The following is a 1136009-nucleotide window of genomic DNA, read 5'->3' on the forward strand; positions in this document are numbered from 1 at the left end:
GTCCTAACTCTGGATCCAAACACACATTGAAAACAACATGTGAATTTACCAGATCATAAACTCGGAAGCAAAAACATTATAAGCCTAACGCGTAACTGCTTGGCCATCGTGGCCGTCTATAGTTACTCTATATATATAATAGTTTCGTGAAAACACATAATATTATGATTAATTACGATACATTTAAAAGGTTAAGTTAAGTTCTCTATAGTATATCAACAAATAATAATAGCAGTCTTATCATTGGTGGCGATGTTTTTGATACTGTGAAGTATATATTGTGATTTTTTTCGCCATACCCATAATTCAAGCCCGGAACCTAACGACATTATAAACCGACACGCTACCACTCGGACACCGTGGGTAATAATAATATGAGTTATAAACGTTTATATATTGTAACAAAATTAGTGCTTTTCTTGCTTCATATATTTAATAAATAAATATAATGCAATCGCAAGTGTCGACCTCGCTTGATGAGGTATTAATGAAAGTTCGCGAGACTGAGCAATAGTTTTGAGTAAGCAATTCTGTTTCGGCTTTCTTGGAACTTACTTTGACCAAAGGTGACACGTGAATTTTGCATGAATTAGTTTTCTGCAATGAGATTCTACATGAAACAGTTATGTTAGGTTTATTAATTTTAACTAATTTTGATGAAGAACATCATCAAATCTAGATTACCATATAAGTCTGATATGGTCTACAGAGTATTACATAAACGTCCTTATCGTCCCGATTAATATCTTGTATTAATGAATAAAATGACTGATGGAACGCAATAATCTAGTTTTGTTTTCCTCCACTCGTCTAGGCGACATTGAATGTTAAACCGATTTAAGTCTAATTTAATATCAAATGCCTTCTTTTCCATGCGCTACACATTTTTTTCAGCACTCGAAATGAAAAATTTTACGAACCGGAGCGCTCGATAATTTTCCGAATTAAAATAAGTCAGCTTTTATGTTACATACCTACCATGCGTTTCGTATTAAAATGCGTTATGTAAATGAATTTAATGTTTTCTTAATGACTCACGCACCAGAACTCTTAGTGATAGGTAGTAACTCTTCGAAAAAAAAGTAATCTAAACTTCTGTTACGTAATTGAACCAAAAAAATAATATTGTTTTATTAATAATTTAATGTTTAGTATTTATTATATCAGAGGATTTTTACCTGATTATGTTGCCAGATGTCTGAGATGGAGATAGATTGACTTGTGACTTTTTTCAAGATGAAAGCACTACACCAACTACAAATGTCAACTAAGAACAAAACGAAGCTAATTCAATATTAAATTGGTGATATTATAACCCCAGTAGAGTCATATTTCAAATTAAAACTAATATTTGGTTAGCGTTAAGTTGAGTATCTTATTGGCAGATGGCCTTGAAACATTTGTTTATGGTGGAGTAAATCTACCTCCACTGGGGTAAAGTAACCTCAGTTTACGGTAATTTATAAATTTTACACGAAACGGAGTGGTAGTCTCGGTGATTCAGCTATTCCACTTCGAATCCTGAACTTTGCTATATTTTTTCAACACTTTTTTTTACCTCATTATCGAACGTTTAGCGACCTACTTTACTGAATACAAAGACGTAGTACTACGTCAAAAATATATTGCTTTATATACAGTTACCAATATGCTAATATGTCCGCTGCTTCACTTCACTGTGTGCAAAACCTTAATAACTATATATATAGTATTCATTGTTTTTTTTTTTTGCATGCTGATAGTAAAACTAGATACATTCCCTCTCCCTGCCATGGATGCATTAAACATACTTTCCTAGTCAAGCAGTGTTAGTTGGCGGCTAGCCCATAAATAAAGCAGATATGGCCGGCGCCCTATCTTGTAGCAATTCAGAACCGGCGTGGGATATAAAATCACCACGGCCGCCTCTCGTGTCGTCTGAGAGCAATTTTATTCAAGGTGTGAGAAAATTGTTTCCTTTTCAGAGACATTTTGCCCCAAATAAAAAATACAATTCTCAAGTAAAATTCGAATTCTATTTCGTCATCTACATTCTTATTTATATATTCATTGTCATAGCAAACAGTAGATACCAAACTATTTTATACCAATTGTTATTCATATATTCTTGAAATCTACATGAGCGTAGTGGAGATGCGTTCAATTAACTGAAAGTTACTAGTAAAATATTAATACTATTTACTTTTAGAACTCATCTATGGCCGTGAAACGTGGCATGTGACAAAACCCATGAAACTTTTTTCTACTGAATCTTAAGGATACACTGGTACGACCACGTGAAATCGTCAAAATTCGTAAATTCTTAGTGACGAAAGTTCTAACTAAACCGTTTCATGTAGATTGTGTACATTGGGTCATGGCGGATCTTCTGGCGATTCAAATAAACAAAAATAACATTTTTTATTGACCACGACAGACAGCATGCAGTGTAGAATATTTTTTTATAAATTATCAATGTTAATGTTTATATTATCTTAATTAAAATCAAGTGACTCGCCTCGGTAAGGAACAACGCCCGAGTGACCTTCCCAACTCTATTCCCAACGCAATACATTTCATACCTCAAGTTAGCTCCTTCAGAAATTTGGGACCAGGTAAAAGTTTGTTTCAAAACGTATGCCTAGTGTTAGACCTTTACAACTTAACTCAAATAAAACATAATAATACTAATTGTCTACATTGCAGCCAACTCCTTGTTATAAGATCGTCAGAAGCCGATTTTGGTCTAATTTCTGAAAGGGAATCAATATAATAATTGATGTTAGTTGATTATTGTGACAAGAGCCCTGAATTACTGGGTGAAATTCCGCTTCGTTTTACTTGATCGATACATCGAGTTTTGAACATCATAAGTTTAAGGGAGTTAGTAGTGTTTATATAAAATGGCTACCAACAAAGTATCCAGGAATATCCCTACTAGAAAAAAGATTTTGGTTTTTTTTTGCATGAGATATTTTCAAATATAGAATGTTCATTCTCAAATCGTGTGAATTATTTATTGCATACAAGAAATAGTTTATAAAAGTATTCAGGATTAAAATAAGTATAGTCTGGTGCATAACTGAAAATATTAGAATTTACGAGGATCCTAATTGATGCCACAAAAGTGAACTATCACTTCTATGATGAAATGTGAAAATGAGTGACTTTGTAGTTGGCATTTATTCAGAAATTCGAATATAGTCGGTTAAAATACGAACTGATAAATAAATCACAACCTTCAATATACTAATTGTTGTTATCTTCTAATATATAAAAATTAATATTTGTGTGTTTGTTTGTTCGTATTTAATGCGCAGCCATACCGTTCATCCGATTGCGATAAAACTTTGTAAACTTATTGCTTGCACTTGCGGGAAGAGTATAGGCTATATTAATATATAAAAATGAATGTCTGTCTGTCTGTATGTCTGTCTGTCTGTGTATCTGTCCCGCATGCGTTCCTATACCATTCATCCGATTGCAATGAAATTTTGGTAAGTGGTTGCATGCACACCCATGAAGGTTTCTGAATTAGAAAAATCATCATCTTCTTCTTCTTCTTTATTATATTTTCTTTTATTCGTATGGTTCCTATACCATTCATCCGATTGCAATGAAATTTTGGTAAGTGGTTGTATGCACACCCATGAAGGTTTCTGAATTAGAAAAATTATCATCTTCTTCTTCTTCTTCATTCTATCTTCTTTTATTCGTATGGTTCCTATACCATTCATCCGATTGCAATGAAACCTTCGTCAGTTGTTGTGGTAACACCCGCAGTGGTTTTTTAATTAGTACAACCACCTTCTTCTTCTTCTTCTTCTATTCTATATTGTGTTGTATATAGAATATAGATATATGTATATATATCTATATTCTATTCTATGTTGTGGTAACACCCGCAATGGTTTTTGAATTAGTACAACTATCTTCTTCTTCTTCTATTCTATATTCTTCTATTCGTATGCGTTTCTATTCCATTCATCCGATTGCAACAAAGTTTTCGTCAGTAATTGTGCCAATACCCGCGAAGGTTTCTGAATTGGTACAACCATCTTCTTCTTCTATTCTATCTTCTATTCGTATGCGTTCCTATACCATTCATCCGATTGCAATGAAATTTTGATCAACTGTTGTGCTCACGCCGCAAAGGTCTCTGAATTGTTACAACTATTTTCTTTTTCTTCTATTCTATCTTCTTCTATTTGTATGCGTTCTTATACCATTCATCCGATTGCGATGAAATTTTGACCAGTTGTTGTGAGCACGCCCGCGAAGAGTTCTGAATTAGTACAACCATCTTCTTCTTCTTCTATTCGTATGCGTTCCTATACCATTCATCCGATTGCAATGAAACTTTGGTGAGTTGTTGTGCCCTTGCCCGCAAAGGTTTCTGAATTACTACAATCATCTTTTTCTTCTTCTATTTGTATGCGTTCTTATGCCATTCATCCGATTGTGATGAAATTTTTACCAGTTGTTGTGCGCAAGCCCGCGAAGGTTTTTGAATTAGTACAACCATCTTTTTCTTCTTCTATTCGTATGCGTTCCTATACCATTAATCCGATTGCAATGAAACTTTGGTGAGTTGTCATGCGCATGCCCACGAAGGTTTCTGAATTAGAAAATCATCTTCTTCTACTATTCGTATGCGTTCCTATACCATTCATCCGATTGCGATGAAACTTTTGTCAGTTGTGTGCGGTTTCTAAATTATTATTATATAACATACAAAGTTTGTTTTTGTTTGTTCCATCCAATTTTGATTTTTTTTTTACTACGTATTTATAACATTAATAACGTTTTCATATTTTGGATTCGATTTTAATTTAGTGTTCTTATGTTTGACCTTTACTCCTATTATAATTATTTTCATATTGCCATATTGTATTACACAGATATTTTAATATTAAAGAAATAATTACCTCTTATTATTTTTCAAATATCTAAGATAAATATGACCACGAAGCGACCCCGTGCGAAGCCGGGTACTTCAGCTAGTAAATAATAATTATTATCATATCACGTTTTATCGAATGAAATCTTAAAATCAAAACCATGCCTCGTATATTATTTACATTAGTGTTTCAAACACTTTAATTCCCAATATTATTTTTATTTTGTGCCAACGAAAAGTTCATAGAGAAGGTCGAAATATTTATCTGTCTTCATACAGTAAAATAAAATTATTGAGTAAAACTTTTCCTCCTCGATATACACATGAAGGTTTTTTCATGGATTTAACTTTCGACAGATATTTATCTATTGTTGAAAATGGGGATAGAAAGTTAGCATACTTACATAGATCATATTATTATACTCGTACACTAGTACTAAACTATTTAAGGATATGTATTTCTGACGCGAAATTCCTACTTTTTATATCACACTAGGAATATTTTTTATAACTTTTTTTGCTGTAAAGAAAAATACCAGATAAATCTCAATATTGTAGTCTTCATTATTATGAATTTCGGTAGTCGAATATAAGTATAACGTATATTTGTATATTTATAATAATTGTATCGCTTCATATTAACACCAGGTATTGATACAAGACACACTATTATAAATTATTATATACTACGATATTATCCAGATAATTTGGGCTTTAAAAAAATCTTATACATACACCCAAGGCTCGAAATGGACCGGAGCGCCGTTCTGGTTCATATAATCCTGATATTATCACTTTGTCTCGTAGAATATTAATTTGACCATCTGAGCTAGACATGACATATAATAAAAATCGAACACACCTATTTTTATAAAATACACATACCCCTAGATTACTATGTTAATTTTCTTAAATTATCGAGCGCTCCGGTTTGTAAACCTTTCCATGTAGAGAGTTTTCTATTATGATATGTGAACGAATAAAGTATGGTTATGTTGTAAACTGCACAAATATTAACATAGCTTTGTTTACACTTCTGTATTCTTAACTAAATGGCTGCAATTTTTTTTTATTTATTACGTTTTCGCTAATTTGTTATTTATGTACAAGTTATAAACGATTTTTTTTTGCAGGATTTTTCAATCAAATGATATTGCCGAAGTGTTGTTAAATTGGCTGCGTATCAACCTACTCGTTATAATGAATTGCCTTGCAAATTCTTCATTTTGTTATTTTTATGCTCCGTATAATAGAGAAAGGGGTATTTTCAATATATTATCGTGGTAGAACGCGCAAGGCGCTGGCCTTTCATCAAGGAGCTCCGGGTAAGACCCGGTGAGGACACAATATATTTATGTGATTTTCTCAAACTCTGGGTCGTTTGTGATTATTTCACTTCTATTACTAAATACACTACTGTCATTGGGACTCCTGGGCTTCCTGCTGTAGTGTTAAAAAGACTATATTATTATATTATGTATATATCCATGCTCACTTTTTACCACCAAGTTCCTACAAGATTTTGCTATACACCAATACATACTAGTCTTGGCGATTCGGAAATTGTCTTTCCATATTTTCCTGCTTCATGTATTTATGACTTATGAGACTTTGCACTCCAGCTCTAGGATGAAAATGATATACCTAATATATTCTAAAAATATTCTTTTTACATATAATATCCATTATTTATTTATTACTTCATATACTAATACCAGTGAATATCATATCATCTATTTTTATGCGAGGTAATCAGGCAGAGGCGTATCAGTGTAGTAAAAAGTGCAAAATTATAAAGCGTATACTATAACTCAAATAACCTTGCCATAATTATGTACCAACAGGAAATAAGTAGGTCAGTCTTGTTTTCAGATTAGCATACGTCATAACCTCTAAATTAAATTAAATATTAATTATTTTACAAAATAGGTAAAATACGACTAAATTATAAAACTATATCGTTATAAGTAGTTTGTTTGTATAATTAAATATATTAAAATAACAAAGCTTAAATCGTTCCCCTAAAAAGTTCCTTTTCGTGTAGTTACCTACTTATTCACGGTAAGTATAGAATAATTGATAAATACATCAGGCGAAAAATAATTCAGCCACACTAAAAACATTTCATAATTTATTGTTATCAAGCTCTGTTTTATGTAACTGTAAAGCACAAACTCTTTACCAATAACCACAAAAGTCTCAAACAAATTAATTTAAAATAACCTCAGATACATAGTTGATGGACCGTCCTTGGGCCTAGGGATTGCAATACCGGTATTTTAAAACCGGTTTTCTAGTATTTTGTCGATACCAAAATACCGGTTTTAAAAATCCCAAATACCGAAATTTTCGGTATTAAGAAAGCACACTCGTTTACGTTTTTGAAAATAAATTATAAGTTATGTGCTGCTAAAATGCAAATATATTGAGTGAATCTAACAGAGGTGAAAAAATAATAAAACAAATTTCTCCAAATATATTTATATAAGTACCTACCTAATTGTCGCGATAAAATTATCATAATATTATTTCGAAATAGAAAACATCCGTGACAAAAATGTTCAATTATTCTATAATATTGATGACTGTAGGTACAAGTGTTGAATTTAGGAAGCTTTTCCTGGAGCCGGGACTTATTTGCACTTAATGAACTTTTGAGGGCTTTAGTTAAAATTATCAATATATTCAAATTATTTGTAAAAAATCACTAGTTCTACAATTATGATCAATACATATTTTTAAGTGTCAACAAAATAAATATAGGTACTTATGTAGGTTTTTGCTATAAAATAGTATTTTAAAAAGATTAATAGCTATATTTATTGATAAGCACCTACTTTTGTTTTTTTAATGTTTAATGAATACCGAAAAACCGGTATTGACATTTTCATTCGGTATTGCAATCCCTACTTGGGCCGGTAACTTAATAATTTATAAAGCTCTCACTTGAATCTCGATAAATCTAATATAATGAAAAATAAATAAATAAAATATACATAGATTTGAAAGTGTATGTCATTCACGTGTCTGCTATTAGAGACCTAGTAGAGCGGTCTAGCGGAAGAAGGAACTTTTAATTCGCGTAATTAGAGAGAGAGAAAAACTGCAAGAATTTGTCTCCAGGCCAGGCGACATTAAACACGCAAGCCACTGGCGAGGGTAGATTCTCATCAGTCGTTTACCAAATTAAGGGTTAAGGACTAACGCAATTTATCCTTAAAGTAGGTTAGTAAATCATTTTTTTTAATTTTCCAGATTTAAAAAAAAGTGAGAGATTTTTTTAAAGTTTGTTCTAAAAAATTTGTAGAAACCCTTTCTTAATTTATGTGCAATCTCTTTTTTAACAGCATTTGTACTAAGCTCGACTTATACTACAATTCCCAGCAACTAAATCCGTCTAAATATAGTATATCCTGAGACACAACAAATAATGCGACTGTTGTTTTAGGTTTGAGAATGTGTCAAGAGAAACTACCCGGAATTTACACTTTACTTACATGCTTAGTGAATTTATTTTTAAGCAACTCGAAGGTATAGTAGATCAGTCAAACCAACTTAGGGTTCCAATTATCAAATTAGAGATTCTGATCGGATACAATTGGAATCAAGTAAACCTGCGTCCGTTCCATGTGTATTAGTCCGTAATGTCACTGCAGTCAGCGGCAAATCTATTTTATGCGTCAAACCAGTTTAAAAAATATTAAATTATACATAATCTTAAATAGATGCACATTTCTCACCAATTGAGTACAAAATATTACTCAAAGCATATCAAAATCGCTTTTACTAACATCAAAAAGGCTTATATTATCATAACTACTCAAATATATTCCCACTTTATACCCACATAAACAATAAATAATTATTACTAATGATCTATGTTAGGTTTTGACGATTTTATATACGCTTATCGAGTGTATTATTAGTGATAAGGTATGTGTTTTTTTACAAACACTTCAACTATTCATAATTTTTTTGATATAATTTTTTATTATGATCCTTGACTTAATAGATAGGTGATAAAGTTTTTACCTGCTTTATTGTATTGATTTGTTATATATAAATTAGAGTTAATTGTATTCGTTGCCAGTGTGCATTTGCCTTTTGCTGAGTGTATAATAGTGCCTGAAGTTGCCGAAAGGCGAAACCCGGAATGTAATAGTACAAAACTTAAGTCCATTAGAATAATTCTATAACTTTATTGGAGAGTTGATAAATTAAGAAACGATTGCACCGATACAATTAACAAACAAATGACTCAAGTATGACGGTTACGTATTTACGGTGTGTTTATTTTAGTGTAACTTATTATATTAAGATCGTATTGGTACAACGTCATTTAGATATTTTTAACTTCCTGTCTTCATCTATAATATATATTATATATATATAAATGAATGTTTGTTTGTTTGTCTGTCTGTCTCTTATGCGTTCCTATACCATTCATCCGACTGCGATGAAACTTTGGTGAGTTGTTGTGCGCACGCCCGCGAAGGTTTCTGAATTAGTACAACCATCTTTTTCTTCTTCTATTCTATCTTCTTCTATTTGTATGCGTTCCTATACTATTCATCCAATTGCAATGAAACTTTTGTGAGTTGTTGTCCGCACGCCCGCGAAGGTTTCTAAATTAGTACAACCATCTTTTTCTTCTTCTATTCTATCTTCTTCTATTTGTATGCGTTCCTATACTATTCATCTGATTGCGATCAAACTTTTGTGAGTTGCTGTGCGCACACCCGCGAAGGTTTCTAAATTAGTACAACCATCTTCTTCTTCTTCTTCTATTCTATTTTTTTCTATTCGTATGCGTGCCTTTTCATTTATTCGTGTACGCACCAGACGGAAAAACAAAAAATATTGTGTATCCACAAGTACTTCAATAAACAGAATTAAAACACAAACACTTTCTTTGTTTGGGTACTCGCTAGTATTATTATATAAGTAATAAGTTTTTTTTTAACTTTAACTACTAAGTCAGTAAAATCAATTTGTCTAATTTGCGATTGAGAAGACTTGATGATTTATTATTCTTTATGTTGTTTAATAAAATCATGATAATACCAAAGTACTAAAAAAGAATATTATGATCAGGAATACTTAGTGAACTTTATAAAGAAATAACATAGTAGTAATAAGTGCCTATACATACAGTGATAAATAGGTAACTCATTTCCTGTAAGAATCTATCCCGACGTTTTGACCGCCACGTTAAGTAGACATGTGAGAAATGCTGAGATTTATAGACTTTGTTAGCAAGAGGCGCCATTTTTCAGCGAAGAGATATTTCGCTGCAGTACATTTTCACAAACTTTCGGACGGCTGGGTGTCTAGATAAGAATAACTTTCTCGCTTTTCCGAGACGTATGTTACTATATATATTAAAATTTGTAAATGCAGTCATATAATTATATACGATTTTTGCAACAACAGCTACAGGGCTACCAAGTCATAGATTACATTTTAAACATATTTCAACTGTAAAATACGACTTAACCTAAATATTTTCAACTATTTTAATACTTGATAGCAATTTTAGCTATGGATTGTCTATTAAATTATAATCTATTTTCTATGGTGAGGATGAGTATTATTAGGTGGACGTTGTTTTATAAATTCTTAGAATAGGGCCCGCTTAGTTCATTTGGTGTACTTCCATGTACGTATATAATTAATATTTTTTTGTATTTACACTTTTCTATTGTTTAATAGCTTAATACTGATATATTTTTTTTATGTAATACTGTTTTGATAATATTTCTTTGTTTCTAAATGTCATATTGTGAACGTCTTAAATTGATAATTTGTAATGTTCACTAGATATATGTATTTTAAAAAAATTGAATTTGAATGGTCAACAGGTTAAGTGCTGTTCAAAATATTATCAATGGATGCAATACCAAGAAAAACGACATTACACACTTTTTCCCGTAGCGGCAGCTAACTGTGACATCACGTGATAGTACGCGACGTGCTTCATAACAATAGATTTGAACCTATAATTAAGACCATTAGACTACGCACATTCGATAAAAACAGTCAGTGGCACCTGCTTGATTTGTTACCACCGCCGCTCCCACCTTTTTTTTAATTAATAATAAATTATAATCGATAGCTTTTTTTTAATATCTTTCCTATTAACCTCTAAATATTAGCTTTTTTATTTTCAATTTACGATCAACCCAGATTATTTTGTTGTATTGCAATCCTACTAATATATCATAGAGTGCTAACTACCACTTTACACCTGGTCATTTGTGGCCCATAATAATGAAAAAAATGATGAAAATTTTATTATTAATCCTCTTTCAGTCATTAGTCATCGTTTTAATCATTCTTGCGTGGCGCGTAAATGTACGAATGCACGAATATGACGCTCGTTACCGTAACGACGCCGTTATAACGCCGTCAGGTGTACCGTTCCGCCGTTAGACTTCGTTATAATAAAACACCGGCGGCCATTTCCGTCGGATATACCTCTGGAACGTTTTCTTTAAACCAAAGTTTTATCCGGCGCGGAAAGAAAAATAAAAAATATGAAATCTGTGGCTTTATTAATTATCGCGAAGGCTAAATCCTACGATAAAAGCTCTCGGATTTCACCAGATTCTATGAATAACTTAAACAAGCTACCTTTTTTAAATGTTCTGTAGAAAAAATTCTCGACAAACTTGCGCAAGAAGTCTTTATAAGTATACTAATTATATCAAAAAGTTTAAAATAGTACGTTGAACATTTTCTATTACCTCTAACTTAAAGGTGTAAAAGAAAATCTTCCATTAAATGGATACCTACTAAATACTCAATTTAAAGCATCTGATCTCAAAGCTCAGAATGTGAATGTCGAAGTTGTAATAAAGTTCCATGACGCGGTACCGTAAAATAGTATCGTTAGAATTTAAATGTGGCATTTTGTTTTAACAGAGTATATCTAGTTGCGAGTCTCAGATATTCCGCATCGAGCTAAATCCTTCTAGACATAATCTAAAATTGTTAATAAAGATTCATATTATTTTTTACAACGCTTTTATTAGGTACGGTACAAATCTTGCAATCGATTTTTAACTAACTTCCTGTCTAGCTAGACATTTGAAACTTTTAGAATATATTATCAAAACACGATGCGAATGCATTTTTTTAAACTTTTTTAGCCATCTTTAAGTAAAATTGAATTCATTTTCAGTTAATTCTGTTTTGTATGAAAAGTTATTTCGGAAGAAATCTGTAATCCAATCCACTATTATTGGTTGCTAGGGGGTATGGGGTCCTCTAGCAACTAAATTATTAATATATACGTAAGTTACTATGGAAATCAAAATGACATTTCAGTATTATTTCTATCAAGTATAAATTTTTTTGATCGTTTAAGCTAGTCAAGCCAAGTTTATATGATTCAACAGAAAATTTAAAAACGTTGTATAAAAAAAGTTATTTTTATCTTGTAATTATTTTATATTTTTTATAGGTTTATACTTGGTCATCCTAATAAATAAAAAATAAATAAAAGTAGTAGCATGTAAGAATATTTTTTTAACTAATATAACTTTTTAAAGACTGATAGGTATTATTGATATATCTCATTAGTTAGTTCTATTAAATTCCTAGTATTGACGATTTTATACCTCTTGAATATAGTATTTATTGATTATTATTTAATGTTATATTATTAGGGTCTTGACGAAGTATACACCTATTGATCGTGTTATTAGTGATAGTGGTTTTCAACTCTTCATAATCTGTTGGTTATATTAGTATTGTGATCCTTGACTTAATAGGTAGTTGATAAAGTTTTTACCCACTTTATTGTATTAGTATTGGTGAGTAAACATAGTGCCTGAAGATGCCGAAAGGCGAAACCCGGGTGGCAAAAAAACGACTCAAATAGAATAATACAAAACTTAAATCCATTATAATTTAAATTCAAATGCCATCAACTAGGTACCTTCGGTCGATAGTATTAATATTATAAATGATCTAAGTATGGAGGTAATACACTATTTTATTCTTCTTTGATGTGTGTCCTGTCGACGAAGGCTTATCAAAAATAATATCGCATAGATTCTTGTTTGTTATCTTATTCACTATACCCAGCATGCACTTCTTCATACCATACTGTACTAACTAATTCTGTATCTCTAAAACAATATCAATAAGAACCAGGAAATATTTTTTTTACAAGAACTTATCATCCCGCAAGTGGATTATATTAATACTTTGGACGCGGAAGACGCACACGTCGCGTAATGACCAGGCGGCCGATCGATGTAATTAACGTGCATTTTAAAGGGGGGAATTAAAATCTCATTATCTCTTCAGCAGCGAAAGCGTTAAAATTCGAAGCAATTGGTTGAACACAGTTTATGCCAACCCAATTGGCATTACTAATGGCAGGTTAGTTTGTACATTAGGAGAAGAAGCAACTGATGTTTGCAATGTCTAAGATATCAGGGTCATACCAATATGACAACACGAAGAACGACAAAATTCACAATTATTACACCGCATTTAAGTAAGAACATGTATGTATTTGCTAACTTTTAAACTACAGTATGTAAGCGTATGTAAGAAAAAGTCACTCGAATAAAGCCACGAATATTACCCATACAGTCTCAATTAATAGAGTCTCATAATTTTATTTCAAACTCTCTGCACTATAAGGCCGTACTTCAACTGATGCAATATCTTAACAAAAGACTCATTCACAAGTCTGCTTCGAAATAAAAAACTATAAAAAAGATATTTTAATACAGTGATATCTAAAAAGTTCCAGGAAGTACGCAAGATGAAGCCAAATATTTGTAGAATCGTGATATAAAGGGTCATATAAACATCAGTTTAACGTTTACGCCATCAGTTTAGCTACAATCTTTTACAAACGATAGATTTGCGATAGAGGTCTATAATGGATATACGTATTAAAAAAAATACTATTGAGGCTCTGGTAATCGATTAAAGATTAATTAATATTGAAATCCAGTTTTCTTGGCATGCTCCAATTCAATACTGCATCTATAGCAAGTTGAAGTTGACGACAATAATTGATATTGTCCCAGGGTTCTGTCCTTTTAAATATGGGTTTTAAGTAATCAGCAAACAATGAAAACATGGCATTTTAAATTGCTATTAATTATATCTCTAAGTCGTGCATTTTTTCATTCGCTGGAAAAACGCATCACAAAGCATGCGTAGTCTGCGCATTGGCTGCGTCACACCAATTTCAAAATGGGCATTTTTCTTGGTGAAAAAGCTAACCCACCATAGGTTCCATAAGCATAGAGCATTAGATTTATATTCAATACCACGTCAGTGATTTACGCTAAACATGCCAAATATACTATAATTTTGAAGGATTCAAACCGAAAAATGTTTTTTACTATTTTTTTTCTAAATACTGCATTTATATTTACGTCTTTATAATAATAAGCATATAAAAAGACGGCAACACTAATTTTCATGAAAATTTTGAAAATATTTCACATAGTGCGTTCTACACATTCGATTAAATTAAACAATTTTTGAAAGCATGCGCATCAAAAAGTGGAAGATGAAGTGAACGAAATAATGTAGACATAGCTGTTGGTTTGCAATTTAAATAAATCTTGTTTATCGTCACTATCATCATCGGAGGGTCGAAACTCTAGCTTCATCCACTCTTCTTGGTCGTTATTTTCTCTCTTTCGCGCGTCTTTGACCAACATTCCTGGTACGTCAACCCAACGCGTTTTACATCGACGCTGTGGCCGTTTAGTGACCCTTGGGTATGACATGGGTAAGACATGGGTCCAACCGTATGATTACATCTCCCCAATGTTTATACAATCGCCCCATATTTCATATTTTAAATGCCTATAAAAATACGTCAATATGTATTAAATATTTCTAATATTTTCTACACGTGTCGACACATCAATAATGTAAAGCAGATAGATGTTGGCAATTTTTTGAGACTCATAGGCCATATTTAATTTTAGTTTTAATAATAGGGCTGCAGATGTCTGAGAGAATATTGGGAGTGTAAAAAAGATACAATAGTACCTATAAATAATTTGTATTACTTATGAGATTTATTTATTTATTTATTTATAAAAAGAGTATTACGGCACTACAGCTATTGGCCAATGCGCCATAATACATAATAAATACAAATATATAAAAATATCTTACTTTATTTATTTATTTTAGAGATATACCTATTTACTTACACTTCACCGAGCAGGATACGTCCGGTGGGATCGGTTCCGCCCTGGCTACCGCAATAGGGTGTACTGCTACTGAGATGAACTAAGAGAACCCATCATCTATGCTATTTATATACATGACTATAGGTTAATTGGAAGAGTCATTGTAGACGTCATTTCCAACTGGAAAATCTGCTGACCCCCACATTGTTGCTATTTCAAGGCGTTTTGATGACCAAGCGTGAGATAACCGATTGATATGGAGACATGTCATTGTCTGCAGAAAGCCTAATGCTGGTGAAGCAATTTCATAGTTAAATAACTTGTTAATTCTACGTTGTCAAAATTCTTGCTAACCATGCATAAGGTTATTGACCACTACATATGTATTTTTGGTTTTGTTTTATAACCATTAATCTTATAAAGCGAATGAGAAAGTAATTTTGAGTAAAAACAAAATCAATACATATTTAACAAGATACAATATTGTCTATTATCCCGATAAATGTAATTTTTGTGGAGGAAAAACTTCCTTACCAAATTATTTATATACAAATTCTAATCACTGATAAATTCAAATATTACTCAATCAGTTTAGAAGCAAAATTTATTCTTTATAAAACTCATCATATCAAATACTTGTTCGCAATATTATAATATGCTTACAAAACAATTGATATATTAAATAATGGATGTTATTTATTATTAAATTTTATTAAAAATTCCATTTTTTAAACCATTAACGAGAGTGTCTTTTTGTGTTTGCTATTCACCTGCTGAAACAGATTTGACAAACATATAAAATGGTGTTGATAGATTGTCTGCGATCATTAAAAAACTGACAAAAAATAATTCACCATGACTGACATGATTCAACTATTTATAATTCGCCAATTGTCAATAACTGCTGTAAAGTTTTAGTACATTAATATAACAATTAATTTTCCTGGCGAGAATATTTTTTTTTCAGTTATGTATACTTTTTGACGTCGGTGTTATTAGGGTTCAAGATAAAATCATCAAAGTCATGATTTGAGGCATTAAATATTATATATATATATATATATAATATTATACATTACACATTTTTTAGAACACGTTTAGCGAATAGCTGACAACATTTTTTTAAATCTGCAATATTACACCCACTCTATGGAGATCCATATGCTACGCTTATGAGTCGTCGAGGTTTTTAAAAAACTTAACAGCAAAGCCTTCCTTAAGAAAGTAAGTTCTATCACGTCTTGTTACGTAGATATACTGATATTTTAATTGATAACAAGATTCTTTAAATTGCTATTCCTCGCTGGCATTATAATACATCTCCAGCGGTCCCAGAACTCCTCGCATTGCACAGCATTGACGATGAGCCTCTCTACATTGGCGCTTTACCTTCTGGTAATCTCACCCAATAATTACAGAAATTTTTGATATTATATTTTGGATAACCGATTGTTAGCTTTTATTTCATCTAAGAATGAGGTCTCTCTCTGCGGTCCAACGAAGCTTTATGCTGCGAGTTTTTTGTCTCCAAGATAGCACCAAACATTTAATAGTATATTATAATATGGTAAGCAAAATAATATTATATATCTAGACATAAACGAAACTAAATATTTGCCGACTGACGGTTTCTAAGATGAGGCTGTATTGGCATATTATCAGGATTTCCTGTTATCACGTCACCGATAAGCTTAGTAAACTTATAACTACCGTCGAATTCAAGCAGTCTGTACTATTGATTTACCATATTTAACTAAAGTCACATAGATTTTATGTATAAACATTTTTTTGATAGTTCTTAAAGCATTCGTAGCCATTCATTGGTCGGCGTATTGGTATTATATGGTATGCAGCCAATGAGGTATCGACTAATTAGTATAGAGTGGTTTTCAGCAAATGAGATTTTATATCGGATTTTTTCAAATTAATACTTTGGACGCGGAAGACGCACACGGTGCGTAATGACCAGGCGGCCGATCGATGTAATTAACGTGCATTTTAAAGGGGGCAATTAAAATCTCATTATGTATTCAGCAGCGAAAGCGTTAAAGATGGCCAAAGTAGTACGATTATTATGGTAAAAAACGGTTTTATGAACGCAGTAAAAATCAAACCTCATTGGTCTATCTGTACGCATCAGCTACAATGGACAAGGAGATTAATATATTGGTTACAGAATTTCCATAAGTGGTTATTAATAAGTTGGTGATCTGAGATGTAATCCAATTAGATCTTCGATCTGTTATAGAAAATTAAAATATTAAAACGACTCCACTACTCTATCGCTGCCGCCTTTGCAGGTATGTAAGTGGGCATTTGTTTTATAAAATACCAAGTTAAAAATAAATCTAATCTTTCTCATACAACGAGTTTACCAAACATCGATCTGCTCTGAAAATAAAAAGCGTACTGAGGTATATTATTTCACCGGGTTTTGGATACGGGAGGTTATTTAAACCTAGTTATGTGGAACACGTAAGAATATACGTCATGTTATTTTTTGAATACATTAACATACCTATACAAAATATACCTGCGCAGATTTATATCAGTAGTAATGTGGGTAACTTTTTGTTTATTTTTAGCTCCCTGAATATTGATTTCATGCGAAAATTTGTATGAAACTGATCGGGATATTACGGTTTTATTTTACCAAAAAATAACAACTTTAAATGAAATCCAGACGTACCTGTATACGTATTGGATGAAAAAATTTTGTTTTTTCATTATTATCAATCCACCATCGCCATTTACCTCGGGATAAGCCATGGTTTTCTTAATAAATCATTGTAAGCGGTATACATGAGATATCTTAAGAATAAATGGAACACCAGAGCTAATGAACAGGTGATACTATAGGTTACACCAGCGGTGCCCAACCCGTAGCTTTCAAACAATGTTTTGCTCGCGAACCGTTTAATGTGGCTCGCGTATCAAGCGCGCAGTGTATGTCAAAAATGTCTTGCTGTAACACCTTATGTACCATAGTATAATAAACTGGCCGAAGACATACAATGCTAGTCTTCACAATAATTATTAATAAGTTTTGTTTGTCTTGCATTGTTTTTAATTATTTGTAGTAGATTAGAAATAGTAATAAACAGTCGTAGTGTAATATTATTGTGTTTTCTTTTACTTATTGTGCTGATTTTTTCAAAAAAGGTCATCGTCCTACGTGTCGCTCGCCTAAAATTTTTAAATTCTTAATTTTCTCGAGATAGTCCAAAGATTGGGTACCACTGGTTTACACAATCAACTTAAGTCTAGTATGTATATTCTTTTCCGTCGTATAAAAATCCCAATCTACAAATTGTTGATTCGATTACTATTGTTGAACTCTCACCAAGGTAAATAATTATCAGCTTTCGACATATTCGTGTGAAAGATACTGAATGAGGCTCCATTTTAAAGGGAATCAAATTGCGTAATTAAACAAAATAACCTCAATCTCTACCAACCTGCTATAAAATAATATATAAGTTGGAGATAAAGCATGAATAGGAAAGACATTGTAGCAAGTATGGCGGATGATTACAGATCAACCAGTAGGCCTTAATTTTAGTGGTTGGTTAATAATATCAACAAGGATACCTGGAGGTGCAGTAGAAAAGCACAGAGTACAGGAGATGAAAGTGACTAGAATCCACCTTGAGTTTTTAGGTAACTGATGATGGTGAATCGAGAGTGGCTGAAATAATGATGATTGGACGAAAACATGACCACAGAAATTCTTTTTCATTCGTAACTTTAATAACTGTTATTAAATAACTTTCCTTTTGAAAAATTTTGACCTTAATAATTGTCCTTAAAAAATACACATTTTCTGTTTCTTAATAAAATTTCTTAATTGCTGTTCAGCAATAAAAATAATAACTAGCAAATAAAAATTAGGTCATATATTTAATGTTTCTGATTAAATGTGAAGGAAATATTTCTTGCATAACAGCTATAGTATAAATATCAGGCAGGCAGTCATGTGATTTTGTGAAAGTTGTTGATTATGCTCCATGGCAGCGATTTTATACATATTGTCTTATTTTTTTGACAGTTTAGACGACTAACTTATTGTAAAAATTATAATACCTCAATACATACATGTGATCAACTACCCTCGATAGCCACCGATATCAGCGTTGTGTATAGAATATATGCATTGGTAGGGGTTTCTCGAGCAGGACTATTCCTTTCTAGAAAAAATCACAAAGATTATGTCAAGCAAAAAGGTTAGAAAACACTATTAGAGCCTGGTCAATATCACTGAAGAAAGTCACTATCCAAAATCAAAATCAAAATCCTATTCCCCCGTCTATATATCAGCTCGCAGTTGTCTCATTTTGAATCATTTACTCCATATTAAGGGGCGTCTAAAGCGTTGCCAGGGCCGCATTAAGGTTTTTGTCACGTAATTGCCACCCAATACATGCATCACCGCGATGCGCCGTCCGCCGGCACTCTTGGACGCGATCCAAGAAAAGTATTACGGCCAGATTTTTCCACCAGACTCCGGCTAACGGGCCTGCGGAGGATTTAAATTCAGGGGGAGTAAAATATTGCAAACATACGATTAAAATTAAATTTGTATCTAACACTAAATTGTAATATCATAATATATTGATATATCCGCCTTTATCGACATACATAGTAGTTTCCTCTATTTGTAATTATATTATTTTTTATCCAATGAATAAATACATAAGATTTAAGAATGCACTGACAGAAGAATAAACATAAATAATTCGAAACAACTTCAGATATATATCAGAAAAAAATGTACCGAAGTAAACCATTTAAATAATTTCTGTTATGATTGTTCGTAGCTAAATGAAGTAAATAAATTTATATAAAATTATATATTTATCTTCGAGTTGGTAAATACAGAAAGTTACAAAAAATCTATATTTGAGTCGCCTAGAGTAAGTACACCCACGGTGGCCGCGCGGCTAGAGCGTTCGACTATAACGCCGTGGATCCCAGGTTCGAATCCTGGGTCTGGCAAGTACACATATTGTTTTTCAATTTGTGTGTGAGTCAGGGTATGGACCTTATAGGTTGAGCAAGTGGCTGACATCCATTTCTCGTAAATTACAAAATCTGTTAATACAAACCTCTACTCTGTGGAGGCCTATTAGGATCGGACAGGATCGAAAAAAACAGAGAAGAACTCACATACTTAAAAAATCTAGTTTTGAAAAAATCGTAAAAAAAACCACAAGAGCACTATTTTTCGTAATCACTATCAACTAACAAGAATATTAATAAGTGATATTACCGAGTTGATGTTTTTAAGTACCTATACATTGATTTCATTATGTCTGCTTCTAATTAAGATGTAAAATTCTTTACGACAGTGTGAGAAGAAATATACATTCCTAGTTGGTTTTTTTATATCCAACTTATCCAAGTTATGACTTTCTTCTTCTTATTGTGCCATCCCCTAACGGAGGTTGGCCACCATCAAGGAGATCTTAGCTTTGTCGTCTGCTACCCGGAACAGTTCAGTGGAGCTGCACTCGTACCAATCACGGAGATTCTTAAGCCACAAAATGCGGCGCCGTCCTCTGCTATGCTTACCATTGATCTTTTCTTGAATGACAAGTTGTGGAATGCTGTATTTTTGTCCTCTCATAATGTGGCCGAGGTACTGTAGTTTTCTGGTTTTGATACTACGTAGAGCTTCTCAGTCCTTCTCCTTTCGATTGAGAACTTCAACATTTGTCACCCGGTCAGTCCGAAGAATTTAGAGGTTGCGTCTATACAGCCACATCTCGAAAACTTCAAGTCTCCGTGACATCTCTTGGTTTAGCGTCCATACTTCCATACAATAGAAAACAATTAAGAGAACATAACAACTATGATTTCTTTACGCATAACAATAATTATGACTTTAGGCAACTCATTTAATGAATTCTTATAATATATTATTTTAAACAGAGATATAGGTATAGATATATTAATAATTAATATGCCGTTGATTTGTCACCATAATATCCGATACAAGTATCATATAATTATGTATTATATTTTTATCTTTAGAAGCTTTAAAATATTAATAAAATTTTCTTAATACGTTGTAAGTTAATTATGTATTTGAATGAAGAATTCTTAAATCTTATGTAGGTATATTATAACTTTGAATATTAAAATAATTAAAAATAAAAATACATGAACGTCACACCAAATTAGGAGAAACATGAATGACGTTTATTAAGGCTATACTTCAGCTGGGGCACGGTCTAAAACGATCGCGACTACGCGACGCGCAGATTATGATAATTACGCGTGCAGAACAAAACATAATTTGTCATATAAAGTCAACATGCGTCCATTCAATGTTATGTTTATTGTTCTATTACTAATAATAATAATATATTCACTGACATGTTTTATTTTTCAAGTAAATGGGTAACGTATTTTAGTCATCTTTACACGATTTAAGAATTAATTCCCCCGTCGCCATCACGAAACAAATTGACGTGTTCACAGCTCGACTTTCGCTCTCCAATTGCCAGCCGAAATTTCGTCGCACCTATAGTTGAAAATTATTTGCCGTTTCACTGAAGTACCGTCTTAATCAATTTTAGCAATGTTTTTATCTTGATTTAAATTACAATTAATATACTATTGTTATATCACACTATTTTGTGTATGATAAAGCGTTAGTCCTCTTAAGTTGGTAGCTCAATGGTTCAAATCCCACTCAATTCAAGAGAGTTCTACGCTTTTACAAAGTTTGTATAAATTCAACCATTTCAAATGATGAATTATTTTTATTAGTTAAACACCCATTACCTAGTCGTTAGAAACGGAAACTACTAGTTAATCGTTCCAATGTGCATTTAATTGCATCATTAAAAATCTAAAATCTTCGTAAATGACGCAAAGTTTGTGCAAAATATACCCGTCTGTTTTGTTCATAAATAATGTGCTAGATCATTCATAATCTTTACAGTTAAATAGTTTATGACCGCTCCCTCGTAGAACTTTGCAGAAACTCTCATCAATATTTCGCAGTCCGCTGAATAAGAAATTCCGTCAAACACCTTAGACAGAAAAGTTTCACCCCTCGGAGAGTTGCGAATAGTTTTCTTTCATGAAAAATTCTGAGTGACTCTTGACAACTTCTGAAAGAACAGTGTATTATAGTGGTGGATACGATGGGACGGAGCTTTGGCAAAAAGCTTTTTTCGTCAGTGTTTTATTTTTAAATTCGACAGCATGATAATACACTCCGACGTGACAATAACTCTCTATAAAAATTGGCACAACACAACTTCGTTTAATTTTTTTATAATGCATTGTTTTTTCAATTTTTCGATTACTTTTTCAATCGTATTGTAGGAAGGTGTATAATATGACAACATAGAAACAAACCACGATCACCGTTTCACCGTTAAAGGAAAGAAAAAATAATATAAACATAATACTTTATTCTGATTACTTAGCGATTAACACAACACGTTAACGTATTATTATAATAACACTGATTTTTTGACTGAGTTATACAAACATCTCAATAATAAGTAGTAAATATTACTGATAATTTTGATTTCTTAAATTTTTAAGGATCCTTAGTCACAAAATAGACTTTGCCAAACAACATATTTTATATCTTCATTGTAGCTTCCGCATTGACATTAAAGATCATTATTTATTATAACTAAACGATCTACAAGATTTTTGATTAAGAAATACTTTTTAAGATATTTCATCACCGTAATTAGAAAAAATACGAGTGGGACTTGATCCCGCATCCATCCAATTCTATCAAAAAGTTATCTGCACCATACAAAGCCACGCCGAAATTAACTATTAATAACAAAGTGTTATGAAAATATGTTAATACGATATTAACTATGTATTGTTTATAATACATTCTTAAATCTTGTGTAGCTACTAATTATTAATTGAATAAATACTATATATACTTTAAATACTTTAAAACCGTATTCAAAATATCATTGAAAATTACATTGATTGCTACAAAATTGTCGATAGTTAACTGAAGCCTTAATATATTTGATAAATTTTAGATTGATACTACAAAAACGTATCTTATAAATAAAATGCTATGTAGCGAATACCAAGCGATACATAAATATTTTAAGTACACGAATATGTACCACAAAGTAGACGCTAACTCCCTTGTAAAGATTGGCTTATTATTTTCCTTCCACCCTTTAAAAGTTAAGTCGTACTAGAAGTATCTACCTGTATTCTCTAGAGTTTACAAGAATACTTGGATAAGAGAGATTAAAGAATGAAAATGTAACATACATTTTCCATGTCGTTTTGGCAGTGATATATTTAAATTGTAAACTAGAATAATGTACAATAATATTATCTCTAAATATAAGTTCATAAATTAATTGCAGCTGTAACAGAGGAGCGAAGACTTGATTCCAAGCTAGATCAAAAATCTCAATTATCCACATTTTTTTTCTAATTCCTTTGGACTTCAATAGTTAGTTATTCGAATTTCGTCAAGACTGATTCTTGTAAAAAATAACTAATGTATATCAAAAATCTTTTCCTCGAAAATAAGTGTGAAGACATTTAAACCCATGCTGTCATAGTAGAAACTCGCGATCTTTTCCAAAAAATGAAAGAAATCACAGGATATTTCAAGAAAATGAACTGGGCGATCGAGGAAGAGGACGGCACACTACTTATGGAGTTGGATAGGGTCACGGTAAGGTGGAAAACATATTGTGAAGCCCTATACAGAGATACAGAAGAGGATGACGAGGTGGTTGACGTACGTATCGATGAGCAAGAACCTGAAATACTTTTTAGTGAAGTGTGAAAATGTCGTCATACAGTGGTACCCAAGGGGCACTATATTTATGATGATGATTATGACATAACATATTATAATTATTTCAACATCATCGAAGAAATAAAATTAATTAAAAGAAAATTATTAAATTTAAGTAACTCATTTAGTTTGATGTAAACTCCCATTATTTTTAAATTTAAATCTCAATCCATAATATTTTATTGTACGTTATTTTTAATGATACAACACAATTATTGCTTTCAAATATCTTGCTGATTTATTGAACATACATAATTTGAAAACATCTCATGAGAAAAAAATCTTGTTTATAGATAAATACGATACCCGACGGGACTAGATAACCGCTAGATTCGCACCAGTGTTTACTTTTCCAATTAAGCTATGGGCATCCTACTTAATTCATACTATTAACCCCCAGAAAATTCCCAGAAAATAATACAGGATGCAGGTCTTAATAATATGCTTAGAGTTACGTAACTCGAACAAAGGAAAGTGATTTAGTCCCTACCAAATGACCAAATACCAAATATTATGTATGAAATACTCACATCGGTTATGTCTACAACAACACATAACTTAGGTCTATGTATACGTGGGAAAGCTGGACATCGATATTGTTAAAATATTATTTAAGATTCTCTCATAAATAAAAATACAATTTTGTAGGATTCCAATTTTAACATCCAACTACCTGTACAATATTTTCTTAGGAGCTTTCACGGCTGATCTGAAAGTAATCGAATGAGGCGATGGATTGTAAGCACGAGTAATATCGAAGCTTTTAAGAAGTCCAAGCTTTTAAATCTCGGGGCGTGCCGAACTCAAAGCGCTCCAGCTTAAAGCGTATTTAGTCATCCCTATAATACAAACTTACCTGTGTCAAAATGTCAGGTGATTACTTTGGCTTAGTTTTAGTCAATAACAGTATAGGTGGTTCAATATACATCATCATCATCATTGGCACTATAACTCAATGTGAGGTTTGGTTGCCTTCAGAAAACGTCCTCGGTGACCTTCGTAGTCCAATGCGAGGGGACTGCATTCTCATTCAGAAGCGCCTTGCTCGATTCCGTTAGAAGTCACGATACATTTATATCATCATCAGCCGGGTTCAATCCACTGCTGGATGAAGGCCTTTTCTAGCTCCCTCTTTTCTCGATCTCTAGTTATTTTCTATTACGTACATTCACCGAACTTTATGAGTTCGTCTATCCAACGGGTTACAGAGCGTCTATGTAGACGTTTAGTGCGCCTTGGGTACTACTGTATGACGGCATTTGTCCAGCGGTTGTCCACTCGTCAAGTCCAGTCCATTGCCAATTTCATCTGCTTAGTGACCTCTATTACGAGGGTGGGTCAATAATTCCTTAGAAAAAAGCATTAAAACAGTTTTGATTTTTGTATTTTTTTTTTATTTCTCAACATAATCTCCTTGGAGCTCAATACACTTGGTTAGACGTTTCTCAATTTTTTTTAAACCGTCAGAAAAATAAGTTTTCGGAAGGTCCTCAAAATAAGCATTTGTCCGATCGATGACTTCTTCATTTGAAAAAAAACGTTGTCCACTTAGCCATTTTTTTAAGTTTGGGAAAAGGAAAAAGTCACTGGGGGCTAAATCTGGCGAATACGGTGGGTGGTCGACCAATTCGAACTTCAATTCTTCAATTTTAGCCATTGATCGTAAACATGTGTGAACACGGGCATTGTCCTGATGAAAGAGGATTTTTTTCCTGTTTAAATGAGGCCGTTTTTCTTCAATTTTGTTTTTTAGCTGGTCCAATAAAGATGCATAATAATCCCCTGTTATTGTTTTTCCTTTTTCCAAATAGTCAACGAAAATAATTTCACGTGCATCCCAAAATACAGTAGCCATAACCTTACCAGCTGATTTTACGGTTTTCGCCTTCTTTGGACATGGTTTGCCTTCGCAATCCACTGCTTTGACTGTTCTTTCGTCTCGGGAGTATAGTGGTGTATCCATGTTTCATCTACAGTCACAAAGCGACGAAAAAATTTATCCGGATTGCGTTGCATGAGCGACAACAGGGCTTTAGAGGCCACCACCCTATTGCGTTTATTGTCGACTGTGAGCAAACGCGGCACACATCTTGCAGAAATATTTTTCATGCCCAATTTGCCATGTAAAATAGAAATGACGCTACCTTTTGAGATCCCTGTAACCTCAATTATCTCACTCAACTTTAATCTTCGGTCACTTAACACCATATCGTGGATTTTATTGATCATTTCTGGTGTAGTCACCTCTACAGGACGTCCTGAGCGTGGTTCATCCTTTGTTGATGTACGACCACGTTTAAATTCATTTAACCAGTTATAAATAGTTGCAAGTGAAGGAGCAGATATGCCGTGAACTAAATCCAACTCATTTTTTATTTCCTTTGCTGTTAACCCTTTTATATTAAAATGTTTATAAACAGCTCTAAACTCAATTTTCTCCATTTTCCATTTTTCCATTTTCCACAAGCAAATTTTTTTTTTAAATGTACGAGAAACACACAACAACCCGACCAATCTGATTGAAACTTCGCAGCATACTGAATCGGTAGTGCCGCTGCATGAAAACAAACCGCTTACAGTACTAGTCGCGCCACCTGTCGGCTTTTGTAAGGACTTATTGACCCACCCTCGTACATCACATACTCTTGTACACTTCCTTATCCATTGGTTTATTTTGTGATCTTTACGCGTTATATCCAAGATGTACCCTTATATGTCACTAGTCGTATGTTTGTATTTCTATTACATTAAGAGTCCATGTTTCAAACGCACACGCCAACATTGGTAGCACACTGATATAGTATGAGTTAAGGGTACCTAAATAGGATCTACTAGGACATAATATCATGTATATAAAGGCTATTGGGAAAAGGGGAATCGGATAGAGCAAGAAGTAGTTAGTTTTCAGGACCTTGTTGGTTGAACACTTTACGCTTAAGACTCAATGAGAAGACATTTATGTGGCGCCGAAATGCAATCCATGTCAGTTTGATGATTCAGTGACCAATCTCATTGTGCATAATATAATATCTCCATCAATTGAAATTTGTTGTTCAAGATAGAGGTATTTGTTGACCCGATCGATTTAACTACCATTTATACGGATTGCTGTTGATTCAGCAAAGCAGTTTATACTGATGTTATTATATTATATTTATTTATAGTAGTAGCATTTTCGGATAGTAGCATCAATCTAGGATTAAGTATAAATGACACACTGAAATAGGTTCATTATTTAGTAGTTATTGCAGAATTTTGAGAACATTACGAAATTTTAAATTTATAATCCAATAAACACCCTTCGCTATCGGATTTAGAACCAAACAAGTGCCTTTTCTGTGAATGTTTATATTATGTCTTTTGAGGTCAAATTTTAATTCTTTTCATATAGTATGCCTCCCGCACTAAGGAGAATGACCATAGCTTTGTGTGTGGTTGAATTTACTTGCTCTGAGTAATATTTTGGATATAAGGGGCTTCATGTCTAATTATTTATTAGTATTTCGATACTTGGCGTTACTTGAGAGTTTGGCAAACCGTAAAATAAGCAATTTTAGTAAAAAAAAAAAAAAAAATTGAAATACACCGCCATGTGTTTTAAATCATCACGTCACGCAATCAATTACGAACCATTATCAAACATATCTGAGCTAATTTAATACAAATTTGATGTTCAAACATCCCAATGTTATGACTGTGTTGAGCGTATCACCTGTCCTGATATCATCATTAACGTTGCAGTAATTAAATCTCGGATACCTGCCGCACCTGTGAATAACCAACCAATACTAAAATTTACAATTCAGATTCTACTATTTGACGTAGGTACTCGAATGCCCGATAGGTCATTTGCATGCCAAACACTCACGATGAATAAACAGACCTTATCATCGACCATTCATTAATACGTTTTCTAAAGCCAATATTAGGGGTACTAAGCGGATTATTATTAAAATAATCATAGAGATTTAACATAATTTCTAATTGATGAGAGTTATAATTATATAGGGATAAACAACTCAATCCGTGTCAGCATATTGATCGACGATATTAAATAACTTACCGCAATTATGAATTCCTTAATATCCATTTCCCGTAGTGTCCAATTATTACAAACTCAGTAAATAGCTGACTGCAATGATAATATCCGTTTTTCTACATAGTCAGCCATATCCAATGATGCAAACTCTGTAAAAGTGTAAAATGGTCAAGAGAGATGTGAAAAAAAAGATTAGATAAATTAAGAGTAGAGCATGATTAAGAAGTAAAAGTAAAGAGTAAAATAGGATAATTGAATTGTTCAGGGCTGACAAATGGATGTGACTATCAGTGAACTTGTATCTATGGAATATAATAAAAAACGAATTTAAGTAGAGACTAAAAAAATGTGTATAAACCAGACTTGGAAGTGTAAGATAAATTATTATTGATTAGGGCGCCAAGTGCTTTCTAAGTGTGTGCATAACGAAATACCATATAAATAAAAAAACACTATATTTAGAGATAACAACTTACTGTTTATTAACAGCTAGAAGACATATTGAATTTAATGGAAAAAGTAAGAAGATAAAGAAATGGAATTTAAGAGACTTGTGATCAATGCTTTGCGAAGGTACATAAATTACATAAACATTACATATATAATACAATAATGGTACTCATCTGCTTGTTCGTGCGTATGAAGTCACTCACTGATTCTACCATTGGAACAAAATAAAGTTCAAGTGAAGCTAAAACAAGACTGAGAGTTAGGTCGACCGGCATCCGTACCGGCCGTCATCAAAAGTAAGTTAAGTGCCGAGCTCCTTCCAGATCGATCGCCGCCAGGGTAAAAGTGAAAAAGTAGAGGTCCATCCCCAGTGCCGCCAAAGTGAAAAGGTGGGATCTCGTCCTGCCGCAGGGTGGGGGTAGGTGTGAAAGACACAACCAATCTTGCATCTTCTTCTCTGCTGAGCATTTACCTACTTTGGATTATAGTTATAACCACAATGTAACAACTTTATATATAATAGCTAACTCAATTATTATAGTTATTTATTAATATTCTTTTCAAGATATTATTTTGATTGTGAGTACTTTAGTCAATAGAGGATCATAATTGATTAGAGATGGCATTCGATTATACGTTTCCGGTCTGTTAGTATCTCAATCTCTGTATTGCTCCGCACATTATCTCATTATACCGAGACTCGGACCTCAGAACAGTATCATACGTATTGTAAAATAACTCTTGTAACATACTCCTATCCCGACTGTTTATGCTGCAAATAAAACTCGCTCCTCCGTCCATCGGAGTAACCACCAAATCACGACTTCTCATCTCTCTCCCTGACGACTCTTCATCTACAACTCCTGGCCACCCTACCATAGTGGTCTCGTCCCTCTACAACGAGACCGTTAAATACACTTGAATACAAAAAAAACATAAATTATTGCATACGGAAGAGAACAAGACTCTATCATTTACTTACTACTACAACCTGTTACTGCACTTCCCTTGGGTCATCGCTATGTGATATATATATGCCTATAGCGCATAGATTATTATTGTAGCACCACTGCATAGTAAATAAGGATCGGCAACAGCTACGAAATCATTTACGCTATGCCACATCGGTACGTAGTATCACACGATATATGATTACATCAACCAACAAAGACCAACGTTTTAGTTTACAGACTCGACAATTTGTAAAGCGGTCGTACTAGTGTAACCTGAAGATTCGGTAAAGATATTGATTGTCAAAGCTCAAAAGTCGAGACCGAGATCCAAAATCGTCTTCAAGACCTAACTAATTTATCTACTGATCTATATCTTTTTTATGTAATACTGTTTTATATAGGTATCTTTATTTCTAAATGTCATGTTGTGAACGTCTTAAACTTATAATTTGTAATATCCACAATATGTTAAAAAATAAATAAATTGAAATTGAATCGTAAGCCATACAGGATACCACTAGTTAATTATTATGCAGTGTCATCATCAAAATAATGATTTATGTTTAATTTACCCAAACGCTTCCCATTTGATTTTTTGTAAGACACGGTAGGTATAAAAAGTTTCGCTTGGATTCAGAAAGATGCTAATAGGCCCATTTTAACTTTTTTAAACCCGCTTACGCACTGATTTTTATATCAGAGCTATATTGTTGAGTACAACTCTCATTGTATAATATGTTATTCGGCAACGTGGCTCATCTGTTGCTCTATTTTGTATGGCATAGTGTTATAATACAACCAACGCTACTACGCTTTTATTGTTTTTTTTAATTGCATTTTTCTTTACAAATAAATTTCTTTCCACGTGGTAACATTGTATTTTAAACGCATTCAAATATAAAATGAGATCCCGTATCGTGGCATTCTGCTGCCATTGACCGGTAATCCTTAGTCGTAATGTTACAGTAGATATCTATTAAAATATTACACCATAGGTTTTATCATATTGTTATTTTTATTCAATTAAATCTGTAAGTTTTATTCAACAAAGTAATAATGATCGTTTTATCTACCTTTCGCCATATTTTGAAATAATCTTTTGTCTATGCCTTTTTTACGGCTCGCTGATGGATAAAGCCGTAAAATAAACGCATTAAAAGTGGGTACCATAAAGAATAATGACAGAAGATTTTATCTCTGGATTATTACTGTCAGCACACATAATAGAAAAACCTTAAGGGTTCCACATATCTACCCTTACTGTATGTGAAGCCATACAGCAATGAACGTTATTCAAATAAAGTAAAATTGAATAATATTCACCAAAAAAACTGTATTACTTAATAAAAACTAAAATTTAAAAAAGCACAAGTGGTAAAATAGTGTCCGCTAATGTTTATAACGTTGTGAGTACCGAGTTTGAATACCGCGTCTGGTGAATTCACTTTCTATTGTATTTAATGTGTTTTTGAACCAAAGCACCACACTAATAAACTAAGTACAATGCGTCTTTTTATCAAGTTTTTTACACCACCACTGTTGTTTCTGGCTCTGGAAAATGCACATAATGTTTTTCAATTTGTGTTGGAGTCAAAATATGGACTTAATAATATGTTGAGCAAGTGGTTAACATACATTTCTCGTAAAACGAATAATCTGTTAATAAAAACCTCTACACTATGCAGGCCCATGTTAAGATCGGACATGGTCAAAAGAAAGAAGGCTTATATTACGTAGATAGCAGTGTCAAAGGGTGGAGGTAGGCTGTTAAGATTCGACATAAATATTGCACACTAAACTTTGTCAGTCATACTTATTTGTTTTTGTCGAACAAAGAATACAATTTGCAGATGGTGCAGGTTAGTTTTTTGCCTAAACCACCTTAATAGGGCACATTTTAAAAATATTATTCTATCTATAAAATAATTACAAGATACAAAGAACTTTTTATGTACAACGTTTTTAAATTTTCTGTTGAATCATATAAACTTGACTAGCTTAAACGATCAAAAAAAATTGTATTTGATAGAAATAATACTGAAATGTCATTTTGACACTCGTATTCATTTCCATAGTAACGCATGTATATATTGATAATCTAGTTGTTAAGACCCTAGCAACCAATAATAGTGGATTGGATTACGGATTTCTTCCGAAATAACTTTTCATACAAAGCAGAATCAACTGAAAATGAATTCAATTCTACTTAAAGATGGCTAAAAGTAATAAAAAATGCATTGGCAACGTGTTCTGATATATTCTAAAAGTTTCAAATGTCTAGCTAGTCGGGAAATTCGTTAAAAATCTATTGCAAGATTTATACCGGACAAACAACCACTGGACAAATAAGAATACGATCTAATAAAAACGTTGTAATAATATCTAAAATTATGTACAATTGAATGATATAATTTTAGATGTTTCATAGATAAACGATTTACTATTATCTACTATGGCTTGGATTTGGCAGGATTTTATTGAATTTTAAAAACTAATAAACACTATACAGTACATGCTCAATAATCCGATGCTCAATTATCTGACAACTACTAAAATCCTCCGTTATTTTTACTAGTTGAAAGCATAAAATCAAGCTCTATAATTTGCCGATATTCGATTGTCTAATTCAGTAGTCCGCCGCGTACAAGAAGTATACAGCAAAGATGAGACGGGTTTATTTTGGAAACTTCTCCTTCGTAAAACGTACGTTCATACTACGTAATGTACCAGGGAGGAAGTGCCCAAGGACCGCATCACAATAATCATGACGTGCTTCAATGCAACCGGGACACACAAAATGATATTAACAGCATATCTCCACCCTCCGCCACTGGTAGATATTAAAGTTAAAAAGAGAAATGTTGGTAATTTTCACATAAGTTAATGCATATTAATACATGAACAAATTTCTCCAGCACGTTAACTTCCGCAAAATAATTCACAGACCGCAAATTTGTTTTATCAGTGGATTCCTTCACCGAGTTAACTTTTCAAAGAAAATCTTCGTAGCCGCGATACGCCCCCTATGCACGAAGGCAGAGAGAGTTGAATAAGACGAATGATGTAGGCGCTTTTGACTTTTGGGACACCATGTATTCCCGAGGGACGCCATTTTATCATTAAAGACGCGTAGAATATTTTTTTTATTTTTTGTTTTATATTTTGAGGAATTAATGAGTGAAAAAATATATACTTACCTTCCAACGGTGTGTTTTTATGTCGTCGTAAAAAATATATGGCTCTCTTTTGTATGAAATATAATATGAAAATAATTATTTTATTTGACAAATAAAAGCAATACAATAATTATAAAATATTTTTCTTTATTTATTTGTTTGTCTGTAACGCACAAGTTATCCCTCTCTAACAAACGTAAATTTTCATGTGAAAGAGTTTGCGTTTTTGTTGCGCGATTGCATAAATATAACTCCCACGTTACATTCGACCCACGCGCGCTGCTCTTCACACGCTTTTTAACCCATTCACTGTAATAATATATTAAAGTTTCATTATTTTTATAAATACGTAAAAAATAATAAATTACCAATAAAACATAAAATACACCGGTTTAACGAAATAGATACCTACCGATTTATACTGTTATTCAAATAGACAGGTTATTTGGCTATGAATATTGTTACCCAATATTGCTTTGATTATGATATAAAAATAGTATTATTGAGTGCATCGACAAAAATGTTGACAGTTGGCATTGCTATCTTGTATTTTTTCTACTTTAAATATAATACTCAAGTACACAAAATTTGCCACAGCGGTTCCGAAATGTGGCTCCGCGGAACTCTTAGTTCTCATAGATAAAATTAAAGGTTCTGCGAATATTGCAGGTATAAATAAATATCATTTTGACAAAGAGGTTGAAGAGAGAGAAAATTATATCACATGTCCTAAAACTGTGCTAAACGAAGCCATCTAGATCACGAATGAGTAATATACGGCCCCAGGATAATTTTCTGCGGAAGAAGAAAGATTTTTTTTAAATAATAGTATGTCGCATTATAAATGATCCATCAGTTATGGAATTTATTGTTATGTAGTTTGTTTTATTCTAGTTAAAGTCAGAAGTTTTCATTGGTATTATAACCAACGGATAGATTTCGGAATCGTATTATGGTGCTAGTGTATGCTGCCAACGTTGCATTATAGTGATGTCAGAAAATGTAGTTTTTTTGAACAAATGATAACAACTATACTTGCAATAATTGTTTAATCGAGGAAATTAAACTTCCGTCTTTGTGCCACATTATGAGAGGTACGTGTATTTAGTCATAAGATAGTTATCTTCATGTGTTATATTGTTATATTGATAACACAGTTAGTCAACTAACTATCATTACCAATAGCAGTAAGATAAAAGAAAGACCAAATACTGAGAGAAATGGTGATATGAAGTAGAGGAAGTAGAAACCTTCATAAAACTGTGAACTGAGAGTGGCTAAAATAAAATTGTGTGATATATTAAACTAACACATAATACCAAGTAACATTTACATGCGTCTACGTTTATATTCTGTCTTACTGTCATTGTTTTCATGTTTCAGATTCAATTATTTGTCTGTGAGCTTCTGCATCAGTCTGGTGGAGTCTTTATGGAATATCCTTACTTTTCCGGGTACACCATCGCTGAACCCATTAATTTGTTAAGCGCCGACACTTAATTATCGATTCTTCGTTTATGTTGTTAAGGATAAAGTACTAAATTACCCATAATCTCTTATATAACACACTAATTTCTCAATACTCTAATCACTCGATATGCTTTTACCCATTTACCACACTGTAAGCATCTGTCAAACCAATATGAGAGTTTCATTTGTTTTCCGATTAAATAAACAATTTCTCCGATTTTTTAAATTTAGAATTTGCATTTATGCATATTTTTTTATAGGCTTTCCCCCTGTCCAAGTCTACCTTACATATTGTTATATGTGTTTGCTCATGTATTACAGATAATTTAAAATAATAAAAATATATATATAATATCAGGTAAGAAGCGATAATTTTAAAACAAATGTCAAGAGTATTGGAAAATAATAACTAGCGACAGATAGGTAAATTGAATTACTAATAATTATTACAGTTGACAATGTTGCCCTGTACAAAATGAGTGACTGGTAAAAACTTCACTAACGTTAACTAAATTACTAGTCGTATCCTAAATATATGAGAGTGAAGATGGACAAAGGCATGCACGGTATGTACAGGTAACTATTGTCTAAACTAACTGTAACTTATTTGGTATTTCGAGTTTCCTTATTGCTATCTTCACCATCTGTCATTTGTCAAAAACCGCAACCATTTCAACGAAATTTTAGTCAATCATTATTATTGTTAAACCCAACTCGTGGAGTTGCCGAATACGTAAAGTTTGAACTTTAAATTGCATATTATATACGCGGTGTTCATTACTGGAAATTCGATACAATATATCCAGAAATTATTACATAATATATACAGGTATATATTGTCTTTGCAATGTGGTATTGAATTGCAGCTATTTACATATTATTATTAGACAAAGTTTGCTAAATATATTTAGATATCGCTAAGATTCATTTAAGATAAAATACTTTTTGTCATTCGTATGGAAAAATTAAACCAAAAATATTACTTTAAACAAACCGCTACTTTTCAATTCCAATTGGTCAACATAACTTACATTTTTCTCTATGGCTACTAAATTTTCTTCCAGCAGCTACAACCCTACGTGGGTCTTGGTCTCCTTCAGCATCTGCATCCATCCAATGTTGGACCCCTAATATCTTTAAATATAATCCCTACATTTTGTACGATAACGACTAACTTTCGTTACAGTGTTGGCCCGTGAGGTCAGGCAGGTCATGAATTGCTTAGCAGCGCACGTCTTAAAGGGCGGCAAATTAAATGAAGTATCTAAATACCCCAACTTTTCAGATAGATTCCCCGACGATGAAAATTTTTCGTTATTTTTTTAAGACTATCAGTTTATTTACCATTTATTACTCGTCCATCATGTATACATAGCCCAGCCATAGAATAAGGGGTCACCAAATCTCTACTCAAAATGATCCAGAAATATCAATAAATATACATCATTTTGAAATACCTTAGAGAACACACATAATATTATTAGAAAAAATCCTAGAAGCCAAATAGGAGTCGAACCATCACATCTTTGTATCATCCGAGAATCTACCCCTGAGCTACAGACTGACCTGACGCTGATTCAAATGAATTAAATCGCATATACCCGGGCTCTATGGTATTACAGCATTTGCCTAATTAGAGCGACCGGCTTTGTAATTAAATCGAGGTATCTAATTAGTTACTAGCTAGGCGGATAAGTCAAATATTATTTATGACGTTTTTATTAGAGATTGTAATATCGGTATTTTAGTATTTTTTGATACCGAAATACCGGTTTTAAAAATCAGACAATATATTCAGTATTGAAAGTGGAAACAAATCTTAACGGTTAAATACCTACTGTTTGTTTGTATAATTATTAGTAACCTCAGCCGTAGTGGCAAATATTTAATGATGAAATAATATTTATCACTATAATGGATTTGCCTTTGCCTAATTTTTAGATGATTATATACTAAAGATTAATATCTACTTAGAGCTCGCTGACCGACTGAGAAGTGGAAATGCAGCGTACTTCGCGCTGAGTCGTCTGTTCAGGTCCAAAATGCTGTCCATCAAAACGAAATTCCGGGTGTATAACGTAGTCATCAAACCGATCGTCATGTATGGATGTGAAACGTGGGGTTTAACGGAAAAACAAGAAAAGGCGCTCCAAGTGTTTGAAAACAGAATCCTCCGGAGAATACTTGGACCCGTCAATGAGAACCACCGGTGGCGCATCCGCACAAACGCTGAGCTCTTCGACCGATACCAACCTAGAATCACTAAAATTCTGAGGTCAAGAAGGCTCAAATGGGCGGGCCACGTTGTACGATCTGAAAGATCTAGAACTCTCTATAGGATTTACAAAAGCACACCAGCTAGCACTCGACCTCTTGGCCGCCCTCGACGGAGATGGGCGGACAACATTCAAAGGGATGCGGAAAGACTGGGGATAGTCCACTGGGAAGAGAGAGCGCTGGACAAAGATGCCTGGAGAAACGTTGTGCAGTCGGCCATGGACCTAAACGGCCCCTAGTGCCAGTTTAATAATAAATAAACAATAATGAAGAAATATAATAATAATATAAATAAGTGGGCAATATTGTATTTGGTTTTACTTATTATGGGATAAAAGTAAAATAGCAATAAACTAATAAAACATTGTGTGGAATTATCAGTGTGGTACATCCGCACATACACATCTAAGAACACTTGATAATATAAATTTATTTAAAGATCATTCGAAGAAGAAAGTGCTAATAGTTCAACTGCTGGGTATTTGTAAACATCATCATTTCTATTATATTTAATCTTTGCCTATTTTACAACGTTTTTCTTAGCTCGTATTCTTATTTTTCCGGTGGTTCTTTGTCCGGTACAAATCTTGCAATCAATTTTTAACTAACTTTCCGACTAGCTAGACATTTGAAACTTTTAGAATATATCAGAACACGAAGCCAAATCATTTTAGCCATCTTTAAGTAGAATTTAATTCATTTTCAGTTAATTATGTTTTGTGTGAAAAGTTATTTCGACACCATTATTGGTTGCTAGGGCTCTGGGGTCGTAGCAACTAAATTATTAATAAATAAGTGCGTTACTATGGAAATCAATATGACATGTCAAAATAACATTTCAGTATTATTTCTATCAAGTACATTTTTTTTGATCGTTTAAGCTAGTCAAGTCAAGTTTATATGATTCAACAGAAAATTTAAAAACGTTGTACTATATAAAAAGGTCATTTTATCTTGTAATTATTTATAGGTTAATATATTATATCGTCACCGTTCAGGCAAAAGTCACCAACCCTAAAAACATAGTTTTGAGATATCGCAATTTGAAAGTTTGAAAATGCAGAAAAAATCAGATTTTAATGTTTTTAAGGTTTTATCTACATTAAACTATTTTCTCATGTCTTCTTAATAATTTCTTTAAGGTACTTTTACTTTTTGATTCTAATTAAAACATCTGGAAGGTTTTAAAGGAGGCAAGGTAGCTCAAATTATGGTTTGGTGACTTTTGCTTGTTAATAATCTGAACAATGTTAGCCAAAAGAAGGATCAATAAAACTCACCGTACATAGTATAGTGACTTTTGCTTGTATATTTATAACGAAGGATTTTTTTTATCGAGTCAATAATGTCTATTCACCTATAATGACTTTTGCTTGTTAAGATTTTATCGAAAGTCATTTAGTGAAAAACAAATAATTCGGATTTAAGCAAAATTTACCGAGGTGAGTTTTGCATCTTAAAGAACATAATTTAACGCTTCGGGTGACATACTCAACTCAAAACTGCCATTTTCAGGGTTGGTGACTTTTGCCTGAACGGTGACGATATTATATATTATGTAGCTACCTATTTAAATATGTTTGCAATAGGAAATACCGAAATATTGGTATTTTCATTTAATATTGTTATCTCTAGTTTTTGTACTTTTAACGTTTTTAACTTTTTGTACGTAAAATTATTACACTTTTTCTAATAATATATGTGTATTAATATTTCAAATGTTTTTATTATCAATAAGAATAATTTAACATTCTTATATCTTGTATGTTATATCCAATATTGAATAAAAAAATATTGATAACAAATGTCTTAATGCTTAAATTTCACAAGGCTCTCAGTGGCTATAGTAAACTTTTTTATTTGTCTACCTACGATAGATACACTTAATTTTTTAGATAAAATAATAAAATGGGCCACGTAACAGTCCACTTGGATATAAAATCCTAAAATGCCACATCCCCAGTCTATGCCCATAAAAAGAAAATCTTTAACTATTCTTTAAAAGTGTCACGTTTTCTATGTTCAAGCAGTCGCGTTAACTGTAAAGTCGCCGGACAGGAGACATTCTTACTTCTGACCTACGCACTATTTTTCTTTTCACTTTAGCGCTTCGAGGCCGGAAAACTGTCGGAAAATTCGTGGAAAACGACTGCTGAAAAATACGCCTCACACATTGTTTTCATTCGCACCTCTATTTTCATGAATATAATATAATAGCATCGAAGCTTTATAAAAGTTAAATTACTATATATATAATAAACTTAGTATATTTTTATTCAATTTTGGATTTAAAAATGGAATAATTTTTATTTAACGTAGGTAGGTATATCAAGAAGCAGCAAAAAAAATATATTCACAATCAGTGACGTCACTAGACAAAATGCTGCCCTAAAGCAGACTTTATTATTATTATAATTACAACGTTTTTATTAGCTCGTATTCTTGTTTGTCCGGTAGTTGTTTGTTCAGTAAAAATCTTGCAATCGATTTTTTACTAACTTCTCGACTAGCTAGACATTCGAAACTTTTAGAATATATCAGAACACGATGCCAATGCATTCTTTTAATACTTTTAGCCATTTTTAAGCAAAATTGAATTAATTTTCAGTTAATTCTGTTATGTATAGAAAGTTATTTCAGAAAAATTCTGAAAAAGTATAAGACTATTATTGGTTGCTAAGGAGGTGGTCCTAGTAACTAAATTAATAATATATACGTGCGTTACTATGGAAATCAAAATGAAATGTCAAAATGACATTTCAGTATTCTATATTATTGTTTGTTTTTTATTTACTTCATACCAAGTACAAGTTTGAGCATATTGAGCATAATAATTCAACAGATAATTTAAAAACGTTGTATATAACAAATTCTTTTTATCTTATAATTATTAAGTTTTAAATTGTCTGCAAATTCGTTAGGTACTGATACCAATCAACGTAATAAATGCTTAAAACTCTTTTTTGTGGATTTAACAAGCAAAGAGTTATGTAGCTCAAAATTTGTAGTTCTTGCTACCAAAATTGAGGATTTGGAGAGAGAAAAATGTAATTTAATTTCACAACTCAGCGGAGCGCTCTAAAAGATCTACATAATAAGGTAGATACTACGATTTTTAATACATGGTATAGCTTTCCGAATTCATATTCGAGTCTACACAATATGTATGTGAACAATCATTTTCAAACATGAATAATATAAATATCATTTAGAAAAGCCAAATAACCGATGAGAATTTCGCACCTAAAATTAAAAACTACAAGTTTAATACCAAACATACAGACACTCCAAAGAAATGCAAGGACGATCATTGTTCACATTAGTTTTAAGGATTGCGTGAAAATTGTATGTAACTCATTTTCTGTAAAAAATATATTTATAATTTCAACAATAAAAAAACTTATATTTGCGTTAGTTTTATTCGCAAAATCTTCTTCACTTGATAAATAAACAATAACATTCACTGAAATAAATCATATTTATAAAAATATATTTAAGGCTCTCGAAAAAAATTTTAACCGTTGTGATACTCATATTTGGCTCTTTTGGTCCAAGAGTTTGCTGACCCCTGGTATAGTGAGTTGTAACTTTTAGATAAATAAAACGATCGAGGAATGCTAGATCGGAATGCACAACAAACTAAAAAAATGAAAAAAGTAGCGTTGCTTGACGAATAGAGGGTAGGTAGTCGGGAAGTACCTCTTGAAATCGCCGCCTTTTTTTACTCACTTTATTTTGTTACTTCAATCAATATCTATGTCTTATATCTCCTCTGAAAAGACAGATATACTTAATATTTATTTTCCTTGAATTCGCGGTTTTATTTAAGTGTAAACAAACTTTTCCACATACACTCTTCCATATCAGTGCCTTCTAGTACAGTACTACTAGTATAGTAATCTACTGCGAAAAAGAACATTTCCACGAAATATAAAAATGATTCCTGTGCGATTAACCACCATTATAATATTATAATAGTTATACTGTCAGGATTTTTTTTATGTTTGGCTATTTTTTAAACTAAGATATTTTCTGATGTCATCATACCATCATCTGCTTCATGGAAAACTGCACACTGCTCTCAAAAGTTGTAATATTTGCATTCCTTTTATTTTGTTAACTGTCAATTCATGGTGGTGGAACTGCATTGTATTGTTGTTTTAATTTAATAAAACGCAATTTTTTTGTAGTACTTATTCCACTTTTAATCAATAAATTAGGAACGGTTTCGTCCGCCTCAGAGGAATATTTTCAACTCAACCCTGCGTTTTATTAAATTAAAACAACAATATTTGTATTCGTTCCTTCATTCCCTTTATAATGTGCCACCCATATGCAACGCATGACCTGCCTACCCACACGGGACGTCACTGTTTCTAATTATGATTTGTGACAAATATAAACACATTCAGGAAGTATTCGAGTACTCCGTAACTGAGAGTTGATAAATATCATGAAAATGATCTCAATGGATAATTTTGTCAGGTGAAGCTATCCCAGATGGATTTCATAGGCTAGAATACTTAAAGACAGCACGAACTTTGATATACAATAAAAGATGTATTCAGGAAAAGTGATACAAGCAATTACTAGTAAATTATTATACAAGTTATTTGAAATGTTATCTTTGTTGTATGGGCTTTTATAATATGACTGTAACAAACAGGAAAATAAGTCTCAATCTTCTACATATTTTTCATAATCACAATTAATAGCATTTATTATAGTACTAATACTAATAAATAACACGTGCAAATAGTACCTACTTACCTCGTGCCGGACATCTGTTACGATTAAATTAGAAGTGTTTTTTAAATGTATCATAAAACTGATTTTCCTTCTGATTGATGGAATTTGTGGTTGACAGTACTTCTGTTAAACGTAGCTTATCGAAATAATTTACACTAATCATAGAAGGATCCACGGCTTAGACACAAGCGCACTCATCCGGCAAGTGAAAGATATGAATTCGAGTCCACTCCCATTTTTTTTAATAATACATAAATGTTTCTGAGGTTTATTAATACCATTTTTTTTTGTATTTTCAATACTTACTATCGTCGCCAATACCTCTTCAATTAAGCTTGTTAGTATTTTCTAATTTTAAAAAAATATTCGGTTAATGGGTAAATGATATATAACATCTAGAAATATAGTTTTCATTATCGAATAAAAGTAGTAACTAATTATTATTACCTGCTTATTAGACAAAGTTTGCGTTCGTTTCCAAATTATTAGTACTTAAAACACATTTTCCGAAATGCGATGGATATAATATATTCAAGTCTCAATCGGTACGTTTTTTTTTTCTTAAGGGTATGTTTCTGAGATGTTCCGAATTATATATGTTATTTTAAATAAATTATATTAATAAACAATGAGTTACGTTATGCAGTTAATTTTACAGAACACTTCTATAAAACGTTCTACCATACTTTTACAACCCTTTCTTAAATTTTCCTTACCTCTTGCATGAAAAAAACTTTCAAACGGGCCCGGCCCGAGGAAAGGCAGAAAAAAACAAACTCTTTTGACATTTTACGGCCCGAGAATAAATAAAATGGGCCGGATTCTGTCGGAGGCGGCCGATGGAGCAATTTATTATCTCTTTTACGAGTGGCGCTCCGTCGAAGGACTGTCTGCCGACCGGGCTGGCCTGAAAATAAATTATACATCACCAGGGGGGTGTCTTTACAGTCGTGAAATCCTCTCAAAGGAAGGCTCAAGATTTCGTGGCGCTTTACGCGACTTCCGTGCCCTTTTAATTAGTAAGAAGCATTGTTATGTTTTTCACAGTACACGGTGAATAGTATAGTATAACATAACAGTTTATACACAACCGCAGGTCAAGTGAAATAATGCCTGATTTCAAAGCCGAGGATTTGAATTCGGCATTAAGAAATTTTATTTATAATTCAATGTGATTCTATCTAGAGAGAGTGCTGTGTGGTTTTTTCGAACCCACCAATGATAGTCAGTTGGACTGGAGATGAAGATACAATTACGAGCTGTACGCCACATATTTTACAATCCATGTATGTACACAGTATAGATGAGTCACGAATGATAAAAAAAACTGATATTCGGGAAGCCGGAAGGCAAACGAATATCTGGCCGATCTCGTACAAAATGGAAGGATAGTATCGAGTTGGATTTAAATACCACATATTATGGCTGTAGAAGAAGAATAATAAATCTATATCTATATAAGTGTTTCCTAAACATTTTTCTAACTACAAACTGTACCAACCATTAAAATCCCATTTATGCATCATCAGCGCTTCTTATGAAGTAAGTCAAAGATGTTGAGCATCAATCATCTCACATTTTAATAATAATAATAATAATAATAAATTGTTCAAACAAAACGTATAATAACTCAAAACACATAAAATGATACATACCAGGGAAAAACCTTTTACATATAATGCTTCAAAATATAGAAACTGTTTACACAGATGAAAACCTGTCAATAACAATAATTGCTGTAAGAACCGGTTATAAACTAAGAGCCTGATGCATGAAATGTTTAAAACCTTTATAAGCTATTTACCCGTTGATCGGCTTAATAATAAATGTTATAAAACCAATTGCAAATTTTTATCTATATATTACTAAAGATGTCGTAAAAAACACATGGTAAATTACACAATAATGCCTGCCTATTGCCCCAAATTTCTTGTTCTAGCAATAAGGATGTTAATATGTCACTCGAAGCATTCGTGTATAACATTCGAAAATATTACCTACCTACCTACATTTATATATATGAGAGAGCTAATAAAATAATTGTAAATGAAATCTAATTGGATGACAATAATAATATTTACTATATAAACTGGTTAATGTGCCAATAAGATTTGGTGTAAAATGCTATCGGGATAAACAATAATAGATAAAACAATCAGATATTTTTGGCAATAATTGTCAATAATTTATAGATTTCTAGCGTCGATCATTTAATGAACGTCATAATGACAATAAACATGAAGTAGTAGTATTCACACAGAGTCTGTGTTGCCATTAATTGAACAATAAAAACATATTTACTAGGAATACTTCATCAGACGTGTGTATTAATAATGAAAATACTGAGAAAGTATTTATTATAAATATTATTTTAAGTTTATATTATTATGATTCATTTATAATTATTTAATATAATATTGTATCGTTTGCAAATTTTTAGTATTCCGTACAATTCAAAAATATCAAATAAATATCGGGAAAATATTTTTTATGATCATAATACCAGTAAGGTAGCTTGATTTGACGTCACTAATTTCAAATTTAGAATTTAACAACTGTCATTATATTTTCGTTTATGGTACTGGCATCATATTAGTGTAATCTAATTTTATTTGACGTTATAGGCATGTTCCTATAAGAATTATAAGAACTATGAAGAAACTACTGTGTCGTTTGAGTACTAGTAGTCTAATATCAATGCCCCCTCGTCGCCCACACGACTGTCTTGTGGCATCTACACTTATGTTGTCTGGTATGAAAATTGGTCAAACCCATTATGTTTTTCATCTAAGTAAGCCATATTATGAAACTTTGGTTTGGCATTAATAAAAATATTTTATCAAAGTTGACAAATTCAATGTTATTTAAATTCTAATGGATTCAAGGATTTCAGGATAATAAATCAATACAATACAGTATGTATAAACTCCATTACCTACCTATCAAGTCAAAGGTCACAAAAAATACAATAAACAAATTATGTGTAGTTGAAGTGTCAGTAAAAAACCTAATTAGTAAAAACCCTATCTTATTAAAAACAATACACTCGATAGCATATTATAATAAATCGTCAAAACCTAATAATAGATCATTATTTTTTATAAACAATAAAAATACTACAATCAAGAGATGTAAATCGTTATCAAATCAAGATCATTTAAATTAAAGATTATTTATTTAAAAGAACGACCATTACAATTCTTACGAGTAGGTTAAAAGCAAAAGAGCTAAAACACTCCATTCATTCTCTACACATTGAGATATGCCAACAAAAATAAAACACAGTTTTGAGCGAGTTTTAAGTGGGTACCTACCTACATTATAAGTTTTATTATGATAAATATAAATATAATATATTGATATACTTCTACCGTAGTTGAAATTAAAAATAAAAATGTTAGTTGGTTTAATTTGAACATTACAGTGTTAGTAACTATTGAGCTTTTCGAAAATGGAGAGTAGCTCTTTTGCTTTTAATCATCCCTAAAACAGTTTCATATCAATTTCATAGATAGGCATGTTATCACTAAAATGGTCAAATTATAAAAAAAACCGCTAAGTTTCCCACTTTGTTTTTCCGGATATGACATAAAAAAGACATTGAAACCGTAATGCACTACACATGTAATGTAGAATGTAAAATAATCCCGTCAGTGTTTTCAATGATCCTCTTCATGTATTTTAAAGTAATGTGTTTAACGGTGTATAACAATGTTCTGACTATTGTTTTTATTCTAATATAAAATCTCCATACAAATACATAATATTTTTGGGACGGCCCGCCCGCGCAAAATTTAAGAAACCCAACCTCTAGTTGAAATCTCGCAAAGATATCATCCTAAGTAAGGATTCCAATCCCGGGATCCCGAACTATTTTGATACCTATGAATATCGGGATTGGTAAACATAATCCCTAAACTTTCGGGATTGAGTTTTTTTATCAATTTTTATGGAAAATAAAATAAAAACGAAAATATAACAAAAAAAATACTTTTAATAATATACAAATACATTCGAAATAAACTGAGTTTGAATGACATTTGATTTATTACCCATGTGTTGCCAATTCATTTTATTTTTTCACATAAATTAATAAAAACGAGAAAGATTGGAAAAATCAATGCTTCGCACTTTTAACAAAGTGATTCCACCATGTTTTTTAATGCATTTGTCATATTTTTATTTTAATTTAACTTTTATTTGTTATATTTTCATAAATAACTATAACTGTTTTACTTTCACATTATTGTTTATACATATTACAATATTATTTACTCCATTAAACCTATGTATTTCCAAGATTGAACGTACACAATATTAACAATAAATGTCTTAAATAGTCCAGGATAGGACCAGTCTTGGGATCCCGGGATCGTCAAACCGTAACCCTGAAATCCCGGAATAAAGATTTTGGCTCGGGATTGGATTTACTAATCCTAAGGTTACAATATGCATTTCGACCAAAATTTAGATAAAAAAAATGTAAATATTAAAAGGATAATTTAAGATACGTCATCGTAGACATAATGGGAATACATTATAATTTCATTGGGTAAACGCTGTCATCATTGAATAGTACAAAATTTATGCCGAGCATCAAAGTATTTATCTGCTTGTAATCAAGTAGCTATTTCTATTCAAAAGTTAGCAGTGCATTCATAGTATGGACACCCACACTGACCACAATGCGATACTTTGAACAGCTTTCAATAGAATCGGTTTGAAGTTCACAATAGTCGCTTGCCAAAGCCACATGCTAAAAGCTTTTCAACGCAAAATCTCCTGCGGCACTGAATTGCCGGATTTTGGTAGACAACTGTAAACCAGACAACAACTGTGCGGAGTTAAGCTATTGCACCTTAAAAAAAGTGCATATTATTATTTTTATAAAATAAACTTAGATTTTACTGGTTTGTTGAAAATATATTTCCGGATATTTTTTGTATGGTAAAATAGAATCACGAGAAATTTATGGCTATGGGCAATTGACCACAGAAAAACAAATTTTATGTTTTTATAATATTATATTAATTCCTGTATTAATCATAAATGAATAAAAATACTAATTAAATACGGTTTAATTTCGTAGTATTGAAAATTCTAAGCGGCACAGTCAAAATGCAAATGCAAAATTTTATTTTTAAATAATATACCTAGCAGTAGCGTGTGGTCTTTAGATGCTATAAATATGGAGCATCCCCAGTAACAAATCAATAAACTTCTATATTATTAAGTTTGTGTAAATAGTGTTAGGTTAGAATATATCGAAGCTACCACTCTGCAATGCCACATAACCATTCATACCACTTCAACGGTCACCTACCACAAATCAATTAGTAAATCATTACACATTTAACACAATCACTGCTGACCTTTGAATTACCACATTTAAATAACACGTTAATTATATCAAATGGCCAATTGCTCAAAACGCGCCAGTTCCGGTGTAAGCACTAAATGAGTTTATATATTTTTCAAAGTACCTATCCCCATGAGTCAAGATCAAAATTACCCGGTGATTACAATACGCATACAATTCTAGCGCTTTCGTCATGAGAAATGGGCTTTTTTTGAAACTGGTTTGAGGCAACCAATACAGACGCTATGCATCCACTATTATACATTCTTCTAGCGAATAAAAAATGCACTAATGTAAATAGGGCTATTAATTGTTCTGTGTTTATCTTTTCTTTTTTTGACAGGCCATGGTGGATTCGCTGCCAAGTTCTACGAGCTTGAACTTATTACCCAGCCAACATATCCACGTGGCGGATAACTACAGGATGCAAATTACATCCTCTGGGAATGTCCAAGTACTCCGAGAGGGAAGAGATGTTTAAGTCGGTCCAACCAGCTGTTGGCCTCATCGGGTCGTCCGACCTAGTCGCTACAAAGGCCAATTATATTGCATTTAAAAATTTGCAGACGTGAAGATCTCTTCACATAATTTTGATTGTCCGTATTGTTTTAGCTTTGGTTTTTGTATCTTATATATCACTAAATTCATTTATTTCTATTAAGTCTCCGTACTTTTGTCTCTCATGGTACTTTTTATTAAATTACGTCTTTCAGTCAACTCAGTCAAAGCTCACATGAGAGCGTCGTGATCTCAGTCTTGGGCATCTACTCCTCAGACATTCCCAGGCGTAAACAACTGCTGATGGTTTACATTCAAACGTAGGGCCTCGTGATACGCTCAATTAAGACCGAGTCTGGTGCGGTCGGGTTGGTTTGGAGGGGTCTATGTTTGTGTTGTTTTTATCATGGAAGTGAGGAATAATATCTTCCAATCCTGGTAACTCTTTCAGAATAATTCGATAACAACATGAGCGCCCCCGTAGAACCTCAAGTTAAACTTTACAATCATCTTTAAAAGATAATCAATAACAAAATAAGAATATCGATAATATTAAATTCTACATGTTGGACTAACGAGTTGTTAAAATACCCATATTTGTATAATCCAAAGAAAAAAATACTATTAAAATAATTGTGAGATTAACACGGTAATAATTTAAATACTATTGTTTTCAAGATAAACGTAGAGCTGTGGCTTATTATAGACCTGAAGCTTTGACATCTAATGCATTTTCGTTTTGTGGCTTCCTCTCTGCGGCTTCACTCGCCATCTCAACGCATTCATTCGCCTGAACAGCTTTAAGGCTTTGTGGATAATATGAATGCAGAATGTATGTACTATTGTAATGTATTTAAATAGCATACGAACAATATTAATTCTGTTTATAACTGAATAGTAAATACGCCATTGGCTAAGACTATATCGATGTTGCAACGCCAAATGGCGTTAATCATAATTTGCATCTTTACAAAATGGAATCAATTTGTTTTTAGTTTCGTTGATATTTTTTTAATTACTCAACTAATTTAATTGCAGTTTTCATAAGGAAGGTTAAATATCTTCTTTTAGTGCATTTTGTATGTGATTGGTAAAATGGTTTAATTATAAAAGCATATACAAGGGTGTATGTATTGAATACATACACCCTACTTCCTGACTAAAAAATTCACAAATTAAGTTTTTCCTTTGTATGAAAATAATAACAGACTCAATAGAAAATTATCTTCATGCATTAAATTATTTTTTATGAGTCAGTAAATTTGTAAAAAAAATGAATATATTTATATTAATTTATTCACTAGTATGTCACCAGGTTTTAGAATACAAAATAACAACGCGCACATTATACTATTAATATAACTTTCCTTTTACTTTTTTTTGACCATGTCCGATCCTGGTAAGATCATATTATGAGCCTCCAGAGAGTGGAGGTTTGCATTAATAGATTTTTTACGAGATATGGATGTTAGCCACTTGCCCAACCTATTAGGTCCATATTCTGACTCCAAACACAAAACAATATGTGTATTTGCCAGACCCGAGATTCAAACCTCGGACCCACGACATTATAAGCCGACGCGTAAGGTGCTCGGCCATCGTGGGCGTGAACATAACAAGATATGTTATATTGAAAGAAACAATTGATTATACATAATAATTGTTTCATGTGAATTGTACATGAACAGTTGTGCGTATACATTATGGCCGTGAATATGTATTTAAATAACAAACGGTAATGAAATAAAATAATATTTACACTAAATAAATACAGGTTTACGATAGTATTGTATTTCATACAGATACCGTGATTTTTAATATACGTATAAATTACCGCTCGGTGAAATCTTGGCAGGAGCACAAAAACATCACACAAAAACTAACAGGTTACGGATCACATAGAATATATCTAAAAGGGTTTATTAATTGAAAGATGATGACTGCTGTAGTGGTTACATGTCTCGAACATTGTGTCATCAACGACTGCACAAATATTAGAAAAGAAGCGTTGAGCTCTTAGAGCGTGTATACGATATTATTACGAAATTAACCTTCATACACTTCACGAAATACTAAACGAAAAAATAACCAAATATGTGATTCTGGTCAATAAGAAAATTAAATAAATTAATGTAATTATATCTTATAACTACTTTGTATAAAAATCAAGGGCATGGTTCGTAATAAATTAACAAAATATCGCTTATGCCCTTTTGGGTTAACAAACTAGATATTATTATAAACTGGCCAATGACGATGATTATATACTTAAGAACAGCTGATCGTGACGTCAATAGGGCGATTTGTATAGATTCAACCCATTAAAGTCGAATTGACATTGTATGCGGTGTAATTGAGCAGGCCAGTGGCGCGGCCGAAACGAATGTCGTCCATAAATTGGACCGCGAAGACGCGATCGCCGTTAAAGTGTTTTATTCGAAGCCATTTTGTCATCCGGCATTTTCTTTCTGCGATCTCACTTTTTTCTCCTTTTTTTCCATATATAATTCAGACGAAAAAAACACGACGGTTCGGTTTTATTTGTAGATTGTTGACACTGAAAATGTTTCGTTCGCATTTTGTTTTTTTTAGAGTTGGCAACCTTATCAAGAAAAAAATACAACTTGCGCACTTCTCTGCAAAGTGTAATAAGAAACGGACATAAAAGTGTTTCTGGTAGATACTCAACCTTTTGTAGTTTGACATTTTGTGTGAATGTATTATATTCCGAACCTGCATTGAACGCGATTATTATAGTCACTCAATGATAGTAACAAAGACATTGAAGTCTCATGAACAGGATGGAATCGGGTGTATTATTATTATAGGCAATTAATTCGATTAAACATAATAATTCGGTTGAATATTTTTTTTCACTAAAAAATTTTTGCCTAATTTATTTGCCTCTGCACAAACAAATATCGTGTCAGATCGGCTGACCACGTGCAATATTCGTTGTTTTTAAATGAACGCAAACTTGACCATTTAAATCTCACCATGTAAATTTCTGCTTAGTGAAAGGTTACCGGACATTAGCTTAGGCCAGTGATTTAAAAGCTTTACACGTCACTGCACACTTTAAAAATTAAATTAATGTACGGTACACTGAAAAAAATTTATAATATAAATTTAACCTTCCTTAGTTTCATAAATTAGGGTATAATATTTGGCTAACTTTAATTGAAAAATAACCAGATCAAAAGATTCGACTATAACTAAAGGGTATCATAATATATTATGACAGGTCAGTTTGAATACCATTTACTGGATATTAATTTCGTTTTTAACGTGAATAAACTGATCATAGACAAATGGTATTCCACGCGTTTAAAGATGGTGACTATAAATAAATTGTTTTTTTTTATATTTACCATATTTGGCGAATTATTTTGATGTTATGTTATAATTTCTTCTTTCAGCCATGTCCGATCCTAATAAGATCATATGGGTCTCCACTAGGGAATCCAATCCCGAGCCAAAATTCTGATCCCGGGATTTCGGGATTACAATTTGACAATCCCGGGATTCTGGGACTGGTCCCGGGATTGGCATTTTTTCCATTGTTTATATAAAAATTTTATATTTACAAATAACATTGATAAAATCGGTCAAAAATCTAGTATAATTTATACTACGAGTATTTAAGACATTTATTGTTAATATTGTATTCGTTCAATTTTGGAAATACACAAGTTTAACGGAGTAAATAATATTGTTATATAAATAATAATGTGCAATAATGTAAAGAATTGTTTTTTTCCAGTCTTTCTCATTTTTATTAATTTATGTGAGAAAATAAAATAAATCGGCAACTAACGCATGGGTATAAATCAAACTTCATTCAAACTCAGTTTATTTCCAATGTAGTTATTTGTGATTAAAAGTATTTTTTATGCTATATTTTCGTTTTTATTTTATTTTCCATAAAAATTGATAAAAAAAATCAATCCCGAAAGTTTCGGGATTATTTTTATCAATCCCGGGATTCATAGGTATCAAAAATAGCTCGGGATCCCGGGATTTGAATCCCTAGTCGTGACATATTATATATTATTATATAAGTAATCACTGGGTTAGATACACAATAATCACAATGACATACAATATATCACTGATATTTCTAAATCTTGCTGAATAGAAGTAAAAAACAAAAAAGATCAGCTAAGTGTTATCCCACTGAGGATATTACAGACGAAAATGTTGACAAATGGGCAATCATACATACGTGCTGGTATATATAGATACGGCGAGAATCCCTGGTGCAGTAATTGTAGACTTCAGGTGCAACGAAGCAACTGTTTTTCTCATTTCCCGCCTAAAGACGAGTTTTCCCGCTGCTCTGGCCCATTCCGGAGGTTCCTTATAAAACCGGTAGTTAACCTATTCGAGATGGTGAGCTCGTATTTAAAATAACATTTAGGCTTTTTCGATTAATAAAGAATTATTAAAAACAAATATTTTATGAGTTAAACTTTTTTTTATCTTGAGTTTAGTATAATGGGTCATTTAAAACTTAAAGAAACAGATAAATTTAACAATTATTTTGAAAAAAAAATTTCTTCTATAAAGATGACGCCTATATTATATTATATGTATGAAAATTAAGCAGAAAAGGGGGTTGGTTCTTATGGGCTGTATTAAGGGGGGTTGAGGATTTCAATGTTGGTGAGGGAAAGCGGAAGCAGGGGTGTGTCCAGGCACTAAACTGATGTTAAACTGGTCCGGACTGCTGACTCTTGCCACGCTCTCCTGACTACCGGGTCCTGCACGCATACAACTGTTGCTGATTAGTATATGTATAAATTCAAAATAATAACCCTACTTTTCTCACGCCTGCTTCGAACTAAAAAATTATAAGTGTTGCCACTTTGGTGGTTTATCTCCGTTTGCGTAATAATGCGGTAATTTTCTATAAATAACGTACTTATATTTCAATAAATAAAATCAACGATTTCATTTCTAAATTAATCAAAAAAACAAAATAGCTATATAAATTATTATATTTCACTGCTATTTCTACTTAATTCGGAAACCACAGCGCACTAATTGTAACAGTTGTGGTTTCAAATTTCATTCACTACAAGTGTGTTTCTAAAAATATCCGATAGGTTTGTTTGAGACGTGTGTCAATTGTTTATGTACATTAAACCTTACAGATATAATCATGTTTGGATGGCCTAATGTACAAGATTCACAGTAAAGAAAAAATTACAATGTCGCAAGTCATAATAATGATGGCCGATTAAAAAAGAAAATGGATTATCACGATGAAACGGCGAAACCTCCAGTGGGTACTTAGGCTGTGTCAGGATTCATTATTATGTACTTATTAGATGTAGGTTTGCCAATTTTTAAAATCACAATTTTACGGATTTGATGATTTAGATTTTTTTTAGTTACAATCCATCTTTATTAGCGAATATAAATTTTCACGTTACTACCAATATCACTTGTTTCCCTGTGGTCATCTAGATAGGTACTTCATCGCAGGATTTATGTAAAGTTTCATGACACGTATTAAATTGAAATTAACGTGTTTTTCAAAATTAAAATTAACTAAAAAACAAACACACTGATATTATAATAATATAATGGTAAGTCATATTTAATTATTTTTTGTTAGCTTATTATAGTGGTTTTCAAAGATTGGGCTACCAGTAGCAAGTAGGTACCCCAAAATTTAGAAAGAGTGGACGAGTTTATAATATATATGGGATCAACCATTAGTAGAAAAGGCGGATGTGAAGCAGATATAAGAAGGTGCATACAGATGCGAAAAATACGATAAAATTGCAGGCGGTCACTAGTTATTACTAAAAGGATTATAATAATTAAAATAAAAAAACAAAATGTACAATAATATAGTAATGAAGAATCAGGACCGACAAAGCTATTATAACATATTAATTAACTCCATTATCAATAAAAAAACGTGATAAATATGATATGATGTTGTATTCAGGCAGTTAATTATCTCAGGAAGAAAACGTGATATTTTTATACACCAATGATGTTAACCGGGAGCTGCATTGATATTTTAATGGCGAGCTGTCGATTGTCGTTAACGTATTACTTGATTCCGTGTGTCCATTCTTTTATTAAAAATTTCGAATGGGACTTTTTTCCAGCAATTATTGTAGATAACCGCCTTGTTTATAGGATTGCTTCGAGTGATATCCGTGTTATTTTGGAGCAATAAAAATAACGGAAACGTTTTACCGTGTAAACTATTTAAAATAACCATGCAGCATCATTTACTCAAAGGTATCATAATAATACATTAATACAAAAGTTTTTTTATCAATTTATAAAAATCATTTTATCATAATATATTAAATTTTACGTTTGTTAATATGTTATGAGATCAATAGAAAATAACATAACTAAATTTTTTTCTCAACAATTTTTCCATGCGACACAATACGGTTAATATAATATTATTATTATAAGATAATGTTAAGCCGGGTCTCTGAGCTCAGAATAAAAATAATTTACTCTTGAATAGTATATTATTATTTTAATGAGACTCTCTTTAATTGATGCACAGAGCATTGTATTTATTAAAACCATTTAGTTTAAAAGCATAATACTTGAGATAACAAATGATTTACTTAATTGAGACGTATAATGTTGTTTGTTGTCATTATAGATTTTTGGGTTATCATCTCGTGTTTTTCCTACATCTTTCCTCGACGTTTGTACCATGGGTGTATAAATGTGAACGTCGCTCTAAGTATGTCAAAATCAATGACATTATTAATGGACGATGCACTCAATACAGTAGCTAGCAAGTAAATTCGTGCATAGCAACATTCGCACATGTATAGGTAGACGTCACGCAATTTCCATTATGTGATATCACATCGGGAATTTATAGCAATATTACTTTTATTGTAATGGCGTTAGAACAGTGTTTCTAGTGTCAATGTTCATTTGAACGAACCCGTTCGAACCTAACCATGCGGCAGACTCGACAAAAAGCATCGGGAATTTATAGCAATATCACCTGTATTGTAATGGCGTTAGAACAGATTATGCCATTCTGCAGACCCGACAAAAAAGTGAGTGTCATTTTTTTCCCAGATGCTTAGTCCATATTAATGTCATTGGTCAAAATGGATCCAATCAGCTGAGACGACTAGAGATATCAAATCGAATATTGGATTTCGATGACATTGCGGAGCTCATATGTGTGATAAATGACATCCATTATATGCACGTACTCTCGCCGAAGATCTAGAAAAATAATATTTTGAATCTGTTTGCGGTGGAATGAATGTAAAGATGGAGCACGAGATGTGACTATGGAGCCTTCTCAATGATGCCCGACAATTAAGCTACCATTTACAAGTACGGTCACAGTTTGGAGGATGATAAAACATATAAGAACCAGAGTAATTAGAATCAAAAACGATATCAAGAAGTGGGAATACTTCTATATTCCTTCAAACTGCGAATTTGGAGCCGAATAAACTGCGGATGATATAATGACTGACCAATATATAGTTGAGAAGAACCTAAGATTGTTTTAGATTCTGAATTAAGTGTGGGGTCTTCATCAAAAAAAATTAAAGTGAGCATTAACGTACTAACAAAGTCAGCAGACGCCATCTTGGTTGCGACTACCGATTCTACGCAAAGTTGAGCAACAAAAATCAACACGTGAGAACGCGGCATTAGACATTTTAAAAAACCTCATGATTCACAACAGTGAAAAGCAAGAAAACGAGAAGACATACCTACCGAATAAGTTTTCTTTTAATATCAAATCTTTCTATATGAATAAAAATACCCTCAATAAATACAAGCATTTATTATTTTCCTCGTGTTGGATTATGCTATTTAGTAAGTATCCACGAACCAAACGTAGCTATATCATGGTGCGTTGCGGATTATGTGATTTATTTGCTTAATTCATTGTTCCGTAGAAGCAAAAACTCTGGAATAATCTATTTCTAATGCTGTAGGAAAACAACGAAATTTACTAGAAAATTATATTATATATTTTTTCTAATATCGTGTATATTTGGGTTCAAGCTACATTCATTTGTAATGTTAGCCCCCGTCCATATAACAACTCGCCCAAAAGGGTGTCTGATATAATATGATTATTTGTGATAGGAAGATTGTAGAAAATATGGCGTCACAAAACTAACGAAATATAAACATTTTTTTATATAATACTAGCTGAAGTACCCGGCTTCGCACAGGGTCGCTTCGTGGTTATATTTATCTTAGATATTTGAAAAATAATAAGAGGTAATTATTTTTTTTATTATTAAAATATCTGTGTAATACAATATGGCAATATGAAAATAATTCTAATAGGAGTAAAGGTCAAACATAAGAACACTAAATTAAAATCGAATCCAAAATATGAAAACGTTATTAATGTTATTAGTAATAGTAAAAAAAAATCAAAATTGGATGGGACAAACAAACTACAAACTTTGTATGTTATATAATAATAATTTAGAAACCTTCGTAGGTGTGCGCACACAACTGACGAAAGTTTCATCGCAATCGGATTAATGGTATAGGAACGCATACGAATAGTAGAAGAAGATGATTTTCTAATTCAGAAATCTTCGTGGGCATGCGCATGACAACTCACCAAAGTTTCATTGCAATCGGATTAATGGTATAGGAACGCATACGAATAGAAGAAGAAGAAGATGGTTGTACTAATTCAAAAACCTTCGCGGGCGTGCGCACAACAACTGGTCAAAATTTCATCACAATCGGATGAATGGCATAAGAACGCATACAAATAGAAGAAGAAAAAGATGGTTGTACTAATTCAGAAACCTTTGCAGGCAAGGGCACAACACTTGATCAAAATGTCATTGCAATCGGATGAATGGTATAGGAACGCATACGAATAGAAGTAGAAGATGATTTTCTAATTCAGAAATCTTTGTGGGCATACGCACGACAACTCACCAAAGTTTCATTGCAATCGGATGAATGGTGTAGGTAGGCATTCGAATAGAAGAAGAAGATGATGGTTGTACTAATTCAGAAACCTTCGCAGGCGTGCGCACGACAACTCACCAAAGTTTCATTGCAATCGGATCAATGGTATAGGAACGCATACGAATAGAAGAAGAAGAAGATGGTTGTACTAATTCAGAAACCTTTGCGGGCTTGCGCACAACAACTGGTCAAAATTTCATCGCAATTGGATGAATGGTATAAGAACGCATACGAATAGAAGAAGATAGAATAGAAGAAAAAGAAGATGAAAATGGTTGTATCAATTCAGAAACCTTTGCGGGCGTGAACACAACACATAATCAAATTTCCATTGCAATCGGATGAATGGTATAGGAACGCATACGAATAGAAGAAGAAGAAGATGGTTGTACTAATTCAGAACTCTTCGCGGGCGTGCTCACAATAACTGTTCAAAATTTCATCGCATCGGATGAATGGTATAAGAACGCATACAAACAGAAGAAAAAGAAAATAGTTGTAACAATTCAGAAACCTTTGCGGCGTGAGCACAACACTTGATCAAAATTTCATTGCAATCGGATGAATGGTATAGGAACGCATACGAATAGAAGAAGAAGAAGATGGTTGTACTAATTCAGAACTCTTCGCGGGCGTGCTCACAATAACTGTTCAAAATTTCATCGCATCGGATGAATGGTATAAGAACGCATACAAACAGAAGAAAAAGAAAATAGTTGTAACAATTCAGAAACCTTTGCGGCGTGAGCACAACACTTGATCAAAATTTCATTGCAATCGGATGAATGGTATAGGAACGCATACGAATAGAAGATAGAATAGAAGAAGAAGATGGTTGTACTAATTCAGAAACCTTCGCGGGTGTTGGCACAATTACTGACGAAAACTTTATTGCAATCGGATGAATGGAATAGAAACGCATACGAATAGAAGAAGAAGAAGATAGTTGTACTAATTCAAAAACCATTGCGGGTGTTACCACAACAACTGACAAAGGTTTCATCGCAATCGGATGAATGGTATAGGGACCATACGAATAAAAGAAGATAGAATGAAGAAGAAGAAGAAGAAGAAGAAGAAGAAGAAGATGGTTGTACTAATTCAGAAACCTTCGCGGGTGTTGGCACAATTACTGACGAAAATTTTATTGCAATCGGATGAATGGAATAGGAACGCATACGAATAGAAGAATATAGAATAGAAGAAGAAGAAGAAGAAGGTGGTTGTACTAATTCAAAAACCATTGCGGGTGTTACCACAACAACTGACGAAGGTTTCATTGCAATCGGATGAATGGTATACGGACCATACGAATAAAAAAAGATAGAATGAAGAAGAAGAAGAAGATGATAATTTTTCTAATTCAGAAACCTTCATGGGTGTGCATACAACCACTTACCAAAATTTCATTGTAATCGGATGAATGGTATAGGAACGCATGCGGGACAGATACACAGACAGACAGACATACAGACAGACAGACATTCATTTTTATATATTAGTATAGCCTATACTCTTCGAAGTTTTATCGCAATCGGATGAACGGTATGGCTGCGCATTAAATACGAACAAACAAACACACAAACACACAAATATTAATTTTTATATAATATTAGATAGATTAAAAGTCCCGTAAGAACATTTTACTGAAGTTGATCGTTCTCAACTAATTTGTTTTTTTATATATTAAAGGATGGAGTCATAACTAATAAAACTAGTACTTACCAAAAGAAAATTTTTGATTGAGCACTAAAAATTAAATTGTTTATTTAATTACCTCCTGACCTTTACCAAGGATTCAGTATAGAAATTTAATTATAATTATATAACAATGTGGAATAAAATTGTGCTCCTTTTAGGAGATTATAAAACGCACGCATCGACGTCCACTCGCAGTGTGCTTTGTCACTAACGGTTATAATTATCAGGATTGTTAGTGTCCGTTTGTGTTGTCCGCACTGTTTTGTCTTTTAGACATACTGAGTCAGAATATTAAAGTAAACATTAGATGCTCCAGACAATTTCACCAATTCATGAGTGCCACGGTTCTTCCACTGACGAGCTGTAGAATGCCGTGTAGAATGGGACCAACCCTTTGAAAAAGCCTTTCGACAGCCAAATTATCTACGTCACGATCCTCTGTTAGGAGGACCCGAGGAAGAAGAATAAATATTATTCCATTCACCTAGGTAAATATTTTGTATTTTTTTCGTTCCTGGGGTGGTCCGGACCCACGTCTGAATTAATAAAAAATAAACCCTAAACTAATGATACTTCACATATCCGATTTGTGAATAAGGAGTTAAGCGCCAAAACACACTATTCTTTCCCCATTTGATAACCCCTATTAACGTAAGCCTATGATATGAATTACGAGACATAAATCAAACCTATATTTTTCGTAGATGGACGAAAAAATGCGTATAGCGCCTCTAGCGACAGACAAATACCACACCATCTTTTCGATTTGTAAAAACTTCTTTATGAGGATTGAAGAGGGCACACTTCTAAAAATACATTGTGGCCAATTTTTTTATAGGTATAATAACAATGTTTTTTTATCCACCCTAGACTCAAACCTATGATGTGAAACGATCTACGAGGAAAACGATATAGTTTTCCAGTCACGATATAAATTAATGGTATGATTCTCTGGAAAGCCTTGTTGTTTCATGGAGTTGGCAACAAGAAAACAAAATAATTATATTTTGTGCGCTTCTCAGAAAAGTTTATAATAGACACTGGTGTTTTAGACATTTAGTGCACTCAGCTGTTTCATTCGGAAAAAAATGTTAATCACGTGCCATGCAGTGGCTAGGGGTAGAGATAGACTGTTAAGATTCGACATAAATAGTGCACATTAAACTTTGTCAGTCATGCTTAAAATAAAAACTATACTGTAATGGAATATAATGTGAAAGTAGGTACATATCAAATGTATTGGTTTATTGTGATATCGGCTAATGTCTACATACATTGTACACGCTCAATATACCTTGTTTTAAATTCATCGATCATCTCTTTGTTTCACAGTGTGTTCTAGATAGCACAAAGCAACATCTCAAAGGGTAGATGCATCTCGCTATGATCACATCTTTGTGAAACCGTCAAAGAAAATGACGTAGTAACTTTTCAATCGGTTTTGCAAGACCAGAAAACAGCTCCCGCCAAAGTAACGGGCACTCGTTTTGTTTTGTCTTGTCTTGCCATGTTTTTTGGATTATTTTGAAGATATAAAAGACTTCGCGAAACTGACACAGGCAATAGAATATGTTCCACATGAAAAAAACATGTGATATAATGCTATAATTAATAATTGAAGTACGATTTAATTCGAGGAATTCCGTTTTAAAACATAAGTATAATATTTTGTTATATTAAATTACTCTTATTTTAATTTGAAAAAACGCTGTTGGTATACTGTGTATTTAGATATAGCATGTATAATATATCTATACCTACATCTTCCATGAAGGAATACAGGGAGTCTCCTAAATTTTCAGAACATATTAGTCATATAAAGCTCTTCTGAACTTTCCTCCCATTTCCTTTCCTCCTTCCGACCTCCATCGCGCCGTTATCTAATACGGTACGACCGAAACCGCGTTAACAACACAGGATGACTCATCCATCACGTATCTGTTCAAGCTTCGTTGCACTGAATCTGATATGGTTTGAGCGAACATCGCGTCTCTCATACATCCTGAATTTACCATTAGTATTCATCCCAAAACACAACCGTGAGTGTGCAAACCACCGTCAGTTTACTAGTGCGTGAATGTGTGAACACTGAACCAGCTCCGGCGCGCTAGCCATCTCAACATCAAAGGTTAGTGCCTAGAATGAATCCTATGTAACCGCCCTCCACCAGCATCTAGATTTCACCCCAATCACTAAACTGAAAACACGACCAGACTTTTTTGACGTTGATTTTGCGGCGTCATAAAAAAATCATTTAGAAATCAATATATCGTATTACTACATTTTTAGACTGTGAACAGCGATCCTATGAATGAAACTCAACACCTTCTTCACGCAAGTCTAATGTGTTCCATAAACTGGTATAAATAATATAATCCGCTTCGATAATATTTAATAAAACAATAATTTATTGTATTATTCAAAATACAAATGGAATTTCAAAGGAAAGTCAATAAATGGTGATCACAAAAGCCCCGGCCGGTAATTTCTATTCAATTTATAATCAATCTATTGGGGAATTTAGTTCAATCAATTCTGCAGTCAATTCCTATAGAGAAATTGGAATTTGAGCTATACACACCTTTGCAATACATTGACTACAATTATTAATAGTGCCCATTCATATATTTATTTTCAGGAAACCACAATCCGTACGAATATTGAAACGAGATTAGTGTTTATTAATAATAAGTGAATTCGTTAAATAAATTCAACCTACTTATAATAATTATCAGTAAAAAAATGCACGAATGGGATAGAAATACACAGGAATACAATTTTCAATCTATTTTCCGTATAGTACACGTTGTTGAAAAACAATTTTTAAATTTAAATTTCACTTGATAACATTCTTTAAATTAGCAAGCATTCTACCTCACAGTTGTTTACCTCTAATAAGATCAGGTGCGCACACAAAAGGAGGGGTTTCGGGTCCGGACCCCCCCAGGAATGAAAAAATTTAAATAAGGTGAAAGGAATACAACCCGGATAATTTGGCTGTCGGACAGTTTTCTGAATGGGTTGGCTCTTCTCCTTTCGGCATTCCACTATACACAAAGCCTGTATCAATGGAACTCATGAATGAGTCCAACCATCTGATGCATCCAATGCTCTACTAATAATATTCGGATGCGGCACGTCTAAAGACAAGACTGCGCGGATAACACAAACGGTCGCAATTACTTATCTTATTTATCTAACTGTCCATCGCTAGACTCAAAGTTCGAAGTGTGTGGGTATGGGGTATGTGTCCGTGAAAACGGATTGAATGAAGAAGTCAGTGCCACTTGCTAGATTTTGTTAACTCCGTCCCCCCCTCCCGCCACCTTAAATAACAATAATAAATTATTATGGATATTTTTTCAAAATGGACCTCCCCCGGTACCATTTTTATGTGTGCGCCTGAATAAGATAGTACTTATATGCTCCATATGTCACATATGAAAAATATTAAATGTTCTCTCTCGATATTAGTTTTTATTACAATTTATCAAAAATTCTTGTGATGAAGCTAGTAATACTAATAATTATTAATAGAGCTGTTATTGTAGTTGGCAACAATTGATTCCAGCACAATGCGCTTGCATTGAAACTGTAGCAAAAGAGATTTTCAGAATTGCCTGCTTTTGTTTCGGTAAATCAAATTTAATTAATTATAATCATTTTTGATTAATTCACAATTAAATATGAATGCCAAACTGTATACTATTCATTTAGTCTACTCTGGTGATGGGGAGATGGAAAAGAAAAGTTGTCAGCTAGACGATGACGTATTTACGATGTCTTTATCATTATTTTATATTTAAAATAATATATAGTCATCTTGATTTATCTTATCCTGAAATTATAATCGTACTATAGACATTTCTCAGTAGAGAAGGTTTTATCGTTTTTTATATTATATTTTCTACATTTTTTTTAAATAACTCCTGATCTCAAAGTAATAATATAAAGAGAGTGGGTATTAATCGGCAAAATGATGCCGTGTTTTTTGCTTTTAATGCACAGTAGAACCTCAATTTTATTAATATTAACTTAACTATGAAACGTTATACCACCATATTGCTTTTCAGTACGGCTCCCAAATTTAAACACAACATAGTTAACCATATTTTCTACTAAATTAGCTAAAAATCATTACGTTAATAAGTTTATATTTAACACAAAAACAATATATTTCAGCAACACGTGAATGTGTTGAGGTGCTGGACTTTAAACTGGTGAGTGCTTGTTTTTCTACGTATTATATTCAATAAGAAGGACCTCCGCTATATGTTTTACAACACATTAAGTAATTAATTATACCAGGCGGTAGTACCATCTATCAATATTCTCATATATCTTCTCCCTGTTTCCCCTTCTGTCATAAATCTTTGTTCTGGTGCTTTAGACTTTTTATTTATCTGTGAGCTGCTGCATCAGCCTGGTGAAGTTTCTGTAGTCTCCTGATTGATAAACTCCTCTGCTGAACCAAAGACGATACTCATCAATTCCACTCAAATCGAGTAGGTCAACAACTACGCTAATCTCTGACAACATAATGTTAATTTACGATAGTATGTATGACGAGACAAAATTGTCTTGGACCCTATTTGGACACCTAAATAGTATCATCCTAAAGTGATCTCACATTGTATCTAATGTGTAAAGTGTTCAATCAATATGTGCTAGCAGGCATGCGAAGGTGCATGTTGGACACAACGTAACACTACTATAAGATAAGCCAATGAAAAAGAAGAGAGATAAGATTACGCAATATTATAAAGGCAATGGGCTGGACATTTAAATCGGTGAGTTGACAACCGTTGGACAAATATTAATGCGACCATACATAATGCACTAAATAATCACACAAAACCTCTAAAACCGGCTTGATCAACGTTAAGTTTAATGGATGTATGTAGCAGCATATGTCTAACCACCGAAGAGAGAATGAGCTAAGGGAGGCTTTTATCTAGTATTGAGTTGACTGATGATGATTATAATTCACCCATTTTCTGCAACTTCCTCAAAAATTATACTATATATATTATGGAATAGACACAAAAAGACCCTCAATAGAAATGAGATTATCATTTTTCTCATAATTCTAATTGGAAAATACTGATGGAAAATCATATTTCATCTCACTGCAACAGCGCATGGTACAATGTTTGCGGTCAGTCGAACTATCTGTTTCAGAATTGCACTGCAACATGTTGCGGTCGCTGTTCGCGATTGCGTTTCGGAAATTTCCTGCAATTTCTGCCCGCACTCGTATCATAAACTTAAATGACCGATTACAATCGATAACAGCGTATCAGACAAACCTATAAATTTTGCTTTATGATCCAGTAAATCAATACTATGTTATAATAAAGGATAAAATTAATCAGAACTGGCTTACCCTACCGGGTGTGGTACAACAGAGTACCGATCTCAAGGTGGTTAAATAAGGGCTGTACTTAAACATGTTAAAGACCCCAATGCAAGAATAATATGTTCACTAACACTTTCGTCGACAATGAGTTATAATTTGAACCTACCAACCTTATATTACTATTAAATGCCACTAGAAAAAAACTTTTTTGAAAAAATAGGACGCCCGATGGGATATGAACCTGTATTCACGACGACGAGGTTTTCCAATTAAGCTACGGGCGTACTTTCTAATAACGAAGAAATTAATTTGTAGTTTTTTTTTTTAAATATAAATTAAATTCATTTATTTCTGTTAAGTCTCCGTGCCTTTCTCTGCCATGGCACTTTTTATTAAATTACGCATTTCAGTAAACTTATTCAAAGCTCGTTCGAGGGCGTGGCGATCTCATTATTGGGTATCGGACATTCCCAGGCGTAAACAACTGCTGATCCTTCACATCTAAACGAAGGTCTTCGTGATATGCTAGATTAAGACCGAGTGTGATGCGGGGCGGTTGGTTTGGAGGGGTCCATGTTTGTCTTGTAGTTTTTACATGAAATACTTTCAGTTGTTGTGTTTTTTTTAAATCAAGGCATGAGTATGTACTATGTAGTTACTAACTGACACCCGGATTACTACAAATTTTAATTATAACGTAGGTACTAATAATTTAATAAACTCTATCTATTATTCATCGAATACGAATAATTTACCAGATTTGAGAATGTGATGTAACATCCCTTATGATTAATGTAATAAAATGTTTTAAATTATTTCAGTATATTTTTAAAACCCGGCTTAATTTCATTGCACTATAAGTATTCATCGTTTATATTGTATTATATTATATGTATATGGTCTCCATCCAACTTTTTGTTGGTATGCTTCAAAAATTAAATCAAAACAAATCAAATAATCTGAAACGGATTAAATTAAGTTTCCGCGTTCCAAACTAAAACAATTTAATTAAAATCCATTGGAACTGCATTGAAGTTGACTAAACTTATTTAATTATTTATGAATATTACAATATTCTTGTATTTAACGGTCACACTAAAGTCATCTAAAGTAATTTTAATTTTTTGTATTGCAATGCGAGATGTATTTGTTCAAACGGCTTCTTCACATTTTTCTAATAAAACATATAGAAAATAATCAGCTAAATGACGAAACGGTTACGGGTAAAGACACACGGTAATGCAGATGACATTGGGTCTTTGCAATTTTGTATAAGTATTCAATTGGAATCAATGTATCTAATTGGAATGGTCTTGTTTGCACCCTAAAATCTCGCAGATCGAATGTAATTATCAATGATCCACCGATAAATAATCAATACATTGAATTAAAAGATACTCTTCAAGAATATATCACAAGGGAGACCTCGCCAGGCCAAGACTTACCCTGGATCACCTGACTTTTGATATGATGAGGATTCTCATAAGAAAAACAAGCCTCATCTCTTTACAAAATGGCGATATTTTGTACAAGAGCTAGTTTGCAGCACCTGTCCTGATCCAAATTTTCCCCTGATTAGCGATGGAAAACATATCAGCTTTAAATATCAGGGGGTACTCACCACCGTAGAAAGAACTCGTTATCCGATTGGGAATGGCTGGAACAACATTCAACGCAATGCGGAATGTCTGTAACTATATGTAAAAAAAAATGTGTCATATGCTGTGAACGTGTTAAACTTAAAATTTGTAATGTTTACTGACGTAAATAAATAATGAATGAAATTTTAATAATAGCAAAACATTTATTAAGTGTTTTTATTATTAATTATACACTCAATACTACTGCTATCGTCACAGTAATACATAAAGACATTAAATTTTAAATTATATAAATAGTATTTTACTGTATTTTGGATTTGATCAAAATATACCTGTTGATGTTTACAAGCAAGGTTTGAAATACTGCCAACAGACGGCATCCAATCGTATCTGAAGGTTGGCTTTTTTGGTTACTGCACTTTTGCCATTCACTTACTACAACTCTCTCGGAATATTCACTATTGGAGAAAATAAAAAATTAGAATAGCCACGAAACCGAGTATTTTTTTTGTTTATGAGAAATATTTGTCCATACTCCTAGCAGTCCTAGCTTATATCCGTAATTAATTTTAGTTCGTATAACTGTATGTTATTATTGTTATTGCATGAAGTGTTTCATTACTTAGTAACGATAAATCTCTGTAAAAACAAATAGGTACATCTAAATTAATCCCGATTTATAATACTCTCCCTATATATTAAAAGGTGACTTGATTTCGTAAAGTTACAGTATGTATCTGTTTACTTATATACTTATTTGATTCAAAAAGATGAATAAAAAATCTTATTTTTCTCATAAATTCAATAGAAATATTTAGCATTGACATTACATAAAATAAATATAATAAAATATGCTCATTTTTAAACACGTACTTATTTAGATAACAAAAATGTAAAATACCTATTTTTAATTCAAGATTTTTATAGACTCATCCACTTGCGAAAAAACATGTTACCTTGAAGGTGCGATTATTATTTTGCTTGAAGAATGTTTAACATTCGAATATTTTTTATTTTTTTTTATGTTTTCATCACTCATTGCCAAATGATAAATAATTGGAATTGTGCAACCGATTTTTACAGCTCATAATAAACATAAAAAGCCATACGCGAGGCTTGAATCTGCTACATAGTAATAATATAATCATTGTTGCTGTACATAATTTTTGAATCGGGGAATTAAACAATACATAAATATCACAAAGTTTTTAATTCATTTATAAAATGGTAAAATTATTATGCTCCAACAAACGGTTCTGTACAAAACTATACGACAATTATTTTTAAAATATCTTTTACAGAATTAAGTAAGTATACGTTAAATTCGATCAGGCAGATTCACAAAAAAAATATTTTCGATCAAAAAAAACAATAATTTAAAGGCACTCACAGTGATAATTACATTAAAAATATAAATACTGATAAATTTTTACTAAAAAAAATTAATAGTAATTAAAAAATTAAATACTACTTACGTATTATCTAAAGATGATAAATTTAATGCATTGAATAGTATAGGATGCCTGTTTTAATGTTTGAATTTATAAAAATAAAGTTTTATATATAGTAACAAATAAATAATTATAATATTAAAAACACATGTAAGTGTGAAAGATTAATTTAAAAAAGATAGCAAGTCCAAAGAAATAATACCTACCTAATAATTTATATTTCCTGTGTTTTTTTCAATTCACACAGATCTCGGTTATAAAAATAATATTTGAAGTTTTTATAAGTCATAAGTTATTACACAGTCATCAATTTATTAAGTATGTGTTATATTAGAAAGTATAATTCATGTATATTTATTTAGGTGTTAACAAAGATGTCTATAATGGATAAAATATTTATTTATTAAGGTACATAAACCTGTAAACTTGAAATGATTACAATATGTATTATTAATACTGAAAGCAAAAATGTTTTTTTGATAGAATTGGTTAAAATAAAAATTAATAATAAAATTGTCAAAATTACAAAAAAAAATATATTTTTTGAAATCTTGTAATCTCTACCCATTTTTTATGTTCACAAAATTAATACCACTGACTAATGTGAATGCGGCCTAACTTAGGATAATGCAAAACAATCAGTGTAATGGATTTTCATTATCATTACCACATATTGCAATTAATTAACACTGATTTCCAATACACAGTGGAATTCTCGTCAATAAATTTGCTACGATACATTATTGTGAAACATTATATTGTAATCATTTACTTTGTGATTTATAAAATAAATAACTCAAGTACAGTTGTAGGCGTAACAGAATTGTCTCATGGGTACCTACTTTACTATATTTTTTTAAATATGTAATTTTCTCCGCTAATATTATTTTTGGCCACACACAAAATTAGTATATTTTGTTATAAACTAAATCACTTTCATAACTATTATATTATTTCGTATAAAATTATCATTAAATAAAAACTAAAGCTGATAAATTGTCAAGATTCAATTTTAACTCCACAACAGTCAAACAACGTGTAATTTATGTTTTGATTCTCCAATCATTCTGCTTTTTTACAAAATATTGACTTTATTGTACAAAATAATAATATTTCATATTTTAATATATAATCGTCTAAAAATACTGATAACAACATTATTAACCAGTGGCTGTCTACTTGTTTCATATTTTGCAGCTATATTTTACAACAATTTTGTATGTTTATTAAGCGGGTCAAAATAAAAACCGACCTTAGCTGATACATTTTAAATTTAAATAAATACTATTTTATAATAACCGTTCACTGAACAGCACTTTGTATAGTTCATAATATTAAAAATTATCGACAACAAGTGTTAGTAGCCCAGCATGCAATCGTAGATTTCCCTCAACTTGGAGCGTGGTAACCTAGACTCTAACTCTTTTCTCTTCTCTTCATTGAAATCCAGCCACTCGCGCTTTGTCTGTGGGTCTGTAGGTCCCCACGCGTCTTTAGGACCGAACGCTGCAACGATTCTCTGGAAAAAAGCAAAGTTTTGTTAGAACACACAACAACATTTCAATCGCTTTTATTCACTGTATACTACAATAAATAATTTATATTATCTATGCTTGAAAACGTAGTATAATCGTTATTTTTAACGATTTAATATTTTTGCCATCACTGTGACCGTGTGTGAATTGCCATCAATAATAATTATAATATAGACATTGTCATATTTTATCAAATATCCTCTTATCTTCAACAGGATCTCATGACTGAGGATCATGACACAGATTATGATAGCCTTATCCACGGCTTTGATCTTTCTCTCTCGGCGTTCACCACTTCGTCAGTTTGAAACTTGTGGCACTGGGGTTTGGATTCTTTTCTTCCACATACATTAATATGGCATATTTTTAATTCAATCTTCAAACTCGATTAACTGAAAGCGAAAACATCTTCTTGGCTACGTGTTAAAACTGTCAACTAACATGCTCCGCCCATTTTTAACCGCACTTCCATTATAAACAAACAAGCTCCTCCCATTTAGTTAGACAACAGCGCCTAGAAGCGTAGCCAAGAAGATGTTTTCGCACAGTACAACAAGACAGAAATGGTGTACGGATGAATTTAAAGAATGTAATAATTATTTCATTGTCCTGGTACAATATTTTTTCTAAAGTTAATAGCAACGGCGCAGTTAACAAAATATCTAATTTACTATATTGATAATGTGATAAATTTCTATTATAGTGGTTTAGAAATAAAGTGTTAATAGACAATAGTAAACAGTAAGTAATTAATATTATGAATGTTGGTTACAATATCTTCCAGTGGCGAAGGCTCCATAGTAGGCGATTATTTGAAGCCTACCTTCTAAGAAAAATAGATAAAAAATATTTAAATTTAAATACTTAAATAAAAAAAATGTGCGGGAACCAATTGAATACATCTATCGTCAGAATAATAAATAATATTTTAAAAATATATATAAATGAAAGCCATCTATCGTCAGAATAATGCAGAATAAATAAATAATAAGTGACAAACCAGCGCCTCTAGCGAGTATTGAATTAATATCGATTCACTCGACAATAATTTGCCGAGCTTATCGTATGAACTGCGCTCCATGGGCATCGGAGCAGTCTCCTTTTATTCATATGAATCTATAGGCTTATAAGGCAAAGCTTATATATTTAGTGTCGAGGACTGTTGCATTGGCGCTTTATTCAAATAATAATTAATAATGCGATAATTAAACAAAATAATTTCTATTTGTTCATTCACATCATATAAAGATAGAATATTTTTAAAAATAATTCATAATTTTATCTCCTGATTTAATATTCATCATTTAATTCAGTCATAGAACATATACCTAAGTATATTATTTTTTTTGTTTAGTTGTTTGTCATATTGGGCTGTTGATAATATTTACCGATGATATATTTTTAGGCGTATGTTACGTGTAGGTATAGGAAAATACATAATTTATATCCATTGCCTAATTATTCTATATCGTTAGTGAGCTATTGAAATTTCATCGATTAAGTGTGACGTTGAAATTAGTGTGTACCTATTCATCAGTAGTAATATTGTAGTATCGTCTTATTTTCTGTGAGTATACCCTGACAAGTGTGTTCTTTTTCTTTGATCTCCACAGCCTACCTCTTTCCAAAAGTCACCTTTCGCCAATGATATCTTCATATACATTCTTCGTAAACCAATAAGAGAGACGTATGAATAGATTTACAGCCAGAAACAGTTATAAATGTTAAAATATAAGAAATTATTTCGAAACCATCTCAATGCATCTCTGTCATATAGACTTAAACTCAAATGGCTAATTCGTTTACCTCTTTAAAGTCGATGATTTCTCTTCTCTTATAGATGGCAATACCAGCGAATATTGGCACTTGCATTATGCCAAAGATGGACAGCATCCAGCCGCATGCTGTAAAAACATAGTTTATTTTAATTAGTTACAAAAAATCGTAAATTTGACGATCACCAAAAACCATTCTTAATAATATTAACATTATAAAAACACTGCCTACGCCAAAAATTAAATATTATGTATGGAAGATATTTATTGTGAATAATTAAATTGATTTCAAGTTACGCCTACTCACTTATCCGAAAATGGAAAGTTTTTTTAATAATAAAAAGTCTTTCGATTTTTAGCGACCCACACCGCAAAAAAAACTTGTCTTAGTGACCTAAATTCTGCTTTTCATTGAATTAAATAAAATATTCATAGTATCGTATTATAAAACAGTAGGTATTTCATATCATGATGCATTATTAAATCAAACGACACTTTTATGAAACTGAAATAATAATCTTTAATTCAGTTTTAAAGTAGTAGAAAAAACTACAGTACTTCAATCCGGCAACTTACAATATTATCAACAAACATGTTCCTATTCGATTGGTTTGTATCCAGCGCTCGAAATAGAACATTTTACGAACCGAAGCGTTCGACAATTTTATGAAAATATTAACGTTGTTATCTAATTGTATATGTATTATATAAAAATAAGTCTGTTAGATTTTTTAGTATAATATATGATATATCTAGCTCAGGTGGTCAAATTAATATTTCAATAGATAATTTTGGAGATTTTATGAACCGGAACGGCGCTTCGGTGCGTTCCGGTCCATTTCAAGCCCTGTTTGTATCTTAATAAAGTGAATACAATGCAATATAATGGGATACGAAGAGAGTATTATAATCTTACTTAAAGCTGATTTCGGAAACTGGACGCCATTGTAGTCGATCTGTTTAAGAGTAGCGAGGGAGTACAGCATGACTATGATGAGAAACATCGGAGTAACTATGCTCCAACATATCCTCCAGTACCAACCGATCTTCATTCCGAGCATGAACTCGATGTCATTGCAAACGCGCCGAATGCCTGTAAAATCATCAATATATTGTGTGATATTATTATTACTACATTTGCTCGAACCGTTATTCAATCGCGTCTTTGCTTCATTGAGGAAATCTGTGCTCTGTGAAACCTATACACAAGCCTATAAATGGTATAATCAGGGATTAGCAACCCATTTTTAATATTTCACGACTTTGAAAATGTGTGTTTAATGTTTGCACATCTTAAAATCGATTATAATATTAAATTTTAAAATGAATAAGTTATTATTTTAACCTTATACAGTACTACAAGTGGACAAATTGGACAAAAAAGATTCTTTTAATTAGACGCATAATGTGTCAATATTTTAGCAACAGAAAACCCTTTTACCATCTTTTACCTTCTCCTCCAAGGATTTTCTGTATCGATGTAACAAAAGAATCAAAATAATAAACGGTGACATGTAATAATAATTCGTGCCTTTCAAGTCGAGTGATTGCAGTCATGTAAGTTATGATGAGTATTTGCTCAGAATATCAGTCATATGCGACACATATTTTACCACAGGAAAAACTCGGCTATAAATCGCAGTTCTCAGTTCCCAATGAATACGACGAAATATTCATCAGAACCACCACCGCCTTGCACTACAAAGAATTTTCCAGGGATTTTTCAATGTGGTTTCATAAGCCCTGGTCGAAATTAAATTAGTAATACCCGATGCGGGTAGACGAATGGATTTCAATAAGGCATCTTTCTCAGCCGGCACAATTTTAATTTGACTAGCATCAAGTAGAGTAGTTTGCGTGCCAAAGTCCTCAAGGAAACCTCGATAGTAAATGTGAGGTATCCATAAAGGCATCTAGGGGGTAAAAAAGTGTTAGGTGGTTGTCTAAACGAGTAACTCTTACTGATTGTGATCCAAATTCAAGAGATTTACAAAATTCTGTCTTGATTGTGAGTATGAATATACAATATTCGTGAAACTAAGCCTTTGAATAAGTAATTCTAATGGATCATAGTTGTTCAAAAATTTATTTACAATATAAGTACCAACTAGTAGGGATCAACCTAGCCCATTATTAGAGGATCTACTCCTGGACCCGCCGCCTTCTAATACTTATTAGAATATAATATTATGTAGGTAGATGATGTATTATAAGATCTCAGAGTTTTTGTTTTTAATTATTTCAGATGTCTTTACTTACCATAAATCCACAGGAAAGCGACAAGTTCAGCAATTCCCAGCACGTAAATGATGAATGATCCTCCATGGTGGTCAACCAGTGTCAAGATATACTGCCCTCCCTATAAAAAACAGACTGATATTTGATTTTCTTTTAACACTAATTAGTTACAAGCGAATTCTAAACTCCGGCAAGCTATTTGGTACTTTCGAAGAAATCGAAGGTATTTGAAATGATTTTAGTACACATAAAACGTATCGTATGTTATTATCTCAAAAATATTGTTATAACTGAAAGTACTCTCTTAACGCAATCACTGCTGACCTTTAAATTACAACATTTAAATAACACGTTCATTATATCAAATGGCCAACTCCCCCAAACGCGCCAGTCGCGGTATTAGCACTAAATGAGATAATATGTCAATCGATCCAATTTTGGAAAGCGACCCATAGGTTAAGAACCCCTAATCTAATACTGAAACTTTCAGACAGCAATCGTTTGACTATACTAACTCAAACAGTTTTTAAAAAAATTGTATGGCCCGTTGAAAGAATTTATTCTGGTGTAATAAATTAAAACTACACCACCATTGTTTGAAAGAAATAAAGTAGATATTATTAACAGATTTTCACATAATGAGCATTTGCTGTCTTTATTTTTCAGGATTAGTCATTTTCGGTCGTTTTGAGGATGGATTTATCTCTTAAAACAGCCGTAAGACCTCTACATAAAAGATTGTATTATTTTACCATTTATAATGGAGTTTACCAATGTACACCTTTGCTAACCCTTTTTTCTTCGAGAATAAAAATCTTTCAAGTTAACGGTAATTATAATATGCAATCCTCCAATATTTTAAAATACATATTTCAAGTATAACATAAACGCGTGAAAAAGCAGGCATAATTACATCTTACAGTAATTGTACCTATAATAATAATTCTCATCTTCCATAACCGGCCTCGAGGAGCTATCTAGCGAGCTAGCTGGCGTTGACAGAAGCACAACGTCGTTTGCATTCGCAGCGTTTGCGGGCAAATAACTACTCGAGTTAACTGCAGTCGGGGCGGTCGCCTTCCGGATGTGACGTCACGGCAGCGCTGCCCACTTCCGGTCGGCGTCCGTTTTTACGACGCTTTAATTACGCGACGCCACTCGACGCCGGCGCCGCTCGGAGACAGACGAATTAAAAGACCCGTGGACTGTTTGCTAACTTACATGCAGCCATTATCTATAGATATACATATCTGTTATATGGTTGCAATCACGACAACTCGACGTCAAACTTTTTTTTGAATCTCTGCAACGAGCTAATATTAAATCAACGCGATAATAATATTAAAGTATTAAGAGATATCTTTGCTGTTTAAATATTACTGCAAGTTGTAAAATTTAATTAAATATATTTAAACACATTACAACCTGTTCGCATATCCTTGGATTCAATAATAATAAAAATAAATTAAAGTTTTATATTACTTTAGGGATTGCTTTTTGTGTTTTCACTGACTTGAAAAATTATGTCTCTTCCAAGTATGGTTAAAATGACTTGACACCTACCCGCTAAGTCTCTATTAAAGTCTTCAATGCTTATTTTGCTGTGATGTTACTTTTTACTTTGCTATGTTACTTTTTGCTGTGCTACTTTGCTATGTTACTTTTTGATTAATAGACGGCCATCAATCGAGGCTATATAATAATATAATGGTATGCTTTACCAATAAAATGTATTTATTCCAGAAAAACAATTAGGCTAACTAGTTCATTTTCTTCTTCTTCTTCTTTTGACCATATTTGATCCTAATAGTATCATAATTATAGGCCTACACAGCGTGGAGGTTTGTATTAACAGAGTTTAGTTTGTATTAACAGTTTTTACGATAAATGGATGTTAACTACTTGCTCAACTTATTAGTTCCATACTTTGACACCAAACACAAATTAAAAAAACAATATGATGGTTATTTGCCCGATCTAAAACCCACAATCTTATAAACCGGCGCGTAAGCCGCTCGACCATCGTGTGCGTATAAATTAAGTATTTTTTTAATTTTACTCATAATATAATAATAGATACTTCACAATAAAAATATGTTATTGTAATCATTATTATTTACGTCTCGTTTTCTTTCTAATTAATATAAGGAAAGGTATTTTAAAAAATAACGTGACTAATAAGTAATCAATTTATTTTATAATCCATGGAAGATACACATTATTTTCACAACCGAGCAAATCGGTTTAAATACTCGTAACTTAACTAAAACTATTTTTGCAGAAATGGCATACTAAAGCACATAAAAAAATATGTATTCCTAAGTGAATAAAATGTTTCTTTTCAACCCGTTGATAGACCAGAGACGACATCCCTCATACCTAGGAACCCCTCACGTTGTTAAGTGTTTTGTATGCCAAATAGTGGAGTGATGAAAAAGTAATGAAACGATTCAATGACTAAAGAGGCTCTAGCGCACTGCCTAAGCCCTAAAGCCTCATTCGCCAGTCGTTGTCTCTCATTAACTTCTTTGAGTGCGTAACTGAAGCTCGTTCTCTTTGGCCGCAGATTTGTTGAAACTTTAAACTACTCTTAAATTACTGAATTAATATCTACTTTCGTCAGTAATAAACTAAATAAAATAACTAAGTAGGTAATAGATTACTTTTCTAATCTAAATGTGAGTTTGATCCAGATCTAGTATTCCAATAGACCGGGATTCCTTGTTTTAAAAAAATGTTAAAATCACCCATATTAGCGGAAGCCCTTATATAGTCTTGACGAGAGTGAAAACGATGGTGGAAAATATGATGTAAAAAACTGTAATTAAATTGCGACTTTTATATTTTTAATGAACATTGGCTACATCGATATTGTCGTACTTAGAGCTTATTACGGTGAATGGCAAAAAAATGAAAAGATTTCGATTCGAGGGGTACATAATTAATAATACGTACTTTATTTATGGTCGGATCTTACCAAACATATTTTATTTCGGTACTAATTTATTATTCGACAAAGCACGCTTATAATATGATAATAATACACAATTACGGATTTTTTAAACTAATTGGATGAGCTTACAACACGCTATTTCACACAAGAAAAAAAGAAGCCTCTGGAAGTTAAATTTTTCAATCGGACGTTTTTTCTTAATAGCATGGTTAATGGAGGACACCCTTCTCAGGTATACGAATTCAAAAATTTAAGTTAGTCGCTTTCGCAGGAGGGTCTTGCTAAAAAGACGCAAAATTTAAATAAAAACTGCTTCTGCTTTGGGTTTTCAATTACGATTACAGTTAACACGTGTTACATACCGATGCATTCATTATTGCAATGGTAACAATATATTGGTTATATTGCAAAAAGAAAAGGATATTATTCTAATCTTTCGAGTAACTACATTAAATGTTATAGAACAGTGACACTGAAATTTACAGTACTATGAATTATTATCAACAATAAACGGCATTATATGTAGAGAGTAATAGACTATGGGCTTGACATGTCTCTCGACGAGTGGACAACCACTAGACAAATGCCGCCATACATTGGTACCAAAAAACCAACAAATATGCCCTAAAACCCGATGGATAGACAAACTCATAAAGTTAGGTGGATGTACATGGCAACAAAAAACTAGGGACTAAGAAGAATAGAGTGAGCCAGAGAAGGCCTTCATATACTAGTGGATAGTCCTTGGATAGACGGTTGCGCAATAATATACTGCAAAATAGTAAGAATATACCACTGATCTAAGGAAAATAACCCAACCTTGCGCTTCACCCGATGGTCCGATGCTATAGTCTAGTGTGAACCGGTGTAAGTTTATAATATATATATATATATAAACTCTGTATATATCTAACGAATACTAAAAAACCTTACGTTTCTATAGTAATAAAATTAGTTATCATTTAGTTTATAGCATCAGTTAGTTGTTCACAAAGCATTGTAATCATTCCTACCATCATAACAATTCACCGCGAATTAAAAACCAGCACTCAAGTGCTAGCGTAGAATTAATGAAAATTTGTGGAATTCTTATTATACACACTATCACCGCAATTCCACAACAGTTTTCCTTTGAAAAATGCACCGCGTAGTTTCTTTCATTAACTGCGTCCTACAATATTAATTTTCTTTGAAATTGCATCTCATTTTGTAGTATTATATTGTATAGTGGTGTAGTATTACTGATTATTGTATAATTTCTTTAACGTATTCTTACTATATATTAGTCATATAAAAATATATTTATCTCAGACAGAAATAAATAATCTTCTTGGGAATTTATTATATTATGTTATATTGACATTTCAAAAGCAGAAAAGATTAATCTGACCATGCATTGAAATAGTGTATGATTTCAGTATTCGATCATACGACACCGTCTAAAACGCGTTGTGCCTAGAGTTTCCAACTATCCAGATTTGGCCGGAATTGAATTTTTTCGTTCAGGATCCCGGTTGAAGCTTACCTGGGACGCACAAAATCCCAGAAAAGGCAATCAATGAGATTCGAGGAATTGTTACAAGGCACAAAAAACAAAGAGGAACTTAAACTGAAAAAAAAGCTGCTGATTCAAGCTTAAAAAAGCTCTGAATCTGGATTCTGACCGTATTCTTTTATATTTCCCAAATGACAACTTATTTTGACAAACAAATTTTTGAATTAGAAAATTTTCTCGAGAAATTGCAACTTCTAGTTATGACTGATGTTTAAGTCTAAAATAATGTGGTACCTATTACATGGATAACATATTAGTGGTAATTTTGTATTGGAAAAATATCACGACTTTTTAATAAAAGAAGTTGGCAACCCTATTTGCGCCTATTATTTTTTGCTCATTGAGCGTTGTCGATACTCGATTTATATTTATTATTTTCTCAGTGTTGTTGTAGGTAAGATTAATAATTTTAAATAAAATTCAATGCATCTTTTACAAACCTGTATTTTTGTTATTCGGACACAAGTTTCGCATTTTTATAAATATTCCTCAGTTGGTGGTATATTAATGTATTATTATTACATTACAATCAAAAGCGCATACAAGTATATTGACTACATAGAAGAGATAGTCTATTAATTAATGTTTTAATTAAAATTTTCAGTGGCAAGGCTACCATATTGCTTATTCAAAAATAGTGAAAATAAACAAATCAAAATTAATCATATATTCTCTCGTTTCCCAAATTTGATAGTTTAAATATATTACATAAAAAACTGACAACATTATAAAGAATGCAAGAGAATACTTGTGTCATTTTTATTTATTTTCATAATACTTTCATCGCAATATTCTCGATCGCATGGTCATCATATTGACAACCAGTCACCCCACAAAATGAAAGAATTAAAAACTTAGAAAAAATACCAGAAATGAATGACAATATTTCAAATTTAAAACAAAGTTATACAACTCAGTTTTTCTCAAGTGGAGAGGACAGTGTGACTACGAGCATGAGTGCTGCACTCGTTCGCATTCTAAAGCTCAAAATGAAAAATGTTCAGTACAATGCGTCCGCATTCTCGGCGCACACTGTATGTTGATACAGTCACGTACAAAATTACAAAATACTTCAATCAAATTTTAAAATGTACGCTTCTGTTTGAATTATATTACACGCCATATTGCATTTGATTATCATGGTACCTACTTGAAAACCGGAATGTTGGTTTAAATAAATAAGTATCTATAAAACAAAACTACCGATAAACTGCTCGGCTGACCTAGAATTAGTGATCTTCGCCGATGGCATTCAAATCCGATAGATCAATAACTATTCTTACTATATAGGACAACAAAATGCCTCTAAGAACGAGGGTAGCTACGACGCGATCGCTTGCAAAACCAATCTGAGATATTATTATTATCTTCAAAAGTGGCGTTCAATGGTGTCTAAAATTAACCTTAAAACGAATATATTATTATGTAAAACTTGAATTAAATTGTAAGATAAATCAAAAAATTAACCGCAGTTCAACGTAGCATGGAAATAAAAGAAGCATGTTGGGCGAATAAATTTAAATATATCAAAATAAACCAATGGATAAGTATTCCTGATAAGAGTACACGACGATTAGCGGTCGTCAAACTAATGAAATAGCAATGGGCAAGACTTCCATTATCAGACGTATTAATAATTATTACAATATAATAATAATTAAAAGGTACTGAACGTTGACAGGGTCACTCTCAAGCACGCTGGATTCATGAACTAAGCAAGTTCCGTAGAAGTACGTGAAAACGAAGCAATACAGTTCAAGGAGATATGGGGAGGATTTAATCCAGCAGTGGATTGACACGTATCATAATTTAAATCATTCATGAATTTGAATAATAATATGTAAAAGGGTTTAAAGCAACCTCAACTGGATCATGATAATAAAACATATGAAAGAAATAGTGACAAAGATTCACTCGCTGAAAATGACGATAGAATAGAAATAAAAACAAATTTCTTTTCCCCCAACTGCATAAAGACAAAGTCTGGCCGTAATTGCCGCAGCCTCCCCCTCTAAAGTGCAAGTGGCGGTTAACAGGCCACACCGCTCCCCCTTTGTCTCTCACCAGAACTTCGTCTTCGTCTTCTAATAGTACTCCAAGTGCGGTTATACACCACTCATGTCTTTCATTCTATTCAACATTTTCAATGGCATTGTGTTTCATTATTTTTTTCCTGTTCTATTTTCACGTTGTTTCGTATTTTCGCATAAACCAATTTTACACAAATATTTCTGATATTATAATTGCAATTGAATTAGTCGGTATTCAATAAATTAACGTCCAAGATTTATGAATGTGGCATTCTCTATCTAACACTAAGGCACATAATTATGCAAAAAATATATAACAATATTTATATCAAATCAGACTTACACTCATAGTAATCTGGACGCCGTACTAAACGATTTGAACTATTGATGCTGTAATAATTAAACAACAGAACTGGCATGTTATTTAAAATTCCGTTAATATTAGCAACTGTCTTTTGAAACATTGAATATATGTATTAAATACAATTTATTGTTACTAACATTAATTCATAGATAACATCAGGATGCCGTATTTTAACAATCAATAACCAAGTACCTAATCAAATTAAAATTGGTAAAAAATTAGCAAATCTTATACACATTGTACGGTAATAATTATTATTAACTGAAAAGTTGTTGCTTTAATCATAACGGATCACAACCTCTTTGGTTTTCGTAATATTTTATATACCTATTTAAAGAATATTATTTACTATTTATTAGACAACTTACTGTATGGTTCCTCGTAAAAATCTGTTTCTACCTCCACTCTGCGGAGGCGCATGTGTTTTACTTAGAATCGAACACAGTAAGCAATTTTAGTTTTTATTACATGTTAAAAATTAAAACTTTCGAATAAAACGAATAGAATTATTTTTACTTGGATAGGTGGGTAGGTTACTGTTATAATTCATTCAAAATAACGTTGATAACAATCTTTGTTTAAATACATAAATATGATTGTTGTTCAACATTGTTAAGAGATAATATAGAATAGATAATATATTTGATTTAATGTTATTAAATATTAAATCATATTTTTTTTATTTAGCTAATAAGACAGAAGATTTGATAATATAACATTATATGTATTGAACATATTATATAATTTTAAAATATCTCATTCATATACACAGTAGAAAAAATCGTTTTGTAGAAAAAATACGACACCCGACGAGACTTGAATCTGTATCCGCTTATTTGCGCCAGTGTGCTTTTCCAATTAAACTACGGGCATCCTACTTAATTACGACGATTTTACCTAATATTTTTTACATGAAATGCTTGTCGAATTGCGTTATAATGTTGGCTATCGGTAATGTTACAGCCATCGATAATTTTTTTGTAGTCTTTATATTAATTAATGAACGGAAATATAACACAATTACGACGTTCATTGATAAGTCATAAAAGAAGAGAAGAGGGACAATAATTATGCTTCAATACGATCTAATTTGCCAATCGTATCGGTGTGGATATCTTATTTAAATTGATCATTGTATATTATTCAAAAACCATCTTATGCATATTAATTAGAATAATAATACATTTTAAATATTAGGATTAACGGATTAAGATAAATAATAAAGTAAGGATGCGTCATGCAAACAGATCAATGACGAAATATTGTAATGTTTTTTTTTTAATTGCAGAAATGGAATTTCCATCATGTCAGATTTTATTGTATTACCTTGACTCAGCATAAAATCATCGGCGATAAAAAAAATGATTATAGGTACCTTTTCGCGATGGAGATGTTCAGTTGTTTCGTAAGTAAGTTTGACACGATTCTCAATAACTAAAATTATCCCTACAAAATCTGCCTAATACGTTTAAAACAATCCCATTATCAATACTTCTGATTATAATATTTCATAATAATTTTATATTTTTTTAAGAAACTAACCAGTATAGTTCTCGAGAGTTGTTTTCATAACGCTTATCAATACAGCCTACCTACATCATGTTATTGTATTAATCATCTTTTTGAGGGGGGGGGGGACAATTCAAAAATCATCAACTTACCGGTGTAATGTAGACGAGACCGACGCAGAAGCCACATATGGCGACGGCCGTGGCTCCCTGCCAGTGTTTCAATTTAGGATACTTGTCTCTCACGACGGTGATGATGCAAGAAGCCATCGCCACATTGGATCCAATGCCCAGGACGTACAGCATCAGGAAGAATAGAACTGAGAAAACCTAAAATCAATCATTATATAAATACCTATGTAGAGAGAATCTCTAGCTTAGATTATAGAAAAATAATCTCTAGTCTGTAAACTTTGTGTTACAATATTTGTAATGGATTCTAATAAGATAAGGCGTGGTTATTAAAACAAAATATTTAGTATGTTTGTATTATTATAGGTGTATATAATATTATGAAATACGAAAGAAATGGCTGTATAATTTGACATTTTGCTTTGGTTAACCAAATCTCGACTGATATTTACAATTTTACGGGATTTTTCACCTAAATAATAATCATTCGTTTTATGAAAACTTTATTTGCTTGTAACAATAATGCATTTTTTTTAATCTCAGTGTAACCCTGACAAATAATTCTTAAAGCAAAAATTAATATGTAATAACAAATGGCTTGCAACTGATTTAACCATTAACCTTACTTTACTAATAGCCCTGTATTGCAAGTATTTAATTTTAATTTCACAGAGCATTCCTCTTTCAATATATTTGTAAAATCGTCTACTTACAAAACAATCAGAATATCTGTAGTCTTTGAGCAAGTACAAAATTGGTAATTTTGTCATATTATGTAGGTATATAGTTTTACTAATTTTTGTGAGGTTTTTCGTTATAATCAATCTAAACTAATGAAATAATAATAATAGTATTTAACGTTTAGCTTTATAATGTAATACAGAATATCAGTTTTGCACTTATAATAAATAGGTACCTATGCCACAGACGAATTATTAATTTTAAAAATGTTGTATTATACCTGTGGTACAACTGCGAACTTGCTGATGGCCTCGGGGTACGATATGAAGGCCAGCTTGGGGCCACCCTGCACGACGGTGCTGACGTCAGCGCCCGTCTCGTACGCGAGGTTTCCCAAGATGCCGAAGATCGTGAAGCCTGCCAGCAGACTAGTCACAGTGTCCAGCGACGTGACAATCATCGCGTCTCTAAAAATAATATGACATTTGTGTACTATTTATCACACGTAATTATAACGGCAGAACTTGAACAAAAACCTAACTTAAATAATAATTATATAAATATGCACCCTATAAAAAGGGGGTTGTACCTATTTCAATCCGTAATAAGACTTGAATCAAGTCTATGTATGCATGACAAAAGACACAAAATATAATACAATATAATATGGCAAAGGTCCGTATTACTGTGTTATTAAATATTTATTATAATCATACATTACATCGATGCAGAGCTCGAAATAGACCGGAACGCACCGGAGCGCCATTTCGGTTCATAAAATCCCCAAAATTATCGCTCCGTCTCGTGTAAATATTAATTTGACCGTCTGAGTGAGATAAATGTCATATAATAAAAACAAATTTAACACAATCATTTTTTTAAATACATATATGTTTAGAATTAGATAAGTAGGTAACAGTTTTAATATTTTCGTAAAATTATCGAGCGCTCCGGTTCGTAAAATTCTCCATTTCGAGCGCTTCATCGATGGGTTAGTTTTAGTTTAGTTAGTTAGTTTTAGTTAGTTAGTTAACTTCGTTGGTAAATATCCAGTGCTGTACATTTTGGCATATTCAAATTGATTAAAAGTCGAAAATGAAATTAACACATTTATATGAGATAATAATATCAAACACCTAAATTTGAATGTACAATATTTTACAACATAAAATATGATGCAAACCATAATTATGTACAACAAATGTTTTGAGTATCATTACTTAATTTTGGAAATCAATGAACATACCCACTGACATATTATTAAGCAAAGATTCTCCTAGTACTCAAAGACAAAATAATTAAATATTCTACGATGACAATATCAATTTATTAAACTAGTAATCATTTATTACAAACAGTCACCAAAATTACAACAGTGAATTATTATTTTAAATATTATATATTGATTGGCAGACCTCTTAGTCAAGTGTGTAAGGTACTAGTCTTTCATCCTGGGATTCGATTCCCGGTGATGTCACAATTTATATGTGATATTCTTAAAATCCGGATGTTTATGATTGTTTCACTTTACTAACCACACACTGTTTCACCATACTACTGTCATTGGGCCCCATGGCCTATTGTAGTTTTAAAAAGAATGTATGCATAATATATTATATTGATAAATGTCCATATAGGTAGACGACATAACTCATAATAATTATTAACTATTGCGGATTCGGTGACATAGTTATATAACAAAGATTAGTGCATTGCAATTTTGACTGAATTGAACGGTTTCAGATTCAGCAATATATTATATTATATATCATAATATGTGTTGTTAATATAATATTTACTATGGCCTTCCACCAAAAACTGACAGTAAAAAAATGTTGTCCGTTGTATACCTACTAGGACATGCATAGTAGTTGTTTCTTTCTTCCCTCCCTCCTTTCATCATCTCAATCTCAACCATCATAATAGCTAACAACCGAAGTCTACTTTGACACTGTAGGGAAAACGTTGATTATTTTTATTTTAAAAACCAATTATTACTTTACACAACGCATTCAGAGTAAAATAAATATGGCCTCGTTAAGTAAGATTGGGGCCCAAAAAATTAAGTGTGAGAATAAAGTTCAGTGACTTTGATTGAAGTACAAAATAATAAGTAAAAAAAACAAGTACCGTGTCCCTTTGTATTTAAAGCGAGGTCACTATCAATAATATCAATACATACAGTTTTGTTTGTCCCTTGAAATAATATAGTATTAGTAGTAAGCTGTCAATCATTTTTAAGTAGGTACTCACCGATACACGTTCTGTCGGAACTTATTGTAGGAAGCATACATTATGACATTTCCGAAGCACACCGATAAAGAGAAGAAACATTGTGTGACGGCCGCATACCACACCTATTGAGAGAAAAGATATAACATTATCATTATAGCCTATATTAAAATGGTGATACCCGTGTAAAAGTCGGGGAATCCTTAAGTTGTGATTATATTATGCTGCACGTCGCGTACTATCACGTGACGTCACAGAAAGCAACCGCTACGAGAAAAAAGTGTGTAATGTCGTTTTTCTTGGTGTTTAAAATGTTATCAGACTAATGCTCCCATCCCGTGTATTATTTTGAACCTTTTAACGAATATTGTCAGTTGGCAAAATCTTCCGAAATCACCAGAACAACAATGAGGTCACCTCGCGTTGTATAACTCAATGAACATTTTTTATCATGTTTTACATGCCTACACATTTTCGACTCAAAATTGCCTGTTTTTTTGTTTTTAGCGGTTGGCATTATGTATTTTCTATAAGAATGTTGTCTATTATATAGTATGGTCTGCAGGTTTAGTTTTATTCAAAATATTATCTATCGATATAATATCGCAAGTAATTTCAACGTACTCATACGTAGAAACTGTTAAAATTAATTGAAATTAGCATGAATAATAATTCAAAATACTAATACACTAGACTTGACACTCTCCATAATAGAATTTACAGAGATAGTGATCGTTCAAAATATTCTGCAAGGTGTATTAAAAAAATCATAGACTAAATTTGTCGCCGTAATAGCGTGACAGTACGCGACGTGCATCTCAATATAATCACAACATAAGTATGACATCAAAATTTTACAATTTATACGACACAAGTAGCAAATAATATCATTCTGTAGTTAATGGTTATATTAGAAATAACTCCACAAAAATTATCTAAAACGTCATATATATTTTATAGTTACATATAAGTAGTAAATTGTCGGTATAAGATTAATAATCATAAGTGTTTAAAACCCGTGATCGAGCTTGGTAAATCGGCATGAAAGTTAATTATTGATTCTGCATAGCTGTAAATGAGATATCGTTCTCAAATAATTCTTTATTACAACTATACCACGAAAAAATATTGAAATTTTTATGTTTGAAAGAAAATAAAATAAAATTACATAATGGTCGATATGGAAATAATAAGTAAATTTTATGCACCATGCCCATATATAGAATATACCTTCTCTAATTAATACTGGTATTAAAATGTCTATATTTACATATTTTAATTCTATTTAATATTAAAAAGTATCAATTAACGATGTCAAAACTGCTCCAAACTTATTTTTTAATTATAATATTGTATCACTTGAACTCATTTTATAACCAGCTCCCCAATTATTGTTAAACACCCTTAATAGTCGCGATTCAGAATATGCGAAACCTAATGAAAATAAAAACTGATATGATAATATTATTTCAACAATATATTATACGAGGGTGGGTCAATAATTCCTTAGAAAAAAGCATTAAAACAGTTTTTATTTTTGTATTTTTTTTTTATTTCTCAACATAATCTCCTTGGAGCTCAATACACTTGGTTAGACGTTTCTCAATTTTTTTTAAACCGTCAGAAAAATAAGTTTTCGGAAGGTCCTCAAAATAAGCATTTGTCCGATCGATGACTTCTTCATTTGAAAAAAAACGTTGTCCACTTAGCCATTTTTTTAAGTTTGGGAAAAGGAAAAAGTCACTGGGGGCTAAATCTGGCGAATACGGTGGGTGGTCGACCAATTCGAACTTCAATTCTTCAATTTTAGCCATTGATCGTAAACATGTGTGAACACGGGCATTGTCCTGATGAAAGAGGATTTTTTTCCTGTTTAAATGAGGCCGTTTTTCTTCAATTTTGTTTTTTAGCTGGTCCAATAAAGATGCATAATAATCCCCTGTTATTGTTTTTCCTTTTTCCAAATAGTCAACGAAAATAATTCCACGTGCATCCCAAAATACAGTAGCCATAACCTTACCACCTATTTTACGGTTTTCGCCTTCTTTGGACATGGTTCGCCTTTCGCAATCCACTGCTTTGACTGTTCTTTCGTCTCGGGAGTATAGTGGTGTATCCATGTTTCATCTACAGTCACAAAGCGACGAAAAAATTCATCCGGATTGCGTTGCATGAGCGACAACAGGGCTTTAGAGGCCACCACCCTATTGCGTTTATTGTCGACTGTGAGCAAACGCGGCACCCATCTTGCAGAAATTTTTTTCATGCCCAATTTGTCATGTAAAATAGAAATGACGCTACCTTTTGAGATCCCTGTAACCTCAATTATCTCACTCAACTTTAATCTTCGGTCACTTAACACCATATCGTGGATTTTATTGATCATTTCTGGTGTAGTCACCTCTACAGGACGTCCTGAGCGTGGTTCATCCTTTGTTGATGTACGACCACGTTTAAATTCATTTAACCAGTTATAAATAGTTGCAAGTGAAGGAGCAGATATGCCGTGAACTAAATCCAACTCATTTTTTATTTCCTTTGCTGTTAACCCTTTTATATTAAAATGTTTAATAACAGCTCTAAACTCAATTTTCTCCATTTTCCATTTTTCCATTTTCCACAAGCAAATTTTTTTTTTAAATGTACGAGAAACACACAACAACCCGACCAATCTGATTGAAACTTCGCAGCATACTGAATCGGTAGTGCCGCTGCATGAAAACAAACCGCTTACAGTACTAGTCGCGCCACCTGTCGGCTTTTCTAAGGACTTATTGACCCACCCTCGTAATATTATACGAAGTGGATAATATCTGTTACTTAAACATATATGTACCTAAAATCATGTCACATTTATACTTGGACGCGAAAATTGTTTTTTAATCTACTTATACAAAAATATTTTTTCTTTTTCTGTAAGTAGATACTTGATACCCATATTTATTATCTTAATGCCAAACGGATCACGATTTTAGATTTTAGGCGCTATGGTTCTATTAAACATATTTACTCGAAAAGTAAATTGTCTTTGAAAGATAATAATAATATGATACAGTATTACATAACAAAAAATATGATAAGACACCTTAGGCTCCAAAATCTTGGCGAAATCCGGTTTGATGAAGAAGAGGATGCCGTCAGACGCGCCGGGCAGTGTCACAGCCCTGATTAGGAGAATCAGCATCACCACGTATGGGAAGATTGCGAGGAAGTACGCCGCTTTTCCCGAACTCTTCACTCCTCGTAGCAGTACCAGGTAAACCGAAATCCAGGCCATGAGGAGGCAGAGGGTCAGTCGCCACTCCGGCACCCCCAGACCATCGTCGATGTTTTTAGGCTCCCTCAAGACAGTTCGTCTAAAGAAAAATAAGGCTTTATTTATCTAAACACTAACTGTTCTAAACCATGTATTTATTATCTAAATCTTTCCAAGTATAAATAGGCATTTACATCAATTTATTGACTTACGTAAAGTATAACTCCGTGGAACTCTTCAAATTGATAGTCGCGTTGGTATGATTGGTGACTGTACCGGACGGATAGCAGTCCTTCCACTCCGGGTCACAGAGAGTCCACGGCAAGATCGATGAGAATGAGGCAAACATGTAGAAAATGATTATGGACATCAGGGCTGCGTAGTACGTCATTACGCTGGTAACAGCTACCGTCTGACCCACTCCAGAACCTAATAGAACCAACAATCAAATCATTTTTATATTCTGAAGTAAGTTTCACGAAATATTTTCAAAACCTGTGCCCATCAACACTTCGGAAACCTGGGCATTAACTTTTCGAAATGAATAATTACTATATTTTTTTTTTTTGGAAATCTAATATATATGAACCAAAAATGGATTGTAACATTTGGAGCAGAAGATACAATGCTGAACTCTATGGTCAGTGCAAAGATTGAAGTGCAATTCAACCAATCGAGATTGGAAGACTGCACTGGCCGGGAGATGTGTACCGCATGAATGCCTAATGAAAAGAGGGTTATGTTGAGCAAACCCATTGGGCGCAGATGCATAGATTGATAGAGAAAGCCATGACCCACCCCAGTTTTGTATTTGTAAAATCATTTATAAGGGGGGAGGGAAATGACGCCACCTAGAATATATATTATATTAGTTAGATAATGTACTATACGATAACTGATGCAAATGCACTGACAGCGTAAATTTTTTTACGACACATATTATTTACTCTTTTACTGGAAGAGAGTTGTGGAGTATTTTTTTGATTAGAGCGCGTAAGTTTTTACAATCTAATCTGTCTCCATATTAAATGTAATATAATATCAATGTTTTCAGGTTTGGACATACATTAGTTCAAACAAATATTTCGAAACAGTATTGTATAATTTGTTTGCGGGCAGATGTATGTAGGTGTGTATACTTAGTAGGCTTAATAAAAGTATGTTTGTTGATGTTAAAATACAAATTATGTCAGCTACTTATCCAAGTAGAACTAACTATATATTATACAAAAATATTAAAATGATTAATGTCATAAGTATATATAAAATTGTTTCAAAATAAATCTTAATATTGCATGATATTTGAGTCTGTTTAAATAGTTTGTATTAAAAAAAATCCGATAACTTACTAAATAGTTATAGGTAAATCGCATTGACCCACCTCTCATTCCCGGCGAGAAGTCGTATACTTTGACGCTCCCCTTGCTGGAGAACTGGCCGACGACCATCTCCAGGAAGTAGATTGGCTTCCCGACCAGCACCAAGACGATGATGTACGGCACCAGAAAGGCGCCTCCTCCGTTCTCGTATGCCGTGAACGGGAACCTCCAAATATTGCCGAGGCCGACAGACATGGCGATACAGGACATGAGGAACTCAACGCCGCTACCCCAATTGTCGCGGGCTGGCGCGCTTTTCCCGCCCTCGACCGTGGACGACTTTCGGCGTTCCTCTTTCGGCTCATTCTGCAATTAGCACATAAACATGCAATATTCTTTACTTGTGTGTCTAGGAATGGCAGAAATTCTACGTCCGTATAAACGCGTACTGTGCAGCGTGTCGTCGGTAAAGTGCACAAAACAGATAATAAATAGAATACCGATAGGCTATATTCAATACGCCGCATGTTGAAGCAGGCTTTTGAATGTGTGAGTTTCCTACGAAAATGAAGCACGCATTATGCATGTGTGTGTAATACACCAACATTAAATGAGCGTAAATGCATAAACCGAGAGCAGTTTTCAGTATTCGACGTAAAACGTATTCTTGACACGAGTGTAAGTTTAACACGGATTCTTCCTTACTCGAGTCGGTTGCTTGCTATCGCCTTACCCGTTATGTATTTCAGTTCCTATTATTCCCTGGTGAAGTGCTTCCAGTCTAATACAAATGTGTTTTATACTACTTTCAAATGGTTTTTAGCAATATGCATCTGTTCACGAATAGGTCTCAACAACAGCCACATTTCATCGCTTTATTCCGAGTTTTAAAGAACGAGTCGAGCCGAGCTACTCTTTTTGTGATGTTGCCAACTCCAGTGTGTACACGACTTTATATTGGTTAAACTGTTACATTCGTGTTTAAACATGACAACGAATATCGTGTCCGTATATTTGTACCTTTTCCGTTGGCCGTAATAAAGTACATCGTGAGCTATTGTATCGATGGCCGTATCATATCTAGATCAAATTCATGTCCAAACAAAACACTTAAAAATACGTAAGTATATAATAAAACAACCAAAAAACAAGAGAAAGACAATAAAATAGATAGGTAAGAATTTTTGAAATACAATGATTTTGTATATAGCTAAATAGGTAGGCGCTCGTAAATATTATTAAGTCGTACCTATAAAATATTTGATAATAACGACAGCTTTATAATCTAATAAAATTGGAACATTACTGTCTGCAATTCCCCACATACAACGCGTTATTTTTTATTTCAATGGTATACGGCCAAGCACCTTCAGTAAGAGGTAATAAAAAAAGCAAAAAAGAATCATACAATTATTTCAGTTTAAACAAATATTAATTACATCCCAAATAAAATTATCTCATCGCCATCATGGGAGATGCCGTACAAAACAATATTGTTTGACAAGTAACTAGTATTTCGCTGTCTTGTCATTATATAATCAAACATATTATTTTGTAAGTATATAATAATTTCTCATTTAAACGCCATTTTGTTGTTTTTTAAACATTTTTACATTGATTTATGCATTCTTGATTTCCCAAATCTCTTCAATAATAATTTGAATCGTGTTTTCTATCTGCCAGTCGCCACCATACTTATTTATACCTTTTCATCAATCTATCACAATTTAACTGTAATGTCATTTTAATACTTTATATATTACTTTCGATGTACTACAGATCACAATATTAGTATTATTCTATAAAAATATTTAAATCTTAAACAGGGCAGTGGTGAACAATACGTTTTAACAAGAAAACAATACATATTTCCTCACTAATTACTACAAAAATATCATCTGATTCGCATTGCACTGCTTATGAACTGTCAGATCATATGCTAGATTAATATGTTAGTTCATTTTTTACCTCGTTTTTATTAGCTCGTATTCTTGTTTATCCAGTACAGATTTTTTCTTGTGTGTCTAGTACAAAATTTTTCTTGTTTGTCCAAGATTTGTATTGGACGATCAAGATTTTTAACTAACATTCCGACTAGACATGTGAACCTTTTAGAATATATCAGAACACGACGACAATGGATTCTTTTAATACTTTTAGCCATTTTAAAGTAGAATTGAATTCATTTTTAGTTAATTCTGTTTTGTATGGAAAGTTATTATTGTTGGTTGCTAAGGGGTTCCTAGCAACTAAATTATTAATATATACGTGCGCTACTATGGAAATCAATATGAAATGTCAAAATGACATTTCAGTATTCTATAGTTATTCAGTATTTCTATCAAGTACAATAAAAAGATTTTATTAATACATTGAATTGTCAAGTTTATATGACTCGACAGAAAATTTAAAAACGTGGTAAGTATATAAAAAGTTCTTTTTATCTTGTAATTATTTATTTTAATGACACGATAAACAAAACAATAGTTTGGTACATTTCATTGTTTTCAAATGTCAAATACCCATTAGAACTTCCAAGATCTAGATAATTATAGCAAACTAATATGGCATTATTTTCTACCATGCTGTACGATTTAACACAATGCTTACGGGCCCTTTTAATTAATTTTGTAATTAACGTGTTAATTTGCATTTGAAAAGTAATTAGCAAAAACACAATTTTGTGCGGCCCGTAAGCTATGGATTGTTTTATTTTAATTAATATTAATAAAACTATGGACAATTGTAATATTATTGTTAATCATGAGTGATTTGCCGATAAAAATAGATTAAAAATATCATTTTGATAAAGTGTGTAGTTTTGTTATATTAAAAAAATATTATAATATAGGTACTTAAGTATAAATAATAATGATGTATTTAAATATTTTTTTAAATAATTCATTTTATATCCGCACCAGTAAGCGAACCTCCCTCCCCAACCCATTTTTTAAGGGGAGAATAACACACATAGGGGCCTCGCTCGCACACTCAAATTGGATCTCGCACTTGCTACGACAGGCCCTGATCACAATTCCGATGTAAAAACCTTGAAGCATTGCATATACGGTATATTAGCATGGCTACACAGCCAAGACGAAAATCTAAGTTGTTACAGCAAATACACCTTTAACTAGAATTCGCATTTGCTAATTCAGTATAGTACCTAGTTACCTACCTTAGTTACCTGTCTTGTGTTTTGAGGATAACCATTTCTACGATACTCAATTTTTCTGAAAAATGCCGTTATGCGCTTCATCATCGAAAAGTATTTTTTCAATAGACAATACGAAATTCATTCCTGTAAAATACATCATATTATGATTTAAAATAGCTAGCTACTTACTACAATAATCACATATATATGTACTTACCATAAATAATGAATAAATTGATAAGTAGGGCGCCTTTATTAAGTTCAATAAAATGTAGACGATTATTTACAGTATCGAGTATTGCTAAGGTAAAAAGTGTAAGAGATATTTTAATGAAAATGAGTCGTATATGGACGTCCTTTGTCTAGACTTAGTATGTCATTTTCAGCGTCCAAAAAGAGCATCAGCAAGAGTCATCCCGTGACAAATAAACAAGTATTTTGGTAGGATGAGAAATATGAGTGAAGAAATTGTATTAATGGTCACTTTTTCGTGGAAAGTCATTGTTTTAATTAAAATAAAACACAATGTGGCAGGTAAGTGGCAGGTACTTATTGTACATAGTTTAATAATAACCAAGACCGGTTTCGTCCGCTTGAATAGGACATTGTCAACTGATACAAAATATACAATACTACAGGTAACTAATTTTAAGGACTTAAGATTATTATTTTTTGAAGATATAAATAAAACTCTAAGAAATTGTCTGTTCAAAAATTAGTTAATTAATTTTACTTAGTTTTTCAGCTGTAGCTTTACCAGACAGTAATATTGTAAATTCAAAATCAGTCGCTTATAACCCATTTAAACGGATGAAACCGGTTCTTATTTATAATAAACTATGTACAAGAAGTACAATATATTGTGTTTTATTTTAATTAATGTGAAGAAATTTTTAAATTTCATATTTGAAATTAATCTTCCGAAAAGTTGCAAATTGTCATTTAGCTAAGTAAATATGTAGATATATTTAACCTGGCAATCTTGATGTCAATCGCTAAAACATTTTTTCACACACAAAGTCAAACAACAATAATAATTCATAACTAGTTTCTGATTAATTAATTATTTAAATAGAATAATCTGCTTCATTTCTAAGTTATTAAAATCGTCATGTAGGTATATTACAATATAGCGTCTATATAGACTTTCATTTATATTACCTAATCAATAATAGGAATATTCACTAAAAATACATTTTTAAGTAGGTACATACCTTTGTTTTAAGCGATATAATGCCATTATCTCTTCCGTTTTTTATGTAATCTCTATCAGGCTCAAATGCAGCATTTAGCTCACCATACCTCTCCTGTAATTAAAAAATATACATTTTTATAATCTAATAATTATAAGTTCGTAAGGGGTATTTTCCAATATAATTATGTTTATAACCTTTCCAAATTCAAAACGCATTAATCTGATATCTACTCATTTTATACAAGATTTAAAAAATCATATTCCATCGTCTGCATACAAACTATATTTATAATGACAATTTATTCTCTAATAATATCAGAAAGTGTCACTATTAAAACATATTTTTGTTTATTAATGGCATAATTTAAATCCATTAGAATTAGTATTTTTGTTTGTTGATTACTACGAATTATACATATTAGAACAACTCGGGTACCCTAAGATTTTTTTAAATACATTTTCTCTGTCTACTTAATGGCGGACGTGCTCAGCGTGGGTCGAATGGAGCTTTTTTTCTATTTTCAAAGCATGATCGTGGACATATCTTAAAGGTTGTAGATAATCTATTTGTATAATTTTGAAGCCTTATTATCCTTTATATTTATTTTAAACATTTGATGACTGCATAAAGTATTTTTATTACATAAAATAGTATTCTTTTAAACCTCTTGCTCTAATGTTTTAGAATATAGTCATATTTCGGTACATAACTGTGCAGTGGTGTTAAGATTTTTTACATTTATAAAGTTTTAAACGCATTTATAAAATCATTACTATAATTTATGACGAGATAATTTTAGTAAAATATTTACGATAAAAATTATATTGATAATCTCTGTGATCCCAAATTTGACCAGAATTAGGCATTTTATTATTCAAAAAATCGACAAGATTAACACATTTGAAGATAATTCTAAAGATACTAATTATAAGCTATTTCTTTGACCATTCAAGTGTGTTAAACATCCTACGAATAATGATTACTTTATAATAATTATTGACCTAAGAATAAGGTAGTGATTTTTTGAAATACGCCATTTCTTTTAGCATTCCCCAGTGGTTAAGCTACAACATACGGCCGTAGTCATAAATTGACAAACTATAATTAAAATAGGGAGTAAAATGATGTTAACGCGCGTGTTTGAGCATGTACCGTTTAAAAAAAAGATTTTTTTTCGGTTAGGTACGTATTTAATAACTATTAAATACGTACAACGAATTTTAAATAAAATAATTATTATAGTTTGCCTTCACTGCCTAATTAGCTACTTGGTTTAGTCAGGTTTATAATACAACATGACTAGATGAGCATTAAAAATGCTTTAAAGTTAGTATTATAAGATAATTTCGGTATAAGTCAACAAAATGATTTTTAATCCTACTAAGGCTTTCACCAAGTTTTCACATATTTTAAATGGTTTATGAATATTGTCCTCTATTCTGTATTTTTTTCAAAACAATTTATCACGTTGAATGTATGCACTAACAATAATGAAACTATTGTGTTCACTGTTTTCCTCAAGCATTTCAAATGGACGTGGACAATAATTCATATTGATTGTTGAAAAACTTCATGTACAATCATATTTTACGATTGAAACTTTTGTATCAGTTGAAAAAATAATAAAATCATTGTATCCACAACATTAACACAAAGAATTACCTGGTACTTAAAATCGTATAAACACAGTAGTAAAATAATGTGTCGATTTTTGTGCAGTTTTTTTTTATATCTAACATTCTTTCCTGTCATAATTTATTATTACCTATCTATATAATATACATTTTTAATTTACCTTATCTATAATTACGTAAAAAAATTATATTTTAGTGCACCCCTGGTTGGTAGTTTTAATATTTGAAGCGGTGGATCGGGGCCTCGATGCCGTGACTGGTAAAAAATGTATGTTGTTTTTATTACATGTACAAGGACTCAATGGGTGAGAAAATAAGTAACAACCATCCCTCGTAAAAAAATGTGTGTTTACATAGCCTCCACACTGTGAAAGCCGGTATGCTTCGCCTAAATATGTGCAAATATTGTAATTTATTAATTGCATCATAACTGCCGAATAAGAATCGAAAATCACTCCTAATCTCCCAGTACTGTCGAAATTAAAAATAATTGATTATATAGGTGTAATAACGAAATTTTACACCGATAAAATTCCATTTGAACAAAAGAAGATATCTTCATGAAGGAATTGAATTAAGTTTCACCGTAAATACTTATTAAACGAGCTAGACTTAGTTTCCAGGAGACCACTTCTTCCGAAGATATCAATAATTAAGTAACCAAGTCTCATACATTATGAAACAACTTGTACCTATTTCGGAAAGAAATAGTTTTAGGACACTGAACCTTTTTTCGTGGCGTAAATGAGATCTACATAATATAACCCTTATTTTGTTAAACATCGGAACACCTCTTACGCATAATAGTCTAATAAATACATTATTATTAGTTATAACAACAAAATGGTTACAATTTACTCTGGGCATTACAAAATAAACAATGTAGGTAGCCATTTACATTACTAAGTTAAGACAATAATAAGCACATCATGAAAGCCTGTCATATGTGTCAACAATTAATCATGGAAGTCTTTGAAATAATCTGTTGAAATTTCATCATCTTGTAGCCAATATTAATATAATAATAGATATGTATAACTACCTAAATTTTCAGTGGCAAATCAATTGAGACAGTAGGTATATGAATGAATCAATAGACAGGCAAGCTGTCAGTAAGAATGCAATATCGATGAAAAGAATCGAAACTAATAATCGATATCCGAGTAGAGTAACAATAATATTTTGTAAGTTATTTTAATAATGTATTCGATAATATTCAAAGCAGTATTCTTTTTGTATACCTACTACTGACCGCTAATTTATAAAACATACCATTTTCTAGCATAATACATATTATGCTGCTATATTTTACACAAAATTATTTTTTTTAATTGAATACTTATAAATATTACTTCTGTGTGCTAAAGAAAATGAGATAGAAGTCTTAAAAATTGAAAATTAATCGAAATGATGGTATACATATTCCTAATAATTATTGTGAAAAGGAAACATCGACTCAACGCCTCTGAATTATATACAAAGTTATCCAACAGTCGGTTATCTTTTTGAAAATTAATGTTTTTAAACTTTTCTCCCTTTTTCTTTTGCTCACAGCCTTTACACCTCATAATAATATTATGTATATAATATATTATATATTTTTTATTATATTAGTCACATAAACCGTATTATATTAGCAACGTACACGTAAAACATGAAAATACAATATTTTCCTAAAAATTTTCAATCAAGAAAAAAAAACTTGAATCGATACATTGTATTTACTACTGCGATCTCATGATACTTCAACTGAAAATAAATACACATTTAAATTAATACATGCCAGTAATACACCCATTGTAAATACGCCACCTTCATATAATATTTATTATAAGATCTGTTCTTTACCTGTTGTACCAATAATATAAATAATATAATTTAGTAGGTATCTGAATTTAAATACTGAAAACGGTAATATCTCGTTGGTTTGCTCGGGCATAATGCTAATCATTAGTTTTTATTCACTAGATACCTACTCGCACAAATACCTCCACGTTGTAAACAGGCCGAATTCTATGCATATTACTAATTCGGCCTGTTTACACGGTCGGTGTTAAAGCTAGTAGCTAGTATCAATGATTAGTATTAATCCCGTGTAAACAAGAGTCATAAGATAAGAAATAGGTGATATAAATAATTAAACGTACGTATTATACGAATGTCTAAAAGCACCATAATAAAATAAAATATCATGATAATAATCTATGATTTCGTAAAATTATACTAAATTTTATAGTATCGATACAATGTAACGAGTAGACATATCGATAATATTTTCAAACCATCTCTAAAATATGGCGACGCGACAGTATTATCGATATATATAATAGATGACCCTAAAAATTATTGTCTTGAAGATCGTGTCAATAAATAATTTATTGCATGTCAAATAATGATGACTCTACTACCGAGATTTCAACGGTGTTACAAATCAAAATGAACACTAGTATGTCCATCATGTGGAATTAGTCTACATTGAGATAAATCCTGTATTTATTCATCATGGGCAATGGCGCCTCACAAAATGATAGGCCTTCGAGATGTGGCTCTATAAATGTATCCTTCAACCCTTGGACTGACAGGCTAACAAATGTTGACGTCCCGAAACGATTGAAAAGGGATCGAGTATTTCTCTGTAGTTTCATAACCAGAATACATACGTCTGCCAATTAATATAAGAGCACAATAATAAAGCATTTTGCAACCCTTTATTCAAGAAAAATTGTACGGTAAACGTAGCGGGAAAAGACGCTGCATTTTGTATGAGTACAGTTCCACCGACATGTTGAGGCTATCATAATGGTAACGCAAAGATCGTCATAATAGTGACTAACTTCTTTTAGGGCATTGCAGGAGGATACGTGGAATAGGTAGCAAATAGCAAGACATCAATATTTTTATGGAGAAGATATTGGCAATTATTGGTTTCGTATTACCTAATAAAGGAAGGTTCTAAGAAATAAACTAAGTTCTATCATGCAAATACATGCATACGTAATGCAGAGTGATCGGAGTAGCTTCTATGTAACTATTAAATAATTAAAAACAATAAATATGTCTAGTATAAAATATTATTAAATCCTGTGTGTTATTCGGTTTTAATAAAAAAATAATGATGTCGCGTGTGTATACATTGTCTAGGCACCTGTAAAAAAAATACCAGAAAAATGCAACAACAGTATTAACTACATACTATTAAGTATAATGTTTTCATTTTCAAAAACAAAAACAGACGGTGCCTTTCATCTATACAAACGTATTTTCATTTACTCGAGAATAACAATAATTGCTTATCCTGAAATATTATGAATCAAATGTTACTCCTTTGCCGACATTGAAAAACATTGCATATCTTAACAATTCTATTATCCAGTATGTGACCCTCGTTTTAATATTTCTCACCTTAAAACTAGTGAAATAACACATCTACTCACATTTTAAATTTGTGCCAACTTGGTATGGATTTTTTTCAGTGAATCACTAGTATCATAATCATAAAAACGTACTCAAACTGTCAAACTATTTATTTGGAATAGTTTGCACAAACCTTTGCTATAATATTTAGATATAATTGTCTGATTATGATATTAAAAGATGTATCTAAAAGTAAAATATAATGTTCACTATGAAATTATAAATTGAATGACAGCAGGTATTGATTTTCTTTTGTTTTCATTTTGTCAAACAAAATGAAATAACATTTTGAATATCGAATAGGTACCGAAAAATATTTAGTATTGCCATCTTAATTAAAAATAATTAAGTATACCTAGTACGTAACAAAATAATTAATACATTTTTTTAATTTGTCTAGGAAATAATTGTAATTGTCTTATTTTGATTGTATTCTGTGACTAAGTAGTTGCAGGTAAATAAATAGTAAAATTACCATTTAAGGAGAGTCGACCAGTATAGTATGAGTTTATTGGCAGGAAATGTCTAATTAATCATTATATTGTACGCATTACTGTAAATAAGCCACACGGGATCCGAATGACCTAATATCATCGAATTATATACGTAATAAATAAATGAAATGATATTTTTTTTCACAGTGATTTGGCGAGTCATGCAAAGTACATCTACGGAGATAGACCTACCTACATAATATTTGCCCGTATATGGTAATATAATATACATAATCCATCTTATTTGCGACGACAATGAAATTAGTAGCAGACGAATTTATTTTCATTTCCCTTCTGACCTGCTGTTTGAAATACTTTCGAGAACGACACTTATAAAATAATTTTGAGGGTTCTTACCTTCGCTACCATTTTTCAACTTTTGGTAATAGTTGACTTCAATGAGACCAAATCTAAATATCAGTGAGACTCGATTGTAGTCTACTCCCGGCTGGACCTCACGTAGTTTGCATTGAATTTCATGAAGACTGCGAAAGAAAAAAATTAAAATATTAAATATTGGGTACCACTAATAGGTTTCATGATAAATGATCATTTCCGGTTCTCTGAGTAAACGATTGTCGAATATAATAATATGCTCGTGAATATAATAATAGGTTCCGGACCGCTCCAAATTATTGATATATGACCAATTGGGAGGTAGGTTGTTAATATTCGACAAAAATTGTGTACACTAAACTTTACCAGTTAAACGTGTTTGATTTCATTTAACTAAGACTACAATATGTCGATAGCCAATCCAAGCCATAGTAGATAATAGTCAAAAAATATTCGTGTATCTATAAATTATCTAAAATTATGTATAGTTTAATGATATAATTTTAGATATTTTATAGATAGAAGAATATGTTTTATCGATTATGGTTTGGTTGAGCAAGGGATTAATTTTTTTTTTAAAACTAACCAACATCATCTGTAATAGTATGTACCTACTCTTAATTCAACGAAAACAAATAAGTTTGACATAAAACTTTTTCAGTCATACATAGGCACCATTTTTGTCAGATCGCCCTTAGCATACCTAAACTATTATGTTTTGATTTAAGCAAGGTTTAATTGAATTTTAAAAACTAACCAGCAATATCTGCAAATTTTATTCTTACTCAAATGAAAACAAATAATTATTATGACTGACAAAGTTTCGTATGCAATATTTATGTAGAATCAGCCTACCTCAACCCTTCGCCACTGATATATTATATAACCAAATGGCGACAGTAAACAAATAAATAGGTAAGTAAAACATCTGTGCAAAAAATGCTAATTTTGTACATTAAAAATTACTATAATTATAATAACCTTAAAAATATAAGTAGGTACCATACAAGTTTTAATGAAAAATTGCATATGTGTGTTTGTGGGGGGGGGGTGTAAATTTACCGCACTGGGTGACGAGTGACACTGCTCAGATTGTTGATGATTCGCACATACAATAGAAAAATTAGAGAGAACGTTGCTGATGATGATTTCAATTTTCAATTTATTTATTTATTTAATATATTGTGGACATTACAAATTATAAGTTTAAGACGTTCACAACATGACATTTAGAAACAAAGATATATAAATATAACAGTATTACATAAAAAAAGAGATAGATGAGTAGATAAATTAGATTGGTACAAGGAAGTACACCGCATGAGCATACCCTATTTTAAGAATTTATAAAACAACGTCCACCTAAACTCATTCTCACGTAGGTGGAATATATCAACACCCGAATCAATCTCGTTGAACATAGTTATCGCCCTCCCAATTGGCATTACCAGTGGCAGGTTGGTTCTGCACCTTGGGAGAATAAACAACTGATGCTCTCTATTTCTAAGATAGTTATCAGGGACACACAGGTCAACACTGCCCAGAATGGCAGAGTTCTCATGTATACCTCGTATAAGTCGAAAAAATGATGATGATATTATGTATGAATAATACATATTTTGATTCTGACTAAAAGATAGATTCACTAAAAATTAGTAGACTATTTGCCACCATATTTTACTAGATTTAAAATTAAATAAACACACCGTGCCTTCCCCCAAATAAAACGTCTGTGTGCGCGCCTAATGTAGGTAAATTTATCAGTTTTTCTTTTAAACTGATTATATCGTTTACTGTAACATGTGTTTAAATAACAGGCGCCATTTTGACGCACAGCTTAAAATTGAGTTTTCCAACACAGCTGTGTAATTTAAAGATTACTTATTCAGTAAAATTATTACTCTTACATTTTAGAAAGAGCTACTATTTTTTTTTTGTCTGTATAATTAATTCTTTTGAGTCATAAAATATTCCAGAAATATTTATCAAATGAGAAATAAACAAATAAAAAAACAGAATGATGTCATTAAGCCTTTTTACGATCCGGGCGAACTAAGGTAAGACGCTGACAAACAATGCATCATTATCAACTATGGCAAGCATGGTGAACAATTTATGCACAAATTTGCAAAAACGTAAAATTAAAATATTTACAATTGAACCCCGATCTACCGTTCTCGCATAAATCGTTTTCCCGCACAGATCGTTAATTTTTGAAAGTCCCGCCAAACACCCATAAAAACAATGTTAAATAATCCCGCATTAACCGTTCCCCGACTTATCGTTTTCCTCCATCTATCGTCAAAATAATAATATTATGGTCCCGTCACAAATATTATCCCAATTATTGACCGTTTCTGTTGAATATTTTTCATTTTCGTAGAATTGTTTATGATACATACAAACCTTTCAGTCGCGTCGCTTTGTTTGCACAGGTCGGTCGGCAATAATATTCAAGTTTTTTAAAAAAAAATATTTTAGCCGTTTTCCTTACCTATTGGGCCATAGGGATTGAAATAATAATACGCATTTTCACAGACACGATGTCGAACCCGTGACCAACGGCTGTAAGAACGGCGCCGAGTAACTCGTTTCTAGTATTGTCCGACAACAAGAAATCAACGATAACAGGAAGTCGCTGTAGTCGCATGTAGAAGACTTCAACGCGTACTAGAGGCGTGTTTAAATAATGTATTGGCTCTCCTTTTAGATGGTACTCCTTTTATTCTTCGCAATAATTCAAAATTTTACTAAATATTCTAATAAAGGTTAATAATTATAACGTCACTCCTGATCGCTTTAGACATATTTTTATTATAAAAAGCTTTAAATTACGTATATTGACAGATCCGTACTCTTATACCACGGGAGCGTAAAGTTAAATGATAAATTTGGGGGAGTTCCTCATTGACAGGAAGTTCTTGTTAGACAGTAGGTACCTTGATTGTGTGGCTGCCGAAATAATTTAACCTAACAAGTGATTCATATTCGCCAAAACTTTCCTTACAATATTTTTAATTAACAACGTCTAATGTTGGGTATTTTATATATGTCTTCTTCTTTTATAGATGTTGCGAAAAGAGATATAGAGTCTTGGCCACCAATCATTACTTCCATCTAGGTGTATCCAATAAAATTGTGTAAGTGGTTTGATATCTTCGGGTCCAACTCTACGTCATTTTAGCGTATTTTTTAGTAATCAGCATTATGATAATGGGTAACACGACGTCCTATCTTCGAACAACACGGCAGTCATCGAGAATTATTTTCATATATCTTCTCCGGCACCCCATTTGATTGCTCGATATTTCTATGTCTATAAATTCGTTATCATTTATACGGCGCACGTGACCCACCCAGCACAGTCTCCCATGCTAGAATCTTCGTATTAACCGTAGACCTCAACACTGTATACTTTCTTCAAATTTTTGCCGTCTTTGTATTTATATTTGTAGACTTTAACATGACACATAACCTAAGCATTGTAGTACATTCCATAAATTAATTCCATAAAATAATTATATAAATTCCGTGAATCCGCATTCCTAGTACAACTAATTCGGGATTCGGGGATTGAATAACAAGTTTTTTGTACAGGCCATGGTGGTTATTTTATTTTAATTTAGTATAAGTGAATTTTAAAAACTTTATAACTTGAATCGATAGCCGTTCGCTAGTTATTGATCTTGTTTGACCACAGACGAGAAACTCGCACCTAGGTCAACGGTCGGCAAATTTTTGTGACAGGATAGCCAAATAAGAATATTGCAATGATTTTTTCGACAGACATAAATGAAATTTTTTTTAAAATAAACCACACACACTCATTCATTAAAACAAATATGCAGGACAATCATTCATAACAGATACTCCGTACCACAGAACAGATTAATAAATAGAATTCTGATAAACTATACCCCAATACACTACAGTTTGACGCAGCGGTTTAAATGTGTGAGTACCCTACTAAAATGAACTACACATTATAGACGTGAAATAGTGTGTGTTTCATCCTTCAAATACACCAATATTGAATGAGCTTCAGTGCATAAACTGAGAGCAGTAGTCAGGACAAAGGACAAGCGTATTCTTAAGACGTGTTTAAGTTTATCCCATATTCTTCCACACTCGAGATCGGTTGCCCGTTACTCCACACCCGTTACGTATTTTAGTTCCCATTATTTCTGTGTTTCCTGCTCCGTATGTTAGTAGTATGGCAACTAACACCTGACCTGCAGCCATAACTATGGATACTCCTACATTATGGACCTATGAATTAGTGCGATCTGTAGCATCCACAAATGGTTATCGAATACGCGTCGCTTAACGGTCATCATTATTAGTAATACCGGTATCCGTTTGTGTCTTCCGCGCTGTGTTGTCTTTCACATTAGATGTTTTTTCACTGACACAGGCTTTGCGTATCGTATAATGCCGAGAAAAAAGAACAGTCAAATCATCATGATTCTCAGCGATGAGCTCCTGACGAAGAATAAAAAGTTATATTCCATACACCAAAATAATTTTTATTTTTTTGTTACTGCGGGGAGGGTCCGGACCCGAAACCCCTCCCTTTGTGCGCATGCCTGCTCAAGAGATCTTAAAGAAACAGTTTTTTTTTAATTACGGAATCATGCTTAAGATGAACAATTTTGATAAACTATAGAAAGCTAACGACTGCTCAACCATCTATTTTGGCCAAAAAGTGAGTTGAGGCTATATATTATTTTGAAAAGGTCAGTGCATTAGTCTAATCTCAATGTTAAGCATATATTATTCGTATCCACTAATCGTCCCCTTGGCATACTACTTCCGTTCTCCGTGTCAATATCAACTATATTTCACGGCCTAATAAAATACCCGCAGTTTCCTAAGTGAACATTTTACACATTTAAAATATTCTAAAGTATGTAAACCAACTGCCAAGCGCGACAGATTTCAAATGACCTTTATCTTATCGCAGTCAGTCAATGTGGAAAGGTAATTTAACCGTTGCATGCATTATAAATTCTTAGATAAAAACAAAGCCCTCGATTTACGATTATAGGGTAATCATTCAACATAACCGACGTCCATGGATCTCATTACTAGAAAATACTTTTATTCGCTTTTACAACCAGGCCTACACGTATCAGTGTTGTAGTAATTAATACTAGTCAGCTTTTTATATACCTATACATAGATACATCCACAAGAGATAAGACGAAACATGGCGTATAAGAAAATTTTCAACAACGAAAAACTCCCACTCTATGATAACATAACGTCTCCACTAGGGAATCCAATACCGAGCCAAAATTCTGATCCCGGGATTTCGGGATTACAATTTGACAATCCCGGGATTGGCATTTTTCCATAGTTAATATTTACAAATAACATCGATAAAATCGGTCAAAAATAAATCTAGTATAATTTATACTATTTAAGACATTTTTATTGTTAATATTGTTTACGTTCAATCTTGAAAACACATAAGTTTAATGGAGTAAATAATATTGTAATATAAATAATAATGTGAATTTAATATGAGATTGCTGTTTCTGATTGACTTAATGAATGGGTTAGCGAGATTTAAAATAGTAAAGCAAATCGTGGTGTATGCCCTTTCCGCTTCATAAATCTAATTAGTCAGCCAAATATGAAACTTCCATAAAAAGTATGAGATCATGGTGGAATTACTTTATTAAACGTGCGAAGCATTGTTTTTTCCAATCTTTCTCATTATTATTATTTTATGTGATAAAATAAAATGAATCGGCAACTTACATATGGGTATAAATTGAACTTCATTCAAACAGTTTATTTCTAATTTAGTTATTTGTTATTAAAAGTATTTTTTCTGTTATATTTTCGTTTTTATTTTATTTTCCAATTTACCAATCAGTCAGTTCAATCAGTTTACCAATCCCGGGATTCATAGGTATCGAAAATAGCTCGAGATCCCTGAATTGGAATCCCTCGTCTCCACCAACGAAACGTCTTCGTTCGAATAATCCTTTCTGGAGAGTAGTAGAGTTATAGTAGCCACTTCAGAATGAGGATGCCTGGCGACTAACTGGCTGTGAGGAATCTCTCGTCTAATTGTAGATCTACTGGAAAAGCTTCCTGGTTTTAGGCTTCCACGTAAATATGGAGTGTGTCTGAACCGAATCCGGTGTGGGCATTTCAGCGGGTCTATTATAATATACACAAGCCTGCTTTCAGATCGCTATGGCAGCTAAATAGTTTAGGAAATTATCGAATTATTAACAATTATTGTAACAATTACAATAAGTTAACCGTCTGTACTGTCAAAATTGTCTATCTCAGTCTAAAATTTATCACAGCCACGAGAGGTGCTGTTAAAACATAGCACTCATTGTAACAATATTATAACTAAATTATTGTAATTGTTACAATAAGTGTTAATAATTCGATACTGTCCTATCCTATATAGCTGCCGCAGCGGACCAAAAGCAGCCTTGTGTATAGGATAGACCCGCTAGTGTGCTTATAATATGATACATAATGGGGCTTGAAGGAGTTCTCACTTTGTGAGTATGGTAAGGTTCAAACCATGGAACACATCATGGAGTCATGTAACATGTAGGTATGCCTTCCCCGAAGAGTTTAGGAAGACTAGGTCAAACCAGAAGCTATTGTGTGGATGGATATTGTGGATGGATGGATTGTGTGATACCTTGCCGTTTCTACTGTTTTGCATTGTTAGTTTTATGAGGTTGTTTCCTAATGATTTTTATTTTTCTAATGAAATGTTTTACTTATTTATTGTTTTACTATCGCCATATGAATATCAATAATAGCGCTTTCTGAATAGGTTTCGCGCAATAAAAAACAATATATTTTATCATTTGAAACATCTGCTTTATAAAAATGTTCAACATTATTTTTTATTATTGTTTTAGTGTTTTACCTGAAAATAACTCTCGTAAAGGGGAGCTTTTTCATTTCCATGGTGTAATAAGAGTCCAGTAGTAATAATAATTGGAAAGTATTAAAACAATAATTAATAGTTTCAATAAGAATTATTTGTGTCGCAACGTTTTCAATTGTCGTCGAGCTTTAGATTACTTTTACTATTAGTGTAAATTATACGTATTACATTTCACCGTGGCACAGTTCGACCTGAGCTTTCTTACCGGAAATGGAAAAATTGATTTATTATTTTAATTTTCAATCAATTAAAGTGATGAACTTTATAAGAAATGTGTATTTTGCATTTCTATTTAACTTGGATTTTAAACATATATCGATTTTTCTATGGTTTTGCCATTTTCCAACTTGCAAAATTTACACACCGTGTACGGGGGTTGATTTTTTTGTATGTTATTACTGGATACTAACACTATCCATATTATGCATATTCATATTATTCATGAGTCTCCCATTATTATTTCTTAATATTACTGGACTACATAAGCAAACTTTGAAATTTAAATTATTTATATTTAACCAGTAGATAATATTATAAAAAGGTCAAAATTTTTGAATTATCTTTTAATATTTTTTAAATAGATACATATGCTTTATGGAAACCGTAAAGTCCTGCAATTTTAGGTCATTCTTAGCGATTCACAGCGAATAAATGAATTATCTCTTCAATATTAAAATGCTGCGCATACAATCTCGTGTTGTTGTTAGCAACAAAATTATTTAAACTTTGTATTATCCACAGTACGCTACTGCCAAGTCAAATACATATTTTCCTATAGGTATGAATATTAAATTTACAACAATCCATAGAATAAATCTGATACCTGCCAAATGAGCGTATATTATGGGATCAAAAGGTGATTGAATATATTAATATATATATTATATATTATACACATTACATAATAATGTAATATATGTTAATATGATACAATCCTGCTATTTTTTTATAGTTATTGTTATAACAATGTTATGAGACGCTCTCTACTAATAGTCTTAAATAATAAAGGCAATACCTCAGTTGAGGCACGGTCTAAAAAGATCGTGGCTAGGCGGATTGCGGGTGCAAATGACGCATGCCAAACGAAATATAATTTGTCATATAAATCCAACATGCATCTATTTAATGTTCTGTTTATTGTTCTATTAGTAACAATAATAATATATTCATTGACATGTTTTCTTTTAAAAGTAAATGGGTAACGTTTTTAATCATCTTTTCACGATTTAAGAATTAATACGCCCGTCGCCATCACGAAACAAATTGACGATTGTGCCCAGCTCGACGTTCTCTCTCAGAATGCTAGCGAGTAGTGAGCGAGTCCAAAATTTCGTCGCGCCTATAGTTGAAAATTATTTGCCGTTTCACTGATGTATCGCCTTAATGACGATTACCTAAAGCAAAACGATTCTTATAAACTGAGATGTATTATGATGGATAATTAAAAATATGTAATTACATTAAACGTGTTTTAATCAGTTGAATTTTTATCATATTTTAAATTATCTTCTAATATAAACGGTATAATATCTTTCCAGATTCTAAATTTTAATTAATACAATTATTGGATTTATTATTTTATGGTTCGTATGCAAAAAAAAATGTTGTTTTATACGTTATTAAAATACTAACTTAACACATCTTTGTATGTATGTAACTGACCATCAATGCAAATAAGTAATCCACGATAATAAAAAAACAGGTAAGCAACTAAAAATATTGATCTCTTCTTAGTCATACATAATAAAATAATTATTTTTTAATTAAATTAAACAAATGATTTCTGGACTAAAAGGTCACTCTGTATACGAAATCAATTAATAAAAATAAATAACTAGTTACTTTGGAAAAATGCAAAAATACTTAAAATCGATTAAAGATAATAACATAATTTTATTTAGTAAGCAGTTCTTTACGGAATATGGTCTCTTATTAAATTTTTGTTGTATATTAACGATTTCCATACTAATTCATCGACCATATCCGCCTCTTAGTTGGAGCATATGGACATAACAGCATCCTTTAGCTTCTCCGTATACACTTTATAGATCAGGGGTAGTCAACCTAGTCCCTGCCGCCCACTTGTGGGCGTTCCAGCTTTCATGTTGGGCGGTAGGTATAGCACAGTAAAGCGACGAATTGAAGAAATGGCATGTATTCATAGGTCTCCATTCATCATTAACTTTACAATATCAACATAATCGTATTTAATTTCGCAGCATCAGCCTTAGAGATTTCATTACCTAATAATTTGATTAATTAAATGTAATTTCATCAGACTTTATGCTTCATTCATTCATTCTAACCATGTCCGATCCTAATAGGATCATATGGGCCTTCACAGAGTGGAGGTTTGCATTAACAGATTTAGTTTTTCACGAGAAATGAATGTCAGCCACTTGTTCAGCCTATCAGGTCCCATATTCTGACTCATACACAAATTGAAAAACAATTTGTATACTTGCCAGACCCAAGATTCAAACCTGAGACCCACGGCACTATAGGCCGACTCTTAAGCCACGTGGCCATCGTGGGTGTACAAAGTGTATGCAAAGTATAAATAAAAAGATAGATTACCATTACTGTGGAACCGGTGGGCGGTAAGAAAATTTTACTACTAACAGAGATACTAAAATGGGCGGTAGGTATAAAAAGGTTGACTACCCCTGATATAGATGATGATATATAATCCGGTTGGCAAATAATACATCATTAATACGTACTATAAACATAATATTGTCCTCAAAAAATATTAGAAAATACGATTTTCACTACCAATCTGACTGGCCTCTTGTGAATAATTTCTAATAATAATAAAAAGTCAAGAAATGGCTATCATGTTTACATTAACGCAATGAGAATTTAATATTAAAATTAATTAACAACGAAATGGATATCAACTTTCTAATAATTATTTGATACAGTAGTTACACTAAACTATAAAGTATTTATAACACATTAAATTTGTATTAAACTCATGTTATTTTACTATACCTGAAGGCGTTATTCAATATTGTTGTGTATGTTTTTTTGCAATGCTAGTATTTTTCATAGCATTACTATGGGTACCTAAATATATAATTTAATATCTCAGACTCGGTTGTAATTCGTGTTAGGTCACGATACGTTTTTTTTAAGCGAGAGAATAACACAGGTAGATACCCAATTACTCGAATACCTTAACCAGCTACCTATACAATATTAAAAAAAAAACTATTTTCATTTACGCGTGTAACATTTCTAGTATTTACTAATTAAATCATTTTTTTTTTATTCAATATTGAATATACACAAGATTTATGAAAGCAACATCATTTTATAACGTTTTTCTTAGCTCGTATTCTTATTTGTCCGGTGTTTCTTTGTCTGGCACAAATCTTGCAAACGATTTTTAACTAACCTCCCGACTAGCTAGACATTTGAAACTCTTAGAATATATTATCAGAACACGATGCCAATGCATTTTTTTAATACTTTTAGCCATCTTTAAGTAGAATTGAATTAATTTTCAGTTAATTCTGTTTTGTATGAAAAGTTATTTCGACACCATTGTTGGTTGCTATGGGTCTGGGGTCCTAGCAACTAAATTATTAATATATACGTGCGTTACTATGGAAATCAATATGACATGTCAAGTACAAATTTTTTTTATCGTTTAAGCTAGTCGAGTTTATATGGTTCAACAGAATTTAAAAACGTTGTATATAAAAAGTTCTTTTTATCTTGTAATTATTTGTATTAAAAATATATTACGTAAGTATTCACTACTAGAAAAAAAATTCAGCTGCCAGTACCATCATTTTTAACATTTTTTGTTGGTGTTGCTGTTTGTTGATTTTTTAACACCTTCACTTCGATTTATGCACTCCCAAAATGTCTTTGAATTTAATCGAGCATATTCTTATATTCTTATAATTGACATTTTCAGAGATATATCATTTTCAAAATCGTGTTTCTATTATAACAGTATCATATCATTTGTTTTCTTTCACGACCATATTATTAAAATAAACAATTTAGCTTTATTTACGTGACAGTCTGTTTTACACCGTTTTTATTAGCTCGTATTCTTGTTTGTCCGGTGGTTGTTTGTCCAGTACAAATCTTGCAATCGATTTTTAACTAACTTCCAGACTAGCTAGACATTTGAAACTTTTAGAATATATCAGAACACGATGCCAATGCATTCTTTTAATACTTTAAGCCATCTTTAAGTAGAATTGAATTAATTTTCAGTTAATTCTGTTTTGTATGGAAAGTTATTTCAGAAAAATCCGTCAAAAGTAAAAGACTATTATTGGTTGCCAAGGGGGTGGTCCTAGCAACTAAATTATTAATATATCCGTGCATTACTATGGAAATCAATATGAAATGTCAAAATGACATTTCAGTATTCTATATTTGTTTGTTTATTTGTTTTTTTTATTTACTTATCAAGTACAAGTTTGAGCATATTGAGCATAATAATTCAACAGAAAATTTGAAAACGTTGTATACAAAAAGTCCTTTTTATCTTATAATTATTTTTAATTTAGAACTTGCATTTTCACGTATGTTTTCTCTTATCTTGCCCCTTTTAATTCGTCTCGCTCCCTTTTACACATTTGCGTAATATGCTTTCTCTCGTACATTACAGTCATATAATATATAGATAAATTTAATATAACGTATAATAATTAAGTTTAAGGATGTCAATTTTAAAATTAGGAATGCTCTTTGACATAAATAACTTAATATGTTGGTAATTTTATAATTAATTTCTCATATATAATGGTCAATTATTATTTGCGGCTGATTATCCATTCACAATAAATTCATTGTAAGAATAATCCAACGTGGTGACAAGTCGACATTAATCCATTTTCATATTTTCTTTAAAAATAAAATGGCTCAAAGTTTGACAACTATTTTTAAACATAAAATAGAACAATAATAAAATAGTATCACACAATTATATAATATTTGAGAATTTTACGGTTCCTTGGTATCGTAATAGATTGTTGGGCTTCCACTACGTGTTCTTCCTTCTCATTTCTCCGAGGTTTCAAGCTCGTTGCAGAGGCCATGTATCAATTCATCTTTTAGCTTTGCCGTTCAATTGAAACGATTGAATTCTACTGTACTCCTACACTCAAGAATATCTAACAAAAACTGTCTTCCTAATAGTTCGCAGCACACGCTGTTAGAAAGCTATCATGTAGGCCTAATTCAAAAAAACTTGAAGATAAAATAATTAACTAGATAATATTTAATATACCCAATTACTGTCATACTTTGATATAGGTACCTACATAATAATCTAGTTCGTTAGGTCAGTGTCAAGAGCCCTCGGCCAGCAGGCGAAACACGTGTATTTGAACTCCACTCTTTCCACTCTTCAATATTCCTGAAGCTTTTCCAAATGATGTAGTTACAATACTATTTTTAGATTACTGTAGGTGTATGAGATCAAATATTTTATTCCACTACCTATTATAAATGATTGAACGTATGTATGTATTATATTAATTTATTTTCGTATACTTGCTTTACGCCTACAGCATTGTGTAATTAAAGTTTAAATCTACTTTCAAACACGCATTGTAAATACTTAATTATATTACAAATGGCTTGTTAACTTTCACTTAATAATATCGAATCTAATTTGGCATTATTTTAATGATGTATCTCTGTCTATAATTACCAAAACAGTATGGTCAATAAATTAATAATATTTTATGTCAAACAATGAATTAATTCAAGAATATTATTATATGAATGAAAAGATTACTACAAAACATAATACACAGGAAAAAACTAAGTATTTTTTTTTTCTGAGAATAAATAATAATATTATTTGTTTGAAAAACTATTTTTAAAACATTACTTTTAGTCAGAGCATAAAAGTAACACCGGTCATATAAAATTCAAGGATAATAAAAAAACCCAACTTAACACTCACATAGATAATATAGCGGAATAATTTCAAAGTGTTAATACACTGTACGTAGGTACCCTTTGGTTTTATAAGATATATATAATATGAACTATTAAGATTTGTTATCATTCGAGGTTATTGTACCTAACAGTGGTATTATGCCCCAGGCGCTGATTAAATTTGAGGTCCACTATAATGGAAATTAAAGCAATTTTTACTTAAGGCTATACCTCAGATGAGGCATGGTCTAAAAAGATCGTGGCTATGCGATGCGCGTATTGCGGGTGTAAATGACGCATGCCGAACGAAATATAATTTGTCATATAAATCCAACATGCGTCCATTTAATGCTAATAAAATACGCATATTATATTATTTAAGATTTTGGGACTATTATTTGACAAAGTGAGAACCTACTTTGTTCAATTTTCAAAGAATGGTCGTTTTGCCTATTTTTTATGGTTTTGTTTTGAATTATTAGGTAATGCATGATCAAAATGATCATTCGTGCTACTATCGCAGGTAACCTTCATTTACATAGTTTCTATGACATTGTTTTATGCTTTACATTACACCAGTGCAAATATAACTTTTATCATATGATATTTTTAATCATCAGTGGCATTCATAGATCATCGATTTAGATTTACATTTTACGCTTCACTGTCATAATATTATTTTCTTTCACTTTTTTCATAAATTCAATTATTCGTATACCAAAAATGACGTAGTTATATTGGGTTTTGATTAACACAACTAAAAAAAAAATCTATAGGTATTATATAGCTATATTCATGGCCTCCACCAGGCTGACAGGGCTCTAGTCTGGAGGCCCGGGCCCATAGGGGGCCTGGCGTGGCGAGTCGACCAGATAAGTGAAATAAACAGACGTTACAAATTTTCTTTAATAGTTTTTAAAAATGTCGCTATTTTCTTTCAATAATGAATATATTTTTAAATATGTGGCGATGAAATTTTTAATAATTGTATGTCATTACTCGATAACTCCACTTTTGTAAATATTAAAAAATACCCTTAATTTTACCGTGAACACCATTTGGAATACGCTATAGAACTTTACACTGCTTTTAACCTTGGCGATAGGTAGGGGGACCGACTAAGATCACAGTCTTGGGGTCCGCTTTAGGATGTAGGGGCCATCTAAAAATGAATGTTGTTTTAACTTACTATTTTTAGGGGTTTATAATGTTACTGGATTTAAAATTATCAAAGTACCTACATAATACGTGATATAATAATACCAAATTGGTTTGATATTATCACTTTCTATCGATCCATTAATAGATAATGTAAGGTCACCAGTTTTACGTTTCAAAATTTAATGGTCCACCATGTTCCTAATCCGCTAGTGTTTTTCAGTATTAATATTATTTTAATTATTGTCATTTGCCTCATTCATTAGTATTATATTTTATGTATTTACTTTTGCCTATAATTATTATATAGTTATAAATAATAGTACTTACTGTGTTCAAATAAACAAAACACTGGTTAATAAAACCAACAATTTCTAATTTTCACACAATAAACATAATTGATCTTGCATCGATGTAATGATTCAATATTCCACCGAATTTACTAGCATAAACTGCTAAAACGGATACTGGATATTTCAAACTGTCAAAAATTGGCGGCAACGCGCGCGATTTGCCAATATGCCGTTGATCAAATTTTATTATTCGCAACAAACCGCTCTGACAATAGCCACAACCGTGCGGTTTGCGATAGACTGACTGACATATTAGCGTGTTGAAATATTTAATACCTTGTCCGATTCCCATCGCAGCAAGTTTTCGATGACAGGTGCGATAAGGCTGCCACAAATATGACGTAATTGCCAGATTATCCCTTGTTCATAGGGAATTCTGACCTATATTTTCTGGGGAACTTTCAATATTTTTATATTATGATTACCTACTCCCGATTTCAGCGGATTCTAACTAGGGAAATAAAGTACTGTATTATTATAATCGTTTTATAATAATTTTTCGTATGTATCTTACTTTAAAATTACCTAGAGAAGTAGTGTAATTTCCTGGATATAATAATATCATGTACAAGTATGCCGAAGAAAGATAAAACTACGTCGACTATCTAATACAGTGTTCTCCAACCTTTTTACACTTGCGGGCCGGTAAAAAAAGGAAAAACTTTTCGCGGACCATTAATACTGAAATAAAAATGGTTTTTTATGTAATTTTTTTTAAATCTTATATTGTGACAGATGGATATAACTATAACTAACATAAATATACGTACATATTAAAATTTAACAAAAACAATGGTTTTTTTTCAAACAAACTAATGCGAAACCTGCTGTTGCATCTTTGCTTTACATTAATTAATTTATAGCGTTACAGCTTAAAGATGGATATTTATCTTCCACTGATATTCAAAACTATGGAAATAATTTAATGTTCCTTGGGCAGCCCAGTGCCATTTGATCCATGGACCGGCACCGGTCCGCGGACCGTGAGTTAGGGATCACTGATCTAAGATACACAGTTAGATGGCACATGAACATTTTTTTTTTTAATTCTTGTTATTATTATACTATTGGTTTAGTTTTAAATAATTGCTACGTCCAACATTTACACAATTATTTTAATTTGTTTATTGTATTGAACATTATGTTTAAGTTGAATTAAATCATATTTCTCATTGGAGAAATACGACGGATCCAGGTTTTCAAAATTAGGTGGTAGTTCTAAGTTCTTTTTGCCTTTGATTAGTTCAGTTTTACTCGGAAATATTATTTCTTCTAAAAGGAAGACTGCGTACATTTATAGTTGTAGTACAATTATTAATAAACTACCAAAAACCAACACTCTTACGTATTGAGATACAGCCGCCATCTTTGAAAATGGTGGACATTTTTTAGTTTTTGTTCCATATCACATTAACGGCTGAAATGTCGAAAAATATTTCAAATATAACTTAAATAACATTAAATTATTTATTTATTTATAAATAGAATAACATATTTTATACTGTTATTACTGGGTACTAGCACCATACATAATACACAAAATATCCCCTTTACGGGAACTATTTCCGGATTAAGAATTATTTTGACCTAATAATAATATGACTGGTATTATATTGGGTAGTCTAAATATCTCGCTACTGGTGACGTGACGATCTTATGATACAGCCACACGTCGAAAGTCTTCTGATGGTCGGTATACCAATACCGATAATATACTATATCCCCCATATCGGGTACGCAGTTTTGTTTCCGTGGAAAAATAGGTGCACAATCAGACGTAATATTTTATTTTGATAATTTTATTCAAAATTCAATTCTGGTTTATTGTAAAGTCCGAAAATTTCCAAATATATACGTCCTGAACAAAGAATCTGTGGTAGAGATATCGTATTGATTTTTTTTGTGTTGCTTAGTCGTGAACTATTCATCCACCAGACCCTTCTCCATGGCTGTATGCAGAGAATGATAACCAATAGATAACCATTCCCAAATTTGAAATCTCTCTGCGTCTGTTAACTGACGGCAGGTGCTCGTGTGACGACAGAAGCGACCAGACCGTCTTCCATCTACTCCTTGATTGTCAAATGTTCAGCAATGAGCGGCAGATATGGGTATCTTATACCTTCCCGGAACCGTGACAATCGAGGCCGGAAGAGATACGCTTTTTTAATTCCTGCATTGATATACCTTATAAATGTAATAAAATAATAAACTACGACAAATAAAGATGATTCATGTCTTTTAGATCTAGTGGTTGGCGTCATAGGATGCGTAATATTAGATGAAATTATTAATCTTACTGCATGCTCAGATTACTTCCATGTGTAATCTACAAACAAACCGGCTATAAATAATAGTAGTGTGGAGAAAAAAAAACTAACAATATTTTCATCAGAATCACAACCGTCTTATCATATAAAAAAAATCTCAGGGTTTTTGCAAGGCGGTTTTATATGTCCTAGCAAAAAGCATTATTCTTTTCAGTTAGCATCACATTTGCTTGACAAAGTCCTTTAAAAAAGCTAATAGTAAATACGGGATGTCCATAAAGGCACCCAGAAAAAAATTTAAAACCAAAAGCAGTTCTGAGCTTGTACTAGAACCCAAAATTGTCTTGATTGATTATAATATTATCATCAAAGTGTAATTTTTAACAAAGATAGTCATAGGAAACTGATTATCATTGTTTAAAAAAACACGCTACTTTACCAGGTCAATGTGGCAATTTTCAGGATTCGTAACAATACATTTCTATTGGATATGTAAGCCAGAATAATAATATCGTTGGAAGATGGTTGGTGAACATGAGACATGAGACATGAGTCAAACGGGATAAATTAAAAAATAAAGGAAGGACAAAATGCGGTAGGAAAACCTCTCGGTAGAGCAAATTAAGCCAGCGGTATAGTATCATTACTCGTTTTGTATAATATCCACATATTTTATTATCATCGGCTGCAATAGTTGATTCGATTAAGGCCTCTCCATTTTTTTGGTCTTCAAATTCACTTAATTATTGTAACATGTAAAAACAAAGTAATATAAGCAGTATGCGTTAAAAAAGAGCATTTAAAGAGAATAAAAAGTAAATTCACACAAAAATTATATAGTCAACGGAAGAGCGCTGAACCGTTTAATAAATTACAAAACAGCGTCTACCTTAAGGATATACCTCAGCTGAGGCATGGTCTAAAAAGATCGTAACTAGGCGATGCGCGGATTGTGCAAATGACGCGAGCCGAAAGAAATAGAATTTGTCATAAAAATCAAATATGCATCCATTTAATGTTATGTTTATTATTATATTCGTAATAATAATAGTATATTCATTGACATGTTTTCTTTCTCAAGTGCATGCGGAACGTTTTTAGTCATCTTTACACGATTTAAGAATATATTCCTCCGACGCCATCACAACACAAATTGACGTGCCCACAAGTCGACTATCGCTCTCCGAATGGCAACGCGGCCGAAATTACGTCCCACATAGTGTTGAAAATTATTTGCCGTTTCACTTATGTACGCTCTTAACTGGATTGTGTAAAACAAAAAGAACTCAACTGAAAATTGCTAAATTGAGATATAGCATCAGAGTCTGTAGATGTTATTAGATACTTTATGTAAATGTTGTGACTATTATTAATATATCTCTATTGTCAGTTAAAGAATTATATAAAGCAGTAATTTATCTAAGGATCGAGGACGCATCAATCGGGGGTGATAGAGGTCCGAAATACCCGGGCGGTAGGATTCAGGAGCGGCAAAAGTCCGAAAAAATATATTTTAATAAGCTACGTAAACTCAATCTAATAGCGCCTTTACACTTACATGGATTTACTAATATATATATTTTTATAATATTTTGATGACGATAAAATAATTATTAAGTATTTGTTTATTTCGTTTCTTTATTCCACTAAAATAATATTTTTCCATTTGCGGGGGGCGACTATTTTGGTCTGACATTCGGGCCGCAGTCACCCTTGGCGCAGTCCTGCTTAGAATATTAATCAATCAATATTAATCAGTTGGGTCTTTTTCATTTTGACATTTTATATTATACAATCACTTGAAACTATTTTGCATAAATAAGCCGCTGATTCTCTTTTTTATTATTCCATATTGGAGTATGATAATATGTTTCATAACTTTTCACTCTAGCTCTAGGATGAAAATGATGGGTACTATTCGGTTATACGGAATACAGCGGAAAACGCATTTTGAAAATAGCCGATAAACTGGATTATTTGTTAGTTTGGATTAGTTTAGGTTAGGTTAGGTTGGGTTAGGTTAGGTTAGATTAGGTTAGGTTAGGTTGGGTTAGGTTAGGTTAGATTAGGTTAGGTTAGGTTAGGTTTGGTTAGGTTAACCTAACAAATAATCCAGTTTATCGGTTATTTTCAAAATGCGTTTTTCGCTGTATTCCGTATAACCGAACAGTACCAAATGATGTACTTAATATATTCTAAAAATATTTTTTTACATTTATTATCTGTTTATTAATATATTACTACAGATATTAATTAATACAAGCAAATATCATTTGATCTAATTGTATGCAAGGTAATCAGGCAAAGAGGCGTATCAGTATTTATAGTAAAGGTGCAAAAAGGTGCAAAGTTATAAAACATATACTCTACTCGCAAAGTCATAAACTATGTATAAATCATAAAATATATGCAAATACATATTTTATATGTTTAATAATCTAATAACTTAGTAAAAAATATAGTACCTATTCTATATCGTGAAAAGACCTTTACCTTTTGACTCTTTTTTAATAAAATTAAATTATTGTACTTGACTTGGACAGATAAATATTTTGTGAAATGGATCCATGTGAATTGCTCTGTTAAAATATTGAGGATTCTTATTACATCAACAATATCCATACAGATCCAACAGATACTTTGCACTTGGTTTTTTACAATATTAGTTGGGTTCTTTATCTTCATTTCAATCCGTGATCCAGTGAGTTATTTATCCATTGACCTCACGTAGGTAGAATATACAAAATACAGCATAATAATTATAAGAGTAAATAGAAAAAACCATTAAAATTAATTGGAAATACGCCGAATGAGTTAAGTATGTATTTTTCTAGATTCCTGGTCTTGCATTGCTACGTCTTTCCGCCAAAAGGAATTATTCTATTGATCCTGTAGGATTTCAAAGTCAACGAATCATGATATTTAAATAATATGAGGCATCTAATTCCAAAAAGCGATAAGTCCACATTTGGTCAAAATCGCGAAAAAAATACACACGTATTCTTTGTATAATATTACACAATATGTATTGATCTATAAATTCCAAAACGCGACATAACCCTACGAAAAAAAATATTTTATGTCTCGATTTATTACAAAAAGCGCCAAGTCCGTGTTTCATATTATTTAAAGCTTGGTTGATTTTGCACGTGTTTAAGTCAACCAATAAGGGAACGTTCAATATTGAAAAGGGCGTCTCCCATACTGTAGCATCTGGTAAGCTCATGACAGTGCCACGGAAATATGTGCCTTATGTGGAGTAAATTAAAAAGTGAGGCACAAATAGCGCTACGTGAAATTTTATTTTGCCCATATTTATTAAATTTAAGAGTTTATCGGCTGAAACAAACTGCCATTTGGTTCTAATTTCGACATAGAATACAACGGAAAAAATAATCTCACATTAAAACAATAATAATTGAAGCTTGAAACATAAAAACGTGGTTTCCCGAAAATATTGAATTTTGGACTTGTCGCTTTTTGTAATTAGACGCCTCATATAATACAATATATTTGTATCTATCTAATTATTATTCATTGTATGTCATATTATTATGTCAGCTTTGTTTTTGTATTATGAATTACATATCATTAAATTAATTTATTTTATCTTAACTCTCCATTCTGTTCTCTCCTATGGCACTTTTTATTAAATTATGACAATGAGTAAGCCAGTCAAAGCTCATTTGAGAGCATTGCGATCTCAGTCTTGGGTATCTGTTCCTGAGACAATATCAGGCATAAAAAACCGCTGATGCTTCACATCAACCGTAGGGCCTCGTGATATGCTCGATTAAGACCGAGTGTGGTGCGGGGCGAGTTGGTTTGGGGGGGGTCTTTGTGCTGTATGTCATATTACTTCTTATTATAAGTATGTAGGTAGTACCTATTATAATAATCTTCAATAAACTCTATTACGTTATAAACCCAATGATTTCACTGCTCTAATGATATGCGATTTTCAAAAGTTTTTTTATTAATAGATAACTGTAATAAAACATATTTTCTCTACATACCGATTTAAATGAGTTACCAACCCCTGACTTACGTAAAAAACATCTTTTGCGGAAAAAATATAGCAAATTAATAGTTTTTTGTACGTCAATAATTCAAGTTTAAATCATCAATAATTGACTAATTCTATTAAATATATTATATTGTTCATAATTTAATTAGTCATTTGTAATCGGCACATCCTTTGTATTCAAATCGATATAATTTTTGTGTACTTTAGTATTTTATATTATCTATTTTGCCAACCTGATTTTACCTTTCAGCATCTACTCTTCCCAGTCGTTCCCTCGTGGTTGAGGATCATTACCACCTTGGGATTATTTTCATCTTTTGAGCGACCAAAACTTTCCACCCATCCTTCTCGATCCTCTGCTTCTATCAGGGCCTTCACATGGTGGCTCCAGCACGCCGATGCCCTTACTCTTCTTTGCGTACCCTGTAGAGTGTAAGCTACCCAAAACCACCAGTCTCTCCAGGTTATCCGGTCTGCCCGGACAATATGTCCAAAAACCTACAGCAACTATATTTTTGTTTTTTATATACAATTAGTAAGAGTTAGCCCACGTAAACCGCAATTCGCTTCAAAACACAGTATCCTGTAGCAATACGCAGTGACTTGCGGTGGAATTTAGCTGGGTCTTTGGTACGGTGAGTGTGAACTAGCGACGTGTAGGCAACCCTTGTAGTCCAGTGCGTAAGGCGCTGACATCGAAGAAATGCTTCTTCTGGATGCGTTCTAAAATAAGCTTACAGGAAACCTCATAACTTATGAGGACCTAGTTCATAAGGACACCAGATAATCGACCCATATTCAAGAATGCTAAGCACTAACGAGACGTAGAGTATAACGTATGACAACGTGGATAGTTATTATATAAATATTATAAATATACTATCATATATAATTATTATTATATTACACAGTTATGGTTTTGCAATTTTCCATTATTGTCTTTGATCGTTTTAAAAATATGTCGACCGGTTTCCATTTTAGAATTCGTCAGAATTTCAACACCATCTTCGCACCATAGAAAAAACTAGTTTCTGTTTGGTTCATGCAAAAAAAACTTGTTTTAAACGGCGTTCAGTGATATATTATTATAAAATTGGCCGCAACACTCTTTCGCATTATTTTTATATCTTAAAATGAATGCGATATAATTAATTTAGATTCGTGGTTTACCTTGAAGTCAATACTTATTGTTTCTAATTCTAAGAAACCTGGACATTAAAGGAACATAGACCATCATCACGATGAATAGTTAAGCAGTCAATAATACTATACGTCTTCGACATTATTATTTATGTAGTCGAAAAATCATACAAAATGTATTTAAAACCGTTTATAACTGCACTTGAGTAAGTAATCACAATGAACATAAAAATGACCGCCGTTGCGTATAATATCAATCAGGGGTTCCAGAAGAAATTTCTCTAATGTCGTTATTTTAAGAGATATTAATTATTTTTCTTTCAATAATTCTTCTAATAATAACTTTTCGATTGCCTTTCTACAAGGCATGCTCACTTTTTACTCGCTTGAATATCGTAGATGCGTAGGTCACTTCTGCTGTTGATACATTTTTGACTGCTCACACGAGTGATGGTTTCCAATGATGGCGTCATGGCCCCCACAAGGGGGGGGCTGACAGGGCTCCAGCCTAGGGGCCCGGGCTCAGGAGGGGCCCGGCGTGGCGTGTCAATCAGATATTAAAGATCACATCATACACATCACAAATTTGCTCTAATAGTAGGTAAAAAAAGTCGCCTGCGGCGCTATTTCACAAAAGAGAATTTTACATTTAAAAAATGAGGTCGTTAGATGCATTTTGATTGTTTTGTGTTGATACTTGACAACAACATAATTCAAGTAGATGTATTAAAACTACAAAAATCCCTAAAAATAAACCGAAGGCTCTTACTTTTACCTCTAACACAATTTTGAAAACGCTTCTGTTGTGCGTCACACATGCCATTAAGATTAGCGATAGGTAGGGGGACCCGCCAAAGATCCTGGCCGGGGGGCCGTTTTAGGATGTGAGGACCATGGATGGCGTCCTAAAGAATTTAAATTTATGTACGCCTGTTAATTACCTATGTGGTTATTCTGGGTTAGGACTATTTCCTCGTGTCAAGCCTATCAGGCACCATTAGCGAGGGGTGCAAAACTAGTCCATGCGCCCCCAAACGACATATACATTTTCAGTAATGTGATGTGTATTTTGTTTTTGAAATTTTATTTTACTGTATAATATTCTTCTTCTTTCTCTCTTCTGAGGTTAATATTTCTTATTTAAAATGTAAATATGTGATCACCCTGCATTTTGATTTGTTATGTCCACAATATTTTATTTTCTTAAATAAATAAATAAAAACATAATTATTAAGTATGTACTCAATGTGCCAAACGTTCCAAAATTAAGTCACTTGCCAAATTGAGTGAATCGAGAAACATTTTCAAAAATAACACATTTTTGTTGTAATAACAACATGATATAGATTGCATTAGGGTACAACTTTTGAACGTTTTTGGAACTAAGAGTCGTGAAGCTGTCTGAAGAAAGGTATTTGTAGAGAACGAAATATAATTTCGACGTGGTTAGTTTTAAACTCAGTGTTGAATATGGATCATAAGAACTATAGGGTTCATTGCCTTTTTGTATAATAATGGTGTGAGAAAATTATATAGGTGCCTACAATATAAAACATAAATAAAATAAAATAATTTTCTGATGTCACATGAATGACATAAAATGGTGTAATGATACGGTATTTGGTTTTATTAATGGTCGTCTACGACATAATTTCTGCTCCATGTCTATGCAGGGCCGTCATATGATATTACAATGCCCTGAATTCAATGACTACTAATTTATAAGATCGTCTTTTTTACTAGTTATATTTAAAATATGAAAGAATGCATATCGCAAATGAATTTGCCTATCATCATCATCATCATCAGGGGCGCGACAACCCGGTGTGGGTCCTGGCCTCCTCCAACAGCTCCCTCCACCTGTCCCTATCTAGTGTGGCCGCTTTCCAATTTGATACCCCCAGAATACGGCAGTCACTGGCAGCTCCGTCTAACGAGCGAATCTTTGGTCTCCCTCTTATTCTACGTCTTATTGGATTGCTGGACATTACTCTCTTTGCCGTTTCATTGTCATTCATACGGTGCACATGACCTAGCCATCGCAGTCTCCCAATCTTAATTGATTGAACTGCGCTGCAATCTTCATACAGCCCGTAGAGCTCAGCATTATATCTTCTCCTCCAATTGGTGCCATCCCTGATCGGTCCATATATACGGCGAAGAATTTTTCTTTCAAATATGTTCAGGGCTCGTTCATTTCGCAGAGTTAATGTCCAGGTTTCCGATGCGTATGTGAGCACTGGCTTTACAAGTGTCTTGTAAAGAGTGCTTTTAGTTCGGCGAATTTGCCTATACAGAAGTATTATAGGTATTATACTTGAGTAATAGTTAGTTTACCGTAAAAAATCGAAATATTTACTGAGATAAAAACTAACTGATAAACGAATAGGGATATGTACGATTACAAGGCGCATCAAATGTAATAGACAGCTGTAAAATTGATTCAATACAATAATAAGTTCTTTTGGTTGATATTACAACACTGAACGTTCAATACAATCTAGTAATTATCCTCAATTCCTCACAAATCTGATTAATAAATAAGACATTGACAATATATTCATTCCTACTTATCTCATAACAAATATTGGTGACAAATTAAGAATTAAAATGGTAATGTCTGAATTCAAACCTGTCAGAACTCCTATATTTTAAGGGTCCAGCTCAATTTTAAAAATATATTGGGGTTCGATACTGTTAAATAAACAATAAGAAACCATAGAATTGTGATTAACGCTGTGAAAATTGATGAAGTAATAATTATCAATGATTTTAAATCTTTTTTTTTCACACAGTCCGGCATGAGCATAGAATCAGGTATGCTTTGGTGTTATCCACAGAAAAGAAAAATAAAGTTCCCTGGTGTTATCTTATCGATAGTTAGTTGGCAAGCACATGATAGAATATTTTTCTTACATGATACCCCATTGCAGGACGCGAATGTGATTTTGATCTGGATCGTGCAATTACGTATTTGATGGCAACATAAAGGTTGATAAGTATATTTTTTTTAAACTGCATAATATTTGTGAGCGTGTTAAATAGGTTAAACTTATAGTTATTTTACATTAATAGTGCAACTTACTTTGTTTTCTTCATTCTTATTTTATATTGGTTACTACCTGCATTTACGTATGTTTAACAATATTAAATACGCAATTAAAGTTCGTAATGGAAATCAAGAAAAGGTAGCTTAACAAACAGGGCTCAAAATAGACCGGAACAGAGCTTCGGTTAGTGAAATCCTCGTGAATCCCTCCCCTATATGGGAAAAATTATTATAAATTATTCCATTCTGGTTCGTGATTTATGATCAAATCCATTTACATTACCTTATCTATCTTAAAGTTGAATAAGAAATGCATGGTGACAGATATATAATAAAAAACAAACACATTTTAACATTTTAAAGAAAATTATCTTAATTACTGATATACATACAATATAGGGAGGTAGATAATACAAAGACGAAGTCGGCTTTAAGCTCGTATGTATTGCAGCTAATGAGTAAGATTTAAGTGATACATTTATAATTAAGGGTTGCATTTTTCGCACACATGCGGTTGTATCGGTCACGAATGCAGTAAATGAAGTGTAACAATAGTGTTTCCATAAAGCTTCATATTGCGCCCTATTATATTCTAATATATACTGCAAATCATTAAACCCGCGTGCTTAATGCGTGTCTGTTGGCATACTGATTGATTTTATTAAAATGTTTGCTAACGTATAACCGCTTTATCAACTAGACAATGTTATATTTTCCGAGACCTTGTCCTCCAAAAACACACTACAATAAAATAACTGTGTTTAGCATATCCGCTCTCAGATGATGCATACAGCCTCCAACAGTGCTATGACGGTTAAATAGAAACTGAAGGGTAACTTTTCAACTCATCAAACTAGCAATTTAAACAAACAAAAATCATATCAAAATACTTAAAATAAATGCTCGGATATTTTTACATATATTTCCAGATATGTTTATAAGATGTATAATAAGCCTAAGTTTCATGAATCATTTTTATTATCTGAGTACTATTATTACTATAATAAATACTATGTGTTGAAAGGAAAGAAAAACGAGAAAAGTCTGAAAATTTGAAATAATTGGTAAAATAAATGAAATTCTGATAATGAAATATAATTCACCATGGGAAAAAACGTAGTTACTTAGGTACGAGCAGGGCTCGAAATGGACCGGAGTACACCGGAGCGCTGTTCCTGTTCGTGAAATCGGTAAAGATATCGCTCCGTCTCGTGGAAAAAATAATTTGACCATCTGAGCTAGATAAGCCATATAATAGAAAATCTAACACACTTATTTTTATGAAATACACATAAAATTTGATAACTATGTAAATATCTTTAGAAAACTGTCGAGCGCTCCGGTTCGTAAACTTTTCCATTTCGAGCGCTGGGTACGAGATGATATGGTAAAATTCACACATAAACATATGAATTATTCACATACAAAGTAGTCCAAAACTAAACAAAGTGCGTATACATTTACTACAGATCGCAGGAATGAAAACTTGAGCACCGTAGAATTGCCACTAAAACTTTCTCTCATTCCTCACTCTCATACATATAATATGATCCTATATAATTCATACTCATTTCTTCCTTTATTTCCCACCCCTTATATTATGCCGCCCCTGAGCAACTCATGGCCTGCTCCGCCCCTCTTGAAACGTCATCGCCTGCGTGATATATTTCACTTTCAGCTGTTTCTTAAGACGATACATCAGTGAAACGGCAAATAATTGTCAACTATAGGCGCGACGAAATTTTGGACTCGCTGGCATTCGGAGAGAGATAGTTGAGCTGGGAACACGTCGATTTTTTTCGTGATGACGACGGGGGTATTAATTCTTAAATCGTATAAAGATGACTAAAAACGTTACCCATTTACTCGAAAAAGAAAACATGTCAATGAATATATTATTATTGTAGGTACATTAGACAATAAATAGAACATTAAATGGACGCATGTTGGATTTATATGACAAATTATATTTCGTTCGGCATGCGTCATGTGCACCCGCGACCCGCAATCCGCGCATCGCCTAACCACGATCTTTTTAGACCGTGCCTATACTGAGGTATAGCCTTAATGCCAACCTTATAAGATGCCAGTTGCAATCAGAGTTCGACTCATTAACGCCCTTGCCCAAAGATATGGACATATCCAGTGATATTTATTATTATTTTTTGTCTAAATGTATGCTTCAAGTAAATATCCCGTTACCTATACGCATGGCCCCCACATCCTGAAGCGGGTTCCCAGGCTACAATCTTTAGCGCTCCCCCCCCCCCCCCCCCCGCCTATCGCTAAGGTTAAAGGCAGTGTGACGATATACAGTTGTGTATTCCAAATAGATTTTTGTATTTCTTAATACACTCACATAAATTATGAAGTTGTCAAATATCGACGAACAATTATTATCAAAACTTACGTCGCACATATTTTTTTGGTGTGTGTTTATCTCACTTGGCTGGTCGATCCGTCACGCCGGGCCCCCAGGCTAGAGCCTTGTTAGCCCCCCTTTGTGAGGGCCATGCCTATTAGTATATTAATAATATATTCAAATTTAGCATAAGCTGTAATGCTATATAATATTTATTGTGTAAATAAAGAAATATATACACATTTTTGCTAAATAAGTAGGTACTAGGTAGGTACTCTAGACTAGACAGGTTGGTATAATACATATATATATATATATATGTATATTATTATATTCCGTGTTAATTCATTTGAAAAATAAATGAAATAATGCAGCTAAATATTTTTTTAATGGGTACTAAATTAAAACCGGTTGTGACTGATACAATCTATTATAAAGAACTCTATAAGATGAGTCATTTCTAATAACTTGAAGTGACTCTTTTAACAAAATAATTAATATAAAATAGAAAAGTTTAAAATAATGCCACAATATAAAAGAAAATATGACTAAAGAAACTATCATATTATTGAAAACAATATTATGTTTTTGGTGAAATGATTTTATGTTAGGGGAAGACTTATGTTGCTCTTTTTCAAATCTGTAGCAAACAGGAAATACGATAAAATGCAGGAAATATTTTTCTACCTGTCTACAAAACTTTCAAAACGCTTCGATAATAAAATAACAATTTATAAACAAGAATTTTAACCTAAGACGTTTTAGAAGCTTTTTATCTGGATATTATTGTATTATAAAATTAACATTGAAAAATGGTTACTATAACATATCATTATGATTAAATCCCTTTGGCAGATGTAATATTGTAGGAATAGAATAAACGCGTTAGCCATTTCGAAGGAGCCCTCGATATCCAATGTGTAAGGCACTGTCTTTTCAACCGGGGGATCCGGATTCGATTCCAGATGAGGTCACAGCACATCTATGTGATTTTCCCAAAGTATGATTGGTTTCTGCCAGAAAAATTGTTTGGGGGTCGGGGTTAAGAAAACCCAGCAGGTGCCACTGATTTCCACATTTACCCCTGCCGCGGAATACTGCACTTCTACAGGTACATTCCCCATACCCAGATACTCCCCACGTTGAGTTTAAAACATCTTTAAAATTGTAAACATCTGATCTACGTGTAGGTATAATTGAAAGTGTTTCCGTACGAGTTATTACGACCTGTCACATCCACAGGCGGTTACCAATTGCGCGTGGCTTAACCGTCATACGTCTTATTAGGATTATTAGTGTCCGTTTGTGTCGTTCGCGCTATCGCAATATTAAAGCAAACGTTTGATGCCCCAGATAATTGCACAAATTTACGAGTGCCACGGTTTTGCCAGTGGCCACAGGCCTTGCATGTCGTAATATACCGAGAGGATCCAGCCCGTTGAGAAGGCTGTTCGACAGCAAATTATCCGGCTCCTGACCTTCAGTTATGAGGTCCTGACGAAAAATTAAAAATAATATTTCATTTAAGTACCTACCTAAATAATTTCTATTTTTCCGCGTCTGTGTTCTGCGATTAATTCAGTGCTAATATTGCACTACCGCCATTGGGCCCTGCTATAATGTTGAAAAGTATATAAAAGAAAAGAAAGAATCAATAACTTTAAAGAATCTAGAAGACAAATGAAGAAATTACCAACCTGTTACAATACAGAGTCAAAACGGAAGTTATAGGAATAAGTATTTTGAATCCATAATAAAAGTGAAGCATACATATTTGAATAACCCTTGATGGCTAAATGAAAAAATAAACACCTACCTAACAAACAAAGGGAAATCGCCGGAGGTTTTATCATTGTCAGCCAGTAAGATTAATAGTTTGCATACTTTATCAATGATCTTTAATCTTATTTTACAATAATAAAAATATATTTTTTAACTGTAATCCTGATTACTATGCATTTTTTGCACAAAGGTTTTTCCCAAATCGTAAATATTATTATAATCTATTTGATTTTAATCTTTGTTCACTTTGTCAACGTAGCGATAATAATATTTGTATTAAACTCAATTTTAATGCCAATGCACTAGACAAAATTGTATTTATATTGTATCAACGTAGCTCTTATAATTAATTATAATAATAATATGTTAACCCTAATAATAATATAATAATGTCCGGAAATTTGTACGTATGCAGTTGACCGTATCACAGTTCACCGTGAGATAAATCGGAAATAGATGGCTGTATAGTATTGAGATCAAATCCATGTATAAATAATTAAAAATACCGGAACACAAGGAAAAGACAGAAGAAAATAGGTAGGTAAATAAATTATAAATAAAGCCATATTATCCCTTATGGAGGTCTGCGGCACTGGCAGGTTTGGATGCACGCTTGCGAATTTTTTGAATTTGTATAAAATTCTGCGAGGTATTCCATAAGTATCAATCAATTCATACCAATCAAAATATATGATAATAATGACAGCTTTATTGTCAGAATTTCAGATTTGAGCATTACTGTCTGCAATGATCCACGAACAACGCGTCATTTTTTTTTTATCTCAACGCTGTACATCTATCTCTTTTCGGTAGCAGAGCTCACGGCAAAATTTAAAACGTACAATTAACATGACGTTACCCCTCGAGGCTGTTTTAGAATATGTATAATTATTTATATATCAGCGTCATGACAAAGTTCAGTGTCCAAAAGGGTTACGACTAGGGAATTCAATCCCGAGCCAAAATTCTGATCTCGGGATTTTGAGACTACAATTTGACAATCCCGGGATTGGCATTTTTTTCCATTGTTAATATAAAAAATTTATATTTACAAATAACATTGATAAAATCGATCAAAAATAAATCTAGTATAATTTATACTATTTAAGACATTTATTGTTAATATTGTATACGTGAAATCTTGGAAATACATAAGTTTAATGGAGTAAATAATATTGTAATATAAATAATAATGTGAATTTAATATGAGATTGCTGTTTCTGATAGTAAAGACTTAATGAATAGGTTAGCGAGATTTAAAATATTAAAGAAAATCGTAGTGTACTTATGGCCTTTCCGCTTCATAAATCTAATTAGTCAGTCAAATATGAAACTGCCGTAAAACGTATGAGATCACGGTGGAATTACTTTGTTAATAGTGCGAAGCATTGTTTTTTCCAACATTTCTCATTTTTATTAATTTATGTGAAAAAATAAAATGACTCGGCAACTTACACATGGGTATAAATCAAACTTCATTCAAACTCAGTTTATTTCTAATGTAGTTATTTGTTACTAAAAGTATGTTTTCTGTTATATTTTCGTTTTTATTTTATTTTCCATAAAAATTGATAAAAAAAATCAATCCCGAAAGTTTCGGGATTATGTTTATCAATCGGCCGGGATTCATAGGTATCGAAAATAGCTCGGGATCCCGGGATTGGAATCCCTAGTTACGACAATAATATTATCGTCAAAATCCCTGAGAAATTCTGAAATATGATAATTCGGCTCCGCTGACTGGATAACTGGATGACATATTATAATTATGTTCCGATGAGGGGATAATAATATGTGAAATTCTCCCTGGAGTGAGTGGAAAATGCGACAAAATTCTGACCGGCTTCACCATGTGTATGCAAGAGTAAATACATATTTCTACGCCGTCACTTGTTGTTGTGTAATAATAAGTATATTATTGATATTACATGAGGTTATGAGTAAACCTAACAATATGCAGGGCCGGTCTTAGCAATTGCGAGACCCGATTGGAGTAGTGCGCGAGGCCCCTGTTTACGGGGCGCCAATATAATAGACCCCCCCCCCCCCCCCGATCATTTATCAGTAAAATATCGGGTTTCATCCACTTAACAATGTTGTTTCGTACTCAACATATTTTCCTGAATATTCTCATTATACGATGTTCTTGAATAATGTGGTTGAATTTTCCTAAAGATTCTATCCTTCTACAATATTCTTTTACACATGCCCTCTACGAATTAAATAGGTGTCTTAAAATAAGATTATTGATTTAATTATAAATAAAAACTTATCTCTCACTTAAAGCGTCAATAATTACATTACGCTTCTTTACGAGCTGTTTGTTGGCGAATTTACAATCTGCCTGTCAGTCGCCCAGTGTAATCATCGAATAAACTAACAAGCAGATTGTAAACACTCTAACGAGAAAAGTTGACAGCCGGTCAACTTTTTTTATTTATTTATTTATAAAAAGAGTATAACGGCATTACAGCTATTGGCCAATGCGCCATAATACATAATAAATACAAATGTATAAAAATATCTTAATTACAAATAACAATAAAAAGACAGCATGTGTAAATATTAATGAAATATGATAATTTATATAATTATAAATTTAACCTATTTAATACGTCCACAAACATTATATAGTTAATAAAAAATAAATCAACCTTTATGGTGCCATCAAATAAGCTAATTGCACGATACACAGCATCATGAAACATAACATCTGTCCTGCGACGAGGTATCTTGAAGACCGTGGAGCTACGAGTGATATTGGTGGGAACATGAAAATTAATATTTGCCAGTATATACGGATTGTAAATGAACCCACGAAGAAGTAAAAAGAAATGCTTTAAAAGAACAATCACTCTTCGGGTAGACAGGGATTGCATTGATAGCATACCCAGAAGAAAACGAGTCGGGAAATTCATTTTATTGTCATTATCATAAGGAAAGAACCCGTATGTTCTTAAGTAGAGAAATCTAAGAAATCTATTGTGGACTCGATCCAACTTAATTGTGTGGATGGGCCTATTAGGACTCCAAATAATGCTGGTATATTCAAGAATACTCAACACAAATGATACGTATAATGTACGTAGCACTCGGACGTTTTCGAATTTTACACGCTACACGCCGGCGTATGGGCCTTCTGCGTCTGCGCAGTAGAGCGCAGTAGCAACCTCCCGGTAAAAAAACGAACTACGTTCTATCAAAATAGTCGCTGGCTTGTGGCTTCTCAGCGAATTGAAAGTTTTGTGTGTAATCATCAAATCGCAGTAGCTGAATCGCCCGCTTTTAAATTTGCCAACAAACAGCTCGTAAAGAAGCTCAATGTAATTGACGCTTTAGGGTGCGAGCCGAACCGGACCTGACAAGGTATGATATGTTGTAAAAATTCAGTCTTCAAGTAAACCATCAAATAAGTATTTATAAACTTGGCAGTACCTTACAATGGAGTCCCACATCATCATAATACGCACACATCTCTTTCGATTTCTCAACTGACGAGTGCTCTAATAAAATATACCTAGTAGGTATCTAAAATCTATAATTATTATTCACCATGTTTGCTTCTTACAGATATTCTCAATGTGTAGGCAGCTCATTAAAAATACTTTTAAACCATATCAGTCCGTCATTCCATTGAAATCATTTTCCCGTCGTATTTATCTTAATCTGTGCTCTTAACCTTTATCAAAGGGATGGGAATAGAATGAAGACAAAGGGATCACGTTAATACGCCCTTGTCCTAGAGTAGGTGCATCGCGTCCCTGTGTTAAATGTATATCGTAAATAACGGCGGACAACTTCAAAGCTTGTCGCAGATGCCCTTCATGAAACCACATAAAAATAGGGTTTCTCAACATGGTGGAATGAAAACTACGGCCACCTTCAATAAAGGCTTATAAAAAAAGTTCGCGCCAAAATTCCGTAGACTTATTCCGTGGCTGTCGAGATCAAAATATTTTTAATTTTAATTGAAAATAAAATATAATATTATGTAAGTAGGTAGGTACTAGGCTTTTTATGTTACTGTTAGTAGCGGGGCACACTGCGATAATTATTACGCTGTGCGCAAAGCAAGTGCTTTTATGCCTCTCGGGCCACGCGCGCATCGCACGGCCACTCGCAGTGTGCTTTGGCCCTTTCTATATTCGTATAGAAGCTGCACAATTAATATTGACTAAAACTTTTTCAATCACCAGATAAAACAAAAACACCTACTTATTATACCTAGTGATTTTGTAATACTTTTTACAATGCATTTAATTTTTAGATGTTTTTTATTAAATATAAGTACGTCGAGTAAAGTTGTTGGGGATACACGTAACATAATAATTATTTATTTGATGACAGTTGTATTTTTTGATATGGCAATATTGTTTTCATGTGTCAAACTTGTAACTTGAAAAATAAATATTGTGCACTGAGTTCAATGTCAAACCTTGCAACAAAATGATTTTAACAATAATCAGTTGACTTCCATCTAAGATCATTTAATTTCTTATACATATATTATTAATTATTACATTTTTTTTAAATAAATTAGCGATAGTCAATATTTATAAATGTTTCGCTCGATAGCTCGAACTATTGTCCAAAAATCAAAACTTGATAGTGTATCAAAAGCGAGAAAACTTATCTACCCAGCCACATTATCTTATGTAGATGACAATCTCAGGTAATTATGGCACATCTTTAGCATAATACACTACAGCTGTAATAATAATTTGAAGGATACCAATTCAATAATACGTTGATTACCTACTAAAATTATAACCTTACTTTGTAGGTACAGTTCCAGCGGTTTTGTCAAAATGGAGAACATAAATGATAGTTTATTCAAAGGTTTAGAAGATCGTTTTAAAGGGATTACAGTTCAATCACAGCTCGAGCAGTGCGATACAGATTCATTCCCAAATAAATTGAAAGGTTAGAAACAAAATCATGCCTTTTCTATTAATTTATTAGGTACCTACTTACTGTAAATAAAATTTAACGATTCTTGTCATTTTTTACGAAACACCTTAAGTACCAGATAGACACACAATTAAGCAATGCCCTTACAGACAATTCCTTTTCGTCTGGCATATTTCATAAAAGCAGACATGCATGGTTAAACGTAAGTGATACGCCTCTGCCTGATTATCTTGCATAAAATTAGATCAAATGATATTCACTTTTATTAATATATTATGTAGTAATAATTATATAAATAGATAATATAATAGGATGTAAAAAAAGTATTTTTAGAATATATTACATAATTTTCATCCTAGAGCCAGAGTGCAAAGTTATGAAACCTATACTCTAAAAGTCAGGTGCTTAAGCAGGCTGTCTGTAGACAACATAGATCGTCATAGCTTTTATTCAATACATATCGCACAGTGAGTGTAAAACCAAGGCATCTGCAAATTTTTCAATTTCGAGATTAAATGCCAAACAACTGCAAAAGTCGTGAACTTGATAATGTAAAAGTGAAGTAACTGAAAGAACATGCAATATAATGTAGATATAAACCAAATGTTATGGTTTTTTTTAGAAACTCTATTTCTCCTAACAAAACGAGGACTTCAAACCCCATTATATCCAAAATATATCCTTTGAAGATGCCATGGTTTTACACTCACGGTGCGATATATTCACTGTCCCAAATCAAAATTCAAACCACTCTGTCACTGTCTTCTTCTTCGGCCATATCCGCCCCTTAATTGAACTATATGGACACCAAGCGGCGCCTCCAAGAATCCCTATCGCTAGCCAGTCTTCTTGCATCGTTTCATATTTAGCGGCCTTCCAGGACACCGGAATCCAGTTGGCTTGAAGAACAGGCAAGCCAAGTTGAAGTTCTCTTCTAGCATTTGCAACACGTAGCCGAGCCAGGTCCAACGCCACCTCTTCACTCTCAGCGTAACGAGAGGCTGCTTGGTGTATGCTCTTATCTCCTCATTACTCTTAACGTCCTATCACCGCACAACCAGTATCCGTCTCAAACATCTATGAACCTTCGTAAGGAGCCATGATTCACTATGATAAAGCAGTACTGTCAGAATGCAAGCATCGAATAGGCGGCATTTGGTTTGGGGGGAACTTTGACACTGTACGCTATCATAATATTTATATTTATTGGATATTCTCATATATATTATTGGAATAAGCTTGTAATTTTTAGTTTGATTTGAAAATCATCCCAAGATGGTGATGGAATTTACTTGTAAAAGATTTTTGTTCAAACTATTCAAAATGTAACACAGGTAAATATCTTGTAGGAGGTAAGTACTTTAATTAATTCATTTAAATAACTTACAGAACAGATTAATAAGACAGAAATGCGAAAGCATAGGCCAAGACGTTGAAGACGGTTTTGGTTTATGACTTAATGACACTCGGGCCAATGAATGCCAGAAACAATAAACCCCCTGAATGTCATGACCAATATAAAATGTCCATTTCATTCGTATTGTTTGTTAATGTTTATCCTATATTTCTCCACACTTGGGAATCGCACCTTTACCCACTAACCCACTTTATTTTTGTATTCTCTGATTTAACCTTAATTTATTAAAAATTGAAATTGACATCGGAATAAGTTATTTTATATTCAAAACAATTGAGACTAAAATATTCTAATTTAGATAAATATAGCGCCTGTACATATGCATGGATTTACTTGCAGCAATAGTATGTATTTTAAACTATCGCGATAATAACCGTATATACGTAAAAGTGCTGACTGTCTCGCCAATCTCATTCTTCAAGAGTAAGCGAGACGCGATGTTGTCATTTTATAGTACTATTTGACTGTATGATTGAAAATCGGTTAATCTCAAAATGAGTCTGCGCGGTGTAATTTGTTTTTTTACCCGCAGGTTCGCCACTATCGTTCTACTGCGCAGGTGCAGATATCGAAGAATCCCAACTGTTAAATGAAAATTCAGAAGCTTCCAAACTTTTTTGATGCACATGCATTTTCTTGTTATGGCCGGGATAATACGGACTGCCAGCAGTAAATCTATGCACATTGAAACGGGTTAATAGATCGTGTAACAATATCCTAAAATATAATAATTGCTAATAAAACTTTAAAATTAGATAATATGCAAGCAGACACCATTGCAGTGATACATTTTTAATAAAAGAAAAATCTTTTAAAATAGCTAAGTATCTCAGTGTAGCAAAAACGTTAATCGATCTCTACATAACATAACATTATCAAAATATTGATTTACATTTTTTTTAAATACATTATGAAAGATCTTGAAGTACTTAAGGGTAAGCTCTACAGAATTGCCCTTGAGAATTGAAAATATGATTTTTTTATATGTGGTCCGGAATTGTTGGTCTACTAGCAATATACAAAGGTCGCTGACAATGCTTGTGTCAAATGTAAATGGTCTCTAAATTAAATTTAAATCATAAACACAGTCATCGACATGAAGACAGAATGGGGTGACCAAAAAATAATATCTTCTAATATAGGTAGGTACGTAAATGTTACTAAATTCAATTTGTTAATCAACTGTTTGGGAGAAAGTATTGAAACCAATATGATGGTGACATTTTCAATTATGTGGTTACCACAATATAAACTTAATAATATATTAATAACTTTTTAACCTGAAATTGTCCGAGAATTAAACATACAAAGGATGTTGAAATGCATATCTACCTACATTTTTATTTCATGTGCTATCCAAAAAACATTAACACGTTGATCGCCATGGGGGTCACCGGTGACCGGCATCGGATTACGTTCAGGGGGCCATGGGGGTCACCGGTGACCGGCAAAGAAGACCTGCCTTAGAGTTGTTCTACAGCGCCGGCGGGCACGCGCGCAGTGCATTTTTCGATATGCGGTGACCGGCATGGCCCTTCTGTATATTACTGCCACTTGGCCTGAAAATATGTCTTCCCAGTCACAAAATATAGGCTCACTAATGTAAAGAATGTACATAATGAAAAAAAAAAGTTTTCCTTTTAAATTGTAAATGTGTTTTTGTTGATATAAAAATAAAAATTAAATAGATGATAAAAATGTAAGTTTTAAAAAATATGTAAATAATAAAAAAAATTGAATAAAAAAATGATTATAAGGTATGTATACGTATATTTCCAGTTTATGTGTATCCAGGTATTATACTACCCAATTTGAAAACTTTTATTCCGTATTTGTGCCTTTTCTGTTTATTATACTATCTAAATCTAAATATAATTCGACCGCGAAATGGCACCATGCTCTCGTCAACACATATGGACAGGTGACCGGCGAAGTGGCCGGCCCGGCGCAATAGAATAAATTAACTTGTTGGCGCCGCGACGGACACATGTGGCCGGCACATCATAAAAACCAATATTTACGTAAAAAAATCATCAAAATGAAAAAAAAACATTATATTCTTTCATTACCTATCAAATAATACCTTAGAGACAAATAATCATTTTTTAACTATTTTATGTAAAACTAGTTGGCGATCAATGTGTTAATAATGAATAGTATTTATTTTTAATGTTTAGGACCAACATATTAAAAATAATAGGTACTTATTGCGCAATTTTACTTTTATACAACTAGTGAAACAATAGGTAGGTAGTACCTACCATTATTTATGTAAAGCCAATGGACGAAATAATTTATATCATGAGTGCCTAAAAATAATTATTAACATATACAGTCACCACACACATTTATTTTTTATTCGCCAGTCAGACTGGCAGGCAAAAAATAACGTCAGGGCTGTCGAAGACATAATTATTTTGTACTTTTTAAGTTTTATTTATAATATTTATATTATTTAAGTTTTGTCCATCTAATATCCACTGCGGTTCACGTAGTGGCATGTACCTGTTTTTCTGGGGTCAACTAATTCAAAAAGTAAACACCCATAATAGAATTTTTCCAGTTTTGGTTGCATTATATTCCAACTCATTTCCGATTTTATTAATGGAAATTTCTCGGTGTACATAGTAAACAAACCTACGAATAAAAAAAGACGGGAAGGAACACATTGATTCATCGCAGTAAAAACTGGCAACCAAATTCGCCATTTTGGAAAGCGACGATTTTGCGTAAACAAATATCACGTGGTCTGCACGTGTGCGGTAAACTTCGTATGTGTTTGTAATTTTGTGTATTTTATGTTTGTGTATCATGCATTGTCGGCCATATTTTCCGGCCTTTCTGATTGCCGTGATTTTTTATTCGTAGAAACAAACAGCATTTTTTATTAGTTATATAAAGTCAACTTTGAGCTTTGAGCCGTGCTCACTCATGAATGTAATTCTTCATTTAAGTAAGTCTATATACATTTTGATGTTATCTTGCAGAGAAAACAGTTATCTGACCTTTTCACTATATTATATACATGCAAATATAATGTTTTCAAATAATTGATATGGATTATATAATATATTCCATCGTATTATTTTCTCGAAATCATAAAGATACTATAATAGTATTTGAGTATCAACCTATGTTCAATTTGAATTGGGTTATAATAATAATATACCCGTAGATATATCAATAGTATGTTTGCCACGATATCCACCCAAGTTATCAGTATGTACTTGCACAGGTTTGATTTAAAACTATGATGAAATTAACATTTTACAAATATTATATTATTTTGACAGCCCTGTTTTCTGATCAGCGGACACATGCAGCTGTTTATCAAATAATAATGTAAGATTGTCCACAATAATAATAATGTAGAAGGTCGACAATAGTAATAATAATATATTTTTTAAATAAAATCTCCGATGATTAGTGATTTTTGCCAAAAGATCGATTTAAATTAACAGGTTCATTTCATACTAAATTATATTTGAATACCGAGCTCTTCAGCCGCCCCTTAAGTACATTATTATAAAATTTGATAATTGTAAAAACGGTGTTGTTTCAAATTTGATTAGTGAAAAAATGGAAAATGGAAACCGCCTTCTTTTTTATTCATTAAATGCTTTCTTTAATTTATTTCTAGAATCACTTGAATCATGGATTTCCTCCGGTAAACGAGCTATATGGTTCAAGGTTGCCGTGGACGACTCGGAATGGGTCCCAATTTTATCTAAGGTAATTTACGCAAACATGTCAAATTCTTCAATCTGTAATTTAATTTTTAAGTGTCTAGTTGTGTGAGGACACTGGACAGTGCATTATCTGACATGTTAATGATACATTATTTTCACTACATATAAAACCTAATTAACTTCATAATATACATCAACACTATGTCTGGACCCATCCTATCAGTGGCGAAGGGTGGAGGTAGGCTGTTAAGATCCGACATAAAAAGTGCACACTAGACTTTGTCAGTCAAACGTATTTTTTTTCTTTGAATTAAGTGTAGGTGGTGTTTGTACATTTTTATAATTCAGTTAAACCCTTCCTAATCCAAGCCATAGTAGATGATAATAAAAAAATATTTGTTTATGTCGAAAATACCTACAAGTATGCCATTAAACCATACATAATTTTAGATATTTTATGGATAGAAGAAAATTTTTTATCTAGTATAGTTTGGTTTAGGCAGGGCTTAATGAATTTAAAAAAATGAACCAACAATATGACGAAAACAAATAAATATGAATGAAAAGGTGTCCATAATTTTGTTGTATCGCCCAAAATATACTAAAATTATTATTGTTTGGTTTAGGCAAGGTTTAATTGATTTTTAAAAACTAACCAATACCATCTATAAATTAAGAAAACATAACAGCGAAGATCTCTCATTTTGAGAAACGCACCCCTTACTATAACTTTCTTTAGTCTTTAAGATTAGATTTTTTAATAATAATGTGAGATATTGATAGTTTGATAAAAATACGGTACAGAATTTATGCTCTGGATAATATAATATTACCAATAAATAATTTTATGACTTGCATTATATTCAACCATTATTATTTTCAGAATGGGTTCAACTTTCACCATGCGCGCGAGGGTTTTGTTATGATGTACAAATGGCTTCCGGAAAAGTCTGAGCCATGCAACATACCACCTTACGCACATACAAACCTGGGCGTCGGCGCTGTTGTGATCAATACATCCAATCAAGTACTCGTTGTCTGCGAAAAATACTTTGAAATGCCTCACTGGAAACTTCCCGGAGGATATGTTGAACAAGGTATATTTATGGTTTTCTTTTTTATTCTTTTATGTTGTTACGTGGAACAGTGGTTAAAAAGTAAATTACCTTTTGACACATACCTGTTATCAACAGGCTTTTCTTTGTGTTTATAAATATTAAATAAAAGCGGGCCGAACCGTTACCCTGATCTCTGTAAACAATTGAATAAACTACCTGATCTGAGTCCCTGCTCAACTACGTAAATGTTTTATTCTTAGGTAAATTCCTTCGTCCGGTATATGGAAGTCACATGCCGGACGAAGATGAAAAGCGAACGTTAAGGTAATATTAAAGTATGAAAAATGATGTATGCAATCAATAGTTTAAGAATATAATAAATTTGTTTTATAAAAAAAAAAAAAATATGTACTAGCTATAAGAAATAAAATGAAGGAATGAAGTAAATTCAAATATTATAATTTTGCCGCGCATTGTGCAATGCTGAACTCATCACACGCCGGCGCTGAGGTCCACCTCGTGATTTGTCAAATCAAAAGATCATCCGATCAGATTTGGCCGATCACGGGGGTTCCTTAAAAAGCTGACTTGGGTTGAAGAGTGGTAGAAGAACCCCGTGGCGAGCAGTGAGTGTCTTTTGGTCAAAGTGAACAGACCTGAATCACTGTAACTCTGTAAAAACCCCGAAAATAAACTTTTGTAAAACTAACCATGAAAATATAAGACCACGTATGAACAAGAAAGACTTTTTTTATTTAATTTCTTTTATTTAATTTTTGTGAATCCGGGGTTCTATCAACACCTGAGCTAGTCACTGAACCCTGGATATCACACTTTTACACGATTATCACGAAAATGGAGGAATTTAAAATTAAAAAACAAAATAAAGAATGTGTATAAAGAGATTGTGTATTTAAAAATACAATAAAATGCATTTTTTTTATAAAAACCTCCCTGAATATGTCTTAAATTTGGACAACCGATATCACTGGTAAAGCGGTTTCACTCTAGTTATTAAATTTATATTAATAAAATCTTACTTATTAAATCAAATTGCACTTTACATGTTAAGATCAAGCTTCCTTTATAGATTTACCAACAGTTTTTGTGTTTAATTCCAGGTGAAGACATTATAGACGCCGCCATCCGAGAAGTAAAAGAAGAAACGGGCATTGACAGTGAATTTCATTCTGTAGTCTCCTTCCGGCACGCTCACAAGATGATGTTCGGCAACTCAGACGTGTATATAGTCGTCAACTTGATACCGACTTCACAAGAAATCAAGCAGTGCGAACGGGAGCTTGTAGGATGTCAGTGGATGGACATCGACGAGTATCTGAACCATCCAAATGTTCACGTCTTGAACAGAAGCCTGGTTGCCAAGACCCTCGAGTATAAAAGCAGAAATTTGAAGATAAGCGGTGTTAAAGACACTCACAAAATGATTACTATGCAGAAAGAATTCACAATTTTCACCATGACAGACGCGTGACTGCCTAGTAAACTATGCTCAAATTTATAGTATGATAAACTTAGTAAAAATACTTAGCTGCAAATCGTAGTTTGTACATATTACTTATGTGGCTTTATTTTATCTGTGGGTTTTTTATGGTAATAGACATTAATGCAGTGACGAAGACTCAATGCAAACAGTTATTTAAGTTATCAGAAGTAAAAGGTTGTGTCCATTTTTTTTTTACGAATATTATCTATAGACGCCTATGATGCAGCTACGTGTCAGGCTTATAGTGTCACGGGCACCAAATTCGAATCCTGTATCTGGAAAATTCACATGTTGTTTTTCAATGTATTTGGACCCAGGGAATACACCTAAATAGGTTGAGCAATTGGCCAACATCTATTTCTCGTAAAAACAAAAATCTGTTAATATAGTCAGTTTGGGCAGGGTTTATTTGAATTTTAAAAGCTAACCATCACCATGTGTAATTTGTATTATTACTTCAATGAAAACAAATAAGTATGACTAACGAAATTTAGTCAGCACTATTTATGGCGGATCTCCAAAACCTACCTCCACTATTCGCTACTTATATCTACTGTAGGAGTATTTTAAAACATCAACCACAACTATCTAAGTGTGTAAGTATTGTTATTCTTTACAGTTGCTATAATAAACTTGTTTACTTCCGCCCAACAGGTAGTCATCGCCACCGCCAAATACAAATTGCATGGTCTTTCACATGCATCTGTGTCAACTTCCATAATAATTAAAATGTCTAATTTAAGAGTCTATTCTATGCTGAAAGTGTATTAATTCAGGATGCCATAAGGGAATAGAATAAAAATCTATAAGATTGAAAGACTTATCTATTTACTAGATTTCTCTTTTAAGCTTTGTGACAAGTACATTATTATTTAACAGTACGATTCCCACAGTAATATAACCATTTTAAAAATTACACTGTAAATATGAATAGCCAAATTTTGTATAGATTATTATTAATGTAAAATAATCATTTTGTACACTATAATACCTAAAACTAAATGTGTAACTAGACTCCGAAAATTATAACTTGAAGTGTCATGGCCGTCGTCATGGCGCTGCGATATATTATTAAAGGGTTGCCAGTATTAGGAGACTTTTTTCCCCTACTTTGGTTCAGAATGTGAATGTCGAATACAATACCAGACGACAATATTTTTCCAACCTGTCGGGATATTTTTAGTTATATGGTAACACTGAAATGTCAAAGAATATCTACCTGTCATTGCATCGACTTTATTTATTGGCCCAATGAGTTCATTTTGTTTATTTTCTTCTTCGCAGTAGGTTATAACGCAACTTATAATCCTCCTGCTACCACTTTACAACACTTTGTGCATTATTAACACGTTTAAACACTTTACACGAACTTGCAACACGCACAAATAATAATAAACGTCAAATGATTGTAGGGCAAGGGGAACGAAGAAGAAAGGGCTGAGGATTGTAGTTCTCGAAACGGTAACGCTTCACGTTATACTTGCCACAGTCTATATACAATAGTTGACTAAAATTAACTAAAACCTATCAACTACATACATTATGTGGTCAACTGTTAACCAGTAATTATTGTAAATAAAATAATAATTTATTATTTTCTTATTTAGGGCTTTCTACTAAATTGTCCTGTCTAGTCTAATTATTGTATATGTTCCATGTTATATTGTAATAATATAATAAATTGTAATATTTCCAAAAAATGTACCTCATGAAAATATAACACTTTTATTGATTTTGGATATATTCTTACTATCAAAATAATAGCAATATGTACATGTTGTATCTAGTAAAAAGAGGTTGTATTACATTAAAATAACTTTTATCTTTCTCTGTATTTTTACTGTATGTATGTATAACTATTATGAATGGAATAGGGCAACATTTTTTACATATTATTATGTTTATTAAAAAACTGTTATGTTTATTACCTTAAGAGAAAACAGATTGTTTTAGGTGGTTTAATAATAAAATCATGTTATACTTTTAAATAAAAATTCAATATTATGTAGTAAGACATGTTTTTATTAATGTAATCTTTAAAATACAGATATGTATACCTTGAGACGCTATTCTGGTTTTATCTTGGGACAAGTCCCATACTGTAAAATTCCCAATAAAGCAAAGGGCTGATTTTGTATTCCCCAATGTCGACGATATCATCGTTGGTCGGGTATACTACTGTGAAAGTGTTACCAACTCCAACAATACGCCGCAGGTTTCATTCCTTCAATATTTTATTTCCACGTGATCTTATTTTAAAATAAACTAGATGCAATAAAAAGTGTAACATATCTACCTAATAAAACACATTTATTATGTACTCAAGTTCTGTTTAACTTTCACATCATAAAAACTACAAATTATATATGTACTACTGTGTCCCAATGTAGAACCATTATTGGACAAAATAACCAACTAGTTCAATGGTGAGTAGTGATATACGCATTGATGATAGCATAAATGTTTGTTAGCTAAAAGGTACCTATAGTTATTGCCTATGCAGGGCTAAAAAGTTTTCTTACTCGAACAAAAGATGGCTGTACAATAATTAAAAAATGTCCCAAGGTACAGCCCTTTCCCCATATTAGTATTATACTATAATTTTACACCAAAAACAGCCAAAAATACTATAATTTTGAAAGATTCAAAACGAAAAAGGTTCTGTATAGGGGAGAGCAGGTAGGATTCGTACACAGGGAGCATTCGTACAGTGGCGATATCTTCACTATCCAATTCTTTGGCGTGCTCACGTTTGTGTGTAAGACTCCCGCTCATACGCATAGTGTAACCGCGGGGCAGGGCATCAGTGCGGCCAACAGCTTCGACGGAGCACGCCGATACGTGTTTTCGCTCTACGTAAGTATTTTTTGTATTCACTTTTGAACACGCTTAACTGTTATAAGTTTTGCACGAATGTTATAAGTGACTTAGTATAGTTTATGAAGTGATAACTTTGTTTAATATGTAAATAGTCATTTTAGGCTAACTATAGCGGTTATTTTTATTTTCAATTAATTTGTTGATTTCTCGGTTTGGGGTACCTTCGTGCAGTTATGAGTGGGGTAGATTCGTACTGTACGAATGTTCCCCATTCCTAACTGCGTGGCAGTAGAAAGATTGTCCACCAAAAATATTATTGTTACAGAACCATGCCGCGAATACATGTGAAAAAGGGGACAGGAACAGGAGACGTTGATGAAGATGCAATGATGCAAGATGCAGCCGTTAGAATCCACGTAAGGTGGACAATCAACTTCTACAGCGGGCCAAGATGCCAATGTGCCAGAAACTCTACCTGCAGAAACAGAGATTACTCAACAAGATCTTTCATGGAGCTCAGCGCCAGTATCACCCTCCTTGCTATCACCTACAACTGCACCTGCATCTTCATCAACTGTAGGATTAATAACTCCAGAAATTATCCGGCCCTATCCCAGAGTGGACAAAAATGCGTTAAAAAGTCGAAGAAAGGAAAACTACCAGGAAAATCGAGAATATATACAGATACCCCTGAAAAAAATAGACTAGAAGAAATAGAAAAAGCAAAACAGTTGAAGAAGCAAGAGCAAGAGAGGAAACAAAGGGCTAAGGAGATGAAGCGAGCATTACATTTACTGTCAGATACAAGAACCAAAACAAAGAGACAGAAGAAAACTTCAGGGACAACTAAACCAAAGAGGCAAAATAAAACTGTAAAGACTGATAGTCAGGATGAAACTGATCGTGAGGATGAGGCTAATATGAGTTTAAGAGAAAGTTCTTGTTTTCTCATCGAAGAGACGTCTGAAGGATCGGATACTGACAATGAAACTCCAGTTACGTCAGAGAACATCAAAGAAGAACGCTTTGTGATAGTAGAGTTTAAGAAAACAAAGACCGTTTAAATTATCTTGGGCAGGCGCTTAAAAAATATAGTCCCGTTGAATACAAAGTTTCATTTTTGAGGAAGAAGCCTCATACCTGGAAATTTGTCTTTCCCACTACCAAAGATGAAGGAACAGTTTACATATCAGATGTGGTATGTGTTTTCCCGCTATCAAAATCTGCTTTTACAGCAACAGCCCGGATAATATTTAGCTTCGAAAAAGACCTATCTATATATTATAATGTTGGATAGTACAACTATTAAATACGATTAAGACCTATTACTCTAATGGTTAATTTTATAATGTTGGTTTATTCGTTCCTTTATTAACAAAAAAATAAATAAAAGTGTTATGTTTTTATGACTAAGTAGTTATAAGCACTTTAAAAACAATAACTGTTAATTATTATTACATGAAGACTGATTCTGTGTTAGCTTTGATCTCAATACATGATTATATTACATTGAATAAATAGCATTTTCTTTGACTGTACGAAGGTTCCCCATTATGTACGAATGTGCCCCACACTATGTACGAAGCTACCCCACGTGTGGGGTAGTTTCGTACGTTTTCCATTTTTCAGAAAAGTTACCGTAGCTTCGCCATGCTGATTTGTATCTAAACTATACTTCACTATTATTAAAGCCAAATATATTTGATATATAACAGCATTAAAGTTATTTAAAAATATCTTACAGTTTTGTTTTTATACGGCTTAGAGTAAAAAGTGTACGAATCCTACCTGCTCTCCCCTACTAGGTATAATTTTTACATCTTTGTATTAAAATCAGCATTACAAAAATATGAGAATAATATGATGTTTCTTGTGAAAAATTGAAAACCTTTTGACTTACAGTCCCACAAACTTATCTGTAGAGTGGACAAAAATGGAATTACATTGACGCCATATTGAATACATCATTCCACTGTCAAAATTTGGACTATAATTTTGGTCCATGTCGTACATATCATATGTACGATATAAAACAGGTATAGTACGCCCAAAATACTACAATTTTGAATATCGGAAAAAATATGTAAAAAGTACTAAAATTTCGGTATTTCCGTTCAATAAATTGTTGCAATGTACTATACTTTTGCAATATAAGAAGATTTGGAGAACTTGGAAAATAAATTGCTCTAAAACGTAAAAAAATCCCTCGACTGGTTTAAAATGAAATTTGTTGAATTCTTCGGTAAGCATTTTTGGTCGAAAGAGGTAGGTACCTAAATAAAACAGGGTTTTTTCCCGAGAAACAAAAAACCTATACATTTTCAACAGATGACAACGCGTAGGTACTATATTTTTTCCCCAAATACTACCTATAATTTTGGAGGCTCTGTACTATAATTCCACTTTGAAAAGATGGCAACACTGTTGGGTAGTTTTCGACTGTGGCTCCCCATCAATTCTCCAGATAAATTTGTGGCACTACAAGTTGACACGGTGCATAACACGCTTTCCACCTAGAGGATGCGCAAAACTACTCAAAAACCAGAATTAAAAAGTTGAAGTGGAAGATGAATTGATCAAAAATATAGATATAGCTTATAGGAATCATACATTTTTAATGAATAGAAAAATCCTATTTTTTTAATTTTAAAACATCTCATGCACCCACTAGATTTTTTTTATTAAATGAAGGCGTCCCTCGAAAAGAGGTCTATATTATGCAACAACCAAAATATTACAAGAGAGAGGAAACACTTAAGTAGGTACATAAATAAATAAAGAGAATTTCATATTTGTTTAACTTAAAAATCCTACCATAAATCACTGAAATTCTTGTAATTTTAAAGTGGTTTCCTCTCCTGTAAAATTCAGTTTTTGCATACACACAACGCCGTCAAATATATCGTCGGTGTTTTGTAAAAAGGGCGAATTAACCAAAATACTATTTTACAGGTGGATTTTTAACTTTTGACATTTATTTGTTTATGACCTGTGGATGATTATAAATATCTAACAAATTTATAATAAAGCTTAGAAAGAATACTGTCATTATAATAGGCATTCTTATATGATATTTTAAAAGGCCTAATATGTCACATTCGCTTTTTATTCGTAATTTTAATTAATTTAATTTTAGTCGATTATCGTTTTTAAGTACTTTCCTGTGGAGATACAAATTCGCCGTTTTTACACAACAAAGCTAGTGGGGTACATATTGTATTTTCATTAAAATCTTGATTTCGCCAAAATGGTTGATTCGCCCTTTTTACAAAACACCGACGATATTATATTGTTTTGGGCCATTTCAATTTTAGCATAAAATGACAAAATTTTAATGACATCTCGTGTACAGCGCGTAAGGCACTGGGCTCTCCCCCAGGGGCTCCGGATCCAATCCCCAGTACAGGTTATGTGATTCTCTCAAAGCCTGGGTGTTTAAGTAATCATTTCACTACCGCTGCACTATTTCACTACTCCACTATTGGGCCTCATGGCAAATTGCATGTAATATATTTGTATATTACATACGTATTCATTTAATATCAATATCCTGATTAAAAATGTTCCTTGACATTTTGACGCAGAATGGTGTACCAATAATAGATGACTCACTCTAGTGATAAAACAAAGAAGACTTCTTGTTCAAAAACCACTTTGAACAGATTTTTCCTTTCAAAATGTTTGTAAATGCCCCCAATCTACAAAATTTTAGAAACCACCCAACCGCCACTGCTTGTGACCCAGTAGCGAAGGGGCATGGCTCCCTACCTATCATTAAGGTTAAAGGCAGTGTGACAATCTACAGTTGCGTATTGCAAATGGTGTTCGAGGTAAAATTAAAATGGGATTTTTTGTATTTTTTAATACTCACACCCACTTGAATTATGGAGTTGTCGAATATCGACATAGAACAATAATCAAAAATTGCATATACTTGAGATGAAATAACATTTTTTTACTATTTGTGCAATTTTGTGATGTGTTCATCTCACTTGGCTAGTCGATCCGCCACGCCGGAGCCCCCAGGCTAGAGCCCTGTCAGCCCCCCCCCCCTCCCTTGTGGGGGCAATGGCGGAGGGTATCTGTTGACTGCGGCAGGTTACTGAAAAAAACTCCTAGGACAGCTAATTTACTGACTTGAATTTGACTTTTGTTTCATCTTCAGTATTTTACTGAACATAAAATATTGTATTTCACTTTTTTACTAAAAAAGACAACATCCACTAAATAAGTTATTTTACAAAAAAAGTGACATCAAACCAGGGATTGAACCTGTGCTAATGGATTCTACATCTCCATAAAGTTGGACCCCTTGTCCAGCACACAATTCGGAATTTGCCTTGTGTGAAAAATAACATAGCCAATGCTCAAATGTAGGTAGACTTTGTCATGAATTCATTTCCCGTTTTACATAATGAAATAAGAGTCATCCGATCTCAAGAAAAAACACCATCAAAGTTCATACAAATAACTGTGGGTTTAAACCAAGCCATTATTTGCATGTGTTAGTAGAAGATTCGATAGACTTGGATACAGTTGTGTGTATGTGAATCCTAAATTTGATACAGATGGTTGTTTTGGTTAGAGAATAAATATATTATCTCTTGGTATTTATTAGGTATTTAGGTTATTTCAATTTTATTATCTTAAGAATGTAAACTGTAAATAATCGCCTAGTATGGAGTCTTCGTCACTGCTGTGACACATCAATTTGTAGTGAACCATGCTAACCTCTGCTGAACTACATCAAAGTGTAAATAAATAAACAATTATGTATTCACAAAATTTATTGAATAAAATTAATATAGTTTTATAGAAAATATTAAGATAGTTTCACAAACATTCCAGCTTAAATTTTATAATGCTAGTTTTTATTGCTACCATAAAGGCGGGCTATATGTGCATCCCTTGGACAAGAGAAAACCTGAAATGGCTGGAACTGCGCCACGGGGGATTTGATGACGCACAGCTAAAGCAATTTAAAGGCAGCTGCAATGGATCACCCAGGATGAAGAAAGTTTCTAGAGGAGACCAAGAGTTGTAGTGCCAAAAACAATGATGATTTTGATTGCCTAGTGCGAATACTGTAGTAACCTTTGATAAAAGACATGAAAAACAAACCACAACCAACCATTACCTAAATTATGGAACATGAGATTCTTCAATGCAACGGTTCAGAATTTAGTTTAAATTTTGTGCTGAAGAATAATAAAATATCATAATATGATGGCTTGTATATAGCTGACAAGTAGAACAAAAATAATAACAGATCTGGAAGTAATAATTCGAGGTTTCACCGGATCTCAATCGAGCTCCAGGGTGTGAATGGAATCTTCGACAGGTCTCATGGGCTCATCGTCAGGCGTCAGCTCTTCGTTATCATTTAGCAGAGACTGAATCATGTTGTCGTATAGTCCTGTGAGGCGGTTACGAGTCGGCGGCTCCGTTCCAAAAAACATATGACCCAATTTAGTCATGTAATTTCCATAGGAAGGATCTCTCGCGATGCTTGGTCTATAACTAACCAAGAGGTCATTGTATATATTGACCTCTTTCCTGAAATAAGAAGAGAAAATCAGTCAATTCAGATGTCACACCATTTTTAATACCAGACCTCCCTCCCTTTACCGTCACAATTTATCGGAAAATCTATTAACCACGTCTACATTATTTTGTTGGTTTTGTGAAAACATTTTCTACAACATCTTTATCATAAATTATCATATTATATCAGAACCCCTAGGATGTGACAACCCATAATATGGTTTTCCCTATGCTATTTTTGTGATTTGAAACATGATATTCATCAAAATAAACAACATAATATCGTCGGTGTTTTGTAGAAAGGTCGCCCTTAACGTAACCAAAATGCTATTTTACAGGAGGAGGATTTTTAACTCTTGACATTTATTTGTTTATGACCTGTGGATGATTATAAATACCTAACAAGTTTATAATAAAGCTGAGAAAGAATACTGTCATTATAATAGGCATTCTTATATGATATTTTAAAAGGCCTAATATGTCACATTCGCTTTTTATTCGTAATTTTAATTAATTTAATTTTAGTCGATTATCGTTTTTAAGTACTTTACTGTGAAGATACAAATTCGCCGTTTTTACACAACAAAGCTAGTGGGGTACACATTGTATTTTCATTAAAATCTCGATTTCGCCAAAATGGTTGATTCGCCCTTTCTACAAAACACCGACGATATGAGGCATCTTATTTCAAAAAACCAATACTTCCAAATCATGTTGTCAAAAAAAAATGTACACATTCTATACCAGCCGTGTCCAACTTCAAGTAGGCTGTCTAGTATTTACTATCTAGCATCAAAACTGTCAGTGATATATGTACCACTCTCACATTGTCATTATATAACTGAAACATATTATTATGTATATTTATTTGGCTGATAACACCGTGGAGTTATAAATTAAACAAACACACCATCACAAACAAATACTCAATCTTCCTATTCACTGTCAAAATGATAAGTTTTGGTGTTTTTTTGGGCACTTATCATCAAACTATTCTTCTACTGTGCAAATGAGAAATTATGCCTTATTTTAAACTATGGGATTTACGTCTTCTCTTTCTTCCGCCCCTGAGACAAGACGTGGGTGATGCAATATGAATCGAATAATACAAAGACGTCACGCGAGCTTTCGTAAGCTGGTTAAGGAAATAAAAATGTTGTCAAAAATGCGAACGGATGTTGAACCAAATGCCTTCAAACCCATCAGCGCAATTGCTGAGTTCGATCAGATAAAAATATAAATATTTAGAAATAAGTCTGCTCTTGTAATTTAAGTATAATAACTACACTCAAGGTGGGAACAGATTGGGGGCACACCACGTGTGTGGAGTGACATCATACCTTACCATTTTCTTTTCCATAATACACAATATTACACACAATGGTAAGATATGTCACTCCAATGCGTGGCGTGTTCTCAATCTGTTCTCGCATTAACAATTTAAAAATAACAAAAACTTACTTTTCTATACTAGTAATAAGAAGCCACAGTAAATTGAGAAGAGGCGTGGGAAAAGGCGGTTCATTCTTTTTAATATTAGGGTGAAGATTGGTAAAGCACGTGAATGTTTCTTTGGCGAGTGAAATCTTCTTCAAGCAAAGCAACTGAAAGACTGCCGGAGCGATAAATATATCCATGTCCCCCTCCGGGCCCTTCGCCGCGTGGAACTCAATCAACATGGTGGCATATGACGTGCTATCTGATGTATGCAGGAAATGCTGTCTGGCACTAATGTAGTTCTTTTGACTCCAATATATATGAGCAATTTTCTGGAAAGAAAAAAATTAGATTAGTAAAATTTTATATCGTGTTTGTTCGCCGTGGAGTAATGAACAAAATACTCCCTATAAATTCATAGGTTACAGGTTCAAATGCCATATTTGAGTCAAATTTACATGTTGTTTTTTCAGTGTGTGTTGGGATCAAAATAGGGCTACTAACCATAATCTTCTTAGAGTACATGTGCTTTTTATGGGTTGGTAAATGTTTTCTTTCTTTTCACTTTTCAAAGTCAAACAACTCAACCCCAGCAACGAGTGCTTTAACATCGTCACAACCCGTTGGCTGAAACCGATGGCCAGTTAACTTCATGAATGACTAAACTGATAATAGTCAAAATTGGAGTTGGTAATTGTGCCGCAGAGGTGGACACGAGCTATTATAATTTTTTTTTACGAAAACAGTTTATTCCATGTAGACAATTATAATAAATACCTTTTTCTGTCAGCGCTTTCGATCCAATAATCGTTAATTGAAAATTTGAAATTTTTTGATACACCATTATCACAAACTAAGATTATGAGGTAATATTAGGTTGGGGTAGGTTAGGTTTGGTTTGGTCTAAAAAGAAAGTTGTAAAATCTCATGTCCACCTCTGCGGCACATTTACCTTGGAGTTTTGTACATAAGCACATTTCTAAGAGCCATTTGTATCTGTTTGTACTTCTAATAATAATGTATAAATACATAGATACGTACATGATGAAAAGCGGGATCCCCAATTGAATTACTCCCCATGGACCATCGAGTTGCACTTGTTAAATAAGTATCTCTCTCTGGAATTGTAGGATTCATTAATGAAAACATTCTAGTCACTTTCCCTATGGTTTCTTCAGTTATTTCCGACTTAGATTTTACTAAAACATCAACGAAGAGATTTGCTAAATCGGCACCGCTTTCCTGCTGGTGATGCTCAAGCATCAAGTGGGCCCCCTTTTCCAACATATCGCCTAACTCTTTGTATTTATTTTGACCCAGCAATCTGAAAAACAAGATGACATGTGAAATTAATGATTGAAATCGTACTCATACACTGATACCAGATCGAATGATTATTTTAGATGTTTATACCTAAAGTAAAGAGTTCTGTACATCTGGTGGGCTTCATAATATTTTCCTGAATTGACGGATGCTTCTAATTTTGCAAGAATTCTTGTTATTCCACGATCGCTCGCCACGACCATTTTAATTTTTTGACACTGATTGTCAGTGCTGCCAGAATACCACCAATTTTAGTTTGACTACTTTTCTCCTGTAATATACGGACTACTTGATCTTGACCCATTATTTTTATGAAATTCAGGTCCATTTAACTGGATCACCCAATGTTAAAACTCCTAAATTTTTTTGGGTGCGTTTGTTTGTGCATGGTTGGTGCACGTTTGTGCACGATTTTTTTTCGTTTGTGCACCTATAATAACCGAAAAATTCCAATTTCAAATTGGGTGTTCCAGCTAAACGTTGGGTCACCCAATGTTGAAATTTCAACCTTTTTTTGTGTGCATTCGTTTGTGCATCGTTAGTGCACGTTTGTGCACGCGTTTCTTTCGTTTGTGCACGCATATTAAGGGGGTTATTCGCATTTCAATTTGGGTGACCCAGCTAAATGCTGGATACTCGTGTCACAAAACTTAGATTTTTTTCAAAATTTAAATTGTAAACACTAGTGCGTTGGTAGTGAACGTGAGTGCATGATTTTTTTTTGCCTTTTCATCTGTATTCAGCGCGCTATTTAATTTTAAGTTTGTATGCAAAACCTGCTGCGTGGGTTTAAAAAAATTTTTTTAGTGAAATCTCTTGTGGCAAAGCTAATGCGCAATTCTGCATACTTTTTTTTATTTTTTCTCATATAGTGCGTGAGATATTTAATATGAAATATTTGATGAACGTTAAGTCGAACCACCCAACAAACTTTTTTAACTTTTTATTAGGTCATCAATTTGTCTAGTATTGGCTTACGTTTGTGCACGTGCTTTTTTTGATTTCGAGATTATATCTTGAGAGATAATATTTTTTTAAATTTAGTGACTTGATACTTGAACCATTAAATTTACCTTAAAATTGTTTTGTTAAGTGCATACGATTACATATATATTTTTAAACTTTTAACATGATTTTTCAATTTTTTATCTTTTACATTAAGCTATAAATTTGATTTTGAATGGCCGTCAAGTTTTAACATCAAACATTTTTTCCACACTTTTTAAATGCACACCTTTGAGTAATTTAATTACATGATTTTTCATGTATTTTGTATTGTTTTTCCATGTAAATTACGCGAAAAATTCCCATTTTTCCATTTTCACTAAGCACCCCGTCAAAATATCCCGAACAAAAACAACCGCATCCGTTTGGAAGATCCAGTCAACAGAGTCTCGCAAAATAGCCAAAACGGTGTATGCTCTCTAAGCGCTTGGCCGTAGTCATGGGGCGTCTTCGACGCGGAATAGGCGCGGGGACGGGCACGGGTAGTGTCCGTAGCAGGGGGGTGTATCAGGCATACACCTAAGAGGTATTAAATGATTTGTATGCAGTCCAGACTGTAGAGATCTGTTGGATCGACTGCTTAACAAAATGGCGGTATGTCATGTGACAGGATATTGTAGATATCTACTAGAACTACTGTTACAAAATGGCGGTGAAAAATGTGACCAGCTATCATAGATGTTATCCAGCTATATTGTACATTTATATTTGCCATGTGTAATAAATATTTTTTTTATTCAACGAATAATTACAAGATTTAGAAATGTCATACTTACATAATTTTAAAACACTTCTGAAAAATATATAACTACTAGAAAAAATCTTTTTGAAACAAATACGACACCCAGCAGGATCGTGAAGGATTAAATAATTATAATGTATGTTTATTATCTCTTCATTATTTATTAATGTTTCTTTATAAAATAAATATATTCTTTGAACCTTGTGTTTATCAAGTGGAGAAATCTTATTTCAATTATTTCCAGTTATTTAATTATCCTCTAGATAATTTATTAATAATATTTCATATTAGAGAGTTTTTATTGTGCAGCATGTTTATTAGGTATATTGTTATAATTTATAATAAATTGTAACATATTATTTAATTTGTGATATATGGATGTTAGTGTAGTTGCAAAAAAATACCTACCTATACCATACCTACTATACCATACCTACTATAAGTGATATTATATTTATATACATATTCATATCGTTATCATCATCAACTAGGATCAATCCACTGCTGGATGAAGGGTTCCGCAACCTGAATCTACTACTAGCGGTTAAACAAATTCGTGATAGTATACCTATTTCTATCATCCTTATCAACATCGACCTGAACCAATCCACTGCTGGATAAAGACCTCCCTAGCCTGATTCTACTCCTTTCTGTCATTTGAATTGCTATATTCGGTTGTATAATTGGTATATCGGTTGAGTGGATTTTGCGTTAAAATCAGACAAACGGATAGACAGATAGAGATTACAAGTTTATATCATGGGCCAAACATAAATATACGTCAGTAAATTTGTACCTTAATCTCGATTCAATTTACTCTATGACCATATCGTGAATATAATACGTCATAACATTTATCCTTTGAAAATAATTTTATTAGGTCGAGAGTTCTTATTTTGAATATTTATATTTTGTTTACTGGATTTTTCAAATGTCAAATGAATAAGAAACAAAACACAATCGGATTGGTGAAAAACACATCGAAATATGCTAAAACGTGTGTGAAATTGAATATTTTTCGTAATAATTGACTAGTAATAATTAATATTAGATAAAATTTATTAAATAATGTCGAAGGATAGGTGTGCAGTAAAAGGATGTGATAGTTTAGCACGTAAGTAATTTTTTTTCACATAAAAATGATAATATGTATAATATATAACAAATTTCGCTTATTATATCAATTATTGTACAAAATGTATACCTACCTCACACATTAAAACATTTCTTTATGCAAACATTGTTCAATTTAAATATGAAAATAAATATATAGCTTCCATCTACATAATAATACATAATTGTTAATCAATTCTCAGTAGGTACCTACTTCACTAAAAATAATCAGCGCTTCATGCATTTTTAATCAACACTATACCACGATATGCCATGCATATTAAAAACCATGCACTCATAAATTTCAGCTGAAGCGGTGCTGCATCGGTACCCACAACCCGAAAAACATAAAGACAGGTTTCTGGAGTGGGTAAAGTCCAGTGGTGGCAACTTGTCGGATTTGGACCCTAAATTTATTTATGATAATCGTCGGATATGCACCTGTCATTTCAACAGCAAATTCCGTCTAAGACATAACAGGTTGAGTGTGTTAGCAATTCCATCACTCCTTCTTCCGGGTAAGATGACATTTCAGTTTTGTATCGTAATATTCATAAGATAACTAGCTTTTTGTGATAATGGTAGGTGTTATTATCATATCATTTTGCTTTAAGAGTAGCAGCAAAGAATAATATATTATTTTTTACAACTGAAAAGACATGGGGTCATATGCTTATTTTAAAAATGTATCTTTAGGTGTTCTTTTTTTATTTAGCTCAATAATATGATGTAGATCTTGGAAAGCCCACAAAGATTTTTCATAAGCATACATAAAAAACCTGCTTTGAATTTATTGTTTATTATCGTTTATTGTAATAGGTATCTAAAGAATTTTTATATTATTCCATGATTATTTAATCTTATTATAGGTAATCAAATACCCATGTTTCAACTTCATTTCGAAATCTGTTCTGAATTCTGATCTTTGAAATTTTATAGAAATGAGTCTCCCGTGTCTGATTCTAAAAGCATATACAATTAATTTTATCTTTTTAGATCAACCCATGGAGTCAGAATCACCTCTACCTCATTTGAGTTTGCCGTCTGACACTTTTGATAAGCAGAACCATCGTAAGTCATATTTTTCTTCTGTCACAGACCATGTTACAATTAATCTATATATATATTGAGATCAATATGAATTAAACGCCGGGTTCGTTCGCCCACTGAGAACGTTTATTGGCACAGGGGATCTAATGGTCGAAAGGTATAATATAATAGTGACAATGTAATAGCTTATCGAATTCTAATAGAAATTATACTGGAAAGTCTACTTCCTGAAGCGCTCAACAGATGGCGGTAACCTCTTCCTCTGGAAGTTTATTTATTTCTAGGTGAATATTGGGGAGTCGTAGTGGCTGTGTCGGTGTAGATTAATAGTATTGGTACTCATGCCGATCTGGGACAAGCCACGATATATTGTCTGCCCCTATGTTTAGTCGAGTTATAAAGAAATACAAGCTTATAAATTAACAAGTCATTAATAGTATGATAATGACCCCTGACATGAGGAAATACAGGTCAACAAATCCTTCGATTGGTTTAACACTACTGTGTAGTGAATCTAATTTATTTTTAAGGGATTTAAATTAGGGTTATTATTAAAAGCAAAAGTAAGAAATGAAGTCATCGAGAATTTGAGCAGCATCAGAGATAAATTTTGACCTTGGAGCTAAACCCCTCTATAAAAAGAATCAGTCTGCTTTGTGCAGATGTCGCTAGTTGGCAGATCGAAGCCGTGATTTACAAAAATACTAAACAATCAATATTAACAATAACTGACACTTGGTTATAATAATGACACAGAATTATAATGGTCTTATGGAATCTTTACAGAGGGTGTATGTCCTCTTAGGGTTAGGCAACAAGAGACACCAACAAGAATAGAAAACAAGAACAAGAAACAAAGTAATTTATATTACTAGGTCGCAATTGCTATTAATCTAAAACTAAAACATACACCATAATATTATAAACACAGTCTTGGTTTTACAAATTTTCCAAACGGGGTAGTATTAAGTATAATGATTATAATATACACTGAGCATAAGAAACAATACGGCTAGACTTTAATTGACTTTAGGTTCTAAAACTAAATAGAAGTTAAATAAAATTAAACAAATTGTAGAATAAAAGACAAATACAATTTAGATCCACCTATTTTTTTGCACAATTTCAGTTTCACATTATGATGATCCATTGAACCGGATATCTGAGGATTGTTTTGTTCGGTCCAGGGAGTCAGCAGAAGCACTTCTGCCACAGTCGAGCTTACTGTCTTACATCTCTAATGAGCAGAACCATTGTAAGTCATATTTTTTTCTCACCCGACAGACCATGTTACAATTAATAATCTGTCTATATTACTCTCATATGTCGAAAACATGTTTGGCATTGACTTAAGCGCATATTACATTGGCAAATTCTCAAGGAAACCGTCTGCCACGGTAGCCCTGATCGTGAAAACCAGGGGGTTGGAGCGGACTGCTCCCTATTACTTGCGCTAGTTCTATCAACTTTTAATAGGTATTATACGTATACAAATGTTAGAAAACAATATTAGTTTTAAAAGTTTTGAAAACTGTCTATTTAATTATACAAATATACACCTATACCCCATTTACCTAATAATAAAAAAAGCTTCCGGAGCAGTGGGCAGTACAAATTTTCGGTGATCCGGTTAAAACCCCCTTGCTCCACTGCTCCGTGCTCCAGCTCCGAGCTTCACTCCAACCCTTTGTTGAAAACTCAATTTTGAGTCGTTCCCCAGAGTCGTAATCGAATTGCAATAATTCCTATTTTTCCTACTAATAATAGTAATTATGTTATGATTTCAGTTGAACGTCTGGAATCCACACCATTGTTTTTGGCCCATCAACAACCGGTACCGCTAGTGAAGAGGTCTATCACTTCGAATAACTTGGACAAGAAACGTAAGTAAGATTTTATGATTCTAACCCTAACATTATCAGCGCTAAATAAATACTAACATGTACCTAATTGTAAGCATAAAATCTTTGATTTGAACCCCAAGTTTGGAAAATTCACATTTTATTATTCAATGTACGTACCTACCTATGTATGAACCTAATTGGTTCAGCAAGTGATTGAAATCCATATCTCCTAAAAAGAAAGATGCGACATACATTCACATCAGATAAAAGGCCCACTGAAAAAACGCTTATTATATAGGTAGGTAGATAGTTAACAAAATTTAAAATAATGGAACCAGATTATCATGAATGCCAATGTTGCATTCTGGGTGCCAGGATGCTGTAATATTTATCCCCAAGTGAAGATGATACAATTTTCTATATTCATTAGATTCAAAAATATGTTAGAGACATTGTGTGAGAAGGATTAGGTACCTATAAGAAATTCTGGAAAACATTCTAGGTAAAGGTGCCTACCTACTAACTGATATCTCTAGTTTTTTTGTCAATGGTTAAAGGCTCATTCTATAAAATTTAAAACTTACAGACTTCTCATTATATAAGTAAATAAATATTTTTTTATTTTTAATATTCCAGGTAAAACATATGATAGTCTCTTGGCACGTGTCGGAGTGTCTCGCACTAATCAACTCACCCCCAAGGAAAGAGTACTCCATAAAACAGCAACAGATTTTCGAAGGCAGATGTTAAGGGCATTAAAAAAAAATAAGAGTTTTAGAAGTAGACTCCATGCAGCGAAAGTATTGGGGAAAAACACAGCATTTATGCAGGTTACGGAGAACATGACAGCTTCTGCAAAGATCTTTACTGGTCTTCAAATGCTCCAGTCTGGTAAGAAGGCCAGAGGAAGACGGTTTACGGAAGACGAAAAAATACTTTCGCTGTCAATATATAAGCAAAGCCCAAAAGCATACAGATTTTTATACAAGATATTTGTGTTGCCTGCCCCACGAACATTGCTGAAGGTTCTTAACAGAGTACCAATCTCCACTGGCATAAATGATCAATTATTTTCCCACCTCAAACAGATGGTGCGTAGAATACCACCGCACCATCGATATTGCACATTGCTCTTTGATGAAATGAGTCTGAGTCCCCGTTTACTATATGATGAAAGGAAGGACAGAATCGAAGGCTTCGAAGACTTTGGCAATAATCGAAGGAGCAATCAAATTGCTGATCATGTTCTTGTTTTCATGATAAGGGGCATACGCCGTAAATTTAAACAACCTGTTGCCTACACATTTTGTACAGGGTCAACGAAAACACCTGAACTCATGTTTCAGTTGAGAGCCGTTATTAAAGCTGTCAACTCAACTGGACTAAGAGTTATTGCAACAGTTTGCGATCAAGGCAAGAGTAATGAGTCTGCCATTAAGCAACTCATCCAGCAGACAAAAAGATCGTATTTAAGCGACGAAAACCGTAAATCGCTATGGAAGGATGAGGATAGTTTCTTTGAGGTTGAGGGGAAAAAAGTAATACCATTATTTGATCCTCCTCATTTACTTAAAGGAATGAGAAATAATTCGATCGGTAAATCTATAAGGTGCAAAATTGAGGGGAAAATTTTAGTTGGAAAATGGGAACACCTACAGCAAGTATATTATCATTGTGATGTTACAAAAAACGATATGAGGGTGTTACCAAAATTGACAGATTATCATGTAGAGCCTGATAAGATTCCCAAAATGAAAGTCAAATATGCCAGTGAGATTTTTAGTCACACGGTGGGTGCGATAATGCTACATTTTGCCAGTATGTACCTATTTGCCTATTACTGAATGATGTTTTAAATTTAATAGTGCTTTCAGATTTCCCAGATTAGCTTTGTTTGATTACCTACATGTAGAAGATTTTCGCATTCCTATGCCATTTCAGTTGATAAATAATTACTCATAGTATAAATGTAAACATCTGAAATCATCACATCTGAAAATTTAAAATAACTAAGCTAATTAAAATATTTTCATAACTAATAATTCATTATAACAATATAATCGAATACGACATACTCGTATAGTGAAACGAGTAGATACCTAATAAGAATATTATTAGGTACCTATGTCTAATTGACTTTATTTATTTTCAGATGTCAACTATATCCCGAGCGAAGCACGCGAAACAGCTCGAATTATACTCTTCTTTGATAAACTCTTTGACTCTGTCAACAGTAGTTTCGCAATTGCCGTCAAAGGTAAAGAATTACGAGCCGCCCTGACTGAAACGTCAAACCATTTGAAATTTTGGTCAGAGGCTATCGCCATACTCAGCTCTATGGATTTTGTTGATGACAATGGTAAATGTAGTAAGCCACCTTCCTTGGGGAATTGGATTTTTACTATTAAGGCTTTACGAGACATATGGAGAGAACTGAACGGTCGCGGTTTCAAATCATTGCTTCTTCGGCATTTTAACCAAGACTCCCTGGAGAACTTTTACGGATCTATTCGAAGTCAGGGGGTGCGAAATATTATGCCGACTTGCTCAGGATTTGAAGCCGCGTACAAGACGTTACTCATGAACAACATGGTATCGTCTCACTCAGTAGGTTCGAATTGTGAGGAAGATAATGCAGGGAAATGTCTACGACCACTTAGAGCACTTCTGAGTGATCGACAAGACATTACCCCTGCGAAAGATACATGTACAAATTCAGAAAACAACATTTTATTTTCTGAATCTACAATAATATCTGAGAGTATGACATCTTTGGAAGCCGGCAGCTCAACTTACGTTGCTGGCTATATAATAAGAAAGATACAAAAAAAAATTTTTAAACAATGTTCTCTGTGCAATGCTTTTTCTTTTGGCGACCCTAATGCGTCAGGCATGGCCATCATTACTGCTCGCGAATATTCCCATAAACATTGGCTTCGATATCCATCTGCGGATATTATTAATACCTTTAACCATATGAAGCAAATTATTAATCACTTTTTAAAAAATGAATGTCACTCATTAGGTTTGAAAAAGAAAATTCATTCTCAGATACTGCTTGATGTCAATTTTGATTTTATTAATTGTCAAAATCATAAGGATGTCTTTATAAATTATATATCATCATTAAGTATAAGGATTCTCTTACACTGGTGGTGTAAGGATGTGTGCCGAATACTGAGCGGTAGAAATTGCAGGTATAATGGCAATGATCCTGTTAAGTCTGCCGCCAGGGATCGCTTTACTAAATATAATTACAAAAATAGGAAATAATTTGTATTTGTATGGTATTATTTAGTTTATAATTAATTTTACTATTTTTTATTATTATTTATTTACTAATTTCTAAAGTTATCAATAATCATATCAAAATATCAAATCCACTTTGCAAGTTACCACACAAATGCAGCTTGATTATAAATAATACTAATTTGAATTTCTCAACCTTAATAATATTAAAACAGCTATGGCTTATTATTACAAACTTAAAGATAATGAATATATTATTATGTAGGTACCTACCTACTTATACATAAGGATAAAAATTCTCATGATTTTTGATAAATTTGATATTTTAAGGGGTACTTTAAATAAACTAATATGTTCCTCAAAAAATCGATTCTCTAGCGAGAATCATAATATGCTACTCTTTAAGAGTAAATGACATTTTATCATTTTGAACCTTGAATCTATAAAATAAAACTACATGAATTAATTTGTGTAAGTATTTAAATTAACATGGCGTTAATCGTCTATAATGAAAATGTACCTATTTATTTTTGCAATTTTTTCCGCTCATTTATCAGTGTACATAGTTTCAATATTGCATTGCAAATGGAATTCTTCCAATTAAATGCTATCTCATTTAATATAAATTATATAAGCCTTCAGTAAAATTTCTTGTGGTTAATTAAAAAATGTTAAACCTTACTTTGATTTAAGATTTTATTGAATTTGTCATATTACATTCTGTTTTAGATAATCTGATGATATTTTGTTGTAATATTATGTATTTATATTTTTATTTTATATGCTGTTTCTGTATTTCAAAAAATAAAATGTCAAACATATAATATTTTTTTGTTTTTAATTCCCGCCTAAGTCCCAGTCCAAGATTCAAGCCACTTTTTAAAACGAAGACCTCCAGTTTTAAGATTCGAGCCATTTTTTAAAACGAAGACCTCCAGTCCAAATTAGAGAGAGATATATATAGAATGATTTTGAACCGCTTCTACACATTGAAGTGGCCTATCTATAGTATATAGTATATTAGTCTATGGTCCGTAGTAACCCGCGCGCGTCCAGTCGTGTTCAGCGTCAAATCAGGGATAGGAAACCATAAACACTGGAAAGCTTTTACTGGTAAACTCTTATTTGAAATGACAAAACTTTGCAGCAAAATTTGGGCCAATGAAATCAATATGTAAAGCACTAATTTAACAGTAGAATTTTATAACTTATACAAGAAACTGCGGGAACAACCAGACAAGTTTTTCGAAAAAGAGTAACATGAGATAATATTTGATTAAGTATATTCTAATTGATCTAAGTTTTTTCTATTCCTTTTGAGTCATTTTTTGCGATCCGACTATCGCCTTTTGGCATCTTCAAATACCACCAATGGTGAATACACACTGTCATCTGATACAGTTAATTCGTGTTTATTTGGTAAATTTATATAATATATGAATTTAAATTCAAATTCCATCAAGTACGCTTGGTCGATTTTATATTTTGATTATATATTGGATAATATGTAAGTTAAAGTTTAAAAAAGACTTTTCGGTTCATATGGTGTGTATGTAGGTGTAGAATGTACACTTCATAACTTTGCACCCCGGCTCTAGGATGGAAATGATGTACCTACTTAATATATTTTATTTTTATTATGTTTATATTTTTTTATTAAGGAAAACAAACAGTTACATAGACTACAAATATGTATAAAATAGACTAGAAAAAGATATTGCAACAAGCAAAGTTTCCATATAAATTATAATAATTATAGTTAATCATATTATAATTTAAATACAGAGAAATTAGATAAAGAGATAAATGAGAAAGAATATTGAATAATTATAGACAAAAAAAACATTTTTTTATGTACCTACCTTTATAACTATAAGTAAGATAAGTATACAATATTATATGTGCGTTAAGAATTATTGAAATTTAAAGATATTATTTTTACATAATATATATTTATTTAGTACTACATATTATATTAATACAAGTGAATATCATTTGATATAGTTTTATGCGACGTAATAAGGCAAAGAGGCGTATCAGTGTAGTAAAAGTGCAACGTTATAAAACGTATACCTACTTTACATCACTTCGCACTATCTATGCTTTGTGAAAATAATACCATAAATACACCAGACGCGCGCGGTAAGCTCATGATGGTTTGAGACACCCGCTACTCGCTCGTTTCCCGCGTCGGCGCCCGTCTATTCAGTGCGGACACCTCTATGCACGCAGTATGGGAAGAGCCCGACGCATGTACGATCTTGCCTGCGTCGAGCTAGACGCGCCAATACAACACGCGCGAACACCCGTCCCCGCGCATTGTCTACGGACACGTCGAGACGTGTTCATACGTTTGAGTTGCCCGCCCCGCCGCCGCCCCGCGCCCGCCAAACCACCACGGACGAACACTGAATATTTCGGTTTAAGATTACTTAAAAATTAATATTTTGTATACACAAAAGTGTCAAAATTTAAAAAAAAATCATTATTAAACATAAAATTTGTCTTTTTATTTATGATTTTGAATGGATCAATGTTAATTTCATAAGCAAAAACGCAGTAAATAATAATTATACTTACCTACTGTTTTTACCTTATGATCCGTAATCAAAAATAAATAAGTTATAATACAATAATTAGGTTGGTATGCATATTTTTGAAAAATGCAATGTATTTTTATGCAACAATATTTTCTTCAAAAGATAATATTGGAATGACATTTCGTCAACTAAATGCGCGGAACTTGTAACTCCGTACTGACCAACTTCACAGAAGGAAGAAAAAACTGTTTTAAAATAAAACGGACTGGTTTAGGAAATTTGAAAAACACTTTTAGTATTTTAATGTTATAAATGAGTAAATCTGGTCATTTTTACAAAATATTTATTAACATAGAATATAAAGGAGTTTGCTTTTGTTTTTTTGAGATTTGAGCTGGGAGTTACAATGTTTTAATTAAAATAAACAGCACCAAGTTTTCTATTGCTTGTCTACATTATGTTGGAAAATTCAATAAAATCGCATAAATAGGGGTAATAAGCATCACATAAATGAACGAAATAATATTTAATTCATTTTAATTTTCGAGTTAGCTTTCAAATGACAGATAATTATAAAATTAGTGATAATCAGCCACCATACTTGTTTTCAAGAACTGAAGGTATTCTTACTTATTTTATTTTATTTCATGCCTTTCTTGATATAGTTGAGGGGAGGCTGCAAAGAATTTTGGTTGCATAATAGTACTTTAATTTATTCGTACAGGGAGCTCTTGCTATTCTTCACTAAAACGCAGTTTGAAATTAATATTTCCATTTATTAGATCCATTATATTGCAGTGCTCGAATATAAGTCATTAGTTTTCCTCTTGGTCGTACCTATGGATTTGTAAAATCTAACACCAATATTTTTTTTATTAAAATAATGGCATAAATATGTGACATGGTATGGCTTAGGTTTTTCCTGGCTTCTTTAAACGCAGTTACATAATCAGCATGAACACGTTTTTTTTATTTCTCAACCTCATTTCAATTACAGAGCGAATCGTTCAACCTCAATTTGAGTGTGGTCCTTCTCCTTTTTTTAATGTACATTGGTGATATTACGTGGCATTGCAATATTAATTTAATAAAACATTGGTGAGTACTAAATTTTTTCCTGGTTTTTTTTCCCTGCTCCATCACTATACAGAATAGTGGTTTTATAGTCATCGTTGTCGTCGTAGAAAGAGGCAGAAGAGGAAGAGTAAATTATTGGCATATTACACTGGAAAGCTAATTTGCAGTAAGCCCACTTTCGACTTCAATCAAAACATTGCAAAGACCATCAATCGTTTTTGGTTGCAGAGAGTAAAATTATGAATGGCAAGTTTTGTTTTAAAATATACGCTGGACACATTAGATTTTGGATATATCAAAACGCATTGTAGGTCAATTGTAAACACATATTTTTCAGTAATTTTGTCAGATTCCTTTTCCCTTCTGGCGTAGGTATTTTTTCTTTTCTTGCTGAACAAGGTATTTTAGTCCATCTAAATTATTTGATTGACTGAAATAGTTTTCAATTCAGGTATTCAAATTTCTTACTTAAACTTCCATACTATCTTTAAAATGTTTATTTGTCCCTTCAAATGGTCGAAATCAGTGTTTCTAAACCTTTTTACAGCTGCGGATTACTGAAATTATTAGAAACGTATTACGCACCGCTAACGTATAAGGAAGACATATTATATATATTATATATATATAATAACGTATGATAGCAGCTAATTTCGTCACGTAAAACCATTAATATATTTTAAGGACAAAAACACAATGCTCAAATACTTACAGTTGCACAGGTTTTTATTAAAATTTTAGCATAAGCATTTGGACGCCAAAAAATCGCGGACCACCAGAAAACTTTCTGAGGACCACTGGTCTAAATTATACATTGGCATCATTAAATATACAACCAAACCAGGGCTCGAAATAGACCGGAACGCGCCGGAGCGCCGTTCCTGTTCGTTGAATTCTAAAAGATACCGTTCCGGCTCGTGGATTCTTTGAAAATTGCGTTCCGTTTCATGTTATTGAGATAATATTGCATGTAGGTATATAGTTTTTAAAGTTGTAAGAACTGATTCGTGAGAATATTTATTAACGATAAGTCCTACAAGGTCTATAATATAATATAGGCTGTTCGGATTTCAGATGTGCTCCAAATGTGTAATTATTTACCCTTACAAGCAGGGCTGAATTTACAAAAAGGGCTACAGGTCCGGGACCCAAAATTAGTAGCTCTACAGAACCCGAAAAATAATGTGAAATCACAAAAAGAACCTTGCAGCGAAGGAATACAAAAATATACGAGCTTCTAGAATTTTGAAGATAAGAGCCCAATTCTAAGAAAATTGATGAAAAATAAGTGATTTTGCAAAAAATGAGTAGGTACCTTTAAAAAAAAACTATATTTTAATGTTGTATTGCTGAGGGGGGGGGGGGGTAATGTGTATTAACTGAGGGCTCCTTCAAGCATAAATGAAACCCTGATTACTAGGCATATCGCCCTTATAATATCCGAAAAATATTTAACCCACTTTCATATTTTAGAATGATTATTCAGCGCTCCGGTTCGTAAGATTTTCTATTTCGAGCACTGAACCAAACTAACTGCTTTCTGCTTTCTTGGGCCATGATTAATTGAAATTGATCTAAAGTAGAAACAATTATCGAGTTTGACACATTAAGACAACACGGATGGTATACGAACAGACCGATAGACAATAATTAAATTTACTATAACACTGCATACTTAACTCATTTTAGACCAAAAGTGGAGTTACAAGTTCCGCGCAATTAGCTGACGAAAAATAAATGCTTATTATATGGCTCCAAATGGTATAATCATGAAGATTTCAGTAAAATTATATAACGAAGGTAGGTACATATGTATTTATAAAAAAGGTTTATTGAAATTTAAAAAAAAACATAAAATAATATGAAAAAACCAATAAAAAAATAATTGAAAAAACCAGGTTTCAGTATTTCTCTGTATCCATCATTTCAGAATCGTCCTTGTTTCTCTGAATGCCAGATTTATCTGAAATACCATCTGAGATATTATCTGGCACCACATAATGCAAGACACAAAAACAAATCATTATCTTCCAATACTGAAGCAATATTTTTTGTGTTAAATATAATAATTGCTATAAGTACAATATAATTATTAAAATATCATTAATATCGATAATTCCTATCATGTATCATCTGCAAAGAATAATATTTTCCGAATTAGGTACTCGTACCTATTTTAATAATAACTGTTGCATTTCACTATTGCAAAAAGAAGTTTTTAATTTTTTTCTTCAATTTTCGTTTAGGTTATTTAACCGGAATACATAGTTTTTCAACTGCGCGACAGTGGATCAAATAAACAGATGTGGATGGTTCAATGTCATCTTGCCGAGATAATAATATTATGTATGATTGTCGGTTCGTGATTAGACTGTGGTTGTATATCATTTAATGTTCTTAAAACTGTTTATTATTGTGTATTTGCACAGTAGAAGCTGTTACCTTATGTGGCAGTGAAATTTAATGCTGCTCTGGTCATTTCATTTTCTGGTGTTTTAAAATAACTCCACAATATTAAAACAAGTTATAAATTTTGGCGGTGTCTTCACAGCCTTTCTAGCGTTTATCATTTTGAAGTTTTTGTATTTTTCTTCACCAATAACTTTTATAAAAAAATCACAGGGAATAATTTTGGTTCAAGTTGTTCTGTGTGAAAATGAAGACCAAGCTATACATATCAACAGACGACGTAATAAAATAATTACTTACACCTTATTTTATCAACTAAAAGTTGAAACGGCCAACTACTATACTATGGCCAATTTTCATATATAAAAGTCACCCTATCTATGTATTAATTAAATACTTATCAAAGAAATATGTACATATTATACATATTCGGCGTAAAAACCTCAAAAATGATAATCATGCACGACTATTGTCACTCGATTACTAATGGTAGGTAGGTACCTACCTATCATACATTTTTTTTAACTTCAATGTGACCTGTATGGTCATAAGCTATATTATTTCGTCTAGGTTTCTTATAGGTTCGAAATGCTTGGGTGACTAGGTACAATGAAAAAATGGCGTTGCAAAAACCTTTATAACAATTTGTATTCATGGGACATATCTCAACAGCAGCCTCAAAATGATTGATTCCTTGCTATAATTAGAAGAGGCGATCTTCCTGTTTTTTTTATCTTCATAGAAATATTAAACTCATTATTTCGTTCTTCCAGTCAGCTTTGGCTGGGTACCTAACTTGCCGACAACACCGAGTTGAGTCCTCTTTTCAGCGATTAGGAATGCAGTATATATATGGATAGAATAGTTACCTACCTATATTATAATATAAGTACTCATATTTAATTTGATTTATTACGGCCTATTGAAAACCTATGTTATTAAAAATCTATTCACCTTATAGAGATAGGTACCTACGACAATTTAAATACCTATTAAAAGTTATATTTCTCCTGAAATGTCATAGTTCTGTTTATCGCTGCTCTGTTTTGTCACTGTTTTTTTCTTAAGTTCTGTTTATTCATGGAACCATTTAAGAGTGGTCTCTTCGGCATGAATGTTGTTTGAGTTTATTATAAAATATACCTAGGTAATATAAGAAAGCAGATGACGTCAAATTTTTGTTTCGCACCGATCAGTTGGTAATATTTTTGAAGTCACGCTTGAGAGCGAAAAAGGCATAAAACGTGCTAATCAACCATTTAATCAACTATTCTTTACTCCTACCTACCTATGTGTTTTGTATGAAACGCAAATGTCGCAATCTAGAATTAAATCAAAAGAATCATTTTTCTCGTGTTCTTGAAAATGAAGTGAATATTATTGTTCACACTAGATAGGTACCTACCTACTCATATTTCTCATGTCCCAATTTAGTAAAAAATGTAGGTCGGTACCTATCTTCATTAAATATCTTTGATTAGATTTCTATAAACGTCATATTGTGACCAGTTGAGATACGTATCTTTTGATATGAAGTCTTGATGCATAAACGTACTTGTAATGTCACCGGGCAAATATCGAATATTAGGGCTTGTTTCCTTCTACAATGAGAAATAGTGTGATGAAATAGATAAGTAGTTAAATATTTGCAGAAATTGGAGCTTTGTCAATTTTACGAGGGTGGGTCAATAATTCCTTAGAAAAAAGCATTAAAACAGGTTGTATTTTTGTATTTTTTTTTTATTTCTCAACATAATTTCCTTGGAGCTCAATACACTTGGTTAGACGTTTCTCAATTTTTTTTAAACCGTCAGAAAAATAAGTTTTCGGAAGGTCCTCAAAATAAGCATTTGTCCAATCGATGACTTCTTCATTTGAAAAAAAACGTTGTCCACTTAGCCATTTTTTTAAGTTTGGGAAAAGGAATAAGTCACTGGGGGCTAAATCTGGCGAATACGGTGGGTGGTCGACCAATTCGAACTTCAATTCTTCAATTTTAGCCATTGATCGTAAACATGTGTGAACACGGGCATTGTCCTGATGAAAGAGGATTTTTTTCCTGTTTAAATGAGGCCGTTTTTCTTCAATTTTGTTTTTTAGCTGGTCCAATAAAGATGCATAATAATCCCCTGTTATTGTTTTTCCTTTTTCCAAATAGTCAACGAAAATAATTTCACGTGCATCCCAAAATACAGTAGCCATAACCTTACCAGCTGATTTTACGGTTTTCGCCTTCTTTGGACATGGTTTGCCTTCGCAATCCACTGCTTTGACTGTTCTTTCGTCTCGGGAGTATAGTGGTGTATCCATGTTTCATCTACAATCACAAAGCGATGAAAAAATTCATCCGGATTGCGTTGCATGAGCGACAACAGGGCTTTAGAGGCCACCACCCTACTGCGTTTATTGTCGACTGTGAGCAAACGCGGCACCCATCTTGCAGAAATATTTTTCATGCCCAATTTGTCATGTAAAATAGAAATGACGCTACCTTTTGAGATCCCTGTAACCTCAATTCTCTCACTCAACTTTAATCTTCGGTCACTTAACACCATATCGTGGATTTTATTGATCATTTCTGGTGTAGTCACCTCTACAGGACGTCCTGAGCGTGGTTCATCCTTTGTTGATGTACGACCACGTTTAAATTCATTTAACCAGTTATAAATAGTTGCAAGTGAAGGAGCAGATATGCCGTGAACTAAATCCAGCTCATTTTTTATTTCCTTTGCTGTTAACCCTTTTATATTAAAATGTTTAATAACAACTCTAAACTCAATTTTCTCCATTTTCCATTTTTCCATTTTCCACAAGCAAATTTTTTTTTTAAATGTACGAGAAACACACAACAACCCGACCAATCTGATTGAAACTTCGCAGCATACTGAATCGGTAGTGCCGCTGCATGAAAACAAACCGCTTGCAGTACTAGTCGCGCCACCTGTCGGCTTTTCTAAGGACTTATTGGCCCACCCTCGTATTAACTGCTGTTTTTGAGCCTCGTCCATTTAACCTGAGTTTTTAATCTAGCGGTGTTTCTTCTTGTAGTATTCTGTACAAAACAGAGTCATTTTTCCCATGATAATAGTATCATTATTATCTCACGACTGTTAAAAAAATGCACACATTTTTTAGGCATATAAACGTCACTAGAGTTGCATGCGGTGTTGCAGTTTGTGTAAAAAGATAAACAATCAGTAAGCTACATAATATCGTTGTTAGGTAAAAAATACAGCAAATCATTAATAATTAATAATATTATTATGCTGTGTTATAATATGAATCATTATTGTTCACTGTTTATGTGATAGCAGATCGTAAAAACTATAACGAAGTGATCGTATACTATTTTAAGCCTTTAACTTCCAAGTCGTATTTTTGATACAAATTTAATAAGCCCCACATGCCCATACGCTGAAATGATTCATTATTTTTCTATGTTGCTTAGAGAAGCTTCATACATCGATTGGCGTAGGCCGTAGCGTATCGTTATACCGTACAATAAACAAAGGGTTAAGTTGACGATTATTCCTTATAAGAAAATATAATATATTATGAATTCTGCAGCAATGTGAAAATAGATTACGGCAAAGCAATAATTCCTTACGGGGCATCCCAAGTTTCATTTTCTCAATGCAGCTCGAAGACGGTGAATTCCCATAACACGGGTACGTACTGAACTCGCAATTATTTTTTACTCTAGTAGTCTAGTATGCTTAAAATGTAATGACGTCATTCTTTAGTTCGTCATACCTACTGCTGGTGTTTGGTCATGCGACTTCGAAACATTTTGATTTTTGATAATAGCGTAAAGATAAACCTAACATCACTTATTTTATAACAATGTAGCGTTTTGACTGTTTAGTTTCGTTATAATTATTACATTGAACTAGCAAAATTTTTGTGATGTGATTTTACTTCATTTTATGACATGTGATAAACGTAACCAATGTCGTTTGCCTAATCTAAATTGTTTTAGGTGATCGAAGTTGGATCCTGAACAATTATTACCTACCGTATGAGATGAAAAAAAAATACTCAGTATTCTTCGCCTAGAGAGATCCCACTTATCATCTGGGTCAATGTCAATGTTGGCGTAAGTAGTAAGTACTTATAAGATTTTACGCATGGAATGTAATGAAGTTAGAATGTCACCATCAATTTCCAAGGGTAAATAGTCTATTGTAGAAAAAAAAAACTATCAATTATAATCTGGATGGCGAACCCTTTTGAGTAGGTATATTAATATTTTACTAAATAACTAAATGAATACTTTTTTAATCAATTTTTATGGGTAATGATTACTCTCTGGTGTTTGCTTTTCTCCATCGCCAACCACCACGTCTCGACACACATAGTCGAGCGTATACCATGGTGTACCGAAGGTCCAATTACCTGGATCACCCAATGTTAAAACTCCAAATTTTGTTTGTTTGTGCATCGTTAGTGCACGTTTGTGCACGATTTTTTTTCGTTTGTGCACCTATAATAACCGAAAAATTCCAATTTCAAATCGGGTGTTCCAGCTAAACGTTGGGTCACCCAATGTTGAAATTTCAACTTTTTTTGAGTGCATTCGTTTGTGCATCGTTAGTGCACGTTTGTGCACGCGTTTATTTCGTTTGTGCACGCACATTAAGGGGGTTATTCGCATTTCAATTTGGGTGACCCAGCTAAATGCTGGATACTTGTGTCACTAAACTTATATTTTTTTCAAAATTTAAATTGTAAGCACTAGTGCGTTGGTAGTTAACGTTAGTGCACGATTATTTTTTGTCTTTTCATCTGTATTCAGCGCGCTATTTGATTTTTAAGTTTGTATGCAAAACCTGACTGCGTGGGTTTAAAAATATTTCTTTTAGTAAAATCTCTTGTCGCATAGCTAATGCGCAATTCTGCATACTTTTTTATTTTTTTTCTCATATAGTGCGTGAGTTATTTGATATGAAATATTTGATGAACGTTAAGTAGAACCATCCAACAAACTTTTTTATTTTTTTATTAGGTCATCAATTTGACTATTATTAGCTTACGTTTGTGCACGTGCTTTTTTTGTTTTAGAGATTATATCGTGAGAGATATTAGTTCTCTAAATTCAGTGACTTGATACTTGAACAAATAAATTTGCTTTAAAAAATTTTTGTTAAGTGCATACGATTATGTATATTTATGTAAAATTTTAACACGATTTTTCAAATTTTTATCTTTTATATTAACCTAGAAAATTAATTTTGAGTGGCCGTCAAGTTTTAACACCAAACATTTTTTTCCACATTTTTTAAATGCATACCTTTGAGTAATTTAATTATATGATTTTTCATATATTTTTTATTGTTTTTCCATGTAAATTACGCGAAAAATTCGCATTTTTCCATTTTCACTAAGTACCCTGTCAAAATATCCCGAACAAAAACAACCGCATCCGCATGGATGGTCTGGTCAAAAGAGTTTCGCAAAACAGCCAATACGGCTCCTATCTACCTGTTTTCCATTTATACTAATTGATGATAATCAACATCTTCGTGCTTCAATTTGGAAAGCACCTGTATATATTTTTATTGGTGCGTCGTCAAAATATACTTTGCAAAGCCATTCGCAACAGTTATAGCTGTCACCAAAAACTGTTTTCATCACTCCAATGTCACAATATAATAATATTATACTATTTATTGTTATTTATCTTACAAATTATTGATGTCTTTCACTGTATCTTTAGACCTCGTGCGTTCATAAATGTTTCGTTATGCATTAATTTATTACGAGTAAGATCCAACGCTAGTTAGGTACTTTAAAAATCCCAATTTTAAGTACGTTTAATAATAAGACAACCAATAAACAAAATTATAAGTAGTTATTATCCACCTTATCGTTTCGATTGACAGCGTATGAATCATGTATAATTAATAGTTATTAAATATTTGTATTTTGTCATATATTGTATATGATTATATGTATACTAAGTTTGTTGTCGTTGCCTATCATACGTCAAAATCTTCTGTCACATGTGATGCGCCTTTCAGGTTTAGGGTACTGGAAACAGTGTTGCCAACCGTACTATAATTATAGTATTTGTACTATAAATTTTGTCTGCGTACTATGTACGATATAAAACAGGTATAGTACGCCCAAAATACTATAATTTTGAGAAATCAGAAAAAAAGTTGCGAATAGAAGAAAAACAACGTCAAAATAATCCGTGAGAAGCAAAAAAAATAAATAATCCCCATGTCTAAAAAAGGTGACGTTAATTACTCAACACAGCGATTTCCAAACTGGGTGGAGCGGAGTGTTGCAAAGAGAGGCGCGAAAAGTTTAACACAATTAATGTAACCACAGGTTTGCAGTTTGCAAATGCATAGTTCATAAAACGGCCGCTAGTTATAAACTACACAAAAAAACAGTCCTATAAAAGGTTGTTTGCAAACCTTTTTGCAAATATGGAGACTAATTTTATAATCCCTCGCTTCTATACTATTGTGAAGCGCAATGACTATCTCGTAAAAAATTAAATAAAAGGGTCAAATTATTCATAATGTTGAAATTTGAGGCAAATTTGTTTAGGAACAATAATTGTGTTGTTAAACTTGTCTATTTGAGTAAATCAATCCAAGGACCACTAAAGCATTCACTGATTTAGAACGACAAAGTGAAGGCATTCATAACAAATTGGAGCTTAGGAAATCAAAATGACAAAAAAAAAAAGTTCGCGATGTCTCCACTTTTAAATGATTTCTACGCCAGATATATTGAAGCAAACAAAAATCTATTTACTGAGTTCTTGGTTAGTTTGCTAATGCACTTTTCACATAATTTTATTAATAGCAAAAAAAAGTTTGGATTAACTACTATTGAAATTGATTGTGCTAATAAACAAGCACATTCGTCAATAAATAATGTAATATAAGTAGTTTAACCTTGTTTATTTTTTTTTTCATTTTTGTATTCTTAAGTAGGTACATTGTTGACTATTTAAAAAGGTGTCTGTATTATTTAATGAAATAAGGGGGGGGCGTCTAGATTAGATTTTTAAAAGGGAGGCGTAGTAACATAAAGATTGGAAACCACTGACTTAACATTCGAATTTTGTCTAAAAAAACAATTTGAAAATGCAGAAAATTATTGGTCATTAGCTACGTCCCCATTTAGTCACTTCAACGCCGACTTCCTCTTCACCTTTTAAATTTTGGTTTTACACCGAGAAGTTTTGTGCATGCGCAGAGGAGATGAATCCGTTTTACTGTCTACATTCGTTCATCACAGCTTACACTTCGTTGAGTCATAGATTATACATCGAAATAGATTCGCAGGTGATAATAATATATAATAAAATTATTCACGGTAATACAGCGCCACCACGGAGCGTACGGGAAACGAGTGTAAAATGTTAAAAGAAAACAGTAAAATTTAGAATAACAAATACTTAATTATATTAATTATTTTTTTAAACTTATTATCACAATCATATTTGTAATAAATGAGCATACTTGAGTGTGTCCTAACGACAAACCAGTCATGGAACTAGTTTAGTGCCATCTATCGGTGCACTTTGTATTAAATTAATGATATTTATTCTTGTATGGATATTCACCCTCGAAATTAAAATATTCTATGCCAAAACGTCATGCGAATAATTCTGATTGTCAAAATAAATATTACAATTATACTAGGTATATTGTAATTACATCAATTTTAGTTGGAGATTTAAATTTAATGATATAATATATTTTCTGACTACTGTTCGGAATAATGAGGGCAACAGAATCGAATGAAAACGTCCTTTTTCAGAACTTGACACGGATGTCAAAGGCAAAATGGATGTCAGCCACTTGCTCAAACTATTAGGTCTTACCCTGACTCACACACAAATTGAAAAACAATATGTGTACTTGCCAGACCCAGGATTTGAACCTGGGACCCACGGCATAATAGTCTAACGCTTAAGCCGTGCGGCCACCGTGGGCGTTATACATAATACGACACATCAATACTAGGTACAATATGTCATTGAATAGGTACCTACAATAACTAGATAAGTACCTAATATTATATTCGATACAACACAACAGTGACTCGTATGAGAACCACGAGGATTCATTTTTGCTGTAGCCCCAGCTCAACTCATTGTTGTTTCCTTAGTCTTGTGGAGCTCTTTTGAAAAATACGAACTCAAGCTCTCAATTTTATTTTTAACCCCTATTATCGACATGCCATTTGACTCATGTCTCATATACAAACCACGAGGGTTCATGCTTGTTGTCAGCCACAGCGCCACTCTTTGTTTCCTTTGTTTTATGGTACTCCTTGGAAAAGTAGAACCGTAAACATTTTATTTTTACCCCTAAAACTGACATTCCAAATTTTCCTGCCAATAACATGTGGGCATCATTGCGCTTCAGTTTGTTCGTATAGTCTTTATGGTTACCTATATGCCATAATGCGCAATGTGCCCCTACTCTCAATAAAATCTATTGTAATCATTTCAGTCGACATTTTGCAAAAAATCGTAATATTCCAATACTAAAATGCATCCAATATGATCAAATAGACTCAAATAAATACATTTATTGACAACGCAACTGACAGCCAAATGCACGAACGACCCGAATCTTACCGAAAAAATACGAAGCTGCTGGGGTGTTGAATAGAAATCCAAGCCGGTCGGATCGCAGTGCGTTAGTACTTTCATCACAAAATGGCGGCCATTTTCGAACCGATTTCAAGGTCGACGACGCATGCCCTGAGTTCAATTCGTGAGACGTATGGAAAAGTCCCGAGTGTAGACCCGGCTATTCAACGCGTACTATATTTTTTGCCGAAATACTATAATTTTGAAGTCACTGTACTATAATTACAGTTTCAAAATATGGCAACACTGACTGGAAATACTATTTAATACAAGTTTATCCGTCTATTTACCACATCCCTGCTTAAGCAGTTATAGTGGATAATTATTGTTCTCCCTAGAATTTTCCCAGCACCTAGTAACTACATTGAAGTATTCTATGGTAACAATGTCACGATAACGTCGATATTTTTTTCATTTCCTAATACCCATCATTTTCTACACTCCCAGTGCCGTGGTCAATATTGATGGATGAGCCATAATGCACCAGCACCTATGCCACATACGCTCCTTGAAAATAACTAGGATGCCATCTGAACTGAGAGAATCATACTCTGTTTAACACTGTCATGAGACTTGTAGCTCTATAGCACACCGGTGCGCCGCTAGACGGTAGGTGTGTCGCGGTGCATTGCTTCCAAAAAAACAAATAATTTTGTATATTATACGATAATTACTTAATAACCAAATTTGCGTACATATAAAAATATATGTTCGGTAATATATTTTAGCACCTGCATGAACTTAATAAAACAATGCAGTCAGAATGAAAATAATATATTGACGTGCTCTGATAAACTAGGAGTTAAGACAAGGATCTCTACAAATGTATCAAAGGACCTACCAGACCACCATTAAAAACAAGCAATTAATTTTGGATCCGTCTCAAAAACAATTAACTTTGCAGCAAAAGAAATTTCATCATTACATTCATACAATCAATACGACTGGATTCGAAACCCTTTCGCAACCAATGCCGAAAATTCTATAGAAGCGCTTTCGTTGAAGTTGAATTGAGAAACGATGGGACTCTAAAAACTAAATTTTGCAGATGTTCCATTGGCTATTTTCTGGATTTCGGTTAAAAAAGAATATTCTTGGATTTCCGGCAAGGAGTAAGATAAACACAAATTACAAATTTGCTCACATATTAAAAATAATTGACTGCAGCGCTATTTTACTACGCTGGTATTAATAATTTAAAACATTCGATTGTAGGTTACAATAATTATTTATTATTATTGTGTCAATATTCGACAAACAAATATTCTTAACCAGACAACTAACCATAATTCAAGTGGATGTATTAATAAATACAAACATTCAATACCATTAATTTTACCTCAAACAGCATTTTAAAAACTCTATTTTAGGGTATCACACTGTCTTTAACCTTAGCGATAGGTAGGGGGGCAAATATCCTAGTCTGGGGTCCCCCTTCAGGATGTGGGGTCCATGTTTTGGTGTATAAATTGTTTAACATGCGGTGTGTCACTGTCTTCTGTGAAGACCTGTGGTGTGTCGTGGAGAAAAGGTTGCGGGGCACTGATTTACATACCGGTGCAAGTCAGTTTACAGAAAGCCAAGCGGGAACCGCGCCAATTTTTATTGCTGATTTTGGCAAAATTCATGAATACAAAAATGAAAACAACCTAACAAATAATCCAGTAGGTATATCAGCTATTTTCAAAATTTGTTTGCCGCTGGCTTCCTATAAACCGACAAGAACAATATACCTACCTACTTGCACTGTTTGAAAACACCTCAGAAACATTGGTACTTAAAAAAATATGACACCTGACAGAATTCGAACCTGTATACATTGAATTCTGGCCGATGCGCTTTACCAATTTAGTCACCAGTATTATATCCAATTACGGCATAACTAGCCGTAATGTGACTGAAGCTTTTTACAAATTATGCTAGTATTATTGACCTTTGCGGCTTGGTAAGAATACAATGGGACACAGCTTCCAGCGGTTCCATTAATCGAGCAGATATGTTTTAAAATTGTGTTTTATGTTCATAAAGAATGTCACCCTCACAAATATTGTGATATAGTATATTCTATAAGATCCCTTTAGAGCAGTGTGGACTCCTCCAAAAGTGCAATTAGTAATATTATCAAGGCCTGAACAAAAACGATGCATGAGTGCGAGTGGGAAAGTATTCGGCACCCTTATAATCTCTGCGACACGCGCTAGAGTAAGATAAAAGGTCTACATATGTTTGAGTTAGTTTCCAAAAGTATCGCCGACAAATTGTGGTAAATCGCTTCACGTAGCGTCGTAGCTCGTGTTGCTAAATTGCTATTTTTTGTGTTAAACATAGTCATTGGTAAATATTTTTAGTTATTTAAGCAGGAAAGATGGTTTTATGTGTTGTATTAAAATATGGTAGCCGTACTGATAAGCAAAAAGATGGTATTAAGCTTCATAGGTAAGTTGATACATGTTCGTGATAATTTATTTGTATATTATTATAGAAAATTATATTTTAATTCTGAGCGTCTAGTGCGAGCACTACCGAAATGGTCTATGGTCTCGAACATTTGTACACGAATGCGTTCGCTCACCCACAAACCAAACGCATGGCACGCAGCTTCATTTAGCAATGCAACGGGTGGCGTCTAGATGTATCTATAGTCTATGAATATTATGCTCTCTGCGAATATAATAATATTTTATAACAGCTGAGCAAAGGAAAGGGTGAAAAAATGAAATTCAACATTTATCATAAAACATCAATTATTTATTAAAATACTTTAAACTACCTTTCTATTATCAATCATCAATCCAAGAGGTACTTAACTGGGTGGTCGACTTAAACTTAAAAATGTAAGGAGGTGTAACGTGTAATTTCTTTGCTTGGTCTAAATATATTACAATAAATCATCAATGTTATAAAGGAAAAATCATGAAATTTATGATACAAAAATTAATCAATTTTCTGTGGGTAGGTAGTTACATAGGTAAGTATTGAAAGTAATAAACTTCTGTGACCAATCAAAACGTGGGCGGACATTCTTCCAGGATGAGCACCATGGTGTAGAGTAGAGAGCCGTTACAAGGCCCAACTCGTCTGGCTCGTAGCAAAACTATATTGGCTTCCTGGAGTCGATTCGCATACGACACAGCTCGGGCCATGTAAATCAAATCATCCACATTATGGTGAGCGTGGAATTTGTTCAAACAATTCTCATACTGCAAACAAAAAAGCATTGATAAGATTAAGCAAACGTGATATAGTTTTTATACAGAATATTACTTAAAATATTTGCTGTATAAACGTATACTACGTAGTCAACAATTTATTGTTTTTACATTTCATTGATTGTTTAACCATTAGATGGGTGAGCAGCACATTGCATAGAAAGCCTTGGGGCATAGATAGCAGTGGTGAAGGGTGGAGGTAGGCTGTTAAGAACTGCCATAAATAGTGCACATTAAACTTTGTCAGTCATGCATATTTTTTTCATTGAAATAAGACAACTTACAGATGGTGTTGGGTTAGTTTTTAAAATTCAATTAAACCCTGCGAAAACAAGTCTTTTGCAGATTAACATCCACATAGACTTTTTTGGAATACACTTTTTTTTATCCCAAATTGCTCCATGAGATTTAGTCGATCACCCTTGTCATATAGATACACATATTTCGGACCATGAATTGGATCTACAATATGGCTGCTGCTCGCTATAAAGACGTGCTTGGTGAATTGTGTGAATCTCTAAACTGTTTTACAAGTTTCACAATGCAGATAATAAACACCTCTTCTCTGAAGTGTATATTGATCTATCTAGTATCAACGATGAAACAAAGACAGATGACAAAATGACTAAGATGGTTATACATAATTATTATATCTTTAAAAATGAAAGTTTATGTCTTGTATATTAATAAAAAATGGGATGATATAACTGCAAATCAGACTGCTCTAATTAAATCCAAGCTTCGATGTCATCTGGGAATTGATCAGTGACTTTCTTGAGATGTGCACGAGCTACATCTCGTTAAGATTGAAAGGTAGATTTAGCGTATAGTGATCCAAGAATTTTTATTATCTCGTAGTTCTTTGGTTGAGTGTTTATGACATTTTTGAAACATTGGGAGGCCCAGTGAAGGAATAATTGTTGAATACAATAAAACAACTTAATATATTTATACATTGGCTTTGCATGAATTATTTAAATTCGCCCACCATACAGTATTAACAATAATAATTACAACATTATAATAATATAGACTAGAACATAAATTTCAGTCCTCATACTTGATCAAAAAATAAGAAAAAACTCGGCAATAAAGTTGGATGGCAAAATTAAAAAGTGGTCACGATCCTCAGCCATGAGTGAACGACCAAGAAGAAGGATGTATGTGGCAGTAAAGAATTATGGACCGAGAAAAATGGAGGAAGCTAAGGGAGGCCTTCATCCAACTGTAGATCGACCCCGGCTGATGATGATGACTTGATAAAAAGCTTAGTGCCCATACGCACTTGCGGCAGGCCGCATCGCGGCTAGCCGCATATCGTTTTTTGTATGCCGGCTAGCCGCAGCGGCCTGCCACAAGTGCGTATGGGTGAACAAAACAATTATTGTAAAGCAATTTTCTTAAGTGGTGAATACCAGGTCATATTCTATTATATACAAATTTTGATTCATAGATAGGATAAGGATCTCTTCGAATTTTCGTACTGACATACTAGTACTTTTTAATAGTTTAAATTAAATTATAGATTCTTCAAGATGTTACACAAGATTTAACAATGAAATATTCATCAATCTTCCATACATAACTCGAAACCGGTTCAGAAACAAACCTAATTGATAAAAATGTTAGAACATGACATGGGAATCAACCCTAGATTTATCGCATGCCAGCTGAGTCAGCTTGAGAAGATCCAAGATTTTTCGAATGGGTATTTTACTGAGGCTGTTCCAAGTTAAATATTTTCAATGAAGACTGTTACATTCTTAAATCACGTGTATTATTTAGGAATATCAACTGTTAAGCTGTGGACCCAATAGGTTGAGCAAACGATCAATTATATTTCTTGTAAAAAATATCTGTTATGAGACCTCTTTATGAGGCAGCCGAGATCCACATCGGATTGTAGGGCCAGTAAAAAATATATTTTTAACTGTACGCCTATACAAATATGATATAAAATATACATACATTCTCTGAATCCCCTCGATAAAATGATATACATCTGCTCGAGGCCAAAGTGCGGCAGGACAAATGCAGAAAGTGCAAACTGCGTAGCCTGGTCGCGGTTTCTCGTGCAAGTTAGTAACAGTTCTCCGCACACAACCCCCGATTCTCTGTGTTGTTATTGGACTTGGATTGTAACCCTGAAAACAAATTACAAGACAACTGAATGAACTGAACTGAGAAAAATTTTCACTCTGCTGAATTAAGCGGATAGACAAGGTTCTTGAATTACTATTATGATTACTAGATAGATGGAGCAATGAGATCTTTTTAAAATTTATGTAGAAAGGATTTTATTCTTTTCGTCATAAATTTCATTTCATACTCATGTGATATATGAAATTTATATCATAATATTTACATTAAGTATGTAATTTTATTAATCAGACATAATTATACGTTCATATAATTTCTTCATGTTTTCTTTACAGACTTAACGGCCCACATGCTCAGCATAGGTAAAAATGGAGCTTTTATGGTATTCTTTTTCTTTTTTCTTTCGACCATGTCCGATCCTAATAGGATCATATGGGCCTCCACAGAGTAGAGGTTTGTATTGACAGATTTTGTTTTTAGGAGAAATGGATGTCAGCCATTTGCTCAACCTATTATGTATATTCAGAGCATAATCCTGGACATTCCTTAAACGTTTTAGATAATCTATTTATATAATTTTGAAGCCTTATTATCCTTTATATTTATTTTAAACATTTGATGACTACATAAAGTATTTTTATTACATAAAATAGTATTTTTTTAAACTTTTCGCTCTAATGTTTTAGAATATAGTCATATTTCGGTACATCCATGTGCAGTGGTATTAATATTTTTTAGATTCATTATTTTTTAAACGCATTTACAAAACCATTAGTAAAATTAATGTTAACATTATATAGTGACGTATTTACGATAAAAAATTATATTTAATAATCTTTGTGATCCCAAATTTAACAAAAATTAGGCATTTTATTATTAAAAAATTGGCACAATTAACACATTTGAAGATAATTCTAAAGATACTAATTATAAGCTATGTCTTTGACCATTCAAATGTGATAAACATTCTACGAATAATGTTTGCTTTATAATAATTATTGACCTAAGAATAAGGTACTATTTTTTGAAATACGCCATATTTATTGGCATTTCCCAGTGGTTAAGCTACAACATACGGCCGTAGCTATAAATTGACAAATGATAAATGAAGTAGGGAGTAAGATCATGGTAATGCCCGTGTTTGAACATGTACCGATTTAAAAAAATATTTTTTTTCGGTTAGGTTAGATTATGGTTATGGCTACGGTCGTATGTTGTGGCTTAGCCACTGGGAAATGCCAATAGAAATGGCGTATTTCAAAATAATACCACCTTATTCTTAGGTCAATAATTATTATAAAGCAAACATTATTCGTAGAATGTTTATCAGTTGTGTAATTCATGCGCACTAGAAATCGTATCTGTGGATGATCAGGGTTAAATTATTGTTACACTATAATGGTTTTTCATTGGAAAAAATATTTTAAATATAAAATATTTTTTTTATGAGAAATGGATGTTTAGCCACTTGCATTACCAATTGGATCCAGAGTCATGAGTCATGACTATTTAGAATTTGAATATAAGATAGATAATGCAAAATTGCACTTGGCACATGGCATTCATCCGTAAATCAACAAAACTTAAAAAAACATGAGAATTAATGGATCTTTGATGAAATATGCAAACTCAATTTTGAAAAATTCTAGATATTCATTTTAACTGAATATTTAAACTATTATATTGAACTATTTTAAATGAGAGATGAGTATATTCTCATTTCACAGATTGACGTTTGCTGTGAAAAATATTTAAAACAATGTAAGTATCCCAAACCTTGCTTTATCCTGATTATTTAGCTTCATAAAGCAATGGTCCATGCCAGGCAGGTGGTTCGGGTTGGTTCTCAGAGTTTCCCTGTAGAAGCCGAGAGCGCTGCGGTAGTATTTTTTATTGAAAGCGATGCACACTTTCCAGAACAGCGAGGGGATGTTGTTGGGAGATTGATTCACCACAAAATTGAATCACGTATCCGCCGTCCACCACTTTATTACCCTCCAACAAGCACAAGTCTGCTCGGCCCAAAAGATGATTCTGCAAAAAACAAATGCAGATGTAGGTACAGCATTTACGCCGGTAAAGTAAATTTGGCTGTTGTATAATGAAAAATCAGTTTTTTCATTTTGTTTTTCCAAATCATGTTGTGAATGGATTGAAATTGTAAAGTTCACTTCATATTACTAAATATAAATAAATTTGAACAAAATTTGAGTCGGTTGAAGAAAATAGGTAATGAAAGTGGGTAGGTATCGTCTTACATGATCATACATGATGATTTTGTCGGCAGTGGTGTATAGGTTTGTGGCTTTGGTGAACAGATCCCGTTTCATGTTTATATTCTTTTCATGGTTAGCTTCCTGCACGCAGTATGTGGCGAGCATGTCCAGGCACCGCATCTGATCTTTCTCCGAGTTAGAATAATCGATGTTGGCCGCGGTGCGGCCCGCATCCAAGATTTTAATGAAGTCATCGGTTCTTTTTGTTTACGTACGGCACCTGTATAGAATACAAACATTTATATGAGAATACGCAATTTGAAAAATTGAAAGGACCCTCGCAAACGATGCTAATAGAAATCAAGATCCGACAGGTCCCATCCATTCATTCAAATATCATTCTCTCTGGACATAAAAATGTGGATAAATGTGGTTGAAAAATTAACCCTGCCTACATCGCATTAAGGGTTATTGTTGTACATTTCTTTCCCAAACGCTAATATATATATTATATTATATTGTAGCAAGTAGTTAAATATTAACTTTACCCACATTGCAAAAAAAGGATTATTCGAGATTTTTGAAAGATGTCTTTGACCTATTCTGCAAAACTTGCCCACTTTAATATTGTGATTTTGTATGAAACGGTGTATTATCATGGTACTTATATCAATGTATACAAACGAGTAAGTTTTAATACCGGCTCGGTTATTGTAACTTGGTTTCTATGGGGCACTATTTCTTTCAAAAAGTTTGAAACGCCATATGATTAGCAAGGTCTTTTTTCATTGAGGCATGACCATAATAGATTAAATTGGACTAGAAATCATGCATTCTTGCACGCCAATCGAGATATCGGGAAGATTCTACAGGTGTCACTCTTAGCACAGCTATGAAAAACGCCCAATGTTCGGTACACCATGGTATACGCTCGACTATGTGTGTCGAGACGTGGTGGTTGGCGATGGAGAAAAGCAAACACCAGAGAGTAATCATTACCCATAAAAATTGATTAAAAAAGTATTCATTTAGTTATTTAGTAAAATATTAATATACCTACTCAAAAGGGTTCGCCATCCAGATTATAATTGATAGTTTTTTTTTTCTACAATAGACTATTTACCCTTGGAAATTGATGGTGACATTCTAACTTCATTACCAGGGGCGGCTCTACCTTAAGGGTTCTTAGGGACCATCCCCACATTGTTATCGTGTCAAAAATACAGGTCCGATATTTTTTATCATTGTCATAATATACCTACTTAATTACATGATTACTTTATCTTATCCATCTAAACCAGTCGCAATTTTATAGACGTATTTATTACAAATAAATAAAGCAATGATTGCAAATTATCAATAGATATTAAAATAATTAATTAAATTGAAAATGCCCTATTTAAAAAAAGAACACCTATGTAGGTACAAATTAAGTAACCTATGTCGTCTATTTTTGCTGACCGGGTTCACTCAGTCCCATCCCGTCGCCGCGGCACAAATCTCGTTCTACAAAGGATATGAATGCGTTAGCGTTAGTATACGCATACTGGGGAACGAATCAAATGACCCCATAGGTGAGTAAAAACGCTCGCTGTATGTCGTTGTTTAAAACTGATAATGGTAAGTCTATAGGTACTAATTATTATTAATGAAATTAATATTTTTAAGGACGCTTTGTAGATGTAATTTAGTAACGACTCAGATAATCATATTATTTATTCTGAAAAATTACTCATTTCTTCATTATTAAAATCATATTATTATAAGTAGCTTGGTACATAATGAATAATATGAGAAAGTAGGTAGGTATGTATATTTAATAATGAATGGCTAAACCCCACAACCTAGAAAGTCGTCGAGCCGCCACTGTTCATTACATTCCATGCGTAAAATCTTATAAGTACTTACTACTTACGCCAACATTGACATTGACCCAGATGATAAGTGGGATCTCTCTAGGCGAAGAATACTGAGTATTTTTTTTCATCTCATGCGGTAGGTAATAATTGTTCAGGATCCAACTTCGATCACCTAAAAACAATTTAGATTAGGCAAACGACATTGGTTACGTCACATGTCATAAAATGAAGTAAAATCACATCACAAAACTTTAGCTAGTTCAATGTAATAATTATAACGAAACTATACATTCAAAACACTACATTATTATAAAATAAGTGATGGTTTATCTTTACACTATTATCAAAAATCAAAATGTTTCGAAGTCGCATGACCAGGCACCTGCAGTAGGTACGAGGAACTAAAGAATGACGTCATTACATTTTAAGCTACTAGACTACTAGAGTAAAAAATAATTGCGCTGTACTTACCCGTGTTATGGGAATTCACCGTCTTCGAGCTGCATTAGAAAACTTGGGATGCCCCGTAAGGAATTATTGCTTTGCCGTAATCTATTTTCACATTGCTGCAAAATTCATAATATATTATATTTTCTTATAACGAATAATCGTCAACTTAACCCTTTGTCTATTGTACGGTATAACGATACGCTACGGCCTACGCCAATCGATGTATGAAGCTTCTCTAAGTAACATAGAAAAATAATGAATCATTTCAGCGTATAGGCATGTGGGGCTTATAAAATTTATATCAGAAATACGACTTGGAAGGCTTAAAATAGTATACGATCACTTCGTTATAGTTTTTTAGATCTGCTAACACATAAACAGTAAAAAATAATGATTCATATTATAACACAGCATAATAATTATTAATTACCTATTAATGATTTGCTGTATTTTTTGCCTAACAACGATATTATGGGTCAATGAGAAATGGGACCAGTCTCAGGAAATAAAAACTACAATTGAGATCGCAAGGAGCGCCTTTCTCAAAATGAGACGCCTCCTTAGCAATCGAGATCTTAACCTAGGTCTGAGACTGCGTATGGTACGTTGTTATGTGCTCTCAATTCTTTTATATGGCATGGAAGTATGGACGCTAAACCAAGAGATGTCACGGAGACTTAAAGCTTTCGAGATGTGGCTGTATAGACGCATCCTCAAAATTCCTTGGACTGACCGGGTGACAAATGTTGAAGTTCTCAATCGAATGGGGAAGGACCGAGAAATTCTACGTAGTATCAAAACCAGGAAACTACAATACCTCGACCACATTATGAGAGGACACATATATAGCATTCTCCAACTTGTCATTCAAGGAAAGATCAATGGGAAGCGTAGCAGAGGACGGCGCCGCATTTCGTGGCTTAAGAACCTCCGTGATTGGTACGAGTGCAGCTCCACCGAACTGTTCCGGGTAGCAGACGACAAAGATAAGATCGCCTTGATGGTGGTCGACCTCCGCTAGGGGATGGCACAATAAGAAGAAGATAGGTACCTATCTCTATAAGGTTTATAGATTTTTAATAACACAGGTTTTCAATACGCCGTAAAAAATCAAATTATATGTGGGTACTTATAATATAAGTATTATTATAATTTAGGTAACTATTCTATTCATACATATACTGCATTCCTAATCGCTGAAAAGCCTCAATTAAAATAAAGACTCAACTCGGTGTTGTCGGCAAGTTAGGTACCTAGGTACCTATATCTCGCCTTAATGCCCTTAATCAATCTAATATTACGTTCAAAGCTGACTGGAAGAACGAAATAATGAGTTTAATAATTCTGTGAAGATAAAAAAACAGGAAGATCGCCTCTCTTCTAATTATAGCAAGGAATCAATCATTTTGAGGCTGCTGTTGAGAGATGTCCCAAGACTACAAAATGTTATAAAGGTTTTCGCAACGCCATTTTTTCATTGTACCTAGTCACCCAAGCATTTTGAACCTATAAGATACCTAGACGAAATAATATAGCTTGCCAGCGATTATTATTAACCAATGCCCATACAGGTCACATTAAGTGAAAAAAATGTATGATAGGTAGGTACCTACCTACCATTTATTAGTAATCGAGTGGCAATAGTCGTGCATGATTATCATTTTTGAGGTTTTTACGCCGAATATGTATAATATGTAGGTGCATACCTATTTCTATGTATTTAATTAATACATAGATATGGTGCTTTTAAATATGAATTGGTCATAGCATAGTAGTTGGCCGTTTCAACTTTTGGTTGATAAAATAAGGTGTCAGTCATTATTTTATTACGTCGTCTGTTGATATGTATAGCTTGGTCTCCATTTTCATACAGAAAAACTTGAACCAAAATTATTCCCTGTGATTTTTTAAAAAAAGTTATTGGTGAAGACAAATACAAACACTTCAAAATGATAAACACCAGAAAGGCTGTGAAGACACCCCCAAAAATCATAACTTGTTTCAATATTGTGGAGTTATTTTAAAACATCAGAAAATGAAAAGACCAGAGCAGCATTAAATTTCACTGCCATAAGGTAACAGCTTCTACTATGCAAATATACAATAATATTGATGTACCTACTACCTATGTAGGTATTCAACAGTTTTAAGAACACTAAATGATATAGAACCACAGTCTAATCACGAACCGACAATCATTTACGATTTACATAATATTATTATCTCGGCAAGATGACATTGAACCATCCATATCTGTTTATTTGATTCACTGTGGTGCAGTTGAAAACTATGTATTCCGTTTAAAAAACCTACTAGAAAATTGAAGAAAAAAATTAAAAACTTTTTTTTGCAATAGTGAAACAACAGTTGTTATTAAAATAGGTACGAGTAGGTAGGTACCTAATTCGGAAAATATTATTCTTTGCAGATGATACATACTAGGAATTATCGATATTAATGGTATTATAATAATTATATAGTACCTATAGCAATTATTATATTTAACACAAAAAATATTACTCCAGTATTGGAAGATAATGACTTGTTTTTGTGTCTGCACTATGTGGTGCCAGATAATATCTCAGATGGTATTTCAGATAAATCCGGCATTCATAAGAGAAACAAGGTCGATTCTGAAAGATGGATACAGAGAAATACTAAAACCTGGTTTTTTCAATTATTTTTTTAATGGTTTTTTCAAATTATTTTATGTTTGTTTTTGCAAAATCACTTATTTTTCATCAATTTTCTTAGAATTGGGCTCTTATCTTCAAAATTCTAGAAGCTCGTATATTTGTGTATTCCTTCGCTGCAAGGTTCTTTTGTGATTTCACATTATTTTTCGGATTCTGTAGACCTACTAAATTTAGGTCCCGGACCTGTAGCCCTTTTTGGAAATTCAGCCCTGTTTGTAAGGGTAAATAATTACAAATTTGGAGCACATCTGAAAACCGAACAGCTTATATTATATTGTAGACCTTGTAGGACTAATCGTTAATAAATAACCTAACATATTCTCACGAATCAGTTCTTACAACTTTAAGAACTATATACCTACATGCAATATTATCTCAATAACACGAAACGGAACGCAATTTTCAAAGAATCCACGAGCCGGAACGGTATCTTTTAGAATTTCACGAACAGGAACGGCGCTCCGGTGCGTTCCGGTCTATTTCGAGCCCTGGCTTGGTTGTATATTTAATGATGCCAATGTTTAATTTAGACCAGTGGTCCTCAGAAAGTTTTCTTGTGGTCCGCAATTTTTGGGCGTCCAAATGCTAATGCTAAAATTTTAATAAAACCTGTGCAACTGTAAGTATTTGAGCATTGTGTTTTTGTCCTTAAATATATTAATGGTTTTACGTGACGAAATTAACTGCTATCATACGTTATTATATAATATGTTTTCCTTATACGTTAGCGGTGCGTAAAACGTTTCTAATAATTTCAGTAATCCACAGCTGCTGTAAAAAGGTTTAGAAACACTGATTTCGACCATTTTAAGGGACAAATAAACATTTTAAACATAGTATAGAAGTCTGTCAGAAATTTGAATAGATTTAGATGGACTAAAATACCTTGTTCAGCAAGAAAAGAAAAAATACCTACGCCAGAAGGGAAAAGGAATCTGACAAAATTACTGAAAAATATGTGTTTACAATTGACCTACAATGCGTTTTGATATATCCAAAATCTAATGTGTCCAGCGCATAATTTAAAACAAAACTTGCCATTCATAATTTTACTCTCTGCAACCAAAAACGATTGATGGTCTTTGCAATGTTTTGATTGAAGTCGAAAGTGGGCTTACTGCAAATTAGCTTTCCAGTGTAATAATATGTCAATAATTTACTCTTCCTCTTCTGCCTCTTTCTACGACGACGACGACGACTATAAAACCACTATTCTGTATAGTGATGGAGCAGGGGAAAAAACCAGGAAAAAATTTAGTACTCACCAATGCTTTATTAAATTAATATTGCAATGCCACGTAATATCACCAATTTACATTAAAAAAAGGAGAAGGACCACACTCAAATTGAGGTTGAACGATTCGCTCTGTAATTGAAATGAGGTTGAGAAATAAAAAAAACGTGTTCATGCTGATTATATAACTGCGTTTAAAGAAGCCTGGAAAAACCTAAGCCATACCATGTCACAATCTCCGCCTATAGTAATAGGGAACGACTCTACCTACGCTATGACCGGTCCCAAGCCCGGATAAAGGATGAGGGTTCGTCGTAGGGTTAATCACCCAACACGGTAAAAAAAAACCCTGATTACGAACCCCGGACTCCCCATAAACCAACGACCCAAGCAAAGAATTAAGGACAAACGATTATATATACAATGTGGCACATGGAACGTACGCACTATGTTGCAGCCGGGCAAGATGGAGGAGGTTGCAATTGAATTGCATAAGTATAAAATGAGCGTGACTGTATTGCAGGGAATAAGATGGGAGGGCGCAGGTTTCATAAACAAGAGAAACTACACTTTGTATTACAGTGGATCTGCAGGTACGCAGGGTCGCTATGGAACTGGGTTCTTAATCAGCTCTGATATCCGCAGGGCAGTACTAGGATTTGAGCCAATTAGTGAGAGATTATGTAAACTTAAACTAAAAGGTACACTGTTCAATATTACGTTCATCAACGTTTATGCCCCAACTGATGATGCGACCGAGGAAATTAAGGATAGATTCTATGAAGATCTGCAGAGAGCCTGCGAAAAAGTCTTCCCACATGATGCTCTAATTATCTTGGGAGACTTCAATGCAAAAGTTGGAAAAGATGAAGCATTTAAATAAGTAGCTGGGCAGCACAGTTTGCATCAAACGACAATCGATAATGGTGAACGTCTATGCTTTTTAGCGGCTGCAAATAATTTATTAATTAGTAGTACATGGTTTAAACATAAAAATATCCACAAAGGAACCTGGAAACTACCTGGAAGTAATACATGCAACCAAATAGAATGATCACATTCTTATATCAAAAAGAAGAGCGACAACAGTGGAGGATGTGCGCGTCTGCAGAGAAGTCAATTGCGATTCTGATCACTTCCTGGTGAGAGCAAAATTAAAACAAAAAATCTCCTTAATACTGAAAAAAGAAGGCCAGAGAAGAACTAAATGGAGAGCTGAAAAATTGAGGGATGAAGAAATTTTGGATAAATACCAGGAATCTATAGAAACAAACTTAAAAATGACTTTAATAACCGATGATGTGAATGTGGACTGGGAAAATACAAAAAACTGTGTTATCACGAGTGCCACAGAAATTTTGGGGGAAAACAAAGCAAAAATAGATGCAGGATGGTTTGATGATGATTGCAGGCAAGCACTGTTTGAAAAAAAATGAAGCAAGGAAGAAATGCCTACAAAGGGAAACTCGCCAAAATTACGAAACTTATAAAGAAAAGAGAAAAACTGCAACAAAGCTCTGTCGAGAGAAAAAGCGATTGATGCTCATGAGAATACTTCAAGACATGGAATGTCAAAGAAGAAACAATGATCCCAGAAAATTTTACAAGACTAAATCCTATCAACCCTGATTAAACTCCTGTAAGGATAGTGAAGGACAAATGCTGATCAAAAAGAAGGACATTATGGAAAGATGGAAAGGCTATTTCACAACACTTTTAAATCAGGCTTATAATAATGGTCATGAGGAAACGGAAGAAGTATTGTACCACACTGCTGAGGAATTTATTGATGAGCCTACTCTGCCTGAAGTAAGAAGAGCATTAAGAACGCTGAAAAACAATAAAGCACCTGGAACCGACAGGAAACAGCCGAGCTGATAAAGACTGGTGGCCCTACACTGGAAGCAAATATCCACAAGATAATTCTCAATATTTGGGAAAAAGAAATTCTACCTGAGGAATGGAAGATGGGTATAATAATCGTGCCTATTCTGAAAAAGGGAGACAAAACAATCTGCGATAACTACAGAGGGATCACAATTCTAAACACAGCTTATAAAGTTTTCTCATCTGTACTGTATAGCAGGTTAATGATCTATGGTGAGGAAATCCTGGGAGAATACCAATGCGGCTTCCGACCAAATAGATCCACCATAGATCACATCCATCTCATGAGGCAAACTATGGAGAAAGCGCACGAATACAACCTGACACTCCACCACCTGCTTATTGATTTTAAACAAGCTTTCGCCAGTGTGAATAGGGATAAGATGCTGCAAAGCCTAAAAATACTGGGAATTCCCTTAAAACTAGTAAGGCTTATAAAGACCACACTGACGGATACTAATTACAAGCAGATCCAAACAGAGGATGATCGACCATGGTGGCACTATGAAAATAAAAGCAGAAAACGCTGGGCTGGAAATAAGCCAGTCAAAAACTAAGTATATGGTCAGCACACGCGATCAGGTACCGCTGCAGAATATAGTCATAGGACAGCATGCATATGAAGGGGTGGACAAGTTCACGTATCTCGGATCCAGCCTAAATACCCAAAATAAGACAGCAGAGGAGATAAAAATCCGCCTTATCTCCGGGAATAAATGCTGGCATGCCTGCAAGCGACTGGTGGGGTCGAAAATTCTAGGCCGAAGAAGTAAACTTCTAATTTATAAAACGATTATAAGGCCAGTGGTCACTTATATGGCTGTGAGACTTGGTGCTTGACTCAAAACGAAGAAAACAAATTAGCTGTCTTCGAGCGAAATACTCCGGAAAATCTTTGGACCCACGTTGGAAAATGGGAACTACAGAATTAAAATGAGCCACGAGTTGGAAGAGCTGATTGAACAGCAAACAATCATAAGACACTGTAAGTTCCAAAGACTACGATGGGCGGGGCATGTGGAGAGAATGCCTGAAGTTAGAGCGCCAAGGATCATGACGAAGTGGCTACCCCAACGGAAGAGGCCCAGAGGCCGTCCAAGAAAGAGATGGGCTGACGCCGTAGAAATTGACTGGCTTCATATAGGAAGATCCGGTAACTGGAGAAGTGTGGCGAGAGACCGGAGTGAGTGGAGAGCGGTTGTGGAGGAGGCCAAATCCCACCCCGGGATGTAGCACCGTGGAAGAAGAAGAAGATACCATGTTACATATTTATGCCATCATTTTAATAAAAAAAATATTGGTGTTAGATTTTACAAATCCATAGGTACGACCAGGAGGAAAACTAATGACTTATATTCGAGCACTGCAATATAATGGATCTAATAAATGGAAATATTAATTTAAACTGCGTTTTGGTGAAGAATAGCAAGAGCTCCCTCCAATCTCTTTGTCCCTGTACGAATAAATTAAAGTACTATTATGCAACCAAAATTCTTTGCAGCCTTCCTCAACTATATCAAGAAAGGCATGAAATAAAATAACTAAGAATACCTTCAGTTCTTGAAAACAAGTATGGTGGCTGATTATCACTAATTTTATAATAATCTGTCATTTGAAAGCTAACTCGAAAATTAAAATGAATTAAATATTATTTTGTTCATTTATGTGATGCTTATTACCCCTATTTATGCGATTTTATTGAATTTTCCAACATAATGTAGACAAGCAATAGATACTGTAAAACTTGGTGCTGTTTATTTTAATTCAAACATTGTAACTCCCAGCTCAAATCTCAAAAAAACAAAAGCAAACCATGTAACTCCTCTATATTCTATGTTAATAAATATTTTGTAAAAATTACCAGATTTACTCATTTATAACATTAAAATACTAAAAGTGTTCAAATTTCCTAAACCAGTCCGTTTTATTTTAAAACAGTTTTTTGTCATTCCAATATTATCTTTTGAAGAAAATATCGTTGCATAAAAATACATTGCATTTTTCAAAAATATGCATACCAACCTAATTATTGTATTATAACTTATTTATTTCTTATTACGGATCATAAGTTAAAAACAAAAGGTACCTAAGTATACTTATTATTTACTGCGTTTTTGCTTATGAAATTAACAAAATCATAAATAAAAAGACAAATTTTAAGTTTAAAAATGATTTTTTTAAAGATTTGACACTTTTGTGTATACAAAATATTAAGTTTTAAGTAATCTATTATAGACCGAAATATTTAGAGAGCATACACCGTTTTGGCTATTTTGCGAGACTCTGTTGACTGGATCTTCCAAACGGATGCGGTTGTTTTTGTTCGGGATATTTTGACGGGGTACTTAGTGAAAATGGAAAAATGGGAATTTTTCGCGTAATTTACATGGAAAAACAATACAAAATACATGAAAAATCATGTAATTAAATTACTCAAAGGTGTGCATTTAAAAAGTGTGGAAAAAAATGTTTGATGTTAAAACTTGAGGGCCATTCAAAATCAAATTTATAGCTTAATGTAAAAGATAAAAAATTGAAAAATCATGTTAAAAGTTTAAAAAAATATATGTAATCGTATGCACTTAACAAAACAATTTTAAGGTAAATTTAATGGTTCAAGTATCAAGTCACTAAATTTAAAAAAATAATATCTCTCAAGATATAATCTCGAAATCAAAAAAAAGCACATGCACAAACGTAAGCCAATAATAGACAAATTGATGACCTAATAAAAAGTTAAAAAAGTTTGTTGGGTGGTTCAACTTAACGTTCATCAAATATTTCATATCAAATATCTCACGCACTATATGAGAAAAAAATTAAAAAAGTATGCAGAATTGCGCATTAGCTATGCGACAAGAGATTTCATTAAAAAAAATATTTTTAAACCCACGCATTCAGGTTTTGCATACAAACTTAAAAATCAAATAGCGCGCTGAATACAGATGAAAAGGCAAAAAAGAATCGTGCACTAACGGTCACTACCAAGGCACTAGTGTTTACAATTTAAATTTTGAAAAAAATCCAAGTTTAGTGACACAAGTATCCAGCATTTAGCTGGGTCACCCAAATTGAAATCTGAATAAACCCCTTAATGTGCGTGCACAAACGAAAGAAACGCGTGCACAAACGTGCACTAACGATGCACAAACGAATGCACACAAAAAAAGTTGAAATTTCAACATTAGGTGACCCAACGTTTAGCTGGAACACCCAATTTGAAATTGGAATTTTTCGGTTATTATAGGTGCACAAACGAAAAAAAATCGTGCACAAACGTGCACTAACGATGCACAAACAAACGCACCCAAAAAAAGTTGGAGTTTTAACATTGGGTGATCCAGGTAAATGGACCTCAATACGGCTTCTATCTGTTTTCCATTTACACTTAATCCATGATAATCAACATCTTCGTGCTTCAATTTGGAAAGCACCTGTATATATTTTTATTGGTGCGTCGTCAAAATATACTTTGCGAAGCCATTCGCAACAGTCATAGCTGTCACCAAAAACTGTTTTCACCACTCCAATGTCACAATATTATATTATTATTTATCTTACAAATTATTGATGGCTTTCACTGTATCTTTAGACCTCGTGCGTTGATAAATGTTTCGTTATGCATTAATTTATTACGAGTAAGATCCAACGCTAGTTAGGTACTTTAAAAATCCCAATTTTAAGTACGTTTAATAATAAGACAACCAATAAACAAAATTATAAGTAGTTATTATCCACCTTATTGTTTCGAATGACAGCATAAGAATCATGAATCTCCTATATATTATTATCCTACAGATTTGCCCGTTTTTGCGAGCGATTGTGTGCCTTATTCGTCACGTCCGATGGGTTAAAACGCCAAACACACTTATGGAATGTTCGAAATTCAAATAGGTCATATAGAGTATGAAAGGAAGGGTTTTCCGAATTTAAGTTATCTTGCGATATAATATTGATGTTTCTCTAAAGCTTTCCGGCACATACGTCACATTATTGACAATATGGGAATTTATTTTTTCACAATGTTTGCAACACTCGAACCGACTAAACAAAGATGGCCGCTTTAAATTTAAAATGCGTTTTAACCGATATATACAATCAATTTTCACAAACTAATCATAATAAGATTGATCGATAAACATATTAGAACTGATTTATTCAAATTTTTATGAATTAAGTTCTCTGTTTAAGTTAAGTTTCTACACCTCTAACGGAAATCAAGTCTTTTGACACTATAAATTTATTACGCTATGTATACTAACATACGGTATTTCAATTGACTGACCACATATTTACTTATGAGATGCATTCGAGTGACTGTAAGTTGAAGTGAGCACAATTTAATATAACTTAACACAGTCACAAAAAAATCACTTTTAAAAACAAGGTAACATACGTCATTATTTGTTGTTTATGTAAAAAACGACAGGTGATATTATTTACGTCTCCTAATGATTTAAAAATGCACAGCACTATATAATAACTCACATTTATAACAAGCACCCATAGATAACTATAAATATTCAAATAAACAATAACATTTATACGAATTCCGATTAAAACTGATCATTTCATTGAAACGCGGGCGTACGACATTTCGGCGTTTTACGACACCAAGGAAAATTTTAAAATATGATGTCACTTTTTTTTTTTTTTGTAAGGCTGTTGAATCAATTTTTATTTTGAACCAATGAAACTTATATACATTTAATTAGCTCATTATAACCCAAAAATATTTAAAAGGTATCAACCAGTGTTGCCAACTAACATTTTCAAAGTTCAGTAGATTTTTTGATTTTTTCTTCAAAATACCATTGATTGACAAAAATGTATGAAATTCAACGATTGTGTTTGGTGAAAGCGTGCATATTGACATAATCTCACAATTAGTGTCTTTTAAAAAATCATGTAAAAAGTGACTTTTGTTCATCACAAATATCATTATTTCTTCTTTTCCTGACAACAATTTCAGTAGATCTAATGAAATTCCAGTAGACATGGCAACACTGACTATGCGATCAACCCAGTGTTGCCAAGTCAAAATTTAAAAATTCAGTAGATAGACATGGCAACACTGACTATGCGATCAACCCAGCAGTGTTGCCATGTCTACTGAAATTTGCCAATATACTGAATTTTTGATTTTTTTTCGAAATTCAAGAAATCTACTGATATTTGTGTTTCTCCATAATTGTAAATTAACTGATGATTCTTTCAATAATAAACTTGAAATGATTTACGCATGACCTTTTTTGATGTTATACACTTCTAAATTGACATAAAAAGCATTGTAACTCTACCCAAGAGCGCCATTTTATGCCAGCGCTCCATTGGCGAGCCAAAAATCCGACGACAATAAGTCTTCAGATTTTTCTACGTTCTGCTACTGGCCAACAGACGTTCAACGAAACGAGTATATAATTAATTTGACGAGTAAAACAGTCGACTTTGACAGCATAGATAATATACGTATATCTGACAGTTAAATCGTGATGGCGTTAAATGATACCGACGTTTTATGTTTTTTGGGTTATTGGGTGGCAGATAATGTAATAACGAAGCAAAGGGTACACAAATACTGGGTGAAACATTGGATAAGGAAACGAACGACATTATCCCACACAAATTTAATACGAGAATTGCGTTTGCAACCGAGCGATTTCCGCAATTATTTGCGAATGTCGGAGGATGTATACACAGAACTGTATAATTTGGTCTCCCCATTTATTAAAAAAAAAAAATACTATGATGAGGGAAGCTATTTCTCCTCATGATAGATTATGTGCAACCCTGCGATTTTTGGCTGCCGGCGGAACATTCACTGACTTGCATTATAGAACTGCGATTGGAAGACAAACTCTGGGCAAGATAATTCCCGAAACTTGCCAAGTCATCATTGACGTTTTGAAAGGAGAATATTTCAAGGTGTGTATTATATTATACGTCATCTAATAAAGTTGGGCAAATTTACAAATATATCATTAACAAGTAGACATTGGTTGGTCTTATAAAGTGAACGTTTAGTGGATTATTTTACCTATATAAATCATAGACGGCAACATCATAAGAATGGCAGACAAGATGCATTTGAGATAGGTATATATATAGTCACAAATAAGGCCATCGTTGACATGCTAAATATTCAATAGACCATTAGAATGCTGTACCTAGCCAGGACTCTCCATATAGGCTGTAAGCAAGCTGTTTAATTATTCCTGTTGAATGTATTGTAATACTAGTCATATTCTTCGAAAAGCAAGCATGGAATTTGATTTCTAAATGAGGCCACACAATAATATAGGTTTGCTAACATAGCTCAAATACTTACCATTTGTTGTATCGCTTAAGCTAAGGTTTATAGGCATAAAAACAAACAAAAAAACAAATATTTTTACAAGATATTTATTCATACAAAAAACATTAATTTATTATACCGGCTTTTGTACATTTTTGCTTAATATACGATAAACTGGTTGAGTATGAACAGTAGTTGCTGGCATTATTTTGTCACTTTGTCCCATAAAGGCAACTTCATGCATCAGCTTCTCGGCCAGCAATCTTTGTCCCTGTGACATCGATCGTAGTTTCATGGCCATCATTTTGCCAAAAACATCAAATTCATCTTCAGTCTTGCTTAGTTTGTCGGTGATTAATTCTAACACTTTGTTGGCGCTATCATTCGATTTTTTTCGTTTGAACGATGGGGGTTCTGGTGCTCTATTGAGATTCGACCTTGGAGTAGTCGACAACGTGGATGTTGAAGGCGAATATTCTATCTGTAAATAAAATGTTGATTATTTTTTGTTGCAGTTCCCTGATACGCACGAAGAAATGGAGACGATTGCAGAAGAATTTAATAGTAAATGGCAATTTCCAAATTGCCTGGGCGCAGTTGATGGGAAACACATTGCAATCGTGCCACCTGCAGGCGCCGGCTCCCACTTTTATAATTACAAACATTTCCACAGCATTGTTTTGATGGCGATTGCAAATGCTAATTATGAATTTATTTATGTTGATGTTGGAACAAATAGACGTATTTCTGATGGAGGCGTACTAAGAAAATCTGATTTTTTCAAACGTTTAGACGAAGGCAGATTAAAAATACCTGCACCAAAAAAACCTACTGCTAATTCTGATGCACTGCCATTTGTTTATATTGGCGATGAAGCCTTTGCATTACGTAACGATTTCATAAAGCCGTATTCACAAAGGCAATTAAATCACAGTAAAAGAATATATAATTATCGGACATGCAGAGCCAGGCGAATTATAGAAAATGTTTTTGGCATTTTAGCTGCTAGATTCCGCATTTTTCAAGCTCCAATAAACATGAAAATTGAAAATATCAATACAGTTGTATTAACTTGCTGTGTGCTGCACAACTTTCTTCGTCGCAAATCAACACATACTTATACTCCTTCTCATGACCTTGATAGGGAAAATCCTGAGACAGGTTTAATAGAGCTCGGACTGAGGTCACAGGACACCTTAGCGCCTTTGGAAGCAACGACTAATCGGAACTCGACTGCCAATGCTAAGAAAGCGCGAGGAGATTTCGAAAAATATTTTAATACTACCGGGGCTGTCACATGGCAAGAAAGTATGATAAGCAATAGATAAATTAAACCAATGTAACAATTTAGTTAAAATGTTTTACCTCAATACAATCTTCGTTGTTTAACGAGTTGGAGTAACTCTCATCAGGAGACATGTTTTCCAAATCGTCCACCATGCTGGATATTGAGCTTGATTCTGTAAAACAAAATGTAAATTGTTAAAATACAACATAATACTCAAACTTGTTTTTTATTATCTCTCCCCTAAGTACCCATTCCTTCATACGGTTAATATTGATATTGGTATAATTGGTGTAATCCAGTATATCGGGTATTTTCAAAATGTGTTTTCCGCTGTATTCCTCATAACCAAACTGTACCATTAATTTTGATTGATGATTGACGATTTATTGATTGTCTCTGAAGGAACCTAACTCGAGCGATTTTTGATTTTATGATCATTTCTTTTCTTCTTCTTTCGACCATGTCCGATCATAATATGGACCTCCACGGAGTGGAGGTTTGTATTGACAGATTTTGTTTTTACGAGAAATGGATGTCAGCCACTTGCTCAACATATTAGGTCCATACTCTGACTCATACACAAATTGAAATTCAATGTGTACTTGTCAGACCCAGGATTTGAACCTGGGACCCGACCACGACTCAATAAGCCGCGCTTCCACCGCCATGATCGTACCTATATATTATTATTTCTTACCTACCTCAGCAAAGAATAAATAATTTTATTGTGACTAGAAATGATTCATAGCTGTATGTTTTAATTGCTTAATAGTAGCTAATCTAATGCGATGTCACTTTCAGAGATACGACAATGTCATAGTCTGCACGTGTATAATAAATAGCTTTAAAGCATTCCCTCGTACCTATATATTATTATTATTTATTACCTACCTCGGCAAAGAATAAGAAATTTTATTGTGACTAGAAATGATTCATAGCTGTATGTTTTAATTGCTTAATAGTAGCTAATCTAATGCGATGTCACTTTCAGAGCTAGGTACGACAATTTCATAATCTGCACGTGTATAATAAATAGCTTTAAAGCATTCCTACGTACCTTCCATTTGGTCGTTCAAGAACTCCAAATTTTTATAGTACCACAGTTTGGGTAGATAAACTGCGTCTGTGCCGGCTCCGCTTCGATATGATGTCCTTACTTTATTTCTCTCCTTTCTGTAACCCGACCTCAATGTCTGTATTTTCTTTTTAACATCGTCGACCCTTGCCTGCGGCTCCACCTTGATTAAAATCTCCAAAAGTTCCGCATACGCCAAGGACTTGGCATCACGATTCTTGTATAGTGGGCTGGTCGTCTTCCACAACGATGGGTTGTCTTTAAAACAATTAATAAAATCTTCCAAGAAACTTTTCAAATGCACTCGTAGATCTACCATTGTTGTTATCGATGTGAGATGTCCGAACACTTTGAATGACAGTAAAATAATGATGGCGCTGTCGTCCGTCGGCATAGATATAAATAATGTGACGGTAAAGCGTGGTGAACGTACGAATTTCAGCGGCTCGGCGAGTAAAATATCAAACATGTTTGAAATCCAACGAGCCTGGTCTGCGGATTAAAAAGTCCGCAGACCTGGGGTGCTCCACGCGAAAAAAAAGTCCGAAGACTGTAAATCGTCTGACTTGCGTGCCAATGGAGCGCCGGCATTACCCATTAATATCACCATTGTTTACAGTAAATTAATATTATTAGTTATTGTTATTCTTATTGGTTTTAAATCATATCTAATAAACCACATTTTTCACGACGAGATGCAAATTGTAAAACTGACAAATCAGCGAAATGTCAAAATGTCTGACGTAAATGAAAATCCATCCCGAAGGGAAAACTATGGCGCCGTTTATGCACACTTCACAATTATATTAATATACAATACCGCCAAGCCGTCTGCAAGACCTAGCGAGACAGACTGGCGAGAGCCAGTTGGCTCAGCTAGTAATTAATAATTATTAAATATTAGTATTTTGTCAAATATTGTCTATGAATATAAGTATATTGTTTGTTGTCGTTGCCTATCATACGTCAAAATCATCTGTCACATGAGATGCGCCTTTCATGTTTAGGGTACTTATCCGTCTATTTACCACATCCCTGCTTAAGCAATTATAGTGGATAATTATTGTTTTCCCTAGAATTTTCCCAGCACCTAGTAACTACATTGCAGTATTCTATGGTAACAATGTCACGATAATGTCGATATATTTTTCATTTCCTCATACCTATCATTTTCTACACACCCACACCAACACACAATGTTGATGGATGAGCCATAACACACCAGCACCTATGCCACGTACGCTCCATGAAAATAACTAGGATGCCATCTGAACTGAGAGAATCATACTCTGTTTAACACTGCCATGAGACTTGTAGCTCTATAGCACACCGGTGCGCCGCTAGACGTTGGTAGGTGTGTCGCGGTGCATTGCTTTCAAAAAAAACAAATAATTTTGTATATTATACGATAATTACTTAATAACCGAATTTGCGTACATATATATATGTACGGTAATATATTTTAGCACCTGCATGAACTTAATAAAACAATGTAGTCAGAATGAAAATAATATATTGACGTGCTCTGATAAACTAGAAGGAGTTAAGACAAGGATCTCTACAAATGTATCAAAGTGATACACCCCTGTTACAGGCGGGCTTCTCCCGGTGTAAAATAATCATTTAGTAGCTCAAGTCGAAACGTAACCCTGACCTCTAGAAACGGCTTCATAAAACATCTAATCTGATTCCTTGCTCAACCACGTAAGTATTTTTTTATTCATAGGTAAAGGCCTTCGTCCGGTGTGTGAAAATCGCATATTGGGCGGAGGTGTAATTAAGATAAATTTAATTTAATTTAAAAAGTAAAAATGATGATGGATGAAAGAGATAATTTTAAGACTAAATATAAGGATTCAAAATAATAAATTTTGCCGCGCTTGTCGGCAACGTCCAAATTTCGACGCGCCTGCGCCAGGGTGGTCCTCGTGATTCGTGAAATCAAAAAACATCACGCGATAAAATTTGGCCAATCACGAGAGTCCTTTTTGCTGGAATGGCGTGGGTACGCGAAGTTTGAAAAAGAAAAAAGTAATTAGTAAGCGTCCCCTTTCCGATAGGATAGGACCTGCGAAACTTATTGTTAAAACAAAATATGTAAACGTTTAAAGAAAATGTAAAATATAAGAAGACCACGTTACGAGCACGAAAGACCGTGTTTTATTTATACTCCAACCGTTTGAATTTCTTTTTTTTGTGAATCCGGGGTTCGATGGATACCTGAGCTAGCCGCTGGAACCCCGGGGATCTCAAAAGGACCTACCAGACCACCATTAAAAACAAGCAATTAATTTTGGATCCGTCTCAAAAACAATTAACTTTGCTGCAAAAGAAATTTCATCATTACATTCATACAATCAATATGACTGGATTCGAAACCCTTTCGCAACCAATACCGAAAATTCTATAGAACCGCTTTCTCTATAAATTTGAGAGGAATTAGTTGAATTGAGAAACGATGGGACTCTAAAAACTGAATTTTGCCGATGTTCCATTGGCTATTTTCTGGATTTCGGTTAAAAAAGAATATTCTTGGATTTCCGACAAGGCTATTGCAGTTCAGCTACCGTATCTACGATATATGTGTGCAAAAGTTTTTCAACTCAAGTTATAATTAAAAATTTCAAGAATGTAGTATAACCAAGAACAAGTTGTTCTTTCAAATATCAAGTCAAAGAATACACAGGGTGGGGGACTGATAGGCCTCTAGCCTGGGGGATCAGGCTCAGGGGTGGGACTGCGTGGCAGGTCAACCAGATAAGTAAGATAAACACAAATTACTAATTTGCTCACATATTAACAATAGTCGACTGCAGCGCTATTTTACTACGCTGGTATTAATAATTTAAAACATTCGATCGTAGGTTACAATAATTATTTATTATTATTGTGTCAATATTCGACAAACAAATATTCTTAACCAGACAACTAACCATAATTCAAGTGGATGTATTAATAAATACAAACATTCAATACCATTAATTTTACCTCAAACACCATTTTAAAAACTCTATTTTAGAGTATCACACCGTCTTTAACCTTAGCGATAGGTAGGAGGGGCAAATATCCTAGTCTGTGGTCCCCCTTCAGGATGTGGGGTCCATGTTTTGGAGTATAAATTATTTTACATGTGTGTCACTGTCTTCTGCGAAGACCTGTGGTGTGTCGTGGGTGAGAAAAGGTTGCGGGGCACTGATATACACATACCGGTGCAAGTCGGTTTACAGGAAGCCAGGCGGGAACCGCGCCAATTTTCATTGCTGATTTTGGCAAAATTCATGAATGCAAAAATGAAAACCTAACCCAACAAATAATCCAGTAGGTACCTATATCAGCTATTTTCAAAATTTGTTTGCCGCTGGCTTCCTATAAACGGACAAGAACATACCTACCTACCTGCACTGTTTGAAAACACCTCAGAAACATTGATACTTGAAAAAATATGACACCCAACAGGATTCGAACCTGTATACATTGAATTCTGGCCGTGCATGTGCTTTTCCAATTTAGTCACCAGTATTATATCCAATTACGGCATAACTAGCCGTAATGTGACGGAAGCTTTTTACAAATTATGCTAGCATTATTGACCTTTACGGCTTGGTCAGAATACAATGGGACACAGCTTCCAGCAGTTCCATTAATCGAGCAGATATGTTTTAAAATTGTGTATGTTCATAAAGAATGTCACCCTCACAAATATTGTGATATAGTATATTCTATAAGATCCCTTTAGAGCACAGTGTAATTAGTAATGTAATGCTTTCTGCAAATATAATAATATTTTATAACTTAACAGCTGAGCAAAGGAAAGGGTGAAAAAATGAAATTCAACATTTATCATAAAACATCAATAATTTATTAAAATACTTAAAACTACCTATCTATTAAAAATCATCAATCCAAGAGGTACTTAACTGGGTGGTCGACTTAAACTTAAAAATGTAAGGAGGTGTAACATGTAATTTCTTTGCTTGGTCTAAATATATTATAAAAATCATCAATGTTATAAAGGAAAAAATCAATGTGGGTAGGTAGTTACATAGGTAAGTATTAAAAGTAATAAACTTCTGTGACCAATCAAAACGTGGGCGGACATTCTTCTCCGGATGAGCACCATGGTGTAGAGTAGAGAGCCGTTACACGGCCTAACTCGTCTGGCTCGTAGCAAAGCTATATTGGCTTCCTGTGGGTCTATTCTATGCTTATCGACCGCTAAAGTGATAAAGTGAAAAATATTATCAAACTTAGGGTAGGTTTGTATCAAAATATTAGCACTTATTGTAACAATTACACGAAGCCGGTTTTTATTGTTGCAATAAGTGCTATATTTTAACAGCACCTATCTTGCTGCTGTTAAAATATCGCACTTATTGCAACAATAAAAACCGGCTTCGTGTAATTGTTACAATAAGTGCTAATATTTTGATACAAACCTACCCTAAGTTTGATACTATTTATCAATTTAGTTTTCGATAAGTATAGAATAGACCCACTGGAGTCGATTCGCATACGACACAGCTCGGGCCATGTAAATCAAATCATCCACATTATGGTGAGCGTGGAATTTGTTCAAACAATTCTCATACTGCAAACAAAAAAGCATTGATAAGATTAAGCAAACGTGTACAGAAATAAACAGAATATTACTTAAAGTATTTGCTGTATAAGCGTATACATACTACGTAGTCAACAATTTATTGTTTTTACATTTCATTGCTTGTTTGACCATTAGATGGGTGAGCAGCACATTGCATAGATAGCAGTGGTGAAGGGTGGAGGTAGGCTGTTAAGAACTGCCATAAATAGTGCACATTAAACTTTGTCAGTGATGCATATTTTTTTCATTGAAATAAGACAACTTACAGATGGTGTTGGGTTAGTTTTTTTAAATTCAATTAAACCCTGCAAAAACAAGTCTTTTACAGATTAACATCCACCATAAATTTTTTTGGAATACACTTTTTTATCCGAAATTGCTCCATTAGATCACCCTAGTCATATAGATACACATATTTCGGACCATGAATTGGATCTACAATATGGCTGCTGCTCTCTATAAAGACGTGCTTGGTGCAGTGGCGCACCCAGGGGGTGGGCCAGGGGGCCCTGGCACCCCCCAAAATAAAAATTATCAGAATGTAATTCACCAGCACATTTATAGAAAAATTTCTTAGATTTTAATTTCTAACACAAAAATCTCGAAAATGTCGGGGTTTTTAGAAACCCAATCCCTAATGGAACTGTCAAAAAATTCTCGGTATCCACTCGAATTCCGGACTGGTGTACACTGAGGACAATAGACAAAAGACCGATAAACGAGAAATTAGGCTGTATTGTGTTGAAGAGGTTTGTGTATAAGTTAAATGCAATAATACTTTTTTTTTGTCCATTGTCAATTAATATTTTGGAACCTCAATATTAAAAAATCGACAATAAAAATTCGTCGAAAAGAACGACTAAAACCACCACAGTCGGCGGTGGTGTAAATCAAAAGAACATTTTTTTCGGTGGAATTTGGCATACATATTGTAGCTCTTGAGTCTAGACTGAGTCTCCACTCTCTGAGTCCAGTGCCTCTCAAACTTTTTCATACCACGGGCCCCCGAAATCAGAAAATAAAAATTCAAGGCTCACCTCCCCAAAAATTTTAGTCTTTAGTGACCAACAGTCAGTGGCGCACCCAGGGGGGGGCAAGGGGCCCTGGCACCCCCATTTTAAAACATTTTAAGCTTTTACCAAACTTTAACAAACCCCCGTTTTAAACATTGAAATTGAAAGCCAATAAACTATACCTTTGGGCTTAGACAAATAAAAATTTCTTAGATTTTAATTTATAACACAAAATTTCGAAATACTAATGTCGGGTTTTTTTAGAAACCCAATCCCTAATGGAACTGTCAAAAAATTCTCCGTGTCCACCCGAATTCCGGAGTGGTGTAGGTCATAGCTTGGGAGGGCTGACAGGGCTCTAGCCTGGGGGTCCGGGTTATGGGGGGCCCGGCGTGTCGGGTTGACCAGATAAGTGAGATAAACACACATAATAAATTAACTTTAATAGTAAAAAAAGTCGCCTGCGGCGCTATTATTCTTCATGGCCATGACCATTTTCAATTACTTATATAATTTTGCAATATATTTTTTGATTATTATGTGTCGATACTCGACAGCTCCATTATTTAAGTAGATGTATTAAAAATCGCCAATAATTCACCGTATAAGTACCCTTAATTTGAACTAAAACACAATTTGGAAAACGTTAATTTAGTGTTTCACACTGCCTTTAATCTTAGCGGTAGGTAGGGGGGCCGCCAAATATCCGAGCCTGAGGGCCCGTTTCAGGATGTTAGGACCATGGTGTAGGTACACCGAGTGCAATAGACAAAAGACCGATAAACGAGAAATTAGGCTGTGAAGAAGAAAAAGAGCCTATGGGAATAATTTACATTCTCCTCCTTGGCCCCCCCCAATAATATATCCTGGGTGCGACACTGGCTTGGTGAATTGTGAATCTGAATCACTAAACTGTTTTACAAGTTTCACAATGCAGATAATAAACACCTCTTCTCTGAAGTGTATATTGATCTATCTAGTATCAACGATGAAACAAAGACAGATGACAAAATGACTAAGATGGTTATACATAATTATTATATCTTTAAAAATGAAAGTTTATGTCTTGTATATTAATAAAAATGGGATGATATAACTGCAAATCAGACTGCTCTAATTAAATCCAAGCTTCGATGTCATCTGGGAATTGATCAGTGACTTTCTTGAGATGTTCACGAGCTACATCTCGTTAAGATTGAAAGTTGATGTAGCGTATAGGGATCCAAGAATTTTTATTATCTCGTAGTTGTTTGGTTGAGCCTTTATGCCATTTTCGAAACATTGGGAGGCCCAGTGAAGGAATAATTGTTGAATACAATAAAACAACTTAATATATTTATACATTGGCTTTGAATGAATTATTTGAATTCGCCCACCTACAGTATTGACAATAATAATTACAATATTATATAGACTAGAACATAAATTTCAGTCCTTATACTTGATAAAAAAAATAAGAAAAAACGCAGCAAAAAGTTGGATGGCAAAATTAAGAAGTGGGCACGATCCTCAGCCATGAGTGAACGACCAAGAAGAAGGATGTATGTGGCAGTGAAGAATTATGGACCGAGAAAAATGGAGGAAGCTAAGGAGGCCTTCATCCAACTGTAGATCGACCCCGGCTGATGATGATGACTTGATAAAAACTTATTGTGTGAACAAAACAATTATTGTAAAGCAATTTTCTTAAGTGGTGAGAATACCAGGTCATATTCTATTATATACAAAATTTGATTCATAGATAGCATAAGGATCTCTTCGAATTTTCATACTGACATACTAGTACTTTTTAATAGTTTAAATTAAATTATAGATTCTTCAAGATGTTATACAAGATTTAACAATGAAACATGCATCAATCTTCCATACATAACTCGAAACAGGTTCAGAAAACAAACCTAATTGATAAAAATGTTAGAACATGACATGGGAATCAACCCTAGATCTATCGCATGCCAGCTGAGTCAGCTTGAGAAGATCCAAGATTTTTCGAATGGGTATTTTACTGAGGCTGTTCCAAGTTAAATATTTTCAATGAAGACTGTTACATTCTTAAATCACGTGTATTATTTAGGAATATCAACTGTTAAGCTGTGGACCCAATAGGTTGAGCAAACCATCATCTATTTCTTGTAAAAAATATCTGTTATGAGACCTCTTCGTGAGGCAGCCGAGATCCACATCAGATTGTAGGGCCAGTAAAAAATATATTTTTAACTGTACGCCTATACAAATATGATATAAGATATACATACATTCTCTGAATCCCCTCGATAAAATAATAAACATCTGCTCGAGGCCAAAGTGGGGCAGGACAAATGCAGAAAGCGCAAACTGCGTAGGCTGGTCGTGGTGTCTCGTGCAAGTTAGTAACACCTCTCCGCACACAACCCCTGATTCTCTGTGTTGTGGAACGCACGCAGAGTCAGGTACTGGACTTGGATTGCAATCCTGAAAACAAATAACAAAACAACTGAATGAACTGAACTGAGAAAAATTTTCACCCTGCTGAATTAAGCGGATACACAAGGAGATTGAATTACTATTATGATTACTAGATAGATGAAGCAACGAGATCTTTTTAAAATTTATGTAGAAAGAATTTTATTCTTTTCCTCATAAATTTCATACTCATGTGATATATGAAATTTACATTATGTATGTAATTTTATTAATCAGACATTATTATAGGTTCATATAATTTCTTCATGTTTTCTTTACAGAGATTAAATGGCCCACATGCTCAGCGTAGGTTAAAATGGAGCTTTTATGGTATATTCAGAGCATAGCCCTGGACATTTATAAGACGTTTTAGATAATCAATTTATATAATTTTGAAACCTTATTATCCTCTATATTTATTTTAAACATTTGATGACTGCATAAAGTATTTTTATTACATAAAATAGTATTCTTTTAAACTTCTCGCTCTAATGTTTTAGAATATAGTCATATTTCGGTACATCCATGTGCAGTGGTGTTAATATTTTTTAGATTCATTAATTTTTAAACGCATTTACAAAACCATTAGTAAAATTAATGTTAACATTATATAGTGACATATTTACGATAAAAAAATATATTTAATAATCTTTGTGATTTATATCTTGATTAATAATCTGCATTTTATTATTAAAAAATTGACACGATTAACACATTTAAAGATAATTCTAAAGATACTCATTATAAGCTATGTCTTTGACCATTCAAATGTGATAAACATCCTACGAATAATGTTTGCATTACAATAATTATTGACGTAAGAATACGCCATTTCTATTGGCATTTCCCAGTAGTTAAGCTACAACATACAGCCGTAACCATAAATTGACAAACGATAAATGAAGTAGGGAGTAAGATCATGGTAACGCGCATGTTTGAACTTGTACCGATTTAAAAAAATATATTTTTTTCGGTTAGGTTAGATTATGGTTACAATGTAAGTATCCCAAACCTTGCTTTATCCTGATTATTTAGCTTTATAAAGCAATGGCCCATGCCGAAACGGAGAACAGCCAGGCGGTTGGAGTTGGTTTTCAGAGTTTCCCTGTAGAAGCCGAGAGCGCTGCGATAGTCTTTTTTATTAAAAGCGATGTACACTTTCTATTCAACACAAAATTGAATTACGCATCCGCCGTCCACCACTTTATTACCCTCCAACAAGCACAAGTATGATCGGCCCAAAAGATGATTCTGCAAAAAAAAATGCAGATGTAGGTACAGCATTTTCGCCAGTAAATAAATTTGGCTGTTGTATAATGAAAAATCAGTTGTTTTCATTATGTTTTTCCAAGTCATGTTGTGAATTGATTGAACTTGTAAATTGTAAAGTTCACTTCATATTATTAAATATAAATAAATTTGAACAAAATTTGACTAGGTTGAATAAAATAGGTACCTAATGAAAGTGGGTCTTACATGATCGTACTTGATGATTTTGTCGGCAGTGGTGTATACGTTTGTGGCTTTGAACAGATCCCGTTTCATGTTTTAATTCTTTTCATGGTTAGCTTCCTGCACGCAGTATGCGGCGAGCATGTCCAGGCACCGCATCTGATCTTCCTCTGAGTTAGAATAATCGATGTTGGCCGCGGTTAGTGCGGCCCGCATCCAAGATTTTGATGAAGTCATCAGTTCTTTTTGTTTACGTACGGCACCTGTATAGAATACAAACATTTATAATATGAGAATACGCAATTTGAAAAAATAAAAGGACCCTCGCAAACGATGCTAATAGAAATCAAGATCCGACACGTCCCATCCATTCATTCAAATATCATTCTCTCTGGACATAAAAATGTGGATAAATGTGGTTGAAAAGTTAACCCTGCCTACATCGCAATAAGGGTTATTGTTGTACAACATTTCTTTCCAAAACGCTAATATATATAATATATTAAGTACCTATATTGTAGCAAGTAGTTAAATATTAACTTTACCCACATTGCAAAAAAAGGATTATTCAAGATTTTTGAAAGATGTCTTTGACCGATTCTGCAAAACTTGCCCACTTTAATATTGTGATTTTGTATGAAACGGTGTATTATCATGGTACTTATATCAATGTATACAAACGAGTAAGTTTTAATACCCGCTCGGTTATTGTAACTTGGTTTCTATGGGGCACTATTTCTTTCAAAAAGTTTGAAACGTCATTTATGATGAGCAAGGTCTTTTTTCATTGAGGCATGACCATAATAGATTAAATTGGACTAGAAATCATGCATTCTTGCACGCCAATCGAGATATCGGGAAGATTCTACAGGTGTCACTCTTAGCACAGCTATGAAAAACGCCCAACGTTCGGTACACCATGGTATACGCTCGACTATGTGTGTCGAGACGTGGTGGTTGGCGATGGAGAAAAGCAAACACCAGAGAGTAATCATTACCCATAAAAATTGATTAAAAAAGTATTCATTTAGTTATTTAGTATAATATTAATATACCTACTCAAAAGGGTTCGCCATCCCGATTATAATTTGATAGTTTTTTTTTCTACAATAGACTGTTTTCCCTAGGAAATTGATGGTGACATTCTAACTTCATTACATTCCATGCGTAAAATCTTATAAGTATTTACTACTTACTTACTCTCTCTAGGCGAAGAATGAGTATTTTTTTCATCTCATGCGGTAGTTAATAAATGTTCGGGATACAACTTGATCACCTAAAAATAATTTAGATTAGGCAAACGACATTGGTTACGTTAATCACATGTCATAAAATGAAGTAAAATCACATCACAAAACTTTTGCTAGTTCAATGTAATAATTATAACGAAACTAAACAGTCAAAACGCTACATTGTTATGAAATAAGTGATGTTGAAGGTTTATCTTTACGCTATTATCAAAACTCAAAATGTTTCGAAGTCGCATGACCAACCACAAGCAGTAGGTATGAGAAACTAAAGAATGACGTCATTACATTTTAAGAAAATAATGGCGAGTTCAGTACTTACCCGTTCAAGGGGATTCATAAACGCCTTTTTTTTGAAACTGCACCCTGCTGCGAGAGTATTTATCTTTCATTACAGTGGCGTACAAGGGTAAATAAATAAATATAAAAATATCAGTACCTACCTACATACATATTGTATTGTACCTACCAGTGGCGAAGGGTGGAGGTAGGCTGTTGAGATCCGCCATAAATATTGCACACTAAACTTTGTCAGTTATACATACTTGTTTTCATTGAAATAAGACTACATTTTACAGATGGTGATGGTAAGTTTTTAAAATTCAATTAAACCCAGCGAAAACCAAGCCATAATAGGTAACAGTCAAAAAATACTCGTATATCTATAAAATATCTAAGATTATGCAATTAAATCATACATAAAATTGGATATTTTATAGATAGAATAATATTTTTTATCTATTATAGTTTGGTTTAGGCATAGCTTGATGAATTAAAAAAATGAACCAACAATATGTATAATACGTACTTATTCTTAATCTAACGAAAACAAATAAGTAAGAATGAAAAAATGTGCATAATTTTGTCATATCGCCTAAAATATACCAATACTATTATGGTTTGGTAAGACAGGGTTTAATTGATTTTTAAAATCCAACCAATACCATTTGTAAATTATATTATTTCAATAAAAACATAAGTATACATTTCACTGAAAAAGGTTATTGTGCACTATTTATGGCGGATCTTCACAGCCTACTTCCACCCTTCGCCACTGGTACCTTTATTTATTTACCCACTATTGCTTCTTTTGGAACTGGACTGTTTTATATCGAAAGCGTTTTGAAAATTACCTATTATTGAGCCTTTTATGTATCATCATCAACTTTGTCTGATTAATAATAATTAATAATAATAAGTACTTGATGGAGTTTGAATTTAAATTCTAATTAATTTAAGTTTTGTACTATTCCATTTGGGTATTTTTTGCGACCAGGCTTTTGCCTTTCAGCATCTTGCGCACTCGCCAATGGCAAATACACATTGACATCAAATTCTTGCTTATTAATAGGTACAACAAAAAAAGATTATAACTTAATACACGAAGAAAGGGTAAAAACCTTATTACCTACATACCTACTAAGTAAAGGATTACGTATAAAAACATAATATTTTGAATAATTTGATTATTTGCAGTGTTTCTAAAAAACCTGTTGTAAATACTATTAATACATTCGGTAGGTAAGCGTATTAAAATGTCATTTCTCGTAAACAATTCTCTTCCAAATCAAGCAATAATGGAAAAATTAAATTTACGTAAAATGGTAAAAAAGAAATACTTAATAATATGTAGGTGTTGTTTACATGTTATATTTTTTTATATTTTATTTATCTTAGTTCGCCACTGGACTCTTGAGACAAAAAAAAGGTTTTTTTTTATTCTTCGGATAGTGCAATAAATAAATTCTTTAGGGGTCACAAGGGGCCGAACACAATAAGGCACATATTGTACGACATAATTTATTACTTTAGTCCGAAAAATTTGAAAAAATCCTCCTTCTTTCTTAATTAGTGTCATCAAGAATTTCACAGTGGCGTTTATGCAATGGGGAAAAACAAATATAATTTAATTAAAATATTTTATAGATTTTTTTGTATATAATTTGTTAGAACAATGTAATATATTATTATACCTATTGTATCTTTTATCAAATAAACATTTAAAACATATTATAAATAAACATTTGAAATATCTCCCCTTAAAATCTGTTCATAATTCCAATAGAATACTATTGCTTAGAATTCAATAGCTACATTTTAATATTATTAAAAAGATAGCTATTTTAATGAGACTATATCAGGTAATTTTGTGTTAGTGTGACTACTAAAATTTCAATCTATTTTTTATGAGGTGTTTTGAATTGATAACTGCCAACTTTTTTTAAATATGTAATTTAATATGGTACTGTAGCGGCTGAATAGATAAATTATCTAAATTTTATTGTCAGTAATCGCAACTAATATATTATAACAAAAAAACAATAATTAATATAAATATACATATACCTATATAAGTACACAGGCACATACCTATCAATAATAGTAGGTAGGTATTCATTATTCTCACTTCAATATATTATTATTAGTACCCGTTTCCATTTTATTGTATCTATAGAAGATAAAAGTGTCAACTAATAAAAAAATTAATTAAATAAGTACATACTACAAAATAAATAATAATGGTTATGGCGAGCCTTTCTTCTGGTGATATACTTCTTCTCATAGCTGTGCTGTGTCACAACTTTTTATTTTATTTTGTAAAACTGCTTACCTACCGAATGTATTAATAGTATTTACATGTTTTTAGAAACACTGCAAATATTCAAATTATTCAAAATATTATGTTTTTATACCTACTTAATCCTTTACTTAGTAGGTATCTAGGTAATAAGGTTTTTACCCTTTCTTCGTGTATTAACTTATAATTGTATTAATAAATAATATAGTACAAAACTTAAATCAATTAGAATTTAAATTCAAACTCCATCAAGTACCCTCGGTCGATAGTATTGATCAGACAAAGCTTATAATGATACATAAAAGGCTCAATAATAGGTAATTTTCAAAACGCTTTCGATATAAAACAGTCCAGTTCCAAAAGAAGCAATATTGGGAAAATAAATGTAGGTACCAGTGGCGAAGGGTGGAAGTAGGCTGTTAAGATCCGCCATAAATAGTGCACAATAACCTGTTTCAGTGAAATGTATACTTATGTTTTTATTGAAATAATATAATTTACAAATGGTATTGGTTGGATTTTAAAAATCAATTAAACCCTGTCTTACCAAACCATAATAGTATTGGTATATTTTAGGCGATATGACAAAATTATGCACATTTTTTCATTCTTACTTATTTGTTTTCGTTAGATTAAGAATAAGTACGTATTATACATATTGTTGGTTCATTTTTTTAATTCATCAAGCTATGCCTAAACCAAACTATAATAGATAAAAAATATTATTCTATCTATAAAATATCCAATTTTATGTATGATTTAATTGCATAATTTTAGATATTTTATAGATATACGAGTATTTTTTGACTGTTACCTATTATGGCTTGGTTTTCGCTGGGTTTAATTGAATTTTAAAAACTTACCATCACCATCTGTAAAATGTAGTATTATTTCAATGAAAACAAGTATGTATAACTGACAAAGTTTAGTGTGCAATATTTATGGCGGATCTCAACAGCCTACCTCCACCCTTCGCCACTGGTAGGTACAATACAATATGTATGTAGGTAGGTACTGATATTTTTATATTTATTTATTTACCCTTGTACGCCACTGTAATGAAAGATAAATACTCTCGCAGCAGGGTGCAGTTTCAAAAAAAAGGCGTTTATGAATCCCCTTGAAATCTGTGTTTTCTCTTGGACAGCATCGTCGAGATATTGACGCATTTGAATCGCAATCGGCCCGGAAACAAAACGCAAACGACGTTTGGCGGATGAATCCGAAACTTCGCTTTGCCGTCTGCGCGCAGCCTTATGGGAATTCACCGTCTTCGAGCTGCATTGAGAAAACGAAACTTGGGATGCCCCGTAAGGAATTATTGCTTTGCCGTAATCTATTTTCACATTGCTGCAGAATTTATAATATACTATATTTTCTTATACGGAATAATCGTCAACTTAACCCTTTGTCTATTGTAAGGTATAACGATACGCTACGGCGTACGCCAATCGATGTATGAAGCTTCTCTAAGCAACATAGAAAAATAATGAATCATTTCAGCGTATAGGCATGTGGGGCTTATAAAATTTGTATTAAAAATACGACTTGGAAGTTAAAGGCTTAAAATAGTATACGATCACTTCGTTATAGTTTTTACGATCTGCTATCACATAAACAGTTAAAAATAATGATTTATATTATAACACAGCATAATAATATTATTAATTATTAATGATTTGCTGTATTTTTTACCTAACAACGATATTATGTAGCTTACTGATTGTTTATCTTTTTACACAAACTGCAACATCCCATGCAACTCTAGTGACTTTGATATGCCTAAAAAATGCATTTTTTTTAAAAGTCGTGAGATAATAATGATATTATCATCGGAAAAATGACTCTGTTTTGTACAGAATACTACAAGAAGAAACACCGCTAGATCAAAAACTCAGGTTAAATGGACGAGGCTCAAAAACAGCAGTTAATAAAATTGACAAAGCTCCAATTTCTGCAAATATTTAACTACTTATCTATTTCATTACACTATTTCTCATTGTAGAAGGAAACAAGCCCTACTATTCGATATTTTCCCGATGACATTACAAGTACGTTTATGCATCAAGACTTCATATCAAAAGATACGTATCTCAACTGGTCACAATATGACGTTTATAGAAATCTAATCAAAGAAATTTAATGAAGATAGGTACCGACCTACATTTTTTACTAAATTGGGACATGAGGAATATGAGTAGGTAGGTACCTATCTAGTGTGAACAATAATATTCACTTCATTTTCAAGAACACGAGAAAAATGATTCTTTGGATGTAATTCTAGATTGCGACATTTGCGTTTCATACAAAACACATAGGTAGGTAGGAGTAAAGAAGAGTCTATTATATTAAATGGTTGATTAGCACGTTTTATGCCTTTTTCGCTCTCAAACGTGACTTCAAAAATATTACCAACTGATCGGTGCGAAAAAAATTTGACGTTATCTGCTTTCTTATATTATATTTTATGATAAACTCAAACAACATTCATGCCGAAGAGACCACTCTTAAATGGTTCCATGAATAAACAGAACTTAAGAAAAAAAACGGTGACAAAACAGAGCAGCGATAAACAGAACTATGACATTTCAGGAGAAATATAACTTTTAATATGGTATTTAAAATTGTCGTAGGTACCTATCTCTATAAGGTGAATAGATTTTTAATAACACAGGTTTTCAATACGCCGTAATAAATCAAATTAAATATGAGTACTTATATTATAATATAGGTAGGTAACTATTCTATCCATACATATACTGCATTCCTAATCGCTGAAAAGAGGACTCAACTCGGTGTTGCCGGCAAGTTAGGTACCCAGCCAAAGCTGACTGGAAGAACGAAATAATGAATTTAATAATTAATTCTGTGAAGATAAAAAAAAACAGGAAGATCTTCTGTCTTCTAATTATAGCAAGGAATCAATCATTTTGAGGCTGCTGTTGAGAGATGTCCCATGACTACAAATTTATTGTTATAAAGGTTTTTACAACCCCATTTTTTCATTGTACCTAGTCACCCAAGCATTTCGAACCTATAAGATACGAGGGTGGGTCAATAATTCCTTAGAAAAAAGCATTAAAACAGTTTTTATTTTTGTATTTTTTTTTTTATTTCTCAACATAATCTCATTGGAGCTCAATACACTTGGTTAGACGTTTCTCAATTTTTTTTAAACCGTCAGAAAAATAAGTTTTCGGAAGGTCCTCAAAATAAGCATTATTTGTCCGATCGATGACTTCTTCATTTGAAAAAAAACGTTGTCCACTTAGCCATTTTTTTAAGTTTGGGAAAAGGAAAAAGTCACTGGGGGCTAAATCTGGCGAATACGGTGGGTGGTCGACCAATTCGAACTTCAATTCTTCAATTTTAGCCATTGATCGTAAACATGTGTGAACACGGGCATTGTCCTGATGAAAGAGGATTTTTTTCCTGTTTAAATGAGGCCGTTTTTCTTCAATTTCGTTTTTTAGCTGGTCCAATAAAAATGCATAATAATCCCCTGTTATTGTTTTTCCTTTTTCCAAATAGTCAACGAAAATAATTTCACGTGCATCCCAAAATACAGTAGCCATAACCTTACCAGCTGATTTTACGGTTTTCGCCTTCTTTGGACATGGTTCGCCTTTCGCAATCCACTGCTTTGACTGTTCTTTCGTCTCGGGAGTATAGTGGTGTATCCATGTTTCATCTACAGTCACAAAGCGACGAAAAAATTCATCCGGATTGCGTTGCATGAGCGACAACAGGGCTTTAGAGGCCACCACCCTATTGCGTTTATTGTCGACTGTGAGCAAACGCGGCACCCATCTTGCAGAAATTTTTTTCATGCCCAATTTGTCATGTAAAATAGAAATGACGCTACCTTTTGAGATCCCTGTAACCTCAATTATCTCACTCAACTTTAATCTTCGGTCACTTAACACCATATCGTGGATTTTATTGATCATTTCTGGTGTAGTCACCTCTACAGGACGTCCTGAGCGTGGTTCATCCTTTGTTGATGTACGACCACGTTTAAATTCATTTAACCAGTTATAAATAGTTGCAAGTGAAGGAGCAGATATGCCGTGAACTAAATCCAACTCATTTTTTATTTCCTTTGCTGTTAACCCTTTTATATTAAAATGTTTAATAACAGCTCTAAACTCAATTTTCTCCATTTTTGTAAACAAGCAATTTTTTTTAAATGTACGAAAATAAAAAACAACAACCCGACCAATCTGATTGAAACTTCGCAGCATACTGAATCGGTAGTGCCGCTGCATGAAAACAAACCGCTTACAGTACTAGTCGCGCCACCTGTCGGCTTTTCTAAGGACTTATTGACCCACCCTCGTACCTAGACGAAATAATATAGCTTGCCAGCGATTATTATTAACCAATGCCCATACAGGTCACATTGAAGTTAAAAAAATGTATGATAGGTAGGTACCTACCTACCATTAGTAATCGAGTGACAATAGTCATGCATGATTATCATTTTTGAGGTTTTTACACCGAATATGTATAATATGTACATATTTCTTTTATAAGTATTTAATTAATCCATAGATAGGGTGACTTTTATATATGAAAATTGGCCATAGTATAGTAGTTGGCCGTTTCAACTTTTAGTTGATAAAATAAGGTGTCGGTAATTATTTTATTACGTCGTCTGTTGATATGTATAGCTTGGTCTCCATTTTCACACAGAACAACTTGAACCAAAATTATTCCCTGTAATTTTTTTAGAAAAGTTTTTGGTGAAGAAAAATACAAAAACTTCAAAATGATAAACACTAGAAAGGCTGTGAAGATACCGCCAAAATTTATAACTTGTTTCAATATTTTGGAGTTATTTTAAAACATCAGAAAATGAAAAGACCAGAGCAGCATTAAATTTCACTGCCACAAGGTAACAGCTTCTACTGTGCAAATACACAATAATAAACAGTTACAGAAACAGTAAAGAACACTAAATGATATACAACCACAGTCTAATCACGAACCGACAATCATACATAATATTATTATCTCAGCAAGATGACATTGAACCATCCACATCTGTTTATTTGATCCACTGTGTCGCAGTTGAAAAACTATGTATTCCGGTTAAAAAACCTAAACGAAAATTGAAGAAAAATTAAAAACTTCTTTTTGCAATAGTGAAACGCAACAGTTGTTATTAAAATAGGTACGAGTACCTAATTCGGAAAATATTATTCTTTGCAGATGATACATAATAGGAATTATCGATATTAATGATATTTAAATAATTATAATATAGTACTTATAGCAATTATTATATTTAACAAAAAAAATATTGCTCCAGTATTAGGTTAAAACTAATGACTTATATTCGAGCACTGCAATATAATGGATCTAATAAATGGAAATATTAATTTCAAACTGCGTTTTAGTGAAGAATAGCAAGAGCTCCCTGTACGATTAAATTAAAGTACTATTATGCAACCAAAAAATTTGCAGCCTCCCCTCAACTATATCAAGAAAGGCATGAAATAAAATAAAATAAGTAAGAATACCTTCAGTTCTTGAAAACAAGTATGGTGGCTGATTATCACTAATTTTAAAATAATCTGTCATTTGAAAGCTAACTCGAAAATTAAAATGAATTAAATATTATTTCGTTCATTTATGTGATGCTTTTTACCCCTATTTATGCGATTTTATTGAATTTTCCAACATAATGTAGACAAGCAATAGATACTGTAAAACTTGGTACTGTTTATTTTAATTCAAACATTGTAACTCCCAGCTCAAATCTCAAAAAAACAAAAGCAAACCATGTAACTCCTCTATATTCTATGTTAATAAATATTTTGTAAAAATGACCAGATTTACTCATTTATAACATTTAAATACCTTCTAAAAGTGTTTTTCAAATTTCCTAAACCAGTCCGTTTTATTTTAAAACAGTTTTTCTTCCTTCTGTGAAGTTGGTCAATACGGAGTTACATGTTCCGCGCATTTAGTTGACGAAATGTCATTCCAATATTATCTTTTGAAGAAAACATCGTTGCATAAAAATATATTGTATTTTTCAAAAATATGCATACCAACCTAATTATTGTGTTATAACTTATTTATTTTTTATTACGGATCATAAGTTAAAAACAGTAGGTAAGTATAAATATTATTTACTGCGTTTTTGCTTATGAAATTAAAATTGATCTATTCAAAATCATAAATAAAAAGACAAATTTTAAGTTAAATAATGTTTTTTTTTTAAATTTTGACACTTTTGTGTATACAAAATATTAATTTTAAGAGGTCCATTTACCTGGATCACCCAATGTTAAAACTCCAACTTTTTTTGGGTGCGTTTGTTTGTGCATCGCTAGTGCACGTTTGTGCACGATTTTTTTTCGTTTGTGCACCTATAATAACCGAAAAATTCCAATTTCAAATTGGGTGTTCCAGCTAAACGTTGGGTCACCCAATGTTGAAATTTCAACTTTTTTTGAGTGCATTCGTTTGTGCAACGTTAGTGCACGTTTGTGCACGCGTTTATTTCGTTTGTGCACGCACATTAAGGGGGTTATTCGCATTTCAATTTGGGTGACCCAGCTAAATGCTGGATACTTGTGTCACTAAACTTATATTTTTTTCAAAATTTTAATTGTAAGCACTAGTGCGTTGGTAGTTAACGTTAGTGCACGATTCTTTTTTGTCTTTTCATCTTTATTCAGCGCGCTATTTAATTTTTAAGTTTGTATGCAAAACCTGACTGCGTGGGTTTAAAAAAATTTCTTTTAGTAAGATCTCTTGTCGCATAGCTAATGCGCAATCCTGCATACTTTTTTATTTTTTTTCTCATATAGTGCGTGAGTTATTCGATATGAAATATTTGATGAACGTTAAGTAGAACCATCCAACAAACTTTTTTAATTTTTTATTAGGTCATCAATTTGCCTATTATTAGCTTACGTTTGTGCACTTACTTTTTTTGTTTTCGAGATTATATCGTGAGAGATATTAGTTCTCTAAATTCAGTGACTTGATACTTGAACAATTAAATTTGCTTTAAAAAAAATTTGTTAAGTGCATACGATTATGTATATTTATGTAAAATTTTAACACGATTTTTCAAATTTTTATCTTTTATATTAACCTAGAAAATTAATTTTGAGTGGCCGTCAAGTTTTAACACCAAACATTTTTTTTCCACATTTTTTAAATGCATACCTTTGAGTAATTCAATTATATGATTTTTCATATATTTTTTATTGTTTTTCCATGTAAATTACGCGAAAAATTCGCATTTTTCCATTTTCACTAAGTACCCCGTCAAAATATCCCGAACAAAAACAACCGCATCCGCATGGATGGTCTGGTCAAAAGAGTTTCGCAAAACAGCCAATACGGTTCCTATCTACCTGTTTTCCATTTATACTAATTAATGATAATCAACATCTTCGTGCTTCAATTTGGAAAGCACCTGTATATATTTTTATTGGTGCGTCGTCAAAATATACTTTGCAAAGCCATTCGCAACAGCTATAGCTGTCACCAAAAACTGTTTTCATCACTCCAATGTCACAATATAATAATATTATACTATTTATTGTTATTTATCTTACAAATTATTGATGGCTTACACTGTATCTTTAGACCTCGTGTGTTCATAAATGTTGCGTTATGCATTAATTTATGACGAGCAAGCTTTATATCCAACGCTAGTTACTTTAAAAATCCCAATTTTAAGTACGTTTAATAATAAGACAACCAATAAACAAAATTATAAGTAGTTATTATCCACCTTATCGTTTCGAATGACAGCGTATGAATCATGTATAATTAATAATTATTAAATATTTGTATTTTGTCATATATTGTCTATGATTATATGTATACTAAGTTTGTTGTCGTTGCCTATCATACGTCAAAATCTTCTGTCACATGTGATGCGCCTTTCAGGTTTAGGGTACTGGAAATACTATTTAATACAAGATTATCCGTCTATTTACCACATCCCTGCTTAAGCAGTTATAGTGGATAATTATTGTTCTCCCTAGAATTTTCCCAGCACCTAGTAACTACATTGAAGTATTCTATGGAAACAATGTCACGATAACGTCGATATTTTTTTCATTTCCTAATACCCATCATTTTCTACACACCCAGTGCCGTGGTGAATATTGATGGATGAGCCATAATGCACCAGCACCTATGCCACATACGCTCCACGAAAATAACTAGGATGCCATCTGAACTGAGAGAATCATACTCTGTTTAACACTGTCATGAGACTTGTAGCTCTATAGCACACCGGTGCGCCGCTAGACGGTAGGTGTGTCGCGGTGCATTGTTTGCAAAAAAACAAATAATTTTGTATATTATACGATAATTACTTAATAACCAAATTTGCGTACATATAAAAATATATGTTCGGTAATATATTTTAGCACCTGCATGAACTTAATAAAACAATGCAAAGTCAGAATGAAAATAATATATTGACGTGCTCTGATAAACTAGAAGGAGTTAAGACAAGGATCTCTACAAATGTATCAAAGGACCTACCAGACCACCATTAAAAACAAGCAATTAATTTTGGATCCGTCTCAAAAACAATTAACTTTGCAGCAAAAGAAATTTCATCATTACATTCATACAATTAATACGACTGGATTCGAAACCCTTTCGCAACCAATGCCGAAAATTCTATAGAAGCGCTTTCTCTATAAATTTGAGAGGAATTAGTTGAATTGAGAAACGATGGGACTCTAAAAACTGAATTTTGCAGATGTTCCATTGGCTATTTTCTGGATTTCGGTTAAAAAAGAATATTCTTGGATTTCCGACAAGGAGTAAGATAAACACAAATTACAAATTTGCTCACATATTAAAAATAATTGACTGCAGCGCTATTTTACTACGCTGGTATTAATAATTTAAAACATTCGATTGTAGGTTACAATAATTATTTATTATTATTGTGTCAATATTCGACAAACAAATATTCTTAACCAGACAACTAACCATAATTCAAGTGGATGTATTAATAAATACAAACATTCAATACCATTAATTTTACCTCAAACACCATTTTAAAAACTCTATTTTAGAGTATCACACTGTCTTTAACCTTAGCGATAGGTAGGGGGGGCAAATATCCTAGTCTGGGGTCCCCCTTCAGGATGTGGGGTCCATGTTTTGGTGTATAAATTGTTTTACATGCGGTGTGTCACTGTCTTCTGTGAAGACCTGTGGTGTGTCGTGGAGAAAAGGTTGCGGGGCACTGATTTACATACCGGTGCAAGTCAGTTTACAGAAAGCCAGGCGGGAACCGCGCCAATTTTTATTGCTGATTTTGGCAAAATTTATGAATACAACAATGAAAACCTAACCTAACAAATAATCCAGTAGGTATATCAGCTATTTTCAAAATTTGTTTGCCGCTGGCTTCCTATAAACCGACAAGAACAATATACCTACCTACTTGCACTGTTTGAAAACACCTCAGAAACATTGGTACTTAAAAAAATATGACACCTGACAGAATTCGAACCTGTATACATTGAATTCTGGCCGATGCGCTTTACCAATTTAGTCACCAGTATTATATCCAATTACGGCATAACTAGCCGTAATGTGACTGAAGCTTTTTACAAATTATGCTAGTATTATTGACCTTTGCGGCTTGGTAAGAATACAATGGGACACAGCTTCCAGCGGTTCCATTAATCGAGCAGATATGTTTTAAAATTGTGTTTTATGTTCATAAAGAATGTCACCTTCACAAATATTGTGATATAGTATATTCTATAAGATCCCTTTAGAGAAGTGTGGACTCCTCCAAAAGTGCAATTAGTAATATTATCAAGGCCTGAACAAAAACGATGCATGAGTGCGAGTGGGAAAGTATTCGGCACCCTTATAATCTCTGCGACACGCGCTAGAGTAAGATAAAAGGTCTACATATGTTTGAGTTAGTTTCCAAAAGTATCGCCGACAAATTGTGGTAAATCGCTTCACGTAGCGTCGTAGCTCGTGTTGCTAAATTGCTATTTTTTGTGTTAAACATAGTCATTGGTAAATATTTTTAGTTATTTAAGCAGGAAAGATGGTTTTATGTGTTGTATTAAAATATGGTAGCCGTACTGATAAGCAAAAAGATGGTATTACGCTTCGCGTCTACGGCGGACATTCTTCTCAGGATGAGCATCATGGTGTAGAGTAGAGAGCCGTTACAAGGCCCAACTCGTCTGGCTCGTAGCAAAGCTGTATTGGCTTCCTGGAGTCGATTCGCATACGACACAGCTCGGGCCATGTAAATCAAATCATCCACATTATGGTGAGCGTGGAATTTGTTCAAACAATTCTCATACTGCAAACAAAAAAGCATTGATAAGATTAAGCAAACGTGATATAGTTTTTATACAGAATATTACTTAAAATATTTGCTGTATAAACGTATACTACGTAGTCAACAATTTATTGTTTTTACATTTCATTACTTGTTTGACCATTAGATGGGTGAGCAGCACATTGCATAGAAAGCCTTGGGGCATAGATAGCAGTGGTGAAGGGTGGAGGTAGGCTGTTAAGAACTGCCATAAATAGTGCACATTAAACTTTGTCAGTCATGCATATTTTTTTCATTGAAATAAGACAACTTACAGATGGTGTTGGATTAGTTTTTAAAATTCAATTAAACCCTGCGAAAACAAGTCTTTTACAGATTAACATCCACATAGACTTTTTGGAATACACTTTTTTTATCCCAAATTGCTCCATGAGATTTAGTCGATCACCCTTGTCATATAGATACACATATTTCGGACCATGAATTGGATCTACAATATGGCTGCTGCTCGCTATAAAGACGTGCTTGGTGAATTGTGTGAATCTCTAAACTGTTTTACAAGTTTCACAATGCAGATAATAAACACCTCTTCTCTGAAGTGTATATTGATCTATCTAGTATCAACGATGAAACAAAGACACATGACAAAATGACTAAGATGGTTATACATAATTATTATATCTTTAAAAATGAAAGTTTATGTCTTGTATATTATTAAAAAATGGGATGATATAACTGCAAATCAGACTGCTCTAATTAAATCCAAGCTTCGATAGTGATCCAAGAATTTTTATTATCTCGTAGTTCTTTGGTTGAGCCTTTATGACATTTTTGAAACATTGGGAGGCCCAGTGAAGGAATAATTGTTGAATACAATAAAACAACTTAATATATTTATACATTGGCTTTGCATGAATTATTTAAATTCGCCCACCATACAGTATTAACAATAATAATTACAACATTATAATAATATAGACTAGAACATAAATTTCAGTCCTCATACTTGATAAAAAAAATAAGAAAAAACTCAGCAATAAAGTTGGATGGCAAAATTAAAAAGTGGTCACGATCCTCAGCCATGAGTGAACGACCAAGAAGAAGGATGTATGTGGCAGTAAAGAATTATGGACCGAGAAAAATGGAGGAAGCTAAGGGAGGCCTTCATCCAACTGTAGATCGACCCCGGTTGATGATGATGACTTGATAAAAAGCTTAGTGCCCATACGCACTTGCGGCAGGCCGCATCGCGGCTAGCCGCATATCGTTTTTTGTATGCCGGCTAGCCGCAGCGGCCTGCCGCAAGTGCGTATGGGTGAACAAAACAATTATTGTAAAGCAATTTTCTTAAGTGGTGAATACCAGGTCATATTCTATTATATACAAATTTTGATTCATAGATAGCATAAGGATCTCTTCGAATTTTCGTACTGACATACTAGTACTTTTTAATAGTTTAAATTAAATTATAGATTCTTGAAGATGTTACACAAGATTAACAATGAAACATTCATCAATATTCCATACATAACTCGAAACAGGTTCAGAAACAAACCTAATTGATAAAAATGTTAGAACATGACATGGGAATCAACCCTAGATTTATCGCATGCCAGCTGAGTCAGTTTGAGAAGATCCAAGATTTTTCGAATGGGTATTTTACTGAGGCTGTTCCAAGTTAAATATTTTCAATGAAGACTGTTACATTCTTAAATCACGTGTATTATTTAGGAATATCAACTGTTAAGCTGTGGACCCAATAGGTTGAGCAAACGATCAATTATATTTCTTGTAAAAAATATCTGTTATGAGACCTCTTCATGAGGCAGCCGAGATCCACATCGGATTGTAGGGCCAGTAAAAAATATATTTTTAACTGTACGCCTATACAAATATGATATAAAATATACATACATTCTCTGAATCCCCTCGATAAAATGATATACATCTGCTCGAGGCCAAAGTGCGGCAGGACAAATGCAGAAAGTGCAAACTGCGTAGCCTGGTCGCGGTTTCTCGTGCAAGTTAGTAATAGTTCTCCGCACACAACCCCCGATTCTCTGTGTTGTTATTGGACTTGGATTGTAACCCTGAAAACAAATTACAAGACAACTGAATGAACTGAACTGAGAAAAATTTTCACCCTGCTGAATTAAGCGGATAGACAAGGTTCTTGAATTACTATTATGATTACTAGATAGATGGAGCAATGAGATCTTTTTAAAATTTATGTAGAAAGGATTTTATTCTTTTCGTCATAAATTTCATTTCATACTCATGTGATATATGAAATTTATATCATAATATTTACATTAAGTATGTAATTTTATTAATCAGACATAATTATAGGTTCATATAATTTCTTCATGTTTTCTTTACAGACTTAACGGCCCACATGCTCAGCATAGGTAAAAATGGAGCTTTTATGGTATTCTTTTTCTTTTTTCTTTCGACCATGTCCGATCCTAATAGGATCATATGGGCCTCCACAGAGTAGAGGTTTGTATTGACAGATTTTGTTTTTAGGAGAAATGGATGTCAGCCATTTGCTCAACCTATTAGGTATATTCAGAGCATAATCCTGGACATTCCTTAAACGTTTTAGATAATCTATTTATATAATTTTGAAGCCTTATTATACTTTATATTTATTTTAAACATTTGATGACTGCATAAAGTATTTTTATTACATAAAATAGTATTTTTTTAAACTTTTCGCTCTAATGTTTTAGAATATAGTCATATTTCGGTACATCCATGTGCAGTGGTATTAATATTTTTTAGATTCATTATTTTTTAAACGCATTTACAAAACCATTAGTAAAATTAATGTTAACATTATATAGTGACATATTTACGATAAAAAATTATATTTAATAATCTTTGTGATCCCAAATTTAACAAAAATTAGGCATTTTATTATTAAAAAATTGGCACGATTAACACATTTGAAGATAATTCTAAAGATACTAATTATAAGCTATGTCTTTGACCATTCAAATGTGATAAACATTCTACGAATAATGTTTGCTTTATAATAATTATTGACCTAAGAATAAGGTACTATTTTTTGAAATACGCCATATTTATTGGCATTTCCCAGTGGTTAAGCTACAACATACGGCCGTAGCCATAAATTGACAAATGATAAATAAAGTAGGGAGTACGATCATGGAAATGCCCGTGTTTGAACATGTACCGATTTAAAAAAATATTTTTTTTCGGTTAGGTTAGATTATGGTTATGGCTACGGTCGTATGTTGTGGCTTAGCCACTGGGAAATGCCAATAGAAATGGCGTATTTCAAAATAATACTACCTTATTCTTAGGTCAATAATTATTATAAAGCAAACATTATTCGTAGAATGTTTATCAGTTGTGTAATTCATGCGCACTAGAAATCGTATCTGTGGATGATCAGGGTTAAATTATTGTTACACTATAATGGTTTTTCATTGGAAAAAATATTTTAAATATAAAATATTTTTTTTATGAGAAATGGATGTTTAGCCACTTGCATTACCAATTGGATCCAGAGTCATGAGTCATGACTATTTAGAATTTGAATATAAAATAGATAATGCAAAATTGCACTTGGCACATGGCATTCATCCGTAAATCAACAAAACTTAAAAAAACATGAGAATTAATGGATCTTTGATGAAATATGCAAACTCAATTTTGAAAAATTCTAGATATTCATTTTAAATGAATATTTAAACTATTATATTGAACTATTTTAAATGAGAGATGAGTATATTCTCATTTCACAGATTGACGTTTGCTGTGAAAAATATTTAAAACAATGTAAGTATCCCAAACCTTGCTTTATCCTGATTATTTAGCTTCATAAAGCAATGGCCCATGCCGAAACGGAGACGGAGAACAGCCAGGCGGTTGGGGTTGGTTCTCAGAGTTTCCCTGTAGAAGCCGAGAGCGCTGCGGTAGTCTTTTTTATTGAAAGCGATGCACACTTTCCAGAACAGCGAGGGGATGTTGTTGGAAGATTGATTCACCACAAAATTGAATTGCGCATCCACCGTCCACCACTTTATCACCCTCCAACAAGCACAAGTATGCTCGGCCCAAAAGATTCTGGAAAAAAAAATACAGATGTACAGCATTTTCGCCGGTAAAGTAAATTTGGCTGTTGTATAATGAAAAATCAGTTGTTTTCATTTTGTTTTTCCAAGTCATGTTGTGAATGGATTGAACTTGTAAATTGTAAAGTTCACTTCATATTATTATATATCGTCACCGTTTTAGCAAAATCATCTATGTGTCACTTTTATCAAAAATGACTTTTAAATACCAAGTCATTCCTTATTTTTTTCTCTATATGCCAGTAAAATGATCTATGTGTTGGGTAAACTCGCTCCGAAGTTATTTCAAAAAATAAAAAACAGCTATGTGTAAGGTTCAAAAACCACGGTTCACAAAAACAACTATGTGTATATTATAGTAACATATAAGTAAGATGGTATTTTGATATCGAGAGTGTAATGTTTTTTTACAGTTTGGCTACACATAGTTTGTTTCTATGTTATATGCTATGCATTATGGTCTTGCACGACGGTTTGAAAGATGCTTTCTCAAAAAGAGAGACAGGAAATATTCAATAATTTCTGGAAGATGCCTACATGGTCAATAGGGTAGGGTAAATTAATTTAAAAGTTGGATAAACAACTACAAACGTGCAAAGCAACAATGACAGGTAATAAGAATCTGACTGAAGATAAATAATTGGTAGTGCAACCAAAACTCAAAACGGAGAGATTTGTGGAAAAATGTTACATTACGGTTGGATCTAATTCCAAAGTTCCCAGCCATTATTGCAGAGAAAATACCTCCAGGGTGTATGTGGAATCGTGTTTCCGATCCAAAATACAAATGCATGATGCATATAAAAAATGGTCTCTGGAAAATGGTCATAAAGCAGCAGAATATACTCCAGTATATTTACCACCAAAAAATCAGTATCCACCAACTACGTAAAGATCAGTGTGCCATCACTGCCATCTGCTGTAGTTATAAAATGAAGAATGTTTCAGAAATGGAATACAATAGCCACATTATTAAAAAAAAAAAAAGATGCTAGAAGACCAAAAATGAAATGAAGGAGAGTACCAGAAGTATTACTGGACGGTTAGTAATCACAATGGATCTCCAAAGTGTGCTGCTATGTCCAAAACACAGGCACAAATGTATTATAAACAAAAGCTGCAACTACACAATTTCACCATATACATTCTTCATAATGTATCTTCTAATGAATTTGTCTCATCTCATCGAAAGCAGGACAATACAATGAAATAATTCTAATATCGGATGGGTGTGGATATCAAAACCGAAATAAATTATTCGCTACTGCTCTAAGTTATTTAGAGAGAAAAAACATCGAGATTCAACAGCTTTTTCTGGAAAAAGGCCACACCATGATAGAGGCTGATAGTGCACATGCCACCTAAGAAAAGTATTTTAAGCCTCCAATATATTCACCATCTGATTATATAGCACGTATGCGGCTAGCAAGACCAAAACAACCTTATAAAATTAATGTCATTGATTTTTAATTTTTAAGAATTATGGATAAAATTAAATCTGGATTAAGTTCAATCAGACCAGGAAAACGAATCGGAGATCCTGTTGTATATGATATTAAAATGTTACAGTATCTACCAGATGGAACAATCTTTTACAAACTCAACTTTATCAGTGCAACCGTTTGACTGCCTTTGTAATATATATAATGAATCATTGCCAATATCGCAGTCGAAATACATACATCTTCAGGAATCACCACTATTTCTACGATAACCTAACATTTAAACCTGCTAATAGAAAGTAAACGAACTTATAAATATAATATCATCTCACTATTGCATTAATAATTAATAAAATGATATTGCAATTTATCACTAACGCACTATGTATATTTCAACTATTATTTATGTAACAGTTTTTCATGAATTTATTATTATTCAGATTTTGATGAATAAATTAAACTATGTGTATTTACAAAACGGTCAAAACAACTTATGTGACATCACAAACTGTATTTTTATTATTTTTGTATTAAAAATAAAAGATTTTTGTAAACAAAATAATAATCTTAGACCATTTTCTTATTATAATAAAGCATTCTTCATAATTTTAATGTTTAAATGTAACATTATTTTTTTATTCAGTTTTATCCTTCTCCTGCACAATTTGAGAAAGTGCACATAGATGCTTTTGCTAAAACGGTGACGATATAAAGAAATTTGAACAAAATTTGACTAGGTTGAATAAAATAGGTAATGAAAGTGGGTAGTGAGATCCCCGGGGTTCCAACGGCTAGCTCAGGTGTCCATCAAACCCCGGATTCACAAAAAAAGAAATTCAAACGGTTGGAGTGTAAATAAAACACAGTCCTTCGTGCTCGTAACGTGGTCTTCTTATATTTTCTTAATTTTTAGTTTTACAAATTATATTTGGGATTTTTACAGTTGTAGTCGTCAGGTCCGTACCTATCGGAAAGGGGACGCTTACTCCCATCCTTTTTTCTTTCTTTTTAAATTCCTCGTCTCGACGCCATCCAGCAAAAAAAAGGACTCTCGTGATTGGCCAAATTTTATCGCGTGATCTTTGATTCGGCGAATCACGAGCCTGACCCTGGCGCCGGCGCGCGAGGATTTCACGCACAATGCGCGGCAAAATTTATTATATTTAAATCCTTATATTTAGTCTTAAAATTATCTCTTTCATCCATCATCATTTTTACTTTTTAAATTAAAAAGAAATACTTACGTGGTTGAGCAAGGAATCAGATTAGATGTTTTATGAAGCCGTTTCTAGAGGTCAGGGTTACGTTTCGACTTAAGCTACTAAATGATTATTTTACACCGGGAAAAGCCCGCCTGTAACAGGGGTGTATCAGTAGGTAACGTCTTACATGATCATACATGATGATTTTGTCAGCAGTGGTGTATAGGTTTGTGGCTTCGGTGAACAGATCCCGTTTCATGTTTATATTCTTTTCATGGTTAGCTTCCTGCACGCAGTATGTGGCGAGCATGTCCAGGCACCGCATCTGATCTTTCTCCGAGTTAGAATAATCGATGTTGGCCGCGGTGCGGCCCGCATCAAAGATTTTAATGAAGTCATCAGTTCTTTTTGTTTATGTACGGCACCTGTATAGAATACAAACATTTATATGAGAATACGCAATTTGAAAAATTGAAAGGACCCTCGCAAACGATGCTAATAGAAATCAAGATCCGACAGGTCCCATCCATTCATTCAAATATCATTCTCTCTGGACATAAAAATGTGGATAAATGTGGTTGAAAAATTAACCCTGCCTACATCGCAACAAGGGTTATTGTTGTACAACATTTCTTTCCAAAACGCTAATATATATATTATATTATATTGTAGCAAGTAGTTAAACATTAACTTTACCCACATTGCAAAAAAATGATTATTCGAGATTTTTGAAAGATGTCTTTGACCTATTCTGCAAAACTTGCCCACTTTAATATTGTGATTTTGTATGAAACGGTGTAATATCATGGTACTTATATCAATGTATACAAACGAGTAAGTTTTAATACCCGCTCGGTTATTGTAACTTGGTTTCTATGGGGCACTATTTCTTTCAAAAAGTTTGAAACGCCATATGATTAGCAAGGTCTTTTTTCATTGAGGCATGACCATAATAGATTAAATTGGACTAGAAATCATGCATTCTTGCACGCCAATCGAGATATCGGGAAGATTCTACAGGTGTCACTCTTAGCACAGCTATGAAAAACGCCCAATGTTCGGTACACCATGGTATACGCTCGACTATGTGTGTCGAGACGTGGTGGTTGGCGATGGAGAAAAGCAAACACCAGAGATTAATCATTACCCATAAAAATTGATTAAAAAAGTATTCATTTAGTTATTTAGTAAAATATTAATATACCTACTCAAAAGGGTTCGCCATCCAGATTATAATTGATAGTTTTTTTTCTACAATAGACTGTTTACCCTAGGAAATTGATGGTGACATTCTAACTTCATTACATTCCATGCGTAAAATCTTTTAAGTACTTACTACTTACGCCAACATTGACATTGACCCAGATGATAAGTGGGATCTCTCTAGGCGAAGAATACTGAGTATTTTTTTTCATCTCATGCGGTAGGTAATAATTGTTCAGGATCCAACTTCGATCACCTAAAAACAATTTAATGTCATAATCACATGTCGTCAATCACATGTCATAAAATGAAGTAAAATCACATCACAAAACTTTAGCTAGTTCAATGTAATAATTATAACGAAACTATACATTCAAAACACTACATTATTATAAAATAAGTGATGGTTTATCTTTACACTATTATCAAAAATCAAAATGTTTCGAAGTCGCATGACCAGGCACCTGCAGTAGGTACGAGAAACTAAAGAATGACGTCATTACATTTTAAGCATACTAGAGTAAAAAATAATTGCGCTGTACTTACCCGTGTTATGGGAATTCACCGTCTTCGAGCTGCATTAGAAAACTTGGGATGCCCCGTAAGGAATTATTGCTTTGCCGTAATCTATTTTCACATTGCTGCAAAATTCATAATATATTATATTTTCTTATAACGAATAATCGTCAACTTAACCCTTTGTCTATTGTACGGTATAACGATACGCTACGGCCTACGCCAATCGATATATGAAGCTTCTCTAAGTAACATAGAAAAATAATGAATCATTTCAGCGTATAGGCATTGTGGGGCTTATAAAATTTATATCAGAAATACGACTTGGAAGTTAAAGGCTTAAAATAGTATACGATCACTTCGTTATAGTTTTTTAGATCTGCTAACACATAAACAGTAAAAAATAATGATTCATATTATAACACACCATAATAATTATAAATTATTAATGACTTGCTATATTTTTTGCCTAACATCGATATTATGGGTCAATGAGAAATGGGACCAGTCTCAGGAAATAAAAACTACAATTATTGAGATCGCAAGGAGCGCCTTTCTCAAAATGAGACGCCTCCTTAGCAATCGAGATCTTAACCTAGGTCTGAGACTGCGTATGGTACGTTGTTATGTGCTCTCAATTCTTTTCTATGGCATGGAAGTATGGACGCTAAACCAAGAGATGTCACGGAGACTTAAAGCTTTCGAGATGTGGCTGTATAGACGCATCCTCAAAATTCCTTGGACTGACCGGGTGACAAATGTTGAAGTTCTCAATCGAATGGGGAAGCACCGAGGAGTTCTACGTAGTATCAAAACCAGGAAACTACAATACCTCGGCCACATTATGAGAGGACAAAAATACAGCATTCCCCAACTTGTCATTCAAGGAAAGATCAATGGGAAGCGTAGCAGAGGACGGCGCCGCATTTCGTGGCTTAAGAACCTCCGTGATTGGTACGAGTGCAGCTCCACCGAACTGTTCCGGGTAGCAGACGACAAAGATAAGATCGCCTTGATGGTGGTCGACCTCCGCTAGGGGATGGCACAATAAGAAGAAGATAGGTACCTATCTCTATAAGGTTTATAGATTTTTAATAACACAGGTTTTCAATACGCCGTAAAAAATCAAATTATATGTGGGTACTTATAATATAAGTATTATTATAATTTAGGTAACTATTCTATTCATACATATACTGCATTCCTAATCGCTGAAAAGCCTCAATTAAAATAAAGACTCAACTCGGTGTTGTTGGCAAGTTAGGTACCTAGGTACCTATATCTCGCCTTAATGCCCTTAATCAATCTAATATTACGTTCAAAGCTGACTGGAAGAACGAAATAATGAGTTTAATAATTCTGTGAAGATAAAAAAAACAGGAAGATCGCCTCTCTTCTAATTATAGCAAGGAATCAATCATTTTGAGGCTGCTGTTGAGAGATGTCCCAAGACTACAAAATGTTATAAAGGTTTTCGCAACGCCATTTTTTCATTGTACCTAGTCACCCAAGCATTTTGAACCTATAAGATACCTAGACGAAATAATATAGCTTGCCAGCGATTATTATTAACCAATGCCCATACAGGTCACATTGAAGTTAAAAAAATGTATGATAGGTAGGTACCTACCTACCATTAGTAATCGAGTGGCAATAGTCGTGCATGATTATCATTTTTGAGGTTTTTACGCCGAATATGTATAATATGTAGGTACATACCTATTTCTATGTATTTAATTAATACATAGATATGGTGCTTTTATTTATGAATTGGTCATAGCATAGTAGTTGGCCGTTTCAACTTTTGGTTAATAAAATAAGGTGTCAGTCATTATTTTATTACGTCGTCTGTTGATATGTATAGCTTGGTCTCCATTTTCATACAGAAAAACTTGAACCAAAATTATTCCCTGTGATTTTTTTAAAAAAGTTATTGGTGAAGAAAAATACATTCCGAAACTATGTATTCCGTTTAAAAAACCTACTAGAAAATTGAAGAAAAAAATTAAAAACTTTTTTTTTGCAATAGTGAAACAACAGTTGTTATTAAAATAGGTACGAGTAGGTAGGTACCTAATTCGGAAAATATTATTCTTTGCAGATGTTACATACTAGGAATTATCGATATTAATGGTATTATAATAATTATAAAGTACATACCTATAGCAATATTATTATATTTAACACAAAAAATATTACTCCAGTATTGGAAGATAAAGACTTGTTTTTGTGTCTGCACTATGTGGTGCCAGATAATATCTCAGATGGTATTTCAGATAAATCCGGCATTCATAAGAGAAACAAGGACGATTCTGAAAGATGGATACAGAGAAATACTAAAACCTGGTTTTTTCAATTATTTTTTTAATGGTTTTTTCATATTATTTTATGTTTGTTTTAGCAAAATCACTTATTTTTCATCAATTTTCTTAGAATTGGGCTCTTATCTTCAAAATTCTAGAAGCTCGTATATTTGTGTATTCCTTCGCTGCAAGATTCTTTTGTGATTTCACATTATTTTTCGGGTTCTGTAGACCTACTAAATTTAGGTCCCGGACCTGTAGCCCTTTTTGGAAATTCAACCCTGCTTGTAAGGGTAAATAATTACAAATTTGGACCACATCTGAAAACCGAACAGCCTATATTATATTGTAGACCTTGTAGGACTAATCGTTAATAAATAACCTAACATATTATCACGAATCAGTTCTTACAACTTTAAGAACTATATTCCTACATGCAATATTATCTCAATAACACGAAACGGAACGCAATTTTCAAAGAATCCACGAGCCAGAACGGTATCTTTTAGAATTTCACGAACAGGAACGGCGCTCCGGTGCGTTCCGGTCTATTTCGAGCCCTGGCTTGGTTGTATATTTAATGATGCCAATTTATAATTTAGACCAGTGGTCCTCAGAAAGTTTTCTTGTGGTCCGCAATTTTTGGGCGTCCAAATGCTAATGCTAAAATTTTAATAAAAACCTGTGCAACTGTAAGTATTTGAGCATTGTGTTTTTGTCCTTAAATATATTAATGGTTTTACGTGACGAAATTAACTGCTATCATACGTTATTATATATTATATAATATGTTTTCCTTATACGTTAGCGGTGCGTAAAACGTTTCTAATAATTTCAGTAATCCACAGCTGTAAAAAGGTTTAGAAACACTGATTTCGACCATTTTAAGGGACAAATAAATATTTTAAACATAGTATAGAAGTCTGTCAGAAATTTGAATACCTGAATTGAAAACTATTTCAGTCAAACAAATAATTTAGATGGACTAAAATACCTTGTTCAGCAAGAAAAGAAAAAATACCTACGCCAGAAGGGAAAAGGAATCTGACAAAATTACTGAAAAATATGTGTTTACAATAGACAATGCGTTTTGATATATCCAAAATCTAATGTGTTTAGCGCATAATTTAAAACAAAACTTACCATTCATAATTTTACTCTCTGCAAACAAAAACGATTGAGGGTCTTTGCAATGTTTTGATTGAAGTCGAAAGTGGGCTTACTGCAAATTAGCTTTCCAGTGTAATAATATGTCAATAATTTACTCTTCCTCTTCTGCCTCTTTCTACGACGACGACAACGACGACTATAAAACCGCTATTCTGTATAGTGATGGAGCAGGGAAAAAAAACCACGAAAAAATTTAGTACTCACCAATGCTTTATTAAATTAATATTGCAATGCCACGTAATATCACCAATGTACATTAAAAAAAGGAGAAGGACCACACTCAAATTGATGTTGAACGATTCGCTCTGTAATTGAAATGAGGTTGAGAAAAAAGAAAAAAAGAAAAAGAAAAAAGAAAAAAAAAAAGAAAAAGAAAAAAAAAGAAAAAAAACGTGTTCATGCTGATTATATAACTGCGTTTTAAGAAGCCTGGAAAAACCTAAGCCATACCATGTCACAATCTCCGCCTATAGTAATAGAGAACGACTCTACCTACGCTATGACCGGTCCAAAGCCCGGATAAAGGATGAGGGTTCGTCGTAGGGTTAATCACCCAACACGGTAAAAAAAAACCCTGATTACGAACCCCGGACTCCCCATAAACCAACGACCCAAGCAAAGAATTAAGGACAAACGATTATATATACCTACAATGTGGCACATGGAACGTACGCACTATGTTGCAGCCGGGCAAGATGGAGGAGGTTGCAATTGAACTGCATAAGTATAAAATGAGCGTGACTGTATTGCAGGAAATAAGATGGGAGGGCGCAGGTTTCATAAACAAGAGAAACTACACTTTGTATTACAGTGGATCTGCAGGTACGCAGGGTCGCTATGGAACTGGGTTCTTAATCAGCTCTGATATCCGCAGGGCAGTACTAGGATTTGAGCCAATTAGTGAGAGATTATGTAAACTTAAACTGAAAGGTACACTTTTCAATATTACGTTCATCAACATTTATGCCCCAACTGATGATGCGACCGAGGAAATTAAGGATAGATTATATGAAGATCTGCAGAGAGCCTGCGAAAAAGTCTTCCCACATGATGCTCTAATTATCTTGGGAGACTTCAATGCAAAAGTTGGAAAAGATGAAGCATTTAAATAAGTAGCTGGGCAGCACAGTTTGCATCAAACGACAATCGATAATGGTGAACGTCTATGCTTTTTAGCGGCTGCAAATAATTTATTAATTAGTAGTACATGGTTTAAACATAAAAATATCCACAAAGGAACCTGGAAAATACCTGGAAGTAATACATGCAACCAAATAGAATGATCACATTCTTATATCAAAAAGAAGAGCGACAACAGTGGAGGATGTGCGCGTCTGCAGAGAAGCCAATTGCGATTCTGATCACTTCCTGGTGACAGCAAAATTAAAACAAAAAATCTCCTTAATACTGAAAAAAGAAGGCCAGAGAAGAGCTAAATGGAGAGCTGAAAAATTGAGGGATGAAGAAATTTTGGATAAATACCAGGAATCTATAGACACAAACTTAAAAATGACTTTAATAACCGATGATGTGAATGTGGACTGGGAAAATACAAAAAACTGTGTTATCATGAGTGCCACAGAAATTCTGGGGGAAAACAAAGCAAAAATAGATGCAGGATGGTTTGATGATGATTGCAGGCAAGCACTGTTTGAAAAAAATGAAGCAAGGAAGAAATGCCTACAAAGGGAACTTCGCCAAAATTACGAAACTTATAAAGAAAAGAGAAAAACTGCAACAAAGCTCTGTCGAGAGAAAAAGCGATTGGTGCTCAAGAGAATACTTCAAGACATGGAATGTCAAAGAAGAAACAATGATCCCAGAAAATTTTACAAGACTAAATCCTATCAACCCTGATTAAACTCCTGTAAGGATAGTGAAGGACAAATGCTGATCAAAAAGAAGGACATTATGGAAAGATGGAAAGGCTATTTCACAACACTTTTAAATCAGGCTTATGATAATGGTCATGAGGAAACGGAAGAAGTATTGTACCACACTGCTGAGGAATTTATTGATGAGCCTACTCTGCCTGAAGTAAGAAGAGCATTAAGAACGCTGAAAAACAATAAAGCACCTGGAACCGACAGGATAACAGCCGAGCTGATAAAGACTGGTGGCCCTACACTGGAAGCAAATATCCACAAGATAATTCTCAATATTTGGGAAAAAGAAATTCTACCTGAGGAATGGAAGATGGGTATAATAATCGTGCCTATTCTGAAAAAGGGAGACAAAACAATCTGCGATAACTACAGAGTGATCACAATTCTAAACACAGCTTATAAAGTTTTCTCATCTGTACTGTATAGCAGGTTACTGATCTATGGTGAGGAAATCCTGGGAGAATACCAATGCGGCTTCCGACCAAATAGATCCACCATAGATCACATCCATCTCATGAGGCAAACTATGGAGAAAGCGCACGAATACAACCTGACACTCCACCACCTGTTTATTGATTTTAAACAAGCTTTCGCCAGTGTGAATAGGGATAAGATGCTGCAAAGCATAAAAATACTGGGAATTCCCTTAAAACTAGTAAGGCTTATAAAGACCACACTGACGGATACTAATTACAAGCAGATCCAAATAGAGGATAATCGACCATGGTGGCACTATGAAAATAAAAGCAGATAACGCTGGGCTGGAAATAAACCAGTCAAAAACTAAGTATATGGTCAGCACACGCCATCAGGTACCGCTGCAGAATATAGTCATAGGACAGCATGCATATGAAGGGGTGGACAAGTTCACGTATCTCGGATCCTGCCTAAATACCCAAAATAAGACAGCAGAGGAGATAAAAATCCACCTTATCTCCGGGAATAAATGCTGGCATGCCTGCAAGCGACTGGTGGGGTCGAAAATTCTAGGCCGAAGAAGTAAACTTCTAATTTATAAAACGATTATAAGGCCAGTGGTCACTTATGGCTGTGAGACTTGGTGCTTGACTCAAAACGAGGAAAACAAATTAGCTGTCTTCGAGCGAAATACTCCGCAAAATCTTTGAAAAAAAATGGGAACTACAGAATTAAAATGAACCATGAGTTGGAAGAGCTGATTGAACAGCAAACAATCATAAGACACTGTAAGTTCCAAAGACTACGATGGGCGGGACATGTGGAGAGAATGCCTGAAGTTAGAGCGCCAAGGATCATGACGAAGTGGCTACCCCAACGGAAGAGACCCAGAGGCCGTCCAAGAAAGAGATGGGCTGACGCCGTAGAAATTGACTGGCTTCATATAGGAAGATCCGGTAACTGGAGAAGTGTGGCGAGAGACCGGAGTGAGTGGAGAGCGGTTGTGGAGGAGGCCAAATCCTACCCCGGGATGTAGCACCGTGGAAGAAGAAGAAGATACCATGTTACATATTTATGCCATCATTTTAATAAAAAAAATATTGGTGTTAGATTTTACAAATCCATAGGTACGACCAGGAGGAAAACTAATGACTAATATTCGAGCACTGCAATATAATGGATCTAATAAATGGAAATATTAATTTCAAACTGCGTTTTGTTGAAGAATAGCAAGAGCTCCCTCCAATCTCTTTGTCCCTGTACGAATAAATTAAAGTACTATTATGCAACCAAAATTCTTTGCAGCTTCTTCAACTATATCAAGAAAGGCATGAAATAAAACAACTAAGAATACCTTCAGTTCTTGAAAACAAGTATGGTGGCTAATTATCACTAATTTTATAATAATCTGTCATTTGAAAGCTAACTCGAAAATTAAAATGAATTAAATATTATTTTGTTCATTATTTATGTGATGCTTATTACCCCTATTTATGCGATGTTATTGAATTTTCCAACATAATGTAGACAAGCAATAGATACTGTAAAACTTGGTGCTGTTTATTTTAATTCAAACATTGTAACTCCCAGCTCAAATCTCAAAAAAACAAAAGCAAACCATGTAACTCCTCTATATTCTATGTTAATAAATATTTTGTAAAAATGACCAGAACTCATTTATAACATTAAAATACTAAAAGTGTTCAAATTTCCTAAACCAGTCCGTTTTATTTTAAAACAGTTTTTTCTTTTTCTGTGAAGTTGGTTAATACGGAGTTACAAATTCCGCGCATTTAGTTGACGAAATGTCATTCCAATATTATTATTTTTTGAAGAAAATATCGTTGCATAAAAATACATTGCATTTTTCAAAAATATGCATACCAACCTAATTATTGTATTATAACTTATTTATTTTTTATTACGGATCATAAGTTAAAAACAGTAGGTAAGTATAATTATTATTTACTGCGTTTTTGCTTATGAAACTAAGATTCATCCATTCAAAATCATAAATAAAAAGACAAATTTTAAGTTTAATAATGATTTTTTTTAAATTTTGAGACTTTTGTGTATACAAAATATTTATTTTTAAGTAATCTATTATAAACCGAAATATTTAGAGAGCATACACCGTTTTGGCTATTTTGCGAGATTCTTTTGACTGGATCTTCCAAACGGATGCGGTTGTTTTTGTTCGGGATATTTTGACGGAGTACTTAGTGAAAATGGAAAAATTGGAATTTTTCGCGTAATTAACATGGAAAAACAATACAAAATACATGAAAAATCATGTAATTAAATTACTCAAAGGTGTGCATTTAAAAAATGTGGAAAAAAAATGTTTGATGTTAAAACTTAACGGCCATTCAAAATCAAATTTATAGCTTAATATAAAAGATAAAAAATTGAAAAATCATGTTAAAAGTTTAAAAAAATATATGTAATCGTATGCACCTAACAAAACAATTTTAAGGTAAATTTAATGGTTCAAGTATCAAGTCACTAAATTTAAAAAAAATATATCTCTCAAGATATAATCTCGAAATCAAAAAAAGTACGTGCACAAACGTAAGCTAATAATAGGCAAATTGATGACCTAATAAAAAATTAAAAAAGTTTGTTGGATGGTTCTACTTAACGTTCATCAAATATTTCATATCGAATAACTCACGCACTATATGAGAAAAAAAATAAAAAAGTATGCAGGATTGCGCATTAGCTATGCGACAAGAGATCTTACTAAAAGAAATTTTTTTAAACCCACGCAGTCAGGTTTTGCATACAAACTTAAAAATTAAATAGCGCGCTGAATACAGATGAAAAGACAAAAAAGAATCGTGCACTAACGTTAACTACCAACGCACTAGTGCTTACAATTAAAATTTTGAAAAAAATATAAGTTTAGTGACACAAGTATCCAGCATTTAGCTGGGTCACCCAAATTGAAATGCGAATAACCCCCTTAATGTGCGTGCACAAACGAAATAAACGCGTGCACAAACGTGCACTAACGATGCACAAACGAATGCACTCAAAAAAAGTTGAAATTTCAACATTGGGTGACCCAACGTTTAGCTGGAACACCCAATTTGAAATTGGAATTTTTCGGTTATTATAGGTGCACAAACGAAAAAAAATTGTGCACAAACGTGCACTAACGATGCACAAACAAACGCACCCAAAAAAAGTTGGAGTTTTAACATTGGGTGATCCAGGTAAATGGACCTAATTTTAAGTAATCTATTATAAACCGAAATATTTAGAGAGCATACACCGTTTTGGCTTTTATGCGAGACTCTGTTGACTGGATCTTCCAAACGGCTGCGGTTGTTTTTGTTCGGGATATTTTGACGGGGTACTTAGTGAAAATGGAAAAATGGGAATTTTTCGCGTAATTTACATGGAAAAACAATACAAAATACATGAAAAATCATGTAATTAAATTACTCAAAGCTGTGCATTTAAAAAATTTGGAAAAAAAATGTTTGATGTTAAAACTTGACGGCCATTCAAAATCAAATTTATAGCTTAATGTAAGAGATAAAAAATTGAAAAATCATATTAAAAATTAAAAAAAAAATGTAATTGTATGCACCTAACAAAACAATTTTAAGGTAAATTTAATGGTTCAAGTATCAAGTCACTAAATTTAAAAAATAATATCTCTCAAGATATAATCTCGAAATCAAAAAAAGCACGTGCACAAACGTAAGCCAATAATAGACAAATTGATGACCTAATAAAAAGTTAAAAAAGTGTGTTGAGTGGTTCGACTTAACGTTCATCAAATATTTCATATCAAATATCTCACGCACTATATAAGAAAAAAATAAAAAAAGTATGCAGAATTACGCATTACCTATGCGATAAGAGATTTCACTAAAAAAAATATTTTTAAACCCACGCAGTCAGGTTTTGCATACAACCTTAAAAATTAAATAGCGCGCTGAATACAGATGAAAAGGCAAAAAAGAATCATGCACTAACGTTCACTACCAACGCACTAGTGTTAACAATTTAAATTTTGAAATAAATCTAAGTTTAGTGACACAAGTATCCAGCATTTAGCTGGGTCACCCAAATTGAAATGCGAATAACCCCCTTAATGTGCGTGCACAAACGAAAGAAATGCGTGCACAAACGTGCACTAACGATGCACAAACGAATGCATACAAAAAAAGTTGAAATTTCAACATTGGGTGACCCAACGTTTAGCTGGAACACCCAATTTGAAATTGGAATTTTTCGGTTATTATAGGTGCACAAACGAAAAAAAATCGTGCACAAACGTGCACTAACGATGCACAAACAAATGCACCCAAAAAAGCTGGAGTTTTAACATTGGGTGATCCAGGTAAATGGACCTAATTCTAAGAAAATTGATGAAAAATAAGTGATTTTGCAAAAACAAACATAAAATAATTGAAAAAAACAGGTTTTAGTATTTCTCTGTATCCATCTTTCAGAATTGTCCTTGTTTCTCTTATGAATTCCGGATTTATCTGAAATACCATCTGAGATATTATCTGGCACCACATAGTGCAAGACACAAAAACAAGTCATTATCTTCCAATACTGGAGTAATATTTTTGTGTTAAATATAATAATTGCTATAGGTACTATATAATTATTATAATACCATTAATATCGATAATTCCTAGTATGTATCATCTGCAAAGAATAATATTTTCCGAATTAGGTACCTACCTACTCGTACCTATTTTAATAACAACTGTTGTTTCACTATTGCAAAAAAAAAGTTTTTAATTTTTTTCTTCAATTTTCTAGTAGGTTTTTTAAACGGAATACATAGTTTTCAACTGCACCACAGTGGATCAAATAAACAGATGTGGATGGTTCAATGTCATCTTGCCGAGATAATAATATTATGTAAATGATTATCGGTTCGTGATTAGACTGTGGTTCTATATCATTTAGTGTTCTTAAAACTGTTGAATACCTACATAGGTAGTAGGTACATCAATATTATTGTATATTTGCATAGTAGAAGCTGTTACCTTATGGCAGTGAAATTTAATGCTGCTCTGGTCTTTTCATTTTCTGATGTTTTAAAATAACTCCACAATATTGAAACAAGTTATAATTTTTGGGGGTGTCTTCACAGCCTTTCTGGTGTTTATCATTTTGAAGTGTTTGTATTTGTCTTCACCAATAACTTTTTTTAAAAAATCACAGGGAATAATTTTGGTTCAAGTTTTTCTGTATGAAAATGGAGACCAAGCTATACATATCAACAGACGACGTAATAAAATAATGACTGACACCTTATTTTATCAACCAAAAGCTGAAACGGCCAACTACTATGCTATGACCAATTCATAAATAAAAGCACCATATATATGTATTAATTAAATACATAGAAATAGGTATGTACCTACATATTATACATATTCGGCGTAAAAACCTCAAAAATGATAATCATGCACGACTATTGCCACTCGATTACTAATGGTAGGTAGGTACCTACCTATCATACATTTTTTTAACTTCAATGTGATCTGTATGGGCATTGGTTAATATAATCGCTGGCAAGCTATATTATTTCGTCTAGGTATCTTATAGGTTCAAAATGCTTGGGTGACTAGGTACAATGAAAACATGGCGTTGCGAAAACCTTTATAACATTTTGTAGTCTTGGGACATCTCTCAACAGCAGCCTCAAAATGATTGATTCCTTGCTATAATTAGAAGACAGACGATCTTCCTGTTTTTTTATCTTCACAGAATTATTAAACTCATTATTTCGTTCTTCCAGTCAGCTTTGAACGTAATATTAGATTGATTAAGGGCATTAAGGCGAGATATAGGTACCTAGGTACCTAACTTGCCGACAACACCGAGTTGAGTCTTTATTTTAATTGAGGCTTTTCAGCAATTAGGAATGCAGTATATGTATGAATAGAATAGTTACCTAAATTATAATAATACTTATATTATAAGTACCCACATATAATTTGATTTTTTACGGCGTATTGAAAACCTGTGTTATTAAAAATCTATAAACCTTATAGAGATAGGTACCTATCTTCTTCTTATTGTGCCATCCCCTAGCGGAGGTCGACCACCATCAAGGCGATCTTATCTTTGTCGTCTGCTACCCGGAACAGTTCGGTGGAGCTGCACTCGTACCAATCACGGAGGTTCTTAAGCCACGAAATGCGGCGCCGTCCTCTGCTACGCTTCCCATTGATCTTTCCTTGAATGACAAGTTGGAGAATGCTATATATGTGTCCTCTCATAATGTGGTCGAGGTATTGTAGTTTCCTGGTTTTGATACTACGTAGAATTTCTCGGTCCTTCCCCATTCGATTGAGAACTTCAACATTTGTCACCCGGTCAGTCCAAGGAATTTTGAGGATGCGTCTATACAGCCACATCTCGAAAGCTTTAAGTCTCCGTGACATCTCTTGGTTTAGCGTCCATACTTCCATGCCATATAAAAGAATTGAGAGCACATAACAACGTACCATACGCAGTCTCAGACCTAGGTTAAGATCTCGATTGCTAAGGAGGCGTCTCATTTTGAGAAAGGCGCTCCTTGCGATCTCAATTGTAGTTTTTATTTCCTGAGACTGGTCCCATTTCTCATTGACCCATAATATCGTTGTTAGGCAAAAAATACAGCAAATCATTAATAGGTAATTAATAATTATTATGCTGTGTTATAATATGAATCATTATTTTTTACTGTTTATGTGTTAGCAGATCTAAAAAACTATAACGAAGTGATCGTATACTATTTTAAGCCTTCCAAGTCGTATTTCTGATATAAATTTTATAAGCCCCACATGCCTATACGCTGAAATGATTCATTATTTTTCTATGTTACTTAGAGAAGCTTCATACATCGATTGGCGTAGGCCGTAGCGTATCGTTATACCGTACAATAGACAAAGGGTTAAGTTGACGATTATTCGTTATAAGAAAATATAATATATTATGAATTTTGCAGCAATGTGAAAATAGATTACGGCAAAGCAATAATTCCTTACGGGGCATCCCAAGTTTTCTAATGCAGCTCGAAGACGGTGAATTCCCATAACACGGGTAAGTACAGCGCAATTATTTTTTACTCTAGTAGTCTAGTACAGTGTTGCCAACCGTACTATAATTATAGTATTTGTACTATAATTTTGGTCCGCGTACTATGTACGATATAAAATAGGTATAGTACGGCCAAAATACTATAATTTTATATAAAAGTACTATAATTCTGCATTTGCCATTTCGCAATCGAGTGGTCTTCGAAAATTTGGAAATCTGCGGCCCGCGACGAAATATTTTTCCTAAAAAAAACAAGCCGACCATGAAAATTTGGGAACCTGCGGCCCGCGACGAAATATCTTTCCTAAAAAAAACAAGCCGACCATGAAAAATTGGGAACCTGCGGCCCGCGAAGAAATATTTTTTCTAAAAAAAACGAGCCGACTATGAAAAATTGGGAAAATTTTCATTTTCAAGAGATGACAACGCGTACTATATTTTATCCCCAAATACTATAATTTTGGAGGCTCTGTACTATAATTCCACTTTCAAAATATGGCAACACTGGTCTAGTAGCTTAAAATGTAATGACGTCATTCTTTATTTCCTCGTACCTACTGCAGGTGCCTGGTCATGCGACTTCGAAACATTTTGATTTTTGATAATAGTGTAAAGATAAACCATCACTTATTTTATAATAATGTAGTGTTTTGAATGTATAGTTTCGTTATAATTATTACATTGAACTAGCTAAAGTTTTGTGATGTGATTTTACTTCATTTTATGACATGTGACGTAACCAATGTCGTTTGCCTAATCTAAATTGTTTTTAGGTGATCGAAGTTGGATCCTGAACAATTATTACCTACCGCATGAGATGAAAAAAAATACTCAGTATTCTTCGCCTAGAGAGATCCCACTTATCATCTGGGTCAATGTCAATGTTGGCGTAAGTAGTAAGTACTTATAAGATTTTACGCATGGAATGTAATGAAGTTAGAATGTCACCATCAATTTCCAAGGGTAAATAGTCTATTGTAGAAAAAAAAAACTATCAATTATAATCTGGATGGCGAACCCTTTTGAGTAGGTATATTAATATTTTACTAAATAACTAAATGAATACTTTTTTAATCAATTTTTATGGGTAATGATTACTCTCTGGTGTTTGCTTTTCTCCATCGCCAACCACCACGTCTCGACACACATAGTCGAGCGTATACCATGGTGTACCGAACATTGGGCGTTTTTCATAGCTGTGCTAAGAGTGACACCTGTAGAATCTTCCCGATATCTCGATTGGCGTGCAAGAATGCATGATTTCTAGTCCAATTTAATCTATTATGGTCATGCCTCAATGAAAAAAGACCTTGCTAATCATATGGCGTTTCAAACTTTTTGAAAGAAATAGTGCCCCATAGAAACCAAGTTACAATAACCGAGCCGGTATTAAAACTTACTCGTTTGTATACATTGATATAAGTACCATGATAATACACCGTTTCATACAAAATCACAATATTAAAGTGGGAAAGTTTTGCAGAATAGGTCAGACATCTTTCAAAAATCTTCAATAATCACCTTTTTTGCAATGTGGGTAAAGTTAATATTTAACTACTTACTACAATATAATATATATTATATATTAGCGTTTTGGAAAAAAATGTTGTTAATACAACAATAACCCTTATTGCGATGTAGGCAGGGTTAATTTTTCAACCACATTTTTATGTCCAGAGAGAATGATGTTTGAATGAATGGATCTTGATTTCTATTAGCATCAATTGCGAGGGTCCTTTTATTTTTTCAAATTGCGTATTCTCATATAAATGTTTGTATTCTATACAGGTGCCGTACGTAAACAAAAAGAACTAATGCCTTCATCAAAATCTTGGATGCGGGCCGCACCAACCGCGGCTAACATCGATTATTCTAACTCGGAGAAAGATCAGATGCGGTGCCTGGACATGCTCGCCGCATACTGCGTGCAGGAAGTTAACCATGAAAAGAATAAAAACATGAAACGGGATCTGTACACCGAAGCCACAAACCTATACACCACTGCCGACAAAATCATCAAGTATGATCATGTAAGACAATACCCACTTTCATTACCTATTTTCTTCAACCGACTCAAATTTTGTTCAAATTTATTTATATTTAGTAATATGAAGTGAACTTTACAATTTCAATCCATTCACAACATGATTTGGAAAAACAAAATGAAAACAACTGATTTTTCATTATACAACAGCCAAATTTACTTTACCGGCGTAAATGCTGTACCTACATCTGCATTTGTTTTTTGCAGAATCATCTTTTGGGCCGAGCAGACTTGTGTTTGTTGGAGGGTAATAAAGTGGTGGACGGCGGATACGTGATTCAATTTTGTGGTGAATCAATCTCCCAACAACATCCCCTCGCTGTTCTGGAAAGTGTGCATCGCTTTCAATAAAAAATACTACCGCAGCGCTCTCGGCTTCTACAGGGAAACTCTGAGAACCAACCCCAACCACCTGCCTGGCATGGACCATTGCTTTATGAAGCTAAATAATCAGGATAAAGCAAGGTTTGGGATACTTACATTGTTTTAAATATTTTTCACAGCAAACGTCAATCTGTGAAATGAGAATATACTCATCTCTCATTTAAAATAGTTCAATATACTTAATAGTTTAAATATTCAGTTAAAATGAATATCTAGAATTTTTCAAAATTGAGTTTGCATATTTCATCAAAGATCCATTAATTCTCATGTTTTTTTAAGTTTTGTTGATTTACGAATGAATGCCATGTGCCAAGTGCAATTTTGCATTATCTATCTTATATTCAAATTCTAAATAGTCATGACTCAGGACTCTGGATCCAATTGGTAATGCAAGTGGCTAAACATCCATTTCTCATAAAAAAAATGTTTTATATTTCAAATATTTTTTCCAATGAAAAACCATTATTGTGTAACAATGATTCAACCCTGATCATCCACAGATACGATTTCTAGTGCGCATGAATTACACAACTGATAAACATTCTACGAATAATGTTTGCTTTATAATAATTATTGACCTAAGAATAAGGTAGTATTATTTTGAAATACGCCATTTCTATTGGCATTTCCCAGTGGCTAAGCCACAACATACTACCGTAGCCATAACTATAATCTAACCTAACTGAAAAAAAATATTTTTTTAATCGGTACATGTTCAAACACGCGCATTACCATGATCTTACTTCCTACTTCATTTGTCATTTGTCAATTTATGGCTACGGCCGTATGTTGTAGCTTAACCACTGGGAAATGCCAATAGAAATGGCGTATTTCAAAAATAGTACCTTATTCTTAGGTCAATAATTATTATAAAGCAAACATTATTCGTAGAATGTTTATCACATTTGAATGATCAAAGACATAGCTTATAATTAGTATCTTTAGAATTATCTTTAATTGTGTTAATCGTGCCAATTTTTTAATAATAAAATGCCTAATTTTTGTTAAATTTGGGATCACAAAGATTATTAATATAATTTTTTATCGTAAATATGTCACTATATAATGTTAACATTAATTTTACGAATGGTTTTGTTAATGAGTTTTTATAAATTAATGAATCTAAAAAATATTAACACAACTGCACATGGATGTACCGATATATGACTATATTCTAAAACATTAGAGCGAAAAGTTTAAAAGAATACTATTGTATGTAATAAAAATACTTTATGCAGTCATCAAATGTTTAAAATAAATATAAAGGATAATAAGGCTTCAAAATTATATAAATATATATTCTAAAACGTTTAAGGAATGTCCAGGATTATGCTCTGAATATACCATAAAAGCTCCATTTTGACCTACGCTGAGCATGTAGGCCGTTAAGTCTCTGTAAAGAAAACATGAAGAAATTATATGAACCCATACTTATGTCTGATTAATAAAATTACATACTTAATGTAAATATTATGATATAAATTTCATATATCACATGAGTATGAAATTTATGAGGAAAAGAATAAAATCCTTTCTACATAAATTTTAAAAAGATCTCGTTGTTCCATCTATCTAGTAATCATAATAGTAATTCAAGAACCTTGTCTATCCGCTTAATTCAGCAGGGTGAAAATTTTTCTAATTTCATTTCATTCAGTTGTTTTGTAATTTGTTTTCAGGATTACAATCCTAGTCCAATAACAACACAGAGAATCAGGGGTTGTGTGCGGAGATCTGTTACTAACTTGCACGAGAGACCGGGACCAGGCTAAGCAGTTTGCGCTTTCTGCATTTGTTCTGCCCCACTTTGGCCTCGAGCAGATGTATATTATTTTATCGAGGGGATTCAGAGAATGTATGTATATTTTATATCATATTTGTATAGGCGTACAGTTTAAAATATTTTTTTTACTGGCCCTACAATCCGATGTGGATCTCGGCTGCCTCACGAAGAGGTCCCATAACAGATATTTTTTACAAGAAATAGATGATGGTTTGCTCAACCTATTGGGTCCACAGCTCAACAGTTGATATTCCTAAATAATACACGTGATTTAAGAATGTAACAGTCTTCATTGAAAATATTAAACTTGGAACAGCCTCAGTAAAATACCCATTCGAAAAATCTTGGATCTTCTCAAGCTGACCCAGCTGGCATGCGATAGATCTAGGGTTGATTCCCATGTCATGTTTAAACATTTTTATCAATTAGGTTTGTTTCTGAACCTGTTTCGAGCTATGTATGGAAGATTGATGAATGTTTCATTGTTAAATCTTGTGTAACATCTTGAAGAAACTATAATTTAATTTAAACAATTAAAAATTACTAGTATGTTAATACGAAAATTCGAAAAGATCCTTATGCTTTCTATGAATCAAAATTTGTATATAATAGAATATGACCTGGTATTCACCACTTAAGAAAATCGCTTTACAATAATTGTTTTGTTCACACAATAAGCTTTTTATCAAGTCATCATCATCAGCCGGGGTCGATCCACAGTTGGATGAAGGCCTCCCTTAGCTTCCTCCATTTTTCTCGGTCCATAATTCTTTACTGCCACATACATCCTTCTTCTTGGTCGTTCACTCATGGCTGAGGATCGTGACCACTTTTTAATTTTGCCATCCAACTTTATTGCCGAGTTTTTTCTTATTTTTTTTATTAAGTATGAAGACTGAAATTTATGTTCTAGTCTATATGAGGCGTCTAATTACAAAAAGGTACAAGTCCACAATTCAATATTTTCGGGAAACAACGTTTTTATGTTTCAAGCTTCAATTATTTGTTTTAACGTGAAATTATTTTTTCCGTTGTATTCTATGTCAAAATTAGATCCAAATGGCAATTTGTTTCAGCCGATAATCTCTTAAATGTAATAAATATAGGCAAAATAAAATTGGACATAGCGCTATTTGTAACTCATTTTTTAATTTACTCCGCATAAGGCACATATTTCCGTGGCACTGTCATGAGTTTACCAGATGCAGCATGGGAGACGTCCTTTTCAATATTGAACGTTCTCTTATTGGTTGACTTGAACACGCGCGAAATTGACCAAGCTTTAAATAATATGAAACACAGACTTGGCGCTTTTTGTAATAAATCGAGACTTAAAATATTTTTTTTCGTAGGGTTATGTCGCGTTTTGGAATTTATAGATCAATACATATTGTGTAAAATTATACAAAGAATACGTGCGTATTTTTTCTCGTTTTTGACCAAATGTGGACTTATCGCTGTTTGGAATTAGACGCCTCATATAATGTTGTAATTATTATTGGCAATACTGTATGGTGGGCGAATTTAAATAATTCATGCAAAGCCAATGTATAAATATATTAAGTTGTTTTATTGTATTCAACAATTATTCCTTCACTGGGCCTCCCAATGTTTCAAAAATGTCATAAAGGCTCAACCAAACAATTACGAGATAATAAAAATTCTTGGATCCCTACATATTATTACGTATTACGTATTATACGCCACATATTATACCCTACATATTATACGCTACATCTACCTTTCAATCTTAACGATATGTAGCTCGCGCACATCTCAAGAAAGTCACCGATCAATTCCCAGATGACATCGAAGCTTGGATTTAATTAGAGCAGTCTGATTTGCAGTTATATCATCCCATTTTTTATTAATATACAAGAAATAAACTTTCATTTTTAAAGATATAATAATTATGTATAACCATCTTAGTCATTTTGTCATCTGTCTTTGTTTCATCGTTTGTAATATAAATGAGGCGGTACAATTCTTTTATAATGCTGTATATAATGTGTTTGATGAATGTTTTTCAAGGAGGTCGCCATGGCGTGGTGGAAGGCGATACCCGAGGTAGTTTTCTCGGGAGATTATTGGGGACATTCAGATCAAGCATTGCTATCACAAAGCTTAGAAAGCTGAGCATGGTCAACGCGACTATGAAATGTTTAGCTTTTATCGCTTGAGAGTGAGGCAAGCTGTTCGAAAGGCCTATCGAACATATTATATGGAATCGGTAGAAGATTGCATTTGTGAAAATCGCAAATCATTTTGGGATTATATTAAATCATTAAGAAGGGACGGCGGGTATGCCGATTCGATGAGTTGGAAAGGCGAAGAGGTGACCGGACATGGAGTGGCAGAAGCTTTTGCTGGTCACTTCAGGTCTGTCTACACAAGTAGTATTCCTTATTTGGATGTTGCCTCCACGTCGAGACAGCCATCATGCGGTGCCCAGTCCATTGATATTTTTCCAGTTGATGAGAGTGATGTGTTAAAATATATTGAAAAACTAAAAAATACTCGCTCTTTGGTAACTGATAACGTCCCTACATTTTTTTTAAAGGAGTGTGTTGATTTTGTCAAAAGCCCACTTGCATATATATATAATCTTACAATGGAGACAGGTATCTTTCCGGAAACGTGTAAGATGTCGAAGGTTACTCTAATCCGTAAGAGTGGTACAGAGTCATCAGTGGAGAATTACAGGCCGGTAGCTGTTCTCTCTGTACCAGCATAAATTCTTGAGATGATCATGCATATGATTTCTCCAAAAATTGAGTCATTTATAATAAATGAACAGCATGGATTTAGAACAGGCCGATCAACGGAAACTAACCTGATGGTATTTACTGATTATGTGTCATCGGCACTGGATAGAGGCCACCAGGTTGACTGTTCTTACAATGACTTCTCGAAAGCATTTCCTGATGAAAAAACTCCAACTTATCGTATTGTCGGATAGATTTTTGAAGCTATTCGGGAGTTATTTTAGGAACCGTCAACAATACGTATCATACGGCCTTTATCAGTCACAGACCTTTTACACATTTTCTGGTGTCCCTCAGGGCTCAAACTTAGGACCGTTGCTGTTCACGATTTTTATAAATGACATAGCATTAGCATTGGTAATAAAAAATTCTATGTTTTTATTGTTCGCTGATGACTTGAAACTCTTTTTGGAAGTTGTCACCTTGGACGATTGTCGTCAGCTCCAATCTTTTGTCGTTTACCAGAGCCTCATAAGTGTTGTTTTTCCAATACTCGATGCATGGTAGAGTTCTGTCACGAATATCATCTCTAAGGAATCTTGGCATTACGTTTGAGAGTAAACTGACATTTATTAGCCATATAGTTACCATTTGTAACAAGGCGCTTAAAATGTTGGGCTTCGTCATGCGTACTTCCCGGGTCTTTTCGGATGTTACGGTATTAAAACTTTTATTTAATTCTTTAGTTCGAAGCAGACTTGAGAGTGGGTCTATTGTTTGGGCACCGCATCAGTTGAAGTATGGCCTTATGGTGGAGAGGGTTCAGAAGAAATTCTTGAGACTCCTTTACTTGAGGTTATATGGATACTATCCGTGGCTTTATCCAACTGACTTTCTCTTGGGCATGCTTACATACTGCAGTCTGCAATTTAGAAGGAATCTTTATTTAGCTACGTATTTTTTTTCGACTTATAAGAGGTATAAGTGAGAACTCTGCGATTCTGGGCAGTGTTGGCCTGTGTGTCCCTGATAACTATCTTAGAAATAGAGGCCATCAGTTATTCATTCTCCCAAGGTGCAGAACCAACCTGCCACTGGTAATGCCAATTGAGAGGGCGATAATTATGTTCAACGAAATTGCTTCAGGTGTTGATATATTCCACCTACGTGAGGATGAGTATAGGTGGACCTTGTTTTATAAATTCTTAAAATAGGGTCTGCTTAACTCATCTGGTGTACTTCCTTGTACCTATCTTATTTATATAATACTGTTTTATATTTCATTGTTTATAAATGTCATGTTGTGAACGTCTTAAACTTATAATTTGTAATGTCCACAATATGTTTAAAAAAATTAATTGAAATTGAATCGTTGATACTAGATAGATCAATATACACTTCAGAGAAGAGGTCTTAATTATCTGCATTGTGAAACTTGTAAAACAGTTTATCTAGGTCAGGCAGGCGGAATAATTGTTATAGACACCACATCAATTTATCCAAAACAGATTCACAATTCACCAAGCACGTCTTTATAGAGAGCAGCAGCCATATTGTAGATCCAATTCATGATCCGAAATATGTGTATCTATATGACAAGGGTGATCGACTAAATCTCATGGAGCAATTTGGGATAAAAAAAAGTGTATTCTAAAAAAGTCTATGTGGATTTCGGTGGATGTTAACCTGTAAAAGACTTGTTTTCGCAGGGTTCAATTGAATTTTAAAAACTAACCCAACACCATCTATCTGTAAGTTGTTGTCTTATTTCAATGAAAAAAATATGCATAACTGACAAAGTTTAATGTGCACTATTTACGGCAGTTCTTAACAGCCTACCTCCACCGTTCACCACTACTATCTATGCCGCTGGGCTTTCTATGCAATGTGCTGCTCACCCATCTAATGGTCAAACAATCAATGAAATGTAAAAACAATAAATTGTTGACTACGTAATATACGTTTATACAGCAAATATTTTAAGTAATATTCTGTATAAAATCTATATCACGTTTGCTTAATCTTATCAATGCTTTTTTGTTTGCAGTACGAGGATTGTTAGAACAAATTCCACGCTCACCATAATGTGGACGATTTGATTTACATCGCCCGAGTTGTGTCGTATGCGAATTGACTCCAGGAAGCCAATATAGCTTTGCTACGAGCCAGATGAGTTGGGCCGTGTAACGGCTGTCTACTCTACAGCATGGTGCTCATCCTGAGAAGAATGGCCACCCACGTTTTGATTGGTCACAGAAGTTTATTTCTTTCAATACTTACCTATGTAACCACCTACCCACAGAAAATTGAGTATTTTTTGTATCATAAATTTCATGATTTTTCCTTTATAACATTGATGATTTATTGGAGTATATTTCGACCAAGGAAAGAAATTACACGTTACACCTCCTTACATTTTTAATTTTAAGTCGACCACCCAGTTAAGTACCTCTTGGATTGATGATTGTTAATAGATAGGTAGTTTTAAGTATTTAATAAATAATTGATGTTTTATGATAAATGTTGAATTTCATTTTTTCACCTTTAATATTCGCAGAGAGCATAATATTAATAATTGCACTTTTGGAGGAGTCCACCGTGCTCTAAAGGGATCTTATAGAATATACTATATCACAATATCTGTGAAGGAGACATTCTTTATTGAACATACACAATTTTAAAACATCTCTGAAACATGTCTGCTCGATTAATGGAACCCCTGAACAGGACTCAAAGCTGTGTCCCATCGTATTCTGACCAACCGCAAAGGCCAAAAATACTAGCATAATTTGTAAAAAGCTTCAGTCACATTACGGCTAGTTAGTTACGCCGTAATTGGATAACACTGGTGACTAAATTGGTAAAGCGCATCGGCCAGAATTCGATGTATACAGGTTCGAATCCTGTCAGGTGTCATATTTTTTCAAGTATTAATGTTTCTGAAGTGTTTTCAAACAATGTAAGTAGGTAGGTATGTTGGTTCTTGTCGGTTTATAGGAAGCCAGCGGTAAACAAATTTTGATAATCGTGGATATACCCACTGGATTATTTGTTAGGTTAGGTTTTCATTTTTGTATTCATGAATTTTGCCAAAATCAGCATTGAAAATTGGCGCAGTTCCTGTAAACTGACTTGTACCGGTATGTTAAATCAGTGCCCCGCAACCTTTTCTCACCCACGATACACCACAGGTCTTCCCAGAAATCCGTGACACCACATGTAAAACAATTTATGCACCAAAACATGGACCCCACATCCTGAAGGGGGACCCCAGGCCAGGATATTTGCCCCCCCCCCCCTACGTATCGGTAAGGTTAAAGACAGTGTAAAACTCTAAAATAGAGTTTTTAAAATGGTGTTTGAGGTGTAATTAATGCTATTGAATGTATGTTGGCGAATGTTTGTATTTATTAATACATCCACTTGAATTATGGTTAGTTGTCGGGTTAAGAATATTTGTTTGTCGGATATTGACAATAATAATAAATAATTCTTGTAACCTACAATCGAATGTTTTAAATTATTAATACCAGCGTAGTAAAATAGCGCTGCAGTCGACTTTTTTTAATATGTGAGCAAATTTGTAATTTGTCTTTATCTTACTTATCTGGTTGACCTGCCACGCAGTCCCCCCCTTGAGCCTGGTCCCCCAGGCTAGAGGCCTGTCAGTCCCCCACCTTTCAATGAAGGTAAAAGTTTTATACATTTTTGACTTGATATTTGAAAGAGCAACCCGAAGTTCTTGGTTTATACTACATTCTCGAAATTTTTAATTATACATGTTTATGAAAAACTTTTGCACACATAATCGTAGATATGGGAGCTGAACGGCAATAGCCTTGTCGGAAATCCGAGAATATTCTTTATAAACCAAAATCCAGAAAATAGCCAATGGAACATCGGCAAAATTCAGTTTTTAGAGTCCCATCGTTTCTCAATTCAACTAATTCCTCTCAAATTTATAGAGAAAGCGCTTCTATAGAATTTTCGGCATTGCTTGCGAAAGGGTTTCGAATCCAGTCGTATTGATTGTATGAATGTAATGATGAAATTTCTTTTGCAGCAAAGTTAATTGTTTTTGAGACGGATCCAAAATTAATTGCTTGTTTTTAATGGTGGTCTGGTAGGTCTTTTGTTACATTTGTAGAGATCCTTAATTAAAGCACGTTAATTACATCGATCGGCCGCCTGGTCATTACGCGCCAGGTGCGTCTTCAGCGTCCAAAGTATTAAGTAATTATCGTATAATATACAAAATTATTGTTTTTTTTTTCAAACAATGCACCACGACACATCTACCAACGTCTAGCGGCGCACCGGTGTGCTATAGAGCTACAAGTCTCATGACAGTGTTAAACGAGTATGATTCTCTCAGTTCAGATGGCATCCTAGTTATTTTCGTGGAGCGTATGTGGCATAGGTGCTGGTGCATTATGGCTCATCCATCAATATTGACCACGGCACTGGGTGTGTAGAAAATGATAGGTATTAGGAAATGAAAAAAATATCGACATTACCGTGACATTGTTACCATAGAATACTTCAATGTAGTTACTAGGTGCTGGGAAAATTCTAGGGAGAACAATAATTATCCACTATAATTGCTTAAGCAGGGATGTGGTAAATAGACGGATAAATTTGTATTAAATAGTATTTCCAGTACCCTAAACATGAAAATGAAAGGCGCACCTCATGTGACAGATGATTTTGACGTATGATAGGCAACGACAACAAACTTAATATACCTATATTCATAGACAATATATGACAAAATACTAATATTTAAATATGTATTATTAATTAATTATACACTAGCTGAGCCAGCTGGCTCTCGCCAGTCTGTCTCGCTAGGTCTTGCAGACAGCTTTTCGTCATAGTGACTTGGTGTTGGATTTTAATATAATAATTGTAAAGTGTGTATAGACGGCGCCATAGTTTTCTCTTCGGGATGGATTTTCATTCGCGTCAGACAGTTGAAAATTTAGCTGATTTGTCAGTTTTACGATCTGCATGTCGTCACTGCCAATACAAATTTGGAGTCATGTGCCTTTTCTATTCTGGAGTCTGGCCTCTCAATATCGTCTGACACCATTTCAGGCTGCTAGGTTTAGCAGAACAGCTGGCAATCGCCGATTGCTACCACTGTTATTTTAATTTAAATACAATATATGTGTAGGTATGTGCATTTAAATATGATAAATAATTATACATCTCAATCGTGAATATCATAAATAGCGATCCAATATAACGCGAATATTAATCTCTTACGGGTCCCATTTACATAATAGAAAAAGGTTAGCAGCATAAAAAATAAATTTAAACATTATTTTGTTTCATTGTCTATAAAAAATAAATGCTTGGAGTCATAGAATAATATTTTAAAAATCATATTTTGATTTAAAATTTAACCTTAAACAATATAGTTTCCCGGTGCGGGACATTCATATCGACATAAATGTTGATAAATAATGAAGCAATACATATTATATCTGATAAGAATAGGAATTTATAAGACCTAAAGATGTGGAATCAGCTTAAAGAGGCCTTCATCCAGTAGTGGATTGATACAGGTTGATGACGATATAAATGGGTAGGTATATAAAATCACAAATTTAAAAAAAATATTGCAGTTTATATGACCAAGAAGAGTAGAATTAGGTTGGGATAACCTTCATCCAGCAGTGGATTAATCTCGGTTGATGATGATAATGACGATATTATGAATGGGTAAATATAATATCAGCAATTTTGATAAATATAGCAATTCATATGACCGACAGAAATTCAAACAACTTAAGAGAGGCCTTCATCCACCGGTGGATTGATTCAGGCTCATAATGATAATGGAAATATAAATAGATATAATATAATATCACCGATTTTGATAAATACAGCAATTCAAATGACAGAAAGGAGTAGAATCAGGCATGGGATGCCTTTATCCAGCAGTGGATTGATTCTGGTTGATGATGATGAATACAGAAATTCATATGACAGAAAAGAGTAGAATCTGGCTAGGGAGGTCTTTATTAAGCAGTGGATTGGTTCAGGTCGATGATGATGATGATGATGACGATATGAATATGTAGATAAATATAATATCACTGATTTTGATAAATACAGAAATTCATATGACAGAAAGGAGGAGAATTAGGCTAAGGGGGTCTCTATTAAGCAGTGGATTGGTTCAGGTTGATGATAATGATGATGATGATGATGATGATGACGATATGAATGTGTAGATACATATAATATCACCGATTTTGATAAATACATACATTCATATGACAAAAGGAGTATAATCAGGCTAGGGAGGTCTTTATTAAGCAGTGGATGGATCCTGGTTGATGATGATGATGATGATGATGATGACGATATGAACATGTTTTTAAATATAATATCACCGATTTTGATAAATACAGCAATTCATTTGACAGAAAGGAGTAGAACCGGGCTAGGGAGGCCATTATCCAACAGTGGATTGGTTCAGGTCGATGATATAAGAATGATAGAAATAGGTATAATATCACGAATTCGTTTAACTGATAGTAGTAGAATCAGATTGCGGAACCCTTCATCCAGTAGTGGATTGATCCTAGTTGATGATGATGATGATTATGATGACGATATGAATATGTAGATAAATAACATTAGAAATTCAATACTGTCAAGAATACAATCAACGTAGAGAGGCCTTCATCCAGCAGTGGATTTATTGAGGCTCGTGATAATAATGGCATTATATATAGATAGGTAGATAATAATATTACATCACTGATTTTGATAAATATAACAATTCATGTGTAAGTAAGGAGTAGAATAAGGCTGAGGAGGCCTCCATCCAGCAGTGGATAGGTCAAGATTGATGATGATAGGGACGAAAAAAATAGGTAGATATTATACAATATCACACATTTTGATAACTATAACAATTCGTATTAATTTCTTTCATTGTTTGCAATGGCAACTTTGTTAGTATGGAAATTAGTAGCCTAGGTAATTATTCAATAACAAAAATAGTGGGTGAACAGCCACAAAGAAGTATTTTAAAAAATCAAATTTGGAGTATCACGTTATCTATGAAATGGACGACAGTGGCGCACGCGCCTGTCAAAATTTTATTTACGTAGTGAATTGTACCAATATTATGATTTTTTCACCGGAAAAAAGTGCGCCAATGCCTACATTACGATATTTGAATAAAAATAATCGAATTCATTTGTCAAATAAAGGATTAGAAGGTCTTAAGCGACGAAGACGTCATTCTGCTAGGCGTAAACAGTAAATATGGCGATTGTATACGGTGTGTAAGAAAATATCGGATATAAACGTCACGTACATGTAAAATCATGGAAAATTTCTGAAATGTGTTCAATTCAATCGGTAGATGAATCGGTAGCGCACATTTTGAAGTGAAGATGTAAAAATAACAATAAAATGTCGCTTAAATGAGCTGTTGGTGCGTTTTCCAAAATTTCTTAGGATAATAATATATAGGAGATAGGAGATGATTCATACGCTGTCATTCGAAACGATAAGGTGGATAATAACTACTTATAATTTTGTTTATTGGTCGTCTTATTATTAAACGTACTTAAAATTGGGATTTTTAAAGTAACTAGCGTTAGATATAAAGCTTGCTCGTCATAAATAAATGCATACGAAACATTTATGAACGCATGTGGTCTAAAGATACAGTGAAAGCCGTCAATAATTTGTAGGATAAATAACAATAAATAGTATAATATTATTATATTGTGACATTGGAGTGGTGAAAACAGTTTTTGGTGACAGCTATGACTGTTGCGAATGGCTTTGCAAAGTATATTTTGACGACGCACCAATAAAAATATATACAGGTGCTTTCCAAATTGAAGCACGAAGATGTTGATTAACATGGATTATAAATGGAAAACAGGTAGATAGGGGCCGGATAGGCTGTTTTGCGAAACTCTTTTGACCAGACCATCCATGCGGATGCGGTTGTTTTTGTTCGGGATATTTTGACGGGGTACTTAGTGAAAATGGAAAAATGCGAATTTTTCGCGTAATTTACATGGAAAAACAATAAAAAATATATGAAAAATCATATAATTAAATTACTCAAAGGTGTGCATTTAAAAAATGTGGAAAAAAAATGTTTGGTGTTAAAACTTGAAAATCGTGTTAAAAATTTTAATAAATATACATAATCGTATGCACTTAATAATTTTTTTTAAAGCAAATTTAATTGTTCAAGTATCAAGTCACTGAATTTAAAGAACTAATATCTCTCACGATATAATCTTGAAAACAAAAAAAAGCACGTGCACAAACGTAAGCTAATAATAGACAAATTGATGACCTAATAAAAAATTAAAAAAGTTTGTTGGGTGGTTCTACTTAACGTTCATCAAATATTTCATATCGAATAACTCACGCACTATATGAGAAAAAAATATATAAAAGTATGCAGAAACATGCGACAAGAGATTTTACTAAAAAAAATATTTTTAAACCCACGCAGTCGGGTTTTGCATACAAACTTAAAAATAAATAGCGCGCTGAATACAGGTGAAGAGACAAAAAAGAATCGTGCACTAACGTTCACTACCAACGCACTAGCGTTTACAATTTAAATTTTGAAAAAAATCCAAGCTTAGTGACACAAGTATCCAGCATTTAGCTGGGTCACCCAAATTGAAATGCGAATAACCCTCTTAATGTGCGTGCACAAACGAAAAAAACGCGTGGACAAACGTGCACTAACGATGCATAAACGAATGCACTCAAAAAAGTTGAAATTTCAACATTGGGTGACCCAACGTTTAGCTGGAACACCCAATTTGAAATTGGAATTTTTCGGTTATTACAGGTGCACAAACGAAAAAAAATCGTGCACAAATGTGCACTAACGATGCACAAACAAATGCACACAAAAAAATTGGAGTTTTAACATTGGGTGATCCAGGTAAATGGACCTAAACCTAATTCTAAATCACCACACCAGATTTAGTTGAAGAATCTAGGTTATCACAAGTTTTGTTTTTGTTTTGTTACGCCAAAGAAGTATAACTTCTAACGCGTGTACATAAGTACACACACCGATTTTTTAAATGTATTTTTTTAGAAACAAAAATCCTTTTCAACCGAAGACAACGCGTATGTACTATAGGTAATAGGTAATGTAATAGGCACTATAATTTTTGCCGAGATACTATTTTCTTGACAAAGGTATGGTAACACTGACATTGGATTAATTCAAATGTAACTAGCAACACTTATTGTTTTCACAACACAAGACAGTTACCCACATAATATATCGGTTGACGTTATTCTCAAGATGGCTACTACCAAAACTCCTGTGACTGTTCTCCAAGAATTAATGGTTAAGCATGGTACGATACCTCAATTTGATTTCATGGATTTAGACGCCGCTGGAGTTTTCCAATGTCGTGTAAAGGCCCTTAATATTACGGCTGTTGGGAAAGGGCGCAGTAAAAAGGATGCGAAACATGAAGTCGCGAGAATAGCGCTGGAGAAATTGGCCGAAATTGGGAAATACTTCCCCAATGACTCCCACGATCTCACACCTTCTTCATTGAAGTCGTCCGATGGCACTGACATGTTAATTAATCATGTCGGGACATTAAAGGTAGGTACTATTGTTGCATTGTAATTTTTTTAATTATTCCGCAATCTTTTGATCCGGCTTCCTATAATTACTACCCTATTTCACTCATTGATTTAAGGTCTTTTTAGACGTCAGTTCTGTTGAAAATTCAGTTGGGAAACGGCGATTTATATTTACAAATTTTTTATCCACTAAAAATGAATATTATTTTTATAATAACTTTCTAAATATCGTTGTTTCCACTGCAAAATTACCTAACTGACAATTTTCACTATTTGGACTAATGATACAATATTGTATGCAATAATAACCCCTATATCTGTGCAAAATTATACAACAAACAAAAATATGGTTTCTTTAAATAAATTCAAATACAAAATTATCTAACTGAACGCTCCTCATTTGTGACTGCAAAATTATCTATCTGCCATTTTGTCTTGAGAGTGTTGATGTATTATGTTGGTGCTGCATTCAAACTCCGAAATTGTCATTATAAATACAATTTACAACTGGAAATGAACTGTGACAGAGATTTAAGGTATTTATAAAACTAATTTACACACAAAATACACTTATAACTAGCCAGTTATGTTTAAATATAACAATTTCTTGAACATGTCAGTTACAGATTTTTGCAGGTTAGAATATTTTGTAACCGCCATTTTTTTTTTGCAGTTATCAAATTTTGCACCATAAATAATGAATGGGAATAACTTGTCTGCCACTGATATTGAAAAACTTTTAATGATGGATGATATTTATACATTTCCTTACGATGATCCTGAGATTGAATTAAATACTAATGGAATTGTTATTGAAGAAAGAATGTCTGACACTTTAGATCCGGATTACGAGGCTGCACCAGAATGTAACAATTCAAAGAATTCTACAAACGAAATTATTATAGAGAAAGACGTATCTCTCAACCTAGATCTCGATTACGAGGTTGCATCAAAATGCAGTAGCTCGGATGATTCAAATTCCGATGACGACACCCCGAAGAAAACAATTTTTTCTCCAAGTGTTGATAATATAGAAGAAAATGTTGGCTTGGAAAATGAAACGATTGTCAGAAAAATATCTGCAAGAGAAACTAACAAAAGAAAGAGAATGCAAGGAAAAGAATACATCGGCTTAAAAAAACAAAGTGATGGAAAATACTTGGCACTGTAAAATTCAATTACAGTATAACCTCGTTTTTACGTGCCCGGAATTCACGTTTGCCCGGCAATTGCGTGTATTTTTTTCAGTCCCGATGTATTTCAGTACATTTAATACTCGCATTTACGTTTTTCTTTCCCGCGATTTACGTCGGAAATATTCAAAATATGCAAGTTACGCGCACTTGACAATGATTGGGTCGTGACATTCGAACGATTTTTCAATAAAAATTTTAATTGAATGTTGTTTTTTAATAAAACGTTATTTTTTTAGAAACATAAAATTTAAATGTTCTTTTTTTCAATACCCCCCTTTTACATTTTCCCTCCAATTAGGTTTTTTTTTCTTCAGTCCCTTAAAAAACGTAAAATAGGGGTTATACTGTATATAAGTATTTGAAAAATCTTTTTAGCCACATATTATATTTCTATGTATTAGACCCGTTTGCAATTTTAATGTTAATAATATAATACCTGTGTATAGTTATTCTCTGATGGATATGGATTTAAAAGAAATAACATTAGAAAGGATATAGTTTTCAAGCATCAAGTCGCTGCGTGAATTGAGAACCTTGTTAATTTTGTTGATCTAGAGAGGAGTCGTACATCAACAGCAAATGTATGCATGTAATATTGGCATTATTTCAATATAATGTGATTTGATATTCTATGCATTTTCCTTTTATAAAGTGACCAAGGTAATTATGTATGTGTTTTCTATTATAAAAATAATGAATTTAAATATTGTTATTAATTGATTGTAGGATCTGTGTTGTGAGCTGCACATGCCTAATCCTGAATATGAATGCCTTGGCGAAACTGGATTGGCTCACTGCAAGCAATTTACGATAAAATGTACGACGGCGTCTTTGGAGCGTACTGCCACAGCAGCGTCAAAGAAGCAGGCTAAACAACTAGCTGCCGAGAAGATATTTTTATATTTGAATGAAAACATGCACAAAAGAATATCTGAAGCAGCCGAGCAAGAGAATTTCGTGAGTTATTTGGTCAAACTAGATTTTACTAATATGCCTTATATATCTGTTTAATATTGAGATTAAAACTATCAATCTACAGTAGGCATCCGGTACCTATATTTTTTCACCTATGCCGGATTGTCGGAAATGTCGAATTATTGGATTTTTAGGATTGTCAAGGTCGGGCACCGAACTGCCGAGCGACTCTGCTCTGTAATCTGGCAGTTTAATGTGAAACCTGCCGGATTATAGAGCAGGAGAGCTGAGTTGCAAAATGCCGGACTATTGGACGCGCCAGATTGGTGAACGCCGGATTACCGAGCGCCTACTGTATATTAAATATTGAAATAATACATTTTTATTCAATGAATAAATAATACATAATATTTGAGAATGTAGCATCTTTTATTGTAGGTACATAAATTATACATTGTGTAGAACAACCTCAAAAACAAAATGTCTACTAAAAAAATTCTAGATAAAGAATTGTACCAAAATATGTAGCTTGAATCCATATACATCACAATTGAGGCAGCGGGCTTAACTGATTAAGCTCCCAATTAATTGCTAATCACATGCAATTGTTCTAACTATGCATTTGAAGTGTTGTTTCATTTATGGTTTCATTTATAGTTCATAAGAAATTTCTACATGTTAACAATTTAATATCATTACATAAGTAAAGCTCACTGCCTAGATTGCAATGAGCGTGGGTTCAAGTCCTATTCAGCAGTGGTGACGACTAAGGTAATAAATAACCTAAAGACATTTCATAGGTTATAAAATAAAATACCATACAATTCTTTAGCGCAATTTCAATTCCTGGTTCGACTTCTTTTAGTGCATGTTGTCGTTTTAGAGAAATAGCTTTTATAAATCAGTAATAATATTATTTTATGTTCAGGAAATTGTAACAGTCAAATACTGAAGATGAAACAAAATTCAAATTTAATTACCATAAATTTGGCTATCCATATTTACGATGATTGAGCGGTTACCGCGTCAGCTTATAATGTCATGTTGTTTTTAAATATATATTTGGACCCAGAGTATGGATCTAATGGCTTACATCCATTTCTCGTAAAATCAAAAATCTGTAAATGCAACCTCCACACCGTGGATGCCCATATGATCTTCTTGGGATCGAATATGGTAAAAAAAAAATGTACGAGGTACATTTTGTATGCTGTTTGACATCTTGTAGGCTAATATTAAAATAATACGAGAATTATAAATTGACGTGCAACACAGTATCGCTAGTGTAATGATGTGAGTATTAATTTTCCTAACCACCACAACCCAAGATATAATTGCTGTACTCTATCTTACTGTACCTAGTAATACCTTTACCAGGATTATGAAACGTGTGTGAATTCTTCCGTTTCGGTCCTGGTATTTTGGGAGTGTAGAGGAGACATCGCATTCCAGGGGTTTGAGTTACACTTTATAGGTAGGCAAAAGTATAAAATTGACAACACAGATTTTAGGTTGCATGGCGGGTGCAGACGCTTTCATTCATTCAAAACAATACAGTTACACATGGGGGGGGGGGTAAACATTGATTCAGTATAACTAAGATAATTACAATTATTATGGGGCGTGTTTTTGTGCTAAAAAGTATTTGTTGCGAATTACGGAGGTTGATTATTTAAGAGCTTTAATTGGTTTGCACTTCACTTTCATTTTTATATCACGTGGTTGGGTTTACACATTATTAACGGTTACACTCTTGTACGGATTGAAAACAAGCATTCCGCCGTTTCGAACGCCTGTCACGCCTCGGGCGGACAGGAGGGGTGTTTATGTCGACTTCACTGTCGTTTCAATACTGCCCGTCATTCTTTTTCAAAAATGCATCCCCGTTCGTGGGAGACGAAAATATCGGTGCGGGGCAGAGGGTGTGCTTCGCAAACTGCCAGCATCTCCCCGCTTTCACAAAGTCCCGTTAGGCCTTCGGGCTGCTTCTTGGGTCTGCTCGACCGGCGACTAACCGGTAGGTACGCTTTGTATCTGGGGCGAGTCCTTAGCCAAAGTCGCTTTCGGAATATTCTTTTTGTGATATTGTTTATAAGTCAGGGCTGGTCAACTTTTGTCAGGGATATTTTAATATTAAGGTTAAGATTTCAGATCTGGAATTTGAGACGTTCTCGTGCTAGGGGCTTCGTTTGGTAATACTAGTTACCGCGGCTGCCAGGGGTTCCGTTAATAAAAATTACATTTGACAGTTCTTACCACGAGGTAGTTAACTCTCAATATATTGATTTTGGAGTTAAGTGTTATGTTGGAATAGAGCTGCAGGAGAGCCAAGAAAATATTGAGTTCCGGACCAATTTGTATAACAACTTCAATATTTCTGTGTGAAATTTACCAATTTAGAATCGTTCATTTGACTCGTCCTACTTGTCATTTATGCATAATATGCATTTGTGATAATTTGGCATGACACATTTAAAATTTTTAAAACTTATATCCCTCTTCTTTTTGCACACAGAAATGTACATGTCGATGTGTAATCTCATAATGTTAATTTATTTTTGCTTTAGAATGCGCAGTTTCTTAGTAAATCGAATGAAGACGCAGTGGCCAAATACTACGAGAAATCTGAAGTTCTTTGGAAGCCAAATATTGGTCAAAGTATTTGTGACTATCATTTGGGATTTACACAATCAATCGGTAATACCATTATATTTTTTATCTTCTTATATGTATTATAGAAGTTTGTTTTATTTGAATTTGAGTCTTAGCTTTTCTATCTTTTGGGAGGTCTGCCGAGAGGGCAACAGTCAGTGAGTTTTCTGTGCAACATGATGTATGTGATTTTAATTTTGCCTATCGTCTCATTCTCACATTATGTACATTACAGAATTTTCGTTGTTTTTTCCCATTATCTGATGACATTCTCAATTTCTCAGATCTGTTTATTTTGTATCTTTCTGAGGGGTTTGCCCGAGTGTCATCATTTCTAGACTTCACTACGTACATTTAGTTTTGGCTGGGTTGCTTTATAACAATGGCGATGAATCCATACTAGGCGATTGTTTAAAGCTTACCTTCTTGAGAAAAATAATTTTTGATTGCATATTTATATAATCACCTTGATTATTTTATATTCTATAAAAATAATTTAATTTGTCAACGACATCTGTCGTATATGTAGGCGTGTATTATAAATATACAGATTACAGAACAATCTGTCAAAGGTATAAAAATATGCCACGAGCGACCATCTATCCAGCCTACCTCTTTCCAAAAGTCACCCTTCGCCATTGCTTTACAATGATATTAATTTTCGTAGAGTTAATTGGATGTTTGCCACAAGTACATATGAAGCGTCTAGTTACAAAAAGCGATATGATAACATTTTCAATATTTGCAGGAAACATGTTTTTATGTTTTATGGTAAAATTTGTTATTTTAAGTTAAGATTATTTATTCCATCATATTGTATGTTTAAATTAGAACCTAATAACAATTTTGTAAGTGCCTATAAACTCTATAATCAAATAAATAATTGCAAAATAAGATTGCATATATCGCGATTTGTAACCGACTTTAGGATTGGCGCAAACTCACCTCTCATTCGGCACGCGCCGCCGAGAAGCTACAGCATGGTTAGGAAACAGTTTGTACTAAAACTAATGTTATTTTTTGCTCTAAATTAAAATAATATTAGCATCGTAACACAAATGTTTTTAAAGATTTACATGTAAGTATTATAAATTAGAACTGGGAATAAACAAAAGCTTAGATAATAGAAAGTAAAATAATGTAGAACAGAACATTTTATTGTAGATGATTTTGGATGAAATGTATGTTAATATTTTTTTTCGGAATTAAGCGTGATTAGGAATTTCCCTGAACTCATAATCCAGGAACGGATGGGCACAGAATATGAAAAGTAGAAAATATAAAAATTTATAGGGTATTAAGAGATAATGAAATTAAAGAACGATTAAAATAATATTTATTTTACATAGTTGACATATTTAGATGAAATACATAAATGCCAACAAATTAAAATTACACACAATAATTGTCTACAGTTACGGTACCACATTTAAAGCCCCTTGCATTGTGTCGGCACGGTGAGAGACCAGGCAAATTAGTGGGGGTATACCTAAAAAAATAGAAAGCAATGTATTTAGTATAATATATGTATGGGGACAGTTTAATTTTAATCATAATTTTTATAAAGTGAGTATAAAGAATATAATAAATACTAGACGCATTTGGAATCCACTGGAATTTCATTTTAACAAATTGTTTTGATAAGCTTAATATTTTCATAGAACGCAAGAAAATGCATAAACTATAATCAATTAAAATCTAATATATTTCACATAAAAGAAAATTAAAAACAAACATTTACTGACTTAACACTTCGTATACACAAAAATATTACGCAAAAAATACTAATTAAAAATAAAAAATATATATTTAGCGGTTACACTGTACATGGCATGTAGTAAAAAATTTACTTTATACGGCGCTCCTGTTTTTTTTTCCACGAATCTTTGTTTTGTATTCGCTTTCTAGACACTTCATTAGTGGTGTTTTTTAAATTTTGGTGTTAGTCACTCATTATTTATAGTGATAAAACAAAATGAATACACCGAATAACTGTCACCTTGAGCGTTTAGTTCTGACGCCATTTTTAATATTTACCGCTCGCTGATTGGTCGACAGAAATGCGCGTGGAATTAACCAGATTTAAAATATTCCGATGTAAGATTTTATCGCTTTTTGTACCAAATTAAGAATTTAAATATTTTTTTTGTAGGTTTATATCGGGTTTAGAAACATAAAATTTTCACACATGGTGTAAAATGACGCGTACAATACGTACGTATTTTTTTCTCGATTTCGACAAAATGTGGTTTTATCGCTTTTTGTAACTAGACGCTTCATATATGCTCTCCAAATTCCGTACCATAGAAAATGATCGTGTATACACGCTGTACTATACACTCATACTAGCCTCGGTCGATTGTTTTAAATATTTTAATATATTGTACACACATTGCCAGCTTTTATAATATATTTCTAACAAAAGATATTATGTTTAAAGGGTTTAATTCGCGGTCCACTGGGTACCGCCATGCTAATACCTCCCGACATTTAAAAGGTTAATCAACAATTTTAGTAGATTTATCATTGTATATAAATATTTCCATTATCTCAAAGGCTCTTATTGTGTGACAGAATAAACAAATTTTATACTTGGTAATATCCGTAAATCAAAATTGCAGAAATATAGAATTATTAAATCCTCTCTTATTGATTTATACGGTTATATGTGATCAATACCGGTGAGAAATATTGCGCAAAATTTTGAAATATAGACCACCCTAAACTCCCCATTATAGACATGGCGTATACAATAATACCTCATACAAGACGGAAGAAGGCGCGAGGGTTGCTAAAATGTCCAGAGCCAACGCTGTTTGTGAAAACATATCTTTTTACAAGTTTTCATTTGTGTCTTGTTTGCTTTCCAGAAAAGGAGTTGATTGAGAAAGCTACGATTATATTGAACTCTCCGGTACAATTGAACCCTGTGAAACGTCTCGAAGATGTTTTAAATGTTTTACAGCTTGAATTTGAATGGGACTTGATAGAGGGCCCAAATTCTCATTATGCCTTGCTTAAAATACCCCATGTTGATCCTCCAATATTCATCACGGTTCCATGCGATGACCCGCTAACAAGGAAATTGAAAACTGCCAATGAAGCCCTCGACTACATAAAACTCAGTTTTGGCTATTGATAAGTTACCATCTAGATCAGTAATTCAATGTCTGCCAAATTGTGTGCCGCGTAGCCTACCGAGTCTAAATATTTTCCATCACTCGATTGTCAAATGTACGAGTCGGTCATCAACCCTTTTGCATGATATGACGGCACATGCCTAACATTAACAATCAAAGAAAATTTAATATACTTGAAAGACGATCCTGTTGGAACTGGAATCAGCATTTTGGACTTGTACCAATCACGGAGATTCTTAAGCCACGAAATGCGCCGTCGTCCTCTGCTACGCTTAACATTGATCTTTCCTTGAATCACAAGTTGGGGAATACTGTACTTTTGTCCTCTCATAATGTGGCCAAGGTACTGTAGTTTCCTGGTTTTGATATTACATAGAACTTCTCGGTCCTTTACCATTTGATCGAGAACTTCAACATTTGTCACCCGGTCAGTCCAAGGAATTTTGAGAATGCTCAATTACCTACTACATCTATTAAATCTCTGTTACCATTTGAATTGTCGTATCTTTGCGAATTAGGTTTTTTAGCGATCATAGAAATATAATTAAAAAACAAGATTGATTACAGATTGCAGATGAGAAGTTACACGTTTGTTTATCTAATTTAGAGCTGGGTTTTAACTTAATTTTTTTCTCAAAATCAATTGCATCCTCCCACTACTGATAGTTATTTTATTATCTAGGTCAGGGTTGGTGAACCTTTTTATGTACCTGTGCCAAAATTTCCCAAATATGATTTTTTAACTGTCTGACATGCCGAGCAGTTTTTCATGAGGAAAAAATAGTTTTTAAAAACTTCATTAAAAAAAATGATGATGTTCTAGACACCACTCACAGAACATATCACACGTATAGCTTTATCACTTTTTTCACGCCATGCATTTCGGTTCACCAATTTTGAAACTGTCTGCCAGAATTACTACTACAAACTGAACCAAGTTTTTGTTTCTTATTTGGTGCAGTCATTTTTTTGTGGGCCATCTATTGTAAAATGATAGTACTAATTCAGAAACCTTTGCGGGTGTGCACACAACAACTGATGAAAGTTTCATCAATCGGATGAATGTTAGACATAACATAGACATAACAATATTCAATTGAACATCACCTCTACGTACTATTTAAATTTGTAATATTACTACATATTAAAGGAATATAACATCACGCTGTGATTATTGTTTCTAATATTTACGAGATTATTGTAATCAAGCAAATTACGATGCCTTCACTTCTGACTAAATATAGTTCTGGCATAGTAACTATCGAGGATTCATTGCATTGTGACGGAAAGAATGTTTTGAGATATCTTTTAAATAGTAGCAAAGATTCCGTGGAAATAATAAGTTCAGAAAACTCTCCAGATAAATAGAAAACATTTTTGAATCAAAATAGAATTTGTCACCATTCTTCTGCGTATTCACAGCAGCCATGTCAGGTCTTTAAAAATGTTACAGGGAGCTTGAAACTGAAATCCGAATGAAACCGACTTTTGTAATCGGTCAATTAATTAACTTTCGGCATTATGGAGTTGGTGTTTAACTATTCGGTTCATAGACGATTTATTAAAGCAACGTCAACGTGAAGTGTGTATTAGTACTAATTCACAATGATTGTTTACTGTATGGTGTAAAAATGGTAAAACAAATTAAACAAATTTTTCACAAACATACATCACCATGGAAACGATATAATAGACAATATTTAATCAATGTTAAAACTGTGTTGCCTAAAGGGAAAGTAGAAGAGTCGAAAGAAATATTTTCATATGACATACAAGGAGAACGATGGAAAAGTGAAAAAGTTCAAGCAGGTAGCATACAGAGGACTCTTGATAAGCGGGTCACACCACATAATATATCTTCATTTATGATGACGATTTGGATATTTGAAGAACCTGAATATGACTAGTTAAGGCGGATTTGAAGATATTTTTACAAACCATATTGACACGCTCTCTCTTCTTGGGTCGTTCCCTCATGGCCGAAGAGGGTGACCACCTTAAAATTCTGTCATCTTTTGTGCGACCAAGTGGGGTTTTTCACTTGGTCGGTCCAGCGCGTCGACGCTCTTTCTCTGCTTCATCTTCCTGAAAAAATGTCCAAAAAACTGTAGAATGCTTCTCAAACATATTGTTGAGAGCTGTTCCTTTATCTGTATTTTCTGGATGATTGACTGGTTTGTTCTGTACAAAGGAAAAATACGACGCCAACACCACATGTCGACGGCATCGCTTGCTTTCCGCTCCTTAGACGTCAGGGTCCATGACTCAACATCGTACAAAAATATGGAAAACACTATGTTTGCATAAGCATAATTTTCGTGGCAATTGAAATTCCTCGATTCTTCGATATACTGGTAAGACGTTGATACCAGATGAAAGTCTCCCACAGGAGACCACCTCAAAGGACGGACCGAACCATCAACTTTCCCATACACCACAGCCTACGTCCACTCTTCGCGGTTATCGCAACCCTCGGCCGAGCGAAGCCCGCCTCAATCGGAAATTCAAATTCGCCAGCATCTCCCGCCAAAACAGACGCGGTCTGTCAAAAACGGCTGCTCGCGCCGCCACTAGTCAATCCGTCGGTAAAACAGGGAGGTTCCTGACCGACGGACAAACATGACGCCACCTGACAGTTAGACGCGTGCGAAAATCTCTCTCTTTCCCGTGACGCTGAACCAACAGCATCGCCCGCAAAAGCGCTCTCTCATATCAGACGTCGACCAGCCAGGATCTCTTCTCGCCTCTGCTCGCCTCGGACGCGAATCCAAGCCAGCATCCCCTATTCTCCAGCCAAAAGGACCGCGTCGGCGCCAAGTAAGATACCAAGCTAAAAGCATTCCGGACAGCCAGCCAAAAAGACTGCATCGCCACGCCGCAAGCACCGACTCTCGCCTCGGATGCCAAGCATCAATCAGCAGCCCAGACGCGGAGCCACAAGCGTTTGCAGCCCGCCAATTACCAACCGACCGCCAACGACAATACCAATACCCTGTATCTGCGACAATACGATAAAATATACCAGCCTCGACACCAATACATCGTGCGTTTCTGTCTCCCACCCCCGCCTTGGCCTTGACGTTATCATGGCCTGCTATCTCTGCTTTACACGCAGAAGGCCGGTGATAACGTGTCATCACATTTTTCGCAATCTGTTTGCCATCCGCCTTTTCCACTAATTGTCGATCCCAGATATACAAACTCATTCACTGTTTCTAAGTTTTGGAGTATACTTGTTGCTGGTAGAAGTTTAACGAAGAACAACGATAAATATAACTATGACCTTTCAGGAAAAATATCTGTACCTCAGAGGCAGATGGATGCAAGTGCCAAATACCCAATTGTTCAGGAGAGCCAAAAAACAATTTTTATTTTAAACAAATACTCATAACTTCCAAGAAAATATACATAGAATGGTCATTATTTTTTGTATTCTAATTCAATTAAAGTACTTCTGGAATATGTAAGAAAGGAATAAATATAATACAATTTTATATCAAAAAAAAATTAAATAAAAAACGTAGTGTGAATTTGCATCCTTCTGCCTCTAAAGATATTTTGTTAATGTGGATTTGTATCTTATTTACCTAGCCAAATAAAAAAATTTATAACTTAAAATAATTTATAGGTAGGTATAAATGTAACAAAGCAAAACACATTTTTTTTTAAATTTTATTATGTCATCATCATCATCATCAGCCTGAATCTATTCACTGCTGGATGAAGGCCTCACAAATCTCCAAGCTGATTACACTTCTCTCGTTCCTGTGCGTTGCGTTGCCAAGTACTTCCGCAGAACTCTATCATTTCATCGATCCAGCGGCCTCTAGGTCTACCTTGCGGACGTTTTGTACCTCTTGGATACCACTGGACGTGGCCCCCACAAAGGGGGGGCTGATAGGGCTCTAGCCTGGAGGCCCTGGCTCAGGAGGGGCCCAGTGTGGCGAGTCGACCAGATAAGTGAGATATACATAGGTACATCACAAATTCTCTCTGATAGTAAAAAAAGTCACCCGTTGCGCTTTTTTTCTTCTATAATGTTATTTAAAATAATGTGGTTGTACGATACAATTGTTAATTGTGTATCGTTACTCGACAACTCCATAGTTCAAAACGATGTATTAAAGTATGCAAAAAAACACTACACTATAAACATTAATTTTACCGCGTACACCATTTGGACAACGCTACTGTCGAGCGTCACACTGCCTTTATCGTTAGCGATAGGTAGGGGGCCCGCTTCAGGATATGGGGGCCATACCACTGGATGACTAAATTTGTCCAACAAGTGTCCTGTCTTCGAGCTATGTGTCCAGCTCATTTCCATTTGAGGTTTTTAGCAAACTCTATCACATCGTAAATCTTTGTCTGTTCCCTTATCCACATTTTCTTCTTTTTGTCCTTTTACATTATGCACAGTATGCACCGTTTCATATCACGTTGTGCTACTCTAAGTTTCTGGATCTCTCTTTTACTTAGGGCCAATGTTTCACACGCATGTGATTACGGGAAGCACACACTGGTTGAACACTTAGCGCTTTAGGCACAGTGGGAGGTCATTTTTGAAGAAATTATTCAGGCGGCCAAAAGCACTCCAGCCTAGCTTTACTCTGCGAACAATTTCATCAAATATACATCCATCTATAGACACTTGTTGTGCCAGATAGATGTAGTTTTTCACCTGTTCGAGCTGAATGCCATTGATGACGATCTCTTTTTGGCCCGCAAAGCAGTTGAACATGACTTTCTTCTTTGATACATTTATTTTCAAGCCTACTTTGTTTCTTACTTCAGCGAGTTCCTGCATTCTGCTTTAGAGGTCTTCTGAGTCTTGCAAACTACTATGTATTGACATCGGCAAAGCTCAGATGACTCATATATTCTCCATTTATGGGGACCCTTGTCATTCCAGTCAAGTAAAGTTTAGGTGAGATTGTATCACCTTATCGGACTCCTTTGCTGATAGGAAATGCGCGATGGTTTATGGAGATGTTGTTGCGCTACTGTATATATTATTGAAAATATTTATATAGCTCCCGGGGATTCCTTGATTTCTGAGTGCATCGAGTATTGAAAATTTCTTTATGGAATCGAACGCTTTCTCATAGTCAAAATCCATGGATAGCGGCAGCTTGTATTCCTGTTACCGCTCTGATTTCTCTGATGACTTGGATATGGTCAATAGTGCTGTATCCTCCTCTAAAGCTTGTTCTCCTGACTGGTTCTCGTCTAGTACATATTGCAGACGGCTTGAGAGAATTTTATCTTAGTGGATTATTGGATTTGCATCCTTCTGCTTCTAAGGTAGGTATGGCATTTGCATCTTTATGTTACACCTTATAGCAACTTGGACATTCATCTCTCTGCCCCTAATAAATAAAGCCTTTAGCATGACGATTCTTAAAAAATCTCATTTTCCCCAAAAATGGAGTTGCATCCGCCTGCCTCTGAGTTAATTAGGCCTCTTAATTTAATATTTAAATTGTCCCATCTCTATTATGTTGATAGATTTTCAATACGCCATAATAAATCAAATTATATACCTAATTTCTGCATTACTAATCGCCAGAAAGCCTCAAATAAACTTAACTCGGTGTTGCCGACAAGCTTAGGATATGTCATCTTAATCAATATAATATGTTCAAAACGATTGGGTGACTAGGTTACAACGAAATAATCAGTTTAATAATTCTGCAGAGATAAAAAATGGAATTTTAGCTATTTGAATATTATGTATTGTAATCTATCTATTAGCAACATTAGGATGTCAGGATTAAAAAGGGATGGATAATTTAATCCTTATCAGGGTTTCCGTTGAATATGGACAAACAAGATAATTGTATACAATTATACATAGTTTGCGGATACAAATTATTTCCAAAGCGCCATAAAATAAATGCATTTTATAATCCGTTCCATATCTTGTATTTTCCCTAATTTAATCATTTAAATGGTTTTGCAATAAATAGTGTTAACCTACGGTAAATCTAGCCGCTGCACGCCTTGAAGTTATAAAGAAAAAGTATGAGACCCTTAGTAATCGAGTGGCAATAGTTGTGCATGATGCAAAATCAAACAGATAAATTGAGGTATTTACGCCGAATGGCCAACATGCAGTGATTACATTACACAATTTTTTTATATAATATAATTTATATAAAAAAATGCATTATTTTCAAAATAGTGGTATTGTAAAAAAAATGAAAGTATATAATATTACACCTTGATGATTTCACTTGTTTATTTTGTAAATATTAAATATTTATATATAAGTATATGTATTTCGTTTAAAATTTAAGTAATAAATAAATTCCACAAAAATTAATGTTTCATTTTTCCCCTGGCTGTTCTATTTTGTCACTGTTCTGTTTTGCCCGGTCACCCTCAATTTATTTATTTTACATATTACATTATATTTATTTATTTTATATACAATTATACAATTTATATATTATTAACTGATTTTGAGTAATGTATGGTACCGGACATAAAATAACATAGACTTATCAAAGTGACAGACTTTTCAAAAAATTCAACAGATAAAAGATAATTCATTACACATCAACCGAAAATACATTTCTTGTTAATGTCAGTGGAACGTAAATATGTATCCTTTTGGGGTATTCTGTAAAGTAAAGAAAAATGAGATACGTTTCTTTGACCCTAAGGGGTTATATTCTTCAATCAGTGAAAATGTAATCGGTAGAGTAAGATTGCATGATGGGATAGTAACTCTCTTCTTCCCTATATAGCCCTTTAATAGAGGTGGCGATCCTCTAATAGAAAATGGCACAAGAAGAAGAAGATTGCAATGTACGTTTAATGTTTTATTTTTATTAATATACTAGCTGACCCGGCAAACTTCGTACCGCCTCTGAATCAAGAAATCTTGTGTTAACTTATTAGCTGAATTTAATTCAGTTTTTATGAATACTCAAAATTAAATAAGTTCAATAAATGTGCAAAAATCAAATCAAAATGAAAAGTATTTTAATTACATTGAAATGAATGTAATTCACGTGGGAGCAAGGCATTTGCTTTATTGAAGCGAATAGATAGGATACGCGTAGCATTGTTGCACTACTTTCTGTTAAACTATTTGGTGGATGGGTTGCACTCGGGTCGATTCCCTTCATTGAAGTAACTTGTGCTATACGACATTTTTCGTTTTGTTGTCAAGTGCGAGAACGAACAAAGTGGATGGTTTGCCGACACGTGATCATGCTACGTACAATTGACCGTGAGAGAAACATTCATTGGCCACAAACACTCAAAGATTGGCCTTGTGATTTGTTGATCGTGGTTAACAATGATGTTCGGGAACACTTTGTTGATGAGTTCGTCCTTCGTTGAGACGAAATTGCAAAAATTCAGCGGAAACGAAATCAATCCGTTCGATTCGTCGACAGGAACACGGCCGTTACCGATAGTCAGCAATTGCTTGGGGAAATCTTCGGCAGATGGATCGTTTAGCAATGCAATGCATGTTTGTCGTCAGCTGAAGTTTCTTCACATAGCGCCACAGAGTCAATAATTTGAGGCAAGCGTTTATTTCATCGGCAGCGGTCGATCTTGGAATGACTGGTAGTGTTTGGCGGAAATCGCCAGATAGTAGAATCATTGCGCCTCCAAAACATCTTGATCGCAGACCTTTCATAGTTCGATTGAGTGCTTCCAATGCGCGTTTGTGCGCCATTGTGCATTCATGCCAGGTGATGATTTTACTTGCTTCCAAACCTTTAGCCATTGCTGAGTGTTTCGCAATGTTGCATGTCGGTTTTTCAGTCGTTTGAAGGTTTAAAGGTAATTTCAACGCTGAATGAGCCGTTCAGCATCCTTCTAGCAACGTGGCCGCTATCCCAGAAGAAGCAACTGCTACATCAATTTCGGATCTCGCACGAACAGTGGCGATATCATGAACATGAGGAATGTCTTTCCAGTTCTATCGGGCGCATCGAGGAAAAATAAGCCATCATTTTCATCATTAATTGCCTTCATTAACGTATCGTACACTTCCTTCTGTTGGGGGTTCAACAGTGGTACATTCGTTCGAACTGATTGGTTCAATTATCTCAATCATATTCACGTTCCAATTCTAGATTGAAAGAGTCGTTCATTCCAAGATGTGGCAATGGAATTCCTAACTTGACTAACAAACTGCCGTACATGAGGTAACACATGTATTCGATCAAAAGCAAAGCCTGAGATCGGGATTCCCTGAACTGACACAAATTCAATGTAAAATGTCTTCTGACATGTCATCCTTGTACTTGTTTCACAGTTTAGGTGGATTCGATGGGAAGCATGTCGAAATAATGATTGCAAATAATGTGCGTGTCTGACTTGGAGATGCAGAAACAATAATTACTTCAGCGATTGTCATGTCCCAATGAGTATCGTTTTCAAGTAAATTGAGCCTTCGGCATGCAGTACGAAATATTGGGCACACTACACCATTGACAGTTTGAAGTGATTCAAATGATGTCGGCCCACGAACATTCACCGGCAACAACCGCAAGTAGAAACATTCGTCATTCTTCGGATGAACTGTGTAAATGCGACCAAGAGCATCAGAAAAACGCACATCCGTATGATCAGGAACTGCATCGCCTTGCTTCCGACATTGAAATTTCTTCGATGAAGCGTTCCAAGTGTAATAACGTGGCATCTCAGAGTAGAGCAACGTTCGTGCAAACGGATCGTTTTGGCAAATCGAAAAGAAACTGGTCAATGTTGTCGCTGGAGGTGTTTCAGCACGTTCAACAACATTCTATGCGTTGAAATAAATTCGTTAGCCATTCTCCAGATGCACCGCCAAATGTACAACGGTGTGATGACGTTCATGAATGAGGAATGAGAAAATACGCCAAATCGTTTCATTGCAGCTCACATATCGACTAACTTGATAGTGCGTGATTTTATCGTTGGTATTGGGAGTTTGAACACCAAAAACCGCCATATCGCTGCCTTTGTTGACATATTTGCAGATGTATTTGATGGACTTCACTGAATTGCAATACTCCACGTTGCAATGCGCCTTGAATGTTTTGAAAAGAAGTGGCAAATACGGAACAATCCAAGTGCTGTCGACCACGATATCGTTTCCTTTCACTTTCATAACGCTTGTAACACTTGCCGTCGACCATGCACGGTGATTGGGGGTTGATGGCGCCACACGGTCCGTGAATCATGTTAGTAATTACAACATCATGCAGGTTTGGATCGATTTCGGAATCAGGAATCTCGTCACATATATGATGTCATCTATTTGGTCTGGTCGAATTCTTTCAACTAACCAAATAAGAATGTGTGCATGCGGTAAGCCTCGTTTTTGCCATTCAATCGAATACATCCAGCATCGAGTATCCCAAAGATGCGATGATTAACAATGTAGTTCATCAGCGACAGGATTTTTTGTTTGAAGACACGTGCGGTGATGTCGTGCTGATCATTTGATGTTTGTCCGGGGGCAGCAATTGAACAATTTCTATCCATTTCAGATTGCACGTAAAGGTGATAGATCTGGACGACCGTAATGACGAACATAATATTATGTCATTGCATATTGCGCATATTCATGCATATGACGCGGACTGCCAATGTAAATCGCTAGTAGAATAGTCAATCGACCAACATTAGCTGCATCTCCTTCGGTGCTGATTGCATCGCGTAAATATTATACTCCTCCGAACGCAGTTTGGCTTGGTTCAACCGAATGAAAGTGAAGCGCTCTGTCTCGATTTTGACGTACAAAACGAACAACAAACGACGAACAAAAAAATCATCGAAATCAGTCAATCAATTCTCGAGATATCATCAAAAAAGCCGCTCCATACGAAATGTATGAGAAAATGAATTTTCTTCACAATTTTTTTTCCGTGATTTTTCGATGTTTTAATAGTTATTCTGCTATTTGGGGTGGAGACAAATCCAACAAATCAATGATCATAAAAATCGGTCCAGCCGTTCTTGAGTTATAAATGGTGTAACTCGTATCGTTTTCAAGCAAATTGAGCTGTTGACATGAAGCACGAAATGTTGGGCACACTACACCATTAACAGTTAGACATTTCGACTATCATTCTTTCTTTTGTTTGTTTGTTTATTGTTTCTGTCATGTATCAGAGATGGCATTGTATACGGATTTAAATTTTTATGATTTCCTTTTATTTTCGAATGCGCAAGCTTCATCCTTCAAATAATTCATCGATATCAGTCAAAAGCCGTTCCATACAAAATATATGAGAAAATGAATTTTCTTCATAATTAATTTTTTCCGTGATTTATCCGATGTTTTAGTAGTTATTCTGCTATTCGGGACGGAGACAAATCCAACAAATCAAAGATCATAAAAATCGGTCCGGCCGTTCTTGAGTTATAAATGGTGTAACTAACCCGACTTTGTTTTATATATATAGATTTTTTTTATCCAACACATCTGTAAGTTGTGTTTAACATTATTTATAGTATTCTATTAAATTCAAAAAAGATTATGCAGGGTTTAAGTGGTTCAACCTATCATACTGTTTTATTACATTTATGTAGTATATTAATTATTGTAGTTAAAAATGTCTCACTTAGGTAGGTAGGAAATATCACATACAAAAAATATTTAATACAGCATGTGGTGTTTCATTCACATTACATACCTTGTGATGAATAATTCTTTAAGGCTTCGCTCACATAGGTAGGTGCTTCGCTAGTTCTGAGCTAGGTGCTATGCTTGTCTACTAAAAACACTACTGCCACATTGCACGCTACGTGCTTATGTACAAATTCATTTGACATTTGGGATTGTTCAAGTCAACAACGATATGTCACTCTAAAAACTAACCAGAAAGCTACTTCTCACAGAGAATTTAAGTTTAAAATTTCAAAAGTCTCAAATTCGAACTTGTTGGATGCATAATGTCAATTATTCATCCCATGCGTCATTATTCATAACCTCAAAATATATGGTGTTTGACGTTTGTCATACTGAGGAAACATCCGCCATCTTGCAAAATCTGAGTGACACAATAAAAATAACCAACACATTTGTTCGCCGGGAGACTCACTAGCTGACTAATAATCACAAAGCGTGCAGTGTGGCCATTGCGATAGTATAGTGTGCGTCCGTTCGTTAGGATATGTCACCTAGCACGTAGCCACTAAGCAAGGCACCTGCCTATGTGGCCTTAGCCTTAACGTTGTCGTAAATTAGTACATTAGTAATACAAACCTCTACTCTGTTAATACAAACCTCTACTCTGTGGAGGCCCATATGATCCTATTAGGATCGGACATGGTCGGATAAATTAGTATAGTAGTGATACACCCCTGTTACAGGCGGGCTTCTCCCGGTGTAAAATAATCATTTAGTAGCTCAAGTCGAAACGTAACCCTGACCTCTAGAAACAGCTTCATAAAACATCTAATCTGATTCCTTGCTCAACCACGTAAGTATTTTTTTTAATTTAAAAAGTAAAAATGATGATGGATGAAAGAGATAATTTTAAGACTAAATATAAGGATTCAAAAATAATAAATTTTGCCGCGCTTGTCGGCAACGTCCAAATTTCGACGCGCCTGCGCCAGGGTGGTCCTCGTGATTCGTGAAATCAAAAAAACATCACGCGATAAAATTTGGCCAATCACGAGAGTCCTTTTTGTGGAATGGCGTGGGTATGCGAAGTTTGAAAAAGAAAAAGAAATTAGTAAGCGTCCCCTTTCCGATAGGATAGGACCTGCGACTATAATCGTAAAAACCCAGATATAAATTTGTGAAACTAAAAAGGATAAGAAAATATAAGACCACGTCACGAACACGAAAGACCGAGTTTTATTTATACTCCAACCGTTTGAATTTCTTTTTTTGTGAATCCGGGGTTCGATGGACTCCTGAACTAGCCGCTGGAACCCCGGGGATCTCAATGGCGCCCAAGCAACATGAGGCGTGAAGAATCGCATTAATTCTTCCGAACCCGCGAACGCTAAATAAAAGTTTGAGATCACATACTGTGTATTAAATGTTAACGAGATCCAGGAGCCGGAACAACCAAGAAATGGTTAACTAAAAAGTGGACTCCGACGTGACCCTTATCAAAGAAGAAGTGCTGTCTCTAACATCAAACCGGGAGAGCCCTCTGGTGTTCGAAGACAGTCCACATACGGAGCTGACCGCGCCTAGCGTCGTGCTGGAGACCGTAGCACCAGCGCGTCTCCAGTACGACGAATGGCTGCACAAATCCCACCTATGGAGACCAGACACATCATCGACGGTATCCAGCGAGGAGGGCTCGTAGAGGCCACGACCCACTCACGACGAAAAACGGCGAGCAAAATGCCGATTTTCCTAGGGTATCACTAACATGTCGTGTACCCTAGTCGACCACGGGATGTTCGGTGAGGAGAGAAAAAGGAAACGCGAGGCCAGGGAGCCTCACAAGAGGGCTGAAAAGGCGCGCAAGCTGAGATGAATCGAATCTGTGCGGGCGCAGGCTCGACCACGAGGAGATGAAGCAGGACCAGTCGCCAACCCTCGAGTCAAGGGTGAACGCCGAGTTGCTGTTGGAAGTGAAATGTGTAGATTATACGAATAAAACATCCGGAAATTCTTCTAATTACGGATATAAAGTTAATTAAGGACCAACTTTCTGAGCCTTGTAATCTTAAGTTCATTAGTACGAAAAATGTACATTCTAGTTTTAAAAATAACACTTCGCAAAGTGACGCCAATTCTTTCCGTTCAAATAAAGTAAATATGAATGAATTCGAAAACATTAACATTGAAAATCGCAAACAATTTTATAAACGGGAAAAAGGATATTCTACAGTAGAGCGAAACCTGTTTCAAAGTTACGCCGTGTTAATAATTTGAATTCAAAGAGAAACGAGGAAAATAGTATACGACCGTCACTATTATTTCTTTACAAATTACCAATCGTAAATTTAACACAGCGAAAACGGAACGGGAATAATACGGCATCACTCGACGAAGTGTATATAGTTGTTATGTTAAATTTTAATAATAAGTTAAAATTAGGGATAAGAGGATGAAAGTAGAGATTGTATGCTTGTGATAAAAAAAAAATGAGTCAAAAAGCCGTAAATTTCTCAACGGGGTTTCAATAATGAAAAAAAAATAATAATAATAAAACGTGAGAGGCACCGCAAATCGGCGCGGCGCGCCTTGGAATAGGATGTCGGGCGCGTAAAACGAAACAACAATTTTTTTTTTTTAAATAAAATGGGTTTCACTAAAAATAAAGTTAATTACACAGTTTTAAGTTTACTGATTCAGAAATAAATATAATGAGAGGGTGGAATATTTCAATTTTTAATACCAATGTGATTTATACAGTCAATACAATGTTGCAAAATAATTATGGGTATTAGGGTAAAATATTAAAAGTGATAGTAAGTACCATAAGTACAATGGGAAGATTTTATATAAAATTAGTAGCTATTTAATGTATGGGGTAGGAGTAATTAATAAAGTAAATTCGAATAAATTTAAAGTACAGGAAGTCTAATGAACGAATAAATTACTAAAGAAAGAAAAAGAATAAATACAGATGAAGACAATTTAGAAGCACAAAGGGAGCCACCTCTCGAAGTAAGCGCATCCAAAGGCAGCGTAGCCGAAAATTCATGATACCAAAGCTTGATGGTGTGGAGAGTGCGCACTCTCCTTTCTCGCGCAGGTTCATGGAGAGACTAGGGACGTGACGCCTGAAAGATATCGTGAAACAACAAGAGGTACCTCCGAAGTGTAACCATCTATAAAAAAAAAAGAAAGGGAAGAGGATACTTATTGTGAAAATCCATCCTAGTACCTGTGGGAAAGCCGTGCCGCCGTCGACGAGCCTGGCCGTTGTACCGCTATACGATGCCTTGCCCGCAGTAATAGGAACAGATGGAGACACAGTACCTATCCATCTATGAGGTGATACTCCAGAGACCAGCAGATCAGTGGAAAACTTTCCACAGAAAGATATCCGCTGCTCGGAACGAGCCTGGCTCAATAGTAACGCCACTACCACGCCCTGGTTGCAAAGGCAGACGACGCCAAACGAGGTACGCTCCTATTGCACCAGAAGAAGAAAAACATAACACGAAATAATAATTCCGAACGAGGGCCAAACGTCTACAAATGTAGCCTCTCGGAATACAAAAAAAACTGGACAGCCCAAGAGTCGAAGACTGCAGCTCCACGACCCCTCCGCTGACCAGTATAAAAGAACGAGAAGAATAACAAAAACATTACGAAAACAAAATAAACGCACGACATTACAGGAGAAAAATAAAATAATAATAAATTATGACAAATGATAATAAGAAAGGAAAATAAATCAAACTCTGACTTATTCAGGAGCATTGCTTTGAGCAGGAAAATAGTAATTAAAATAAATATAGAAACAATACGTAAAGTTAGTTGTTTTTTTTTTTTTTGTTAGAATAGTTAGATTGTAGTTGAATTTTTTTATATAAACTGTTATCATGCCATGTATTTAACGTATGAACAAGGAATTGGATGGGTGGCCGATGAGATCAGGGCGTACCTTTCGACTTTAATCCAGATGGGGCGAATGATACACCCCTGTTACAGGCGGGCTTCTCCCGGTGTAAAATAATCATTTAGTAGCTCAAGTCGAAACGTAACCCTGACCTCTAGAAACGGCTTCATAAAACATCTAATCTGATTCCTTGCCCAACCACGTAAGTATTTTTTTTAATTTAAAAAGTAAAAATGATGATGGATGAAAGAGATAATTTTAAGACTAAAAAGGATTCAAAAATAATAAATTTTGCCGCGCTTGTCGGCAACGTCCAAATTTCGACGCGCCTGCGCCAGGGTGGTCCTCGTGATTCGTGAAATCAAAAAAACATCACGCGATAAAATTTGGCCAATCACGAGAGTCCTTTTTGTGGAATGGCGTGGGTACGCGAAGTTTGAAAAAGAAAAAGAAATTAGTAAGCGTCCCCTTTCCGATAGGATAGGACCTGCGACTATAATCGTAAAAACCCAGATATAAATTTGTGAAATTAAAAAGGATAAGAAAATATAAGACCACGTCACGAACACGAAAGACCGAGTTTTATTTATACTCCAACCGTTTGAATTTCTTTTTTTTGTGAATCCGGGGTTCGATGGACTCCTGAGCTAGCCGCTGGAACCCCGGGGATCTCAGTAGCCACCACATAGCTTGTCACTTGGCGATCACGAATATTATTGTATCCCTCCACGAATTGTTCGACATAACATGTTATGGATACTATATTATTATTTTGAAAGCACATATAGTATTTAACGTATTGTAACGAGAGATAAAACATTCATTTCGGCAAGTGACTTAAAAATTTTATGGTACCATGTGAGTCTCCTAAAACGATTAATTTTTTATAGGTTGTATGAAATGAGAAATGTACACTCGTAATATAAAGTAAGTTTATTTATAACGGCATTGTTACAATATTTACCTTGCAATAAAAAAATATTTTCACAAGTTTTCCAACATGTATTATAATTAATTTCAAGAATTCATCTATCCAAGGCGCCCAACGTGGGGCCATTGAGATACCCGGCGTTCCAGCGGCTAGCTCAGGTGTACATCGAACCCCGGATTCACAAAAAGAAAAATTAAACGGTTGGAGTATAAATAAAACTCGGTCTTTCGTGTTCGTGACGTGGTCTTATATTTTCTTATGATTTTTAGTTTCACAAATTTATATCTGGGTTTTTACGATTATAGGTCCTATCCTATTGGAAAAAGGACGCTTACTAACATCTTTTTTCTTTCTTTTTAAATTCCTCGTACCTACGCCGTCCAGCAAAAAGGACTCTCGCGATTGGCCAAATCTGATCGCATGATCTTTGATTCGGCGAATCACGAGCCTGACCCTGGCGCCGGCGCGCGAGGATTTCACGCACAATGCGCGGCAAAATTTATTATATTTGAATACTTATATTTAGTCTTAAAATTATCGCTTTCATCCATCATCATTTATACTTTTTAAATTAAATTAAATTTATCTTAATTACACCTCCGCCCAATATGCGATTTTCACACAGCGGACGAAGGCCTTTACCTATGAATAAAAAATACTTACGTGGTTGAGCAAGGAATCAGATTAGATGTTTTATGAAGCCGTTTCTAGAGGTCAGGGTTACGTTTCGACTTATAGCTACTAAATGATTATTTTACACCGGGAGAAGCCCGCCTGTAACAGGGGTGTATCAACAACCATCTTCTTCTTCTATTCTATATTCTTTTATTCGTATGGTCCCTATACCATTCATCCGATTGCGATGAAACCTTCGTCAGTTGTTGTGGTAATACCCGCAAAGGTTTCTGAATTAGTGCAACCATCTTCTTCTATTCTATATTCTTTTATTCGTATGCGTTTCTATTCCATTCATCCAATTGCAATAAAATTTTCGTCAGTAATTGTGCCAACACCCGCGAAGGTTTCTGAATTAGTACAACCATTTTCATCCTCTTCTTTTATTCTATCTTCTTCTATTCGTATGCGTTCCTATACCATTCATCCGATTGCAATAAAATTTTGACCAGTTGTTTAGCGCACGCCCGCGAAGGTTTCTGAATTAGTACAACCATCTTCTTCTTCTTCTATTCGTATGCGTTCTTATACCATTCATCCGATTGCGATGAAATTTTGACCAGTTGTGCGCACGCCCGCGAAGGTTTCTGAATTAGTACAACTATCTTCTTCTTTTTCTATTCGTACGCGTTCCTATACCATTCATCCGATTGCAATGAAATTTTGATCAACTGCTGTTCTCACGCCCGCAAAGGTTTCTGAATTAGAAAATCATCTTCTTCTTCTATTCGTATGCGTTCCTATACCATTCATCCGATTGCAATGAAACTTTTGTCAGTTGTTGTGCGCATACCTGCGAAGGTTTCTAAATTAGTATTATATACAATACAAAGTTTGTTGTTTGTTTGTTCCATCCAATTTTGATTTTTTTTACTACATATTAATAACATTATTAACGTTTTCATATTTTGGATTTGATTTTAATTTAGTGTTCTTTTGTTTGACCTTTACTCCTATTAGAATTATTTTCATATTGCCATATTGTATTAGACAGATATTTAATATTAAAAAAATAATTACTTCTTATTATTTTTTAAATATCTAAGATAAATATAACCACGAAGCGAGCCTGTGCGAAGCCGGGTACTTCAGCTAGTTATATATATATATATATAAAACATATTGTACCTACTTCTTCAATAATTTACAGAATATAATAATATTAATTAATTATGCCTTATTGAATTAAATGGGAAATATACATCCTATAATTTTATTAATTAAGAACATATTTTATATTAATTATTTCATGATTGCTAAGTTGTACGGTATCAAATAAAAAAAATGTGTACAACTATTTTAATTAAAACATTTCAAAGTGTGATATTAGCTGACTCACATATGTACCTACTTAATAAAAAACAAAATTCAAAATAATTATTGATAATTTATCAGTTTTATCACCAGTATCTGTTTATAATATGGACACAGGCTGGGTATTGTTTACAGGTAAAGGATAATGGGAATCACTGCACACATAACGACATAACATAACAAGTATTTTATTATGGCCGGCCTATTTACTGCAGAGTTCTAGAATAGTTGATAATGCACTTTTAACATTATTTTATTAATTGTAAAAAAGTCGCCTGCGGCGCTGTTTTATTTCGGGGCTTTTAAATATGTAGTTGAAAGATCCTGATCTTGGGGCCCACTTCAGGATAAGGGGCCCATGATAAAATCCATTTGTCAATGAACATGATAAATTTGGATTGACTTCTATTGAAATTGTATGTGCTAATAAACAAGCACATTCATCGCATGAAAAACAAATTAATTTAAAAATGAATATATAAGTACTTAGTAAAACCTTGTTTATTTTTTTTCATTTTGTGTTAGTACATTGTTGACTATTTAAAAAGGTGTCTATTATTTAATGAAATAAAGGGGGGGGAGGCGCCAAGATTAGTTTATTTTTAAAAGGGAGGCGTAGTAACATAAAGTTTGGAAACCAAGCTCTAGGGTCATATGCACATCGCCAAAATAAAACGCAGAATGATTGTATTAGGAGTAGGTAAATAATAATTGAATTATTAAAACAAAAGTATTGAAAAACCATCTTTTTTTAATTTATAATATTTTACCCATCTCTATCGAAAATGTCATCAGTGTGTACTTAGATCCCACCAGCGTCCCTGAGCTAGTACTTAGACCTTAAAATAAGATTCTTTGCGTGGTACTTACACCCTGACCGGAAATGGCAATTTCAAAACTATGTACTGTGGAAATTCAAAATAAATTTAAGTTTTAAAATTATAGAAGCTGCCGAGATTGCTTCATACTGTGTAACTGCATTTTTCAAAATGTCTGCTTCATACAATTTTATTTGAAAAATCAGTATTTTGTAGCCACAAGCAAAAGTAAAATTTTCAGTTTCAACAAAGAAGACAAACCCGTGGTTAAGTTTACCAGGAGAAAGATTTTATTAAAAAATATGGTCTCGAAAAAGCAAACAGTTTTTATATTTCCAGTTATTGAAGACATAATTTGTACTCTTCCGCAACCTTTAATTTTAAGGAGAGGTGAAATTATGTTTAATTTTAATCTTCAACAATTCAATATTCAATAAAAATTCCATTTACTTATTCATTTATCGAAAATAATATTTTTATATGTATGTACTTTGCTTTCTTAATTAATTTTCTACGTAGTATATGATGAGAATAATAAACATTATATTTTAAATAATCTTTTAATACTAGATCCGTTTACTATGCCTAAACATTTGTGATGGGGTTACATCGGCATACATTTAATATGCCGAAGTAACCCCTTGGTTGTGAAATATGATCATAAATGATATTTTTTTCCATGTATTTATACTTTTGGTATGATACTTTTCTCTACCAATAACCATATTTTGACGATCTAAACCCGTGTGATTCTCAAGCGTGTTATAATTAAAATAATTCTTCCTGACGAACTAACCCCTGGTGAAGGGGTAAGATCGTAATAAGGGTCATTTTTACGTTTTTTGTCAAAATAATGCCATTTAAGCCATACGATACTTTTGTAACAAACACTACTTTTATTAAATAGTATGTTTTATTCAACAAATCATATATTAAAAACATATATTACAAAACATATATTAAAAATTTCAATTACTAATTCCGTAAAATTAATTTAAAGTCACACACTTCAATTTGTATGCCGATCTTGCCCCGACTGACCTTACCTCAAAATCTATCTAGTTATCCGGGTGAGAGTTTCAAATGCATTAAATCTTGTCAGGAAATCATTTTAAATATTTGGGTTACTTACAAAAACCACTCCGTATGCGAACTGAGTTTCAAAAAGCATTTAAGTGATATCAGCCAATCAGGAGTCGCGATTCATACAAAAATGCAATATGGCCGCAGTACTGAATCTACACTCGGTGAGGTAAATCGCTCTAGTTTGCTGTTGATATTTTGTCGTTTTCAATAGTATATAATGGATGATTATTTGGTAAGTGTTACGAATTCTCTTCCTGGAACCTCAAGGAAGCGTTCAAGGAACCCAGATGCATGGAAACGCAGCATGCAATGCAAAGAAAGGTAAACACATTTTGACACTTCAATCCGTGTTTTCGCGGCATTTTTGGTAAATAATCCATAGGCGTCCCTGACTTTTTTCATTAAGTTTAGATACTTACTTTAATTTTTCGTGTTATTTTCTTATCTACAAAAAGAAACCATTTTACTCCCGCCTGATTTAGCCTAGCATTTATGTGAAAACTATCAAACGTATTTGCCAAAAAATCATCGATTTAGTTCTTTTTAAATACACAATTCTATACAATATGTTTTAAAAATTTGAAACTTATGAAACATAATTTAATTTAATTTCAAATATAATTGGTGTTTAATTTCATAAAATGCATAAAAGTAATCAAAATGAATTTATATTCTTTAAAATCACATGATGCGCCACTGGAATTTTGTTACTGTGTTATTTGAGCAAAGTGAGTAACAAAAACCACTCTGTTCTTAAAGGTGAGATGCAAAAGCCACTCTATTCGACAATGAGTTTCAAAAACATTGCACAGTATTTAAACGAATATATTTTATGTTACAAGTTATCTGCATACAAATTAAAAAGTTATATCACATTTAGTAACACATTTGAAGACAGTTACAAAAAAAGAATACATTTAATGCTTCATGTTTATGCACAACCGTTTTTCGTGATTTACTCGAAACTTGAAAAACCTTCCAGAGTGGTTTTTGAAACTCGATGATTCAATTAAGCTAAGAACCTTTGAATGAAGCATTTCCAGCATTAATTATCGAAAAATCCAATATTACAATGATAATGTAAGTTCTCATATTTACAAACATTTTACATAATATTATGCAGTAACTTCTAGACATAATAGCACCTGTACACGTGCATGGAATTACTGTCGGCAATCGTGCTTATTTTAAACTACCATGACAATAACTGTTTACACGTAAAAGTGCTGACTGTCTCTCCAATCTCATTCTTCAAGAGTAAGCGAGACTCGAGGTTGTCATTTTATACTACTATAGGTCGTATTAAAAATCGGTTAAGCTCAAAACGAGTAGTTGGTTTTTTTTTATTGGCATGTTCGCCTCTATAGGCGCAGATCGAAAATAATCTTACTTGCGCGCTGAAATTTGAAACCTTCCAAACCCGTTTGATTCATGCGTAATCTTGCCAACTGCAGGATAATACATGTTTCCTTACTGTGCACAGTGAATCTATGCACGTGTAAACGGGGTATAAGACCGTTCGCACTTACGACGAAAAAAAAATCAGGCCAGGCCACCTTACACACATATGAGAGTCCCATCCAAACATAAAAGTTTATTAATATAAAGGTTTATTTTTATTACAAGTATTTTTTTAGTTTTTTGGAACCTAAGCATAAAAAGGTTTACAACCTCTGGCCTAGTCCATACCTATATACATATTCTGTCTACCGGTGACATCCTTAAGCTAAATGATGTGACTTACCATATTTTAGCCGCGAGTTGTATTAACAATTATTAGAAACTAGATTTTATTATTTGTTCGAGTCGAAATCTTAAAAGTTTAAACACCCACCACACACATTTAAATTCAGTTAACGCTGCAGACAAAAACATTTTCATTTTTATGAAATCGAATTCTCAAACGTGAATGTATTTTAAATTCTTCCTTAATCTCTTGGAATCTCAAATGGAAAAAATCTTTTTAAAAACAGCTAGAGCCACTTGGCGGCATCTCCTGAAGTTTTAAAAATTATATATCATGGAGCTGTGGAGCCAACCTTAACTTACGCGGCATCGGTCTGGAATAAAGCAACTCATAGAACACAGGAACAGTAGACGAAGACATTAAAACAAAATACCACATCACAGTTGGAGATCTACACAGATGGCAGTCTAATCAAAGATAAAGTAGGTGCAGCTTTTGTAGTCTACGAAAATGGAACATTAATAACCCCCTTATCCACTCATTCTTCTTTTTGTCCGTTTGCGTTATGCCCAGCATGCACCTTTCCATTCCACGTTGTGCTACTCTAAGTTTCTGGATCTCTCTTTTACTTAGGGTCCATGTTTCACACGCATGTGATTACGTGAAGTATACACTGCTTGAACACTTTGCACTTTAGGCAGTGGGAGGTCATTTTTGAAGAAATTATTCAGGCGGCCAAAAGCACTCCAGCCTAGCTTTACTCTGCGAACAATTTCATCAAATATACATCCATCTATAGACACTTGTTGTGGCAGATTAATGTAGTTTTTCACCTGTTCGAGCTGAATGCCATTGATGAGGATCTCTTTTTGGCCCGCAAAGCAGTTGAACATGACTTTCTTCTTTGACACATTTATTTTCAAGCCTACTTTGTTGCTTACTCCAGCGAGTTCCTGCATTCTGCTTTGGAGGTATTCGGAGTCTTGCAAACTACTACTTATTGTCATCGGGAAAGCGCAGATGACACGTATTCTCCATTTATGGGGGCCCGCGTCATTCCAGTCAAGTTCTCTAAATAAGTCTTCAAGTGTAGCTGTAAATAGTTTAGGTGAGATTGTATCACCTTGTCGGACTCCTTTGCTGATAGGAAATGCGCGATGGTTTATGGAGATGTTGTTGCGCTACTGTATATATTATTGAAAATATTTATATAGCGCCCGAGGATTCCTTGATTTCTGAGTGCATCGAGTATTGAAAATTTCTTTATGGAATCGAACCCTTTCTCATAGTCTATAAAACCCATGGATAGCGGCAGCTTGTATTCCTGTTACCGCTCTGATGACTTGGATATGATCCATAGTGCTGTATCCTCCTCTAAAGCTCATTCTCGTCTAGTACATATTGCAGACGGTTTGAGAGAATTTTATCTTAGTGGATTTGCATCCTTCTGCCTCTAAGGTAGGAATGGCACTTGCATCTTTATTCTATGCATATCTTGGACTAGGACTTCCATCTCTCTGCTTCTAATAAATAAAGCCTTTAGCATGGCGATTCTTAAAAAAAATCATTTTCCCCAAAAATGGAGTTGCATCCGTCTGCCTCTGAGGTACAGATATTATGTAGTACACCTACCTAGGTATTCTTTGTCACAAGTTTCACTGGAAAAAAATGTCCCAGCCCATTCAATTTTTGGCTGTAAATTTGTTGCTGATGAAAATTAGATTTGGTTGAAAGACCATATTATTTTGTGAGAAAACATAAATAAAAAATGTTCTTTCAAAAGATTTGGAAGCCAGCGGCAAACAAATTTTGAAAATAGCCGATATACTGGATTATTTTGTTACATTAGGTTATCATTCTTGAATTGGGGAATATTTAGACAGCTCTGTAAAATTAAAAATCTTCAACCATAAAAAAATAAGCTGTAAATTATATTTTTGCATGTCCGTAAATTTTTAAATACGGTTGGTACTTCATTACAGTAAATTTATAATAAACCACTGCATAAAAACACAAGTAGATAGGTATTTTGTTGCTTTCCTCAGATTTTTACATATTGTTTTAAACGCTAGTAGAAAAAGAAAAGTCCTGGGAATGTGTTGGTGTGTAAAGGGAAAATAAATAAAAGATAAGATATAAACTTCGCCAAATTGTTTTATTGTTGAAATAAGCAGGAATGAGAATGTTGGATAGATTTTAATTAATATCAAAAAAGCAAGAAGCTACTGGATTACACATTGCTCTAATAAGATGGAAAGTGCAATACTAATTTTGTTTTATTCAACCACCGCGAAGACGCAATACTAAATGGAGGGTAGATTCCTTCTGGATGTTGTAGTCGGAGAGGGTGCGCCCGTCTTCCAATTGCTTGCCAGCAAAAATGAGACGTTGTTGATCTGGAGGGATACCTTCCTTGTCCTGAATCTTAGCCTTTACGTTTTCAATTGAATCAGAGGGTTCCACCTCCAATGTGATGGTCTTTCCAGTTAAAGTCTTAACAAAGATCTGCATACCGCCTCGGAGACGCAATACCAAATGGAGAGTTGACTCCTTCTGGATATTGTAGTCAGATAGAGTGCGTCCGTCCTCCAATTGTTTACCAGCAAAGATGAGACGCTGTTGATCTGGAGGAATTCCCTCCTTATCCTGAATCTTGGCCTTGACATTCTCAATAGTGTCAGAAGGTTCCACCTCAAGGGTGATAGTTTTTCCGGTCAGTGTCTTGACGAAAATTTGCATGCCTCCACGAAGACGCAATACTAAATGAAGGGTAGATTCTTTCTGGATGTTATAGTCAGACAGGGTACGTCCATCCTCTAATTGTTTACCGGCAAAGATGAGACGTTGTTGGTCTGGAGGGATTCCCTCCTTATCCTGAATCTTGGCCTTGACATTTTCAATAGTGTCAGAAGGTTCCACCTCAAGGGTGATAGTTTTTCCGGTCAGTGTCTTGACGAAAATTTGCATGCCTCCACGAAGACGCAATACTAAATGAAGGGTAGATTCTTTCTGGATGTTATAGTCAGACAGGGTACGTCCATCCTCTAATTGTTTACCGGCAAAGATGAGACGTTGCTGGTCTGGTGGGATTCCCTCCTTATCCTGAATCTTGGCCTTGACATTTTCAATAGTGTCAGAAGGTTCCACCTCAAGAGTGATAGTTTTTCCGGTCAGTGTCTTGACGAAAATCTGCATGCCTCCACGAAGACGCAATACTAAATGAAGGGTAGATTCTTTCTGGATGTTATAGTCAGACAGGGTACGTCCATCCTCTAATTGTTTACCGGCAAAGATGAGACGTTGTTGGTCTGGAGGGATTCCCTCCTTATCCTGAATCTTGGCCTTGACATTTTCAATAGTGTCAGAAGGTTCCACCTCAAGGGTGATGGTCTTTCCAGTCAAAGTCTTGACAAAGATCTGCATACCTCCACGCAGACGCAACACCAAGTGAAGAGTTGATTCCTTCTGGATATTATAGTCAGACAGGGTGCGTCCATCCTCCAATTGCTTACCAGCAAAGATAAGACGTTGCTGATCTGGGGGGATTCCTTCCTTATCCTGAATTTTTGCTTTAACATTTTCAATGGTGTCCGACGGCTCAACCTCCAAGGTGATGGTCTTACCGGTCAAAGTCTTGACGAAGATCTGCATGATTAATCTGAAAGGAAAGGGACAAACTTGTAAAATAATCTTTTGGAACCAGTGTAAAAATTAATTTGTCTGTACAATGATGCATAGGTATTTAATTAAAAAATTTTAATAATTATATTCCTATTATAAACCAGGAGTGATGGATTTGGATAAATTTTTTAACGATGGTAATTTGACATAAAAGTTTTAGCACGAGTACTTTGTGCGATCCTAATAAGATCGTACGGGCCGTATATTAACATATTTTTTTATTACAAGAAATAGATGTTAGCCACTTGCTCAACCTATTAGGTCCATACTCTGGTCCAAACACAAATTAAAGACAACACATCAATCAGAACCGACAACACTATAAGCCGACGCGGTAACCGTTCAGCTATTGTGGGCGTGATCAAAAATTAATCTGCTCCAAGTCCGTTATAGACAGCAGTTTCTCCAACTATTATTCTTTCAAATAAACAAGGGTTTAAAAGAGGGACGCAACAAAAAATATTGATTCGAGACTCAATTCAAAGAAAAGAATGTGGTACCTATAATGAATTGAATCTATGGTTTTAGCATATTTTGTACAATCTATAAAATTGAGCTAACATAGATGGCTGAGCCATGGACATGGGATGAATAAATCACGCATGACAAAGAAACTAACATATGGGAAGCCAGACAGCAAATGAAAACCTGGACATATGCGGATGCTGGATGAGGCTATAACCTACATAGGGTTATAGTAACAGGAAGACAAGTCACTAACACAACAGGCACAACAATATACTGTCTATAAAAGATGCACAACTAGAAAGTCTCTAGCTAGCAGAGAATAAACACAATGAAAAGGATCAAGGAAAAAACAGGAATTTATTTCCTCTGGAGCAGTTTTCTGCTAATATTAATAAAGTAGCCATAATTTGAGACCTAGGTCTCCTGATGGGGTAGAATTAGAACGCAGCAATTAATAAAACATTTAATTTAAATGTAAAACATACCTATGTACATACTTAATTAAAAACAAAAGCGGATGTTACATTATAAATTGGTCATGAAACAATATTTCCCTATTGTTGGAACGCGACACCGAGATATTCCAGGAAGTGATAAAATCCAAGTGAAACAAATAATTTTATAGGTATGACGTTACGTGGTGGAGTCGTTTATTTCACCATCTTGTGCAAATGGACGAGCCCATTATTATATTATGCGCATGTACCTATTCCTCGGAAAACTGCGTACTCAGATGACAATTAAATGACTCTTTTCACAAAAACAGATGAATATGAAGTACGAATACGATTCCAAATTCGAAATTTAAAGTTAATAAAATGATGCCTTCCCTATGACGAGAATGTTTTTTTCTTTTATTCAGAAGTTATTTTTTTTAAAACAATTAATAATCTTGTTATCTTGGCTTAATAAAGTCCATGAAAATATTAAAAAAGATAAGAAATAGGTATCGTAAATGTAAACTGAATCCAAAATCTTATGTACCTACAATATTTATTATAATCTTTAAAATGTTTAAAAAGTAAAGCGCATTTAATATGTCCAATCTAAATCCTTATAAATAATCTCATTAAATACGAACTCTAGTTATAAAAGAATAATAAATCATTGCAAGATTTGAGGCTGATTACAATTTGTTAGTTTAGAAGAAAAACAATCGCAAATTAATAAAGCAGATAAAGAACGGAAAGTCAGACAAAGGACGCGAACAAAAATGGAGTCTGTGGTCTGAACAAACAAGGCGAGGTTCATCGCAGGCAGAAAATAGTCCTAAATACAGTGGATAAAACGCAGAAATATATAATTAAAATCATCACCAACCTTTAATATTCCAAAATCCTCGCTTATACGGCTGCAATTTAATTAATTTCAAGATAGAAATTCGTTGATTCAGCGTTTTATATATTTATTTGACGTTCCCAATGGCATGCGCTGCCACCGAAGCCCAACTTGAAATTGAAGAAAATTTAAAATTTGTCGAACTCGACGAACTCGGAAGTTCGTACTTCCAAGCAAATCAGCGAAGGGGGGAATAGCTGCGTGTACAGCAGACAACCAATACAATTGCTATCTCGTTTTAAAGATATCAACAATGTGAAATAGCGATATTTATCGCAAAGTGAATCGTGCCTTCGCAAAGGTATTTAGCGTACTGCACTCAGAAAAACACGGACTCTGGACACAAAGAAGAGACTAGAATAATAAAATCAATAGCGTTTCTAGAAAAATAAAATTACTCATATCATGCTCATATCTTTATTGCAACATAATTTACAACAATAATACATTATTAACGATTACATAAAAATTCTATTATTTATTTGTTATCTAGTAAAACAATTTATCAAAAACATACCATTTGAATCAAACAATAATATTGTATTTCCTTTGCTGACATTACAGTTTTGAGCTTGATTGTTTTTGATATATTATGCGTAGGTAAATATTATTATTTATTTAGGTAGGTACCTACATACCTACGATTAAATAGAAATTGTAATGTTTTCTTATGATTTTACATGGGATACTTTTCAAACATTATATAGACGGAACGAAGACTTCAATTTAATACAAAATTGTTTCTTTTTAAAATACATCATAAAATATAAATCAGTCATGTGACGTCATTTAATTTTAATCAGTTGACGTATTTGAAGAATCGTGACGTCACGCTGTCAAAATCAGCTGCTGCTTTGTTTGACTTTTGACTTCCATTGTCTAGTAGCTCTAGCATTTTCTTTGTTGCCATCTTTTTTCATGTAGTGTTATGGAATAATATTACGTTAGTACCTACCTATAGTAGTTGTAATTTATCAATTTATTAATAAAGGCTGCGCCAAATTATTATTTTTATTAGCCAGTAAAGGCAGTAACATAAAAAATATAAAATATGTTGTGAGCCCTTTAGGCCATCCTCCCACGGCGCAACTGAAATCTGATGGAACTAGTTTGTGAAGGAACTCATAAACTGACCAATGTGATGCTTCGCACACGGCGCTACTGAAACCCAGTTGAAATAATAATCACATAACCTCAAACTGTCAAACTCAACTATCAACCGCATAGATATCAACCGTGTTGTACAAAAACTGACAACACGCGCGCTGCAGCGTTTACATACGGTTATTTTGATTTTCCAATTAATATTTAACCAATTTTGGTAAGAAAATATGATTTTTCACCGAAATCTAATGATGTTGGTACCACTGTTTTACGGTGACTGGAAACTTCAGAGACCGCGCGACTAGCATGTCGCATCTCTTCGCGACCGTTTTGAAGCTGAGAGATTCCAATCTCGCCGTCAGCGAGCCGCCATTGAAATACATTAGCTAGATACTGGCTGGAATTTTAGTTTCAGTTCCGACGGACATAAGTTGCGCCGTGGGAGGATGGCCTTACTCACATTAACATTCAATCAACACAGGCCAATTAAGCCTCTCATTGTATTTACTGGCTACGGCAGTTGAAGTAAATTTAAATGGACGTCTACATGCTATAGTTTCGGTATATGGGCATGCCAAAGAGAAAATGAGCGGGGCAGAAGTGGTCCAACTAGCCAACCTCAGAGGCTCAGTCAACAGGTGATTTTAAGGGGACGTTCTACAAAATTGGCCTTGAGAATTGAAAATATGATTTTTTAACATGTGGTCCATAATATCTGGTCTATTAGTTAATATAAAAAGGTCGTGTCAAAGTTGTTTGTGTCAATAAATTTGCTCTATGACTCGATCCGACTCATATTTCATCAGGGCCGTCGAAGACATAAATCATAAATATTTATAATTTAAAATTTTTATTTATAATATATATTATTTAAGTTTTGTGCATCTAATGCCGGGTCCACACTAGCAACAAGTTAAGTTGCTGGCAACCTCGTTAGATTTTACGATAATTATGATGACTAGCTGAGCCAGCTGGCTCTCGCCAGTCTGTCTCGCTAGGTCTTGCAGACAGCTTTTCGTCATAGTGACTTGGTGTTGGATTTTAATATAATAATTGTAAAGCGTGTATAGACGGCGCCATAGTTTTCCCTTCGGGATGGATTTTCATTCACGTCAGACAGTTGAAAATTTAGCTGATTTGTCAGTTTTACGATCTGCATGTCGTCACTGCCAATACAAATTTGGAGTCATGTGCGTAGTCTATTCTGGAGTCTGGCCTTCTCAATATCCTCTGACACCATTTCAGGCTGCTAGGCCTAGCAGAACAGCTGGCAATCGCCGATTGCTACCACTGTCATTTTAATTTTAATACAATATATGTGTAGGTATGTGCATTTAAATATGATAAATGATTATACATCTCAATCGTGATTATCATAAATAGCGATCCAATATAACGCGAATATTAATCTCTTTCGGGTCCCATTTACATAATAGAAAAAGGTTAGCAGCATAAAAAATAAATTAAAACATTATTTTGTTTCATTGTCTATAAAAAATAAATGCTCGGAGCCATAGAATAATATTTTAAAAATCATATTTTGATTTAAAAATTCGTTAAACCAATAGTAGTAGAATCAGGTTGCGGAACTTTTCATCCAGCAGTGGATTGATCCTAGTTGATGATGATGATTATGATGACGATATGAATATGTAGATAAATAACATTAGAAATTCAATACTGTCAATAATACAATCAACGTAGAGAGGCCTTCATCCAGCAGTGGATTTATTGAGGCTCGTGATAATAATGGCATTATATATAGATAGGTAGATAATAATATAATATCACTGATTTTGATAAATATAACAATTCATGTGTAAGTAAGGAGTCGAATAAGGCTGAGGAGGCCTTCATCCAGCAGTGGATAGGTCAAGATTTATGATGATAGGGACGATAAAAATAGGTAGATATTATACAATATGACTCATTTTGATAACTATAACAATTCGTATTAATTTCTTTCATTGTTTGCAATGGCAACTTTGTTAGTTTAATACTTTAATATGACTATATTGTGATCTATGGAAATTAGTAGCCTAGGTAATTATTCAATAAAAAAAATAGTGCGTAACAGCCACAAAGAAGTATTTAAAAAAATCAAATTTGGAATATCATGTTATCTATGAAATGGCGGACAGTGGCGCACGCTCCTGTCAAAAGATATTATACGTAGTGAATTGTACCAGGATTATGGTTTTTTCACCGGAAAAAAGTGCGCCAATGCCTACATTACGATATTTGAATAAAAATAATCGAATTCGTTTGTCAAATAAAGGATTAGAAGGTCTTAAGCGACGAAGACGTCATTCTGTGGGGCGTAAACAGTAAATATGGCGATTGCATACGATGTGTAAGAAAATATCGGATATAAACGTCACGTACATGTAAAATCATGGAAAATTTCTGAAATGTGTTCAATTCAATCGGTAGATGAATCGGTAGCGCACATTTCGAAGTGAAGATGTAAAAATAACAATAAAATGTCGCTTAAATGAGCTGTTGGTGTATTTTCCAAAATCTCTTAGGATAATCTCTATATATATAAAAATCTCGTGTCACGATGTTTGTGGTCGAACTCCTCCGAAATGGCTTGACCGATTTTTATGAATTTTTTTATGTATATTTGTTAGGTATGAGAATAGGTCAACAAGTATATTTCATACCGCTAGGTGATTAGGGTATCTCTATCCAGAAAATTTTTTCTTTTATTTTTTTGAAAATTTCTTTTTGTATTTTTTTTATTATTTTGCATCAAAAAATACCTATAACCTCAAATTTTCACCCTCCTACCCCTACTCTCCCATTTTTTAATCGTGATTTTATTATTTTTGTATGAACAAATTTAACCGTCGTTCGTATTTCAAACAGAACGAAATTATTTATGTTGTTGAATGACAGATGGCGCTACGTCCGAGAAGAATTCAAGAGAAGCGTCGCGTCATTTTGACATTTCATTCGGAATATCACAACGCAGTGCGTGCAAAATTTTGTATGATTTATTTTAATTTATCTATTTTTGTGTGCGTGTATTACAGTGCACAATGCCAGCAAGACGCAAGGGGGGCCATTTGGGCCGTCGAACGAATAAAGCAACAAACATGCGAAATAGTAGAGCAGAAAGAACAGACGAACAAATCCAACAAGATAACAAAAACGTGCGTGTGAGCATGTCCCATTGCGTGCATCTCAATCACAAGAGGCACGAGCTGAACGAAATCAACAACGACAATTGTAACGGAGCCAAGCGCGCCGGTTCGTAGTTAACACATGCAGAGCAAATGAAAATGCCAACAAGTACATCGAGCATTTACATCCGCTTCGTTCCTTCGTCTCGCATTCGAGTACGAGCCAGATATTGAATATTCCGCTCATCCGAAAGTGCTGATTGGTGCTATGGACAAAGAATGTCCCCATTGTCATGCTCTCAAATTCAAACATGAGTCAGCCGGGATGTGTTGCGCATCAGGAAAAGTGCAACTACCAGAAATTGAGATACCACCAGAACCATTGAACGACTTGCTCATCGGCACGGTTCCAGATTCAAACCTGTTCCTGAAGTCCATTCGCACATTCAATTCATACTTCCAAATGACTTCGTTCGGAGCAACAGAAATAGTTCACAATACTGCGGCAAATGGTCAACAATTTCATTCTACGTTCAACATCAAAGGCCAAGTATACCACAAAGTAGGCTCATTTCTGCCAATGCCAAACGAACCACATAAATTTTTACAAATCTACTTCATGGACGGTGAGGCCATCAATCGTGTGGATGCACGTTGCGGCTACAATAACCTCAATTCGCCTAATGCCAGGTGCATCGTCGGCAAACTGGACGCCCTATTGAATGAGCACAATGAATTATTGAAATTCTTCAAAGCACACATGCACGAATTGCAAAGTGACAATCACGCTATTGTCATCAATCCTGATAAAACGCCAGCTGGAGAGCACGTGCGTCGATTCAATGTGCCTGTTGTTGACGACATTGCTGGAATCATGGTTGGCGACCGCACATCGATGCGAGAAATCGTGATTCGAAGAAGAAACAATAATCTGGAGTTCATCGCTGACACACACCGTTCATACGACGCTCTCCAATATCCGCTAATTTTCTGGAAGGGACAAGACGGATATTGCATAAACATTAAACAACGAGATCCTGTCACAGGTAATTCATTCATTATGAACATCATTACTCATTTTAAATTGAGAAAATGAATGGTTGATGTTTTTTTGTTTTTATCGGCGGTCATCGTCTACAGCGCTCTATTCCTCTTTCTGTCATATATCCCATCCCCACACACTTACGATACATTCGTTATTTTTTATTTAACAACCAAAATATTCACTAGAAATAATTTATATGGCAGAACAACGTTTGCCGGGTCAGCTAGTAATATATAGGAGATTATCATAAAATTTCTTAAGCAATTATGGTAGGGTAGGGTGGTACAAGAGCGCGCAGTGTGCAAGAGTACGCATTCGATTTAAACTTACCGCATTTGACGTTAGCTGATAAATTCAGGCGCTATATGCTAGCGTGAAGTTGTGATGTGTCGCCGTCGCGAGCTGTGTGTAACTAGGGGATTATTTACGATCCCAGGTAACAAAATCGTTTTTTTGCTTGTTCGTTATAATATTTAACTGTTCTGGAAACTCTCTCACATGGAGGTTCGTTGCAATAAAGTGTTCTTGTATTATTATTTATATTACAAATCTACTTAATTAGCAGTTACATGACAAAAGTTTGACAGTTTGCCCTAGATGGCGATAGTAGTATGTTTTTGACGAAATGTTCGCCTGCTGTGCATAAGTGCGCTGGGACGAAATGTGCAAGAGTACGCGCGCACTCTTGCACGATACGTTAATTGCTACTGTTATTATTGTTTACAGTTTTGATTTCAGAATGTCCAGAAGATGAAGCAATTAAAAATACTAAGCCGAAGAAGAAGCTGGCGCCTTTAAACAACATTTTAAAAAAACCTCAGCATGCTCCAAAGAAGAAGATCTGGATATGCCCAGCTTGCGGAGAAATATTTAAGGAGCCAATGGTGGAGGACTGGATTCGGTGCAAAATATGCCAAGAATAGTGGCACGAGAGATGCACTGGTTATTTGGGATCTGGAGATTATACTAGTGATCTTTGCCACTGATTATCCCATTATATAGTGTCTGCGCACTGGTGTACACACTTCTGCGCACTCTTGGGCTGCAGGGTGCACACGAGTGCGCACATTAAGTTTTTTTACTTTTTTTGTTATGTGTTGTAATAGGTGAGAGTTAGACGATTCGTATTTTTTCTTGTAACAGATAGATAACCAAGAGTTGAAATAAACTTATTTTTGTTTTCCTAAAATGTAAGTATAGTTTTATTTGCACAAATTCAGAAACCCAAAACTGCGCGCTCTTGTACCACCCTACCCTAAGTATCGTAAAATTTAATGAGGTTGCCAGCAACTTGTTGCCAGTGTGGAAATGGCTTAATATCCACTGTGGTTCACGTAGTGGCATTGACCTGGGGTTAACTAATTCAGGAAGTCAACACCCATGATAGAATTTTTTCCAGTTTTGGTTGCATTTTATTCCAAAACTCTTCTGTAAAAATCGTTTCCGATTTTATAAATGGAAATTTCTCAGTGTACATAGTAAACAAACCTACGAATAAAAAAAGACAAGAAGGAACATACCTACTGATTCATCGCAGTAAAATCTGGCAATCAAATTCGCCATTTTGAAAAGCGACGATTTTGCGTAAACAATATCACGTTGTCTGTACGTATGCGGCAGACTTCGAATGTGTTTGTAATTTTGTGTATTTTATGTTTGTGTATCACGCATTGTCGGCCATATTTGCCGGCCTTTCTGATTGCCGTGATTTGTACACATCTTCCTTCCTGTCTTTTTTTATTCGTAGAAACAAACAGTATTTTTTATTAGTTACTAGCTGAAGTACCCGGCTTCGCACAGGGTCGCTTCGTGATTATATTTATCTTAGATATTTGAAAAATAATAATAGGTAATTATTTTTTTAATATTAAAATATCTTTGTAATACAATATGGCAATATGAAAATAATTCTAATAGGAGTAAAGGTCAAACATAAGAACACTAAATTAAAATCGAATCCAAAATATGAAAACGTTATTAATGTTATTAATATGTAGTAAAAAAAAAATCAAAATTGGATGGAACAAACAAACAACAAACTTTGTATTTTATATAATAATAATTTAGACACCTTCGCAGGTGTGCGCACAACAACTGACAAAAGTTTCATCGCAATCGGATGAATGGTATAGGAACGCATACGAATAGTAGAAGAAGATGATTTTCTAAATCAGAAATCTTCGTGGGCACGCGCATGACAACTCACCAAAGTTTCATTGCATTCGGATTAATGGTATAGGAACGCATACGAATAGAAGAAGAAGAAGATGGTTGTACTAATTCAAAAACCTTCGCGGGCAAGGGCACAACACTTGATCAAAATGTCATTGCAATCGGATGAATGGTATAGGAACGCATACGAATAGAAGTAGAAGATGATTTTCTAATTCAGAAATCTTCGTGGGCATGCGCACGACAACTCACCAAAGTTTCGGATGGATCCAAAAAAACGGATGAATGGTATAGGAACGCATACGAATAGAAGAAGAAGAAGAAGGCAGTTGTACTAATTCAAAAACCTTTGCGGGCTTGCGCACAACAACTGGTCAAAATTTAATCGCAATTAGATGAATGGTATAAGAACGCATACGAATAGAAGAAAAAGAAGAAGAAAATGGTTGTATCAATTCAGAAACCTTTGCGGGCGTGAACACAACACTTAGTCAAATTTTCATTGCAATCGGATGAATGGTATAGGAACGCATACGAATAGAAGAAGAAGAAGATGGTTGTACTAATTCAGAACTCTTTGCGGGCGTACTCACAACAACTGGTCAAAATTTCATCGCAATTGGATGAATGATATAAGAACGCATACAAATAGAAGAAGATAGAATAGAAGAAAAAGTAGAAGATGGTTGTACTAATTCAAAAACCATTGAGGGTGTTACCACAACAACTGACGAAGGTTTCATTGCAATCGGATGAATGGTATAGGGACCATACGAATAAAAGAAGATAGAATGAAGAAGAAGAAGAAGATGATGATTTTTCTTAAAATCGAATCCAAAATATGAAAACGTTATTAATGTTATTAATATGTAGTAAAAAAAAAATCAAAATTGGATGGAACAAACAAACAACAAACTTTGTATTTTATATAATAATAATTTAGACACCTTCGCAGGTGTGCGCACAACAACTGACAAAAGTTTCATCGCAATCGGATGAATGGTATAGGAACGCATACGAATAGTAGAAGAAGACGATTTTCTAAATCAGAAATCTTCGTAGGCACGCGCATGACAACTCACCAAAGTTTCATTGCATTCGGATTAATGGTATAGGAACGCATACGAATAGAAGAAGAAGAAGATGGTTGTACTAATTCAAAAACCTTCGCGGGCAAGGGCACAACACTTGATCAAAATGTCATTGCAATCGGATGAATGGTATAGGAACGCATACGAATAGAAGTAGAAGATGATTTTCTAATTCAGAAATCTTCGTGGGCATGCGCACGACAACTCACCAAAGTTCCGGATGGATCCAAAAAAACGGATGAATGGTATAGGAACGCATACGAATAGAAGAAGAAGAAGAAGGCAGTTGTACTAATTCAAAAACCTTTGCGGGCTTGCGCACAACAACTGGTCAAAATTTAATCGCAATTAGATGAATGGTATAAGAACGCATACGAATAGAAGAAAAAGAAGAAGAAAATGGTTGTATCAATTCAGACACCTTTGCGGGCGTGAACACAACACTTAGTCAAATTTTCATTGCAATCGGATGAATGGTATAGGAACGCATACGAATAGAAGAAGAAGAAGATGGTTGTACTAATTCAGAACTCTTTGCGGGCGTACTCACAACAACTGGTCAAAATTTCATCGCAATTGGATGAATGATATAAGAACGCATACAAATAGAAGAAGATAGAATAGAAGAAAAAGAAAATAGTTGTAACAATTCAGAAACCTTTGCGGCGTGAGCACAACACTTGATCAAAATTTCATTGCAATCGGATGAATGGTATAGGAACGCATACGAATAGAAGATAGAATAGAAGAAGAAGATGGTTGTACTAATTCAGAAACCTTCGCGGGTGTTGACACAATTACTGACGAAAATTTTATTGCAATCGGATGAATGGAATAGAAACGCATACGAATAGAAGAAGAAGAAGAAGAAGATAATTGTACTAATTCAAAAACCATTGCGGGTGTTACCACAACAACTGACGAAGGTTTCATCGCAATCGGATGAATGGTATAGGGACCATACGAATAAAAGAAGATAGAATGAAGAAGAAGAAAAAGAAGAAGAAGAAGATGGTTGTACTAATTCAGAAACCTTCGCGGGTGTTGGCACAATTACTGACGAAAATTTTATTGCAATCGGATGAATGGAATAGGAACGCATACGAATAGAAGAATATAGAATAGAAGAAGAAGAAGAAGATGGTTGTACTAATTCAAAAACCATTGAGGGTGTTACCACAACAACTGACGAAGGTTTCATTGCAATCGGATGAATGGTATAGGGACCATACGAATAAAAGAAGATAGAATGAAGAAGAAGAAGAAGATGATGATTTTTCTAATTTAGAAACCTTTATGGGTGTACATACAACCACTTACCAAAATTTCATTGCAATCGGATGAATGGTATAGGAACCATACGAATAAAAGAAAATATAATGAAGAAGAAGAAGAAGATGATGATTTTTCTAATTCAGAAACCTTCATGGGTGTGCATGCAACCACTTACCAAAATTTCATTGCAATCGGATGAATGGTATAGGAACGCATACGGGACAGACACACAGACAGACAGACATTCTTTTTTATATATTAGTATAGCCTATACTCTTCCCGCAAGTGCAAGCAATAAGTTAACAAAGTTTTATTGCAATCGGATGAACGGTATGGCTGCGCATTAAATACGAACAAACAAACACACAAATATTAATTTTTATATATTAGATATGAAGTTGGCCTTGAATCTGTAATAAAATAATACACAATTAAAAGATTTTGAAATAGAAAAAAACACATTTCCAAGCTTTCAGCCGTGCTCACTCATGAATGTCATTCGTCATTTAGATAAGTATATACACATTTTGATGTTATCTTGCAAAGTGCGAATGTAATGTTTTCAAATAATTGATATGGATTAATTATACCATCGTATTATTTTCTTGAAATCATAAACATACTATAATAGTATTTGAGTATCAACCTATGTTCAATTTGAATTGGGTTATAATAATAATATACCCGTATTTATATCAATAGTATGTTTGCTACAAAATCCACCCTAGTTATCAATACGTACTTGCACAGGTTTGATTAAAAACTATGATGAAATTAACATTTTAAAAATATTAATTTTTAATATTATTTTGACAGCCCTGTTTTCTGATCGGCGTACATCTTGCAGGTGTTTATAAAATAATAATAATGTTCAGCGGCAACGCACATCATAAGATTTTGAAACTGCCATTCCAACAATGCCCCCCGTGGCAATGCCCTCTTGAAGACCACAGAGAAATGCGATTTCTCAATCTCACATCCTGATGAGCCGACTCGTGTCCAAGCTCGTTGCAACCCAGCAGTTTTAGATTTTGTGACGAAACCCAGAAACGGGTGTCCCGAGAGTTGTAAACGCTTTGAAGTCGGACCACCTGCCAGTTTATTTCGAAGTTGGAGGCGAATATGGTAAAGAAAGTAAAATCCAATTTGACTACTCAAAGGCCAAATGGCATCTATGCAAGAGGCACATTAATCGATGCATTGATCACACGCCTAGAACCTTTCAAGCGGAGGTAGACATAGAGACAGCGGCCGTCGAACTCACTGAGACTATTCTCACAGCGAGACGTCGCTATATTCCGAAAATCAAGAAAAACCCCATCAGGCTGGATCTTAATGATGAGGCCAGAGAACTCATCAACATTAGAAACCAGTTACGCAAGGACTGGAACAAAACTAGACGTAAAAATCAGAGCGTTGGAGCAGAGCTCGGAGCAGTGGAGCAATGAGGTTTTTCCCGGACCAGGAGCGGAGCCGGAGCACCGAAAATGTGTAGTGCTCCACTGCTCCGGATGTTTTTTTTATTATTAAATTTTCGTCCTAAAATCCAATGAAAATATTATATTTGACACTGCAATACTGGAATTATTTGAAATACGGCAACACTGCCAGAAGATGTAAATAATGAAAGACGATTTGCTGTCAGAAATTTTGTTTAATAGAATTAATAATGAAAATGACAATTTTAAAACTACTCTTTTTATTTTGTATACATACATATAATACACTTTTTATCCGGAGCGGAGCAGACCTTGGAGCGGAGCTGGAGCAAGTAATAGGTCCCAGAGTGGAGCTGGAGCCCAGCAACTCAAAAAACGATCCGCTCCAACCTTTTGTTAAAATCACTTCATTAAACGTGAGATCAATATTTTGCAATATGTAAAATCAAAAATATAGTATTAGAACTTCAAGCCGAGCACTGGGACAATAAACTCAAGGACTGCAGAATTTATACAGATGATCCGCGGAGTTTGCCTTGGGCATTGTCCAGGGCGATGAAAACGAGCCCGACTGTCATAAAGCCAATGACATATTAAATGGACGACTCACTTCATACCCGGCACGCACGAGAAATTGTGCATGAAAGTCATTCACAGATGTATAGGTAGATGTCACGTGACCATTGACGTATCCGTTTCCATTATGCGATACAAGCTTCGAGAATTTATAGTAATATAACCTTTATTGTAATGGCGTATTAGTGTCATGACTCATTGCGTTAGAAACAGATTCTCGGTTACTTATGACTTCTCGGAGATTAGACGCAAGTGAGCCCAGCGAATCACAGGCGACTGACTGTCCAATGGTTCCTGTCATTCAATTGCATTGAATAAACATTCATCAATATCTTAAAATGGCATTTTATAAATAATACTAACACATGCAAAGTGATATCCCATCTTTCTTGGAGTGTTAAGTAGATTTTTTTACAATTTTTAACTAGGCACATTGGCATTTTGTAACATTATAATAACGGTGGAGTCGAAACCTGACAGTCAGAAATTTTGTATGGGCAGACCCAGCGGTGTCGCCAGACCGCTTGCAAGCAGAATGTTCATTTGAGCGTAGGATACCGATATTAAAATATGAATTTCGCCATCCGGCAGACCCGACACAAAGTGAGTGTCATTTTATTTTCTAGATGCTTCGTCCATATTAATTTCATTGCATAAAGCCCATCAGGCAGAATGCAAACAGTCGAAATTTCGTATGCTCAGATCTCGAAAAAGCAAACGCACTTGCCGATGCGTTCGTCAATAATACTAAAATCCAGTCGGACACCGATTCAGCCACTAAAGCGGTGATGAACAACTCAATTCTTGCACTTGAGAAAGAAGACATTGATTCCGACTATCTCAAAATTGTTGAACCGCGCGAGATCTCTAGATCTAGATCTTGATCGCCAGAAAGTCACCCGGACGGGACAATATCACAAATTACATGTTGAAACGACGTCCCGAGAAGGCGCGGATACATATTGCCAAGATCTTCAACGCATGTCTTCTGCGCGGATACTTTTCAAAGACCTGGAAAACAGCTCACGTTGTTGATATAGCAAAACCCAAGAAGGACCACTCTTTGGCTGTAAGCTACAGACAAATAAGTCTACTAGATGGCCTAAGCAAACTGTTCGAGAAAGTGATCCTTCAACGCCAATTAACATTCCACAATCAAGTCCTCCCGGACACCCAATACGGTTTCAGGAAGGGCCTATCAACAACCCTACAACTCTCCAGAATTACTGGGCTTGTGACGGCCAATGAACCATAGACCGATGGACCGCTGGCACGGTCCTGTTGGACCTCGAAAAGGCATTTGACACTGTCTGGAATGACGGCCTAATCCACAAACTTTTTACCACGGACATGCCCGTATATATCACAAAAATCATCCAGAACTACCTGAGTGATCGAGCGCTTTTTGCAGTGGTCAAGCGGGAAAACTCATCTCACTGCACTATCGATGCAGGGGTACCACAGGGTAGTTAGATGGAGACCAGGCTCTTCAATCATTTTATAAGTGATATGCCAAACCACGCCAACTGCACACTGGCGCTGTACGCAGATGACACAGCCATCTTTTCCACCAGCCGCTGACCAGACTGACATTACGCTTAGGAACTCGACAGCTAACTGATTATTTCAGTCGCTGGAGACTTAAAGTTAAGGCGGAGAAGACGAAGGCAATTTATGTTTTTTTACAAAGACATAGTTCTAAGCAAAGAGATGGAACGTTGCTTTCTCTTTGGCCCTTTAAATGCTGGGAGATATTAGAATGGTGGTACCCGGTGGGCCACGAATTTCTATGAAAAAATAAAACATTAGAAACATCATTATTTAAAAATTTATTAAAAGCATAAATCATAAAGACTTGTATATCGGTTAATAATCTCACCATGATTACAAGAGATGGCAGTATATTGTGTTCAATATATTAATTAATTTAAAACAACTGACCGAGGCTAATGTAGTGAGTGTAAAGTACAGCATATACACACTCTAATTTTCTATGGCCGGCCTTGCATACACGGATTTTTGTAGAGCGCGTAAATGCGAACAATGTAACTATTTGGATGGCAGCCCAAAAATATTAATATACACCATACCTTCATTTTTAAGATTTAGCATTCATAGGTTTTCTTCATCAGAGATAATAATAAAGCTACTTAACTCATTAGGTAATCACATTATTGACAATACGACCGTGAAGGACAGGCGAATACATAATTCAATTAACGTACACTGCATTGAAAATGTTTTGGCTTGAATTATAGCAATCTACGATATAATCTTATCTACAAACATTACTGTATACTTGTGTATCTTTTTTGCTCAAGTAAACATGAGCGTGTGTATAATAACATTGCATTATTAGTCTTTTAACTGGACAAGCAACATGAAAATGTTTGAATTTCTATGCTGTATAGTTGCGCAGGTATAACAGAACATGTGTAGCAGAGACTTGCGCAAGTAGTGATGTCCCGTATCAGTAGGCAGGTCATGCATTGCTTAGGGACGGAAAATGAAGGAATGAATATAAATATTACAACCTTTGAGATCAGTGGCGGTTTTCCATGAAGCAGGTGATGCGGTCGTTTTCTCAAAAAGTGCCGATATCTTAGTTAAAACAATAAGAGAATCATAAAAAATCACGGTAACCTAGATATCTGATGTTGTATTATAATATCCAATGGCGCTTTATCGCAGTAGCAAAATTTTCACAAGGGAGCCTCCAAACCTCCCAGTACCTTACATCTCAAAGTACCTTAAATACTGTTATTTGAGAGTGGGTTTCGTGAAATGCCCTTATCCTAAGTAAAGTTGATGATGTGTTATTTTTTAAAAAGATTTGTTGAGTTGAGCTGTAGCACCATCGAAAGAATACTCGGGTATTTAAAAACATCATTATAATTTGAGGTTCTAAAATCTCTCAAAATTTCATCTTACTGTCCAATAAGATCTTCTTGACTATATGTTAAAACTGTGAACTAACAAGTTCCTCCCATTTTTAACCGCACTTCGATTGAAGCGCCTTCCGGTTAGCGACAAGTTGTCCACGTGTTAAAACTGTGAACTAACAAGCTCCTCCTACTTTTAACCGCACTAGCGACTTCCGGTTATTGCCTAAATCTTCTTTCGGACAGTAGGTGGGCAGGTAATATAACAAGTATTAGGTAGTGATTGATATTTTTATTCTATGCAAATTCAAGATTTTTTGTTATGGGAATGTGGGAATTATAGGGTAATATACAATATTTTTTTCAAAAGTTTATTTTATAAAATGTACATCGATTACATTATTATGCTGCTGGGTTTCACAAACCATACAAAGACGTCTCTAATACATGATAAATCAATGAAAACACAAAAAGCTACGTGACTAGATTGTTATATATTTGGTGTTCTCAATAAAGGATTCGCTTAAATTATATTAGAAATTAGCTCACACAAACCGTCATCATATTATAGAAATTTCAGTAACATTGCAAGTAAGTCAATTATTACAAGATTTCCTCCGATAGCTTAGGTGTGCGTATCCAAAAAAAATATACAATATAACAAGTATCATTTACCTTCTTTATATCATTACTACAATATGTCATATGGCAACCATTGTCATGACATATGAAGAAGAAGACAGAAGATTTCAGTAAAAATGTTACAGATCTACCAACTTATCTGAAGAATGGGATGGGGGAGCCACTGTCGAAAACTACCCAATCAAGACTCATAACTAGACAAAATCTGACATTCGAATGAAATTTTCAAAATGGTGTCCTATGGTAGTTTGTACAGACCTACAAACTTATCTGGAGAATGAAATGGGGGAGCAACTGTCGAAAACTACCCAATTACGACTCGTAACTGGCAAAATCTGACCTTCAAATGACATTTTTCAATATGGCGTCTTATGGTAGTTCGTACTTCCATGTTTGGCCATTCTCCAGATAAGTTTGTAGGTCTGTAACAAGCATCATTTACAGACCTACAAACTTATCTAAAGAATTGATGGGGAGCCACAATCGAAAACTACCCAATCAAGACTCGCAACTGGACAGAATCTGACATTCGAATGACGTTTTCAAAATGGCGTCCATATGGTAGTTCATAGTTCCATTTTTGACCGTTCTTCAGATAAGTTTGTAGGACTGTAACAAGCATCATTTACAGACATTGCAAGTAGGTACTTAAGTCAATTATTACAAGATTTCCTCCGATAGGTTAGGTGTGCGTATCCAAAAAAAATATACAATATAACAAGTATCATTTACCTTCTTTATATAATTACTACATTATGTCATATGGCAACCATTGTCATGACATATGAAGAAGAAGACAGAAGATTCCTGTAAATATGTGTTTATAATAAATTTCTAATATTTCGTTGGTTCTATGGATAAATTAGATACTTACATATAATGTGAAACTATAATAACTCTTCCATAATGATTACCTTGTATTTGATATTGTAAGAATGAATATTAGCGATCCTACAAAAAACAAATTTCTGTATAATAAAATACCTCTGAAATTGTAATACATCGTGTGAATGTATAGATAAGTTGAAAGTCTTAGATTATATTACTTTAAATGAAGATGTTTTCATTATGATAAGTCTATTAAATTTTATTTTACATGACTTAATAATTCGATTCCGGTAGTTCCGAATTATCCATCATTCTCGATTATCCGACCTTTCCACAATTCCGTTTAGGTCACACAATCGAGACTCATAAAAAGATGGGTGCACAATATATTGTTACAGCATATTGGTGTAGTAGTCTCGAAAGATTAAAACTCCATTATTTGATGTTTTGTTGAAAGTTTGACCTGTGTTTAATATTACATAGTTGTCATATTATAACGAGCTAAATTATTACAAATATTAATTAAGTATATTTAATTATAGAATGAAAGCAATGAAAAATATACAAACTAAACTAAACTGGTAATTACTAAATTGTTTTAATATTAAATTTAAATTAGCTTTAATTAATTAATTAATTAATTTATTATTTTTATTGAATCTTTATTATGATAATATTGCATATTGCATATTGCGTATTGCGAAGGAGAAAAGGAGTCACATCTAAAAAGAAAGAGGTGATACATTATTTAAACACGCGTTGCCGCCATGACAGGTACGTCACTGAGAAGTCTTCCATATGCGACTACAGCGACTCATCAACGAGATCTTGTTGTCGGACAGTAAATACATACACAATACCGAAAGATCTCAGTTTATATAAATCCTGTTCAATTATGACTATAAATTAATATATTCACTGACATTATATTAAAACATTGGTCTATGATTTAAACCTAGTAATATTATTGTAAAGCGCAAGTAGATGATGCATTAATTCCTACACATAAACCAACGAGAGAGGGCTACTCATTTGTGTTGTGAATACTGGGCAGATATGTTTAAAATCAGTGACGTGAGGTTCATAGATGCTGTGAATGCATCGCATGCCATATTTATTCCAAAATATTTATATTATGATAGTTTCAGTATCAACGAAACAAATGAATAAATTCAATTACGTAATAGCAATTACGTAATAGCTGCCTTGTACTGTTTCTTATGAGAGTAAATGTGCTGTGGTGTGGGCCTTGCTATTTGGTAGAACTTTCATGCTTTGCAAGCAGTTCCCTTTTCATTAGAAACTAATGACAGCATCACTACATTATTTATTTGTTTTGATAATCTGTCATCGAGTATTCAGTAGAAATAACGTATTGGAATATATGCTTTTTGAAGAGCATGCCTGAACTCAGAAGATACCGTACGCCATTGATATAATAGATATTATATCATATTATTAGAGCTAAAAAACGTACAAGCACAATATTGTCATAATATAGAATTGACATAAACTTCAATCATAAGCAGGTACTAAAATAATATGCACAGTTAACATTCCTTGCAATAATATTTTCTCTTTGACCATGGCCGGTTTGCCGGACCCCCAGCCTATTGCTGAGGTTAAGGGCAGTATAAAATGTTCTACAGTTTCCCAAATGGAATTCCGCAGAACTCCAGGATTCCATGTAAAATAAAGGGTATTCCGTGTATTTTTAGCGATTTTTTGGTGTTTTTAAATGAATCCGTTTGAATTGTTGGCACGGCATCATATTATGAAGCACTGATCGCAACTTCCTTTTGTGATAGCCAAGTAACCGCCTTAGACTTGAGCAAATTTGTGGTGTGTGTTTATCCCACTGGTCGATCTGCCACGTCGGACCCCTCCTAAGTCCGGGTCCCCAGGCTAGAGCCCTGTCAGCCCACCCCTTGTGGGGGCCTTGACTTTAACATCTTTAGTGGTTTGTTCTTTTATATGCATATCCATGCTTCACACCCAGCTTCCATATTTTATACTAGATAGCTTTTTAAAATCACACCCATAATTTTTATGACACAAGTCGTCTTCAGAGTGCTTAATAATGGTATGGCAAGAAAAATATTATGTCACGCACATGGCAAGACCTCTCATCAGCATCTTTGACATTGCAAATGAAAACTGTTTAAAATAAATTCTTAATAAAAACATTATGTAATTATTTTATTATGAAGATTGAAAATCAGACGTACTTAAATGTTTTCTTGCCTTGAATTTTATGCCATTTTTCCCTTCATTATGCCAAATAGGTTTCACCATCGATATGCAGTGTACACTGATTGCTCTATTGGTCACAATGTATTATTGTAATCATGCGTATTCTGCCTAGAAGATTTTGTCTATATCTGCCTAGTTTACGATCATGTGGTAAAATCATTTATACATAGAAATTGAATATGAATGAATGCATCAACTGATTGCGGCGTTATGGTCTATAAAACAGTGACAATTTCGTCCTGTGGCCTAAAACTCTGCAGCAAGAAGTCATCATCCAGCCAGAGATTATCCTGGGTGACTTCGTGTCGGCTCTGCCAAGCGTCAGCGTGTTGGACGCTTCCTCTGGCAGAGAGAGACTCCTCCGGGAATTCCCATTGCTGGCTCCAGTCCGGCTTGAATGAGAAATCGTTAAACGCAAGGCTGTCCTGCAGGCCGATGGATTCCTCGTAGGCTGGAGGTTTCAATGTTGACATGGGAGTTGACTGAGCGGTGGTAGTACTTTTGGACTGGTGCGATTTCTGCGGTGCCTGTAGGAAGTGTATCAGCTGAGCCACCTGCGCCTGCGGAGGAGGGCTGGCCAACGTAGTTCTCTCAAGTAATCTGAAAATATGAAACACATAGAGAATGATAAAATAGTGCGACAACTTTATAGTTTTTGTACAATGAAATGAAGCCGAGTTTTAAAAATAGGCACAGATGGTTTACGACATAAACTGTTGCTGGAGCATTTATACAGCATACAACCATTTATACTGTAAATATAGTAATTTATTGGTTGTTTTATTATCAATCCAAGTCCATGATATTTTAGAGAGGACATACAGATGAAGTGTTCAACCACTGTATGCTTCCCGTGATCACATATGCGTGTGAAACATGGACCCTAAGTAAAAGAGAGATCCAGAAACTTAGAGTAGCATGCTGGGCATAACACGAAAGGACAAAAAGAGGAATGAGTGGATAAGGAAGCAGACAAGGGTTTGCGATGTAATAGACTTTATTAAAAGCCTTAAATGGAGATGGGCTGGACACATAGCTCAAAGAAGAGACAATCATTGGACAAATCTAGTCATCCAGTGGTATCCAGGAAGTATAAAACGTCCGCAAGGTAGACCTAGAGACCACTGGATCGATGAAATGGTAAAGTTCTGCGGAAGTACGTGGCAACGCAATGCACAGGACCGAGAGAAGTGGAAGCAGCTTGAAGAGGCCTTCATCCAGCAGTGGATAGATTCAGGATGATGATGATGATACAGATGAATTCAATTTTACCATTCGTATAACTACAGGGACAATATTACCATACATCTAATTCAACAATTTTTAAACTTAAATTAGAAGATGTAGCATTCTTTATTGAGTATACCATACTTTCAATAAGTATCGCATTAGATGCGTTTTTGCAAGCTTGTTGTCTGTAGTCTCATACCCCGTTTACACATGCACGGATTTACTGCTGACGGTACGTATTATTGTGGCCATAACAAAAAAATGCACGTGTAAAAACGTATTATCGTGCAAATTGCAAGATTGCATGGATAGATCAAAATAGAATCTAGATCTGAATTTTCATGATTCAATTGGACTGTGCGATATCTGTGCCTGCGCAGTAGAACTATAGTGGCGAACCGACTGGTAAAAAAAAACGATTCATTCTGACAATATGGCCTATCTACAAAGCCAACTTCAGAAGAAAATCAAAGATTCAAATAAAGTATGTATTTTATATGGAACTATTATGAAATTTTTTGTTCACTAACTTCATTTTAACTATTTAAAAAAGATGCAAATAGACAAATTTTCCTCTTATGAATGTTCTGATAACACAGTTTCTTTTCACTAATTAAGACAAGTACAGGCGGACCTTGACTTTCGAACGTTTGACTTTCGCACAATTCGCTATTTCGCACATTTAAAAAAAATCGTTTTTTTAAAACGTTGCGCTGTGGCGTAAAGATTCCCCCTCTTGCTCGCACACAAGCAAGTGCATTTCTTGTATTACTTGCATCCTGCTCACACCCGTCACTTTGCTAGGATAGGTTTAGTTAGTGAGAAACGGAAAAACTGCAGTGTTGATACGAACAAAAAGAAATCAAGGACTCATAAACTTCACACGATCGAGACAAAGATGGAAATTATTAGACGTTCTGATAGTGGTGAATCTTTTGCATCAATCGGACGTTTGTATGATACAAACAGGTCTACGATATGTTGTGATAATTGTGGAAATATATATTTAAAGATTATTTTCAAACGACACGGCATAGTTATGGATGAAATGGAAAAATCTTTGTCACCATGGATCGATGACCAACATCAAAAAGATGTCCCTCTGAGTATTTCAATTATTCAAGTGAAGGCTCTTAGTTTGCACAAAGATTGGAAGGCTTGATTAAAAGAAGATTCTAACACGATTTTCAAGCAAGTAACGGTTGGTTTATATTATATTCACTGGAGAATCGGCTGATGCGGATAAAGATGCTGCAAAAGAATTTATTTCCTCATTATCCAAAATTATTGAAGATGGAGAATATTCCTCTAGCCAAATATTTGGAAAAAAATGCCTAGTCGTACATTCTTATCTAAGGAAGAATCAGATCTAAAAACCGATTGACATTGCTTCTTTTTGGAAACTTAGCTGGTGATTTAAAATTGATGCCAATGTTAATTTATCAACCAGAAAATCCCAGAGCATTGAAAGGGATAAAGATAAAGAATTGCTTCCAGTCATTTGGTAATCAAATAAAAAAGCCTGGGTTACTGCGTTAATAATTAAAGATTGGTTCACTTTAAATTTCGTGCCAGCAGTTAAGCAATATTGTAAAGTTAATAATTTACCATTTAAAATAAGAAAAAGAAGAGTGGCAAACAGTTGATAACTTTTTAAGGGAAACACCCGCAAACCCCACTTAAACATGTCTCTTAAACATCTTATATTTACTTGATAAATAAATATTTTAAAATACACACAATTTAAATATTTTTTTACTTCCCTCTACTTTCGAACATTAATTAACATTCGCACACACTTTCAGGAACCAATTATGTGCGAAAGTCGAGGTCCTCCTGTATCACACATTTTAGCGACTGTGACTAATTGCAATTTGGCTACCCATACATGCAAATACAGATTTGATCAGATTTGACATATTATTATGTAGATAGACCCCAAAATGTGAATGCATTAACAAGCTTTTCATGACCATTGCTTATTAGATTTTCACTCATCAATGGGTATACATATTATACTGGATCTAAACATGGATAATTCCTTATGTAAGGAATAATATCAAATTTAGTTGTAAGTACAATATAATGGAAACAGTTTGACGTCACAAACTCTTTTAGTTGATGGAGTTAATGATAATATTGTAAGTTTATGAGCATACCTATCGGCCCAGCTGGCTAGTCTTGGCCAGTCTGGTGGAATCACTGGAACGTCTCTTCTATTTAGGAGCATCAGGAGTTTCGCCAAATCGCTGAGTGACCGCCTAAAATGTGGAACATGTTATTAGTCTGCGGCAAGTTTAACGTGAAGCGTGGCCGTTTCGAGAACTACAATACTGACAATCCTTTCATAATATATCACAGCGCCACGACGGCGGCCATGACACTTCAACTTATAATTTTTGCACTCTAGTATCCTCTTCATTAAAGTGTAGGTATTTATTATTAGTTAAAATACTTCCATCGACTTTTAGTACACGTAATGGATATTGCAGCTAAAACATAATAATGCCTACTCATACACATTAAGCTGAAAATTCTTTAATACAGACCTATAATATTATGTTATATCGTAATGTGTGTGGTTAAAAAATTTATTCTCCCAAGACTACAATAAATTAATAAGGGCGCATATTCCTGCAAATTGTTCATGCCTTTACAGCATTGGTCACAGATAACCACAAAGGGAACAAGCAATAGCCGTTATCCTATTCTTTTAATGGGTCCACTTAAATATTGAAATTTGTATGTATGTAATGCAGTCAGTGGCGGATGCTCTAACACCATTCAAGTGCACAGCACTTCTAACATTTTTATAACAGAAAGTTCCATCATTCATTTGCCGCAGCGTAAACTAGACTTCGACTTCTATATCGAGACGTATACGTCACTGCGGCCGTTTTTGGAACTAAAACCGTTAAATACGAGCCAGCATGTAAAAAGCGCATGACATAGATGTCAATATATAGAAGCCGAACAGTACAGTTTATTTAGCATACCATTACTTGGCCAAAAATAATATTAACGAGTCTTTATTCTTGTCTGACATTATGTGAAAGAAAGCATTCGAACGTGTCTGTTTATATACCGTATACATATATTATGTTATAATGGTTAGGTTAGTGAAATAGTGAAAATATATTTCCATGAACGGAAATTATAAGTGTAGTATGTCACATGGAATAAAACCACATGTGATTTTTATCTAGAGTGTTTACCTACGTGTTTAGATAACAATAAATAGGATCCTAACTAAGACTTGCTTCGATTCTCATATGAAATGTAGTCTCCTGACCTGTCATTAGTTAGCAAAATTAATATTTACCCGCAAATAACAGCGGCATCCGTATTTCCAGCATTGTGCATCTCTCTCACTTGTCGTCTGACATTATTCAGTATCGCCAAGAATGTATAGGCATGTGGCTGAAACATAAAAATAAATTTTATAACGTAAAGGTGCAATGTTTATACATATGATTAAAATTTTCCCACAATTATCTATATCTTACAATTAGAAGTTTTAGTATGTGTATAGAGCAAAAACACTTATTACTTTTGACATTTTTACCTAAGAGTGACATTTAATCTTAATCCAATACCTGTCAAAATTCAACCAATTCAGTGAGCTGTCAAGATAATAATATTATGCATTAATTTACCATATTAACTAAATTAACATAGATTTTATGCATATATTTTCTATTTTCTATTGACAGTTTGTAAAGCATTCGGAGTCATACATTGGTCAGTGTATTGGTATTAAACGGTATGCAGCCATTGAGGTAGCACCTGATTAGTATTGAGTGGTTTTCAGCCAATGAGATTTTATATCGGGTTTGCTCAAACCGGACATGGGCAATGTACAATTTTGGTTTATAAGAACATATCCATTAGCGCAATTAAATAATCAAACCTCATTCATATTATGTCAGGAAGGAGTGTTTGTGCGTTGGAAACCAGGGTATTTTTCAGGGAGTATTGGTACCGTTTAACAAGTCTGATTTACAAGCAATATGTTAAACTCTTCATGTTTTTTTCATACGTATGCATCGTTTATTTCAAATAAAATTTGTTATGTATTGTATTAGTTCGATACCTCACACTGCTTTATGTTGGTGATGTAACAACTAAGTTTTGACAGCCAATTTCGAGTGAAGTATTCCTCATAACTCTACCGGCTTGTCGTGTAAATCTCATGTGCTCAATTCTATATTATAAACATACCATATTATTGTGATGTTATGATAGTTATGATAGTTATAGTACAAAACAAGACATCGACGATGGGGTGCCGAGCTAGAGAAAGCATTTCAATAGGCTTTAACAATAATCACATTAGTCCTGCGTAATTATTCCTGGGCAAAAGAAAAAATCACATCTCCCAAGTGACACACGATGGACGAGTGGTTACGGGTCAGGCTTATAATGTCGTGGGTTCCAAGTTCGAATCCAGGGTCTGGCAGAAAAAAAATATTTACTTACCCTATATCTGTCAAGGTCCTTGTGAAAACTCTTCAATGCCTTTGCACTCTGCTTCGGTAAGCTATCCCTTCTCTTTTTCCGAAAACGCACACATAGCAGCCCGCTCACCGCCAGGATTATACAAAGAACTAAGCCGACTACTGCTCCGATTATTATCTGGAAAAGGAATTAAAACTCATGATATGATTTATATGGCTATCTACATAATATTATTATATTGGATGTAAAATTTAATTATAGGCATTCAATTGCAATTTCTGCTAATGCTATTACGAAGTACCTATCACCAGAGTCTTGAATTTGTGGCAGCAGCAGAGTACGGACGGAACATCTGTCTTCATACCCATGGGTAAAAATTCTATTTTTATAACTTTCAGTTTGTTTAAGTCCATACTCTGCCGTAGACCAAAAAAAGTAATTTATCATTGAGCTTCTTTGTTGTTAAGATCAACTTTAAAAAAATATTGTTACTACCCACCGAATTCAAGTAATAAATAAGTAAACACTGCACTGATATTATAGTTCTTCATCAGTATGTGTTTTAAGATCATTTTGAGGTGCAAGCATTTAAATGAGCAAACATCACATTGAAATGGTTTTTCACTGGTATAATATCATTCAAGACAGAGCCTATACTATATTATCAGAGGGAGCCTTATAAACTTTTAGTACCTTCGGCAGTTAACGTTTCGGTGATATCCATATGTATGTATGATATACATAATTTTTGTGGTTGTTCATCCAAACTAAATAGTCTAAATAATTATAATTTGTATACTCAGCTACTTGTCTGCACAGAATAATTGGTGTGGTCTGATTTTTATATTATGTTTGCATTATAATATTATATTTCTATTGTTCATTTAGAAAAAAGAGTATTATAGTATTACAGCTATTGGCTAATGCGCCATAATACTTAATAAAATAGGTATACAATAATTATAAACAGTGCCCATGAAATAGATAAAGAAATACTTAATTACTGATAACAACAAATATAAATCAATAAAAGAAGAAGAGAGAGTAAGACCTGTTTCAGACGGTACACCGGTGTCGCGCTCGTATATAATAAGGAGGCCTTTGTGTTCGAATAAAAGGGTCTTTGTATTATGTTTATGAACGCCCAGAGCTAATGAGTCAAAGCGTGTATGGTACACTTTTCCGTCGGCCGCTACATTCTCAAGCCGCCGATACACATGTTTTTATGATCGTAGCCAGTTTTATGTACTAATTTATATCGCGAAATTATGCGTTGACTCATTAGCTCTGGGCGTTCATAAACATAATACAAAGGCCCCTTTATTCGAATACAAGGGCCTCCTTATTATATACGAGCGCGACAACGGTGTCCCGTCTGACACGGGGGTAAGTTATTAGGTGATATGAAAGTAAAATAATATAAACAAGTTCAAAAAAATTTATTAATCTTTATGGTACCATCGAATAGGTTAATCGCACGATACACAGAATCATGAAACATCACATCCGTCCTGCGACGGGGTAGCATGAAGACCGCAGAGTCACGAGTGATGAATGTGAATGTTTTAATTACAATACAAGTCAAAAATGTTTCGTGTTCGAAACTAATAGTTTGTAATGTAGGTACACTCATGTAAATAAATAAATGAAAACTTCCCGTACCTACTCAAACCTGCAGACTACACACCATACAGATAGTACAAGCAGTGTTACACGCTAGTTGTAACTTTGGTGATTTACCAAAAATTTCTCCTGCAGCGCTTATTACAACGTTTTTATTAGCTAGTATTCTTGTTTGTCCGGTGGTTGTTTGTCCAGTACAAATCTTGCAATCGATTTTTAACTAACATCCCGACCAGCTAGACATTTGAAACTTTTAGAGTATATCAGAACACAATGCCAATGCATTCTTTTAATAGGTACTTTTAGCCATCTTTAAGCAGAATTGAATTCATTTTCAGTTAATTCTATTTTGTATGGAAAGTTATTTCAGAAAAATCCGTAAAAAGTAAAAGACTATTATTGGCTGCTAAGGGGGTGGTCCTAGCAACTAAATTATTAATATATACGTGCATAATACGAGGGTGGGTCAATAATTCCTTAGAAAAAAGCATTAAAACAGGTTTTATTTTTGTATTTTTTTTTTATTTCTCAACATAATTTCCTTGGAGCTCAATACACTTGGTTAGACGTTTCTCAATTTTTTTTAAACCGTCAGAAAAATAAGTTTTCGGAAGGTCCTCAAAATAAGCATTTGTCCGATCGATGACTTCTTCATTTGAAAAAAAACGTTGTCCACTTAGCCATTTTTTTAAGTTTGGGAAAAGGAAAAAGTCACTGGGGGCTAAATCTGGCGAATACGGTGGGTGGTCGACCAATTCGAACTTCAATTCTTCAATTTTAGCCATTGATCGTAAACATGTGTGAACACGGGCATTGTCCTGATGAAAGAGGATTTTTTTCCTGTTTAAATGAGGCCGTTTTTCTTCAATTTTGTTTTTTAGCTGGTCCAATAAAGATGCATAATAATCCCCTGTTATTGTTTTTCCTTTTTCCAAATAGTCAACGAAAATAATTTCACGTGCATCCCAAAATACAGTAGCCATAACCTTACCAGCTGATTTTACGGTTTTCGCCTTCTTTGGACATGGTTTGCCTTCGCAATCCACTGCTTTGACTGTTCTTTCGTCTCGGGAGTATAGTGGTGTATCCATGTTTCATCTACAGTCACAAAGCGACGAAAAAATTCATCCGGATTGCGTTGCATGAGCGACAACAGGGCTTTAGAGGCCACCACCCTACTGCGTTTATTGTCGACTGTGAGCAAACGCGGCACCCATCTTGCAGAAATATTTTTCATGCCCAATTTGTCATGTAAAATAGAAATGACGCTACCTTTTGAGATCCCTGTAACCTCAATTATCTCACTCAACTTTAATCTTCGGTCATTTAATACCATATCGTGGATTTTATTGATCATTTCTGGTGTAGTCACCTCTACAGGACGTCCTGAGCGTGGTTCATCCTTTGTTGATGTACGACCACGTTTAAATTCATTTAACCAGTTATAAATAGTTGCAAGTGAAGGAGCAGATATGCCGTGAACTAAATCCAACTCATTTTTTATTTCCTTTGCTGTTAAACCTTTTATATTAAAATGTTTAATAACAACTCTAAACTCAATTTTCTCCATTTTCCATTTTTACATTTTCCACAAGCAAATTTTTTTTTTAAATGTACGAGAAACACACAACAACCCGACCAATCTGATTGAAACTTCGCAGCATACTGAATCGGTAGTGCCGCTGCATGAAAACAAACCGCTTGCAGTACTAGTCGCGCCACCTGTCGGCTTTTCTAAGGACTTATTGACCCACCCTCGTATATAGTAATGGAAATCAAAATGAAATGTCAAAATGACATTTCAGTATTCTATATTTGTTTTTTATTTACTTCATATCAAGTGCAAGTTTGAGCATATTGAGCATAATATAATAATTCTACGGAAATTTTAAAAACGTTGTGTATAAAAAGTTCTTTTTATCTTGTAATTATTTTTAGTATGTTTTTATAAAACTGTAAAACCAACCTCGTTGGGCCTCTTCTGAGGTTGGCAGGGACTGCGGTGAGGGCGCTGTGAGGGGTGGCAGAGAGCAAGACAGCGCCCCCTCGATCCACTGCTTTCTTCGCTGCAACGTTTGCACTCGGCCTCGCACTCTGAAAACAAAAGAACAGAGAATAATTATAGACAACTATTACAGGGATAACTCACTGAAAAAATAAACGTTACCTGTTAGCCTGTAAAAGGGGCAGTGATTTTCATTTTTTTTGATTGGAAGTACCTCCTACCCTTGAAATATTTTTGTTTACTATCGAAGAACGCCTACATGGCTGACACATTGTCAGCGACATCCCTAGACAAAATGCCGCCCCTAGGCAGCGCCAAAATGCCACTCCATTTTTATACAGTATTTTTTTATCATCCTTTCATGACTCCAATATCTAAGAAATGTGTTGCATTACTAACAAAATATATTACCACAAAATCTAATTTAAATGCCATCTCTACTTCAATAGACAATATTGCGAGTCCACGGTTTCAGATACATTTAAAAATACACCTGACAACTTTCAAAACTCGCGAATCACTGGCAAAAATATTTGGATAAATTAATGAGGTAGGTATATTAGTATGTACCTACCTACCTATAATTCAAATATAATTCGCAAATCTGCACGTGTCATTGCTGGTCATCAAGGACGTGACGACCAAGTACAACGGAAGTAAACTAGACATCGCGAACCCGACAAAAAAAGTTACAGTCCTGTTAAACCTTTTATGTTAATTAGGTAACACATTTTTGTTTCTAACCAGTGAGCTCATTTTTTTAATGGAAAGATATTTCCGTTATTACTATGTTTAGGTACCCATTCCTATATTTATCTAATGATTCTCTTCGGCAGCTCTCGTGGTGTAGTGTGTAGGGCGCTGGCCTTCCACCCGAGAGTTTTGAGTTCGATTCCCAGTGAGGACACAATATTTATGTGTTTTTCTCAAAGCCTGGGTGTTTGTGATTGTTCAAAATCACTAACAACCACCTTGTACGAAAAAACAAGGACATGGTTATTAATAATTAAAAAAAAAATGATTCTCTTCGATTTGCCGCCCTTCGAGTAACTGCCGCCCCCAAGCGACGCTCAATCTGCTTACCCCCACGGGACGTCACTGCACATTGTCACCCCGTTTCTAACTTGTTGTGAGGGAATAGTGTAACCAAATTCTGTTAAGTTAAGTCTGATTAAGGGCGGCACTTTACCTAGGGACGTCACTGCGAACGACCTACAGTTTAACATCAATTTATCAAGTCCATACGACCCATGATTATAATATTATCTACTCTCATCTGTAGAGAAAGTATAATAGCATGACCAAGTGATTTAACATTAAAACATCAGTGTAGCGTGATGGGTTAATTAGCAGTTGACGTGACTGCGTAAGTCGATTTTAAAGACTGAACGAAAAAACATCTTCGCGAAGCAGATATAAACAGGGCCGCAATGACATTAAATTTTATATAAGTAATAATATAATGTAATATTATTTTTTATTTTATTTTGCTGTTAGTGTTCTGATGGGTTCATAATATTATGTATAATGTAGACATGGTCGCTTCCAAAAGCGAAACAGTTTATAATGTATACTTTTGAAATATAGACACGTCTCCGTGTCCATATCTCAAAAGATAATGCACACACGACTATTCTGATAGAATCATCTTCATAATATTATTTAATTTTTAATGTAGTAAACACAGTGATTTTATTATTTTTTAATACTTATCATAAATACGGTGATTTCATCTGATTTGGATTCAATTGAAAGTACTTACATATCAAGGCCAGTGACGTCCCTAGACTAAATAAATACCGCCCCTAAGCAGCGCCAAAATGCCGCCCCATTTTTTAAAAAACAGTATTTTTTATCATCATTTCATGATTCCAATATCTAAGAAATGTGTTGTATTGATAGATTACTAACAAAATATTATGTACCACTAAAATATACAAAATTAAATTGATATATAAAAGGCGAATATGTACATATACGGTAATAATTATTATGTTAGACACTCGCCCAAATCACCAGAAGTCTGAGGTTCTCTTTTTTGGTGGATATTTCTGACACATTTGGTGTATACCTTTTAGCAACACACAGATTTATTATTTTCACACCATTTGTACTATGATATTATTGTACGACATGTAAACAAAATAATTTTAGCTATTTCTATAAGTATAATGTACCAAACGATTCTTCTCGATTTGCCGCCCTTCGAGTAACTGCCGCCCCCAAGCGACGCTCAATCTGCCTACCCCCACGGAACGTCACTGATTAAGGCCGACTCTATACTTACAGGCCATGGCACTGAATTACAATGACTGTACTAGTTATATAAATTATCTTCGAATGCAATGCGATAGCCTGTTCGCAATAAATGAAGATTTTCGATGAAAATTATTACCATTTATTTCAATATGCAACAATCATCATTTTATACAAACAGTTTACCATAATGTTGCATTTGAAGTTTGAGCTAAATAACTAGCACTACCATAGAAGTTTACAGTTTCATGTCACGGCCTTACTCAAATGAGTCTTGTTGCATACATATATTTTTATTTGACTTTTATAATATGGCGTAGCACTCTATCAGTGACAGTGACGCCTCTAGTTAAAGTGCCGCACGTATGCAGATTTTAAATGTCACCCCCTTTCCTGTTTTATGTAAATTTCCATAGTTCTTCTTAGATATCTTAAATAGACGAATGCAATAATTATATTTTTTTAAATTATGATTAAATTCTAACACACGTAATCATTAAAGTTTATAACGTAAATAAAGCAGGTCTGTCAGCAAATAAGTTTTATTTGAACGAAGCTTTAAAAATCGAAAAATCAAACTTATTAATTATTGTCATTGATCAGGATTAAAGTGATGTTACTGGTCAATACATGGTGTTAGAAATAATAACAAACACAAACGGTCGACAATATCCGCCTGTATTTTGAGAAGCCGGTATAGAAGGTGAACCATGTGAAATGTCACGGATGTTGCCGTCTACAAAAGACATGACCCCAGACAATGAGATCAAGATCTACAGTGACGTAGGCAGATTGAGCGTTGCTTGGGGACGGCAGTTACTCGAAGGGCGGCAAATCGAGGAGAATAATTTGGTATAGGTATATAGAAATAGCTAAGTAAGCTGAGTACCTACTTAATAACGAATATAATCTTTCCTTTTAAAAAATCAGCTCATTGGTTGGAAACAAAATGTATAAATTAACATGAAAGGTTTAACATGACGTATTTTTTTCGTCAGGTTCGCGATGTCTAGTTTACTTCCGTTGCCCTTCGATGTCCTTGGTGACCAGAAACGACACGAGCACGGATGATAAAAAATATTGTATAAAAATAGGGCGGCATTATGGCCCTGCGCAGGGGCGGCATTTTGTTTAAGGACGTCACTGAAGATCTACAATCTACAATCGAGACCTACGTCTGGACACCGGATGGAGGGCAATAATGTGCTATATTATACCCGAACTTATCTGCGGAATAAGCTCAGAGAACATATAGCTACAAAGCAAAGTAAAGCAGCACTCTAAAATAAATAAAAATGCAGAGAATCAAAACTACCGAATGCCTGGACTAGAAAGTTGGCAATCACTTTGCTAGTCTCCTCCGTATTCGTTGTGGCTCTGAAGAATGATTATGTGCTTTGGTGGAACCACTTACGCAGATTCTTCAGCCAAGAAATGCGTCTTCTTTCTTGTCTCTATTGCATATTACATATTGTACATTTTGCATGATGTGGCCAAAAAATCTTGTTCATTTAATATGAATAAGATTTATGGGTTTTTAAAACCCAAACTTTTGAAGTAGGCATGCAATGCGTTGTTACAATCAATACTTTTAAAACAGGTTGACTGACACCACATACGAATAGTATTTTTCTTTTTTCTCAACGTTATCTAACATCAGGGGAGGCTCTACGTTAAGGGTTCGTAGGGACCATCCCCACATCGTTATCATGTTAAAAAAAATACGTCCGATATGTTTAACATTGTCATGATCTACATGCTTAATTACATGATTAAATGAACTGTTTAATTTATTTTATCCATCTAAACACGTCGCAATTTTGTAGATATATTATTATACAAATAAATAAAGCAATGATTGTAAATTACATAAGAACATAATGCTGATTACACGGTATTAAAATAATTAATTAAATTTAATACACACTATTTCACGGTGACACATAATATTATTATGTACACATTAAGAAAGTTGTGGCTATCCCGTCGCCGCGATACAAATCTCGTCCTACAAAGGATAGTATACGCATAGTGGGGAGGGAAATAAATGACCCCTAGGTGAGTAAAAACGCTCGTTGTAGGCGTCGTGCAAAACTGATAATGGTAAGTTTATAATAATAATTATTATTAATTAGTTAATATTTATTTTATAAGCACGCTTTTTAGATGTGATTAAGTAACAACTCAGATTATCATATTATTTATTCTGAAAAATTACTTATTTCCTCATTAATAAAATCATAGCTAGTAGCTTGGTACATAATGTATAATTTGAGAAAGTAGGTATGTATGTATATTAATTAATAATTAATGGCTAAACCCCACGACCTAGAAGTCGTCGAGCCACCACTGCTTTACATGTCCAGTAATTTGGATCCAGGACACTTTAACAATACTCTCCACTCTTAATAATATGCTCTCCTGTGAGTCATTACGAACATATTTTCTATATCTCATCTAGACGAACTTATTTATGAAAAAATATCCTAACTACGAGTCTGTTTGCTTCAATTAAAACAATAATAATTAAACGAATACAGAAGTCACACTGCGTGGGTGAAAATTATTTTCTCTACTTACCTACATGTCTGTACATACATCGAAGTAGTTCGACCTCAAAATTTAGCCTCATTGTATGACATGTTTGTCACATCTTAGAAAGTTAATGTCTATGGAAGGTATACCTTATTTGTTCACGTTGAAAATGGTCAAACCAAACAGAAGTTGAAGGTTTTACTTGTGTAGTTTTCTTCTCCTGTTGTTTATGCGTCATTATCATTTAACATTTTAGGTTTGATAGGATATGTTCAGTGGTGTAGTGCTTCCAGAGCGAGCCGTACCGATGGTCCTGACAGTTTTCACCAATATTATATTAAAAATACGCAATAGTTTTAAGTCATGTGAATAAAGAAAATGATGTCGTCGTTATTTTTATTTTATAAGCAAGAATCATCAGTAAACTAGGCGTAAAAATGCGAATGAAGAATTTTTTCTTTCGATAATCGTTTCGTTAGAGATTTGGTGCTGGCGGTAGATGCTTTGCTTTCCTTGGACAGTAAGTCGTCTCTGTACTTAACTGCAACTGCAAGAGACGTGTTGTAAGAAGAGATCCGAGAAGCCGAGAAGAATGATCTCTGGTGGCGTTGTAAGGAGGAGGTTGCGAGGGAATAACTGAAGCAACAAGATCAGCAAAGGATCACTCTACAGTCTACATGGGAGGAGATTGTTGGCAATGCTTGTAATTTCAATGATCACCATCCTCAGCAATGAGACACATGATATAAAGAGAATCGTTTTCATTACTGTAACGAAATATTAAAACATGTGCTTTAGAAAAAGTGGGGAATATAATAATAAGGATATTTAAAAACTATTGTAGGTAGGTACTTATTTAGCACTACGCCACTAGCTATATTACACTGAAATATAATATAATATATATTATATATATATGTATAAACACAATACCTATTTATACCTACTTTACTTCAAATAAATGAAACATGGATAATATTGCTCCCTAAAAGTTCACCTCGTAATATTTTTATATTACGGTCTCAAGGGTAATGTTTTAGCATAATAATATATTGAAGTTGGATACATATTATAAACATATTGGTATTTATTTTACGTATCGGTGATCAGCCATCACTTAGCCCACATTAGGAGATGCGAATAGAGGAAAGAATTGAAAATATCAGACAGGAGAATTGTAGATGGGTTTATTAATTCTACGACAAAATACATTCATTCGCTTGAGATTCACCCAACCTCATCACTTATAATGGTCATGCGTTAGATACGGTGTAGGGTAGAGTGTAGAGCAGTGATTCCAAATCGGGTCCAGTGAACCCTAGGTCTCCGTAAGTAATATCCGGGGGTTCCGCGAGAAGTCTCACAAACTTTTTTGCAATGAAGTTAAAAAAGGTTTGACAATTAAGTATTTTGAAAATTTTGCTGAAGTACAGTATTATAGTTTCGATTTAATGACAATCTACTGCCAAGGACATCCAGTGGAGGTATTCTAGAATCTAGATCATGGATTATTTAGGAGTAGCATATTTTAAAAATTCAGCAAAACTAAGGAAAGAAGGTGAAGAATACAACTTTTGACACTAGATTTTGCGGAGATGACAAAATTTTAATAATGTTTTTTCGGATGTATCGGTTTAAAATAATCATACAGAAAATAATAAAATTAGATAACATTGAAATGGTAAGGGGCGGCTTGCTTGCTGTCTGTTTATGAACTGCACTTTGCGTAGGTATGTCATTGCTTACTGATGTACACATTTCTTTTGTAATTTACAAATTTAATCTGGATCTTGATAAAAATGTCATCTAGATATGGGCTCCCCGAGATTTTACAAATCGCTCCGAGGGTTCCGCCAACCAAAAATATTTGAAAATCACTGGTGCAGAAGAATAATATATAAATAATTCATGCACACTATATTATTGAGATCGTGCACTATTTCCCAAAATGACATCAGGCACGAATCAAAATGGAAGATTCACACTTGTACCACACAAAGCAAAAAATTTCACTACGGTCTACTTACGATCATAAACACTTAACATCAGGACGTATTTCAAAGAAAACAAAATAAAACTAGCACTAAACCATAGTAGCCTATGTACGGATTAAAAAAATATATTTTGAAATATTATAGTGCGTAGCATGTGGATTGGAAAAATTGAAGTACCGGCCTTACCAAAAATAATTGAGAAGATGCTAGACATCTTAGAAAAGTCTATATAAGGATATGACGTATGAGTTGTATATATGAGGCGTCTAATCCCAAAAAGCGATAAGTCCACATTTGGTCAAAATCGAGAAAAATACGCACGTACTCTTTGTATAATTTTACACAATAATATGTATTGATCTATAAATTCCAAAACGCGACATTACCCTACGAAAAAAATATTTTATGTCTCGATTTATTACAAAAAGCGCCAAGTCCGTGTTTCATATTTTTTAAAGCTAGGTTGATTTCGCGCGTGTTTAAGTCAACCAATAAGGGAACGTTCAATATTGAAAAGGGCGTATCCCATGCTGTGACATCTGGTAAACTCATGACAGTGCCATGGAAATATGTGCCTTATGCGACATAAATTAAAAAGTGAGGTACTCGTACAAGTAGCGCTATGTCTAATTTTATTTTGCCTATATTTATTACATTTAAGAGTTTATCGGCTGAAACAAATTGCCATTTGGTTCTAATTTCGACATAGAATACAACGGAAAAAATAATCTCACGTTAAAACAAATAATTAAAGCTTGAAACATAAAAACGTTGTTTCCCGAAAATATTGAATTGTGGACTTGTTGCTTTTTTGTAATTAGATTTAGACGCCTCATATAGTGATTGCTCTATCGTCTCATATGTACACATTTGATATCTATGTTGGGAAACCATGTCTCAACAATGTAAAATACCCACCCATAAAAAAGGATTCTCCTCATTAAGAGAAGAGAAGAGGATTTGTCGGGATCTAAACTAAAGACAATTCGCTTTACTGTCCGCAAAACGAGCTCACGAGATAATTTGTTTTTTTATTAAAATATTGTAGGTAGGTACTACTATGACTCAGTTAATTTTTTAGTGACTGGTTCTTGGATTTTTGCCACTACTTAAATCCAGACGACCGGGTGTTTTGCACCTCTAACACCGCTGGTTGGCACGCCCTTGAGTCACTATATTCTCCCATTAGTGAATGTGCATCAAGGCCTGAACAAAAAAGAACCATAAGTGCGAGTGAGTAAGCATTTGGCACGCTTATATCTCCGCACTATGCGTTAGAGTAGGATAAAATTTCTACGTCTGAATTAAATATTTTCCGTTAACGTCGCCGGTAAATATGGATTTGACTGATTACATTAATTTAAAAACTGCGAGTACATGTTGCTGAAATTTATTGTTTTTGTGTTAAATATAAAGTTAGTGATAATTATTTTTAGTTAGTTTAGTAGAACATAATATTATGGTTAACTATGCTGTGTTTAAATTTGGTAGCCGTACTGAGAACCAACACGATGGTATAAAGTTTAATAGTTATGTTGATAATAATAAAATCGAGGTTTTACTGTGAGTTATATGGAAGAAACACGGCTTCATTTTTCCGAACAATATGTGCTCTCTATATATCATTACTCTGAGGTTTGCATAGTGCCCGAAGATGCACAATGTGCGAAATCGGGTCGCAAAAAAACAATTCAAATTAATGAAAAAATATAAAACTTAACCCTTTGGCGGCAATCAATTAAAATTTAATTTAGATATTATTTTTGTACACATATCCCCCCTCTCAAGATGCTATAACTGCTGTTTAAAATTTAAACGGTGAGGCCCAAAACCTTACTAAATCATACGACATGAATATTTTCTATTTTAATTAAAGCAGCTGCTACTAAGTAATGCTTTCAATTAAGAAAGCGAAGCGGATATGTTTATTATGCGTGACAAAGTCTTTAACGACTATAGGAGCAATACTGGTTTATACTACCCATAATCATAATGTTGTTATGCAAACATTGACTCTGCTGTCATGATAAATAGTCTGGTGCCTTATATGAGAAGGCCTCAATTATTTTTAATTTCTCTCCAGAATTCACCACAGAAACGGGAGACGATAATTAATTATTGATTTGTTTAAAAATGTAATTACATCCAATGACTTCCCATAGTGGTGAGCATGCAGTGTTGCCATATTTTCAAAGTGGAATTATAGTACAGAGCCTCCAAAATTATGGTATTTCGGCAAAAATTATAGTACGCGTTGAATGACTAATACTTTTCTGCATTTAAAAAAAATTACGCGTACCTATGATTAATGAGACCTTTTATATAACGTCTCCATTTTTAAAGATGTATTTTCATCACCAAACATCTTTGGTGCTATTTTCATCTATTGCCAACTTTGTTCCGTAAATTCAAAATTATGGTATTTTCGGACTTTTATATCGTACGATAACCGGACCAAACAGAACATGACAAAACAGAAGAGCCAGGGGGGAAACGAAATATTATTTTTTGTGGAATCTATTTAGGTTAGGTTAGGTTAGGTTAGGTATTGCCAACTTTGTTCCGTAAATTCAAAATTATGGTATTTTCGGACTTTTATATCGTACGATAACCGGACAAAACAGAACATGACAAAACAGAAGAGCCAGGGGGAAAATGAAACATTAATTTTTGTGGAATCTATTTAGGTTAGGTTAGGTTAGGTTAGGTTAGATCATTATTTCGTTGTACCTAGTCACCCAATCATTTTGAACATATTATATTGATTAAGATGAGATATCCTAAGCTTGCCGGCAACACCGAGTTAAGTTCCGTTTATTTGAGGCTTTCTAGCAATTAGGAATGCAGAAATTAGGTATATGATTTGATTTATTATGGCGTATTGAAAATTTGTGCTATTAAAAATCTATCAAGATCTATAGAGATAGGACAATTTCAATATTAAATTTATATTTTTCCTGAAAGGTCGTGGTTATATTTATCGTTGTTCTGTTTTGTTATGTTCTATTTTGTCATTATTCTGTTTTGTCATGGAACCATATCGTACATAGTACGCGGGCCAAAATTATAGTACAAATACTATAATTTATTATAGTATGGTTAGCATCACTGTGGGCACGTTACGCGCTTGAGGGTGACACCATAGAACGGATTAATAAGATAGAAATTGCTACCTGAGAGCAACAGTAAGATAAAGTAATAAAAGTCGATTTTGAGAATAAGTAATATGCTAATCGATTGCCGAAAACTATGCATACATAATGAATCATTGGGATTTAAAAAAAAATGTAATATGTACTGGTTGGGCCAATTATGGTGGCCATCATTCCTTATTTTCCCACCTACCTCGAATCTTTATTTGTTATTGTCGCAAGATCAGAGCAACCAGCAGTTACGGGTCATGAATAGACCGTGATTGCAAGATACATTCAGTTACTTCAAGACAGCGGACGCACCTAGGTAAAACTTAAGGCTAAGCCGTCGTTAACTACAGAGTGATTCAGCCAAAACGCATATGTTCGACCTTCGTTGCGCTAAATCCGATAAGGTTCATCTGAACTTTTCATCATCATTCATTCCAAAACCAAGTTAAACCGCGAGAGTGACATTCCGAACCGTCCGTTTACCAATGCGTGAGTGCGTGAACACGAATCATCTCCAGCGCGCGCCAGCCCTCTCAACATAAAATGTCAGTGTCTGACATACTATTTAAACCCCCCCCCCCCATTTTATAACTATGCACTTTTTACTACACAGATACGCCTATTTGCCTCATTACCTCGCATAAAATTAGATCAAATTTAATGATATTTACTTGTATAAATATATGTAGTAATAAATAAATAAATATAATATGATATAGGTAAGTAAAGTAAATATTTTTAGAATATATTACATCATTTTCATCCTAGAGCCAGAGTGAAGAGTTATGAAGCATATACTATACCTACATATAATAAATAAATAATTGGAATCTATAGCACTATTAATTTTTTAAGGTTATACTCGTACCTCAGGCATGGTCTAAAAAGATCGTGGCTAGGCGATGCGCGGATTGTGCAAATGACGCGTGCCGAACGAAATATAATTTGTCATATAAATCCAACATGCGTCCATTTAATGTTCTGTTTATTGTTCTATTAGTGAAAATAATAATATATTCATTGACATGTTTTCTTTTTCAAGTAAATTGGTAACGTTTTTTAGTCATCTTCACACGATTTGAGAATTAATACCCCCGTCGCCATCACGAAACAAATTGACGTGTTCACAGTTCGCGTTCGCTCTCCGATTACCAGCGAGTCCAAAATTTTGTCGCACCCATAGTTGAAAATTATTTCCCGTTTCACTGAAGTACCTTCTTAACTGAATTACTTGTTGAATTTGATAATATTTCCATCGGTACACAACCGTTTGTTTTGATCAATTATCCACAAAGCTATTCGATAGCGAACGGTAACTGGCAGAGCTGTAGATACCTTCATACGTCATAATCTACACGCGCATCAATTTTCATGCTGGAGAGATGCTTCAATAAAAAAAGCTAATTCGAAGAATTATTAGTGATGGCCAATAAACTTAATGCTAAGTGACGTTCTTATAAAATTATTCGTTCGTGACTGACTTATATTTTAAATCCAAAGTATGTCTATGAAGCCAATTGAAGGTCTCTCGCCGTCTTTATTTGTACAGAGACGAATTTTTAATTTATTTAACAAAGTTACCGCCAATTTTTCAAAGTAACGTTTTTATATAAGACTAGCGACCGCTCACGGCTTCGTCTGCTTGTAATACGAAAAAATAATCAGGCATACACAATTACACAATGAAGAAAGATATTGACTCTTATTATTGACTAGAAAAAATACCAGGTGGCAGTGCCACCTGTCAATGCCGACTCAAGTAGAAAGCCGATACATTCACAACGACTGGACCTACTTTTTCTGCCCCTCCCGTCGTTTTCTATGGATGACCTGTCATTGTTCTATAGAGTGCTCATACTGACGCGTATGTCGTGTTCACACAGGGAATGATTTGATTTGGATAGATGGGTTACATGATAAACAATACACTAGCATTAACACATCTTCTACAAATGTAATGCATAGATCAAAGTACATCTTTTTTGGAAATCGATATTATCACCGGTTTATGTGTAAAGGACTAGTCTGACTTTGACAGCTGATGAATAACAGGAATGTATATTATTTATAAATAACACTGATAGTTCATAAATTATATTTGATTTGAGAATTTTTTATAATTCAATTTGAAACGAGAAAGGGCGAATCAATATGTCAAGCAATCTGGAATCTGGTTTTGACAGATGAACAGTGGACCACTCGTTGCTTGTGCAAAAAGATATGCTCAGGTTTTATTAATCTAAAGATGGCGCTGGATCAATGCGCAGACAGAGCGCGCGCGCGTGTGTGTGTTGTGCCGTATTCAGCTGCGGTACAGACAGATAAATCAAGACAAATTATTGCAAGTGCAATGCGGTATGTCTAAAAGATAAAACAGCACGGACGACACAAACGGACAATCATGATCCTAATAATAATGACCGTTAGGGCACGCGCATTCGATAACCATTTGTGGATGTGACAGCTCGTTATAACTCGTAACGGAGAACCATACATGGAGACCAGGTTTTTATCGCTAGACTCATCGTACGGAGTGTCTGGGTATGAGGAATGTACCGAAAAAATGCGGGGTTCGCGGTAGGAATGACAAGAAGCTGTAATTAGTATTCGGGGTAAATTAGGAAAAGGCATCTGCTAGATTTTGTTAACTCCACCCCCTACGCTACCTTAAAAATCAATAATAAATTATTACGGACATTTTTTGAAATGGACCCCCCTCCCCCAAACATTTCTGTACCGATTTTATAAGATAAATCGACGATATCTTCGTATGCAGGGGAGGGCAAACTGCGGCCCGCCGGGTATTTTTTTGCGGCCCGCCATCATTAATTGTACTTCTGATTACAAATAACTTTTTTATACTTAATTAAAAAAAAAAAACATTGACAATAGATTTGAATTTGAAGAATTTGCTGTTTCGTAAATGTATTAGCTCAGTATGTCTTCCTTGCGTCTCGTCTCACACTATGTAATGACTATTTTCTACGATGAACATCGATTTCAATAGATATTGATAGTGTACCGACAGAGCTACAACTTGAGATTATTGATCTTAAGTGTGACACTGATTTAAGAGAATTGCATCGTCGTGAAGAAATCTCCAAATTTTACAATGCCTTTAATTCAGACAAATTCGACCGACTTAAACATTATTGCAAGAAAAATGTTCGTTATTTTTGGATCAACCTATATATGTGAACAAACATTTTCGATCATGAACCTCAATAAAAATTATTTACGATCAAATATCTCCGATGCCCATTTACAAGCAGTTTTGAGAATATCAACTACAAAATTAACACCTGAATTTAAAAAAAATGTTCAAAAATGCACAACAGTTTCATTCTTCTCATTTTTTTCTATTGTTTATTTTTCGTGATAATAAATAGTGTATATCTAAAAATGGTATTTTACTTGCGGCCCGCCGCTCATTTTGAATTATTGAATTTGGCCCTCCATCCAAAAAGTTTGCCCCCCCTGGTATAGAAGATCTAAGTCTAGTCTGTAGTTGAACAAATTTACATAGAAAGTCCTTTGGTTGATGAGTTATGAATGAAAATAATTTTATTGGCTGTCAAAAACACTTAATTCGGTCCTGGTCTTAGAGTTTACATTTTTTACAAATAAATCTCACGAAAAGTGTGTTCAGTTTGCCGAGACTCGTTAAAATTAACATCCGATTGGCTCGCAATACAATCAGACCGAGAAATTTGTACTGTAACAACAATCTTATAGCAAGTAAAGCTAAGTTATTCTACTTGCATCAAAGCTAGGGCAATAATTTTGTACGCAACATCTAGGTTCTGTACAGTAACTTTTGTGGAAATCATAGTTAGTAGTGTAGTCAGAATTGTGGAAGCATGCTACAGTTTGAAGTAAGTGCCATTTTTATTTATTTATTTAAGTAAACAAAGCATTGCATACATAACAAATCTAAATTCAAGACGTTCACAGCATGAAATTTACATTATAACAAAAAATATTACCCTCACAAGAGAGAAGAAGAGAATATGCATATTAATAATAATAATTTAAAAAAATATGTACTATTTTATACTTACAGAAAATATTTTTTGTAATACAAAATAAAATGCATGTCACCGAAAATGTCTACGTCTTTGGGGAGCGCATTGACTAGTTTTGCACCCCTCGATAATGGTGCCTGATAGGCTAGACACGAGGAAACGGTTCCGATCCAGAATAAACCATGGCTACGACCACGCAGGCAATTGACAGACGCATGTACATTAAAATTCTTTAGGACACAGGAATTGGTGTGTAAAATTCCCACCTCCGCTCCCGTTATGTATATGCAGCCACGTCATACGCGGCCGGCTAACATAACCCTTACGTGTGCCAGATCAAAGAATTTAAGCCCTCATTTTGTCCCGAGCAGAGCCGCACGGGACTGGTGATGCAACCTTGCACCGAAGTGCGAATGCATGATGTTAATTTATATGGCAACTATCAGAGTGACTTTAGTTTGAAGAGTCGCAAGGGGAGTCGAGAGTGTCCCGCCCCCCGTACGCTCTGGCGAATTTAGTAAAGGCCGCAAAATTGGCCTCGGTTGCCACCATGTCCGCGTGTCCTATTGGGCCCGAATGGGGTCGGACCCGGGCAAACAACTCCGCTCGTTCGGGGCCCATAAGTGGACAGTCCCACAGGACGTGCTCTGCGTCCTGCTGGTCGTGTCCACATGAGCAACCCGACCCATGTCCTGCCAAACCAAACCCCTGCAGTTTGGCCGCAAAGTTTCCATGGCCAGTCATGAATTGACTAGTCCAGTGGGTAGGCACCAGTCTCCTCGTCATGTGTCTCACCGAGACATCTGGAAAGTATAGAAAAGTCTGGCGGCCCTTAGAGGAGGCCACCCATCTCGCCTGCCATGCCGCATATGCGGTCTTGTAGACCAGCTCAGATACAGTTTTTCTGTAGCTCACGCCCTCCACTCTCGATGGCGGTGTCAGAGGGACACCGGCGAGAGTTGTATTGATCCTCCTCATAAGGAGAGTGATCGATCCTCTAATTTGAACGTGCAAGTCGAGGGGAAAGACCCCCGCAAGGACCGCCAGGGCATCCGAAGATGTGGTCCTATAGGCCTTAGTAAGGCCAATCAGAGCAGCCCTCTGTCCGCTAAGCAGAGCCCTCTTCACAATTGTCAGCGAGGCTTTGGTGTGCCACACGCTGGAGGCATAGCCAGCGATGCCCATGAATATAGCCTCGTAGGCGATTCTCAGGGCCCGAGGCTTTAGGCCCCAATTGTTGCCCGCCAGGCGAGCAACCTTCTGATAGGCTGAGTTGGCCTTAGCCACAATTACTTTAGCATGCTTCAAAAAGGTCTGCTTCTCGTCCAGAACGACCCCCAAGTAGGTCACCTCTCGAGAAAACCTTATAGCAGAGTCGCCGAAGCGCACTGCGGGTGATCGCTTATTTATGTTTATCCTTGAGCTGCCCTTTAGGAGGATAGCTTCCGTTTTGCCAGGTGCAAATGCAAGCTTATTAAGCTTACCCCAGTTAAGGATTCTCGATAATGCGTCCTTAGCTACGCGCTCGAGTGTCGGACGGCTCGACGAGCCAACTAGTAAAAGAAGGTCATCAGCGTACGCGACGAGCGCGCAGCCCGGTGGCAGAGGTAACGTCAAAACATCGTCAAAAAGTATATTCCATAGCAAGGGGCCAAGCACGGAACCCTGCGGACACCCCATGGTGGTCTCCCTGTAAATCAATTCAGTGCTAGAGTCGTATATAACTTCCCTTTTATTAAAATAGCTTTGCACTAGGGCAAAGAGGTCCCCCGGGATCTGTCGGAGCCGAAGCTTAGATAGAATTAATGGCCACCATGCGGTGTCGAAGGCACCGGCTATGTCCAAAAAGAAGCCTGCCACAATAACTCCTTCTGAGTCCTCAACAAATTTCTGTGCAAATCTGATAGCGTCCTCAGTAGACTTGCCGGGTCTAAAGCCAAATTGCCTCTCCGAGATAGGGTAGATTCTCTCAAGGTGGCCCTCCAGTCTTCTGCTGATTAACCGCTCCAATATCTTACCCAGCACTGGCAGAAGAGTGATTGGACGGTACGCTTTTGGGTCATGCGGTGGTCGTATGCTCATCTTAGGTATAATCCTAAGGAGACCCTTCTTCCAACAGTCCGGGAAGATGCCCCTGCTCATGCAGTCAGCATACAGCCCGACTATCTCATGAGGTGCTCGAAGCCACGCCCTTCTGGCAATCACATTGCTAATCCCATCAGGTCCGGGGGCTTTGCCCGCCCTGAGGCCATCAAAAATTAATCCCACCTCCGACTGGGTAAGCTCAGGAGAATGATGAGTTTCCAACGGCAAGATTGCAGAAAGTCTTAGTTGACAGGTTCTGTCATCTTCATGTGCCGTAGGTATGTCCTGTGGAATTAGAGCTTCCAGCAGTATGGATGCAGACTCTGCGCTGTCCATCGCAAAGGTGCCATCAGGGCGCCGCATAGCCGCCATGACTTTACCAGGCCTTGAGCCCAGCTTTATCACGCGGAAAGGCGGTCCCCACGGATCATAGCCCCCCATTTCAGAGACAAAATCCCGCCAGTGCTTTTTCTTGGCTTTATTTAACTCTTTTTTGAATTTTGTCCTTGCGGATTTATAAGCAATCTCCGTAGGTTCGTCATTTCTGGGTAAGTCGTTCTGAGATCTTCTAGCTCTTTGCAATTTTCTTTGGGCAAGTCTCATGGTCCTTCTCAAAGACGTCAATTTTGGTATCCACCATGGCGCAAGGTTGGGTGGCCTCAGAGAGGTTCTACCCAGCGTGGACTCCGCAGTTTGAGTAATGAACGCAGTCAAGTCATTGGCTCTTTGGTGGAGATCGTCAGCCGACATGGCAGAGGCCAGTCCACCAATTTTGACGTCAAAAGCATCCCAATTGACACCGCTCGTCCGAAAGCGCCTGGGAAGTAGTAGGCTCTCGGTTTGGCTCAATGGGGCCGCATCTCCCGCAACTCTGAACGAAAATTTGATCAGACGGTGATCGCTAGCCACCGCGTCCGTGTGGACCTGCCAGTCCACGGCGCGTCTGATAACGCCACTGGATGTCAGAGTGACATCAATATGTGACTCACCATTTCTGGTGGAGAAAGTGGCCGGCCCGTTAGGGTCATTTAGCACCGTCAAATCAAAGGCGGCCAAGAGCTCCTTGAGTGGCTCAGGTTTGTCCTTGTTACGTCTGGGCCCAGAGCAAGGACTGGACGTTAACGTCCGCCCCAACAATTATCTGCTTGCCTCTGCAAGCATATAAGATTTTCTCCAGTTGTTTTGTGCAATACAGGGTAGAAGAACTGTACTGAAAATACGCAGATATAACTACAATGGAGAACCCCCTGTTATTAGCAATCTCCGCCACCGCGAAGAGCTCATTGGATAGATGCGAGAGATGCAACAGTCAGTGCGGTGTCAATTACAAATATGCAAGCTAGAGATTTCGGGGTAGCTTGTATGATACGGCCACCGCTTAGACCCCGATTGGGACCAAAGGCGTATGGCTCTTGTATCATAATTATGTCCGTATTCTGATCCCGAGCAACCTCAAGCAGCTCGGCAGATGTGGCTCGACCTCTGCCCACGTTTATCTGAGCGAAGGAGATCATTGCGGACAGTAATCAGTGCGGCTTCTTTCCTCCTCAATAGCGTGTAGGCGCGCGGGACAGTCGGGATCGGTGGCCAAGTGGCCGTTCGGCTTCTTGTAGCGCGTGCACGCAGGGCACTTGCCCGGTTCGTCAGCGGTGGGGCAGTCTGCTCTGTCATGCCCTTCTTTAGTGCAGTGGCCGCACGTTGTAACCTTAACGTTGCAACCCTTAGCCATGTGTCCGTATAAGTGGCACTTTGCACACTGGCACAAAAGTCACGCACAGGGAACGAATTCCACCCCATGAAAAGTCTGCCATCATTAAGCAGCGCCTCTCGAGCCTTTCCAGGGATCGACATTATCATATGACAACGTTCGGTCTTCGGTCCCGCCTTGTGGCTCAGTTTAGTTCCAGCGTAACCCTCAGATGCAAGGCCAGACGCCTCCTGGGTATTGTTTATGATTGCCTCCTTGAGCTGCTCTTCTGTCGTCTCAATGGGTACATTAAAAATTATGACGCGGGGAAGCTTTCTCCCCGCGACTTGGGCCTTTAAGCCGGCCTCAGTCAGCCCAGGGGCAGCCATGAGCCGCTTAGCCTCGTCGTCACTTTTGGGATGCACGATGATCCCGCCTCCCCGGATCTTGCGTACCCCGGTGATGTGCACTCCCAAAGTTTCAGGCACAATAGTTTTCATGACCGCTTCCTTTGTGGCAGTCGATTCTTGGCCCTCCTTAGTCGGATAAAACATCACCCCCGGCCTGGCGACAGTTTTCGGAGGAACTGGTGGCCATTCGGAGACTCTAGTTGGTTGAGCCTCTCTACGGGTTACGTCACTCCAAAGAGCCCTGGGAGGAGCATTAGAAGGAGCCTGGATGATGGCTCTCGTTAAGGAGGCACGATCCTTCACAATTGCCTTGTGTGCCTCCAGCTCTATCGCCATGGCCCACGTTTCAGTGATTGCCATCGCAAACTCCTCGGCAACTGCGTTCACGGTTGCTCTGGCAATACGACTGTCCTTCTCGAGGGTGGCAAGCGCCCTTTTGATGGCAATCGTCGCCCTGGACGCACTCTCCTGAGACTCAGAGAGAATACTCAAAGCCACGGGACTGATCTCCTCGCAAGATGCTGAGGTTGAACCAGCCCTTGACTTAACGCCCTTGCCCTTTGAAGTGGTGGAAGTGCTCTGCTTGTCTTTCTCTTTTTCTTTCTCAGGCCTTTTATCCTTGACCTTGGGGGCCTGCTTTGGGTCACCAATACCCTCAGCCACGTCCGACTTCCGCTTCCTAGTGGACATTCCTTCCACTTGCATGGGATCCCCTTTGTGGTTGACCATGGCGCTAGGTAACACTCGTCACACGTCACTCACTCAATCACAATTTATCGCACAATAAATATTATTGTTACAATAATTACGTAACTATTATTAAACGAATTAAAAGTCACAATTCCCGGGAAAGTCCAAGGGGAAAACACACAAAAGTTTCACAAATCGTATTCCAAGGGCAGGCGAAGGTATTAGTATAGAAACGGGATCAAAAACTTGTGAATAGCAGGGTCAAAATTGAAGATAACGAAAGCGAAATAATAGCGATGCAAAAACACGTCCGCACGGCTCGACAGTTCAGTCGCAACCAGGACACAGGAATTGGAAACCATCCGTCGCGATAAGAAGTAAAAATGTTTCAAGAGCAGAAGAGACAGGCCTACAAGATTCAAGAGAGTGAAAAGTAAGCCTGTCTTGTAGAAAGGCAGTCGGAAAATAATCATTAGACGAATTATCGCAAGAAACAAGCAACCCTTCTAATTATTATATACTTACGAGTATATATGAAAATTATTAAGTATTTTAGGGTTTTTTTTGCTTCAATCTCATAATAATAATAATATGTTTATGTTCAATCTCAACATAAGACATTTGAAATGTATATACCTACTTATTTAAATTGTTATTAAGAGTATTGCAGAAAATAAAAATAATCGTACATTAATTGAATTAATCGATCAAATTTTTTCATAAATATTTTTTCATGATTTTATTAATATACCTAATCTTACATAAAATTTAATAAATTAATAATTACAATATGGCACATCTAAATACTATCATAATACTTATCTATATATAAATAAAGTATTTCACTACGAGGGGGGTACTGTGGATGGCTCAGGTAATACGCTGCGGAGATTGACACCGGCAACACGCACAATTACAAGTCATATAGGTACTGCGTTGTACCTAATTCATACGTTAATAAATTAATATGATGTACCTATTATAAGCAAACCAAATAAAAATACATTAAGTAGAGCTACACGTGTTTCACTGGTGACCTATCGAATGAATCCCACGTATTATGTACAGAGTTTCACACCTACATAATACTAAACTATTATTATACACACTGCAATATATCTAGGCGCAAAAGTACTTACGTAACTACTTATATAATTTCCTGCCAAGAGCCCTCCCACAGAGAGGATGATGGTACCTAATCTGTGGAAAAACTCATGGTATTTAATCAGATTGAAGATGACAGTGGACGATGAAGTCAAGTTGTCCATTGTCAATATTGTAACCAGACCAGTGATGCCAACCGTACTATAATTATAGTACAATACTATAATTTTAATTCTATGAAAAATGTAAAATACTATAATTTTACGCCAAATATACCAAAATACTATAATTTTAAAGGAATCAAGACGAAAAATGTTCCTGTACTATATATTTTTTAGAAATACTATATTTTTTACTTTGTACTATAATCATCATAGAAAAATATGGCAACACTGAACCAGACAAGATTCATTACAACGAAAGATGTTGTAAATTGTAAAACCTTCTTCTACAAATACATAAATGTATGAAACTGAAGTAAAAAATGAGTCTCTGGTCTACTGATTATGTTAGCCATTAGACGCACAAATGACTTCATTTGATTGGTAATTTGCAGAACCACATTCAGGCACAAAATTGCCTCATTTAAAGATACGCTCTCTTCAATAATTGTATGTATACACCGACCGTTATTTTAAAGATGAATAATCATGTAAAACGTCGAGAAATATAAATACAGCAACAGAATTAAAATCACGTGAGCCGCCATTTTGTTTTCGGGGTTGCCAATAGAAATATAAAATAATAACACATAAATCCTTTCGATACAAAAATTTTAAAATCAAACTGCCTTCAAAATTTCTAATACGGAATATGTATAAAATTCCTTTTATGTAGTGTCCAAATTATTTGATTATAATAATTATTAGTAGGTATATGTTATATAAAAATTCTATTTTGCAGTCCACCTCAGATTAATTGTGATAAGTATTCAGCAGCTTAAATCGATTGCAAGTTGACAGTTGTGATCATAGAGAAAGATAAAGTGGTAGGTATGTAGTGGATGTACCTAGTATTTATAATACGAAATGTGTTGAAAATTTAGTCACAGATTGTCTATTAAGTATACATTATATTAGATAGTAGATTTGTATAACAGCACAACAACCATTGTTGATTCAAATGATTATATTTCTTTATTAGTAAATTGATTAACTTCAATATCCTAAATTGCTGAAAAGAATCTTTCTTCTTCTTTCTTTGCCCATATCCGCCCCTTAACTGGAGCATATGGACACCACGCGGCGCCTCCAAGAATCCCTGTCGCTCGCCAGTCTTCTTGCTTCGTTCCAGGTCAAACCAGCATCCCGTAGCTCCGCCGTATACACTCTGTAGATTGTATTTAGCGGCCTTCCAGGACGCCGGAATCCGGTCGGCTTGAAGAACAGGCAAGCCAGGTTAAAGTTCTCTTCTGGCATCCGCAGCACGTGGCCGAGCCAGGTCCAACGTCGCCTCTTCACTTTCAGCGTGATGAGAGGCTGCTTGGTACGTTCTCTTATCTCCTCGTTGCTCCTAAAGTCATACCACCGCACACCCAGTATTCGTCGCAAACATCTGTTTTCGAAGCTCAGTATACGGTTGCTCTGAGCCTTCGTAAGGTGCCATGATTCGCTACCGTAAAGCAGCACCGTCAGAATGCAAGCGTCGAATAGGCGGCATTTGGTTTTGACCGAGTACAATCGTGAGTCCCAGACATTTCGCATCGAGTTGAATGTTGCTCCAGCCATTCCCATTCGGATAGCGAGCTCTTTCTGCAAAATGCCATCTCCCGTGATGTGTACCCCCAGGTACTTGAAGCTGTCGACGCTCTCGATGCTCTGTCCATCGCTAATCAGAGGGAAATCTGGATCAGGACAGGTGCTATTGCACAAGACGTTGGTTTTCTTCGCGTTGATTTTCAAACCAACGCGAGAGGAGTTGTTATGCAACCTGTCGATTGTCTCTTGAATGCCCTCGATTGAGTTGTCGAATAGGACAGCATCATCGGCGTATTCCAGGTCGCATAGCTTCACCGTGGGGGTAACAGGTATGCCTCGGTCGGGTGGTATTGACTTCCGTAGTATGAAGTCAAAGAGAATGATAAAGAGAAACGGTGCAAGGACACAACCCTGTCTGACTCCGGTCGTGACCCCGAACCATTCCGTGACAGTGTCTCCAATTCTGACACAGCATTCGCTATTCTCGTGCAGGCTTTTGATTATGGCAATGATCTTGGGAGGGATCCCGTATGCTCCCAGTATCATCCAGAGGGAGGGGCGGTGCGGACTGTCGAAAGCCTTCTCATAATCCACAAAACAGCAGGCCATCGGACTGTTCAACTCATGGCTCTGCTGGAGAAGACAACGAAGGTTGTGGATTTGGTCTGCACACGCTCGACCAGGTAGAAACCCGGCTTGGTTTTTCCTGAGGACGTCCATTATTGGGTCCCTTATTCTCATCAAAATGATGTTTGCCAAAATCTTTCCCGGAACACTGAGTAGCGTAATGCCTCGGTAATTGTCGCAGCTTAGAGGGTCACCTTTTTTAAGAAGTGTGATGATTTCACCGTTCACCCAGTCCCTTGGGCAGCGCTCTTCTTCCCACACCTTTGTCATCAGATGAAACATAGGGTGCAGGATTGCGCTCAAGCTGTACTTGAGGAATTCAGGATGAATCTCGTCTCCCCCCGGTGCCTTTCCGTTCTTGAGCCTTTTCACAGCCGATTTTATCTCGGTGTGCGTGGGCGGGCAATCGGAAATGTCAGTCGCTCGGGGAATGTCCAAAAGTAAAGCTTCCGCAGATATGTCAAAGGGATCCAAGGGGGGTGGGCGGTTCAGCACTCCGCAGAAATGATTCTTCCAAATCTTCTTGACGCATTCTGCGTCAGACTCTATTGCTCCACTGGGACCACGAATGGCTCCGGGAGTCGGTGGTCGCCTGCCGCAGACTTCACGGGTGATTCGGAAGAGTTTCCTGGTGTCATTTCTGCTTGCTGCCTCCTCTGCCGCTTCAATTTGCCGGTTCATAAAATTGCGCTTGTCCAACCGCACGGATCGTTTGACTACCCTGTCTTGGGTCTGGTAGTCAGTCCGGCGGTCCTCGGTTCGGTCGGGGTCTCTCTCCTCGTCTCTCAGGGCTTTCAGCCTGGCTCGTTCACCAATTTCAACCCACGTTTCGTCAGACACCCACTTTGGCTGCTCACTCCTTCTGGTACCAAGGACGGTACGAGCCGACGACACAATCGCACTCTTTATGAGGCTCCAGTCCGCCTCAATGAGGTCGGATTCAGATTTGTGCCGCTCGTAGATACGATCTACACTATCTCGTACAGCAGTTTCGAAGTCGGTCCGAATTCTTCGGCGTCGGAGCTTCTCAACGTCAATTCGTTCGCACTTTGGAGGCCTCGCCTGGCGACTGAGTTTTACTCGGATGTTTCCAATAAGTAACTCATGATCGCTATGGATATCGGCGCCTCTGTAAGTACGCACGTCGAGAAGTTCCTTTCGGTGCTTCAAGCTGTATAAGAAGTGGTCAATCTGCGTCCTCGTGCGTCCATCAGGAGACGTCCACGTATATTTGTGAATGTCTTTGTGGGGAAAAACAGTGCCTCCGATTGCAAGCTCGTTCAGAGTGGCGAATTCTACGAGCCGCTCACCATTATCGTTGGGGTCACCGAGGCCGTGTCGTCCCATCACCGTGGGGCCAAGCACCGGGTCTGCTCCTACTCTCGCATTATAATCCCCCATTACAATCACGCGGTCTCTTCGGGGGATGGCGGAGACTGCCGCGTGGAGAGAATCGTAAAAAGCATCCTTTGTCTGCGCGTCGGCATCCTCAGTGGGGGCGTAGCACTGAAAGACGGTCAAGGAGCTACCAGGCGTCTTGAAGGAGGCACGTATCAGTCTCTCCGAGATTGGTTCCCATTTCACGAGGCAACGGGCCGCTCTCTTTGACATCAACACTGCCACTCCCTGGCGATGGTATTGCTCCTGACCTGAGTAGACAATAGAGTAACCCTCAATCAACTTTCTCCCGGCTCCTTTCCAGCGCACTTCGCTCAGCCCTAGGATGTCCACACCATAGGTGTGCATGATGCGTGTGGCGTGCAGGTCCTTTCCGGGGGTACGCAGGGTGCGAACATTATATGTCCCAATGCGCATACTCGAGTTGTTAGAGAGGATTACTCTACCTGTTTCATTGTCCATTTCCATGCAAGGTCGTCGTTTTACAGAGCCGGTTGTCGTCCGAGGCTGCTGTGTAGGTGTTTTGTTAATCTGTTTCGTTTAAGGAGGCAAGGTGATTAGCCCAGCGCTCCCGAGGCCTGAGCCACGAGGGCCCTGAAGGTCGGCTCGACCAGGTTTTTCTGTCGGGGATTTCCTTCCCCAGGCCAGGGCCAGTTTTATGGCGCCGGTCACTCGCCCTTCGCCCCCTGCTGTTAGCTACAGCGTACGCTGCATTGCCCGGAGGTCGCCACGGGGAGGCCAGCAGATGGGACTTGCTGGCAGTTTGGCATTTCCCAACTTTTGCTATGAACACATCTACTGGCGTCAATGTGTCCACTTGGGGCCGACCAGCCGACGAAATTTACCCTGCTTACTTTCATATGTATAGAAGAACCGCGTAAAACGCGATTGCAATAAAACTTCAATTTAAACTCAGTACCTACTAAAAACACTAACGATTGTTTTCAATCCGATCGAAATACTTACACATTTTGGTTGCGTTTGAATTTATTAAGCGATCATAAAAAACAATGATGAAATCACAAACCTGTATTTGGTTTAAATCATAAATATTTTTCGAGTTACGTAGGCACCCGCCGCGTTCTATTAATTTAGTTAAAATCGAGATTTTTTACATATTAAGACATAGATTAATATTCAATGATTATTTTGAAATCTGTGTTTTCTATTTTCTGTATATACGAAATATCTACTGTTTTTTTCGAATTAAAGTGTATTTTATTGTTTTGTATTTTCTGTTATCTTGCATACGACTACTAGGTATATATTTTATGTATTACACACCTACACGACAAAAAGGTTTAATACCACCGTATTTCTGAATCAAATAAAAAAAAAAATTCTTAAGAGCGTACATAAGTGAAACGGCAAATAATTTTCAACTATAGGTGCGACGAAATTTTGGAATGGCTGCCAATCGGAGAGCGAAAATCGAGCTGTGAACACGTCAATTTGTTTTGTGATGGCGTCGGGGGAATTAATTCTTAAATCGTGAAAAGATGACTAAAAAACGTTACCCATTTACTTGAAAAAGAAAACATGTCAATGAATATATTATTATTATTACAAATATAACAATAAACATAACACTAAATGGACGCATGTTGAATTTTTATGACAAATTATGTTTTGTTCTGCACGCGCATTTGCACATTATTCGCGTCGCGCAGTCACGATCGTTTTAGACCGTGCCCCAGCTGAAGTATAGCCTTAAGTAAATTTATTACAGTGATTGGTGGTGTGAGTAATTAATAAAAATCGGTGAAAATCGCGGCACTAATTTTCCCTAAAGCACATTAGATCTGCTTGGCTTATAATTTAAAACGGTAATTTAAATGATTAACGTGGTTCCATTAGAATGACTTACGAGTTTACCTAGCTTCCAATAATTTATCTTACAATTATATATATTTTACGAAAGTGTTCTAAAGAAATTACATAAAAATGATCTAGGTTAGTCAAACTCCCCCATAAATACATTGTAGGTTTAAGTCGCATAAGCTACGGACATACCCGATATGCGTATAACATTCATAAATGGGCATTAAACCCCTCTTATTTATGTGAGTGCGGAGAAATCCAAACCGCTGAGAATTTTGTTGAGACCTGCGCCCTGTATGCCTTCCCTATAAAACTTTATGCCATCCACCAATATTGTATAATCGAAGATTGAGGATTAACGGTGCCTCTCTAGTGTGTTTGTTGTACTGTTCTAGGTGCCATCGTCGACACCCTGCTGTCATACGAGATGATGGTGATGATCTAGGTTTGTTTTATATTATATTAAATAATATAGTGATAGCCCGCGACTTTGTACGCGTGAAATACGAAAAACAGAAATTGAATGATTATATTAGTTTTTTTCTTCCAAATCAAGGATATATACAACAGATGGATCTAGGCGCGCGCTAATTTACCCGCACTTCATTTCACCACTCTGTCGTTGTTATCTGTCCATTTTACCTACTCGCGATGAATAAAATTGTTGCAAGTACATTATTCGACAACGTTTGAATGTGGGTGTGCGTCCTCTCCCCGCACCTCACCTCACTTTACCCCCTATGGCCTATCTGATCACTTTATCTACTCGTGACGAATTGTTGCAAGTGTGCGTTACTTTCGAGAATTTTATCTCGTAACTTTGAAATCTTTCGAGATATCGAGATTAATGACGTGCCGTCAATGGATAAGTATCACAAAAATAACTTTTGACATCCTTTGTAAAAAAAAAATGTCACATAGACCTACTTTCGAGGGTTCACATTCCACTCTGTACTCTGCGGTTCATTGAATAATAATATTATAATAATATTTCACACCGTGCAGTGCTCTAGAAAAAATGCACGAAATAGACATTACATATATGAAGAAAAAAATCGGCAGTTTAGATTAAGATGTCAGTAGGTAATTCAAATAACGTGAAATCTAAATACATATATTTACGGAACTTTGTGTATCTAATGAATTATGTTATTGGCAACTCGAATACTGATGTATCTGACGATATTACATAGGGGTCCATAGACCAGCATAGGGAATTATCAGTGATCTCGCGTAAATTCCAGATAATCAGATCTGAATTCTGAAGTCGATTTTTAGGTATTAATTAGTAGGGGTATTAATTGTGAAATAGTATAATATATATGTGTAATGGACAGTTTTAAGAGTATAAGTATTTATTTTTGTTAATATTTAAATGCTTATGTAAAACTACAAAGTTAATATCTATCTATTTTCGTACCAAATGGTATAACTCAAAACCACATAGAATTGACATACCTACCTATTATTGAAACCAAAATTAGACATACATATTCTACACTAGTCAGTGGACAAAAGAAACCCCCCTAAACTGTGTGGGTTAAAACAGTGTTATATGAATTAGTATTTTACTGTTTTTTTTTAAATTATTAAAATGAATGCTATTGTCAAAAGGGAGTCTATAGATATATTATGCTGTTTTCAGTTTTTATTGTTATTCATACAGTACTTTTAAATAATCAACTAGCCTAGAAGGGGCGAAGGGTGAGTGTAGGATGTAGACTGTAGACTGTGGACAGGTAATACACAATTAATGGGAACTGGTTTACCCCATCGGGTGTGGTATAACAGGGTTCGGATCTCGAGTGTCGAGAAATATGGGATACTTTAACACGTACCAAAAAATATATTATGTTCAATAGTAACTCGCAATCAATATTTGAGGACATTTCGGTCAGGTCATATAATAATAATTATATCCCGGCTTCAAAATATTTGTCCAGGCCCCAGAGCAACTGGCTTTCACAATATGTATATCTTATCAATATGACGTTCTGTAGCTGTGGAAACAGTATTGCCATCTTTTTTCACCGAATATAGTACGCGGTCCAAGAAATTATACTATTTTGGCAAAAATTATAGTACTTAAGCCTTCTCATATATTGAAAATGTATAGGTTTTTTGCTTCTCACATAAAAAACGAAGAATATGAGAAGTCTTTTTTATGTTTTTTTGAACAACTTTTTCCCAGGTTTTTTCCATTTTCTTATATTGCGAAAATATATAGTACTTTTTGCGTATTTTTCCGATATTAAAAATTATAGTATTTACGGCATACTATAGGTAAGTAGGTACCTGTTTTATTTCGTACATAGTACGCAGACGAAAATTATAGTACAAATACTATAATATTATAGTACGTTTGGCAACACTGTGTGGAGATTCGACAAACATAATATTATGATATTACAGCAGTGTTGCCAACCGTACTATGATTATAGTATTTGTACTATAATTTTCGTCTGCGTACTATGTACGAAATAAAACAGGTATAGTACGTCCAAAATACTATAATTTTGAATATCGGAAAAAATACCCGAAAAGTACTAAAATTTCGATATTTTTGTGCTACAAATTGGTGCAAAGTACTATAATTTCGCAATATAAGAAATTTTGGAGAACATGGAAAAAAATTGTACGAAAAACGTTAAAAAAGCTCTTGACTTTGGTTTAAAATGAAATTCCTTGAATTCGTCGGGAAACAGTTTTGATCGAAAGAGGTAGGTTCCTAAATAAAAAGCGGCTCGGAATTTCTCGTATTTTACGTTAGTTTTTGTTTGTGAGAATCAAAAAACCTATCTTCAACAAATCACAACGCGTACTATATTTTTTGCCGAAATACTATAATATCTTGGTACGCGTACTATAATTCGGTAACGAAAAGATGGCAACACTGTATTACATACTAAACTTTGTCAGTCTGACTTATCGAACTAATAATACAAATTGCAGATGACGTGTCGGCTAGTTTTTATAGTTCAATTACACTCTGCCTAAACCCAATGACGTCCCTAGATAAAATGCCGCCCTTAGGCTCATTTTTTATACTTACAGTATTTTTATCATCCTTTCGTGAGTCCAAATCTAAGAAATGTGTTGTATGGATACATTACTAATAAAATATCAGACTAATTATTCGCAAATCTGCACGTGTCGTTTCTGGTCACCAAGTACGTCAAAGGACAACGGAGGTAAACTAGATATCGCAAACTCGATAAAACCAGTGAGCTGATTTTTTAAATGGAAATATATTTTCATTATTACAAAGTTTAGGTTGCTATGTATATATATTCCAAATAATTCTCCTCGATTTGCCGCTCTTCGAGTAACTGCCGCCCCCAAGCGACGCTCAATCTGCCTACCCCCACGGGACGTCACTACCTAAACCAAATCATACGAATGAATATTCCTTTTCAACAATCATTGTGAAATAATTATAATATAAAATTTCTACTTAATTGGATGGAGTACCTACCTATTATTAAACGCTTAGTTAAAATCTAATTATTATGTTACTACACGTCACTAGTTAATTTAATTAAATTGATAAATAATAATTAATCTTTAAAATAAATCTATTTAATAATAATAATAATAATAATTCGCAAAATAGATCACTGGACCAATTAAGTAATTAAAATGTGTGTAATAATAATAAATATTATTTCTTTCACAAAAAAGGCAGTTTCGTTTTTTTAATGTGTATTGGGTAAAATTTAGAGAGTCTAATTATGTGTATAATAATATGTATGCCAAGCTTAGGTAAATAGACGTCGTTAAGAAAACAATGAACTCATTTATATTTTGAAATTAGACAATCGAGGGTATTAATTTATTACAAAGTCAGTTGCTTGTTTTGACATAATATAGATCAGTGATTTCAATCAAATTCGCAAAAACTAGCAAAAAATGTATAACTCGACGCCAAATTGGTAATAGAGTAAATAGGTTTAACGTTCCTTTTTTAAACAATGAAGCATTTTAATGATTTAACGTTTATCTTAGTGAGATACGCGTCATATATTATTGAAGAGGTTACCTATAAAAGGGTTCTGCTAAATAAAAAAAGGGTTGAAACTTTAAAGGTTCAAAATGTGCTACGTGATGGGAGCGTCTGATAATATTTTAAACACAAATTAAAACATTACACACTTTTTCCCGTAGCGGCAGCTTACTGTGACAGCATGTGACATTACGCGACATAATTACAATGTTAACACAGCATTACAATCGTTCAATTCGAAAATCGAACTAAATTTTAGATCTTTGTTCTTCAAGTACTTTTTGACCGCGTTTTAGTTCATTAACTTTTTCTATTTAAATAATGTAAGTTGTGCATGAAAATGTCGCGAGCACTCTGATTACATTGTCAATGGAATGAACCGCATAATGGTTCGAGGGCCGCATCTGCAGACCCCTGACGTAAATCGATTACTTGAGTCGGTTGAGCGGCTAATCTGACTTACACGAACGATCGCTCCCAGACTCCCGTCTCAGTTCATGTCTGAAACCCTCCCCAAACATCCAACCCCCGCTAGCAATCAATTAGACATCGGCGAACGGTTAATTAATATCGGTCAATTTTTTTTAACTTTATTATTAGATTATCATCGTTTATTGACTACATATACCTAGGTATACAAAGAATTAATATTTTTTTGTTGGAAAAATACCTAATTAAAAAAAAATCAGAAACACACTAATTCAAGAAAAAAGTTAGACCAAGTGGGGTACGAATTCCTATCTTTCACTTTCCGGATGAGTGCTCTTATCATTTGAGCTATCATGATTCATGCGAAGTATTGCTAATGATTCTACGCTACTTGAGTTACGCAAATAAAACTCTCAGAGCCATACCTAGAAAATAATCTTTAAAAAAAGTTGGGCTACGTGGTTTCATGTTTTTCCGGATGTGGACCTTATCCTTTAAGAGTTTAAGCAATCGATTCGCCTATTATTCATGTGAATTATTACTAATAATTATCTACCCTATTTATTTTGAGCTACGCAATAATTCGCATTTAATCATCAGTGACGTCGCAAGACAAAATGCCGCCCCTAGGCAACAAAGAAAGGCCGCCCCATTTTTATAAAGTATTTTTCATTATCCTTTCATGACTAAAATTTCTAAAAGCTGTGTTATATAGATACATTACCGACAAAATATATAATACTACTAAATTTAAATGCCATCTCTGCTTCAATAGAAATATTGTGAGTCCACGGTTTCAGATAGGTACGTTTAAAAATACACCTGACAACTTCCAAAGCTCGCGAGTGACTGGCAAAAATATTTGAATGAATTTTAAATTAGGCAAGTATATACCTACCTATAATTCAAAAATCTGCACGTGTCATTGCTGGTCATCAAGAACGTGAACAACGGAAGTAAACTAGACATCGCGAACCCGACCAAAAATACAGTACTGTTAAACCTTGTAGGTATGTTAATTAATACATTATGTTTCCAACCAGTGAGCTGATTTTTTAATGGAAAGATATTTCCGTTATTACTAAGTTTAGGTAGCTATTTCTATATGTGCCAAATGATTCTCCACGATTTGTCGCCCTTCGAGTAACTGCCGCCCCCAAGTGACGCTCAATCTGCCAACCCCCACAGGACGTCACTGTTAATCATAGACGGGTCGATAGTTCAAAGGTTAAGAGATTTGAGTCCCACTCAGCCAAACTTGTTTTATGATTTATAGTTATGTGTTTCTGAGTTTTTTCAAAACCATGTATTTTCTATTTTTAGACCAATCTCTACCTCTACGATGGTCGAGTGTTTGAATCTTGCGGTTGAATCAAATCGATTGAATGAAGTGACTGACTTACAAACCATTCATTGTAAAAATATGTCAGCTCCAAGTTCGATTGAAGAGGCGGTGAAGAAAATAATATCGAGGATACCTACTACGAGTACCTAAGTCAAAAGATTTGGGGATGCCATATCAAAACTAAGTTAATTATGCGATGAGATTCCTAAAGGTATGTTAGCAAGAGTTATTACGTGACGAATTTACAAATATTATTTAACAGTCCTAATAAGAAATAATTACAAGAACTTTTTATACACCACGTTTTTAAATTTTCTGTTGAATCATAAATAAACTTGACAATTCTATGTATTAATAATTTAGGACAAATAAGGCAATTGTCAACAAATCATTTTTTTGCTATTTTGCAACAAACAAACAAAATATATAGAATACTGAAATGCCATTTTGATTTCCATAGTAACGCACGTATATATTAATAATTTAGTTGCTAGGACCACCCCTTAGCAACCAATAATAGTGGATTGGATTACGGATTTCTTCCGAAATAACTTACCATACAAAACAGAATTAACTGAAAATGAATTCAATTCTACTTAAATATGGCTAAAAGTATTAAAATAATACATTGGCATCGTGTTCTGTATATTATTCTATATATATTCTAAAAGTTTCAAATGTCTAGCTAGTCGGGAAATTAGTTAAAAATCGATTACAAGATTTGTACTGGATAAACAACCACAGGACAAACAAGAATACGAGCTAAGAAAAACGTGGAAAAAAATATATAAAAGTACAGCATTCCACAAATTCTCATTTAAGGAAAGATCAATGGTAAACGTAGCAGAGGACGGCGCCGCATTTCGTGGCTTAAGAACCATCATGTTGGTACGAGTGCAGCTCCACTGAACTGTTCCGGGTAGCAGACGACAAATATAAGATCGCTTTGATGGTAGCCGACCTCCTCTAGGGGATGGCACAATAAGAAGAAGATATAAAGAAACTGATAAAATTATATTTTTAAATTACTTTCCAGTAGGTATAGTGGAAAATGTCTTTGGTTTAGTCAATATACACAATAATATCATCATTAAGAGCATACTTCAGTGAAACGGCAAATAATTTTCAACTATAGGTGCGACGAAATTTTGGACTCGCTGGCAATCGGAGAGCGAAAATCGAGCTGTAAATACGTCATTTGTTTCGTGATGGCGACGGGGTATTAATTCTTATAATCGTGTAAAGATGACTAAAAAACGTTACCCATTTACTTGAAAAAGAAAACATGTCAATGAATATATTATTATTGTTACTAATAGAACAATAAACATAATATTAAATGGACGCATGTTGGATTTATATGACAAATTATATTTAGTTCGGCACGCGTCATTTGCACAATCCGCGCATTGCCCAGCCACGATCTTTTTAGACCATGCCTCAACTTAGGTATAGCCTTAATGCCTCTCTTAACTGATTATATCCCTTTCAGTCCTGTGAATTATTGCGTTTTCCCATAATTCCGCAGAACCATATCATCCAGGTTTACATACAAACGTGTTGCACCTCTTGGGTGCAACTGAATGACTAGATTTGTCCAGCGTTTGACTCTTCTTCGAGATATTATATTCTGTCCATTTTTGCTCATCGTATACCTTTGGTTGTTTCTTTATCCAATATATTATATACATACGCAAAGAATACTTAACAATAGAAAAATAATTTTATTATATTATTTTATATTAAATATTGCATGGCTCTTCTAAATGCTAATTTATTCAAATATTTACCTCAAAGTATTGATACTTTTTTGACGGCCCTATATATTATATTATATTTCAATACAATTTTATGCTGTAGGTGTAGGTACACAATATGTAATCTATCAACTGAATTAGTAGATTTCTACAGGCGATTCTAAATTCTAATCTCTCTGACTATATTATTATAGGGTGGGAATTAATCGCACAATGCAATAATCAAAATTCACAAAAAAAAAATAACTTTAACATTTGGAAAGTAGTTTTCACATATATTAAATGATTTCACAAATAAATAGATGAAATCACATAAAATAGTTTGTTTCACAAAACAAAAATCATAAATCACTCATTGTAAATATAAATTCACTCAATTTTGACAACTGCACACATTTGTAAAATTGTTTTCACCGACAAATAATATATCGCACAAAGAAAAGGTAGAAATTCACAAATGTCAAACTACTAATTGTAGCAGCAATACAATTTATTAGAAGGCAATCGCAAAAATGATGCTTAGGTGTCAATATAATTAATGTTTAACGCAGTAATATAAATATGTGTATATTCGTGCTGCTATCGTTCATATATTATGTGATGTAAATCTAAAACCAAATAACACCACCTAGGTATATCTTTTTCGGTTCATTGATATAAATTTTGGTAAATGTGGCGCAGATGCCGTCATGGGATTGTATACCTAAGTATCATTTTTGAACTAAACCTAACCTAACCTATTCTAACGTAATCTAACCTAATATAACTTAACCTAACCTAACCCAAATTAACCTAACCTAACCCAACCTAACCTGACCTGACCTAACCTAACCTAACCTAACCTAACCTAACCTAACCTAACCTAACCTACCCCAACCTAATATTAGGTACCTAATAATATAATCTTAATTAATTAATGAAGTATCAAAATCTATGAGCATTTCAAATTTTAAATTAATCGATCGAATCGAACGGATCGAAAAACCTATGTGCCGACAGAAAAAGGTATTTATTATAATTGTCTACTGGAATAAACTGTTTTCGTAAAAAAAAAATCATAAAAGCTCATGACGGCATCTGCGGCACAATTACCTACGTTTTAATTAACGCCACTTTCTAAATAGCTATTTATAGTATTATTTGAATCTGAAAGTAGGTACCTAATACATACTTATGTTTTGCCAAAATATTGTTTAAAATCATTAAACCTAATTTTCATAGTGTTTGTATTATTTTGCGATTAATTGGTTACAATAGTATATTGATACGTGAAGACTACTTTTTCCTTAGTGCAAATCGATCATTTGAGTGTTGTAGTTGATTTGTGAATATCATCCATTTCCGATGTGACGAACATCTTTTTAAATGTTGTCAGCGCTTTGTGAAAACAGTCTATTCAATTGTGCGAATATATATTCCCCATTATTATAAACGTGTTGTTATACTTTTAAAGGTTTATATGGCAATAAAATATGTTGGTGTGACACTCTAAAAGAAACATGTTCAAGTAACCTTTTTGTCAAAAATCGAAAGGTGAAATTTTTAGTTTATATAACATCACACGTATATTACATAAACACGACAAATTTAAATCTAAAACAGATAAATTATTTTGTTACTGTTACATCTACTGTGGCAATTATTCTAATTGAAGCAAATTCTACGACACTCCACGACGATTACATTTATACAATACCTACTCAATAATTAGTTTCGCCAGCTGTTCGTACATTCTAAAGAATTGTGCAATATAAAATTATTTCGTTGTTGCTTATTGCCACGTTGGCAATATTGTCTTTTCATTTCTGTAGGTAATAATATTTTAGGTACTTACCTAATATTAGTAATTTCGTTACACATTCATAGAGCGGAGTTTTAAGCCGGTTCACACCGGTTCGTGCAAACTAATTGTTTGCAATCGTAGACAGGACGAAATACTGAGTGTCACATAAGTCAGTTGTATTCAAAGTGTGAACCGTGGCGCCCTGAAGAGCCGTGACCGATCCCCAAAGGGAAGGCGCACGATTACAATTTACAATGATAATTATATTTCAATGCTGCGATGGCTGTTTATCCAGGCCATAACAACATGTAAACCGCTCTTCATTATCGCAGATATTTCATACGAATATATTAGATATTTCAAAATCTGATCCATGTTATGACTTCAACAATTCCGAACGGTCAATCAGTAGTTTTGTTGCAGAAATTTAACGGAAGGTATTTACCCCAGTTTCATACGCAGCTAAATGTTATCGCACAAAAAGTGTTAAAGCCTTTGCCTTGCGTTGAAGCCGTGATTATGTTCCATAGATCGCAATAGTGTACCACTTCAAAAGATTGGCATAATCCAATTTATAATCATTAAGATTTTACCTAGGGCAACACTTGGGAGGTCACCTATAATGATACTGTACAGGCATCCAAATGCGCCCAATGCCACTTTGGTTATGCGAACAATCTCGTCATACACACCTTCGTCAATATATTATATTAATATTTTACCGCCGAGAGAGACGTAGTTATTGCCGTACTCGAGTTAAATGGAATAAAATTGATGTGAATCATTACTTTTGTCATCGAGACACTTTTAGACCAACTTCATTGCAAGCGCCTGCATTATATTTCTGGGATCTTTTGTGTCATTCCACCGCCATCTTTAGATTAATAAAGCCTGAGCATAACTTTTTGCATAAGCAACGAGTGGTTCACAAGCCATACTATTTATTGATAACGTACTTGCAAGCAGAGTTTGGTATTCTATAATGACTAAAGAGTATAAATAAGTTATTAGTTATTGTCGTTTAGAATCGACTGTCACATTGACAAACGTCCTAGTGTATTATGATATTATTATATTACACAGAAGAAGTTTACTTACTTTGATCGTCACTTCTAATTATTAATAACACATAACCACTAAATCAGATGAACTCCAAGGTCTTCAAGATACGTTAAAATAATCTGAAAGAAATCTGAAACTAAGAATAGTCCGACAAGTGAACACGACAGACGCGTCAGTATGAGCATTCTATAAAACAATAACAGGCAATGACAGGTCATACATAGACAACGGGAGGGGCGGGGGCCCAGGGGCCCTATGTTAGAACTTGCGAGTGCAAGCTTCCCGGTCGACATGACGTCATATGACATCATTGTGACGTACTACCGGAGTGATAATAGCAGTCGAGAAAATCACGCTACTCAGACAGCGGCGCTATTCATTGTCACCATACACACATAGGTGTTTCATCGTAATAATTATCTACGGTGAGCACTGCGCGCGGGCGGCATGCTTCGAGCGTGTATTGGCTGACGTCACAATTACGTCATGTCGTCTGATGCCACACGAGTCGATAGTTAGGAAATCGGGGCCCAGTCGTGTTATGTATCGGCTTCCTTCTTCAGTGGGCAATGGTCATTCGCAAAAACAAAAATGTCATTTGCAAAGCGAAGCGAAGAAGCATGTGATTAAGATTAAGGTATTTGCCGTTCATATTACCGGAGATACCAATATATAAAAAGACAGACAAGAGTGGGCAATATGATATAGTTCGAATAGCGGATGGAATCGTTATGGGTTTGATATAATAAGCGCTGGATAGATGAGGGCATACAGTGGTACTCAAGGAGCGCTAAACGACAGAAAGTTGACCTAAAGTCCGCTGGATGCACAAACGTAGCAATTTAGAATAGGTGTACGTGGCAGTGAAGAATTAGGTATAGAGAAGCGTCGAAAGCTAAAAAATGGCTTCATTCAGCAGTGGATCTACTCGGATGTTTTTACTGTAATTATTTTTGCCCATTAGTTTGTATTTTCTTTCAAATATCACTGTTTATGACTTTCCATCGGTTAATATTTACGACTTCTTATTATGGATCATGGCGTTTGTATCGGGAAATGCAAATGAAAATAAATATAAAATGTTAAGTAATTATTTAATGCGGAAATCCATCAATCATATATTTCTAAAACATCACTTTCTCTATTGACTACTTACATAGTCACTACAAAGTGTAATGGACATAGATACAATTACCTTTTCTGATATTGAGTATAGCAGTAGTTCTCCAACTGTTTCGTTTCATAGCACCCTAAGCGTATTCTTTTTCTCCTACGAATATTCTTTTACGGCGCCCTAAATACGATGACGTCTCTAGGCAACGTGCAGCCAATAAGGAGACTTAGATTTCCTCCCCTTTAATTTTTAGTTTCAAATTATCTGCAATTTCGGTAGGCACCTAGGTACTTACCTATTTTATTATTGAACTCTGCCATTCTTGGTGGTGTTGGCTTGTGTGTCTCTAATAATAATCGTAGGAATCGAGGGCATCCGTTGTTTGTTCTTTTGCAGAACTAACCTGCCATTAGTAATGCCAATTAGGAGGGCAATAACTATGTTTAATCAAATCGCTTCGGATATTGATATATTCCACTTACGTGAGTGTGAGTTTAGCTGGACGTTGTTTTATAAGTTGTTAAGATAGGGTCTATCAACCTAGTTCACTCTGTGTGATTCCATGTACTTTTATTTTTGTTATTTTATTTTATTTATTTTCTTATTTTATTTATTATTTTATTACTTATTATTAACTCACATTGCCCTGTATTGTTATTTGAAAAATTGTCAACACTTATTTTATGTCATGTCGTAAACGCTTTGAATTTATAATTGGTTATGTTCATTAAGTATAAGTATGTAAAAAAATAAATTTGAATTTGAAATTCAAATATAGGTAGGTACCAAAAATCTTTAAATTTACATACGCACTATCTACTGCAAATTAGAGAATTTACACGAAACCTTGTATTAAACAGCGGTGGTTTTACATACAGGTCTGTAGCGCTGACAGGATTGGAAGCACCCTTGTGAAAATATTTCACGTGCGATGAACCACCATTACAATAAATGTGATACATTACAATAATTATACTGTTATACTGTCACTCAACTGTCAGGGTTGTTTACGATTCGACTATTTTTTTAAACAAGATGTCTTTAACAAGTCACAGCATCGTCTTCTTCACGGAAAATCGCCATTACTCTAAAAAGTTGTAATGTTTGTATTCTTTCCTTCGTTCACCGCCTATATGTAACGCATGACCTGCTTACCCTTACGGGACGACACTGCTAATATATGTATGATCTTAGCATTCTAAGTAGCAAATTGAAAAATCTCTTTAGAATCAGATTCGCGACCCTCTCAAGATTTTCTGAGCTACCATTTGAATAATTTCTGAACCAATTGACCAATATTCGAGTGTTTTTTCTTAAAGTTGTCTATCTTGTCACTCCAACATGCGCGAAGTCACATCCGACTTCGACTCCGTGAGTAATATCTGCGCAATAAAGAGCAATTTAAATATTGTTATTAAAATTACGGCATTCCAACAATTTAAAATTAACGGGATTTCGAAATCAATAGATTGAAGGCATACCGGAATTCAGCATTTATGGTCTGCAAACCCTAGTAAGTAGGTATACTCCATCAGAATCTTTTATTATTGTACAATATCGTGACTAGGGAATCCAATCCCGAGCCAAAATTCTGATCCCGGGATTTCGGGATTACAATTTGACAATCCCGGGATCCCGGGATTGGTCCCGGGATTGGCATTTTTTCCATTGTTAATATAAAATTTTTATATTTACAAATAACATTGATAAAATCGGTCAAAAATAAATCTAGTATAATTTATACTAATAAAGACATTTATTGTTAATATTGTATACGTTCAATCTTGGAAATACACAAGTTTAATGGAGTAAATAATATTGTTATATAAATGATAATGTGAATTTAATATGAGATTGCTGTTTCTGATAGTAAAGACATAATGAATAGATTAGCGAGATTTAAAATAATAAAACAAATAATCATGGCGTACTTATGGCCTTTCCGCTTCATAATTCTAATAAGTCAGCCAAATATGAAACTGCCGTAAAACGTATGATATCATGATGGAATTACTTTGTTAAAAGTGCGAAGTATTGTTTTTTTCCAATCTTTCTCATTTTTAATAATTTATGTGAAAAAAAAAATGAATCGGCAACCTACACATGGGTATAAATCAAACTTCATTCAAACTCAGTTTATTTCTAATGTAGTTATTTTTTATAAAAAGTATTTTTTCTGTTATATTTTCACTTTTATTTTATTTTCCATAAAAATTGATAAAAAAATCAATCCCGAAATCCCGGGATTATGTTTATCAATCCCGGGATTCATAGGTATCGAAAATAGCTCGGGATCCCGGGATTGGAATCCCTAATCGTGACAAGGTTTTATAGTGATCAGATCATGCAAGGTCAAGAAATAAAGCTTTATATTACCTTTAAAGTGCAAATTATGCATTTAAAATTCATAACCTTTAAGGAGATTGTAGAAAAAACAACGTTTACAGAGTTTATATACCTAATAAATATGAGCATTTGTATTCTAATCTAGTGGATCTAAGTTTTGTACTATTCCATTTGAGTCGTTTTTGGCGTTCCTAGAATGGACGATTTTACACCTCTTGAGTGTACTATTTTTATTGCTTATAAGTATGTACTAATGATCTATTATTAGGTTTTGACCATTATTATAATATGCTTATCGAGTGTATTATTAATAAGATAGGGCGTTTTTTCTAACACTTCAACTATTCATGATTTGTTTGTTATTTTTAATTGTGACCCTTGACTTGATAGGTAGATAATGGACTTTTTACCTACTTTATTGTAATGATTGGTTATATCAGTTAGAGTTAATATTATTTGTGGTCAGTGTTTATTTGCCTTTTGGTGATTGTACACGGTGCCTGAAGATGCCGAAAGTCGAAACCCGGGTCGCCAAAAACGACTCAAATTGAATAGTATAAAAACTTATAACCATTAGAATTTAAATTCAAATTCCATCAAGTACCATCGGTTGATTGTATTAATATTATAAGCATTTTTGTTATAATCAATTTGTTAGTTTGACAGGAAACTTCATTTCATATTGTGGTTCAAATGTTCTGCGTATATTTAAGATTTTTTCCATGTTCATTTTTATCTCAGAATCAAATACCTCTTCGCAAGTCATGCTAGCCGGATACTTTATTGTACTGCATGATGAATTTTCGTCTCATATTTCTTTCCTTCAGGCGATTTTACGTTACAAAAACTAATAAAATGTTACTTTAAAAATACGACTGAGTAGGTATATCGTCACCTTACTATTAAAACCTCGTAAGTCTGTTTGATAAGAATGTTGAGGGATTTGTCGATGTCGATAGAATTGTCGATGAATCTGCCAACACTGGTTCTGAAATTCGAGGTTTTAATTCCACGTTTGAAACCACGAGACTTTTTAAAATTTGTCGATAGATGGACAGCATGCTAGTCTAGACCTAGAGAACAGAGGTTTAGATATGATTTAAAATGTTTTTTTATTTAAATTTTTTCGAACAAACTTCATTTTTCCATAATATCGGACTTACGAGGTCTTAATAGTAAGGTGACGATATCATACATACGATATCAGACCATACATATGTATTTTTGCATACTATTGTGATTGATTTATTAAAATTTAGTCGCAGGCTATTGTGACGTGTGATGGGAAAATTCGGACGAGACGATTTTTCAACCCATCACTGTAATCGCTCTGTGCAATGGATTCTAACAAAGTATGCTCGCTGGAAAGGCAAGGCAAATTACTCTCGCATTCTTCCGTGTTCTAAAAATGAGCAAAACCAATCAAGAAGCATGACGGTGGCAGCCTAATTCACGAAAGTAGAACAATGAATTTATTTTACAAAATATTTTATATTACTAACGAATATTCTAAATTGAATATTTTCGATTCCATTATTGTAAGCATTAATTGAGTTACAACTGGATGAATATTAATTCAAAGCAAATTCAAATCCGTTAGATGCATCGCCATTTTGATGTAACAATGCGTTTTCGCGGTTGCGTTTATAAAAACACATTACAAGCACACGTGAGCTAACGGTGAGCTCGTGCCATGGGAAAAGGGTTTGCAATATCGTTATAAGTACTTGTTATTTTGTTTGTAGAATTGGCGTTTCGAAATTACGTCTTTCTCGCTCACACTTTTCAATAAGGAAATCATACACTTTGAAAAAAGTAAAGAAAATAATCTCCTATCGTATATCTTCAATAAAGTTATGTATAATAGTGTCGCTACATTTCAAAATGGGCCAAGTCCACCTTTAGGTATTTTTGACTTTTTTGTGAATTGCTGATGAACTACTGCTTTCTAACATTTCTGCATTATCAAAACGTGGAATTCATTAATTTTAAATATTCTATACTCGAAATAAAATAAACTTTCACCCTTGTGACTGTGTATTTGAGAAAACAAAAAGCTGTTTTTCTCCTATTCGTTTATTATGGACTTGGCTGATTTTGAAATCTAGCGACACAATAATTCAATGTATATGTTACACCGAATGTGCGAAATTGACTATTACATGAAATGGGCAAAATTTTGACTAATTCATGTGTTAGCCTGTTGCCTTATTCATGAATTAGGTAAATTTTCTGCTGAGTACATGAATTGGCCAGGGTATAGAATTCTTGAACTGTCAACATGACAGAAGAAAAAGTAAATTTAATACGGATGGTTTTATTAGTTATAATTGGACATAATATAATAATATTGTTATTAGGTTAAGTGAGGTTAGGTTAGGTTAGGTTTTGTAATTCTGAATTAAATTATTCAACTGAATGTCCATTTTGAGGTTAGCTATCAAGTGTCAACAAACTATCACAAACATTCAATCGACCATTGCACGTTTGATACCCAAGCACGAATCAAATCGCGAAAATACTTTTCAATTAAATTCTTCCGTTATCATATTATAGTTCTAGAATTTTTTTGCGCATAGCAAATGGATATGAACGTCATTGTAGTTATTGATTGGTATATTTTTATATTATAATCAATGACATTTGACACATTTGTTTAGTTTGATTAGTTGCAAAAAACACCACCGGAGCGCGATCATCTATTTTGACCATAGATAATATATGTACATTTTGACCAATGCATGAGCATTTGATACATATAGTTTAGTTGCAAAAAATACCACCGTAGCGCTACTATCTAATTTGTCCAATACATGAACTAGGCAGAAAAATTACTGCCGATTTCACGCACTCTCCAGATATTTTGTCTAGTTCATGAATAAGGCAACGGGCTTGCATTTTTCATTATTTAGGCAAAATTTTGCCCATTTCATGTAATATTCAATTTCGCACATTCGGCGTAACATATATAATACATAATACTGAAATAAACTGCGGAAATCGTTCACAAAAAATTGAAGGCAGACGGAAAAGATAATAAATAATATAAACGATTTTTTTTATTTAACGAATAATTAACAAGATTTGAGAATGTAACATACGTTTTATTGACCATACATAATTTGACGACGTCCGACGAGACTCGAACCCATGTCCACTGGATTCGCGCCAATGTGTTTTGTCAATTGAACCACGTGCGTCATATCTAATAACAACAAAATTTACTAGTAGTTTATACATCTTGAAGTGCTTAACAAATTGGGTTAACTTTGGCAATCGGATTTTTGTGTTTTAAATCAAGGTTTTAGTTTAACGTACTTCGTAAAGTAAATTCCGACAGTTAAAGCTTGAAACAATATATCTTTGGAAAAATATATCTCATCTATTGTGAATAAGCTTATAAATACATTGGCGTGCATTCACCTTTAACGCGTGGCATTCTAGCGTAATCTTAAAAGTACTAATAATACACCCAAACAAAGCACATATTTGGTGATTTGACTAATAGCCGCCTAATGACACTACTTTTAGTTTTGTTTTGATCATACCGCACATACGGTAGTAGCCACTTTTCCAATGCAGACAAATTCAATTGGTCATCGATATGTATAAATTAATAAATAATTATAAAAGTCAAAAATTCTTCCCGAATTGGTGGTCCCTGGGACTACGGTTACTAGATGAAAAATTAAGAATGGAGAACATTAGGAATGGTCGATTAATACAGAGTTGAAATGAAAAATTATTATCGAAATCGTTTATATTTAATGTATATTATCTTCCTCTTCTTATGCCATGCCCTTTCGGATATCGGGCACCATCACGGCAATCTTCTCTCTATCGTCCAGCGCTCGAAATGGAATATTTTACGAACCAGAGCGCTCAATATTTTATGAAAATGTTAGCATAGTTATCTAATTGCTTGTGTATTTGTTTTAAAAAATAAGTGTGTTATGCCGTGTCCACATTGGCAACAAGTTGCTGGCAACCTCATTAAATTTCGATTAAAATAATTTTTGGTCAAACAAATTTTGATAATTATCGTGAAATTTAATGAGGTTACCAGTGAGGACAAAACTTTTAGATTTTTATGTTAAATAGCAAATCTAGCTCACTGTCAAATTAATATGTCCACGAGACGGAGCGATAATTTTGGTGATTTTACTAACCGGAACGGCGCTCCGGTGCGTTCCGGTCCATTTCGAGCCCTGCTATCGTCTAATAAACGGGAGAGTTCAGTGGAGCTGCTTTTATACCAGTCAGGTAGGTTCTTAAGCCACGAAATGTAGTGTTATGTTAACTGTTGATCTTTCCTTGGATAACGAGCTTGGAGCTTCTCGATCCTTTTCCATTCGTTTAAGGACATCAACATTTTTAACTCTCTGTCAGTCCAAGGAATTTTGAGGACACTAATTCTATACAGCCACATCTTAAAAACCGTAGCTCTCTCCGTGACATTAACTTATTTAATGCCCATGCCATGAAAATGATTGGCAGAACATAACAGCGAACAATAACCACGGCGACTTCATGTACAAATAACAATTGCGAAACAGGAGAGATTTTTTCTGTGTATTCTGTTATATATGTTCAAGTATCTATGATTAGATTACTTTAGTGTAGCCAACCTAAAAATAATAATACATTTATAATTAATTCAGTTAAATTAATAAGCCTCACCAGTAGAGTTGTCAGTGGCGTTACTGGCAGCTGATGCAGCGATTACTAGCGTCAGAATAACAAATGGCCAGTATGCTCCCATGCCACGTGGTCGCGGCTACATTTGACATCAAAACCTTCGCGCTAACTTCACCATGATAATAATATCATCGGAATGTTACCGAAAATGATGATGACTATTATTGACAGGCAGATACATCAGACGGTAGCAACTTCACACCTGTAACGAAAGAAAAAATGACATTAGACTGAAATAATTACACTGAAAACAAAAGGATACAAAGAAACGTCAAATAAATTTGAATTTAGAAAATACACCATGAGGTAAAAAGAAATGTTTGCATAAAATATCAGTATTTCGTATGTTAGTGTAAATTTATGCGATACTCTGAAAGCTGCTTTTGAGTCGTAATGTCTACGACAAAAAATCTCCTCACATTATAAAGATGATTCGAAGCAGTGTTGCCATCTTTTATAGTAGGTATGTACATACAAAGGTGTAAAAACTATTATATTTATGAAAACAATTAAATACAGTAAGCGTTTATAAATTTAAACACTGTGTCTCCATAGCAGACAGTTTTATTCAATATTATGTTTTGTTGGTCCACAATTTCAAATTTAGAACTTCATAAAATTATAACAAAGTCAATGTTGTCGCAATAAAAATATTAACGTTCCCTTTTCTATTATGGATCAAGTAATACGTAGGTATTAATTATTTTTTCTAATCGTGATTACAATGATCTTGCATATCTAATAAACCAATACATTAATATGGAGAGACTTGCTTCCTTGAGGTTGACAAGTAATTGAAACTACCGTACCTATTACAAAGACGCGTTGGTGAGACCATTATGTGGGTCAATTTATTTATAGCTGTCTTTTCATTGTCGAGGCTCGCTTCTTCTGACTTTGAATTATTTATTTATTCGATCTCGAACTGTGCCTTTTTAGTAACCTACGCTATCAATGCGTGGTAGCAAGGATAGACAGATTGTATTGTGGGGCAGTTCGGTATTTTGTATTATATGTTCGGTATTTGTCTACAAATCTAGAATAGCAGGTGGTGACACGGAAATGAACATGCTGGGCATAACAAGAAGTACTACAAAATAAACCAACGCATACGGAAACAAACAAGAGTACGCGATGTGATACTGTAATAGACATCATGCGGTAGTAAATCGCCAGAAGCAACGGCCATTCTTCATGAGCAGGTCAAATGCCGTAGTTCAACAGCTGCCGATCGCGTTACTTACCGTTAAAAAGAACCATTGGTATGCATGAAGAATTTAACTTGTATACACGAACATTTTACCAATCGCGGTTGGAACGCCTCGGGAGGCGGTATCAAGCGGTTGTCTCGCTGACCGCATACTTGTAAAATGCGCACGAACGGATTCAAGCTCCGTACACAGTTTTTTTGTAGAAAGCAGTACGCGATACCGTTTGGTTTTCCGAAATAGACGAAGTAATGATCAACGTTTTAATCTTTGCAAATTCTTCAGAAACATTTCTCAAGGGACAATAAATTAATGTCTTCACATTTTTGGTTTGAAGAGATGTAAAAATACACTATCTTTTTGTGTAAATAAGATAAACGATCATGGTAAAAATATTGTGGAGTTTAGATAACAATAACTACTTTCTTGTTAGGTTGACATGATAATTTGATGAGTTCATTTAACCATGCAAAAAATGGTAAGTAAATATGTGGGCACAATTTTTGTACAAAATTTACTGCTCAGATGAGCGTATGATCCACTTACACAATATTAAATTACAGTAAAAGTTGGCCACAGTATCGCTGGATTGATTAATGTACGAATTGAAGATCGGCTGAATTACGTGGCGGAAAGAAGTTGATCGTGAGGAGTGGAATATGCTAGATGAGGTTTTGAGATTAATACCGCCTGATGATGATGGTGACTTTAAATATTACGTAAGTAGGTAAGTATGTAAAATTTTCGTGCTTGTTAAATAGGTTTTACTAAATTTTATTACCACGTTTTTTTTAGCTAGTATTCTTGTTTTTCCGGTGGTTGTTTATCCAGTACAAATCTTGCAATCGATTTTTAACTAACTTCCCGACTAGCTAGACATTTGAAACTTTTAGAATATATCAGAAAACGATGCCAATGCATTCTTTTAATACTTTTAGCCGTATTTAAGTAGAATTGAATTCATTCGGAAGAAATCCGTAATCCAATCCACTATTATTGGTTGCTAAGGGCACGGTGGTCCTAGCAACTAAATTATTAATATATAGGTGCGTTACTATGGAAATCAAAATGACATTTCAGTATTCTATATTATTTGTTAGTTTGTTGCAAAATAGGAAAAAAATGATTTGTTGACAATTGCCTTATTTGTCCTAAATTATTAATACATAGAATTGTCAAGTTTATATGATTCAACAGAATTTAAAAACGTGGTATATAAAAAGTTCTTTTTATCTTTTAATTATTTTGTCTATTTGATCTTGTCTGATCCGTTATAATTAAAAAAACAACTATTGATTAAACATTGATACATCTTGCACAGATTATGTTACATACTACATTGTTGGTATATAGCAGGGATGGCCAGTGCATCGATCCCGATCGCCCAGTCGATCGCGAAGGTATTTTGGTCATCGCTGTATATTATACTATTTCTTGTTCAAACGAGTCAATAACAGAAAAATTAAATCAATTGAATCTACAACTTCACGGGTAAAATGTCATTAATTTATTTGATTAGTGCAGTGAATACATTTTAAACCAAACTTTCATTATATGAACAACAATTAAAGGATTGTGATTAAAAAAAATGATAATATTATGAGCTCCGAGTGTAAAGATATGCAAAATATAATGCTTAGACAGTATTTTAATCACATATAAACGTTGCTAACGGAGTTTAACGTGAGATTTAATGATTTCTCTAAATTAGAAGATGTTGCTACATTTATGTCGTTACCATTTAATGATATTAAACGCGGAAGAAATAGCCATAAAAATGAGTGTTTTATTAGATATTCATTCTACAGACCTCGCCACACTTGAAGGAGAAATATTGACAATAAAAAGCGATGTGGTCCTGAAAGCCAAAGCTTTAAATCTTGATAATTTTTGGAGTCTAATTTGTGAAAACAAATATCCACATCTTGGGAAATTTGCAGCATATTTAACTTGATTTTTTGATTTTTACAGATATGTAATCTGTAAAAATCGGCTTCTCTTCAATGAATGCAATCAAAACGAAGCATCGCTCTCGTTTGACTAATGATAATTTGACTGCGTGCTTACGTCTATCGGTAACTTCATATTATCACGTACAATACGACAAAATTGCGACAAAATTATGCAATGCGCATTTTCGGATGGAAATAAAAAATAAATTTTAAGATTTCTAATATTCGATATCCTACAGGTAAATTGTATAACTATGTCGATGTGTACTTAATTTTTTTAGAAGTGAAATACATAATAATATTATATCATTGTCGTATATTCGATTTTTTCGTATCGTTATTTTAATATGTATAAAATATCTGTTTTCAACACATAAATACATAATATTTTAATTATAAAAATTAGGTTTTTGTTGTTATCAGTCGATTGCCATAAATAATTTTATCAAATAGTCGATCCTAGGAAAAAAAAGGTGTGGCCACCTGACATGACCCGGCTCACGGCTAGCTCAATAATGCTACCGGGCCGTCACTGAGGAGACTAGTGATGAATTAGGAGAGGTGGATCTCCTTTGTAGTATCACAACTTTTGAATTCCCGAATAAAACTCTCAGCTGGTGTGGTGCCGAATTTATTCAGGTACTAGAGTTCACGGTCACACAATAAGGTTAACTGTCATTGTTCCCGTAATTAAATCTCATTAAAGTATCAGCAAACTATTTATTTGTTCACTATAGGATCTCTGTGAAATCTTTCACAAATTCCCGAAAAGTCACACCTAATTCAGAGAATGTATACGCAGATATTCTTTGGATATTTTTAATTCGAGAAATATTTTCCCATAAGAAAGAAAATATAAATTATTCTTTGGTCACACAGTATTAGGTTTATAAAAAAGAATAGAATTATTTTATTGTTGTTTATAAAGTTTATTTATATTCACAGTGTATTTACAAATATTTATTTGTGATTACAGACTTGTTTACAGAAGGTTTGCTTAATGTTTACAAATTTATTTACTAAAATTTGTTTTTATGTTTATGAATTTGTTTACAAAAGTTTATTTTATAATTATGTTTACTTAATAAAGTTTCAAAAATTTATTTTATAATTCCGAAAAAAGATTTGTAAAATTTATTATTACAAACTGAGTTTATTAATTTGTTTTTATAAAACAAATCCGATCACGTAATTTATCCCGATTACGTCACCTCGTATGATGAGTAATGAAAAATGAAATTACTCCGCGAGCGCGTTACTATCGACAGATACGTGGTATTCGAGCTACGTTTTAGCGGTCGACGTCACTACCGACAGATACGAGTTATTCGCGCTACGTTTTGCCCGTCGAAGAGGACTTACTGGTACGTATGAATCGCGAATGTACTGAGAACCGTGTCCCACAAGCTCGCAGAGAGGTCTGCTGCTTACTGAAGATCGCCGGTGAGAAGTGTAGAAACTAATGATTTTACGGAAAAAGGATGTCACCTTTTATACCCTCGGGATGGAGGTTTAACAGGAAACAGTCCGTAAGGGATAGCAGATGTATATCTTTCTCTCACGGGATAAATTTACGTATATCTCCCGTTCCTGGTAACTTTCTAATAGAGATATCTTCTAATTAAATCGGGTTAAATTTACTCTACTTTATTTCCGCAAAATTAAGACTTAATAGGGGTGTTTTAAGCACCCTCTAGAACATGTCCTTTAAATACGTAGTTACGGTGACGTCAGCAAAATAGTTGATTTTATATGATTTTTCGTGTTCAAACGAAGGGGAAAGTTTTTAGCTTTCCAACGAGGTATCAGAATAGGTACTCGTGTACTAAATAAGGGAATGGCAGTCTTTAAATTTAAAATGTCAAAATGAAAGGTTGACACCCACGTACTAGTCCTTTCCACCACTCTTGGCCTTTTTAGGCCAATAGAATTTTACTAAGTTTTAATAAAACTATTTGGAGCCGCAGAAAACGTTTCATTCGATATTTACCTTTCGGACGAACATTATTACGTGAAAATACTATAATATTATACTTAACATTTCAACTTAAATATATAAATGCTTAATCCTAACAAGATGTTATTTACAAGCGACTACAAATTTATTTCGTCCTTAATAGTGGCTTTTCCATAGTAATCTAAACGTAACCTTGAATCTATTTTTATCCGGCAACTCAACACAGCCGGGCCGTAAATTCTAGTCGAACAGAATTCAGTTAAGGTTCAAGGTCACGCGCCAATTTGTGTTTTTAGTCGCAGTATTTGATTCTTTTATTACTTAGGAGGCAATTAAGATTTATTATTGTTTATGGGTAGAAACCCATCTATACCAGAATCTCAAGTTTTTCCAATTGTTACTTTTACAATATTCATTATAGTCAGCAAGTTATAGCATTAACAAAATCTATAATTATAATTACGCGTCTATAGATATAGATACGCGTTTACAATATTTTTATAACGGTAGTTAACTCCTATCTTGTATTGATAAAATTAGTATTAAAATTCTTTATTTACAATTATACAGTATATAAATTTATAAATATTCAATTTTCTTTTCCAATTTTCATACACTTCCATTATAGCTATAAAAGTTATTGAAGCATGTACCTGCTTAATTTTACGTAAACAATCTCTCCCATAACTTATTTTCTAAGTTTAATGGAGATTTCCCGGAAATTATTTCCGAAATAGATCGATTTGAAATTTCATGGCGTGTCATTTCGAGGTCTGCGGTCACAGCGTTCCAATTACACTTGAACAGTCTCGATTCTCCGAGGCGAAATTTTTTACGTAAAATTTTATTACATTTTACAAAGAAAAGGTTAACAACATACATTTTACTTCCTAATACTAAACGATTACGCTACTGGTTACCTGTTCATGGTCTTTTTCGACCATTTCTTCTCTGCTTCTTCCATAGTTTAGGACCATGGGACTTATATATTCTGTTTGTACCTCGTCGTGAGGTTGTCGCACGGCTATTTGAGAAGTAGAATTGACTACAAGGCTAGATTTGTATAGTTATGTCGTTAAACCATACTCTGCCATAAACACTAACTGAAGGTCGGCGTTTTTGTTCGTGTCAAATGCCCACCCTTAATAAAGACATAACTGTATATGTCTAGTCTCAATTCACCATTGCCACACCTCAGGACTCAGTAATATGCAAAGCGATAAAGCAACAGTAAAGCATATTCAAAATAAAATATACAAAATCTGCGCATGCACACAAAGTTTTTCTTTTACTTTTTATAATTAATATTCGCCCAGATTCAGGTCTTAAAATTCTAATTAATAAAAGAAAATTATATAATTCAATAATTCTGAAGTTAAAAATTTTATTTTGAGGACGGTGAGTGCTGTATGGGACGACTACTGCTTTTCCTGCCGAGGGACAACCGCAAGGAAGAGGACTCACGGAGACGCTCCCTTTACGACCCATGGACAGAAGTAGAGTTCGACTTCCCGTCGCGAATCACGTTCCCGCTTACTAGAAAATACGGCATAGTACCATGATATGCCAGGGAGACTCCCCTGACAATACCTTTAACATTAAATTACATAGGGTCATTTAAACCTATTCAATCTAACGCTCAATACTCCTAGCTATATATTACATTCTACAAGAATTTGAAATCAATCCCAATCAAGAGAATTATTTTTCGCAGCTCCGAATACTAATAAGGACTTAGCGTGAAAGTTACGAACTTCCCCACGCCTAGATTAGCAACACGTCTTCATTTCGCAGCTCCGAATACTATTAGGGGCTTAGCGTGGAAGTCAAGGACTTCCCCATGCCCTAATTAGCAACACTTTCTTCGTTTTGCTCTCCCCGAAGACTTATTTCTTTCTCGCTTCGAGAAAAGACTCGTTTGCTTCGATAATAGACTTATTTCTTTATCGCTCCTCTCGAAGACTTGTTGTTTGCTCCGATAATAGACTTATTTCTTTATCGCTCCTCTCGAAGACTTGTGGTTTGCTCCGATAATAGACTTATTTCTTTATCGCTCCTCTCGAAGACTTGTTGTTTGCTTCGATAATAGACTTATTTCTTTATCGCTCCTCTCGAAGACTTGTTGTTTGCTTTGATAATAGACTTATTTCTTTATCGCTCTTCTCAAAGACTTGTTGTTTGCTTCGATAATAGACTTATTTCTTTATCGCTCCTCTCGAAGACTTGTTTGTTTCGCAGCTCCGAATACTAATAAGGACTTAGCGTGAAAGTCACGGACTTCCCCACGCCTTAATTAGCAACACGTTCTTCGTTTCGCTCTCCCCGAAGACTTATTTCTCTTTTGCTTCGAGAAAAGACTTGTCTTTCGCTTCGATCAGAGACTTATTTCTTTATCGCTCCTCTCGAAGTCTTATCGCTCGCTTCGATAATAGACTTATTTCTTTATCGCTCCTCTCGAAGACTTATAGCTCGGTTTAGTTAGAGACTTAGCTTACAGGCGATGGCGGTAGCGATCGCTTTGAGCGACGCTTACCTGATCGGCCTATACGCTGATACTGACGTTTGGGGGGCGCATTCCGGATGGGGGCGTCTCGTAAGACAGCGTCCAACGCATCCCGCCACTCGCCAAAGATAGTACCTTGATCTTTGCTCCCGGACGTCGGGAAGTCGGTCCTCGCAGGGCGCCGCCCTCCCGATCGTCCCATCCTCCTAAATTCTCTCTTGGGGGGCGCTATCTTGATGGGAGCGTCTTGTAAGACTGCGTCCAACGCATCCAGCCTCTCGCCAAGGGTCATCTCTTCATTAGATATTGTCGAGTCAACAATTCTTTCTACTTCAGCTCCTCCACCGCTAAGTTCGGAATCTGTTCCTGAACTCGCCAGTAGTTCTTCCCGCGCACATTCCTGCGCATCCATACGACGTTCTGACAGGGCGTGCACTCCCTCGTCTCTGTCGCTGGTAGCTTTGGAAAGCGGCGTAGGTGATACCACCGGGTCGTCTGCTCTTTCATTAGCCAGATTCTTCTCAAACTATTTCGCACCGCAGCTCCGAATACTAGTAAAGGACTTAGCGTGGAAGCCATGCGCCTCCCCATGCCCTAACTAGCAACACTCTTTCCGCTATTAATTTAAAATATATTACACTTAGCACTGATATGTATATCACGCTTATCATAATCATATATATCAATTTAACACTAGTATTTAAAACACTTTTAACACTAACATTTTTATCAAATTTAATATTTAAATCTTTATGAGGTAAACTATTTTTATTACGTGCAATTGCAGTAGTTGGCAATTTCTCTTCACCCGACGCATCCAACGTACTACCTACAATTGTCCACGTACTTCTGACTACGCTATTTGGACGGTCTGCAGTCGTTACAGATGGTAGTGTCTTTTGACACGCCGCAAAGTTCTGTCCCCGACTACACCTGTCCCTAGGATCTAAAATATTTACAGAACCGAGAAAATCCGTAGATATTTTGCTTTGTTGGTCATGGGCCGCCGTAGCTGAGTCCCATAACTCTTGTTCTCCGTTATTGAGTATATCACCGCCTTTGAGACGATGATCATACACAACAACTCTTTCGTCACTATATCTAGCTTTATCTATATACATTAAGTTCATATTTCTTAGTTCAAACTTAACGCTATCAAAATTAATCTTATTAAGCTTACGTAACTTATTTTTAATAATCTTAATACTAAAGGACTTACATTTACTTGATTTTTGTTTAAGATAACGATTATAGTCATCTAATGCTATGAGCTCTTCTTCATTAAGTTTATTTCGCCTTAATTTACCGAAGGTATTAATGTTTTGTAGTCGACGATTAGTTCGACTCTTCCTAATAATATTCTTAACGTCAGCCTCGTGGGGTCTGTTCGCCAATTTAAAAGGTGAGTCCCTTCCTAAAGTTTCGTTGCTCGATTGCAACGACGATCGACTATCTAAACTACATACATCGCTATTAATATCAAGTAAACTGCCAGCTTCGGCTTTAGTATAATTAGTACTATTAATATTTTTACACAAATGGTTAGCGGAAGCACAATAATTCGTTAAATTATTTGTTACAAGAGATCTGTCGTCAGTATCGACGAGACTACAGTTACTTACGTTTGCCGATGTTCTCAGCACACCAAGAGCGCCACTGCTTACGCCTTCGCCGCATCCACTGCTAGCTGTCTTTAACTGCTTATCTTGATAACCTTCTTCCTTGTTGCCAACATTTATTTCATAACTTCCTAATTCTAATTTATCTAAAAACTTTTTAAATTCTATTTCGCCGCCGGTAAAAGAATTATTAGCTCGCGAAGTCTCAACATTGGACAACGTCTTACCGCTATTCTTTTTATTAAGATTTTCTACTATTTTACTAGCAGAATTATTAATATCGCGTTTGCGATAATTCTCCGGTCTTACGCTGCTATCCTTTACAAGAGGACCTGTACAAAGATTAACTTGGTTACTGGGGCCAGCTTCGACCTCACAGTGAACCTTAGGGTTAAATGATTTCACCGGAAGGGTGTCCTTCAGTTCACTTTCACAGTTAACCCTATTCGCCAGAAGAGCGTCTATGTCACTAGCTAGAACTCGGCTGAACGGCGTTCGAGGAACGTACGTGTCACCTTCTTGAGTCTTCTCTTCGGCGGTCCGCCAGTGTTCGTCGTCTTGGAGCCATCGACGATCAACCCGGTCCGCGAGCCGTCTTCATGGCTCCTTTCTGGTCTGCTGAGCTGCTTGCCTGTCTGGGCAATCCTTGTTTTCATGGAAGCCAGGACAATGTTGACAACGCCTTTGTCTGGCACTGCCTCGCTCTTCAACGCGAGGACGTGGGCGGTACGCAGGTCTTTCTGAATCGTTTTGCTGGTCTGATTGCCGTGGAGGCCTTTTATCAACAGCCTCCGTGGTCTTATCAGATTTCGCGTTAGTCTCTTGTACCGAACGCGGCTTCTCGCGCCAAGTATTTTGCTGAGCGGGCCTCTTTTCATTATTCGCCTTGACGGCATTTGCTGGAGATGGCACGGAAGCCAATGCCGATTTCAATGGTCGAAGTGTATGAGCTACTTCAAGCAGCTCGTCCATCGTCTTCCATTTCTCTTGATTAACCCTTATCTGATCGCTCACAGTGAGTAGGTCATAAAAGGTCGAAGCCAGGGTTTCCGACTTCATCTCTGGAAGGAGTACCTCGGCTAACTCCATCTTCTTCAGGAGGAAACCATAAGCTCCCTCTTGAGGTCCTTGCTCTTTATGTTCGAGCTCCGTTCGTTGAGCACGACGCCTTGAAGGTGATTCGAAGTGCTCTTTCAGGTCGTTACTAAACGACCGCCAACTGTCCGATGTGTCAATATTCTTGGCCCAAGTCTTGGCCTCTCCTCTGAGCTGACGCATAGCCAACTCTGTCCAATTCTCAGCTGGGTACTTCACAGCTTCGCAATATTCTCTGCAGCGTCGGAGAAAAAGTTCAACGCTCTGCTTTGGGCTACCCTCATAGGTGGAATGGAGTTCCGGCTTAACATGGCACGGGGTACACACGGCTGGTTCTGGTGGTGCCATTTTTTGTTTGGGATCCGACGTGCTTACTTGCAAAAATGAATCCTCTTCGGGGAATACTTGCGCGTTTTGCAAGCCTTCTTCCAATATGAAGTCTTCTTCTACACTCGGACCCGGAACAGGGTTCGGCATAATTTCTTTGAATTCCTCCGTCCCCTGGAGTTGGAAGAAGCGGACCTTCGACCGTAAATTCATATAAAAATTCAGCTATCGATTACGCTAATTTTCAGCTTCCTACGACCACCCGTTCGTCCGCAATCGACGTTTAAAGTATTTTGAGGGCATGCGCTGCTTGTCGCTGATAACCCTGAAGGCTTGCAACTCCTGTTACAAGCGTCCAATCTTCTCCGTTTAAAATCTTATATTGTAATAGGTACAGGCCTTCATGTACCTATACCCATGACGTCACGGTAGTTATGATAATTATCGAGATTTTAATATACAAAGTAGTATAAATTTATTTTTTTCAAAATTTTTTTTCTTTGTCTGGGTTCTTGTACCTATACTTGTATGGTACTCAACTTTAATTTAGAAAAAAGCTTAAAAATTCACACGAAATTTTTATTGTGCATTTTATTCTTAATTCTATTATTTCTGTTACGGTGAGTAACACAATTTATTTTTATACTTTCTTTATGGTTTAAAAGGGTCAGAGAGATCCTTTGGATAGTCTCATCGACATACTTTTGCTTAATGTCGGTATCTGACTCTAATAAATTACCAAAAGTATTTATTTTATTTATTCTTTCCTTTTCCAAGTATATCAAGAAAAGTATTCTATATACAGTCGCCTTTACGTATATATTCTTCTCCAAATTATATTTTTCAAAAGTATTCATCACTGGTTCCTCGTTAATGCGAGTTACACTTTATTTCATTGTACTCACATTTATAAAGTTGAGGTAGATCGCTCTTGTAGCTCCGGTATAAGGTTCTTAAAACCTCTCAGGTAACCACAATTCATTGATACACTTCACAATATATTGTTTTTAAAATCTTTTAGTAGATCTTAGTTGTAGGATCGTTCAGGTTTTCGCAACCTGAAGATGCCGCACGCATTTGGGCGCCATAATGACATGACCCGGCTCACGGCTAGCTCAATAATGCTACCGGGCCGTCACTGAGGAGACTAGTGATGAATTAGGAGAGGTGGATCTCCTTTGTAGTATCACAACTTTTGAATTCCCGAATAAAACTCTCAGCTGGTGTGGTGCCGAATTTATTCAGGTACTAGAGTTCACGGTCACACAATAAGGTTAACTGTCATTGTTCCCGTAATTAAATCTCATTAAAGTATCAGCAAACTATTTATTTGTTCACTATAGGATCTCTGTGAAATCTTTCACAAATTCCCGAAAAGTCACACCTAATTCAGAGAATGTATACGCAGATATTCTTTGGATATTTTTAATTCGAGAAATATTTTCCCATAAGAAAGAAAATATAAATTATTCTTTGGTCACACAGTATTAGGTTTATAAAAAAGAATAGAATTATTTTATTGTTGTTTATAAAGTTTATTTATATTCACAGTGTATTTACAAATATTTATTTGTGATTACAGACTTGTTTACAGAAGGTTTGCTTAATGTTTACAAATTTATTTACTAAAATTTGTTTTTATGTTTATGAATTTGTTTACAAAAGTTTATTTTATAATTATGTTTACTTAATAAAGTTTCAAAAATTTATTTTATAATTCCGAAAAAAGATTTGTAAAATTTATTATTACAAACTGAGTTTATTAATTTGTTTTTATAAAACAAATCCGATCACGTAATTTATCCCGATTACGTCACCTCGTATGATGAGTAATGAAAAATGAAATTACTCCGCGAGCGCGTTACTATCGACAGATACGTGGTATTCGAGCTACGTTTTAGCGGTCGACGTCACTACCGACAGATACGAGTTATTCGCGCTACGTTTTGCCCGTCGAAGAGGACTTACTGGTACGTATGAATCGCGAATGTACTGAGAACCGTGTCCCACAAGCTCGCAGAGAGGTCTGCTGCTTACTGAAGATCGCCGGTGAGAAGTGTAGAAACTAATGATTTTACGGAAAAAGGATGTCACCTTTTATACCCTCGGGATGGAGGTTTAACAGGAAACAGTCCGTAAGGGATAGCAGATGTATATCTTTCTCTCACGGGATAAATTTACGTATATCTCCCGTTCCTGGTAACTTTCTAATAGAGATATCTTCTAATTAAATCGGGTTAAATTTACTCTACTTTATTTCCGCAAAATTAAGACTTAATAGGGGTGTTTTAAGCACCCTCTAGAACATGTCCTTTAAATACGTAGTTACGGTGACGTCAGCAAAATAGTTGATTTTATATGATTTTTCGTGTTCAAACGAAGGGGAAAGTTTTTAGCTTTCCAACGAGGTATCAGAATAGGTACTCGTGTACTAAATAAGGGAATGGCAGTCTTTAAATTTAAAATGTCAAAATGAAAGGTTGACACCCACGTACTAGTCCTTTCCACCACTCTTGGCCTTTTTAGGCCAATAGAATTTTACTAAGTTTTAATAAAACTATTTGGAGCCGCAGAAAACGTTTCATTCGATATTTACCTTTCGGACGAACATTATTACGTGAAAATACTATAATATTATACTTAACATTTCAACTTAAATATATAAATGCTTAATCCTAACAAGATGTTATTTACAAGCGACTACAAATTTATTTCGTCCTTAATAGTGGCTTTTCCATAGTAATCTAAACGTAACCTTGAATCTATTTTTATCCGGCAACTCAACACAGCCGGGCCGTAAATTCTAGTCGAACAGAATTCAGTTAAGGTTCAAGGTCACGCGCCAATTTGTGTTTTTAGTCGCAGTATTTGATTCTTTTATTACTTAGGAGGCAATTAAGATTTATTATTGTTTATGGGTAGAAACCCATCTATACCAGAATCTCAAGTTTTTCCAATTGTTACTTTTACAATATTCATTATAGTCAGCAAGTTATAGCATTAACAAAATCTATAATTATAATTACGCGTCTATAGATATAGATACGCGTTTACAATATTTTTATAACGGTAGTTAACTCCTATCTTGTATTGATAAAATTAGTATTAAAATTCTTTATTTACAATTATACAGTATATAAATTTATAAATATTCAATTTTCTTTTCCAATTTTCATACACTTCCATTATAGCTATAAAAGTTATTGAAGCATGTACCTGCTTAATTTTACGTAAACAATCTCTCCCATAACTTATTTTCTAAGTTTAATGGAGATTTCCCGGAAATTATTTCCGAAATAGATCGATTTGAAATTTCATGGCGTGTCATTTCGAGGTCTGCGGTCACAGCGTTCCAATTACACTTGAACAGTCTCGATTCTCCGAGGCGAAATTTTTTACGTAAAATTTTATTACATTTTACAAAGAAAAGGTTAACAACATACATTTTACTTCCTAATACTAAACGATTACGCTACTGGTTACCTGTTCATGGTCTTTTTCGACCATTTCTTCTCTGCTTCTTCCATAGTTTAGGACCATGGGACTTATATATTCTGTTTGTACCTCGTCGTGAGGTTGTCGCACGGCTATTTGAGAAGTAGAATTGACTACAAGGCTAGATTTGTATAGTTATGTCGTTAAACCATACTCTGCCATAAACACTAACTGAAGGTCGGCGTTTTTGTTCGTGTCAAATGCCCACCCTTAATAAAGACATAACTGTATATGTCTAGTCTCAATTCACCATTGCCACACCTCAGGACTCAGTAATATGCAAAGCGATAAAGCAACAGTAAAGCATATTCAAAATAAAATATACAAAATCTGCGCATGCACACAAAGTTTTTCTTTTACTTTTTATAATTAATATTCGCCCAGATTCAGGTCTTAAAATTCTAATTAATAAAAGAAAATTATATAATTCAATAATTCTGAAGTTAAAAATTTTATTTTGAGGACGGTGAGTGCTGTATGGGACGACTACTGCTTTTCCTGCCGAGGGACAACCGCAAGGAAGAGGACTCACGGAGACGCTCCCTTTACGACCCATGGACAGAAGTAGAGTTCGACTTCCCGTCGCGAATCACGTTCCCGCTTACTAGAAAATACGGCATAGTACCATGATATGCCAGGGAGACTCCCCTGACAATACCTTTAACATTAAATTACATAGGGTCATTTAAACCTATTCAATCTAACGCTCAATACTCCTAGCTATATATTACATTCTACAAGAATTTGAAATCAATCCCAATCAAGAGAATTATTTTTCGCAGCTCCGAATACTAATAAGGACTTAGCGTGAAAGTTACGAACTTCCCCACGCCTAGATTAGCAACACGTCTTCATTTCGCAGCTCCGAATACTATTAGGGGCTTAGCGTGGAAGTCAAGGACTTCCCCATGCCCTAATTAGCAACACTTTCTTCGTTTTGCTCTCCCCGAAGACTTATTTCTTTCTCGCTTCGAGAAAAGACTCGTTTGCTTCGATAATAGACTTATTTCTTTATCGCTCCTCTCGAAGACTTGTTGTTTGCTCCGATAATAGACTTATTTCTTTATCGCTCCTCTCGAAGACTTGTGGTTTGCTCCGATAATAGACTTATTTCTTTATCGCTCCTCTCGAAGACTTGTTGTTTGCTTCGATAATAGACTTATTTCTTTATCGCTCCTCTCGAAGACTTGTTGTTTGCTTTGATAATAGACTTATTTCTTTATCGCTCCTCTCAAAGACTTGTTGTTTGCTTCGATAATAGACTTATTTCTTTATCGCTCCTCTCGAAGACTTGTTTGTTTCGCAGCTCCGAATACTAATAAGGACTTAGCGTGAAAGTCACGGACTTCCCCACGCCTTAATTAGCAACACGTTCTTCGTTTCGCTCTCCCCGAAGACTTATTTCTCTTTTGCTTCGAGAAAAGACTTGTCTTTCGCTTCGATCAGAGACTTATTTCTTTATCGCTCCTCTCGAAGTCTTATCGCTCGCTTCGATAATAGACTTATTTCTTTATCGCTCCTCTCGAAGACTTATAGCTCGGTTTAGTTAGAGACTTAGCTTACAGGCGATGGCGGTAGCGATCGCTTTGAGCGACGCTTACCTGATCGGCCTATACGCTGATACTGACGTTTGGGGGGGCGCATTCCGGATGGGGGCGTCTCGTAAGACAGCGTCCAACGCATCCCGCCACTCGCCAAAGATAGTACCTTGATCTTTGCTCCCGGACGTCGGGAAGTCGGTCCTCGCAGGGCGCCGCCCTCCCGATCGTCCCATCCTCCTAAATTCTCTCTTGGGGGGCGCTATCTTGATGGGGGCGTCTTGTAAGACTGCGTCCAACGCATCCAGCCTCTCGCCAAGGGTCATCTCTTCATTAGATATTGTCGAGTCAACAATTCTTTCTACTTCAGCTCCTCCACCGCTAAGTTCGGAATCTGTTCCTGAACTCGCCAGTAGTTCTTCCCGCGCACATTCCTGCGCATCCATACGACGTTCTGACAGGGCGTGCACTCCCTCGTCTCTGTCGCTGGTAGCTTTGGAAAGCGGCGTAGGTGATACCACCGGGTCGTCTGCTCTTTCATTAGCCAGATTCTTCTCAAACTATTTCGCACCGCAGCTCCGAATACTAGTAAAGGACTTAGCGTGGAAGCCATGCGCCTCCCCATGCCCTAACTAGCAACACTCTTTCCGCTATTAATTTAAAATATATTACACTTAGCACTGATATGTATATCACGCTTATCATAATCATATATATCAATTTAACACTAGTATTTAAAACACTTTTAACACTAACATTTTTATCAAATTTAATATTTAAATCTTTATGAGGTAAACTATTTTTATTACGTGCAATTGCAGTAGTTGGCAATTTCTCTTCACCCGACGCATCCAACGTACTACCTACAATTGTCCACGTACTTCTGACTACGCTATTTGGACGGTCTGCAGTCGTTACAGATGGTAGTGTCTTTTGACACGCCGCAAAGTTCTGTCCCCGACTACACCTGTCCCTAGGATCTAAAATATTTACAGAACCGAGAAAATCCGTAGATATTTTGCTTTGTTGGTCATGGGCCGCCGTAGCTGAGTCCCATAACTCTTGTTCTCCGTTATTGAGTATATCACCGCCTTTGAGACGATGATCATACACAACAACTCTTTCGTCACTATATCTAGCTTTATCTATATACATTAAGTTCATATTTCTTAGTTCAAACTTAACGCTATCAAAATTAATCTTATTAAGCTTACGTAACTTATTTTTAATAATCTTAATACTAAAGGACTTACATTTACTTGATTTTTGTTTAAGATAACGATTATAGTCATCTAATGCTATGAGCTCTTCTTCATTAAGTTTATTTCGCCTTAATTTACCGAAGGTATTAATGTTTTGTAGTCGACGATTAGTTCGACTCTTCCTAATAATATTCTTAACGTCAGCCTCGTGGGGTCTGTTCGCCAATTTAAAAGGTGAGTCCCTTCCTAAAGTTTCGTTGCTCGATTGCAACGACGATCGACTATCTAAACTACATACATCGCTATTAATATCAAGTAAACTGCCAGCTTCGGCTTTAGTATAATTAGTACTATTAATATTTTTACACAAATGGTTAGCGGAAGCACAATAATTCGTTAAATTATTTGTTACAAGAGATCTGTCGTCAGTATCGACGAGACTACAGTTACTTACGTTTGCCGATGTTCTCAGCACACCAAGAGCGCCACTGCTTACGCCTTCGCCGCATCCACTGCTAGCTGTCTTTAACTGCTTATCTTGATAACCTTCTTCCTTGTTGCCAACATTTATTTCATAACTTCCTAATTCTAATTTATCTAAAAACTTTTTAAATTCTATTTCGCCGCCGGTAAAAGAATTATTAGCTCGCGAAGTCTCAACATTGGACAACGTCTTACCGCTATTCTTTTTATTAAGATTTTCTACTATTTTACTAGCAGAATTATTAATATCGCGTTTGCGATAATTCTCCGGTCTTACGCTGCTATCCTTTACAAGAGGACCTGTACAAAGATTAACTTGGTTACTGGGGCCAGCTTCGACCTCACAGTGAACCTTAGGGTTAAATGATTTCACCGGAAGGGTGTCCTTCAGTTCACTTTCACAGTTAACCCTATTCGCCAGAAGAGCGTCTATGTCACTAGCTAGAACTCGGCTGAACGGCGTTCGAGGAACGTACGTGTCACCTTCTTGAGTCTTCTCTTCGGCGGTCCGCCAGTGTTCGTCGTCTTGGAGCCATCGACGATCAACCCGGTCCGCGAGCCGTCTTCATGGCTCCTTTCTGGTCTGCTGAGCTGCTTGCCTGTCTGGGCAATCCTTGTTTTCATGGAAGCCAGGACAATGTTGACAACGCCTTTGTCTGGCACTGCCTCGCTCTTCAACGCGAGGACGTGGGCGGTACGCAGGTCTTTCTGAATCGTTTTGCTGGTCTGATTGCCGTGGAGGCCTTTTATCAACAGCCTCCGTGGTCTTATCAGATTTCGCGTTAGTCTCTTGTACCGAACGCGGCTTCTCGCGCCAAGTATTTTGCTGAGCGGGCCTCTTTTCATTATTCGCCTTGACGGCATTTGCTGGAGATGGCACGGAAGCCAATGCCGATTTCAATGGTCGAAGTGTATGAGCTACTTCAAGCAGCTCGTCCATCGTCTTCCATTTCTCTTGATTAACCCTTATCTGATCGCTCACAGTGAGTAGGTCATAAAAGGTCGAAGCCAGGGTTTCCGACTTCATCTCTGGAAGGAGTACCTCGGCTAACTCCATCTTCTTCAGGAGGAAACCATAAGCTCCCTCTTGAGGTCCTTGCTCTTTATGTTCGAGCTCCGTTCGTTGAGCACGACGCCTTGAAGGTGATTCGAAGTGCTCTTTCAGGTCGTTACTAAACGACCGCCAACTGTCCGATGTGTCAATATTCTTGGCCCAAGTCTTGGCCTCTCCTCTGAGCTGACGCATAGCCAACTCTGTCCAATTCTCAGCTGGGTACTTCACAGCTTCGCAATATTCTCTGCAGCGTCGGAGAAAAAGTTCAACGCTCTGCTTTGGGCTACCCTCATAGGTGGAATGGAGTTCCGGCTTAACATGGCACGGGGTACACACGGCTGGTTCTGGTGGTGCCATTTTTTGTTTGGGATCCGACGTGCTTACTTGCAAAAATGAATCCTCTTCGGGGAATACTTGCGCGTTTTGCAAGCCTTCTTCCAATATGAAGTCTTCTTCTACACTCGGACCCGGAACAGGGTTCGGCATAATTTCTTCGAATTCCTCCGTCCCCTGGAGTTGGAAGAAGCGGACCTTCGACCGTAAATTCATATAAAAATTCAGCTATCGATTACGCTAATTTTCAGCTTCCTACGACCACCCGTTCGTCCGCAATCGACGTTTAAAGTATTTTGAGGGCATGCGCTGCTTGTCGCTGATAACCCTGAAGGCTTGCAACTCCTGTTACAAGCGTCCAATCTTCTCCGTTTAAAATCTTATATTGTAATAGGTACAGGCCTTCATGTACCTATACCCATGACGTCACGGTAGTTATGATAATTATCGAGATTTTAATATACAAAGTAGTATAAATTTATTTTTTTCAAATTTTTTTTTCTTTGTCTGGGTTCTTGTACCTATACTTGTATGGTACTCAACTTTAATTTAGAAAAAAGCTTAAAAATTCACACGAAATTTTTATTGTGCATTTTATTCTTAATTCTATTATTTCTGTTACGGTGAGTAACACAATTTATTTTTATACTTTCTTTATGGTTTAAAAGGGTCAGAGAGATCCTTTGGATAGTCTCATCGACATACTTTTGCTTAATGTCGGTATCTGACTCTAATAAATTACCAAAAGTATTTATTTTATTTATTCTTTCCTTTTCCAAGTATATCAAGAAAAGTATTCTATATACAGTCGCCTTTACGTATATATTCTTCTCCAAATTATATTTTTCAAAAGTATTCATCACTGGTTCCTCGTTAATGCGAGTTACACTTTATTTCATTGTACTCACATTTATAAAGTTGAGGTAGATCGCTCTTGTAGCTCCGGTATAAGGTTCTTAAAACCTCTCAGGTAACCACAATTCATTGATACACTTCACAATATATTGTTTTTAAAATCTTTTAGTAGATCTTAGTTGTAGGATCGTTCAGGTTTTCGCAACCTGAAGATGCCGCACGCATTTGGGCGCCATAATGACATGACCCGGCTCACGGCTAGCTCAATAATGCTACCGGGCCGTCACTGAGGAGACTAGTGATGAATTAGGAGAGGTGGATCTCCTTTGTAGTATCACAACTTTTGAATTCCCGAATAAAACTCTCAGCTGGTGTGGTGCCGAATTTATTCAGGTACTAGAGTTCACGGTCACACAATAAGGTTAACTGTCATTGTTCCCGTAATTAAATCTCATTAAAGTATCAGCAAACTATTTATTTGTTCACTATAGGATCTCTGTGAAATCTTTCACAAATTCCCGAAAAGTCACACCTAATTCAGAGAATGTATACGCAGATATTCTTTGGATATTTTTAATTCGAGAAATATTTTCCCATAAGAAAGAAAATATAAATTATTCTTTGGTCACACAGTATTAGGTTTATAAAAAAGAATAGAATTATTTTATTGTTGTTTATAAAGTTTATTTATATTCACAGTGTATTTACAAATATTTATTTGTGATTACAGACTTGTTTACAGAAGGTTTGCTTAATGTTTACAAATTTATTTACTAAAATTTGTTTTTATGTTTATGAATTTGTTTACAAAAGTTTATTTTATAATTATGTTTACTTAATAAAGTTTCAAAAATTTATTTTATAATTCCGAAAAAAGATTTGTAAAATTTATTATTACAAACTGAGTTTATTAATTTGTTTTTATAAAACAAATCCGATCACGTAATTTATCCCGATTACGTCACCTCGTATGATGAGTAATGAAAAATGAAATTACTCCGCGAGCGCGTTACTATCGACAGATACGTGGTATTCGAGCTACGTTTTAGCGGTCGACGTCACTACCGACAGATACGAGTTATTCGCGCTACGTTTTGCCCGTCGAAGAGGACTTACTGGTACGTATGAATCGCGAATGTACTGAGAACCGTGTCCCACAAGCTCGCAGAGAGGTCTGCTGCTTACTGAAGATCGCCGGTGAGAAGTGTAGAAACTAATGATTTTACGGAAAAAGGATGTCACCTTTTATACCCTCGGGATGGAGGTTTAACAGGAAACAGTCCGTAAGGGATAGCAGATGTATATCTTTCTCTCACGGGATAAATTTACGTATATCTCCCGTTCCTGGTAACTTTCTAATAGAGATATCTTCTAATTAAATCGGGTTAAATTTACTCTACTTTATTTCCGCAAAATTAAGACTTAATAGGGGTGTTTTAAGCACCCTCTAGAACATGTCCTTTAAATACGTAGTTACGGTGACGTCAGCAAAATAGTTGATTTTATATGATTTTTCGTGTTCAAACGAAGGGGAAAGTTTTTAGCTTTCCAACGAGGTATCAGAATAGGTACTCGTGTACTAAATAAGGGAATGGCAGTCTTTAAATTTAAAATGTCAAAATGAAAGGTTGACACCCACGTACTAGTCCTTTCCACCACTCTTGGCCTTTTTAGGCCAATAGAATTTTACTAAGTTTTAATAAAACTATTTGGAGCCGCAGAAAACGTTTCATTCGATATTTACCTTTCGGACGAACATTATTACGTGAAAATACTATAATATTATACTTAACATTTCAACTTAAATATATAAATGCTTAATCCTAACAAGATGTTATTTACAAGCGACTACAAATTTATTTCGTCCTTAATAGTGGCTTTTCCATAGTAATCTAAACGTAACCTTGAATCTATTTTTATCCGGCAACTCAACACAGCCGGGCCGTAAATTCTAGTCGAACAGAATTCAGTTAAGGTTCAAGGTCACGCGCCAATTTGTGTTTTTAGTCGCAGTATTTGATTCTTTTATTACTTAGGAGGCAATTAAGATTTATTATTGTTTATGGGTAGAAACCCATCTATACCAGAATCTCAAGTTTTTCCAATTGTTACTTTTACAATATTCATTATAGTCAGCAAGTTATAGCATTAACAAAATCTATAATTATAATTACGCGTCTATAGATATAGATACGCGTTTACAATATTTTTATAACGGTAGTTAACTCCTATCTTGTATTGATAAAATTAGTATTAAAATTCTTTATTTACAATTATACAGTATATAAATTTATAAATATTCAATTTTCTTTTCCAATTTTCATACACTTCCATTATAGCTATAAAAGTTATTGAAGCATGTACCTGCTTAATTTTACGTAAACAATCTCTCCCATAACTTATTTTCTAAGTTTAATGGAGATTTCCCGGAAATTATTTCCGAAATAGATCGATTTGAAATTTCATGGCGTGTCATTTCGAGGTCTGCGGTCACAGCGTTCCAATTACACTTGAACAGTCTCGATTCTCCGAGGCGAAATTTTTTACGTAAAATTTTATTACATTTTACAAAGAAAAGGTTAACAACATACATTTTACTTCCTAATACTAAACGATTACGCTACTGGTTACCTGTTCATGGTCTTTTTCGACCATTTCTTCTCTGCTTCTTCCATAGTTTAGGACCATGGGACTTATATATTCTGTTTGTACCTCGTCGTGAGGTTGTCGCACGGCTATTTGAGAAGTAGAATTGACTACAAGGCTAGATTTGTCGGCGTTTTTGTTCGTGTCACACCCCTGGTATACAGGTACAGATTTAGTAAAATTTCATCTCCGTTACGAAATAAACTTATAATGAACGCACTTGCAAGAATATTATATTGAGTAGAATGGTATTAGATTCGTGTGGTAGTGCAGGTGACTCATTTAGATTTTGGTGTTTTTACTACCAGGAACACAGAATTAATGGGAACTGAAATACCTAACGGGTGTGGAGTAACAGGCAACCGATCTCAAGTGTGGAAGAATATGGGATATACTCAAACCCGTGTCAAGAATACGTCATACGTCGAATACTGACAACTGCTATCGGTTTATAACACTGACGCTCATTCAATATTGGTGTATTTGAAGGTTGCAACACACAGTATTTCACGTATATAATGCGTGGTTTATTTTCGTAGGACACTCACACATTCAAAACCCTACGTCAAAATGTAGTGTGCTTGGGGTATAGATCAACTGAATTATATTTAGGTATTAATCTGTTCTGTGGTTACCACCGTTACAAAGTGCTTTCGTCGTAGCCGCAATGGCAGAAGAATCTGTCCTTCATCTACGTATAGCGCATGTGCACGTGCATGGATTTACTGGCAGCAATACAAACGATTGTGACAATAACTGTTTACAAGTAAAAGTCCTGACTGTCTCTCCAATCTCATTCTTCAAGAGTGAGCGAGACGCAATGTTGTCATTCTACGGTACTATCTATTACTCCTATTTGAACTACCTATCGGGTAGTGAAAATCGGTTAACCTCAAAATTCGTTCGAAGTTCGTTTTTTTGCCGACAGGTTCGCCAATATCGTTCTACTGCGCAGGGCAGATCGAAAAATTCACAACTGTCGCATGAAAATTCAGAAGCTTCCGAACTTTTTTGACTTATGCATGCAATCTTGCAACTGCAGGATAATACATGTTTACACGTACATTTTCTTGTTATGGTCGCGATAATACGTACTGTCAGCAGTAAATCCATGCACGTGTAAACGGGGTATTAGATTAAGTGGAAAGGTAGCAGCGGTGGAGTTAGGTGTTGGTAGAGAGGTGTGTGCCTGGATCCCAGCGTCGTCTATTTAATTAATTAAAAAAAAAAACAAATCGAATCAGCCCATTTCTTCGTTCTGTATTTATCTTCGTATTCTTTAATTTCCATATTATTTTATGCGAACAAGCCGCAGGCTATCCTTAGTAACATAATATTATTATAATAACATTATAAACAGCTCGTGTTCTCTACAATTATTGTAGTGTAATTAGTTTAATTGAGTGGTGATTCGTTTGTATATAGTCCTAGTCAGTGGCGCACCCAGGGGGTGGGCCAGGGGGCCCTGGCACCCCCCAAAATAAAAATTATCAGAATGTAATTCACCAGCACATTTATAGAAAAATTTCTTAGATTTTAATTTCTAACACAAAAATTTCGAAAATGTCGGGGTTGTTTAGAAACCCAATTCCTAATGGAACTGTCAAAAAATTCTCGGTGTCCACTCGAATTCCGGACTGGTGTACACCGAGTACAATAGACAAAAGACCAATAAACGAGAAATTAGGCTGTATTGTGTTGAAGAGGTTTGTGTATAAGTTAAATACAATAATACTTTTTTTTGTCCATTGTCAATTAATATTTTGGAACCTCAATATTAAAAAATCGACAATAAAAATTCGGCGAAAAGAACGACTAAAACCACCACAGTCGGCGGTGGTGTAAATCAAAAGAACATTTTTTTCGGTGGAATTTGGCATACATATTGTAGCTCTTGAGTCTAGACCAGTGCTTCTCAAACTTTTTCATACCACGGGCCCCCGAAATTAGAAAATAAAAATTCAAGGCTCACCTCCCCAAAAAATTTAGTCTTTAGTGACCAACAGTCAGTGGCGCACCCAGGGGGGGGGGGCAAGGGGCCCTGGCACCCCCATTTTAAAACATTTTAAACTTTTACCAAACTTTAACAAACCCCCGTTTTAAACATTGTAATTGAAAGCCAATAAACTATACCTTTGGGCTTAGACAAATAGATTTTAATTTCTAACACAAAATTTCGAAATACAAATGTCGGGTTTTTTTAGAAACCCAACCCCTAAAGGAACTATCAAAAAACCACCCGGATTCCACCCGAATTCCGTAGTGGTGTAGGTCATAGCTTGGGAGGGCTGACAGGGGCTGAGCCTGGAGGCCCGGGTTATGGGGGGCCCGGCGTGTCGGGTTGACCAGATAAGTGAGATAAACACACATCATAAATTAACTTTAATAGTAAAAAAAGTCGCCTGCGGCGCTATTATTCTTCATGGCCATGACCATTTTCAATTACTTATATAATTGTGCAATATATTTTCTGATTATTATGTGTCGATACTCGACAGCTCCATTATTAAAGTAGATGTATTAAAAACCGCTAATAATTCACCGTACAATAATTCAAGTACCCTTAATTTGAACTAAAACACAATTGGGAAAACGTTAATTTAGTGTTTCACACTGACTTTAATCTTAGCGGTAGGTAGGGGGGCCGCCAAATATCCTAGCCTGAGGGCCCGTTTCAGGATGTTAGGACCATGGTGTAGGTACACCGAGTGCAATAGACAAAAGACCGATAAACGAGAAATTAGGCTGTGAAGAAGAAAAAGAGCCTATGGGACTAATTTACATTCTCCTCCTTGGGCCCCCCCCAATATTATATCCTGGGTGCGCCACTGGTCCTAGTCTCTAATTGCGGCGTTACTTTTGAGTGAAAGTAAATAATTACCACCTGGAATAAACACACGATGCCGTGCTTTTACCTAGTTAAGAGATACTTTATTAGAAGCAGTTTTTAAGAGTGTAAATAACTCTACCGGAATGAAATAAGTTCCCTTTGAGAAGAATTTTCTAAGAAATCTTTCACTTACAGAGAGGATGAAGTGTTTTCAAAATATAACACAAACGAAGGCAAAAATTTCTTTGAGCCATGAAATAGTTTGACGAAAACTTTTCCTTTAATATCTACCTACAATAGGTAAGGAAATATCTTAGTAATATTAATACATCATACGTCCTATCACCGCCATCTTTAGATTAATAAAGCCTGAGCATAACTTTTTGCACAAGCAACGAGTGGTCCACTGCCATAGTATTTATTGATAAAAATAACTTGCAAGCAGAGTTTGGTATTCTATAATGACTGAAGAGTATAAATAAGTTATTTGTTATTGTCATTTAGAATCGACTGTCACATTGACAAACGTCCTAGTGTATTATGATATTATTATACACAGAAGAAGTTTACTTACTTTGATCGTCACTTCAAATTATTAATAACACATAACCACTAAATCAGATGAACTCCAAGGTCTCCAAGATACGTTAAAATAATCTGAAAGAAATCTGAAACCATGAATACTCCGACAAGTGAACAAGACAGACGCGTCAGTATGAGCACTCTATAGACAATGACAGGCAATGACAGGTCATCCATAGACAACGGGAGGGGCGAAAAGTAGGACCAGTCGTGTAATGTATCGGCTTTCTTCTTCAGTGGGAAATGGTCTTACTCATAGCAGTGGCGAAGGGTGTGGGTAGGTTTTGAAGATTAGACAATTATATAATGCATACTAAACTTTGTCAGTCATACTTATTTGTTTTCATTCAACTAAGAATACAAATTGCAGATTGTATTGGTTAGTTTAAAGCAGTGATCGCCAAACGGTCGCCCGCCAACTACCAGTAACTCGCGGCGGCATTTTCGGTGATAGCTCGCGTAGGATATTTTATCATATTTATAAATTTACGGTTTAGTGACTTCATAAAATTTGAGCTGCTTGGACAATTTGTTTCAGTTCCATTTATTAATTTCGAATTATTGCGCTCAAAATGAAGGTATTGTTTTGTTCTACCTACTTATGTGAATCAACGTTTTCCACTATGAAGGTGGTTAAAAGTAAATATAGGAACAGACTCACAGATGTAGGTATTGCATTCGGATGGGAGTGACAAGGTACTCACCGAGAATTGAAAAAATTGTGGAGGAAAGTGAATGCCATTCTTTTCACTAATTATTTTTACTTTTACTCACACTTATTTCAAGATATTTCTTAATTATTATTTTGTTTAAAATTGAAGTTTAAAATACGCATTTTATGTTTTATTGGACGGCCGTTGTCCTAATTTATTTTAAGTAATATAATACTATTATGTATGATACGATAAAGGACGATGATAAAAAATTATAAAAAAGGAACCAGAAAATTTCAATTTCTGAAAGTAGCTCACATCCTTATTGAGTTTGGAGACCACTGGTTTAAAGCAAACCGTAATAGATATTAGACAACGAATGTTCTTCTACCTATAAAATATTTACAATTATGTCATTAAATCATACATAACTTTCGATATTAATTAAAAGATCTAATATTATACTCAGGTAAACCTTAAAACAAAACCATTGTGTCCGCGATAGGCAGGTAATAGTGTCCGCTAATGAAGTCATGGATCTCGGGTTCGAATTTCGGGTCTGATCAATAATTTACAATAATACTTATGTTGTGTTTCGGTAAGGCCTATTTCAGACGGGACACCGGTGTCGCGCTCGTATATAATAAGGAGGCCTTTGTATTCGAATAAAGGGGCCTTTGTATTAGCCGCCGATACACTTGTTTTTATTACCGCAGTCAGTCTTATGTTATAATTCAAAACGCGAAATTATGCGTGACTCATTACCTCTGGGGCGTTCATAAACATAATACAAATGCCCATTTATTCGAATAGAGAGGCCTCCTATATTACATCGAGCGCAACACTGGTGTCCCGTCTGAAACGGGCCTAAGTGTGTTGGACCCAGAGCATGGACTAAATAGATTAGTAATTTTCTCATAAAAAATCTGTTACGAAATCTTTTCGTGAAGTGTCCAAGAAAATGTTGCTGAACATCCTACTTGACAATCTGGTCGATATCGAGACCATAATATTATGTTATATTTTGAATCAATTTTCCTAAACCCATTTCATGACTGCATCAAAAGGGGAATATGTTAAATTAAATTTAAAGATGTTGATTACCTTTTTCTATATAAGTACATTATATGGAGTCTGAACAAATGATTTTGTATTGCAGATTCATTTCATTATAACTTCGACAATTTGCATAAAAAGACAATCCGCCACAATAAACAAGTAAGGAGCCAATAATAAAACACTTAATTATTTTAATATACCTGAAAAAATATTGTAAAATAGTTCTATTTATAACTGCACGTGAGTAATTGAACAGCACAAACACAATGAATATACAAAAGTGACAGCCACTGATTGAGTTAGTGTTAGAAAATCGGAAATGCCAATTTAGCGGTGTTAATATCGGTGTAATTTACGAAATTGATCATACTTCAAATGTCACAATAGAAATAGTATACAAAGCTCCTTCTATAATATTGTTCAAAATCTTTGTTATATTCTGTTTATATCTTCTCTAGCAGGCCAAATTGTCCTTCATCACTTAATAAAACAACCTATTTTGAGAATGGCAAGCAACTAATCACGTACGTGTAAAGATTGTTGAGGAAAAATCATTCGATTAAATTAGATCAATTTTGAATTTGCCTAGCAACTAGAGTCAACTTATACCTATGACTCGATCTACCAGTCGCATTCGACTATAAAATTTAAATTCAGCATACTGATATGAAATCAAAATATTAAAAAAAAAAAACAAAAAAAATCTGTAGTGATGTAGATTTTTTTCACAGTTTTTAACACGATATACGAATATCAAAGTAAATCTATACCGAAACGTAAATAAATGAAATAGAATATTGTGATTCTTAGGTTATTCGTGTAATCCATGAGCTTTCCTGAAAAAATAAACCAAATCTGACACACTGAAAATCATGAAAAAATATAGCCTGTGGAGTTATTATAGAACGTGTCAATCTACTTACTTGTCTACTAGCCATTTTACTACGGATATTAGAAAAATGTGCAATTCAAATTGATTGTCGTTTGTCTTCGATTTAATGGATTTTAAATCGAGTCTTTATAACGATGTAATCTATTTTATTTCAAAAGTAAGAGAGTCGAATAGAAATGATTGTTTTTCAATTTCCTTTAAAAGAGCTTTTTTAGGATTTTCCATATTTGCTATACATTGTTATTATTCATTTATTTTATAAATTATAATTTAAGTAAGTATTTCTATTTGTAGAGTGCTGTTTTAGGCCGTGTCTGGAAACTTGTACGTATGCAGTTTGCCGTATCTGCATACGTACAAATTTCCAGACACGGATTTCTACTGCAAAGTACCAAACACCCCTAGTAAAGATTTAAAATAAATATGTACATGATGAATCAGAGCCACTGTGTACCATACGTTTCCCTGTACGAAAAGTGGGTATAATCGCTTACCAATCTGGTAGTAATGTTGCTTTGCGTTGTTTGTAATAATTTTAATGTAATGTTTCGTATACATATATCTAGAACGAATAGAAAAAAAATATATGCATAACTCGTTTGTATGGAATGTCGAAGGTGTAATAGGATAGCGATGGAAAATAGATAATCATGTTACAACGTTTACCGTTGTGTTGGCACCATTTTTTCGTTGCTCTTTTTGGTTTTCGAAGATGACTGATGACGAACGAAGCAAGTATGCGGCCATTCGAAAAGTTTTCACTTCTAATTGGCGGTAAATTGGAGAAGTTACTTATTATATTTGAAACGGGACATAATTCCGTTGTGAAATAGTGTTGGGGTTTTGATGACGTACTTCCGGTGATATAATGACGGGCTTACACACAATCAGCGGAAATAGAGTTTGTAAATAGAAAATTTTAAGTGATTTAAAATTGCTGATTATAAGTAAGAATTCAAGTATGTGCAAATAGGCATTTACATAATTCGGTATGGAAATTCATTTCAAGTATGTTTCAATAACTAGGTAAATACTTGGGATGTTTGTTAGTCGTGTGGAAAACCATTATTCAGATCCGGTATGCTGGATCCAAAAATGCTGGAGAAAACTGTTTCTAGAAGATTAAAAAAATTGGCAGTAATTTTTTACGACACATTAGATTTAAAAATACGTATTTTTAATGGTCTCCTCAAAATCTTGCGAATACTAAAATGAAAATATAGACTGAGCAAAAAAATGAAATTGGTCTCAGTTTATTTTCTGATTGCTTTTTGCTAAAGGTTGAATGTTAATTATTGGAACTATTAAACGGCTTGAAAGATAATAAAATATAATAAACACTGAACGGCAAGGCTTCATGCATTATTGCGTAAGATAATAGTATAAATTTCTCTGCTATCAAGCTATCATATATTTCAAATACATGTGTAACATATAAATTATACAAGACGTCAAAATGAAAATCTTTAGCAAACAATATTGCATAATATTTCGTAACTCGACGGCTTACTAGGATATTATTTTTCTAGAGGCCCGTTTGGCTAATGCGCCCCTGTTTGGGAAGAATTGGGGAGGTGTATTGCAGATTTCTTTAATATTTCATGTGGATATTATTTTGAATGTTCTATAATTATTAATAGACCTAACAGTATGTTTTAAATGCCAATCCTACAGTGTACCTGTCAGATTTTGATATAGCTAATTACCCATTTGTTACATAAAAAGAAACATGTCTATATAAATGTTATTATCGTGATACCAACATAAGAGAACAATATGATTTTGAATTCGAATAAAGAACACGAACGTCATTTTGTCGAGACGACTTTCATATTCCCACAATTTATTAGACCTCAGAGATTTCACGTCGGCCTTAATAATAATTGTATACGTTAGACGCGACTTTACGTAGTAATTTTGTGGCATATTATTATTTATTTATATTATCATGCCGAGATGCGGGCGTGACAATGTGTAGCGGTTGTTGTCAACCATTGCGCGCTGCACGACGCAATAATAATTACTTTCTTACTTTCAAAATGACTAATTTTGTATGGAAACTGATTGCAATACAAATTAAAAATCAGACATACTTATAAACATATTTTTGAAGTTATACCTACTTCCTTTGGCGCGTTTGGGAAAACAGATCAGAGTGTATTTTTGGCGTGTGACGAAGTTGCGCGCGCCGATGTAACACAATTAGCGTGTGACGGAAGTTGCGTGCGCCAATGCAACATATAATTTATTATTATGATTATATTCATTTCGGTCTCAGGGGTACATGCGCATGCGCATAATTTCATTTAGTTAGTCGTTCAATACAACCAAGTGTTGTAAACATAACCAATATTGTGTTATAATAAATATATATATATATGTTTATAAGCAAATTTCTGGAGACTAACGTTCTACACTGTTAATTTATATTCATAAAACTTTATTGCTATTGGATGCTATTGGAGTGTATATTTATTTTTCATTGTAAAGATTGTGTATCAAGATTTGAGGCTATATTTTTATGTAAGTATTATTTATGAGTAAAAGTATATATCAATAAATACATAAATTTTGTGAATGTTGAGTTAGTAAATACTTAATTCAAAAAATATATTAAAATTTGATTTTTATTAATTCATCATGGGCACTTCTGAATCGATGATCGAAAAGATGAGTTTTGCTCCAATACAATAATTAAATTACAATTATCATGTGCTGTATGAGACACAGATGAATCGCGTACGTTTTCATCAACCTAATACACTGTAATATTAATACCTACTCATCGTCGCTATAGGATTTGTTTCCCGAATAGACCAAATGTCAATTTTACAGTAGACGAAAAACAAATTTCATTATCGTATATTTTAATATCAGTAGATGTATCAATCATTCTTTCTACACTGTATGATTGCAACATTATCTAAGAATAGATTCCAAGAATAATATAATGGTATAAATCATTAAATGCACAGAAAATGCGTTTTATTTACAAGTACTCACTGTGGATATTCGGGAAATTTTTAGCGCTCTCTCAAAATAATGGATATTCGGGACAAAACATGGACGTTCGGGATTCAAGACCGTTACGTATTGCTGCATGGCCCACAGATTACTGAGTGGTCAAAAAGTACGCGCCTCATATGTTATATTTATTTACACGATAATTGTTAATAATTACCTCTACTATTTAAATACTTAATGATCGTAATTACCCAAGTTCGTATGTAATAATAACATGCGGCAATCGCTTTTTCGATTTTTTTTCGGATTAAGTAATAAAATAGTTTTTAAGTAATTAACTATTTTTTTATTGAACGAATAATTCACAAGATTTAAGAATGTACCATTCTAATAATTGAACATACTTACATAATTTTTATCTGTCTACTACTTCAATTACTAACCGACGTCACGGTCATTTCTCCAATATTTTATGATGGTACTTACTCGTACTTGCTAACAATTTTATATTAATACTTTTTCCAAAAAAAATAAAAAAATCTATTTATATATATCTGTATATTATTATATCTATATATTTCTATAATTGACAATTAAACTTATTACAAACCACCAAATAAATATTATATATTTACTATTGTAAGGAATAACAACACAAAATAATAATAATAAATAATAGCATGTATAAATTAATTACCATTGGCTGCTAATATTAGGTAGGTACCAATATCCTAAGTATATAATATCCACCAAATAAATAGTTACTAGCATACATATTAAATTAAATTAACTATCAGCGCATTCAAAAATAATTAATAGCATCGCCTTTATTTTCATAGAAATACCTAGATTAAAAGTAAAATAAAGACAAACAATGTTTGATTAATAATAATTTGAAATAATAATTATTTTTTACGTCATAGTAGTTGCCGGGTCATACTGTAGAATTCATATAACCGTTGGGATTTTGTGTCATTTATCAAAACAAAATGCAGTTATTTAGGTTAAAATACTCACTTCCACTACTCTACTGTAAGTTCAGGGCGAACTGGAGATGTATCAGCTATGAATGATCTCTTCAAATTTGATGAATTCACTATTAAAACAATAGTAACGTTAAAAACAATATCAATAAGACGAAATTTGAAAGAAGTCTCCGGACGGCCGAAAAATATGAAAGTGGGCGTGATTGTTTTAGAGCTAGACAGCGTGAATGTGGGAGCAAGATGCACGGCGTGAGCGCAGTTTGATTGGCTTAAGTCATATTCGGGAAACAAACACTCAGCCAGAGATATATTTCGACCGAAATTAACTTGGATATTCAGGTACGAATATTTGGACATTCGGGAGCACACCACGGAGTAATTGTAACTTAAAATGGCGTATTCGGGTTTTTTAAAAAAATATCTCTGTTCCTAGATAAAAATATATTGTTTTTACAAATGATTTCGGTAGAGTTCGATAAAAGAAATTGAACTGCATTAAAATGTCGATTTCGACAAAAATGGATATTCGGGAAACAAATCCTATAGCGACGTCATGTAACGGCTTATTTTGTTTTGTAACGCCAAAGAAGTATAATTTCTAACGCGCGTACATAAGTACACACACCGATTTTTTTTACGTTAAGTACTTGCAGGGATTTTGTAATCGTTTGAGTATTATTATATACGCATATTTTTTAAGATTGTTGTATAATTTTTAATAATTGTGTGATTGGTTTGAACAGTTTCGTGGCCCCCTTTTAAATCTTCTGACGAATCGATTGCATCATCCACGTTAAAGAAACGCGCCGCTGTAGATATGTACCTACATAATTAAATATACCGAGAGTTCACGGTAAATGTTCAACCCATTCCCACCTAATATCTGAAAGAAGCACTCGCCTAAATATTAAATTATCTAGAACAAAATGCAGAATATATTTTTTGTCTAGATAATAAATAAAAAAAATAACATTGAATAGGTATAAAAAAGAATGGTTGTATTCCCCTAGTATAAAACCTTCAATGCATTTTGTGAACACGTTTCGACATTATGATGACATTTATGGACACGCCTTACGTTTGATTTCATTTCGAATAAAGAACATTAATTTAAATAAATTTGAATAAGGAACATGATACAATGTAGATACGTAGGTTAGTTAGTGTTCGTGTTATGTGACAGAGATCAGACAGTAATTTAAGAAGAAATAACAGAGTAAAGCTAATTTTTATCTTGTTTGAGACCTTTATATTATTGTTCAATAGGTGAATATAAGCAATCCACTCCATAACTATGAATGTGCGTTTTAGCCGTTTCATATAACTTTGTTGATGTTTCCGTAGTTTTCGAGATAAAAAAGTAGTTTTTTCGATTTCGATAAAAACCAGTTTTGGAGAAAGAAAACAATTTAGTTTAGAATAAGTTGTATTTTATTCATGATTTTGCCATTGTTTTTGTAGAATTATAATTATTTGATATGTTAATTTATTGTTTTACAAGTTTATTGTAACCTAATATTGTTTAATTATTCAATTAAAGTTTACCTATGCCGATTGCTTATCAAATTTTGTAAACAGATACTTTAAAATATACACATAGCAATTTTATGAAAATATTAGCAGAGCTTCATTGGGGGGTTATTTTAAACTATTTTAATAGAAGAAAAATAATATGTCAACTAACCTATAACACATGTAGAACGAAAACAACTTTCCAATTTCAAATAATTTCAAATTATCATTCAGCAAAATTCAATAACAGAAACTGTATTAATCCAAAGATACCACAGAGTCACTTTTGTACGTTCGTAAACGTATTTTAATTCGATTTACACAACACTAATTAAATCTTTACGAACACACATTGCACAATATCAATATTATTATTTCAATAATATTTAATTCGTACTTTCAAAAACAACATATAAGCAGATCGCGAATCGAACAATATTCGTAATGTGACTTGCCGCCACACAAATCGTAACAAAACTGGCTGTTGGCTAACTTCGGACTTGTCTTGACGTTTTTGATTGCACACTACTTAGAAAGAGGCGGGAGTGCTTTGGTCACATTGCTGCAGTGCAATAATATAACAATTTTCATCAGTACAAAACTTCGCTTCGTTATTATACAAGATTCTTACAATGTTTAAGCCCCAAATGACAAGTCGGCGCAAGATTCAGGATACGTTATTACAAATTACGATTGATTCAGAAGTAACCACAGGGTCCAGCAGGGAACTCTAACATCCACGGCACAGGCTGGGTCTTAGCAAATACAAGGACCCATTGATATATTATTTCCCTCTAAAAATGAATGAAGGGCTTAATTATTGATAAGTGTTAATAGTTTGTTTAAAAGGCTATTTTTTAATCTTCATTACTTTATGCCTATAATTATAACAATTTATCGGAATCTCTATGAACTGCATAGTTACCTATTCAATATAATACTTGCTCTTTATCAGGAAACTACCAATGATTATTCTAAACTTTAACTCCTAGCATCTCCAGCAGTGGCGAAGGGAGACTTTTGGGAAGAGGTAGGCTGTAGAGATCAGAGAAAAATAGCACACTTGTAAGGTATACTTACAGGAAATAAGAAGATAATACTTACGATATTAGTACTGATGAATGATAATATGTGCACACTAATGACAACGACACACTGAATCGTTGAAATTTCAATAGCTCACCGACGGTATAAAATTGAGCGATGAGTTTAAATTATGTATTTTCATAAACATTCATACACGTAACACACGCCCAAAAATATATCATTGGTGGCTTTGAAAAAAGCCGTTGTTGTCATTTTGCCATTCAAAACACTTCAAGATATTTCAGTAGGTAATTAATATAAAGGCTTACTATAATATGATCATTATTTGTACTCTAACTCAATTCGTCTGTTTTTCTGCAGAATTTTTTTAAAACATCATAAAATGTTTGCCCACGTTTTAATTTAATTAATAATTCTTTTCCAATAGCTATAATTGAAAGATTCGATAATCTAGTTTGATTTTGAGTATTTCGACAATATGTGTGGACACATAAACGTCAAACTCGAAAACGATATTTTTAAAATTTGATCCGTACTGCAACAATGACCAATTTAAATTGGAAAACTAGACATTTTTACAAATAATTTGTATTTAAAGCACTGACGAATGACTTAGGGTACAAAAGAAGATAATCTATCTACATTCAGAACACAATAAATCACTGAATTGTCTCACAAAATAAAACTATACCACCATATTTTGAACAACAATCTGACTGAATTAAAACGATATAAATTATGTTTGTCTATGACTGAACTAATCTAAATAATTATCACGAGATACAATTATTTGTTATTTTTAAAAACAATTAATAATTATATCTGATTGAACCCAATAGACATTATTTTTTTTAAATCATCTTATTTATTTATTATTTGCTTAAAGCGGCAGGCATAGACAATAAACTTTGCAAAAAGAGTTGGAAGCGGGTCACTCAAGCGCTTCCGAAACCCGACAAAATTTGTAGACTTGCTTGAAGAGATGAGTCATCATAAGTATAGAAAACAATTTTCGATTATGCTCTCAATAATCGTCATTCAAAGAACAAAAACAGATGTCGCTACTCGCTTGTAATTTTTTGTTTGATTCTAAACTTGACTAATTTAAACAGTCGGGCCAATCTACATTCAAATTCACACACTAGATGACTCTTAATATTTTAAAATATTCCATATTTTTATTTATGTATATTTGAAATAAATACTTGAAGATATAGTTTTCTTAGAAGGTAGGCTTTAAATAATCGCTTAGTATGGAGCCTTCGCCACTGATTCTCCAGTAACAATTAAGTACTAGATAAAATTAAAAGACAGCAAAATAATGGCCGCTTGTATTCATCTAGTAATATTGTCTTGTACTGCAACATCCATGATACGAGTACCAATGAGCTAATTTTGAATGTGTTTTTCAATAGTGCTCTTGAATAAACTTATCAGTAATATAATATCCTCAATTTTTCCCAAGAATTCTAAAATTCGACTACACAAGGACTACACAAGGTTTTAACTAATGTTATAATATACTTTCTCAAACTTTTGATTGAAATTTAAAAGCTACTTTAATAATTTATTGTTTCATTTTTTTTATTCACTAAGACTAACTTTTTTATTCACTTACTTATTGTGTCGATTTGGCCCAATCGGGCCAATCGCCTTAAAACCTTGCCTGCTACGGTATTCATACAAGAGAACAGAGAAATACCTTCATACCTGGACCAATTATAGTATTCAGCTGAAGTCAAAGTGTCAAGATCGAGACGCAAAGACAGAAATTTTGGTGTAAGCCATTCAGTTAGATTGTCTTTAGCATAATTAGAAATGAACACTGGCGGCTCCCTCTATAGGTCATTCGGTCATTGACCTGCCAAAATAAATACCTTAAAGTGCGGCCACACCGGCAACAAGTCACGCGACAACTCGTTAAATTTTACGATAATTATCATAATTGCTTAAGAAATTTTACGATAATTATCATGCTTATCGTAAAATTTAACGAGTTGTCGCGCGACTTGTTTTCGGTGTGGACCCGGCATTACAATCGACATAATAATATTAATAATATGTGCAATGTCATATATAATAATATTAATAATAATCGGTGGATTTGAAATTATAGGGCGCGCGATATTGTGTCAACCCAGTCTATTGGGCTTTTTTTGTTTGGGCGATAATTCCCCGAACAAAAATATTGTGTTCGCCGGCAGTCTGAAAATTGACCCAAATTGAATATTTTTATAAAATTTTCTCTCTCGTTTCTCATACATAAGACAGAGATCGATATAACACAAAATACGAGATCGAAGCTTGTAACGAACGGTGCGTGAATTACTGTAATATCGGCAATGCCCGAGTGAGAGACAAAAGATTTTTTCACCCAATTAAATGAAACAGAATGATAACACTGACTAGATAATTGGTCTCAAGACGCAACTGTGTATGCGGTTCGGATTCGTTGACAGGTTTTGACGAATGCCTTTGGTTATTTTAATAATATATAAGGAGTTTTTGGTGATTTATAACATTTTTGTGAAGCAGTTAGTACGCACGCAGTAGCAATTGAAGTCTGTGATACAATTATAATGGAAATGGAAGCACGATTTGCATCCAACGATCATCTCATTATATCCGATTTGTTCAATAAAGAAAATTACACTGATTTTAAAAATAATTTTCCCACACGTCAAGTAAATTTGGTAAAACTGTTAGAAGAAATAAACATAATCAAGTTAAAAAATGAATTATTGGTGTTTTATCAACGAGATGATTTGCATGGCGCTATTAGTGCAGTTTCTCTTCTACATTTTTTACTCAGCAATAATTTCAACGAAACATTTTCCGAGTCGATCAAAGTTCTCCAATTTATTTGCGTCATACCAATGACAACAGTTGAAAGTGAAAGATGTTTTTCCACTCTCAAAAGAATAAAAACCTTTCTACGCAATAGGGCCAGGATAGACTGACCGCTCTTGCAATGCTCAGTATTGAAAAAAAATATGTGGGAAAAATAGACAATTTTTATAATCGTGTGATTGATGATTTTTCAAAAAGCAAAGAAAGAAAAGTGGACCTGATTTACAAAAAATTATAACGCGTTGTGTGCAATTTCGGTTAACGATGGGTTGGCGTTATGAAAAACGGACATTTTTTGAAGGGTTAGTAGGTACCGACCTATAACAATTTCTAGCACTTATTCTATAATGTATAAAAAGTCAATTTGCAATACGTCTTTTCAGTATACAACGAAAAGGCAAATTAAAATAATATATTCAAAATTGACCTGCTAGGTTTTTCCGGATTAAGCCGCCAATGGAAATGAAAGAATCTACTATGACGGCAAGCCACAACCACATGTCACAACGATTGGTGGGTGAGCATAACCACACGTAGTCTGAATAGAGTAAATGATATCGGCTGGGTTTGAAAATAAAGGAAGCAGCATAAAGCAAGGGTACCGCTGCCGAAGTAATAAGGTGAGGTAAGGTACGCATGAGGTCGCACAGGGGTAAAAGAGGATCGCTGCCAAAAACTTGTAGTGGTTAGCCCATCCACCACCTATTGGGTCATGTTGCCGTGGTTGGCTGTCGTAGTAAGCACAATCTAAAATATGTATAAAGTTTCGTTGTCGATGCCGGTTTCAACCGAATCATTTTAATGATGTATATTTTGTCAAAAAGCAATAAATGGTTTTTTTTCTGATGAAATTAGTGAATTAACAATCATTGTCAATGTTGAAACGATGGGATTAAATTAAATATACCTACCTACCTTGATTTTGACATAACTTATTCTGAGATCTCAAAAGTACCTACATATTGATTCATTGGGGAAAAATGTTTCTTTTGACCGAAACATTTTACTAAAATACCTAAATGATTTTTTGTATCGTTGTTAGGTTAGTTGTAAGTGGTTGATTTCAGTTTACTTACTCTTTGAAATTTAAAATGACTTGCCAATCTCGTCAATATAAAATAATGTTATTTGTTTGTTGATCAAAGAGAGTGTATCGTATTGATGTGAAGGATTAATTTCCATGCCCACTAGAAGAAGTTGAATGTAGAATGGCAAACGCTCGTTATAACTTTTTCATTTGAAATTTTCAATCCAACGTTTCTCAAACAAAGGCGCGTTCCTCATCAACGTTTTTTTTAGTGAAACCTTCATGCGGTAGACACTACACACTACAGCAGTGTTGTTGGTAGAGTGAATTCGTGAATTTCACAGCTGATACGAAATTAGAAAAATAAAAACTCTGATAATAAATGAGATAATTTAGAGAACACTTAGTACACACAACTACTTGGAAGAGGGAATTAAGTGGATCGCTTTAAATTCGAGTTATCCGACCAACTATGTAAATCGCTCAACGCACACGTCTCTATGACAATTTCTCACTTTAATTTAATACATCACGGCCATCACGCATTCGAAAATCCAAAGACAAGAATTCATAATACCTACTTATAATACCCACAGTAGATTGACTACCTTGTCTTTTACGTACACAAATGTATCATGAAAACGTGATAAGTATCTTTATCAGTAGTTATGAGAATAAAATTAGTCTGACGAAAATGGGATGAATTTCAGTGATAACGTTAATTCTGCCCATAGTTGCCATATATTGACGACGACGATGTTGAAGATTATGATGAAGTTGCCACATCTAACAATGATGATGATTTATAACTTCAATATGTTTCTTTTAAATTTACAAAGTTGTCACAGTGTAAAATGAAAGACTTATACCACTTGACGAGTGTTCGATTTATTTAGTATTTTCGAATAAAATGCCTAATTCTTGTCAAATTTGGGATCACAGAGGTTATAAATATATTTTTTATCGTAAATATTTCTATTGTTTAAATAGTAAACAATTTTACTAATGGTTTTATAAAAAAGCGTTTACAAATTAATAAACCTAAAAAATCTTAACACCACTCTACATGGATGGACTGGAATATGACTATGATCTAAAAGATTAGATCGAGAGGCTTAAAAGAATACTATTTTATGTAATAAAAATACTTTATGCAGTCATCAAATGTTTAAAATAAATATAAAGGATAATAAGGCTTCAAAATTATATAAATAGATTATCTACAACGTTTAAGGAATGACCAGGATTATGCTCTGAAAATAGTATAAAAACTCCATTTTAACCTACGTGGGTTAATCATACTAAAATATCATTTAAATTTAAACAATGATAACCAAATTTAGTAACTACATTATTAGTTAGTTGTGTGATTGATTTATTAGTTAACGAAACAATAAATTCTTCTTTAATATTTTATTTCATGAAATCAATAGGTACAATATAGTCAATCCTGATTGGTGGTCAGCAAATTAATATTTTGAGAAACACTACGCATCTTCTGGTCGACGCCGATATTACGTGCATTGCTAGCAAATAAGGTGTTTTATTGAATACTTTAACGGGACTCCACTACTTGAAACGAATCCATTAACATTGTTTACTTATCATAAATCACAGTTACAAATTGTATTATTGTATTATTGCATTAATGTTGCCCTATTTAGATTTTCTACGTTTATTAGTATTGCATATTAATTTATTACGATTCATTTCCTCATATTTTTACAAAACGTCAAATTAATCGCAACATTTAAATTTCGAATGAATACGAAATGATTTAAAAATGGTTTTCAATTGTTTTATTTTGACATTTAAAATGCAAAATGGAATATCAGCTGTTTGGTGAATGGAACAACGGCCATTTTGATTTAGTTTAATGCAGGTATGTAGGTATAACTAAAAATACATAACTGCGTTTCTAATTTTGATTCATTTACTTAGATATACCAATGGGTCTATTCTATACTTATCGACCGCTAAAGTGATAAAGTGATAAATATTATCAAACTTAGGGTAGGTTTGTATCAAAATATTAGCACTTATTGTAACAATTACACGAAGCTGGTTTTTATTGTTGCAATAAGTGCTATATTTTAACAGCACCTATCTTGCTGCTGTTAAAATATCGCACTTATTGCAACAATAAAAACCAGCTTCGTGTAATTGTTACAATAAGTGCTAATATTTTGATACAAACCTACCCTAAGTTTGATACTATTTATTACTTTAGTGTTCGATAAGTATAGAATAGACCCACAAATATGGTAATATTATATATTTTGATATTATGTATACTGGGTAGGTATAGATAGATAATAATTAATTATAATCTCAGTGTTGATGTCTGGATACAAGAAGTGTCAAATTAGTGGAAAACGGTGCAAGGACAAATGGTTACCGTAGCCACAAGAGGGTTAGTGCATGCTATTATCGTCTGAAGAAAACAGGCCTCGAAACATCGAGACTTATACTTATTGAGATCGTTCATGCAGAATTGAGATTGTCTGGAATAAATATTTTTAGAAAAGGCCTATGGCGCCACTAGGAATTACTCACGGACACCGTTGCTAATACAGACAACATAAAAATCATGCGTTACCTTCTAGGTGTGGTTGTAAGAAAGTACGATTCTCGAGTGTGGAGAAATATGGTATAGGTACTCAATGTCTAGACTAGCGAACATAAAAATAATGGGAAACAGATTGCCTTCTGAGCATGACCCCCACAAGGGGGGGCTGATAGGTCTATAGCCTGTGGGTCCGGCGTGGCGAGCCAGCTAAGTGAGATAAACACACATCACAAAATTGCACTAATAGTAAAAAAAATATCGCTTCACTTCAAGTATGCTAACATTTAAAATTATGTGATTATGTGATTCAATTTTTGATTATTGTTTGTCTATATTTGACAACTCCATAATTTAAATGGCTGTATTATAAAATAGAAAAAATCGATAGAAAATACCCTTAATTTCACCTCGAACACCTTTTGGACTTGGAAACTGTAGCACACTGTCTTTAACCTTAGCGATAGGTAGGGGGGCCGCACAAGGATCCTAATCTGATGGCCCTCTTCATGATGTGGGGGCCATGCTTCTGGGTGTGACTGAGTGGAATATGGAATAACATTAAAATATTTGTTAAAGAAAGAGCTATATTCAATAATATGTATTCAAGTCTGTATCACTTAAGCGCAACGCACATTCAATATTGTTAATATTTTGGGACATTCGGAAAGCTTTGTATTTCTTGCGTTTAGTGTGTCATTAACCAAAACTGGTGTCAAAGTTTTGGTCGTGACAATTTTGTTTTGGTGATCTTATCTGTTTTGTAGTTATCTAGTTATTTTCTATGCCAATTAACTTTTTTTTTATTCCAACTGGCATATCTTTATAATCGTTAGGTGGCAATATTGCTCACGTATCCCCAAGTCGCCGTGGCGTACACTTTGAATACCACTGCCGCAGAGCGTATTTACTGGATAATGATACCGCGAACCAAAGATTGGTGCTCCAAGATAAGAAATGGTCAAAACATAATAGGAAGTTTCACCAGCTGTAGCAATGAAGCAACTTTGATACTTCGATACAAGGCTTACAGGGCTTACCTACTTACTTGGTTAAGGATAAAATTTAATAATGCTTTGCCGGAACGTCTTTTGGTAAGTACTTACCTGCCCGATCGTCAGTTATTCCATGGAAATCTTTTGTGTTTTAATACCATTATTGTTTGGGCCATAAATAAAAATAAATTGTGTTTCTAAAATTACTTAGGTACGCCCTCACCTTCAAGGCGTCCATTGTGAATAGTTCAATGATGGCTAATCTATTGTTATAAGTTGCTAATCTTTTTTACACCTAAGTGCGTAGTTACATCTTCTATGGTGGTTGAGTGCAGACGATGCAGCATCTGAAGAACTATAGCAGGGTTGGCGAACCTTTTTACGTACGCGTGCCAAAAATTCCCAAATATTATTTTTCTACTGTCTGACGTGCCGAGCAGTTCTTCATGGGAAAAAAATGAAAAACATGATTTTTAAGAATCCTATTGAAAAAGTTTGAAAATTACAATTTATTTTTTGAGATTCTATTATTTACCGTGTTTCTAGCGGAATGCATAATATACATATTTTATTCTTTGAATATTTTTTACAACGTTTTTCTTAGCTCGTATTCTTATTTGTCCGGTACACATCTTGCAATCGATTTTTAACTAACTTCCCGACTAGCTAGACATTTGAAACTTTTAGAATATATCAGAACACGATTCAAATGCATTTTTTAAATAGTTTTAGCCATCTTTAAGCAGAATTGAATTCATTTTCAGTAAATTCTGTTTTGTATGGAAAGTTATTTCAGAAAAATCGTTAAAAAGTAAAAGACTATTATTGGTTGCTAAGGGGGTGGTCCTACCAACTAAATTATTAATATATACGTGCGTTACTATGGAAATCAAAATGAAATGTCAAAATGACATTTCAGTATTCTATATTTGTTTGTTTTTTATTTACTTCATATCAAGTACAAGTTTGAGCATAATAATTCAACAGAAAATTTAAAAACATTGTATATAAAAAATTCTTTTTATCTTGTAATTATTTTCCTTGTTTTAGCAGAATTATTACTACTAGCTCCATTAGGTTTTTGTTTCTTAATTGGTACAGTCATTTTCGTGGGTAGTAATGAATTTTGTTGTTACTGTAATAACTTAGTTTGGTTTTACGCAAAAATTGACATCAGAATTACTCCGATCAGATGAAGCAATCTTTCATTACAGTGGTCTCAAGCATTATAAATCGATCAAAATCAGTTTTGTCGTTTCCATTTGCGCATCAATTGGTAAATAATATTGGTAATAATAATGTTAAAAACCGAAGAAAATACACATTATGTTGACATTGTTTTTTAATATTATATACTTACTTACTTATATGTATTTTTTCTCCCCTTTAAAAAGTATTCGCGTGCCATTGTTTCGCCATCACTGAACTATAGGCTCCTTATAAACGACCCTGCTCATAGACAGTCTGGGTATCTTCACAAAAATGTCATTAAAATTCGAATGAGGTTGAAAGGGTATCTTAAAAGGCTGCTTATTGCAATTTCGTGTTAACTTTATAGTTTGCAGTATTTATGTCCTGTTCTAATAACGTGCCTGCAAATTATACATTTTACATTTCACCGTGACACAGTTCACCGTGACCTGTCTTACCGGAAAGAGGTGACCGTATAGCACTGAGATAAAAAAATAACGCGTTGTTCGTGGAGCATTGCAGACAGTAAAGTAATTTGATATTGATTCCTATCGAATATCTGATAATAACGCTGTCGTCAAACTTAATTATTACAAGCACCTACCAAAATTTTATATTAATATACTTATTATATGATATGATTGTGTTTCTAATTTACTTACCAAACCATTTACTTCGGTATTTTCTTGTTTCACAGTGGTTTTTATTATGTATTTTTAAGTGTTTTATTTATACATGAATTTGATCTCAATAGTATACGGCCACCTATTTCCGATACAGCATCTCACGATGAACTCTGACATGGCCAACTCCATACGCTCCTACAATAACTGTCATACTACCAAGGTGAAGATTTATTCGCTTAGATTACTCTTCAGTTTTATATTAGCTTTTGATACTGATCATCGCCTCATTGCCTCTACGAGCTCCTCTCCCAGCTCCTCTCCCCCATAGGTACTCTTAGCTTAAAGTCATGTAAATTCAGCCAAAGCAGTGCATACCACTCTCAGTTTTGGGTAACTGTTCCTGAGACATTTCGTCATAAACAAAAATATGCTTTACATTCAAATGTGATGTGATACGCCCGATTACGACCGGATGTGGTGGGAGCGGCTGTGGTGTGGCGAGGCCATTAACCAACAATAATATTTATATATATAATATAAATTATGAAAACTCTACTGCCTATTTTTTAAATCAATATCGAGTTTTTTTAGGTTGCCTCCCAAAGATATTTTCTTTCTTAATCTCTTAATTTTTTTTATTTTAATCTATTTTTTTTAATATCTTTTAATACTGTAAAATGGAAAATTCACTAACAACTATCAGACTGCGATTTAGGACCCCTTGTCCGGCTGGGTCCCAAAGCTTTACACACTCTTGGCATGAGGTAGTTTTTACTCCACCTACTGCAATGAGTACGTATGGAATTTAAACATTAAAAAATTGTACCTATCTGTAATATATTTTCAGAAATGGTGTATTGTATTGGTAGTGTACGCGACTGGTAATCGTTAGGTTCAAGGTTAAGGTATCTGCCAATAAAAGTACTCGATGTTAAAATACACTAATATAACTGAGATGTGTCCTTGCTCCGGGTGGGCACGTAACAATAACATTGCTGTAAGTACCATCGCTAATTTATTTATGCGTCATCGGCGGAGGTCAGAGTTGTCCAACGATTAACCATTTGACTCAGCGACCTGCCGTACATTGTTCAAGAAGCGGTACCTCAATGATAATTATGGTGACCATAGATTATTGTGATTCGTCTCACAAATAAAATTTAAATAATTACAAGATAAAAATAACTTTTTATATACCAAGTTTTTTAATTTTCTGTTGAATCATATAAACTTGACAATTCTATGTATTAATAAATACTTTTTTTGTACTTGATAGAAATACAGAATAAATATAGAATACTGAAATATCATTTTGACATTTCATATTGATTTACATAGTAACGCACGTATATATTAATAATTTAGTTGCTAAGAGCGCGATGCTCAATTCGTACTTACCATAAAATAACAGTAAAAATTGTAAGTAGCCGAAATCCATCTGTTAACTATAGATTATAGAGATAAGAAATCCTTAACCATAGACTACTTTTGTTATGAACTCGCCCCCTTGCCCCCCTTCCGTATTGCCATTTACCACTGACAGCTGCTGTCAAAATAAATTGACGTGTCTTTAAAACGGCCAATACACTCAAATTCATTTAACAATTGATCTCAATATGGGTATTGAACAACTATTAAATATCCGTGACATTTAATACGACATATTTTCCTTTACTTTCTTGATTCTGTACATGTCTTAATTTAGTAAAACCGATTATCGAATTGAAATGTCAGTGTCAATGAATTATGAATTAACTTTTCTTATTCAGATTTAGATATTTATGTAATATTAAACCAATAGATAGGTAGTTGAAATATATAAGTACTTAGTTACCTACACACCAACATGGTACTCGTAATATTAGTTTTAATCACTCTATATAATTATTCACATCATGGCATATATTTGTAATAATTGTAAATGACAAAATCTGACATTTCAACGGCAAGTGTTACCGTATCGGGAAAAACATGGTCAAAAAATAACTTATATTATTCACTAATTGCGGAGACATTTAATCATTTTTATTAAATATTAATTGTGTATTTATAGCTATTGAATTTATTTTGTATATTTTTCATATTTTTGTCATCGTTTAACAATTACAAAATATTTTACCTAAATTATGAAAAAGAGAATTTTTATATATGGTAATATTTTCAATAGAAAAACAGAACGAAGCTATTGCAGATTTGGTGGACCATAGACAACTCAATCATAACTATGAAAGGCTTTCTGGATAGTGATTTGTTGTAATTTTGTTGTAATTATGACAGACGATTGTGCATAGGGCTCTTAGACTCCCTTAGCAACTAATGTGTTTTACTTTTTACAATTTACAAAAACAGAATTTACTGAAAATGAATTCAGTTCTGCTTAAAGATGGCTAAAAGTGTTAAAAGATTGCATTGTCGCCGTGTTCTGATATATTCTAAAAGTTTCAAATGTCTAGCTAGTCGGTAAGTTAGTTAAAAATCTTCAATCGTCCAATACAAATCTTGAACAAACAAGAATACGAGCGAATAAAACGTGGTAAAAATACTTATAGTCCAAAGTCACCGAGGAAAACATTCATGGGGACGGAGCTTCAATCAGTGAAACTTGTAGGTATATAAGCAAATCCTAATCCTAAGTAAGTACTAAAAAGTACTAAACCATTTAATGAAAGTTTCCAGCAGTTTATAGATACCTGGATCGGTAGAAACATTACAAAGGCGTTTTTGAATAGGCACCCAGCTTGTTAAATTCTTATGTGGTTTATGACGTTAAACCTAGCGTTGTTCGACACAACAAACAGCTTAATACTAATCATATTATACCAGATTTGCTTGAAAATCAAGGTGCGCTGGTCTTGTATCCTGTATCTTATAAATACAATAAATGTTGTATACAATCACTTAATGTCTTACCTGCAGTCATTTTAAATTTGTCTTTTAATGTCTTATTTCATTAGTTGTGAAACACGAATTAGTTTTTCGATTGTTTTAGAGACTTTTTGAATTCGAAGAAAATCTAGCATTTTTCTGCTATCTAGCTTATTTTCTAAACCTATATGGCATATTCTTAACTTCAACTTCATTAAAAATAGGGTTGTGTTCAGTTCAGAGGCCACAAGTTGCACGTAAATTAGAATTTGAAATGTCAATAAATAAAAAATTAAATATTCTATAATCGTCGAGGATATATTATATATAAACATCACTGTTAAAAATCATAGGTGTATAACCATATTTTGCAAAAAATATTGCAGGGAGCTTACTGTTGCTTTTAAAAACAGCAAAGCCTAAAAATGTTTCCTTTACTCCTAATAGATTTAGGTATATGTGCATACTAAAAATAGGTTACTGAGGCTAATGATTTAATTTGCGCATTGCAGATTCATTTAAAGAAATTTCATACGTGTGTGGTCAGGTATTTATTTTCCAGGGTCGTACTAATCAGGGCTTTAGACAGTTTTTTTCCGTTCCGGTTCAAGTAAAAAAATACACTTAGAGTATGTCTTCTATAAGCTAGCGTGCGGTTGCCTCCCCCCCCGCTTCAGCATCCACCTCGTTCCCTCCCATTGAAAATTGCAATAGTTGAACGCGGTGGCACAATGCTTTCCGTGTGACATGTACGCCAGTTTATAGAATACAGACTCTATATTGGTTCAATTCCGGTTTTCGTTTCGAAAAAAAACGATTTTTCCGGTTTTCGGTTCAGCTCCGAGTGGATGGTAGTAAGTGAGCTAAGAGTTTAAGAGTCCCAGCGACCAAGACTCAAGACGTAAGACGTCAACTGAATGGTTAACGCGTGTATTTTAACATGTACCGTACCGACAAAATCCATATTTTTTCGGTTTGGTTCCGGTTTTCGTTTCGAAAAAATAACGGTTTTACCTGTTTTCGGTCCAGTTCTGGTTCGAAGCCCTGCTTTGGTCATTTAATCACGATCACAACAATACTCCGGTTCACACGTTTTACCGATGTATCATTATGATGGTAACACCACATGGTGAATATATATTTCCGTAAACAGAAATTATATGTTTCGTAATCACGTAGTACAATACCACAATATGTGAATTTTGTCTATGGATGGTGTCCTAGCCAAACGGTCATTATTAAATTACCCAATATCTATTATATTATAAAATGTACCTAGTTTATTTCCGGCTGTAAAATTCCGCTGAACACTTTTGGTCACCTTCGCAATTACGAACATGCATTTACTGGCGGAGGTGGGACAATAACGGTGAATAAATAACGTGCAATTAGAGAACACAAGTTAAAAACATGGGCCCGTACGCCACGCCGTACATATTAATCAGAAACTTATTATTTATTTACTACCCAGCTACGGCCATACTATTATTGGGCCCGAATGGCCAGTTTGCATCCATTCGTAACGACTAACATTGTTTGGTTAAAATAGAAGTGTGAAACTGTATGAAAATAGCTGGGAATTCATTCTTTCTTCGAAGAAAGATTCATTATACGGTTTTATAGTTCTCGAAGGGATAAAATACTAGTGTCACGGGTCTAGGACGATTTGGCACCGGGACAACTGGACGCCACGGAATTCGAAAATAAATATACGTTAGGTAGGTACTTATAGGTAGGTACTTATAGGTACTTTAAAAAAATATATTTAATATTATTATTTATATTTAAATGATTTTATTATGATTTAATAGTTGGTGAGAATTTAAATATGCAGACGTAAATAATGATTTAATCGTGCAGATGTTTAAGTTACAACGAAAAAAGAGTTTTTTTATTTTATATAAAGCCTTAGGCATGGTAATTCTCAATCCGCAATAAATAATACATTATGTTAAGAGTAAAATGAAATAAAACTACTAAGTAGTAGATAGAAACTGATTAAAATACCTCGTCTACGTTCTGTATACGTGTCTACGACAGTGCGGCGTCCAATTGTCCGGAGTCCAGTTGTCCCATTCCCCAGTGTCACGGATGTCAATATCCAGTAGTTTTGCGATTTACGATAGCAGTCAATTTCTTGCCATAAGACCGTCAGAAGTGGATCAATTTAGCGGATATTACTAATCTACTACCGATATAATACCGGTATATACCTATACTTTAGTGATTCTAATCTCATCTCAGTCTAATTTTACGATATTTTTATGTTATATGCCGAGGTAAATATTCTTAAAGGGAAATTAAAAGAGGTTTATATGTGGTTATTGGAAGGATCTATTTTTTTGGAAGAAACTGAAAATCATCTCGCGGAGATATGAATAATTATTTTTTAGGTACAATACTTACACAATATTATATTATTCTTATATTTTTATACAATGTCGGAATCGACACCTTGCTTTGTTTAGATACCTACCTAAACAATGTATGATTTCACTTATTTATTACTAATCAGTACTTATTGTTTGTTTTTTCTTGTTTAACCGACCAAAATCTATTATAAATGAACAATAGTTTTTGACGATAAATAAAATAATGCGTTTATGATAATACCTACATAATTATTGCTAGTCGTGGGAATCCAATATATTGTCGATTTGATTGCATTCGCCTTGCGTATGTGCTTTTATTGCATTCATAATGCAATAATTATTATGCTACTTAGTGAATTGTGTCATTTTTTATTGTCTCTACATTATTTTATTATAATCTATAGGTTCCACTATTGCTCTGTGACATGCAACGCAAAAGTAGAACGATGTCAATCTAGTATGACTCGACAAAACGGACAGACGTGTATTTATGCAATGGGCGATTTAGCGCTAAAGAGCGCCAAAATCAAAGGGTGGCAATTTCGGCCACCTGTCAACATTATTGGATGCGACTTGCAACAGAAATAATTCATTAAATAATCAAGTTCAAAGAACATTATTCTATTTTTTGATTGATTGTGTATTGGATAACACACTAATTTCTTATTTAAACGCCTCTTTGTTGATTTTTAACACTGTCACTTCGATTTATCCACTCCTCCCGAAATATCTTCAATATAAAAATTGATATTCTCAGAGATATACCTTCATTTTTAAAATCGTGTGTACTATCCGACAACATAATATATCTTCATATTAACTTACTCTCAATCTGTAACCAATTAATTATAATGTCGTTTAATACTTTCTATATACTCGATATGCTAGTACCTACTGCAGTGTAGACATATTTTTTCTATCACGTCAATTTTTTTTCTCAAATTTAGAATTTTCGTTGACGTGTATGTTATGTTTTACTTTGTCCCTTTTAATTCACCTTTTCCCTGTATCATTTTTTTCCTACACATTTACATTTATTTTCTCACGCGTTACGGTCAGGCAGATAGATAAATTAAGACAAACATTAATATTATAATACATTCGCAGTCTTTTTGTCATACATAATAAACCAATAGTTTAATTTTTGGCAAAATTTTTCAGCTCATAGTACATATTTATTCAAAGAACTTTAATTTTTTCCCCAATATATCAATATTATAAAGTTTTTCCTTGGTTCTGAACATATAAAATACTAATATACTTTTTTTAAATTATCTTCTTTATGGCTCAAACATACGCAGTTTCGGGCTCAATAAAACCCGAATACGCACCTGAACTTAATGACGCGCGAGCTAGAAACTGGACTCACGTCCCCGCTACTGGTGACGCGGTAATTCGCCACTCGAAGACGCGACCCGCTTTCCTGCCTTGAGTGATGCTAGGAATTGACAGCAGCAACATCTCGGGTCAAGTGTATCAAGTACCTATGCATTTGATCATAGATAATTTATTACTTAACAAAGTCCACAAATCAGATCAACGCTATGTTTCAGAAATGGAGTAGGCAAGTATTGAATTTTTGTTCTACTTTTAATGGATGAGCCTGAAATCAGTGTAGTAGTTGAAACTGGTCGCTACTTTATATCTCCTTCTTTTGAGGTCGAAGCAACTCGAAGTGAACCACCTTTATGACACTTTTCCATTATTATCAGTCTCTTTGGAGTCGCAATAAAGTAAGCCACCAACATTCTTCTTCTACAGGGAACACAAAATTAATAAAAAATTAAAAGATAAAAATAACTTTTTATATACTTACCACCATTGGCGGCTTAATCCGGAAAAACCTAGCAGGTCAATTTTGAATATATTATTTTAATTTGCCTTTTCGTTGTATACTGAAAAGACGTATTGCAAATTGACTTTTTATACATTATAGAATAAGTGCTAGAAATTGTTATAGGTCGGTACCTACTAACCCTTCAAAAAATGTCCGTTTTTCATAACGCCAACCCATCGTTAACCGAAATTGCACACAACGCGTTATAATTTTTTGTAAATCAGGTCCACTTTTCTTTCTTTGCTTTTTGAAAAATCATCAATCACACGATTATAAAAATTGTCTATTTTTCCCACATATTTTTTTTCAATACTGAGCATTGCAAGAGCGGTCAGTCTATCCTGGCCCTATTGCGTAGAAAGGTTTTTATTCTTTTGAGAGTGGAAAAACATCTTTCACTTTCAACTGTTGTCATTGGTATGACGCAAATAAATTGGAGAACTTTGATCGACTCGGAAAATGTTTCGTTGAAATTATTGCTGAGTAAAAAATGTAGAAGAGAAACTGCACTAATAGCGCCATGCAAATCATCTCGTTGATAAAACACCAATAATTCATTTTTTAACTTGATTATGTTTATTTCTTCTAACAGTTTTACCAAATTTACTTGACGTGTGGGAAAATTATTTTTAAAATCAGTGTAATTTTCTTTATTGAACAAATCGGATATAATGAGATGATCGTTGGATGCAAATCGTGCTTCCATTTCCATTATAATTGTATCACAGACTTCAATTGCTACTGCGTGCGTACTAACTGCTTCACAAAAATGTTATAAATCACCAAAAACTCCTTATATATTATTAAAATAACCAAAGGCATTCGTCAAAACCTGTCAACGAATCCGAACCGCATACACAGTTGCGTCTTGAGACCAATTATCTAGTCAGTGTTATCATTCTGTTTCATTTAATTGGGTGAAAAAATCTTTTGTCTCTCACTCGGGCATTGCCGATATTACAGTAATTCACGCACCGTTACAAGCTTCGATCTCGTATTTTGTGTTATATCGATCTCTGTCTTATGTATGAGAAACGAGAGAGAAAATTTTATAAAAATATTCAATTTGGGTCAATTTTCAGACTGCCGGCGAACACAATATTTTTGTTCGGGGAATTATCGCCCAAACAAAAAAAGCCCAATAGACTGGGTTGACACAATATCGCGCGCCCTATAATTTCAAATCCACCGATTATTATTAATATTATTATATATGACATTGCACATATTATTAATATTATTATGTCGATTGTAATGCCGGGTCCACACCGAAAACAAGTCGCGCGACAACTCGTTAAATTTTACGATAAGCATGATAATTATCGTAAAATTTCTTAAGCAATTATGATAATTATCGTAAAATTTAACGAGTTGTCGCGCGACTTGTTGCCGGTGTGGCCGCACTTTAAGGTATTTATTTTGGCAGGTCAATGACCGAATGACCTATAGAGGGAGCCGCCAGTGCTTACCACGTTTTTAAATTTCCTGTTAAATCATATAAACTTGACAATTCTATGTATTAATAATTTAGGGGAAATAAGGCAATTGTCAACAAATCATTTTTTTGCTATTTTGCAACAAACAAACAAATATAGAATACTGAAATCTCATTTTGATTTCCATTGTAACGGACTTATATATTAATAATTTAGTTGATAGGACCACCCCATAGCAACCAATAATAGTGGATTGGATTACGGATTTCTTCCGAAATAACTTTTTATACAAAACAGAATTATCTGAAAATGAATTCAATTATACTTAAAGATGGCTAAAAGTATTAAAAGAATGCATTGGCATCGTGTTCTGATATATTCTAAAAGTTTCAAATGTCTAGCTAGTCGGGAAGTTAGTTAAAAATCGATTGCAAGATTGGTACTGGATAAACAACCACCGGACAAACAATAATACGAGCTAAGAAAAACGTGGTAAAAATGGCTGACTATCAGGTGTGGTATAACAAGTAGGGATTGCAATACCAAATGAAATTGCTGATTATGGAATCCAAAGAACTTGGTTCTCTAGAAACCATGACTAACAGCGTGTTGTAGAGCATCGAGGCCTGGGGAAGGAAGGTCAAACTGTCTTTCTCCGCGGAGAAAACGAGGGCCTTATTCTTTATTAGGAGGCGCGTCTCTCCGCCTTCGCTGGTGATGAATGGGCAACCTTTATCTTTTTCTAGGGATTTTAAACTTTTAGTGGTAGTAATCGATGACAAACTAAATTGGTCAAAGCACGCGGACAGCATCTGCAAAAGAGCAGCGGTGACTTCGCTCAAACTAGCAAGAATGACCAAACCCACATGGGGTGTATCTTCTGAAGCTCTTCGAATTCTCTACACTTGTGCTATTGAGCCTATGATCACGTATGCGGCCAGCATATGGTATGAAGCTGCCAAACGGAAAAACATAGCAAAAAAACTCAATACGGTTCAGCGAGCACTAGCGATACGGATACGCAGAGCTTACCGCACGGCTTCGCTCAATTCAACGCAAGTTCTAGCAGGACTTATGCCTCTAGATTTACGTTTAAAACAAATCGCTCTCATTTACAGAGCTAAGAAGGGCGAGGAGGGCTTCGCAGGTTTTCTGCCTGACGACAGGCTTTACGAAAAACCGGTGGACTATAGAAGGCTGCCACACCCGGCTAGACTATTTTCTTAAGTGGTTTCTTATCTTGCAACGTTGGAAAGCAACGAATACAATAACATGCCGATTTTCACGGATGGGAGCAAAATTGCAGGGTGTGGTGCAGGGTTTGTGGCATACATTAATGGCGGTGAGATAGCGGCTCGTAAGTACCGCCTTGCCAGCTATTGTACGGTAATGCAGGCCGAACTCTATGCCATCCAATGCGCTTTGGAGTGGGCAGGCTCAGATCCAATCCAACGAAAACCATAGTATTTGTATTTATTCGGACTCCAAAAGCTCAATCCAAGCAATTTCAGATCCCTTGTCTACTAATCCGATTGTCTTTTCTATTCACAGCGAGTCCGCAATACTGAGACGGCGCCACCCCGAGGTGCACTTCAAGTGGATAAGGAGACACACTGGGATAGAAGAAAATGAAAGAGCTGACAAATTGGCTCGGCGTGGTGCCTCTGAACCCAAGACCGCGATAGCTTATGACAAATTTCCTCTGAGCTACGCGAAAATTACAATTTCAGATATGGTGAAAAACGAATGGAACTCACGATACATAAACTCATCGACAGGGGAGTTGACCCGAAAGTTTTTACCTTCAATTTTAGCACGAGACGTCAGGGTGCATAAGGGGCTGTGTTTTGAGATGACTCAGATTTTTACAGGTCACGGAGCCATGCGAGCATACCTGCACGGGTTTAAAATAACATCTGATGGAAAGTGTCCATGCGACGAAGGAAGCGACCAGGACGTCCTACATTTACTCCTAGATTGTCAAATCTTTAGCAAGGAGCGGCACAACCTGAATTTTTTATTACAGATGGCAGATGCGGACATTCGAGACCTTCCGGGGACCATGGCAAACGAGGCCGGAAGAGATGCACTTTTTAATTTCTGTATTGATATAATAAAAAGAATAAAAATAATAAATGGTGACATGTAATGATGATTCATGCCTTTCAGATCCAGTGACTACAATCATATAAGATAGGATAAGTATATGCTCAGAATATCAGTCCTATGCGACATTTCTTTACCACGGGAAAAAACTCGACTACAAATCGCAGCCCTCAGTTCCCAATGAATACGACAAGATATTCATCAGAATCACCTCCGCCTTGCGCTACTAAGAATTTTCCAGGGTTTTTGCAAGGCGGTTTCATAGGCCCTGGCCGAATTCAAATTAGCAATACCCGATGTGGGTAGAAGAACAGTTTTCAATAAGGCATATTCTCTCAGCCGGCACAATTTCCATTTGACTAGCAGCAAGTAGAGTAGTTTGCGTGCCAAAGTCCTTAAGAAACCTCGATAGTAAATGCGAGGTATCCATAAAGGCATCTAGAAAAAAAATACCAAATGAAAATATCAATACCGGTATTTCGGTTTTTTTCCATTGGATACTGGTATTAATACCGGTATTCGTGAAATATATGGAAAACACAGCTACAAAAGTCTTATTAAAATATTAATATTTTATAGCAAAAATATCTAAATAGGTGCATATTATGTAAACCTTTAAACATATTATGTAAAGGTAATATGCTGATGTTTACAAATACATAGTAAGTAGTTCAACTATTGGTACTGTCTTCTTCCTTTCAATAAATTTAAATTATGATGTGTTCATATTATAGTAGATGTGTATGTGACCAGAAAATTAATTGATAATTTCACCTAATTTTGTATCAGCTTATTGCACTTTTTAGATATAGCAATTTCTTTACTTCTATCCCTTAAGACTCTCAAACACAATGTTACTTATAACAAAATTAAATTTCTCCATTATTGTATGAGTTTACTCTTTGTAGATAAACATGAAACAAATTAGACACGGGCAATTTCATTATAGTCTATAGGTAATTATTTTCTTTTATTGTGTTAACTGTCAATTCATGATGGAACTACATTGTATTGTTGTTTGATTTAATAAAACGCATTTTTTTAGTAGATACTTATTACACTTTAATAAATAATAAATAATAATAGTAAGTGGAATAAGTACTTAAAAAATGCGTTTAATTAAATCAAACAACAATAGGTAATTATTATGAAATATTCGCCACTAGGAATGAGGTTACTATTGATTATACAATTGAATAGTATTTAACCACGATTTCAGATACGTCTAAAAATACTGTAAAACCTTTGATGCTAATTAATATATTTTGTTTCCTCTTTCAATACCGAACATATCGGTAATGTCTGATTTTTTAAATCGGTATTTCGGTATCTAAAAATACTGGGATATCGGTTTTGAAACACCTCTATTGCAATCCCTAATAACAATGTTCAGATCTTGGCTGTGGAAAAATGTGGGTTCAACTTAAACACGTTTATAATATGACAAACGTGATTTATCTCCTTAGGTATATATAGACTCACGATTCATTTTACATTACAAGTCAGTTATTTTAAAGAAATAGGATTCTCTTTGTTTAATATTATATCGTAATATAAATTATTCCCTTTCGTCAAAATATTTTGGATAATAAATCATATCAACTTTAAAGATTATCATACAAAGGTCCATTGGTAGTAAATCTTGACGCAGGTATCTACTTGTAATGTATTCGGGATTGCGGAAAATAAAAACTGAAGGTATCTACACTTCTTATAAATTTTAATTTGCTAGATCAGTGGTCCGTAACCAGTGGGCCATAATTAGTGATTGATCATAGTAATAAAACATGCGGTCATTATGTTGAAATACTTCAAATATTAAATTGTAAATTATACAATCGATTATAGAAAATTTACATATTTTCATAATAATATGTTGTCAATATGCATCTGCTGTTGGAAAAAGTGACTTCCGTTGGTACCTATCTTTGAAGATTTATAAATTGAATTTTTATAGGCACCAATGACATTTGGGAACAAACGCATTTGCTGTCATGCGTTTTACACAAGAAGATGAGACGAGAAGAAAGATAATAATTACACGAGAATACATTCTCTTTTCAATAATGCTTCACTTTGAATAATTTATACCTATGTAAGGTTTTATAGAGAATATTAATATATAATTTGGCAATAGGAAAACAGCGACAAAAGTCACTCACATTTCGCAGGGAGATGCACAAACTTGCTGTATTATAGTTATAATCTATTATTTATATTTTTACTGTATGTAACCTTTTCATTCGGCTTCGTTTTTATATACGTATATTTATTAAAATATACATTGATAGGTCGATCTCACGTATGATTATACAATTCGCACCCGAGGAAAAGCAAAGTAAAAGTCCAAATTTGTCATTTTTGAGTCAAGTATGCAGAAATGTTCCAAGATATCATTTCTATACGCACAAATAGCGGCATTATGCTTAAAAATATAATGGTGGCCTTAAAAGCATTTTTGTCAATATCATCTTATGACATTTTACTTGAATTCAAGCAGAAATAGTGACACAATGGTCAGTGTGCCATTGTTATTGCGGATAACATTCAAAATGAGATGACTCAAGTGTGCCAACTTCACGCTATTATAAAGTAAATTTAAAAAAAAAAGAGTGATTTAACACACCAAAATAAAATATTCAAACTGCTCTCCTGCGAGCAGAGAAATTTTTGAGTTGTGCCACTATTATTCCCCGGGTGCGAATTGAATCACAAGTAAGTATTGTGATCAGATAGCAGCGGTCGATTGGTGGATCAGTGGCGTAGGGTGGAGGTAGGCTGTGAATATCCGACATAAACAGTGCACACTACGCTTTGTTAGTCGCACTTGTTTGTTGTCATTGAACTAGGAATTGAAGTTGCAAGTGGTGTTGGTTGGTTTTTGAAATTTAATTAAAACTTGCCTAAACCAAGCCACAGTAGATTAGAAATATTCATATATCTATAAAATATCAAAAAATACGTATGATTTGATGGTATAACATTACTTTTATTTTTACTATTGTCTATTAGGACTTCCTTTGGGTAATTTTTAATTAAATTTCAAAAACCAACCAACACCACATGTAACTTGCATTCCTAGTTAAATGAGAACAAACAAGTATGACTGACAAAGTATAGTGACCACTATTTATGTCCAATCTCTACAGCCTGCCTCCACATATAGCCACTGGAACCTATACAATTAATTTTTTTTTTTAGTGTACGCAGACAACTACGCAAACATACCCACGATAGCATCGTGGGTCCCAGGCTCGAATCCTGGGTCTGGCAAGTACACATTTTGTTTTTCAATTTCTGTATAAGTCAAAGTATGGACCCAAGAGGTTGAGCATGTGGCTGACACCCATTTCTCGTAAAAAAAAATTGTCCATACAAACCTCCACTCTGTGGAGGCCCATATTATGATCTTATTAGGATCGGACATGGCCGGAAAAAAGAACAAACTGTTTGTTTAAAACATGGGAAAATCGTCAAACTTTCATTATACTTATTGTCGTTTGAAATAATTATATTTATTTTAGACATTGTTTTATATTGCTAGAATCTAATTATAATTGAAACTTTGTAGTTTGCAGTTGGAAGCCCATAAAATACTAAGATGGTGGCAAAATTTCAACATTATGTAATTATCGTATGATTTAATTGATAATCAATTGAAACATTTACCTATTTTACAGTGTTGCATACTCATTTTGAAATAATTGAAAGCTTTCCTCTACTTACTGAACATTTATAAATATAAAAATAGTGACAATTAATTTATTTATTATTAAAAAAATATTCAAATAATATTATAATTTATATAAATTCAATGGTGACGATGAATATAATTAGGTACGTTAAGAATTTACAACATCCTTGGTGCTATTACCAATTATCGTTAGTTATCTCTAGTCACAAAGAAGCGGATACAAAAGAAAACTGTAATGGCCGCCACCCCACCCCGCGACGAAATACTTACCTTATAATATTAATATAAAGTTGGTAATTAGTAAATTGTAATAACTCCGCCGCTCCATTGTTGGGGGCGAAACAATAAATCGGCCCGATTATTATTATCGAAGAAAATACCCGCTTAAAATTATTATCAGATAATTTTCTTCACAAAATATGAATTTCTAAGAAGACGAAGATTCGCCTGGATCGAAAACACGCGAACTGTGAGCATTAAAAATCGTAGAACCTCCTCCGGTAATTTCTTAATTAAACCTTATTTTAAAACCGCGTTAGCGTAAAGTCGTCTGAAGGATAGAAATTTCAGCATTTAATTTCATAATGTGTTAAGACAATATGATTTGCGAGGATTGATTGATTCTGATATACATAAACCTGAAAAATAAATACTAATTCAAAATATACAGCATTCGAAATAAGTGAATTACTTGTGTATTACCTTATTGTTTCTTGTATAGAGAATTCAGCGCTCGAAATGGACTGGAATGCATCGGAGCGCAGCTCCGGTTCGTGAAATTCTTAAGACTACCGCTACACCTCGTGGAACAATTAAAAATGGCGCCTCGGTTCGGAAATAATTATGAAAACTATTAAGACGATACATCAGTGAAACGGCAAATAATTTTCAACTCTATAGTTAGCGCCTATGCGCGATGAAATTTTGGACTCGCTGGCATTCGGAGAGCGAACGTCGAAGTGTCAATACGTCAATTTGTTTCGTGATGGCGACGGGGGTACTAATTCTTAAATCTTGTAAAGATGACTAAAAACATTACCCATTTACTTGAAAAATAAGACATGACAATGAACATATTATTATTGTTACTAATAGATAAATAAACAGATCATTAAATGGAAGCATGTTGGATTTATATGACAAATTATATTTCGTTTGGCATGCGTCATTTGCACCCGCGACCAGCAATCCGCGCATCGCCTAGCCACGATCTTTTTAGACCATGCCTCAACTGAGGTATAGCCTTAAGTAGATTAATTTATATTTTTTTTTTAAATAAAGACTAATAAGAAACTTGACATGTCGTACTCACCTATTTTTACAAACAATAATAAAATTGTGTGTTATTTTGTTACCTACAAAGTTTTTAGGCGATCTTAATATAACATTACTATATTATTAATTTTATTATACTATATTATTAATTTTATTATACTATATTATTAATTAATACATTGCACTTAATATAACAGAGTTAGCTAAAAACCTCAAATGGAAATGGGCTGGACACATAGCTCGAAGAAGGGACGATCGTTGGACAAATCTAGTCATCCAGTGACCTAGAAGCCGCTGGATCGATGAAATGGTTAAGTTCTGCAAATGTACTTGGCAACGCAACGCACAGGACCAAGAGAAGTGTAATCAGCTTGGAGAGGCCTTCATCCAGCGGATAGATTCAGGCTGATGATGATGATGATGAATATAACATACATTTTGGATAATAAGAGTTTTATACCATTCCATAGGATTGGGGATTCCAAGATTCGCCTTCCAACATCTTTAATATATGTGGATATTGTATGATATTATATATTGGTATATGCATTATTTATAAGTAAGAAACAATGTCGTCTTGTGGGGGTAGAAAAATCATGCACTGCTTATTATGTGGCAGGCAAAGATAGGACAAATAATACTAAATATCATTTTTGACAGCACATTTCGTATAGATTAGTTTTTATTGTCTGAGACGCTAAAAACGTTGCTTACCAAAATCTTTAGTAGTACGTAGTAGTGCGTATCAGGTGTGTACCAGGTACGTAGGTATATAAGGCATAAAACTAAAAAACTCCGCACACTTTTATATTTTGGGAAAATTATTGAGCTCTCCGGTTCATCAACTTTTCTATTTCGAGAGCTGATAGAGATGATAGTGAAAAAAAATGTCATACAAGCTCTGAAAAGAATAATTGATTAATTTTATTCGTATACAAAAGTTACACTTGCATATTATTATGACAAATGTGAACTAGCTTTACCGATATATAAACCACATATTACAACGCTATCTTGAAGGAGTTCACCATCTTTGACTTTAACGCAGTTGTTTATATTTATTATGCATGTAATACCTACTTTCTGCGGTATAAAAAGAATATAGTATATCAGTCCTAAAGATATAATTTTAATATAATTAAGATTTTATTGGTAGATACCACCAACGTGGGTTGACTTTTACTTGAAGGGATACTATATTTTTTATATGGAAATATGTTATCTTTACATATTATTATTATCTATTTAGGGTTTGTTACTAATTGATTATTGGTAGGTGTGTGTTGAAGAAGTATAGACTTGTGGTATGGCAGCTTTAATATATTATTTTTTAATATTTAATATATTATAAAAATATTAAATTTAAGTAATGTTGATTTGATAATAGATAACCTTAAAATTAAGTACAGTTAAATATAATTAATCATACGATTGCACAGTTAATACGTACCTACATACATAATATTATTTTTACATAGTACTTACATGATCAATTCAAAAGAAGAAAGATGATGAAGCCTGTCTCTATGATATTACTACTTCTGACGTAGAGCATGCTATAATAGGCATGAAAAGTGGGAAATCTTCAGGAAAAGGTAAGCTAACAATTTAAATCCTGAAAACAGCCGGTATAACTGTAAATGAAGTGCTTGCATGACTGTTTACAGCCTGTTTGCACCAAGAGAGAGAGGCCTGAAAAAATACCTGGATCATAATCCACTATAAAAAAAGAGACGCTGAGGATCTGAAAGATTACCTGCCGATCAGTCTGATGGCAATTCTCTACAAAGTTTTCATAAAAATACTCTTCAACCACTTTGAAACTGTACTTCGAAACTAACCGAGAGAGCAAGCCGGATTCAGAAGAGGCTACAGCACAATGGATAATATACAGGACATCAGGGAAGTTATAGAACGACATCAATAATATAGACTACCACTTTATATGGGTGTTAATGATTATGAATCGGCATTTGATTCTATCAAAAAATCCTCAATTATAGGTCCCTTATACAACCAAGGAATCTCTAGGCGCTATATAAACATCCTGAATAACATTAACAGCTATTGTAAAGCTTCATAAGCCAGCTGGTTTCCTATCAGTAAGGGTGTCCGACAAGTCAACACGATCTCACCCAAATTATTCACCGCTCCTCCGGAAGATCCATTCAGGTGACTTGACTGGGATAACAGTGGATTCCACATTAATGGCGAATACCTTAGTCACCTGCGTTTTGCAGACGAAATGTCGACCCAGAAGACCTTCAGAACAAAATGCAGGAACTTACAAATGAAAACCGCAAAGGAGGTTAAAAGATAAATGTTTCGATGAACGTGATCTTCCATTGTGTCTTAAGCGTAAAGTGTTCATATAAATGCTCATGTATGTGTGTGAAACATGGACTCATGGATGTAGGAGAAATCCAAAAATTACGAGTAGCGCAATGTGGCATGCAAAGTTGCATTTTAGACATGACGCGTAAAGATCGCGAAATAAACAAATGGATAAGCAAGCAGACAAGAGTACGCGATGTGATAGAAGTTGCTAAGTAAATGACATGACAATTGGCTGGACAAATGCCGTCATACAATGGTACGCAAGGTGCACGAAACGCCCTACAACCCACTGGACAGATTAACTCATAAAGTTCGGTAGATGTACATGGCAGCGACGAATTAGGGACCGGAAATGTGGATAATGCTAGGGAAGGCCTTTATCTAGCAGTGGATCGACTTCGGCTATTAATAATATACTGACAGTAATTCAGATTGTGTAAGGTCTGCGTTACGCGCACAATATTTAAGCTGCGATCTTTCATTGCGCCAACGTAAAAAAATATTTTGTTATACAGCTATCAATAATTCAATCACGTATTTTTTGTGAAATAAGTAATATGTTAATTGAGCTGTGTAAGGATTTTTTAGACATATTTTCATCGAATTTGTCGCAAATATTCTCGAGTGGTGCGGTATATTCTCGGACAGCGTGTATGTATACATATTTATGTAATGGCAACCCCCAATTACGTATACCAATTATAGTCAGGTTTCCCGCTCTTTCGGCGATTTATAGCTCTTAACGACTTGTTTTCGCAAGTTTTGTTTGCGGGCATGCGCGCGGCTCGGCGTCCACGGTGCAATTGAAAAGCTCGGAAAGCGCTCAGTTCCCGCTTAGCGACGGGGTGCGAGCTGACGCGCGCCCTCTACGCCAGTCGTGCCTCTACGCCGAATTTTGACGTTTCGAAAACACACGCGTTCGAAATTTGAATTATTCCGTGCGGTTTTCGCGATTGTTCCGAATTTAAATTTGAAATTTACAAGCAGAGTGATTTCGTTTGTTTCGCGTTCTTTTTTCGAATACATTACGTAATCAGTGTTTTGAATAATTATTTGAAATACGAATATTAAAACAGTGTTGAATAAAATATATTTTCAATGTTGTTTTCTCTTACATTTTGAAAGTGTGCTAGCAAAACTTGAATTAAATCTCCATGTTAATCAGTGAAAGTTACAATAATTAATTTTATGCTATAAGGAACTCTTGCCTTCGACTATTATAAGGTAAGACATTCAAATTTTAATATAAAATGCCAAAACCCATACTTTTCATTATAAGATTTTAGTAAAGTTAATATTATATGTTTTTATATTATTAAATAATTCATATATTCTAATGATATGATTTGCCGGTAGCCGGTGCCTATCCCAAAATAGAATAATATTAATATAAAATTACTTTAATTGACCCTGCAATGATTCAAACAAAAATGAAAATTATTTAAAAACCATACAGTACCTATGCATAATTATTATGTTAAGTAAATATTACTCAAAAGTTTTTTGATATATTTGATTACTAAATACTTATATGTACGGATTAGATGTTTATTATGTGCAATTTTAATATAGAACATTTAACTTATAAAGCTTATGGTTCGATACGAGTCAATCTATTATATAGAATAGTTACACCCGCGGTGGAGTAGTTATAGAAGAGTTTGAATCCGTTGATCTCGAGTTATAGTCCTAGATCTGGAAAAAATCTGTGTGAGCAATTGGATAGAAACATTTACTCATCAAAAAGTTATCTTAATTATTATAATAAAATATAATTTTTATTTTGTTCATTATTTTATGAAAAAAAAACATTCAAACTTTGTTAATTTACACTAAAATTTAATTACATGCTTAATTTTTTCATATTCTTTAAAATTATAAAGTGTATTATTATTATATTTCTTTAATATTATTAGTCATCCATACAACTAAAACATAATTAGCCAGTGCTATAAAAATAGTTATAAACGTTTTTTTGGCAAAATCTGAAAATAATTGTGAATACAGTCAGTCTATTAGCTAACCTTAAATAAAGTTAGCTAGCCCCGTAGCTAATAAAAATGTCATCCACAATAACGAAGGGACTCGAAGTCGTATCCATTGGATTCGCGCTAATGTGCTTTACCAATTAAACTATGTGTATCGTATCTAATTTCGATGTAATTAGCTAGTACTTCATATAACTGAAGCACTTAGGAAATTGCGTTAATTTTTGGCAATCGGCCTTTTGTAGTTTGAATCAAAGTACCAATATACATACATACCTTTGCTTTGTCGATGTCTGGATATCTCCAAATTTTCGTTTTAACGTACTTGTACTTGATAATAATTTAAGAAACTATTTTTTGGTTCAACGAATAATTCACAATATTCGAAAATGTAATATTCTTTATTGAACATAGATAATTTGAAAATATATACTTCAGATGTATACATAAATAATACACTTAGTAAAATTTGAATTATTCAAAAGTAAAAAATAATTTAATTATTGATTCATGCCAGGAGAAAGTTGGAATTCTGTAGATGCGTCGACATTTAAAAAAAATCATGAATCCTAATTTTGGAAAGACCTTTAGATTGTTACAGATTTTAGTTCCTCTTGATTATCCAGATAATTGAGGTCCTAGTGTACTTGTTATATTTATATCCTCATTTTTTGTCCCTAGCTGTTGAGGAGCGTGATTTCTTTGAAAAGTCCCAGTTATGTCTGTCCATCGATCCATGCAATCATCATTATTTTCGCTAACGATGAGTCTTTCCAAATTATTGTTTTCCCTACTGGCTATGTGACTAAAGAACTGTAGAATACTGTACGTAAAGAAGATTATTTTTATTCCTTTTGACCATGTCCGATCCTAATAGGATGATAATATAGACCTCCATAGAGTGGAATAGTTTTTTTTCTCGTTTTTATGAGAAATGGATGCTAGCCCCTTGCTCAATCTATGAGGTCCATACGTTGACTCCAAATACAAATCGAATGCCGATCGATTTGCCAGACCCAGGATTCAAACCTGGAGTCCACAACATTATTAGCCGTAAAGAATTTATTTTTATTTATATTATATTTTAACTGTTTTAATTTTAAGCCTCATAATTATTCTATTGTCAATACACGGAGGTGAGATATGATTAAGTACAGGTTTGAAACTAGTACCCTTTGAAATAAAATGCCTAAACGATAAACCATTATTGAGTGTTAAAAATACACTAATTGTTATGTTGCTAGGATTGTTCTACATTTAATTGAATAATTATTTGTTCGTATTGAAACTGTGAAAATTACGCCAATTTTTAAATTTTATAAATAGTCGATCTTTATGCCTCATGAACTAATTAACGCGTAATTCCGGAATATTTAATATTTTTATATTCCAATTTTATTTTACAACGTTTTTCTTAGCTCGTATTCTTATTTATCCGGTGGTTCTTTGTCCGGTACAAATCTTGCAATCGATTTTGAACTAACTTCCCGACTAACTAGACACTTGAAACTGTTAGAATGTATCAGAACACGATACCAATGCATTTTTTAATACTTTTAGCCATCTTTAAGTAGAATTGAATTCATTTTCAGTTAATTCTGTTTTGTATGAAAAGTTATTTCGACACCATTATTGGTTTCTAGGGGTCTGGGCGTCTGGGGTCCTAGCAACTAAATTATTAATATATACGTGCGTTACTATGGAAATCAATATGAAAGTCAAAATGACATTTCAGTATTATTTCAATCAAGTACAATCGTTTAAGCTAGTCAAGTCAAGTTTATATAATTCAACAGAAAATTTAAAAACTTTGTATATAAAAAGTTCTTTTTATCTTGAAATTATTATATATAAGTGTGTAATGTACATAAATATGTATATATTCTTTCTTAATACTACAACAGGTCATCAGAGATACTGACAGTAGTGCAGCTGTCGAAGTAAACGATCACATAAAGAAACAACAAAAAATTACATAAATATATTATAACCTCATCAGAAATCGAACCCGTAACCACCGGGTGAGAACTCAGTGCCTTACGTAGGTACTGAACCATTAAGTAGAGTAGACTATGGGGCCCAATGACAGTAGTTAGTAGTGTATACGTTAAATAATTATAGCAAAGCCCAGGCTTTGAAATCATCAGATTCGAAGTCAGTGCCTAAGCATTGGGCTATGAGGGCCGCCACTTTCTAACTACCTACTCGTACCTACCCATTATACTCCTATATGCGAATGTAACATATCCCCCTGATGGATTGTTCCAAAGATAACGACGCCTTAGTTTTACACAATCTGGGTTGCCAGCATTTCACGGTAGCAAAACAATCCGGAAAATTTAAAATATATGTGCCTATATATAAACCAAAGCGAAGTCCCTGAATCGCTGTGCCCCTATTACCTTTGGTTTTCGCCTTGCTTAAAGTTTCTTTATTCTTTTGTAAAGTTTCAAGTTTCGTCAGAGATTCTCGAAAACTTTCTGAATAATAATTTATTATAAATGCCCGTGATAAATACTTCTTTCTTTCAGCGGTTTTCCGTTGGAGACTTGATACTTTTCGAGAAAGTGTTTTTGTAGATTACATTATTTATTAAAATGATATCTCTCTTAAAAGCTTCAACAGGAAAAGTTTTGGAGCTGCTGGTTCAGTACAGCGCGGCTGTTTTGACATTTTTCAAATAAAATTTATGTTAATTGCATCTCAATTATAGAGTAGTTTAATGTCAAATATTTATAGCGAGCATTGGCGAAAGCTGTATATTGGATAGATTTAAAAGTTTCACGACCCTCGAATTCCAATTCGTAAGGCACTTAATTATTGTTACTTGAGGATTTCGGGATCAATTCCCAGCGAGGTCACAATACTTATTTATATACTTCACTCTGTTATGATCCTGCATTGAAATATAAATCATGACGGTATCCTTGTGTTGCATTCTCTGGTAACATCCGGGACACATCACACTACTTCGATGAAATTTCTATAACTCACTGATGATATAAAATAGAGCGATGAGTTGAAATTGTGTATTTTCTAAACATTTATATACTTACATCAAAAATCATTAGATTAAATTATTTCTTATTTTTAAAAACAATCTATATTTATTTATATGTGATTCAACGTCATAGAAATTATTTATTTATTTTAATAATATAATATTTGCAAATATTTTGGGCTTACGCATTAGAGCCTATCGTTTTGTATGCAATGCTTCAGACATCCTGAGGTCACGTCTATACAGAAAAAAACATCATATTCCCCGGGAAATAATTAGGCAAATTTGTTAAAGACAGTTTTCGGGCCGTGGCATATTGTTTTAAACATTTAACTGGCGTGATCGCTACTTTCTTACATGTACGACAGATGTCGTTGGCAAATTAAATTATTTTTATTTAATGAAGTGTATGTCAATATGCAATTAAAAACTATTTTTATTAATAAGGTAGGCTTTAAATAATCGCCTAGTATGGAGTCTTCGCAACTGCTGTATAATGGCATTTATCCAACAGTTGTCCACTCTACGAGCGAAATGTCTAGTCCTTTGCTATTTTCATCTCCTTACCGATCTCCACCAAATCGCTTATTCTTATCTGCTTCCTTATCCATTGGTTTATTTTGTGGTCTTATCGCGTCATATCCAACATGATTTTTTTCACGCCACGTTGCAATATTCGTAATCTTTGAATTTCTCTTATATTAAGGGTCCACGTTTCACACATGTGAAAGTCTGAATACCGATACTCAAAAAGGTCTTAATAATAAATGAATACAAAAATCTTTTGACCTAAATAATAATCAATCACATTTCTTTGCTAAGTATGTCTAATAACTGGCTAAATCACACGATTAGGAAAAGTAGCTAAATTATCAAATTATCAAATAACCAATTACTCCGGATATTGACGATTAAACGAATGAACTGATTCATGACTGAAGAATGGTTTGTGTCAAATTGATAATATGATGATACTGATGAAAAACGATTTGGCATCACTGAGACTAAAACATATTAACATATCCGGAAAATCTTGCCCCAGCTTTTACCAACACCAACATACACTTGGATATATTTAAACATAATATACACGTTTGATAAAACTAAACATATTATCAATAATTTATTTATTTATGAACTATGTTTAATGGATTTGTAGTATTTTTCCGTTTATCAATATTTTACAGTAGGCGCCAATAGTTATCCTTCTAAACATAATGACCATTATAATATAATTATTTGAATGAAGCAGTTCACCTCTTCACATATTATGCCAATGATATGGGTGCATATAGGTTTTAATTTTTTTTTAATTATTTTTAACTATGTTCTTTCTTTTTCGTAGTGGTTGTTAGTAATTTTGAACAATCACAAACACCTAGGCTTTGAGAATATCACATAAATATATTGTGTCCTCACCAGGATCGAACCAAAAGTATCCCGGATGGAAGGGCAAGGCCTTAGACACTACACCACAAAAGCAGCCTATGGGTGCATATTATACTATACACTATACAGTGACAAATTCTAAATTACCCTTAAAGACGCATTTCTGTAATGGAATGTGCTGCCAAGGAAATAGAAATAGGGAAACTCAATCAAGCAAAAATTGATTTTTTTTTCCGACCATGTCCGATCCTAATAGGATCATATGGGCCTCCACTGAGTAGAGGTTTGTATTAACAGATTTTGTTTTTTTACGAGAAATGGATGTCACTTGCTCAACCTATTAGGTCCATACCCTGACTCACACACAAATTGAAAAACAATATGTGTACTTGCCAGACCCAGGATTCGAACCTGGGACTCACGGCGTGATAGTCCAACGCTTAAGCCGCGCGGCCACCGTGGGTGGTTATTTATTTACATAATACTTATAGTTAATGAACTTTACAAATCATAAATTCAAGACTTTCACAACATGGCATTTCAAAACAAAGAGAACAGAAAACAGTATAAAAATAGACACAGTATTATAAAAACAGTAGGTACAAAGAGTAAATACAAAAATTATAAGTGGATACAATTAAGAAGTACCCTATTTTAAGAATTTATAAAAAAAACCTTGGGAGAATAATCAACCGATGCTTCTAATTTCTAAAATAGTTATTAGGGGATACAAAGCTAACAGAGAATGGCAGAGTTCTTATTTATACTGAGTATAAGTCGAAAAAAATACATGCCTGCGAGGCTCATTAAAACTGACCACTCATGATAACTTACTATGTATTAAATATTCAAATATCCGATTATTAAAAAAGTCAAGTAATTTGGCATTCTTATTTAGTAAATAAATACTCAGTTAACAGAACGCAGATTTATTTTAGCTTGCATTACAGTAATTTAATCCGGCGTTATTCGGAAATACACAAACTGAACTAAATATATAAACCCAATTTCTTTATTACGACCATTTACGTTACGAAGTGGCCTCGTTCAGCGCAACACGTGATCCGGATTTAAGCTCATACCATTTGTATGAAGCGGCAACTAAACTCCACTTTATATTTTATCAATTAGATAATATATTACAATCGATTTTAAAGCAGAGCTTTAAGCACAATAATTCTGATGGGCGATTTATTTATATGATTTCATATTATAATAAACATACATAAATTTGAAAACACTTCTGAGAATATATATTATAACGAATAGAAAAAATCTTTTTGAATAAACTAAGACTCCGCAGGAATCAAACCTGCATTTCTCGGGTATCGCGCCTATGCACATATACCACTATGCTAAAGGCGTCATACTTAATTGCGACAAATTTTAACTAATTGCTTTTAATACTCTCTGAAGCGCTTTCCAAATTGAGTTACTATTGGCGATCGGCTTTTGTATTTTAAATCAAAGTAGACATTACTTTAATTACTAACCGACGTCACGGGTCACTCCAAGATATTTTGTTGTCACTTACTTGAATTTGCTAATAATTTTTAATTAACTATTTTTTTATTCAACGAACAATTCACAAGATGTGTGTGTGTTCAAAATTATGTATGTTCAATAATTAGAATGTTACATTCTTAAATCTTGTGAATTATTCGTTGAATAAGAAAATAGTAATAGTTAATTAATAATAAACATAGTTATCAATATAGTGCTTTACGGAAATTAAAAAATATACATATACACGCAATGGGGTTGTTTCGGTTTTAATGTAATTTATCAGTTTATTAATATTTTTAAATCAATGATATAGACCAGTGATGCACAATCCGCGGCCCGCTGGCTGCACGCGGCTCAAAATAACAACTACTTCATCACGAAGTTACATACTTACGATTGTTATCGTTAACCTGATGGTTAATATGAAAACGACTTTCACGTAAGTTACTTAAGGAAATAAACATGGCAATGGTTAATGATTCCTTTCAAAATATAAATTAATAGTTTATTACACCGAATATACACACTTTATACATTGTAATGACTCTACCCATCGACAATTGAACATGCCTTGTATAAGTTAATCGTTCTAAAGTCGCGACTGCTTAATATGAAAACCACCTAACTGCACTTTTAATCAAAAATGAGATTTTAATAGGATTTTGTTATAAAGCATCTTTTATATACCCACACGAAATTTCAAACTCCTAAATAAATGCGTTATCGTTCTTCATACAAAACAGTCAACTGCAGGTGCCAAATTTCCAATATCGTAAATGGAACAACTCCGCTCTTTATAAATAAAAGGGAAGGCAAAAATAGTGTATTAATTGTAGTGCAGCTTATTTGGTGAAAAAAATTCCAAGTGTATTTTTTGAATTGTTAGATTTTGCTCGATAGTTAAAATAATAAGTTTTTCGGTTCTCGTCGGCTTACAGGAAGCTAGCGGCAAACAATTTTTGAAAATAGCTGAGACACCTACTGGATTATTTGTTAAGTTAGGTTACGTTTTCATTCTTGAATTAATGAATTTTGCCAAAATCGGCTATTAAAATGAGTGCTGCTCCCGCCTGGCTTCATGTAAACCGATATGTACCGTTTTTTCTCCTTCCTGAACAATTTTCCCAAATGGAGTTAGCCGGTTAGGAGTTAAGCAGTCGAGTGGTATATAGAGGGTTCGGCAAAAATGTTTTTTCAGTTAGTGATTTTTTTTTTGTTGCTAAAACGGCATTGTAGTAAACAATATCAATGCCTATGAAGTAGAATTATTTACTTACCTCTATCTTTGTTTTTCTGGTTAATCGTTTTGTTTTCGATTGTTTTAGAAGACCATAGATTAAAACTATTGGTGATGTTGGATATAATAATAACTTATGTTCAGTATTTAACAAATTGCCTTTCTTTTATAAATATTTCCGCATAATATGAAGATGGAAAACACACTCGAATAATATCGTATATGTAATATAATATGTGTCCTTCTTCCTTCTTTACTGGACGTTTTGGGCTCGTTGCAGAGGCCATTATCAAGACATGATATGTTTTATAATGAAAAATGTAGTGTAGGTATATGAATGTAAATGTTGCTCTAAGAATGTCAAAAGGAACCCGATTAGCTAAGAGCAAACGTTGCTCAGAGTAATGTGTCAATCGTTTCAACCAGAGATACCGGCTCGAATATTGGATTTTGCTGATAGTGCTATACTACGATAAAAAAAACAACCGTGAAACCCTCAAACATTATACATTCGAATAAATTGAAACATTTAATTGGTGTCAGAAATATACCGCGGTGCAGTGTTACCGGTGCGGCAACGTTGCGAAAAAAATACGCGCGTAAATCAGTCTGGGGGTAAGACTGCCGCAGTAAAACACACAAACAACCGATATCCCATTCAAAAAGCATCCCCCGATCGGATATCCGGGCCGGTCGTAAGTTATTCCCGGACACGGATGCCGTGCGAGAAATACTCACCACAATTATTTATCCGTGCTTGCAGTGAAGTGCCCCGGATCCCTCGCCGACGGGATAAACAATCGGTCAACGAATTTAGTACGACTTGTGCACAATTTTTGTTTGTTTTTCTGAAGAAGAAACCTTGTTGCTATGGACGATTTCTTGTGTTTGATATCGATTGAGTGGATTTATTCTGTATGGGAAATTTTACATCATATTATTTATCGAGGTTCATTTTAGATCAGTCAAGCAAGACTCAACAAATCGCTCCAAGGCATCTGCAAAAGACATATTTTGGATATATTAGGCTTTGGCGTCTTCGTTTTGTTAGGAGAAATAAAGTTTCTAAAAAAAAACATAATATTTGGTTTATATCTAAATTATGTTGCATGTTCTTACAGTTACTTCACTTTTACATTATCAAGTTCATGACTTTTGCAGTTGTTTTGCATTTAATCTCGAAATTGAAAAATTTGCAGATGCCTTGGTTTTACACTCACGGTGCGAAATATACACAGAAACATAAAACTACACCGATGAAACGATCTTTCAAATATATATTTAGTGAAATACCAGAGTTGTTCATTTTCCATGTAAGAGATCATTAGTTATAATTTTTATCAGATCACTCAGGTCCAAAATGGTTAAACTTCGAATTAGGCTCATATACATACATACAATCAATGACATCAGAATCAAAATTGCCGTTTTATTTTTTTCATATAATACTTAAGGGCCCATAGAAAAAAACGTTATTTTATTCAGAATAGGTACTAGAATAGAATAGGACTACATTTGTTTTCAAAAGAACCAAAATCCATATGATTGATTCACTTTCAAAACCTACTTAAATCCAAATATTGAGTTTCAAAACATTTATATAAGTGCATTTTTAAAAACTGAATAATTTCCAATTAATAAAAACGCAACAGAAATAATGTTATTATATGTGTATTTATTCATTCATTCAATTTATTTTTTCTTATGTTTTGACAATGTGTTTTTTTATATCATGTTAGCAACAGGATAGTGAATTGTGTATATCGCTCAGAGCACTACTTAACGGAGGATCGTGTGACTACAGTAGTTATCAGGGACTATTTTCTATGATACAGATAACGCAACCAATTGATCAAAAGGGGGCCTCCAAACAGTCCAAACCAGTCATGTAATAATTACGTCACTAAATGCGTCAGTGGTATTTATTTTATAACACAGTAAAATATGGCACCTGAATTAATATTACACGTCCTGTTCATAAATAAAAATATATATATATATATATTTGGATCCAAATCATAGGTGTCTATGATAATCTTATAAATGATATCTCAAATAATGAGGCTCGCCACACGTGGACCACATTTTGCGTTCCATACGTGCCGCAAAATAGATGTACCTAGTTGCACTTTGTAGAACTGTGGTCGCGATACAATTTTCTCTGAGTATGCACACAGGCGTTAATTCAGCATTAACTGCGCGTGACTACTTGTATGAGAAAAATAATAATTACCACTGCAATTTATAGTCGATACGATCCCAGAATAGGACATGCTGAGCGTGTGGGACGTGTGAAACCAAAACATAGTAAAATACCTCTATTTTTAAAGGGTCCATGTTTTCCTTTTAAAGCGGGTTATTTTTTAATTCTTTATTCTTCTATATATTATAGTCTTAGTCCAATTTTGCAAAAAATGGATTGATTGTAGATTTTGTATTTCAAGTAGCAGTAGTAGTAGTATCTTTCAAACTTAATTTATATTTTGAGTCTATTAATAACAGTAACCTGATTTTTGTAATGCAACAAGTCACAAGTAACCCTAAGCGAATGAAGATCTTAAGTTGCGTTTTCACGAGTGTTATTTTCTGACTTAGGTTACACTGGCTCTCAAGTGACCACTTAAGAGCATACTTCAGTGAAACGGCAAATAATTTTCAACTATAGGTGCGACGAATTTTTGGACTCGCTGGCAATCGAAGAGCGAAAGTCGAGCTGTGTACACGTCAATTAGTTTCGTGATGGCGACGGGGGTTTTAATTCTTAAATCGTGTAAAGATGACTAAAAAACGTTACCCATTTACTTGAAAAAGAAAACATGTCAATGAATATATTATTATTGTTACTAATAGAACAATAAACATGACATTAAATGGACGCATGTGTTGGATTTGTGTGACAAATTATATTTCGTTCGGCACGCGTCGTTTGCACAATCCGTGCATTGCCTAGCCACGATCTTTTTAGACCATGCCTCAACTGAGGTATAGCCTTAACATGTTAAATAAGCACATTCTTCTCTGGGGATTTAAACAACCAATAAGTATTATACATAGAATATAAATATAGATACTATACCTGAGGTGTTTTCAAATTATGTAGGTAGGTTCAATACAAAGAATGTTACATTCTCAAATTTTGTGAATTATTCGTTGAATAAATCAAAGAGTTTATTAAATTATTAGCACGTGCAAGGACGTTATAACTAAAATTTGGAGTGACCCGAACGTCGGTTATAAATTATTAGGGCTCTTAATTGATACCTTTGATTTAAAACATAAAAACAAATAGCCAAAATGAACGCACTTTGATCAGCATTTAATGTAAAAACTACTGTCGTCGTAATTAGATAGGATGCCCAAAGCTTAATGGGTAAAGCACATTCGCGCGAATTCAGTAGTTACATTACAGTTATAAGTCCCATCAGGCGATGTATTTTTTTCAAAAAAGATTTTTTCTAGTTGGAGTCATCTGAGGTGTTTTCAAATTATGAATGTTCAATATAAATAGTTTTACATTATCAAATCTTGTAAATTATTCGTTGATATATTATATATATTAATATAAATATAGTAAATACTAATTAAAATACTATTTAATTCATCCCCATAAAAGCACGTGGTACGGACCTTATCGGAAATGGCCACAACACTTTCGGTAGATAAAATAATGTTCGTTAAAATATTTCTTTAAGCCCGTTTGTACATAAAATAAATGAACTTAATATTAGGGGTGTAGCAGCTAATATTTGGCTGACAAGAGGTATATATGTTATTAAATATACTGAATAATATTTAGCATTTACATGTCTGGGGAGACGAAGGACATCCAAGGGTAGATACCAATTACTTGAGTAGATACTCGTATCGATTATTGGCACAGCAGTACGCCGCTGACCTCTCCCTGGATGATGTTTGAGATAGCGTACGTGGAATTCATTAGAACCAATTAACATCTCAACCCTCCCACCCTCGGCCCTCCACCACCCCAGGGCGAGATTTTGCAAAGGGAGCCGAGCCCCTATCAATACCAAGGTGCACAAGTACGCAAATGCCTCAAGTTTGTTGATTTAGGACATCGGATATAGGCGTATGGACCGATTGTGGAAATGGCGAAATGAATTTCACACGCATTATAAATACTAAGGAACACATAAATAATGGGACACAGGTTGCTTTCTGGGTGAGGCTGAATAAAGTTTAAATCTCGAGTTTGAATAAATATAAGATTGACTTAAATACGTGTTAAAGAATAATATTGTATCATTTTCTGTAGTTACAATATATGCATTAAAGTATGTCACGTAACACATTCAATATCGGTAATATTTGAGGATATGTGGGTGGTTTTGTTTTTCTTGGGCTTTATAACTTGATCGTCATTAAGTCATAAAACAAATATCGTTTCAAATTATTGGTCTATGGTGAGAGGTTTTGAATTTATATTTATTAACTCTTGTTCTGTAATAATTAAAATAATTAATTTCGTTGGCTTTCTGCGGAAGGTTAAATAGATAATGAATGGAATTTCTGATTAGTCTAATTTGAAGCACTTTAGTTAAAAACGTAGTAGTTATAATATAAGCGTTGGACTATAACCCCGTTTGTCCCAGGTTCGAATCCTGGGTCTGGCAAGTACACATATTGTTTTTCAATTTGTGTGTGTCAGGGTATGGACCTAATAGGTTGAGCAAGTGGCTGACTTCCATTTCTCGTAAAAAACCAAATTTGTCAATACAAACCTCTACTATGTGGAGGCCCATATGATCCTATTAGGATCGGACATGGTCGAAAGAAGTTATATGAAATAATTCACACGATTAATAATTATAGACGAATCGATAGATTTGATACGAAAGCACTCACCCGAAAATTGAAAAACACGAGTTCATGTTCCACATAGTCCAACATTTTTTGTAGATTTTCTTCTAATATGTATGCTGAAAAATAATGTTATTATAATAATACTTACATTTTTCAATATTAAACTAACTATTTAGGCATTCAATACGTCAAAATGAAAATAGTTCTGACAGCAGTAAAAGTCAAACAAAAGAACACCAAATTAAAACAGAATTCAAAATATTATTCAAACGTTATCTTAATCTGTGGTAAATGTTCAAAATTGGAAGGAATAAACAAACATACTTTATATTTTATGTATATATAAGTGAATAGTTTAATGTTTCAAGATACGTATAATTTATAACAATATGATCGTGGTTAAAATTGTTCAGTTGTCTATGGTAGATTTAAGCAATATGTTTTTAGAGGGAAGAAGAGTATTGGCATCCAATATAGATTTAGTTACCCACTATACAATGATATCGTCTTCCACGAATCGTTGAAGTGTTTGTACAAAGTTTGCTGCGTATTTACGTAAAATTATTATGAGCCAACTTAGCCAATAGGAAATGATTCGGTTTAGAGGTATTATTTGCTTACAAAATTTGTGATTAGTTTAGCTGACATACCATTCGTAATAAGTAACAATATTTACTTACGCTAGCGATTGGCGTAGTATCATGATTGCTACATTCACTATTAATTTCTTGCCTACGAAGATAAATTTTATGGTTTACTGTATCTTCTTAAATGCTTAAGGCCTAGCTCAGACTATAGTCAAGAGTCGACCACACAAACATGGACCCTCCAAACCAACCCACCCCGCACCATACTCGGTCTTAATCGAGCGTATCACGAGACCCGCGTTTGGTGTGAAGCATCAGCAGTTGTTTACGCCTGGAAATGTTTCAGGACCAGATACCAAAGTCTTAGATATCTTATCCTGAGAGTGTGCTTTGACTGAGTTTACTAAATGACGTAATTTAATAAAAAGTGCCATGGGAAAAAAGACACGGTGAATTAACACAAATAAATGAATGGTATAATATACTAAGCTAAAACAATATACATACAAAAACTATGTGAAGAGATCTTCACGTCCGTTATAAGCAGTGACGTCCCGTGGGGGTAGGCAGATTGAGCGTCGCTTGGGGGCGGCGGTTACTCGATGGGCGGCAAATCGAGGAGAATCATTTGGTATATACAGAAATAGCTAAAATTATTTTCTTTACGTCATGTTGTACAATGATAGAATCTATAGTAAAATGGTGTGAAAATAATAAATCTGTGTATTGATAAATGGTACAAACCAAATGTATCAGAAATATCAACCAAATAGAATCTCAGACTCTGGTGAATTTGCTTTTTATATCTATGTTTAATTATATATGTTTTAGTGGTAGGTACCTAAGTGTAGCTATATTTTGTCAGTTATATATCCATACAATACATTTCTTAGATATTGGGAAAATACTGTATAAAAAATGGGGCGGCATTTTGTCTAGGGACGTCACTGGTTATAAGACGCCGCAATGCTATTTAAATGCAATATAATTGTCCTTTGTGGTGACCAGGTTGGACGGCCCGATGGGCCCATCAGCTGGTTGGACCAACTTAAGCGTCTCTTCCCTCTCGGAGCACAGTCTCGGACATTCTGGTATGCATCCTGTAGTTCTCCGCCACATGAACATGTTGGCCGGGTAACAAGTCCAAGCTCGTAGAGCTTGGCAGTGTTCCACCATGGTCTGTCAATAACTGATTGGTGTAGTAACCAGGTGTCAGTGTACAGGATTCCAACCACATCCTCTGGAAATGTTCTATAATATTATGTACGTAAGAAAGGGTTACTCAAGCCGCTTCAACCAACTGTTGGGTCTATCAATTTTAACAAATTATCAAAATGAATGAATGGTCTCGTAAGTTACTATAAAGTGTATACAATTTTCCATTTATTAGTTTTTCACTATATTATGTACCCAATAATTACATCATCTTCGTTTACGTATGCGTAATACTAGGATGCTCAGGGCAGCAGGCTTGATGACAAACATTTTTGTCGTAGTCTAAAGACTGAGTTAACTTGTGTCCGCAATGTGCTATTCAAAACTGTTTTGTCTCAATTTTTTACAACACTGACTGTCTCGACTATGAATGGTCTACGCTTGGCCTTATTATTTCAAACGTATAATAATATATTGTCACTATTATTTTTATGTTCAAGGAATAATTCACAAGAACTGAAGTGAAAATAGTTTAATTAATAATTATTAGCAAGTGCTTGTGCATTATATAACAAAAATTTGGAATGATCCTGGTACCGGTTAGTAATTAAGGTAATTCATTACCTACTTTAAAATACAAAAACAGATTTGCCGATAAGTAACACAATTATTATTGTAAAAACATAAGTTAACTTCTTCGCAATTAGACACATTAGGACACATATAGCATAGTAGTCAGTGCACATAGCCGCGATTCCCGAGGGGCGCAGGTTTGAATCCTTCCGGGTGTCATATTTTTTTCAAAAAGAATATTTCTAGTGCTTATAATATATATATTATATATTTCGCAGAAGTGATTTCAAATTAGGTATAGGTATATCGTCATCTATCAAATACCTATTCTATGAATTCAATTAAATCTTAAAGTAATATTAGCATTAATAACTCTTAGAACGTTCAAGTACGTTAAAACTAAAATTGGAGAAATCCTGATATCGGCATTATTCTAAATCTTCCCCATTATTAGTAACTACCTACCTTTATTCAATTATTTAATCAGTGTGTATATTATGTGAGAGTGGTTATTTTATATGCCTCTTTGGTTTAAGTACTTACCTAATATTATATACCCAATTTGTAAAAAATACATATCTTTTATTAAGATGTTTTTATAATTTAATAATAATTTTATGACTAGTTTGAACCGTTTTAGGGCCCCTTTTTAAATCTTATGACAAATCTAATATTTCCAAATTCTGCGCTTATCTTTTTGCATATTGTGCACGAGTTTGACCATGTTATTTTATACCCAGTAGACTATTGGATAATAAGGCCGACTAATGAGTTTGTAGAATTATACGGATGTTCGATCCCGGTTGGGCATTACTTTTTTAAAGAAAAATATTTATTTTAATACATCTTGTTATTTTTAGTGAAAAATCTAATATAATAATATATAATATTTTATGTTCATTAAATTGTACTTTATCAATACAATACTGAAAATAAAACCAATTTAAAATTCAAGTTTATATGACTGTCCGAGGACCTTACCTAACTAAACGTGCATTCTTTCTACAAGCACCCTTCGCCTCTGATAATATATTCATAGTATGTGTAGAATATTAGAAATGTTACCTGAAATCGATGCATGGTACGAGTAGTATAGAGTAGCGAGTATTACTATATCTTCATAATTAAAAATTAATATTATCTTTAATTTGAATAATATAGATTTAATATCGCAGACATAATATAAAAGCACAATGAGAGATGAATGGCTGGAGCAATCACTTGACTGCCCATTAAGGGTAGCTATCTAATTTTCCACCCTCTGCTAATATAATAATATTGTCTTAGGGCAGCCTGCGATGCGAGTTAGGTAGATACTCCATGGAAACGCGCGATCGACTTGATTTCGGATACATAACTAACTAAGTTATCCTTATATCAAGACGCTGACTCGATGGAAAATTTAAGGGAAGCTCTCTTTATTACATCGACGTTGGAAATTTTGATCGCTTATTACAGCGTTTCCCAAAGTTGGCATAGCCTAGGCATGAGTCGGTATATTTCATTATTTATGGTAGGTACTTGAATATTAATATGATAAATGTTCGTAATTGAAAAATATTGTAAACGCCAAATATAATCATTAGTAACTAGTCTTTGCCTCTGTTATCCATTTATAAATTCAACGTTGAGTACTGTCTTTTTATAAAAAAATAACCTTACTTACTCCATTAAAAAAAATGCTCATATTTCTGCAAATATATTGATACAGTGTGAAAATAAGACATATTTTAATTACATATAACTAATAATACATCAAAATACACAGTACGTATTTAAGTCAATTAATATAATCCAGTTTTATGCAATTAACAGGACATTTTAAACAGCTATTTATTACAGAGTTTTAAAATATCGTGTGGTTAATATTAATATACTTTTAGATTAATTCTAATTTCAGAGGGTATCTTCTTAATGGAATTTGAAGAAAAAACATTATTTAAAATTTGGCGATTTTCCATAAATAAAGAATTCGCACAGGCATTGGAAAATCTTAAGTAAAATGTGTTTTTACTATATTTTAGCATGTTGATTTAGTATAGATATAAATAGTAAATAGCTATACTCTGTTTCAGTTGTATATATGTTAATTTGCTATTGGTGAATATGCAACTCTGCGATGAATGTCATGTTTTAGAGGACATTGTACATATAGCACTACAATGCCCTAAATATGAACTTCACAGAGTATAGTTGCGAATTGCGGATATCTACGAGAATGTCGACGAATTGAGAGGTGTCCTGGCGGTGGGTAAGACGGAAGAGCTAGGCAAAATTGTAAAGTTATTTAACAGAATAGGAGTGAGGACCTGATCGACGGATCCCCTTCTAGAAGAGAAGAGGTGATATGACAGCGAGTCGCAGTCAAAGCGTCGGTAAAATCACAAAAAAAAAAAAGTTTTCTTAAAGTATAGAAAACAACATAACAATCCTAACCCCACTTTGACAGAAGGCTATTCTTTTTAAGAGTAAGTTTAGCATAAAAACGTAAACACATCAAACAGAATCATCAAATTTTATTCACATGCTACTTAGGTAGCTCTAGATCAAATTTAATGATCTTTTTGTATTCCCTTACCCTGAAAATGTATATTGATATATGATGATTATAAAGAATGGAAGAAGCCGGGATATTAATAGGTACTATAGCTATTTCAAGATGGCCGCTGGAGGAAGTGGTTCCTATTGAAAATTGAAAGGTATGTCTGTCTAGCATGTTGACAAGTTTGGTGCTTTTGTCTACACTCTAGTGTGTCCATATTTACTTCAAATTTGTCGCTAAGCTATCAAACTAATAGTATTCAAAGCATTAATAAGTTTTAGTAATAATATTGTTCTTTAGAATATGTTCGTAGTTATACGAAATAATTACATAATAATAATATTATGCTCATTGATTTTTTTTTTGTAATGAGTATTTCAATTTGTATTGTGTAGAAGACTTAGAGCTTCTCTAAAAGATAGATATTTTATACCTATCTATTTCATCGCGAATTATTGAATTTTCTCCGCGAAGCCATTTCTATCTCGTGTAACTAAATATGATGCGGAGAAAAAAAAACACGTACTAGAAATGATCCATTCACTTCCAAACAAAAAGTGAATAATATGGAACAAAAAAAGTGAAAACGTGCCCGACAACTTTTCGCATTCCGATACAATATTCATAAGCAAGTCTCATCGAGTGAATATGTTTACTAACAGTAGACTGAGAGAGGAAAGTAACTGCCCTTTGAATAAACAAAAAGCTGAAAAAGTTTTCCGGTTTTTCAAAAACGTGTTTCTAATAGCTAAATTACATGAGCAGACTCGACGATTTCCACCGACCGTCTGGCCGGAAATGGAACGATTTGACGATGCCATCTGGACGCCAGAACAACTGGATAATTACAATCTAAGCGCTGCTAAAACATACGTATATTACAATTTGAAATATCAATCGGCCAACATAATTAAGCTGTCTAAAATCTTACATATAACACATGTTTATATACTCGTAAATATTAGTTACGATTCTTCTTGTCATCCAGATGATTTGGCCATCTGACAGTATTCGTCACAGCTTAGCTCCATCCTATCGACATTCAGCGGCACGCAAGACATTTTTCAGTGTGTAACTCGTGACATTCTTAATTTGGACAGTTCATCTGGAGAGAGCTCTTTCTTGTCCTGTCCAACCTTCGACTCACCCATTATAACTAGTTTTTCCAGGTTGTCTGTAACGATTACACACTCAATAATTTGATAGTATTTAAATGACTCAAGTCGTAATTTTATTATTTTCAGGTACAAAATAATATAGTTTTATTTTTATTTTTAGAGAATTCTCATTTTTAAATTATTATTAAAGGAAACTGGTCAATCAGGGATGCCATATCAGTGGGTATCAGCACACCTGGACTGGAATTAGGCCATAAAGAAAATGTGCCAAAGCATGTGGATAAATTTTCACCACAAGGCATCCGTAGAAAAAGGGAAATGGAGTAAGACCATTCTACCATCGGTGCCCTGGTTTATGGAGTCTCATTTGAAGGAAAATAACCTTAAGCTGATACTGAGGCTAAGAACAGGATACACATTGGGTAAAATATATTATGATATCCTCATGGGAATAAGTGATTTGCACCTATGGGATGAATGTGTTGTTTTGGAGGACAATGTACCTACATAACAGTACAATACCCTAAATATCAATGACATCAGGGCTCGAAATGGACCGGTGCGTACCGGAGCGCCGTTCCGGTTCATGAAATTCCCAAAACTATCTCTCCGTCTCGTAGAACAATTTATTTCACCGTCTGCGCTAGATAGGCCATATAACAAAAATCTAACTCACTATATTTTCATAAAATACATATAAAATTAAATAACTAGGTATGTTAATATTTTCGTAAAATTATCAAGCGCTCCGGTTCGTACAATTTTTCATTTCGAGCGCTGAATGACACAGATTACAGCTGTGATTTGCAGATATCTTTTAGAATGTCAATGAATTGAAATGTGCCCTGGCGGTGGGTAGAACAGAAGAGCTCGGTAGTATTGTAAAGTTCTCAGAATTGGAGTGAGGGCCTGATCGGTGGATCCTTTTCCAAATAGGACGAGGCAATATGACAGCGAGCCGCAGTCAAAGCCTTGGTAAAATCATAAAAACAATATATTATTCTCAGGTACGGGTTTAGGTAAATTTTTAATAATCGCTTTGTATCAAGTCTGCTGAGGAGAAGCTGCCATCTGGAATCATGCAGGGCTTTGCAGTTTGGAGGACAATGAATCGGATATGAACTAAAGTAACTAGGAACAAAAGCAATATGAAGATGTGGTGATACCTACTCTGATGATCTTTCAAACTGCGAATGTGGCACGAACATGCGATGGTCTATCCGCTCGTTGCAGCCAGTTGCACAACCAGTGATATGTTTCAAATAAATGACGCTATCATCACGGTGAGTGGTTACCAAAGCATGATTATGAAGAATATATGCGCATGGATACGACGGTTTAAATATGCTTAATGTTTTTTAAATGAATAAATTTAAATTTGAATATAAAATAATGATATGATGGATGATTTATGGCTGGACATTTTTAGTGAAAGATGAAGCGAAAAGCAATAAATTAAAATTAACGGATTTAATTTGGAGAATGTTTTAATTTACACACTTGGAGTTACCTAACTAAAAGTTTTAGTTTCCAGCTTGCCGTGAGGAAGTTTATCTGTAACTATTTTCCATTTGCAAATGAATTAGCGGCGGCCATGACAGTTGAACGGTAGGTACAGAGTGCTTTTTAGGGCAAACAAAAGTTATCATCACTTATTCAAATGAAGTGTTTCGTAAACTTCCCGAACGGAGCGCTGTTTGCAAAATGGCGCCTGACAGGTACCGTAAACTATAAAAGTTACAGTTTTTATTATGATACACGAATGTGTAGAGTGTAGACTGTATGTAGAGATAGGCAATTCGAGATTATACCGTTTATAACACGACCCGATAAAGGTCGACGATGTACATTTTGTACTATGTACCTACAAAGTAGTTAAGTATATTTTTAAGAGCTTACTTGTTTTGTAGTGTTTGTATATAATCAGTTCTAAAATTATATTATACCTACTTGCTTGAAAGGACATATAATTATATATTTTTAAAAATTGTTTATCATTTGGAACTGTATGGTGACATGACATCTATAATTTATGAACGTGCTTCATGTCCTCCTATAAAGGTTGATACCTATCATTATCAGTTTTTATCACTGCCAAAAAATATATATTGAATACAGGCACGCACACAGAAAATGGTTTGGGGGGGGGTCTGTTTTGAAAAACTATTAACAATATTTTTTATAATGATTTTTAATGTTTTGGGTACATTCCCCATACCCAGACACTCTGGACTTTGAATTTAATGGTAAACATCTGGACTGAAGGTATAACTAAGTTTACTCACCTACGAGTTATTGCGAGCTGTCGCATCCCCAAATGGTTATTAAATACGCGGGCTTAATGGTCATATTGGATCATTGGTGTCCATTCGCGTCGTCCGCAGTGTCGTGTCTTTTCCAAATGACGCATCGGAACATTAAAGCAAACATTGGCTGCCCCAGAGAGTTGCATTAGTTTATTATAGCCGCGGGTATTCCAGTGCCCACAAGATTTGCGTGTAGTACAATGCTGAGAAGAGTGAGGTCAATCTGTTTAAAAAGCTATTCGATAGCCAAATTATCCAAGTCACGGTCTTCAGCCATGAGATCCTGATGAAGAATAAGAAGAAGTAATATTCTATTTACCTAAATAATTTGTACATTTTCCATTTCCCTATATGCTCCATTACTTTAAAGAACCACCACAATATTTAAAATATAATTATGCACGTATATGTAGCTGAGTTAATAATATTTTTTTCATTGCGTAATGTGAATGACGGAAACGCAATCATTTGTTTTGTTTATCTGTCATCGACTTTAAAATAATGTTTTTAAAATTGGAACTACGCAGAATACTGTATAATATAAAGTTTAGTAATACTTGAACACATCAGAATACCTATATATTAATTAAATATTGTATAATCAGCATTTAGAAATTATTTGTCTGAGGGCCTCGAGGATAAAGTAAAAAGTGGGAAATAACATAAATACAGAGCGATCGTCTTTGTATAACTAATACAAAACCGTTGGTCGCGGGCTGTAACTGGTAGCTTGTCAAAAATGTTTTTCAATGTTTCTTTGATCCAGTGTAAGAAACCAATAAGTCAGACCAATGACTAAACACTATTTTATATTATGTAAAAAGTTTGATATTTCGTCGTCCACCCTATGGAGGCCCGTTTGCTCCACTTAGAATCGAACACGGGAATTCACTTTACTACTATCAAGTCTGGTGCACAGATATATCGAAAATAATGAAAGTTTTAGTTTAACTAGAGTAATAGCATTAGTACCTATCAATATTGTATAAAACACCATTTGAAACAGGGTAAGGTTTATTACAAATATCATCGTAAAAACATATCCGGTAAACAAAAATGCTGATGTCAATAATATCAGAAGTGACTGTAATAAAAGGTAAATTTATAACGTCCATTAGATAATTATTTGCGAATTTAGTACGTGTCTCGACTGTAACAAATCGCACCAAATTGATAGTAATGTAACAACGAAATGATTAAAAACGACCGGTTGTTGACTTAGTGTTACATCTCTTTGGACGTATGCCAAGACGTAACAATCATTGGAAACGTTCAAGAAAAGCTTTGGAATAGTGGCGGTCAACTTTACGATATTTTCGTAGACAATTTAAAAAGCAATTACGTTATATTAAAAAATCAGTTTTTAAAAATTATTTTTTGATTGCTACTTGTTGTTGGTGCTATATTAACAATATCGTAGTGGAAGTTTGGTCGAAGTGCTCACATTTAAATCCGTAGGACACAGATTCGAATGACGTGGCTGGACGTAATTAATACACATTGAACAAACATAACTTGAAAACACCTCATATATTATATACATACCTACTAGAAAAAATCACATTTGAAAAAAACAAGACGCCCGACGGGATTTGAACCCGTGTATCCACTGGTTTCGCGCCAATATGCTTTAACCAATTAGGCTACGGGTCTCCTACTCAATTACGATAATTGGAACTAGTAGGTTCTACACGAAATACCTCTGAGGTGTATGAAATATATCTGTAATAATAAGTATACATACCTTGTCTGTTCAATATAATATAGAATGTACCAGTCTCAAATCTTGTGAATTATTCGTTGAATAAAAGAAATGGTTATTAATAATACACAATGTGTGGTTGGACTAGGTTAGGGTCCAGAGAACGATTTTTTTTCGGTATTACTTTAAAAAACGTTTATTTTAAACAATGTATACCATTCCCCTGTTTTTAAACTAAATAAAAAGAATCCATAAAAATGAAAATTAATTTATATAAAGGTCAATAATAATTAAAAATATAAAGTTATTAAGCGCATATTTCCAACGTCGATTTTCCATGATAATTAATTATATTTTTAAATCACAAAGTTATTGAGTAAAAAATAATTCAATGTGTACTAAACTTTCCAAACTAAGTAGTTGACGAGTAAAATGATGTTATTAAAAAAGCTTCATTCGACATCAGGATTTTGATAATTCATAGGCGTAAGTCTATGTGTACTGTCCTGTTAGAAAATTTGTGAGATTGATTTATAACTAACCTAATAAGCGGTCCTAGTGGCAACCTTACCGGGTATCGAACCCGGAGACCCCAAATGTTAGGACAGCGCCTTACACACTGGACTACAAGGTCGCCGGATATAGAATATATGCGTTGCTAGATTTCAAAATCAGCCAAGTCCACCCTTAGGTATTTTTGACTTTTTTGTGAATTTCTGAAGAACTACTACTTTCTAACATTTCTGCATTATCATAATGTGGAACTTATTAATTTTAAATTTTCTATCCTCGAAATAATATAAAATTTCACCCTTTTGACTGTGTATATGATAAAACAAAAAGCTGTTTTTCTCCTATTCATTTATTGTGGACTTAGCTGATTTTGAAATCTAGCGACACACATATATATAAAGATATAGTCGACCGTTTCGAAAATGGATAATATTATATAGCTCGAAATTGCTGTCAACGTAAATGAGTCAATTAAAGTAGTATTAACAAAAACAATTTTGTTTCAAAACCAATATAATGGATGTCTACCGCGTAAACGCAAGTTTAATAATTATTATAGTAAAATAGGTACATAGTCTCTTCCATTCATTGATGTTATCTTATATCTTAAATAATATGATTTTTCTAGCTATATTCTGAGGTAAAATTAATTACCGTAATATTTAATAATGTATATTAATTACATAAAATCCATAGTCGATGAAGTATATATTACAATATTTTATTATCAGGCATATGTTTGGGACTTCTTCAGGAAGACATAATATATACATAATTAGAAGATAAAAAGAACTTTTTATATACAACGTTTTTAAATTCTGTTGAACCATATAAACTTGACTTGACTAGCTTAAACGATCAAAAAAATTGTACTTGACATGTCATATTGATTTCCATAGTAACGCACGTATATATTAATAATTAAGTTGCTAGGCCCCAGATCCTTAACAACCAATAATGGTATCGAAATAACTTTTCATACAAAACAGAATTAACTGAAAATGAATTCAATTCTACTTAAAGATGGCTATAAGTATTAAAAAATGCATTGGCATCGTGTTCTGATATATTCTAAAAGTTTAAAATGTCTAGCTAATCGGGAAGTTAGTTAAAAATCGATTGCAAGATTTGTACCGGACAAATAAGAATACGAGCTAAGAAAAACGTTGTAAAATTAACCATCACAGGCGGGAAAAATAGCAAACAAATTTATTACCGCTTGATAAATAAACATTCCATTTAAATATCTATACCCATGCTTCCCGTTGAGCATTACTATTGAAAGAGTTTCTACCATCTTTAGATTTATTTCGAATTCTCCTAGTGTAGGATTTGGCAAAAACATTCCTGCTATATTAGCAAAGTTTTGATCGATGTTAACAGTTAAAAAATTACTATCATGTCTGAAACATTTCAGGTGAGTGAGATAGGTCCTCACTTTGTAAATACTTTCATAGCTGTACGAATATTGCTATAAATGAATGTAGGTAATTTAAACTTCTCGATAATAATCATTAATATATGATATTTCGATGAGTAGGTACTGATTTCGTGATAAATTATGCTTTTTTGATGATTTGCGTTGGTCGCATTTGCAGTGCAGAAGAGAGAAACTTGTTATATTTATGTCATGTTGGGTACTATTTACGTTAAATTATTGAATCGTAAGATTTATATAGTACAGTTGCGCACATAAAAATGATACGGGGAGAGTAGTAACAAAATGTAGCCGGTGTCACTGATTTTCGCCCATACCACCTTTTACCATACTAAGATACTTACCTACGGGCTAATGCGATCTGTCGCATTGAATGTGCGTATTTTAATCCTTAGTCATCAAGACCTGACGAAGAAGTAACCTTCTATTCACCTCAATAATAATTAGTCCACATTTCACGATGATTATGTGATTTGAAGAATTAGAAATTAGAACAATTTTCTCATTTTTATTAGCTGATAGACTCTTATTTGTTAACGATGGTTGTTGTCTTGAAGTAACTGCCGTTTATTTATTAATAATGGTCCACTGATGACTCATTACTGAGTTGCGCCTGGACTTGCGACAATACTGAGGATTTTAGGTAGGAAGGAAATATTGGGATGAGAGCGACCATAATTAGCCCAACCAGTGTATTATAATTGTAGGACTTCTGTATTATGGTAAATTGCAATCAGAAACCTTTCGTTTCGCTAAATAATCTCATAGGGAAGAGACTTTGCCACTATTTGTAAAATTTGAATGTATGATAGTTTAATGTTTAATGTATACTAACCTCAGGAGAGTATGATTTATTTTTATATCTTCCATAATACATTTTTCAAAAATAAGTGAAAAAATGTTTTACTATGAAATGAAAACTTTGTCTCTGTCACAAAGATATATAACATTTCTCTTGAAATAAGTAGAACTTAAAGTACTGAGTATTTTTCACTAAAAAGAAAACATACTTACCTGTCACTATGATTAATAAAGTATACTAAGTATTTTTCCTTTTTTAATAAGATACTCGTACAATATGAAAAATTCCCCGTGTAATTTTTCTCCTATGTAGTTGAAAGGCCTATTCCTCGACATCCTTGAAGAGGCCGGGAAAGGAGAGAATGGTTGTACCTATTTGTCGTGAGGCCAACGATATATTAGAATTATTTTAGAAGATACGAGATTAACGTGGAGTGAAAACACGGAAGATAGCTGCACAGCCTCTGTTTAGTTTTACATGATACGTTTACAAACATACAAACGTCACAAATATTTGTATTATTTCTACTTTCAGACCGATACGTCTGGCATAAGTACAAACATTAACACAATATGCTCTAGAATATCATTTCCGGAAATTTGTACGTAAACAGTTCACCGCAGGACACGTATTCGTGCGCCGCAGTACGTGAAACATGAGTTCGTGTAACATTTAATCAAATGACGAGTTCTTCGTTAAAAATTTCACCGTGGAGTATATTTGTACGTATGCTACGTGTGGAGATGTCTTTACTAGGTTAGGTTAGGTTAGGGTTAATTTAATTTGAACAGTACTATTTGCAAACTATCGCCGCCTTTTGTAAGATACGTACAAATGTATTCCACGGTGAACTGTTCAACGAAGAACTCGTCATTTGATAAAATGTTATACGAACTCATGTTTCACGTACTGCGGCGTACGAAGTGTCCCACGATGAACTGCATACGTACAACTTACATGTAACCCTAGAATTATAATAAGACAGGCACGGGTTTATACTTGTACCACGCGTAGATTCAAAATTTAGAAAGCATTTTACCTAAACACACCTAAAGACACTTTAACGGATATATTTCGATGACAGTTTTAATAGATGAAAAAAATTACCAATAGCCAGATTTTATTTTATAGTAAATTTGACAACTTACAGTTTACTCATACTGTTACAACTTGTAGAATTATTATATGTTTCATTTCTATTTTTTTGCTGAATTATTTATACATCTTAATTTTACAACGTTTTTATTAGCTCGTATTCTTGTTTGTCCGGTGGTTGTTTGTCCAGTACAAATCTTGCAATCGATTTTTGACTAACTTCCCAACTAGCAAGACATTTGAAACTTTTAGAATATATCAGAACACGATGCAAATGCATTTTTTTTAATACTTTTAGCCATCTTTAAGTAGAATTGAATTCATTTTCAATTAATTCTGTTTGGTATGAAAAGTTGTTTCGGAAGAAATCCGTAATCCAATCCACTATTATTAGTTTCTAGGGGTCTGGGGTCCTAGCAACTAAATTATTAATATATACGTGCGTTACTATGTAAATCAATATGAAATGTCAAAATGACATTTCAGTATTATTTCCATCAAGTACATTTTTTTTGATCGTTTAAGCTAGTCAAGTCAAGTTTATATGATTCAACAGAAAATTTAAAAACGTTGTATATAAAATGTTCTTTTCATCTTGTAATTATTATAATTGTCTTTTATAATATGTAGTTACATTTGTTAAAAATATATTTTTATACCAAGATTGTCCAGAATCACTAATCGTCAGCTGAATGCAGAACTATATTCTAACTCATATTTAAACATTTTTAGAAGGGAGTTATTTTAAACAGCCTACGTATGTCATTTATTATTTGTACAGATAAATGTATACTTACATCATATTTCAGTAGGATTAATGATGAATACATAATAAATAATTGAAATAGGATGTTTCGAAGTACGGTTCTGTAAAATATTTCAAATGTGAGTTAGAATAGTTCTGCATTCTGCTGACGTCTTGGTCAATGGTGGCGTAAAATTGGCTGCGATTGTATCCAATGAGTTAATCCACCGATGCTGCCTGGCGTTGGAAAAGTCTCACTTATGGAAACTCTTTTGAGATTCTCCCAAATAGTTTTATAATTACGTGACTCACTATTGACAACTATATTTTGCGACGACTATTAATTCCCGACAAAACATTATTTTTATATTTTGAATCATTACGTCGAGAGAGTTTTAATACTTCCGTTGCATAAAAAAATCCCAGTCGTATGTTGACCACGATGACCCTTTGCCCACCACATCTTCTTTCCAAGCACAGCCTTTAAATACAAAATAAATATTATTATATTCTCCTTCGTCATAAACTATCATTTCTGGTCACAAGCGAAGCAGATAGTCTCTGTGAAAGTGCAGCATGAAAGTCTTTTTACGATGATATATGCCATTCATTCAACCCATTAGTTGCATGCGGAAGATTCAATTGGCATATTGACTGAAAAAACAACATGTTGATTTGACCCAGTCGCTGAATCCGAACTATTATAAAATAAGGAGTGAACGTTATATTATCCTCTATTCCAGTAGAGCCAGTTCTTGGGTTTTTGGCGGGCTCTCATCGCTCCCACAAGGTATTGTATTCATTTGATGAAAATTGGGTATAATAAGGTGCATGGTTGTTACACCAGTCCCGTGCAGCATCGCTTCGGGACAAGGAAGTATGGCACTAAAATATTTTCATTCTGACACGTTTATAGCGTCATGGAAGGCGGCCGTGCACAAAGCGCGGCTGCATATACATGGCGGGTGGAGATGGGGAAACTCAAATAATGGCCCATATAGAGTCGGATTTAATACAAAATGATATTGTGCTAGATAATTTTTAATATATTTAGTGCGTATATATTTTTAAATACATTTTTTTTATTCTAACAATGTTTTCATTGGATTGTAGGTTGGGTTGATTAAGACGAAGATGACCGCACCATGCGGTGCATATTAAATAAGACATTTCGACTTATTAAATAATTTAATTGTAATGTGCTGTTTTTTGCGCAGATTGAATCGACTAGAATGTAAATAAATTAATAAAAAAATATGTTACATAGTACCCTAAATTTAGCACCCCCTAAATCTTGGCACTCTAGTCTATAACCCAATTTGCCCTACTCATGGTAGAGCCCTGTACTTTACTGGTAGCGCTATATATAATATAATAATATTATATAAACAGACTCGTCATAAATATAAACTTTTTGTTTAATGGCTGTAGGTAGATACAGGAAAATTCTAAGTGAGACCGATGTCTACAAAAGTAACGTTTACACATTTGTTGTGTAAATAATTCATCCAAATTAGTATACATTAGTAAGGCGTCTTGTTTCCTCCAGGTATTGTTACGGCGCTAAGCTTGAGTAATCATAGGAGATGACGTAATTAGTCGGAGAACAAAAGTGCAATTAATCTCCCGATGCCACCCTGGTTTAGTTTAGCATATTGATTACTGCGTATACATAATCCCCCGGTCTCGTTTAACACTGAGATTATAAAATATAATTAAGATTCAAATTTATTTATTTACACGAGCGAATAGTACAAATTCAAGATATTCACAACGTGACGTTTATCCATTCATATCTACAAATAATAAAATCCGTGTGTATGATTTCGAATTATTTGTATTTTTATCAGCGTTTTTTTGACTCCGTAATACCTAAGCAACGAATACCTATAACTTGTTGTATTCAATTGTCAGTCTGTTCCGTTATGACTCAAAAACGAAATTTGAAAAAAGATATGTCAAAATTATGAACTTTTCAAAAATCGTTTTGTCATTTTCTAAAGAACTTTTCGTGGGTCCCGTGTTCGAGGTGGCCGACATCTATTTCTCTTATAAACAAAAATATGTTAATAGAATATGTTCTTCTTAGGATCGAATACGGTAAAAAAAGATCTAAAAATATTCATAAAGGCACAGTATTATAATATAGTTTTTTTTAACCTGTAAGTTTATTTTTTAATTTAAAAAAATATAACTTTTAGTTGTTAAGATGCATATTGACAATGTTAAACGAAAGTTATCAGTACAATTTATTAAATTGCAGCTGTTGGTAAAGACGTTACTCTCGCTCTTTAGCTGTTCCAATATTCACAAAAACTTTCGCTTTTAAGAACCCCCACAGTAAGAAATCTGAGGTCGTTAGAGCAGCTTGATTGCTGTATATTCTGCGAAATTTTCGCTGCGTTTGTACAACAGGTGGTATTGTTTGAATGAAAATTGTAATAATTTTCATACCTTCTCATGATGTGAATGAATTTCGCATTATTAGTATACTCAAATGTCTACACAATGATCATATTTTTCTTATCGCGCCATCCACTAACGGAGCTCAACCACCATCAGGGCGATCGTTGTTTTATCATCTGCGACCCGGAAAAGTTCAATGGGGCCACACTCATACCAATCACGGAGGATCTCGTCCACTGCTACGTTTACCGTTAATTTTTTCTCGGATGACAAACTGGGGAACGCTGTACTCTTGCCCCTCATAATATGGACGAGGTACTGTAGTTTTATAGTTTTGTCACTACGCAGAGCTACTCTGTCTTTCCCTTTTAGTTTGAGAACGTCTATTTTGTCATCCTGTCAATCCAAGGAATTTTGATGATGCCTTTATAACCATATTTCGAAAGACTCAACTCTACGTTAAATCTCCTGGTTTAGCGTTCATACATACCATACAATAAACAGTTAGCGAACTATACTCAGTCTCAGATTTAGGTTAAAGTCTTGATTACTAAGGAGGGACTCATTTTGAAAAAGGCACTTCTTGCTATCTAAAATTAGTGTTTTTATTTCCTGTGACGGATCCCATTTATATATCATTTATATATATATTTATACATAATAACAACCAATGACATTAATATGGACGAATCATCTGGAAAAAATGACACTCACTTTATCGTCGGGTCTGCCGAATGGCATAATCTGTTCTAATGCCATTACAATAAAGGTGATATTGCTATAAATCCCTGATGCTTTTTGTTGGGTCTGCCGAATGGTTCGGTTCGAACGGGTTCGCTCAAATGAACATTGACATTAGAAACACTGCTCTAACGCCAATACAATAAAGGTCATATTGCTATAAATTACCGATGCGTGATATCGCATAATGGAAATTGCGTGACGTCTACCTATACATGCGAATGCGCGAATTTACTTGCTAGCTACTGTATTGAGTGCGTCGTCCATTAATAATGTCATTGATAACAACAATAATTATTAATTATAGATGATGTTTTAATGAGGTGCTGATATTTTTCACCACCCTATATTATTATGAGGCTGTGGGCGAAACTTTATATAAAAAAAAAATCGTACTATAAGACTCATAATAATTAGCTTCGAATGAGATAAAAAAAAACATTTTGACAAACGTACTTCTGGGTATATTATTTAAATAAGTAAAATTTCTGGGAATGTCAAAATTGATATTAAAGCATTTGCGGAATCAGTTATATGAAATTTTCTTGAACCTTTTCGCGCCAAAGTTTCGTTAAAAAATAAATATTCCCGAGTTATTAGAATAACCGTATTTTATGCGAACAAAAGGCGAAGGGAACATGCCGATTGGGTCGTATTTCAAACTTTCATTTTAAAATGATATAAATTTAGATATTTTTTGTTTGCGAAACTCGCGCCAAGTTATGTAATATGGAGGGAATATTGTTGGCGGTGGTAGTCCGCAAAAATAAGCGGGAAACTTCTCAATTCTTATACTATTTATCATATAAAAAAACTTATATTATTACATTATAACTCTGGAAATTTTATTGAGCGTAAAATATTCAGTTTCAACAGTGGCAGTGGGTTCATTATGTGTTTAAGTTGTTCAGAATATATTGAAAAAACGCGCGTTGAAATAAATAATGCCCTTTTCAGTAACATGGAAAGTTAAATTATTATTTTTTGTTCATTTAAATCACAGGTTCTCAAACTTATTCGACCACCGCCCACTTTGAGATTTAAAAAAAATCTAAATCGCATCTCAATAATTTTGGATAGGGATGGACAAAAATTTTGGAAATCACAGACAATTTTATTTAGTTAACTTAACCATTGACTATGTACATGAAGCATTAAACTGCATCCACATTATTATATGCGTAAGCGGCTTTAATTTAACCGTCTATACAGGACTCCAAACATTCAAGTAGTAAATCGCATCTCAAGTGGTGTCGTGTCTAGATTCCGTCGGATTTTTTATAGATATAATTTATCTGCCGTCGCCCTTCTAGATTTTTTTAAAGCCCCTTTATTTTTTTTGAGCCTTTTACTGCTCCCCTGAAAGCCTCCAGCGCCCACAGGGGGGCGTTATCGCCCACTTTGAGAAAGACTGATTTAAACCATTCACATGTCCACCAATACGGAGCATAATATATGAAAAGAGAAAAATGCGATATGTTTGAAAATTTCCAAATGAATTAATTATGCCAAATTAATCAAATTGCACAAGTTTTCAAATATTGTCAAATCGACTTTTTGGACAAGGTGAGAAATTTATTTTATGATGTTAACTGTCAAATCTTGATAGAAATAATAATAATAATTAAAATAAAACACACATCAATATGTAGCACTAGTTCTACTCATTTTTTATTAGTCATTGTCAGCTGACGGTAGTATGAGATATTTACATATTTTTAAAAAGTTTGTGTTTACCAGTAACAATTAATTGTATGGCATTCAGGATGTCGTCTGCCATTTCCAGTATCTAAAATGTGTGCTATTTTAGTAGATTTTTTTAAAATATTTTGATGTCGAATTCAAGACCTAGTAAAAAATTTTTTTTTGGAGTTCACAACTTTTGAAAGTTATCTCTTGATAAGCTTAAATCCGTGAGTTGCGTCCGAGAATATTCCATCTTTTAAAATGTCAGCCGCGGGATGAGGTCAACGTTTCCTCTAATTTTTTTACATTGTGCGGATCATAAGCCCAGTAAATTTTATACAAATACTTTTGCAGAAATATTTTTTTTGCATAGGTAAATGAACTCGTCAAATTATTATACCGAGAAAGACTAGCTGCTTTGGCATCGATCTCATGTCTCATAATTCAGACAATATATTATTTTATAGATACGTTTTTGCTGTGTCATCTCACACGTTTTAGTTGATAAAAAAATCTCATATGCAACCAGGGATGTATATCGAATTATTGGTAAGTACTTGAGTGGGATTTTTCTCTCTCTGTTATTTTACATAAGGCGTGTTTCTAAATCAAAAATGTCAGCATGATGTTCCTAATTATTAACACGAATTTAGATCTTATTTCTTACATTCTTGGACGGGCTTTCCGTCTAATTTTTAATAAATTACTTTAACTTACTTTTTGTTGATTTAACAAAAACTATTACATAAATAATTTTCGCCTACCCGAATCTGCAATCATTACTATAATAATTGAACTGACGTTTATGTTGGTAGAACTCCATTATAATGGTTTTGAAACTAAGTTATTGTTGTTAATTCTACTTTAATTGAGTCATTTACGTTGACAGCTGCTTCGGGCTGTAAACCTATCTTCGGAATGGTAAACTATAATAATTATTAGTCTTCATATCGTAAACTAATTACATCACATCGACTAAGTATTACATTATCAAAAAATTCAAATAAAAAATAATATTATATTGAAAAAAACAATGGGTGTTACATACGATAAATCTTCTTCCGCCACGTCCGCTTTATACGGTACTAAAACTTAAAAATAAAACTTTCCACGAAAGCCGATGTTATTAATATGATTGCACTTGAATGTTAGTTTCAAAACTTTGCTCTGCTAGTGTATAAACGATAAATTCACAAAAGGTGAGCGGCATCTTTTCTAAAATAGTTAAAATTATTAATAAAAATGCAATACACGTATTAATTTAATTAATTTTACTTAATTAAAGAGAATATAGTTTATCATTTTCTAATAAAATTATAAAGAAATACACTGTATGAGAAGATATAATATTCCTTGGTTTGATGATGTCGCTCAACTCTTGTGAATCGTTTCCCACGTACGTGATTCCAAAAGTTTCTCTTGAATAATGGCTCATTGAGTTTTCCTTTATGAAGTGGAACGGTGGCATAATGGAAATGATTTTTCCGTGAAATGTGTGTAGCTCACTTGCTTGGACCAACTGGAAATCAACTCTATTTTATAAAAGCTTGGTACTAAGTTTGCAATCCCAGGATCACGTTTGAATTGTTCACCCCAACATCCCTGATCTAATATACTAAAATCCCTGAATTTACTTGAATTGAATCCCTCACATGGACCAAGCTTTTTCGTCATTTTAATGTAATTGTTTAATGTACCTATAGAAATATAACTTGTATGTTCGAATATGGAGTTGGGGGATTCTATATGCCAACAGAGAACCCAGCGGGAAAATACGAAGCTTGCGAGTTGAGTTTTTTTTTTGATAATTTACAATTTCAACTGTATTAATTAATAAATATGTACCTGAAGATATTAAAAAAAAAATTTCAAAAAAAGTCAAAGATAAACTTACAATTGTAAAAAATGTGAATTTGTCACATATTTGGTACATAGGTTACGTTATTATTACATTATTTTTATGGTTATATTTATTATTAAAATTTAGTTAATTAAGTTTTCAATTTTTCACCGTTTAGATTTTTGACTAAATCGTAGTTTTAATATTTTTTATATCTATTTTTAAAAACATCGATTTTTATAAAAAAAATATATAAATCTGTGTAACTTTAAATCCTTTTTATTTGTATGATAGACCTGATATGAGATAGATAATAAGATAATCGAAGCATCAAAAATTTTGACAACATACGAGTAACTAGGTATTGTGTTGTAGCGTTTTTGTTTATTTTTTAATTACAATTAAACATTAATAATGATATACATATTGTTATGGCGATTTATCACACAGGAATTTTTTACAAGGATACCTCCAAGCCTGTTAGTGCCACATACCTCGACGTACCTAAAACCGTCACTGTTTGAGAGTAGGTTTCGTGGAAATTTTCAGTAGAATTATGTCAATTTACGATTTTGAGTGTGTTTGTTAAATATAGTCGAAAATAAATAATAAAATAGGTAAGTAGGTAGAAGTATCCTCTACGTAACTTTTCAATTGTACACAGTGACAAGATTTGTGTGTAATATGCACTGCGTATTAGTGTATTAGTAAATGCCAGGCGCCTGATTTCATCAAAAAATTCAAAAAAATCAATTCCAAATTTCAAGGTTACGTGGAGGGTAGTTTACGTTTCTATGTTTCTAATTTACTTTAATTTCATATCTAAAAATCGAACCAAATGAAGACTGGGTTTGAAGTGTGGTTATAGGCGGCACTTTGGCTCGGGACGTCACTGATTGGGCGCATCGACAAGAAGCACTGTCTGAAAGTACAATTTAAATCAGTTAGAACTAACTAATTATTTTTTCCCACAAGGATGTGTCCTTTTTATCAGGTTCAGTTCCAGGCAGATATCAATTTATTTCGACACGTAGGCATTACTATAATATTCCTTTTTTCCGTTGCGTCAAAGCAGTGAGGTGCGTAACTCGGCCGGAGTCAAACAAGTTATAATATGTGTGGCGGATAAAGGGAATGAGTCGAAATTTTCGCAATGCGGATATAAACGGAAATAATATTATTACCAAAGTTTAAGCTTTGCTAGATCGGGCGGGTAAGATCCGCCGAAACACTCTTGTTCACACGAAAATGTCATATATATATAATATAATATATCATACGTACATATACTATATTGAAGCCGTAAGGCGAATAGTACAAATAAATTATGTAATTTAACCACAATATATTTATTCGCCTTAAGGTTCAAATGCACTATGATCACGTTATGTGCTGTCACGTGTTGTCACAGTAAGCTACCGCTATGGGAAAAATGTGTAATGTTTTGTTCTTGGTATTTAAATTGTTTTCAGACTGATGCTCCCATCCCGTTGCACATTTGAACATTTAAACAAACGTTTGTCTAGTTAGCAAAATCTACCAAAATCACCAGAAAAAAATGAAGTTACCTCATGCGTACCACGCTACATCGACACCTGCATGACTCAATGAACGTTTTTTATTTTTTTTCTACATTTCTACACACTTTAGACTCATGTTTCGACTGTTCTTTTTTTAGTGATTTTCTATTAAATTAGTATCTATTATCTATGGTCTGAAGGTTGGGGTATATTCCAAATATTATCTATGGATGCAATATAGCAAGTAAGTTTAACATACGCAGACGTAGAAACTGTTTAAATTAATTGAAAATAACATGAATAATGAATAATAATTCAAAATACTAATACATTAGAGTTGGCAATCTCCATCATTAAATTTATAGAGATAGTGATCGTTCAAAATATTCTGCGGAATGACGAAACCGTATGCTAAATTTCTCGTCGTACCATCATGTGACAGTACGTGACGTGATCATGATGTATTTGAACCTTTAAGGTCTCTATCAACAAGACATAATTTACCATGGTTACGACAATTAACCAATACAGTAGAAACTCGATATAACGGACAAAATATCCGGTCAAATGTGAAATTTTTTACAAAACATCATGTTAATGATAAACATGTTTAAATCCATGTGTCTAATAACATTTATTGGCTATTCGTCAGAATATAACGAAATTCAATTATGTATATTACACGCATGTTGGTTATAAAAAATATCAGATTTCAAAAGCACAAATAAAACTTGATTCTTTTTTCAAAGAAGGATTACCGAAAGCAAGTGGGTCGATATAGAACATTAACGTCACTCCATGACAGGTGTGTCTGGATATATCATCCGAAGATGAATAAACAGGATTGTGTTTGTGTTTTTATATAACAGACATTCGCCTTTAACGAACACCCCTCATCCGCATTAGTCTGTTATATCGAGATTCTACTGTGATAAATTGTGGTGCATGGAAGAAACTTGTACGGTCTGATTTGTTTACAATAATATTGTGGTACTATCATTTTATCTAAATTCGTATAGGTTTTAGGCGAACATAATTCTTTAGATTATGACTCATGGGACTCATCATAATTATATCTATGCTATTGGCCAATTGAACATTTGGACAACGGACATCTGAACTCATCGCATATTAAGGAAATGCACGAATAAATAAAAGCAGCAAAACTTTTCCAGCCGATTTCACCACCTTTACCTTCTTCGGTGCCGATTCACCAGGAGAAACCAACTGTTTCCACTGTTCCTTGGTCTTTAGTATATAATATATAGTGATGGATCCACGTTTTATATGCATCTATAAATTGTTGCATAAATTCATTTGAATTACGTTTAAATATCTCCAAACATGCTTTTGAATTTGTCACACGTGTGTGTTTATTGTCGATTGTGAGCAATCGCGGCAACCATCTTGTGGAGAGTTTTCTCATATCTAAATGATTATAAAAAAATGCTTTGAACCCATTCAATTGAGGTGCCTATAGCCTCACTAATCTTATGCATTTTCACTCGCCGATTGCCCATCACAATATCATGGATTTTCTCAATCATTTCTGGTGTGATGACCTCAATTGGGCATCGTGAACGTTTGGCATAATTTGTGCTTGAATGCCCACAACAAAAATTGGTGTAAACCACTTTTAAATCATTTTAATTGATCGCGAAGAGTCCACTAATGTTTTTAAGATTTGTTTTCGACAAAAAAAATAATGCTTTATCGATATCTGAAATTCACTGTTTTCCTTTTTTACAAAAATACTAGAAGTTGTCTGCTTTCAATAGTTGCTAAAAATAAACTAAGTAATAAATCTGCCTGAAAATGTTAATGTAGTCTAATAACAGATGATACTTGATATTATGTAATGCGAGATTTGCGATTGTGACTTAATTTCTTAAAATTATACCTGACTTATCAATATCATACAGCCCTCCTATTAAAAGGAAATTTCATACAGAAATATTTTATTGTAAATAATAAACTCAAAGTTGAATTAAAAATCTTTCCAATAATATGGCGTACATAGTATTATTATTATTGAAGCTTTACCAAGCGCTTCTAAGAATACTTGAAAGCACAAGGCAGGCGTTATTAGCTTTGTAAACTAATAGACACGACCGTGTTATATCAATGTGAAAGCATTGACAGGAAAATTTGCATGTTTATGTTACTGTCAAAGTTCAAACGTCGCTTAATTTATTCCTAGACATAAGGTGAAAATCATGGAATTTACTGAGAAATGTACAACGTTTTCAACATAATACTATGTTTTATATTACACTAATACACATTACAGTTTTCATTAATTGAGCATTAATTATTGAAATAGATCATTTTTAAATAATAGAAAACTATTAGAAAAAACTTAAAAATACTGTCTGACAACAAGATCTCGTCGATAACCTGAAGTCGCTGTAGTAACATACAGAGGACTTCTCGGTGAGATGTCTGTCATGGCGGAACACGTGTTTAAATAATGTATCGGCTCTCTTTTTAGGTATGACTCCTTTTCTTCTTCGCAATAAACAAAAAGTTTATTAATAACAATTTTAATAATTTTCCTGATCGTCTTAGACACAGTTTTAATATAAAAAGCATCAAATTACGTAAATTTATAGATCTGTACATCACAGAAGCGTAAAATGAAATGATAATTTTAGGGGCGTTCCTCATTTGAATGCGAAAGTGCGATTAACTAAACAGGAGGGGCTTGTTAGTTCACAGTTTTAACACGTGGACAAGAAGTTTTTGTTCGACAGTAGTACCTGACACCAAATGCCACTAGAACCAATAATGGAAAATTTTACTAAACCATTCTGGATGAAATCTCGTCCCTTCTAGCCAATTTGTTACACAAATCGTCTAGTTGTATCGGACTAAACTGAAAATTTTTATATTTTTACTTACGTCTTGATGACAAGATTTAAATGGTTTGGTTGCGTTTTTCATAGTGGACTGTAATTGTTTTTGATAAAATGATTGTGATGGTGGATGGAGATGTTGGGGAGGGATTATGTTAGGATGCCAATCACTGACCTTTTATGATGTTGCTTCATGGTCTGGTTGCACTCGCGCGGTATTGTTTGTTGTGTCACCCGGTGCGCGGCACTTGATGTTCAAAGGTGATTTAGGTGGTAAGTGTTTGTTCGATGCGACGCGCGCGTTCGATGAATGACTCGTAACTGCGTTGTGCCTGGACTTGCGACAATAATTTGGATCATAGTTAGGAGGGAAATATTGGGATGAGGGTGACCATAATTGGCCCAACCAAAATAATCATAACATTTTAAAATGTAGATTTCCAAGTAAATTACACTTAAAATACGATTCCATCATTCAGATAATCTCATCTATTTCCTCCCTTTAATCTTTAAACACACAGGTGACAATATCGACAAATCATAAAGTCTTGGTACCTAACCATGGAATTTACTGAGTTTATACATCTTACTTTAACATACAATATACATTTCAAGAGACAGAATATTATGTTATATATATATATATATATATATATATATATACATATAAATATATTATGACACTGCATGATGAAAGCAGTTCACTTCTCATTCAAGCGGAAAACGGGAAGAGATGTTATTATATTGAGAATAGTATGCTACAATCGATGAAAGATGGTATATATTCAAATATTATATTCATAAAGATTTTTATATACTTGTATATATTTTTAATGTTTGTTAAACTTATATTACACTTTAGATTACGATAAGATGTAAAATTAAAGAACACAGGAGAATTGACAATTATTAATTATTGACCTCCGCTATGCCCATGAGGATGCCATTCACTTGAAAGACTACCATCGTCGGCAATTGAATTACCATATAGAACAGGGGTAGTCAACCTGGTCCCTACCGCGCACTAGTGGGCGTTCCAGCTTTCATGGTGGGCGGTAGGGGTTTTAAAAACATTTTCATTATGTTTTCATAAAATTAAATGCAATTTCATCACACTTCATGCTTATATGTATGCAAAGTATAAATAAAAATATAGATTTAACTACAGTAAGTTATTTTATAAAGATTTCTTCTGCCAAACTTGACTTGACATAAAGTATTTAGTAAGTAATTATTATTATATGCTTTAACTTGCTGTAACTCTGCTTTATAAATTTCATATAAACTAAAGTTACTTCCATTCTTTATAAATCACCATTACTGTAGAACCGGTGGGCGGTTAGAAAATTTTACTACTAACAGAGATACAAAGTGGGCGGTAGGTATAAAAAGATTGACTACCCCTGATATAGAGTTATTAATCATTTCACAAAATAACTAAAAATATTCAAAACTTTTACTTTAAGTATTTTTATTTATATATAACCGAGCTTCGGTATTTTGGCAATACAAAATTTTCTATAAAAATCAATGTTTTATGTAATTAAATATAAAATATACTATGAATAATAAAATTATCCTAAAATCTTGCTTGTAGTTACATCTTAAAGAAGTTAATTTTAATTATAAAAATATCTATATAATAATAAGACAAATTGTTCAACGAGTGCATGTTTCATGACTTTTTTTTTATTTCTGACTTAAAAATATATAATATTTTCTTTTTAATTATTTTATTCCACACGTATTGATTAAAAATTTAAGACACTTATAGAATATTGATTTAAATTATCTGTAAAACGTATTAAATGGGTTCTTTCTAAATCTGACTCTAGATGTAATTCCCTAGTATTATCCCACCCTAACTAAACTCCCCTTTAAATAAATTGGTTTGAAAAACCACAAAAATACACTTATTGGAATCATAGAAAAACATTTTACATTTATATTTTTCTGTTCAGTGATGTCGCCGCTCATTTTCTGTGGATCGGGTTACAAAATATTTCTAGTGCAATAAGCTTTTCCGGGTAGAAAATTATTGTGAGAAAATAAATTATTACATTATTTTTTGCACTTGATTTATAAGTAGTTGATTAATACAAGAAATACGAGTAACATATTAGAATGAAGTCACTTCATGACATAAAAAGGCCATTTTTCCAGTTTTCCTGTCCAGTTTAGCTTTCGTTAAATATGTGAATTGAATAGTCAAGATTAGTGATCCCGAGCTATTTTCGATACCTATGAATCCCGGGATTGGTAAACATAATCCCGAAGATTTCGGGATTGATTTTTTTATACTGAGTTATTATTAATTACTGAGTTTGAATGAAGTTTGATTTATACCCATATGTAAGTTGCCGATTCATTTTATTTTTTCACATAAATTAATAAAAATGAGAAAGATTGGAAAAAAGCAATGCTTCGCACTTTTAACAAAGTAATTCCACCATGAATGACCTCATACGTTTTACGGCAGTTTCATGTTTGGCTGACTAATTAGATTTATGAAGCGGAAAGGCCATACACCACGATTTGCTTTACTATTTTAAATCTCGCTAACCCATTCATTATGTATTTCCTATCAGACACAGCAATCTCATATTAAATTCATATTATTATTTATATTACAATATTATTTACTCCATTTAACTTATGTATTTTCAAGATTGAACGTACACGATATTAACAATAAAAATGTCTAAAATAGTATAAATTATACTAGATTTATTTTTGATCGATTTTATCAATGTTATTTGTAAATATAAACCAATTATATTAACTATGGAAAAAATGCCAAGCCCGGGATTGTCAAATAGTAATCCCGAAATCCCGGGATCAGAATTTTGGCTCGGGATTGGATTCCCCAGTCAAGATACACAGTTAATACAGACAATATAAAGACCACCGTTATCGGAAAACTGTACCTAAATTTTATGAAGTTCTTTCCTTGCAAACATGCAGTCGCGCTTTTCTGGTCGGTAGTAACTTAATTATTCACGGTAGGTGTACCACTGTCCTTAGATATTATACTATATGACCATGGTCGATCTGAGAATAACCATCATTGATTTATTAATAATTTTAATAAAACACATTTTTTTTTGTACTAGTGAAATATTATTATAATGAAGTCTTTTCATAATATAAAAAAAATCATTTTATTTCATTAGGTAGTATTCTAGTTATTGGTTACATGTAAATTGTACGTAAAACATTTAACCGAGGCACAGTTAGTCGTGAGCTTTCTTATTGGGAAGAGATGGCCGTATACTATTCGGTCTCAAATTTTATTAGATTCAATATGAACCATATGAACATTAATTCAATTTTCATAACTGATTTTGGCAAAATTCATGAATTCAAGAATGAAAACCTAACCTAACCAAATAAAATAATCCAGTATATCGGTTATTTTCAATAAGAAATGAATTGTACGTTGGACGGTCTTTGATATACGGCCATATATTTCCGATACAACATTTCACGGTGAAGTGTGATACGGCGAACTGCATACGTACAAATTTTCGGACACGAATAATATTATAGTGAATTCGTTTCATGACATTAAAAAAATCCATTTTATTTCATTACTCTAGTTATTAGCTTGTCGTTAAATAATATGTGAATTGAATAGTTAAAACACACCAAGTTAATATGGATAATATACAGGCTACAGTTATTGGCTAACTTAACTTAACTCTAAATTGTATAAGTTCTTTCCTTGCGAACACGCAGTCGTGCTTTTCTGATCGGTATCAACCTCATTATTCACGGTTCGTGTATCACTGTCCTTAGATATTATTACGATCTAAGAATGAACATCGTTGATATACGTAACATTTCTTTTAATTTGCAGAGCGGTTGATTTTGCTCTAATTTGCGTTAAAGAGAAAGAGTTAAATTCAAAATGCTGAACACAAAAAAAACTTTTTTAATTCGAATATTTGTCAGAAATTTTTTATAGAATTTGACTGTAAATAAAGAATTATAGTGTTACAGCTAAAAACAGAATGCCTTTTTTGTTTTTTATTGTAAAAGTTTAAAATCAATTTCGCCTGAGTAGTGAGTAGTCGCTTAGTGCGATATTGAGCAGGGTTGGGCCGGTTGGGGGTTGATGGGAAAATTTAAACCGATAGCAGCACCACTTAGAGAATTAAAGATTTGTCACGAAAAATATCTCTTAGAGCAGTAGCGTTCTGTACAATATATTTTTTTACAAGCCTTTTTAAATTTACATCGATTTTTGAAACCATCATAAAAAACTGCATTATATGTAATTAAATATTCTGTTTGTCCTCTTCAATTTTGGTTTGTTTTCCACACTTATTTTTCAGTTTTCAGACCTTCATTGCTCGTAGATCTTTCTGGAGACTCCTCAATAATGGGGCCTTAGATTTTTGAATGGTTTTACGCTCAATTTCTGTATAATACGGCTGCTTCATTCTAAAATAATAGCATTGTATTCGCGTCATTGTTCTAAACCTAAGCCAAAGCTACGTCAAAATTAGTATCGAAGAATAGTACTGTTTTAAGAAACGTAGGCTGTGGTGGGTAATTGAAAAAAAGTCCTATGACAGACATTTAATATACAAGACATGAATGAGAACGTTCAGTATTTTACCGACACACATTACAATCGCTTGCTGTTTTTATTAAGTTGGCCTGCGCATCTATTCTATACACAAGACTGCTTTCGGCCCGCTACGGCAGCTATCTAAGGTAGGAAAGTATCGAAGTATTAGCACTGACATAGCTGTTGTAGTGGCCGAGAGCAGTCTTGTGTATAATATAATAGATGCGCTGAAGTCATTAGTTCACAATACAATATTGTTACCATTATGATATCATGGCCTAACTAAATAATTGGTTGATCTAAACAGACTAAATTTAATTTAATTTATTCGAAATTCGCGCCCTTTTGGAACATAATTTCAAAATATACCAATAGAGCCCGCCCGGTTACTAGATCTCTAGCACAAAGTACCTGCAAGAAGGACGTTTGAAAGATGGCAGTTGATAAAAGTACCAACGCCATTTTTATTACCAACCCATTTACTGATACTCATGTTCAAACAACATGTAATTGAATGATATTTGTAATCGAGCGGCGATGTTCTCGTCAATAGCGATATAATTTGTAACCGTATGTAATATTATACCCATATAATATTCTTCTTTCCTTGAAGAATAAAAGTGTTTCCACGTGCTAAATGCAGTATTCAATAATACCGTGTCCGGAAACTTATACGTACGTACCTATGCAGTTCGCCGTATCACACTTATCCATGAAATGTTGTATCGGAAATATATGGCCGTATATTAAAGACCGTTCAACCTCTTTGGGTCGTATAGTACTGACATAAAATTCATGTCTAAATAAAACGCGGTTCTTGACGGTATATACTTTACAGGAAGCCAGCAGTAAACAAATTTAAAAAATAGCCGATATACTAGGTTATTTGTTAGGTTAGGTTAGGTTAGGTTTTCATTCTTGAATTCATGAATTTTGCCAAAATCAGCTATGAAAATTGAATTATTGTTCATATTGAATCTAATAAAATTGCAGACCGTATAGTATTATCGTCATCTCTTTCCGATAAGTGTGCCACGGTGAAATGTTTTATGTACAATTTACCTGTAACCCAATGATACATCAATCCCACCCGCTCCGAGAAACCTCGCTCAATAGTATGCTGTAATAATCTAACCTAACCTACCCTATTGTCGTTAGTTTACAATTTATATTAACTTTTCTTCTTCAATATACATAATTTTGAAAACACTTCTGAGACAACTTAATTTTTTTATAACCAATAGAAGAAATCTTTTTTTTTTGAAAAAGTAAGATACCCCGTAGGATCGAACCTGCATCTCTCGGGTTTCACGCCCATGGACATAGACCACTATGCTTCTTCTTCAAATCATATATGTTATGGCTCAATGTAAATTTTATGGTTACATTTCATATCGAAAAGAACGCCAATGCCGCAAGAGGAAATATCTGGCGAGTGACAGTAAGTAGTTAAGAGACAAGTGTTTTCGAAGAAGGGAAATAAGATTAATGATGATTCTTCGTCGGTTTCCACTTACTTCATTGAATTTGATTGATTTGTGGTATCCATGCTTCTTAGATAAGTGATTAATATTAGTTGTCAAAAGCTAATAAACATTTCACTGAAATGAGTGGCACAACAAACTATTTATAGCTGTCCTAATATATTTTTAAATCATGGAAGATCTAAACATTTTGAACAAAAGATGTTGAAAAACTTTCTTCTATAGAGAAGGAGCCTAAATGAACAAAATTGAAGCAAAAAAATAACGTATAGTACACTAGTTAAGTTAGCAAGTTAGCTACAAGTGTTTTCGCATTGAAGGATCATTTACACATAACTTCACACTACTAAAATGGTTGTTGTTTACCAATTTGCAGGTCGTATAAAAATTCAATCTGTCACAATGAGTAGATAAGCAACCAATAATACCTACTACAGCTCAGCATTATCATTTAGGTTAAAAATCCTGTAAAATTTATGTAAAACCGTTTATAACAGCATTCGAGTACTGTAATCACAATAATATATACATAAATAATGACAGCCATGCTGGGAGTAAGAAAATCGGAATATACAACTGAGCGATATTAATATTGTGTGTAGATTACCAACCCATGCATGCTTCATGCGGTTGCTAAGTAATTTAAAATATAATAACAAAAATAATGTATAAGAAAGACTCCTTCTATTTATAGTCCAAATTCTTTGGTTTGTATGCATATTTCATAAACCCCCTTAATACTATTCTTGTTACATAGGTCTATTTTATTCATATTTGCATTCCAGCTATTTTTCCATCTTTTAGATTTATAAGATACGTCGGGCGATATCGTCTAGCGTCTCTTCCGTGCATCATATTATTATATTAGGTAAGAATGACGTTTTTTTACGATTTTCAACAAACAATTTTAAGACGTATAAAAATGCATTTGAAATTTTATTCATTAAGGTACCGGAGTTTCTCGGGCGAATCCACCCATGTGTGTAGGTAAATTAGTTGTAATGATATTCTTACAGAACTAGGTTACTCAAACAAACCGAATAAAAATCCAATTCAAACTTGGAATGCAAAAAACAAACGGAAAAAAATAAACCGAGTCGAATACTAAATCACTTGCATATTATTCCATGTCATATTTTTCATTCCGTGTTCCCATTCGTTTCCCCATTCCTGAGTCGTATGCAAATTTGAAATAGCTAGTACAATGCAAGGTCTAGTCCAGTGATTGCTAATCAGGGTTCCGTGGAACCTTGGGGTTCTGTGAGGCAAAGGCGTACGAAAATAAGTAGTAGGTATAACTAAAAACCTTTTTGTTATAGTACATATAGACTGACACTGACACTAAGCCTTAACGTTACTTATTTTTATACAATTAAGGTTTTTGAAAGTTATGCACGGTAACATAATATCATGAAATTATATAGCGTTTAAAATAGTTTTTGTTGTGAGTAGAATTTCAATAAAATTGTTAGAACAATATATTTTTAATTCAGCGCCCACAATGTCCTGATTATTTTATTCTTGTCAAAGCGATTAAAATTTTCCTTCTACCCCAAAAAATCGTTCGCCGACGTGTGTACACATATAGAAAATGACTATATCTCGCGATAATTTTCCCTGCGTGTAAGACGGTGACGACATTACAGTTACAGCAATGTATTGATTTACTGTTATACTATCAATTACTGTTAAGAGCGTACTTCAGTGAAACGGCAAATAATTTTCAACAGTAGGTGCGACGAAATTTCGCACTCGTCGCCAATCGGAGACCGACAGTCGAGGTGTGCGCACGTCGATTTGTTTTGTCATGGCGTCGGATGAATATATTCTTAAATCGTGTAAAGATGACTAAAAAACTTTACGTATGTAGGTACTTGAAAAAGAAAACATGTCAATGAATATACTATTATTATTAGTAATATAACAATAACCATAATATTAAATGGCCGCATGTTGAATTTCTATGACAAATTATATTTCGTTCGGTACGCGTCATTTGCACAATCCGCGAATCGCCTAGCCACGATCGTTTTAAACCATGCCACAACTAAAGTATAGCATTAAGCAGGCGCTACAGACCATTCAGGTGCATGGCCGAATGCAAAACCGTTCTCCAGGAATTCCGAGTTCTCTATTTATCTCCAGTTGGTTACACTCAGGCTCTCTGCATGCCTCTTGACGTTATCCAACATTTACATGTTTTATTAGCATGCGAATAATTAATTAGTTTTGAATAATATTAAAATAAAATAACGAATGCTACATTTTCAAATCATGTGAACCATTGAACATAATAGAATAGTTAAATGTAAAAATATGTGATCATGTACAATATCCAAATATGTTGCAAAGATGACTTTTCTTCGCCTGCAGTACCTACTAATACATTGACTAGTAACGTCAGATTCTTTTTTGGTATATATACGTACATATAAAATTAAACCTACTTATTTTCACGTATATTTGTAATTTTCCCACTTAGAACTTAATATATCGCAGCCAACTAGGAGTTACTCAACAATTCACAAAAAAAATCAATGGTTTCGTCCATGCCAATTATAATCAGAACTCATTAGTGAGTTACGATGGTTTTTCTAGTAAAATGAAGTTTTTCTATTCAGTATTTCGTTCAAATTAATAATTAATATATTACTATTTTAAAACAATCATAATTTTCTACGAATACTTTACTATATTGTATTCTAAGAATAAGCAATAACTCTTGCACTAATATAGTCGGCCTTGGGTTTCGTAAAAAAATGTTGAGAGTCACTAATCTAGCAGGTCTCTAACTAACGACAATGCGGTATTGATTATTTTTTCCTATTCGCCAAGTAAAGTTGACATGAGAGGTTGTCCCGGAAAATACAATGCCTTATTTGCATATCAATGATGGCCAGGCACGTTTGAGCTTTCTACTATAGCGAACCATATGCAAAATAAAAGCATTATTGAATTGTCTTATGTGAAATTGCACTAACTAATATCCTCGCTACATGACTTTGTGTTTTGTATACCTGAATTTGTATACAATATATTGTAGTCAAATATATATATATATATATATAACATCTGTGACACCCCCGTATGGTCCCCATTTGGGGATGTCTTTGTGTATCTGAAGAGGCCCGAATCGGTATCGAAGCCAACAAATAATAACGGTTGATTGCGAAAATAATTAAATAATAATAACAGAGCCAAACCGGCAATGCCGTAGAGTAGATTATAACCGTTGGAGATTTGCAACGTCGCTTTTTTTTCGATGACGGCTTTCGTTGACACAATATGGCGCGCAGAACGCTACAAACAGCTAAATCGCCAACACGCCGATTTCGTCCTCCGCAAAATTAAATTATAAAAAAATGTAACGATTATAATATTAACGTTAAATAAACTCGCCGTTTCTGATCACAATTCCGGTGTCTTAATTATCTACCTCCAAATCCTAAAACGCAGACGATAAACCAGATACTAAAAATAAAAGTGACAGTTAGTTTTTCACTTACCAAAATGGACGGAAGCGATACATCATACACATTGAGATTGACTTTAGAGGTCCATGGTTGCTCTGGACTGGGTTCTTTAGTGTAATATTCGCATAATACAAACGATCGTCGGTGACAATAAAATTGTATGGACGATAGCCGACAATACACTGTAACCGATCTTTGATGGAGTCGTGAGCAAAAATAGGAATTATTCTACTTTGCTCACGACTCTAGGGAACGATCCAAAATGACATTTCCAGTTCGAGATAAATCGGCATAGATAATCAGGGGGACGATTGTGACAGACTATCGACGTGAGAATCTTGCAGTATAATTTGGCCAACATTTACCCGCCGTAGTGTCAACATAATGTCAACCATCTCACAGATTTTTTAATAATAATTATTTATAATGATCTTCTTCTTTCTCGGCACTACATCCCAGGGCGGGATTTGGCCTCCTCTACAATTGTCCTCCTTTCTCTAGCTGCTCCTCTCCTTGTTCTTAATTTGTAGCCGGGGTCTTTCATTGATAGGGGTCCTGTGTTCCGAGGCGCTTGTGCTGGTGTTCGTAATCTAGTGTTTTTACCATGTAGGGTGATTAGCCCTACGATGAACCCTCCTCCTTCATCCGGGCTTGGGACCGGCAGCAACCTAGGTGAATCCTATGGCTACAGGCGGAGTTATAATGATAATATAATAATATAATATAAATTGTGTATTATTTTATAGCGGCCCATTTTAATGCATGCGTTTTGTGTCGCGCGATAAAAATGTCACGCGAATCAAATAGTACTTTTATAGCTGACCATGAATTCATTGATTCATAAAATGCGAAAAAAACAGGTGCATTAAAAGGATCTTATCATCTGCTGAATATAAGTAGTATATAATATAGAAGTTCCATCTTCACCCGTAGGCCCTTCAAAAGCTGTTTCCATATCTCTAGATGTGTTTTATACATTTTACGTATCACTGTATAACTAGACTTACGTCCTGTCTATTTCCATCTTTGCTAATATGAATCCTCATTTTATCACATTCCCTTGTTTTTTTCCTATATCCAATTATTTAGTTTTTATTCTTACGCATTACGCCCAGCGTGCACTTCAACAGCCCAAGCTGTTGTCTCATTTACTGAGAATCCACATTTTGCACGAATTTGTGACTTTTTGTGTATTATAATGTGTAACATTACCTTTGAAGAAATTATTCAAGCACCCGAAATCACTTGGATCCAGCATTCTTCTGTGATTAATTTCATCAAATATACATCCACCAATAAACATAATTGTATCGCAGATAAATGTGGGTTTTCATATGTTTAAACTGAGTGCCATTGAAGAGGATGTATTTTCAGTCAACAATGACTATATTTATTTAACTGAATTTTGCTTTCCAAAAGACTACATAACTATACCAAACAGAAGCGTAGATATCGCTGATCCTCCCTATTTATGAAGATTCTTTTGTCATTCCAGTCAAGTTCACTGAATAAGTTCAAGGATTCGTGTAAATAGATATTTACATGTATTTAAATAATTAATGTAGTGAACATACAACATGTGATTATATTATAAAATACGGAATGTGGGTTACCTTCTGGCTATAAGACGATACAATTGTCGAGTGTAGAGAAATATGGGAGAAACATAAACACATAATATTCTTTATATGTACGTTATTTTCAATGTTTATCATAATATACATTAAAGTTTGTCACGGAAACGAAACGCGCATTCAATATTGATGATATTTGAACACACTTTGCAAACTTTGTATTTAGTACGTTTTATAGTTTGACCGCCATTAAGTGACAAACCAAAACTGACTTAGTTTATGCCAATTGGCTTTATCAATGATTATGATCTTTGGGGGGAACAAACAAAAGAAAGAGGTTTTTCGAGTGTTTGAAAAGCTAAAAGAAAGCTTTAATACAGCTATAATATAATAATACCCAAACGATTCTATGCTCTGCATCCCTAAGAAATGTGTAATCAATGCTAACACCCCCTTTTCCGCAAAAAAACTCATCCAAAATTCATGTCGAGAAATGTGCTTTAAAAAATACTCCACTTTCAAAATATAATCTGCGTTTAAAATCTATGTCGCGAACTTTTAGTTGATTAAGGGTTTCTTCAAAAAAATCTAATACGATAACTTTCTTTCTGTCATTCTAATCATAAATATTAATTGTTTGGTGATATATTAAAATGTTATTGTAAGTGCGTATTACTTCATAATTTGTTTTATGTTAATAATTTAGAATATTTTGTTTAATGTCCTTAATGATGTAGTATGAAATATTAATATCCAATTTCATTCATTTTAATATAATTGTTACTGACAAAGTATTATTATTGGGATAATTCAATGCAGTGGTAGGTACATTATTTGTGTCGCCTTTTGAATTTGTTTTGATAAATGTTTATTTTATAAAGATTATTCAGTTGAAAATGTTCCTCTGAGGCGGACGAAACCAGTCCATATTTATTTATTAAAAGTGGAATAAGTACTAAAAAATGTGTTTTATTAAATTAAATCAATAATAATATACCATCTGAATCACCCGAGGGTGCATGCATGCAGTTTGGGAGCCTCTGCTCTAATATAATATAATTAATTATATTATAATGTGGCTGAATTGAAGTTCAATACCAAAGTGTGTTCTTCACTGAACTTATTTTGATTGTTAAGTAATTTTGCCAGTTTTGTCGTGAACGCTACGGGCTCTATGCAAGCAGTGCTCTGATACAGAATAGATTATTCATCAATTTAGCAGGCCAACTTGGTATAACTTCATTATGCCCCTGTTCTTGAAGCATTTGCACGTCCCTCCTTTATACACGTGCATAATACATTGTATAATAGTAAATTATATACGTATGCAACGTCTGCATAGTTAAGTTTAGTAAAGTTTTCCTAAATCTTGGACGCGTTTACACGCGGTAATCTATGGTTAAGTACAGTGTCACATTCCCGTAGTTAATTATTTGGGTGAACTAACTAACTTAGGATAGCTTTGTTGTGATAATTCCGATGTATATAATTCGAAAATCGCATCTTTTAGAATAGTGGTAACCAAAGTGTGGGCAATGCCTCTTTGATGAGCGAAATAGTTACTAATTAGACGTCCGCAAGCACTCCATCCCAGCTTTGATCTCCAGACAACTTCTTCTGCAATTTGTTCATCTATTTCTATATGCATTTATTACATTTTTTTATTATTATGTAATTAAACATTGCGATATCGTAAACACTAAATACTATAGGTTGAATTTGACTATGAAGAAATCTTTTCTTCAATGCATATGCCATACGGAGAAGTGCCGCTTTATGTATACCATTCGAAAGCTTCAGTGTTTAGTTTCATACCTACCTACTTTTTTCATAAATAATTAAATTGATTTATCTTTTTAATATATTTAAAAATGCCCGAATTTAGACATGCTTTTCTTTCACTATCCGCCACGTTTTCAGACATATACTAAACACATGGCGTAACGCTTAGGCCTTGTCCGCGTAGCGCGTTTTGAATCGCGCGCGTTCCAGGTACATGTGACTTTATTGAGGCGTCCACCATAACACAATATGTCACATAACTGTTATGTGAATACTCACAGCCGAAACGTCTGTTGGTTTATTTTCTTTCTTACATAATTAGAAAAAACTTCTGAGAAATAAATAACGACTAGAAAAAAAAAACTTGAAAAAAATACATCCGGCCGGGTTCAAACCTGCGTTCCCCGAGTTTCGTATCCATGTGCTGTTGACTACTAACCAATTGCTAATCTACTAATAACTACTAATCACTCAAAATTTTAGTTATAACGCGGTATTCAACGAATAATTCATAATATTTTAGAATGTAACATTCTTTGTATTAAATATACATCATTTAAAAACACCTCAGATATATAATACTACACACATACTACAAAAAATAATTAGGGTTACTTAATTGATGCTTTGATTTAAAACACAAAAACCGATATCCAACATTAACGCAATTTAATAAGCATTTCTGATACTGTACATCTAGCTATAAGTACATAATATTTGATCTAATTTAACTTTGATTGGGACCATAACATATTATTTTTTTCTATATTATATTCATATTTATCCTCTGTGATTGATCTTGTTGGTGGACCTAAATAAATAAAAAAGTAAGTCTAGTTAAATTCGTCCTAATTAAGTAGGATGCCCGTAGCTTCATTGGTAAAGCACATTGGCGCTAACCCAGGGGTTACAGGTTTCAAGTGGGCAATTCACTTTTACTTTGCTGTATAATCTAATATTCTCACCAAAGTTCGACAACTGAGATCTTGGAAGTTCCACTTGGAACTCTTTCGGCACAACTTTATAGGACACCTATCTTTCGTTACGCTGTGTTATACGCCGCATTATAGTTTTGAAGACAATATGGCTGATTGTGGAGGAAAGCACGTGTATACAATATTTACGCCTTTCTATGATATCTTATTTTTTTCTCGAATAAAATATCACTACGTTCTTATCTGATGTTAGTATAATGATATTTTCCCGGCTTGAATAATATGAGAGATGAGTTTTTTGATGTTTCGACTAAGTGAGCGCGGTAGTAAATGCAACTGTGTTTACATTTTTCTCAGTTCAGATTAGGGATTGCAATACCGAATGAAAATACCAATACCGGTATTTCGGTATTTCCTATTAAATACCGGTATCAATACCGGTATTCGTGAAATATATGAAAAAAATATACCAATAAATATAGATATAAAAATATCTTTGAAATATTAATATGTCATAGATAACATATCTAAATACGCACATATTTAAATACGCACACCTTTAAAAATAGGTAAAGAGAAGACATGATAGAGATATTGATGTTTACAAATACTTAGTAATTGAATGATTGGCACTCTTTTTCGTATGATCTTTCAATAAATTTTAATTATGAAGTGATCTTTGATGTGTATGTACCCCACAGATAATTCCACCTAATGTTTTACTAGTTTATTGCGTTTTTTACACTTACACGTCGAATGGCAATGTAAGTAGACTAGACATTGCGTAAACCGACAAAAGATGTACAGTCTTGTTAAAAATTTTATGTTAGATAATACATTTTGTTCACTTTCAATACCGAATATATCGGTATTATCTGATTTTTTAAACCGATATTTTTGTATCGAAAAAGACTGAGATACCGGTTTTAAATACCGGTATTGCAATCCCTAGATTAGATTATGTTGGTGTCGAGTCGTATGTATGTGTGCAGCGCGCCTTAGATATGAGAAAGAGACTACATAATGTCAGCTAGTCAATTGAGTCATGGAATATTAATTTTTCAAAGGCTACCAATTTGACATCGCTGAAAGCTTTCTGAAATCACCATTGAGTGATGTGATATAAAAAATATCTGTGGGTATAGTCAATACTCTGTCTGTTTAATATTTATTATTATATTATGATCCTTGTTATCATTTTCAACATCATTTTCCAGAATTTTATATTATTAAGTGTTGCCTCTCACTTAATAATTGCAAAGCTCCTGAAATAAAATTGTCATCAAGCGGCAAAACGAAGCGAAAAATAATTTCGCTTTAAATCTCCCTACTCAACTCCACCCCCCGTCTAGGCTTACACCCCCTTGCATTGCGAGCTCGTTCGATTCATTATGATTCGGCGTAAACACAAAATAGATGGCTTTTGTTTAACTTTTACAGCAAGACTGTTGGGATTTGATCTTTGAATTTTTTTGCATCGTTCTCATGTGTCGATATTTGTCGTTGAACTGTATTTGAACATCAAGTTGAGAAGTGGAAAACCACATTTAAACAAATTTAATCAACTTGAAAGTTAAATTGAATAGTGTTATGGTCTTTTATTCAAATGGTTGCCTAGGCAAGTAACCAAGACGTCAAACTTGTCTCGACATGCACACATTATTTGTTTTATTTTATGAACGACGATTTTTTACCTATTCTTTTTCAGTAATACTCTTTCTTTAGTTCCTCACTTAAATATCATAAATTAAAGAAACACACAAACTAACAAATTCACTTGACGCCATCTTGATTACGACTTTAAAGTGATTCGTGGGAATACTTCTTAAAATTTCTTGTTCAACATACAACATACAGTTGAACAACAAAAATTGTAACGTTCTTACGCGGAATTAGACTTATTATTAGGTACCCTTAAAACTGTAGGTACTACTACTAAGCTGGCAACGCAAAATTAATCATCTTAGGCCTTGTCCAGATGGCGCGATTTGACTCGCGGGTATATGTAACCTCATTAATCCGTCCACACGTAACCGTTGCGTGTCACTTCTCGCACGTTGTCGAGGTAAAAGTGACTTCATTGAGCTATCCAAATGCACTCGCGATGAATTATGATCAGACACGTCGATGCGTCATCTGCACAAGCTCTAAGGCCCAAACCACATTAGAAATGGTATGCGCAGAGCAACTGCCGAAAATAACACCTCGCACTACATACACCACGCACACCGCTTCCAGTGTGCTTTGGCCCTTAGCGATAGCGCCCATAGCATAGGACGTGCGGGATGCGCGCTAATTTTTGCAATTTGGGCGGTGAATCAGGAGGAATACAATAGAGTGTACTCAGCGTATGACGACCATAACGCCACGCGCGCCTTATATTTCAACGCACACAGAATCGAGCGTGGCGTCTTTTGACGTCATAGCACGACAATAAAACGAAAATACCATGCGAAAGGGGCGCGAGGGTCACTAATTTACTCGCGCGGTAGGAGCGTCGTCAAACAGGCGCGCGCTTTTTCTGCATACACATATTTTAATTTATTCTACACCGTGCGCTTACATTGCTTATTGTTATTACAAATAATAACTTACTATGCTAGCACAATGACATCATTGTGAAAATGAATTTAAAGCGGACAAATAAATTACTAAATTTTATAGCTTTGCAAAGAAACACGAAACGAAATGTGATCGGCGCCGCTTTTTACATAGGTGAGAGGTAATGCGCGGCAAGAGTCGTGTGATTATGGCTATGTATATACGCTTCTCATGCCGACTGCGCCCGCTCGTCCGCTTTGGTGGGCTTTATGCCTTAGACTTTCAACCAGCAATGCAAATAATGATCATAATGAGCCTAGAACTATACCTTTATATACTACATGATTGTAGTTATCAACTCTGCAGCGATTAATTACTGCTGCAAACATTTCCCTATCAAGCATTTCGTTGACGTACCAGGGTTTGGTTTTCCTACTGTAATATAAAATATTTTATTTTTCTTTTATTATACCCTGTTGTTTACGTATTTTCTATTTTCCTAAATAATTCAAAAAAGTCTGTTTAAGGTATGGATATAAATTTAACACTTATTCCAACGTTTATGTACAAAATATGTACAGTAACTTTGTTTTAAATTGCCAAGGGAGCAAAATAGTTACACTCAACCACTATAAAAATGGCTGTTGTTTGAAACATTATATGCAGTTAGAGTGGAATGCAGGTCGTATTCATATTCGTGTTTATAAAATAATCAAAAATGCATGCACACTCAACAGAATGATGCCACTGCTTGATTGTCAGTGGCGTACTCGGGCTCGCAAAGCGCCAGGTGAAGAGGCGGATTGCGCCCCCACTTCCATTTGATACCGCCCGCGACCCTCTTCGCTAATTGCTTTGGATATGCGAGTCGCATCCCAGGGGCGTCACGTGAGCATAAACTATATTGTCTGTTTCGTCATTTAAACTTGCCGACATTATCAACTGTGCTAATTTTGTGCGATGCGATAAATCCGATGGCTTCTCGAGGAATTTCGAGAGTAAACATGTAATGCGCTTTGAGATGGCACTCTATTATTCGACTAACAATGTTTCACTTAATTATAATTGTTATAAGCTAGCTTATATTATTACCGATCAACAGTTAACATTGGGATTAAAACTGTCGGTGTATAATATTGATTGAAATATTTTATATTGAAATATTTATTCCATCATACGGGAATAAAGCGCGAATTATATTATGGTGCATGTCGCTGACTATCACGTGACGTCACAGTAAACTGCCGCTACGGGAAAAAAGTGAGTAATGTCGTTTTTCTTGGTGTCTAAAATGTTATCAGACTGATGCTTCCATCCCGTAGCACATTTTGAACCTTTAAACTAACATTGTCAGTTGGCAAAATCTGCCGAAATCGCCAGGACAACAATAAGGTCACCTCACGTTGAACTGCACTGTATCGACACCTGCATGACAATGAATGTTTTTATCATCTTCTACATGCCTACACTTTTCGACTGTCTTTAGCGGTTGGCACTATGTATTTTCTATGAGAATGTAGTAAATTATCTATGGTCTGCAGGTTGGGTTTTGTTCAAAATATTATCTATGGATGATATGTCGAAAGAAATTTTTACATACGCGCGCGTAGAAAACTGTTAACATTAATTGAATTAGCATGAATAATTAATAATAATTCAAATTACTAATATAATATTATAGTGTGCACTCTTCATCAGTGCCATTCTTCAGTGGATTTACAGAGATAGTGATCATTCAAAATATTCTGCAAAATGAAGAAATCATAGACTAAATTTGTCGCCGCGACAGCGTGACAGTGGGCGACATGTAGACGATCCACTTCAATTTGATCAGAACTTAAGATTCAAATTGTCACCGAAGCTCTTGGCTGGGTATTAGGCACATACAAACTCGTCTTCTCGATGTAATTTTGTTGGCTTTGACAAAAAACCTTTATTAACAGCCAGAAATATTCAAATGCATAGTGTTCCAATTGATTAAGTATACCTATTCCTTAACCTGGAATGTCATTTTATTACAATCACCGACATTAATTCTAATTTTTTTGCTCTCTCGTGATCTGACACTGACAGGCCCTCCACAGTAGTGCGGCAGTCACGTGTATCACTGCACTAGCTTAAAAGGCGACTTGCACTCTGTAAAATATTTTCATTAGAGTTTGTAATTGACTTGTAATTTTAGCGAAATTGCAACGTTTTTCGGTCTGTATTTTCCATGATATCGTCAATTATTTCCAATTTTGAAAAACAACTGAACCCGTGTATATATACTAACATCTATCAACATCAATTACAACTAACGATATCAGACGATAATTAAATACTCGTCACCAGAATGTCATATCAGTCGATATTAAACCTTTTAATCAAGCAGTTCAAAATTAACCTCTCAATTAATTAGTCGTTCCTTACATACTTGCTTTACCCCAATATGACGCAAAATTATTAAATACTAAATTGAAATTCTACAAAGATAACACTAAATTAATATTATCTAAATATATACATCTTCAAAATGTAATACAGTGTTCCCACGATTAATGCATATAATAAATATTCTGTATATTAATCAATTATGTATTCACATCAAATCATAAACTTAGTAGTTGAACAACTTGCTATTCCTTCCACCACTCGCCACGTTTCCACACTCATTATGCAGGCGTGTACCGTCGCGTAACGAACGTTAAGTACTCTTAAAAGCCGTGCCGAAAGTGTCCCAGGAGCAACTTCCCATGACCTTTGCGTTCACTAGAGAGTGCGTCATTCCTACTTCGATATAATCTATTACGGTCAATAATTCTCGATGAGAAAAGACCTTCTTGAAAGATGTTTATTATTATACTCTTTTTATGATATGTGTATATATTGATTTCTTAGATGAGAAAAGATAGGCCATAATAACTTCGTATACAGCGGTTCTACAAAAAAAGTTCAGATTATTTTGACTAAGCTCTCAAAAAATACGCTAATCATAACATATTATTATTAATTTTCGACCTTTACACGGCATGACTGTCCGTAATGAAATTCAATAAATGCAAGTTCTCTCCGCCCTTGTATAGGATGCTTTTTATTTTTGCATAGATCGGATTACTGCATATTCCGATTTGATACTTACATTTTTTTTTTATTCTGCGCTTAATATTCTATTCTTTTTTTAGTTATTGTCAGGGGAAAATCACTACCTTAATACAATTACGACGAACTGCATCAGTGAGCGTAATTGCGATGTGTTTTTTGTTTATGTAAGAGGATTAAAAATTATCGTTTTCTGTCTGAAAAATCTACCCACCCTATTACACGTTTTATGTAACTCTTTTGAATAAACATGCTTCAAATATAATATATATATACATTATATTATAATAATACACTACAGATTTATTAGAAACAACTTCAAAATGTTCAGTTTTAATTTTATTAATATTTATTCCACATATATTATTATATTACGCCCAATATTGGTTTCCTCCAAATGAATGTTTTAAATTATTAACAGACAGTTTATCACTACCTAAGTATTTTGACTATAAATATAAGGAGTCTTATATGGTATTAATTCTGTTATGGCATGAACCATGGGTAGTTGGTAAACTCTAAATATTATTAAGATCGTTCAGTTACCAACTTGATTTTATTACATACGCAATGGCGGCCATTTTTTATATTTATTGTACCTAATTAATTTTGAATATGTGAGTGTCCTACGAAAATTAAACACACATTATATACGTGCAATAGTGTGTGTTGCAACCTTTAAATACACCAATGTTGAAAGAACATAAAAGCATAAACCGAGTGCAGTTCTCAAAACGAAGGACAAGTTTAGAATGACGTATTCTTGACACGGTTTAAGTTTATCCCATATTCTTCCTCACTCGAGATCGGTTGCCTGTTACTCTACACCCGTTAGGTATTACAGCTCCCATTAATTCTGTGTTCCCTGGTATATAATAACGTCTTTTTGACATCTTTGATATAAATTTGATATAAAAAAATAAAAGAAATCTTTGATCACAACTAATAAAGTAATAACTTAAAATTTGTAAGTATTTGTTACTTATATTTGCGTTTCATTCAAGTAAGAATTAAGTAACTGTAAAATAAATCAGAAAAATCAATATACCTACTATATACAGTCTGCTAGTATGTAAGTTTTCTCCGTTGTAACTTAACTACCGGACCAATATTGATGAAACTTTCACGACTCATAGACTGCATTGTTGATACCAATTTAGTAAGCTATCATATTTATTTTCAATATCTCGAATAAAATCAATTGTAAAAATATTAAATGCAAGTTAAGAAGCGCGTGCCTAGAATTCGAACAATTTTTTTGTCATTATTTTTATGTGACGACAAAAGTACAACATTCCCCAACTTTTCATCCAAGAAAAGTATAGCAGACGACGATGCAGCATTTCGTGGCTTAAGTATCTCTGTGATTGGTACGAGTGCAACTCTACCAAACTGTTCCGGGCAGTAGATGATAAACCAAAGATCGCCTTGATGGTGGCTGATCTCCGTTAGGGGATGGAACGATAAAAAAAATTTACAATATGAGGTGAGACACGGATTGAAAAGCGCGCGCCTAGGAATCTAAAAATTAATAATATGACTCAATATATTTCAACACTGTATATCTGTCTACTTCTTATTTTCGTATTTCATGGCGACAAAATTTTATGACTATCGCTGGTCTCAAATATTATTAAAAAATACCTACGAACACACCTACTAACGTATAGACCAGGGAACTCAGAAATAATAGGAACTGAAATACCTAACGGGTAAGGAGTAGCAAGTAACCGATCTCGAGTAAGGAATAACCCGGGATAAACTTAAACATGTGTCAAGAATACATCATACGTCGAATACTGACAACTGCTCTCGGTTTATGCATTGACGCTCATTTAATAATGGTTTATTACACACACTAGCATGTATATAATGCGTGTTTCATTTTCGTAGGTCACTCACACATTCCAAACCCTGCATCAAAATGGAGTGTATTGAATATATCCTATCGGAATTCTATTTATTATCTGTTCTGTGGTGTAGACTTACAATGTTGTGAGTCCCGGTTTCGAATCTTGGGTTTGGAAAATTAACATGATATTTTTCAACGTATGTTTGGACACAGAATATGGATCTAAAAGGTTGAGCAAGTGATTAGCATCCACTTCTCGTATAAACAAAAATCTGATCAAATACGGTGATGTAACGTAATGTTTTCACTACTAACAAATGGTGGATTTAATATTTATATAAGCTGAAATATTTACAGATTATTCAGAATGAAACAGTAAAATTTATAATTTAGAGTACGTCCCCTGGTAAGGAATTTCAAGAGTAAACATGTAATGCGCTTTGAGATAGCACTCTATTATTCTACTAACGATGTTTCACTTAATAATTATAATTGTTATACTTATAAGCTAGCTTATATTATTACCGATCAACAGTTAACATTGGAATTAAAAGTATCGGTGTATAATATTGATTGAAATAAATTTATTCCACCATACGGAAATAAGATTCAAATTGTCACCGAAGCTCTTAGCTGGATGTTAGGACGTTAGGTTAGGTTAGGTTAGCTACTAACAAATGGTGGATTTAATATTTATATAACCTGGAATATTTACAAATTATTCTGAATAAAACAAGAAAATTCATAATTTAGAGTACGTCCCCTGGTAATATGGTAACATTTATTTTACTGAACCTTTGATGACAAGGAATTATTATTATTAACAAATTTAATGATATTTTAACTCAATTATGAGGGAGCATTGGCCAATTAAAGCTCGCTTAATATCCGAAATGCGTAAAATTCATTGAATTGTGTATCCTTGCTAATTCGAAAAGTTGTAATTGAGAGCTACGCAAGGCTGGGATGTGGCGCGACAGGCGATGGCTTCGCGGCGCCGACGGAGGCGTCCTGTTTACTCATTTAGCGTCGCTGCAGAGGCTTCCGCGCCCTCTAGCGCACCCCCGGGACCTGCGAGGTTTAAGTACACACTGTCCTCTGCGAAATGTCCGTCCACACTCCGTTAATCTAGATTACTATAAGCCCTTTGGGGCAGCATTAAAGTGAGCAATGGCATTAAAACGAATTTATACCATCTAGGTATTGACAATATTCCAATGAAACTTTTAACGTAATTAAAATATGGAAAATTGTTATTACAGATTGAATTTTTAATGGGAATGACAGAAAATCAATTTAATTTGGGGCCCTTTCTCGATGTATAACAATTCTGAGCAAAATCTGCTAAATCAAAGTAATGCCATTTTACAACGTTTTTATTAGCTCGTATTTTTTATGTCCAAACATAAATATACATAAATATACAATATAAATCTTGCAATCGATTTTTAACTAACTTCCCTACTAGCTAGACATTTGAAACTTTTAGAATATATCAGAACACGATGCCAATGTGTTCTTTTAATAATTTTAGCCATCTTTAAGAAGAATTGAATTCATGTTCAGTGAATTCTGTTTTGTATGGAAAGTTATTTCAGAAAAATCCGTAAAAAGTAAAAGACTATTATTGGTTGCTAAGGGGGTGGTCCTAGCAACTAAATTATTAATATATACGTGCGTTACTATGGAAATCAAAATGAAATCTCAAAATAGCATTTCAGTATCCTATATTTGTTTGTGTTTGTTTGTTTTTTATTTACTTCATATCAAGTACAAGTTTGAGCATATTGAGCATAATAATTCAACAGAAAATTTAAAAACGTTGTATATAAAAAGTTATTTTTGTCTTGTAATTATTTTAATTTTACTTCGGTCATACAAATGATAGATTTCTATATAAAGAAATTTGTAATACCCTCGGGGGGCATGTATTGGACAAAATCAGCAAGGAAAGCAGTTGGGCTGAATTCTAATAGAGAAAACAAGCGAACGGAAAAAGCAATATGCCTAGTCTAGAACAGTGGTTCTCATGTGCGGCCCTGAGAAAAAGAGAGAAATTTACTGCGGCCACCAACATCGTTTTCAATATTTAATTTAATTAACTGGTCTAACGTAAAATATGCGTTATTGGAAATAAGTCATGGCCAAGTACTTATCAACGTATAACTTTGACCAAAAATTTTCAACCGTGGTATTATTAAAATGGTTTTTAAGTACTTGGTCATGACTCATTTCCAATAACGAATATTTAACGTTAGCCCGGTTAATTAAATTAAATACAGAAAATGTTGGTGGCCGCAGCAAAATCCTCTGGTGGCCGCACATGAGAACCACTGGTCTAGACTCTAGCTAGACCAATATACATACGAGTATATCCCATAGACAAATTTTAAAAATATAAACATCTGCCTCAATACAAATTTCCGTACACAAGCACAACACACCTCCAGACCAGCAAAGTTTGCTATAGAATTAAATATATTTTCGACTGTTTACATCATACAAATTTTTGCACGCTTTGACCGAGAAGATTTCACGAGACCACGCGCCGCTACTTCTGTTGAAACACTACAAATTTTCCCCAAAAATACTTATTTTAGTACTTTTAGTTCTATCAGTACTTTTTACAAGTTTTCCATGACTACAAAAAAACAGAACATTTACGTCAACACATAATTTCGTTAGTATATTCACGAACATAATTATTGTGAATCTTGGTTTAAATTAGGATAAAGCAGTACCTATATTCGAATCTCACTCTACAGAGAAGATGTGTAATTACATAACTTGGAGAAATATACATATTTTCGATTAATTTGAAACTTAAAGTTTACCAAGACACACCTTAATACACTGCGTATTTATATAAGGCACGTGTCTTACAAGGGACTAGTGCGTAAAGGTGCGTCCTCAAGGCTCCATTTTTATTTTCAGGGATCGAAAGGAAAACTGCATTAGACCCTTTTTGCTTTTTTCTTATGTGCCACAAAATCGGCCGTAAAAATCTAAACTTTCAGCCAAAGTCGGAAAGGGTTTCGTGCCGTTTTACGACATAATTTTTCGGATAGAAGAGTACCTAATACCGTCGTACATGTTTTTTGATCTCACTCTTATTATTTTGCATATTGCAAATAAAAATAAGGTAAATCAGGTAAAACATATTCTTCTTCTATCATGTCTGTACGAGGGAAGGGCATAAACTCTTCCCAATCAACATTTATCATCGAGTACCATTGCGAAGTCTGCATACTCGCAACTCTCATTCCAACTTGCCATTATTTCTACCGCATGTGGCTCTGAAATCTCCTTGGATGACCAAAAGAAACTCTTCCTAGATTTTAGACATGATTATACCATTGTATGTATATTATATATATATATGTATAGTATATGTCTTTCATCACACATTCGGGCTGTACGATATACATCGACGGTTACTTCTATACGCAGGGTTTGGGTCGAAATCCCGAAGGCCGGAATCCTGAAGGCCGAAATCCTGAATGCTGAAATCCCGAATCGCCGAATCGCCGAAATCGCGAAAGCCTAAATCCCGAAAGCCGAAATCCCAAATGCCGAAATCCCGAATGGCCGGAATCCCGAAGGCCGAAATCCCGAAAAATAAAATAATACAAACAGTAATAATTCTCAATAACTACCAACTCGAGAGCAAAAAATAATTATAGATAAAGATATTCCAATAAAGTGATGGAATGCGCTCTATTTAATGTCGATGTGTTGAATGGAAAACCCACCCTTTCGATGAAACATAATTTAATATCAACTGAGAAAATTGAATTTTCCCCGTGCCGTGTAATAGGATATTTGGCCCGCCCATCAAATTTCCCGCCAAAAATATGAACTCCGTAGTGCCATCTCGCATTATGCCAGACACTCTGTTCTCAGTGGAACTTCGTTTATTTTTAACGGGACAGATTTATCGGGTGTCATTTATTCGAAAACCGCCCGAGTCGTGAAGTATCGCCGAGGTGGCAAAGCGCATCTTTCTTTCGTGGACTGGTCCGCCGACAGAAGTCGTTGACATATAATTTGTAACCGGATATAACCCCTAATGCAATTGTATAATAATTTCATCACATCATATCCCTTATAAATTTATGTCTCGCACCATGAAGTTAACGTATGAAACTCTAGTCTGTAATACAAACTCTTTAAAAGTACATATGCTTCACGTATCATACATTGACGTTAGGCAATGTTCCCACCAAATCACACATCTCTGCACCACACCCGGTCGGGTCCTATGTTTGAATGTGAACCAGTAGCAATTTGTTATGACTGGGTATGTCTCAAGTGGGTACTTTGACTGAGATTATATGAGTGCTCATGGAGGAGAGAAGCACGGAGAGGGAAAATCAAAAATTGTAATAAGTAACAAAAGTTAAGTGAAGAGATCTTCACATTGGCAGTAAAACGCCACAATAATTTATAATCGTAACAATATTTGCTTTTGTGGCGACCACGTCAAACGGTCCGATGTATGCAACAGATGGTTGACCAGTTCTTCCCTTTCCGTATACATTTCAGAACATACCCAGAGGATGTGGTTTGACCAATAACACACACGCTGCTGGCTGCAAGCAAGATACTCTTTATATTGAACGTCCATATACCCTGGCCGGATACGACTCGCTACGAAATTTGGAAAGTCCACGACTATTACTTTACCATTATTCGTCGCTTCCACCATGCAATCCCTTACTTTCCCGCGTACATTATCTTAAGGGCGATACTCCACGCTTTGATTCTTGGCATGAACACCTGGCTTGTAGCTCAACCTACTGGGGGATGCTCACATACAAGTCGGAGTGCGACCTGTCACATCTGCGAGTGATCATTGTGTGCACGTGCTCAGCGAGTTTGTAAACTCTGTAGGTAAATGATAGTAACATACAATATATTGTAATATTTCGCTTTATATGACTAGATACTTGCATGCTAGATTGGGTACCAATTAGTCACGTGAATAAAATTAGTTTATTATTTAAATAAAGTGTACATATTTATTTTTTGTCTGTTCTTTTTATATTGTTCATACTTGAGAGTTTTATCCTTCACAATAAAAATGTTTATATTGCTCTGGATATTTAAATCTTCATTTTATATTTATCTATAAAATAATTACAAGATAAAAAGAACTTTTTATATACAACGTTTTTAAATTTTCTGTTGAATCATATAAACTTGACTTGACTAGCTTAAACGATCAAAAAAAACTGTACTTGATAGAAATAATACTGAAATGTCATATTGATTTCCATAGTAACGCACGTATATATTAATATTAATAATTTAGTAGCTAGGACCCACTTAGCAACCAATAATAGTTTTACTTTTTACGGATTTCTTCCGAAATAACTTTTCATACAAAACGGAATTAACTGAAAATGAAATCAATTCTACTCAAAGATGGCTAAACGTATTAAAAGAATGCATTGTCATCGTCTTCTAATATATTCTAAAAGTTTGAAATGTCTATCTAGTCGGAAAGTTAGTTAAAAATCGATTGCAAGATTTGTACCGGACAAAAAACTGCCGGAGAAATAAGAATACGAGCTAAGAAAAACGTTGTAAAATGGCCCCAGACTCCCTCATAATTCAATCAGGCGTAACGATTTTATTTGAATTTTCTCCAAAATTCATAAATAAAATAAAATATTATTCATTCCACAAAAATTTCCCAAAATAACAATAATGTTGTTATGTTTTACACATTTTGATTCTTTGGAAAACATAATAACGAATTATTTTATGTTGAAATTAATGAGACATAAATTTTGTGACCTAGTTTTATTGTTCAACTAAAATTCAATTTGTGTTCTGATCATTGACTGTTGCCAGTTATTTAACGATGAATTATCAGTTTATTACATTGCGTATAAAATGAACGATTTATTTGAACTAGCAACTCATAAATTGATAAATGATAACAACCCGTCATCTGTCGTTTAAATGTAAAATCATAATTTTATTGTTTCTATAAAACAACAATTTGACATTAGGTTGGTACCAAGTATGTGAACAATCACATTATGGCGATATTGCAAAAAGAAAACATTTGGTTAGAAAAAAGATTTTTTTTTAAATCACAGAACTGGTAACATAACAAGTCACCATACTCGCAAAGTGGGAATTCAACCTCACCTTATACGTCATCAAATAAAGCACATATGTAATACCCACGCCGGATTCGATTCAGACACCCGATATATTTGCGTGGAAGCCTAAACCCAAAAAACTTCTTCAGCTAGCTAAATGCTAGCAAGTATGGTAAGCAGGGTAAATCCCCATCATCATTCGTGGCGTAACAGCCCTAGACTCCTCAGCCCTTTCCCGTCTAGTATATTCCCCGCAATCCTCAATTTTATTTCGATCGCTTGCACATCGTGGCCATGCCATCCAACCATCGCAATTTACATCTCCCAATACTAATCCGCTTCCCCCAGTTGGCTTCGCATCAAAAATTTTCCTGACTGATCGCTTCAGATCCATCGTTGACATGATCAGCCCATTTAAGTCGGGCTAATCTTGACCATCTATGTTGGATTCTCCAAATTCCTTGAGAACTTCGCGGTTGTGACGTATGCGCCACACTCGCAGGTGTGAATAAAGCTGCTTTTCAACATTATTACTGATGACAAAACACCAGGCCTCAAAATGGCCGGAGCGCACCAGAGGGCCGTTCCAGTTCATGAAATCGGTAAAATTATCGCGCCGTCTCGTGGAAAAAATATTTTGACCATCTGAGCTAGATAGGCCATAATAAAAAATCTAACACACTTATTTTTATAAAATACACATTAAATTTGATAACTATGTAAATATCTTCAGAAAATTGTCGAGCGCTCCGGTTCGTGAACTTTTGCATTTCGAGTGCTGCCCAACACTCTGAGTCTGAGTACTGGCTTCAATAGTGCTTTGTATATCTGAATTTTCGTGTTCCAATACAGCTCTTTCAGTTTATGGAATCCAAAATAACACTTTTTAGTTATCTGTACTTTTATTCTGATTTCTGTTTACATATCGTTGGTAACGGTAGTAAAGGAACCTAGATTAGAGAATAGGTTGGTTTTCTCTAATGACGTGTCATTTCCAATGGTTATAAACTTCAATGAGGCTCCATCAGAGCAATATTTTTAGAGGATATTATATGATACAATCGTTAATGAAAGTTATTTTATGTTTTTGTTAACCTTCATATCGATTATAATCTGACATGAATATTGATATTGAAACACTGTAATAATAGTAGTTTAAGGTTGTTTTGTTGTTTGATGTCTAGTTTAATATTACAATATGATAGTATGGCTTTACTATTTGCTAGTTTTATGTATTGTTATAACACAGTGTAACCAGGCTGCTGTAACTAATCCAAAATTAGTATTTAATGATTTTATCTTATTACAATGCTTTATTGGATTAATTTATTAGACAATTATATTATAATCAAGTATTTAACATACATATCTTCATAGTTTGATGTCTGAAACAAGAGTCTCCCCCTATATTGGCTACATGTGCAATATATAGTTTGGATACTGGACAAGGATTAGAAGAAAGTCCCCTAATCAACAGATGTTACACAAAAGCATAATAAACTATCGATTTTATCGTGTGAACAGTTACAATTCTTTAAATTATACCCTCTAAAATATTGTGGGAACATAGCTAGTTCTTACAATTACACAATAAATCTAGTCTATAATCAGTAATTAATCTTAAAGGTATCCTTGATTTATTTATACCCTCCCTTGCTATAATATTTAACAATATAACACAATACTGTGGGAATTCGGTCGGTTATAAAATTTACTTATTGATTCTTATATCTAATAATATTTTATAACAGTACCTATATTGCGGACAAACACAGTATTCGTGTAACGATTATTTGTGTACTGCTTGATTGAAAGGTTTGATTCTTTTTCTCAACGCTGGGCTACAATATAGTATATCCTTGAAAAACGAACACTATATCTAAATTACTTTTTCAAATATATGAAAAATATTATTACTCTATAGATATAAAATGTTTTAAAATGAAATTATTATTCAATATAGTTAAATTTCATAATTACATAGTAGTTCAATTAATTAAAATCCGAACTTTTGTAACTGCATTATTCCGATGTTTACATCACTCTAAAATTAAATTCACTCACTGGCTAAATTAAACTGGGATTATTATTTCATTCCGACTGCAACAAATAATATTATTATTTTGTATTTTGAACATTGAATGCAGTTTTCCGGCGCAGAGTGGAAAACCTCTCTACGGTTGAGGTAATAATTGGAAAATAATTTTCTGCTGCGCGCCGTATTGCAATAATAAATCATTGCCACTTTGTGAAATTTTCCGCGTGCCGAATTTCGCAGAATGGCAATACCGATGATTTGTTAGTAAATTGTATTACCTAATTTTCAGAGTGCATAATGTATTAACTTGATCAAAATATATGCGCACCTACAAAATAAATTACTTTAACAAGCTTTCAATGATGATTACAATATATTTTATCATCAAATTATTCCCACAGGCTTAATTCATTATAATATCGTTGGTTGTTTATGCCTGTATATTATGAATATTTTTGGAGAACATTATATTGTTTATAATCGCATAATAGAATTTATTATATTTTTAATAAAGATCAGAACTGATCAGCTGTGAGTAAACAGACAAAATTACCTATACATAATAAAACAAATACAATAGGTATCATATATTATGGATAACAATGACATATACGAATCTGTGCACTGATTAAGCTAACCATACGATATAATATTATTATGATTTAATAATAAGATATATTATGACCAAACGCAGTGGCGAATACTCCTTAATATGTGATTATTTTTATTTTTAAGTCCAATCGATTTTGAAGAAATAGGGTCTAATGATACCACCAGCGGGTAAACCGCACCAAACGGTGCATTTTTCTGAGGTTCACTTTTGAATTGGTCTCACTACATATCCGGCAACTTTGCTTATTAACAAACCCGTTGAGCCAAAAATGAGCTTTGTGATAAAACAACGGGTCAGTATGATTATGAGTTGCGCGAATCGACGACGAATTTTCAAAGTAAATTTGGATAGCAGCATTGCTGATGGGTGACTCTGTTTATGATGATTTGCCAGACTGTACTTATCATAAATATCAAAAAGTGAGCGTAGCATCTTAGCTCGGTTTGACAAAAAAAAACACCCAACATTATACGTAATACAAAATGCAACATTGGCTATTGTTATCCGACAGTCGATTAATTATTTAGTTGTCTGAAATATGACGCGCCAACTACTGGAATATTTTCAAAGCAGATCGACAAATTGTATGCAACGCAACATAAGACTAACAGATTATATTATATAAAAAAACTAAAATGTGTTTTTTTCTGTACCGTTAAATAATAAGGATAAGTAAGTATATGTATAATTTTAGATTAAAAAATATTTTTTGTATATTTCATTATCTGTTTGAGACAGAGTTTAATTGAATTTTAAAAACTAACTTACAATTTTGTATCCTACTTTCAATGAAAATAAATACGCGTTCTCGGTCATTATTTTGTCATTTTCGAACACGACGTAACAGTCCGCTATTGATTTTTTGAACTTAAATTCGTCAGTTGATTTTTTTATATTATCCGCAGTGAACTTTTGAAATTTTATTGATATCATATTATAATGACGTAATTATTTGTATTTATTGACCTTTTCATCCTATACAATTATTCTCTTCCTAAGTCCCAGGGGTCTACTACTTTTTCGAATCCCCATCGCATATCTCTTTTCAAAAGTCACTATTTGACACTGGCTAGATGCATGTCTTAACTAAAGACTGTGTAAATGAGTTAAACAACATCGTCTTTCAAATAATATAATGCATGTGAAGAAGAATATATTATTAAGTTATTTGTTTTCGTCCATATTCACATCCCACATGACACCTCCAAGAATATCCGTAGCTCGTCAATCTGCTCGCAGTATTCCAGGGGAATAAATTACAATGGGTTCATTTACAATCGATCTGTAGCAATCATACTATTCAGAATTAAATGAATGACACACAATAATATGTACGACACATTAGAGCAATAATAATTGTCAGTGTTTTTTCAATCATAACTAGATCAGTAGTGTTTGTTTTGATTGGTAATCACGACAATATATATTGTAATGTACTGCATTAGTATAAATAAGAAGGACAATCTATGAATCCTCACTCAACACGAGTTACGTCACGAGTCCTTCACTCGATATAGTAATCTCTTGATCACCATTATCCGCGATTATAATCTCCCTCTGTCGTGTCTGCCGTCTGTTTATTAAAGTTTTATTGAATTTTTTTACCGACAAATAAACTTTTCTCTAAACAACCAAGCAACAACGACCTTCTATCTCCTCCACCACATCAAACGTCTATATACTGGCAAATATTAAATGTTCCCACTCTGCGGTCTTCAGGATACCCCGTCGCAGGATGGATGTGATTTCTAATGATGCTGTGTATCGTGCGATTAACCTGTTTGATGACACCATTAATGTTGATTTTTTTGAACTAATATAATATTCGTGGATGTGTTAAATATGTTAAATTTGTAATTGTTTTAATCACTTTACTTTAATAGGTATTTACATAAGAATCCTACTTTCTCTTCGACTTTATTGTTATGTTGGTTATTAGGTATTTCTAATTAAATCATTTGTATATTCCGTATTTATTATGTATTATGGCGCATTGATCAATGCCATAATACTATTTTTTCTAAATAAATAAATGCAAACCGAGGTTATGTCGATGATCCGTAGCACCTAATATGCTACGACTGGTCTTATATTATCGTTTGTGACAAAATCGTACCAGCCTACTTTACAAAGTGATATAATTTCTGTTTCGCTATGTTTATTTCTTCAAAAGTTATAAGCGATTTTAATGTAACACCTTTTTTGGACATCAATACCTAGCGATTGGCGCCTTATCTTGCCAAATAAAAAGACGTAGGGCTACGTCAAAACACTCGTAGACAGCGTTGTCCACTTATCGTTTTTATTGCTAGATCTAGCATTTCTGAATAGGCATAATATAACTTGCAAAATTCATATCTGGCGGATGGCATAAATTTTCAACACCGAAAACAACTGAAAACTTCTCATAAAAAGGTATAATATTACACCCGACTTGCTAGAAAATCAAATTAGTATTGATCAGTGGCAAAGACTCAAAACTAGGCGATTATTTAAAACCTACCTTCTTAAGAAAAATATTTTTTAATTGCATATTGACACATTTATATAATCACTTGATAATTTTATATTCTATAAATATAAATAACATACAGATCACAAAAACAAAAAAAATACAACAGCGCGCCAACTGTCATGACGTAAATAAATGTCGGATTATTTGTCAAGGAATTGTGATATTTTACACGTTTTTATTAGCTCGTATTCTTGTTTGTCCGGTACAGATTTTTTCTTGTGTGTCGAGTACATTTTTTTTTCTTGTTTGTCCAAGATTTGTGTTGGACGATTGAAGATTTTTAACTAACTTCCTGGCTAGCTAGACATTTGAAACTTTTAGAATATATCAGAACACGAAGACAATGCATTCTTTTAATACGTTTAGCCATTTTTAAGCAGAATTGAATTCATTTTCAGTTAATTCTGTTTTGTATGGAAAGTTATTATTGTCGGTTGCTAAGTTGGTCCTAGCAACTAAATTATAAATATATACGTGCGTTACTATGGAAATCAATATGAAATGTCAAAATGACATTTCAATATTCTATATTATTTATTCAGTATTTCTATCAAGTACAATAAAAAGTTTTTATTAATACATAGAATTGTCAAGTTTATATGATTCAACAGAAAATTTAAAAACGTGGTATATAAAAAGTTCTTTTTATCTTGTAATTATTTTCGTATAAACTTTACGTCAGTCGGTCTATCGAATTGTATGAAATATGGTAGGCTCCTATCGCAAATCCTAAAACCTTCGCGTATAATATTGTTGTCATGCTGTGTCCAAAATAATTAATATTCTCGATAAATCTAGCATTTTTCCCGCTATCTAGCATATTTTCTTACCCCATCTAACATATTTTTTTGAATGACGGTTGGAAAAGCTCCCAGTAGAATTGAAGTCATTATAGATAATAATTCTGTCGAAAAAATCCTAACTCATTTATTGACAACATTAGGTAAGTTCACATAACATGATTAGACACTTCTCATTATTTTCATTAAATTCTTAACATATTGTAGAATTAAAACAAGTTGGCATAATAATTCACTGTATCATGTTAACACATTAACTCTTTAATCTCACTTTAAGCGTACTTCTAGTTAAGAGGGTATAGGGAGATTTTCTACAAATGTCGAGATATCACTTGCAAACACCCTTGAAGATAACTTGGGACCAAATAGAGAGGGGACCCGTGAAATCCGCATATTTACTCCAATTCCACGCCACGTCTTTAACTCAGTAATTACTTAAAATATTGAATTAATCTTCCCTTCTGGGAGCTGAATGGGTTGTAAATGTGCAGTGCCAGAATGAGCATTTTAAACACCAAAATTAAATACAATTTATTAATAATATATCAATCACCCATTCAGTCCTATTCCGCCCGTACCATGCCTTAATATTAATCGGACGTATTTTTATTTACAATAAGTTATGAAAGGCGTCTACAATCTCTAGACCTTGGTCTTAGTTAGCTCGCACGTCTAAACTCGTCTCGTCTGCAACGTGTCGAATGCGTCAATGTGACATCATCGTTATTCACAAAACACATGTTATTTTATGGACCTTCGCAAACTGCCGGAATAAAACATTTTAGTTTGAAAAAAACGTCTGGCGTTGCTTGCATTAAATCTCATGCGTTTCAGGCTGCGAGTCGTAGGCGCCAGTGTTGCCGTTACGCACGTGTCCGGAAACTTGTATGTATGTAGTTCGCCGTATCAGACTTCACCATGATTGAAAATATATGGCCGTATATTAAAGACCGTCCAACCTCTTTGGGTAGTATAGTATTGACATAAATTCATGTTTAAATAAAACACGGTTCTTCTTGGTTTACATTTTACAGGAAGCCAGCAGCAGACAATTTTTGAAAATAGTCGATATACTGGATTTTTTGTTAGGTTAGGTTAGGTTTTCATTCTTGAACTCATGAATTTTGTCAAAATCACCTATGAAAATTAAATTAACGTTCATATTGAATCTAATAAAATTAGATACTGTATACTATACGGTCATCTCTTTCCGATAAGAAAGCTCACGGTGAACTGTGCCACGGTAAAATGTTTTACGTACAATTTACACTTTACCGGTTACGCATACGCGCACGCTACGAATTGATCATTCCTGTTTAGATGTCGAAACTCACCTGTCGCCGCATCTCACACATATCCACGTTTCGAGAGGTTACGCGCGACTGTCGCTAGGAGCCCATGTGTGCGGTCTTCATATGCAACATCGGCGCGACGTTTCTAGAGGGTTTGATTTATGGCTGTGCGGCAAACAAGGCGAGCTTAGATGTGCGAGATAGCTTAGTAGTACCCAATGGTGGCTTTAGAGACTGATTCTAACCCCCCCCCCCCACGTTAAACGATAAAATTAAAATCATGATTTCCGATTATCAACGAACCTAATAAAAAATAATAATGTATCTCTTCCCTATCCAATTATTATTGAAGATGACAGTGATAAGACATAATAATATTGATTTATTATTTGTGTAAAAGCTTTGGGTAATATTTTATACTCAATTTGTGCAAAACACGCATATTTTAAAACGTTTGTATAATTTAATAATTGTATGATGATTTTGAACTATTTTGAGGTCTCCTTTTAAGCCCAGTCACACATTGAAAATTTTCTCAAGGATAATACTCATAAATCAAAACTGAGCGTATAGGCAAGGCTGTGCGAGGACAGTGACCTCACTCGGCAAGCCAAAATGAATGACGAAGTGCGACTTTTCGGGATTATACCTGCGCTGCATGTCCGGTGATAATTATGGTGAATAGTTGCATGTGTCATGTTTTATTCCAGCAGTATGCGAAGTTCCATAAGATAACGTGTATTTTGTGAATAACAACGTAACGTAACGTAACGAGTATTCGACGCGTTGCAGACGAGACGAGTTTATATGTGAGAGTCGGCTAAGTTTTTTGACGAATAGATTGCGCCATTGGTAGTATCGTTAAAAGGCATAGGATACCACGCATTCAAAATGTGCTTTTAGTGAATTTAATTTTATGTTGGCCCACTATTATTGTCACTATTTGCACTTCTGGACGAGGGTTTCAGATGATATGGATAACAAATATACCAAGGTCTAATAATATCTATGTAAATAGGTATTCGTATGTTATGTAACCAATATAAGAGATTAATCCACAACACATATACATTTTATCATACAATATTATAACAGTTTAGTTTCTTGGATTATCATTTTATGGGCACAATATTTGCCGAGTCTGTAACTGTAGGAAAGAGTGCTGAATCGGGCATGCATTGTAGACCTTTGAAATAAGTTAGTGCCGTTGCGTAAATATTGTCGGGCCGTGCCCCCTTCCCTCTCTCCATGCCGTCTTAATCCGCCGTTAAGTCAACACCGGCCCTGCGCTCGTCTCCTATGGCAGTTAAGTAGGTATGTCTTGTTATTCGTCCAGGGTTGTCACAACATATAATTAGTATGTATATGTGATAATATCGACCGGAGATACTCTGCGGGGAAAGGGATTTTTTGCGAATGAAAAAGCATTAGCACTTTTCCATAGATTTGCAATTGAATGCAACATGCCAAGTTCTCATATTACATATGTTAAGGTTCAAATAGACTATATGACGATCGGGCACATACATGCTAAGAGCGATTTAGTGTCTATGATCATATCTATGCCATTCCGACATATTATACATACATATTGTATGACATCGTATTTACACTCTGTGACACCCTGTGACACAGGACGCCAACATAAGAAACAGGTTTTTCGGCATTTATATGACCGATCGTCATAGAGTCTATTTGAGCCATTAACTTGATGCATAAACACATATCGTACTATACACTTTTGGTTACGCTTTCAAAACCGGCAATAAGTTGCTTGTAAAACTTTACAAGAGAGGCTAAAAAAACACCGCGCTTTTTAATTGCTGCTAAATCAAAGACATTTTCTTAATTATTCCATAATACATTTGATTTTGTGTATAATATATATATCCAATATATCGTCGCCCTCAAGGAAGAACTCACCAACCAACAAAAGTAAAATCCTGAGATAATCGACTTATAACTTTTTGAAAATTTTAAATTGCTCTCATTAGAAAACGAAAATACATAGAAGGATACGGTTTTTTTTGTTTGATTGATTATTTTTGTGTTCATGTACATTACATTTAAAACATGTAACCTTCTTTAGAAAAAAATCTAGAAAAACTGTTTTTCGTACTTGGTTAGTTTTTCCATACCCATTCAATGTATGACATTATTCAAATCGTGAGTTTTTATCTTGAACGATCATATTAATAAACACATCAGAAATAATCTTGTCCATTTACATGTTATACGTCTTATACATAGACCTCATTCACATTAACAATTATTCTTCTTCTGATTCGTTTTCATTCTGAGGAACATTTCTGGACACTGGTAGTTGTGCATACCAGCCGTGGTATTCCTCTGGAATATTGTTTGAAGTTCAAAGTTTCCAGTGGTTATTTTTTTTGCACACTTATGGTCAATATTATTTTACATTTTCTTTTATGGCTGGTGTACTTCAAAGTTGCCATGTCCACATATTTGTAAATTCTTATATTCATTCCGGTGGCCATATCTAAACTGGATAACACCCGGTAGTTTTTGGTTGAATCGCACACCCTTAATAAATCTTCTTATAGTCTCACCATTTTTATCCTTAAATCGATTTTTTATTATTTGATTTGACAATCATTCAAAATCAATCATATTACATAAATATATTGGAGAACGCGTATTTTACAGTTATTCGAGAGACATTTATTGAGACAATTGTACGTCTGACCGTCCATGGAATGCAAAGCACTACATCTTGAACGCGACAATACTCTCCCTATGCTATGAAGAATAAAAAAATGTCAGGATATTGTTGGAAATGCCTCTAATTTCAGTAATAACCATCCTCAGTAATGAGATAAAGAATAGGAAGACAGTATGGTTATCACTGATTAAAAATCACATAAAGTCACATTGCTGTTTTTATTGAAATGAATCTTCTGAAAATGTACTTGACGTACACATAACAGTTTTTAAGGAACGATGTCTCGAAATATTTATATTTTTTGATGCAAAAATTTAAATCATCAAAAGTATGTACATTTATATGGTTTCGAAGGCGCAACAACGATATTATTATTAACAATCGAAGTACAACATGTAAACATTTAAAACTTTATTTAACCTTTCATCTTTAATTATTATTGAATAGAAAATGGATAATGGCAAGTGAACAGGTAACCAAGTTGATTAAATATACATAAAAATTAGCTATATTCTAGATATTTTTCCCAAGAGCAGTTTTTTATAATATATATTATAACTTTGTATACAAAGCAGTAAGTCTCCGCGATGGTCGAGTGGTAACTTATTCGCTCGGTAAATCATGTTTTCCTAGTCTAGCAGATTCACGTGCTGTTTTTCAAATTAGGTTTAGACCCAGAACATGGACCCAATAAGTTAACATCCATTTCTCGCAAAGTTAAAAAAAATGTAACAAAACCTTTATTGCAAGGCCGCCGAGATCCACATCGGATTGTAAAGCCATTGAAAAACATATACATATAAAGCAATAACATAAATAAGTATGTAGAGTGAAAACTAGTCCTATTTTTACTTATATATCACAGTGGTTCATTTAATTCTCACCCCTTCATATGACTATTAATTCAACGATGTACCAAAATTTTCTCCCGCCTTTTTTATAACTCTTACATTGTATAATATACAAGTCCTCGCTTAAAATGCATACAGCCACGGTGTTGTATTTTTGAAATAACTATTATATACCCTTATTATCGTTCCATAGAATGTATTATCTCTTGAAAGAATATCCATTAAATAAATTAACATTATGAAGCCATACATATTTTTTACACATTTACTCGTATATATGAGTACATATATATTCACCAGTATTAGTTTTTCGATGAGTGAGGGCATCACATGCTAACATTTATTTGACATATCATTCAATACTTTCTATATTGTGATAAGCTTAGTTCTAAATTCCAATACCGAACGACTTATGATGGTACCTACATATATAACACAGCGCTATATTCTTAGTAAAAAAATGCATGTTGGGCTTTGTGCACTGGAATCTAAAAAGAAATACATACCATGTAAGGAAGCAAAGAAAGCGTGAAATAAATTTTATATGTAATTATCTATCGTTATTTATTTTTATATGTAAATGAAAAATATTACACTTAGTATATTTTTATTAGAAAATGTCGATACATAAATGCCATTATATTTCAATTGATTGTCGATAAATATTTCAATGTTTTGTAGCATGTATTTACCACTGAATGTATTTTTTTAATGACTTATAATTATTCCAAACTAAAAAGTGTTTTTATAACAAAATGATCATTGAATATTTTTAAAAATAGAGAAAACCCTGATATTCGAAAGTATTATTAAATTTTACAGGCCTTGTTTTACCATAAGTCATAATAACGTTGTATAAGTACGAATTTGGTATATTATTCGAATGTAAATATTTTACTTTAGTACAAAACAAAAGCCCGCATTCTTTCATACCGCCCTTTGGGGTAGTATTCCGAGCAGGGTCCGTTGCGAGCTAAAATTTCATATTGCCCTTAGGTGACTACAGTAGCACTGCGGTGAACTTTTGTTTTTAATTAAAAGTTTCCGTAGCTCCCTGGCGACGAGAATGGATGACAACTTACTGTCTTTCAGCCAGGATGAGGCTTGCGAATCGCCTGTTTTGCAGTGCGAAATGCCGACGCAGTGTTTCTGCGCGTCGTCTTTACGCCGAGTGGATTTCGGACATTCCGGCCCTGCTTAAATATTCCATCTTTAACAGTTTGTCAGCAGTCATCAAAGACACATTACGTAAATTTAGTCAAAGCGTTCTAAAACTAACTAATTATGCACCATATGCATAATTGACAGTTTATCAAAACAATAAATATCATGGCAACGTCCCTAATGACAATCGAAGGTTCGTATCATTCAATCTGAATCAAACTAAACCATATACAATATACGTACAATTTGTATGAGTAGAAAATACACCGTAAATGGTTTGAGATTTGACGCTTGGTTCAGTGTATCATTGAAAATCAAACCGTTCTCGGACCATCAGAAATGGTTTAACATGAAACGTCGAACCGGTTCGGACGGTTCATAGACTAATGACAATCTGTCAAACGCCAGGAAAGCGTTGCCGTGGACATTCTACCAAACAGTCCCAAATCCAAAAAATCCAACGGTGCCATTTGATTTGTTCAATTCAGGTTGAATGATACGAACCTTCTATGTCTTGCCATTTTCATAATTTCTATTTTCCGAAAATTTTTAAAATATTTTTTTAAATTTAATATATCTAGGAATCATGAAAACAGCCTAATATAAATTGAAGTAATTGAAGTAATTATAAATTAATAGTCAGCATAAACTTATAACTTATAATTTATAAGAATAGTTTAATTGTTAATACGTGGAATCTGTAGGTATACATAGAGTATCACTCAGTGGCGAAGGGTGTAGGTAGGCTGTTAAGATCCGCCATAAATAGTGCACATTAAACTTTTTCAGACATACATATTTGTTTTCATTGAAATAAGACTACAATTTACAGATAATGTTGGTTAGATTTAAAAAAATCAATTAAACCCTGAAAAACCAAGCCATAATAGATAATAGTCAAAAAATACACGTCTATCTATAAAATATCTAAAATTATGCAATTAAATCATACATAACTTTGAGCATTTTATAGATAGAATAATATTTTTTATTTATTATAGTTTGATTTACGCAGGACTTAATGAATTAAAAAAATGAACCAACAATATGTGTAATATGTAGTTTTAATCCAACGAAAACAAATAACTATGAGTGAAAAATTGTGCACAATTTTGTCGTATTGCCCAAATTAGACCAAATCTATTATGGTTTCGTTTAGGCAGAGTTTAATTGATTTTTAAAAACTAACTAACACCATCTGTAAATTGTAGTCTTAATTCAATAAAAACAAATACATATGACTAACATAGCTTAGTGTGCACTATTTATAGCGAATCTTAACAGCCTACCTCCACCCTTCGCCACTTGAGTATCACTATTATGTTGACATTAGGCCCCCATAGACGGACAGTTCTCGTAGCAGTTTGAACATGGCACAGACAATAACTGTTCAATAACTGTACGTTAGTGGACACACCACAGCTCAGTTTAACTACCCCATTTAAATCTGTCGAACTGTCAACAGACGTGCCCATATACGTACAGTTATTGTCTGTGGCAGATCAAGTGTCAAAAACTATGGAGGTTATGTTCGCCGAGATCATACACAGGGGTACCATGTGTTAAATTAGTTTTAAGTAGGGTATACTTGAACGAACGATTGATCTACGAATATTTTTACTTTGTTAGATTTATTATGATTACAATTTATTGTTTGTGTAAATATATGTCCAGATTCTTTTATTTTGAATAAATTATTCATAGTATACTTATTGTTGTTTTAATAAATTTAATTAAGATAAAATACATACGTATTGTTTTATTTAAATCAGGGTTATATACATTAAATTTGTGTAATGTAATGTAATATGTTTTATTCAATCACCAAAACAATTTACTTATTGGTTTTGAATAATATCTATTAATTTGGTACATATTATAACATTAACTTAATACTAAATTTACGTAAGTACATATTTCTTCTGTCTAGATTTATTTTACATCAACAAGAACATCATATTTTGTTACATCCAAAATTTATTTATTTTTATTATTGCCATTTTTCATCGTAAGGGCAACTATAAAAAAAAACTGGCAACACTGAATTACTAACTAAGTAGTGGAAAATATTGTTTGCGGTACCTAGTTGACACCACAATATTCGTAATTATATAATATGAGTATCTCGCAAAAGAACTAACACGCAACAAAAATAATATACTTCTTACGAACGAACTATGACAGAACTGTCAAAATTTGCCGCCAAATCGCGCCAGCTACTCCTACTTTACGTTACCAGCATCTAACGTCAAACGAGAACTTTCGGCTAGTTGAAATTCCAACAGTTTTACAAAAACACGGGAGTGGGGGGTCGCTGGCAGTTTGAACATGGCACATATCTGAAAGGTCGAAAAGTGTCCGTCTATGGGCGCCGCAGATTATCTACCAAAGATAACTGTATAGTTATTAACTGGCATGTTCAACCTGTTACGAGAACTGTCCGTCTGTGGCCGGCAATTGTGGACTAATAATTATTGAAATTCTAATATTGTAACACTAAGCCAGTTGACGCATGCGTACAAAAGAAAATGTCAAAGCGGTTTCGATAATTCGATGGTTTGAATAAGTAAGTTATTATTTTTAATAAAATTTTGGATTAACTTAATCAATTATAATGCATGCAATACTATATTTTAATTGATTTCTATTTACATTACGTATTTTTTTGACATATTATATCTCGCACGAATATCGGCTACATAACGCATTCCCTAGCTCGAAGAAGGCTTGAGAGTGGGTCAATTGTTTATACTAATTATAGGAGGGAAGACAATGTAAATTTTGCGTTTGTCTTTTAAGAATTTTATAAATTCTAATAAAAAGATAATGGCCAAATCTGTCGTTTTCTAATAGCATGTAAATTAATTAATAAACTAACAAAAAAAATATGAATTAAATGTTTTTTTCGGTGCGAATGAATAGGTGGTAATATCAGTTTGAACTCACGCAGTGGTTAATAAACGGATTCTTTTAACTCAGCGAATGAAATATTAAACAACTTCCGAAAAAAACTTCAACAGCTTTGAACTCGTCTGACTTGTGTGGCAATGAAACAGGGTCATTAGCGTTCAAGAGAAAATTTCCAGTAAGCCAGATCCTGGTAGAAGAAAAATAGCTTGGCTAATAAAATGAGACTCGTTAAACCTCAGCACTTCACCTCTAAACGAAGAGCGGCAGACAGGTAAAAGGTGTTCAAAATCATCCTAGAAAATCATGGTGGAAATATACTCCCTCGTTAATTTAATGGAGGCAGTCAAAAGCAAAAATAATCCAATATATTACAAACTAGAATGCAAGCCATCATTTTGTTTTTGTGGCTACCAATAGACGAAGAAAATAATGAACCTGTTACCAATATAATGATACGTACAATCGTTGAATTCAAAAATCGAACTGCCTTCAACATTTTCAGAGTTCAATTTCTTTGGATTAAAAGACATAATTAATGTTTTTTTGTCTTTGTAAAATTTAATTCATTATTTTGGAGAAATACTGTACCTGTTTTAGTCTGGTAGATCTCGCACTTTAGCCCGTGAGATATTCTTGGCAAGTCCAAAATGTTTGCGGTCGTAATTCGGCGGCTCAAGCATTTAGCACCCGCTGCGTTGAAAGATACGCCACTACAAGTCCTGGCCAAAGATATTTTCGCATTATTGTTTCACGTATTTGTAAGTCGGAGTCGTTTAACGTAAGTTACTGAAGTATCAGCAATATTGCGAGGAATACTCAGCGGGTATGCTTAGGAAAAATGCCATTTAACCCTTAATTCTATGATGTTGCCTTTCAGCAATAAACTGTATTATTCTTTATATTTTTTGTGTGAATTAAATTTTATATAAATAGTTGTAGTTTTCTGCAGTGGATAAAGTGTGCTGATAAATTAGTTATAGTTTTTATTCATAGGTACCACTGTTCATTTATAATAATATCAAACATTAAATTTGATCGATTAGAAAAGTAATAAACTAATACACGTACAATAAAGGGTTTACAATTAATTCATGTATTTAACGGTTAATTTAAAGTTAAAAAACACGTTAATTTTATGTTATAATTCTAGAGTATAATATTATTATCTCGTATGATTTTGAATTAAGAAAATGAATGGCTACCTGAAATACATTCCTTATATATGTACTTACTCTAAAATCATGGCTAATTGGGTGTTTTACTTGAAATCATCGCAGATGGCCTTGACGTCTTGAATTCAAAATGGCGGCTGCTCCAGACATTAATAAGAAAAATCATAACTCTGATCACAAGACGTTTTCTATTGTAGTTATTAATTATTGTCGACTGAATTTTTTTGTTTATTATAAAAAAAATAAACAAAAAATGTAATGATATTTTTTTTGATATCTTTTGTCGTTTAAGAATAATTATTATTATTATAACAAGCCAAACTTTTGTTGAAAACAGATTTTAAAACGTTTGTTACCCCCTTGCTCGACAATAAAGAATTTGGGTATATTTAGTAGTTACGCCAAGATCATCTAATTATTACTTTGCCTGGAAAATATATATGTCACTACTCACTACGATGCACTATTTATTTTTTCAACTTAGAATTACATTGCACGATAATATATTATATTTAAATACAATTTAAAATTATTATTGTATTCGGTTTAAAATGGAATAGTACAAAACTCAAATTAATTAGAATTTAAATTCAAAGTCCATCAAGTTCCCTCGGTTGATAGTATTGTTTTTATTATAAATGAATATGAATTAAATTGACTATTTAGTTTTAATGGCCACTATGGCCAAGCGGTTACACCAAAATTAGATGTTGGTTTTCAAAGGATGTTTGTGGATGAGTATGGATATAATAGTTTGAGCAAGTAGCTGACATCCATTTCTTATAAATACAACCATCACTCTGTGGATCGAACATGGATATATAATTTAACGTCTCTTAGAATGTTCTTTTATTTGTATTATTCAGAATAAATTCCAATGAAAAACAGAAGAAAATTTTACAAAAAAAACCAGTGCCTCAAATGAAAATTCTCATGCTAATTATAATGCGGTCTCTAGACGTAAAAAAAATACCGCCCATACGTTTGATATAATTAGAGGGGCGACTGAATGGGCCCAATTAAGGGTACCAAAGGAAAATGTATGTTGGTCAAAGCAAGCGTATGGAATGTTTGTTGTTGGTACGTTGTACGATGTATGCTACGGAAGTATTTAGAAGCTTTATCAAGTTTATTAAAGTTCTTTGGTGGTCGTACCTACTCATACTTGTGAGAATCAAAAGCTCTTCTAGGTTAGGAAATATATGCTTTATATACGATGAAACCAATCCAAATAATTACAAGATAAAAAGAACTTTTTATATACCACGTTTTTAAATTTTCTGTTGAATCATATAAACTTGACAATTCTATGTATTTTTAGGACCAATACGGCAATTGTCAACAAATCATTTTTTTGCTATTTTGCAACAAACAAACAAATTTAATATAGAATACTGAAATGTCATTTTGATATCCATACTAACGTACGTATATATTAAAGAATGCATTGGCATCGTGTACTGATATATTCTAAAAGTTTCAAATATCTAGCTAGTCGGGAAGTTAGTTAAAAATCGATTGCAAGATTTATACTGGATAAACAACCACCGGACAAACAAGAATACGAGCTAAGAAAAACGTGGTAAAATATAAATAAATTAAACAAGTACTACCTACAATTTGTGCAAAAATAATAAATATTTAAGATATAATAGGTGAAAAACCCAAGCATATACGAAAAAGTATCTAGTTTCTTGTTAACTATTATATAGTTATTCTGGCATCTATAATTTGGAAAGGTGCCTCATGTAAAATAATAGAAAATGCTTGCATAGTTGCTACATAGTCATCAGCGATGTTTTAATACTATCACGGACATTGTCTTGCATATGTAGTATTTCCACAAATTATCAATTAATTATATCGTCGAAATTGCCAGAATTTCTTGTTCTAAAACCTTCCAATATTTCTTTTCATGCTTTGCAAAATGTATCCCATTATTTTAAGGAATTACTAAAATATTATATAATGATATGCGCGTATAATTTAATTGATAAGTATTTTTTTCAGTGCATAATGCAAATGACTGCAGTCATTTTTTCGAAAATGTAAATTTTTATTTAACATGCTAAATATAACTGAGCGATTTTCCTTTATGTGCCATATCGGGTCTCTATACCGTTGGCAATATATAATTACTTTATCGGAGGTCTCTCTGTCCTACGCTATGTTGGTTCCTCCTCTCATCAAACCTCAGCGTCAGATGCGTGCTTAGGCCGCAAAGGGCCGTTTCAGACGGGACACCGGTGTCGCGCTCGTGTGTAATAATGATACCTTTGTATTCTAATAAGGGGCCCTTTGTATTATGTTTATGAATGCCCCAGAACTAATGAGCATAATTTCAAGTTATAAATTAGAACATAAAACTGGCTGCGGTAATAAAAACAAGTGTATCGGCGGCTTGAGAATGTAGCGGCCGACTGAAAAGTGTACACGTACAAGGACACTCGTTGACTCATTAACTCTGGGGCGTTCATAAACATAATACAAAGGCCCGTTTATTCGAATACAAAGGCCTCCTTATTATATACGAGCGCGACACCGGTGTCCCGTCTGAAACGGCGCTAACCGCAAACCACTCATTAATAAAATTATTTTTTAATAGTATTATATTTGAATCGTCTATAAAATGAACATAGCATAATAAACATTATAATAGTGTGTTTCTCTTTTATTAAGGATCATGACCACGCATGCAAGTTCTATACGACCAAGGCTTTAAACCGCATACGATCATCTATTACCGTGTATTCAAAGGTAGGTATCAGATTTAAACTTGTCGAACCCTCAAGGTCATTGAGATGGCTGTGGAACAGGTCACGATAACTGCGTTCCGGCAGCCATTTTAGTCAAATAACTTTCTGAGAACTCAATCGATTCAGACGTTTACGCTGTACTTTGTGAATCGTTCAATCAATCAATAAACAAAATATATAAAAAATATATTTTTCGCTAATTTCGTCAAAACCATCCTCTGTGTCAAATACTTTTCAGCTTACTTTTTAGTAACACATGATAAATCTATAAAGTTTAAAATGTACTTTTTATTTAGCACAAACGAAATATTTTATTATTGTGCCATAGATACTCGTACCTAATACGTTCTGTATTTATGTTTTTTCTTGTAGATATTCTGGTGTTTAATAGTAATAAAACAATGACCTCTTGACTACGATTAAATTCACTAGATTCCTAGATCGCCGGTGTTGCCGTCGTAGAAAAATCATGCCATAGACAAGGCTGTATAGATCCATTCCAGTGGAAAACTAGACTCGCCGGAAATCCCCCCGCGAAATGGGAATATTCACCCTACGCGCCATTAAAAAAAAAAGAAATACATTCCGGGGATTAATTCATTTACAAATTAAATCTGCAGCACCAATCTGCTTTATCAGAGGGAGCAGAAATAGTAGAGGTATTTTTTGCAGAGGATTTAAAATTTTAATTAAAGATTTTTTTTACATTTTTTTTACTTTAAATCTAATTTTTTCTTCCAATATTTAAATCCACCACGCATTCTTTTGTGTTCGAACATAATTTTTCTTTAGTAATATTTAGTTTAACTTAAAATTATCAAAAAATGAAAAATAAAAATATAACTTTTTTATTCAACGAATATTTCGCATGATTTGAGAATGTAACATTATTGAACAAACATAATTTGAAAACATCCCATATACCCACTAGAAAAAATACTTGCGACTATAACCGCTGGATTCGCGCTAGTTTACTTTTCCAATTAAGCTACGGGAATCCTACTTAATTACGACGATTTTAACTAGTAGTTCTTTAGTGGTTTTGTGGACGAGACCGCTTTAGGAGTGACAGGTGTAGAGATGAAAATCGGATTGGGAGATTACTCAGATGAATGGAGGAGTGAGAGTTTATTGCTGGTAGAACGGTGTACAGTTTGTACAAGAGTAAATGATAAAGGCGTTATGTTAGCGGTCCGAGGCTCGGGGGAAGTGAGTACTATGCGGTGTGATACTGAAATCTGACTGAGACTAAGATTACGGAACTGGCTGAGCGTACTGAGTGGACTGAGGTAACCCATCAACTATGACTCGCTTTTTATTTCCATGAATATTTAGTAAATTGCGAGAATCATTGTTTATGTTCGCAATTGGGGAATTTGCTGACCTCCGCATTGTTGCAATTTCGAGGCGTTTCGATGACCGAGTCCGAGGTAGTCGAACCCCATCGAAGTATGTCATACCTGCAGAATATAATGCTGACAGCTACAAGTCCAAGGTCGTTGTCTGCTACAGTTCCTACATGAAATGCTTATCAAATTGCGTTAATAAGTTGGGTATTGGTGTTTGTAAATTAAATCAAGTTTGGTATCAATCAAATCCCTCAAGTAATTAAGTATGTTATAAAAACTAGGTAGTGGAGTGATCCGTGACGTCGGTTTTTTTCCTAGTGGTTATATGCATAAGATATTTTCAAATGATATATGTTCAATTACATATTTCTCAATTCAGTCGTATGTAGATCTATAACGCCGTGGATCCCAGGTTCGAATCTGGGTCTGGCAAGTACACATATTATTTTTTTTAATTTATGCGTGCGTCAGGGTATGGACCTAATAGGTTGAGCAAGTGGCTGACATCCATTGCTCGTAAAAAAACAAAACCTGTTAATACAAACCTCGACTCTGTGGAGGATTATATGATCCTATTAGGATTGGACATGGTTGAAAGAAGAAAAGAAGAATAGTATAGTCCAGAAATGGCCAATGCGTCGATCACTCTACATAATCATTCAGTTCTAAGATAATATAATTTCATGAAGATTTTGAAAGGGTAGGATTAACCATTCCAATTTTTATTTCGTTTGTCAGTTTATGTGAAAGTCTTTCTCATATTAACCTTGGGGAAGCTCACGTGAGCTCCTCATATCAATAGATTTTTATTGCATCACTCACGACTGATATTTAAGATATTGAGCTACTTACCCAGAGCTCTAAATTCCAAAATGGTATCATTATTCAAACCACAAAAAGCTGTCGCCAATATTAGCGAAATTTATTAAGCGTCTCAATTGCATGATTATTAGTTAATTGTGCCTTATTTAGATATGTAAGAAGTAACTAAATTGGTAAAGCTTAGAAAGACAGTTTAGAATAAATCTTTATTTTGCTACATATTTTTTCCGACGGCGTAAATGGAAACTGCTATTGTTGTTGGCTCGTGTGTCTCTGACAATTATCTTAGGAATAGGGGGCATCCGTTGTTTGTTCTCCCAAGGTGCAGAACTAACATGCCAGTAGTAATGCCAATTGGGAGGGCAATAACTATGTTTAATCAAATTGCTTTGGATATTGATATATTCCACTTACGTGATGGTGAATTAGGTGGACATCGATTTATAAGTTTTAAAGATAGTTCACTATGTGTGCTGCCACGTACTTTTCTCTCTCTTATTATTATATTATTTACTCACATTGAAAATTGTTACTTACACTTACTTTATGTCATGTCGTGAACGCTTTGAATTTATATTTTGTCATGTTCACTATAATATAAAATAAATACATTTGAATTTTAAAGCATATTGGCCTGAATGCGTTAGATGCAAGCTCGAGACCTGTCTGGCGAATATATATTTAAGATTTTTTCTTATAGATATGTTTTTGGGTTGTTTTAAAATCAATTACTGAATGTTCAAATATTGTTTGAAACATCTGACTGTGTTTCTCATAAAAAATATCGTTAAAGAATGAAATCGTTTGAAAGGTCATTGGATTTAGTAAGACGGGAGGGAAATTAAGCCAGGGAGGGAATGAGAAATCTGCATTTTTCCCTCGTTTAAATTATACAAATTAAAAATTCTGATTTCGAGAGGTTGCAGAGTTAAAAAAAATATATTCTGAGAGGAGATGTCACTTAATGTCTTACGCGATGGTTAAAAATGAAATATAAACAAGATAGGGGGGTTGTTTTTTTACGCCATAATAATCTCCCTAACCATGTCCATCCTGTTATGGATGGCTTAATTTGTAAAGCACGTTGAATGCAGGTTCGATTCTTGCTGCGTATTAATATTTTTTCAAAAATATTTTAATGAAAAATATGTTTCAGGTGTGTTTAAAATTTTCGGACAGCACTCGAACCCGCATCCATCAAATTCCGATCAACGTGCTTTACCAATTTAGCTACCTTCACCTTAACTTATTACAAGAAAATAACTAACAGTTATGCAACTCAATCACTCACGAATTTGGTCAATATTGGCAAAGTACCAGTTTTTTTTTGTTTGAATCATGGTACTGATATGCACTTACTGACCTTGATTTTTAGCCGGTGCCCGATCTTTCCAAATTTTAGTCGTAACGTACTTGCACTTTCTAATAACAATAAGTTTTTAAAGAAAAATCTCACATGAAATTATGGTATCACTTTCATTTGATTAATATTTTCAAGACTATTATAATATTCCATACAAAGATTAATACTATTCTATAAATCATTAGAAACATCGTAAGAGTATAATTTGGACTATGAATAGAAGGATCCTTATACATTATTTTTTGTTGTGACATTTTAAAATATTTAGCAAGCACATGAAGTATCGTTTAGTTAGTAAACTCCACAAAATATATTAACATTGCTCAGTTGCAATTCTGATTTTCTTACTCACGTAAAAAGGCTACCATTTTTTTTATATTTATTATGATTATTTACTTGAGGGCAGTTATAAACGATTTTACACAAATTTTACATGATTTATCAACTAAATAATAATGCTTGGCTGCGAAACTAGTCATAGTAACGGATTGTCTTTTTATACGCTCTTCAAATTGGCAAATAAATTTTAGCAGTACTGTGAAGTTGCCTGCAAATTATACATTAATCCTATAAGTTATTTATAGCTAACTTAATCAGTAAACCAGAGGTTTTTTTCTGTTTCAATTTAATATATTTATAGGGCATGTACACGTGCATAGATTTACTTGCAGCAATAGTGTGTAGTTTAAACTATCGCGATAATAACCATCCGGTTATCGGTTAACCTCAAAATGAGTCTCTGCGCAGTGTAGTTCGTTTTTTAACGCCACTATCGTTCCACTGCGCTTGCGCAGATATCAAACAAATCCAACTGTCGTGTGAAAATTCAGAAACTACCGAACTTTTTTGATTCATGTATGCAATCTTGCAACTTGCATGATAATACATGTTTACACGTGCATTTTCTTATTATGGCCGCGATAATACAGAAACAATAAATCCATGCACGTGTAAACTGGGTATTAGGCTACACAATGTAAAAAAAAAGTTTTTTCAACATCTTTGGTAGAAACCTGTACAGATATTGTTCCGAAATTATTTCTTTAGACAGTGATATAAATAGAAATAAATAAATACTTTCATGTAATATAGTGGAAACCGTACAATAAAGGCATACTCAAAGCAGGAGTCTTTCTATAATAAGGAAATATGCTTGATAGCTCACTAAGTTGCAAGTCGCTGGAAGAAATGAGAATAAAAAAAGAACTGAAATAATGCAGTCGAAAGTGCACTTGGAAATCTAGCTCAGGTTAAGTGCCCAAGATACGTAAAGAATGAAACAGAGCCAGTACTTAGTGAACAGGGAAAAGTGGAGAAAATAATGACTTAAGATATTGTGAGTATCAAGTACGGCGACTATAAAAGTAGGGGTGGTTTATTTAAGGGTAGCAAAGTCAGTTATTTACAAAAAAATGCCGTTCATACTAATGACTGAAATAAACATTATTATTAAATTACTAGAAAAATGCCCACGATGGCCGGGCAGTTACGTAGCAGACTTATAACGTCATGGGTCCCGTATTCGAAATCCGCGTCTTGAAAAAAATCACATATTGGTTTTTTAAAAGTATATTAAACAATCTCCACTCTGTGGGACCCTATAAATGATTTTCTTAGGATTAAACATGTTAAAAAAACAGTCAATTTGTAGTTAGTTATCCTCGAAGACTTATTCAGTGAACTTGACGTGAGTGAGTCACCTGTGCTTTTCTGGTGTGGCAGTATCACCTTTCAGCATTGCTTGATAATACTATTTAGGTAACAATGATATCACAATTTCTTTTATTGTATTAACTATTAATTCATGGTGGAAATACATCGTATTTTATCATACTGATTCCACCTTTATTAAATACCTGGACCGGTTTCAGAGGCAGATTTTCAACTACTTAAATGTATACTTGTGTGAATGTTTTTGTCTCTCTTTGAATTTGTTTATTGTAAATGTCTGTTTTATATTATCTTAGTTGAAAATTTCCATTTGAGAAACCGATCCTGTTATTTAATAAAAGTAGAATCAGTACGATAAAATTTGCGTTTAATTTAAACTAATAATAATATCATAATCAAAGCAATATAGGGTAAAAATATTCACAGCTAGAGAACACGTAGGTATATTTGAATATCAATATGGATTGGTGGGTATCTATTTCGATAAAGCCGGTATATTTTGATGATCGCGCAACAAAGATGGTAAACTCGTGCAAATTTTGCATGCGTCATTGAAACACAGCGTATGCGTTACATAAATCAATATAATATATATAATATCAATATAAATAATATATAATGTAATGAGAAATGCCAACGGTGAAAGAAAGTTACCCAAACATATTCTAGTTATTAGAAAATAATAGGTTTCTATTGCATTATAACATATTATAATATTGGCCATTTTTTGTTGTTACTATTTTGGTTTTGAAAAGCTTCCGAAGAACAGGGATTTCTCAATGTTAACCAAAAGCACTTAATATAACACTCTTTTGTGTCTTATATTTATCACTCACTCAGTTCCCAGAGTCCCAGGTTCGAGTCATGGGTCTGGCAAGTACACGTATTGTTTTTCAATTTGTGTATGAGTCAGAGTATAGACCTAATAGGTTGAGCAAGTGGCTGACATCCATTTCTCGTAAAAACAAAATCTGTTGCTGATACAAACCTCCCACATGACCATAAACCAAAGGCCCATATTATGATCTTATTAGGATCGGACATGGTCGGAAAAAAATAACAAAATACTTGACACTTCAATCATCTCTAAGGTTTGTAAACCCTATTTATTAACATATATTTTTGTAGGTACTAAAATATGAAACGTAAATTGTCGAAATAAAAGGAATTAAATTTCTTGTTATTATTAAAAAACAAACCAACGATTCCCCATACAAAACTCCAAACGTTTTCAGGCGTAATTTAATGACGACTTAGTCCGATCTATTCACGATAATAATTTTCTTTGCGGCACAGCCGAGAGTATTCAGCAATATAAAAGAGGCTGTTTTTCGTCTCGCGAATTCGCTTCACATTTTTATTTTGAGTAAATATAAATCCTCTTAGAAGTACCTACCGGTCCGTCGTCGTTTTCCGTCCTTGTGCCTTTTTCTGTTTTGTATTTCAGTAGGTAGGTATTCATAATCATTTTTAGGGAACTATGAGTCTTTCATCGAATTTTGCCCAAGGCAAGAAGGGACTGCTTGAAAAGTTTTATGAACCCCTTAATCGCTCCGAATATTCTATCTAATATTAAATCATTTTTTGGTAACCATTATTATGAGTTGTCCACAAAAACCTTTGAGTGGGTACGTCTACGGCTATAACCTAGGGGCGGCAGGTTATATGAAAGTATGGTGAAACAGGCAAGTATGGTGAAAAAGTATGGTGAGGTAGGCTGGTAATCAATTTGTGGCAAAATTTCCACGTTAACATTATATTATATGGGTACGTTATAATGACCAAAGTAAATCCTCCGTGATGCCCTGCTTTTTTTTTTATCACGTCGCTATTTCTCGTAAGTTGTCGGCTATTATTGGCCTGCTTCATTCAGTTGTATGAGAAAGCCGATTCCTTGCCTCTCTTTTTATTGAATACCTCTATGGATATAACCCTCCAAGGGTGGAGGTAGGCTGTTGTGATCCTCCATAAAAATATTACAGACTAAACTCTGTCAGTCATACGTATTTTCATTGAACTAATACTACAATTTAGAGATGGTGTTGGTTAGTTTTTACAACGATTTTCTTAGCTAGTATTCTTGTTTGTCCGGTGGTTGTTTATCCAGTACAAATATTGTAATCGATTTTTAACTATCTTCCCGACTAGCTAGACATTTTAAACTTTTAGAATGTATCAGAGCACGATGCCATGCATTTTTTTAATACTTTTAGCCTCTTTAAGTAGAATTGAATTCATTTTCAGTTAATTCTGTTTTGTATGAAAAGTTATTTTGGCACCATTATTGGTTGCTTGTCTGGGGTCCTAGCAACTAAATTATTAATATATACGTGCGTTACTATGGAAATCAATACAACATGTCAAGTACAATTTTTTTGATCGTTTAAGCTAGCCAAGTCAAGTTTATATGGTTCAACAGAAAATTTAAAAACGTTGTATATAAAAAATTCTTTTTATCTTGTAATTATTAAAATTCAATTAAACCTTACGAAACCAAGTCATAATAGACTATAGTCAAAAAAATACTCATCTGTCTATGAAGTATTTTAAATTATGATATTAAATCATACATAATTTTAGATATTTAATAGATAGAATAATATTTGTATATACTATGGTTTGGTTTCCGCAGGGTTTAATAAATTATAAAAAATAACCAACAACATATTGTGTAAAACAAATGAGTATGAATGAAAAAGTGTGCGCTATTTTGTCGAATCGCCCATCATACACCAAAACTATTATGGTTTGGTTTAGGCAAGGTTTAATAAAAACTAACCAACACCATGTGCAAACTGTAGTCTTAGTTGAATAAAAACAAATACGAATTACTCACAAAGTTTAATGTGCACTATTTATGTCGGATATTAACAGCCTACCTCCACCCTTCGTCACTACTCCCTGGCAAGTGGTAGAAGGTAGTGGTAGTGTGTTAGAAATATCGGTTTCCAATACTTCCTAAAGAATTTTAATTTATATGCACTCAGACTTATCGGGAACCATTAGCAAGGCGTGAGAGACTAGTCAATGCGCTCCCCAGTGACATTTACATTTTCAGTGATGTGCAGTATGTAATTATTATTTTTGTAGTTTTATTTTATTATTTAAGAATATTTATGTTTTTTTCTACCTCTCTTTTGAGGATATTTTTATTAAATATACCTATTTATTTAACTTGCTTGATTATAACCAGTTATTTTTAAAATTAATTTACTGTGAAGGCCCTAAATTCTCATTTGTTATATACACATTTTTCTGTTTTTTTAAGTATATAAATAAATAAAACAGACGTTTTTAGACGAATAAAACTAAAATTCGTTTATTTTGAAAATAATTGTTTACTTACTTAGATTATGTTTATGCTGGTTTTTTAATACTCTCTCTAATAAAAAAATGTCAATCGTCAGTTACGATGTGTAGTTATTAGACAATTAATTGTGTATATATATTATGGTCTTTCATAAGAAATATATTTAAAAATTTAAAAAGGCAAATGGTCTTTGTGAAAAACATTAGTGTTCTCCATATTTTTGCATGGTGTCATGAACCCTGGGGACAAGGGAACGGAAGAAAATGTATGCCTTCGAAATATTGTATTGTCGCCAAATGCTTCGTATTTCTTGGATAGTGCACAGGACTCAAAGGAACAGATATAATGTGTCTCATTCTGCAGTTTTTTTGGACATATTGTTCAGCGTATACCGGATAGCCTGTAGAGGCTGGTGGCTTAGGGAAGACGAAGCAGAAGAAGAGCATCGGCGCACTGAAGTAACCAAGTGAATTAGCTTACTGGGGCAGCCTTCGCTCTGCCCCGAGAGAATGGTAAAACCGAAAGGTGTGAAAAGTCCTCGTCGCGTAAAAGATGACGCAATTTCAAGGTGGTCACGATATTCAGGCATGGGGGAATGACCAAAAAGAGAGCAAAGAGTTAATGTAGCTGATGTTTGGATATCTTTGAGGCATCCAGGAGACTGAATGAGAATTTTTATGTACTTGGTGATACATTATATTAAAAGATTTATAAATATTAATTTATTTTACATATTATATACTGTACATATTTGTGATTTTGTAAGTTAAATTAAATAGTGGAAGTGGAAGAAAACTCTCAAAAATTAAAATTTGGATGAATCTTGAAGCAATCTATAAATCTTTTTTTTCACTCTTATTTATGTTATATTGATTTTTTGTATTATTTACGAAATGTATTTAGTTCAAGACCTGCTTCGTCTTCAATTGGAGAGTCGTTAGGTTGTAAATTAGAAATATGGCAGCCATTTTCGTGAAAATTTGAAACACCAGATTAACCTAATTAACAGGAAGTTTTCTTAAGAATGACACTTAGTTGGGTGGCTTAATTGGGAGCACATGCCAGAAAACTTAAATACTTTTAAATGTACTTCTGTTACTGAAACATTTTATAAGTATATGCATATTCCCAATAAAGTAAAACATATATACCTACAAATATGTTAAAATGGTATGAAAATGTAGTAATAACTATACTATTATACGAGTACGAGAGAACCTTTATAGCAGAGATATATAAAATCACTCCATCGTGTACTTGAACAGTTGCGATATTCTAATACTATTTCAAGACTTCCATACTGTCAAGTTCGATACAATATTATGCCAAGCGCTTTTTATCACAGTCCAACGTTTTATATATAACTCATAAACGTCTGAAGCACATGCACCATAGTAAAAAAGCTCTTTATAGCAATCGACGTTATGAAAGTTCCTCCTTAAGATCGCAAAGTATTTTGCGGACTGTATTTTTTATTTTATTTCATTTCCCCGTAGGCCTCGCGGAGCTTTCGGGAAGCTCTCTCGAGTGAGATATATATTTTCCATCCAGCCCGCCGAAGGCTGTTTGTGTCGATTTTCACCATTTTCCATATTCGTCGGTCGCCTTTTTATATTATTTGTGCGCCTGTTTTTTCGCCAGTATTCGATCAGGTGGAATAACATGTTACCTGTTATTTTTAATACTTTTATTGTACCTGTATATTTGAATACTGCGAACGGCACTATATATTTGTAGAAACGAGTACTCAACACAAGACCAATCTCAGAGCCGTGGCATAATTTTATCTGTCAATAAAATAATTGTATTTGATAACGTAAAAACAAAATAATCAGTACTAATTATATTTATATTTCACATAATATTCTGAATAAAATAATATTGTAAATAGGATAATCTACTGATTTCCATTACTTACCTATATTGATTTTCCTTCAGAAATTAGATCGTAACTTACTTTGGGTGATCTTATAACACTGGTAGTTAACTTCATTTAAATATACAATAATTAAAATTTAGATGATAGTATTTTATGTTCTGTGTAACAAATAAACCAAATCTCGATATGTCAACCCTATATTTGCGTTCGTTCATCACCAACACCGAAAACGTTTTGGTACCTGGCAGTCAAGCATTGTGACCCTCGTAGAAAGAATGGCTCTATTTCAATCCTCCAATTTATAAAATAAACATTATTATAAAATGTGAGACATCATTTTTAATATAAAAATCTCTCCGCTAAAAATTCTGTTGATTATTGGATTCGTCCACCTCCATTCATAGTGATAATTTCTGATTATTAGTTTTAAAAAAATGGAACAACAGTATTACCGGATGACCACTTTAAATAAGGTTCACGTATATGTACTCAAATTATATTAAACCTTTCATTCACTAGTGGCAGAATTCTTGATTTCATTTAAATGTCGCTAGATTTTACATGGACTAGTTTCATCTCAAATATTTGTTTTCAGTTTAGATATATTACGGAGAAAATGGAAGTGAAACAGAACTTAACTTTCCGAAAGTTTATTCGCCTGCATTCTTACACAATTTGGATTAAGTTAATGTATATAGATATACGGACTTGGGAAAATATCCTAGAAATCCAGATGGGCTACTAGGTATGGAGATAGAAGAAGAAGCAAAGTGTAGATTGCTCTAATATTGCCAATGGTTTTCGGGATTACTGCATATAAATCCATTATTCCCTAACTTGCCACATCAGTAAAACAATAAAATAACACAATAAGCTATACTAAATAAAAGCCAATTCAGTTAATTATTTTTATAGCAATCATAAATATTATGTCAAACATGCGTATCGTTTGTATTAAAAAATTAATACAATTATCTTAGATATAAACAGTACAATTCAATATCTTGATTCCAATCCGCCAACATAAAAATATTATATTATTTTTTAATTCAATACTGAATATAGACCGTGTTCAAAAATTATATTTTATTTATTGTTGAAAGCTGAACGATAGCTCAAGGGACAAGTTCAGTCACCTAGATGTTTCAAGTATTTTTATAACTTGCATGTAAAATTCACATGCAGGCTCGGTTTTAAGAGTGATTGGACCGATTGGTCCCAATTGGACCGCGCACGTTAAGTCACTTCAGGATTTGCAATAAAAAAAATGATAGATTCACATTGTGTCAAACATTTTTGGAATGGAAAATAATAATCGCGGCCTTTACCTAGGGGCTTTACCCACATGTTTCAATCGGGCCTTCACAAGGTCAGCCCTCTTCACATGTTGTTTTTCAATGTGTGGTTAAACACAAAGTGACAAACGTCTATTTCTCGTGAAAACAAAAATCTCTTAATACCTACAACCACAACCTCCATCCTGCGGAGGCTTATAATATGATCTTCTTACGATGATAAAAAAAAATATTTTTGAGGTGTTATAAACATTTATTTCTAATTATTAAATCCACCTGACTAAAAAATATACGAGAAATACCCTCAATTTTTTTAATACTAAAAAGACTTTTCCCGTTAAAGTCAAACTTTTTGATATAAACTAAAATATAACATATTTAATAGCCTGTATAGTGCATAACATAACTTTGCATCCAAATCGGGTATAGGTTACGGGTTCATGTAGTAGAATTGTAGATGTATAAGTTAGTACCTACTGTTGGCAGAAATTGACTGAACACCAAGCATCGTAATTACGAAGGGAAAAAAACATTCATATTATTGTCGTTGCATTTTCGAACAGCCAATCGATTTTCCGACGGCCGGAAAACGCATCGTATCAAAAACAGATTTACGCAGGCATTTCCTCCCCGCCTTGCATCCGGAAAACGCTCCCCCTGCCACTAGATCGGCGCCCCGTATTATTTGGCGTAATACCATGGGCCATTAGGGAAATGACCGGGAAAAATCGGTCCTTTCAAAGCCAGGCGTGCTTTTTTATCAATACTGCGGTCGTCGGGGGAGGGCTTTATCGCTGCGTCAGTGAATAGTTGGTGCGCTCGGGGCGTTGATTCATTCACACTGGGCGAGGTTCCCAAAGCAAAACTATAATAATTTAGTTTTACTTACTAAAATATATACAAAAAGTATCTTTATCAAAACGTTAAAAGAGTAAAATTACTTCAATGGTGTTTGTTTTAAATTCTCTGTGGAAAGCGACTTCACCTACTACATAACATGTCTAAGACGATTCGGCGCCGGGACTACTGGGCGCCACGCAATCGAAAAATAATTAGACGTTCGTGAATTAATATATATATTTAATATTATTGTTTATACTCATTTAAATTATTATATTATTGTTTTATACTTGGCGATATTGAAATATGCTCAAAATACCATGTCTTTACTTATCACTAGTGCCACCTATGATGTAGAGATGTAAGCTTGTTGACTTTTGTTGTCTATGTAAGGAAATAAAATCACTTCCTTTTTCGTCTTGACAGTCGAGCACGATGTTTCTATTATAAAAACCTAAATATAATTCATTATAAATATAACAGGCGAGAATTTGAATATGCACACGTAGGTAATGATTCCAACGAGAAAAGATTTCTCTTTATTTTTATATAAAGTCTAATGCATGATAATTTTCAATCTGCAATAAAATCATTAGAGAAAAATGAATTAAATCTACTAAGTAGTAGATAGAAACTGATTAAAATTCCTCGACTACTTTCTCTATAAAATCGTAATGATTTCATTCGACAGTGCGGTGCCCAATTGTCTTGGCGCCAATTTGTCTCATTCCCACATCAACTACTACGTACTCAAAATCGATATATAAAAATTAAAAAAAAATGATAAAGTCTCTACTGATTTTTTTCTCAATTACAAATGCCTGATTTATATACAAAATTATGATACATTTTTGATAAAGTCACAACATCGTTTAAATTGAGGCAGTAATGCAACTTAGCAATCCTTGTCTACGACTTCTACGAGTATAATTAAAAATGTGTATTTAACTAATTAATTGAGAAATTTACATAGCATAAGAGTCTAACTCCGTTATAATGGTTTTAAAACAAAGTTTTTTTTATTAATTCTTGTATCTTAATGTGTTCATTAAAACCGCTGTTACTGTAAGAGCCATTCTACACGAGTAGGTGAAATGTTACGATTCACCTACTACCGACCGCATCATTAAATATAATCATTGGTACCTATATAATTAGCCTGACTATACAAACACTTTACCGGTCGCGAGAAAAATCATTTGAAAATCGGGTAGCGGTCGGAACGCTTCGGGAGGCGATAGCGAGAATCAAATACATTCTTAGAATTAACTACAAAAAATGTCTTTTAACGTTGTAAGATGGATCTAGAATTACTGTAGGTATATAAGGTTTATGAATGGACCTCATTAGACACTCGGATAATGGGCGAACAACAGCAAAAGGAATGAAGAAAGGGTGAGTGTAACCGACTAGATTGAAACAGTGTTCCACATATACCAATATTCTTGGAGAAATGCCATGTATCTGAACATGGATCATGGCCATGGACCTGAATGGTCTGTGATGCCAGCTGAACCAAGTGAAGCGTGAATGTTTTTTGAAAAAAAATGTTTATTACTTTCTTCAAGATTTAAAAAAACGCGACGAGCAGTATTGCTTTAGGTTTTTTGATTTTACAACTCAAGTCAGAACACTATTTTAAAAGATACGTCGCAGTACACTCACTCTATAATAATTTTAATACTTCTTCTGTGCTTTCACCAAATTATTCTGTGTTTTAATTATTTTCATTAATTTACTCCAAAAATTATTTTTATGGAGTAGTAAACATTAATTATTAATAAAAAAGTTTGAAAAGCTTTGATGTGTTTGTTTTATTTTTTCAAATGCAGTGTTATCGGTCCTTCAGATTCAAAATAGCTTTTTGTTTGCATTGCGTTTAATGCTAGATAGAGTAAACTAAATATTCCTGAACGCATTCGCTATCAAATACCAAATATTTTCATGATAAACGACTCGAATTTAGCCAAATCGAAAAATATATTCAAATAATAATATACATATCTATCTATACCCACAATTTAACGGGGCTGATTTGTAATGATCGTGATCGTTTCTATCCACATCAAAATTGTCGATATGAATACAGAAATAGTAAAAAAAACAATAAAAATAAAAATAAAGAAAAAAATTGTATAGAGTACTATAGAGCGACAAAGTAACAACCAAGAAATATTAAATAATTGAAATTGCGTTCCCGTCTGGGTGTGGTTGTAAGAATGTATAATTCTCGAGTATAAAGAAATAGGCATAAACTTAAACGCAGGGACACAATAATAAAGGAAGTGGGTTACCTTCTGGATATGGCTGTAAAAAGGTATAATCCTTTAGTGTGGAGAATAATAGGATAAACGTAAACACATGTTAAATAATATTATAATTTAAATATTTACGTCTTAGTCAAAATATGAATTAGTTTGTCACGTAGGTATTTTTTTGAAAACTTGTTTAAATTTAATTTTATATAAGTATATATATATTTTGAATATCTTTTGTGATGAGTTTTTGCTTCTGAAACCAAGAGATCAAAAATACGTAATCTCGGAAATTTACATAGTGTTATATTTTCAACGTGTTTGAATCCAAAAAATGGTTTTAGCAGGCTAAGAATCTCATTATAATGTATAGCCAATAAAACAATATTTGATGGATGTTAAGAATAACTAAATTTACATAGTATTTTGTCAAGGAATTGTACTAACACTGTTGGAGCCGGTTGCCCGGTTTTATGACAAAGGTAATTCGATTCTGTTCCAAACAATCGGATTGTATCAAATAATGTGCTTGTTTATATATTTTCGGAGGGTTTTCAACAGCAACATCCACTTCCACGCTAGCAGTTTCGCAATAACAACTGAATCTACCGGCACTAGGTCAAGCCTCGGACGGAATACGTAGAGCGCACTTGAAGCTTTTCCGAACAAATGAAAAAAAACAAGTGAAAATACTCACGTTATGCAGTGGAGTGGTTTGCGCTAGTTTTTTTTTTTGTTACAATTACGAACACGCTTTTAAAGGATTTATTGTGGAAACAACAACAATAAAAAAACATAATCCACTAAGTTAACTTTGTTTTGTTATCTATTAAATAGGTTAATGCGTAATGTCAAGATACAGACGTAAAACATAGACGACAATATCAAACTACCATTTATCAGTGACTCGAAAATTAACAATTAAAGACCTTCACAACGTCGCATTTAGATTTTTTTTAAATACAGTCATTACGGCTAATTTTGCTTATCGGTCTAAGATTGGCCCACAACACAAAAAAGGTTTCAAATAATGCTGTTATAATTAATATTATCATCATACCATTGTTATTGTTGTCGATTTTTTAGTTAAACAAAACTATTGAATAATTTTTGATGGTATATAAATTATAAAGCATATTATGTGCTGTACCTATTCTGTAATTTGTCAACTGTCGGTTTAGAAGTCTGTATTTCAAAATATAGATCAACAATATATTAAATATATTGTTAATCCAGATGAGAAATGATACATATTTTTAATGTCAATTATATACAAAATACATGAAACCATAAAACGAATTTGCAAATAGGTACCTTAAAATCCCTGAAATATTGGTAGGTAATAATTATTATGAATATTTTATATAATAGTCCAAAGTTGCTCAATCTGGGGTACTAACTTTCGCCTACATTGTTATATATATGTTTATACATACTTGGCAATAATTTTTCAAACGTTTTTGTTTCAAACATCCTTAATACATATATGTTTATATTATTTTTAGCATTACAACAGGCAATGAGGCTCAATGACAATAGTGTATTATTTAGTAATAAAAGTGAAACAATCACGCTTAAAATAAATCACATAAATATATAGTGACTCCAACGGGATCGAACCCGGAGTACTCGGATGAAACCTTACGCACGATACAATGATATATTATATAATACGGCACATGATTGTAACGGCGATTTACAGAAATTTAAAATATCTTTAGAACTGCGTTAACTGTACTGACAAGTTTTAGAAAATAGATCATTGAATCGAAGGATTACGATGTCATTTAATATGTTAAGATAATAACCTATATATTATTAAATATATACAATACATCCATCGTAATCAAGATCATAAAATTATACCACAAACTATGTATATATACTTGGTAGACATTTAAAAAATATTTTCGATCGAATTAGTATAGTTGGACTAGTGGTTGATACCAATTTCTTGTAAAAATATTGATATTATAACTCTTACTGAAAAATTCACAATTACCAAAAAAGGTAAGCTTCGATTATTAATACTTGTTTTATAATATTCTATTGATAATGGTTTTGGTGACCCTTTTTTTAGATTATATTATATATCTATATATTAAATATAAAAAAAATAAAATATAGTAAAAACGATATGATTGATAAATAAAAGAATAAGAAAGTTCTAAGTTAGTATCTATATTAACACTAAAAAACTTGAATATCCCTCAAATTATTATACTTATTCGTATATTCACTATGGGTCAATGTAGCCTGGAAATGCCAAAAGGCGAAAACCTTCCTGTGGAATGTTAAAAACACGCCTCAATTATTACAACGTTTTTCTTAGTTCGTATTCTTATTTGTCCTGTATAAATCTTGCAATTGATTTTTAACTAACTTCCCGACTAGCTAGACATTTGAAACTTTTAGAATATATCAGAACACGATGCCAATGCATTTTTTAATACTTATAGCCATCTTAGGGTAGAATTGAATTCATTTTCAGTTAATTCTGTTTTGTATGAAAAGTTATTTCGACACCATTATTGGTTGCTAGGGGTTTGGGGTCCTAGCAACTAAATTATTAATATATTCGTGCATTACTATGGAAATCAATATGACATGTCAAAATGACATTTCATTATTATTTCTATCGAGTACAAATTTTTTTGATCGTTTAAGCTAGTCAAGTCAAGTTTATATGATTCAACAGAAAATTTAAAAACGTTGTATATAAAAAGTTCTTTTTATCTTGTAATTATTAAAATTTAAATCAATCTCAATCAAATATTCTCAAGTAGACTATTATACTATATATTTTTTTTGTTTGTGGGTTTTACACGGTCAGGTCTATAATTAATTTATATTTTTTACCATTCCTTTCATTGAAATGTATCATTAGCTTATCATCAATTCAATTACTATGTAACGTTTTATCAATACGATAACTAACAGAATGTATCGTAGCCCTTTTAAACCAACCCTTTTTTAAGGCTTAGTCATAATAATACCACCCCCAAATAATTCGACAGGAAGTTCAAACAGGGTGCAGCATCACGGCCGTTGGTAAATTCTCCTTTCCTTGACATCCCCCAGGGTTCTCCGGTCAAAGGGTGATCCTTAAATGCCGAAACACAGCGGGAATTACCATTGCAAGCCTTCCCTGATATATCCCTAAATAGCGATTTATAAATAACGATATACCCTCGCATTTGGAGGCTGTTTGAGAGATATTTTCCGATTCAGCGGGTTTCCCTCGGCCTCCGTATGCAGATATGTTGTTCGTGGCATACGAATATGCTCTAATAATATGTAGATATTGAGTAGCCAATACAGAATAGTACCTACAATATTATCGTTGATAGCGTGTTAGTGTTCATATATTTGTATTTCTCATAAAAGTTGTACACAACCTTTTTATCAGTGGGGCCAATTAAATTTATGAATTTTCTAATTATTGTTCGCAAATAACGGCTAATAATATCGTCACTGTTCTGGCAGAAGACACTAATTCGAAAAAATTACATATTGAGTTAGTACCAAAATGTTCCTTATTTCAAACTTTACCGTCTGGAAACCTTCTTAATAAATAAACAGTTTTTATTTTATAGTCATCCTTTTTACGATTACTTAATAAACTCACATGATTGAAATTATTTCAAACATTTTCACAACTTCAAAGTCAAATTAGGTACTCAAAACTAGTATTCTCCAGTAAGTGTGTTCTGCCAGAACAGAGACGATATATTCTATCATGATTTTAGACATATTTATTATTAAATTGAAGGAATATAGTATATAAACTTAGTATCCGCGCTCGTTGATAAATTCAGCGTTGCGAAATTGGTACTTTTAATAGCCAACTAGCTTGCAATAAACGCATCTTGCATATGCCGTTAAATCGTTACGGTTTACCAATGAAATAAATGTTATAACAGTATTTTAGTGATAACCAAATTTGGTATCTTCATTAATTTTTAGTTGCTTGATTTATATTAGTTGTAAAATAATAATTTATTTTTCACTCTTCGTTCGCTTAAAAACAATGTTATTAGCAATTGAATAATCGTTTGTTTTAAATGGTAGTTTCTATACATTTTTTAATTAAGATGAAATCAGACATTTTTTTAGAATGATAGATGGCAACATTGAGTGAGATATTATCTTAAACTGCATTTTGGCATCGACAGATTATAAATATTTTGATTTCCTCTAGAAGTGAGAACTCATGTCATTTACAACCACAATTTACTGGTGTACAATGCAATGACACGCAATGGGTGAAAAAACTTTGTATCTCTTTCTCGGTCTCTCTCTCTTTTTAACACTACATTAGACTAGAACACCCAATGACATTAGTATATTAGGTAGTAGTGAAATATTTACAGAAATACCCAGGCTTTGAGAAAATCATTATATCATGGCCCCCACATCCTGAAGCGGGCCCCCAGGCTAAGATTTTTGGCGGGCCCCACTACCTATCGCTAAGGATAAAGGCAGTGTGACGTTCTACAGTAGCGTTTTCCAAATGATGTACGCGATAAAATTAATGTGTATATTTAGTGTTTTTTTGTATATTTTAATACATTCATTTGAATTATGGAGTTGTCGAGTATTGATAAACAATTCAAAATTGTATAGTACAACCATATAATTTAAAATAAAAATACTATTGAAGGAAAATAGCGCCGCAGGCGACTTTTTTTACTGTTAAAGCAAATTATTTGTGATGTGTGTTTATCTCACTTATCTGGTCGACTCGCTTCGCCGGGCCCCTAACTGACCCCGGACCCCAGGCTAGAGCCCTGTCACCCCCCCCCCCCCTTATGGGGGTCATGCATTATATAGTATGTATTATGACCCTACCGGGAATCAAACCCGGAGCATTGGAATATGAGACCCACTCATTGTAAATTTCACTCATATGTTTTGGAGGAGATACACATTCATATTATTTTCAATTTTGCATTTATACCCACTATTACAGTAAATATATTAAACTAAATGTTACAAAAAAATAATGAAAGCATTTTATTAGATCCCAATGAAAACCTAGGCTATGTTATAAGAATATTCTAAAAAAGAAATCATTATTTTAGTCGGTGGGCTGCAATAGATGGGACGGTAGGCCGCTGGTTGTTCACCACTACTTTGAATGTAGGTACACCAAAAATGGGAATTGGATAAATACTCACAAAGGTTACTGGTAACTTATACGAAAATAATTATTCGAGTACAAATTGGTCGAAACCACCAGTACGAATTGAAAACAATTTTACTAAAGCGGTCATTTTTACGACTTTTTTGTAAATACGTGACAATTATTTAAAATACAAATAGTATTTTCAGACAATCATTTTCCATTTGGATTAAGTATATTTAACAATTTGATATTAATACGCGTTCAATATTTGATAATCATTCCGTAGGAATTCATTATCTTCTGTGTCCATATTCGTTCCTTTGACACAACATTCATTTAAGTATCTAACATTAAATCTTACCCTATCTTTACAGTTATTAATTTAAAAAAAAAATTATATCCAAATAGTAGTACCTAGATACATAGATTATGTAAGTAATAATACAGACTGGAAAGGGCACGCTGCCCCCTCTTTTTTTTCCATGCGACCATGGGAATTAATTAACCACTAATTGATCTTGATGTTTATTTGAATAAATAAAAATAATATCTCTATATATATAAAAATCTCGTGTCACGATGTTTGTGGTCGCACTTCTCCGAAATGGCTCGACCGATTTTTATGATTTTTTTAATGTATATTTCTTAGGTATGAGAATAGGTCAACAAGTATATTTTATACCGCTAGGTGATTAGGGTATCTCTATCCAGAAAAATTTTTCATTTATTTTTTTGACATTTTTTTTTTTGTATTTTTTTTATTGTTTGGCATCAAAAAATACTTATAACCCCAAATTTTCACTCTCCTACCCCCACCCTCCCATTTTTTAATCGCGATTTTATTATTTTTGTATGAACAAATTTAACCGTCGTTCGTATTTCAAACAGAACGAAATTAATTATGTTGTTGAATGACAGATGGCGCTACGTCTAAGAAGAATTCAAGAGAAGCGTCGCGTCATTTTGACATTTTATACGGCATATCACAATGCAGTGCGTGCAAAATTTTGTACGATTTATTTTAATTTATCTATTTTTGTGTGCGTGTACTACAGTGCACAATGCCAGCAAGACGCAAGGGGGGCCATTTGGGCCGTCGAACGAATAAAGCAACAAACATGCGAAATAGTAAATGCAGAAAGAACAGACGAACAAATCCAACAAGATAACAAAAACGTGCGTGTGAGCATGTCGCAATTGCGTGCATCTCAATCACAAGAGGCACGAGCTGAACGAAATCAACAACGACAATTGGAACGGAGCCAAGCGCGCCGGTTCGTAGTTAATACTTGCTGAGCAAATGACTGACAACGCCAACAAGTACATCGAACATTTACATCCGCTTCGTTCCTTCGTCTCGCATTCGAGTACGAGCCAGATATTGAACATTCCGCTCATCAGAAAGTGCTGATTGGTGCTATGGACAAAGAATGTCCTCATTGTCATGCGCTCAAATTCAAACATGAGTCAGCCGGGATGTGTTGCGCATCAGGAAAAGTGCAACTACCAGAAATTGAGATACCACCAGAACCATTGAACGGCTTGCTTATCGGCACGGTTCCAGATTCAAACCTGTTCCTGCAGTCCATTCGCACATACAATTCATGCTTCCAAATGACTTCGTTCAGAGCAACAGAAATAGTTCACAAAAGTGTGGCAATGGTCAACAATTCCATTCTACGTTCAAAATCAAAGGCCAAGTATACTGCAATGTAGGCTCATTGCTGCCAATGCCAAACGAACCACATGAATTTTTACAAATCTACTTCATGGGCGGCGAGGACATCAATTGTGTGGATGCACGTTGCGGCTACAATAACCTCAATTTTCCTAATGCCAAGCGTATCGTCGGCGAACTTGACGTCCTATTGAATGAGCACAATGAATTATTGAAATTCTTCAAAGCACACATGCACGAATTGTAAAGTGACAATCACGCTATTGTCATCAATCCTGATAAAACACCAGCTGGAGAGCACGTGCGTCGATTCAATGCGCCTGTTGTTAACGATATTGCTGGAATCATGGTTGGCGACCGCACATCGACGCGAGAAATCGTGATTTGAAGAAGAAACAATAATCTGGAGTTCATCGCTGATACACACCGTTCATACGACGCTCTCCAATATCCGCTAATTTTCTGGACAGGACAAGACGGATATTGCATAAACATTAAACAACGAGATCCTATCACAGGTAATTCATTCATTATGAACATCATTACTCATTTTGAATTGAGAAAATGAATGGTTGGTGTTTTTTTGTTTTTATCGGCGGTCGTCGTTTACAGCGCTCCATTCCTCTTTCTGTCATAGATCCCATCCCCACACACTTACGATACATTCGTTATTTTTTATTTACAACCAAAATATTCACTAGAAATAATTTATATGGCAGAACAACGTTTGCCGGGTCAGCTAGTATATTATATATTCTTGTTAACACTACAACAGGCCTACAGGCCAAATTATAGTAGTTTAGTTTAACAGTTGTGTATTTAGTAATAGAAGTGAAACAATCACAAACACCCAGGCTTTGAAAAAATCACATAAATATATTGTGTCCTCACCGAGATAGAACCCGGAGCTCCCAGATAAAAGGCCAGCGCCTTCTCACTGCACCACGAGATCCGAGATAGTTTCACCTAGCTCATAATATTAGCCAACTACTGCTCAGCTTACAGATTGAATCGATACGTGACAACTGTCAGATAATTCAAATGGAATATTATATCCAATGAAATAGAGAATAAAATATTGTTTATATCATACTTCCACGTCGAAAGTAACCTTATCGGCTCTTTCATAAAATGAATACGTGTATTAATTAAGGCGCTAAGTACCAAAAAAATAAAAACTGACATTTTTATAGAAAAATGTTCTACATACCAACGCCAATAACTTCAACTATAGTCTAAGTGCCTCAAGCAAGTCAAAAAAATACAGCAAAATAATTAAACCAGTCGACGTTGTAAGTCCGTTGGCGTGTTTTATTTATAATGGTGTAAGTAGCACTGCAGTGGTCAACGGCATTCAATATAAAATACCTGACGATGGTGTGTTGACACTTGCGAGTTCTTAATACCTAAAATTATAGAAGCTGCCGTGATTGCTTCACACTGTACAACTACATTTTTCAAAAGGTCTGCTGCTTCATGAAATTTTACTGCAATGACTCGGTATTTTGTAACTACAGGGAATACTACTTTTTGGTACTTAGAGCCTCATTTAATACACGTATTCAAATTGTTTTTAACATATCTTCATAAAGCAACTTTTTACTGTTTCTCGTAATTTATAATATTGGCTCAGTATCACGTAACCGTCTGACCGACTGAATATAATTGATTGAAAATCTTACAAGAATCGCTGGTAGAGATTATTTCAGTTGCTTTGCTACTAGTAGGTATGTTAATTTATTAAATAATAATAGAAATTTCATAAAAAAACAATGGTTTTTATGCAAATGTGAGACATAGCTACTTGTAAGTATATGCAACCTTTTTTGTCAATTCAGTTTGTGTTTGGGCCATTGAATATGTCTCAAAAAGGAATAATAAAATTTTTGATACTAACAAATTATTCGTTTTAAAAAAAACATAGAACTAGTCTAATGTCAAGTCACAGTGGAACCAGCAATGTTTCAATCCACGCAACATCCTTCAACTTGGCTTAGTGTAAGGTTGAAACTTCTTCAGGGAAGGCATACATGTTGTATTATTCCAATATATACTACATTATCTGAATCTCATTACACACGCAAAATTGGAAATCTTTTGGAAACCACATTTGGGATTCCCACACCGGATTATGGAAGCCTAAAGCCAATTAAGCTAGTCCAGCGGATCCACAATTAGACCGGAGTTTCTCTCCTATAATCCAGAAATGATTCCTCGAACACAAACGTTTATTTGGTATAGATTTTATGACAGCATACAGCGGGAGTTTTGTATTATTTAAAATTGTCTTATGCTCCCGTAATGTGGCCATGTTTTACCTTATATTTAATGAAATTATCCTTGACACCATAGACAACTATTGAAACTGCGTAGAGAATAAGGTACCGCGAATGATAAGCGTGACATGTTGTTGACATGAACACTCCGGAACAAGACGACGATACAATATTTGGCATGGGTGTTTCGATTGACGGTCTTAAATAAACAAAAATGCTTAAAACAACACAAGACTAATTGCCAGTTATTCAAGACTATAATTTTGTACCGCTATCTCAAAGTGCACAGCCTCAAGGGTTCCGTCGCCGTGGCCGGCCCTCCCTCACCCTGCAGCGATGCTACAAAAGCGACCTACGTGCTGCAGGTCTGACATGGCGGGAGGCACAGGAGTTGGCGATGGACCGAGGGAAGTGGCGCCAACTTGTGCTTGCCCTATGCCCCAATGTTGGGACGTGACAGGGTGAAAGAAGAAGAAGAAGAATCTCAAAGTATCTAAGTATTCTAAACATATCGCCCAGATCTCGCACATTAACGTCAAAATTCAGACTGTATACTAAACATATGATATGTTTTATTCACGTTTTTTTAGCAACGGTAAAAAAGATACATTTTACAGTATAATTCCGCAGATACAGAATATTTGTGAGTCCAAACACCTTTTCCGGCCGGCGTCCGCCGCTATTCACATAAAAAAATACATTTGTGCGCCCCCGTGGGGTTGGAGCGAAGGAAGAAAAGGAATAAATGCGGTTCAAATATCAATTTGCTTTCTCGCCTGGAGTACGGGGAAAAATATGCTATGATAGGTAAACACTGCGGTTTGGCGCGTTCAACTGTTCTTAATTTAAAATTAATAAAATCAAAACGGATATATTTTTATACAGCCTGTTAAGATAGAGTAAACTGGGACACTAAATCAATTTAAATTTTGGTCTTTGAAACATATGATCGTATTTGTTTAAATGTTTGTCACATATCTCCACGTACCTATGTGTGGAGTTTTAAAATAGTTTTATGACTGTATCAATATACCAATGATTACCAAAATTAAACTATTTGCAGTAACTATTTGCAGCCCTGTAGGCGTTATAAAACAACTTTGAGGCGCTGATGGATATTAAGGTTCGGCTAGAACTCTCAAAATGGGTAAATAATACACATTAATCGAGATTATCTCCCACCTTCACCTATATAGATCATTTGATATGTTTGTAATCATCAAAATTCATGCAAATTCTTTGATTTTTTTTAAATGTATTTCACTGACTAGAGCACTAGTGAAACGTTCTAAAATATGGCCGTCAATAGTTCGAAAAAGTTTTGAAACTTTGTTGTAGACTGTATAACCATTCCTTTACCACCACATTATGGAGGTTCATTGTGAAATCGTAAACTATCTTCGTTTTTTATTTAATTTATTGTATCTTTCTTTCAGGTAAGAGACATCATGCTTGATCAAACCTTCATTAACCTCCCGACGTTGGGCTAATCCGATAGCATCAAATGGTTTGAAGTCTACAATTAGTTCTCACCATTCGCCGAGCTAATTCGAAGACCCCGGCGTGGATTAAGACATTTCTGGTGACTATTAGTGTGGACTGTTGGCTGATATAATGTTGTGTTTGTAGTTTTCTCTATCTTGAACCCAAACGTCAACAATACCTAGTATTAGATTTCCCATCTCTGATAACCGCCCAACCCTTCGTAACAAGTGGAAAATATAGATAAAACTGAAATTTTATATTACATTATCTCGAAAAATAAATCGACAACACCCATGTTTTTATTATATTTCTATCTTGTGAGGAATCTATTGGTGAACGTTTCAAATTGATAGCGTCATTAACAACAAAAACATTGTGTAGAGTCCTCATGTTTATCTACCATACCGCCCCAAAGTTTTAATAAAATGTCTCGTCTGCGCAATGGTATCTTTGTATTGAATTTCAATTATCTGGTATGCGGGAAATATGGGAAAATGTAACGTGGTAGAAAAACTTACTTAACAGAAATGTTGCAGATTTATATTGTAGTGTTGATATCACTGTGTCACTATGTTCATTGTGGTGATTATAAGTTATCTAAATACTTGTCATGCCATGCTGTTAACATATTAAACCTAATCTAACCAAACCTTACTCATTACAATCTTTCATTATGTATTACTTATCTCAAAAAGTAAATCGACTACTCTTATACTGTTTATATATTTCTATCTAGAGTGGGTGCTTTCGGACGTCTGAATAAATAGTATCTTGAAGAATCACCTACCATTAGGTCTTAAGCGTAGGGTGTTCAACCATTGTGTGCTACCCGTGCTCACGTATGGTTGCGAGACGTGGACCCTCAACACGAGAGATGTCCAAAGGCTAAGTGTCGCACAGCGAGGCATGGAGAGGTGTATGTTGCGCATCACGCGAAAGGACCGTAAGAGAAACGAATGGGTTAGGAAGCAGACAGGAGTACGCGATGTAATAGATATTACCAAACAGCTGAAATGGAGATGGGCGGGGCACATTGCTCGCTGAAAGGACGGCCGCTGGACAAATGCCGTCATCCAGTGGTACCCAAGGGGCACGAAACGGCCACATGGTTGCCCTAAAAGCCGCTGGATTGGCGAACTGGTAAAGTTCGGCGGAAATACGTGGCAGCTAACGACACATGACCGAGAGAGTTGGAAGAAGCTTGGGGATGCCTTCACCTAGCAGTGGATTGACCCCGGCTGATGATGATGATCTAGAGCGGGACAGAAACATGTTACAGATTTAAGATCATCTTTTTATCGTACAAATTAAATCAAGTTCTTTATATTATCATGTTGTATGCCTTAAACTAGTATTTTTTCGTAATCAATGTTTATACATTGATTTTGAATAAATCGTTTATCTGATAAACGATCTCTTATGCCTCTCATATCCACTAACCCAACCCGTCAAGTTGTTTGTATCTATTCACGAATATAAAATAGACCAGTTGATACGATTTAGAGACGGGCACCGTCCTCGGTACATTCAATATTGCAAAGTCAGAAGAAGGGTAAAACGCTTTCGACTCAATTTGCTTTGCACACAACCTAACCACGATAGCAAAATGTCGTGAGGTAGGTGATGTATGCATGGAGTATATTATTGAATTTATTTTTCATTTGCATCACAATTCAGCCTGATTCACCCCAAAGACAAAATCAAAATATAATGGAGATGAACTTTGGTATTACGTATTACGTTCAAACAATTTACATTTCATTACAAAATTGAGTACAAATTTATGTAGGTACGTCATTATTTTGAATTTACTGAATTATTTTACATACTATAATATTAATACTATCGACCGAAGGTACTTGATGGAGTTTGAATTTAAATTCTAATGGATTCAAGCTCTGTAAACACACAATGAAAGCGAACACTCTTAACTCTACCTTATAAGTAAATCAATACAATAAAGTAGGTAAAAACTCCATTACCTACCTATCTAGTCAGAGGTCACAAAAATACAATAAATAAATTATAAATAGTTGAAGTGTCAGTAAAAAACCTAATTAGTAAAAACCCTGTCTTATTAATAACAATACACTCGATAGCATATTATTATAATAAATCGTCAAAAACCTAATAATAGATCATTATTCTTTATAAACAATAAAAATACTACACTCAAGAGATGTAAATCGTCAATCTAAGAAAATAATTAATGGAGTTAACTAATGAGATATTAGTATTTAATAATACTCTTAGATGGTGCCTACTTTTATAACATTATTTTTAAAAAAACTATTCATATAAACTCGCACAAAAAACGACTTAAATGGAATAATACAGAGCTTGAATCCATTAGAATTTATTTTACATACGTATTTTGAAAATACCTTAGGAACAGAGGCGGCTCTACCTTTAGGGTTCGTAGGGACCATCCCCACATCGTTATCACGTCAAAAATACACGTCCGATATTTTCTATCATTGTCATAATATACCTAAGTACTTAATTACATGATGAAATGAACTATTGAATTAATTTTATCCATCTAAACCCGTCGCAAGTTTATAGAGATATTTAATATACAAATAAATAAAGATTATATAATAACATAATGATGATTACGCGGTATTAATTAAATTAAATACGCTCTATTTCACGGTGACACATTTGTACAAATTAAGAAAGCTATGGCATCTATTTTTCGCCGACCGGGGTCACCCATGTCCCATCCCGTCGCCGCGGTACAAATCTCGTTCTACAAAGTATATGAATGAATGCATTAGCATTAGTATACGCATACTGGGGAGCGAAATAAATACCCCCACGATGAGTAAAAACGCTCGCTGTATGTCGTTGTTCAAAACTGATAATGATAATAATAATAATAACTATAATAATAATTATTAATAATGATTGTTAATATTTTAAGCACGCTTTTTAGACGTATAATCAATCATATTATTTATTCTAAAAAAATACTCATTTCCTCTTTAATAAAATCATATTATTATAAGTAGCTTGGTACATAATGTATAACATACTAAATTGTGTAGGAATGTATATTTAATAATTAATGGCTAAACCCCACCACCTAGAAAGTCGTCAAGTCGCCACTGCTTAGGAATGCATTAGCGTAGATGCTTTGAGAAAATCACATAATTGTATTGTGACCTCACCGGGAATCGCACTTGGTACCTCCGGAATAGGAGAGCATACTAGCAGGAATCAAATGGATGCGAGTTCATATCCCTCCCGGCATCTATTATGTTCTTAGAGATTTTTTTTATTATAATTTAATAAACTACTTTTTTATTCAACGAATAATTTCACATTTCAAATTGTAACATTATTTATATTAAACATACGTAATTCGAAAATACCTAAGATATGTATAAACCTACTATAAAAAATCTTTTTAAAAAAAAATCGGTGTGTGTACTTATATACGAGCGTTAGAAGTTATACTTCTTTGGCGTAACAAAACAAAAACAAAACTTGTTATAAACTAGATTCTTTTACTAGCTCTCAATTATCTTGTTAAATTACACACTCAAGAAAAAGGACCGCTTATTGGAATGCCGTTGGTTTATTTCTATACACTTTAACTTATATTACTAAATTATATAATGGTTTATCGTTGTTTTTATTTTTAAAGTACCAACTGTCAGTCTGGTGTTTAATCGTTTGTTTACGTAAGGAATTGCAAATGGCCGGCAATAATAAATTCGCTTCCTAGGCAACGGAACAATTCTAAACTATAATATTATACTGTATAATCGTCACGATTGCAGTATCATACTGTGTAAAGGTAGTGCGTTCGGCTGATAACCGAACAATCGGTGGCTCGAATCCAATCGAGTGCGTTTTTTTTCGTGTGAAAAAATAAATTATGTTTTACAAAGTCATGTCACACCCCAAAAATACACTCTGATCTGATTTCCCAAATGCGCCAAAAGAAGTATAACTTCAAAAATACGACGCTGGGCGGGACTCACACCCACATCCATCGGATTCCAATTGAGTCACCTGTGTCTTACTTAATTACGGCTTTACGAAGTTTAGAGGTTAGAAAAGTTTTAATAAAATGTACTACTTAATATGTATGTATATAATTGGGACAATCTACGAGTATAAGCGATGATAATACATATGTAAAATATTAAATTAAAAAAATACTTTGATGTGTTGGCAAATATTTGATGTATTTATTGTCTTAAAACTCTTTTCAACTTCAATTGGACTATCTATAATATTATATTTAAATATTTCCTTTAAACCGTCAACGATTTTTTTTCAACCAGTTTATTCAGCGTACATGTCTTTAAGCGATGTAAATTTTTCATTGTATTGAAATTGAATAAAAATATCACGAACGGATATTAAGGGCGAAACTAACGTTGACCCAAAAAACAACCTTCGTCATCGACGATACACTATTTCCGATGGGTTAATCACTGGTTTTCATTTAATAATATGTCTCGTATGTATGTTAATTTTGATTTAGTTTTTTTTGCGTTTGTAAGTATATCTACCTTCCTACATTAAATTTGGTTAAAGAATTCGCTTTAGTTCTGAAACTTTCAATAGTGAATAAAATTTTCGAAATCAATAAATATTAGGTTGAAATAAAATAATGAGCAAATTTAATTATAAATGTCAAATATATCTATGTTTCGTAAATTTTCTACATTTTCAAATATAATCCCAAGATAATACCTACATAATTTGAAAACGTCTCAGATATATATCCAATTAATTAATTATTGGTAAAGCACATTGGCGTATCAATTAATTGCTCTAATTACTAACCTTTTTTTCAAAAAAGATTTTTGTGGATTGAGGTGTTTTCAAATTATTTTTATTCAATATTATATAGAATGTTATATTCTCGAATCTTGTGAATTATTTGGTGGTTCAACAAAATGTTTTTTTCGACCATGTCCGATCCTAATAGGATCATATGGGTCTCCACATAGTAGAACGTTAGTATTAACAGATTTTGTTTTTTACGAGAAATGGATGTCAGCCACTTGCTCAACCTATTAGGTCCATACCCTGACAGACACAAATTGAAAAACAACATATGTACTGGCCAGACCCAGGATTCAAACCTGAGACCCACGGCGTTATAGTCCAACGTTTAAGCCGTGCGGCCACCGTGGGTGGGTCAACTAAATGCTTTATTAAATTATTAACAAATGCGTTTAAAACTAAAAAAAATGAGAGATCGGGACGTCGGTTTGTAATTAGGGTACTTAATTATTGATACCTTGATTTTAAACACAAAAACTGATTGCCAACATTAATGCAATTTGATAAACATTTCAGTTACGAACTACTAGTTGAATTCATCGTAATTAAGTCGGATGCCCGTTCCTTAATTGGTAAAGCACATATGCGCGAATCCGGTGATTACAGGTTCAAATCCCGTCGGTCGTCATATTTTTTAATGATTTTTTCTAGTAGGTATATTTATACCTATCTGAGGTATTTTCGAATTATGTATGTTCAATGTAGAGAATATTATATTCTAAAATCTTGTGAATTATTCGTTGAATAAAAAAGTAGTTTATTAAATTCCAAGATCGTTTTGTCTAATGACATTGTCACATTAGTTACAAAAAGTTTAACAACACATTATTTAACATATTATATATTTCGGAAACAGATTGATATAATAAAAAAAACTCTAAGAAATATAGCCTTGCTAGTACGCTCTCCTATTCCAGAGGTTCTAAGTACGATTCCCGGTGAGGTTACAATACAATTTTGTGATTTTTTCAAAGCATCTGCGCTAATGCATTTAGTTTAGTTCTACTTCTACACTACTGTTTAATTACACTACTAGTATTTGGTCAATTGTAGTGTTTAAAAAATAAGAAGAAGAAAAAAATATATATATGGCGATATCAACTCAATTCGTGGCAGTATATTGATCGGCGATATTAAATATATTACCGGAATTACAAATTCTTTAACGGCCCACATGCTTAGCATAGGTCAAAATGGAGCTTTTATGGTATTTTCAGATCATAACCCTGGACATTCCTTAAACGTTGTAGATAATATATTTATATAATTTTGAAGCCTTATTATCCTTTATATTTATTTTAAACATTTGATGACTGTGTTGATCGTGTGTTATCGAATGTGTTAATCGTGCCCATTTTTGAATAATAAAATGCCTAATTCTTGTAAAATTTGGCATCAAAAAGATTATAAAATATAAATTTTAATTGTAAATATGTCACTATATAATATTAATATTAATTTTACTAATGGTTTTTTAAATGCGTTTAAAAATTAATAAATCTAAAAAATCTTAACACCACTGCACATGGACGTACTGAAATATGACTATATTCTAAAACATTAGAGCAAGAGGTTTAAAAGAATACTATTTTATGTAATAAAAATACTTTATGCAGTCATCAAATGTTTAAAATAAATATAAAGGATAATAAGGCTTCTAAATTATATAAATAGATTATCTACAACGTTTAAGGAATGTCCAGGGTTATGCTCTGAAAATACCATAAAAGCTCCATTTTGACATACGCTGAGCATGTGGACCCTTAATATGCATTTCCGTGTTATCAAATTATGACCGCAATAATAAATTCCTAGCTACTAGTGTGTCCATTGACGCAAATGCCATTAATTAGTCGCTAACTCGATTAATATATTTATTACCTAAATTATAATGGGTAGATATTATTTTGATTGAATAAATAGCAAATAATAATTCATCGGACATGTCACTCGAATCAAAGTTCCCGGCCTGTTAGAATCTCACTCTCTGTATCGCTTCGCACAACATTTCATCCTACCGAGATTCGGACCTCGGAACGTTATCATAAGTATTCTAAGTATAGTAACATAACTACCCTAACATACCCTTGTACCGACTGTTTACCCTGCAAATAAAAATCGCTTCTCCATCCATCGGAGCAACCGCCAAATCTCGACTTCTCATCTTTCCTTCTGACGACTTCTTCATACACTACATCATGGCTACCACATATATATATAGAGTTAGGTGTATAGAAATTTCGCCACCTGCTACATACACAATTTCGACGAAATTTGTCAAATTATGTGAATATTGGCAACCGGTTTTTGTAGTTTGTATTTGCTTTGTATTTTTGTACATTTATTGGTAAACAGCAACGAAGCAAAGACGCAACCTTGTATCACTCCAATATTATGGCAGTATAAAATAAGCACAAAATTTGCCTAAGATATTCATAATATACGATGTTTTACTTGTCACTAATCGCGTACTTGACGTAGTTACTTGGAAGTCTTAGCATAAACCCAGTGACTTGCGAACAGATAATGCGGCGCGTTCTGTCAAAATATATTACCCAACTCTGAACTGTAAAGTCGCGCTGTACAAAACTCCAAGTATGTTTTTTCACATAATTTTCCGATAAGATACAGATCTCCCCTAGCGCATTAACATAATTTTGGTTTTTGATGGATCCTCCTTATCGCCATTCGGGGGGAAATGGGCCACCCTTTCGTCCTCGAGTAAGAAGTTTTCGAATATCACAGGGTTTCTGTAAAGTGACTGAACCAAAAGTTTCAAAATTACAGTTGATAAATTGAAATCTTCTATCATATGCAGTTTGCCGTATCACACGTCATCGTGAAATGTGGTATCGGAAATATAATATGGCCATATATTAAAGACCGTCCAACCTCTTTGGGTCGTATAGTACTGACATAAATTTCATGTCTAAATAAAACACGGTTCTTCTCAGTTTACACTTTACAGGAAGCCAGCAGCAAACAATTTTTGAAAATAGCAGATATACTGGATTATTTGTTAGGTTGTTTTCATTCTTGAATTCATGAATTTTGCTAAAATCGGCTATGGAAATTGAATTAATGTTGATATTGAATCTAATAAAATTGGAGACCGTCTAGTACCTATACGGTTATCTCTTTACAATAGAAAGTTCCCGGCGAACTGTGCCACGGTGAAATGTTTTACGTACAATTTACATGTAACCACTATTTCCAACTGTACTGAATTACAGATTTTTAATAATGTGAGAGATCGTTTTATATATTCATGGTGGTCCTTGGAGTCCAATGCATGAGGCTCTGGTTTGTTATCGAGGGGATCCAAATAGTAACATCCTATTGGGGTAAGCATATCATGCATTGCATAGGGACGGCGAATGAAGGGACGAATACAAATATTACAACCTTCGAGAGCATTAGCGGTTTTCAATCATGCAGAGGATGGGGTCGCTTCATGGAAAAGTAACAATATATCAGTTTAAAAAATCATAACTACTGTTATATTGTAACACCCATTGCAATACATATTACAATAGCGGTTTATCACACATACAACATTTTCACAAGAGTGTCTCCAAAACTGTCAGTGCCGTGGACGATGTACCTATAACCACCACTGTTTGAGAGTAGGTTTCGTGGAAATGCTTTAATTCTCAGTAGATGGCGTATAGGTACGTCAATTTTTTTTAAACATGTGTTAGTATTAATTGTCTGTTTAGATAGCCAAAAATAAATAATAAGATAGTTAAGTAGGTGTTTATCGAATTAGCAGACTATGAATTTTAAAGGAAGAAATTTTGACAAAATCAAAATTGAATATAACTAAAAACATTCATGACATCTTCTAAATAAAAACTGTATCCACACATCTGACTTATCAGGCGCCAATAGTGAGGCACATACACCCGAGTAAACTGTATTAAAATACAGAGGTACTACACTTTAGTCGTGACTAGAAATATATTACTTTTGACACAGCAGCTGTCAGACGTGAATTCTATTAGTGTTCTTTCTGGACTCTTTTTACTTTATGAAATTATTTTCATCTTCACCAAGCAGTATATTTATTTTAATGGCATACTCGGTCGGTTAAAATATTTAGATTCATTAATCTCAAAACTGTGATTTCGCCGAGTAATACGGTATACTGTGAAATGATTTACTCAATTTACAAGTCTATCTTACCACTCTGCATGTCAATGTTACGCCTAGTACTTAGATTATAGAAAAATATAGATAGAGCTATTGCAAGTGTTTGTCCTTCAAAACATGACGAACTTTTTCACGCACTAGCCTCGCCCCCTTCACGCTTCCTCCGCGACCCTTTCCTGGGTTATTCGAAAATATGTGTGAATGTGTGCGTGTTGTAGTGTTGCCAGATATCGAATATTTATTCCAATGTTATAATTTTACAAGCGATGATTTTATAAATTATATTATGGCAACACTGGCGTGTTGGCTATGCATTTGGTAAAACATTACTCACTAAAATCGGCTCTTGCGGAGGAGCCTAGTAATAATACTTTAGGGGGAATGACGGGAAACTGGACATGGCAATGAGCACTCATTTTGCGGTTGCGGGTTCAACCAAATACATTCATTTTGATACCAATTTACATACAATCATATTTATATGGTAATTATATAGGCTATGGAATCGATTTTATTAACATATTGGCCGAGATCGCGATCTGCTCTCACGGCCCCAAAAGAACAAGCCTTGCGAAGTTACATTCTGGATCGGCTTTTTTCAGATGCCTGCCTAAAGTCAAAGCGCTTATGTTAGGTAGCGATTTATGAGGTATTGAGGAATTAGGAGGGCACTAACTCCAAACTAAAGACACTTTGATAGTTGCCGATAAATAAATAAAATCCATTTACTTTTGCACATCGGTGCAAGGTTGCATCACCAGTCCCGTGCGGCTCCGCTCGGGACAGAAATGAGGGCTTAAATTCTTTGAACTGGCACACTTAAGGGTTATTATAGACGGTCGCGCATCGATGTGACTGCATATACATAACAGGATCGGAGGCGGGAACCTTTTCCAAAACATGTTCAACCAAATCACTTCGTATATTGACATATTCCACCTGCGTGAGGATGAGTATAAGTGGGAATTATTTTTTCTTAAAATAGGGTCTACTTAGCTCATTTGGTGTACCCTTCCTTGTATCTCATTTATAATTTTTGTATTTACACTTTTCTACTATATTATAACTTAATACTGATCTATTACTTTTTAATACTGTTTTCATAATATTTATGTGTTTCTAAATATTATGTTGTGAACATCTGAAATTAATAATTTGTAATGTTCACTATAAGTATATGTAAAAAAATAATTTGAATTTTAATTTTGCAAGGAGAAAATGCATATTGTTAAAAACACGCCAATTTCAAATAAAATTAAACCGGGTCTGCTTTGGTCAATCACTCACAACTATAATAATAATAATAATAATAATACATCAATTCAAACGTGATACTGATATATTATTACGATGGTAGAGTATACGTTGTATAAGTGTACTTTTTTGCACTCTTTACTATTGATACGCCACTTTGCCTGATTACCTCGCATAAAATTAGATCAAATGCTATTTACTTGTATTAATATAATTATTTAGTAATAAATAAATAGTCAGATAATATATATTTTTAGAATATATTACATCATTTTTATCCTAGAGCCGACGTGCAAAGTTATGAAACATCGATGGCTCAGTTCCATAGTAACCACATAGTTCCACAACTAAGAATTAGTAGTTTTGAGTAATGGCTGATCAAAGTTTTGACTCACCTATACTGACTTGTAGAAAAGTGACATAAACATCGGCCCTACGAGGACAACTAGTAATTTTTTCGAGTTGTAATTTTGTGGAACCGAAGAGTAGCGATATACGAATATAATGTCTAACAAAACTCAAAACGTGAAATGTTTGACTTGATCCTAACAATACTAAATAATGAATTGCGCAGTGTCGTAGCGAAATCATTTCTTGAAAACCCTGTATATGGTGATGATAAACGGTGGATCTCCCGACCTGCAAAAACCCAACCATAAATAATTCATTAGTACCCCGACCCCTTCACCCATTTCTCTACCGCTATGGAAAACTCCGAATTCTCAGATTCAACTTTTTAGCAGAGGAAGCCGCAAAGCCTCGCTACGAAAATGCAAATAATATCGTTTTCCCCGCAAACATACATAATAATACAACATTCCCAGCGATCTGTGTTACGGATTTTATGTGTTTTATTCCGGAGCCACGATAATAATAATATTATTATGTAGTATTGAGATGTTTTTTTTACTATGGCAATACTGCGGAAAGGTATGCGCCCAAAACCATAACAATATATACCTAGTACCTACATATTACCTTACTGTTGTATCACAGAATGTAGTACACTTGAATTTTCATGCATTTTTATCTAACGAATAAAAATTGATGCAGTAACAGACTTTGAAAACCTTGAAAGGCTTTGTTTTGGGTCGTTTGTCAGGAAAATGGGGCAAAAGATGAGGGTCTATTTGATGTACCAAGTAAAGGTATTCACTAAAAAGCTTGTATAATTAGTATAGGAAAAAATAGGTCCAGTCTTAGAACAGTTACCACGATTCTCAGACATGGAAGTTGAGGTAGGAGCGGCATTTTCAATTTGACAAAGGGCGACATTTTTATTACGGACGTCACTGGACAATCATGCCAGTTTTAAGTAGATACCCAGGTTTTCAGTTTACCTCAAGGCTATACTTCAACTGGGGCACGGTTTAAAACGATCGTGACTACGCGACGCGCAGATTGTGCAAATGACGCGTGCAGAACAAAACATAATTTGTCATAAAAAGTCAACATGCGTCCATTTAATGTTATGTATATTGTTCTATTACTATTAATAATAATATATTCATTGAAATGTTTTCTTTTTCAAGTAAATGGGTAACGTTTTTTAGTCATATTTACACGATTTAAGAATTAATTCCCCCGTCGCCATCACAAAACAAATTGACGTGTTCACAGCTCGACTTTCGCTCTCCGAATGCCAGCCAGTCCGAAATTTCGTAGCACCTATAGTTGAAAATTATTTGACGTTTCACTGAAGTACCGTCTTAACAGCATATTTCCTGAAAATTTCGATATTGAAGGTATTTTGAAATTCGTAGTTATATTATTATTCCAACTAAAGAAATATAATTCAAAGAAATAGAAACTTCAAAAAAAAAGAAAAACATATTATGAAAAATTATGAGAACGTAATTGTAGTTTTTATAATTTCGTATTGTATTACAAAAAAGCCGACTTCATCATATTTAAAGAAAACACTGTTCGGTTGTTCTAACAAATAACTTTTTTATCTCTATGTTAAACTTAATAGACATTATAACGTTCCATCATAATAATGTGGTTTTAAAAAAAGTTTGAAATTTACTAGACGTGCGTATTTATTTTTGGGACATCAGTTAATTTATTTGCTTACTTTATTCACACGGTTTATGAAGTATCCCCAAGGATAGTGAATTAAGGATACAGAGAGACTGGGTGTGACCGACTTGAAAAAGAGAAAGACAGAGATAGCTTGGGATAAAGATTCATGGAGAGTAGTTGTGTAGTCTGCCATAATAAATATAGTAATAAATACATAAGAAAGCCTTTTTCCATAATATATTACGTCATTTTAATTAAGTACGTAGGTACTTCATTCATCATGTCGTACTCCAGAATCGGCGTATCACGTCATTTTCCTGACTCTATTGCCACTTTCAGTCCCACTTGCAACGCGTAGATCGTTGTTGTAGCAAACATTGAAGCATGAGAGAATTTTAACACGACGCTGGAATCTTTGTGACTGTGCAACAAGGGTGTGAAGTGACGTTCCATCATATTCCAGTCACGTGAAACGTTTATTCTATTCATGACCACATCCGTCACCAAGAAATCGCATATTTGATTATGGTTTCTAGTGTTTGTACAAAAAGGATTTCAAGTTATACACAGTTATATTTTATAAAAATACATAATTAGTCATAAATCTTATAGTACAGTATAGAAAGCTTAATAAACTAAATTTTAATAACTATTTCTTTTCATCATCAGCCTGAATCTATCCACTGCTGGATGAATGCCTCTTCAAGTTGCTTCCACTTCTCTCCGTCCTGTGCATTGCGCTGCCACGTACTTCCGAAGAACTTTATCATTTCATCGATCCAGCGGCCTCTAGGTCTACCTTGCGGACGTTTTGTACTTCTTGGATACCACTGGATGACTTGATTTTTCCAACGATTGTCTCTTCTTCGAGCTATGTGTCCAGCCCATCTCCATTTAAGGCTTTTAATAAACTCTATTACATCGCAAACCCTTGTCAGCTTCCTCATCCACTCATTCGTCTTCTTGTCCTTTCGTGTTATGCCCAGCATGCACCTCTCCATACCACGTTGTGCTACTCTAAGTTTCTGGATCTCTCTTTTACTTAGGGTCCATGTTTCACACGCATATGTGATCACGGGAAGCACACACTGGTTGAACACTTTGCGCTTTAGGCACAGTGGAAGGTCACTTTTGAAGTCATTATTCAGGCGGCCAAAAGCACTCCAGCCTAGCTTTACTCTGCAAACAATTTCATCAAATAAATTTCTTTTATTCAACGAATAATTCACAAAATTTTAAGAATGTACCATTCTAATTATTAAACGGAGAGCACTTATGAGCAGGTAGTAAAAAGGCCAATTGTTAAAGTTTGTCGCAATTAAGCATGGCAGTCGTAGCATAGTGGTAATGCACAGGGCGCGATACCCAAGAGACGCAGGTTCGATTCCTGCCGGGCGTCTTACTTTTTTCCAAAAAGATTTTTTCTATTGGCTATTTAATTGGCTATTTATTGGCAAAATTATGTATGTTAAATTTTAATAATAAACATGATCATAAAATTGAAAGATATTATGTTATCCTTTAACGAATTCAAATTCGTACATACATAACGAATTCACAAAAAATTGTAAGTTTATCTTTGACTTAAAATATTTTTCTTTTTAATTATTAATTAATACACTATAAATTGTAAATTCTCAAAAAAATGTCTCTAATTGTAAGATTTCGTATTTTTCGCTAAGTGCCTCTGATTCGCCTTCAAATTATGTCCCGGATTATAATCCTTAGAATACACCTACAGCTGATTATACTTGAATTTTCCTGCCAAGTTATATAATATATTAAATACCTATATATAATTATATATTGTAAGAATATCTTTTATTCAGAATTCATGTTATTACTTGACTCATTTATGAGGGTGACATAAAACCACCTAGAAATTTATCGACGCCATAAAAGAAAGCTATTATTTTTCATCGTCGTAGAAATAGGTATGCGCTAAGCCTAAGGAAAGGATTTTTTCGTTTACACATAATTATGTTATCACGATATCATAACCATTTTATTGAAATATAAAATAATTCAATTTGATATCTTTTTATCTTACAGTTGGCTAACGTCCATAGTTAGTTGGTATGAATATTGAAATGGGCAAATTGTAAAGATAACATGTTAGACGGATGGTTTTGATTTTTTACGAGGTTTTTATTAGCTCGTATTCTTGTTTGTCCGGTAGTTGTTTGTCCGGTGCAAATCTTGTAATTGATTTTTAACTAACTTCCCGACTAGCTAGACATTTGAAACTTTTAGAATATATCAGAACACGATGCCTATGCATTTTCTTTAAGTGGAATTGAATTCATTTTCAGTTAATTCTGTTTTGTATGGAAAGTTATTTCAGAAAAATCCGTCAAAAGTAAAAGACTATTATTGGTTGCTAAGGGGGTGGTCCTAGCCACTAAATTATTAATATATACGTGCGTTACTATGGAAATCAAAATGAAATGCCAAAATGACATTTCAGTATTGTATATTTGTTTTTTCGTTTGTTTTTTATTTACTCCATATCAAGTACAAGTTTGAGCATATTGAGCATTCAACAGACAATTTAAAAACGTTGTACATAAAAAGTTCTTTTTATCTTGTAATTATTTTATATAGACTATAGAAATTTTACAATAGAATTTACTGTAGAATTTGCTATAGAATCCATTGTGTATTAAAGTAGGCGGCTCTCGTGGTGCAATGCGTAAGGCGCTGGTCTTCCATACGGAACTCTGGATTCGATTCCCGGTCAGGACACAATATATATATATATATATGTGATAATAATATGTGATTTTTTCAAATTTACTGACAACCACCTTGTACGAAAAAGCCAGGACATGGTTAATAATAGGTAATGATAAAGAAATATGTGTATCATGGGCGTCTTATGAAAAGATTTTTTAACAGATTTTATTTACCAAAAAATGCTCAACCTATTAATTAATGCTCTGGGTCCAACTACACGTGAAATCAACAAGTGAATTTTCCTGACCCAAGATTCAAACTCGAGATACACAACTCAATAATATTTTGGTCGCCAGCCCCTACAAACTTAAAATAACCTAGAAATATCGTTTGAAAAATATTTTTAGACTAATTTTGATTCAATTACATTCCATTGATTTGACAACCCCTACGCCTATTTAAGCCTACGGTGATTATAAATTAAATAAAAAAACGGTCCAATACTTACATATGTTTAAGTCTAATAGTTTTATTACAATGTGAGAAATTAATGTTAGCATTTAACTGTCTTTTCGTGTGACGCAATGACAGTAGTATATTACTAGCAGTGAAACAATTACAGCAACACTCATATTTTGAAGAAAATTGCATATTAATATTGTATTGTGACCATGGCCCCCACATCTTGAAGCGGGCCCCCAGGCTAAGATCTTTGGCGGGCCCCCTACGCTTAAGGATAAAGGCAGTGTAATGCTCCACAGTAGCGTTTTCCAAATGGTGTACGCAGTAGAATTGATGTGTATATTTTTAGTGTTTTTTTAATATTTTAATACATCCATTTGAATTATGGAATTGTCGAGTATCGGATACACAAATAAAAATTGTATCGTACAAATACACAATTTTAAATAATAACATTAGCGAAGGAAAATAGCGCCGCAGGCGACTCTTTTTACTATTAGAGAGAATTTGTGATGTGTATTTATATCACTTATCTGGTCGACTTTTCCTGAGCCCGGGCTCCCAGGCTAGAGCCCTGTCAGCCCCCCCTTTGTGGGGGCCATGATTGTGACATAACCGGGAATTGAACCTGGAGAGTTCTCCATTATTTTAAGGAATCGGTATAGTCAAACCTTGACACGAAACTTTGAATTTTGATGGTAGTGCTAGTTATTTATCATACATCAAATGACATATGATACACTGTTTGCAGACAATGATGATTGTTTTATATTTAAATAAATTATAATAATTTGAACGAAATATGCAATCGAAAGTCTTTATGTATTGCATACTAGTTACGACATTTCATTCGAAGATAATCAACAACTAGAACTAGAGACCGGCAAGTTTAACGTGAGGCTCCGCTGCATAGCTGCCGCGTTGCCGCTGAGCCTCATGTTATACTTATCGGTCTCTACCATCTTAATTCTTAATGCAGTACCTCGGCTTGAATTTAGTCGGCCTTGGGAATCGCCATAATTAAAAAAAAAAACTATTTTTCAGTCCGAATGACAGCAACGATGATATATAATTGATTTTTTTCATCTGTCATAAATTTGCGGCGTCTTACTGCGGACGTGAAGATCTCTTCACATAATTTTTGCTGTCGTTTCGTTTTTTCGTTATATTTATTAAATTTTTTTCTTTATTTTTTTTTCTTTATCTTTGTACCTTTTCTCTCCCCGGCACTTTACATTAGAGTAAAATCAGTAAACTCGGTCAAGGCTCAGACCTCAGTCACGGATAACTGCTCCTGGGACATTACCAGGCGTAAACAACTGTACAGATGCTTCACATCAAACGTAGTGCCTCGTGATACGCTCGATTAAGACCGAGTGTGGTGCGGGGCGGGTTTGGTTTGGAGGGCGTGTTTGTGTTGCCAAGTATCTAAAATTGTAGAGATTTGCAGAAATGCTCAGAAGACTCGTGCGCATTTCAGGATATCAATTTTCAAAAATGTTTAACAAAATATATAATATATACCTATCAATAAATAAAATAAATAAATTTGGCAAGTTTCTGTAATATTTAAAAAAAAAAATACACAATGTGGTAAACGGGCATGTAGATATATTAACGCCAAACCGCCATGGGGTCTATATTATAACATAAAAGAATATTATATTAACTACCCTATACATACAAGCTACCCCGCATTTCTTTCTACATGTATGAAATCTTTAATTTTAATATAAGGATACGTCTATAGAGGCCGTTTGATAAAACCCCAGATGAAGATATAAGAAATATCGGATAAGCCAAGCATATCCTGTGCGTCGTTTTTTTTTTAATTACACCGCGAAACGATGCGGCCCATAAATCCGGCGGGGGGGTTAGTACCCCAAAAGATACGTAGCTCAAATAAAAAAGGTTCACCTCATATATTTGTCATGTATAACTCGGCGTTGCCAGTTTTTACCGCCGCCAGGGGTCAGCGTTGATGCTGAGTATCCATTTTTAAACGTGGGCATTTTCCGGGGTTTATATCTGCGACACGTGCGAGACGCCAATCCTTACTCCGATAAATCTAGTTCGACGACCCACTAGGTAATACTTACTTATTGTTTATTTTATTTTTATTATTCTGTGACGTGCAATATCTTAGACAACACATTTTCAGAATTCCCTAACTGGTAGCCACGAGCATTTTGCGTGTCATGTCTCGGGCTATCAGTCCACTTCTGTTTCTTTCTTCTTTCTTTAACCCTATCACGACCCAGCATTGGGGCATAGGGCAAGCACAAGTGTGCGCCACTTCCCTCGATCCATCACCAACTCTTGCGCTTCCCGCCATTCCAGACATGCAGCGCGTAGATCGCTTTTGTAGCACCGCTGCAGGGTGAGGGATGGCCGGTCACGACGATGGAACCCTTGATGCTGTGCCACAAGGGTACACAGTGTCGCACTCTTCGGCGGCATCCGGAACACATGTCCCAGCCACGTAAAACGTCTCTTCGTGAATACGTCAATCACCTTCTTCGTCTGGTTCTGTTTACCACGTCCAGAAATGCCCACTGAAATTTGACTATCTATCAGTATACCCATAAATCATAACTGCTAGTTATGTTGCAAGTCTCACCCGCACACACATTTGTGACATCCGACAAAGAAATGGCGATTTGTATTGGCGAATTTATTGGGTACATTAATTATTACTTAACATATACGGATGCACAGTGTTCCAAAATGTTTTAACGATAATGTATTATTAATCTGAAACGTCATTTCATTATGATCTTCGCCAGTTTGATTATTGTCATTATTTGCTCTCTCGTGATCTGACACTGACAACCAAACCTTCAATCAAGATTGTTGCGTTCACACTGAGTGTGGCGGTATATTAAGTTAGGTACCTACATGTGTTTTGTGAATGCCAACAAAATAACGTCGACAAATTAGACGTTTAGTAGTCAGAACGAGTTTGTATGTGCGACCCTGCTTATATACTTATTTTCATTTATTTTCTTAGGCGTGTTATAAAGCTTGATTTAACTATATATAGTTGGAAAAATACTTGACTTGTTATGATAAGAGCATCAAATCTTTAAATTTTGACTTTTTTACTATACTTTACTTCATTATAATGACAATAGGTACAACAAAATTATAACCGCTCTATAAATGTAATCATACAGTGGTATAAGTAAATCCTTCTACAGTAACACCATTGGTACGGCATAAGCGATTTGCAGTTGAATTGGTATTTTGTATAACATTGAAACAGGCATTTTAGTAAATGATACAAATACGCAATGGTGCCACTTTAGAATGATTTACCTATACCTTGGGATACTAAACGACCACAGATTGCCCTAAAATAAAGTAGATCGACAATATAAACATATAAGAGTGCCTGATAAGCATCTTAGAAATCGGGAGCATCGGTTGTGTGTTCTCCCAAGGTGCAGAACTAACCTGCCATTGGTAATGCCAATTGGGAGGGCAATAACTCTGTTCAACCAAACCATTTCGGATATTGACATATTCCGCCTGCGTGAGGATGAGTATAGGTGGGCAGAGTTTTATAGAATCTTAAAATCGGATCTGCTTAGCTGATTCGGTGTAGGTACTTACTTCCTTGTATCTAATTTATATTTTTTTGTATTTACACTTTTCTACTGTTTAATAACTTTTATATTATAATACTGTTTTAAATAATATTTATTTGTTTCTAAATGTCATGTTGTGAAAGTCTTAAATTAACAATTTGAAATGTTCACTATTATATAATAATATAAATAAAATTTGAATTTGAAGAGCTATGGGGAGGCCGTCATCCAGAAATGGATCGACTCCTGTAGACGGTAAAGAAGATAAGATTTTTTTACATTGCGATATAGGCGCAAAATAGAATTATTGTCTCTGATTTTTATTTTATAATTTAATTGAAGTCCTAAAACCAAACAGTAATAATATCCAGAAACAATGACATTTTAAATTAACTATATACCTATAACTAATAGTATTTTTATTCAATTCTCTATCCAATGGTAAAACTGTAGTATTTAAATTCAATTCAAGTAAATACAGTCTTAAATACAGTCATGCTTCTAATTGATTTATGTATATTATGCGATAGAATAAACTGGAGTACAATTTTTATTACAGTTTAGCCGTTGCTTGAAAAGTATTACTTGCAATTCTATCAGGGTGGTTTTTGTACAAAACTATTTTTAGCGTTTACCGAATACAACATTATTATTTTATATATTGGTTTAATGAAGCTAAAATATTGTTAATATATGTTATTATATGTCCGAAAACTTTTTTTGAAGACAGCATTTTAAACTGAGGGAAAAACAGTGCAGACAAAATTACTGACCATGCTCAATAGCATGATTCTCGTCCTTTCAATTTTCGTTCAGGAAAGAATGTCAACCTTTCCTCGGGGAAAGAATTTTAACGCAAGGGATGATAATGGGTAATAGCAGCATTTGCAAGAATGTGACTCATGTAGAAAAGCTATTTACATATACCCCCAACCCTTGGCCCCCGCCGGTCCTGCGAAAACGTCGCTTTTCGCCTTGGCGGTTTATGAAATCATTTATTTTTTTCGGGTCAACGCCTCGCGGGCTTTATTGAAAATGTTATTTTTTCTCCGCAGAGCCGCAACGCAGGCGACGTGCGTCTCGCATAAATGATGCAAGTCCAACGGAACGTTAAACACTCAGCTACACGTAGCCATTTATTTCGTTTACCCAAATGAAAATTGACGATTTCAATTTACACAGTAAAACTCTTTAAAAAAAATATATGATTTTTTTCGTTTTTTAATATTGGCAGAAACCAAAATACACTAAAAAGTGTTGAGGCCTTCTAAATGTATTTATTTATTCCATCCACGCCTAAATAAAAACCTCTCATAGCTACATCTATTCTAGTCGGTCATTGGTTTTTCACAATACAAACATTTATCAAAATATGACCATAGAAACGTAAACTACCCTCCACGTAACCTTGCAATTTGGAATAGATTTTTTTTTAATTATTTGATGAAATCAGCCAATCAGGCGCCTGGCATTTGCTAATACACTAATACGAAGTTCGTATTACACTCGAATCTTGTCACTGTGTACAATTGCAAATTTACGTGGAGAATACTACACTTACACTGAAAATGAGTTGAACTGATTGAATTATTAGTAAAAGCCTTAGACTATAGATACATCTAGACGCCACCCATTGTATTGCTAAATGAAGCTGCGTGCTGTGCGTTTGGTTTGTGGGCGAGCGAACGCATTCGTTTACAAATGTTTGAGATCATAGACCATTTCGCTAGTGCTCGCACTAGACGCTCAGAATTAAAATATAATTTTCGTTATATATTACGTTATATAGTATTTTTAAGCGGTCAAAATGCAACAATTAGGTAAAGATATCCATAATTTAAGTTATTTTAAAGAAACACTAGGTCACTTGATATTAAAATACATAATAATATACAAATAAATTATCACGAACATGTATCAACTTACCTATGAAACGTAATACCATCTACTTGCTTATCAGTACGGCTACCACATTTTAATACAATACACAGAACCATCTTTTCTACTTATTTAACTAAAAATATTTACCACTGACTTTATGTTTATAACTAAAAATAGCAATTTTAGCAATACGCGCTCGCAGGTTATCGACGCTTAATTAAGCAACAAACTAATATTTGGCGGCGACACCATAGCAAACCATCTGACACATATATAAACCTTTTATCTTACTCTAGCGCGTGTCGCAGAGATTATAAGGGTGCCGAATACTTTCTCACTCGCACTTATGCATCGTTTTTGTTCAGGAATTCGTAAAAGCTCATTTCAACACAATATGCGCCTACCGGTCACTATGCTTTATGCCAGGGGGGGGCAAACTTTTTGGATGGAGGGCCAAATTCAAGAATTAAAAATGAGCGGCGGGCCGCAAGTAAAATACCATTTTTAGATATACACTATTTATTATCACGAAAAATAAACATTACAAAAAATTAATGAGAAGAATGAAACTGATGTACCTTTTTTAATATTTTTTTTAAATTCAGGTGTTAATTTTGTAGTTGATATTCTCAAAGCTGCTTCTAAATGGGCATCATATTTGATCGTGAAGAATTTTTATGGAGGTTCATGATCAAAAATGTTTGTTCACATATATAGGTTGATCCAAAAATAACGAACATTTTTCTTTCATAATCTTTAAGTTGGTCGAAATTGTCTGAATTAAGGGCATTGTAAAATTTGGAGATTTCTTCACGACGATGCAATTCTCTTAAATCAGTGTCACACTGCAGATCAATAATCTCAAGTTGTAGCTCTGTCGGCACACTAGCAATATCTATTGAAATCGATGTTCAACGTAGAAAATAGTAGTTACATAGTGTGAGACGAGGAGACGCAAGGAAGACGTACTGAGATAATACATTTACGAAACAAGAAATTCTTCAAATTTTAATCTATTGTCAATATTTAAAAAAAAAAAATATGTAAAAAAAAGTTATTCGTAATCAGAAGTACAATTAATGATGGCGGGCCACAAAAAATTACCCGGCGGGCCAGATGCGGCCCGCGGGCCGCAGTTTGCCCCCCCCTGCTTTATGCATCGGTCATAGATTTAAGACCTATTCGGTATAAATATTTTTCATTATTGATTCCTAATAAATGTTTATAATATTTTGCGAACAATGATATAAGTATATTCAATAAAAAAAACTCCACCTTCATTTAACTTGTGTAGTTATTTATTGTCCATTTAATAAAAAAATGTTTAATTAAATTTATTTTATTTATTTATTACAGTACCTACCAGTAGCATGCGGTGATTTTTTCTTATAGAGATTCTGTTTAGGGTTTTGCTACTAATTAAATCTAGGTGCGCTTCGATGAAGGAGTGTGGTACATATGTAGTGTGGTTGGACAACAAATACCTGTATAATAATATACTATGTCAAGAATTTCTGGGGATTCGGAGCATCTACATGATCTATGCACTGCACGCCACTGGTTAGTAGCTATTGTTAATACTATGATTCAAAATGATGGTTGCCAATACTGTAATATTAAAATAATATCACAGTTGCATAAATATTTAGGAAATTTTGCGGTGATTTGTGACCAATGGTTCTGGACCAATTTGGTGCGAGCTTTTTAAAATAAAAAATTTTCTAAATGGGCATGTTTCTGAAAATATGTTACTTACGAAAAAATATATATTAGTATATATGTGTAAATATTTTAAATTATTTGTTCAAGACTTTGACAACGTGGACTTAATGTATCTACTTATGTACTTTTATATATTATAAAAACTCTATCTGTATATACGCATTGATTCCCAATCTATTATCTTTGCCGGAGTCCTTGAAAGATTTTACGTAATTTCGAAAAACCCTTACCTGGTTAATAAATTACGTTCCACTGGAGTACATGACAAACATGTTCGCATGCTTACTGGCTGCAGTTTTACGTGAAGTTTAATGTTCAACTATGTATTTCATCATAATATAACCAAGCTAAACATTCAAAATGCTTCACTATTTTAATAATAGATCATGTGAAAATATTTGTTCGATAACAAGTCATATTTGTTTGGTCCACATCATTATTAGTTCTTGCGAAACTCTGGTTGGAAATCACTATACGACACATAAGAAGATTTTTGAATATCATCTCATCATTATATTTTATGAAAATAGGTAGGTACTATCAATTAACTAACATACCTCGCAAAAATGTTTTAAAATATTTAAAAAGGTAAAATTTCGCAAGAAGACCATCAATAATAGAATATTGCTCTCGTAAAATATTCTCAAACGCCAATCGTAACATTTTCGGCGGATGGAAATTTTACAGTACAGTAAATTTATTATTTATTCACAAAAAAGAAATGAAACAGATTTTCTATCTTAGCGATTGAAGACAAAGTCATCTGGTTTTATCCATTCCGTCATTTAAGGAACGTTTACACATTCCGGTACCTAGGTACCAGATCAGTATCAGTTTGTAAATTATTTTATATAGTTTGAGTTTGAGATTTACCATATTTTCTCGATTATAAGACGCATGTTTTTTTTTCCTATTTTGGTGTCTCTAAAATCGGGGTACATCTTAATAATCGATGACATCTTAAGGCCGAGCCAAATTGAGGTGTATGTCATGGTGCATGTCATGGTGCATGTCATGGTGCATGTCATGGTGCATGTCATGGTGCATGTCATGGTGCATGTCACCTACTGTCACGGTGCGCGGCGATAAATTTAGTCTATGGTTTGTCATTTTGCAGAATATTTTGATCTATCACCATCTCCGTAAATTCACTGATGAATGACACTGATGAAAAAAGCCTACTATAACGCATTAGTAATTTGAATTATTATTAATTATTCATACTAATTTCAATTAATTTTAACAGTTTCTATGTGTCCGTATGTTAAAATACTTGCGAGATGACATCCATAGATAATATTTTGAATAAAACCAAACCTGCAGACCATAGATAATAGACAACATTTTTATAGAAAATACATAGTGCCAACCGCTGAAAACAAAAAAACCTGATTTTGGCATGATTCGAAAATGTGCAGGCGTGTGGAATATGATAAAAACGTTCAAAACGTCATGCAGGTGTCGATGCAGTGCAATTCAATGTGAGGTGACCTCATTGTTGTTTTAGTGATTTCGGCAGATTTTGCCAACTGACAATGTTCGTTTAAAGGTTCAAAATGTGCTACGGGATGGGAGCATCAGTCTGATAACATTTTAAACATCAAGAACAACGACATTACACACCTTTTCCCCGTAGCGACAACTTACTGTGAGTAGTCCGCGACATTCACCTCAATTTGGCTCGGCCTTTACATTCATCGTAAAATTTTGCAATTTTGATGAATCATCACTGATTACTAGTAGTGATGGGGTCAGTTGATCCGGCGCGGCGGTGTAGGTAATCGAGTTACAGTAACCACTGCCTAAACACGTTGGAGTTTGAATAAAAATTTTGTCCTAAGGATATTTTAAACGGTAATTGTTTAAAATATCAACAATAAGACTAAATTATGATGCTGTATTGAAAATAAAATGTATTGTGCATGCAGAAGAGCACGGAAACAAAGCTGCAGAATGTAAATTTGTCATATAAGTAGAAGCGAATATTCGTCGTTGGAGAGTTGATCGTATTTCTATATTTTTTTATTATTGTTATATAAAAATGAGGTGCATCTTATAATTGAGGAAATACGGTGTTTAGGTAGTTTTCAAGGTTGGCGAAAAAAGAAAGGTTTCATCAGTGCGCTGAAGTGATCAGATGAAGGAGCTTACTGGGGGTAGTCCTCACTCTGGTCTAAGAGAAGTAGAGCAACGTAAAGGATGGATTGTCTTCGATATAAGATGGCTGTATTTAAGACTGGTCACAATCCTCAGGCATGACCAATAGTAAAGAATAATATCAAATTATTTAAATCTATGTATCCAATTTATTGAGAAAAGTCTATGTATAATGAATGCTTCCAGACACTTCTTGAAGAGGGTGGGAGGACCGGGTGACGGGTACTTCTTTGCCGGGATGAATGGCATATGGAAGTGAAGATACGGTTTATGTTGAAGAAAAAAATGAAAATACTGCAGCTCAGGTAATAATGTGAAGGATAAGTCCACCATAAATGAACACACTGGATCTGTAGATAATCCTCACCGAACACCCAAATGAAAAAAACTAGTTATGAAGAAGAATAGTTGAGAAGACTAAGTCTCGATTAGAGCTGTAATACATTTGAACACATAACAAGAACTTGTTCCATGAGACCCACAACAAAAACCTCTCCCAGAAAATAGCTAGAAGCAAAACGAGGACCCTTGAATCAAGCAAGCTTCAGAAAGTAAGAAGTGCGTCAATTGCTGAAAGGATTTTGGTTGATCGTACCAAACCTTGCGTAAAATGTGCGTAAAAATGTAAAAAGCACGTACAAATGGGTAGCCCGCATAATATCGTCGAATCACTTGATTCGTATTGCATCACTCACGACCTGTCCTCCTGTGAATTCCTGTGCCTTCAACGGAGGCGTAGTTTTTCTTTACCATAGCGTAGTAGGCTCATTGCACAGTAGTTTAACGATGAGTTCAATGAATGCCCAAAAGAAGACTAAAACTATAATGGGAATTAAGTATTTGTTTGTCATTGTAAAAGACTGGTAAGTGTGTGGTTTAATTTGTAACGCTTCAGAATTTTCAGTCATATATAATATGTGTTCAAGTTCAAGAATTTTGTCGCTGACAGTATTGATACCGGATAGTCAAATGCATTCTACTTTAAGTTCGACATGCCTAGTATACATTATACAAATTGACCTTGGCGCGGATACTGAACTGTTACGGTAGGAACTGAGATGTTTAAATATATCTTTATCCCCCTGTTTTTCTGCCCCCCGCTTTCGAAACGCGTTATGACTTTAGCGTGATTTTCTCGCAAACCGCGCGCACTTATTTTGTGGATTTTAGCAATTTTCGCGCCTCATTTACTCGCTCCGCCGACATCGTGATTTTTCTTCGCCGCGTTATTTAATATTTTTGATAAAAGAACATCGTCTGTGCTTTATTTCGCATGTAACAACCGCCATTATTGAACACGTATAAGGTTATTATAACATGGCGTCTATATTTCACGATAGTATCATATTATAACTTGATCTTCTTCTTCCGCTTTGAATTTACATAATTTATAAATGCTCATAATAAATAACAAACATTTCAATAATATAATATGTAAGTCATAATGTCATTATTCGTAAAATTTCCACAATTCATTTTTAAAATTCACGATAGCAGTGGTGATCGGTAGAGATAGGCTCTTAAGAGCATACTTCAGTGAAACGGCAAATAATTTTCAACTCAAATTTTGGACTCGCTGGCAATCGGAGACCGAAAGTGGAGCCGTGAACACGTCAATTTGTTTCGTGATGGCCACGGGGGTATTAAGTCTTTAATCGTATAAAGATGACTAAAAAACGTTACCCATTTACTTTAAAAAGAAAACATGTCAATGAATATATTATTATTGTTACTAATAGAATAATAAACAGAACATTAAATGGACGCATGTTTAATTCTTATGACAAATTATATTTCGTTCGGCACGCGTCATTTACACAATCCGCGAATCGCCTAGTCACGATCTTTTTAGACCGTGCACCAGCTGAGGTATAGCCTTAAGATCCGACATAAATACTGCAGACTAAACTTAGTTAGTCAAACGTATTTGTTTTATTAAACTCAGGCTACAATATGTAGATAACGGTTATTAGTTTTTAAAATTCAATTAAACTGTGTCTAATCCAAGCCATAGTCGATATTAGTAAAAAATGCATACATAATTTTGGATAGGTATTTTATATCGCCAACTCTAGAGTATTGGCGATGGACCGATGGAAGTAGTGTCAACTTGTGCTTGCCCTATGCCCCAATGTTGGGACGTGACAGGGTGAAAGAATAAGAAGAAAATTTTATATATTTTTATTGATTATGGATTGGTATATTCAGGGCTTAAGAGCGTACTTCAGTGAAACGGCAAATAATTTCATAGGTCAAACAAACCCTCCGATATGCATCCCTCCATAAGATTATTTATCACACTATTTCTTAACATAAAATTCCGACTCTTAACTCTCTATCTTGACTTAGTTAACTTTAGTAGAAGGCAGACAGCGGTCTTCTAATGTTACACTATAATACATTACGACTGATATATTATCTTGTTGGTGTTATTAATGTTCATAATTTTAATAATTTTGTCATTCAACGTCTGACTAAATTGAATCGCTTATTATTATAAGATCTCTCTACAAATCTGTCGTGCATTTGCAAATATGAGTCAGGTCGCCAAATCTCCGTTTATTGAGAAAACAGTGTTGCCAGAAGTGAGTGGCGCGTTTCTGGGCAGGAAGCTACCAGCATTAAATCATTTTAGAAACATTTGCATTCATATTTGGGTCGTCTGCGAATGGCCAAAATGCAGTGGCGGATTATACCTGAATTAGATACATTATAAAATCTGTTTAAATATTTTTTTCAATTAATAATTTAATTTTAAAAATACTTACAAGTGCAACTATGTTAATTTTAAAATTTGGAGAGATCCGGATACCTTATTATTAACTGAGAAATAATACGTCGAATGTAGGAGTGCGAGGTCTTACTTTTTTCAAAAAGATTTTTTTCTATTGGTATAATATATTTTCAAAATTATGTATGTTAAAGAAATTAGCATTATGCCTGATTTTAGAGAGCATGTCAAACTTTAAATTGCATTTACTCCATAATATGATTTCGAGACTTACCAACTTTTGGCAGTAACCCCACGGTATACAGTTCTTTCACTGTCACGACAGAATTTCTATGGTACTATGGTGCGATTGAACGCAATCTTTATAACAATAACTATTCTGCAAAGTAGTGATTTTATACGTATCTCCAGTGACGTCCCGTGGAGGTATGCAGATTGAGCGTCGCTTGGGGGCGGCAGTTACTCGAAGGGCGGCAAATCGAGGAGAATCATTAGGTATATATAGAAATAGCTACCTGAACGTAGTAATAACGGAAATATCTTTCCATTAAAAAATCAGCTCACTGGTTGGAAACAAAATGTAATAATTAACTAACATACAAGGTTTAATAGGACTATATTTTTTGTTGGGTTCGCGATGTCTAGTTTACTTCTGTTGTCCTTGGAGGTCACGTCTTTGATGACCAGCAATGACACGTGCAGATTTTTGAATTATGTGTAGGTACATACTTGCCTAATTTAAAATTTATCCAAATACTTTTGCCAGTCGCTCGCGAGTTTAGGAAGTTGCCAGGTGTATTTTTAAATGTATCTGAAACCGTGGAAATATTTCTATTGAAGCAGAGATAGCATTTAAATTAGATTTAGTAGTATACATTTTGTCGGTAATGTAGCTATACCAAACATTTCTTATATATTCTTGTCAGAAGGACAATGAAAAATATTGTATTGAAAAAATGGGGCGGCATTTTGTCTAGGGACGTCACTGCGTATCTCATTTTTTCTTCCATTAAGTACATCATCGTTATCCGCCTGAATCTATCCACCACGGGATGAATTCCTCTTTAAGCTGACTGACTCCACTTCTCTCGGTCCTGTGCGTTGCGTTGCGTTGTAATTCCGCAGAACTTAATCATTTCGTCGTTCTAGTGGCCTCTAGATCTACCTTGCGGACATTTTGTAGCTCTTGGGTACCACTGGATGACTAGATTTGTCCAATAATTGTCCCTTCTTTGAGTAAATAATTATGCAGATCTAAAATGAATACATACCAAAAATAACAGATTATCCGAGTTCAAACTATGCACATAACATACAAAATACGTGTACAACGTTGATATATTCGGATATTAATTAGTAAGAATGTCGTGTCTTTAAATACGGATAAACATTGCTCGAAATTACGTCCCTATAGTGGCATTATTAATATTAGCATTGCATTGTCTTTTATATAAATTAACATTTCGCAAATTCCCTTGGCTCTTAAATATTCCAAATACGCCTCTGTAATTCTACCCCTAAAGTATATCAGGCGGGCTTTTGATATAGGAGTTCCTCTATTATTCTCTATGTGAAATAACAGCGGTACTTAGAGACTTCATATCCGGGGACATAACCCTTTGGTTATATAACAGAATAAACAAAAGTTATGTTATAACTAATACGGAATAAATTAATATCAATGACAAGATTGCACCCATAACTCTGTTTTCCTAAAAGTTCAAGTGTCGAGAACTTCATCTTCTTGTTTTGATTATGTTTTCTATCAAAGGGTAAAATGAAGTTATTATTAAATGGATGAAGTGTCAAAAATAAAATTACAACAAAATTTTAGTCTCCCGGTTTACTGTGCCACAGTGGTGAAGGTGGGCTGATTCCGACATAAATTGTGCACACTAAACTTTGTATATGTTTTCATTGAACTAAGACTAAAATTTAATTAAACATTGCGTAAACCAAGCCATAATAAATTCTTCTTCTTATTTTACCATCCCATAGCAGAGATCGGCCACCATCAAGGCGATCTTATCTTTGTCGTCTGCTACCCAGAACAGTTCAGTGGAGCTGCACTCGTACCAATCACGGAGGTTCTTAAGCCATGAAATGCGGCGCCGTCCTCTGATACGCTTACCATTGATCTTTCCTTGAATGACAAGTTGGGGAATGCTGTACTTTTGTCCTCTCATAATGTGGCCGAGGTACTGTAGTTTCCTGGTTTTGATACTACGTAGAACTTCTCGGTCCTTCCCCATTCGATTGAGAACTTCAACATTTGTCACCCGGTCAGTCCAAGGAATTTTGAGGATGCGTCTATACAGCCACATCTCGAAAGCTTCAAGTCTCCGTGACATCTCTTGGTTTAGCGTCCTAATCAATAATAGTCAACAAATATTCGTTTATCTTTAAAATATCTAAAATTATGCCGTTAAGTCATACATACTTTTAGTCATAGATAGAAGAATATTTTTTATCGATTATGGTTTGATTAGGCAATTGTAACATGAATTTAAAAAAAAACTTTTCAACTCCATCTGCAATTACTATCAATTCAATGAAAATAATTAAGTATGAATGACAACGTGTACACTATTTTTGTCGGATCTCCAAAGCCTACTATGGTTTGGTTTAGGCAAGGTTAAGCTGACTTTTAAAAACTAACCAGCACCACCTGCAACTTCCATTATTAGTTCAATGAAAACAAATATGTATGACTGACAAAGTTAAGTGTGCACTATTTATGTTGGATCTTAACAGTCTACCTTCACCCTTCGCCACTGCTGTACCAGAATCATATTATATGAAAGTAACGGAAAAATGAAATCTACCTGCGTTGTAATAAGGATCAATTTCCAAATTGTGTTTTATTTTGTACACCTCATTTTTTTAATTTAATAGTAAACTCTACCTACAGTACAATAAAAGTGGTCGTATATAACCTTTATTAGAAAAAAACTACATATATTTGTGTTTATATAAAATGTACGGAATGGTAGGTATATTCTGTATTCAGTAGGTATATTTATGAAAGTTACTGACAAAAAGTGCTATCCTACCGATAAACAATAATTACAATTAATTCTTACTTATTACGTGTAGAAAAAAATGTGAGAACGTTCAAAAATATTACTATTTATCAGAATTACCTGAATTATGAAGAAAATGGAATAAAATCCTTCTCAACACTACTCAATCTCTCGCGGTACACCAATTTCTTATTGAAACACCACATTGTTGATTTTTTAAACACTTTCACTTCGATTTATACATTCTCGAATTGTCTTACATTGAAATTTAATTACGTTTAAAATCGTGTTTCCTATCTGACACCACACTTCTTTATACCTTTCAATATGTCACAAATTAATTGCAATGCCATTGAATATTTTCTATTAATCACAATTATTATTCTCCCAAACCATCTAAATTTTGGGGCACTGGAGGGACCCAATAAATTTTAACTATTAAAATACATATTCCTTCACTATGTAATACGAAAATATTATAATCTGACTATACTGAACTGGTAATTATTTTTGGGATTATATTCTGTCCGACTAATATAATATTAGTTCAATATTGTTTCTTTCGACGAAACGATAAACAAAACAATTGCTATTTCGTAAGTATAACAATCTTTTCGATATAAATTATTATTTTTAAGAAAAAATTCATTGTCTTTTACGACATGGTGAGCACAGGGTAAACGATATGTTCGTAAAGTTATGATTAATATTTATATTGGTGTGTATTATAAAGTTTGATCATTTACAAATAAAGACTGACGTCATAATATTCTCCCCATGTTTGTTTGCGGCTCCACCATAAACATGATTTTTTATATGGCAATTTATTTTTTGGTGACAATGCAAAAATAGATTTAGCTCTTTTGTTCTATATAGATGGGCGTCTAAAATCTTAGTGGTTCTCAATCTTTGCATCAATTGCATATTCAATAATAATGGCACACTGTATTTTGTGCAACAGGTAAAACCAAATTCGATGTTAAATAATAACTGTAGAAAATGATGTAAAGCTTTTTTACTGAAATTACTATAAAGCTTTGAAATTAAATATTATGTATTATTTATTACACACGTAATTTCATGAAAAAGAGAGTGTGTCACACATGTATAGGCATAATCATCATCCGAGGTAAGAAGTTAAAATTTTGTATATAACTTGGGAATTGAACCGACTAATCGCTTCGCTGGATTTAATTAACACATACACAACATACAATACAAATACACACGTTGTGTACATAAAAACACACACAATGTCATATTATCTCAGTGTCATATCATCGCGTGACCTGGGGCTGTATGTATTTTAGCCTAACGTGTTTACCAGAAATATTAGACGGCGTGTGTGTGTAACAATAAATATATATCATGTTAATATGTTGCTCTTGTGAGTAGGGTTTTAACTTTTTGAAATTTGATCTTTGTTATAGTGATGTATTTTAATTTACTAGCGTTGTATTTGAACCATGATACCTTGGTTAATAAGTTTTCAATTTTTAAGACAGTATATTTTCTATAGAGTCATTATTTTTTTGTGAAATGTCTATTATAAAAAAGTAAATTCGTAAAAACGTGACTACAAGATGAGAGATGGACAAAAATAATTACTTCATGGAACGGCCCAAAAGGAAAACGCTATAGAGGAAGACCCCATGCGAGATGGCAAGACGACATCATAAAGACAACGGGCCCAAATTGACTACAATCCAGTACAAGTCCAGTGGGACTCTTTGGAGGAGGCCTTCACCCGAAGAGGGGTTCTTACAAACCAAACAAACTAATTACATATCATTGTTTAATTTATAAACATTATCTAATATTATTATATACAAAATAAAAAAATCTTAATATATATTATGTATTATACAAAAATAATAATAATTAATTTTATATAAACTAGAAAATAAGTAGATAATACAATCATAGATAGATATATATTCATTAGATATTGTCAATTAACTGTCATTTACCTTTGTTTGTAAGAAATAAAAAGGCTTTTTATTTTATTTTTATTTTTTATATATATTTTCTATTGAGTCATTATTTTTTTGTGAAATATCTATCATTAAAAAGTAAATTTAAATTCAGTCCTGTAAAAATGGCTATTCTAGAAGTTTTTTTTGAGTTACCTACCATGATAGTCTATTTACCTTCAACAGTAACCCTTCGCCAATGATATATTGCATATATTCAATATAATATATTTTAAAGAATACCATTTTGATTAGGTATCTCAGTTTTTCAAAAAAAAACGTGCCAAATGTCATGACATGGCGTTTACATAGTAGATCTCTCTATGTTAATCTGCGCCCCACACATTGTTTAAATCCACCCTTCGGTAAGGAATCCATACTTATATTCTTTAATGCGGGAAATATTCAAATTCAGGATTTGTTTTTTTGTGTCTTCTCCATTTCTTTTTGACAATAGAGATCTCAAACGAATGAATAATATTTCGGTAATTTACATACTCCCCTACTTTTGCTTTGTTCCAATTCGACCGGCCATCCATATTTATATTATATTATCGACATATCGAAACATCCCGTTTCGGGCCGCTGGTCTATTTGTATATTTCTTTATCTCTGGCTATAAAACTCGCTATAGCCAAAGCCTGTCGTCAGATAGCATATATTTATACAAATAATTAAATTCAATGTAAGTACATACACACATTATTTTAATAACGTGTAGTACTCAAACAATGTGTACTTCCAGTGCTCACGTATGCATGCAAATCGAGCGTATCACGAAGCACATTTAATGTGAAGTATTAGTAATTATTTATGACTGGTAGTGTCTCAGGAGCAGCTATCCAAGACTAAAATCATCACGTACTCAAGTGTGTTTTGATTCAAATTATAATTACTGGTAATAAAAGTCTTCGCGGGAGAGAGGAGCACGGTAAATTAATAAAAAATAAATATAAGTTAATTCAAATCTGACGAGCATTTTATTTGAAGATATATTCCGTGGGCAGTAAGAGACAGATTTTTTTAATATGCAATACAATAATTCGCGTTTGTAGCGACCAAAGCGGACAGCCTGCTGGCAGAAGATCTGGTTGGACCAATTTGAGTAATTCTTCTCTTTCTGTACACATTTCAGGATATTTCCAGAGGGTATTGTGATTTGCATCCCATATTTCTCGTCCACATGATCATATTGCTCGTGCGACAAAACCAAACTAATATAGCTTGGTGCTTGGTAGCAAATCCACCGTATTCAGTCAAAAATTGACTGGTCGTGTAGTGATCAGGTGTCAGTGGACAGAATTCCAACTACATCCTCTGGAAATGTCTTACAATATGTACATAAAGGAAAGAGTTACTCAAGATGCTCTAACCAACTGTTGGGTCGATCGGGCAGCCTGACTTGGTCACCACAAAAGCTATATTTGTATTAAAGTTTTTATACATTCGTAGTTTGAAAATCTATTAAAATCTCACTTCAGTGCATAGTGACCTCAGTTTTGGGTAACTGAAAATCTTGAGATATTCCCAGGAATAAATTAACTAAGATACTTCACACCAAAACTTAATGTCTCGTGATGCTGTGAGGTGGGTTTACTTGGTGTGAACATAACAGGTACATAATATGAAGCAAGAATTATTTTTTAATAATTATCAAAACTTTCTGACTTTCATTTTGCATTACCTACCACCACATTTTCATACACAGATACCAAAGCTCTACATAAAAAGTTTACGCTAATTTTTCACAGTAGAATCTAAATGATTTCAATAAAATTTATTTAAAAATGTTATCGTTCGTAAGCTTTTTTGGCTAAGCTAATTTGGATTAAAAAACCATTAAGCCACTACCTAAGTAGTCAAACCTTTATAGGTCAGGCGCCAGATGTTTATAATAAAAATATAATAATGAATCTATCTGCCTACTTGGCAACACTTTAATGAAACCAGAAGGGCTCAGTTGATTTTATAACGAGCGTTAATGTCTTTCAGCGCTACTTTGCATCGGATTTTAATGACCGCTTTCCCGTCATCAGTCATGAAACGTTTTATATTACAATACAGCCATAGATTACGCTTTAATACTCCCATAAAGAAAAAAAAATGAAAAGTGATATCAGCGTTAACTAACGTTTTCCAAACTGTAGGCCGCACCCTCCTCAGGGGTGGTACGAACGAAGCAATAGTTATATTATAATATACTAGTGATTCCCAAACGAGAAAGTAGTACTTAGCGTGTTAAGTGACGTAAGCCCCGTCACAACGACTGATTTAGAGACCCCATACGATAAAAAATGACAATGTATTTCAAATGTTTTTAGTATGTAATAATATGTTAAATTTTAAATATAATTAAATAACTTTGTGACTGGTTTTAACTCTTCGAAGCCCCACTTTTCAATTTTCTGACGAATCGGTGCGTCATTTGCGTCAGAGAACTTTTTTTGTTTTCGTCAACATTGCCAAATTTTCAAATTAAATTACCAATAGTAGCTCTGTAGTTCGATTATTTTGACCATACATTTCACGTAATGCCCGAAACGTACCTCGAATAGATTTGTATACGCTGTACAACTGATGACGAACAACTTTCCATGATGATTTGCCAAACAATACTGAACAAAAATGTCAATTTTGGTGGATATTAGAAAAAAAATATAGCTGCGTTTTAAAAATCGATAGTACTTACTAATTTGATAACCCTTTACTATGTCAGAATAGCCCTGCCCTGCAAGGAGAAAATCTCCTCGCGACATTGGGCTCCTTGTGCCATTTCTAAACGAAATAATACGATGTGAATGTAGCTTAATATGTATAATACAGGGCGGCTCTCGTGGTGCAGTGGGCAAGGCGTTGGCCTTCCACCCGAGAGAGTTCTGGGTTCGATTCCCGATCATGACAAAAACATTTATGTGTTTTTCTCAAAGCCTGGGTGTTTGTGATTGTTCAAAATTACTAACAACCACCTTGTACGAAAAAGCAAGGACATGGTTATTAATAATTCTATAAAAAAATGTATAATACAAATTTCTGTATGCAAAATAGTTACTTCTTTACATTAAATCCGTACTGAATTTTTTGAAAGCATTCTAATGTAAGTTGTAATTTCTCTGTGTAGTAAAAATATACGTGAAACTTTACATTGCTTTTACGTTAAAAGTAGAAAAGAGAAAACGAAATATGCAATGTAAACACCGTAACATCAAAAGAGTCACATACGAGTACATTATTTATATTTTGAATCGCACAGTAGTATGAAAAATACATTATACTTATTACATTACCTACGCAGGGGCGAATTAAGGCGTTAACTTTATGGGCTACAGCCCAGGACTTTCCGTCGACTGGAGGGCCCTAACTGATTTGTATATTGCCTTGCTGAAAAAAATGTAATTAAATTATGTATGTATTCACTTTTGAATAATTCTAATGCTTTTAATTTTTACTACTTACTAAGAACGAGATTAAAATAATTTAAAATAATTAGTAAATAATAAAATATTATTGTAAACAAATAAAAAGACTAGTTATTTTTATAGGAATTTGTTTAAATAAAAGGTTTCTTGTTTTTTAGCTTAAAGTATTTTCCGGCACAATAACTTAAAAAACATTTTTGATTCAACAAATTTTAAAATGGCCACAATCTGGCCTGCATTCTTTCAGCTTGTCATGAAAAATCTCTGTACATATTATAAGTACAGAGGATACTTCATGTCATTTCTCGTTAAAAAACAAAAATCTGTTAGGTAATACCACCTCTACTCAGTAGAGGCCCATATGATTTTCTTAGCATCGGACATGGTTGAAATATAATATATTATGTGAACAATTTTCACAAGAATTAAGAATGTAACATTATTTTATTGAACATACATAATTTTAAAACACCTCTGAGAAATATATAATACATATAACCAATACAAAAAAATACGACACCCAGTAGGATTCGAACATGCGCTGCCTGTAATGCAATTTAAAAAGTGATTTAGTTGGTAGTATTGTAAAACCTTAACTGTGTTACACGTATACCACAGTGATCAGTGCAGGTAAACAGGTTTGAATCCTGCTGGATATTAAACTCAATTTGTGAGAAATGCGCATTTTTAAAAAGTTTTGGTATAATTTAATACTTTTTGACAGGTTTAAATTAAATTAATCTTCTGTCGAATCAATTGCGTTATCTGCATCGAGCGCTGCATATGACGAGAAAATATTGGGGAGATAATTAACACATATTATAGTATTGTTTCCTAATTACCTCTAATTTTAACCTATTTAGAGCACTTGTCTCCTTAAGCTTTCAGAATAAATGTGAAATGTTTTCTTTATTTTATGAAAATTAATAATTGGTAGTATTATTTTTTTGATTACACGTCGTACTGTTTTATTACTAAGTAATTAGGTACTGCCCCGTTATTTATGCTCTGATATTAAAGTAACAAAAACAAATTCGCTAATGAACACTGACCACACCACGGGAGACATGATATTTCATTATGCGAAACTTAATTATTTTGAAACATAACTCAATTTTGAGCGGGGATATTTTTTAAAAATAATAATCGCCTGAATTATTATTCTAGGTTTTTTTTTTGTTGATAAAGTCAAGCCGGGGTGATTTATGGCGCACGAAATTACCGCGAATGGTAATGGATATTGCGAGCACATGAAAATAATAATATCATAAATTAACATTAAAATATTTTATTTGTCGTGCCGGCCATTCGCCCCATATTTCATTGTTTTTTTATGTGTAACTTTTCTGAAAAGTTCGCGGTAAAACTAGGCTAACCGGGCTATTTTTTTTACTAGAATTGACAATAAAAATATTGATAAAATATTTACAATAATAATTAAATCATATTATGAATCATCAATTTGAAGTCGATACATTACACGACTGGGGCCTTATGTTCTAACTTGTGACATTAAGTCACCCGACGACATGACGTAATTGTGACGTAAGCCAAAACACGGTCGAGGCAAGCCACCCAACGCACACGGCTCAAACATGCTGAAACACCTATTTGTGTATGGGGACAATGGATAACGCCAGTGTTTGAGCAGCGTTAATTTCTCGAATGTTATTATCACTCCGGTAGTACGTCACAATGATGTCATATGACATCATGTCGAACGGGCGACTGGGACTCGCAAGTTCTAACATAAGGCCCCTGGTCCTACTTTTTGCCCCTCCCGTTGACTATGGATGACCTGTCATTGTCTATAATAGAGTGCTCATACTGATTCGTCTGTCGTGTTCACTTGTCAGAGTATTCTTGGTTTCAGATTTCTTTCAGATTATTTTAACGTATCTTGGAGACTTTGGAGTTCATCTGATTTAGTGGTTTTGTGTTATTAATAATTGGAAGTGACGATCAAAGTAAGTAAACTTCTTCTGTGTATAATAATATCACAATACACTAGGACGTTTGTCAATATGACAGTCGATTCTAAACGACAATAACTAATAACTTATGTATACTCTTCAGTCATTATAGTATACCAAACTCTGCTTGCAAGTTCGTTATAAATACCAGTGGACCACTCGTTGCTTGTGCAAAAAGTTATGCTCAGGCTTTATTAATCTAAAGATGGCGGTGCCTAATCATAATATAGAATATGTATGTCCAAAATGGTTGGGTATCTACTATTCAAGATTGGCAATCTGTCACGCTCTTCCAATGGCATTCTTCAACTTGAATGAATATAATATATTAGGTTCAGGACACTTCGTTACAATTAAGTCCTGCATCATCACAAAGAAATACCTACTTAATTTCCCAATCGTTTTCTTTTGCAATATTGCACTCATTTTCAAAATAATATCCTGCTGTGCAAAAAACCTACTATGTGACGGTATGGGAAACCACACCTCAGTATAAAGCGCGGGGATTCACATATTTTGTTCTCTATTTCACTCCTGCAGCAAGCCGTGCGATACGCATAACGCGATAGGACGAAATCAGGGAGGCTTCAATTAATTTTAAAACGATTTTCAAATTTCAAGAAATATAAAAAAACATTCAAAATTGTCGAAAAACAATTATTTATAGCCTTAGTTTTTATTGGATTTAGTTCTAGTTGATTCACATAGTTGATACTTTTTATGATGTGAAAGAACATACCTAACTAGAGTGTTATCCTATTTTTTTCCTAAATTTTGTAAATCCTGATAAAAAGACATTATATTTTTTCTTACACGTTTATGTTTCATACATTGTAGAAAGTGGCATGCGGCGCAATATTGTTTCCTTCCTTATAAAAACTGTAATTAGTGAATTAAACACACAAAACAGATTAATACATAGAATTCCGATAGACAATACACTACATTGAAATGATGAAATGATGATGAAACAGGGTTTTGAATGTGTGAGTGTTCTACGAAAATGAAACATACATTATAAACGTGCAATAGTGTGTGTTGCAACCTTCAAATACGCCAATATTGAACGAGCGTCAGTGCATAAGCCGAGAGCAACTGACAGAACGAAGGACAAGTTTAGAATGACGTATTTTTGACACGAGTTTAAGTTTATCCCATATTTTTCCACACTTGAGATCAGCTACTGTTACTCCACACCCGTTAGGTATTTCAGTTCCCATTACATCTGTGTCCTTTGATTAAACAATAAATAAGTAGTTATTCCTAAAATTATATGTAAGTATATTGTATATCTTTATAATAATTAAATTTTTATAGCAATCATAATGCACCCGCCAGTTTTTCTTAATCATACATGAGATCCTGATCAAAAACCAGTTGGCAACCTCTGATATTATATATATATATATATAGATTTCGATATTTTCCAATTTGAAATTCAGGAAATAATGGGAAATGATATATTTTTTTAACATGTCGGTACTGAGTGAAGGGTATACGTGTAAGGCCGTCATATTGATAGAAAAAGTATAGATACTAGGTTTCGGTTTTGTAACGAATGAAAGTATCGAAACTTTTTAATATTACAAAAGTGTAGGTAGGTACCTAGTGTTCTATTGGAAAACAATAATTGTAGTATTCAATTATAATTCAATCAATAATTGCAAGTAGCTGTGCGGTATAACTATTTAGCAACATTTGAGTCTATTATCATTAATTTAGTACAACAGTTTTGTAAATAGCATTGGTCTAACTTCACCCAATTTCACAGTACGTATTATTTTTTTCGTTATTCATTAAAAAAATGGTTCCTGTTCATGAGTATCAAGTAATAGAGTTCATAACTTTACAATCTTTTCTACACTGATATGCTTCTTTGCCTGATTGATTACCTCGCATAAAATTAGATGAAATGATACGCTTGTTACAATATATGTAGTAATAAACAGGGCTCGAAATGGACCGGAACGCACCGGAGCGCCGTTCCTGTTCGTGAAATCGGTAAAATTATCGCTCCGTGGAATAAATAATTTGACCGTCTGAGCTGGATAGGCCATATAACAGAAAATCTAGCACACTTATTTTTATGAAAAAAAAACACATATACTTTGATAACTTTACTATGTAAAAATATTCAGAAAACTGCCGAGCGCTCCGGTTCGTATTTTTTTCCATTTCGAGCACTGGTAATAAATAAATAAATAAATAGATAATATGTGGAAAAAAATATTTTTAGAATAATATATTACATCATTATTACTCTAGAGCTGGAGTGCACAGTTGTGAAACGTATTCTCTACTAATCACACTACCTACGGTGGTTGGATATTTTTGACATATCGACTCAAAGCAATATTTTATCCAATTATTAACCTTAAAACAGTATATTTGCTGGCAAACAACAAGAAAAGATTACAACAACACTTTTTTACTTGACATATTATTATTATATAAGTACTGTCCAACAACAAGAAATCGACGATAACAGGAACTCGCTCTTCTCAGTGACGTTCCTGTCATGGCGGCAACTCGTGCTAGAGGCGTGTTTAAATAATGTATCGGCTCTCCTTTTAGATGCGACTCTTTTTCTTCTTCGCAATAAGCCAAAAATTTACTAATAATAATTCTAACATCACTCCTGATCGTTTTAGACATTTTTTTTATAAAAAGCATCAAAATACATAAATTAATAGATCCGTACACCACGGGAGCATAAAATGAAATTATAAATTTAAGGGCGTTCCTCATTTGAAAACGGAAGTGCGATTAGCTGCACTGGAGGGGATTGTTACTTCACAGTTTTAACACGTGGACAAAAAGTTTTTGTTTGATAATTGGCCCCATATCGAGTAAAAATGTCAAAAAACTATATTGAAAATAATGGGGGAAAAAATATTTTAATGCATTGTTATCGCCAATTTACACGGTCCAACTAGGAAAAAAGCATGACTTCGAACCGTTATTTTTTTCGTTTCGGTATTCCTTCCGGTTCAAATAAAAAAAATATATATATCGGATCGGTTTCGGTTTTCGTTCTGAAAAATATAACGGTTTTTCCGGTTTTCGGTTCAGCTTAATATTTTAAATATTTTTATTTAAAAAAAATATTTTCTACCACAACTTTACTGAAAACATTGTATGGTACTTGTATGATGCCCGGCGCCACGATTCGAAACCAATGACTGCTGCACCGCACGGCCGTACCTAGCCATATTTTTTTTTTAATAATGTATTATAAATTATGATAATTATGTCGAGATGCGTCACGACAACTAAAGTGGGAGTAATATCATGTTAACGCGCGTGTTTGTACATGTATCGAACAGAAAAATACGGATATTTTTTTTCGGTACGGTTTTAGTTTTCGTTCCAACAAAAATAACAGTTTTTTCCGGTTTTCGGTGCAATTCCGATTCGAGGCCCTGACCGAAAAAGTAAGTATCGATGCTTTAAAGTATTGGTCCTTTTTTGACAGCCCTATATAGTACACGCGTGTCATCATATTTCTTCGAAATCCTAATAATATGATATTGTGTATTTTCATTAATATCTCACAAAACATACATTTCGACAAAATACTTCTCTATCTAATAACATATTTTAATGAGACAGCTATTTGTTTTTTTTACATAAAATGAAAACATATTTTATATAGATACCTAAATCTAAACATCAAAGATTCTCTTCCTACCTTATTTTTTATATATCCAATTTTTGAAGAAACGTATTTTTTTTGCTTGTCAATTATTATTATAGTTTACCTACTAAAATAAAAATGAACAAATCAAAATTACATATTTTATGAAGCCATTTTATAGAAATAGTTTATGTCAACAGATTCAATACAAAATAAAAACAATGAGACAAAATCTCTATATATATAAAAATCTCGTGTCACGATGTTTGTGGTCGAACTCCTCCGAAATGGCTCAAACGATTTTTATGAATTTTTTTATGTATATTTGTTAGGTATGAGAATAGGTCAACAAGTATATTTCATACCGCTAAGTGATTAGGGTATCTCTATCCAGAAAAATTTTCTTTTAGTTTTTTGACAATTTTTTTTTGTATTTTTTTTATTATTTTGCATTAAAAAATACATATAACCCCAAATTTTCACTCTCCTACCCCCACCCTCCCATTTTTTAATCGTGATTATATTATTTTTGTATGAACAAATTTAACCGTCGTTCGTATTTCAAACAGAACGAAATTATTTATGTTGTTGAATGACAGATGGCGCTACGTCCGAGGTATCAAAGTCACAATGCCAGCAAGACGCAAGGGGGGCCATTTGGGCCGTCGAACGAATAAAGCAACAAACATGCGAAATAGTAGAGCAGAAAGAACAGACGAACAAATCCAACAAGATAACAAAAATGTGCGTGTAAGCATGTCGCAATTGCGTGCATCTCAATCACAAGAGGCACGAGCTGAACGAAATCAACAACAACAATTGGAACGGAGCCAAGCGCGCCGGTTCGTAGTTAACACACGCAAAGCAAATGACCGACAACGCCAACAAGTACATCGAACATTTATATCCGCTTCGTTCCTTCGTCTCACATTCGAGTACAAGCCAGATATTGAATATTCCGCTCATCCGAAAGTGCTGATTGGTGCTATGGACAAAGAATGTCCCCATTGTCATGCGCTCAAATTCAAACATGAGTCAGCCGGGATGTGTTGCGCATCAGGAAAAGTGCAACTACCAGAAATTGAGATACTACCAGAACCATTGAACGGCTTGCTCATCGGCACGGTTCCAGATTCAAACCTGTTCCTGAAGTCCATTTGCACATTCAATTCATGCTTCCAAATGACTTCGTTCGGAGCAACAGAAATAGTTCACAATACTGCGGCAAATGGTCAACAATTCCATTCTACGTTCAAAATCAAAGGCCAAGTATACCACAAAGTAGGCTCATTGCTGCCAATGCCAAACGAACCACATAAATTTTTACAAATCTACTTCATGGGCGGTGAGGACATCAAACGTTGCGGCTACAATAGCCTCAATTCGCCTAATACCCGGCGCATCGTCGGCGAACTGAACGCCCTGTTCAATGAGCACAATGAATTATTGAAATTCTTCAAAGCACACATGCACGAATTGCAAAGTGACAATCACGCTATTGTCATCAATACTGATAAAACACCAGCTGGAGAGCACGTGTGTCGATTCAATGTGCCTGTTGTTGACAACATTGTTTGAATCATGGTTGGCGACCGCACATCGACGCGAGAAATCGTGATTCGAAGAAGAAACAATAATCTGGAGTTCATCGCTGACACACACCGTTCATACGACGCTCTCCAATATCCGCTAATTTTCTGGAAGGGACAAGACGGATATTGCATAAACATTAAATAACGAGATCCTGTCACAGGTAATTCATTCATTATGATCATCATTACTCATTTTGAATTGAGAAAATGAATGGTTGATGTTTTTTTGTTTTTATCGGCGGTCATCGTCTACAGCGCTCTATTCCTCTTTCTGTCATAGATCCCATCCCCACACACTTACGATACATTCGTTATTTTTTATTTAACAACCAAAATATTCACTATAAATAATTTATATGGCAGAACAACGTTTGCCGGGTCAGCTAGTAATATTATAAAATTACAACATATTATAATAATTATTGTCTTGATTTGGCTATATTATGCCTGTACGTAACGCATGAGCGAAACATAATTAAACGCGTAGGAGAGAGCGAGACAGGGAGAAGACCTATTAAAATGGGTAAGGTGAAAGAAAGCATACACATACACATCCCGTTTTCAGGTAGCCTATCTCGTTGTCCCCAAGCACAGCTCCGGGACGCCGAAATGTCCCGTTTTCAGAAAGAAAGCAAACCACGGTAACAATTTCCAAAAAAAACGCGGGAAAAAAATAACTATATAAAGGCACAGGTAGAAAGGGTCTTCCCCTTATAAGTAAGTTGTGGACGAGCGAAAAAACAGTGGCAAATGTTAATTACCAAAGTAAATTTTAAGAAGTCTTGCCAATAATTTCATTATTATTTGAAATCAAACCTAAATATAGGCATTGTCATCTCCCTCCATTTACTAATGTGGAAAGATGCTCTCACTTTGTTTCTTTGTATGGATTTTCGTCTGGATTCGGGACTTGGAGGTTGACAAATAACACACCGGAATTGTGGTGGAAACGACAAGATTTATTTACGTTAATATATACTAATGGTTACATTTTTATAATTTCTTTTATACGTAGCGCGAGTTAACAATGTTTACTGTCTGGCAGTCGGCCGCGCTCTCTCAGCCATTTTATGTTTTGCTCCCAGTGAGAAGCGTTGTCAAAAAGGCGACAATGGCGACGTTGCAGATATTTTTAAACTGCCGTGATTTACAGCATTGCCGGCTTTATTATTATTTATTTTCGTAACCAACCCTTACTATTTGTTGGTTTGATACCGATTTGGGCCTCTCCAGATTCACAGAGACATCCCCATATGGGGACCATTTGGGAATGTAACAGTAGGTACCTACTTTGTTTTTCAGAAAAAAATGTTCTTCAGAAAAATATAAGACCACATAAATTATATATTGTCACGTGTTCATTCCTGTTCTTTTCATTAGTAAATAAAAACTATGAAGAAATATGCGTTCTCTTGAATACACATACTTTTTCCTAAAAATTACTAGATGTCCCGTTTTGAAGAAAAAAAATAAATGTTCACGTTATAATAATATATGACGTGTGTTTTGTTAAACTGAAAGTTATGGTTTATAATATGATACAATTTTAATGATACATTGGCGTGTATCCTTCTAATAGGATTTGATTCAAGTGTCCCCAAATAATAGACAAAATATTCCAAAATAAATATAGACAACCGCGTTACCTATGTACTGCGTCAGTATTTTATCTGCAGAATTCCCCGAAGCAATCAGTCGCAGTGTTGCAATCCCAATTTAAAAGAACACCAATACAATGTGCACCAACAGCAGTGGCGATAGTACTTAGTATAAAGAGAAATGCAATCGTTAAAGAGCTTCCAATTGGAAACAAGTCTCAGGGGAAATCCCCGGCGCATTTGACGTGTTGAAAGTTGAAATGCAGGCAGTGCTTCTTCTTGCGGATAGCGTTTGCTGACGTAGACAATGGCCGGATGTAGGTGTATTATTTCGTTTTTAACTATATCCGGTTTCAGGCTGAATAAATTCATGCCCACCGATTTACCTAAGTGCCTATGCCCTATAAGTATATAAGTTATTCTTAGAAATTATTGAAGAATATTGGAAGTTATGTCTCATTGATACTAGTAAGAACGCTTCGATAAAATAAATATTTTATAATTGCATAGATAGGTATTTATAATGATAATAATATGGAACTCTCATCCGGACACGAGCTGCCCTTCGGTATCTGAAAGGCACTGAACATACGTACTAATAGTTGTACAAAATGTACGACAAATTTGAATTGAAGGGCCATTTAAATGAAAGCTGTGAGGTATGCAGGAAGCTAGGCATATGCTGGTCTATTCTCGTATGAGACTCGGTTATATTATGTAAACTGTAGGTACGAATTACATTTTGTCATTCAACCGTGATGGTCGTATAGGTAATAAACAAAAAAAATGACGCGTTGTTCGTAGAGTAAGTAGTAAATTTTATTTGAGTCAATAAGAACATTAATTTGATATTAATTGGAATTAAATACTGACAATAACGCTGTCATTTATACGAATTTATACGTATGTGCGCACCTACTTGCCAACTTACTTTTGAATCATTAAGAATTTTATATAAATATAGGTAAGTATAAGATATGTTTGTATTTCTAATTAATTACTCTCTCACCTATTTTCTTCTATCTTTCCCCTGTATTCCGGTGATTTTTATTACGTATTTTGAAGTGTTTTATTTATACATGAATTTGATTGCAATGGTATATTTCCATCGATTTTCGATGCAATAGCTCAAGATAAACTATGATATGACCAACTGCATGCATAAAATTCTCCGGACATGGTCGGGTTGTATGCTATGTTCATATGCAATGAAGAGTATCTGCTGAAGGCGAATGAGAAGGCGATCACAACATCATAGAACTAGTCATATAACAGGTTATACCAGCAATCAAAACAATAATTTTCGGTTTGGCTTGGTGTATGATTGAAATATCTCCAGGGAAGGCATACATGTTACTTGATTCCACGACGTACTCCGTGGCCCGAATCTCACCACACTCGCAAAATGGGACTCGATTCGGTTCAGACATAATATTATGCTATATTTGTGTGAAAACCTACAGCCATAAACGTCACCCACAACTGGAGTTGGATTTCGGGAACTTCCTGACGGGAATTCTCGAGAAATGAACGAGATTTTCTATCCCGAATCTCGAGAATTGAAATTTTTAACATTTCGGGAAATTCCGGTTCTCGAAAATCTTTTCTCGGGATTCGGGATTTCTTTATTATCAAATGTTAATTGAAAAAACGATTTTATCTATGTGGACTGAAAACACAAAACGTTCAAAGACTGATTGGGACATTTAACACAATTAAGCCAACGTCAACTAAAAATGAGCGCAGTTTTTGCAACATCAGGGAATTTTGTGTCTCAAAAGCGTACGTGATTATCAGACGCAGTGATTGACAGTCTGTGTTTTCTGAAATTCCATTTTAATAAGTAATGTTTTTAATTATTTTTGTTTTCTTACTTCTATTTTGTTTGTCTTCTTACATAAATAAAATAAAATCATTGATTTTAGGATTTTCGCAGGCTTTTTTTAATTTCCCGATATCTCGAGAATTCCCGAGAATTCTTTTCTGGAAATCCTGAATCTCGAGATTGAAATTTTCTCGGGAAATACCCAACTCTACCCACAACTAGGTGGGAGTTTTCACGACCGTTGCTAGCCAGTCTCGTCGCCAGGCATTCTCCTGCTCGCTCTTAGTTTGAACCAGCTCCTCTCCTGAAATCCAGAAAGAGTTCCTCACGAGAAGGCGTTATGTCAGCATAGAGTCGGAGTTTTCATTGTTTAAAATTTTCTTATAGGAACTCCCTCAATGCAGCCAGTTTCGTCTTATCGTTGGTGGAAGTATCCTTAAGAGCTCAGGTAGCCATGGAAACGACGAAGAGGATAGAGTGCCACTAATGATACACATGGTTACGTCAAACCACCATATAGATTATCCGATCCAAAACGAAAACTGCAAAATACGTCTTAGATTATTATTAATCCACAACCGTTTTTTTTATCTTGATGCTCTCTATGATTGACCGTTTCATCCTGTGTTATATCCGATAAATACGAAGCATTTGGTAACAATCAAGGATCGGTATAGTCTGGCTGCGGCATGCAGACATCCTGAAGCGGGCCCCGGGCTAGGATCTTTGGCGGTCCCCTTTACCCATTACTAAAGATAAAAGCAGTGTGACGCTCTAGAGTAGCGTTGTAAAACGAGCGTTGTAAAAATAGCGTTCCAAATAGTGTACATACTGTACGCAGTAAAATGAATGTGTAAATTTAGTTTTTTTTTATACCTACATATAATAATACATCCAATTGAATTATGGAGATGTCAATTAAAAATTGTATCGTACAACCACATAATTTGTAATAATAACGTCATTATTAAAGAAAAATAGCGCTGCAGGCGGCTTTTTTTTACTATTAGAGAGAATTTGTGATGTGTGTTTATATCACTTATCTGGTCGACTCGCCACGCCGGGCCCTTCCTGAGGCTAGAGCCCTGTCTGCCACCCCTTTGTGGGAGCCATGGGCTGCGGCACAAAACTGTGAATTTAGATCGTAGTCTTACTTATTTATGAAATTTACAAATTCAATAAAACGGTAATCTGTTGTTAACGGTAAATTGACTTCATTTACTGCAAACGGGGTATCGCATTTCATTTATAGATAATCAATAACAACTACACCGCAGCCTCACTATAGTTGGACTTGGACACCAACACTACAGTTCGGAGTCATCAATTATTGCCTTCAGCTGTTGCCCTCGGGATCTATGACTCACCGTAGGAAAATGTGGAGAAACCTTACTTTTAACTGACGGCAAAGTACAGCCTTGTCAGACTCACTACAGAAATAGCTGAGTAAAACTTCAACAACCTGAATTGCGTATCTTAAAATAGAAATCTAAAGCTCTGCCTACCGAATGATGACGAGAACTTAGCACTAATTTCATTGGCTGGTTTTGCAAGTCGCAACTGCTCCAAAGTTTGACATTTCTCGCGGCCTTTTTAAGGAGAAAAGTTTAACAATATTACTTTCGTGTTCCTTACAAAGTTCAAACACTCGCCACAATGGGCATAGGGTTAAAAGTCAAATTAATATAGCCTCATTTGACTTATTTCAACCAAGTGTCGGATTCAGGTAGAACACGATTCCGAGCCATTCCTTCACGTTGGTACTAATGTATAAAATTAAAATAAAACACAATAATAATGTATATATTTTATATCATTTAATACCTCAGAGAACATACTTTATAAAACTTCTACAAAATAGTGTGTCCGGAAACTTGTACGTATGCAGTTCGCCGTATCACACTTCACCGTGAAATGTTGTATCGGAAATATATGGCCATATATTAAAGACCGTCCAACCTCTTTGAAGCGTATAGTACTGAGATAAAACTCATCTCTAAATAAAACACGGTTCTTGTCGGCTTACACTTAACAGGAAGCCAGCAGCAAACAAATTTTGAAAATAGCCAATATATCGGATTATTCGTTACCGAACCTAACCTAACGGTTAGGTTTTCATTCTTGAATTCATGAATTTTGCCAAAATCAGTAATGAAAATTGAAGTAATGCTCATATTGAATCTAATAAAATAGGAAACCATATCGTATTGTATACGGTCATCTTTTTCCGATAAGAAAGCTCACCGCGAACTGTGTCGCGGTGAAATGTTTTACGTTAAATTTACATGTAACCAGATAATAGTACCTAAACCAAGTTAGGACTCAAACCTCATATATTTCACTGTCTTTTGAGCTATTGGTCCGCCTATGGCTCATCTTAATTATTAATTACATTAATTACTTACATTTACAGCCTCATACATCATAGTTCCGCCTTTTAAAAGAGTTTTATATTCCTAAATCTTCTGTATATTAATTTTATTTTACAACAAGAATAGGTATGTAAAACTGATTCCACGGACCTGAGTCTGAAGTAACTACCTACTCCTTATTATAATATGAATGTATTCTGCGAATTTATTAAAATTTCATTATTTTTGACAAAGGAGCTTTTCTTGGTATATTGTAATTATTAACCCTTTACTGCATGATTTTTTTTTTGAACATTTTTATTTTTTCTTGGTGTCAAAATGCCTTGTGAATGAAGGAAAAATAATAAAAAAAAATATTTTTCGAAAATTTAATTAAATTTTGTATGTTAATGTGTGGTGTCGCAGATTTACGACATTTGGAAATCTTACATTTTAGTATGACAAAATAGAAAACCAAATGAAAACAATTATAAAAAACTAATGTACACACCTTATTTGATGTGTAGATATTTTTATTCAACCAATTTCAATCTTCTGTATATTTTTTTTTTATTTATTTACAAATGCGGATTTTCGCGTACACGAATTCGTCAACTGTCAAAGCAGAAATGCAGAGACTATAATGCAGAAATGCTTTATTTTTTGAAATGTCCAAACAAAATCGGTAAAGTAGGATGTTTATGGTAAAACAGTTTTCTAGGCATCGAAAAAGGATATTATTTGATAATTTACACAGATGGCATTGGCTATATCGAAATAGTTTGAAATGTCGCAAATTTGCGACACTATGCAGTAAAGGGTTAATTCGTATTCATGTTTTCAAATAATTAATACATGTTTTCTTCAAATTTGTGTAGAAGTGGCTATAAGAGTGTTTTAAATTAGTCGACAATGCCCTATTAAAGCAGACGAAATCGGCCGTGATTGTTATGAAAATATTCAATTATCATGGCGCTATAGATATTTAGGTAGATATTATATATATAAAATCAACAATTTTTAAATAAATATGCAATTCGTATAATAACCGATAGGAGTAGAATCAGGTTGGGTAGGCATTTATCCAGCAATGCAATTATTATTATATACATATATAGATGTTATAATGATATCACCCGTTATTAAATGATGTCCTTCACTCTTTAAATCTTAATTTGAAATTATATTAAATTTTAATATTTTAATTTGCTGCATTGTTTGCAAAAATAATCAGTAAATTCAAATTTGGCATATTGCGTAATCTATGAAAATTGGTAGCGTAAAATACCACTCAGCATTAACTGAGTGATACATTTTAATACATGTTTTGTTATCAAAACAAAACAATAGAGCGATAATATAGTCAGCATTTCCTCAATCATAACTAAATCAGTAGGTTCTGATTTGATTTGTTAATTGCGACAATATCTCTTGTAATATATGTACTGCATTTGTATAAATTGGATGGAAAATGCATGAATTCTCACTCAACTCATCGAGTCCGTCACGAGTCGTTCACTCGACATAGTCAGCGTCATACCACCCGAATCAAGTCTCTTAGTTCATTAATATAACCAATCTCTTGATCACATCGATCTCACCAGTTACATCATTACATGCGATTATAATCTCATGCTGACATCCTTATTATTGTATTCACTATTCAGTGTATTCTTGTAACGATCAATAAACTCTCCTCTAAACATCTACGCAACAATGACCTCTCCTCCACTAGTCATCTACCGCCAAATAATTATTCAATTAAACATTAGTGTGTGAACGGCTGTAAAGAAATATAAAAAAAAAAAAAAAAAATCGAATATAACCTACGTTCTCTATGGAAATAAATCCAGTAAACTCGCTGTCCAACAATATGTACGCCAACGTTACCTCTTCACTCTCATGTTGGTGAGAGGCTGAATAGGTCGCTCTCTAATCTCTTACCTTCCAGGTTATAATGACCACACGCTGCATACTTTTCATAAAAATATATTCAAAAAAACTCAGTATACCGTTGCTCTTAGCCTTCGTTATATGATTCGCTACCATAAGGCAGCACCTTCAGAATACAAACGTCTAATAGTTGGCATTTGCTTTTAATCGATAACAGTCGTGAGTCACATACATTCCGTATTTAGTTCAATATTGCTCCAGAAATTCCCAATCCCAGGTTCAGCCTGCTAATTGTCTCTTGAATGCCCTCTATTAAGTTGTTGAATAGGACAGCGTCATCGGCGTATTCCAGGTCGCACAGCTTCACTTTGGGTTTGACAACTATACCTTGATCAGTTGGTATTGACTTTTGTAACTCATTTTTTTTCCGACCATATCCGATCCTAATAGGATCATCATATGGGCCTCCACAGAGTGGAGGTTTGTATTGACAGATTTTGTTTTTACGAGAAATTGATGTCAGCCACTTGCTCAACCTATTAGGTCCACGACTCATGCACAAATTGAAAAATAATATGTGTACGATTCGAGCCTGGGGCCTACGACGCTATAAGCCGATGCTTAAGCCGCGCGGCCATCGTTGTACTGACTCAAATCACTTGCAATAATATTATTGAGCATCTGATTTAGAAATATAAAAGAATTCTACATTTTTATACCGAGAATCAATCATTTAGACTTACATATAAAATATATTATGAAGATTCAATAAAAAATAATCCCACAATCCCGATATACTGAAAACCCCATTTTGTAAACTTAAGTGTCAAGCGAGAGCCTATTCGCCCTTGTTTTCACTTGGCGGGAACTCTTGTCTGCCAAAAGAACGGGAAACTTTTTTTTATTGACGTATTACACAAAAGAAGCTTTGTGTTTATGGATATCCGGTTAGTATCCCTATTGACAGTCGTAGGAAACAATCAACTTCCGGTTCATCATAGTATTTGAATATCACCAATTCCTTATGGCTCTTGTATGATTGTTTATGTAGTGGCGATTTTCATATGATCGCAAGGGGTTGTTCGCTTCGTTATTTATTTCACAATCTAAGGTTTTTCATACAAAAAATCTTTACAATACAACTTACTGTAATGACACATCAAAATTAAACATGCCAGATTTTCCATTAGAAACTAATTTTAAAATTTAAAGAAATATATAATATGCATAATATATATTTCTTTAAATTTCAAATTTCATAAATGTATTGTACTTACATTAAAAAACCCCCTACTATTAATACACAAAAAAATTGAACAAACTGATTTACCGACCTTTCTTTTAGAAATTCTCGAAATCAAGAATATTTGTTTTCTCGAGTACACAAGATTTTTTGATATAGCGGTTTTAGCCGGAAAATTCATCAAATTCCGTTGAGATTCAAAGTCGAGGACTTTTCTAGCTCTTTGGGCCAAAAATATTATTAATCCAAGAATTTTGGAAATTCCATCACAATCAAAATCGAGAGCTTTTTTTAAAGCTTTCCCGGCCAATATAACCGTGATATTAAATTTTCTTGGGCAACTTAACTTAGTGACAATTTCTCGGATGGATGTCAGCTACTTGCCCAACCTATTAGGTCCATACTCTGATTCAAACACAAATTGAAAAACGATATGTGTATTTGCCAGACCCAGGATTCGAACCTGGTACCCACGACATTATAAGCCGACGCTTAAGCCATTCGGACATCGTGGGCATTTAATCATGTATTACATTATAAATTAAAAATGTCTTTATTTATCTATCTGTAACGCAGCGCAACATACTTTCATACTTACATGCATAGATGCATACATATATAGACCCCAAATACATACATGCATGCACACTTCGTCTTTGTCACTTGATGGCATTGACCACAAGAATGCTGACAGCACTTCCGCCTGGTATTTTTTCTAGTAAGTATGTAACATTCAACATTAGGTGTAAAGGCTATAAAATGTCATTCACCATATCGTCTCTGTTCTGGCAGAACACACTAACTGGAGAATACTAGTTTTGAGTAATTTGACTTTGAAGTTGTTAAAATGTTTGAAATGGTCCATCATGTGAGTTTATTAAGTAATTGTAAAAAATATGACTTTTAAATAAAGACTGTTTATTTATTAAGAAGGTTTCCAGACGGTAAAGTTTGAAATTAGGAACATTTTGGTATAACTAACTCAATATGTAATTTATATTCGAATTAGTGTCTTCTGCCAGAACAGTGACGATATTATGTAGGTACATGTCTACATGGTGAATAGTCACTGAACAATCCACCGCGAGTTGTTTTGTCTTCCCTTTGACAACGACGTGGCAAACTTCAAAATTCAAAGCCTCACTTTCTTCTTCTCATGCCTCGTCCTGAAATCGACCAGGTCATCAATCAATTGACTGCCGAATTGGTATCCATTCATCGATGGATTTTCCAACAAAACACCTACCATGGAAATGAAACTTTTCCCATTATACATCCTATAATGCCTATACAGGGTGGATTTTCTATTGTATTGTCTTTATCTTCATCTTGTACCAAAAGTTTTGTAAAAGTTTACGCTGTTTTTAATGCTACTATAATAGATTTTTTGTTCATGTTCTTTTTTGTAACGCAGCATTTTACTGTAAGTATCCACCATTTACTATGTATTCCTATAAATATTAAATATATAAGCTTCCCTATATTTATATATATTAAAAAGAAGCTATTTTTAATATACTCGCAATATATTATAATATTTTGCTATGAAAAATATTTTTACAAGAGTTAACAATTTTTAGCATATCAAACTTTTCCAAGCCAAAAGGGCGTTAGTGACAAATTGCTAAACTACTCAGGAGAGCAAAAAGAGTGAAAAAAAATTATGTTAATGAGAACAACTTCTTTCTTACTATTGGAGTTTTTTTTTTCTTTATGGTAGAATAATATTGTTTTGGAGTATATTTAGTGTTAATTTATTTATTTATTTGCAATTAGAATTTTTAAATCACTTAATTCCTTTTGGCTGTCCAAGAAAAAAAAAACAAAGTTCATAAAGAAAACACCGAATTGTTTTTTTTCCATTATTTTATTCATATTTCTGTTATATTTTATTTGTTTATTATAAACATTTTAATTTTGATACGTTACGTTAGTGGTAGGTACTTTAATTCTTATTGACTTTCTGTAAGGTGATCACTTACGCCCAAATTGGAAAATCGTAACTCTGTTTGGAATCATCTATGAAGTACGCCCTTTCGCAAGTCTGTAGATTTTTTTTTTTGCAAACCTAACCTCACATTTAACTCAAAATCACCAAAATTTTACTTACGCCCTTTTGGCTTGGGGCAGTCGATATATTTAATTTGGAACACATTCCTAATATGCATAGTCCAAACCAAGAACATCTGTATGTGAACAATGTTTTTTATCCATGACAGAATACAATAAAACAAGAACATGTTGGGAAATATGTGTACCGAACCGAATTCGAACCAAGATTCGTTGTATTCCGGCCAATGCGCATGTAGGAGTCTGAGTAAATTTTATTAAAAATGTCAAAAAACTGTCGTCAATATTAACAGATTTGGAGACAACACCGCGGATGCATGTTTGTTAGTAACTTTCAGAGTGATTATTGTGGTACAGATTACTAAATCATTAATAATAATTATTATTGCGTGGTATAAATTGCCTTTCACTCTTTCAGCAACAAATTGTATTATTCTTAATATTTTTTGTTTGAATAGAATTTTATTTAAAAACTTGCTGTGATCTACATTATAGTGTGTTGACAACATAGTTATAGTGTTAATTCACAGATGTCACTGTTAATTTATAATAATATTAAACATTAAAAAATGTGGTCGATATGAATAGTGATATTCACATTAATAGGTTGTCATCATACATTTATGGGTTAATAGGTAAAACACGTCATTAGCTATAATCCGATGAAATCTTACTCGGTATCTACACATATAGAGACTTATTAAATAATCTGATAGAAAGTTTAAAACGCATTATTATGATAATCACTTATTTTATACAAGGTTAAAAAAACAAAAGAATATCACACCTAATGTCACCTGCATACAATCTGCGTTTAGGTGACAATTTATTATCTAATGTCAAAACGTGTAATTTTTAAAACGTATCATTGTTTAAGCCGCCTTGACATGGTCCAAGTACGATCCAAGTACACTTGGACCGAGTGCCATCCAAGTAGACATCTTCATACTAATTATTCCTATCCAAGCTACTTGGACCGCGTCCTACTCATCCAAGTTAACTTTGGATAGGAATAAATAGTATGAAGCTGTCACTTGGATGGCACTCGATCCAAATGTACTTGGATCCGTACTTGGTCCGTGTCAACGCGGCTTTACTGATATATGCAACTTGGGTACCCTCAGAACTTTGAAAATGTATTTTCATTGTTGACAAAATGACGTTAAATTCTCATTCAGTTTTTTGTCCTCAAATCTATCGGACCTAAGAATTGTATGCGTAGTGGGAAAGGTAAAAAAAGTGATAAATTATTTACAAATTAATTATTGATATGATTATAATATTCTATTTTTATGTACTATTAAAACCAAACTAAATGATAAATTCTCTGTCGAATTATTATAAATTTTCATTCAGTTTTGTACCAATGATACCATTTACGAATGATGGCTTATCTAAAAATCTTGCATGTGGAGTGAGCAAGGTAAACGTCATTAACTTATTTACACATTATGTTTTATTACATATGTACTCGTATGTATGTATTATTCCTTTTTGATGTAATAACTAAAATTTCTAAAACATCAATTTTATTTTTCAAATCGAAAACAACAAATCACACACCGCACAAAATTTTCTCAGGCAGACTTAAACAGACAGTCAATTATTTATTAAATTATATGTAACAATATTACCCATTAGGAAAACACTCTATGTTTGACCCAAATCATCGTCATCATGTCAGTGGGTATTATTTTGACATGTTTTCGGGCGGTTTTTGATTGAACGAGAACCAAGAAAAAAATATACGTTTGATATGATAAAAATTCCAGTTTTTTAACAATTTTGGACCATTTCTATATATATATATGTACATATATTAAGTTACAGCTCATCAAAAAACATTTTTTTATGCCGACAATAATTATCTTGTTTGTTTGTGAGCCACGACTTGAATACATGATAATCAATTTTATATCTCGCCCACACTGGTAGGCGTATCTTATACAAAACGGTAAGTATTGATTTTATTTTATGATTTATAAAAATATATCAAAGAGGTTCGGAGTTAGCATATTATATATTAAAAGATTAGATTTTTTTTAATAATTCAATAATTCACTAGCGAAATAGGACGGGTAGTTTACGAAAGTATAGTTACAGCCCTCGTAGTCCAGTGCGTAAGACGATGGCTTTTCATCCGGGGACTACGGGTTCGATGCCTGGTGAGGTTACAATATTAATATTATTATTATATTATATTAATATATTATATTGATGTGATGTTCTCAAACTGTGGGTGTAATTATTTAACTTATATTAATAACTAAACTACTGTTTCATTACAATACTATCACAAGCCTCATGGTATGTTATAGTGTTAAAAGAATATATATGAGGGCTTTTTAATCAACAAAGAAAGTTTCCATTTTTTTTTTAAAGTTGGTAATTTATTAAAAAAAATATTTTATCGGTTTGATTTCTAAAAAAAAGTATTATAAAATGTTATATATTATTGGTACATAGGTAATGTTTTATAAAAGTTTTTATTTCTAAGTCTATATATATTATAATATGAAATTCCACACTGTACTACTTTAATTTTCTGTATCCCTCTTTTACTGAGAGTTTATGTTTTTTTAGTAAGTACATCAGCGGCGTACGGGCCATAGATGGTGCGGATGAGGAGCATATACCAAGAAATAATCGATAATTAATTATGTACTACATAGATAATTGTCTTGTAATTGTACGGTAAATTTTACTATACTTCTTTATGTGTTGAAATGTTAATAACTTATATACTAATAATATTACATATTTATATATTTTGAGAATATAACAATGCTACCACCATACAATAAGATACTCGTAGTACGACATTGGTTACCCGCCAAGATTCAATTACAAATTACGAAATAGATAAATGTAATAATATCCCCACACAGGTACGCACACAAGGGAGGAGGGTTTCTGGATCCGGACCCCCCCCCCCCCCATTGACGGAAACAATTATTATGGTAAATAAAATATTACTCCTTCGTCAGGACCTCGTGACTGTGGATCGTCGTCCAAATAATTATCTTTTTAACGGGTTGGCTCCACACCTGGGACTCATGAATTGGTGCAACCATCTGAGGCATCCATTGTTTACTTTAAATTTATAATGCAGCATAACAGCGCGGACGACACAAACGGACACTAACGATCCTAATAATTATTACCGTTAGGCCATGCCTACTCAAGCGAGCTGTAGATGCGACAGCTCGCAATAATCTATAACTATGCAATAACTAACCCTTAGTTAGACCTTCAGTCCAGGTATATATATCGTTAGACTCAAAGTTCGGAGTATTTGGGTATGTGGATAATATCTGGGAAATTACGATATATACTTAAGTAGTAGGCGGGGTAAATGTGAATGTCAGTCGCACCTGTTAGATTTTGTTAACCCATTCGCCTTAAAAATCAATAATAAATAATGATAGTTTTTCTAAATGGATCACCCTTAAACCGTTTTCCGCGTACGCATCTGGAAGTATGTTATATATTATTGCATTAGACAGGCATTAAGTATAGATTGATGTTATTATGTTCTAGCAAAGTAATACCAAAGATTCGCTCATAAAACTCGGTCATATTCGGTTACGAAGTCGCAAAATTATTAACCCAGTAAGTAAACGTCTCAATACGTTCCGAAAACTTAACAGCTCAATCATAACTGCCATCAAAAGCAGCCAACCCTTCTGCGGGAAAATTCGCCGAAAATTCGATAGCTATATTGTATCGTAGAGAACAATTCCACACGACTTTACACGCAATTAGGCGCCGGAAATACAATCAAGCTAAAAGCCTTTCCGGTTGTTTACGGGACGCCACTGTGCCATCATTTCCGGTCGCTTCCCGCCAACCCCAAGCGTCAATCCCCTGTCAATAACCTCCCCTGGGCCCATGCCAGGCGCACCCTCTTGAGACTGTGGCGTGCGCGGGGAAACTGTAAAATACATATCAGATAAAATGTACAGATAAGCTGAGAAATAATACCTAATTATTTGATCGTAAGATTAATAACCAGTAATTCCATATTCGAGAGAGACTCCTAGATTTGGCTGGAAAATCTCATGGTTCGTTCTATATTAAATTTGGTATGAAGTTCAATATAAATATTATTATGAGTGTCCAATTTGTTAATTTGCTTGTACCTAATATGGGTGTAATTGTATTATTTAAAATGAGCACGGATTCACAAAAGCAATAATAAATAACCTATACAAAAGTTTATTTTTCAATTAATACGGCTTCTAAGTTAGTAAGATTCTTGAATAGTCCCAAGGTGAGGAAGAGAGGTGACAGTCTTTTACTGATAGTTTTATACTTCTTCTTCTTTTTTGGCCATATCCGCCCCTTAACAGGAGCATATGGACACCACGCGGCGCCTCCAAGAATCCCTGTCGCTCGCCAGTCTTCTTGCTTCGTTCCAGGTCAAACCAGCATCCCGTAGCTCCGCCGTATACACTCTGTAGATTGTATTCAGCGACCTTCCAGGATGCCGGAATCCGCTCGGCTTAAAGAATGGGCAAGCCAGGTTGAAGTTCTCTTCTGGCATCCGCAACACGTGGCCGAGCCAGGTCCAACGTCGCCTCTTCACTGTCAGCGTGATGAGAGGCTGCTTGGTGCGTTCTCTTATCTCCTCGTTGCTCCTAAAGTCATACCACCGACGCTCAGTATACGGTTGCTCTGAGCCTTCGTAAGGTGCCATGATTCGCTACCGTAAAGCAGTACCGTCAGAATACAAGCGTCGAATAGACGGCATTTGTTTTTGACCGAGTAAAATCGTGAGTCCCAGTCATTCCGCATCGAGTTGAATGTTGCTCCAGCCATTCCCATTCGGATAGCGGGCTCTTTCTGCAAAATGCCACCTCCCGTGATGTGTACCCCCAGGTACTTGAAGCTGTCGATGCTCTCGATGTTTTGTCCATCGCTAATCGGAAGGAAATCTGGATCAGAGCAGGTGCTATTACACAAGAGTTTTATACTTACGCGTAGATAAGTCGTTTATTTTTGAATATATAGCTACCGACTAAAACACAACCTGTAGAATTCAACCTAAGTTATATTATTATTTATTAAAATGGAATTCTACCCATTAAATTTTGTAGTCTTTTATATCGTCAAAGATCTTATACTTGAAGAAGTCCAGGCTGACACTTAGGTATAGGTCCTCCCAAAAGGCCAACTTTAATTTAAAAAAAAATATAATTTTTTCATAAGTATATATTGTCTTATTGAAATCTACTATCTATTATTTTTTTATTACATCTGTTCAAATTGTAAAAAGATTAACTAACAGAATTCCTCGATATATTTTATTCGCCCACAAACTGTATTTGTTTGACCATGTGATTACGTGGGGTGGCGTCTGATAAACCTTTGAATTCTTGTAAATAATTCTTTCAATAACGTATTTTTGCTGGAATTATAATATTATAGAAATTGTTCCACAATATTATAATTTAATGAAATCACCTACCTACATACTTTTAGGAGCCCTTATAGTCCTGCCTAATACTTCTCTCCAAACCAATCCACCCTGCACTACACTCGGTCTTAATCAAGCGTTTCGCGAGGCTCAAATCAAACGTTTATATGTGAAGCATCAGCGGTTATTTACGCCTCTCTATAGTATATCCTCCTCTGGATGAACCCCCATACATGACCACATGAGTGGTACCACGGGTTTTTACTGTCACAGGCCCTGCGTGTCGCTGAATGTCGAGAAGGATGGATCCAAATCATGCGGAATGCTTTCTGGCAACAAAATCTTCAGTCATGAAATCCCAACTCTACATCGATCTAGCAGCCATTTCAACCACCTTTTCAATGCTGTCTATTTCTTGGTACCGCTGAAATGGTTATTGACTAAATTTGTCTAAGGACTATCTCGTCTTCGCGCTATGTATCTATTCTGCCTATTTTCATTTAAAGCTTTACAAAACTATATTATTAATTTAAATATTACTCAACAGTGTTATGTGTGTCGCTACATTTCAAAATCAACTAAGTCCACCTTTAAGTATTTTTGATTTTTTTGTGAATTACTGAAGAACTACTGCATTCTAACATTTCTGCATTATCAAAATGTGGAATTTATTAATTTTAAATATTCTATACTCGAAATAATATAAACTTTCACCCTTGTGACTGTGTATTTGAGAAAACAAAAAGCTGTTTTTTCTGCTATTCATCTATTATGGACTTGGCTGATTTTGAAATCTAGCGACACATATAGCCGAGTGGCTTAAACATTGGCCTATAACTTTGTGGGTCCCAGGCTTGAATCCTGAGTCTGACAAATATACATATTGTTTTTCAATTTGTGTTTAAGTCAGAGTATGGACCTAATAGGTTGGGCAAATGGATAACATCCATTTCTCGTAAAAACAAATCTGTTAATACAAACCTCCACTCTGTGGAGGCCCATATGATCTTATTAGACCGGACATGGTCAATATGTAATACGTAATCTACTCAATTTAACAATAATCCGAACAGGTTTCGTTCGCTTATCAAGACACTCTCAACTAAAACGATGAAAAAACATACGTCTACAATTTTGTATTTACTTGGCATTTATTTTTAAAATACTGTGTATATGATTTTGTATAGTAATTATTGTTGTCCTATTTTTAAAGGGATGCAGACGTCACTGTTTCAAGAGGGTGGTTTTAGAGCCTTTTTGCACAGTAGATTAAGTGCACCTTGAAAGCATTCAGTTAACGGGGCAACTCACTTTCTCCCTACTCAACAGTGATAGGTAAACAATGGCATTCACTACACTTTAGTGGCACAAGGCAAATATCGCAACACCCACGAGGACAGTTTGTCAACTAACCTCAAGACGTGCTGATATTTTTCATTTTCATTTGGCCTACTTTAAGGATTTTATGAAATATAATATAGTCCGACAAGGTGATACAATCTCACCTAAACTATTTACAGCTACCCTTGAAGACTTATTCAGGCAGCTTGACTGGAATGACAAAGTGATCCCCATAAATGGAGAATACCTGAGTCATCTGCGCTTTGCCGATGACATAGTAATTTTCTCGCAAGACTCAGAAGACCTCCAAAGCAGAATGCAGGTACTCGCTGAAGTAAGCAACAAAGTAGGTTTGAAAACAAATGTTACAAAGACGAAAGTCATGTTCCATCAATGGCACTCAGCTCGGACAGGTGAAAAGTTACATCTATCTAGGACAACAAGTGTCTATAGATGGATGTATATTTGATGAAATTGTTCGCAGAGTAAAGCTAGGCTGGAGTGCTGACCGCCGCCTGAATAATGTCTTCAAAAGTGACCTAAGTGACCACCTCCACTGTGCCTAAAGCGCAAAGTGTTCAACCAGTGTGATCTTCCCGTGATCACATATGCGTGTGAAACATGGACCCTAAGTAAAAGAGAGATCTAGAAACTTAGAGTAGCACAACTTGTTATGGAGAGGTGCATGCTGGGCATAACGCGAAAGGACAAAAAGAGGAATGAGTGGATAAGGAAGCTGACAAGGGTTTGCGATGTAATATAAGAATAATAGAGTTTATTAAAAGCCTTAAATGGAGATGGGCTGGACACATAGCTCGAAGAAAAAACAATCGTTGGACAAATCTAGTCATCCAGTGGTATCCAAGAAGTACAAAACGTCCGCAAGGTAGACCTAGAGGCGGCTGGATCGATGAAATGATAAAGTTCCGCGGAAGTACGTGGCAACGCAATGCACAGGACCGAGAGAAATGGAAGCAGCTTGAAGAGGCCTTCATCCAGCAGTGGATAGATTCAGGCAGATGATGATGCTGATGGGATAAATTGATTTAAACTCTAGGGAGAGATTTCTGCCTTTTTGTTTCAGGTAGGAAAAGTGTGATTCTACTACCACGGGCAGGCACACAAATGTGTTCTTTCCGAATATACAATATCGATTTTAGATAACCAAATTGACTCCTGAGTCCTGACCACTACACCAGTCGGTTTTTGACAGGCCATGGTGGATTCGCTGCCATACTCTACGAGCTTGAACTTACTAGCTTGGCACATAAAATGACACATATTTCAGGAAAAACCAGTTAAGTGTGTTAGAATCTTGTTATTCCAACGTTTTTCTTAGCTCGTATTCTTATTAGCCCGGTGGTTCTTTGTCCGGTACAAAAATCTTGCAATCGATTTTTCACTAACTTCCCGACTACCTAGACATTTAAAACTTTAAAAATATATCAGAACACGATGCCAATGCATTTTTTAAATACTTTTAGCAATCTTTAAGTAGAATTGAATTCATTTTAAGTTAATTCTGTTTTGTATGAAAAGTTATTTCGACACCATTATTGGTTGCTGGGGTTCTGGGGTCCTGGCAACTAAATTATTAATATATACGTGTGTTACTATGGAAATAAATATGACATGTCAAAATGACATTTTAGTATTACTAGCTTGGCCAACATGTCCATGAGGCGGATACCTACAGGATGCAAAACACATTCTCTGTGAATGTCAGAGAATGTGCTCCGATAGAGAAGATGTGCTCAAGTTGGTCCAACCAACTGCCCATCGGGCTGTCCGACCTGGTCGTCACAAAGATCAATTATATTGCATTTTTTTAAATGCGGCGTCTTATTTCGAACGTGAAGATCTCTTCACATATTTTTGTTTGTCCGTATTGTTTTAACTTTATTTTTTGTATCTTATATAACATTAAAATCATTTGTCTCCCGTGATACGCTCGATTAAGACCGAGTGTGGTGCGGAGCGGGTTTGGTTTGTAGGGATTAACTTCAATGTCTCCACGCCTTTCTCTCCCATATCACTTATTATAAAATTACGTCTTTCATTAAACTCAGTCAAAGCTCACTTGAGAGCGTAAAGACCTCAATCTTGGATATCTGCACCTGAAACATTCCCAGGCGTAAGCAACAGCTGATGCCTCAAACCCAAATTTAGGGCCTCTTGATACACTTGATTAAAACTGAGTGTGGTTAGGGACGGTGAGTTTGGAGGGTCCATGTTTGTGTTTTCTTATCCGATTTTCAACCCAATTTTCTGCTTGCATGTATATACAACAATCAACATCGCATTTAAATAATTTTCAGCAATATGTGTAATTTTATGTGGGCGATAAATTCTGCTTGCATTTGAACAAACATCACGTTTTAAAAGGTTATTTTTAAATTCAAATTTAATATTCAATTTTTATTGCATTTCAGCTTACTTTATGGATTTGATGAAATATTTATAAAAAAAATGCTGAACATTGATTAAGATTCTAGAGAGAACTCGACTTCATTTTACACTACAATTTTTGCGTATTAAAATACGATGAGTTTATGTGGTTAAAAGTTTAAGGAGAGTTGTCTCAATTATGTCTTTCACTGCCGATATATCTACGCATTTTTCATATATTATAACACATTATATGGAAATAGTCATGTTTATTAAAAGAATGTCAATACTTAAAACAGTTTACGTTCACTTCTGTGGGCATAGTCTACTGTTTTTGACGACTAGTCATTAGGGGAAACAAAGCATAATGGATACACATTGACAAGTGTTTTAAGCAGAAGCCTCTTTTCTCCACTAAGCCGGAGTTCTTTACATAATCAATCAAGTGTAAACAAGCCCGGCTATTTTACTGGATAAATTGAAAGTAACGTAATCTCTTTTTTGTGAAGGCAGCATGAAAAAATCATGCGAGAATAGACTGCCTATTAACAAACAAGATCTTGGACCGGAAAATATCTTAAATTTTTTCAATATCATCTTTTCCGTTCATCGACAGGCAGCTAGGGTTCTACGCTAGCTCGCTATTTTTAAGTAGGGCATGCAAAATTATCGTACAAAGCCATTACCGGTAAAATGATAAAAATTTCCTGCAAATATCGATTATGTATTAATAATAATTATTAACGTATTAGAAAATAAATTTATTATGATAGTTATTTTGTAATCGTAATAAGAAGTTTGGAAATCTTAATAAATGCATACTAAGGTACCTATTTCTGATACATCGAATAACTACATAGGTTTAAAATATTAACCAAAGCATAACAAAATCCGTGCAACTAACATCAAACGGCCCCTAACATAGCCACTCAAACATATATATATACGAGAAATGAAAATATTATTAATATAAAATTCTACAGGTTTTTAAAAGGTTTGTTGATAGCTATTTCGGTTGTAACACCATTATCAAGACTATTCAGATAGGCCACTTGCCTTTGTTTAAATACTATACGTGTATAGATAGAGACAGAATACATTTCTTATTCGTTCCAGCAATATTATGAATTTGTACACTTATTATTAATTGTAATATTATTAATACTTTGAAAACCCTAAGTGGGTTTTTTTTAAATGGATATCAAAATTTACAAAATTTATCAAAATTATAGTGTTTGAGTACTTTGGTTATTTATTGACATTATTAATCAATTAAAATATTATTAGTATAATTGTCTTAATCGTGTGTTTAAATTATATTTAATAGTGGCGACGAATGCATTACCAAATTTTCATTAATTATGTGATTACTTTTGGATAATTCGCGATTAATTTCCAACTGTTCAAGTACATTTAATTTTAGACCTTTATTACATATATGCAAACATTCTGGTGTTATATTATTACTGATGCTATGCGAATTTGATATCAAATGTTTAGCAAACTGAGAATCTGTTTTACCTTTCCTGAAAGACCGGAGGTGTTCTTCGAAACGAATTTTTATTGGCCTGCCAAATTGACCAATGTAGCATAGACTACATGTGCCACAACGTGTTACAACCGAAATAGCTATCGACAAACCTTTTTAAAAACCTGTAGAAATTAATATTAATTATATTTTCATTTCTTGTAAAATGGAATTCTACCAAGTAAATGCTAACTCAATTAATATATATATATACATAATAGATAATAACATGTCATCAATGCAGTAGCGCGTTTAATGACGTAGAGGCTCGACGCACTGACTGTCCACATTAATATAGGTACTATTTAAGATTTTGGTATAATTTAATAATCATTCGAGTGATTTGAACTGTTTCGAGGCCCCTTTTTTAAACTTCTGACGAATCGATTATATCATCTGCGTCGAAGAAAATAGCCGCTGCATCACTGTCATCTGTCAATAATAATTATTTTTTATTAAAGGATGTGCTCATCTGTCATTTATCTATGGTTCGGGTCCCCGCCACTACACAATGATTCTAATGTATTACCACTACCTGCAACATAATAAAAACAGTTAAATAAAATTATATTTAGAAAAACCTCAGAAACATACCTATTAGAAAAACATAGATAAAGAATAGGTTTGACCTAGTGTGTACACTCACGTCTTTTACTTTCCAGGTGAGTGTTTTCACCTATAAGCTATCAATCTGTCCGAGATTCATGCGAACTATTTCCATTAACTACGCTTTAACTGAAGTACTCTAAATTTGATTGCTATGTTTCTGAGGTTTTTCAAAATTATATTTTTTCTATATATACGTAAGGATCTAACATTTTATATGTATGTTCATAATTTTAAAAAAAAATGCTGATTTATATTTACTTATGTGTAAGTCAGTTTCAAACTTTGGCTGCTAATGCTGCATGACTATATTCTGTTACCCACCGATGGTGGTATTAAAGATGTATCATATACCACTACAACGTAATAAAAATGTTACAAGGAAAGTAAACTGAACTAAAACCGACGTAAATTTTTTATTATATCTACAGGAAAAAGATATAAACTTTTTTTGTAAACGGACACCAACGACTTGTAACACCTCTTAACTTACATTTAAGAAATCTTTAAGATTCTTGCATTAGGTATTATATTGAAAATTATGATCGTAGTGAAATCATTTTTATATTCAAATTAAAAAACGGCGTCAGCGGCGACACGGTTACCGCAATTAATTCGCCAGAAGATTTAAGAAAGAGGCTTTGAAATAGTTTAAACCAGTTCATACCGTGTTCAGAAACTTGTACGTATACAGTTCGCCGTATCGCACTTCACCGTGAAATGTTGTATCGGAAATATATGCCGTATATTAAAGTCGTCTAACCTTTTTTGGTCGAATAAAACACGGTTCTTGTCGGTTTACACTACATGAAGCCAGCAGCAAACAAATTACTGAGAATAGCCGATATACTAGATTATTTGATGTTGGGTTAGGTTTTCATTCTTGAATTTCATAAATTTTGCCAAAATCAGCAATGAAAATTGAATTAATATTCATATTGAATCTAATAAAATTGGAGACCGTATAGTATAGTAGGTATACGCTCATCTCTCTCCGATAAGAAAGCTCACGGCGAAATGTGCCACGGTGAAATGTTTTATGCACAATTTACACGTACCTAACCTTCAGTCAATGCGTCAGACCTCTGCATCACTCAACGTGCCACTGTACGCAAAAAATAATTTCAATATTATACGATTAGGTAGGTATGTGTGTTGTACTAATGAAATGTCATGAAAATTAATAGAATATATTTAAGATTAACTTTTCTAACTATTAATTTTTGTATTAAAACACTTCACTCAGTAGGGTCTTCAGCATGGCCCCCATAAGAGGGGGGGCAGACAGGGCTCAGGAGGGGCCCGGCGAAGCGTGTCGACCAGATAAGTGAGATAAACACACATCACAAATAATTTGCTATAATAGTAAAAAAAAGTCGCCTGCGGTGCTATTTTCCGTCAGTAATATTTTTATTTTAAATAATATGGTTGTACGATACAATTTTGAATTGTGTATCAATACTCAACAACTCCATAATTCAAATGAATGTATCAAAATATACAAAAAAAACATTAAATATACACATTAATTTTATCGCGTACACCATTTTGGTAAATGCTACTATAGAACGTCATACTGGCTTTATCCTTAGCGATAGGTAGTGGGGCCCGCCAAAGATCCTAGCCTGGGGGCCCGCTGCAGGATGTGGGGGCCATGGTCTTCAGTATTGTATAATTAGTAGCAATATAAATTTTTGAGACGCATTTAACAGTTTTTTGGACATAATTTTCGGCGCGGACTGAATAACCTGGAGAGACTGGTGGTTTTGAGTAGCCTCCAGAGAAGACAAAACGTAAAAACAGCGTCGGAGCGAACAGGTGAAGGAACTGGCTGGAGGCATCCTTAACCCTGGAGAAGCAGAGGATCCAGAAGGATGGAAAGTCTTGGTCGCTCAAAATATGACAGAATTTCAAGAGGTCACGATCCTCAGCCACAAGGGAACGACTAAGAATAATATTATATAAAGTAATATTCTGTACTTTGGCTAATAAAAATATGGGGTTTTTAATCGCCATCTATGACAATTGTATAGTAAATAATTAACACGGTCTTTTCTTTCAAGTGCAGTAGGTACCTACCAAATACATTATTAGTTACATTAGAATACGAATTTTTTTGCATCTGTAATGTAAGTCGATCACATTAAATTTTCTCATATTAAAAATAAAACTATTCATTAATAATAAATTCAACAATATTAAAAAAACTTACTGATTGGATGAATCTTAAATTTTGTTGAAATACTTGTCATTTTTGCTAAATTTGGACGGTAATGGTAGATGAATCTGTGATGAAAAATTACTTGAATATAATTATATCATTGGTATTAATAGTATTTTCCAAATTTAAATTAACATAATATTATATTATGTATGCCTGCGTTTTCGAGAGAATGATTTCTTTAACATTTTCAGTATTATAATTTATTACTATTACATTAAAAAGAAATTTGTTTAAAGATAATATTTTTTGTCACGCAGGATACTTAATCTAATTTAGAAACATATTATTTTCTACGTAAATGATAGAAGAGCTTTCACGATAAATTGATATTAGCCGCTTGCTCAAACTATTAGATAATTTATACTCTGACTACAAACACACATTGGAAAAAAACAGTTATATATCATGACAATATTCCACTTCTATGTAACATTAAATTCTCTATCAAATAACAAGTCCCACACTACAACACAGTTACTCTCATAAAGAGTAGTACGAGGCAGCTGGTCTTTTATTATGATTATTATTGTTGTATAAAAAATAACGTTCTATATCGGAACAAGGAAAAGCTTTTGAAGTTACAAGATATTGCATGTTCACAGTCGTTGTGTATAAAGCTGAGTATAGTATAACTAAAAATAGATATGTAACACCCTTTCCTTGACCCTTAATACATTTTATTTAGGGGTCACTAGAAGTATACTTTTAGGGTTGTTTATAACGATTCGAAGCCCGTCACAGTACGTAGTATGTCATCATTATTACTAAGCAAAAGGCTTCATCCGTCCTTATACGGAAATATAACAATAATATATTACCAACATTTTAATACTTACATTATAATTTTCATCCCAGACGTAGTAAATCTACCCTTACAATGAGGAGTGTAGCTTAAAAGGTTGTCATTTAGTTGCCTACTAATAAAAAATCACCAAAATGATAAATCTAAATTTAGTAGGTAATTTGCTTTATTTATTTATGCTCCCATATAAGGGTGCTTATTTTTGACTGCTCTTAATTACCTCTATGTGGAATTATGGGAACATTTAAAATATATACGACATTCCTGTACGACTCCAAGTCCGTATATGAACTTAAATAAATGAATGTATTTGACATCATCAGTGAGAGAATAGTATTTTTACAACGTTTTTATTAGGTCGTATTCTTATTTGTCCGATGGTTGTTTGTCCGGTAAAAATCTTGCAATCGATTTGTAACTAACTTCCCGACTAGCTAGATATTTGAAACTTTGAAACAGAACACGATGAAAATGCATTTTTTTAATACTTTCAGCCATTTTTAAGTAGAATTAAATTCAATTTCAGTTAATTCTGTTTTGTATGAAAAGTTATTTCGGAAGAAATCCGTAATCCAATCCACTAGTATTGGTTGCTAGGGTCCTATCAACTAAATTATTAATATATACGTGCGTTACTATGGAAATCAATATGAGTGTCAAAATGACATTTCAGTATTATTTCTATCAAATACATTTTTTTGATTGTTTAAGCTAGTCAAGTCAAGTTTATATGATTCAACAGAAAATTTAAAAACGTTGTATATAAAAAGTTCTTTTTATCTTGTAATTATTATGTATCTACGTGATCGATAATTATTGTCGTTTCTCGAAATTATTTATGAAACTTCTTATTTATTTCGCGCGTGTTTATTGAATAGTTATTCCACGAGACCAATAAAATACAATAGAAGAATAAAAAACAAAAAACAACTTTATTTTAGAGAATAGTCTCTTATTGACTATCGGTGACCTTAGGATTATTTATTTTTATTTGAAAACCTGGATTTTCTCTGTTAATTTGTAAACCGTACGTTATTTTGGATAATCCAGCAAGAAACTTTCAACAAACATGCATGCTAGAAACGTTGGTAAATATATAAATATTCATAATATTAATACTATAGAGTATAGACGGAACACGGAAGGTACTTGATGGAATTTACTTTTACTGATAGGTATTATTGATATAATTATCTCATTAGTTAACTTCATTAAATTTCTAGTATTGACGATTTTAGACCTCTTGAATGTAGTATTTATTGATTATTATTTAAAGATCTATTATTAGTGTTTGGCAATGTATACGCCTATTGATTGTATTATTAGTGATAGGGGTGTTTTAAAAACACTTCAACTGTTGTTGACTTAATAGGTGGGTGACAAAGTTTATACACACTTTATTTTATTAATTTATTATATAAGTTAGAATTGATTGTATCCGTTGTCAGTGTGTATTTACCTTTTTTGTGAGTGCACATAGTAATTGAAGAAAATGATTCAAATGGAATAGTACAACACTTAAATCCATTAGAATATAAATATTCTTCGACGATAAGAATAATCCACAGTTATTAAACTGTCGAGAAATCATAAACTTTGGTCAGTTAGGCACATAATATTATATAACAAACTAGAACTAGAAACTAAGCTATTATTTTTTACAAACCTTTTATATACAGTAAACTCATGGGGAAAAATAACAAAAATCAATGTTATGTAAAATGTAGGTTTATAGTATTTAATACTGTCGTAACATAGTCAAAATTAGGGTCGCTTTTTGTTGAGCGTCTCCACTGAGGCCGATTTTAATCTTAACTAAGAGATTGAGATAACGAAAAAATAGGTTTACTGGAACCTAGGGCCATTACGTTAACGCGTTTTGAGGTAGTTTCACGTTAAAAAAACGACTATAGCAATGTCCTCGACAATCACGTAGGGTGCGGGTTCCCAGTTAACACCTCTGTAGACGCCTTTAAGAAAGACAGAGCTCTTACAGATTCATTCCTTTTATCAAATCAAGTTTTATTGCTGATATAACATTATTTGGAATTTTCTTTGGTTTGGACTATACCTATAATTTATTTTCTTATATAACCCCTGTTAAAAATATACATGGCTGGCAGAATCAGCATATCTTCAGTATTGAGCCGAACAACATAACATATTACTGTTACCTTCAAGTGTTTTTATTGCATTGGCATGGATTTTTGTCGTTTAACTGTATCTTGAATATCGAACAAGAAATCGAAATGAATATTAATCAAAATGGCGTCAAGTGAATTTGTTAGTTAGTGCATTTCCGTAATTAAGTGACGAACTAAAAAAAGATTGTTTAAAAAACGTTATTTATAAACTAAAATAGTCAAACTATATGTGCAAGTCGAGATAAATTGAATTGACTCAAATGTTGAGCGACTAAATATAGAAACGTCATCAACGTAATTCAATTTAACTTCAACTTGATCAACTTTGTTGAAATGTGGTTCTCACTTATTAATTGACGTTGAAATGGAATTCAACACACTGTTGAATGACAAAAATTAGCACTTGAGAACGCGGTAGATATTAGACTCTGAATTATGAATTTCAAAAGGGAAACAAATGAATACGTTTAATAAATAGTCAACATTTGCTTTTCAATTCTTTTCGATCACTGTATATGAAACTTTTCCGGCAATAATACAATTGAATACATATAATATTATAAATATATGTATAAAACAATCAAAATGAAAATTTATAATGGTTTGTTTAAGAATATTAGATTTTACCAATCAAAAAAATTATTTCGTGTTGTTTCTCTAAGCCACAAACAACATATACCTATTGATATGTCAGCCTCTACACGTCACTACAAAGAGGAAATATTACAAACACATGAGAGACACTTCGCAAAAGCTCACTTTTATTGTAGAAATCAGAAATCAAAACATAGTAATATTATAGTGAGTCCACGTTTATTGAGACCTTAATTATTATTATAGTTTATATATCGGTCATAACTATTTTTAATGGCTACATCCCTCTAAACATGACAATGTTTTGACTGCTATACAGCATTTGTCCGACTGCTGAAAAAATAAAGCCGGGTCAATTTTTACCAACTAAATTCTAAAAGATTTCTGATCGTCGTAGAGAATAATGGAAAACGAGTGAGCCATTATATCTCCAAGTTTTTGGAAGAAATTTTTCATCCCAAACACGTACCTATCTTATGAAATCACTGTTTAAAAGTGTAAAATTCTATTAGGGTCTTCATCTTGTAGCAGTACCTAAAACCTTGTTAGCGTTGAGAGGAAACAAATAAAAATAAGGTTTTCCGCAAGAATTCATAGTCTGTATTGCAAATATTGATACTTATTGTTGTTTCTTAGTAGAAATCAGCATTTCAATAGAGCTTTTCAAATTGATAATATCGTAAAATGAAAAAGGGAATATTTTGAGAATGTAGAAAAATGATTTAGTTACAATGTTAAATTATAAATACAGTTCCCTCCACAGTCTGTAACTTATATGAACTGTTTACGATAAATGTTTGTTACAATGGATTAAACACACTTGAAAAACAACATTATTTTCGAGAGACAGGTAGTCTACCGTGTATTTCACAATAATTGTGTTATTATTAGGCTTTATTATGAGAAATCTATTTGTAAAAATGTATGCAAATTTTACGATAACAAAACATGTAATTATTCATTTTACTTTTTCGTTAAACACGAAACAAACAAAAGAGTCAAAATATACATATCAATAGTTTATACGGCACGATGTATGGCATTACTTAGAGCAGCGTTCACTTATCTGACGCCGCAAATCTTTTACGGTATCTTTTTGGTGGGCTTAGTTTCGTTTCAGAGCCGATTTGGGTACGTGCTCTATCGACGGCATCTCTAGGATACTTTTAACGCCCATAGAACAAAGTGAAGGGATAATTTAATTTTATGTAAGTGAAGTATGTGTCTATGTATTTTGGACAGGGTAGTCATGTAATAGTTATTCTGCTGTATGTGTTTAGTCCAGGTTGAACCCTTTAAAGCAGTAATAACCAACCATGCAACTTCCGCAAAGATTTGTCTAAAAATACCATCGATTTTCACGGCGTGTAATTACTTGAACAAGTAAAATAGCATTTCGTATCATGGTCCATGATAAACCAGGGCCTGTCATGAATCCTACAGTCTGATATGTATGGTACCGGAGTAAAGCTGAAACGTGCAAAACAATTCCATTACATTATGCATTAGCGATTCCGTGTTGAAAGTGTTATGACAACAGAGGCGGTTCATGCGGGTCGAAGCGACATTTTCATATCGGATTGACAAACGTCTTTTTCCTTTGTGGCGCTTTGCTTTACCAACTGACAACCGGGACGGGTTGACTGACAAACAGGCCCGACGTAGATTTATGAAAATCACTCAAATAATGAAGTTTTATAACTTACATATATATATATATATTATAATATTATACCTAATATCAAACAATTCAATTTCCCTATTATTTCATTATTGGCAATACCATCTAAGTTATAACATGTATAATCCACACATGTAGCATATTATTAAATATGAACACACTGGTCTACTTAATTAACTGAAAATCAACGTAAATTTTGAATCTAGATTTTGAATGGACTGTATTTGAGGAAGTTGGAGTTTTGTGAAGAATATTGTACCCAGGGATATAGTCTAGGAACCAGGGAACTCAGAAATAATGGGAACTGAAATACCCAACGGGTAAGGCGATAGCAGGTAACCGTCTCGAGTAAGGAAGAATCCGGGTTAAACTTACACACGTGTCAAAATACGTTGTACGTCGAATACTGAAAACTGCTCTCGGTTTATGCATTTACGCTCATTTAATGTTGGTGTATTACACACGCTATTGCACGTGCATAATACGTGCTTCATTTTCGTAGGACACTGACACATTCAAAAACCCTGCTTCAACGTGCGGTGTATTGAATATAGCCCATCGGTATTCTATTTATTATCTGTTCTGTGCTAGTACTAACACTTTTGATGATAGAACTGCGGGCTTTCTGGAATGATCCAGCTGAATCTCGGGTCACGCATGCATACACTTGGATTGATTATTATTATGTTATATTTATCACTCTCGCAATGAGTCACCGTGTACTTGTTTCTGCTAATTGTTTTATGATTTAATAACGGTTGTATTGACGTGGAATATCGAATTGTAACTGAATAATTAGTATTGTCTCTAGGAGATATAAATGGTTGGGTTTATGATGAACTTTTTTGGTAGGAACTAGGTATACCACAATATTGGCGAAAACAATTGTCTATGGTAATATTATAGTAATAACAAAGTTCGAGTGTCAGCCCGTCTGTTTCGTTATACCTAAACGTCTTAAACCACTGGAATAATATTTATGACATTTAAAATAATTGTACCTATATTATAAATTTTCGGATGAAAAATATTTCAATTATCAACAAGCAACTACAAGTAACTAAAAATTTGGATTTCTACTGACATACACATACATATATGGACCGATCAGGGATGGCACCAATTGGAGGAGAAGATATAATGCTGAGCTCTACGGGCTGTACGAAGATTGCAGCGCAGTTCAATCAATTAAGATTGGGAGACTGCGATGGCTAGGTCATGTGCACCGTATGAATGACAATGAACCGGCAAAGAGAGTGATGTCCAGCAATCCGATAGGACGTAGAAGAAGAGGGAGGCCAAAGATTCGCTGGTTAGATGGAACTGCCAGTGACTGCCGTATTCTGGGGGCCACACTGGATAGGGACAGGTGGAGGGAGCTGTTGGAGGAGGCCAGGACCTACACCGGGTTGTCGCGCCCCTGATGATGATGATGATGATGACTGACATACTAAGTGCATTGTATTAAATTACAAAGTTTGCAGTACTGTCAACTAAATATTATTAATTTGTGTGGCTTTTATGGACATAATAATATAACGTTTCATAAATAAATATTTATAACCATAATTCGATAGGTAAATTAAGTTCAAATCCCAATTGTTCCAAAAAAAATACGATTTTTTAAATAAGTAGAATTAATCAGATATTTTTAAAATATGTATATTTTTAATATTCAATAACAAATGAAGCTCGAATGTAGTTTCTCGTGTAATAATAATGTTCCACCTAGCTTGATTGTATTTTTCTGAATCTAAAATTTACATATATACATTTTACCATGATGCGATACTGTATGTTGTGTACCATTAGGGCTAGATTGTATTTTATGATTAGGGCATCCAATTTCTACAATTTATATAATATACGAGCGTGCACACTCTCATCGTCTGTTGCAACTATTAGGTGAAATAAATATGTTTTTACACATCTCGTTTTATTATGTCATATTTTTTATACTTGTAAACACATAAAATATGTACCGTATTGTCTTGTGTAAAATACGCACGATTTTTCTTCCTATTTCGGTTTCTCTGAATGGGTATAGTTGACTTTACAAACAACGTTTATAGAACCTAGGGATAATAATGGGAACTGAAATCGTGTCCGGAAACTTGTACGTATGCAGTTAACCGTATCACACTTCACCGTGAAATGTTGTATCGGAAATATATGGCCGTATGTTAAAGACCGTCCCACCTCTTTGGCTCGTATAGTACTGACATAAAATTCGTGTCGAAATAAAACATGGTTCTTGTCGGGTTACAGAACACCAGCAGCAAACTTATTTTGAAAACAGCCGATATACTGAATTATGTGTAAGTTTTCATTCTTAAATTCATGAATGTTGCCAAAATCAGCTATGAAAATTGAATTAATGTTCATATTGAATCTAACGAAATTCTTTCCGATAAGAAAGCTCACGGCGAACTGTGCCACGGTGAAATGTTTTACGTGGAATTTACATGTTACCAACTGAAATACCTAACGGGTGTGGAAGAATATGGGATAAATTTAAACACGTGTCAAGAATACGCTTGTATTTCGTTCTGACAACTGCTCTCGTTTTATGCACTCAGGCTTATTCAATATTGGTGTTATTGAAGGTTGCAACACACTCTATTGCACGTCTATAATGTGTGGTTAATTTTTGTAGGACACTCTCACATTCAAAACTCTGCGTTAAAATGTAGTGTATTGGGATATACTATATCGGAATTCTATTTATTAATCTGTTCTGTGGAAACGCCAAGTATACTACTATACTACTATTTAAAACAATTTTTCAAATTGTAACTAGTTATTTGATAACGTTGGAGAGAATAAATAATATAGCAATCTTCACTTAATATTCCGTTCACGTTGGAGATATCGCTTTTCAAAAATGCAAACGTATATCTGAAATATTTCACTGCATAAACTGAAAGTTGTACGGAAACTTTCAACAAGAACTATGCCAGGATTTCCACCTAAGTTATATAAACACATTACTTTCCATAACATTATATTTTCACGTGCAGGTCTACGTTTACGTTGCCTCAGATTGGAGAACTGCATACTCTCACGTTGCACAGTGATCTTCAATCGACGATATGTGGACTTCAACAATATATTATGTATTAAACATACATTACTTGAAAACACCTCAGATATAATATATATTATACATACTAGAAAAAATCACATTTGAAAAAATACGACACCCGACGGGTTTGAACCCGTATATCCACTGGTATCTCGCCAATATGCTTTAACCATTTAATCTACGGGTCTCCTATTTAATTACGATAATTTTATATAGTAGGTTTTACGTTAAATGCTTATCAAGTCGCGTTATTTTTTACTACTTATCATTTTTTTGTGTTTTAAATTAAGGAATCATTAATTGCCTTTAATTACTAACCGACAACCAAATAATGAATAAAATAAAAAAACATATGTATTATTCGTAATCCATTTACGTATAAAAATAATATAACTTACCAACACAAGTTTTTTTATGAACAGCAAACCAATTGAACGTGTTTGAATAAATATTTAGGTACATGGGCAATGAGAAATGGGACCAATCTCATGAAATAAAAACTAGAATTGAGATCGCAAGAAGTGCCTTTCTCAAAATGAGACGGCGCAATAAGAATCGAGACCTTAACCTAGGTCTGAGACTGCGTATGGTACGTTGTTATGTTCTCTAAACTTTTTTCTATGTTATGGAAGACGTATGGACGCTAAATCAAGAGATGTCACAAAAAGTTCATACTTTCAAGATGTGTCTGTATAGACGCATCTTCAAAATTCCTTGGACTGACCGGGTGACAAATAATGTTGAAGTTATCAATCGAATGGGAAAGGACTGAGAAGTTCTGCGTTGTATAAAAATCAGAAAACTATATATAGTACCGTGGCTACATTGTGAGAGGACGAAAGTACCACATTTCTTAGTCCAATTTCGAACATAATCACATGTGAGTCTTAAAATATCGTTCAAAATGTAGGGCGATAATTATGAAGTTAGTGAATGATTAATTTGAGGTTATCTCATTATTACCAGTTACATGTGGTATTACGTTTGTGTAAAAATTCTAGAATCATAAACAAAAAAACAGTAAGAATCCATTATTTACTGTTTTGTTGCTTCGAAAACGCTAACATTTTTGTAAAAGTAATGAACACATTATGATGATTTGTATATTAAAATAAATTATTTGCTGTGTATTTTGTTATGTAATTATGTTCAGAATTTTATCTTATGTCATCTCATACTTACTTTAATTTTTCATTTTTTTCCATTAGCTGTGTTTTTGCATATGGGGGCAGTATAGTACCGTGGCTACATTGTGAGAGGACGAAACACCACAAATACCACATTCGTTAACTTGTCATCCATGGAAAGCGTAGCAGTGGATTACACCACAAAGCTCAACTGAACTGTTCCGGGTAGCAGACGATAAAGCTAAGATCGCCCTGATGGTGGCCGACCTCCGCTTGGGAATGGCACGATAAGAAGAAGGACAGTTAATTCTACAAAACATTACGATAAATGCATACAATATTTCCATACACCATCAATGATGTATCTACAGCCTTTTAGTCGGATCGCACATACAAACTCATTTTAACTGCGAAACGTCGAATTTATCGATGTGATCTCCTATCTCCTATTGTATGCTATATAATATTTTGAAGCACACAGTACGAATGTTGTTTGTTAGTAGCAGCAAAAAGCTGCTGCTACAAAGATATCACATAGGTAAGCGTAAAGTTCGATAGTTTTAACGGATAATATGACATAGTTAGAGCGACACTGATACTACGTATATAGTTACCTTTCAAGCTAGTACAGTAATGTTGTACATATTATTATAGCCGGGCGACTACGGGGGCCAGGTGGTTTTTTATTGAGAAACCCCGGAATTTTAATTTATTTTTGTCAACTTTGTAATGCTATTGCGATGTGGTATCGACGCCACTGGTCAGTTGCCAGACTTTTCCATTCCAAGCCTATCTCCTAAGTGCATCCTAAATAGTACGAAATCAGGTTGGCTTTAAGAAAGGGCATGCCAAGTCGTAGACCTAGATAATTCTTAAAAGTGTATTTTCAACAAGGAATGTTACATTATTTGTGTATTCATTGAATAAAAAATAATTTAATTAAAATATATATTTTTTAAATGAGCCAATCGTGAGTTGAAATGCACTGAACCAAAGGAACGAGTTACGTTGCGAACTCACTTTGGAGATTGCTTTGCCCTGAAAAATCTTCAGAATAAAAAAATGTATAGAACATATAAACACATTTAATATATTTCGATATATTTCTTTGAAAGGTTCCAAAGTTGAGGTAAGTATTTTTTTTTCTCTTTTCACTAGTCGCATATTTTCACCGCGCTTTGATTTTTGATAAATTTATTTGATTTCCAAAAAGGAAAACAAATAATTCAATACATACCACGCGTCGTCAACTACGCCAGAAGCTTTTACGTATATTATACAAATATACGTTTATTCATTTCCGATATATATACCTATATCCGGTCTCGACAGTTAATACGAGTTATTCAGAAAACTACGAAATAACTTAATCCGACCTCATCGAGCCTCATAAAGAGTTCCATTGTATCTTCAGCTCGTGTATGTACTAAAACTAAACGGAGTGAGCAGCCAAAATGAATGTTTGACTAAAGGTAGAACAAAGTTGGAAAACGAACCAGGCTGAAAGCTCTGAGAGATGAAGAGACAGTCCCCGACCAAACCGTTGACCGCTGGACTGACAACCAGACAGAAGATAGTGTAGTCACGCTTGAATTCTGTCGGTGCTGGAAGCAACTGTATACTCAGCTTAGAGAACAGATGTTTGCGACGTATATTGAGTATGCGTTGGTATGACTTTATGAGTAACGAGGTGATAAGAGAGTGAAGAGGTGACGCTGAACCTGACCCATACACGTGCTGCGGATTCCTAAAGATAACTTCAACATGGCTTGTCTGTTTTTTAAACCATTACGCTACAATATACTATCTACGATGGAGCTACGGGATACTAACATGGCCTAGAATAACGCAAGAAGACTAGCGAGAGACAAGGATTCTTGGAGGCGGCGTGTGTCCATATGCTCCAATTACGGTGTCCATATACTCCGATATGGTTAAATAAGATGAAAAATCAATTTAGTACTCACGTAACCTTAATTTAAATTCGTATAATGTTATTGCTGTACATTTATTGTATATATAATGATTTACAACGAAGTAATGCAGAATCATTGCACTCCATTATAATGGTTTTTAAACAAAGCTATTTTTTGTCTATTCTACTTTAACTTAGTCATTTACGTTGACAGCTGTTTTGGACAATAAATCCGTCTTTAGAACAGAATAATTAAAAGAACCATATCCGAAGATGGGTTTATAGCCCGAAACAGCTGTCAACGTATCAACCTAAATGAAAGTAGAATTAATAAAAACAAATAAAATAAATAAATAATTAAGGAACAATTTTAGGTGATTCAATGTTTTTTATGCATTAACAAGAAGAAAATTAATTAAATCACCATAACATTATCATATATTTTTTAAATCAAGTGTTCCATTTTCGAATATTCCCGCGATTTTTTTTCCAAAAAATCCATTGCCTCTCCAACATTCCACGTGCCGAGCACTCTCCGCCAGAAATATGTACATAGGTGGGGGTACGGGCGAAACACAAAAATCGGTAGGTTGTTCCTTTGATTAATGATTCAGGTGTTCCCGCTTGTGTACGTGGTTATAGGAAAAAATAAATCACCGCCCGATGGCGAAAGAAAAGATCTTTTCAGAAAGCGACGACGACTACACTGGCAATACATAAATGAGGAGGCGATATTAGAAACGCGCCATTTAGCGCTGTTAACACAGAATAGATAATAAATAGAATTCCGATAGGTTATATACAAATACAGTAAAGTTTGACGATGAATTTTGAATGTATGAGTTTCCTACTAAATTAAGCCACGCATTATAGATGTACAATAGTGTGTGTAATACGCCAATATTAAATGAGCGTCAATGCATAAACTGAGAGCAGTTGTCAGTATTCGACGTATGACACGTGTTTAAATTTATACCCGTATTCTTTCTTACTCGAGATCGGTTGTCTGCTTCTCCTTACCCATTAGGTATTTCTTCTTTCGACCATGTCCGATCCTAATAGGATCATATGGGCCTCCACGGAATGGAGGTTTGTATTGACAGATTTTTGTTTTACGAGAAATGGATGTCAGCTACTTGCTCAACCTATTAGGTCCCTACTCTGACTCAGACACAAATTGAAAAACCATATGTGTACTTGTCAGACCCAGGATTCGAACCTGAGACCCACGACGCAATTGGTCAACGCTTAAGCCGCGCGGCCATTGTATTTCATATATGTATTTCAGTTCCCAATATTTTCCCCAAGAGTTCCCTGGCTGTTAATGTTAACGAGAATTATTTTAGAAACCAATTGCACGATATTTTTACCAAAATTTCACTGATTATTGCAAACCGTTTTCCTTCTTTCAAAATTCTTTAATGATCGAAGCTGTGAGGCTAATAAAGGGCGTGCATTTTTGAAGCAAGTATTAATAGACAATTTTGAAAAGTTTTTAAATAACAACTGTCAGAATTTTAAATGAATGGTAAGTATTTATTTCAAAGTATCGGTATAAGCCCGCCAGTTTTAATGTTGAATGTAAAATATTGGTACAGCAAGAAATAATATTCAAAAATCAGTAGTAAAAATAAATAATCATTATTTAAATGACATGGGCCAATAGATAAAATCAATATCCATTATTATTTTGATAGTATGAAAAGTAAAAAACATTCAATGGGGCGCACGGCATTTTAGGGTTACCATTATCGCATATAAAGTATATTAGTCTATGCATTCATGAATATCGGTAAGAACAAACTATTTATGATTATATTATTATTAAAAGAAGATCAAATCAGAGGTGCAGAGAAAAGAGCTAGATGGACATTTCAAAAAATAAATGCGAATAACCTCAAAGATTAAATTAATAATTGATCAAAAATATAGTTTCTCTAGGTAAGTACTAACAAATATTACAAAAATCATTTTTTTAAACTAAGTACATTTTTATTACCTATTATTGTCTAATTTTATAAAAAAAATGAATCTCAGTTTGGGTACAACAATAATTAATAGTATGATCAAATTTATCTCAATTAAAATTGTATGCTAAATTAATTACTTAGGGTTCGTGGATTTTTTATATTTTACATGTTTTTTACTCATCACTACAAAAAGGTTTTTTTCGACGTCTTTTAAAATTACTAATTTAAGTAAGTATCTTAATTATTTATATAATATGTATATTATTATTTTTACTATTAGTGTATATGTCGAATCAGATAATAATTTAATATTGTTAATTTATTACAGTATGTAATGTAAACAAGACCGTGAAACGTATTGCCATTGGCGAGCCAAAATTCCGAGGACAATTAATAAGTCGTCCGATTTGTCTATGCTCTGATACTGATCAACGAACGAATAAAAAAATCGAGCTGTCAAAAGTTGCGATTATCGGAATGTTTTCCGATAATCCTAAAATGTTGTGTTATTTATATGTAGACTTGCATAAAATAATATAACAGTAAAAACAACACAAATTTTATGTTTTCTTTTATGAATTTCATGAACGTTTTTAGTAATAGGTTGTACGTAATTGAAGGAAAAGATTTTTATGTTATCGTTTGACTGGGTGTGTATTCTAGATTATCATTTTCAATCATTCACATTGATCGACATCGGTCGTCTTTAGTAATAGGTTGTATGTAATTGATATATCATTGAAGGAAACGTCTTATTCTGTCATATGTTTGTTACCATTGATTATTATTGTGAATTTTTGAACACAAGAAATACATTTATTGTAAACAACTGAAGTCTGTCTTATTATTTAATTCTGATACTGAAAATAATATGTACTAAGCTCTATACAAGTCTGAAGTATGTCTTGTTGTTATTGCAAAGTTGAAAATGTATATAATAGACACTACAATTTATTTAACTCCGCAATGAAGTAGGTAGAGATTAAGGGTTTGAATCTCATAAGGTAAGGTTACATATATCTTTGAAGTGCGCTTAGATCAAGAGTGTATGCCTAACAGCTACCTACAACGGATGGTTTGGAAGGTGCAGTTAAGTTAAGTTACAGCTGATAGTTAAAATGAAATAGTATCTTAAAGGCACTAGAAGCTTGCTCAGGAGACTCGCATTGCATCATTGAGCCATTTTATAGATACACAAATGTTGCTACACTAAATGGGCGTAAGGGATGAAATAATAGAGAAATACCATTCTAATAGTACAATCTGTTCTGGAGAGCCAGATAGAAAGAACAATACTATCCTACTAAATTTAACATAATAAGGAAGCTACTAAATAAGTTATTTCTGTAAAAGAAAAAATCTGTCCAAAATAGATTTTATACTGACAAATTGATATTTATACTTACCATTAATTATTTAAATAATTCCCGGAAATTGTTTAAATAATTCCCTATCATAATTTAAATACTTCCATTGTTATATTATAATACTTACCAATAATAATTTTTTACTTGCTGTTCATATTAAATAGTTCCCACCTTTTTAATAAAATACTTGCTCGATTTTTTATCAAAATACTTGCTGTTAATGCATATATATACTTACCCAATAATTTGAAGCCCTAATAAAGTGAGTCTCTAAAAGCTTTTCAAATGTATTCACACCATCGCGGGAGCATGTCATATTTATATATATTTTTTTTTTATCTTTATTGAATGATTAATAAATATTTACTATCCAATCGTCCAGTTCGACCCATTGGATCCTTGAACTTGAATCGTACCGATTGAAAACTAAAATTTAAAATACAAAACTGTGCGACTCATAGACAATAACTACATTAAATTTATAATAAAATCATTCCAGCACGCATAGTCTCTCGGAAGAAGATTGATCTCAAATCTTTTTGGATGAAGTTTTGGCAGAAGAAAAAAACTGTTGCCTTTTGCAATAACCTACTTTTAGGCGTAAAGGCTTTGTTAGAGCTGAGACCCTAAGAATTCACAAATTCAGAAAAAAACGCAGACTTTTGTCACATATTCCACAAATAAGATATCACGATGAATTAAACTCTGAATCATAATAAAACAACAAATACATTACTATATTTTGAATTATTTACAATATGATATCAGTTATCGTATTATAATATGTAAATTAATTAAAATCATTTATTTTTGTTCTTCATAGTCTACTCTTCCATGGGCATTTTTTTATTAAAATAAGTCTTTGTAACCTCAGTCAAAGCACACTTAACTGCGTGGTGATCTCACTATCGGGCATCTGCTCTTGAGACATTCCCAGGCGTAAAAACTGCTGATGCTTCACAACCAAACGTAGATCCTTGTAATATGCTTAGCGATTGTAATACCGGTATTACAAAACCGGTATTCCAGTATTTAGCAATACCGAAATATCGGTTTTTAAATCCAAAATACCGACATTTTCAGTATAAAGAAACCACACTCGTTTACGTTTTTGGAAATGAATTTAATGTTATTTTTTCATTACTTTGTACTGTATTACCTATTAAATTGAGTGTAAGTATACGTTATGTGCTGCGAAAATGAAAATATATTGACTGAATCCAACAGAGGTGAAATAATAACAAAACAAAATTCATAAAATATACCGATTTATAAAATTTTCGGGATAAATTAACATAATATTATTTCGAAATAGAAAATAACGGTGACAATTTCTCAATCATTCTATAATATAATAATTATTGATGACTGTACAAGCAAATTGAAGAAATTTTTCCTGGAGCCGCATTTATTTGCAATTAATGAACCAGCCTTTTTGAGGACTTTAGTTAAAATTATCAATATATTGAAATTATTTGTGAAAATTACCAATTCTACAATATTATGATCAATACATATTTTACAACGTTTTTATTATGCCGTATTCTTATTTGTCCGGTGGTTGTTTATCCAGTACAAAGCTTGCAATCGATATTTAACTAACTTCCCGACTAGCTAGACATTTGAAACTGCAATGCAGAATTGAATTCATTTTCAGTTAATTCTGTTTTTAAAGAAATCCGTAATCCAATCCACTATTATTGGTTGCTAGGGGTCTGGGGTCCTAGGAACTAAATTATTTAATTTTATATAATAATATTTCAGTATTATTTCTATCAAGTACATTTGTTTTTTGATCGTTTAAGCTAGTCAAGTCAAGTTTATATGACATATGAGTTTATATGTTATAACAGAAAATTTAAAAACGTTATATATAAAAATTTCTTTTTATCTTGTAATTATTTATATGTCAACATAATAAATATAGGTAGGTTTTTGCTATAATATAATATTTTAAAAAGATTTTAATAGCTATATTTACTGATAAATACTTCTGTTTTTTTATGTTTTAACGAATACCGGTATTCGATAAGAAATACCGAAAAACCGGTATTGATATTTTCATTCGGTATTGCAATCCCTAAATATGCTTGATTAAGACCGAATGTGGTGGAAGGTGGGTTGGTTTGGAGGAACTATTAGGTAATGGTAGAGGATTCGATTGGTACCATCGATGTGTAAGTAAATTCTAAATTCAATACTCTAACTGCCGGTTAGTATAATATTATTATGACTGGTTTAGAAACTTGATACCGATAGTGAAAATATGAACGGTTGTAATGTAGCGGGGCACGTCATTCGATCTGAATTCGACTTTTTTCGCTAACTTATTGGCGGGCGCGACTGCCATTAATATAATTCCAGCGGAATGACAATAGATTTTCTTGCCATTGTGCAAAGCGGTCATGTTTTTTTTTTCTTTCACATGGCAATGATGAATCGAGCCCATCGAAGAAAGGCAGAAACGTTATATTTCATCCGTGTTTTATGACAACTGTTTGATGGATTGTTTTTCTTATTATTACTAGCAAATGGATGTTCGCAATGATTCGACTTAAGTACATAGCGATGTCGGCAATCAGTCGAGACATTGATTGTTTGTATTTGTAGTTTTGTTTTTACACAATCCATCTAGCAGTCGCTAGAACTCAGTCTTCTGTTTTTTTGACAATCAATTGATCTATTATCTAATAAACTATTCTTTTATTATTTTCAAATTATATAATAATGTTTAATAAAGAAAGTTTCATTATCAAATTTTGTGAATTATTCATTGAATAACAAAAAAATTGTTTATTAAAATGATTAGCAATCTCAGTTATGTTATAACTAACATTTTGAGAGATCCAGACGTCAGTTTGTAATTAACGTAATTGATATATTGATTTAAGCCACAAAATCCAATTGCCAAAATTAACACAATTTGTTGTGCGGTTCAAGATGTAAATACTACTGGCTAATTTCATCGTAATTAAATATGATGCACGTAGCTCAATTGGTAAACCTATAAAAGGCAAAATTAATGGGAACTGGCTTACCCTACTGGGTATAAAATTACATGCTACAGACCTCGAGTATGGAAAAATAAAAATATGGGATAAACTTTGACATGTGTTAAATAATTATGTTATTCAATACATATGTCTGTATTTTAATAATATGCATTAAACTTTGTCACATAAATGTAATGCACATTTAATATTAGAGGTTAGTCAGTGAACTTTGTTTTACTAGAGTTTTATCGCTTGACATAAAGCACCGTGCATGAAAACCTAGATCCATTACAATGGATTTTACTTATCTGAAGTGTTTTCAAATTGTGTAAATTTATTATTAATTAACTTGAGAGATATTACAAAGAAAATGTGAAAATCGAAATAAGAATATTTAATATAAGTACGTATTTTAAATTACTGTATGAAATATGTACCTACTATTTATTAATAAATATATACGAAGCGCTTCGATTAAATAGCATCTTTCTTAAAGAATTCGACGCTTCCAGAAATATCGCATAGGTAATATTAAAAAAGCTAAAAACGACTTCCCCTTGAAGATACATACATTTTCGGAGATTTGTTGCCATCTATCTAAAAAAAACCTTTCTGATATCTCTTAGAGTTAGAACTTTCTAAATATATACCAAGTATTTTCACACCGAAATATTTAAATCCGTGTTCTCAGATTTAGATGTAAAATTACTTAGGAAAAGTATGCAGTTGGAATCGTGTAGAAAAGTTGGTTTTTAACATGTGGAAGTGTAAATTTTCTTTAAATGTGTAGGTACTGTTTGATCAAACAATAAGGTACCTACGCGAATCAACCAGATTCAGATGTTTATTCGTTCTTCAAAATCTGTTAAATAGGCAACCATTCTGATGAAATAGTATTGAACAATCATTGGACATAAAAAAAATTATACAGTGGTAGCCAAGAGACACTACATGACCACAAAAATGCCTTAAAACCCGCTTGATCAGTTTACTCATCAACGTCGGTGAATATACGTGGCAACGAATAAAGATTGACCGAGATAAGTGGAAAGAGCTAAATAAAGTATTCATCTAGCAGTGAATAGACTCCGACTAATGATAATACAATATACGATTATAACGGAAAATGAGTGTTTGATAGAAAATCTTTAAGTAAGTATGTATATAGGTTTCTCAGCATTTTATTAGTGAGAGTTAAACCCCGTAAGAAAGCCTTTAAGCCTTAGTTGGCTGAATATCTTGTACTCTTGGGACTACAAAAAGAATATTTACCAACGGAGATTTTATTTTAGACTTATCATACCGCATAATTTTATGTAATTACCCAAATACATATTACATATTCATCTACTTTCTTATTTAAGTAACGCCTAATGAATTGTTGTGATTAGTTATGGTAATAATTGTTTCATAAAAAGCAAACGTTCGTTTGTAGATATTGCTTGAGACTTTCAATATTATACTCAGTTTAGATTAGTTAAGGGGTTTAGACCAATAACTTACAAAGCGGGGATGATGATTAACTTAAGGCTCATTTAGACGAGTCACTGCGGATGATTATCTGCAGTGAATTGAATGCAGGCATTCACTTTTTGTTTACACGTGTCACTGAAAGTGAAATATATTTAACTTATTCAATATAATGGCAATATAATTTTACTTAATTCCAAATGCATCCGATTAGAATCTCCAATTGGAATGTTTTATCAATTATCGTAGATAACCTATATTGATATTTTAGATCATGAAAAATAGGGATAAATTTAAATGTCATAATTGTGAACGAAGTGAAGTCGTGATTTGTCATGTATACTTACAATGTTTTTTTTAAATAAATAATTTAGTTTTCATCCCTTACCATCCATATTACATGCGTACCTAACAAAATACAGGGTAAACAGGGCACTATGATGAAAAAGTTTTACTGGCCACTTTTGTTATAAAAAATTATGACAACTTTTCACTTAAGTAATTTTTAACCACAGCAATCTATTACCTGTAAAAGTGTTTATGTACGCGTGCCCTTTCATTCTGCTACTAAAATTTTAAACTCGTGGAGCTTTTAACATATGGTATTTAATAGGTTTCTATCCACTGCTGGATGCAGGCTTTGCTACATTTACACCACTCTTCGTGATTTCTCAAAGTAGTCATGTATTTAATTCTGAGTGTATCATTAATCTAACAAGTTTTGAGTTGACGTATGTATTGGATATTATTGAATAATAAAACTCAGCTATCCTTCATTCATCTAGCGATGTAACATGCCGAATTCCACTTCAGTATATTGTCTTAATAATAATTTAACAATCTTCTTCTTGTAGCCATGTGATTATAGTTAGATCCAAAATTTCAGGTTGTCTGGGTATGGGGAAAGTACCCGTAAAAGTGGAGTGGTCGATGATTGAGGAAACGACAAGCTTCGAAGTAAGAGATGGAATAAATACAGGTCTGTGGCACCAGGTAGATTTTGTCAACCCCGCTCCCTCCCGCCGCCTCAAAAAATCAATAATAAATATTCTAAATGAACCCCCTTATGTATAGCTACAAGCTACAATTTCGCCAAATACAGCAAAATTCTTCAAAAAGTTCTTGAAGGAAAGGCAGGTCAGGCTAATACGATAAACTGGATAGACGAACGAAAAGCATCATCATATCTCTTACTCTCGATCTACTGATGGTTGAAGTAATTTGTTATTGTCGGTCTTAAATCTTTCGTTACTATTGGATAATGGCATCTGTATATTTTCACATCAAAATCGTTGAAGTACGTTCAATATTTCTGTTTGCTCCTTTATCCAATTATGTATTTTTCAATCCATGTTTGTTTTGCCCAACATACATATTTCTATACCGTGTTGCGTTATTCTTAAAATAAAAAAAAATATATTGATATCATCAACAACACTTTTTTTTCAGTACCTAATTCAACTTCCGGCCGGCTAAAAGTCTTTTATTGAAAAGCTCTCGGTTCTGAACATTTCCTAGATGTACCTACTTACATAGCTAGGTGAGACGCCGAAGTTTTATTCAGAGCTAAAGTTTTCAAGTTCAATTTGTATTAAATTTCGAAATTGAGTTAAAAACTTTTGCAGCCGCACTTTCCTCAAAGTCGAGAAGTAAAGAAACCTGCAAAGCGATCTTAGAACTAGGCACTCGAAGCTTTTTAATGTTAGCTTTTTGACCAAGAATGACCATTTCTATAATGTTTCTTTAAATGTTTCGCAAATATTTGAAATTATTTACGTAATATCCATTTTTCGTCTTTTACACATACAGTACATAATAGTATTCTTAACTGATTTGTATTTATAAAAAACACCATTTCGAGTAAGTTACAACTAGGGATTCCAATCCTGGGATCCCGAACTATTTTCGATACCTATGAACCCCGGGATTGGTAAACATAATCCCGAAACTTTTGGAATTGATTTTTTTATCAATATAAAAATTGAAAAATAAAATAAAAACGAAAATATTTAGAAAAAATACTTTAAATAACATATAACCACATTAGAAATAAACTGAGTTTGAATGAAGTTTGATTTATTACCCATATGTTACCAATTCATTTTATTGTTTCACATAAATTAATAAAAATGAGAAAGATTGGAAAAAACAATGCTTTGCACTTTCGTGATATGAATTTGAGAAATAGAATAAATAAATCAAGAAACATTTAGTTAGACGTTTCTACCAGAAAATGCTATTCTGGAAACCCACTGATCACAGGGGGAATCACCGGATAATAAATAACCATTTTTTGCTGCCTTACGCAATCGTAACAACACCAGAAAAAACTGAAAAAACTAACACTTCGTGTTAGCTTGTATTTTTATTGTCAACACAATATGTAATTTTTTATTTTAATTGAACTTGTTTTTGTATTTGTTCTCTTTTCATAAATAAATTGAACTGTTTTACTCTCACATTATTAATTATATTACAATATTATTTACATTTACTCCATTACACCTATGTATTTCGAAGATTGAACATGCACAATATTAACAATACATGTCTTAAATAGTATAAATTATTAATTTTTGACCGATTTTATCAATGTTTTTTGTGTATATAAAAATTTAATATAAACTATCGAAAAAATGTCAATCCCGGGATCAAAAGTTTGGTTCGGGATTGGATTCCCTAGTTACAACCATCAACTATTATGTTTCACACAGTAAGCATTGCCCGAAGAATGCATTACCGGTTATTATTTAACCGATTTACAGGTAAATACAACTAAATTTTATTACCGAATTTCTGTAAAAATCATTTCAATAACATATTTCACTGCACATGTATTAATGCAGATGGATTAAATTAAAAGTATGATATTTATTAAATAATTAAGCAACGTAAAGAATGCACAACAAAAGATAAGATAGGGTGTATAGTGGTAGCGCGGATAGGGGTAGAAGTGATGTTATGATTCAATTCGCGATTAAAATCTTATCAGAATATAAATAAATAAGTAATAATATAAGTATGTCCATATATTAGTTAATCTCATTGAGAGTTTGTCATAAATGTTTTTTATTAGTAAAAAACCTAGTATGGATTAATAATAATCAAATAGAACAATATCGGAGTCGAGATTTCTCAAATTCAAAACTTTTGTTTTGGAATAAAGAACGATTATGGGATCGATTTTTTGGACCCATCGGACGTTATAAATAAAGCACACAATCGTTTGCCAAAACGGAAAGAGCTCTAGGGTAATAATATTATATAAGATTATTTCCAAAATAAATGGTGAGAATGTCTTCAAAAAAGTTACAATAAATCGTTTTCATGCTTTTCAAAATTAATTTTCCCCATTGTTATAAGGAACCACCACAAAATATAATGTTCACAGCTATTTTTAAGTGCATAATGCGTATGACAGCAACGCTACTTTCATTTATTTTGATGATCTGACTTCATAATATTTAACTTTCAATTGAAACTGGGCAGAAAACTCATGCGCATTTCAGACTTGATAAATTGGAAAATGTAATTATATATTATTAGATATATTATATAAATCGGTATGATAATTGAGGGCATTACATGCAAAACCGCTCTTTCTCAGTTTTTGACAATTCTGTTAATAAACGTCTTTAAAAGGCATTTTATAAACGAAAGCTGCAAAGAATAAATTGAATTATTGATACACTTTCTGACTTTCAGTATCTATAGCTAATTCAGAACCAATAATAACTGAACCGTCGCAGTTTTGCACGCGATCTCATAAATTATTAACAAACGAAAAAATAGCTATTATAATATTTATACCAAGGTATAAAACTGCTTGAAATCAAATCCCGCCTATAAATTATTGCTCTCCAGATTTCATTTCACCAGATCTAAAGCAAAACCAATTGAAGTGGTTTTTTTTCGTCTAGTGGGAGTGATTATACTTTTTGTGAATGTAAGAATCCAATAATTCTTGCTGAAATATTACCGATTTAGTATGTGTGTGTGCTCTGATTAAAATTTTATTGCCAATCTGTAGGGTATTTGAAAATAATAAAAAAACATTATAATAAGTACCTATGTATATACCTAAAGAGAATTCAATTTATTCTAAATGTATGTGCCTATCGGATAAGCAATCAAATGGATTGTAAAATAAATCCAATTCATTCCTTTATATAAATCTATATATTATTCACAAATAAGGCATTTTGAAATACATACTTAATTCAGAAAAAAAATGAGGACTACCTAATTTAAAATCAATCATTATATTAAATATAGTCTCATATTCCATAAAAGCAATATGTTATGCCGGGTCCACACTGGCAACATGTCGCGCGACAACCTCTTTAAATTTTACGACAATTATCATAATTGCTTAAGAAATTTTACGATAATTATCATACTTACCGTAAAATTTAACGAGGTTGTCACGTGACATGTTGCCAGTGTGGACCCGGCATTATATTTACCGAATTCTTCTTTGTACATGACTCGATTGTCCAGTTCAATAGTCAGACAACTTCAAATAACTAGTTTTGAGATAATAGCAAAAGCAATATTCTAATGGTCACAAAAAAATCAAATATTATTGATTCATGCCCGAATTTTATTTATTTTATCAACAGGTGTTTAAGGATTATATGTACTTTTAGAGACATTTAGAGAGAACATTTAGAAATATTCTTTTAATGAACCAGACAATATCAACATTTCGTTTAATTCTTTAGAAGTTTATCAGCATTAGCATTTTTGGTGGCATTTTGGAGATATCTGAGTACTGAATCAGGTAGAGTGTAAAATTTTACACAAAACTGCACATTTAACTCAAATTCCATTTTTTTTGGAGTTGTCTGACTAATGAACAGGACGATCGAGTAGGAACGTTAGGTAGGTGAAAATTACAATGCATCCGGAGTATACGAGAATTCACGTCGCTCGTTGGCCTTCTTGTGCAGTGACGTACCTAGCAGTGGCGAAGACTCCATACTAGGCGATTATTTAAAGCCTACCTTCTTAAGAAAAAATATTTTTATTTTCATGTTGACGTATTTATATAATCACAAATATTAATATATTCAATATGCCCAAAGACATCTATCGTATAATTTTCATACTTTTACGATCTTTTCCCATATTTCAATAAGCACCATCTATGGCATCTTTCGAAAGTGTAAAAAAATAGAACACACCGCGTTTCGCTTCACATATTGTGTAGGATTATTTTCGCGTGAATCGACGGGTTTTTCAATATGAAGTTTTTTTCACATTACTTCAAAATGTCTGGCGTCCCGCATACAAATATACAAGCTGTTTCGTTAGCGCTTACATCGCGAGAGCACATTTATTCAAAATAATTAATAGGAAGATAATTTAAAAAATAATTTCTATGGGATTCAATCACATAAATATGTATTGATTGTTGTTAAAAATATAAAATAATTTATCTCGTGATTTTTATTTATTTATTAGTTCACTCATTAGACAATTTAGATATCTGATATTGTATCTACCTAAGTCTGTGTTTTAAATATAGAAGTATTTTAAAATGTCTAGTTTTAAGGGTTAAATTATAAATTATTATGCTTATTTTTATGAACTAATTATAACAAACCAATTAAGCTTTTGAAATTTCTTCGTTTTAGCGTACCTATTCATAAGTAGTAATAGTGGGTTATCTTCTTATTTCCCGCAAATATATCTGACAAGCATGATTACTCTCACAGCCTACCTCTTTCAAAAAGTCACCCTTCGCCACTGGTACCTAGTCAAAGTATCGCCTTTAGGAAGACTTAGAATGCCATACCTTTTCAGTTAGGTTACTTAACTATTTTACAATTTATTTTCGGCTATCTTAAACAGACAAGTGAAACAAAACTATTTAAACAAAATTACATAAACCTCATCTACTGAGGATAAGAACATTTCCACGAAACCTACTCTCAAATAGCAGCGTTTTAGATACATGGAGGTGCTGATAGATTTGAAAGCCTACATTTAAAAATGTTTGCATTAGCGATAAACCACCATTGGCTCGTTAACCGGACAAAACAGAACAGCCAGGGGAAAAATGAAACATTCATTTTTGTCGTATATATTTATTAATTATTAAATACCTATAAAACCTTAGTTTATAAACAAAATATATATAAATATTTAATATATAAGTATATAAGAACTGCACGTTGGCCATTCGGCTTAAAAACCTCAATTTAGCTGCTTGATTTTGATAATCATGCACAATTTCACTGATTTATTAAACTCATTATTTTATTGTACCTAGTCACCCAAACATTTTGAATATATTAGATTGATTGAGACGAGATATACCTAGCTTGCTGGCAACGCAGAGTTGAGTCCCGTTTAATTGAGGCTTTCCAGCGATTAGGAATGCAGAAATTATATAATTATATTTTTTACGACGTATTGAAAACCTGTGTTATTAAAACTCTATACAACATATAGATATACGACAATTTCAATAGTAAATGGTATATTTTTCCTGAAAAGTCATAATTCTATTTATCGCTGTTCTGTTTTGTCACAGTTATGTTTCTTCATGTTCTGTTTATTCATGGAACCCATTGGCTCATACTATACAAAAATATGGTAGGTTACCAAGATATTGTATGCTTCCGTTTTGTTTTAACTATGATGTCGGTACTTTCTGACGAAGTGACCGCATCGTCTGTCAAATGTTATAATATTCGTATTCGTTCCTGCATTTGACAAAAATGTGCTCTGAAAAGGAAGAGGTGCTCAAGTCGATCCAACCAGCTGATGAGAGCAGCCGACCTGATCGCCATAAAGGTCAACTTTAATGCTTTCAAAAAAAAAATCGGCGTGTTCTTGCGGAAATGAAGATCTCTTCACATAATTTAGTAGGTAAGTCAGTAATGTTTTAGCTTTGTTTTTACATATTATATGTAAATTAATTATTAGAATCATTTATTTTTAGTAATTCTCCGTAATTCTCTCTCATATGGCCACTTTTTAATAAATTAAGGGGGGACGTGCGCCGCATAGGTCAAAATGGAAATTTTATGCTATTTTCAAAGCATGATCCTGGACATTCTTTAAACGTTGTAGATAATCTATTTATATAATTTTAAAGCCTTATTTTCCTTTATATTTATTTTAAACATTTGATGACTGCATAAAATAGTATTCTTTTAAACCTCTGGCTCTAGTGTTTTAGAATATAGTCATATTTCGGTACACCCATGTGCAGTGATGTTAATATTTTTTAGGTTTATTAATTTTTAAACTCATTTATAAAACCATTAGTAAAATTAATGTAAACATTATATAGTGACATATTTACAATAAAAAATTATATTTAATAATCTTTGTGATCCCAAATTTGTCAAAAATTAGGCATTTTATTATTAAAAAATGGGCACGATTAACACATTTGAAAATAATTATATAGACATTAATTATAAGCTATGTTTTTGATCATTACAATGTGATAAACATCCTACGAATAATGTTTGCTTCATAATAATTATTGACCTAAGAATAAGGTAGTATTTTTTTGAAATACGCCATTTCTATTGGCATTTCCCAGTGGCTAAGCTACAACATACGGCCGTAGCCATAAATTTACAAACGATAAATAAAGTAGGGAGTAATATCATGTTAACGCGCGTGTTTGAACATGTACCTAACCAAAAAAAAAAAAAAAAACGGTACATGTTCAAAGGTCGAAGCACACTTTAGTGCGTGACAACCTTAATTTTGGGCATCTGCTTCAGCGACATTCCCAGGCATAAACAACAGTGCTGATATTTCACACCCAAACGTAGGGCCTTGTCATACGCTCGATGAAAACCGAGAACGGTGTATTGCGGGTTGGTTTGAAGGGAACTATTAGGTTGTAGATATATGCCTACTATTATTATATTTTTCCTGGTGATGAATTCCGTTGTAATAATAAACACAGCTGGAATAGGCCCGCACACGTGGCTATTTACGAATATTTGGTTGTATGTACATTTTACTTAATGTCCTATCTACATACATCTAGAAGGTATACAGTATAGTTCTGGTGTAATAAAAGATACATTCACCTTGAAATATTTGTGAAATAAAGATATGCCTCGCAGCCTCATCTCAAAGGGTTAAGTCCTTAAATTTAGACACGGGAGTGAGAAGGGTTTACTAATCTATGTCAAAGTGGGACAAGAATAAACATGCGGAAAAAACGAGAAAGTAAAGCCTTGTACATACATAAAAAGTTGAGACACATAATAATATATCATTTAGTTTATCAATAGATTATTTTAATGGATTGTTGCGCTAATACATAGTCTAGATTAGGGAAACCAATCCCGGGATCATTTTTTTCAGTTGTTAATATAATTTTTTTATTTACAAATAACATTGATAAAATCGGTAAAAATAAATCTCGTATAATTTATACTATTTAAAACATTTATTGTTAATATTGTATACATTCAATCTTGGAAATACATAAGTTTAATGGAGTAAATAATATTGTAATATAAATAATAATGTGAATTTAATATGAGATTGCTGTTTCTGATAATAAAGACTTAATGAATGGATTAGCGAGATTTAAAATAGTAAAGCAAATCATGGTGTACTTATGGCCTTTCCGCTTCATAAATCTAATTAGTCAGCAAAATATGAAACTGCCGTAAAACGTATGAGATCATGGTGGAATTACTTTGTTAATAGTGCTAAGCATTGTTTTTTCCAATCTTTCTCATTTCTATTAATTTATGTGAAAAAATAAAATGAATCAACAACTTACAGATGGATATAAATCAAACTTCATTCAAACTCAGTTTATTTCTAATGTAGTTATTTGTTATTAAACGTATTTTTCTGTTATATTTTCGTTTTTATTTTATTTTCTATAAAAAGTGATAAAAAAACAACCCCGAAAGTTTCGGGATTATGTTTATTAATCCCAGGATTCATAGGTATCGAAAATAGCTCGGGATCCCGAGATTGGAATCCCAAGTCTAGATCAAGATACACCTGTCCGGGAAAAAAAACTATACAAATTTCTCTACACATCTGTACTAACACAAATGTCACACGTGTTGTACACATGCAAATATTGTTGTCAAATTAAAGCTTTATAGATACTACATAAGCGTGAAGTTCGATAGTTTTGACAGAAAATATTACATAGTAGGAGCGACGGCGAGCGAAATAAAACGCATGTAAGGGTAGTCTGAAATAAGATCAGTAATAAAAATTAAATTTTCCCTTTGTAACTCGTGCACACAAGAAAAAAATTCAATCTGCGCAAGCTCAAGGTTAATTTGTTTCACTATATTAGGGACGGTCTAAATCGTACACATATACGCATTTTATTCAAAACACCACGGCAACTCTTGCTAGTTTGTCACTAATTTCACACACCTTTTTCAGCCGCAGCAAAATGTCTAAATATTTATAATGTTCGTAAACATTTTTATACAACTTTTGTTTGTGTTAATGTATTTTTTTTATTTGTTCCCGCACATATGTCTTTTGGTCTAAATTCATCATGACGATATGTTAAATTTGTTACCAACCCCTTTTCCGAGATTTACTGGACGAATGGAACTGAGGTACCGTTTTTATGATTTTGTCAACTTGTGTGTGTACAGTACAGTCTTTAATGCAACGTATTCACGAGAGACATGCATATTGTATTGATTTTTTTTTAAATGTACCTAAATATTATGATGTTTCCGCCTACGTGTAGTAGTAGATACTATTATACTTTAGTCTGATTGTTTTGTCTTCGACAACAGTGCCGATTTTCTTTGACGCAAACGATGCAATCGATTCGTTAGAAGAACCTTTAAACAGTTAAGATCATTCATACACCTATTAAATAATACCAGAATCTGTTAATACAAACCTCCACTCCGTAGAGGCCCATATATGATCTTTGAGGATCGGACATGGTCAAAAAAATAATATTATTAAGTATGTGTTATCACTGTCATCTCAATAATAATTATTTTTTATTGTGGTTGCCTCAAAATCAATATGTTCGTAGGGCCTTTACGTCCCTAAGCCCGCCACTGTTTATCAATATCAAATCATTATTAATAATTAATTGATCCCAATTGGTTCGATTGCTCTAATACCGAGCCTGTTCATTACAATATGCATATTAAATAGTAAAACATATTAAATTCCACTTAGTATAGTTATATATTTATTTACCGTATGAAAATACGTCGCAAAAGTTGTTATAGAAATCGTATTTTTGGCTTCTCCAAAGAAAAACAAAGTTAAATTAATTCCCTACCAGTTTACTACACATGCGAAGCTTTCTTTCAATAAACTTTAATGCCCCACGACAGCTACTGAGCTTCGCGATAAGAAAAGCTCGTTTACTATTTATAAAGTTATCCAAGTATTATATAAGTAGGAATGTTATTGCCATCTCGAGCTTTTGCGTAAAAGCTAATCTTTATCAGAAAGTATGATGGGTCCTCGGCCCTTATACTAATAGGATTAATCGTGATTAAGGTAGTCTAATAGAATAAGGCTGTTATGGGTGAATTAAGTGAGGGGGAGCGTTATACTTCTTAGTGCGTTAGGAAGATTAAGGACGATATAGCCAGTTACGAATTTATTAATATAATAATGCCCTGCGACGTTTCTCGAAGGCTAGGAGGGTGACTTCGTATACTTAGTCAGATTCGATTAAATCAGGTGTGTCCCAGGTGAATATATGGTTATTTTGAAATAATAATATTTTCTTAATTTTCTTGTTGCGTTCTAGATGGGTACTTTCATCAAAACAAAATATAAATCATTTAAAACATGGATGTTATAAAAATTAATACTGTCAACTGAAGGTACTTAATGGAATTTTGCATTAAAATTATTATTTATTAAAGCTTTCTGATAAATCAAATCAAATTTATTTATTTTACATATAATGAACATAACAAATTACAAATTCAAAGCGTTCACGACATGACATAAAATAAGTGTTAACAATTTTTTAAATAAAAATACAGAGAAATGTGACTTAATAATACAATAAGTAATAAAATAAGAAAAGAAATAAAATGAAGAAACAAAAATAAAAGTAGATGGAAGCAATAAGATAAAAACTTATAAACAACGTCCACCTAAATTCACACTCACGTAAGTGGAATATATCAATATCCGAAGCGATTTCATTAAGCACGGTTATTGCTCTCCCAATTGGCATCACTAATGGCAGGTTAGTTCGGCGCCTTAGGAGAACAAACAACGGATGCCCTCGATTCCTAACGTAATTATATTAATAAACGCCAACACCACCAAGAATGGCAGAGTTCACATTTACGCCGCGTATACTTTTTACTATTCCTTTTATCTTTCATTTCTTTTATTTTGTTAACTGTCAAAACGCATTTTTTGAAAATGTCCCTCCGAGGCGGACGAAACCGGTCCTAATTTATTGATTAAAAGACGTAGAATGAGCACTACAAAAAAAATTGCGTTTTAATAAATTAAACAACGATACTTTTACCTTTCCTTACTTTTGTACCATTCCATTTGATTTCGCCTTTTGGCATCTACAGGCGTTATGCACAGTCACAAATAGCAAATGAACATAATAAATTAAACTATTAAACGATCGTAAAATCGTCATTCTTAAGTAAATAATTATAATCCAGGTATTGACATACTTTTCGTATATATAATATGAGAGATGCAGTTTCTTTTGCTATTCGTCTACCTGAGATGATAACATATACTACTCGCCTCCCAACTCGGTTTTTGAGGGCATCGCATGCTCGCTTCAAATTTGTACATAAATGCATAAAATTATTATATTCGCACTATAACTTCAGGTGTATGTTAAGTATGCACTTTTATTTATTATCTTCTTATGACCTCATGACTGGGAATTATGACCCGAATGATTTTGCCGCTAAACAGAAGCCCTATTCACGACTCTCGGCATTTAGAGCCTGTTTCAGTGTAAAACCCATAGCATTCTCGATTTTATCCGCCCATTTGTGTCTTCTTCGTCGTTTTCGAAATTCACCTGATCAAATATTTTTTAGAGTTTCCCAAGTTGTTATTCTCTCTACGTGATAGGTGACCTAAGTCCAAATGCAGGAAATTTGGTCGCAAGGTCATTTAAAAATTAGCATCATCATGCGTACAAGAGATTATTAAAAGATTATTGTAATGGGAAATTTTAATCTAAACTCAGTGCGTAGTGGTAAAAGAGTCAGCGATGACATTGAATTTCTATCTTCTGTTTTTGGATTTTCTCAGCACAATGATGTCTCTAACTCTAGCAATGGACTTTTGGATAGGGTATTTAGCAATATCGACTTATCGTTTTCACGATGCATGTCTCCTCTTGTACGCGAAGATGTGTATCATCCAACTTTAGTTTTTCTGCTCAGGTTTCGGTCGACTCGTCCGCTTCAGACTCCAATTCCCTCTTACAAAACCAACCAATTCGGCGGGTGGAGGTTTGAAGGCGGAAACTTCAAGCTACTTTACTCATTGATGAGTGAAGTAGACTGGAGTGAGTTGCTCGAGATTTGTGATGTGAATGAGGCGGTACAATGCTTTTACAATATTGTGTATAATATTTTTGATCAATGTTTTTCAAGGAAGTCGCCATGTCATGGTGGAAGGCGATACCCGAGGTGGTTTTCTCGGGAGATTATTGGGGACATTAAGGTCAAGCATAACTATCATACAGCGTGGAAGGCTGGGCATGATCAGACTGACTATATCATCATGTTTAGCATCTATCGTTGGAAAGTGAGACAAGCTGTTCGACGGGCCTATCGAACATATATGGAAACGGAAGGAGATTCCGTTCGCGTAAATCCTAAATTGTTTTGGAATTACGTAAAATCATTAAAAAGAGATGGTGGGTTTACCGATAGGATGAGTTGGAAGGGCGAAGAGGTGACTGGACATGGGGAGTGGCAGAAGCATTTGCTAGTCATTTAAAGTCTGTCTACGTAAGTAGTATTCCAAATCTGGATGTTGCCTCAACGTCAGGAAAACCGTGATGTGGTGCCCAATCCGTCGATATTTTTTCAATTATTAATGAGGGCGATGTACTTAAGTTTATCAAAAAACTGGAGAATACTCGCTCTTTGGGACCTGATTATGTTCTTACATTTTTTTTAAAGGGTTGTATTGACTTTATCAAAGGCCCGCTTCCATATATATTTAATCTCGCAATGGAGACAGGTATCTTTCCGGAAACGTGGAAGATGTCGAAGGTTACCCCAATCCATAAAAGTGGTACAGAGTCATCAGTGGAGAATTACAGGCCGGTAGCTGTTCTCTCTGCACCAGCAAAAGTTCTGAGTTGATCATGCACAACATGATTTCTCCAAAAATTGAGTCATTTATAATAAATGAACAGCATGGATTTAGAGCAGGCCAATCAACGGAAACTAACCTGATGGTATTTACCGATTATGTGTCATTGGCATTGGATAGAAGCCACCAGGTTGACTCTTCTTACAATGACTTCTCGAAAGCATTTGACAAGGTCGATCATGACATCCTGATGGAAAAACTCCAACTTATTGGATTGTCGGATCGATTTTTGAAGCTATTCGGGAGTTATTTCAGGAACCGTCAACAATACGTATCGTACGGCCTTTATCAGTCACAGACCTTTTACACATTTTCTGGTGTCCCCCAGGGCTCAAACTTAGGGCCGTTGCTGTTCACGATTTTTATAAATGACATAGCATTGGTAATAAAAATGCTATGTTTTTGTTGTTCGCTGATGACTTGAAACTCTTTTTGGAAGTTGTCACGTTGGACGATTGTCGTCAGCACCAACTTGATATAGATAATATATTAAGTTAGGGCAGGCGTAACAAAAAACTACAATTCAATATTGATAAATGCAATCTTTTATCGTTTACCAGAGCCTCAAAAGTGTTGTTTTTCTAATACTCGATGCATGGCAGAGTTCTGTCACGAATATCATCTGTAAGGGATCTTGGCATTACGTTTGAGAGTAAACTGACATTTATTAGCCATATAGTTACCATTTGTAACAAAGCGCTTAAAATGTTGGGCTTCGTCATGCGTACTTCCCGGGTCTTTTCAGATGTTACGGTATTAAAACTTTTATTTAATTCTTTAGTTCGAAGCAGACTTGAGAGTGGGTCTATTTTTTGGGCACCGCATCAGTTGAAGTATGGCCTTATGGTGGAGAGGGTACAGAAGAAATTCTTGAGACTCCTTTACTTGAGGTTGTATGGATGCTATCCGTGGCTTTATCCAACTGACTTTCTCTTAGGCATGCTTGCATATTGCAGTCTGCAATTTAGAAGAAATCTTTATTTAGCTACGTATTTTTTTCGACTTATACGAGGTATAAATGAGAACTCTGCCATTCTGGGCAGTGTTGACCTGTGTGTCCATCAGTTGTTTATTCTCCCAAGGTGCAGAACCAACCTGCCACTGGTAATGCCAATTGGGAGAGAGATAACTATGTTCAACGAAATTGCTTCGGGTGTTGATATATTCCACCTACGTGAGAATGAGTTTAGGTGGATGTTGTTTTATAAATTTTTAAAATAGGGTCTACTTAACTCATCCGGTGTACTTCCTTGTATCTATCTAATTTATCTACTGATATATCTCTTTTTTTATGCAATACTGTTATATTTATATATCTTTGTTTCTAAATGTCATGTTGTGAACGTCTTAAAATTATAATTTGTAATGTCCACAATATGTTAAAAAACAAATAAATTGAAAAATAAATTGAAATTGAAATTACAAAAAGGGGGTGGGGATAAATTTCGGCTCCGAACCCTCCCAGGAACGAAAAAAATATTTAGACTATTATTTAGGTGTGTGGAATATTACTTTTTCTTCTTCTTCGTCAAGACCTCATGACAAGATCGTGACCTGGATTATTTGGCTTCTCAACGGATTAATGCCACTCTTTTTGGCATTCGGTACCAATAGGAAACCCGTGGTAGGTACAACCATTGAAGGAATCCAATGTTTTCTTTAATATTTGTACGAGACAAGTATACAAATAACAAGACGACGTGGACGATACAAACGAACACTAGTGATCCTAATAATTATGCCAATTACGGTATGCACATTCGATAACCACTAGTTGATGCTTATGAGCACCCGTAGTTACAGCTGCAGGTCAGGTGTTTATCGCTAAACTCAAAGTACGGGCTCTCTCCGTATGGTAAATGTACATACAGTAACATGTGGAATTCCGGGGTTAAAGCAGCAATATTCTGTAACTAATATATTATGTGTTAAATGCGGAAATCAGTGGCACCTACTAGATTTTGTTAACCATCATAAATTATTATGGATATTTCCCCGGAATGGACCAGCCCTTATACAGTTTATATGTGTTGCTCGCCTGAGCATCATTAGTTGCAATATTTATTTTGTTATTCGTCAAGGCGTACTTTCAGTAACGTATTCTCACAATCTTCTTAGCTCTGTATATTTCAATTATTACGTATGGGAGTGTCCGGCTTAAGATTGGCTATCAGGGCCAGAGTACGTTATCTTTTCGTTATCATGAATTGCTCATAAGGTTCACGAATGATTATATTTAAGTGGTGGTTGACCGTAGTTAATGGTAAAAGGAGAGTTTTTAGAGAATTTTCAGACACTATGCACACTCATTGATACAAAACGACACATAATATAGTTAATTCTCGTTTATATAACACATTAATACAATAAATGAATGAACTATTTTTTATCCAACGAATGATTGACAAGAATTTAAAAAATGACATTCTTTTTTTCTATCTAATAGCTTTGATTATGGATAGAAAATCATTGCTTACTGGAAATTGGACTACCTAACATACATCATATTAGGCGAAGAGTGACTTTTGGAAATAGGTAGTCTGTGGAGATCAAAGAAAAAGAGCACACTATGCAAGTATACTTACAGGAAATAAGAAGATACTACGATATTACTACTGATGAATAATTATTAGATACCTACTAATTCCAATATGTTCAATCCTCAGAAGATCATAATATGGGCTTCCATAGAGTGGAAGTTATATTAACATTTTTTATGAGAAATGGACATTAGTCACGTCTTGCTAAGCCTATCAGGTCCATACTACTCCAAACACAAATTGTAAATCAATATGTTTATTTCCCAGACCCAGGATTCAAACATGAGACCTACAACATTATAAGCCAACGCTTAAGCTGCTCGGCCATCGTGGACTGATGAATAGGTACATACTAATGACATCGGCATACTAAATCGATGAAATTTCAATAGCTCACTAACGATATAAAATTAGGGCGGCTCTCGTGGTGCAGTGCGTAAGGCGCTTGCCTCCCACCCGAGAGTTCCTGAGTTCGATTCCCGGCAAGGACACACAATATTTATGTGTTTTTCTCAAAACCTGGGTGTTTGTGATTGTTCAAAATTACTAACAACCACCTTGTACGAAAAAGCAAGGACATGGTTATTAATAATTCCTAAAAAAAAAAAACGATATAAAATTGAGCGATGAGTTTCAATTATGTATTTTCCTAAAATATACACATCAAAAATCATTAGATAAATTTATTTTTATTTTTAAAAACAATCTATATTATTTATATTGTGTGATTAAATGCCATAAAATTATTTTTTTAAATTATCTTATTATTAAATATTTTGGACAAAGCTGCCGTCATAGACAATAATATTATTCGCAAAGGTAGGCTTCGCTTTTAGAGCCTACCACATTACATACATTGAAGTATACGGTCTGAGGTCACGTAATCTGACGGCCATACAAAATAAATCTGAATTCCTAACAAAATAATCATACAAATACAATAGTTGAAGACAGTCGCATATTTATTACCTTTGATACTAATTCTAAATTCAATACTTTAAGATTCTGACGAACGATAAACCAATGGATTAGGAAGCTGACAAGAGTACGCGATGTGATAGCGGTCGCTAAGCAGATGAATTGGCAATGGGCTGAACATGTCGCTCGACGAGTGAACAACCGCTGGACAAATGCCGTCATTCAGTGGTATTCAAGGGCACTAAATGCCTACAGGGACACACTAAAACCCGCTGGATAGACGAACTCATAAAGTTCGATGAGTGTACGTGGCAGTAAAGAACTTGGGACGGGGGAGGGTGAAGGGAGCTAGGAGAGGCCTTCATCCAGCAATAGATTCACCACGGCTGGTGATGATGATAATAAAACGTCCAGTGATACTCAAGTTCCTGCCAAAATGGAGCCGAAGGTAGTAAGTAATGTTTCCCGGTTTCAGCAAGGTCAATTGTAATAATAAGTCGTGAGTAGCGATTCCAATCCCGGGCTATTTTCGATACCTATGAATCCCGGGATTGATAAACATAATCCCGGGATTTCGGGATTGATTTTTTTTATCAATTTTTATGGAAAATAAAATAAAAGCGAAAATATAACAGAAAAAATACTTTCAATAAAAAATAACTATAGTAGAAATAAACTTAGTTTGAATGAAGTTTGATTTATACCCATGTGTAGGTTGCCGATTCATTTTATTTTTTCACACAAATTATTAAAAATTGAAAGATTGGAAAAAAAACAATGCTTCGCACTATTAACAAAGTTATTCCACCATGATATCCATACGTTTTACGGCAGTTTCAGATTTGGCTGACTAATTAGATTTATGAAGCGGAAAGGCCATAAGTACGCCATGATTATTTGCTATACTATTTTAAATCTCGCTAATCCATTCATTAAGTTTTTACTATCAGAAACAGCAATCTCCTATTACATTCACATTATTATTTATATTACAATATTATTTACTACATTAAACTTGTGTATTTCCAAGATTGAACGTATACATTATTAACAATAAATGTCTTAAATAGTATAAATTATAGATTTATTTTTGACCGATTTTATCAATGTTATTTGTAAATATAAAAATTTTATATAAACAATGGAAAAAATGCCAATCCCGGGACCAGTCCCGGGATCCCGGGATTGTCAAATTGTAATCCCGAAATCCCGGGATCAGAATTTTGGCTCGGGATTGGATTCCCTAGTCGTGAGTTATGAAATTGAGTGAAATCAGCATCTTTGAGAATTCTTATCAAAACCTACTCACCTAGCTAACCATGACTCGCACAGTGAGTGTAAAACCAAGGCATCTGCAAATTTTTCAATTTTGAGATTAAATGCAAAACAACTGCAAAGGTCGTGAACTTGATAATGTAAAAGTGAAGTAACTGAAAGAACATGCAATATAATGTAGGTATAAACCAAATATTATGTTTTTTTAGAAACTCAATTTCTCCTATCAAAACAAAGACTTCAAACCCTAATATATCCAAAATATGTTTTTTGCAGATGCCTTGGTTTTACACTCACGGTGCGAGTAACTCCGCATATTATTATCATTGTATCAGTGAAATTTTCTGCTTTGTTTACTAGTTTATATCTGAATACCGAATACTTATCTTTTATAGTGAGTCCCTCGTATACTTACTACGTCTATTCATCAACACCATTTTTATAGTCCATTAATTCTACTAATAATGATTTATTAGCGATTGTCTATGCCATATTCTAACCATTGTCTTTTAATATTTTCATTCAACAAGTACTATCTAAGCCAGTGGCGTCACATTTTTTGTGTTATGAAAATGTGTATGAATAAAGAGACGAAAACAAAGAGGACAAAATAAGACATCGTTTGTCAATATCTCTTTATAGCCTCATCAAGGCGTCAATTTCTCCCCCCGCCCAGTGACGGGGGGCTCGTTTATTCAACACGGTTTTCACTTCGTAAAACATGACACTCACAGGGCTGTGCATTGTTTTTTTGCCATTGTAAATAATATTATATCAAAGCTTACTTTTATGGAACTAGGAAATAATTAATAATATAGTAGGTATAACCCTAAAATCATCTGTAACAAAGTAACTTTCTATAATTTTTTATCACAATACATTATTACAAATCGCAGAAAAGCATTGAGAATGAATCGCATTTTACCTGATAAAGGGGGACATGCTCAGCGTAGGTCAAAATAAATCTTTTATTCTATTTTCAAAGCATGATCCTGGACATTTCTTAAACGTTGTATATAATCTATTTATATACTTTCGAAGCCTTATTATCCTTTATATTGATTTTAAACATTTGATGACTGCATAAAGTATTTTTATTACATAAAATAGTATTCTTTTAAACCTCTCGCTCTAATGTTCTACCTCTCACACACCCTATTGTTATGTAGGTTTAAAAAGCTGTATCGTAACCGAAAGCTCAATGTCACTGAAAGTTTCATAGTATCCTAAGTATTAATATGTAACATTGAATCTGTTAATTTATACTATTATTTTCTTAGTGCCATCTCTTTACTACTTATACAGAAAATGACAAGCATGAAGCGTTTCTTAAATGTCATATACTTCCTAGTTCCCATACGCAGGCACGCAATCAGAAAAACGATATGGGTGGGGTCCATATTTCTACTCTTTTTTCACTCAGAACTTTGATTCAAAAGCGGACCACTCGCCTGTCAAAAAGATTTGAAGAGATCTCTAATTTTATATAAGTAATAAAAACTCTAATATTCTTGCTTAAAAGAAGTTTTAGTTCAGTGTTTAGTTCTATAAATAGGCTCACGAAAGTAACTTTGAATGTTAGCATGTTCAACTAAGGTAAGGTGAGTTCGGTGGACGTATTTTTGTAAATTCTTAAAATGAATATGGCTCACTCGGTGTAGATATTATTTTCTTATGGTGTTGATTGCGTTTCCCGTCGGCCGAGTGGTTTAAGCATCGGCTTATAACGTCATGGGTCCCAGGTTTGAATTCTGGGTCTAGAAAATGCACATATATTGTTTTTCTATTCGTTTTTGTGTCGGAGCATGGCTAATATTCATTTCACATAAAAACAAAAAAAATATACTTACAAACCTTTTTCTGTGGAGGCCCATATTATGATCTTATTAGATCGGCAAAAAAGGTGTTTTATTAATTTATTGTAATTATACGTATTTATATTTTATGACACCTTCGTAATGTATTTTTGACTTATCGAAACTTGTTCTTCTTCCTTCTTTCCACGATGTTTAGGGCTCGTTTCACAGACAACCCAAAAGTCTATTACGATAACAATTAACCGTGAAAGTCCAAATTTTTCATTACCCTCCTTTCTTTTGATTTATTTACACGCGTATATTTATCATTTCTTTTTGAATTATGGTACTTCTCTATATAGTATTATGACGTGTAATGTCATTTTGTGTTCGTCTTAAACTTATAATAAATTTTAAATGTTCACTGTCGTAAATATATGAATTTTATATTTAGTAAAAAGAATGACTGAAAGCCCTGCAAATATTCGTCCAAAAAACCGCTAAAACAATCCGCCTCGTCGCGCCGTTTTCCCGCCGGGCGGCGTGACTTACGCACGGCCATTTGTCAACGTCTGCCCCACGCAGTGCCGGCGCGCGAAAGTATAATTCCTCCTTCGCAAAACATCTTTGCTAAGTACGGTACTTGAATAATGAGTACCTACTTTACTTAGTCTCTTTGCGCTCTGGTTTGACATTGCTTTCGCTAAGCCAGACAGACTTTACGCGGAAATTTAGTTTAATTAGAATAATAATAATCCTCCGTCGGTGTCAGCATTGTTGTTGTTTCAAAGATGGCGGGGCATTATGCATTCTCTTTATAATCGACACCAATCGTTTCAATCCTAAAAGAGATATCAAAGTGTTGAATTTTCTTCAAAGACAAGCAAATGAACCGGCAGTGGATTTCTTCTCGCAGTTCTCGCAGAAATAGGGCACTGCGCTTAGAACTTGTGATATCTTGATTTTTTTTCATTTTTCTAAATCAAGTATATTTGTTTTCTCGATAATCCGAGATTTATTTTTTGATTTCTTTAAAATTCTTGGGATTATCAAGAAATTGAACAAATTACTTTCAGAATCAAAATCGAGAGCATTTTTTAGCTGTTTCGCCCAATAAAACAGAGATATCAACCGAGATCTCTTGGGTGGCGAGCCTAGTAAAAATTTATCGATTCGGCGAGAATCTCATTGACGATTTCTCGAGTAAAGAGAATTCTCGAATTTTCGTAAAATTAATCAGATTTGTGATACTTATGTGTTTTATGATTATTTATTTACGAGGATCATCGAGACGAGATTGCTCAATCAAAATCTCTTACTGCGCTGTCAAGAACCCGTAAATTCAAAAATATATAACAAACCTGATAAAATTAATACTCGTAGGAATGTCATTTTTTCTATTATATACACCTCTCGACACCACGTTGTGCTACTCTTTTAAGATCTCACAGTTACAAATGCATAATAATATTATGTGATTACATAAAGTACACACTGATTGAATATTAGACAGTATAATAATAAAATAAATGTTTAGTTGTTACTCTTTGTTTCTTACTTCGGCGAGTTCCTGCAATATTCTTAGCAAGAAAATTACTATGTCATCTGTAAAATACAGACGATTTAGGTACTCTGAATTTATAGGGATTTTTTCGTCATTCCAGTAATGTTGCCCAAAACAGCCTCTAGTGGTAGATATAATTAGTTTGTATTATCTTATCAAACAACATTGTTGATATGAAATCTGCTTGTATAATACAATCAGCTGATTACTCATTAGTTAAGTTAATTTTCGATAATCATAAAAGGGGTCATACAAATATGTTTATAATATAACCCTATCTACAGTCACTTACTGTGAACAATATTTAACACGTAGGAAATTAAATTAATTGGTTTAAACTAATACGGTTTCTAAGTAAGTATTTATTATTCTTGAATAACACATTGCGAGACAGGGAGATCATTTTGTCTCACTCTATGAGCTTTATACATAAGCGTGGACATATCGTTTATTTTTGCAGTCTTGATAATGGTTTTGCAACCAAAATAGCTATCGAAAATCGTCTGTAGAATTTAAGATATCACTTCTTTGGATTCACAAAATAACTGAAAATAGCCATGACAAATTAATATGATTTATATAATACTAGCTGAAGTACCCGGCTTCGCACAGGGTCGCTTCGTGGTTATATTTATCTTAGATATTTGAAAAATAATAAGAGGTAATTATTTTTTTTATTATTAAAATATCTGTGTAATACAATATGGCGATATGAAAATAATTCTAATAGGAGTAAAGGTCAAACATAAGAACACTAAATTAAAATCGAATCCAAAATATGAAAACGTTATTAATGTTATTAATATGTAGTAAAAAAAAATCAAAATTGGATGGGACAAACAAACTACAAACTTTGTATGTTATATAATAATAATTTAGAAACCTTCGAAGGTGTGCGCACACAACTGACAAAAGTTTCATCGTAATCGGATGAATGGTATAGGAACGCATACGAATAGTACAAGAAGATGATTTTCTAATTCAGAAATCTTCGTGGGCATGCGCATGACAACTCACCAAAGTTTCATTGCAATCGGATTAATGGTATAGGAACGCATACGAATAGAAAAAGAAGAAGATGGTTGTACTAATTCAAAAACCTTCGCGGGCGTGCGCACAACAACTGGTCAAAATTTCATCACAATCGGATGAATGGCATAAGAACGCATACAAATAGAAGAAGAAAAAGATGGTTGTACTAATTCAGAAACCTTTGCGGGCGTATGCACAACAACTGGTCAAAATTTCATCACAATCGGATGAATGGCATAAGAATGCATACAAATAGAAGAAGAAAAAGATGATTGTACTAATTCAGAAACCTTTGCAGGCAAGGGCACAACACTTGATCAAAATGTCATTGCAATCGGATGAATGGTATAGGAACGCATACGAATAGAAGTAGAAGATGATTTTCTAATTCAGAAATCTTCGTGGGCATACGCACGACAACTCACCAAAGTTTCATTGCAATCGGATGAATGGTGTAGGTAGGCATTCGAATAGAAGAAGATGATGATGGTTGTACTAATTCAGAAACCTTCGCAGGCGTGCGCACGACAACTCACCAAAGTTTCATTGCAATCGGATCAATGGTATAGAAACGCATACGAATAGAAGAAGAAGAAAACGGTTGTACTAATTCAGAAACCTTTGCGGGCTTGCGCACAACAACTGGTCAAAATTTCATTGCAATTGGATGAATGGTATAAGAACGCATACGAATAGAAGAAGATAGAATAGAAGAAAAAGAAGATGAAAATGGTTGTATCAATTCAGAAACCTTTGCGGGCGTGAACACAACACATAATCAAATTTTCATTGCAATCGGATGAATGGTATAGGAACGCATACGAATAGAAGAAGAAGAAGATGGTTGTACTAATTCAGAACTCTTCACGGGCGTGCTCACAACAACTGTTCAAAATTTCATCGCATCGGATGAATGGTATAAGAACGCATACAAACAGAAGAAAAAGAAAATAGTTGTAACAATTCAGAAACCTTTGCGGCGTGAGCACAACACTTCATCAAAATTTCATTGCAATCGGATGAATGGTATAGGAACGCATACGAATAGAAGATAGAATAGAAGAAGAAGATGGTTGTACTAATTCAGAAACCTTCGCGGGTGTTGGCACAATTACTGACGAAAATTTTATTGCAATCGGATGAATGGAATAGGAACGCATACGAATAGAAGAATATAGAATAGAAGAAGAAGAAGAAGAAGATACGAATAGAAGATAGAATAGAAGAAGAAGATGGTTGTACTAATTCAGAAACCTTCGCGGGTGTTGGCACAATTACTGACGAAAATTTTATTGCAATCGGATGAATGGAATAGGAACGCATACGAATAGAAGAATATAGAATAGAAGAAGAAGAAGAAGAAGGTGGTTGTACTAATTCAAAAACCATTGCGGGTGTTACCACAACAACTGACGAAGGTTTCATTGCAATCGGATGAATGGTATAGGAACCATACGAATAAAAGAAGATAGAATGAAGAAGAAGAAGAAGATGATACTTTTTCTAATTCAGAAACCTTCATGGGTGTGCATACAACCACTTACCAAAATTTCATTGCAATCGGATGAATGGTATAGGAACCATACGAATAAAAGAAAATATAATAAAGAAGAAGAAGAAGATGATGATTTTTCTAATTCAGAAACCTTCATGGGTGTGCATGCAACCACTTACCAAAATTTCATTGCAATCGGATGAATGGTATAGGAACGCATGCGGGACAGATACACAGACAGACAGACATACAGACATTCATTTTTATATATTAGTATAGCCTATACTCTTCCCGCAAGTGCAAGCAATAAGTTTACAAAGTTTTATCGCAATCGGATGAACGGTATGGCTGCGCATTAAATACGAACAAACAAACACACAAATATTAATTTTTATATATTAGATTATATCCAGTTACATGCACTACAGTGTACCTAACAAATTTTAAATTTCCAGCATTGTAAAAAATCGAAGTTATCTATTGCCTACTTACTAGTGAGGTGCTCATATTAAAAATGTACTCTCTACTTGCTTCCAAGGACGTATTTATTTTTCAAAATTCATACAATTTTTGTATCCATAAACATATTTAGGCATATATGTTTTAAGTGGTTAGTACCTACTAATATTTAAAAAAAAAAAGCATCGGAATATATTTAGGTAAGTAGGTACCTACTTTTTAAAATATGTCAAATTAATTTTTGTTGTTTCCGCTGTTTGACGGAATTTTGTATCGATATGATATTAAGGTTACATACATTTATAAAGTTTACAAATGAAACATAGCCGTATATGATATAGATTAAAAAAAAAAGAATTAGGCAATAAGTAAAATGCTTTTGTCTTGCTACGTCACTGCACTTTTCCGTTTCCTATATCGTTCCAATTTCAAAACGTCGCTGTCATAATGTCCATGTTTGTCGTCCCTCCAATTGTATTTCCCGACCTTTTGACGTTAAAAAATCGCCAACTGTCATGTTCATGAGATTTTTACAGAATTATTACGATCATTTGTTTTAATAATAAGCAATATCATACAATATTCGGTAAATAATAGTATTTAGTTAGAATATATGACGAGATTGCTCACATATGGTATGGTACTCCATGGTATGGAGTGCATTTGAGCGCCTGAATAGTTTTTTCAAAAGTGACCTCCCATTGTGACTTCAAGCGTAAAGTGTTCAACCAATGTGTGCTACCAACCCTCACGTATGCATGTGAAACATGGACTCTTAATGTAAGGGAAATCCAAAAATTACGAGTAGCGCAACGCGCCAAGGAAGGGTGCATGTTGGGCACTACGCGTAGTATATCACAAAATAAACCAATGAATAAGGAAGCAGACAAGAGGACGTGATGTGATAGAGGTCGCTAAGCAGATGAAATGGTAATTGGCTTGTCATGTCGCTCGGCGAGTATACAACAGCTGGACAAATGCAGTCATATAGCAGTGGTACCCGAGGGGCACTAAACGTCTTAAAACCCTGCGGGATAGACGAGGTCATAAAGTTCGGTGAATGTACATGGCAGCAAAGATCTAGGGATCGAGAAGAGAGGAGAGAGCTAAGGGAGGCCTTCGTCCAGCAGCGGATCGACCCCGGCTAATGATGATGATGATTATATGGAAAGTATTTATCACAGAACAGATAATAAATAGAATTCCGATAAGCTATATACCAATACAGTCAATTTTGACGCAGGGTTTTGAATGTGTGAGTATCCTACGAAAATGAACCACGCATTATATACATGCAATAGTGTGTGTAATACACCAATATTAAATAAGCGTCAATACATAAACTGAGAGCAGTAGTTGTCAGTATTCGACGTATGACGTATCCTTGAAACGTGTTTAAAATTATCCCGTATTCTTCATTACTTGAGATCGGTTGCCTGCTTCTCCTTACCCGTTAAGTATTTCAGTTCCCATTATTTCTGAGTTGCCTGGTATTTATAATACGTGACCAAATAATACATGTCGCTAGAATCATTTCTTTGAAGAGTTGAGGTGAAATTGGTGAAGGCGCTGGCCTTCCATCCTGGAGTTCTGGGTTCGTTTCCCGGTGAGGTCAAAATATATTTACAAAATCTAATTATGTAAATTCCTCAAGCCTGGTAGATTTACCACTATTATTGGGCTTCACGGCCTGTTGTGGTGTTTAATAAAGAAACAAATAATATTAAAATATAATATGTAGGTACTACATTTTGCGTTTTATTTTAAATAATTGTTATTGTAATGAGCACTTTAAGACTGGATAAATTTATTACATTATAAAATTGTTTTCGGGAAAATGTATGTAGGTACCTAGATATAGAGGTTGTGGTCGGGAAATCTCGTCTTAAGAATTCCTCGAGAATTCTCGAACCTCGAGAAATAAATTTTCCAAAATTTCGAGAATTTTCATTTCCTGAGAAATTGTCACTAGGCTAACAGCTGACTGCAACCGGAATTTAAAAAATGGAGTTTCTCTAGAAAATTTGATTTCTCTGTATAGACCGCAATAAACTTGAGTAAAAAATTGAGAAAAATCTGTAGAAAAGTTTGTTTACTGAAAGCCAGGCGGGAACAGCGGCAATTTTAATAACCGATTTCTGCAAAATTCATGAATTCAACAATGATAACCTAACCTAACAAATAATAATCCCGTATATCGGCCATTTTCAAAATGTGTTTGCCGCTGGCTTCCACTAAACAGACAAGAACTGAAAAATCGTCAAGAAGGCGAACTAATTTCGTAATAATGTCTATTTCTGGAGATATCTCGAAAAAATAAATATTCTCGACTTCGAGAATTCTATAATCTCAAGAAATTAAAATAGTCGAGATATCACAAGTACATACAACCTAGATGTCAACAATTTCGATATATCAATATCGCCAACGTTCCAGTTAGATACTCGTACCTATCGCTGTTTACCTTTCATATGAAGATAATATTATATTCCTAAATTGTATCAAAAGTGACTGATATGTCACACAGAACAGGAGAATATCTCGATAATATCGCGCTGAATATTTGAGGCAGGTGATATATTATTTCGTTTGCAGGAATATCAAAATATTGTCATCTGCTTTGTCGGCTCAGCCGATCGTCCTTCGGAAGAAAATGCTCGAAATGTCAAGAATAGTCACACATGCGTTGACGCGCTCAGAAAGATTATTCGTTACAACCAGAAGCGAATTCGTAAGATTATTTATTTTCGCCATATACGCCGGTATATACATCCGGATGGACGATTCGCCGTATAGTTCATCGTGAGTTATAGTATCAAAAACAGGTGGCTGTTTTGCATTGAGATCACATTCATGTCCAAATAACGTAATAAAAACTACTAGAATTCAAGGGAAAGACAGAGGAAATAGATAGGTAAGTAAATTAGAAATAAAATCATATTTTATTATACTTACAGAATTTTCAATAATTCAAAAGTAGATTAGCAAGTATGTGCTCGTAAGTATTAATTAATAAATATCAATATAAAATTAATTTTATTATTAAATCTAATTAATCTGGAACATTACTTTCTGCAACAAGTAAAATCGGTATCCTTGACAGAGCGTCGCACCCTTATTGTGTAATATGTGCGACTAGGACTACCAAAGGGTGCATCTTAAATTGGTATCCTTAAAATGCCCGCTTCTTGAATCTGTCTTTCTGCACCAGTCACCCCAAGGTTTGTGGTCTTCAAACAAGATTTGTTCGTAATCATTACTTTCAAACAACTTGTTATATATAGTAAAATTCTTAGAAAGATATTCTTACCCTTTACTCAAATTTCCATTTGACTAACCCGATGTGTATGGTATCTATAATTTATATAGATGAGAGGTTTTATTGTTTCAACATACTTAGTTGATATTCTGAAACATTAAATATATTACAAAGGCGGCTGTACCCCGTCATTCCTCGTGGCGGCCCTGCTCGTTGCTACAAAGGTTTCTAGACCGATTATGACTCAGTTTTTGTTTAATATATTAATAACCGCTATCTCTACAGAGCCCACGGTGTCCGCGTGGCTTAAGCGTTCGACTATCACGCCGTAGGTCCCAGGTTCGAATCTTGGGTCTGGCAAGTACACATATTGTTTTTCAATTTGTACGTGAGTCAGGGTATGGACCTAATAGGTTGAGCAAGTGGCTGACATCCATTTCTCGTAAAAAACAAAATCTGTTAATACAAACCTCTACTCGGTGGAGGCCCATATGATCCTATTAGGATCGGACATGGTCGGGGATCTCTACAGATTTCTAATTTGTGAAATTCAATTTAGCATTTAGCTGTTTTTCGGACTTGTATTGCTAAAATAAAGCAAACAATCCTATTTAATTATTTGTATAATTATCAGTTCGTTTTAATATATTACTAGATGAAGGTCTCCTTAAGTTCAATCTACTCTTCTCGGTTCCATGTTCTTTACTGACACGCAATTTCAATTAATCTTAATAATTCGTCAAACCAGTGTAACTTTGGGTGACCTTTCAATCATATTATACCTTCGGGTACCACTCGATCATCGAATTCGTCCAGCAACTACCCTATCTATGTCCAGTATATCTTCATTTAAGGGTTTTGGCATACTTAATTAGATAGTAGAAGGCTTTAAGTCTCCTTGATATTAATTTTCTTAGTCTCATACCATACCCATTCATTAATTGATAAATTAAACAATATTTCATGTTTCAAATTCGGCCCTGATCTCCGTCGCAGCCTAAAACAATCCGACCCACTTTCCTTTGACGTAATGAAATGAGAATTGGGGCCGGACGGGAAATGGGCAAAAGAAAAGATAAGTTGCTCGGAGACGAACCCGATCGGACCAAGCTTATATTTCCTTGTCTTACCGTTGTACTTATTTATTTTATTCACAAGACGGCAGATTACGCTGTGACATTTTCAATGAGAGTGGATAATAGACGGAGAAGTCCGTGGCAGAAGAACGATGTTTATGGGATATTGTCAGAAGTTTTAATCATTAAAAAGATTGCATTTAATTTTAAAAAAAAAAAAGAGTTATGCTGGAAATACATTACCATCACGTGATATGAGCTCACATGCTAGAACCATCATAACATTCATTAATAAAAACTGCTACAATAACATTTTGTTAATTATTACCTGTCATTTCAAACTCCATTTCAAACCAAGATATCATAGCAAAAACAAAGATTCGTAAAACGACATGACTCGAAAAAGTATAAACTTTCAGAAAAAAAACGTTCTATCATGAGCGAGGTTGGTGGTGTGACATGCTACACATAAGGTGACATTAATGTGGTTCTGATACATTTTAACAAATTATTATATCTGTAACTATTCGTTATCGGCTGAAAATGTGCTACCGGATGGGAGCATCTGTCTGATAACATTTTAAATACCTACCAAGTAAAACAATATTGCACATTTTTGCCAGTGGAGGGAGCGTGCCGTGAGATCATGTGCTCTTACGTGACGTAATTGTGACGTATTTCTAGCATTACGTATAAGTAATTTTCACATCGCCACACACGTATTTAATAAAGAACGGGATTCAAATATGACTGCTTTATGTCAAAAGATATAAGTACCTACTTAAGTAACCATTTTATAAAACATTTTTTTAGCTAAATAAATATTTTGAGATAAATTTAAAAAATATATTTTTCAACAGATTTCATTACTTATTTAAAATAATATATATTTTTATTGATCGTTAAATGTGTATAAATATTAGTTTTTGGTACAATATTAATCTACAATTTCTGTAAGAGATTTCAATATTTAAAAAAATAAGTTATTTTGTCTGTTCCACTCTGCATTATGCACTATGCATATTAGGAGTATAATTTAAAATTTGTATCAATATTAAATGTTATGTTAATATGTTGCCCAATTCATTTAATAACTTTTATTACAGCAAATAAATTTTTATATCAATTGTTTGTTTGTGTCAAGGAAATTTCAAGGAGTTTTATTTTTATATATCCGGGGAATTTTATTCTGGGAGTAATTTTTGTCCTAGAATCCCCATCGATGATGTATAAAATGTTTTTATTACTTTCACATCAACTATATAAGAATTTTAACATTTTGAAACAATAAAAAATAACTTCAAAAATATATAAGTATCAGTATGTTTCTTATAAAAAAGTAATAAATAATCATTTGAGAACGAGGCCTCATTTACAGAATGTGAAAAAAGTTATGTATAATATTTACAAACATGTTTGTAACTTTGAAGTCGATTTAGTCAATTAGGTCACCGATGCACATTGTGTTAATTCAATGATCAACACCTCAATTTATTTGTTTGTTCGATAGCAGGCATCTGCGATGAGTAATTTCCGTCCAATGATGGAAGCAATTTTAAAGCTCTTAATTGTAAGGATGACTGTTTTATGGACAGGAAACGAAAATATAGCAAACAAAAAGACCAATAATACACACTCAGATTATCAATGTGTTACAATATAATATATGCGGTCGGTAGCAAATCAATGCTCTTTGGTTAATAAGACCAACCGGCGTGAAGTTGACATTAGTGGCTGGAAATCAGTGTGTATGTCTTATGTCAAAATATCAACCATTGCCCATTTAGTGTTGTTAAAAATATATTAGGTACCATATTAATTAATATTTTGCGGTGTAGTTTTTTAGTTATTTCTATTAAGATAATAATATATTTTTAGGTGCCGGACGAAATCCCGAAGGCCAAAATCCCGAATGCTGAAATCCCGAAAGCTTAAATCCCGAAAGCCAAAATCCTGAAGGCCGAAATCCTGAATGCTGAAATCCCGAATGGCCGGAATGCCGAAGGCCGAAATCCCGAAAAATAAAAAATACAACAGCAATAATTGCGCAATTTTCACAAGAGAGACAAAAAACCATTTTTTTGTAGAGCAAATGGGTTTTTGTCTCTCTTGAAAAAATTGCGCAATCTTAACACTTATCTTGGATTGCGCAAATTTTCGCAAGAGATTTCGGGATTTTGGCCTTCAGGATTCCGGCCATTCGGGATTTCAGCGTTCGGGATTTCGGTATTCGGGATTTCGGCTTCCGGGATTTAGGCTTTCGGGATTTCGGCCTTCGGGATTCCGGCCTTCGGGATTTCGACCCAAACCCTATATTTTTATCTTTCATGAGTACATTTTTCAATTTATTTAGTACATTTTTGCCTTTTCCATGAAATAGTCCTCAGCCATTTCAGAGGTCGCTATAATTTCTTCTGTTTTGTTTCATAAAACATCATTAAAAATGATGAAGAACTTGATAATATGAATCAAGATGACATTTTTGAACTAGTACTTGACAAAATAATAGATGAACAATCTGTGTTGTACATTTCCATTGGTTAATATATTGACCAATGGAAATTTTAGTTTTTCTTAATTATTAATAAATATTTTTCATTTTTATTATCAAATTTACTTCATTTATATCACAAATATTTCAAAATATCATGGTTCTGTTTTAAAAGCAAAAAAAGTCCCTATAAAGGGTTAGCAAATAAAGACGTCATCTTATATACTGATTAAGTTAGCTACATGTGAAGAGCACCTCACACTTATACTATAATATTCCACTACAATTTTAGATTCACCTCAATTCAGCATATTGTACAGATATTACCAAAGTAAGCGTTGAATAGTATATAATTAATTTCGACAATTTAATATAAAATTTAGCTTTAAATAATACCTGTGTAAAGATACACACTCCCTCGTCAATTTTATATTTAAAGATATTAAAAATGTCCCGAATGAATTTTGCAAAATTTCGACACGATGGCTCAAATATAATAAAACGTTATGTCTTCCTTATAGTATACGTAACTTTTAAAACCAGTGAGTACTAATTCTTATTGTAACGAAAAACAATCTTTTTAAACTCTCTTAAGAATTCTGTCATGCATTAAGTGCCGATTTTGTAAATCGCTATAAAGCAGCGTAAACCGCAGTATCTACTATGGAATTAATTCTTATACCTACGTGAATACTACAGAATAAAATACAAGAAAGGCAGGTTATTTGAAAAAAAATCCCCTAGTAAATCCATTACTAAGTTATGGCCAATCACAATAATTGTTTATATTAAACCAAATATTGTTTTAAATTTGGAGCTCTTTCTTTTCAATATATAAAAGCAACAATTACTGTATATGATTTCTCAACAGTAATATGAATTTTTAAGCCCACTAATATGGAAGGATCGTAAAAATTTAATTAACACGAAAATTATGCTTGTTTAAACATTAGTGTTCTATAATGTTTGTGTACGGTGGTGAGTCATAGACCAAGAAAGCAAGGTAGCAGAAGGCAATTTAATAGATGCTTTCGAAATGAGGTGTTGGTGCCAAATGCTTAGACAAATCACAGGACGAACCAGTCAATCATCTAAAGACTCAGATTAAGGAATCGACAATATATCTAAGATGAATTCTGCAGTTTTTTATCATATATTATTCGGCGCCCTAACCTGAAGAGACTAGTGGTTTTCACTGGCCACCAGGGAAGGCAAATGTAGCCTTCACTCCATCCCAAAAAAAGCAAAATATTGAGAGGGGCGAGAGTCTTGGTTGCTCAGAAAATGAATGGGAAACCACAGTAACGTTTCGTGGCCGTAGGGCATGGTCCCCACAAGGGGGGGCTGACAGGGCTCTATTCTGGAGCCGGGGGCCGGTGTAGCAAGTCGACCAGTTAATTGAGAAAAACTTTTTTTTAACTTAAACAAATTTACTCTAATAGTAAAAAAAGTTGCTTGCGGCGCTATTTTCCTTAATACTTTGGACGCGGAAGACGCACACGGCGCGTAATGACCAGGCGGCCGATCGATGTAATTAACGTGCATTTTAATGGGGGCAATTAAAATCTCATTATCTATTTAGCAGAGAATGCGTTAATTAAGAAATATGTGGCTGTGCAATGTAATTGATATGATGATTGATATAATTAAATGATAATTCGAGCACAGAATTTTGTGTGTTTCCTGACTTGGACTTACAAAATGGCTTCTTATCCAATATGGCGAAGGGTTCCATGTTACTTGGATACCCCAAAAGATGGTCTCGATCAATGCTTCATATTATTATGCTGAGTGCTGACAACTCAATAAATCAACTGGATTTATTTAAAAATCGCTAAAAATACAAGGAATGCCCTTAACCCTGGGATTCCGTGGAAACGACTTGAGAAACACTACTGTAGAAAATCACACTGTCATTAACCTTAGCGATAGGTAGGGGGGCCGATATAGATCCTGGCTTGGGGGCCCGCTTCAGGATGTGGGGGCCATGCCATAGGGCGTAGGCAGAACATGCATTACATAGAGGCAAGACATTACAAAGACGGCAAATAAAGGAACGAATACAATTAATATTACAACTTTTAATAACAGTGGCTGTTTTCCATTTAGCAGATACTGCAAACGCGTCATTAGAGAGAATCGATATCTTAGTTTAAAAAATAATCGAGGCATAAAAATCCTGACATCATAACTATTGTTGTATTGTATCTAATACCCATTTATATTGTACCTAATTGATATTGTAATGGTAGTTTATCGTACATAATATATTTTCACAATGGTGCCCCCCTACCTGTCAGTACCATGGACCTGCTCTGTTTATTGATAGATTTATGAAAATCCTCTGATCTAAGAGGTCTGATTAAAGGGTGTGTATGCACTTTTTTTTTAAATGTATTTGTTTGTTTAAGATAGTCGAACATAAATAATAAAATATGTAAGTAGGTACATCTTAATGAATTTTCATAAAAAAATGAACAAAAAAATAATGGAGCGGCAATTCCAAGTTTGCTTAAGAGGGACGTCACTGGGGAACTACCAAAAAGAGAAAGAGAGACGAGAGAGAAATATTCTACAAAAGTCGTATGCTTAAATTGTTCAATATTTTAGCCTTATCACGTCATATTATGCATGTACATAGATAATATGATTCATAATTGGTGGTAAAGCGCCACTATATCATTTAAACTTTAAACACTCAGGGAAACTCTGAACAGGATCCGGACGACGTATAATTCCTAGTGACCGGAAACGAAGCACTCTTTAGAATTGAGTTTATAAAGAGTGTCAAAGTGAAGTGAGTCACAAATGGCCCCGAGGCGGATGTGACCGGCTGGCGATAAGATTGCGTTCGTGGCTATTTTTGCACGGGGACATTTTGGCACTGTGCCAATATTCTCTGACCAAGGGTGGCGAAGGCTTACGTGGAGAGGAATAAAATGTGAACTAAAAGCATTTTAGGGATTATCATATATTTTACAATTATTATTGATGTAATATTGTAGATGTCAAGGCTAATTATATCGCGATTTAAAACAATTACGACATATTATTGCGGACGTGAAGATCTCTTCAAATAGTTTTGTGAATCCGTATTGTTTTTGCTTTGTTTGTTGTACTTTATATTTATTAATTAGAATCATCTGTTTTTGTTAGTTCACTATGCTCCTCTCTCCCAACCGCGCTTTTATTAAAAAGTCACTATATATTCATTCAAAGCACAGCTAAGTGCATTGCGACCTTAGTCTTGGGAATCTGCTCCTGAGACAGTCCCAGTTGAAATAAATTTTTTAAACTTTACACCCAAACGTAGGGCCTCGTGATACGCTCAATTACGACCAAGTGTGGTGCTGGGCGAATTGATTTGGAGGATCTATGTTTATGCTCTAAAGATGATGGTGTGGGGCTTCGTTCCTTACCTCACCTTATCTTACCTTCAGGGTTCACAATTATACATAATATTATATTTATAAACAACTAACATTCGGTTTTCTTACCATTGTGTCACAAGACTCACAATATATTATATTCTGACAGAGTTTCTTTTAGCATGAACCGTACATTTAAGTAAATTAATATAAACCATTTATATGCCCACCAAATTTAAATTCATAAAGTCAATCAGTATCAAAAACAGTGTCTGCCAAACTGTGTGCCGCGGCGAGGGGTTCTAGGTGTGCCGCAAAAAAATATGTATGTATACGCATCATAAGTTAGAATTGTGGTGCAGAAAAGTTGATCGCTTTCCAGATGTAGATTCTACATGTCACAAGTGCAAAAGACAGTAAAAATCTCTCATGATTTTCTATTTTTTTTCCATCCCTTGATTATCAATCATTTCACAAGATACGACGGTACACACTTAACATTAACAATGGAAAAAAAATATAAATTCGAAAAACGATCCTGTACACAAAGCCTCATTTTTTTTTTAGATAAGGCTAATTTTAATTACCCCATTTCCACCCGCCATGTATATGTAACCGGCAGGGTTTTTGCACGGTCACTTTCCATGATGCTATATACGTGTCATGGCAAAAATATTATAAGACAAGTAATGTCACACTTCCTTGTCATAAAACGAAGCAGCACGGGACTGACGTAGCAATCGTGCACCTTGGTGCTTGAAGGAAGAATTTAGAAAATAAAAAAAAATCTTGACAGACTTTCTCTACTGTCATTTATCGTTAGTGACATAAAATGTGACCCGTAGTCAGGAGGTGATGAATTTAAGGATATTTTTCATTTTGGAGTCAATATCTTTGATTAACTAGATACTACAGTCATTAAAAAATATCGATTGCCGTTTAGATCGTCGTATCTTTGCGAATTAGGCTTTTCTCGGTTCTTATGTAAATGAATTTAAAAAAAGGGAACGATTACTGATAGTAGGTGTCTCTTAGATAATTATTTCTCAAAAGCAATTTCATCTTTCTCACTATTAAAATTAATATGTTTACAACTCATCTATGTAAAAACAATATTATTTTTATTATTACCTAAACTAAGATTTTATTTATTTTTTTACATTTTTTTATTCGGTGTACCACTAAACAGATTCCTTTTCCCCAGTGTTCTGTCATAAAAAAAAGTTTGGCAGTCACTGATCTAAAATTTCACTAAAGGAGTTGAATCTAAAGATTTTAGGTGGAAGTATACCTATGCGAATACATCAAAAATCGACGTTACAATAATATTGTCATTATAACAAAAACAATTCAAAGAGAGAATCTAAATATGTCAGGCAAGATCAAATAATGGTTGAAACCTTTCAATATACTAATAAAGCATGGAACGGGGGCTTTTTCAGCATCATGCCTTTGAATTTTGGCTGGAACGGGGTAGGTTTCAATAATTATTAATAGTTGAAGCGAAGAACGATATTTATTTGAAAATCACGACATTTACAAGATTCCCGAGGAAGCGTAAAAATCAGAGTGTGATTTTTTTAAAGCGCTATATTGCCATCCCAACTGTCTACACAACAATAATTCAATATTACCAAACCTGACCCCATTTTCAATAAAATTAAAATGTCATGTTTCCGATTAACATATCTGATCGGATCATCATCACAATTACTTACTGTGTCTCTCGCATCAGTGAATAAATTTAAGTCAATTCAACTCATCACTTCAATTAAATCTCGCTATTTACATAATTAGTCAACGACCTTTTTGCAAATAAATATAAAATAATTCTTATCTCTCTCTTCTCTCTTACTCTCTCCGGAGTCCAGCCACACCATTAGTTGAGATTTCCCATGCAACCGTCTATTTGATGGTGGTAATAGCATACTAGGCTATTATTTAAATTTAACACATACCTTCTAAATAACAATAATTTTACCCAACTATTAAAAGAATACCTACCTTCATTATTTTATATTCTACAAAAATAATGTAACGTAAGTAATTATCTAATTTTCCAACGACATCTGTCGGTACGGATTATAAATTAATAAAAAAAATACAGTGTCATACTATCACGTGACCTGAGGCTGTAAATATTAAAGCCTAACGGGCTCTCCGGTCCTTTCAGCAGTGTATTTTTTTTAAATATATATACATTAAATAAATCATTATTCGACGAATAATTCACAAGAATTGAGAATGTAACATTCTATATTACATTAAATATAAATAATTTGAAAACACTCAATAGAAAAAAATACGACGCCCAACAGGACTTTTAAACTCTTGATATGTTTTTAAAATATGGCTGTCCTATGACTTTTTTGAGTTATCTACGACAGCTTACCTACTTTCAACAGCATGGCTCCCACAAAGATGGGCTAACAGGGCTCTAGCCTGGGTGCCCGGCCTCAGGAGGACCCGGCGTGGTGATTCGGCCAGATAAGTGAGCTAATCACACATCACAATTATTGTGCTCTACTATCAGTGACGTCCCTAGATAAAATGCCGCCCCTAGACAGCGCCAAAAAGGCCGCCCAATTTTTTTTATACAGTATTTTTATCATCCTTTCATGATTCCAATATCTAAGAAATGTGTTGTATGGATACATTACTAACAAAATATCAGACTGTAATTATTTGCAAATCTGCACGTGTTGTTTCTGGTCACCAAGGACATCGAAGGGCAACGGAAGTAAACTAGACATCGCTAACCCGACAAAACCAGTGAGCTGATTTTTTTAATTGATAGATAATTTCGTTATTATTAAGTTTAGGTAGATAGTTATTTCTATATATTCCAAATGATTCTCCTCGATTTGCCGCCCCCAGCGACGCTCAATCTGCCTACCCCCACCCTCACTGTCTACTAGTAACAAAAGGTTGCCTGTGGCGCTATTTTCCTCCAAGAAATTGACATTTTAAAATACCTATGTGATTTTGCCATGATTTTTTTTAATTATTGTGTGTCGATATTTGACAACTCCATAATTCAAGTGGGTGTATTAAATACTTAAGTAGTAAAAAAAAATCACTACAAATACACTAATTACTTACCCTTAATTTTACCTGGAACATCATTTGGATAATTGTACTGTAGAACGTCATACTGCCTTTAACATTAGCGATAGGTACGGGGGTCTGCCAAATATTCTGGACTGGGGTCCCGCTTCGGGATGTGGGGGCCATGTTTAACAGACACCCTTCGCCTCTGGTATGATACCATTTTAAATATTTAAGATCTTTAAAAAAGATGCGTTTTTTTATTAAGTATCTGAATGTTAAAAAACCAAATAAAACACACAAAAACTGCGGAAATATAATTATTGGTGTAATTCTAACACTTAAAAAGTTGTAGGAGAGACTCCAGACCCGCAAGAACGCACGAACCCCTGTTTATATTTCGACCTCTAAATACAATTTCTACTGAAAAAATTCTACTGATAACTCTCCTACAAATACCCGTCATTCGCTAGGTATAACAGCTACGTAGATATATAGGTATTTCAAATCTTCCGAACGTGGTAAGCAGGCGAATTATGTAAATCCCGTAAAAGAAAAATGGCGAATGAAAACAATCAATCTGTTTGCGAAAACACTTAAGACCTGTTGATTGCGTCTACAAATCACACCGTTGTTATTGTTTTTCCTTCCCCCCGCCTCACCGGCCTCCGTCCCGCAATCAAACCCCAAAACAACAACGAAAAATCCCACCCCAACTCCACTCTCGCCGCCGGAATTTGTTTTTCTTTGTTTGTAAATTGTAAACGACCTTTCGGGCACTCGCTGCAGAAGGAGAAATGTGTAAAACAGCAATAACTCGAAGCTTCGAGTACAAATAACGACGGCGAACCCTCTCTACAGCTTTTCTCCTTTACAACAATAGGTTTCCCGCCCTTCGGGGGACACCCGACGGTTTCCAAAACGTTGTACTTGTAAGGTATTTTCATTAATTATTTATTTCTACCTGACACGACAATAAACTTTTAGTAATCATTTAGAAAAAAAATCTAGAAAAAAGTTGGACCGAGTGGGACTAGAATAAAATATCATTAATTTTCCTGGTAAGTGCTCTCACATTCAAACTATTGATCCGCCTATAACTCGTTCAAATCATTTTTTATAACCAGAGGGCTAGAGCGGACTATTTTTTGAGTTGCTCCGCTCCGTGTATACAAATGTTAAAAAATAAGTACCTTAAATAAGTTTTGAAATAAGGTTTATTATTCGTAATTTTCAAAATTTCCAACAGCAAATCGTCTTTCATTATCTACCTCTTCTTTTAAAAAAGTGAGGTTATTTATCACTCGCCAGTTTGCCGTATTTCAAATAATTCCAGTGTCAAATATAATATTTTCATTGGATTTTAGGACGAAAATTTAATAATAAACAAAAACATCTGGAGCAGTGGAGGACTACAAATGTTATGTGCTCCAGGTAACATTCCATTGCTCCACTGCTCCGATCCCCGCTTCAACGCTCTACTTATAACTACGTTTTAACTGAGATACTTCAAATTTGGCCAAAAAGAGTAAGTTGTACAACTATTAGGTTTTTAATAATGTTCTTTCTATAATAAATAATCCATCATTCATAAACTCGTATTTTTAGTATGATCACTGTTTATACTATTTTTTACGGTAAGTAAGTTAAGTTAAGGTAAGTTTTTTATAGTAAGTTTATACGGAAACTACTGAAAAACCTTCTTCAAAGACAATGGTGTTTGATGTTTGAAATTGTGCATTTTTTTTAAACCTTGCTTTTTAAATAAATGTACCCAGTTTAATATACGTAATTTACCAATTCCTAATGAAATTTTGCAGTTGAACCAAGAAACAACACAGAAATTTCATTATAAAATAAAAACAATAATTAATTTCGAATTTTTTTTTTCGACCATGTCCGATCCTAATAGGATCATATAGGCCTCCTCAGAGTGGAGGTTTATATTAACAGATTTTGTTTTTTACGAGAAATGGATGTCAGCCACTTGCTCAACCTATTAGGTCGATACAACTCACACACGAATTGAAAAACAATATATCGTCTCTGTTCTGGCAGAACACACTAACTGGAGAATACTAGTTTTGAGTAATTTGACTTTGAAGTTGTTAAAATGTTTGAAATGGTCTATCATGTGAGTTTATTAAGTAATCGTAAAAAGAATGACTTTAAAATAAAGACTGCTTATTTATTAAGAAGGTTTCCAGACGGTAAAGTTTGAAATAAGGAACATTTTGGTATGACTAACTCAATATGTAATTTTTTAGAATTAGTGTCTTCTGCCAGAATAGTGACGATATGTACTTGCCAGTCCCAGGATTCGAACCTGCGACCCACGGCGTGATAGTCCAACGCTTAAGCCGCGCGGCCACCGTGACATTTTATGACACATTTACTATTTTTTTCATACTTATTATAAATAATTTTACATCAAATGATATCATTAATTTAAAACTTTCTTGTTATACTAATAGTCAAAAATTCGCATGTGGTGCAAATTTATTTGACAGGAGTATACATTTTTTAAATATCCTCTCGCAATACTATTTTTTTTAATTTTTAAGCTTTTATGCCGTCAAAAATTATTATGGAAAGTAGGGAATGCAATACCGGTATTTCAAAACCGGTGCCCCAGTAATATTTGATACCGAAATACTTGTTTTAAAAATCAGACGATACCGATATATTCGGGATTGAAAATGGAAACAAAATGTATTGATTTACATAAAACACTTAAGGGGGGACATGCTCGTCGAAGGTCAAAATTGAGTTTTTATTGTATTTTCAAACCATGATCCTTGACACTCCTTAAACGTTGTAGATAATCTATTTATATAATTTTGAAGCCTTATTATCCTTTATAGTTATTTTAAACATTTGATGACTGCATAAAGTATTTTTGATACATAAAATAGTATTCTTTTAAACCTCTCGCTCTAATGTTTTAGAATATAGTCATATTTCGGTACATAACTGTGCAGTGGTGTTAAGATTTTTTACGTTTATTAATTTTTAAACGCATTTATAAAACAATTAGTATAATTTATTAAGAGATAATTTTTGTATAATATTCACGATGAAAAATTATATTGATAATCTCTGTGATCCCAAATTTGACAAGAATTAGGCATTTTATTATTCAAAAAATCGGCAAGATTAACACATTTGAAAATGATTTTAAAGATACTTATTATAAGCTATGTCTTTGACCATTCAAGTGTAATAAACATCTTATGAATAATGATTGCTTTATAATAATTATTGACCTAAGAATCAGGTAGTGTTTTTTTGAAATACGCCATTTCTTTTGTCATTCTCCAGTGATTAACCTACAACATACGGCAGTAGCCATAAATTGACAAACTATAATTAAAGTAGGGAGTAAAATTATGTTAACGCGCGTGTTTGAACATGTATTTAACCGAATTTTTTTTTATTTTTTTTTAACGGTACATGTTCAAACACGCGCATTAATATCATTTTACTCCCTACTTCAATTGTTGTTTGTCAATTTATGGCTACGGCCGTATGTTGTAGCTTAACCACTGGGGAATGACAAAAGAAATGGCGTATTTCAAAAAAACACTACCTTATTCTTATGTCAATAATTATTATAAAGCAATCATTATTCATAAGATGTTTATCACACTTGAATGGTCAAAGACATAGCTTATAATAAGTATCTTTAGAATCATCTTCAAAAGTGTTAATCTTGCCGATTTTTTGAATAATAAAATGCCTAATTCTTGTCAAATTTGGGATCACAGAGATTATCAATATAATTTTTTATCGTGAATATTTTACAAAAATTATCTCGTAATAAATTATACTAATGGTTTCATAAATGCGTTTAAAAATTAATGAACGTAAAAAATTTTAACACCACTGCACAGTTATGTACCGAAATATGACTATATTCTAAAACATTAGAGCGAGAGGTTTAAAAGAATACTATTTTATGTAACAAAAATACTTTATGCAGTCATCAAATGTTTAAAATAACTATAAAGGATAATAAGGCTTCAAAATTATATAAATAGATTATCTACAACGTTTAAGGAGTGTCCAGGATCATGGTTTGAAAATACAATAAAAACTCAATTTTGACCTTCGACGAGCATGTCCCCCCTTAATAGGACTGTATTTTTTGTCAGGTTACGTGATATTTGGTTTACTTCCGTGGAGAGATTTCTACGTATATCTATTATATTTATTCGTAGATACTTCTGTTTTTTTCTAATTATTTTACGAATACCGGTATTCAATAGGAAATACGAAATACCGGTATTGGTATTTTCATTCGGTACTGCAATCGCTAATAGAAAGGAACCCACGTTATTTTTGAGTGAGAGGAGGGCAATATTCGAAGTACTACTGCAGTTTTAGGGTGTCTTTCGATTTCGGGAAAGCCGGTCTTTGCATAGTATCGTGTTTAATAAAACTGCTAATTACATTGATTTTTACAGGTCAGAGTAAGCATTCAGTTTACGCCTATAATGAACAAGGGCTAGTAAAGTAAGTAAAATATCCGTTTGTAAAGTTGTGGCACGCGTGTTTGAATTCTGCATCTGTAAATTTTACATAAGTAAATATTGATTGTCAATGTAATTTTATTTTGAAGATGCAGTCAACATCTATTTTTTGTAAAAAAAAATGTTTAGAATCCTCTTCGAAAAACGACGAATATCTATTGTAAAATGAATGAAAGGTAATCGCTAAGTATCAATTAGTCTTTGCTACTGATACTCATATTAAAGCTACTTAAAATATCTATTGAGAAAAAAGCTTAGCTTAATTTAAACTTCGAACACCGCTGTTATAAAGCTCCTTCGAAGGGTACTTTCCCCAACGACCTGTTCGTAAATCGCTTAACTCTTAACGTGTCGAGAGCTTCTAAAAACAGAAAATTAAAACCAGACCACAATAAACATCCCACACTATTTTGTGGGTAGTTTCTAGATAATACATTAGTGTTAAGCACGGGCACGTGTACAGTATAAACAATATTATATATTTGGCAACAATGGTTCTGTTAAAATAATTCAAACGTGTGTTTTCTCAGAAAGTCCTGTACACTTACGTTAACATTTATCGGTAATCAAATATTGAACAAAGAAACTGTATATTGAAGGAAACTTTGGAAGCGTTGTGAAATAATTAATCAATTTTCACTGTCTGTATCTGCTACACTGTGTTATGTTTCGTAAAAAACGTTAACAACCGTAGATTATAAGTAAATCACTGTACATTGAATTTATTTCAATTTTCAATTTATTTATTTTTTTAAATATTGTGGACATTACAAATTATAAGTTTAAGACATTCACAACATGACATTTAGAAACAAAGATATATAAAACAGTATAACGTAAAAAAAGAGATAGATCAGTAGATAAATTAGATAGGTAGAAGGAAGTACACCGGATGAGTTAAGCAGACTCTATTTTAAGAATTTCCACGTCTTTCCATTTGAACGTCCACCTAAACTCGTTCTCACGTAGGTGGAATATATCAACACCCGAAGCAATTTTGTTGAACATAGTTATCGCCCTCCCAATTGGCATTACCAGTGGCAGGTTGGTTCTGCACCTTGGGAGAATAAACAACTGATGGTATTATAATTAATATTTATATGGCACCATGTGTTTTATAATTCTAATGAATTTAAGTTTTGTACTTGGCATTATGTGCATTCACCAAAAGGTAAATATATACTGACAATAAATACAGTTAATTCTAACTAATAATTCTATAAATTAATACAATAAAGTAGGTAAAAACTGTATCACCCACCTATTCGACAAATTATGAATTAGTTGAAGTGTGTGTATTATTTGTGTGGTAGAATTTAATACACCTGGGATATCGTAGTTAATAGCATTCTTATTTTATTATTCAATACTGAAAATACGCGAAATTTTAATTTTAAGAATGTTAAATTATTTTTTATTGAAAATCATTTTTAAACTAAGAAGACTATCAGAAAAAGTTTTAGAATTAATTCACACAAGTCATAAAGTGCACTCACACAGAATGTGAAAGATGTGAGCTCGAATTCTACATGGTCTAAACTTTTTTTCTTACATTATTTTGACTAAATTAAGTAACTGAAGTAGCTGTGCATATCTAATTTATGTTTCTGAGGCCATGCGGCCAAATTACAATAGTGTATTGAATCAGAGAATTGCAGCAGTAAAAGTGGAACAACGGCTTGTTTTTCAATGTATGTTTGGAGTCAATAGGTTGAGCGAATGGCTAACATCCATTTGTCGTAAAAACAAAAATCTGTTAATACAAACCTCCACTCTGTGGGGGCTCACATTATGATCTTCTTAGGATCGGACATGGTAAAAAAGGGTAAATAATCATATAAATACCCAGTTTTTGAGAAAATCACATAAATGTATTCTTATATGTGTTACGCCAAATGTGCGAAATTGACTATTACATGAAATGGGCAAAATTTTTACTAATCTATGTAATAGTCAAGCCCGTTGCCTTATTCATGAATTAGGTAAATTATCTGCAGAATGCGTGAATTCGCCAGGGTATGGAATTCTTAAACTTTACTCTCAATATGACAGTAGAAAATGTAAATTTAATATTGATGATTTTATTAGTTGTAATTGGACATAATATAATATTATTATTATTAGGTTAAGTTAGGTTTTGTAATTCTGAATTCAACTGAATGTCCATTTTGAGGTTAGCTAACAAGTGTCAACAAACTATCACAAACAAACAATCGACCATTGCACGATTGATACTCAAGCACGAATCAAATCGCGAAAATACCTTTTAATAAAATTCTTCCGTTATCATATTATAGTTCTAGATTTTTTTTGGGCATAGTAAATGGATATGAACGTCATTGTAGTTATTGATTGGTATATTTTTATATAATCAATGACATTTGACACATTTGGTTAGTTTGATTAGTTGCAGAAAACACCACCGGAGCGATACTATCTAATTTTCCCAATGCATGAACTAGGCAGAAAAAATACTGCCGAATTCACGCACTTGGCAGATATTTTGCCTAATTCATGAATAAGGCAACGGGCTTGCATTTTTCATGGTTAAGGCAAAATTTTGCCCATTTCATGTAATAGTCAATTTCGCACATTCGGCGCAACATATTATGTATTATTATAAGAAAACAATCCCTTACGCACTGAACTGCTAGGGCCACTCGTCATCGACAGTTAACAAGACTTGCTCTAACATACTTAATTGAGTAAAAAAATAATTATTTATTACCGGAATAAGTACGATTTCACGATTTAGTAAGATTCAATGTTATTTACAATTTCCAGAGACTGGAGAGAGGAACGGAAATTTGTAAATATTATACAGGAACAACGTGCTAACTCATTTCCCGAGGCTGAAAAACTTCCCGGAAAGTAATATTCAGTTTTGTAAAGTATTAACTAAATTGCTCAGAGGCCGAGCTTTGTTGGACGATTGCCGGTATTGAGAAATACCGCTCTCATACTGATATTTCCGGTGCGTCGATTGACCCGCCGAATTTTATTATTTGGCGGGAAAAATGAGTGAGGCAGAGTCGAACTTGATGAATTAAGTTTTCAAAAATTTTAGGTTACGCGAATTGCGTAAAACAGTTAGCAGGATCAATAGACAGCATTCAGCAAGGGAAGGTAAACATTTTTGATGTATCAAAATATTGATCGGCGTATTGTAACGGAGTATATTACGAGTGTACATAAATTAAGGATTTAAAGTTGCACTTCATGGCATTACTTATTTTACAACGTTTTTATTAGCTCGTATTCTTATTTGTCCGGTACAAATCTTGCAATCGATTTTTAACTAACTTCCCGACTAGCTAGACATTTGAAACTTTTAGAATATATCAGAACACGATCCCAATGCATTTTTTAACACATTTTACCATCTTTAAGTAGAATTGAATTCATTTTCAGTCAATTCTGTTTTGTATGAAAGGTTATTTCGACACCATTATCAGTTGCTAGGACTCTGGGGTCCTAGCAACTAAATTATTAATACAATATACACGTGAGTTACTATGGAAATCAATATGACATGTCAAGTACAATTTTTTTTGATCGTTTAAGCTAGTCAAGTCAAGTTTATATGGTTCAACAAAAAATTTAAAAACATTGTATATAAAAAGTCATTTTTATCTTGTAATTATTTATATTTATGTAGTGACAGCCTTGGTTGAAAAGGATCAGTTCGAGAACCTATCTTGTTATAGAATATAGCGTTCGTGTATCGAGTCCAGCGCATTTATATTATATACACAAGGCTGCTATCGGCTATCGATGGTAGTTTATCATATTTACGTATTGAGGCGGTGTTGAGATTTTATGACGAAATTTTAATAATAAAAAAAACATTCGGAGTAGTGGAGCGCTACAAATTTTCGGTGCTCCGACTCCGCTCCTGCTCCAGGTAAAGCCCCATTGCTACACTGCTTCGTGCTCCTGCTCCGAGCTCCGCTCCAACGCTCTGGTGATAATGTGTGCTATAATATAAGATTTAAACAAAATACTATAAATATAAATACTAGTTTTTATCTCTGCATCCGCGAAGTATTTCTCTTATTTTTACCGGTCCTCGGGTGTACAACGGTTGGGGAAAACTGCTCTAGATTGTTGAACTTCCCAGTTCTTATTAATTGCCATAGTGGTTTTTCCATGAAGTTCTGGCAGGTTGGTCTAATACAGTCTCGCATACGCTATTGTGACAAATGGCATTATACCAATTACATCCTTCTAGAATGTCCCCTTATGTCAGTTTAAAGGAAAGAGCTACTCAAGTGTCATTCACAACCGGAGTCTTGGAAATTTATTCTTGGAACACTCGTAGACCATATTTGAAGGGCACAGTATGTTACTGAAAGAGTATGTAGACGTAGTAGGTGGTGTAGGAAAATCATATATTATTATGATTATACCATCTGGGAATATTCATATATTTCGATTGAAATAGAAGAGTTTCACAAGTCAATCCAACCCTCAGTTGGGATAGTCAGCCCTTGCGGTTTTTATATTATTTCTACAAGGGGCAATTTTTCATATTATGTCAGAAGAACTGGGTTATCTTTCGGAGTCTCATTTCATCAAGGCTTGACCAACAGATAAGATCTTAATTGAAATATTGCATGCTCTAGAGCAGTACCTCTCAAACTGAGGGGGCGCGACCCCCTAGAGGCCCCTGGAGCTCCTGCCAGGGAGCCGCAAAATAGTTCAGTATTAACGACGATAATATTTCCCAAACTTAAATGAAGAATTGGATAAGAACACCTTTTGCAAAATCCTTAAGATGTGATCATATTACGTGGGCAACTCAAGAAGAAATGGTTGATATTAGATCAGATAATTCCTTTGAAGTAAAATTTAATGAAAGAAGTCTAGCAGAATTTTGAATAAGGCGACAGCAAGAATATCCATTAATCGCAAAAGCATCATTGTTAATCATAATTCCTATTACAACAACATACCTTTGAGAAATAGCATTTTTATCATTACTGGTAATAAAAAATAAACACAGGTCGTGTCTTTCAAATGGATACTTTTGAGCAAACCCTGCGAATTAGCATTTCAAACATTGTACAGGATATTGATTTATTATCTAAAAATATGCAATCACACCCCTCTCATTAAATTATTTTTGTAGGCTGTAGCTGTAATAAATTTGAAGTTAATTTTTGTTTCATTAGCAAGTAAATGAAATGTTATATTATTTTAAATAAAAATGTACCTATAATAATAATTAATGGTAAATAAAGTACTGTTGGTCACTAAAGACTAAAACTTTTGCGGAAGGGAGCCTTGGATTTTATTTTCTGATTTCAGGGGCCGTGATATGAAAGAGTTTGAGAAGCACTGCTCTAGAGTCTAGTGAACGCTATCTAAGATCATTTCTAGCGTATATGGTATAACTTTAAAGTATTGTACGCCATGGTATATGCCCAAATAGGGGATGTTTTGTATAAAAAACCGACTGTTTTATGTTGATATGCTATACGCTCTGGTGTCGGACTATATAAACCTTTCTAGGTCATTTGCCTCGTCCTAGCTGATAATCTGCGATGGTCGAGCGACTTACGCGTCGGCTTATAATGTCGTGGGTCCTAGACTCGAATCCTGGTCTGGCAAATACACACATTGTTTTTCAATTTGTGTTTGGAGTCAGAGTATGGACCTAATATTTTGATCAAATAGCTAACATCCATTTCTCGTAACAAAACGTTTTGTTCTATCAACTCTGCAGTGAATATATCTACTTTTTTGACTGATTAAGCTAAGACGGCCCTGCCTTTGCTGTCTATCTATATGATATGCTTACCTTCCTGGCAATGATTTACCGTTGCTAGGTCCTCTTCTGCCCTCTTAAAAGAGTTTCAAAGTAGAAATAGCAGTATCAATATTTGTTATGTATCATGAGTTGTGAATTTTACAGATATTATGCGGAATCAACAAAAACTTTGTTTCAACATAATTAGGATAAAAATTATTTTGAAAAACTGTAGAAACATACATAATAAACAAAAAATAGTAATCTCAACATAATTAGATATAAATTATTGATTCAATTCAACATATTTAACAATGGCAACCCAATATTTTTATTTTGTGTTTGGTATAAATGGATTATCAGAAAATGAATTATTAATTTATCGAAAAATATTCTTGCGTTTCATAAAATGTTTTTGATTAAAAACTAAAAAAAACTTTCACTTGAATTGCGTCTCCTTACAATACAGAACAGCTCCAAAAGAGCGCAAAAATCAATCATCCGAGACCTCAATTACAAGTGAACCGAAATTAAAAAATCCACCCCTGCGGGTCGTGGAAAATTTCGAGGGGCTTTCCTATTGTAGCCGTTTTCTTTTCAGGCCCGCCTAAGCATTGCGTGAAAAGCGATTTGGGAAATTCATCAGAAATTGCAGATCGAAAAAAATGTTATTTTTTCTTCTCGTCGGGACGTGCCTCATTCTGATGGTAATGATCGGAAACAATTTTTTTTCTTCTTCGAGGGGTTGAGGGAGTGTTTTCGTTGATTATGTTGTCGATCAGAGCTTTTTTCGCGACGACTAAATCATATAATTCGATAGAGTGTTTTCTTCTGTATCCTTTAAGATCTTTTTATTGTTGCGTTATTACTTAACTAAATATTTATGTATAAAAAAATTTGAACAATTATTAAAATACTTTACTACTATTCAAATTATACAGTACAGTTAATTACTACATCAAGCCACACGAACCTCACACCATACCCGACCTTAATTAGACGACTTTTTATTCCTGGAACTGTCTCAGGAGCAGTTACTCAAGACTGAAGTCACCACGCACTCAAGTATGTTTTGACTGAGTTTAAATAGCTTCAAATTGATGGCGTCGGTGGAAGAAAGAAGCAAAGCTAAAAATGACAACAAATTGTAATATAAGCTAATTAGGAGGTTTTTGGTGCAGTACGTAAGACGCTGGCCTTCCACCCGAGAGTTCTGGGTTCGATTTCCGGTGAGGACACAATATTTATGTGATTTTCTCAAAGCCTGGGTGTTTGTGATTTTCCAAAATTACTAAAAACTACCTAGTATCTACGAAAAAGCAACGACATGGTTATTAATAATTCTTAAAAAAAAGCTAATAGCAAACTGCTAAACAATCTAAGCGAAGAGATTTTCAAAGCCGTCAATCAGCAAGTGTCCACAGTGAGGAACAATCAATCTTTCACAGACTCCAGTATTCCCGCCCTCCATACAGTCCACTGATATTTACAATCAGAGAGAAATGTCAATCAATCAAATAGGGCGCAGAAATGCCTGGTCAATTCACTAGATGGAGCTACGAACCACTGTCTACAATATTGATAATCCTCATGATGTACATTATGATTATTCAAAAACTTCAACGTTCAATAAATTTGACTGTTACTAATCAATGTCTCTGCCGAACCTTGGAAGTACACGAACATCATTACGAAGAGGCGCATCTGCGTATCTATGGCATAGCCGCTTGGATTCAGGCCTCTTGACTGACCATGCCTCACCCCATAGCATTACTATAAAAACGATTGTGTGCTGCAGTTTGAATACCAAGAAAAACGCGGAACATTACAATGAAAAGAGAAAAATGTGACGATCTTCTGTTTTCCTTACGCTTTGATGCATAATAGGTTGAGGTATAGAAATAGCAGTAATCTAAGTATAAATATATCGCTCAATACTTGTATATATTATTATGAATAGTATAAGCTGAATATACATAATTTGAAAACATCGAATGCATATACACACTAGAAAAAAATATTTTGTAGAAAAAATACGTTACCCGACGGGACTTGAACCTGTACCTATCTGCTGGATTCACGTTTAAAAAAACTAAATAATGAAGTGACCCGTGACGTCGGTTAGTAATTAAGGAATTACATGACATACAATGACATACCTTAATTTAATATACTAAAACCAATAGACAACATTATTACGCAATTCGACAAGCATTTCGTGTAACAACTACTAGTTAAAATCGTCGTAGTTCAATAAGATGCCCGTAGCTTAATATTGTTAAAGCATACTGGCACGAATTCAGCAGATACCGCTTCAAATACCGTAGGGTGTCGTATTTTTTTTTTTTCAAAAAAATGATTTTTTCTAGTGTGTAGGTATATGCATGAGATGTTTTCAAATTATGTATATTCAGTATATAGAATGTTACATTCTTAAATCTTCTGTCTTATTCGTTGAATAAAAGAAATAATTTATTAAAACGTACCTATAAACAACGAAACATAATCAATTATTTGAATATACACGTTTGAGTCCATTTTATCACGTTTTTATTAGCTCATATTCTTGTTTGTCCAGTACAAAATTTTTCTTGTTTGTCCAAGATTTGTATTGGACGATTGAAGATTTTTAACTAACTTCCCGACTAGCTAGACATTTTAAACTTTTAGGATTTATCTATCAGAACACGACGACAATGCATTCTTTTAATAGTTTTAGCCATCTTTAAGCAGAATTGAAATCATTTTCAGTTAATTCTGTTTTGTATTGAAAGTTATTTCGGAAAAAATTCCTAAAAAGTAAAAGTAAAACTTGCTAAGGGGGTCCTAGCAACTAAATTAATAATATATACGTGCGTTACTATGGAAATCAATATGAAATGTCAAAATGACATTTCAGTATTCTATATGTATTCAGTATTTCTATCAAGTACAAAAAAAGTATTTATTAATACATAACATTGTCAAGTTTATATGATACAACGGAAAATTTAAAAACGTGGTATATAAAAAGTTCTTTTTATCTTGTAATTATTTACTATTATTTTCCAACCAATTACATTGTCATCATTCATTGTCTACAACTTTTTTCCATCTCTATTCTGATAAAAAAAAATATGATTCGATGTGAACATTACTGACGTATCAAAATGTTTATTTTTTGAGGTAATGTTTCATAATATATCTAAACAAATATAGTCCGATGGCACAACCGTGCAATGGTAGTTTTCTGTAAGACTTCCCAATCAAATCAAAAGGCCCGCGTTCAATCCCGACTGAAAATGAAACAACATGCAATGACTTATTTATGTAATACTAAAGTTTGGTAGTCTCCCAGTTTATTTTGGAATAATAGAAACCTTTTTTTGTCCAAAACAATCCGATTTACAATATACGACAGCGAAACATGTATTCACAAATGTTAGACACTTAATTTAAACAAAAGATAATTAACTTATTATAGAAAATCGACGCCTATTTTTAGTATTACGAGGGTGGGTCAATAATTCCTTAGAAAAAAGCATTAAAACAGTTTTTATTTTTGTATTTTTTTTTATTTCTCAACATAATCTCCTTGGAGCTCAATACACTTGGTTAGACGTTTCTCAATTTTTTTTAAACCGTCAGAAAAATAAGTTTTCGGAAGGTCCTCAAAATAAGCATTTGTCCGATCGATGACTTCTTCATTTGAAAAAAAACGTTGTCCACTTAGCCATTTTTTTAAGTTTGGGAAAAGGAAAAAGTCACTGGGGGCTAAATCTGGCGAATACGGTGGGTGGTCGACCAATTCGAACTTCAATTCTTCAATTTTAGCCATTGATCGTAAACATGTGTGAACACGGGCATTGTCCTGATGAAAGAGGATTTTTTTCCTGTTTAAATGAGGCCGTTTTTCTTCAATTTCGTTTTTTAGCTGGTCCAATAAAGATGCATAATAACCCCTGTTATTGTTTTTCCTTTTTCCAAATAGTCAACGAAAATAATTTCACGTGCATCCCAAAATACAGTAGCCATAACCTTACCAGCTGATTTTACGGTTTTCGCCTTCTTTGGACATGGTTTGTCTTCGCAATCCACTGCTTTGACTGTTATTTCGTCTCGGGAGTATAGTGGTGTATCCATGTTTCATCTACAGTCACAAAGCGACGAAAAAATTCATCCGGATTGCGTTGCATGAGCGACAACAGGGCTTTAGAGGCCACCACCCTATTGCGTTTATTGTCGACTGTGAGCAAACGCGGCACCCATCTTGCAGAAATATTTTTCATGTCCAATTTGTCATGTAAAATAGAAATGACGCTACCTTTTGAGATCCCTGTAACCTCAATTATCTCACTCAACTTTAATCTTCGGTCACTTAACACCATATCGTGGATTTTATTGATCATTTCTGGTGTAGTCACCTCTACAGGACGTCCTGAGCGTGGTTCATCCTTTGTTGATGTACGACCACGTTTAAATTCATTTAACCAGTTATAAATAGTTGCAAGTGAAGGAGCAGATATGCCGTGAACTAAATCCAACTCATTTTTTATTTCCTTTGCTGTTAACCCTTTTATATTAAAATGTTTAATAACAGCTCTAAACTAAATTTTCTCCATTTTCCATTTTTCCATTTTCCACAAGCAATTTTTTTTTTAAATGTACGAGAAACACACAACAACCCGACCAATCTGATTGAAACTTCGCAGCATACTGAATCGGTAGTGCCGCTGCATGAAAACAAACCGCTTACAGTACTAGTCGCGCCACCTGTCGGCTTTTCTAAGGACTTATTGACCCACCCTCGTATTATAATATATGCTCTTATGAAATTGAAAGAGCTTATGACATATAAAACTTAATAGGATAAATTTTGAAAGCTTTAGATTATTCTGATATGTGCTTTACGCTGCATTTCCTTTGAAAAGCTCTGAAAGGTTCCGCGAAAATCCATTTTTCTTGTGCCATAAAGAATCGTACACTTGTTTGTGACATTCGATTACTTCTCTTTGGTCTTCCGCTGATACCTTCAGCTCAATTTCCGCTTCCTCATTGAATGAAATAAATCGAAGCTATTGAATTTCCGGTAAGACGTTTAATATATCGATTGCAACAACTTAAGATTTCATGCGGTTCTTCTTTCAATGTCTTATTACAATAAATTGTGCATTTGTGTATATATTTAGTATACTACGTGTGATAATATTATATTTATATATTGAACTTATAAATGCACATATTTTGTATATTATAAACACCGGTAGCGTGCGGTTACATCTGAGATGAGAGATGTTCTGCAAAAATAGGTGGTTTTATTTATCTAAACAGCTAGTAATAATACGGGAATCACATATAATATAAAGTATAATCATATTTGGTTCTGGGCCGCCTATAGAACAGATTAATAAATAGAATTCACATGGGCTATACCTACCCCAATACACCATATTTTGAAGCAGGGTTTTGAATGTGTGAGTGTCCTACGAAAATCGAACACAAAATATAAACGTGCAATAGTGTGTTGCAACCTTCAAATACACCAATATTGAATGAGCGTCAGTGCATAAACCGAGAGCACTTATCAGTACGAAGGAAAAATCGAGCTTCAATATTGGAACCATACTTAAAATAAAATTTTATTTAAATAAACAGGATTTCAAGTTATACACATTTATATTTTTATAAAAATCGATGTTTTTTTTAAATAAATATAACAAATGTTATAACGATGAATTAGTCTAAAATCTACACGATGAAAAATTGAAAACTTTAACTAAATTTTAATAATAAATAATATAATGTAATAATAACGTAACTGTGGACATAAATATGTAACAAATTCACATTTTTTACAATAATTGTTAGTTTATCTTTGACTTAAAAAAAATATTTTTCTTTTTAATGATTTCAGATACATATTTATTAATTAATACAGTTGAAATTGTAAATTATAAAAAAAATGTCTCAAATCGCAAGCTTCATATTTTTTCCGCTAGGTGCCTCTGCTGGTATAAGGATCCCCCTTAAGCCATACATTGGTACTTTTAGATATTTTATAGATATAAGAATATATCTTATCGATGATGTTTTGGTATAGACAGGGCTTTATAAATTTAAAAAAAATACCAACAACATCTACTTATATGTATTCTTAATTCAACAAAAACAAATAAGTGTGACTGAAAAGATGTGCACTATTTTTGTAGGATCGCACATAGCATACCTAAAGTATTATGATTTGGTTTAGGCCAGCGATTTCCAAACTGGAAGGCGCGCCTCCCTGGGGAAGCGCGGAGTGTTGCAAAGGGAGGCGCAAAAAATTTTAAAACACAATTAATGTATCCACAGGTTTGCAGTTTGCAAATGCATATTTTATAAAACGGCCGCTAGTTATAAACTACAGAAAAAACAGTCCTATAAAAGGTTGTTTGCAAACATGTCTGAAAATATGGAGACTAATTTTATAATCTTCAAAAGTTGTTCAAAATTGTGAAGCGCGTTGGCTATCTCGTGAAAAAATGAAATAAAAGACTCAAATCATAATGTTGAAATTTGAGGCAAATTTGTTTAGTAAAGATAATTTTGTTGTTAAACTTATCTATTTGGTTGAAATTTAAAAAAAAATGAGTGAATAAATCAATGCAAGGACAACTAATGCATTCACTGATTTAAAAAGACAAAGTGAAGGCACTTTTAAATGATTTCTGCGCCATATAGGTATATTGAAGCAAACAAAAATCGGTTTACTGAGTTCTTGGTTAGTTTGCTAATGCACTTTTCTATGCTATGCTTTTTATGCTTTGTTTCAATACAATTGCAAATATTTTAAATATGTGGTTGTGCGTTGCAATTTGATGCGATACCTATATGATGATTGATATACTTAAATGATAACCCTCGTGTATAAATTAGGAAACACTACATTAGAACACCACACTGCTCTTAACCTCAGCGACAGGTAGGTGGGCCCGCCAAAGATCCTGGCCTGGCCAGCCATGAATTACCAACATGATTTTATAACTGTCGTTAGGAGTATTAAAAAATAAGCATTTTTAAATCGTGTGTATATTCAGTATATTGTATTGAATAAAAAAAATATATCTTGGATTGATTTTACTAATAATTTAATTTCTTTGTTTACAGGTAAGTTCAGATACAATCCAGATGTTTCGTTTTTATGCATTCGGAGAGGTATCGTATGTTTTCAATTGTTATTGGAAAAAAACCTTACGTATTTATCATATAACATCACTGATTTTCAAATAGTAATTTTATGTACAAATATTTTATATTCCATTATTATTATCGGTTACATTACATCGAATTTATATAGAAAAACTACAATAAGACATCTTCTTTCTATCTATGGCTATTCTATTCAGCTTTGTCTCAGTAGGGTTGTATGTAATCCATTTATTGTTAGCCCAATCTGATTGATGTTATCGTAGACACTCCCGACAAACAGCTGATTGATGAATGGGACTCGTGACGTCATCTCGTTAACGGAAGTGACGTCATCGCATTAGGCCTGTCGCCGGAAGTTATAATGGCACAGTGGTGAGCGCCTCCTATCAGACACCCGCATCACTATTATTAATAGATAACCGATGTGTATGTACACTGTTATATTTATTCCACTGTGGAAAATGTTTTAACGGATTGGTAAAGCATCACACATTAGCGAGCTTTCATACAGGATCTCAAATTTACGATAGAGTCAGAATTTAGAAAATATGGTCCAATAAACTCATCCGTAAAATTAGCAATTTTTCTTTTCTCAAGTGCCAAATTATGTGCCAAAAACTTTTTGGGGGCCTCATTAAAATACATATTTGTATTTCGCATAATTAGTAATACAATTTTATTCTGTCTTAGAACCCGTGGTTTTCTCAATATTAGTTGGCAATCAATCTATGTTACGCAACAGATAGAGCAAAAATTTCTACAAAAACAAGTTCAATCGTGCACCTCTTCACATTCTTCGCATGTGGTACCTATGTGTTTGGAAACACAGTTTGGAAAACACTGCTCTAAAGATATAATTATTACGAACATAGTGAAATTAGGAAATTTCCAATATAACACAACTCAAAATCATTTAAAAAAAATATGCTACCTTGTATTCCAAGAGTTAATTATCTCGTGTTATGAATTTACTGTCAGACGTAATGTTTTCAGCATAGCTTTCCACCGCCGCGCTAGCGAGTTACAAGGGAACATTTCGGTACTGTTCGGTTATCAGGAATACAACGGAAAACACATTTTGAAAATAGCCGATAAACTGGATTCTTCGTTAGGTTAACCTAACCTAACCTAACCCAACCTAACTTAACCTAAACTAACCCAAACTAACAAATAATCCAATATATCGGGTATTTTCAAAATGTGTATTCCTGATAACCGAACAGTACCAACATTTTTCTATAATCTAAGAAAGGAACATAATATATCTTGAAATGCGGCGATTTGTAAAATTAATCCTTTCTATGCCGCAATTAGTTAATTGATAGTAATTAACGTAAGAATCGGTGTAATTAAGGCGTCCAAAGACGCTCTGAGCAATTAACCGGTTAATACTTACATCGCCACACTGGTGCCAACGCGCCACGCGTCAAATTACAATTGTTGTATTACACGCCTGCAAATTACGAATCGTCATTAATTAGAGGAAATATTTTCAACAAATTGCAAAGCCAACTTACATATTATTGTGTATAATGTAATATATATTATAAACGCATTACAGGTATTGTTGGGTTAACCGCACGCAAAAGTTATATAATAAAGATATATCATCAGTGCCATGGCCGAAATAAAATAGAGTCGTTTGGTGGTCAAACATTAAATTAAAGGGAAGCATGGTTATTGATTATGAATTAAAAGTTTAAATCAACACTAAAGTTTGTAAGATTCAGACAAGAGATATCATTATAGTACTGTGTATTTCGTATGAATACACCATGCATTTAAAGGTTACCTAAATGTTAACTTGAAATTGGAATAACCTCCTTGTATACAGAATTTAACTGTGTTATTTCTGATCAAGAAATATATCGGAAATGTGTTATCGTGTTAACTAGTTAGAATAGTCTCGCTGAGGTGGCGTAACTAATTTTCTAGACGGCGACAACTTACACTCACTATAAATTATACGTATTCCTTTGCCGAACTTAGTTGAAGCTTCCATACGTTTTTCGTCCAATTTTTTTCATGGCTCGTTGATCATATGCATGAGATGTTACTGATCTAATCAAGTTACTTAATGACATAATAGTTACCTGAATAACCTTTTGATATTTATTGGCATTATCAGAAGCCATGATGCATTTCAATAATGAAAATTTTAGAATAGCTAATTGAAATATTCCTTCACAAATTTCAGAACTAAAATACAATTTACCAGTAATAATATGATGTTAAATACTTATGAACTTTTTCAATATTTTTATGATATATTATATATAATTCAAATAAAACTAGACTCGATATGTTTTAGAACTGAAAACCCCATATTTTATTACAACGTTTTTCTTAGCTCGTATTCTTAATTGTCCGGTGGTTCTTTGTCCGGTACAAATCTTGCAATCAATTTTTAACTAACTTTCCGACTAGCTAGACATTTGAAACTTTTAGAATATATCAGAACACGATGCCAATGCATTATTTTAATACTTTTAGCCATCTTTAAGTAGAATTGAATTCATTTTCAGTTAATGCTGTTTTGTATGAAAAGTTATTTCGACACCATTATTGGTTGCTAGGGGTCAGGGGTCCTAACAACTAAATTATTAATATATAAGTGCGTTACCATGGAAATCACATGTCAAAATGACATTTCAGTAATATTTCTATCAATTACATTTTTTTTGATCGTTTAAGGTCAAGTCTAGTTTATATGATTCAATAGAAAATTTAAAAACGTTGTATATAAAAAAATCGTTTTATCTTGTAATTATTATAATATAAACCTGTCAAACCTACATACTTGTAAATCTATTAAAAAGCTATTTTGCATAACTGCATAATGTCTTTGTTCGCGTTAATTTTATTTTTATTTTCCATCTCTTAAAAAACAAGTCACGTTTTTTTTCTAGAAAACTTTTCAGTCCTAATCAGAATTTATGAAAAGATCAAAGCATTAATAAACGACAATTTTCTCAATCAATGCAAATGCAAGGGGTGGTGTAGTATAAATTTTCATTTGCTAAAGAGAATTAGGAAAAATCTTCATATTTTTCATGCAGCATTGAAAAACGTATTCGTGCAAATTTTTCATATAAATTCATCTCACATTACGGTGTATTAAATGCCAGTCACGTAGACGTACTTAAAATGGGTAAAAATATTTAAAACGGTGCGAAAAAACTCAGCGTGACTTCCTTTCTTAAAATGCGTTTAATAATGAAACCTTTTTTCTTGTCAAAACCATTACCCCCCACTGGCGTTTTCCACCTTATAGCATATTATTTCAGGTATATTATTGTACAATTTAAATGAACTTCGCGTGGCTTATATTATATAGTATTTTTTTTTCAGCAGTGCCGTAGTAAGATTGAATCGCTTTATTTAAATAATATAGTACATACCAAGTGTTTCGCCGGTCGCAAATGATACTTCTGTTGGCCTTTATCAGCGATTAATTTTATTATTTATATTCAAAACTAAAAATACATACAACAAAATTAACAATTTTTTTATTAAAAATTCGAGGCTCAGAAAAAATACAATTAGGAAAAATACACGTTTTTCTTGTTAATGTTTTCAAAGTAGGTACTAAGCGAGTTTAGTAAACAAGTACCCCCGCCGCCCATAGAAACAAGAATATTAATCTTACAATGATTGTTAATATACAATTCTATCCCGTCATTGTTTTCGGGGTTAGGAAATGATTTTCTTCGCCACTATGTCACGGTTAATTGTATGCTTAGTGTTGTATCATAAGTTAACTTTAAAACCGTGTAAGTATTATACACTTTGAAATAAATACGTTAGTGAGGTGGTCAAACACGTGGTAAAATTATTTTGTAATTAAAAATGCAGCCAACCTTTAATTGAAGCCTATTTATTATATCATCATCATCAGCCTGAAACTACCCACTGCTGGATGAAGGCATCGCCAAGCTGATTCCATTTCTCTCGCTCATGTGCGTTGCGTTGCCACGTACTTCCCCAGAACTTTATCATTCCATCGATTCAGCGGCCTCTAGGTCTACCGTTCAGACGTTTTGTACCTCTTGGATACTACTGGATGACTAAATTTGTCCAACTATTGTCCTTTCTTCGAGCTATGTGTCCAGCCCATTTCCATTTGAGGTTTTTAGCAAACTCTATTTCTATTACATCGAAAACCCTTGTATTTTCCCTTATCCACTCATTCCTCTTTTTGTCCTTTCGCGTTATGCCCAGCGTGCACCTCTCAATATACCATAGCCTAATTTCAACGTTATTTTCTCGAATTATGGTATAACCATTAAACTTACCATAAATATGGAAAAAAATTGTCTGTATAATTTACCGGTTTTTATTTCGTCTTAGAATAAAATTTCTGTAGGGAGAACGGTTAATGAAACACAACCCAAAAACCATTTTTGGCTGCCACTTTTCCAAGATGGCGGCGTTTACCAAAAATTTCGTTAAAACTGAGTAAGAATCAATCAAACACCCTATGTCCCTTGACATTGTCATGCCAGACTAAATTAATGATGCGCTTACGTGAATAATGAAATTCACTCAGTATTCATTCATTACACAGCGTTTAATTCTAATACTAAAATTACCCAACAAAGTCAATATCCGGTCAGCAAAATCGAAAAAAAGATCTTGAGTATATTTAAAGAAGTCTTTCTCTCCATTTAATTATATGATAATACCGTAATGTCTTGGAGAATAATAAATTATCGAAGGTTCGCTGAACGTGATTTCCCTCTGCAATCTTCCGGTGGCAGAAAGCAAGCAGTGTTCTCATGAAATGTAGCGGAATTTGATTCAATTCGGTTGCAAATCAAAGACGGCATAAGAAATTAGGGTTGTGTGTTATCACTGGCCATATTGTATTTTTTATTATCATTCTATTAATTTATATCACCCAAAAAACGAGTGAATTGATATCTTTATACAAAATCAATGGTTTAAAAGAATATTAAATTAATTGTATTATTTAATTAATTAAAACTATTATGGTTTTAAAAAATAAAAGAGAAATATTTAACACGATAAAAAATCCTAGAAATAATCTTGGACCGAGGGGGATTTAAAATACATTTTTTCACTAGCCGATTAAAAAGAATTATAGTAATATACGAGGGTGGGTCAATAATTCCTTAGAAAAAAGCATTAAAACAGTTTTTTTTTTGTATTTTTTTTTTATTTCTCAACATAATCTCCTTGGAGCTCAATACACTTGGTTAGACGTTTCTCAATATTTTTTAAACCGTCAGAAAAATAAGTTTTCGGAAGGTCCTCAAAATAAGCATTTGTCCGATCGATGACTTCTTCATTTGAAAAAAAACGTTGTCCACTTAGCCATTTTTTTAAGTTTGGGAAAAGGAAAAAGTCACTGGGAGCTAAATCTGGCGAATACGGTGGGTGGTCGACCAATTCGAACTTCAATTCTTCAATTTTAGCCATTGATCGTAAACATGTGTGAACACGGGCATTGTCCTGATGAAAGAGGATTTTTTTCCTGTTTAAATGAGGCCGTTTTTCTTCAATTTTGTTTTTTAGCTGGTCCAATAAAGATGCATAATAATCCCCTGTTATTTTTTTTTCCTTTTTCCAAATAGTCAACGAAAATAATTTCACGTGCATCCCAAAATACAGTAGCCATAACCTTACCAGCTGATTTTACGGTTTTCGCCTTCTTTGGACATGGTTTGCCTTCGCAATCCACTGCTTTGACTGTTCTTTCGTCTCGGGAGTATAGTGGTGTATCCATGTTTCATCTACAGTCACAAAGCGATGAAAAAATTCATCCGGATTGCGTTGCATGAGCGACAACAGGGCTTTAGAGGCCACCACCCTATTGCGTTTATTGTCGACTGTGAGCAAACGCGGCACCCATCTTGCAGAAATATTTTTCATGCCCAATTTGTCATGTAAAATAGAAATGACGCTACCTTTTGAGATCCCTGTAACCTCAATTATCTCACTCAACTTTAATCTTCGGTCACTTAACACCATATCGTGGATTTTATTGATCATTTCTGGTGTAGTCACCTCTACAGGACGTCCTGAGCGTAGTTCATCCTTTGTTGATGTACGACCACGTTTAAATTCATTTAACCAGTCATAAATAGTTGCAAGTGAAGGAGCAGATATGCCGTGAACTAAATCCAACTCATTTTTTATTTCCTTTGCTGTTAACCCTTTTATATTAAAATGTTTAATAACAGCTCTAACCTCAATTTTCTCCATTTTCCATTTTTCCATTTTCCACAAGCAAATTTTTTTTTTAAATGTACGAGAAACACACAACAACCCGACCAATCTGATTGAAACTTCGCAGCATACTGAATCGGTAGTGCCGCTGCATGAAAACAAACCGCTTACAGTACTAGTCGCGCCACCTGTCGGCTTTTCTAAGGACCTATTGACCCACCCTCGTATAATACACAATATTACGTGATTTCGACTTAATTGATTTGTATTGTGGTTTTCTGTTATTTTTTTGGTGGTAAATATTCATTGGATTGATCTATTTTTCAATATCAATTTTACAAGAATAATGTTTTTAAATCATAATTTAGTAATTTTATGTTTAAAATTACTATCCGGCGAGTGCAAATATCTGCCACCGAATCAACGTCATGCCACTTGTCCAGATGGCGCTCTTTATGCGCGAGTACCAAAAATGTGCTCCGCCCATATAGCACGTTTCATTTGGCAGTGAAAAGTTAGGAGAGATAATTCATTTTTTAAGTGGGCATAAAAAACAAGCTCAAGTGCGAGAAGAAAGACCGACAACTCAATCGTAACACACGGTTCCTTTTAGATTTTACATGTTGCGATAACTGGCAATTTGTATTCTCGGCAGTGTACAAGCTAAGTGATGTAATTTATTTTGGAATGGCCATAAAAACTGTCGTCTGGAGCACGAGGTGGTCGTAATTCATTTTGGAATGGCTATATAAACGTCGCATTGTCGAGAATCTAGAGAGTGCTTGCGTTTGTCGCGCGGTAGATGTACAGACATGTGGCCCGCTCAATGAAATCACATGTACCTGGGATACGCAGGAGTCAAATTTGACACACGGTTAGATATATTTTGCGAAATAGTATTTTAATATTACAAATAGTCGCGACATATGCAATAATTTATGATTTGTTCTCGAATTTCAAACTAAATCAAAAACAAAATAACGTATCGGTAGATAAACATTGTTGCGATATAGTAGTTATAAAAACCTCAAAGCGATCTATAACGCGGCACTAAATAGTGACTTCCGATGGTAGTGCTAGTTATTGCGTCACGTTTGAATGAAATTTGGTAACCTGTTCACAGTAGTAACGATTATCGATTACATAATGTGTAGTTATCATAATCATAATTTTCTACCATTTACCATTTTGCAGTATGTATAAGCAATAACTAGCACTACGATAGAAATTCACAGCGGCCTGAATATAGTGGACTGGAAACATTTGGTGTTTTGTTTGCGTTATGTTATAAAATAACCTCAGAAAATTGGATAAATAAACAAATAAAATAGAATAGAATAGAATGAAAAATACTTCATAATCTCATGTATATCTTTCGAAAGAATCATAATTATATTGGTTTATTTATTACGCGTCTCAAAAGGTCGCAAGATTTCACTAGTGTATTCACATATTTTTAATAAGTTTTTAAAAATTGCTGTGCCTACTTTACGAGGTGTACCGTGCTGATTCACTATACAGACTAAAGTTCATTATTTTAGTATACCTGATAAAAAATAAATACTTAAATATTTTTATTATTGTTCACCAAAAATATTGCCAATAATGGCAAAAAACAAAGCATGCCCCTAATAAGCAAGCCTTTGCAAACTTCATCGGGCGAGTGTTTACTTTAGTAACAAGGCTTTGAAGGAAATTTTCCGTTATGCGGGCAGAAAGGTAAGTACGACGTCGGTAGGTATCTACTATGATACTATGATATTATATAATATGTAAAATTTTCATCATAATTCGTATAATACTGAAGGTCGCTGTTATATGTTTGCCAAACGTACGGATCATTTCATTCTAGTTCTAAAGGTACCTTTAAACCAGTGGTGGTCAAACTTTTGTCTAACGGCGCCCTTTGTGTTTAAATATCTTCAAACGGCACCCTTAAAAGTATCAATCAGTGGGATGGATGAGCCTTCTGTACACGCAGTTTTAAAAATCTTGGGATCAAACTAGACACACCCAGTGACATACATACAGTGACGATAGGTCATGGCTCCCACAAGAGGGGGGCTGACAGGGCTCTAGCCTGGGGGCCCGAGATCAGAAGGGGCCCGACGTGGCGAGTCGACCAGATATGTGAGATAAACACACATCACAAATTTGGTTTAATTGTAAAAAAAAGTCGCCTGCGGCACTATTTTACTTCGATTGTGTTATTATATGAAAATATATGGTTGTGTGATCCTACAATTTTTCATTATGTGTTGATACTCGGCAACTCCATAATTCAAATGGATGTATTAAAAATACACCATTTAGAAAACACTACTGTAAAGCGTCACACCTACTTTACCCTTAGCGATAGATAGGGGGGCCCGCCAAAGATCCTAGTCAAGGGGCCCGCTTCAGGATGTGGGGGCCATGCGGTAGGTACAGTAAAATACATGATCCCGGGCACTCACCTTAGCACCATATGACCCTGGAGATGTGGAAAGGGGGAACTTTAATTGATAATATTTAAATGTAATAATTGATGCGAATATATTATTTTTATTCATTGATATACATAAACAAGAATCGCTAGCGCCGCAGGCAAAAATTGTCTTAACCTTACTTATACTTTTCACTTTCCTTTCCTCATTTTCTGCCTCCAAGGAATTCATGACCTCCTAGTAACACGGGACGTTCAGATCCATATTGGATCCACGTGAAGTTCTCCATACTATCTTACTGTAAGTGTTTTTGAAACCAGTTGATAAAGTGACATAACGTTGTTCAAAAACAATTTTATTTTGTAAGAGAAAGCATTAGAGGTCACAGACTGCTGCAACAATGAAATCTATCGTCGTGACGATGCATCAGTGCATTGTATTAAGATCGTCGGGAATTACTATTTTTTTTTCATATACGCAGGTATTACATCCGGTGCGGCTTCGTCTCGGAAGAAGGAAGTACATATGTAGGAATTGCAATACCGGTATTTCAAAACCGGTATTCAATTATTTATCGATACCTAAATACCGGTTTCAAAAATCCAAAATACCGGTATTTTCGGTATTAAGAAAGCATACACGTTTATGTCTTTCTAAAATGAATTACATGTTATTTTGTTCACTACTTACTACTATATTACATTATAAATTTAGTGTATAAGATTAATGCTGAATAAATGCAAATATATCGATTAAAACCAACTAATAGTTATATAATAATAAAACAAAATCCTTCAAATATACTTACAGAATTGTCGCGAGGAATTAACATATTTCGAAAAAGAAAACATCCGTATGGCAAATATTTCATTGATCCATCGTTGATTATAAGACCCAACAAACGTTGAATTTGAGAGAGATGTTCCTGTACCTGAACTTATATTATTTGTAAAAATTCTAGCAGTTCTAAAAAATATTATGATACATATTTATAAAGGTCAACATAATAAATGTACTTAAGTACCTATCTACTTTAGGCTGCCATAAAATAGTGTTTCAAATAGATTTCAATAGCTATTTTATTGATAGGTACTTCTTTTTGTATATAATATGTTTTGATGAATACCGGTATTATACCGGTATTGAAATATTCATTCGGTATTGCAACCCCTATACATGTGCCAATAAAATATTTTCATTCAGACACGTTTATAGCATCATGGAAGGCGGCCGTGCATAAATTGCATCTGTATATACATGGTGGTTTAAATCATTGCCATATTAAGCAGTGGCGAAGACTCCATACTAGGCGATTATTTAAAGCCTATCTTCTTAAGAAAAATATTTTTTAATTGCATATTAACATATTTATATACTTAATCACTTCATTATTTTATGTTATATAAAAATAATTTATTTTTCTAACGAGAGATGTCGTATATGTAGGAATGTATTACAGTATTACACAGTTTACAAAACAACTGCAAAGGTATTAAAAAATATACCACAGCGCGCCGTAAATAATTAATAAATGCCGCGACGTCTCGACGTAAATAAATCTCCGATTATGTGTGAAATAATTCTGATTTTTTTTCGTATGGACTTTACGTCTCGTAACCGCAGTAAGTCTGCTGATTTGTACGAAATAAGGTAAGCTCCTATCGCAGAGCCTAAAACATTCGCGCATAATAATGTTGTCACGACTGCGCACTTTGTCCAAAATCATTAATAATTAGATAATTAAAAAAATAATTTCAACGGCGTTTAATCGAATATTAATAAATAAGTAAGTATAGATTGTTTTTACAAATAAAAATAAATTTTATCTAATGATTTTTGATGGGTATACATGTTTTGAAAAATACGTAATTTAAACATATCGCTCATTTTTATGTCGTCAATGAGTTCTTGAAGTTTCATCGAATTAGTGTGTCGTTGTCATTTACTAGTGTGTACCTATTCATTAGTAGTAAATATCGTACTACTCTCGTAAGTATACCTGACAAGTGTGCTCTTTTTATCAGATCGAATAGATTATATAGATGTTGGAAAGTTTTTCATGTGGTTGAATTTATACCCATAGGAAAATCAATATTTTATTGTCTTACCACTGAAGTTACTTCTTAATTTTACTATAAATTCTAATTGATTCTGTTTTTTACCATTCAAAAATCGTTTATTAGATTCATTATTATCGTCAGTGGTTTCACAACATAGGGTGGGTTCCAGCCTCCTCCAAGAACTTCCTCTATGTCCCCCTATTCTTGACCATTGTCTGTCAGGTGTTGACATCCGCGTCCAACTACCGTAGTTTGAACTTTCCAATCGACCTCCGACCGTCTGGTCTGCTATCCGGCGAATGGTATATATTATTAAGCTCCAGGATTCATGTACCTATCTGAAAATGCATAGATATAAACGTCACTTTGATTCAAATTACACTTTAAACGGAAGATCTTCTGTACAGCAGCGGTTTTCTTTAACGCAAATGATGCAATTGATTCGTCAGAAAATTATTTAATTATACTTAATAAAAAAAATTAAAAACTTTTAGTAAAAAAAGTTCTCACAAATTGAGTATGAAACATCAAAAGTATGACAAAATCCTTGCAACTAAAAATAAAAGCATACCCATATAATATAACCACTCAAACAGATTCAGTAGGTACTTGTACATAAAAAATAAACCACTAATTTTATTATGTGTGATTAGTGATTACCACAGAACAGATTAATAAAAAGAATTCCGATAGGCTATACCCCAAATACACTACATTTTGAAGCAGGGTTTTGAATGTGTGAGTGTCATACGAAAATGAACCACACATTACAGATGTACAATAGTATGTTGCAACTCTCAAATACACCAATGAGCGTCAGTGCATTAACCAAGAGCAGTTGTCATAACGAAGGACAAGCGAATTCGTGACACGTGTTTAAGTTTATCCCATATTCTTCCACATTCGAGATCGGGTTCCTGTTACTCCACACCCGTTAGGTATTTCAGTTTTCATTATTTCTGACTTCCCTGGTGATTATCTACTGTCATCTTCAATAAGTTTTTATACCCGATCATTTACTTATGTAATCTGGTTTTACCTTCTTTTATTCTATTAAATTGCTATATAAACATGACTATATTCGTCATCAGTATGTATTTGCCATTGGTGAGTGCACATAGTACCTGAAGATGGCGAAAATTAAAACCTGGGTCGCAAAAAATAACTCAAATTGATTAGAACATACATATTTTTGATTTAAAAAAATGTGATTCCAGGCAACGGTACATTGTAATTTTTAAGAGGTATTGTTGGAATTATACTTTTTATTTATTTTTTTATCGTGGGGCCTCAAAATATATTTATTTATTTAATTTAACAAAACACTGTGGACATAACTAATCAAAATTTAGGACGTTCACACCATGAGATTTACATTATTACAAAATATATTACCATCACAAGAGAGAAGAAGAAAAAATAATTCTGTAAAATAAAATTTAAAAAACAAAATACACAGTACATCACTTAAAATGGTCATTGGGGAGCGGCTTAACTAGTCTTGCACCCATCGCTAATGGTGCCTGATAGGCTTGACACGAGGAAATGGTTCGGACTCAAAATTGGTCATGGGTGCGACCACGTAAGTAATTGACAGGCGCACATCAATTTAAATTTTTATGATGGACGCCAGGACTGGAAACCGTCCCTCGTGATACCAGGCAAAAATGTCTCAAGAGCAGAAGTGACCTACGAAATTTAAGAGAGTGAAAAGTGAGCATGCCTTGTAGAAAGGCAGTCGGAAACTAATCGAATATTTAAATTACCTAGTCATTGTCTCGAGTCCTAAGTACCTAAATGTGCCATTGCTTTTGGAAGTGTATAAATCGAAGCGAATTCATGTTTATTTTAGAATAATAATATGAAGTATTGTATAATAATAATATATAACAGTCAATATTATGGGTACAAGGGGGTTAAATATCTCGACACGTATTTCCAAATTTAAATAATGACAATTAAGAAACTGTGTTCTCATAAGCAACTATGTCAAAATATTATATTACAAATATTTTTTAATATCTTCCTCTTTTAAGTATGTCACGCTCTGAATTTTGCGGACTGTGTTATTAAAATGTGAGGCAGTGCTCGAAGTGGAGAAAGCGACACTGCTGCGCCGCCTGACACAAATATAAATTCAAATTGGGACGCACCGGCGAGAAGTACGAGTACTTAGTCTTTGAAACTTAGTTTTCATTTCAAAATTTTCGCGCTACGGTTGGCATAGTTCTGTTCCGTTTCTCTACTTGCGATAAATACTAAAACGTAGACAGTAGCGCACTTAAAAATATGCATGAAGTTGAAAAACACAATTTAATGAAATTCGAAGTAAACTTTTGTACTTTTTTATAATAGATATTTCATGTAAAAAGACAAAAGGCACTAAAATAGATTAAAAAGAGTAATAACCAACCGCGTTCGAATATTCGGGCTAGAAAAATCAATTGTCTCGGTAGTTCTGCGTTTTGTCGAAGGGACCATTTAGCATCGAAAAATTTTATGATTATATAAATAAAAACACATCACTGTAAACATATCAGACTTTTATACCAATAGCCTCAGGTTTTGACATTATGTGCATTTATTTTTTTTACAATACGTGTGTAATCATTAATTTGTATGTGTAATCTGCGTGAAATGTACCAAATTAGTTAAAGCCTTTGTTAGGTTGTGTTATTACTCGTTACGTATTAGTGGAATTGCTACGTGCCATCTGGTTGACAAAGCGACAATCAATTCATCATGCATATATAACTGCAGACAGGTGTCGTTGGCAAATTATATTTTTTTGTAGAATATAAAATAAAGAAGTTATTATTTAAATACACAACTTAATAGTAAATTAAAAATAATTTTATTAAGAAGTTAGGATTCAAATAATCGCCTAGTACGGAGTCTTCGCGACTGTCATGTACAGATAATATATAAATTAAATATATTGTTTCTACAATATTGCCATTATTAAAAGGTGACGTTGTTTCATTAGCATGCTAATTTTACAACGTTTTTCTTAGCTCGTATTCTTATTTATCCGGTGGTTCTTTGTCCGGTACAAATCTTGCAATCGATTTTTAACGAACTTCCCGACTAGCTAGACATTTTAAACCTGTAGAAGCTATCAGAACACGATGTCAATGCATTTTTTAATACTTTTATCCATCTTTAAGTAGAATTGAATTCATTTTCAGTTAATTCTGTTTTGTATGAAAAGTTATTTCGACACTATTTTTGGTTGCTAGGGGTGTGGGATCCTAGCAACTAAATTATTAATATATACTTGCGTTACTATGGAAATTAATATGACATGTCAAATTGACATTTTAGTATTATTTCTAACAAGTACCAATTTTTTTGATCGTTTAAGCTAGTCAAGTCAAGTTTATATGATTCAACAGAATATTTAAAAACGTTGTATATAAAGAGTTCTTTTTATCTTGTAATTATTTAAAGTTAACTTTATTATAACAATGTTAGCATAGGTAGTAGAAAAAATATGCTGTACGTCGGCGCTTTGAAACAAGACGGGGTTACAGATAAGATATTATTGTTATTTACCTTCATGTGGCAACGGTTTTTTGTCAGTAGGTATTCATCTAAATATTCAAAATAATGATGATTCGGTATATTTGACATACCTATAATATATTATGTTAAATAATTGATTCGATATGTAATTTAATCATATCTTATCAATCTATTTTTTAAACAGCCTTTCATATATTGTTTTTTGATTTGTTTGTTTCATAACTGTTTATTCAACGTCATTGAATATTTCATTATTCGAACAACACTAGTTATTAACTAACAAAACATTTTATTTTCTTCTCCGTGTATTGCAATCTGAAGTACGCCGTTGCACGGATATAGGCGGCACTGCAATATAGGAAGAACAAAGTGCATTATGGAAAATTGCATCCATCGTAAATGCAACGCGATGCACTTTTCATAATAAGATTTGCACGTTGATTTCTCTTCAATTACTTCAATGCTGCGGTTATAGTTCTGCAAATTATTATATACCCATATATTAAAATCGTAAATTCGTAATCAAATAATAAATACGTATGTAATAAAAAATCGTAAAAATAAATTACCCACATTATTTCATGATTAATTACTGTTTATTCGATAATAGAAGATTTAAAAAATGAATTTAGCATTTACTCTCATCTGTATGTGGAGTAAACCATCTATTATAATTATATTATTTTAATATATGTATTTCATTATGAATTATTAATTTTTAAGAATGCCTATATACATATGCCAGTATTATGTAATAAACAAAAATTTTAAAAGTATTCTATATCTACTAATTTTTTTTTTTATTACCAAACAGCAAGCTGTTTCCTGTAGTTGTTCCATATTTTGATGACCTGCTACTAATTTTAGTTTTTTTTAATAAAATTCTAAAATAATTTTAGAATGTTACATTCTTAAATCTTGTGAATTATTCGTTGAATAAAAAAAATAGTTAATTAAAAATTATTAGCAAGTTCCACCAAGTTACAACAAAAAATCTTGGAGTGATCCGTGACGTCGGTTAGTAATTTAAGTATTACCTACTTTGATTTAAAATACAAAAGCCGATCGCCAATAGTAACTCAATTTGAAAAGCGCTTCAAAGAGTATTATGAACCATTAGTTAAAATTTGTCTCAATTAAGTATTACGCCTGTAGCATAGTGGTCTATGTGCATGGGTGCGAAACCCGAGACACGCAAGTTCGGTTCTGCCGGGTGTTTTACTTTTTTCAAAAAAAGATTTTTCTGTTGGTTATATATTTTCGCAGAAAGTGTTTTCAAAATTATGAATATTCAATTATATTATAAGTTCAGTTAATGTCAGTTTACGTGAACTGTTTTTGTGACGAGTACTTCATTATCGACTGAGATTGTTAGTTTTATTTTATGTCAATAGATGTTACTATATCCCGTACAAAACATAAATACTTAAAATCTTAACAGGAGTTAACAAGCTCTAACAAGTGCCACTGACTTCCACATTTAACCCGTGGACCCCTGAACGTTTTCGGGTACGTACCCTATACTCAGAGTTATTTGGGACCTGTCTCATCCACGTGCGCGTGGCCTAATGATTATAATTATTATGATCGTTAGGTACAGTTCGTTTGTGTCGTCCGCTCTGCGTTGTCTTTTATAGGTAGGTACCGCATCAAAATATCAAATCAAACATTGAATGCCACAGGTCATCCAATGACACGGCCTTGCGTGGCGTAGAATGCCGAGAGAAGTAGTTTCAACCCTTTTAGATGGCTTTTCGACAGAAAAATAATCCGAGTCACGACCTTGAGCCTTGGGGTCCTCATAAAGAAGAAAAAGAATTACAAATTCCATTCACCAAAATAATTAATATTTTTTTTCGTTACTAGAGAGCCCGAACCCAAAACGTCGTGTGCGCGCCTGTATGTGTGTAGGAGTGTAGGCATAGACTAATATACTATATACTATAGATAAGCCACATCAATGTGTAGAAGTGGTTCAAAATCATTCTCTATATATCTCTCTCTAATTTGGACTGGAGGTCATCGTTTTAAAAAATGGCTCGAATCTTGAACTGGAGGTCTTTGTTTTAAAAAGTGGCTTGAATCTTGGACTGGGACTTAGGCGGGAATTAAAAACAAAAAAATATTATATGTTTGACATTTTATTTTTTGAAATACACAGAACAGCATATACAATAAAAATATAAATACATAATATTACAACAAAATATCATCAGATTATCGAAAACAAAATGTAATATGACAAATTCAATAAAATCTTAAATCAAAGTAAGGTTTAACATTTTTCAATTAATCACAAGAAATTTTACTGAAGGCTTATATAATTTATATTAAATGAGATAGCATTTAATTGGAATAATTCCATTTGTAATGCAATATTGAAACTATGTACACTGATAAATGAGCGGAAAACATTGCAAAAATAAATAGGTACATTTTCTTTATAGACGATTAACGCCATGTTAATTTAAATACTTACACAAATTAATTCATGTAGTTTTATTTTATATATTCAAGGTTCAAAATGATAAAATGTCATTTACTCTTAAAGAGTATTATATTATGATTCTCGCTAGAGAATCGATTTTTTGAGGAACACATTAGTTTATTTAAAGTACCCCTTAAAATATCAAATTTATCAAAAATCATGAGAATTTTTATCCTTATGTATAAATAGGTAGGTACCTTCTTCTTCTTTCTCGGCACTACATCCCGGGGCGGGATTTGGCCTCCTCTACAATTGTCCTCCACACGCTCCTTTCCCTGGCTGCTCCTTTCCAGTCTCCAGCCCTCCCCATCTTTCTCCAGTCCTCTTCGATACAGTCAGCCCACTTCTTCTTTGGTCTGCCCCTAGACCGTTTCCGCTGTGGGATCCACTTGGTCATGATTTTTAGCGTCCTGTGCTCAGGCATTCTTTCAACGTGTCCAGCCCACCTTAGTCTTTGGGATCGACAGAATTTCACCACCGTTTCATGTTTTATTAACTCTTCTTACTCGTGGTTGGTAAATTATCACACCCTTTTACTGCACACCTATCCTTTGACATTATTTAATAAATTTTATCTAATATTAATTATCACTAGTCAATTATTACGAAAAATATTTAATTTCACACACGTTTTAGTAGATTTCAATGTGTTTTTCACCAATCCGGTTGTGTTTTGTTTCATATTCATTTGACATTTGAAAAATCCAGTAAACAAAATATAAATATTCAAAATAAGAACTCTCGACCTAATAAACTTATTTTCATAGGATAAATATTATGATGTATTATATTCCATTTTAACCTCTATGCTGCGAATGTCTCAGAGCAGAGTACTTATGGTTAGTACGTTTGATTCCTGATCGGTGTGCCATCTGTTGAAAGTCACATTGTTTTTTTTTTTTTTTGCAATACCTACCTCATGGATTCATGAGTGTTTTCATTTTGGATATGATCTGGAGTTAAGCGAATGATGAATAATTATTTATTTGTAAGTCAGTTAAGATGACACAACGAAAATGATAATTTACACATTATTATTTAAAATAGAAAGGCTAGATCAAAAAAAATGGCGCATCAAAAATGTTAAAAGATAAAAATATACAGTACGACAAACACTTATTAAATCAATAAGCACGATATGGTCACAGAGTAAATTGAATCGAGATTAAGGTACAAATTTACTGACGTATATTTATGTTTGGCCCATGATATAAACTTGTAATCTCTATCTGTCTATCCGTTTGTCTGATTTTAACGCAAAATCCACTCAACCGATATACCAATTATACAACCGAATATAGCAATTCAAATGACAGAAAAGAGTAGAATCAGGCTAGGGAGGTCTTTATCCAGCAGTGGATTGGTTCAGGTCGATGTTGATAAGGATGATAGAAATAGGTATATTATCACAAATTCGTTTAACCGCTAGTAATAGAATCAAGTTGAGGAATCCTTCATCCAACAGTGGATTGACCGTAGTTGTTGATGATGATGATAATAACGATATGAATATGTAGATAAATATAATATTAACGATTTTGATAAATACAGCAATTCAAATGACAGAAAGGAGTAGAATCAGGGTAGGGAGGCCTTTATCCAGCAGTGGATTGGTTCAGGTCGATGTCGATAAGGATGATAGAAATAGGTATACTATCACGAATTTGTTTAACCGCTAGTAGTAGAATCAGGTTGCGGAACCCTTCATCCAGCAGTGGATTGATCCTAGTTGATGATGATAACGATATGAATATGTATATAAATATAATATCACTTATAGTAGGTATGGTATAGGTAGGTATTTTTTTGCAACAATACTAACATCCATATATCACAAATTAAATAATATGTCACAATTTATTATAAATTATAACAATATACCTAATAAACATGCTGCACAATAAAAACTCTGTAATATGAAATATTATTAATAAATTATCTAGAGGATAATTAAATTACTGGAAATAATTGAAATAAGATTTCTCCACTTGATAAACACAAGGTTCAAAGAATATATTTATTTTATAAAGAAACATTAATAAATAATGAAGAGATAATAAACATACATTATAATTATTTAATCCTTCACGATCCTGCTGGGTGTCGTATTAATTTGTTTCAAAAAGATTTTTTCTAGTAGTTATATATTTTTCAGAAGTGTTTTAAAATTATGTAAGTATGACATTTCTAAATCTTGTAATTATTCGTTGAATAAAAAAAATATTTATTACACATGGCAAATATAAATGTACAATATAGCTGGATAACATCTATGATAGCTGGTCACATTTTTCACCGCCATTTTGTAACAGTAGTTCTAGTAGATATCTACAATATCCTGTCACATGACATACCGCCATTTTGTTAAGCAGTCGATCCAACAGATCTCTACAGTCTGGACTTCATACAAATCATTTAATACCTTTTAGGTGTATGCCTGATACACCCCCCTGAGTGTAGGTATAACGATAACCAATCTCTAACATATATAATTTGTTTCTTAACGTAAATAATCTATTTTACCGGTGTAATTGTTCTCTCATAATATAAAATATAATATAGCTAAATGTGTATTTTGTGAGCAGAAAACGCAAATATTAAATACCTGACTAATGAGTGGAGCTATGTCAAACATTTACATTTCTCGTGGCTTTAATTCGCTCGTGCTCAAGAAATATTTTACATTCTCACAGTGATGTCCTTAAAGAATGCATACCGGTTCGCACGAACCGATTAATAAAATCTATGCTAATAAACAAGAATTTAGAATATAAGTATCCAACCTTTTGACATAACTGTACTCGTTGTATGATGAGGAACACTCTTAGGACGCGAAGAGCTTTTAAAGTTCGTTATTAAAATATTTTTGTTTACGTCTTACAGTTTTTCCGCCCAAAATTAAATTCAGAATCCATGTCGAAAGTAATTTTTTAAGTCGTCCTCACATTTTTGAGGAATTATTTTTAGCTATTCATTCGGACCCATTACTAGTCACAAAATAATTATTATTTAAAATTGCAGTAATGACACACATTAAAAAACGCATCATTTAAAAATTATATAATTAATAGATGGTGGCTTACGATGGCCGAGCAGTTATGCGTCAGACTTATAATGTCGTGAGTCATGGGTCCGAATCCCGGATCAGATATTTTCGCATGTTGTTTTTCAAATGTATATTTTGACCTAAGTAATAGGTTGATCAAGTGGCTGACATCCGTTTCTCGTAAATAAGAAAATTTCTTAATACAACCTCCACTGAGTGGAGGCTCAATATGATTTTCTGATGACCGAAGATCGTAAAAAATGTTTGTCTTGTTATAACTGTTTCGAGGCCCGCTTGTAAATCTTCTGACGAATCGATTGCTTAATCTACGCCAAAAAAAATCGCTGATTTATAACGTCAAACATTTTTTTTAAAACACTATATTTTATACTGAGGTATCATGGAGATCATCAAAACGCTGATCAAAAGGCACATATTTCGAAATCACAGATATTTTTTTATTATTATTAATAACCTTGTCTTTGCTTTTTTGTACAAGGTGGTTGTTAGTAATTTTGAACAACCACAAACACCCAGGCTTTGAAAAAATCACATAAAATATTGTGTCTTCACCGGGTCGAACCCAGAGCTCCCGAATAAAGGGCCAGCGCCTTGCGCACTGCACCACGAGAGATAGACATTTCGATTTTATTAATAGTTTAGTTTAGAATGTTCAGATGCTAAGAAGAACTTCTCGGACGGTAACTATCGTACATTTTTAAACAAATTAGTTACTACATTAAAATGTTCTTCTGAATATGTTTTAGCGAACCGTTTGACAATTATTTTACAATACATCACTGTTGCTCAGGTGCTGTGTTTGTATATAATGTAATTCATCTTTCTAATAATGTTTCGGTATTCCAATATTCTTAATACTGGAACATTTTTTAACGTAATTGTCTGTAAGTATTTTGCAATAGCTACTTATTATTATATTAGTCAGGCAGAAATATATTACATTCTTATTAGTACTTATTTAAACATTTTTTAATAAACCATTTCTTTTATTCAACGAATAATTCACAAAATTTGAGAATGTAACATTCCATATTATATTGAACATAATTACATAACTTGAAAACACCTCAGATATAATATACCTACTAGAAAAAATCACTTTTGAAAAGCGTACGACGCCTGACGGGATTTGAACCCGTATGTCCACTGGTATCGCGACACTATACTTTATCCAATTAAGCTACAGGCCTCCTACTCAATTACGATAATTTAAACTAGTAGGTCCTACATTAAATGCTAATCAAATTACGTTATTATTGACAATCGGTTTTTGTGTTTTAAATAGAGGAATATTAATTGACTTAATTAGATACTAACGGACGCCCGGCTCTCGCCAAATATTTAGTTATAATGCCTACTTAAACTTGTAATAATTTATTAATGTACATCACTATAACGTTGTTGAGCTGTCAAAAACGCCAATGGGACAATTTTGTATTATTATTATTTACTGATCTTTTGCATTATAGATAGATTACATTATACCATTTGGGCATATCTTCTTCTTCTTCTTCTTTTACCCTGTCACGACCCAGCATTGGGCCATAGGGCAAGCACAAGTTCACGACACTTCGTTCGATCCACCGCCAACTGTTGCGTCTCCTGCCACCCCAGACCTGCAGCGCGTAGATCGCTTTTGTAGCACCGCTGCAGGGTGAGGGAGGGCCAGCCACGACAACAGAAGACTTCTAGCTCATATATTCACTTGCATGCTCTGTCTGGTTCTATGAATAAACAGAACATGATATAACTGAACATGATAAAACAGAACATGAAAAAACAGAACGATAACAACAGAACGATGACAACAGAACATGAAAAAACAGAACAGTGACAAAACATAACATAAATAGAACTATGACCTGTACGCCGCAAATTCATTATTACATTGTAGTTACCCAAGCATTTGGAACCTATTAGATCAGCGATACTCAACCTGCGGCCCTTTAAGCTTTTATGTGCGGCCCGAAACACATTTATTATCAGTAATTTCGTATTCGTTTCGACTTTGACGCACAGATAGTGACACCCGAAGAGGATTGTCATTAGGGTCCACATCAGATCTGGTATAAGAGTGTTGCTATTGCACACGATTAATTTAAAAAACACGCATAATTTTTAAAATCTCAAAAGTGTTTTTTCAAAAGGGGGGTTTCATGATTTTTTTTTGTCACACCAGTAGTGATGCGGCCCGCGTTACTTTACAAATATATGTATTTGGCCCGAAGAAAAAAAAGGTTGAGTATCATTGTATTAGATGGATTAAGGCGAAATATAGCTTGCCAACGATTATTATTAACCAATGCCCATTACAGGTCACCTTGAAGTTAAAAAGAAAAGGTATGAGACCCTTAGTAATCTAGTGGCTATATTAAAGTTGTGCATGATTATCAATATCAAGCAGAAAAATTAAGATTTTTACGCCGAATGGCTAACATGCAGTGATTATTAATATTAAATATTTAATTTAACTTAAGTTTACGTAATTAATTAATAAATAGATACGGCAAAAATGAATGTTTTATTTTTCACCTGGCTATTCTGTTATATCATCTTCTGTTTTGTCCGGTTACCGTTCTGTATGTTTTCTGGTATTTCAGACAAAAGTATTTGTAGTCTCCTGACTCTGTCAAGCACGCCACGGCTGGACTCGTCCATTTGTCATGAGGCAATGCTTAACTGACGATTCTTCATCATTTATAATGTTTCTATTTGTTTATTGATTGTGTATGTTGCCTAAGATCACAGTAAACCTTTAAATCTCTTGGATAACACACTAATTCCACAATATAATTTAAAAATGTTGTAATGTAAATGTAAATGTCGTAAGCATCTGTCAAACAAGTTGATGGCATCTTTTGTTTTCATGAAATAAATGATTCCTACGATTATTCAAATTTAGAATTTCCGTTTATATTTGTTATGTGTAATAAGTAATGCTCTCTCTCTCTTACACATTTTCATATGTTTTCTCTAGCGCCTCAAGACAAATAATATACATAAGGTAATTATAAAGCCTCCCTAACGTCATGATTCGTTTTTTTTCTAAACAAATAAGAAAATAAACATAAAAAAAGAAAATTTTACTTTTTTTTAAACTTTAACATTCTTAATAAATAAACAGTCTTTATTTTAAAGTCATCATTTTTACGATTACTTAATAAACTCACATGATAGACCATTTCATACATTTTAAAAACTTCAAAGTCAAATTACTCGAAACTAGTATTCTCGAATTAGTGTTTTCTGCCAGAACAGAGACGATATATACATATTGACAGTAAGCAATGTAGCGCAATATAAACAAAAAATAGGTACCTATTTCTTAAATCATGTCAAAATGTAGGCAGGTATAATGGTTTTGAAACAATGTTTTTTGATAATAAAATAAATACCTTGTTTCATAAACAATTTTCACATATAGTTATACCACGTAAATATTAGGTCAATTCTTTATGTAAATATAAAACAAAATTAAGGATATTAAAACTAAAATAATTATAATTACTCCTGACGCCGTCTATAAATATGAAAATCATTGATTTAAATAAAATTACAAAAATTGCAACCATTTTTTGGGGTAATTTGAAATACCTCAGATAGCGAAGTTCGTTGCAGGCTCGTTTGCAGAGTACTTCATACTACTACCATGACATTTATTTGCCAATTTGCAGGGTGTATAAAAAGACAATCCGTCACTATGAGTAGATAAGCTGCCAATAATACTACACTTCAGCATTATTATTTAGTTGAAAAATCATGTAGGGGAGCGTGGGGTAATGGGAGCCGGCGGGTAATGGGAGCGACTGCAAAACAGGTACCATCACACTAAAATGACTCGGAAATAACCAAAACATCTTCGTCAATCGTCGGCTAATCGTCGGCCGTCGATCGCTGCCGGCTGCTTAGTGGCACGCGCACGCGCGTGACGAGTGGAAGTGTGTTTTGGGCTAGGTGCTTATATAAATTTACAATACATAAACATCAACGTTGGTACTTAAAATTTTACTTATTTTATCATATTTTGTGTCCATTGTATAGCCAGATACATGTATTTTTGTTTAGTAGTTTGAGAATCAAGGTTTAAAATGGTTTGGTTACGTTATTTATCAATCTTCAAAGTGATTGACATTCGGGTAATTGGAGCCTAGGTGGCTCCCATTACCCCAATATAAATTTCACACCTCTTTTACTAGTAGACAAGATTTTAATTGTTCCAGGTGCCCAGAAATAAAAAGCTGACGACTTTCAAGACTGGTTGGACGGTGACTTCGTTGGAAAATGCCCTCCGAAACCAGAAAGATTATATTTGTGGTTTTTGCTTAGTTTCATAACATGACGTGTTTTGATATTTTTAGTTCTAGAGCATATTTTTGTTGAATTACATTAGTAAATATTTAACATTTTATTGTACCTATGTCTGTTATAATGTGTATAAGTGTTTGTAAGCATATTAAAATATGAAGCTCCCATTACATAGTTGGTAAATTTTTGGCTCTCATTACCCTACATGTGGGGTAATTGGAGCTTTATTAGGTAATTGTGTTTTTTGGGAAAACGTTTTTTTTGTACCTTAGTTATAAAATTTTTGAGTGGAAATTGCAGTAATATTATTACTATGTAACCGAAGGACTCATTTCAAGTCTTAATGATAAAAGATTAGAACATTTTCTTACTTTTTTTCAACAATTTCCTTAGTAGGCTCCAATTCCCCCTTGCTCCCCTACACTTTGTGGAAAACCGTTTATAACTGTACTGTAACTGTACTGAGTAAGTAATCATAATTAACATAAAACAGCTGTCATTGAGTACCTACCTATATAAGCGTGGACTTTACCAACACTATTTCAAATGCCATAACAGAAATATCGAAAGAATATACTTAGTATGAATTATTTGAAAATAAATAAATCTTATTATAATCTTATTATTTGAATGATTTCAATAAGCTAAGTTTGACTTGAACAGTCCATCATTTGCGAACTTCCGTTCGGACGGAAAGTTCTCAGATAAAAAGTTCTCCGAGCGCCATACGAAATTTGGGATAAGCATTTTGTACTGAAGATAAATAATCCCAATAAACCTTATTGGAGTTAGACGGAAGGGAGTCTTCAAAGGGAAGATTGGATGTAGAGATCGGATCAGGGTAACGAGAAAAGACATGCGTGACGAAAGCGAACATGCTCCCTGAAATCAATGACATCCGATCACACTGGCAAATAAGTTGCTGCCTCCCACACAACAACGCCGGAAGTAATCGACAACCGACGCGTCTGGAATTTACTACAGTTGTCTATAATAATAATATTATATTATCTAAGGCCTTTGTGCAATTGAATCATTTCGAATTATCAAAGTAGGTATACCTACAGTTTTGCTAAGTTATACAAGAGAATCCAAACGGTTGTTGAAATAAGGAGATTAGAAAATTATTTTTAGTTTTATAAAATACAAAATATTCACACAAAATATTTGTTGATAGAATGTTTTTATAACAGTTTTATGTTGTCTCCTCAGCGCATCTATTCTATACACAAAACTGGTATCAGCACCTATCGAGGGTAGTTTTGTATCGAAGTATTAGCACTTATAGTAACAATTACAATAAGCTAGTTGTCATTGTTACAATAAGTGCTATGATTTAACAGCACTTCTCTTGGATGTGCTAAATTTAAAAATTCGAGATATACAGTTTTTACTGTTTAACTTATTGTAAAATTTATAATACTTTGATACAAACATATGAAAAACTACCCTCGATAGCTGCCGATAGCAGTCTTGTGTATAGAATAGACGCGCTGGTGGGGGAAAGGGGCCGAATACCTAATACCAGATGATAGCCATATGACCACTAAATGTTAGCTTACTATCAAACGCAATGCCAAGATCCTTTACAGGTGGTATTCGCGAAAGAGCTCTGCCATGCTTCGAATATTGAAAAAATAATACTCGCGAGGCTCAAGTAAATGATAAAATATTGCATTTGTCAATATTGAAGTCCAGTTGGTTACAGTCCTATAAACTTATCTAAAGAACGGTCAATAATAGAAATACGAACTATCATATGGACGCCATTTTGAAAACGTCACTCGAATGTCAGATTCTGTCCAGTTGCGAGTCTTGATTGGGTAGTTTTAGACAGTTACTCCCCCATTCATTCTTTAGATAAGTTTGTAGATCGGTACGCCTGCCCCAATCTAATATACCTAGTATCTATTTGACCACAATCGTCCAAGATGCCAACCTCCATGAAGAGTTTCAAGTCATCCAGTGCTGATGACACATAATCGGTAAATACCATCAGGTTAGTTAAATTCATCGCATAAAACAAAATGATTAGCCCATCTGGAATCACTACGCTGTCAAGCGATCAACTATATTGAACTTAATTTGCTACATTAGTGTAGATGTGCCACCTTCGGATTTTTAACCCCCCCAAGTATTCTCTGGAGAAGTTTGTATTCGAATATTATATAAATTGTATTTGTAATGCAAGGGTTTTATAGACAAGTTAAAAAGATATATTTTCTAAATTTACCTACATGTAGTCTAACTGAATGAAAGTGAAGAAAAACATCACAATATTGCAAGTTCGTTTTAAGATAACTCTCACTTAATTTACTATAATTCAGTAATAAAACACTTTGAGATTATTACTTAGTTAAAAGTCATATAAAATCGTTTGTCTGCATTCCGTAAACACAATCAATGTCAAAAAGTGACAGCCATTGCTAGAGTTAGGAAATCGGAAATGCCAACTTAGCAGTGTTAGTATGTATTTGTACAGTTGACCAACTTAACCATGTTTCATTTGTTAGGTAAATACGTTCAAATATCATAATAGAAAATACTGTATAACTCCTAATATCCATAGTCACAATTCTTTGATATTTTTGATGAACCATCGCCTCATGTGCTTGAGTTAAATCACCAATGCCAATGCTCGTAAATATATAGGTTCGATGACGGTGTCCGTATTCTCAATCTGGGTCCGGAAGACGGATCACAAAGTTTGTGCGTTATCCCTGGTCTGAGGTATCGCGGATGGGGTGGGGGTAAAATAAGGGTTGTCGCCCTTTCCTGTCGGAATGCAATAAATATTGATGAAGTCACTTGTGAACCACCCCCCCTCCACCCCAAATGTGGTTTTCACCGCTTTGCAAAATACACCCTAGCCGATGGGGAATCGTGTGGATTCAGTGGCGTTTTAGGGATTTAGTTGTTACTTTAATGGGCTCCGTCGATTAGGAACGGTTTAATTGAATTTAAAACATTATTACCTTGACTTAAATTGCAAAAGATGGTACTTAATCATTTAAAAATATCAGAATGCCTATTTCTCCTACTACACCCCAGTGTTGGAGAAAAATGGGCAAGCAAAAAGTCGCCATGTCATGTATTCGTGGTGATTAAAGCAACAGGTCGCCTTCACCATGGCTAGAATCCACTCCTCTCTGTATTACGTACGCAGGGTTTCTGTCAGTGAATAACAAGTTTAACTAACCCCAAACTAAAGCCGAAATGCATTCATTAGTGACTATCATATGCGCGTTATTAGGTTCGTTTGTTTCATCCACTCTGTTTTGTCTTATCTTATCATCGGAATATTAATGCAAACATTGGATTCCCCAGATACACATAAACACACATAATATATGAGAACCACGGGTCTCTCAGTGACGAGTCGTAGAATGCCGAGAAGAGTGAGATCCCATCTCTCCCATCTTTTCTCAAGGCTATTCGACAGCGAAATCATCCGGGTTACGATATAATAAGAATAAGCATTTGCCAAACTGATAAAATGTCTGCCTGTAATGTCGTGGGGGGTCTAGGACGATTTGGCACCGGACAACTGGACGCCACGGAATTCGAAAATAAATAGACGTTAGGTACCTACTTCACTTTTTAAAAAAATATCCAATATTATTATTTATACTTCAATGATTATATTATGATTTAATAGTTTGTAAGAATGTAAATATGCAGACGTAAACAATGATTTAATCGTGCATATGTTTAAGTTCCAACGAAAAAAGAGTTTTTTTATTTTATATAAAGCCTTAGGCATGGTAATTCTCAATCCGCGATAAAGAATACATTATGTTAAGGGTAAAATGAATTCAAACTACTAAGTAGTAGATAGAAACTGATTAAAATACCTCGTCTACATGTGTCTACGACAGTGCGGCGTCCAATTGTCCGGAGGCCAGTCGTCCCATTCCCGTCGTGGGTCCTGGATTTGAATCTCGGGTCTCAGGTCGTATATAGGTTGAGCAAGTGGCTTACATCCAGTTGTAGTAAAAACAAAAACAATATCTAACAATACAACCTCCACTCTTTGAAGGTGTAAATGATTTTCTTAGGATAGGTCATAAAATGTATTTTGTTTGTTTTTGAGGAGTCCAGAGCTGAAACCTTCATCGGGTTTAATAGTGGTATGTTTATAACAATTATAGTAAAGCGCGATTTATCGTATAATCAAAAGTTGCAGTAAGTAAATCCCTTTACTACAACAAAACGCGTCACTGCAAAGTTTTCTTACTAGCTATACTGCTAGGGATTGCAATACCGGTATTTAAAAACCGGTATTCATTTATTTATCGATACCGAAATACCGGTTTCAAAAATCCAAAATACCGGTACTTTCGGAATTAAAAAAGCATACACGTTTATGTTGTTTGAAAACGAATTTAATGTTATTTTTTATTACTTCCTAATATTGTGTAATAGATTTAACGTATAAGATTAATGCTGCCAAATGCAAATATATTGACTGAAACCATCAAAAGTTAGTAAAATAGAATTGTCGCGATGAAGTAATTAATTCTAAAACGAAAATATTCGTGGCAAATATTTCCAATTATTCTATAACTATTGATCCAACATTGATAGTACATCCAACAAACGTTGAATTTGATAGAAATTTTTCTTTACCTGGACTTAATTTGTAAAAACTTACAAGATAAAAATATTTTTTTATATACAACGTTTTTAAATTCTGTTAAACCACATAAACTTGACTTGACTAGCTTAAACGATCAAAAAAATTTGTACTTGACATGACATATTGATTTCCACAGTAACGCACGTATATATTAATAATTTAGTTACTAGGACCCCAAACCCCTAACAACCAATAATGGTGTCGAAATAACTTTTCATACAAAACAGAATTAACTGAAAATGAATTCAATTCTACTTAAAGATGGCTGAAAGTATTAAAAAATGCATTGGCATCATGTTCTGATATATTAAGGCCCGTTTCAGACGCGACACCGGTGTCGCGCTCTTATATAATAAGGAGGCTATTGAATTCGAATAAAAGGGCCTTTGTATTATGTTTATGAAAGCCCCGAGGTAATGAGTCAAAGCGTGTCCGGTACACTTTTCCGTCGGCCGCTACATTCTCAAGCCGCCGATACACATGTTTTTACGACCGCAGCCAGTTTTATGTTCTAATTTATATCGCGAAATTATGCGTTGACTCATTAGCTCTGGGCGTTCGTAAACATAATACAAAGGCCCCTTTATTCGAATACAAAGGCCTCCTTATTAAATACGAGCGCGACACCGGTGTCCCGTCTGAAACGGGGGTAAGATTCAAATGTCTAGTTAGTCGGGAAGTTAGTTAAAGATTTGTACCGGACAACGAGCCACCGGACGAATAAGAATACGAGCTAAGAAAAACGTTGTAAAATTATCAATTCTAAAATATTATGATCTATACATATTTATAAAGGTCAACATAATAAATGTAAGTAGATTCTTTGGGTTGCTGTAGAATAGTGTTTTCAATAGATTTTAATTGCTTTACTTATTGATAGATACTTCTTTTTTTACTATAATATTAAGTTTTGACGAATACCGGTAGTAATACCGGTATTCTATAAGATATACCGAAATACCGCTATTGATATATTCATTCCGTATTGGAATCCCTATATACCGCCCATACGACGTACCTTTCTTTGAATTTGAGTGCAAATCTGTGAAGAAAACATATCAAAAGAATATACAAATAACTTTTCAGGAAACGAAATTCTCCCATAGCAGATACTTACAATATATCATGCCAGGAACATGCAAGAGTTTGTTTTTGTCGCTCGCCGAGGTTTTGATTCTTTATGAAGTCATAAAACGGCTAATATTTTATCCCGGGACATCCCCTCGACGAAGCCTTCGTAGCATACAACTTTCGAAGGTACCTACTACCTAATATAATATGTGATTAATGTATTGAATTTTGTGTTTTTGTTGGAGGGTTGCTTTTCGCACAGAACGATTTGAAGTATTATAACAGATTTCGCGATGTTTACACGTGTTTGGTCTTTCTGTTATAGCCGCGCAAACAGAAAATTAATAATATGGTCCATTTCGAAATAATATACCTAGGTACATAATAATTATTAATCGGGGTTTAATTAACAAATGTCAATTGACGGTGGTAAGTATAGTACACGCTTTATAACTTTGCACTGTGTTTGCACTTTTTACTACACTGATACGTCTCTTTGCCTGATTACTTCGCATAAAATTAGATCAAATGATATGTTAATATAACATGTACTAACTCTTAAATAAATAAATAGGGTAAAACAATATTTTTAGAATATATTACAATTACATCATTGTCATCTCTATGTATGACGAGATTGGTCGCAGAACCAAACTGGCATGGAGTGCATTTGGGCGCCTGAATAGTATCTTCAAAAGTGACCTCATATTGTGTCTTAAGCGTAAAGTGTTCAACCAATGTGTGCTACCAACGCTCACGTATACATGTGAAACATGGACTCTCAATGTAAGAGAAATTAAAAAAATACGAGTAGCACAACGTGGCACGGAAAAGTGCATGCTGGGCATAATGCTTGTCTTAGACATAGGGATATTATGCAGAGGATGCCACATGCGGATTAATCTTAAACAGGTATACCATGATTTTACGTTGATTAGTACAAAATGTTACTTAGAATATATCGAGAATTAAAATATATGACGAGATTCCTCGCGGTATCAAAGTGGCATGAAGTGCATTTAGGTGTCTGAATAGTATTTTCAAAAGTGACCTCCCATTTTGTCTTAGGCGTAAAGTGTTTAACCAATGTGTGCTACGAACGCTCACGTACGCATGTGAAACATGGACATGGGAAGTAAAAGAAAAAATGAGTAGCGCAACGTGGGATCAAAGATCACAAAAGACACCAATGGATAAGGAAGCTGCAGATAAGAGTACGCGATGTGATAGAGGTCGCTAAGGAGATGAAAAAATGGCAATGGGCCTGACATGTCACTCGGCGAGTGGATAACTGCTAGATAAATGCTGTCATACAGTGGTACCCAAGGGGCACTAAACGCCCTAAAACCCGCTGGATAGACGAGCTCGTACAGTTCGTTGGATGTACGTGGCAGCAAAGAACTAGGGAAGAGAAGAGGATGCGAAGGCCTTCATCCAGCAGTGGATCGACCCGGCTGATGATGATGATGAATCAAGGTTTTAAAAAAAATGTGTCACAGGCTTCCGCATTTACCTCGCTTTCGACTACTAACTTCTCGTCGCAGACATGGTCTAGTGATGATTACCTGGCCTTTAGCTATAACTACGGGTGCTCACATATGAGTTATTGCAACATCTCACATAGGGATTCCAATCCCGGGATCCCGAATCCTCGAGCTATTTTCGATACCTATGAATCCCGGGATTATGTTTACCAATCCCGGATTGATTATTTTATCAATCTATGGAAAATAAAATAAAAACTAAAATATAACAGAAAAAATACTTTTAATAACAAATAACTACATTAGAAATAAACTGAGTTTGAATGAAGTTTGATTTATTACCCATGTGTAAGTTGCCGAATCATTTTATTTTTTCACATGAATTAATAAAAATTAGAAAGATTGGAAAAAACTCTGCTTCGCACTTTTAACAAAGTAATTCCAACAGGTTTTTTTTTTTATTTTCGTTTTACGGCAGTTTCATATTTGGCTAAATTATTAGATTTATGAAGCGGAAAGGCCATATACCATGATTTGCTATTTTAAATCTCGCTAACCCATTCATTAAGTCTTTGCTATCAGAAACAGCAATCTCATATTAAATTCACATTATTATTTATATTACAATATTATTTACTCCATTAAACTTATGTATTTCCAAGATTGAACGTATACAATATTAACAATGAATGTCTTAAATAGTATAAACTATACTAGATTTATTTTTGACCGATTTTATCAATGTTTGAAAATATAAAATTTTTATATTAACTAGGTATGGAAAAAAATGCCAATCCCGGGATTGTCTAATTGTAATCCCGAAATCCCGGGATCAAAATTTTGGCTCGGGATTAGATTCCCTAATCTCACATCAACTAGTGGTAATCAAATGACTACCTCGTACCTAACCTAACCTAACGGTCATAGCTATTAAGATCATTAGTGTTCGTTTATTCACGGGTAGTCAACCTTTTTATACCTGCCGCCCACTTTTGTATCTATGTTAGTAGTAAAATTTTCTAACCGCCCACCGGTTCCACAGTAATGGTGATTTATAAAGTAGGGAAGTGACTTTACTTTATAAAATCTATAAAGGTACGGACTGTAGGTAGGTACCAGGTTGACTACCAGTTTTATATCGTCCGCGCTGTCTTATGAATTCCGGTGGTTTTATTATATTAGTTATATTAGTTAAGTGTTTTATTCAGACATGATTTGTTCTACGATACAACAGCTGGTGGTGAACTATGATAGGCCAACTCCATACGTAAAAATTTCCGGAAACGAGGTACGTTGTAACTAAAATTTAGAGAGGTCCTGAAGTCTTCTAGGAATCAAACTTTGGTTCAAACCACAACATCCGATTGCCAATATTAACTAAATTTGACAACCGTTTCAGTTGTAGGTATATATAATTGGTAAAACATATTGGTCGGAATCCAGTAGATACGGGTTTCAGTCCCACAATGCGTCGAATTTTTTTCAAATATTTTTTCTAATGGATAATAACGTGTTTCAAATTACGTTTGTTCGAGAAAAATAAACGTTGATGTAATTGTAATAGCTGATTACAGTATAATAATTATTGTTAAAGATCTACCATCGTAAGTTGGCAGCCGGTCGAATTTGAAACTAAAATTGTCTATCGAGGATAAATTTGTTACAAATGCCATTTAATTTTACAACATGTTTCTCGAATTATGGATTGCATAATATTTGTACAATAATCTACTACCAATAAAAAATTATAAATTACCATTTTTTTGTTAGTTATGGTAATATTCTCAATGTCATACTAGCGCCCTCGCTGAAATGCCAATTTATGATGGTAGATCTATAATAACCCGCTTTTCGTTAATAACACACAACAGAAATCCCATTATGAAAGTCTACCCACAAAAGGCGAACGTAGTGAGTGATTTTCACGAGCAGTATATCCTGCCCACTCCAGAGGGGCAATAATTATATGTAGGGTTACAACACATAACACTGAATGGAGCCTTTCACCACGAGACGCAAAAGCAATCAGGGTCGGACTTTCCCATACTCACCCCGCGGGCCCCCCAATCAATCTGTGTCGAAGGGATGCGAAATCGGTTTGACGCCAGGGTAGGATCTGGCACCTAGCAACATGTGTCTGATTTTTTTTTCTGTACACTCAATCTCCAAATCTAGTTTTTAGTTTGAAACAAATATTACTTATTATCGTCATCATCATCAGGCGTGCTCTGAATGGAGACTCCCTATTTTCTTCCACTTTTCTCTTTATCCGCCGATATTGATGAGTTCGTAGAGCCATAAGGTTTTGGGACGGTCTTGTTAGTCATTTAATGCAGTTTTTCTCATTTTTTTTACACTTGCAGACCACATTCTGGAATATCCTAGCGAATATATTAATAATTCATTATGGAATGAATTAATCTGTTGATTTTTAAACTCTTTTTTATAATATATACCTTGGTACCATGGCCCCCACATCCTAAAGCGGGTCCTCAGGCTAGGATATCTGGCTAAGGTTAAAGTCAGTGTGACGCACTACATCAGGGTTAGTCAACATTTTTATACCTACCGCCCACTTTTGTATCTTTGTAAGTAGTAAAATTTTCTAACCGCCCACCGGTTCCACAGTAATAGTGATTTATAACGTAGGAAAGTAACTTTACTTTATAAAATTTATAAAGCAGAGTTACAGGAAGACAAGCTGAAGCATATAATAATAATTATTTACCAAATACTTTATGTCAGACTTTCGCTAAGTTTGGTAGAATAAATCTTTAAACTGTAGTTAAATCTATCTTTTTATTTATACTTTGCATACTTACATAGAAGCATCAAGTCTGATGAAATTACATTGAATTAATTAAATTATTAAAAACTCCTACCACCCACCACGAAAGCTGGAACACCCACCAGTGGGCGGTAGGGACCAGGTTGACTACCCCTGCACTACACCAACGTTTTTTCAAATTGTGTTTTAAGTAAAATTAAAGGATTGTATTTGTATTTTTAATACATCTACTAACTATAATTATGGAGGTATCGAGTATTGATACACAATAATCAAAAATTACTTTGCTCAATCATATAATTTAAAATGTTAATGGTCATGAAGTATAGTAGCAAATTAAAGCAAATTTATCATGTGTATTTATCTCATTTATATGATCAACCTATCACGCCGGGGCCCCTGGCTAAAGCCATCCTTGTGGGGGCCATGCTAGGTGGTACACTTATGACTTTTTGTTATTTCTATAAAGTAAAGGGCAGGTTATTTTTATAGAAAAATTAATGTTATAGATTACAAAGCAATAATTTTAAACTATCTAAAAAACTATATTTTTTTTACTATTTACTCATTATTCAATTCATTTTAATAATAGACTATCATTCAGTATTCAGTCTACGTCACTGGAATCAAGTATCATTTAATCTCTAATTTCTAACATAAATATATTGCATATCAAAATTATCAATAATCAGTGATCATCAAAAACGCAACGTATGTAACTCTGAAAGTAATAAACTGGATGAATAAATATAATCTCATTGTTTTTAACTACTGTTGTATAAAAAAATCACAAATTAAAATGAAGCTACATTGTTGCTAATTTATTTTTGAAATTCCAGATACACCACTGACCGCGCCGACAAAGGCGACACGTAATTAATGATGGCGAATCACAGTGGCGCGGGGTGGGCATTAATTATTCAGCGTTGGGGTCGCATTGAAATCAATGTATAGTGTCAGCTGAAAATATTACATTCTGCGGACGTTTTCGCTTTCCGAACGGTCCCAGGAAAATTATATCGCTTTGTCTCTCTGCGGCTGCAATTTCAACATGTCTGCCAGCCACCCTCGCATGGGAAATTCTTTGTCTGCACCATATTAATGCTTTTTTATATGGTGTTTATTTTTATCCACGCTTCATAACTGTTTGAAATAATGCAAAGAGCCAAAAATGGTTATTGTCTACCAGACGAATTGTCGGAATTGGACATCCTACCATTCAGCATGACTTGGCAGAAAACCATTACTTTATAACTATAATGTACATCGCAACATCATATTGTTCAAAATCGCGAAAACAATACTTACCTTTGGTGAAACAAGCAATTTGTGTAGGCCAATTAAATTTCAAAAGAAAGCTGATTTAGCAAAAGTAATATTAATATTTATTTAGAATTTACTAACAAAAAAACAACTGACTAAACAACTAAGAATAAAACATGAATTCATATCAGCAATTTTCATTTCACTATTTTCTCGTCCTTGTATTTTTTATCTACGAAATTTGATCCGCCGTCACATTCATGGTAACTTGTATTCTCTTCTTAGTCGTGCACTCATGGCTGAGGATCGTGACCACATTTAAATTTCGCCATTCTTTGAGCGACCGAGACTTTCCATCCTTCTCGATCTTCCGCTTCTCTCAGGGCAGAATGGATGGTGCCCCCGGTCAGCTCCTTCACTTGGTCGCTCCATCACGCAGACGCTCTTCCTCTGTTTCGCCTTCCCTGGAGGCTACCCAAAACTACCAGTCTCTCCAGGTTGTCCGGTCTGCGCCTGACAATATGTCAAAAAAACTGCAGAATTCTTCTCACACATATCGTCAAGAGCCGTTCCTTTATCTTCAGTCTCTGGATGATTGACTGGTTCGTCCTGTGCTCCGTCCAAGAAATGCGAAGCATTCGGCTCCAACACCACATCTCAAAGGCATCAATTGCCTTCAGTTCTCTTTCCTTCAGGGTCCACGATTCGACTCCGTATAGAAATATCGAGAACACTAATGTTTGCATAAGAATCATTTTTGTGGCAATCGAAATTCTCCGATCCTTCTATATAGTGGTAAGGCGTGTCATCGCATTTTTTGCAATCTGTGTGCGCCTTCTTATTTCCGCTTCGCATCCGCCCTTTCCACTGATGGTCGATCCAAGATATACAAACTCGTCGACTGTTTCGAGGTTTTGGAGTGTACTTGGTGTTGGTAGAAGGTTGGCCCGATCAACAACCATTAACTTGGTCTTATTCCTATTAATAAGGAGGCCGTATTTGCGACTCTCTTCCTCTACCCGGTGTAGCAGCTCTGTGAGTTCTCTTTCATCAGCAGCGATTAGTGTGGTATCATCTGCGAATCTTAAGTTGTTTATTTTCTGGCCACCAATTACAAATACCAAAAGTACCATAATATTTATATTTTTATGTGAGAGAATAAACTGGGTATTTTTGCATAGTCACACGCATCATATCTGAGTCTTTATAACCTCACCTACCCTCGTCCTTATTCACATCCACATAGAATAAAGTATTTCCTATATCTCAGACCATAAATAAGAATAGAGAGAGGATATTGTCTGGCTATATCCAGCCGTTTTATGTGTGTATTAATAATAATTATTATATACGATTAAATTACTACGAACACCGTGTACCTACAGCGTGACCTTAATTATCCGGTCTAATTAAAATGAGAGTACTCCAGATAAGGATAAATTCACTTAGACGAACAAAATAATATTAATGAAGATTTCGTTATTGATAAAAAACTTACTTTTTTTAAAAACATTGTAGGTAGACCCATTTTTGAAGTACCGGGCTGCCTTCAAATTTGAATAGAATTTATTGTAGCTTCATTAGCATCAGTGTACCGAATTTCAAGTCACTGGGGTACACAAAAAATTAACGTAACAGAAAAACGTTGCAGATTTTGGATAATCATGTTTTACCTATACATAATTTGAAAACTATATAAGTAATAACTCGAAAATATATTTTTGAAAAAAATACGAACCTGCGCCCATGTGCCCGAACCACTAATCTATGTGTGTCCTGTCTAATTGCGACGAATTTAACTAGTGGTTAATACAATTTCTCACTGAAGCACTTTCTATTGATAAAAAACTTACTTTTTTTAAAAACATTGTAGGTAGACCCATTTTTGAAGTACCGGGCTGCCTTCAAATTTGAATAGAATTTATTGTAGCTTCATTAGCATCAGTGTACCGAATTTCAAATCACTGGGGTACACAAAAAATTAACGTAACAGAAAAACGTTGCAGATTTTGGATAATCATGTTTTACCTATACATAATTTGAAAACTATATAAGTAATAACTCGAAAATATATTTTTGAAAAAAATACGAACCTGCGCCCATGTGCCCGAACCACTAATCTATGTGTGTCCTGTCTAATTGCGACGAATTTAACTAGTGGTTAATACAATTTCTTACTGAAGCACTTTCTAAATTACGATATTTTTTTTCTAGTGGTTATATTATTATTTCTCTGATGAGGTGTTTTCAAATTATGAATGTTCAATAAAGAATGTTGCATTCTCGAATCTTGTGAATTATTCGTGGAATAATTCACAGGGGCTGATTAATTAGCAAGTTCAAGTAAGTTACAACAAAAAGTCTTGGAGTGATCCGTGACTTCCGTGACGTTAGTAATTAATAATAATAATAATAATAGTAATACCTACTTTGATTTACAACACAAAAGCTGATTGGCAATAGTAACTCAATTTGGACAGCGCTTCAGAGAGTAATTGTAAGAGCCATTACTTAAAATTTGTCGCAATTAGATAGGATGCACATGAACAATGTGGTCAATGTGCGTGGGCGCGAATGCCGAGAGACTCAGGTTCGATCCTGTTGGGCGTCGTATTGTTTTCAAAAAAAAGATTTTTTCTATTGGTTTTATATTTTTTCAGAATTATTTTCAAATTATGTATGTTCAATAAAAATAATGCTGCATTTTTAAATCTTGTGTATTATTCGTTGAATTTTTTTTTTAATTTAATTCATAAATAAGCGTAAATAGATTTTTTCATTAGAAAACTTAAAGCTTTGTTATAATGTTATATGCAATGTAAACAATTTTATTTTCGGTTGGTACGTGTCGTATGTAAATATCACTAAGTAGTCAAAATAGCGTAAAGGTGGATAGTACCATTAAAAATAACTCAATCAAATACACCTCAGGGCAGCATTCTATTAACAGTAATTAACCTCACACTAGTAGCGAAGGGTAGAGATGGCTGTGGAGATGGCTGTGGAGATCCGACATAAATAGTGCCATCCTAAAATTATTCACTCATGTCATATTATTTGTTTTCATTTAACTTTAGAACACAAATTGCAGAATCATGCCATTAAATTATACATAATTTTAGATAATATGTGGCAGTTAGAAGAATATTTTGTATCTATTTTGGTTTGGTTTAGGCAGGGTTTATTTGAATTTAAAAACTAACCAATACCATCTGCAATCTGTGTTCTTATTTCTATGAACACAAATTAGTATGACTGACAAAGTTTAGTGTACACTTCGTATGTCAGATCTCTACAGCCCACTACCACATACAAATACAGTAGTACTATTCAAACTGGTAATTTTTCTTTAACTTCATTTAATCTTCTTTTTTAAGGCGAATTCTTCACTGAGCCTTTTTTAAAGAGGCACCTAGCGGAAAAATACGAAGCTTGCAATTTGAGACATTTTTTTGATAATTTACAATTTCAACTGTATTAATGAATACATATGTATCTGAAAACATTAAAAATAAAAATATTTTTTATTTTAAGTCAAAGACAAACTTACAATTGTAAAAAATGTAATAAAATGTGAATTTGTTCTATCGGTCCGCACCCTATTATTACATATATTTTATGGTCATATTTATTATTAAAATTTAGTTCATTAAGTTTTCTAAGCATCACCTAAGCGATTTTTGACAAATTCATAGTTTTAATATTTTTTATATCTATTTTAAAAAACATCGATTTTTATAAAAAATATAAATGTGTATAACTTGAAATCCTTTTTATTTATATCAAATCAATTATTTTTATAAATATAAATAAAATATTTATATTAATATAAATAAAAAGGATTTCAAGTTATACACATTTATATTTTTTATAAAAATCGATGTTTTTTAAAATAGATATTAAAAATATTAAAACTATGAATTAGTCAAAAATCGCTTAGGTGATGCTTAGAAAACTTAATGAACTAAATTTTAATAATAAATATGACCATAAAATATATGTAATAATAGGGTGCGGACCGATAGAACAAATTCACATTTTATTACATTTTTTACAATTGTAAGTTTGTCTTTGACTTAAAATAAAAAATATTTTTATTTTTAATGTTTTCAGATACATATTTATTCATTAATACAGTTGAAATTGTAAATTATCAAAAAAATGTCTCAAATTGCAAGCTTCGTATTTTTCCGCTAGGTGCCTCTTTAAAAAAGGCTTAGTGAAGAATTCTCCTTAACAGCATCTATCTCATCTTTGGCTGTCGATTGTTTAACACCATCTTGTGTTGCCGCTTAACCCCCTAATCCTTAGCTGGCATAACGCGCCCGCTGGCTACTACATTTCATACGGTGGAAGGGTCGATAGGCGAACGGGGAGTCAAACGCTGCGAAGCCTTAGAAACTCTTTTCAAAAATACTAATATAAAGAGGTTCACATGGATTCAAGATGTGGGAGAATGGTAGTAAATAATATCTCTAAGGCTTGGAGGTCATTCATCGCTTGGGGTTGGCAAATTAATAGTCCTGGGGTATGTGTATCTAATTATTTAACAGTCTGTAGGATTTTGAATGGTTACCTGAAATACATCCGTATGCTCTCTACAATAAATATATCGTGAGTTATATGATTATGAGCAATAAATATATCGTGGATATTTTCCTTGAAATCGTGGTAGGTGGCCTGTTTGACGTATTGGATCTAAAATAGCCGTTCCAGAGATTGATAAGAAAAACCATCATACTTCACCAAATGTTCTATGATTTTATACTAAACCTTTTTTGTTCACAATAAAAATAAACAGAACAGTTCATTGTGTATTTCTTAATATCTTTCATCGTTAAAGAGTTATAACAAGTCATATTTTTTGACTATTATTCACTATGGCGTGGATTAGTCAGTGTGCAATTGAATTTTAAAAACTAACAAACACTATCTATACATTGTAGTATTAGTTCAATGAAAACAAAAACGTTTGACTGATAAAATTTTGTGTGCACCATTTATTTCGGATCTTAACAGCCTACCTCCATCCTTCGCCACTGGGTACTGAATTCATAATAAAGTCGAAGTAGATTTACATAAAATTTGAGACTAAAAATAATAAGGGACGGCATTTTGAATCAACTTAACGGTGCCACTTAGCTTAATGTATCTAATTTAATTCCAATATTAATTGAAACTCCGTTGAGATTTTCAGAATCATCCATCCAACTAATTGATATTTTTAGAGCACCGTAAAAAATCTATTAAAACGAAGGGAAAGAAGAGCACTGTAAGACGAATAGATTTTGATAACCACTGTTTCGATTACATTCCATCGAACTATTTAATTGAAATCATCTAAAAATAGCCCTTAAGTAGGACTCGGAGAACTTTTATCCTAAATCTATTTAAACAAAATTAACATAACTCAAGTCTCAAAGCAGGCAAAAATAACAAAATGATACATCAAAATGAAGAATAGAGTTTTCTCAGGGTCAACATTAAATAAAAAAGAATATTTTACATACACAATAAAAAGATTTCTTTCAGAACGGCTCGAGAAACTTTTGGGTTTCATATTAATTTGATAAAAAGGACATTGATAAGGGCTTCTGATGTCAGAACGACTTGGGTCCTTGTTGATATGTAATCTTTATTTTCAAATCCACATAGGTACAAAATCGTTGTGTATAGAAGTGTTTAGGTTGCTGCACTTTTACAGCGACATTTTTGCACCTATACATTTTTGAAACTTTCGCAATTTTTGACATCCAAAATAATATAGGATATCACTGTTCGAAAATTTGGCTTTAAAGGCACGTCGACGCAGGTCTTACTTGATTCCAAATGTATTAGATTTTAATATAAAATTGATTTTTTATCCATATTATTGTAACTATTGCTAACTGTCCCGGATTGTCCAGTAATACAGTCACTGTTATGCTGCTTTGGCACACAAGAGATATTTATTTAGCTACTGGGTAGTATTCTGGGCAGTATCGACCTGTATGTCCCTGATAACTATCTTAGAAATAGAGAGCATCAGTTGTTTATTCTCCCAAGGTGCAGAACCAACCTGCCGCTGGCAATGCTAATTGGGAGGGCGATAACTATGTTCAACCAAATTGCTTCGGGTGTTGATATATTCCACCTGCGAGAGGGTGAGTTTGAACTTCTATAGATGTATAATTGTATTGTCAGTATTGTCACTGCTTTTGTATGTTTATATGTTCATTTTTATCGCTTTTATTACTTTTTTTCTTCTTTATAATAATGTTTCATATCACGTTGTGAACGTCTTAAACTTATAATTCGTAATGTCCACAATATGCTAAAAATAAATAAATTGAAATTGCAGATAGTCCTCGGACTTTTTATTCGCGTGGAGCATTCCCAAATCTGGAGACTTGCGCACCACTGCTGTAGATATACCATTTTAATTGAATTATTTCGAATTTATATTGCCTGACAAACCACTCATTTGTGGAGTTATTACAAAAATAAATTAGCTACCTAACAGCCGCGCAAGAAAACCATTTACGCGTAAAAATCCTCTGCGAATAAAATCCACGGAACATTTCCGAGCGTGGAGCTAATTTAAAATTGAATTTCGCAAAGTTCAAGATGTGGGTCAAAAAGTTCTCTCGATGTTTTTATTACAGTTGAAAAGTGTTTCTGCTGTACGTACGGTAACGGCTAGCTTACTTACTTACCGACATTTGAAACTTTGAAGCGCAGAGCCATCTATTATTTATTTTTAGCATTTACATAAATCGATATAAAAACTTCACAACTGCATCACTAGGTTGCGCTGGAAACTTCGGCGTACACAAAATAGACGCGTTGCGTTTTATTGAAATTTATCATCGAGGTGTTTTTTTTTAATATTAATTAAGTTTTTCAATACACGATAACTTCTGGTCTGCATTATTTAATAATATGCAAATTTCTTTGTCTACTTTCTACTGTCAGTGGTTACTACTTACATACGCAAATACCTTGACAGCATGTAGGGTTGAACTTTCCCTTGACAGGACTCTCGACCTGATTAAAACTGCTATCATAAAATGAATTTGTCAAAATTGTGTCAAGGTTGGGAAGGATTATTCTACCTACACTATCTATAATAATAATATTATCTATAATAATAACCAAGTTGTGATCGACTTTTTACATGAAAATTATTGCCCCGGTTACCTACTAAATTTGTATAATAAAATGAGCAAAGAACTTATTATCACACGTGACATTTTATTACAACGTTTTTCTTAGCTCGTAGGTATTCTTATTTGTCCGGTACAAATCTTGCAATCGATTTTTAACTAACTTCCCGACCAGCTAGCTGCTAGACATTTGAAACTTTAGAATATATCAGAACACGATGCCAATGCATTTTTTAATACTTTTAGCCATCTTCAAATAGAATTGAATTAAGTACTACTATTACTATATACTAATTAGTGCGTTACTATGTAAATCAATATGACATGTCAAAATGACATTTGAGTATTATTTATATCAAGTACAAACTTTTTTGATCGTTTCAGCTAGTCCAGACAAGTTTATATGATTCAACAGAAAATTTAAAAACGTTGTATATATTATAAATTCTAACTAATTCGAGTTTTGTACTATTATTCCATTAAAGTCATTTTTGTGTCCCGGATTTCGCCTGTCGGCATCTTCGGGCACTCATCAATGGCAAATACACACTGACAACGAATACAGTGATATGCCACGTACTTCTAAAAAATCAATATACTTAATAAAATATAATATATTTACAGAAATACCGCATATATATGAAAACTCAAGCTGGACGTCTCCGAATACCTTCAAAAACAAGGCATGTCCAAGAAAATCAGAATTTTTGGCATCCCTGTTCAATATTGATTACATCTACTAGCGACATTATGGATAAATTTATTTTCTTTTATTTTGTTAACTTACAATTCATGGTGGAACTGCATTGTATTGTTGCTTTAATTTAATAAAACGTATTTTTTGTAGTACTTATTCCAGTTTTAATCAATAAATTAGGCAGGTTTCGTCCGCCTCAGAGGGACATTTTCAACTGAATACATTTTTTTTATGTTGATTGTTTCCTATTTTGTGTTTTGTTAATATTTTAAAATAATTTGTTTAATGTGATGTAGTATGAAATATTCACGTCCAACCTCATTTTTTTAAATTAATTTGTTATTGGGAAAATATTATTGGACGGATAATTTATGTAAGTACGTATTGTTATATTATTTCTGTCGCTTTGGATTTTGTTTGATAAATATCTATTGTTTTTAAAAAAATGTATTTAGTTGAAAATGTCCCTCTGAGGCGGACGAAACCGGTCCTAAATTATTGATTAAAAGTGGAATAAGTACTACAAAAAAAATTGCGTTTAATTAAATTAAAATAACAATAAAAGGATAAATTTATCAGTATCGTACGATTTTTATAATGGACTTTTAACTCTTAGGCCTGCGCACGATAGCGAGTTCGGGGACGTGGAGGTCGGAGGCACTGACTGATTATGAGGGCTCAATGCTTTGTTATTAATTAGTTCCAGAGATTATGCTTTGGATAATATTATATACCTACCTACTTAATTACAGCATTCCACAACTTGTCATTCAAGGAAAGAACAATGGTAAGCGTAGCAGAGGACGGTGCTGCATTTCGTGGCTTAAGAACCCCCGTGATTGGTACGAGTGCACTGAACTGTTCCGGGTAGCAGACGACAAATATAAAATCGCCTTGATGGTGGCCGACCTCCGCTAGGGGATGGCACAATAAGAAGGAGAAGACTTAATTTTCAAGAAACACGAATCACTATAAGTAGGTATATAAAGATTTTGGTATACATTCATAATTTAATAATTGCACGACTGGTTTAAACTTTTTCGATGCCCCTTTTTAAATCTTCAAACGAATCGATCGCGTCATCTGCGTCAAAGAAAATCGTCGCTGCCACGCGTATAAGGCCCGTTTCAGACGGGACACCGGTGTCGCGCTCGTATATAATAAGGAGGTCTTTGTATTCGAATAAAAGGGCCTTTGTATTATGTTTATGAACGCCCCGAGCTAATGAGTCAAAGCGTGTCTGGTACACTTTTCCGTCAGCCGCTACATTCTCAAGCAGCCGATACACATGTTTTTATGACCGAAGCCAGTTTTATGTTCTAATTTATATCGCAAAATGATGCGTTGACTCATTAGCTCTGGGCGTTCATAAACATAATACAAAGGCCCCTTTATTCGAATACAAAGACCTCCTTATTATATGCGAGCGCGACACCGGTGTCCCATCTGAAACGGGGGTAAGTCGGTTGCGCCCCTGCCTATAACTATAAGCTATACTGCTATACCATAATGAAGCGACGAATCGTTACATGGCTCGTTTGCCAAGTGTTAAGTGAGTGTTTTCGAGTTAACACTCGGCGTTCAGACTACTGAAATGCTTATCGGATCTCTAATAGATAATTATTATTATTACTTGCTTACTTCCGGGTGGAGTGTAGGGAAAAGTTCGGTGCAGGACTCTCTTGGCTCAATCAGTTAAGAGATTGGAAAATTTTGCAGTGACGTAGGAAGCGGAAACTAATTTATCTCTCAGTGTCTGCATACGGCATTAATTTAGTACATTAATTAATCCCATGCAGAGACTACTCATATAAACTATGAAGAGATAATTTAAATTTATCGAAAATGATAACATGTTAAATCAAGACAATAAATTATTGAAATTTCCTATTATTTCACTAATAATTGTTTAGTAAGGAGAATTCTCTACCTACCTACTGTGATATAAATAAAAAGAATTTCAAGGTACATTTTGTTTTTTTTATAAAAATCGATGTTTTTAAAATTAAAATAAAAACTATGAATTAGTCAATAAATATGGCCATAAAATCATGTGTAAAGAAATTCACATTCAACATTATATTTCAAGTTTTTTTTACTTAAAATAAAAGATACTTTTATTTTTAACGTTTTCAGAAACATATTTATTAATAATTAATACAGTTTAAATTGCAATGAACCTCTACATAGAAAAAAAACATTTTTTTCTTAGGCCATTGGGCGGGTGCTTTTAATGTTTAAACTACAGAGCTTTTCCAATCAAACGCTTGAAAGTTTTGCCGAACATGACATACTTTCCCGTATTGAGCGGAAGTTTCAAAATTCTCACTCTGTAACAATGCAAAGATGATATTTGAAAATTGTCACCAGACGGACAAGATGCATTTTGAAATTGAATGATATTAGGTATTGACTGCAAAAGGCCAAAAGATTGGTTTTAGAAATGTTTATGGAACATAATATTGTAAGTGCCACTTTGAATAAGGAATAAAATTGCATATTATTCAGTTCATTCTTGCTCAAAACTGGACAAGATGATTTTTGGAAATGGGCGACTTTAACTACACATCGTTTGTTGCGAATCAAAGTGGTCGATAGACAATAATTTATTGTTGTTTTCTAATGTCATAGATATAGAACACGTTTTTCACGTCAAACTTTATCTAAATATCAAAGAATGAAATATCGCTGCCATAACCAAATCTCAGATCAATTTTCGTTAATTAGTTTAAGAAAACAAATGCCCGCCATTATAATTTCCTTCCTACGCCTGTGAAAATTATCCCCCCCCCCCCTACTTTTTATTCCGGCCGCTCTTTCAGTTCATGGAACAAGTTAATGTAATCCCAACTGAGAACTCGTTAGCACTTATTTTTCGATCTCTTCCCGCTTCTTATTTTCTTCTCGGCTGTCTTTCCACCCACCCCTCCCTCTCTACCTATTCTCGGCGCTTATTTTACCCTTTTCTAATTTAGGAGGTAGTACTTTCCTGTCTAAAAACAGTGAGACAAATTCACCGGGACTGGAATCAATTAACCTGTTTTTTTTGTTCCTCTTCGTATTCTTAATCGCTATTCATTTAACAGAGGTGGATTTTATTCATATCAAAATTTCGTTTGTATAAGTCATTGCGAATTTTTGAATGAAGTCTATAGTAAATGTAAAGCAGACTGAGAGCTCGATGCAGAAACATCCTTACGAGCGTAATGCTACGATTACATTATGATCACGTCACGTGCTGTCACGTGCTGGTACGGCGACAAATTTAGCCTATGGTTTCGTCATTCCGCAGAACATTTTGAATGAACGTCTCTATAAATTCAAGTATGGAAAATGCCAACGCTACAAATAATGTATTAGTATTTTGAATAAAATTATTATTCATAATTCATGCTGATGTGTGCTTACGATAAAATCAATTGCGATATTGCATCCATAGATAATAATTTGAAGGCAACCCAACCAGCAGACCATAGATCAGCGATTTCCAAACTGGGGAGGCGCGGACTGTTGCAAAGGGAGGCGCGAAAAGTTTAACACAATAATGTAACCACAGGTTTGCAGTTTGCAAGTGCATAGTTCATAAAACGGCAGCTAGTTATAAACTATATAAAAAAACAATCCTATAAAAGTTAGGTTGTTAGCAAACCTGTATGAAGATATGGAGACTAATAATTTTACTGTATTACACCTCATTTCTATACTATTGTACATGCCACAGCGTTGCGGAATGACCAGAAACACACACCACAAATTCGTTCTATTAGTAAAAAAGTCGCTTCAGTTATATGTTATTAACATTTCCTAATATTATATGTGTCTGTGTGATACAATTTGATGTGATTGTGTGATGTGTGTGATTGATGATAATTCACGTGTAGAATTTTATTTTATAATTATGTATAGTGTATTTCTTGACTAATAAATATGGCTATATGGAAACAAAAACCTTTGTTCAATTTTCATTGAATCGAACTGAAGAATAATATAGTACTTTGACAAGAAAAGCAATGCAAGTAGGTACTGCTACCATAAGTAACATCATATTTATGCGTAACGAAATTTTCTGCATTAGATGCAATGCAATGAAATCCATATATAGAGCCCGTTTATTAGAAAAATTTGTAAAATGTACTTGAAATAAAGGGGGGGAGGCGCCAAGATGAGATTTTTTTAAGGAAGGCGTAGTAACGTAAAGTTTAGAAACCACTACCATAGATAATAGACGTAAATTTAATAGAACATCCATAGAGAAAAAAAAATAAAAACAAATAGCGCGTGTTTTGACGTGGTCGAAAATGTGTGGAAATACCATTATACAAATTGATACTGGCTGGTATCATAGCATAATATACCTATATGCTTGCCAATGGTCTCATCCAGGGTTGGCGAACCTTTTTAAGTACGCGTGCAAAAATTTCCCAGATATCATTTTTCGACTGTCTGATGTGCCGAGCAGTTTTCCATGGAGAAAAAATGGTTTTTAAGAATTATATTAAAAATGATGTTATTCCAGATATCACTCACAGACATATAGCTTATATCACACATATAGCTTTCGCACTTTTCTAGTTAGGTACGCCATACATTTCGGTTCACCAAATTTGAAGCTGTCTGTCAGTATTACTACTACAAGCTCCACCAAGTTTTTGTTTCTTACTCGGTACAACCATTTTTGTGCGTAGAAATGAAATTGTTTGTTACTGCATTACTTAGTATGGTTCTTTACGCACACATTGACAGTAAAAAAATTTCAATCAGATGAGGCACTCTCTCCCTACAGCGGTCTCATGCATTGTAAATCGATCAAAATCAGAGGTTCGCGACGCGGTTTCTCCCGCTGCCTGATGAGATTACTGCGATAATTACATGACGCATAAAGCCGACCTACTTAATTATATATTTACATTAAACGTAATACGTATTCTATTAATGCTATTTTTATACAATGTATTTTATACAATTATAGGTATATTTTCTCTCTTCAAAATAAAACATTCGCGTGCCTTGCAATATTATCTCGCGTGCCATAGGTTCGCCACCTCTGTTCTAACCGGGCAGGTAGGTATAAGTAAGCATAGTACAAATATTTCCACAGCTTCGGGTATAGGGACGTAGAAGCCCGAGGCAATGACTGATTAGGTATATATGCCCCCCCTCGATAAAATATAAAATAATATACATAATTCCAACTACGTAGTAACGTACCCAGTAAACATAACAATGCAACCTTTACCTATCTAATTATAATTGAAAATGGCAATGATGAGTGTGATAATATTAGTGGTTAATTTTTTGCATACAATTGCATAGGTATCCGTCCTAATTTTTACTAGATGGATACTTGTAGATCAGATATTTTTGGAATAAAATAAATCCCTTTAAAAATTGGAAATAGGAACAGAATGATACATATTTGTAAAAAGTTACCAAATCAACATGTCTCTCGAGTTTATCGTGAATATTTTCACATTAAAATGATAAATATCGTTTAGAAAATATATAGGTACAAACAGTTTATTCAGAAGCTATGACATTTTACAAAAACGCACGAGCTAACTCGTCCATGGCCTGACGCGAGATACATGCTTAGACGAGTTAACACGGCGGCTCTGGCAGTGGGTTCCATGTAAGTTGTACGTATGCAGTTCTTCGTGGGACACTTATTCGTGCGCCGCAGTACGTGAAACATGAGTTCGTATAACATTTTATCAAATGACGAGTTCTCCGTTGAACATTTCACCGTGGAATACATTTGTACGTATCTTACAAAATGCGGCTATAGTTTGCAAACAGTACTGATCCAATTAGATTAACCCTAACCTAGTAAAGGCATCTCATAAAATTTGCCACATATTGTAGCATACGTACAAATTTACTCCACGGTGAAATGATCAACGAAGAACTCGTCATTTGATTAAATGTTACACGAACTCGTGTTTCACGTACTGCGGCGCACGAATAAGTGTCCTGCGGTGAACTGTTTACGTACAAATTTCCGGATACGCTGGCAGTGATCATGTTAATAATTGTATGACTGTTTTGATCTGTTTCGAGGACCCATTTTAAATCTTCTAACGAATCGATTGCGTCATCTGCGTCAAAGAAAATATAAAGGAATTACATAATATTATTACTTACTCTACTAATTTGTTTATACCTACTTAATTAAACACAATACTCTCTCCTTAATAAAATTGTATTTTCTTTGACGTGTTAAAATTGAAACTCTTAATCCATCACTGCTTTCCGTCCAGAGCAGAAACAACTTAAAGCGAAATTAAAAACAACACGAAACTTTTACAAAATTGTCTGCTGCTTTTGTAATTTAAAGTTATTAACTGTTTGCTGTACAAAAGGGAATTTATTTGCTGTTTTTTTTAACTAACAATAGGTTGGCATACCTGCCGAGCGATTTTCTTTAATGTTTCGTCAATAAGTAAAATATAAAGTTAATTTGCTTAATGTTTTGTAAATTTTCTTTGTTTCTACGGGCCCATTGTGTTCGCTTTCCGTGAATAATTGATTGGATTTACATGAAAAAATAATGTTTTAAATGGCGTGGAAATATATTTACAATACATAAGGCTACGTCTACGATGAGAATGGTTATAATATTCTTGTAGCCCACCTCAGAGACCAAGCGGATAATTAATAATGTTCGCATTCAAAATATTATAATGCATTAATGCTCTAACCTCGAATCAGAGGTTATATCTTACACACAATACGGTTTGCAATTCCAGAATATCGCTTGATCTATTTTGTTTCAGAATAACCAGTATTTCCTTGATTAAAAATGCCGGTTTTCATAAAATTATGCTTATCTGAAATGACATAAGAAATAAAGGAGAAAGTATAAGTATTTTCAAAAAATTCAGCATCTTGCTTGATTGTAATTCAAATTAATTTATCACTTGGTTTATCAAGTAAAGTCTATCACTAGATAGTAAAATTCCAAGTTATGTTCAAGACAGTGGCAAATATAATACTAAACTTCTTTAGTTATAATAATGTACTTATTAGTTTTCAGTTAAGGCTATACCTCAGTTGAGGCATGGTCTAAAAAGATCGTGGCTAGGCGATGCACGGATTGCGGGTCGCGTGTGCAAATGACGCATCCCGACCGAAATATAATTTGTCATATAAATCCAACATGCGTCCATCTAATGGTCTGTTTATTGTTATATTAGTAACAATAATAATATATTCATTGACATGTTTTCCTTTTAAAGTAAATGGGTAACGTTTTTAGTCATCTTTACACAATTTAAGAATTACGTCACCATCACGAAACAAATTGACGTATTTACACTAAGACGTTCGTTTTCAGACTGCCAGCGAGTCCAAAATTTCGTCGCGCCTATAGTTGAAAATTATTTGCCGTTTCACTGGAGTATCGTTTTAATATTCACATAAAAATCCTACTTTCTCTTCTACTTTTTTGTTATGTTGGTTATTATTTGTAATTGAATCATTTTTATAGTTTATTTTTATTATGTATTATGGGGCATTGGCCAATCTCTGTAATGCCATAATACTAATTTTTCTAAACAAATAAATGTAGATCAGATTATCTTGATGATCCGTAGCACCTCATATGCTACGTCTGACTGCATATTTTCTTATATCCTCGTTTGTAACAAAATTGTACCAGCGTACTTCACAAAGTGGTATAATTTTTGTTTCGCTATGTTTATTTCTTCAAAAGTTATAAGCGATTTTAATGTAACACCTTTTTTGGACATCAATACCTAGCGATTGGCACCTTATCTTGCCAAATAAAAAGACGTAGTGCTACGCCATAGTCTCGGAGACAGCGTACAGATACCTAGTACCTATTTATTAATTTTTAAAACTCAAGTAGATCCTGCGTAAACCAATCCATAATAGAAAAGAGTCGAAAAATATTCGTATATTTATAAAATATCGAAAATTATGCCATAAAATTATATCATTAGAAGAATATTTTTAATCTATGAAAGTTTGATATGTATGTCAGTAGGTACATTGATTTAAGAAAATCTAACAAACAAAATTTGTAATTTATACTCTTCGTAATTCAATGAAAACCATTAAGTATAACTGACAAAGTAAGTGTACACCATGTTACAGCCTACCTCCACTATGAAGGTTTGGTTGGCAATTTGTATTCTTAGTTCTATGAAAACATACAACTACGACTGACAAAGTTTAGTGTGCAATATTCATGTTGGATCTTAACAGCCTACCTCTACTCGGACTCGGAAGTAGCTTATTACAATTTTAATATTACATAAACTCAAATGGTATTTCGGTACTCGTACTTGATAAAGCTCAGCATGTGAGCAATAAACGTGTCGTAAACCCTATTGTATAAAATTGAAAAAACTATGTTTAAATTAAATACAAAGGTAAGTCAATTACAGAGTCAGGAATACAAACCCAGAAATCCCGGAATTTAAAATTTTATTCAGATTCCGGAGTTACAATCCCTAATAAGCACTTTAACCGAAGAAACGTGTACATCGACCTGTTCACATAATATTATGATTTGCATATTCTAGGTATGAAAAAAATAATTACCTCCATTTTATTACAACGTTTTTCTTAGCTCGTATTCTTATTTGTCCGGTACAAATCTTGCAATCGATTTTTAACTAACTTCCTGACTAGCTAGACATTTGAAACTTTTAAAATATATCAGAAAACGATGCCAATCCATTTTTTTTAATACTTTTAGCAATCTTTAAGTAGAATTGATTTCATTTTCAATTAATTCTGTTTTGTATGAAAAGTTATTTCGAAAGAAATCCGTAAAAAGTAAAACTATTATTGGTTGCTAAGTGGGTCCTAGCAACTAAATTATTAATATTAATATATACGTGCGTTACTATGGAAATCAATATGACACTTCAGTATTATTTCTGTCAAGTACAAATTTTTTTGATCGTTTAAGCTAGCCAAGACTTGACTATGATTCAACTATTCAATCATTCTGTAATTATATGATTCAACAGAAAATTTAAAAACGTTATATATAAAAAAGTTCTTTTTATCTTGTAATTATTTAAATTTAGAACACCTCATTTATTATCCAGCTGAAATGTTGTCTAGTCTGTATTACCAGATATATTATTTTCGTTGTTTATTCTAGATCCCCGATTTTACAATATTTTGTAAATTATATTTTTTTTAATTTCTGTCGTCATGTTGGGTTTGGTGATAACGTCCGCATTATTCCATTAGCATATGTGCCATAAATTAACATTTTATGTGGGAAGAGGTCAAAGAGGTCGCGCCGAAAGAAAATAATAATTAATAAAAAGTGTGGACATACATGAATGAAGGGAACCAAACTAGCTCCGCGGCAACACTGGACAGGGGCGGGCATCAATTAATTAATATCATTATACCATTTTTTTAAATTAAAAAGTAAATAAAATAGCCATGCATTGTTCCCTGTAAGGTGTGCACGTGTGCGCGCGCACACCTACCAGAATGTGTCCGCACACAATATGTTTTCATCTCCCGCACAGTCCTCACACAAAAATATTGTAAAAGTTTCCTTTGCCAGATTTTAGTTTTACTTGAATGCACGAAATCATCACGTCATGTACAATTCTTCGACTCATAAAAATGTCAAAAAGGGTAGGATGTGATATTTCAAATGTGATCATTAAGAAGAAATCCTGCTGTAAATTTAAATTGGAATGGCTCTCTGAAACCGTCGAAACAGATATGCCATCTTCAATGTATTCGCAAAAAGTAAGAATTGGTGATTTATTTGTTTATCCGAAAACAGATGGTTCTGTCATATGCATCAAAATATGCTCCGTAGCAAATATGCAAGGAGAGTTCACGTCTGGAAAGAAGTGGATTGAATGGAGGTTGTATAGTTTGAAAAGGCATTTAAGTCAATAAGTACACCGGGATGCTGTTACGAAATTGAAACATTTGAAAAGAGGTGGACTTTTAAAAATATGACGGAAACACCCGAAGGACGAAAGAATTATTCTTTCGTTCTCAGAGGATTGAGATCGCTGAGCGCAAATAATCTGGTTGCCATCTACCTAGTCAAAGTGTTAATAATTGATAATGTACTATCGGCTATAAAAATAAATGCTAAACTCTATGCTTTCTGGAGGTACACGATATTCATAATCATGTATCTAAATACACAGATATTCCCGAAACCTGACGAAGTAAAAATTATGCGTTCGAATTTGTGGAATGCATTAATGCAGTGATTAAAAAAGAATCTTTGACGAATTGCGGAAGTCTCTGTTTCATACATTAATACTTGATGAAAATACGGATATGTGCAAAAAATGCTAATTTTGTACGTCAAATATCGATATGGGATAAAATTACAAGACTATTTTTCGTTGTTAGTGTTATTATTATTATTATTAATAAATGCCTTAAAGTTTTAATGAAAAATTGTATGTGTGTGTTCGTGGGAGGGGGAGTGTATATTTACCGCAGCGGGTGATGGCCCGAGTGTTCAGATGCGTCGATGATCCGCACACACAATAGAAAAATTAGAGGGAACATTGGTCATGGCCTATGACTATGAATACATACAAATCTAAGGGCTTGCGCAGACAGAGAGCGGTCGGAGTTCTGCGTTCAACCGACCGTTGACCGCTAACGTTCAGGGACAGCAGACAGGTGTCGGTCAACAATAAGCGTTCCATTTGTTTACAAACGTTGTACTGACACAAGCGCTGCATAATGCTTGACCGCTATATTCCGACTGCGAGTGGAAGTGAGAAAGCACCGCTGTTGCGTACTCACTCCCCCGTGTGGTTTCGCTCTATGTTGTGTGACTGCTCAGCGGAGGTACGGCGTTCTTTGTAATTCCGGGCATAGAACTCCAGAACTCCAGCGTTCCAATTGACCGGCGCGGTCTGACCACCGGCTGTGTACCCATACAGTATGAAGTCCATACAGTACAAAGAACGCCGAACTCCGAACGCGGAACGCAGACCGCCTGACCGCGCTCTGTCTGCGCAAGCCCTAAAATAATAATGAGGCCTCACATTAAAAACACGCAAACTCATGACAGACAAAACTCAGATACAATATTATGAAATGACTGTAGACCAGAGAGATTTTGAATGAAGATCAAATGGAGAAAATTTTAGTTTTCTATATAATATGGTGTCTCGAAAAGCTTCTAAAGAGCAAAGCCCTACCAAAATAAACCAACCCATTATAGTTTAGGTATGATTCGGGCATTCCGACAAAAATAGTGCACACTTTTTCAATCATACTGACTTTTTTCGTTTAATTAAGAATATGTACATATTATTACAGACTTTGTTAGTTTGTTTTTTTTAATTCATTAAACCCTACCTAAACCAAACCACAATCGATAAAAACTATTTTTCTATATATAAAATGATATATGATTTCATGACATACTTTTAGATATTTTATAGATCTACGAATATGTTTAGACTATTATCTATTATGGCTTAGTTTACCCAGGGTTTAGTTGAATTTTAAAAACTAACCAACACCATTTTGTAATATGTATTCATAATTCAAAGACAACAAAATAAGTATGACTAAAAAAATGTGCACTTTTTTTGTCAGTCGCCAATATTTTACCTAAACTACTATGAATAGTTTGGTTAGGCATGGTTCAACTGAATTTTAAAACTAACCAACACTATCTGCAAATTGTAGTCTTGGTTCAATGAAAACAAATATGTGCGACTGATAAAGTTTAGCGTGCACTATTTATGTCGGATTTTTACAGCCTACCTCCACCCTTCGTCATTTTTCGATACATTCATATTGCGGGGTCAATAAAAGGTCCCAGTTCGGACCAGGTACGATGAAAAAAAACATGTATCTTTATTATTTACGATAAAGTGTATCACTTGGTTATTGTACATTGTTTGTCAGATTTAAAAGTTGTTTATTGCTTACAGGATTCAACCCTTAATTATTGTATGGTGTCGCCTTTTAGCAACAAACTGTTTTTATAATTATTCTTTATGTTTTTTGCGAATGAAATTTTATATTAAAACTTGCAGTTCTCTCTAGTGCACAATGTGTTCTGATAAAATAGTTATAGTTTTTATTCACAGGTAACGCTGTTAATTTATAACAATATTATTAAACATGAAGTGTGACTGATTAGTAAAGTAATATGATTATTAATTATAAAGTTACTATCGTGCATTTAAGGATTAAAAAAGTATACGTGCATTACATGATAATTATTAAACTATTCTACCCCACGTTCATGGCGGCCACTGCTGTTTCCGGAAAATGACGTTGTAAGCGCGGGAAAAGTTTTGATATTTATTGCTGTTGTTGCGTTGCTCACTTCATACGGGCTAGCTCGAGCTCCCGGGGAATTACCTCCCATACATTACGCCGTTTAATGACCGGTCAGTATTCGCCAAGGGAAGAATACTGATTAGTCTTCGTAAAATACTTACCCATATTGTAAAATATAAATAGAATGTATCGTTTTGAATTGATAACACAACTTCCAAGACATTGTATTCATTAGAATCCAAAAGTGGAAAAGATCAACCTCAATTTTAGGCAGAAGTGTAGTACTAAATTCATTGTGGTAGGTATTGCATGTGTGTTCCTCATAATATAACTATCTTAAAAATCGGAAGCATCAGTTGTTTGTCGTCAAAAGGTGCAGAACTAACCTGCCATTTGTAATGAGAATTGGTAGGACAATAGCAGCGTTCAACCGAATCGTTTCAGATATTTATATATTCCACTTGAGTGAGGATGAATTTAAGTGGATGGATAAATTCTGAAAATTGTGCCTAGGTATTTAGTTCATTCGGTGTACATCCATATATTTTTTTTTATTATTAATAATATTGTACAGTTACAAATTTCACTGTATTTCACCTCAATCTAATAACTAAATCTTAATTATTTTCTTCGTTACATTTTTTTCTAGACCACATTTTTCATTATTTAGATGGAAAGGTACAAAAAAAATCCATTACACCAATGACGATTATCAATACATAAAAAAATATATTAAATTTCACCATACTTAGTAAAAACAGGCAATACCTACATTCTCCCGTCAGAATTGGACTGACTAATCGCTTCTTTCGCATTTTACTCCCAGTTTACTTGATATGAATATTTATGTTCTCATTTTTTTATTCAAGTTCAAAATAACAACGACGTAATTTTCGATATCCACTTGATTCAAAATCATTGTGTTACTTAATATTGATGAGAACTGCCTGGATAAGTACTAGAGTGCGTTCCATGCAGGAAAATAATCCCGGCTCATACTTTGAATGCAATATGATAAACTGTAGAATTTGATGCTTGTTTCATATTGAAAAAAAAATGCTAATAATTTGAACGAAATATGCAATTGAAAACCTTCGTTTGTTACGAACAGGTTAGGTACTGCATTCTAAGATTATCAATTACTAGCACTACCGTCGTAATTTACAATTCCGTCCCATGACCTAAGCCCTAAATAGTCTATCTTGATTTATACACCATGAAAAACACATGAAAAACAGTCCAATTCCGAAGTGATTAAGGGAAAAATTGAATCTTTTGTTCCTTCAAGCGCTTTACCTGAAGACAAATCTTACGTTGATACACCAGCGCACACAAGGGAGGGTTTCGGGTTTGGACTCCTCTCCCCCCACCCAGCAACAAAAAATACAAATTATTAAGGTGAATGGAATAATACCTACTTCTTCTTTTTCTTAGTCATGCTCTCATGACTGAAGATAGTTACCCGGATTATTTGGCTATCTTCTGAGAGGATTGGGTCCACCCTTCTCGGCATTCTACGACACGCAAGACCCGCGGCGCTCATGAATTGGCGCAATCATCAGGGGCATCCAATGTTTGCTTTAATATTCTGACGCGGCATGTTTAAAAGACAAAACATCGCGCACGACACAGAACGGACACTAACGATCCTAATAATCATAACCATTTCCTAGGCTTAGAGCAATGATACTCAACCTTTTTTTTCTTCGGGCCAAATACATAGGTATATTTGTAAAGTAACGCGGGCCGCATCACTACTGGTGTGACGAAAAAAATCATGAAACCCCCCTTTTTTACAAAACATTTTTGAGGTTTAAATTTTTTTTTTATTTTTTTTATTTTCTAAATTAACCGTGTGCAATAGCAACACTCTTATACCAGATCTGATGTGGACCATAATGACAATCCTCTTCGGGTGTCACTATCTGTGCGTCAAAGTCGAAATGAATCTCAAGATATACGAAATTCCTGATAATAAATATGTTTCGGGCCGCACATAAAAGCTTAAAGGGCCGCATGTGGCCCGCGGGCCGCAGGTTGAGTATCGCTGGCTTAGAGCATTGATAATCACTTGTGGATACAACAGGTCGCAATAACTCATATGTGAGCACTCGTGGTTATAGCTGCAGGCCAGTGTTCATTACTGGACTGAAAGTGCGGAGTGTCTGGGTATGAAGAATTTACTCGGAGAAGTGCGAGGGTACGCGAGATGAATTTGTTAAAACCCGACCCCTATCCCCGCCTTTAAAAATCAATAATAAATTATTATGGACTATTTTTCGAAATGGACCCAACCATTGCATTGTCCTGTATGCACGCCTGTGATGCACTGACCATGTGGCTAAAATCTGACTGACACCGTTATAAAATTCTTAAAACACAACATTTAAATATGGGGCTACATACATTGAAGTTAATGGCCTGACTAAACCATATCCGCCCCGCACCACACTCGGTCTTAATCGGGCGTATCACGAGACCCTTTGTTTATATGTAAAGCATCATGTTTTTATGACTGGGAATGTCTCTGAGCAGTTACCCAAGACTGAGGTCGCCACTCACACAAATGTGCTTTGACTGGGGTACATACTATTATATTATTATATTAATCAATGCGAAGTAACTTTTTTCTTTAGCACTACACACTACACAGCTGACTAAGCTCTCGTCCGGGTGTATCGTGTTCGATACCGGTGAAGTCACATGATTAATGAATCATGATAAATGGTGCGCATGACACAGTAACCCTATCAAATAAACATATAGCGTATATATATGTACATCGTACGCGTACACAATAAGTTCGAAATTGTCTGTTCATCCAATTGTGAATTGGGGATTGAACTAGCAACTGGAACAGACTATAAGCAGAGGATATCTTACACTCATCATCATGACATCAAATTAACGACTCCACCACACTGTTCAATGATCAATTAACCTTTATACCTTGCCCTACCTAGCTGTCATATTTAACTTACAGTTATAATGCACTGCATAAATAGATTTTAAGTACATTATTAGGGTCAATGAATTTGAACTAAATAATCATAAATTTATACGTAGGTATAAAGAAACGTCAGTTGACTTGCATAATATTGGAAACTGGGTAACCTTGTGTGTAGGTACTAATTGTTGACCTGTTGAGCATGTCTTGTAGTGGTGATATTTGAGTAGGAAATCAAATCATATTAACGTACCAATCAAATTAGAACATGGTTTCACATAGTGGATGCTGTCGCCTCCCTGTGGGCTCTTGAGTGATCTAGATTCTAGAACAGGGGTGACGAACCTATGGCACGCGAGATGATTTTGCATGGCACTTTATCATTTGACCTTTTTTCTATCCTATTTCACACACTATTAATAATATCACTGTTGATATATAGCCGTCTAATATAACAACATAATTAAATATTATAATTAATAATATAAGAATAAAATAAATACGTGTATAACTCTAGCACTCGCTGCGCGACGCTGCCACCTACTAATTACTGTTTTATGTTTCACTTGTGTGTACGGCGTGATTCTAGTTAGTTCTCTTCGGTCATTTGTAGCGCGCTCATATAAAATGTAATCTGTTATAATAATTTGTATAATAATATTCATGCAGTTGAATATAAATAAAGTTAATCGTATAGTAAAACTACGTTGATTATTTACGATCATCAAACAATCCACTATTCCCAACAATTACATATATTAAAACGTAAAATTATTATACCTAGCTTGATAGAGCTAACTTCGTGTAATAAAATAAGACAAGTGATACATTCTCTTCTTCTTCTTAGATCTACAACCCTATATGGGTCTTAGCCCCTCTAGCATCCGTATTCATCTAAGCATGTTCGAAGCAGCTTCTATCTAATGTGTGTCACTCAAGGTCTTTACCAACCCACCCTCCATCTTGTATAAGATCGCCCAAATCTTCGTCTGAGAAAGAAGTGATAAATATGTTTTATAAATTACCATGAATTGTCATCAAGTCAACACTGCATCTGTTGCAAATAAAATGAATATATTAATAAATTCACGACATAATACTCAATAATTAATTTAACAGCTTGAATTTCGACAATTACATTCAAAACATCCATTCAAAGAAATCGTTGTAATATTAAGCTTTGTCTGGCATTTTTTTGCACCCCTGCTTGTATTCATCCCTTGGTCAGGTCACACAGTCCAATTTGATTCGCAACCCCTGGGGGTAAGTCGTCCCGAGCGTTTCGCAGTGCCCCTCATTAGCGCCACTGATTGTGTTATAATTTGACCCAAAAAAAAACTTTCACCACTTTTATACAGCCAACTTTTCCGGGGGCATTCTTTTTATTGCCGACGCAATCCTAACTGCGAAACTCTTTTATCATCCATTCAAGCGTTTGCTATAAATATTAGTGCCGCCTTTACTCTTTTTTTTCACCTGCTGCACCGAATAAAATATTTCTGTGCTTAACTGTTTTTATAAATGCCCACAAAATTCAAGCGGCAATTCGTCGGCTTATATTGACTTGGGTCCCAAATTCAAATCCCGGGTCTGACAAAATTCGCATGTTGTTTTTTCAATGTGTGTTTGGAGTCAGAGTATGTACCAAATAAGTTGAGGTTATGGCAAGCAATCATTTCTCGTAAAATAATAATCTTTAAATACAGCCTCCACTTTTTGGAACCCCATATCCTCTTAGAATTAAACATGGTGATGTCATCTCTTCTTGGTCGATCCTTCATGGCTATAGATCGCGACCACCTTAAATTTTTTTCATCTTTTAAGCGACCAAGACCTTTCCACCCATCTCGATCCTCTACTTCTCTCAAGGCAGAGTAAATGCTGACCCCAGTCAGCTCTTAATTAGTCGCTCCAGCGCGCCGATGCTTTTCTTCTGTTTCGCCTTCTTTGGAAGCTTCTCAAAGCTACCAATCTCTCCAGGATGTCCGGTCCGCGCCGAACAATAGTCCAAAAAACTGCAGAATTCGTCTCAGACATGTTGCAGAGAGATGTTCATTTAGCTGCAGTTTCTGAAAGATTGACTGGTTCGTCCTGTGCTCTGTCTAAGTAATACAAAGCATTCGGCACCAACACCACATTTCGAAGTCATCAATTGCCTTTCGTTCCCTTGCTTTCGGGATCCATGACTCGACACTATACAAAAATATGTAGATCCTAATGTTTGCACAAGCATCATTTTCCACGAAAGTCATTTTTGTTTAGTTACTCTAATACTAATTGAACTGGGGATGGTTTTCAAATTAACAATAAAATAAGTATTTTGAATTCTCCATACGCATGAATCATGAGTATCATGACTAAGATATTCGCGTACAACTTTTTTTATTTTATATGAAATGCCATCAATCTTTGTGAGATGTAGGTATATTTAATTTTTTTTTTTTTTTTTGTGATTTTACCGAGGCTTTGACTGCGACTCGCTGTCATATCGCCTCTTCTCTTCTAGAAGGGGATCCTTCGATCAGGTCCTCACTCCTATTCTGTTAAATGGCTTTATAATTATTTTGTCTAGCTCTTCCGTCTTTCTTTCTTTCTTCTTTAGACGCCAGTGTTTTATGCACCAGAATCGCTCTCCTCCGTATCCATCCCTTCTGTATTTTCGATACATCGTGTAATCATTGAATTTCAGATAGTCTAATTCAGACCTCAGCCAAGTCTCTGAGATTAATGCTATTGAAATTTTTTGTCTTATTAAGTAGAGTTCTATATCATCCTTTTTTTGCTTCATACTTCTGGCATTCCATTGTAATATATTTAATTTATTATACTGAATCGCAGATAATTCTGTGCTAATTTTCGCGGCCATCAAATCGCTCTGGTTAACCCTCGTTTCATACTTAACGAAAATTATAGTGCGATACAAAGTCTCGCGACCATTTTTTTACAATGAGCATTGGTAGCGTAAAAACGTTTATGGCAAAGGCTACTGCGATGTATATGTAATATCCAATAAGTGGTTTGGCACAGTTGTCTGTATGGGCAACGTTTAAATGTGGTCGCCAAATGCTACATCCAAACAGTGCAACGTGAGATTATATAGGAGATTTCACATAAGACTTAACCTTTTTTCTGACGCCGAATCTTAATTTAAAGTCATGTAAACTCAACTCTTAAGTAACGGGTCTTGAGACTTTCCTAGTCATAGAAAAATGCTGATGCTGATGCTTCACACCCAAGCGTAGGGACTCGTAATACGCCCGATTAATATCGGAAGCGCCTAGTTTAAAAAGCCCGTAAAACGGTTTTTGAGTTAGATATGTATTTAGATGGATATTTTTGTTACTTATATGATGGCCAAAGATTAAACTTTAAAAAATGCCAAAAACCGTCAATAGGTATGATCAAAAATTAGCGTAAATTTTAAAACCTACTAAAATAGTTGGGTGTGTTTTTCAAATACCCCTAAAATTGATAAGCCAAAATACTCTTTAGAATGTACGAATTAAATAATAAATAAATAAAGTTCACAGATTTAATAGATATGAGTTTTTCTCATTTTTCTCAAAACTACCTAAAATCGTTTTTCTCATTTTTCTCTGAACTACCTAAAATCGTTTTAGGGGGTTTTGAAACTAGGCGCTTCATCGGAAGTAGTGCGACTTGGAGTGGTTTGGTGGGATTATTATCTTCAATATTCAAAGTTTACACTTCTTTTGGTTCAAGTTTTGAAACGGCGTCGTACAGGAGGATGGCCTCTGGCGATAAGGACGGTGCTACGACATAGTGTAACCATTAAGTCGTAATATCAAAATTATGATCCCCAATTTGGAGGCGACAACACCCGTAAATTATACGAAAATTAATTATCTCAACGTGTAAGCGTCGCCGGGTCCGCCATCTTGTTTCCGCCGCCCCCGGAAGCGGGCTTCCCGGACGCCCCGGAAAACACGATCCGCGCCAACTTCACTGCGGGAAAGTGTTTCCGGCGAAAGTTTTCGCTAGGTCAAATAATAATAATTGCGACACAAACACTGACTGAGACAATAACTTTTTTTAAAGTCGAGCAACTGTCACATAGCAACATATTATAAATCGGTGTTGTTTGGGCATAACCTGTTAACTGCAAAATGTTGAATTTACAGGAGAGCTATTTTAAGCTTTGAATTGCCCACATAAATTTCAGTTTATTTTTTTGTTTAAATCATTTTAAATCATTTTAAAATCATTTTAAAATAAATAACTGACGAAGAATATGACAATATTTAGATTGTCAATTATTTCACTAATTAGGAAAATAAGGTCATTTATCACTATTATCAATGATCTAAATATGATAAGATCTTTGGTCATGTTTTGACCAAACTAACCACTGTGTTTTTTCACATATCATCATAATATTATTACAATAGCGTTTTGAGCATTTTAAGTGAAATATAGATATCGGGTTATTACTAAATGGAAGATAATACTATAGTGACCCAATTTTTACTCTTAACATACAATGACCAAAAAAGCAGTTATCAGGTTATGCCCAAACAACACCGAAATATACTCCATAAGTTCCTCACACTTCCGATTGGAGCTTTCGTTCTATATTTGAAATAATTGTACTTTGTCTATCGAGTATTACGTGTACACAAACTCAAACAACTGTATAAAATAGGACACTAGCTGAAGTACCCGGCTTCACACGAGGTCGTTTCATTAATCGATATACATTTATCATATTAACAAAACAATAATAATTACATTCTTCAATATTAAAATATCTGTATCTAGGCATACAATATGTTAAAATGAAAATAATTCTGACAACCAAGTCAAACAAAAGAAATCAAAAACGAATCCAAAATATGCAAACTTTATCTGTCGTGAATATCCAAAACTAAAATTGGCAGGATAGGTTATTTGGGCAAATTATATTTTTTTATTTCTAGATATAATTATGTCAGTTGGAGCCAAGTAGAGATACATTGGTTGAAAGATATTGCTATCATATCTCATAAAAATGAAGTTCGAAACGGGTTACTAAGGCACATACGTAATTGAATGAGTTTCAAATCATTTCATAATCTAGTAGAGTTAGGTCAACATATTTTATCAAGTACACCAATCGTGATATTCCAAAATAATAAACATACAGAAATATGAATATTTTTCATATTAATAAAGCAATGCTGTAAAGGTAAATAGTTATCCAGCATTTTCATTCATACAGCTATCTTTGAAGTCATTTTACATGGTCACAGTGCAGTTGCATTCGTTCAATGCTCTACACCTAAATTCATATTCTATTGTAAAACCCAGACACTCTCGCTGACATGTAGACAGTGTTATGAAATTATTATAAAAAAGAAAGAAGAAAACCGTAAAATATTATGTCATTTTCAAACATCGAATACCTATCGCTTCCGCTTCCGAGATTGAATTTTAAAATCGCGTGAACCCCGCTGAAAACACGTATCTTTTTTACATTTCCGCTCCGTGCAAAAAATGAATATCTGTATATTCCCAATGATAATAATATTATTACAATGGAAATGCGAATCAAGCGGTGAGCATATGATATTATATCGCGTTGTAGAAGTGAGCGGTGAACCCGCGTAAATGGAGACATTTTTTATTCAAATATGGCGCACCGGATGTGCCGCCATTAGAATATTCATATGGCATTATTTGAGCAAGATTCCCGCGCGCCGGTTGTATGATTTTCGCGGTGACCAGAGGTTTTTCGATGAATTTTATATTAAGCATATTGAATAATAAATACGGTTGTTAAATTTTACAAGCATTTATGAATATATTTGTGGTGTTTGGGTCAAACTACGTTAGAAGAAAATATTAATATTACATGAGAGAACTTTTTTCTTACATAAGCAAGCTTTTAAAATAATATGATCATTCTAAACCAAATTGTACCTTCATAAATAAAACTAAATACATCCGAACTAACACGAAACGCTATTCAAAACGTATTGTTATTTTTATTAAGTAAATTGGAATTGATAAAACAACCCTAAACCAATTTAGACTCATCGTAAAGTTAGTTCAACTTTAGGTGTGCACCGGAAAATTGCTGTCAAATAAATGGCATTATATTATAAAATACCAGCGTTTGTACCCAGCAAATTTCCATAGTATTTGTATTGCCGGTAATGCACCATAAAATTGACCTTTGGAAATAATCATTTTTTATTTATTTATTTTTACACGTTGAGTACATAAGAAATTATTAATTCAGGACGTTCACAACATGACATTTAGAATAAAAATTACAAGTAATCAGTTAGAGAAAAAAAAGTTTTATACAAAAGAAATTAAATAAAAAAACAACAATAATTACTCCAAAAAATACAAATTAAACAATAAAATAGAATTTAAAAAACAGAATATATAATGGATCGCCAAAAATATCTACATCTCTAGTTTACATCATATACGTATTAATACTATCGACCAAAGGTACCTACTTGATGGAATTTGAATTTAATTTCTAATGGATTTAAGTTCTGTACTATTCCATTTGAGTCGTTTTTTGTGACCCGGGTTTCGCCTTTTTTTCGCGGTTTTTTACAAACACGTGTATGTTGTTACATTCTTAAATCTTGTGAATTATTCGTTAAATAAAAAAATATTAGCAAGTTCAAGTAAGTTACAACAAAAAATATTGGAGTGATCCGTGACGTCAGTTAGTAATTACTGTAATACCTACTTTGATTTTAAATACAAAAGCCGATCGCCAATAGTAGCTCAATTTAGAAAACGCTTCAGAGAGTATTAAAAGCCATTGGTTAAAATTTGTCGCAATTAAGTATGACGCCTTTAGCACAGTGGTCTATGTGCATGGGCGCGATACCCGAGAGATGCAGGTTCGATTCTTGCGGGGTGTCTATATATTATAATATATTTTCTCAGAAGTGTTTTTAAAATTATGGATGTTCAAATAGAAGATGAATATTGAAACAAATCACAGGGGACGAAGTAAATTGCAAGTCTCAAGTTGAGTTGGTTTTGATTGTATTAAGTTGGAAACCTTACATCTCATGATAGAAAGGCATAAGATATCCTTGAGACGGCCAAGATAAACACATGGCTGTATAAGTAATGGTGATGAAGGAGCCGTTGCATCGTGAACAAACATGAAATGCAATATTTTAAGGAATCTTGTTTAATTACTATGACGCCGTTATGGTCACCCTATGCCTGAGCCTAAAAGCAACATAGACTCAAAGTAATCATCATTATCCACGCGCCATGTCACAAATTGGTAAACCAACCAAAATACAACTCTCATGCTATTTAAATACATTATAAAGTACATAAATAGTTAACATCTACATTCCGCAATCAGTTAGTAAGTAGTGTCATTCAGCTGAATTGCAGTTACCGGATTGCGAACTGGTTGATAAAATGTTCCCGGTTTGCGAACTGGTTGTAAAATAATATTATAATGGTATTTTTAACTTTGATAAACACACTCAATCCACCACTTATCGTTTTACCACTATGTGGACGGTTCGAGAAATATAAGCATTGATGTTTCCCATGTTGGTGTACGTGAACGCTAATGCCCCTGCTCCATTGCCTCGCAAGCCAGACGATTTAAAGTCTTCAGACTTTTCCCGCGTAGAGCACCTGAAATCCGCGGACTTTAAATCCACAGACTGGGATTGAATTTCAAACAAGTTCGATATTATTTCTGAGTCGTCAAAATTCGTCCCTTAAGTAAGGCACTACGTGAGTCCGAAGTGACATTACCCAATCATTCGGACCAACAAAAGATTTTGATTTTAAACAATTATTTTTTTATTTCAATTAATTCAATTCTTAAAAGACATCATGACATGTATAACTAACTAACATCATAATTTATTTATTTTCTTGACCGATTGTCAACATTTACGGTGTAGGCACATTTGTTATAATAAGTATATTATACCTACCAACATGTTTAAGGTTTGCAATATTTTTATTCACAGGGTTTTGTTTGCACCTATTACTAATTTGTTAATGACATGCAACATTTAAATAAAATTATTAGTAGGCAGCGCTCGGAATGGAGCGGAACGCCCCGGAGCGCCGTTCCTGTTCGTGGGATTTACGAAGATGGCGTTCCTGTTCGTGGGATTTCCGAAGATGGCGTTCCTGTTCGTTAAAACCTCGAAAACGGCGTACCGGTTCGTAAAATATCCGACGGACAGCGAGTCGTCTAGTAAAATCCTCAAGCGTCATACTTAATATTATTACGTTCCGGGTCAGATTTAAAATTTACGAAAATGAATTGATAAAAGGTACAAAAACATAAATATTTTTTTTTATTAAAAAATAATTTTACTGGTTTAGAACCACTGAATTTTCTATGACCCGTACATATTACGTACTTAAGAATGTCCGAAATTGTTTTAAACAATATGAAACTGGCCTTCAAAAAAGATTATTTTAAAACACGAGCATATGTACTGGAGAGTATTGTATAATTTCTCTCAATTGTTTCCATTTATGGTCACAGAAAAAACATTGCATTTTTAAAAAGAATTTGGTACGCACTGAAATATTAAGAGCGTGCGTGTTAAAAAAACAAAATTTATGAGTATGTATGCAATGACATTATATTATGTATGTCATAAATTTTGTGTTCGCCTTCTACGTATTCTTTCGGGCGAAATGCATTGTCTAAAGACTCTAAAGCTGTAAAGTGTAAACTAAATAAATATTACATTACATGAAAAAACCTAACTAGGTAGTTAGACCTTCGCAGATGAGCTCGCTAAATTGTTTTATTACCGACAAAATGTGTTCCCTGACAAAAGCCTTTGTAGTAAATAGTAAAAAGTTTTCCCTAAATAACCAACATGTTTTTAAGGGGTTGAAATATTTCAAATTAAATATGTAATTGTTAATTTAGTCTTGTTTTTCCTTTTGGCCAGTTCATACCTCTTTTAATAATTCACCAGTCTTGGGAGATTTGAGATATAAATTATTTATATTACTGAGTGACAACATATATCACTTCGGCATACATACATTATTACTTATTGTTTTAATTTTATACATAGTATATTTTTACGGGTTGAATGAATTGTGAATATAATAATACATTTATAATTTAAATCAAATAATATCGCATGCCTTTTAAAACTTGTTTATTATTTAAGATACAATTAATAAATTTCTAGACAGATACATTAAATTTATTTTATAATTTAAATTATCCATTGCGGTTATAGGTAATACCTATATTTTAGTGCTGTGTCGTGTGATTATCTATTAAGTTATATACCATATGTCATGTTATACCTTTCTTGTAAGTATTTTGTGTACTTGCATACCTACTACAATTTAACTAAAAGTAATTTTATTTGATTGTTTATAAGTTTATAATAATTAGTTTTGTGCTGACGTCGCTACATTCTGGTAAGTTTTGTGTTTTAATTAAAAATTTTAACTGTTTTATATAAGTACTTATATGTAAGCTACATTTTAAAGAAAATGGGTTCTCTTAAAAGTTGTTTAAAAATCCCAGCAGGCAATAACATTACACAGGAAAATAATATATCTGCACATAAAAAAATTAAATTAGGTGATCGAAAAGTTGCAACCGAAACTATTGAAAAATATTCTGTAGATTTACCATCATGCTGGTCCCAAACACAGTTTAATCGTTTTAGTTCATCGCATGTCAGTCGAAAAGCAAACATTCACCAGGAAAACATTAATCTATATAACAATTTATTAGAGAGTATACAAGTACTGGATCGTAATAATTATCGCAAATCAGATGATGACGGCGTGGACATACGATATGGAGAGGATAACATTATCAGATTATGCCATCAATTTCATTTAAATGAATTAGATATTAAACGCGGTTTTAGGTTTTTTAAAATGAGTGATGATTCTAATAAAACTCCAGATGATTTGAAACCTCTCCTTAAAGCTATAGCGACGATCCCAATATCAACAGCTGAATGCGAAAGAAATTTTAGCGCTTTAAATGAGATAATGACACCATTAAGTTCATGTCTTAATAAAACGTGTGCTGCATTGTGATTTATAAATAGTGTAGGTCCGCCATTGAGGCAATTTAATCCTGAAAAATATGTTCGGTCATGGTTAGCTAAAGGTCGGCATTCAGCGGATGACACGGCAAGTCGAAAAAGAGAATTGAAAGATGAAAAAACGTACCACCTCATGTGGAAATTATTGTAAAAATTAAACAAACCAATGCGGATATGCATTTCTTATTTTTCTTAATGATTGTTTATCAACGTGTAATAGCCAATACGTAAACCTTGTAGTAAATATATAAATGTATACCTACATACTACTCGTATCTATCTATATATAAATATGTATAATAATTATGAATGCACAGACATAATAATATGTAAATGTAATAATTAATAATGTATAGCTTGGATCCCTCCTCTCCTCACTAACGCCCTCATTCAGGAATATGCTTACACCTCCACGTGGTATTATTGTTCATTTCTTATTGAAAACAATTAGTCTATAACTCGGCTCAAAATCTCGGTGTCATTGCATTGTATAAATTCAATAAAGCCAAGATTTTAAAACATGTGCATTATTTACAAAATACAGTAAATACAACAGTTGTTGAAGATTAATCCAATATAAAAATATACTGTATGAATGACGTTCCAACGTATTAAAATTTATCATACCTTGAAATTCGGGAACAAATTATTTCGCTTAGCACATTTTCAATTACAATAACAATTGACAATATTGACAAAGAGAAGCTTTCTTGCATGTTACACTGGTTACAAATGTATTTATTTGTAATGATTATTAATTTTAAATATATGATACTTTTAGTAAGTGTATTTTTTTAGGAGAGAATTTACTAAATATCTTATATAATATCATATTTACAACATCTTAAATATACAACACCCACGATGGTCGCGCGGCTTAAGCGTCGGCCTATAGTGTCGTTGGTCCCAGGTTCGAATCCTGGGTCTGGCAAGTACACATATTGTGTATCAGAGTATGTACCTAATGGGTTAGGCAAGTGGTTGAGATCCATTTCTCGTAAAAACAAAAAAATCTGTTAATACAAACCTCTACTCTGTGGAGGCCCATATGATCTTATTAGGATCGGACATGGTCGAAAAAAAAAGAATTTATCTATGGTCTTGTAATTTCTTTACCCATAAAACGGTTAAGTTAGATATTTAAAATATGATATAACAAAATTTCAGGACTTGTGATGCCATACGTATGATAAAAAAGTATGCAGATAATGCACAGTTCAATAGTGCCATTTTATTAAGGGCGGAAAATAAAGGATGTAAATAGATACAATTATCAAAGTTACCTTGTAGAAAAAAATTAAGTATTCATACTCATAACTTGATTATAATGCTGTGAATGTCAAAAGTTCAAAGATTGTTTTTATTTCTTTCATCGGTTTAAGATGGCAACAAAAAATCGAACACTCTTTGATATTCTTTGAAGATTATGCAGCGCTCCGGTTCGTAGAATTGTCCATTTCGAGCACTGTTAGTAGGTAATGCATAACAGTGTAATTGCAAGATCAATCAATGTGTCACAACTTAACCGTGTTTCAATATTTCGTTTTGCTTTGTAATATAATAATAACATGTTGCTATAATTAGGTACATACACTCAGGAACGCGCCAAGGGTGGATGATGGAAGTCAATGAAAAGTTACCATTACATAATATTTTAACTATTAAATAGATAGATACCTACATATCGATGAAGCATTTATAAATTGAACTTTAATGTCTTGAAAGAGAATTGCGTTGCAGGCGACTTTTGTTCATTTTATATAATTGAATACGTATATGTATATTTTTAATAATGTCCACAGAACAGATTGATAAATAGAATTCCGATAGGCTATAATCCAATAATTACATTTTGACGCAGGGTTTTGAATATGTGAATGTCCTACGAAAATGAACCACACATTATAGAGTGCAATAACGTGTGTTGCAACCTTCAAATACACTAATATTGAATGAGCGTCAGTGTATAAACCGAGAGCAATTGTGTCAGACCGAAAGAATGACGTACTTACATAATATTATGTTATCCCATATTCTTCCACATTCGAGATCGGTTGCCTGTTACTCCACACCCGTTAGGTATTTCAGTACCCATTATTTCTGAGTTCCCTGATAATGTCATTAAAACGCCACACGCTTGGCACTTCGCTGCATACACTATTCCTTATTATACAGCATACGCCTACTATGGAGCAAAGACTAAAAATTTACAATCATTGTTTATTCCGTGACTTGCGGTTGAGCCAGATTCATAATATTACGATTTTTTTACAATGTTAGAATCCAAGTCGTGTTATCATACAACGGGTTGATTAAATGTCATGCAACTTATCCGCATAAAATTCATGACGATGCTTATTACTATCATCAGGAATTATACATGACAGCCGAAGAAAAAAATTGTACCTACACATTACACTACATAGATATTACTATTTATAGGTATTTTATTGGTATGGCATTATCCAAAGATGTTGAAGAAAACCTTCAACTAATATATTAAAGTAAAAAGAAAACGGTTACTATGGCTGTTGACTAAATTACCCGCAAACCATTTTACATTGCGGATTAGTTTGTAGCAAACTGTCCACGCAGTGTGTTTTGTGATTAATTTTCAAAAATAATTACAAGATAAAAAGAACTTTTTATATACAACGTTTTTAAATTTTCTGTTAAATTATTATGCTCAATATGCTCAAACTTGTACTTGATATGAAGTAAATAAAAAACAAACATACAAACAAACAAACAAACAAAAATATAGAATACTGAAATTGACATTACATTTTGATTTCCATAGTAACGCACGTATATATTAATAATTTTGTTGCTAGGACCACCTCCTTAGCAACCAATAATAGTGGATTGGATTACGGATTTCTTCCGAAATAACTTTTCATAGAAAACAGGATTAACTGAAAATGAATTCAATTCTACTGCATTGGCATCGTGTTCTGACATATTCTAAAAGTTTCAAATGTCTAGCTAGTCGGGAAGTCAGTTGAGATTGCAAGATTTGTACTGGATAAACAACCACCGGACAAACAAGAATACGAGCTAAGAAAAACGTGGTAATAAACACCTTCGACTACTGCAGTGGCGGGTTTAGAGACTGGGAGGATATACATATCCTGATATACCGTATCCGGAAATTTGTACGTAAACAGTTCAACGTGGAACACTTATTCGTGCGCCGCAATACGTGAAACATGAGTTCGTGCAACATTTAATCAAATGACGAGTTCTTCGTTAAACATTTCACCGTGGAATACATTTCACCGTGGAAAACGTATTCCACATATTACACATATTGTTGATTCATTTTTTTTTAAATTATTAAGCCATCCATGCCTAACGCAAACTATAATAGATAAAAAAATATTATTCTATCTATAAAATATCCAAAGTTATGTATGATTTATTTGTATAATTTCAGGTATTTAATAGATAGACGAGTATATTTTGACTATTACCTATTATGGCTTGGTTTTCGTAGGGCTTAATTTAATTTTTAAAACTAACCAACACCATCTATAAAATGAAAACAATACGTATGACTGACAAAGTTTAGTGTACACTATTTATGGCGGATCTTAACAGCCTACATCCACCCTTTGCCACTGGTATGTACCTACTACCTAGTTTTCTATTAGAAGAATCTAAGAATTATCATTGATTAGATAATAGAATCACATAAAATTGCAAAACACAGAATGAATAAAGATGGGCAGGTATTATTAATTAGAATAAATGCATTCAATGCTGAAAATATAGTTGCCATTTTGATGCGCAGTGTCGTGGTACAATTTGTTTACCTAAAATCCTTGTGTTGTAATAATTATTGAAACTCTAAAAATATAAAAATATACAATCTATCTATACTCTATAGCAGTAATACACAAACCGCGGCCCAAACTGGTATTTGTTGCGGCCCAAAATAACAATTAATACTTCATCACCAAATTACTATTCATTGAGTAAAACAATTTTCTAATTTCCTATAAGACTAAGTTCTGTCGTGCAAATACACGTACGTAATGCAGAGTGATTGGAGTAACTGATATGTAACTATTAAATATAAAATAATAAAATGTAACATATTCAACACTTTTACCTACTATGGCCCGTGAAATTTGAAATATTAGAAAATGCAAAAACTGGCCCTTATTTAAAATAGGTTGTGGACCACTGGTTTATACTTATACAGTCTACGGTTGTATTATATTGTACTGAACATTGGATCACAAATAAAAGATAGATAAAAGGTATCTAAATGTTTAAGAATTCATAAGTTACCTATAATTGAAATATATTAATGCAATTAATTTCTCTTTTATGTACCCACTAAATAAATTCGAAAAAGGTAATATCAATTCATTATCCACGTAGAAAGGTAGGAAAACCCTACAAAGGTAAATAGCCTCGTATTAAATTTAGTAGGTTTACCTATGCGATGTTTTTTTTCGTCTCAATTTTCGTGGCGTGCGTGGAAATTTAATATTTCCAGCTATTGCTCTTATTAACGCGACACGCAATTAATTTGACGCAAAAAACGTAACATTTTTGTGTAAATCTTTTTATTTCTTTTTTTTTTGATCACGGAAGCGACTTTTTTTTAAACATTATGGCAACATCGGTTCGCGTTAGGGTGACTCTTTTTCAGACATTGAAACATTATTAGAATATCATTAGTTCTGTTATCATTATTAGCTAACAATACTACCTACATTTTATCATAAGCAAAGCAATTTAGGGTAAATAACAATGTTCATAGCCTAAAGAACGCGTAGATTTTAATACCAATATAAATCGGTAGGTATCTATTTCGATAAAGCCGGTGTATTTTTCGTGAATTTCAATTATTTCATTCAGAGTGTCAGTCACATGAGAGAGCTACCATACGGGCCCGATTGCGCCATTATTACTATGCATTACAATGCGTCTTCTCTGGTGCAGAGAGTGTGTGTCTGTGTGTGTTCTAAACTGCGTTAGATACAAACATATGGATATTAAATAAAAAGAGGGGCAACTCTTTCTTTCTCATACAACTGAATGAAGCAGGCCAACAGTAACCGACAACTTACGAGAAATAGCGACGCGATAAAAAAAATCAGGGCATCACGGAGGATTTACTTTGGTCATTATAACGTACCCATATAATATAATGTGAACCTGGAAATTTTTCCACAATTTGATTTACCAGCCTGCCTCACCATACTTTTTCACCATACTAGCCTGCTTCACCATACTTTCATATAACCTGCCGCCCCTAGGATACAAACTAACAGACAGATAGATGAAGACAAATAATATACGTATAATGTAATATTTATGTTCATCTCTCGATCTGAGACTACGTACGGTTGGTTCGCTGTTATGGTCTCTCGATCATTTTCTATGATATGGCGGTATAGACGCTAAGCCAGAAAATATCACGTAGAGTTGATTCTTTCGAGATGTGACTATAAATGCATTCTCAAAATTTCTTGGACCATCCGGGTGACATTATAAGTGGGGAAATGTACAGCATTCCTCAATGTACCATCCAAAGAAATATCATTGGTAACGTACCAGAAGTCGACATCGTATTTCGTGGCTTAAGAACCTTCGTGATTGTTACGACTGGAACTCCACTGCATGGCCCCCACAAAGAACCTGTGGGCCCGGGCTCAGGGGGCCCGGTGTGGTGAGTCGACCATATAAATGAGCTAAACTAACATCACAATTTTGCTCTACTAGTAACGAAATATGCGGCGATATTTTCCTCCAAGAATATTGACTGAAATATGTGATTGCGCCGTGATATTTTTGATTATTGTGTGTCAATACTTGACAACTCCATAATTCAAGTGGATGTATTAAATACCTTATAAGAATTGCTACAAATACACTGATTACCAACCCTTAGTTTACGTGTAACATCGTTTGGAATACAATACTGTAGAGCACACTGCCTTTAAAATTAGCGATAGGTAGGGGGGCCCGCTTCAGGATGTGGGAGCCATGCTCCACTGATATTTTTTCGGGTAGCAGATACTACCCTGTAAAGTGTAAACTCACCCAGTATCCTCACAAGCATATTATTATTATGCATTTTAAGAATTATTTAAATACAGTATAACCTCGTTTTACGTGCCCGGAATTCACGTTTACCCGGCAATTACGTGTAATTTTTTCAGTCCCGATGTATTTCATTATATTTTATACCCGCATTTAGGTTTTTCTTTCCCCTCGATTTACGTCGGAAATATTCAAAATATGCGAGTTACGCGCGCTTGACAATGATTGGGTCGTGACTAGGGAATCCAATCCCGAGCCAAAATTCTGATCCCGGGATTTCGGGATTACAATTTGACAATCCCGGGATCCCGGGACTGGTCCCGGGATTGGCATTTTTTGTCCATTGTTAATATATTCTTTTTATATTTACAAATAACGTGGTTAAAATCGGTCATAAATAAATCTAGTATAATTTATACTATTTAAGACATTTATTGTTAATATTGTATACGTTCAATCTTGGAAATACACAAGTTTAATGGAGTAAATAATAATATTTTAATATAAATAATAATGTGAATTTAATATGAGATTGCTGTTTCTGATAATAAAGACATAATGAATGGATTAGCGAGATTTAAAATAGTAAAGCAAATAATCATGGCGTACTTATGGCCTTTCCGCTTCATAATTCTAATAATTAGTCAGCCAAATATGAAACTGCCGTAAAACGTATGATATCATGGTAAAATTACTTTGTTAAAAGTGTGAAGCATTGTTTTTTTTCAATCTTTCTCATTTTTAATAATTCATGTGAAAAAATAAAATGAATTCGCAACCTACACATGGGTATAAATCAAACTTCATTCAAACTCAGTTTATTTCTAATGTAGTTATTTTTTATTAAAAGTATTTTTTCTGTTTTATTTTCGCTTTTATTTTATTTTTCATAAAAATTGATAAAAAAATCAATCCCGAAATCCCGGGATTATGTTTATCAATCCCGGGATTCATAGGTATCGAAAATAGCTCGGGATCCCGGGATTCCGGGATTCGGGATCCCGGGATTGGAATCCCTAGTCGTGACATTCTAACGGTGTAAGGTGTTTGGAGGGAAAACTCCGTGTCTTTAGAACGACAATAAAATATCCAGGTTGATGTTATAGAAGGCTGGGAAAGGATTTCCGACCAACCCTGGAGGATTATGTAAACCTTGACTCCAATGTTATGACATCAGACTTGGTGGAAGTTGATGACATTGTTGACAGTCATTTAACACCAGCAGACTTGTCTGCTGAAGAACTGTCTGATGAAGGAGAGGTTGATATTCCAACAAAAGAAGAAGCAATGAGGTTCATCGAGGGTTTAAAAACCTACTTTACAAGCTTTGCTGATATTCAAGATGACACTTTTAAATGTATATATAGTCTTGAAAGAGAATTACATAACAAAAAACAGAAATGCAACAAACTAATATACATGATTTTTTTAATAAAAAATAAAAAATTTTCAATAAAAATTTTAATTCAATGTTGTTTTTTAATAAAACGTTATTTTTTTAGAAACATAAAATTTAAATGTTCTTTTTTCAATACCCCCTTTTACATTTTCCCTCAAATTAGGTTTTTTTTCAGTCCCTTAAAAAAAGTAAAATAGGAGTTATACTGTAGTTTATTCATGCAACTATTGGTCACCGTGAACCGTAATGGCGGACTATCTGTCAGCTGGTGAACAAATTCTCACGTCATTACGGCCGCGTAAAATTTCTACAAAATGTACGGCCGACCGAAATTTTATTATTTTATTCTCTCTCACTTTCAAATTGCGCTTACAGCGAGAGGAAAAAAGCACGAAATCATCTTCTTTCTCTCTGGTCTATGGTTGAAGCAATTACAATAGAAATTAGGTACTAATTACCTGCCCGCAGTGTCTTCACGTATAACTGTTTTCGGTTTAGCTAATCTTTTAAAGTGAAATCGAGCGTAACGTTTAGTTAGATTTTACTCTTAAAATTAACAGAATTAAAAAAGCATATTACCTATTCCGAAGAAACCATTCATGCAATAAAATAAATTTGTCTTTTTAATTAAAACTATTTTTTTTAAATAGGTAAGTACACGCTAACTTTAATTTTCATTATTATTCGTCCCAAGTTAAAGAAAATCAAAGGTGGCGCATTTGTAGTTACCAGGTACGCACACAGAAATATAAAAAATATCCATAATATTATTTTTTTATTATTTAAGAAAGGGGTTGACAAAATCTACAGGTGCCACTGACCCGCTATCCCGCCTACAAGGTATAACTTCTCGTCGCTTGAACTACGGACGCCACACATCTCCGGATGCATTCTTCATACCCAGACACTCCACACACCACGTCCCTAACCCCCTTTGGCTGACTGTAGAGAATGAGAGATTTTGGGATAGACATTCTTCGAAGATGGTGGTGCAGTCGGCAATGAACATGAATTGTGTGTTGCGGCTAGTAATCTTAGAACTGAATCATGAATGCAATTATAGGTTTTATTTGTCTCACGTCCATGATGGCCGACAGGTAACTTATAATGTCGCGGGTCCTGGGTTAGTATCTCGAGTCTGGCAAATTTACATGATGTTTTGCAATGTGTGTGTTGGGCCCAGAGTACCTATTAGGTTGAGCAAGTGGCTAATATCGACTTCTCATAAAAACAAAAATCTGTTATCAATACAACCTCCGCTACGATCCTCTTTGAATCGAACCGTGACGACTTGACGCTTGAAGGTCCTAGGTGCAAACTGATTTTTAAGTAGGCACCGTGGCTAATAAATAACCTGTTTGATATCACTTCGTTTTGCATTTTCTGTTACGTACCTAACCCGAAACACAGAGGGTAGGTAATGTATCTATCTGTAATAACTTCAGATTTTCACGGGAATGCGAAATGCAGTGCAGCTAATTTTATGATTAGTCTGTTTTTTTAAGTGTAGGTACACTTCTATATTAATTGAGCTCCAATAAGATTTTCTTCATCGTCTTTAATAGCAACTAAATTACATTGATAACATTATTTATAACTTGTTGAATTGAGTTTGTGTATGCGAGCTCGTTTATTCGGTAAGTCCCTGTAGTTAATTGATCAACATATAAATACATACCGGTAACATATTGTCAATACCTGAATTTTAATATAGGAATCAAAGCCTGAACAAAAACGATGCATAAGTTCGAGTGAGAAAGTATTCGGTACCCTTATAAATTCTGCGACACGCGCTAGAGTAAGATAAAAGGTTTACAGATGTGTGAGATGATTTGCTACGGTGTCGCCGCCAATTTTTACCTTATTGCTTAACTAAGCGTCGATAACCGTGTTGCTAAAATTGCTATTTTTGTGTTAAACATTAAGTCAGTGGTAAATATTTTTAGTTAATTACGTAGAAAAGATGGTTCTGTGTGTTGTATTAAAATATGGTAGCCGTACTGATAAGCAAGAAGATGGTTTTACGTTTCATAGGTAAGTTGATACATGTTCGTGATAATTTATTTGTATATTATTATGTATTTTAATATGAAGTGACCTAGTGTTTCTTTAAAATAACTTAAGGCCATGCATTAGTTGAGGCACGGTCTAAAAAGATCGTTGCTAGGCGATGTGCGGATTGCGGGTCGCGGGTGAAAATGACGCCTGTCAAACGAAATATTATTTCTCATATAAATCCAACATACGTCCATTTTATGTTCTGTTTATTATTCTATTAGTAACAATAATAATATATTCATTGACATGTTTTCTTTTTAAAGTAAATGGGTAAAGTTTTTAGTCATCTTTACATGATTTTAGAATTAATTGGCCCGTCGCCATCACGCAGCAAAGTGACGTGTGTCTGACTTCACGTTCTCTCAAAGAATGCGAAGCAAGTACAACATTTCGTCGCGCGTACAGTTGAAAGTTATTTGGCGTTTCACTGATGCGTCACCTTAAATTATGGATATCTTTACCTAATGGTTGCATTTTGACCGCTTAAAAATACTATATAACGTAAAAAATATTAAATTATATTTTAATTCTGAGCGTCTAGTGCGAGCACTTTGGGCGAGCACTAGCGAAATGGTCTATGGTCTCAAACATTTGTATACGAATGCGTTCGCTCGCCCACAAACCAAACGCACGGCACGCAGCTTCATTTAGCAATGCAATGGGTGGCGTCTAATGTATCTATAGTCTAAGATAGGAATGAAGGGTCTACAACTCTACAAGATATACGTTAGCATATCTATGTAATATAAAAATGATTATATGCAAACAAATCGCAATTAAATAAACTAATGACAATTTAATAAATAATAATATTGTCTGCTCGCTTTTGAAAAATACTATTTTCTAACCATTATCCATTGGATGTCTGTAATCAGATAGCCATTCAAAAAATTGCTCACGCACATTTCCGTTGATATTATATTATTATTCTCCGAGATTGCGCGTATCCAAATGACCAGATCTATCTACAGAGGCGTGCATGATGCCCATTTGCAAAAAATTGAGATTAAATTATTTATTACGCGAAAATTATTATGAGAAGGTTTAAACCGTTACTGCATTAGATTCCACATTAGTCATTGCCCATTGCGACTATAATTATTACCATTAATCTCAGTGGTGTTGGATAAATTTGGGAAAAAGTGCAAAACCATTATTTTCCATTAGAGTTTCAACTTTATTTTTTCACTCCTGTAAACTAACAGGCGTATGCAAATAACAGCAAATTACGAATTACATACTTATGGTAAATTTAATTATCGTCACCGTTATTATCTCCGACTGCTCTTACATTAAACATATTGCATCGTTTTCTCTCGCTCGGCATCGCTTTAACTATTCATATTTTATGACAAAACTCATGCTCATGTGATTAGTTTATAGCACACTTAACACGTCATACTTGATTTAAAATGCATCCGATTAAAATCTCCAATTGCATGAAAAAGTTGAATTGGAGATTTTAATCGGATGCATTTGGAATCAAATAAGTTGTAGTGCCGTGTGTTAACGATTATTATAGATAACTGCATTGCTTATGGATTTGCTCTGAGTGATATCCGTATTATTTTGTATTGTAAAATAGTTAATAGTCCTGCTGGAGTCTTCAACGGTCCACATTCTTTCTGTGAAAGGAAAATATTTCACGGAAAATCAAAATTAAAGTAGGTAGGTATACTTTGTTTACGAAAAATATCATATTGTGAACGATTTTACGGTTGTTTTTAAATCATACGCCTCTCATTAAATTTGAATACTCATTACGAGCCCCCTTCTATTGGAAAATATGTCACGCTATTGTTTCAATTACATTCAAAGAGTGAAAGCTGACACAAGATACGCGCAGATTGTGGAATATGTTCTTACAAGATTATTGATAACTATTCACAGAGAGAAATTATTATTTTCATATTATTGCAGATCAATAGAGGAAGTAACATTGAAATCTATAACTATGCCGTTATTAACTGCTTGTAAACTCTCTCAATATACGTTACGATAGTCCAGGCATAACCAATGCTTCGATAGTCATCGACCGGTTAATCGTGGGATGGATTGTTGACACTATAAGAATTAAGCCATGAAAATGTAAAAAATGTGTAATATAATAAATAGTGTTCAGTAAAGTTATAATATAATATGATTTTATTGGGATTTTGAAACGGAAGCGTTCACCATTCCTATTTTTATTTTCTTAACTAGCGTCTGTGAAAATCCTTTTCAAATATACCATGAGGAAGCCCGTGGAACCTCGTCGCATCCGAAGGGGAAGGTTCTTTGACGCAAATGACACAGGACCCGAGTGACCAACGTTCCCCGCACACATGTTTTCATCCCCCGCACAGTCCTCACACAAAAGTATTGAAAAAGAAAATTTCCTTTGCCAGATTTTAGTTTTGATTTACACTTTATGTTTAGTTTAGAATGCACGAAACTATCATAATAATATACACAATTAATTGTTCGACTCATTTCTCAAATGTTTATTTTGCATAAAAGTTTTTATATTGAACAAACACAACCCAATATACGAATATCAACGAATTTCTTTCTTTATTTCCAATTTTTTTTTATTTAGTTAGAAAAATTGTATGTATGTGTTTCTGGGGGGGGGGGGTGTAAATTATTTACCACACATTGATGATCCGCACACACGGTACAAACCACGTAACCAAAACACGTAACCAAAATCTAAAAAAGGTAATTACGTATTTATCACAAATTGAGTGAATAATAAATATTTCCCAAAGTAGGAACTTACATTTAACAAAATCCCAACAATTAAAAAAAACTTTTATTTTTGGTGTTAGATTGGAGAAAGTCTAAAAAATAGTCAGTGCGTCAGGCATCTACGTCAGTAAACGTGCCACTGGTATAATCACTTGATTACTATCACATTACGCATGAGTGATAGAAAGAGAAGATGCGAAATTCCACGCTTTAAACTCAGGCGTAATTTTCTTTTATTTTATTTCTTCTTATAACTAAATTAGAGAATTGATTTTAAATTTCGAATAAATTTGAATACAACAAATTTAATAGATATTTAAGTACATTCATTCTGACTTATGATTTATGATAACTGATAACATAGTTTTTATTATGACGTGTACAAAAGATTTTCCCTGCGTACATATTATGTACTTTCATATCGATGAAAAAATACCTAAGTTAAAAACGGTATAATATCATGAATTTTACTCGGTCAACTAGATTTTAACCTAACCTACATATCGTGCTAACCATTTTATATTTCAAATATTGGACTACAAATCAATAGAGCTTGTGATTATTTAATTTTGTGTGAGCACACACAAAGCAGCTACTTACAAAACGTGTAAATCAGACAGTAAATTGAATACAAAACGTATTAGAAAATTGCATAATATTGATAAATAACGTGTTGACCGGAAAAAATTGCATGTCTATTCTTTTGTATTATCATCGAACTATGAAACGACCTTGTCAATACAGTATCACACCGCGTTCATTATATTATTTTAACACTATTACGTAAATTCATAATAATAATAAATAATATTATGCTAATATTCAATTTGCGTCACACTTTATAATATTTGGTACGTTTTTGACTTTTTGTTATGGATAATAATTGGCAACGTGATAGTTTGAATTACGTGGAATAATGACTTAATCCACCGGAAATTGTCTTATAAACTTAATAATTCACAATCCTGTCCAGACGATGCGTATTATCCTGATTTTCTAAAAACCATTTCGTAGTCAAATTTTAATTTATTCGTGACGTATAACTGCGACAATCATACGTCCTTTATTATAGAGGACTGTCCTCTATTTTTAGAGCGTTGTCCTTTCGGTTTATTATTCTTTCAATAACTCACTTTTGAGTTATATTCACCTTTTTTTGCATTTCACGTAAGTATATAAAATCATACCTAATAACACAAAAATAATACTTTATAGTGCTGGACAGGATTTCAATCTTTTTTCTATTAAATAAAAAAAATACTGAGATGTTACCAAATTATGGATGCTCAATAAAGAATGATGCATTCTTAATTCTGGCAAATTATCGTTGAATGAAAAAAAAGTTAATTATTATTATACAGAAATTCAATTTTCGAACTCATGCATACAGTGACGTCCCGTGGGGGTAGGCAGATTGAGTGTCGCTTGGAGGCGGCAGTTACTCGAAGGGCAGCAAATCGAGGAAAATCATTTGGAATATATAGAAATAGCTACATAAACTTAGTAATAATGAAAATATCGTTCCATTAAAAAATCAGCTCACTGGTTATATCGGGTTCACGATATCTAGTTTACTTCCGTTGCCCTTCAACGTCCTTGGTGACCAGAAACCAGAGACCACACTTGCAGATTTGCGATTAGTATGATATTTTGTTGGTAATGTATCCATACAGCACATTTCTTAGATATTGGACTCATGAAAGGATGATAAAAATAATGTATAAAAAAATGAGGTGACATTTTGGCGCTGCCTAGGGGTGGCATTTTATCTAGGGACGTCACTGCGTGTATAGGTACGACAGTAATGATTATCCTTATATATACCATATAAGTATTATGGCATATATCAATGGCGAAGGGTGGAGGTAGGCTGTTAAGATCCGACATAAATAGTGCGCATTAAAGTTTGTCAGTCATGCGTATATTTTGTTTTCAGTGAACTAAGACGACAAGTTGTAGGTAGATAGATGGTGTTGGTAAGTTTTTGTAATTCAATTAAACCCTCTGTAAACCAAGTCATAATAGATAACAAATAGTCAGAAACTATTCGTCTATATACAAAATATCTAAAATTATGCCATACAATCATACATCATTTTGGATATTTTATAGATAGAAAAATTGTTTTTTTTTATCTATTATGGTTCGATTTAGACAGGGCTTAATGAATAAAAAAATCTACCAACACCATAATATAGTATTCCTAATTCAACGAAAACAAATAAGTATGACTGAAAAGTATGCACTATTTTTGTCGGACATTAGATTATTTCGGACGGTCGTTACGAGTACATAATTTTGGATATTTAATACATAGACAAATATTTTTATTTTATCCATTATGGTTTGGTTTAAAGAGAGGAAGCACGACCGCTTGGCAAAAATTGGGTAAAAAATCTGACAAATCAGATTGAAGATAGCTACCGATGAAGATTGCGATGGAAATTTCTAATATAAGGATAGAAAATGGGTCTCGAATTTGAAACATTTGTCCCGGATTTCTATCAGAAATAATTGGCAACCCTAGCTACCAAATATCTTAAATCGAGCTCTGTACCACGATGCAAGTTCTATACATAAAACCGGCACAGTGCAATTCCATTTAAATTTGTCGAGAAAATGTACGTCTCGACAATAGATTGGTTGTATTGCATTCTCTTTCTTCAGCTTGACGAAATTGTGGAAAGAGGCACCGAGTTTGCGCAGGGGGGGTCCAGATGATTCGCCGTTAGTTGCACCGGCCACACGACAGACGGAGCTACCTAACTTATCTTGTCGTGACAGCTGCTCTTAAAACGTCATCATTCGGCCTTTGGGACAAAGAGAATAATATTGCAATTGTATCTGTAGTATTTCGATGACTGCATTAGTATTATCCGTAATATACATAATATAGACTGAATCCTATTAATATTATCGCCTTACAGAAACTAAAAATGTTTTAAATACTTGTATGATAATAATATACAATTCGTATTAAGTAATAAGTACCTACATTGAATAGACTGAGTGCATTCGCGTACAAAGAAAAATAGTTTTGTGCTCTCCACAGAACAGATTAATAAATATAATTCCGATAGGGATAGGCTATTCTCCACTACATTTTGACGCAGGGTTTTGAATGAGTGAATGAGAAGTGTCCTACGAAAATTAACCACACATTACAGACGTGCAATAGTGTGTGTTGCAACCTTCAAATACACCAACATTGAATGAGCGCAAGTCAATGACATTATTAATGGACGACGCACTCAATACAGTAGCTAGCAAGTAAATTCGCGTATTCGCATGTATAGGTAGACGTCACGCAATTCCATTATGCGATATCACGCATCGGGAGTTTATAGCAATATGACCTTTATTGTAATGGCGTTAGAGCAGTGTCTATAATGTCAATGTTAATTTGAGCGAACCCGTTCGAACTGAACCATCCGGCAGACCCAACAAAAAGCATCAGGAATTTATAGCAATATCACCTTTATTGTAATGACGTTAGAACAGATTATGCCATTCGGCAGACCCGACAATAAAGTGAGTGTCATTTTTTTTCCTAGATGATTCGTCCATATTAATGTCATTGGCGCAAGTGCATAAAACTTGAGCAGTTGTCAGAACGAAATACAAGCGAATTCTTCACACGTGTTAAATGTATCCCATATTATTCCACACTCAAGATCGGTTGCCTATTTCTCCACACCCGTTAGGTATTTCAGTTCTCATTATTTCTGAGTTCCCTGATAATGTCATTAAAAATGATTTTTCTGACTTTTACCGCCCTCTGAATCCTAGCACAGGGGTGTTTCGTACCCCTAACACTCCCACCCGGTGCGTCCCTGCATACACTATTCTTTCTTGTTATACAGCATACACCTACTGTGGAGCGAAGACTAAATAATTACAATCATTGTGTACTTATTCGGTTTTGCCAGATTCATAATATGATTGTTTTACAATGTTAGAATCCGAGTCGAGTCGCGATTTCATACTAACGGTTTGATTAAATGTCATGCAACTAATCCGCGTAAAAGTCATAACGATATAATTACTGGAACTACATCACCGGAATTATACATGACATCCGAAGAAAAAAAATAGAACACATTACACCAAGTAGAGCATTATTAATTTATTAGTAACTGTAGTCTAGTTCCCTAGTAGAGGCGCACACAGAAAACGGTTTTTATTATTTTTAAGGTGTGTTAAAGTTTAAGTGTGTTTAAAAATCAAGTGAGTATATCACTTTTCCAGTGGGTCTATTCTATACTTCGAACGCTAAAGTGATAAATAGTATCAAACTTAGGGTAGGTTTGTATCAAAATATTACCACTTATTGTAACAATTACACGAAGTTGGTTTTTATTGTTACAATAAGTGCTTTATTTCAACAGCAGTAAGATAGGTGCTGTTAAAATATAGCACTTATTGCAACAATAAAAACCATCTTCGTGTAATTGTTACAATAAGTGCTAATATTTTGATACAAACCTACCCTAAGTTTGATAATATTTATCACTTTAGCGGTCGATAGGTATAGAATAGACCCACAGGAGCCGGAACACTACTGCAGAAGTAATAAGGCGTAGTAAAGTACGCACGGAGGTAAGAGGGAGTACTTGCATCGAAACGTCTGGTGGTTAGCATACCGACCAGTCGAGTTTCAACAACTGATCGACGTAATGGATAATAGTCCTCATCTAGCAAGGTGTCCCCAAATTTTTACACAATGCCTCAAGGGTTCCGCCACGCAAAAAAGGTTAAAAATCTCGGAACTAGATGTTTTTATCTATGACCGAAAAAACGATAATTAGAGTACATATACGCTTTATGACTTTGCACTTTTTACTACACTGATACCCCTCTTTGCTTGATTACCTAAAATTAGATCAAATGATATTCACTTATATTAAACATGTAGTAATACATAAATAAATAGATAACATAAATGTAGGTACTTAGGTAGAGCTGGAGTGCAAAGTTATGAAGACGTGGCAACCTTACTAAAAACAATACCAAACTTTTACATCACTTTTAGTGTAGATGTTACACCGAATGCGCGAAATTGCGTATTACATGAAATCGGCAAAATTTTGACTAATTCATGAAAATTGCAAGCCCGTTGCCTTATTCATGAATTAGGCAAATTATCTGCCAAGTGCGTGAATTCGGCAGGGTATGGAATTCTTAAACCGTCAATATGACAGTAGAAAAAGTAAATTTAATACGGATGATTTTATTAGTTATAATTGGACATAATAATAATAACATAATAATAAAAGGTTAAGTTAGGTAAGGTTTTGTATTTTTTTGGGTATAGTAAATGGAAATGAACGTCATTGTAGTTATAGATATTTGACACATTTGGTTAGTTTGATTAGTTGCAAAAAACACCACCGGAGCGCCACTATCTAGTTTGACCAATGCATGAGCATTTGACACATTTGGTTTAGTTGCAAAAAACACCACCTGAGCACCACTATCGAATTTGCCCAATTCACGCACTCGGCATATATTTTGCCTAATTCATGAATGAGTTAACGGGCTTGCATTTTTCATGAAATAGGTATACAAAATTTTGCCGATTTTTTTGTAATACGCTATTTCACGCATTCGGTGTAACATCTACAATAAAAGTGATGTAAAAGTTTGGTATGTATACGCATGAAATACGCAATTCCACTCATTCGGCGTAACATATATATAATAATATAATACTCTAACATACTATTATAGGATTAACGTAAGTAGGTATTACAACGAAGCCAAGAAAATGTGTGAATCATGCTAGAATTAGGTCGACTGCTAAAGTGTGGATCTATTTTCTTTAACAAATTACAATAAATGCATAATTTTATTCACGCGCATGGGGAATCTAATATTATGCAGTTGCACGCGTCAGGCGTAATAATAAAAAGGCCATTTTGTTAATTCAATTCTACAAAAAGTGAATCAAATAATTATTTAATTCGTCCATCGTGTAGTCTCGTCACGTTCCTGCAATCAATCAAGGTATTAAAATAATTACAAATGCCTATTATTAAAATGCTGATTAAATTGGGCCACCCCTTTACGCATTTTGAAGAGGGCACGTACCTCTGAAATGGGTTGAATTTAATATCGGAATAAAAGCTGTTTTTTTAATCACCAATTATGATATTAATTATAAATTCGTATTACATATTATTTAACTAGTTTGTTATCATTATTATTACCATCATCAGAAGACGAATGACTACCAGGGGTAGGTCCTTGCTATATCAGACTGTTTTCACCCATCTCTATAGTCTATCCCTATCCAAAGTGGCTGCTTTTCATTTCGACTACAGGCAATTGTGTCGACCGTGTCTTCCAGAAAGGGGAAAGCACATAACAGATTGATAAATAAAATTCAGCAGGGTTTTTAATGTATGAATGTCCTGCGGAAATGAAACACATATTATAGACGTGCAATAGTGTGTGTTGCAAACTTCAAATACACCAATATTCAATGAGCGTCAGTGCATAAACCGATAGCAGTTGTCAGAACGAAGGACAAGCTTAGAATAACGTATTCTTGATACGTGTTTAAGTTTATCCCATATTCTTCCACACTTGAGATCGGTTGCCTGTTACTCCACACCCGTTAGGTATTTCAGTTCCCATTAATTCTCATTAAGGGCCCTAGCCTGAGGGCCGATATGTGGGGGTTGACTAGATAAGTAAGATAAACACATATTACAAATTTGCCGCTTTTCACTTTGACTACAGGCAATCGTCCATCGAGGCATCCATCGCCTCAGAAAGCGGGGGCTGACAGGGCTTTAACCTGGGGGCCAGGGCTCAGGGGGGCCGATGTGTGCGGGTCGACCAGATAAATGAAAATACATAAACACACATTACAAATTTTCTCTAATAGTTATTTCCTGCAGCCCAATTTTACTTAAAAGATATTGACATTTTAAAATATGTGCAATTTTTGATTATTGTGTTTTGATACTCGACAATTCAATAATTCAAATGAATGTATTAAAAAATACGAAACATCGCTAAAAATACACTGAATATCTCACATATCATTTGGAAAACGCTACTGTAAAGCGTTACACTGCCTTTAACCTTAGCGATAAGTAGGGGTGCACGCCAAAGATCCTGACCTGGGGACCACGTCAGGATGTGGAGGCCATGGTGACAATCGTCGATTGTACTACCTTGTCAAGTTCAGTCACTATATCACTAATATTTTACTCATCTCATCATTTTTTAGAAAATTGGAAAACACTTCTTCATTTTTATTTAACTCATAAAAAGGCATCCCGTGCGGATCACTGCTTTAGAAGATGGTACACAAAGAAGAAGAATAATGTATAGGGCACTATAAAACTGTTTCTACTACAACTGTATATTTCTCAAAATAATCCCCTATCTCTTATTCACGGTAAAATTTATTATTAATGAATCATTATTTTCGGAAGCGCTTATTTATAATCTTCAGATTCCAAATTCGCTCAATATTTTTTAATACCATATCCAGCCCTTCCAAATGCTTCCAATAAAATTTATGATAATCCCATCCCCTAACCATTAAATTCAAGTAATTGATACTTGTCAGAGAAGGTGCTGTGTGCAATTGCCTATTAAAAAGGGTGCAAATTCGATTTGATTCACTGCACTGGTCCCATTAATATGAATTATTCAACCCCATTCTCGTATTTGTATTTTTAATACACTTATAGTACCGAGAACGAAATGTATTGATTTAAAGGGAGTTACGTAAATGTACATATTATTATCACTTAGTAATATAGCCTCACTTACTGGCACCAGTATGTGTAATATCTCGAAAAAATGCAATTTTGTGTTAACATGGGTACAACTTTTCCTCCTATTTAAACATAAACAGTTTTAAGTTATAACTAAAGTTATTCACAAAAATACAACCTTACCTCGAATGAAATTATGCCTACACACAAGTGCCGAAACACCCCCTCCCCCCCAGGAACGAACAAAATACAAATCATTTAAATACATAACACATTTCTGAGTAAATTTATTATAACCAATAGAAAAAATCTTGAAAATGACCCGATTTTTTCTATTGGTTATATTGTTATAACTATAAGTTATAAGTGATAATACGTACTGTCAGCAGTAAATCCATACACGTGTAATCGGGGTATTAATATTTTTTTAATTACACTTCTTTTTAAAATAACACTTAGGTACATTTTATTGTTATGTACCTAAGTGTTTTACATATTTTTCTCTACATGTTTCATGTCAATTAGCAATGTAATTAATATAGATAAAGATAATAAATAAATTGAATTGCATGAAACTCAAAAAGGTAACAGAAATTATAATACGCGATCGTGAAAGTCTCGAGCATTAGTAAAGTTATGCATTATTTTTTTGCACACAACGCGATTCTATTAATATGCTGCTATGTGAAACTCTTTAGATAAAAACAAATGACATGTCATTTCAATGTCATTTGCAAATTATTATCAAAATGAATATTAATTAGATCGATACACAGAGCCCACTTAATATTTATCTTATCTATTGAATGCGATCGATCAGTGTTCAATAGATAAGTTGGTCCTGTTTCCTAATCCACTTTTTATTTATTGTTATTTTCATAATCTAATGGGAATAGATTCATGATAATTTGTGTGCCTACCTCGATATTTTATTGATTATTTTATTTTATTAGAATGCAACAGTGGCGAGGTGTGGAGGTAGGCTGTTGAGATTCGACATAAATAGTGCACACTAAACTTTATCAGTCATACTTATTTGTTTTCATTGAACTAGTAATACAATTTTCAGATGGTGCTGGTTAGTTTTTAAAATTCAATTAAACCCTGCCTAAAGAAAACTATATAATAGTTTAGGTATGATATTGGCGATCCGACAAAAATAGTGCACATGTTTTAGTCATACTTATTTGTTGTCTTTGAATGAAGAATACACATTACAAATGGTCTTGGTTAGATTTTACGAATTCGTAATCTATAATATGTACCTATATCTAAAATTATATATTGGTTAATGGCATATTTTTAGGTATTTTATAGATAAACTAATTTATAATCTATATAGACTTGGATTAGGCAGAGTGTAATTGAATTAAAAAAAACTAACAAACACTTTCTACACATTGTAGTCTCAGCTTTAGTTCAATGTAATGTAAACAAATCTGTTCGACTAGGTACATTGAACTGTTTAGTGTGCACTATTTATGTCAGATATCAGGGCACGAAATGGATTGGAACGCACCGGAGCGCCGTTCCGGCTCGTGAAATTTGTAAAATTATCGCTCCGTCTCGTGGAAAAAAATTTGTTGACCGTCTGAGCTAGATAGGCCATATAATAGAAAATCTGACACACTTATTTTTATAAAATACACATACGATTTCATAACTATGTAAATAAATATCTTCAGAAAATTTTTCGAGCGCTGTCAGATATTAAAGGCCTACCTCCACCCTTCGCCACTGGAATGCAAACATAATGACGTGTTTATCATATCGCAGTCTTGGAAACAGACATAGTCTCAAAAAGATGCGGTTTTGAGATAACCATACAACTTTTATCATCATTCGATCTTATATCTCTATCAAATGGTAAAACTGCCGTAACTAATTTCACAGTCACAAAAATACATCGTTTTATTTATAATGAAATTAGTAAAATACAACAGTTTAACTTTACCATATCCCGAAACATAATAATATTACCAGCTATGTACGTATTTTAACTTCATATCATATCTACACAACAGCCAGACGTCAGTTATAGCAGTTTTTGAGGTCTTTGTTTTTATGTTATACATTTTATTCTATTGTATACCTACCTACCTAGAATCCAACACTTTAAAACCTTGTGTATGTTCAGTAGTGTACATCTATTTTTCTTAGAAGGTAAGCTTCAAATAATCGCTTACTATGGAGCCTTCACCACTGAAAGTTGTCAGCTGTATGGGGGCGGTCCAATGACATTAATTTGACTTATCATTAAATACTTTTTATACTATGGTGGTTTATATCTAAATTCGAACACCTGACGATTTATGATGGTATATCCTATATAGCAAATACCTACTAATTGATTGTTTTATGGATAAATTGTGTGAGGATAAAATCTTAGGATTTAATTATATTTTTACATACCACCGTATGATTTCAGGACGACGATATGATATACTGAATGTGAATGACAACAATTAGTGGCATTTGAACAAAAAATAGTTTTTAACAGTTTTCCAATCACTGCGCATACCTACTTATTTATGCGTAAAAGGGATTCAGCACAGGGGAACGTAAAAGATTGATTTAACTTGTAACTGATTCCTCAATTTAATAATAATAAATATAATTATGTAATTTTGACGGATTGATATTATTTTCACAGCAACGTATTTAAATTGAATATAAGAATTAATTAAAGAAAGCTAAATATTGCAGTAATGAGTAAATGGTATTATTCAGATTCCTACAACAATCTGTACTAATTAGTCATATGTAGAGTTGGGTTTCGGGAATTCTCGAGAATTGTTTTCTGGAAATTACGAATCTCGAGATTGAGATTTTCTCGGGAAATACCCAACTCTACGCATATGTAATAATAATATTATGTTTAGTATTCTTTTTAATATACATGTTAATTAATTGGTCATATTAATAAAATTGCCCCTTTTCTGTATTTCAGATTTAGCATGCTGGCAAGGGTGTAAGGTGAGGAGCATGTAGCCGATTAGCCAATGCGGGCTGATGGCATCTCCGCCCGCGCCTTGGCGCCCTGCGACCCTCAGAATCCGACCGTCGTCATCAACCAGCATCCTGCCGAGGATATCTACCACCCGCCTTCCATATTTGTCCCGTATGACACCGAAATCGCATTGGAAACATCAACGGAAGATATTCGGGTCAAATCGCCGAACGGCAATATTCTCCATGAAGTCGACACCAAAGACAAAAAGAAATTTAAGTCTTTATCGGCACGATTTGTCTCTTCACCAGATAAGAGACTCGACAATACAATTGAATACATCGACGATGTATCATCCAGGTCTTCAATGTCCACCGAAGGACAGAATGGCTCTCCCCAGTCTTCGAATGCTGATTGTAAAATATCTGAATCGAATTTATCTAATGATGTACGCATTGACAATGATGTGGTCGTGGAAAATGGTGCTGGAAGGACTGGTAAAACAATATCGGAAGGCAATAAGAGTGGGAGAAAAGTCAGTAACGATAAGAAGAATGGAAATGATGTCTCATCCAATCCATCTCCACGTAAAGGGTTCAAATCGTATTCTGGATTCGCAAACGTCAATTGTCCCGCTCTTAGACCTGATGATATTATTTATGACGAATTTGATGAGGGCCCCGTTTCTAGTTCCTATAAATGTATATATTTTGATACTAAATGTGATAGAAGTGAAGACGAAGCAAATAGTTCTGGAGCAACACCAAAAGCATCAACAATCTCTGCTGACGCAGGACAGATTCCATCTCCTGAAGCTAATGTCAGTTCTCAGAGTTCTAGTATTCTCCGGGATGACTTGGAATCTGATAGAGATACTAGACAAGCCGTACGTAATATCCGTAAAAGAAATCGACGAACCTTCACGAATCCGAACGAATACACAGATTTCTTTTATTGTCCTGTCGAGAGTAGAACAAATTTTCCTGGAGATGCTGATAACATTTCTAACGCTTCATCTGCAAGTACTTTTAATAGTTTATGTGGAAATATTAGTCCTAGTAGATATATTCATAATGATGGTAGCCGAGAAAGTGTTGCGCAGTGCTCTAAAAGAGCTTATCCCTCAAGGTCATTTCAAACCAAATTGGCCTCCAACGCTACGTTGGAAATTGAACATAATAATAATTCATTCAAAAGTCACGCTCGCGACGAGGCATATTGTGAAACGTTGCAAAAGTGTATTCCAAACAATAGAGTATCTTTCGGCATACATAACACGATCGATAAAACGTCTCTCGAGAGTAATTCTGTCGGAGTTTCTGCACAGAGTAGTGAAAGGACAACACCGCTGCGGGGATTTTCTCCTCATTATTCAGTCGGGCCCATTGAAAACTTTTCAAAGTCCTACTACGCGATAGCCGCAGCCAGGTCGGAGGCGCTATCTTCAGTGCCCAAATCGCAGAGTTGTTACGATTACCGTCTACCTGAGAGACCCCGGCGCGCCGCGGTACAACACCGAGACGCCGACGAGGCCCTATCTTGCCTGCTGTGGCAGCCGTACGAGTGCAGGGGGGGAGAGGACGGTGCTTCGCTGGCGGAGTCGGCCGGAGAGAGCGGCCCCTGCGCGAGCCCGCCTCATTCGCGAACCGCTACTCGCTATGGAGAGTTGTCGCGCGCGGTCGACATGCGGTTGACCGTTCCGGCGCCCGCGCACGGCCGGGCCACCAACGCGCACCCCGCGAGTGTAGTAGTTTCCCTGCATCAGCCGTCTCCCGATTCCAACGTCCTGCAGCAGACGATCAGCCATACGACGGCGAGTGTTAGCAACGTTGTTCACGCGAGTGTCATTCAGAGTGCAAGTGTCGAGGGTATCCAGGATACTGTCTCCAATAATAATGGGTGTAGATTGAGCGTGATCGGGAGCGACGGGGGTCGTCGTTCCCACGATGTGGGGGTCATCAGTGTGAACGGTGAAGTGGTTTCAGGATGTGCGGCTCTGCCGGCGCTCAGGACTTGGGGCTCGCAGACGGAGGAGCCGGGGAATGGCGGTGCTCCTCCGGCGACCAGGGTTTCCGGTCCTCCGCCGTTACCTCCGCCCTACAGTACACTTCCGCATGCGTATTCGCTCCATGCGCAGCCGCAGCCTCTGCCACCTCCGCCCTTGCAGCAGCACGCCTACCCGTTTCAGCCTGTCAGCCTCAGAAGGTATGGACCAACACTTGACATTATAATTACAATGATTGATTGACGATATTTCAACCCGGAATTCCGGATACCTTGTACAGTTTATTCAATGAAATTGTAGTGTGCCAAGAGATTTGAATAGGTACTTACAAAATAAAATAAAATGTAAACATAAACAATGGTTTCGGCGCGGGTAGATTTTTCCCTTCGAAATAAAAGATCTCTGTGCTTACTTACCAACTGACTAAACATGAAATTCATTCATTGTATAATAAATAATAATGTTATAATGATAATATGTCCTACAATAATTACATATTATATGACATGTATATTATTTATTAGCATAATACTATTTATTATGTACATTCTTTTTAGTTTCAACATATAGGTATTCGAGATTCTCTTGAATCGTAGTAATCACAAATCTGGACTTTAATAGCGAGATGTTTATTTTGAATGTAAACACAAAATGTTTGAAATCTCGTTCGGATGCTGACTGATAATTATTTGATTAACTGCACCCGGACATGCCAAATATTATGATATTAAAATAAACAATAATATTTGAATTAATATTGTGCAAAACCCAAGAATAGAGAAAGTTCTCTCGACGTCTTTGTTCAGAACAATGTTATTGAAAGAATATTTATTATCAATAGATACTTGAATAATAAATTAAAAATAAATAGGTACAACCTACTTTATGGTAAATATTTGATGTAATTTGAATTTCGATTCGCAAATGTAATCAATAAGTAAATCTAATAGTACCCAATCTATGTTCGGTTTATATTTACCCTATGCGAATGTGCATAACGCTTGAAGATGCAAAATATAGAAAAAAACCGTGTCTATAAATGTATCTATAGTCTAAACTCTAAGGTCTATATCAAAGTAACCTAATTTAATATTGATCAAAAGTTTCAATAGGCAGGTTATCTACTGTCAATGGTTGACATGTTCAAATCGCTGATTTTTGTTTATTTTTGAAAATCTACTAACCATCTATTCTGTGCTTTTAACTATTTTCTAATAATAACTACTTTATCAGCTCCTACGAATTTTTCTAAGAGTATTTGGACATTGGTCGATGCACTGATACTCCAATAAAGTGTTAACCACAGAACAGATCAATAAATAAAAATGTAATAACCATCGCCATGGACCAAGGTTTTGAAGCAGGATACTTTATGATGGTCAGGCCATAAAACCCAAGTATAACAAAGCATGCCAACTGCCCTCAATATTGAGTGTAGTACCTACGCTACATTTACGTGACAAACTTTGAATGCATATTATTATTTATTATTGAAAATAACATATTCTTTAACACGTGTTTAAGTGTATCCCATATTCTTACACACTCATAAGTTAAACCTTGTTACAGCCTGAGATATAACTTATCTTCGTGCCCAGATAAAATTGTAGTTGTAGTTGGCCATATCATACTTCACTGTGAGATATTGTATCGAAAACCGATAACCGTATAGCATTTAGATCAAATTCATGTACTTATTAATGAAACATTTAAAGCAAAATACGTAATAAAACCCACCGGAATCCAAGGGAAAGGTAGATGGAAATAGCTAGGTAAAAAAAATAGAAATACAATCATATCGCAGGTATCTATATTTTTATAATATATATATAAAATAAAAATAATATAATATACCTATATATATAATATATAAACCTCTGGTACCTAGGTGCTATAGATCTACCATCATAAATTGGCATTTCAGCGAGGGCGCTAGTATGACATTGAGAATATTACCATAACTAACAAAAAAATGGTAATTTATAATTTTTTTATTGGTAGTAGATTTCTGTACAAATATTATGCAATCCATAATTCGAGAAACATGTTGTAAAATTAAATGGCATTTGTAACAAATTTATCCTCGATGGACAATTTTAGTTTCAAATTCGACCGGCTGCCAACTTACGATGGTAGATCTTTAGTGAGTATCAAGTCGCACCTATCAAAAATATCTGATAATAATGACAGCTTTATTATCAGATATTTGATACAAATCAATAACAAATTAATGTTTTCATTGAATCTAATATAATCAGAAATTATTATCAGCAATGCTCCACAAACAACGCGGTATTTTTTTAATCTCAATCTTTCCGGCACGACAGCTCTTGGTGAACTATGAAAGTAATACGTAGAATTTACATGTAACCATGTATCTTGTGTCATGTTCCTTCTTTCTTGGGGCGCGACAATTTTCATAACCTTTTTCATATTTTCATTCACAGATACTTACTTACCAATATTTTGCTGTAATTAATCTGTTATAAATATAACACTGGTGAAAGATGGAGCTGTTAAGATCCGACATAAATAGTGCAGACTAAACTTTGTCAGTCATACTCAGGGAACTCAGAAATTTTCTTTTCTGTGGTCATACTTATTAGTCATTGAAGTTAGACTACAATTTGCAGATAGTGTTAAGTAGTTATTTATTAAAAATAAATTTAATCCCACGTAAACCAAGTCAAAAAATATTCGTCTATCTATAAATATCTCAAATTATACCATTAAATCATACATGATTTTGGATATTTTATAGATGGAAGAATAATTTTTATCTATTATGTTTTATGAATTAAAAAAAAACTAACCAACATCATATTACCTAATATGTAATAATATCGTAATTGAACGAAAAGAAATAAGTATGACTGAAAAGTGTGCATTATTTTTGTCGAATCGCCCATAGTCATACCAAAACTATTTTGTTTTGGTTTAGGCAGGATTTAATTGATTTTCAAAAACTTAAGAACACTATCTGCAAATTGTAGTGTTAGTTCAATGAAAACAAATACATATGACATGACTGACAAAGTATAGTGTGCACTATTAATTTATGTCGTATCTTAACAGCCTATCTCCACATTTCACAATATATATTAGGTATATAAAACTTCTACTAAAACGACATCATAACTTGATTCAATTATTTATTTATTTTACTTATTTAAATTTAAAATATCGAAATCGTGACGAATCTTTTTATAACAGTTAGATGCAAGTATGCAATCAAATTAAACGTTGTTGTGAAAGGCGAGCTCGTCTGATTAACATGATATTCTCATCAAAGTTGGACCATGAACTTTTCGCTAAAGGATGTCGAAGGTCAACAATTTTTCGCGAGATAAATACATAATAATTTGTATTACTTATCCGTGCATATTTTATTATATAGATTTTATTCGATGTATACGTAAGATAAAATCTTTACCCGATAGGTGAGGCGAGTGAAGTGAGAAAATCAACTCATTTGGCACAGATACAAAACATCAAATCAAGATCACTATCAAATAATGTGGATTTAGAGCCCAGTTTATTTTTTGATAAAAAAATGAAGTCCACTGATATTAAACTAAAACGTGAAACATAATATGAAATACTATATTGGTAAAGATCTATTGCATGTAAAAATGATACCCCACCCCAGTGTTGTTATTTATTAATTGTTTTATTTTGTGCGAACGGACGCTCTGATTTACGTGTCATTTACCCTGACCGTGCATCTGATGCACGTATAAACTTGTTTGATTGAGCTTTAAGTAGGTACGTGTGCATACATATGTACTTACTTTTCTATATCCTTTCACACTCAATCATTTTGTGAGGTTTGTTATAATATAGTATCGAACACTTTTTAGGTACAACCTATTCTTGATCGGAACCGGTTTCAGGTAGTGTCCATCCACTTTGAATACATAAGTATCACCCAGGGAACATTTTTCTTTTCTGTGGTATCACCAATGTCACATGATAAATACGAGGAAACCGATATGGGTACTTTACTACATATCGTCACTGTTCTAGCAGAAGACACTAATTAAAAAAATGACATATTGAGTTAGTTATACCAACATGTACCTTATTTCAAACTTTACCGTCTGGAAATATTCTTAATAAATAAATAGTCTTTATTTTAAAGTCATCCTTTTTACGATTACTTAATAAACTCACATGATAGACCATTTCAAACATTTTAACAACTTCAAAGTCAAATTACTCAAAACTAGTATTCTTCAGTTGTGTGTTCTGCCAGAACAGAGACGATATACCAGTGGCGAAGGGTGGAGGTAGGCTGTGGAGATTAGACACAAATAGAGCACACTACACTTTGACAGTCATACATATTTATTTTCATTGAACTTAGAATAACTATTGCAGATGGAATTGGTTAGTTTTTTAAATTAAATTAAACCTTGCCTAGACCAAACCGTAATAGTAGTGGCAGGCTTTGGATATCCGACAAGAATAATACACACTTTTTCAGTCATACTTCTTTGTTTTCATTGAACTAATAATACAATATTCGATTAAGATTAAACCCTGACCAAACCATAATACATACTTAGATAAAAAATATTCGGTTCTTGTCTGTTTACGATATACTGGATTATTTGTTAGGTTAGGCTATGTTATGTTAAGTAAGGTTAGGTTATCATTCTTGAATTCATGAATTTTGACCAAATCGGCAATGAAAATTGCCGCTGATCCCGCCTGGCTTCTAGTAAACAGACTTGTACCTTGTACCAAAATATTCTTCTACTTTCTATAAAATATCTAATGTTATGTATAGTTTAATGTCATTATTTTCGATATTTTATAGATATAAGAATATTTTCTAACTAATATCTATTATGGTTTGATTTAGAGGTAGGTTTTAATTGAATTTTCATTATGGTTGTCAAAATTTTGTGTGCACTGCACTATTTATGTCGGATCTTTACAGTCTACCTCCTTCGCCACTGACATGTGCCTATTATTGAAATAACAGAATGAAGACCATGCTATCTACGCATAAATACCATGGTTAATTTGATTGCTTATACTATGAAAAAAATCGAAAGTGCCCATCGTTGCAATATTATTTTTCTCACGTGCCATATTTTTAGTTAATAACGTTGAATACCTATGTGCCTAACTAGGTAGCAGGTACACGTATTTACGTACATGTTGAAATTTAAATCTTTTGTATGAAATTTTGTAACCGAAGCGAATTTTTTGATTAACCGTAAGTATTGCTAATGCCTAACCTAGTCCAAGCCAAGATGCGCGGGAACAATTAATAAACATGGTATACAAACTGGTAGGTAACGAACATTTGTACGCGAACATTTTAATTTTTTTAAATGTCCCATGTACATTCGTCACTGTTCTGGCAGAAGACACTAATTCCAAAAAATTACATATTGAGTTAGTACCTACCAAAATGTTCTTTATTTCAAACTTACCGTCTGGAAACCTTCTTAATAAATAAACAGCCTTTATTTTAAAGTCATCCTTTTTACGATTACATAATAAACTCACATGATAGACCATTATTTCAAACTTTTTAACAACTTCAAAGTCAAATTACTCAAAACTAGTACTCTCCAGTTAGTGTGTTCTGCCAGAACAGAGACGAATTTTGTATTCCAACGCGGACGGTACAAATCTTGTATAAATTTATTCGGCCTGGACTAGGCATTAACAGATTACACTGAGTCATACATTTATACAGTTTGATCCAGGGAACACAGAATCAATGGGAACTAACCTAACCTAACAGATGTGGAGTAATAGGCAACCGATCTCGAGTGTGGAAGAATATGGGATAAACTTAAAGTGTCAAGAATACGTCACTAAGCTTGCCATTCGTTCTTACAACTGCTCTCGGTTTATGTACTGACGCTCATTCAATATTGGTGTATTTCAAGGTTAAAACACACACTATTGCATGTCTATAATGTGTGCTTCATTTTCTTAGGACACTTACACATTCAAAACCATGCTTCAAAATGTAGTGTATTGGGGTATAGTCTATCTGAATTATATATTTATTTATTCTGTGGTTTGATCCGTCTTTATTTTACCATTGACTAAAAAGCTGACTGATTAAAGTAGTGGTCTCCAAACTTGTTTGATCGCGTACCGCCGATATTATAAATACAATAAGTAGTTATGTAATTGGGCTGAAATCTACATTAATCTACATTAATGCCTTCATAATATAGTAAACAAACAAATTATTATTTATCTTATAAACAGCTTACATATTTGTTTTTCATCTTCGTCGCTCCAGAAGTTAACAGAGATAACACCATGTCCATTAACTCATAGGATTTAGTTTTTATTTAGTTGACATGTCTTGAAAATATGTGCATATATGGGTCAATGAACCCCATTGCGCCATATCATGGCTCTTAGTCTGATGGGGGCTATCCTTGTTCGATTTTTGAGACTGGCTCCTGGCAGAAGACGTAGGTACTGCTGGCCAAAGGCTAAATTCGCTTCCCATAAGATATTGAACTAAAAGGATTAGGCAAGTTATATATTTACATGGACCGATTACTGATTATTACCGATTGTTATTCTATGGAATAATCTCACAATAATTATGAATTGAGCGTAAATAATGCATATTGTAATTACTTATTATAGATGGACTCTTGACCGTAATGCGTTTTTATATAATATGATATATTTTCGGTAAATCGTATATGAAAATGACATTTAAATGCATACTTACATTTTTTAAAAATTGCACCATTCTTGAACATGTAATTATGTATTAAGTATATTGTTACTTACCTATAGGAATGTAAATTAATACATGTAAAGTCCTACGTAGATTTTTTCTTGGATGGTCCTTATGGTAATGGAGAGACCGTCTCATTCTGTGAGTTTATATAGGTACTTAACCGAAATAGCTATCGACGTAAAAACAATATGTAGAACTTCTTTCTTCTATCTATCTATCTTCTAACTATCCGCCCCTTAACTGGAGCATATGGACACAACGCGGCGCCTCCAAGAATCCCTGTCGCTCGCCAGTCTTCTTGCTTCGTTCCAGGTCAAACCAGCATCCCGTAGCTCCGCCGTATACACTCTGTAGATTGTATTTAGCGGCCTTCCAGGACGCCGGAATCCGGTCGGCTTGAAGAACAGGCAAGTCAGAACTTAGCATAGGCATAGACTATAGATACATCTAGACGCCACCCGTTGCATTGCTAAATGAAGCTACGTGCCGTGCGTTTGGTTTGTGGGCGAGCGAACGCATTCGCCTACAAATGTTCGAGACCAAAGTACATTTCGCTAGTGCTCGCCCAAAGTGCTCGCACTAGACGCTCAGAATTAAAATATAATTTTCTATTTTTTTACGTTATATAGTATTTTTAAGCGGTAGCGGGAGCATAGGTAATTTATATCGTCACTGTTCTGGCAGAAAACACTAATTCGAAAAAAATACATATTGAGTTAGTACCAAAATGTTCCTTATTTCAAACTTTACCGTCTGGAAACCTTCTTAATAAATAAACAGTCTTTATTTTAAAGTCACCCTTTTTACGATTACTTAATAAACTCACATGATAGACCATTATTTCAAACATTTTAACAACTTCAAAGTCAAATTACTCAAAACTAGTATTCTCCAGTTAGTGTGTTCTGCCAGAACAGAGACGATATTATTATGTTGTACAATGGAATTCTACCAAGTACTTAAATGCCGACTCTTGATAATGTCGTATTTTGTGTTTAAAATTCTATTTTATTGTTTAATTTGTATTTTTTTCTACTAATTTGTTTACCTGTGCTATTCTAAATGGCATGTTGTGTACGTCTTGGTTTCATAATTTGGTATGTGCTCAATGTGTCTTTTTTAAATAAAATAAATATATACATTTAAAAAAAGACAATGTGAAAATATTTTGTGTTTTTCTTGCCAGATCGAGTCTGAAAAATTGGCACCTGGCATATTATGCCGTTAAGTCTAGCAGTTTTAACAATACAAACAGCTTAAAATAGAATTATTCTTGATTTACGTTTTGTACCATATTTATTAAAAATGTAATCTTAAATGTACCCACCATACGATATTAAATTAAGCGATTACCTAGGTACCTACCACATTTCGTGTAGGTATCTCACATTAATTAATTTTAGTGGTAGGTTACTTATTTATTAGTTGGGATTGTTGGGAAGCATTATATCTGCTGTCTAATTTATGTTCTTAACTGAGGTTCCTACCCAAATACTATAATCTGTCATATTTTTGTCAATGAGAGTTGGCAACGTTGCTCAAAGTCAAAACTGACATTGGATTGTCCAACCGGGTTTATTTAACTCTGTTGGAAGTTGGTTTATCACCGTATTGGTGTATTTTTTTTTAAATCCCAGTACCTATTCGAAGTTAATTAATTTACTAGCAATTTAAATGATAGACTTTTATGTAGTTACTAAATACTTACCAAAGAATGTTTCGGCCTCCATTATTATCCTGTCTTGAAATCAATTTGGACAACAAAAAAAAACTAATCGCTGTAGGTAGAGATTTCAAATAACATAGGTGGAAATAATATTATGAGATACGAGTAGTCCATTCAAATTGGTTTGTAAATCACTAAAACGTTATTATATTTTATATCTGATATTGTTGTTTACAAATTTAAGTTCTCCGTATTTATTGGGCTTGGTTAAGTTTACGAGAATGGCCCCCGGGCTCATGATAATTTCCCATGAAAAATAATCATTCTCGACAGCGAAATTATTTAATACCACTTTGTCTACATAATACGTAGGATATTTTTGTGATAGCAACACTGAAATCACACGTCATCATAAAAATACTCACGGCTAAAATAAAAATTACAATCGTATTTTATTTCAGTCGACAACCTTTGCGCTAGATATTAAGATTATGATATTTGAAAATCTAAACTGGTTTTTGCTACATTACTAAATATGATTTGACCCGAAATCGATTTAGTAGATACCTATAATACGGGGCTGAATTGGTATTATTAATGACAAGGTATTCTCCATATCATGTACCTAGGCATAGCTTTGTTGACGTCCTAGTACCTGCCTACCTACGTGAAAGACTGTACGTTATAATAAGGCAAGTAAAACTATCTATACCAGTGGTACACAACCATAGTGTATATTTAAATGTACACCACTGGGTAATAGTGTTGAAAAATAATGATGTAGGTTGTAGAATGTAGATACTAAACTAGAAATACAAACATGATCACATTCATATTCTATCTATGGAACACTTGGTGATGGAGTAGATACGTACTTACTTGTCATTTTTGCATCACTGATCTATACTCAACGATTATCAAATTTTAAAGTTTACCTTCACTTACAAAAATGTTGAAATATGAGGATTTGCTAATCTTTTCAAAAGATTCATTGTTTTTTTGTAATCACGATAATTTATAAAATATAAGGACTTAAGTAGGTATACGTATTATTTATTACATCTTATTTTTATTATTTTGCGACACCTGTTTTACTCCAAGTGATATAATATGCATTTTATAAAAAAATGTATTTGCTAAACTCAATGCAATTCAATAATTGCAACGGATAGTTTTTTCTATGGAATTAATGCAACTAAGACGTGTCTACCTATAATGTGAGAAACGAGCGACACAATTTAAATATTATACAATTATTGGTCTGTACCCGTAACTAATATTTGTATGAAAATACATATCGCCGCACCTATTTAATAAATAACACAGATTCAGAATCTTATAAGTACACAAAAAAAGTTTTTTTTTTCTAAGAAAAAAATTATTTTATAAGTATTCCATTATTGTATTGTGATATGCATATTATCTTATGAGGTTACTTACCCACAGTTTTCCATGCATTAACTCATTTGGTGCTGACAACGCGACTGGCGCGTTTGCATTAGTTGGCCATTAGATATAATTAACATGATATTTAAATGTGGTAATTAAAAAGAAATTAACTGGTCAGCAGTGAATGTATTAATTACTATAGATAATTACTTACTCGGTTTTAGCCACTGGTAAACATATTATAATATTATATCTCCCATAAGCACCCTACTAGGTACTTACCTGGTAAATGAAAAATACTTCAGATCGCAAAAGTATGAAAAATAAGATTTAAGAAAAAAGAAAAAACCTACGTGTTAATGATTTTTTGGAGTTTTTATGAAACTATTTTATGTATAAGTAAGTAAATAATATTATTTTGTTAAGTTGAATACAACTATGTATATAAATAAATAGAGAGTAAGCACAATCTCAAAATCTTAATAAGAAATACTCTGTATCACATTTTATAATTGGCATACCTAATCGTTTTAACTTTTAGTCAAAGAGGTATTAATTGTCTTTCTTGTCTAATCTATTGTCTTATTTAACCTACTTCGGGATCGATCTTCTGAATAGATTTTAAGAGATTCATATACGCCATACGGGTTACAAACAATGCACGAATAAAATTAACAATAACGTCAATGACAAAATATAATACTAAGTTAAATATAATAAATACAAATTGCAATGTCGACTGTCGAGATTCGCTTTCCCTGCTTGCGAAACGATTCGGTTTTGCAAAGCGGCCAACTTCACGTTGCTTTTTCTTTGATTCGTTTGATTGTTGGTTCGGTGGGTTGCCCAACATGATTTTCGACACAATAGAATACCATTACCTCTTCGTCTCTTATTATATCCGCCATCGCTTATTTTCCATAGCCTGATTATCTATGATAGACTATGACATAAAGCAAGCTAATAATACAGCTGTTGTTTCCGATATTTTATATAAAAATGTACTCTCAAAGTACTTATTTACATAGCTTTTTTATATGATCATACATACTTACATAAACACTTAATAATTTATAATCATTCAAACACTATTAAGACGGTACTTCAATGAAATGGCAAATAATCAATCGGAGAGCGAACGTCGAGCTGTGAAGACGTCAATTTGTTTTGTGATGGTGACGGGGGAATTAGTTCTTAAATCGTGTAAAGATGACTAAAAAACGTTACCCATTTACTTGAAAAATAAAACATGTCAATGAATATATTATTATTATTATTAGTAATAGAACAGAGGGTATCAATGAAATCTTTTTGTCCTGAAGAAATCAGGATGGCGGCCGCATTGTCTGAGTGGAGTCAATGCGGCTTGGTTCACAGTTTAAGGAAGGGCGGTGAGCACTTCTTCACCTAATAGCGTCCAACCTCTTTAGTAATAGAACAATAAACACAACATTAAATGGACGCATGTTGACTTTTTATGACAAATTATGTATTTTTCTGCACCCGTCATTTGCACAATCTTCGCGCCGCGTAGTCACGATCGTTTTAGACCGTGCCCCAGCTGAAGTATTGCCTTAAGTAGGTACCTATCAAAGATTAAAAAAGCGTTATTCTATAGAAATGGATCCTAAATGTATAAAATTGTAACAAGGAGCCCTGGTCTACTGATTAAGTTAGCTACAACAATGACTTCGCATTGCAGGTTGATTTGAAGACGATTTCACATCTCTACCATTACATTCTATTTTAATTTTAGATTTACCCAATTAGTTTAAGCACATGCATGCTTGCTTTTATGTGCAGATGTTTCCAAAATAAGCCTTGAAAACTCACTTATATTGATAGTATTGGATAGTGTATAAAAGTATTTAATTCGACTTCAATTTGACATTTAAATGCATCTCACATAATATTGCCGTAGGTACCTATCAAAGCGGCGCGGAAAGATACACTTTTTGCATTATTATGTAGGTAGCCAAAAGAAATAATATATTGACCATTATTTTTAAGATGGACACTCATAATATATTAAACACCGAGAAAGGCGTGCGTAGATTATGTGACACAGCGACAGACTTTAAACCAGAACGCGAGCCGCCATTTGGTTTTCTGTGCTACTAATAGAAGAAGAAAAATAATGAACTGTTATAAATACAATAGTTTAATTCGAAATTCTTATCACCTTTAAAATTCCAAATACGAAAAGCGTATAAGACTCATATCTAGCGTCCAAATCCTTTGGTTGAGTTCGATTTGGTTTTTTACGAGGCCAACAAATTGCAAACAGTGCAGATGTGCCATATCTACTTTTGTCCGCTCATTTATGTCCTCTGCATCAATGATCCTGTCGTATAGCATCTCACCCCATCAATATTCTCAGTTATAATATTCTATTCTGTAGTAGTATAATAATATGGTACACGATTGTCATGGCAGGTAAGGTGCCCTAGATACTTCGCCTTTCATCTTTTGTGCTGTTAACAATCAAAACCCACTTGAATCAAATCCGGGTTATCGGCAAATTAAATTAAATATCATTCACATCTGACTATTGATAAGTAATACAATATTATTATAAGAATCGTCTGCAGTTTACATATACATCAAAATATTATCTGAGTGACAGTTAAACACTGCTACTAGCCTACTACCGTTATACTCTCACACACTACAGCATCGCAGTATATATGTGACCCACAGAGTGTAGATCACTTGTAGTACCGCTCGGCCATGGTGACGGAATCCTTGAGACCATGTTGCAACGGTGCGGAATGTCGCACTTTCTGACAGCATCCGAAACAGATATCCGCCATGTGAAGTGCCTCTTCGTGATTACATCAGTCATCGAAGAGAGACTGACACATCAGCTCACTAACTCGAGTAGCGTTGATCTCCACGCGACTCAAAGTTGGCTGACTGCAGACCTCGTCATGCCCATGCTTATTCCAATGTCGCTAGAAAGAATGCCATCTTCTGTAACCGTGGAGCCTAAGAAAAAGAAGCAAGACGGTAGTTAAAGCATTCGAATAATAATATTATGTAGATATTGTTTTTACGTAAAAAATCTTCATACTTAAATTTTATTCATTTCTATACTAACATAATATCCAGGACCCATTATACATAACCGATAGCAATTTTGGAATGTGTATAAGATTTGTTAATATTACATGGGTATATATTGAACTTGTGGGAATGTAATATACTTAATTAATTATCCAAACGGATAGTTGTAAAGTTCTCAGTTTTCCTCAATGTTCGTTACCTTTGAAGCGAATTTATATTGGCTATGTCGAGCAAAATTAATGATTTAGTTAGGAGATCATGTACTTAATTATTAATTATCGGATTGGTAACTAAATTTAATCATTAACATTCACCGTTGCTTATGGGTTATGACGTTCCGTGGGGGTAGGCAGGCCATGCGTTGCTTAGGAGCAGCATATTAAGGAATGGCTATGTACAAACGATGCGGTCATTTCGTTAGAAAGTATCGATATCTTGGTTTAAAGAAATCACAAGGGGGCCTCCAACTCTTTTCAACTGGCATCGATGAGACCATTTTAATGTTATCTTGTAATTTGTTTATAACAATATAATTAATATGTATATAATATATCCTGTTACTATATCTACATACTGTATATCAGTGCTAATAAGTAATTAATACAGTCTATGTCTATCTATACTCTATCTATATTCTATATATGCTATGCCTTTGGTATGAGTTGTAGTCAAGTGCCATTCACACGGTTCGGCTTCGACAGCTTGTTTAGGTTGGCTTTGGCAGGTCGCTGTACGTGGGAGGCTCGTGTTGTTTATGGCAGTGAGAGGAAGAGAGAGGCCGCAGGTATATTGTCAGACAGGAAGGCAAATAGACACCAAGAGAGAGGCGATTTGAAATTTTAAATTCGACGTAGAGTCGAACATTGGTGAACAATGAATAACTTTAACATACAATAACAATCGATCGTAAAAAAAACTCTGTGTTTTGTGCATTTATTGTGAAAACATTATTAATTCGTAGATAATATCGTAGGTTTCCACCTACCTGCTTACTGATGTTATTGGTAATATTAATACAGTTGTATAAGTATGTACATATAACAGATATTTAGCAGGCATGAGCGAGAAACCACAGCATCTTCCTGTTGAAAGTTAAAAAAAATACGCTGCAAACACGTCATTTGAAGGCAGCGTGACTTGTTTGTTGTTGCTGCTGCTATAATTCCCGGCCATCGGGTAATTTTTACCTTTTGCATGTTTTAATAAGCTACAAAGGTATCTGTATAGATTAGAAACAAGGGTTGAAATGTACAGCAGCATTTTTTTTAAATATACTTAATCAAATTATATCAAATAACTACATTGTGTACTTACCGAAAAACTCCACAAAACGGTGTCATTATTTGTATACGCATATATCAAATTCAAATGTAGGTATTTATTTTTACATATAGTGAACTTTGCTATTGTAAATTTAAGACGTTCACAACATGACATTTAAAAAACAAGGAAACGGTATTGAAACAGTATAAAGAACAAATATATACATGCAGTATTTGTCGAACAGTATAAAGTATATCGCAATGTGATAGAGATAGAGAGAAGCCCTTTTGTTTTTGACCTACTCATAATATAACACTGCTCGGTAGTATCGACTAACCGACTTCTATACCGTGGCTTAAACCGGATGTTGTTACACCCGATATTAAAAATGTTATCAGAATCTACGGTTATCAAGCATCATTGCCTAAGAAAATTACCCTAAAATAATCAGATTTTCATTAATAATATTTAAATAAGGGGGACATTGAATTTAATATAATATAATACGTATTGTTGATAAGGATAAGGAACTGCAATATATTATCCAATTTCATATAGTCCACTGTTGTTATACGAGTGTAACCGCGTGGACGAATGAAGGAAGGTTTTGTTCTTTCGCTGTGTTGGACATGGTGTAGTAACGCTTTTTAAATCCCGTTCTGATGATGGATTTTGAGCCCGAAACAGCAGTCACCGATATGAACTTCTAATAAGTTTTTCACTACGTATCCGATTCGATCCATTTTAGAAATACAATTTTATAATATTACATTATAATTAATCAAGTGGTTTTTAAACGTCTACGCTTCACGGCGCCCTCGGTGTATAGGTACAGGGGACAGGTTAAAGCTTCTTTCACGTCGTCCAGCAATGTAGCATACAGCAATCGTGAAGATCTCTTCGCTTAGAATTCAGAACGCTTTATAGTTGTATAAGTATTAGCTTTTGATATAAGTGTATTTACTTATTAATAATAATTGTTGTCTGTTCTTCGTGCTTCGTGCTTCATGCTTCCAAGTTTACTCGTAACTTAAATAAACTCGGCCAAACTACACTTGGGTGCGTGGGGTCGTCAGTCTTGGGTAACTACTCTTGGGACATTTACGTGCATTAAAAGAAGGTGATGTGAAAATCCAGAACTTCGTGGTGCACCGGGTGTGGCGCGGGGCGTGTACGTTCGCAATCACACTGGACAACTTTTTTACCTTGTCTTCTCTTCTTGGTCGTGTACTCGTGGCTGAGGATCGTGACCACATTTGAATTTCGCCATCCTTTGAGCGACCAAGACTTTCCATCCTTCTCGATCTTCCGCTTCTCTCAGGGCAGAATGGATGGTGCCCCCCAGTCAGCTCTTTCACTTGGTCGCTCCAGCACGCAGACGCTCTTCCTCTGCTTCGCCTTCCCTGGAGGCCACCCAAAACCACCAGTCTCTCCAGGTTGTCCGGTCCGCGCCTGACAATATGTCCAAAAAACTGCATAATTCTACTCAGACATATCGTCGAGAGCCGTTCCTTTATCTTCAGTCTCTGGATGATTGACTGGTTCGTCCTGTGCTCCGTCCAAGAAATCTAAAGGGTGTCGATTCACCGAAGGATTTATGATTGTGCATCAGCGCATTCAATGAAGAATATCTGTAATTATTATTATGTTCTAACAATCTGTAGTGCCCTAGGGTTCAACACACTTTGAGTACCACTGAGATAACCGATACAGGACGTAATTATTAACTATTTGTCAATCTATTATATTACCGGTCGATACTTAAACCATTTCCATGTTTGAATTATTTATTTTTACACCATTTGTTTCGTAACAATAATTATTATTGCTTAAAATCAAAAATAACAGGCGTATAGACCGACGAGTGGGCAGTACAAAAGTATTTTGATTATTCAAAAACAGGTTTATTGAAAGTGATTAATGAAAAATGATAAAAACAAACAACAAATCAAAACCCATACTAACATTGGTAATTATTAACTCGTGACAATTTCAAAAATTCGGTACTTATAATATAAAATACTTTCAAAAATGTCGATTAGTTCAACATTAAACATGCCTAATTAGAAACGTGTTTTTCCTCGCTCATAAAGGGTAATTTACCTTTCATTTAGTTTACCTTTTATGAGGAAGCTACCAAAAGGAGACAGTGTGTATACTTAATTATTTTTCAAATACCATCGGTGCCTGTAATATTACGATCATGTTTTTAAAGTAACCTACAAAACCATACTTAAATGGAAGATAGAAAACGTAAATAATTATTTATGGTGCGCTGATTTCTATTCTGAGTACGTAGGCTTCAGCATGAGTAATAGTTCATTTTCATCTATAATTCTACACAACACCGAAGACTTGAAATTATTAACATTTAAAGCTTCTTACCTATATGGCATTTGATTGATAGTTTCATTGTGTTATACTGCAAAACTTGTAATACGCAATACATCGTCTTAAACATTACAAAACAGTAGATTTTTATAATAAAGAGTTGCACAATGAATTAGTGTAGGCAGTAATTTCAAACAAGAACAGTTTCATAAAGTTGCTATCCCATCACGTATGTATTTTTTATAATGTAGTTTTCACGTTTTTAAATGTTTTCATTATCTACAACTGTCAAAACAAAATGATTCGATTCGATTTTTAAATCCATAGGTCGGCTGTACCATAGATCATAAGATTCATAAGCATCCATAGACGAAAAGAAATCGATATTATACAATGGTCAGTAGTTCGCATACTTAATTTAAATTATTTTGATGCATTAAGTCCTAATAATCAAACAGCTTTAGAAAAGTAGTAATTACTTAATATTTTACATGTTTACTTACATTAATATTGAATGTGGTTCCGTGCCTGCAATAATTACGATATTATCGTAGGCTGGCTTCGTGGTGTCATAATTTTTGCATTATTTGGTTTTACAGTCTAATTTACTTATTTTAAATCTGTTTACATCACTTGAAGAATAATAATAATATAAGTACATAATATGCATATCGAATGCTAAACACATTCGGTAACTTTTTTCTTTTACCGCAAATACGTAATTCGTTATGCAAATAATTATTATCTTTCGCCTATTTGTGCATACTAATTGAGATGTAGATAACTAGGTACTTACCTATTTTGTAGTACGTTAATATGCTTTTTAACGTTTTGCTACATTTATTTTATCTATATTCGTCTTAAAATAATTTTAGCGATAGCACGTTAGCTTTCCACTTCTGTTATTTTTGTTTTACCTTTACAAATCCATGCCTTTCGAATCAACCTTATTATTCCATGGAATCAACAGTTTGTTTCGCGAGCACATGGCCTAGCAATGTTGCCGCATTGAATATTCTCTCTCTCTTTTACTTGCATCCGAAACGGTGAAAATCCTCTCACTCTTCGGTTGTACGATGGAAAACACCGTTGCAGACTGCGTGAAATTTTCTCGCTCTGACGTATCACCTTGTTCCTTTCTCTCGCAGCATCACGCTGTCAGATCAGGTATTTCTCGTTCACTCCAACAAATACACGTGTCCCTTTCTGACACGGCTTTGCACTACTGTCACGGTGTTTGTAAACACCGTAAACACGAATCGAAATGCAAGTTCCTTGTCTTGATTTATTAGCTCACGGAAATTGAACAATAAAATTTCCGAATATGAAACATTTTCCTTATACATCTACGAGGTTCAGTCGCAAAATATACGTGGGTTGGTACCTATACCAAATAAATCATTGAAATCTATTTTTTTAAGTTTACTATGGTCATGCGTATCGAGGTTCGGAGTCTGATAATAATTTAGTGATCGCATTTTGTTCGCTTGCCTCAATTAAAGAACTCTAATTAAACATTACCTTTTCAAATTTTATTAGGTACGCTTCAAATTGAATTCTTTTAATTAGTTATGTACTTACCCGGTACTTTGCGGAAATCGAATATCTAATACAACGATAATGTTTCATTCTTTTTGGTCCGTACAGTTTACCAAATAAAATTTGTCTCTGTTTAGCTAACCTACCTGTGTATAGGGTATCTATTTACCGCTTCTGCGCCTCCGAAATATTAAAAAAACATGTAAATGAAAACTATTTTCTATTGTATACATATATACTATAAACTATTATATTATTACACATGCTAAGATAGATTTATGTACCTATAGTAAAACTACTGTGATAAAAGTGCAATAATTATTATTACCTAGGTACTGTCGTTTCAATGTGAAGATGCATTCAGAATGCACTAAATTAGAAGCTTTCTGATTCTTATTATTGCGAAAGTTTTACGTAATATCTAGGTACTTACCTATGTTATCTATGGTTCGTACTGGCGACGTTAAATCCATGAATATATAAACCACCTTTTATGTGAATTGTAAATGCTAGTTTTATCTATGATTTTTACTTCCACTTACTTAACTATATCCAACGGAAGAAGCTGTCATTATGAATGATGTGCACTTTTTATTCGCATATTTAACCGTTTTTAGAAAATTAACTTTCATGTTCATAAATGAAAAATAATGAATTGCGGTCCCCCTAATATAATATTGGCACACTATTGAACTTCACACTATATCAGTATCGTCCGCATCTGTCAATTTCCGCAAATAGGTATCACAATAATTTTAGATTCCATTAATTATTAAACGTGCAGTAAGATAAAGCTTATAAATTGATAAATATCTTTTTATTTATTACTAGACACGTCACCATTTCGACACTTGTTGCAACGGACATGTTTGACTTATCAATCATCGTCACCAAACCTGCTGAATCCACTGTTGGATAAAGACCGCCTCTAACTCTATCTCATCCCACTCTTCTCAGTACATAGTTATTCGTTGCCACGTAGGTACGTCCACCAAACTTAGTGAGTTCGTCGATCCAGTGTAGCGAAGTTTGACTTGTCCCGAACAAACTAAAAATATAGGTAACCAAATAACACCGGACTATAATTCTGCCCCCATAAGCAAAAACACAGCTAATGGGAAAAAATGAGAAATTAAAGTAAGTATGAGGTGACATACTAGATAAAATTCTGAACATAATTGCATAACAAAATAAACTGGAAATCATTTATTTTAATATAGAAATCATCATAATGTGTTCACTACTTTTGCAAAAATGTTAGGCTTTTCGATGCAACAAAACAGTAAATAATGATTCATAAACAAAAACACAGCACATCTATCGATTTGCTGTGTTTTTTGCTTAAAAACGCTGGCTTACTGTTTTTTTGTTTATGATTCTAGAATTTTTACACAAACGTAATACAGCATGTAACTGGTAATAATAAGATAACCTCACATTAATCATTCACTAACTTCATATCGCCCTACATTTTTAATGATATTTTAATACTCAAATGTGATTAAGTTCTAAATTGGATTAGGAATTGTGAAAAAAAGATTCTCAACTTTATTTTGGAGAGTATGCAATTGGATAAACTTGATCAAAATGCTGCAAAATCCAATGAAATTATAATGGAAAGTAAAATGCTAATGACCAGTTAATTACATTTTAATTACCACATTTAAATATCATGTTAATTATATCTAATGGCCAACTACTGAAAACGCGCCAGCCCATTGTTAGCACTAAATGAGTTATTAATTGTAATCTTAATCTATCATAAAACACATTTCTAACTATCTAGTTTTATTAAATTAATGATATTTGTACTTACGTCTCTGAACATTTGATATTTAAAAATAATGCAAACGGAAATTCCTCAATATTCCCTTTTTCCAATGCGAGCCGCATAACTGCTTCTACGTTTACATCTGTCAACTAGCTTCGATATTTGTTTTTTACGAAGTGCATTACACTGAATAATCTTTCACAGTATACAGTAGTAGGAAAAATTGGCAATATTAACTCATTTAGTGCTGACACTGCGACTGGCGCGTTTGGCGCGACTGGCCATTAGATATAGTTAACATGATATTTAAATGTGGTAATTAAATATTAATTAACATGTCAGCAGTTTATGGATCATATATGGAAAAGAAGAAATGCATAATTCAAAAATAAGGAAGAGTAATGCCTACAAATAGGATGACGTTTTGGGAGTCTTCCCACCAAAACTGACGGATTTTTGTATATTTAAAAATATATATTGTCATTCCAATATTATTTAATGAACAAAATACCATTAAATTTAATTATTATAATTAATTTAATTTTTCAAAAATATCCATTACAATTTAAACTATAAGCAAAAAAACATATTTACTGTTTTTTTCCTTATGAAACTGACATTATTCCATTCAAAATCATAAATAAAAAGACAATAATGGAGTTTTATAATCAATATTTTTGTAATTTTGCAATTTTTATGTAATGAAAATATCAATTTTTAAATAATCTATTATAAACCGAAACATTTATTAAAATTGATTAACTTTTAATGAAGCAGCAATGAAAAACATGATAACCTCTCTTTTCTCAAAATTGACTTTTTCCCATTAGCTGTGTTTTTGCTTATGGGGGCAGAATTATATAGAATAGTAGAATGATAAAGAAGTAGGAACATTATAATTATACGGCGATAGTAAAAAATAAATAAAAATATTAGAATACAAAATCACAAAACTAGTCATACTTATAACAAGTTACCGTGGAATCAATCTATCCACGGAATAGCCTTCGGCTTGGCTTAGTGTATGGTTAAAACTCTTCCGAGGAAGGCATATATGCTGTATGACTCCAAGATGTGCTCCGTGGTCTGAATTTCACCACACGATGGGACTCTATCAAGCATATCTGATATGCCCACACCAGTGCTCGAAATGGACAATTCTACGAACCGGAGCGCTGCATAATCTTCAAAGAATATCAAAGAGTGTTCGATTTTTTGTTGCCATCTTAAACCGATGAAAGAAATAAAAACAATCTTTGAACTTTTGACATTCACAGCATTATAATCAAGTTATGAGTATGAATACTTAAATTTTTTCTAAAAGGTAACTTTGATAATTGTATCTATTTACATCCTTTATTTTCCGCCCTTAATAAAATGGCACTATTGAACTGTGCATTATCTGCATACTTTTTTATCATACGTATGGCATCACAAGTCCTGAAATTTTGTTATATCATATTTTAAATATCTAACTTAACCGTTTTATGGGTAAAGAAATTACAAGACCATAGATAAATTCTTTTTTTTTCGACCATGTCCGATCCTAATAAGATCATATGGGCCTCCACAGAGTAGAGGTTTGTATTAACAGATTTTTTTGTTTTTACGAGAAATGGATCTCAACCACTTGCCTAACCCATTAGGTACATACTCTGATACACAATATGTGTACTTGCCAGACCCAGGATTCGAACCTGGGACCAACGACACTATAGGCCGACGCTTAAGCCGCGCGACCATCGTGGGTGTTGTATATTTAAGATGTTGTAAATATGATATTATATAAGATATTTAGTAAATTCTCTCCTAAAAAAATACACTTACTAAAAGTATCATATATTTAAAATTAATAATCATTACAAATAAATACATTTGTAACCAGTGTAACATGCAAGAAAGCTTCTCTTTGTCAATATTGTCAATTGTTATTGTAATTGAAAATGTGCTAAGCGAAATAATTTGTTCCCGAATTTCAAGGTATGATAAATTTTAATACGTTGGAACGTCATTCATACAGTATATTTTTATATTGGATTAATCTTCAACAACTGTTGTATTTACTGTATTTTGTAAATAATGCACATGTTTTAAAATCTTGGCTTTATTGAATTTATACAATGCAATGACACCGAGATTTTGAGCCGAGTTATAGACTAATTGTTTTCAATAAGAAATGAACAATAATACCACGTGGAGGTGTAAGCATATTCCTGAATGAGGGCGTTAGTGAGGAGAGGAGGGATCCAAGCTATACATTATTAATTATTACATTTACATATTATTATGTCTGTGCATTCATAATTATTATACATATTTATATATAGATAGATAGTATGTAGGTATACATTTATATATTTACTACAAGGTTTACGTATTGGCTATTACACGTTGATAAACAATCATTAAGAAAAATAAGAAATGCATATCCGCATTGGTTTGTTTAATTTTTACAATAATTTCCACATTAGGTGGTACGTTTTTTCATCTTTCAATTCTCTTTTTCGACTTGCCGTGTCATCCGCTGAATGCCGACCTTTAGCTAACCATGACCGAACATATTTTTCAGGATTAAATTGCCTCAATGGCGGACCTACACTATTTATAAATCACAATGCAGCACACGTTTTATTAAGACATGAACTTAATGGTGTCATTATCTCATTTAAAGCGCTAAAATTTCTTTCGCATTCAGCTGTTGATATTGGGATCGTCGCTATAGCTTTAAGGAGAGGTTTCAAATCATCTGGAGTTTTATTAGAATCATCACTCATTTTAAAAAACCTAAAACCGCGTTTAATATCTAATTCATTTAAATGAAATTGATGGCATAATCTGATAATGTTATCCTCTCCATATCGTATGTCCACGCCGTCATCATCTGATTTGCGATAATTATTACGATCCAGTACTTGTATACTCTCTAATAAATTGTTATATAGATTAATGTTTTCCTGGTGAATGTTTGCTTTTCGACTGACATGCGATGAACTAAAACGATTAAACTGTGTTTGGGACCAGCATGATGGTAAATCTACAGAATATTTTTCAATAGTTTCGGTTGCAACTTTTCGATCACCTAATTTAATTTTTTTATGTGCAGATATATTATTTTCCTGTGTAATGTTATTGCCTGCTGGGATTTTTAAACAACTTTTAAGAGAACCCATTTTCTTTAAAATGTAGCTTACATATAAGTACTTATATAAAACAGTTAAAATTTTTAATTAAAACACAAAACTTACCAGAATGTAGCGACGTCAGCACAAAACTAATTATTATAAACTTATAAACAATCAAATAAAATTACTTTTAGTTAAATTGTAGTAGGTATGCAAGTACACAAAATACTTACAAGAAAGGTATAACATGACATATGGTATATAACTTAATAGATAATCACACGACACAGCACTAAAATATAGGTATTACCTATAACCGCAATGGATAATTTAAATTATAAAATAAATTTAATGTATCTGTCTAGAAATTTATTAATTGTATCTTAAATAATAAACAAGTTTTAAAAGGCATGCGATATTATTTGATTTAAATTATAAATGTATTATTATATTCACAATTCATTCAACCCGTAAAAATATACTATGTATAAAATTAAAACAATAAGTAATAATGTATGTATGCCGAAGTGATATATGTTGTCACTCAGTAATATAAATAATTTATATCTCAAATCTCCCAAGACTGGTGAATTATTAAAAGAGGTATGAACTGGCCAAAAGGAAAAACAAGACTAAATTAACAATTACATATTTAATTTGAAATATTTCAACCCCTTAAAAACATGTTGGTTATTTAGGGAAAACTTTTTACTATTTACTACAAAGGCTTTTGTCAGGGAACACATTTTGTCGGTAATAAAACAATTTAGCGAGCTCATCTGCGAAGGTCTAACTACCTAGTTAGGTTTTTTCATGTAATGTAATATTTATTTAGTTTACACTTTACAGCTTTAGAGTCTTTAGACAATGCATTTCGCCCGAAAGAATACGTAGAAGGCGAACACAAAATTTATGACATACATAATATAATGTCATTGCATACATACTCATAAATTTTGTTTTTTTAACACGCACGCTCTTAATATTTCAGTGCGTACCAAATTCTTTTTAAAAATGCAATGTTTTTTCTGTGACCATAAATGGAAACAATTGAGAGAAATTATACAATACTCTCCAGTACATATGCTCGTGTTTTAAAATAATCTTTTTTGAAGGCCAGTTTCATATTGTTTAAAACAATTTCGGACATTCTTAAGTACGTAATATGTACGGGTCATAGAAAATTCAGTGGTTCTAAACCAGTAAAATTATTTTTTAATAAAAAAAAATATTTATGTTTTTGTACCTTTTATCAATTCATTTTCGTAAATTTTAAATCTGACCCGGAACGTAATAATATTAAGTATGACGCTTGAGGATTTTACTAGACGACTCGCTGTCCGTCGGATATTTTACGAACCGGTACGCCGTTTTCGAGGTTTTAACGAACAGGAACGCCATCTTCGGAAATCCCACGAACAGGAACGCCATCTTCGTAAATCCCACGAACAGGAACGGCGCTCCGGGGCGTTCCGCTCCATTCCGAGCGCTGGCCCACACCAAACCGGATTCGGTTCAGACACACGCTATATGTATCTGCTTGGACAAACTATAAAGGCTACAAATAATTTTTCAGAATGTATTTTTAGTCTAGTAGGTATAGTTCATTATATTATCATGGACTCTACGACTATGACACTATTTATCATTTTCAAATTTATCAAAGATATAAGAATTTCACATTACGACACCAATGAGACAATTATTATCATTCGACCGCGTCGAAGCGATTTCTGAAACAATGCCAAAGATTGAGGCTTAATCGTCGTCTTGTCACAGTTGTGATGATGAGCAGGCTACGTCTTGAGGAAACCAGTGGTTAGTCGCCGAGAGCGCACATCGGGGCCGCCCGATTTGAGGGCAGGCGGTGACAATAAATTTACTTTGTGCCGCGCATTCATTTTGCATTTCGCACTCCACTTCCTCTTCGAGTCTTATTCGAAAGTGGTTTGACATTATAGAAAACAAACGTATTATACTGTATGGCTATTGACAGTGTTCTTTGTCGGTTTTTTTGTTGCTAAGCAGTTAAGAAAAAAATGTCACTCCAGTTCTAGTCAGTGTTGCCAAATGTCATTCAAGAAAATATGCCAGTAGGGTTAGAAAATAAGCTATAATAAGCTTAACATAAACAATATGAGAAATTAGTATTGATAATTAGTAGTAATTAGTAATAATCGTTTTTATTAGCTCGTATTCTTGTTTGTCCAGTACACATTTTTTATTGTGTGTCCAGTCCTAGCAACTAAACTATTAATAGGTATATACGTGCGTTACTATGGAAATCAATATGAAATGTCAAAATGACATTTCAGTATTCTATATTTATTCAGTATTTCTATCAAGTACAAAAAAGTATTTATTAATACATATATTGTTAAGTTTATATCATTCAACAGAAAATTTAAAAACGTGGTATATAAAAAGTTCTTTTTATCTTGTAATTATTAATTTTTACAAGAACAAGAATAAATACATGATAATATACAACTAAAATTTCTACAAATTTGAAATTTGGTCATGACTGATATACTTAGGTACCTACATACCAACATAGTACCTACATATTATTATTCGTACCCACGATGGCCGCGCAGCTTAAGCTTCTGTCTATAACGTCGTGGGTCCCAGGTTCGAATCCTGGGTCTGGCAAGACCACTAATTGTTTTTCAATTTGTGTCGAGTCAGAGTATTGACCTAATAAGTTGAGCAAGTGGCTAACATCCATTTCTCCTAAAAACAAAATCTGTTAATACAAAAACCTCCACTCTGTGGACGCCCATAATATGATCTTATTAGGATCGGACATGGTAAAAAAATAGGTTTATTGGTAAGATATTATTTATGTATAAAAAGCAAGCACGTTGATTTTCAAGAAATTCTGGTGCAATATTCCAATAGTGCAAGTTGTTTATGGTATCAAAAACGCTAGATAATAAAGTTATTCTAAATGCTAGATTTCGCAAGAAAAACGCTCTAGGAATTTTATCAGCAAAATCTCAAATTTTAGCATAGAAAGTATTAGTATACATTCGTAACCGATATATTGTGTAAGTATTTATTACAGTTAAAAACTGTATCCGATTTGAATATCTAGATTTTAGACGTTGCAATTCATTATAGTAATCAATTATTCTTATTCTAGTTTGTGATATAAGATGTATACTTACATTTTTTTCATTTCATTCCTTTGAGAAATGTGGCTGTATGTATGCACATGTCCTCAAAACTTCTTGGATCGACAAGGTAACAATTAATGTTAATGTTCTGATGAAAGCAACGAGGTCTGCGTAGAATAAACACCAGAAAGCCACAGTGCCTTAGGGACAAAAGAAGGATATTCCCTTGGAGAGTGAGAGTGAATAATTACAAGATAAAAAGAACTTTTTATATACCACGTTTTTAAATTTTCTGGTGAATCATATAAACTTGACAATTCTATGTATTCATAATTTAGGACAAATAAGGCAATTGTCAACAAATCATTTTTTTGCTATTTTGCAACAAACAAATAATATAGAATACTTACTGAAATGTCATTTTGATTTCCATAGTGACGCACGTATATATTGATAATTTGGTTGCTAGGACCACCGCCTTAGCAACCAATAATAGTGGATTGGATTACAGATTTCTTCCGAAATAACTTTTCATACAAAACAGAATTAACTGAAAATGAATTCAATTCTACTAAAAGATGGCTAAAAGTATTAAAAGAATAAATTGGCATCGTGTTCTGATATATTCTAAAAGTTTCAAATGTCTAGCTAGTCGGGAAGTTAGTCAAAAATCGATTGCAAGATTTGTACTGGATAAACAACCACCGGACAAACAAGAATACGAGCTAAGAAAAACGTGGTACAAATGTGGCAAAAATGAATAAGTATACACGTCGTCTTTTTCTCATGTCGTCTTCTAACGAAAGTTATGCTGCATTCTCAGGTGGCGATTATTGTAATTCAACAATGTTGAATGTTGAACAAGACATCGCAAGGAATGTTCCCACGTATTGATTTAAATTGAACCGAGTCGCAATCAAGAAAACGTCAACAAACAAGTTTGATGTACCGGTGTGAGTTGTTATCACCATGGTTACTGTAAGTCTAAGCAACTTGCTAGACAACCAGTCGACAAAAGTAGAAAGGACCTTAACTTAATTCAAGTTAGGTAGGTACATGTTCAACTTTCATCTATCATTCAACATACGGTTCAACGACAAAAATCGCCACGTACAGCAATCACTTCTGCATCTTACAACAAATAGCTGTACCTAATGATGAAAATAAGAAATAATCAATAATTAAACATTGTGTTAATTAAAATAACACTAATTTATACAATGGCTTCTTTCTTTATAAAGATAATTAATGATGATCACTGATCAGACCGGTTTCATTGTCAACAGTTATTTTTAGATACAGGTACATAGTTTGTTTTATTGTGACAATGTGGCGATTATAATATTACTTTTTTGACAATCCGTATTGAAAAACTACTAAAAACAAATAACTTCTGATGAGTTAATACTGTTCATTTTATGAGCGCAGAATTGGGCTAGGTATATCTGAATCCTGTGCCAGTCATATGTACCTATTGATCAAAATCTTCCTTCTTCATCTGCAGTCAATCCTCGTTAATACATGATGTTAAACGTACCTAACACAGACGTGGTTAATAATCGATCCCAATGCATATTCTACTGATCTGTTTATGCACTTAATCATTAATGTATAAATAGAATACCCACAGCTTTTATTATGAGCATATTAAAATATCTTATATGCAACGATGAATACTAACTAATCTCGGAGAACTGTGTCAAAGATGATTTCTATTTTGCACCAAACAAGTTGAGAAGAAGGTAGGTACGACGTGTCTACTTACTTCGAGAGACTGTTCATTGGAACAAGTTCATATTATTTTTTACGGCTTGCAACTTTATAACTGTCACTTTCAAAGAGTGATGAGTAAAATTATAATTTCGACGTTCGTACCAACTTCATGACCCGAAACTTTACAAAATAATTCTTTTATAGTTTTTAATAGTGTACTTGCCATGAATACGTGTTGCGTTTCTATTTTTTTGTTAAAAACTGGCGAGTCTTAAAATCGACACTAAACGTATTGTCTATGCGAGATTTCTATCTGTCTTCCTCTTCTCGTATATCTTGTCCTCTATGCTATATAATAGTAAAGTTCGTGGTACATAAATTATGTAAGCCAAGTGAATCGGATTCTGAACAATGAGCTTTACTCATTGCCGTATATCCGGGCGAAATTTTGACGTCCTCGGTGGAGAATTAAAGAATTAAATTATTGAAACATTGACTAAATGCTTATTATTTTAGGTACTTAATGATTTTTAACTGACTTTTCCTTTCTGCTACGTAACTTTAATAGCCGTAATATTCTTCACTTCCTGACGACAAAAAATCATCAACATGTGCCTCCTGCCAACCCTGGCTTAAATATGTGTCACAAATAAAATTACATTCCTCTCCCAACCTTCAGAATAATATAGTATAACCTAGAAACCTAATTCTTACGTGCTTTACATTAGCAATCGAATACCTACGGATTAGTAGAAACTCAAAATAAACGTCGTAAAATTGCTTGTTAAAGTAAAAATGAGGAAGACATATCAATACATTGGAGAACACAAACGATTGGTCTAATCTCACCCCGTTTCACGGGATTTATGTTGTTAGGTATATTAACAAACTTAAAAATAGCGGATTCGTATTATTATACTATTGGCTTAAAATTACCAATTGTTAACATTCTTGTCGATGCACTCAGTAATAATATTTTTTAATATCATAAGTAAAACAATGCAGACCAACAGAAGAATGCGTGTAAATTGTGAGCGAAATGCATTATAGGTATTATGTGACTAAGCAATTAAAGACGCGTGCGTGTGTCAGAGAGAGAGAGAGAGAGAGAGCTTATGCGTTACAGACAGATAGATAAATCAAGACGTATATATAATGGAACATATTATGTATTGGCGAACAACAAACAACGAAAACGGAGGGGTCTATTATATATATACACAAGGCGTCTATCAACAGCTATCGACGGTAGTTTATCATATTTATGTAGGTATTGAGGCAGTCAATGTTAACAATAAGTTAACTGTCAAGAAGTGCTGTGATTTTATAATTCTTCAATACATAAATATGTATGATAAATACCGTCGATAGCTGGCTTTTGTATCACTGAAACAAGAATATCGAAACCTTTTCATAGCTAAATAGCTGTCGATTTGAATGCGTGTAAAGTGTGAGCGAAAAGCCATTAAAGACGCGTGCGCGTGTCAGAAAGAGAATCAGCTTATGCGTTACAGACAGATAGATAAATCAAGACGAATATATAATGGAATATTATTATGTGTTGGAGAACAACAAACAAAGAATATTTGAACGGTGGGTCTATTCTATACACAAGGCGGCTATCGACAGCTATCGACGGTAGTTTATCATATTTATGTAGGTATTGAGGCAGTCAATGGTTACAATAAGTTAACTGTCAAAAAGTGCTGTGTTTTTTATAATACTTCAATACATAAATATGTGTGATAGCCGCCTTTTGTATAGAATAGATCCACTGAAACAAGAATATCAAAATGCTAAGCTGATAAAATAATGGTTGAAGTATTGCGAATATTCTAATCAAATGCATTGTAACCGCCAAACAGCATTAAATAAAATATTACAACTAGAGATAAATTATTCAATGTTCCGTTACTGACGAAAATGTATCAATTATCTTTTCGGAAGAAAAGTATCGACGTATCGCTCAAAAAAGAACTATCCTTCTTTACGGTCCTTTGCGTATGTCTGGGATGTGTCTGGGATATGAAGTGAATCAGGCGGAGAGGATTGAGAGGAATATTATTCCCTGCACTGGAAATATGTTTATTTCTGGGACTATTTTATTACAACGTCAATCATTTCTGACTATTACCGTATACTATTTCATATTTGAGACTTTCACGATTACGTCTTGTTATCGTAATATATTTTTGGGCCTCCACCGCGTATTTTTCCCATTTCTTTTCTCGACTCTTCGCTCGGTAACAGAGGTCTCATCTCTTGAGAATGGCCGAATTTAACAAAATCCTGCTATCATTAAATTGAGACTATAATACACTTATTTTTTTAAATAATATATCCAATTACATAATTGAGTCATTTATAATCACATATGCATTTTCAAGTTTCTTAAATGTCATTTACTTACGTATTTGTATAATTTTACTGCATTTTATTTTGTCACTCTTGCATTTCTTAAGGCCCGTGTTCGTGAATAATCAAAGCAAAAATAATAATATGTCCATAAAACTTCAAACATTGTCCTACCATTATTGGTAGTCTTCTTCAATTTTTTTTTATCATTCTGAGGGTTTACAACAAGTAAGCGTATCAAACAAATGAAAGCGATAAAAAAATAACTAATATCATCAGCCAGGGTATATCTACTGCTGGGTGAGCGCCCCTCCATTCTTCACTTTTACTCTTCTCCGTTCTTAGTTCTTTGGTGTCACGCACCTACTTCCGTCGAAATTGGATGCTACTCAAGGCTCACTATATAGTCAGGCGGTGACATGAAACTGTAAATTTAAATCGTAGTGCTGGTTATTGTTCATACTTCTAGTACAATATGGTAAATTGTTTGTAGATAATAATAATTGTTGCGTATTGAAATAAATGGAGATTTTAATGAAATATGCAATCGAAAATCTTCATTTATCACGGACAGGTTACCGCATTCCATTAACCACCGAACAAGTCATTAATTAATTATTAAATATTTATTGATATTTTTATTAATACTTTTACCATTACATGACAACTTAAAAAGTATTTTAATAATTTACGAAAAACCATATTTTTTTAAATGACAACATTTCTTTTCGCGGGTACGGTTGGTATTTATTCTGTCATTCCAGCGTTGAATACAGGCGGACCTCGACTTACGAACGTTCGACTTTCGCACAATTCGCTATTTCGCACATTTCAAAAAAAATCGTTTTTTTTAAAACGTCGCGCTGGCCGTGGGTTAAGATATCCGTGGGCGTGTCATGTTGTGCGATTTGCTAATTTTATTCATCTGAAATATTTCACCCTAAAAATTTATAAACATGAGTGAGAAACGGAAAAACTGCAGTGTTGATACGAACAAAAAGAAATCAAGGACTTATAAACTTCACACGACGTTCTAATTGCGGTGAATCTTTTTCTTCAATCGGACATTCGCATGATACAAACAGGTCTACTACGATATGTTCAATTTTGAAAAATAAAATTAAGGAATACGTTCAAAATTGTGGAAATATATCTTTAAAGGTTGTTTCCAAAAGACACGGCATAGTTATGGATTAAATGGAAAAATATTTGTCATCATGGATCGACGACCAACATCAAAAAGAAGATGTCCCTCTGAATATTTCAATTATTCAAGCGAAGGCTCTTAGTTTGCACAACGATTGGAAGGCTAGATTAAAAGAAGATTCTAACACGATTTTTCAAGCAAGTAACGGTTGGTTTATATTAAATTCACTGGAGAATCGGCTGATTTTCGCGGAGAATTTATTTCCTCATTATCCAAAATTATTGAAGATGGAGAATATTCCTCTAGCCAAATATTTAATGTAGATGACACAGGTTTATTTTGGAAAAAAATGTCTAGTCGTACATTCTTATCTAAGGAAGAATCTGTTGCCCCTGGGCATAAACCTTCTAAAAACCGATTGACATTGCTTCTTGGTGGAAACTTGGCTGGTGATTTAAAATTGATGCCAATGTTAATTTATCAACTAGAAAATCCCAGAGCATTGAAAGGGAAGGATAAAGAATTGCTTCCAGTAATCAAATAAAAAAAAAAAAACCTGGGTTTACTGCGTTAATATTAAAAGATTGGTTCACTTTACATTTCGTGCCAGCAGTTAAGCAATATTGTAAAGTTAATAATTTACCATTTAAAATATTTTATTTAAAATAAGAAAAAGAAGAGTGGCATACAGTTAACTCTTGATAACTTTTTAAGGGAAACACCCGCAAACCCCACTTAAACATGTCTCTTAAACATCTTATATTTACTTGATAAATACATATTTCAAAATACACACAATTTTTTTTTTTTTTACTTCCCTCTACTTTCGAAAATTCAACATTCGCACACCTTTTCAGGAACCAATTATGTGCGAAAGTCGAGGTCCTCCTGTATATGGCGGGCGGTATACAGAAAGATATCAGTCGACATTCAACTCAAACTGACATAATGAAGTTTAAAGTTTGAAACACGGTGTTAACTTTTTCATTCATATTAGTCCATGTATACATTTAATTAATGTGAAAGTAGAGAGTGAATGTTTAATGCAACTAGCGTGGATTGGTTCTTGCATGAAAGAAGGAATAGCAAAAGATTTTTTTTAAAACAGAAACTGTTTTTATTCTTAGAGTTTTTTGATTTCGTGAATTTGAAGCGTGAAATGGGCTGGATCTGTTTTGAATATGAAAGAACACGAAAAATCATAATAATGATTCTGGTAACCAATTTGTTTTCTTCGAATTTATGTAGATACACCGGCCATATTATAGCTTTCTTAATAATTGGTTTTACATTACATCGACATTCTATGCATCAGGGCCTTAAACCGTATCACGTGTAATCGGGGAATTAAGAAATAATGGGAACTGGAATACCTAACGGGCGAGGAGACGAGAAGAGATTTTCGTAAGACACTCACACATTCAAAACCCTGCGTAAAAATTTACTGTATTCAGTGACGTCCTGTCGGGGCAGGCAGATTGAGCGTCGCTTGGGGGCGGCAGTTACCCAAAGGGCGGCAAATCGAGGAGAGTCATTAGGTATATATAGAAATAGTTACTTAAACTAAAGTAATAACGGAAATATCTTTCCATTAAAAAAATCAGCTCACTGCTTGGAAACGAAATTGGATGGTGTATTTTTAAATGTAGGTACCTATCTGAAACTGTAGACTCGTATATGAATCATAGATGGCATTTAAATTAGATTTAGTGGTATATATCTTGTTAGTAATGTATCCATCACAGAACAGATAATAATTATTTCTGAGTTCCCTGGTATCCATACAACACATTTCTTAGATATTGGAGTCATGAAAGGATGATTAAAAAGTACTGTATAAAAAATGTGGCGGCATTTTGGCACTGCCTAGGGGCGGCATATCGTCTAGGGACGTCACTGACTGTATTGGTATATAGCCTATCGGAATTCCATTTATTATCTGTTCTGTGCGTGTAATATTATAAATATAATATATTATATCATATGGTAAAATGCAAACGCTAACGTGTGGTAAAGCATCGCCTTAATTCAAAGTCTCTATCAGTCATTTCGTGTCCTGGTTTGCTATTCAGCAATAATCGCTATGCGATTTTTTTCATGTTACTTTTTTATATTTCGGCCTTGGATATATATCACTATGATACTAGTGAATTTATAATGCTACACTTTTCAATGCCGCCGGTTGTATAATACGTATAATAAATGGCGTGCCTGCTAAATAATTACATCACTATAAATTATTATAGACTCCCATGGTAATGAATGATCAGGTAAATTAATAATCGGTGTTTTATTGTGGCGTTGAATAAGATGACTTTCATTATAATGAAGATAAAGACACGGGTTTTTTGTATTTACAATTTAAGCAGAATCGTACAATAAAAAATGCCTTTGAACAGGTGGCAACCATGTTTTTTCGATAGCTTATTAATAGTAATAAAGTGTTATAAATTATAGTACAAAAGAACATTATAATACTTCTATACATTTAAGTATCTACTAATGCGCAGCATCTACATTATACGCCTACAGAATGAAAGAGCCTAGTCTAGGCATAAGTATTCATACATATTATTTCTTTCATTCGTAAACAGGTAAATACAGATGAATGTGGTTGAAAAATGAACTCGAAGCTACATTGTAATTTAGGTAAGTATTGGTAATTCGAGTTCATTTATTTTTTTTAACTATTCGGCTTTAATATCGAAAAATTTTATGCCATGTGTCCTGCAGATCTATTCCAACTACGTAACTCCATAACACACATAACACCGTTTTGTTATATATCTATCATTCGAGATAATACCAAAGTACCTATTTATTTTGTTGTGTGTAAGTTAAGTAGATAGGTAAGTATTCATATTTTTGTATGGTGCCGAGTCATAGACCCTGAAGGCAAGGGAACACACAGGAACATCATAAAACCCGTTGGATGGGTGAACTCATAAAGTTCGATGGATTTACGTGGCAGCGAAGAACTAAGGACCGAGAAGTGAGTGACTTTCATCCGATATTGGATCGACCTCAGCTGATGATGATGACTATGTAGTAGGAAAGAAAGTGTATGCCCAAGAAAGTACTTAGTACTTCTTGGCTGTATTAATTTCAATAAAATGTTTCGGTCGGCGGTTTTATCCGCGATTATTAGAAAGTGCTGCAGGCACTCTGACGTTCATTTGCAATACAGGAATACAGACACAGCAGCGGTCGGAAACATTTGCTATTGCATTTTACAATAATGTCTAAACAATAAAATTGTGGATAATTACCATTATATTAGCACCGTTTAATTTTAAGTACTTATCTAATAGAGCAAACTATTTTTGGTACTGTTCGGTTATACCGGAGGCAGCGGAAAACGCATTTTGAAAATAGCCGATAAACTGGATTATTTGTTAGTTTGGGTTAGTTTAGGTTCGGTTAGGTTGGGTTAGGTTAGGTTAGGTTAGGTTTGGTTAGGTTAACCTAACAAATAATCCAGTTTATCGGCTATTTTCAAAATGCGTTTTCCGCTGCCTCCGGTATAACCGAACAGTACCCTATTTTTTTATTCAACGAATAATTATTATTCACAAGATTTAAGAATGCAACATTATTTATAATATGGAATATACATAATTTGAAAACAATTGTGAGAAATATATAAACAATAGAAAAAATCTTTTTGAAAAAATACGACACCCAGCGGGTTACGAACCCATATGCTCTGAACGCTAAGCTATGTGTGTCCCATCTAATTGTGACAAAATTCTCAATGAATTGCTTTTTTGCTTTATTGTTTTGGCAATACAAAATATTTTAAATCAAAGTATTAATAATTTACCTTAATTACGAACCGATGTCAGGATCTCTCCAAATTTTTGTTATAACGTACGTGCACTTGCTAATATTTTAATAAACAATTTTTTTATTCAACGAATAATTCACAATATTTAAGAATGTAACATTCTTTATTTAACATACATATTTTAAAAACTCGTGTGAGAAATATATAACCACCATTTTTTTTTTAAACTAATAGAGGTTGTGAATGTTGTGATTCATTCTCGAGAATTCGTTGTCTCTTTGATTTATTCCCGCTCAAAATTAAATTCCAGATTTCATTATCTAGTACCTAACAAAACTAAGTTTTTTATTGCACATGTCATGGTATTGCATTATATCGCTTGCTTGTGCTGAATTTCTCGGTTTACAATATTATAATATATACAAAAATATTTAATTCAGCCGTAGAAATTCTATCTTACTCTAACGCATAGAGCGGAGATATAAGCGTGCCGAATGCTTACTTATTCGCACATATGGTTCGTATTTGTTCAGGGCTTGATACTTACCAGTCTGCCAAATTCGATATTCAAAAGTCTCGATACAGGCTCGGAGGACAAATTTAATTTAATGCTGTACTGTCCTCAACCATATAAAAAAAACCTCATAAACAAAATCCACATTCAGGAGTTACTTAGACCTCTTCGGGTGAGGCTGTCAAATTATTTGATTCAGTTTGATATGAGTTCCCATAAATAGCAATGTAATAAAGTGATGTACACTAATTTTTGAGTGAATTGTTGAAAAATCATTTTGTTTAGACCAAATTAATTCAATATTATAATCGCAATAAAATGTGTATACAATTGTTGCTGACGTCTGCGCAATGCCATGATACAAATTACTGCGCAAGATGGTACCCACATGAAAACTGCATACAATTAATTTATTCAAGTATTTCTAGCTCACCCTGCAGCCATCAGCGAAACTTGACTGTGAAAAAAATTATCGCATGTTCCTAATATCGATGCGGTTGTGCACTGTCAGTAATCGTCGCTATAGGATTTGTTTCCCGAATAGACCAAATGTCAATTTTACAGGAGACGAAAAACAAATTTCACTGTCGTATATTTTAATATCAGTAGATGTATCAATCATTCTTTCTATACTGTATGATTGCAACATTATCTAAGAATAGATTCCAAGAATAATATACTGGTATAAATCATTAAATGCACAGAAAATGCGTTTTATTTACAAGTACTCACTGTGGATATTTGGGAAATTATTAGCGCTCTCTCAGAATAATGGATATTCGGGACAAAACATTGACGTTCGGGATTTAAGACCGTAGCGTATTGCTGCACGGCCCACAGATTACTGAGTGGTCAAAAAGTACGTGCCTCAAATGTTATATTTATTTACCCAATAATTGTTAATAATTACCTCTACTATTTAAATACTTAATGATCGTAATTACCCAAGTTCGTATGTAATAATAACATGCGGCAATCGCTTTTTCGGTTTTTTTCCGATTAAGTAATAAAATAGTTTTTAAGTAATTAACTATTTTTTTATTGAACGAATAATTCACAAGATTTAAGAATGTACTCGTACCATTCTAATAATAAAACATACTTACATATTTTTTTTAAATCACTTCTGAGAAAATATATTATAAGGTATCTACTACTTCAATTACTAACCGACGTCACGGTCATTTCTCCAATATTTTATGATGGTACTTACTCGTACTTGCTAACAATTTTATATTAATACTTTTTCCAAAAAAAAAAAAAATCTTTTTATATATATCTGTATATTATTATATCTATATATTTCTATAATTGACAATTAAACTTATTACAAACCACCAAATAAATATTATATATTTACTATTGTAAGGAATAACAACACAAAATAATAGCATGTATAAATTAATTACCATTGGCTGCTAATATTAGGTAGGTACCAATATCCTAAGTATATAATATCCACCATATAAATAGTTACTAACATACATATTAAATTAAATTAACTATCAGCGCATTCAAAAATAAATAATAGCATCGCCTTTATTTTCATAGAAATACCTAGATTAAAAAGATAAGACAAACAATGTTTGATTAATAATAATTCGAAATAATAATTATTTTTTACGTCATAGTAGTTGCCGGGTCATACTGTAGAATTCATATAACCGTTGGGATTTTGTGTCATTTATCAAAACAAAATGCAGTTATTTAGGTTAAAATACTCACTTCCACAACTCTACTGTAAGTTCAGGGCAAACTGGTGATGTATCAGCTATGAATGATCTCTTCAAATTTGATGAATTCACTATTAAAACAATAGTAACGTTAAAAACAATATCAATAAGACGAAATTTGAAAGAAGTCTCCCGACGGCCGAAAAATATGAGAGTGGGCGTGATTGTTTTAGAGCTAGACAGCGTGAATGTGGGAGCGAGATGCACGGCGTGAGCGCGGTTTGATTGGCTAAAGTCATATTCGGGAAATAAACACTCAGCCAGAGATATATTTCGACCGAAATTTACTTGGATATTCAGGTACGAATAGTTGGACATTCGGGAGGACACCACGGAGTAATTGTAACTTAACATGGCGTATTCGGGTTTTTTTAAAAAAATATCTCTGTTCCTAGATAATAATATATTGTTTATATAAATGATTTCGGTAGAGTTCGATAAAAGAAATTGAACTGCATTAAAATGTCGATTTCGACAAAAATGGATATTCGGGAAACAAATCCTATAGCGACGAGTTGACTATTAATAATCATTAGTATTGAAGATCATTTTTTTGTGATGGATGACTCGACCGATCCACTTATGAATTACTAACCAACCATAGTCGGTTAACACCACAATTGAATTCAATAAATAAATCATTGTAATGTACACTAATAGCGCCTGTACACGTGCATGGATTTACTTGCAGCAATAGTGTGTGTTTTTAACTATAGCAATAATAACTGTTGATGTTGATACGAAAAGTGCTGACTGTCTCGCCAAGTTCTTCAAGAGTAAGCGAGACGCGATATTGTCATGTATAGTACTTACCTACTATTTGACAGGTCGTGAAAATCGGTTAACCTCAAAACAAGTCTGCGAAATGTGGTGAAGTTCGTTTTTCTTGCCGTCAGATTCGCCACTATCGTTCTACTGCGCAGGAGCAGATATCGATCAAATCCCAACCGTCGAAAAAAGCTTCCGAACTTTTTTGATTCGTGCATGCAATTTTGCAACTTGCATGATAATACATGTTTACACGTGCATTTTCTTGTTATGGCCGCGATAATAATATGTACTGTCAGCAGTAAATCCATGCACGTGTAAACGGGGTATTAGTTTGTCTTCATATATTTTTTTCATACGAGCAACCGGGAACCTTCGTACATTCGCCAGATTAATTAATTAACCTTGCTGGTATCTACCCGCGGGAGGCAAATCTCCCGAAGTTTTAATTTGTTTTTACCTAAGTTAAGTTTAATAAGAATACTATGTATTACATTGATGACGCCCCATCTCCTATAAGTCGATTGTCCAATCGTGGATGTGCTGTCCACATGTCAGGATCGGTGAATTGGCGCCGGTAGCATGGCAATGCAATGTTGGCAATCGTCGTATTTGTGCCATGGTCCATGGGGTAGTCTGAGGAGTATCTCGCTAAGGGAGTTTTGTCACTTGCCTGCAGCGAGCTGGCGAGTGGAATATTTAGGGGTTGGTCACAAGAGCTATAGTTGCTTATTCAAGTAAATAACATTCGAAAGTGGCGGATATAAACCAAACATTTACTTTAGTCGATGCTGTCACGTTGAATGTTTTCAGATGATTCAAATGCGCAAGGCTTGTTATTGCAGACTTTTGCCGTAGCTTGGCTCCACAAACTAAAGACTGTAGCATTTACAGTAAAAGTCTTCGAAAGTTACGCCTGGGATGCTCTCAGCAGGGACATGCCAAGGATGGTTGGCGCCCGGGTGCCAACATATTTTTCAACAATATTTTTGGTGTGGACATATGATAAAACAATTATTTTATTGCAATCAAAATATATGCCGTATTTTACTTGAGTATTAATATTATTCAAATTAAAATTCGGATTTTTACCGCCCTCTGAAACTTGCCGCCCGGGTGTCTCGCACTTGGCGCGCCCCTGGCTCCCTGCACTATTTTGATAGTGCGATTCTTGTTCATTATGCCACTGCAACATTTTTAATGTGAAGTAGACAGAATATAACGATTAAAATACATTCACTGCTGACCAGGTAATTACTTTTTAATTACCACATTTAAATATCATGTTAATTATATCTAATGTCCAACTAATGCCAACGCGCCAGTCGCGGTGTCAGCACTAAATGAGTTTTAATACCGAAATACCGAAACTATAGACTGGTTAGACACACCTCACCTCACCTCACGCTTTTGTATATTCATGGTTACCCCGATAATGTTAAAATGAGCATCTTTTTACTTTTTATCTCATTATAGTAATCTATTAACTTAAAGTCAGCTCTTCAATATAATATTTGGCGTTTACTTATGTGTCATTTTATGATCGATTACAGTAGTAAGAACTGCTGACAGGAGCGGATTTACAGTACGTAGCATGCAGGAATAGGGCCTCGCGCTGAAAAAATGGACCCCAAATTCAATAAAATATTTTGTTCTTGTCTGTTTAGTTTAGTTGGAAGGCAGCGGCAAACAAATTTTCAAAATAGCCGATGTACCTACTGGATTATTTGTTCTGTTATCATTCTTGAATTCATGAATTTGAAAATTGCCGCTGTATTTAAATTTCTCTTAGGAGAAAGAATATGTTTATGCTTGAATTGAAGAAACCTTCATCCAGCAGCATCATTGTTATTATTTAATGCAGATTGAAGATCGCCAAAATGGACCGTGCGATAATAATAATATGTTTTATAATAATAATTATGGTATTTAATTTTATTACGCATTGTTTAACAATCGCCGTAGTAACTACTAATGCAAGAGCGATGTTCCGCCAAAATGTCTCATTCTGTAATACAATAATTAAAACGGAAAAAACGCGTTTCGAAACGTAATACTTGATGGATGTGTGACTCACGACTGTGGTCGATCACGACCTCGCATGTCGCCAGAAGCAAAACTATGCCACCAAGCCATTTCCATTATTTAATTTTGTTATTATACGAACCGTACTTCCTACACATAATAGTTTTTACAATGGTTTTATACTAGTTTACTAATATATTTTTAATGTTGTCAAAATATGTAATTCAATTAATACGGTGACATGCAAATTATTGTACGTATTACATTTCGCCGTAGCATAGTTTACCATGAGCTGTCTTACCGGAAAAAGATTCCCGTATGTATAGCATTGAGATTAAAAAATAAGCGTTTTTCGTGGAGAATGGCAGACTGTACCGTTAAAATTTTATTAGATTCAATAATTAAAGAACAATAATTTGATATTTATTGGTATCACGTGTTTGATAATAACGCCGTCATTATAATCATATGTATTTGATTTTTGTTGCGAATAAATGTTACTTTGGCCTGTTAAGACATTTTAAGTCCCGCATACTATCTCGCCGAACTAAAAGCACTCTTTGCAAGATACTTGTATACTTGACGCCAGACGCATCGGCAACCTGGACATTAACTCTGCGAAATGAACGAGCCCTGAATATCTTTGAAAGAAAAATTCTCCGCCGTATATATGGACCGATCAGGGATGGCACCAATTGGAGGAGAATATATAATGCTGAGCTCTACGGGCTGTACGAAGATTGCAGCGCAGTTCAATCAATTAAGATTGGGAGACTGCGATGGCTAGGTCATGTGCACCGTATGAATGACAATGAACCGGCAAAGAAAGTGATGTCCAGCAATCCAATAGGACGTAGAAGAAGAGGGAGGCCAAAGATTCGCAGGTTGGATGGAGCTGCCAGTGACTGCCGTATTCTGGGGGTACCAAATTGGAAAGCGGCCACACTGGATAGGGACAGGTGGAGGGAGCTGTTGGAGGAGGCCAGGACCCACACCGGGTCGTCGCGCCCCTGATGATTATGTATTTGATTTTTGTACTACTTGATTCCAGAACTTCAGTCACATGGTAGGAAGATATTTGAGCGTGATCTCTGGTGGCGTGGAAGTGAGGAAGGAAGTGATGAGGGCGTGCGCCTTTCAGATGGAGCAACACCGTCAAGAAAGCGACAGAAGCAACAATATCAGCGTAGGATCGCTCTAGATTCCTATAATCTTGCTAGATGGAAGGAGGTTGATATCAACGCCTGTAAATTCAGTGATTAGTAATGGGGCAAATGATATGTCGACAGGTGTTATAATATCTAAATTTGAAATACGGAAACATTGGTAGCTCATGTAGGTATATCTGCATTGCAAAAGATCATTTGTAATCAAGAATTAAAACATACCCATATACTAAGGTTATACCTCAGCTGAGGGATGGTCTAAAAAGATCGTGACTAGGCGATGCGCGGATTGCGGGTCGCGGGTGCAAATGACCCGAACCGAACGAAATATAATTTGTCATAAAAATTCAATATGCATCCTTTTTATGTTATGTTTATTATTATATTCGTAATAATAATAGTATATTCATTGACATGTTTTCTTTTTCAAGTACATGCGGAACGTTTTTAAGTCATCTTTACACGATTTAAGAAAATATTAAGACGACTCCATCACAAAAGAAATTGACGTACGAACATATCGCTATCCCTCTGCGAATGGCAACCATAGATAAGATGTAATGGCAACCCGGCCAAAATTTCGTTCCACATAGTGTTGAAAATTATTTGCCGTTTCACTTATGTACGCTCTTAGCAATAACATTGGGTAAAGTCGATTTTAGAACATATATTTTTTAAAAATCTTAAATTTATTAAACTAATTTTAAACATGTTTATAAAAAGTTATATTTTTATATTTTTTGGGGTCTCAATATCTATTAGTCGGGGGAGGGGGGGGGGGTTCTATCATAAACCCGGCCCTGGCTGTACCAAATATTAACCAAAATGTAAGCAAGATGCGTTACACCCCGACTACAAAGTACACTCGCCACGAGCATTACCCCCCCCCCCCCCCCAAAACACACATACAATTTTTCATTAAAACTCATATTTTTAAGGTAAGTATTTATTAATTTCAGTGATTTTATATAATAATAACACTACAACGATAATTTTTTAAGTAAGTAAATAAAAGTAAGAAATAAAAAAAAAGTATTCGTTGATAAAATATATTAAATATTAAACTTGCAGAACGTTTTTTTTAGATTTATAATATATCTTGTATGTTGGGTTGTTTTTGTTCAATATAAACACTTTTTTATGCAAAATAAACATTTAAAAAAAATGTGTTTCTTTTCACCTGACGAAGGGGTGATGCAACAAATATTTTATGGCTTAATTTGTAAAGCACACTGGCGCGAATCCAGTAGATACGGGTGTTTCAAATTTTGTAGGTGCCTACTGCTGGAAGTTAAAAAATAACACGAACCTCTTCACATTATCTCTATTTTTATCTTTCTTCTACTACTATCAATTAATTACACCCACTCTTACCGTCTTCATATTTCAACCAAGTTGTTATTATTAAATTTCATGTTTTCTTCATTTCATTTATCTATTTATAACGCCAAGTCCTATTTTCACAGCAGTAAATAACACTTATTAACATGCATGGTCCATGTTCTAGGCGCATTCTTGCTTTTTTTAAAACGTTTTTCTTATTCCGTTTTTAGACCACTGACGGCGTAACTGCTTCTCTCTGAAAAATTAACGGCTAGTCAAATAAATTTAACTTTTAACCAAATTTAATCAAAGTGATGATAAATAATTACAAGATAAAAAGAACTTTTAATATACCACGATTTTAAATTTTCTGTTGAAGCATAATAACAAAATATAAACCCAAAATAAATAATATAGACATTGAAAATACGTTGTAGCACCATATAAACTTGAAAATTCTGTGTATTAATAATTTAGGACAAATAAGGCAATTGTCAACAAATCATTTTTTCATATTTTGTAACAAACAAACAAAATATAGAATACTGAAATGTCATTTTGATTTCCATAGTAACGCACGTATATATTAATAATTTAGTGCTAAGACCAACCCCTAGCAACCAATAATAGTGGATTGGATTACGGATTTCTTCCAAAATAACTTTTCATACACAACAGAATTAACTGATAATGAATTCAATTCTACTTAAAGATGGCTAAAAGTATTAAAAAAATTGGCATTGGCATCGTGTTCTGATATATTCTAAAAGTTTCAAATGTCTACCTAGTCGGGAAGATAGTTAAAAATCGATTGCAAGATTTGTACTGGATGAACATTCACCGGACAAACAAGAATACGAGCTAAGAAAAACGTGGTAAAGTATGAGGCTCTCATCGAAACTATATTTAATTTACATATACATGTAGAGTGTAGACCTTAGTGCGTGAAAAATGTACGTACGCAATTGGCCGTATCACAGTTCATCGACTGTTGTATAGCATTGAGATCAAATTAATGAAATAATAAAACATTAGAAAAAGGGGGCATTACTAGCGACGTGATTTCTCCCTTCATCATAATGCTCCATCCCCGTAACTAGCTTTTCTTCAGACATTCAGGAACCTCTTGTTCTGCGGTTCAATTAGAACTTTAACGTCCGTCCGCTGAGATAAATAATTTATCGTAATATCTGCATATTTCGTTTAATTTATTACCAATTATTTCAATATACAACAATCATCATATCATCAATGTAAACAATCAGCTATAATTATTACTACCGTCGAAGTTTACAGTTTTGTAGTAAATAACCAATGTGTGTTAAATAATAAACAAAATATTTGCCAACTATCTTGACGAAGAGGTGCGCCACTCCACCCTCTCCTATTCTCTTTATTAGTAGTTTTTTAATAATTAACTCTACCTGCATTCGAATTAAGGTGACTACTGACTATTACAAACAGTGTTGTATGCTATTCTGCTATGACATTACGATTTTGTATGTGGATTTTAATGTCAGTTAACATATCTTATTTATAAAAAAATTACCTCGTTCAATTGAAGCCATCTCAACGCAGTGACAAGATAAAAAAATAACAGTCAGCGTTCGCTAAACTTTCTTTCACGGTTCAGCGCTCACAGATTTTGCCCCGCCGATTTATCTGAGCGTCAACGCAACAGTTCGAGTTCGAATCCCCTCTTCCGTGAAGCAAGACCATTATTATTGCACATTTAAAGCAAGCACTCTTTAGAAATAGCGGCAAATTGTAGCGGAACTCGGCTAAAAATACTAGATAACAGCCACCTTATAAATTTTGCAAAGTTTTGCAAAACTTTTCTTGGCCATTTGTTTGTTTTTAGACAGTTTTTTTTCCGGCCGGCGATTAAAAGTTAGGGGCTAAAAAAACTGGCCAATATAATAAATTCGTGCAATTTACAAATTATGTTTATTTTGCAATAATCATGATTCCATACCGTTGAATGTCGTTACATAGTTTATATGTAGCTCAACCGAGCAAAGAAAAGATATAAATTTATCAAATATGAAAATAACTAAACGTTCTTATACCTATGGTGTGTATTGGTAGAATATCGAAGACTCACATCCTGCGTTAGGCAATTTCCCAAGTAGTGTTGGAAGTTGGAACTACATAACATGGTCATAGCAGTGGCGAATGGTGGAGGTAGTCTTTTAAGTTCTGACATAAATAGTGCACATTAAAATTTGTCAATTATATATATTTGTTTTCATTGAAGTAAGACTAAAATGTGTAGATAGTGTTGGTTAGTTTTTAAATTTAAATTAAACCATGCAAAAACCAAGCCATAATAGATAATAATCAAAAAATACTCGTCCGTCTATAAAATATTTAAAAATTTGCAATTAATTCATACAAAGGTAACTTTGAATATTTTATAAATAGAATAATATTTTTGATCTATTATACTTAATTTGGTCTAGGCAGGGTTTAATGATTTAAAAAAATGAACCAACAATAATATGTGGAATATATTGTATTTATCCAACGAAAACAAATAAGTATGAATGAAAAAGTGTGCATAATTTTGTCGTATCGCACAAAATATACCAAATCTATTATGGTTTCTTTAGGCAGGCTTAAATTGATTTTTAAAAACTAACGAATACCATCTGTAAATTGTAGTCTTAGTTCAATAAAAACAAATATCTACGTATGACTAACAAAGTGAAATGTGCACTATTTATGGCGGATGTTAACAGCCTACCTCCACCCTTCGCTACTGGCATACTTATATTACTGAAACGTCGAAATATATGTGAAAAATGACAGCTATAAAATTTCAATACAGATTAATTGTTTATATACAGAAATAGGTACCTTCTAATAGTTTGATTTAAGCCAATTCCAGGAATGAATAATGCTGAATGCATTGTAATATCCATCATTTTTTTTACGATCGACGAACTGTCCTACGACTGTGACAACGGAATATTCAAAGTTACTTACCCGAGATTTCAATCGTTTGAAACGTTCGTGGTTGTTTGTTTTCGTATTAGATCTTTGAGTTGTCACCGTGTGATTTTTCTACTTCTTTACTGGAGATTTCGAACCCGTTGCAGATAACAATAAAATTATCCAAAAATCTAAACGACTGCAGAATATTATTTTTTTATTTTTCTATCAACAATGTAATCTCACTAAAAACGTAAGAAAGTACATATAGGTAATATAATTTCATTACATTCTGAATATACCCAGGTAGTCAGATGTTATCCCAACCAATATTGCCGATGTAGCTATTCGCAATAGGTCAATGCGATCGTACCTTTAGCTTAATTAAAATTTATGCGCTTTGCTGAATGCCTTTGATAGTTGGGTATTAATTATCGATATTTGCTTAGGACTGCCCTGCCCAGTCGAACTGGCCATTTCACGATTGACCGAGCACAATAATTTTGATCAGTTTATGTCCCAGAAATACCATTTCAACGTCAATAAGACTAACATAAGACGTTATAGATTATTGGTACACACTGTACAATATTATAATAAATAACATTCATAACATAACCCTCCTATTAGATTTCCGTTTTCAGAATGAGAATTCGCTGGGATACCATCTTTTTAGTCCCGTGGCCTTATTCAAGTACAATCATATTTATGTTTCTTGTGTTGTTCAATTAATAGACTGACTGTCATAAAGTATCTAATAACCCGAATCTGGCTTCAAACCTGTCCATGGCGACTAGCTTTCACAGTTCTTATTAATATGTTGTACTTAGTTTCAATAAATATTTTTATACAATTAATACTATCGACTGAGGGTACATACTTGACGGAATATGAATTTATATTCTAATTAATTTAAGTTTTGTGCTGACGGAGTAAAGTTTTTACAAGATTACAATTTTGTATACAAGAATTGACTGTATTCATTGTTAGTGTGTATTTGCCATCCGTGAGTGCGAATAGTGCCTGAAGATGCCGAAAGGCGAAACCCGGGTCTCAAAAAATGACTAAAATGGAACAATACAATATAAAACTTACATTAATTAGAATTATTTGTATCTTGAAATTGTATAGAGTATAACATTAATATTCATTTTTTTAAATATTATTTTGGTGTTAGAATGTGTTCATCTATCTATGACAATTTAGTTTTGAATGCATCTCGTCACACGTACGCAGGTATTAAAATTAAATGAAAATGGGTACCTACTTGTAAAGTATGAGCTCAGAACCTTGGCTCAGCATTGCATATACCCTGGCTGATACAATGATGATACCCAAGTCATTGGTTAGATTATTTTCCCTGCAATAAATTGTGTTACTTTGATCTCTCTTTCTCTTGCATCTTGATTTACTTAAGTACTGCCTTGATAAAGTGGTAAAATTGAAAAGATCTCAAACAGTTGTGATAAACCTTTGTGTGTCTATCTTCTCTATAAAATTAATTAATACTTAAATAAAAAAAGTAATGAAATTAAATCCCCATCAACGTCACATTATCATTTCGTTCGATTTTTGTCTAATGCAAGATATTTCGGCTCTTTTTCCTTGTACTTACCAATCAGTAAGTAGGTACTTATTGTTTAATTACGTTGAATTGAGAAAAAATAATATTTTCTGTATTGATAGCATTAAATGCACTCTTTTTAAATAACAAAAAGGAAAATGGCGGCCTGGTGCGGACATCTTCCTTTGGTTACTTAGTAAAGTACTGTTATTTGCAATTTTTCATCTAAATTAGAGTTTCTATGTATGTCAATGAGAATTATATGTATGTCAGCATCCCTTAAAATCTGTAAAAAATATAAGTACTTACCTACATTTAAAATTATCTTCAATTGAAAAGCCATTTAATATGCGATGTTTGTTGCTTTCATGATCTAACATTGTATTCTCCCTGATATTCCAAAATACATCAAATCGTTCATGAAGGGGAAAATGAGAGCTCCTCTACTTGTATTATCTACCAACGTTGAGCAGCATTTCACCTTACAGTCTTCCAATGCACTCTTGGCTGTCAGGACCTCCCTTTGGTCTCCTTGCGGTCTCATGCGACAATTTCTCCCATTTCGGGAATCACAGGCTTAAATTATGATGGTTTATACTTACGGTTAAATGTATTTTTTTACATAAGCAGTTCGACTTAGCACAGTTAATCGTGAGTTTTTCTAGCGTAATGAGATGGCCGTATAGCATTGAGGTCAAATTCATGTCTAAATAAAACACACCGGAATACAAGGCGTTTTTATCTCTGTGGGCAGTTGAAAAAAATATAATTATATCAGTGAAATCATGTTGAGGCATGAATGAATGATAAACACAAATTAATGAACTGCAGCTTTATATATAATATCAACCATCAATCGACATTTGTAGCCATTTTGCAGTTTCAATTTCATATTATATAAAAGCTCTGTCTGTGTAGAAGGTTTTTTCCGCATCTTCTTTAAAATTTTGGTGTAACCCGCAGGCCACCGTTTGACATTCAAATGAATCAAGAGTATCTCTGTAGCCCGCGGGCCATTGGTTGGAGAACCCTGACAGCACGCTACTTATTTGCTGCGAATAGAATTTTCCCTTCGTGTCTGGCAGTTTTAAGAGCGACATTACACGCTGGCTGCCATGCCGCGTCTATTTCGGGATTTTTGTCGACATAACATGGCAACACATGGAACGCATTTCACATTACTTCCGTTCCTTATGTAGTCTGGTTTTAAAATAAGACGACATGCCGGAAGACGTAAGCCTTGCCGCCAGATTACTGCCATCTTCTTCGAGTGCCTTCTTATAGCGTAGATAGCTATCATACGTGTATTCCGAAATTTGTACCTACGCAGTTTGCCATACCACAGTTAATCGTGAAATATTGTATCGGAAATAAATAGCCGTAAGTAAGTATTGAGATCAAATTCATGTCTAAAAAAACACAAAATACGTAATTAAAAAAACCATTGGAATAAATAGGAATGACAGAATTAGGTAGGTATAATTTATATACATTTCTGATTGCTCGTAAATAGGTAGGTACATGATAATAATGACAGCGTTTAGAGTTTTAGAGTGTATACGGCGGAGCTACGGGACGCTGGTTTGACCTGGAACGAAGCAAGAAGACTGGGTAGCGACAGGGATTCTTGAAGGCGCCGCGTAGTGTCCATATGCTCAAACTTAAGTGCGGATATGGCCGAAGAAGTATTATCAGATATTCGATAGCAATCAACATAAAATTGATGTTATTATTCAATCTAACACAATTGTAACATTACTGTCTGCAATGCTTCACGAATATCGCGTGATTTTTTTAAATCTCAATGCTATATGGCCATCTCTCTCTGCCTGCAATGAACCATGAGAGGTTGTATTAACAACTATTTTACGAGAAATGTATTTTAGCCACTTGCTGAACCTATTAGGTCTATACCATAGATAGAGTCTATGGCATAGACTATAGATACATCGTCTATACTATGACCATACTACCCATGACATTGTGAGCCCTAGCGTTAGCCACTCGGTCATCGTGGGCTTTCACAATTTATCACCCATCAAACGTTGGGCAGCATGTGTTATAGTAGATTTTGGATTATTTGGAGCAGTGGTGTGACCGAAGCGCGCTAGGTCGGCGACTCGGGACAATAAACATGTAGGCGTTAAAATGAAAAATAATCGATTAGTCAGTTCAATTCCGAAATGAAAATATACCTATTGCCTGTTTTAATTCAATCTTAAGCATCCCGTAGCTTCGATTTTTTTCGGCGGGGGGAGGGTAGTTTGTGATTAGGATTTTTAAAACAGTAGCCCAACACTATTTCATTCATCACTAGACCACTCGTTTGGAATAATTTTACTCGCAAATTCGACCGGCAGATAACTTCCTTTAGTCGGTCTGAACCCGGCTTTGTAATTTTTAGCGACCATGTTTATTGAATTAATGTATGAAAACAGCGAAGTGCCAATTCCTCCTTTAGTTACATGTAAAATCCATTTCGTCTACCGCACAATTTTAACTAAGTAAGAGTGATAAAACGCCGATGTATGTTTGGGTTAGAGACATATTATTAACATTTTGTTGATGTTTTTGTTGGGGAAAGATTTGTCCCTGAGTGCTGTTTTACGTCTTTACGACATGCATGTGAGAGACGTCCCCAAAATGTTAAAATTAGCCCTCTCACTCCTAACACCTACCTACTGTTGACAATGGGACGTTAACACTTCGACATCACACTCATTTAGTACCTACTTGTGTATTATTTGTTTCGCCAATAGATGTCACGGTGGACTATTTAAATTAAGAATTGCAATCGGATTTGCAATTATTTCAATCTACAGTCTACTACCCACGAGTATAATATCAACATGGCGAACTCTAAACAGCTGATTTCGTATTTTGCTGTGAAGTATCAAAATAAATCAATTACAATCGACAACGTTGTTCAAAACCTTCTATATGATTAACTTAAATATTTGAAAGTGAAGCTAAAAGAAGCCTAATATTATAAACACATACCACATAAGCGTGAAGTTTGTTAGTTTTGACAGAAAATATGACTTAGTTAGGGAGTTACCGAGTGAGAGAAAACGATGCAATAGGGTTTCATAATAAAGATAAGTCGAAAATAATAATGGTAACAATAATTTAATTTACGCAATTTCAAGATTAATTTATTCCACTATACGTTAATTTCTGCTATAATACTTCAAGAGGTAGTCGCCGGTATTTGTCATAATTTTCGATCCACCCAATCTGTCATTATAAAATTAAATTTGATCATCCCCGAAACTTGAATTAATAATTGTGAATCACCATTATTTACACGAACAATCACGAAAAATTAAGGTTATTATTTGGTTATTGCCGCCGTCTTCTAATGCACGTAGGTACCTATAGAATATTATTTTTTCTTTGGATTTTTTTAGCACAGTAAAAACGTTGAGAAATCAGAATTAAGTATCTATGTATTGTACACCGTCTAGCTATACATAATCCAAACTCTTTGATTGACATTTATTATGCTTTTCAATAAAAATATTATGCATTTTGTTTCTATTCGATATTTGAAATTTTGAATGATCCATTTGTGAACTCAGTCATAGAATAAATGTATCAATATTATTTAAAAATCATTTCTATAAAATTTATGTGGTTTTAGAAGAATCAAGCATATTTTTTACGACGTGTGTTTTTATATTGTCTTTTCTTCCTTCACCCCTGATGGTTACTTTAACCATCACTGTCTGATTGTCAAAACTTATAAAAGTAATTAATTATCAATTGAAATTTCTCGCCATTGCGCTGTACACGTATTCCTTGCACGCTGGAACGGTATTGTCGGATACTAAAAAATAAGGACATTCATTTCGTCTAAATTTAAATCTTAAAAAGTATCACCTCTTTTTAATGACGTGTTAATCTAACTTCGGTCTTCGTTCTGTCATCTCTTCGATGCAAAGATACTCGAAAGAATCGTCTTTTATAAGAAAAAGATATGGCCTGTAGGTATCTTCAACCGCTGTCACACTTTGTCGACTGATTTATTTTGTGTCTCTTTGATGGCTATTCCAAAAGGCTACTAAGTAGTGTGGCTGCGATGAAAACGGTAAAAAAACAAACACAACATTGCGTCGAGTCTAACGTACCGCGACGTCTGATCTACGCAAGATGCAATATTGCCTGAAAACTTTATGTAATATAAGGCCACCCGCCGACACGCCGGATAGTCACTGAAACTATCAAACAAATATCAGAATGGGTGACCCCGCTATACTGCCCCATAGGCAAAAGGCAGCTATTATTTCCCAAAGTCACATTTTGAGATAATGAGACATTCACGTTTTTTCAACTTAAAAAAATTCAATAATGTGAATGAATCTTTTGATTTATGTTATAAGCAAAAACCAGTATATTCTCAAGCGATGCTGTGTTTTTGCTTATGAATGTCTTTCTTGTTTAGAATAACTACCGTTATCGCGAAAAATAAATAATAAAATAAACAATATATTGATTTTTAAGTTTTATATTGCTTTTGACTTTATGTCAAATGGTTCAGAATTTCACCGTAGAGCATCATTATCTGTACACTAAACTCACTCAATTTGTAATTTTTGTCGAAAAGCTGCCTTTTTCCTTATGGATACTCCACGAGGTTTCTCAAATCTCGGAATCAAACTATACACAAATATCCAATGCCATACATAATATCGTCGTCTTAACTAGAAAACTGCTTATCTACAGTTTAGCAAAATGTTCAGGAGAGCATAAAAACTGAATAAAATCAGTTGTAACCAATATCATGTTGTGAATTTTACATATATTACGTAAATAATAATTTTTGTTGATTTGGCATTCAAATATTAAGAAAAATTTCAACCTGTCTCCCAAAAAACACAAAAAATGCAGATACGTATTATTCTCTTTTCCTTACCAACATAAAATTTGGAGATACGCAGTTTGCGTAACTTATTTTAAGTATGCAAATTTAGTGTGAGGATACTAATATTACCCAATTATCAACACACAATGAATGTAACAGCATGATATAACAAGCTGAAAGAAGTACCTACATAGCAAGCTTTTCTCCTACCAAGTATAATCATAGGAAAATAAGTTTGAACTATTAACTTAGGGAAGAATAATATTTTATTAAAATGTTTACATATAAAATTTTTACAAAAATAGTTTCTTGCACACTCTGACATATCTATTTCTGCATTTTAAGGATAGCACAGTGGAAGTTGATCTTCTTGATGCTTTTTTCGTACTGGTTTTTCTATTTGTTGCATTAACTGTTACAAGCGTATTAACCAACACTTTCTTTTCTGCCCAAGATTACTTCCAAAAAATCATTAAAAATAACTCTCCTCTCTTCTGATATCGACTGACATTTTATAACAGAGCGATCTTTCTTTGAGGAACTGCAATTACACCTTTCTTTCAGTGTTCTTTGCTCTTTGCTGATGGCATACTTCCATTTTCCATTTATTTTCTTTTTTCCTTTGTAAGATTCACCCTTTTCTCTCTTTTTTGCGATTGCCCATTGGTTTTTATCCATCTGACCCGTTTGAGATCTTCGTTTATCAACTGTGTTATCTTCAGTTGACAGACTAGCATTAATCTGTACCTCTTTGTTTGTATGTATTCCTTCCACCTGCTCTGCAAAGACTAACACATCGTCTAGCGAATGGTTATTCGAATCCATTTGGATGTAGTTTTGAGTCTCCACTTGCTCAATCAAACAATGAGTTGTCTCTAAATTATTGTTATTTGACTCCATTTGGATGTAGTTTTGAGTCTCCGCTTGCTCAAACAATGAGTTGTCTTTTCTTCATAACCATTTTCCACCTGTGCTACCGAAATGCAAATTTCACCTAATTCAAGATTGTTTGAATCAATTGTATTTACAGTCCTTGTCTCCACTGGTTCAATTTTCTTTGTAAGACTACCATCATCATTGACGACGTAATTTTTAAGGGCATTCATAATTTTATGGGCTCTTAACGACGACATGGTTGATTTCTGTAACATAAAAATTCAATGTGTCACTAACCCCTTCCGTGAATTTTAATAAAACAAGTAAATAACCATAATAATATTTATTATCAAACTGTAAATTATTTTTTATACTTTTGTAGTGTCAGTAATTAAGTTTTAGTACAAGAAATGGGATCAACAAAAATAATAATATCATATTAATCGTATTACAAACGCCCGCAAACTGCGTATCTACTGACACACTCTTATGAGAAAAGTAGGTATCTACCACAGTGAATTTAAAGTTCATTTTAAACATGTAAACAGCACTTTTTTATATAAACTTAATATTTAATGATATTATAATGACATAACATACCTCGAATAATGTGAAGATTCGTTTAAAAACACCAAATTTGAGCAATTGAACTAGTCTGAACAGGAACGTTGCTCGCTGCTCACCAAACTTAGAGCGAATGAAAGCAGATACGCACTTTTCTTGTCACTAATATGATGTTAGAAGTTACGCATTTTTCTAAAGCGAAGATTGTGCAAATGCCATATTTTTTTTAATTATACGTAGTTTGCAGTTCGATGACGTACAAAATTCTCTACAAAATGGCGTTCTCAACTTTTTTTCGACCAAATACGTAGATAAGCAGTTTTCTAGTTAAGCCGACGATATGCAACGAACCGACCATCTTTAAGTAGACTTAAAATGCCGTGCTATATTATTGTTAGTCAGATATATCGTTGGTGACGCAGGCGAAAAAATATCGATTTTACGGAATCTATCCTTAAATGTTGTATTATTCGCATTTTTTCCCTTAAGTTGCCGTCTTTAAGCAACCGATGACCTTCTAGCCACATCGGACATTACTGCAGCTATCCGTATTTTTCTCAGTTCTTGAATCCATGTGAAAGTATTTTTGAAACCGGTTAGTTGCCAATACTTGCTATTAAAAACAATTTTATATCGTGAGAGGTACTGTTAGATGTCACAAGCCCATGTATAAACCCGGTCGTACATAGAAAATCGTCTCGACCGGGACATGGTCATAAATCAAAACTGCCGACAATGTAGCAACTCTCTTCGGTGCACACATACGAGACCATGGCGGGGCAGCAGTGGCTAGCTGAAATAAAATCTATCTACACATGCTTTGATAAAGTTCAATGACAAAAAATAATTTAGCTGAAACGTTGATGATTTGAATAAAATATTGCATACTTACTACGAATTTCGTTATATCTGATCAAAATTTTATATTAAACATAATACATAAATATTTCTCCATTTGGAGATTCCTTTAAACAAATGTTGACATAAATTGCTCCACACATGCTAAGTGTAATACTATCACCACTGCATCCTGATTTAGGTTATTTATTTGAAACTAGGCGTCCCTTTGATTTCCTAATAAACAGCCAAATGAGTTCCTTAATTAGTGGATAAAATTAATATGTATCATGTGTTTTGTGGTTTTTATGATTCGTTAGAGATTCAAAAACGAAATTATGTTTGACATTGACTATTTTTGTATTCTTACTCCAATGAACATTTGCGCCATGCAGCTTTTTCCAAGACCCATTTATGTTCTGCCTAAGCCAGCGGTCTCCAAAGTGCGATACGCGTACACCAGGTACACGTGCCCCGTGAGCGCAAATATTTAGATTTTATTTTAAAAAAATGCTAACATAATTATAATATTGTGGATACCTACACAGTATTTCTTTTAACATAAAAAAGTTTGGAAGCCATTGGCCTAAGCTTAACCTTAGCTTGGTGACAAAGCCACTTTATAGGTGTTTGACTTGACGGTGTGTGTTTTGAGTAAAAATGTTTTTTGCATACAAATAGGTATTCGTAAGTAATATTGTTAAATACTATCAAGTATTTACTTAATGGTCGATGTAATCGAATATTAGTAATCGATATGAGAAAAACAAAGACTGAACAATGCTTTAATTCCAGGTAACACAAAAATTAGGGAAGTGGGTGAGGCTGTAAGAAGGTATAATTTTCGGGCGTGGAGAAATATGGTTTAAATTTTAATACGTTATGTCTGTATCATAATAAGCAATGAAGTTTAACACGTAAACGAATCGCGCATTCAATCAATGCTGGTAATATTTAGGCCTGCCCGTCGTTAAGTAATGAACCAAAACTGACCTGAAAGCCATGGCCTATGGCGACCGATTTTCGCATTTCTATATTATTAATCTGTTCCGTGTTTAGTTCAGCTATTGCCCACTGAATAAGGAAGCCGATGCATTACACGACTGGTCCTACTTTTCGCCCCTCCCGTTGACTATGGATGACTTGTCATTGTCTATAGAGTGCTCATACTGACGCGTCTGTCGTGTTCACTTGTCGGAGTATTTTAGTTTCAGATTTCTTTCAGATTATTTTAACGTATCTTGGTGACCTTGGAGTTCATCTGATTTAGTGGTTATGTGTTATTAATAATTGGAAGTGACGATCAAAGTTGGTAAACTTCTTCTGTGTATAATAATATCATAATACATTGACATTCGTCAATGTGACAGTCGATTCTTAACGACAATAACTAATAACTTATTTATAACTTAGTCATTAAAGAATGCCAAACTCTGCTTGCAAGTACGTTATCAATAAATAGTATGGCAGTGGACCACTCGTTGCTTGTGCAAAAAGTTATGCTCAGGCTTTATTAATCTAAAGATGGCGGTGGTTCAGCAGATCTTCTAATATGCAAACCACTACCGCATAAAGCCATGCAATAATACTCTCTCTCTTCTTATTCTCACTCTGGAGTTTTTTCAGGACGCAGTTAGTGCTAAATAATATATTAACTTAAACCTCATCTCATTACTGCAAGAAATACGACAAAACAATTAGTGCCTAATGAATATTAAGCATTGTGAAAAAAAGAAAATACCCTAATAATAATATAAGCCGACCAAAGAAAGCACCATAAAGTTGAAGATTTCGCGCGACTACACGATTATCTCTATCCGGCATTGAAATCAGACCCGGATTAGAAATTGTCTTAAACCATCGTGAGTTTTTTTGCTAAGTATCCATTATTTCAATACTATTTATAGTTTCAACAGAATTCCATTATTAGTTCCTAGTTTTTGTTCATTTCCCACGCGCCCGAAATGAGAATTTCTTTTTTTGTGAATAATACGATACGCCCACGTCGTTTGTGCGGTTTAGTGGTCAAAACAATCGACTGTCGTGTCAGCGGATTGGATTAAAATCGCAAAATAATCTCTATATTCAGCTGTAAGACTGTCTATGGAGTCATGTCGGCAAATCGCAAATCCTTAAGCAGATATTGGCTAACTTGCTATACTGTGCCCAGACGTGGTTTCTAAAATTTTGTTTTTTGTAGCTCAGTTCACGAAAATCTATAGTTTATTTTTTATGATTCTTATATCGATATCAGCATCACTGATCTCCGGGGGAGGTCCCGGAATGTCTATTGGAATTTCTGATCCATTGCAACCAACAATGTGACTACCAGAGTCTGTGGGGCCTCAAAATAATATTAACTATGCCTTCTTGGCGGCCTTCATTTTCGCCATCTTTCGTGTTATTGTACATATTTTTGGACATTGGAGTTAATTACCCCAGCCGCCCCGCACCACACCGATCTTAATCGGGCGTGTCATGGGATCCTACAGTTGTTGTGAAGCATTGTTGTATTTTTATAACTGGGAATGTCTCAGGAACATTTACTTACAGCACTCAAGTTTACTTTGACTGAATTTACATGACTTTAAATAAAATTGACGGTGCGCATGGGAGAGAGGATCACATAGAAGCAAAATTAAAAAAATGTCGTAAATAACAAATCCAAGTACAGATATCGTTACGTTGACAGTATGACTCGGCAAAGTTTATATTTCAAACAATATTGGTCTTTGTGGTGATCAGATCGGAAGGATCGATGTCTCCAACAGATGGTTGAACCAAATTGAGCTGCTCTTCCGTTTCGCTATACATTTTAGGACATTCCCAGTGGATGTGTTTTGCATCCCGTATTTCCTCGCCACATGGACATGTTGAACGGGTAACAAAACCAAGCTCATAGAGCCTGCCTGCCAGCCAGTCAGCCATATGTGGAAAAAACATATATATAATATGTGTGTCTATCGGTGGAGGCATCCCATTATTTTGCCAGGTCGTTAACGCTGCACTATTTCCGGATTTTACTTTCGAATTTCACATAGCGCCACTGGTAAAATTGAATGCGAAACTGACATCAAAAGGATAATAACAATGGTAAAAAACGCAATGTCAAAACTGCAACTAATTCGGTAGAGCGAATACATAGTCGCAATACTCGCAATATTAATCAAAGTAACTAAAATACGTCAAATCAGATTGACAAACATTCCTATTAATATAGATAATAATATGGCAACGAAGATAGGCAAGAAAACACCGAAAATGGGCGCACATTTAATATTCTGGTGCTGGAGGCGAATGCTGCGAGAGTCATGAACAGCAAATTTAAATATCCGGCTCAGTTGACCTAGTAATTAATACTATTGAATAAGAATATTTTTAAAAAATGTAGCTGTGGGCTGAATTCTTTCAATAATACTAAATTTGTGCAGTTTTTGTATTCAATTTGACCTCGGTGGCTAAAATTTAGCACGAATATAATTTTTAAGTAAGTATATATTTTTCTTAATGCGTATGATTTTATCTTTAACGTAGGCAGTATTCCAAATATTGATTACATAATTGAATACACGAAATTAAATAGGCACTAAGTACCAAAAAGCTGAATCTGTGATGTAGGGGTTTAAATAAATAATTCGTTTTTTTTTTCATAACTGGACTATTATTAGATTCTCAATGGATTTGGCATACAATCTTAATGTCCTTAAAAATACAATTTATAATTAAACGCAATAAAAACACGTTTGAACGATATTTTAGGAAAGCACTACGTCGCAACAATAATTTCTTTAAAAAGGACTAAGTGCCACGCTTTATATCGAAAACGAAGAACTAGTCTCAAGACACAACGTTTACAACGTCAACGGCACTTAGTACTTTTTTTATATAATCACGCTGCCTCTTACACCCAAATCAATCTTTGAATATCCATAGAAGCTCTAATATTTTTTTGGCTCTTAGACACGTATTTAGGATATTGGCGATGGCACACAGAACATTTCTGCATACTCACTTTTTTCGATTTTCGGGCACTTAGTTCCTATTCTATTTCGTGTTTTCAATATCACTATCTACTGAGGGTACTTGATGGAATTTTAATTCTGCATCAGTTGTGCATTTGCTGTTGGTGAGTGTGAATAGTGTCTGCAGATGCCGAACAATGGCGAAAAATGCCAGATGGAAAAATGCAACACTTTATAAATCAATTATAATTCAAATTATTGCTGTAATTAGAATTATAATAATCGAATACTCGAATCCAGGTTAACTAATTATCCGAATATTGGATACTTGGAATACATTACACGAGTCTTAAGAATTTAATATGGTTATATTAAAGGAAAAGGTAGATTACCAGATAATTGCGTTCGAATAAAAAATATTGTTCTTTTTTTAAATCCAGGTTAAATTAAAGCCAAATGTAGTGAGTGTTACCAGATAATTATTGCGTTCGAATAAAAAAATATTGTTCTTTTTTTAAATCCATTGGCGCATTTACATAATATTATATTCGAATGCTTTGTATCACTGTCTAAGTATTTATTATTTTTTTCTAGTTCTTCGAGTCATAATATTCTTACAGATAATGAGTTTCCCACACGCCCGTAGTGAGAATCGTTTTTTAAGTATGCGGAATGTGTAGCTAATAACAGCGTTCGTTGTCGGACAACAAGCCAAACGACTGTGGATCATCGGAATTTAGATAATAGAGGTGTTTTACATCTCGATCGTATGAATTTTTGAAGCATTAAACAAACACAAAACATGCTATCCTGCAGTAGCTCACTATTCACGTTGAAATTGCAACATGCAGCAGCAGTCACGTCATTAGGTAGTGTTACCAACATCATAATATAATGATAATGTATCGTCAATGCTTGAAAACCATTCGGATTTTTTTGTCTTACATAATATAATATTTTTCATGAAATACCGCCAGGAAAATGTTTCTCTTAAAACTTATAGATCACAGAACAGATTAATAAATATAATTCAGATAGGCTATATCCCAATGCACTGCATTTTGAAGCAGGGTTTTGAATATGTGAGTGTCCTACTAAAATGAAACACAATATAGGCGTGCAATAGTGTGTGTTGTAACCTTCAAATACACCAATATTGAATAAGCGTCAGTACATAAACCGAGAGCAGTTGTCAGAACGAAGGAAAAGCTTAGAATGACGTATTCTTGACACGTGTTTAAGTTTATCCCATATTCTTCCACACTCGATGTTGGTTGTCCGTTACTCCACACCCGTTAGGTATTTCAGTTCCCATTAACTCTATGTACCATGTTATTGATTGTAATATTGCCGTTTGCTGTATATAAGTTTAAAATTAAAATAAATACCTACCTACCTATGTAAAGTAGTCTAAAATTTGTTTAAAAATTTCTAGCCTGGCCAATTTGAAAAGTTTATTTTTGCTCCTTAAATTACATTTGTCTTGATTTATCTATCTGTATATCTGTAACGTACGACAGAAACCATATTTGAATGTGTATGAGAGAGCGAGACAGAGAGACGACGTATTAAATTATATAGAAAATATTACGATTATTTTGCGTCAGATTGACGGAATTAAGATCTTACAGAACTAAGCCACACTCAATAATGTTGACAGGTATCACTGCCACCTGTTAATTTTTTCTATTGTAAATTTTTTTTATTTTGTTTTCAATCTACAATTCGGTTTTGTAACATTTTTTTTACGAGAAATGGATTAGCTCCTATTAGAACCTATTAGCTCCCTGATTCTAAACACAAACTGAAATGATAATTTTGCCACACCCGGGAATCGAAACCGTGACCCTCGACTCATCGGCACGTAACCACTCGGTTATCGCGGCCGTAAAATTATTGTTATACTCAGATAAAATCATTTCCCATCCCAGTATCGATATACACAAAATATAAAATTTAAATCAACTTGGTTACTTACTTATTACTTCAGCCAAATGTTAACTATTTTAAAGTTTGCCAAAGTTGTATGTACTTAACTTTGGCAAACCCTTTGATGTTTTCCTTTACCGAAACACATATTAAATTTATAAACAAACACACCGCTTAAGGTATCTAACGCATGTACCTACCTACCCCAATATTCTTGCTTACTAGGTATTTAGGCAGTGCCAACCCTACAAATATTTTGGCATGAAATGACTTTGAGAAGGTTTCTGTTAATAATTAATTAACTGACCGCTATTTAACTTCGAAGATTATTAGATCCTTCTATGTTGGTTGTTTTCAATTTCTAAACTACGAGTACATACACTACATGACCACATATATTAAGAGCGTACTTCAGTGATACGGCAAATAATTTTCAACAGTAGGTGCGACAAAATTTCTCACTAGTCGCCAATCGGAGACGGACAGGAGGTGTCCGCACGTCGATTTATTTTGTCATGGTGTCGGATGAAAATATTCTTAAATTGTGTAATGACTAAAAAACTTTACGTATGTACTTAAAAAAGAAAACATGTCAATGAATTATACTATTATTATTAGTAAAATAACAATAAACATAACGTTAAATGGACGCATGTTGGATTTTTATGATAAATTATATTTCGTTCGGCATGCGTCATTTGCACAATCCGCGCATCGCCTAGCCACGATCTTTTTAGACCATGCCTCAACTGAAGTATATATAGCCTTGTCTACATAGATAGCAGTGGCACAAACTCTATACTAGGCGGTTATTTAAAGCCTATTAACGTATTTAAATAATAACATCATTATTTTATACTCTCCAAAAAATATAATTTTCCATCAACATCTGTCTGTAGGTACGTATTATAAATTGATTGTCGTCTTGGTTAACCAGACAGCACGTAGAAATTCCACCGATATAACTTCAACTAATTTGATACATTTCACGCATACAACACATACATACGATTACGCACGTATTGTAAAAAACACACGCACCGATATCAAAGGTTATAGGTATAAAATCCTAAAATGTTTACAGTGACGTATTTTTTATGTACTAGGTACCTATGTACAAAACGCGGAACTACCGAGACAGTAGAATTTTCTAGAACAAGTTAGAATCGCGTTTTTATATCTATCTTAGTGCCTGTTTCGTGAAGTATCTATTATAAAAGGGTAATATAATATTTTTTTTCAATAAAATACTGAAGATATTCTAAATACTTAGGGGTGTCGTAGAACTTTCTTTCAATTACCTATCTTCAACAGGCACCCTTCGCCATTGTTAGATACCTACTAGACTAAACTTCCACAGAGATGGAGCATAAACATAAAAATGAGGCAAGAATATACTTCTAATTTTCATATAAACTCTGAAATGAGAGTGTGTGTTTTTTGTGCATACAGCAATGGCAAGTTACATCAAACCGAACTTGCTCCAACGGTTTTTATAGGAAAACCATAGAAGGCTTCATCTTCTTTTATCTATTTACGACGCGATAAGAGATATGTCGATGGTGTAACCACTGTGTTGCTTCATAATCATTATTAATATATCAAGATCAATATCTTACAGTCGCCGGTGATTTTTTTGGCAATAAAAACTAAAAAACAAACTCTCGACTTGGAATTTCTTAAATACGTTGGTGGTTTTTTTGTTGGTGGAAAAGCATAAAAAAATGTTGGATTTGAAACGATTTGGTGGAGTTAAAAATAGAAATAAATATATTTCTCGAGAAAAAACTATTCTTTCTTATTATAAATTTACTATCCAGTGTATAATAAAATCACAGTCGAACTTAGTTATTACGAGGAAGATGGGACCGTCTAAATTTGCTCGTTAGAATTATATCAGAGAATTGGTATTTTTAAATGAGCGGACACATAACACAAAAAGTCGCAATTCAAGCAAAAATACACAATTAGAATTTTTTCCTCGAAACGAAATCGAAATGCATGGCATTCATAAACTACAAATGAAGTTGTTTATTATAGTGAATGCTGGTAGGTACCTAGGTACTTAATTCATAAACCTTGGATTTTTTTTCAACCATATGCGTGGATACTTTTATCTTGTCGGCGAAAACACCAATTAGGTAGGTACTTAGACACTTAACTAGTGTCATAAACGTAATCCGAACCCGGCGGAATCCTGTCCGGTTGGATTTTCTTACACATTAACAGTTTTAAGAAAATTTTTGACGATATTTTAGCTCGGTATATCCGATAAGGAGCTCGTTATAAAAGTGAGTAAATGTATGTAGAAAATCATTAACTAAAATGTCAACGAATGTTTCCTCGTTACATCCAAGATCTCGCTATATCTGTGATCGTAATAACCGAGCTCGACTGTACTTACTGTTTTTTGGACTCACTAATTCCAAAATATATGTAAGAAAATATCTATTAGTTATATTTAATATTATATATGTTACGCCGAATGTGCGAAATTGAATATTACATGAAATGGGCTAAATTTTGCCTAAATCATGAAAAATGCAAGCCTGTTGCCTTATTCATGAATTAGACAAAATATCTGGAGAGTGCATGAATTCGGCAGTAATTTTTCTGCCTAGTTCATGTATTGGAAAAATTAGATAGTAGCGCTACGGTGGTATTTTTTGCAACTAAACTAAATGTATCAAAATGCTCATGCATTGGTCAAAATGTACGTATATTATCTATGGTCAAAATAGATGTTCGCGCTCCGGTGGTATTTTTTGCAACTAATCAAACTAAACAAATGTGTCAAATTTCATTGATTATAATATAAAAATATACCAATCAATAACTGCAATGACGTTCATATCCATTTACTATGCGCAAAAAAATCTAGAACCATAATATGATAACGGAAGAATGTAACGTGCAATGGTCGATTGAATGTTTGTGATAGTTTGTTTGTTGACACTTGATAGCTAACCTCAAAATGGACATTCAGTTGAATAATTTAATTCAGAATTACAAAAACCTAACCTAACCTAATAATAATAATATTATATTATGTCCAATTATAACCAATAAAACCATCCGTATTAAATTTACTTTTTCTTCTGTCAGGTTGACAGTTCAAGAATTCCATACCCTGGCGAATTCATGTACTCAGCAGAAAATTTACCTAATTCATGAATAAGGCAACAGGCTTGACTATTACATGTATTAGCCAAAATTTTGCCCATTTCATGTAATAGTCAATTTCGCACATTCGGTGTAACATATATACCTAGATTATGTACCCGGTAAAGTAAAGTAATATTGTAATGGATTGAAGCTCTGTACTATTCCATTTAAGTCGTTTTATGCGACCCGTTATAAACTCGCTTAATATAATATATAGATATAACTCACTTTTTAAACTTTAAAAAAAAATTGTTATAAAAGTAGGTACCATGTAAAGACTAATATCTCATTAGTTAACTCCATTAATTATTTTTCTTAGAATTGACGATTTACACCTCTTGGGTGTAGTATTTTTATTGTTTATAAAGAATAATGATCTATTATTAGGTTTTGACGATTTATTATAATAATGTGCTATCTAGTATATTGTTATTAATAAGATAGGGTTTTTACTAATTAGGTTTTTTACTGACACTTCAACTATTCATAATAATTTGTTTATTGTATTTTTTGTGACCTCTGACTAGATAGGTAGGTAGTAGAGTTTTTACCTACTTTATTGTATTGATTTACTATATAAGGTAGAGTTAAGAGTGTTCGTTGTCAGTGTGTGTTTACCTTTGGTGAGTGTACACGACGCCTGAAGATGCCGAAAGGCGAAACCCGGGTCGCAAAAAACGACTTAAATGGAATAGTACAGAGCTTGAATCCATTAGTATTTAAATTCAAATTCCATCAAGTACCTTCGGTCGATAGTATTAATATTAAAGTAATATTATTATTATGTACTTACCTGTATGTGATCGAGTGGTTTAATTAAATAGTTGAAAATTGACTGGTAGGACGATATTGTAGGTACGTACACCTTTAAATTATTCCAAATAAATAGCGCCGGTTCCAGTGATAAGTGGTCCTATAATAACAACTCTCCAGAATGCCCTTCTTCACAGATCGCCAGTGAATTTATCAAAAACTCGAAGGGTTATTCAAATTGTTGTCGGTCCTCAGGCGGGTAGAGGAATCCGGTGGGCGTATGCCCTGACCCCTCGGCAGGTAGATTTTGAATTTATTTAAACAATCAAGCGACCTGGCGTTGAAATAACAGGTATTCATTAAGTGATACTGCCGGTATTAGGTAATTTTACCTATCTCGTTATAATGGGTTTGCCCATCTTCTTTGATTGTTTTGTTTTTGTTGGATTGCTTGTGTAAAATTACCTTTAACAAATTTACGTAATTTAGGCTTAGTTTTATAATTATTATTGTAGGTACATAGTTATACCATTTTGTTGACTGTTATGAGTTATGTTATGACTATTGAAAGTCATTAGAGGGTTCTGGATTCAATTACCAGATACTTCAGATGAGATGGTGATTTTCGTAACATTCATCTACTAATTAGAGAATTAGGAACCTGACTGGAACCGAACCCTGGAACTCTTAAAATTTCAGGATTCTGGAAGTTCCATTGTTTTATTATTTCAAAATGTTAATAACTGTTATTTGTCTAGTTTAGTTAAATTTGTAAGTATATAAATTTATTTTTCACTCTTTATGCAAGCCCTTTGTGGCTCGATGAATGCAGGTTCGATTCCACTGTTAGCCATTTTTTTGTTTCAAAAAGAAGTAAAATATTATGTAAGTACAGTAAAATACTTACCGCGTCGACTTATAATTTCGTGGGTCCCGAGTTCGAATCCCGGGTGTGGCAAATTCACATGTTGTTTTTCAATGACGTGTACTTGGACCAGAGCATGGATCTAGTAGAAGTAGATTGACCAAGTGGCTAACATACATTAATTTCTCGAAAAAAAAAACGTTTACAAAACCTCTCGGTGAGGCGGTCAAAATCCGCACCGGATTGTAGACCCACTGAAAACAAAATAACAATATTTTAACAGGTGGCGCTGCCTCTTGTCATCATTCTTGCGTGTGGCTTAGTTCTGTAAAATATGATTTTATTGATTATGTCCTAGCATTTTTTTTACCCATAGACTATCTCCCTCCAACATACTTCTACAGTATGTTGTCAGGATTTACAACTATAATGCTGTTTGTTGATTATTTAAATTGATATTTAAAGAACCATCGCGACGTTTCATTCTCAATCATTATTATCTAAAATAACGCTTTTGTCATCATGATTTTCCATTGTAAACCCACGTACTCTCTCCTAAAACAAAAATATTTTAATTCCTAGGTGGGTTTGTAATACGTGGTAGACATTTATTAATTATTATATTTCACACAAAATACATTTGCATGTTTTTAATTATGCTTTCCCTGCAGTTTTAATTAGGTATTATACTTTCACGTTTCCATAAAATCCAACCGTTATTAATCCGCATACAAATTTTTAAACAAAAAAAAAATGCAATTTATTACAAACAATTGAAAACGATTTGTTAGTACCAAAGAAAGCTAAATCCCGAATGTGAATATGTTTATTATTTTTTCGATTATCTTAAAGATTGCATTCAATTACTTGTCTAGTTTCTTTTATAAGTCTGATGGATTGGCTTTGCGAAACTTAATTGCATTCTGTGTCTAATATATCGCCCAGTTAAAAGGCTTTAAGTAATGAAATAACTTTACTTTTATTAAGTCATTATCTAGATTCTAGTAGAATGCATTGTATGTAACCTTGCCTTACTTTGCTGCTTTTAGGTTATAGTCATTGCCCCATTGGGGGGGGGGGGCTGACTGAGCTTTAGCCTGGGGGCCCGGCGTATCAGGTCGACCAGATAAGTGAGATAAACACACAAAACAAAAAAAGGCATGCGGTGCTATTTTACTTGGAAAGTATTAACATTTTAAAATATGCGGGATACAATTTTGATTATTGTGCGGCAATACTAGACGACTCCATAATGCAAGTGGATATATTAAAAATACAAAAAAATCGCTAAAATGACACTGTATACACTTAATTATTTTGCCTTTAATCTTAGCGATAGTTAGGGGGACCGCCAATGATACTGGCATGGGGGCCCGCTTCAGGATGTGGGGGGCATGGTGATAGTACCGATAGTCAAGGCCACATGGAGAGAGAGGGTGACAGGGCTCTTTAAGTCAGCAAGCTAAATGTTATGAACAGAAGACAAAGGCGACTTTATAAAATATTGACTTTTATTTTTATCAAGAACATTGCATTTCATTATCCTCTTCTATCATCATGTAAACTGAGTTATTTTATCCAACATTCTGTATAATGTAGAGCAGCGTTTCCCAATTAAATTTAGTCGCGGTATAAAAATTATAAGGTTTTTTCTTAACTAAGTGATAACTATGTTATCAGATTCTTTATTTATTGTGATTATGTATCGGGAAATAGTTTTCGTTATAAATAGTAAAATGTATATAGCTCTGCGACGTGTACTAGTGTCTATGTATTCTTCGATTATGGTCCCTAGGATTCCACGGAATACAAGATGGGAAAAGCTGCTGTAGAACATTACAATGCCCTTAGCAATTGGTCGGGGGTCCGCCAAAGATCCTGGCCTCGGGGCCCGTGTCAGGATGTGGGGGACATGCTGATAGTAATACATGGTACCTACCTAGTAATTAATGTAATATTCACTGAATTACAAATTTAAATTTAGTATTTTAATTTCCGATTATGTAAAAATTATGTAAAACAAGAATTTATAATTAACTAAGTATTTCTTTTATTCAACGGATAATTCACAAGATTTAAGAATATATCATTCTGATTATTGAACATATATAATTTTGAAAAACACTTTCTGAGAGAATATATTATAACCAATAGAAAAAATCTTTTTTGAAAAAAAGTAAGCCAACCCGACGGGGAATCGAACTCCACTTCGAAACAAGTTAATTACTGACATTTGTCACTGACCAATGATTGCTATATATTTTGTTATAAATGTTATAATACTACACATCGCTTGATCATCTACTTATATGTCTTCGATTCCGTTCTACATAATACGTGGTGATAATTATTTTAGTAGATCTTGTAACAAAATGCGGAGGCGCCGCAGATCTTTGAAAGTTATGTATGTAGAATAATGTGTAGACGCTGTGGCTAATATTATGTTGATTTGAGCCCGCGACGGGTCCCGTCGGATCAGAACCGGTTTCTAATATCCGGTAAATCCATCATACGGCGATGTCCAATCGGTGAAATCGCAGATGAAACATAGACCCACTTAAATATCCCGGCGGTGGCGCCCAAACGGTGGCTCTCCCTAATCAAACAGATCAATCAAGTTACATGGAATCATAAGTAAAACTATCCATAATTTAATATTATTTGACGCTAAAACGTATTGAATGTTTTTATTAATTCACTGTTTGCATATAATATCTATTTTAAGTGGTGTATAAGGGTTAATAGGTTAATTGGTATAATTTAATAATATATAGTAATTTACTATTTAACAAAATACAACACATGCTAGAAAAATCCTTGGAAAATCCTAGATAAAAAGACAGACCATGCGGGACTCGATCTTTTCACTGTCCATGTGAGGGTATTGCCAGTTGAGCTATCGTTCTGACAGAATTAATATATTTTAGTAATAAATAACATTACAAATATGTACGTACATACAATCTGTTGAACACATTCAAATTTATTTTATCATTTAAAGTTCTCGCAAAACTGTAGTTTTTCTACGGAATACTGCGAAAATTCTGCGTAAAAACATAAAAATCTGACAGAAATTATTCAATAATTTTACGTAAGTACCTACTGCATACCCACCTATTGAATTTTATTGAATTTAAAACAATGTCTTTTCACCATAAATTGATAGTTGATAAAAAAATTAATAAGCAAGTATGTCGGTGTTATTATACAATATACCTAGATACCTACCTTACAAATAGATACAATTAATTACAGGTACATACTTTACATGTTGATTAATCAAGCCATTGAAGCATTAAAAGTACAATAGACTTATAATTCGTAATTTCATAAGATACAATATATTATATTAAAAATATTTTTTTATTTATTTTAATATACATGTCCAAGTTGTATTGTATTAAACCGAGAAGACGCTGAAAGAATCAAAAATATTTGTTGGAAATATAAATCCACACAATTATTGATCTGTACAATATATTTAATTATAACTATGTAGGAAAAACTTTATTATTATTTTAATAAATATTGTATGGCATAATAATTCTCTTTATTAATTACCTACTTAGTATTTTGTTATTAGTTATTGTTATTATATTTTATAACTATTACTAGTATCAAAAATAGCGACACCAGACACCAACACAAATTTTGTCATTAACAGCGAACCAATCGAACTTGTGACCTGTTATAAATATTTAGGTACGAGTACATGGGTCAACGAGAAATGGGACCAGTCTCAGAAATAAAAACTAGAATTGAGATCGCAAGGAGCTCCTTTATCAAAATTAGACGCCTCCTTATCAATCGAGACCTTAACCTAGATCTGAGACTGCGTATGGTACGTTGTTATGTACTCTCAATTCTTTTCTATGGTATGGAAGTATGGACGCTAAACCAAGAGATGTCACGGAGACTGGAAGCTTTCGAGATGTGGCTATATAGACGCATCCTCAAAATTCCTTGGACTGACCGGGTGACAAATGTTGAAGTTCTCAATCGAATGAGGAAGGACCGAGAAGTTCTACGTAGTATCAAAACCAGGAAACTACAGTACCTCGGCCACATTATGAGAGGACAAAAAGTAAAGCATTCCCCAACTTGTCATTCAAGGAAAGATCAACGGTAAGCATAGCAGAGGACGGCGCCGCATTTCGTGGCTTAAGAACCTCCGTGATTGGTACGAGTGCAGCTCCACTGAACTGTTCCGGGTAGCAGACGACAAAGATAAGATCGCCTTGATGGTGGCCGACCTCCGCTAGGGGATGGCACAATAAGAAGAAGTATTTTGTTAAATTTAAATTCTAAAATTAAAAAAAATGTGTAAATAATTTTTATTTATCAAAATGAACTTTAGTATTGTGACCATACCAAATAGGTACTATTTATATGACTAAATTATGTTTTATTTTGTTTCAGGTAAGGATAAAGTTCCTATTGACGTCAACACTACATAGGCAACACGAAGTAAAACATACGTGAGTAAATGATTAATCCTACATTAATTAGTGATGGTATCTAATTATAATTATAATAGGAAATAATCTTAATTAAACAATTATCTATAATTTGTTATAAAATGTAGAAATGATATGCGAAACCCGGATCGCGGATAACGATATAATGTGTGACGCAATTGTCCAAATTTGATATAGGTACTTATATTTGACACAGTTTGAGCATCGCCGTGTTATCTGCCTACAAAACGTTAGCCTCATGTGATACTGTACTCAAAATCATGACACCAAAAAACAAAGTAAAAAAACTAAAGCGGTGTGACACGGGGTCCAACTTTCGCTGGGCGAGGTCAGTAATGACCGCATTTCAGCTTTTTACTGCGACAATTGGACATGGATATGTGTTTTTTGTATGTAAGCACCTAATTTGGGTACGTGCCCTGCTAAAATTGGCCCTAACGTTAAGGGTATTCGTGCCATTTGTTTGCTGTCTCGACGAAAGCATTTGTCTTACAAACATGATTAATACAGATTGATGCTTATCAATCTGTATTAATCATTAACTTGATTTAATGACTTTTAATGATTTTGCTAGAAAGGTTATAGGTTTCAGGCTATTTTTTTTAGATGATGGATATTATGAAGATTTGTATTTTTTTAACTTGTCTACGGTGGAAGGGTCGGCAGGCGAGCGGGAGGGTTGAACGTCGGGGTCGGTGGTTCATGTTAGCGCCCGTGATAAATAATGTACTATTACTTCACAAAAAATCGCTTTAATCACGCATGGAAAATACATATTTTCATCAAATCATTATAACCGTAACGCATATACATACCTATTTTTTTTTTTAAATTGATTGATTTAACAATGTAGCGTTTGATATTGAACATACCTAACTACATAGATTGAACCACCCAAAGCCAAAAGCAAACAAATTTTGAAAATAGCCTATATACCTACTGGATTATTTGTTAGGTTACATCAGGTTAAGTTATGTTAAATGAGGGTTGGGTTATTATTCTTGAATTCATGAATTTTGCCAAAATCTGCTATAAAAATTCCCTCGGTTCCCGCCTGGCCTAGGTATATTTAGATTCTTGTCTTTAAACTGTCTCACAATTTTTGATTAAAACTAATCTGGAAATCCCGGAATTGTATAATTTTAAATCCCGGAGTTCCAGGATCATAAGTCGATCAGGATACCGGGATTTGGGATACTGGAATCGCAAACCCTGCTCACGACACGACCAAATTCTATAACGTCACTCGTACAGCATGGAACATTTTCCTAAGACACTACTAACTGTCTCCATTTTATATTCAAGTAGGGCATGTAGGTATTACAACTTGTCAATATTTTGGCTTGGTGAGTACAAAAGCTTAGCCTGGTCGCATTGTTGGTACACTTCACGTTTGACAGTGATCAACAACCATTTTTTTAAATTAAACTTCGTTATCCGCGGTGGTGTGAAGTCGCCTTACGGAAAAGAATACGAGAACAAAATTCGTAAACAGTATTATATACACAGAACAGATAATAAATAGAATACCGATAGGCTATATTCAATACGCCGCACGTTGAAGCAGGGGTTTTGAATGTGTGAGTGTCCTACGAAAATGAAGCACGCATTATGCACGTGCAATAGTGTGTGTAATACACCAACATTAAATGAGCGTAAATGCATAAAACGAGAGCAGTTTTTAGTATTCGACGTACACCGTATTCTTGACACGTGTGTAAGTTTAACGCCAGGATTGTGACGTAGATATAGAGTATTATAGAGGCTATCCATGGACTGAAACCGTATGCGGTTTAGATTCGTGTGGACATACTAAACTTATGATTTTTGTTCATTAAAATATATTTTCACTAAATTTGTAAGTGTATGGTACAAACGGATACGATCAGATGCTTATAATATACTTTGTGAAAATATGTTTCCATGAACAGAAAAGATAAGCTTAGTATGGCACACGGTTCGAAACCGCATACGGTTTCAGTCCATGGATGGCCTAATACTCTGAAAATCGTCACATGTTATAACTTTATAAGCATAAAGTCGTAAATTAATTTTGTTTTTATGAACTAGTTATTCAAAACGTACAGATAATTTAAAACATTCGTTTTATTTACAAACCATACTCACAGGTTCACGTTCATAAAATGCTCAATTTTCATAGAATAGCATTTATTTTACTTCAATCAATTCGAATCAAACTGCAGAGGCTGACAGCGCAATGTATTTATCAACTTCAAATATCGCGAATGTGTCAATTCTTTTTAATAAATATAATAGAATTCTGGGGTGCACGCGTGTCAAGGGTTGTCAGCTCAAGATGCGACCCAACTCAAAGTCACACTTTGACAAAAGAAACACGGAGGTTTGGCAAACTCTCCAATACCGCGATTGTGGGGCGCGCAAGGCATGTTTGTGGTTTTTACGCAACTCCAAAGTACGCTCCCAGTTCCAACCCTGTGGGAACCACACTTTACTTTTCCAACCAATTCGTGGATTAAATTCAACTACATAAATCGATTCCCTTCTACATTACGCGTTTAAAGACTTGTTCTTGTTGTAACTAATTGCTGTTCATAATTATTATAATATACTAAAAAAAAGTGAATGCAGGGGTCGATTTTATTTGACGCAGATGACGCAATCGATTCGTCAGAAGAATTAAAAAGGGGCCTCGAAACAGTTCAAACACTCATTGAATATTTTAGATTTCACAGAACAAAAACGCCCGACAACCATAAAAACATTGCTAAAATCAGTGACGTCCCGTGTGAATCGGTCGGATCATGTGTTTGTCGTCAGTTGGTGCGTGGGACTTCTACGTATACTGCAGGGGTGGCCAATCTTTTGCATACCATGCGCCAATTTTTTTCACAGACGAGTTCAGATGCGTCATATAACTCAAGCACCTTTTCTACCTTATTGCGTTCTCGGTTGTAAAATAGGGATAGGGATAGGATCTGCTTCGCTTAGGGGAGGAAAAAGAATAACTCATCGCGTAATTAAATTAATTAATTTATGCCAGTTCAAAAAACACGTTTATTGGAGCAACAATCTACAATAGTCAGAAATGATTGTTTGGACGAGAGGGTGATCGCTGTCGTGGACCCCGCTTATGGTGCAACAGCTGCCGGATAATCTCGTTTGGTGAGGATAACTCTGGACCACAATTGTTGGATGTAATGAGAGAGAGAGAGAGAGAGAGAGAAAGCTCTGAGCCGGATGGAACCCTGAGAGTTTTTGAGCGTTTGGATTTCGCTGTCTTACAATGTTTGGTGTTAAATTTGTTCTGAGAGCAGCAGAGAATTCTTCAAATTTGAATCAGTTATTCGCGACCTTGTTTTGCTTTTAATCAATATCATGGATGAAAATGCTTGTTCACGTCGATCCAAAGCGACATATAACTTTTTGCAATTTTTCTTAGCTCTGGGAAATGTTCACAGGGTAATGAACGCCAGAAATTACTTAATGCAAAGATGCAATGCGCCACTTGTAATCATCCAATGCGCCTCGTGTGGCGTATGCGCCACGGTTAGGCCACCACTGACGTATAGGCTCAAAAGCTATTCACGAATACCTATATCAATATGTTGTGAGCCCTTCGTTCGGTACTTAATATCCGGGATGCGAAGGCTGGACTACCGTAGCTCCCGTGATGATTGTCGATTACTATAATGCCGAGCGTACATAAGTGAAACGGCAAATAATTTTCAACACTATGTGGAACGAAATTTTGGCCACGTTGCCATTCGGAGAGGGATCGTCGACCTGTTCGCACGTCAATTTCTTTTGTGATGGAGTCGGGTGAATATATTCTTAAATCGTGTATAGATGACTAAAAAACGTTCCGCATGTACTTGAAAAAGAAAACATGTCGATGACTATACTATTATTATTACGAATATAATAATTAACATAACATAAAAACGACGCATGTTGAACTTTTATGACAAATTATATTTCGTTCGGCTTGCGTCATTTGCACCCGCGACCCGGAATCTGCGCATCGCCTAGTCACGATCTTTTTAGACCATGCCTCAGCTGAAGTAATATCCTTAAACTGCCGTTGTAAATAATGTGAAAATAACTCAGATTAAAAAATAGTGTTAAATGGATGCAATTTAGAGTTCCTTCATTATTGCCGCGGTAGTTCACATGCGGCGTTCCCTCCACCTTTGCGTTGCCGTGTTGGGCTAAGGCTTCCAGATGAAGCCGTTCCCTAACAATATATTCTACCAATAAATGCTACCATGGTGCACACTGCACCTTCTATTGACAATTGAACAGTATGTAGGTACATATGCTTACTCGATAGTCGATAGTAACAAAAAAATGTAAAGGTTTAATCGAAGAAAAAAGTTTTCACAATCGAATGATATATATTCCGGTGAAATGTTTTCAAATGGGCGCTCGCTCTTTTTGTGTAAAGGTTGATTTATTAGACGCCTTTCTCATCGCGCTGATTGAAAAAATATTCTCATTGGGGAGTTCATTTTTTTAAACATTTTTTTTTCGTAACGCGTGTTCCGGGGCGACAAAAAATTCCGCTTTGCGCGAAAGTGGGCCACGTTGATTAATTATTTTCTTGCAAAAAGCCCTTCTGTTCCGGGATAACTGCTTTCGTTCTATAAGGTTTGCGGATTTTCTGAAATGGAGACCCTCAAACCGTTCATGGCTTAAGGACTATAATATAGTCCTTAATAATTGATATTATCAATTATTTTTAAGTATGTAGATTTCTTCATAGATTATTGAATGTATTCTTCTTTGTGTAAAAACCTGAGTCTAGAATCTAGATGGAATGCTTCCTATTGGCTTGAGTAGTTTCACTAAAGATATCATAAAAACACACTATTTCCCATGGATAAGATGGATTTACGTAAGATTGCGATAACAAACCTAAAACCCAAAGTTACAGCTTCTTCTGGCATTAAGATAGCAACTGGTGACATTCTGCATTCAGGTACGTCACATTGTAAAATATTACCTACATTTATTTTATGAGGCAGTAGCGAATGGTGGACCAGAGAAAATGAGCATACTTGTCAGGTGTACCTACTTACGGGAAATAAAAAGATATTACGATTTACTACTGCTGAATAAGTTAATGACAACGCCACACTAAACGGACTAAATCGATGAAATTTCAATAGCGATGAGTTTAAAGTATGTATTTTCCTAAACATTTATTCTTCTTTCTTTGACCATGTCCGATCCTAATAGGATCATATGGGCCTCCACAGAGTGGATGTTTGTATTAACAGATTTAATTTTTACGAGAAATATCCTTGATGGCCGCGTGGCTTAAGCACCGGCCATAGTGTCGAGGGTCCCAGGTTCGAACCTGGTCTGGCAAGTACACGTCATATTGTTTTTCAATTTGTGTATGAGTCAGAGTATGGACCTAATAGGTTGAGCAAGTGGCTGACAATCATTTATACACATCAAAAATTATTTTATTTTAAAAAACAATCTATATTGTGATGTAATGCCATAGATTTTTTTTAAATTAAGTACCTACCTTATTAATGTTATTATTTTGGACAAAGCCGCAATCATAAAGAATAATATTATGCGCAAAGGTTTTAGACTTCGTCTTTCGAGCCTACCGTATTGCGTACGATTCGATAGACGGGCTGAGGTCACGTGACCTGACGGTCATACAAAATAAGTCTGAATTCCTAACAAAATAATCGTATAAATACAATAGTTGAGGACAGACGGCGCTGTCGCATTTATTTTACCTTTTATACGAATTCTAAATTCAATTTGAAGATTGTAACGACAGATATATTTGTTTATTTTTTTAACTTTATAATGTCTTTGGTATATTTTTCTTAGAAGGTAGGCTTTAAATAATCACAATTTGCGACTGTTATAAGGTAGGCAGTTAATTGTAAGAGTAGTGTAATAAACAAGGCGAAAGTCTCAAACACACGGTGATAAGAATGTCATAGACTGATATGTGATAAATAATAATATAGGTATAAAGAGATCATTAGATCCATTTTTATAATAAATGTCAATTCAGTCAGTTATCTTTACAAAATAAAAATGAAGCTAGCTGCGATTAGAAGTGATTACTTAATAAATTAATATTTATTTGAAATACTTACTGAGCAACTTTTCTTTCTCAACCTTTAGATGCAGTGAAAATTTTTATTTCTCATTCGGCTACATTACAAATTGTATTACTCACATCCACACTCGGACTAGAAGAGGTATTGTGCATTATGTATAGTTTGACTTACATTGTTACTTTTTTTTATAAACCTATAAATAACCATGCCCTTGCTTTTTCGTACAATGTGGTTGGGAGGGTTAGTTGCATTGCTGTGTGGTTAATTATGTTCCTCCATTTATATCTTTAATTTTTCTCTATGGTCAGAATTAAATATTTTGTTGTGTGTTCTTGGGTTGTTTTATTGTTTAGTATTTCGTTAGGTTTTTGGAGGTCAATTTCATGGTTATGCTGTCTACATAGAGTCCTGAGAGTCCATCGCTCCTTTTCTAGTATAGGGCAGTCGTTGAAGACATGCCACACACAGTTTGGGATGTGTAGCCGTCACGCGGACAATAGTCATCGTCCCTCAATTTAAATCTTTTTAGATAGGCTCGCACTGCTCTCACTTAGTATCTGTGCGAGTTCGTCTGATATATTTATGTTCCTGGCAAGAGTGATGGCAGAGTTTATGTTTGGAATAAATTTCTGCGTTATTGATCCTGTGGGGGATGTTGTATATCTGTTGTTCCATGGATATCGTGTCTTCATTTAGTTTTTGTTTTGCGCAACTTAGGGGGAAGTGTGTGTAGGTTGAAGGTCTTTTATCTGTTGTGGCTTGTTTAGCGTATTTATCAGCTTCCTTGTTCCCGGCTGTCCCTGTGTGACTTCTTATCTGGATGAATCTAGGGTTTCTTCCTATCATTTGAAGCTGTGTTACTAGTGGGTGTATGGATGATGAGTTTTAGAGAGCTACCAGACTGGATTGGCTATCTGAGAATATGTTCACATAGTTGTATCTGTTAAACTTTAATCTTTTCAGTGTCCACTCAAGAGATTCTCTGATAGCCAATATTTCTGCTTGGAAAACAGTGCAGTAGGTTTCGACCTTAAATTTTCGGGGGGTTATTAATGTTCTATTTTCGTAGGTTACAAAAGCTGCCTCGTACTTTGTCATCGATTGTTACTTTGTCCGATGCTAGATGAGGAGAGATCTTCTCTCTCACCGCAGGACGCTTCGAATACCTCTGAGATACCACAGTATGACAGCATTTATTTATAATAATATAGTGATATAAATAAAATAATTTATAATGTTTGAGAATCTCGTGATTTAGTGATGGCCCGCGATAAATGTTTAGTGCGATGTTTTCGCTGCCGTACATCTCCAAACATTTTTTTTGTTAGTTAAGTAAGTACCCACCTATCTTTTTTGCCAGTCGGAAATAATGTTTTCAAGAAACGCGAACTCTTTTTGCGATTCCTCAACACTCAACGACTCCCACAAAATTATGTTACGTCGTTACATAGCTCATTCTGATTTTTTTTTTGTTTTTTTTTTGCTACATAGCTCATTCTGATTTTTTTTTTGTTTTTTTTGCTAGTGATGATCTGAAGCGGGGTAGATCTAGCTCGCTAGAGCCCGTTCTTAATATTATTTTATATCACGTTATAATATGGCGATGGATAATCACAAATGTAGCAACACATATATGTCACTGTCGTATCATCTATTTCCACACATGTCTTCGTCACCTTTTTAACAGGGAGAAGATTGAGCATGCAATTAAATTATTACACAAAATATTGCTGATAAAATACGAGAAATATTATGGTATGTGGCTGGGCAGCACGCGATTATTAAACTTTACATCTTTTTTTACTAACAAGGTGTTATTTAGACATCTAAAATATTATGTTCAACGTTATTTGTTACTTATACGATATTTGACTTTATTTACTTGAGCTAATGAATATAATAATGACTATAAGTTCGAAACGCTGAGCGAGTAGGACGTACATTGTGTTGTACCGCGCCTCGTTAGTGAACCATTATCATTACCAATTTTAATAGTGCCAATATAACTGTTAACAACTAATGACAATTGAATAAATTTAAAGCTAAAATTTATATCGCAGTGCAAACATCAAGCAAAACTACTTACGTGATAGTGTAATTAAGCAATCAGTGTTAATCTGCAATTAAGTGTTAGTGCTGTTGTGAATGTTGGTTCATTAAATGTCAATAATTTAATACTTAATGAGAAGTAGCAGTCGAACAACAGGGGTTATCAACTTCACTGAGAAAGGTCTCACACTCGAATACGCATAAAAAAAAAAATGAGTGACACCGAACTGAAGAAGCGGCGTTCTCCACGACGCCGACTCATAAATAGCGACACCCGGGATGACTCTTCTTCATCGAGGGAAGACTCACCATTCACCCCCAGTACGCTTCTTAAGAGAACACCAACCTATTCAGAACCAAACAGTACCAAGATATGCTCAAAAATAAATTCCACTGAACTGCTGAATCAAGCAAATGGGCTGTTTATTTCCATCAAGGAAGCACTGGCTGCTCTGTCGACTAAAAACCTAAAGGAACAAAAAACAATAATCCTAGACAAGATGGATACACTGATGCATTTGTTCGCCGCAACAGTTGCCGAATCAGCAGAAAATTCAGCATCTGCTAGAATTCTAGCACAACAAATTTCCACGAATGAAGGAACTGTTCGACAAGCAATGGAACTCATAAAAATGAAAGCCTTTAAAAGTTCCACTTCATCATATGCAGGTGCTGTAAAACAAACAATTCCACCACCTATATCCCGTCTAGGCGCTGCAGTACGTCCGACCAAGCCTGCAGTACTGGTTTTCCCGACAAATGACGAAATAAAAGATTCCGCATCAACAAAGGCCATCATACAAGAAGCGATAAATCCCAAAGAGTTAGGAGTGAAAATTACCGGCGTACGATTGGTAAAGAATCGTGGGGTCGTAATAAATACTGCCACAGAGTCCGACTCAGAACGCCTAGCAGCCGCACCAGGCTTCACATCAAACAAACTGGAAGCAAAAATCCCACCCAAAAGACTGCCACGTATAATCATTTATGATGTACCCCGGGAAGTTGAGGACGTAGACTTCCTACAAGGCATTCATCAATCAATCCGCGAAATACAATTACCTGCCGAAGTGTTCACAAAAACAACCATCCGCAGTCATCTTGCAGGACCTCGAGAAGGCCCTACATGTCACCGAGTATTTTATGTCCAACCAGCAGTAAGGCACCTATTAATAGAACAAGGTCGGTGCTATTTTGAATGGTCGTCACACAGAGTGCGTGACTTTACTGGTATAACATTGTGCACACAATGTTGCATGTATGGACATCCGAGCAAATTTTGTAAAGAGCCTCAAGTCTGTTCCCACTGTGCATCACAGGGTCACATATCTACCGAGTGTTCACAGTCTAATAAAACACCAATATGTGCAACTTGTACACGCTATGGGAAGCCCGCTAGTCACAAAACAGGGGAAAAACTATGCCCTGCACAAGAAGCATATTTAAAAAAGTCTCTCAACTCAATTGATTATGGCTGCTAAAATAAAATTAGTACACGCCAATATCGGTCATAGCCAGATAGCAACAGTCGACCAATGGACATCAGACCAAAAGAAAAATCAAACTTCTAGGAATAAGGCAGTCAAAAAAAATATTTTTCTTCAACAAAATCTTTAGCGATGCCGCTCAGCAATGGATCACATAATAGCTCAGGCCAAATACTATGATATATTACTTCTTCAAGAGCCTTACGTCGGAAATACGGGCAGAGTAACATCTCCCCATAATCTAACAATATATCAGGCCGACGGAACATCGGAAAACCCCTGCAAAGCCGTAATAATCATCTCCAATCCTAACCTCCGCCTTCTTTGGAGAAGCGACATATCTGACCAGTGCAATGCATTTGCAACCTTGAAATCTGGAACCTTGCAGCTAACGATTGGATCAATTTATATACCACCACCATCCTCAACATTGGTAACACTCCAAAAAATTGAAAAATTAGGAAAAGATAAAGGCGAATATATAATAGGAGGAGATTTCAATGCAAAAAGCAGCTGGTGGGGGAGCCCGAAAAATGACAAAAGAGGCGATGAGATCATCAGTTGCCTAGCCAGCATTGGGTGGCACGTATGTAATGAAGGATCAGTTCCAACTTACAGCACCTGGCGGAACGGGAAACATTTAAAATCTCATATCGATATCACTATCTCTTCACCAAACACAACACACAAAATTGCTAACTGGACAGTAGAAGACCAACACAACCCCATCTCAGACCACAACCCAATCACCTTTACTTGGAACAATACAATTAGCGTACTCTCACCCATGACCGACTCAACACGCATTTTTATAACAAATGAAAAAACCGACTGGAGAAAAATAAATGAATTGACAAGGGAAAACATGGCCGAGCTTAACATAGATAAACAGTTCCTTGAAAACATACATACAACTCCTGAACTCGACACTGCAGTGGAAACGGTCACCTCGGCAATCTCTATCGCATGCCATAAAATACTCCCACAAAAAACGCAACATGATATTAGGAAAAATCCAATCTGGTGGAACGCTGAATTAACAAAAATGAAAAGAATAACTCTCAGATCAAAACGGAAATTACAGAACTCAAGTGACATCATGCGACCACAAAAGCTCACTGACTATATCGACAAAAGAGAAGCATACAAAACAGCCATTGAGGAAGCAAAAATTAAAAGCGCTAAATTATTTTATGAATCTCAGACGCCAATGACAGCATGGTCTTCGCTATACAAAATAACAAAAAAAACTAATGCCAGCAATATTCAATCGACACTTACTACAGAGGGAGTAAAGCACTCATCCGCAAAAGACTCTGCAAAAGCCCTAATGGAAAAATTCTTTCCATACGATGATCCAACAACAGATACACCGATTCAACACTACATCAGACACACATCAGACAACCATATTCCGGGCGGAGAGGATGATATCCAATTCACACTTACTGAGATCCTATCCGCCTTACAGAATATGACTCCAAAAAAGGCACCTGGACACGACAACCTCACATTAGATATCTGCCAAAATTTCGCAAAAAACTTCCCTGAAGAAATTCTACTACTATACAATAAATGTCTGACACTCGTTCACTTCCCGAAATCCTGGAAAATAGCGATCATTAAGGCCGTTCCTAAGCCTGGGAAAGATGCTATGGACACAAAATCGTACAGGCCTATCGGCCTCCTTCCCGTTTTCGGAAAAGTGCTAGAAAAACTAGCAATTCAGAGAGTGCACTGGCATCTTACAAAAAACAACAAATTGAGCACTAAACAGTTTGGCTTTACCCCTCAAACATCAACAGAACACGCACTAAACAAAGCCGTACACATAATCTCAACGCATCTCGAATTGAAAGAATCACTCATAGCAATTTCCCTAGACATTCAAGGTGCATTTGATAACGCATGGTGGCCACACATAAAAAACGCCCTTGCAATCAAGTCAACACCGCCTAACTTGTACAAACTGTTTTGCAGTTATCTACAAGATAGGGAAGTAAAACTAAAGTATGCAGACGAAGAAATAAAACAAGACCAAACCCAAGGTTGCATCCAAGGCTCAACTTGTGGCCCAACACTATGGAATATCGCCTTAGACAGTCTATTAACAATACTCTTACCCCACAATACATACATACAAGCCTTTGCTGACGATGTGTTAATATTGATAGCAGCAAAAGACACCGACGAACTGGAATTAAAAACCAATAGCGTGCTTCAAAAAGTAAACTCATGGGGTGAAGACGTAAAACTAACCTTCTCAGATATTAAGACAAATATAATGTTTATCAACAAAAGGAAAATACGAACACCAGAAATCCAGTGGAAAGGAAAACCGAAAGAGTTGGTCGATTCCTTTAAAATTCTTGGCATAATACTAGACAGGCACATCAATTGGGCGAAACACGTCGACTACATATGTAAGAAAGCAGCTCAAATGGGAAAATTCTTTTTAAAAACAGCAAGAGCCACTTGGGGGGCGTCTCCTGAAGTTTTAAAAATTATATATCATGGAGCTGTGGAGCCAACCTTAACTTACGCGGCATCGGTCTGGAATAAAGCAACTCACAGAAAGTCGATCCAAAAAAGACTGAATTCCGCGCAAAGACCTTTCGCAATATCAATTTGCAAGGGATATCGCACAATATCGCTAACGTCAGCACAAGCCCTGGCAGGAATAGCGCCAATAGATATAAAAATACAAGAACTTACAGGAATATACCAAGTTAAAACAAGCCACATACTTCCCCGACACTTACCTACAGACAGAACATACGAAAACAAAATACACTACACACAACTTCCACATCCTGGTAACAGACATCTAGAAAATATAGAACACATAGGAACAGTTGACGAAGACACTAAAACAAAATACCACATCACAGGATTGGAGATCTACACAGATGGCAGTCTAATCGATAACAAAGTAGGGGCAGCTTTTGTAGCCTACGAAAATGGAACATTAATAACACCCCGAAAATTTAAGCTCGAAAGCTACTGCACTGTTTTCCAAGCAGAAATATTTGCTATCAGAGAATCTCTCGAGTGGACACTCAAAAGATTAAAGTTCCACAGACACGACTATGTAAACATATTCTCAGATAGCCAATCCAGTCTGGTAGCTCTCCAAAACCCATCATCGACACACCCACTTGTAAGAGACATTTTAACACTGTCAACACATCTTCGAATGATAGGAACAAACCCCAGATTCTTCTGGATAAGAAGTCACACAGGGATAGCCGAAAACGAGGAAGCTGATAAATACGCTAAACAAGCCACAACAGACAAAAGACCTTTAACCTATACACACTTCCCTCTGAGTTACGCAAAACAAAAACTAAACGAAGATACCATAGAGCTATGGAACCACAGATACACAACATCCGCCACAGGATCAATAACGCAGAAATTTATTCCAAACATAAACTGTGCCATCACTCTTGCCAGGAACTTAAAAATATCACACGAACTCACACAGATACTAACAGGCCACGGATCGGTGCGAGCTTATCTAAAAAGATTTAAATTGAGGGATGACGACTGTTGTCCATGTGACGGCAACACATCTCAAACTGTGTGGCATGTCATCAACGACTGCCCTATACTAGAAAGGGAGCGATGGACTCTCAGGACTCGATGTAGACAACATAATCACGAAATTGACCTCCAAAAGCCTCACGAAGCACTAAGCAATAGAACAACACAAGAACACTACACAAAATATTTAATCCTGGCCATAAAGAAAATTAAAGATATAAATGGAGGCACCTAATTAGCCCCACATCAATGCAACTAACCCACCCAACCACCTTGTACGAAAAAGCAAGGGTATGGTTATTATAAAAAAAAAAAAAAAAAAATGAATCCATCTCCAGAACAAATGTAAGATAATCATTATCTAATGCTATTCTGAATATGGGTTCATAGTTAGAAGCAGCTGTCAACTATGATGTGATTTATTCAGGAGTGGTAACTCGACGATATTCTAAAGATATTTGCATCATATTTATTATATTATAAAATGTCAAAGCAAAAGATGGTTCTATCGTCAGAAATTGGGAACATTTGTTAAGCCGAGTTGAAGAGTTCTACAGCGATCTCTACAGTGATGACACTGACAATACGACTATAAACTTAGATCTTCAGAGAAATGGAAATTCGGAAGACCATACTCCCGAAATTACATCCTGGGAAGTAACCCATGCTTTAAATTACATGAAAAGTGGGAAAGCCCCCGGGGAAGACGGTTTAACGATAGATATCCTCAAAAAAGCAGGAAAGGATGCAAATGAAGTACTTGCACAATTGTTCACAGCCTGCATATGCAAAGAGGATGTCCCAGAGGTATGGAAAAATGCCAGCATTGTCATTCTTCACAAAAAAGGTGACAGAGAAGACCTAGCAAATTATCGTCCAATAAGTCTACTCCCTATTCTCTACAAGACGTTCACAAAAATTCTCTCAAACCGTCTGCAAAATGTACTAGACGAGAACCAAACGAGAGAACAAGCCGGATTTAGAGGAGGATACAGCACTATGGACCATATCCAAGTCGTCAGAGAAATCATAGAGCGGTACCAGGAATACAAACTGCCACTATGCATGGGTTTTATAGACTATGAGAAGGCGTTTGATTCGATAAAGAAATGTTCAATACTCAACGCACTCAGAAAACAAGGAATCCCTGGACGCTATATAAATATTTTCAATAATATATACAGTAGCGCAACAGCATCTGTAAATCTCCATAAACCATCGCGCAGATTTCCTATCAGCAAAGGAGTCCGAGAAGGTGATACAATCTCACCTAAACTATTTACAGCTACCCTTGAAGACTTATTCAGGCAACTTGACTGGAATGACAAAGGGATCCCCATAAATGGAGAATACCTGAGTCATCTGCGCTTTGCCGATGACATAGTAATTTTCTCGCAAGACTCAGAAGACCTCCAAAGCAGAATGCAGGAACTCGCTGAAGTAAGCAACAAAGTAGGTTTGAAAATAAATGTAACAAAGACGAAAGTCATGTTCAACTGCTTTGCAGGACAAAAAGAGATCCTCATCAATGGCACTCAGCTCGAACAGGTGAAAAGCTACATCTATCTGGGACAACAAGTATCTATAGATGGATGTATATTTGATGAAATTGTTCGCAGAGTAAAGCTAGGCTGGAGTGCTTTTGGCCGCCTGAATAATGTCTTCAAAAGTGACCTTCCACTGTGCCTAAAGCGCAAAGTGTTCAACCAGTGTGTGCTTCCCGTGATGACATATGCGTGTGAAACATGGACCCTAAGTAAAAGAGAGATCCAGAAACTTAGAGTAGCACAACGTGGTATGGAGAGGTGCATGCTGGGCATAACGCGAAAGGACAAAAAGAGGAATGAGTGGATAAGGAAGCAGACAAGGGTTTGCGATGTAATAGAGTTTATTAAAAGCCCTAAATGGAGATGGGCTGGACACATAGCTCGAAGAAGAGACAATTGTTGGACAAATCTAGTCATCCAGTGGTATCCAAGAAGTACAAAACGTCCACAAGGTAGACATAGAGGCCGCTGGATCGATGAAATGATAAAGTTCTGCGGAAGTACGTGGCAACGCAATGCACAGGACCGAGAGAAGTGGAAGCAACTTGAAGAGGCCTTCATCCAGCAGTGGATAGACTCAGGCTGATGATGATGATGAAAATGTCAATAAAATACTGTAAAAATTATATAACCATTCCATTCAGATGGTACATAAATAGTAATATATTAAAATTCACCATACAATTGCGCAAGTATTCATGAATAATACTATTGTTTGTAATTTATCAAATATTTCTGGGGGTGCTCTGCATAATATACAACATCAGCTATTGACCGCACTCCACTGGTAGCCATACTTATACTACGTTTATATTCCAATTTCAAAACTTCAACTTTCAAACTAAGTGTGTTTACTATTTTTTCGTTTATCATACATCAGAACCGCCGAAACTCCGTTATTTTTAGGCTCTCTTATGGTTTTAACACCTTGCTTTAACGTTCAATATTTCGCATTTATACGTGATCACTGATTACACATTTAACTACACTTGAAACAGTCACTTTTGAAAATACGTATTAATCAAGTGTATATTTTTTTTCGGTTCACACATGCTTTCCGTATACTATATAGTATATACTGATCAGTTGTTATCCGAATTAAGCATAATTGTTGCCCCTTTCCACCTGGGTACCGGATGAGAATCTGTTTTGGGTCAGAAAAATAGTTCGCCATTTAATTAGACAGGTATCTACATTTAAAAATACGAGGAAGTAGTTAAATATTTGTTTGTAGGTAAATAACAATTAGGCATATTTACTTTGATTACATTATTAATCATTTGAGATTTAGAAGAGATGTCACAGTGAATAATACTTAAGAACAATTAACTCACTGTGTTGTTGTGTAAACTAAGGACATAGGTTTATCTCTCTCTCTCTTGCGTCTAGACATTGAAACTAGGGGTCGCGTGAAGATTCTTGCGGGTGCCTTCAAAACTAATAAGTATAATTGATATACCTAATATCAAGAAAATAACGGAAAAACTTAACTGCAGTTTTGATGGATTTAATTCAACCAAAAAACTGAATCCCCTTAATGAAATTATTGTAACTTTAGCTCAGCTGGGGCCTTATGTTAGAACTTGCGAGTTGTAGTCGCCCGGTCGACATGACGTTATATGACATCATTGTGACGTACTACCGGAGTGATAATAGCATTCGAGAATATAACGCTACTAAAATAGTGGCGTTATCCATTGTCCCCATACACAAATAGGTGTTTCAGCATAATACTATCTATGGTGAGCCGTGTGCGTTGGACGGCTTGCCTCGAGCGTGTATTGGCGACGTCACAATTACGTCATTTCGTCGGGTGACTTTATATCACTAGTTAGAACATAGTACTGCAGTTACCTCTCCCAAATCCCGATCGGTCGGTTATTAACAATATTTTCACACAATACCTTCCATTCTAATGTAAATGTCGTATTTCAAATAAAGGCCACTCGGCAAAGAGCTGATATTGTATGTCAATTTGGCTTTTCTATCATTTGTGAATCGGTCTTATAATTTCCGTAAATTTTCCTTCGTATAATTGATTTTGTACACATTACAATATGTAACCGTTCCGACTAGAAGCAGGAAGCAGGTATGTCGAGTAACTTCTGTAACGTTTAGATTTTCGATTACCTTTCAACGTAACCGCGATACCATTTCGGGAATGGTGCTGCGATAAATGATAACACCGAATACCTAAAATACTGTCCGAATCTCGCCGATCAGGGCCAATCATAATATCTATTTCGACAATGACTTTAACATTACAACTTTCAGATGAGGCAAGGAGAGGTTGCATAACTCTAAAAGCCTACTACCAAACCTATGTGTCACTAACCTTGCAGTGACGAAGGGTGACAGAGGTAGGCTGTGGAGATCAGAGATAAAGAGTACACTTGTCAGGTATACTTACGGTGAAAGAAGATAATACAATATTATTACTGATGAATGGTATGCACTAATGACAACGACACACTAAATCGTTGAAATTTAAACAGCTCACTGACGATATAAGATTGAGCGATGACTTTAAATTATGTATTTTCCTAAACATTTATATATCATTAGATAAAATTTATTTTTATTTTTTAAAACAATATACGAGTACCTACTCATTACATTTACGAGTAAGTAATTACATATTGTGATTGAATGCCATAGAAAATATATTTTTTTTAAATTATCTTATTATTAATTATTTTGTACAAAGCTGCAATCATATACAATCATATTATGCGCATAGGTTTTAGGCTTCGCCTTTCGAGCCTACCGCATTGCATACATTACGGTAGACGAGGCTGAGGTCTGTGAGGTCAAAGTCCATACCAAAAAAATCTGAGATTCATTGCAGAACAATCCGATACACACATAGTTGAAGAGAGATGGCGCCGAGGCATATTTTTTTAACCTTTGAATGGTATATGGTTCTGTATATATTTATAATACATTCTTACATATACGACAGATGTCGTTGGCAAATTAAATTATTTTTGTAGAATATAAAATAATCAAGTTATTATTTAAATACCTACGTTAATATGCAATTATTTTTTTTTTATTAAGAAGGTAGACTAATTTGGAGTTTCCGCCACTTGGTCCCTGTATGTATAATGGCGGGTCCACACTGGCAACATGTCGCGCGACAACCTCGATAAATTTTACGATAATTATCATAATGGCTTAAGAAATTTTACGATAATTATCATACTTATCGTAAAATTTAACGAGGTTGCCGGCGACATGTTGCCAATGTGGACCCGGCATAATACTGTTCAATCGATGTTACTCTTAAAACACAACAGTATATCGCCTCACACGCCATGCGTTATTGTGTTGGTAACACTACATTAACGATTTGTTTAATGCTTTTCATATTTTACTAATCTCATTTAGGTTGTATGTCTATAAGGTTTTCCTAAATGATCTTTTAATCGCAGTAACGTAGTGCTCATTACGTACGTTTTGAAAGCCATGGAAGTGCAGCGAAGCCTTCTCGTATAATCGTGAAGTGCCTGCGGGGCTTTCGCAGCAAGTGTCGAAGGCTCTTGCGAAGGGATGAATCCACCCTTTCAAACTCGACTCAAATGGGGTGAGAAAAATGGGGGAACTGTTTGAAGATAATTAACAACTCTCGTAATAGAGAGGCCTAAGTGATTTAATAATGTGTAATTAATGCCTTCAGGAAGTTCCTCTTCTTAAATGGAGTACGTAATTAGTAGTTTTATATTGTTTTCACGGAAAAAAATAAAAATAAAAACAAGTTTTCAAAAGCCAACTTTATGAAGGACGAAGTTTAAATTTTACTAAGTAAGACTTAAATATATTATTTACTGACTAGCAGATATTGCTAGGTGGCAGTATCACCTGTCAACATTCGCACATGTCTCTCTATGCTTCCCTCTCGCTCGTACGTTTACGTGTATGTTCTGTCGTACTGTGTTTCAGACTTAATTATTTGTCTGTGAGCTGTACCGGGTAGTTTGCTGCATCATAACTTTGCACTCCGGGTTTGGGATGAAAATGGTGTAATATATCATTCTAAAAATATATTTTTAACATATGAGTCACTTAGAATCATAACTCACATATTGCAATTTTGTCGTTTTTTAGTTAAATATGCCAAGTGATTCTAAATGAATTAATCTATATACCGAAAAATAGTTGAGTATTAAAGTCAATTTAAACCATGTGAAAATCGTTGACAAAGTTCATTGTTGGTGTAATATGTCGTATATTTCAAAGAATAGAGTTTTGTCACCAACGCCTTCCTAACCAATCGGGGAGCTCTATTTCTCATAGTATGATGTATGTCTGCAACGTTAGGAGTATTAGGTATATATATTTTTTTAAAAAAAGTTATTCGACTCTCTCACTCATTAATATTCTAGGGAGTTCAATACTGTTCTTCTAATTACAAAAAATAGTGCTCTGTTGGTTTTTAGCGATTATCTCAAAACTTGATTTTTGGAATATGTGAGTTATGATTATAAGCGACTCATATATTTTCTATTTGTTTTCTTGTTACTACATAATATATTAATACAAGTGAATATCATTCTGATCTAATTTTATGTGTGGTAATCAGGCAAAGAAGCATATCAGTGTAGTAAAAAGTGCGAGAAAAGTGCAAAGTTATAAAACGTATACTATTGAGCATATCATATTATCGCCCTGATGGTGGCCTACCTCCGATAGTGTACGTACGGCTCTAAAATAACAGTTTAACCACGCTAAAAACTATCAAGTATAAATAATATACTTAAAGTTCATACGAATCCATCCAGGTACCTATATACCAGTAGCGTGCTGTCCATAAATGCTGTAGGTACGGAGCATCCCCAGAAATAATCAATAAAGTCTGTAAATGCCGTTATATCGAAGCTACCACTCTGCAACACAAAATACTATTATTACTTCATCGGTCACCTGCCAACAGTCAATTAGTGTTATAAAACCCTAATGCGTGTTTTTGAAAGCATCCCTATAAGTCACCGCTGATATAAAATATAGGTACTTAATCCAGACTCTTTGGTATATTGTCTGTTGCACTATTCTTTCCTTTCATTCGTCTTTATGTGTATCCGTCCAACAGAAAAGAATTGCAGTTATTACCAATCAAAGTTTAGATCGCGATGCTGAACCATACTTATGCTCGTAAGTCACTAAGATACGGACCTAACTTTGAGGTGCCGATGTCGACGACCTAAGTTCAGTAAGAAACACATATTATTCTTATTAGAATGCCTATGTGGAAGAAATACAGAATATGCGACGTGTTTTTCTTGTTAGAACTCTTCTACATAACGTCGACAACTCTGCATTACGCTCTTACATGTCATTTTAGTTTATCCATTGATAAACCCGTGTACAAAATTACAGCTTCCAAATAGGTCAGAGAAACAAAGCAGTGCCATACTATTAGTTCGTGTCTGTATATTATTATTTGTCAGCGTATGTACTCGTTTTATTATTGCCAACATATTATATCTATTTGGATAGTAACTACTATGCTACTAGTGGTCATAATGATTTTTCTTTTGCAATAATAAGTAGTGACCTCCTCAATTGTCTTCAATTTGTAATATGCTCAAGTGTACACGTGCATGAAAATAATAGGATACAGATTATTATAAAGAAGTGTTCAAGAAAGACGAATGCTAGACTTTGTTAAATTATCATTTACCAATGGCTCTTTAGCGACAAATTTACGGTTGCTGCCAAAAGTTGGTAAGTCGATAATTTATGTATTTAGAGTTAACAACGGATTATGTGTCTATATATAAATATATACTTGCTAGAAATAAAATTCAAGGTCATCCGATATATATAACGTGCACATAAAGCACAAAGAAATTAGCATCATGCCTGATTTACATGTCAAACTTCAAATTGCAATTGTCATGATTTCGAGACTTAACCAACTTTTGGCAGTAACATCGCGATTAATGTAGGTAGTGATAATGTTTCATTACATAATTTTATTAAGTTTCCAACACTTAACTTAGATTGTTTTTGAGTAATGACATTACAATAGGCCTGTTAAATATATTGACAGTGGGTATCTACTTAATGTACATCGGTATTCCCGATCAGTTCAAAGTTATAATAAACATTAAAACTGTCACGGTTTTATCACAAATATTTTTTCTAATATAGGGTCGAAACACACCAAGAATGAGGACTCAATTATTAAAAAAACTAGTTGCTCTTCCATTGGCTGTTTTTGAATCACCTGGGTAACGTACTTGTTAGAATTAATTCGTATGACTCATTGATGGATCGATAGCTTAAAGCTTAAAAGGTGAGATCACTCACCAGGACAATTAAAAATATGTGTTAATATACTCAGGGACTTGCATTCCATAGATGCTGTGGATACGGCGCATCCTTCAATTATCCAAATATTATGCATATTATGTTTGTTTAATATATCCATAAGAAATGTTTTTAACAGGTTTAATAAAAAAAATACTTACTTCGAAGAGCACCTCCCATCTCAGATGTCACTGCACCACTGGTTCAACTCAGACTAACTTTTTTCTAATTGGTGTGTTTATAAGATAACATTGTATCCATTAATAAGAATCTATGTAACATTTTGTAAATCTTGTGTAGGTATATTCTGTATTAATACCTAATAAACAATTTGGTATTTTCTTGTACATATATATAATGGTACTTACTTATTTGATACTTACCATTTATGTTTTATTACTTGCAATTGATAAAACTATACTTGCCAATTACCTATCAACAAATACGTCTTACAAAACCATATTTTTGATAAACGAATCTTATGTTACGCGATAGACCCGTATTTCGATAGTTTGAGTTAGTGTTAAATGTTACGAGTACGATGCCAATAAAATTGATACACATCTTTGTCTTAAAATATAACAAAGCATTAGGCACTATTACCGCGTGTTGGATCGATATAATTTACGTGCCACCACGTACCTACCACAGTCTTGTACCTTGTAGGTACCTCGCTACAAACAAACACGTAATACGTGAAATTTCTATTACCCCATTCTCAATAAGGTTACCGTGTCTCAAGTCAAGCCTGACATCATAAAACGTGTTATTATAGTGCGTCGTAAGCATTATTAATAATATTAAATCGAATTGGCTCTGCTATATTTTGCGAAATTAATAACATTGTACACTCGTGATGAGTGGCGTTCGCAGCCGGGGGCCAATGCGTAAAGATCACCCCCCGTGTGGATTCATATGCGCCCTTTTTGTAGAAACTCTAAATCAGGCACGTCCAACACGTCGATCGCGATAGATTGTAGAATGGTTTACAATCCCTGGATTCTGTTTGATTTCTTACTTCCGGGATTGAAAATACTGGAATCGTGGGATTTCGGAATCAGTTTTTCTATATTTTTTTCAAAGAATTTGTTATTTTACGCGGTGTTACTGCCAAAAGATGGTAAGTCTCGAAATCATGTTATGGAGTACATAATTGGAATTTGAAGTTTGACATCTCCTATAAAATCATTTCTTTGTGCTTTATCTGCATGTTCTACATATCGGATGACCTTGAATTTTTTTCTAGCATAATATATTTATATATAGACAACATAATCACGTAACCCGTTGTTAATCCTAAATACCCAATTTATCAACTTAGCAACATTATTTTGCAGCAAAATCCATGAATTCAGTTTAAGAACGCCACATTTTCAATAAAAACTTATATCATTTGTAATAACCTATTCGTTAGAAACATTATATTATGTACCGAATGGGACTCGAACCCATATCCATCGCAGTCCGAGCAGTAAGTTTTACTGACCCTGTCACGCCCCAGCATTTGAGCATAGTGCAAACACAAGTTCGCGCCACTTCCTTTGGTTCATCGCCAACTCCCAACGCCATGCTATACTAACTAAGTTACCGATACAATTCCTAATTACGCCGCATTTTTCTAATAAATATATCACAACCATTTAAAGCAGTATAACTTGCAATATTGTCGAACTCTCGAAATATTCAATACTACATACAATTATTTTAGACATTTTTTACAACTGCACATTTAGTGTTCGAGCAACCAACTGCACGTTAAAATTAATAAAAAAAAAATCGACCACGTTGTATTTGCTTTCATGGCGTACTCATTCGCGCAGTAAACCGCAAAAAATACTTTTTCAATTGTGTTTATTTATTTTATTGAAGATAGGGTTTCATAACCAGATGGTTTTACAATTAACCAAGAGAGAGGGCGGGTGTGATGGCACGCCTTCTGCACTGAAATGCCCCACCTGGTTCATCATTCAGCTGTCGGCTATCAACTCAACAACAGATATCCTCAGATTTCCCTACTCTTTATATAGTATTGAAGTACTTACCTTTATACTTTTCACTTAAACCCTCGTAAGTACTTTTATTTACATAACTAGTGACAATGTTTTAAGTGTGTATCTATCCGCATATATTTTTTAGTTGCATTGTTTGTGCAAGTGTACTTTCAAAATAATATTAATATGATCTTTAACCTTATAATAGGAGGATATTGAAATATGAATGTGGCTCGAAATGGCATTTAAATAATTTTGTATAATATATTAAATATTAAAATATTGCCATTGAACATCTCCAAACGTTTTTTTTTTGTTGTCCCAACCGAAATGGCAATCATATAAAAAATATAATTTAATATAAATATTAAACTATTATATTATGTAAGTAAATGCTAAATTTTAACGGATCTTGGCCTCCTTCAAAAACTTCCTCAATTCTGGACGATCCAGCGCCGACACTCTACAGTTGCTTTGACCGAGTATTCTTAAATCTCCTGTTGCGCAGTCAAACCATCTAAATTTCGGTCGTCCAAGTCTTCCCTTGCCCTCGGGTGTAGCGTACATAACCCGCCTTGCTAGTATTCCTCTGGCATTCTATGGACGTGACTGAATCGGCGCAGTCTCTACAATTTCATATGTCACGTGATCTTTTCGCCCCTCATAAAGTGTGTACAGCTTCTCATTATACGTTGACCTCCAAATGCCACTTTCTTGAACAGCCCCAAAGATATCCATATTTCTCTCATCCAACAGTCTGACCCATCCGTTAATACTGGGCGCAGGAGAGTTTTATATAAGATTGTTTTAGTTTTCCCTGAGAGAGCCTTGTTCTTTATGTAGTGATAGGTACTGAAGATAAATGTCAGGGGGCTTATTTTTACTTACATTAAAACCACGTATTCGAGGTAATTGAGTACATAATATGTAGGTATTTTTCTTCTTACACATGTTACACAATATATACGTTTGTCGACACAACATAAACAAAGATTTAATAATGATGATTATCGTCAAAATATTCTTCTCCCTAACTTGCAAAAATTTCGATAAGCGATTCAGGCATCTATCTATATACCATCAATTTGTATCAATAAGTGTACCTTGTTTTATTCATTTTCACTACAGATTAAGTACGTAGGTACATAACATATTCCTCACAGTGTAGGATTTCATCGTTATTTAGAAGATAGAAAATAGAGAAGAAAAAGTTAAGTATGACGTCAAGGTAGAATTTAGGCACTTCGGATCTACCAACCAGACCACAGCGCCGACATCTTGGACATATTACATTATAATATGACAGTTCTCTTTCAGCCATATTCGTTACGTGGAGCACCTGTCCATTATACACATACACGGTTATTTTGAGCATAATTCCTTGCTAACGTTTCGCTGCCGTAAAGCACCACTGTAAGAACACACACGTTTACACAGGAAACTGCATTTATAGCTTTGACCGATTATAAATGCTCGAAAGATTCGTCCCAAACTCAAAACCAATCCAATTTTTTTCTAATTGAAATAAAAGAAAACAAATTTCTGTCAAGACAAGCTTTTCATTGTATGAGACGTTCGAATTGAATTATTTCAAATTTAATTCAAAAATCGAATATTGCGACTTGAGCGATTGTCATTAGAGTTTCTCATTGCGAATCATAGACAAAAACAACAAAATGTCACAAAACTCATATTTTTCACGAGGGTAAAAAAAATCTTTTTTGGAAAAACCATTTTTATTAATTTGACAATGAGGAATCATGGAGGGCCCCTATAAATATCAAATTTATTTCGGTTACATAGATATTTAAAAAATAAATGTGACATTTGCTGTTTTTAAACAATTTTTAAGACCTTTGTCATTTGGTATAAATGTGTGCCCTCTGATATAAAGTATGTGGATGGGGATTTTTATTAGGTACGGTTTTCTTGGTTTTGTTAAATTTTCTTATTCGAGGCGTTTCAGATGTCTGTATGCTCACATATCTATGATATATTATAAAAAAACAATCGTACACGAACTTTATAAAAAAGCAATGATTGTACGAATCAAAGATAAGTTGACAGTTCAGAGACTAACAATTATGGAATGTATACTAACGACGCCTGGTGATAAAAATGTAGAACTACCGGTCCTTTACTGTTTTCATTTAAAAAATCACGGATTATTGTGTTTTTTAGAAAAGCAGCATATTTTTGAAAGCCGATTTACGGGATTTATGTTTTTTACAACGTTTTTATTAGGTCGTATTCTTATTTGTCCGGCGGTTGTTTGTCCGGTACAAATCTTGCAATCGATTTTTAACTAACTTCCCGACTAGCTAGACATTTGAAACTTTAAGAATATATCAGAACACGATGCCAATGCAATTTTTTAATACTTTTAGCCATTTTAAGTAGAATTAAATTCATTTTCAGTTAATTCTGTTTTGTATGAAAAGTTATTTCGGAAGAAATCCGTAATCCAATCCACTATTATTGGTTGCTAGGGTCCTAACAACTAAATTATTAATATATACGTGACTATGAAAATCAATATTAGTTTCAAAATGACATTTCAGTATTATTTCTATCAAATACATTTTTTTCAAGACAAGTTTATATGATTCAACAGAAAATTTAAAAACGTTGTATATAAAAAGTTCTTTTTATATTGTAATTATTATATATCTTTGCACAGCTGTATGCGATTACACAGGGAATAGGGAAATGCATTAAAATTAAAATTAAAAAAGTGGACATTTGTTGTTTTTATGCCAAGGTCTTCAATTGTTTTCTAAATAACTTCCTAAAATAGTAATTCTACAAAATCTGCATTATTGTTAACCATTCAATATTTAATAATGAGTAATCTCTTAAAATTAAAATACTATTCAAGAAGATAAGTAGGTACCTAATATTATTATCTACCCATTCATCTCTTTATTTTATCTTTTCTTATTGATTTGCTTCATAGTTAAATGATAAAGTACGTGACCACTGTACAATGGATGATAGATTAATAGTACATCGTGGCAGATGTGCTCGCAATTGATTTTTTGGGTCAAGTCGTGGTCAGGAGAGAAGATAATATAAATCGCAATCAATTCTGTATTCAGTAATAAATTACTTTGGATTTGATGTGCAGGCTACTTAGTGAGTTGCACAATTCGTGAAGCATTGCCACAATTATTGTCATTGTACCAACAAATACACTTATTTTTACTTACACAATCCATAAAATATGCCCTGCTATAATATAAGTAAATGAGGTCCGAATAACTCTCGGATTGACGGGTGGAGTTAGCCTGCATTGATAATGGCAAAGCCCATTTTCCATTAATTTCTCATAATAAAAATCAAATTACAATAACTTTAAAACGTGTTGAAAAAAAATTAAGTATGCAGTTCGCCGTGTTACCGTTCACCGTTGCTTTGTATTGGAAACAGATGACCGTGTGAAATTTAAATAAATTGTAAACTAATAAAATAAACTCTACAGTTTTCGACCAATAAATATAACATTTTCTTAATTTTACGTAATTGTTATTTAACTAACAAAATATAACTATTCTGTAGACCATGGTTTCCCAAACTATGGGTCGCGACCCACCAGTGGGTCGGGAGCGAATATTGAGTGGGCCCTCGCCACTGTATACATGAATTTAAAAAAATAGAAAGTGATAAATTTGATATTTCATTCATTTATTTATAATTCTTAAAAATTGAAATAAACTTAAGTTACGGAAAATATTGTGATAAAATAATAATAATTTGAATTGCCAATGCACTACAGATGGCTTGATTCGTTGCGTTGGATTTGTAACCCATTTCAAGACGACTTACCAACTAGTATGTCAACAAAAGCAAGTGAAGAACTCATTGATTTATCAGAAGATACGTCACTGAAAAATAGTTTCAGTCGTAAATAGTTAACGAAATTCTGGCTCTTAGTTGCTGATAATCACCATGCCTGTTCGATGAAGCTATGAAAATCTTCCTCCTCTTTACTACCTCATATCTATGTGAGGTCGGATTTTCGGCTATGGTTAACATTAAAACTAAATACCGAAATAAATTGGGTATATCAAACTCACTGCGATTAAAAGTAACTTAAGTTGAAGTTGATGCTAACTAAAACTGTAATGAAGAAAAATAAGAAACAAATACATCCTTCCCATTGAAATAACTTTGTAAACAAACCTTGCAGGTGTAGGTATTTAAGTAATATTTTTTTTATTTAAGTTGTGTTTCTTATTTCAACAGTCTTTCATTCATATTGGTAACACTTATAAAAAATATTTTTTTTATTTCAATTAGAACAAATAAGACAGCATTAAGTAGTTTCACGATTCGCCACTAGGGAATCTGAGCATTACCAATATTTATACCCTCTTTTCTCTAAGACAGCTAAGAGGTGGGTCCCAAGATTGGAAATTTTTGTTAGATGGGTCGGGGCCCAGTCAACTTTGGGAACCACTGCTGTAGACAAATAAGCTCCGATGCTTCTTACTTGCTTAATTGCTTACAAAAGATAGGGTTCTAGCATTTTTAATGAAATTCAATTAAACTTTTAATGATAATTTTATTGCCAAATTAAACAAAACGCTCCCCATATGGCACGGGCGCGTATTATTAATTATTTATAATCAATAATCATTATGCGACCACGTTACGGCACTAGTAAAATTGTCACGGATGACGTCACTCTAATTATAGGGGTAGCGTTAAAAATGAAAATTCTCAACGCAGTTACAGTATAGTACCTTTATCACCTGAGTTCCATTACGGTAGGACCTGCGTCAAGAGTAAGTACATACCGAAAATGAAATAGCTATAATTTTAACACTTATATTACTTTCAAAATAATAACATCCCCGTTTATTTATAAATAAAAATAAGCTATTCTACGACCGCAGAGTTATCGTGCTAACGCGCGGTGAACCACCTCTCACACGTGAACAATATGGCGGCGGACATTTGATACCTCCAGAAAAAAATAATGTAAAACATAATATCCACTCTTCAGTCAGTCTTCGTGTTTATTGCTGTGATCTGGAATGCTCAAAGTGTGTTCAAAACACCCCTCGTTGAATATATAAATCTAAATGCAACAGTTAGGTACTAACAGATTTGGTGCAGATAACGCAACAAATGAATACTAGTTACTTGCTGGATTTTAGACATCTTAGTGTTTATCTTTAAAAGGTCCATTAATTCTTTTACATACGTAATAATATGTTCAAAATGGTATAAGTATTATATTATGATGCGAATATTTTACTTTAAGAAATAGACAAACTCTTGCAATGGGTCTCATTATAATATATATAAATCGTAAATCAACACTGTTCAGGATAACACACAGTTTTAAAATTTCGTGATTATCGGTTCTGTGATAATATGTGCATTATTTTCTTTTTTATAACACGTGGATATATATATATATATATATTGAAACGTCAAATAATTTACATTTCATTACCTGTATAAATTAAAACATGGAGTCAGTGAAATGTGTATGCTTACCTATTTATTAAATATGTATACCTAGGTACTTATTTTGAGTTATAAACGAAGAGTTTGAAATATACCTATAATTATTATACTTATTTTGAGTTAAAAACGAAGAGTTTGAAATATACCTATAATTATTATAAACATAAACGCTTTTGCCGTTCGCTATTCGTGCAAAACTGCAACGCACACTACTGCAATCTTTAAAATTCGTTATCTCGAAAAGTAAATCGACGACATAGGTACATAGTTTACGTCTATATGTGGAAACCGTCCACGAGGTGTTAATGAAGATATTTCAGATCGATGGGATAATTAAAAAAAAAATTTAACACTATGTTGAAATCGTGAATTTGGAGTACCAGACCGCCCCCAAATGTTAATAAAATCTGTTGTTATCGCATTAACACCTATGTACCGAATTCCAAGTCTCTGTGTGTTGAAGTACGTGTAGGTACCTGAAAGCTCTGACTGCAAAACGTTGCAGATTCCATTTAGCTTATCTTGTTATGTTATAGGGATTACTGCTAAAAGTTGATAAGTCTCGAAATCATGTTATGGAGTAATTGCAATTTAAAGTTTGACGTGGCCTTGAAAATTAAGCATAATACTAATTTATTTATGCTTTATGAGCATATTTCATAATATCGGATGATCTTGAATTTTTTCTAGCATACATATTTATATAAGTATAGACACATAATCCGTTGTTAACTCTAAATACGTAAATTATCGACTTACCCACTTTTGGCAGCAATCCCGTTTTGTTTTCTTTTAATACAGTTAAAAGCATTAAAGTGATAAAATTGAATAGGTATGTAATACTCCTATTATAATAAATTGTGTACACTTTGACAACACGCGGAGTTCTAACTTCCAGGAGGGTCGCCTCTCGTCTCAACGGCAACAGGGTAACAGGATCTGGGCTCGACCCCACCTACCACCTACCATCGACCATCGACTACCCAACTAAGTACGGCGCGGCCCTCACGCATTCCCTCCTTCGCGTACCCACTGCAGTTAGTTGAATACGGGAGAGTACCGTGAATCCGGTCCCATATTATTTTTATATCCTACGCGAGCGTTTACTCACACGTGACGATTGAACTTTCATTATTTTATGACGCATTGTTGTTGTAATATTGTCTATACATTCTATTAATAAATATAATATTAAGTAAAAAGTAAATTAGCATTTTCCGTCCTAAACTAAGCAATTGTATTATGTAATGCTAAGCGCTGGTGCCCACAGACGCGTCGGGCGCGCGAAGTCGGCGAATGCAGTGTTTATTCATAACCATAATCACACGTCTCTTCCCGCGCATTACCCTTCACCTATGTTATAAGCGGCCCAAGCAGCACAAAATAAATATTATTACAGCGCCTCTCATAACAAAGCAATAAAAATATTATATTATTTCGGGTCTTGTAATTAAAATTTACGATGACATTATTCAACCAGCGATAAACTGAACACGCAATAAAATAAAACAATGACTTCTCTGTAATTAAATAATTGCCTCCGCCCGTCGATCGACGATGCCTCGCGCAGCATGTTTTTGCTCGCTCTGTTCAATGAATGGACTCATTGTATTTTCTTTCATTCGTATCGCCGAGAAGCGGTGATTCGCGAAAAAACGATGATTCATGCGGCGCGCGCGTATAATGCGTCGCCATATCCAGTGGGCGCTGGCGTATTTGATTACGTTGTATTTTCAATGATTTATGCGCCACTTGTAGAAATTTTGCGCGAGTGCGGCGCCCGACGCGTTCTGTGGGCACCATCGCTAAGGGTGCATGTTGAAGAAAGGTAAAGTGTAGTGCCTATCTGAATTATATTTATAATCTGTTTTGTGATTAAATACATAATAATTAACAATATCTTCTCGTATTATAAATACAAAACATCCATGTTATATTCGGTTTTATTTCACTATTTACAAAAATGGATATTGAGGATACAGATTTTAGCATTGTGCGTAGGAGTAAAACGCCTTTTTATTGCCATAAAACAGAAAATTGTGACTCTTTTATCGAGTTGAATAATATTTAATTAATAATTAGGTACAATTCAAGAATCAGACAATCATCACAATTCAACATAAATAATATTATTTTTAGCCAATGCAACTTTCACGGAGCTTACCACTATTTTTATTGTCACTAATAATATGTTGACACACATTTTTCGTTCACGTCTATTGGAAACCACTATTACTATGTAGATTGTAGATAATATAATAATTTACATATTATTTAAATTTAACGCCAACAAATTAGGAATACTAACTGTTTACTTCGGCACATATTATAAATCCTAGAAAAATCACTACAAAGTATGTACACTCACTCGACAGATTCAATGTGCATTTCTACTGTCCGACAACAACAAAACGCTGTAGTCACATATATAAGACTTCTCAATGACGTACCTGTCATGGCGGCAACGCGTGCTATAATGTATCGGATCTCTTTTTAAATACAACTACTTTTCTTCTTCGCTATAAACCAAAAAATACTAATAATAATTCTAACATCACTCCTGATCGTTTTAGATATACTTACATATTTATAATTATAAAGAGTTTTATTTTACGTAAATTGACAGATCCGTACACCACAGGAACGTAAATTGAAATGATATATTTGGGGGCGTTCCTCGTTTGAAAACGGTGTGATTAGCTGCACTGGAGAGGATTGTTAGTTGACAGTTTCAGAAGTTCTTGTTCGACAGTAGATGTGAATCGTCTAACTACCTATGGAAGCTCGGTGTACTATGCTGTGTTGTCAAACGTCATAATTTTATATTCGCATCACTATTTTATTTAATCTTTGCTTGCATCACTATCACACATGGCGTAATGGCCCGAGGTCCAGCACTGATTTCTTCAAGAATTTGTCTATCCTGCGCATTGATATACTACTGGATGAATCATATGCTTCTTAAAATGACGCCCGATTTTCAGCGAGTCGGCCTTTGTTAAAACTTACTGAGTAAGCCCGGTCTAGCTTGCATCTTACTCTAACTAATAGTCAGCGCATGACGACTTGCTCTGTCTGTTTTGCGTTGCAGCACCCTTAGGTTCACTAATCCAAGAACGTAAATTTAGTTTTACAGCCAGGGCAATACGGGTGAAATTCGGGAATCCATGTTTACGGTCTTAACGCATTATACCTACAAGGAAATATTATAAGACGATATTCGTTATATCTTTTGTGGTACATTTTTAAAATGACACTTGTATGGGAACTGCTCATCTAGTAGTATATCAATGATCCTGCGGTATCCTCGTATCCAGAATTTTGATTGTTCGCGCATTCGGAGCATGCCTTCCATACACCGAAATTTGGTTCTCAAAACACTCCTACGACCATATAACTTCACATCAAAAGCTTTCCTGGCTTAAAACCCATTTTAGTCATGCATTTCGGTAGTATCTATACCTATTAAGTATGTTTTTTTTACATATATATCTGCACCATTGTCTACATTCCTAAACATTGCATAGGTAATAGAATATTAAAAGCATGTGTGCGTTACAAACGTTCACTGGGAAGACTAAATCCATTCGTCTCGGTACTCAATCCACCCGCGGGTCTGTTTAGCGAACCACAGCGGACAATATGAAAAATGTGTTTTATGAAATGACTGGCAGCTGTGTGGTGCTGCGGTCACAGTCGAGATGGCGCCAGCTGCGACCAGCCGTGACTTACAAAAATGATTATAAAAATTACGTATGTAGGTATACTATTATACTGTATGCAGGCACACTCCCTCCTTAATAACATCAACCGGTTCGCTGTATATTTGATGGTGTCTAAATATATAGATTATATCTATAGATATACCTACAATTGTAGATAACTATCTGATTTTAGGCGCACGCACGAATACGCATTAGCTATCTTCACAGTGGGTTGATTTCGTCTATACTGTTAGAAACAATCAGGCATCAAACAAACAGATTTCTGTTTTTACGATAACTGGATATTAGCCACTGGTTCAACCAAATTTGGTCCAAACTCTGGATCCAAATATACATTGAAAAAAAACAACAAACATTTTTTTGAATTGAATACTTACGACATTTTTGGTCGACACGTTACCTCTCGGCCATTGTGTGAGACTAATAATTTATCTAAATAGTCAATCAACTGTCAAAGTGACATGACATAATTAAAAACAGTCATCATTGAGCAGTGCCAATACGATGACACTTATTAAGTGTGTTTCATAAATTAGATGTTCCAGTTATTCATTTTCAAAAATCAGCAAAGTGTTTTGGATTCGCACATGACGTGCACATACACATTTGTTATTTACATAGTAAATTGTTATGTAATATTAGTTCACGCCTGCGTAGAAAATATGAGAAACGTTTTGCGGATCGCTAATTAATTAGTAGTTAATTAATAATGCGGCCCACGTTAGTGAATAGTGAAAAATATGCAGCTGCCGCCGCCCTTTCAGTGTTTTATTTGATAAATTTTACTGTGCTCGGAAAACTGGATTAACGGAAAAAATTACTATGTACTACCCAAAAAAAAATTCCTCTTCTATCGATGTGGCCAAGCGAATTTAAAAGGTTGGATACCCGGGGTATAAAATATATATAACATAATATATTATAATGTACACTAACCTTGAACAACCAAACCTAATTGAAGCTGGTTTAACCGAAGATGTAGGTATATTCATAGTTAATATGTATGTACTTCTTACAATGTTTTATTAGTAATGTTTGGTTCAAACGATGGTAATCAATCATGCTTATTAGGATCACCGATACGAGTATGTTCTTAATCCAACACAGTCATAAGTGAGTAAACGTAATTTGATGTTTGAACGAATGAAATCCTGCTCGATATTAAACCATTTGAATTAACTTACTATGAAACATAGTAGGCAAGTACTTAAAATAACTTGCCTGTTTAAATTATTAACCCACATTGCTAATATTAGTTAATTCGTTTCCATCAAGTTTCTGTATCAAAAATAGAGTAGCACGTTTACTACATTCGGCAATTTTCTACGGTTATGTTGTGCAGGAAATAACACTCTTTCGGATGACTTTATTATAAACCTGTTCGCGCGAACCGGTAAGAATCTTTTTAACGGCCCATCACTATTTTTTATGATAACAAACAATGCAGAAATATAACTCGTGCTGTATGGAGTAGTGAGACCAGTTTTAAAAAGGGGGATATATTTGTGGGGGAAATATGGAAATTAAATTGGATACTCGTGTTATTGTTATACTTATTAATATGATTAAAACTTTTTAAAGTCATCGTACTCTATTTGTAAACTTTTTAAAATCTTCTGAAATTAAATAAATTCATTCAAAATAATGTGATTTAATTCCAAATTAATCCTAATTAGGGTAATAAAAAAATCTTTATTGTCAGATGATAATTATAATATACCTATTATGCTACTTATATAAAACTGTATCAAATATACTGTATTTTTTATTTCTACCGTACATTTTTACCCGAGAGATACAATATACCAGTTATTCCCAAACTAATTTGGCACACTTCCTCCACCCGCCACGTTTCCACACCCGTTATGCGGGCGTATACCGTGGCGTAACGAATGCTGGGCGCCTTTCAAAGTTGTGCTAAAAGTGTTCCAGGAGCAACTTCCCAATACCTTGGCTGGCGTGCACTAGTGTGTGCGTGATTCCTACTTCGATAATATAATCATAATGCATTGCGGTCAATTCTCTTTGAGAAAAGACCTTCTCGCTCGTCGTAAAATGCTGCAAATTTTGGCACACTTGTCATGAAAGAAAAAAAAAATACTGTTAATCTACCTTCTTTAAAAGAACAAACAGAAGATGCAGTAACCGTCCCGTGGTAAGCTCAAAAACTTATGATATTTTGTCAATTTGTGTACCACCCAGACCAAAAATACAATACATGAAAAGCATATCGTTTCAATTAAATGAAAACTAACAGGTTACCGAGAGCTACCGGTTGGGTATCACTGATATAAATGTAGTCCGATGTTAACTGTAGCAGTATAATTTGTAAATTAAAATTAGCGTTGAAATTAAATCAAAATAGCAAAGTACCCTACCTAGTTACGTAACGCAATAAAATGGCACAAGTATTAAAAAATCGCCTTAGGGGGATTGAGCCCCTTGATAATGTGCAGTTCCGATTTTGTAATAAGTGCATTGTTAGCGCGTGCCTCTTGCAGTGAACGCAGTTTGTTTATTATGCAGTTGCGCAATGAATGCACTTCATTAGTGCATCATAGGTCACACGAGCATATGGGAAACTAACCGTATCAAGTACGAAGTGATCAAGAATCTGCGACATGCGAATTGAAAGGGTTCATCACTTCGATTTTATTACGAAACTATGTAATTAGCAGACATTTTTTATTAAGGCTATACTTCAGCTCGCTGTCTACAACGACCGTGACTACGCGACGCGAAGATTGTGTAAATGACGCATGCAGAACAAAACATAATTTGTCATAACAAGTCAACATGCGTCCATTTACGTCTCTGTTCTGGCAGAACACACTAACTGGAGAATACTAGTTTTGAGTAATTTGACTTTGAAGTTGTAAAAATGTTTGAAATTGTCTATCATGTGAGTTTATTAAGTAATCGTAAAAAGGATGACTTTAAAATAAAGACTATTTATTTATTAAGAAGGTTTTCAGACGGTAAAGTTTGAAATAAAGAACATTTTGGTATAACTAACTCAATATGTCATTTTTTTGAATTAGTGTCTTCTGCCAGAACAGTGACGTAATATTATGTTAATTGTTCTATTACTAATAATAATAATATATTCATTGACATGTTTTCTTTTTCAAGTAAATGGGTAACGTTTTTTAGTCATCTTTACACGATTTAAGAATTAATTCCCCCGTCGCCATCACAAAACAAATTGACGTGTTCACAGCTCGACTTTCGCTCTCCGATTGCCAGCCAGTCCAAAATTTCGTCGCACCTATAGTTGAAAATTATTTGCCGTTTCACTGAAGTATCGTCTTAAGTAGGTACAGTACCGACCACAAATTAACATCAAACCCGGATGTAGGTCCTAGATTCTAGAATAATTAGCCCCTGAACAAAACTCCACTGAATATTTTTTTTAATTTATTATTTTTTATTCAACGAATAATTCACAAGCTTTAAAAATGTCTAATTATTGAACATACATAATTTTGAAAACACTTCTGAGAAAATATATTATAACAAGTAGAAAAAATCTTTTTGAAAAAAGTAAAAGACACCCAGGAGGAATCGAACCTGCATCTCTCGGGTATCGCGCCCATGCACATATACCACAATGCTAAAGGCTTCATATTTAATTTCGATAAATTTTAACTAATGACTTTTAATACTCTGTGAAGCGCTTTCCAAATTGAGCTACTATTGGCGATCGGCTTTTGTATTTTAAATCAAAGTAGGTATTACTACTAACCGACGTCACGGATCACTCCAAGATTTTTTTTAAGAAATTTTACTCATAAGAATGTATAACTTTCAATAACACACACATATATATTATCATAATCAGATGGGGTCAAGACATTGCTGGATGAAGGCCTCCCCTAGGTCCCTCCACATTTCTCGGTCCCTAGTTCTACACTGCCACGTATATCCACCGAACTTTATGAGTTCGTCCATTCAGCGGGTTTTAGAGCACCTGTAGAAGTATAGTACATGCATTTAAGGATAATAAAAATGCTATATAATGTTTCAATCTAATTGTTTTCTTTTATATTAAAAAATATAATGCAAGTCAAATAATATTATTATCACCGATGAGCATGTCTCGTTCAAAGGTTTGTAATTTCTGCCAAACTTCGCGGCTGCAACAGTGTGGGAACGACCCATAAATTCAACGCCCTACGCTTTGATTGTCTTTTTTTAAAATGTAAACGCTTTAAAAAATACACGCAGATACTTTGCGTTTTTAACTGAGAGATTTATTCACCATTTCTGGTTTAGGTGAACGACCTTCTCAAGGCAGCTAAAATCTAACTAAGTAACTTCTTTTTTACTGCCTTCAATTCGAAGAATGCGGCATGTAGTTATTGAAATTTGATACGGCTATTTATATGGAACACCCTGTGGAATTTATCAATCTACCGTGGACGAAACAGCGGACGTAAATTAGATTTTTTCGGTTTCTATTGAACAATACCAAATTACTTCACTTCTCAATATATAGGTACTACATTACACCACACCTCGAAATATTTATTTATGGGACAAGCGCGTTTTTAGGTACGCGGAGACTGACAGGCTTAGGGTGCCGAATCCAATAATCGTCAACATGGGAGAAGGACGGTATATATTTTAGAGATCAAGACATTGAAGTTAATCCCTCCAAACCAAAACCCGCCACGCACCACACCCGGTCTTAATCAAGCGTATCACGTGGCCCTACATTGGCGATGTGAAGCATCTAGTTCAGTTTTAGGCCGGGAATGCCCTAGGAGAAGATACCCAGGACTAAGGTTGCTACGCTCAAAATGAGCTCTGACTGAGTTTAAAGTTACTTTCTAATGCAAAGTGCCGGGGAGAGGAAAGTACAGGGAAATTATAAAAATAAAAATGATTCTAGTGTAGGCATATGTTACACCGAATGTGCGAAATTAACTATTACATGAAATGGGCAAAATTTTGGCTAATTCATGTAATAGTCAAGCCTGTTGCCTTATTCATGAATTAGGTAAATTTTCTGCTGAGTACATGAATTCACCAGGGTATGGAATTCTTGAACTGTCCACATGACAGAAGAAAAAGTAAATTTAATACGGATGGTTTTATTAATTATAATTGGACATAATATAATATTATTATTATTAGGTTAGGTTAGGTTTTGTAATTCTGAATTAAATTATTGAACTGAATGTCCATTTTGAGGTTAGTTATCAAGTGTCAACAAACATTCAATCGACCATTGCACGTTTGATACCCAAGCACGAATCAAATCGCGAAAATACTTTTCAATAAAATTCTTCCGTTATCATATTATAGTTCTAGATTTTTTTGCGCATAGTAAATGGATATGAACGTAGTTATAGTTATTGATTGGTATATTTTTATATTATAATCAATGACTTTTGACACATTTCTTTAGTTTGATTAGTTGCAAAAAATACCACCGGAGCGCGATCATCTATTTTGACCATAGATAATATATGTACATTTTGACCAATGCATGAGCATTTGATACATTTAGTTTAGTTGCAAAAAATACCACCGTAGCGCTACTATCTAATTTGTCCAATATATGAACTAGGCAGTTCACGCACTCTTCAGATATTTTGTCTAATTCATGAATAAGGCAACGGGCTTGCATTTTTCATGATTTAGGCAAAATTTTGCCCATTTCATGTAATATTCAATTTCGCACATTCGGCGTAACATATATAATATAATAAAAATAATGAAGCTAATTATACGAACAGCGAAAATTATGTGAAGAGATCTTCACGCCCGCAGTAAGACGCCGCAAATTTTTTAAATGCAAGATAATTGGCCTTAGTAGCAACCAAGTCGGACGGCCTGATGGGCCCAACAGCTGGTTGGATCGACCTGAGCATCTCCTCCTGTTCGGAGCACATTCTAAGACATTCCCAGAGGATGTGGTTGGCATCCTGAATTTCCCCTCCGCATGGACATGTCGGACGGCTTACAAGTCCAAGCTCAAAGAGCTTGCCAGCGAACCCGCCATGTCAAGTCACAAATTGACTGGAGTTCCGGAATTCCGAGAGATCAAGACAAACAGCGTTCAGTTTCTAATAATTATTGTATAAATGCAATAATTCTCAGGTGGTAGTAAGTGATGATACTATCTAATTGACGTCCGCTTTCGGGACCAAGCGCCGGTGTGATCTTGGAAATGGCTCACTGGCAGAATATTCAGGTTAAGATAATTATGTAAACATTTCTTTTATGGTTTCTAAGTGGCAATTATTATTTGAATGCAAAGGGACATCAATTGACAATGTATCTTTGAGGTTAACGAAACCGATCCTGACAAATATTAAAATACTTAAGTTGAACTATTTTGTTTTATTTTACAACTAAGATATTTATTTGTACATATACATAAAATACAACTAAACATTATTAAGTAAATATTAAATTACCTAACAATAAGCTAACTCCTAGTTATAAGGCCACCAGAAGTCGATGAAAATAGTACCGAACTATTGAGAGGCATTAATTGTCCGTTTTCACAGTCTGATATTTCAATACATCACGATAGGATAGTGCCCAATATGTGTGATTCAAGTTTACGTAATTTTTAGCTTTAATTTTTTAATGCTATTTGCGGTGTCGAAAAGGCCAGATTTCACAACATCTAGCAAGAAAATGGGGAAGCCTTCATCCATCACCTCGTAAACTTTTCGATCTTTTGACAGTTTAACAATGTTATTCCCAAAGAGGTAGGTTATAAATATCGACGGTGATCTGACAATAGCATTTTTAAACTAATAATCTGCAGTTTTGACGAATTTTGGGTTATTGGTGAACTTTGTACAATATTTGGTGACGGATCGAATGGAAATATTATTGTTCTACGAAAAAAATCCTAATGTGCTCAAATTTGACGCGGGTAATAGTGTCTATCTGCATCGATTCATTTGAGGTGGAAGAAGTGTCTAGAAACAAAAAAGAAATACTATCTGCATGATTTCTTTTATTATATATGACATTACAATTTCCATACGTCTTCTTTAAATCACTGTTTTAGTACTAATATTAAATCATTTCACTTGAAAAATAAGAATGATACCGACAAAAACTTTTTTTTGTACCCCCTGAAAAATTGACTATAATGTCATATAGATACTATTGTCAAATCACCGTGATATGTAGGTAGAATCGGGTGCCTCATACAATTTGAATTAAACAGGATTGTAGATTGCCGACCGATATTGATGCTATAGAATAGAAAATAGATAAATCCAGGGCTTCAGGGTGGATTCACTTTGCACCATTGATTATAAGTATACTAGTGTATAATAACAACATATATTATATATATTTATTTGAGAGTTAAAAGGGTGCCGTGTATGTTAAAAGTAAACTTAATGTCGGAAAATCACCAATTAGGTATTATAATTAATTATTTTTAATTAATTTAGCTAAGTACCTACCTATAATTAGATTTTATTAAGTAATTAAGTCAGGCCTAGAGTAGGGTATTTCCCGAGAAAATCTCAATCTCGAGATTCGGGATTTCCAGAAAAGAATTCTCGAGACATCGGGAAATTAAAAAAAAACTGTAAAAATCCTAAAATCGGTGTAAAAACAGACAAATTCCAAAAAATATGACTTTTTTTTTATTTATGTAAGAAGACAAACAAAATAGAAGTAGGAAAACAAAAATTATTCAAAACATTACTTATAAAAATAGGATTTCAAAAAACACAGACTGTCAATTACTGCCTCTGACAATCGCGTAAGCTTTTGGGACACAGAATTCCCTGATGTTGCAAAAATTGCGCTCATTTTGAGTCGACGTTGGTTTAATTGTGTTTAATGCCCCGATCAGTCTTTGAACGTTTTGTGTTATTTGTCCACTTTTTTCATATAGAAAATCGTTTTTCAATTAATATTTGATAATAAAGAAATCCCGAATCCCGAGAAAAGATTCTCGAGATCCGGGATGGGAAATCTCAAAAATTTCTCGAGAATTCCCGAAACCCAACTCTAGAGGCCTAAATAGGTTTTATATAACTAACTCCCAATATTTTTATAACGAGAAGTACCTACTTACTAATGTTAATTTTTTTTACCTGGAGTATTATATAAAATTTAATAATTTTGATTATTTTCATTCACATAAAATTCTAATTTAAAGTCGAATAATGAATGTATTGCAATAAACTTCCGATGTTTAATGGATTGATAGAAAATAAATCATTTTAATTCCGATTTGTTGTTGTAATATTAGCGAGCATCGGCTTTTCCTTAAAGCGAAAAGTTACATTATTCATGTGACCTATATTTTTATTTGCCAATAAAAAAGAACGAACTTATGACAGAAAGTAGTTTTTTCTATCATTTAACATTATTTACAGCAGCGGCAGCAAGTTGAAAATGTTGGAAGCCAACAACCGTAAAAGCCCGTCTCTGTTTTCTCTTGTTTTCGATCGACTTCCTTTCGTCGCGGTTCATTTGGCTCCATTTACCAATCTCTCCTCTATGCCCGGACAATAACCCTGCAAGTAACGATGTGTTACACGTTACATTAGTAACATTACCAATGCGTTACCAATTATATTAATACACATTAGGTACCAATATTACGTTCAGTGATTCCCAATCGAGACGTGTCAGTAGTTACAGCAAAAATGTGCGGTTTTAACACGTTTTGGTAATAGGGTAAAACTAGGTTTAACGTGACCCATTTTTTTAAAAATAAAGAATCATTTTGAAAGTTTGCCTAGATTAGAGATATTGCGTCATACTAAATCATTGAAGAATCTGCCTATCGAGAATTTACTTTGAAACAGAAATTTTATAGCAACAATGAATGACGGAACACAATTTGAGAAATTGAGTTTTCATTGATAATCGTCGCCTCCTACAATGCTCTGGATCTTTTGTTAATGACGTCATAGTGTTTAAAAATATTTTATTCAATTCAATATATTTAGAATAACTCGTACCTATATTTGAAGAAGTGCTGGAGAAAGTATCAGTTAATATTTCATTCCCATTGATGTCCCTTGAAGGTGGCAGGTCATCCATTACTTGGAAGAAGCAAATTAAAAAAAAGTATTGGTAATATCACAACTTATGACAGTATATTCCGTGGAAATGACAAAATTTTAGCCTGCGATGCCAAAAGTATATTCATATTTGAACAGTGTATATTAGAATTTCAAAGATTTTATTTGCATGTAACCACACAGAAATAATAATATATATAGTAGTTACTGACATAGATATCTAAGTGTCATACTTGAAAGACCGGGATGATGTTTAGTTCCACATATTTTGACTAAGGCCCGTTTCGGTCCGGGACACCGCTCGATATAATATAAGAGGCCTTTGTATTATGTTTATGAACGCCCCAGAGCTAATGAGTCAACGCATAATTTCGCGTTATAAATTAGAACATAAAACTGGCTGCGGTAATAAAAACAAGTGTATCGGCAGCTTGAGAATGTAGCGGCCGACGGAAAAGTGTACCGGACACGCGTTGACTCATTAGCACTATAAATATAATACAAATGCCCCCTTATTCGAATACAAAGGCCTCCTATATTATATCGAGCGAGACACCGGTGTCCCGTCTGAAACGGGCCTATGACATCCCCAGCCACGACATCATAATGGTAAATCTATATAATTGGAATTTAACTTGAGCACTCCATTCGATCACTGCAATATTAATATGGCATAGTATTTTATTGCAGCCACGACGAAATCACTTTGGAACGTTGTCATTTTAAAGTGACGACATCAACACGTTAATAAGTCGCCTGCACTGCCAGAAGAATCTGACACCACCATTCTACATAACTTCCTGAAGTGAATTCGACTCTCGATTTATTCCCTGGGTAATTGATTTTCCAACATTTTTTTAACCGATCAGCCATACCAATATACATAAGTTCGAGAACAGATTATGTATACAAAATCCATCTAACGGACTCTTCTAAAATTAATGATATAATCTATGAATATGGCATTATCTACATTAAAAATATTAACCGTTATCATTTATTTATACATATTTGCTGGGTTATGTAGTTCGTATTTCTCACGACTGATTATAAACGATTGATATAATGCGTTTGCCCAGAGGGAAATCTCGCTATTTTTACCTTAAATGTTTCATGATAATTTATAACCAGACAATAAATAAACGCACAGCAAACATTTTATAAATGAAGGGAACCGTATGTTAATTTTGCCTTTATCAGAACGTGACCTCAACGTATCCAAAATCCACTGTGTGAACAATGTATTACCTAAGTAATAACTAATAACGTACCTAATAATAATAAATACCTACCCTATGGTTGGACTTTGGAGTAGCTAAAAATCGTCTCCACACTGCATTGTTAATGCATTGGGACCGTAGAACAGATTTAGGAGATAAAATTGCAACTTAATGACGATTAGGCCATAAAACGCACTAAATGCAAAACCTGCGGAATGTCTTCAAATATAACTAATATTGAATGCGCATTTCGCTACATAAATATTGAAAACAACATATTATTAAATTTAACACGTGTTAAAGTTTGTTTCCACTCCACACTCGACAATAATTGTACTTTATACAGCCACACAAAATAATCGACTTCCCTTATGTTTGTGTTCTTTGATTGAGACATGTGTACAAAAAGTCTAACTCTCTTGAATTGTGAATTCCATTCGTAATGCTAGTTATTGCATTCAACGTATATGCACTACGATCGGATGTCGCAAATTTCGTGCCTCAACCTGTGGAGTGTCTTGACATACTATAAGTATGTGAGAGAAAAAACATTGACAGTTTGACAATATTTAAAATATGTAATACTTATATACTCAAAAGAAGTTACTATAATGTTAGTAATATGTGCTACTACTGTGCTAAGTATTTACTTAAAAAATATTTTGTCGTTGAGAGGGTTAATTTAACATTAAATAATATTATTTTTACTACTGTCTGAAAACTGTGAGAATTTTTTTATTACACATTTGTTGTCTGTTTTATTGCAAGTCTCACTGGTTAGTGAATTAATGAAAGGTAGCTTATTGCTTACCTTGTGTTGTAGGTACACAGATGTACCTAGTTAATTTTAAATTGTCACCTAATAATTAATATTAAATAATTGCATTATTTTTATACATAACAACATCAGTGTGATGGACTAAACTGTGATGAAAAAATATCTAACAGGTTTAAAAAAAAGTTTGATTACTTCTCTTCTTCTGTTTCTCTTTTGTATCAATATTATCATCAGTATCAATATACTTAATGACTGACAAAGTGCATTGGTACGACTACAAATCAAGATCTTGGCAGCACTTGTTACCGATTCCAAGGTCTCTCCAAAAAGCTAAAATCATCTTGCCATAATATCTGTGAAATCATCTCATTTTAATAATTGTAATTGTAATTTACCTGTTTTGATTTCTTTTGCAAATCTTTACTATACTGCTTAGTAAAAAGACAGTGTTTTTGGTTTTAGTGAAATGAGAACTATATTACTTATATACAATTATTGGATTGTTTTGATATAATATCTAAATAAATACTGTATATTTAGAGATTGTGACAAAACGATTCAATAATTTTACATAATATAGGATAAAATGTAGTTTAAAACTAGGGTTCTCATTTCACCAAACCCAAAAACAGTGTATTTTTACTTTGAAGGGCAGTTTACCTTTCGCATGATTTTCTTTATAATACTGATGACCAATGTGACTGAAAACTGAATATCTTGTGAACCACCTTTAATTAATAGTGTGGTGACTATGTCCTACCTTTAAATTAGTTTAAATGTTTTAAGATACCAGAAAAAATAACCATTCGAAATGCCTGTCTTCACGAGGCTAATTTTCTCTTCTTATATATTAAAAATGCTACTTGAAATTCATCAATCATACATTATCCTCGAGTATTTTTAATTAAGTAGTTGATTAAATTGGCCATGGCTATATCTGCATACATTAATTAATGTAATTTATTAATTATTATAAACTACACTATCTTGAACGTTAATCGTGTGATAACCAGGGCCTTCCGTGGAATGTACGCCAGCAATTTTTGTAAAACCTTGCAAATATAGGATTCGCGGAATTCTCAACAAAATATTACTCTACCGAATAATAACCCACTAATTTTTCATTAAGTAAACCTTTTATATTAAAATGAATGTTGGTACATTCATTATGCTGACAGCACAACTACTAACTGACTCGCTGATGTCTGTATTTACTATTTTTATTTACTATCTTTATTATGATTACACCACAGAGCTGTGAAATGTAATTTTCTCCAGGGATTTTGTGCTCGTTCCGGTTGGTTTCACAGTTGTGACAATGTGTTTTTTCATTAACTATGCATTTTTTTTGTTATCTGCAATTCTTGGTAATAAATCGTTTTATGACTTAAAATAAAACACAATACATAATATAGTCAAAATATTACTTGAATACGTGTATTAATTAAGGCTCTAAGTACCAAAAACAAAAAAACTGACATATTTATAGAAAAGTATTCTACATACTAACGCCAATAACTTCAGCTATGGTCTAAGTGCCTCAAGCAAGTCAAAAAAATACAGCAAAATATTTAAACCTGTTGACGTTGTAAGTCCGTTGGCCTGTTTTATTTATAATGGTGTAAATAGCACTACAGTGGTCAACTTCATTCAATATAAAATGGCTGAAGATGGTGTGTTGACACTTGCGACTTCCTAATACCTAAAATTATAGAAGCTGCCGTGATTGCTTCACACTGTAAAACCACATTTTTCAAAAGGTATGCTTCATGAAATTTTACTGCAATGACTCGGTATTTTGTATCTACAGGCAATACTACTTTTTGGTACTTAGAGCCTTAATTAATACACGTATTCACTTCTTCTTGGTCGTTCCCGCATGGCTGAGGGTTGTGACCACCTTGAAATTCAGTCATATTCGTAGCAACGTAGTCCCCACACCATGGTCCCCACATCTGGAAGCGGGCCCCCAGACCGGGATGTTTGGTGGGCCCCCCTACCTATGGTTAAGGTGAAGGGCAGTATGATTTTTTTACATTAGTCTTCCCCAAATGGTATTCCGCGAACCCCATGGTTCTTTGAGGTCAAATTAAGGGTGTTTTGTGTATTTTTAGCGATGTTTGTATTTTTAAATAAATACAGTTAAATTATTGAGTTGTCGACACTCAGCATCATATTATTATGAATCACTAATCGCGACCCCCTGTGTGGTAGCCAAGTAACATGCAACCCTTCGACATATTGGATAAATAGCCATTTTTATAGTCAGGAAACACAGTAAAAATAATTATAAAATAAAATTCTACACGTCATGAATTATCATTTTTAACTATATCAATCTTCATATCACATGAAATTGCGTCGCACATTATATAAATGCAGACGACTTTTTTTGCTATTAAAGCAAATTTGTGGTGTATGTATAACTTAACTGGCCACGCCGGGCCCCCAGGCTAGAGAGCCCTGTCAGCCCCCTCGTGTGGGGGCCATGCCCTACACTCTCAGTCCTCTGCTTCTCTCAGGGCAAAAAGAATAGTTACAGATTGAGGGAAAATACTAAAAAGAAAATTAAATGTAAATTATTGAAACGTATATTAAAAAAAAGAATGAGTAATATTATTTAGTGTATCAGTATTTCTCAACATTTAAAGGGGTGCATATACTAAAACAGTTTGCGAAGCTGCCGATTCAAACAGAATGTTAACCGAACCGTTTTGGTACATTCATTGTGGAACGGAAAGGTTATTTTGTTTTCATTATTCAAAATCATGGCATTGGCGGAAAGAGATAATTTATTGGACGTGTGTTGAGTTATTGTTTAAGCCTACTTATAAACAATAGCAATTGAATTGGGGTTTAGCTTCAAACATTTATTGGCGAGTTACTAATTGTTATTCGGATTAACGTAAATATTTTATTGTTATTATCTATGTGAAAGAATGAGGCGAGGTTTTTGATTATCTTGCCGACTTTGAACTAAGAACTTCGTGGAAGATAAATATTGCAACCTTCATTTATTTATCAATATAAATTTACAGGTTTCTGCTTCTTTGATTATCTATAAAGACCACTAGGTGATCGTAAAATTTCTACTCTATGTAATAAAATTAATTATACACCTGATCGTATATCTTTAGATTTCTCGGAATGAATGATAATAATACCACATAAGTACATAGGTTATTATTTCTTGATAAGTGATTCCTGCTATCTAGCACCTGTGCGCACACTGCATACAATACCTAGGTATATTATATTATTACCTTTTATATCACCATGTTTGATCGTTAGATGATTGAGAGACTGGATTTTGATTTACGAGAAATTGATGTTAGCCTCTTACTACTCAATCTATTACGAGTAGATTCTGGGTCCAAACACACACTGAACGACATGTGACTTTGCCAGACCCGGGATTCGAACCCGGGACCCACGAGCCGACACGTTACCGTTCAACCATCATGTGTGTTAAATGTATCTTAAATACACATTATTTAAAAAAAAAAAAAACATAATTTCGAAATAATTCAGAAACGTCTTCTTTTTCTTCTTTGGCCATATCCGCTTCTCGGTTAGAGTATATTAACTAGGAATGGTTCTTTTAAGAATCCCTGTCGCTTGTCAGTTTTCTTGCATCTTCACAGGTCATGCCAGCATCCTGTAGCTCCGCCGTATACAGTCTCACATACCTATCAGAAAAAATGATTTCACATCTTTCACTTGATAAATGCCCTAAATATGTTTTGAAGTTTTTAATAAATAATTGTCAATTTCAATTTAAATTTATTTATTTTTTTAACATATTGTGGACATTACAAATTATAAGTTTAAGACGTTCACAACATGACATTTAGAAACAAATATATATAAATATAACAGTATTACATAAAAAAGAGATAGATGAGTAGATAAATTAGATAGGTACAAGGAAGTACACCGGATGAGTTAAGCAGACCCTATTTTAAGAATTTATAAAACAGCGTTCACCTAAACCCATTCTCACGTAGGTGGAATATATTAACACCCGAAGCAATTTCGTTGAACATAGTTATCGCCCTCCCAATTGGCATTACCGGTGGCAGGTTGGTTCTGCACCTTGGGAGAATAAACAACTGATGACCTCTATTTCTAAGGTAGTTATCAGGGACACACAGGTCAACACTGCCCAGAATGGTAGAGCTCTCATTTATACCTCTTATCAAGTCGAAAAAAATACGTAGCTAAATAAAGATTTCTTTTAAATTGCAGCCTGCAGTATGTAAGCATGCCTAAGAGAAAGTCAGTTGGATAAAGCCACGGATAGTATCCATACAACCTCAAGTAAAGGAGTCTCAAGAATTTCTTCTGTACCCTCTCCACCATAAGGCCATACTTCAACTGATGCGGTGCCCAAACAATAGACCCACTCTCAAGTCTGCTTCGAACTAAAGAATTGAATATCATAATCAAATATTGAATAAAAAAAACACTTAAGTAAGTACAATAGTTGTACAAACCGCCTCAAATCTAATCGGCTTAAATGCTCTCATGCCATTTACGAATCGGTCTGATGGTTTCGGCCATTTTTTCTCCGTAAAATTGGTTTCGTGCAAATTATAATATGTGATGATTAAAAGTATCCAGGAATGACACTTCTGCATATCAAAAGCATCTTCTATCCGCCACGTTGAACGTATCCACCACAACATACCAGAACTATCAGTTAAGACAATCTTGTTAAGTTATTATTTAAGATATGGGCATTGCCAATAGTTTACGTTATCTGTTTGTCGGCTTATGAAGGCCTTCAATTTGGCTCGCCTGTTATTAGAAATTTAAATACTGACACTATTGTGCTAGATGAGTGCGTTTAAGTTTATATTATTACTGCATTTCCTTCCGGCGCAATTCGCACTTTTAAATTGTACGGAATTGCGTGTAAGTTAGGTGTATCTCTAACAACGTCAGGGCTGCAAACTAGGTAATCTAACATGCACAAATATATTTTTTAAATCCTTTCCACGCGGACACCTGTTGTACACTAATTAATCGGCCATTCGATATAATTAGCATGTTATTTAAATCCGGTAATTAAAAAGTAATTAAATGCTCCCCGGTCAATATGTTAAAATGTATATACCTACTCGTACATAAACAATTATCTCAGTTATCAGTCCTCTCCTTTCACACGTAAGTTTTCCCGGACATTCGTCTTTCGATATCATGAGTGTTTCCGGTAAATTTGACTCACCGACACAGCTGGCTCTAGGCTGGCTTTATGTTATTTGATATAATATTATCTACTAAACTATTCCGTTTATTCAACGAATAATTCACAAGATTTGAGAATGTAAAATTCTATATATTCAACATTTACATAATTTGAAAACATCTCATGCATATTCTTCTTCTTTCTTTGACCATGTCCGATCTAATAAGATCATATGGGCCTCCACAGAGTGGAGGCTTGTATTGACAGATTTAGTTTTTACGAGAAATGGATGTCAGCCACTTGCTCATCCTATTAGGTCCATACTCTGACTCATACACAAATTGAAAAACAATATGTGAACTTGCCAGACCCAGGATTCGAACGTGGGACCGACGACGCTATAGGCCGATGCTTAAACAGCGCGGCCATAGTGCATATACCCACTAGAAACAATCCCTTTTTTTAACTTGAAACCAATGGCTTCGCGTGAATGTGCTTTTCCAATTAAGCTACGGGCATCCTATTTAATTAAGAAAAATGTAACTAGTACTTCTTAGATGAAATGCTTATCAAATTGCGATAATAATATTGACTATCGGTTTCTGTATATTATTAGATTAATTAAATATCTTAATTACTAACCGACGTCACAGATCACTCCAAATATTTAGTTTTTATAACGTACTTGCACTTGCTAATAATTTAATAAACTATTTATATTATTCAACGAATAATTCACAAGATTACAGAATGTAACATCATATAATTGAAAGTAGGATACATAATTTGTATAGACTAAAAATACGACACCCGACGGTACTTGAACCTGTAACCGCTGGATTCGCGTCAATGTGCTTTTCCAATTAAGTTGCGAGCATCCTACTTAATTACGACGAATTTAATTAGTAGTTCTTATATGAGATGCTTATCAAATCTTGATTATCTTTTGCGTAGTGGTTCCAGGCCGTTAAATCATTCGAATGGAGAAAATTTTGTCGTTCTTATTTTTAATTAGCTTGACAATCGATAACTGAGTGTAAAAATATTAGTCTGACCAATTCCGAAATGATTGTGAGAATATTTATTGCCTATTTTATAGAGTGTGGTGAAATTGAAGCACTGAATTGTAAGTTTACCCATCTTCTTCTTGAGTTATTTTCTCGGTTGACAGTATTAATTGTACAAAATTATTTTTGCTTGATACTAATATGTTTTCTCTTTTTCTTTCAGGTAAGAAAACGCTATACGTCAGTGGCGAAGGGTGACTTTTGGAAAGAGGTAGGATGTAGAGATCTGATAAAAAGAGCACACTTGTCAGGTATACTTATGAGAATAATACGATATTTACTACTAATGAATAGGTACACACTAGTAAATGACAACGACACACTAATTCAACGAAACTTCAAAAACTCATTGACGACATAAAAATGAGCGATGTGTTTAAATTACGTATTTTTCAAAACATGTATACCCATCAAAAATCATTAGATAAAATTTATTTTTATTTATAAAAACAATCTATACTTACTTATTTATTAATATTTGATTAAACGCCATTGAAATTATTTTTTTAATTATCTAATTATTAATGATTTTGGACAAAGTGCGCAGTCGTGACAACATTATTATGCGCGAATGTTTTAGGCTCTGCGATAGGAGTTTACCTTATTTCGTACAAATCAGCAGACTTGCTGAGGTTACGAGACGTAAAGTCCATACGAAAAAAAATCAGAATTATATAACACATAATCGGAGATTTATTTACGTCGAGACGTCGCGGCGTTTATTATTTATTTACGGCGCGCTGTGGTATATTTTTTAATACCTTTGCAGTTGTTTTGTAAACTGTGTAATACTGTTATACATTCCTACATATACGACATTTCTCGTTGGAAAAATAAATTATTTTTATGTAATATAAAATAATGAAGTGATTAAGTATATAAATATGTCAATATGCAATTAAAAAATATTTTTCTTAAGAAGGTAGGCTTTAAATAATCGCCTAGTATGGAGTCTTCGCCACTGCTATACGTCCATCATAGATTCGAGGTGTACTATGTTTTATCATCGATATTCATTCGTACAGGTAAGAGCCAATTGCCAATTATATCTGAAGCTATTAGCCATTAAAGCTTTAACGTCTCTGCAATAGTAAATGATATAAACCTTAAAATAATCAAATACTGTCATTATTTTAATCAACTATTTCTAAATTACAAACTTTGCACATGTCATAATAATAATTATGTATATTGTTGAAAGATCAAATATATTATAATATACCCAATTATATTTCCTGGTTACCTACATTTAATGGAATTAATGTGTAGACATATTTTGTAACCACCCGTTGTGGTGTGGTTAGTAATTCAATCCCCACCGGTCGTTCTGAATTCAAACGTAATATTTTTAAATAATATAATATAGTTTACGTTACGTATAATATAATACATCTGTAACAAACTTACAATGTCCCTTGTACATTTACTGTCTTTGTCGATTTTATTCATTCCATTATTGATTTGATTAATTTAAATTATGACGTTAACTGTCAATTCTAAAGGAAATGCATAACGTCTATTCACTATAATCATTTATGGAGCACAAAAAATCAAATGTCAATATGCTTATAACCAAATTTCACCAAATTTGTACATACCGTATTTTACCTCTCGCGTACAGAAACACTAATATGCGTCTTAATCTATCTGTAACGCATGAGAGAAAACAAAAAGTAAGAGATAGTGAGACAGGGAGAAGACGTATTAAAAGGGGTACGGTGATATAAAACATACGAGTACATTTAAATGCAAATCGTAAATTTAAAAAATAAACTGACCTACAAATAAAGGAATCGTTTGTTTTAATCGGGTCATGAAAGAAAACAAATTTATACGATACTCTCATAATTCTTTGACAGATCACTGAGAATGTTTACAGGTTCCAGTGTCACCCCATAATTAATTTTTTACAATAATGGTCAGTACTGTTTTGTCAGCCTATATAGGGCATAAAGCCCACCAAAAAAGCGCTCGGTGCGCTCACTACTGAGTAGGCCCCCTCCCACCCGCGCATTACCCTTCACCTATGTAATAAGGGGCCCAAGAAGCACAAAATAATTATTATTATCAGCGTCTCTCATAACAAAGCAATAAAAATATTATATTATTTCTCGGGGCTTGTAATTAATATTCACGATGATATCATTCTACCAGCGAAATATTGGACACGCAGCAAACTAAACAATGGGTTCACTGTTATTAAATAATGCCTTCTCGCCCGTCTATCGACGACGCTTCCACAAGCGTGATTTTGCTTGCCGTGTTCAATGAATGGACTACGTTGTATTTTCGTTAATTCGTATCGCTGAGAAGCCAAAAAACGATGAATCATGGGGCAGGCGGGCACAATGCGTCGTCAAATCCAGTGTGCGCTGGCGTATTTGATTACGTTGTATTTTCGATGATTCACATTGAATATGCGCAAGCGCCCCGCAAGCCCGATTCTATGTGCACGACGCCTATAACTACAGATTTTTTTAAATATTACAAAAATACATTTGCTTTGCAATAGAATAATTTTAATTAAGTACATACAAACTACGTTTAATAGACGATGACTATTTCAATTGTGGGACCATTATCAAGACTATCGAACTAGAATATAAAAATTTGTGGAATTTATTATTCTTATTCTTATTATTTAGTATTGATATTGTGTGTGTTGGTATATCACAGTTATTTACAGTTTACACGGACAATTGAATGATACATTGATAAAAAAAGAATTTATTCCGACATGACTGTTGCAAAAATATTCTATATTCAAAATTCAAAAGCATTCTAGTTAACAGCGGAGCGGGTTGGCAAATATTATATTCGATTGGTTGACATTCAAATTTCACAAAAAAGTCTCGAATTATCTCTCACATTCACTGGAGGCTGACAATAAATTCTCGTATAAATAATACAATAATTGTTGTGTGGTTCATATAGGTACATACATCGAAAAGTTAAGGGTTTTAAATTATTTTCCCTTATTATTCTTTATTTCCCTGAATTAATAACCGGACGGCACACCTCACACCAGTTCCTACATTATCGCGGCAATAATAATTAGCAAAAACTACCTATAAAAGCGAATTTATATCCGAAAGTTCCGCCTTCCGGAAAGTTTAAATTTGTTTAACGAGTTTTATTGTTTGTTTTTGAATAATAAATCAGGCACCCCTCCCCCCAATCCCCCCCACTCCTAAAGTAACGTGAGATCTTATTTTTCAGGCTATGTATCTTCTTTGTTCTATAATTAAGGTTGTGTTTGTTTTTTTATTCTAAGAGTAGGTACCTACTAAAACTAAAAGCAACAACAGTAAAACACTTAATGCTAACGACTTGGATAACAAATACATAATGAAACTTACGAAAAATTTCATAGGTTTTTTTTGTTGTTGATTTTCTCGGTGATTATTCTAGATTTATGGCACTCCAATCTGGGTGAACCTTGACAGCCTTATGTAGACTCTTTCATTCTGCTGTCTTCCGATACCGTTGTCAGTTGTCAACCACCGAAGTCATCATATTCTTATACTCAGTTTTTCTTTTCTTGAGACGCTTTATCAGTTTTTCCGTCTGCGTGCGTTGTTATAGTGAAATTTTGTAATGTTTATTACGATAGGGGCCTGATAAATACCTGGTGACACGCTTTCACCCTCCATGATTGTCCCTCACTTCACCGTCAGACTCCACGTGTTTGGCTTGATAGTAGATGGGCCGGGTTGAACCTACCTCCGGGCATGACCACCAAAATGTTGAACACATCCTCTAGGATTGCCCGCTTATGAAACTCGAACGAGCGGAGCTGTTTGCCAAGGTCCATCCTCACACGGGCCCAATTGGACATGGAGATCATTCGAGAAATTTGCAGCGTCGTGTGGGGAGCGAGATAGTCCCTACTCCTCTGTAAACTCATCCATTTCAATTCGTGACACTCAGTATGCGGATACACAGGGCGCTTAACGTCAGCGGACAGCAGAGCCAGTCAAAAAAATCTTTCTTATCTTTCTTCTTTAAGCACTACGGTGCATGGTTGCAGCATCAGTCCCGTGCGGCTCCGTCTCGGGACGGAATGAGTACTTAAAACCACTTCTTTCAGACGTCATGGAAGACGGCCGTGCATACCCACGGCTTTACATATATGACGGGTGGTGGTGGGAACTGTCCATCCCATCAAAAGGCTGAACTCGTCCTCTAGGACTGCCCACTGATGGAATCCGACCGAGCTTAATTGTTTGCATTGGGGCCACGAATATCAACTAACGCTTACTGGAACGTATGAAATAATTTCGACCCCTCTTTAGATTCATCACTTTCAACTCCTGACTCCTCTGTTTCAGTACACGGGTACAGAGGACATTCCATGTCACTAAAGATAAATGACGACAGAGCAAGACAAGTTTCTTATTTTATTTTCTAAACTCTTCAGCACGAAGGTGTACGATTGCTACATAGTCCCGCACAGCTTCGTTTCGTAACACGGAAGTGTGACACTAAAATCTTTTTATTTTGACACGTTTATAGCGCCATGAATGGCGGTGGTGCACACATCGCGGCTGGAGATGGGGTAACTCAAATCAGTATCCCTCCAGTAGAATCGTGACCGTCGTTTGTTAACGTTGAAATGACTGACTTTCTTTTTCAAGAGAATCGGGTCTTCTTCTGCGGTCGATTTATTCTGACCATATCATCCACGGGGATAAATAATTTATCACAATCTATTTAGTTTAGTTTAATATTTTGATGTATCTTTTATTACGTCAAATAATTCAGTAAACTAAAACGACGCTGCCAAATATCGTGTTTTCATCCTATAATACCCCGTGTTCTCAAAAATGTTGCTACCGCCTTGGCATACGTAGTAAGGTAGCGCCACTTATATTCTAAAATATGTTTTTGTAAACTAAATATGCAAATGAATATTAAACGGTTCGTAGAGTGATAGAAACATAATAAACACAACACGACAATGCGCCTAGAATTAACGCGTCAGATAGTATTCAACAGTTTCAGATTTCTGTTAGAAATTATACAATGCATTAGCGAGTAGCATGTTAACTATATTTTATTTATACACATAATGCACTTGCGTTTGCAAAAGCGATAAATGCATTTTCATCGTTTTCCCTCTTGTAATTAGCTCTACAATTAATTAATAATTTAGTCGACATTAGCGCGAATGCAAATGGCCACAGCTCATTGCAACAGGAGTGCAGTGAAGACTCAGCTTTATAATTTTAACAATTTTCAACATATATTAATAATTATTTCATAATAACAACTTGTTTGATATTCTTGTTTCAGCTAAGCACTTATATTAACTGTTTATTTTAACTTAACGGAGTAATCGATGTCTTTAAAAAGACTCAACTGGGTACGTAACGTTATTATAACCAAAGCCCAAACGAGGCAGTGAAGAGATGGCGTGCGCGTCAATTGTTTGAGCGCCGCGACCACCAAAATACGATATGCTCTAATTATGGCCTCCACATCCTGAAGCGGGCCCCCAGGTCTTGCTAGGATTAAAAATAGTATGACGGTTTACAGTAGCGTTTTCCAAATGGTTTTCCAGGTAAAATAAAGCATATTCATTGTACTTTTAACGATTTTTTGTTTTTCTAATAAATCCACTTGAAGTTGTCGAGTATCGACACACAATAATCAAAAATTGCATTGTAAAACCACGTGTTTTAAGATGTTATCTCAAGTGAAATAACGCACTTTTTTTTTACTATTAGAGCAAATTTGTGAAGTGTGTTTATCTCACTTATCTGCTCGATCCGCCACGCCGTGCCACCAGGCTAGAGCCCTGTCAGCCCCTTGTGGGCCCATTGCTTTAATACTGCAGCCCATGTAGGTGGTGGACGGGCGTCCAAGGCACCCGGGTCATTCAATTTACGCTGCTAGATGATTGAGTAGTGGGTAACACCACCCAGGTCACTTGTCTATCTATTTTGTTATTGGTTATATCGACCTGAAATTTCCACCTATCGATTATTCGTGGTCTACTATAACTATGACTTTGGATCGAACTAACTACTGAGGGTAAGGGTTTACGTAGGGTGTTGATTTACACTTTTCCACTTATGAAAACACTGATTCAGGGACATTAAGTATTACGTCAGTATATTTCGCTTGACAAGTAACAATTAATTATTAGCAACATTATTTTGTAAACGCATGCTTTGGCTCGAAAGGTGGCAAATTATTGTATTTAGAGGCGACGTTTAGGGCTCAAGGGTAGGTTACCGACTGACTGACCGTACCTACTCTCGACCCTTCGTCCGCCCAGAAACAGATAACGGTAACTTTCTTTTTCTTTGTTTCGCTGTGCATCCTGGTCTAGCCTTGACTCATTTACAATTACAATAAAATCATTATATTCCCAACTCTGTCGATTGGAGGATTTTTGATGGGGGGTTTAGGCATTATGATATTTGGTACATACTTTGATTATGGACAGTGCGGAAGGATCTGATTTTTGTGTCCTTTGAGTGTGCTTCGTAAAATTCTCGCGAATTTCACACCTCGTCAAGCTACCTTCTGTGACGCACTTAGATCAATAGATTCAGAGCTCTATATACGATGTATTACTGAATTCTAAATATATCGTCGAACAACGTGAAGAGAAATCCAAAGATGAATGTAACCAGGACCAGACCAGAAATTGTACCTTCTTACAGACAGCTACACCAGGGAACTCAGAAATAATGGGAACTGAAATACCTAACGGATAAGGAGTAGCAGGTAACCGATCTCCAGTAAGGAAGAATCCGGGATTAACTTAAACTCTTGTCAAGAATACGTCATACGTCGAATACTGACAACTGCTCTCGGTTTATGCATTGACGCTCATTTAAATTGCTGTATTACACACATTCAAAGCCCTGCATCAAAATGTAGCGTATTGAATATAGGCTTTCGGAATTCTATTTATTATTTGTTCTGTGAATGTGACCGACTGGAGGTGGATTCCTGCAGGACATATATATAATATTTATTATCTATGGAATTGAATGAACTGTGTGGCCAGACTAATCGACAACTCTAATTGTATTTTTAACCACCCCAAAAATCGACTCTCTATTTGTCGTTACATGTGCTATGTTGAACGACAAAACTACATGATCCTGAAGCTACGAGGGTGGGTCAATAAGTCCTTAGAAAAGCCGACAGGTGGCGCGACTAGTACTGTAAGCGGTTTGTTTTCATGCAGCGGCACTACCGATTCAGTATGCTGCGAAGTTTCAATCAGATTGGTCGGGTTGTTGTGTGTTTCTCGTACATTTAAAAAAAAATTTGCTTGTTTACAAAAATGGAGAAAATTGAGTTTAGAGCTGTTATTAAACATTTTAATATAAAAGGGTTAACAGCAAAGGAAATAAAAAATGAGTTGGATTTAGTTCACGGCACATCTGCTCCTTCACTTGCAACTATTTATAACTGGTTAAATGAATTTAAACGTGGTCGTACATCAACAAAAGATGAACCACGCTCAGGACGTCCTGTAGAGGTGACTACACCAGAAATGATCAATAAAATACACGATATGGTGTTAAGTGACCGAAGATTAAAGTTGAGTGAGATAATTGAGGTTACAGGGATCTCAAAAGGTAGCGTCATTTCTATTTTACATGACAAATTGGGCATGAAAAAAGTTTCTGCAAGATGGGTGCCGCGTTTGCTCACAGTCGACAATAAACGCAATAGGGTGGTGGCCTCTAAAGCCCTGTTGTCGCTCATGCAACGCAATCCGGATGAATTTTTTCGTCGCTTTGTGACTGTAGATGAAACATGGATACACCACTATACTCCCGAGACGAAAGAACAGTCAAAGCAGTGGATTGCGAAAGGCGAACCATGTCCAAAGAAGGCGAAAACCGTAAAATCAGCTGGTAAGGTTATGGCTACTGTATTTTGGGATGCACGTGGAATTATTTTCGTTGACTATTTGGAAAAAGGAAAAACAATAACAGGGAATTATTATGCATCTTTATTGGACCAGCTAAAAAACGAAATTGAAGAAAAACGGCCTCATTTAAACAGGAAAAAAATCCTCTTTCATCAGGACAATGCCCGTGTTCACACATGTTTACGATCAATGGCTAAAATTGAAGAATTGAAGCTCGAATTGGTCGACCACCCACCGTATTCGCCAGATTTAGCCCCCCCAGTGACTTTTTCCTTTTCCCAAACTTAAAAAAATGGCTAAGTGGACAACGTTTTTTTTTCAAATGAAGAAGTCATCGATCGGACAAATGCTTATTTTGAAGACCTTCCGAAAACTTATTTTTCTGACGGTTTAAAAAAAATTGAGAAACATCTAACCAAGTGTATTGAGCTCCAAGGAGATTATGTTGAGAAATAATAAAAAATACAAAAATAAAAACTGTTTTAATGCTTTTTTCTAAGGAATTATTGACCCACCCTCGTAATACAATCCTTGGGATGATTGTGGGTTATCACCGGTTTGCAGAACGTATCCAATGGCTGAAAGTTCAAAGAGACTGATTCTACCAATACATGTGTTCCATATTCTAGGGACTAGGATAAACATCCCTAAAACAATCGCTTAATTTCGTTTTTACGTTGAAAAAAGTGACAAGTGAGCGGAGAAGTTGACTATTAACCAATGGTTAATTAAACAATCCATATCGATTAATTCCGTCTCGTCCACACCCTATCTTAAAGGTGACGTGGACCATCTGTAGTTGTTTATGTCTAGGAATAACTCACATCTACCCAAGACTTTGCCTGCCATGCATTTAAGTGTACTTAATGAATATATTTTTAAAGTTCTCGTAGAAGAATAGAAGTCGAAAACAAAAGAAACAAAAGAAAATCGGTAGCCAAGTGACATAACAACATAAGTGCTCGAACGTCCCGAAGTGGTTTGACAGCTGGTTGGACTGACATGAATAGTTCTACCCTTTCGATATACATTTTAGATGTAGGGCATAGCCAGGGCGATTGGTCAATATTGATAACAGGTACACGCTTCTACAGACCTACAAACTTATCTAAAGAATGGATGGGGGAGCCACAATCGAAAACTACCCAATCAAGACTCGCAACTGGTCAGAATCTGTCATTAGAATGACGTTTTTAAAATGGCGTCCATATGGTAGTATGTGGTAGTTCGTTGTTCCATTTTTGACCGTTCTTTAGATAAGTTTGTAGGACCGCTCTCGGAAGACTTGTCATTTTCATTTAATTATTTCATTAGAAACCAAGGAGTCCTGCTTTTCTGGTTGTCATCTGTAATTATGTGACTGGTCTGTTTCGACCCTTAGGGTTTTGTTTCACTGGAACGAAGTTGGACACTGGTGCAATTAATTGGTAGGCAACACGTTGTGAATCCTTTTGCGGCGTGTTGCAGCCGGGACAGATGTCTCACTTCACTTCCATACAAATATAATATAGTATTGAAGCTCTACAAGGCAATCATGTAGTGTGGAGAACACGACCTCATAGCCTAGTTACGACTCACTAAATGCGTTTTCAATTACATAACCATTATAATATTGTGTTATGTCGCATGATACATCATAACAATAACAATGCTGCTGAAATGTTTATCAAATTATTTATTTACGGATATGGATGGCTTAATTGGTTTAATAATCATTGTATTTTTTTTAAGTACATATATGATTGATTATTATTTATTATGTAACATGTACCTATTATAATATACGTTCACCACGGTTGAGTGGTCTCACTTATAAATGAAACCATCGGTATTAAATATGAAACATATTCGCGGGGCAGCCAAGATGAACACCGGACTGTAGATCTATTTTTTATAAATGCCGGTAATATTAGGTGAGACGAGAATGTCCCGCCATAACGAAAGAAGGAACCAGAGTGTAGGTAAGTAACAAAAGTAAAGGTACATTACGGATACTAGTAAAGACAAAGGTTGTCGCAAATTTTCATAATCAAAATTAAATTGATTGGGGGAGTTGCTAATGTCCCCTTGAAGAGAACGAAACCGGTACAAAAAATTAATCAATAAGTGGAATAAGTACTAAAAAAATGTGTTTTATTTAATTACAAATAATTAATCAAATAATACAATGCAGTTACAGCATGAATAATTGAGAGTTAACACTATAAAAGAAATGTAACATTCTTTTTATTGAACATTCATAATTTGAAAACACTTCTGAGAAATATATAACAGATAGAATATATCTTGTTATCTTGAAAATATTTGAAGAAAAAAAACGACATCGGTCAGAACATTATTTGTGAACTGCTTGGTTGAAAGGTTTGATATCGACTAATCATTATATCTTATACAATGTAATATGATAAGTGACTAGTTACGACCTACTTAATTATAGTCTGAGATCATTTCTATTATTAGTTATATTTTATGTTGATAGATGTTACTATAATAACAATAACAGGTGCCGTTGGCAAATTATGTAATCCTTGTCCAATGTAAAGTAATGAAGTTATTATTTAAATACGTTAATATGCAATGACAAATTAGTATTATTAATAAGGTAAGCTTTAAATAATCGTCTAGTATGGAGTCACAGAACAGATTAATACATAGAATTCCGATATTCTATATTCCAATACACAACATTTTATTGTTGTTTTAATTTAATAAAACAATTTTTGTAGTACTTATTCCACTTTTAATCAATAGATTAGGACCGGTTTCGTCCGCCTCAGAGAGACATTTTGACGCAGGGTTTTGAATGTGTACCTAAGTGTCCTATGAAAATGAACCACTCATTATAGACGTACAATAGTATGTGTAATACAATACAATATTAAATGAGCGTCAATGCATAAACCGAGAGCAGTTGTCACTATTCGACCGTATTCTTGACACATGTTTAAGTTTATCCCGTAATCTTCCGTACTTGAGATCGGTTGCCTGCTTCACCTTACCCGTTGGCTATTTCAGTTCCTATTATTTCTGAGTCCCCTGTATGGAGTCTTCGCCACAGATGCATAATTGCTATATGCTCCGGTTATAAAATACTGTATTGAAAAAGACCAGGAACCTCGGTTGAGATGTGCATAGTGATAATTGAGTGATGGTGGTGCCAATTAGGTATGGGAAGGCCTAGAAAAACAGACAATAAAAATACATCAGCATTTTCACGATCACTGTTGTATAATTTATAATCTACATTAACAGAAACAATACTGTTTCGCCTTGAACCGTTTGAAGGAATTTCGGATGAATTAGTGTGTATTTATTCAAATTACTTTTTAAATGGGTGTTACTTTGTGATACTTGTACATTTTCGGATGTCCGCATGAATTATTATGGATTGCAATTATCTGATAGTCTACTTTAAACAACTGCGTCTGTTTTTTTTTAATACTGACAACCTTAATTAGTATGTATGATCTATTTACCCAGTTTTTTCTACCTCCATTATTTTAATGACAATTCATTAATTTATTCCATTACCTATACAAAAAAGGATGAATCAATGTGTAAAAAATTGTAATTATTAAATTCTCACAATTAATTAATTAAGTAAACGTTTATTATGCGTTTATTACAGATTTACCACCAGCCGATAGTTTTTGAATTTACTCACAAATAATTATAAGATAAAAAGAACTTTTTAAATATAACGTTTTTAAATTTTGTGTTGAATTATTATGCTCAATATGCTCAAACTTGTATTTGATATGAAGTAAATAAAAAACAAACATAGCATACTGAAATGTCATTTGGACATTTCGTTTTGATTTCCATAGTAACGCACGTATATATTAATAATTTAGTTACTAGGACCACCCCCTTAGCAACCAATAATAGTCTTTTACTTTTTACGGATTTTTCTGAAATAACTTTACATACAAAACAGAATTAACTGAAAATGAATTCAATTCTGCTTAAAGATGGCTAAAAGTATTAAAAGAATGCATTGGCATAGTGTTATTCTAAAAGTTTCAAATGTCTAGCTAGTCGGGAAGTTAGTTAAAAATCGGTTGCGAGATTTGTACTGGACAAACAACCACCGGACAACAAGAATACGAGCTAATAAAAACGTTGTAAAAAGCACAGAACAGATTATTAAATATAATTCCAATAGGCTATTCCCCAATACACTACGTTTTGGCTCAGAGTTTTGGATGTGTGAGTGTCCTACGAAAATAAACCACACACTCATAGTAGAGAGCGCCAAAATAAAGCCGTGTTTCTTGTGTATAATGCACAGTACCTAAAACCCCGATTTTATTATAATCAACCTAACTATGAAACATTATGCCATGGTGTTGTTTCTCAGTACGGCTACCAAATTTTAAACACAACCTAGTTAACCATATTTTCTACTAAGATAACTAAAAGTAATTACAACTAACTTTTTAACACGAAAACAATAAATTTCAGCAACACGTGTTCGCAGTTTTTAAATTTAAATGAATGTAATCACTAACCAGTCAAATCCATATTTACCGGCTACGTTTACAAAAAAATATTTAATTCAGCCTTCGAAATTCTATCTTACTTTAACGCATAGTGCGGAGATGTAAGCGTACTTATGGTTCGTTTTTGTTCAGGCCTTGACCACACATTATAGACGTGCAATAGTATGTCTTGTAACCTTCAAATACATCAATTTGAATGAACGTCAGTGCATAAATCATGAGCAGTCGTCAGAACGAAGGGTAAGCGTATTAATGACATGTGTTTAAGTTTATCCTATATTCTTCCACACTCGAGATCGGTTGCCTGTTTCTCCACACCCGTTATGGTATTTCAGTTCAGATTATTTCTGAGTTCCCTGCAAAAAGACAGAAAACAAAATTGGAGAAACAATCATATAACAAGTCAAGGTGGAACCGATAAGCGGATAAAGCATCAATCCACGCAATAGCTTCCGGTTTGGTTTAATAAATCGCTAAATTCTCCTCCGGTGAAGCCATGCATGTTACGAGGACATACAACTTCATAATCTTAACCTCACTACACTTGCCAAGTTGTGACTCTTTCAAGCCCCACCTGTGACCTGGCATTTCCACATTGGATTCCAAAAGCCAGGAAGCTAGTCCAGAGGATCCACAATTAGACGGGAGTTCCCCACACCCGTAACTAGACAGTCACATCGCCAGGTATCCTCCTGCTCCCTCTCCGTCTAAAGTAGATTCTCGCCTGTAACACAGAAAGGATTCTTCGAGCGATGACGATTCATGGATAGAGACTCTATTGATTAAATTTTCTCATATACATACTCCCTCAATGTTGCTGTGTTTCGTCTTATCTTTGGTGGAAGTATGATACAATCATTTCGAAATATGTACATCATGGAATCTCCCCTCGATCAACTTCACGTGTGACAGTCAGACATTGTTTTCTAAACCAAAACATCACATCCCAACAATGTAATTGTAATACATAGTTTTCGCAACATTTTTTTATTACCTATGACGACGCGATATTCGAAGCAAGGTCCTCCGACCTGCCACGTAACGATTTCATGACCATTCCAGCAATCACCTTGACAAGCCGACCAAATAAATAATGTATCCATTACATCACATAACCATTAACATTTTACTAAGGTAGCAAATTGCTAACTTACTTACCTGTGTTTTGCCCTAATTGGTCCGAACGTACTATAGGTACGCTTTGTAATTATTATGTACGAGCATCGTTACCTTCAATTAAGGATTTTTTTGATTACATAAATAATTACGTGTGTAATATAATATAATATCTACCTGTCAATCACGCCGTCGTAATCAGTCGCCATATTATGTTAGCGTTCGTATTCGGAATACATGTAATGTATCAAAAGGTGGACGTAAAGTTGTAGGTTATGTAAACAAACGAATTTAAGGCCCGTTTCAGAAGGGACACCTGTGTCGCGCTCGATATAATATAGGAGGCCTTTGTATTCGAATAAAGGTGCCTTTGTTTTATGTTTATGAACGCCCCAGGGTTAATGAGTAAACGCATAATTTCGCGTTATAAATTAGAACATAAAACTGGCTGCGGTAATAAAAACAAGTGTATCGACGGCTTGAGAATGTAGCGGCCGACGGAAAAATGTACCGGACACGCGTTGACTCATTAGCTCTGGGGCGTTCATAAACATAATACAAAGGCCTCCTTATTATATAGGAGCGCGACACCGGTGTCCCGTTTGAAACGGGCCTAAGTGGGCTCGCACATCAGAACTCGCCGCATACGTCTTACGACGAATTCGTCGATGTGACGTCATCGTAAACCAAGAAACAAACGTTTTCAAATGGAGCTTCGCAGATTGGCCAATGCAACTGCGACTCTGCGACGCTGCGACATGCGTCGAGTTGCGTTGGCCAAAGCCTGCATATCGACGCCCGGTCAATATCGACTCCGCGCATGCATACGGCTGCACAATCGGCCATTTCTCTCCAGACTGTCGCCGCGTTTGGCAGAGCTAGAGCTAGCAGCGCTAGGCAGATGTACGAGGTTGTGATCATGCAGCATTCGCCGGCAGTCTCGGAAGTTTTGATTTATGGCCGTCAGGCACACAAGGCGAGTTGTGATGTACGAGTCGGCTAACGGAAAATAGTTGCTACACACTTACAACCGTCTCAACGAACTTTGTATAGTGTGAACTGTATGCAAACAAAAATTTCAAGACAGTTACACTACGCACATGGTGCCTGAGATGTCGAAAGGCGAAACCCGGGTCGAAAAAAACCAGAGGGTTAGAGCGAACCCTTTTTTGAGTTGCTTCGCTCCAAGACCTAATACTTCCTCTAGCTCCGCTCCAGGGTCTGCTCCGCCCCGGCTAAAAATAGTATTATACATAGATGTACTATTATATACAAATCTTAAAAAATTAAAAGTTTTTAAACAAGGTTTATTCGTCATTGTCATTATTTAAAAAAAGTTCTTTATCACTCGGCAGTGTTGTTGTATATCAAATATAATTCCAGTGTTGCAAAAACATGTCAAATATAATATTTTCATTTGATTTCAGGACGAAAATTTAATAATAATATTACAAACATCCGGAGCAGTGGAGCACTTCAAATTTTCGGTGCTCCGGGTAAAAACCCATTGCTCTACTCCTCCGTGTCCTGCTCCGAGCTCCGCTTCAACGCTTTGCAAAAAACTACTCAAATGGAATAGTACCAAATTTTAATCCATTAGAATTAACTTTCTAATTTCTTAGTGCCTGTATGAAATATGTCTTTTTGAAAACTTGTACATATACTATTATTGATTAATTTAATAAAACGCATTTTTTTGTAGGTACTTATTCCACCTTTTTATTTAATAAATTTGGACCAGTTTCGTCCGCCTCAAAGGAACATTTTCAACTTTGAGGCGGACAAAACCGGTCCAAATTTATTAAATAAAAAAGTAGTACAATTTTTTTGCGTTATTAAGACTATTAAGAGCCTACTTCAGTGAAACGGCAAATAATTTTCAGCAATAGGTGGGACGTAATTTCGCTCGCGATGCCAATCGGAGAGCGATAGTCGACCTGTGAGCACGTCAATTTGTTTTGTGATGGCGTCGAAAGAATTATTTCTTAAATCGTGTAAAGATGACTAAAAACCGTTACGTATTTACTCGAAAAACAAAACATGTCAATGAATATATTATTATTATTACTTAAATAAAAATAAACATAACATTAAATGGGACGCATGTCGAATTTTTATGACAAATTATGTTTTGTTTGTCACGTGTCGTTTGCACAATCTGCGCGTCGCGTAGTCACGATCGTTTTAGACCATACCTCAGCTGAAGTATAGCCTTAAATTAATCAATAATACAATGCAGTTCCACCATGTATTGACAGTTAACACAATAAAAGACACTTAGTATATGTACCTACATTGTATAAATATTATTTAATTTGAATGGTATCCATTTTAAAATATTATAGGTAAAATTACTGCAATATAAAATACCGTCACATTTTGTCAATTTTTTCATCATAAATATAAGGTAAAAAGTATACTTACATGATATCTTATTCCCCATAATCCTTGAAGCCTCACGGTCATGTCATTATGTCCCTTTGTAAACTTCCTCGCCTCACACCCTCGATTTGCGTCTCTGGATCCGTCATCAATCTTCGCCAAGGTCTGCCGGCCCTTCTCTGCCCGGTGGAAAATTCATACATAATATCATACAGCATTAGTGATTGTGGAAAATTCATATATGCCACCGTCTGTAAGGTAAGGCGAGCCCTTCGCAGTGACAGAGTCGTAGGTGTTGCTCCTGGGGTCTGCGATCCCGTGATCCCAGACCCTAGTCGTTACTATTTTTGACAAGGCATAAAATATATTTTGATAGTACATTTTCAAATGCGATTTAAAAAGTAACTATACATTAATTACAGAAAACACTATTAATCTCATATATTTCACGGCAGGTAGATATTATAAACTCGGAAAAGTGTATGCATATTTTGACCATAAATTAAGTTATTTTAAATTTCTTTTATAATTTTGTTGTTGGCTTAAATTCAAATTATATTGGTAACAGAACGGTGTTGGTAACCATAGGAACTAAATGTTTAGTTTATATTATTATGTGTCCCTACTATAATAATTTTGCTCGGTATACTCTACTGTCTTTGAGATTGCTAAGTGAAAATTTGTAAGTTCACAGGAGAACACAAATATGATTTTCATTGATTCCGACGTATAATGAATCTAAGCATATGTTTCTCCATAACAAAAAATAATGTATTTAAAAAAAAAATGTTTCTTTATTAAATATTACAACAGGCCGTGATGCCCAATTAGTGGCAATTAGGGAATCCAATCCCGAGCCAAAATTCTGATCCCGGGATTTCGGGATTACAATTTGACAATCCCGGGATCCCGGGACTGGTCCCGGGATTGGCATTTTTTCCATTTTTAATATAAAATTTTTATATGTACAAAAATAACATTGATAAAATCGGTCAAAAATAAATCTAGTATAATTTATACTATTTAAGACATTTATTGTTAATATTGTATACGTTCAATCTTGGAAATACACAAGTTTAATGGAGTAAATGATATTGTACTATAAATAATAATGTGAATTTAATAGGAGATTGCTGTTTCTGATAGTAAAGACTTTATGAATGGATTAGCGAGATTTAAAATAGTAAAGCAAATAATCATGGCGTACTTATGGCCTTTCCACTTCATAAATCTAATTAGTCAGCCAAATATGAAACTGCCGTAAAACGTATGATATCATGGTGGAATTGCTTTGTTAAAAGTGCGAAGCATTGTTTTTTTCCAATCTTTCCATTTTTAATAATTTATGTGAAAAAATAAAATAAATCGGCAACCTACACATGGGTATAAATCAAACTTCATTCAAACTCAGTTTATTTCTAATGTAGTTATTTTATATTAATAGAATTTTTTCTGTTATATTTTCGCTTTTATTTTATTTTCCATAAAAATTGATAAAAAAATCAATCCCGAAATCCCGGGATTATGTTTATCAATCCCGGGATTCATAGGTATCGAAAATAGCTCGGGATCCCGGGATTGGAATCCCTAGTGGCAATACTCCCAGGCTCGAGGAATTCACATATTAGATTATATGTATATATATAAATATTGTGACCTCACCGGGTCTAACCCAGAGCCCCCTGGTAGTTAAGGTTAAGGGCCGCCTTAATGAAAAGTATAAGTATACTTTAGTAAAAATAAAATTGATCCATAACCAGGGAACACAGAATTAATGGGAACTCATATACCTAACTGGTGTGGAGTAACAGGTACCTAACCGATCTCGAGCGTGGAAGAATATGGGATAAACTTAAACACGTCTCAAGAATACGTCACTTTAAGCTTGTCCTTCGTTCTGACAACTGCTTTCGGTTTATGTACGGACGCTCATTCAATATTGATGTATTTGAAGGTTGCAACATAAACTATTGCACGTTTATAATGTGTGTTTCATTTTTGTAACACACTCACACATTCAAAACCCTGTTTAAAAATGTAGTGTATTGGGGGTATAGCCATCTAAATTCTATTCATTAATCGGTTCGGTGCACATAAGTTATTTTTTGTTCAACGAATAATTCGCAAGAGTTTTTTTTTAGAGAATTTTTTTATACAAACTCTCAAATGAGAGAATATTCCTATATTTTTCTGCACACAAAATAGCACTACATTAAACTGTATCCTTCAGTGATTTTATTGGGAAACCATATAACATTTTTATGCCGGGCTCAAATATCTCTAGATACCTACGCCACTGAACGCAAAGTGTTTGCATGGGTCTGTTTACCCCAAATTCAATATTCTCGGTGTACCTGTAGGTATCGTAAAATATGTATTTTACCATAGCGTAAAGTAAACCTACTGCCCGACTTATAATATGTCCCGAAAGTCCATTACGTTTTGATTTGTGGACACATGAATAGTCGCGTGTAGTTAATTACTCGACTCTTTTCATACCCGAATAGTCGAGTATTTCCAGCTATTCAATAAATCGGATATAGTCAGCGTTGCCAACTACTGTCGTTGCCAAAAACATGCCAGACGGGGTATGAAAACAAGCAAAACAAGGCAGGAAAAATACTAGATTTCGTGAAAATATAATTTCAACACCTTGTTTGCCTATCGAAAAAAAGTGCCACATTATACGGATAAAAATTACACCAGATTTCCCCAGAAACTCATTTTGAAACCCACGATAAGTAATACCAGAGAGTGGAATCCCCAATAATCGTCAATCCGATGCCACAAGCACACATTAAATCATTATAATATCTGATATCATCATTATATCACTACAACGTCATTAATCATAGAGATGTTAAATAAAGAGAGGGGCAAGGAATCGGCTTTCTCATACAACTGAATGAAGCAGGCCAACAATAGCCAATAACTTACGAGAAATAGCGAAGCGATAAAAAAAAATCGGGGCATCACGGAGGATTTACTTTGGTCATTATAATGTATTTATATAATATAATATTAACGTGGAAATTTTGCCGCAAATTGATTACCAGCCTGCCTCACCATACTTTTTCACCATACTTGCCTGCTTCACCATACTTTCATATAACCTGCCTCATAATACTCATATTATTTAATTGTGTTGTTTTATTTATCAAGTATTTACCGATCTACCTTCATTAAATATCTGATGGTCAGAAATTTCATGTGCACGAAAATAAATTAACTAAATATCTAGCTTATTTTCGAAGGCATCACAAAACGTTAATAAAAATGCCATAAGCTAGATGCGATTTGTTGCAAGCTAGACGCCTATCTAAAAATGCTAGATCTGGTAAGAAAAACTCGAAGTTGACGCTGGATATAGTCTTCCCAGTGTTAGACTGCAGGTGCCACTAGGGATTGCAATACCGAATGAAAATGTCAATACCGGTTTTTCGGTATTTCTTATTGAATACCGGTATTAATTACCGGTATTTCTTTAACATTAAAAAAACAGAAGTAGGTGCTTATCAATAAATATGGATATTAAAATCTTTTTAAAATATTATTTTATAGCAAAAACCTACATTTAAAATTATGTATTGACCATAATTGTAGAAATACTGATTTTTTACAAATAATTTATAAGTACCTATATTGATAATTTTAACTAAAGCCCTCAAAAGTTCATCAAGTGCAAATAAGTCCGGCTGCAGGAAAAGCTTCTTAAAGTCAACGCTTGTACAGTCATCAATAATTATAGAATAATTGAATCGAATGTTATCGCTAGAGTCAAAGTGCGAAGTGTCTGGGTATGAGGAATGTACCCGTAAAAGTATAAGGGTCGACGAGAAGCTATTAGCTATTAGGTGAATGTGGAAGTCAGCGACACCTGCTAGATTTTGTTAAGTAACTCCGTCTCCATAAAATCAATAATTAATAAATTATTATAGATATTTTTTTCGAAATGGACCCCCCGAACCATTTTTATGTGTACGTTCTTCTACCTAGTTCTTCTCCGTGCTTTGTCTGTTTCTTTATGAATATGAATGTGCGAATAGCTAACGACCAATATACCGTCAAATGTCGTCATGTTACAAATCCAATACATTCACATTAACTTAACTTAACTGTCTCATTTTAGTACCTACATAATATGGACTTATAAATGGAAAAGAAGTATTGAAAAAATTACGTTTTCCCAACACCCATGTCTAGTTTTCTTGTCGCAATTTTCCAGATAATAACATCTCAGTGTGGACATTTTCTTTTCGTTTCGGCACCCTTGAGGAGGTCGGGTCGTTTTTACGACGCTAGACCAATATGCCGTATTGAATTTCAGGTAAATTGTTTACTCTTTGCCTACGGGAAAGGTTGATTTGACATGTTATATTGAATGTATATGACACAAATCACACGGGGCCGACATAGTTTCGAATTTATGCGTTTTGATTTGAAATTCTTTACGTGATTTTTTTTTTGTTACTGACGCCTAGGTAGGTATACTTTATATGCCTACATATAGAGTTGGGTATTTCCCGAGAAAATCTCAATCTCGAGATTCGGGATTTCCCGAAATGATGAAATTTTGAATTTTCGAGATTCGGGATTTCCATAAAAGAATTCTCGTAAAAAAACCTGTAAAAATCCTAAAATCAGTTTAAAAACAGAAATTCCAAAACAATATGATTTTTTTTATTAATTATGTAAGAAGACAAACAAAATAGAAGTAGGAAAACAAAAATAATTAAAAACATTACTTATTAAAATAGAATTTCAAAAATAAAGACTGTCAATCGCGTACGCTTTTGAGACACGAAATTCCCTGATGTTGCAAAAATTGCGCTCATTTTGAGTCGACGTTGGCTTAATTGTGTTAAATGCCCCGATCAGTTTTTGAACGTTTTGTGTTTTCTGTCTACTTTTTAATATAGGGAATCGTTTTTTCAATTGATATTTGATAATAATGAAATAAATTTCCCAAAATGTTAAAAATTTCAATTCTCGAGATTTGGGATTGAAAATCTCGAAAATTTCTCGAGAATTCCCGTCGGGAAATTCTCGAAACCCAACTCTACCTACATATATATTATATATTAGTTACTAACCTTTTTACGAAAGCGTCCCAAAATTTCCCAAATATTATTTTTCAACTGTCTGACGTGCCGAACATTTATAAATAGTTTTTATAAATTCTATTTAAAAATGACAATATTCTAGTTCTAGATATCACTCACAGAACATAGCACACATAATTATTATAGCTTTATCTTTATACTTTTTCAATTACGCCATACATTTTGGTCCACCAATTTTGAAACTGTCTTCAGAATTACTACTACTTGCTTCACCAAGTTTTTGTTTCTTATTTGATGCAGTCATTTTTTGTGAGTAGAAATGAATTTGTTTCTTATCTAATATATTAGTTAATTTGGTTATTTACGCACAAATTGACACCAGCATTGGTCCGATCGGATGAGGCATTCTCTCGCTATAGTGGTCTCAAGCATTGTAAATCGAAAATTAGAGGCTCGCGGCGCGGCATTCCCCACCGCCTGATGAGGTTCCCGACCATGTCCGATCTTAATAGGATCATATGGGCCTCCACAGAGTGGAGGTTTGTATTAACAGATTTTATTATAAATTGAAAAACAATATGTGTACTTGCCAGACCCAGGATTCGAACCTGGGATCCACGATTGCATAGGTAAATTGTAAAAACCCAACAGTTGATTTCTAACTTATGAACAATGTTATGTGCCTACATCTTTCCTACAAAGTCATCACATATACATATTTCAGACTCAGCCTCCAAATATACCTACCATAAACGTTTTTCTTTTCGCCCGCTATTAGCCGGATGCATGAAATATCACAAATCTATTAACTATTTAGGTATCGAACGGTTAAATCGCGAATAACGAAAAATGTTAACGCGTGTGTAAAAAGCTTCGCGTAGATCACGCAAAAACAACCAAAGCACCTTTCTTGCGTTTAAAATATTTACAATATCGATTAAAAACGCAAACACGACTAACAATATTAAATATACACGTCCTATATTGTATAATTTTGACAGTAATATCGACATTCTAAGAATCTGACATAAAACAAATGAGTGCTATTTTTAAAATTTACTAATTTCATTACCATATTAATAAAAAAAATATAAAGTATACATTTACTGGGTGTAGTGGATCCACAATGCATAATTAATTCAGTTAATTACTGATAAATTACCTACCCATTAAATTATTTAAAGTTTATATCAATTATAAATTTTATAATTATTCAATTTATATTACCTATTTTATATATATATATATTTTTTTATTTATTAAGGAAAACAAACAGTTACATATTGATTACAGAAATTTAAAATATAATAATTAAAAGTTATTGCAACCAGCAACGTTTCCATATATACATTATAATATAGTTAAGCCTAACAAGATAGAGAGTAAAATAACATAAATATAGAGAAATTACATAAGAAGATTACATGAGAAAAATGAGGAAGAATAATGAATAATTAAATGATATACAAAAGATAAAGAAGAAAAATAAAAAAGTAACATAAAAAATAAAAGAATATATATATATATATATATAATCAACTCTTCCCGTTGTTTGTTGATCGTGTAAGAAGTTAGAGGAGGTGTTGATCCACCTTTAAAGCCATTTATCTTCGTTGAAATAGAATACGTCTGCGCGAATTGACAACATCGCTTCAATAGTTTCCTAGGTTGCCAGTTTGCCACTAATTCCAGTCGATGTACTCGCCATAAAAATATGCTCAAATTGTTCTAGAAACGGCCATTTTTCTAACAAAGATTGCCATTTTGTTGCTCTATTTATATCCTCAAAGCTGAACTAATGTTGGTCCAGAAGTTAATGTATATTATGTATTTGGTAAGAAGGTTGGCATTTTGTGGCTTTATTTATATTCTCACAAAACCAAACAAAAGATGATCCAGAAATGAATATATTTATTATGTATCTGGTATGAAGGTTGACATTTCGTGGCTCTATTTATATTCTCACAAAACCAAACTAAAGATGATCCAGAATGGAATGTGTGTGTAGTAGGTAGACAACAACAAAATAAATTGGTAACTAGACACTTTGATTGCGACGACCGAAGGAATGCAGTAACAATAATATGAACTTTGCTAATCAGAAATTGATGGTACCTACCTAATTGTGAGTAGTGGAAGGCGATTTGAAAAAAATACATGCGTGACTAATCTTCAGTTGATATTGCAATAAATGCCAATGTGTTAATTTGTAGGTGTGTGTATCTCATGAAACAATATGCGCAAATTTTGATCCACCATAAATAGTGCACACTAAATTCTATTAAACAAATTATTTTCAAAGTGAATAGGGTAGATTGGTATGGGTGGACAGTAGCGAAGGGTGGAGGTAGGATGTTAATATCCGCCATAAATAGCGCATATTAATTTTTCTTAAACAAATTGTTAGTTGTAGTGTAGCTAAGGTTGGAGGTAGGCTGTTATAATCCACCATAAATAGTGCACACCAGTAGCGATGGGTGGAAGTAGGCTGTCAAATCCACCATAAACAGTGCACACTAAATTCTGTTAAACTAATTGTTCTAAATATAAATAGAGTCGACTGATATGTGTTGACACCAGTAGCGAGGAGTGGAAGTAGGCTGTTAATATCCACCATAAATAGCGCACATAAAGTTTTGTTAAACCAATTGTTCTAAATATGAATACGGTAGACTGCTATGGGTTGACACCATTAGCGAAGGTTGGAGGTAGGCTGCTTATATCCGCCATAAATAGCGCACATTAATTTTTCCTAAACTAATTGTTAGTTGTAGTGTAGCGAAGGTTGAAGGTAGGCTGTTAAAATCCACCATAAATAGTGCACACCAATAGCGATGGGTGAAGGTAGGCTGTCAAATTCCACCATAAATAGGACATTAATTTTTGTTAAACTAATAACTATTCTAAATATGAATACGGTAGACTAATATGGGTTGACACCATTAGCGAAGGGTGGAGGTAGGCTGTTAATATCCGCCATAAAAAGCGCACATTAGTTTTTCCTAAACTAATTGTTAGTTGTAGTGTAGCGAAGGTTGGGTGTAGGCTGTTAAAATTCACCATAAATAGTGCACACCAATAGCGATGGGTGAAGGTAGGCTGTCAAATTTCACCATAAAGAGGACATTAATTTTTGTTAAACTAATAACTATTCTAAATATAAATACGGTAGACTAATATGGGTTGACACCATAAGCGAAGGGTGGAGGTAGGCTTTTAATATCCGCCATAAATAGCGCACATTAATTTTTCCTAAACTAATTGTTAGTTGTAGTGTAGCAAAGGTTGGATGTAGGCTGTTAAAATCCACCATAAATAGTGCACACCAATAGCGATGGGTGAAGGTAGGCTGTCAAATTCCACCATAATTAGGACATATTAATTTTTGTTAAACTAATAACTATTCTAAATATGAATACCGTAGACTGATATGGGTTGACACCATTAGCGAAGGGTGGAGGTAGGCTGTTAATATCCGCCATAAATAACGCACATTAATTTTCCTTAACTAATTGTTAGTTGTAGTGTAGCGAAGGTTGGATGTAGGCTGCTAAAATCCACCATAAATAGTGCACACCAAAAGCGATGGGTGAAGGTAGGCTGTCAAATTCCACCATAAATAGGACATTAATTTTTGTTAAACTAATAACTATTCTAAATATGAATACGGTAGACTAATATGGGTTGACACCATTAGCGAAGGGTGGAGGTAGGCTGTTAAAATCCACCATAAATAGTGCACACTAAATTTTGTTAAACAAATAACCGTTCTAAATATGAATACCGTAGACTGATAAAGGTTGACACCATTAGCGAAGGGTGGAGGTAGGCTGTTAATATTCGTCATAAATAGCGCACATTAATTTTTCCTAAACTATTTTATAGTGGTAGTGTAGCGAAGGTTAGATGTAGGCTGTTAAAATCCATCATAAATAGTGCAAACCAATAGAGATGGGTGAAGGTAGGCTGTCAAAATCAATCATAAAGAGGACATTAATTTTTGTTAAACTAATAACTATTCTAAATATGAATACGGTAGACTAATATGGGTTGAAACCATTAGCGAAGGGTGGAGGTTGGCTTTTAATATCCGCCATAAATAGCGCACATTATTTTTCCTAAACTAATTGTTAGTTGTAGTGTGCCAAAGGTTGGATGTAGGCTGTTAAAATCCACCATAAATAGTGCACACCAATAGCGATGGGTGAAGGTAGGCTGTCAAATTCCACCATAATTAGGACATATTAATTTTTTTAAACTAATAACTATTCTAAATATGAATACCGTAGACTGATATGGGTTGACACCATTAGCGAAGGGTGGAGGTAGGCTGTTAATATCCGCCATAAATAACGCACATTTTTTTTCCTTAACTAATTGTTAGATATAGTGTAGCGAAGGTTGGATGTAGGCTGTTAAAATCCACCATAAATAGTGCACACCAATAGCGATGGGTGAAGGTAGGCTGTCAAATTACACCATAAAAAGGACATTAATTTTTGTTAAACAAATGACTATTCTAAATATGAATACCGTAGACTGATATGGGTTGACACCATTACCGAAGGGTGGAGGTTGGCTTTTAATATCCGCCATAAATAGCGCACATAATTTTTCCTAAACTAATTGTTATTTGTAGTGTAGCGAAGGTTGGATAAAGGCTTTTAAAATCCACCATAAATAGTGCACACCAATAGCGATGGGTGAAGGTAGGTTGTCAAATTCCACCATAAAAAGGACATTAATTTTTGTTAAACTAATAACTATTCTAAATATGAATACGGTAGACTAATATGGGTTGACACCATTAGCGAAGGGTTGAAGTAGGCCGTTAATATCCACCATAAATAGCGCACATTATTTTTCCTAAACTAATTGTTAGTTGTAGTGTAGCGAAGGTTGGATGAAGGCTTTTAAAATCCACCATAAATAGTGCACACCAATAGCGATGGGTTAAGGTAGGCTGTCAAATTCCACTATAAATAGGACATATTATTTTTGTTAAACTAATAACTATTCTAAATATGAACACGGTAGACAAATATGGGTTGACACCATTAGCGAAGGGTGGAGGTAGGCTGGTTATATCCGCCATAAATAGCGCACATTTATTTTTCCTCAACTAATTGTTAGTTGTAGTGTAGCGAAGGTTGGATGAAAGCTTTTAAAATCCACCATAAATAGTGCACACCAATAGCGATGGGTTAAGGTAGGCTGTCAAATTCCACTATAAATAGGACATATTATTTTTGTTAAACTAATAACTATTCTAAATATGAATACGGTAGACTAATATGGGTTGACACCATTAGCGAAGGGTGGAGGTAGGCTGGTTATATCCGCCATAAATAGCGCACATTAATTTTTCCTCAACTAATTGTTAGTTGTAGTGTAGCGAAGGTTGAATGAACGCTTTTAAAATCCACCATTAATAGTGCACACCAGTAGCGATCGGTGGAGGTAGCCTGTCAAAATCCACCATAAACAGTGCACACTAAATTCTGTTAAGCTAATTGTTTTAAATATAAATAGGGTCGACTTATATGGGTTGACACCAGTAGCGAAGAGTGGAGGTAGGCTGTTAATATCCACCATAAATAGCGCACATTAAATTTTGTTAAACCAATAATTGCTCTAAATATGAATACGGTAGAGTGATCTGGGTTGACACCAGTAGCGAAGGGTGGAAATAGGCTGTTAATATCCGCCATAAATAGCGCTTAATATTATTTTTTTAAACTAATTGTTAGTTGTAGTTTAGCGAAGGTTGGAGGTAGGCTGTTAAAATCCACCATAAATAGTGCACACCAGTAGCGATGGGTGGAGGTAGGCTGTCAAAATCCACCATAAACAGTGCACACTAAATTCTGTTAAACTAATTGTTCGAAATATACATAGGGTAGACTTATATGGGTTGGCACCAGTAGCGAAGAGTGGAGGTAGGCTGTTAATATCCACCATGAATAGCGCACATTAAATTTTGTTAAACCAATAATTGCTCTAAATATGAATACGGTAGGGTGATGTGGGTTGACACCAGTAGCGAAGGGTGAAGGTAGGCTGTTAATACTTTGGACGCGGAAGACGCACACGGTGCGTAATGACCAGGCGGCCGATCGATGTAATTAACGTGCATTTTAAAGGGGGCAATTAAAATCTCATTATCTATTCAGCAGCGAAAGCGTTAATATCCACCATAAATAGGACATATTATTTTTTTTTAAACTAATAACTGTTCTAAATATGAATTCGGTATACTGATATGGGTAGACACCATTAGCGAAGAGTGGGAGTAGGCTGTTAAAATCCACTATAAATAGTGCACACTAAATTTTGTTAAACTAAATATATGTAAATAGTGCACATTAAATTTTGTTAAATAATTGTTCTTCATATAAATAGGGTAGACTGATGTGGCTTGATGCCAGTAGCGGAGGGTGGAGGTAGACTGTTAAAATCCATCATAAATAGTGCACACTAGTAGCGATGGGTGTAGGAATGCTACTAAAATCCTCCATAAATAATGCACACTAAATTTTGTTAAACTGATTATTCTAAATATAAATATGGAAGTGGCGCGAACTTGTGCTTGCCCTATGCCCCAATGTTGGGACATGCCAGGGTGGAATAAGAAGAAGAAATAGGGTTGACTGAAGTGGTTTGACACCAGTAGCGAAGGGTGGAGGTATGCTGTTAAAATCCGCTATAAATAGTGCACACTAAATGTTGTTAACCTAATTGTTCTAAATATAAATTAGGTAGACTGATGATGGTTGATGTCAGTACCGAAGTGTGGAGGTAAGCTATTAACATCCACCATAAATAGTACACACTAAATATTGTTAAACTAATTGTTCTAAATATAAATAGGGTAGGCCTATATGGGTTGACACTAGTGCGAAGAGTGGAGGTAGGTTGTTAAGATTCAACGTAAATAATGCACAGTAAAATTTGTCAGTGAAACTTATCTGTTTTAAAAATTTAACTAAGAATACAATTTGCAGATGGAGGTGGTTAGATTTTAAATTTCAATGAGACCCTGCCTAAATGAAAACATAATAGTTTAGGTATGCTATGGGAGATCCGACAAAAATATTGCACACATTTTCAGTCATATTTACTATTTGTTTTCGTAGAATTCAGAATACATATTAGGAACAGATGGTGTTTGTTAGTTCATTTCAATCAGGTTTAATTCATTACACCCTGCCTAAACTAAACCATAATTGATAAAAAAATATTCTTCTATCTATAAAATAGGTAAGTATCTAAAATTATGTATGGTTTAATTTTATATGTCTTATGGATAAACTAATATTTTCTACTATAACCTACTATGGCTTGGATTAGGTAGGGTTTAATTAAATTTTAAAAACTAACCAACACTGTCTACACGTTGTTTTAGAATTTAGTTCAATGAATACAAATACGTTTGACTGGCAAAGTTTAGTCTTAACTATTTATGTCGGATCTTAACAGTATACTTCCACTCTTCGCCACCGGTGTATTATCAGAATATGTTTAAGTTGTACATATAGTACGTACCTTTCTATAAAGTTTAAAACGTCAATTATATCCAAAATGAATTAAATAAATGCAGTTATCCAGTTATTTAGGGTAGGTATATTTATATAATTAACGTGTTATTTAAATGTGATAATTAAAGGGTAATTAAAAGTTAAGCAGTGATTGTGTTTGGTGTTTTGGTGACCCCGAGTTGTTGGAGCGATTGTCTATCAAAAAGTGGACCCAATCAATTTAAATGTTTGTTAATACAACGAAAATACAAAATGGGTTGGGCGAATGGCTAACAAGTTAAAACCATTCTTCGTAAAAGGTTTGTTAATGAAATCTCTATTCTGTTTAGCCCAATGTGTTGCAGTTTGGAGCAAAAATGTTATTTATTTTAGCTACCTACTGTATTTCGTTTACAAAGTAACACATACATACTTTATAAATATGCGCGTTTCATTTACGTTAGAAAATTATATGCATATTATGATACATAATGTAACTGTAAATTAGAGCTGAAAGTCTGGAAATCACATATTCAATATTTTCCAGGAGAGCAGTTTTAACCAAAAACAAATCAATCAACAAAACAAAAAAATCAGTCTAATGTCTACAAATGAAACTTTTCAGATATCTCTGATTATTTTGCTAAATTAGTAAATTGTAAAGGCCATTCGAGGTTAGACTTTTTTAAATTATTTAATTCATAATTAGGAAATTATCTTCAGCTGCTCTAAGTTGTCTTTTGTATAATTTCTATACTAAGATTTGGGCTTTTGAATATGTAATAAAACGATAAAATAATATCAATTAAAATTATATTTTTGTAATAATAATCATCATAGGTATATTTTAAGCCATTACACACAATGCAAATATAAAAATAATAAAAAATAACAAAAAACTTGTGTAATATTGTATAAATTTGATTTATTTTGATTTGCAGAAATTTTTTGCATTATAAAGTTTAGGTATAGGACATATTATTGTATTGTGCTTTCAACCAAAATGTTTTGTCTCCACGGACATAATATCAGATATCGGATTATCATATTTCATTCAATAAAAATACTTCACTCAAGAGGTGTGAAATCGTCAATACTGGGAACAATATCAACGTACCTATTGGGAATTTATTAGCATTCTTTTGTAGAAACTTTAACTATTGCTTAGCAGTGGTATTGGCAAACACTTTTATAAATCCATCGATTCATGTTTATTTGAATTACGCATAGTAATCCATTAGTAATTTTGAGAGATGGTGTCAAAGGAGAAAGATTTTCTGTAAGTGCAAGTTATCAGTAGACGTAAAAACAAGCTTTAGTATTATAAAACAAAAAAATAAATATAAGTTCGGACTACGTAGAATCTGATAATTCTTTTCAGTATCATTGCAATGAGCAATGTAGTCTTGTCATTCAAATCGCTAGTCTGCATCGAAGTTGAGATGCTAGCTACAAATTAAATTCACCATTCACCACTATAGAAAGACAAAGGTGTATGATATTATATAATATAGAATCAAGCCTTGATTAATCAAACTTGTATAACATAGTAAACCATCCTTATTGATTAGTTCATGAAGTATTACACCATTTTTTTAGGTTGGTTATTAGTATTAGCATTATCTGTAAACAAAAGTTAGGAACATGATAATAAACGAATGATTGAAAATGTAGGAATTTTTGGCGATAACTTACCTTTATTAAGTTTTTCCCTCACTTCCCGAATAAGAGATGCCCTTCTTGAAAGAATTTTATTTGACACTGACAAAGGGTGGAGGCAGGCTGTTAAAATCCGACATAAATAGTGGACACTAAGCTTTGCCAGCCATACGAAAGAATTTGTTTCCATTAATTGTCAGATAGTGATAGTTAGTTTTGAAAAAAATAATTAAACTCTGCGTAACCAAGCCAAATAATATTTGATTGTAGTTTAATTTTTAAACCCCCAACAGACTACAATATTCGACGAGGCGGGTGATAGCCAAAAATGCAGTCCAAGTGTCACTTCAGCATTCCTAATCTATTTTAAAAAAATACTCCCTCGCATTCGGACTAAAACTCCGTATATTGGACTTCCGCACTTTTGCAAGTCTTTTTGCTATAGCTTAAAGCAATGGACATCCACTCTTTCAGGTCTAAAGTATAAATTGGTCTACCGTCGTTTAAGAAGTATGTATTTCGAAAACTATGTGACATTGGACTCCCAAAATTTCAGCATTAAAAGAACGTGAATACACTGCAATTGTATTGCAGTACAATTTACCTAAAAACGATAAAAAATTTATTTCTGCACTTTCATTTTTCAGGTTTTCATTTTAGACAAAGCCTAATTCTGAAAATTGTTTTTTTTTTTTAATTTTTATAGGTATCGCTTAAACTTTATAGTGGTTTTGTAAGCGGACATCAAAATCTATTCATAGCTAGCTCAATTGATACTAATGTAGTAAAGGATAACCCGGTCAATGATGAGAATATCGTAATAGATCTTTGGGTTTTCCCCGTGTGTACTTCCTTCTTTTCTCGACGTTTCGGGCTCATTGCAGAAGCCATTATCATGCATTATCTACAACGAGCCCTAAACGTCGAGGAAAGAAGGAAGAAGTACACACGGTGGAAACCCAAAAATCTATTACGATAAAAAAACAACCATGAAAGTCTCAAACATTAATGATGAGAATAATTTACAGTTTATCAATTATTAGAACCTTCTTAACTGTATCCATTTCTCGAATAACAATTAATTATAATTATTTACACTATTTCCAAAATACTTTTAAATTATGCCTATATATTAAACCCAAAAGCATTTTATTTATACAAGTTTAAAGCCAAAACCCTTATGTATAGAATTTTTTATTAGCTAGGATCATTATTTTCCTCAATCCATGGTTCAAAGCCATTCACAGCGTGCGGGTGACTTAGTTTAGTCAGACATAGGTATTTACTTATAAATATTATCAATTCAAAATACCAATATAGTATACACAAGGAATTGTAAATATAATGTAATTACTATTTATTTACAATATAATATATTAGTGTTTTAATTTCGGTTAACCTACAATATTCATGTCGAATAAATACGTTATTGTACCTACTTATGATGATGAAATTATATTTTTTAATCAATATAGAATACACACAAGGTTTTTTATTATAGAAATAACATTATTTTGAAAAATCTCAGAAACATACACGTTGGAATAAAATCGCAGCAGACAAAGGGTTACGGCAAGAAATCTGCAATTCGGTCGGGAAATCCCTTTTGTTTTTTTCAAATGCTATTTTATCGCGGTGAACTCCCGTACGCGCGTTTTATAATTTGAATAACATACTATCGTCGTTAATTTTCTACAAACACGTATCTCAGTTTTGAGTTATTTGATGCAGTGAATTCAGAACTTGAATACGTACATATTCCACGAACACGTACCTATCTCAAAACATATTTTATTTATAACATAATAGATTGAAGCAATGGCAAAAAACTCGTATCACAATACAAGACTTTTATAAATATTATAAACTCGTATCCTGAGTTAGGTGTTTGTAACTATACAGAATACTGAACTCCGACAGATGATTATACAGAAGCACTTTCTCGTCAAGATACGTGTTTACTGCAGTAATATTGTGGAATGACTCACAGTAAATTTGCAAAGCATTCTCGTATCTCCGACAATATGACTGATCGGTCGAAAGTATAGTGCGATAGATTGAAGAAACATAACATTTTTTTTCAGGAAAATATCTGTAACTATTCTAAATGGATATTTCATAGAAGAAAATTTATTTCTGAATTAAAAACTGAGTGAATAAAGTTTTTATTTGCCTCTCCTGAAAAGTTGTGTTTTTTGAGATACGTGTTTGTAGAAAATTACCGATAATATAGATATTAGATCTATTAGGTAGGTACATGATTATTATTCTAACTCGAAATATGACGCCGTATCAAGGCGCTGAAACATCCTCGCCGAACTTCAAAACCAATGGCAATGATAATGAATGAATAATGATACTTTGAGCAATAATGAAAAAAAAATGAGGTGAGTAATTATATTCATTAATTAAATTAAATACGTATTGTTATTTATTTCAAACAATATCTCAAACACACTTATTCACCAGACTGTCAATGAAACACACGATCCCTCCACTTAAGAAGTATCTACCTAGCAGTGGCGAAGGTCAGAGGTAGGCTGTTAAGATCCGCCATAAATAGTGCAGACTAAACTTTGTCAGTCATACGTATTTGTTTTCATTGATTAAAATAAGACTAAAATTTACAGATGGTGTTGGTTAAGTTGTTTTTAAAGTTCAATTATAGGTGCCCTGCGAAAACCAAGCCATAATAGAGAATAGTCAAAAAATACTCGTATATCTATAAAATATTTAAAATCATGCAATTAAAATCATAAATAACTTTTAATATTTAATGATAGTATAATATTTTTTTCTATTATAGGTTGGTTTAGGCGGAGCTTAATAAATTTAAAAAATTAATCAACAATATCTGTAATATGTATTCTTAATCCAACGAAAACAAATAAGTATGAATGAAAAAATGTGCATAATTTTTTCGTATCACCCAAAGTATACTAAAGCTTTTATTTTGTTAACTGTCAATGCATGGTAAAACTGCATTGTATTGTTGTTTTTTAAAAAAAATTGTAGTACTTATTCCACTTTAATAAATAAATTTGGACCGGTTTCGTCCGCCTCAGATTGACATTTTGAAACTCAGTGGAATAAGTACTTACTACAAAAAAATGTTGTGTTTTATTAAATCAAACAACTATACTAAAGCTATTATGATTTGGTTTGGGTAGGGTTTAATTGTTTTTAAAAACAACCAACACCATCTGTAAATTGTAGACTTAATTCAATAAAAAAAAAAACGTCTACGCCTGATCTCTGACACAAGTGAAAACAATGACTTTGAAGAAGAAGAAAAAGTACCGAAGAGAAGGAAAAAGGTACACTTGAAATGGACAGAAGAAGAAATTCAAATTGTGAAAAAATATTTTAAAGAAAAAAAATCCAGGCAAAGCAAAATGCTTAGAAGTTTTGAAGAAAGAACCTACACTACATTAACGCTCCTGGGAGCAGTTAAATACTTATGTCAATAACATTTACAAAAACAAATTAAAATAAAGCTTGATTATAATAATATTTTATGTTCTATGACAATGTAGTAAGTAGGTAATTGCTGTTTTTTCACCATTATAATAAGTATTATATTCTTAACGGCTATCTAAAAAATAATGTTGATTAAAACAAATAAGTTAGTACCTATAAACAAAATTTATCAGTTTTCATCTTGGCAAGTCTAGTTACATGCGATAATTTTTCAACAACATTTCCTTTTTAAGTCCAGTTACAATTATAAATTATAAATTTGTGTATCATACATACAGAGTCTTGGATTCTTAATTATTGGTCTTATCTATTGTCTTCAATAAAAAATATGTTAATAAGTGTTTACCTGCTTAATTATTGTAGTTATAAGCATAAACATGTTGTATACAACCACTTAATAATAATATGTTTTATGATGAAGAATATAATGCTAATAAATAAAGTTATAAAAATTTTGTGTCGATTGATTCATTGGTTTTATTTTAATTTTATGGTTCCTTGAAATGTCCGAGCTGTCATAAAAGCGGACCATTTTTGATAAATGGGTCATAAAACTCATTAAACATAAACAATTATTAGGTGTTATACCTACTGCCGACCTTTTTGTAGACAAGAAATGCTTTGTAAGCACATTTTAATGTTTTGGCTATTTTTTACTCCTACCCACTTTCACTTAGTTCTACTCGTATTAATATGTGCACAAAAATTATTGTTTAACAAACCTCTTAGACATTACAAAAATATTATTACTTAACTATTAATAACAAAACTGAGTGTATTTCTTAATAAACAGCATATTATTTATATAGGTACCTAGTACTTAACATTATTGCTCCAGTCCGGAACACATTGGCTGCACAGAATGGAGATTATCCACAAACATTTAACGAATAATGAATATTACTACTTGTTAGCCAATCTTGGTCTTTACGTTGGATTAACACACATTTAAAAAACAAAATGTATTTTTTGTCCAGTCACGGAATTGAACCCATTTTTTTCATACAACCACTCTACCAAGTCAGCTACCATGGGTGTATTATAGTGGCGAGGGGTAGAGGTAAGCTTTAAGAGTTGACATAAATAGTGCACAGTAAACTTTGTCAGTCAAACGTATTTGTTTTAATTATTTAACTAAGAATACAAATTGCAGATGGTGCTGGTCAGATTTTAAAATTCAATTAAACCCTGCCAAAACCAAACCATAATAGTTTAAGTATGCTATGGGCTATCCGACAAAAATACTGCAGTTTTTCAGTCATACATGTTTGTTTACGTTGAATACAGAATCGGTACATATCGCCTGTTTAGAACCAATCTATTCTAGCTCACATGTTTAAGTTTCTGTGCCAATGTAGGTAGATCACAGATTCATTACAATAATGTAATATTAATATTGCTGCATCGTACAGATGCTTTTGAAAACATAAACATAATATTGTACAGTAGGTATACAAAAATATGTGAATACTTTTACAAAACTCTATTGAAAATGATTTAAACAATTGTATTCCAACCCCACATTTTATTTCTAAAATTCTACTAACACGAGGAAGGAATAAAAATAATTTTATTCTGACGTAATTATATATTTTTATTAGTGACATATAGGTACATTATTATTAAAATAACCATAAAACCAATAAATTAATGTATTATCCACTAGTGTACCTACCATTATGTTGTAGTACACAATTTATATTCCGTCAATTGATGACATAGGTTAAATTTAAAACACAACTCCAAAAGACTAGATCTATACTAGAAAAATATTTAAACAAGGACTTTATGTCTTTCACTTTCATGGCATCTATTTTAGGCTTGAGTTTGTTTTCTCTGGGTTCTGGAATCTTCGATATTATATTATTTAGTCTGGTTATATTCTTCAGAAAGTTTAAAAAGGCAAAATGAGTCTTTTTATAATATGATTTCTTATAATTAACTATATTTTCCATCCTTTTCGTAAATAATTTCTTCTCTTATCATTATCAGGAGTTCCAGACAACCTATTTTGTTTTTTGGAGTAAACATAATATGTATTGTATTCTCTATTGGCTTATGCCTAGTATCGATAAGTAGTATTTTTTACATAATTACTCGAAGTAACTCATTATTCAAATTTAAATATGCAAATGAATAAGTTATTGGGGTCTTTTGTATTTGTTTACTGTTTGCATTTACTTATTACATTACTGTTAACATTTTCCTTACGAACTCTCATTTTTATAGTTTTTACAGTCTTATGATAGAAATGCTATTTTTCATCGTCCGACAGTTAACAGTTAAGTTTTTTAAATATTTGTTTGCAATTATCGAGAGTTAATTTAGTTCCACATTTAAATTTTCATTTCTCCGTAATCTTTTTCTGGAGATCATTTCTTTCTTCGGTTTTTAAATTTTCCAACTTTATAATATTCTTCTCCTGAATTTTTCCTTTGCGACTTTTTCCAGTTGGAAATACGTAGTGGTCACTTCATGCCTCGTTTTTCAATGTCGGCACGTGGGTTTGGATCTGTTTAATCTTAAGTTGCTTATTCATAGTGAGAAATAAGATCCATTGCTGATTGTTGCATGGTGGGATCAATCTTTGCAGTATTTTGAATTTCACTCATTTAAAAAAAAGGTCCTGTTCGGTTATACGGAATACAGCGGAAAACGCATTTTGAAAATAGCCGATAAACTGGATTAATTGTTAGGTTAACCTTACCAAACTTCTTTTTCAAATTATATGATTATTATTAAACCTTTCATTACTCTTCATAACTATATTCTTTTCATTTTCTTATTTTTTTTTTGGTACTGTTCGGTTATACGAAATACAGCGGAAAACGCATTTTGAAAATAGCCGATAAACTGGATTATTTGTTAGTTTGGGTTAGTTTAGGTTAGGTTAGGTTGGGTTAGGTTAGGTTAGGTTAGGTTAGGTTAGGTTTGGTTAGGTTAACCTAACAAATAATCCAGTTTATCGGCTATTTTCAAAATGCGTTTTCCGCTGTATTCCGTATAACCGAACAGTACCATTGGAGTTGTTCTGTAATACGTAATAATTTGTATGGAATGTATTGAATATTAAAAACCACAGAAAAGATAATAAAAACTAACAAACACTATCTACACTTTGTAGTCTTAGTTCAATGAAAACAAATACGTATGACTAACAAAGTTTAATGTGCACTATTTATGGCGGATCTTAACAGCCTATCTCCACCCTTCGCTACTAGTGTCAACCCACATCACGATCCCCTATTTATATTTAAGTAGTACTTAGATACAATTATTTTTACAAAATTATTATCAAGTGATCGGGATATTTTTACAGCTTTTAAAGGGCCGTCCATCCTATGATATCACATGATTGTGGCTATTTTTTAGCCCCCTTCCCCCATTGTCACAACCTTTTACCACACTGTCCATATGACGAGTATTTTTTACTATTATCTATTATGTTTTGGTTTAGGCAGGATTTATTTGATTTTTAAAAACTAACCAAAAGGTAGGTACCATCTGTAATTATTTGTATTCTTGGTTCAATGAAAACAAATAAAAATGACTGACAAAGTGTGCATTATTTTTTCAAATCTTTAAAGCCTACCTCCAATTATGGTTTGGTATACGCATGGCTTAATTGAATTTTAAAAACTAACCATCACTATGTGCAATTTGTATTATTTGTTCAATTAATACAAATAAGCATGACTGACAAAGTTTATTGTGTACTATTTATGTCTAAACTTAACAGCCCACCTCCACCTTTCTCTACCGGTGTAAACCTACCTCGGTCTCCCTTATTTATTAATAAGCTCCCTCTCCCTTAAGCGTTGGACTATCACGCCATGGGTCCCAGGTTCGAATCCTGGGTCTGGCAAGTACACATATTGTTTTTCAATTTGTGTGTGAGTTAGGGTTTGGACCTAATAGGTTGAGCAAGTGGCTGACATCCATTTCTCGTAATAAACAAAATCTTTTAATACAAACCTCTACTCTGTGGAGGCCCATATGATCCTATTAGGATCGGACATGGTCGGAAAAAAAAATATTTAGAAAATTATCAAGTAATCGGGATATTTTTTTTAACTTTTATGGAGTCGTCCATAAAAAACGTCACATGATTTAAACTATTTTTTAACCGCCCTCTGTCAACGTTAGAACGTTTTACCACCCTATCTATATGGCGAGTATTTTTGACTATTATCTATAATGGTTTGGTTTGGGCAGGGTTTAGTTGATTTTTAAAAACTAACCAATACTATCAGAAAACTCTAGTATTAGATCAATAAATGACTAACATAGTTTAATGTGCACTATTTATGGCAAATCTTAACAGCCTATCCCAACCCATTGCTACTGGTGTCAAACCATATTATTCTACCCTATTCATATTTGGAAGAATTAGTTTAACAAAATTTAGTGTGCACTATTTAGGGTGGATTTAACAGCTTACCTCTACCCTTCGCTACCGGTGTCAACCCACATTCGTATACCCTATTTATATTTAGAACAATTAGTTAAACAGAATTTAGTGTGCACTATTTAAGGCAGATTTTAACAGCCTATTACCATACATCGCTACTCGTGTGCACTATTTACGGTGGATTTTAACAGCCTGCCTTCACCCTTTGCTACCGGTGTCCACCAACATCAGTCTACCCTATTTATATTTAGAACGATTAGTTTAAAAAAAATTAATGTGCACTATTTCTGGTGAATTTTAACAGCCTACATTCACCCTTCGCTATTAGTGTCAACCTACATCAGTCTACCCTATTTATAAGGTATTTATATTTATAGGGTATATTTCAGAACAATTAGTTTAACAGAAGTTAGTGTGCACTATTTATGGCGGATTTTAATAGCCAATTTTCACCCTTCGCTACTGCTGTCAACTCATATCAGTCTACCCTATTCATATTTAGAACAATTACTTAAACAATATTTAATTGTGCTCTTTATGGCGGATAATAACAGCCTACCTCCACCCTCTGCTACTGGTGTCAACCCACATTCATATACCTTATTTATATTTAGAACAATTAGTTTAACATAATTTAGTGTGCACTATTTATGGCAGATTTTAACAGCCTACCACCACACATCGCTACTGGTGTGCACTGTTTACGGAGGATTTTAACAGCCTACCTCCACCCTTTGCTACTCGTGTCCACCAACGTCAGTCTACCCTATTTATATTTAGAACGATTAGTTTAACAAAATTTAATGTGCACTATTTCTGGTGGATTTTAACAACCTACCTTCACCTTTCGCTATTGGTGTCAACCCACATCAGTCTACACTATTTATAGGGTATTTATATTTATAGGGTATATTTCAGAACAATTAGTTTAACAGAAGTTAGTATGCACTATTTATGACGGATTTTAACAGCCTACCTTCACCCTTCGCTACTGCTGTCAACTCATATTAGTCTACCCTATTCATATTTAGAACAATTACTTTAACAATATTTAATTGTGCTGTTTATGGAGGATAATAACAGCCTACCTCCACCCTTTGTGACTGGTGTCGACCTACATCAGTTTATCCTATTCATATTTAGAACAATTAGTTTAACATAATTTAGTGTGCACTATTTATGGCTGATTTTAACAGCCCACCACCACCCTTCGCTTCTAGTGTCATCTCATATCAGTCTACTCTATTCATATTTAGAACAATTACTTTAACAATATTTAATGTGTGCTATTTATGGCGGATAATAACAGCCTACCTCCACCCTTCGCGACTGGTGTTGACCTACATCAGTCTACCCTATTCATATTTAGAACAATTAATTTAACAGATTTTAGTGTACTCTATTTATGGCGGATTTTAACAGCCTATCTCGACCCATCGCTACCGGTGCGCACTATTTATGGTGGATTTTAACAGCCTACCTCAAACCTTCGCTACACTATAACTAACAATTATTAGTTTAGGAAAAGTTAATATGCGCTATTTATGGCGGATATTAACAGCCTTTCTCCACCCTTTGCTACTGTTGTCCACCCATATCAATCTACCCTATTTACATTTAAAACAATTTATTACCTATTTATATTTAGAAAAATTATTAGTTAAAAAAAAATTGTGTGCACTATTTATTTATGGCGGATTTTGACAGCTTACCTCCACCCATCGCTATTGGTGTGCACTGTTTATGGTGGATTTTGACAGCCTACCTTCACCCTTCGCTACTGCTGTCAACCCATATCAATCTACCCTATTCATATTTAGAACAATTACTTTAACAATATTTAATTGTGCTGTTTATGGAGGATAATAACAGCCTATCTCCACCCTTTGTGACTGGTGTCGACCTACATCAGTCTACCCTATTCATATTTAGAACAATTAGTTTAACAAAATTTAGTGTGCACTATTCATGGCTGATTTTAACAGCCCACCTCCACCCTCCGCTTTTAGTGTCAACTCATATCAGTCTACTCTATTCATATTTAGAACAATTACTTTAACAATATTTAATGTGTGCTATTTATGGCGGATAATAACAGCCTACCTCCACCCTTCGCGACTGATGTCGACCTACATCAGTCTACCCTATTCATATTTAGAACAATTAGTTTAACAGACTTTAGTGTACACTATTCATGGCGGATTTTAACAGCCTACCTCGACCCATCGCTACCAGTGTGCACTATTTATGGTGGATTTTTACAGCCTACCTCAAACCTTCGCTACACCATAACTAACAATTATTAGTTTAGGAAAAGTTAATATGCGCTATTTATGGCGGATATTAACAGCCTTTCTCCGCCCTTCGCTACTGTTGTCCACCCATATCAATCTACCCTATTTACATTCAAAACAATTTGTTACCTATTTATATTTAGAAAAATTATTAGTTAAAAAAAAATTGTGTGCACTATTTATGGCGGATTTTGACCCACCCATCGCTATTGGTGTGCACTCTTTATGGTGGATTTTAACAGCCTACCTCGACCCATCGCTACCGGTGTGCAATATTTACGGTGGATTTTAACAGCCTACCTCCACCCTTAGCTACTGTTGTCAATCCACATCAGTCTACCGTATTTGTATTTAGAACAATTATTAGTTAAGAAAATTGAGTGTGCACTATTTGTGGCTAATTTTAACTGCCTACTTCCACCATTCTCTACTGGTGTCAACCTACATCAGTCTACTTTATTTATATTTAGAACAATTATTATTTAATATAATATGTCCTATTTATGTCGGATTTTTACAGCCTACCTCCGCCCTTCGCTACTGGTGTCAACCCACATCAGCCTTTCCCATTTATTCTTAGAACAATTACCAAGTCAAATTATCAAGTAAACTGTAAGGGGCCGTCCATATACGACGTCACATGATTTTAGCTATTTTAGCACCCCCCCCCCCCCGCCTATCGTCACAACCTTTACCACTCTGTTTTTATTATGTCCTCCCCCGCCCCATTCGTCAGAAATCATCACATTATAATAAATTAGACCCCTTCTAGAGCGTGACATCATATATGGATGACCCCTGATAGAATAAATCTCAGCGAAGATTCTCTTGAAAATTGCAATCGCAAATATCTATTTATTAGTTGCGCGGTTGTATTGATTTCATTAGAGTGCAAATCATTAAAAATGTTCTTGAACGAATCTTTTAGGAGTAAACAAATGCGTCACATGCATTCAAACCAATGCCGAACAAGAAGCCCTCTGATTGGTTCATTCAAATTGGATCAACAGAAGCTAAAAGAGTAAAATGTATATGGGAGGGGAAAATGGGCGGGGCTTCTATTAATAGATCGAGACTTTTGTTGCTCCAAATGGATCAATTTCGTATGTCATCTTTGGCAATGGAGCAACAAATCAGGGTAGATCAACAAATAAAAAATGTTCAACAAATACCTGGTGTGCCGTCGCGTATGATCAACTTAGAACGAGAAGAGATATCTATATATATATATATATATATATATATATGTATAAGTAAACACAATATATATCTATTTATACAAAATTTTGGAGATAGCATGTTTAAATGAAACAGGTGAATTATTAAAAGGATCAACGGTGGAGAAATACATATTATAATTTAAACAAGAGCGCCGAATAAAGGAGTTTTGTGCATAATTTGCATTATATTACATACTTTTACCATTCTTCTTCACTACACTGAATTATTTGTCGGAAAAATTTGTAGCTAAGTAACTAAGACGTTATCGACTGGCATTGTGTTTTAGTTTATGCATGTTATATTGACGTTATTTCGACTTATCGTAACTTGACATTCTATGAATACCGGCCTGAAGTATCAATTATTTACTATGTACAACATGTGTAACGTGACTAAGCGCCGAAAAATAATAACTGTATAAACCTTAATTTTTCCAAGAGTGTCCCGTCCGAGGAAATCTCCGACCATCGGCATGACAAGGCGGAAAGGAAATTCGCGCGGGCCTAATGGAAAGTCGTCCCACCGCGCATAATTCGCTTATCTCCTCTACCGACTTGGGATAATCCAATCACGACCCAGATGCCTTGGCTTACCTTGCTTCGCTCAGGCGGTATTTGTTTATGTTTTTCTTTTGGCCGAAATACAAAAGAAAAGCGCGAAGTTTTTCACGCGAGCTTTACGGATATTTTCAGTAAAAGTTTTCGGTACTCCTGCCACTAAATAAGAGGCCATTCACAGGAGGAAATCGCACGTGGTTTTCTACCATCTGACATACTAAACATATGATTTCTGATCATATTTTAAATATAAAACAATATAATAGAGAATGTACCTAAATGCTTAAGTAATCTTCTACCGAAAGCTGGCGAGTAACTTGCAACAACTAGGGCTAGTCGTATCAGATCCCCAACTACTTAAGGCTATACCTTAGTTGTGGCATGGTCTAAAAAGATCGTGGCTAAGCGATGCGCGGATTGCGGGTTGCGGGTGCAAATGACGCATGCCGATCGAAATATAATTTGTCATATAAATCCAACATGCGTCCATTTATTGTTCTGTTTGGTTGCAGCATCAGTCCCGTGCGGCTCCGTCTCGGGACGGAATGAGCACTTAAAATCACTTCTTTCAGACACGTTTAAAGCGTCATAGAAACCGACCGTGCATATCCACGGTTGTGCATATATGACGGGTGGTGGTGGGCACTTATTTTATTCTATTAGTAACAATAATAATATATTGATTGACATGTTTTCTTTTTCAAGTAAATGGGTAACGTTTTTAGTCATCTTTACACGATTTAAGAATTATTATCCCCGTCGCCATCACGAAACAAATTGACGTGTTCCCAGCTCGACGTTCTCTCTCAGAATGCCAGCGTTTTGCGCCTATAGTTGAAATTATTTGCCGTTTCACTGATGTTTCGTCTTAAGGCTATACTTCAGCTGAGGCATGGTCTAAAAAGATCGTGACTACGCGACGCGCAGATTGTGCAAACGACGCGTGCCGAACAAAACATAATTTGTCATAAAAATTCAACATGCGTCCATTTAATGTTATGTTTATTGTTATATTATTAATAATAATAATATATTCATTGACATGTTTTCTTTTTCGAGCACATGCGTAACGTTTTTGAGTCATCTTTACACAATTTAAGAATATATTTCCCCAACGCCATCACAAAATAAATTGACGTGCTCACATCTCGACTACCTCACTCCGATTGGCAACGAGTACGAAATTTCGTTCCACCTATTGTAGAAAATTATTTGCCGTTTCAGTGATGTAAGCTCTTCCTCTTTTCGTGCCGTCTTCTACCGAAAGTTGACGACTAACTTGATACAACTACAGTTCCCCATTCTGGGCTAGTCGAATCAGATCTCCAACTATTTCCGAAGGTTCCGTAGCCAAAAGAATCTCTTTCTACATGTGCTTCTACTGCCCTTTTATACCTCTCCCTTCATTGTATAAATAAAGCCTTAGTATGCAGGTTTTCTACGTTTGATAGTAGCTATAAGTTCTTTCGTCTTATTGGATTATCTTATAACCTCCTCACTGGTAATGCAGTCAGCCCGGGTTGTCTTCATGGTATGCTGATATAGCCACATCTCTAAAGCGTTCAGTTTTCGTACTGTCCGTCCATTTAACGTCTACGCTTCTATTCTTTAGACCAGTGTATGACCTAAGATGTAACACCTGATCGCACTCCGTCGAGTGCCCAGAGCTGTGTCGATTTTAGAATAGGGTAAAGTAACTCTTACCATCTTGGACTTGGTCGCATGATCTGGGCTCCAGTTTTCATTTAGACGACAACCTACATAATATTTTATAATTTATATGATTTACCCTTTTTACGGGCCTATCCTGAATGTGCAGGCGGTAATCTCCATTTTTTTTAACTGACTATCATACATACAGTTTTTGCAAATTCATACTCAAGTCAGTGGAGTCTGTAATCATAGTACCTAATTGAAAATATAATTATTAGAAATAATTATAAACGCACCCAGAAGAATTAAATAATTTAAAAAATAACGTTATATTATTTTCATAGAAGAGAGATTCAGAAAACAAGATGTAGTTCTTAGCTTTCGACATGTCGCTAGTCTAGCTAGGGAGACTATATCTCTGAAAGTTATTTGCAACATAAAAAGTTTGCCGTAGTGCGCCGAAGACCTGCACCCTTCATCCACTGCGGCCATGTCAACAAATAATACAGTCCACCGAAATCTTCCTCAACTTTTTAACGCAATAAATCCGAATACGAAAAGTTTCATCACACGCTTCAATATCTGTTATTAAGTTATGTTTTTATTGAGTTTTATGACGTCGAAATCCCCTGGTGACCAACCAAGGGGTGAACGCGTAACGCTTTCGAAGAATCATACGTGTATACCTGGAGATCAGTATCATCATCGTACAGTCCGTTGACTGTTAGATGAAGTCATCCTCCAGCGCATTTTCGCCCACATTTTTTAACGCTGCGGTATAGTTTTCAAGGTTAAGTACTTAAATTTAAATACCCAGTGATGTCCCGTGGTTTTAGGTAGGTCATACAGTATACACTAATATAAGACGGCATATTATGAAATGAATCCGAATATTACAATTGTTGAGAGTAGGTTTTGTAATAATTCAATTTATCAAATGTGTTGTTTACAATACTGTACCTACAAGTTTTTTCTGCATATTCAAGATATATATTCTTATCAAATTTAAGATTAAATTATGATGAGGGCTGCATTTTGAGTCTGCTGCACTGCATAAACCTCTTAAATATTTGTTGAAAATTCCATCTACTAACGATAAACATTATTAATACTTATCAATTTAAATATTTGTATTAGGCACCCTTATTCATTACTATAGATTTGAAATGGTCTTCTTCCTGGTGCTACAAAACTTGGTATATAGTTTGCTTTAGGCAGGGCTAAATGGATTTAAAAAAAATGAAACAATAATATGTATTCTTAAGGCTATACCTCAGTTGAGGCATGGTCTAAAAAGATCGTGGCTAGGCGATGCGCGGATTGCGGGTCGCGGGTGCAAATGACGCATGTCAAACGAAATATAATTTGTCATATAAATCCAACATGTGTCCATTTAATGTTCTGTTTATTGTTCTATCAGTAACAATAATAATATATTCATTGACATGTTTTCTTTTTAAAGTAAACGGGTAACGTTTTTAGTCATATTTACACGATTTAAGAATTAATACCCCCGTCGCCATCACGAAACAAATTGACGTGTCCCCAGCTCGACGTTCTCTCTCTGATGTTATCACCTTAATGCTAAACAAATAAGTATGAATAAAAAATATTATGGTTTGGTTGGGCAGGGTTTAATTGATTGTTAAAAACTAACCAACACCATGTGTTAATTTTATTGTAGTCTTCTTTCAATGAAAACAAATACGTGTATGACTGACAAAGTGTGCACTATCTATCTTAGATCTGAACAGCCTACCTCCACCCTTCGTTACTAGTAGGTACATACATTATGCAAATTAACAAAGTTAATAAAAGTAAAAATTCGAAAATCTAACCTTATATGGGGACCACGAAATCAGAATTATTTCTTTATTCATTCAATTTGAATGGATACGTAGGTACGACAACTAACTCAATCAAAAATAGCATTCAATACATCAGTAATGTCTGTCTGTGAGATTTTATAATAGAATTGAGCAAATTTTCGAAAGAAACATAAATATAAATCAGTGATATGAAATCACCTGTATTGCATCCTATAATTTAATTGTTTGTTAATTATAGTAATAACGCATCCTGTGTCTGTAGAATAATCCGACTCTGTATAGAGACTAAATTAATTATTTCTTATGTGTAGACATCGATCTCAGTTGATTTGCACAACCGACCGCAACTTTCACCACCAGACCACCGCACTATCGTTGCAATGAACACTGCTGCACTATTGTGTTTCTAGTGGTTAATGAAATATAAGTAATCGACTCTCTAAAAATAACCGTCGTAATGTGTAAAATAAAAAGTAATTATGTATGTAATATGATGAAAGTTGAACACAATCTCTATTGGGCGCCATAGATGTAACCACAGTTTGCGTTAGCATCGGCCACATTTTGCGGTTCGAAAAAAGTGGTCGATGTAAGTTTTCACTATATACTTATAATATGATGATACATTAATAAATTAATCTCTTAGTATATTTTGTGTAACACAAAATCAGGCGTAAGTACCTACCTATCGACCACATTTTGCGGTATGTATCGACCACATAATGTGGTTCACATCAACCGCAAAAAGATGTAGATGTAAGTTATCATCATCAGCCTGAATCTATCCACTGCTGGATGAAGGCCTCTTCTATTCAATCTTCGTTGCCACGTACTTGCGCAGAACTTAATCATTTCATCGATCCAGTGGCCTCTAGGTCTACCTTGCGGACGTTTTGTTTCTCTTGGATACCACTGGATGACTAAATTCGTCCAACGATTGTCTCTTCTTCTAGCAATGTGTCCAGCACTCCAGCCCATCTCATCGCTGTAAGTATTTCGTATTTCTAAATAATAATCATCATAATCATCAGCTATGTTCAATCCATTACTGGACAAAGGCTTCCCTTAGCTCCTTCTATTCTTATCAGTCCCTAGGTCTTCCCCGTCACGTAAACCCACCGAACTTTATGGATTCTTCTATCCAGCGGGTATAAAAAATAGAAATATATATGTAACAACTCTCCATGTATCATTTTAGTTGACATCGATCAAAGTTTGCGGTCCGCATCGACCACAAATTGCGGTTCGTATCAACCGCAGAAGTGGTCGCTTTAGTAATCCTAATATGAAGTTATTTTATTATGCTCTTGGTATGTTTTATGTAATAAAATTAACCGTGTAAAAGATTTGTTCGTTTCACTCACTAAATACGAAATAATAAATTCAGGAGAAGCTTGAAATACGTAAGTAGGTACTTATTATTATCTTCCTTTCGTTTTGATATGATATGAGTGTGTGAGAGGTAAGTATTAGCGGGCTTTTACGCAAGAAAAAAAATTCAAAATCTAATTTCCGGCTCGGGAAATTCGAAAAATCTATTACCGCCGACAAAAGCAGTGTTTTAAATCCGTTTTTTTTGAAATAGAACCGCGATTTTCTTTACTTCCGCATCTTGTCGTTGTATGTTTTTTTTTCTTTTTACGCAATATCAAATACGTAAACTCAATATCAGGTACTCTCTTCTACCTCATTTCCCACTCGTTGATTTTTCACTGGAAAGAAACTTAAAAAAAACACACCTATGCCATTGTAAAGAAAGAGTACGGTCCTTTCACAGTGACCTCTCATAATTTTGTGGACAATTTCGCCTAATCAAATCAGTGGCTGCTATAGTAATGATGATAATAATATACGAGAAAAGACCAGATTCGGCGCTGCAGACTGGACAACTGGGCGCCGCACAATTTAATAAAATGCGTGAAGAAATACACGTAGGTACTTTAAAAATAGATCGTTATTGGAAAGGAAATCATCAGTGAAGTCTAATTCTGCCCTCATAAGGAAAAAGGCAGCTTTTCGACAATAATAACAAATTGAGTTATGGTTCAAATAGACTATATGACGATCGGGCACATATATGCTAAGAGCGTTTTAGTGTCTATGATCAAATCTATGCCATTCCGACATTTATACATACATATTGTATGACAGCTATGACATCGTATTTACACTCTGTGACACCCTGTGACACTGACGCCAACATAAGAAACGGGTTTTTCGACATATATATGACGGATCGCCATAGAGTGTATTTGAAGCATTAGTGCACAGATAATGCTCTACGTGAAATTCTGAACCATTTGACATAAAGTCAAAAGCGGTATAAAATTAATTTCAATATAATAATCGACATATTGTTTTTCGTTTTTTTTTTTTTTTTTTACAAAAACGGTAGTTATTCTATACGAAAAGACATCACAACGAGTTTCATAAGCAAAAACACAGCATCGATTAAAAATATACTGGTTTTTGCTTATAACATAATATATCAAATGATTCATACAAATTATTTAAAAATTTATTAAGAAAAGTTGAAAAAACGTTAATGTCTCATTATCTCAAAATGTGACTTTGGCGAAAAGCTGCCTTATTGCTTATGGGGGCAGAATACTATTGCTACCATTTTAGGTATGCTTCTAATAGCGTGATGCAGAACCAAAGGATAGACGTCTAAGTTACGATTTTTAAATCGGCGACTTAGTTTGAGTGTGAAAACATATATATTCTTATTAAATCACTTTAGTGGAAGTGAGAAAGAATATGCGACATATTTTTTTATATTTCCTAATTGCACTGTCTTTCTAATACTATAAACATATTACCATTACGTCGCGTGAGCACACGTGAGGTCACAGTAAGCTAATGTTATCAGACATATAAATGCTCCCATTTTGTGCCAAAAACTAATAGTAAAAACTAACATTTTTGTGTCTTTATATAATTTTTGATTTAAGAAGTGAAGGCCGACCATTACGTATTTATTTTCCCTGCAGTACTGTTTGTTGAGTGTATAAGTCACTTGCCAAATAGATTTGGCTGGAATATTCAATGTATACAGTTAGGTACTATGTTATTACACTTCTACCAGACTGGAAAATTGCTCATCAAAAAACATAATCTCGCAGTTTTTCGTCTGTTTTTTGTTTTGTTTATCTCATGCCATCTTACGAAACAAAAACTGATCCATTTATATAATGATTGGAATCCTTGAAAATATCGTTGTCTATCATTGAAACGATGCGTGAAGTCAATAGCTGGTCAAGTCTACTGGATTTGGAGGCCTTTGAACGTATCATATTATACAGGTAGCAAAAATGTGCAAAAACAGACAGTTGACGTAATTAATATGTTAAATAGAGCATGCAAGTATTTTAATAATACGCATATTTTATTGATAAAATGACGCTTATTAATTGTAAAATTATAACATTACCTACCATATTTATTTTTTCTTGATGATTTTATTTTATGGATACCTCGCATTTACGACTAAGGTTTATTTAAGAAGCTTGGCACGCAAACTACTCTAGGTGATGCTAAGCCTAAGGAAATTTGTATTGGTTGAGAAATTTTACAGGGCTTCGAACCGAAAACCATTATTTTTGTCGGAACTAAAACCGGAAGCGAACCGAGACAACGGTTTTTTCTGTTCGGTACATGTTCAAATACGCGCGTTAACATGATCTTGACGTTGACGTTCATTTTTCGTAGGCGCAACACATTTTATGTCTTGGGTCTTTTAGCCGTTGGACCACTCACTATCATACATACGTAAGTAAATTGTTCTTTATTTCATTTGTCAATATAGTGAGACCCCGTTTTTACGTTTTTGAAGGGACTGACTTTCCGATATACATTTTTTTACTTGAACCTGAACGAAAACCGAAACGAAAAAAAAATAACGGTTTAAAGCCCTAGAGAAAAATGCATTCTTGAAAACAATTTGTTTACCCGCATCGGATATTGCTAATTTTTGATTTCGGCCAGGGCCTATGAAACCATCTTTCAAAAAACCCTGGGAAATTCTTTGCAGCGTAAGTCGATGGTAACTCAACACAGCGCGAATCAAGCGCGCACACAGAAAATTGGTTTGGGGGGGATCCACTTCGAAAAAATATTCATAATAATATATTTTTTACTTTTAAAGCAGCGGGAGGAAAATCTATCAGGTGCCACTAACCCCGCCTTCCACACATCGCACTTTCCATGTACATTCCACATATCCAGACACTCATCACTTTGAGTGTAGCGATAAACACCTGGCCTGCAGGCATAACTAAGAGTGTTAACCTAAAATTTACAACGAGATGTCGTATCCACAAGTGGTCATTGAATGCGCGTGGTTTTACTGTTATTATGATTACGATCATTAATTATTGCGTATTACGTATACGTTTGTATCGTGTCTTTTAGACATGTCGGTCCATGATATTAAACCAAACATTGGAGATGGTGAAGACGCAGTACTGAATTGGTACATATCGATAGATACCCCATTTCAATAATGATACAACTCAAAATTTCAAGGTTTTCAGATAATGCCATTCAACGTAGAAATATCTTCTCTTCACAATTCAGTAAAAAAAAAGAGTCATAATATCGAAAAACCTTTCAGAGATTAATCGTTAATTCAGTTATACTGAAATTTCTAGGTTAATTCCTTATTAAATTCCACTAAATTAAAAATAAAAAACATACATTTTCCTCAAAATCGGCTTTAAAATTAAAATGAGAATTTCTGCAAAAAAATTAAACGCCATATCATGGAACAAGGTTTTTAAGTTGTTTCCGTTAAGTGAACTGTGGTATCGATCATGTGTGTAATTTTCTCATAACCTAAGCATATCTGTGATTCACTGATACTACTACACTACTATCATTGGGCCTTATGGTTTGTTGTTGTGCATAAAAGAAAAGTACAAGAAAAAATAATAAATTATTCGTGGAAATACATTGGTTGTTAAATTCAAATAAAACACAATTTTAATTAATGCGAAATTTGTATATTCATACTATGTCTGTTTCAGGCAGTGTTTTTGTCTAATCCAAGATTCACGGAAGTAATAAACACTAATCTCGTAATCCCGTGATGGAAAATTCGGTCCGGAATTGCATCCCTACCACACCCAACATACGCCGGTGATAAGTCGAAATGTGTCGGATGTGGGTGAGTGTAGGTCTTTGTAATAAAGTACATTCCATCAAATAATCAAATTTGCTTAGTACGACGAAGTTTAGCAATATAGTATCCTTATTGTTTCGGTTTCCTTGTTGCTCCGAAAGTATGCCGAATCCCACGTCAAAACGGGCCGTATCCTACGTGCGAATGATTGATGAGAGAGCGCCTGTAAAGTCTGCCATCATTTTATTATAAACACCAACAACAACGTTCTGTTTGACTTGGCTCTTTGTGCATAAGTGGCGCTGGTTTTGTGCCTCGTCATCCATCTTCTTTCGCCAAGATACTAAGCTTAAGGACACAGTAAAGCGGTGCGACATAGGCGAGCGTTGAAAAACAATTTAACAGGCAACATTTTTTCAGTTATAAATAGGGCGGCGTCACGAATGACAGTGAATTCTATCCATCCACACGTCCGGCTTCACCACTTTAAATCAGTTAGGGTTCTTTAAACCAACTCAGAAACTAGTGATCCTGAAAAATACTAGTGCGTAATCTCGCTTGACACACCCGTTGAATGTGTGTAGATACTATAGTCATGTGGAACGAGTTACTTAAATATAAACGTAAGTGAGTCATTTTAAGTCACTAAGGACGACCAAGGTCTTTGGAAGTTGCTCTCTGGTACACTCTCAGCACAACTTTGAAGGGTGCCTAACGTTCGTTACGCCACGGTATTCGCCTGTATAACGGCTGTGGACACGTGGCGGGTGGTGTAAGGAAAAGCAAGTCAGGACAAAATTTAAAAAAAAAACGCGGTCATGGAGTACTCTCTGACTCACTCCTCTCTTCGACTTAGCTCAAAATGTAGCCTTTTACTTGCCAGACCCATGATTCGAACCTGGGACCCACGGCGTGATAGTCCAACGCTTAAGCCGCGCGGCCACCGTGGGTGTCATTTAGCGACACCAATAAAAATCTCATCGCATTGTTGATTTGATCCGTACGGTGTACAGGTTTTGTTTATCTTCCTCTTTTACAAACGTTTTTATATGTACCTAAACACTATAGTCACCGTGGCGTAAAACCTTAAAGGCAGCCTCAACCGTTTCGTGAAGAATCACAACGAGACTGAAATAATTCGAAGTTGGATCACTTAATTTCTCTCAATTTTTAGTTTCCATAGAAAAAAACCAATTGAATTGAAACAGCATCGTTATACTATACTTGACAATTGAAGGGAAACTATCTCTATCTCTCCATATTCATTGCTCTTATAATGCCGTGACTATTCACGAATGAAATGATGTTAAAAAAAATTAAATCTGGTCATCATCGAATGATCATTTTTCTTGAAGCTGTTTATTTAAAATTACTAACTTAATACCCCGTTTACACGTGCATGGATGTACTGTGCACAGAAGAACATGTATTATCCTGCAGTTGGCAAGATTGCGTGCATAAATCAAACAAGATTGGAAGATTCCGAATTTTCAATGCGACAATAAGATTATTTTCGATCTGTAGAGCGATCGTAGCGAACCTGCCGGCAAAAAAACGAACTACTCATTTTGAGCTCCGTCAGATAGTAGTATAAAATATAGTAGTATACTAATATAGTAGTATAAAATGACAACATCGCGCCTCGCTTACTCTTGAAGAATGAGATTGGCGAGACAGTCAGCACTTTTACGTGTAAACAGTTATTGTCATGACAGTTTAAAATAAGCACAATTGCCGACAGTAATTCCATGCATGTGTACAGGCGCTATAACACCATTTGATAAGTACTTTTCAAAAATGTTACATGTGCCAAAAACGCTAATCTGGCAATGCTGGCCGCTCAGCTTTGATGCGTGCACAATCGAGGAAGTAAATGCCTACGCCATTAGTGCGACGGAAGTTTTGTCCCGACGACTGCCAGATGATGAATTTGTAGCCATTATCATCATTCCATTGTTTACTCTGATACTAACCTCCCATCAGTCATGTCATATACAAAACTCTCGCTGACTTGACGAGTTCTTATTTGTGTTCACATAAAGAAATTGTAACTACTTACTTACCTGTATATTATATGGTAGAGGTCAACAACTTTTTCAGACTGCACAGTTCTGAGGGCCACATTTGACTGCCCCAAATGTTTGACAGAAGAAAGGGGTTACGAAAAATATTTATCTAATGTTAATTAAGTATAACATTTTAATCGGTAAACAAAGAGATATATTTATAAATAAAACAGATATAATGAATAAAATCAGTCGTCGCCTACACCAACATAAATTATTGTTGATTTTTAAGGTGGCAGGAGGGGGCCGGGTTGATTAAAATAATTTAACTTTGAAATAATGGTCACACAAATCACACCAGGTATTCAATTCATTCATCATGCGTATCATGGAACCCTACGTTTATACTGTGTAAAAATCACCATATTGTGACGACTGGGAATAACTCAGGAGCAATGATTTCAGTTGCCCCATCTCCACCCGCCATGTATACTGCCCCCATAAAAAGGCAGCTTTTGCCAAAGTCACATTTTGAGATGATGAGACATTAACGTTTTTTCAACTTTTCTTAATAAATATTTAAATAATGTGGATGAATCATTTGATTTATAATATAAGCAAAAACTAGTATGTTTTCAATCGATGCTGCGTTTTTGCTTATGAAACTCATTATAATGTCTTTTTGTTTAGAATAACTACCGTTTTTGTGAAAAAAACGAAAAACAATGTGTCGATTATTATACTGAAATAAATTTTATACCGCTTTTGACTTTATGTCAAATGGTTCAGAATTTCAGGTAGAGCATTATCTGTACACTAACTCAATTTGTGATTTTTGTCGAAAAGCTGCCTTTTTCCTTATGAGGGCAGTATATATTATGCAGCCGCGGTTTGTGCACGGCCGCCTTCCGTGACTCATAAAGGTGTCAGAATAAAAAAAAAAGATTTTAATGCAACACTTCTTTGTCCCGAAGCGATGCTGCACGGGACTGATGTAGCAACCATGCACCTTAGTGCTTAAAGAAAGAGTAGACAGCGGAGCACGGATAAGCACATATAAAAGGTTACACGTATCACAGCTCACCGTGACCTGTCGTACCAGAAACAGATGGCCGTATAAAATTGAGGTTAAAAAAATGACGCGATATTCATGGAGCATCGCAGACAGTGATGTTCCAATTTTATTAGATTCAACAAGAACATTAATTTGATATTGTTAGTTACGACTTGATACTTACGAGCACTTACTTGCTAACCTACTTTTGTACCATTCTGAATTTCACATGAATATATGCGATATGATTTTATTTATAATTTACTTACATATATATTTTCTTCTGTATTCCCCTTGTTGGTGCTTTTTACGTATTTTTAACATGAATTTGGTCTCAATACTATACGGCTATACGGCAAAGTTAGATATTGGTGCATACAAGTTTGATACGGTCGACAGTTTCATATATCTTGGTTCTCATGTAACTCGACACAATGATATTACAGAAGAAATCAACAAGAGAATCATGTCTGCGAATAAATTCTACTTTGGCCTGTTAAGACATTTTTAGTCCCGCATACTATCTCGCCGAACTAAAAGCCAGTGCTCACCTACTCACCGGAAACCTGGACATTAACTCTGCGAAACGAACGAGCCCATAACATTTTCGAAAGAAAAATTCTCCACTGTATATATGGACCGATCAGGGACGGCACCAATTGGAGGAGAAGATATAATGCTGAGCTCTACGGGCTGTACGAAGATTGCGAAGATTACATCAATTAAAATTGGGAGACTGCGATGGCTGGGTCATGTGCACCGTATGAATGACAATGAACCGGCAAAGAGAGAGATGTCCAGCAATCCAATAGGGCGTAGAAGAAGAGGCAGGCCAAAGATTCGCTGATTGGATGGAGCTGCGGGTGACTGCCGTATTCTGGGGGTACCGAATTGGAAAGCAGCCACACTGGATAGGGACAGGTGGAGGGAGCTGTTGGAGGAGGCCAAGACCCACACCGGGTTGTCACGCCCCTGATGATGATGACTATACGGCTATCTATTTCCGATATATCCAACTATATATTACAAATTTCGGGCGACGAATATCAAAATGGTAACAAAGAATAAATACAGCTTATACAAAACTGTCAAACAATAATTATTATATTATTAATAAGAGAGAAATGATTCGACATTAGTACGGACTGCATGTTGCGTTAGTATGGTCAATGATTCATGAGCCAAAAATATGCAAGTGTGAGCCACACATCTGGCTCGCGGGCCGCCTGTTTCCGACGACTGCATGGTATGAAAAACACTTTCTCTATAGCTGACATACTGACGAATATTTTTTGTTTTTGCTGTTTGTCACACATTTAAATTAATACACTTAATTATATTGTGAGTAGCGACGTTGTATAGCAATAGTATGTAAGGCAGTCGCGAAGGGTGGAAGTAGGCTGTTAAGATCCGACATAAATAGTGCACACTAAACTTTGTCAGTCAAACATATTCGTTTTCATTTAACTAATACCACAATGTGTACATAGTGGTTGTTAGTTTTTTTTTTAAATTCATTTAAACCCTGTCTAATCCAAGCCATAGTAAATAATTTTTCAAACATTTTCGTTTTTCTATTAAATATTCAAAATTATGGCATTAAACCAAACATCATTTAAGTGGTAGGGCATAATGAATTTATAAAAAAACTGTAATATGTATTCTCAATTCAACGAAAACAAATAAGTTTAAAAAGTGTGCACCATTTTTGTCGGTTTGGTTTGGTTTAAGTTTAGGGCGTTTAGGCAGTGTTTAATTGAATTTTGAAAACTAACCCGCGCCATCTGAAAATTTTATTCGTAGTTCAATGAAAACAAATAAGTATGACTGATAAAGTTTAGTGTGCACTGTTTATGTCTGATCTTAAAAGCCTACCTCCACCCGTCACCACTGATGTAAGGCAGTATGAAGTCGTACCTGTGTGACCAGATAATATTGACAGCGTAGTTATCAGATATTTGATACAAATCAATATCAAATAAATGTTCTTATTGAATCTAATTAAATTGGAACGTTAACTGTCTGCAATGCTCCACGAACAACGCGATTTTTTTATCTCAATAATATTCGGTTGAATCTTTCCGGTAAGACAGGTCACGGTGAAGTGTGCTACGGTGAATTTAATACGTATAATTTACATGTTACCATAGATAGATGGCATCTAATTTTAAACTTCTTAGACCATACACAGATAATCACGGCATAAGTATCTGTATCTATTATCGAATTTGCTTCGATCTGATTCTCACAATGAAAAAAGACGTCTTAAATTGACCTCTTTTCAAAAAAAAAAAAAAACAACAACAAAAAAATATCACACGTAAAACCCAACACTTTTTCGTCTTGTATGGCCATTAATAAAAGATTAATGAGTATGAAAAATTTGATAAAAAAATATACAGTCATGCCTTGTAACTTTAATCGACAACCAAAATTAATTGCGTCTGCTAATTCAGTGGCAAGAAACGAGTGTTTTTTGTTGTTGAATCCAGTAAAATATCTTAGCCAATAAATACGATTTGAGAATAAAATTATAAAAAAATACATCCGATTAACCGTAACAACTGAAGAAGAAAAACGATTTTTTATTTTAATTTCTATGTCACTAATAATATATCTACGTGCAAATCGTACATTTGCCAAGATAGTTAGGTTACTATTTTTAGTTAGTTTAGGGTTAGACTATTTTTTTCAAATGTGATTTTTTCTAGTGGGTTATCTGAGGTATTTTCAAGTTAGGTATAGAATGTTACATTCTCAAATCTTTTGAATTATTCGTTGAATAAAAGAAATGGTTATTAAAAATAATCAATATATAATTTATTATGACATACCTCCAAAATAATTGAGAAATTAAAAACAATGGCACGGATGCAGTTTCTGGCTCCTTGTGATTTAAAACAGGGAATTCAAACGAAAAATAATGGGAACTGAAAGAGGTAGGTTCCTAACGGGTAAGGAGTAGCAGGTAACCGATCTCGAGTAAGAAAGAAACCGGGATAAACTTAAACACGTGTCAAGAATACGTCATACGTCGAATACCGACAACTGCTCTCGGTTTATGCATTGATGCTCATTTAATATTAGTGTATGACACACACTATTGCACGTGCATAATGGGTATTTCATTGCCGTAGGATACTCACACATTCAAAACCCTGCATCAAAATGTAGCGTATCGGAATTATATTTATTATCCGTTCTGTGATTTAAAATGTGTACGAGATACCTACTCGAAATTATGTATGTATAAGCAGCGCAGTATAAGTTAACGTTGTTTCACGTTGTTTTACACGTAGAAAAAAAAACAGTTTAGGTTTGGAACCAAGTAAATGTAAAAAATGTCACCGCTTCTCGTAATGTAACTACAAAAATAAAGATTGTAAATGCTACAACGAAATACTTCGTAACAAAAGTATTCGTGTCATTATAAGCCCCCGCTTTCTTTTGCCGCCTTTTTCTTGGCTTCCGGAAATTCCGGGCGCGTGTTTAAAAAAACCCCCGGTATCGGAAAATCGGCGGTCGTCGCCGTCGTTTATTGCGAATTTTACGGCGGAGTGAGTTTTCAACATTTTCCCTCACCCGCCACCCGCCCCTATCCAATACCCGGTCTCTTTCCTTGATGGAGCTTTTCTTAATTATATCTCCGATTTGTATGTATCCTTTTCCGATTACTCTAGAAATTATGGGGGAAACTCTCTCAATAATAATTTTATTAGACTATAAACAAAATATAATATTAGATTTACACATTTAAATTCTTGCTATAGACTCATTTTAACTACTGCAGTTTATCTTCTTCTTCGTGTGGTTTCAGCGTAGATTTCCGATTATCAGACTCGTAGTGGTTAGGAGTGAAACCGGTTATCTCCAATCACCATTAATACTTTGGACGCGGAAGACGCACACGGTGCGTAATGACCAGGCGGCCGATCGATGTAATTAACGTGCATTTTAAAGGGGGCAATTAAAATCTCATTATCTATTCAGCAGCGAAAGCGTTAAACATTCAGAATGAATAAATACAGAGCGTTGGAGCGTAGCTTGGAGCACTGGGGCAATGGGATTTTACCCGGAGCAGGAGCGGAGCCGGAGCACCAAAAAATTTGTAGTTCTCTACTGCTCCGGTTGTTTTATTTTATTATGAAAATTTCGTCCTAAAGTCTAATGAAAATAGTAGATATATTTTGACACTTTGCAACACTGGAGTTATTTGAAATATGGCAACACTGCCGAGTGATAAATAACCTCACTGTTGTGACTGAAGAGGCAAATAATGAGAGATGATTTGCTGTCGGAATTTTGTTTAATAGAATTAATAATGAAAATGACGATTATTTTAAACTACTTACTTACTTAGGTATTTTTTATTTTTGTATACATATTATAACTAATATTTAAAACTTTTTACCCAGAGTGGAGCAGACCATGGAGCGGAGCTGGAGTAAGTATTAGGTCCCAGAGCGGAGCAACTCAAAAAATGGTCCGCTCCAACGCTGTGAATAAATATGTGTGCTGAGTGCTTGCCCTTGGTGGCGGCATCTCATTTTCACTGCCAGGTAGGTATTTGGCGCCGCATCCAGCATCATTCATACAGTATTGTCTGCTTCCTGGGTGATACTTTTTCAACAAGGAGCATCATGGATGCACCGCGTGTGCGCAGGTCAGGAGGAAGGATTCCGGCCAGGACATGGAGCGCGTCCGTGGAGGTTGGAGGTAGACCTGGGTCCTGGTATGTTGATCGAAGTTTAACGTAGTACCTATCTACTTGTACGCCGACATAGGTGATCAACTTGGATGCTTCAACACTAGAATCCTATCAGTTTAACTTTATGCTTTTCTAATCCTTTGATGACAATTACTTCTGATTTACTCGGTGTGAAAGACGGTGTCTGCAATGCTCCATAAACATCATTTTTTTATCTCAATGCTATACCGCCACCTCTTTCTGGCACGACAGCTTTCGACAAACTGTACTACGGCGAAATGAAATGCGTACAATTTATAATATGTAATCGATATCAGAACGAGAACAGCAATGGCGAAAAACGCAATATAGCAACCGCAAACATTTTACCAAAGCGACTGAAATCTAATCTGAATAACAATTAATACCTATATACATAATAATTATACCCGAGGCATAAGTCTCCGACAGTAATGGCTCCAAAAACACAGCTGATACGTACTAGAGTAGACCAACTTGAAACTTTGTGCTTCACCAACGTTTAATTCCGAAATAATGTTTTTGTATGGACACATTTAGATTAAGGTCTCGTCCAATAAATATTATGTCAATGTTTCATGACAAACGTGAACAGAAAAAATATGGCTATTGTAGTATTACATTTTATGTAGGAACATTAGAAAAAAACATTACAATATAATAAACACACAATCCAAACGTCACTCATCAAAAATGAAAAAGGATTCATGCTATATTAATTTAAAAATGCACTGCCCATCCGTTTCGGAGCGAAGTTGTCTCATTTTGACAGTTGAAAAAGATGGCTGACATTTCGCTTTTTATCTTCATACGATGCACGACCGGAGATATTATTTCGTTGTTCTATATGCCCCATTATTTAGACACACACTATAAGACCGAATTGTGTTTCAATTTCCTTGTATACTAGATAATATTCGATGGGTTTCATTCAAATTTTTACCTAAATTTAGTTATTATACACAACATTTCCGGATATATATACAATATCCTGTCTCATTGAAATAATATATAGGTACCTACATTATTATGTAGATTATTAATTCGTTTTTCATTCGATTCGAATCATCTGGTAGTGTCTCCGTATGTATTTTGGAAGAAAGGGCTCTCTAAGTCGGTTCGGATATTTGTGACTGGTCACCTTCGAATACTGGGTCATGTACATACGATAGATGAGTCAGGCATGGCAAAAAATAGTGTTCAGGAAGCCGATTGCACACTAGTTCTAGAAAAAACTTCTGCTTGACTGTTTTAACATTCTGCAATTATTATATTGTATAATGAACGAGCCAAGTAAATATAGCAGCAAAAAACAGACATTCAAGACGACAGAAGGCAACCCACGTGAGGGTGATCGACCACATACCAGATGAAATGATAGTTTCTATTTTGATTTGAAGACCTTGACGATCCTCGCAACCTAATGTGTGAGGCACTGATTTCTCAAATGGGTGCTCCGGTTTTTATTCCCGGTGAGGTTACAATATATCCATGCCGATGTGTTTCGGTGGTTTTTCACTACTGCTACTACTCGCTATTTCACTCTCAGTTGTACTGTTACAAAAAATCCGCAGTCTTTACCTTTATGCAGACCTGACCGGAGGTGTTGGTGAAATTATGTTCGTGGTCGTGTTTTCGTTGGTACATGTATCATTTATTCCTGCAGGTCTTTTCCAACTACATAACACCCAATAACACCATAATATATTTCCGAGATCCGAAATTACAACCGTACTGATGTATTTCGTTTACAAAACGGTTATCTAAAAGGCGAATATTTGAGTTGGTACCCGTGTTTTGTCCGAAGATCAAACTCACGATACTTCAGGCGAGGTCGTGTGATGCAGTGCTCAATAACGTAACAGCTACCCTTATTCAAATGTACCCACCGCGAGTGGTTACTCTAGCTAGATCTAGGCAATTCACTGAAATAACTGAGGTACATAATTCATATTAATATCAATGTATTCAACTCATATACTTAATAGCATTGTTATCACAATTTTGGAGTTGTGTTACGTTGAAATAGACCCACTGGCCGCTATATGAGTGAATAAATGATTATTTTTACCTTTTGTCATGTCTTGAAAGTGTGTATAATAAAAAATAATGGTCTCATAATAAAATGGTACTGCATTGTATGCGATGTGGCCATTCGTTCATGCAACGAGCATAACCTCGCCCTTAATGCGAAAGCGCAATGGTGCGTAAATTAGTTACGTGAGATTCGTTCTGCTTCATTTTATCGGATTTATTCTTCTTCTTGTCTATGCTCTTTATTTCCATTCTTATGTTCTACTTTTGTCTATGGAATTGCCAATGACATTACGGCGCGCAGTTTTATTTAATATGTAGATTTGCGAAACAAAGGAACTTGAATAATTTTATGCGAGTTTAATTTAACCTACAGTCCTACAGCATACACGAATCCCTAAATAAGGCCTGTGCCGACGAAAAGAAGATGACAGCTGTCATTTTGATACAGTTCTCTTCCCAAATATACAAGCATTAAATAAAATAATGGTTCCGTATTATATGCTGACCTTATTCTGTAAAAAATATCAAATTTATGAACCGGGTCTCTAATATATTATGTATCCAAAGAGTTCTGGAGTTATTTGATAACATAACCAGAAGACATTACCAGAGAAAGGTCACTTACTCGATGATGAAGGACGCTATGGTCCTATTAATACTCTCTATTATGTGTCTATATCTATATGTCTCTATTAGTACGTTCCGCTATGCGACATAATTATATAACTAGGACATTGATACGGAGTCATAATCCTCAACAGTGAATGTCACAGGACGAATTCATATTGCGGCTGCTATTCGATATTCTATCTAGACTTTTAAAGTTTCGTACGAAAGGATTTTGTTTTACTTGGTAGCAAAAGCCCACAAGGGATGGCGTGCTGAGCTGTGGAATTTACGAGGGGTTTACTTGGCATTGCTCAATGCACAAAAAACGCAGACGCACTAGCTACGCCCATGTTAGTAACAAAGTATTGAAATATTTATCTTTCATTATCTCAAAGAGTAAATCGACGCCATACTTTTTTTTACATTTCTATCTGAAAACCGACAGTAATGAATATATTAAAAGGATAATAAAAAAGATAGACAACTAATTCTGTTTCATGTAGGTACACTGTGCCAACCGCGCGGCCTGTTCATTATTGAATTGTATTCTGGTTAAGTGATCGCACCGCTCTAAAAATTGACGCGCGAGCTGTGTCCATGTCGCTGCCAATGGGCGCTGCACTTTATTAAAAAGTTGTTTAGGTACCTACATACTTACTTTTATTTATTTATATCTTTCATTATATATCCATGTTTAGCATATATTTTTAATTTTCCGACCATGTCCAATCCTAATAGGATCATATGGGCCTCCACAGAGTAGAGGTTTGTATTAACAGATTTTGTTTTTTACGAGAAATGTATGTCGGCCACTTGCTCAACCTATTAGGTCCATACCCTGACTCACACACAAATTGAAAAACAATATGTCGTCACTGTTCTGGCAGAAGACACTAATTCGAAAAGATGACATATTGAGTTAGTTATACCAAAATGTTAAATGTTATTTCAAACTTTACCGTCGGAAAACCTTCTTAATAAATAAACAGTCTTTATGTTAAAGTCATCCTTTTTACGATTACTTAATAAACTCACATGATAGACCATTCATTTCAAACATTTTAACAACTTCAAAGTGAATTACTCAAAACTAGTATTCTCCAGTTAGTGTGTTCTGCGGCCAGCGCTCGAAATGGAAAAGTTTACGAACCGGAGCGCTCGACAGTTTTCTGAAGAACAATACATAGATATCATAGGTAGAAGACATAGTTATCAAATTTTATGTGTATTTCATAAAAATAAGTGTGTTAGATTTTCTATTATATGGCCTATCTAGCTCAGATGGTCAAATTATTTTTTCCGCCAGACGGAGCGATAATTTTACCGATTTCACGAACAGGAACGGCGCTCCGGTCCATTTCGAGCCCTGGTTCTGCCAGAACAGAGACGATGTGTACTTGTGTATATGTGAGCATTAATAACACTCGTTATTTTATTTTAGTTGAAAAAATCAATCAATAGACTTTATATATACCTAAACACGTTATTTCATGTTTACTGCATTTCTTTTTTTTTGCTGAATTTACAAAATAATGCACTTTTCCAATATGTCAACGAGCAATGAAATGTGTTAAAGTGAAACGTATTCTAAAATTGAACTGTTCATTCGTGCCGACATTTTTTCCCTTTTTATTCCATATAGATATTCCAGTGAAGTGTAATTATATTTATTAGAATACATATATAATATAGGTATTAATGGTACTCCACCCCTAACATTGTTACACTCCAATTGGAGACACTTGGGCCCGTTTTAGATAGGACACAACGCGTGGCCGGTACACTTTTCCGTCGGCCGCTACATTATCAAGCCGCCGATACACTTGTTTTTATTACCGCAGCCAGTTTTATGTTCTAATTTATAACGCGAAATTATGCGTTGACTCATTAGCTCTGGGGCGTTCATAAACATAATACAAAGCCCCTTTATTCTAATACAAAGGCCTCCTATATTATATCGAGCGCGACACCAGTGTCCCGTCTATAACGGGCCTTGGCGTCTGAAAATTCTCGTCGCGACGAATATGTTAAATTCATTATTTCTTCTACATACATGGAAACTCTAGCATTTATGGTGGAATTGGTATGTGTCTCTGATAATTATCTTAAAAATCAAGGGCATCCGTTGTGTGTTCTCCCACGGTGCATAACTAATCTGCCATTAGTGATGCCAATTGGGAGGGCAATAAGTTTATTCAATCAAATCCCTTCGGATATTGATATATTCCACTTACGTATATGAGTTTAGGTGGACGTTGTTTTATAAGCTTTTAAGATAGGGTCTATCTACCTAGTTCACTCTATGTGCTTCCATATACTTTTATATATATTATTTAAATTTTAAGTGGATACTATTATTTTAATTTCAATATTGTCAACACTTATTTTTTATGCCATGCCGTGAACGCTTTGAATTTATAATTTATTATCTTAAATAAATAAATTGAATTTGAATGATGTGTTCAAATCTTACATTACATTTAAGACTTCTTCTAATTAGTATGTTTTTGAGGCTTCTGCAAGTTGTCTATTTTGAATTAATATTCCGTGGATAACCTATGCCACGATCATATTGCTGGACAATATTTATAACAAATGCATGTCCTCTGATAATGTCACACTGTGCACCAACTAGTTAGTACCTACTACCTAGTATATTATATGCTCTGTAATTTATATACATACATTCATTACGGAAATTCACACGAGAAAAACAATTTATCGGACCCGAGAACAATGAAAATTCTCTGTTCGCAGCATGAACTTGCAATTAATATTGATTAATATGTATTTCCCGAGGAATTCTACTACACATGCGACAATGAACTATTTATTACGTGCTAACCGATTGCCAATTAATACGTCTAATAATGTAGCGCTTATATACTGTAGTATTACAGTGATAGTTCTATTAATAGATACCTACATCTACATACTGTCACCACCATGGTAACGCATTGGTAATACTTATACTATATACAAAAATCGTTCCGGGGATTTTGTCTCAATAAGGTTCGATAAAAACCAACAGACATCGTCCGACATCAAACGGCCAGCTTTATCTCAGCTACCTGGTCGAATCGTTTTAGATCAGTGATATGAGTGATATGCAGCCAATCATATTATACAATTGAATAAATCCTATCTTCGAGATCCTGATCGTATACTTACCGACACATAAATTCTGTGTTATTATAGCCACTCCCGTTGGAAGGATATCCGAACACTTATCTCTCTGCCGTCCATTCTAAAGTTAACCCAAGTCTAGGAGGACCTCCGTAGACTGAACCAGTATCTGGTTTTGAACCGTGCGCCAAACTAAACTTATGATTTCTGTTCATGGATATATATTTTTACTAAGCATTATGAACATTTATGAATGCGGTATATAAAAATAATGTACAAAACTGTGTTACCGTATTTTATCTTGTTTTATTTCTAGCATAAACAATGAATAACCCTTCTACCAACATTATGCGTAAAAAAAATAAGAATGTAGCTACCAACACCAATAAATATTTGTGTTTTACATTCAATTTCGGAGTTTGGGGATTATCACCCAAACCCACCCGATGGCAAACATATAGGTATCCGATTCCTCTAACTACGTCCTCTCAAAAAACTTTTTGTAAATGACGCAAGCTATCTAACTTCGACGAATCGAGTCTTCTCAATAATATATTATTAATTAAACCTTCTCAATATATTATATTGAGAAAGTCTAACATTTATATTTATTTATTCTAGCCATCATTTGTTTCTAATGAAGTATTGTTTTCTGTTGTTTCAGGTAAGAGATCATGGAGTTTTCTAAGAATATACTATCATAACTAAGTCTTCACAAAATCAGCTATATCGATTGTGTGAGTATAATAATTTATTATTGGTACAATATATTCATTAAAATACTGGCGGGGAATACCAAATATGCGTTACATGTAAATTGTACGTAAAACATTTCACCGTGGTACAGTTTGCCGTGAGCTTTTTTATCGGAAAGAAATGACCGTATACTATACGGTCTCCAAATTTATTAGATTCAATATGAACATTAATTCAATTTCCATAGTTGATTTTGGCAAAATTCATGAATTCAAGAATGAAAACCTATCCTAACCTAACAAATAATCCAGTATATCAGCTATTTTCAAAATTTGTTTGCTGCTGGCTTCCTGTAAAGTGTAAACCGACAAGAACCGTGTTTTATTTAGACATGAATTTTATCTCAGTATTATACGACCCAAAGATGTTGGACGGTCTTTAATATACAGCCATATATTTCCGATACAATATTTCACGGTGAAGTATGATACGGCGAACTGCATACGTACAAGTTTCCGGACCCGCCAGATATGCCAATGGAAATGGCAGAAAATAATATATAAAAATAATGATTCTGCAGTGAAGAATATATTTCTTAAAATTAAAGATAAACACAATAAGCAATTATATCATCATTCGCGTAACGTTATTTCTTACGATATTCCGCAAAATCAGTAGCAAATTCACATCGAGATTTGTCACGTCGACTTGCGGAGTAGCGAAGTGGCAAAAAGCGTCCATTAGTAATCTCGGAATGTTAGACAGACGAATATTACAGCAATGTAGGTATACATACTTCACTTATACCTACATATTATCAAAAGCCTTCGTATATATCTCGTTATTTCAGTATACGGATACAAAACAACCCTAATCTCACAAACTAAACTGACAGCTTAGCGAGTCTAAACTGATTTTATACTTTACAAATGATTTTTTAATCAGAACGGTGTGTAGTTATAGACTTATCAAAACCTAATGTCTGCGATGAGAATCCCCGAATTCAATAGAATACTAAAACTTTTCATTTGCACGACAAATGGGAAATTGAGTATTTCTTTACTATGGCGTAAGTCGTACCTACGACTCTTTTCTTCTCGCCATCGTCCTCTTAGACTTTTTACTACGAAAATCAATATCGCCTGACCGAGGTATATCTGTTACCCCCACGTTGAAGCTATGCGACCTGTAATACGCCGTGACGCTGTCCAATTCGACAACTCAATCGATGGCATTCAAGTGACTGTCAACAGGTTTCAAAACAACTCTTCTCGCGTTGGTTTGAAAAACAACGCGAAGAAAACCAACGTTTTGCGCAATAGCACTTGTCCTGATCCAGATTTTTCTCTGATTAGCGACGGGGAAAACATCGAGAGCGTTGACAGCTTCAAATGTGGTACACATTGTGATTGTACTCAGTCAAAACCAAATGCCGCCTATTCGACGCTTGCATTTTGGTGGTACTGCTTTAAGGTAGCGTATCATGGGACCTTATGGAGGCTCAGAATAACCGTATACTGAACTTCGAGTACAGATGTTTGAGTGTGCGGTAGTATGACTTTAGGAGTAACGAGGAGATAAGATAAGGAACCAAGCAGCCTCCCATCACTGCTGAGAGTGAAGAGGCGACGTTGGACCTGGCTCGGCCACGTGCTGTATATGCCAGAAGATAACCTCAACCTGTTCTGCCAACCTGATTCCGGGAGGCCGCTAAATACTATCTGTAGAGTATATACGGCAGAGCTACGGGATGCTGGTATGACCTGAAATGACGCAAAAATACTGACTAACGAAAGGGATTCTTGGAGGCAACGCGTGTTGTCCATACACTCCATCTAAGGGACGTATATGGGCGATTATTGATAAATATTATAGCAAAGGATGTTTTGATATACATAAATGAGGGGTACATTTTAAATTAAGTACTGATCAGATTTGTGTAATTTTAAGAACTTGGTATATTCCCACAATATTGTAGAGGATGTAGTAACGTGAATTGCAACCGTTCACATCATAAAATCGATAGTTTATGATGTTTTGTGGAACATCTGCTGTATCCCCTATACAGATTATTATATATTTATATAGATACTCTCTCATTGAGGACCACTGTCCGTGGGAACATATCGCAAGTACGATAAATCTCTATCCAGTATTCAAGCTAATATATTAAGCATGTAAATGTATTGAATGTAAAGCGGACTATTGTTTCAGACGTCATACTGATAAGTTATGTATATTAAATACCTAATTATACAGTTGTCAATTAATTGAATCCAATAAAGTATTTTAATAAGATAAAATAGTTAATTACTACTTTTGGCTAATTATAAGCAGCCTGGTTAAACCGTGCTATAACAAATTATAATATGTGTGTTCAAGTTGAAGAATGTTATGGGAGAGTGTGGTAGATCACTTGGAAGTTAGATATACCTGCAATATGCGAAAAAAGTCATACAGAAAGGTTCGTTTATTAAAAACACTATCTGAGTCTACCTCAGCGTCAGTTTTTCGATTTTCCTCTCGTCTCAGAATAAAATTCCCCCAACTGATTTCACTCAGTCCTCGATCGTCGCACGCGCGGAAACTAAAATAATACCATAAGAAGTTACAGAATTGTGTGATAAGTGAAGAATTTTATTTCGTTTTATTTATATTCACAAGTGTGAAAGCAGATCACTCCGAATTGTTACGAAGTAAAAAGTAAACGAATAACAGACAGTGAAAGTGACATCCTCTTGATACTCGCGGCACAGTCAGAGATTTTTTCCTGTTGTTTGATCTGACGGAACTAAATACTTCAAAATATTGTTCGATAATTGCTTCTTCTGCATTATAAAATATATTATCTATGGTTCCAGAGACACATACACTGTTCGTAAAAGTATGTAAATTATGTAGGCTTATTTATGCTCCTTCCTAAATAAGTCTGGCAAAAAATGCTATGTGGAAACTGCAACCAATCTGGAAGAGCAAAGATATTACCAAAACGACTGAAATTTATTTAGTAAAATCTTTTGTCTTCCCAGTTTGTATAATTCATCTGACAGTAAAAACAATAGAAAGGCAGGGCTTGATGCTTTTGAAATGTGGTGCTGTAGGTAGTTGCTGAAAGTGTTGCCTGACGTAGAGTTTCCACTTCATAACTTTGCACGCTGGCTCTAGGATGAAAATTATGCAATATAATAATGATATTATATAAATAAATAGACAAGTGAATATCTTTTGATCTAATTTTATGCGAGGTAATCAGACAAAGAGGCGTATCAGTGTAGTAAAAATCGCAAGAAAGGTCCAATGTTATATTAAATGTTATAATATAGCGTATAGGTACTCTACCAACGATTCCATAATCAGCGATTTCTTGATTAGAGACAGACTCTCCTCAGTTTGCCTTCGCTGGACTTTGTAGGTCATATATCTCGCAGAGAAGATGACAACCTGGAAAAACTCGTCGATTGAGTCAGGTTGAAGATCGGAGAAGACGAGGAAAAGCTTCCTCGAGATGGACAGCACATACTTACATGAAAAATTAAACAATACAATTGAATTTAAAAAACAAAATACATAGCGCATCACTAAAGACAAGTTCTTATATACATGATTAGTATGAGTGTATATGACGTCAGTGACAGTCTTAATATAAACAAGTATGAAATTAATAATAAAATTGTCTTATATTTTCGGGCGAAATTATATTTTTGCATACAGGCGACTATAGGTAATAATATGTCACTCCATTGTTTTGTTAAACATTCGTTGTTTTTTCTTTATCCATAATATATGCTCCCCATGTAAAATATATCATCACCTTGGAGATTACATGTCACTCATCAGAATTCGTTGTTTTTTCTTTTTCTTTAAGAATAACAGTTTTCTTTAACACCTCCAAATTCAGAGCTCAGTCCCTACATCACATTTTACACCCATTCAAAATAGAGTAAAAATAGCCAAGCTCGTTTGACCCATTCATACCCTTTCTGGGCTATATTGAATAATATGGGTAGAATAGATATAGAATATAGAAGAAAAAAACCATGTGATTTAACAAGGATAGGTGATAATATTTCCAAGTTTCAATTTACAGATAAACCATCATAAATCATCAGGTGTTCGAATTTGGAACTAAGCTCAACACAGTATATAAAGTATTGAATGATATGTCAAATTTTAGCATGTGGTGTCCTCACTCAGCGGACAATTTATACTGGTGGATGTAGAGAGGGTAAGAATTTTTAATGATAAAATCGTGAGGACTTTACTAATTCAGCAAACTCGCATATTAAATACTCATTGTTGTGTGTGGTGAATACGGCCATATGTACATTACATCCATATGTAACATACATACGTATCGCAAAGAGCTGGCCGTATAGCATTGAGATCAAAAATAACGCGTTCGTGTATAATTGCAGACAGTAATATTCTAATTTTATTAGTTTCAATAAGAATAGTAATTTGATATTGATTGGTAACAAATATAATATGATAATAATCCTGTTATTATTATCAGAAATAAGTACAACTTGATAGACTCGAGTACCTACCAGATATATGATATAAGTACAACTTGATAGACTCGAGTACCTACCAGATATATGATATGATTGTATCTCTAATTTATTTACCTGCCTATTTTCTTCTGTTTTCCCTTTGTATTCCGGTGGTTTTTATTACGTATTTTACCATTTTTTATTAGCTCGTACTCTTGTTTGTCCGGTACAGATTTTTTCTTGTGCAGTACAATTTTTTTCTTGTTTGTCCAAGATTTTTTACTAACTTCCCGACTCGCTAGACATTTGAAACTTTTAGAATATATCAGAACACGGCGACGATGCATTCTTTTAATACTTTTGGCCATCTTTAAGCAGAATTGAATTCATTTTCAGTTAATTCTGTTTTGTATGTTTCAGAAAAAAATCGTTAAAAGTAATATTTACTACTCACTATTATTGATTGCTAAGTGGGTCCTAACAGCTAAATTATTAATATATACGTGCGTTACTATGGAAATCATTATAAAATGTCAAAATAACATAATATTTATTCAGTATTTCTATCAAGTACAATAAAAAGTTTTTATTAATACATAGAATTGTCAAGTTTATTAAATTTAAAAACGTGGTTTATAAAAAGTTCTTTTTATCTTGTAATTATTTAAGTGTTTTATTTACATATGAATTTGATCACCGATTTCTCACGCTAAACTTTGATATGGCCAACTGCATACTTACGTACTACGAACACGGATGAATACAGGGTTATAGTTGTATGAATCGTGTCTGTAGTAAGTTCTTGTTGTATTCTAAGAAAATCCGCTAGTGTAAAGCACACGGATCTAAAACTATGTTATTGTGTAACTTCGTGTAACAAATGTTACGCTCTGTGGAACTTAAAAACGATTTGGTTTAGTGATTTTACTGTTTGCAAAGTACACTTTGGTAATCGTGATAGTTAAATTCAATTAATACGACTCAAGTGGTGTAAATATGGTGTGAAATGTATACAACCGATCGCTACTCGTGCTTATCTAAGTGAAAATATATTTTTGAATCAATCAAAGCGTAGAAACACTCGTCAGTGAGTGGGTTGCAAACATGCAAACACACCAGCCGCGAATAATGAACGATAGACGTGAAAATATAACAGCCAATGATGTCGACAAACCTTCTTAGATGAAGCCTACACATACGAAAGTAGAGCAAAAAAACGACCTCTGCACTAATAATTAGGTTATGCACAAGTGACTTCCCACTACAGGTTTATTTGAAGACAACTTCACACTTTTACTATGAAGTTTTATTGCCAATTTGCAAGGCCTATAAAAAGACTCCGTCGCGACGAATAAATAAGCAGCATTGTCATTTAGTCGTTAAATCTTATAATTTTAATACCGTTTATAGCTAATACACCAATAACTAAAAATGATACTGAATGTCAAAAAGTGGACGCCATTGCGTTAGTCATGAAATTTCCAATTAGGTAGTGCACTTTACCAATCTAACCATGCTTCATTCGGTCAGTAAAATGCTTTCAAAGTTCATAATAGACTAGTGTACATGTAAAAGATTCCATCTTCACTTAAAATACAGTATTTTTGAATCCAAAACCGCTATTTGGCGGGTACTAACTATTGATTATTATCATCAGTAAGGGATTATAACTAATGCAACTAGATACTTAGTTGTTTCATTTTAGTATCAGATAAAGGTATTATAGATTTTCCATAGTTGTGTTTTAACCCTTAATTGCTGGCCTTTCAGCAGCAAACTGTCTTCAAACATTCTTTATATATATTTTTTGTGAATGAAATTTTATTTAAAAACTTGCAGTTCTCTGCAGTGGACAAAGTGTGCTGACAAAATTTTATTTACAAGTGTGACTGTTACTTTATAATAATATTAAATATGATCGATTAGTAAAGTAATATGTATATTAAGGATATACCTCAGCTGAGGCATGGTCTAAAAAGATCGTGACTAGGCGATGCGCGGATTGCGGGTCGCTGGTGTAAATGACGCGAGCCGAACGAAATATAATTTGTCATAAAAATTCAACATGCGTTCTTTTTATGTTATGTTTATTATTATATTGGTAATAATAATAGTATATTCATTGACATGTTTTCTTTTTCAAGTACATGCGGAACGTTTTTTAGTCATCTTTACACGATTTAAGAATATATTCATCCGACTCCATCACAAAAGAAATTGACGTGCGTACAGGTCGACTATCTCACTCCGAATGGCAACCAGGCAACGCGGCCGAATATTCGTTCCATATAGTGTTGAAAATTATTTGCCGTTTCACTTATGTACGCTCTTGAAGGCTTGCCATCATACATTTAAGGGTTAATAGTGTAATTTATTTATAATTATTATTTTCTGATGCGGGGGTGTAAAATCCGTATTGCTTAAGCCTATTCGTACATGTTTTATAATAATTTAGCTTTATTATCTTTTGCGCTGTTGTAATTTTCATAATTCTTCATCTAATGAACAGTACAGTTCACGAGGTAGTAGATCATGTTCTTTATTAATAAACTGACCACCATGATATTCATCAAAGTAGTGGAAGGAAACCAGAGACGAAAGATACAGTTTTACTACATGACATAACGTATCGGTGGATCTTTAGATTTGTTCGTATTAATTATTTTTAAATTTCGAATCGAAAGTTTATTGTCATTATGCCAAAAACAAAAGAATGCCAACCACACGTCAAAACATTGTTTTTCAATTTCGGCTCTCTAAAATTCAATCACATTCATGACAAACGTTCGCTATTAGGCCGAATCTGTATTTTTCTAGTGATACCTACATAATATTTTACGATACCGAAATAACTACGCCATGCTTTAAAATTTTGATATTTTAACAATTTTTTGTTACCACATAATATATTATTTATTTACACTATTAACGGATTTATATGGAAACCTCTACCTACACATTTCGCAGACGATTTATTGAAAGGGGAAATATAACGTAATGGCCGTGCAGAGCTACCCAAATATTATTATTTTTTGTTCAATTTATAAGTATTGTGTGGACACTAGATGATTAATGTATTTCTTTATACATTTCTGACAATTCTTTAGAAAAAAAAATCTGCCTTTGACATTCGATAAAGCAGATTTATCTAACTGGCAATCTGATTTTATCCCTGTCGAGGCCTCTTCAACTTTTCTCGTTTTTTACTTATGATGTCTTATCTAACATTTATTTATAACTTATTTCTTAAACATAGCAATGTCATGATAGCTACGTACTGTATAGTCAACTAAAGCGTCGACATTATATCGAAAACATAATAGCGCCTGTACACATGCATGGAATTACTGTCGGCAATTGTGCTTATTTTAAACTGTCATGACAACGCAAAAGTGCTGACTGTCTCTCCAATCTCATTCGTCAACAGTAAGCAAGACGCGCGGTTGTCATTTTATACTACTATCTGACAGGTCGTATTGAACATCGGAGCTCAAAATGAGTAGTTCGTTTTTTTACCGGCATGTTCTCTATCGCTATCTCACTCTTTATCGCTCTACTGCGCAGGCGCAGATCGAAAATAATCTTACTTGCGCGCAATAAATCATCACATTTTGGAATCTTCCTATCTTTTTTGATTTATGTACGCAATCTGGCCAACTGCAGGATAATACATATTTCCCCATACATTTTCTTACTGTGCACAGTACATCCATGCACGTGTAAACGGGGTATAATATTAATTAGGTACAATCGATGAGGGTTTTGACTCTCTGAGAGATATAATGACTCGTCCAACAATTTTTGATCACAGAATTGAAAAGGTGGGCGAGAATTTTGGCAGATCCGGACCGCCCCCGAGATGATTGATTAAATGACACCATAATTGTTTTCTTTTCAAAGGATTTATCTTGTACATCTTCATAATTTATTACAACTTTTAATTATTTATAGAGGACACATTTTATAATATTATATTGTGCAGAATTAGGTATAGGTAAATATTGTGCCTAAGAGCCCATCCATAGACTGAAACCGTATGCGGTTTAGAACCGTGAGCCATACTAAACTTATGATTTCTGTTAATGCAAATTTTTATTAAGTTTGCAAGTGTAAGTGTATGGTATACAAACGGATACGATCAGATGCTTACATACATTGTGAAAATATATTTTCTTGAACAGAAATCATAAGTTTAGTATGGCACACGGTTCAAAATCACATGCGATTTCAGTCTATGGATGGCCAGTTAGTAACATTTTTAACAGCCAACCCACTTTTTTCAAGTCTTTGAGGCCAGTTTTGGTTTATGAATTAATGACTATCGGACCATAAAATGCAATAAATACAAGGCCTGCCGAATGTTCTTAATAAATATTGCCAATATTTAAATGCGCGCTTATATTATTTAACACGTTTTTGTGTATCCCCAATAACACAAAATTAATGATAGTTGGTTTACCCTACTAGTGGTACAACAGACTACAGATCTCAAATGTGGAAAAATATGGGATAAACTTAAACCGGTGTTAAAGAATATGTTATTTTCAATGGTTACGTCTGGATCATAATAATATGCATTAAAACTTGACATGTAAATGTAATGCGCATTCAATGACTTTGTTTTACTTGGGTTTTATGACCTGACCGTTATAAAGTACTCGTACCTACCCTGCTTCAATCCCTTCGTCAATGTCATTGGCTTTTACATTTCTATACAATTAATTTGTAATGTGTGTAGGTATTACATATTTTCTTCACGACTGAAAATAAATTGTACAGACAGCTACACCAGGGAACTCAGATATAATGGGAACTGAAATACCTAAGGGGTGTGGAGAAGCAGGCAATCGATCTTGTGCGTTGAAGAATACGGGATCAACTTAAATACGTGTCTATAATACGTCATACGTCGAATACTGACTACTGCTCTCAGTTTATTCATTGACGCTCATTTAATACTGGTGTATTGAAGGTTGCAACACACTATTGCACGTCCATAATGCGTGGTTCATTTTCGTAGGACACTCACACATTCAAAATCATGCTTCAAAATGTAGTAGTATATTGGAATTTAGCCTATCGGAATTCTATTTATTAATCTGTTGTATGAGCTACACCCAGAATGTAACCAACTTCCCTTATTTTTTTGTTAACTGGTTTTCCCAAAAGTGTTCGTGCATACACTGGCTCTCCGGTACAGATGTTGTATTTTTGTTGTATAAACTAGTTATGTCATAAACAAACGGTAGGTACAACAAGTAAAAAAATCTTTTTTATACACGAGTACAAAAAATCTTAAAAATAATTTTGACGGGGGCTCTCTCGTAAAAGACGTCTACTATCTAGTTTTCCGCTGGAGCACAGTTTTATTGTGTCATTTAAGGCATATGAAACCCCAGAAGACGTAAAGAAAATGGTCATTTTCTTTTTTTTTTCAACCGTTTAACAGTACGGGTGAAGTAAATAGGTGTGTCCGAGACAGAAATAATGTATAGCTGATAAGATCCGAGGGTTGCAAGAAGGGTGGAGTAATAACTCGCCATATTTTTTTTTATCCAGCAACATAATAATAATATGCGATTATTTTCCCTCCAGGCGGAGCATATGCTCCTTCTTCAATGCGGGAGGTTTTTTGTTACATATTGTTGATGCCGTTACTTTCACATTAAGGGTTGTTAACAGTTTCGGCTGTTTATAAATTTCTAATCGCTTTCTGTGGTGTATTCTATTAAGTGATTTAATTAATTCGATATATTATTTAAATGTTTTATTTAACGCACTTCAGAGAGTATTTTCGAAACACTAGATAACTTCGTCGCAATTATATAGTACACATATAGCTTAGTGGTCAAGACACATGGGAACGAATCCCAGGAGGCGCTGATTCGTATCCTGCTGGGTGTAATTTTTTCTGATGGTTATATATTTCTCTGAAATAGTGTGTTTTCTTTTTGTTAAAAAAGTAATTTTTATGAATTTAAAAACGAACGCCATTATTTAAAAAGCATATCGATTATTAGTTCGTCCATAATTCCAAACATATTGAAGAAAGCCTTCTGCTACCAGATAGAGCCTTCTGTGGTGTCTCAGTTTGTTATAAGTGCTATTGTTAAGGCATTCCTTAGCTTCCTCCACACTTTTCGGTCCCTAGTTATTCACTGCTACGTACATCCACCGAACTAATGGGTTTTAGCCTTAGACTATAGATACATCTAGACGCCACCCGTTGCATTGCTAAATGAAGCCGCTTGCCTTGCGTTTGGTTTGTGAGCGAGCAAACGCATTCGTCTACAAATGTTCGAGACCATAGACCATTTCGCTAGTGCTCGCCCAAAGTGCTCGCACTAGACGCTCAGAATTAAAATATAATTTTCTATTTTTTTACGTTATATAGTATTTTTAAGCGGTCAAAATGCAACCATTAGATAAAGATATCTATAATTTAAGTTATTTCAAAAAAACACTAGGTCACTGATATTAAAATATATAATAAAATACAAATAAATTATCACGAACATGTATCAACTTACCTATGAAACGTTATACCATCTTCGTGCTTATCAGTACGGCTACCACATTTTAAGACAACACACAGAACCATCTTTTCTACTTAATTAACTAAAAATATTTACCACTGACTTTATGTTTAACACAAAAATATCAATTTTAGCAACACGAGCTCGCAAGTTATCGACGCTGTGTGAAGCGTTTTGCCCCGATTTGATGGCGATATTTTTGGAAACTAGCTTACACAAATGTAGAACTTTTATCTTACTCTAGCGCGTGTCAAAGAGATCGTAAGGGTGCCGAATACTTTCTTACTCGCACTCATGCATCGTTTTTGTTCAGGCCTTGGTTTTAGCGCATCCCTGTGAACATTTAGTGCCCTTGGATAACACTTTCTGGCGGCATTTGTCCAGCGGTTGTCCATTTGCCGAGCGACATGTCCAGCCCTTTCACAACGCGTACTCTTGTCTGCTTCTTTTTAATGTTTTGTGTTATCATATAAGTATCCATCTAATAATTTCATATAAAGAAAGGAATGAAACGTGGAATTCCATAGAATGAACAAAAAATTAATGCATTGAAATAATAGCATTCATTATATTATACAAATTTGATAGCAGAGACATCTTTCGATCGTGCGAATATTACATATTATATTTTGTCCTACCCTCCGCCACGTTGGTCAGTTAACAAAGGACCCGTCAAAGCCTGACAGGGGTCTCCAACCGGCGGGCAACGGATATGTTATCGTCAACAATAGGAAACATAAGAAAAGTGAATTTGACGACGTTATCGCAGGGCTGTTTGTTGACTCGGGAGTCGGGACACACCGCAAAGGAATTACGCAATTTTGGGTTGGAATATTTCATTCGCCATATACCTACGGATTTCGAGAAAAACATTTCTAATTTTAGAACATGAATACACATAGATAAAAATTAAATTAGGAATGATCTTTCGATTACCATAGATATATTATTATAATATGTGATGTGGCACATATATTATATAGTAATGCAAAAAATATAGGCGATATGTCAGAACCAAAGAGATTTGACGTGCAAGATTTTGTGATACCGACCATCCCGTTTCCCTTAGATTGTTTTTATTTTGAAAGACTTTCTTTTTTCGTATATTTTTTTGGTTAACCAGAGGTCAGATGCCCCGCGAGGTCCAAGTATCCCCCAATAGATAAAATACTTCCCCTAACCATCTCGCGAATCTAGTGCACCCAAGACAACGGCTGTATTTACCCATTTAGAATAATATTTCAATATTAAAAATGCAATTACAAATATATCTATTTATAATATACTTATACTTTATACTTTTATAGCATGCCCATCCAAGAGAATTCATTGTGGCGCATTGAGTGAAATTTGTATGTAATGCAGTTGGCCGTATCACAGTTCACCGTATGATGTTGTATTGGAAACAGATGGCGTTATAATATTCAGATCAAATTCATGTGTAAATGAAACACTTAAGTAAGGAATTCGTAGGTAATAAAATCCTCCAAAACACAAGGGAACGACAAAAGATTCTGGATTGGAACTGTTTCCTCGTGTATGTTTTTCGTTCTCAAAAATTATATTTTTCTGTATTAAATTGTACTTAAGTATGTTTTGATTATATTTTTTTTGTTATTTTTATTGTTATTATATATATATTTTTTTCTATATTCTCTTCTCTCTTGTGAGGGTAATGTTTGACTTATAATGTAAATCTCATGTTGTGTACGTCTTGAATTTAGATTTGTTATGTCCACAATGTTTTGTATTCTTAAATAAATAAATAAATTAAAGGAAAATATGTAAGTGCCTAAGTAAATTAGAAAATATACAATCATCGTATAATTTATTTAAAATTCTGGTATGTGGTCGTAGGTATCAAAACGCACCTTAATCCGATAATAATGCCAGTTTAATACTTTGTGGTGTTATCTTTTTATTGTTTTGTACAGATAACTAAAAAAATAGTATCTTAGAAGTTATGTGTGTTATATCTCTTGGCCATTGAACATTGAAAAAATGTACAGTTGGCACACGTGTGTGGTAGTCAAAAGAGTTTTGTGGCTTAAATGCACTGACCACTGCATCTTTGATGATTTTAAAATGCTTTTGTGTACTTTACTCATTTTCGCCAAATTTGTGCCTTGGCTCCCTTGACATCGACGGCGACGAATATTAGATGCTTTATACTTTATACCAATCAATGTCAATAATGTTCTTATTGAATCTAATAAAATTGCAACGTCACTGTCTGTAAATGCTCCACGAACAACGCGTATTCAATTCAATTTCAACTCAATGCTATACGGTGTTCTCCTTCCGGTAAAGTGTGCTACGGCGAAATGAGGTACTTACAATAAATTTATATATTACTAGCTGACCAGGCAAACGTTGTTCTGCCATATAAATTATTTCTAGTGAATATTTTGGTTGTTAAATAAAAAGTAACGAATGTATCGTAAGTGTGTGGGGATGGGATCTATGACAGAAAGAGGAATAGAGCACTATAGACGATGACCGCCGATAAAAACAAAAAACATCGACCATTCATTTTCTCAATTCAAAATGAGTAATGATGTTCATAATGAATCAATTACCTGTTACAGGATCTCGTTGTTTAATGTTTATGCAATATCCGTCTTGTCCCTTCCAGAAAATTAGCGGATATTGGAGAGCGTCGTATGAACGGTGTGTGTCAGCGATTAACTCCAGATTATTGTTTCTTCTTCGAATCACGATTTCTCGCGTCGATGTGCGGTCGCCAACCATGATTCCAGCAATGTCGTCAACAACAGTCGCATTGAATCGACGTACGTGCTCTCCAGCTGGTGTTTTATCAGGATTGATGACAATAGCGTGATTGTCACTTTGCAATTCGTGCATGTGTGCTTTGAAGAATTTCAATAATTCATTGTGCTCATTCAACAGGGCGTCCAGTTCGCCGACGATGCGCCTGGCATTAGGCGAATTGAGGCTATTGTAGCCGCAACGTGCATCCACATGATTGATGTCCTCACCGCCGCGCCCATGAAGTAGATTTGTAAAAATGTATGTGGTTCATTTGGCATTAGCAGCAATGAGCCTACTTTGTGGTATACTTGACCTTTGATTTTGAACGTAGAATGGAATTGTTGACCATTTGCCGCAGTATTGTGAACTATTTCTGTTGCTCCGGACGAAGTCATTTGGAAGCATGAATTGAATGTGCGAATGGACTTCAGGAACAGGTTTGAATCTGGAACCGTGCCAATGAGCAAGCTGTTCAATGGTTCTGGTGGTATCTCAATTTCTGGTAGTTGCACTTTTCCTGATGCGCAACACATCCCGGCTGACTCATGTTTGAATTTGAGCGCATGACAATGGGGACATTCTTTGTCCATAGCACCTGTTATGTGCCATTCAAATTTGTAACTGTTAGTGAGTCAGCCAGTGGATTCGACCGGCTGAAACATGTTAAATCTTGTTCATTTTTTTCTTAAGTTTGTTGCATCATCTCTATTGTTTCCTTCCTAGTAGTATTCCAGAATACAAAACACTCTTCAGTTGGACTCCTTACAGGAAACATGTATTGTACTTAGTAATATTCAACCTTATATTATTATACCAGTAATAATATGTTATGTGATTTTGTGTTATAAATCGGAAATAAAGGAAAACGTTAAATATAATTAATAATATCTTTTAATAATTCCAACCCATAACACACCAATCAGCACTTTCGGATGAGCGGAATATTCAATATCTGGCTCGTACTCGTATGCGAGACGAAGGAACGAAGCGGATGTAAATGTTCGATGTACTTGTTGGCGTTGTCGGTCATTTGCTCTGCGTGTGTTAACTACGAACCGGCGCGCTTGTCGTTGTTGATTTCGTTCAGCTCGTGCCTCTTGTGATTGAGATGCACGCAATTGCGACATGCTTACACGCACGTTTTTGTTATCTTGTTGGATTTGTTCGTCTGTTCTTTCTACTCTACTATTTCGCATGTTTGTTGCTTTATTCGTTCGACGGCCCAAATGGCCCCCCTTGCGTCTTGCTGGCATTGTGCACTGTAATACACGCACATAAAAATAGATAAATTAAAATAAATCGTACAAAATTTTGCACGCACTGCGTTGTGATTTGCCGAATGAAATGTCAAAATGACGCGACGCTTCTCTTGAATTCTTCTTGGACGTAGTGCCATCTGTCATTCAACAACATAAATAATTTCGTTCTGTTTGAAATACGAACGACGGCTAAATTTGTTCATACAAAATTAATAAAATTGCGAATAAAAAATGGGAGAATGGGGGTTCGAAAGTGAAAATTTGAGGTTATAGGTATTTTTTTATGCCAAATAATAAAAAAAATACAAAAAAAAAATTGTCAAAAAAATAAAAGAAAATTTTTCTGGATAGAGATACCCTAATCACCTAGCGGTATGAAATATACTTGTTGACCTATTCTCATACCTAACAAATATACATAAAAAAATTCATAAAAATCGGTCGAGCCATTTCGGAGGAGTTCGACCACAAACATCGTGACACGAGATTTTTATATATATAGAGATGTAATCAGTGTTTTTTTCACGAAACACGTTATGTTCGATTTTCAAATTAAAGTTCAAAACTAGTATTTTGGGACCTGCCAATTGAATTAGGAACATTTTTTTCTGCTTCACTTCCGCTAATCTTTGGTTTGAAAGAATCCTGAAAGATATCCAGCACATATTGTTGCGTAGACAATAAAATAAAAATATTCTCTAGTTTAATGTAAACATAAAAAACACATAAATTTCACGCTTCTCTCTGAAAATATAAGAGAGTAGGTACTTTCTTTAATTGTGTCGTAAATAAGCAAAAGCGAATTTGATGCCCAACGTTCGTTTTATTTTTACATTATGTCATTAGAAAATAAATGGCTGTTGTAATTAGTTTCCGTCCGGTGCTGCCAGCTCAAATAATAAATAAATAATTATTACTCTCGAAGAGAAATTCGACATTTTATTATTATTTAGGCTCAGTTGTAGAGTTTTAAAAGATTATCGCCGGCAGTTAAAAGTCGCTATCATTGTTACAATATAGTGAAACAATGGCAATAATTGTTATATTTTTATGTTAATCATTAGAAATTGACAGTTGTTGGAGTTTCGGTAAAAGGTTCCCACGAAAGAAAGTTGAAATGTTGATATTATTGTTCCGGTTTCACACAATATTTATTTTGCAAAAAACAAAACAATCAGAATAAAATCAAAATATTCAATCAAATGAAAAAAAATCTTTCTTTAAAATATTATAATACCGTCCTAGCCGATAAGAAAAATATTATTTTGATTTATTTCTATTTCATTGCTCGATTTCTTTGATATTTTTTGTTGTTCTAATTGAGACTTCGGTATTGTAATATTTATTAAACATGAAACGGAAATGTTAAAAATTATTGTCGTGAAAGTTGCAAAACTGCATGCGTGGATCAAAAGAAAAGCGGCTTCTGATTTTTTACGCAATAGTTGTGACTGGCGTGAAATGTGCGCATGCACGGTAGGACGATCGCGGCGATATGACGGTGAACCAGCGACGTCCCGTGGGTGTAGGCAGGCCATGCGTTGTTTAGGGGCGGCAAATTAAAGAATAAATACTTACTACTTATTATCGTAACAACGTATAAAAGCAGTGGTTGCTTTCCATTCAGCGGACGATGTGAATATACCGACACTCTAGCTTTTTTAAAAAGGCGACATCCAAACTTGTCAGTGCCTCAGATCTTCATTTACCTAAAACTATTGCTGTTGGAGAGTAGGGTTAGTAAAAATGCTCCAATCCTCAGTAGATGATATTTTTCATTTTTTTTAAAGATTTTTGTTGCAATTGTTACTTCAAAATAGTACCTACTTAAAATAGGATGCACTTAACAATCTGGTGTATAATTTGAGACTAAAATGAATGGGTAAGTCAATCTATGTTTGACTAAAGATGTCAATTTGCCGAGGGACGTCACTGCGTTGAACTACAGCTATACAAATCCTCCTTTCACACTATACGGTTTTGGCCGTACGGCAAAAACCGAAAGGCGACATTCTTTTAGTGGGGTGAAGAGCTTGTTGCCGATTCGGATTTTGACCGTTCGGTGTTTTTCAAAACCGTGTTAATGTGAAGCGAGCGAAATATACTGCGTAGCACAAAAAGTATGCAAACAGCAACAAACACGTTTCGCTGTCACTTGAAAAATGAGATTGGCGCGACTATCAGCACTTTTGTGTATAAACAGTTATTGTTGCGATAATGTAACTTAATTGCTGGCAGTAAATCCATTCACGTGTATTGTACACCAGCAGAAATGGCACGGAATATAAATTTGATGACAAATTTAAAAAAGGAACAATCATATTTCACTTGTTTTTTTTAATCCTTCGGTAAATATGAATACATATATTATCCTAAATAATAATATCCTAAATAGTAGTGTTTTCAGCTGTAGTTTGTATGGGCGACGTTAAAATGCGGTCGCCAAAAGCTACATCGATGTAGCCGCAAAAATTAGTTAGTAGGGTTTGGCAAGAAGCATCCTCAAAAAGCAACGCACTCGTAAATCAACAATAAAGTAAAGGATGAATCTTTCCTACAACGACAGTAATCTTAGTATGTTATTTAATAGCGCGGCTTAAGCCTCGGCTTATAACGTCGCGGGTCCCAGGTTCGAATCCTGGGTCTGGCAAGTACACGTATTATTTTTCAATTTGAGTGAGTCAAGAGTATGGACCTATTAGGTTGAGTAAGTGGCTAACATCCATTACTCGTCAAAACAAAATCTGTCAATACAAACCTATACTCTGTGGAGGCCCATATTATGATCTTATTAGGATCGGACATGGTCGAAAGAAAAAAAAAGAATGATTTAAATATACATATTATGTAGGAGTGGTCGATGGTGTGGGAGATGAAAGACGATCGTGGTTATTCGTGATGATGGAGAAGTGAGAGTTTATTTATGGTTACATAAGTACAATTCAGGAAACTTGATTGGGAGGAAAAAGGTGTTCCAATTAATGGGGAGCACCTCAATCACCTGCGCTTTGCAGATGATATTGTTATATTCTCACAAGACCCGAAGGACCTCCAAGGTAGAATGCAAGAGCTCGCAGATGTCAGTTAAACGGTCGGCCTAAAGATAAATGTCTCAAAGACAAAAGTGATGAGGGACTGCTTTTCGGACCCTGCGATCATCTGTATTAATGGCACCCAACTCGAGCAAGTCAGCAGCTACGTCTATCTCGGACAGCAGGTGCCCATAGACGGAAGCATGCACGATGAAATTGCTCGCAGAACAAAGCTGGGATGGAGTGCTTTCGGACGTCTGAATGGTATCTTCAAGAATGACCTACCATTATGTCTTAAGCGTAGGGTGTTCAACCAATGTGTGCTGCCCGTGCTCACGTATGGCTGCGAGACGTGGACCCTCAACACGAGAGATGTCCAAAGGCTAAGAGTCGCACAGCGAGGCATGGAGAGGTGTATGTTGGGCATCACGCGAAAGGACCGTAAGATAATCGAATGGGTTAGGAAGCAGACAGGAGTACGCGATGTAATAGACGTTGCCAAACAGCTGAAATGGAGATGGGCGGGGCACATTGCTCGCCGAAAGGACGCCCGCTGGACAAATGCCGTCATCCAATGGTACCCAAGGGGCACGAAACGGCCACAGGGTCGCCCTAAAAGCCGTGGAAATAAGTGGAAGCGAACGACACAGGACCGAGAGAGTTGGAAGAAGCTTGGGGAGGCCTTCATCCAGCAGTGTATTGACCATTGACCCCGGCTGAAGATGATGATGACATAAGTACAAGGGTACAATCGGTGCAATATAACAGAGTTAGGTAGGTGTTATTTTTCGAGGCACTATGTTCTCTAGCTATGTTTATCAAGTGAATATTACGGAGAGACTGACTTGTTTCCTCCCGACAGCCTTTTATTGTACCTGCCACGATAGAAAATGCTTAACCTCAGTATCTCAGCTATTTGGTGAGTACATATAATAAACGTTTAATGAATATCACTGAGGTAAACAAAGTGCTTACTAAGTAGTAATTCGATTGTGTGAAAAATGTATACAAAGAAATTACACATACTAAACAATAATTAATTTAACTAATTTGGAAGCGATTCATATGTCATGGATTCTACTGACACTGCTTGGTTCTCACAGAACTCTTTATAGCCACACATATTTGTAATGCTCTTTTTATAATGTCTCTCCCAAATTACTTTCAAAATTATAAAATATAATATACTTACACGAGACGATGTTGGATTCAAATAATGTCAGTAAATCCATGCTGTATTCAGGCGTCGCAAACTGTCCGATTTGGCAGACGTTTCCTAGCTTTTATGAAACTTGGCGGCCGGAAAAATTCCGATTTTCACGAAAGGCTTCAAGTCTACTACTATTTTAAAATTTAATGCATTTGGCTGCAGAACTGAAATGAAAAGTATTCCAAATATGACAGCCATTCAAAAACACTTATGTGCAATGGAATGAAAGTAAAATTAGACTGTAGTAGTACTTATATATAAAAAAATGATAGTTTTGACATTATTGAATTCAAATATTTTAGGCTTAGGAAAGCAGTGACGAAGCCTGGAGATAGACTGTTAAGATCCGACATAAATAGTGTACCTGCATTAAACTTTGTCAGTTATTCGTATTTGTTTTTATTGAACTAGGAAATGGTGTTAGCTAGTTATTAAAAATCAATTATTTAAACCCTGCCTAAGCCAAACCATAATAGTTTTCATATACTTTGGGCGATACGACAAAATTGTGCACACTTTTTCATTCATACTCATTTGTTTTTGTTGGATTTAGAATAGATATTACACCTTATTGGTTCATACTATAATAGATAAAAATATTTTTCTATCTATAAAATATCCAAAGTTATGTATGATTTAATTGCATAATTTTAGATATTTTATAGATAAACGAATATTTTTTTGACTATTATGTACTATGGCTTGGATTAGGCAGGGTTTGATTGAATTTTATAAACAAATACTATCTGAACATTGTAGTCTTAGTTTGTGTTGTAGCGTGTTCAGAAAAAAATTCTTCGTCATCTCTATTTCAAAGTTTATAATTATTTTCCTTTTGACACCTTCTCAAACGAGTATTTTCCGACTAACTTTCTTCAAGGCATGCTCGCCTTTCATTCTCTTGAAGCTCGTAGGTCACTTCTGCTCTTAAAGCATTTTTCCCTGCTCTCACGTGGTATCATTTTCAATCCCGATATTCTAGAAAATTTAAATTTTTACACACCCGTCAATTACATGCGTGGTCGCAGCCATGACCTATTTTGGGTAAAAGCTGTTTCCTCATGTCAGGCTCACCAGGCACCAATAGCGAGGGCTGTGCGGCTGGTCAATGCACTCCCTAGAGATGTAGATATTTTTGGCGATCCATTATATATTCTGTTTTTTAAATTCTATTTTATTGTTTAATTTGTACTTTTTGAATCATTGTTGTTTTTTTAAAATTTTATTTCTTTTGTATAAAACAATTTTTGCTTTCTTTTTTTCCTCCACTTTGTTTTTTCTGATTTTCCGAACTGATTACTTGTAATTTTTATTCTAAATGTCATGCTGTGAACGTCCTGAATTAATAATTTGTTATGTACTCAACGTGTCTTTTTCAAATAAATAAATAAATAAACATGACTGATAAAGTTTAGTGTACACTATTTGTGTCGCATATTAACAGCCTACCTCCACCCTTCGCCACTGTAGGAAAGATAATATAAAACAATAACTAAAATATTTTGGTAGATATAGATTTAATTGGTTTTATGTTAATCGGTTGTTTTTAATGAGGTAAGGTGATTACCCCAGCGCTCCCGAGTCCTGAGCCACGAGGGCCCTGAAGGTCGGCTCGACCGGATTTTTCTGTCAGGGATTTCCTTCCCTTAGCCAGGAGGCCAGTTTTATGGCGCCGGTCGCTCCCTGCTGCTAAAATATGAAATACTTAATCCACCTAATTTAATAACGATCAGCAAGCGGTTTAAGTCGCTTGTTAGAATATTGCCAACACAATATATTATATATTACATAAACCTAAGCTTGTTATCAGAAATCGGATTATGTGGATTACATACTTACTACGGCGAAGAGTGCCTGGTGGGATGAGGTGAACGACGAGTAACTGAAAAAAAAATGGCGGATCGACATTCATGCTTCGGGACTTAAGAATATAATAATAATATATTCTTTTGAAAAATAATGGTTACATGTAAATAAATTGTACATATTACATTTTGCCGTAGCACAGTTCACTGTGAGCTGTTTTACATGAAAAAAAGATGGCAAAAAAATAACGCGTTGTTCACGGACCATTGTAGACAGTAATGTTTCAATTTTATTAGATGCAATACGACTTGATACGTATATACGAACATCTATCAGAATTTGATGTAAATAAATAGGTAGGTATCTACATAATATTATGTACTTGCCTCCCCATTTTCTTGTCTTTCCCTTGTAGTCCCCTGGTTTTTATTAATTAGGTACGATTTTTAAGTTTTTTTATTTAGACATGAATTTGATCTCAATACTGTTCGGCCGTCTATTTCCTATACAATACTTCATGATGAACTGTGATATGGCCAACGATACCTATATGTACGTAGAAAATTTCGGATACGCGTCATTGTAGATACCAATGATATTATTAATGGACGACGCACTCAATACAGTAGCTAGCAAGTAAATTCGCGCATTCGCATGTATAGGTAGACGTCACGCAATTTCCATTATGCGATATCACGCATCGGGAATTTATAGCAATATGACCTTTATTGTAATGGCGTTAGAGCAGCGTTTCTAATGCCAATGTTCATTTGAGCGAAACCGTTCGAACCGAACCATTCGGCAGACCCAACAAAAAGCATCAGGAATTTATAGCAATATCATCTTTATTGTAATGGCGTTAGAACAGATTATGCCATTCGACAGACCCGACAATAAAGTGAGTGTCATTTTCTTTTCCAGATGATTCGTCCATATTAATCTCATTGGTAGATACCAATAATAATTTGTCCATATCACCGTCTTGGAACCAGACTGAAGTATCTAAGTACGGGTTCAAATCCCGTCAGTCGTCGTACTTTTTTCTAAAGTGAGTTTTTCTAGTAGGTTTATATCTGAGGTGTTTTTAAGTTGGTATATTCAGATTTTATATGAACGGAATCCAGTGGAACCATTGTTTAAAATGTCACTGAGTGGAACGGAATCAAAGTGTTACGGACTGTCCACTGACACCAGCCATGCAGTTCAATGCCGATAGCATTGGAGCCAAGAAGTAGCTAACTAGCTAACTAACAGAGAAGACGACGACAAAATAAAATACCTACGCAATATCAGTGGCGAAGGGTGGAGGTAGGCTGTTAAGATCTGACATAAATAGTGCTTACTAAACTTTGTCAGTTATACCTACTTACGTATTTGTTTTCATTTATCTATGACTACAATTTTCAGACGGTGTTGGTTAGTTTTTAAAATTCAATTAAACCTTGCGAAAACCAAGCCATAATAGATAATAATCAAAAGATATTCGTTTATGTACAAAATATCTGAAATTATGTCATTATATCATTTTAGATATTTTGATCGAAGGATATTTTTTTATATATTATGGCTTGGTTTAAACAGGGCTTAAGAAATTTAAAAAAAACTGACCAACAATATGTGTAATATGTATTCTAAATTCAACGAAAGCAAATAAGTATGAATGAAAAGGTGTGCACAATTTTGTCGGATCGCCCAAAGTATACCAAAACTATTATGGTTTGGTTAGGCAGGTTTTAATTGTTGTTTTTTTAATTAACTAACACCATCTGTAAACTGTGGTCTTAGTTCAATAAAAACAAAATACAATGTCGGATCTTAACAGCCTACCTCCACCCTTCGCCACTGCGCAATATACCTAGATAGATACTTTATCGTTCCGTACAAATCCGCGATAAATTCGGTTAAAACAACTATTCATTCTACCTTCCAAATTAAATTAAATTTGTAGGAGGTATAGGAATGGGACAGTTTATCGTTTTACGTTTGTCCAATTTATGTAAGATTGTAATTTAGTATCTGCGCTGTGTTTTTAAAAGAACTATCGAATTGTAACATGTACTCACATAATGTATTATCTATTACGAAATTCCGATCGGGCCTATTCTTGCGTAGTGAACAGTGATGTTAAACTGTTAACTCAGCTAGAGAATTGGCCAACAAACTAAATAATAAGTAGTTACTTGTGTAATTTGAAGTTCGTATCTGTCCAAATTACTTAGTCTAAACTCCAAACCCAGTCGCACGTTGAAAATCGTCTCGACTAGGATATAGGTACTTAGTCATAAATCAAAACTGGGTTCAATGTTGCAACTTTCTTCGGCATACGGCAAGCCAAAATGAATAACGATATGCAACATTTCGGAAATATACATGTGCTGCATGTCGGGTGAAATTTGTTGCATAATGCGATACAGCCGTTTTTTGAATTACAAGGTTGATTAGACGCGTTGCAGTCAAGACGAGTTTAGATGCGCGAGCCGGCTTAGCCCAGTCGCACATTGAAAATCGTCTCGACCGGGATAGTGTCACCGACAGGTTTTTCCGCCCCTGTGGGGGGCGCTCCCATAAGGAGTAGTGCCACCCAGCCGCTCGGTCTGACCCTGGTAGTCAATGCGTCACCGATGAAATGATGATGACCCTTGGCAAAGCTGAACAAAATATTTCACATGTTAAGTCCCGCAGTTTGCTCTGACAGGCCCCACGGCTTCTCAGAGTGAACTGTGGATGGTTAAGTCGGTCGCCACAGACCATGTAAATATAGGTAATAGGTAATAGGTAATATAGTATAAGATTGTATTTTTTTTGTTGTCAAATATATGAAGGGTAATTAAATTAAATTAGATTTGCTGGTAATAATAATGTATAGTGTAAATTGTAAAATAATATTCATGTATAATGCAAAGGGTAACCAAGTAATAAAGCGGGATTTATAGATGGGCGTTGATGGTATGTAATTAGATAGTTAAGATGTACGTAGCGATAAGGGCATATAGATCGATGTCGCTACGCGTCGCACGTACACGGCACAGTAATTGTTAATATATGCTCATAGGCCTGTTGCGAAGGCTCCCTTTTGCACGTATGTGCAATCACAAAGCGTAGCAACACTTAGGCAATCATCGATCCGATTATAATCACGATCCCGCGTAATTAATTTTCATTTCAATTTCGATCATTAATATCCGCGGTCATTCCGCGCGCGGCGTTTCCGAATCGGTATTCTGGCAGCTTTCCTGCTCGCACATACGACGGCGTCTCTGTCGTATGTGTAGAAACCGATTTCGCGATACAAATTTGCTCGCTTTGCAGTGACAGAGCCCCTCTCGCTCGCGTGTATGACGGCATCACGCTCACGCACGACGGGAGAATCGGATCAATGATTTTGGTCGATCAAGGAGACCACGTACTGGAATAAAGTGCGAGAAATCTTTGATCGGCTAGGTATGAGTGTGTACTAAGCAATTATTACTGCCTAAATGTTTGGTTGACGGAATGACATCCGTCAACTAGTCGTAAGTATGTGCCGGTGGCGACACCGAGCTATATTAGTTGATAATGTGAGAAAGATTGCGCGACCAGTACGTTTATATATTAGAATCAAGTAACTTCCCCGCGTAATATTGTTTTATATTAAGTTTTTATTTTGTAGTTAAATTACCAATCTACCGAGTTCATATTCTTAGACCAACGTCAAGTAGGTATTCAGGCCGTCGGGACGTCTCAAAGTTGAGCCCCCCAACGGTAGTTGGCCGAAGGATTGGTATGCGCTGTCGAAGGCCTGGTGCCACAAATATGCCCAGTTAACCACTGGCATATGACGCCTTATCATCCAGGCTAACTTTGTAGTACTCTTGTTTCTGGGTGAGAGGTACCTTCGCGCCGCTAGGGCCCGTAAAGCCGGCCGCCGCGGGAACGCCCCTCCCTCAGCCATGAAGAGCGCCACCACGCGGGGGGTGTGCTGTATCGATAGGTAATTCAACCACGAATCCGTCGATGCCTCGCACGCCTTCGTAGGTGCGTTTTTCGTGGGGCTGGCCCAGAAACACTGCGGTACTGCTACACCAATTACACACTCTCGGTACACCTAGGTACTCGAAGGATGTATGTGACGAGTGAGCGACGCCGCCCACCGGCGAGCGTCGACTCGCGCCCATAATTTTACTTAGTCGGCCCTTACGTAGATGTCGCGGGTAATTAGTCATTGCACAATTTCCGCCACTCTCGTAAGGAAACCGTTAATTAATTTTGTCACCCGAAAAACGTTGAGCTAAGGGATGAAATCGGCCAGATTTGCATATAAACCCACTATTTTTAATTTCTATATCAGTCTTCGCTCGCATTCACGACCCTGAACCTGCGAAGGTCAGCGGCGGAATTTTGTTCACACTTTTCATATACAAGTCGCCAGGACTTGTGAGGAGGTACTCGCCCAGGTCCCGATACCTACTGGCAGATACCTACCTCCATACCTACTGTCACTTTGACAGATAGTGGTGAAGTGTCAACCAGCGACTTAGTCGTTTTATTCGCGAGTTTTATCGTTCATTACCGGACCCGGTCCCCAACCTTTTATCGCGGTGCCCCGTGTTCGCGCAATCTCTATTACAGATAAAGATAAATTAATTCTTAAATAATTAAATAATAAATGCGATAGTTTATACAATTAATAATATATAATAAATAAGACTTTTTGTTTTTTTTTTAATAATTTTTTGTGGTTTCGGACTTATATAATTTGAACTTTGTAACCTTTGGTGATCGTGGGACCTAATAAAATTGTTTAATATAGTGTAAAGTTCTTTTACTGGACTAGACATAGTGCCTACCTGTTCTTCCTACAATTTGAATGTACCTCCACTCCAGGCCCGGAGCTAGCCGAGGATTCGGAGGCCTACAATAGGTATAATCATAAATCAATACTGTGTGCAATCTTACAATTTTCTTCCGTGTGCTTTGGCGAGGCCATGTCGGTACAGTGACGTCACAAGGCAAGTCAAAATAATGACGAAGTGCAACATTTCAGGGTTATACCTGTCTTGCATATCGGGTGAAATTTGTTGCATCTGACGCCAGCTTTTTTTTCAAACTAAAGGGTTCTAATTAATAATACCAACAAAATCACATCGACATAATTATTATTTGATGTGTTGCAGTCGAGATGAGTTTGGATGTGCGACGTGCGATAGGAGTTCCATAGCCTGTTCTCCATCGTATCCTCATCATCATCCGTAATCGTCATTTCTCAAAACTTGCTGATAAAAATATTTATTACCATAATTTTGCATATTATGATGATATTATTAAATCCAAAAAAGTTGTACATCACTGTTGTATATACTTATTGTACTCTTGTAGTAAACTAAATCTCTTCCGCGCTTCGGACACAATACATCGATTCTAACGCCGCAAGGTGTATTCTGTATTGTATAGTCATAGACATTACAAAGCACAAGCCATAAATTATTTAATTTATCTTGTTTTTTTATAGTATTAATTATTTTACTAAACCAAAGTAAGTAACCTTAGGTACGTTTTATCTGCAGCAGCCAATTTATAATTTTATTAACAGACAGACACACTAATTACTTTCATTGATTGTTAATTGTATATTTAGAATTTTGAAAGAGGTCGTTTGCGTGTAGTATAAAATAAAATCAAACAACATTTACAGTAGATATCAAGTTGTGTCTCTATGATTTCTTGTCCGGAAACTTGTACGTATACAGTTCGCCATATCATACTTCACCGTGAAATGTTGTATCGGAAATATATCGCCGTATATTAAAGACCGTCCAACCTCTTTGGGTTGTATAGTACTGACATCAAATTCATGTCTAAATAAAATAAGTTTCTTGTCGGTTTACACTTTACAGGAAGCCAGCAGCAAACAAATTTTGAAAATAGCCGATATACCGGATTATTTGTTAGGTTAGATTAGGTTTTCATTCTTGAATTCATGAATGTTGCCAAAATCAGCTATTAAAATTGAATTGGTGTTCATATTGAATCTAATAAAATTGGAGACCGTATAGTATACGATCATCTCATTCCTATAAGAAAGCTCATGGCGAACTGTGCCACGGTGAAATGTTTTACGTACAATTTACATGTAACCCCACAATTTAATAACAATCAGACCTGATTTTGTTTGCTATAATTATGTTCCAATCGTGTTTGTAACTTAATTGTTAATGCAACTAAAGTACTATGGAAAAGGTTACTATTAACGAACCGTAATTTTTCTGTTAAACGTCACGCTGACAAGTTGAATGTAGGCGATTTTTTTTTTATTGGTGTAAACTGTTTTAGCTAGTTGAGTGAAGTAAGTAAAAAAGAGTAAAATAAGGGAAAAAAGAAGTTAGTTTTAACATGACCGTCATTTTGACTGTTATTAAGATGATTTTTGTTTTTTTTTTTATATTCTTACTCTTCTTTGCTTCTGAATTTTCAGCTGCAATAAGACATCACTTTAGAAGTTGGCAAAAGCAACCCTGTTTTCCTCAACTTGCAGCATCTCGTTGCAGTTGCATTCCAGTGGGTACGCTTTGCAACTCGACGCACGTGTAGAATGGGTCATGAAAGATCATCAAAATTCTATTTCACCATGTTCTCTCAAGTACGCCCTACTTTAGTTCGAAGTCTATTAAAGGCTTTCCATGCACGGGACTCTAAACTGGCACCTGATAGTAAATGTTCTGCCGGTTTTATTCATTCTTCGATGCCAATTCAGTTTCCCATATGGATGTCGGTCCTCTTTGGGTGTGACGGTGAGAGGTGACGTTCTTCCCATTGAGCTTCTCCTGGATGTAAACCGTATTCTTTGTACCTTCTATTCAAACATGACTTGTCGCAGGTCACCTTCTCGAGTTTCATCGATTGGGGGTTAGGTCAAGCGTGTCCGGAAATTGGTACACATCCAGTTGGCCATACCACAATTCATCATGAGCATTCGTTTTGAAAATATATGGCCGTGTAGTATTGAGATCAAATGTCTAAATAAAACGTAATAAAAACAGTCGAAATACAGAGAAAATGGGTAGGTAAGTAAATTAGAAATGCAATCATCAAAATAATGGTCTTCTTATTGAATCTAATAAAGTTGGTAGATTACTGTCTAAAATTATCCACGAACAACGCATCATTTTGTGATCTCAATCCTGTTCATCCATCTCTCTCCGGTAAGACAGCTCACGGTGAACTGTGATATGGCGTAGTGTAATTAGTGTAACTAGCTTCAGGCAACCTGTAACGATCCGGAGGTAACCTCCATTTGAAAAACGTTTTACGTCAATGCTAAATCAATTAATATACAAGTGTAGTCTTATGTTAGTGTAAAATTACTTTTCCCCCATACTCTACTAGTCTTTTAAAATCAATGAGAGGAAAATATCTACATAGACACGTCATGATAAAACTGCTGATTTCAGATAATTGGAAATATGAGAGCTTTTGTTATATTATTATGTTATGGAGTCAATCATCTCTGATAAATGTGGATGCGATGTACTGGAGAGGACTATAATATCTACTGTCAGTCGTGTCTCCGAGTATACAACGGCTGCAGGGCGTCCCCTAATCTTCACGCACGGCCTGCTAATAGCTTGAGATTCCTGAACGGCTTCACAACGACGCCATTTCCCATTACACAATGGCCCGTCTATCGCGTACCCTGAATTATTCGACCATGCTGCTTGAGCACTTACATTCGTACAAGTGTATTCGGCTTCTATACCTCAATAGCAATATTGATGTCGTATACTAACGGTATTTGGGTATCGATTAGGTGGAGGTGATGAGATGAAGGCAGCAGTAGTGGAGATGGATGTTTATTGTCTTGATGCAGAGTACAGAGAGTTTATTTATCGATACAATAATAATTAAATACAATGATTTAGATGACAGAGTAATGTTATAATCGCGGATGCGAATGTAGTGAATGAGATTGATGTTATTGAGGGATTAATATGACAGCGAGACTGGACGAGTGAATGACGGTTGACTGTGTCGTGTGACCGGACTCGAGATGAGTGGTGACGAGAAATGGATCATCCTCGAGTTTATACAAGAGTAATTTTCGCAATCAAATAAATCATAATAGTAACTGTTGATCTAGGTTATGATTGAGGAAATGCTGACAATCGCTTCCTCGACTTTGATTTGTTTTGAGAACAAGATATAAATATTGAAGTGTGTCACACTTGTAATGCTAAGTGGTATGATTGCTACAGGTATTTAAAGTATTCCTACTTACACTTAAGGGTAGAATTACTACTTTGCAACAGCTGATTCGCAGTTTTTTTTTTAAATATATGTTATTGGCAGAATTTTGATTTGAGACTGTATGAACGCATCTCCAACTTGGACTGACCAGGGAATTTTAACGTTCTCAATTGAATGGGAATGAACTGAGAAGTTCTGCGTAAATAGGTAGGTCCATTTAAAAACAAAAAAAGAACTACAGTATCTCTGCCACGTTATTAGAGGACAAAATTACAGCATTCCCCAACTCGTCATTCAAGGAAAAACAATGGTAAAGCAGAGGACGACGCCGCGTTTGGTACGAGTACATGTCCACAGAACTGTTCTGGGTACCATATGATAAAGCGAAGATCGCCCTGATGGCACGATAAGAAAAAGACTGTTTAAAAATGCATCCCAAACAAATGAACAGATCCGATTAATTTGCGAAGTTGAAGATGTGAAAAATCTAGAAAGCACACGTGGATATAATACTAACTTTTATATAGCCATGCGGAATGGTTATTTGGTCAAATTCGCAAAAAGGTTTTGAAATACCATTCGCCTAATCTCACCCCATTCCATGGTACCTACTTCCATTTTTATTTTGTCGCCCATTACGCCATAATAATTTATTCGTTTCTAATCTCACTGTTTTTTGACACAGTGACTCGAAACAATTGATTAATATACCCACCAATAGGTATATATATTTTTTATTAGCGAACAGCAAGACTTTCATATCTATTCACTTCATCTTAATTAAAAAAATATTGCACATAAAATGATGACTTAAGTATTGAAAATATTATAATGCATGGTAATCGTCGATCACTTCATTCGGAATTTAAATATTCCATGCAAGTAAAAAGTAATATTATCGAATGACAAAAAGTATAGAACTATCCACTAAAGAGAATTTTTTGACGTCCCTAGCTGAAAATCAACTTACATACTATGTTAAAACCCAAAGAAAACGAACATCGAAGCAAATGAGACTATCGATGCGGTTGACAGAATAATTCGGAACACATTTTGAAAATCTCTGAAGTCACCTGTAGAAAAATGGATATCATAGGAAAGGCAAAGACATAAATACACCTCTGTCGTGCCGAACAGTTGACCAGTTTTGGCCAGTATGGAAAAAAATCACGTATACCATTTCGCTAATGCTATCATAATAATCACGCAAGCAAAAAGACCCTCCTTTATTTTTAACGTAGACGCAATATCTTAGAAATAAGTAGATTACACTTTTTCGGTTCGCATTTTTTTTATTTCATTTTATTATTATGACGATTTTAAACGTACCGCATAAATCGTAAAACGTACTACGTTTTGCGAAATGAAAAATCCGAGGTATGGACTATAAGACGACGTAATACGGAAAACCATCCAATCTCCTCATTTTTATAATAAAAATAATAATTCTACTTACCAATATAGATAGGATTTGGGTGCCGGACGAAATCCCGAATGGCCGAAATCCTGAAAGCCTAAATCCTGAATGGCGAAATCCCGAATGGCCGGAATCCCGAAGGTCGAAATCCCGAAAAATAAAAAAAATACAAACAGTAATAATTCTCGACAACTACCAACTCGAAAGCAAAAAATACTACTTTTTATAAAAGAAGAAAGAATTTTTTGCTTGTTGTCTGTTGTTTTATTATTTTTATAACTTTGTTTTATATATAAAATGTTTGTTCTGAAAAATAGTGTGTCGATACCCTGCATTTTTTTTATTATAAGTACCTACCCGTATTTTAAGCCGTTAAGCTTATTTATCAACTCTGAAAATGTCTCACATTATTTTGATTTTTTCAAAAAGAGATGTACGTTTTAAGTTTTATTTTTATAAAATAAAAGTATTTACTAAACGTAGATACAGTAAAGTTATTAACTTTTAAATAAGCTACGAATACCTATTTTGAGGTGCAACAGAAAGGCTGACCGCAAACATGAACTGCTTAAAACCCGCTTGCCTGTCGACCCTTAAGCCATAGGAAATGTAGAAGTCAGTCGGTGCGGTATGCCTGCGCGGGGTATAGAGGGGTACTCATTTTAGTCCCCTGTAGTCGGTTATGTATTTGGCGAAAGTCTTTCTATTGTTGACTACAATAATTCTCAACAACTACCAACTCGAAAGCAAAAAATACTACTTTTTATAAAAGAAGAAAGAATTTTTTGCTTGTTGTCTGTTGTTTTATTATTTTTATAACTTTGTTTTATATATAAAATGTTTGTTCTGAAAAATAGTGTGTCGATAACCTGCATTTTTTTTATTATAAGTACCTACCCGTATTTTAAGCCGTTAAGCTTATTTATCAACTCTGAAAATGTCTCACATTATTTTGATTTTTTCAAAAAGAGATGTACGTTTTAAGTTTTATTTTTATAAAATAAAAGTATTTACTAAACGTAGATACAGTAAAGTTATTAACTTTTAAATAAGCTACGAATACCTATTTTGAGGTGCAACAGAAAGGCTGACCGCAAACATGAACTGCTTAAAACCCGCTTGCCTGTCGACCCTTAAGCCATAGGAAATGTAGAAGTCAGTCGGTGCGGTATGCCTGCGCGGGGTATAGAGGGGTACTCATTTTAGTCCCCTGTAGTCGGTTATGTATTTGGCGAAAGTCTTTCTATTGTTGACTACACATCTTTGCATGTCCTATATTCGCAATGTTGCTATCAAAATGTATTTTTATGAGAAATGAAAATATAATTAATATTAAATTCTACAGGTTTTTTAAAAAGTTTTGTCGATAGCTATTTCGGTTGTAACACCATTTGCTTAAATACTATACGCATAGATAGAGACAGAATACATTTTTATGTTTGCGTTGCTGTCTTACAATGTTTGCCAATCAAAATAATTTCATAAAACCTTGAATATTGAATATGCTTACATATTTTTAAGGTTGCTTAACAGAGAAAAAATATTTGCTGCCTTAATTGAATTTAAAGTTAAAGTGGAGTTTGCAAGGTTTCGAGTTGCGTTTTAATATTACGGCTCATACCGAAAGATAAATAAAACTTAAATGCTGTATAAAAATAATAAAAATAACACCCAAAGTTTCTCCTTTTTATTTAGTGGTTAAATGTAACTACGGGCGTATGTTTCTTCTTCATTATTACAAAAAAGTTTTGGAATTAAATAATGTTTCTATAACTAATATTTTTGTAAACTGTCGTAGTTGAAATACGTAATATTCTTGAATTACGGGTATTTAAACTATAGGCCCTCCTCTACTGAATGGGTTATATATTATTTTGTTATATTATGTTTTTCAGATTTTTCGAAGTTAAGTCTCTTCATCGTAGTAGATTTTTGGGTTTCCACCGTGTGTCCTTCTTTACTCGACGTTTCGGGCTCGTTGCAGAGGCCAATATCAAGATATGATATGTTTTATGATGAAAATGTAGTGTAGGTATGTGAATGTAAACGTTGCTCTAAGCGATGGTGCCCATAGAACGCGTCGAGCGGGCGAAGTCGGCGTATTAAGTGTTTATTCATAACCATAATCACACGTCTCTCGCCGCGCATTACCCTTCACCTATGTAATAAGCGGCCCAAGCAGCACAAAATAATTATTTTCACAGCGTCTCTCATAACAAAGCAATAAAAATATTATATTATTTCGGGGCTTGTAATAAATATTTACGACGACATTATTCAACCAGCGAAATATAGGATACGGAACAAAGAGTTCCCTGTTATTAAATAATTGCTTTTCGCCCGTCGATCGACGACGCCTCGAGCAGCGTAATTTTGGTAGCCGTGTTCAATGAATGGACTTCTTTGTATTTTCATTAAATCGTATCGCCGAGAAGCGAAAAACGGTGACTCATGCGGCAAGCGGGGCGCAAGGCATCGTCAAGTCCAGTGGGCGCTGGCGTATTTGATTACGTTGTATTTTTGATGATGTACGCGCCACTTGTAGAAATTTTGTGCGAGCGCCGCACTCGCTGCGTCAATGGGCTTTATGCCTAAGAATGTCAAAAGAATTCCGATTAGTTAAGAGCAAACGTTGCTCAGAGTAATGTGACAATCGTTACGACCAGAGATACCGGCTCGAATATTGGATTTTGCTGATAGTGCCAGAATCCATGACGCTTTTAACCGTAATCCATCATCCCTATTAATATTTTCAGGGTCTCTATGGATTTCAAGGTTTCTATGGATTTCAATGGCATCCTTTACCAAGGTTTGTTTTAAGTCTGTTCCATCATTTATTATTTATTCCATCTTTTGGGAAGTCTACCACGGATACGACAACCAGCGGGACTTACAAGTGCATCACGATATTATGCTTATCCTTCCTCCATCGTTTTAATGTGTATATTCCAGTTTTTCTTTTTCATCTTCCCCATCTGACCACGTCCTCAATTTTACAAATTTCGCGGATTTTCTTATATTATCTCAAAAGTGGCCTGCGATGCATCTAACTATGATTATGCCTAAGCAGGGAACACAAAATAAAATTGATGGGAACTGACTCACCATACTGGGTGTGTAATAACAGGCTAACATCGTTGAGTGTGGAACAATATGAGATAAACTTAAACACGCGTTAAATAATATGTTATATTCAATAGTTACGTGATAACCGATAATAATAATAATAATATGCATTAAAGAACGTTTGTCACTTAGAGGGCTCGCACATCAGAACTGGCCGCATGCGTCTTACGACGAATTCGTCGATGTGACGTCATTGTAAACCAAGAAACAAACGTTATCAAATGGAGCTTCGCAGATTGGCCGATACAACTGCGACGCTCCTGCGTGCGACGAATTGCGTTTGCTAGAGCCTGTATGTCGATTTCGAAAAATGTCGACTCCGCGCATGCGCACAGCCGCACAATCGGCCATTTCTGTCTCTATCTCTGTCTACACCAGTGTTGCCAACCGTACTATAATTATAGTACAATACTATAATTTTAATTCCGTGGAAAATGTAAAATACTATAGTTTTACGCAAAATATACCAAAATACTATAATTTTAAAGGATGCAAGACGAAAAATGTTCCTGTACTATATATTTTTCAGAAATACTATAATTTTTACGCCTTTGTACTATAATCAGCATAGAAAAATATGGCAACACTGGTCTACACTGTCATTGCTCGCTCATCGCTGGTCACCGCGTTTGACGTTTGTTCATACAATCAACACAATAAAAATGGCAGACGAGAGACTTCTCCTTTTTCGCGTTTGACGTTTGCCGCTAGGCAGGTGTGCGAGGTTGTAGCATGCAACATTCGGCGGCGGTCTCGGAAGTTTTGATTTATGGCCGTCAGGCACACAAGGCGAGTTGTGATGTGCGAGCCGGCAAAATTTAACGTGCATGCAATATTGAGGGCTATCGGTATGTTTTGTTATATTTGGGGTTTCAGGCCTGTCCGCCATAAAAGTATCCTTCTTGAAAAGTTTGGTCCATGGTGTAAATCTATTCTGTGTGCCTAGTCCTTGCAACATGCATTATTAGTTTGGCTTCGAATCAAGCATAGGCAAACGTAAGTCACATTATGATATTATTTCATTATAACATAACCCATCATTTGAAGCTGTCGTCAACATGCTCCTATCCATGGCTTTATCCAACTGGTTTCCTCTTTGGTATGCTTACATACTGTAGTTTAAACGGTAGAATATATCTATATTTTTCGATTTGTACGCGGTGTCAATGAGAACCCCATTTTTGATAGTACGGGCCTGTGAGTCCCGGATAATCTTGGAAATAGGGGGCATTAGTTGTTTTTTCTCCCACTGTGAAGAACTAACATGCCATTAGTGATGCCAATTGGAAGAGCAATAACTCTGTTTGACCAAATCGCTTCGGATTTTAACATTTTCTACCTGCGTGTGGATGAGTATAGGTGGGCGTTGTTTTATTAATTCTTGAAATAGGATCTTATTAGCTCATTCAGTGTAGGTACTTCCTTGTATATTCTTGATAATTTTTGTATTTTTACTCTTTCTACTGTTTTTATAATACTGCATATATTTCTTTGTTTTTAAATGTCATGTTGTGAACGTCTTAAATTTATAATTTGTAAAGTTCACTATTATGTAAAAAATAAATAAATTTGAATTTAAATCATAACAGTTGATCATTGAAAAACGTGGCATTTGCATTTGGAACGATATTACGTGAATTTATTCTGAATAATTAATGTTCAATTCTCTGATCTAATTAATCTACATAATATTATATGGAAGTGGAACATCGTTAATTTTAAATGTTTTAAAAAATATCTTTATAATACAATATTTGTACAAATGGTTAGAGCACTCTTCTGCCATTTGTGAATCGGCTTAATGATTTTGGGCATTTTTTTTCGTACGAATGCTTTTGTACAAATTACCGGAGTCAGTACTAAATTACAAATGTAAGGAAATCATCCTTTTTTAATTTAGGCAGTGTACTTTTGGCGTTGAGATACTTTTGAACTGCCCCTGCAGATGAGTCCTCATAGTTATACGACAGCATTATTAAATTTCTTCCTTTGAAAAAATAATAAAAGAAGAAAAACGACAGTAAAATTCCGGGCTCATAAACAAAACTCGATGCCTCGCCTATAGTGGCAAAGTGTTTCCCAAATTTGGGCACCCGTTATTTCCCTAGACCTGGACCTAGACCTAGACCCGTTATTTCCCTGGACGCATTTTAAATGTCGGCAACTTTGCTTAGCCATTTAACACGCTCCTAAACTCTAAAACCGATTCTCAATTAGATCGAGCTATCCAGATAGGATCGATAACATCTTTAGCACGATGCGTAATGTCAATGTCAACAATGTCAACCATTTTTCAATTATTCTGGAATGGTCCTAGGAGAAAATTACTACTTAAAAACAACTAACTATTATATTATATCACCTGTAGACGTGCATGGATTTACTGGCACTGATAGTGTGTAAATTAAGCAATTGTTTACACGTAATACTGATGACTGTCTTTTCTTCAATCGTTATCAAGACAATGACAACATTGTAGTGTGCTATTTGACTGGTTGTGAAAATTGGTAAACGTTAAAAATGCTCTGCGCGGTGTATTTCGTTTAATGTCGGCAGGTTCGCTACTATCATTATACTGCGCATGCGCATACATCATGTAAGTTCCAACTATCACGTGAAAATTCAGAAGCTTCTGAACTTTTTTGATCTATGGATGCAATCTTGCAACTTGCACGATACCTAATACGTTTTTACACGTGCATTTTCTTGTTATGGCCTCGATACATACTTTCAGCAGTAAATCTATGCACGCGTAAACTATTAATTAAGTTTGCATTTATTTGATAGGTAGGTGTTTTTTTTCCTTTTAGATTATGGTGTTGTATATAACCATTTTGATAAATCACATTAATAAAAACAACATTTTGGTTATAAATTTGAGTGGACTGTATGGATTGGGTCGGACAGGAACGGTAGAATTGTGGGCTCACGTGCACTAACATTAATTTTATCTGTGGACGATAAGAATCCCACCATGCGTGTTGACTGTTTTTAAGAATACGTATAGCTATACGTGTGTCGCTGAAGGCAGGCCAAGCACACACTGAATTTTTAAGCACCCCATTGATAATAAATTATCACGTTGGCTGCAGTTAGAACACAAATTTTTATATTGCACTTGCACGAAGATGCTTCTGTTTGTTGTACGGCCGTGAAGGTAAGAAGGAGGCCGAAATTTTTAAAACTTTGGATTATTCTTTCAAAATATTTAAGCTGTGCAACAAACAGCTGATCTATCGTGCAAAACGTGGTTTTTCTTTCTTCTTCATCGACTCATTTATGGTTAATTAATTTTAATATTTCTATCAAGTTCATTAATGTATAGTTACGTTGCGTTCTTTCAAATGCTTGTGGTGCTACATGATGTTGTCTATCGTATCGCTAATCAATTGTTTTGGATAACTATATTAAATAAATATAGTTTCTAACTGTCGCCGTTGTCTTATTGATATTGTATTTTGTATTTCTCACATGTCACGACTTCGATTCTAATATGGGCGGTACGGGACCGTCTCAAAATAAACCCGATATCAATGTCTCGTAAACCCTTCGCAAACTCCACACATTGCCACACCCTATGGACTTTCTCACTAAGAGAGACCATATCGTGACCTTCAATAAATGTTTGGTAAGATTTGATTTTCTCTCAATATTCCAATGCCTGAATAAGCAATTTATACAATACCCGTATTTCGAACCATTGTTATAAATCCAAAGATGTTTAATCTTCTTCAATGTGGACCCTCTGAAATATGGTCCAATTTGATCAACGTATACTTTTTGTGTGGAAGAAAAAAACACAAGCAGGATAGTCCACAGTGTATGTCAACTAAAGGTCCTTTTTGTGTTAAATTCTACGTCTTGGCTCCATTCCTATTCAAGAAGGTTATCTTCAACATGTTTCTATCATAATACTATAATTCATAGTCCGAAAAATTGAGAACCGCGTCCATAAAGATATCGGTCAGACAGAGACGAGGGCTATAGTTGCAAGTGAATGAGAGAGAGGCACGCTAATCCGTCCCGTCTGAAATTGGCGGCAAGTCGGATTTGCGCGGGAATCCGGACAAAGCGCGGGAAACAGGAGTAAAGAGAATAATAAAAAAGCGGCGGGAAAGACTAGTGTTTCCAGCAGTGGATGTGGCAATACCGAACCTATCCTAACTCACGAGGGTTGGCACAGGAAACGTTTTTAATCATAGCACTATTAAAACTGTCAGATTAGATTTTTTAAATATATGAAATTTTATTCAACTAATTGACAGTGATACCATCTATGAATCAATTTAATTGTTATAATAGTAATATATTAGTAAGTGACAAAGAAGGTTGCCATTATTGACGGAATTTCAAAACACTGTAATATCTACAAGGTTAATACTTAATTCCTTTGATGGTGCCATATGTCAATTCAAAAACTGGAAAGACGTTCTAATAGCTTACGGCTTACAGCGAGGTTACAGAAGCTGCAAAACGCAGTTGATTGTGGTATTGAAAAGACCAGAAAAACAAAATCTCTAGCGTCAGACTGTTCTTTTCATATATTTATTTTCTCTGTCATAAGAAAGACGTGTACTTATTGGAAACCTACTCAATTCTAAATTATGTCTTATGTGTGTATTTCTAAAGTTTATCCAAGTTAAGTACTTTAAAACAATTACACCGGATATCACATATCACCCTTCTCGAAAAAATCTTGCCGACTCAGTTCAGCGGATTAGTTGACCAAAAAACTTTTATTATTATTCCGCGAGGGCTTGTCACTTAAAAGGTTTGAGAGAAGATCAACAGGCATTGTCCAATCTCAGACTGTTGATGTATCACTCAGCTACCCTACCTACATTCAGCCGTGTCCGGAAATTTGTACGTATGCAGTTCGCCGTATCACAGTTCACCGTGAAATGTTGTATCGGAAATATATGGTCGTATATTACAGACCGTCCAACCTCTTTGGGTCGTATAGCACTGAGATAAAATTAATGTCTAAATAAAAGACGGTTCTTGTCGGTTTACATGAAGCCAGCGGTAAACAATTTTTGAAAATAGCCGATATACTGGATTATTTGTAAGGTAAGGTTAGGTTAGGTACATTATTGTCTGTAATGCTCCACGAACAACGCGTATTTTTTTCATCTCGGTGCTATAGAGGTCATCTCTTTCCGATAAGAAAGCTCACGGCGAACTGTGCTATGGTGAAATGTATTATGTACAATTTACATATAACCAACCTCACTATCGTAAGTATCTATCTATTCAAAAATATTAAACATAATATCTATAAAATTTTATAGTTTCTTCAATCAAGGGATTAGAATCGAAAATACCAATCCGTAGTAGATAGGTAATATCACTTTATGTACTTACTTAATTTGTTTTTGTTTTATTTTACTTCGAGTTAAGTCATTATTCCTTTTTTACTATTGAATAGTTTTACCTTGTTATTTTATATTTAGTTGCGTACTTCGTCGACATTCAATCAATTTAGATTTTTTATCTGTAGATTTACTTTTCCAACTCTTTTGTGAGTAATTCAAAAGACATATAAAACAAAAATAAAACTGCGCACCTAATTGTTGTCCCCGGGGCCCACTGAGACAAAAAACTGCTTTGAATTATTTCGCGCCGGCTTTGAAGAAGACAGAAATCTTTCGGGAAAACCCTGGGCTATATCCCCCTTTGTGAGGGACATCCCCCGCGTATTTGCTTACAAAGGACAATCTCCAGAGGGCGGATTAGCCGAGATTCGGCGTGATTCAGGGCCCCAGGACCCAACTGGGCCGGCGATGGAAACCTACGTAGTTATTTCCTTCTCGTTGATAAAGGAGCGGTAGTTTATATCACATATTTTATAATCGAATATATAGAATGTATCATTTACAGTGAAGTACATAGTAGGTAATTATATATTGTAATTTTCCGTTAAAATTTAACAGTTTCACTCGTGTGGTAACAGAATATATAAAATAATTACAAGATAAAAAGAACTTTTTATATACTTACCACGTTTTTAAATTTTCTGTTTAATCATAATATAAACATGACAATTCTATGTATTAATAATTTAAGATAAATAAGGCAATTGTCAACAAATCATTGTTTTGCTATTTTGCAACAAACAAACAAATATAGAATACTGAAATATCATTTTGATTTCCATAGTAACGCACGTATATATTAATAATTTAGTTGCTAGGACCACCCCCTTAGCGACCAATAATGGTGGATTGGATTACGGATTTCTTCCGAAATAACTTTTCATACAAAACAGAATTAACTGAAAATGAATTCAATTCTAGAATTCTATCTTAAAGATTGCTAAAAGTGTTAAAATAATGCATTGGCATCGTGTTCTGATATATTCTAAAAGTTTCAAATGTCTACCTAGTCGGGAAGTTAGTTAAAAATCGATTGCAAGATTTATACTGGATTAGCAACCACCGGACAAACAAGAATACGATCTAAGAAAAACGTGGTAACAACGTAGACATATACGCAAAAGAAAAGTACTAAACAGATTAGGTAGGTAGGTACCTACTAGATTCGCCGCTAACTGAAAAAAAATTTGATTCCGCAGCGAATAATGTGAACTTGCATACGTATTGTCACATAACATGCTGGTGTGTCAAAAGCAGTAGCGGAGGGTGGAGGTAGGCTGTTAAGGTACTCCATAAATAGTGCACATTAGACTTTGTTAGTCATACGTATTTGTTTTTATTGAACTAAGACTACAATTTATAGACGGTGTTGGCTAGTTTTCTTTAAACCGATTAAACCTAGCCTAAACCAAACCAGTTTTGGTATATTTTGGGCGATACGACAAAACTGTGCACACTTTTTCATTCATACTTATTTGTTTTCGTTAGATTAAAAATACCTACATAGTAAGTATTACTCATATTGTTTGTTCATTTTTTTTAATTGATTCCTCGCCTACGCCGAACTATAATAAAAAATATTATTTATCTATAAAATATCCAAAGTTATGTATGATTTAGTTGCATAATTTTAGATATTTTATAGATAGAAGAATATTTTTTTTACTATTATCTATTATGGCTTGGGATTTGCACGGTTTGATTGAATTTTATTAAAAACTAATTGACACCATCTGTAAATTGTAATATTATTTCAATGAAAACAAATACGTATGACTGACAAAGCTTAGTGTGCATATTTTATGGCGGATATTAACAGCCTACCTCCACCCTCACAACTGGTCAAAAATATTCAACGAGTGGCTCCCAAATGATCATCGATAATACCAATTCGCCGGCCGACAGCCATAAATATAACATTCTAGGAACGTCGTTCCGATGTTGCATATGTAGACCGCGCACGATACCCTGCGACAGTCGCGCTTAACCTCTCGAAACGTATATACCAATGACCAATTCGTAGGTGTGCATATGCGTTTTGACGTCTTCGACTCGTACCCCGAGACGCATGCGATTTGTTGCTAGCAGCACTAGGAGTTTTTTTTCAAACAAAATAGTCGCATACGACCAATCTGCCAATCTCCATTTGGCAACGTGTGTTTTGTGAATAACGATGACGTCACATCGACGTATTCGACACGTTGCAGATGAGATGAGTTTTGATATGCAAGCCGGCTAAAATAATATAATAAAATTTTCCAGATAATACACATAATTACTTATCGTCACCATTTATGAAGTTCTTTTACCTCTTTGGTACCAGTGGATGCTTAGATTATAGATTAGACTAGATTTGTCCAGATAGTGTATCTTCTTCGAGTTACGTGCAACGTTGTCAACTTAGCGTTTTTTTTGCCATACCAAGCATTTTTCCAGCTTGTAAAATTCTTATCTAGCATACGGCGTTAAATCTAGCATTTTTTGACACTACGCAGATTTTCTTATTAAAAAAAAACTAGCATATTACCACAAGATTAACTTGAAATTTATCATGCTAATTTATCTTATATTATCTTAACAATAACAAATATTACATACGGGGAGATATGCTCAGCGTAGGTCAAAATGGAGCTTTTATTGCATTTTCAAAGCATGATCCTGGACATTCATTAAACGTTGTAGATAATCTATTTATATAATTTTGATAATAAGGCTTCAAAATTATATAAATAGATTATCTACAACGTTTAAGGAATGTCCAAGATCATGCATTGAAAATACAATAAAAAGTTCCATTTTGACACGCTGAGCACGTCCGCCCTTAAGTGATTCCAAAATTCGATCCTGCATTAAATTATATTTGTATTACTTATTCAACGATAAATCTTCTTCAATCTTTGATCTCGTGAAACCAGTGTTGATAATGAAGACTTATTTATGGAAATTCTTGTTTCTAGACATTTTTTAATTTCCTACCCTGAATTGCAGATGGAATTACAAATAGATCTGCCCATTTCTTATAGTGCCAGCGTCGAGATACACATACCCACAACATAATATAATTATTATATTATTATTCGCTAGTAGGGGGAAAGAGAAACAATATAAACATTAATTCTTAGGCTTATGTCTTTTTTGAAAAGTTCGTTTAACTGTAACGCCTTTTAGAATACGTCGTTACTATAAACACTCATCTACGCCACTGGACAACTTCTTTATCAGGAAAACTATTTTCCTACATACATTCAGATTTATCGAGGCGTAAAAAAACATCTTGGGCTGATAGACACTTACCTACTCCTTTACCACAATTTAAGTACCTACCTACCACATCTTTATAACGTTATTTCGACACAAAACATATACATATATACGAGTATTAAGAAATACCTAGTTTAATGTTTACATTACGTCAGTCGTGGCGAAGCTATGGCACGGGCGAAAATTTTGATGCCACACGAACGCATTCTAAAATCATGTATTTATGTATTAAATCATGTATTTTCAAATTTAATCATGTAAATCGTTTTACAGTGGCACCATGGGTACGGCAAATGCGTCTTGCAGTTGTAGTGGTATTGTTTGCTAGCATTGAAACAGGCATTTTCGCAAGCAATTCAATACACGCGCGATTTGCCTATGGTGCCACTGTAGAATGATTTACCTATAAGTAAAACTTCAACTATTAGGTAGGTACACCTTATATTAAAAACGACAATTCTGACAGCTTTTTTTACAAAAAGCTTAAAAATCCTCTAAACTTGATTCTCAATGTCGGTTTAAGAAAAACCTGTAACGGCTGAATACTTTATTTATTTAAGAATATAAAACATTGTGGACATAACAAATCTAAATTCAAGACGTACACAACATGAGATTTACATTATAAGTCAAATATTATCCTCACAAGAGAGAAGAAGAGAATATAGAGAAAAATATATTTAATAACAATAATAACAAAAATTAAAATAAAATTGAAACATACTCAAGTACAATTTAATACAGAAAATTAAAGTTTCAAAAACAAAATGCATAGTAGATCATTGAAAAGGTCTATGTCTTTAGGGAGCGCATTTACTTATCTTGCACCCGTCGCTAATGGTGCCTGATAGGCTTGACACGAGGAAACGGTTCCGATCCAGAAATCATGGCTGCGACCACGTAGGTAATTCACAGGCGCATGTAAATTCAAATTCATTAGGACACCAAGATTGGAAACTCAATTTGATTTTTATCGTGTTATAAAATACACTTCACTTCCACTCTTATCATTTTATAGTTCTCTATATTGATACCTCTCCCCACAGTTTGAAAAACGCCCATATAATCAGTTAGTTCATTACAATAAACAAAGAACCGTCCTCTAGCGAACTGTAATAATAAAAAAACTTCCCGAATATCTTTCAACCGACAGTCCGTGAGAGAGGAGACTGAATAATAAACAATATTATTTGTTTTATTTTATTCTGGCTATTCTGATTTTGATCGAGACGACATCCGTATTGAAATTAATGTCGAACATTATTACTAAACTTATTTATAAGAGTTTTGGTAGAATAATAAATACCTGATAGGTAAAAGGATACTTAAACAAATTTACCTCCATTTTTCGTATTTGGATGTCGGCATCATTAATATCCTTATATGTACTTAATATAGACACTTAGTACATAGTATGATCGCTTCGTGTGTAACATTCGGATTAAAACTATCAATTCATAATTCACATTTAAACGTTTTTAATAAATTATCAACTATTGAAAAGATGAAGGACAAAACATATCCAGTCACGATCGTTCGTACGTAGCATAAAACTCTTTCATCCTAGCAAACAATCCAGCCTATAGCAGTTTTCTTTAAATTTAAATTTATACATTTATTAAAATTTTGGTTTAATTGTCAAATTTTCAGAATTTTTTTTAAATCCATGTCAAACGAAATATCGTAAGCTGTAATGGTAAGATTTTTATCTTCTCCTTCTTCTTTCACCCTCTCGCGACCCAGAATTGGGGCATAGGGCAAGCACAAGTTCGCGCCACTTCCCTCGGTCCATCGCCAACTCTCGCGCCTACTGTTTCACTAGGTCGCTTTTGCAGCAGTGCTACAAGATTTTTATACCTTTTTAAAAAAATATAATATATTATTTTTAACACTACAAGAGTATATTATATCCAATGACAGTGGTGTGACAATCACATAATATTATATTGTGATCTCACCTACAATCGAACCACCTGGATAAAAAGCGAGCGCCTTGCGCATTGGACTACGAGGGCCGCCATATGCAGTATTGAACAATCGATTCGCTTAAAAATTAAATATTCATCCGCTTCGATTTTTTTTTCGATTCCTCAGTGACACTGCAACTAGTTTAGAGCCAGGCCACTAATCACCTGTCGCTTTTTCCCATGCATTTGATTAAAGATTAAAGATTTAATATTGAAATTACAAAAACGTCACGAAAATCTTTTACACCCAGGAGAGAGAGAACGCAGTCCAATGCATATTTTTCCTAGTACGAAAATAACAAAGAAACGGCGACTAGTTAGGATTTAGAGGTTGAACGTCATTATTAAATATATCTCTCAGTAGTTATCTACTTTCGTACTATTCAAATGTATGTATACCAATGGCGAAGGGTGGAGGTAGGCTTTTGAGATTTGACATAAATAATGCACACTTACCTAAATCTGTCAGACATATTATTCGTTTCCATTGAACTAAGAATACAAATTGAATATGGTATTCGTTAGATTTTAAAATTCAATTAAGCCTTACCTGACCAAACCATAATAGTAGAGGTAGGCTGTGAAGCTCTGATAAAAATAATTAACACATTGTTTGTCATATTTATTTGTTTTCATTGACACAGATTGCAATTAATTTTTAAAATTCAAATAAACCCTGCCTAAGTCATACCATAATGGATAATAAATATTCTTTCATGCATAAAATATCTAATAATACGCATGATTTAATGGCATACTTTTTGATATTTAATAGATTAATATAAGAATATTTTTTATCTATTATCGTATGTTTTTGGCGCAATTTGTATTCTTAGTTAAATGAAAACAAATAAGTATGACTGACAAATTTTAGTGTACACATTTATGCCGGATCTCCACAGCCTACCTCCACCCTTCACCACTGATGCATACCCCTGAATAATAATAAAACTATCTCCAATAGTCTCATAAAAAATATAGATGTAAACATTCCCAACCATTATTACACGACGGATATAAGTATCAAAACAAAACGTCAAAAATAATGTCGCTAATCCTGACAAAATGTTATTTTTTATTATTATTTGACTCGATCGCTTATTTTACTGTAATCGATACTCAATAGTAACTATAATATTTAACTCTTTATAGGCATTTTTTTATGTTTGTACTATAGTAACTAGGGATCCCGAGCTATTTTCGATACCTATGAATCCCGGGATTGATAAACATAATCCTGAAACTTTCGGGATTGATCTTTTTATCAATTTTTATGGAAAATAAAATAAAAACAAAAATATAACAGAAAAAATACTTTTGATAACAAATAACTACATTAGAAATAAACTGAGTTTGAATGAAGTTTGATTTATATCCATGTGTAAGTTGCCGATTCATTCCATCATTTTTTCACATGAATTAATAAAAAATAGAAAGATTGCAAAAAACAATGCTTAGCACTATTAATAAAGTAATTCCACCACGATCTCATACGTTTTACGGCAGTTTCATATTTGGCTGACTAATTATTTATATTACAATATTATTTACTCCATTAAACTTATGTATTTCCATGATTGAAGGTATATAATATTAACAATAAATGTCTTAAATAGTATAAATTATACTAGATTCATTTTTGACCGATTTTGTCAATGTTATTTGTAAATATATTTTTTTTATATTAACAATAGAAAAAAATGCCAATCCCGGGATCGTCAAATTGTAATCCCGAAATCCCGGGATCAGAATTTTGGCTCGGGATTGGATTCCCTAATAGTAACTATACTTTAGTTAGATAACCATACGTTGCGTTTAATTCGCCGTTTAAGATGATATTCTGTTGGTCATGTAAAAAAGTTACTTTGGAGGTACAAGTAACTGTCGTCTCGCCTGAATTATAAAACTCGAGTCTTAATTTTATTTTCAATACCGCTACTGGGGAGAAGAAAAGATTGTCAGCGATTCGCGGCATTTCGAATTGATTTTTTTGTTGTATAACTATCATTAACCGCAACGTTTCTCAAACAGTTAAAACTGTTGAGAAACTCGAAACAAAATTTACCGTGCAATGTGCAATCAAATGCGCCTGTTTATAAAGAAGCTTTAGTAAAAATGATTGATTTAAATATTATATATAAACGGCGCGTGCACATAAACAAATATATTTTACATCGTTTTTATTATGTCGTATTCTTATATTTTGTCCGGTGGTTGTTTATCCGATACAAATCTTGCAATCGATTTTTAACTAACTTCCCGACTAGCTAGACATTTGAAACTTTTAGAATATATCAGAACACGATGCCAATGCATTTTTTTAAATACTTTTAGCCATCTTTAAGTAGAACTGAATTCATTTTCAGTTAATTCTGTTTTGTATGAAAAGTTATTTCGGTAGAAATCCGTAATCCAATCCACTATTATTGGTTGCTAGGGGGTCTGGGGTCCTAGCAACTAAATTATTAATATATACGTGCGTAACTATGGAAATCAATATGAATGTCAAAATGACATTTCAGTATTATTTCTATCAAGTACAAATTTTTTTGATTGTTTAAGCTAGTCAAGTCAAGTTTATAAATGATTCAACAGAAAATTTAAAAACGTTGTAGGTACATAAAAAGTTCTTTTTATCTTGTAATTATTTTAAACTTAGCCTATTTATACGTATATTTAACTAATTCATTCATTCATTTATAATACATGGCGGGTCTTGGCCTCCTTCAAAAACTTCCTCCATACTAGAGGATCCAGCGCCGACACTCTCAAGTTGCTTTGACCAAGCTTTCTTAAGGCTATATGAACTTCAGCTGAGGCATGGTCTAAAAAATCGTGACTATGCGACGCGTGGATTGTGCAAATGACGCGTGCCGAACAAAACATAATTTGTCATAAAAATTCAACATGCGTCCATTTAATGGTATGTTTATTGTTATATAAGTATTAATAATAATATATTCATTGACATGTTTTCTTTTTCAAGTAAATGTGTAACATTTTTAATACTACAGTTAAATTGACCACACAGAATAATAGTAAACTACTACAGTAATAAGCCACCAACCTAAAGTTTAGTAGGTATACAGCAAAACACATTTATTTTAGTGCTTGAGTTCCTGAACGGGGAGGTATTGAACATGTCAATAGAAGAACTAATCGAAATAGAATGAATCCTAAGTATTGAAGAATAAGCAAGTTGGCTTTAATAATACATCAAATTAAAAAAGCACTACACCTTAGGTCCTACTAGAAAAAATCTCTATAATACGACGCGAGACGGGACTTGAATCTGTATTCACTGGGTACGCGCCAATGTGCTTTAATAATTAATCTACTGTCGCCCTATCCAATTACGACGAAGTTATGTAGTGTTTTTTACATGGAATGCCTATCAAATTGCGTTAATTATGGGAAATCGGTTTATGTGTTTTACTTAAATATACATACAATGATTCCCATTTATACTGTTCAATATTATGTTACTATGAAACTTTACGCACTGTTTATTTATTATGATAAGATAATACATAGCCGAGATTTTATTTTATTATTTAATGCGTAGATGAATAATTGACGAATGTTTGAGAATCGATGCTATTTCGATTTTTATATTGCTTAATAAATCGTGAATAAATCTATCGCGTATCTTATTTATCATTATAGAGATGTTTTCAAATGAACAGATTGTAAAATAATTATTTTGTACGGTAAAAATTACATTAAAACCAATATAAGTAGGTACACGTAGACGTAGGGATGTGAAAATAATATCGATACTTCGATATTTTGGTAGTAAATACTTTCGGTTATTCTCAATTTGGTGGAAGCCAGCGTCAAACAAATTTTGAAAATAGCCGATATACTGGATTATTTGTCAGTGGCGAAGACTCCATACTAGGCAATTATTTGAAGCCTACCTTCTTAAGAAAAATATTTGTTTATATTTATATAATCACTTAATTATATATTCTATAAAATAATTTATTTTGCCAACGAGAGATGCCGTATCTATAGGAATGTATTACACATATAATTACAAAACAGTCTGCAAAGGTTTAAAAAAATATACCACAGCGCGCCATCTGTCTTGACGTAAATAAAGGTCGGATTATGTTTCAAATAATTCTCAATTTTTTCATATGGACTTTACGTCTTGTAGCCCCGCCCCGCCCCGCCCAGTATATCAAATTGTATGAACTAAGGTAAGCTCCGATCGCAGAGCCTAAAACTAAATAATTAATAATTAGATAATTTAAAAAAATAATTACTATGGTGTTTAATCGAATATTAATATAGACTGTTTTAAAAAATAAATAGAACCTTTATCTAATGATTTTTGATGTGTATAAACGTTTTGAAAAAATACGTTATTTAAACTGATCGCTTAATTTTATGTCGTCAGTGAGTTTTTTAAGTTTCATTAAATTAGTGTGTCTTTGTCATTAGTGTGTACCTATTCATTAGTAGTAATATCGTATTACCTTCTTTTTCTCGTAAGTATACCTGACAAGTGTGTTCTTTTTATCAGATCTCCACAGCCTACCTCTTTCCAAAAGTCACCCTTCGCCACTGTTATTTGTTAGGTTAGGTTATCATTCTAGCACTAGAAGCCTCTGCCAAAAGAATGGGTTTACAAATAAACGAGGCAAAAACTAAATACATGCCTGTCTATGTCACACCACGAGAAGTCGCACCAAAGTTAGATATTGGTGCATACAAGTTTGATACGGTCGACAGTTTCATATACCTTGGATCTCTTGTAACTCGACATAATGATATTACAGAAGAAATCAACAAGAGAATCATGTCTGCGAATAAATGCTACTTTGGTCTGTTAAGACATTTTAAGTCCCGCTTACTATCTCGTCGAACTAAAAGCACTCTTTACAAGACACTTGTAAAGCCAGTGCTCACCTACGCATCGGAAACCTGGACATTAACTCTGCGAAATGAACGAGCCCTGAACATCTTTGAAAGAAAAATTCTCCGCCGTATATATGGACCGATCAGGGATGGCACCAATTGGAGGAGAAGATATAATGCTGAGCTCTACGGACTGTACGAAGATTGCAGCGCAGTTCAATCAATTAAGATTGGGAGACTGCGATGGCTAGGTCATGTGCACCGTATGAATGACAATGAACCGGCAAAGAGAGTGATGTCCAGCAATCCAATAGGACGTAGAAGAAGAGGGAGGCCAAAGATTCGCTGGTTAGATGGAGCTGCCAGTGACTGCCGTATTCTGGGGGTACCAAATTGGAAAGCGGCCACACTGGATAGGGACAGGTGGAGGGAGCTGTTGGAGGAGGCCAGGACCCACACCGGGTTGTCGCGCCCCTGATGATGATGATGAGGTTATCATTCTTGAATTCGTGAATTAAAAATGAAAATTGCTGCTGCTCTCGCCTGGATTCCAGTAAACAGACTTGTACCATACTTTTTCTTCCGATTTTACATTTAAACGTCTTTCATGTTTTTCGTGAATCCGTATTTATATAATAATAATAAAGGTAACATGTAAACTGTACGTATTATTACACTTACATGCGCCTGTCAATTACCTACGTGGTTGCAGCCATGATTTATTCTGAATCGGATCCGTTTCCTCGTGTCAGGCACCATTACCGAGGGGTGCAAGACTAGTCAATGCGCTCTCCAAAGATGTAGACATTTTCAGTGATGTGCTATTTATTTTGTATCCGAAATTTTATTTTTCTGTATACAATTCTACTTAGGTATGTTATTTTTATTTTTTATTATTATTATATAATTATATTCTCTTCTCTCACGTGAGCGTAAAATTTGTTATAATGTAAATCTAATTCATGTTGAGAACGTCTTGAATTTAGATCTGTTATGTCCATAATGTTTTGTTTTCTTAAATAAATAAATATTTTTTTCCGTATCATAGTTCACCGTTAACTGACGTACCGGAAAGAGGTGGCCGTATAGCATTAAGATCAAAAAAATATTGTTCGTGGAGCAATGCAGACATTAATGTTCCAATTTTATTAAATTAAATAACATTAATTTTATAGGCATACTTTTGGGTCATTCGGCATTTTATATAAAATAATATATACGATATGATTATATTTATAATTTACTTACCTACCCATTTTCTTCTGTCGATTTAAGCACTTGGGTTACTACAATCTTTTACACCTCAGAGCTCTCTATTCGTTCTAATGGAGTTGATAACTTTATCAACTTTTTGAGTCTTATCTCAAACCTATTGTTAGTTTTGATAATTAAATTCGTTCAATATTCTGAAATCTAACAAATACTAAATTAATACGTGAACACCTCTTCTAAATTAGTTTTCGAAACTGTCTAGACTGGCGCTGTATTCAAAGTTTTTTGACAGTAAGTTGCCTATTTAATTTTCCTAAGTATCATTTAAAAGAGAATATTGACAGTTTTGTGAGTTTATAATTGAATATTTGCGGTTGGGAAAATTTTACTTATTGATTATTACTTATACATTTACGTCAATAAATCAGAACCAGACTTTTTCGGTGACATTATTTTTTTTTAAAAATGACTACTTAACAAATTATTTCAATTTACTCCAATTCTTGCCAAAGTGATGGCAAGAGCCTCCTGGGGGGCGCCATAAATAGTCGAAGGGTGAAAATAATACAAATCTATTCCTGGAAGTAGTTTAAAATTATGTACTTAACAATAATTATAAGGCTATATCAGGGAACTCAGAAATAATGGAAACTGAAATACCTAACGGGTAAGGCAACCGATCTCGAGTAAGGAAGAATCAGGGATAAACTTAAACACGTCATACATCTAATACTGACAACTGCTCTCGGTTTATGCATTTACGCTCATTTGATATTGGTGTATTACACACACTATTGCTCTGCATAATGCGTGTTTCATTTTCGTAGGACACTCGCTCATTCAAAACCCTGCGTCAAAATTTACTGTATTGATATATTTATATCAGAATTCTATTTATTATCTGTTCTGTGACCACACATTATAGACGTGCAATAGTGTGTGATGTTACAACCTTCAAATACATCAATATTGAATATAATACACATATAATAATATTTCTGAGTTCCCTGACTTATACTAACACACAACGTGACACAACGCAGTTAACCGATTTTCCAACAGCATGTGCCATACATATTATGTGTGTTTCAGTGGTCAACCCTTCTGCTTGTACAATAACAAACATCGCATTTTTAAATAGAGTTTTTTCTGAAATTGAATTTTCAATGGAAGTATCATTTTAGGCTCACTTTATAGATGTGCACTGATTAAATGTATGTTCCAAAAGGGGGTGAGAGTATGGGAAACACCTGTACGTCAGTCTGCAGACTATTCACATTCATTTTGCTGAAAATTAGTTCAACAGTACTGATAGGTACTAATTTTTTACATCAATTATCTTATTTGTCATGTCCGATAATTGATTCTTTTGAGTCTAGTCATAACATAAACCCGAAATGTAAAACAATAAAGCAATAAGAACATTACAATTAAGCTTGAACAATGCCTCAAATTGCAGGTTTTGCTATAAATTTTACAGAACTGTTTTTTAATTGAATACACTCTGCCTTATTTATACTAATAATATGCCCAGCGCATTATATATAATATAACCTATGAGAAATGAGCAAAAACCTTTCACTATATTATATTACATCTAGATTACCTATCAATGGTTTGAATGCCTATATTTTTAAAGATTGAAGTGGGTGGACAAAACGAGTAGAATATGAATATTTTGAGAGGACATTATTATGGCAGTGGACAGTCTTTCTGGTTGATACAAATACGATAAAATGTTTATGGCGAAATTTCACCACTGTCATTAGGCAGTATTTAAGAGCAAATAATTTACATTATAACAGTAACATTCGTAAAACAATGCGCGAAGACATTAACAGTGTAGCGACCATTTCTAAACATTGTGGTTATGCGGCGTCTCTCTCCAACCTTAACTCCGTACCATTAACGCTGTCTCCCTTAGCCAAGGAAACCGATTAAAGCTTCGGTTGCCGATTTTGCCTGATGTTTTGCGGACCATTAACAACTTGCGCGTTTCGGTTTATCTTGCATCTCGTTCGCACTAATGACGTAACACGGCTTGGCGAACTGTTTTGAAGAGGTTGTGAATTCGGGAACCGCGATATAAATGGGGTCGTTAGATTTTATTAGAGAATACATAACATCACTTCGGTACCTTGGTATATTATTTAACACATGAGTATACTGCATCTGCTCTGGTGCAATTGATTTTTTATGACTAAACCAATTTTATCGTATTTCGATAAGAAGGCTTCCAGGAATTTATCTTTATACCATTATCATTTCTTCTCTCCTGCGCCAGCCCAATTCCTCCTTCTCTTTCTAACAGACTTATCTTATTGATAAACATTGTTGACATATTTTCAATTTCATTTATTTTTTCAATTTATTTATTTATTTTACATATTGTGGACATTACAAATTATAAGTTTAAGACGTTCATTTAGAAACAAAGAAATATTATTAAAACAGTTTTATGTACAGTATTAATGTGTAAATACAAAAAATATTAAGTATATAGGTACAAGGAAGTACACCGGATGAGTTAAGCAGACCCTATTTTAAGAATTTAAAAAACAACGTCCACCTAAATTCACCCTCACGTAAGTGGAATATATCAATATCCGAAGCGATTTCATTAAACATGGTTATTGCCCTCCCAATTGGCATTACTAATGGCAGGTTAGTCCTGCACCGTGGGAGAACAAACAACGGATGCCCTCGATTCCTAAGGTAATTATCAGAGACACACGAGCCAACACCACCAAGAATGGCAGAGTTCACATTTACGCCGCGTATAAGTCTGAAAAAATATGTAGCTAGATAAAGATCCCTTCTAAATTTTAAGCTACAGTATGTAAGCATCCCTAAGAGAAAATCAGTCGGATAGAGCCACGGATCATATCCATACAGCCGAAAGTAAAGGAGTCTTAATATCAATGTCTCTTATCTTAATAATCTTAATGTCTTAAATATCAATACTTATATTTTATAAAACTCACATTGTTGCAAATTAAACCCTCTCATCTATGAAGTTGTCTCATTAACGGCAATAATAATCTATGATTTACGTTTAAATTAGGTAAGTACTATAGTATGTTTTTTATTTATAAAATAGATACACTTCCGGTTTTAGTATTTATTCAGAGTTCACAGAGATTAATCAACAATGACAAAGAATACTTAAACGGTACACGAAAACAGATTAGGTAACAAGATAAGATGACTCGCTCGACCAAATAACCAGATGATCTTGCCAAAGAATTAGTTCAGTTCAGGTAGGTATCACATTTGACAACTAGAAACTACACTTATCACTAGAAACGAATCTCGATAGTGTAAGGTGCTTAATTTCAAAATAGAGGCCCAGATGATCAAAAGGGTCAGAGCTAATCAGACTAAGCTGTCTGGCTGTAAGAATGTGAGAGATAAAAATTACAGAGTTAACATAGAGTTAAATCCTAATCCATCTACATAGCGCTTGCGGCGTCCAGTCAATGGGCAGCGCCATCCATGGGTCTCTTTTCGAAGTCACGCCGCTACAGTACTTAAACCCACGATGTCCTACTTGGGTAACGTAAGTCATGGTTTAACTAGGCGAATACCGAACAACCATTTTTGATAAACAAATGCTCCGCTTATAGTGATTTTTTATAACATGTCACTTACCGAAACGAATCTTCTATTTCTTTTTCACAATGAGTGCATCTATAAATAATAAAATACTATAGGTGCTTTCAAATAATATAGTATACTCTGTTTTACTTCGATAAATGTTATGTCGAATAATCCGTAGAGGGAAAGCGACAATGATGTACGTATTTGCTAAGTGACAAGCTATGTTGTGGGTACTTATAGGAGCAAACATGATTACATGACTGATGATTAATAAATAACAGATTCAACTTACCGTCGTTTTATTTTCAAACTATCCATTATCTTTCTAAGATTTTAAAAAATATTGTTTGACCAATCATATTAATGCATTGTTTTCTTTTGTTACAGGTAAGCAACGGCTGTTTTAAACCGTATAAAATCCTGAAAAATTGATGCTAAATAATCAATGTATGTAAGTATGTACATATTTATCTTCCTAATAAAAAATAACTCCTTTTAAAAAAGCTTCTTCGTATTAGCTATCAGCTTTTAGTGAAACTTAATAGTATGCAGCAATGCTGAACATATAAAGTCTTCACTGGGGTTACCTGCCTTGTCATCGGTTATTATTTAGTATTTCTGTAACCAGTTTAAAAAAAATTCAGATATCTATCAATAAGGTGCAAATGTTTATGGTCTCGATATAATTTTAGGACTAGTAAAAAATAGACCATAGTACAGTGGTAAATCAATACTTTTTCTGTATCGTATTCTTTTGAATTAATTACAAATAATTTAAAACATCTGAATTGCATCGAATACTCGATATTATGGTCGCTCCTTAAGCAGGCCGTGACGTGTAACCACAGAACTACCAACATTACGAACCCACCGGCCCCACGTTGGGCGCCAAAAATTGACACCATTAGGGCGGTCCTTAAAGCGAGGTTATGTTTTCCCGGAAAGCGCGCGAATTGAACGCTCGTTGGGGTAATGTCTCACTCGCTCTTTTTATATGGCGCTTTATTTTCGGGAATCGCATTTCTCGTCATTAAGACTTGTACATAATACGAAATCCTTGCAATTTGAAGATTAAACCACATTCAAATGGCTGTTTTCATTTTATGTGTACCTGTGTTTTATTGCTAGCAGTTAGAAATAAATTGCGATTCCGTTACCTATTCAAATGAAAACAGTATCCACAAAAAGGAAATATTAAGCGTTTATTTTATTAAAATTATAGCTGTAAGTTGACATAAACTACAAGAATAATTACTTCGTTAAATCACTTAAAAGCAGTGTTGCCAACTGTCATTGATATTTAAAAAAAAAAGTTAAACTAATATAAAAAATATATCTTCAATATAAATTTATTCTTTTTAACACTACAGCAGGCCCGAGGCCCAATGGCAGTAGTGTAGAGAGACAGTAGTGCAGTGGTAAAAGTGAAATGATCACAAAAGACCAAGATGTATACCACCTAAATATATTGTGACCTCACGGAAATCGAACAAGGAGCCTCCGGGTGGAGAGCCTACTGCCTTACGCACTAGATCGCGAGGGCCGATTAGGCCAACAAAATTAGTTTGTTGGCTGGAAAATGAAAAAAAAAACAATTGTAATAGACTTTATTATTTCGCAGCTAATAAATATTTACAACTAAAAATGTATGCAAATACCGTATCACTTGAATCTCGTTTGTTACATTTATTTAATTCTTGTTTGCTACCATTGTTATTATTATAAGTTATAAGGTACAAAATACAGTTACGCTATACTTATGCGTTTTTCACAAGGTACATAAATATTAAAAAAATGTTTGATCTGGCAAAAAACACAGAGTTGACAACGCTGCACATGAAACCTCCTGCAATATTGCTACTTATAAAACATAATAATATGATGAATAAGTGAAATTCCATTGATTCTTACGAATGTTAACGGCGTACAGAGGTTTCGTACATTAGGTTAGAAATAGTATTTTTTTTTGTAACAATTCACAGAATATACTAAATTTTTGTCGGTTTTTAATACTACAATCAGGATACGAGACCCAATTAGGTATAGTCTTAGACTATAGAAAAATATAGATAGAGCTATTGCAAGTGTTTGTCCTTCAAAACATGACGAACTTTTTCACGCACTTGCCTCGCCCCCTTCACGCTTCATCCGCGACCCTTTCCAGGGTTATTCGAAAATATGTGTGACAGTGTGCGTGTCGTAGTGTTGCCAGATATCGAATATTTATTCCAATGTTATAATTTTACAAGCGATGTTTTTATAAATTATATTATGGCAACACTGGCGTGTTGGCTATGCACTTGGTAAAACATTACTCACTAAAATCGGCTCATGCGGAGGGCTTGGGTATACTAGTGAAACACATCACAAAAACGTTTTCTATTCTGGACGATCCAAAGTTTCTTTTCAGTTGGTTTAGCCTATCATCCTCAAATCCTTTTTGGCGAAGCTCTGCCATTTCAGTTTCAGCCGTATATGTCTTCTTTCGCCATTAAGTGATGTATACATAGCCCGCCCTGCTTAAAACTCCTCACTCCTGCGACATTCAAAGTACACACATAGCCGATCCAGCGGAGCTGCATTTTCATATGCGACGTTGAATTGTTGATTAACACAGATCTAAAACATTGAAATACCATTCAATTGATTCAACGAATGCAAGTTTGTATTACTTATCATTGCATCATTAAAATTCATTTAAAAATAATTACAAGATAAAAATAACTTTTTATATAACACATTTTTAAATTTTCTCTTGAATGATATAAACTTAACAATTCTATGTATTAATAAATACTTTTTTTGTACTTGAGTCCTGGGAGTAACGCACGTATATATTAATAATTTAGTTGCTAGGACCCCAGACCTTCTTCTTTCTTCTTTAGCCATATCCGCCCCTTAGCTGGAGCATATGGACACCACGCGGCGCCTCCAAGAATCCCTGTCGCTCGCCAGTCTTCTTGCTTCATTCCAGGTCAAACCAGCATCCCGTAGCTCCGCCGTATACACTATGTAGATTGTATTTAGCGGCCTTCCAGGTCGCCGGAATCCGGTCGGCTTGAAGAACAGGCAAGACAGGTTAAACTTCTCTTCTGGCATCCGCACCACGTGGCCGAGCCAGGTCCAACGTCGCCTCTTCACTTTCAGCGTGATGAGAGGCTGCTGGGTGCGTTCTCTTATCTCCTCGTTGCTCCTAAAGTCATACCACCCGCACACCCAGTATTCGTCGCAAACATCTGTTTTCGAAACTCAGTATACGGTTGCTCTGAGCCTTCGTAAGGTGCCATGATTCGCTACCGTAAAGCAGCACTGTCAGAATGCAAGCGTCGAATAGGCGGCATTTCTTCCGAAATAACTTTTCATACAAAACAGAATTAATTGAAAATGAATTCAATTCTACTTAAAAATGGCTAAAAGTATTAAAATAATGCATTGGCACCGTGTTCTGATATATTCTCAAAGTTTCAAATGTCTAGCTAGTAGGGAAGTTAGTTAAAAATTGATTGCAAGATTTGTACTGGATAAACAACCACCGGACAAACAAGAATACGAGCTAAGAAAAACGTGGTAATAAAATATTTCGTAGCTATTTATAGAAAACAAAAATGTAAGTATATAATTCGATATTTTTTACGTATGTATATGGAATCGAGCTTCAGTTATGCCTGCACAATATCTAGAGGCCATTTTCTGCTTGCAGCTAATATGTGGGCATATAATAATTTATATGCTTCTTTTTTACATCAGAAATAAACTAATATTATAGATCTATGATTTTGAAAAATGACCCCGAACTTTCTCAATATCCATTTATTTCTCGTTTATTTCGATTAGTGTTAAATAAAAAAAAATCTCAAAATAAACCAATGGATTAAAAGGCAGACGTGAATACACGATGACGAAACAGCAATGGGTCAGACATACCGCTCGGCGAGTGAACAACCACTGGATAATTGTATTTATATCGCGGTGGATGGCGATTTATATTGTACATGAATTATTATTGAATTTTTATTAAACATGGGTAACGCAATGTTAATTCGATTTTTAAGTAACTAAGTATGTATTATTTTTGAGCCCCAGAGTGAGGGAGAGAGATCACCCGTCTCATTCTAAAAGTTTTATACTTGATAATGGTGTTACAACCGAAATAGTTATTAACTTAAAAATACATCCTACAGAGTTTAATATTATGATTTATATTATCATTTTGTACATATGGTCAGTTTTCTATTTGTAAGGCTCTAAGGAGACTGCTTGTCCAGAATAATAATATGATAATATGTACAGTGCTCCGGAGTAAATCCTTAAATCACCGCTCCTCCCCCAGGAATGAAAAGCTATTTTAGTGAATAAAATATTATTACTTGTTTTTCTTCGTGAAGATGAGGGTCAAAGGATTGTCCCATATTCTCTCGCCATTCTACGTCACGCAAGGCGTCTGTCAGTGGAAGTAGTGTAACCGTAGCTATAGCTGCAGGCCAGATCTTCATCGCTATAAGTGGTGAGTATCTGGTTATGGGGAATGTTCCTGGACAAGTTCGTGGCAAGGGGGGTCCGCGGTTGTAGTGACGAGAAGCGTAGTAGGTGGGGTAAATGCGAAAGTCAGTGGCAACTGCTACATTTTGTGAACTGCTCCCCCTCCCGCCGCCTTAAAAGTCAATAATAAATTATAATATATAGTTTTTTTTCGAAAGGGACCCCCTTTTTGGTTTTTTTTATTTCTTAGTAGATGGCACATATCGTATTGGTGACACATTAGTGATTAACCACAATAAGGTAAATGTGAGTTACGTGCCTCTGTAAGATAGATTACAAACCGTGGCATAATATTATAATTTAATAAATACCTACATACAACCTTCAGACTTTACGATGGTAGATGGATGATCCACGTAAATCGTAAATTATTGTGGTTAATGACAGAATCACTTTTAGGCATGATAGAATACATTATAATGTTACATTTTAGTGTCGTTATTAACGTATAACATTATGCTTTACTGTTATAAATTATTCTTGATCCGGCAAAGGTCACGACCATTTTAATCTTCCATGAGAACTGTGAGTAGACTAACAGTGGTATTTATTTAAACCAAAAAATGTAATCTTTTCAATTATAATGTTTATTTTTGTTTAAATCTGTTACCAAACGTACTATTTTGTAAATTTACTCTTCGGTGCCTCTCCGGAGGACAAGCCAGCCTGCTTAACCCATTGGAGACTGAGTGAATTTTTCATGATCACTTAAAAAGGCACACTGATTATTAAAATGAATATAATTCATTTAATTCAAATAAATCCTTTAAATATTCATAGGTATTGATTTTTCGGTACTGTTCGGTTATACGGAATACAGCGGAAAACGCATTTTGAAAATAGCCGATTAACTGGATTATTTGTTAGTTTGGGTTAGTTTACGTTAGGTTTGGTTATGTTAACCTAACTAATAATCCAGTTTATCGGCTATTTTCAAAATGCGTTTTCCGCTGTATTCCGTATAACCGAACAGTACCGATTTTTCTTATTATTTATTTATATTTTAAATTAATTTTGTGTATCAGTGGAATCTAGAAAACATATTGTCAAATGTAGGTATTTTTGATTTTTGCCTTTTTCATAAAAAAATGACAAAAAATGGTAAAAAGTCTGTTATAGAAGTTAATGATAAAATAAAGATAATATACTAAAACTGGAGCTAACTATAATACTTATCACGATATGTAGAATATGGATAATTTTGCATAATCTATAATCGACCTCCGTCCCATAACTATGTTTCTGTGTGCGCGCCTGATCATAAAAATCACTAAATAACCTATGTATAACATAATATGTCACACATAAATATAACATAATAGTTCGTAAACCGTGCTATATTAATGCTTGTTTACTACATACAAGGAAAATGTATCGACAGGTGTCAGACAATTCAAATTTAATGCGATGTAATATTAATCTGGCAGTTTCCTATTATTTAGTACCTTACATCACTGCTAACGATGTTTTATCATTGCTATAATAATAGGAACTGAAAGATCAAGGCTTGACGGGAAAGGAGTTAAAACTGTTCAAAGCCTTGACGGTGAATGATAAATAATAGCTTCACAACATGGAAATAAATATCTCACGATAAGTAATAATTGTACACAAAAAAAAAATGATAAGAAACTTGGATGTTATATTTTCACTTTTGGTTTGGCAAAAAATGAAAGTAATCATTAATTAATCTATGTTTGAATATTGACATGCAGTTTGGGTTGATTGATTGATTGATTTTAACCATGCCTAAAATCAAACTTTGTATTTCATAAAACAATTAGGCACAGCTTGTTTTCAATCAATTATTATTGAGGTCGCGCTATAGTGACTTGCTTGAAATCGGCTAAAATCTCATCGCTTTGGGCCCTTATTACGTAAAGCACATTAAATTTGTAGATAATAGTCATTATCATCAGATGACTCTGAATCTCCACGCTGATTCCATTCGTCTCTGTCGTGTATGTAAAACTTTAATATTTCTTAGATCTAGCGCCCTTTCATTTAAAGCTATACCTCAGTTGAGGCATGGTCTAAAAAGATCGTGGCTAGGCGATGCCCGGATTGCGGGTCGCGGGTGCAAATGACGCATGCCGAACGATATATAATTTGTCATATAAATCCAACATGCGTCCATTTCATGTTCTATTTATTATCAGTCCCGTGCGGCTCCGTCTCGGGACGGAATGAATACTTAAAATCACTTTTTTCAGACACGTTTAAAGCGTCATAGAAAGCGGCCGTGCATATCCACGGCTGTGCATATATGACGGGTGGTGGTGGGCACTTTAACGTGTTCTATTAGTAACAATAATAATATATTCATTGACATGTTTTCTTTTTCAAGTAAATGGGTAACGTTTTTAGTCATCTTTACACGATTTAAGAATTAATACCCCCGTCGCCATCACGAAACAAATTGACGTGTTCCCAGCTCGACGTTCTCTCTGCGAATGCCAGCGAGTCCAAAATTTCGTCGCGCCTATAGTTGAAAATTATTTGCCGTTTCACTGATGTATCGTCTTAACGTTTTTTGGTGCTACAGAATGACTAGATTTCTCCATATATTATATTGTCTCTTCTTCACACTCTACGACCTGTCCATTTCCATTTAATGTATTTCGCAAACTCTATTACAGCGCCCGGCACCCTATGCCACGGATGCCACTAGGTGGCACGCGAAATGATTTTTGGTGGCACCCCTCGAAAATTACGATTTATTAAAATGTTCGTTAGTTTAAAAACTGTACCGTAATATTATGTAATGAATAATGATACACTGGTCGCCGTTTCACGAGCTGATGATTACGGACACTAATTGAGTCGCACAGATTTCATTCTATGAAAAAAGTAGCATTGGCTCTTTTAAGTGTTTTCGGTACAACGTACTAAGTACTGTGAGCAAACATTCTCAATTTTGAAATATATTATAAACCCGTATCGAAATCGTTTAACTGAAGAAAATTCGGAAATGTGCATAAAATTAAAAACTTCAAACTATGAAGCAAATGTTGAGGTGTTAGCTTCCAAAATTGAACCACAAGGGAGTCACTAATGTTTAAGTATTGTAATTTTTATTATGTTTTTATGCAGCGTGTATTATTATAGTCAAATAAAATTGTCTTACAATAATTGATTTACTAGTTTTATTTCAGTGGCACACTGAGTGTCCAGTACTTTGGATTACCTGTTTTGTGCTGCTCTACTAGGTAGATCGCATACCTTCGTTTTTTTCACTTATCCAATTATTTTTCTTATTATCCTTACATGTCATGCCTAGCATTCACCTTTCTATACCACAATGTACGATTCTTAATAGGTATGTATAATAATAGTATTGAGATCAAATTACTATCTAAATAAAACACTTAAACATACGTAATAAAACCCACGAAATACAAGGAATAAGACAGAAGAAATAGATGGGTAATTAAATTAGAAATACAATCATATCTTATAATTTATATAAAATTCTGGTAGGTGTCCGTAAATATCAAGTCGTATCATAATAATGACAGCGTTATTATCAGAAATTTGGTACCAATCAGTATCAAATTAATATCATTATTTAATCTAATAAAATTGGTCAAATACTCCGAAAAAAAAAGATCTTGGTGCTATACGGCCGTCTCTTTCCGATACAACAGCTCACGGCGAACTGCATACGTACGATTTACAATATGTAACCGCAATGGTTACTTTCAAAGATATTATTTCGGATCTGCAAACAATTTCATGAAATACTCATCCATCTATAGATCTTTGTTATTGCAGAGACATTGTAATTCTTCACTTGTTAGTTAGGGCTTAGTTTCGTTTATGTCGAACAAAGAATTTAATTTAAACGTCACTTTCATCTTTGCTACGCTTATTTTGTAAGTGTACTATTCTACTTGTGTCGGTAATAAATAAACAATAGGTATTTTAGTAGATTTAACTAACAGATTGACCTATTATTCCTATAACAAATATAATATCTTATTTTTACTCCAAAGTCCGATTGTTCTTTTCAATAATTATTGAACTACACACAACAGGTATTGTCGGATAACATAACAAAAAAATATAGTGGGTATATTGGTTTCGGACTATTTGAAACGAAAGCGGTGATCGTGTTTTTCTTTTATATCTATGATATCCTCATTATATTGGAAAACCTCTTTTGATTTGGATGAAAACCATTTCATATAGATAATAGATACTTACCTACTACCACTACTACTGGCGAAAGACATAAATAGCGCACACTAAACTTTATCAGTCATACTTATTTGTTATCATTGAATCAAGAATATAATTTGCAGATAGTACTGGTTAGTTTTTAAAATTCAATTAACCTTGCTGAAACCAAACCATTGTTTATATGTGCTATGGTCGATGTGTCAAAAATATTTTACACTTTTTCAGTCATACTTCTTTGTTTTCGTTAAATTAAGATTAAGTACCTAGGTATTAGATATTTTAAATCCATTAAGCCCTGCCTAACCAAACCATAATCGATAAAAAATATTCTTATATCTATAAAATATCTAAAATGATTTATGGCATAATTTTAGATATTTTGTCGATAAACGAATGACTTGTGACTATTATCTACTATGGCTTCGATTGGGCAGGGCTAATTGAATTGAATTTTAAAACTAAAAAACACATCTTCACATCGTAGTCTAATTTCTTTCGAAGTTTAAAATAAAATTGCTCTCCTAAACAATTTAGAAAAATTTTAGAAATTTTCAACATTTCGGGAAATCCCGGATCTCGAGAATCTTTTCTCGGGATTCGGGATTTCTTTATTATCAAATATTAATTTTAGAAAAAAACGATAGTGTGCGATCGTGTAATTTTAGTTCTATAAATAGATAGACGATTACGTCTTTAACGTCTTTAGCGTTATTAACGGTTAAAAACGAACTAAATGTAGGTACACATATGAAAAAACTGGACAGAAAACACAAAACGTTCAAAGACTGATCGGGGCATTTAACACAATAATTAAGCCAACGTCGACGCAAAATGAGCGCATTTTTTAAACATCAAGGAATTTTGTGTCTCAAAAGCGTACGCGATTGTCAGACGCAGCCATTGACAGTCTGTCTTTTTTGAAATTGTATTTTAATAAGTAATGTTTTGAAGAATTCTTGTTTTCCTGCTTCTATTATTGTTTGAATCATATTTTTTTGGATTTTGTCTGATTTTACACGGATTTTTTTAGTTTTTTTTTCTCGATATCTCGGGAATTCTCGAGAATTCTTTTCTAAAAATACTGAATCTCGAGAATTCAAAATTTCATTATTTCGGGAAATCCCGTATCTCGAGATTGAGATTTTCTCGGAAAATACCCAACTCTACATGCACCTACTTGCTTACCTACCTCTGAATCATTAAAAATTCTTTGTAAATATATAGGTACGATATGATTGATATTCCAATTTACTTACGAACCTATTTTCATCTGTCGTTCCATTATATTCCGTCGATTTTTATTAAGTACGTATTTTGTGCACACATGAATTTGACCTCAATGATATCCGATCATCTGTTTTCGATACAATATCTCACGGTGAACTACGGACTGCGGACATATAATTTTCCAGACACGAGGTTCGCTATTCAGATGAAAAGGTAGGTAGAAATTTCGTTACAACCATATTATATAATTTGGTTAGCAAATCGGTTAAGGTGAAGTCGATAGTTATTTTTAAGCTTTTATAACACTACCTTCACATAAGTTTATATTTTCAAATAGTTCCCGAATCACCCACTGCGAAATTTGATATATCGTCATTGTTTGGGTATATGTTTTCTCCAGCGTTTTCTACAAAATAAAAGCGATTGTTATCTGGACCCCCGTAGCTAAAATGGCGGACAGAATAAACGCGGCGATAAGTTTCCTCTGCTTGTTTATTTATTATCCGCCCTGCATTTTCGCAAGAAACTAGTGAAGGGGGTTGTTGATAGTGGGGTGCAGAATTACGATAGTGCATAAAACGCATCGCGATCAATAATTTAAGTGCGTATCTTGCCGGTCTTATTCGCATGATTAGGTACGGGCTGAAATAGTTTGGGAATACGCGGAATTGCGAGTTGTGGGGTATACGCAGAAAGAAGCCAGGGTGCTGAGAAAGGACAAGCCTTGGCTTTACCGTAGGGCTATATATAGCTCAGAGGCCAAAGCCTGAAAAAATAAATTGAATAGGAAATTCGGAAAAAATGGAACAGCCTTTGTAACCCTATAAATGAGGATTTAGACTTATAGATTGGTTTAGTTAGTAAACGGATATTTTTCAATATTATCAATCAATTTTAATTGAAAAATTCACAATTAATATAGGGGAGCGTGGGGTAATGGGAGCTTGCGGGTAATGGGAGCGACTGCAAAACAGGTACCATCTAACACTAAAATGACTCGGAAATAACCAAAACATCTTCGTCAATCGTCGGCTAAGCCCGTCGATCGCTTTCGGCTGCTTAGTAGCACGTGCACGCGCGTGGCGAGTGGAAGTGTGTTTTGGGCTAGATGCTTATATCAATTTACAATACATAAACATCAACGTAAGTACGTAAAATTTTACTTATTTTATCACATTTTGTGTCCATTGTATAGCCAGATACATGTATTTTTATTTAGTAGTTTCAGAATAAAGGTTTAAAATGGTTTGGTTACGTTATTTATCAACCTTCAAAGTGGTTGACATTCGGGTAATTGGAGCCTTGGTGGCTCCCATTACCCCTATATAAATTTCACACCTCTTTTACTAGTAGACAAGATTTTAATTGTTCCAAATGCCCAGAAATAGAAAGCTGACGACTTTCAAGGCTGGTTGGACGGTGACTTCGTTGGAAAATGCCCTCCGAAACCAGAAAGATTATATTTGTGTTTTTTGCGTAGTTCCATAACATGACGTGTTGATTCTTTTGATATTTTTAGTACTAGAGCATATTTTTGTTGAATTACATTAGTAAATATTTCACATTTTATTGTACCTATGTCTGTTATAATGTGTATAAGTGTTTGTAAGCATATTAAAATATGAATCTCCCATTACATATTTGGTAAATTTTTGGCTCTCATTACCCTACATGTGGGGTAATTGGAGCCAAATGTGTTTTTTTGGGAAAACGTTTTTTGTTGTACCTTAGTTATAGAATTTTTGAGTGGAAATTGCAGTAATATTATTACTATGTAACCAAAGGACTCATTTCAAGTCTTAATAATAAACGATTAGAACATGTTGTTACTTTTTTTCAACAATGTCCTAAGTAGGCTCCAATTCCCCCTTGCTCCCCTACTATGTACATAATTTTCTAAACGTTAGAATCAATTTAAAAAATCTAAGTTACCTAGTTGTACCCAAAAAAAGTAAGTACCTACGTACTATAAAATTCTCACAATTAGATACAGTTCTTTAGTTGTGGGAAAATCCCGAGAAAATAAAATAATAGAACTTATCCAGGAAAATTATTATTTATTAAGACTTTAACAACTTTCTCGTTAAATCTAAATTCTACACCAATGAGATAAAGCTGAAGTTTTTTTGCCATATTCTCTGCAAATTATTATTAATTATTATATTAATTTATTAATTGTCAATTTAGATAATATTATATTTATTTATTTCGTGGAAATACTTTCTTTTCACGAACATAATATCGTGGCGTTACTGCCAAAAGTTCGTAAGCCTAGAAATCATGTTATGGAGTAAATAATTACATTTTGAAAAACCAGGCATGCTGCTAATTTATTTGTTCTTTATGTGCATACCTACGTATTTATATACAGACACATAATCCGTCGTTAACTCTAAATATCGATATTATAGGCAGCAACCCCATGATATAAAAGTAAACCTATCTTTTTCCTACGTATATTTCTTACAAAATGAGCTTTTTCAATTTTTGGATCAAAAGATCGAGCTGACTCATAAAATTCGGTATCTCTGAAATGAAAATTATATTACCAGTCCTGGGTCTAGATCTTTTTGATGGTCATATGCTGCGTTAGCTGTAATCTATGTAAACTTACAAGTGTGCTAAATATATACTGTTGCTATATTATTATGATTCTACTTAAAGTTCCTTCACGTGTTTTACTATCAAATGTATTGAACGCGATAGTACCTACTGCAAAAAGCACAGAAAATACTACCATAACGGTAAATCCACAAAAGCTATCGTCTTACGAGCTTTCCCAATGACGGCGACGGCGACGACGCTCTTGTTGGTATAACCAGGAAATGGGTGCCAATTGAGATGATATAGGTGTTGCAGTTATGGTTAACATTTTAGTATTAGTTACGTTAACTGCTAAAAATCTCAACAGCATTTAAAATAAAGTATATCGTCACTGTTCTGGCAGAAGACACTAATTCGAAAAAATGACATATTGAGTTAGTTATACCAAAATGTTCCTTATTTCATACTTTACCGTCTGGAAACCTTCTTAATAAATAAACAGTCTTTATTTTAAAGTCATCCTTTTTACGATTACTTAATAAACTCACATGATAGACAATTTCAAACATCTTAACAACTTCAAAGTCAAATTACTCAAAACTAGTATTCTCCAGTTAGTGTGTTCTGCCAGAACAGAGACGATATTGAGTTTAGGGTATACTTAAAATAATATACAGTGGGTAAACAAGATAAGAAATGACATGATATTATAAAAAGTCCGCATAGTAAAACACTGAAAACTTTAGTAGTTTTGTCAAATGATGCAAGCTGAAAAATACTGTTTTGTACAATAATAATCATCCAGACGTAAGACGAATATTTTGGCCATAGAGGTATTAATTAAACAGAGCGGTAAGGAATCGGCTTTCTCATACAACCGAATGAAGCAGGCCAACAATAACTGACAACTTACGAGAAATAGCGACGCGATACAAAAAATTCAAGGCATCACGGAGGATTTACTTTGGTCACTATAACGTACCCATATAATATAATGTTAAGGTGGAAATTTTGCCGCAACTTGATTACCAGCCCGCCTCACCATACTTTTTCACCATAATAGCCATACTTTCACATAACCTGCCGCCCCTAGATTTTGGCTGAAGAATCTAAGGATATGGTTACACAAGAGCTGGACAGAGTGTTGTTTCGGTCAACGGTCTCAAATATGGTGATGGTTTTGATGATTCCTTACCTTAATGGCGAAATGTCCATGTACAGAAAAGAATAAATAGTTACGGAGAATTAACATAAATCTTCAAAGTCCTTTGACACAATGTGGCAGACCGATGTCGAAAGCGTCAATATTTACAAATTTACATGAATCAAATGTCACAGGATTTTAGACCCAAAAATGATTTTACTACCACAATGTTTTCCTGGGATAATATATATTGATTTTTCCATTTTTGGTACTATTGCTATCGCTATTGAATTACAATTACATTATGTATTATGTCTATCATTGGCGAAGGGTGACTTTTGGAAAGAGGTAGGCTGTGGATATCAAACTTACTTACTTATGAGAAATAAGAAGATAATTCGATATTACTACTAAGGCACAACTATAAGACACTAATGATAATGACACTAATTCGATGAAATTTCAATAGCTCACTGACGACATAAAATTGAGCGATGAGTTTATTTTTTTTTATTTTCCTAAATAGGTACACATCATGAATCATTACTTAGGTACATTTAATTATCTTACAACGTTTTTATTAGGTCGTATTCTTGTTTGTCCGGTGGTTGTTTTTCCAGTACAAATCTTGCAATCGATTTTTAACTAACTTCCCGACTAGCTAGACATTTGAAACTTTTAGACTATATCAGAACACGATGCCAATGCATTCTTTTAATACTTTTAGTCATCGTTAAGCAGAATTGAATTTCAGTTAATTCTGTTTTGTATGGAAAGTTATTTCAGAAAAATCCGTAAAAAGTAAATGACTATTATTGGTTGCTACGGGGTGGTCCTAGCAACTAAATTATTAATATATACGTGCGTTACTATGGAAATCAAAATGACATTTCAAAATTTAAAAACGTTGTAAGTATATGAAAAGTTCTTTTTATCTTGTAATTATTTATTTTTTAAAAAACAAACTATATTATTGAATGCTATAGAAATTATTTTGTAAGTTATCTAATTATTAATTATTTTGGACAAAACTGCAGGGAACTGATGGCCGTATAGTATTGAAACCAAATTCATCTCTAAACAACATAATATGTAGATACCTACAACTTACGTAATAAAAATCACCACACAATGGAGACAGAAAAAAAACGGTAGGTAAGTAAATTAGAAATACAATAATATCGTATAATTAATATAAATATAAAGTATCAAGTATCAAGTCGGTATCAAATTAATGTTCTTATTGAATCTAATAACATTGAAAGATTACTATCCTCAATTAAACTACGGTGAACTGGGCTACGACGAATGTTAATACAGTAAATTTACATGAAACTCCGTGTTGTTGCTTTATCGTCATATCGGCAGGGAGAAGTAATTAAGTGATGTCTTATCTGTGAGAGAAAAAGGTTGGTTGTCACTCGTTTAATGACATGGGGCAAGCGACAACTGGTGTAGCGAGCGAGCGAATACTGCGCTGCTAAATCGCCACAGGGGTGATAGGGAAGCTCCAGGGTGATAAATCCTGCACCCCTATGTGATGCATCGCCTCGGATAGGGGTGCAAAACTGCTTCGATGTTAACACCGGATACTACATATCGCGTTTGATTATAAATTGCAAGGCGATAGAAGTGGGTGCGCGATGTCGCGCATTCCTTTGTTATTTTTCCTTAAAGAAATAAAGTACCATTGACATGGAAATAGCGAAGATACGGAAGTCGGTCATTGTGTGTTTTTTTTTTATTTCAGTTAGATGTTGGTTGTAGTTGAAGACTTTTTTAGGTAAATTATTTTAATATTATCTACTTATCTAGTTTGTTTTAAATATCTGTATAATATTTAATAGAAACGCTTCGGTTCTTGTCTGTTTAGTCATTAGTGGAAGCCAGCGACAAAAAAAAAATGAAAACAGCAAATACACTGGATTATTTGTTATGTTAGGACGGTTAGGTTATCATTCTTGAATTATTCGTGAAATTTGCCAAAATCAGATATGAAAATTGCCGCTGTTCCCGCCTGACTTCCAATTAACAGACTTGTACCAACGTTTCTTTACTATCGAACCCGCAGCAACGATTTTATTTGACGCAGATGACGCTATCGATTCATTTCCTCGAAACCGTTCAAACCCATCATAGAAATCTGAAATAATACCAAAATCTTAAAGAGTTGCTACTTTCTCACAATTTGAAATTAAAATATTAACCAAAGTGTAACAAAATCCTTGCAACTAACATCAAGCTCAAGAGGGACTATTATTACAGTCAGTATAACCACTCAAACATATTCATACCAACTTGTACACAAAAAGTAATGTGATATTATTTTTTTCAATATTTATTGGATAGGAAATTTACTAGGTGCGTTGGTAGTTTGAATTAATGTTTTTTTTTATTGCTTATGGCTTCAAAATCAGTCAGAGCCTCTGGCATCCAAGTGCCTAAACCCACCACTGCGAAGCCGGGATATTGTAATATCTTCGGTGGCATTCATAAAATAATTAATTATCTCTGAATGATTGTACATTTTAACCACCTTTTTATTAATTATGTGGGTATTTTGTTTTATTTAGACGTGAATTTGATTTCAATACTGTACAGCCACCTATTTCTGATACAACAGTTCACGGTGAACTGTTATACGCCCGACTGCGTCGTACAAATTTCCGGATACGGATGTTGTTGTATGTAAAAGTTTAGTGGACAATCATAATTATAATAATATATTGACGAGGCTAAATAAGATTTCAGTTTGCAGTGCATATTTAATTTGTCTCTCGCTTTAAATGACCGCTCTACCAACTAGGCCACTGTGCGTGCTCTGCAATATTATATGGTATAGGTACGAGTATACGTAGAACACGTTAATCAAACACATTTATTGAATACATACCAATATTATTTTTAAAATCTAATTGTTGTAGGTTCTTGTTCATTTTAATCATTTGTTGTGGCCCAAAACTGGAATGTGCATAGTATAGTGCCTGAATAAAGGGCCCAACTAAAAGTTGGCCAGACTTGCGTAGCACTTCCCTTTATATATATACATATTATTATATTAAATGTATACATACCTACTGTCATTGTGGCGAAAAAGATAGTAGATAGTTTTAAATAACATATTTATTCATTTCATTGATCTAACCTTTGGGTGGTAGAACGATATTATAATGGTTTAACGTTTAAAATTAAAGTCTTTGTTTATTCTAATATCTTTATAGAATTAACAAAAACTTCGTTTCCAAATCATAAGTATTAACATAATTAACAACGGAAGTAGACCCATTCATTAATAAAACCGTTCTGTCATTGCTTAAATTAAACTTCCCAACTGACCCCAAATATTCGGCACCTCTTAAATTTCGTAAGCACCCCCCGGGGATGTCCACCGCGGCTTTCGTAAGCCACTGACCACCAGCGTTTAGAGGGGTGGAAAACTAGAGATATTTTCATGGTTATATACTTACTTAGGGCCAATAGTCATTAAGATAATATATTATTTGAGGGTACATATCGACCTGCAAGGGGATTGATTTTACACTAATGGACCTTTATTCTATATTATTTAAAATGGCTTTTTAGCTTCCTATTTTTAATCAAATCAATTTTTACTCAATATTCAACATAATATAATAAATTGCATGGGTGACCATTTCTAAAAAAACATTCATAATAATTAATTATTGTTTTTTTAATGCGGTGGGAGTGTGTAACAAAATCTAGGCTGTTTCACTGACTTTCGCACTTCTGAACTTTTCCGGGTACATTAATCATACCCAGACACTCCGCATGTTGAGTTGTGATTATAACTACAGGAGCTTACTTACGAGTAGAGTTGGGTATATCCCGAGAAAATCTCAATCTCGTGATTCGGGAATTCCCGAAATTATGAAATTTTGAATTCTCGAGATTCGGAATTTCTATAAAAGAATTCTCGAGAAATCGGAAGATTTCAAAAAAACTTGTAAAAATCCTAAAATCTGTAAAAACAGACAAATTTCAAAAAAAATTAAGTAATTTTTTTTATTTATGTAAGAAAACAAACAAAATAGAAGTAGGAAAACTAAAATAATTCAAAACATTACTTATTAAAATAGAATTTCAAAAAAAACAGACTGTCAATCGCTGCGTCTGACAATCGCGTACGCCTTTGAGACACAAAATTCCCTGATGTTGCAAAAATTGCGCTCATTTTGATTCGACGTTGGCTTAATTATGTTAAATGCCCCGATCAGTCCTTGAATTTTGTGTTTTCTGTCCACTTTTCGTAATAGAAAATCGTTTTTTCAATTAACATTTGATAATAAAGAAATCCCGAATCCCGAGAAATGATTCTCGAGATCCAGGATTTCCCGAAATGTTAAAAATTTCCATACTCGGGATTCGGGATGGATAATCCCGAAAATTTCTCGAGAATTCCCGTCGGGAAATTCCCGAAACCCACCTCTACTTACCGAGTCACTATGACCTGTCGTATCCATGTGCCTAACGGCCATAATTATTAATATCGTCAACATCCATTTGTATCGTCCGCGCTGACTTGTTATTAAGGTATTAAGACATACCGCGTCAGAATACGAAAAGCAAACGTTGGATCCCTCCAGATGGTTACACCAACGCATGATGCACATGGACCTTGCGTATCGTAGAATACCGAGAGGAATGGGAACAATCCGTTGAGACGACCCGTCATGAGGTATTAATTAAGAAGAAGTAATTTTCTATTCACCTAAATAATTATTTTTTTCGTTCCTGGGGGGGTCCGGACCCGCAACTTCCCTTGTATGTGCGCCTCCTTACGTAAGTAACAAATATTGTATTGACGCAAGAAAAGCTACATGTATCTAGAGGTGCAATTTTCTCATATATTATATCAACAGCTTTACCTGTCTGCACATAATTACCATAACATAACAATTAAATCTCTTGACCCGTGACGATGGCATGCGAATTTTAATTTTATTTTACGCGGACGAAAATCCTAACATGTTCCGGAACCTCACCTGTTATAATCATCCCAACGAGAGTTTATGGATATCCCACAATAATTTATTAGCTGAATGCAGAACTATTCTAATTCACATTTTTAGAAGGGAGTTCTTTGAAACAACCTACAACAATTATTTATTATTTATATAAATAAATGTATACATTTAGTAATAGAGTTTTGGGTTTCCACCGCGTGTACTTCCTTTCCTCGACTTTCGGGCTCTTTGCACCCAGATATCGTCGCTTAAGAAACAACACCGCGGAAGTCAATTAATTAAAATTTTCAGGGGCAAACAAAAACCGTCTCAAAAAATTGAAAATTGATACCTTTTAACTTATTTTGTTTGTGTTTAGTTAAAAAAATGTTTTTATACTGGATCAAATATTGTATTTTGCTGACGGTGCCGGAAGCCACGACGTTTTTAACCGTAACCTATCATCCCTATTAATAGTTTCAGGGTTTTCTATGGATTTTGATGGCCTCCTTTATTTACTAGTGAGAAATATCCCGTATTGCGACCCAGTATCTTGGTTTCTGGTATCGTATCTCTTAGCCACTTACTCAGATTCCTTTTGGAATTCTTAGAGCGGTGTTTGCATTCATACACCTACACTACACTTCATCATAACACATATCTCTTGATAATGGCCTCTTCAACGAGCCCGAAACGTCGAGGAAAGAAAGAAGAGGTACACGCTGTGGAAACCTAAGAATCTATTACGATAAAAAAACAACCGTGAAAGTCATTAAATGTATAGGTACCTACATCATAATTATTTTAGTAGAACTGTTGATGAAAAAAAATTGTACGGTGTTTCAAAGAACTCAATTCTAAAAAAAATCAATTGTTGCAATAGTTCTGCATTCAGCTGACGAATTATTAAAAAATAGGTAGATTAGGTAGTTATTAATACAAATATTTTTTTATTAATGGTGTTGGAGGTGTCATTGCAATTAATTAAAAGTGTATTCGAGCTATGTCTTGAAGAATATGTAAGGACATGAATTTGATCTCAATACCATACAGTTATTTACGATACAACAGCTCACGGTGAACCATGCTACGTCCAATTGCATAATAAATTATGTACAAATTTCCAGAGACAGTGGCGGGTAGTTAAGGCGCGTGGTTTAGAGAAAGTCATGTACGTTAAGACTATCGTTGGTGCTTGTATACAAGTGCTATTATTAGCGTTGTATACCGTTGGTTTTGCATATGATTATTACGCCAGATGCACGGCTGTTGTAATGAGATATTCTGATCATGCGCCGAGGACTCAAGACATGCCGCTTAACGGCTTGTGACATGTGGAAAGAAAGAAACAAATAAACCCAAGAAACAATGAAAAATAAATGTGGGAAAGAATGCATTTTATAGCGTTTTTTAAATGATAGGTATGTTACGTAGTGGAAAACATATTATCGCCGAGAACGCTGTGATCTTAGCTACACAACCAGGAAATAATCTAAAATAGTGGATTTTGCCCACCTCCCAAAGAGGTTTCTGTTCATCTCACCGAAAAACACGAAACATATCGTCACCTCAATACTACAACTAGATAACTTTGATTTGGTCATTGTTGGGAAAATTAAATTTAAACTTTACTTGATTAACATAAATCTAGGCTATAATTATTATTTAAAATAAAAATGGAAAATTGTGCTTGTCCAAATTGGGAACAATTAAATAATGTTCAATTAAATGAAAAAATATTGTAGATATTTAATTGTATTTATTTAATGCATTTATGGTTTTAAAGTTATCTAATATTTTCAAAAATTTCAAAACAAATTTAATACAGTTCCCATTAACTTGTGACTTACCTAGTTTTATCATTTCATAGAGAAGGAAATGTAGAATCATATTCAATAGCTATCTCAAAAACAGTGAGAATCAAGTTATCTTGTTGTAGTATTGAGGTGACGATATATATAATTTTGAAAACACTTGTATAACCAATAGAAAAAAACCTTTTTTGAAAAAATACGACACCCAGCAGGAATCAAACCTGCGTCTCTCGGGATTCGCGAACACGCACATTGACCACAATACTATATAACTAATTGCGACAAATTTTAGCTAATGGCTCTTACAATACTCAAAAATAAAAATAAATAGTTCACAAACATAATATATCCTTCCAAACCAATTCGCCCCGCACCACACTCGGTCTTCATCGACACTATTTATTAATTTTAGCATTTACTTGGTAGAATTCCATTTTACAAGAAATGAAAATATAAATAATATTAAATTCTACAGGTTTCTTTAAAAAAAAAAGGGGGGGGTTTTGTCGATAGCTATTTCGGTTGTAACTCCGTTATCAAGACTATTCAGATTTACCGTTTACCTTTGCTTAAATACTATACGTATAGATAGAGATAGTCTCTCGCTATCTAATAATGGCGTTACAACCGAAACAGCTATCGACAAAACCTTTTTTAAAAGACACTATTTATGTTTGGGTGTGAAGCATCAGCGGTTTTTTACACCTGAAAATGTCCCAGAACCAGATACCCAGGATTGAAATCGCCACGCACTCAAGTGTGGTCAAAGGTGAACAAAAGACTATTATACTACTACTACTATGCTGATACATGAAGAAATGGATTTTAAAAACTAACCAGCACCATCTGCAATTTATATTCTTAGTTTAATGAAAACAATTAAGCACGACTGACAAATTTTAGTATCCACTATTTATATTGGAACTTAGCAGCCTACCTTCATTCACCCTTCGCTACTAACCTAATATTTCATGTGCAAATAAAACCTTTCACATATTGTGATGGCATATATAAGGACATGAGCCCGTACGTATCGAATGGCCTGATTTAAGTTGGTAACATCATAAAGTCGGCAACACACTCGACTATCTGATAAATCTCTAAAAAATGTAACTGTTTCAAATTATGTAAATTCAGTCGAAGCACACTTCGGTGTATGGTGACCTCAGTTTTGGGTAAGATAGGAAAATACTGATGCTTCACATTCAGATGTAAGGTTCCGTGATTCGCCCGATTAAAACCGAGTGTGGCTGGGTGGGCCATAAACTATTTTAACAGTAAAAAACACCAATTTACCTTATCAAAAAAATTATTTCCAATAGTTGGTGACTCTTCCAGGAGAACAGAAACTTTGATCGTTGTTATGAATGTGAATACAATTTCTATGGCAGTTCAATTCATTAATAATTTCAATGAAATCTGTTTATTTTAATCAACGAGCTGATTGCCAATGAACCGACGTTCACTAATGAGTGAGCTGGGTTGCATTTAATTAGTTGCATAATGTACAATTATCGTGAGATTATTAATAATATAAATAAGTACGCGGGTAACCATTCGCAACAGTATGGAACACTGAACCGAATGTTAATTATTGATACGTACACGTATTATACCAGACAACGCGCGTGACCACGTCATACCAATAATAAATGGTTCGTATTGTATCATTCACGGTCTGCCGTATAGAAGTGAGAGAAAAAGAGAAGATATGAATCCCCGCGCTTTAAACTGAGGCATAGTGCTGCGCGGTAGGTACTTTGCAATGTATGATAACAGTTTAAATATGAGTGTACGTACATTCAATTTTAATATAAGATGATTTCATTGGGATTTTTAAGGAGAAGCGTTCACTATTCTTACTTGTTTTTCCATAACCATCGTACTTGAAAATTGTTTTCAAATTAACCATGAGGAAACCCGTATGACCACTTTATTCGTATTGCATCACTACAAATATACCGCAGGAGTGAGATATTATAGAGAAGATGTGAATCTTAACAAGCTGTAGACTCTTTGAACAGTAGAAGAATTGTTTGACAATGACGACTTGGAAATTGAGTATTTGTTTCTTCAAATAGGATAATGACAATGGTCGTGTGTGTCAGGTCATTGCCAGTTTTACCTACTTGAAGTTATTCCTGCCGTATTATACCATTACTTCGCAACTGATATCTTCTATATTAACTTCGTCTACTTCCCGTCATCTTTGATCGAATCTGTTTGATAGTAAAGTTGACAATCACAGCGATCTTCACCTTTGAGATCGCTGACTGGATCAACGAGATGCTCCCATGAAACCTGTCCTTGATTCTAAAGCCATGATATTCGCCTTCTACCAGAATCTATTTTTATTGGTGTTCTCCTCTGTATGTTAATAATTGATAACAAATGTTTTTTAATAATTTCGGTAGGTATGTAATAACAGGTGGCTAGATACGTGTTTTTTAGATCATTCAGAATTCCTCTGGTACTTAAATTTTCACTTTACTATAAATATATAAATTTGTGGCACTCCTTAGGTGTCTGTTGTATATTGTAATGTGTCTAATTTAGCCCTTTTAACTTTCGAGGCTTCGTCACTATTTTAAATGTTAAACTATTAATGCTAGATAGGTTTTCTTTCGTGTGCTTTTGTAGCCGCATTAAGTACATTTGATATTGTTCCTGGGATAACGGTAATAATTAAGAAAGCGGCGCCCTCTGCCTAACACAAGGTGGGCGTCATCCCTGGAAGCCTGCACCCGTCACCTGAAAGGCAGCGCCGCAGGTTATTTACGATTTTCCCGCCCACGCGGCGCCGTTTCCGGCTTTCCTGTTCAATTTTCCGGAAGTGCATTCAAGTTACAACAACGTGCGCCGGATTGGGAACGAGTAAATCTCTTTGACACTCTTTTGCGCGGGAATGAAAAACTTTGCAACACTTTGGTATCTTTGTATTCAACAAAGGGAAAATACCTTTCTCCACATTCCTACAAATTCGAAGTTTCAGCGGTTCTTATTTTCGACTCCTCGTGTGTTTAAAAATATACCGACAACTTACTATTAATGGGTGATAACAAACTATATTTGACACATCAACATTAACTCTCGACTTTGAAGTAATCGACTAACTTGTATTAATTAATCTCATATTATTCTAGAGGTAACATAATTTTGAAAAAACCTCAGAAACATACATTACAAAAAAATCCAAAGTTGGTCCAAGTGGGACTGTAACTCACGTCTTTCTCTTTCCGGGTGAGTGCTTTGGCTTCTAAGCAATCTTAAAACCTTGTGTAAAAAAAAGTGTTTTAAAAAAACTTCATATTATTCATAATATTCATTAATTACATAATATGATTATAATAGTACTTAACTATTCACTCTTTAAAGAGTCTCTGGTTTTCTTTTCATCATGTCCGATCCTACTATTATCATAATGGGCCTCCACAGAGTGGAGGTATATATTAACACATTTTTGTTTTTACGAGAAATGGGTGTTAGCCACTTGCTAAATCTATTAGGGCCATATTCTGACTCCAAACACAAATTGAAAAACAAAATGTGTATTTTCCAGACCCGTGATTCGAATCTGGGACCCACGACATCATGAGCCGACGCTTAAGCCGCTCGGCCATCGTGGGGTATATTATTATCTAACGTAATTACTGTTAAATTAAACTATTTTTTTATTCAACAAATAATTCACCAGATTTAATAATGTATCATTATTTTATATGTTATTATAAGTAGGACTATTCATATTAAAACTATTGGTAGTGCGTATCTACGTGTTGAGCATGGTTGATTTATGGGTAGGGCATCAAAATATCTTAAATTGCCTTTATTTTAGTGGTTATAGATTGTTAGGGTAGTCATTTGATCCAAAAAGGCTGGGTATCACTGTAAACAGAAGATGCTGGCAGTTAGCGAGCGGTCGATATGGACAAAGTAAGATTCCGGAATTCCTATATATTATCTTTATCGCCTTAAAGGCAAAGGGGACTGCCTAAAGATTATGCAAAAATGTAACTTAAGCCGCTATGTAAATTTAAGTAGAGCTCATAATGCCTCATAAATATCCCCTCAAGATACTTTACTCTTAAAATTAAGTCGTTTCTCTTATCTTTCGGGATAACATCGTCTAAACTGACTTAAGACTAAATCTACACACGAACGAAGTATTATATTTTTCTGGCGTATTTTAAAGGATTAAATAACATAGAATATGACAATTTTACAAACATTAAAATATGTCACTTTATTCCGCATATAAAATTCAACGGAAATATGGTTCGGATTTGATTTCAGACTGACAGACAGACAGACGATTTTCAATTCTAACTACTGTACTTAGGGCTAAGACACGTGGAGCTGCAAGTTGCCGCGTTCGTTTGGTTACATGTAAATTGTACGTAAACAGTTCACCGCAGTACACTTATTCGTGCGCCGCAGTACGTGAAACATGAGTTCGTGTAACATTTAATCAAATGACGAGTTCTTCGTTGAACATTTCACTGTGGAGTATATTTGTACGTATGCTACAACATGTGGAGATGTCTTTACTAGGTTAGTTTAGGTTAGGTTAGGGTTAATCTAATTGGAACAGTACTATTTGCAAACTATCGCCGAATTTTATAAGATACGTACAAATGTATTCCACTGTGAAATTTTCTACGAAGAACTCGCCATTTATTTTGATAAAATGTTATACGAACTCACGTTTCACGTACTGCGGCGCACGAATAAGTGTCCCACGATGAAGAACTGTATACGTACAACTTACATGCCCGTATATTATACGGTCTCCAATTTTATTAGATGCAATATGGACATTGGAACAGATCCGCGAACACGGCAACTAGTACCACCGTGTGTCTTAGCCCTAAACCGGCTCGCATATCAAATCTCATCTTGTCTGCAACGTGTCGAATACGTCGATGTGACTTCATAGTTATTCACAAAACACACGATGCCAAATGGAGCTCGGCGAATGGAATTTGTGGAATGCGACTTTGTAGTTTGAAAGAATAACATCTAGTGCTATTATCAACAAATCTTATGCGTCTCGGGACACGTACACACATACGAATTGGTAATTCCTATACCGGATCGTCGGTCGCCGCATCCAAATATGTATATGTTTGAGAGGTTACTCGCGACTGTCGCTAGGTATATAGATGTGCGCAGTCTTCATATGCAACATCGGAACGACGTTCCTAGAAGGTTTGATCTATGGCTGTCGGCCGGCTAATTGCTATTATCGATGACCATTTGGGAATCGCTCATTGATTGACACACTAGCGTGTTATGTGACAATACGTTTGCAGGTTCACATTACCCGCTGCGGAATCAAGTTTTTCAGTTAGCGGCGAATCTAGTACCTAATCTGTTTAGTACTTTTCTTTTGCGTACATAGTCTACGTTGTTTTCTATATTCACCGTTCTGTTTCTTCATGTTCCGTTACCTATATCATGTTCTGTTTTGTCCGCATACCCCCTTTGCTGTCATATACCTTTCCCTGTACTATGGGCAGAAGCATTGATATATCAATGGGCAGAAGTAAATCACATTTATCATGGCGGAAAATATGACCAAACTATGCATCTTTCTGCGCTTGATGGTAAGCCACGGAGATGAGAGTCATCCAAATGGTAACGATACCAATAATGGATGATCACAAAACAACAGTCATTAATTATGCACGTCGAAAATTGACATGCCAAGCGACATTCTTGACAGCTGGCAAAAACCCTCGTTGTGGCATCCTAATATAAATCGGTTACGAAGTACGTAAATTCTATTGACTGGTGTAAATTCATTCGCTTCAGGCATGATATTGTTTACTGGAAGAGGAATTCCTTAATTCGTTGCCGGAGCGGCTTTCCCACATTTGAATTACTGTATTATTCACCAAATGTGAACGTTATTTTATTACGTTTTCACACCAGAGTCAGATAACTACATATTACGAACCCTGTTCGATAATGATCACGGCACATAATAATATCTGATATATACTGATATAGTAACCGGACAAAACAGAACATCAGAACAGCCAGGGGAAAAATGAAACATTATTTTTTGTGGAATCTATTTAGGTTAGGTTAGGTTGGGTCATTATTTCGTTGTTCCTAGTCACCCAATCATTTTGAACATATTATATTGATTAAGATGAGATATCCTAAGCCTGCCGGCAAAGTCCCGTTTATTTGAGGCTTTCTAGCGATTAGGAATGCAGAAATTAGCTATATAATTTGATTTATTATGGCGTATTGAAAATCTGTGGTATTAAAAATCTATCAATATAATAGAGATAGGACAATTTCAATATTAAATTAATATTTTTCCTGAAAGGTCATAGTTATATTTATCGTTGTTCTGTTTTGTCTCCGCTTTAACCGAACAGTACCATTTTCGAAAACTAATATCCCATAGCTTTCTCGACTCGGCATTTTAGTTAAATGGTATTTTTAGTTTAACATATTAACATAAGTATATTTAGTAATATAAGTGAAACAATCACCCAGGCTTTGATAAAATCACCTAAATATATTGTGTACAGAGGCTTGGAGCGGACCCTTTTTGAGTTGCTCCGCTCCGGGACATAATGTTTGCTCCAGCTCCGCTCTAGGGTTTGCTCCGCTCCGGGTAAAAAGTTTTAATATGTGTTATATGTATACAAATGTTAAAAAAATAATAATTAAGTAGTTTTGAAATAAGGTTTATTATTCGTCATTTTCATTATTAATTCTAGTAATCAAAATTACCCACAGCAAATCGTCTTTTATTATCTGCCTTTACTGTAAAAAAAGTGAGGCTATTTATCACTCTCGGTGATCAATTCATCAAAAATTCCAGTGTTGCAAAGTCTCAAATATAATAGTTTCATTGGATTTTAGGACGAAAAATTAATAATAGAAAAACATCCGGAGCAGTGGAACACTACAAATTTTAGGTGCTCCTGCTCCGGGTAAAAACCCGGTGCTCCACTGCTCCGTGCTCCTGCTCCAAGCTCCGCTCCAACGCTCTGCATCATAAGGTGGTCGACAAGAATCTTAACTTTATTAACCATTGGTATGACTCGATCCCCTATATGAAATTCAGCTCTAAATGAACACTGCATGAATAAAAGATAATTATTATTACTTACACTGTCGGGAATTCACTCCCAATGCAGCGTGAAAGAATACTCCTTCGGCGTCCAACCATCCTCGCCGAAGTGTGAAAAAATGCTCGAAAAATACCGATTGTCGGTCGAATCTCAAAGGCTTTCGTGGCGTATGGAAGCGGTTGCCGGTTTAATTAGGTCGCTGGTTTTCACGGCTGCTTCTAATTAACATTGTAACCATGTAAAACGGATTGAAAATTTGGTATGCGAGAATGCCTGAGAACGTCTAGGTCAGTTACGAAGACTACTTACTAAACGATCATTTAGCGTTTACCTTGTTAGCATAATACCCGAGTTCCATAATATTAGTACAGATTAATTGTAGTATTTTTATAATATCGAGACAGCTAAACCAGAAGAGTGTAAGTGACGATTTACAACTTTTCAATGAGTATAGAGTAAGGCCCGTTTCAGAAGGGACACCGGTGTCGCGCTCGTATATAATAATGAGGCCTTTGTATTCGAATAAAGGGGCCTTTGTATTATGTTTATGAACGCCCCCGAGCTAATGTGTCAACGCATACTTTCGCGTTATAAATTAGAACATAAAACGGACTGCGGTAATAAAATAGAGTGTACCGGCGGCTTGAGAATGTAGCGTCCGACGGAAAAGTGTACCGGACACGCGTTGACTCATTAGCTCTGGGCGTTCGTAAACATAATACAAAGGCCTCTTTATTCGAGTACAAAGGCCTCCTTTATTAATACGAGCGCGACACCGGTGTCCCGTCTGAAACGAGCCTAACTTGAAATAACGTCTACCTTGAATAATATATTTTTATTTACAGCAATTTAACATTTTACCTACCAAATGGGCGTAGGTGATAATTTATAACTTTTCACTAGAGCAATTTGAATTAGGTACCTATCTACCTAATGTACTGGTTTCCACATACAATTTTACCGATTACCGCACGAAAAAATATTTGTAACTTCGTCACGAAATAACTCTTAGCCGGCTCTCACATCTAAAATCGCCCGTCTGCCGCACAATCACAAATCAAACCTTCCAAGAACGTCGATCCGGTGTTGTATATGAAGACCGCAGACATCTACCTAGCGACAGTCGCACGTAACCTTCGATACGTATATATATTTGAATGCGGAGATCCGCAGTCCGAGAAGCATGCAACTTGTCCATTGCAACAGTAGATGTTTTTTTTCAAACTAAAAAGTCTCATTCGACCAATCTGCGGAGCTCCATTTGGCAACGTGTGTTTTGTGAATAACGATGACGTCAGATCGACGTATTCGACACGTTGCAGGCGGACGAGTTTTATTGTGAGAACCGGCTTACTGACACGTTTGAGACGTTTTTGGCAAAAACCACGTTACTCTTTTAAGCTCGATCATGTTTAAGAGTAGATAATTAATATGTTTGGAATCGTCTCGATACCAAGCGACATTTTATATTATTTTTTTTATTTTAAGAGTATTATGGCATTACAGCTATTGACCAATACCCCATAATACATAATAACATTAAATTAGGTATATAATTATATACAGTAGCCACGAAACATTATTATAACACAAGAAAGAATCTTCTTTCCAAGCAAGTTGTCGTTATTGAAATTGAAAATAATAAGAATACATGAAGCGCCTAGTTTCAAAAGCCCCTAAAACGGTTTTTGAAAATTTTTGAGTTAGATATGTATTTAGATGGTTATTTTTGTTACCTATATTATGGCCAAAGATTGAACTTTATAAAACGCCAAAAACAGTCAATACGTAGGTATGTACAAAAATTATGGTAAATTTCAAAACCAGCTAAAATGGATGGGTGTGCTTTTCAAATACCCCTAAAATGCAAAGCCAAAATACTCTTTAGAATGTAACGAATTAAAAAATAAATACATAAAGTTCACAGATTTATTAGATATGATTTTTTCTCATTTTTCTCAAAACTACCTAAAATCGTTTTTCTCATTTTTCTCATTTTTCTCAGAACTACTTAAAACCGTTTTAGGCTTAGACTATAGGTTTTAGGGGCTTTTGAAACTAGACGCTTCACATATATCTCACACAATGTTATAGATAGAGAAACAAATTACTGTGGTTGAAAATCGATGCCACCAACTAGTGGATAATGCGTCAAATTTATAATTCGTATATAATATATATAATTCGTATAATATACGAATATATAAATATGTAATATACGTTATATTATAACTTCTGTGTGTGTAAAAATATTGAATTGTGAGAAAAATAACGTAACCTACTGCTCCCGGCAACGTGGCTACTTGCGGTAGGTAGGTAATGATTTTCTGATGCTTATATGGGGTTGATGCCAAAAGTTGGTAAATCGATTATGGGTATAAGTCTGTTTACTGGAACCCCAGCATAGCCAATTTCGGCAAGGATTCATGAATTTAAGAATTTTAACCTAACTTAACAAATAATGATCCAGTATATCGGCTATTTTCTTTACCGCCTTCCACTAAACTTAACAGACAAGAACCAATGTATGTATTTAGAGTTAACGGATTATTTGGTACATATTTATGTATATAAATATGTACCTATGCGAGAATAGAATCCGATATATAGAACTTGCATATAAAGCACAAAGAAATTAGTATTATGCTTGATTTTAGAGGGCACGTCAAACTTCAAAAATTGCAATTACTCCATAGCATGATTCTGAAACTATGAAACTTACCAACTTTTGGCAAAAACTCCACGACATGGTAAAGGCGAAACTCAATTCAAACGGAAAAGTACAACTTGTATCAATTTGAATTTGAATTGAAACTCACATTCAATAAATAATTGTATTGTTAGTTTTGATAACAATATTTATTTATTCACACTCTTGTCGAAATGATTAATGAAAGAATTTGAAATAAATTGAAATGTCAACCCAAATGTTCAGAGCATGTCAAATAAAAATTTACCGAACACTATATTCTCCCACGTTAATAAGAAAAGTTGTATTTACATATCTATGAAAAATAAATAACATCTGGATCTCCCAAGAAACACATAAATCATTATTTTTGTGATTTCAAATACCTACCCAAATCTCTTTCCAAAACACATGTGTTTATTATTTTAAAACGTATACTGCGCCCAAATGTGGAAAGAAAAACACATTTATTCAGGATTTAGAACGCCATGCAAATAAATATTTCTTACGGATTTATTTATCAACATTATAAATGATTAATGTGATATTATGTATACGTATTTACTCCCCACGGTCGCAGGCAGGTATCAGAATTTAATGATATTTATGTTTTGTAGCAATTATGCCAAATAGTTTACTTTACCTTAAGCTACTATCTGTCTTTGTATTCGTCCGCAAGTATTAATCGGAACCAATTTAAATAGCTATGTTTACAAACACGAGATTTCGCTTCGCCCGTCTGCCGCACAGCCATAAATCAAACCTTTCAAGAACGTCGATCCGGTGTCGCATATGAAGACCGCGCACATTCCACAGACAGTCGCACATAACCTTCGAAACGTATAAATATTTGGATGCGGCGATCGGCGAGCTTCTATAAGAATGACCAATTCGTATGTGTTTGTATGCGTCCTGGCTTGGAGAAGCTTGCAACTTGTTGAATGCAACAGTAATGTCTTTTTTTCGAACTAAACATCGAATTCAACCAATCTGCAGAGCTCCATTTGGCAACGTGTGTTTTGTGAATAACGATCACGTCACATCGATGAATTCGACACGTTGCAGGCGGGTGAGTTTTGATGTGAAAGCCGGGTAACACAGCACATGTTATAATGTATACTATTGTATACATTCATAATAAGAAGCTTTAGACGTCTAGTCAATCTGAATTTCATGTTTCAAACTTTTCGATTATTCTTGTTACCGCATATTATTTTACATTTTCCAAATTTGAAGCCTGAAGTGCGTACGGGTCTTATCGCACAGTTCCATTTTTTAAATCGTTATGAAGTGAAATGGTCAAATAATGACATATGAACAAAACAAATTAAAGTCAGTGCGTCGAAATCGGGTCTGTTTTCATATTCATACATGTAAACCGGTTCGCACATCTAAACTCGCCCGACTGCAACACGTCGAAAATGTCGGAAGTGATTTTGTTTGTCACTGGCACGGTATCGTATATGCGCCGAAAGTTGCATGTTACGCCCAGTTTTGATTTATGGCTATATCCCAGTCGAGACGATTTTCAATGTGCGACTGGCCTCTTGAGAATAAGCCTCTGCAACGAGCCTGAAAAATTGAGGAAAGAACGAGGAAGAACACGCGATGACAACCCAAAAATATATTATGATAACAAATAACTGTGAAAGTATAAAATATTATCCATTATAACGGGTTTTTCTTAATTCTACGATATTTTACTTTCAGGCTAATAAACCAAATTCAGAAGTCATTTTATTATCATTCTCGAGTTAGATGGCCCGAAACAGTTGTCAATATAAATAATGTTCACAAAAAAAATATTCATAAAACCACTATGCAGAATATTATTTAAAGAATAGATACACAAATAGAAAATCAATTAGACACGCCCATTCATTTAAGATATTTTTAGCGCAACAATCCAGGCAAAATAAATTATGAAAATAAATATTTTTATAAGGTTATCAACTTGTTTGTGTGTACACATGGCTTTATGTTTTTTTTAGTCCAATCATGCCTACGAGTACATAGTTTGTAGGTAGGTACATACATTTACTTATCTAATATAATGTTATGGATGGGTCATAATTTCTACGCTGGAAAACATGTTATTAAGCCAAGTCTACAATTAAAATAATTGACGGCATGACGTGGAATTATATCCCACGTGAAGATAGCTACACGTGTACTTGTTGATTGTTTTAATTTTAGGGCGTGAGTGGCACACACAACACTTAGAAATAAAATTTCATTAAATTTGAAAACAATTAGGTACTTTTACCTTTGGTGAAGATTGTTTTTTGTTATGTAGGTAGGCCAGTGGCGCACCCAGGGGGTGGGCCAGGGGGCCCTGGCACCCCCCAAAATAAAAATTATCAGAATGTAATTCACCAGCACATTTATAGAAAAATTTCTTAGAACACAAAAATTTCGAAAATGTCGTGGTTTTTTAGAAACCCAATCCCTAATGGAACTGTCAAAAAATTCTCCGTGTCCACCCGAATTCCGGAGTGGTGTAGGTCATAGTTTGGGAGGGCTGACAGGGCTCTAGCCTGGGGGGCCGGCGTGTCGGGTTGACCAGATAAGTGAGATAAACACACATCATAAATTAACTTTAATAGTAAAAAAAGTCGCCTGCGGCGCTATTATTCTTCATGGCCATGACCATTTTCAATTACTTATATAATTGTGCAATATATTTTCTGATTATTATGTGTCGATACTCGACAGCTCCATTATTAAAGTAGATGTATTAAAAACCGCCAATAATTCACCGTATAAGTACCCTTAATTTGAACTAAAACACAATTGAGAAAACGTTAATTTAGTGTTTCACACTGACTTTAATCTTAGCGGTAGGTAGGGGGGCCGCCAAATATCCTAGCCTGAGGGCCCGTTTCAGGATGTTAGGACCATGGTGTAGGTACACCGAGTGCAATAGACAAAAGACCAATAAACGAGAAATTAGGCTGTGAAGAAGAAAAAGAGCCTATGGGACTAATTAACATCTCCTCCTTGGCCCCCCCCCAATATTATATCCTGGGTGCGCCACTGAGGTAGGCATCGACGCCTTTGTATCAAGCCGATCCTATTATACAGTGACCTTGTCATATCCATTTTAAACGTGGGAAAACAATACCGAATATTGTATCAAAAGTATATGTAGGTACTTTGATATAAGCATGCGATATTAATTTATAATAATTAAGACATAGTAGATGTTATCAAACATTATACGGTAAATCGGGTAAATTAACGTACGTATACATATGTGACAACAACTCGATATTTTTAATTTGTATTCATTGAATGTGATTGAAAGTGACTATCTACTTATTCTTAGTGTTCCAATCTGTGTCTTTTTGAATACTTACCAATGGGCATTTTTACTTGCTATGGGTATTAAATTACTCCCAACGTTTAACAAAATACTTTTATTAAGATACTTCGTGTTTTTGAATATACTCAACAAATAATTAGAGGCCATTTTCAAATACATGGGTGATTATTTTATCTACAGTGTTAGTAAGGGATTATTTTCAATCTCAACTGATGTGACGAAGCAAGAATCAACGCTCCTCTAAGACGATGACATAATAATGATAACGCATAGTTTGGAAATGAATACAATTAAGAAAGTCATAATATTACAATCCATGACAGCCACATCCTGAAGCGGGCCTGTGATTCTCTACAGCAGCGTTTTCGGAATAGTATTCTATGGAACCCAATCGTTTCGCTTGATAATATTAAAAATACTCCGTGTATTTTTAATGATATTTTGTATTTTTAAATATATCTACTTGAATTATCGTTATTGAGTTTTCGGCACTCGGCATCTATGACACGTAGGTAGCCAAGGAGCATGCGGCCCCTCGCAATATTGGATAAATAGCCATTTTTATTAGTCGGGAAACACAATACAAATAATTATAAAATTCTACACGTAATTATATCAATCATCATAATATCACACTAAGTTACATTGTATCACCATATTTTAAAAAAAGTGATGATACTCATGAAGTAAAATAGCCCGCGGGCGACTTTTTTTTACTATCAGAGCAAATTTTATATCTATCTTTGTGTTTATCTCGTCAGCCCCTCCCTGTAGCAGCTTATATGTATTTCAATGAGTCAAGATAGTTCTTTTATCCTTTTTAATTGATATTCGTTTATTTTGATTAAATTTAATATAAGTACTTACTTATTATCAAAATCATTTAGGTATGCGCTAGGGACATATTTTAGTACTTACCCACTTAAATGATTTAGGAAAGGCCTTCATCCAGCAGTGGATTCACGCTTAATTATAACGATATATAAATGTAAATCATGTTGTATTTAACGTTGGGATGACAGGTTTATTCTGTCTACTTAGGTACTTATATCATTATGTCATTTACCTATATGAGAATAACAAGATACAAACGACAAAACGTTCAAAATAACAACATTTTTTCCACAATTATCTGCACAATACTAACGAATGTTCGTCTCATTCTTATGGTATTGTTTTATTCAAAGAAAAGAATTATTATTTCTGAGTTCCCTGGTTATATTTATAGGTTAGGTACCTATAGGTTTATATACTTACCAAAGCCTTCTTAGATTCGACAAATCCTTCTGCGGTCTTCTCCGTCACACATTGAAACATAAACGACACCTAGGTATTTGTAATCTACAATTATAACTTTTAAAACTATTTTTCTTATTTTTTGCAGAATTTATGATGAATTATTGAATTATACAACACCTATCGTAGAGTTTAATCCTCTTTTTGCAGTTATGTGATGCAACGTTGCCACAGTGCACGTGTTGTATTCCCGTTGCATACGTGCATACCACGTGACGACCCACCCTCTCACGTGGCAACGCCGCTCATTTATGTTACGCCAGGGACTTTGAAGATTCGTCGGTAGTAGGGATACGAACACGTGTTCCTTCCCTATTCAGGTGTCATAAACCCCCGGTTCGATTAAAAACTGCTGGAATTATTATATCTTTTCTATAATTACGATAAAAACAACTATCAAGTAGTCTTGTGTGGCCAATACTAGTAAATACTATAACTACATATTATAGTATTGACACATTGAGTTTTTTTAAACATCGCCAATATAATAAGGAACCAATATTACACAATTTTCGATATTATTTTACTCAATATTATTTTAACTCATCCATCCCTTATAGACTTATAGACACAATCAATCAGAAAATCTTTTCTTCTTTTTTTTGATTATCTCCGATACTAATAGGCAGCTTACGCATCGACTTATCATGTCGTGGGTCCCAGGTTCGAATCATGGGTCTGGCGAATACACATATTGTTTTTGGAGTCAGAGTATGGACCGAGTAGGTTGAGCAAGTGGCTAATATTCATTTTTCGTAGAAACAAAAATCTGTAAATACAAATCTCCACTGACATGGTCAAAAGTAGGGAATCCAATCCCGAGCCAAAATTCTGATCCCGGGATTTCGGGATTACAATTTGACAATCCCGGGATTGGCATTTTTTTCCACTGTTAATACAAAAATGTTATATTTACACATAACATTGATAAAATAGGTCAAAAAAAAATCTAGTATAATTTATAATATTTAAGACATTTATTGTTAATATTGTATATCTATGTTCAATCTTGCAAATACTTAAGTTTAATGGAATAAATAATATTAATAATTATAATGTGAATTTAATAATAAGATTGCTGTTTCTGATAGTAAAGACTTGGTAGATTAGCGAAATTTAAAATAGTAAAGCAAATAATCATGGCGTACCTACTTATGGCCTTCCGCTTCATAAATCTAATTAGCCAGCCAAATATGAAATTGCCGTAAAACGTATGAGATCATGGTGGAATTACTTTGTTAAAAGTGCGAAGCATTGTTTTTTCCAATCTTTCTCGTTTTTAATAATTTATGTGAAAAAATAAAATGAATCGGCAACTTACACATGGGTATAAAAATCACACTTCATTCAAACTCATTTTATTTCTAATGTAGTTATTTTTTATTAAAAGTATTTTTTCTGTTATATTTTCGCTTTTATTTTATGTTCCATAAAAATTGATAAAAAAATCAATCCCGAAATCCCGGGATTATGTTTATCAATCCCGAGATTCATAGGTATCGAAAATAGCTCGGGATCCCGGGATTCGGGATCCCGGGATTGGAATCCCTAGTCAAAAGAAAAGAAAACATATATATAGTATACGATATTATTGTATTTCTAACTTACTTACGTATTTTATTGTCTTTCCCTTGTGTGACAGTTGTTTTGTACCTAATCTAATCTTTATGTGTTTTTTTAGACCTGGTACAATTGATAACCGGAATTATAAATGTATTGCTTATTTAAACCAGAGATAAATCATTTTTACTATCTATAAGCAGTGACGTCCCGTGGGAGCCGGCAGGTCACGCGTTGCGTAGGAGCGGCGCATCATTAAAATATTGACACGTCAGTTTGAAAACAATCGAAGCATAGAAACTCCTGACAACATAATTATTATTATATTGTAATACCCACTGCAATATATATTTATGCTGTAAACCTCCACGTACCTAAAACCATCAATATTTGAGAGTAGGTTTTGTGTAAGTGCTTTAATTTACAGTAGATGGTGTGTATCTATGTCAATTTAAAATATTGTGTATTTGTATCTGGGAACTCAGAAATAATGGGAGCTGAAATACCTAACGGGTAAGGTGAAGCAGGCAACCGATCTCGAGTAAGGAAGAATACGGGATAAATTTAAACAAATGTCAAGAATATCTACACCATAACGTCGAATACTGACAACTGCTCTCGGTTTATGCATTGACGCTCATTTAATATTGGTGTATTACACACACTATTGTATATCTATAATGCGTGGTTCATTTTCGTAGAACACTCACACATTTAAAACATTGCGTCAAAATTTACTGTATTGGTATATAGCCTATTGGAATTCTATTTATTATCTGTTCTGTGATTTGTATGTTTAAGATAGCCGAAGATAAATAATAAAATAGGTTAGTAGTTACTTAACGAATTCGCAAATATTGTTTAACTAAAATAAAAGGGGACGGCATTCTAAGTCTGCATAAGGGCGGCACTTTGCCTAGGGACGTCCCTTCCTATATGTATAGATAAAAATTAGGTTACCATGTACGTTTTTACTCAATTCGTACTCCTAAAGGAAACACTCCAAGACAATGAATGTGTCATTAATTTGGTCTCAATGTTACACTGCCACATACTACCGGTACAACAGCTCACTGTAATAATGTAGACGGCGAATTGCATTCGTCCAATGTACCTACATGTAAGAAAATTAATCGCTTCGTCAAAAATTATCATTACCTATATTATTAAGAGTCGCTATTAAGATAAACAATCAGATATACTCAATGACATTAATATGGACGAAGCATCTGGAAAAAAAATGACACTCACTTTTTTGTCGGGTCTGCCGAATGGCATTATCTGTTCTAACGCCATTACAGTAAAGATGATATTGCTATAAATTCCCGATGCTTTTTGTCGGTCTGCCGAATAGTTCGGTTCAAACGGGTTCGCTCAAATTAAGATTGACACTAGAAACACTGTTCTAACGCCATTACAATAAAGGTGATATTGCTATAAATTCCCGATGCGTGATATCGCATAATGGAAATTGCGTGACGTCTACCTATACATGTCACTATGCGCGAATTTACTTGCTAGCTACTGTAATGAGTGCGTTGGAATGTCATTGGATATACTCGTAGTATTTACACGAGCAACAGATAGGCTTGGCACTAAAGTAATTTTGGTATAAGTTGGTTATGGGGAAGCCAGCGGCAAACACATTTTAAAAATAGCCGATATACTAGATTATTTGTTAGGTTGGGTAGTTAAGGTTAAGATAGGTTAGGTTAGGTTTTCATTCTTGAATTCATGAATTTTGCCAAAATCGGCTATGATAATAGAATTAGCACGGTTCCCGCCTGGCTTCCCCATAACCGACTTATACCATAATTTTATTTATTTATTTTTGTGACATGTTGACAAACCCTGGAGGATGTAAGTTGGGGTCCCACCCACGAAAAAATGAAAGGCCGCGACCTTGGCCCTGCCGACTGTATAATTTTAATATTCTTGAATAGAAGTTTGTTATGTTATTTTAGGGCTTAAGGCCTTTTAGGGTTTCTTTTCCATTTTTACCCGAAACCTGCCAAAAGAATGATAATGGAATTGAATTTTACCTTCGGAAAGTGTATTGAAAAGACGCAGGTAGTTTGTTGTAGTGATGTTGTCAGTTGTGCGTAAGACGAAACTTTATGGTAAAACTTTATATATTATGAAGCAGCATCCGCAAAATAAAATTGACCCCTTTACGTCGAAATCGGCTTCAGAAACTGCTGGCTGGCCAACAAGGATTTGGCAGCGACTTGAACATCTTTTATTTAAGGCTATACTTCAGCTGAGGCATGGTCTAAATTCTAAAAAGATCGTGACCAGGCGACGCTTGGATTGTGCAAATGACGCGTTCCGAACGAAATATAATTTTGCATAAAAATTCAACATGCGACCATTTAATGTTATGTTTATTGTTATATTAGTAATAATAATAGTATATTCATTGACATGTTTTCTATTTCAAGTACTTGGGTAACGTTTTTTAGTCATCTTTACACATTTAAGAATATATTCCTCCGACGCCATCACAAAACAAATTGACGTGCTCACACCTCAACTGTCGAAATTTCGTTTCACCTACTGTTGAAAATTATTTGCCGTTTCACTGATGTATGCTCTTAAGTACCTAGTTTGATAAATATCAACGAGTAACTGTAAGGTGCTAAGTAACATAACTTTACCTGAATGTTCTGCCGGTGAACCATTTCCGAGAAGTTCACACTGGCACTCGGCACTAGAAGAGTACACAAATTTGATAGTAACGTCACCTGCCGGAGCTCGCACCTTGCCGGGTGGGCCACGTTATTTTAATTATATAAATTATATAATAATAATTGTAAACCGTACGCCGTCTTATTTAAACCGTTTTCCACCCACATTCTTGTTTATTGGATTCGCCTTAGCTATACGAAGTCCTGTCTTCTTTCAACAATACCCTGATGTATCGAAAATGGTCGCTTTCCATCTCTGTAAGTCAGATATACGACAGCCAACTGTAGCTCCAATCTATGCAGAGAATGTGTGACGTTTGGCCTGTCTCTTCTCCGGGGCGTCATTGCATATCAATAATACACCTTCATCGTATCAAGTCTTCAATGTCTACAGGGTATCATCCCAGAAGTTATCATCAAAAGCAACGCTCGACCCCACAACGCCACTGGTGATAACTAGGGCCCGGATTTATATAGTGCATGTTTTGTTAGGGTGTATGCACAGCTATGAGAGTTGCATAGAAATCTGTTTTGAAAGACAGAATCCAAAAATAAAATTTTATTGTGCATATAAATGCATATTTGAGACGTTAAGGCATATTAAATTTGAGACATTAGTGCATATTTCATAAATAAATGCATATTTTAGAGCTTTTGAATTTATAATTTTAATTTTTTTTAAATTATTTTATCGAAATATAACTAGGAAGGTAGATAGTTTAGATACACTCCGAGCTGTGGATTTATCAGAAAAAGTGAAGTCAACTCGGGCACGGGGGGGGGGGGGGGGAATTGAATGCCAGAGCATAATACCTATTGAAAAAAATATTGTATTTTTTTTCGGACAAAAAACAAAATAGTATTTAGGAATAGTTAAGTGTGTCGTTTTTGTTTTTTAAGTTATGTTTGGTTTGCATTGCATTTATTATTCAATTATTTGTACTTGTGAAAAAATTATTTTGAAAATTGTAATTGATTAACTTTATATTCATTGTTTGTGTTTTTATGTTCTGACGTCGTATTATATTGAAAAATTATTAGCTAGTTATTCGATTTTTGTCAGTAATACTGGGTAAAGTGGGTACCTATATACAATTTTTTCCCACAAAAAATGACAATTTTTGACTGCATATTTCTTCGGTTTTGGTGCATATTTTATTGATTTTAAGTGCATGCGGTGCATGCATATCATCATGTTTTTTGTTGCATACTAATCCGCTCCCTAGTGATAACTCCTATTTACTCATTTCTTGGGTAAGCACTACCTTTGTTTTTAATCTGTTGAGGGCTTTCCATGTTCAGCTCTTTAGACTGTCTTCTGATTGAATACCGTATCTATTCTGGCAGAACACACTAACTGGAGAATACTAGTTTTGAGTAATTTGACTTTGAAGTTGTTAAAATGTTTGAAATAATGGTCTATCATGTGAGTTTATTAAATAATCGTAAAAAGGATGACTTTAAAATAAAGACTGTTTATTTATTAAGAAGGTTTCCAGACGGTAAAGTTTGAAATAAGGAACATTTTGGTACTAACTCAATATGTCATTTTTTCGAATTAGTGTTTTCTGCCAGAACAGTGACGAATTACGTTCTGCTGGTTTTACTCATTTTACAAGATATTCCTTCTCGCCATATTATTACAACATTAAACTATCTATAAATACATACTAGTATTTCATAGATAGTTTAAGATTATAATATTACAAAATCGAAATAGCGGAAATACAATCTGCGAAGCCTCTTCGTTAATTTCAACGTATTACGAAGTCTTTGCAGTAACTAGGCCGAGCGCCGAGCGGGAAAGCCTTAAAGTTCCAACCGTTCCAGCCATAATCCGAAGCCTTCGCTATGCCGGTATTAACATATCGCATTATCAATTATTATAATTCCCATATAATTCAGCTCGTTTGCAATGCAGTAATAGTTCATTACTCTCTTGAATATTCCTACTACCAAAGATTATTAAATTCTCATACGGCTCAATGGATTATATTATATAACAGGCTTGTCCAACTTCAAGTAGGTAGGTTGTGATATCAGAACATAATAATAATATAGAAATGTAAAAGTCATCGCCACGGACCAAGGTTTTGAAGCAGGGTACTTTATGACGGCCAGGTCATAAAACCTACTTAAACAAAGCGCGCCGACTGTCGACTGACATTGAATGGTCATTACATGTATGTGAAAAGCTTTCATGCATTTTATTATGTTACAATTATTGACGTAACTATTTAAAATAACATATTAGGGTAAACCAGATCCCATACCACAGAACAGATAATAAATAGAATATCGATAGGCTATATTCAATACGCCACATGTTGATGCAGTATTTTGAATGTGTGAGTGTCCTACGAAAAATGAAGCACGCATTATGCACGTGCAATAGTGTGTGTAATACACCAACATTAAATGAGCGTAAATGCATAAACCGAGAGCAGTTTTCAGTATTCGAGGTAAAACGTATTCTCGACACGCGTGTAAGTTTAGCCCGGATTCTTCCTTACTCGCAGTCGGTTACCTGCTTCGCTTTACCCGTTATGTATTTCAGTTCCCGTTATTTCTGAGTTCCCTGTCCCATACCCATTCATTTTGTATTCCCTGGCTGTGATCTACTCAGTAGCAAAACTGACCAGATCTACGATAAGTATTCGCCTATTATCATTCGTCAACTTGAACATATATAATAGTATATTTGGCTGAGAACAAACACGAAGGTGTTACAAATTAAACAGCAACACTTCAACATAACAAAGAAAATTACTCAATTTCCCATTCTTCGAGATAATCATGTTTTGGTCTTCTTATGGGCACCCAGCAATCATCATCACACATCACACTATTCTTCTACTGTATAAAGAGCCAACTGCGTGACGGTAAATGAAGACTTCGCGTCGGTTTAAAGCGCGGGGATTCATATCTTCTCTTTCTCTCATCCCTGCACCACATCCGTAAGTGGTAAGACGAGGTTAGACGAGATCTTCTCCTTACAAATCTAATTGAAATCATATTATAGGTATTACAAGTGAATATGAAGGTGAGATCGCCTCAAAGTTATTCCGCAATCGACGCGTTGGACATTCCTGCTTACTGCTTAGTACTATTAATATATACTATTTCACAGAACCATTTTATGTATTATAGACCAGATAACCGCTACTTTCGTGTTGAGGTGAAAAGCCCACATGATTAGTCGTAGTGAAATGTGGAATTTACGTAGGGCTTATTAGCCAATGCTCGCGGACATAACCCATATCTTACCACACTGCACATGCCGAAGTAGTAAAATATTTGCTAAATTGTCGTTATCCCGAAAAGTAGATCGACATAATTTTATTTTTACATTTCTATTTGGTAACCTACCACGAAGAATCAATTGGCGATAATTTCAGATTAATCATCATCATCATCATCGGCCTGAATCTATCCACTGCTGGATGAAGGCCTCTTCAAGCTGCTTCCACTTCTCTCAGTCCTCAGTGCATAGCGTTGTCACGTACTTCCGCAGATCATTTCATCGATCAGCAGCCTTCAGCAGCTTCAGCAGATTCAGCAGCCTCTAGGTCTACCTTGCGGACGTTTTGTACTTCTTGTATACCACTGGATGACTAGATTCGTCCAACGATTGTCTCTTCTTCGAGCTGTGTGTCCAGCCCATCTCCATTTAAGGCTTTTAATAACCTCTATTACATCGCAAACCCTCGTCTGCTTCCTTATCCACTCATTCCTCTTCTTGTCCTTTCGCGTTATGCCCAGCATGCATCTCTCCATACCACGTTGTGCTACTCTAAGTTTCTGGATCTCTCTTTTACTTAGGGTCCACGTTTCACATGCATATGTGACCACGGGAAGCACACACTGGTTGAACACTGCGCTTTAGGCACAGTGGAAGGTCACTTTTGAAGACATTATTCAGGCGTCCAAAAGCACTTCAGCCTAGCTTTACTCTGCGAACAATTTTAATAGAACAGATTAATTGAACCAACAAAAACAAAATTGGGGTCGTCTATTGAAAATACCATACTACCCACCTATATCATTTTAAAGTAGTTACTCTCAACTAAGTGTACCCTTTGCGTTATTTCTACCCTCAACACCTCAGTTATCAATAAATTTACTTCATCATCATCAGCCTGTGGATTATGTGACGCAGACGGCGCAAACGTTATAATTATTTATAATATATGGTTTTTGTGAATTGGTTCTCACTGTTCCCAGACGTAACCTACACGTCTTTGTGTTCCTGACTTTGTGTCGAAGACAATAACGATTCTCGCTTCTTTACAAAAAGATCAAACGCCAATGGCAGGAGACAGCTATTATCGACTTGAAAGAATCACAGGTATTTTTTTTCACGTGTGACTGGGGTGACCACGGAACAGGTGATTAAATATAAATGTGATTCCCAACCCAATTCATCGGCGAAACATTTGAAGTCATCTAAATTTTTTGAGTGAATTCATAGAGGTACGTTATTACAATATATGTATAACAAAACAAAAGCGTGTCGTAATCAACATAGAACTATTCGATTTTTTTGAAATTTTACGGATTTAGCCACACCGACATCCTGTCACAGCTTTTTACCGTTATATTGTATTTTGTCGATTCGATTACGGTTTAAAAGGGCATATTAATTAAAATACGAACTATCAATAATTGAGATATAACATTTACTTAACAGAATTCTCTTTCACGAAAAAGAAAATGACGAATGTTTAAAATATACCTATATAATGTTTCATCAGTAGGAAATCATACTTTTTTTTTTTAGAATTATTAATAACCATGTCCTTGCTTTTTCGTACAAGGTGATTGTTAGTAATTTTGAACAATCACAAGCACCCAGGCTTTGAGAAATACACATAAATATTGTGTCCTGGCCGGGAATCGAACCCAGAAATCCCGGGTTTATCATTTTAATTCTAGTCGATTCGAGTCATTGATATACTACTAGATGAGGAGTTCCCATACAAGTGTAATTTTAAAAATGTACCACAAAAGAAGATATTACGAATATCGTCTTATAATATTTCCTTGTAGGTATAATGCGTTAAGACCGTTAACATGGATTACCGAATTTCACCCGTATTGCCCTGGCTGTAAAACTAAATTTGCGTTCTTGGAATAGTGACCCTAAGGGTGCTGCAACCCAAAGCTTGCAAGCTACCAAAAATTCATGTCTGAGCGGACAGAGCAAGTCGTCATGCGCTGACTATTAGTTAGAGTAAGATGCAAGCTAGATCGGGCTTACTCATAATTATTGCCAGGTCGTTTTCGAGACAAATATTAAGTGAGCTTATATCGAGTAAAGTCCGCTGATATTAAAACAGTAAGTTTTAACACTGGCTGAGTCGCTGAAAATCGGGCGTCATTTTAAGAAGAATATGATTCATCCAGTAGTGTATCAATGATTCGAGTAATGATTGCCCATAAATAATGTGGAAACAAAATTAAGCTTCTCTAATAATCTCTAGTAATTAATTTTTTTATCTTCAAATTGTTAAAAATGATTGACTATTTTCTTGATTTGGCATTGATTTAATTGGTATATATTAGGGTTGGCGAACTTTTTTATGCACGCGTGCCAAAATTTCTCAAATATTTTTTTTAGACTGTGACGTGCCGAACAGTTTATCATCGGGAAAAAATGAAAAACATGGTTTTTAAGAATTATATTTAAAAAGTTTAAAAATTACAATTATTTTCTTGATATTTTATTATTCATAGTATTTCTAGCCGAAGGCCGATCTTTTCTTCTTTGAATATTTTTTTCCTTGTTTTCAAAATTTTTAAAGAGATTGTCGTCATACATAATTATATAATAGACGAAATGTTTTTGTCTATTAGACGAGATATGATATGTCTGTCGCAGTTTAGATAAAAAAAATATCATTTATATAAGTATTAGAGATCGATTTATGTAGGTAATGTGGTTTGTTGGCATCATAGAACAGATTAATAAATAGAATTGCGATAGGCTATATGCATGATATTTTGAAGCAGGGTTTTGAATATGCGAGTGTCCTACGAAAATGAAACACATATTATAGAAGTGCAATAGTGTGTGTTGCAACCTTCCAATTCACCAATATTGAATGAGCGTCAGTGCATACGCCGAAAGCAGTTGTCAGAACGAAGGACACGTTTAGAATGACGTATTCTCGACACGTGTTTAAGTTTATCCCACATTGTTCCACACTCGAGATCAGTTGCCTGTTACTCCACACCCTTAAGGTATTTCAGTTCCCATTAATTTTGTGCTCCCGGCATAATAAATTCTGTAGTGTTATACCACTTTTTTCAATAAATTAATTGTATCTAATAATTTTAATGGTGTTTTTTTCATCTATTAAAATTTCTCATCCCTTCTACTAAAATTAAAAAATAAAAAAACTTACCGATTCCTTTTCTCACATGACGTCAGTATATGTTTTTTTTTATCTTACAGTGATATAAAAATAATTATCACTGAATATATCAGAAGAATTACTTAACATTGGCTAGCAGAACTATGGTCACTCTACTAAAGTGCATTCATCTGATCAGAATAGAAAAATGAATTCGTTGAAGCTCGTAAAGTTCTCTTATTCTATTTCATTCTAGAATAGAAACCGACGCAGAACTAAAAGATGGTTGCCGTGTTTGGACTGTGATAAAGGAGGCTATAAGTCGCCAGCTATAAAGGTCAATAACGACCTATATTCAAACAATGATTTATTCGAGGATCGAAACACAAAAGCTTCAGCCCAGCTGGATTTTCTGGATGTATAACATTGTTATGAATTGCTCTTATTAGGTACCTATACGTATTTAACAGTGTTTAGTATTACATTAATTAATACTCAACACTAGGTATATACATGCGCGTTATAGATACGGGAATGGGATAACTGCAGCCCTATATTCTAACTAGTTATATAAAGTCACCCGACGACATGACGTAATTGTGACGTCAGCCAATACACGCTCGAGGCAAGCCGTCCAACGCACACGGCTCACCATAGATATTATTATGCTGAAACACCTATTTGTGTATGGGGACAATGCATAACGCCACTATTTTAGTAGCGTTATATTCTCGAATGCTATTATCACTCCGGTAGTACGTCACAATGATTTCATATGACGTCATGTCGACCGGGCGACTACAACTCGCAAGTTCTAACATAAAGCCCCTGGACGCCAGGACAATTGGACGCCGCACTGTCGTAGACAAGTATACAGATCGTAGACGAAGAATTTTAATCAGTTTTAATCAGTCTACTACTTAGTATTTTTAATTCATTTTAATCTTAACATAATGTTTTTTTTATTGCACATTGAGAATTACCATGCCCAAGGTTTTATATAAGTAAAATAAAGTAAAGTTTTTTTTCGTTGGAACTTAAACATGTGCACAATTAAATCATTATTTACGTGTGCATATTTGAATTCTCACCAACTGTTAAATCATAATACTTATAATAATTTAAATATAAATAATAATATTACATATTACGTACCTATAAGTACCTAACGTCTATTTAATTTCGAATTGCGTGGCGTCCAGTTGTCCCGGCGCCAAATCGTCCTAGACCCGTAGATACATAAACACATATGCACCCGTAGGCTGTTGTAATCGAACACTGGATTTATAATTAATTTGTTTAAGATATTATGAAGTGTCACCTCTACGGATATTTTCACCGATTACCAAATTGTATGAAACAGAAGGTTTCCAAATTCGAAGCCTTTTAAAAATTAAGTAATAAAAGAAACCTTGGTACAAGCCTGTTTACTGAAAGCTAGGCGGGAACATCGGCAAAATTCATAAATTCAAGAATGAAAACCTAACCGAACCTAACAAATTTAATATAATCCAGTATATCGGCTATTTTCAAAATTTGTTTGCCGCTGTCTTCCATTAAATGACTAAATAAACAAGAACCAAAAAACCTTCATCTGTATGCCATCAATTATACCTACATAATTGTAGATATGATTTTTTTTATCTATTTTGGATTTATGCCAGGTCCACACTGGCAACAAGTTGCTGGCAACCTCGTTAGATTTTACGATAATTATGATTAATGAGGTTGCCAGCAACTTGTTGCCAGTGTGGACGTGGCATTATATTCAGGGTTTAATATACTTTTATTAAATAACTAACACCTTCTGCAACGTGTACCTATTAATTGTACTTCCTTCCGAAAATCACTCACTGTTATGAGTTGGATTCACAATGTGGCTATTGTATGACAATAATTTACATATTATTATGTCAATATAAAACGTATTGATTCATTAATAACAATTTAAGCAGAATTAACAATTTAGGATATCCAGCGTTATTTTGTTATGTTGAATATTTTTCGGGGTCAAGACCTGCATTAAATTGAAAACACAGGATGCGTCCGTAAATCGCTTGAGGTGTCGTTTCCGGCCACAACACTTGAAATGCACATACATATTAGATTTTAAATAATTCACTATGGTACATTATTTGTATGGACATAATATTGAGGTGGCCTTCTCGTATGAATATACAGTTATATGGTTACCTAATAACTATTATATAATTATTAGCTTTGGTTCTACCATCTGGATCTTGATCACTCCATATATTATCTCTTGACGCCTATCTTTGAATAGTTATTGGTTATTGGCGTTCAAAGAAATGACACCCTATCAGCGCTATAGGTGAACAAAACTCTACTTATAAGAAATTTTCTATCAAAAATTATTCTTGTGCTTCTTTCCTTTATTTACCGCCATGTATAATATAAATCAGTGCACGCCCTGCTTACCCTTCACACGACTGCACTGGTGTAGCTGATAATCTTTTTTCTAATGCTATTGATTTACTTTGCAAATCATTTCACATTATAAGATCATTAGGTTTACTCGGCAATTGAGGTTGCAAAAAACGTTTCAATGGTTCACTCGTGGATGTTAACGAAACGTCGACGGTTCTTTGGTCTTTTACCTTTTAGTTTATTGAATAATTGAATGATTTACGAAGTGCAACGCATAACATCCATATCGGCTGAGACCTCTCGGAGTAATGCGCGTAAAATGGCTGTCGGAACGCAGTTATCGAAACCTGCTTTCCCACACCCGTCTCGCCGACCTTGAGGGTTCGACCGGGATTAAATTCCATTTTTAAAGTGATATTTACTGTCACGGGAATCCCTTGTTTACTACACAGTGGTATACTTTTTTGGACATCTTTTCCGAGTGATTGCTGACCTACCTACGTTGAGACGTAGTTTTCGTAAAAAAAACTTGCATTATCGTTACAAGCGTAAAGCCCGTTTACGCGTGCATGAATTTACTGCTGGCAGTACGTATTGTCGTGACCATAACAATAAAATGCAAGTGTAAACACGTATAATCGTGCAAGTTGCAAGATTGCATGTATGGATCAGAAAAGTTTAGCAGCCTTTGAATTTTCAAGCGATAGTTGCAATTTAGGCAATATGTGCGCATGCACAGCAAACCTATCAGAAAAATACGAACCACCGCGCAGAACAGAAAACCAAAAGTCAAAAACTAACGCGTCTCACAGGCAATTGAAAAATGAGATTGGCGCGACAATTAACATTTTTGTAAAATAAACAGTTATTATCGTCACACTTTAATTTACACGCTATTACTGGCAGTGAATCGATGCACGTTTACAGGCGCTACTAAATAGTTTTTATACAAGGAACCGTTATTTAGAATAGCAACCGCGTAAAATCGCAACTATGTTTTTAAAATAAATTGTTGATTCATTCTGACTTATTCTGTCTCGTTCATTTATTACATTATAAACATCGATTTGTTTTTTTTTTATTTAAAAAAACTGTGTTGAACTGCGAAGTTGTATTCATTGTGTACAATAGAACGATGCCATGTTGTAATATTAAATTCTTTTATTTGTGTATTTTATAATATTTATGAACGTTTTTTTCATTGCTTTTGTGTAATTATTTAAACCTCCGTTTGCATCGCGCTGCATTTGGTGCATCGCACCGGTGCAACAATCAAGACGAAGCCTTTCAAAAAGTGAACGCAACCAGCCATTGGATAATGCTCTGTAATAAACTGACAGTGTGTTCACAAACTGCCCTATTCAGAAACAACCGGCCAGTTTCGTAATATTGTAATTGTTTGTTCATTGTTTTACCCTGCGGTCTGCTTGACAACCGCTTGAGCCGGATTCTGAGAGTCTCGTGGATGGACAAACGTACGTAAGTACCAACTTTTTGCGGTCACCGAATTCTTAAAAAATTTGCCCGTAGGAAAAATAACAACTTGAAAAAAAATCATTATTATATTTGGTTAGGTGGAAGGTTGGAGAAGACGATGAATATAGCTCCTCCAGATGGAAGAAAATCAAGAATGACACGGGTTTCCTACTATCGCAGGCTCTGCGTGTCGCTAAATGCCGAGTTGGATAGAGCCAAGTCGTGGAGAAGGCTATCCGACAGTCAAATTATCCGGGTCATTCACTATCCCCCAGTTACGAGCGCTCGATGAAGAACAAATATACCCTGCGCATAGACACGGTAACTAGTTTTATCCATCGATAACTACACGCTGCGAAATGCATGTCTCGCACTGTTCACCCACCGTAGTGGATGATGATCGAATGCAGTTCGCTACGGAATCTCATATGAGAACTGCTTGTACCACGTCTCATCGTTTCCGCGTACATTCCCTATGCCCATACAGTCCACACTTTGGTAGAAGAATGACTTCTGGCATTGCGACCACAGCGAAATCACTTTAGAACGGTAATAGTGTCATTTGAAAATAGCGATGAGAAATAAATAGATACTATACCTCCATTCCGTACACACGATAGAAAAATAATTACAAGATAAAAAGAACTTTGTATGGGTATACCACGTTTTTAAATTTTCTGTTGAATCATATAAACTTGGCAATTATATGTATTAATAAATACTTTTTTTTGTACTTGATAGAAATACTGAATAAATATAGAATACTGAAATGTCATTTTGACATTTCATATTGATTTCCATAGTAACGCACGTATATATTAATAATTTAGTTGCTAGGACCCCCTTAGCAACCAATAATAGTGCGAAATAACTTTCCATACAAAACAGAATTAACTGAAAATGAATTCAATTCTGCTTAAAGATGGCATAAAGTATTAAAAGAATGCATTGTCGTCGTGCTCTGATATATTCTAAAAGTTTCAAATGTCTAGCTAGTCGGGAAGTTACTTAAAAATCTTCAATCGTCCAATACAAATCTTAGACAAACAAGAAAAAATTTGTACTGGATAAATAAGAATACGAGCTAATAAAAACGTGGTAAAATAGAGGGAACTTTGCTTTTCAGTTGTGAGGTTTTTGCTTGTGATAGGTAATAATAGGTAATAATAAGGTAATAATATGCGTGGTACACTGAAAAATATGTATTCCTATATTATGTTTATAATCTGTTGTTACTATATCTACCTTACCTACATATTCTGGATTGGAACCGTTTCCTCGCGTCAAGCCTATCAGGCACCATTAGCGAGAGGTGCAAGACTAGTAAATGCGCTCCCTAAAGACATAGACATTTTCAATGATGTACTTTGCATTTTATTTTTGAAACTGTATTTTTCTCTATAAAATTGTATATTTTCCGTTCTCAAAAATTATATTGTTCTGTATTAAATTATACTTAAGTATGTTTTGATTATTTATTTTTTTTGTTATTATTATTGTTATTATATATATATTTCTTTTTCTATATTCTCTTCTCTCTTGTGAGGGTAATGTTTGACTTATAATGTAAATCTCATGTTGTGTACGTCTTGAATTTAGATTTGTTATGTCCACAATGTTTTGTATTCTTAAATAAATAAATAATATAATTCTAACGTATATCTTTTCTTTTTTCCAGGTAAGCCAACCGACTAAATCAAACGATGTTCAGCATCCCGCAAGTATCAACTCTATTTAAATATTTAACTGTATAACAGTTATCCGGGTTGGATGGGTAGAGCACCTACCTGCATAATATGATTATAAATCTAATTTAAAATTCAATAAAATGCGCGAAAAATGCCGTTTATTTAGCGATACTCTCAGAAGATACTGCTGTACAATACTAGAAGGTTTTGCATACTATAACTAGAGACACGATTGATTGGATTCCCTAACCTCCACTAAATTATATAACAATCAGTTAAACTATGTCAATAATAAAATATTCTATCAATAAATTATGTTTCAAAACACCCTGTATTGGCTATATATCCAAATCACAAAGCTTGAGTGTTTTCTATACAATAGTTGAATTGAATGCGACTTTTCGGAGACTGTATCCCGCATAATGGATGTTACCTGTGAACCGTCAATAGAATTCAGACGACCCAAAAGACTGTATTTTTATTTTGTGTGTAATATCAGTGGCGTGGATTTTATCTCGTCTGTTATAAATACAGTCCACTCGGTTATTACGATCACGGATATAGCGAAGTCTCGGATATAACGAGGAAACATTCGTTGACATTTTGGTTTATGATATTATTCTCCATACATTTATTCACTTTCATAACGAGCTACTTATCGGTTATACCGAGCTAAAAATAATTAAAAAATATTACGACCCTAAGCAATAAAACCCGACCGGACAGGATGCCGCCGGAATCGGATTACGATTATGACACTAGTTAAGTGTCTAAATACCTACCTAATTGGTGTTTTCGCCGACAATATTGAAAAAGTATCCTCGCGTATGATTGAAATAAGTAAAAAATCTAAGGTTTTTGAAGTCAGTAGGTACAATAAACAAGATCTTTTGTAGTTTATGAATGCCATGCTTGTTTCGGGGATTTTTACGATGGTTTTCAGATTTTTTTATTTTCGACTTTTTGTAGTATGTGTCTGCTCATTTAAAAATACGTATTCTCTGATATTACGAGTAACGCTTAGAACGAGCAAATTCAGTCGGTCCCATCTTAATATCGTAAATCTCGTAATAACCAAGTTCGACTGTATTCCGTTTAGTTCATCTCAACTTCATATTCATTGTTGAAATATGCTAAAATTAAAATTGTTTATAATAAAAAATTAACCGCCATAATTTAAGTTATTGGTAGTCAATATGATAAAGCATGGATTAATAAGTTTCTAGTTGTCGGCAAATTTCTTAACATATAGCAAGTACAATTTCGAGAAATTTCATTTTATTGAATTATAAACGAAATTAGATTACATAAAATACTCCGAGGATATGTCCAATTCTTCACACCTTGAAATTCCTTAGAGCCAAGGCACACGTCCGGCAATTCAGAAACAGACGGGGCGTGACGACATATAACATGCAGGCTAGATCGATCTTCTTATCAGTAGTCCGTTTGATATCTGGCCAGACAAAATACTTAGATTTGTGGTAGGTAGAAACGCAATAGTATTGTATTACGCACTGACAGTTTGCGGTGGCGTGTTCGATGTACCTACTGCTCGTGTGTCTGAGTTCTTGTGTCCCACTTTTGTGGCTCTGCAGGCAAGGTGGACTTAGACCACCTCAGGCAGACTACAAGACGTATTAAGATAACTCGTGTAGGTATCTGAAGTTTAGTAAATAACAATTTTTTGCTAAAATATTGGCTACCTAATTATCGCTAACTTCCTTGAAAATATTGACTTCTAGTTAGGTTAGGCCGAGTGGCATAAGCGTCGGCTTCTAATGTCTACACATTGTTCTTCAATTTGTGTTTGGAGTCAGGGCATGGATCTAATTGATCTAAAGGTTGAGCAAGTAGCTTATATCGATTTCTCGTAAAAAAAATCTGTTAATACAATCTCCACTCCGTGGAGGCCCATATTATGATCCTCTTAGGATCGAACAAGAACCAAATTTTCGCCTGCGCCGCTAACATTTTTTGAACATCTCTGCATGTAGGTACCTATATATCAGAATTTGTTCCTACCCATTGTAGATATAATAAAATACATTAAGTAATGAAATTTTTTATTTGAAATTTGTGGTCACACATAGCATGTGTAGCCTGAAAGATGGCATTCTGCTGAAGTATGTCACTACTTACTGATTAATAAGTCTCTTTTGTAATTTACCCCTTTGGATCTCATGTGTCATCCAGACAGGGCTTCTCCAAGGTTTTACAAATTAAAAAATAGGTGGAAAATATCGTAGTAGATTTTTGGGTTTCCACCGTGTGTCCTTCTTATCAAGAGATGATATGATAATGGCCTCTGCAACGAGCCCGAAACGTCGAGTAAAGAAGGAAGAAGGACACACGGCGGAAACCCAAAAATCTACTACGATAAAAAAACAACCGTGAAAGCCTCAAACATTATAGGTGGAAAATAACTTACTGTATGAAGGTATAAAGGACATATTGCTTTAATTGATTTTCAAAATTATAGATACCTTCTGTAATCATTATTCTGCACGCCACTGGGACCTGAAAGTACAATGTCTACCTAGGTTTTAGAAGTTTATTCAGACAACAACAAAAACTACGCAGTATTACGGGGGAGTAATTCAATGTTTTTTTCCCTTTTCATTATTCCGTATGACTACTAATCATAGGGGTTTAGGTTCGAATCTATTTCAATGCAGCAATGCTACAAAAAAAAAACATCAAAATGTACAGAACTCCAGGCTGTCTGTCACCCATGACCGATCACGATTAAGCATAAATTTATTACGACAACTGAGAAACTCTTCTTCCACAACAGACTTGTCTCTCCCCAGTTATCAGTGTTGGACAGAAAATATTCACCTACACTTTAATATCCCTATCAGCTTTATTCATGTGAACTCATTCTCTTACATAATATTAAGTATTTCATTGATTATTTTACAATAAGTACATTTAATTTTTAACGTTTATTCTGCCAACGTGTAGAACTAAGCGTCAATTGTTAATACAAATTGGAAAGACAATAGCCGTGTTCAATCAAATTACTACGGATTTTGATATATTCCACTTGAGTGGGTGAGTTTAGTAAGACGAACCTTATGTTATAAATACGAAAGAGACAATCTATTCTCTTAAGATACTGTTTACTTATATTAATTATGAAATTATAATTTTTACTTTACTTTATTTTTTCACTGTTTTCATTATGTTAATGTTTTAAAATATATTTTTCATGCCATGGTGTGAACGTCTTGAACTTATTTTTTGTATCGAATGGAATTGAATGGTAATTTACCTATTTTTTTAGGTTGCAAAAAATTTAACAGCGAATAACTAATAACTATGCGTTATGCCATTTCAGTTAAGCTAATCATTTATTTATAGCTGCTGTCGCGTGTAATTTCAATATTAAGCTATGCTGTCCACAAAAATTCCTACAAAATCCTAAAATTGACCATGTGATATAGGAACTTAATATGTTTTTCACTTTTCGGTCGATTGTTCTATCCATTAAGCTATCGATCCAACTGTCACTTTTGCGAATAATTGCCAATAACTACCGTCTGAGTTCTTTCAAATTTAGAGAAAATATAGTATCCTTACACCCAGTTTTCTTCATACACTTTTCGAATCTCATAAATCAACCATGGAAAATATATACTTTCTTACAAAACAATAATATTATGGAAGCCAATATACCTATTGAAGATTATACCATGTTGGACTGGTGTCTAAACACCAGGTGGACTTTGTGTTTTGTGATACTGCTTCTATAATACGTACTCCTCGCTTATTAAATTCTTAATGGAAAGTGTCAATTCATCGAGAAATTTTCTATAAAGGCGTCCCTTTGTTGCAGGCATTTTTACAGCTACGCGAAAGCAGATAGGCTTCGAGTTTCGAATTAATTTCGCATTTTCATGAAAAGATGGCGCCTTTTTTTCATAGTTATTACAAAACTGTCAAATGATTTGATTAATGGATTCTGTTGTAATCAGAAAATTGACAGTGTCGATATATATTTTTTGAAAGCCATTAAGAGTATTAACTCGTATTAAGACTAGTGCGTATTATTTCGTTTTTTTTTTGTATTCGTATTAAAACTCCACTTATAATAAAATTTTAATTATTAAGCAATACTTGAAACTTATCTTTGAACAAGATAGATTAAAGTTACTTACTTGAAAGCGTGTTTAATCAAATTTAATGATATGCTTGGCGTTTGACAAAACATTTTAATCTATTTGTGAATCTAATGCTACAGAAATTCGAGTCAAATTTGTACAAAAGTAGTAAAAAAACCTGGCACCTCTCGCTTTCTATTAAAATTGCACCATATCCGGATAATTGGCCGTTTATCCAGATAATTGGCTACTCAATGACGACCATTTCGTTTCATTACATAAAACGGAATAGACAATAATTGAAATAGCTCTTTCCCATTTCAAATAATAATTCTAGTTATTGTTTTGTTTTTATCTATTGGGGGTCGTGTATATAGGGATTGCAATACCGAATGAATATGTATATCAATACCGTATGTCGGTATTTCTTATTGAATACCGGTATAAGTCAAAACATATTAAGTACTTGTAGAAAAATAAGTAGGTACCTATGAATAAATATAACTTTAAAATCTATTTTATAGCAACCTAAAGTACCTACCTACATTTATTATGTTGACCTTTGTAAATATGTATAGATCGTAATATTTTAAAACTACTAATTTTTATAAATACTATAAGTCCCGGGGTACAGAAAAATCTCTGTGAAATTTAACGTTTGTTGGATGTTCTATCAATGTTGTATCAATAGTTATAGAATAATTGGAAATATTTACCACGAATGTTTTCTTTTTCGAAATATGTTAATTCATCGCGACAATTTATTTTATAAGTATATTTGAGGGATTTTGTTTTAATGTTGTTTAACTTTTGTTCGTTTCAGTCAATATATTTGCGTTTTGGCAGCATAAAACTAATACACTAAATTTAATATACAACACATTAGTAAGTACATATCCGTGTATGCTTTCTTAATACCGAAAATACCGGTATTTTGGATTTTTAAACGGTCTTTCGGTATCGATAAATAATTGAATACTGGTACCTGTATTGTAATCCCTACGTGCATATAGATATATGGCGTCATGCCGTAACGTTAGCAATAGTGCCCATAGAACGCGTCGAGCGGGCGAAGTCGGCGTATGAAGCGTTTATTCATAACCATAATCACACGTCTCTTGCCGCGCATTACCCTTCACCTATGTAATAAGCGGCCCAAGCAGCACAAAATAATTATTATTACAGCGTCTCTCATAACAAAGCAATAAAAATATTGTATTATTTCAGGGCTTGTAATTAATATTTACGACGACATTATTCAACCAGCGAAATATAGGACACGGAATAAAATTAAACAATGACTTCTCTGTTATTAAATAATGACTTCTCGCCCGTCGAACGACGACGCTTCGAGCAGCGTGATTTTGGTAGCCGTGTTCAATGAATGGACTTATTTGTATTTTCATTAAATCGTATCGCTGAGAAGCGAAAAACGGTGACTCATGCGGCAGGCGGGGCACAAGGCATCGTCAAGTCCAGTGTGCGCTGGCGTATTTGATGACGTTGTATTTTCGATGATTTACGCGCCACTTGTAGAAATTTTGCGCGAGCGCCGCACTCGCTGCGTCAATGGGCTTTATGCCTTAGGCATAAAGCCCACCAAGAAAGCGCTCGACGCGCTCACTACTGAGTAGGCCCCCTCCCACCCGCGCATCACCCTTCACCTATGTAATAAGCGGCTCAAGCAGCACAAAATAATTATTATTACAGCGCCTCTCATAACAAAGCAATAAAAATATTATATTATTTCGGGGCTTGTAATTAATATTCACGATGACATTATTCTACCAGCGAAATATCGGACACGCAATAAAATTAAACAATGAGTTCTCTGTTATTAAATAATTGCTTCTCGCCCGTCGATCGACGACGCTTCGAGCAGCGTGATTTTGGTACTCAACATTACTCAGGACCCATTTGATTCGAAATTGGATTTTTTTTTATCCAACTGAAGATTCTAATCGGATGCATTTGGAAGCAAGTAAGATATGCGTTAATGCGTTGTAACTACAGTGATCTGTGTCTGAGCCCTAATAGAGGGGGACATCTCATATAACTTATTATGATTTGTAGAAAAAATGATAGACGAGTTTGATGAAATGTGATATTGAAAAACTATTTTGTAAACAATTATACCTACCATTTTCTACGGATTTCAGGTTTTGTGAATTTTAGCGGGTTGCCAATGACGTAATATGGTGTCTTGTGTTACATGGTGGTAGTTCTGGTCTTCTTCTTATTGTGCCATCCCCTAGCGGAGGTCGGCCACCATCAAGGCGATCATGGCTTTGTCGTCTGCTACCCGGAACAGTTCAGTGCAGCTACACTCGTACCAATCACGGAGGTTCTTAAGCCATGAAACGCGGCACCGACCTCTGCTACGCTTACCATTGATCTTTCCTTGAATGACAAGTTGGGGAATGCTGTATTTTTGTCCTCTCATAATGTGGCCGGTCTCTCTCTCTCAATCTCGGTCCTTTCCCAATCGATTGTTCTTATCGATATATTCTTAAAATATTTACGTAATATATAGATTTAATTTAGAACCTTTACAAGTACCTACCTAGTAAAGATAATTACGATTTACCAAATGCATTCATAAAATTATTACATTACTTCTGGGCATGCTCCTCATCTACAGCATCTATAGGCCGCACGCCACTGCGAACTATGTACCTAAAATAATTTCGGTGATTTTGTAGTCTTGCGTACAATTTACCAGATAAATCACGACTCTGAATCCCACTCTTGACTACTTGCTAAGTTAAAACGGCGCATATTTTTTTAACACAATTACTTACTGCCGTAGTTTTTATTTTATTACACTGTTATCTCAAGACAAGCACTCCTTGTATACTTTGTCTCAGAGTTAAAAAGCACTTAAGCCCATACTTCTGGTAAAACGCACTTACAAAAAATACGTCACTTTACCCACCATATGGCTCTCTTTATTGTACGACATCAATTAAAAAATAATGATTGACATCTTTACTGCTTTTACGAGCATGATGCTGTTATTATTAATGCGGAAGACAGTGTTGTATTCGAACACGCATCGAATCTCCAATTCAATAGTGACACTACTAAAGAGATCTCAGGACCAACCCACATGGTCCCAAAGGTTTATATAATCAGGCCGCGGCGCAAAATTGATTTTTTTAACGGTAGGTAGGTAAGTAACGAAAAAGAAGAATGTTTCACACGAGTCAAAAGTCCGAGTACAAAATGTTGTCCGATTTGTCTATACTCTATGCTCTGGTACTAACGATCAACAAACGTCTAAAAAGTCGAGCTTTGAAGTTGCAATAGTTAAACATATCGTAAGAGGCCATCCATATATGACGCTCTAGGGAGGAGTGGGGTCAGAGAAAATGTGAAGACGCAAAGTAAGGATAAATTTATATACTTAATAATACAAATAATATAATATCTTTTCTTACTGTTTTTTAACTTTTATTTATTACATAATATATACCGGGTGGTAAAAGGTTATGTGACGATAGTGGGGGGGGGGGGTAAAAATAACCAAAATTCTGTGACGTCATGGACAGCCCCTAACCTTTTCCGACAGCCCTGAGAAACTGTTTTTTTTTCACATGTAGATTTACAATTTACATAAAATAATGTTATGAGAGTGAAATCAACACAAATTTTACGTTTTCTTTTAAGAATTTCATAAATTCAAATAAAATAACATTTTTCGCTCCGAATGATTGCGTATTTGTGTTAGATTGAACTCACGTAGTGGCTGACGGACGAATTCTGACAATTTGGTAAGTAAAATATCAAACATGTACTCCTGGCTCGCGGGCTTAAAAGTCCGCAGTCCGCGGGCTCCACGCGAAAAAAAGATCCGAAGACTGTTAATATCGTCAAACTTACGTGTCAATGGAACAGAGACATTACACCTTACGGTGTAAGCAACGGCGATTTTCTTTGACGCAGATGACGCGATCGATTCATCAGAAGATTTTAAGGCCTAGAGACAGTTCAAAATCTAATCGTAAAATAAAAAAGTTAATATTACCCAAATCATACCTAACAAGATGTTTTCAACTTTAACTTGTTTTTAGTAAGTATGTATATGTGTTGGTAAGTACCTAGTTTATTTTATTTTTTATCGTTGGGGCTAAAAATCAGCCAGTGCCTCCGGCCTCCAGGTGCAAGAAAATAATTTATATGAAATCGAGCAACACTATTGTGACCATACCGAAATTAAATTTGATATAAATACAAAGGATTTCAAATTACACTTAGGTATACAGTATTGTTTTTTTATGAAAATCGATGTTTTTTAAAATAAATATTAAAACTATGAATTAGTCGAAAATCTTTTCGAAATACTAGAGAAAACTTAATAAATAAACTAAAAGTTATTAATAAACATCACATGTAGGTTATCTTTGACTTTAAATAAAAAATAATATTACTTATGCCTTTTTAATGTTTTTGGATACCTACGTATTTATTATTTAAAACACTTTAAATGTCTCAAAATTACAAGCTTCGTATTTTTCCGCTAGGTGCCTCTGCTAGATAGCGCATTAAACTTAAGGCTTTAAAAAAGTCTACAAAATGCATTTATGAAGTAAATGTTATTTTAATTAGACATTCGACCGCTAGATGGCTGCACGGGCAATATTAAAAAACGCAAGTGATATGTAATCTGTTTCACGTATATAGAAATAGTATTTGAAATTCTTTCTTCCTTGTCTTGGGGAGCATAGTGACCAAGGATCGATTAGTGAGGTCACTGATGCTGACACCATAAGATTATTACCCGTGCCCACCCCCTGCAAAAGGGGTGAGTGCAATTTTTGAAGCCCCTCTACTTTAACAGGGGCCCTAAGGAAAATATTTTATTAACAGATGATTTTTTGTTATTTTTACGAGAAATGGATGTTAATTGTTAGTAGTGTTGCCAACCGTACTATAATTATAGTATTTGTACTATAATTTTGGTCCGCGTACTATGTACGATATAAAATAGGTATAGTACGCCCAAAATACTATAATTTTGAAAATCGTACTATAATTTTATATAAAAGTACTATAATTCTGCATTTGTCATTTCGCAATCGAGTGGTCTTCGAAAATTTGGAAATCTGCGGCCCGCGGCGAAATATTTTTCACAAAAAAAACAAGCCGACTACGAAAAATCGGGAACCTGCGGCCCGCGACGAAAATTTTTTCCTAAAAAAAACAAGCCGACTATGAAAAATCGGGAACCTGCGGCCTGCGACGAAATATTTTTCCTAATAAAAACGAGCCGCCGACTATGAAAAATTGGGAAAATTTTCATTTTCAACAGATGACAACGCGTACTATATTTTATCTCCAAATACTATAATTTTGGAGGCTCTGTACTATAATTCCACTTTCAAAATATGGCAACACTGATTGTTAGCCACTTGCTCGACTAATTAGATCCAAACATTCCAAACACATGTTGAAAAACAACATGTGATTTTACATAAAGAATGAGGTTATGGCCCATTATTATGATTATAATATAAAATAAAGGTGTACAAATTATATTTGGGGTAAAATTATAGTATTGTATGTACTATAATATAATTTTAATTCTACCAAAAATGTAAAATACTATAATTTATTGCTCGGATCTATCTGTTCATTTCTAATATGTATGATCTATGAATGTTTTTTCTGCAAATAATATTGTGAAAAATGATTTTCCACATGTCACGTCAGCTCATGCGCCAGAATCACCAGAACATTCAATGTTAATAAATGACAACGTACAAAATTTTTGTGTCAATAACCTGTCATTTGTAGCTCCATTCCAAACCGCTAAAACAAAATATACGTTAGATTACGTGTAAACTTGCAAGAAATAAAAAAAAACGTTCTAGCACGCCTGAGGTTGGTGGTGTGGTGCTGATACATTTTGACAGAATTATCCAACTGATAGGTAGGTACCACAGAACAGATAATAAATAGAATACCGATAGGCTATATTCAATGCATATTGATGCAGGGTTTTTGAATGTGTGAGTGTCCTACGAAAATGAATCATGCATTATGCACGTGCAATAGTGTGTGTAATAAATACACCAACATTAAATGAGCGTAAATGCATAAATCGAGAGCAGTTTTCAGTATTCGACGTACAACGCATTCTTGACACGTGTGTAAGTTTATCCCGGTTCTTCCTTACTCGAGTCGGTTACCTGCTATCGCCTTACCCGTTAGATATTTCAGTTCCCATTATTTCTGAGTAGGTACTATTCGTTTTCGGTACAAAATGTGATAGGATTGGAGCATCTGTCTGGGCACATGTTAAATACCAAGTTTAAAAAAACATGGCGTAAGCTTACCGTGAGCTCACGTGATGTGATGGTAATGCGTTTCTCGCAAGTCTCCTGTATCGGCCCCTCACGGTCTTCTGCGTCTCGAGCAGTACGTATATGCTAAAAGAAATCTGACGTTTTTAATAAACAACGAAAATGCCTAACGCGAAAAAGAAAATGGCATTCTTTAAAAATAATATAAAAATACGTACGTTAAAAACAGAGTCACATATTATTATTTTGATGAAACTGAACAAATAAAAGACGTTTCTTTATTGTAAAATATGTTGACAGTATATTTTATATTCATGTCGCTTTCCTTCAGGGGAAATTTTCAATGTCGCATTGTTTGTTCGCTGACAAAGATTTTGTAAAACGTTGACAATTAAATTTGTTTCTAGACAAGTAATTAGTTTTGTTAAATAACAGTAATCCTATGACCTATATCATACATAACATGGAAAAGTCTCAGAATCATACATATCAGATTGTCAGGATTATTTCGAGGAGGAAAAAGACCAAACAATTAATAATCAATGCAATCAATCAACAAGTAAATACTATAAATTTGACATATTTTGGCCGCTTAATGTGGTATCCTGAGAGATATCAATGTCCGCGTCACAATTATTTAGGAGAAGATTTCCGGTAAAGCCGCGTTGACACGGTCCAAGTACGATCCAAGTACACTTGGATCGAGTTCCATCCAAGTGACAGCTTCATACTAATTATTCCTATCCAAGCTAACTTGGATGAGTAGGACGCGGTCCAAGTAGCTTGGATAGGAATAATTAGTATGAAGATGTCTCATACGAGTACACTTGGATGGCACTCGGTCCAAGTGCACTTGGATTGTACTTCGACCGTGTCAACGCGGCTTAAACGAGACCCTGGTAGAAAATTAATGTACTGACCCATTAATCGCAGAAACTGGTATGAGCTCAGCACTCCATCTCTGTTTAGTTTAGTTAGAACTTGAAAAATGTCAAAACCTTCGCACAGATATAGCACATAAAGAAGAGATAACATACAGCTTTCCTGTCAACTCAACGACGCCATATTGTGATATTGGCTTTCTGATCAAGCCATTTCTCAACACAAGATTATAGATTTTAATTTATTTGTCAAAGTAACCGAATTCAAACAATTGCACTTTTCTGAAAATTTAAATTTATGGACTCATATAGTAATGTTGGTGCGTAAGTATTTGCATAACATAATCGTTAGAAGTAATGGTCAATATGGGTTTATGATAGCTGAAATTTTTAGAATGAATTTTGTCGATGTGGCAAGCGAAGATCAAATCGATGCACGACCCACCACGAGTAGTTGAGATAGCTGGATTCGTTATCAGCAGAAGTCTGAACGTTTCCTCCATGAAAGTGATGAAATGTTAGTTTTCTTTTTTCACTTTTTTACTGCACTGATACGCCTCTTCGACTGATCACCTCGTATTAAATTAGATCAAATGATATTCACTTGTATTAATATATGTAGTAATAAATAAATAGGTAATACATTTAATAAAATATACTACGGAGTGCAAAGTTATGAAGTGACAACTCTACATTTATCATAAAAAATGTTCTAAACGGTGTTGAAGGTGGAAATATATTTTTAAATTATTAATTGTGAGAGTACGTTATTCTCAGAAGGAGTATCGGAAAACCATCTTGTCGAAGAGAACTTACCTTACATACCTAATAAAAACTGCTCATGCATATTATCAAGACTACAAAATCAAAAATAAACGACTTGTCTCTGGGCCCACGTGCGCCGCGTAGGTCAACATGGAGTTTATGGTATTTTCAGAGCATGATCCTGGACATTCCTTAAACTTTGTAGATAATCTATTTATATAATTTTGAAGCTTAATTATCCTTTATATTTATTTTAAACATTTGATGACTGCATAAAGTATTTTTATTACATGAAATAGTATTCTTTTAAACCTCTCGATCTAATGTTTTAGAATATAGTCATATTTCAGTACATCTATGTGCAGTGGTGTTAAGATTTTTTAGATCTATTAATTTTTAAACGCATTTATAAAAAAATAATGTTAACATTATATAGTGAAATATTTACGATAAAAAAATATATTTTATAAGCTCTGTGATCCCAAATTTGACAAGAATTAAGCATTTTATTATTCAAAAAATGGGCACGATTAACACATTTGAAGATAATTCTACAGATACTGATTATAAGCTATGTATTTGATCATTCAAATGTGAAAGGCTCAGGATGTAGGGTCAATGTTTTGGTGTATAGATTGTTTTACGTGTGGTGTGTCGCGGAATTCTGGGAAGACTTTTGGTGTGCCGTGGGTGAGAAAAGGTTGCGGAGCACTGGCATACGGTGTTAAAAAATCTGAACTACAAGTTGAAGGGAATTCGAAGATAAAAGCGAACAGGTGTACACAGCTTAATAACAACAGCTCGTTCATCAATGACGTCGGTTGTATCAATCATACTGAAAACTCGTTGGAAAAACAATCATGCTATGTAAATAACTCATTATTAATTTATCAATATATTACACATCCATTATGTATTCTATACACGTTTCAACTGATTATATACATAATATACAACAACAATGTAACTACATAATATGCCATTGATTTTCCATTTATCTACCTACGTAATGTTTGCTCACTCAATTTTTCGTAATAACTCAAATGTGGACATGCCCCAAATACTTTGTTTATTTTGGATTACGATTACATATTACACGACCCTGTCTTTACATTAGATGCTTATTGTCTGAAATATTTGGATACATTATCATTTTAAACCGGTAAAGAAAGCGAAGTGCTTTTGTAAACAATTATTGGGTAATGACCAAAGATAAAGATATTCTAGAAAACCATAGATAGTGACGAAATATAATAATGTTAAAGTGAAACTTTCTATGTTTGATTTTTCTAATTGTCGATTAACCATGCTTTTGAGGTCGATTTATTTCCCATGATTGCACTGAAATCAAAATTGTATTAGTTTCACAGACAAAATCATAATTTTAATAAAATAAAACAATTATAGCGATCAACGAGTCCCGTGATAACAAGCATTGTCATCAAAATCCGTGACATATAGGTACCTATATATATTAATTAATTATTTTATATATATTTTTCACAGGCCGTCAGCGGTATCGGTTAGTGCCGTACTCAGTGAGACACATTGACGGCGAAAATATACATTTTTAGCTTACAAATTTTAGACGAGTCTTATTACCAATTGCAAATAATAACTTTACCTCAGTAATATTTAGAAAATAATATTTATTATGATTAAATGAATTTCTCACCGACGGCATGGGATACTCAGTGTCAGTCAGTAGCGAAGGGTGGTGGTAGGCTGTTAAGATCCAACATAAATAGTGCACATTGAACTTTGTTAGTCATACGTATTTGTTTATATTAAACTAAGACTACAATTTACAAATAATGATGTTGGTTAGTTTTTAAAAATCAAATAAACCCTGCCCAAACCAAACCATAATAGTTTTGGTATACTTTAGGCAATACGACATAATTGTGCACATTTTTTTTATTCACACTTCTTTGGATTCAGAATACATATTACATTATACTATATTGTTGGTTCATTTTTTTTAATTCCGCCCTGTCTAAACCAAACTATAATACTACATTTAAAATATTATTATATCTATAAAATATCCAAAGTTATGTATGATTTGATTGCATAATTTGTAGTAAGTATTTATTATTGGTTTTCTATACGACCTGGAAATTGGCAAATTAATAAATCTCATACTTTGTAGTACTGTGGAGTTTTCTACAATGATCCTTCAATGCGACGTCACTTGTAGCTAGTTTCATATTATGTGGTAGGTACCAGTGGTCGTTTGTTTACATCTATTTTATAAATTTATGCTGTATCTTTATGAGGCTTTCAAGATCTTTGGTTGTTATTTTATTTTATACATTGTAATACTTAAATTCATTTAGCCATACCGCTGCATTCAAGACGTTCTAGTCAAGTTAATAATATATATCCAATATTGCCTAAATAATTATGTTTCGTACGTATTCATCCGATATTGTCTTAATATGATTGCATCATTATTTTCATCTGACAGATTTCAATTTAGTTCCAATATGAAGTTAGGCCCAAATAATCTAAACGAATTTTCAAACAAAGAACAATCATAATTTCTTCTGTTGCCTTTCAAAAAACATACTTCAATAATCAATCATTCCAAATTCAAACGGAGCGCTTAGCAATAATCAATATTGTAGGTAATGGATACATTGTTATGGTGAAATGTTTTCCATGTAATATTTTGGCATGAAATTATAATATTATTATTTACGTGGGAGGGAGGAGGGAGGAGTGATTGTTATTTTTAAATACACAAGGCTGTGTTTTATGTAATTAAATAAGCTCAGTGTTTCCCAAAGTGTGGTACGCGTACCCCCTGGGGTGCGGGAAGAGTTTGGTGGGGGTACGCGCTGCACCGGGCTTTAGCTGCGCCTGGTGCAACAAGCATCAATACGACATCAATACAACATCCATACTAGAAGGTTTACCGCATGCGGAAGAAGAGCAATTGTTGGAATTAGCTTCAGACGGATTTTTGAAAAATAAATATAAGGAGTGTACTTTAACATCGTTCTGGTTTCAAATGTAACATGTGTATCTAGTTTTAACAGAGAAAGTCCTAAAATACATCTTGCCTTTTCCAACTTCATATATATGTGAAGTTGCTTTTTCAGCATTTGTAGACATTAAGTCAAAAAAAGAAACAGGCTTTTGGATGTGGAACCGCATCTCAGATTAAAATTAACAACCAGGGAACCAAATTATCATGATCTCTCAACATATACAATTTTTCTCATTGATTGTAATGAATGTTATTATTATTATAATATAAATGAATTTTATTTTTCGTTTATTATTATTTTGTTTACGTATGTAGGTACTCACTAAAAACGGAAAAAATAAATGTTTATGGTGTCGCATCAGTGAAACGGCAAATAATTTTCAACTGTAGGCGCGACGAAATTTTGGACTCGCTCGCATTCAGTGAGAGAACGTCGAGCTAGAAACACGTCACTTTGCTTCGTGATGGCGACGGGCCAATTAATTCTTAAATCGTGTAAAGATAACTAAAAACGTTACCCATGTACTTTAAAAAGAAAACATGTCAATGAATATATTATTATTGTTACTAATAGAACAATAAACAGAACATAAAATGGACGTATGTTTGATTTATATGATAAATAATATTTCGTTTGACAGGCGTCATTTGCACCCGCGACCCGCAATCCGCGCATCGCCTAGCAACGATCTTTTTAGACCGTGCCTCAACTGATGTACGGCCTTAAAGTATAATATGCATTTTTTGTTTGACGAGGGTACTCAGTGTTACGAACATTATAGAAGGGGTACCTACCTACACAGATGTCGAAAGTTTGGGAAACACTGAAATAAGGTATCAAAAATACTGACATCAATATTTAATTGCTGGTCGTTGGATTTGTGAGTGCATGTTCGAGATGTCAGTGAAAACTCTTTTACAGAGCGCCTCCTTCTTTGTTTGGAGTAAACTGTTTTATCGACCACGCCTTGGGCCATTTGCGTGAAGGAACTAAATAAATTATTTAAGTGCCGATTTCGTAATAGACTAAGTAAACATTTCTACAGAGGTGCATTAGCGATATTTTTTGCTAACGAAATGTTGCCATATCTCTCTACTGTTTTCATTGATTGGGTTCACGGTTCACCAGACAAGAAAATATTTTTAATTGCCTCTTATTGAAACATAAATCGGTTGCAACGTGTGATTTTAAGATTAAGAGCAGTGAGAGCATATTTCTTCAAACCATTTGCTTCATTACTGAGGATGATGACCGCTAAAATTATAGGCGATGCCAACAATCTTCTTTTTCATCTAAACAGATCCAGCGTTGATCTACCGATGCTTTAAAAACATTCCTACCTTGCCAGCCCTTCCTTCAAGCCAAATGAATTCCGGCGTCCTGGTAGTCCGCTACATACTGGTCTTCATGGTGGGCCTACAAGGCATGTAGGTCCACTTTCGGAAGAAACAAGAAAACTTGCTAGCGACAGGGATTCTTGGAGACGCCGCGTGGTGTCCACAATATGCTCCAGCGGAGCGGATATGGAGAAATAAAAAAGGGAAATCATTATCACACATTACCTATAATTAATAATTGTTTTAACCATTTCACTAGACATGGTTCGTCGAAACAATGTATGAGAATGTGCTCCGAAAAGATATTGATGCCCAAATCGGTCCAACAAGTTGTTGTGCATATGGGCCGTCCAACCTGGTCGCCACAGATCAACACTATAATGTTTTAAAAAAATGCTTATTACGGACTCTTAAGCTTTATATATAGAAATGATATTGTAAATTAATTAAAATCGTTTATTTTTGTTAATTCTCCGTGCTCCTCTCTCATATAGGCATTTTTTTAATCAAATCACAGTAAACTCAATCAAAGCACAGTTGATGGTGTGGCGACCTCAGTTTTGAGCATCTGGTCCTATACATTCCCAGGCGTGAACAACTACTGATGCTTCACACAAACGTAGGGCCTCGTGATACGCTTGATTAAGACCGAGTGTGGTGCGGGGCGGGTGGATTTGAAGGAATCTATTAGTATTAGATAGTCATTTATTAAATTATACATAAGTATATGACAACATAATCAAAATGGCTTTCCGCTACTACATTTCTAGCAATAATAAATGTTTATAAAAAATCCTAACCAATCGTATTTCGGCTCTGTCTTTTTATTTTCTTAGATAGAGTTCTCTGCTGTTTCTTGAAATGTGTGTAATATTTTGCTTATCTTCAACTATAAACATTGTGGATAGATACATCCTAACTAAACAAAAGTGTATCTTGCCATGAATTTGTAATCATGGTGATATGGGAATTTTCATAAAACGGTTCAAGGCCCGGCGACTCGCTACGAAAGGTATATTTTCTTCATTGATTGAACAGGCTTTTACGTGGTGGAACTCCATTATAATGGTTTTGAAACAAAGTTTTCAGTCATTTACGTTGACAGCCGTTCTTGTACCTACTCGTATGTGGTGATCCATCCAGATGCCATCCGCTTTCATTGCTAATTTCGTATTGTCTGCAAATTTGTTAAGTACCTACCTTCTTATCTATTTTGTTATTTATTTTCTGAAACAGACAACTAAACCAAAAATCTTTATATTGACATAAACGCTATCTATTGCGACTTGGAGCATTTCCACAGAACATAATTAGGTATACGGAGTTGTGTAGTGCTGACAGGTTTGGAGGCCCCCTGTAAACATTTAGTTTGAGCGAAAACCCGCAGAATTTTTATGATTCGAGAAGCGACCGCATCGTCTGCTTCATAGAAAACCGCTAATGCTCTAAAAGTTTTAATATTTGTATGCCTTCCCTCAATACCACCATTTATAATGTGCCGCCCCTATGCAACACATGACTTGCCTACCCGACGACACACGAATTTCTAAACCATCGTATTTAATAAAACTTAAGAGGGTATTATGTGTATCCACCCAAATTCCAAATATATTCCGCTTACGTATGAGTGAAACAGACATTTCATCTTACTCGTTAGTTTCTGTGTTCTCAACGCTTGTTTCTAACATTTCCTTTTAAACATTTTTTGTCATAATCTAAATGATATGTTGTGAACTTCATTAATTATCTGTCTCTTTCCAAAAGTTGGCAGACGTCTACGACAAAAATGTTGACAATTCTAATCATGGTTCATTAATTTTATTAAAAAATGCCCGGATCGTAATTAATTTACAAATCAAAATAAGTATATAATTGAATTCAATTATTAATTGTCATTGCATTTGTGTGTGAACCAAAACAAGTTTTTAAAATAGCATCTCACAATATTTCATACCCATAGTTAACTTCGCTTCTTTACCACTGTACTTATAAAGTTTAACTGTATGGTGCGAGATTCAGGCACTAGCTAGATCGAACCCAACTAACCGGTTCTCGAATCCATGCCTACCTGTTACTATACCAATATCCATTGTAAAAGCCAACTCAACAATAGCATAAAAATATTATTATGAACGAACAAGTTCAAAACCAGGTAATTTGATGTCTGCTTCTAGTTAAATCGACTGTAGAAAGGAAAAAGGAGGTAACCCTCAGTTTTTTTTTCAAAATATGTTTTATTGGAAAATACCACTGAATACGACTAAATACACGCTGTGTCCAAAGGGTAGATATTAACTGCAAATCGCGAATTTTGAAGTGGGGAAAAAAGACTTAACCATCGTTTTTTATTGAATTTTCTATAATTAACTGAATAATTAATATCAGATTGGAAGCATAAAACATCAAAATAATTTTCTTCGTGCATTTATATTATATTTTAGCTTTGACCGAAAACCATAGCAAAAATGTTTTTGTGTCGCCTGTAAAATTTGATTTGTGTTACGTTGATGTTAATAATTCCTATGTAAATGCCAATGTACCTATTGAAGAAGGTACATAATATGTATGTAATACATATTATGTATGACGAGATTGCTCGCAGAACCAAACTGGAATGGAGCGCATTTGGGCGACTGAATAGTATCTTCAAACGTGACCTCACATAGAGTACCGCGTTCAACCAACGTGACATGATAGTGGTTACGTATATATGTGAAACCTGGACCCTAATAAGAGGTATCCAATATATACGACTGCACAACGTAGCATGAAAATATGTATGTTGAGTATAAAGCCCACAAAAAACCAGTGTATAAGACGGCAGATAAAATAACGGGATGCACAACCATTAGACAAATACAGTCATACTAGGGACACACTAATAAAGCGCATGTACCTACGTGGCATTAAAAAACTAGGGAAACCGAGAAAAGTGGAAGGATCTAGGCCCTAGGACCTCCCACCTCTTCATCCAGTAGACTGTAGACTTGTAGAGGATCGACCCCTGTTTATGATGATGTGATGACTGATGAATGATGATACTTCATTTACAAAAATCAATTCTTTTGTTCTGTTGTTTCTTTTACTAATCAAGTAATCACGCTTCCGCATTTCGTTAATGGATTTTTCTATTAAATTTAATTGTTAACGCGTCATTTTGTAATCCCTATTATTATATACGTACTACATTCTTCAATAATAATTATTTACAACATTATGTTACTAAATATTTTATCTGTTGGTAGCACCTAATTTAACATAAATACGAATAATAATTAGGTAGTCTACTTTATATGTTATCGTTGACGGCCTTTGTAATATAGTACAGCCAACATAATAATCAATTAGTTACATGCCTTCTTGTATTTGACATTCAAATCATACCAACATGTTAATAATATTATCTCTCAATATTTATGTCATATTCATGAACACACAAAAACCAGATAAACTGCCCTCGATTCCAACGTTATCCATAATAATTCATATTATGAATATTTTTGTTTACAAGGTAATTTTTAAAATACTTTATTAGGTTAGTTATTCACAAATGAAACAAATTTGAAAATTTAGAATAAACCATTCGGCGTTCGGTATTGTTCAAACATGCAAGCTAATCCACTTTCCGAGATATTCAAAATGCGTTCAATCAAGGGTAAATTTCCAAACACGACTTGAATAATTATTAAAGATCCAGATCGTAAATGAGAATAATAATAATAATATTGTATTATATTGCCATACGTTAAACCTTTGTAGGTATATTTTTTACTTAATAATATTAGGCATACTTAACCCACATTTTAATTTATATCCGATGCATTACGTTCGATCATTTATTTCAATTTAATTCAATTAAATATTAGTATCCAATCAGGTTGCAGGGTGTCGGTGATATTAACAACTAAAACAATGAATGTGAATCTAATAATGGACACAATGGCCTTATTACATAATTAAGCATAAACTTCACAATACCTTTTGACAATTAATTAGTAGACAAATTTTCTTTGACCTACCTACGAAACATTTTATTTTGTTAATTAATAATTTACGTATATCGGGAAATGTTTGAGGGCATGAATTTTAATAGCCAGTTTCTCATTGTGTAATACAGTTTCGAGTGAATAAGAAAAAAAAAATATCATCTCTACGTGTGAGTTAAACACTTAGCACAGAAACCTCAGTTATTTTGTAGTCTTCATAATAGTGTGACAACCGAAATAGCTATCGACTAATATACTACGATGGACGATTGGGAAACTTGTCCACTTATAATGTCGCGGATTCAAATCCCAAGTCACCTTCAGAAAATTCACATGCTTTTTTTTTCAATATTGTGTTTTCAAACTGAGAGTTTAGACGTAATATGTGTATGAACCAGTCTCTTCTGCCCAGTAGATAATACAGATGTTTTATTTTCATACAACATTTTATTGTTGAATGTCACACACAACACACAATGAAATTTCTGAATAAAAAACACGTTCAGTGATATTTTTAATATATCATATTATTCCTTTAAATCTTCTAAATCTACCAATATGCGATAACAAAAAAAGACAGTAAAAAATTCGCTTGCGGCGCAATTTTGATTAGCTGGTACATAAGTCCATTAACAAAAAAATGCGTTTTCAAGCTTTAAAACATTATTTTATAAAATAAAACTCTACGAAAAATTACTTAAGTAGGTACCTAAGTGTTTTTATGATATCAAGAAGGAAGGGTGTTTGAGATTATGTTTCTGGTTATATCTTTTTGTGAAATAGAATACTATCAAGTAAATTAGTAAATAATACTAACTAAATTAATACCTCCATCTCTAGTTTCAAAACTTTCCTTCATATTCGTGTAGTTATCTATTAACCATACGATGTATTATAATTTATAATCTGCTCTTCGGCCGTAGGTACATACAATACATTGCAATACATCGCCAGAATTACTCGGCTTTGAACTGAACGCAATGTCGATAGTAAAGATAAACTATAGAAGCTGAAAGTTTCAATTTTCAACTGTTAACTTGCACATAGTGTTTATATGTACGATTTCAGAAGCTGTACGTTATGCAAACTGAATGCAAAATATCAAACAATGGTCTTCGTTAATAGAACATCGCGGATTCGGCATTTCACGAATGGCCGTGCGACATTTTGCTCATGTGTAATTGTTTTACACCAGCCAGACGTGGCGAAACAGTGATACTTCTTCATTTGTAATGATAGGCTACTAACTAAAAACACAGATGGCACTGTAGAACAAACGTCGAATAATTAATAAGCTATTCATTCTATTTTATTCACCAGCCATCGTAAAGTGGACGTCTGTACTATCTTCATCGGCCATATCCGCCCGTTAGTTGGATCATATGAATACCACGCGGCGCCTCCAAGAATCCCTGTCGCTCGCCAGTCGTCTTGCATCGTTCCAGGTCAGGTTCCGCCGGAATCCGGTTGGCTTGAAGAACAAGCAAGCCAGGTTGAGGTTATCTTCTGGCATCCGCAGCACGTGGCTGAGCGAAGTCCAACGTCGTCTCTTCACTCTCAGCGTGATGAGAGGCTGCTTGGTGCGTTCTCTTATCTCCTCGTTACTCCTAAAGTCATACCACCGCCACTATAGTGGAACAATTTAACCTTAAACAAGCACATATGCGATATATAAAAATCTCGTGTCACGATGTTTGTGGTCGCACTTCTCCGAAATGGCTCGACCGATTTTTATGATTTTTTAAATGTATATTTGTTAGGTATGAGAATAGGTCAACAAGTATATTTCATACCGCTAGGTGATTAGGGTATCTCTATCCAGAAAAATTTTTCTTTTATTTTTTTGACATTTTTTTTTGTATTTTTTTATTATTTGGCATTAGAAAATACCTATAACCCCAAATTTTCACTCTCCTACCCCCACCTTCCCATTTTTTTAATTGCGATTTTATTATATTTGTATGAACAAATTTAACCGTTGGTCGTATTTTAAACAGAACAAAATTGTTTATAATGTTGAATGACAGATGGCGCTACGTCCGAGAAGAATTCAAGAAAAGCGTCGCGTCATTTTGACATTTCATTCGGCATATCACAACGCAGTGCGTGAAAACTTTTGTACGATTTATTTTAATTTATCTATTTTTGTGTGCGTGTATTACAGTGCACAATGCCAGCAAGACGCAAGTGGGCCATTTGGGCCGTCGAACGAATAAAGCCACAAACATGCGAAATAGTAGAGCAGAAAGAACAGATGAACAAATCCAACAAGATAACAAAAACGTGCATGTGAGCATGTCGCAATTGCGTGCATCTCAATCACAAGAGGCACGAGCTGAACGAAATCAACAACGACAATTGGAACGGAGCCAAGCGCGCCGGTTCGTAGTCAACACACCCAGAGCAAATGATTGACAACGCCAACAAGTACATCGAGCATTTACATCCGCTTCATTTCTTCGTCTCGCATTCGAGTACGAGCCAGATATTGAATATTCCGCTCATCCGAAAGTGCTGATTGGTGCTATGGACAAAGAATGTCTCCATTGTCATGCGCTCAAATTCAAACATGAGTCAGTCGGGATGTGTTGCACATCAGGAAAAGTGCAACTACCAGAAATTGAGATACCACCAGAACCATTGAACGGCTTGCTCATCGGCACGGTTCCAGATTCAAACCTGTTCCTGAAGTCCATTCGCACATTCAATTCATGTTTCCAAATGACTTCGTTCGGAGCAACAGAAATAGTTCATAATACTCCGGCAAATTGTCATCAATTCCATTCTACGTTCAAAATCAAAGGCCAGGTATACCACAAAGTAGGCTCATTGCTGCCAATGCTAAACGAACCACATATTTTTTTACAAATCTACTTCATGGGCGGTGAGACAATCAATCGTGTGGATGCACGTTGCGGCTACAATAACCTCAATTTGCCTAATGCCAGGCGAATCGTCGGCGAACTGGACGCCCTATTGAATGAGCACAATGAATTATTGAAATTCTTAAAAGCACACATGCACGAATTGCAAAGTGACAATCACGCTATTGTCATCAATCCTGATAATACATCAGCTGGAGAGCACGTGCGTCGATTCAATGCACCTGTTTTTTACGACATTGCTGGAATCATGGTTGGCGACCGCACATCGACGCGAGAATTCGTGATTCTAAGAAGAAACAATAATCTGGAGTTCATCGCTGACACACACCGTTCATATGACGCTCTCCAATATCGGCTAATTTTCTGGTAGGGACAAGACGGATATTGCATAAACATTAAACAACGAGATCCTGTCACAGGTAATTCATTCATTATGAACGTCATTACTCATTTTGAATTGAGAAAATGAATGGTTGGTGTTTTTTTGTTTTTATCGGCGGTCATCGTCTACAGCGCTCCATTCCTCTTTCTGTCATAGATCCCATCCCCACACACTTACGATACATTCGTTATTTTTTATTTAACAACCAAAATATTCACTAGAAATAATTTATATGGCAGAACAACGTTTGCCGGGTCAGCTAGTATCTATATATTATGATCATTATTATAGTTATTATTGCTTACTGCACGTAAATCAAGCATCTTGCATCGCTTTATATCGCTGTGGTTAGACTCATCCACGATAAAAAAGACGAATTTCATTTTATTATCTCAAGAAAGAGCAGTGTCTGTCAGTGACGAAGGGTGGAGGTAGACTGTTAAGATCCGCCATAAATAGTGCACACTAAACTTTGTCAGTAATACGTATTTGTTTTCATTGAAATAAGACTACAATTTACTTTAATAAACTTTGTCAGTAATACATGTGTTTTCATTAAACTAAGAACCGAGGAAAAGTTTCTCAATAAATCAGTGTCTTTTCTCTATTTTTGGTCGTTCCCGCATGGCTGAGGATCGTGCCCACTCGGAAATTCAGTAATCTTCTGAGCGACCAAGACTCCTATCGGTCGTCTGCTTCTCTCAGGGTCATGTGGAGATTGAAGGCTGCCACCAGTAAACTCGTTCACTCGGTCGCTCCAGCGCACCGACGCTTTTCCCAAAACCTTTACTGTATTATATATTTCAACTGGAAAATTATGCAATTAAATACAACAGATTGATAAAAATTATTGGAAAAATGAATCTGAATTCATTTGTCAACAAAATCCAATTAAAACTGTGTGCCACGTCAAATTTCATGCACATATTTGAATGACATAGTTTTTGTGATGAATCTGTGGACAATAAACCTTTTCATAACTTGCATTCTAGTATCGGCTAATTGGAATTCGAAACGATATGAATCAAATCAATGTAGGAACAAAATACATAACACATATTCACATCCAACAGTCATTCATACTGATATATTTTGTTTCACATTCGGATGGATTGAAATTAGTATCCACGATGTCCGAGTTGATAGAACGGCCACATATGAAGCCGTAGGACGCGGGTTCGAACTGGTGATTATGCAAAAATTACGTAAGTATTCTTTTAGCACTGTATTTTCGATCCAGTATGTACAAGGATACAATGGATTGGGTAAAAGGTTAACAACCATTGCCCTTTAAAATTCTGTTAATATAACCCGGGGCTCATAATATGTTCCGCTCGGAAGAAACCCGGTATTTTGCTTTCTTGCTTTTTAGAAACATACTCGCTATAAATACATTCAGAAAACACATTACAATGTCATTACCAGGAAACATGTAATTAATGGAAACTGAAATACCTAACGAGTGTGGAATAACAGGCAAACGATCTTGAGTGTGGAAGAATCTGAAAACACGTGTTAAGCATACGTCATTCTAAGCTTGTCCTTCGTTCCGACAACTGCTCTCGGTTTATGTTTATGCACTGACGGTTATTCAATATTGGTGTATTTGCAACATACACTATTTTACGTCTACAATGTGTGGTTCATTTTCGTAGAAGACTCACACATTCAAAACCTTGCTTCAAAATGTAGTGCCTATTTGAATTCTATTAATTAATCTGTCCTGTGGTGATTTCTGACAAACAATGGAACTAGTTAAAGTATTGGGAATTTTATAAAATTACCCAATGAGAAATATCACAAAATATACCTCTTATTTTCTCGTATTATGTTAGTGAGTAGGTATGTATCTAATGCATCCATGACCCCAGCAAGGGGGGCTGACAGAGCTCTAGCCTGGGAGCCCGAGTTTAGGAATTAAAATAAAGTTCTGTACGTGAATTATCATTTTAATCACACTTATTTAATCAGTAATCAGTAATCACACATAGCACATCAAATTAAATTGCACAACGACATATTTTTTACAACGTTTTTCTTAGCTCGTATTCTTATTTGTCTCGTACAAATCTTGCAATCGATTTTTAACTAACTTCTCGACTAGCTAGACCAGCGATACTCAACCTGCGGCCCTTTAAGCTTTTATGTGCGGCCCGAAACACATTTATTATCAGGAATTTCGTATATCTTGAGATTCGTTTCGACTTTTTCGACACCCGAAGAGGATTGTCATTATGGTACACATCAGATCTGGTATAAGAGTGTTGCTATTGCACACGATTAATTAAAAAAAAAAACACGCATAATTTTTAAAATCTCAAAAATGTTTTATAAAAAGGAGGGGTTTCATGATTTTTTTCGTCACACTAGTAGTGATGCGGCCCGCGTTACTTTACAAATATAATGTATTTGGCCCGAAGAAAAAAAAGGTTGAGTATCATTGAGCTAGACATTTGAAACTATTAGATTATATCAGAACACGATGCCAATGCATTTTTTTAAATACTTTTAGCCATCTTTAAGTAGAATTGAATTCATTTTCAGTTAATTCTGTTTTGTATGAAAAGTTATTTAGACACCATTATTAGTTGCTAGGGCTCTGGGGTCCTAGCAACTAAATTATTAATATATACGTGCGTTACTATGGAAATCAATATGACATGTCAAGTACAAATTTTTTTAACGCCAAAAACTTTAAAAACGTTGTATATAAAAAGTTCTTTTTATCTTGTAATTACTAATGTTGTGAAGAATCAACGTACGTTCGCTGATGTTTCTGGGTTCTTCAAAGAAGTATTATGGGTCGATCGCTTTAATCCCAATGTAAAAATAAAGAACGGTAAATTTGTATTATTTCAGTTATGTACCTATCTAATAATGTTTCATAGTTATATTTCTTTTCATATAATAATATGTAAGTGGATATATCTAATAGAATTTACTTTCTGTCACCTGAGGCGTCGTGTGACCCACTTACACATGCAGAGGTTTAGCCCAAAAGTTCTTTGTAAAATATTTTTTGCTTTCATATAAATCGTTATTTTTAAACGTTGTTAGGTTTACGTCATTATTAGTTTTAAGGCGTCTCTATGTCGTTTAATAACCTATGGGTTCCACTGGCACTTTTGGACACCAGTTTTCCAGCGGTTGTCCACTCGCCAAGCGACATTGTTTTGTGGACTTTCCGCATTATGCACATGCACTTCTCCATGCCACGTTGTGCTAGTCGTATGTTTTCTTACATTAAGGTTTCACACGCATACGTCATCACTGGTAGCATACATTGGTTGAACACTCGCTTAAGACACAATGGAGATATACTATTCAGGAGCCCAAATGAAATGCCAGTTTGGATCGGTGAGCAATCTCACATACCACCATATACATAACTAAGTTATCAAGCAAACACCCAAAAAAGGTTACCATCTTCTTTATTTACCAACATTTCGATGTTACCATGTATAGAGTTTTTCTATTTACCAAATCAACTGGAAAGTATTGGTGTTGGATCATTCAAAATGTAAAAGTGCCTTGAATAGTAATTAATTTAGTAAGTAATTAGTGAGTTAACTCATTTATTGCTAACACCGCGACTGGCGCGTTTGGTGTACTTGGCCATTAGATATAATTAACGTGTTATTTAAATGCGGTAATTTAAAGTTCAGCAGTGATTGTGTTTTAATAGCTATCAATTTAAGCGCTTAACGTCAGCGGACAGCAGAGCCAGTCCAAAAAACAAAAAAAAATCTTTCTTAACTTTCTTCTTTAAGCACTACGGTGCATGGTTGCAGCATCAGTTCCGTGCGGCTCCGTCTCGGGACGGAATGAGCACTTAAAATCACTTCTTTCAGACACGTTTAAAGCGTCATAGAAAGCGGCCGTGCATATCCACGGCTGTGCATATATGACGGGTGGTTATGGGAACTTTAACGTAGCTATCAATTCAACGACACTAACGGCGGTCTGGATTCTCCGCCAAATGTTGTAATACCAAAAAGTATAAGTATTTTTATTTTCTCCTCTATTATGGAGTTAAGTTTTATTATAAAATCAGTTTACTTAAGGGGGGACATGCTCGTCGAAGGTCAAAATTGAGTTTTTATTGTATATTCAAACCATGATCCTGGACACTCCTTAAACGTTGTAGATGATCTATTTATATAATTTTGAAGCCTTATTATCCTTTATAGTTATTTTAAACATTTGATGACTGCATGAAGTATTTTTGTTACATAAAATAGTATTCTTTTAAACCTCTCGCTCTAATGTTTTAGAACATAGTCATATTTCGGTACATAACTGTGCAGTGGTGTTAAGATTTTTTACATTTATTAATTTTTAAACGCATTTATAAAACCATTAGCATAATTTATTACGAGATAATTTTTGTAAAATATTCACGATAAAAAATTATATTGATAATCTCTGTGATCCCAAATTTGACAAGAATTAGGCATTTTATTATTCAAAAAATTGGCAAGATTAACACATTTCAAGATGATTCTAAAGATATTTATTATAAGCTATGTCTTTGACCATTCAAGTGTGATAAACATCTTATGAATACGTAATGATTGCTTTATAATAATTATTGACCTAAGAATAAGGTAGTGTTTTTTTGAAATACGCCATTTCTTTTGTCATTCCCCAGTGGTTAAGGTACAACATACGGCCGTAGCCATAAATTGACAAACTATAATTGAAGTAAAGAGTAAAATGATATTGACGCGCGTGTTTGAACATGTATCGTTTAAAAAAAAATAAAAAAAAATTCGGTTAGGTACATGTTCAAACACGCGCGTTAACATAATTTTACTCCCTACTTTAATTATAGTTTGTCATTTTATGGCTACGGCCGTATGTTGTAGCTTAACCACTAGGGAATGACAAAAGAAATGGCGTATTTCAAAAAAACACTACCTTATTCTTAGGTCAATAATTATTATAAAGCAATCATTATTCATAAAATTTTTATCACACTTGAATGGTCAAAAACATAGCTTATAATAAATATCTTTAGAATCATCTTCAATGTGTTAATCTTGCCGATTTTTTGAATAATAAAATGCCTAATTCTTGTCAAATTTGGGATCACAGAGATTATCAAAATAATTTTTTATCGTGAATATTTTACAAAAATTATCTCGTAATAAATTATACTAATGGTTTTATAAATGCGTTTAAAAATTAATAAATGTAAAAAATCTTAACACCACTGCACAGTTCTGTACCGAAATATGACTATATTCTAAAACATTAGAGCGAGAGGTTTAAAAGAATACTATTTTATGTAACAAAAATACTTCATGCAGTCATCAAATGTTTAAAATAACTATAAAGGATAATAAGGCTTCAAAATTATATAAATAGATTATCTACAACGTTTAAGGAGTGTCCAGGATCATGGTTTGAAAATACAATAAAAACTCAATTTTGACCTTCGACGAGCATGTCCCCCCTTAACACAACAACTTAATAGTTCAATTCAATCTCTTTGAATACGGGCAACACTATACTGATAAACCGACCGCTGCGTTACTAAAATATTATACCTTGACAAATTAAAAATAATATATCAGTTAGTGAATAACATCTTACAAAATAAAATAGTTTTAACTATAACTGTGGATTCTCCTCAGTTGAGAGTATATTCAATAAAATATCTAATACATTAGGCTTATTTTATTAATTTATGCCGTGTTCCGTTTGAATAACATTTTAATAAGCGGCCATTAAAATCAAAGTTACCGTAACACTGGTTTTGATCAAATTAGTGCCAGCGAATGGTCAAGGTCGCCTAATAATAAAACATACCGGATTCGGCACTTTCGCGCGCAACCGGAAGACGGCACTCGGCGCCAACCCGGAAACCATCCAAACTAAACGTCTGTATACTTAGTTAGCTTCGAATACACTTATAAATATATAAGAAAGTCTTAATTATATAGCCCACTATTGAAACATCTCATCATATCTCAATTTTCTCTGATAAAGTTAAATCGATAGACAATATTAGTCATAATTGGGGAAAGTTTTGTGTTATTCCATGGGAATCGGTATGTTGCCTCTGCCTTGGGCCTCAGCTTGGAGCCCTAAAAATAACGACATTTTGAATAACATAAAAATTTCGCATATAAATGTTTTTTTGTTAAATAATAATTAATTAAAACACATTTAAAAAAAAAACTACGCAGATGAAAGCCAAGAGTACTTTAAAGTGTAAATTTGTCCCTGCCCATGCACTGTGAGGGGCAATGTTGAGACTTTCTTCCTTGCGCATAGGCGAGACCATACCGGGACAGTGACGTCACGCGGGTAACCGAAATGAATGAAAAAGCGCTCCTGCACATGTGTCGTTGCGACATTTTGGTATTATACATACGAGCCTCAGAGAGAGCTGTCGGGTGAAATTTGTGTTACCAGCTGTTTTTCTTTCAAACTAAAATGTTGCATTCGAGCTTAGCTTATTTTTTAAAACTGCTTTCTCCTATCAAGTAGATATTTTCGACTTACGTAGTTAAGGTAAACCTGCACAATACAGAAATGTTAAAAAAAAAACGCAAATTTTATTGTACCGATTCCAATTTTTAATAAATAATTGGACCGGTTTCGTCCGCCTTAGACTCGACTTGGAAGTTGAAGGCCTCTGAGATATAAAAAAAATCTGTTTTAAAATAGAAAAGCCGATCGCCAATAGTAGCTTAATTTGGAAAGCGTTTCAGTGAGTATTAAAAGCCATTTGTTAAACTTTGTGGCAATTAAGTATGACTCCTTTAGCATAGTGGTATATTTGCGTGGGCGTGATACCCGAGAGATGCAGGTCTTTTGTCAAAAAGATTTTTTCTATTGGTTATTTATAAATTATAATATATTTTCTTAGAAGTGTTTTCAAAATTATGTAGGTATGTTAAATTAAAAAAATGTTTTTATAAAAATTAATTGATGAACGGTTCCTAACCTATAAATATTTTTACAAATTTTCGTACGTGCCTTATACGAGACGTGTTTGAACCGGTATCTCGAAATAGTGATTTATTACCCAGCGCAAATTCAATAAAATAATAGAAAACGACACACCTATTCTTTTGTCTCTGGCTTCTTTTTGTTTTTGTGGCACAGATCTGGGTGGAATCAGTGACAGAGCTGGTTGTTACTCGCGAACTCTGTAGGTCAACCGAAGCAAGCTACCTCTTACCTCTCGACGGTCTGTACGGATCGTGCGAGGATAGACTGATTTGTTCGACACGTCGCGAGTCTACTGACAAATTCTATGGTGCTTTTGTAGTCCAGACCGACATGCAACTACCGGCAAACAAATAAATATTATCTTTAAAAAAAAAAACTATGTAGGTGGTTAAAAACTTTTTTGAAGTTATACTTCTTTTGGGGCGTTTGGTAGAGAGTGAAATTGAGAGCTGCGCGCGTACACCGTTACGAAAGTGCGCGACAGTATGAAGTTAGCTGCGAATTAGTCAGCTGTATATAGAGTTGCGTTTCGGGAATTTCCCGACGGGAATTCTCGAGAAATTTTCGAGATTTTCGATCCCGAATCTCGAGAATTTAAATTTTTAACATTTCGGGAAATCCCGGATCTCGAGAATCTTTTCTCGGGATTCGGGATTTCTTTGTTATCATTATGTATTATTATTAATTGAAAAAATGATTTTTCTATATAAAAAAAGTGGACAGAAAATACAAAACATTCAAATACTGATCGGGGTATTTAACACAATTAAGCCAACGTCGACTCCAAGTGAACGTAATTTTTCAACATCAGGGAATTTTGTGAATTACGCGATTGTCAGACGCAGCGATTGACAGTCTGTGTTTTTTGAAATTCTATTTAATAAGTAATGTTTTAAATTATTTTTGTTTTCCTACTTGTATTTGTTTGTCTTCTTACATAAATTTAATAAAAAAATATATATTTTTTTTTGAATTCTGAATTCTGTTTTTACACTGGTTTTAAGATTTTTTAGTTTTTTTTAAATTTCCTGATATCTCGAGAATTCTCGAGATTTCTTTTCTGGAAATCCCGAATCTCGAGATTTCAAAATTACACCATTTCGGGAAATACCCAACTCTAGCCGTATGCAAACGTAAGTTTGATAGTAGAATTGTCCCGTTCCGTTCCCTTGAGACCGAAATGAATATAATCATAATAATAATTATTTATTTAATGATATATAATTTTACTAATAAATAATACTTACATAAATATAGCCTCAAATCTTGATACACAATCTTTACAATGAAAAATAAATATACACTCCAATATAAAAAAAAATTATGAATAACGTTAGGAAAGTTAAAAGAAACAAATTTGAATCCGCTTAACACAACGATAAATATTTCAAAGTATTACGCAACCCGAATGCAATATAAATTATAAAAATTAAGTGTTACATCGCGGCCGGTCACACGCCTAAAGCGTTACATCGGCGCGTCACACGCGAAAAATACATTCTGATCTGTTTTCCCAAATGCGCCAAAAGAAGTAGGTATAACTTCTAAAATAATTCTTATTCAAATATTAATTGTTTTATACTATGTACTCTTAAACCGTTTTGTATAATCTCCTGTCATTTGTGTGGACAATGGTTTTGATTAAAGTGAATATATATTGTAATGCTATGTAAGTAAAATATCACTGTCTCCTCAGTAGAGTGTGTGCCAAAGAAGTAGAACAAATACATCCGCTACCATTCTAAGTCGCGACTCGTGAGTTGTAACGGTCCTTCTCATCTCCTCTCGCAAGCCAATGTCGATGTCTCTTTACTTAGACCATTTCAATTTATGCACGGATTGACAAAGTTTCCGAAGCTGTAGCCCACTAAATATAAAAACATAAAATAATTAAATTAAAAAAAAATGTGGTAATGAAATATGAAAGTTATATTGTAAGTTTTGTTTTGTGCTTGTCTTAATATATATTATATATCAGTGGCGAAGGATGGAGGTAGGCTGGATCCGACATAAATAGTGCACACTAAACTTTGTCAATCAAACGTATTTGTTAGTTTTTAAAATTTAATCAAACCGTGCATAATCCAAGCCATAGTAGATATTAAACAAAAAAATATTCGTTTATCTATAAAATATTTGTTTGATTAGGTAGGTAACATAGAATTTAAAAAAAAAACTAACCAATAACATGTGTAATATTCTTAATTCCACGAAAACAAATAAGTACCTGTGACCGAAAAGGTGTGCTGTTTTTGTGTCGGATCTCTCATAGGATACCTAAACTATTATGAGTTGGTTTAGGCATGGTTTAATTGCATTTTTAAAACTAACCAGCACCATCTGCAAATTGTATTCTTAGTTCAACGAAAACAAATTAGTATGACAGACAAAGTTTAGTGTGCAATATTTATTTCGAATCGAACAGCCTACCTCCACCCTTCGCCACTAATATAATGTACTGATATATCCCATACCCGGCACTCCAAAAGTGTACGGGTAGTGCAGCCTTAGTTTATTCAGTCATTTTTAACGTAATAAAAAATATAAGAATTATTGAGCTAAACAGATCACGTCAACCTCAGTTTCAACTTGCCTTTATTATTTTTGACTTGTAACAATCTCTCGAATTCTCGAGAATCTCATGGATGATTTCTTCACAATTAAGACTTGTCGAGAGGAGATTTCTTGATCGCAATCAGGAAGACATAGTAATGTAGCCGTATAAAGCCCCAAATTAACATCGGGACATCGGTTCGTCGGTACAACAAAAACATCACCAAAACTTAAAAATATAAATGTCGGTGTTGTAAACTTTGGGAAACTTAATCCTGACTTGAAGATTTCGCTCACAGCAGTGACATATTAACTCGGTTCCGCATTGTCCGAATGCATAACATTTATAATTTTATAAAGTTGATTTTTTTGATTAATCTGAAGGCGGCATATGCGTACCGTTAACTTGTCGTGATTATGCTTCGCCACAGTATCATTTGTCGGGATCATTAGAATTGTAGACGCTGCCAGACTTCAAACCGGTCCTGACCTTTTAGCGAGAAGGAAAGGCGTAATCTATTGGTTAATGTTATTGCACTTACTGGTTATTTATTTAATAATATACTTAATAATAATAATAATATATGTATTGTTTAATAAGATACTTTAATAACGCCCTAATGGGCATACATTCCACAAGGGCGACCAAATTTAGGGGGCATCCAAAAATCTTTCATTTAAAAAAAATATTAGGTAGGCACATGGCCCCCACATGGAGGGGGGGCTGACAAGGCTCTAGCCTAGGGGCCCGGGCACAGAAAGGGGCCGGCGTGACGAGTCGATCGATAAGCGACAGATACCGAGATTGATAAACACAGACCACAAATTTTCGCTAATAGTAAAAAAGAGACATAATTTTTAAAATATAGAAATTGCATGTACTTATTTAAGTAGGTACCTACATAATATTATATTATAGTAAGCTAATTTGCTCTGCCCTATATAAAAAAAACCTTATGTATGTCTTTGCATCTTCATTTATCTCACCATTTTTCTTTCGGTATAATTATTAAACAAAATGTGTACCTATTTATTATGACGGCTAGCCAAAATGAATGTAAAACAGCTCCTGCACATGTACCGGTGCATGATTTTGGTACCTAGTATACTTGCGCCCCATGTCGGGTGAAATTTGTTTTATACTAAAATGTCGCTTTAGACCTACATTAAATTACATGTGCTTTGTGAATACCAACACAATCGTATCGACATATTCGACGTGTTTAGATGTGCGACCCGGATAAGTAACAATTTGCTACTTTACGTGACAGCAATTTGACATTGAAGATTTTGTTTAAGATATATTGTAAGTATTGTTGTCCATCCCATAATCAAATTCGATGGCTTTTTTACGTCCCACAGATTGAATATTCAATGTTATACGTGTGGCGAGCATATCGAATTCTCGGTAATCTTTCGAGAAATGAGAATCTCGAAAATTTTATAAAAAAAATCTCGAGAAAAGAGAATAAAGTTTCCATCTAGTATGCGCACGTGTGTTCGTGTTTCTAAAAAATGTCCGCACAATTAATGTATGAGATACCAGATTTTTGATTTGGCAAATATTTAAATATGCTAAATAATGGCCTACATTTTGTTAGCCCCACCACATTTTGCACATTCTTTACAGATCAATTTCTTTATGGTAGTCTTAAGATTTTTGGTTTGAAGAAATGTAAAAACACAGTTAAGTATTATTTTTGAACTCAACTACATAATATATGAATACTGTGTTTGTAAACGAGAGAACAATCAGTTTTGCTATCGTTTCTTAACGCAATTTGAATAATTTAAATTGTTGACTTATGATCCGTACAAACAATAGAAAAAAATATAGGGAACTTTGCTTTTCAGTTGTGAGGTTTTTGTTTGTGATAATAATATTATAATATACGTGGTGCAGTGAAAATATGTAGTGTTATATTGTGTTTATAATCTGTTATTAATATACCTATCTTACCTACATAAATAATCATGAAATTCTAACGTATATCTTTTCTTTTTTCCAGGTAAGCCAACCGACTAAATCACACGATGTTCAGCATCCCGCAAGTATCAACTCTATTTAAATATTTAACTGTTTAACAATTATGCAGGGTTAGATGGGTAGAGCACCTACCTGCATAATATGATTAGAAATCTCATTATTTAACATTGATAAAAATGCGTGAAAAATGCCGTTTATTTAGTGATACTCTCAGAAGATACTGCTGTACGATACTAGAAGGTTTTACATACTAGAACTAGAGGCACGACTTTAGATAATATTTTAACTATGAATGATTATAATAGTATACAAAACAAGCAATGTTTCTAATATTATTTATACTGATATGACTATAATAAATTACATTATCGTCTAAGGGCCAAGCTACACAGAGCTTCACCACAATTGTGGTGAATCTCGCTTAATTTTAACTGATTTCAATTTAAATCTGGAAAGACCCACAGCAGTTTTTGTAAATTTGTTGCAAATTACAGTGCCCTATAGCTTGGCCATAAGGGAGGTTCAGGCAACAACTTGTGTGTCCCTGATAACTATCTTAGAAATCGGGAGCATCAGTTGTTTGTTCTCCCGAGGAGCAGAACTAACCTACCATTGGGAGGGCAATAACTCTGTTCAACCAAATCGCTTCGGATGTTGATATATTCCATTTACGTGAGGATGAGTATAGGTGGACGTTATTTTATAAATTCTTTAAATAGGGTCTGCTTAACTCATCCGGTGTACTTCCTTGTACCTATATAAGTACTTAATATTTTTTGTATTTACACATTTATACTGTAGAATAACTTAATACTGATCTATCTCTTTTGTTATGTACATAATACTGTTTTAATAATATTTCTTTGTTTCTAAATGTCATGTTGTGAACGTCTTAAACTTATAATTTGTAATGTCCACAATATGTAAAAATAAATAAATAAATTGAAGAAAAAAAAAATTTAAACATTGTGGAAGAACGCAAGTTTTAAACATGCGACGATGTTCGATTGAGTCAAACGTTAACCACGCATCGGATGTGACTGAAATTTTGACAGGGGGATGATACTTGATTTACTCATAGAAATTTAACAAACTTTTCAAACTATAAGTCTACATACCTACATCATCATCATCTGCCTGAATCTATCCACTTCTGGATAAAGGACTCTCCAAGCTGAATCCACTTCTCTCGGTCCTGTGTGTTGCGTTACCACGTAAAATATACCGTAGTTATATTACGTATAAATATTAAATATATTAAAAACTTAAAAAAAATACAAATGATTTTTAACTCTGGATTACGGGATCGTAAAAAATATGCATATTATAACCATTAACCACCAACTAATTTATTAACCAAGCAAGACGTGCAACCAAATGTGAGATATCATGAACGTAGTACGTACTTTGTTTCATTCCAGAAGAAGAAGGGAGGTAATAAATACCGAAAATTATGTGACGTTATTTATGGACAACTCCTAAACCTTTGAAAATTGTGTCAATTTTTTACCAGTTGATAATAATAATATTATGTCGTCAGCGTAATCATCCGACATGAATAATTATAACAATTATGTGTTCATCCGATGAATATTTTAATTCGCCGTCAAAAAGTTGGGTTCACTAGTGACTACCTCCTTTTCTAGAATATTGACACAGGTTCAGGCGCGCACACAAGGGGAGGGTTTTCGGGTCCAGACACCCCCACAGAAACGGTAAAAATACAAATTATTTAGGTAAAGGAATATTATTTCTTCGAATGATTTAGCTGTCGAACATCCTTATGAACGTTTTATTCCCACTCCTCGTGGTATTCTACGACACCAAGGAAACTTTGGCCACTGGAAGACCCGTGGCACTCTTAAATTGATGCAACTATTTGGGCCTTAATATTTTCTTTAGTATTCCATTGCGGCATGTCTGAAATACAGGACAGCGCGGACGATACACACGAACACTAATGAGTGTAATAATTATGACCGTTTAGCAACGCACATTCGATAACCGCTTATATTATAAATATATTATTATAAATCCGATGACATCCTTAGTTATACACCTGCAGGTCAGGTGTTGATTGATAGACTCAAATTGAGGAGTGTTTGGGTATGGGGAATATACTTTGAAAAGTGCGGTATTCCGCGATTTAAGCGATGCTGAAGTCAGTGTTACATGTTAGATTTTAAAACTCCACCATCTTACGCCGCCCTAAAATCAATTAAAAAAATATTATGGATATTATTTCAAAATCTACTCTACTTACTAGTTACTATAGGTCAGGTGTTGATAGATAGACTCAAATTGAGTATGTCTGGGTATGGGGAATGTATCCAAGTGCGTTGTTCCGCGGTTGAAGGAACGAGAAGCTGTAAGTAGTAGGCGCCTAGTTACTACCTAGCGCCTGTTAGATTTTCAAAATTATTTAAAAATCAATATTTTTTTAATGGACCCCACCCTAATCATTTTTCTGTGTGCGCACCTGAGCGGGTTCATCGTTGCGAAACGCTGCACTGGCCGAGTCTGCATTTTATTTGCCCTCCGCCAAGAAGGGTTGTCTGGTGCAGACGGTGGTAGGCAAACAGACGCTGGACTCCCACATTCCATGATGCCAGCATACGTATCGCAGCCGCAGACAAATCGATGTCTCGAAACTTTTCAATCAATTAGGATATTATAGAGAATTTGTGGTATTGCCACTTCGGTCAGTGTTCGGAATTAATGCGATGTCTAAATATTTATTCGGAAAAGTTGACAGTAAATAATAACTATTGATCTAGTCAATACAAATATTAATATTATCTGTATTCCCAAAATACTGTAATACAATTCCGTAAAAGTAAACATATCGCCTTCCTAGAACCAGACTGTAGAATCTCGAAAAATTGCAGTTTTGAGTTTTATTCGTGTCCGGAAATTTGTACGCATACAGTTCGCCGTACACCGTGAAATGTTGTATCGGAAGTATATGGTCGTATATTAAAGACCGTCCAACCTCGTTCATGTCTAAATAAAACACGGTTCTTATCGGTTTACAGGAAACCAGCAGCAAACAAATTTTGAAATTAGGTTATAGTTAGGTTAGGTTAGGTTTTCATTCTTAAATTCATGAATTTTCCCAAAATCAACTTGAAAATTGAATTAATGTTCATATTGAATCTAATAAAATTGGAGACCATATTATTATAGTATACTTACAGTCATCTCTTTCCGATAAGAAAGCTTACGGCGAACCGTGCCGGTGAAATGTTTTACGTACAATTTACATGTAACCTAATAAAATTGGTCAATGAGAAATGTCACTAAATATTAAAAATGCAATAATATAATTGTACAGAATTGAGTACCTAAGTACACCGGATTTGTTTTTGATTCGATAGCAATTTAAATGTGCGTACATCGAACATACATCCGGTATGAATCGAGTAAAATTACCGATCCCTTTCCGGTTCCTGTCGCAGACAGCCGATCACTTTGAAACGGTGAAGGAAATCACTCGTCCTTACGATTCCTGCAATTCGATATTGCATCGTGAGGTTACTAGTACTCGTAGGTAGAGTAGACTGTCACAGTAATATCCTTTAGAGCAGAGATCGACAACCAACCTATTTTTTCAGTGTAGGATATGACGGATGAGAAGTGAAATTCGTGTCCGGAAATTTTACGTACTTATGCTGTTGGCCGTATCACAGTTCATCGTCAATTGTTGTGTTGGTAATATATGGCCGTAGATGAAATTCATGTCAAAATAAAACACTTAAAAATACGGTTTAAAAAAAATTAGTTCACCGTAGCTAAATACCCCTACTTACTTTTTAATAAGGGTGATTTTTTGTAGAAACCACGGCTTGGATTAGGCAGGGTTCAATCGAATTAAAAAAAAAACTAACAAGCACTATCAACACATTGTAGTCTTAGTTCTTCTTTCGACCATGTCCGATCCTAATAGGATCATATGGGCCTCCACAGAGTAGGTTTGTATTGACAGATTTTGTTTTTTACGAGAAATGGATGTCAGCCACTTTCTCAACCTATTAGGTCCATATCCTGACAGACACAAATTGAAAAACAATATGTGTACTTGCCAGACCCAGGATTCGAATCTGGGACCCACGGCGTGATAGTCCAACGCTTAAGCCGCGCGGCCACCGTAGGTGTCAAGTTCAATGAAAATAAATACGTTTGACTGATAAATTTTAGTATGTACTATTTATGTCGGATCTTAACAGGCTATTTCCACCCTTCGTCACTGAGTACATTAAAAATTTATAAACCATTCAAATCAAGCAACACGATCGAGTTGGTAGCTGTATCATTCCATGTAATTTCTATTTATAGTTGACGATTGCGCACGACGATCGTTGAATCTGGTTTCGTCTACGAATCTGCTGGTGTGACATTAGTTATCTTCTGACGCCAGTTTGGCCATCACTGCGATTGTCGACAGTCAATAAGGTCGGTTGAGTGACTGCATTCAATTGTTCTCGGGTACATGAGCGCATCCTGTTGCGCCTGTCGCATTATATTGTCACACGGGGGTTCCCTTGCTAATCTACGCACCACGTAACACATCGCTTCGGTTTGTCTGGTGGATGTCTGCTAAGTACAAAGTCCTTAGCTTCCAAACAGCAGTAGTCAACAGTCAAATGGATATAATATTTGGATTCAATCAAAATCATGTCAGGAAATGAAGACATGACAATCTTTGAAGATATATATCGATTTAAGACCGATCTTTCTCTGGATTGAATAATGTCCTTACTATTTTTGATAAAATACATCACTGGTTCAAAAAAAATGTAACCTTCCCAAATTTAAATTCGTTGAATTAAAAAATAGTTTATTAAATTATTAGCAAATGCAGGTACATTATACCTAAAATTTGGAGAAATCTTGAAAACGGTTAGTAATATTAAGATAATAATTGATACCTACTTTAATTTAAAATACAAAAGCCGACTACCAAAATTAATGCAATTTGTGAAGCGATTAAAAAATGTAAAAACTACCACTTAATTTATTCGTAATTAGATAGGAAGCGCATACCTTAGTTGGTAGACCACATTGGCGCGAATCTAGTAAACGGGCATCGTATAAAAAAATCTAGCAATTAAATATATCTTCAAGTTGTTTTCAAAATATGTGTATTCAGTATGCGTAATCATTCGATTTGTGAAAAACACGCACATTTTTATATAATTCAATAGTAGTATGACGGGTTTGAACTGTTACGAGACCCTCTTTTAAAGCTTCTAACGAATCGATTGTGTAATTTATGTTGAAGAAAATCGCCTATAATATATATCAACCGGGGTCGATGCACTGCTGAATGAAGGCTTCCCCTAGCTCCTTCCACTCATCTCGGTCCCTAGTTCTTTGCTGCCACGTACATCCACCTAACTTTATGAGTTCGTCTATCCAACGGGTCTTAGGGCGACCCGGTGGGCGTTGAATACCACTGTATGACGGCATTTACCCAGCGGTTGTCCACTCGCCGTGTCACATCTCCAGCCCATTGCCATTTCATCTGCTCAGCGACCTCTATCACATAGCGTGCTCTTGTCTGCTTTCTTACCCATTTTTGTGATCTTTACTCGTTATGCCCAACATGCACCTTTCAATGCCACGTTGCGATACTCGTAATTTTTTGATTTCTCTCACATTAAGAATCCATGTTTCACATGCATACGTGAGCATTGGTGGCACATATTGGTTGAACACTTTACGCTTAAGACACAGTGGGAGGTAACTTTTGAAGATACTATTCAGGCGCCTGAATACACTCCATGTCAATTTGGTTCTGCGAGCAATCTCGTCATAGTATAAATAATTACAAGATAAAAAGAACTTTTTCTGTTGAATCATATAAACTTCACAATTCTATGTATTGATAATTTAGGACAAATAAGGCAATTGTCAACAAATCATTTTTTTGCTATTTTACAACAAACAAACAAATATAATATAATTTAGTTGCTAGTACCCCAGACCCCCTAGCAACCAATAATGGTGTCGAAATAACTTTTCATACAAAACAGAATTAACTGAAAATGAATTCAATTCTACTTAAAGATGGCTAAAAGTATTAAAAGAGTGCATTGGCATCGTGTTCTGATATATTCGAAAAGTTCAAATGTCGGGAAGTTAGTTAAAAATCGATTGCAAGATTTTTACTGGATAAACAACCACCGGACAAACAAGAATACGAGCTAATAAAAACGTGGTAACATATATTGGATTTAAAAAATAATATAGCACACTGAAAAATATATTACAATATATAACTCGTTGTTTCGGACAAAAAGAAAACAGTACAAAAATACATAATATGTTATTATGATATTATTCTGTCACCCGCTACATTCGTACCTGTGCAGTCTACGTACAATATTAGATCATAGATAAACAATATTGATCCCACTAATAAAAAGCTTGTGCATTACTGATATATGAACTACTCGAGTGGCAGTCTAATTGGGCAAACCGAACCGCTTAGTTACCGATGTAGATGCATCCACTCCATAATGATATCGGCCGATGGCTGCAAGATGAAATGCACCGCGCCCTCGCGGCGTTTTGACTCGATAAGTGCAAGTGCATCGACCGAGCGCATTCGAAGCGAGCTAATCGAATTACCCACTCACCGCTACTGAACTTGCCTCCCTCCACCCAATCTACTTGACTCAAGATGCCTGCGACATTTCACTTGAAGTATATGGCTAACTGGCGTGGCTTATTAAGTAGCGTAGATTTAATATTGGACCCCCGATGAAAAACTTACTTATTTAGCAGGTCCTCGTTGCATTTGATTCCAATACTAGGCCAGATCAGCGTATAACTAGTGTCGTGCACCTATACTGCCCTTCTAATGAAGAAGGCAGTAACTGACTCTCACACACTTTCGAGATAAATGACAGTGCGTTTTTTTCAAATTTTAGCACTGTAAATTAATAAAAATCAGTGATATTTTTTATTAGTAGGATGTTAAATACAAACAGAGTAATAATAAACAAACAGTAACTGTAATAAATATGTACAATGACTGCCTTTTTGCTAAGAAATGTGTATCATTTTAGCAGATGTCCATTTTTTCACTAAAAATTTTAACGGTATTTTAGTGATAATACTGATTTTACAGTGAACAGAATATTGCTTTCAAAATTACCTAACGGATGGCATTCATAACTTAATTGCGAGTTACTGCCTTCTTCCTTGGAAGGGTAGTATAGCCCCCACATACTGAAGCGGGGACCCAGGTCAGGATTTTTGGCAGGCCCCCACTATCGCTAAAGTAAAGACCGTTGTGATGCTCTGCATCAGAGTTTCGCAAGGTAAAATTGAGGGTATGGTTTTCGTATATATTTAGCGATATTTTGTATCTTTAAATTCTTGAGAATCCTTAAAAAATTATTGAGTTTTCGCGGGATTATATGAAGCACTGATCGCCATATTGCATAAAAAGGTATATTTTAGGAAACACAGTATGTAACTCTACTTGTACGCGTGAATTTTCATTTAATTATATCAATCATAAGAAAAAATGTGATTTTTGTTTGTCACACTTGGTGGTAGACCCACCACACCGAGCCCATGTGGGGGGGCGGGGGGGTTATGCCTGCACCTCACTACGTCGTTCAAGTGAGTCCTCGCCTATTAAAATTCTCCACCTCTTCAGATACGCCTTGCTCCTTGGTACACCGACTCCAGTGCCTTTCGGACATCGAAACTCAGTTCGTGTTCCGGTTTGAGCTCATATATTAAATATTGGCTCTATCTAGGTATTCTCTTTCCAAAACGGTGTTTTTAATGTTGAGATTTCATATTTTTCCTCCGTAAATTAGTATTTATATAATATATAAGTACATATTTTTTTATTCAACTTCATTCTTTATATTATATTTTAACACTACAACAGGTCACGAGGCCAACAGGCAACAATCACATAAATATATTGTGACCTCACCGAGTCCCCGAATGAAAGTTCCGGATGAAAGTTCAGCGCCTTACAGACTAATATTTAGGCCCCGATGCTTCACATGCTTTTGCATTGATGTGGTTACGCCACTGGTTGGTACTTACGCTAGGTACTTAAATATAACTTAAGGGGGGACATGCTCGTCGAAGGTCAAAATTGAGTTTTTATTGTATTTTCAAACCATGATTCTGGACACTCCTTAAACGTTGTAGATAATCTATTTACATAATTTTGAAGCCTTATTATCCTTTATAGTTATTTTGAACATTTGATGACTGCATAAAGTATTTTTGTTACATAAAATAGTATTCTTTTAAACCTCTCGCTCTAATGTTTTAGAATATAGTCATATTTCGGTACATATCTGTGCAGCGGTGTTAAGATTTTTTACATTTATTAATTTTTAAACGCATTTATGAAACCATTAGTATAATTTATTACCAGATAATTTTTGTAAAATATTCACGATAAAAAATTATATTGATAATCTCTGTGATCCCAAATTTGACAAGAATTAGGCATTTTATTATTCAAAAAATCGGCAAGATTAACACATTTGAAGATGATTTTAAAGATATTTATTATAAGCTATGTTTTTGATCATTCAAGTGTGATAAACATCTTATGAATAATGATTGCTTTATAATAATTATTGACCTAAGAATAAGGTAGTGTTTTTTTGAAATATGCCATTTCTTTTGTCATTCCCTAGTGGTTAAGCTACAACATACGGCCGTAGCCATAAATTGACAAACTATAATTAAAGTAAAGAGTAAAATTATGTTAACGCGCGTGTTTGCACATGTACCTAACTGAATTTTTTTTAATTTTTTTTTTAAACGGTACATGTTCAAACACGCGCGTCAATATCATTTTACTCCCTACTTCAATTATAGTTTGTCAATTTATGGCTACGGCCGTATGTTGTAGCTTAACCACTGGGGAATGACAAAAGAAATGGTGTATTTCAAAAAAACACTACCTTATTCTTAGGTCAATAATTATTATAAAGCAATCATTATTCATAAGACGTTTATCACACTTGAATGGTCAAAGACATAGCTTATAATAAGTATCTTTAAAATTATCTTCAAATGTGTTAATCTTGCCGATTTTTTGAATAATAAAATGCCCAATTCTTGTCAAATTTGGGATCACAGAGATTATCAATATAATTTTTTATCGTGAATATTTTACAAAAATTATCTCGTAATAAATTATACTAATAGTTTTATAAATGCGTTTAAAAATTAATAAATGTAAAAAATTTTAACACCGCTGCACAGTTATGTACCGAAATATGACTATATTCTAAAACATTAGAGCGAGAGGTTTAAAAGAATACTATTTTATGTAACAAAAATACTTTATGCAGTCATCAAATGTTCAAAATAACTATAAAGGATAATAAGGCTTAAAAATTATATAAATAGATTATCTACAACGTTTAAGGAGTGTCCATAGTCATGGTTTGAAAATACAATAAAAACTCAATTTTGACCTTCGACGAGCATGTCCCCCCTTAATACGAAGTCAAAACGCTCAATATTAAATATTGCTTTTAATATATTATGTCTGCTCGTTATCTCGTCATGCCATATTTCAAATTTATTTATTTAGACATAATATTGAGCTTTACAAATTATACATTCAAGACGTTCAAAACATGTCATTGAGGAAAACGAAGAAATGTGTAACGGTGTTAACAGTATTTTTTTGTACAAAAACCAGACTAATAGAAACATCATAAAAAGGTACATGGAAGTACACTGAATGAGCTAAACAAAAAAATATAAAATAACGTGCACCTAAACTCATCCCATCCACACGCAACTGGAATTTATCCAGTAACGTCCGTAGGCCTTCACCATTCATTTGTTTCTTACAAATTTTCTGCAAATTGGTTAGGTTAGGTTTAAACAGAAAAACACACGAAACATCGAAAATTGCCACAGCATCTGCTGAAAATTATAATATATAATATGTTATTATAATATTAATATATGTTATAATTTCCTACTTTCAAACAGGAATTAGTTTGGTCTGTGGCGCTGACAGGTTTCGAGGCACCTTTGTGAAAAAATATCCTTTGCAATGAACCACCATTACAATATGTAATAAAATGGGTTATAATACCCATAATGTCATGCCATGACTGATATTTTATAGATGATTTGTAATAAATACAAATCTTTTTTAGATATCGGTATAATTCTATGACTGGTTTGAACTGTTTCGAGGCCGCTTTCTAATGAAACGATAACATGGCCTGCTTCATGTAAAAACTCAAGAGTTGTGATATTTATATTCGTTCCTCCATTCGCCCCTTTTTATAATATACCACCCCTATGCAACGCATGATCTATCTACCCCCACGGGATGTCACTGAATATATCGATATATTTCGTTGAACACAGTCATTGCCGTCTCAATTTGCATTATCAATGGCAGGTTAGTTATGAACATTGGGAGAACAAACAGCTGAGTATGTACGATGATAATACATTCGCTGTTATAATAATTATCTATTCATCATCATCAGCCGGGGCCAATCCACTGATGGATGAAGGCCTCCTCAAGCTTCTTCCAACTCTCTCGGTCCTGTGTCGTTCGCTGCCACGTATTTCCGCCGAACTTTACCAGTTCGTCAATCCAGCGGCTTTTAGGGCGACCCTATGGACGTTTCGTGCCCCTTGGGCACCACTGGATGACGGCATTTGTCCAGCGTCCGTCCTTTCGGCGAGCAATGTGCCCCGCTCATCTCCATTTCAGCTGTTTGGCAACGTCTATTATATCGCGTACTCCTGTCTGCTTCCTAACCCATTCGTTTCTCTTACGGTCCTTTCGCGTGATGCCCAACGTACACCTCTCCATGCCTCGCTGTGCGACTCTTAGCCTTTGGACATCTCTCGTGTTGTTATTATCTATCACCTATGTAAAATTGTAAAAGTTTGCCGGTTGAAGAAGTTTTGCACAAATAATCTGCATTGATAATGACTAAATATTCCTAAGTATCTACTATGTGCTTTTAAAATACGTTTTAAAAATGGTGTCGCCAGTCTGTAAACCCCATAAATATTCCTAAGTATTTACTATGTGCTTAATTTGCTTTAAAATTGCTGTCCAATAATTATTAACAGTCTGCAAACCCCAGTTTACTTTATACATTTTCAAAGGGTGTTTCACGTCAAAGGGGCAAAGACTAAAGAGTGGTCTGTATTTAAATGTCAAATAAAACGCGGCGAACCGCGAAAGACAATTTCAGATTTGTACCGAGCAAATAATCCGACATTATCATGCAAATCTCATTTAACATTGCAAAATCCGAAGCCGCTTATAATAATATGTCGCGGCCTCCGCTGGGCTCTCGTCTGATGCGGCTAATTTTACACCGTCGGGGATTTGTGTTTTAGTTAAATCAAATTTGTGACGTGTCTATAATTTTATTAGAAATGACAGATTCAATCATCACTATGTTCATCAAAACCCATATTCACGTGTATGTATAGATGCATTTAAAATTGTTTTTAACATGCAGTATGAATCATTAGGTAGGTAGGTCTCCGTAGATACTAGGGATCCCGAGCTATTTTCGATACCTATGAATCCCGGGATTGATAAACATAATCCCGGGATTTCGGGATTGATTTTTTTATCAATTTTTATGGAAAAAATAAAAAGCGAAAATATAACAGAAAAAATACTTTTAATAAAAAATAACTACATTAGAAATAAAACTGAATTTGAATGAAGTTTGATTTATACCCATGTGTAAGTAGCCGATTCATTTTATTTTTTCACATGAATTATTAAAAATGAGGAAGATTGGAAAAAAACAATGCTTCGCACTTTTAACAAAGTAATTCCACCATGGTATCATACGATTTACGGCAGTTTCATATTTGGCTGACTAATTAGATTTATGAAGCGGAAAGGCCATAAGTACGCCATGATTATTTGCTTTAATATTTTAAATCTCGCTAATCCATTTATTATGTCTTTACTATCAGAAACAGCAATCTCATATTAAATTCACATTATTATTTATATTACAATATTATTTACTCCATTAAACTTGTGTATTTCCAAGATTGAACGTATACAATATAAATGTCTTAAATAGAATAAATTATACTAGATTTATTTTTGACCGATTTTATCAATGCTATTTGTAAATATAAAAATTTTATATTAACAATGGAAAAAATGCCAATCCCGGGATTGTCAAATTGTAATCCCGAAATCCCGGGATCAGAATTTTGGCTCGGGATTGGATTCCCTAGTAGGTACTAAATATTTACGAGATTTTGGCAAACCTCATATTTTTCAACCAATATAAATTGATTTATCTAAGATGGATTCGGGCAGTGACGTCCCTAGACAAAATGCCGCCCCTAGGCAGTGGCAAAATGCCGTCACATTTTTTTATACTTACAGTAGTACTTTTATCATCCTTTCATGACTCCAATATGTAAGAAATGTGTTGTATGGATACATTATTGTAAACCACTAAACGTAATTTAAATGCCATATTATTTGCTTCAATTGACAATGTCTACGATTTCAGATAGGGTGCATTTAAAAATACGCCTGACAACTTCCAAAACTTGCGAGTAACTAACAAACATATTTGGATAAATTTTAAATTATGCAAGTATATACATACCTATAATTTAAATATTATGTGCAAATCTGCACGTGTTATTGCTGTTTACCAAGGACATGCTAATGGAAAGATATTTTCGTTATTAGTAAGTTTAGATAGTTATTTCTATATATAATGATTATCCTCGATTTGCCGCCCTTCGGGTAACTGCCGCCCTCAAGCGACGCTCAATCCGCCTACCCCCACAGGACGTCACTGGATTCGGGTAACAGTATGGTGGGAAACGAGTTTTGGACATATCACTGAGTATTGAAACTAGTGCGCAAGAAACTAGCGACGTCTATAAGTACTATGAAATTATTCGTCTAATGAAATGTGACAAAAACAGAAATATCTATACAAGAATATGATTTCAAATAGACCAAATAAGGTAACCCGAGATAACTCCTGAAAAAAAAATGATATATATATATATTATATATGTACGAGCGATTTGTTAATGCTAATGAAATTTACTTGTCAGACACGAAAATAACTCTTTTAAAATGTCTGATAATTTATAAAAATCCGTATGCCAATATTTCCATGTCATAATACTTGGCATTACTGTGTACTGTGCGTGGCTCAATGATTTACTATCCTAGTGGCTATACATCAGTGGCAGGCTTAATGACGCGGAGGCCCGAGGCACTGACTGGTTTTGCGGTCGCCTCATAATAAATAAAGAAACCATAAAAACCAACTATTAACGTAGGTACTTAATTCAAATATCAAAGTAGGTAGGCATTGAAGATGACAGTAGTGACAATGACACATAATAATATTAGTGCTCACTTTTGATTGATTATGTCATATTATAATATAGGACATAGGTCCTTTCGATGTTAGTTGCAGGGATTTTTTCATGTGTTGACTAATATGAAATTTTATAGGTGATCGATCTGTGACAAATACGCATTGTTTTACGATCTTGGTATACTTTGATGACTGGTTTGAACTGTTTATAGACATCTTTTAAATCATCTGATAAATCGATTACGTCATTTGCGTTAAAGAAAATCGTCGCTGTACCATTTTAGAGCGTAGGTTGGCGAACTCTTTTACGTACGCGTGCCAAAATGTCCCAAATATTATTTTTCGGCTGTCTGACGTGCGCAGCAGTTTTTCAAGGAGACAGATAGTTTTTAAGAATCTTATTGAAAATAATTACAAGATAAAAAGAACTTTTTATATACAGCGTTTTTAAATTTTCTGTTGAATGTTGAATTAATATTATGACATGTCATTTTGACATGTCATAATATTAATTTCCATAGTAACGCACGCGTATATTAATAATTTACTTGCTAGTACCACCTCCTTAGCAACCAATAATAGTGGATTGGATTACGGATTTCTTCAGAAATAACTTTTCATACAAAACAGAATTAACTGAAAATTAATTCAATTCTACTTAAAGATGGCTAAAAGTATTAAAAGAGTGCATTGGCATCGTATTCTGATATATTTTAAAATTTTTAAATGTCTAGCTAGTCGGTAAGTTAGTTAAAAATCGATTGCAAGATTTGTACTCGATAAACAACCACCGGACAAACAAGAATACGAGCTAATAAAAACGTGGTAAAATATATTGGATTATTTATAAATTTTGCATTCGTTCAAATTCAGTAGGCACTTTCGATTCAATAACGTTACGCAGGTCCTTCTAAAGAAGTGCCTGTTATATATTATTCTATCGCTGATATTATTAAATAAGTTATGACCTCTTTGAGCTTAAGTCCCCAGCGTTTATCAAACGCAATTCATCCACTTGTAATATAATATATTATAATAAATTCTGCGTCGAATAATTTTACGATTTCTTACGGGACTCAAACAGTTAATAGCGTAAAACCTTTTTTCCGTCTTATTATCGCCATACTTCAAAGTTTGAGTAGCTCCTTTCAGCCAGATTAAACATTTTACAACTTTCTGGTAAAGTCTGCACCAAAAGGCATCCCATGAGAAATTTATTCTTGCCTCGGCTACACGGGCATGTATTACATACACTGAACGATGAAAGTAGTGAAACTCGACTCGACGACGCTCGAACTTAAGCTTTTTCTTTCATCCATTTCCAATCCTAATAAGATCATATTATTATGGACCTCCACAGAGTGGAGGTTTGTATTAAAATTTTTGTTTTTACTAGAAATGGATGTCAACCACTTGCTCAACCTATTAGTTCCATACTCATACACAAACTGAAAAACAATATGTGTACTTGCCAGACCCGGGATTCGAATCTGGAACCCACGACGCTATAGTCCGACGCTTAAGCCGCGCGGCCGTCGTGGTTAGTCACCTAATTATAGTGCCGCTGGGTGTATAACGTTGGGATTAAAATAAGTCCGATTTACCAACTTACTGATAATAAATAAACTATGTTTTCATTCTGCGAATAATTCACGAGGTTTAAGAATGTAACATTCTTTATTGAACTAACGCCGGTTAGTAATTACGGTAATTAACGCAATTTAGAAAGTACTTAAGACAGAATACATTGTAAAAACAGCAGTTGTTTACGGCTGGGAATGTCTCAAGAGCAGATGACCAAGACTGAGGTCGCTACACACTCAAATGTGCTTCGACTTGCAATTAGATCTACCTACGACGCACATAGCATTATTTGAGCATATGCTTTTTGCTAGTGGTTATATATTTCTCTGAAGTGTTTTCAAATTATGTATCACATTAATAAATCTTTCCAGTAAACGAAACACGCATTCAATATTAGTATCTAATATTTTTGGATACTCGGCGCCCTTTGTGTTTCTCAATATTTATATCCTGAGTAATAAAACGAGCCCGGCTTTAAAACATTTGTCCATGGCGACTGGCTATTAAATTTATATACTTAATATAAATCTCTTATGTGGTTGTAGAGTATGGACTGACGTAGCGCTTTAGACAAAAACATACTAAATTGCAATCGCGTCGTCCCGTGTGATACCGTCGACAATAATACAATATATACAGGTTGTATTTTACGATGACAATTCTCGACAGAGGAAACGGCCGCATTTCCTTCCCTCAGGGAAATCCCTCTAAGTCCGGCCGGAATAATTAGTAACATTTACAATGTAACTTTGAATTATTATATCATATTTTTTACATTCATTTATTTCTACTGCTCATTTTTCCGTGACCTTTTTTTTAATATATTATAAGGGTAATATTTTACTTTTATAGAGGAAAAGTTACTCAAAAACTAGAACTCAGAAATAATGGGAACTGAAATACCTAACGGGTGCGGAGAAGCAGGCAACCGATCTCGAGCGTGGAAGAATACGGGGTAAACCTTAAACACTTGTCAAGAATACGTCATACATCGAATACTGACAAACTATTGCTCTCGGTTTATACATTTGACGCTCATATAATATTGGTGTATTGAATGTTGCAACATACACTATTGTAGGTACATCTATAATATGTTGGTCATTTTCGTAGTACTCTTCCACATTCAAACCCCTGCGTCAAAATGTAGTGTATTGGAATATAGCCTATCGGACTTCTATTTATTAATCTGTTCTGTGATTGGGCTCGTCGTTTAGGTTCTTTCGGACATCAACACCGGTTTTACAGTCATTTATTTATTTATTTAATTATTTAAGAAAATAAGACATTGTGGGCATAACAATATTCAGGACGTCCACAACATGAGATTTACATTATAACAATTAGTATTTACTCTCACAAGAGAAAAGAAGAAAATAATAATAATAAACATAAACAATTTTATACAATTAAATAAAGTTTCATAAACAAAATGCGAAATACCTACCTACATCATTGAATATGCGTGAAATGAATAATGTATTCAGGGAGTGCACTTTCTAGTCGTGTACCCCTCGCAAATTCTAATACACTACGTATTACATTTCGATGTAGTACGGGTAACCGTGAGATTTCTTGACGGAAACAGATGACCGTATAGCATTAAGATAAATAACCAGTTTTTTCGTGGAGTATTGCATGGTACTATAATATTCTAATTTTATTAAATTTAATAAGAACATTAATTTAATATTGATTGGTATCAAATCTCTACTACTGCTACTCGTAATTTTTCGATTTTTTTTTTTTGAGAAATGTGTTTTTTTTAAGGGCGGACGTGCTCAGCGTGGGTCAAAATGGAGCTTTTTTTCTATTTTTAAAGCATGATCCTGGACATTCCTTAAACGTTGTAGATAATTTATTTATATAATTTTGAAGCCTTATTATCCTTTATATTTATTTTAAACATTTGATGACTGCATAAAGTATTTTTATATAATATTTTACCAGTGGTTAAGCTACATCATACGGCCGTAGCCATAAATTGACAAACGATAACTTAAGTAGGGAGTAAGATCATGTCAACGCGCGTGTTTGAACATGTAACGAACCGAAAATCGTTTTTTGCTTTTTTCATTGCCTCTCCCACTTTGAATTAATTTTAGGGCGAAAATTTTATAATAATAAAAAAAAACATCCGGAACAGTGGAGCAATACAAAGTTTCGGTGCTCCGGGTAAAATCCTATTGCTCCAGTGCTCCGTGCTCCTGCTCCGAGCTCCGGTCCAACGCTCTGTTCGAAACTTAAACTAAACAGAAAAAAATTTATTGGTTATAAAATTTTGTTGTTCAAGCAAAAATACATGCCTGCTGATTTTAATCTAAGTACTTGTTTGACGAGAAACATAATTAATTGTATCACCAACTGTCTCCATTTATTTTTTTACAAATGTCGTTATTTTACATAACCGTATTTGATAAAGCAATTTAGTATTATTTTCCTCCAAAAACATTACCAATTAGTTCCTAGTAATAAAAATTACAGCGCAAAGTAATTTGAGGCCATTATTAATATTTCCGAAGTCGAGTAAACAAACCAATTACCCGCTCTTTATAAATAAAGAAAAATAAGTAATCAAATATTTAGCGAGCTTCACGATAATTATAATTAACCAAAGTAGTATTTGTACGTTATGTATGTACTTTTATTAATTTAATATTATATTCCCCATGGTCTGACCATTAAACCATGACTACGAAAATATAAAAAACATTTTTCATTTGTGGCAGAAATAATAATATTATGTAATATAATAATCCGATGTCAACGCAGTCTCAATAAATTAAGTTAGAAAGTTTGCCATTTATTTAATTTGTCAGAATAATATGGGGATAAATGTGACAACACCACACACATCCATGTCATGGATTCGGATACAAATTGGTTAAAAAACAGCTAGTTATCCGATAAACTTGATTAAAATCCCATTAACTAAGTTAAAGGTAGTATGGATCAGTTGTATGCTTGTATGCAAAAAGAGAACTTCGGTTGTAGATAGGGTTGCCATGTTGCCAACTGTTTTTTTGGCCAGAAGAGCTAAAAACCCTTACGATCTTCATTTTGCACAGCTATTCTCCCATACCTATTACTTAACTCCAACATCATTGAAAAAATCGATACATATGCTGTGGGTATCGCATTACACGTTAGAGACAGTTAAAAATATGTGGTGTGATGTTTTTCAACACGGCCGCTTATGACCGTGTTAACTGTTTTAGAGTGAAATAGTGCACGACAATTACATATTGAGAATTGAGATGCAGCGATTTTGACAATTTACCGCGAGTTGTCAAATGTCGTTGAGTAGTACCGTGACATATTTTGAAATACGTCATACTTAAATCCAAATGCACACGATTAGATTTAAAAAATCGAATTGGGGTTCTAATCGGATGCATTTGGAATCAAATACGACACAGTATCGTGTGTTACCAATTATTTTGGGTAATACGGAATTGCGCTGTGTGATATACATATTTTTATTTTGGAACAAGAAAAATAACGAAACCGTGCTACCACGTTAATTAATTAGAATATAACTGCATGATGACGCTTAAACATTTCGGATAAATTGTTTTGGCCGATAGTGCTAAAAAAATACTCTCCACTCTGACGGTAATTTCGGAAAAATATACCGGAATTTTCTGAAAAAAAGTTGTCAACCCTATTTTTAGATCGTAAACATCTAGGATTGCATGGTTTCCTGGGCGGACGGACCACACAAGACCTTTTCAGTTTTCTTCATTTTGTTCAACTTTAATTTCAAAATTATAACTCACTAAAGCGATGCATTTACATAATACTACTTTTTATCCTATTTGATAAAAGGTCACCTATCCATTTATTTCGAAATTGCACACCGTACCTATAAATAGCTTTCTACTATGTTTATGGGACCAATTATTTATCACATTCCTTTACTGGTTTAGTTAACGTAAACCCATTATAACAATGTAACTCCATTTACTCGTTTGTACAAAAAATTGTATGTTTGAGGTTAAAACAATTTATCAGACAATACTCGTATTATGGAGGTATTTTAATCGACGATCGATAAATTTTATTTAGATCGCTGGCAACTTTGAACAAAATCAATGTCACATAACAGCAGCTGATGTAGTGCGCTTACTTTCGTGTCAATTATTATGCAGAAGCGTCACAGACAGGAAGGCTTCGATTGTATTTTGAGCAGTGCCGTTCGTGATTGATGGGATTGTGTTATTGTCAACTGAGTTAAAACAATTTGACTTGCAAATTGAACAAGGAGACAGGAGTTCAACTTGCACCGCTGGAATAGCATTGGCTAGAGGCCCGCATACATTATGTATTCTGTGCATTCATTAATTGTATCATTATTATAAATTATAACAACAATTTACATGAATAAACATTCGTATAATTGGTGCATTTTTTGAGATGTTATGTGATAAGTATATTATCCAATCCATAATGATTCAGTTGGCCTTTTCAGTCTGATATATTGACATCATATTATGTTTCAGGCCCCCTGATTCAATCATAAAAAACGCAATAATATTACGTATATATTATAATAAAATGATTAACACCCACGATGGCCGCACGGCTTAAGCGTTGGCCTATAGTGTCGTGGGTCCCAGGTTCGAATCCTGGGTCTGGCATTTACACATATTGTTTTTCAATTTCTGTATGAGTCAGAGTATGGACATAATAGGTTGAGCAAGTGGCTGATATCCATTTCTCGTAAAAAAAAAATCTGTTAATACAAACCTCCACTCTGTGGAGGCCCATATGATCATATTAGGATCGGACATGGTTTAAAAAAAATAGTAAAAACAACACAATCTGTTGCGTCTCAGACCACACCCAAAAAAAGCTTCCAACAGAGACGTTAAATCTAACGAAGCAGCGAAGGGCAATAAAGCAGTGATGAAGAATGAAGGTAGGCTGTTAAATTTCGACATTTATGTCATACTTACTTCAAATAAGGCATACTTATTTGAACTAAGAATATTGCAAATGGTGCTGGTTAGTTTTAAAAATGCAATTAAACCCTGCCTAACCAAACCACAATAGTTTAGCTATGCTATGGGTGATAACTGATAGGACAAAAATAGTGCACACCTTTTCAGCCATACATAGGTTATTTGGTATATAATACTTAGGTATTTGTTTTCCTTGAATAATTAAGAATACATATTATTCCAGATGGTGTTGGTTAGTTTTTTTTAATTCACTAAGCCTTAACCAAACTATAATCTATTAAAAAATGTCTTATATCTGTAAAATATATAAAATTTTGTATGGTGTAATAACATAATTTTAGATATTTTATATATTATAACCGAATATTTTTTTACTATTATCTACTGTGACTTGGATTAGGCAGGTTTAAGAGCGTACATAAGTGAAACGGCAAATAATTTTCAACAGTATGTGGGACGTTATTTCAGCCGCGTTGCCATTCGGAGAGCGACAGCCGACTTGTGAGCACATCAATTTGTTTTGTGATGGCGTCGGAGGAATATATTCTCAAACCGTGTAAAGATGACTAAAAAACGTTCCGCATGTACTTGAAAAAGAAAACATGTCAATCAATATACTATTATTATTAGTAATATAACATTAAATGGACGCATGTTGGTTTATATGACAAATTATATTTCGTTCGGCTCGTGTCATTTGCACAATCCGCGCATCGTCTAGTCACGATCTAACTTAATCTAACTATCTTAACTGAATTTTAAAATCTAACAAACAATTTCTACACACTATAGTCTTAGTTCAGTGAAAACAAATACGTTTGACTGTCAAAGTTTTAGTATACACTATTCATGTCTGATCTTAACAGGCTACATCCACCCTTCGCCACTGAAATAAAGAGTTGCATTCAAATTACTAACTTTAAAAACAATCAATACCATCTAAAATTAAAACAAATCCTAAGGGTAACTGAAATAGTTTAGTGTGCACTGTATGTCGGATCTCTACAGTCTGCCTCTTTCGCCAATGTGTTTTTTATACATTATTAAATGTTTCACATTTGTTATACGAGTATATAGTTATGTACTTAATTTCACGTTTCCTTCATTCCAGCCAGCATAACAATGGCGAACTCTCGATAATTACATTATCAAGACTATAGTAATAATATTATCTTTTACGGGTTCGTTTATTGGTAAACTTCCCTCCGCGTTTTCAACCGTTTAATCATAATTATTTTCCACTCTGGTGGGTACTTTTAGTTTCACACACGCGAGCAATAACCGAAACCCGTATAATTGCCCGTGTTCACAAACAACGCAAAAACCCCAACACACACGATAACAATTTGGATTTGGGTTATATTAATATCATGTGAACTAGAGCCCTTAATCGTTACAGAAGATTGTGAATTCAATTCATTATATAGTAAACTGTTCGAATTACATTTCACCGTATCACAGTTCTGTCTTACCGACCGGAAAGACATAGCCGTATAACATTGAGATCAAAACATGATGCGTTGAATATTGCAGAAAATTGTAAGTATTACAATTTTATTAGATTCAAAAGGAAAATTTGAGAAATTCAACAAATTTTACATGATTTTTTTCTCTTATGGTTTTATCTTTTTCTCTTATGGTATCTTATGATACTAGTTCCATTTTACTGGACCGGTTTCGTCTGCCTCAGAAGGACATTTTTAGTTGCAATTTGAATAAAATAATATACAATCGAAAATCTTCATTTACTATAATTTCACAGGATTGCATTGCATTCTAAGATAACCAATAACCAGCACTACCATCGTAATTCGCAATTCATTACCACGGCCTGTGGTCAGTGCATAAACCGAGAGCAGTTGTCAGAACAAAGAACACTGTTAGAATGACGTATTCTTAACATGTATTTAAATGTAACCCATATTCTTCCACACTTGAGATCGGCTGCTTGTTGCTCCACACCCGTTATGTATTTCAGTTACCATTAATTCTGTGTTCCCTGCTCTGAACTTATTGACGTGTCTTAAAACCACCTCATTGGCGAGGACCTCCCTCCCATCAATGGTCCATAAAACTCTCATCTTATGCCATTACACTACAGCCACACCTCGAAACAACCCAATCTTCTAAACGAAATCGATAAAATTAAATAGGTACCTTTAATATAATAATAATAATCATAGTTATGTTCACTGATGCCTAAATTCGCTAGTAGGTACCTACATTATTTTCATCGGATCTAGTTAGTACAGGGATGGCGAACCTATGGCTCGCGTGCCATTAGTGGCACGCGAATGTTTCATTTTGAAGAGAAAAGAAATTACTATTTTATTTATAATATAGGAAGGTATATAGGGAAGAAATAAGTTTTACAAATACATATTTAACTATCTACTTATATAATATTTAAAAATAAAGACGACACCAATCGATGCGCAAACGGAAACGACGAATTTCATGCATAAATGACAAATCGCATTGTATAAAAAATTGCAGGCAAATCCTTTTCAAGAATAATCATTACATTTAATGTAAATATACAATAATTGCATAATATGTCGGTCCTTAAGGGGGAGAGACATGTCAGCAGAGAACCTAGCGGAAAATACGAAGCTTGCAATTTGAGATTTTTTTTTGATAATTTACAATTTCTACTGTATTAAATAATAAATATGTATCTGAAAACATTAAAATGATTTTTTATTTATTTTTTAATTTAAAGATAAACTTACAATTGTAAAAAAATGTAATAAAATGTGAATTCATTGCAGGGTCACATCTTATTATTACATAATATTTTATGGTCATATTTATTATTAAAATTTAGATTTTCAATTCAATTTTTCGTCGTTTAGATTTTTGACTAATTCATCGTTTTAATATTTTTTATATTTATTTTAAAGAACATCGATTTTTATAAAAATATAAATTTTTATTGGAAAACTATTTTTTAGAAAACTTTGAAAACTTTTTTATCGCCATGAAAAATTGCTTGGCACGTCACAGTCGAAAAAAAATATTTGGGAAATTTTGGCACGCGTACGTAAAAAGGTTCACCATCCCTGAGTTAGAGAAACTGTCCGCAACATTTTCTATGTTTTGTTGGCTTTAAGCTCCTGATGGAGAACGTCATATTTATTTTCTCTCATATTAAAGCTTAAGAGAGCGTAAACCCGTAAACAAACATTACTATTTTCGCCTGTCGAAAAAAAAACTCCGCCATTTTTTGGCGCGTGAAAGTGACGCGCGACGACATCTGTCGGATTTGCAGCGGACTAAAGTCGGCTAGATAGTGTTGCCAGATTGCCTCGTCTGCCGTAGTCCTTTTTCATTTCAGTTTTTTACACGACTTAATTTTCTCACCGCCTGTTGTGTTCGTCTGGGATGTTTATTTACGATGCTTGTTTATTTTTGTATGTATTTTCATTTGTACCTAATATCGGAGGCGATGAAAATACTATAACACATACCGTGCCCAAACATAATGCAATATAATATTATGCTATACTTAATAATATTTTCCTTTTGATTACATTCTACAAAATTCTGTAATATGTATTTTTTTAACACTACAACAGGCTATATACCCAATGACAGTAGTGTAGTTACTTATCGAAGAGAAACAATTACCAATACCAAGGCTTTGAGAAAATCACATTAATATATATTGTGACCTCATCAGCAATCGAACCCGGAGCCCCCGGATGAACCGCACGAGACTGCGAGGGCGATTGGCGATTTGACTCAGGCGCGTACACAATGTGGGGTGGGGGGCGGGTCCGGATCACCCTCCAGAAATGAAAAAATACAAATTATGTAGCTAGATTAAATAATACTTCTTCTTTGCCATCCTAACGGGTTGTTCTCATTCCTCTCGGGAAGATTTAATGTTTGCTTTAATATTATGATGCAGCAAGCCTAAAAGACAAAATAGCGCGGACGACAGAAACGGACACTAAGGAGTCTATTATTCATAACCGTTAAGCCACGCGCATTCGATAACCAACTGTGAATGGGACAGCTCGCAATAACTCGTAGGTAAAACATCCCTAGGTAAACTTACAGGTCAGGTGTTTATCGCTAGACTGAGTGTGAAGTGTCTGTGTATATGGATTGTATGTACTGTGTGGTTGGGGTAGAAAACAATATAATGCAATATTAGAAAGGCACAGGTCAGACTGATAATACCATTTTCAAGTTACAGGTTAAAATTAATGTCTTATTTATTTCAATATTGTTATTTATGTTTAGGAATTGTAAACCATTATTTTAACCCTATTTTATTCGCCTGGTGAAGAATTTAAAAATTTTGTAAGAGATACAAATATTCTTTGTAATACAGTTATGATTATTTTCGAATACTTCGAATACGTTCATTAACATTAATATTGAAGGTTCGACGAATTTTTCCAATGTAGACTCGGTCACAATTAGGGATTCCAATCCCGGGATCCCGAGCTATTTTCGATACCTATGAATCCCGGGATTGATTTTTTATAAATTTTTATGGAAAATAAAATATAACAGAAAAAATACTTTTAATAACAAATAACTGCATTAGAAATAAACTGAGTTTGAATGAAGTTTGGTTTATATCCATGTGTAAGTTGCCGATTCATTTTATTTTTTCAGATAAATTAATAAAAATGAGAAAGATTGGAAAAAACAATGCTTCGCACTATTAACAAAGTAATTTCACCATGATCTCATACGTTTTACGGCAGTTTCATATTTGGCTGACTAATTAGATTTATGAAGCGGAAAGGCCATAAGTACATCATGATTTGCTTTACTAAATCTCGCTAAGCCATTCATTAAGCCTTTACTATCAGAAACAGCAATCTCATATTAAATTCACATTATTATTTATATTGCAATATTATTTACTCCATTAAACTTATGTATTTCCAAGATTGAACGTATACAATATTAACAATAAATGTCTTAAATAGTATAAATTATACTAGATTTATTTTTGACCGATTTTATCAATGTTATTTGTAAATATAAAATTTTTATATTACCAAATGAAAAAAATGCCAATCCCGGGATTGTCAAGTTGTAATCCCGAAATCCCGGGATCAGAATTTTGGCTCGGGATTGGATTCCCTAGTCACAATCGTTGCATGTAATTTCATAAACGCCGCTCTTATTATGAAATATAGATCAATTATTTTTTTCTGAAGCTAAGATGGTTAGCTTTAAATATAAGTTATACATCTAGTGACATATACCATATACCTACTTAAATGTGATATTCTGAATTTTTGTATATTACAAGGCGTGAATATAAAATCAATGTAATTATTGAAAATATTTTAGTTTATTAGATTCCAATGAAAAAAACTGGCAATCGTTACGTGTAAAACAAGCTAAAAGATGGTAGGTTCGATCATCACCGAAAAAGTTAGATCTGCCTTGGTATAATTTCGCCAAAACCGACTTTTTCATAGAAACTTTTAATATATAAATCTCATGACTTTATTAGAAAATGCTATCGTAAAATCCGAAAACTCTTTTCTGCCGGTGATTTGTCCAATAAATTGAAGTCTCTGCGGAGAGTTTTCGCCCCGTCGCGACCCCCGGACAACACGGCGAAATAAATTATTATTTTTATTATTATTTTGGGGCACGGCTCACGAGACGCCCATGCAAATGGAAAAGCCGTGTAGCGCCTCGTGAAATGGGTCCCCGGAGTTTTAATTTTCGCACCAAATACTAAAATATGTGGATAAATAATTTTCTAAAGTATGGCTTTATAAATATTACTATATCACTATGTTCGAACCATAATATTTTGTATGTAGGTACGTACATGTAGTTACATATTAACATCATAAATCAACAGAGTTTGAGAGAAAAACATTCCATAAAATCTTTGGACATATACATACAGAGCAATTCCAACACTTACGCCAAAAATCAATAAAAAAGGTTTTAAATTTATTATGCTATTGAACATACATAATTTTAAAAACACTTCTGAGAAAATATATTATAACATAAGCAATAGAAAAAATCTCTGCATCTCTCGGGAATCGTGCCCACGGACATAGACCACAATATTCGGTACTGTTCGGTTATACCGGAGGCAGCGGAAAACGCATTTTGAAAATAGCCGATAAACTGGATTATTTGTTAGTTTGGGTTAGTTTAGGTTCGGTTAGGTTGGGTTAGGTTAGGTTAGGTTAGGTTTGGTTAGGTTAACCTAACAAATAATCCAGTTTATCGGCTATTTTCAAAATGCGTTTTCCGCTGCCTCCGGTATAACCGAACAGTACCCAATATTCTATTGGTTATAATAGATTTTTTCAGAAGTGTTTTCAAAATTATGTATGTTCAATAATTAGAATGTTATCTACATTCTTAAGACGATACATCAGTGAAACGGCAAATAATTTTCAACTATAGGCGCGACGAAATTTTGGACTCGCTGGCATTCGGAGAAAGAACGTCGAGCTGGGAACACGTCAATTTGTTTCGTGATGGCGACGGGGGTATTAATTCTTAAATCGTGTAAAGATGACTAAAAACAATACCCATTTACTTGAAAAAGAAAACATGTCAATGAATATATTATTATTGTTACTAATAGAACATACGTTAAAGTGCCCACCACCACCCGTCATATATGCACAACCGTGGATATGCACGGCCGCTTTCTATATAAACAGAACATTAAATGGATGCATGTTGGATTTATATGACAAAATATATTTCGTTTGGCATGCGTCATTTGCACCCGCGACCCGCAATCCGCGCATCGCCTAGCCACGATCTTTTTAGACCGTGCCTCAACTGAGGTATAGCCTTAAGGCTATACTTCAGCTGAGGCATGGTCTAAAAAGATCGTGACAACGCGACGCGCAGATTGTGCAAACGACACCTGCCGAACAAAACATAATTTGTCTTAAAAATTCAACATGCGTCCATTTAATGTTATGTGTATTGTTATATTAGTAATAATAACAATATATTCATTGTCATGTTTTCTTTTTCGGGTAAATGCGTAAAGTTTTTTAGTAATCTTTACACGATTTAAGAATATATTCCTCCGACGCTATCACAAAACAAATTGACGTGCTCACAGCTCGACTATCGCATTCCGATTGACGAAATTTCGTCCCACCTATTGTTGAAAATTATTTGCCGTTTCACTGATGTATGCTCTTAAGAAGTCTTGTGAATTATTCGTTGAATAAAAAAAATATTCAATAATTATGTTAACGTTTTATTTGGTATTTTTTCATTTTTTAAATATCTAATAGTTTATCTTCACTGACGAAAACTATGGATGTAGTTTCTTTTAATTTCCCTAATTCTTTCCGATTATGTGTTCAGTGTTGTGGATACCTTTTTAACCTAATCCCACTTTCCCTTATCAGGAAATTAGCCCTATGCAGTAATTCGTATTTTGTCGACACCTGGGAATAGCGAGTCGGTATCAGCAGGTGAAATCGGTCATGGTGTAAATTATAATAACTCTCCATAATTTATCGTGATTAGGGAATTGTTGTAGGGTTTTTGCACCTGACCGACCTTTTCTATGACCACCGATTAGTATAAATAAAAATGATTTTTATCTACAAGACAAATTGCAATTTGATAATCATTACTGAGGTGTCACACTTGATAATAAAAATGCCCAGTTCGTCTCCGTGTTTGCTAAACATTAATGCATATCATTGGCGAAGGGTGACTATTGGAAAGAGGTAGGCTGTGGAGATCTGAGAAAAAGAGCTCACGTGTCAGGTATACTTACTTACCCATGGGTAGTGTTGGGTATTTCCCGAGAAAATCTCAATCTCGAGATTCGGGATTTCCAGAAAAGAATTCTCGAGAATTCTTGAAATATCGGGAAATTTAAAAAAAACCTGTAAAAAATCCTAAAATCAGTGTAAAAACAAATTCCAAAAAAATTTGTTTTTTTTTTTTATTAAATTTATGTAAGAATAACAAATAGAAGGTAAACAAAAATAATTTAAAACATTACTCATTAAAATAGAATTTCAAAAACTGTCAATCGCTGCGTCTGACAATCGCGTACGCTTTTGAGACACAAAATTCCCTGATGTTGAAAAATTACGCTCACTTGGAGTCGACGTTGGCTTAATTGTGTTAAATACCCCGATCAATATTTGAATGTTTTGTATTTTCTGTGTTTTTTCATATAGAAAAATCATTTTTTCAATTAATATTTGATAATAAAGAAATCCCGAATTCCGAAAAAAGATTCTCGAGATCCGGGATTTCCCGAAATGTTAAAAAAATCAATTCTCGACATTCGGGATCGAAAATCTCGAAAATTTCTCGAGAATTCCCGTCGGGGAAGAAATAAGAAGATAATACAATATTACTAGGTACTAATGAATAAGTACACACTAATAACAACGAAACACTAATTCTATGAAATTTCAATAGTTCACTGACGACATAAAATTGAGCGATGAGTTTAAATTACGTATTTTCCTAAACATTTATACACATCAAAAATCATTAGATAAAATTAATGTTTATTCTTAAAAACATATTAGGCTTAGCGATCGGAGCCTACCATATTGCATACAATGCGATAGACAGACCGAGGTCACGTGATGTAAACTCCATACAACACAAATCACCATTCCTCGACGAATTATCCGATAAATAGGTTAAAGATAGACGGCGCGCTGTGTTTTTTTTAATCTTTGACAGATTGTTCTGTTATAATACATTCCTACATAATATACAACAGATGTTGGCAAATTAAACTATTTTTATAGAATATAAGATAATTAAGTGATTATATAAATACGTCAATATGCAATTAAAAAATATTGTTCTTTATTATTAGGCTTTAAATAATCGCCTAGTATGGAGTCTTCGCCATTGGTGCATATACTGTGTTCGCGCAGTATTCTAAGTCCTACGTCTGTCATTGGTGAGTGTGTAACGTGTCTGAAGATGTTAAGAGATGAATTCCGGGTCACTAAAACAAATGGAAAAGTACAATATTTAAATTCAAATCTAAACACAACATTCCAAGTGAATTTAATATACCTACAAGTACCTATGTAAATCTGTTTACGACTTACACTGTTTGTATCAGCAGGTTCAGGGGTGTAAGAGCATGACAATCAAAAATAAATAACCATAAATTGTATGATTCCCTTAATGCGTTCAATACAACAAAGTTGAATGAAACCCATTTTAATAGGTGCATAGTAAAAATATCAATGTATCTCTTCCCTAGAATCACATCTTTTTACTAAAAATAATAGTTATTATTATTGAAGATGACAGTGGACACATACTTATATAAGTAGTTTATTTTGTGTATAGTTTCATTTTAATAAGATTTTGGTATAATTCAATAATACTTACAATGAGTAATACAATGAGTATTACGAGGGCCCCTTTTAAATCATCTGACGAATAGATTGCATCATATGTGTCAAAGAAAATCGCCGCTGCCAATAAAATTATGTATTGTCGTGGTCTTGCATGATCTTTTCGTGCCCACATAAAATGTGTACTGTTCCCTATTATTCCGTGAACTTCAAATGCCATTTTCTTCGAACAGCCCCAAAGATTTATATGCTATTATCTTAGTGACCAGGATTCTGATATTTACATTACTACTGGACCCAGCGCAGCTTGATAGAGGGTTATCTGTAGAGATGGGAAAACTGGTCGATTTTGAAGACTAAGTATACTTACTACCAGTATAAAAAATACTTAGTATATAAACTTGTTTCAAAATACTTACTAGTATTTGGAATACTATATAGATCGTTTGGCGTGCGTATGCGACAAAAGTTTCATACTCAACTGAAACTAAAACCAACTCCATATTATTAGTATTTTAAAATACGTATCGGCTCAGGGAACTCAGACTGTGTATCGGCTTTAATATAATCACTAAAAATACGCTGAGCTTCGCTTGTCGAAAAGTCCTATTTATTATAAAATTTTAAATTTATGAGTTGTTTTTCTGTTAGGTTACAATATTATTGTTAACAAAAATGAACAACAGTGATTTTTTTAATTTTAAACATGTGAGCGGTGTATAACAAGCCTTAGCCTGTGCGTCATCTCACCACTGTGCTGCGACACAAAATTTATGACCTATTATTATTCATACATTCGAACGCAATAGACTAATAAATTAAAACATACCTATATTCAAGTGCTATTTCGTTCGTGCGCATTTAATGTCAATAGTGTTGAAAGTCTACCAACTGGCGAGTGCACAGAACAGCGACTCGCGATGATATCATCACAAGTTTTTTGGAATAAGTTTATTGGGCCACAAATACTTAGTATGGGTAGTTTCATCCGAAACTTGAGTACACAAACTGGTGACAATATTTCCAACTCACCTCTAGTTATCTGTGAGAGAACCATAGTCTTGAGAAAACCACACAGCGAAATAAATAATTACGTAGGTAGTTCTTGAGTAGGCGTGCGACTCCATAAACATTCTAGATAACACGTATGACATGGTGAATATTTTATTTAAGATGACTAATTACTACCGCCCTTGTTGCTTGCGGTGTGAATTTAATTTCTTTTAATTAAAATTAATTTCCCTAAACGCCCACCTCTGCGACCGTAGAAAAAAAATACACAACTCCGTGAAAAACCCCATTTTGTTAGCCCATCCCTAAATAATACGTACGTGGTGTAATAAAATACATACTCCGACCAGGGGCGTTGTTTTTTTACGTATCGACAGCAACGCGACACTTGCGTATCAACTCTGGTTTTGTTGGGACTACAACCCAATGTGGGTATTGGGTAACTCCGGGAAATATCTCTGTCAGAAGCTCCCTCTAACGCCTTAGCCACGTGGATGCTTTGTTTTTGTAAATACAGCGAAAGTGACCGGACAAAACATAAAACAGAACACGAAGAAACAGAACTGTGACAAAACAAAACATGAAAAAACAGAACAGTGACAAAACAGGACAGCACGGGGGAAAAAATCAATTTTGCAGTAACTAAATATGTCATAATTAAATAATTAATTGTTTTTATTTAATATCAGTTAATAGTTTAATATAACATTTTAACTGCCCCCTATCAAAAATATTGAATGTAAGATACGAAGTGTCAATGTTAGGCCCTCCTCCCACGGCACTACTAAAATCTGACAGAACTGGTTTGTGAAGGAACTCATAAACTGGCCAATGTGATGCTTCGCACACGGCGCTACTGAAACCACTTAAAATAATAATCACATAACCTCAAACTGTCAAACTGGACCATCAGCTGTTTTGTACAAAAACCAACAACACGCACGCTGCCGCGTTTACTTGAATAAAATTAGGTTATTTCAATTTTGCTTGTCTTGTACTTTTGACGTCTTGGGTTGTAAATGGTTTTTATAGCATGACACTTGTTCGCAGTGCTACCAATTTTGGTAAGAAAATATGATTTTTCACCGAATCTAATGATGTTGGTACCAGTAGCGGCTGGCCTTAGAGGTCAAATAGTCAATGACCTCCCAAAAATAAATATCTTACAATCTATATACATTATACAATGTCAATTATCTCCTATATATTATTATCTTACGCCTTTTCCCGTTTTGGCGAGCGATTGTAACGTGACGCACACTAATGTATATGCACATGTATCTAACCACCATAAACACACACGTATCTCAACTCTCGCAGTCATTCGCTGCTCGGTCAGTTTCATGAATGCCGAGATTCATATTTTTTAATAATATTTCTTTCTCTCTCATTTGTCATATGTGAGACAGAAAGAAAGCACAAAACACGCCTTTTTTTTCATATTGTTTTATCGCTTGCATACACTAAATTTTGGTCATTGCTGAAAACGAGATGGCTATACTATTTTCAATATGTAAAATGAAACAGAATGATATAAAACATCTAAACAAATATTTCAAGAGTTTTGTTCTGTGGTACAAGGTCTCATTTAAGCGGTAAACCTTTTTATTCTTATTTGTTATCGCTTATTATTTCAAACTGACCATTGTTGTCTGAAAGTTTCATATGTTATTAATTGTAGTTCAGTTTAAATCCAACCTTTGAGTAAAACCCATCGACTGCATTTTCTGTATTTAAACCATTGTATACAAGTTACCGATTAAAATGTAATCTGCTACCTATATTAATCATAAAGTTACCTTCTAATAAGATCAGTGGAAATATAAAAAGTGTTTATATATAAATTATCCCGCCATTCCATAACACTAGGTATTATAATGGAGTTTTTATTAAAATATGTTTGATTGTTTTAATCGTATGTACTTAAATAGTATTAAGTACAACAGTTATTAGGTGTATAAATGTACACACAACGTTTGGTTTTTGACCTAATTTACAAAAAAATATAACGTGTTGGGTGCAATTTCGGTTAACGATGAGTTGACAACGTGAAAAATGGAAACTTTTTTAAGGGTAAGTAACCTACCTATAACAATTTCTAGCACTTCTTCTATAATGTATAAAAAGCTAATTTGGAATACGTCTTTTAAGTATACAACGAAAAGGCAAATTAAAATAATATATTCAAAATTGACCTACTCCGTTTTCAGGCTTAAAGCCGCTAATGGTTGGTACCACTGTTTTACGGTGACTGGAAACTTGAGAGACCGCGCGACTAGCATGTCGCATCTCTTCGCGACCGTTTTGAAGCCGAGAGATTCCAGTCTCGCCGTCAGCGAGCCGCCATTGAAATACATTAGCTAGATACTGGCTGGAATTTTAGTTTCAGTTCCGACGGACATAAGTTGCGCCGTGGGAGGATGGCCTAAGAACATCGATATTATATATTTATACTTAAGTTTTAGAAGTATTCAATTATGAAATATTAAGATACCTACTGCAACAATGAATGTTTTATTTTTCCCTGGCTGTTCTGTTTTTTCGTGTTCCGTTTTGTCACCGTTCTGCTTCTTCATGTTCTGTTTTGTCACCGTTCTGGTTTGTTCATGGAACCAGCGAAAGTACATCTTTCGTTCTCCCTTTTTTCCATCTGTTCTGAAGAGGCGTCTCTTTAGTGGTTCGGTGTCCGCAATCCTTGAAGCATGGCCTGCCCGACAGAATCCTCATAGGATTATCATAGGCGAATGTTTGCCAGTAAATTACAGTGCATTTCTATATCAGAAGCCAGTCGTATAAGATCATTCTTGGGCATTGAGCAACTTTCGGAATCTCTTTCTGTCTATACCCGTTGCTCTTTACATTCCCTGCATTATAGGGTGGAGTTAAGTAAATTATACTATTTCTCATTGCGGAAAATATGGTCTTAAAATGCAACCTTTCTGCACTTGGTGATAGTAATCAGCTCAGTAAAGCCATGTCGTGTGCTTCCACTCTTTTGATGGTCAATTCCGTTAACAAACTTTATTTTGCCACTGGATATTGTCGTTGAAAAACGGGAGTCATGTTTATCTCCAGACACTTCATGCATTGTCTTATTATTCTTCTTTGATCATATCCGCTCCTCTGTTGTTACATATGGAAACCACACGGCGCCTCCAAGAATCCCTGTCACTCACCAGCATGGCCCCCACAAGGGGGGGCTGACAGGACTATAGCCTGGGGGCCCGGGCTCAGGAAGGGCCCGGTTTGAGTCTACCAGATAACTGAGATAAACACAAATTACAAATCTGCTCTAATAGTAAAAAAAGTCGCCTGCGGCGCTATTTTACGTCAATGTTATTAATAATTTTAAATATTTGGTTGTACAATGCAATTTTTAACTGTGTGCTGATACCTAGTCGACAACTCCATAATTCAAATGGATTTACATATTAAAATACAAAAAATCTCTAAAAATACACCTTAATTTTACTGCTTACTACTCTACTACAGTGCGTCACATTGCCTTTACCCTTAGCGATAGGTAGGGGACCCGCCAAACATCCTAGCCTTGGGCCCGCCTCAGGATGTGGGGGCCATGTTCACCAGTCATGCCAGCATTGTCACCATCGTGATAATACACCAATAAGGCTTGTGAACCGATTTTGTTCTTGGGAGACTAGATTACATATTAAACCACACCCCTAGCGTTCTGTAATTACGTTTAATGTGTATATAATTATTATATTTTGTATGTTTTATGATATTTTGTTGTAATGTTAGAGTCTTCGTATAAATAAATATGATTGCCGAGACACTGGCCGCGTGTGAAAAATACCGTGCTATGATTTAAGACAATCCCAATTATTATCTCTCCCTAAATTACACCATGTACATAGATATTAGTCGTTCTTCAGTTTAAGCAAAAGTTTTATATTAAATAATTAAACAGCAATTATTGTCTCTCACCATCACAAATAAATACTAAATTTTCCATCCATCGTGAGAATTGTATATTTTTGTCTTCTTTCTTCACTCGTTGTCAAACAATTATTCTTATATTGTGCAAAAAGTCTACTGCGAGACGGTAAGGGGAAACTACGCCTCATTTTAAAACGGGGATTCACACCTTTTTCTCAGTTTTGCCTGATGAAATTGGAATCAGGTTAAAGCACAAGATCATGCAGGTTACTCAATGAAATCATAATATTATATTACAAATTAATTAAGGCTATACCTCAGTTGAGGCGTGGTCTAAAAAGATTGTGACTAGGCGATGCGCGGATTGCGGGTCGCAGGTGCAAATGACGCGAACTGAACGAAATATAATTTGTCATAAAAATTCAACATGCGTCCTTTTCATGTTATGTTTATTATTATATTCGTAATAATAATAGTATATTCATTGAAATGTTTTCTTTTTCAAGTACATGCGGAACGTTTTTAAGTCATCTTTACACGATTTAAGAATATATTCATCCGACTCCATCACAAAAGAAATTGACGTGCGAACAGGTCGACTCAATCTCTCCGAATGGCAACGCGGCTGAAATTTTGTTCCACATAGTGTTGAAAATTATTTGCCGTTCCACTTATGTACGCTCTTAATGGAATGGAATACTTCTTACTAGCAATTATAAAATCGTCAAAAATTAACGGAAGCCATGAATATTCTGCGTTATTTGTATCTAGATTAGCCCTTCCAACGCCACTGGCAGTTATACACCTGAGAGAAAAGACCGCCCGTCCCCGGTAGCCTCAGGGACCGAATTAGAGGGCGACATTTTTCATGCGGAGCGCCGGCTGCAGGTGCCGCGATGGTGACAAATTGCCGGCTGAAGTGATTCCGTGGAGATGTACGGCCCTTGTACGGGCCATTCAGAGCGGTTTTACGGCCGCCCGAGCGCCGAATTAAATCCTTAAATGTATGCAAAGTGTCCGCACACCCACATCTCCCCGCTTAAAAAGGATAGATATTAAATAGATGCCGTGGGTTTTTGGGGAGACACGTAGGTACACTTTTACGTTTTTTTTTTAATTTACGAGTCTTACTTACGAAGCCAATGTAAGAGATCAGACCCATGTACTATCTGGTTACATGTAAATTGTACGTAAAACATTTCACCGTAGTACAGTTCGCCATGAGCTTTCTTATCGGAAAGAGATGACCGTATAATATACGGTCTCCATTTTTATTAAATTTAATATGAACATTAATTCAATTTTCATAGCTGATTTTGGCAAAATTCATGAATTCAAGAATGAAAACCTAACATAACAAATAATCCAGTATGTACCTACATATATCAGCTATTTTCAAAATTTGTTTGCTGATGGCTTCCTGTAAACCGACAAGAACCGTGTTTTAGGTATTTAGACATGATTTTATGTCAGTACTTTACGACCCAAAGAGGTTGGACGGTCTTTAATATACGACCATATCGTCACTGTTCTGCCACAAGACACTAATTCGAAAAAATTACATATTGAGTTAGTTATAACAAAATGTTCCTTATATCAAACTTTACCGTCTGGAGGAAACCTTCTTAATAAATAAACAGTCTTTAAAGTCATCCTTTTTACGATTACTTAATAAACTCCCATGATAGACCATTTCAAACATTTTAACAACTTCAAAGTCAAATTACTCAAAACTAGTATTCTTCAGTTAGTGTGTTCTGCCAGAACAGAGACGATATATTTCCGATACAACATTTCACGGTGAAGTGTGATACGGTGAACTGCATACGTAGAAGTTTCCGGACACGGTACTATATTTGTACAGTATTCTTTACAATGTGGAGCATAATATGGCCAGTGACCATCACGCTTCGGAGATATGCTGTACTTACGAGTTTCGGTTGTTATCGATTCAATCAATTCATATTTCATAGGGGTAAGTACCAGTGGCGAAGGGTGGAGGTAGGCTGTTAAGATCCGATATAAAAAGTGCACCCTAAAATTTGTCAGTCAAACGTATTAAACTAAAAAACTAAAGACTATAATATTGTGTAGATTGTGTTTGTCAATTTTAAATATTCAATTAAACCCTGCCTAATCCAATCTATAGCAGACAATAGTCAAAAAAAATCGTTTATCTATAGAATATCTAAAACTATGCCTTTGAACCATATATAATTTTAAATATTTTATAGATAGAAGAATGTTTTTAACGAATATGGTTTGGTTTCGACAGGGCTTAATGAATTTTAAAAACTAACCAATATTGTGTTACATTGTATCTATAATGCAATATTATGTATATACATAATATTATGTAACAAATAACAATTACTGAAAAGGTGTGCACTTTTATGCCGGATCGCCCATATTATGCCTAAATTATTATGATTTGGTTTTGGCAGGGTTTAATTTAATTTAACCAGCACCTTCAAACATTATTCTTTGTTCAATAAAAACAAATAAATGTGACTGGCAGTTTAGTATGCACTATTTATTACCGATTTAGCACCAAATCTTAACAGCCTACCTTCCACCCTTCGCCACCGGTAGGTACACATATCTAATCAATATTTCAAAGTTAAAGCTCATTAAAAATATATTATTTTCACTACTCACTGCCAGTGACGTCCCTAGACAAAATGCCGCCCCTGGGCAATGCCAAAATAACGCCCCATTTTGTATACAGTATTTTTTATCATCCATGCACGTGTCATTTCTGGTCACCATGGACGTCAAAGGGCAACGGAAGTAAACTAGACATCGCGAACCCGACAAAAAAAATACAGCCATGTTAAACCTGTTATGTTAATTAATACATTTTGCTTCCAACCAGTGAACTGGATTTTTTTATGAAAAGATATTTTCGTTATTACGTACTAAGTTTAGGTAGCTATTTCTATATCTACCAAATGATTCTCTTCGATTTGCCGCCCTTTGAGTAACTGCCGCCCCCAAGCGACGCTCAATCTGCCTACCCCTATGGGACGTCACTGCTCACTGCCATATTAAAGAAAATTAATAATAACTAAAACACAATAAAACTACACTTGTGTATTGACGTTTAATAATCCTTTTGTAGAGCCTCCTTTACAATGTTGATTAGTTATTACGTTATTAGAGATAATATGTGTAGTTGTTTTATGCATTTAAGAAGGGGACACTATTTATGTTCATCTACAATCTACACTACATACTAAGTTTTAAGTTTCGATATGTGGATACATAACTGATTGATAAACAGATCCGTTTTTATGGTTGGTTTATTGTATACACTTGTAGGTAAGTACACTGTATTACATTTTGAGGATCTTTTTTATGTTATATCTTTGAATTTAGTATTTAATAGTTTTATGTCATTCTCGGACAAACGGATGCGTGAAACGACTATTTAATTAAGAAGTTAATTTTAAACTGCTTGCTTTGAAA

At 34.2% G+C, this 1136009-nt stretch overlaps 12 protein-coding genes, 1 long non-coding RNA gene and 1 other non-coding gene across 19 annotated transcripts; 5 read left to right on the forward strand and 9 right to left on the reverse strand.

The window, feature by feature from the left end:
• Window positions 1–55708: 55708 nt before the first annotated feature.
• Window positions 55709–649484, reverse strand: LOC147070101 (uncharacterized). Its single transcript, XR_015070994.1, has 3 exons — window positions 648620–649484; window positions 56435–56577; window positions 55709–56213 (listed from the first exon to the last, which is right to left on the reverse strand). It is a non-coding gene; the product is annotated as an uncharacterized LOC147070101 (long non-coding RNA).
• Window positions 67158–112217, reverse strand: LOC147070102 (sodium-dependent nutrient amino acid transporter 1-like). The gene is made up of 13 exons (XM_085950046.1): window positions 112082–112217; window positions 97765–97892; window positions 91884–91976; window positions 87575–87878; window positions 86406–86622; window positions 86023–86293; window positions 82959–83062; window positions 80986–81172; window positions 80046–80222; window positions 71504–71603; window positions 70161–70337; window positions 69276–69373; window positions 67158–67453 (listed from the first exon to the last, which is right to left on the reverse strand). Exons 2-13 carry the CDS (start codon window positions 97774–97776, stop codon window positions 67292–67294), a joined length of 1902 nt encoding a protein of 633 aa, XP_085806172.1. The 5' UTR covers window positions 97777–97892; window positions 112082–112217; the 3' UTR covers window positions 67158–67291.
• On the forward strand, window positions 131129–141631 carry LOC147070103 (uncharacterized). Of its 2 annotated transcripts, XM_085949692.1 has the most exons (5): window positions 131129–131406; window positions 131518–131657; window positions 136703–136794; window positions 137635–137848; window positions 138931–141631. In XM_085949692.1, the coding sequence occupies exons 1-5, from the start codon at window positions 131294–131296 to the stop codon at window positions 139299–139301; spliced, it is 930 nt and encodes a 309-aa protein (XP_085805818.1). In that variant the 5' UTR covers window positions 131129–131293; the 3' UTR covers window positions 139302–141631. The 2 variants fall into 2 exon arrangements, with proteins under 2 accessions (XP_085805818.1, XP_085805819.1); XM_085949693.1 differs by lacking the exon at window positions 131518–131657.
• LOC147070104 (Golgi to ER traffic protein 4 homolog) lies at window positions 146904–150657 on the reverse strand. The gene is made up of 4 exons (XM_085949371.1): window positions 150528–150657; window positions 150156–150438; window positions 149139–149446; window positions 146904–147689 (listed from the first exon to the last, which is right to left on the reverse strand). The coding sequence occupies exons 1-4, from the start codon at window positions 150638–150640 to the stop codon at window positions 147437–147439; spliced, it is 957 nt and encodes a 318-aa protein (XP_085805497.1). The 5' UTR covers window positions 150641–150657; the 3' UTR covers window positions 146904–147436.
• On the reverse strand, window positions 176821–185609 carry LOC147070105 (RNA polymerase-associated protein CTR9 homolog). Of its 3 annotated transcripts, XM_085949656.1 has the most exons (7): window positions 185544–185609; window positions 183948–184042; window positions 183526–183648; window positions 181660–181897; window positions 181178–181435; window positions 179270–179445; window positions 176821–177292 (listed from the first exon to the last, which is right to left on the reverse strand). In XM_085949656.1, the coding sequence occupies exons 4-5, from the start codon at window positions 181795–181797 to the stop codon at window positions 181292–181294; spliced, it is 282 nt and encodes a 93-aa protein (XP_085805782.1). In that variant the 5' UTR covers window positions 181798–181897; window positions 183526–183648; window positions 183948–184042; window positions 185544–185609; the 3' UTR covers window positions 176821–177292; window positions 179270–179445; window positions 181178–181291. The 3 variants fall into 3 exon arrangements, with proteins under 3 accessions (XP_085805782.1, XP_085805784.1, XP_085805783.1); XM_085949658.1 differs by lacking the exons at window positions 183526–183648; window positions 183948–184042; window positions 185544–185609 and adding an exon at window positions 182678–182733; XM_085949657.1 differs by lacking the exons at window positions 183526–183648; window positions 183948–184042; window positions 185544–185609 and having other exon boundaries at window positions 181660–182063.
• On the reverse strand, window positions 196137–198628 carry LOC147070106 (uncharacterized). The gene is made up of 2 exons (XM_085949819.1): window positions 197404–198628; window positions 196137–196519 (listed from the first exon to the last, which is right to left on the reverse strand). The coding sequence occupies exons 1-2, from the start codon at window positions 197476–197478 to the stop codon at window positions 196172–196174; spliced, it is 423 nt and encodes a 140-aa protein (XP_085805945.1). The 5' UTR covers window positions 197479–198628; the 3' UTR covers window positions 196137–196171.
• LOC147070107 (RNA polymerase-associated protein CTR9 homolog) lies at window positions 224079–229038 on the reverse strand. The gene is made up of 3 exons (XM_085949327.1): window positions 228980–229038; window positions 225868–226140; window positions 224079–224135 (listed from the first exon to the last, which is right to left on the reverse strand). The coding sequence occupies exons 1-3, from the start codon at window positions 228985–228987 to the stop codon at window positions 224114–224116; spliced, it is 303 nt and encodes a 100-aa protein (XP_085805453.1). The 5' UTR covers window positions 228988–229038; the 3' UTR covers window positions 224079–224113.
• Window positions 243081–254984, forward strand: LOC147070108 (RNA polymerase-associated protein CTR9 homolog). 3 transcript variants are annotated; one of them, XM_085949663.1, is made up of 6 exons: window positions 243081–243358; window positions 244129–244251; window positions 245144–245385; window positions 245607–245864; window positions 247463–247638; window positions 252319–254984. In XM_085949663.1, the coding sequence occupies exons 2-4, from the start codon at window positions 244173–244175 to the stop codon at window positions 245748–245750; spliced, it is 465 nt and encodes a 154-aa protein (XP_085805789.1). In that variant the 5' UTR covers window positions 243081–243358; window positions 244129–244172; the 3' UTR covers window positions 245751–245864; window positions 247463–247638; window positions 252319–254984. The 3 variants fall into 3 exon arrangements, with proteins under 3 accessions (XP_085805789.1, XP_085805791.1, XP_085805790.1); XM_085949665.1 differs by having other exon boundaries at window positions 244129–244244; XM_085949664.1 differs by lacking the exon at window positions 243081–243358 and adding an exon at window positions 243931–243962.
• LOC147070109 (interferon-inducible double-stranded RNA-dependent protein kinase activator A homolog) lies at window positions 259545–271287 on the forward strand. The gene is made up of 4 exons (XM_085950050.1): window positions 259545–259905; window positions 261809–262039; window positions 264565–264694; window positions 267520–271287. The coding sequence occupies exons 1-4, from the start codon at window positions 259594–259596 to the stop codon at window positions 267786–267788; spliced, it is 942 nt and encodes a 313-aa protein (XP_085806176.1). The 5' UTR covers window positions 259545–259593; the 3' UTR covers window positions 267789–271287.
• LOC147070110 (uncharacterized) lies at window positions 290935–291442 on the reverse strand. The gene has a single exon (XM_085950053.1). The coding sequence runs from the start codon at window positions 291307–291309 to the stop codon at window positions 291079–291081; it is 231 nt and encodes a 76-aa protein (XP_085806179.1). The 5' UTR covers window positions 291310–291442; the 3' UTR covers window positions 290935–291078.
• LOC147070111 (polyubiquitin-B) lies at window positions 291440–294404 on the reverse strand. Its single transcript, XM_085949870.1, has 3 exons — window positions 294268–294404; window positions 291606–292456; window positions 291440–291456 (listed from the first exon to the last, which is right to left on the reverse strand). The coding sequence occupies exons 2-3, from the start codon at window positions 292447–292449 to the stop codon at window positions 291440–291442; spliced, it is 861 nt and encodes a 286-aa protein (XP_085805996.1). The 5' UTR covers window positions 292450–292456; window positions 294268–294404.
• T48 (FU domain-containing protein T48) lies at window positions 312816–400269 on the reverse strand. Its single transcript, XM_085950049.1, has 7 exons — window positions 399963–400269; window positions 366028–366247; window positions 321998–322125; window positions 318430–318585; window positions 317273–317370; window positions 316110–316211; window positions 312816–313320 (listed from the first exon to the last, which is right to left on the reverse strand). Exons 2-7 carry the CDS (start codon window positions 366107–366109, stop codon window positions 312936–312938), a joined length of 951 nt encoding a protein of 316 aa, XP_085806175.1. The 5' UTR covers window positions 366110–366247; window positions 399963–400269; the 3' UTR covers window positions 312816–312935.
• Window positions 649485–773963: 124479 nt separating the features above from the next.
• On the forward strand, window positions 773964–1013831 carry LOC147070113 (uncharacterized). The gene is made up of 2 exons (XM_085950052.1): window positions 773964–774525; window positions 1012643–1013831. The coding sequence occupies exons 1-2, from the start codon at window positions 774005–774007 to the stop codon at window positions 1012644–1012646; spliced, it is 525 nt and encodes a 174-aa protein (XP_085806178.1). The 5' UTR covers window positions 773964–774004; the 3' UTR covers window positions 1012647–1013831.
• Window positions 1013832–1072039: 58208 nt separating this feature from the next.
• On the forward strand, window positions 1072040–1072162 carry LOC147070114 (U4atac minor spliceosomal RNA). The gene has a single exon (XR_015071059.1). It is a non-coding gene; the product is annotated as a U4atac minor spliceosomal RNA (small nuclear RNA).
• The last annotated feature ends 63847 nt before the right edge of the window (window positions 1072163–1136009 follow it).

This window comes from Rhyacophila brunnea, unplaced genomic scaffold (genome assembly GCF_057557595.1).
Source record: "Rhyacophila brunnea isolate RB1 unplaced genomic scaffold, BYU_Rbru_1.0 scaffold_22, whole genome shotgun sequence".
NCBI lineage: Eukaryota > Metazoa > Arthropoda > Insecta > Trichoptera > Rhyacophilidae > Rhyacophila > Rhyacophila brunnea.

Bases quoted from the DNA above. Each gene is read 5' to 3' on its own strand.
- LOC147070102 (XM_085950046.1), bottom strand. The intron at 81,173-82,958 runs GTGAGTACCTAC...TATTATTTTTAG, and splicing joins TTCCGACAGAACGTGTATCG to AGACGCGATGATTGTCACGT. The intron at 70,338-71,503 runs GTAAGTAAAGAC...ATGATTTTACAG, and splicing joins CGCTTTCCTGTGGATTTATG to GCATTCGGCGCGTTTGCAAT.
- LOC147070103 (XM_085949692.1), top strand. From the start codon at position 131,294: ATGTTTCGCTCGATAGCTCGAACTATTGTCCAAAAATCAAAACTTGAT. The intron at 131,658-136,702 runs GTTAGAAACAAA...ATTTATTTCTAG, and splicing joins ATTCCCAAATAAATTGAAAG to AATCACTTGAATCATGGATT. The intron at 137,849-138,930 runs GTATATTTATGG...GTTTAATTCCAG, and splicing joins CGGAGGATATGTTGAACAAG to GTGAAGACATTATAGACGCC.
- LOC147070104 (XM_085949371.1), bottom strand. From the start codon at position 150,640: ATGGTCGTGGCGAGCGATCGTGGAATAACAAGAATTCTTGCAAAATTA. The intron at 150,439-150,527 runs GTATAAACATCT...CTTGTTTTTCAG, and splicing joins TACAGAACTCTTTACTTTAG to ATTGCTGGGTCAAAATAAAT. The intron at 149,447-150,155 runs GTACGTATCTAT...TTTTCTTTCCAG, and splicing joins GGGATCCCGCTTTTCATCAT to AAAATTGCTCATATATATTG.
- LOC147070105 (XM_085949656.1), bottom strand. From the start codon at position 181,797: ATGCGGTGCCTGGACATGCTCGCCACATACTGCGTGCAGGAAGCTAAC. The intron at 181,436-181,659 runs GTAAGACGATAC...TGTTTTTTGCAG, and splicing joins AAATCATCATGTATGATCAT to AATCATCTTTTGGGCCGAGC.
- LOC147070106 (XM_085949819.1), bottom strand. From the start codon at position 197,478: ATGGTGGACGATTTGGAAAACATGTCTCCTGATGAGAGTTACTCCAAC. The intron at 196,520-197,403 runs GTAAAACATTTT...TTTTATTTACAG, and splicing joins ACAACGAAGATTGTATTGAG to ATAGAATATTCGCCTTCAAC.
- LOC147070107 (XM_085949327.1), bottom strand. The intron at 224,136-225,867 runs GTTTGGGATACT...ATTTGTTTTCAG, and splicing joins AATAATCAGGATAAAGCAAG to GGTTACAATCCAAGTCCAAT.
- LOC147070108 (XM_085949663.1), top strand. From the start codon at position 244,173: ATGAAAAAAAATACTCAGTATTCTTCGCCTAGAGAGATCCCACTTATC. The intron at 244,252-245,143 runs GTAAGTACTTAT...TATTCTATACAG, and splicing joins TGTCAATGTTGGCGTAAGTA to GTGCCGTACGTAAACAAAAA. The intron at 245,386-245,606 runs GTAAGACAATAC...TGTTTTTTGCAG, and splicing joins AAATCATCAAGTATGATCAT to AATCATCTTTTGGGCCGAGC.
- LOC147070109 (XM_085950050.1), top strand. From the start codon at position 259,594: ATGGCTACTACCAAAACTCCTGTGACTGTTCTCCAAGAATTAATGGTT. The intron at 259,906-261,808 runs GTAGGTACTATT...AATTGATTGTAG, and splicing joins ATCATGTCGGGACATTAAAG to GATCTGTGTTGTGAGCTGCA. The intron at 262,040-264,564 runs GTGAGTTATTTG...TTTTTGCTTTAG, and splicing joins CAGCCGAGCAAGAGAATTTC to AATGCGCAGTTTCTTAGTAA.
- LOC147070110 (XM_085950053.1), bottom strand. From the start codon at position 291,309: ATGCAGATCTTTGTTAAGACTTTAACTGGAAAGACCATCACATTGGAG.
- LOC147070111 (XM_085949870.1), bottom strand. From the start codon at position 292,449: ATGCAGATCTTCGTCAAGACTTTGACCGGTAAGACCATCACCTTGGAG.
- T48 (XM_085950049.1), bottom strand. From the start codon at position 366,109: ATGGGAGCATACTGGCCATTTGTTATTCTGACGCTAGTAATCGCTGCA. The intron at 322,126-366,027 runs GTGAGGCTTATT...TTTTGTTTTCAG, and splicing joins CGCCACTGACAACTCTACTG to AGTGCGAGGCCGAGTGCAAA. The intron at 316,212-317,272 runs GTAAATATTAAT...TCCACATTTTAG, and splicing joins GATGCCGCTGTTATTTGCGG to GCGGTCACTCAGCGATTTGG.
- LOC147070113 (XM_085950052.1), top strand. From the start codon at position 774,005: ATGCGGTTGACCGTTCCGGCGCCCGCGCACGGCCGGGCCACCAACGCG.